This window comes from Panthera tigris, chromosome A2 (assembly GCF_018350195.1).
Source record: "Panthera tigris isolate Pti1 chromosome A2, P.tigris_Pti1_mat1.1, whole genome shotgun sequence".
In the NCBI taxonomy this organism is placed as follows: Eukaryota; Metazoa; Chordata; class Mammalia; order Carnivora; family Felidae; genus Panthera; species Panthera tigris.
In genome coordinates this window covers 148970437-150123869 of record NC_056661.1, presented here as the reverse complement: position 1 = coordinate 150123869, position 1153433 = coordinate 148970437, and the positions used below count along the sequence as shown (strand labels likewise).

Below are 1153433 nucleotides of genomic sequence, written 5' to 3'. Positions count from 1 at the left end.
AGAACAGAAAAGTCCTTCGACCTGTCCAAGAATTCATCCAGAGTCAGAGAAAGATTACTTTCACAGAATAGAATTTCTGAAGGATAGCAGGTGACAAAAACTAATTTGCATTTTGATTACTTCATGAGTCATGCTTATTCAAAATATCCCTTATACTACTTTTATTATTCCCAGACCACCCAATCTAAATTAGTCACTGTAATATGATAGTCCCTGCGTATCATACAATTTTTTGCTTCATAGCACTGATTCAAGATGAAATTATATAGTCACTCATTTGCTTCTTTAGTGCCTTTCACTCTACTCTAGAATGTAGGCTTCAGAGTGGCAAACTTTGTCCATCTACTTCTCCGCTGTAGCAAAAAGCACATAGAATGGGGCCAGATACATCATGCATACTCAATAGTTATGTCTTAAATTAATGAATCCGAACGTGTGGTTAACCTCAATGCCCCTTCAACGCACCCTGTTACTTCAGTTACATTTCCATACCTAATGACTGGTTGATTGCTCAAGATCTGAAGACCAAAGGACCCTTTCTCCAATGAACAAAAGGAACTGATAAGAGGCAGAACTCATTCTCTACAAACTAGAGAATGGAGGAAGCAGGGATTGGAAGAAAAAAAGAGGCCTACAGTAAAAATGAGGCAGAGCATCTGAATCAAGAATAAGACAAACAGAGAGTTATAGTCAGAGCATGTAGATGCCTGGGTCTCTACTCCCACCTTCTACGTCACCTCCCGGCTTCGATTCAGTTCTCCTCCCCATAAGCCTCCATCCAGCAAAGCCTGAAAGCCTACCTCACATGTATTATTTCTAAAGGGGAAAAAACATAATTAGCAAGGCCCTAAAGAATTCAAAGACGAGCAGGGCATCTGATTCAAGGAAAAAGAAGAAAATTAGAACCTGTAGACAAAAGACCATATAAAAAAACTTACAGTTCAAAAAGGAAATCGGGGCACCTGGGTGGCTCAGTTGGTTGAGCGTCTGACTCTTGATTTCGGCTCAGGTCATGATCCCAGGGTCGTGGGATCAAGCCCCGCATCAGGCTCTGCAATGAGCATGGACCCTGCTTAAGATTCTCTCTCTCCCTCTGCCCCTCTTGTCAGCTTGTGCTCTCTCTCTCTCTCTCTCTCAAATAAATAAAATGAAAATTCAATCATTCATTCATTCATTCATTAAAAAAAGGAACTCAGTCAACATATGTCATTCTTCTGATCCTCTGATGCACTTAAAAAAAAAAATAGGAGTTAAGTTGCCCTTGATGCTGAGGGGACATTTTCCCTGAAGAGATTCAGGCTTGGTGGTCAGGTTCAATTACAGTTCTTGCAGTGAATGTTTATGTCACTATAATACTGTAGATGTGTGTTGGTTTTCAATCTTTCAAGTTGCCAGACAAAGCAAAGAAGCCTTAATAATAGTTACGGAAACGAACGAAAATGTAAACGGTGTCCCGAGAGAAGTTGGAAGGTGATGAAGGACAAGGCAGAAGTGAGATAGGAGGGGCTAATTTCATCCCAAAGAGCCGGGAGGGAGCCAGTAATGTTGAAAGGGATGGATCAAGAGATAGTTTACCTTTATTATCCTAGATGACAAACTATGTATATGCAGTATATAAATATAAAATATACATATATAAAATAACTGTTATGTATACGGAACACATTGGATAAGGAGAGAAAAAAGGAAAAGACAGTGCAAGTATTATACGTAATCTAAATTCGTCTCCTGTAGTGGGAAGTCAGTAGATAATGTTTAAATGTAACGAATCAACAAAATGCCAGGATAAACATATCATTTAGTGTGACAAAGGTAACCTCATCCACAACAAATATGAGGTCTGAAAATGAGTGTTTGGGCACGTGGGAAAAGTCTTTGACTTTGACTTTCATCTCCCTATACTGCTTGAATTTATAATATCATGAGCATCTGTTGCCTCAACAATTATATATATTTTTTTTAATTTCAGATCCAATCACTGAATACAAAAGCTGCATTGTATGAAATTATAAAAAAGGATGTAAATCACAACATTGGAAGATTACCCAGATGAAAAAAGAATAGGAAAATGAAATAAATACCTATTTAAATACCTATAAAAAAACCTATTTAAATGCATATTAAATTAATACATTCAAACATAGATGAAAATAAAATTAAAGGAAATGATGCCACTGCATATCAGTCTTCTTTGAAATAATAAATTTTTCAAATGGTAATAAGTGTTTAATATAAGACAGACAGACAGGATTTTAATTTCATAAATGTTGAAAACGTTAAACAGCACTAGTATTCTGAATAATAATATGAACATTTGTACTAAAAATGACAAAAACAAACGGTTTTCTTCTCCTGTGTGAATCTTGTGGGAATTACACTACAAGAAAGTAAGACAGAATAATAAAAACTAATACTAAGTATTTAATTTGTTGCAAAATTTTAGTAAAGGCATACATGGTATAATAAACTATGTTTTTAATGGCCCTAAAAATACACTACATTCTGCGATAATACTTAGGACAAATATGTTTACATATGGAATTTTAGATTTAGCATAAAAAAATAAAAGCAAAGTATTATAGAAAAAAATTCTGTGCCCATAAACATGAAATAAAAGTAATTTTTTGCTACTTCCTAATATAAATAGAATCTGAAAAGTAATATAAATAGCAAGTAAATCACCAGAATTGTAACAAAATCAGTACAGTCAAAAGAAATCTTTTGGGCATCTGAAGTCCAGCACTACCACTGAGTAGTTATTTAACAATTGAATAGACTATGTGTATTAACTTTTCTAATTTTCTAATAAATTTTCTAATTTATAAAACATTGCTCAAAGCCCATTTTAAGTCAATGGCTCTGAAATACAGATACTAGCCTTGAAAAGCCCTTTGAAGCTATAATTAACCTAAAGTACTTAGAAATGTTAATTCTAGGAGCAGTCATTGATTGCCTTTGTTTTGGACACTAGCAAGGTGCAGAAGAAAAATCCAAATCAAAGCATCCTGAGATGGTTCTGATAATTGGGTTTGAGTAATCCCAGAGGTGAATTAGGTTAAAAAAACAAAAACAAAAACAAAAACAAAACTAGTACTGATGTAATTTTTTTAGATGTAATGAAAATGACCACAGTGTTCGAAGAGTCTATAAGAAATTAAAAATTACGGAAAACAATACAAATATAAATCCCCAGTGTAAGTATACCCGAATGTATAAAAATACGAATGAAAAGTCCCACCACAAGAAAGAAAGGTGTCTGATGAGAGAGAGAGCAATTTCTGTTATCAAATCTCACTTCTTCCTCTAGAATCAGTCTGGATTTAAGGATCCTTAGGACAACAACATGGTCAAGGTGGCCTGGAGAATGCTCTCGCTCTCTCCCTGGACAGTAAGTTCTTTCCCCATTGCTCATAACTGAGCTCCTGCCTTTAAAATCAATTGAATATTTATCTTAGTAGTGGGTTTTCTTTCATTCACTTATTCACTCATATACTTATTCATTCAACATTCTTTGATTGCCTGGCACTGTGCTGGTTAAGGGTAAAGACAACGGTTAAGGGTGGGGGGCAGTCTTTTCTCCCACAGAGATAATAGACAAAAGTTAACGATTTGATAGAGAAAAGGAAATACGGGGCTCCTTCATCATAGGTGTCCAGATATCAAATTTTGATGGCGCCATCTCCAGTTTTTTGATAGAGAGGTGATGGATGTCTCAGGAAAATAGGACCCAAATTATTCATAGGGCTGGTTCCAATGTCAACAACACAAATCAATTGTCCTTGGGTTGCTGAAGACAAGAGTAACAGCCATACTGCTCACACTTTTAATCGAACAAACTGTACCCACTAAAGTTTCAGAAGGATAAACAAAGGAAGCTTTAAGACAGATACTGACGTTTTCCAGTCAAAAAAGAAAAGTCACTTGAATATAACTGACATTTAGTCATAAGAATCATCTCCTTAGCTTTACAGGTTAATTAAATCTGGAATGAGATGTTTTGGGTTTGTTTGTTTTTTTTTCCCCAAGCAACATCAACAAAGCTGAGACATAAATTATAAAAGCATATTAAAGATAAAGAAATGGACTCAGGCTCAAAGAGCCAGACAGAACTGAAGATTACAACTCAAGGTAACAGAAAGGTTAGAACATGACCCTGGGTCCTCTACCCTCAGGCGTTCTGTTATTTTTGCTGTAGTTTTTCCCACCTTAACTCACTTCCTGGAGGAAGGGCTATTCTGATCTGAAGACAGGAGAATGTAAATATACCTTTTGTTCTTACTTTCTTGTTTGTCAAAGATAAATTTCTCATCCCCAAGAGTCATCTCTTTGTTTACTTTCATGCACAAAGGGGGACAAAGACAAAGGGGAAAAAAGACAAGACTCTTGCGTCTTATAAGGAGAAAGCCAATAATATATTTTCCAAAGTTACAATTAATCATTTGGATACCCTTATCCATGACCATCAGTTGCTATGAGGGGCCTTTAGAAACCGAGGTCTACATTCTGCACTCAATATACTAAAATTTTATGTCCAGATGTCTCAAAAGAGTTCTTTTTTTTTTAACAGAAAACCTTCAAGTCCATGTTCATAATTACCAAAGGCACAACAGAATTTCAGTCCTGTAAATCTTTTCAATATGCAACTTTACCCAAAATGTTTCTTACAATTGGCCCTTTGAATGTGAATTTCAGAGTTCTTTTCTTTACCGAAACTGCTCATTGTGAAGGACCACAGGCCTTCAGGCAAGATAATTTGTTAGCACCAAATACAAAAGTGTAAGACCAAAGAAATCTTAGATTTCACATGTAAAAAAAAAAAAAAAATACAGGCACTATTTACATTTTTATACAGGAAAGAGGAGATCTATAATTTTCTACCCCAAGAATCATTTGGGATTTATGGCTATGTAATTTTCAGGAATATTTGAAAAACATGCTCAGAACAGAAGAAAAGCAAGGAAGCACTTGCATAAACTTTAGCATTTATGACCTCAGAGCTACCACTGTTCATCCATGCATTCAGTACATGTTTGTTAAACACACACTGTGTGCCAGGTAGAGTTCTAGGAGGTTGGGAGACGTCAGTGCACAAAAATCCCGGCCCTTGTGGAATCTCATGGGGGTAAGTGGGAAGGCATACAATAAAAATAATAAGCCTGATAAGTGAGTTATACTCTATCATATGTGAGAAGACGATTCATGTTATTCAAAAAGGAAGAGCCAAGTGGAGTAAATGGTGTCAGGAGTGCAGGGGTCAGAGCAGTTTGTAGTGTTAAAGAGAGTGGTCGGAGGATGCCCGGGTGGCTCAGCAGGTTAAGTGTGAGACCTCAGCTCAAGTCATGATCTCACGGTTCGTGGGTTCGAGCCCCGCGTCGGGCTCTGTGCTGACGGCTCGCAGCCTGGAGCCTGCTTCGGCTTCTGTGTCTCCCTCTCTCTGCCCCTCCCCCACTCGTGCTCCGTCTCTCTCTCTCTCTCTCTCTCTCTCTCTCTCTCTCTCTCTCTCCCTCTCTCAAAAAAACTAACTAAACAAACAAACAAACAAACAAACATAAAAAAGAGAGAGAGAGAGTGGTTGGGACAGGCTTATTGAGAAAGGCAGATACTGGCAGGCTTGCGGGAGTCGTGCAGTTGAGCAGAAAGCATGTCTAGGCGAAGAGCATTGAGAGGGCAGAACAAATCTGAGCATCGGGAAGGTGACCCAGCAGAAAAGCAGAAAGAGAGGCAGCTGGGAGATAACATCAGATCTTGTGACTTTGGCTTTTGCTCTGAGCGAGACGGGGTTTTGAGGAGAGACGTGTCGTGGACTGACTTGCATGTTCAGAGGGTCGCTCTGCTGCTGGGCTGAAGAGAGTCTGGAGGAGAAAAAGGAAAGTCGAAGAGAGATAACTTTGGAGGCTCTTTCCATGACCCAGGTGAGAGATAGAGGCCCAGAATGAGAGTGGTTACCGTGCATTGGTAAGAAATGCTTGGGTTCTGGATATAATTTAAAGGATTTCTGATGAAACGAATGGTGGAATATGAGAAAAAGAGGAGTCTAAGAGGACGTTTCTTATAGGTTGACTGGAGGAATCAAACTGCCATCGGTTGAGTTTGGGAAGGCTGTGGGTGGAACATAACCATCAAGAGTGAGTTTCACACAAGCTGAGTATGAGAGGTCTCCTAGACCCCCAAATAAAAATACCAAGTAGATGAGGAGGTAGTGGGGCAGACAAGTCTAGAATTTAGGAAAGAATCCCGGGCTAGGGGTTCACGTTTAAAAGTCATTAGTATATAGACGTTATTTGGATGTATATGGATGTTATAGAGATCCAAATGCAATGGATCTAAATAAAATCGCCAAGGAAGCAAGCAAACAGAGAAGAGAAGAGGGAGGACCAAGGTCCGAACTCTAGGGTCCTCCGACATCAAAGAGGAGAAAGCCACAAAGGGAACTAAGAAGGAGCAGCCACTGCGAGTCCAACAAAGACTCGCCACATGAACAGGTGTATCAAGGTGGAAGGAGGGACCAAATGCTGCCAACGGGAAGCAGCGCTGGGCGTGACCATTAGAATTAACAACAGGTAGGTCATTTGGTGGCCCAACTGAGGGCAGTTGTGGTGGAATTTGTGGAAATGAAAGCCTGATGGCGTGGTTTAACAACGGATGGGAAGAGAGAAATGAAAAACAATGAGTTTTGTACAAAAGAGAGTAAAATCAGGCAGGCGCTGATGGAGGAAGCGACGCCAGAGAAGATTTGGTTTTGTGTACGATGCAAGAAATAACAGTACGTTTCAATGCTGGTGGGAACGGTCCAGTCAAGACAGGGGCAAATGATGCATAGGCGGAAAGAATAAAGAATTGCTAGAGCAATATCCTTGCGTAGGCAAAAGGGGATGAGAGCTTGCAAACAGGTGAAGCAACGAGCTTTGGATAGAAGCAACGATGCTTTGCATAGGAATAGGCAAGAAAGTGGAGTATCCAGATGCAGAAGTTGGTAGGGAGGTAACTGGGATGTGGTCTTCTTCTAGGAATTCTCTTCTGATTGCTTCAAGCTTCAAAGAGAAGTGAAGCTTAATCCCCCTCGAGAATGAGAACAGAGAAGCAAAGCAGAGGAGGCAGGAAAGAGTCTTTCCGGATGAGCAGGGCAGACGGGAACTGGGGGTGGATATTTCAATGGCCTACGCACATCAAGTATCCACTTGAGATGTACGGTCATAATTTCAAGTGAGTCAAGGCAGCACAGTTCTGTGTTTTTCTCCAGAGAGATTCAGTTGCATGGGTACTGGTGCAGAAAGGCAGAAACGCTGTATTTATCCAGGCTTGGGGCTTTTCCAAGCAAGTAAGAAGCCAGAGAAAGGCAAGGGGATTGATGGTGAATGCCCCCGAGTAATTACGATGATGGACCATGAAATTGAAGCCTAAGAACCAGAAGCAATCAAAAACCATGCACTCTGCCTGCCCTTATGCTTCTGTCTTCCCACAGGTTCTGAAGGACAAGACCATGTTTTCTACATTGTCTATAACTCTTTACGGCAACTAGATTTGTATCCGAGATGACTACTCAGTTAATATGTATTGATTGTCTAGTCACTTCTGAGTGTGAAAATGCAGCAGGTTCTCCAATCTTCAGTGATCCTTCCAGAGTCAAGCCCCGCTGGATTTGACAGATGGTCTATAAGTTCTATATTTGAAACACCGTATGTCACGTACCAAAGTTCTATACAAACTTAGCTTTAAGTTTTCAGGTTTGGGTGATAATGTGGTTGATAGCACCTGTGCCTTAAAATCTGTCATCCAGAAGCTTCTATTTTCTCTTCCCTGCATATTTATCACCTCAACCAGATGCTCCCGAACCCAGGCACAACTGCTGAAATTGATAGCATATCATTCCAGTTGCATTCCAAATCCTAAGTGCAGACACTATCAATCCTGTTAAAAAGATATGAAGACTAAAGCACTGTGACATTTTTATCCCAGGTCACTCAGTATTGCAGTCATGACTTGAAACCTAAAGTTCTCCAGATCTTAATTTGGGATTTTCATTAATTTCATTCATTAATTTGTGAAAATAATATTTTTGGTATGTATCTCTCTAGGATATGGATCAACTTGTTCTTTGGAGGACAAGTCACACGGCCAATGACTCAGGTAAGAAATTGCCCCATTACAGATGCCCCATCACTTTAATCAACTTCTTTTCCCCCAGTGTTCCAGCAAGCATGCTCACCTTTTTCCCCTTTGACTTCTATTTTGAAAGCTGAAATATTTTCCTCTGTGAAGAAAAAGTTGGGCACGGATGTAATGAAATCATGTTGTACGATCCAGCAAATAGTTTTCACTTAAAGGCAAATGTTCTATTTTGTACAAGACTCCTCATAATTAGTAATAGAGTAACATGAACAGGAGGGCATCACATACACTGTGCTAGGCTCTGAAGATAGGAAGGCAAAGAAAATCGACACAGCTGTTATCTTCAAAGATTTATAGTCAGCGGAAGGGACAAATATGTAATTATAATGGACTTACTAGGCCAAACCTATGCAAAGAACCCCTGGACTTTATTGGACACTGTCAACAAATGTGGGGTTTTTTTTTTCTAAATTAAAAAAAAAATGCTACCAAATAAAAGGTTGAAAGTAAGACTTCAGTTCAGAACTGGGAGTCCTGGTAATGAACCCATTGATCTGTTGTTCTGCCTGTGGAGATATAGATCCTTGTAATTAACATAAGGCTCATCTCAAACACCTTAATTCTTCTAGCATGACATCCAAGGTTACTCCTTCACAATATTGGCCTAATTTCCACATTTGCTAATTACTTCTTTCCAAGGATCTCCACTTGTCAGGATCTGTTACTGCATCCTGGGCCAGAGTCGCATCCATATCTAAATGAAACAACCAGTTTTTACGCATACAAATGATCAGACCCTCAGAATACTCATTCCCATACAGAAAGGTGGAAATAAACTCAGCTGTATACAAAATTTAAGTAGGGTTTATTGTATATGGTGCGTGAGTGGCTACCTATTTATACATTTATAAGTTTCATTGAGCCTCCTCCTTTTCTGTCATCAATCAATTTTGACATGTTTTAAATTGGAAAGACGCCTTTTTGTTCCATTGTCAGAGATAAAGCTTCAAGGGCAAATACAGGAGTCCTTCCTCTCCCAGTCTCGATTCAGTTTTGTTTAGAGATGTCCCTGAATAAATGAATTCAATTTTTTTAAACATCTATTGAATGCCTACTGTGCATGAGACATAAGGGTTACGGGCGCCTGGGTAGCTCATTCAGTTGAGCATCCAACTCTTGATTTCAGCTCAGGTTATGATCCCAGGATCGTGAGATGGAACCCCATGTAGGGCTCCGTGATGAGCATGGAACCTGCTTAAGATTCTCTCTCTCTTTCCCTCTTCCCCTCTCCCTCTCTCTTTATCTCTGAAATAAATTTAAAAGGGGCATCTGGGTGACTCAGTCAGTTAAGCATTCAACTTTGAGTCAGGTCATGATCTCACAGTTCATAAGTTCAAGCCACATGTTGGGCTCTGTGCTGACAGCTCAGAGCCTGGAGCCTGCTTTGAGTGTTGTGTCTCCCTCTCTCTCTACCCCTCGCCCCCCCCCCCACTTTCTTTCTCTCTCTCTCTCAAAAATAAATAAGCGTTAAAAAAAATAAAATAAATTTTTTTAAAAAAGACATAGTGTTTAACTATGAGCCATCAAAGAAACCAATTTGGTGAATCAAATGAATATTCAACACCTCATAATATACTCACCAATCCCACAGAGAACTTAAAAGCAACAAAAGTCGCTTCCCTAATGCTATCTGTGATTGGCAAGAACAATCTCACTTCTTCGGAACCCAATTCCTGCCATGGTGCCATGGAAATGGATGAGGAAAAAAGCGCCCGAAAATTAGCATTTGGTACCTTTTCGTGATCATACATCCTTTTTCAGGTTGATGTTTTATGCTCAGAAAAGTTTAAAGTTTTCATTTAACAAAGCTAGATGAACTGCCTAGAAATTTTCATGAAGGTTTTCCACTCCTTGGTTGGGAAGAAACTCAGATGCCATGAGCGGACACGGGAAAAGAGAAACGGAAACGTTCTAAAACATACCAAGTCGTGATATTTGCTACTTGTTAGTTCCCCCCGTTTTAAACAGGAACACTGGCATTTTGTTTCCAGTAGCTCAATTCCTCGTCTATGGCTGATGAAACCCCAGAGGAAAGTCAGAAAATCAAAGCCTGGGCAACTGTTCTCGTACCTAACGCATCCCCGGAGAGGGCATTTAGTCACCCCAGAATGTGAAGGCAGAAGAAATCCGTTCTTTACCACTGTTGACAAATGGATCTTCTAAGTTGCCCTGTCTTCGTTTGAAGCCAGCATCTAGTAATTAACCCTTCCATCTGGCAGTGTCTTTTCCCCACTTCTCTAGTCAAGAGACATTTCACATTCCTAATAGCTGTGACTTCAGCAGCCTCCTGCTAATGATACTTTGTGTTTCCGTTCCCATTTGCTAAAATGCTTTCCTCTAATTTAGTGACCTGAGCAGGGATATTAGGAAAAGTGGAAAACAATCATTCAGAAACTCATTAAAATATCTCAGTGCAAAATGAGAGTGGCACGCGTGGGGAGAATGAAAACACCGGGAAGGGACAATAAAGACCTCAGAGTCATTACTGGGGCTGTTGGTCCGGTTTTAGTCAATCACAGACTTTGGAAAAAGAAAAAAAGTCCACGCAGAGTTTAAAACCAGGAGGGGCTACTAAAACGAAGTGTGAAAATAACCTTGCACCATCCTGGCGATATGCTCTGTCTACCAGGAAATAGTCTTCATAAAGTAATCCAGCCCCATCTTTAGGAATTCAAATGTTGCTAATGTGAAAATTAAAATCGACTTCTGCTTTTTTTTTTTCTGGAAAGCATTCTGATGGAGATATACAACAACAGCGTCCCCAGAAATGGGTCTACCTGGAGTTTTAATGTAAGCAAGCTGTTGATATTTATTGAGGCAGTTTACTTTCCCTAGTGAGAATAACGAGACTATGAATTAAGAGAGGGGATTTTTATATCACAAAAACCACTTATTGTTTGATTTTAACTCAATCAGTTTTCCTATGGGTACTTTGATGTTCCCATCCATAAAAAGGGCACTTAACCACTTAGATTGCCATATTAGAAGGTAACAAATTCTTTTTTAACCAAAAAAAAAAAAAAGAAAAACCAAGATGGGTTTTTTTTTTAGCTTTATTGAGGTGCAGTTGACAAAACTGTAAGATATTTAAGCGTGCATTGTGCTGATTTGATGTCTGTATACATTTTGGAGGATTCCCACCTTCTAGTTAATTAATAAATCCATCACCGCATACATTTATCTTTTTTTTTTTTTTTTTTTGGTGAGAACATTTAAATTCTATTCTCGGAGCAAATTTCAATTATACAATATAGGGTAATTCACTATAGTCACCGTGTTTTACATTACGTCCTCAGAATTTATTCATCTTATACCTACAAGTTTATACCCTCTTACCAATCTCTCCCCATTTCCCTTACCATCCAACTACTTTCTACACTTCCTGGGAGTCTGATCTTCTTCTTTTCTTTCAAGAATCCACAGAGAAATGACATCACGCAGTCCTTGTCTGCCTCCGTCTGATTAATCTCACTTCGCATAATGCCCTCATGCCCCATCCATGCTATCACAAATGACAGGGTTTCACCTTCTTTCTCGTGGCTGAACGAGATCTCATCGTACATACTTATCACTCTTCCTTATCCATTCATCTGTTAGTAGACACTTAATTTGTCTCCAAGTCTTGGCTATTGTAAATAATGCGGCAGTGAACATGGGGTGCAGACATCTCTTCAATCTCCTATTGTCATTTCCTTTGGATATATACCCAGAAGGAAGACGGCTTGATCATATAGCAAATTCTTTAAAGTAAAGGCCATTGCCCTTAAGATCTCAGGTCTTTTCAAAAAAGACTTCCCTGACTATCACACCCCATCCCCTAAGAACCCCAACGTCCACCCACAATCCATTCCTAGAACGTCACACACTTCCTTCATGGTTTGTCATTCTGTATGTATGTACTGATTGCATCCTTCTAGTTTATACCTTCACGAGGGCAGAAACTATGCACTTTGTTCACTGTTGTGTCCCCATGCACATTCCCGACACCATGTCTGGCACGTGGTAGGGCGTCCATAAATAGTGAATTAAATAAAAGTTTTAAATCTTAGAGCTGGAGAGAAGGATGTTTAGAGCTCTGATCAATGATCAAAGGACCAATTCTTTCTTTTCTTATTCTCTATTAAAACACTGTCCGGAATCCTACAGATCAACCCAACCCTGTCACATGACCTTCCCAAGCAGTTACATCTGGGGCTCCTGAGCTGGCATTGCCTGCCTACATCCTACGGGACTCACTAGTTACTACTGTCTTTACAAAAACCAACATTCATGAATTTTAATTCTTACAAGGCCTTCTTTTACTTATCCTAAAATGAAAATAAGCAGCTCTAATAAACCCATACAAATCTGTCTTCCAACTTTTTAGATGTACATTGTACTTATCCGTTCCAGTTCCTGCCTTTTGTTCCTGTGATAAATAGACACATGCATACATAATTTTTAACCATGTGGATTTAATAGATAATATGTCTAAAAGAACATAGTTCTATTTATTCAGTCAAATATACTGAAGGAGACGACTCATTTTTTCAGCAAATTCAAAAATGAGATGATAAGGTTTTAAAATCCTATTTACTTGGTATAAAAAATATTCAGATTACCAATTGATCATTTTTCTAGATAACATAGCCCACTTGATATATTTTCATAATACTGAAATAGGGTGATTATTTTGGCATTATCTGGAAAAAAATGTTTTTTTCTTTGTACCCAGACAACTTGTCTAATGGCATAGTTGTCTACTACATATTTAATTTTCTCAGTGATGTTGGCTCTGATAAATCTCTTTCAGTCTTCATCTTTAAACAGAGGACCTCACATGGTTGGTCACTAGTCATTCATTTGTCTAATCCTTCATCCAGCCAACTTTTTTTTCTAAGTTTTTTTTTTTTTTGAGTTTTTTAAATGCTTATTTTATTTTTGAGAGAGAAAGACACAGAGCGTGAGCAAGGAGGGGCAGAGAGAGAGGGAGACACAGAGTCTGAAGCAAGCTCTAGGCTCTGAGCTGTCAGCACAGAGCCCGACACGGGGCTAGAACTCATGAACCACGAGATCATGACCTGAGCCAAAACCAAGAGTCCGATGCTTAACTGACTGAGCCACCCAGGTGCCCCTCTCCAGCCAGCTTTTATTGATCATCTAGAAACTACCAGGAACAGTGCTAATATTCTGTGGGCTCAGAGAACCCCTTCATGGAAGCCGAGTCCCCCTCTGACCAGACCATCTCCACTTTTTATCTGTTTCATATAGAATCTGAGTGCTTCCAAATTATCCAGACTTTTAAGCACTCCCTTTTCTTAACATAAAAATAAATTGGGCCACACTTCAATCTTGTGAACAGGAAAATAGTCATTTTTTAAATATTTCTGGGACTTCTCTGGGAGTGCTTACGTGTCATAGTTGATGCCTTGTCTCCTCGGAATGCAATTGGCTATTCCTTTGTCTCCCTAATCACTCCTGGATGGAGCCCTCCTGCTTCTCCATGAGCTGTCCTCTCCATGAGCAGCCATCCACCTGGGAGCAGGGGTGGGGAGAACACAGTAGGCTTCCTGAGTTTTTCCAGGCAGCTTGCAAAGAAGATAGGCATTAGATTATAAAGTTGATCAGCTTTCCTGAAATCTGAGTGCATCTTAAGGGAATGAAATCATAGAAAAGGCAAACAAACCTCCAAAGCACTACCATTGCTTCTAAAGTTGGGGAGGTTTCAGCCTCACAAACCCTCTCATTTCCAGGTCCTTGGCCTTTTCCAACCAGAAGCTGAAAAACCAGTTAACTACATTTTGAGGTGCCTCAAACCAAGAAAACTACCTTTTTGTTTCATTATGATTCTGTCCGTCTTCACTTCTTCCCTCCAGGCCGTGCTTAGACTTTGCCTTCACATAATCTATTAACTATTTCCTCAAACAAAAGAATATTCCATCTCCTAGGATAGATTCTGACACAATCCTTAAAATGTAGAAACACTTGTAGTCAACATCTTGCTACAGTATCTGTTGTTTCCCTCTACTGTCTATATCTACCCTATTCTACCATGATTTTGTTTAAACAAAAGATTTGTCATAGAAAAACACAAAAACAAACCAGCAAAAACCAAAATGGTTCAACAGGAGTCGTCGAAGTTTTCGGAACAAAGGAAGTAGACCAGAACTGCAGAAGATTAACTTGCCGGAGGGGCCTTGCCCTGAAAAACAGTTTCTTTTTGAGACAACATAACATTTTCATTTCTGGATGCTTTTAAGGTCCCTCCTGCTAATACTTTTCATTGTTTCTAAAACACTAGCAGTGCAAACTCTTTCTTAGGTTTATTCCAATACAGTGTTCCCTTGAGGACTGGTATACAATGAACACCTAACATGAAGCAAGGTCAGCTCTATTTAGTTGCACTGCTCTGTCCTAAATTAAGGATTTATTTCTTCAACAGAATTCTATGAGACCGAGAATATTTGTTCCTGTCCCTTCCCTAGAGATCTTCCTCCAGATGGCCACTTAGTCCTAATTAATAGGAAGAAAAGAAATGCGGGTTTTATTCGTATGCAAAGTTATTTCCCTTAAACTCCCCTCTTTATCACTCTACCTATAAAATGTCAAAGCACCTGAACAGAAAGCCAAAGCTACAATCACTTGGATATGTGGCCTATATACATTATATGTAAGTGGTGGACGACCGACTGCTCTTCACCTTTTGCCTGGATATTTTGAGATCTTGCTAGTATCAAACGAAATCTCAATTCATCCAATGAAATCGAAACGTAGCCATTCTTGTTAGGCCTGCCAAGCTGCCTTAATTTTCTCAGTGTGAGTGAAAACAGACCAAGGAACTGATATAAAAGCATTTAGTAATTTTGGATGCGAAGCCTTGTATTCCTGATATTTATTCTCTTTGAAAATGAAGTTAATATTTCTGTGAATATGAAAAGTATGTATGCTAATTGTAGATAGAGTAGCAAATATAACAACATAAAAGGAAAATAAGAATCAGCCATGATCCCACAACCCCAGAGAGAGTCGGCATTATAGTTTAGTACATTTCCTTCCCATCTGCAAATGTGTGCATGTATATGAACACGTATACTAGAGGGTAACATTGGTTGCACGTTGACGTTGTCTTTAAACTTCCTTAACTATCAGTCTTTTGTGATATTTGATTTTTTTTGAAGTTTATTTATTTATTTTGAGAGAGAGAGAGCATGAGTGGAGTAAGGGCAGAGAGAGAGGGGGAGAGAGAATCCCAAGCCGGTTCTGCACTGATGCGGGGCGGGGGGGAGACTCAGCCCCATGAACCATGAGATCATGACCTGAGCGGAGATCAAGAGTCAGATGCTTAACCGACTGACCACCTAGGTGACCCCATGATATTTTAAAGCCTTGAATATTCCCCAACTGGCAACCATCAGATGAGCAAGAAACTACTGAAGAGCTACTGAGTTTCATCAAGGTCCTCAAAGCTTAAGTCCAGCCTGAGCCCAGGTAGTCGTTTCCCCTGGACATGGCTGGATGCTGCGGGAGGGCCCGTCAGAAGCTGGAGAAAAACTCATCCCAAGATGTGAGTCAGAGACCTGGTCTCTGTGGGGCCTCAGGCTTTGGAGGGGAGATGCCTTTCTGACATCAGCAGGGAGTCTCTGGCTCAGGTCATCTTCTAGTTCATGTCTCCTCCATCTGTACTCAGCATCCCAGGAAGCGGGTAGGACTGGAGGCCAAAGCAAATGCAATACTGTTCACGAGGAGTGCCATCAGACATCGGGTCCTCTGCCTGGGGACTGGGGGAAGATCTTACAGTATAGGTGGGCAGATCTACTTCTGCACCGAACCCAGCACGGCTTTGGCTCACCGAGACTCCAGAAAAGGCTTCTGTGCTTTGGCCCGCGAGGGCCTCTCATGAACCTCCGGTAGATCCGCCTCAAGACCATGACAGCTCAAATAGAGGCATTGCAGGCAGTAGCTATGCGCTCAAGGCCGTTTTAAAGACAATGAAAACTTTGTCAGTGGTTTCCACTCACAGGCTGAATTAGGAGAGGAAGGAAATCACAGTCAGCGCAGAGTAGCTTATTAATTAGCAAATGTGAGATAAGCAGGGGATGGGTGTTAGGGAGTAATGGATAGAGACGGCCCTTCAGAAAGAAGTCCATTAACAAATAGAAATAAGAAACATGAACTCTATCCATAAGAAGGCAACTCCCTTAGCCCAAAGAAGCCCTTTTCTGGAATTCACTCAGCTCATACCAGCTACGCAAAATTTTACTCCTGACAACCCAGCAAATGTTCTTTTCTGTCTTCAATAGGTAAAGAAATAAATGGTTACGGCATCCTCCACGTATTTGTCGTGTTACTTAAAGACTATGAAAGGTCTTTAATCTGTATGAAATAAATCCAACTATTTTTGCTTTTTCTAAAGCCAATCCCTAAGCCATTTCTTCTGGAATGAATTTAAACGTCCTTGGCTCTGAAGTCTAGCCACGGGAGAGGCACTAGACGAGAGTCAGAGTGAGGTTTCCTTCTGTCCCTCCCACGAGGGAGTTAATTGTTTTACCCTGTAGAGCCAGAAAGAGAACATAGCAGAATGTATCCAAAATAAACCCATTTGCCAATTCCTCTTTTTTAAAGACAAGTACCGCTTGCTCCAACCCTGAGCAAATAAGGAGGCAGAAGGACGAATGTTCCTTCAGTCATTTGAGTCATCTGTGAATTAAATGGTTGTGAAATAGTAAGTAAGGAGCACGCATTAAATGACGAACAGCATGAATTGAACATTTGTACGACGACTGTACCCACAGGCTATAGTTGTCTCATCACAGACAATGTTGGTTGAACTTCTGTGCAAGATAAACAATGCAAATTCACTCTTCATGGGCGAGAAAACGTCTGAGGCTGAGTCAGTCAACCTGCCAGGATATGACGATGATGTTGATGATGTTGATGATAACGATGATGATGATGATGGTAACATACTCACCAAGGATACTCTGTGTCAGGCATTCTTCTAAATGCTTTGTTTAAGGAACTCATTCAATCTTCCTAACAACGCTGTGAAGTAAGTGATACTATTACCTCCATCTTACAGATAAGTGAAGTAAGGCGTGGAGAGGTTAAAGAAACTTGTCAAGGCAATACAAGTGATGGAACTGGACTTCAAACCCAGAAATCTGATGTTAAGGTTAGCCACGTGCCAACATCTAGATCAAAAGTGAGTTCAATCTGTTACCTTGGCATGGTTGATTTTTCACAACTCTCAAGTTGCTTCAGCGAACTGAATTGTTTGCTTTTCAGCTAAGCCACGGAATGAAAATGAATAAAGTCGTTACATCAAAGACAAACTACGAAAGTTAAATAGATTTTGCAAATTGGATCATTTTTCATTTCTCGATAACCGAAGTTTGGTTCAATAACCATGTAAGAGTAGGAGATTCAGCCATCTGCGTTATGTATCACACGGCTCGGTGTTTACGGGAATGAGATTTATGTTGTGAACAGTTCCATTTTCCATAACAAGGGAAAAAAGGGACAGGCTCGAATTAGCCACATGTCAGGTCTTTGGAACAAAAATCCATTTTTGATTTCCTTGTTGAGAATTAAGTCTGCGTCAGGCAAGGCCTACTTTTTCCCTTCCTTCTTGTTTCCCATTAGTTCTTGGGGGCCCTTGGGGGAAGTGTCTGTGTTTTTAAGCAGCCAAGTGCTTATGCGTACAAGCACCTTACTGTCCTGCTCCTTCCTTTCCACCTCTCCCATCCTCAAATCCTTCCAGACTTACTTTCCATGGCCAGGTCTCTATAACACAGTTGCCTTTCCTATGAGAAAGTAGCAATTGAAATATTCAGCCTTTTTCTCTTCCTAAACAAATTGTACTAACAACAGTCATCAATTACATTATTAAAAGTGAACTCAATTTATCCCACAATCCAAAGTCTACAAAGAAGTCACTCTACTTAGAAGACTTGGCCACAGGAATGGGCATGTTGTTTGTGCTTTGGGGGACAGAGGCCATGTTATTTCCTGTATGTACCCATCTGGAATTCTCAAAGATGTTGATTAGATGTAACTGACCTGAAACATGAAGACCAAAGCTGATAAACAGATAAGGTTTTCTGTGCTGCCAAACTTGAACCTAGTCACCAGATATGTCCTGTTATGATGGCCAGTTCTGGAGAAGCTTGATATTTACAACTAGAGAAAGAGAGGGAGAGAGAAAGAAAATTGGGGTAGATGGGGATGGGATGGGATGGTTGTGGAATCGCAGACAGGTGATAAACACGAAAAAGAGCTGAACCAGAGCAGAGGAAACTAAGAACATACGGAGGTTCAGGGACACTGGAGGAAGTGACACCAGAAATAAGCTCGTGCCAGATGTGACTCTTTTTCATTCTGTCTTAGTCCATTTGGGCTGTTATGACAAATATACCATAGGCTGGCTGGCTTAAACGACAAACATTTATTTCCGTGGAGGCTGGGAGATCCAACATAAAGATGCTGACAGATTTGGAGTCTGATGTGGCCCCCTTCCTGGTTTGTAGATGGCCGTCTTCTCGCTATGTCCTCCCATATGAATGGGTGAGGGAGCTCTCCGGGGCCTCTTTTTTGAGAGCACTAATCCCATTCACAAGAACTCCACTCTCATGACCTCATCACCTCCCAAAGTCCCTGCCGCCCAACGCTAGCATTTGGGGGATTCGGATTTCAGAGGTTGAACTTGGGGGATCAGAGACATTAGTCTACACAACACATTCCCATTTGGGTTTAAAGCCTGGGCAAAAGCAGAAGACAGTCTGACCGGCTCTTTCCTCACTACTTCAGCCCTCTCCTTCATACGAGGCTTCCAGTTTGACATCTCGGTCAGATTATTATCAAGCGGGCCTTAAAAGTAGGAGCTTAAAACCTCCAGTTCGATCCATTTTCGTTAAGAAAGACCTACGGGGCAGGTTTCTCAAGAAAGCATCTGTTCATGACTTACGTAAGCAACACGGTAAGAGCACATCTTTGAGGAGAATGACAAAGCAGTTGGCAGCAAGGAGCCATGTTTGTTTGTGAGTGTGGATTTGACCCACAAGCATAAAGCCCAATCGTCAGCAAAATGGTATATCTTAGTAGTGGAACCACTTTACCCTTTGATGTACTCCAAACCGCACCTCACCAGTGTTGGGTGGAAGCTCATTAGCTTCATCAACTGCAAAAAACAGCTGTATATAAACAGAATCTTAGAGCACGCTCCTACAGAATGATTCCCAGAATTCCACTTTCTCTATCGCTTCCTATCCTTTCCTCCTTATCGGACACTTAGCATAAAAACATGCAATGGACCTAAAGGAAGATGTGTAGAGTTATTGTAAAACATGGATTTTCTTTTCCTGTCAGTTCTTAAAGTGTTTCTGCGCTTAGATATCTCTCCTTCTTTCTCTCTATTTTGGTGTTTTTCTTATTGTGGAATATATCACGCATGAAGAAATATATGTAATATTCATATACATGTACGGTTTAAAGAATAAGACACCCATCTGCCTAAGTTAGCTTTCTTCCTCTCTTAATGGAATTTTAAAAAACATTTATTGGATTATTTGGGAAATAAGAATGAAAGCATGAAGTCCAAAGTGGGGGGGGGGGGGTGGAATACATATATTTTAAGACTGGGGAAAGTTTCCTTTTTACGTTGAAAAAAGTTATAGTGGTCTCCGGCTACCTGCTTTCACATTGCACGCTTTGCTTTTTTATTTTCTCTCTTCTTTTCCTCCCTTCCTTTTTTTCCCTCTTATAGCTCCCCTTGCCCCAAAGCTTATGTGACAACAGACAGACAATGCACCGGGCAGATGGCTCGCTAAAGAACTGTTCCGACAGCTGCTAATGTAAGACTGAACTAAGTTTCCAGAAGGAGCTGCAAAGACGTGAATGGTTCCAACCATCTTAAAGCAGTTCAGCAAAAGCTGCAACCTGAGATAAGACCACAGTCACATACCCGACTCTCCCCTACCCCCATTCTATGAAAACTCCAATGTGGTTCCTGCTCAGGGAGTTGTTCTGTGAGGTCCTCTCCAATGCACATTAGCTAAATAACAGCCTTCACCCTCTGAGTTGTCTGACAATTCTTTCCTTATAAAGTTAACATCCGAACATCCCCATGTCACCACATCATCTTTCCTTCCACCCAGAAGGACCCTCGGCTTTCCCTCAAGGGTGGGATTGCCCTCGCAGACGGGCAGGACACCCAACGTGGAGATGTTTCTCACCGGTCACCAGGCGTTGCCAGCAGAGGGCAGTGGAATGTTGGCGACTGGTAACATCTCCTGAGCCCCCCAGACCGAGGTCCATTGTGTCTGGCATCACTGGAATCTTCCCAACGTCGTGTTTAGAAACTTCCTACCACAAATCCCTGCATTCGCTCCTCCAACAGGCTTTTTCCCCCTCCTATGTCTGCTGATCATCCAGAAAGAAAAGCAGCCATCTGCTGGGAACCTTGTGGGCCAGGACGGATTGCTAGCCCCCTCTCCCGTGGAGCCCATCTGGTCTTGTGTGAGCACTGGACGGCCACCGATGGTGCCGTACCCCACCCCCCCACTCCCCCACAGAAGAGCAGAGTCCAAGCATGTGGTTTCCCACATTGACAGAGGGCTACACTTAAAGGAACTCTGGAGATTATCCAAATCCCTCCATTCTCCTGATAAACGCTCCCGAAGCCCAAAAGAGCTGAACTGGCCCGCCCAAGGTCACAGAATTCGTTCGTGTCAAGGCTGAAATCAGAATCTGTCCTCTGTCCCAGACACACTGAGTGCGGATTAGTAATGATAATTACGATGACAATAAGAACAGTAATAATAATGTTTCTTGAGTGCTCACTATGTGTGTGCCCGGCACTATTCTAAAAACTCTCCACGCGTTCGTTCCTTTAATCCTTACCAAAACCTTCTGAGACAGAGATCATTATAATTTCTATTTTATAGATGAGGAGACCGAAACTCAGGGTACTTAAGAGCTAGTGAGTGGTAAAGCCAGGATTGGATTCCAGGAAGTGTTATTTCAGACCTAGAACTTGTAAAACCACTGACGTGCTCACCGCTCTGCGGTAAAACGAAAGAAACAAGGACAGGGCTGTGCATTTTTCTTAAAAGCTAGATTTATTCCATTTAAAACACCAACCTTTGTTATACTCTGTATTTATTTTAAATATTAAACGTTTTCTTTCTTTTAGGAGAAAATAGAGTATATGGCAGTTGTTGGTGTTCTAGGAACTTTGTTTTTGTTTTTTTCTTAACGTTTATTTATTTTTGACAGAGAGAGAGACAGAGCATGAGCAGGGGAGGGGCAGAGAGAGAGGGAGACACAGAATCCGAAGCAGGCTCCAGGCTCTGAGCTGCCAGCACGGAGCCCGACGTGGGGCTCGAACTCACAGACCGTGAGATCGTGAGCCAGTCGGATGCTCAACCGACTGAGCCACCCAGGTGCTCTGAATTTTGTTTTTTAATAAAAATATACTCTGGAAGCTGTTTATGTATATGAAATTGCAGAGCCTGGAAGGCACTGTCTTGCATTCTCTGCCACCTGTAAGAATTCTGGGAGAATCCTTAGTTGCGTTCATGTCTCCTTTGCCAGCTTCTGCTTCCTGGAATGGGAGGGCTTGCCAGGGTGGAGAATGACTAAAATTTATCATGTACTTTTTATCAGTCGGGACTCATTTGACTTCAGGTAAATAACAAGTAAAAGTGAGTGTGTATTGATAGATTTAGCTGAAACATTTGGGGATTAGTGACTTGAATTATGTGTTAAATTTTATGGCTTTGCTCTTTAACCATATATTGGCTTAATTCCAAGGCTCCGTGGGCACAACCGGCTGCCAATAGCTTCAGTCCTTTCCTGTGCTCCAGTTCAGAGGGGAAAAGAGTATCTCTCCCTGGTAGCTCCCGTGTAGGATTGTACTTTGGGCTATTACAGCGATCCCTGAAGGAGTCTCTACAGCTGGGGGCAGATTTATGCTACTGGGCTAGTTCCGAGCTACACATTATACTCCTGAAGCTGGTGGTGGGATCAGCTCCACCGGCAGCCTTGGCTCTGATGGTAGGAGGGAGATGGTTCTCAAAGGGGGAAATGAGACACTGTCGCCAAAGGATCAGAGGCTTCGTCGTCAAACCAGCAAATGTTGATTATCACCTAATGTGTGCCTCTCACTAGGCTGGGTGCTACTCACTCACCACTTCATTTCATTCTCGTAACAATCCTACCAGGCAAATAATAACTCACCAATGAAGAAACGGAGGCGCAGAGACACTAAGAAACACACAAAAGGTCAAACAGCTAGTAAGAGAAGATCCAGGGATCAAATTCTATTCCAACCAACTTCAAGGGCCAAGTTCTGGATTTTGTACATCTTATAAGTGACTTATCCTATGCAGTTGGACGCTCAACCGACTGAGCCACCCATGTGCCCCGAATTTTGTTTTTTAATAAAAAATAAATAAATAAATAAATTTAATAATACATAAATAAATAAATTTAATAAATAAATTTTGTTTTACTATTACAACTGAAGATAAAAATAAGCCACCCTGTGTATTACAATGATGGCTTGATCGAGGGACTCAATGACCACCTTTCTTGGGCACATTCTTTATTTATTCATTTATTTTTCTTTTATATTTGAAAGAGAGAGAGACAGAGTGCAAGCAGGGGAGGGGCAGAGAGATGGAGACAGAATCTGAATCAGGCTCCCGGCTCTGAGCTGTCAGCACAGGGCCCAATGCGGGACTTGAACTCATGAGCAGTGAGATCATGACCTGAGCTGAAGTCGGATGCTTAACCTACTGAGCCACCCAGGCGCCCCTCCTGGGCACACTCTTATAGAGGTTTGTAGCACCAGAGACCATTGACTGCTCCCGTCTCCCATTTCAAGAAATAAGAATTCTTTGAACACTTGTTCCTGCTTGCCTCGCCACAGTTGAAAGAGCTAAGGTCAGAGACTACTGATTATGTCTCACCTCTGAGTTGAAGAGAAAATACAATCCGGAACAATTCTACAAGGTTGTTGAGCAAAGAAGGGAACAGTGTTTCTTCTAAACTTGATTTAGAATTTTCCAGAGTGTTAAGCACCTGGTGCCACACCTCCTAGACTGTGCTCTTTAGCTTAAAAAAAAAAAAAGAAATTTGTCCAACTAAGTGGCCAAGAAGTACATTGAAAGAGAAGAATTTCATCACTAAGATACTCAAGGCCACTTTCTGGATTCAGTCTGCAGCAAATACAGGAATCACGATTGCCCCACGGCAGCTCCAGGAAACTATTCCCTGAAACAGTAAGTCTGTCCAATCAAAATTAAGTGTTCAGAGTTGTAAACATTCAAAGTCTAAACCAAGACCACCATTTGGCAGCCCCAGATGCCACTAAGCGTCCAGCTTTGGGTCATAAGTAACATCGACAAATAAGATGTAATAAAATACAAAGCCATGGCTGAATTTAATACAAAAGGGATCTGAGATCATTAATCTCCAGGTGTACTCAATGTGAAAAATGAATCTTCAGGATTTTCCCAAAAACACTCACAGAGTTGGGGAAAATAGCAGTCATGAAATAAAAATATGGAGAGTCCCTCAGAGACGTTCCCTAGAACGCCTCAGTCAGCCATCAGGCCCCACACCATCTCCTTATGGTTCCGGAAAGCAGACTAGGGTCTATTTCTTCCTCCTCACTCTGTCTCTCCCCTTGCCCCTCTAAACGTAGAAGGCAGCTCTGCTCACCGGACATTTTAGTCACACGCACCACGTGGCTCGAGGAGGAGTAACCTTCATGACTCCTCCTTCACGCTGTGAAGAAGGGCATCCCGGCTTGAGCCTAAACTGTGTTCACGACTAAGCTCAGATATGTGTGGGTGTGTGGCAAACTACGTGGGGGACTTACCAAAACACAACTGGGAAAAGAAAACCTAAGCCCTTCTGGACAGAGGGCAGATGGCAAGAGAATACAAGGCGGCCAGCCGCAGCCTTGCTCTCATTGGAGAAAAAGAGTCTTGGGTCCTCAAAGTGTCCTGGGCATGTGCAGTAGTGGCCAGGCCTGCTCAGAGACAGCAGGAGGGATGGCAGCTCCCAGTAGCAGGGACAAGGTGCCCAGTGGCAGAGTGGGATGTGGTGTTCAGCGGGCTCTTGAGGCACCTTAAAATATCGTCTAAGCAATGGAGCTGGGGCAGGGCAACAGGAGCGGAATAGCATAGAACCATGTGGCAACTGCCCAGAACCTTGATCACAAGCTTGCTTTTCAGTGTGTAGAGCCTCGGAAATGCCTGGATAGGGAAGGGAAAGAGCAGGGGGCCGTGATCCTATGTTGGGTACTAGCAAAACCAGGATGATATAAAAAGAGGGTATCAGATGTCTTTGCTTGACATCTTCCAGCTCTGACTTTGAACAATTACATGATTCTCACTAGCTAATGGTGGGGAAAAGAACGTATGACCCACCCTCCAAATCTCTGCCCTCAGTCCTCACCAACAGCAAGTTAAGACACCGGAAGACAGGAATCAAAGTGGACTAAAAGCAACCACCGCTGAATAGGACACCCTTCCCTCGCCCTTGGAGGTTCAGCGCACTACTCCCGCTCATCCTGCCCTCCTGCTCAAGTTCCTCTCCCCTTATAAAGTGGCCTCTTTTCCAGCCTGGCTCTCATCTTGTCCATCAGCTGCCACCCCTGCCTTGGGCGTCCCACGACATTACGGTTCCAAGAAAAGGCGACGTTCTCCTTTGTGCCTCCAGATCTCACTCCGGCTACTTTTATTGAAAAATAGACATAGGGAGCTTCTGATCTTCCTTTGTCCTGGTCCCTGCAAATCCCAGACTCAGGTCCAATGTTACTAAGAGCATTCCAGCATTTCATATGTAGATAGTTTACAGAGGAGTTTCAACTAAATGGGGTTATTAACTTGAAACTGTTATTTTTTCATTCGCAGCCAACTGGAGCCAACAATACGTTAAAAAATTATTCACCACGATCAAGTAGAATTTATACCTGAGATGCAAGGCTGGTTCAATATCCACAAAACAATTAACGTGATTCATCACATCAATAAAAGAAAGGACAAGAACCATATGATCCTCTCACTAGATGCAGAGAAAGCATTTGACAAAATATACCATCTTCTCTTGATAAAAATCCTCGAGAAAGTAGGGATAGAAGGATCATACCTTAAGATCATAAAAGCCATATATGAAAGACCCAACGCTAATATCATCCAAATGGGACAAAACTGAGAGCTTTCCCCCTAAGGTCAGGAACAAGACAGGGATGGCCACTCTCGCCACTGTTATTCAACATAGTGTTGGCCGTCTTAGCCTCAGCAATCAGACGGCACACGGAAGCGGGAATGAGCAAGACACGCTGGGGATCCGCTGGGGTGTCTCTAGCGAGCACCGACAAGCCCAGTATTAACTGTCAATGAGCAAGTACGGCAAACGTGTCTCAGTGTGGGTACCCCCAGAAACAAACCCTGACGAGGACCTGAATGCAAGCAGTTTATTTGGGAGTAAGCCCAGGACACGTCAGTAAAGCAGGAAGAAGGAAAGCCAGCGTTACCATCTGGTTTGCCACGATGGGTAAAAGGAGCATGCCGTGCTTCTGGGCAACTCAGAGAAGCCAAAACATAAGGAGCTGGAGGGCTACTCCTCATCTCCAGGTCAGGGCTGGAGGGCTGATTCCAGGGGATTCTCTTTCCGCCCCTTCTGGTTTTCTCACGGTGGGTGGGCTCCTCGGAGAGTCTGTGGGTGTTCCCAGCAAGCAGCCTTCAGTCTGTAGAGGCAAACTCTGAGGATCCATAAGCAGGACATGCAACCGTCTGCACAAACACCAATCCAGCAAGGACGGCACGGTGAAAAGTTTAGGTGAAGACCTGGGCCACCACACCAGGCAAGCGACACAAACCAGCTTGACTGCTGACCAGGCAGGAGGGGAATCCAGGACAGATGTTGGGAAAGGGACACTGGGGGTATAACGTTCATGTAACAAGACCCGCTCTGGTGGCGGGACGCTCAGGCGTGAATCGCTGAACCCTTGCCTTGTATCTTTCGAGACATCACAACCGGCTGCCACTTTGAAGAGGAGTTGGTCTTCTCCGAGAGGAAACCAGAAGAGCATGTTCTCATAAAAATAGAAAATGGAGACTCCATATTATACTAATGGAGCCTAAAATAAGTGAAGAACATGGTTAGAACTGGGTGGCCACAAGGAGGAGACTGTGCTGGACCCGAATCGGGCACCTCTTCTCAGATTCCCTTGCCTGCCTCCCGGATCATGCTGCCACATCTGGGGGTTGACATGAACTTGTCCTGTGTGTGCCTGGACCTCCCCTACACAGTGCCACGTGGCCCAGACTGTGAGCCACACATATGTAGTTTCCGCCTCCTCCTACCACTTCCAGATGCAAAAGAAACACCTCAATGTGGACCAGGGATCTGGCGTCCCAAATGCCTACCAGGGTTCAGACAACTCAACCTGGAAGTTGAGCAGGAGATGGGAGGAGCCCGGGGGCAAATGTCCCTCCTTGTCGTCCCAATGACTGTGGTGAGGCAGCCTGATCGCCGAGCACCCTCTGAGGCTCTGTGGCCTTCTGTAGAAGCAAAGGCCAGCGCAGTAAGCCCTCCCTGCATCGATCCACATCTCCACCTACCTCTGTTCCCTCTCCCTCCTTCTAGCTGCCCTGGGCCTGCACTTCCCAAATAAAGCCTCGGCACTTTCAATCCCGGAGTCAGAAGCTGTATTTTAGAAAACCTGACTAACTGCATAGCACTTCCCAGGACCACTCTAAACTCGACGGTTGCCCGGAAAGTTCTCAGGTCACATCGATGCTGTGGTTTGTAGCCCCAGACCCATGCAGTGTAAGCTGATGCCTAAGAATTCTCAGAAGATTGTTGTTGTTGTTTTTTAATATAGGCTCCATGCTGGGCCTAGAGCCCAATGCAGGGCTTGAACTCACAACCCTGAGATCGAGACCTGAGCAGAGATCAAGAGTCGAACGCTTCACTGATTGAGTCACCCAGGCGCCCCAAGAATTCTCAAAATTTTTTTAAGGTTTTTGTTTTGAGAGAGAGAGAGAGAGAGAGAAAGCATGAGCATGCGAGGAGCAAAGAGGGAAGGCGATACAGAATCCAAAGCAGACTCCAGGCTCTGAGCTGTCAGCACAGAGCCCGACACGGGGCTCCAACCCACAAACCACGAGACTGGGACCTGAGCTGAAGTCAGATACTTAACTGACTGAGCCACCCAGGTGCTCCAAGAATTCTCAGATTTTTAAAATTACTGCTCCATTCAACGTTTCTCCAAGACTGAAAGATGGGTAAGTCTCATTCAGTGGGGAAGTTCTCTTTCACACTGAGCAGCTTTGAGTTGCTCAGTGGACCTCTCTCTTTTCCGGTGCTGGGCGATCTCTCTTTCCTTTCCTGGAAGTGACCTAAAAAAGCTGGGGCTCTAAGGCGCAAGGTGAGCTCTGGGAAAACCAGAGCGCCACAGCTCGCCTCACTCCCGGGGAATCACGCCTTCCTGACATCTCTGGTCTCTAAATGTTTCTCCTTTTTTACTGCATGTTTTTGAGAAGTGGTTTCCTTTTGTTTGATACTCAACATTTTTAAGTATGTGAACCTGGAAAGTTTTCTTGGGACATCTAGTCCACAGTGTGGCCTAAAAAAAAGTTTTGGAGGAAATTTTTAGAAATTTTTAAACAAGCATACTCCTAAAAAAAAGTTGAGTGCTGTATGATTTTTCCAGAATTACTTAAGATAAGCTACCCGCATGAGATATCATCTCACACCTGAGAGAACAGCTAATATGAACAACTCGGGAAGCCACAGATACTCGGGATGTGGAGGAAGGGGACCCCTCTTACACCGTTGGTGGGAATGCAAACTGGTGCAGCCGCTCTGGAGAATAGTAAGGTGGTTCCTCAGAAAATTAAAAATAGAACTACCCTAAAACCCAGCAATTATGCTACTAGGTATTTACTGAAAGGATACAAAAATACTGATTCGAAAGGGCACATACACCCTGATGTTTATAGCAACGCTATCAGCAATAGCCAAATTATGGAAAGAGCCCAAATGTCTATCGACTGATGAATGCATAAAGAAGACAGACAGACAGACAGGCACGCACACGCGCGCGCGCGCGCGCGCACACACACACACACACACACACACACACACACACACTGGAATATTACTCAGCTAGCAAAAAGAACGAAATATTGCCATTTGCAACAACGTGGATGGAACTAAATGAAATAAGTCAGTCAGAGAAACACAAATAACATATGATTTCACTCTCATGCAGAATTGAAGAAATAAAACAGATGAATATAGGGAAAAGAAAAAAAAAGGGAGAGGGAAGCAAACCACAAAAGAGACTTTTAACTCCAGAAAACTGACAGAGGGTTGCTGGAGGGGAGGTAGGTGGGGATGGGCTAAACGGGTGATGGGCATTAAGGAGGGCACTTTTTGTGATGAGCACTGGGTTTTATACGTAAGTGATAAATCCCTAAATTCTACTCCCGAAACCAATATCACACTATATGTTAACTAACTAAAATGTAAATAAAAACTTGAAACATTAAAAAAAAAGTTGCCAGGATGATGCATCTGCCCAAATGTTTTAGTCTGTGTTTCCTCGGTGGAGAAAAGGGGATGATTCTCTTAGAAAACCTCATAGAACCATCAAAACCAAGAAATTAACGATGATACCCTAATCCCCGGACTCTGCTCAATTTTTTTCCATTTGTCCTGATAATGTCCTTCCTGGTAAAAGGATCCACTTCAGGGTCATTCGCTTTTTATGCTCTTTTATTAAATCTGGAACAGTTCCTCTTTCTCGCCTTGACAACTTCGATGATTAAAGGCTCGTTATTTTGTGAATTCTTCCTCAGTTTGGGTTTGTCCGACGATTATGCATCCTTGGCAGGAATATCCTAGAAGCAGGGCCGCGTTATTATTATTGCATTTTTCCAGATGGTGTACGATTTTAGTGTCTCAGTACTGATGATGTCCATTTTTGTTCACTTGACGAGACTGTGTCTTCCAGGCCACTCCACTGTGAAGTACCTCTTTTTTTGTTTTATAATTAATAAGTATTTTGTGGGAATTTTAAATTCATGTAAATTTCCCATTGCTCATCAAAATTTCAATGTATTCATTTGGTAACGTCTGTTCACATACATGCATTGCGTAGCAGACTATTACTGTCACTATCTGAGGTGACAGTCACGCTCAATGGGATGCTCAGATTGTCCCCTATTTGGCTCCCGGGTCGGCTGAGTGTAGTGGGCTAAGAAATATATGTATGCATGAAACACACACATCTATTTAAACCTATTTAAACTTATTCTGCTTACCTCTGCTGACAACCTCAGATATTTATTTATTTTTAGGAAAATGCAAGCAGGGAAGGGGCAGAGAAAGGGGGACAGAGGATCCGAAGCGGGCTCTGTGCTTAAAGCGGCGAGCCCAACATGGGGCTCGAACTCACGAACTGTGAGATTGTGACCTGAGCTAAAGTTGGATGCGCAACCGACTAAGCCACCCAGGCGCCCCTCTAGTGAGAACTTCACTTCACACACGTAACTCCAATTCCAATCCAACTACCACAGCATTCTTCAGAGTTTTGTCCCTTTCTACTTTGTCATTCTCCGCTTCTTTCTGAAATGGGGGTGTCTGGTCTCAGATTTCCTTAATAGATTTATTTAAACGACACCCCTTTGTGTAATTTATTTCCAACCTCTACTCCCATGTGGATACCCTCCTCGCACCGGCACCATGCCAGGCTGCCATCCCCCACCCCACGTAGACTCCCTCCTCCCCTGACCCGGCCCTGGCACTCCTTGTCAGGCAGCCCCTTATAAATGCCCTCCTCACACCCTCCTCCTGCCGCCTGGACACCCGCCTCACCCACCTCGCGCTTCCGCACCCTGCACCCAGCCACCCATGGTGAGGATGCTTGCCTTCTCCTGCTTGGGAGCTGTCACTCCACTCTGGGTCATCGTGACCAGCACCTGTCCACCCAAGCATGATGTCTATCTTTCCCTGATAGCTTTACGCTGAATTATTCAGGAAGAAACGGGGAAGGAAAGGGGGCACCAGGGATTTTCAACGTGCACCCTTAATGTGTGTAAAGTTAGCCCAAGTTCCCACCTTCACCCTAATCAATTCAAGGACTTTAGAGAGTTGCCCTCTTGTCACCTCTATGCCTCCCACCCCTCCATCCTCCATGTTGTTATTGCCATGGCTTTTTTGCCTCCTTTTTGGTGTCTCCAAAATTCATAGCTGTCCTAACTATGACTTTGTAGAGTCAATGCTTGTTTATGTCAAACAATACTTTCCCTCACTTATTTGTCCCCCATTGTTTCTGATATCCCACTCTCTCTACCCGGATCCAGTCCTCTTTTTTGCTCTGCTCCGTCCCTCACGGTCTGTCCTTCAGTGACTCTAACACATTGTGTCAACAGTGGTCTGCAAGACGCGAGCTTTTTCAGTCTCTGTCATATGTCATTTTTTTACCCTCACGCGATGATGACAGTTTAATTGCATAGAGTGGTGTAGGACAACCAGCTGTCCCAGCTTGCTCTAGCCTGGGGGACTCCCACCACAGGGGGCTTTTAGCACTAAAACCTGGACAGTCCTGGACAAACTGGGATGGTTGCTTCTCTACTTCCATATTTTATTATTTTCCCATGCCAGTATTAAAAATATTATTCTGATGGGGCGCCTGGGTGGCTCAGTCGGTTGAGCGTCCGACTTCGGCTCGGGTCATGATCTCACAGTCCGTGAGTTCGAGCCCCACGTCGGGCTCTGTGCTGACAGCTCAGAGCCTGGAGCCTGCCTCAGATTCTGTGTCTCCCTCTTACTTCTCTCTGGCTTCTATGATTTTTCTCATTCCCTTGATATTCTATCAGAGTATTTGTGTCTTATTCATCTTGTCCAGGATCATTAAATATGAATGTTAGTATCTTATTATAAAATATGAATCTTAGAATCCTTCATCAATTCTAAAATATATTCAGCCATTATCTCTTCAAACATTTCCTCTCTGTTTCTTCTTTTCTTTTGGAAACCCTGCTAGGTATATCCTGTATCTTCTCATTATATACTATGTGCTTCTTAGCCATTCTTTCAGACATTTCCATCTCTGCATTTTTAGTGTTGTATCTGGATAATTTCTCCAGCTCTGCCTTCCAGGTAAGTAGTCACCACTCCAGCAGTATTTAGATCAGGTGTTTTATCCATTCGCTGAGTTTATCTTTCCTTGGATAGAATTTCATTTTCGGGAGTTCTGTTCGGTTCCTTTTCAAACATTGTTCTTATTTTTTCAGTGTAATGCGATTTCTTTAAATAGTTTTTAAAGTCTCTTTAATCCTGGGGTGCCCGGCTCAGTCGGTTAAACATCCAACACTTGATTTGGGTTCAGGTCCTGATATCACAGGTTGTGGGTTCAAGCCCCAAGTCTAGTTCTGCACTGACAGAGTGCAGAGCCTGCTTGGGATTCTCTCTCTCTCCCTCTCTCTCTGCCCCTCCCCCGCTGGCACATGCTCATGTGTGCTTGCTCTCTCTCTCTCTCTCTCTTTCAAAATAAATAAGTTTTTTAAAAAGCATTACAAAAATCTCTTTAATCCTTACAAATACTTACTGTATATTCTCATTATTTCATGGAGTTCAGGGACTCTGCCCTCTCTGTATACTGTGTTTGCCTTCTCCCTCTCTTGACTATTTTCTCTCATAATTTATGACTTTGAACGTGAGATAAAAGGGTGCTTTGGTCTTTCACTGAGAAACATGTGGGCCTATTTATGGAGGTATATTTTCAAAGTTGTTTTGCCTTTGCTGTTTCCAGTTGCCATGGGGGCTCTCAATACACAGTGATGAACTTTATTTTTTTCAATTTAGGGATTTGGGGAATACCTACATCATTTTAAGGAATCCAAACTTGTGAGATACAAGCCTGAGTCAGAGGTTCTTCTGAGGAGAATTTGTTTCTTCTTTTAATCTAGAGCTCAAGCCAAGACAATTTCCTCTTCATCTCCCTACGATGGCGGACTGTTTCCCACCATTGGAGGCTAGTTCTTTGGGGGCTTTTGCTTTATGCAAGGGTCTCGTTGACAACACATCACTTCACTCAGGCTTAAGGTCACCAAGACAGAAATTCTCACCCCAATCTACACCCGTATCAAGGATACATCAGTATTCTTAACATTCTGATTTTAGTTCTTCTTCATTTCTGGTACCTCATATTTCTTCCTTGTGACCAGAACTTTGTATTAAGATGATTTCATCTAATATTTCTGCATATCTGTAGTGGGAGGTTTAGACATCGCCTTGGTCCACCTCTTGCCAAGGGTGTAATTTCTCACTGTAGCGGGCACCTCTTATGCACCACTTAACATCGTCTCAACCGCACCTGCCTCTTCCGGTCTCTGCAGTATTTACAAGCTTTGCATGGATTCTGACCAACTTCGTCACACACGACTTGGCAGATTTTCTAAAATTCCTCCCATTTTCCTCTAAACAAGGAAAAGAGATCAGGCAGTGGCTCTCCGATAATGACAACAGCATTAATAACAATCTCTAGAGTTTTTTCGTACATTTCCACGTTCTTTCGCACGCACATATAATTCAGCATCTCTCACAACACGGGCTCTGTTCTCTGGCTCTTGACGATGCCCTCCAGCCCAGATCGGAGCTCGCGACACCAACGGTCGTTCACGTGTCCTTTGCACACAGCCTGATACCACCCCACTTTCCTGTTGGGACGCTTGTCTTTCTCATCGCTTCCAGTGTTAGTTTGTACCCCAGATTCTAACCTGACTTTCTTCTAAGTAATTATACTATACTGCCTTCCACCTGCACATCTTGCAAACAAAGGTGTTTCCTATCTTTCAAGAAAACTAGGCAAAAGCCAGGGCCATTTGTACTAGTTGTAGAATCGATGGGAATTTTTTAGAAATGTATTCTTGATCAAAGCAAATTTAGCATTTTTTTAATGTTTCTTTCTTTCTGAAGGAGGTAGAGACAGAGCGTGAGCAGGGGAGGGGCAGAGAGAGAGGGAGACACAGAATCCGAGGCAGGCTCCAGGTTCCGAGCTGTCAGCACCGAGCCCGACCCGGGACTCAGACGCATGAGCTGTGAGATCACGACCTGAGCCGAAGTCAGACGCTTAACCAAATGAGCCACCCAGGCTCCCCCAAAACAAATTTAGAATTTTAAATCAGAACCCCCAAAACAACATCAAATAAAGGAGGGGGAAATTTTATTCGACCTTACAATGTGTCCCAATGCCAGCAGGCAGCAGCTACAGTGACCAGAAACTCCAGCAGTAGCTGACTACTCATACAGGTGCACTCCCCCCCACCCCCCGCCCCGCACACACACACACAAGGTCCAAGAACTATTATCTGAACAGGTCCCATGACCTCCATGCTTCCTCCACCTCTAGTCACCTCCACCACCCACCTTTCTTTCACTTGTAGTGAGAGACCGCAAATCATGGTTCCCAGCACAGCAGCAGGGAGAGGGTCCGGCTGTAGCATATTTTGTCCTGGATATGCAGACATCTTCAGAAATGCTCCGTAGAAAAAAGCAGAGTTAGGATTTCCGGGAGCAGTGCATACAAAGGGTATAAGCTCTCATGTATAAACAGTTGCATGCATGCAAAAGAATTAAATACTATCTCTTATGTAAAAAAAAAAAGAAAAAAAAAAAAAGCTGGAAGAACGGGAAGATTCCAGTCAATTCCTACCAGACAATTAGAATTGGCACTGTAGATTCTGACCATGCAAACCACTCCAGGTCTAAATCAGAGAGAAAGAGTCATTTTTACTCAAAAAGATGCTGGGAACACTGCATGGAAATACTATTTAAAATTTCCTGAAATCAGAATGCCCAAAATGAAAATTATAAAACTAAGAGTATTTCTAAGGAGATTAATTTTTTAAAAAAATTTTAATGTTTATTTATTTTGGAGAGAGAGAGACAGCGTACAGACTATGAGAGAGGGAGGGGCAGAGAAAGGGAATCCAAAGCAGGCTCCAGGCTCTGAGCTGTCAGCACGGAGCCTGATGCGGGGCTCAAATTCATGAACTGCAAGATCATGGCCTGAGCCAAGGTCAGACGTTCAACCGATCAAGCCAACCAGGTGCCCCTTCAGAAGATTAATTACAAAAGACTTACACTTAGGCCTAACCTAGTGAAAGTTTTAAGTGTCAACGGAACAAAAAAATACTAGAAGCTTTTAGACAGAAAGATACAATTAAATACCAAGCTGACCTTAGACTACTTGGGAAATACTAAATACTAGTAAACAGTTAAATAATCCTTAATAGAATTCTGAGGGAATTCTTGTTTCGACTCAAGAATACAAAATATATAGGGGCGCCTGGGTGGCTCAGTCGGTTAAGCGTCCGACTTCGGCTCAGGTCATGATCTCGCGGTTTGTGAGTTCAAGGCCCGCGTCAGGCTCTGTGCTGACGGCTCAGAGCCTGGAGCCTGTTTCAGATTCTGTGTCTCCCTCTCTCTCTGACCCTCCCCCGTTCATGCTCTGTCTCTCTCTGTCTCAAAAATAAATAAACGTTAAAAAAAAAAAAAAACTTTAAAAAAAAAGAATGCAAAATATATAAAAACCTAACTGAGGTGTGAAAACAACAAAAAGACCTCCCTTGCTATACAAAGATTGTGGAAATAGAAGTAGCCTTCCAAAAAATTCATATATGTGAACAAGTGATCAAAACATGAATGCAAGAAAGCTCTAACATAAATATACTAGTATAAGCACAAGCATTGATAAGCTGTATTTAAAATGTCGAAAACTTCAATTCAAAGTCCAAGATGCCCATAAGTTTTAAAAGATAATTTCCACGATTAAAACGATAACTGATATTTAGTAAAAATATGGCTCCTTTATATCAATTGAAATTAACAAACCTTCGAAGTGGAGAAAGGAAAAGGGTGGGGACATAAAGGTATAGCCATACTGGTTCGACTGGTATTCCTTAGGAATTGCATAGAAAGGAGTCAAAAGTTCTCATTGTGTTCTTGATTTCAGTGAAGGGAGAAATATGAATTAATTAGGTGTTCGGTCATCTGAAAGGCAATCACTAGTATGAATAAAGGCAAAATATTTAGTTTCGAAAGCACTGCGGAAGACAAAACAAAGGCTCAGCATGTGTAGTCAAAGACAAAAAACAATGGAAAGCACGAAGTAAGAAAGACAGGAAAATAGAAAGCATAAGAGAAGCAGCAAGGAAACCAAATACAGGTGGATGCTGAAAGTGTAAGTATCTGCTCTTTTAGTAAAAGGGATTATTTTTTCAAGTTAGAATTTTTTTAATGTTTATTTATTTTTGAGAGAGAGAGAGAGAGAGAGAGAGAGCAAGCAGGGGAGGGGCGGAGAGAGAGGGAGACACAGAATCCGAAGCAGGCTCCAGGCTCTGAGCTGTCACCACAGAACCCGATGCGGGGCTCGAACTCACAAGCGGTGAGATCATGACCTGAGCCGAAGTCAGACACTTAACCCACTGAGCCACCCACGCACCCCTCAAGTTAGAATTTTTTGACAGAGAAAGAGACAGAGAATGCGCCTGCGTGCACGTGAGCAAGGGAGGGGCAGAAGGAGAGGGAGAGAGCGTCTCAAGCAGGCTCCATGTTCAATGCACAGCCCCACATGGGAATTGATCCCACTACCTGAAGATCATAACCTAAGCCAGAATCAAGAGTGGGAGGCTCAGCTGACTGAGCCATCCAGGCACCCCCAAATTAGAATATTTTAAAATACAAATCTAGGGGCGCCTGGGTGGCTCAGTCGGTTAAGTGTCCTACTTCGCTCAGGTCACGATCTCGCGGTATGTGAGTTCGAGCCCCACGTCGGGCTCTGTGCTGACGGCTCAGAGCCTGGACCCTGTTTCAGATTCTGTGTCTCCCTCTCTCTCTCTGACCCTCCCCCGTTCATGCTCTGTCTCTCTCTGTCTCAAAAATAAATAAATGTTAAAAAAAAAAAATTAAAATACAAATCTATGTTTACAAGCTAGAGTAAGCCACACACAACAAAGAAAAATTAAAAATGAAAGAAGCAACAGTGATAAATGCTTGATGCTGAATCAGACTTTTCCTATCATCTCAGAATTTTTAGAGCCCCTGAGCTGAGTATGTTGGAGGCCACGTATTGCCAAATTCTAAAGAGAGAACTAAGTAGTTCTCGTGCACCCTCCAGGGCTTCTAAGAGGCCCCCAACACCATGCTTACATGAGGGAAAATGGACAATTCAAAGGAAGTTTGATTGAATTGGGAGGGATGTTAGAATAGGTCTCACTAAGCAAGTGTGCTGAGATAGTCTCTCCTCTTGCACAGGAAGGGACAGAGCATGACCCTCCCCGCCCCCCAACTCCATGAAAGCAATTTAGAGAGCTCAGGGTGCCTTTAAGAAAAGGACGTCTGCATCCCAGGCTCCTGCACTGACCTCCAGAAACTGGCAAACTAATCCTGGTGTTGCCCTCAGAGCAGAGGGGCATGTGCTAAGAAAGTTCATTGAAGCTTACTATGTATCCCTGGGAGTTTGGGGTCTTCTATGAACATAGACCCAAGTGTCCAGGGCTCCCCTGGAGAAGTCTGGAAGCTGGAGTCTGGCCAGAGTAGCATGGAATGAGAAAGAGAAAGTGAGGCAACAGTGTGGTGGGACGCGGTGGGAGAGTTTCATGTGGCTGAACAGGGTGCAGGGAAGGCGGGCAGGCTTGAGCATTCTTGAAGATGCCCCTCCACATCTTCAGGCTTGCTGGGGTGAGGAAACTCAGCAGAGAGAAGTGTACTGCTGGGGTAAGAGTTGGGGGCAGGGGTCAGAAGATGACAGTAGAACTGTGCAGAAGGTCCATGATGGTTAATCTTAACGTGTCGGGTTGGAGACCTGGATGGGGCATGGTACTTGGTCAGACACGATTCTACATGTTTCTGTAAAGATATTTTTAGACGTGATTAACATTTACATCAGCAGGCTTTAGTAAAGCAGATCATCCTCCAGAATGTGGGTGACCTTGTCCGATCAGTTGAAGGCTTTAAGAGGAAAAAGGAAGAAGGAATTCTGCCAGCAGACTGTCCGGGGACTCAAGCTGGGACATCAGCTCTTTCCTGGGTCTCCAGCCTGTTGGTCTACCCTGCAGACTTTGGGCGGCCAGCCTGCACAAATCATGCGAGCCGATTCTTTAAAATCAATCTCTCGTTCGCTCTCCATATATACATACACACACAGAAACATCCTATCGGCTCTCTTTCTGGAAAATCCTGACCGACACAGTATCCTACCACACAGAAAGTATCTAAGGCCAGATGGTATTCACCAAGAGATGAGTACAACACAAGGTAAGTTATATTTGAAACAACAAAAAATGAAGATTTTTTTCATTTTCTCTTATTCCTTCTCCTCTATGTATCTCTGATGCGCTCCAGAAAAGCCACTAAAGGAAGAGGGAAGAGGGAGGAACAGTAGGGGGAAAAATTAGTCCCTGCCTATCCATCTGTCCTGAGCCTCAGGGAGTAAGGGCCCGGGGAAGCTGCAAATGGATGAGAAATTCGAGTTTTGCCTTAGACTGGAACAGACATTGTGGTCCAAGATTCCGAGGAGTGAGGAGGAGAAAGAAGTGAGGCACATTTGAAGACAGAAACCTAAGAGAACTACAGCTGTTCTTAACTGTGTCCCAAGCATTTCACCAATTTAAATAAGCCAGTTATGGGGCGCCTGGGTGGCTCAGTCGGTTAAACGTCCGACTTCGGCTCAGGTCACGATCTCGCGGTCCGTGAGTTCGAGCCCCGCGTCGGGCTCTGGGCTGATGGCTCGGAGCCTGGAGCCTGCTTCCGATTCTGTGTCTCCCTCTCTCTCTGCCCCTCCCCCGTTCATGCTCTGTCTCTCTCTGTGTCAAAAATAAATAAAATGTTAAATAAGCCAGTTACTGCTATATCAGAAAAATCCGAAAAGGTAAGAGACAGAATAAGGAAGAAAACAAAGAAAAAAAGGAGAGAGAGAGAGGGAAGGAGAAAAGACACAAGTACGCAGGGGAAGTGATGCAATCACCAAACTAGAAAGAAATCAAGGCGAAAGGTCATTAAATTGGACTAGGAATCATTTTACATCAATTAGACTGTAACTCACACTAACCCTTAACAGACATGAACCTAACCGATTAGAGAGAGTATCACAGAATTGAGGAAAAAATGGAGGTGGAGGAAATATAATCTTCCAAAACTGATTCTAAAAATATTAGCCTGAAAAGGTCACTAACCACAGGAAAAAAAAAAAAAGTGGAAAAAGTGATCAAATAATCGTTTTCCATAACAGATCTAAGTTAAAATATTTTATGGGACATATCCACATCCTTGAAGGAACAGATAACTCCCAAGCTACATTTTTTTCCGGGCATAGAAAAAGATTAAAAGTGACCCAATTCATTTTGTGAATCTAGCATAACCAGCTCTCACCTCACAACTGACAAAAATAATTTTAAACAAGAAAATTACATACCAGTCTCATTTTTAGGATACTAACTCTAAATAAACGCTAGTCAATTTAATTCAGTCAAACTTTAAAAGAATAATCTGTCATGATCAAATAATGCAAATGCAAACATAGTTCAATATTAGAACAATAGAAAGTATCAAACCAATAAGCCAGTAGGAAATAAAACATGAGATCATGATAATATATGCAGAATAGGCATTTAATAAAATTCCAGGTTCGTCCCTAATGATCTACCCTTGGCCTGGAGCTAGTACACTTAACAATGAAATATCAGAACTATCCCCATTAAAATAAGAAGCAAAGTACATCATATTCAATATCATCACCATTAGTTGACATCCTGGAGGCTTTAACCAGTGTAACACATAGAACAGAATAGGAGGCATAAATCTTAGAAAAGAGGAGCCTCTCTCTGTAAACAGGAAATGGTAATATGCCTAAAAATTCCAAGAGGATCAAGGGAAAATCCACTGGAACGTAAACACATAAAAATCTATCACCTTTATGTATGGCAGTAATAACCAGTGACAAATACAGTAATATAACAATTCCCTTTGCGTTGCAGCAACAAAAACAAAAACAAAGTAATACCAGGATAAACTTTAGAAATGTGGGCTTCCATGAAAAGACTTGGTTGTATCCAAAGCAAGTAAAAAATCAGAACTAAAGAGCCCCCCTCGACATATTAGCGAACCAAACACATGATCACTCCTTAAAGAAAGGAGGCAAACTCCTAAAACCGTATTTTTTAAAACAAACTTTATTAGCAATCAAAGAAATGCAGATTAGAGTAAAAGTGATACCACTTTTCCCTTAGTAAATTAAAGGAGATTTTCTGTTTGATTAATTTTCTGTTTTGAATGGCACGGCTACTTGGTACTCGCAAAAGTGAGATAAAAATAGATACTTTGTTCAAACAGCATTTATACCTTGCCAGGACTGGGGTAACCAAAACCCTCTTTCTGAAAAACCATGTGGATGGGTATAACATTAGTTTTAGTTATGATACTCATTTGCACCTGGTAATCCTTTTTTTAATTTTTTTAAATTTTTTTTAACGTTTATTTATTTTTGAGACAGAGAGAGACAGAGCATGAACGGGGGAGGGACAGAGAGAGGGAGACACAGAATCTGAAACAGGCTTCAGGCTCTGAGCCATCAGCCCAGAGCCCGACGCGGGGCTTGAACTCACGGACCGCGAGATCGTGACCTGAGCTGAAGTTGGACGCTTAACTGACTGAGCCACCCAGGCACCCCGGTAATCCTTTTTTTTTAAAGTGGGTTTCATGCCCAGCATGGAGCCCCAAAGCAGGTCTCAAACTCAAACCCTGAGATCAAGACCTGAGAGAACATCAAGGGTCAGGAGTTTAGGCTGCTTAACCGACTGAGCCACCCAGACGCCCCTGCCTCTAGCAATTTCTCTTTTAGAATGCCCTAGTAAATGTTTGGATCTATCAACAAAGGTTTTGTTCCAAGAGGTTCATAGCAACTTTATACCAAATAAAAGGGGAGAGGGAGAGTAGCTAAGTCCCCAACATTAGAAAAATGCTTAAGTACATTGTATTTGGGGACCTCATTCTTAGTGGTTGTGAATATTATTTCAGTGCATATATTTACACATGTATGTACTTACTTACCATTAAAAATGATGTATATGGAGGTGCCTGGGTGGCTCAGTCGGTTAAGCGTCTGATTCTTGATCTTGGCGCAGGTCATGATCTCACAGTTTGGTGAGGTCAAGCCCTGCATTGGGTTCTGTGTTGATGGTGCAGAGCTTGCTTAGGATTCTCTCTCTCCTCTCTGCCCTTCACCTGCTTGTGCCCCCTCTCTCTCAAAATAAATAAAGAAACTTAAGAAAAACGATGCGTATAAAGAGTTTTAAACTTCATTTGCAACTACTTACTATATACTGTTGAGCAAAAAAAAAATCATGATATAAAATCGTATCGATAATGTAAACTCAATACACTTTTTAAAATGAAAATATAAAAATCAAAAATAAATATGTCCAAGTGTTATGAAAATAGCTGTCCCTTGGTGCTGGAGTTGAAGGTAATTTTTCTGCCTCTTTCTGCTTTTGTCGATTAAAAATTTAAGAACCTGTAGTATTACTTAAAAAGAAAAAATACTCAACAAGCATTCATAATCTGGGGTTGGTTGATGGATGGGCTTCAGCTTGTCCATGACTCCTCTAAGGTTACACATTATTTTTTGTGTCACTGAGTTTGTCTGCAGAGAGAATAAGTTTTCAAAGGGTTTCATCATCCCAGAATTACTAAAACCCGTGGATTAAACATTTTTAGAAAGTGGCTTAAAAGAGTCATAACAACATATTAATCACATCCCAGATCTGCCCCCCCACACATTTATATTTAAAACTTTGATCATGCTCTCTCTCTGTCTCAAAAATAAATAAACGTTAAAAAAATTTTTTTTAAAAATAAAACTTTGATAGTTTTAATATCATTATTTTAAAAACTAGCCAGCAAAATTTTCCTTTTTTGACATTCACATGGAGAAACTCCTAAGATACTCATGAATATCTTTCTCATTTAAATTATAACCGCCACTAAAATTGTTATTGTATAAATATTTATAGAGCAACTGTAGAAACAAGGTGCCAGGAAGCATGAAAACCGTTTTCAGATAAGAACTCCAGGTCCAAGGTACAGAGATCCTTGCTCAAAAAAAAAAAAAACAAACAAATTGAGGAAGCTTAGCAAAATAAATATAACAACATAAAATAAAATTTAAAATAAGTAAGTGAGTCCATTGGAACAAAGGCTAAAACGAGGTAGAAAAGGTAAGGCAAAGCCAAGAGCAAGGTCAGTACTCTTGGCTCACGCCGAAGTTTTGAGTTTCCTCATAGCCTAAATAAAGACGTAAACATGATCTGTTACATGAGTCTTACTGCCTAGAAGATAAAAAGGAACTGGTTACTCAGGAGAAGCCCAGCTATTGCTAGTTCTACCACCAAAGACAAAGTCCCCCCGTGGGCCCTCGCAAAGGAGACGCCGTGTAATATAAGGAACGTCATCTTCACGGGTGGCTGGGTCGGTTAAGCCTACAACTCTTGATCTCAGCTCAGGTCTTGATGTCAGGGCTGTGAGTTTGAGCCCTGCTTCAGGCTCCACACTGGGCATGCAGCCTACTTTAAAAAAATTTTAAAGTTAGTCATCATCATCATAACAATAAACAACATCCTGATATAAAATATCCGGCAGAATACGTGGGTCATCTTAGGCATCACTGGAGACAGAAGTCCTCAAAGGCCACATACTTAAAGTCACCACTCCCAACCCCCTTGCCAAGCTCTGTTTGTTCCCAGAGCACCTGCCCACAACTTATATTCTGTTTTATTTTTAATTTTTTTTAACATGTATTTATTTTTGAGAGACAGAGAGAGAGCACAAGTGGGACACGGGCAGAGAGAGAGGGAGATACAGAATCCAAAGCTGGCTCCAGGCTCAGGGCTGTCAGCAACAGAGCCTGACACGGGGCTGGAACTCACGGGACCACGAGATCATGACCTGAGCCGAAGTCAGACGTTTAACCAACTGAGCCACCCAGGTGGCCCTCTAGCTTTTTTTTTTTTATTATTATTTATTTATTTTGAGAGAGAGAGTATGTACATGAGTGGGGGAGGGGGCAGAGAGCAAATCCCAACAGGCCCCATGCTCTCAGCACAGAGCCCCAAGGAAGGCCCCATCCCACGAAACGTAAGATCATGACCTAAGTCGAAATCAAGAGTCAGACGCTCAACCGAGTCACCCAGTCGCCCCTATTTTATCTGTCTTCCCCTCCCCCACTAAAATACAAATTCAATGAAGGCAGAGATTTTATCTATCTCATTCGTCTGCATCCCCAGAATTTAAAAGAATATAGGGGCGCCTTGGTGGCTCAGTCGGTTGGGTGTCCAACTTCAGCTCAGGTCATGATCTCACGGTCTGTGAGTTCGAGCCCTACAACGGGCTCTGTGCTGTCTGTTTCAAAAATAAATAAACATTAAAAAAAAACATTTAAAAGAATATCAAGCATGTAAAAGTTGCTCAATGTCTATTTATTGAAAGAATGAATGGATTTCAGGAATTACCATCATGTAATAAATAATTATCATTATTATTATTGTCAACATAGGATTAGCAGGACTCACAGAACTCTTTTACATAATGTTCTTCACGATAAAGGTAAAATTAAAAGAAGTTAAATTTTAAAAAGGCAATTCTGTGAAAGTCACAACAATGTGGTATAAGAATGTAGCTTTCAGTAGTCAAGATAGGGATATTATGATACCTAAAGGAATCAACTGTAGTTTTGGATAATCCTTTATAAATACAGATCTGATCATTACAATGAAGCTGCAAATTGGGGTTGTATTTCCTGAAAGAACTTAGACGAGAGGTATTCCATGCCAGCTGGGAAGCACACAGCTATTGGCTTGGTTCAGCTAAGCTGGGTTAGAAATCAGAACAAGGAATTTGAAACGTGACATATGCCTGAACTGAAAATAAGTTTGGTACCCACAGAGACAGGCCCACGGATAACCCCCCGCCAGAGCCAAGATTCTTCTCAGAAAAAAGATTAGGTGTCCGTGCAAACATAAAGACAATTCGATGATGATGGTCTCAAATGCTTATGCTCTAGTTTAAAAGCTGTTGAGTTTTCAGCCTAGGAAAAATTTAACCAGGATGCCCAATTGTTCATCTGAACCACACATCATCTTAGTAAGTTTCCCATAAAGGAACATGCACTTTCAGTACCTTGTAATTGTGGGATATACACTTAAGCAAATAAGTGTATTCCCTGGATGGAGATATTTTCCGTAAGGGACTTAAATATCCAGAGACATTTACCAATATGAGAACCTTAGTTTGATTACAATTGCTCTGTAGCTACTCTTTCCAACACTATTATCTAACAGAATCAGCTGTCAATTCAAATCAGTCCCAGTTGCTGACAATTAAACCATGTATTTGGCATCCAGGATATTTTTCTCTTTCCCTTGGAGTATTGGGGAAGGGGAGGTCATTCGCCCAGGTTATCTTGAAGTGGTGCCATTTTTCTTTTTTTAAGTAAGAGAGCAGAACCACAAAACCTCCCTGTTTTATTCCCACCAACTACTATTATTTGATTCACAAAAGCCCGGACACACCTACCTGACTCTCACCTTGACAGCTCATGGGGATGCAAAATGGGAAGTGATGTGTGCCTAGAACCGATGCTCGGCACAGATCCCCCAGGAGAACTAGAAGACTCCTGTCCCCAACTGCCGGGGCAGCTGCCCACATTCAGTCTTCACCTGTCAGCCACTTTGGGAATGGCTTCTGCCGAGAAAACTCGCACCTGGCCCGAATGCACAAAGACCCTCGTGCATGCATCCTCGAAGAACTCTCCAGAGCCGTCCACCTGTGCAAATCTAAATCTAGCCTGCCCATCAAGGACTCTGCTCAAATGCCATCTTCTTCCAGAGGTCCTTCCAGATTCTGCAGCAACTGTTCCTTCTCGGACAGGACTGCTAGATATAATACAGGATATCCAGTTAAATTTGCATTTCAGATTAACAACAAATATTTTTAGTATAGGTATGTCCCAAATGTTGCATGAGACACACGTGTACTAAAAAAAAACAACTATTCATTGTCAATCTGAAATTCCAATTTGACTGGGCGTGTTGTCGGTTTTGTTTTTTGTGTTTTTTTGTTGTTCTAGAGAGAAACAGATAGTGAGCAGGGGGGAGGGACCGAGGGAGGGAGAGAGAAACTTAAGTAGGCTCCACATTCAGCATGGAGTTGGACATGGGGCTCAATCCCACGACCCCGGGATCATGACCTGAGCCGAAATCCAGAGTCACACACTCCACCAACGGTGCTACCCAGGCTCCCATGGGCATGTTGTATTTTTATTTGCTAATCTAACAACCATATTCCCAGGCAGCCAGAACCCAGTCATTGCTCTACACAGAGAGAGAAAGACCCAGCTTCCTCACCCCAACACGGGACCACTCTGAAGCGCTATCCTAGTTTCAGAGCTGGGTTTGCCACTGAGAATGCATCCCAGCCCAGCTTTACTCTCTGTCCAATCCTGCTCCCTTCCCTGTATTGGTCATTAATCCCAGAGAACACTCCTGAATTAACCTCCTGCGCACCAATCTCCCATCTCAAGTCTGCTTTCCTGGAAACCCAGCAGGGGACAGTGCCCTGAGAATGGATAAAGAATGGTTTGCTAGAACACGAGGGGAACAATAAAGAGTGGGGGCGGGGGGAAGTCTGGAGAGAAAGATTCAGGCAAGCCTGAAAAGAGTGTTTATTACACACACACTGTGGTTAAACATGCAAGATGGACTGGTTCATAAAATATACTTCGGGTTATAATCTGGAAGTAAATATCCAGAAAATCCCAGTCATTTGTCACTCCCCATGGAGGGATGTCAAAGAGGAGGTATAATGGCCGGGGGTTATTATCGCCTTACACCAGTAAGGTGTACGTCTCCTACGTCTTACCATCTCTCTAGGAGCAGAGAGTGAACCTCTGTGGTCTGCGGCCACGTGAAATTCCTTTGAGGTCTTCACTTTGAACGCTGGTACAAACTGTACCCCCTATCTCATAATTTATTACTTCACATTGAAAACAAAATGCTTTTCCAAAAATCATTCCATTCATTGACTTCCAGGAAGAAAGCTGCAACATTCCCGTAGCTTTCCATACTTCGTGGAATCGGCCACACACCCCTGAAGGTCTTCTTACCCCCGGTTGAGTGGCACGGCCCCGGAGGGATCTATTTCTTTCTTTCCTCACAGGGTTTATTCTGGGGAGAGTCATGTCAGCCTTTCTTGAATCCAGGATCTGTCTCTCCCTCTAGCTATCTCCAAGCCAAAAAGTGTTCTGTTCCCGTGAAGAAGAAAACTGTCCACTGCTACTCTCACCGATTCCAGGTGTGAGAGGCATACAATGACTGAGGTTCATGTAAAAGTCTCTTGTCCGGGTTGCCCTAGCAACACTTGGTGGCTACAGTCAAAATCTGTATTAAAGATACCAGGTCAGAAGCTGAAAATCGTTCATAAATCAGATAATTGAAGGCTATTATCACTACCTACCTTGGGTCACTTGCCCTTCAAGTTATTGTCTGCCCCTTACCCATCCAGAAGCTCATCTCCCACTTTTGCAAAGGTTGACGTTTTACTAGTTAGAAAAGAGGATAATTATAAGGAAATCTGGAGTTTCACTCTGTGATCCTAATTCTGAATCATCTGTGAAATTTATTTATTTATTTATTTATTTATTTATTTGAGAGCAAGTAGGGGAGGGGCAGAGAGAGAGGAAGAAGGAGAATCCCAAGCAGGCTTTGAGCTGTCAGGACGGAACCCGACACGGGGATGAATCTCACCAACCATGGGATAACGACCTGGGCCAAAATCAAGAGTCAGAGGCTTAACCAACTAGGTCACCCAGATGCCCCGAAAGGCTTATTTTTTAAAGTTCCCGCTACTAATCCCCTATGGTCCCATGTTACCACTTCTCCATCTGACCGCAGCAATGACCGCTGCCCCCCATTTTCTCTTATTAAATCAAATCTCCCTTGTATTGGTTTTCCTTGCAGCTGTAACAAATTGCCACAAATTTCAATGGCTGAAAACAACACACATGTATTATTTCCAGTTGTGGAGGGCAGAAGTCAGACACGGGTCTCACCAGATGAAAATTAAGATGTCAGCAGGACTACTTTACCTTCTGTAGACTCTAATTCGTGATCCATTTTCTTGCCTTTTCCAGATGCAGAGGCCGCCCACCTTTCTTGGTTCATGGCTCACTTCCTCCATCTTCAAAGCCAGCAACACAGCAGCTCCATCACCAGATGTCTTTCTCATCAGAGCTGGGAAAGGATCTCCTCTTTTTAAGGCTTATACCATTGGACCTATGCAGGGTACCCCTGCCTCCAGAATATCCAGGATAATCTCCGCATCTCAAGTCCTTAACCATGTCTGTGAATTCCCATTTGCCAAGTAAGGTAACATATTCACAAGTTCTGGGCGATGTATACCATGTTCGCCCATGGCAATGATTCCTCCTTATCCTGGGGTCAGTCATGAAGGCGGCTCAAAAATATTGGAAGAGTTTAAAAAATAAATTAAATATAAGTGTATCGGATAGGAAAAAAATAAAATTACAGTGAGCCACACCAAACCTCTCCTTCTCTGCATGATTTTGTTCTCTGCAAGAGATGTTGGTTAGATGACCAGGATAAAAGCTCTCCTTGCAGAAACCGATCCCCAAAATTCTGAGTCGGTTAATGCAATTTCTAACAACAAACTAACTAATCCTGGATCCAAACAGGCCTTCTATGAAGGCTAAGTCTATGTAGAATTAACAAATCACATTATTGCTTGTAGAATTCTCCTGGAGATGAAAAATTAAAGAGTGTTCATTGACTGTGAAATGAGTCCTGTGTTGATCTGAATGGTAGGTAATTATTTCATTTATAGGAAAACTCTTCAAAACGTTGAGATAATTCTCATTTCAAACTCTCAGCTATGGAAGTGACTTACTTCTATATCAACTAAATATCTGTCATAACCCTATCAATGCACATTCTGCAGCAGGTAGAAATGATGAATGCTTATGTCTGGTTACTTGTAAGGTGTTAAAATAATCTTCCACATGGGATTTCATGAGGCTCCTAGAAAAATAAATAGCCTAATATTTATCATATGAAGGAAAATCATCTATCTACTTTTTGCAATATAAAAGTTAACTCTATACCAAGCTCATTCCCAAACTCTTTTCCTTTTTCAAATGTCTTAAGAAATCTATATGCAAATTCTTATTCAGGAGACAGTTTTTGCAACCAAGATTCATTGGTCCTCCTTCCTCAGTGAAAATCTATTATGCCCATTTGATTTTCTCAAAGACTCAAGAAAACAAACCTTTGTGGGTATTTTGGATATTTTTAATACAAAGTTATAAGCAATCACTTCTGATAGACCTCAGACACCCCCACCCCTAAAACTGTCCTTGGCACCTACCACACCTATGACCGAAGAACTAAATGCAGTGAAAATGAGTCTCAGATGGTAGCTGATAAAAGAAAACTGTCCCAAGACACCTGGGTGGCTCGGCCAGTTGAGCATCTACCTTTGACTCAGATTATGATCTCGTGGTTCATTGAATTCGAGCCTCGTGTCAGGCTTTGTGCTGATAGCGAAGAGAGCCTGCTTCCGATTGTCTGTCTCCCTCTGTCTCTGCCCCTCCCCTGCTAGCTCTCTCTCTCTCTCTCCCTCAAAAATAAACATTAAATAAATTTTTAAAGCATCCCGAGAAAAAAAAAGTTACAGAGAAAGATGAAAAATATGAATATGTCATTCTAAAACCATCAGTGCCTCGAGCATGCAGCCAGCACTCAATAGATGTTTACTGAATGTTGAGGATTTTTGTTTTATGATGAACAATTTTTCACTGAGCAACCTGCCATACGGAGACAGAGTGTCCAGGGATGATAACATCAGTGGAAAAGGAGTTGGTGAGGTGGGTGACTGGAGATTGTGTTTTGGTCACAGCTCTGCTGTAACTAGATGTCTGATTTGGGGAAAGTGCCTTACCCATGTAGAGCTCTAATTCTTCCACTGAAAAACGAGGGGCTTAGACTAGGATCTCAAATGCAAAATCTTCGCTTTCTTGGACACAAGGAGGGATGCAGTTGTTATAATGCTGTGGCTAGGCCTTAGCCAGGAGTCAGGTTTCACCCTTCTTCCCTCACGCTCGCATTGGCCATGACCCCTGACCTGTCCTAGTGCTAGTTCCAGCCCTACCTTAGTTCTTCTGACCCCAAGGTCAACCAGGGGTAGAACGACCACCATCAGTAAGAATAGTGACCGGCCTGGGCAGAGACCCCTAGGAAACTACTCTCCCTTCAATTCATATTCCCAAAGGTTTTTTAATGTATATGTTGGATCCATGATTTTGGGGGAGGATGGGGGGATGGAAATGACCTGGTCAGTGGATATATTAGCTGACTGTTTGGCATGGTAATAATGAAGTTAAGAATACCAGGCAGGGGGGCCTGGGTGGCTCAGTCCGTTAAGTGCCCAACTGCAGCTCAGGTCATGACCTCATGGTGTATGAGTTCAAGACCCGCATCCGGCTGGCTACTGTCAGCACAGAGCCCACTTTGGATCCTCTGTCCCCCTCTCTCTCTGCTCCTCCCCCTCTCTTTCTGCTCCTCCCTGCTCACACTCTCTCAGAAATGAATAAACATTAAAAAAAAAAAAAGAATACTGGGCAGTCGTAGCTCCTCTGTTCTGTGAGCAGATCCAAAACTCTAATCATAGCTACCTATCTCATTAACGGTGAACTATCAATCATTGAAATTCCAAGAGACAGAATTCAGGCATAGCCCAAAGTCTATCCTGGAAAAATGTTTCCAAGAGAATTCCAATTCTCCATTGCTAACAGGGAGGTCTATCTGCTACACAGAAAAGAGAGTACATTTCTCTCTTGTCTTTAACTTAACCCTGGCATCAAAACAGCAGATTCGTCACAAACAGAGTAGGAAAAAAAAAAAAAAAAATATATATATATATATATATATACATAAGTATATATAAGTATATATATATATATATGTATACACACACACACACATACATACATACATACATATGCCAAATTTATATATAGGCCAAATTCAAGAAAAGAAAATATTTATGTAAGCCAGTTCCTGAATATTCAGCTTTTGATAACAGATAAAAAAAAAAAAAAAAAAAAAACCTCCCAAAAGCTGTATCCCAAGGCTCCCTAAGGCTCCCAAAACACAAATACACACAAATCATGTTCAGGAATCCTTAGCAAAGTTGATTAACCCAGTCCTTCAATTCCACCCTGTCCCTGATATATGATCAAGTGAACTCATTAGTAAAATGCTTTTGTAAACGATGCTTTTAACACAACCCAGATGGGCAGATGTGTGGCAGCAGTTGGGTCCACCATTCTGCCTCATTTTAACTGACCAGCCAGTAACCGTTACAAACATTCAATGAATTGTATGGTTTCCTTAGGGAGAAAATTCAGGGGAAAAAGTCTACGGATATGAGTTTTTTTAAAATAAATTCTAGAAGAAAAGACTTTGGTCCATTAGTTTTGAAATCTGGTGAGATGTTCAATTAGTGGCAAAGCACAACTTTTAAGGCTAATCTATGAACAAAGAATCTAACTAGGTGAATTTAAGTAGACCTAAGTCAGTAAGGTTGACTCTCCACTAAATTAATAATCAGTGAGTTTTTCCAGAACTAAAAATAACTGAAGCCAACGTGTTTTCAAGAAAATATCATGATAGAGCTTAAGTAATAGTTATTTTGCCAACCTAAAGTCTCTCAGGTTCTACAATCTGCCCGAGCAGGAAACTCATCTACCTCTCTTCTACGTACAATTTTGCTAGGGTTATAAAGCTGAAGCCTTTCCATAAATTAAGGTACTAATCAATGCATCCCATTTAATGCATTGATTTTCCAAGAGGATTGAGGGATTTAAATCAGTGGCCCACATACGCCGGGACTTTGTTTCCTGGAGGAAAACAAAAGAATTTAAAACCAACTGGGTTGGTTGCCAATCTTCTCGGCATCCTAAAAAAATATGTCAGGGGCATCTAATGAGGTCCAGACCAGCACATCTCCACCCTGGCAGTTTATTGAAGTTTTTTGTTGAATGTTATTAACATGTACATTCCCAGATCTGGCCCTATAGAATCAGAATCTCCAGATACATAGCCTGGATATATGCACTTTTTAAAAAACTCTAAAGGAGCTATCGCTGCAACTCTAGGATTGTAAACCCCTTTTCTCGAGTACAGTTAACCCTACTTGTCAATTACACTCATAAAAAACCATCAACTAAAGGAAACTCAAGGTTTATTGGATATGGTTGTATTAGGCTCAGTTTTATGTCTTATGTTTTAATTTTTCAGTTTGCATAGCCCATGTTCATACTATGATTTTTCTTCTCTCTGAAGGAGGCTACCCTCCTTCACTTCCTGTTCTGCTTATCATGGAGGCAGGCTCATCAAATACCAATGAAACAATTTCCCTGGCTTACCCTCCATCTAAAACAGTAATCATAGGAATGTCTGCAACTGTTTGGAGGCAGAGTTGCCCTGAAGGCCAACCTGAAACACTGAACTCGGTTTAGACAGCTCAGGGCAAGGGACAGTAGACCAGAGAGTCTCAGTCCGGAGGGAGCTCTGAGGAATGTGCCTCTACCAACAGATGCTTTGAGCCATCTGCATATCCAACAAGCCAAAGCCAGAACAACAACAAAAAAAAACCCCTGTAACCAGCAGTGACCCTCCATAATCCCTACAGGTAATTAGTTATAAACTGACAGTTAGCTGTTAGATCCTTTAATCAGACTTTTCATCTACTCATGCTTTCATCTAACAACAGACACCACATCATGTAGCTAATCATGCTATCCTCTGTATTGGGTGCCGAAAAGTTTTTTTTTTATTATTAAAAAAAATTTTTTTAATGTTTATTTTTGAGAGGGAGAGAGACAGAGTGTGAGCAGGGAAGGGCAGAGAGACAGAGGGGGTCACAAAATCCAAAGCAGGCTCCAGGCTCTGAGCTGTCAGCACAGAGCCCGATGCGGAGCTCAAACTCACGAACCACAAGATTATGACCTGAGCCAAAGTCGGACGCTCAACCAACTGAACCACCCAGGCGCCCCTGGCTGCTAAAAAGTTTAAGCATAAATTTAGAGTATACTCTTTTTTTTTTTTTTTAATTTACATTTCAGAAGATTCCTTAATGCCCCTTACCCATTTAGCCCATCCCCCCCTCCCACAACCCCTCTAGCAACCTTCTGCTTGTTCTCTATATTTAAGTGTCTTATGTTTTGTCCCCCTCTCTGTTTTTATATTATTTTTGCTTCCTTTCCCTATGCTCATCTGTTTTGTGCCTTAAATTTCTCATATGAGTGAAGTCATATGATTTTTGTCTTCGACTAACTTCGCTTAGCATAATACCCTCCAGTTCCATCCACATAGTTGCAAATGGCAAGATTTCATTCTTTTTGATTGCCGAGTAATACTCCATTGTATATATATACCACATCTTCTTTATCCATTCATCCATCGATGGACATTTGGGCTCTTTCCATACTTTGGCTATTGTGGATAGTGCTGCTATAAACATGGGGGTGCATGTGTCCCTTCAAAACAGCACACCTGTATCCCGTGGATAAATGCCTAGTAGTGCAATTGCTGGCTGATAGGGTAGTTCTGTTTTTAACTTTTTGAGGAACCTCCATACTGTTTTCCAGAGTGGCTACACCAGCTTGCATTCCCACCAACAATGCAAAAGAGATCTTCTTTCTCTGCATCCTCGCCATCATCTGTTGTTGACTGGGTTGTTAATGTTGGCCATCCTGACAGGTGTAAGGTGGTATCTCATTGTGGTTCTGATTTGTATGTCCCCGATGATGAATGATGTTGAGCATTTTTTCATGCGTCACTTGTCCATCTGGATGTCTTCTTTGGAGAAGTGTCTATTCATGTCTTTTGCCCATTTCTTCACTGGATTATTTGTTTTTTGGGTGTTGAGTTTGATAAGTTCTTTCTAGATTTTGGATACTAATCCTTTATCTGATATGTCATTTGCAAACATCTTCTCCCAGTCTGTCGGTTGCCTTTTAGTTTTGCTGATTGTTTCTTTCGCTATGCAGAAGCTTTTTATTTTAATGAGGTCCCAATAGTTCATTTTTGCTTTTGTTTCCCTTGCCTCCACAGACATGTTGAGTAAGAAGTTGCTGTAGCCAAGGTCAGAGAGGTTTTTGCCTGCTTTCTCCTCTAGGATTTTGATGTCTTCCTGCCTTACGTTTAGGTCTTTCATCCATTTTGAGTTTATTTTTGCATATGATGTAAGAAAGTGGTCCGGGTTCATTTTCCAGTTTTCCCAGCACCATTTGCTGAAGAGACTGTCTTTATTCCATTGGATATTCTTTCCTGCTTTGTCAAAGCTTAGTTGACCATACGTTTGTGGGTCCGTTTCTGGGTTCTCTATTCTGTTCCATTCATCTGAGTGTCTGTTTTTGTGAAAAATTTAGAGTGTACTCTTAGCAAAATTTATAAACTCCTTAAAACATTTGTCAGTTTATTCTATTTACCAACCTCACTTCTGACGTCATCTTATTATCCCAATTTTTCTTTTAAAATTTTTTAAATCTTTATTTATTTTTGAGAGAGAGAGAATATGAGCAGGGGAGGGGTAGAGAGAGAGGGAGACACAGAATCCGAAGCAGACTTCAGGCTCTGAGCTGGTAGCACAGAGCCCGATGCAGGGCTTGAACCCACGAACCGTGAGATCACGACCTGAGCCGAAGTCGGACGCTTAACTGACTGAGCCACCCAGGCACCCCCCCCCCAATTTTTCTTTTAATGCAACTTCCCCACTCACTGTAACTTGTACATTGTACTCAATGTGACTTACACTCAGTTACACTTTATCTTGTTCCAGGCTATGTACATTTTTATAAGTTGACCCACATCCTTTATGAGAACAAGGAAAAAGCAAGAAGAAAAAGAGGAGAAGGGGAGGAAGGGAGAAAGTAGGAGAAAGTACTCTAGAGCAGCGGGAGCTCAACTTCTCCATCTTCTCTAAAGACGTAGAATCTACTGACTCTAAATGGTATTCTCACAACCAGGGGATATCCTGTTACTCCAAGTTATTCAGAACCCAGCCCTGAGGTTTCCCAAACATGTGTTTGTTCTCGTAAGACTAAATTGTCTTACATTTTTCCAGTCAGAACTGTGAAGTAAGTGAAGCAAGGGGTTAAGATTCATTGATCTCTTTGGCGAGTTCTTTAGTGAGGGAATACTCCATTGCATTTGAGTCTTGGCCTACCTTTCCTCAAAGCCATTCCACTCCTGCCCGTCACAGGATCCTGGCACGTGGCAGTCATTCAACAAATGGTTGTTGAATGAATGACTCTGATCTAAGCCAAGTTTTATAGATCTGAGGATGTAATCATGCCTAAAACAGGCCCTTGGATCTGTGGAGTCTAGTGTATAGACTGTGATAAACATCTACCGATAAAAAACATATATCCAAGTATATACAAATGACTGTCACAGGGAGTAAGTGTGGTGAATACTATTTAAATGGTTTAGAACATAAGGTTGTAGGAATCTCAAGACGGGAGAGCTTTCTTTCAGGGGAGCAGTCAGGGAACAATTCATGGAAAAGTGATTGCCACCACCTGGAGGCAGCATGGGACATATCTCCCAAGTGGAGGAAAACACCACAGGAGCAAAGGAAAAGTGGGGCAATGTGAACGGGTTCGGGAGACTAAAGAGGTAAGTTGAGCTGTGGGATGATGGGAAATAGTGACTGGTGTGAAAGAAACTGTCAGCTATTTCCTAACTGCCATCAACCCCTTCTTCCTTCATGACAGAACTGTGGGTTTAGCTGGTCTTCTTGTTGTCTTGCTAAGAGATTACATTCCATCCTTTCTAGAAGGTAGGTGTAGCCAACAGAGTTCTGTTTGGGCTAATAGAATGTTATCTGAAGTGTCACATGGGACTGCCTCAAGGCTCTGTAAACAGAAGGGGCTGCACCCTCCTCTTCTTCCATCAGTAGTGGCTCCTGGAGATCAAGCCTTAGCGGCCATCTTTGTCTCTGAGGCTGAAACCCATAACCTGAGGCTGGTCACTCCTACAAGAAGCCTTGGTCCCTGAAGACTTCTCGGGGCCACATTCCAGGCCTTTACTACTTAGTACTTGTCTCGTTTCACAGGAGAAAGAAAGAATTTCTGTGTTGCTTGAGACTCTTTCATGTGAGGCTTAATGTTACATAAAGCAAAGCCTAAAACTGAAACTGATGCTTTAGAAAACTGTGTAAGCACGACACACACAACACACACACGTAACAACACAAAACAAAAAACGTTACTCTAGCCCCTTAAGCTGTTCAGCCAACTTTTCCACTCATCACTTTCTTGACTTTCCTAAACCCCGATGATACACTCCGCTGCATTTAAGTATTGTTTACCACAAACAGAGCCCCTGAGAAATCATCTTCAACGGCAACGTCGAAAGCAATTTTCCGGCATCTGATTTTGGTGTAAATCATTAAGATTTTTGCTTTGGCAGGCCGCAATTACAGGGAGGTAGGGCTGCAGCGCGGAATTAATCAAGGCGTAGTAACCAGGTCAGCTTCCAAGGACTTAGTTCCAGCAGGAGATAAAAGCAAGGACAGGGGAGGGGTCAACACTAAAACTTAACCGACCCAGTCAAAGAGCTGCTTACGATCCCTAGGCAGGTACAATAAACACCTAACTAATGAGAACCCTGGGCGGAAAGGGGCTCTTTGTGCAGCAAGATGAAATCTTTATATTGTCTTGCAAAGCAAAATCTGTAGTGTTCTGAGTAAGTGCGGGAAAGAAGAATTCTGTGGCAGGGGCTCCGTGAAGTGTGTAAAAAAAAGAACAAAAGGCACAAAGTTGTAGACAAAATGGGGTTTGGGAAAGCGTGGTAATAAAGAACAAGCGCCTGTGGCGAGAGCAATTAACTAGTAAGTGGAGAGATCAGCATTTCCCATCTGATTAATTATCAGCTCCCCACTTCCGGGGAGACCTGACTGGCCCCAGAAGTTATGTCAAGATTTCCCAGTGGCTTCGAAAATCCCTTTTTGAACAGAAGGGATGACAGAAAAGAGGAAGGTAGCACTGCCTCCTACTGACTGCACTCCCAATGAAACATTTGGCCAACGTAGGCCATGCTGAAAACAAAGGTCCAACCTTGGCTTCTCATTGCCTTCTTACCCACCACCCCCACCATCAAAAACATCCAAACAAAATCCATGCTTTTATTACAGTGGCAAAGCATTTCCACGTATATCCGATTTGGTTCAGGTCATGATCTCATGGTTCACGAGATCGAGCCCCCGCGTCAGGCTCCACACTGAGGTGGAGCCTGCTTAGGGGTCTCTCTTTCTCTCTTTCTCTCTTACTCTCTCCCTTTCTCCCTCTCTCCCCCGCCTAAAATAAAATTTTAAAAAATGAATCTGATCAGATGTGTAGATGGTACACAAGTGGAAAAGCCTGAGACTGGGCAGAAACTTGGGGGAAAACTGGTGGGGTAACATGGCAATTTTCTCTCTCTCATGCTTATATGCCCACGATTTTTCTTTACGATGAAAGCTATTCCTAAACTAAGGTTTCCTCTACTCTGGGATGATAATCATGCCAGGCTCTGCTCCTGCGTGCAAAGCCTGAGTGAAAAGCCCGTGTGCACATCACTTAAGGGACCCTACTCTTTCTCCAGCAGCTGTCCAGAGTCACCACAAAACAAATACGTGGGACTGTTGACAGAAAGCAATAACCCTTCCTACAGCTGTTGAATAAATTGCCTATTAGCAGTCCCACACCATAATTCATGTCAGATCATGTAGATTCAGCCCTTATGAATAACTGGAAAAATCTTATCATTAAATGAAGTTCTATACCAAATCCCTAAGCATTTTCCTGTTATTTCCTAAAGCTGTTCTTCCTTCCGGCTCATCCCTGAACTTTCTGAGAGCTGGCAGAATCAAAGATAAGCAAAAAGTTCATATGCTCTGTACACTTTTCCTCTGGGACAGGCCTCTTGGGTCCTTGGGATTTACATTTTAGAACCCCAATTTAAATGCAGATTTTTAACTCCCATGTTGAGCAGCCAAAGAAGTTTCTGGCTTGATTAAAATACCGATGCATAAATTTTATACTTAACATTTTTCTTCTAGAGCACGAACCGGGCTGAGTGGGGTGGTACCGAAAAGATACTTTTAATGAACTTCCAGGGCGCGTGAGGTCTCCAAGAAAGTGTATTTTCACAGATCAGTTTTCTAAGTCTTAAAGGAACAGAGTTCTGCTACTTTTGAAACAGTATTTTAACAATACTTGGGGTTCCTTGGTCAGTCCGTTGAGCATTTGACGTCAGCTCAGGTCATGATCTAGCAGTTCATGAGTTCAAGCCCCTCATCAGGCTCCATGCTGACAGCTCACAGCCTAGAACCTGCTTTGGATTCTGTGTCTCCCTCTCTCTCTTCCCTTCCCTCGTTCACACTCTGTCTCTCTCTCTCTCTCTCCAAAATAAATAAACATTAAAAAAAAAAAAAACTCTTGCCAGTGGAAACTCATAAAAAATGGGACATATTGCTACTTGGTCCTGTTGCGGACAGGACAGTTAGGAGGCAGGAGAGCAAATGCAGAATTCGCAGTCCAGCAGACTGGTGGTTTGCAGTTTGGGTTTGGGAAGATGTCTCAGGCATTTTGAGCCTCAGTTTCACCATGTACAAAAGTGGGGGTGCTTCCCATGCTGAAATGAGGGCACAGTCGGCCAATAGCTAAAGCAGAAGCCACACAGTAGATGGGTCCTCACTCCTTCATGCAGGACATCTCGGTTTGCCATCGGCTTCATGAACTTGTACCAATCACTTCACCAACCTGACCCCCAATCTCCTCTCTTGTAAACCTGGGGAAGGTGATGCCCTAGGTCTCTTCAGGTCCTAAATACAACAGTCCTCTGATCCCGCTCCAAGCATCACGACCACTAACCACTATGGAGACAAACACTGCACGTGGTGGAGAAGCCGTGACAGGTGGCCCAGTAGGCAGGAAGGCAGGTAGATAGCAGGTCATATGAAATATAACACAGCCTGACAGAAGGGCAAAAGCAAGCAGGATTGAGCCATTCTGTCTATCCTTCTCCTAGCTGCACAGAGGCCATCCCTTCAAAGAAAGAAAGAACACAAGATGGCGGTGAGGGTAGGAGAATGTCATGGGGGGAGGGGTGGTAAATGGAAAAAGTCAGGAAGGAAATGAAAACAGAAGGCATACTATATATAACTTAAATACTATATAAAATGCAACTTATAAAACTGAAGATATACCAAAATTCTCTACCAAAGGCAGCAGACCTTAGTAGCCACCCTGAAAGGCCAGTATCTTTTCTTCTCTTTCACACGTACATGAATGCAACCTCGGATCCGAGCACAAGTAATGTTCTCCCAAACAAATGCAGCTCTCACTCTACCTGATCTTATTCGTGATGACCAGGCAATCTAGCAGACAAGGAGAATGAATGTCATCTGCGGGTGCCAGCTGCCAGATGGAGACTGTTCGTGAAGGATTTCCAAATTCACAAGGACCATCCAACCCCACTTCTTTAAGAAGCAGGAGACCCTCCTTCACTATGCACAACGATGTACTTGGGAATTCGGCAAGAGACAAGCCTCAACCACAGACAGCACTCAAGCAAATGACATGTGACATTCTCCAAGAAAATTCACCAAGGACATTCTTGACATTCTACTACTCTGATACAGATAATTAAAAAAGGAACCTGTCCGTTAGGCTGAACTCAGGTACGACAACCACACCAATGCCAATTAACCAAAGGAAGCAAGAGTGACCCTCACCTTTGACTCAACTAGGAAAAAGTTAAAAGCATCTGGATAATGTGCTTTGAGATCTTAAGCCAAAAAGTTATGTGAATTGGCTACTGTAAAAAAAAAATGCCAAAAATTACATTTCTAGCAATATTATAGAGATACTTCATAATAATCTTTCTCTGCCTCCTGCCAATATTGGCACCCCTCTCTTTTCTAAGTGGATTTGCCAAGAGCTGTGCTTTGTAATGGGGCAACCGGGGGGCACCTGGGTGGCTCAGTCGGTTAAGTGTCCGACTTTGACTCAGGTCATGATCTCGCAGTCTGTGAGTTCGAGCCCCGCGTCAGGCTCTGTGCTGACAGCTCAGAGCCTGGAGCCTGCTTCGGATTCTGTGTCTCCCCCTCTCTCTGTCCCTCCCATACTCATGCTCTCTATCAATAGTAAATAAATGTTTTTAAAAAATTTAATGTAATGGGGCTCCTGGGTGGCTCAGTTGGTTGAGCGTCGGACTTTTGATTTTGGCTCCGGTCGTGATCCCAGGTTCGCGGGATCGAACCCGCAGTTGGGTTCTGCACTGAACATGGAACCTGCCTAGGATTCTCTCTCTGTCTCTCTCTCTGCCCCTTCCCCCACTTAGGTGCTCTCCCTCTCTCTCTCTGAAATGAAAAAAAGGAGATGTGGTTTGTTAGGTTAATTTTTTTTTTTTTCAACGTTTTTTATTTATTTTTGGGACAGAGAGAGACAGAGCATGAACGGGGGAGGGGCAGAGAGAGAGGGAGTGTTAGGTTTTAGTTTTATTTCCGATTTGCATACAGTCTAATACTTCCGGTCTTGCCTTTCACTGTTCGTGAGTTTGAATTCCTTGCAACAAAACTCGAGTCTGCAGTCCGCGAGGTCAAAACTAGATCCCTAACACCACTGAGGACTTTGCACTGTTGAAGTGGTCCCTGAGGGTGCCAGTCCCAAAGCTGCTGCTGCCTCAGCACAAAATAAGTTTGTGGTGCCAAACCCTACCAGGAGTCACTGTATTCTTCACTTCCACCTACGTACTAACAGGACAAAAAAAAATTTTTTTTGTTTTGGGATGCCTGGGTGGTTCAGTAGGTTGGGTGTCCAACTGTGGCTCAGGTCATGATCTCATGGTCTGTGGGTTCGAGCCCCGCGTTGGGCTCTGTGCTTTGGATTCTGTGTCTCCCTCTCTCTCTGCCCCTCCCCCACTCACGCTCTGTCTCTGTCTCTCTCAAAAATAAATAAACGTTAAAAACAATTCTTTTCAATTTTTTTTTGTTTTATTTTAAAATGTCCCTGATGAGTATAAATGATTGACTTGGTTACATCTCAATCCTGAGTGTATGTCTTTTCAACATCGTGTGTGATAAATGGGAAGCCTACAGGAAGCACTTGTCACAGGCGGGAGCACTATGTTGTCTCCTGGAAAAGCACTCGCTTAAAGGTTTGAGCTGGGGACTCAACTAGCCACTCCATGGAATGTCATTTTGACTTGGGACAGCGATGCGGAGATTCTCAGACTTGGCAGACATTTGCTGGAAAACGAACAAAGGGAGCCTGTCGCTTCAATGAAAACCATTGACGGTGTGTGTTGCCCATAATAATGTGTGCTTTCCAAGCAAAAAGTAGGTTTCAGAAGACATAAACCCGCTTCCCAATTTTGAAAGATTTTTCTGTTTGGATCAGTGGTGATATTGAGGAGTATAATTTTTTTTATATATTATATAATGAAACATGTAGATATTTGAAAGATGTGTATAACTCAGTGAACCAGTATTTTCCCGATCATCAAAACATCATGTTACGTTTAAAAAATCCAACATGCAAGATGGACCGATAGATTTTCAGGCGATTCAGTAGGAGAAGTTCATTCATATGGCTCCAGATCCCACACTGCAAATAACCTTTAAGAAAGTATAACTTGCCAAGGTTTGGTTTAGGGTCAAAGAATGATATCCACAATGAATCTGAAAGCCGCTTACGTTTTTCAACTACCTATCAGCGTGAAGCCAGATTTTCTTCATGTAGACTAATCAAAACATAGGATCTCAACAAATTGAAGGCAGGATCTGTGTCCTATCAAGTCCAGCCTCAACAGCCAGTCAGACTCCCCAGCTCATAGCTTACTCAGTCTCCCCCCACGGACCCCCACACTCATGTTTGCTATAAAGACCCTCTACATCCTTTATACAGCGTTTTCCAGCAACCATTTAATCATCCAGCAATACTTGGCATTAATTACTATTATTATTGCCATTAACCTAAGCCAGACGTGATTCTCACTAACCTGGCTGGTAATGGGCTGCACAGAGACTCAAACCAAGGTAGGGCAGCTCCAGAATCCAGCCTCCTTCCCACCATACTTCTCTGCTTTTGTGCTGGGACACTCTCTGGTGGCAGAATATGCTAGAACTTCAACCCGGAGCTGGTTCTTTGGTTTTGGGTTCAAACATCTTCTCCAAACCAGCTGAAAAGAATTCCTGCCTCTCTATTCATTCCTTGGAACTAATCCCTTCTAATCTTACCACGAAACTAAAAAAACAAGCTGCTGTGGGCTGAATTGTATATTTGGACAGGAGGCCTTTGGGAGATCATTGGGTTCCGCTAAGGTCATGAAGGTGGACCCTCATGATGGGATTAATGCCCTTTATAAGGGATACCGGGGCTTCCTCTGATGTTCTCTCTGTTCCTCCCTCTCCCTCCTCCCCTCTTCCTCTCCCTCCCTATCCTCCCTCCCCTCTCTCTCAGACACCAGCTCTGCTGGCACCTTGATCTTGGATTTCTAGTCTCCAGTGACAAATAAGCTCCTGTTGTGTAAGTCACAGAGTCTGTGGTATTTTTTTATTTTGTCAGCCTGGCCTAACACATGAACACAACTTGATTTCTTCTATTAATTCTTCACCTCGCTTCACCGGCACTTAATGTGCCTTCTGGTTCAACTTTTCTCATAACACAGGACTAACAACAGTGTCCTGAGAATGAACATGAGTGGACAGAGGACTGTCCCCTGACAGAGCAGTCCCCACGCCCCCTGCCCCCGCCCCATAGTTTGTCAGCCTCCGAGAGACACATGGCAGAAGAGATTTGCCCTTGGCCTTCTTCCCCACATGTTACATTCCCACCACTTCTAATCTTTCTGTTTCCTAACCTCCATATTCTCCTAAACTTCTCGGGAAACATGTAATGATATTTAATTTTAATTCCTTAGCTGCAGTGGATTTTGCTGACTAGAAATGGAGGCTTCTGGATGCAGTACCTTAATCCTCTTTAAAAACAGCGCCTGGGGCTCACTGCAGCTGCAAATTATAAAAACAAAAGCGGGATTTAAAAAATACACATGCGTCGTGGTAATTATTTAAAGTGCAACACATCAGGTTTAAACAGCAATATGAATGCGTCCTTGGGATAAATGAGGCATTAGCGGTATAAATCTTGATTACTGGTTACTATTCCCCGGGTTTATAAAGGAGTAGCAATTTAAATCACTCCAACGGGGAAAGAATTAACCCGTACCTGCCTCTGTCTTGGGACAGGAGACAGACACAGCTAACAGGAGTCTTCTGCTTCTGTTAAAACAGGCAACATGGTCTCTCTCTCTCTCTCCATTGCTCTTTTAAGACACACTGTATTCACAGAACCTTGTCTTTTCTCCCAGACGCTCATCTAAATTTATAAACACACACGCGATTCTCCACTAGACGATAAGCTCTGTGGGGGTAGGCCTCCTGTTTATTTTTATGACAGTCCTACTCCTAACGCGGGGTGCCGGCTGATCCAGTCCGCCTGGGACTGTCCTAGGTGAAGCTCTCAAAGTCCTGCGTCCTGGGAAACCCTCCTTTGCAGGCAAACCAGAACATTCAGTCCCCATACCCTAGCATCTAGTTCATAAGCAGTGTTTGAATGAAGAAACAGCCGTAAGGACTGGCCCGTCCTTCCTAAAAGTAATCACGTGTACAAAGGATACAACGGCGCAGTTGTTCAGAGCCTGACCGTGGAGCTGGATGGCTGGGTTCAGATCCAAGCGCTGCCGCTTACCAGCTAGGTGACCTTGGGTAGCTTAGCCTCTCTGTGTCTCCGTCTCCTCTTATGGAAAATGGGAAATGAGTGGTACCAACCACAAAGGGCTGTTAGAAAATCAAATCAGTTACTATATGCAAAGTATTTAGGACAGGGCCCGGTGCCTACTATCAAAATTTATGAAAACAAATGACCTAGTACATGGTCAACAGTAGATAACACAGCTTATTTAAAATAGTAGAGGCAAGGAGCAATCCTGGGCCGAATTGTGAACTAAATGAAATGATTCTTTAGTTTCTCTCGCGTGTTCCAAGGCTTGTCAGAAACCAGAGCAGGTGTGCCCCTCCTGGGTATTCACTGTAAGCCCTCACTAACCCTGCCTCGCGGTAGAGCCCTTCACCCTTCCTCTCCAATGGGACACCACATTCACTCCCACTACCTTTGCCCCGTCACAGAACCAAATTGTGGCTGCTGATGAATTCATTTGTGCTGAAATGCCTCCTCCTTACCATACCTTGCCTCCCACCTACAGGGCTCTAACTTGCAAAGGGAAGTTTCATCTAGGGAAACGCGTCTCTAACGACTGGGATTTGAGGCTATGTAGGGAAGGGAGGGGGAAATTGGGAACAGGGTCATTTCAATGGCGTCTCACAAATCCCCGTGAAGACCACTGCCTTCTACACCAAGGACTGGTTTTGCTGGCAGCTCTTTCTGCAAATTCTTGCCTCGAGACACCCATTCATCTCTGGTGGGTCACTCAATGTGTCCTAATGCTGATTATACTGGAAAGCTGCCAGCAGATGAAGCCCTTATCCCTCACGCTTGAGTAGAGGTGCAAGGAAGGGAAGTCCGAAGGTATAATTCGGAGAGAATGGAAGCTATCACCACATTACCCCTTCATCAGGGTGAATTTCTGGAGGCGGACAGAGGCCTTCAGAGAAATGACTGAAAGTGAGCTCACCAAGATGAGTGAAGAACGCCCCCACTTGGGCCTTCACTTTTACCTGGGAAAGGAGTCTTCGAAATGCCCAGCCAAACACAAAACTGAAGTGACCAGAGATTCATTTATAATTTCCCTCTCCTTACTAACTTCTTCTCTTTTCGTAGCCTGGGCTCAGGCATTAGATACCAGCCAAACCCAGCCTGATGATCCTCTCCCATCTGTCTTCCTCTACAGCCGCCCAAGCTTCCAACCCCTTCTCTCATCAAAACTCGCCTGCTCTTGGGGCGCCCGAATGGCTCAGTCAGTTCAGTGTCTGACTCTTGGTTTCAGCTCAGGTCATGATCTCACTGTTTCATGGGTTCGAGCCCCGCGTAGGACTCTGCACTGACAGTGTGGAGCCTGCTTGAGATTCTCTCTTTCTCCCTTTCTCTCTCACCCTCCTGTGCACGTGCTCGCTCTCTCTCTCTCTCTCTCTCTCTCTCTCTCAAAATAAGTCAACTTACCTGCTCATGTCTCACTCCTTCAGAACCTTATTCTAAAGCAAATCTAATAAATTGTGCAAAGAGCTGACACATATTGTTGAACACGCCACCCCCCCCCCCCCGTTTGTGTCCCTTTAGTGCCTTAATTTGAAGGCTAATCTCAAGCACAATAATGGATTTCAAGTGTAATGACAGGCATATATGGGAAATACTTAATGAAGGGTGTGCATGTTGTACCCTAAAAGCATACCCCAGGCCTTTTCCATTGATAATTAGATAAGGTAGAATTTAATGTCAATAGTGAATCGCTCTTCGTATGGCATGATTTTTACAAAACACTGTTTTATTTTGCACTTGGTGACTACTTAAACCATCTCTAGTTTGGTATTTTATTTTTTTAATGTTTTTATTTTTTATTTTTTTATTTTTGAGACAGAGAGAGACAGAACATGAGCAGGGGAGGGGCAGAGAGAGGGGGAGACACAGAATCCGAAGCAGGCTCCAGGCTCTGAGCTGTCAGCACAGAGCCCGACACGGGGCTCGAACTCACAGACCGCGAGATCGTGACCTGAGCCAAAGTCGGACGCTTAACCGACTGAGCCATTTAGATGCCCCTCTAGTTTGGTATTTTAATTTCAAAAACAAGAAGTGTCTTGGGGCGCCTGGATGGCTCAGTCAACTAAGTGACCGACTTCAGCTCAGGTCATGATCTCACAGCTCGTGAGTTCCAACCCCTCAATGGGCTCTCTGCTGTCAGCATGGAGCCCATTTCAGTTCCTGTCTCCCTCTCTCTCTGCCCCTCCCCAGCTCATGCTTTCTCTCTGTCCCCAAAAATAAATAAAAACGTCAGACAAAAAACAAAACCAAAAAACAAAACAAAACAAGAAGTGTCTTTAACAAATCAAGTAGAAACTTGATGATGCACCCTGGCCACCTTTCCCATGCTTCTTAAGAAAACTTATATAAACAGTAACGGCCCTGAATACTCCAGGGACAAGACTCCTACCTCTTTCCTTACCTGGACAGGTCCACTGACAGCTGCCAACAAAGCTTAATAAGACATTGCATAGCGGTGCCTGGCTGGCTCAGTCAGGGTTTCATGCATCTCCTGATATTGGGGTTGTGAGTTCGAGCCCCATGTTGGGTGTAAAGATTACTTAAAAAGAAAATCTTTAAAAAAAAAAATAAGGAATTGTGTAGAAGTTCTGAAGTTCAAGGTTAACAACAGGAACATCAACAATATTCTCGGTTAACACTGAGGACTCAGTGACCCGCAAACTTGAGTCAGAAAATGCCTTGCAGGGGTGCCTGGGTGGCTCAGTTGGTTAAGCTTCTGACTCTTGATTTCAGCTCAGGTCATGATCTCATGGTTCATAGGTTCGAGCCCTGTGTTGGGCTCTGCACTGACAGTGAAGAGCCTGCTTGGGATTCTCTCCTTCTCTCTCTCTGCCCCTCCCCACTTGTGCTCGCTCTCTTTCTCTCTCTCTCTCTCTCAAAATAAATAAACAAACTTGAAAAACAATTTAAAAAAGAAAAGAAAATGCCTTGTGGTATACAGTCCAGTTACTTGGGTTATAATATAAGCCTCTTCTCCTTTATTCAGTTTTCCAGAGGTATGGAGAAGCAAAGGGTGTCGTCTAGTCCAGAAGGGTAGAGTGAATTCTCTCATAGATGGTGTCATCTGGGGAGCTTTCGGTTATTCTCCTCGCAAAATATCTTCCTTTCCCAGCTGTCCCAGAAGCTGCATTTTTTACTCATGCCTTACTACCGAGGCTGAATCTCTCTACAATTCCCAGAAAGTACTGCAGAAGTGGTAACACATTAACCCAATATCTATCATTAAAATGTTTCCTTCCACCTTCCATAGCCATGAAAGGAAGAGCACAGTATTCTAACATAGAAGATCTATTTGCATAAGTCAATGAACGATTGAGTACTTAACGTGTGGTATTAGAGATTTTCCAATAAAAGTAGATTTATCTACAAGTGTTAGGGGCCGAAATGTGTCCTCCCAATAAGTCTTATGACTTATGTTGAAATCGCAGTCTCCAGTACCTCACAAGGTAACTGTATTTGAAAATAGGCCCTTTAAAGAGGTAATGACATGAGATCATACAGGTGGCCCCAGTCCCTGAGACCGTATTCGGAGATAGGGCCTTTCGAAGAGGCACTGAGGTACAACGAGACTGATACGGTTGGGGCCTCACAAGAAGAGGGAGAGACAGCAGACGTGTGTGCTAACAAGGGGCGAGGCTGCGTGAGGACACAGTGAGAAGGCTGCTTGTCTGTAAGACAAGGGCCTCAAGAAAAACCCACTCATACCATGAATTTCTACCGTCCGGAACGCTGAGAAGGTAAATTTCTGTTGTTTAAAGCACCCAGTCTGGTATTTTCTTTTCTTTTTTTTTTTAAACATTTATTTATTTTTGAGACAGAGAGACACAGAGCATGAACGGGGGGAGGGCCAGAGAGAGAAGGAGACACAGAATCCGAAACAGGCTCCAGGCTCTGAGCTGTCAGCACAGAGCCTGATGCGGGGCTTGAACTCACGGAGTGCGAGATCATGACCTGAGCGGAAGTCAGACGCTCCACCGACTGAGCCACCCAGGCGCCCCCCAGTCTGGTATTTTGTTATGGCGGCCCTCACAAGCTAACCCACGGCAAGGGTCCAACTTCCACATGAAATGCCACTGCATTTGATTCATCCCTAAACACAGATGCCATGTATGTGGGGTTCGGGAACATTTCAGTGCCCATTAGTGTCAGAGTTCAGTAAGTATGTAGCCGCCATGATGATATGACAGAGGACTAGAGAAGTAAACAAACCCATTTTCCCAAGTACAGTTAAGGTTGTTGCCTGACTGAAAGATAAACAGCCCAAGAGAGCAGAAGGCACGTGTTTCTTCTGCTGGTTGTTCCTAATTCCTCACTAGTGACGTTACATGGTTGACTGGCTTTTGGCCAACTTGCTCAGACCACAAAGACTCCAACTTTCGCCACCACTAGATATCTAGTGCCTTGACTATGTCTCTAACTGCCTCTGCCTCTGTGTGTCTCTGTCTCTCTGTACGGGGCTGTTTCTGTGCCTGTCTCTCTGTCTTTGTCTCTGTTTCCTTCCTGACTCATTTCTCCACTCTTCCTTCACACCCCAAATAAACCACATGTACTTGGGTCCTCAGCTCAAGGTCTGCTTCTGGGCAAAGCCAAATTAGGACAAAATAGACCTGGTTTAGAATCCTGGTTATACCACTTACAAGGTCAGGCAAGTTAACGATCTCCCTCAGTCTTCATTTACCTATTTGTGAATGGAAATGGTTAATACCTACCCTGTGGGTTTAAACAAAATAATATTCATGAAGCATTGAGCACTATGTCTAGCACGTAGCCTATCCCTAACGAGTTAATTTCTCTGTCTTTTGTTTGGCTCTCCCTGCAGGAGATTTCAAACCTGCAAAGAGTTACACCATTTCGACTTGCGATGTAACGACACCCCTCCTCAATTTAGATGCCTAAAGTGCTGTTCTTCAGCTCACCATCCGGAGGGCCAGCAATGCGGTCTGGGCTCAGCTGGATGGTTCTTCTGCTGGCTTGTGCTGGGCTCACTCATGCATAGGCGGGCCCCAGACAGTCAGTTGGATGGTTACACTCCTGGGAGTCAACTACCTAACTGCCAGGGTAAGCAGGGTGACTGAGCCACATGCTTCCTATCACCTGGAAAGCTGGCCCAGTCTTTAAGTGGCAGTCAAGTCCCCAAGAGCAGCCAGATGACAGGGCCTAATGGGCTAGTGTTTTTGCAAGTCTGTGTCGTTTTTGCTGGTAGAAAGACTCTGCTTTTCAGATGGGAAGGGCTACCGAGTGATGCCACAAGGGTGTGGATATCGGTAGTGTGGGAATCTGTGGCCATCTTTGCAATTTACCCCAGAGAATGTGCCTTCTATACATCTGAGGAACTTCGATAAGATGTCTGGGGACCCCCGCTCTGTGGTGGGATCTCCCCATGCTAGGTAGCTCGCCAGTAATTAAAAAAAAACAGGCTGGCTCTCTCAAGTCAAAAAACTATCCCTCACCGGCACTTACCGGTAAAATTTAGGAAGCAGAACGTGTAACTTTTATCTTTGACCAAAGTTAGGAATTTTTCTTGGGAGATGATAAAGACTAAAGGTTTTTTTAAAAATACCCAGAACTCTACTTGTTACACTAAATTGTTCAGATGTGTTATCATTTTTTTAACCACCTCTGATGTAGCCCTATTAATCACGGCAATGGTCGTCTGAATACAGATACTCGCTCAAACACATTCTTCGAGATTCTGTCTGGAGACGTAACCATAATCAATCCAGGGAACCCTTTTAAGCTAACTTGTCGCTTCCTCCCACCCAAAACCAATTTATTGCAAGCCTAAAGGCTACATGGAAAGATAGCAATAATTGCTGCTTTCTTGTAAAAGCAAACCAGTTTTCTAAGTTGATTACGGGTCGTAATTACTGATCTTAATTTCAATAATAACTACCTTTATAAAATTCCTTATAAAAAACTCTTTATGAAGCCCTGCTTTGTAAAACCTTTTCTAATAAAGGAAGAAAAATTATAAATAACCTCAGGGGGACAAGGGTGCCTTGGCTTCAGTAAATCGCAAGCAGCATTTCTGGCTGCTGAACAAAATGTGGTCTGCTCAATAAAGTCCAGGGAGGCTTGGGGCAGAGCCATGAGATTGAAGTAATTCTTGTGCTGTTGTAATCGCATTTATTTCTTATTAACGGCTACGTACACACTGCTGATATTTTGTTAAACTCTGTGTATAATTAGGATAAAAGAATTAAGGCTTGACTGCCTTCCAGAAGGTTACTAAGAGGACCTAGGCTGGTGGTGCCTAACCGTACCTCCCCCCATACATACGCGCACCCACAACCATCTTGAACAAGCCTCATAAACTAACTCTAAGAAAGGCACTCAGGCCCTCCGGACTCAGGGCAATGGCCAAGACACGCTGTCCTAAGTATAACTCTCTGGTGCGCAGAAACAGAACAATTCAGCTGCTTGCCAGCCACAGTGAAATTCCCTCTGGGCTCCACTGGAGGGACACCTCTCCAAGGCAGGGCTAAGACTTCAGTCTCCCTCTCCAACATGGAATCCATGAGGACAGATCTCTCATAGGCAGAGCAAAGGGGAAATTCAAGGCCTGAGGGAACTGTGAGTTCAGCTAGCCCATACCCAAGTAGATCCAGTGCACTGTGAGACAGGACAACGCTAAGGGGAGTATGGCCGTATCACCTGTCGGTGGTCTGTATAGGGAGAGCTGATAATTTATCTGATGACAGGAGGGCGTTTTTTCCTGACCTTGGGAGAGGTGCCGATCAGACTAAGCAACAATGGAGTGGAAGCTGGGGTCAGCCTCTTGGCAGGCCTCTTCCAACACCTGGCCTTCCAGCAGGACTGTCACGAACGCCACACAACAGTCTTGACCCTCTGCTTCGAGTGAGCGAGTACGGCTCCCAGGACCACGGGCAAATTGGCGGTTCAGCAAAAGAGCTCAGCTACCGAAATGTCCTCTGGGAATTCTCAAGAATTCTCACCACCCCCATACAGACCTGGACCTGGGGTGGGCGGCTGTATCTTCCTATTCACAGCTCCCTCCGTGCCCCTTCGGAGCGATGGCACAGCTTATGTCCGCACCCTCTTGGGGTCCGTGCTTGGTGTCACTGGCACCGAAGCCCCATGATGTCCTCCCCCAGCCAGCCCTCAGCCCTTGTGCATTGACCTCAGCGGGGGTGCAGGCAACGGAAGGTTATGCTGCAGTTTTCTGCCCCTCTCCCTTTGGAGACGGGAAGGGTTAGAAGTTTAGTCTTCCTTTGATAATTATAGACTTTCTTTTCATCTAGGTCCTTCCCGGGAGGAAAACAACACCCTCTCCGGCCCTAAGTGAATGCTTACACCACCGACGACAGTTGCAAGATCTTACGGTGGCTCAGTAAGTATTAAAGTATTAGGGTTTTATCTCATTTGAAAGAGAGCGGACTCACGCCGTCTGCATGCCAAGTGTCTTTTTCAAAGCTATCAAATATTACTGCATAAAAACAGGTTTGCTCCATGATTCAGGTCACCGTGAAATCTTCACCGCTAACACTGTCACTACCAAACACCAAGTGTTCTGATCCTGCCCACCACGGGAACATCTGTCTCTTGAGATCACGTCTTCTTGAACCCTCTCCTCTCCCGCTATCCCACATCCAGGCACCACTGGTCTTCAAGTAGCAGCCGCTTCCTTTCACTTCCGCCTGCCACCCCAGCTGCTACCCTCCTGAACTCGCACTGGCTCTAGAGCAACAGCCTTCTACCTGGACCCCCAGCCTTGGGTCTCCCCCACCCCCAACCAGCCCTGCCCACCCCCCCACCCCGCCCCCCGCCAGCCAGATCAACCTTCTCAAAACACCTTCCCCTGGAACACACCATCAACCGGCTTGCAATCTTTAGAGGTTCTCTCTTGCCTTGGAGAGACTGTCCGAATGCTTCAGATCTGCCCAAATCTGACATCAGCCCCGTTCACCATTGGTCTCACCCCTGCACACAAGCCGCGAAGATCGCCGCACTCAGCTTATGGGTGCAGGCTGCTTCGCACCAGGAGGGCGCCCCAGTTTTCCCAGTTCTTGTCCCATTGTCTAGGTTAGAGATCAAAGAGGCACCAGTGCCCAGGGCCCAGCAGCACAGCAGTTCTGACCTCCAGAACTTGAAAATAGTGAGCTGGCGGTGTTTTAAGACACCCCCCGACCGCTTCCTGTCGGTGGTGATTTGTTAAAGCAGCACATCCCCATTGCTTACAAAGACACAGATGCTACGGTGCTTGGCGTTCATGGGGTTTCCTCACCGCCCCGCAGTAACATGGGGTGGTTACTACTGTTACCCCTAGATACAGATAAGGGAATGGGCCTTAGCAAAGTCACCCGAGGTCACACACAGAGCTAGTGACAGGTACAGCTGGATAGCAAACTCAGGATTCTGGGGCCCAATCCTATGCAACTGATCCTTTCAAACTTTTCTCGGGTGTGGGGGAAGAAAGGCTCCCAGGATAATCTTGACAGAGGAAAAGGCATGGCATTGCTACCCCTTGGCTGGCAGATCCGTGGGAAAGAAAGAAGTTGTTGTTTTTTTCGATGGACTCTACGAAGGGTGAGAGGAGCGGGCCACACCCCACCTCGGCAGCCGGGGCCTGCTGCGATCGGGCAGCTTCTGGGAACACACTCATACATTTGTTCCCTTTTGTTCTCGGACATTCTTAAATCTTTTTTTGTCTCTCGTAGGCCATAGGAATAAGGGAAGGGGAGCGTGGGAGTGAGGCAGCTCTAGGCACAAGCTTGACTCTTTCCTTTGCTAAACAGCCTCCCCCCAGATAAGACCGAGGATCCCAGGCTTGAAGAAATGGGATGTTTCCCCCACGCATCGCTTCGGAGCTTGGTGTTAGTCCCAAACCGCCTTCCCCCACCTCCCTCCCCCGATTGCATCTTGCCTGTCAACCCTCACAACACTGAAAATCCCTCCAAAGTTTTGTCACTGGTGACACTTTTCCATTGTCTTCACAGACTCATCTAATTCAGGTGACTCCCCAACCACCACGACGCTAGGGATTATGTCTGTCCTGGTTCATGTTTCTATCCTTGAGGAATCCTCCTTGAGTCCTGTCTTTCCTAAACCTTCACATAGAATCTAATCAGCAAATCCAATCATTTCTACCTCCTAAATTACAACCCAAATCCTTCTACCACCCTCTATCTTCATTGCTATCATCCACGGCCAACTCTTTATCACCTCCCATTTGGGTTATTGTCACGGCATCCTGCTTCTACTCCTGCTATCCCTAAGACTTCTCTACACAACAGTCACAGATCAAATTCCAGTAAAACCCAAACCCTTTAACCTGACTTGCAAAGTCCTGCCAAATCTGACCCCTGCCTTCCTTTCCAACCTTATGCTATGCCAATCTCATTTTCAGGCCACCTGATTGGTCCAGTTCATTCCAGCTTCATGGCCTTTCTCCTCATGTTGCCAGGAACATGCTGCCTCCGACCTTCCTTCACATGGCTGACCCTTCAGCATTCACATATTGGCAATTGACGCCTCCTTTGATGCCCCAAAGTAGACACCTAGTCATATATTCCCTTTATAAGTTTCGACACAGAACTTACTACTATACAATATCTTTCTTATTTGGTTGGTTGACTTCTCCTTTCATTTATATTAAGCCTCATGAGAACAGTGACCTTGTCTTTCTTGTCTCTGCTGTATCCCAATGACAAAAACAAGGTGCTTGCTCAACGTCCGTTAGTGACTTCCTAGCACTCTGCCTGGTGCAGCCTACCTTTTCCGCAAACATTTGTCAAATGAATCCACAATAATTCGGTTTTAAGCTTTTAAAACTTGATGCATTTTCTAATTAGTCTGACAAAATTAACAGTATTTTAATACTCGGATTTCCAAGCATTAATTTGCCTGGTCCTACAAAAACCTAGCAAAACTTAAAGATACAAGTCTGAGATCCAAGGCGTATCCAATGTAACTCCACTTTGAGCCCTAAAATAACAGCTTGTCGCTTTTGTGCCTGACTCTACGCACATGCTGAGGTCTACCTAGCAGATAGAAGGACACGTGAACTTATAAAACGCCTTACGTTTGCATAGCTACCTAACAAATGTCAAGTTTCCTGTGCCATTCCTGCTGGAATAAAAATGGGATTACAGTAGAAGCCATAAAATGGTACACATCTTGGAAGGCTCTTCTCCTAGTTTCTATGAGAGTACCATCTGAACAAACTTCCCACCCCACCTTCAAACTTGTCACGAAGTCTCACGAAGTCCCACCCTGGGGCTGTCACCCACATGCTACATGAACTAACCATCCTTTTAGTCACCTGAAAATATCAGTTTCCTCCCTTCCCACTTCTTTCATGCTGGTAGAATCTCTAGTAGCTGCTGTTAACAAGAGCCCACAAAAGCCACCGCTGCTGAAGCCCAGTAGGGCGGCCACCTCTCCAGGAGCCCACTCTGTCCTGCGCTCACAAGTTGAAGGTGCCATTAAAGGGCTCTGAATAAACCCGAGTTTATTTCCCACGGCTGCTGAAACTGCTGCCCCCAATCTGCTAAAACCTTCCTTGTGGTCTCAGTATCTCTCAGGTATTTGAGAAGAACTATGGGTTTTAATTTTGCCTTGCTAATTTATTGGAAACTAACCTCACCCCATCCCTTCCCACGATAGACGGAAGTGTTATGCTCTGAATCACTCTACCTTCCCTTATGGCCAATACTCTTAAACCAAACTTGTGTATTTCAGCTTTCTCTTTCTTTCTTTTCTTTATTTTTTTTAATTGAAAAAAAATTATTTGGAGGGAGAGAGAGCACACATGCACAAGCAGGGGAAAGGGGCAGAGGAAGAGGGGGTTGGAGAGAGAGACAGAGAGAGAGAGAGAGAGAGAGAATCTCAAGCAGGCTGCATGCTCAGCATGGAGCCTGATGTGGGGCTCAATCCCATGACCCTGGGATCATGACCTAAGCTGAAATCAAGAGTCAGATGCTTTACCAACTGAGCCACCCAGCTATCACTCTCTTTATTTAAAATAAACTATTTCCCAAATAAATCATGGGTATATATCCCCTAACAGTTCCTCGGGATAGTCCTGAGATGAACACAGTTTAGGCTTACGTTCACAACACGGTTTCACGATCACGTATGTTTTGTTTGCTTCTCTTAGCAATCCCGTAGTAGGAGCAAAGTGACAACAATCCTACACCCAGGGAAGTAGAGCAAAGATTATGTGAGTTGCCTGAGATCCCACAATCAAGTAACTGGGGGAGTGGGATTTTGATTCAGGCCTCTGGACAACAGCTTGAGGGTTCTTTCTGGTACCTCAAGGTCCCACTGCCACCTCTGAATTTCCACCTGCTCCCCCAACTCTTCCCCAACCTCAACCAAACTTGAAGCATCTGGAATTTCTTGTAGTTCTGCTGAGTTTCGAGTGCAAGTTTTAGGTTGCACTTTGTTTTTAGCATTACCTGTTGTCAGTTCTGCCCCTCAGAATATTCACTAATACCATAAGGCCAAATTCTTACTGCTTTTAAAATGGGATCCACTAGCCCAAATCCCACAATACCCACCGAGATCATTAGCTCTGCCTATTCGGAATAAAAGCACGGATCTAAGTGAGGTGAGCTTCTGCTAAATTGAATCCCTTTGCCTTTATTCCAAAAGTAAATAATTTCCCTAAAAAGGATTTACCTTCCTTTTATGAATACATAGATTACTCCCATATTACTCAAAAGGATAACGCTTACTGTTTTGTTTTGTTGTTTTTTGGCTTCACATGAGTAATAATCTTCACTGATCCTCTGTTTTCTCTTTTAGGAAAAAGAGAAAGTAACATAAACCCATAGAGTTATTAGTAACATTTAAAATTTTCTATACATTCTCTATTCTCCTCAAGTTCACCTAATACACTATAAAGAATCTATGCAGGGGCACCTGGGTGGCTCAGTCAGTTGAGCATCCAACTTTGGCTCTGGTCATGATCTCATAGTTCAAGAGTCTGAGCCCCACGTCGGGCTCTGTGCTGACGGCTCAGAGCCTGGAGCCTGCTTCAGATTTCTTTCTCTCTCTCTCTCTCTCTCTCTCTCTGCCCCTCCCCTGCTCATGCTCTGTCTCCTTCAGTCTCAAAAATAAATAAACAGTAAATAAATAAATAAACAAACAAACAAACAAAATAAGATTGAGAATGGCAGTAAATCTGGAGATCAAAGTGGATAGCAGCCTCCATTATATCAGCTGAAAGGTGTTCCATTTAGCTTGATTTTTGTTTTGTTCAATACTAGAAATCACGAATGGGATTGTACTGTTCCGAGTATGGCATTTGAACAACATGTGGGTCACTAAATCACGGGACACATATTTGTCTCAGCTTCTAGAAATCTTTGGACACCATCCCCAGGATTTTACAGATGACTACACGGTAGCTCAGAGAGGAAAACAAATTATCCAAGGGAAGAAATATAATTTACCATGCCAAGAGGTTGAGGGGAAAAGCAACAAGCCCAATAAACAACCCACAGGAAGTCATCAGCAGAAGGCACAGGTGCTCGCTAGTCCTGTCTCTCCGCATCCCGCTAAGAGGTGAGCCCAGACCCAGCACAGTAGGACGCACCTGCGGGGCTGCAGAACAGGGTCTCCATCCCCTAGGTTCTCCCTATGCAGTGGGTAAGCATGAGGGTGGCCTTATAAACAGATGCAAACGAGTGCTGGGAAGCCAAGCAACCAGAGGTTTTTAATTGCCAGCCACACAGAGAAAGCGCTGGAAAAGCATCAGAAGACCTGGGCTCATGAGAAACTGCAGCCCCTGCTGCTGGGATAAGGAAGCCATCACCTCATAAAAAGCTGAGTTCATGTACTTTCTGCATTTACTTCTGTGCATCGCAGCATGCTGCCTCCGCTCCCACTTCTAGACACACACGGGGTTACTGGTCTTTGGGCTGATTATTGGGGAAAACGGAGGGGCAAGGCTCATCTCCCCTCCAGCTACAGGGTTCAAGGAGAGGTAAATCTTCCAACTAGTTATATTTGTCTTCAGGTTCTAAATAACCTGGAAATAGTGAAAACTGTTGAAGGTGGCTGCCTCTGGGAAGAACCTAGAACAGTGCCCAGGATATTATGCATTAATCAGAATAATTTCCATTGCAAGTGACAGAAATTCAGATTAAACTAGCTTTAGCAGAAAGAAGGATGTATTAACTCACATAACTTGAAAAAAAATCCATGGATCAAGACAGCTGGATTCAGGTTTTCAAATAATGTTTATATAATGTCTGCAAGAAATTATCTCTTGGTTTTCATCTCTCAGTCCCACTTTCTTTCCCATAGGTTGGCTTAATTTTCCAGCAAGCATTCCCCACGTGGGGGCAGAGATGGTTCCCTGCATTTCCAGGCTTAGCGACCAGACTCTTAAGAATGAAACAAAGGCCTCAGTCCCGGTAGTTGTAGGAGAAATCCCAGAAAGGGATCTCATGGACCTAGGTTTGGTCCTGTGGCTATCCTTGAAGCAGTCTCTTTGGCCAGGCTAATCTAATACTGTGATTGGCTGGGCCTGTGTCACATACTCACCCTTGGAGCTGGAAAAGGAAGTCAGTCCCACCTGAAGCATGTGGAATAAGGAAGGGTCAGGAGAGCAGTTCTTCAAAAGGAAGTTGGGGTATGTGATGGCTAATTGCATGTGTCGACTTGGCTAAGCCATGGTACCCAAATATTTGATCAGACACTAATCTGGACGTTGCTCTGAAGGTGTTTTTTAGGTTAAGATTTAAATCGGTAGGGACACCTTGAGTAAAGCAGATTACCGTCCATAATATGAACGGGCCTCCTCCCATCAATTGAAGGCCTTAAGAGGGAAAAAAACAACAACAAACAGATGTCCCTCCCACTCTAAACCCCTGCCTCAAAAAAGAAGGAATTCTGCCTACAGACTATCTTCAGACTTGAACTGAAACATCAACTCTTCCCTGCCTCTCCAGCCTTCTGGCTCATCTTGTAGATTTTGGACTTGCCAGCCTCCAACAACTGCATGAGCCAATTCCCTAAAATCTCTCTAAAGATAAGTAGATAGAGATAGAGGTGATAGAGATGGATAGGATAGAGTTAGAGATAGAGATACCTATTGGTTCTGTTTCTTTAAAAAACAAAACAAAACACAACAAAACTCTAATACAGGGCACTTGAACCTAAAGCAGTAAGTGAAGATGGTGGGTAGACCAAAAAAAATAAATTAAAAAAAAAATCTACTCATTGGTATTGTTACGGGGGTGGGGCGGGCAGATTGGCTAATTTTTAAAGTAAAACTACTTTAAGTAGAAGGACAGGATACCTAAGGGCCCATAAATTCTCAGTTCCAAATGCATATACAAAGGTAAAGGCATAATTCATCTAAAGTGATTAAAAAAGTATTTGTCCAGAAAAGCCAGCTCCCCGTTTTATTTCAAATATGGAAGATAATGTCAGCTTAGAGACTTTAGCAGGCCAGGAAATGGGCACAAGCGTTACACAAGAGACCCGTAAACAACAAAGAACAAGGAGTGGACGTCACTTATAGGTTTCCCAACTAGGCTGAGAGCTAAGTGGTAACCCTTAAATGTACTAAACTTGCAGGGATCCTTACACAGACCCTCCCACTCTTCTGGTTTTCCCACCATCTAAAGTCTAATTCTTGTTTAGGTTTCTTTTGCTTGAGAACAGGATCCTTTTACTAAATTGCAGGCAGCGTCCTTGCAAGTGAGGGCATCGGTGTCAACATTTTGGGTTCCGTGGGAACAGCATTCCCCGCCCCCCCCAGGTCTTTGGACGGGAGCCCAACCTGTTCTAAGTGAAACTATCTTAAAAAAATCAATCCAGGGCCCTTTCTGTCTAAGCCACAAAGATTGCACAATGAAGCTTACTTGAACAGCTTCTTTCAAAGGGCAGCTAAGAAGATAATCAACATTTCTCACCTGTCATAAATAATAGTAATAATAATTGTTAATGTCACATACAGTCTGACGCCTTTTACTAAGGCGCACACATTTTTTTTTTTTAATAAAAATTACTATTTCAGGAATTTTAAGTTACTGGCCTTCTGGTCACACCCCCTTGCCGCACAGTCCATACTGAAGATAGCTGATGGGTCCGAGCCATGCCAACACCCGCCTAACGAGAGCTGGCTTCTCAGAAAACTTCCCTGAGGGCAGCATATAGTGAACAGTGAAGATTTCAAACAACTCTTGAGTGAAACATGCTCCTGATAAAGAAAGTATAAATAGGGATCGGAGACGATGACAGACCAAGTCACAAAAACCGGTACAACAAATCTTTCTGACTGGAGAGCCATTTTGCTATAGTAAATAAAAATGCAAAAGATTCACCGCAAATTCAATTTCACTGTTTACAAAGAGCCGTAGCTCTGAAACGATCAAACTAAATAGATAAAATTAAAACTTAAAAAGTGAGCAAGAAAGACAGAATGATATAATATGAAGTAAGACTAAATAGACATATTAAAAAGGCAAAGAAAAAATGGTAAAACTAAGAGTATTCCGAACAATGAAAGTGAATATTAGGTGAAAGAGTATTCTAGAAGAATTAAGCAGTATGAGAAAAGTTAAAAATCAATTAGGAGAATGCCAGAAAAAAAAAAGGAAATAAAATTATAGATGGTTCTAGAAATTCAGAAGTGCTGTGACTAATACCCCATTGAGAAGTAAATAGGGTCCCTTCAAGCAATGTGACTGATGGCGGTTTTCTCCAAACTGGAAATCACTGCTGTGGTTTAATGGGACTTGATGTCCATGGGCAAATATTCCTAAACAGATGCAGGTAGTCCATAGAATGTCTCAAAGTCAAGTCTGTAGACCACATTTGCAACTATTAATCAAACCCAAAAAATCGCATCATGGACACCAACACAACCATGGAAGCCAACCAACTTCTTGTCAGACTGCTTGGGGAGAACAAACCCGGCTCCAACAGCAGACTCTCTAAAACTCCAAGCTCTTCGAGAGCGGGATACCCATGAGCAGAGCCTGAGAGTAGCTTCTCCTGACCTGGGCAGAGCTGAACCACACCACAAGCTTCCAGGCTTCCAGAAATGGTGCGCTGACGACATAATTGGGCTCAAATAATTTGAGTCCCATCGATCTCAAAACGCCTCGCCAACTCAACACTCCTCCTCATCGTACATCGTGGGACACGTCTCGTCTCGAGCCATAGGAGCTCAGTCTCCTGGTTTTCAGCACCCAGGTGAAGTAGTGAGGACAGAAATCAGAGAGGGCCAAGGCCACATACTGGAACGAGCACAAGCAGGGCACAGGGTGCCATACCCGGCAGTGCTTTTCAAAGTTAGGTCTGTGGACCGCGTTCCTCAGCATCTCTGAAGGATGCCACTTCAGAGTGAGATTTCTAGCCCATATTACAGATCTACCGCATCAGAATCTCTAAGGGGCAGCACCCCAGGAGTCTGCTCTTTGAACAAGCACCACCACCCCCCCCAACAAAATCCACATCAGAGGAGAAGCAGTGGGCCCTGGAGAGCCGGAGGGGAGGCTGCCCCCTTGATAGAGCATAGTTAAATGTCCCCGCAGCCAAACGCACCAAACAGACCCTCAAGGTCTCAGCAGCAGCCTGAGAACCCTCCTTCCAGATGCAGAGCCCACTCCGAAGGTCGTGCTGCCACGCGTGTCCAGCCTCGTGCTCAGTTCTACTCTTCTGCTCAAATCCTGGATCTCTCGCCCCGTTTGAACCACAGTGTTAGTGTTAGTGTTTCCCAATCGAACTAACTCTGACAGTGTGTGATAATCTGGAGTCACCGATCCAGGGGGTCCCTGCGAAGTCAACTCATCGCGCCTCGACTTGAAGGGGAGCTATGACTGCAAACACGGTACACGATTTCGTGCCAGGGACTCAAGCACGAAAGGCCACACGACCGACCACCTCTTGCACGCACCTCACCCAAGTGTCAATTTCTTCCCACGAGGAAGAGGGAAGACAGATATCTGACGTGGAGCGGGTGGTACAATCTTCTTCCACCTGGCTTTGGGTTTCCATGGAAGGTAAGGGTCACACTCGTGACCCTTCCTTACACACTCACTTATTTTGTCTCACGGTGGGTGGAATTATTTACATGGCCAGTTGAGTACCTCAGCCTCATTTTCCATTCCTCTGCCTGCCCGCCTGCCTGCCTGCCTGCAAAGAACTCTGGTCTGAGAACCCATCTTGTCAGGGTTTCAGGGAAGTCCATGGTTTTCTAGTCCTGCCTATAACCGGGCGGGTGAGCCTCCCTGATTCTGGCGTAAGGAGCCAGAAAGTTCAGTATTGCCATCTGCCTAAGCCACGTTCTCCAAAGTAGCCTTTATTACCTAAAAAAAAAAAAAAAAAAAGGATATTGGGAATTCTATTTGCCATATTCTTTCTCTGTCAATTGGTTCAAAACTCCGTAAGGAAAGGAAAGTGAAATAGTATATTGGCTGCCCTCCAACATTTGGCTTCCACTTTCAGTTCAGGAAAGAGTTTGCATAAATCTCTGCGGTCAGAGAAATACAGAGCTCCCCTCAGCCCCACCCCATCGATCCAGAGTGAGGGGGGAGAACAGCTTCCCGGCATGGCTATGTGACATGTTTTCCGGAGTGTGTTGGGAAAACAAAACTAATCCAAAAAAATGCACCAGTGGCACGAGACTTAGGTAGGAGGGTGGGTGAGGACTGCTACTAGACTGTGGACACCATTGCTCTCTGTGATGATCCATTTCTGGCTCTGAGTGGACTAAATACAGGTGCCCTGTTTGCTACGTCTACCATATTTGATATTTTCTCCACACCTTCACACACACCGTGTACACATCCCTTTGTAATGGACTTTCTCCTGCACCACCCCGCCCCCTGAAAGTTCACTTGGAAAACTCTTGCTTATGCATAAAGACTTAGTTCAAATTTCGTTTCATCCTGATCTTTTTCAGACAGTTACGTACGTCTTCGTGTTACTCTAACGTGTTGCTTGTGCCTCTATTAATTGTTATGGTTACTATTTCTATGCCCCTTCCCTCCGCTCACCCCCCACCCTGTTAGATGGACAACTCTGGAAAGCATAATCTGTCTTGTTTATAATCTTTATCATCCACACCCCCTAACCCAGTGAGTGCCTGGCATGTGGGAACATGTAATAAATATGTGGAGAGAGAGGAAGATGAATTAAAAAAAAAAAAAAAGAGAGGAGATAGAAGGACACAGACACAGAGAGTCAGGTAGAAGAGAAAAGGAGAAACATAGGAACAAAGACCCACAAAGAGAGATGAGAAAGGGGAGTGAAACCATGACGTGGAGAAAAGGAAGAAAAGAAAGATTAAGCCATGGGGCATCTAGGTAGCTCAGCTGGTTAAGACTTTGGCTCTTGATTTTGGCTCAGATCATGATCTCACAGTTCATGAGTTCAAGCCCCATGCCGGGCTCTGTGCTAAAAGCACAAAGCCTGCTTGGGATTCTCTCTCTTCCTCTTTCTCTGCCCCTCTCTCTCTTTCAAAAATAAATAAATAAATAAACATTTTTTGTTTTTAAAGAAAGATTAAGTCATACACATAATGGCATAGCCTTCCCCCTATAAAAATATTTGCTAACTTGGGGCATCTGGGTGGCTCAGTCGGTTAAGTGTACGACTTCGGCTCAGGTCATGATCTCACGGTTCGTGGGTTTGAGCCCCACGTTGGGCTCTGTGCTGTCGGCTCAGAGCCTGGAGCCTGCTTCGGATTCTGTGTCTCTCCATCTCTCGGCCCCTCCCCTGCTAATGCTCCGTGTCTCTCTGTCTCTCAATAATAAATAAATGTTAAAAAAATTAAAAAAAATATTTGCTAAGTTCTTTCTGATAGCTGGAGATAGCGCTCAATAGGGGAAACCACCCAGCACAACCAGAAACCATAGAAGTGGTGCTAAGCAGCCAAGCGGTCACTCTGAAGAACTATCTAGAACCCAGGCAGCCCTGCAGAACTGGGTGCCCATTGCTAGTCAAAGTGTAGGGAACAGAGTTTACTTGCTGAAAGTATTCATGAAGCCCCCCACACGTGGAAGCTTTCTATTTCAACCGTGTCACGAATAAATGACTTTTCTGCTTGCTAATCGCAATTTCCAATCCTTCTTAACTTCTCTCAATGTTTAAATAAAGAAGAAAAGAGTCCAGATGGATTTGTTTTTAATTTTGACCTCCAAACCACGTGGCCCAATTGTGGGACTTTTAGAAGATCATTTAAACCTTCACATTTGCATTATAAGGCTTTTTTTTTTTCATCAGGCATGCTATAAATCTGCAAGAGGAACTGTGTTTCATTCCTGTAGGTGTTAGGGATTATGCAAGCATTGCCAATAATGAAAATAAATTACTAGAAATTATGGCAAAGAACAAATAAAAGCAGCTCTTTCTATAAAAGTGCCACATCTCCGTACTATAATAAAAGACGGTCTGTGTATAGAGAAGTAGCTTGTAACAGCTAGTAAGCAAATCAACGTTTTTTAGATGACTATCAGCCAAAGCATCCTGTATCAAATAGGAAAACTTACAAAACAAAACATAGCCATATAAATAGAAATAACTGATTAGAGATTCTCTTTTTTACTGTTTCCTCTTCTGAGCTGGATGATTCCTTCGGCCCACGATACATACGAACCATTTCGTGTGTCTGCCTCCATGTGCCCACGTTAGGCAGTCAAGTCCCAGTGGTCGGGGACCAAAGTAATTCCTCGATTAGCAACACACATAAATAGGCTCGTATGTCTCTCTTGTGGTGGCCATGGTGGTTTTGAGGGACGCTGGTTCCGGTTTGCGTGCTTTCTTTCTAACTCCATGCAACCATCCTTGACTGAGCACCTCCTCTTTGGCAAATGATGTGTTACGCCCTGAAGAAATGCTTTAAGAGGCAAATAAGGTTCAGGCATTATATTCAAGACTCTTACAGGGCAGTGGATTTGGGCAGTGCTACAAGTCTGTAGATACGGATGTTCTGTCTTCTACTAGCCTAGGTCCCCATAGAGCCCCCCAGGGGACTTAACAGGGAGGGAGCACAGAGGCCTAGTCTCCCACCTTCCATCTCCCACTTCCCCAAGAAGCCTGTCTCACCGGGTCCACATGACTCCTCCAAGATGTGTTTGTCTTTGTATCAATGCCGTAGGTCTACTTGCAATGTCCTTTAAAGCAGATCGTAGGTGCATTGAGTGCAAAAAATATGTCTGACTTGTTTTGATGTCATCCAGAGCAAGGAGTCTGGGGCCTAGATCAGCAGACTGCTTTGTCTTGTCCTTCCAAAAAGGAACCATGAGTTCTTTGAAGACACGAACTACGTCTGATATGTCTTGGTGATAACCTAATATCCCAGCATCGTGCAAATTCAATCATTGTACACTTTTAGGAGATGTTTGTTGAATGAACTAAGAGGAACGTGAACTGCCCAGATCAGAAGCATTTCTGTCTGCCAGCCTAATTCCTTTCTCTGCTGGCTATGGCAGGTAGTTCTGCTACTTTTTTTTAATTCTTCTATCAATAAGAATGGTTTTAACTATTTCAAAGTGCATTATAGAAAATGAAATACTTTGAAATACTCAGCACAGTTCTTGGCACCCAAGAGCGTGCTCGAGCAATGGTAGGTGTTCTCTACTATAACTCTCAAGCCTGGAGGATTGATCTAAGGGTGAAAGAAGTCCCTTAACTCTTACTTTCAGGGGTGAGAGGAATTGAACCCATGTGCTCTGATCGGAAAAGTGTCTTCTCCATCAAAAATGCTTGATGTGTCAAATTTATGGGTTGAAACTAAAGGGATTTCCCGGGGTCTATCTGAAGGCACTGTAAAGCACTGGTTTTTAGCTTGGGGTTCATGAATGGGCTTTACTCAGTCCATTAACTCATAAACGCATTCCAAAAAATGTACGCGTGTAGATGCATTTTTCCACCCAATGATTACATAGCTTTGATCAGATGTCCAAGGGAATTGGTAGCTCAGAATAAAACTCAGAACTCCTGCTATTGAACAATCTTAGGATAAGTTCTGTTTTTCCCTAAAAAAATCACCAGAGAGAACTTTCTTCCATGAATTGAAGTATCCAGGAAGATTTTTTTTTTAACCTATGGTGTATCTCATATTTTATAAAACCAAAGAATTAATGATTTTTAAAACCTAGAGAACTGAAAACAAAGACGAATCTCTTATACCCAGAGGCACAAAATATCAAATGCCCTATGAAACAAACAAATGCCAATGATTAAAACCTGACACATGCTCACTTGAACACCTGGGCTTGAAATATATTAGAAAGAAATGTCAGGGCAATTAATAAGCTTCTGTCTCCTGTCCATATTTATTGAGAGAAAAATAAACAGAGGCTTGGCAACTGCAAAAATCAGTGAGCAGAGTTTTGTTAGTTCTGCAAGAAATTTCCAGGAGAACACATCTCTTTTTAAATGAAATATGCCACCAGCAGCCAAAAGATAATATGGTAAAAATTCTGTGGCAGTTCAAGAATATTGTTTCATGAGGCCAGTTCCGTAACTCTGATTTCCACCATCTCAGGTTTCAGAGCCTCCAAAACACCATCTTCTACCTGTTAGCTTTACAATTTATAAACTACCCAACTATTTCCTTAACTAAAATTTTACCACTGCTTTCCATGCCATTCCGATGGTCAGAGAATGTGTTATCTACAGAAAGGAAAAGATTGCTATCTATTGCCTTTATACAAACTAATTTCTCCAAATGTCTTACTCACGCATAAAGCACATTGAGCCAGACACTGTGATAGGTTCTAGAGGTAGAAAAGTAAGTAAGGTAGACATTGACCTTGACATCAGGGAGCTTGCAAGAGAGAAAAAGATAAGAGGGAAAAGTCAAATAAATAAAATAGTTTAACAGTTGTATGTTATGTTTAATGCTATCATGGAAACAATCAAGACTTGTTTATTTTTTTTTATAAATTTTTTTGTTTATGTATTTATTTTTGAAGGAAGGGGGTGCAGAGACAGAGAGAAAGGGAGACAGAGAATCCCAAGCAGGATCCACATTGTTAACCCAGAGCCAGAGCCTGACACAGGGTTTGATCTCATGAACCACGAGATCAAGACCCGAGCTGAGATCAAGAGTTAGATTCTTAACCAACTGAGCCACACAGGCCCCCCAAAATTTTTAAGTAGGCTTCACGCACAATATGGGGCTTGAACTCATGACTCTGAGATCAAAACCTGAGCTGAGATCATGAGTCTGACGCTCAACTGACTGAGACACCCAGGTGCCCCCCGAGGCCTAAGTTTAGAATAACAAAGAGGACCTTATTTTAGTCAGGGAAGATCTTTCTATAGAAATGTCACCTAAGCTGAGACCAGAAGATAAAAGAGCTGTGTCCATACACAGAGTGAGCAAAAGAGAATCTAAGGCTAAAGAAACAGCGTGTGCAAAGACTAAGTACCAGGAAAGACCATGGTGTTTTTAACAAAGGAAAAAGGATGGTGAATTCCATCCATTGAGGGAGAGAAAGCCAAGACATATGGTTAGAGAGGAAGGAACAGGAGCATGCAAATCTTGGAGGCCATGGTTAGTTCAGACTTTGTTCTAGCCACAACGGCAAGTCACTGAAGGGTTGTAAGCAAGGGGGTAATCTGATACAATTTCTATTTTAAGAATATCATCTTTAATGATATATGAAGAGTGAATCGGCATGGGAACACTAGAAGGTGTTAACGTGGAATAGATGGTGAAGTTAGAAAGAAGTAAGTAGACTGAGACATATTTAAAAAATAGAATTAACAGGGGCACTGGCGTGGCTCAGTCAGTTAAACATCCAACTTCAGCTCAGGTCTTGATCTCGCGGTCTGTGAGTTCGAGCCCCACATGGGGCTCTGTGCTGACGGCTCAGAGCCTGGAGCCTGCTTTGGATTCTGTGTCTCCCTCTCTCTCTGCCCTCCCCCAACTCACGTTCTCCCTCCCTCTCTCTCTTTCTCTCTCTCTCTCTCTCTCAAAAATAAACACTTAGAAATTACAAAAAAATAAATAAATAAAATTGACAGAGTTTTCTGGTAGACCACACGTGGGGGAGAAGAAAAAGGAAGGAATCAGTATTACTTTTAGGATTCTTGTTGAAGTAACTGAGGGGACAGCAAGGCCATTTACTGAGATGAAGATTTGCTGGAGGTACCAAGCATCCATTTTCAACCTGTAAATTTTGCCATATATCTGTGTTACATTCAGGTGGAAATGTCAAGGAAGCTGCTAGATCTATAGTTCAGTCTGCAGTTCAGATGAGCAACCAGGGCCAGAGACATCAATTTGGTTTCCAACACTGAATTAGTGTTTGAATCCCTAAAAATGGGTGAGATCCATCTAGAAAGACAATTTGGAAAGGAAAGGCGGTCCTTAAGACACTCCCCACCCCAAAAAAACAAAAACCCAACCATTTAGAGGACTAGTTGAGGAGGGAAGCCAGCAAGGAAGTCCACGAAAAGGTAACGAGTAGAGTAGGAGGAGTAGAGTAGGGTTCAAGAAAGGGTAATGAGTAGAATAGGATGAGAGCTGGGAAGTGAGAAGCACTAAGAGAAGGAAATGCCCTTCCTTCCAGCTCTAAATATCATGCTCTTAGAAGCCTTGGTGTCCATTGGCCTGTGAAGTCCGTTGGCCTCAGGCACATCTATTTGTCATTGCCCCAGTGTTGATTTGACTTAAAGCATATCTTAAGTCAATGCTTTCCAACCTTTAGCATGAAGACCTGTGGGAAATGATAACATGTCTCATTCCATAGTGGGCAAAATGGAGGGTCTCTGGAGCCCTGCGGAGGCTGCTCATGGCCTGGGGTGACCAGCTACGGAATCCCAAACCACAGCAACGTGATGCTGTTGGCTTAGTCTGTGATTAGACACATGAATCGGTTAGAACTCTCGGTTAAAGATGTAGAAAACAACCTGAGCTAACTTAAGCAAAAATGTGGAGAATTTAATGACTCAGGGGTAACTCAAGGGACCCAGGACGGGAATTTGCCAGGCCTGGGGAAGGGCTGGAATGGAGAAACGGAAAGCATCTGTCATTGCTGTTTCTCTCAGTAGCCTGCTTTGTTAACTTTTTTGGCAGAGTAGCCCTCTCTGCTACTCTGTGTTCGTGGCATGCAGTCATCCCTCCCAAGTTCAGAGATTCCTTCTCTACGTCTTAATTTCAGATTCCTGGGGAAGGGACTCTGGCCCAGCATGAACCGGGGGTGCATGCCAGTTCTGATCAGCTGAAGCTGGAGGAGGGTGTTACGGTGTGTAAAATGGCTGCAGGGGAGCACTGTGAGCTGAGCACACAATTCCAAAAAGCTATCGCTTTGTCCAACATGCAACTTTCACTTGTCTTGATGGTCATATTATAGTCCCTTGATTCTAAGACATCATCCATTGTAAAAAGCATCAATTTACTGACAACTTCTCCAGAAAAAGCAAAGACCATATTAAACACACATACATTGAAAAGCCTACGGAAGCTTGTGTTTGTTCATTCCAACACATCCCACTTTCTCCTATCGTTACGACCATCAAAACTTGACTCTAAGTTTCTTTTACAAAGTATAAAAAGAAGTCTGAGTCACTTTTAGATCATAAAGTTATTCTAATTTTCATTACCCACGTCCTTTGTCTTGACAGATAGCAATTTTTGGATTAGTAATATAACTGAAAAGCATATCAAAGAATCTGGAATTTTGTCTCCATTTCTGCTTTGATTACACTTACAGGATTTTTAATTGAATTACATATCTCTGGAATTTAACATGCTTTTCTTGAAAGTCAGCTAGAGGCTTTTATCTGATGTTCTGAGCTTGAGTGATGGACCTTCACAAAATTAGTTATACGCACCTTTCTCCTAGCTTTGAAAATTCGATAACGTATTCTGAAAAACTTGGCCTTCTCTGATGTCTTTAATTGCATCACATAGCATGTGATAGGCGGTCTTTGCTGCATACACAGTAACTGTACATGATGTAGGCTTGTTTTAAGATATTTTTGTCGATTTTTACAATTCCACTCTTTAATTTAATTTTTTTTTAACATTTATTTATTTTTGAGACAGAGAGAGACAGAGCATGAATGGGGGAGGGGCAGAGAGAGGGAGACACAGAATCTGAAGCAGGCTCCAGGCTCTGAGCCATCAGCCCAGAGCCCGACGCAGGGCTCGAACTCACAGACCACGAGATCGTGACCTGAGCTGAAGTCGGACGCTTAACCGACTGAGCCCCCCAGGCGCCCCTCCTAAATTTAATTTAAACGCTATACACATGTAGTGCCACCCACAGAACTAACTCAGCTGAGGTGAACGCCTACCTTCTTGGCCCACCAAAGCGGGCACATGAACACGGGGAAGCAAGGGTAACTTGGGGTCTCTGGCTACCGGCCTAGAGAGTCTCTTTGGAAAGATTTTAAGACACATCCTGATTTGAGAAATGTCAAAATATGGAAAATGTGTATCTTGCAATCAAGCAAATATATAGTTTTCTTTCACTGAGACTGGATACGTGACAGGCCTTTTTAAACTAAGTGATTCAGGCACCTGGGTGGCTTAGTCGTTTAAGCGTCAGACTCTTGATTTCAGCTCAGGTCATGATCTCGCCATTCGTGAGCTCGAGCCCCTCATCGGGCTCTGCACTGATAGTGTGGAGCTTCCTTGGGATCCTCTGTCTTCCTCTCTGCCCCTCCCCTCCCCCTCAAAAGTAAGTAAACATTTAAAAATAAATAAAGTAATTCACATGGTTTAACTCACTTAATCCACATGACAATCTAGCAAGCTATAGCTCTTAGGCCCATTTTATAAATGAGGAAACTGAGGTTGTCAGAATAGGTAATTTCCCCAAGACCACCCAGCCAGTAAATAACTGAGCCAGGATTGGAGGCCAGCCTGACTCCAAATCCCATGTTTAATGTATCAAAAGGCTTCCTCATTAATTGTGTGGTAGTCAGCAAGAGTTATTAAGATAAGATTAATTGACAAGATTAATTATAAGATTAATTAATAGTATGAATTTATCCATCTTGCTATTATTCAATTAACTGAGCTGTTTTTCCAAGAAATGTGGACAAGACTACTAAGTAGCTGTTATATGTTTCAATATCATTTCTGGTATAAGTTGGATGAATCACTATTCACATATCCTTGATTTGCTCATCATTAAAGTCATGGAACTATTTTAAGTAATAATAATCATAGTGAGTGGGAAACAACCTGCAGCTAGGGTTCTCTGAGATGCTCAGCTCCTTCCGCCACCTGCCCTAGGCCAGGTGTCCACAGCAGAGAACTGTTGAGCAGCCAGCTGCCTGAGCCTTGCCATAACTTGCAGAGGCAAGGAGACGGGGCAAATGAACATAGAAAGTGCCCTGTTCTGGTAGGTTCCTGATCCTCTCACATTAGAATCCTGCCTCTGGGAATGGTACCAAGGGGTGGTGTGCGGGACAGCAAGGTGTCACCTCAAAAGTCTTAAAGGACATCCAGTTGGCCAACAGACACATGAAAGGCTGCTCACTATCACTCATCATCAAGAAAATGCAAATCAAAACCACAGTGAGATATCACCTCACACCTCTGAGGATGGCTAAAATCAAGGACAAAAAAATAACAGGTGTTGGTGAGGATGTGGAGAAAAAGGAACCCTCGTGCGCTGTTGGGGGGAATGTAAGTTGGTGCAGCCATCGTGGAAAACAGTATGGAGTTTCCTCAAAAAATGAAAAATAGAAATATCATATTAACCCATAATTCCTCTACTGGGGGCTTATCCAGGAGAAATAAAAACACTAACTTGAAAAGATATATGCACCCCTATGTTCACTGCAGCAGTATTTACAACAGTCAAGACATAGAAACAACCCGAGTGTCCATCAAGAGACAAATGGATGAGGAAAAAAAATATATATATATATGACATGTATTTAATGGAATATTACATGCCATAAAAAGGGATGAGATCATGCCATTTGAGACAACATGGATGGACTTAGAGGATATTATGCTAAGTGAAATATGTCACACTAAGAAAGACAAATACCATATAATTCCATTTATAAATGGAATCTTAAAAAAATGAGCAAACAAACAGAAGAATCATAACTATAAATACAGAGAACAAACCGATGGTGGCCAGAGGGAAGGAGGTGAGGGTTGGGCAAAATGGGAGAAGGGGAGAGGGAGATACAAGCTTCCAGATATGGAATGAATGAAAGCCATGGGAATAAAAGGCACAGCGTAAGGAATACAGTCAATGATACTGTGCTAGGGATGTAATGGGACAGATGATAGCTACACTCAAGGTGAACACAGCATAGTGTTTACACTTGTCAAATCACTAAGTTGTATACTTGAAACCGAAGTAACATTGTGTGGCAACTATACCCACACTATGTATATAAAATAAAATGGACATGGGGGGGAAAACATATTAAAGAATAACCCCAGGCAGTGTAGATTTTCTTAGGAACCCTGGTACCATCTGAGAGCATATTTCTTTTACTTGTTAGGAAACAGTGATGCTGTTTCAACCTAACCTGCCAGGATTTGGTGAAGAGGGTTTTCTTCTAGCCACAGCCAGTAGCAAACTTCTTGCCTATCGAGTACAAGTAAATAAATAAAGCTCACAGCGAATATTATAATAAATCACACATTATAATTACAATGCATATTAGAGATTATAATATTATACTATAATTACAGCATAAGGAACATTGAATCTGAGCATAGTAACTCATTCATGGCACTAGTGCCTCATGGGACTTCCTTCCCTAATGCTGGGAAACCCACCCTGAAAAGCTTCATCAACTTTCCAAGGACTGTGGTTGGGGTTTACTTGATAGATTGTTCAATGAACTGTAGACAACACCCATTTCTATTGTTAGAGAACTAAACAGAGGACACAAAAATCTTTATGTGCGGGTTTCAAACGTGTTTTTGCCTTGTTTCTCGTTTCCTTCTATTATTTTCAGGCTCACAGGTTGCTCCAATTCGCCATCTTTATGATTTCCTCCCCATGCACCCTATTACCAGTTGTCTATTAGTCATGCTCATCTAAGTGGCTTTTCAGTTGAAACCAAACCTTCCAGTTGATTTATCCTTTCTTTCATTCATTCACTTTCATTCATTTGTGCTGCAAATACTGAGTCCCTACTATGTTTGAAGTCCTATATGTATATCCATGTGACTAACTCACTGGGAACATTGAAATCAGTTCAAACAGACACGAGCTATATTTAATAACCAATAGAAAATTCAGTTTTACTCTTCCCTAGAATCTTGTTGGTTTCTGAGTTCCCTGTGGGGCATCTTTAGATTAAAAGCTAGATCTGCCCCTTCCTATATCATCATCTCTGCTGTTGAAGGGGAAGCTCAGCAGGCAGAGGCTTGTGAATTTGGGCATTTGGCAAATCTGGTCCAAATTCTGTATCACTTACCAGGTATGAAACCAGAAACAAGTTTGATAAGTTCCCTCAAGTCTTGATTTCCTCATTTACTAAATGGGACAGTCACATCTAACTTCAGGGTAGTTCAAAATCTCAAACACATTATTGTAAGTAAAGTAATGCAGGGCGCCTGGGTGTCTCAGTCGGTTGAGCACCCAACTTCAGCTCAGGTCATGATCTCATAGTTCATGAGTTCGGGCTCCATGTTGAGCTCTATGCTGACAGCTCAGAGCTTGGAGCCTGCTTCGGATTCTGTGCCTCCTTCTCTCTCTGCCTCTCTCTCTCTCTCTCTCTCTCTCTCTCTCTCAAAAAGAAATATTAAAAAACAAAAAATCTTTAAAAAATAAGTAAAGTGATGCAAAGAAGTAGTCAATAAATGTTACTTCTCCAATGCCACACCCCTTTCTTACTTATGTCTTCTTTACATTCTGTTACAGATTCAGTCTTTATCCAGTTAGCAACTGTTATGTGCCCTTCACGATGCTTTTTTTCTTCTAAACTGGGCTCGAGAAGTTCTAAACAGGAAGAGAGAGCTTACAGTCGATCTGGATGGAATGGAGACTTGCCGCAGGCTATATTTGCAGAGCAAGCTAGCTCTGTACTAAGAATTTATGTGCAGGGGCAGGGAGCGGGGTTAGTGGGAGTGCTGATGGAAGTTATGCCTCTGCCTACCTGCACCGGCCAACTGTCCCAGAGAGAAGACCGCTTCCCTTGAGGCCTCAGTGATCTGGGCTACCGCAAACCTTCTCCATGCACTGCTGTGTCCTAGGTGCCCTCACTTACAAAGCAGGTGCAAAGAAAGCACCACTGCTTCCTGTGTCCTTGATCAGGGCCCCCAACTCTCTTTCCAAGCTGGCTCTCAGGCAGGCAACTAATTTCTCTGCTGAGTAAGCTTTTCTGCCCTGACTCTGGATGAGAGACCTCTTCAGCCAGCTTCCTTCTAGCTTAGTCACTGGATTATTTTCCTTCTGCTCATGCTTCCATTGCTTATTTATTATTTATTTCCAGTTCTTCATTCAGTATTGGTGACAAAACCTCTTTCTTCCTTATTTCTTTTGTGTTGAATTTTCTAATTTGGAAGGAAAATATTTTTAGGGGCATATAATGCCTGTTTAGTATCTTTTTAGGCTACATCGCACACACGTCATCTCATTTACCTCTTACAACAACCCTGAGATGTAGGCATTACGACTCCTCCTATTTTGAAGATTAAGAAATCCAGTCTTAGAAAGACTGATATGTGGAAAGGGTCTTCAACTCTATATGCTCTTCCCATTACCCCAGTTCGAAGAATTATTACAAATACTTCGCAAATTCACAAATATAATAGACTATAAAAACAGCGTCTGCAATTGTCGACCGACGTGCATATGAAATTGCCTTTGTTTTTCATTAGCTAGGTCTTCAGTCCTAAACACCTGGGCGTCTTCTGGTCTAAGTTTTGAAAGACAATATTTCAACTAATTCATCCATTTCAATGGACTATTTAATAGTATATTTTCTAAGGCATCAGTAAGCAAGAGGACTACTGATAATACAGTACAATTATTACCATATACATCAATTCTTTGTGTCTGCATTGTATTTATTTACTGACAAAGCCTTTTTCCCCCAGTGTCAGCACTATGTCATTAATATAGCTTTAAAAGAGAATTGTATTCTCTTCTGACCCATATATCACTAACAAAATTATTAGCAAAGATCCATTTCTCAATGACAAGCACAAAATAGTCCTAGATTTTAGCATATATCAAGCTGGCGTAGTTCAACAACTATTCTCTGACATTGATGTATTTCATCAGGACAGTCCGTGTCATTAGAAGACTTTGCAAGTTTCCCCAGTATCATATTATCAGGTTGTATTTTTCTTTTGGCTCTTCCAATTTTGCGTTCACATCATAAAATCAGTAATGACCAGTTTTAAAATGTTTTTTTATTAATTAATTTATTTATTTTTTTTTGTAGAGAGAGAGAGAGTATACAAGCAGGGGAGGAGACACAGGATCTGAAGCAGGCTCCAGGCACTGAGCTGTCAGCACAGAGCCCGACACGGGGCTCGAACTCAAGAACCATGAGATCGTGACCTGAGCCGAAGTCAGACACTTAAACAGCTGAGCCACCGAAGCACCCCAGTAGTGACCAGTGTTAAAGCAGACTTACAAAGGCATGTGTAACTTTGAAATTGACACCGCACTATCAAGGTGGGAAAATCTTAGCAAACTTGGCCAAGAAAAATCCTCTAATTTCTTCAGTCATGTTTTCTGGGGCAACCAGCCTACTTCTTTACTCTCTTCCACACTAATGTATATCCAACAATATAGCTTATCCTAAACATCACAACATAAAGGTTTGTCTCAGTCGGCTTGGGCTGCTGTAACAAAACACCATAGACTGGACGGCTGAAACAACACACATGGGGAAGTCCATGATCAAGTGCCAGCATGGTCAGGTTCTGCTGAGGGCTCTCTTGCTGGTTTACAGATGGCCACCTTCTTGTTGTATCCTGATGTGGCAGAGAGAGAGGGCACAAGACCTCTGGTCTCAGGGTGCCTGGATGGCTCATTTCTTGAGCATCTGACTTCGGCTCAGGTCATGATCTCACAGGTCGTGAGTTCAAGCCCCACATCGGGCTCGCTGCTGTCAGCACAGAGGCCGCTTCTGATCCTCTGTCCCCCTCTCTCTCTGCCCTTCCCTGCTTGCACTCTCTCTAAAAAAAAAAAAAAAAAAAAAAAAAAAAAAAAAAAAAAATCATCTCTGGTCTCTTTATATGGGCATTAATTTTGTCATGAGGACCCCACCTTCATGAACTCATCTAAGTCTAATTATTTCCCAAAGGCCCGCCTCCAAATACCATGCATGAAGTTGGGGATTAGGGCTTCAGTATACGAATTTTGGGAGGGGTACATAAACATACAGTTTATAACAGTGCCCTCATCATTTACGATACAATCTGTCTAAAAAGTTTTAAGTTGCTGGTATTATCACTGGCTTGTGTACAACCCTAACCAGGCCTGAGTAGAGGAAGGGAATAAGGATAATAAAAGAGAATACACAAGTATGAGTCCAGGAACCTGGGATCCCATACAAACTCTGGCACTAATTCTTTGATCTTAAACCACGTCTTGTCCTGAGGCTGTACCTTGTTTAGCAGAAAAATGAGTGAGGCACAATGATCTCCCAAGTATCACCAGCTTTAATAAATAAGTAAAGATTCTGTGACTGTATGAATAACATAGGCCCTGGGATCCGTGAAAAAAACCAACATAAGCGTCATTGAGAAAAACTTCACAAAGAATGAATGTGAACAAAGCAGATGACTGAAATCGTCACTTTACTACCTCACATCTTCATTTCTAGAGGGAATGAACCTACACGAGATCAACAAAGCTTTCCTATTTAGAACAGATAAAGGCTTTATAAAATCTGAATGGTAATCTGCAATATAAACTGCTTGCCATTTGCTAGGCGATTCTACATGCCAACCATTTTCGATACTTAACTCATATAATCCTTAAACCGCCCTGCAAAGCAGACAGCATCCTTTCCATCTTCCATGCACTCCAATACACCAGACCTCTAACAGCCCTTCAGAATCCCCATGCTCACTCCTACATCACCTGGCTCAACACTCATCTGACTTCTCATCATTTGGGTCTCATCTCAAATGTTGCATATTTTCGAAGAGTTTTTCCCTCGTTGCTCTGGATAACATACCAACTCTGTTCTTACCCCAGTCACTTTCCATCCCATTGTCCTGTATTCTCCATGCTACTTATCACTGTGTGATATACTTTATGTGTATTTTCTCCCTCTCCATTCTCCACCTTAACTACAAGGTGAGCTTTACGAAGGCAGGTAATTAGCTTACTCAAAGCTAGATCCCGAGCAATTGGAACAGTGCCAGCTTAGTTAATATCTGGTGAAGAAGAGACTGTCACCCCCACCTCACAAATATATACGGTTGAGGCCCAGACAAGGTTGATGGCTTTCCCAAGGCCACATGCTGAACTGATAGAGCTAAGATTCAAACCCAAGGTTGTCTAGCCCCAATATCCATGTTCTTTCCAGTATCTCAAAAATTCACAGGCATCAAATACTCTCCATAAGAGTTGTTTTCATTTTGTGTTTTTGTTTGTACAACAATCTAAGACAGAAAAGTGAACATAGTCAACGTGATATGGAATGTCACCTTATCACCTTAGAAATCAACACTGCTCCACAATTTTAAGTCCTGCCTTTGCATTTGGATTCGCCACTAAGTTAACACTGTCTAAGCAAGTACTAACCAAAGCCTAAGTGATATCATGATATAATATAGGAAATAAAAGATTAATAGCACTTCAAATAGAACAGGAAATAAAAGCTTTACGATACTTCAACAGAACAAAATAGTGGGAGAATATACTCATCATCTTCCTTACAGCGATTGAAACATATCAAATTCAAATGAACATGTATCAGCGTCTAGAACAATGACACAAGTAGCATTGTCTGAAGATGGTCCTAAGATCTCACTCTGGATCGCCTGTATTATAAAGCAGTTGGCCCTACACCAGACCCAGTTTGGTGGCTACCCTCCCCCAACAAGAAAGTCTGCACCAAAACACGACTCCACATGGGTCCCCAATATCCCCAAGTAACTGCGTTTCCCAGATGACTCTTCATTTTTTATTAATTTAAAAAAAAATCTAATGTTTATTTATTTTTGAGACAGAGAAAGAGCACAAGCAGCGAGGGGCAGAGAGAAAGAGACACACAGAATTGGAAGCAGGTTCCAGGTTCTGAGCTGTCAGCACAGAGTCTGACATGGGGCTCGAACTCACAAATGGTGAGATCATGACCCGAGCCCAAGTTGGACGTTTACCCAACTGAGCCACCCAAGGGCCCCTCCCAGACAATCCTTTTAAACAATGGATTCCAAATCCAGATATCCCAAGAGTTTGAGCAGTCTATTTGTCTCACTTTTAACATGGCAACTTTGTTGGGTTTATACTACAAAAAGGTAAATAAATAGGGGGCAAAGAATCTTCACTCAAACACCTATAGCATGTCTGGCAAAGTTTGCTAACTCCAACCCATTTCCTTCCAGAGGCAACCAAATGTCTTTCTTCTTAGTGACCCTTACCTTGTAAAAGTAAAGCCTATTTTCAATTCATTCTGGCTGGCATTGTGAAATTATTTTTGAACTCTACTACAAGACAGATAGTGATCATGAAAGGAGCCATCTTGAATACCGCAAAGAGATTCACCCTGCACAAGTACCATATTCACACAATGAAAGGTAACATTGTTTTTAACAAACCAGTATTAAATAAATGTTGTAGGTTGGATTCTACTGGTTTTATGGGTTGCATGTAATTAGTTTGTAAATTTGATTTGGATGGTAGCTATATGAGAGCTATAAGCACAAAGCGTTTGTATCTGGTTCCGTATTTATTCATACTTAACCAATATTTTAACAAAGTAATTTAAATCAATACTTCTGCTTGGAAGACATTGTTATGTTTGTGAATTCTGGGCTCTGCTCAAGCCCAGGTGAGTAACTCCAAGACTTTAGTAAGCACATTTTTGTTTTCCCACAGGAAGAACTACCTAAGAGGGGACATCTGGTTAAAAATAACTTTCCACTGTACCACTGTGGCTATTACCTACGTAGCATTCTGAACATTTGGGTACAAGGAAGCCTGAGTGAGAAGGATGTTACTCACCCCTAAGTATTAGAAAATATACTTTGGGCTGACTTCCCCTCCAGTCACAAGTTACACTGAGTCAAACATGCTCATTTTGTTCTCCTAGAGACTGATGGGAGAATCCCTTGATAGAGAACTTTTTTTAGCCTTATACTACTCAGGCAATTTCTGACCTTGCAAAAATTAAACACTCACCTGGAGTTTGGGAAGGGAACAGATATATTAAGATACTCTAGCCTTACTGGAAGACTGAAAATATTCCCTTGAGTTTCCATGTGTAATCAAGCAGTACCAGTCTTTTTTTTTTTTTTAGTTCAAAATTCTTTATTTTTTAAATTTAGATTCAAGTTCGTTAACATATAGTATAGTATTGGTTTCAGGAGTAGAATTTAGTGATTCATCACTTACACATAACACCCAGTGCTCATCCCAACAAGTGCCCCCCTTAATGTCCATCACCCACGTAGCCCATCCCCTACCCATCTCCCCTCCAGAAACCCTCAGTTTGTTATCTATATTTAAGTGTCTCTCATGGTTTGGCTCCTTCTCTGTTTTCATCTTATTCTATTTTTCCTTCCCTTTCCCTATGTTTATCTGCATTTCTTAAATTCCACATATGAGTAAAATCATATGGTATTTGTCTTTCTCTGACTGACTTATTTTGCTTAGCATAATACACTCTAGTTCCATCCATATCATTGCGAATGGCAGGATTCCATTCTATTTGATATTCCATTGTATATATATGCACCACACCTGTTTTATACATTCATCAGTCAGTGGACATTTGGGCTCTTTCCATAATTTGGCTATTGTTGATAGTGCTGCTATAAATTTTGGAGTGCGTTTGCCCCTTCAAACCAGTATTTTTGTACCTTTGGGGGAATACCTTGTAATGCAATTGTTGGGTCTTAGGGTAGTTTTATTTTTAATTTCTTGAGGAACCTCCGTACTGTGTTCCAGAGTGGTCGCACCAGTTTGCGTTCCCACCAGCAGTGCAAAAGGGTTCCCCTTTTCCACATCCTTGCCAACATCTATGGTTTCCTGAGTTGTTAGTTTTAATCATTCTGACAGGTGTGAGGTGGTATCTCATTGGGGTTTTGATTTGTATTTCCCCAATGATGAGTGATCTTTTCATGTGTCCATGAGCCATCTGTATGTCTTCTTTGGAAAAGTGTCTACTCATGTCCTCCAAGCAGTGCCGATCTTACTCTGTGATACTAACATTGAGGTTGCCTTAAGAAACTTACAATAGTGAGAGTTATATCAGACACCAGAACAAAACCAAGTAGTATAAAGGTGAAGGATAAAGTCTCTGGACACCCTGGAGTTTGTTTAGCAAATCTACAACCCTGGGGCCCCTGGGTGGCTCAGTCGGTTGAGTGCCAAACTTCACTCAGGTCGTGATCTCACGGTTCGTGAGTTCGAGCCCCGCGTTGGGCTCTGGGCTGATGGCTCAGAGCCCGGAGCCTGCTTCCGATCCTGTGTCTCCCTCTCTCTCTCTGCCCCTCCCCCATTCATGCTCTGTCTCTCTCTGTCTCAAAAATAAATAAACATTAAAAAAAAAAAAAAAAAGAAACTTACAATAGTGAGAGTTATATCAGACACCAGAACAAAACCAAGTAGTATAAAGGTGAAGGATAAAGTCTCTGGACACCCTGGAGTTTGTTTAGCAAATCTACAACCCTGGGGCACCTGGGTGGCTCAGTCGGTTGAGTGCCAAACTTCACTCAGGTCGTGATCTCATGGTTCATGGATTCAAGCCCCGCGTTGGGCTCTGTGCTGACAGCTCAGAGCCTGAAGCCTGCTTTGAATTCTGTGTCTCCCTGTCTCTGCCCCTCCCCAGCTCGTCCTCTCTCTCTCTCTCTCAAAAATAAATAAATAAACTTAAAAAAATTAAAAAGTAAAAAAAAAAAAAATCTACAACCCGAAGCCCCATTTTCACCTCTCCCCCTGCCTTTAAAGAGCTCTTGACAAAGATATGGAAATTGAATCATATTGGAAATTAAGCTATAATGACTGCATCTCTAGTCAAGTTAAAGTGGATTCCTCTCTCGTTTGTTTTTCCATAAACCGTTTGAGCTTTTGAGTTTTCCAACAAGCATAATTTACAAATTCATTTGCTATTGGGGTTCTCATTATAACTTTGATTGTAATCTTTAATGAACAGGCTTATAGCAATATTCTGAACATATCAAATCTCACTATTGATTCTATCCCAGCATACTGTGGTCACTCTGTCACCTACCTCTATATTCATTCTCCAGAGAATTAACTTATGTACTGAAAGTTTTAGGAGAGGTCATTTAACCCCACTACTGGTTGTAACTTGAAACAAATGTATTAACTGGTTTTATATAGAGATGTAGCATCCAGCTGTAATATTAACGTGTAACATTATCAAAATGCGTAAGATGTCAAATGCTATTTTAATGTCCTGATTATAACTACTTAATTAAATGATCCAGATAGTATCAAATACATTAATATTTACACATATTTTAAATCAAGCATGTGCTTTGCACTCTTTTAGGAAAGGGTTTGTGTAAGTGATTTCCTGTTTTGTATTGAATCGGATAACTGGATGGGCAGAAAGCTCATAGGAACTGTTGAGACACCTGAGGTAAGAGCTAAAAAATAGAACTATACTTTTTAGTGGTGATTTAAAAAAATACTCCCACAAGGTATTTGAAGGGGGTCATTTGAAGAAGCAGAGCGGTTTAGTTGTTCCAGAAATGATGCTGCATTAAAGAGAGGAAAAAACAAGACGGTACCAAAGAAATGGAACTTAAAAGGAAACTTGGAATTAAATTTGAAAACGTGGTATGTCACAGTTCATGGGAAGTCTTAAGACTTCTGCTCAAGTCCTAGTCACGACTGAAACTGAGGTACCAGCCTTCTGATGACCACACTCTTCTCCCCCACAGCAACCCATCACAAGCGTCCCTCCCTGCCCACACTCTTCATTTGCGGGGCCCATGGGAGAAAACTCTGCCTTCACCCCTTCTCTAAGAGAGCGGCAGGTCCAGGAACACCCAGGTGTGTTTCTGAAGAGTTTATTTCTAAGTGCCCAATGAGCTGCATGAAAGAAATTACGATGTAACATGTTACAGTTAGGGAAGAGAAAAAGACAAAGGCTTTTTGTGCCAGACAGAAAAAAAACAACTTACCCAGATATGCATTTTAAATATTGCCTAGAAGGATAAACACACACACACACACACACACACACACACACACACACGGATATGAATGTATATGGATATATATAATTGATGTATCGATATAGATGAATATACCATACATCCATGTGTGTGTACATGAAGAAAGAGAATGCATGCTTTCTTCCAAAAGATTCTGTTCGATTCTAGTTCGATCTTTCCGTGCATAGCCATTTATATATTTGTTGCATGTTTTATTTATTTATTCATTTATTTGAGAGAGAGAGAGAGAGAGAGAGAGAGAGTGATAGAGCACCCAAGTGGGGGGAGTGGGGCAGGGGGAGAGAGAGAGAATCCCAAGCAGACTCCATGCTCAGCACAAAGCCCCACATGGGGCTCGATCCCATGACCCTGGGATCATGACCTGAGCCAAAATCAAGAGGCAGCTGCTCAGCTGACTGAGCCACCCAGGGGCCCCTGTTACATATTTTAAAAGAACATCTATATAGATAGGGATACAGCTATAAATGTGTTATAGCAACTGAAATATTCAGCAACTGAAATATTCATTAGCAACTGAAATATTTTTTAAACACCAAGGAATAAATTTAACTAGAAATGAGCAGAACCTTCCTGAAGAATATGTTATGTCTCTACTAAGGTCCATAAAAGAGAACTAATAAATCACATACCCTCTTCTTGGATCAAAACCATAAACTTGTAAAGATGCCAATTCCATTTAGTTTAACCTATAAATTTAGTAAGATCCAAATACAAATACTGGAAAGGTTTTTAACCTTGTGAAATTAGAGTTTTTTTCCTTTTGTACAATTTTATTGGCTAATTATTTCAAATTATTTCATTGTCTCATTTTTTATTTTTTTCATTTTATTTCATTGTCTCGTTTTTTATTTTTACTTGAAATACTTGTCACCTTTAGGAGTTAGGCCAGCACTGGATGATATAACACACACACACCAGAATGTTTTAGTTACCTGACATAAACTCAACACTTCTCTATTTTCATTGTACTGAACTTCTTAAAAGGAGTCAATAGAGCTTATCTCTCTTTCCACTCTTTTCTTGTGGCTTCTAACGCTGCCATCCGCTCCTGCCTTTCCTTCACTACTGTCCTTTTCTGTCTATGCCACTTTAATCTGGCATCGAAATATTGCAGATGCCTCAGAGCTTCTCTATCTAAACACCTGCCCATGTGATCTCATTGGGTCCATCTATAGAATCCTAAACTAAAAGAGCCAACCTCAGCGTTCTCCCAAGCTCCTTCTTCATTTCCAACTACCTCATTGACACCTCCGTTTGCATGTGAAACAGGCATCATACAATTTACCATGCCCAAATAGAACTCATACTCTCTCTGCCCCCAAAACTATTACTCAGCTCACATTCCATGTCTTGGTAAATACCACAACCAAACAGTTGCCTAAGTCAAAAGCTGAATTATTCTTGGTCCTTTCTTCTTAATTTTTTTTAATGTTTATTTATTTTTTGAGAGAGAAAGAGACAGAGCATGAGTGGGTGAGGGCAGGGAAAAAAGGAGAAGCAGGCCCCAGGCTCTGAGCTGTCAGCAGAGAGCCCGACCCAGGGCTCAAACTCACAAACCGCGAGATCATGACCTGAGCCGAAGTCGGGCGCTTAACCGACTTAGCCACCCAGGTGCCCCAATTCTTAGTCCTTTCTTTTCCCTCATCCCCCATATCCATTTTATTGTCCAGCCCAAAATATCTGAAATCCATTCCTTTCTCTCTCTACTATCACCATCCCGATGATACAAGCCACCATCATTTCCAACCTGGACCATCATGCTGGCCTCCTAGCAGGTCTCCCTGTTTCCACCCTGGGGGTAACCCCCACAGCCCATTCTTCATGCACCAGCCACAATGATTATTTAAAAATTTTTTTTAACGTTTATTTATTTTTGGGACAGAGAGAGACAGAGCATGAACAGGGGAGGGGCAGAGAGAGAGGGAGACACAGAATTGGAAGCAGGCTCCAGGCTCTGAGCCAACAGCCCAGAGCCTGATGCGGGGCTCGAACTCAAGGACCGCGAGATCGTGACCTGAGCTGAAGTCGGACGCTTAACCGACTGAGCCACCCAGGCGCCCGAACAATGATTATTTTATAGCACAGGTCACATCTGGTCACTCCTCCGCTTAAAGTCCTTTAAAGGCTTCCCTTTGAAAATAGCAGAAAGTCTAAATTCTGCTCACCACAGCCAACAAATCTCTCCTGGTAGGACTCCTACTTACTTCTCCAATCTCAACACACCACATTCTCCTTTCCACTATAGGCTCCAACACTCTGCCCTGAGATCTTTACACTTGTTACTCTCTTTGTCTTGGTTACCCTCCTTTTCCCGCTCTGTTTCCCATTCTCACACAGAAAATAATTGCCATAAAGAGCCAAATGACAAAAATTTAAAAACAGAGGTCTCATTACCATAGTTGAAGACTATAAAAAGGTCTTTTAAAATATTTTCATGCAATGCTTTTTTAATATATAAGATCCTTATCTTTCTGTGGGAGACTGAAAATAATAAATAATTATGCACTTTTAATTTCTACAGAAATCCCAAAGAACTAAGTGTGCGTTGTTTGGGGGGTGGGGGTGGGGATAATGAGTTAGAGTAACCAAGATAATTTTAAAACTAGAGCAGGTGAAAGACATCAGCTTTATCAGATGCTAAGACGTATTTTGGAGCTCCAATAATTTAAAACATTAAATAAGGGGTATAACTTTAGAAAAGTAAGGGACAAACATTTGCAAATGATAGGACTGTATACCGAGAGAGCCCCCAAAGAATAAGCCAGATACGTTTTTTAAAATGAGAATTTGGTTGGAACACTGACACTACTCAACCCCAAGCCTTACTACAAAGCTACAATAATCAGGACAGTGTGGTATGGATGAAAGAACAGGTAAATAGATCAATACAATAGAACAGAAAGCCCAGAAATAGACCCATATGAATACAGTGAACTGATCTTTGACACAGGAGCAAAGGTAATACAATGGAGAAAAGATTGTCTTCTCTACAAATGGTGCTGTAAAACTGGACATCCACACGCAAAAACAGGATCTAAACACAGACTTACACTCTTCACCAACATTCACGTAAAGCAGATCATAGACCTTAAGGAAAAGACACGGAAGAACCTTAAATGCATCCTTAGGTGAAAGACGCCAATCTGAAAGGAATATATACTGGATGATACCAATTATGTGACATCCTGGGAAAGGCAGAACTATGGAGAGAACAAAAATTCCCTGGTTGAAGGTGTTGGGGAGACGGGGAAATGAACAGGTGAAGCACAGAGGAATTTCAAGGCGGTGAAACTACGATGGTCCCTTGACTTAAAATTTCTCAACTTTATGATGGCGCTAAAGCAATACGCATTCAGTAGAAACCAAAATCGAAATTTGGAATTTGGATCTCATCCCAGGCGAGCAGCATCTCAGGATGCTGGTCAGCAGCAGGGATTGGCCGCCATGTGATCATGAAGGTCAACGACGATGCACTCACAACCATTCTGTTTTTCACTTTCAGTTCAGCACTCAACAAATAGGGAAGACCACGCATGTATAGGAGCAGAGTGGGTATATGGGTTTATGGGAAATCTGTACTTTCTTCCATTTTCTTATGAACCTAACACTGCTCTAAAAAAATAAAGTGTATTGGGGCACCTGGGTTGCTCAATTGGTTGGGCTTTCAACACCTGATTTCAGCTCAGGCCATGATTCTAGGGTCGTGGGATTGAGCCCTATGTCAGGCTCTGGGCTGGGTGTGCAGCCTATTTAAGATTCTCTCTCTGGGACGCCTGGGTGGCTCAGTCGGTTGAGCGCCGACTTCAGCTCAGGTCACGATCTCGCGGTCCGTGAGTTCGAGCCCCGCATCGGGCTCCTGTGCTGACAGCTCAGAGCCCGGAGCCTGTTTCGGATTCTGTGTCTCCCTCTCTCTGACCCTCCCCCATTCATGCTCTGTCTCTCTCTGTCTCAAAAATAAATAAACGTTAAAAAAAAAAAATTAAAAAAAAAGATTCTCTCTCTCTCTTGCTCTGCCCCTCTCCCCTGCTTGGGTTCTTTCTCATTCTAAAAGTAAAAAAAAAAAAAAAAAAAAAAAAAAATTAAAAAAAAATTTAAAGAGTCTATTTTTTTAAAAATTAGAGTTTAGTAAAATTACAAAAAATACAGAAACTAATGAAACATAGAGGAAACTATATTTTTAAAACTAATTCTAAGTAGTAACATATAAGAATTACATGTGTAACATATAGAAATATAACATTAAATGAATAAAGAGACATGCTTTGGTGGTAGGAAGACAACACTACAGAAATATATATTCTTCCTAATTATCCTCTAAATTCTAAGTAATCTCATTCAAAATTATTTTAAGGCTAATCTGGAAGAATAAACGTGTGAAGAAAAGCCAGGAAAATTCTTAAAAAGGAATGTAGGGAAGAAGGCCCTAAATTACCACATGGTAAAATGCATCACAAAACGACAGGTCAATTGAGGGAAAACAAAGTTTAAAACATAAAAGGCCTTCATTGTGTGATAAAGGCATTTCAAATCCCTTGGTAAAAGAAGAATCAGAGTGTTGAGTCAACTGACTAGTCATTCAAAAATAAATAGAAACACACAGTCAAATATAAATAAAGCTGGGGAAATGTGATTAAGATTGATGGGTTGTATTAATGTCAATATCCTAGCTGTGATATTATACTGTTGGCTTTTGCAATGTTACCTTTGGGGGAAACTGGGTAAAGTATGCCAGGAATCTTATTACAACTGTATGTGAATCTACAATTATTTCAATAAAAATTTCAGTGAAAGAGATCAAAGATTCTGTAACTACAGCAAAATATTTTCAGGTGGCTGTTGTATTTAAATATACATATTTTTTATTAAATTTAATTTCCATATCAATAATTTTTTCTCAATTCTACTGTTTATATTCAGTTCTTTTCAATGTAAAGAAATAATGTTTTATAGTTTTTTTTTTTAATTTGAGAGAGAGATAGCAGGGAGAGGGGCAGAGGAAGTGTTCCTTATGAGTGAAGGAACCAGGAGCCCTCCTGGTTGGTGGCCCTACTTCCAGATACTTTTCAACCCTGTGACTATTTCCTCCGTTCCCTGCTGAAGAACACCCCCCACCCACTCTCCAAATGCTTCCGTCTCCTCACTCAGATGGCAGTCTCCAAGCTGCCGGGGCCCAGTACCCCATCTCACCGTGTTCTCACCTCCTGATGGAAGCTGCTGCCTGAGTCCCTTCCATCCCGTCTCCCTCCCAGAGTGTGGTGGCAGTGTTTTGCCTTCTGAGAAAGTCATTCCCACTTGCGAGGCCCAGGGAACCCAGAGCCGAGCAGCAGAAGAAACACTCAGATGTCGATTACAGACCCCTGGATGGAAGCGAGCACGTGGAATGAAACACAGGCAGAAGACCGTGTACAAGCAACTCTAAGAACTGAGAGGTTACTTCCAGACTGAGCGTGGGTGCAAGCACGTGTGTGCGTTAAACGGTGTAAAAAGTGTTAGTGTAACAAGTGTCAGTGGCTTTCATTTTGAATAACTAATGAAAAGAAAACCTGTAACATTTTTGTCTTGATTTTGTAAAAAGGAATACCTAGTAATTGTCACGAATTGTTTATCATTTATGTAATTATCAGGCAGCATGCAGATTGGATGTGTATATATAATTTTGTGCTACATGAATATACGTATGTATATATTAGACAAACGTATGAATTTCACTTTACAATGATGCTTACTGCTGCTTGTACTACTCATATCACAGGTTATAGGTTTGTAAGATCATCTCAGAAATTTTGGCACATGAAGTTGTTTTGAAGTCCATTGTTTGATCTGTAACGTATCCAATCACTGCAAACGGAGTCCTATTCTACCCAGTGCTTCTTCACAGAGGTTTTTACAATATTCTGCCCAACAAGGTGCCATCGTTTTTCTATGACCTGTTCTAAAAACAGTCATGATGAATTTTCAGTACACGCTGCATAGCTACAGAGCGTATACAATATTCATTCTTCCAGCAGGGGGCTCTCTCACCATTAGAAGCATAGATGGGAAAACAAAAAATGATCCACTCCGTTGTTCATTCAATTCATTTACTCACTCAGCAGAATATCACTGAGTTCCTGCGATCTGCCAAATTCTGTTACTTTCCAAGGACACAGTAGGGAGTACTTCATTCTCATGGAACTTAGAATCTAGTGTCTAATTTTTAGCTACCTCTACTGGACACAATCATCGCTTCCCAAGTAAAAGCTGTTATTACTGGGACATTTATTTGGGGAGGAGGTGATCCTGCTGCTGAGAAAGTAAGTACTTTGGAAAAGAGTGTGAGTACACATTATTACTCAAACGGAGTCTCTTCCACCCCGTCCTCCTCCCAGAGTGTGTTGGCAGTGTTTTGCTTTCTGAGAAAGTCACTCCCACGTCCGAGGCCCTTTGACTGGCTCTCCTCCGTGCTCTGAGATGTATTCCCTCCTTCAACTAGGAGAGAAATGACCTCTTCCTACCATACCCTCTCCTGAGATCCAGCCCCTGCTGTATTCTGAGAAAAAAAAAAAAAAAGACTAATCTAGTGGGAGAAACTTTCTATGCCAACAATGTCAAATTTCTGATCTTAGTATCCATTATTCTAAGAGCAATGAGGGAATTAGAAACGATATTCAGCATGCAGACATCATAAACACCATCTAGAGCAATGGTAGTCAAATCGTTTTGTACAAAGACCAATTCAGAAAAACTTAAGATTTTTCAGATTACATTTTTGTCTTCCTTCCAAATGAAAATTATATCATTGCATCTTACAGGGGAAGAATCATTCTTACAACTTGAATTACCCACTTGAATGAATTTTTTCAATGTGAAAGAGAAGATTGGAACGGCTTTATGGGCCACTAAGATTGTAACCTCTGAACATCTCCAAGAAGTAGAACATGGTGGCAGCTTCTAATCTTTCTTTTTAACAATTTAGGCTGGATGCATCTCAAGGACCAAGGAGTGTACATTTTTGATCTAGTGTCCAACCATCTTCTTTTGCTGATTAGGGATCTAGAGCCCAGAGAGGAGGCAGGACTTATACATGCCACACAGTGAGTTCTCAGGGCATCTTTTTTCCGAATTCATTTTTAAAGATTGTGAAATCATAGCATCTTAAAGTTAAACATTAAAAAAAAAGATTCGTTTTATTTATTTTTGAGAGAAAGTGAGCACAAGCAGGGGAGGGGGGGCGGGGGGAGACAGAGGATCCAAGCAGGCTCCACACTGTCAGCAGAGCCCCAGATGGGGCTCGAACTCAGAAACTGTGAGATCATGACCTGCGCCGAAGTCAGACGCCTCACCGATTCAGCCATCCAGGCGCCCCAAAGTTAAAATGAATCTTAGGAAGTCAATCAATCCAACCTTCTGCCCCAAGGGAAAGCCACTTTGATAGCACCCCTAAAACAACATCATCCAAGCAGTGACAGATTGCTAATAGTGTTCTACCTCTCAAAGGGGCTCATTCCGTTCTGAATTTTCTCATCATATAAAAATCATACATGGGGCCCAAAGATAACTTCTTGTCATCATTTCTAGCTTTGTTGTCTGCTTCTGTGCAAAGAATTGTACCGCAGTTGCTCAAGGACAATGATCATAACTCCAGTTCCCTTCTCTGAGCAAAACATACTCTATGCTTCAGCCATTTTCCATATGCTATAGTTCCTCCTGACCCTCGCTCAAATCCCAACTAGCCTCTAAAATGTGATGCCAGACGTGAAGCTTTTTCAGATGAATCTGACAAGCCATGAGAACAGTGGGATGAACAAAGATACAAAGTGTGTCCATTTCCCAGAAAACATATTTTATCTATGCAGAGAATAAAGAGTACCACTCACGACTATTCCTTTTCTTTTTTTTTTTTTAATTTTTTTAACGTTTATTTATTTTTGAGACATAGAGAGACAGAGCATGAATGGGGGAGGGTCAGAGAGAGAGGGAGACACAGAATCTGAAACAGGCTCCAGGCTCTGAGCTGTCAGCACAGAGCCCGACGCGAACTCACGGACCGCGAGATCATGACCTGAGCCGAAGTCGGCCGCTTAACTGACTGAGCCACCCAGGTGCCCCTATTCCTTTTCTAGAAGAAAAACTGCCTTGTGTGCCATTTCAACCCACGGAAGGCTTTTCCAGTTTAGCCAGTTCTCCAGGGTAAGAAAAAATGAGTTTATTTAGAGGGAAAAAAAAAATCAAAACGCTTCATGCAGATGATACAAATAAAAGTTCAATGCGGAAATTCCAAATACCACTCCCTCCATCCCAAAGTCCCAGGGCCTGAGCTCCAAGTTAACTGGGTATAAATGGATAGTGAACGCTTAAAGGTTCAGTCCTCTCTTGAAGATACCACATTTTCATGAAGCACATACTCTCCAGGATCTAGAGGTATAACTGTAAGAGGTTTTGGGGTTCAAACAATAAGCATACCAAAAACCCACTAGGTCATCAACAATGCAAATCTCTTCTATTAGTAAATAATATATGGATGTGTTGATGCAAATCAGTGAGTACAAAATACTCCTTGCAACCATTTCCAGACTCATTTTCCAACATTTCCTAAAACTAGTTTCAGCTACTTAACCATGGTGGAAACCAATCTACTGCCCTCAATCTTTCTGAAACTCTTTATGGTATTTTCAGCAACTCAGCAGTCACTCAAAAACAGTCCCAGACGATGCCAAAGAGTCAATATTGGCAATGCCCAGAATTTCATACTAGCCTCCAACAACTTACATGAATTGTCTTCTGTATCTTTTCATCCCCAAACCAACCACCTGCCCACCTTGTGGTCAGTGTTGCAGGGGAGAATTTCAGAGGCTTACAGTGACCATATTCATTGGGTTAAAAATATGATGACTTAGGTGAACAATGGAACAAAATATTTTAATTAGTATCTTCAGAAAATTTAGAAGTCACAGTACTAATACCTCTCCCCATGTGGACTTGGGCCATGTTCAGTTTTACCGAGATCATGTCCTAATGCGTAAGCCATGAGAATATTTTGCATGCATACGCTCCATTCACTCTCGTTGGAGAAATTTTAGTCCCCAAATGCACGACATGAAGATAATAGCTAATGATGTACTTACTGCAATTTGTTGGGTATCTAACAGAAATGATTTTACCTTCATAAAAAAACTTTTCATGCATGTATCTGCTTCTTCCACGTTCTGCAGATAAGGAAGCTGGGCTTTAGAAGAGTGAACTCACTCGTCTAAGGTGGCTTAGGTGGGGAGGTGAGAAAACTGAGCCTGGATCCCGGGTCTGCCTCCAGAGTTTACGCAAAGTAGCACCATTCAAGAGAAGGCTTCTCACTGAGGAAGGAAGGATCTGGATCAGGGCTGTGGATCTTCGACCTGGAAAGAGTAAGAAGTACCTGGGCTGGGAAGGACTCATTTCACTTCTGACAATTATCTTAAACATCAAACGAAATAGCTATACCTACTTCCTAAACACTTATATTTGAAAACCCTAAAACCACCTTCAACCCCATTTTGAGCCCCAAGTCTATCAGCTCTTTCTTTCCCCCCATTAGGAGGACAGCTTCGTGTAATGAAAAATCGCCGAGTTGGAAGTCAGGAAACTGGGTTCTAATTCCAACCTCACCATCCTCTATCGTGGGTAAGCCATTCCCTGGAATCTATTCTCTCAACCCTAAAATGAAAATAGCAATGTTACCAACTTGCTAGAGCTGCTTCTGAGTATTAAATAAGAATATTGTACGTAAAAAAAAATGTTTCTCAAAATCCTGTACAAGCATTATAATTACTATTATGCTTTGCACTTGTTGATAACGATTTCTACTCTCTTCGTAGATGTAGCCATCTGGGATATTTTCCTATTTCCCCTTTGATTATAGTTAAATGAGAGCGAGCTGTCAACAGAGTGAAGGAATTCTCAAATGTTAATTTTCATAGGCCGTCAAACATACAATGATAACGCTTAAACTCGAATTTCCTTAACACTTCATCTTACTTGTTCTAACAAGTACACAGAACAATGAATGTAGCTAACAGCGGTTCCCCATTACCTCCCTACCATAAAGCACTCAACTTTTATAATTTATGTGGAGCCAGTAATAAGCACAGAGATGAGCAATTGCTTTTTAAGAAGTATTTGTTTTCAGCTTACATTTCAGAGTAATGTGGAGGACTAAATTATTTTCTTTTGAATGGCCTTTTGTCAGGTAGAACTCTCAGTATCACTAATAGATTATGAACCGGCAGCATAGTCATGGGAAAAGGAAAATGAATTTTTAAAAGCGTTAGACCCTAAACGCTTATCAGTATTCATAAACCATAGTGAAGACCACAACAGTCTATTATGGAAGTAATATTATCAATCATGTTTTATAATATTTCTGTAGACAGTTAGACACTGTTATTGTAACAATTTTCAGTGTAGATTTTTTTCATCCAAGACACTCTTTCTTATAATCAAGGCATAAAATGCATGCGTGTCCATCTTGATGATAACTTATAATTGAATTTCTTTCATCCTGTATCTGCTTATCTTTACGTCGGAAAAAAAAAATGTTTAGGAAATGCTGTTCAATTTGTACCTTCAGGGGCCTCCCCAGACCTATTGTCCGACCCACGGGTTAGTATGTGACACAAGCATTTCCTCTGCCTTTACCCTCGTCCTGAACTATATTCTGAGAATTTCCTGGCTCGAAGCCTGCTGTTATTTGTGGTATGATCCTCCTGCCAGATTTTATCTTCTTCTGGCTGCATCCAGCTGTTTGCTTTGGACATCCAGTCATCTGCAGGCCAAACTGCTCCCTTCGTGGGAGCGATGAAAGGTCAGCAGACAGGATATCGGCAATCCTCATCCTCAAAAGAAAAATCTGGCTTTGGAAACAATCCTGGAATACTCCCTGACCCAAAGCAGAGATGCCAGGTGGTCCTCCAAACAATTATCTGTGCTCAAGTGCATTCGTTTAGAGATCATATAACAAAGTGGAAAAAGGATCGTTGCTAGAACAACATTGCTTCCCCAGCTCTACCACTTATTAGCTGTGTGACCTTGGATGAGTTCCTTAACCCTTCCATGTCTCAGTGTCTCCATCTAGAAAATGGGGAAAATAATTGTACCTAGCCCAGAGTTACTGCAAGAAGTGATTGAGTTAATAAGTGTATGATACTTAAACGTGCCTGGTGCAGGGCACATGCCTGATGTGTTTCCTATTAGCGTTACCACCGCCTTCTGATTTTATTCATTCATTAAATACTGATTGGTCTCTGCAGGTGCTGCGACATCAGGCATCGTAACACAAGCCTGAGCAAAGCAAACAACAAACAGCCCGCGTGGCATCTATAGCCACAGACATAAATCAAATAACCTCATACGTATGTAATAGAAAACATGATATAAATACATGAGACATGACTGCACCCCTGGAAATCGTGGGCCTCTCTACCAGGTTTCTTAACGTCTGCAGGTCCTCTACTTTTTCCAGGTGACAGGTAGGCGCCTGCTCGCTCCCGCGGTCTGTGAGCCAGTACTGACCTGCTTGTCTGGTTCCTTCGAGCCCTGCTTCTGGGAGGAGGCCCGGTTCCCACCCTTGCGCTTCTTGTTTTGTTTTGTTTTTTTTTTTTTGCACGGCTCTGTTCGACGGTACCGTCCACATCTCAGTAGCTCAGGGCTGCCCCTTTGAAACTCAGCCCAGGCCCGGATTCTATTTAAATCAGCAGCCTCCCGGAGTCTGCCCCTTGGATGGCAGGTGAGTCGTATTGTTTGGCGTATTTGCTCCAGCTTCCCCTGATTGTTCACATTCCTGCTACCTTCTACACACGCTTTACAGCACCTGGATCCGGGGCGCCTGCGTGGCTCAGCGCGTTAAGCCTCTGACTTTGGCTCAGGTCATGATCTCAACGGTTGGTGAGCTCGAGCCCAGCATGGGGTGAGCACTGAGCCCTGCTTCAGATGAACATAAGCCCTACTTCAAGTGAGCCCCTTTTGTCTCTCTCTCTCTCTCTGCCCCTCGAGGGAATCTCTGGCTTGCGCCCTTTCTCTCTCTCTCTCAAAAAAAAAGAAAAAAAATACAATACTTGAATCTGGTATCAAATGCCGCCTTTATACTTGTTACTCTGTGAATTCTACTAAATTTGTCAACCTTTCTTGGCCTTTGTAGTCTCATTGGGAAAATAAGAGTAGAAGTATCCACACCGTAGACTTGAGTGGCTTAAATAAGATAAGACGTCTTACACAACCTTTAGGGTTTAACACTCAGCAAATAAATTCATCCATACAACAGACACTTATCCCCAGACGCTGAGGATATTTATTCAACAAGTACTCATCCCCAAGCACTGAGGATACACGAGGGAAAAAAAGACCTAAATGAGTTTCTTCATTTGTGAAGATTATATTCTACCGGGAAAGGCAGCTAAAAAGTAAAATAATGTAAATTTTAAGTACTGTCCAACCTGCCCTTGAGGAGACAGGATAATTCAAGTGGGTGAATACCAGGAGGCAGAGATCATGGGGGGCCATTTTGGCCAAATGTTACTATTACTACTACCAAATTTTGTGTTGAAAACGGATTTTCTGCTGTTATTGCTATTAATGTGGTTCTTACAAGTTAATAGGGTTCTTACAAGTGAGTGATTGGATGGCTGAGGGTTCTTAGTTGCAGGCAGCGAAAACCAACTCCAGCTGACTTAAGCAGGAAGCGGGATTATGAAACATTCAGGAGTGGCTCCCAGAATCATTGGAAGAACTAAAGAATTGGCATGGGACTGAGCAGCCGGCAACACTGCCCAGAATCGTGAGGCAAAACCTATCTGGTAAGACCCCTGCCCCCTCTGTCTCCACTACTCTGAACCTCAGATGTGATGGCCTGCATCACCAACACTCCGGGTCCCAGATGCTGCATAGGCCCAGCTGTCCTAAGAAACCGAGTCTCCCTCAGCTCCTACCCCCATAGCACTCGGGTCTCAGAGCCCCCACATCACCTGTTCTGGGCTCTCAGCGGGCACCACGTGACTGATGGAGGCTAAGTCTGAGACATAGGTCAAATGAGTAAGGATTTGGCATTTGCTTCCTCTATGGTTGCAAATAGGCCTGCTAATTTCCAAGATTCATTAGAAGGAGAGTTCCCCAAACAGAAGATGAGCATTCCATTGCTGGACAGCCAAAATAACTTCTAAAAGCAAGGTCCACTAAAGTGGTTATTAATGATTTCTCTACGGTGAGCATGATTTTTTAATCCACGCATTAAAAATTCAGTGAGTTCCTGCAGGGAAGTTCTCTCAAGAATTTCTATCCCTCATTATATTCCTTTCTAAGTTGAAATGATATTCTTGGAGCTAAAATATTGGTCAAAACACTACATCTTTGACTGATTTACTTGTATTATTATTTTTTCACCAATGGATTTTTCCAGAAAATCATTAATTGTACATTATAGTCTCCACCAAGACTTGTGCCCTTTCAGCACTCGGAAGCCGTGATATCACAAGCCTCTTGCCCTAGAAAAAGTAAGATGTCTCTATTCATGACCACCTTGGAAGAAGTTCAACTTCTCATTGCTTGTTGTATTTTAACTGCATTTTTCTAGGAGACAATCATGAGAGTTTCTCTCATCAGAAATGTCAGATTAGGTGATTCTGAGCCCTTGCGATTCAGCACCAGTGAACTTGATATGTGGTAGAGGCTCCCCCACATGCCAGAGAGAGAGCCTCTGACACCAAGGCCAAGGCCAGATGGTCCTCCAAAAAAGATTGTACCATGTCACATGCCTAGAAACAGCTTAAAGCTGCTGCAAAAGAAAGAGACTCAGGAAATTTCTGCTTTGGGTAATGTTCTACTTCCATTATCTCAAGAATCGAGAATTTTTCTCTAGCCTTTTACCTTAAGGCCGTAATTTCCCCCTTTTTTATTTTTCCCTGATAGTACACATCTGTAGAAGTTTGCCCAGGAAGCATGCATCTGGCAAGTTGATAATATTGCTTTAAAAATACTTCACAATAGTGTGAGGGGGAAAAAAAAAATAGAGATGCAATCCATGTGCAGGTCGGTTAATTTGAAGTTTAAATCTTGGTTCCCTAATTCAGCTTGATTCATTTTAAATAATGTTTCTCAACCAGGGGTGACTTGGCCCCCTAGGGAAAGTTTGGAAATGTCTAGAGACATTTTGGTAGCCACAGCTGGGGATGGGGAGGGGTGATACGACTGACGTCCATTGGGTAGCAACCAAGGACGTTGCTAAATACCCTACAATGCACAAGGCGGCTTCCTACAACAAAAAATTCTCCCACCCAAGATGTCAATCATGCTGAGGTTGAGAAATCCTTAGGCGAACACCGTGACTTTCGTAGGTGTTTCCAGTTTTCCTTCCTTACACCATAGTTCTGACCCTTCCTGGCATAGAGATACCTCTTCCAGTCCTCAGGTCTTTAAAGAGGCAAGATTCTTCCTGAGTGGTCGCTCCAGATCTCATCCTCAAGCCTGAACTGTGGAAGCTCTACCTTGATCTCCCATTCTGAAAATTCTTTGAGCAAATTTACCTTGGTGAAAACTCCTTGGTTTTCTGAAACACTTCTACTCAATTACGTGTATTTGAACCCGGGACTTGAACAAACTCAACTCCTGCTCTTATCACATTGTGCACGTCCAACCTTAGTTTTTCTAAACATTATCGGTCTAAAGCCCTGACGGGCATCCACCCTCTCCTCCTACAGTCTATGTGGCCTTGGAAAGTCACGTAAGCTCTCGCCACTGTATTTTCACATCTGCAAAATAATATAATACAACTAACTTCACAGGATATTTTGGTCAGATGACATAATATAAAAGCCTTTAATAATCAATAAGACAGGAGAAAATTTGCTTTTACCATTATTATTCTTTTTCTTTCCACCTCCTTTCCATACCATGCTCCCCTACGGTTAATAATGTATAGAGCTCTCTGAGAAGGATGTCACATAGTGTACCAGTCAGGCATTTACTTTTAGCAACAAAACCAGTATACCTATAACATACACTTTTATTACATTTGCTCCTACCCATAAAGACAGTAAACTACATAGTCACATGTTCTGGAGAATAGAGAATGCATTGTACTGCCATTAGACCCTTCCCCAATTTAGCAGAAAAAACTATTACAGATGGGTCAGGATTTTTACTGCATGGTGCCTGGGAATAGAAAATAAAATGAAATATCATAAAATATCATATTTTTTCATAAGAACAATCATGATTTGTGGTTGGAAAAAATAGCATCAAAAAATCAAAGAAAGAACAAACAATAAGTAAACTTCCATAATCTCTGAAAAAGAAATATTCCACGCCATAGAAAACAAACATAAATGTGTTGCACACATTGACACATAATATTTTTGTTAGTTTTAACATTTAGAGGACTTTTTATTGGTGACTTGGGTAGTTTGTTTTATAAAAACACAACTCATGGAAGTCTCTATCTCTTAGTAAATTTCTCTGAACTTAGCAGAAAAAATTCAGCCCTTTTCCATCTACCTTGGAGAGTTTTGACCCATTGAGATCATTATTCAGAGTCACTGCAAGATCTGAGCATTTGAATCTTCCCCAAAGAACTTTAGTTCCCGATTACCTCTATCCTCCAGCATCGGAAGGGAACACAAACCACATAAGGAAACCTGTAACGAACTAAGTGACGAAAAGGATGAATATAGTCCGTTGGCTGTGAGCACTGGAAGATATTAATGAGGTGCCTATTGATGAAACACAGAGCTTTTTGAGGGTTGGACTATGAAGACATAGTCACCTCTCCTCCTCTTGCCGCTCCCCTGGTTTTCTGCCCAGAGCCAGTAGCATGAATTACAACTTCAGAGATTGTGCAATGAGTGAGTCTATTCACAACAAAGTGAATTACAGGTGTTAATTACCCAGTTATACACACTAGTATCTATTTGTCTATATCCCCTAGTAACCTTTCAGTTTTATAAAACATGATTCCTTCAACCCACATGTATTCTTTAGTAAGTATATACAAAGGAAAACATTTCAGAATTATGATACTCGGGAATGTTATAAATGCAGACATTTTGATGTGTGTGTCTTGAATCAAAAATCAATTTCCCTCCAGCTACAAGCATGTTTCTGGGAGTTATTTCTGATGCATATGATCAGACTTTATACAGTCTCCACAACGTTATCTTAATCAGCACTGGCAATTTACCGATGCCTGCTCTTGTAGGCAGATTGTTGTTTAAGAATCCAGTGAGATTTCAATTCTTCCTTCAAGAAGTCTTCAGTTGCATCACAGACTCAAGTCAATGTGGCAGACTTTGCAAGCTCTATCTCTGCCTCCTAATCCATCCAGTCTAGTGAAGTTCCCTAAGGGTCCATTTCAGCAATTGCTGTCACTCGTGGCAGTGTGACATTTGCCTTTCCTATTAGGCTCAGGATCGCAAAGTTAAGACTTCAGAGACTATTCCTGTCAACCCAGGGATGCACCAAGAATCCATGTATTGCCAAAGGTGAGTAGTGGTGCCCGGCCCAGGAATCCGCATAGGTATGGAGTAATAAAATGAAAAACAGCATACTTTTCAATCGATTGTGTTTTGTCCCAACAATGCATGTGTTTCCATAACCAAGAAAATAACAAAAGTTGTCCTGTAATCATTGAATATAAAAAATTACACATAATTCAGAACCAGGAAATGCAAAAGTCTTAGAAGAATAAGTGTTTACAAATAACAGTCTACACAGTAAGTCTAAGCTCCCTTATCTCAACTAAATGTCTCTTTTTGGTCAAGTTGACTCATCGTCTTCCTAAAATGGCTTCTCCTCTCAGCTAAGCCAGTCAGAGTCTGAGTCTGCTGTTGCCACCATGATCCTGTCCTTGGAAGGGACTTTCTGAAGGATCAGAGCTATAATTTCCGGGCCCCTGATGTTCATCACCATCCACGTCGAGGCCACTTAAGCCTCAGCTCTAAAAATGGGTCTAGATCCTTTGAAGCAGAAGGACCTAGGCAGCTCTATCATCACACTCAATCACTCTGGTTGTGTGTCCATCCCAAATATAGCGGCCTCCCAGATTCATGGCCACACACACAACATGGCCGGGATGCTGGCCCTCTGACCCAGCTCTGATCTTGGACTATTGCTCACTGACTCATCTGCACTTGCTGCCTGGAACTCAGTGCTGATACCATCCATTTATTTTAGAGGGCTTAATCAGGACACGTTGAAGCACAGGGTTCCTTGAATCTTCATCTTGAAAGTGTTTAAACTGTAAGGGTCCTAGCTGTTCATGACACTGAATCTGCATGAGGCACGTGACCTAAAGGAGAGCTTGAGAGAAGCAAGAGAAGCGGGAAACTGAATTTTATGCTCAGGTAGACACTCTGTGTGAGGCTAAAGTCATTTTAGTGCTGTGTTGTTCTTCAGCACTGCATTTTCACATTTGAAAAGTATCGGGAAGAAAGCAAGAAATCAACCATACTCCCACAACTCGGAGAATGACACGATTAATATTTGATTCCTTCTAGTATATTTTTCAAAGTGTGGGTATATACATAGACATATACATATACGTGTACGCACATACACACATAATTAAGGGTTCTGCACCCAATTCCACCATTTGTGTCTCACATGGAGATTGGGGTGGAGGGGTGCTCTCTGTACCAACGAGAAATGTTTGGACACCAGCTAGATGTCCTACAATTCAACTCAATTCTGACACTGTCTACCCAGAAATGGCATCAGATTCCACACGTTAAGGGCTGAGTCCTACAAAACTGTCCCCTCAACACACACGTACAACTTCAGACTCCAGTGCAAGCCCAGGGGGTCACTTGTGCTTCTGACTGGCTATAAATCGGAGGGTCCCACGACCCCCTCCTTTGGTTCAATTAATTTGCTAGGATGGCTCAGAGAACTCAGAGAAACGTTCTACTCTAGATTACTAGTTTGTTATAAAATAATAAAACTCCAGAACAGCCAGGTGGTAGAGCTGCAGGAAACAGAATGGGAAAAGGACGTAGAGCTTCCATGCCCTCTCCAGGTGTACAACCCTCCCAGCACCTCTGGGAGGTTCTCGTCCTCATACTCACCAGCCCAGAAGTTCACCAATCAAGTTCTTTTGGGCTTTTCTGGAGGCTCATTACACAAGCATGGTTGACTAAATCATTAGCCATTGGCCATTGATTCAACCTTCAGCCCCTATTCTCTCCCCAGAGGTCAGAGTGTGGTTGGTTCTCTCAGCCACAAGTCCCATCCCTCAGAGGGGTCCCCAAATCACCTCATTAATGTAACAAAGGACACCTTTATAGCTCTCATCCCTTAGGAAATTCCAAGGGTTTTAGGAACTCTGTGCCAGAAACAGACAAAAACCAAATACATACTTCTTATAAGTCACAATATCCCAATAATACTCTCACAGATCCATTTTTACTGTCTCAAATTAAAGGTGCATACTATAGGGGCAACTGGGTGGCTCAAAGTCAGTTAAGTGTCCCACTTCGGCTCAGGTCATGATTTACAGTACGTGGGTTTGAACCTCGCATCGGGTTCTGTGCTGACAGCTCAGAGCCTGGAGCCTGCTTCAGATTCTGTGTCTCCCTCTCTTTCTGCCCCTCCCCCCTCCACTTGTTCCCTCTCTGTCTCTCTGTCTCTCTCTCTCTCTCCCTCTCTCTTTCAAAAATAAATGAACATTTAAAACAATTGCATACTATAGTTCACTATTTCTGCAGAACACTATTGGTGGTAATCTACAGGAAGTTAAGAGATGTGGTTTAAGAGAGAGATCACGGACTGCAAGAAAGGGTATTTTCACATTTTACTCCACATACCATGACGCTTTCTTAAAAATTGAAAAATAAACATGCATTCGTGTATTGCTTTTGTAATATGAAAATAAAAGGACATGATCCCAGTTAAAATTGTCATGGCCCTCTTCAAGATTATGATTTTGTGTGTGTATGTTGAAGCAGGTCTCAAATTCTTTTAAAAAACTATTCAGACCCTGTTTGCATGCGTTGTCTTGGCTCACCACCATGAAAAAGTGAGATGAGTATCTATTAAGGCATGAATCTTGGTTATTAGTTAAGGTTCTGAATCATACTAAGACAATTAACCCATTCGATAATTCAAGAAATATTTTGAGCACCTGCTAGGAGCCAGTGTAGTGATAAATATTCAGTATATAACTTAGAGCAAGATAGACAAGGTTCTTGTCCTCATCAAGCCTATCTTCTAATGCAACAGGCAAACAATAAATTGATGTTTTATTCAGAATATGCTAGATTATTCTGCAATGATATACAATCCCCCAAATCTTAGTGGCTCAAAACAAAAGGTTTATTTCTCACATGCCACATGTCTATCACAGCTTGGCAGGGGAATTCGCTTCTAACAGATACTCAAAACCCAGGTGGAGGGTTGCCTGTTGGAAAAAAAATACATGGAGGAGGTTAAAATGGCATTTAAATGCTTAAAAGTTCTGACCTAGAAGCGATTTCATACCATTCATGTTCATAACTCATTTGCCAGAACTACTCACATGGACCCATCTAACTGCTAGGGGGACAGAAAGTGCTCCAGTGTGGGAAGCATGCGTAGATGAGACTAGTGACAGCGGCCTGCCCTTCTGATCATTCTTTCCTTGTGCAAAATATATGCATACCCTCTGCAGGGAAATAACCCCAAAAGGTTTATCACAGTGTCAAGCTCAAAGTCCAAGATCTCACAGTACTTGGGCCTAGACGTATCTTCTCTTGATCTGGAGACATATCCACTAAATAAAATGTCTGCACCATTATTCCCACCTCCCCACCCCTCCCACCCCACCCCATCCTATTAGGAATAGGATAACCATCATAAATACTCCATCTGAAAGCAAGAAGATGATTAGAGCCATCGTTAGTCCATGGCAGTTGTGGAATTCTGCCAGGCAGACATTGAGGTCCTAGACACTAGGGTGAGGAATGTTCCTTGGTGAAGCGCCAATTCTGATCCATGGTAGTCTTTCGTCTCCCATTGCCTTGTCTCCTGTGGTCGTTAGTTCCACCTTCCACCTTCTAGAAGCCTTCTTTTCCATTACCCTCCATGTCCTTAGATTAAGTAAGCATTGGATGGGGCGCCTGGGTGGCTCAGTCAATTAAGCGTCTGTCTTTGGCTCAGGTCATGATCTCACAGTTCGTGAGTTTGAGCCCCGCATTGGGCTCTCTGCTGACGGGTCAGAGCCTGGAGCCTGCTTCCGATTCTGTGTCTCCCTCTTTCTCTACCCTGACCCCTTTTGTGCGCGCGCTCTCTCTCTCTCTCAAAAATAAATTTTAAAAAATTTTTTAAAAGATTAAGTGAGCAGTGGAGAATATGTCCTTCTTGGTTTTTGAACAGCTTTCTCAGACTACTTCCAGCCCACAGAAAGTTGAGGCCCAAGGGTCATTTAAAGTCTCATTTACAGTTTCCTTTAGCACTTGCTGCTCGATATTTCGGCACCACCCTAAAAATTGTGGTCAATTCCTCCTACATTTGATTCAAGTCCCTTCCATGTGCTATCATCACAGCCACTGTGCTTTCTGAGACACAAATTCTTCTCTTGTTTAATTTTTCTATTTATTTGGGTAGCTTGAGCCCATCAGGCTTTGTCAGTGAGAAGCCCTGTGCCGTTTTATTCAAATGAAAGGATTTACTGGGTACCACTTTAATCTACTCAGAGGCGTTTGTCATGAGTGTGACTGTCATATCCTTGATTTGATCCTTGCCACAAGGCTGAGGTCTAATCGGCCTTTTTGCTCATCTTAGTTTTAGATGAGAACCATTTGTATCTTCCAAATGCAAGCTTCCAGATATCTGGACGCTATGATCTCTTTCAGTTGTAATTGAAAGCTGGACAATCACTTCTGTTTCATGTCTTCCTGTAGTATCTTATGTATTCAGGAGTACCAACACCCAAATGGACCTATCAGACACATGCAGAATATCCCATCTGGCAGCTGTAGGATATGCATTCTCATCAAGTGCACATGAAACATTTTTTAGGATAGATCCTACATTAGGCAACGAAACAAGTTTCAACAAATTCAAGAAGATATGAATTATATGAGATATCTTTTCCAACCATAGTGGCATGAAACTATAAACAAAAAGAAAGCTGGAATAGTCACAAATATATGGAAATTAAACACACACTCTTTTAATTTTTTAATGCTTTTTTTATTCATTTCTGAGAGACAGAGAGAGACCGAGCGTGAGTGGGGGAGGGGCAGAGAGAGGGAGGGAGACACAGAATCGGAAGCAGGCTCCAGGCTCTGAGCTGTCAGCACAGCGCCCGATGCGGGGCTCGAACCCACGGACCGTGAGATCATGGCCTGCACCGAAGCTGGACGCTTAACTGAATGAGCCACCCAGGCGCCCCTAAATAACACATTCTTGAACAACCGATGGATGAAAGGAGGAATCAAAAGGGAAATTCAAAATAATCTGACACAGGGGCGCCGGGGTGTCTCAGTCGGTTAAAAGTCCTACTTCAGCTCGGTCATGATCTCAGGGTCCGTGAGTTTGAGCCCTGCATCGGGCTCTGTGCTGACAGCTCAGAGCCTGGAGCCTGCTTCAAATTGTGTCTTCTTCTATCTCTGCCCCTCCCCTGCTCACTCTCTCTCTCTCAAAAGTAATGAATAAACATTAAAAAAATTCTGAGACAGATGAAAAGGGGAACACAACATACCAAAACTTATGAGATGCCACAAAATCAGTTCTAACAGGAAAGTTTAGAGCTATAAATACATAAATTAAGAAAAAAGGAAGATATGGGGCGCCTGGGTGGCTCAGTCAGTTAAGCGTCCCTCTTCAGCTCAGGTCATGAGCTCGTGGTTCTTGAGTTCGAGCTCCACATCGGGCTCTGTGCTGACAGCTCAGAGCCTGGAGCCTGCTTCTGATTCTGTGTCTCCCTCTCTCTCTGCCCCTCCCCACTCGTGCTCTGTCTCTCTTTCTCTCTCAAAAATAAATAAACATTAAAAAATTAAAAAAGAAAAAGAAAGATCTCAAATAAGCCGGACATTATACCTCAAGGAACTAGAAAAGAAGAACAAACGAAGCCCAACATTAGAAGGAAGGAAATAATAAAGACTAGAGCATAAATAAATTGAAAACAATAGAAAAGATTAACAAAATAAGAGCTAACTCTTTGAAAAGATAAACAATTTGTGGGTCATAAATACATACAAAGGGTCATAAGAGACTATTATGAACAATTACATGCATGGGTTGTTCTAGGACAACTTACAAGAGTGGATAAATTCCTAGAAATATACAACCTACCAATACTGAATCATGAAGAAATAGAATATCTAAACAGACCAATAATAGGTAGGAAAGTAAGAGATTAAAGTAAGAGATTTGATAACTTATCAAAAACCTCCCAACAAAGTTTAGGACCAGACGATTTCAGTGGTAAATTCTACCAAACACTCAAAAGATTAATTACAATCCTTCCCAAGCTCTTAAAAAACAAAGAAATGAAGAGGAGGGAATATTCGCAAACTCATTTTACAAGGCCAGAATTACCTGGATACGAAAGCCAAATGAGCACACTAGTAGAAAAGGCAGCTACAGGCCAATATCCCTGATAAATATAGATGCAAAATTTCTCAACACAGGACTAGCAAACTGATTCAACAGAACGTTAAAAGGCTCATACACCATGATCAAGTGGTATTTATTTCTGGGTTACAAGGATGGTTCAACATACACAAATCAGTAAATGGGAAACATCAAATTAGGAGAATGAAAGATAAAGATCCTGATCATCTCAATCGATGCAGGTGAAGCACAAAATTCAACATCTTTTCATAATAAAACTCTCAACAATTGGGTATTACAAGAATGTTCCTCAACATAATAAAAGTATATATGACAAGCCCACAGCTAACATCACAGTCAGGGTGAAAGATTGAAAACTTTTCCTTTAAGATCAGGAACCAAAACAAGGATGCCCACTTTCACCAGCCGGAAAACTCAGGCAAGAAAAAGAAATAAATAAAAGACATCCAAATTGGAAAGGAAGAATTGGAAGTGTCTCTGTGTGCATATGGCATGATCTTACATATAGAAAACCCTAAAGACTCTACCAAAAATTGTTAAAACTAATGAATTCAGTAAAGTTGCAGGGTGCAAAATCAACATATAAAAATCAGTTGCATTTCCACACATTTAACAATGAACTGTCTGAATAAGAAATAAAACAATCCTATCCCCAATAACATCAAAAATTATATAATACTTAGGAATAAATTTAACCAAGAAGGTGAAAGATCTGTATACTGAAAACTAGATGACATTGGTAAAAGAAATTGAAGAAGATACAAACAAATGCAATGATGCCCATGTTCATGGATTGGAAGAATTAATACTGTCAAAATGTCTATACTACTCAAAGCAACCTTTACATTTAATGCAACTCCTATAAAAATTCCAATGGCATTTTTTACAGAAATAGAAAAAAATCCTAAGATTAGTATGGAACCACAAAAGACCTCAAATAGCCAAAGCAATCCTGAAAAAGAAGAACAAAGCTGAAGGCATCACACTTCATGATTTCAACAATATTACAAAGCTGTAGTAATCAAGACTGTATCATACTGGCATAAAAACAGACACGTAGAACAGAATAGAGAGCCCAGAAATCAACCCACACTTGTACAGTCACCTAACATTTTAAAAGGGATCCAAGAAGACTAAATGGGGAGAAGATAGTCTCTTCAATTAGTGGTGTTGGGAAAATTGGACAACCACATGCAAAAGAGTGAAATTAGACCACTATCTTACACCACTTAAAAATTAACTTGGAATGGGGCACCTGGGTGGCTCAGTCGCTCGAGCGTCTGACTTCGGCTCAGGTCAGGATCTCGCAGTTTGTGAGTTCGAGCCCCGCGTCAGGCTCTGTGCTGACAGCTCAGAGCCTGGAGCCTGTTTCAGATTCTGTGTCTCCCTCTCTCCGCCCCTTCCCCGCTCATGCTCTGTCTCTCTTTGTCTCTCAAAAATGAATGAGCGTTACAAAAAAAAAAATTAACTTGGGGGGCGCCTGGGTGGCGCAGTCGGTTAAGCGTCCGACTTCAGCCAGGTCACGATCTCGCGGTCCGTGAGTTCGAGCCCCGCGTCAGGCTCTGGGCTGATGGCTCGGAGCCTGGAGCCTGTTTCCGATTCTGTGTCTCCCTCTCTCTCTGCCCCTCCCCCGTTCATGCTCTGTCTCTCTCTGTCCCAAAAATAAATAAAAAACGTTGAAAAAAAAATTAAAAAAAAAAATTAACTTGGAATGGATAAAAGACTTAAATGTAAGACTTGAAACCATAAACTCCTAAAAGAAAACATAGAAAAAATGCTTCTTGACATTTGTCTTGGCAATGATTTTTTGGATATGATACCCAAAACATGGGGAGCAAAAGTGAAAATAAACAAGTGGGATTACATCAAACTAAAAAGCTTCTGCACAGAGAAAGAAACAATCAACAAAACTAAAAGACAATCTACAGAATTAGAGAAAATATTTGCACATAATAGGGGTTGATATCCAAAACATGTATGGAACTCATACAACTTTATAGCAAAGTAACAAATATCCAACTTAAAAATGGGCAAAAGACTTGAATAGGCATTTTTCTAAAAAATATATACAAATGGTCAACAGTTACGTGAAAAGGTGCTCAACATCATTAACCATCAGAGAAACGCAAGTCAAAACCACAGTGAGCTCACACCTCACACCTGTTAGAATGGCCATTTTGAAAAAGACAAGAGAGATAATAAATGATGGCAAGGATGCGGAGAAAAGGGAGTCCTTGTATACTGTTGCGGGAATGTAAATTGGTGCAGCCACTTGGAAAACAGCATGGGGGTTCTTCCAAAAATTACAGGTAGAACTACCATATGATTCAGCAATTCCACTTCTGGGTGTATAGCCAAAGGAGACAAAATCACTATCCTAAACTGACATCCTCAGCCCCATCTTACTGCAGCATTAACTAGAATAGTCAAGAGATGAAAACAACCTAAGGTCCATTGACAGATGAACGGATAAAGAAAATGTGGTATATGCACCCAACAGAATATTATTCAGCCATGAAAAAGGAAATCCTGCCATTTGAGACAACATGGATGAATTTGAAACATATTATGCTAACTGAAATAAGTCAGACAGAGGAAGACAAAAACTGTGAGGTCTTCATCTTGCTTATATGTGGCTCTAAAACATCCAACAGGAAACAAACAAGCAAACGAACACACAGAAGACTGGTGGTTGCCAGAGGCTAGGGGTGGGGCAAATGGGTGAAAGTGGCCAAAGGGTACAAAAATTCTAGGTATAAGGTCAATAAGTTGTGAGGATCTGATGTACAGAATGCTGACTACAGCTAACAATCCTGCACTGCATCCCTGAAAGATACTAGGAGTAAAGCTTAAAAGTTCTCACCACACACACACACACACACACACACACACACACACACACAGTAACTGTGAGGTGATGAACGTATTTACCATCCTTACTGAGGTAATCATTTTGCAATATGTGCATATATCAAGTCATCACACTGTATACCTTAAACTTACACAAAGTTATATGTCAGTTATATCTCAGTGAAGCGGAGAAAAAAATTAAAACATGCCCCCCCCGCCCGCCATACGCACACAAAAAATAGTTACCAACACATGCCACCAGCTTTCCATTTTCCAGTCTCTTCCACTAGAGCTCCAAATGTACAGGGTACATTAGCTGCCTTTCAGGCTTTACTTTGCTACCGCGGGAGATTGTTTTGCCAAAGGTTTCGCTCCTGTAGGTATGATTCATCATCCTTATGGCTTCTAATATCACTTCCTTTGTTGTGTACTACCTAGCCCTTAAGTCAATGCCATCTATTGAGGTGTTTTGTTCTAGTAACAGCTCTCTTCTGACGATAATTTCTGTATCAGTCAAGATAGGCCCAGTGTTGGCTGCGGTCGTAAACACCCAAATTTCAGCAGCTGAAACGTTTAATTATTATTTTACTACGTATCCATCTTGGGATGGTAGGGGAGCTCTCCTCAATATAGTCACTCAGGGACGCAGGCTGACTATAGCCACTGCCTTCAATGTTCCTGGTTGCCGCAGCAGAGGGAATAAAGAGCTCTGAAGGGTCTCGTATTGGCAAGCGTGGAAATGACTATTACTTCTGCTCATAAATAATAGGCCAAAATTAGTTACATGGCATTAGTCAACCACAAGGAAGCCAGGGAGATAAATTCTCTCTTATGCTCAGGATGGTGTACAGAAGGAAATATTTGTTGAGTGCCATGAATACCTACCAAAATAGGTAAATAACAACAACGAAATAATGCAAAATCCGTGAAAAGCGGGGCAAAGGGGGGGAAAAAACTGGACTATCTGGCTGTATTTGCATTGAGACTTCAAAGTTCAGAAGGAGTAAGCAAGAAGGAAAAGAATATTTCAGACAGGAAACAAGGACAACGGCCCTCGGGTGGAATGAGCTTGGTTTTTCCTACAACTGATTAGAAGACAAGATTTTTGAGGAACTGAAGAAGCAATAGGGGTGGGAGGGGAGTGTCATAAGATGCGAGAGACATCAGAGTCAGATCACAGAGGACCCACCATAGCAAATCAGTAGAATTTTATCCAAAATGCAATAGGAAGCCATTGAAGGGCCTTAGGGCAAAAAGTGCCTGTTGGATTTCTGTTTGAAAAAAGTAGCTCTGGCTAGGTGAGGGATTCCTGGGAGAAGGGTAGGAGTAAAAATGGGGAGACCAGCTAGGAGGCTACTGTGGCAGTGCAGACAGAGATGACGGGGCTGGGAAGGGTTGTGGCGGGTCATCAGTAGTGAAGATGGGAAGTGGTGAACAATTTAAGATACATTGGGAAGAACTTACTGATGGATTGAATAAGAGAGAAAGATTGGGAATGATAGGGGTTATTTATGACTTCCAGTGTCGAAGACGATCAAACCCCTGCACAGTTAACATGATAAGTGGTAAGGACAGATTTTTTTTTTATCAGTAATAACTTGTTAAAATCAAAGACAGACCAGCCTTGAAAATTCCCTGAGCAGACAGTACCAGTTTAGTGATATGAGCAAAGATTAATTTAACGTATTTTGTAAGCCTAACTTGACCTCTGAAAATCACAAGCAAAGCTTAAACTGTCTCCTAAGGTTGATATGAGGTAACCCACTAACTGGTATCTTATCATTTAAGCAAATTCTAATACTATAACCAGTCACTGTGAGGAATAAACATTCTGCTTTGCCACCATATAAGCTGCTTTATACAATATACCCCTGAGCCTCCTTTCATGTTTTGGTTTGAGGGCTCCTGGCTTGCAAACTATCTTTTTAGCATGTGCATAATAAACTTTTACTAATTACTACTCCTAGTGATTCATTGGTTTTACTCCTTTTATATCTGAACTTTTGGCAAACTAGTGCCATAGGGAAAAGAATCCAACTTGAAATGAACTCAACTTTGACCTGTACAGAGATGATTGGATGTTTTAAAGGAAGAATGGGGGAGTAAAGGGGAGCCAAGTAGGGGCTCAATAGAGTTAATGCAAGTAGGCCAGCTGTGTATGCCAGCTGGCAATCACTGAGGTTAGGATTCTACCTTCCAACAGAGATGGGGAGACAGAGGCCCTAACCCCAGGTGTTGGCTGGAATGAACGGTAAAAAAAAAAAAAAAAAAAAAAAAAAAAGTGGCAGCCTTGAGTTTTCTGAGGCAGGCATTTTAAGGAGGACTGGGGTCATCTTAGGATGTGGCCTTGAGCTGTTAGGAATTACGTTAGTGTTTGTTCAACTTTTTAGAGATCAAGGTTGAGGCATGGTTGAGAATAGGGCTCAGAGTAGCCTGGCTACAGTTGGGCCAAGGAGAGAATCTTTGCCACCATGTGTTCTAGTGACGCATGGTTGGTGGTGTCTTTCACAGAGAAGGGGGAGCCTATGGGGACAACTAGGTTTAGATTCCAGAGGAGATCAAATCCTATGTTGCACATGTTAAGTTTGACACATTTGAATGGCTAAGAAGTTAAATATAAGAATGGATCATAGTAGAAATCTGAGCTAGAGATATAAATCAAGAGCTGTCAGCAAGATGTAACTCAAAGATCACACAGGTGGGAGTGGGAGATCAAGAAGCTCCAGGATTTGCCTTACAAATCACTCCTTGAGAGTTATTTGATACAGAAATGTATCACCATTAGGTAGATGGATCTGTGTTTCTAATTGTCAGAAAGTGAAATTAACAGAACATCAATCAGGGTAGCTGTGAAATATTTGGAGATTTTTATTTTGATTTGAAACCTCTCTCTATTTGCTATTTCTTTTTTTTTTTTAATGCTTGTTTATTTTTGAGAGAGAGAGAGAGAGAGAGCACAAGCAAGGGAGGGTAGAGAGAGAGAGGGAACCAGAGAATCCCAAGCAGGCTCCACACTGTCAGCAGAAAGCCCGATGCAGGGCTCGATCCCACAAACTGTGAGATCACAACTGGAGCTGAAATCAAGAGTCGGGCACTCAACTGACTGAGCCACCCAGGTGCCTATTTGCTATTTCTAAATCATAGCCAAAAAATTACATTTATTGAACACTATTGTTCACATTTAACAAATGTGGAAAACCGAACAGAGAAGGGTCAAATAATTTTTGTCTTACAAAATTAGTAAGGGTTGGATCCTGTATTCAAAACTAAGCAATCTATTTCCAGAGGCTATAATCTGAGTATTACTATATGGTAAGCATAGTAAAGTAGTTTGGCTTCTTTATATAGTGGGTTGTAAATAATAGACTTGATACATACATATATACATTTATAACTATTTATATATATACATTTATATATAACTATATATATAGTTACACATATATATAGTTACACATATATATGTATAGTTATATATATAAATGTATATATATAAATATGTGTATACATATATATGTATATATATGCACACATATATGTATGTATATATGTATACACATATATATAGTTATATATAAATGTATATATATAAATATGTGTATACATATATATGTATATACATATATATTATGTACATTATATATTCATATATGTGTATACATATATGTGTATATATATTTTTATATATAAATATATAAGGTATATAATATATATATACGTATACACACATATACATAAATAGTTCCAGTAAGTTTTTATTGAATCTTTGTTCATGTGTGCATGTCTGGGTCATCAGTGTTGGGGCACAATTCACTTGGATTCTCTGCCCCAAGGTATTACACCCAAACTCTAGGAAGAGTAGAACCGGCTTCACTAGAATAGCCCTGAAGCTTCAATCCACTGAAAACAAACAGAAAATTTTAAAAACACAAATTATACGGGACAGTTGGGTTTGCTCTGGCCTATGGCACCAAACTGAATTCTTAGTCCTGGAAATAAACTTATTGCATCTTTTTTTAATTATATCCTCCGTGCCTAGCAGAATCTGGCATGGAGGAGGAGCCCAAGGGATGCCTGATAGTGGAGGAAGAAAGGGAAGGAACAAGAAAGGGAGGAAAGGAAAAAGAGAGGAAAGGTGGTAGCAAAGCAGGGGGAAGGGAGGGGGAAGGACGAAATTCAAATCAAACATTCCTACTGCACACTTTTAGAAGGTGAGCAAGATGCCCTCCAAGGTTGTGTTTTAAAGAAAAAGTTCTTCTCACGTGTAGTGTGCAAAAACGTCCTGGTTGCACCTGAAATACCCCAACCGCCCCTCCACTCCCCGCCCTCCCCTCCTGCGGCCTCGCTACGCTGGCCTTCCAGTCCCGCCCACTCCCGACCCCGTCAACCAGCCTGCCTAGCCACTGCGCCTGCGCCCACGGAGCGCTCCGCTGCGCGCCGTCGGGGCGGGGTCGAGAGCGGGGCGTTCCGCCGAAGGGAAGAGGAAGAGGAAGTTGGGGGAGGATCCTAGCTGGGAGTGAACCGGAAGTGTAAGCGCTCTTGCTTCTCTTCGGCCAGGCGGAACCTGCTCTGCTGGGCCCGGTGGCCGCAAAAGAACTTTCTATCTCCCGCCCCAACGGTCGCCGCGGCCAACTGCCTCGCCCGCCTGGCAGCCTTTCCCGCCTTCTCTTCCCTTCGGCTCCGCGCGGCCCTGTCTCCCTTTCGCCCCGCGGTATCCGCTTGCTGCTACCACCGCCTCCTCGTCTTCTGCCCGGCCGAGCGGCCCGCCCCGCTGCAGTGATGTGCGACAAGGAGTTCATGTGGGCCCTGAAAAACGGAGACTTGGATGAGGTGAAAGACTATGTGGCCAAGGTAAGCGGCGACGAGTGGAGTACGCGAGAGCACGGAGGTGGGATGCCGATGGATGGGGCTGAGGAAGCTGACGGGAGCTGGGTTGGCGGGGGTGGGGGCGGCGGGGGGTGGGGGGAGGAAAACCAGCCGGGATGGAGGTGGCACCGAGGAGAGAAGGGAGTCCGGGAGCGTCTATATTGAGGGAAGGGGTCCTGATGACGCGGTCGCGTTCCGTGCCAGGTAAACTGCTCGGTGGTTCAGTCAGGCTCTTGTCCGCCTGCCTCCCTGGGGGGAGGGGAGGAGTGGTCACCCTCTGTTAGGGTCCCTTCTGAGCCCTGGTCACTTGAGTCTGGCCCTCTTCTATGCCTGAGTTGCTTAAACCTTGCTTTGAATGGGGTAATTCTCCATCTTGGACCTGCCGGTTGCTGAATGAATCAGAGGAACGTCTTCTTGAACTTTGAGCCGGTTAAGAATTTAAAGTAGTCATTGACCGTGAAAAAAGAGTGCCGAAAATAGCAATGGTTAAAATTCTGAAACTTGGTATCACTTCACTGTGAAGCCTTCGCTTTGGGTGTGGCCTTTTTGGTCTCCCACGCTACAACACATACATCCTTGCTTCAAGTGGTAACGTTGTCCATTAGCGCCGGGGTATTTAAGATACAGAATAGTTTTCCAGCAGGCACGTTAACTTCAGTTACTCCGTGTTGATCCTTGATCCCATCTGAAGTGAAATGCCTAAACGTGTAAAATAGTGTGCCGTTCATTCACAGTATATTTGGGGGTAGGATCATGATGAGAAAAAACTCATCTCAAATCTACACTCAAAATGCAAAATTGAATCTGCATGGTGGTGGAGTGGTAACATTCCAGGCCGACCTGCCTCTGGACCCCAGAACTGTGCCTTTTGTAATTAGGAGAGTACTTACGTGTTTTTTGTTTTGTTTAATTCAGTGGTAATGTTAAAAAAAAAAAAAAAAAAATCCCCAAAGTGTAACCTTAAGACATAATCTTGGAGGACATCTTCTAAAAAGTGTAACTTTAGGACATAGCCGTGGGGGGCATCTGACTCACCTTCTAAGAGTGTGAGAACTGGTTCTGGATTTTAGTTCTTCAAAGGATATGCCCACTGATGTGCTGCTTTGTCTCCAGAGATCTGTTAGGAAGCAACTAAGCAGAAGCAGAGTTTCTTAAAACTTGCAGGATTGTGCAAGGCAAGCTGCTGCTGCTGTTTACTCTGTTTAATAAATACCATTACAATTTAGACTTTCTGCTTGCAGATCATGTGTTTAGCTGTTTGCAGTGGATTTGTAGGACGCCTTCTCACTGCCCTTTCAGCTAGTGGTAGTCTGAAACCTAACTTACGGGATGTTTCAATACAAAGTTTAAAGGAAGAAATTACTGGGGCGCCTGGGTGGCTCAGTTGGTTAAGCATCGACTCTTGGTATCTGCTCAGGTCCTGATCTCACAGGTTGTGGGATCGAGCCCTGCAGCAGGCTCTGCACTGACAGCATGGAGCCTACTTGGGATCCTCTCTCTCTCTCTCTCTCTCTCTCTCTCTGCGCCTTTGCCTTGCTTGTGCGCTCTCTAAATAAATAAATAAACAGACATTAAAAAAAAAAAAAAGATGTGCATGAGAGGAAAACTAGACATTCAAAGAAAAGGAAGTATTAACTGGTTTATCCGAAAAGGTCTGACTGTCATGTAATCCTATGAACAGTGAGCTTTTTCCTTAGTTTTATTGAGTAATTTGAGTCTCTTAGAATACCGTTTGTTTTGTTAATGAAAAATAACAACAACCGAAACCGCCAAAAACCGGCACTCCAGTTTTTACTGACTGAGTTCCCTTCAGGTGTCTCTTCACACTCTCAGGTGCTTATAAGATAGTTTCTTCTGTTCTGCAGCCGTCTTCCCTGCTTACTCATTGACTCATCGTTTTCATCTGCCAGTTTATGATACTCTACTCATTATGACACTCTGAACTTACGTACTGTGCATTTATCTAAGTAACTGCAAAGAAAGTACATAAAGCACCGTTTGGAGTCCTCTAGTTTTCCTTGTAAGCAGTAAGAGCCTTTAAAATATTCTTCTCTACTCCTGTGAAGATGTCTCGCATAGTTAGTATACACGAATGGACCTGTAGGTGAAGCATTTTAGTATTCTCCCTCGTTAAAACTAGTATTTAAAAAAATCAGTAATTTTACTTTTCTACCTGCTTCTGACTTAGATACAGAAATCTAAATATGGAGAGCCATAAATTACTGGTTTGGGGTGAGTTCATGAACTCTGAAAAGTAAGTTCAGAGTCCCCAGACCATTGAAAATTGTCTATCTTTAAATGGAAAAAGCAGCATATAGAGAAGATTTTAGGTTAATCCGTATTAAATGTTCATCTGTAACATTAAAACAATGTCTGAGACAGTTTGGCTTCTTGACTGACCAAGATACCATACTTGGTTCATTCGTTTTTCGTGGGCACCTTTCAGGTCCCAAGCACTTTGCTAGGCCAGGCCTGATAGTGAAGAAATCGGACACAGTGCTCAGGAAACGTAAGCATCTGTATTCAGCAGACTTGTGTGGGAAAACTGTCATACTTTTAAAGAAGTTTGAAAACTGTAAGTAACATCTCACATAAAATTTGGTTTGTCCGTTTGGAAAACGAGAAAGCCGGGAAGAAAGATAATCACGAGCAGCAGTAGTAGATACTCGTAGCCCCATTTTCAATCTATATACTTCTGGGTGACATTACCCTTGCCTTGTCTGCCATTTTTGCCTGTGTGTTAATTTCTTCCATTGGACTTCATTCTGCTCTCACCTGAGCTCCAGACTTTCTAATGGATAGTTCTGTTCAGATACATTCGATTGACCCCACATTGCCCTCTCCAAAACTGTTTTCATTTTTGTTGTCTCCATTTCGACTAATGACATCATGACCCAGCCGTTTCCCCAAATGAGAAATTGGGGGATCTTCCCAAATTTCTGCGTGTTATGAAGACTACCTTCTTAGTCTCTCGTCCATTCTTTACTCCATTCTTATCACGACCTTAGATTAATTGCTGTGTCTTTCCCACCTGGACTGTATTTTCCTTGACTATAGTATTCCTCTCTTTCCTCGTCAACTTGCACATCTTAGGGGAGGGGATCTCTCTGTCACGTGAATTCTGGGCATGTTGTCTTTTTCGGCCAACCTCCTTCACTGCCCTTAAAATACTTTTATGATTCCCCATTATTAGTTTTTTACTTTTTAAGTAAAAAACTTATGGCTTTTTAAGCCATCTATTCCGTAAGTACACTCTGATCTGGCCAGGGCCTGCCTTTCTGCAAGCACTGTCTACAGGTCCTCTGCCCCAGACCCTGCCAGCTGTTTCTTACTTGTACATCTTTCTGTGCACTCTTTTCTTCCTCCCTGAGCAGGTCTGCTCACCTCAATCCCTAACCCCCAACCTCGTGAGCTCCTCTTAGTGCAAATATCACTTCTTCCAGAAAAACATTTGATTTCAAATGGTACACTGCTTCTTTTACTGTTTCACTTACCAGATTGCTGTGACTTTGTTTACATGTCTGTCTTTAATTAGGCTCTGAGTCTCTGGAGCTTAGATATTATATTCTTTTTCATCTTTGTATCTCCAGTACAGTGCCAGGGAATTTCACACATTAAAAGCATATGTTCTGAGAAATTCTTTGTCTTAACTTAGCTACAGTTTCAGCATACTTCATTAGCAATATAATTGCTATTGATTACCATTGACAGAGTGATTTATATTGCCAGGTACTAGACGATACTCTGCAAGATCTTTACCAAAATTTTCATTTGCTTTTTACCAAAGCATTTCAATATAGCTAATAGTATCCCCATTTTAAGGATAAGGAAATTGAAACCTCAGAGAAGTTAAGCAACTTAACAAGGCCACAAAGTAGCACAACTGGGATTTAAACCTAGAGCTGTCTGACTCTACAGCCCATATTTTTTTCTCACTGTATCAGTCTTCCCCGAAATGGTTATCTGGTGTCTTAGCTCAGAGTAGCTTAGCATCAGCACCTTAAGAAAGAGAAAGGGGCTTATAAGAAGTAGGCACAAGTTACCTCTGATTATGAATAACGACATAGAAAAATGGCTACAATTAACAGTTTGGAAATAGCATAGAAACAGTATCTCTTATAAACTTTAAATCTCACTGGGGGGCTGTCTTTGCTCAGTGTACATCTGTAAAGAGATGGATAGTTTGATAGCTTATGGAAACTTGTATTTATAGTCACACAGTTTTGGGGGCTTTTTTTAAGATTTTTTTTTTAAGTTTCTTCTACACCCAGTGTGTTACTTGAACCCACCACTTTGATCACTTTGATACCAAGAGGTGGATGCTCCACCGACTGAGCCAACCGGGTGCCCCAGATAGTCACACAGTCTTAACAATTTATATGTGCAATTATGATCCTGCGCGGTACAAAAAACTTAAATTGTGTCTGTTTGCTTTAAGAAACAAAAGTTAAGTATTGAGATTTCTTTTCAGTGGTTTAAATTAAACAGACTGCAGGGGCGTCTGGGTGGTTCAGTTGATTAAATGTCCGACTCTTGATTCCTGCTCAGGTCATGATCTCATAGTTCATGAGTTCAAGACCCGCATCGAGGTCTGTGCTGACAGTGAAATGCTTGCTTGGGATTCTGTCTCTCCCTCTGTCTGTGCCCCTCCCCTGCTCGCTTTCTCTCTCTCTCTCTCTTTCTCTCTCTCTCTCTTTCTCTCTCTCTCTCTCTCTCTCTCTCTCTCTCTCTCTCTCTCTCTCTCCCCCCCTCCCTCCTCCTCTCTTTCAAAATAAACTTTAAAATATATATAAATTAAACACATTGTAATTTTTTCAAAAAGTATGTTCTTAAAATTTTGTATTTTGTATGTTTGAGCGCTGTGATGCCAAGTGTAAGTATAATTTCACTTACACATCATATAATTTCATTTACTTATCACATCAACCCATGAGCATAGTTAATGTTGCTAACCCCCATTTTAGAGACTAAGAGACTGAAGCAAAGATTAAATAGCTTGCCCAAGGTCATAAAGCTCTTGACTAGTGAAGCTGAGATTTGAACTCTGACTTCACAGTTCCTTGCTATGATACTTCAGCATGCCATTGACCTCCATTTCTCAGTAATGCTAGGTAACTCAGGAGATGCTGTATTATTGAGTATACAAGTGTTAAAAATAATCACAGCAGGATGGTAATTATCCATTGAGACTACTTAGGGGTGACGTTTTTGGTAGATTTTGAGGATCCAGCTGTCCTAGATAGAGGTGAATGCTTATGAGATGTATTGATAAGTTGTCCCTTATCTCCAGCAGGTCCCATACATGTAGTCTCTTGTTTACATGTGCTTCTTTTTCACTTGCTGTGAAATACTATACATCAGGTCTGTAACTTCCCTTTCTCTGTGGTTTCCCTTCTTTCTCAGGCCCCCATTCTAATTACATCTACCTTTGACACCCTGGTAGGTTTTAAAAGCAATAATTGTGCACTCTTTGAAAGGATAGGATCTCTTGAACCTGAGAAAAGTATCAACTCTAATCTTGAGAAATTGCCAAGACTTACTGGGATCACTTTTCACTTTCCTAATAAAATTGGCAATTTAAAAACAGTCCTAATTCAGTCTGTCTTGCATTTATTCATTTTAGGTGGTTTCCCTTTTCTCCATTCCTTTTTTAAATTGACAGTTTCTTATATCGAAAAGATTTGTTGCTGTGTTATGTATGCCCTTTCTGCATCAGGGCTGGTGACTCCGTCAGAAAGCAAATATATCAGCTTGTATAAATACAGGTGCCCCCAGAAGGTATAGAACGTTTAGTGTAGATACTTTTTTTTCTATTAGTCTGGTGTTTGGTTTGTTTTGTTCTGTTTTAATGCAAAGGAAGACCTTTCTTATATTGGAAGGCTCGTGTTCACTCAGATGTCCATAGGCTATATATAGTGTTTTGCTCTAAAATTTTAGATAGGATCCTTACACTAGTGCAGACAATTAAAAGCGCAGTAAGTTAAAGCCAATTTAATTATAAAAACAACATAAGCTTATTATTTAAAAGACAACTCTGTGTTGAATAAAATAAATAGAGACGAAGTCTCTCATTGCTCACTCCTCCTCCCCAGTTGGTTTCTTAAAAGTATGGCTTGTTAGGTGCCTGGATGGCTCAGTCCATTAACTGTCTGACTCTTGATTTCAGCTCAGGTCATGATCTCATGGCTCTAGAGTTGGAGCCCCATATGGAGCTCAGCGTTGACAGGTTGGAGCCTGCTTGGGATTCTCTCTCTCTGCCCCTCCCCTACTCGCTCGCGCTCTCTCTCTCAAAAAATAAACTTGAAAAAGAAAATAAAATATAGGTTGTAGTAGGTATTTTCAAGACAGAAAAGCATAAAAAAGACAAAAATTGACCTATAATTCTACTATCTAGATAATTGCTGTTAACTTTGAAAACTGAAATTCAGGAACAGATTAAAAAATGCAACAGCTATGGCTCCCTTCCCAGGTCTCTTTGAACAAAGTGAACCATTCTTAACAGTTTCACCTAATTGCAGAAAAGCACTGGAAATTTACTTACCTATTTCCCCACTTAAAAAACGATTCTGTGTATACATACCTTCTGCACTTTGCTTTTTTTAATTCCTTAATAATTCATCTTAGGTTCCACATTGAAATTTATTTATTTTATTTTATTTTATTTTATTTTATTTTATTTTATTTTATTTTATTTTATTTATTTTTTTTTTTTTACCGGTGGGACACAGTGTCCTGTTTTCTGTTTCATCGATGTACCATAGTTTATTTGACTAGTGTTCAATGCAAACATTTTTTCCGGCCTATTTTTGTAATTAAACAGTGCTGTCATGATTACCTATGTATAAACCTTGACAGCTTTTGAGGCTATATCTGTATTACCCTCCTGAGAAAGTTTTATCAACCTAGCCACAAATCAGTAAGCACGTAAGACTAATTATTCTCTCACAACATCAGCAGCACTGGCCATCATGACACTTTGTAGTTTTTGCTGTTTGAATAGGTGAGAAATGATATGTTGCTTCAAATTGCATTTCTTTAATAAGAAAATCCAACATCAGATCTTTAGCATTTGTGTTCTTTTCCCCCAATTTCTTGTTTATTTCTTCTGTTCAGTTTTCTGTTAGGTAGTTGGTCTTTTTTTTATTGATTTGTATGAGCCCTTTATAAATTAAGGAATTTAGTTTTTTATCATGTGTTTTGCAGGTATTTTTTCCAGTTTGTCTTTTGACTTCATCCATTTTGTTTTTCTATAACAGTCTTTACTTTTTATGTGGTAAATCTCACTTTTTCCCCTTGTGTGACTTGGATATTTTCTATTACAGAGATCTCTTTCTTTATAAGATTATAAATTTGGTCTTTTAGAATTTTTTTCTTTTTTCTTTTTCTTTTTTCTTTTTTTTGGCATTTTAGGCAGTTGATACTTCTGTTATCTATTTTGAAGTAAGCCACAAAACAGGAATGTAGTTTGTGTGTTTTTCTGACAGTTTGTTTCCGTACCATTTATTGTGTAATTTTTTAATTTGTTCCTGAATTAATAATCTGAACTACTGTCTTCATCATAAACAGAATTCCAGTATGTGTTTGGATTTCTTGCTCTATTTCGCTCCATACTAAATTGTTTTAGTTACTGTAGCTCCATTATTTAGTATGGAGTAGAGCCATTTTCCTCTTATATCCTTTTTAGAATTTTTGTAGAAAGGTTCCTTTAAGATTTTTTTCCCTTTTCTTTTGTCTCAGGGAAAATGGGAGCATTTTTTGAATGACTTCAAACTTAACCCTTATGTCTCCGTAAGCATTAGACATTTTTTTTTTCCTAGAATGCTGGTATCATGTAATCTAAAGACCATAACGCTTTAGATTTTAATTCATTATGAACTATCTTAAGATCAGAGGATATAGTGCAGCATGGGAATATTCTGTATCAAAGTATTTGTAAGAGTGAAATTGTGTTTAGGCAATCAAATCACAGCTGAATTGATAATTAAGAGTTAATAGGTACTATAACAAAGGCTACCTTACGGTAAGAAATACGACTAAAAATAATTTTTTTGCAACTGTGTCTTTATTAATAGTTCTGATAAGCTTGGGAGGTTGGTTTTTCTTATTCTTTTTTCTTCTCTTTTCTTTCTTTTCTCTTTTCTTTTTTCTTTTTTTAGTCCACAAAACATTACAAAGATGGAGAGGGGCTGTGATTACTGAAAGCAATGAGAGAAGAAACAAAAACATGAGCTGACCCAAAAAATGAAGGGCCAAGAGTCATATTACCTTAAAGTTCTAGAGGCCCATACAATAATGAATATGTATGAATGTAACTGTGAGCTTCATGAATAGTTTAAATTTGGTCCACTTTTCTCTTATTTAAAAAATCAGTCAAGTGTATATTTTGGAAAGATTTCTATTTGACTATATAAAATAAAGAACATTTTGATACTTAGGTCTAAATTCTTGACCTTCTGAAAAATTTAGGCATCCAAATAAGGGGGTTTTAGAAGCTAAAACACTCTCCTTAGGGAATTTGGAATTTCATTGTTGATTTAGCTATCATGTTAATGGCTTTGGAATTAAACCCTCTAGCTGTGGTTCTCTTAACTAACTGGATCACTTTGAGTGAATGAGTAAACTGCTCAGAACCAGAGTTTCCTCAATTGGGAAAAAATGAGGATGTTTATAAGACCCTCTTGATATATTTAAACTGTGTACCTTTTTCTCTGGCATGTGGTGAAGTGTTAGCCAATAAACGTTAAGCCATTGTTACTCATGATAGTGACCATAAATATGTTTAGAAGCAAAGCTACTTAAATATCCATCTAGTCGACCTCCCTTATTTTGTAGAGGAGGAAAAATTAGATGTTAAAAGGCTTGACCCAGATCATACTGCTAACAGGTATTAGGATTTTAATGCAGTTTTCTGGAACCAGAACAGATTTTTTCCACTATATTATGGTATTTTATAATAAAGTACTTTATACTTTATTACGTCTGATGGAATATTTTTTGCCTACCCTATCTGCTTAGTAAATTTCTGCTTATTTTTAAGTTCTTGTTCCGCATAGCATTCACTGTTTGTGCAGTTAATTCCTCATTTATGCCAATGTGGTATCAAATATAGATATAGAATCTAATATAGAATATAGATATCTAATATAGAACTTTTTCACTGTGTTTATGCTGTAGTGCAGTGTTTCTTACACCGGAGAGCTATGGGCTCCTGATTTGACTGACAAGTCCCTAGACTTGAATTTGAAAAACAGTGGTTGAGAAACTCAGATCTTGTACTGTAGAACTCTTGCTCGTGTCTTTAAGTTTTGAATGTTCAAAAAGAGTTTTTGTCTTACTGACTGGTTTAAAAAAAAAAAAAAGGTGCATGTGTAGGAGTGAATCGCGTTACCATTTAGATATTGAATAGTGCCTCTCAAACTTGAGAACTCAGAGATTACCTCCCCGCAAAATATTGTGTAGATATTTTTTTGTAATTTTTTTTAACGTTTATTCGTTTTTTGAGAGACAGAGAGAGAGACAGCATGAGCGGGGAAGGGGCAGACAGAGAGGGAGACACAGAATCCGAAGCAGGCTTCAGGCTCTGAGCTGTCAGCACAGAGCCCGACGTGGGGCTCCAACTCACGAACTGTGAGATCATGACCTGAGCCGAAGTCGGACGCTCAACCGACTGAGCCACCCAGGCGCCCCAATATTGTGTAGATCTTGATTTAAGGTGCAGTGTTTGTAGTGGGGCTTTTGTCTTTTTAGGGGTGGAGGTTCCCAGAATTTGAAGGCCCTTCCTTCTTATATAGTAGGAGTCTTGGTGAAATGCAAGGCTTGGCTCCTACCACAGTAAAAGCCAAAAAGGACAAATAACTTGCTTCTTCCTGCCTGCACTTAAGAAATGGGCCCATAATCCATAACCCTAATTGGATGCTTTTACCTGGAGCTGATACAAAGACTCGGGCACTGTAACGGATGCAGTGGCAGCAGTAAAACCTGCAGTTTCAGAAAGAGAAGTAGTGTTGTGTCCATTGTGGCCTCTCTTCTGTGCCCAGATGATTCTCTGAACATTTTGGTTTTATTTCTTGTTTTTAAGCCTCTTTCATTGCCGTACATTTACTCAGCTTGGTTCTTCAACCTTCACAATAATTCTGAGAGATACTTGTATTATTTGTTTAATGCATTCCATTTCTGTTCATCATTATGAATTGGTTTCCACTGCTGATAATTAAGAGCCCCGTATGAATTTTTACCTGCCTATTCTCCATTATTATGCCTTGAACTTTTTGAAGATAAAAAATCATCTTGTGTTTCCAGTGTTTCTCACATTGTCTCTTTTCTGCCGTATAGTTAAGTTTGGGTTGAATTGGTATTCTAGGAACTAACCCTTGCTTTGTTGTTTCCAAAGTTGTTTTACCATATTCCTCTTTGTGACAGTTGTTTTTCGTATAAATGATGTTCCTTCATTTCCTCTCTTGAAAATGGCTATTTTCAAAGTCTTTGTTTTAAACTCAGTAAGTTCCGCCCAACTTTTTCACACTATTACAATAGTTGTGGAATACAATGACAGTGACGATAGTTGCCTAGATATAACACCACCTTCCACTTGTAACCTCTCATGGCCATCACTTTAGAATTTCAGTGATGAATTTTTAAAACCATACAGTCTGAGTAAAAGTGAAGGTAGTTTTATGCTTGTTTTCTTGTGAAGAATAAGCAGCATCATTGCTTTTTCGTTGGTAATAATGAACAAATATTAAAATCTATACTTAATGCCACATTGCTTACAACAGTATGAAAGCACGTGGACCATCCAACCAATAAAATTGAAAGCTTTCCAGCTGCAGACCAATTCCTTGGAAAACACCTTTATTATTTAAAGCTCTCTTTAGAAGAGTAATTATACTTTCACTTTGCATTCCAGCACACCTGGGTTTGAGTGCCAACCCTACCACGTACTAACTTTGACCAAGTTGATTAATTCCATGAGCCTCAGCTTTCTCATCTGCCAGTAGGGATTGTAGTAATAACCAATTCAGATGTTTTACCTCATTTTTAAAAGAGATACTGAATGTAAGATTCAGCATAGCATTACCTAACAGATTATAACTGCATAGCGCATGTCTGCAATTTGAGTTGCTTTTATGTAGATCCATTCCTAAGAGGAGTCTTAGGCCAAGGCTGTCTTAGGTTTTGTGAGCTCTACAGTCTCTATCATCAGTATTCATCTCTGCAGTTATGCAAAAGCAGCCATGGATGATATATAAGCAGATAAGCATGTCCCTGTTCTAGTTACACTTTATTTACGAAAACAGGCAGCAGGACGGATTTGACCCATGGGTCAGAGTTTGCTCATCCCTGTATAACACCGAAGTTACAAAAACTGGCTTGTCTAATAAACTAAATTTTATTTCTTTCTCTTCAAGATTTTGAGATCTAAAGTAATTAACATGTATGATCAAACATAACACTTATTTTGGGGCTCAACATTTCCGAAAATATGATTCAGAAATCTTTCTGCTGTAAAGATATTGAAGGAAGAACAAGACTTGGAAAAGCCACATGTAGATAAGGGGATGAGAAAGAAAGTTCAATGAAATTCTCTAAAAGAAAAAGCAGAGTCTTAATAGTAAATTTGAAGCTTAGGCAAGAGGCCTAGAATTCTGAAAAATAAGAATCATTGCTTGTGTACATGCAGATAAGAACTGATTTAAATCATTAAACTGAAAGGGAATTCTACAAAATCTTTTCGGTTATCAAAGGTCATTCTTCACCAGAATGTTCCAGAATTATTCTCTCTACAGTCCTAATGCCAGTCCCACAACCTCACTTGATTTTCAAACTCTGGAAGAGGAAGAGAAGGCTAGTTAGTACAGTTTTCACTGGTTCATACATAATTCATTCAGCAGATACCATTAAGCACCTATAGTGCTTAGTAAGCATAGAACTTAACAACAGTGAATATTTCTGAGGATCCATTTTCTTCAGTAGGTTCATTTAAAAGGCTGTACAGGATAAACAACAAATAAGGTAGTTGTATAGGTTCTGAATAAATTATTTTCCTATTTAAAACATGGCATACAAATAAAACTTAGAAAGCAACTATACAAATGTGTTTAAATTCTGCAACTATATAAAAATAGTAGACTGCTTTAAGAGCCAAGAAGTAGCCATATTTGATTGCAGTAGAGAGGAGAATCAGTGCTATAGAACTTCAAATTCAAAACGGAAGATAATGGGGCACCCAGGTGGTTCAGTCGGTTAAGCATCCAACTTCAGCTCAGGTCATGATCTTGTTGTTTGTGAATTTAAGTCCCACGTCAGGTTCTGTGCTGACAGTTCAGAGCCTGGAGCCTGCTTCGGATTCTGTGTCTCCCTCTCTCTGCCTCTTCCCCGCTCACACTCTGTCTCTCTCTCTCTCTCTCTCTCTCTCTCTGTCTCTCTCTCTCAAAAATAAACATTAAAAAATTTTTTTTTGAAATGGAAGAATGGGAACAGAATGCCTTCTTCTTTGAGTACTTACCCTGTGCAAGGTATGGTCCTATGTAATAAATTAATATAGATACACATATAATTTAATCTCACATCTACCCAGGTAGGCTTAATCTCCATTTTATAGTTAGAGAAATGAAAATTAAGCAACTTGCTGAAATCCTATAGCTCGTAAGTAGAAGGACAGGATTTGATCTGACCCATCCAGGAGAGTACTTTTTTCCCATCATTTGCATTGAAATTTTTCAGAGCTACAAATGAAATAGATAGGGGGAAAATTGAAGACTATTACAGTAGGTAAAGCATTGAGATGGAACCAGCAAAAGATAGGGAAGAACATACAAGTTTGAACCAATAAATAGAAATACAAGTTTTCACAACTGAAAACACCCAAAATTGGACATACAGGGTCCCCATCTTTTATTCAAAATCAGTAAACACAAATGAGGAACAAGACACATCTTAGATAAAATGATTATGAAGTTTTTTTTGTTTTTGTTTTTTTAAGCCTGTATGCTCATGGGAAAAATTATAACATCAATTTTAAGGGGTTAAGTCATCTTCCCTTTTTTTTTTTTTTTAAGTTTTTTTTTTTAACGTTCATTCATCTTTTGAGAGACAGAGACACAGAGCGTGAGCAGGGGAGCGACAGAGAGGGAGACAGAATCCAAAGAAGGCTCCGGGCCCTGAACTGTCAGCACAGAGCCCAACGCAGGGCTCGAACTCACAAACCATGAGATCATGACCTGAGCCGAAGTCAAATGCTTAACCCACTGACCCACCCAGGTGCCCCCCTTTATATTATTTTTGATGGTACTGGAAAACAGTGAAACAAGCATTTGTGTCAGGAATAAAACCTATAACATGAATTCAAGTTGTCACTCCTGTACGATGGTGACAGAAAAACAAATCTTAAGAAAATATGTACACCCTCCCCTTCCCACTCAATAGATTTCTGTAGAGATTGCGTTTAAAATTGTAGGAATTGGGGCGCCTGGGTGGCGCAGTCGGTTAAGCGTCCGACTTCAGCCAGGTCACGATCTCGCGGTCCGTGAGTTCGAGCCCCGCGTCAGGCTCTGGGCTGACGGCTTGGAGCCTGGAGCCTGTTTCCGATTCTGTGTCTCCCTCTCTCTGCCCCTCCCCCGTTCATGCTCTGTCTCTCTCTGTACCAAAAATAAATTAAAAAATAAATAAATAAATAAATAAATAAATAAATAAATAAAATTGTAGGAATTGAATTACTCTTCCCCTTCTTTCTCTCTTGCTCCCTCCTTTCCTTCCCTTCTCCCACTCCTTTCCTATCATGGGTTTATTTACAGATACAGACTTTAGGAATGTAAATCATTGGATCCTGACAGAAGATATTTCCCTGGCTACCTAAGATTTTAGGAATAAATTCCAGCTGTGGAGCCATGAATTAGTTTTCTTGAAAATGAGGCTAATTTTTGATCATATTAATTTTTCCAAATTGAGATACTAGTAATAATGTTTTGAGTGGATTTTTAAAATTTTGGTAGTCTTTCTAAATATAAATACATGCATTTTGTAAAGATTTCAATTTTATACCACCAGTAAAAATTTTAATACTTCACTGTTTACATAGGAAAATTTCTAAGTATGACTGATGGCTTTAAAACCTGCCAAAGAAGAGGGGTAATTGGGTGGCTCAGTCGGTTAAGTGTCCGACTTCGGCTCAGGTCACGATCTCATGGTTTGTGAGTTCGAGCTCCACTTCGGGCTCTGTGCTGACACCTCAGCCTGGAGCCTACTTCAGAGTCTCTGTCTCCCACTTTCTCTGCCCCTCTCCCGCTCACTCACTCTCAAAAATAAATAAATGTTAAAAACAAAAAATTAAAGAAAAAAACCTCCAAAGAAGAAAAATAAAGTGAGCTTTTATTAAGTAAGTCAACTATATAAAACTAAGTGACTGAAATAGTCATCTTGAAAAAAAAAAAACCAAACTTACATTAAAAGTTCTATGTTGGGGCACCTGGGTGGCTCAGTTGGTTGAGCATCCAACTCAGACTCAGGTCATGATCCCAGGGTTGTGGGATCAAGGCCTACATCAGGCTCCACAATGAGCATAGATTGTGCTTAAGCCTGTTGAAGATTCTCTCTGCCTCCCCCCACCCCCCAACCCCTGTCCCCTGTTCACGCTCTTTCTCACTCTTTAAAAAAAATAACAAAGTTCTGTGTAATATATAGATAAGGGAACATACCATAAAATTTGGGGCCTCACCTTTCATGGACCTTCATTTAAAAACATTTTTTGTTGGTAAAGAAGGTAAATGCTTAACACTTTTATTGGTTAAAAATACTTACAAAAATAAAAAGTTACGCATTACATTCGCATTTAAATTTTTCTCTGGTTCATATTTTATTTGATTTTCATTAGGTCTGTGTGATACTGGTGAGTAACTTAATGAACATGAATGTATAATTTGAACATATAATTCCAGAACCTTGAATAGTCCTAAATTAAGAATCCCAGAGACAGAAAAACATAGCTGTTTACATGAACTATGTTAAAAACACAGGACTTTGGGTCACCTGGGTGGCTCAGTTGGTTAAGCGTCCGACTCTTGATTTTGGCTCAGGTCATGATCTCATGGTTCGTGAGTTCAAGCCCTGCATCGGGCTCTGTGCTGACAGTGTGTAGCCTGTTTGAGATTCTCTCTCCCACTCTCTTCCCCTCCCCCATGCGCGTATCCACGTGCTCTCTTCTCTCTCTCAATAAATATTTTTAAAAAACAACAAATAAACATAATGATACTCTAATGGCCACCATGTAATATTAGGTTATTTGCTGAGTACTTTGTCTACATTTTCTTTTAATTCTCATAAACATTTGATTTTAAAAAGATACCATGAAACATGGTTTTTATGGGTAAGGTAAATGAAGATTGAAGAAATTTAAGTCATGTGCCCAGGGTAACCAGGCTAGTAAATGTCAGACCAAGATTTGTCTCTAGATCTGTTGGATTCCATAAACCACTCATTCCATTATATGATGAGTATTTTTGAAAGACTGAGGGAATAGAGAAATGGAGTTTCGTTTTTTGTGTGACTTAGTACAAACCTGTTGTCAAGAGAAAGTTTTAGAACCACGGTGACCGCACAGCTCATGCTATGTGAATGACAGCCATTATTACTTGACCTCATGAACTTGTCTTTTTTGTTCACTTCTGTACGTTTCTACCATGTAGAATGATGTCTAGCTCTTAGTGGGAACTCATAAATATTTGTTGAATAAATGACCAAATAAATGGCTAGTGAATGAAAAATATCTTTAATGCTTGAAGGTTTTAGAAAAGATCTAGAGCTGTGCATATGATGCTAAGAGTTTATATAGAAAGAGCTTGTAGCTATTCTCTATCCAGAGGATGAAATCAAGGATCAGATTAAGGAGTGTCAGCTTGAGCTGAAAGTCACTGGCAAGATTTGGAATCTAAATGGCAGGAAAAGAAGTGTCCACATTCAGAACAGGAAGGAAAGTGTTAACAGAGACAGTGAACCAGTTGACCTTCATCTTGGCATTAGCAAACTGGCAGAAAAGGGGTCTGGATCTGGGTGGAGGTGGGGGAAGCTGGGACACTGTCTTGGGATTTAACTCTTGTCACCCAGTACATTAGGGATGTTCTGTGTTCATAAATGCTTTTAACTGCTTCTCAGGTATAATACAAAAAATAAGGAGATCAAATAAAAGAGATGCCAGGCCACTTTGATTTAATCATGTAAATAATCATTTCAAGCTTCATAATTGAAAAATAGTTTGTCATTATAAGACTTCTTTACCTTTGACATTGAACATTGCTCACTGTTTCTTTTATAATTTTTTATTCAGGAGGAACCCATCAAATTATTAGAGTACCTCCAAAACCAGGTATTAGTTGGCCAGTTTGCTTAAAATGAAAGATGAATTCAGCACCTGCTTGGACTCCTAGACTTTGACTCAAAATATTAAGACCTATTTTTTAAAATAAGCTTGGAGATTTCTGCAGTTAGTCCTGAAAGTGTTGTACGTTGTTCTTAATTCTTGTTCGTTCCACATGCTTTTTATAAGGATATATTTTGAATAGGTTTGTGAATAATTATTCTAAAGGAAATAATGGAGTGTGTGTGTGTGTGTGTACATAGAAATACTGGATTTTTTCCTTAAAATTGTTAAATGAACTCTTATTGATTTTTACAAAACTAGAAAAATAGACCTTTGAATTTGAATTCAGATGTTGTGAGGTTAATTTTCTTTGGAAACAAGGTGGATTGGATGAGGTTTCTGTACATTTTTTTCAATGGATTTTTAAATTTGTAAAAATTGTCATTACCTTGTAGCCAATATGGAAAGTTATCAGAATTAGTACTTAGAATTTTTGTTGTTGCAAGATCGTGGTAAAATTATAAATGTTTTCAAAGTCCAGTGTGAAGCAAAATACTGACTTTTTAAAAATTTATTTGAGAGAGAGAGAGAAAACCAGTGGGGGAGGGACAGAGAGCGAGGGAGACAGAGAATCCCAAGCAGGCTCTGTGCTGTCAGCATGCAACCGGACGCGCAGGGCGTCATCTCAGGAACCCATGAGATCATGACCTGAGCCGAAATCAAGAGTTGGGTTTTTTTTTTTTAATTTTTTTTTAATGTTTATTTATTTTTGAGACAGAGACAGAGCATGAACGGGGGAGGGTCAAAGAGAGAGGGAGACACAGAATCCGAAGCAGGCGCCAGGCTCTGAGCTGTCAGCACAGAGCCCAATGCGGGGCTCGAACTCACGGACCGTGAGATCGTGACCTGAGCCGAAGTCAGACGCCTAACCGACTGAGCCACCCAGGCGCTAGAGTTAGGTATTTAACTGACAGAGCCACCCAGGCACCTCAATAACTGACAGATTTTTAAAAGCCATGTAATTTTACATTAATTTAACTAGCATTTCACAAAAGCTGTGGTTTTCCACGGTTTTGGGTCTATCCATAAGTAATAATTTTACCTTTAATATAATAATTTAATATTTTTACCTTCATTTTCAAAATAGTAATTCCAGTATTAAGCTCTTCTTTGCTTCATCGGTAATTTAGAACATTTACTGTTGGTTTGGTTGTATGTTATTTTTGTTTGTTCCTTTGGTTTTTTTGGTCCTGGTTTGTGTTTGCACTAAAGCTTTTAGTATTAATTTTTAGTTTTTATTGCATTGGGATTAGAGAACCATAGGTTCTCTACGGTTTAAACTTTGGAATGTATTGAGGTTCTCTTTGGTCTGTTATAATCAAGTTTTGTTAATCAGTGGAAGTCAAAGGTGTAGTTTCCATAAAGCACAAAGTTCAATATATATTAATTCCATCATAGTGATTATTAACCATGCCTGCCATATCCTCACCCACCAAAGACTGAGCTTATTGTGATAGTCCCTCACTACCATGCTATGTTTGTCACTTGTTTTCTTGGTATTCTTCAGGTAGATTCACGACGAACAAACATTTTTAAAATGTTGGATGGACATCTTTTTTGCATATACTTTCCTTTGTCTTGAATTCAACTTTGTTGTATATTAATTTTTTTTTTACATTTTAAAATTTATTTTTGAGAGAGAGAGAGACAGAGCACAAGTGGGGGAGAGGCAGAGAGAGAGAGGGAGACACAGAATCTGAAGCAGGTTCTAGGCTCCGAGCTGCCAGCACAGAGCCAGACGTGGGGCTCGAACCCACAAACCGTGAGATCGTGACCCAAGCTGAAGTCGGACGCTTAACCGACTGAGCCACCACAGGCGCCCGTATTGATATTAATTTTTTAGAATATGTGCCTGATATATTTTTGCCCATTCGTTTATGTTTTTCACACTTTCTCGTATTTTGTTTGTAGGTGTGCTCAAGTAGCAGCTTCTATTTGGATTTTTGTTTGCCTTTCTTTTTGTTAATGTTACTTAACAAAATCCAAGATTCATTCTTTATCTTTAAAGATAACCTGACCTGGTTGCCTTTTTTGTGGAGCAAAACCCTGCAAGTTATTAATTTGGTTATTCAGACCTTGGGTATTTGGCAGATATTTTCTTTTTTTTTTATTTTATTTTTTGATGTTTTATTTATTTTTGAGACAGAAGGAGACAGAGCGTGAGCAGGGGAGGGGCAGAGAGAGAGGGAGACACAGAATCCGAAGCAGGCTCCGGGCTCTGAGCTGTCAGCACAGAGCCTGACACGAGACTCAAACTCACGAACTGCGAGACCATGACCTGAGCCGAAGTCAGATGCTTAACCGACTGAGCCACCCAGGTGTCCCGGCAAATATTTTCTTGAAAATGAAGTTAGTGAGCCTGTCAATTCAAGGAAAACAGCTAGTAGTTTTTATAGCCAGTGGTAAAATTCAAGCTTTAAAAGAAAATTCAAATTTTGGAACATTTATATCTGCCAGCTAGAGCCTGACAGCTTTCCAACACTTAGTTTACTGATGAGATTGGAAGTGTCATCAATGAATATGATTGTTTTGATATTGGAGAAAGAAATGTGTCAACATTTGGAATATCTACATCACTCAGTAAACCAATATTTTCTAAATGACCGATGCATGACATTACAAAATCATGCATATATAAGAGATCCATTTAATTATAAATTGATGGTTTTAATGTAAGAGTATGAAATTCATTGATACAGTGTCCGATTTCCACAATGTAAATAATTAACAAACTACCACTTGTTGAGTTTTGGTGTAGTGTTAGAGAAAAGCCATAATTAACTGAAAAGGTCGTTAAAAGCATGTTAAATTTTTTACTTGTTCAACTACATATCTGTGAGAGGCCAAATTTTCATCATATATTTTGGCCAAAACAATATGTCAAAACAAATTGAATGTGGAAGCAGATATGAGAAGGCAGCTGCCCTCTACTAAAACAAACATTACAAAGATTCCCTGCCCCCCCCCCAAAAAAGTAATACAGTGTCACCCTTCACTTTTTGGGGGGAGAAGGAGAGGAGGAATATAGTTATTTTTTATTTTTAAAAATCTCATTTACGTTAACATGCAATGTGCTGCTTTTTGTTATTTCTAAATGAATGAGTAAGTATTTTAAGTTTTTTACTTTAATTTCTAACTTGATAAATAACCATAGATACAACCATTATAAACAAAAACCCTTTGGGATGCTGAGAGTGAAGTGCCCGAGACTTCACTGCACTAGACGTCTTAAGGTGCTGCTTACCTCCTCCTTCTCCCCTCCTGGGAACCGCAGTGGTGTATTTTCTGATTTGCTGGTACCCAAGGCTGCCTTTGCCTTCACATGAGTGTTGATTTGCTTGGTGTGGAATGCATGAGTCATAATTTATTCTCTCTCAACTGCAGATCAGAGATTCTCAACCTTCTGCCTACCTTCAGCATGTCTAAAGGACACCTCATACATCCCCCATTAGTGTTGCTGTCAGTAACTCTCCTCAGAGGGTTATACCTGATCCCCAAGTCCTCTCTGGATATCATTACTATACATAGCTTCTTTCTCTTGTCCTCTGGAATCCAGTGTTGTAGAGAGAGACCAGGCTAATTTAATTTTCTTTAGAGTTAATGTATTTTTTTATTTTATTTTTTTTTTTGTTTCTGTCCTTGTAAAACAGAAATTGCAAAACTGTATTACTGGGCAGGGGGGGTGGTGTGGCGGGGGTGTTCTATTGAATTTTGTCCATAATACAGTGAGCTTTTACGATCTGCAGATCTGTGGGCTCAGGTTTTTTGTTTGTTTGAGCCCAAAAAAGTTTACTTTTATAACTATTTCCCTTTGTTCTGACTTTGTATCATTTATAGATTTTTACTTTACTGTCTTTATATCATTTTAAGCATTTTCATTTATCACCTCAGTATTCTGGGAGAATTTCTTAAGCTTATTGTCAATTCTTTAATTACGTTTTCTTAATTTAGAGTTGGTAGGGCTGCCCAGCTCTCCTGATGTAAGTGCAGATTTTAATCTTTCAATTGCAGTTTTAATTCTCCTGCCAGATTTCACTTTCTCAGCCAGCTTCCTGTTTCCATCATCCTGGATCTCATTTTGTTCACTTTGCATGTTGGCTTGTTTTCTTCTTAAGATACTTTTTTCATAGAAACAATGTCTTTTGGATTCCATCTTGATCACTCTGAGTGCTTTCTAAAATTAAGTTTCTTGAGTCTTCAGTATGATTTTTCTTTTGCTGTAGTTTTCTTGTAGTTTTCATACACACACGCCCCATATTGTTTTTCTTCTGTTACTTATCCTTGAAAGGGGAAGAAAGCTGTCCAGACTGAGGGTGTGCAGACGATTGCTCCTGACCACACATATCACCTGTCTTACACTGGAAGAATTCTAGTTTCTGGTGGCTCTGTTGGCCTGATGTGATATCTTTTATATTCTCTGTTGCCTCGTTCTAAAACACTACTTAAAAAATTCTAACTTGAGGCAGGAATGTGCCTTCAGTCTCTCTGTGACTCTGTCTTCACATAAAGTGGTTGATCCTTCGTGGGTAGAGAAATAGTGGATCACTTTTATTTTCCTCCAACGGAAGTGGATTCTGCCACCAAGAGGAGACAGTGGGGGAGAAGAAACTTTTAATAAACCTTTTCCCAGAGGGAATAAATGATTGAACAAGAGAGTGACTTTTTTTTCTCTCTTGCAAAAGAAATCGAGAAGCAGGCGGTCCACGCCTGGTGCAGTGGCTTCATGGTCATGAGGTACTCAAGCTCCTTTTCGCGTGAGGTACTTGAGCTCCTCCGTTCTTAGTCACTTCTGTCTTCAGGATCACCTCATGGTCAGAATCGCTGCTGGAATTTCAGCCACCATTCTCTCATTCAAACAGGAACAAGAGAAGTAGATCTTCCAGTAAGTCTTTGAGGCACCATTCAACTTGTGTTCTCACCTATCGGCTCCTCCTAGGTACTGAGTTGCTGGGAAATGTGTGGTAGCTGAGCACATTGCCAACTTAAAGTCAGGATTTGTTGATAAAGAGGAAGGATAGAATGGTGATGGAATAGGTAATCTCTTTGCCGCAGTGGCACTATAGTAGGGCAACATGTAAGTCAGTCACAAGGGCATGCTTCAGTAACACTGTGTAGTTCACGTAGTTGGCCAGTACAGTTGGTTTTCTGAGCTTTTTTGAGTTGTCTGTCTCTGTTTTCACAAAAGTTGAGGCAGGCACATCAGGAGTGTGTCCCTGAGAATCTATTACTTGTACTGGAGGTCAGTCTGCTTTCCTTTCCAAGTTTGTGGACACAACTTGGATGAAGTGAGAACTTCCAGACATTTAGGATTAGCATTGGGGTTTAATGTGTTCCTGTTGGTTTTAATTTTTTACTATTTTCATTACATTGTGGTAACCATGAGTTACCAGAGTGGGGTAACCATGCCAAGGAAAGAAAATATGGAATATTCTGGTTTAATTTAATGTGAGCAGGTCTGGTTTTCTTGGAATTTCACCATTTTATGTTCTCCAACTTCAGCATAGTATAATTCTGTACTACACATTCTGGTATTTTGACCCAGTCATATTTTAGTTTCTGTCGTAAAGCCAGGCATAGGCAGTGACTGTTCTTGTTTTTCTAAAGCACGTAATCAACCTGTAAGTTACCCTTCCCCCTTTTCACCAAGGCACAGTGGTAAGGCTTTCCTCCACCACCACCCCTGCCCCGCATTTTGTGACCCAATTTCAGAGATGTTAAAATACAGGAAAATGTGTGCTTTTGAATGGATGGAATATGATATTGTTACGTTCTATAAAATAAGAACTTCAGTGGTATAGGGTATTTGGTATTAATCTACATGTCCAGAATTAGGAAAATATTTAGGTAAACTGGGGCACATCTGCTTGACAGAATATTATGTAGCTTTCAAGAAAGATAGCAAGGTATCTCATATGATGTATAATAAGTAGTGTGATTATAACTTTTTTAACTACTTTCACAGGAAAAAATGTAAACCAAAGTACAGCAAGGTAGTAATAATGGTTGTATTTTAGATGGCAAGACTCACTACTAGGAGAAAGATCTTTTATTTTTCCAAATTTTATTTAATGACCGTATTACTTTTTAAGTGTATTTGTGGTGGTCATGAGGTTGTTTGTAACACTTATGAAGGGATCAATTAGAAATAAATCCTGCTACGCTAACTTCACTTTTTTTTTTTTGTAGTTCCTAGACCATTAGATAAAGGAAATCTCAAACATTTCATTGAAATTTTTATGTTTTAATGTTATGCTTGGATGAATGATGGTAAAGGATGGTTGGATAAGAGTGTAATGAATGAGATTCAAGACTGAATGGCGGTGGTATCTAAATGAGCTCTTTCTTTATGTAGCGAACTGAAGGAAGTTTCCTGAATACTGGTGGGGCTCATTCCTCAGTCTTTTCTCTTTTTCTAATAAATGTCTTAGGTCACATGATGAAGATACGTGAGGTACAGCTAGATGGAGGGTGGGGATCAGAACTAACAAATTCCTTTTAATAAGAATCTAGAAAGAACTTGGCAGCCTAGAAAAATAAGATGACCATTATAAGATGAAATTTAAGAGCAATTAATATAATGCCCCTACTTGTATACTCAGAAATACCAGTAACTGAAGGTCAGGATAACAACAAATCATATAAAAAGATTTCACTTTAGTTATAATGTGATATGGCTGCTAAACATAATTGGTATATTATACCTGTTCCATGTGTCCCCAAGGAATAGAATTAGAACTGGGAAACAGTGGATTTTCCAGCATTTTAAAGGAATGAGCTGATCAGTAAGATCTTGAATTGCCTTTCATTAGAGAGGTTCAGTTTTAGGTTGGGCATACACAGGCAAGGATTCAAACCCAGAGTGAGTGGTTGGGTTGGATGACCTTCAGAGTCCTTTCCAACACTGAGACTCTGACTTTCAGACACACTAATAATGTTTTTAAAATACCTCTATGGGGAGTGATAGTTGTCATGGTAAGCAACAGGTTCCATAGTGTGACAAAGATAAATGTATAAACAGTATAAATGACCGCCCCAATTCATTAAAATGGGCTGTAAGGCACCAGTTGCCCATAGACATTACATAGGCAGTAAATATGAATAAGGCATGGCCCTTTTTTTAATGGAGTTTTCATTGAAGTATGTAAGTAATAAATACACGATTGAAGAAAGGTAAATGTAGTGTAGTAAGAGACATCAACAAGAACTTTGAGGATTAAAAGGAGGGAATTCTATATCAAGAGTATCAAGGAGAGAAAAAAAGTATCAGGTAAAAGTGTGACAAGAGAAAAATAGGTCTCGGAGAGTAAGTGGCATTTTAGCAGATCAAGACACGAACGGAAGTGGGGTAACCATGCCAAAGAAAGACAACAACATGAAGGTTCCCGGAAGTGGGAAAGCACTGATGTGTTGGGAGCATTGTATATATGAGATGAAACAACCAGAATGGCAAGTTGGTGTTGAATGGAAGACGACTTGAGTGTCATGCTGAGGATTTTCTGTTCAACAAAAGGGAGTAGTTGAAATTTTTTGAGTAAAGGAGGAGCACGATCGGCCTTACTTTTTAGGAACATTGATTAACTTGATTCACGTTTGTTGAATTGTTGAATGTGGAGAAATTGCGTAGAAAGCTATTCAAATGAGAACTGTTGAGGCCTCTATTAATATTAATAAAAGCATTTGGCATTATTGAGTGCTCACTATGTGCCAGGAACTTTACATTATTTCAGCAAAGACTCACAAATGTCATGGGATCCGTACTTTTCCAAAGTATCACCTCCTAGATTTCTGGGAGGAAATTCCTATGGGAAATCCATACACCATAATAATTAATCTCTCCAGGCATATTCTCTTGTGTACACATGTGCTGCATTTACCCACACTCTCCAAGTTACATCTTAATATGGCATTTTATAACCTGCTATCATAGTAATTTAGCAATCACAACAAATAATTATTGAGGTTGAGAAGTACCACATTTGGCATTGTGGTAAAAATACGTGTAAGATGTAGTCTCTGACTCCTAAGGTAGGCATAGACCCACAGTTCCACTTTTTTGTACCATTAGCATGCCCAGCTAGGAACATGGCTTCTTAGTAAATACTAGCTGATTTATTGATATTAAAGATAGAACTAGACCGTTACACCAATCATTTTCTAGACAGATAAAAACATATCAGAATAACAGAGGCTCTTAGTTATTGAGAACAGTGATACTTGAGAAATGAAGCATGGTTATCTTTCACAAATGCCAGTAATGTCATTTAATTTTTAAGAAGTTGGAAAACCTGTCCAGTGTCCAGCCCTAAAATGTCATGCTCTAGTGTTGAAATAAGTGATATTATAGTAATTAAGTTCTTCCCTTAATATAGACTCACCAGTGTATTGACATAAATTAGTCATGCATTATCACTTTTTTTTTTTTTAATTCTAAGAATAATTTTGATTAAGGAGCAAGGTAGAGTCAGAGAAGGTAGTCTGCAGTTTGTTAGAATATAGGGTAATCTTAAAACTCTTCTTGGGTTCCATTTGATTTAGAATTTCACAGAGACTTTTTCCTCCACCATAATCTAAACCCCCCCATATTTGAGAGGCACCAGGAATCAACCTATCCTAAAGCATTTCATAGTCACTAACGTGGTTCTGGATGGAATGTATTAATTTAAACTCTCACCAGAAACTATTGTGAAGTAGAGGGCGTCTGAGTGGCCCAGTTGGTTAAGGGTCCAACTTCGGCTCAGGTCATGATCTCACGGTTCATGAGTTCAAGTTCCACATCAGGCTCTGTGCTGACAGCTCAGAGACTGGAGCCTGCTTTGGATTCTGTGTCTCCTACTCCCTGGCCCTCCCCCATTCATGGTCTGTCTTTCTGTCTGTCTCTGTCTCTGTCTCTCAAAAATTAACATTTAAAACATTTTTTAAAAAAATATTGTGAAATAGTATTATATCTGTAGTATATATTACTTACATATATATTACATATGTGGAATATGCCATATATAGAGAAAATAAGAATAGCTTCATAACAACTTACAAGAAAAATACTGGCAAAATATAATTTTAATAAAAATCTTTATGTATTGAACGGTTAACAGGCTTCGCTGTTGCAGTAAAGACAAGAGAGTAAAACAAAACTGGATAAATCACTCTTGCTAAAAGGGAAAGGTGAAGCTAGGCAAGCCTTGATGTGATGATAAATTAGGTTTGTCAGTCTGCATTACCTCAACTGTGTATGGTCAACAAAAGCTTTGTGCAGAGTTATTTGTGACCTGCATGGTTCTTTACACACATACCACGATGAGAATTTTATTTCTGCCAGACTCTGTGACACGATATTATTGCATGGTAATGTCTTTAAAAACATAGGTACACTTTGTTGCCAAGGAAGTGTTTTGTTATTCCAAAAAACTTTATAGTCAGGGTATTCTGATGTAGATACTGTTACAAGACTGTATAAGGATGACTGAACTTCTCAGCTATTTAAATTATATATGATGAAAATCTGAACTCATAATCAAGGTTCCCCAAATTTGTTTTAAACACCTGGTAGACGTGGGTGAGTCAGGAAACAGAAGCAGTAGTCAGGTAGGAAGAAAACTACCAACAGTGTGGTGTCACTGAAGCCAAAAGAGAGTCTGTTTAAAAAAGGAAGAAGTGATCGACTTAGTCACTTTTGGGAGGTCAATTAAGGTGAGTACTGAGGTAACCTCTGCATTTTGCAACAAGGAAGTCATTGACCTCAGCAAAAGTGGTTATGGTGTAGTGTTGAGGGTGGAAGTCAGATTAGAACGGAAAGTGAGAAATCGGAGATAACAAATACAGACGATGCTTTTGGAAAATTTAGCCACAAAAGGGGGAGGAACAACAATAACTAAAAGGTCTAGGAATGGGTCTAAGGAGAGGTTGATGTGTTGCACTTTGCTTTTTTAGTCAAAGAGTGTGTGTGGCAGGTACTGATGAAAAAGAGCCAGTACAGGAGTAGAGGCTGAAAACACAAAAGGTAGCAAACAAAGGAGTAAGTTTTCTCAAAAACCAAGAAAGGATGATATCCAAAACATAGGTGAGAGATTGGCTTTAGATAGGAGAGGATTTGTCAGCTGTAGGAAGGTGAGGTGGAGAAAGTTCCTGAGAGAGTGCCTGTCTGAAGGCAGTCTTCTGTGTAAAAAGTATATGATGAGGTTATCTGCTGAGAATGAAAGGGAAGGAGGAGATAGAGAAGTCTAAGGTCTTTAAAAAGTGAAAGAAACTTAAAATAGTCTCTGTGGAAAGTGTAAAAGCAAGGGAAAAAGGAAAACATGGTAAGATTGCCTTGTAATGCTAAGGGACCCCTTGAGATTGTACATCTTTCTCTAAGCCCAGAATCTGGGAGACAAAATTAGTGTTAGATTTTTCTCCTTAGCTGGTAATGTTTCATTAAGTTGGAATCAAGATTACAGAATAGGTGTCTAACTTCTCTCTGGTGATGTCACTGATGTCTACTGTGTGGGCAGAGGGTAGGGAGAAAGGAGCTAGATACAGCACTATCATCCTTCCCTATTTTACAGCGACTGCTGCGGTTACCACGTATCAAGACTGCTGAAAACCTAGTGAAATTGTCATTCAGATCCCCTACATCAGTAAACACGCCATTGATCTCAAGTTACTGCTGCTGCTACCAGATAACTAATGTATTGTCCGTGTCTGCTTGAAACGGAAGATGTTGTTAATGGCTTACTTCCAAATCTAGTACTTGAGCGACCTCACCATTTCTCCAAACGAAAGCTTTATTATATCAGTGTTTACTATATGTTAGAAACTATACTAGGCATTGGAGATGCAAAAGTAAATAAGAGAGACGTGGTATCTGACCTGTGTTCATAGAGGATACAGATACAGACAGTTTGAGTAGAATGTGGTTAAGTGTTACAACACGGGGAGATGCAAGGTGTCTTGGGCACACCTGTGAGCTCACATTACTCCAAGTTGAGAAGGTTAGAGATACTTTCCACGAGGTTTATTAAAAACCGGCTTCTGAAGGACTAGTAAGAGTTAACAAAGGACAGGGGTGGGGCGGTGAAGTCAATTCTTCACTGTGAGAATTGAAGTTGAAAAGGTAGTCACCAGATAGATCACTCTAGATCTTCTGAACTGTGTTGTTCAGAGCAATGAATAGTCATCAGAGGACTTTTTAAAAGGTAATGCTGTGATCACATTTTGTGTTTAGCAGGTTCCCTGTCGTTGCCTGTAGTAGCAGTTTCCCTGTAGTTGTAGTAAAGAATCGAGTAGGCAAAATAATGCTAGAAGTACTGATAAGAAGATTTTTCCCAGAAGTTCAGACAATTGTTTTGTTCTCTGAAGCTGGTAGGGACCACATTGATCTTCTCTCATACCACTTTAAAACTTCTTGTTCCATATAGTTAGTTGAGGTATAGGACATAGAAGTCAAGAGCTTTCCTTTCATCACTACCAGGGAAGGAACTTGACCTCAAATAGCTTTTGCTCTTTAAGTCTCCCATGAAGATTGTTGGTCTCCCTGCCCCCATTCTACCTCAACTGTTGCTTTGTTAGCATCCCATTTTGTAACAATGAGCCACAGAAATTTGATTTCAGGAAAATCTGTTATTGAGGTATAATTAAACAACAGACAGATGTTAAAGTGTACAATTTGATCAGTTTTGACCTGTGTATATTTCTCTGAAATCATCACCTCAATCAAGATAATGAACACATCCATCACTCTTACTGCCTGCCCCTTCGTAGTCCCTCCCTCCTGTTGTCCTTCCCTCCCCCCTATTGTCCTTCCCTCCCCACTGTTGTCCTTCCCTCCCCACTGTTGTCCTTCCCTCCCCTTCCCCCAGGCAACCACTGATTCACTTTCTTTCACTATACATTAGTGATAAAAGTTTGCATGTTTTGTAATTTTATGCCAGTACTGTATTTTCTTGATTAGTTTTTAATAATTCTTGGAATCAGGCAATACTACTAGCCCTCCAACTTGTTCTTTTTCAAAGTGATTTTGGCTAGTCTAGATTCTTTGCATTTCCAGAGGAAATTTAGGGTCATTTTGGCAGTTTCTTTAAAAAGCCTGCTACGGTTTTGACTGGTTTTGCATTGAATCTACACATCAATTTGGGGAGAATCAACATCTTTACAGTATTAGGTCTTCTAACCCGCAGACATGGTATCTCTCTCCATTTCTTTAGGTCCTCTCTAATTTCAACAAATTTGGTAGTTTTCCGTGTATATGTGTTCCACATTTGTGTTAATTTATCACTAAGTGTTTCATCTTTGGATGTTATTGTAAATAATATTGATTTTAGTTTTGATTTGCAATTATTCATCAATAGTATATAAAAATGCAGTTGATTTTGTATGTTGGTTGTTCTGTCCTGCAGCATTCCTAAAGTTACTTATTTAGTAGCCTTTTGGTAGATTCCATAGAATTTTCTACATAGATGATTGTGTCACCTGCAAATAAAGATAGTTTTACTTCTTTTTCCTAAAACGGATGCTTCTCATTTTTTGGAGGAATTGATATTACTCTCTTTTCTTAAATGTTTGGTAGAATTTACCAGTGTAGCCCTCTAGGGCCTGGGAGTTTCTTTGTGGGAAGATAATCAGTAAAGTCTGATAGTAGCACTTTGTGTCTTCACTGTTTATTTTTCCGATCACTCTGGCTAGAGATTTATCAATTGTACTGATCTCAGAGAATTAGCTTCTGATTTTCATTCTTTTTCTGTTTTCCATCTCATTGGTTCCTGCTCTTTTTTCTTCCCTCTGGCTTACTTTGAATTTAATCTGCTTTTCTAAAAATAAACTTTACTTTTTGGAGCATTTTTAGGTTCACGGCAAAATTGAGTAAAAGGTACAGAGATTTCCATATACCTTTTGTTTTCACCTTAGGTTTTTTTTTTTCATTTTTCAAGTTTTTATTTAAATTCCAGTTAACATCAGTGTAATTAGTTTCAGGTGTAGAATTTAGTGATTCATCGCTTCCATACGACACCTGGTGCTCATCCCAGTGCCCCCCCCTTAATCCCCGCCAGCTGTTTCCCCATCCCCCACCCCGTCCTCTCTGGTAACCATCAGTTTGTTCTCTGTGGTTATTAAGTAGAGGGTCTGTTTCTTGGTTTGCGCCTCTCTCTCTCTCTCTCTCTCTCTCTCTCTCTCTCTCTCTCTCTCTACCTATGTTCATTTGTTTTGTTTTTGAAGTTCCACATATGAGTGAAATCCTCTGGTATTTGTCTTTCTCTGACTTATTTCACTTAGCATAATACTCTCTAGATTCTTAAAGTGAAAGTCCAAAACTCATTATTTTGAGGCCTTTCTCCTTTTCCAATACAGGTCTTCCAGTACCATAAATTCCTCTATAAGTCCAGCTTTTGCTAAGGCCCCACAGAAGCGGACCCTTTCTTTCCTGTCAGTCATGCAGAGCCTTTCTGGTGTCGTCATTTTTTGTCTGCCAAAATAAGAACTGTAAAGGCAGTGTCTGCAGCGATAAAGAAGAAAGTTTAAGCTCACAAGTCCATTTCATATGCATTTTCCAGGCTCATACCAAGTGGGGAAGGAAGAGGTCACTTATTTGGATTTGGGAAGATATCTTTGACAAAGCCCTCTTATCGATGGCGTACTACAAGTAATACTTTGCTTTTCTCACTGAAAAGACCTATCCCGTTAATGCTCTGTAGTTAATAACGGAGGGGACCTATTACCAACGTAAGGGGAACTAGTTTCACCGAGAATTGTTTAAGCAGTGTCTCTTTTTGCCTCAAAGGCTCCCATTTGTGCAGTTGTGAATAAAGGCTAAGGTGGTACGCCAGATTGCCCAGACTATTTAAATTTGTTTCTGGAGAAAAAGTATATTACATTCAATCATACCTTTAAATTTCAGCTGTTCTGCAGAAACCTGCCTTAACTCAATTTTGGAATAGTCTTTTAGGGCCAGTATAAACCAACATCAGGGATCCACAGAAATAATAGTTAACCCTCATTAGACATTTTGCCGTGTGTCAGGACCTACGTTAAATATTTTGCGTGGGTTGTCTTAATGACATAAGTGTAAAACCTTATGAGGTCTAAGCATTTTTATTCCCATTTTACAGATAAGGAAACAGATTTGGAAAGTAACCCGTCTAAGTCCCACAGCTAAGTAGTAGAGTCGGAGCTGCAGCCCAGCCTCTACTGGCATTAGGCAAGTTGTACACCTGTCTCCTATATCGGTGTTTGAAAAGGCAGCTGGTAGTGGCCATGAAATGATAGGGTTCTGAACTGCTTGAGTCGGAATATGACTTGATGAGTTAACCAAACCAAGGTAAGTGAATAATATAGCAGTTGAGGATATAAATTCCTTCAGGCATTTTGCTACTCTAAAATCTGAACTTTCCTTAAGAAAGAAGGGGAAAATATGGGGCACCTGGGTGGCTCAGTCGGTTAAGCGTCCAACTTGGGCTCAGGTCATGATCTCACGGTTTGTGGATTCAAGTCCCACGTCGGGCTCTGTACTGACAGCTCGGAGCCTGGAGCCTGCTTCGGATCCTGTGTCTCCCTCTCTGCCCCTCCCCCACTCTCACGTTGTCTCACTCTCTCAAAAATAAATGAATGTAAAAATTTTTTTAAAAAGGAAAGAAGGGGAAAATGCTGCATTGGGGGCAACATGGTGGTATAGAAAGGGAATGAGTTTAGATCTCACTTGTTACTAAGCCCCATTAAAAAGTTAGTTAACCTCTTTTCGCTTCAGACTTTTCATTTATCAAGTGGAGATTTTCTCCTTTTAGGATAAAGATTGGAGATTATGTGTATAGCACAGTGCCAAGCCTGTATCAGCTGATCAGTAAAGAGCCTGGTTGCCTTTGTTATTGTTAGAATCTGTTAATTCTCAGTGAATGAAAACTTTTGTTTTTTTGAGGCCTTAGTAAGTTCATTTTCTGACACAAGCCACTCCCCATCCATCACCAAGATTCAGTCCTGTTCTTCTGATAAGTGTTTGTATAACACTGAGTTCCTTTCCTTTATAGCAATTCTGTTTTGACATTCTGTTTAGTCCTGTGATGAGCCAGTTAATGTCTGCCTCGCCACACTAGATAGTGAGCTCTGTGCAATCAGAAGCTCTGATCTTGTTCACCTTTGTCTTCTGTGCACAGTGCTTGCCGTATAGCAGGCCTTTAGTCAATGTTAAACGAAGGAAATGATTCTTAGTAGCAGTACTGACTACGTTGTGATGATGTTGTCTGCTTCCATCAAAGGAGTGATGCTTTCCTTAAAGTAAAAGACAGGTCCTGTGATCTGGGTAAAATCTCAGTATTTGAACTTACCAGTCTTTTCTGGCCACATCTTAACATTATGCTGACTGAACCCCTTTGGAAATAGAGCGCGGTAACATATTTCATTACATTTAGCATCATTGTCTGTTTCCAGTTTGACTGATCACGATTGAATTACTGCCGTACTGCATATGTGCTGTTGCACAGAATTTAATTTCAACTTCTTGGTTACTTATTTCACTTTGCAGGAAATGTGACTGTTTCGTGGAACTCTTAGGCTTTTAAGAAAGTGAAAATACTGGGTATCTCATGTCCCATCTTCCATCTACCATCCATCTAAATACCATTTTCATTTGGCTTCTCTTATAAGGGAGAAGATGTCAACCGGACACTAGAAGGTGGAAGGAAGCCTCTTCATTATGCAGCAGATTGTGGGCAGCTTGAAATCCTGGAATTTCTGCTGCTGAAAGGAGCAGATATTAATGTATGTAAAGAACGTGGTCATTCTAGAAAAAAAATCCTGTTGTATGCCTTGGGTAATTGTTTTCTAGTCTTGTAAAATAGAAATACAGTCTGAAATTATACCAAATTTCCTGTAACCTAGAACTATATAGTTGGCATTTTTTTTTTAAATAAGCAGAACAAACAGACTTTCTTAAATGGATAAAACCGTGAGTTAGGATGCTTCATTTTTAAGTTCTACAGCAACTTGAGAGTTAACACTGTCACTGTCTATAGGTGGCAAATGGCTGTCATGCAATGGAGGATAGGACTATGTAGTCCTAGAATAAATCCAGGCTGGAGTTTTGGACAAAGGTCAGTAGGCCAGTGGTCAGACAGGAGCGGTCACCTCCTGGCTCTTGCCTTTTATAGCTTTTCAGGGTTTTGGAAAAATGTTTAGCCATGGCAGCAAGTGAGATGAACTTTACACATTTCAGGGGACACTGTGTCCCCCGGCCCCATTGTGGCAGCCTTGTCCCTCTCATTGGCTATTTTCTACGCCCTCTCTTCCCTTCCTGGGCCTCATTCTCATTCCTACAACATCGTGAGGACTTGGGGCTCAGAGAGGACAGACAATTGCCACAGTGTAAGTGGCAGAGCCAAGGTTTGAGCTGAAGTCAAAGCCCTGTGCCCTCTACTTCACTATGCTGATACTCAAGGAGACGCTGCTTATGGGCTTGGGCCCCGGCAGCTCTCTAAGAGGCTGAAAACTTGTAGCCTTGAAGGGATTTTGTGTAACAAGGCAAAGGGGTAAACGTTGATAGTTCTCTGATCAAATCTAGAAGGAAGGAAGAAATGAAAACTAAAGTCGTTTTTTAATCTCTTATTTCATAGGCTCCGGATAAACATCATATTACCCCTCTTCTGTCTGCTGTCTATGAAGGTCATGTTTCCTGTGTGAAATTGCTTCTGTCAAAGGTGAGATCAATTGCTAATTGTCTTAAAGTTTTTATTTAAAATTCCAGTGAACATCCAGTGAACATCAGTTTCAACACTACTTCATATATCACCTAGTGCTCATCACAACAAGCTCACTCCTTAATCCCCATCACTTACTTCACCCTTCACCCTTCCCACCTCCCTTCTGGTAGCCATCAGTTTATTCTCTACAGTTAAGAGTCTGTTTCTTAGTTTGTATTTTTCTTTCCTCTCTTGGTCATTTCTTCTTTAAATTCTACACATGAGTGAAATCATATGGTATTTGTCTTTCTCTGACTCATTTTGCTCAGCATAATACTCTAACTCCATCCATGTTGTTGCAAATGGCAAGATTTCATTCTTTTTTATCGCTGAGTAATATTCCATTGTATGCACCCCGTCTTTATCAATCAGTAGCCACTTAAGCTGTTTCCATAATTTGGCTGTTGTAGATAATGCTACTGTAAACATCGGGGTGCATGTATCCCTTTGAATTAGCGTATTTGTATTCTTTGGGTAAAAACCTAGTAGTGCAGTTGCTGGATCATAGGGTAGTTTCATTTTTAACTTTTTGAGGAACTTCCATACTGTTTTCCAGAGTGGCTGCCCCAGTTTGCATTCCCACCAACGGTGCAAAAGGGCTCCCCTTTCTCCACATCTTCACCAACACCTGTTTGTTGCTTGTGTTGTTGATTTTAGCCATTCTGACAGGTGTGAGGTGATATATCATTGTAGTTTTGATTTGCATTTCCCTGATGATCAGTGATGTTGGCCATCTGGATATCATCTTTGGAAGAATGTTCTTGTCTTCTGCCCATTTTTAATCAGATGATTCGTTTTTTGGTTTTTAAGCTTTGGAAGTTCTTTATATATTTTGGATACTAACCCTTTATCAGATAAGTCATTTGCAGATATCTTCTCCCATTCTGTAGGTTGCTTTTTGGTTTTGTTGATGGTTTCCTTCACTGTGAAGAAGGTTTTTATTTTGACGAAGTCCCAGTAGTTTATTTTTACTTTTGCCTAAGAAGACATCTGGGAAAAGAAGATGCTATAGCCGATATCAAAGAAATTACTTACCATGTTCTCTCTTAGGATTTTTATAGTTTCAGGTCTCAAATTTAGGTCTTTCATCCATTTTGAATTTATTTTTGTGTTATGGTATAAGAAAGTGGTCAGTTCCATGCTTTTGCACTTTGCTGTCCAGTTTTCCCACCGTCATTTGTTGAAGACATAGTCTTTTTCCCGTTGGATATTCTTTCCAGCTTTGTCAAAGCTTAATTGACCATATAGTTGTAGGTTCATTTTTGGGTTTTCTGTTCTATTCCATTGATCTATGTGTCTGTTTTTGTGCCAGTACCATACTATTTTAGTTACTACAGCTTTGTACTATAATTTGAAACCCAGAATTGTGATGCCTGCAGTTTTGTTTTTCTTTTTCAAGGGTGCTTTGGCTATTCGGGGTCTTTTGTGGCTCACGAACTGTTACCAGTTCATGATGGATAAGAAGGTTGGGCTAGAATAAATCAATCCAGCCTCCTTCATCAAGAGTATCTTGCGATGAAAAAACAAGTTAGCTAAACTAAGCACTGTACTTAGTGATGTAGAAAATATTCTGGACTCCTAACCATTTGCAGACTGGTACCAGGTTTAGAGACCACACTTTAAGTAGCCCTTGTATGAAATTTGTAAGCTCCATTTTCTGTCGTACATACTGAGTGAGATTGTTATTAGAGGCAGTTTGCTGTAAATAGGAGCCCTCCAAGTCGTCTGGTGTCTTGATGTGCTTGAGGTCCTGGTAAATTTGGAATCTTCTGGTGTTCACTCTTAGAGGGCGTTCAAAATCCAGCTTCAACAAACCAGTCAGTTGCAGCATTTCTAGCCATGTTACATGGAACCCGCAGGTGTTGGAAGACAAGAAATCTTTGTAAAATAAGGCACCAGGATTAATCCTAAGCTTATCATTTCATTGGCATAGACTGGAAAATGCTCTTTATAGCATTTCACTTGGGATTTTAAAATAAGTCCTGTTGAAGGAAGAAAGATAGAAAAATGAGTAAATGTATATAAAGCATTTTGCCACAGTGCCTAACACATAAGTGTTCAATAAATAGTAGCTTTTATTTTAACTAAGACTGAGGAGGATTTTTAGCTTCATAGAGATAGCTTCAGTAAGATTTAGAAAAAATTGGGAAAGAAGGTTAGCATGTTTGTCTCTTAACACTTTATTGATAATTTTTTTAATTTACCCATAGCTGCATGTTAAACACAATTACTAAATTTCTTTAGGTGTGTGGTTGTTACTGGTTTGGTGTTGGGTTTTTATTTTGGGAGAAGAGATATATATTAATAGTAATTTTTAGATACTACACATTCTATCGATAGGAATAATGTGGTTCTCCAAAAGCCAAAACAAATGGAAATATTCTTGGTTACTGTAGAGGATCTAGAATCTGTCGTAGGATGTGCTCCCCAAAATTTCCAGTCACTATGTCTCCTCACTGTCCATCCCTCCCCCACACCCATGACAAGATTTTTTTAAGTACCTTTGAAAACTACTGGATAATTTCATCCCTCGGAGAATATTTTTGCTTACCGTATTCAAAACTGGTTGTCACAGGCTGCAACTATTGATTCACAGTTTGTTAAAGATTTGTGTAATTCCAATATTTTATTAGTTAGAACTCTTTATACTGCAAGTAACTAAACCCAGCTCAGATAGGCTGAAACAGTAAAGAGATCGTGTTGACTCACATAACTCTACCGTTGAGGCACGTAGCCTCGCCCTGGGCTTGAGCCACGTTACCAGGATCTGATTTCTCTTTGCCTCTCAGCTGTTCCTCAGCATAGACTTAATTTAATGCCCTTGGCCTCGATATATCTGCTAAGCGTATAGTAAAAGAAACCGTAATATTACTATCTTGTGTATTTGAAAATTGCTAAGAGTAAATCTTACAAGTTCTCATCACAAGAAAAAGACTAACTCATGTGAGGTATGATAGATATTAACGAAACTTATTGTGATAATCAGTTTGTAATCTATGCATGTATCAAATCATTGTTATAACATTTGTATTAGTTTAAGGGATACATATGTCACTTATGCCCAAAAACTTATTTTGTAAGTCACAGTAAAAGATAAAACACACTTTCTTCCTCCCCCTTTCACTCTCCCTGATGTTTTTCTACCCAGCTAAGGTTTTGTTCTCTGAAAATAAAAACCTCCATGGGATCCTTTTTAGCTTAGGCTGTATCTAATGTTTATTAAATGAGAGGCTCCTAATAAGCATGCTCTTTCTTCTTAGCCGTATTTCTTTCTGGTAAGTTTCTCTTTCCTCACAGGACAAACAAAAAAACCCAGTTATGGTCATGCCAGAGAAGTCCTGAAACCCTTGTTCTGTATTCCTTATTCCCAAAGCATGGTGCTCCAGGTCCCTGAGACATGACTGGAAGATTCCATTGTTAAAGAATCTTCTGGCTTGATGTGTATATACATTAGGCCCTAACATGGTTTCTTAGAAGGGTCTCTGTAATTATGTACTCTTCTGCTAAATTATTGGTTGTAAGTTGAGTTGTTTGACTTTTAACTAGCTTATTTATTTTTACTTGTAACTGTAATACTGTTATTTTATTTGTGTATGAGTCTTGATTTTTGGAGCTAAGTGACATTCAGAGGTGGCTCTGTTGATGGCAGATCAATTGTACCCATGCAGAGCTATTATTTTAGATGAAAGGGTTTTTTTTACCTTTGTGAAAGCAGCATAGGAAAATTTAGTTCTGCTTTTTCAAAATTACTTTTTTTATTATTGCATAACCTTCTTTAATGGATACCCTATAGTTTTGTTAGCCCGATTTTTTTTGGAAATTGATTGTGCTTTCAGAAATCCTTAGTTGCTAAAATAAGGCTATTCCAGTGCATTTTTTTTTGTTGTTACGATCAATGCTTGTATTATGAAATCTGGTTCTGCCTTTTATCAAAAGTTAGAATCCTTATGGATTATTACGAATTTGTGTTAAAAGTACTTAGTTTGAGAAGTTTACCAAATTGGCGTTTTTAATTTATTATCCAGCTGGTATATCATTAGTATAGAAAAAAAAACAAAATAAAGTTAAAAACTCAGTGTGATCACAACTAATAGGGAAAAAAGAGAAAACCACTAAAACAAAAGAAAGGAGGGTTACTAGAATGATATCAAATCAGTAAGTGATAGTATATCACATAGTTGGGACAAGTTTTCGTGTTTGGTTCTCCTTTAGTGCGGTGGAAGATGAAGTCTGTGACACAAGTGGGAATTTAAAACATTTAATCCTTGATTGTCCATATAGTAAAAGAAAAAACTTTTACAGGGATAGTTATGAGAAATGTAACACGTATATTTCTGTACGTAAAAGTTATTTGGCCTGATTTTTGAGCTAGAAATTTTAAAAAAAAGAAGAAGATCAATACATGTGGGACTTCCACTTCGAGATGGAGGCCTGAGCACATGCCATGGTATGAGGTTCATTAGAGAAGACATTGTAATGAATCCTTCAGACACAGGAAGCAGAGGGGATGGCACTGAGGAAAATAACATGCCCCGACATGAGCAAGAGAGTGTCATTGCAAAAGGTAGGAACTGATCCAGGGTGGCTCCAAGCCTTGAAGTGGTTAGTACCCTGAGCAAGAAACAAGTGAAGACTGGATACACCATAAACCCAAAGAGAAAAACCGAGAGGCAAGAAGGATCGTAAGAAATTAGTATATGAAAAAATCTAAGTGAATATTAAAATAAAAAACAAACACTAAAGTTAAAAAAAATAAGCTAGGAAAACAAAATGAGGTAGGGGCGCCTGGGTGGCTCAGTCAGTCAAGCGTCCCTCTTCGGCTCAGGTCATGATCTCATGGTTCATAGGTTTGAGCTCCGCGTCGACCTCTGTGCTGACAGCTCAGCCTGGAGCCTGCTTTGGATTCTGTGTCTCCATCTCTCTTTGCCCTTCCCCTACTCTCTTTCTCTCTCTCCCTCAAAAATAAATAGATATTTCTAAAAATTTTTTTAAAAAGTTAAAACTACATAATTGCTGAATGGTAAGATGGTGATCAAAGTTCCTGGTACTTCCACAACATCCAGAGCACATGAAAAATACTATGCAAAACTGGTGAGAAGAGACAAGGGAAAAGAGACAGAACAGGTCAAAATGCAGGCTCGAGAAGCCTCCTGAGTAGCAGTAGCAGAGGAGGAAGAAGCCCAAGCAAGAGTGTGAAACACACATCCAGGATAGAGAAGTGGCAACCAACGAGCACAACAGCAGTGAAAAGGCCAGACCTGATAAGACTTCTACCTGTTTTTATCAAAGCAAAACAGACTGTTTAATATATCATTTTGAATTGTAATGATCTCAGTTGAATAAAGGTTTTTGGGTTTTGCCTTTAAAATCTTAAAAAGTGATAAAAAGTCATGTATGACTTTGAAGACCATGTGTTTTCTGGCATAACTCTGCCACTCTAAAACTGCCATAGACAAACTAGAACAAATACTGAAATTTGTGTGGAATCACAGGAGACCCTGAATAGCCAAAGCTGGAGGCATCACAGTCTCTAATTTCAAGATACCTGCTACAAAGCTTTAATAAAACAGTATGGTGTTGGCACAAAAATACACACATTCTGTCCAGTGGACTAGAATAGAGCCCAGAAACAAACCCATGCTTAATATGGTTAACCTTTGACATTGGCCTTAGCAACATTTTCTAAGGCAAGGAAAAGAAAAGAAAAATAGACTACTGGGACTATACCAAAATAAGAAGCCTTTGCACAGTGAAAGACACTATTAACAAAATGAAAAGGCAACCTACTAAATGAGAGATTTACAACTGATACATTCAATAAGGGGTTAATATCCCAAATATATAAACCTACAGCTCAACACCAAAAAAAAAAAAAAAAAACAAAAAAACACTACACAAATAGACACTTTTCCAAAGAGCACATGTAAATGGCCAATAGACACATGAAAAGATGCTCAACATCATGAATCATTAGAGAAATATAAATCAAACCCACAGTGAAATAGTACCTTAACACCAGCCAGAATGGCTAGTGTCGAAAAGACAAGGAATAACAAAGGTCAAGGATGGGGGGAAAAGGTAGCCATTGTGCATTGTTGGTGGGAATGTAGATTGGTATAGCCATTGTAGAAAACAGTGTAGAAGTTTCTTTAAAATTTTTTAAGTAGAACTACCATACAATACAGTAATTCCACTACTGGGTATTTATCCAAAGAAAACCAAAATACTAATACAAAAAGGTTTATGCACTCCTGTGTTTATTGCAGCAATCTAGAGTCCATAGATTAATGGATAGAGGAGATACACACACACACACACACACACACACACACACACACACACACAGTGGAATATTACTCAGCCATGAAAAAGTATGCAGTCTTGCCATTTGTTACAGCATGGATGGCTCTAGAAGGTATTATGCTAAGTGAAGTCAGTCAGAGAAAGACAAATACCATACGATTTCACTTATAAGTGAACTTTTTTGCTAAAAAGCAAAACAAAAAAGCAGAAACAGAGTCATACTCACAGAGAACAAACTGGTAGTTGCCAGCGAGGAGGGAAAGAGGAGGATGGGCAAGGTGGGCAGAAGGGAGTGGGAGGTACAGGCTTCCAATTATGGACTGTGTAAGTCACAGGGATGAAAGGTGCCGCACAGGAATATGGTCAGTAGCGTCGTCTTAGGGTTTTATGGTGACAGATGGTAGCTGCACTTGTGCTGAGATTCCATAATGTATAGAGTTGTCCGATCCCTGTTGTATACGTGAAACTAATATAACATTGTATGTCTACTGTAATTCTAAAAAGCTGTCCTACACAGTACAGAAATGAGCAAGCATGAGCAAGCATGGCTGCATTCCAGTAAAACTTTACTTACAAAAACCAGCATCTGGGTCACAGTTTGCTGACCGCTGTTCTAGCTCATGAATAGTTTGGAATTTATAGTGCACGTCATGTTAAAGTTCTAGCCCTCAGTGGGAACATGACCCTTCCTAAGTGATGCAAGTTAAGAATGTAGCTGTCATCCTGGATGCTTTTTTCCGACTCTGCTAGTGCTCATTTGTTGAAAAGTTTTATCATCAACTAGTGTAGCCAAACAAGAGCTTACAGGACAAGGATCTGGAATTTTCACTGTTTATTCCTGATTAAAATTTCATATGCCTGAGAAATAGCATCTTTTCATGAACACATTAGTTAAAAGGTTAAGCATGAAATGATACTCGTGAATTAAAATATTAGCCAGTAGACTTTCATAAGTCCAAAATTAATTTCTTTTTCACAGCTGTATTTATTTTGATAGACATAAAATTGGTATCTTCTAGTTTGGTTAAAGATACAATTTTCTGAGAGAAATGTTTGCCTCTAGCAAACTCTCCGTTAGACATTTCCTATAATATTGTTATGGTATATAGTATCTGACATCTATCAACATTTCTACATTAATACTTACTAAAATTCCTTATAATTTATGTAATGCCTTATAATTTATATGTTCATAATTGGATTTTAAGAAGTATCCTTGTTTCCTAATCCTAAGGAAAACCATTTCGAAATAAATCAATGTGGGGGAAAGGGAAATATTTAAATGTTTGCTTCTATACCTCAGTTAAAGGTGTTAAGTTTGGGGCGCCGGGATGGCTCAGTTGGTTAAGCATCCAACTTTGGCTGGGGTCATGATCTCACGGTTCATGAGTTCAAGCCCCGCATCAGGCTCTGTGCAGACAGCTCAGAGCCTGGAGCCTGCTTCAGATTCTGTGTGTGTGTGTGTGTGTGTGTGTGTGTGTGTGTGTGTGTCTCTCTCTCTCTCTCTGCTCTCGCTCTCTCTCTTTCTCCCTCTCTCAAAAATAAACATTCAAGAAAGAAAAACATGTTAAGTTTGCTACAATGTAGAATGTAGACAGATAAGCTATGTCATTTACTCTGGTGTGTTCATATTGTCCTCATGTAAGTATATGCTACTATTAAAAATATAAGTATATGCTATTACTAAAAATGACCAACTTCCTGTGAGAACAAGAATTCTTTTAAAGAGAAAAAGTTGTACCCTAGCATGTGAGAATGAAAATCTTGTGAATTGAAAATTTAGCGAAAGTTTTATTTATTTATTTTAAAAAATTTTTTTTTAAGGTTTATTTATTTTTGAGACAGAGAGAGACAGAGCATGAACGGGGGAGGGTCAGAGAGAGGGAGACACAGAATCTGAAACAGGATCCAGGTTCTGAGCTGTCAGCACAGAGCCCGACGCGGGGCTTGAACTCACGGACCGCGAGATCATGACCTGAGCTGAAGTCGGCCACTTAACCAACTGAGCCACCCAGGCGCCCCTAGCGAAAGTTTTAAAACACTAATTACTGTTTTATTCCTAGATTACAAACCTACAACATACTTAAATTATTATTATAAACTGTCATTTGTTATTAGTGATATTTAGCGCATTAAGCTAAAACTGAGAGGAGGAAATCCAAAGAAAATTTGGCTTTGTTTTCCATTATTTCTCTGCTTCACATTGTGTCAAAGAAGTTACCTCCTTAGCAAGTCTACTGTAACCATACGACAAAATAGGTAACCGCTAATTGTGCGACACCAATTTTAGTGACTCATAGCTGTGTAAAGACCACTCTCGAAGTTACTTGCTTCTGTTTGAGTAGGATAAATGAGTGAGGTACAGACACAAAGGTTTGCTCAGCTACCTTTCCTTTTATTAAAAGGAAGTCAAACTACTAATGTTTTACAAAAAGTATGTCTTAGAGTAAAAAATACTAAAACTCAGTCTACGAAAATTTAGAACATTGATGTTTTTACTGAACATATTTGTGTTCTATTTAAATATCAAGCAGCCAGTTAATGATAAAAACTGAATACCCCCCTCAAATGCCAGCATCGTCAAATCCTCCAAGGGTCTGTCTGTGGTACCGATTTTTGCCGCTTGAACTGAGAATTAAATGTGTAAGATACAGAGATTGGGAAGTCACCCTTCTCAGCATAAACAAATATGTACTTGCAGTTAGAACCCTTTTTCCCTCTGATTACTCACTGCCGCATCCCCAGAAAAACCTAGACAGCTTTACATGTGCTCAAGCGCGGATTTTATGATTGCTCGGAACCCCCAAGTTCTGTTCCATCTAACTTAGGCAGGTTTGGTTTTAAAAGCATTTCAGGACCAGTGACCCTCACTGAACTCAGCGATGCCTTTCTGAATTACTTTAAAAAGAAACTGCATTGTCAGAATTGATCCAGCTCTGAATTTCACCACTTAAATAACGAAGAGACCAGTTGTTACACTGTTGCCCAAATCTCCTACACAAATGTACCCGTTGTAAGCTTGTTGTTTTAAACCATTTAGATCTTTCAGCCTGGCGTCCTTATGAAGTACTTCTGGTCAGTGACCTACTTACCGGGTGCCATGGTGCCACACACACCACCCCCAAGTTGAGTTCTCAGTTCTGCCTCATAATCACTTTGTGGTTTTGAGCAAGTTCCTTCACATGTAATCCTGAGCTTGCTCTTCTGCAGCACAGAGCCAGTAGAGTAGTCCCCCGCCCACCTCATCCAGAGTTTTGCTTTTCATGGTTTTAGTCACCCGCGTCCAGCCACAGTCCGGATTCAGGTGATCCTCCTTCTGACTGTCCTCAGAAGGTCGTTCGTAGCCGAACGCCGTGCGACCGTGCCCGCGTCGTTCACCCCGTTCGTTACATCTCCCGAGGCATCTGATCATCTCCCGTCACCACACTTAAAGGGACCACCTGCACCTCTTCCTTTCCCTTGAACACTTAGAGGCCAGTATAGGCTGACTGATTGGCCCACTTCAATACTGTTGTGTTTCAGGGGGCAGGGAGGCCGGAGGATCGGGAGAGAGGGTAACAGCCAGTCGGTGAACAGTCAGAATACACGTAAGGTCATCTGTCGATAAGTTTGCCATCTCACAGGGTCACAGCGCATGGTGTGCCAAAACAGTTACAGTGGGAACGAAGATCACTGATGCCAGATCCCCAAAACAGAAGAAATGAAAAAGTTTCACATACTGTAAGAATTACCAAAATGTGACACAGAGACAGGAAATGAGCAAACGCTGTTAGAAGAGTGGCACTCATAGACTTGCTTGACCCACGGTTCCCACAAGCCTTTACTTTGTTAAAAAACAAGAGCACTGTATCTGCAAAGCACACTGAAGCAGAACACATTAAATCGAGGTGTGCCTGTATTTACCATGCTGACTTATGTTTGCATACGCAATCCTTTCCTTTGTCCTCTCCAGATTATGAACAGATGCAGAGAACCAGCCTCTTGTTCTCTTTAACGCCCCAGGATAGGAGTTGACAAACAGTTTCTGCAAAGGACCAAAAATAAATACTTGAGGCTTTGCAGACCATAAGGTGTCTGTTACAGCTACCCAGCTCTGCGGTTGTAGCACAAAAGCAGCCATAAGCAACATGTTAAAAATAATAATAATAAGCATGACTGTGTTCTAGTAAAACTGTATCAAAACGATGTCCGGTAATTCACAGAAACTTTATAAATGTTTGTTGAATAGACTTAGGAATTGGTCATCTCTGCAAATGTTCTTTAGCTGGAAAGGGTTCAACAGATGACACACTGTATCTATAGTTGTACAGGGTTCTTCATTTCCCTGTAGCAGGAGCCACAGAAATGCTGAGAATACCTAAAGTTAATAAATTGTAGAATCTGGGTCTCATCCTAACCTTTTTAGGAGAAAAGCCATAGGTCATTTTTTTTTTTTTTTCAGTTTATTTATTTTGAGAGAGAGAGTGGGGGAATGGCAGAGAGGGAGAGAGAGTCCCAAACAGGGCTCAAACCCACAAACCGTGAGATCATGACCTGAGCCCAAATCAAGAGCCAAACACTCAACCAGGTGAGCCACGCAGGCACCCCAGCCCTTGGTCATTTTTAACTAAAGCTGGCACGGAACACGAGATGTGGAGTCAGAAAGCTCTAGTTACCATAACTTGCTGACTGACTTTGGGCAAGTTTCTTAACCTCTCTGAGCTTAAATTAAATCTCTATTAAAAAGATAACACTGCCTACTTTACAGGGCTGCTGTGAGGATAAAATGAGATGGTATATATGTAGTATTAGGTTAAAAACTCAAAACTGCTACAAAATTTAAGAAACCTAACATTCACTGTGTTGAGTATTGTATTAGGTTTTTGGGGTGCCCAGCAATATTCTTTACTGTGATACCTGTATCAATATGTAAATTAAATGCACGGTTAAATCCCGTACCAGTAAATAACATTATACGACATGTGTAAATGTAGGTATTTGAATAATTTTTTAAATGTTACTGTTTTAGTAGATTCCAGAATTGAATTGTGTAAGTTCTACAGTAATGGTAATGTTTAAATGTGTTTTCAAACAGTTGAAAGTTCCCAGGTTCTGAGCATCTTCTCATACTACAGTGTAACTATGAACAGGTGCCCCAAATCATGAGATAATTCTTGAGAAGCAGTATCTCGAGACAGTTCTAAAATGTGTATGAATTGACTGATTCGAAATAAGGAATTCACAGTATTCTAACACAGTGACTAGCTTTGGTGCATATATACACAAGATGGTAGAAAAGGTAGTTTTTCCTTTTAATGTGGTGAATATATGTGATCGCTGAGGGCAGTTGATGTTACTGATACTCGTTTGCACTGTGACCCACATGTAAATTTTTGTTGAGCATCTGCTGTATCCCAGGCATCATCCTACGTGGTGAGGGTACAGAGATGAGTATGACAAGACCCCTGCCCTCATGGAGCCCCACCTAATTTGGGGGGGACAGGTCTGTTAACCTAATTAACAGACTGTAGTAAGAGCCTTAAAAGAAATGGAGTCCAGCTATAACCAAAACTACCACGGTGATTTCAACAGGAAAATGACTCATAACAAGACGTCTGAAGGGATGCAGTCCGAGGCTGGGCATCAACGTCCCACACTCCCTTCTCCTCCATCTTCCCTGTCTTAGGGTCACAAGAGGACTGCTGAACCTCTAGGCATTGCGTCTGTGTTTTGGATGGGAGCAGGAGAAGAGAGCTAAGGACTCTTTGCTTTTCAGGAAAGCCCTCCATAGGGGAGACCGAATTGGTGTCAGATGGCCCTGTGTAGCTCTGAGGGAGTCTGGGGATTCAGTTTCTCTTCCACCTCTGTAGCAGAGGAAAGCCAGGAAGAAGGGGGTGCACTGGACACCAGCAGAGCCCAGCCCCAGTATCTACTTTGAAGTAGAATCAGCAAGTGCCAGAGATATACAGGGGAAGGGAGAGCCAACTGCCTGGGAAATTCGGGTCTTCACAGAGAATGGACCAGTTGAGTAAGTTCAACTCGGGTGGTGAAAGGGGGAGGACAAAGCACTTTTTTGTTCCTTTTTGAATTTTGAGAGTCCTTATGAGACCTGTAATATCAGATAAAAGGAAACATGCCATATTCATTCAGGCATTCATTTTGTGTTTGATTCTAATGAACTTTCTGTCCAGAAGTGAGTTGACTGTCCAACCACGGTTGCTGAATTTTTATGTTTTTAGCTAGCTACCTTGTAGACTATTCTATTCAAGGACAGAGATAGCAGGACTTAACTTTTTTTTTTTTTTTTTTTTTTTTTTTTTTTTTTTTTACAATCCCTGTATTCTACAATTTACTATCAAGTAATACTTGATTATCTAAGCCTGTGACTTTTCAAGATCAAGAAGTTACTTGTAATGTCTTAAAGCTTTTACTCCCTAGAATGGTAAACGGCCTGCCTGTGTATTTGGGCCACTTGGCCATAATGACCATTTCCTTCTTCAGGAAACGTTAGTCACCTGAATCCTGCTCTAAATATAGGCAGATGAGCCTAGTCCTGATTCTCTAATCAGATGTCAGAACTGAAGGGCCTCCAGTGTTGAAATTACCTGAAGATAATTAAACATTTTATATATTATGCCTAATGAGCAACCTGTTCACAGTGGCAGTACTTTGTTGATCTGCTTACAGTAATTTGTAACGAATAATTTTGTTTCTTCCAGTCCCTTAGTGTGTATGTATATTCCCTATCTTTATCAATTAATTTAATAAACGTTTATTGACCGCCTGTTACTGATCCTCTGTAAGGCCTTGGGAATCCCAAGACTTACCAGCTTGGTTCCTGCTTCAACGTATTTAGTCTAGTAGGGGGAGAGAAAGACCTAAAACAAGCGCATTAAAGGGTTGTGATTGCTGTGGCAGGAATTTATATGTGACATAGTAGGGATCTGAAGGCAGAAGAGGTCAAGTGTGGTCCTAGGGGTCAAGGGGATAGTGTGTTTTGAGTAAGAATGCCATTACAACTTCAGGCACCATGATTCATAAAGCACCTGTCATGTAATTTATAAAAAGCATTTGACACTTGAGCTGAATCTTAGACACTTTTGTTCGGGAATCTAATAGAGAAGTGGGGTACCATTCTAAAGAGAAGCAACAATGTGAGAAAAGTCACAGGGACACAGAGAGACCCTGCGACGTTAGGGTAAGGTTTAAAAAAAAAAAAAAAAAAAGGCAAGCTCACAGCTACAGCATTCACTATAAAGGATTTAACAAGAAATAGGACTAGAGAGGTCAGTAGTGAGCAGATTATGCCTTGTGTCATACTATTTATTTTCATTCTCTTCTTTGAGGATTCCATTAAGACTTTTTTGGTAGGTGAGTAGTCGTGTGATCAGACTTGGATTTTAACGAACATCACCCAAACAGATGTATGGAGTCTGAATTAAAATGGTGTAAGAAGTGAAAAAAAGATAGGAAATTATTGAATGTCGTGGCTGCAAGGACATATGAGAAATGTTAAGAATAGTCTCCTCTAAAGACTTGGTCAATTTATGGAAAGAGCCTAAATGTCCATCAACTGATGAATGGATAAAGAAATTGTGGTTTATATACACAATGGAGTACTACGTGGCAATGAGAAAGAATGAAATATGGCCCTTTGTAGCAACGTGGATGGAACTGGAGAGTGTGATGCTAAGTGAAATAAGCCATACAGAGCAAGACAGATACCATGTTTTCACTCTTATGTGGATCCTGAGAAACTTAACAGAAACCCATGGGGGAGGGGAAGGAAAAAAAAAAAAAAGAGGTTAGAGTGGGAGAGAGCCAAAGCGTAAAGACTGTTAAAAACTGAGAACAGGGGCCCCTGGGTGGTTCGGTCGGTTGGGCGGCCGACTTCGGCTCAGGTCATGATCTCGTGGTCCGTGAGTTCGAGCCCTGCGTAGGGGTCTCTGCTGACAGCTCAGAGCCTGGAGCCTGTTTCAGATTCTGTGTCTCCCTCTCTCTGACCCTCCCCCGTTCATGCTCTGTCTCTCTCTGTCTCAAAAATAAATAAACGTTAAAAAAAAAAATTTTTAAACTGAGAACAAACTGAGGGCTGATGGAGGGTGGGAGGGAGGGGAGGGTGGGTGATGGGTATTGAGGAGGGCACCTTTTGGGATGAGCACTGGGTGTTGTATGGAAACCAATTTGACGACAAATTTCATATATTGAAGAAAAAAAAAAAAAGACTTGGTGATTGATGACATGCGAAGTAGCAAGAACTACATGGAGTCCGCACATTTTCCAGAAGATGATGCTGGTCTTTATCATCATAAAAAATACTGAAAAAGGGACAAGTCTGTAGGAAAAGATTAATTATGGTGGAGACAAATGTAGAGGTGAGCTTCAACCAGATGATGAGGACACTAACATGGGAAAAGGGACCTACATCCTTAAATGATCTTACAGGATAGAATGATCCTACCAACTTTGATACTCTTAGCACTAGACTGTCTGAGAGAATAAAATTACATTGTTAAAACTGACATAATACCCAAAGTGATCTACTCAGCGCAACCCCAAAATCCAGTGGTACTTTCACAGATACAGAACAAACAATCCCAGACTTTATATGTGGAACGACAAAAGACTCCCAATAGCCAAAGCACTCTTGAGAAAGAAGAATAAAGCTGGAGGCCTCACACTTCGTGATCAAAACATTATAAAGCTTATAGAATTTAAAACAGTAATGTGTTAGCATAAAAATAGATTCACAGATCAGTGCAACAGAATAGAGCGCCCAAAATTAAACCCATACCTATATGGTCAATAATTTACAACACAGGAGCCGAGAATATACAGTGTGGAAATGGCAGTCTCTTCAATAAATGGTGCTGGGAAAACCAAACAGCCACATGAAGAAGAATGAAACTGGACAACCATCTTACACCTTGCACAAAAACCAACTAAAAATGGATTGAGACCTGAAATCATAAAACATCTGGAAGAGAACACAGGGGTTAATAATCTCCTTGACATTTGCTTTGGCAGTGATTTTTTTGGATTTGACACCAAAAGCAGGGACGACAAAGCAAAAATAAATGCATGGGACTGCAGCAAACAAAAAGGCATCCATAGAGCAAAGGAAATTAAGAAAATGAAAAGGCAGCCTATGGAAAGAGAGAAAATATTTGCTGATCATATATATAAAGGGTTAATATCCAAAACATTATACAGAATTGCCATAACTCAATGGAAGAAAAAAAATCTGAATAAAATACAGATAGAGGACCTGAACATTTTTCCAAAGATGCCACACATGCCAGCAGGTACATGTAAAGTTGCTTCACTAGTCATCAGGGAAATGCAAATCAAAGCCGCAATGAGCTACCACCTCTCACCTGTTAGAATGGCTGTCATCGAAAAGATAAGACAGCAAGCGTTAGCAAGGATATGAAGAAAAGGGAGCCCTTGCATACTGTTGTAAGAATGTAAATGGGTGTCACCACTATGGAAAAGAGTATGGGAGTTCCTCAAAAAAATAAAAAATAGAACTACCGCATGATCCAGCAATTCTGCTGCTGGGTATGTATCTGAAGGCAGTGAAATCACCATCTTGAAAAGATACCCACAACCCCTGTGTTCAGTGCAGCATTGTTGACAGTAGCCAAGACATGGAAACAACCTGAGTGTCCATCGAGAAATAAATGGATAAAGAAAATGTGATCTGTCATGCACGCACACAGGAATATTATTATTCAGCCATTAAAGGAAATTCTGCCATTTGCAGCAACATAAATGGACCTTCAGGGCATTATGCTAAGTGAAATAAGTCAGACCATAGTATAGAGAGAGAACCAATACTATATAATGTCACGTGTATGTGGAATCTTTAAAGAAACAAAATACTGTGCTCATAGGTGCATTGAACAGACCGGTGGTTGCCAGAAGTGGGAGGTTTGGGGCAGTGGGCGAAATGGGTGAAGGTCGTCATAAGATACAAACTTAACGGTTGAAAGATAAAGAAGTCCTGGAGATGTAATATACATCATGGTGACTATAAAGGATAAAAAAGAAACTTTTTACAGAACAGAATATAAAAGCTCATCTTGACAAAATAAAAAAGCTGGCAAGTTAAGAGATAGAAGGAGTGATGGGAAGGCAGAGAATCTTACAGAGGGATGAGATACTGTCAGAACTGGTGGAACAAGAAATAAAGGCTTAAATAAGTGTCATTGGTCACACCTGGGTGACTCAACTAGTTAGTCAGACTCTTGACTTTGGCTCAGGTCATGATCTCATAGTTTTGAGATCAAGCCCCCTGTGGGGCTCCATGCTGAGCGTGAAGCCTGCTTGAAAGTCTCTCCCTCTGCCCCTCCTCCCCCAACCCCCACGCACACACATGTGCACACTCTCAAAAAAATAAGACTTATAAAAAGTTAAAAATGTCATTTAAATTTATGAAGAAAGAGAAATTGATGTTTTAAATACAGGAAATTGGGAGGGTCTGGAGAAGAAGGTGGTGGTGAGCTAAAGCCTCACCCATGTAGCAGGAAGTAAGAAGGTAGTATCTAAAGTTAATAATGCAAATAGTACCCTGAGTATATTATTGAGAGCTATGAAAATCATCACTAGAATTAAAACCAAATGATTAAAAACAGTTTCTTCAAATCAAATACACCAATTTATGTAAGTTTTTTAGTAACTGCATTAAGTACTAAAAATTTTTTTTAATTTTCATATCCACATTGACAAAACTGGTTCGTCTTTTTCAGAACTGGTTTGACTTCGTTAAATTTATTCCTAAGTATTTTTTTTCTTTTTGATGCTATTATAAATGGAACTGTTTTCTCAATTTCATTTTTGAAATTTGAATAGTCAACCTTTTATCTTATGAAATGCCCATCTTTGTAATAATACTGGTTAATTTTAAAGTTTCTGTTGTCTGATATGTAGTCACTAGTTCTTCTAGGGTTCCTCATTTATGTTTAAAAGACATATGTTTTCAGCATATGCTTATTTTTAGAACAAAAGTGTAGACAAACAGTAAAATGTTAACAAAAGTGTCTTACAGACTTACGAGTTTTTTGGGTTTTTGTATATTCTGAGTTCTGTGATGAGTCTATTAAAATTAGGGGGGAAAGTGACTTCGGTGAATCAGCTAGATTTGTTTTGTTGTTGCAAATGGCAGAAATTAACAGATAGATATCAGGCATTTTTTAAGACTAGTCCAGAACCAACAGGAAAGCTGGAGGACCAGGCTCACCGGGGCGGGAAGATGGCAGCTGCAGGACTCCAGATGGCAGGAAGTCCTCAGTGGTCTCTTTCAGGTTATGCCACCCAAGAAGTGAGCTCTTTTTATTCTCTCTTTTGATCTCCAGTCAAGATTCAGAATTCAGAAGTGAGAGTCCTGCGTGTGTCAGGTAAATCTTTGACACTCCACGGTGAGGAAAGTCCATGGCACCTTGACTTACATAGTCCCAGGACTCTACACAGTGGGGACAAAGGATTCCCCAAAATGAAATCCGGATGCTGTTTTCAGAAGAAGGGAAATGAACTCTGGCCACTAAAACGCAACAGATGTTCGCTATAATATTTAACTTTTTGTTAGTACCCGATTATAGTTTATAATGCTAATCGTGAAAGCAGCTGGGAAAGGAGACGGTTTGAACAGAGCGGTCCCAATTACTGCCGCACAACCTGTGGAGGACTTACCCCATCGAAGTTCTCACTCACACATTTCTCTCCCAGTTGACTGGGAGTTCGGCTGCGTTCCACCAAGCAGTTAAGTTCAATTACAAAATGAGGAAACGGAAACTGTTACAATCGTATTGGGGAGGACTTTACAACAATTTAACTAACACTTCCTAGAATGCCATCTCCTTCTTGGCTTACCTAATCAACTTGTGCTTATTCATCGAGACTCAGCTCAAGCATTACCTCCTCCAGGAAACCTTTTTCCCTTACATCCTCCTAGCACATCCCACTGTGGTTAACAGATCACTCTTATTCTTGTCCCCTCTGTCACAGTGGTTCATGTGTCTGTCTCCCACTAGTCAGACTGCCAGACTATCTTGGTTTTCTTTGATTCTCCTGCTCCTTACAAAGTGTCTACACATTCCCTAAATATTTGTTGAATGAGTGAGTGGCTGTCCGAGCAAAGGGGGAAGGCATCTTGTATAGAACCCAAGATGTATAACGACATGATGAGGGGGCCCTACGACTAGAGCAGTGAGACATAAATGGGAGAAGAGACCCCTGGGCTTGACTCGAGTTGGTCTCTAAGTGACCATTTCTACCAAGTTTAGAGAATTCTGTAGGTCTTACAGAGGAACAGTGCAGATTTGGCAGGAGGAGAAAGGTGAGACGCTAGAGGCTGGTTGATGACTAAACACTGGTTGGGGCTGTAACTAGCGAGGAGAACCCCTGGATGGTGGAATATTGGGGTCTCTGGGAGTTTAAAAAGTTCCGACCTGGCTTGGGAGCAAATTCACCCCCCAGGTGATTGGCACTTTTGTAGGTATTGGGAACCCAGCGGTAATTAATACAGATGGATTCACCCTCCCACGGAGCTTCATTCTAGTAAAGCAGCTAAAACAACAGACACAAAGGTGTGTGTGTGTGTGTGTGTGTGTGTGTGTGTGTGTGTATGCAGTCTCAAAACTGAAATGCTGTGTTGCAAGTGAAATATTCCAGAGCCATACTCTCCAGGTAAAGCTTTGGAGCAGGCTGGAGAGGATTTCCCTAGGGTACAGAAGGGACCTCCTTCCATAGCCCACATAGCAGTCATTTACTGCTCAGTTTTTGTAAACATAATGACCAATATTACACAGTGTTCTTTAGGATTGTGTCTAAAATAAATGGTTTGTAAGCTCTGAATTTTAGAAATGTGCCATATTCATGCACTCTCCACAAAGTGTTAAAAAAGAAAAACAATTTTGTCACAGTAATACTTTCTTCTTTAGCGAAAGTGATTCCCCCATTTTTGTTTTTGTTAGAGAGAATAAGCAAGGGGGGACGGGGAGGGGGCAGGGCAGAGGATCCAAAGCAAGGTCTGCACTGCCTTCAGAGAGCCCAACTTGGGGCTTGAACTCAGAAACCATGAGATCATGACTTAAGCCGAAGTCAGCTGCTTCACCGACTGGGCCACCCAGCTCCCCTCCCCACTGTTGTATATTATAGACAGAGATGATCTTTTAAAGCTTAACAGGTGCATGGTAGTATAAAATGAAAGGCAGTCATTGCCTGTTCTTGGCAAGTTGTGTTTGTAACTTACAGTTCGTAGTGCCCAAAAAATAATTTGGTATTTTTACCACTTAATCTTACAACCTAGCCAAGTACTTTGGGGGGGGGGGGGGGGGTGGGGTTCTTCAGTAGAAGGCACTCCATTAGTTTGGGGATTATTAATTCTGGACATAAACATTAGCCTGTGCAGATAATGGAGTTCTCTTCTGTCACGGTGGACTCATTTAGTATTAACGCTCTTCCCTCTCTTTTCAGGGTGCTGATAAGTCTGTGAAAGGTCCAGATGGACTAACTGCCTTTGAAGCCACTGACAACCAGGCAATCAAAGCTCTTCTTCAGTGATGGACGGATGGGCTGACAGCTCTGGAAGAAGGGCTCTCCTGTGGCCTCACACTGCTGCCTGTCTGTCTGTCACTCTCTATCTGCCAGCTTCTTCAGCTAAATACTTTACGAGGGGTGAGGGGAGAGAGAAATTCATAACAAATCAGACTACCAGAAAAAAACATGTTTTGGAAGAGAGGAGAAAACCGTGATCAGGCTTTTACTCGGATTCCTGATCAAGTCCGTCTCTTTTCCATTTCCAACAAAATATACCGCTCATTCCCAAGGGAGAACCAAGACAAAATACGCCAGTAACATTTGACCTTTTCAGCTCCCTAGCTAGTTTATTCATTAGGTTGTGTCGAGGGTCTGACTATCCCAAGGCCAGCTCTCCGTGTGTGCAGCCCTAACTGTGCGAGCAGCGGCGGCTGCTGTGACGTAACTCTGGGTGCTGAGATCAGCAATCGGCTCTAGCCTTCTGCCTTAAGACGCACTCTCCTGGGGGCCTCCTGGCGGAGTTCAGAGCGCTGCCCGTGGTCGGCGACCAAATCTTCCCTCGGCGACTTTCAGCTTTACGTGGGAGCTCAGTTAAGGTGAGGGGGCACACTCCTAAATTGCTGGATGACTCAACTTTGGATTTCCTCTCCCCTTTCACATGGGTGTCATGTGTCTTTAGATAAAACTGACTAGTTTTATTTATAAAATCTTAAATTTTGGAAGCCTAAAGGAGAAATCATTCCAGTGTGCATATTTTTTTTTTCTCCTCTAGATTCAGACGTTTTTAGAGCATTCAAACACTTTCAAACTCCTGCTGGTAGTAAAAGGGGATTTAAACATAGAGTCATAGCCATAGCCTGTGAGTGTCATACAGAGAACAGTTGTCTTAGTACCTACGGATTTTCTTCATTTGCTCTTTGAATGGATTGGCCTCGATTATGTTTGGAGAATCAAGGAACATTCTTTGGAAATCCTCTGTCAGACCCACCTTGGATGCTGATTGCTCACTGCACCAAAGCTGTCACTGGGGTGAGATTTACAATCTGGACAAGTTGAGCCCCGTCCCTTCAAAAATACGCTTGTTACCAGGTTTCCCCAAGTTGTCGATAGGCTTCTGCTGAACATCTGCCAACCCACCTACATGATCTATTTTTGTTTTCTAAACCATTCATCACATTAAGTGTGACATCTGCAAAATGTATTCCATGTTCTTAAAATGCAGTGCCCTAAAATGGGTGTTAAGACCTGCAGGAAGTATTCAGACACATGTTCCAAAGTTTATTCCATGAGCAGTGCAAGTAATTAAAACATATACCCTTAAATTTGCTATCCTGCATTTAAAGTATTGATTCCTTTGACTTGCCATCCATAAAAGCTTGCTAAAAATGTTAGGGTTTTTTCCTTAGCCAAATCATGCAATAATTGAATGTACCTCAAATTTTTAAAGGGGGGGTTGGGTTAGGGACTTCTATTCAGATTGTGGATAACAAAGAATTCATGATGATTTTTTAAGGTAATGTAGCATTCTAAAACAGGGTTAAACTACTATCAAGAATAGCCAGCTAATAACTAATCTTACTGATCGATTGCTGATTGGTTTGTTAGGGTGTGGATTTATGGGGGGGGGGGGGGTGGGTGTGTGTGCGTGCGCTCTCGTGCATGCGTGCGTGTGTATTTTTCCCCCGTGGACTTTTTTTTTTTAATCCTGTGGCTTTTACGCTTACAACTAACCTAACCCTGTAATTCTCCTGCATCCGAGAAAACAATCACAAATAAAATGGTGGTTTAAATACTTTGATAATTTGGCTAATTCTCCAGTCTTAACGCAGCCTATTCGCGTTGGAGTCAAAGTCAGTCAACAGTACTTTATAACATCACTGAGCAGAAACAGACCTATCCTCATTGAAGATGGAGGGCACTTTATCAGTTGGTAGCAACAAGGTGTTTTGGTATCTTTGTTTTCACCTCTTGGCAGAATGCTATGGAAAGGCTTGGATTTTACCCTCTAGAATTTTCACCTTTCCTTTCAAACCTGTGGTAGTTGGCTGTTGCAGAGAGTGCACTGTCCTATCATTCCTAAACCTGGCCTGCTCTCTCCCGTCATCAGGTGTGGAGACCATGTGCTTCTTTGTACAGTTGAGCCTGCGTTTCTTGTAGTGCAGTAGAGGCTAACCCGCCTTCCCTCTTCTTTCTCAGCCATTTCAGAAGCCCCATGGTTTTGGAGCAATTGCTTGAGAAATAACATAAACATAGAATAGACTGGCCAAGATGGTTGACCATTTTTTTTAACTAGTTTATTTATAATGTATTTCTGAACCACTTGGCAGAGAAATTCACAACACTTAATGTTCATTTTTTGAGTAAAGGAAGCTAAAATCATGTCTGCTTTTTGGTACTACATGCATTAGTAGAAGGTTAAGTAAGTTTTGTTCTCCACTGAATATTTAACATCTCAAGAAAAATCTTGCATGTTCTGTAGTTTTGTATGGAGTCATTTTGTATGCACTAGATCAAGTAAAAACAGGTGGTGTGCCTGTTCACGGTAGTGTACTAACAAATTCGCCCTCGCAGCTTCGAACCTGCATCCGCAGACCCAGAGTTGGTGCACAGCACCCGAGAATCCCCAAGTAGCTCTTCTATGCGTCGCTCACCTTCCACAGCCAGTGGGGCACAGAGGAGAGGTAGTTGGGTACAGTGGGTGCGAGCTGCAGGCAAGTAAGGCCCTTTCCTCGTTGATTTCTTTCCCCTCAATAATGGATCCTCAAATCTCTATGTACTGACTTTTTTTTTTTTCCTAAAACTTCAACTGAGCTGCTCTTTACTTCATGCAATATTGTGTACTCGATTGTGTATAGAAGAAGCTGGGGAGAGTGCCCTCCTACGTAAGCAATTGCAGTGTTTTGCATGCAAAATTTTAAGAATTTAAATCGTCCTGATTCTATTTTGTAAATGGAGAAACAATCATATCTTTCTAAGCAGTAATGGAGGAAGACTAGTGCTTTGTGCATTTTGATATATTTGAGTTCGTTTTTTCCCCACAATGTAATACTTTTGACACAGTTGGGTTTCTCATATTATCCTAGTCCATGTACATCCGAATGCTAAATAATACTGTGTTTAAGTTTGTGTTGCAAGAACAAATGGAATAAACTTGAATTGTGCTACAAGGAATGCATCAGCAGCATTTTTACCGCCACCCCCCCCCCCCCCGCCCGCCCCGGTTACCAGGGCCTTTCTTTGCCAGGCTCCTGTACCACTGTACAGGTCCTGTGACTGACTCTGACTCTTGAGTCATCTCAATTTCCCCCTGCCTCCCACCTCTAGAAAAAAACTAAGTGGAAAGAAACTAAGACATAGGAAAGATTTAATTGAAGTAGAGTTACTACTCATGTGGAAGTTTTGTTTTTCTGTCTCCTGATACAGACCGTCTCACTTACAAATGTTCGGTAATCCTCCCGGCTTTCTAAAAGCAAGGTACAGCCAGTATCCTCTAGAGCACCAGGATCTGACCAGGTGCGAAGGAAAACCGGGTCATGGGAAATCACGCCCATCTTTCGTATGCTCCTTAAGTCACTGCATATCCCGGTGGTTCTCATTTGCCAAACTTCCTTGACCGTGAGCACTTCCTTAGAGTACTTCTCAGAACGATGTTCTGATTTAGCGTTAAATCCCTTTGAACCTCAAAAAACCCATCAAGATTATCTCTAGTTGGGTTCTGTAGTAATCTTGTCAACAACCTAAGACTACTGCGTATTTTACTTTTGAAATGGTCTGAGTGGTAATACACGAGGTTGCTAAGTGAAGCAAAAGCTATCTTTCAGAAGCTGTAGGTTGCCGACTGAGGTTTCAGTGGGGGGTAGCAGGTGGCTGTAGGTGGGAGCGTTCACAGATATTTTTAATCCATGAAACTTCCGTTTTAAGAATTGGGGTTCATCTAAGTGTTTGAATCTAGTATAGATTTTTAGTCAATGGGAGACACTTAGAGTTACTATGAAAATCTTTTGTGATTAGAGATCGGCTATCACAGGACTCCAGCGGGGAGTCAGGTGGGTTACAAGGGTTTTTGTTGTTGTTGTTTTCACTTCTACAAGACCAGTGATTCTCAAAATGTCCCTGGCCTGGCGACATCACCTCACCCTGATTCAAATGCCCAGCCCAGGCCTACCAAACGCCAGTCTGGGCCGAGCCCATCCGTCCATGTTGTAACAAATCCTCCAGGTGAAAGACCACAGACAAACTGTCTAAAAGCCTATAAATGCGAGGTCATCAGAGTGGCTTCCCAGGGACGAAGCAAATGGAAACCTTCAACACGTGAGACATAGGAAATTCGTGGGTGGCCACAGTTCTGCTAAGACGAGCTTCCAAGCTACACTCTGGGCAGAAGTAGTGGGGGTAGGAATGTAACCAGGGCTGCTACGATGACAACACTGAGGACAATGACCATTATTAGGGATTTTTTTTCCCCACCGGATGTCCTGTCAGTTGCTGTGGATAGGGTTTCCCCAGGGTCGGAGTCCCCGTGACGGACTTGCTTGAATTCTGCCCACGTTCCTCCCTCAATTCCACAGAGGGTTGAGGAGGCATGCAAGGCATTTGGGAACATGGGTCTGGAGTCTCCATATCTTGGGCTCGCCACACTGCCGATCACTGGGGATGCCCCACTTAGGGGTGTCCCTGCTGGTTTCCGTCCGTCAGCCCTACAGCAAGAGAGCGCCACACCGGGAGGCCAAGTCCCGCTTTCTCAACCCCTGTGCCCTGTGCCGGCATCGGCGCTGTGAACACGGACGCTCCTCTGCCGTGGGTGCTCGCTGGCTCCGGAACAGCCCCCCCACCCCGACCATCGTCTGTTCACCGTTAACAATCTTTCCCAGACGCTAGCCAGATCATCACGCATCGGCCAGAGGGTATTTTCCTTCAAGGCTCTTATTTCATTGAAACAGAATTAACGATTGAGAATAAAAGTGATCAGCAGCTTTCACAGCACCTGCCACCTGGTAGACATTGAGTGTTATTTGTTCTGGAACTACTAACGTCAAGCCATTACACAAATATGAAATAAGCTCTGTTTCAGTCACTCCTGACTGAAGGATGGCTGTTAGGACCCTGGGGCTAGACTTAAGCGTCCTTGTACCTAACTACTGGCCAAGTAGCCTTATAAGTGCTACTGGTAACCTCAAACCCAAATCAATGAAATTAAGACAAATCTTACAGTGACCATGATTCATCGAGGAAATGCTGACTGTGGGATCAAATGCAGGTCACTGAGCCATTGTGGCCTATACTAAAGCACAGCTATAAATAGAGTAGCGAAACAAAGGATGGTCTGGCCACCCTAGCAACTTCTGTGCTTTCAGTAGCTGCAGCAGAAGATAGTCTTATCTACACGGTTTGGATAGAATGATGGGTCACACGTCTGGCAACATTCACGGCCACAGCATCTTATTACACAAAGGAAAATCATGCATAGACAACTCCTGATCGCTGGGTGGTTTTTGACGATACTACTAGATAAACATTAAAACACCAACAACAAGAAGATTTTAGTTATTTTTGAGAGAGAGCGAGCACGCAAGCAGGGGCAGGCAGAGAGAGCGAGGGAGACAATCCGAAGCAGGTCCCAGGCTCAGCTATCAGCACAGAGCCCGATGTGGGACTCGAACCCACCAACCATGAGATCATGCCCTGAGCCGAAGTCAGATGCTCCACTAAAGGAGCCACCCAGGGGCCCCGAAAACCTTTGTAAGAACCATCACTTTTCTGAGGTTTTACTAGTAAGTCGGAAAATGTATTAGGATCTGTGTGTCGTTGCCTGAACTCTAACTTGTTCCAAGCATTCACTCACATCTGCTGCAGCTGCCCCGTCTGGCCATGTTGCCAATGCTTAGGATTTACTCGTCTGGTCTGCTTTTCAATAGGCTGGAATGGGGGGGGGGGGGGGCTCCTGGGTGGCCAACTTGGGCTCAGATCATGACCTCACGGTTCGTGGGTACAAGACCTGCATTGGGCTCTGTGCTAACAACTCAGAGCCTGGAGCCTGTTTTGGATTCTAGGTCTCCCTCTCTCTTTGTCCCTCCACTGTTCTCTCTCTCTCTCTCTCTCTCTCTCTCTCTCTCTCTCTCTCCCCGAGTAAATAAACATGAAAAAAATTTTTTTAATATAACATTCCAAATAAATAGGCTTGAAAGTACTCAGATCTATGCTGATTTCACAACTAAATTCTTTAACATTTATTGTATGCAAGTTAGGAGCTAGGCATTGTGCCAAGGACTTTTTTTTTTTTCTTTTACACCCCATTACCTTACTCAGTACTCATAGTAACTTTAAAATGGAAGACTAAGAAACCAACACTCCATTGTCCCTTACCCCAGCCACTGGCAACTGCCATTCTGGTCTCTGCTTCTAAGACTTTTTTTTTTTTTTTTTTTTTAAGTTTGTTTATTGGAGAGAGAGACAGAACTGGAGAGGGAGGGGCGACGGGGAGGGACAGAGAATGAGGGAGGGAGGAAGAGAGAGAGAGAGAGAGAGAGAGAGAGAATCCCTAGTAAGCTCCATGCTGTCAGCGTAGAGTCTCATGAGGGGCTCAAACTCAAACCACGAGATCATGACACAACAAAGAAGATACGGTGAGGCATAAGAAGTTAACAAAGCAAACTCAAGGTCAGTCTATGAGTGTTCCCTGAGGTAAGGACCCTGTCTGCTTCCCAGTCAGCTCTCAGCACTCACTGCTTATTCTGTTCAAGCAGTGGAGAATCTTTACTATGTTCACAGACCAGTTGGGCAGAGCCTTAAGCAGCGGCTGCCTCTTTAGGGCCATCAGATGTGGAAGAGTACACATCAAGAGTCTGACAGTCCGACAATAGGTGATGCATGCTGCTGAAACCATCCCTTCTTAAAGGGGTTTAATCAACCTTGGGCCTTTGCAAACTTCTTCTGGTTCTCATGATTAGCAGCCCTCAGTTCTTCCAGGCTCTCCTGGCTTTGATGGTTACCAGTTCTGGGTGCCGTCAGCCTGTGCAGGTTTTGGTGATAACAGGTCTTAGCTGCTATGCCCTTGGCTGCTTAGGTCCCTGCTTAACATGAGTGACTCCATCTTGCTCTCCACAGCTGAATTAAATGTTAATTCTAGTTTTAGTATTTTGAGAAACCTCCACATTGTTTTCCATAGTGGCTGTACTAATTTACTTTCCCACCACTAAGAGCATCCTTTTTCCCACTTTCCCCAAGACTTGTCCATTGTTATTTTTTTTCTATAGATATAGTAACCAACCATAAAGGAGGCAATAACTTACTGTTGTTCTGATTTGCCTTCTCCTGAGGATTAGTGACATGAAGCACCTTTTCACATACCTGTTGGCCATTTGTAGGTCTTCTTTAGAAGGAATTGTCTTTTGGCCAGAAAAGGTCTTATTTTTTAAATTCAATTGCTTGGTTTTATTGCTGTTGAGATATAGGAGTTCTTTATATACGTTGGCTACTAACTCCTTATCAGACAAATGGTCTGCAAATATTTTCACCCACTCCATAGGTTGCCTTTTTGCTTTGACGACGACTCCCTTTGCTGTGCAGCAGCTTTTTAGTTTGATGTAATCCCATTTTATTTTTGCTTTATGTTGCCTGTGCTTTTGGTGCCAAAAGAAATAATTGTCTGGCCCAGTGTCAGAACCTTTATCCTGCTTCCTTCTAAGAGTCTTTTGTTTCAGGCTTTACATTTAAGTCTTCAATCCACTGTGAGCTGGTTTTTGTTCACAAGGGTCCAATTTCATTATCTTTTGTGTGGATATCCAATTTTCCCCAGCATCCTTTAACAAAGAGACTTTTCCCCCATTGACTGTTTTTGGCTCCCCTGGTCAAGTATTAGTTGACGCTATACGCAAGGGTTTATTGCTGGCTCTGTATTCTGTTCCATTGATCTCTATGTTGTTATGCCAATACCACATTGCTGATTGCTATAGCTTTGCAATATTTCTTAAAATCAGGGAGTGGAATAGCGCTTGCTTTGTTCTTCTTACTCAAAATTGTTTTGGCTGTCCAGGGTCTTTGGTAGCTCCAAATCAATTTTAGGAGTCTTTTTACATGTCTGTAAAAAGATCATTGGGATTTTCTTAAGGATTGCTTTGAATCCATGTGTTGCTTTGGGAAGATTGGTCCCCGTTTTAACACTATTAATTCCTCCAGTCAATCAACAGGAGGTGTCCTGCTTTTGTTATTTCTTCTACCAATTTTTTATAGTTTTTAGCACACAAGTCTGTCACCTCCATGGTTAAGTATTTTATCCCCTTTGATACTATCGTAAATGGATTTAATTTTCTTTTTGGATAGTTGTTCTATACAGAAATAGAACTGATTTTTATATCCAGGGACTTACTGAGTTTTGGTTCTGACAGCTTAAAGGTAAAATTACAAGTCCTTGTTATACCACAACACTATGAGCCTGGAAACTTTCATATACCTATGCTTATCAAAAAACTACCACTTAAAGGAGTTAGTTTCAGGATATTTCATTGTTTGTTTCCCCATTTTAACTGAAAATTTACTATGATCTGAGCACCATTCTAAGTATTTATGTGAACAGACATGTTTAATATTCATAATAACCCTATGAAGTAGGACTATCATCATCCCTATTTTCAGAGGAAAAAACCAAAGCTCAGAGAAGTTAAGTAACTTGCCTGTGGTCACACAGCCAGTGAATGGTAGAGCCCAGGCTTGAACTCAGGCAGTCTGCCTAAACTTTGTACTCCCTATACCTTATTATTTTGCCTCTCCAACTTTCACGGAACCAACTCATGACATTTCAATTCTGTGAACAGTTTTTACCAAGTTCTCAAAAAGATAGTTAAAAACACAACGGCTTTTGGATTTTAAACAGTCATGTGGGAAATACTAGGTAACATGCATTGATCAATCATTTCTCATGATGAAATCAAGTTCTATAAGGATGACAATTTTCAAGTTTGAGAGGCAGCAATACTTGAGTGTAATGTACATTTTCTTGGCAATCTACAAGATTAGGATACAAATAATCAGCAATCTACAGTCCACAGGCCAAACCTAGCACACCTCCTGTTTTTATAAATAAAGTTTTATTGGAACACAGCCGTACCCTATTCAAGTACACATATATACAGCTGCTTCCACACTTCAACAGCAGAGGGACTAGTTGCACAGAGCCTATGGCTTACAAAGCCTCAAGTATTTTCTGTCAGGTCCTGCGCTGAAAAGGTTTGCCAACTCCAGATGATAGAAGTTTAGGTGAAATAGGCTGAGAAATACCCTCTGGGTTTGGACAGAACCTAGTTATAGAGTGATTAGCAAAGTCATGAGAGAATGTAATAGGTCAGTAGGAGCCACTGAAAAGTCAAGCCCATGAAGAACGCATCTCTTTATAGCTGTGATAAATGGTTCCAGTAACCACCCCCAGTGAGTCATGCCTCCCAGAACGTATGCCCTCTTGTAACCCCTCACGCTGATGCTTGAGCTTGGCCATGCTACTTGCTCGGGCCAAATGGGGCAAATGTGAAACCTGAAGATGCTTCAACAGGTACTTCCTAGTTGGGGTTTGCCCCCTTGGATCTCAGCATGAGGAAGAAGTCCAGAGTTACCCTTTAGGAGAGGCCACACAGAGAACTGAGCTGTCCCAGCCTACAGCCCCGGCTAATCACCATTCATGTGACTGAGGCCATCTTGGGCCGTTCACTTCCAGGCATGTGAGTGACCTCAGGTGAGACCAGCCCAAAGACCTCCAGCTAAACGCAGTCCGAGCTGCACAAGTGCCAACAAATTGTGGTGGTTTTAAGCCACCAGGTTCTGGGGTGTTTTGTTTATGCAGAATAGGTACCTGACGCAACACCCTAGCTGAAGGGCGTAGGGTCTGTGGCATCACCTAGGGACGAGACAAGATGTCTGAATAGCAAGTGGAAAATTATGCACATGCACACACACACAGCAAACACTAAATACCATGAGGGACCCAGGATCTCCTTTTCTTTCCAACTCTTGAAAGGAAGAACAGATTAAGAGAAAAAGATCTTTGCCTTTCTGTTTAGCAAAGTTGAGGCGCTCTTAACAATAAACTCCTGCGCCTACAGAATCCTTATCCCTCTCTTCCCAGACAGAACAGGGGTCTCTGACGTCCATGCCAGTTTTTCTTTTCACCTCCTGGACAAAGAGGCTAGTGGGGATGAGTCAGATACCTGTGCCAAGTTAGTAGCTTTAAGGCAAAAAAAGAAAGCAGCGGTTTAAGTAGTGTGGGCGGGAGGGCACAGGGTGGGGAGGTTGGAAAGGCGGGGGACAGCAGAGAAAAAAGGGGAGCCACCAGGGCTCAGCGCCTTCCCCCGAGATTCCCACCCAAGCTGCAGGGTGAGCCAGTGCTGTCTTCCCTCACAAGGAAGGCGAGGATGCCTCCGTGCTGGCCAGCAGGGGTGGGCGTCCTGACAGCTGGAGAGCAGGATCCTTCACTGTATCCAAGCATACTGACTCAACCCAGACCTGGGAAATCATTTTGTTTCTTTTCTAGTTTATTTATTTCAAGAGAAAGAGAGAGAGCGAGCATGAGCAGGGGAGGGGCAGAGAGAGAGGGGGACAGAGGATCTGAAGCAGGCTCTGCACAGACAGCATAGAGCCTGATGTGGGGCTCGAACTCACACACCCTGAGATCATGACCTGAGCTGCAGTCCACGCTTCACCGACTGAGCCACCCAGGCGTCCCTGTGGCATCATTTCAAAGCAGCTTTCTTGGGACCCATGCCAACCACAAGCCAAAAGATATAGATATATAGATATATAGATATATAGATATATAGATATATAGATATATAGATATATAGATATATAGATATATAGATATATAGATATATAGATATATAGATATATAGATATATAGATATATGCCTCTGATAGCTCTAAATGCCTCTGGTGCAGAGGCAAGAAGGGAGCAAACAGCCACTGGTCAGAAGGAGGAGAGACATCATCATGGGGGATGTAACCAACAAAGAGACCAAACCTCCAACTACGCAACAAACTGGGCCCATTTCAGCTCAGCATGAATTTTATCAAGGGAGGCAGAGAGGATCAACTGTTCTCTAAATTGCGAGCTCATTCAGCCGGTCAACACACATGAGTAGCCTAAAGGTGTGTGGCACCACTGTGGGCACCACAGATAGGGCATCAATACTCCAGACAGGACTCCTGCCCGGGCAGGGCTTACCTCTTATGAGGAGAGGAAAACACAACAACCATAACCAAACCACGGAATCTACTCATGAAATCACTACATCACTACACATCCTGAGAGGTGCTGGAAGGAAATAAGCTCCTGGGGCGGGGGGGGGGGGGGGGGGGGGGGGGGGGGGGCGGCGCCTGGGGCTTGCTCAGGTCCACGCCTCTCATGGTGTTCGTGCCCCGAATGAAGTGTTTTGGCCTCAGGTGAGCCAAGCTCCAGGGGTCAGACTCTCCCCATTTCCGTTTGTGGTCTCGTGGAACACTGATGCAGGCCTAGACACAGGGGATGGAGGCGGATCACAGCAGCACTGGGAACCAGAGTAGATGCCGAGCCGGCCCTCCAGGGACACTGCCTGGCACCCCTCTAAGGGTCCCGCCCACAGGACGGGGCGGGGAGCCGCGCTTGATGCTCGAAGAAGGCCATCTCTGCACAAGGAGCATTCAAGGACCAAGAGCCAGCAGCAGCCCCCTGGGCTGCTGCTCCAGAGCTCTCTAGATCATCCTTGTGGGACCACACAGGAGACTCAAGCCCAACCTCCACCAGAGGGAAATAATAACACTCCCACTGCAGGGGAGGACAAGGAGGAGGGTGGCCCTTGATCGCCCTGTGGAGGATGGGTTTCTAGCATCTACTCCTCACGCTAAGCAGAGAAGCACTTAAGACTCATTTTTCATCTTTTCCTGGCGCCCCACCTCCCACAACCAATTTTTTTTTTCCACATGCCATGACCTAATCCTGTATTTCAGCTCATTCCCAGAGCTAGGAGTTTGCATCTTGTTTTGTGTCATTATAGTAGCAACTCTTTTCACAATAAGGACTAAAAACCCCAAATGAAACCTGAACATCAGGTGCCCAGTTGCTACACGAAACACAACTGTTCACTCAGAAGATATCACTGTGTTTTGATGGTGCAGAGGAGGGGGGTGGGGAACAATTCTTCTCTGAGGACAATCAGACCAACCGCCTCTGTTTTGGTTGTGTGACCCAGCGGATTATCTTTTAAAAGGGTTCAACACACTCATTTCAGAATATGCAGGAAGTAGGACTTCGAAGGAGATCTTCTAGAGTCAACTTAATACCTCTGGCCCAGGAACTTTCATTTGATTAAATTTCACTTTTTGAGAGATTACCTACTGAGTGTCAAATTCACGATTTAATACGCCTGCTAAATGACAGAGTGTTGCACACAGGGGGATAAAATCTTTCTTCTCTTGCCACAGTTATTTGGGTTCAAGATTGCCTTGTGCTTCCTGACATACGTTAAGAAAGAATTCTGTTAGTTTTGTCATGTCGTGAATCAACTTGACCACCTTGGCCTCTATGGACCTGGCATCACACTCTTTGAAGCTCTTGCCTCTTTGTCAAGAGATATATGCTTTCATGAGCCCTTGGGCTAATTATGTCAAAGGGGAAGGCAGGGAAGCAGATTCCAAATATAGATTGATGGGCTGTGTTGAGGTTGAAGTCAAGCTGACCACAGTGGTGTAGCACTTCCTTTCTTCGCCTTGTGTTACGTTCTTGCCTGCACTCACTGAGAGAGGGCAGTTCTGAGCATTCAGATGAACTTGTGCTCTAGATGAACTTGCCCACATTGCCTGTGCTCACATTTGGCCGAGCTGAAACTCTTTACCAAGATGCAGAAACGCTTCTGACACCGACAACCAAGTCTCTTCTCTCCCTAAATCCATCCAATGAAAACTGAATTAAAAAGGTCATCATTGCTCAGTCGGCTTTATCCCCTGATGCTTGATGTGTCCAAGAAGATTCACTGAAGGCCACCCTGCCGTCCACGGACTAAATGGACTAAAGGAACAGTACAGGCGAGCTAGATTTAAACCACGGTGACTAATGGAGTCAAAAATACTATGGATCATCAGGCAAGAAGAGCATGGAGAGCCTGGGTACAACACCAATTTTCTGGTACCAAATGGTTATTAAAGGATTCAAGAGGTTTAAAGACAGTGTTCTGAGAAAGCAGTTAGTGGTGCTAGGTTTTGGGAGATCTGAAAACATCCGGTTTCTACTCCCAAGAGGTGAGGCTTCCAGAAGTGTGGAGGGATGAAGAATACCCTAGAAATAACAGTTTTAGACCAACTTGATATTGTCCTTCTGCATCCAGACTCCTCAAGTACATTCGTCTCCTCTTTGAGAATTATCCAAATAAGCCCACCACACCGTCAACGAAATGCACCTGGTGTTCATTTGTTATGACAGGAGTCTGGACGCTATTGGAGAGAGAAGTTGCAAACAACCAGAAGAGTTTCTAACACAGATGCTCAACATCAAAACAAGAAAAAAAAAAAAGCCAGGTCAAGGGGTACAGGCCAGGAGTCAAGGGCTCCAGGAGCCCTCTGGAAGAATGACTCCCAAATCCACATCTTTCCTGAAACCTCCTCCAAGCTCTGGGTCCTTCTCTTCAGCTACTTCTTCTGCATCCAAGAATTCACTATCTTAATGAGAAAGAATGAAGTCTTGCCATTTCCAACAACATGGATGGGACTAGCGGGTATTATGCCAGGGGACTTAAGTCAGTTAGAGAAAGATATAGAGATCACATGTTTTCACTCTTAGGTGGAATTTGAGAAACTTAACAGAAGACCATGCAGGAAAGGAAGGGGGAAAAAATAGTTTCAAACAGAGAGGGAGGCAAACCATAAGAGACTCTTAAATACAGAGAACAAACTGAGGGTTGATGGGGTGGGGGGACAAGGGAGAGGGGAAAATGGGTGATGGGCATTTAGGAGGGCATTTGTTGGGATGAGCACGGGGTGTTGTATGTAAGTGATGAATCATGGGAAGCCAAGAGCACACTGAATACACTGTATGTTAGCTAACTTGACAATAAATTATATTTTAAAAAAACTCACCATCTTCCCTGCCCGCCACCTCCACAAAGAAGGCATTTCTTTCCTTCCAAATATAATGCATGCTTAAATCAATTAATTCAATCGATACCACAACATATTTTTAATCATGTAGATTTGAAACGGACTCAAACTCGCTGGATTACACACTCTGTTTCATCCTCTCCCGCAGTCATTTCTTCTATTAAAACCCTCCACCGCCCAGCTGAGCCCTCCATTCACACTACCGCCCCCTGTTGCGGGTTGAATCATGTCCCCAAAAAGCACTCTTGAAGCCTTAACCCACAGAACCTCAGGATGTGACTTTCTTTGGAAATAGGATTGCAGATGCGGTTAGTTAAGATGAGGTCATACTGGAGTAAAAATGGGCCCTCGATGTAATGCAGCTGGTGTCCTTAGAGAGAATGTGAGGACAGAGGCAGAGATCAGAGGGACGCGAAAAGTCACTGAGCGCCAAGGACCAAGAGCCAGCCACCTGAAGCTCTGAAAAGTCCAGGACAGGTCCAGCCAGAGTCCCAGAGAAAGCAGGGCCCCACGGACACCTGGATTGCTGGCCTCTATCTCCAGAACCTGAGACAATACATTTCTGTTAAGAGATCCAGGCTGTGGAACTCTATCAGCCCTGGAAAACGAATACAACCCCCTTCCTTTCTAAAAACCTTCAGTGGCTTCCTGTTCCCATTTCAAGTTCCACCCTTGGGCCAGGCTCCTGAGGCCTGTACTTGCCCAGCTCATCGTCCCTTTACAAATACACCTCCCACCATTTCTTCATGACTTCTCTGGGCTACAACCTACACGGATCTCTGCCGTCTTCCGAGTCTTGCTACCCATGTTTCCAGTAAAATATCCTTTTACTCCACCAAGTGTGTTTATTTCTGCCTTCCCTATCAGTCCACAGCCCCTCGAGGGGTGGGCTGGGACTTACTTTCTTTTGAATCTCCCCTGAGCACACAAATATTTTTTTTTAATTTTTTCTAACATTTATTTTTGAGAGACAGAGTACGACAGGAAGGGGCAGAGAGAGAGGGAAACACAGAATCGGAAGTAGGCTCCAGGCTCTGAGCTGTCAGCACAGAGGGCAACACGGGGTTCCAACTCCCAAACCACAAGATGGTGACCTGAGCCGAAGTTGGACGCTCAACCGACTGAGCCACCCAGGTGCCCCCACAAATACTCCTGAGGTACTGGTAGATGAACTGATACAGTCACCTTGGCACATGTGTTGCCCTTGACCTCGAATACTGGGTAGGCTGTGAGCTACAAGCCGGGTACCACTATTTCAATTTTTGTGTCTCCAGTGACTAGCACAGTGTCTGGCATTTCATAGACTTTCAATAATTATTTTTAGTTCATTCATTTTAAAGCTCGAACCTCAGGTAGGTCTATTCTGGGTTGATCCCAGGTAGAACAGTATCCACCTTCTTTAAAAGGACTTGCTAATGAAATACCTTGAAGTTCTTCAGACAAAAGTGGCTGAAGAGGGAGAAAATGCCATTCTCTTTCTTCCGCAACCTCACTAATAGGTCATTAAAAGGGCTCCAGCCTGAAGCCCCAGGAAGCCTTATTAGTCCTCAGGACCCATCTGAGAGGGGAGACTTCCTCCCAATTATCAGGCTTCCTGTTTATTAATACATGACAGGGCTTGTTCTAACACCTCATTGTTACCTGTGTTTCCAGAGCCCTTTGAAAGCATAAATAAATGATAGCTGGCTGGTCTCCTTTCCCCAGGATTTTGTCAATGCTGAGCATGCTGACAGTTTTCCAAGACATGATTTGCCACTACAAATGCCAAGCGCTCCTGTCCTCTCCTATTTATAGAGATGCTTGATAATTCAAGGTGCCAACTCCTTCCAACAGAGACAGACTAATGCTGTCACAAGTCTGCAGGTCAGAGCTATGCTGTGGGCTTTTCAAAGAGCCCAAGCCTTGGCAGTGTAGAAGCCTCCTGCTCAGCAGGTAAGCCATTCAGATCCCCAAGATGCCAGGTACCCAGAGAGCTTGCAGAGGCCACAAGGTGACTCTGGTGGGGGCAGAGCCCAGAGAAAGATTATTCCATTCCAACCCTGCCTGCCATTGCCCCTTTATACCCCCACCTCACTTTTTCTACACATATTTTCCAAAACATTTGAATTAACTGCTCTGATAGTCATTCCCTATCCCTGAACAGACTAAAAAACCAACAACTCTTCTTCGGTGGGTTAGAGAAGTGAGGACATGGGGCAAACCACTGCCCCCGAGTTTCAAAAGAAAGATAAGCAAACACAGAGAGGTAGGACTTACCAGAGGAGAGACGCCCTGGGAACCAGTGCTGTGCAGGAAAACTGGAACCATAATTGACAAATTGCTGGAGGCTCCACGTGGACAAGTCCAGGAGCTAAAAACTCCAGGGTGATCCAATCATGGGAAACCCCCAGAACAATGAGATTTACCTCCGGGAGTTTGACCAGATTCCCCCTAGTAAATACCTGAGAACTACTCCCTCAAGCTTCCAGCAGGGGTAGAGGGAAAGGAACCATTTTTAAATACACCAGAGCATGCTTTCTCAACAAGGCCTGCCCTCAGGTGAAACTAGTTAACCAGAGGTTAACCTGCTGGGCTATTTCAGAGCCTAATTGATCTGAGTTAGGGAAATACCCAACTCCAGCTGACTCTAACCATCTCATCCCACCTAAAAGAGAAAAAAGATAAGAAATACCTGTAAAGCTCACAATGGTGAGGCACACGTTCCTTAAAAGACTGAGAATTATAGGGCTGTAGAACACCCCCCACCCTTCCCCACATCTCACCAACACATTACTAAAGACCTATTTACAGCGGTCCCTTTTACCTGATACATCATGTCCAGCTATCAAGAAAAAATTACAAGTACACCAAAAGTAAAAAACAAAACACAAAGCAAAACAGAAACAAAAGACACCACAATTTAAATAGAGCAAGCATCAGAACCAGATGTAGGAGGGATGTCTGAATTATCAGATCAGGAATTTAGAACAACTACGATTAATGTGCTAAGGGCTCTAATGGATAAAGTAGACAGCATGCAGGAATAAATGGGCAATGTAGATAGAGAGATGAATATCCTAAGAAAGAACAAAAAATGCTAGAGATTAAAAAGCACTGTAACAGAAATGAAAAATGGCTTTGATGGGCTCATTAGCAGATTGGACGTGGCCGAGGAAAAAAAGAATCTCTGAGCTAAAGGATCTATCAATATAATCCTCAGAAACCAAAAACAACAGAGAACAAAGACTGGGAGGGTGGGTGGGGCCGGAAAGCAAAATATCCAAGGTCTATGGAACAACTACAAAAGGCATAATATATGCAAAATATGGATATCAGAAGAAGAAAAGAGAAGGGAACAGAAGAAATATTTGAAAGGACAATGATTTCCTAAATTAATATTAGACATCAAGCCACAGATCCAGGAACCTCTAATCCAGGAACCTCAGAGATCACCATAAATGCCCCCAAAAGTACACCTGGGCATATAATTTTTAAATTACAGAAAATCAGGGGCACCTGAGTGGCTCAGTTGAGCGTCTGACCCTTGATTTCAACCGAGGCCATGATTTTACAGTCTTGAGATCAAGCCCCATGTCAGACTCTGTACTGAGTGTGGAGCCTGCTGGGGATTTTCTCTCTCCCTCTCCCTCTTCCCCCACCCCCAACTAGCTCTCTCTCAAAAAAAATTTTTTAATAAAAATAAATAAATTACTAATAAATAAATAAAGGGCAGAAAATCAAACATAAAGAAAAATTTTGGGAAGAATCCAGAGGAAGAAATAATTACATCTGATGTCTTCTCAGAAACCATGCAAGCGAGTGAAGTGAAATATTTAAAGTGTTGAGAGAGAGAAAAAAAAAAACCCACCATCCTAGAATTCTGTACTCTGAGAAATTATCCTTCAAAATTGAAGGAGGAATCATGACTCTCCAAACAAACAAAAATTGAGGGAATTTTTTGCCAGTAGATCTGCCTTGAAAGAAATGTTGAAAGAAATTCTTTAGAAAGAAGGAAAATGATATAGGTCAGAAATGTGGATCTACGTAAAGAGGAGCCCTGAAGAAGGAATAAGTGAAGGCAAAATAACAACTTCCATTTTTTTTTAATTCTTAATTGATGCAGCAGTTAATATCAACAATACATTCAATTAGGTATACTTATGTATATAACTTATGTATATTTTATATGCTTGTGTATATCTATATATGCTTATGTATATACCTTGTGTATATTTATGTATGCTTATATGTAAGTAGAATGAATGACATCAGTGATACAAGGGGCAGAAGGAAGCAATTAAGGTTATTTTGTTACTATAAGGTGCTCACAGTACCCATGAAACGGCATGGTGTTATTTGAAAATGGACTTGGATTAGTTGTAAATGTATATTATAAACGCTAAGGCAACCACTGAAAAGGAAAGAAAGAAAGAAGGAAAGAAAGACAGAAAGAAAAAAGAAAGAAAGAAAAAAGAGAGAGAAAGAAAAAAGAAAGAAAAGAGAAGAAAGAAAGAAAGAAAGAAAGAAAGAAAGAAAGAAGAAAGAAAGAAAGAAAGAAAGAAAGAAAAAAGAAAGAGTGGCGCCTGGGTGGCTCAGTCGGTTGAGCGTCTGACTTCAGCGTAGGTCATGATCTCAGGGTTTGTGAGTTCGAGCCCCGTGTCTGGGCTCTGTGCTGACAGCTCGGAGCCTGGAGCCTGCTTCGGATTCTGTGTCTCCCTCTCTCTCTGCCCCTTCCCCGCTCATGCTCTGTCTCTCTGTCTCTCAAAAATGAATAAATGTTAAAAAAAATTAAAGAAAAAGAAGGAAGAAAGAAGAAAAAGTATAACTGATATGCTAAGAAAGGAAAGTGGGGTCATATGAAATGCTCATTTAATATTACATAAGGCAGAAAAGAAGACAAAAATAATAATGAAGAGCAAGGGCAACAAACAGAAAATAATAATGAATATGTTAGATATTAATCCAGATATATCAGTAATCACTTTGATTGTTAATAGTCAAAATGCATTGATTAAAGGGCAGAGATTGTCAGAGTGGATCAAAAAACAAGATCCGAGGTACACGATGGGTGGCTCAGTTAGTTACACATCCAACTCTTGATTTTGGCTCAGGTCATGATCTCACGGTTTGTGGGATGGAGCCCTGCATTGGGCTCTGTGCTGAAAGCAAAGAGCCTGCTTGTAATTCTCTCTCTCTCTCTCTCTCTCTCTCTGCCCCTCCCCCACTCACAAACACACACACACACACACACACACTCTCTCTCTCTCTCTCTCTCTCTCTCTCAAAAATAAATAAACTTTAAAAAAAATCCTACTACATATTGTCTACAAGACACATATAGATTAAAAGTAAATGGATGGTGGGGGTGTCTGTGTGGCTCAGTCAGTTAAGCGTCAGACTTCAGCTCAGGTCATGATCACGGTTCGTGGGTTTGAGCCCTATGTCGGGCTCTGTGCTGACACCACAGAGCCTGGAGCCTGCTCCCAATTCTGTGTTTCCCTTTCTCTCTGCCCCTCCCCACCTTGTGCCCTCTGTCAAAAATAAATAAGCATTAAAAAAAATTTTTTTAATAATTAAAAAAAAGTAAATGAAGAAAAATATGCCATGCTAACACTAAGAAGAAAGGAAGTGTAGATTATCAGAAGAGTTTATAGCTGATAAAATGCATTTGAGAGAGAAGAAAGGAGCTGAGGTCAATTAAAGAATCAGAAATATATGGTAGGGCAAATAAGGGACAGAACTTTGCAAGGGAACACATTTAGAAAGTGGATATCTAGGCCTATGATGGCTTGAAATAAGTTACTGAGGTTATTCCCTAGATATTTTTGCCAGTTCTCAGCAACTTTCTGACCCAAAATACTCAAAATACTGTGCACATTCCCAGAGTGAATGAGTCCTACTCTCTGTTTAGGGAATGTAAAAATGTGAGATGCCGAATAGATCTGGCCTTGGGGATGTGTGTGAGTGAACTTTAGCAATCATAGGTGAACACCCACTTTCTCTTCAGTGTCCCCCCCTGTCACCACTTGTCATGGCTGTCCTCAGCCAGGAGGCTGCTCTCGGGCCTCCTTCACAAGGAACCTGCTTTTATCTAGTGTTATATCCTCACATCATCTTACAATCCCGAAATGTCCACATTTTAACTGGGCACTGAACAACCTTCCAGACCCAACTGTCTCTAAGGTAGCTGAAGCATAGCAGGATGACTTATTTTCAATCGTGCGGTTTTCTGGAAGTCTCAAAATTCCAGGCACTATGGCAAATGAGAGTAAAGAAAACTATGTTTGGAAGGGAAAATGTCCCTTTATTGTTGGCACTCCAGTAGCCACAAGCACACCTACCACCCAGATCTTGGTTTCTAAATACCATTCTCCAACAAAGGGAACAAGAGCTCTTTGAAGAAGTAGTTGATTCTAGGTCTGGGCAAAAATAACACAAGATGATCCTGGACCATCTTGTGATGCCAGAAAGTAAGGAAGTACTCAAAAAGGATGAGGACATCTTGAAGGAGCCTAGCAACCAATCTAAAGGTGTTCCCAATGGCCAAGGCTGAGCAATAAAATAAATAACAATACTTAATTGCAATCCATAGAATAAAGTAAACAAGCATGAGTCTATTATGACATTGAAAAATAATTGAACAAATAAGTACATTGCCAATAAGGCATAGCTCTTCCTCACAAAAAATTTGTAATTATTAAGTGTAGAAGGAAAGAAGGAAATATAAAATCACCATTAGAATTCCACATTCCAGGTAATGGGGTACCTGGGTGACTTCAGTGGTTAAGCGTCTGCCCCTTGATTTTGGCTCAGGTCATGATCTCATGGTTCATGGGATTGAGCCCCACGTTGGGTTCTGAGCCAATAGCATGGAGCCTGCTTGGGATTCTATCTCTCCCTCTCTCCCCCTGCCACTCCCCTGCTCATGCTCTCTCTCTCCCTCTCTCTCTGGCCCTCCCCGCCTCGTGCATGCTCTCTCCGTCTCCCTCTTTCTCTCTCTCAAATTAAAGAAACTTGAAAAAAGAAAAATTCCACAGCAATAATTACCGTGGGCATAATAATCCACCAAAAGCTATTAAGATTAGTGGTCAAGAGTTTGAGGAAATGCAGAATATTTGTATAATCTAAAAGTATCTCCCCCAAGATATGTATTAATTGTAAGAAGAGACACAGTAACTTTATAGTTAATCCTTTCACACCTACCTTAACTCAGTGACAGAGGAAAAAGCACCAGTAATAAGAACTACTGACATCATGTACCCCCTGGTATCAGATTAGGACCCCACACTTATGACCTCATTTAACCCTAACTCCCTCTTTAAAGGCCCTCTCTCCAAATTCAGACACACTGGAGGTTAAGGGTTCAACATATGAATTTGCAAGGGGGAACAATTCATCTATAGCACTTGAGAACCACAATGTAATCATGAAAAAATATTAGGCAAACCCAAAGCATCCAAAACAACTTATAAGTACCCTTCAAAAGTGTCAAGGTCTTGAAAAACAAAGAAAGACAAAGGAACCACCATAGGCTGAAGGATCCTAGAGACATGACAGTTAAATGCAACATGGGTCTGGGATTGAATCCTCTAATAGAAAAAGGACATGAATGGGGAAATGGACTAAATCCGAATAGAGTCTGGAGTTGAGTTACTATTATTGTATCCATGTGAATTTCTCGGCTTTAATTATTGTACTACGGGTTATATAAGATGTTAACATTAGGGCAGCTGGGTGAAGGGTGTACTGAAATGCTCTGTGCTGTTTTACAACTTTCCTCTAAAACTATTTCAAACTAAAACGTTTTTGAAAAATATCCCGGGGCGCCTGGGTGGCTCAGTCGGAAGACTTCGGCTCAGGTCATGATCTCGCGGTCCGTGATTTCGAGCCCCGCGTCGGGCTCTGTGCTGACAGCTCAGAGCCTGGAGCCTGTTTCAGATTCTGTGTCTCCCTCTCTCTCTCTGACCCTCCCCCGTTCATGCTCTGTCTCTCTCTGTCTCAAAAATAAATAAACGTTAAAAAAAATTTTTTTAAATATCCCTTCTCATCACCCTCCTTGTAATGTGGTGGGAGTAGAGAAATAGATCCTTGAACGTGTTCTCTTTTTTGCGGGCACAGGGTGGGGAGACTTTGCAGAAGGGAATACCTGCACAATCTCCCCCGCCCACCCTCCAGGAAGTGAGAGAGAGCAGGAGGTGGGAAGATTGAAAGTGAAAGATTTTTACAAGCTGGTTTCGTGGAGACAGATGCGGAGCACAGATGCAAGGGGAGAGACAGGAGTTGGCCTCCTTCCAGGTGTCCAGCTCAGAGACCGATCACGCACCTTTATTTTAAGACCGTCAGCTGTTTGTGTCCACAAAAGAGAAAGGGAGGACCCTGCGTCCACACCAACAGCCCAATGGACATCCACCGCTGGCTGCTCTCCCCCCCAGCTAGTTGATTCTGTGGCTCTGAGAGCTTCGAGGCTAATTATTGTAGGGATTAGCACTTGGCAGTCTGCACAGCCCAGATAATTCCTTTTATTTTGGACGGTCCACAATAAAGTGGATGGCCAGCCCCTCACCCACCTCCCACTCTCTCAGCCATCTTTTAGCTTCGTGATTCTAAGCATTTTTGTTCTTGTTCATTTTACAATGGCTTTTTTTTTTTCCTGAGTGCCTACCTTGTTTAAGGCATAAACAAGCGCCAGAAGATAGAAAATAACTTCTTAGATAAGAATAGAGTGCTAACACATACTAGGCTTTCAATAAAGAATAGACTGGAACGCCCTCTGTGGATTCCACCCAGAGTTTTTCTATACTTAGATTGTGGTATTTCTGGCCATAATCTCTCCTATGCACAGTGCCCAGAATATAATATAAATTCCTGGGCAGAGGTATAGCTGCAAAAGTTTCTAAAGATTTTTTTTTTTTTTTAGAGAGAGAGAAAATGGGGGAGGGGCAGAGGGAGGGAGAGAGAGAATCCCACGCAGGCTCCATACTCAGCGCACAGCCCGATTCGGCCTCGATCCCACAACTCTGGGATCATGACCTGAACGGAAATCAAGAGTCCGACGCTGAACTGACTGAGCCACCCAAATGTCCCCATGGTGCATCCTGCATAGAAGAGTCACTCCGTTAAAGAGCACATCTTTAGGAGCTTTAACCCAGTATGCTCCCCTTCCCTTCCTATTCCTCAATTCTGTTCCAGCCTTACTGTGGGACTTTGGGCAAGTCTTTTCAATTCTCTGGACTCCTGATTACCTGCCTATGATATGGGGATAATAATCCCATCTTGCCCACTTCGAAGGGTCAATTACACAAGGGTCAACACAATCAAAGATGAATATATAATACATCACAATCAGCAAAGGGGATCCAGAGAACTCTTACCATGATGAGCACTGAGTAATATATAGAATTATTGAATCATTATATTGTACACCTGAAATTAACATAATACTGTATGTTAATTATACTCCAATTAAAAAAAAAGTTCTCTAAAATTTCTAGGACTCTATAGAGAGACCCCACCTTTGACCATAATGCATAATGCAATTATGAAATCAGCTACAGAAATGATAGTTGAAATTTGTTTTAAACTAACATGCTCATAAATAAGTCATGGGTTAGAGAAAGTTTCATTAAAATAATGAATTTTAAAAAAAGATATAAATCCACAAAATCTAATTCCTAAGCTGTAGTGAGGAAAACTGAGAAGCAGCCTTTTTTTTTTTTTTTTACCCCCTTCAGGACTCCCAAAGATTTGGACATTATAGGAACCAGGAAACTCTGGAAGCAAAGATGGAGGAAAGTCTGGAAATAGGAAGACTGCTGGAAATCAGTGTAGGAGGCACTTAGACCTCAAGGTGCCTTCCCCTCAGCACAGCCCGACAACAGCCCCATTCCCATTCCTCTCCCTAGGCAGCTTGGATGCACCTTTTCTGGAAAGAGCAGGGCGGGGGTCTCTGGTCAAGGTCACACCAGGCCATGGCTCAAGTTTCTAAACATACTTAAGAGAGCAGGTGCAGCAGGAACTTATCGTGAGTATTCACACCCTCTCCTCCCAGTCTTCTTCCCAAACTTTCTCTTGGAACCAGCAGCCAGGTGTGTATGCTTCGGGCAAGACCTTCGAAGAAGCTTCGCGACAGAATCTCAGGATTCTGAAATCCAGGGTTCCCCACGACCTGGCTTAGCCAGAACTCCTTACAGTCAGTCAACCTTACCAACGGGCTCAGGGTTTCCAGCCACCGTTTTTTCCCCTTTGTGGTAAAACTATATATTACGTGACATATACCATTTTAGTCATGTTTAATTTTACAGCTCAGCAGCGTTAAGTACCTTCCCGATGTTGTGCAGCCGTCACCACCCCATCTATTTCCACAACTTTTCATCACCCCAAACAAACTCTTTACCCTTTAAGCACTAACTCCCATTCCACCTCCCTCTAGCCTCCGGTAAACTCTGTTCTACATCCTCTCTCTAAGAATTTGTCTATTCTAGATATTTCATATAAGGGGAATCATGTAACCGCTGTTCTTTTGTGTTTGGCTCATTTCACTCAGTATAACATTCTCAAGATTCATCCACGTTGTGACATGTATCAGAATTGCGTTCCTTTTATAGCTGACTAATATCCCCTTGTATGGATATATCACATTTTACCCATTTCTCTGTGGACAGGCTCTGAGGTTGTTTCCACCTTTTGGTATTCTAATCATTTTTAATCTCTTGTCATCATAAAGTGACAAGCCAAGGATCCCCGGACATTTGAGAAAAGCATGTATGATGAAAGACAGAAAACACGAACAGGAAAAAACAACAACTGTTTTTTCAACTTAGAGGAGACGAAGACTATGCAGAGAGAAGACAACAACGCATAACAAAAAATAACGTATATCCTAAGAAAGATGAAAAGAAGATATAGCATCTATAAAATAATAAAATAAGAATAGTGTGCTCTAAACGTAAAACCTTCGGAGAACAAAGAACTTCTCAGTAAATAAATGTCTGAGAGCAGAAATAAAAGCTCAATAAATACATGTGTAAAAAGCTAAGGAAATCACTCAGAAAATGAAAATGAGGACAAAGATAATAAAGGAACGTGGAGAGCTAGCGCCTGAACAAACAGAGGCTCTCTGGATGAGAGAGAAAACAGAAAGTAATAAAATATAAAGCAATAATAAAATACTAAATAATAGGGGCGCCTGGGTGGCTCAGTCGGTTAAGCGGCCGACTTCGGCTCAGGTCATGATCTCGCGGTCCGTGAGTTCGAGCCCCGCGTCGGGCTCTGTGCTGACAGCTCAGAGCCTGGAGCCTGTTTCAGATTCTGTGTCTCCCTCTCTCTGACCCTCCCCTGTTCATGCTCTGTCTCTCTCTGTCTCAAAAATAAATAAATGTTAAAAAAAAAATTAAAAAAAAAAAAACTAAATAATAACATGATAGAAAATGAACTATTATTATCACACTCAAAATTTCCCAGAACCCCTGCACACTGTTGTTGGTGACGTGGTTTGGAGGGTTGGGACTCAGAGCCAATGGCCAAGAAAGAATTCTTGAGATGTCTTTGGTGCAAAAAAGTGGTTTTATTAAAGCACAGGGACAGGACCTGTGGGCAGGAAGAGCTGCCCCGGGTTTGTGAGGAGTGACTAATTATACGCTTGGGAGTTGGGGGAGGTAAAGTCCAGCAGAAGTTTCCAAAGGGCCATTCATATACTAAGAAGACTCATAGGACCCTGGAGGCCTATTGCCAAGCTAAGGTTGTTTTTCCCTGTAGCAAAGCACAAACATTAAGACTGTTGGGAGTTCTTGAGAGACTCTGCCCATCGAAAGTATCTGTCCATGGGCTGGGTGTTAGAAGGGAATTTAATTTTATCTACATTTTCTTCTGCCTTTGTTTCCCACATCAGTGGCATTGAAAACTGGTTCAGCCGCTACGGAGAAAGGTATGGAATCTCCTCAAGAAGTAAAAAATAGAACTACCCTGCTGTCCAGCAATCCTGCTTCTGGGTACATCTCCAAAGGAGATGAAGACAGGTCACACGAGAGACATAGGGGCTCCCATGTCCATTGCCCCACTGTTCATAATAGCCAAGATCTATAAACAACCGAAGCGTCCGTCAATGGCAGAATGGGTAAAGAAGATGTGGTGTATATATACAGTGAATACTTTTCAGCCTTGAGACAAAGGGAAATGGTGCCATTTGCAACAACATAGATGAAACCTGAGGATGCTATGCCGAGTGAGGTAAGTTAGAGAAAGATATATACTGCATGGTATCACTTATATGTGGAATCTTTAAAAAAAAAAAAATTGTAGGGGCACTTGGGTAGCTCAGGCAGTTAAGCGTCCGACTTCAACTCGGTCGTGATCTCACAGTCTGTGAGTTCGAGCTCCACATCGGGCTCTGTGCTGATGGCTTGGAGCCTGGAGCCCGCTTCGGATTCTGTGTCTCCTTCTCTCTCTGCCCCTCCACCGCTCACGCTCTGTCTCTGTCTCTCTCTCTCTCAAAAATAAATAAACAGTAAGAAAAAAATTGTTTTCAACTGTAAAACCAGAGAGTAAAATGGTGGCTACCCGGGGCTGAGGGGTGGTGGGCAGTTGGGAACGATGTTTAAGGGTACAAGTCTGCAACTAATAGATGAATTAAGTCCTGTAGACCTAATGCACGGTACAGCAATTATAGACAACAAAACTGTATTATAATCGTTAAATTTGCTAAGAGATCAGATCTTAATTGTTCCCCCCAGAAATGATAATTATGTGATGTCACGAGATGTTCGCTACCACTTACAATGGCAATCATATTGCAATATAGATGCGTCAAATCATGCTGTATGCCTTAAACTTACACCCAGTGTTATAGGTCAAATAGATCTCCATTTAAAAACAAGAAAAGAAACTTTCCCAGAGCTAATACACACAAGAAAAGGCCCACCGTGTTTCCAGCACACGGGATGAAAATTGGCCCACACCAACACACGTCATCATGGAACTTCAGAGCTCTGAGGACTAACTGTAGACCCTACCAGCCGATGTGGGGAACAAAGGCAGAAGGAAATGTAGATAAAGTCACTGTTTCCTTGTAACCTTCAGCCCATTGACAAATACTTGAGGCAGGCCCAGTATAACAATCTTCCAGAAACTCCCAAATGTTTTAATGTGAGTGTTCTGCTAGAGGGAAAAACAACATTAGCTTGGCAATAGGTAGGCCTCGAGGATCCTAGGAGCCTTTTTGCGCCTATGAAAATCCTTTTGGAAACTTCCCCTTGTCTTTACCTCCCCCAACTCCCAAGCGTATAATCAACTGCTCTTCACAATCCCAGTGCAGCTCTTCCTGCCCTGGGTCCTGTCCCCGTGCTTTAGTAAAACCACTTCTTTGCACCGAAACGTCTCAAGAATTCTTTCTTGGCCATTGGCTCCGAACCCCAACATTTCCATATCACAAGCTTCCAGAGAGCAAAACAAAATCATTTATGAAGGGTCTAAAATCAGGGTGACTTCTGACTTGTCCCAAGCACTCGGGAAGCTAGAAGACAATGGAGTAATATCTTCAGAATGCTTAGGGACAAAGATTTCTGACCTAGAAGTCTTTGTTATTAAAAGCAGTTGCAGCCCATGCAACCAGATATGAGATTTCATCGTGGCAGCGTTTCCCCAAAACTTCATAAATTCATGCACTGCCTTCATGACTTTGACCTTAACCACAAATGACCTATATTATTTTTTATTAATTTTTTTCTTACATTGAGTCTTTTTTTTAACTTAAAAATTTATGGAAAACCAGTTTTCACTTGTGATAAATACAAAGTAACTATGGAAATAAATACAATCAAAGCAATGATTTAAAATTCCGACTGGCTCCCCAGTTGGCTTCCCTGTGGCTCAGCCTGGTGCCCTCTCTGCCCAAGAAGGGAAAATTAGCAACAGTGTGAGAGGTGCTCAAGACCTACATGCCTGATAAGTCTTCGGATGTAACCAAAAGGATCGAAAGAGATTTGAAAGGACTGATTGTCTGAGTGACTGTGTTCTATAATGCCACCTCAGGGCTCCTCCTACACCCCCACACCCCCAACCATTCCACCAGCATCTCGTCTTGGAAATGTTGCACTGTAAGTACCCCCAGGCCACCTCCCACTCGCTGGCGAGTTTCAGAGCTGACAAGGTGGCCTGTGTCTCTGTATAGAAAAGCGTTAAGGGCCTGGAGCCTCCATCAGGCTCAACAGCTAAGGCCAGACAAGAACACTAACCCCTGTTTTGGTCTTTAACACCTGTCTGCCTCTGCTCTTCAAAGCTCAGAAACCGAAGGGGGCCTTCCTGCAAAAGGGCAGATTTCATTTGTGAGCCCAAAGCAGGGCTTTCACTAACCCCCCACTCGTATTTCCAAGTTTATTTAAATCATCTCAATTTGCCATTTCACAGGGTGGCCTCTACGGGCCATCTTCCCAACAAGGTTGGGCTATGTGTGAATGGCTGCTTCCTGGCCTTCTACAAGCCTTGGCAACACTGTGCTCCTCTGCATTAACACAACCGCAGAGGCTAGTCTCTGGCGACATCTAGACTTGCCGGTCCCGGAGATGGGCTGCTTCGTAACCACAGGTGGCACGTGTGCTCAGCACACTCTCTGGCAAGGCTAAGCCGGGTCTCAGACTCCAAGACCCCGTGGTCTGCACCGTCTGCTGTCCATGACCCGCTCCGGCCGGGAGACAAGCAGAAGCCAGGTCCAGTAGTCAAGAGGCCAAGCAGAAGTCCCAGCAGTTGTGGTTACGTTAAGTCAACAAGAAACCGAAAAACTTCTTCCGGGTCTGACTTAACAATAACCACCCCAGCTAAAGACTATAACTTGGAAACCCATGTGGAGTGACCCCTACAGCTCCCTTGCAATCTGGATTTTTTTTTTTTCCTGAAAATGTTAGAGCACCGTGGAGTTCCTCCTTAGCCATCTCTCACTTTTTCCATTTACCCTCTTGCCCTTGTCATATCGTCCAGCTTCACGGTTCAAATAAATCTACATGTGGATGCCTCCCAAACGTGTATCTGCAAACCGGAACCACTCACCTGACATCCAGATGTGCATATTCACATGCCTTCTCAGCACTCCATTTAGAACATTTATGGGCATCTCAAACGCAACATATCCCAAACTGAGCTCCTGGTGTTCTCCCAAAGAACTGTACCTCCTCTGGGCTTCCCATCTCAATAAATGGCCACTGCATGGTGTCATTCGCTCTGGCCAAATACCTTTCAGTTAGCTTTGACTTTGTTTCCCTCTCACACTCCCTCCACCACCTGACCCAACAGCAAACCTTACTAGATCTACGTCCAAAATATATCCAGAGTGTGACCACTTCTTACCACCTGCACTGCTCCCACCCTGGTCCCCGTGGTTATGGCAGCAGCCTCTGCTGCTGCCCTAACCCCAGTCTATTTCAATGCAGGGTCTGTAAGTCAGACCACACCACTCCTGTGACTTCCATCTCCCCCCAGAAGGAGAAGACAAAGTCTTCACTATGACCTGCAAGGCCGTACAATCTGCCCTGTTACCTCTATCACTTCTCCTTTCCCTGTCCTCCTGTCCACTTGGTTCCAGCCACACCGGCTTCCTTACTGTTTGTGAAATAAACCAGGTATATTTTCACCTCAGGGCCTTTGCACCTGCTGTTCCTTTGGCCTAGAACACGTTTTCCCCAGATAGTCACATGTTGCCTCCCTCACCTCCTTCAAGTGTTTATTCAAAAGTGACACATCAGTAAGGCTTTCCCTTGCCACCTGCTATGAGCTGGATTGTGCATCCTCCCCTCCCCCCCGAAAATTCATACGCTGAAGTCCTAACCCCCCAGTAGTGCAGAATGTGACTGCACTCAGAGACAGGGTCTTTAAAGAGGTAATTAAGTTTAAATGAGGTCATTTAATCCAATAGGACTAGCAAGCCTGGAAGAGGAAGAGTTTAGCACAGAGAAGACACAGGGAGAAGGGCCCCAGCTGTAAGTGGGGAGAGAGGCCTCAAAAGAAACCACCCTGACACCTTGACCTCAGACTGCTAACCTCCAGCATTGTGAGGAAATAAATTTCTGCTATTTAAGCCACCCAGTTAATGATACTTTATTATAGTAACCAAAGCAAATACATCAGCCCATCTACAAGGGTCCAACACTTCATATTCCTCTTCCCTGTTTTTCTCCCTAGCATTTGCCACTATTAAACATGCTATAGGGGCACTTGGGCGGCTCAGTCGGTTAAGTGTCTGACTCTTGGTTTTGGCTCAGGTCGTGATCTCCTGGTTCATGAGACAGAGCCCCACGTCGAGTTCTGTGCTGATGGCGTGGAGCCTGATTGAGATTCTCTCTCTGTCTCTCTCTCTCTCTCTGCTCTTCCCTGGCTAGTGCATGCTCTCTCTCCCTCTCTCTCAAAATCAGTAAATAAACATTTTTTTAAAAACATGCTATAGAGTTTTCTTATTCCATTTATTATCTGTTTGTGCAGTACAATGGGGTATCTCCAGGAAGGTGGAGATTTTTATCTGTTTCCACCACTGTATCCCCAGAACTAGAATGGAGTCTGGCACATAGTGGGCACTCTGTAATCGTTAGCTGAATGAGTGAATTTTTACTGCTCCCTGAACCCTGTGAATGTGAGCTTGTGTTTGCATGCAGATGCATATGTGGGTGGGGAAGGCTGGGCCATCTTGAGGGTGGTGCCATGGCTACGCATACTGCGAGGTTTGATGAGCACCCACTTTCTAGAAGACGGGCACTTTAAATTAAACATGTTTTAATATTTTCTTAATGTTTATTTATTATTTTCAGAAAGAGAGACAGAGACAGAGCATGAGTGGGGCAGGGACAGAAAGAGAGAGGGAGACACAGAATATGAAGTAGGCTCTAGGCTCCAGGCTCTGAGCCCAGCACGGGTCTCAAACTCATGAACCCTGATATCGTGACCTGAGCCAAAGTCGGATGCTTAACCAACTGAGCTACCCAGCACCCCTTCAATTAAACACTGAAGTAGAAGGTGGCTCCAGTTTGGTGAGGAAGGTGAGACAGTATATCAAATAATTATTGACATAGACACAAATAGTCTGGTCTCTGGTTCTGATGGGAACAGAAAACCTTGCTTCAGAGGTTGCTATAGTGTGCCATACAATGGGCTGTGTGCTGGACTTTTTCTCATCCCCCCCAGTTACTTAGTGAAGTAAATATTATTCTTATTATTCCCTTTCCCTTTACACAGGAGGATCCAGGCTCAGAGAGGAAGGTTAAGTAGCTTGATCAAGGTCACATATCTACAAAATGGCCAAGTACTTAACTGGAGTCCATTTGGTGTCAAAGTCTGTGCTCTTAACCACTATTCCAGAAGGATGTAGCTGACTCTTTGGGGTCTTACATCAATCTGGGGTAGTCAACCCATTGGGCTCCCCTTGGGTATTCTGCTCTGATGGACACTTTTGCCCTTCCCCACCCAACAAGGAGAAGATCCAGCTGAACTTCAACTCCAGGAACACAGCCTCTCCTACTCACCAGCCTTCACACTATGGGCTCCTGAGCTGGTTGAGCAGCATTGTTGCTGCCAGTCCTCATCCACCAGCAGGCAAAGGCCAGTGAGCTCTGGCACCAAAGTCTAAAATAACCATCTCATCCCAAGAGTATGCTAGTGCTCAAAGCCAACACCCGGCCCCAGTGGAGACTGACCAAGGTCAGGAGCAGATGCATTCATAGGATTTCACAGTGGTTTTGGACCAGGAGGAGGCCCCAAGTTATCTTGAAACAATCTTCGGTGGTACCTGTGGCTAAATCCAAGTGTCACAGTGGAGAGTGCCAGTCATTAAAATGTGTCTGGCTTTTCAGAGCAAGTGAGGTCTGTTGTTTGACACCTTCTGTGTGTTGGTCAGCAGTGAAATGAGTCATGATTGGGTACAGGAAGTGGTGCAGGAGCCCCAGATATATATGTAATCTCTGTTGACTCCTAAAATTTTAAGTGAAACTAATGTCTAATGGGGGCCTATTATATGCCAGGCACTTTATCAGTATACTTCATCTCCATAATCTGGGAGACAGGTATTGATATCCTCACTTTGTAAATGAGAAAACAAGGCTCAGAGAACTTGCAAGTGGTGAGGACCACCTTCAAATAGAGCCTGTCCATATCCTAAGCTCAGTGTGAACTTCCTGCTACATAAATGTGCCTTACAGGAAGAGAAGACCCCCTTAACTTCGGGAAAGTAATATCTTTCTAACCACATATGTCCACAGTGGTACCCAAGTTCCAAAACAACAACAAAAAAATCACTTACCTAACTGGAAAAAAAAAGGAGTTTCCATTGGAGAGCTCTGAATTTGGAGCAGCAGAATGGCCCAGGGAGGGGTGAAGAGCCCACGGTGGCAAGAAAACCCTTTTCCACTCTAGAATGCTGCTCCTGTTATCTCTCTCCACGCCCGTAACATATTCCTGTAGGTTGTTTAAGATGTTTATGACTGCAAGAGGCTTGCAACATTCTCCTGCTGGACTGACCCCTGGGCAGAAATTAATTAATCTGGTTCCTAACTGCTGTGACTGCTGAGAGGACCTAGGTCCACAATAGGAAGGGGGAGGGGAATGCATCTCGAGAAGACTGGAAGCACTCATCAAAATTGGTCTTGTCCTCCCAAGTTGGCCTGCCCACAGCTCTGCCAACAGTTCGCTGAGTCACATTTGCATCTCTGTGTGTGCTGTGTCTCAGGACCACCACCTATAGATGAGAGAAGCCTCCCTCCAAAGGGGCCACCACTGCTCTCCACATAGTAGAAGAGGGAGCCATTTTTGAAGGTGGTTTCTCAGCTCTGCTATAAGAACCTTCCAGGGGCTAATCTTCCCATAAAGAAATTATTCGTTCTACCTGATTTCAATTTCTCTAGGGAATTTCCAGCTCCTTTTGTTCTCTGTGAAGATGGAAAACCCTTTTCACAAAAGATTTAAATATATTCAAACAACACTTCAAAATCAGGAAAATTTGTAAAATATTTATTCATAATCCTACCAGCCTACCTTCCTTTTCATTTCTCTGTAACCCCTTCCAAAGTTTATCCTTATGTACAAATATTGACAATAATTATAATCCTAACATAGGCACCATTTTGTAGGCTCCCCTTCTCACTAAAACACTCTTTCACACAGTATCTAGTCTTCATCTCCATCCTTCAGGCAAATCCTCATTCATGTGCTGTCTTTCCTGCACAGATTATTCCAGAGTCCTCATCCATACTCCAGAAAAGAACAGATGATTGTTTCTGTTTGAGGGATGTGTATGTTTGCCCATTAACAGATGGGATTCATTAAGCCAGTTTACCTAGTCTTGCCATATCTCCCTTGAGCCCAATAACATATATGACATGGATGGTTGAGGTTATGCCAAGGTTTTCTTACATTTGGGTAAGTGTTCCTGTTTCTTGACTCCTTGATTTGGACCTATAATTCACCTGCTCAGTTTCCAGTGACCATGAACCTTAATGGCTATTCCATGCTATTCTGCAAAGGAGTCAGAGAACTACAGGCAATATATTATACCAGACTTCCTGCCTAGTTTTCCCCAAAATAGTGCTTAGCATCTAAAGCAGCTCTACCTTGACTTTACAGGTCTGCTAAATTCTGAGTCTATGGATGCTTCAACTTCACTGAGGACTGGGCCCCATCTAACACTGATGTACTGCTGAGGGGACAAAATATGCACAAAACACCCTTTCCATTCCAAGTTCTTACAGTTTTTTTTAAATGTTTATTTATTTTTGAGAGAGAAGAGAGAGAGCAGTAGGGGAAGGGCAGAGAGAGAGGGGGACAAAGGATCTGAAGTGGGCTTTGTGCTGACAGCAGAAAGCCCTATGCGGGGCTCAAACTCATGACTCCGTGAGATCATGACCTGAGCCAAAGTCGGACACTTAACCAACTGAGTCACCCAGGAGCTCCATCAAGTTCTTACAGTTAGACAGCACATAGTCTATGGCCAGGGGACAAGATTGTTCTCAGTATAACTCACTGGCTGCTGCAGAATTGAATGTGTCGCCTTCCATTGTGCCTTCAGTTACAGTTAACTATGAGTAAAATAGTAGTCCCTCTCTGAGCATATCTCAGGAACAAATTTTTTTAACAAAGGTAGAAAAATTAGAGTACTAGCCCGCCCTCAGAAATAGCAACAAGAGATGAATACATATCTGTAGGAAATAGATGGCAGCCCAGAATTAAAAGTTGATTTCAGTTAAAGAGCATAAGACCAAACAAGAGAGACTCCACTGATCAGCATATGGAACCCCACCTCACTCCCAAACTTCCTTCCACCTGGCACATAGGAAAAGACTCCATTTCTCAACTTGGAACAATTCTTATTGGCAATCCAATTTCTGAGTGTCATTGTGTGCCCTCTGCAAGCATAAAAGAATGATGACTTTCTGGCAGAAGGCCCTGGGAGAGTTGTCAGACATCCTGATAAACAGGAAGCATCCCTAGTCTCAAGTGTTTGACCACACATTTCAGTGCCAATCTTCTACAACCGTCTGATGTCCACATTGACTTTTCCCAGTAGCCAGGCATGGAGCCAGGAAAATGCGTGAGCATCTCTAGCCCTGACAGCATAAATCCTGCTTCTCTCAGAATAATGGACAAGGAGGCATGTTCACAATGGTGTGCTAGAGCCAGCTCATAGTGGCTCATGAGAGCTGGATGTTAAATTTTCAGGAATTTGGTGAGCAGGGTGATACCAACTTGAAGGCTAGAAATCAGCCACGGTGAGATTATTTACACCACAGAAATTGGCAAACACTACAAATCAGTGTCCATTGTTTAACATTTACCGGCACACAATTGCTTATTATTGAATCCCTGGAATTTTATAGACATTCAGAAAGGGTCAGAACTTGAGCTACCTCATTTTTTTATTCTCCCCAGAAAAGACCAGCAAAGATAGAAACAGAGAGCCCTAAAATGTTGGGATTAGAAGGGATGCTAGAGGTCACCGGGTGAAAATACTGTGACCAAGAGAAGTGACAAGAATGTCACACTGCTGCCTTCCAGAAAAAGGATAAGACCCAGCTCCCTGTGTCCTCCTCACCTTTGGAATGTCCCACACAGATGCTACAATAACAGCAAAAGACAACAATTGCTTTCCCTCCATTGTACTGGAAGCCAATTTCCCCACCTTGAAAACGAAACATTTGGTTTTCACTGAGAAGCACGTGGGTCAAGCATTTTCCAAGTGTTTTATGGAAAAACCCCACTTCCTGCTTCAAATAGTGAGTAAGAGCTATTCTGAGTAGGAAGCCCAGAGCAGATGAAGTGTCTGCCTCTGGGCAATGGTCTTAGTCAGTAGCTGCTATGACCAAGCAGCACGGACTAAGTGACTCATAAACAACGGACATGAACCTCCTGCAGTTCTGGAGGTTGGAAATCTGAGATCAAGGGGCCAGCCTGGCTGGGTTCTGGCAAAGACCCTCTTCTTGGTTGCAGACTGTTGATTTCCCATCTTATCCTCACATGGTTAGAAAGGGAGCAAGAGAACTCTCTGAGGTCATTTTTATAAACGCACCAATCTCGTTCCTAAGGGCCCTACCCTCACGACCTAATCGCCTCTCAAAGGCCCCACCTCCAAATACCACCACAGTGGGACTTAAGATTCCAACATCTGAATTTGGGTCTTTTGGAGGGTTAGTTAAGGTCGCAGAATAGTCACGTCCTCTGCTATCACTGACCTTATAGTAGGATTGTGTTCAGCCTTACAAGCTCAAGAGTTAATACCAAGAGCCTTAAGAATTAATACCAAAGAGATACCTCTGAACTCAAACACCACTGATTTCCCTAAGCTCCTAGAGGTGCTGAGGAGACAAGGTCCCTACCCCTTCCTCTATTGTAAGTGGACCTGGCACAGCCACCTTCAAGCTCTGGCAATGACCACCCATGCCTGAGGGACACAGAGTAACCAGAGTGTTGGGACCTGGGAAGCACATCAGAATTGCTGCCTGTGAGAGCCCCAAATATTCCTCAGCCTGAGGGTCTGAGAAGCTAGGACACTGAATAGGCTCCTCTTCCCATTTTGTGGATTGTGGGAGAAAAGGAGCAAGCAACCCAACTTGAGTTTATAATAAGACAAGGCCAAAGTGGGAACCTGTGACCTTATGGAGTTTGTTAGGCTGAAAAATAATTGAGAGCATCTCAAAGGACAACAGTGATGTGTCGATGAGCTAATTAGCACTTGTGCATGGTTTGCTAGCAGTTCCCATGTGGACAGAGTACCTGCCTTTGGCACCTAGAAGTTGCTTCTTGACGCTTCATCAAATAGTGTTACCCATTCAAAGGAAAAAGTTAGGTGTTAGATTATCCGGGCCATGTTTATGAAAAAATTACAGAGTATTCCATAAGAAAAGGACATTTGAGTCAATTCAGTGCGAAATTGCTGAAACTCTAGCTCCTAGGCTTGAAGTAAATAGAACTACTGGTTCTGTGTTACTCTCGACAGGTGTCACCAGCCATGCAGTGACAGACACGTTCAGTGCACCCGTAGCATCTAGTTTAATCCACCTGGGTGAAGCTAACTTTGTGAGTTGGATCTATTTTGACAAAAGGAAATCACTATTGTGCTCTGAGGAGTCTGGACTGGGTTGCTGGTTCTGTTCAGTTCAACATTCAATGAGGGCCTCCTGCATCCAAGACAGAAGCTAGCTTCTCAAACTGTAAGGTGCATAGGAGTCCCCTGGGAACCTTGCTGCTAAAATGCAAATGCAACCAAGTTCCCAGGTGATGCCTGTGCTGCTGGTCCAAGGCCCAAACTTTGGTAGCATGGAGCTAGACGACGGAAATACAATGATCAACAGGACATCTTTGCATCTTAGGAGCTTATAGACACACATGCAGGCAATTTCAATACAATGAAGCACTGTGATAGAGACACCCAATGCCACCTGCTAGGGCAGAAAGAAGAGGCATGGAACAGCTAGGGAAGTCTTCTGGAGAGAATAGGAGGAACAAACCTGAGATGGCCTTGAATCTGTGGCTATAGTGTTTAGAATTATTTGATAACCATTGAGTAACCATGGAGGGTTCTTGAGTAATGGAAGCAAGATAGCGTGGACTATGTTTAGAAAAATCACCCTGGAGCCACTGATGGAGGTTGGAGAAGACATACTGACTCTTGTCAAAGCCTACTGGTTCTGCATCCAAATGATATTCCAATTCCTCCACGTCTTTCCATCTCCACTGCTGCCCTCTTAGGCCAGGCATCATCTTTTCTTTTCTAGAGTCATGCAGTTACCTCTTAACTACTTCTAACTATGCTCCTGAAACCTATTTTCCATATAGCAACTAGAGCAATCTGCCTTGGAGGTATACCAGACCATGTCATCTCCCCAGCAAAAATCCTCTAGTGACTTTCTTGTCAAACTCTAAGTTCCCAAACCATCTCATGGCCTCTTAGGCTCAACAAAATCCTACCTCATCCCAGACTGTTTTTCTCTTCACCTGATATCTGCCAGCCACACCAAACATGGAACTGCTCAGAGCCCTTCTACTTGCTGTTCTCCTGACTCACAATGCTCTTCCTCTGCCAGATCTGCCACAGACTGGTTCTTGTTCTTCAGTCAGGTCTCTGCTCAAATGTCTCCTGCTCAAAGAGGCCTACTCTGAATATCCAAATTTAATCCACCCCATCAGTCAGCTTTTAAACTATTATCTTGTCTTTGGAGCACATAGTGGTATCTGGAATTATCTTATTTAATACAGATTCACACACACACACACACACACACACACACACACACACTCACACGTACCATAGTATAGGGTCAGTGACAACAGAGGACTGATTCTGCTTACCACTATATCCTCAGCCCCCAGTACCTATGGTAAGTGCTCTATAAATATGTGTTGAATGAATGGATTTGTGGGAGGTAAGATGGGCACCAGGGAAACCTATTAGAAAGCTTTTGGAATCAACCAGGCAGGAATCGAGGAAGCCTAAACTAAGGTATTGGTAACAGAGTTGGAGCGATAATAGCTTGAGGAATATTTAGGAAGTAGAATCAATAGGACTTGGTGATTAAGGAGAGATGGAACACGTGAATGAAGGAAGAAATAAAGATGGCTTGATGGCTTCTATCTTCCACACGTAGTGAGTGGCAGTGCTCACTGAGGTACAGACCCTCAGAAGCAGAAAATGATGAACTCAGTTTTGGATGTGATGAATTTGAGCTTCTTCTGGAACATCCAGGTGGAGAGAAATACATGGGTCTGGAGCTTGGGAGAGACATTCATGCTGAAGAGAGAAACTGAGGAGTTATCGGTATCCAGTTAGTGGTTAGGCTGCTCAGGGACAATTTGCGGAACAAGAAGATGAATACACAATAGGCAAAATCTCGAGGTACGCCAACAGCCAGAAAGCGGAGCCCACAGGGAACAGCCAAATAGAGACGAGGAGAACCAGGGCATTTTTCTGTGTCGTGGAAGCCAAGGGGACATAAAAGTTCCCAGGAAGCAGGAGTGATCAATGGTGTTAGGTTTCGCAGACAGGTCAGGGAAGATAATGGATATAAAGTGCCCATTGGATTTGCAATTAGGTGTTCGTAGGCACCTCACATTCAACAGAACTGCGTAGGTGGAAGTCAAATCGCAGTATAATGAAGGCTGAACCGGAGGTGAGGAGATGATTAAAACACAAGCCTTTCAAGAAGTTTCAAGGAGAATGGAAGGAGAAAGAGCTGCAGCTACAGAGGCCACCGGAAGGTTCCGTTCAACATTTTTTAACGACGGGAGAGACTTAAAATACAACGTGTTTGTGCAGTAAGGGAGAGAAGCCCGCAATGAGGGGGAGGTTGAATATGGGAGGAGAGAGAGATGGGATCCAGGACACGGGTTGTGGCGGCAGCCTTCAGCAGAAAGAGGGATAGGTTATTATTATCTGAGGCGAAAGAGAAGGGAAAAGTGGCACACGATGAGCACATGAGATTAAGGGAATATAATGGCCTCAACTTTGTCAATAGGCAATAGATGGGCAGGTTAGATGTTTTCTTAAGTTTCATGTATTTATTTTTAGAGAGAGACAGCACAGGAGTGAGCAGGGGAGGGGCAGAGAAAGAGAGGGAGAGAATCCCAAGCAGGTTCCATGCCGTCAGCACAGAGCCCCATGCAGGGCTCAAACTCATGAACCATGAGATCATGACCTGAGCCCAAACCAAGAGTCAGATGCTTAACCGACTGAGCCACCCAGGTGCTCCAGTTTAGATTTTTTTTTTTTTTTTAACACAAGCAGCGACATAAAAAGATGGGAGCCGAGGTCAGGAACTGGAAGCCTGTGTATAATGTACTGCTGCAAATGGGCCGGAGGCAGGGGGGCCTGAGGGGAGGCTGTTTTGCTCCAGCATGAATAGACGGAAGTAAGAACCAAGATGACTCGCGATGTCGCGTGCAAGGAAGAGTGCAGCCCACATCACAGCATCCCACGGGAACACAGATACTGAGGAATCGTGAAGATTCGAAATTCATACCAGACACAAAATCACCCTTGCCTTTCTGTCCTGCCCTATCATGCCTTTTTCCCTGATTCAGATGTCTCAGCGTAGGGGTACGCGTAGAAAAGAGTTAACATACCGGGCCTGAGACTGCTACCCTTCGAAAGGTCTGCTTGCAAGGTTGGCATCTGGAAACTAGACCCACGTAAGGCTTCCCTGAATGATAAGGGAGGTTTACGGGGCTCGGACTATTTTGTGCAAACAGCGTGGCTTATGGAAGCCTTGAATTTGGGTACGAGCTATGCAAGTCCCTAATAAAAACCTGAAGCCGTGAGTCCCCAGTAGAATTGCCTAGGCAGAAACATCACACACGTTGCTGTCTTTCGCTGATGGGAAAGAGTGAGCATTTTGTGACTCCTCGTGGGAGGGATAGAGCAGAAGAAAGTCTGCAGGTGGATTCCTCCAGACTCTGCCTGTGTCTTTTCCCCCTTATGATTAGCCGTACACCCTTAATGCATTACTGTTATAAGTCTTAGCAATGACTACAATATCTGCTGAGCCTGTGAAGGCTTCTCTGTCACTGACCATGCAGGACCCTGGGGACTCCAGACACGTGGCCCATACCTTTCACCCGCTTTGTTGTCCCCTTCCATTGACCCTGCCACCAAATGCAATCCCGCTTCTATCTACAGCACCTCACTGAAACAGTGCTCACTGCACCTATCACCATTAAACAACGCTACAGGACAGCCTGGGTGCCACGGATACATCAGGAATGTCAGTGTGGCCAGTGCCACCGAGGCTTTCCAACCTTCTGAACCGTGTACTTTCGTGTATGATTCAAAACGTGTCTCTAGCAGTTGCTTCAAAAACCCAGATGGCTTCGATCATCGGTCCCATGACCTAAGGGCTAAAGTGTAGCTTGCATGACTTTCAATGAATGCTGACTGTTAGCGTCAATCCTAGAGTGGGAGTCAGCAAGCTGTGGCCCGGAAGCCAAATTCAGCCCAATGATTGCCAATAAAGTTTTATTAGAACACAGCCACGCTCGCCGGTTTACCTAGTGTCAGCAGCTGCTTTGGCACCACAAGAGCCAGTGGCGTAGTTCCAAGGGGAACCCAATTGCGCAGAAAGCCTAAAATATTTAACTACCTGGACCTGTATGAAAAATACTTGCTAACTCGTGCCTTAAATGAATGCAGTTCTGCAGAAAGAACAGAGAAAAAGAGAAGGCAGAGACAAATTTCTCCCATTTATACGTCTGCCTCCGCCTGGATTTTGAAATTTATTCCATTTTTCTGTTATATTTGACTCACAAAATGTGACCTGAAGCAAGACAGGAGGTCACAGAGATTGAGCGAAGGCTCTTCATTTGCTTGGAGGAAAGGTCTTGCTCCAATAAGCATGAACTGCTACATTAAAATTTTTTTTCTTTTACTGCACGCATTGATTGGTTTTTTTTAATTTATTTTTTATTTTTAGAATTTTTGAAATATTTATTTCTTTTGAGAGAGAGCGAGAGAGCACAAGCGAGCAGGGGAAGGGCAGGGAGAGAGAGAGAGAGAGAGAGAGAGAGAGAGAATCCCAAGCAGGTTCCACGCTGTCAGTGCAGAGCCTGACGTGGGTCTCAATCTCATGAACTGTGAGGTCATGATGTAAACCGAAATCAGGCGTCAGATGCTTAACTGCCTAAGCCACCCAGGCGACCCTACAAGTATTTTTTGTTCAGTTTTTCAACAATTTTGATTTTATTCAAGTTTTAGAAATACACTTGAACATTTTATAACTTAATAAAAAATAAATTCTCTGAACCACTCTTTATTATTTTTTAAAGTTTTTATTTTAATTCCGGTTAGTTAACATCCAGTGAAATATTATATTCAGATGTCCCATATACTGATTCAACACTTCCATACATCATCAGGTGCTCATCACAACAGGTACTCTCCTTAATTCCCATCACCTATTTACCCATCCGCCCCCACCTCCTCTCTGGTAGCCGTCAGTTTGTTCTCTAGAGTTAAGAGTCTCTTTTTTGATGTGTCTTTTTTTCCCCTTTGCTCATTTGTTTTGTTTGTTAAATTCCCATATGAGTGAAATCATATGGTATTTGTCTTTCTTTGACTGACTTATTTCACTTAGCGTTGTACTTTCTAACTCCATCCATGTCATTGCAAATGGCAAAATTTCATTCCTTTTTATGGCCGAATATTCCATTGTGTGTATACATATCACTTCTTTATCCATTCATCAGTTGATGGGTACTTGGGCTGCTTCCATAATTTGGCTACTGCAAATAATGCTGCTGTAAACATCGGTGTGCATGTATCCCTTTGAATTAGGGTTTTGTATTCCTTGGGTAAATATCCAGTAGCACAATTCCTGGAGCCATATTTTTGATTTCTCCATTCAGTAAATGACTACAGAGCAGCAAGATCTTTGTACGTGTTTTGCAAATGTCTCCCTGTATATGGCCAGCCTTTTCATTGTCATAGCGATGCCTTTAAAAAATATTTCTTGAGTATATCCAATTCATTTTTTAACTTGTGTCCTATTTAAGAATCTTTGTCAAATATAAAGTTGCTAAGATCTCATGTGTTTTCTGCTGGAAATTTCATAGTTTCATTTCCTCTATTTGGGTGTCTGATGCGTGTCGAGTTACTGTTTAGAGACTGTGTGAGACACGAGTTAAGGTGCTTTTTGATTGGTTTTGGTGTTTTACCTTCAGGTATCCAGTTTCTCCAGTACTATTTGTTGAAAAGATTGTTCTTTCCCAATTGAATTGCCTTGACACTTTTGTTGAAGAGCAATTGACATATAGATGAAGGTCTATTTCTGGACTGTGGGTTGTGTTGCATCGATCTGTAGGTCTATCCTTATGCCAATACCATGCTGTCTTCATTACTATACCTTATAATCTTAAAGTCAGATAGTGTTAAGTCCTCCAACTTTGTCCTTCTTTGTAAAAGTTGTTTTGATTATTCTATGTTCTTTGAATTTCTTTATAAGTTTTAGAATTGGCTTGTCAATTTCTACCCCCCAAAAAAGGTTCTGCTGGATTTTAATTAGGCTTGCTTTGATTTTTTTAAATGTTTATTTATTTTTGAGAGAGAGAGAGAGAGAGAAAGCAGGGGAGGGGCAGAGAGAGAGGGAGACACAGAATCCGAAGCAAGCTCCAGGCTCTGAGCTATCAGCACAGCACCCAATGCGGGGCTCAAACTCAAGAGCCATAAGATTATGACCCAAGCCAAATTTGGAGTCCTAACCAACTGAGCCACTCAGGGGCCCTTAATTAGGCTTGCTTTGATCTAAGGATCAATTTCAGGAGAATTGACTTCTTAACAATATTGGTTCTTCTAATTCATGAACATGACATATCTCTCCATTTATTTAGGGGTTCTTTGATTTTTTTCCAGCTATGTTTTATAGTTTTCAGTGTATAAAAAGGCTTTCATGCCTTTGTCAAATTTGCTCCTATATATTTCATATTTCTGAGGCTGTTAATAGTACTTTTCATTTCAATGTCTAACTGCTAGTGTATAGAAATACAGCTACGTGTTATCTTGATCTTGTATCCTGCAAATACAAGATATTAGTTCTAGCAGTTTTGTAGATGCTTGGGGTTTCCTATATAAAATATCATGCTGTCTGTGAGTAGAGGTAGTTTTACTTCATCTAATCTGCATGTCTTTTATTTCTTTTACTTGCCTTATTGCACCAAAAGAACCTCCATGACATCGCTGAATAGGAATGGTGACAGCAGACATTCTTGCCTGGTTCCCTGTCTTAAGGAGAAAATATTCAGTCTTTCACCAGTAAGTATGATGCTAGCTATAGGTTTTTGTAAATTATAGGTTTTTAGTTAGGTTTAAGAAGTTTCTTTCTACTCCTGGTTTGCTTAGAATTTTTATTTAAAAAAATTTTTTTAACGCTTATTTTATTTTTTGAGAGAGAGACAGAGCACGAGTGGCGAAGGATCAGAGAGAGAGGGAGACAGAATCAAAGGCAGGCTCCAGGCTCTGAGCTGTCAGCACAGAGCCTGATGCAGGGCTCGAACCCCTGAACCGTGAGATCATGACCTGAGCCAAAGTCAGATGCTCAAAAAACTGAGCCACCCAGGCGCCCCTTAGGGTTTTTATTTTAATGGATATTGGTTTCATGCATCTATTGTTTTATACTTATGTATTTGCAATTTTCATTGGTAAACCACCGTAAAATTTTTTCATTAGAAAGGAATTTCTGTTACGCATAAAAGATACTTAATTTTCAATATTGTCGGTATTATTTACAGGGTCTAAGGATAGCAGAAGAGTCAAATGGGAATTTTAAATTGTAACTTAATGTGATTTTATGTGATTGACTGCTGTATTATCAAGTTTGAGTCATAAACATTTTTTAAAGCTTTGTATAGCATTCCAGTAAATAACGATTTATTAAATACCAATTTAGGTCCTTGAAAGAAAGGACTCTGATAGGAGAGAAATAGGAAAAGAACACAATTGGATATACAGAGCTTATGAGTTATTGCCCACAAAACTGTGCTGGTGTTTAAGTTTCTGGACTGTGCAAGAGTCCAAGTGCATATCAAGCACTACTTTCTCTCATTTCTTGCTAGTTCATAGAGAATTTAATTCTCAGAACTCTGCCATACCTAAAAACTCACCTGGGTAAGACTGAGTCAGGCTTGCATATGATCCAAAGAACCTTGAATACTTTATATAAATCTTTAGATTAGTTTTCTTTGGAAGAGAGAGATTGTCTGGGGTTAAAAGTAAAACTAATTTGATCCTCAAAAAGTTTCAATTTACTTTATCATCTAAACAGCATATCTAGATCTCGCAAGATGCCTCCTTATCTCACTGGGGACTCAGTCTACAGAGATAAAATAAAAATGATTCATACACATAAGTGTTCAGGAGGCTGCAAAGAGTTGCCACTAAAGCAAATAAACTAAAAGTCCATTTCCCACAGCCGGGTTGCTATGTGAATGCAAGAATGTCATGGTCCTACCATCACTTCTTTCTTCTCATCTCGATAACACCAGCCCTCTTCAAGGCTCAGCCTTCACTTGCCTAGGGAAGACAGTATAAGTCCCTGGGAAGGAATCTGTCCCTTCTCCGAAAATTTACTCCACCCACCAGCTGCCCTCTGGGATTTCACTCAGGGATAACCTTGATTATTTGGACTAGAATCCCCTTGAGAACTGGCCTTCTGACAGCCCATTGCATCTCTGGGAAGTTCTGATTCAAAGAACAGCCAATTTGGGGTGCCTGGCACTGGCTCAGTTGGTACAGTATGGGACTCTTGGTCTCGGGGTTGTGAGTTCAAGTCCCACGTTGCGTGTAGAGAGAGCTTACTTAAGAAAAAACAAAAACAAAATAAACCCCATGTACATTTCACCCAACAATATGATATTGAACAAGTCTATCCCTTTCCTAGAAGACGTTCCTCGTGAAAGTGGACGGTAGCTCTCCCGGCCTTGCTGAACCTGCTCTTTACTGCTCATTAATCCAAATGTATCCCATTGTGTCCAGGTGTTTTTTAAAGCTGGGAGTCCAAAACTATACGTGAAAATTCTAAGAGAAGTCTACTGCCCATGGAGTCAGATTGGAATTTATATTTCTTCATGCTTCATATTGTGTTCACATTAACACAGCCTACTTGAGGCAGTCACATCATACCATTATTTTATTTCTTACAATTAGTATAGGATAGACCAATTAAATATGTCATTCCATTAAGAAGCAATTCTTTTACTTTTATTATTTTTTAATTTTTTTAATGTTTATTTATTTTTGAGAGAGAGAGAGACAGACAGGGCATGAGCAGGGGTGGGGTAGAGAGAGAGAGAGGGAGAATCTGAAGCAGGCTCCAGGCTCTGAGCTGTCAGCACAGAGCCCGATGCGGGGCTCGACCCCATGAACCGTGAGATCAAGACCTGAGCCAAAGTCGGAGGCTTAACCAACTGAGCCACCCAGGCACCCCGAAGCAATTCTTATAAAATGCAGCCCCCTTGGAAGAGTTGACAAAGAACACTGTACAGAGAAACCGGTGTGATAATCAGGCACCAAAAGGATACTCAATTTGAGGGAAGAAGAGGTAAATTTGTAAGAACTGAGGAGGCCAGGCCTGGTGGGGTGCCACACAGAGTGGCTGAATGAAGGTGGAGGGGGGACACAAAAAAAGGAGATGGGATTGTATCAAAGGCCATATCCAACTCTTTTATATTTTTGCAGGGTTTAGAATTGCCAAAAGCAGCAAGCCTGCTCTCTCTCCTTTCCTTTCAGTGAATTATTCAAGAACAGAAATTTTGTCAGTCAGCCTTCTCCCACTGGGAAGGGATGGTTCCCATTGCTGTGCTCAGCAATTTCAAGTCTTATACCTTCTTCTGGCAGGTTCTAGTCTACCCCACTTACCCTTTCAGGCTTTTTAAAAATGATCTGTAATTCTCTCCTGATCACTATATTCGTTAATGACCGCATGGAGGTAATTATGGCAGCGGTGGGGGGTCATGAGACAAACCAGATGAACCTCCGAAGTGATGGCTGTTATATCACAGTCACAATGTTATGGAAATAAAAGAACACCAGAGTGGTCAAACCACTGGATTTACGTCTTACAGTAACACCTAGAAACACAGGGTGCGGTGGGGTGGGAAGACACAGACTGGGTACTTCACGTGTATTTAACACTCACACCAACCCTATGGAGTACGCATTATAATGTCCACCTTAGAGGTGAACTCACAGAGGTTAAGCTCACAGATGGATGCCCAAGATGTATTAACACAAAATCCATCATACTTCTATGTCACTACACAGCACCCTGGAATTCAAGAGAATTGCATCTGAAACCATTTGTTCCATTTGATTCTTGATGGTCAAAGTTGAAAGCTACATGCTGGAAACTATAGACACTGTAGCACTGAGAAATCCTGTAGCACTGAGAAAAAGAAAAAGAGGTTCAAATTAACAAAAGGCCCCAGTTCTTTAAGTCTGTGAGGCAGAAGCACAAATGGCTACAGAGCCTATAACAGTTTGGCTTGGCAAGCTAAGAAGCCACCAGTGGGCGAGTGGAGGGAGGGGACCCACAGTTACATATCACGCCCAGGCGCATCTGCCCTATGTGGGCACAATCAGGAGTATCATCTCTCAGTTCAAAAGCAATGATGTAAAGTAAACAAACACACACACACACAGACATTCACAGTCACAAACAATACATCACTGTAGCTTAGTTTCCCAACCTGAATCTCATTTAGGTCCATAAAAAGGATGCAGCTTTGCCATTGTTGCTTGGGAAGGTAAAGCTGGGAGTTGGTGGTAATGTGGACAGGCACAGGGAGCTGGAGCTGGAGAGCCCTGGTCTGCAGCCAGGGGATGAAGAAAGGCAAAGGAGTGGCTGACGGCCTCCCCCAGAATGATCTGCAAACTACTGGTCCATAGTGGATCTTGGAATCATTAGTAACTATGAAGTAGGAACCCGCTGATTCCAATGCTGTGTTCACAAGAAAAAAAAGGGGGGGCCATTTAGTAAGGCCATTGAATCTTCCTAATTTCTAGGGCAAAATTAAATGGCACATCTATCTCCTTACGAGTCTTTCTTCCTAGAAATCACATAAGATCTTAAACAGCAAGCTCACATTTGAGGTACTGCCTAGCTCTCCCCACAGAAGATAAAATAGGTTAAGAAAAAGCTAAAAGTCAGAATTGGACTCAAAAATAAACATCCCTGTGGAGCATGTGCAAAGTGACCAGGACTGGAGACAGAGTACAGGCTACTGAACCCCAGAGCAGGGAAGGTAAGCACTCCAAAGGACAGTGTGTTAGTCTCCCTGGGATGCCTTAACACAATGGAAACATTTTCGTATAGTTCTTGAGGCTGGAGGTCCCCCATCAAGGTCCCACGTGTTCATTTTCTGGAGAGACGTCTCTTTCTGACTTGTGGATGGTCACCTTCTCTCTATGTCCTCACAAGGCCTTTCCTCTATGTGCACGCACACACACACACACACACAGAAAGAGAAAGAGAGAGAGGGAGGGAGGGAGGGAGGGAAGGAGGGAGGGAAAGAGGGGAGGAGGGTGTTTTCCTGATGTCTCTTCTTAGAAGGACCCCACTCACCACCTCATTTAACCTACTTCCTTAGAGGCACTATCTCCAAATACAGCCATGCTGGGCATTAAGCTTCAAAATAGGAGTTTGGAAGGAAGTACAAACATTCAGTCCTTAACAAGGGAAGTGGGCTCAGACTCACTGTTGGTGGCCTCCATTGAGAGAGTACAGGGGGACTGGGAAGATGAGTTTCTTGCCTCATGAAAAGCAGCTGAGAAGCAGACTGTAAACCTGGGAGGAGCCTCATGATCAGGAATTAAGCTACTAGTCTGTATCTTCCTAGTATTTCCACAGAGCAGGAGCCCTCAAACACCATCATGAGACTTGATCCTGGAATAAGTGCCTGAGAGGCCAAATGGAAGCATCTTCAAAAATTTTAAAACTCTAGATATGAAGACAGAAGATAGACACAAACCTCAACTGAAGGTGACCCTACAGGCATCTTTAGTGAATATGTGTATTTGTTGCCATCACTGCTGCTTCTGACTTTCTGAAATGGGTACATAGATTATTCATTTTCAGCCTTCTTTTTAAATATGTGCATTTTTGTGCTGTCAGTTTCCTTTTAAGCAAGACTAAAACTGCATCCACAAGTGTTTTTTTAACTTGTTTTATTTTTTATTTTTTTACATTTACATCCAAATTAGTTAGCATATAGTGCAACAATGATTTCAGGAGACATTACTTAGTGCCCCTTACCGATTTAGCCCATTCCCCCTTCCACAACCCCTCCTGTAACCCTCAGTTTGTTCTCCATATTTATGAGTCTCTTCTGTTTTGTCCCCTGTTTTTCTATTATTTTTGTTCCCCTTGCCTTACGTTCATCTGTTTTCACTCATATGAGTGAAGTCATATGATTTTTGTCTTTCTCTTGCTAATTTCGCTTAGCATAATACCCTCCAGTTCCATCCACATAGTTGCAAATGGCAAGATTTCAGTCTTTTTGATTGCCGAGTAATACTCCATTGTATATATAAACCACATCTTCTTTATCCATTCATCCAGCGATAGACATTTGGGATCTTTCCATACTTTGGCTATTGTTGATAGTGCTGCTATAAACATGGGGGTGCATGTGTCCCTTTGAAACAACACACCTGTATACTGTGGATAAATGCCTAGTAGTGCAATTGCTGGGTCCTAGGGTAGTTCTATTTTTAGTTTTTTGAGGAACCTCCATACTGTTTTCCAGAGTGGCTGCACCAGCTTGCATTCCCACCAGCAGCGCAAAAGAGATCCTGTTTCTCCACATCCTTGCCAACATCTGTTGTTGCCTGAGTTGTTAATGTTAGCCATTCTGACAGGTGTAAGGTGGTATCTCATCGTGGTTTTGATTTGCACCTTCCTGATGATGAGTGATGTGGAGCATTTTTTCATGTGTCAGTTGGCCATCTGGATGTCTTCTTTGGAGAAGTGCCTATTCATGTCTTTTGCCCATTTCTTCACTGGATTATTTGTTTTTGGGTGTTGAGTTTGATAAGTTATTTCTAGATTTTGGATACTAACCCTTTATCTGATATGTCTTTGCAAATATCTTCTCCCATTCTTTTGGTTGCCTTTTAGTTTTGCTGATTGTTTCCTTCGTTGTGCAGAAGTTTTTATTTTGATGAGGTCCCAGTAGTTCATTTTTGCTTTTGTTTCCCTTGCCTCCAGAGATGTGTTGAGTAAGAAGTTGCTGTAGACAAGATCAAGGAGGTTTTTGCCTGCTTTGTCCTCAAGGATTTTGATGGCTTCCTGTCTTACATTGAGGTCTTTCATCCATTTTGAGTTTGTTTTTGTGTCTGGTGTAAGGAAGTAGTCCAAGTTCATTCTTCTGCATGTCGCTGTCCAGTTTTCCCAGCACCACTTGTTGAAGAGACTGTCTTTATTCCATTGGATATTCTTTCCTGCTTTGTCAAAGATTAGTTGGCCATACGTTTGTGGGTCCATTTCTGGGTTCTCTATTCTGTTCCATTGATCTAAGTGTCTGTTCTTGTGCCAGTACCATACTGTCTTGATGATTGCAGTTTTGTAGTATAGCTTGAAGTCTGGGATCGTGATGCCTCCTGCTTTGGTTTTCTTTTTCAAGATCGCTTTGGCTATTCAGGGTCTTTTCTGGTTCCATACAAATTTTAGGATGATTTGTTCTAGCTCTGTGAAGAATGCTGGTGTTATTTTGATAGGGATTGCATTGAATATGGAGATTGCTTTGGGTAGTATCGACATTTTAACAATATTTGTTCTTCCTATCCAGGAGCATGGAATCTTTTTCCATTTTTTTGTGTCTTCTTCCATTTCTTTCATAAGCTTTCTATAGTTTTCAGTGTATAGATTTTTCATCTCTTTGGTTAGATTTATTCCTGGGTATTTTATGGTTTTTTGTGCAACTGTAAATGGGATCGATTCCTTGATTTCTCTGTCTCTTCATTGTTGATGTATAGGAATGCAACTGATTTCTGTGCATTGATTTTATATCCTGCAACTTTGCTGAATTCATGAATCAATTCTAGCAGTTTTTTGGTGGAATCTTTTGGGTTTTCCATATAGAGTATCATGTCATCTGTGAAGAGTGAATTTTTGATCTCCTCCTGGCTGATTTGGTGTATCCACAAGTTTTGATCTGTCATATTTTCATTATAATCCAGCCCAAAATATTTTTAAAATTTTTTGTGATGTTTTTCCTTGATGCATAAGTTATTTATGACAGTATATTTAAATATCCAAATATAAAGGATTTGAGTCTTTTGTTGGTGGTGTTGATTTTTAGCTTAACTACACAGGATTCGAACGCACATTCCATATGATCTCAATATTCTTTTTCAAATTTTTTAATGTTTGTTTATTTTTTGAGAGAGAGACAAACAGATCGTGAGTGGGGGAGGGGCAGAGAGAAATGGAAACACAATCTGAACAGGCTCTAGGCTCTGAGCTGTCAGCATCGAGCCTGATGCAGGGTTTGAACTCACAAACTGTGAGATCATGACCTGAGCTCAAGTCGGATGGATGCTCAAGCATCTGAGCCACCCAGGTGTCCCGTGATCTCGATATTCTTTTTTTTTTTTAATGTTTACTTTTGGGATAGTGCAAGTGTGGGAGAGGCAGAGAAAGAGGGACAGAGGATCCAAAGTGGGCTCTACTGACAGTCTGATAGCAGCAAGCCCGATGTGGGTCTCGAACTAATGAACTGCAAGATCATGACCTGAGCCAAAGTCAACTGAGCTCCATCTCAATATTCTTAAATGTGTCCATCTCAATATTCTTAAATGTGCTGAGATTTCTTTTAAGGCCCATGATAAAGTTTTAACAAACAGCAGCTCCTTTATTGGAAAACTTAAAATGCACTCTTCTGCACAGATTAAAGAGATAATCATCAATGAAATTGTAAAATATTTTGACCTGAACTACAGTGAAAATAATGCATATTAAAATTTCTAGGTGCAGTTTAGATTGTACTTAGCAATTTAGAGCTTTAAATAAAGTCCTCAAAATTAGAAATAAACAAGAAAAATATTGAAAAAGAAAAAATTCAATTTGAGGAGCTAGAAAAGGAATGTCTGGTTAAGACTAAAAAAAGTAGAAGAAAACACAACACAAACACATACACCTTGTAATTTTTGCTGCAGGATTATCTATAAAAGCCAAAAAAAAAAAAACCAAAAAAAAAAAAAAAACCACCAAGTTTCAATTACCAGACAATGGATTCAGCATTGACAGATGAAAACAGTTTCCCTTTACTTATAGATGTTGTGGTACATCTATTCACTGGAATATTATGCAACCATTATGCATGTGTCTGTGACTAATTATTAACCTGGGAAAATGCCCAAGATACGTCATTAAGTAGAAAAGATTAGAAAGCAGTCAGTTCTGCATTCACTCAGGTTCTTCAGGTTGTAAAGAGGAATTGATTCTGGCTAGAATAAGAAAGACAGAAGGAGAAAAAGAAAGAAAGGAAGGGAAGGGAAGAGCATGCCTTCACTGGAAAAAGGCTAGAAATTTTCATGGATTAAAGAATAAACCAACTAAGAATGAGGAAAGGGCAGAAACCAGTATAGTTTCCGGGATCTCAGTAGAAAAAAAATTCCAAAGAACATTGTCTGAGTTGGTCTAGATTAGTCTAGATTGGATCAGATGTCTACACCAAAGTCAAGCAGGTTTGGTGTATCAAATAATGTAAACCCTGATTATTGGGATGTTCCCAGAGTAAGAAAAATGATTGCACATGTGCCCAAGAGGTGTCTATCATGAGTAGGATCCCCTTTTTGTAATACAATATGTGTGGGTGAGTGTATGTGTACATCACGCAGTGATGGAATAATGAATGATGGTCACTCCCTTCTATACTTTTCTATGTGCTTCAGTGAATGTGTACTAATTTTATATTTTATTTTTGTCTTATTTTATTTTATTTTATGAGAGAGAGAGAGAGAACTAGCAGAGGGGAGGGGCAGAGGGGGAGAGAGAGAGAGAGAGAAAGAGAGAGAGAGAGAGGTGGGAGGGAGAGAATTCCAGGCAGGCTCCATTCTCAGTGCAGAGCCCAATGCAGGCTTGATCCTACAACCCTGGAATCATGACCTGAGCCAAAATCAAGAGTCAGATGCTCAAATGACTGAGCCACCCAAATGCCCCTATTTTATATGTTTTAAAAAATGTGATTTTCTGTGTGGGGGAAAAAGCACTCATTTCACAATGTGCTAGCACATTTTATGAGACTCTGGACAGACCGGATGGCCAGAGGGTGCGAAGCTTTCATCAAATATTCTTAAGAAAGGAAAGAAACCACCAGCTCCACCTTCCTCTCAGCTGTCTCCCCCCCTCCGCGCTTCCCTGTCACTCACCCAAATCTGTTCCCTGATTCGAGAACAAAAAAGAAAAGGTTATTATCCTGTAGGATATAGGGCAAAAGCAAGGACAATAGACCCAAATCATCCCAATAGACGGAAACAGTTTTCAGCTGTCAATTCTGAAATCATCATCTGGTAATTTAACACTCTACAAAATCTGCAGTCTTTGACAGAGTCTATGCTTTTTTCTGCTACTGATTCACAGAAGATGGGCTTTGGTTGCTGTTTCCTCTCTTTTTCCCTGATACACACACACTGCAGGAAGCAAAAAAATGCAGATATTCTTTTATAATCTTTTAAGCATCTCTTCTCTGTCCTGTGCTACCTGTTCTGGCATTTTCCTGTGCATCCCACAAATGAATATTCATTTGACAAACACTGACCAACCTCTCCCTAAGATGGAACGGCTCAGGCTTTGCCATCAGCATGCCCTGGGTTTGAATTTTGGCTTTTTTTTTTTCTCTGTACTATTTGCATGTCTGAAAGAAATCATATGACTGCATAAGCCTGCGTTTCCTAGCCTGTGAAAGGACTTTGTGAGGAATAACTGATAAGCATGCTAGGTTCTACCTCATACACATCCAGACTAGTTAGCATGTCTATCTCTCCCTCCAGATTATCCAGTTACACGAAGGAATTACAGCTTCCTCTTCGTTTGCCCAGGCCTAGCACAGTGTGTGTTAGGGAGGACAAGAAGGAGAAGGAGGAAGAGGAGGAAGATAGAAACAAGGACTACCATTTGTTGAACTGTACCAGGCACTACACTAAACATATCAAATCCTTTTACTTGTCTGTGCCCCAACTCTACCCCAACCATGTTTTAGTGATCTCCTATACCTTTTGTGCCTAAAACAGCGCCAGTTACACAGTGGGACTCCTATAATTTTTTGTAGAATTAATGCATGCAGTCCACCAACCACACACCCTTAGATTTAATCAACATTTCCTCATTTCAAAAGTACTCTTCCCAATAGAGACAAAGGCAGCAAGAATTCACATGGTAATGTTGAGCTGTTGAAGAAACTGAGGCACAAAGTTATTAGGTGGCGCATCCACCCTCAAGTCGATGGGAAAATATCATGCTGTGCTCCCATATCCATTCCCTACCCAGTCTCCAAGCAAAAAAAAAGAACAGAAAGTCCCTGGGTGTGAGAAGACGAGTAAATAGCACTCATGCCTGGGATGAGCATAAGAACAAAGGAGGCCATTCACCAACTTCATGGAACAGAGAGGTTCAAGGTGAGACAAGAGGACTCTCAAAATGGAGGTGACATTCCTACTTGGGAACCCCATATTCAGCCTTAAAAGCCAAGGAGTGAATTGCCCTGAGGGGGAGAAATCCCAAAAAGTTAATGGTGAGCACCTGTCTGGGGGCTCCCAAATGGGTCAGTCTTCAAGGGCACCTTCTGATCCCCAAGGATGGCCACCATGGGCATCAGTGAGCACTTGCACTTTCCTTGCAGGTACGATAAATAGAACTTTTTTGTTTCTCAGATGAGTTTGTTTCTGTAATTCCAGAATGTGCTCAGGCTGCCCAAGGGTGTTGTGTCAGAATGCAGATCAGGTTTTATTCCAGGGCAGAAGCTGCTCTTCTTTTTATAAAAATGAAACAAAACAAAAAAGATTGAAGAAAGCGATCAAAATCTTGTTGGCTCCTTTTATGGAAGAAGAACTCCCTGGAAAAGTAAAAACAAAAACAAAAACAAAAAAAAACAAGGGGACTACTTAGAAGTAAGCGCTGCAAATGAAATTTAGGATCAAGAGTTCCCACAGGTGCTCAGAGCCACCAGCTTCCCATCAGAATCATCTCTCTGTCAGATAGGACAACCCTGATGGCTCCTACACAGATCTATGCCAGTAGCACAAGCCAGTGGCTAGGCCTGTGTGACCGGAACACACGACTGGAAAAACAACCCAAAGTATCATCTGCCCAAATAAGGGCAAAATATAAATAATGGGTCAGCCAAGGGAGCCTTCCATGGTTCTGCAAAAGAGCTTTGTGGCTCCACTTGGTGCCATGTATGAAGCACCAAGCATCAGGGATTGTGTTCTAGGGCCAGAACTAGGTTGAAACGAGTCCTGAAAATTCAGTATTAAAGTAAATCATATTCACATGCAATATTTTTAAAAAATTAAAATGTAAAATCTGCTGCATAAAACAGTAGAAAGTTTACTCAAAAAAAAAAAAAAACCAACAACAACATAGAGGGGTGCCTGAGTGGCTCAGTCAGATGAGCATCCGACTCTTGATTTCAGCACAAGTCATGATCTCAGAGTCATGGGATCAATCCCCGTAATGTGCTCTCTGCTGAGTGTAGAGCCTGCTTGGGATTCTCTCTCCCTCTGCCTTTCTCCCCCATTTGCATGCTTTCTCTCTCTCTCTCTCTCTCTCTCTCTCTCTAAAAAAAAAAAATTAAACAGAATTACCACATGATCCATCAATACCACTTCTAGGTATATACCGAAAAAGAATTGAAACAGAGACTTGATAAGTTCCTTGTAACCCCGCATCCATGACATTAGCCCAGAAATAGAAACAACTCAAATATCCATTGATGACTGAATGAATAAACAAAATGCGTTGTAGACCTACAATGGAATATTATTCAGCCTTAAAAAAAAGAAGGAAATGCTGACATGTGCTAAAATACAGATGGACCTTGAGGACATTCTGCCAAGCGAAATGGGCCAGTCACAAAGGGACTGTGTGATTCTACTTCCGGGAGAAGCCTAGAATAGTCAAAGTCACAGAAGCACAAAGTAAAAGTTTGGTTGCCACGGAGGGCTGGGGGAGCAGTGGATGGGGAGTTGGTATTGAACAGGGACAGAGTTTCAGCTGAGGAAAATGAAAGAACTTCTGGAAATGGATGGTGGTGATGGTCTCACAACAGTGTGAATGCACTTAGACCACTCACCCGCGCACTTGAAAATGGTTAAATTGATCACTTTTGTGTTACACATACTTTACCACAATAAAAAATGGAAAAAATGGAAAAAGATTAATGACAAACAAAATGCCAACATTTTAAATAAAGACAGGATCAACATTTCTGGTCTTTCCTTTTGCCTGAGACTCCAATATGGATCCATAGAGCACTGTTACGGATCCAGTCTTTCTTTAAAACGTCAGTATTCTGTTCACTACCGATTATTTTTGAATTGTGATTTTTGCAAAGATTGCCTTGAAATATTACTTATCTTGCTTTCTGAGACTCAGGGCTCCCCATTAAATCTTGTGACCCAGGAAAGTGTCTCACTCTCCTCACCTACCTCTCCCTGGGCCCCTGTATCTTTCCATTGCTTTGCCTTGACATCCCTAGCACTTCTGCATTTCCATTTAGGCTCTAACCTCTTTCTGTTGTGTCTGGACAAAGAGAAGGGACCCAGAAGCTGGTGCGTCTGGGTCATCAAAGTCATGTTTTTGTCTGTGAACCTTCCTGATGCTCCCTGGGCTCATCACTGACCATAATTTGGGCTTCTTTCACAAGCCAGTTCCCTCTCGCCCTAATCCCGTCATCACCTGGAAACTTTCAGCCTGTGACCCCACATTACCTTTAGCAAAAGGCCCTGCAGAGCTCCTGTGCCAGCTGTTTTTTTCCTCTTCTGGAGGAATTGATTCCTCGTGATCCTCTGAGCTGTAATCTCATCGGGCTGGAATAACTTGACACTCCCATTCGTCTGAAACAGAAGTCGTTTGTCTTCCAAACCTCAGGGCTGGGGTTGTTGTGAATTCCACCCATTGGCCTCCTCTTAGGGGACTGTGGCCACTTCATCAGCTGCTTTTGCCTTGCCTCTGAGAGATCCAGGACGAGCAGGGACAAGAAAATTCCCGAGCAGGGGTGAGTGAGAGCGGCAGGCAGAGACCATTCTTAGTGAGAGTACCTCACCTCCTTAGAGGGCACCTGGCTCACACAGCCTGGCCTGGGGCCCAGACAGAGCTCAGACAAGGGTCTGCAAACTTCACAGGGAGCATGACTGCCAGCAATGATGCCGGATCTTGGGTGAGTGCGTCATAATAGCAGCACATGTCATTGTCATTAGAAGCCGCACAACAGTCCATGGAGCACCAAGTGAGGGGTAAGGTAAACTAGAACCAAGGCCAACCCTACCCCTTAGCAGCTGTGTGACCTCGAGCCCTTTGGGCCTCAGTGGCTCAACTCCATGATGGGGATAAAAATGGCCCTGGCTATTTCAAAGGGAGGCTAAGACAATGAGCTCCTTATTGTGGAAATGTTTGAAAACTATAGTGCCAAAAAAACGTAGTATGTTATTTGATAGTTATCTAACCAAAAGCAATGACTAGGCACTTCTCAAAATGAAACCCCAGACAAGGGATTGACCCCTTTGTGATACACAAGGCAACATGGGCCAGAGTTTTGAAAGGATTTGTGCTGTGGCAGCAGAGACCCCAGGAAGAAGGAGTAAGGGCCCAGGCGCCTTGTTCCTTACACCCTTTTGCTTCATGGGACTACAGACCAGCTATGGGCTGAAAAGGGGGAGATTTTGGCCAGGAGAAGCATCATGACCCAGAACACCCTGGAGGAGCCTGGGCTGCTGTCCTGAGGACAGCCAACAGAGCATGCAACGGCAGCAAGACTGAACCAGCATCTCTTCCAGATTCATCCCGGGGCCTACAGTAAAGAAGGGGTCCAAGGGTATCTTGCTTAAAGAAGAGGAGGTACAATGCGTCATGGTTCCATGGATCAAGGACGACCAGAAAGTTCCCGTGTACCTGGGTACATCGCGGGTGACATGCTAAGAGCATATATGTCGGCAGAGCGTGTGGCCAAGCATCATAGACATTTTTCTTTTTTGGTTACCCAGCAAGAAGTATGATTAGGGAGTATGATTGGAGTGTGATTAGGGTTGTGGTCCCAGCGGATGCCTCATCTCTTGTTTATGCCTGCTTTCCAAACCTAGTACTAGAACCTTCCCTAAGGGGTCTTTGGCCAATCTAACCACTGGTCAATAAATCTCTTTACTCTTTAGGTAAGTATAAGTATCATCTCTCATTTACCTTGATGAATTCTGGGTGATTCACCAACTAAAAGACACATCTCACAGGCCGACACCTGCTAATCCCTGATACGTGCTCAGCAACACCCCTGGCAGCAACCCCGCTCACCCTGGCCCTTGGGTGACCAACGCAGTTTCTCGGGGGCCCCGAAACAATGAACTGGGGCACTGATGCAAGGAATGTGCCCCGCTGCTCCAGTCACATAGGCAAGAAGAAAATCTCCCTCAGATGAGGAACAAAAAAATAAGTATCTAGTCCGTGTCAGAAGTTTAAAGACATTTCATATGTTGGATCTTATGTTTCAGTGGGTTTTATCTTAATAAGAGAATTCTTCTACATAGTGGCTTTGGCCAGAACCTGGATTAACAGAACTTCTAAAGGTTAGAATGTATTCCTGGCACATGCTACCTTAGAGTAAATAAATGAGGGCTTGGCTTGCTGAGTCAGAAGCGTTGCCAATTCCTGAGTCAGGGAAATGCCAGAGTCTTCTGGCCATTGAACAGAAAGACGGTTCAGCAGAAAAGAAGGTTCATCTCCTCAGCGCTAGGCCTACTCCTTGACTTAGTCATCAATGACACACTGAGCTCCAGGTAGGTACACGCTCTCCAGCCCCGAGCTTGGGGCCTCAGGAAAGGAGGCAAACGGTGTCTTCACCATGTCTTTTCCTCCCATACAGAATGTGGACCGAGGAAAGCGGTTTGGTTTCTGTTGAGAGAATAGCACAAAATCAAGTGTAATCACAGAATCCTAAAGCTGGAGGTGGTGTAGGCAGGTAAATACTTAACAACGAGCTCTCAAAAAAAACAAAAAAAAGGTAAATGCAAGTATATACATCCATAGGGATGTTGTAGATTTTGCTGATGTAATGCACATTTACAATACACGATTTATAGATAGTAATAAAATACACAACGGTCTTGCCTGCAGGTTCCACAGCTATTTTTTGCTGAACCTTGTATCTGTAGTCCCGCTGTGGTCGCAATTCCACCATGATTCGACCCGTAGACTTGCATCTCAATCTGCTAACTCTCCTCCCCCAAAATGTATTGTTATTAAGTAGGAGGAGATCCACTGATAAACTCACTTTTGTGCCAACTATGTTCGCTGAACAAATTCCTCTCTCCCCTTCAGCTCTGGTCATGACGGACTTTGAAAAAAACCTTTTTTTAGTGTTTATTTATTTTTGAGAGAGAGACAGAGAGACAACGTGAACAAGGGAGGGGCAGAGAGAGAGGGAGACACAGAATCCGAAGCAGGCTCCAGGCTCTGAGCTGTCAGCACAGAGCCCGACATGGGGTTCGAACTCACAAACTGTGAGATCATGACCTGAGCCGAAGTTGGATGCTTAACCGACTAAGACACCCAGGTGCCCCCGGTCATGACAGACTTTTAAGCTTAACCTGCATTATTAATATTCCCTCCTTTAAGTCTAGAAAATAATAAGTCAAGCCCAGATTCAGAGCATTTTCCAGGTTCCTTGGTGTTAATACTCCCATCGTGGCCAATTTCCAGCAACCAAAGTGCTATGACCAACCACTGAGTCAAGAAGAGATGGTCCATAACTCGACATGACATAGTATTTCCAAGATACAGATACAATTAATGTAAAAAGAACTCAAGGGCATAAATAAAATGTAGTACAATAATTAGGCAGTGATGTGTTTTGAGTATTTATTGCCTTTAATAAAGCTATTATTTTTTAAATTTATAAAATTCTTCATAATGGCTCTATTTAACAATCAACTCCCAAAATTCCCAAGGGCCTAATTAGCTTTCAAACGCTGGTACAAGCTGACCCCAGCACACCCCTAGCTGGAGAAGACCTGGAGAGATCTATTTCTACATCTGTTTCTCCACATACACAAACTATTTGGAGACGGGAGGTAGGGAAGGGGGGATATTAGGATCAGGAAATCGAATCGCTCACATAGACGTCCTGTGTATTCGTAACAAAATTCTGGATGTTACAAGGGTGGAGTCTGAATTTTGGGGTGACTGCCCTGGCCTGAAGCCTCCAGCTCCCCAGTGCCTTTGTGGATCTGACCTATTTTCAGACGTGCCCCCCCCCCACACACACACACATACACACACACGAAAAGCTGATTTATTCTCCACTTGCCAACTTTGGGTACTGCTTGCACAGACCTCGCTCTCTCCCTGCAGGCACACCCTTGGTTTTGACAGCATTTCCCGTAACTCTGCAGGTCCAGAATGACACAGCTGGAGATGATTTTGAAGTCACTTCAAGCTAACCAGCCGACCCAGCAAAAGCAGCAAAGACTTAGGCAGGCAAGGGCTGGGGCTAGAATATAGTTATGCCTCGACAGCCAGGGAGAGACCAGTTAGGAAGTAAAACGGGAGAGGATTTGCTCTACGGACAAAAATTAGCATTTGCTTAACGGAGCCTTGGCCGGAGCTCAGTTGGAGGGTGTGCTTTTGGCGGTGCTGGGAGGACCCAGGCACTTTTCTGTCCTGTTTGTAGCAGTAGAAGTCCATATGGCCTCTACGGAAGCCAGTTTGACAGTGACTCTCAGGGTTTTAAGTGCACGTTCCCTTTGCCCCAGATGCTCAGGGGGATGCATTATAACATTGTGTGCGTTAATAATGACACTGAATTGAAAACAAACTCAAAGGCTATGAAGCGGCTTGCTACATGTAGATTTGACAACAAATCCAGGTACAGGAATACTATACAGCTACCAAAAGGAATATGGCAACTTTTTATTACCTGTTGCACAATCTGGAACATGCTGTTAACTGAAAAAAAGGGAAGAACCCTCTATGCTACCATTTGGATGTTTTATTATACACGTCGATGTGCATAAAATATCTTTGGAAGGATGCACCAAGAAATGGGGCACAGTTTGCCTCTGGAGAACTAATAGAGGCCAAAAGTGGAGAAAGACATCCCATAACACATTACAGTTTTGTATCACGTATTATCTCATTTCTAAATTTTTTTTTAAATTTTTTAAGTGTGTTTACTTATTTTGAGAGAGAGTGTGCAAGTGGGGGAAGAGCAGAGAGAGAGAGAGAGAGAGAGAGAGAATCACCAGCAGGCTCCACACCGTCAGCGCAGAGCCCCGTGCAGGTCTCGAACTCACGAACCCCAAGACCACGCTCTGAGCTGAAGTCGGATGCTTAACCAACTGCGTCACCCAGGCGCCCCTAATTTCTTATTTTAATTCCAACATAATTAACATAGCATTAGTTTCAGGTGTTCTAGCTTCAAATCTTTCACGAAATTCGGTCCACACCTTTCGGAGTCTCAATTTTCTTGTCCATAAAATGAGGGGTAAGGTGGGACCACACCATGGCCTTCTCTGCACACCTCTCTGACCCCTTGGCTTCATGTGCCCGTGCTCACCGCCCAGCAGTCAGTGATGTGAGCACTCGCCCACGTTCCCTGCTTTCCCACAGAATAACTGAAACCTCTAGACTGTTTGGACTGCCTTCACAAATATAAACCAGAAGTTTCTACCCAGAAAGCTACCCATTCTCCTTCATGAGCCAATGGAAAGTTGCCTTCCCTCAAAGCAGCATTTCTTAGTTCAAAATGTCAGTCCACGGGCCCCACCCCCAGACATTCAGATTCAGCAGGTGTAGGGTACAAATTCGAGATAGGTTTCTCCTTGTACCACACTTGGAAAACCGTGGTCTTAAAGAACAATGCTGCATCACACAATAAGAATTGTAAAGTCCATTCCCTTTTTAATGCAAACAAGCTATTATTCTGTAATGGTTATTTAAAAAAAACCAAACAATAATAAGAGCTTTGAGGCAACCAATCTCCACTTAAAGCATTGCAGCACAGAACTGCACGCTAAATAGTAAAATTGCATTTCAAAACATGATCAAACGTCAGCCTAATCAGCCAGGTGTTAGAGGCTCAATCACAAGCCTCAAAACACGTAATCAAGTATCAGTAAGCAGGTGTTTTAAGTGAAGATTGAGATAAACAGTGGCCTTTGTGGATATTTAGAAGGTTTTGCAACATTAAAATGGAGTACCTCACACTCAAGCCAGCCGACTTCAGAAGCTTCTGGGCTGAATAAACCAGGCAATAATTAGCACTGGAGATTTCAACTGGATTGCAATCAAAAGCTTTGAGTCTCATTGGGGAAATCTGTGCCCTTCCCTTTATTTCTACGACCTGTAAGGTGTTGCCCTTGTGGGTGATGACGTTTTTAAAAATCACCAGGACGTGTTTCACTTTGTTCCGACTGAAGATTTTGATCCCTTTAGAGAGAATCGTGTGCAAAACACAGACATGCATTCGGCGCCACAAAGCCAGGGACCCATCCCACCTGTTTCTCCAATGTGACAAGTTTAGGACAGGGAGGTCTGAAGATACAGCAAAGTTCCTCTTTAGAAATTAATTTTGGGCGCACCTGGGTGGCTCAGTCGGTTGAGCGTCTGACTCTTGATCTCAATTTAGGTCACGATCTCACAGATTGTGGGTTTGAGCCCCATATCGGGCTCTGCGCCGACCGCACAGAGCCTGCTGGGAATTTTCTCACTCCCTCTCTCTCTGCCCCTCCCCACTTGTGCTGTCTCTGTCTCTCTCAAAATAAATAAATAAAAACTTTTAAAAAATTAATTTTTGTTTCCACACACATTCAAAATGGCTTCCCACGGGTCCAATAACTAGTCCAAGATAGCCTCGTGAAAATCAGTGGGGACAATTTTTGTTTGTTTGCTTAATGTTTGTGTATTTTGAGAGAGAGAGCACGCGCAAGAATCCCAAGCAGGCTCCGCGCTGCCAGTGCAGAGCCCAACAGGTGGCTCAATCCCACAAACCATGAGATGATAACCTGAGCCGAGATCAAGAGTGAGACACTCAACCAACTGAGCCACCCAGGCACCCCTCACTGGGGACAGCTTAAAGTGACCATCCTCGGTTGAAGCTCCCTCTTTAAGACCCAGTGCTAATCAAACCAGCATGTCACGTAAGCAGAGTGGTTTGTGTGTGTGATTTATCTTGGCAAGTGCCAAGCAGGGGTCCCTGCTTATAAGTGGAGCTCATCAATTTCTGTTAATTCCCCCTGATCATGAGTAGCCATTTAGCTTTGAGAGAATTTCTTAAGCTTCGATTCCGATTGGTTTTCCCTCTTCCCCTGGCCTTGAATCGCCACCAACATATTGGTCTCAGTTCTTCTAATTTCATCTCCTACAGTTAAAGGAGCTGCAGCCACATTTGGTCATACGTGATACCCACTCAGTAAAGCCCCAATCATCCTTACCATTCATCAGAGATAAAAGGTGTCTGAGACATCAGAAAGTTTCATTGTCGATCCCGGACACCAACACACTCCTCTGGAACAAAATCAAGTTTTATCAGGGGTTTTGAGCCTGTGGATTCGGTGTCTGAACAAGCCCAAAGAACTCCATTCTGCCCTCCCACCAGTTTCCGAAAGCCGGCTGGTAATTACGGACCACATTAGGACTTGTCGTTCACATCATCTTCCTCTTTCGAGCTGTAGGATTCAGCAGGGTGCTGGTTAGTGTAGAGCTGGGGCTTCTATGACTCAGGACATTCAAACCTGAACTTGGAGTCTATTTGCAAAGATAAAAAGTTTCCCTTCTAAACCAGGAAGCTGGCTATCTTTGGGCTTTTCTGGGGCTCCTTTGTCCTGTGATATGTACTCTCTTTGGTGTATGTACTCTGTCATCTTTCCTCTCCCAACAGCGACAGCTGGGGGAGTGTTAACCTCCACTTATCCATATGCAGGGGGGGCTCATCTGCCCTGTCGGCAGCCTGTGCCATTGCAGTAGGTGTTACAACTTCTAGCTGGACTGGAAATTCCCTCACAAGTCCTGAGGGAATCATACGAATGATTCAGACCCATTCAGTCATGGTTTTTCCTCTTCACTGTCCTTCAATAAACCTCTGGCCTCCTATTTCATGGAGAAAATAGAAATTGTTGAATGGAAGCCTTGTTAATTCCTTGCCCACTTCCTCTAATCTAAGAACTGCTCTCTCCTGTCCCTCCTGTCTCATGGGAAAGAAGTTTTCCTTTCCTTCTAGACCAATTCCCCACCAAGGCTTTGGCCCCCAAAGCCAACAGCCTCTCTCTCTCTCTCTCTCTCTCTCTCTCTCTCTCTCTCTCTCTCCCCCGTGTCCTCAGATTCTCCTTCTGTGTTAGGGCTGGCTCGTCGCCATTTGCAAGTAACAAGGTGTTAAATTAGAAGTTGGGACTGAAGCACTGAGATAGAATAAAGACTGTATTTCTCAAAGACTGTGCTAGACCAATGCCAAATCTCAAAGTAGGATAACCAAGAATCAGTATTTTGACTTTTAAATTCCCTCACTCACATGGAGGATAAAAAGAGAGGAGTGGGGATTCCAAGGATTTCAGGGTAGAGTCAGTATAAAGCTGTGGGTCTCATCCCCCAAAGACAGAAGGATGAAGGGGGTGTCTGCCTTCTCCTGAAGCCTAGTGAGAAAGCTTTCGTAGAACCACTTGGAGAAATTAATGTGTGTCCCCTGGAGTTGGGGGTGCTGGAGGGACTGAGACCTAACACATGCCCGAGGAAGTCAGACCACCCCCTGGCAGCTGTCAGAAGGCTGGATCTAAAGACTGAGTTCAATCCTGGAGACCAAACTTAAGAATCCTGCTCAGGAAAAGTCTACCTGGAAAAGAGGACCCCATAAGTAAGAGATTGAGTAGGCTCGGGGTGGGTAGGTGAAGTTTGAGGGTGAAGCAGCTTCACAAGGCCAATGAAGAGTTGCCACTGGAAGGTGAGCTTTCAGGGAACCCACGGAAATGCCCGGTGAGGGTCTAGTATGCACACCTGCTGACCCAGACAGGGCAAAGCCATCTTACCAGACAGCCAGCCTCACCTCTTGTCCCTCTGGCCCTTACTCCTTCATTAGCAGTCAGGGAATGAGAAGAAAGGTTAGGTGGGGAGAGAAGAGAAAGGCACCATGCCAGCGCCCACCACCACCACCACCACCACCACCACCACCACCACCACCACCACCACCATGGCAAAGGAGCAGCTGGGAGAGGAGAGAAGGTTGAACTGTAAACCAGGCCCAGAGTGTTGGTTACGATCTTGGGGCAGACATTCTAAATTTAGACTGAGAACGGGTCCTAACATGATTCAGAATCTTCTTTTACATAAGAGGAACCAGAGAAATGACCGGTGCCTGAAACACATTTAGAGGGATCGTGGAATACAAAAAGAAGACTGCTGTCAGTAAAACTCAGTTTGAGTGCTAATGTTCCACACATACGGACAGACACGTTAGAGAAAGGAAGCACAAACCTCCCCTTGACTCTACATCGACTTCTAGCTTTGCCCCATCTTTTCCCTCACCCTTACTCAGGGTTATTCTAGGAGTGTTTCCCTCCCCCTGCGTCTACTTCGTCATGCCCCACAGCCATAGCTTCTGGCCTTTTATCACCGCTCAGAGACATCTCTTGGGTAAGATTACCACTGAAAACTTTTAATTTTTTTCTCATTTTCTCAAAATAAAATGTTCTTATTATAAAAGTAAATATGCTTGGTACAGAAAAATCAGCAACTTGAAGCAACTAAAATGAGCACTAAAAAATAAAACCCATAAACCCATCCACACCAGGTCAACCACTGTGAGTGGGTTGATGCAGATCCCAGACTACTCCATGCATATAGACACGTGTAGATACGGACACACACACTCACATGCACACACACACACACACAAACCATTTGAGTTATTTCAAGTGTTTCATTATTACAGCAACGCAGATTTAAATAGACTTGACTGCATAGGCAGACATGTGTACTACTTAAAATACATATATATATATATATATATGTATGTATAAACTTGATACTTGTTTTTGTCAGTATGTAGCAGGTTTAAATAGAAGTTGCACAAACAAGCAAAAACAGGATTATGGGAGGTGCAAACAGCTGATTTACACGGGTACAATCCTTACCCAAGCAGGTCTTTTTACATAGTGAGCCTGTCAAATCAGAGTCCACAGTTTCATCTTCTTCACTTAGTCTTTCGCTGTTTTATCTCTGCCTCTCTTACATAAATCAAAACTGTTTTATTCTTCCGGCTGCTTCTGTGTTTTCCAGAGATTTATGAAAACACTGGCTTTTGTTATTAAAGAAAGGGCTCTGTTGCAAGTTGGCACATCCGTTTACATATCAGAAAACAGTGGGCGGTAAAGAGATGTGTATCTAACGCTTTACCAAATAGTAAGACATTCATTTATCGTCTAATTACGGAACATATGAAAAGACACTGGTGGAAATTCTGGGCAGATGATTTTTTTTTAAGCTGTACTTTTATTTATTTTTTTAAGTGCCCTCCACACCCAACGTGAGGCTCAAAATCATGACCCTGAGATCAAGAGTTGTACACTCTACTGACTGAGGCAGCCAGGTACCCCATGGGTAGATGATTCTGACATAGAAAATATCTTTTACGCTCGTAATCATGTTAAGTCCACCTCTGCCAATATGCCAATATATAATTTATACTGTCAAGTATTTATTTTTTTATTTATTTACACATACCATTATGTTAAAAATAAATAATAAAGTTGGGGTGCCTGGGTGGCTCAGTCGGTTGAGCATCTGACTCTTGATTTCGGCTCAGGTCATGATCCTAGGGTCATGGGATCAAGCCCTACATGGGGCTCCATGCTGAGTGTGGAGCATGCTTAAGATTCTCTCTCTCTCTGTCTCTCTCTCTCTCTCTCTCCCTCTCCTCCACTTGTGCACGCTCTCTCTCTGAAATAAAAAAAGAAAATAAACAATAAAGAGAAAAAATCACATCTAAAAATCCCACTCCCTGGAGAACACTGAAGAATGTTGTGTATGACTTTCAGACCTTTTCGTGAACAGACATAACCATAACCCATTTTATACAGTTATTTTTACAAAATGAGCGATCATGCAGACTATTCTACAACTTGCTTCTTTAACGATGCCGTGAGCAATTTTTCAAATCTAGTCCTACAGACTGACCTCCTGCCTCCTAACAGTTGTATGTTGTTTTACTGCATGTTGTGTCCCACGATTTATTTAAGCATGTCCTTGTTGAGAAACATTTATTTTAAAGGATTTATTATCCCTGATACTACAGGCTTGTACCTTTACCTCTGAAGAGCGGTCTAATTATTCATGCAGGCTATGTAGTCAAAGTAGACTCACTTGGTCAAAAAATAAGCACATTCAAATTTTTATGGTGCCAAATTATACTCTAAAAAGGTTATGTGCCAATTTACTCGCCCTCACCCTCTTCAAAAATGAGTATTACTGATCTTTCATTTTTGCCAGTCTTATATATAAACGAACTTGTTTCCATTAGCCTTTTTCTCATAGTCAAGGAGATTATGCTTCTCATCTGTTGATTGGCTTATTTCTTCTTGGAATTACCAATTTGTGTCTTTGTCCATCTTTCTATTGAGTTGTCTTTTCTAACAATTTATAAAACTTCTTCAGCTAACAGCAATATTAACTCTACTGTGCTGACTGCAAACAATTTTTCCCACTTCTTCTTCTTTTTGCCTTTGCCTACGGGTTTCCACCCTATAAGAAGTTTAACTTCTCATACAGTCAAGTATATCCATCTTTTCTTCTTGGTTTCCGGTTTTAACGTCATGTTACACAAGGTCCCACTACTCTGTTGTAAGAACAGTCACCCATATTTTTCTTCTAGTATTTCTAGAATTTCACTTCTATACTACTTTCACTAGTAGTATACTAAATTTCACTTCACTAGAATTTTCACTTCTATACTAAATTGTTACTTCATGGAGTAGATGTTTTGGTATAAACAGTGAAATAAGAATCCTACAGTTTCATACTCTGCATATTTTGCTATCATTTTTTTCACTTATTGCATTGTGATTGTATTTCCATGTTCATAGATTTTTTCTGTAATATTGCTTTATACTGGTTCCAGAACGTGTTTAATCTCCTAGAATTGGATAATTAGGATGTTTACTGCTACTTAAAACAGTTGTGTTATAACCATGATGAATGCTAAGCCCTAAGCCATCACCTAACATTCTCCTTAGTATGCATTTCAAACTCTTCAGAACTTCTGTATATAAATCTTGCCCTGCCTTTGTATCACAGTGAGCTGTATCTCTACCATCCTATTGTTCAAACCAAAATCTTGGAAGTGATTTTGCAGCCTTACTTGCTCTCAACCCTCAACCCCAGTCCGTCAGAAAAATCTCACCAGCTCTACCTCATTGTCCACCTGTCCCCCATTTCTCCTCCCCACCTGGAGGACTGTGACAGCCCCTCTGTTCTCGCTCTTGCCCACTGCATTCCAGTCTCTGTATAGCAGTCAGAGTGTCATTTTAGAATGTAAATCAGATTAAGTCACATCCCTGCTTACAGTCTTCTAATGGTTTCCCATTGCATCGGAAAGTAAAATACAAACTTCTTACCAAGCTCTGGAAGGTCTCTGTCATCTGCCCTTGCCTACCTCTGTAACTCATGTGCCACCGCCCACCCCCAGACACTGACCTCTTTTCTGCTCTTTAAATGGACCAGACTTGTTCCTGCTTTGAGACACGGTTTCTTGCTCTCAACACTAGTGAGATTGGGGACCAGACAATTCTTTGTTGTGGGGACTGCCTATGCATTTCAGGGTGTTTACCAGCACCCCTGGCCTCTATCCCCTTAAGTCCGTAGTACTCCCCATCCCTTCTGATTTGTGACAACCAAAAATGTCTCCAGACATTGCCAAGTGTCCCTTGGAGCACACAATTATCCCTGATTGAGAACCAGTGATTTAGGACCTTTGCACAAGCTGTTCCCTTGACCTGAAACAGTCTGCCTTCTAGATCTTTATGCAAATGTTTCTTTCTTATCATTCAGGACTCCAAACAAATGTCACCTCCTCAGAAAGGCCTTTTCAGGGGTTCTAGGGTGGCTCAGTTGGTTAAGCACCTCACTCTAGATTTCTGCTTAGGCCATGATTCCAGGGTGGTGGGATTTAGCCCTGTGGGCTCTGCTCTAAGCATGGAGCCTGCTTGGGATTCTCTCTCTCTTAGACTCACTCTCTCTCTCTCCCCCCACCCCCTTTGCTGCTCTCCCCCACTTATGTGTGTGTTGTTGCCTGCTCTCAAAAAAAAAGTCCTTTCCTGTCCCCATCACCAGTTGCCCAATATCACATCACTCTTTTTATAGCTCTCACTACTGAAAAAAACTTGTCCATTTATTGGTTTATTTGTCTGTTGTTTGCCTCTCCTATTAGACTCTAAGCTTCAGGCCAAGAACAGTGCCTTATGTGAATAAGCAGATATTTAGGGAATGTTTGTGGACTGCAACAAAACAAATTCCCAAAAGTAGAAACCGGAGGTCTGTTGCTCACTAACTCTGAGAGTTACGTTTAAGTTCAAGTTCATCTATGAATTCTCTAACATTTGACCCTCCTGAGGACCTGCTCCTTTAAGTCATCACTTCCCTTGGCTTCCGTGACCCTGTGTTGCCCTAGTTGACCCTCATCTCTTGGACTCTCCTTTCCAGTTTCCCTCAAGAGTTGGTCTTGTTTGGCCGATGCCTGAGACACCTCTCTGCAGGGAGTTCCAGCCTAACACACCCTCTCTCCCACTTCCTTATCATCTAGCAAGGGGACCTCAACCACTCCTGTGCTTCATCAGTAACCATCTATTTTCTCATGCTTCCCAAATTCCTCCCTCTACCCCACATGCGCAAGGCCACTGGGAGGTCCCACAGGCCCCTCAATATTTCCAGTCTAAAGTCATCACTTCTACCAACCCAAAGCCACATCCTCAACAGTCTCTGCCATCTGACATAGCTTAGCCTGCTGCTGCTGAAGCTCTCGTTCCTGCAGGGGAACTATTCTGGAATGCTGAAATACCCTTGCACAGTCTCTGTGCCACCAGCCCTGCTCCCAGGTAAGGCACGCTCCTTGCTTTCCTGCTCGAAATCCTCAGTGGCTTCCTATTGGCCTAAGCCTAAGACGTAATTTCTTCCCATACCTTTCAAGAACCTTTGTGACCTGACTCTTTATCATCCCAACCACCTAAACCCTATTCTCCCTTCACATGTGGGGGGCCACAGATAGGCTTCCTCCTGTGTTGGAAACACTCTTGCCTCCACCTCTCTGTGCCAGGATTCAGACAATATTTGTAAAATCAGCAGGCAGTTTTCATTTGCCCTGTTCTTGAGTCGTTATTTCTTTGGTCTCGGTCTCACCAGGCTTTGAACCTCCTTTAAAAATAAGCCTGGGGCGCCTGTGTGGCTCAGTCAGTTAAGCATCCGACTTCAGCTCAGGTCATGACCTCACGGTTCATGGGTTCGAGCCCCGCGTCTGGCTCCGTGCTGACAGCTCAGAGCCTGGAGCCTGCTTCGGATTCTGTGTCTCTCTCCATCCCTCCTCTGCTCATGCTGTCTCTCAAAATAAATAAATAAACATTAAAAAAAAATAGGTCCAAATACACTTCCCTCCATTATTAGTCCCCAAATAGTGTCTGCTTCAAAGGCAACTCAAGACACCTCTTTGAAATCATCTGTGGGGTTTTTATATCCTGTCTTACTTCCCAGGCCCTAATCCTAGTTTTTACATCCCTCCCTCTACTCTGCACCACAAGAGACATCCTAACAACTTCTTCGAGGGTCTGGGTTGATCAGGATTTGCATCTTCCAGCTAAGAATCCAGCTCAAGAGTTACATTTTGCTGCCACCATACGTTCGGTAACAGGGACCAAGCATTTTGGCAGCTCTTAAATTATATAAAAGAAATTCAGAGGTAACATAATCGATTATCAAGAACTGGTGAAAAAGCAACTTGTTATAAATAAAATGTGGATTAAGAAGTTACGTATTAATACAAGGGGCACTTGGGTGGCTCAGTCAGTTACGCATCTGACTTCAGCTCAGGTCATGATCTCACAGTTTCTGAGTTCGAACCCCACGTCAGGCTCTGTACTGACATCTCAGAGCCTGGAGCCTGCTTCGGATTCTGTGTCTCTTTCTCTCTCTCTCTGTCCCTCCCCTGCTTGTGCTCTCTCTCTCTCTCTCAAAAGTAAACGGATAAACATTAAAAAAAAATTTTTTTTAAGAAGTTACATATTAAAACAAGCCTACAGGAGGAGCAGTGAGCTGCCGTCTGCTCAGAGATGTTGCCGTTCAGCCTCTGCGATCTGTCTCTAGCTCCACTGTCATTGTCCTGTCACTGCTGTGGTGTCAGCGTGACAGGCTATGAGAATGCACCCTTGGCTGGGCCTCCCTGAAGGAAAACTGACCCCTAGCTGTCAGGCTACTCAGCTTCCCCATCAAGCCAGGCCCAGAGGCCCCTTCCAATGACAAGTCCCCCCGGAAAAGTGGACAGAGGGACTCTGGGATCCGACAAGTACCACTGGATTTTGCCTGCAAGGGCTTGACAACTAGGGCTCACAGGGAACACATTGTGGGGTGGTTTGCCCCCCTCCCAGGGGGCTGCAGGGGCCTACATGAAGGCTGTGCCACAGAAAGGCATTGAGAGGACTGAGTCTGCTGGTGGCCGTGGAAGCCAGAGAGAAACAGGTTCCCAAGGCTTGGGAAGGAGCCTGGTAACAAATGGCAATAATGCAAATGTTGCAATGTGTTAAAATAAGCAAACTAGCCCTAGTGCTCACCCCCCGAGCTCCATGAAATGAGGAAATTCAAAAAGAGAAATCCCTACGCTAGAGGCAGTTGTGACCTAGTTAAGGAAGATAGATCTTTACATGTAAAGTAATACCTTACGTTGGAGCTTTTGGCCTTCCCGTCCCCTGTCCCCAGTCATGCTCAGAAGGTTAGGGGCCCGTGGACATGTTTTAATTTAAGCGCAGAAGAGGTGAATAGAATCCAATCTGGATCGTGTTCACCTTTAGACCAATGCAATCCCAAGATATGAATTTTTGTATGTTTTAGTGCAGAAGGAGGCCCACGACAGGCCAAACACTTCCAGAGGGCCCATGGAGGTCATCCCGTCACCGCGAGCGGAAGGGAAACCAAACAAGCAGCTGCGGGAAATGCCCGATTCCTATTCTGCTCTCGTACTTGCCAGCCGAGCAAGAAACCTGCACATCTTCTCTCCCAGTCTCTGCTTCTCTCCCCAGAGCTGGTCCTGAGCAACCTTCATAGGCACCAGTGCCCCTCCCTAAACCTAGAAATGAGACATGGACGGGGAGGATGATGGAGGTAACAGTGGTACCCATCCACTGACGGGTACGCATCAGATTCCAGGGCTACTGGCTTTACACGCCTGATCTCATTTCATCACTTCGGCAGCCCTGGAAGGGAAAGAACGTTACCCACATTTCATAGATCAGGAAGCCGCAAGGCCAAGAATCTCAGGTAACAAGTCCTGGCCACGGGCTCTGCCTTGACAACTCCGGGCGGGGGTGGGGAGCCACGTTAGAGTCCCTGCTAACGATGGCCCCAGGAATCACGCATCATGGCAGCCCTGGCCAAGGTCACCCAGGTGCTTTCAATCTTCACTGCACTGCCTCTAGAATTAGAGACTTTGCCCAAGCCAAGAGGACACCCCAGACCAAACAAGAGAGAACGCAAGACCACAGAAGTGGTCCTACGGCCCAAATCTCCCCCAGACCTCAGGTTTCAGGAGCAAAGGGCCCCTCATGGCCCGGGCCCCACAGTGTTTAGTCCCGGGGGCAGGGGTGCTGTGTCCACAGCTGCCCCGGAGGGAGCACCCTATAAGTGTGTCTTGTGAGGATGAGGGAGAGCAAACTAACTGCTAATTTTCGCCTACCTATTTCCCATAAGCCATCTCACACCTTTTATGGGCCACGCCGAGTATAAATACTGTGAAAGAAGGTATACAGAGCTCTGCTAGGCCGAGTGTGGTGCCTGGACCAGCAGCATCTGCCCCACGTAGGAGCTTGCCAGAAATGCAGAACGGGGGCCTCGAAGATGCCTCACTGACTTGCACTTCAAGTTGGACAAGTGCTTAGCGTGCTACGGAAGATGAGGTGACTCACGGACAAATCTGGCTCACCACTGAGTCATGGGGAGCGCGAAACAATTCTGAGGCATGGATCCCGTGCCAAGACACCCTGGTAGAGCTCACCTAGAGAACGGCCTGTGCACTGGGGAGATTTTTAAGATCTCCCAAAGTGGTTCTAATACACAGCAAAGTTCAAGAGGGCCCTGAGCGGGTGGCATGATGGCAGGTGCTTCCCAAGAATTTGGCAAGGAGGCGTCGCCGGTGAGGACAACAGCGGCGGGAGGCCACTGGTGAATGTGAGCGCGTGTGTCCATGGGGTAGTGAGAAAACCTGTCCGAAGGGAGTGGGGGTCTTGTCAGGGGGCCGTGGGGGAAAGGGCACTTTGGGGGAGCAGGCTAGGGCCTCGGAATTCCCACTTGAGACAGTAAGAAATTGGGGGCAGGCCACAATGGAAACCAGTCAGCGACACCTGCCCTGGCGCACGTTTGCCGAACGGGCTGGAGAGGAGGGAGCCTGGAGGCGGGGAGACCAGTTGTTCGCAGGGACCCGAGGAAGAGCTGAGGAGCCTGGAGAGGTGTGAGGGCATTTAGAAGAAGTGAGGATGACAGACACGTTGTGTTCGTTTGCCAGGGCTGCTGCGAAAGCTCCAGAAACTGGAGGATGCAAAGAGTGGAAGTTCATGGTCCCTCCGTTCTGGAGGCCAGAAGTCTGCGAGCGAGCGTCAGCAGGGCTGGCGTGTTCTGAGCTGTGAGGGAGAACTTGTCCCCTACCTGCTGGTGGTTTGCTGGCGATCCTTGGGGTCCCTTGGCTTATGGCCGCATGGTCCTGATCCCTGCCTTCATGCTCGCATGGTCGTCTCCCTGCTTACCCGTCCCTGTCCAAACCTCTCCCTTTTATAATGGTTAATTGTCATTGCCTTAGGGTCCCTCCCAGTGACCTCATTTTAATGTCATCACTTCTGTAAAAACCCTATCTGCAGATACAGCCACATGGTCCTGGGGTTTAGGACTTTATGTGTGAATTTAGGTGGGTGGGAGGGACAAATACAATCTACAAGATACACGAAAGGGGGCAAAATCTGGAAGAGATCAGTTTTTCTTCCTCACACTGCAAACACCTGCAGGCTGCTGGGTGGGATCTCCACTTACGTCTTCTGAAGTCTTGATGATGGTCCTAGTTTACTAGAGGCAGACGCGTTGGGTGCGAGATGGAAGGAGTTTTCTTGGCAGGGAAGGCCGGCCAAAACATGGTTTTTCAATTCAGGTTTTCTTACATCACAGCAATGACAGTTGGTTTCAATGTGTCCATTCACAGAGTTGGGATTTATAGTCCATGGTGTAACATTAAAAAGCAAAGGTCATCCTTTGCATATAGAAATAACTGTCCGAGACCTTAGCAGGCCCCAGCTGATCCAGCAGGCGAGGAAACAGAGACAAGCTTTTCTAACGCCAGCCAATGAACTACAGCCAACACCAGCAAACAGACTGCAGGCCGTGAGCTCAAACGCAGGCTCAAGAAGGCGGGGGATTTCCAGGGTCAAGAGCAAACCTCTGAGGCTAAGGCAGCCAAAGGGTGAAGTCCTGAAGGTAAGATCATTACGAAGACACACCCTAACCTGCGGTGTCCCTCTGGTGACTCTGGTCCTAAGGCAGAGGTAGGAGAGACTGTGGTAGGAGAGACTGTGGCCCAGGTTTGAAGATCTTATGGGACAAAGAGTCAAGAAAATGGTGTGCCCTGACACATTCTGCTGCTCCTTACCTAATGTTAGCTCAATCTTTCTTTGTTTTCTTCTTGTAAGCGAGATGAGCTTTGAAGGCTCAGTAAGCATTGGAACCACTGAAGGACTTGTTAAAACATAGGTTTCCTAAACCCACCCCCACAGTTCCTGATCCAGTAGATCTAAGGTGGGACCTGAGATTTTCTGTGTCCAATATGTAGCCATGAAATGCTGGGCTACAAACCGTACTCTGAGAACCACCCTGCAGAGCTGTGCACTCTCTTGTGCTCTCCTCCTCATGACCAATGATAAATGTGTGAGGAACAATTATAGTCAAGGTCCAGGGTACAATCTGTGACCAGGGAATGTAACTGTCCTTGCCCCTATCTGTTGAGGATCTAGTTTGAGATCTCTTGGCCTCATTAGTTTCATGTTGTAACCAATTGACCTCCATTTTTAAATTCCTCCAGAAACTAAATCAGTGATATCATAAGACACTTAGCCAAGGATTCTAACAAGGTGAGAATTACTTGATTTTTGTGGGTGGCCAGTTAAAACTAGTTCTTAGGGGCACCTGGGTGACCCAGTCAATTGGGCATCCGACTTCTGCTCAGGTCATGATCTCACAGTTCGTGGATTTGAGCCCTGCTTCCGGCTCCATGATGACAGTGTGGGGCCTGCTTAGGATTCCCTCTCTATCCTTTGTCTCTGCCCTTTCCCCATGCTCTCTCTCTCTCTCCCTCAAAATAAATAAACTTTAAAAAAATTTAAAAACTGTCTCTTAAACTCTGGTACAGAGGCTCATTCAGAAGCTCCATAAACTCAATTTAATGAATCAAATGAGCAAATGAACAAGAGATTGAGGCAACACCAGCACAGAGCAAAGAGCCTGTGGTATTGGATCAAAAGACATGGGTTGAAGTCCCTACTCTGTTACAAAACAGCTGTGTGACATTTCTCTCTCTGAACTTTAGCTTCCTGATCTGAAGAACATAGAAGATTGTTGGAATTAAATGAGGTGGTATTATAACTCAACTAGCATATTATATAATAGATGGATTTCCCCCTTCCATCCAAAGACTCTGTCTACACTACCATTCACCTTTCAGGGTTCTTGATCATAAAATGAGATACCATGTGGGGAAATGCTTCCTTTGATCCAAAAGTACAACTTCAAGGTAAATATTATAGAAAATGCCTCACACAAACACAAAGAATCATGTTCACTGACTGTAAAGAGTCAAAGTTGGGAAAACCTAAAGGACCATCAAGAGGAGAATAAATTATAGTACATCGCTACTAAATAATGCCACAGAGGGATTTCAAAGAATGTACAAACGTAGAAAAATCTACAAGGTATATTAAGAGAAAAGAAGGAAATTGCAAAACAACACATACTAAATTATCTGGTTCATGCTTTTAAAATCCATATGGATATGTGTACGTCTGCCTAGAAAGGGTCTGGAATAAGGCACACCAAGCTCTTATGAGTAGTTATATCTGGGGAGGGAAAGCAAATGTGACGACGATTATCTCAGTTTCCCATACAAGCAAGAGTCAGCCTTTGGCTCCTGCCAAGGTGGAAAGTATGGGACTTCGCTGAGCCCACAGAGGCTCTGGTGTCCCCAGCAGCTGCCCAAGGAATTGGATGATACAACCTGGGTATAAACTTTAACCACTGAAGGATGGGAGAGAACACACCTTAGATGGAACTATTACCTTGATGATGTCCCATGTGACCAAAATCATCTGAGTTTTCTTATTTTCTTGGCCAAGTTGGTAACTCCTGCCTTGTGCTTACCTTCCTCCTTCCTGGCCTCCTGCCCTTGTTTCTCTCAATCTTGCACCCCTGGGATTCCTGCCCCCTCCTCAAGTATGAGCACGGGAAGCTTTGCCCAGGTCTCATTTTTCTGGGGAGTCTGGACTAAAACAATAGAATTTTGTGTTCTCTGAACTTTACCCAGTGATAATATATTCAGATAATACTTGAAGAATAAAAGATTAAGAGGGGAAAGGTGCTCATCTTATTGTAAAGAACAACATGAATGTCGTGATAATTCGAGGTGTCCGGCTGGAAAGAAGGCCAGGTAGAGGAATGGTTGGCATCATTATTTCCTGAGTGTTCCCAGAGGAGCCTCGGAACCAAATGCTCCTCTTTGATGGGTAATGATTTCATTGCCCTTCACTGAGTCCCACTGCCCCTCCAGGTGGGTCAGCTGGGTCAGATCCCCCCAGGTATCATCCCCTCCTCCAAAACCTCAGAACCAGCCCCCTCACCTCTTCAGGCCCCCTTCTCTGCCTGTAAAAATGACGTGTGAGTGTGTGTGTGTGTGTGTGTGAGAGAGAGAGAGAGAGAGAGACTTAGGTTGTTTCAGATGGATTGAACTGACAGCTCAAAGAAACAGTCCCAAGGAGTGCTACCTACAGCACCCCCTTTTTTCTCAGCATTCAAGAGAAACTGGGGTTCTCCCGGAGTTGAGAAACAGGACAGGGGCAGGAGATGTGGAAAGCTGGACTTGTAGTTGAGTGGGACCTGCTGGCCTCCCCCACATCTCCCCCATCAAATGACTCAGAAGCAGAAGACACTTAAGATCAAGATCTCCAGGTTATAAAAGAGTGGGAGGCAGGGGAAGTTTTTTTTTTTTTAAATCCAGTAACAATCAAGTTCAGAGACTTAGCACCCTAAGAAATTATGTTTCTCAGACTCAGACTTGAAGCATAAAAAGGAGCCAATATAAAGTCCTGCTGGTTCCCTGTGCTCCCGCTTCAGAGGACGCGGGCTGGATGATGACTTATAAGGGGTGGGGTGGCTGGATCCTAAGTTCGCCTTTTCTAAGATGTGCTGGGTACAATTGAAGGTGAAGTTTTACCCTCAGGGAAGTGCCTGCAGATGCTTTGTAAGCAATACAAGAGTGGGGTTTTTCACTGGATTATTTGTTTTTCGGGTGTTGAGTTTGGCAAAAGACATGAATAGATGCTTTTCCAAAGACATCCAGATGGCTAACTGACACATTAAAAGATGCTCAACATCGCTCATCATCAGGGAAATACAAATCAAAACCACATTGAGATACTATCTCATGTCTGTCAGAGTGGCTAAAATTAACAACTCAGGAAACAACAGATGTTTGGCGAGGATGTAGAGAAAGGGGAACCCTCTTTCACTGTTGGTGGGAATGCAAACTGGTGCAGCCACTCTGGAAAACAGTGTGGAGGTTCCTCAAAAAATTAAAAATAGAATGATACTACAACCCAGCAATAGCACTACTAGGGATTTATCCAAAGGATACAAAAATGCTGATTCGAAGAGGCACGTGTACCCCAATGTTTATAACAGCATTATCAGTAATAGCCAAATTCTGGAAAGAGCCCAAGTGTCCATCAACTGATGAATGGATAAAGAAGATGTGGTATTTTTATACAATGGAATACTACATAGCATTGAAAAAGAATGAAATCTTGCCATTTGCAACAACATGATGGAACTGGAAGGTATTATGCTAAGTGGAATAAGTCAGTCAGAAAAAGACAGATATCATATGTTTTCACTCATATGTGGAATGTGAGAAACTTAACAGAAGACCATGCAGGAGGGAAGGAAAAATAAGTTACCAACAGAAAGGGAGACAAACCATAACAGACTCTTAAATAAAGAGAACAAACTGAGGGTTGATGGGGGGTGGGGGAGGGGAAAATGGGTGATGGGCATTGAGGAGGGCACTTGTTGGGATGAGCACTGGGTGTTGTATGTAACCAATGAACCACGGGAATCTACCGCCAAAACCAAAAACACACTGTATACACTGTAGGTTAACTAACTTGACAGTAAATTATTAAAAAAAAAAAAAAAAAAAGAATGAAGTTTTTCTCAAACATTGTTTTGTCCCATAAAACTCACCCTTTATTCTGAGTCAGGAATTATTTGAAAAGACAAAACAAACAAGAGGCTGTGGGTAACAGAGTCCTGGCTTTTCGGGGAGAAAGGATTTGGTCTCTTTTACCAGAATCCTGAATGTCAAATACTCTCTACAACCAGACAGGCTAGCTGTAGGAATTTCACTGGGGGATTAGCCAAAAAGGCACAGCTTAGCCAAAAGAAGTTTACACAAGAAACAGCCTTGGGTTTTGATCTAAAATGAGATGAGCCACTCTGAAATGGAGCATCTTTCCTTAAAGCCAACCCCTGGCTGGCTCAGTAGGAAGAGCATGTGACCCTTCATCTCGGGGTCTTGAGTTTGAGCTCCACATTGAGTTGTAGAGATTACTAAAAATAAATAAATAAACTTTCAAGCCAGCCCAGACTGCAGGTGAGGAATGAACTAAGAACTGAGAGATGCCTTCCCTGCCAGGATCAGAAGAGGCAGCCCACTGGGCCTCCCCTATGTCTGATGTGACCCCGTTCCTGTTGACAAGTCTCGCCAAGTCAAGGTTTTCCTGGATCCCTTCAGGTCTGCTCAGAGATTCTATGCTTACGGACTCCTTTTTCCACTCAAGCAAGCCCAAGAAAGAGTATCATGTTCTGTATTATATTATTTTTGGTCACAATATTGACAAGTCTTCCTGCTTTTTTTCTGTGGGTTTGTCCGGGAACTTGAGAAGTGCTCCACTGCAAAGCTTTTCCTCCAAAACCTCTAGTCTTCGGTTCCTAGGTCTCCCCCGTCTTGCTGATATCTGGCTCCCCCAACCCTCATGGCCTACCGCCAGTGGCCTTCACTAGCAGGCTCGGCCTCACCCAGTTAGGAGCCAGTCCAGACTAAAGCAGGAAGGAGATGCTGAGCCACAGGCCCACAGGAGATGAATCTAGAACTTCCTGCTTACCCCAGGAAGGCCTGAACCTCCTCACACCTACCGGGTCATAACCTGCTACCAATCCTTGCCACACACCTGGGTTCCCCTAACAGCACTGAGGTTCTGATATCTGGTCTGCTCATTAGGGGGAATGGAGTAGACCCTGTATCCCCAGTCAGGGCTTGGGGGCTTTTTAATTGGACACATCCTCTAGAGTCCACAAGCGCCACCCGCTGCTACAGCTGCCTGATAATCATGCTCATCCTCCATGCAGCCCGTGGACATACAGCTGCACCTGCTGTACCACACCAAGCACCCTACACTTCAGAAGCTCTCAAACTCCAGGGGCACAAGAATACCTGGGAGATGGTTAAAAATTAAAAGTTCTATGCCCACCAATGGAGATTCTGATCCAGGTGCTTGACCATCCACTCATCACCTGTCCTAGGTGATACTAACGGAAAAGCTCTGTGAGCGCCATCTTGTATATGACTGCTATGGGCGAACCCCTAGCCCAAGACCCACATACCTCTGGATGCCTCCCTGCTGTGTGCCCCGCTGAACCCACTTCTTCATATCCCAGCCTGCTTTGTGGCCATGTCCACTCATCATCTATAACCTTTTAACGTTTGTTATATTGCATGTAAAGCACTCTGCCATTATGGGACATGTGGTCCCCTCCATCCAACGAGACTGTAAAAGGCACCCTGACTTCCCAGCCCAACGTACAGGCTCCTACCTCCCTTGGACATTTAATAAATTCTGTATCTGGCAGTGACAAGAAGCTAATCTCAGGGATATACATTATTACAGAGAACTGTGTGTTGGTATTTCAAGAATAATGAATTTTTAATGAACTGCAGTCACACAGAGATGGAGAGATTAACCTAAAAAAGGTTAAATAATTTTATACTTGCTCCATTTGGTCTATCTTCGTCCCTCTTACGCTGCAGCAGAATACATTTTGATCTGACACCAGAAGGAACTTTCCATCATGGCTTTGTTTCAGAAGGCTGCCTGCAGACCTGGCACCCCATCTTGTGGGCAGAGAGCTATTTGCATAACCACCCTCTTCATCCTGTAACCACCCAGACGGCGGGTGTCTCCTGGGAGTCAGCCGACCCTGTGACAGTCCAATCCCATTGCCCATCGTGGAGGGAGGGGCCCAGGCCTTGGGTTCACCAACTCCTCCCTCCATCCCCTCCTGTGCTCCGCTTCCTGCTTTGTCATCTGGAGCCTAGATTAGCATAGGGAATGCCAGCAAGAAATACAGTATGTGGGAAGAGCCTTCCCCATCTTTCTCTGCAATTATCACTCAACTGCTTCGGTTGAACCACAGAATCGTTCCTCATATACATCATTACCATTGACAAGATTACAAGAGGCGGGAGGTTACAAAGGTAAACATGGGTCACCTGGAAATTTTCAGATGCATTGCTTTCCCTGCCAACTCCCCCCCAACCTCATCTTTCCGGAGGAAAAGTGAGGCTAAGAGGACTTCCTCCTCCCTACTGGCACAGGAGAAGATTTTAGAAAGAGACAAAATGAACAGACAACAATGCCCAAGGCAGGCCTCTGGCTCAGTGGCTCCAGGCTTACAAGTGAAGGTCTCCTGGCCCTCCAGGCACCTTCCTGTGCCTCTGCCATTTTGTCACCTCCTCCTCAAGCAGAAAGGAGGTTTCTGTGTTCTACCTGTAGGACCCAGTGCTCCAGTTTGCAATCCCTGGACCAGGAAAGAAGAAAAAAAAAGTAAAAGTAGGAGATCACAATAAACATGGTTAAAGTATTTTGCTCCCCTCCTTTCTAGCAGCCCACATTCTCTCTCTGCTGTGGAGTGCCAACCAGACTATGGAAAATGATCCCCAAAGAACATACTTTCCAGGATGTTTTTCTAGGAATTCATGATGGATTCCACCAACCAGGCCATCCTTCTCTCTATTCTCATCTCTTTTGAGACCAGGGGACATTTGTAATGTTATAGTAAATCTGTGTCCACAGGATGGAGGGTTTTCTTTTTTTTTTTTAATTAAAAAAATTTTTTTTTAATGTTTATTTATTTTGGAGAGAGAGGGAGAGACAGAACGCGAGTGGTGGAGGGGCAGAGAGGGAGAGAGACACAGAATCCAAAGCAGGCTCCAGGCTCCAAGCTGTCAGCACAGAGTCCAACACGGGGCTTAAACTCACAAACCACGAGATCATGACCTGAGCCAAAGGGGACACTTAACAGACTGAGCCATCCAAGTGTCCCTGGAGGGTTTTCTTCTAATTGAAACTAATTACAACTGGCCATAATAAAAACTGCATGACCTTGACATTGTTGCGTTGGTGTTCTAACAATAGCACTGTCCAGCTTGGTCCTCTGGTGTTGGGGAAAATAGGAACAAGGACATACATGATGAATGTGGCCCATCTGGCCATCTATATCTGTGCCAGTCAAAGGCACCAGTGAAAACATCAGCCTCTTGCCTGACACCATCATCGCTGCTCCCCATCAGACAAGATGAATGGGGGTTCAATCACATCAAACTGCACTGGAAATGGATGGAGCTCTAAGCTCAGGGAGCACCCAGCTGGAATGAATCCTACAGGTGATCCCAACAAAGACATCACTGGTCCCTGACAAATTCATTGAAGGGTAGATGGAGAAGAGGCTTTAGTGCCCAGCATTGGAGGCTTGGAAAGGAAAGAGCGGGTTGTTGGGCTTTGGGGACTTGGATCATATAGGAGTCCTATGTGGCCTGGTCCAGTAATTTGGGGCATGATTATGAGAATGTGGGGTCTAATCGATTACAATAATTGGTTTAGTAACATTTTCTTCACCAATTGTGTCAATTGAAGGCACCTGTTCAGTTCCTTGTCCTTGTATTTTTCATAAATAGAAACTCTCCAAGGATATGGGAACAGGAAGGGAGATGCCCCCCCTCTGGTGCATGCATTTTGAAGTCCAGTTAAAGAATCTATTCAGAAACAGCTTGGAAATGGAAGGCCAAAAATGAGGGAAGGATAAAGGACATCCTTTTGCAAATAATTGTTCTGAGTCTCCCTAGTGCTTCCCATACCACCACCACTGTGGCTCTGGCTACCTGGAACACTAGTTGTCCACTGGGGTCGGGGGACCAGGTTGGGGGGAGGGGGGGTCACCTGGCACCTGCCAGCTCACCAGCCTACCAGAAGCCAAACCACCCCACCGTGGCTCCTGCACTGCTGCCCTGTCCCCACAGTTCCCCCTGCCACAGCAGGCCCAGGCTCTAGCGGAGACTGGATGCCTATCTGATCCCCTGAGGGGATGGCTGCCTGGCTGACAGCCTGCATTTTCGCACAGGCGCCCTACCGTGGTCATGACAGGAACTACAGCCTCTGCAGTAAAATAAAGTTAGGACTGTATGAGCTAAGCAAGACTTGGCGGTCACCCATCTAGGGATAAAAAGCCCAGGCATCTGTGCATGTGGGGAAATGGTTGAGATGATGACAACCAACACAAGAAATGTCAGAAGACTTGTACATTTCCATACAAGCTCCAACCATTATCAACTGTCTGCCCTTCTCAAGCAGCCATTGAATTCAGGGTCAGATAGCTATGCTTCCAGGGACCCTATTTTCTTGACCTGTTTTCTGGCTTTTCACTCGGTGCTGAGAACATGATACAAACTCCATAAATAGATTAATATAGGCTGGCTAATTTCCTTCCCCAGAAAACTTGGGCCTAAACTGAAATAAACCTTACTGAACCAAAGAGAACACCCAGACAGAAATTCAGGTTTGCCTAAAAGGTAAAAAGACACAGGGTACTTGTCAGGTATCCGCTCTTCAGAGACCAAACAGGCCTAAGAAAAATCACATCTGGGCAGCCTAAGGAGAGGCCAGATCACAGTGGTCTCTTAGCTGGTCTTCTTCCCTTTGATCTTGCTTCCATGCTCTCCAATCTGTTTGCCATGTGCTAGCTGAAGGAGACCAATCAGGTAATGCCACTCCCCTACCTGTAAACCTACAATGGTTTCATTGCTCTCAAGATAAAGTTCCCATTCCATTACATGGCTTGCCAGCAGCTTCGAGATCTGGCCCCTGTTAATTTCTTAATACCCCCTGCCTACTTCTACTTTCCCAGAAAAACCAGACTCTCCCCTCCCACCATGCCTTTCCTCTTCCAGAGCATCATCCCAGCTCCTAAGTCCAAGCTAATCTTTACCAGACCACACTCATCCAACGGGATGAGTGGGATGGTATTCCCTTATCTCAAAATATTACATATAATTATAAACTGTGACCAGAGCTATCAGAACTATGGTCAAAAAAAAAAAAAATCTTCACAGGATCTTAAGGATAAATAGAAGTCGATTAGGGTGACTAGGTTCAGAGAATATTCCAGACACAGGAACCACATCATAGAAGGCTCTGAGCTGGAAAGGAGCAAGGCATATTCAGTCAACTAGAGGTATCTGGAACTAAACCCCTCCTAGGTGCTCCCATAGCCCCCTGAACAGCTTCCACCATAACCTTAGCTTACAAATATTTGTAGATTCAGCACTTTTTGAGGGCAGGGTATGTGCATATCAGTTTCAAAGATATAGCTCTAGCTTCTAACACTGTGCCTAGAACATAGCAGTGGCTCAAGAAAATATTTAATGAATGAATCAGTGAGGAGTCAGAGACTTAGAGAACTTACAACGTTGACCCAAGGTTGCCCAGCTAGTAAGTGGTGTTGAGGCAGTGCTTTGGAGCCAGATCTGCTAAGTCTAAACCAAAGCTTTATCTGTCTTTGTCCTGTGCTCGATGTCCTTAAATAGATTACATATTCTTCATGGTCAGGAATACTATTTTCATCTCTCCAAAGAACTTATGAGTTGGTGTTGGATAAATGCACCAAATGACTAAAAACAAAGTACTCAATGACTAGGGGAGCTCATTTTTATACCCTGTACTAGATTTTTTTTCAGTATGTATCCGAAGTATGTCCATTATCTGGGTTGTAGGATAAAGCCTCCTAAGATTGGAGAAAGTGTTTGTCACAAAATCCTGGTTTTTTTTTCCAAGGCAAGAGTCGTTGATTTTCCTAGCGGGGTGCCCCAAGTCTTCTTCAAGGAAGGAAGTAGGACCGTCTTAGACAATTGTCAAAGCAGAGCCCAATAAAACACAGAGGAGCCTGGCCTTCTTGTACTTCTGTAAGAAGTCTATGTTCTGAGCCCCCTGAAACTTATCTCCACAATCTGGAATTCCCAATGCAATTTGCAGAAGTTTTCCAACTTTGAGTCTATTAGTCAGGATTCTCCAAAGAAATAGAACCAATAGGAGCTACACACACACATGCCCACAATTATGGTGCCTAAGAAGTCCTACAACCTGCCATCCGTAAGCTGGAAACCCATGAAAGGTGATGGTATAAATTACCAAGTCAAAGGCCTGAGAACCAGGGGAGCCAAAAGTGTAAATCCCAGTCAAACGCAAGAGAAAATAGGAGAGATGTCCCAACACAAGAGGTAAGGCAAATTTAAAAAAGTGTGAATTCCTCCTTCCTCCACTTTTTCTTTGTCTTCAATGGATTGGGTGATGACCACCATATTTGAGGAGGGCAATCTATTAATCTATTTACCGAGTTCATGTATTCAAACACTAATCTCATCTGGAAAAACCCTCACAGGCACACCAGAAATAATGTTTAACCTGGGCATCCCAAGGCCAGTCAAATTAATACATAAAATTAGCCATCATACTCAGATGGCTTCCCAGAATTCTTCTGGCTTGGAAACAATGAAGAGAAATAACTTCATTTCATTCAGAACTTGAAAAGAATGGTCTCTGATGACATGAAGTTCACTAATCAAAGACATTAGGTTAAGTCAGATTTCTTCACTTACTGACAAAGTTCTACAATCTGTAAGAGGAAGAAGAAATTCTGAACTAAGTCTTGACCACTTTAAAAATCAATGATCAATGGGCTGGTCTTTGTGTTTGAGGATGCCATGTCAGTTTTTTGTCTGACAGCACATGGGATGACAAAATGTTTCCAGGGGATATGAAATTGTCTTGTTAAATCATAAGGTCTTTGCAAGAAGGACCACAATAGAGACAAAGTCTCCTGAAAGAGACAGAATGACCCCCAACTCTGTAAGACTGGATTGAAGGCATAACATAGATGAAGCAAGAACATGCCATCAGAAATGGAGTTAGCATCCCCACCTGAGGTGTGCTCAAGAATGATGTGCTGCTCGGGGCACCTGGGTGGCTCAGTAGGTTAAGTGTCTGACTCTTGATCTCGGGTCAGGTCGTGATCTCACAATTCATGGGATTGGGCACCACACTGGACTCTGCACTGACAGCATAGAGCCTGCTTGGGATTCTCACTCTCCCTGTCTCTCTCTCTCTCTCTCTGTCCCTCCCCTGCTCATGCTCGCTCTCTCATACTCTCTCAAACTTTAAAAAAATTTTTTAAAAGAATGAGGTGCTGCCCATTTCACATTCATCAGAGCAAGTGACTATATTCCACACACAGCTGTGATTGATCACACTCCCACAACTTAAGGCTATCCAACAGCAAATCGTCTAGCTAGTTCCCTTTGTCTGATTTCAGACTCACTAAGGAATCTATTATTGACAATTGGCCTGAAGATTGTTCTATAGGAAGAGACAGGTAGAGACCATCATAATGTATTTTATATGCGTGGTATCTGTGTTTTTCGGTATAAATCAAGGAGGTGGCATTCTGGGGACACCTAGATGGCTGTCGGTTGACATCTGAATCTTGATTTCAGCTTAAGTTATGATCCCAGGATCATGTGATGGAGCCCTGCATCAGCTTGGGATTCTCTTTCTCTCAAAAATAAATCAGCATTAAGAAGAAGGAGGAGGAGGAGGAGGAGGAGGAGGAGGAGGAGGAGGAGGAGGAAGAGAAGGAGAAGAAGAAGGAGAAGGAGAAGGAGAAGGAGGAGGAGGAGGAGGAGGAGGAGGAGGAGGAGGAGAAGGTGGCATTCTGTTCTCATCGAAAAGCCTGTACATTTTGTTGGAGCAAATTTTTCTCAAGCATTGGATCTGCTTTCATGGGCTGGCTGAATCAAGGCTTGAACATGTAAAGCTAGGGGCAGACCCTAGACTTTGGGGAGGTCAACACCATTATCATTTTGTGAGACCTCTTTGGGCCTGTCAGCTCCCCTAGCTATGCCTCACTCTAGACCTTCAAATCATATCTCTAACTACCACTTGAGTTGTTCTTTTTCCCTCCAGGAGTGTGTCGGGATACTCTGAGCCTCATCTCCCAGAACCAAGCACATAATTTGCAAGGAGTCTGCCTACGAATGGTTTTCCCTCCTTGATAGGTTACCTGTTATCTCTGGGAATTAAACCCATAACCCAGGTTTCTGGGCCCCTAGCTCTGGTCAAATAAGTAGAAAAACTCTGGTGGAGGCATGTTGAACACTCTTAATTCCAAGCATCTTCCTTGGGGTGGGGTCCCCAGAGAGACAGTAATGGCTTTCAAAGTTAACAGAGGTGTTGTCAGCCTTTGCCCCTCCAACAAGATTCTTCCAGGCTCGCTTTAAACGGCAAGCTTTCTGGGGCGCTTGGGTGGCTCAGTCAGTTAAGCATCTGACTTTGGCTCAGGTCATGATCTCACAGGTTTGTGAGCTCAAGCAACGCATCAGGCTCTGTGCTAACAACTCAGAGCCTGGAGACTGCTTCTGATTCTGTGTCTCCCTCTCCCTCTGCTCCTCCCCTACTCTCTCTCTCTTTCTCAGAAATGAAAAAAGATAAGTAAATAAACAGCAAGCTTTCCAAGGACGTCAGCAAGCCCTGTCTTTCAGCCTACTATCCATGGCAACATCCCAGCGTCTAAGAGGGTGCTAGATCCATAGCGGGGGCTCAACAACTGTTTTGGAGGTGAGCAAAAGAAGGCAGGCTATTCATTCTTTCCCTTTCCCTGGTCCCCACATCAGTGACAAGCACACGTCACTATGAGTAACGGCTCTCATTACACAAAGGGATTCTGGTAGCATGGGAGGGGGAGGAGTCAGCTGCGTATCAAAATATCTAAGGCCGTATGTGTGATAGTGCCCCAGACACACTCCCCAGGAGATTCTAGAATGTCCCCACTGACCCTTCGGAAAGAAGGTTGAAAAAAGCCACTTGATTTCTTCCAGCTGGGCATCTGGCCAAGCTTGGACAAAGCCAGACAGAGCCCCAAGGAGCAGTGGGGAGCAGCGTGCTGACCCTCCAAGGCTGCAACCTCTGATGCTCCTTCACATCCACCCGCAAGCCAGGAGACTCACCCCGAGGGCTGGTGTTTGCCATTCCCTCCAGGGAAAATGGTAAGGTGATTTGGTTTTCAGAAAAACAAGAGTCCCACTCAAACGTGCAGTCCCCAAGGAGGAGCCAGGGAGAGCAAGAGTGTGCCGCCAAGACTTCTGCGTGAACCCGCATTTCCTTCTTGCCACAGACCATTTCTGTCTCTTCCTCTGCTTTGTGGTGGGGAGCTAGCCACCTGCCTTGCCTTAACCCTCCATGGTGTGCAAACACAGGCCAAGCCCCAGGGCCACTGCCACCAGGGTCTCAAGGACACGTGGGTACACACTGAGAGCCAGAGACCCACTTCGTGCCTGGGTAGGCTTGACACTTAGGCGTTGTCTTCGTTAATCACACAGGCTTGACCAGCAGACCATTCGTGAAAAGGAGGTGCTCAGTAATTACTGTTGAACGAATGAATGGGCGGTCTACAGGACAGGACCCGAAGGACGGAGACAAGAGAGGCCCATTTTGGAGTGAAATCCACCAGGATGGATGGAGAAGAGGCTTCAGAGTGCAGGGCCGGGGGCGGGGGGGGGGGGGAGAGGCTGGGAAGGGGCCTCCTGAGGACAGTGGATCCCTAGAGCAGAGAGTGGTCAAATGGCGAATCAGAAATGCAAGATCCAACAGCCTATATCCACAGCCTCTGGGACTTCCACGGCCCCTCAGTTCTTCGGTGGGTGCTGGGGATGGTGTCGAAGTGGCTGGGGACGTCAGCTGGGGATAGCCCATCCTGGCCTCAACTGTCCTTCCTTCCACCGGCCCCAAAGCAACAGCAATGCAGCGGCGGAAGCTTACCCTGAAGGCATCATGCGAAGCCGGAGAGGAGACAGGAAGAAAGAGGGCCTGGTGCCCAAATTCCTGCTGCTTCCGAGTTCTGTGGAGGCAAGCGCCCGGTTTTTCCCTAGCAACCGACACCTTGTGCAGGGACTTCAGATGAAAAGCCTCACTTAGTCTTTGCAGCCCGGTGTGGCTGCTCAGATTCCAGCTAATAATCAAAACCTGCCGCCTGCCTGCCCCTGCCCCTGCCCCGGCCCCGTTCAGAGAGGAGAGCCACAAGACTTTGTTCCCAGGCACATCAACGATACTCGGATGCCCCAAACAGTAAACGCCTGTTTGGACCCCTCAATCCACAAAAGCAGCAGCCACCAGTTCTGGAGTCCTGGCCACATGCTGGGCCTGGTGCTGGACGTTCAAAGGGTCCTCTTCGTTCCGGGGAGAGACTGTCTTTATGCCCTCGTTAAAAAAGGGACGTGGAAGGGTTGAGCCTGTGCCCTTCACAAAAACCTTCGTCCCTCTGTCCAGTAGGGTCCATTTCTAAAACTAGGACTTGGAAAGAAGTTTGTGGCGACAGAAGACAGTTTCCTCCCAGCTGGGAAAATAAACCCCCCCCTCCCACACACACACCCCCCCCTGCCCAGTGCGGTTCTCCACTGCCTCCCTTATCCTACGTATCAAACATTTGCCAAGATCCTCTACCTTGGCTTCCACTATTTTTATTAGCATCTCCCTGGGGGTCGCTGTAATATCTGGCATCGGAACAGTAATGCTCAGAAGGCCTAGTGCTGCTGGACACCGGGGTCTTGGCCTGACCTAGGGGAACAGTGACAGTTTGTGACACATAAGAGATGGGGCTCCCTAAGATGTTCATTTTACAGTTGGTTAAAAGCACCCCCCACTGCAAAGCAAAGCTAAAAGGGCACCTGTCTTCAAGGATGACAGGATCCGCCTCCCTTTTATTTCAATAGGAGGGAAATAAAACAGCTTTGTGAAGCACTGAGACGATATAATTATAAGGCGTCGGAAAAAGAAGATTATCCACTCTTGTCCCTACACTCAGCAGCCTGTTCAGCCAGGTGGGACAGAGGAGCAGTGGCCTGAAGGATTCCACATTCCAACTCTGGCAAAGGGTAGCCCCTCCCCAGAAAAACGTGGCCCTCTGTGAGTGCAGGTGTCCCCCACTATCAGAAAGTAGGGCATTCCTATGAATCCTTTCCTAAGCCAAAATGGCATAAGGCAAAGTAACTAGAGTACCATTAATTTATATGGAAAAAATGTTAAGCATTCCCAGACCCCCAAAATCACCTCTCTTAGGCTTTTCTGATACCTTAGGGCACATCTTGGTAACAGATGCCCAGACTAAGTCAAGAGAAACCACAGATTCTCGTGGACACAGTTCAAAGCTGGCAGCCCGATGGGGAGATGCTCGGTGTGGGTCGCAGAGTGGGGGGCTCGACGGCACCACTCTCGCGGCTTGGGGCGCTACGGCCTCTATCGGGCTCGCTGCAAAACCAACGCTGAAGGCTGTTTTCACTTTTCACCTTTTTCCCCGAAAAGCGAAAATCCTCATCAGACTTCTTTAGGTTAATGAAAACAGGGGCTCGATGTAGGTCTTTTGTCAAGGCAAACGGGTGTGACACAAACTTTCAGAAAGTGGGGATACCTGTACAGAGCTGGACCTCCTCTCAGAGGCTCTAGAACAGCGGTCCTCAGAGTGAGGTCCCTGGGCCAGCATCTGTGTCACCTGGCAGCTGATTAGAAATGCAAAGTCTCAGCCCCGGCCCACCCCCAGCCCCATGGGATCAGAAGATCAGGGTAATGAGCTCAGCCTGGGGTCCTCGCTGCCCAGCTCAAGAACCAGTGTTCCAGGGCACAGAGCAATATACCTGGGGACCTTTACTCTGGCTGGTGCTGCAGCCCAGTAGCAAAGTCTGGGACCCCAAGCCGGGGAGCGCGACCAGGGTCGATCGTGACTGAGTAGCCACACTGAGCTCTGTCTTCTGGAGCCATCTCAGAGATGAACATGTTGTTTCCCCAGTCACTGGGGGAACCAGACCTCTTGAAACTCCATTTTCTGGCCAGACGCTGCCAGGCAGGGCTCCCAAAAGGAATAGGGAAGGCCGCAGCCTCAGTGAGGCCAGTCTCCATAAAGTGCCTTACATTATGTCCGGCCCTTCATAGGGCTCCTCTGTCTTCTTGCTTCTCCCACCTCCCCAGAACACAGCACAGCCTGACTCCGTTCTTCCGACATTAATGACCAACCACAGACCCTCCAGAAGTGCCTAATCCAGCCCTGATCGGGGCACAAGCGCCCTGTGAGAAAACATCCCAGATCATTTTGTCTAATCGCCCATCCCCCCACTGATGGCTCGGCCACTTCTTTAATTTCTTGTTACTAAAAGGTACGGTTTGACACTGTTTTAGCACAGAGACAAAGCCACGTTGTAGACTAAAACGCAGATTCAACAAATCACTCATCAGCACAGGCATCAAAACCCCCAGGAACCTCTGCAAACAGCAGGAGGAGAGCCGTTCTCCAGGGGTGATTTGCCCGTTTTCTCTTGAGCAGATGAGAGGGAAGTTTCCGTGTATAGGACCCAGATTTAAGCTTTCACCGCCGTTAGATCAGCCTTCGGCGCCCACTCCCGACAGTGTGATAACACACTCTTTGGCACGGCTTACGTAAAAACGGCGACCCTGGGGTGCTAGGGAGCCAGTGAGGAGGCTTCAGTGGCCAGGGACAGTGAGGAATCTGCCGCTGCTCGTGACCGAATGCCATTCGGGGCTGGGATTCTTCCGTCTCGTGTCTGGCCCAAGAGGGCTAACGGGCAGGTGAACTGGGGTGGGAGCCACACCTTCCCCACAACTCAGAGACACCTGTGGACCTCTGTGAAGAGCCCAGCAGGCTGCTTGCTCATCCGCTTAACTCGGAGTCCCTGGAACTTTCCAGATGTTACTCAGTATGTCGGCTCTTCTTCAGAGGGGATGGCCACGGGGCCTGGAAGGACGGTGTCTGACATCAACCTGCTCTCCAGATGCCAAAGCCCTGCCACGCAGAGTTCGCTTCCTTTCTCTGTCCTCAGAAGACCCCTCCTTTTGTGTCTCAGTAAACGGCCTGAAAGGCAAACAGCTTCCAGACTCTTCTACCTCATATTCTCAGCTTGTTAACAACAAAAAAAAAGAAATCACTGAATGCAATTCATACTTTCAAAAAGCACAATAGGCATTCTCTTCGTCTTGCGTGTTCTATTCTACTCACACCTGGGCACAGGCATTTAGCAAGCTGAGCGGGCCCCCTGATGGAAAGGCAGCCTTGAGTATTTACTCAGTCAATATTTATACCACGCAGACGTTAGGCCCGGTGCTGTGCCAGGCCCCGGAGTCACCAGGCCAAGCAGAACTGCCACAGGTCCTTTCTCACCCATCTCAGTACCGACAGCACTGAGTCAGCAACCAAAGGTAAAGGTAGTTAGAGACCCTGTTAAGTGCCACCGCGGACTGGAGGAGACACAGCTCAGAGCAGGCCCCCCTGGGGAGAGGATGTTCAAGCCAAGACCCAGAGACGGAGAAATGGGCCAGCGGTGCACAGATTCAGGTGGAAAAGCAACCCAGGCAGAGGGAACCACAGGCCATAAGAGCAGATACGGGAAGTGTCCCATGGGTTTAAGGAATACAAAGAGGCCCCTGGAGAGGCTCAGAAAGGGGGGCAGGGGGAGGGGAGCAGGAAAGATAAAGCTGGGAGGCGGGCGGGGCCTTGAAATCAAACAAATCTGGGTTTGAATCCCAGATCCCTTAACAAGCGAACCTGAGGCAAGTCGCTTAAAGTCAGCGTCCTCCTCCGTAAAATGATGACAACAGTAACTTTCTCACATGGTTACTGTGTCCCAAAAATGCACGGATGGCAGTGAAGCTAGTGAACCATCAGAAGCAATCATGAAATAGAAGGTATTTTCATCAGCTGCTCACCTCATGGTAAACCTCTGCCATTTCTAGCAAGACTAGCAATTACTGGGTTAGAAAACACGAGGCACAAGAAGGAATATCGATGGATTTGGGAGGGCGGGGGGATGAACCCAGAAAATTGGGAATTTGATTAGTAAGCACGTTAATTTTCCTTGGTGCCGATGCTTTCAACATGATGACTGTATATTCTTTGCTTCCGCTGGAATTCTATTTGTGTGACTTACATACCACAGGGAGGTGTTGCAACAAATCACCACAACGTCTGTGGCTCAAAATAACACAAATGTATTATCCCACAGTTGCTGTGAGTTACAGGTTCCACACAGGTCTCACTGGGCCAAAAACCAAGGTATTGGCAGGACTGTGTTCCTTCTGGAGGTTCTAGGGGAGAATCGGATTCCAAACCCATTCAGTTTGTGAGCTAAATAAATTCATTTCCTTGCAGTTAGAAGACTGAGGTCCCTGTTCCCTTGTTGGCTGGAACCACACATACCTTGTAAAGGCCTTTCTCGGGTCCTTGCTCACGGGCACCTACATCTCAGAACAGTGATGGGGAACCAAATCTTCCTCAGGCTTGCAATCGTTCTGTGCCTTCCTCCTCTTCTGCACCTCCCCCTCTTCAGCCAGAGAAAGTTCTGCTTTTGAGAGCTTGTGTGATTAGACTGGACTCACCTGGGCCCAATTATTCAATATAATCTCCCTATTTTAAAGTCTGTCCTCTTAATTACATCTGCAAAGTCCCCTTTTCCGTGAAATCCAACCATTTCACTCAGAGGTTGCAGGGATGAGGGCACGGACATCTTTGGGAGCCATTTCTCAGTCCACCACAGATGCTAAATGGCTTTCCTGATCCGTGACAGAACAACCTAGATTGTCAACAGGGAATAATCACCAAGAGTTCTAGTCAGAGGGTTTGGATTCACAGGCTCTGAGAAGAACTGACAAAACCACCTCAGAGTCCCTGAGTCAGAACCAGCAGGTAAGGGAGCCAAGCAGAAATTCTAGACTGTGGCCACAAGACAGGAAACCAGCTCCGACAATGGGAACCTGGGGATGGTGAATGCATAGTTCCTGGCACAAGGCAGAAACCCAGTTACTCTAGGGGTACGGGATGGGCAAAATGGGGACAGAGGAGTGAGGGGTACAGCCTTCCAGTTACGGAATGGATAAGTCACAGGGATAAAAGGAACAGCCTAGGGAATACAGTCAATGCTATCGTAATGGCGTTGTCTGGTGACAGAGGGTAGCTACACTTATGAGCATAGCACAATGTATAGATTTGCTGAATCATTATGTTGTACACCTGAAACTAATATAACATCATCAACTATAAATAAAAGAAGTAAAAAGAGAAGAAGGAGAAGGAGAAGAAGGAAAAGCAGCAGCAGCCCAGCTACTCTACTTACAAGATCAAAGCAGCCTCGGGCAAGGTTGGCTTAGATCTTGGGTCTTTTGGGCTCCTGAATTAGGAGCCCTTGGCATTTCCTGACTAAGAACAGGGTGGCCTGAACCTACAAGTTGTCTTGTAGTGTCTCTAGCGGGAAAAACTTTGGTTTGAAGAGAGAGAAAGGTCAGCCTCGATAGCCCTCTTCCTTTAAGTTCACAGCAGGGAATATGGCGAGGGACATAATTCACAAACGGCCTTGTCTTAGCAATAGTGCCCCTCTGTGTTCAAATTCCAAGAGGTGGCAGAATTCTCTAATTAGTTCATGGAGATGCCCATCTTCTTTCTTTGTCTTTGATTTGTGTGTGTGTGTGTGTGTGTGTGTGTGTGTGTGTGTGTGTTTCCTTAACTTTTAAAGTTAGACCAGTCCCTCGGGCACCTGGGTGGCTCAGTCAGTTAAGCATCCAACTCTTGGTTCCGGCTCAGGTCATGATCTCATGGCTTTGTGGGTCTGAGCCCCACATCGGGTGCTGCGTTGATGGTGCAGAGCCTGCTTGGGATTCTCTGTCTCCCTCTTTCTGCCCCTCCCTCGCTTGTGCTGTCTCCCCAAAATAAAAATCAATAAACTTAAAAAAAAAAAGCCACTAGGGGCGCCTGGGTGGCTCAGTCGGTTAAGCGTCCGACTTCAGCTCAGGTCACGATCTCACACTCCGTGAGTTTGAGCCCCGCGTCGGGCTCTGGGCCGATGGCTCAGAGCCTGGAGCCTGCTTCCGATTCTGTATCTCCCTCTCTCTCTGCGCCTCCCCCATTCATGCTCTGTCTCTCTCTGTCTCAAAAATAAATAAGTGTTAAAAAAAAAATTTTTTTTAAATAAATAAAAAATAAAAGCCTGAAGCAATTAAAAAAAAAAAAAAGCCACTAGTGGAGCAGAGCACGCAGTAGGTACTCAATTTGTTGAAAGCACACCAAAATCCAACCGCCTAAAGGCCCTATCAGAAAAAGAAAGAAAAATGGAAACTCCCTGTGCACCAAAAGTAGGAAAGCAGGCCCATGGGAGGACAGCTTTATCTGGCTCTCTTCCTATCTTGCTGTTATCAGGTTAGTTTTTTCTGGACTGGCCGTATTTGCCCTTCGGGATAATAATGATTATTTATGGGATGACAAGCACACTAAATTAAGAACATGATAATACTAACTTCCTCCGCCTGCTTTAAGGTACAGGGAAGGAGAGTCTGCTCTTCAGCGTGGGAGACCAGCCTAAGGATAACAAGGTAAAGCTACTTGAGCCCTTTGCCAGTCAAACTTTCGTCCGTACACTTTCTAGATTCGTGTCAGGTCCAGAATGCAGCGATGTGACAGGGCAGGGGGAGACCGGAAAGAAGGCAGAGGCAGGGAGAATTGTGGAAAGGTCGGAGAGAATTCAGATTCTAACCTCCCTCTTTGCTACTGGAGGTGATCCTGGAGAATTGAGTCATCCTTGGCACCCTGCCCTTGACTGCTAATATTGATAATAGTTCCCTTGATCTAGAGGAGTCTCACAACGCATAACACAGGCAAGAGATAGGAGGTCGTGGCCGCTGTTGCTCTTTTTTCTTTCCATGACAGGCACGGAGTTGAGGCAAAGGAGAGAGACAGAGAGACGCCGGTGCCTGCTGCAGGGGAGGGAGGCGGCCAGGAGGAAGGGGAAGGCTGCCGTCATGATGAAGACGTTTAAAATTGGGAGACTGAGATATGAAGGTCAGAGCCGCTCATATCTCCATGACCTAAAAGTCTGCAGCATTCCAGGTACTGGTCTGGTGGTGGAGGGGGGTTAGGGGGCGACGGCTCAACTCCCTGCCATTCCGATCTTGGGGGCGAGGGGGAGCCCTTCACCAGAGGAGGAGATCACGTTGGAACTTGAGCTGCAAAGGCCAACAGCATTGACACCCTGAACAAGCTCACAGTTCTCCAACTTTGGTGGGCATCCGAATCTCCTGGGGCATCTTGTTAAAGTTCAGATTCCTGGGCCCTACCCCTAGGGGGTTCTGCCCCACACCAGTCTTTATCCAAAGCCCCAGAGTTCCAGTGGGTGGCGAGAAACCAGCATCTCCCCTTTGCCCTGTTTCTGCATCCCAGAAAGTGGACAGAGGCCACTCTTGACCTCTGACAGGCGCGTCAGCTAAGGCTTGCTCGGCTCCCTACTGACAGTGACTTAGCAGACCTCTGGTAGCTGGGAACTGCTCTTGCTCCCTACACCTTCAGTTGCAGGTCAGCCCACACCGACGGGAGCTGTATTCTGGTTCTGAAATGGTCGGCTAGCCCAGGCTAGCCCATGGGGAAATTCAGCCCTGGGTATGTATCAGGAAGGCAGCCGATACTCGAGAAGTCACTGAAAATGTGACCGGGATTAGATTACCGCCCCCCCCCCGCCCACCGAGCTGGTCAGGTCAGATTTCCAGATGCAGGGAAGGCCTTCTGGGGACAAGGCTTCAACTGGCCTACCCCATCGTCGTGTTCTGTTTTGGAGGATCCTCCTGGCTTGCGAAGAAAGAGAGTGTGCATGTAGCTCTGTGGGTGCATGCGTACGTGTGTGTACTTAGAGGTAGAGATACACGGCATGTATGAAGATACACAGCAGCAGTGCATTCCCTGGATGTACGTATACAGGGCTCTGAAGATTGTGGTTTATTTGTTTCCTCCTTTTGTGGAGGGTAAGGCCTGTTTACTTTGCAGGCACTGACCGAGCACCTCAATGACTGTGGAGATGCAGAGACCCTCGTACTATCCGAACTTACAGACTAGCTAAAGCATTTTGCAAGACAGGGGTGCATTTCACTTTATTTCTTGTGAAGCCATTCTCAGTGCCGCCGTGCTCCTAGAGCCCAGACCACTCCCCTTTTGTCAAAATTTACTGACCAGCTATTATGCGCCCTGTTTGTGCCAGCTGCTGTGGGGCACACCAAAAAGGCATAGTAACTGGGGAGCTAAGTTTATCAGGCACAAAATTAATCATAGAAGAATATAAGACAAATTAACAGTGCCAATAACATGTACATAATGCAAGTTTGTTTCTCCCAGACCACAGTTATTCTCAAACTAGAGTAGTGAATAGTCCCCTAAAAGGAAAAATATTTCCAGAGACCTTCCAGTTTGACCTGAAATGTTTGTGTGTTACTTGATTAAGCATAAACATAAAACTTGGTATGAATTTCTTTCTAATTTGTAAACACCAAATTTTTAAATGACATACCAAAAAATTATTGAAAAGCCAATAATATTCAAATTAGCAACACCAATGTAATCATACTGTTTTGTCAAAAACAAATTCGTGGTCTTTAATAATAGAAAGAGATAGCCCCAGGTCTGGTTCTTTATTTAATCAGCTGACTTTGTAGTCTGACTTTCATAATACTAATTCAGATAAGGTTTATCTATGTAAGAGTGCTGTTCACAATTACATTCATGGTTTTGAGGTCTGGCCTCCTAGTTCAAAATAATCAGACCTCATACTTAACCAAAAATTGCCACATGCAATTCTCAAATGCCTGTTTTAATGATGTATCATCTGATAACACTGTAAAGCTGTCTAATTCAGCTGAAGATAAGATTAACATTGTGACATTCTTGAATCTGCATTAAATTTAATCCTATTGTTGTCTGTATTAAGAGAAGAAAACTTCCTTTTGGTAAATTTACTGTTATACTTACTATTAATGAACTACAAGTTGCAAAGTATGGAATCGAACAGAGCCGTAATATATCTGCATATATGTTGTGATGGTTCATTTTATATGTCAACTGAACTAGGCTAAGGGATACCCAGACAGCTGGTAGGAACCAACCAACCAACAAAAAAACAAACAAACAAACACGAAAAAAAAGCTCTCCCAATGGAGGTGGGCATCATCCCATCCATTAGGGCCTGAAGACATTAGAAGCTGGGACATCCAGCTTCTCCTGCCCTTGGGCATCAGGGCTCCTGGTTCTCAGGCATCAGATCTCAGCCTGGGACTTCTACCATCGGTCCCCTGGTTCTCAGGCCTTTGGCTTTGGACCAGAACTACGTTCACCAGGCTCCCTGGGCCTCCTGCCTGCAGATGGCAAGTCATGTGGCTTCTCAGCCTCTATAATCATGTGAGCCCATCCCTCATAGTAAACCTCTTTCTATATATCTGTGTACATCCTATTGGTTCTGTTTCTTGGGAGAACCCTGCTTAAGGCCTGTGTGCGGGTGCAGCCATGTGGGTGTAGGTCTTCAGCGCCCGGACCCCACGCCAGAAGAGGACGCAGCCCTTCTCCCTCACTCCCTTGGTTGAAGCTGTAAAGCTTCATTCACACAACCGCTGTGACTTCATGTGGCTTTCACCTGGCGCACATGGGATTGGGTACAAAAGCGTAAATGCCGGTACGAAAGTATGACAGCTTTGAATCGTCAGCCAGAAGATCTTGCTTGGGTCAACGTTCTTACATTTTCACCAGATTGAAATCAGAAAGTTAAAAAAACTGCCGTAAAGAAATCAGAAACCCCTGAGGGCTGAGATGCACTGACACTCTGACCTTCCATCCCCCTGTTTCTCCATGCCAGGTGCGCTGGGGTATGCTCACAAAAATTAGGTGCATTAAAAACACGAACTCCGTGTTGAAGGGGAAGAGATAAAGCTGAGCACTATATAAATCGGACTCTCTCAGACTGCAAAGGGAAAGAGAGCATCTAAGATGTTAATCCCTCCACATAAGGTGCCCCTCACAGCACACCTTTAGGTCCTAACCTGGCCCAGACTTGAAATTCTCAAATCTCTCCTTAGAGCATCTCCTTTTATGCCAAGTTAGAATCTCCAATTACCTTCTGAGAAAAACCAAAGCCCTGTGCACCAAAAGTGACCACAGTGCCCGCTAAAACCTTTTTTCTCCCTGCTAATACTTTCCTCAGGTAAGTACTTGTCCATCACTTAGTCTGGAGGGGGGTCCTGAGAGTTTTCCTAGGTCACCACCAACAGCCACTAACCCCTCAAATCCCAAAAGCAAGCCAGTGGGTTTGGAATTCCCACATTCCTAATGAGTCCAGAAGGATCTTCTAGATCATATTGCCTTTGCGATCTCTCATCTGAAAGGTTATATACCATCCCTTTAACTGTTGGACCTGTTGAAACAGATCCATTTTTATACACACACACACACACACACACACACACACACACACACCATACGGCACAAACATTAATTCTCAAAGGCAGTGGCTTCTCCTGGGAAGGAAATGTTTCCTACCTATTTCATAGTCTCCAACGTGCCACCTCCATCCATGAGGTTAGAAAATCCTATTACCATACAGAATAGTGTTTACTTTCTTTAGTCCTCTTTGACTTACAGAATGAGAAAAAGATCACACGTTCCTTAGCAGCTCTTCCCTCAGCACAAGAAAAGCTGTGAGCTGACCATTCTAAAGGAGAACTCATCTAAATTCTTTGCCAATGGCTTTTGCCTTCTGATGACCGGCCACTGAGGAAAGGGGAGGCCGTGAGACTTGCTTCCAGTTACAAGTATTGTAGGTTCTCAAAATAGCGGGCAAACATCAACAAGGAGGCTTCGTGAACAAGGGAAGGGCTGAGTCTAAACTAGAAAGGCAAGTAGGCTCAGCACAGGTGTAGTGGCAGTGTGGGTGGTAGCAGGTGGAGAGAGAAATGAGAGTGAGGAAGAGGCATCAGGAAAGGCAAAGAGCCTTGTGTGAACCAGAGGGTGTGAGGACACTGGAGTGGGAGGAAATAGTGGGACATGGGAGTGAATGACTAGGACAGGGCTGATTACAGGGCTACGAACATAGCAGACTGAGTTCAGGCTTGATCCAAAAGGCCATGGGGAACCACTGTATTTTTTTGAGTAGAGAAGAGAGAACTTAGAAGGGAAGTGGTATTTGGGACAGATAGGTCTGGCAATAGTGAACAGCATGCATTGGTCTGTAATTAGGGGTGCCTGGGTGGCTCAGTCAGTTAAGCGTCCTACTTGACCCAGGTCACGATTTCACGGTTCGTGAGTTCAAGCCCCGCGTCAGGCTCTGTGTGGACAGCTCAGAGCCTGGAGCCTGCTTCGGATTCTGTGTGTGTGTGTGTGCGTGTCTCTCTCTCTCTGCCCCTCCCCTGCTCAATCTCACTCGGTTTCTCAAAAATGAATAAACGTTAAAAATTAAAATAATAATAATAACAATCCAGGTAATTAAGCCCTGGTTGTTTGACTTTAGTTCCCAATGGGCAGATGCTGGGTCACACTGTGATAACCCCGAAGTCCACAAGGGTGCCTCTCATTCAGGAGCAGCTCACTTCTTCAACTCAAATAGGCTAAAGTCTAGTGACCAGGAGGCAGCAGTAATGGAGCCCAGGCAAGGATTGCAAAAGTCCCTCACTATGTTCAGATAGATACCACACCAACAGGTCTGGCTCAAACAGCCACGATCATCTGTGTTCTTTTTTTATTAAAATATGTCACCAGAGCCTCCCAGCACTTTCCCAGTCTAATCCCACCAGCCTAGAGTGACAGATAAGAGGCAAGCCTAATCATTCCCAGAATCTCAGGGTTCAGTCTGCTCCTGTCCCATCAGCCACAGCGAGTCACACACCCCAGAATCGGAGGGGGTGGAGACTGCAAAGCCACATAGCAAAGGGCAGAGATACAGACAGGTCATTAATGGGGGCCGTTGGCAACATCAACCTGTCATGGCACCAGAAAGAAAAAAAAAGACTGGAAGAGATTTGGATTCCAACCACAGATCAAGACCTGAATTAAGGAAGGATATCTCCATGGTCATGTTAGGAAAGGAATGGTAGAATTGGTCAGCAGGAGAAGTGAGCCTTTAGTGTTAGAAAGATTGATGAGCCTCAGACGCGCCCCATGGCCCATTCTTGGCTCTCCATACCTGTGAGCAATGCAAGCATCGGAAAAGAGTGGCCATCTTGGTCTTCATTGCAGGTGATCACAAATACTTTTGCTTTCCCTACCAACTGGATTTTTCCCTGCTGCATTCAAATACGATCTGTTCACCTTAAATAAACTCTCACTTGACTTCATTTGCCTCTCCGGGCAGGGATTCTTGAAATACAAGGAAGAAAAGGAGTAGCTGGGAAGCAGGGAATACTGGTTCCCTTCAAACTAGTGTAGTGAGATGTAAGTGAGGAGCAGAAGGGCCTGGTCATGACTGGCTGCGGAGAGAAGGATGGGATCTTGACTGACCTGTGTCATTGGAAAGACCACAAAGGTTGGAATATGAAGCCCTTATGTAACTTCTAATCTTGACTATGAGATGTGAAATAGTCCGGCGTGCATAAGATGTCGGCAGCCTCCTCAAACCTTCACAAAGAGACGAGACATTCATTTCACGAAACTCCCAAGACCCCACTTCCCAAGGTTGATTCCTCCTGAAAGAAGGATCCTGAGAGCAGAGCTGTAAAGTTTAAGAAGGTTCCTGGCTTCCTGATGAGACAAAGGAACACCTGAGGTGAGCGGATTCGAAGCAAAGGACTTGGGGAACGGCACGCAAAATACCCAGGAGCGAGGGCAACTGGCATATGAGGAAAGTGGGAGCCAACAGCATGGGACTGAGCTTCGGGGAGGGCTTCAAGGGAAGGGCTCAGCTCAGAGACATCGAGGAACAGACTAGATCCATAATCAGTAGGAAGCTCAGCAAACAATACTGGAGGTGACAGCTGGGGAAAACACGAGCCAGCCCAGTAGCATGTGGACTGTGTTCCATCCCAGGTCAGAGAGCAAGAGCTCGCATCTGGGACCAAAATGGGCCAAGGCAAAAAGCATGGCCTCGGGCTGGGGTGCTCAGGGGAGGTGGACTGCCCAGGAGAACAGGAATCCCGGGGCCAGCCAGTTGGCCGATGCAGGGAGACAGCCAGACATAGGAGGCGGTGAGGGGAGCACCTCAAGGGCATGGTCGGTGCCTATACATCTGTGTGGGGCTGGGACAGTGACAGGGACTGTGGGGGCCATTTCCCACACCTGAGCGGCATTTGTCCCCTCAGGTGCCTGCAACCTGCAGTGGTAGCGAATCCTAGATGTGAAATGCTGATGTGCAGGGGCAAGAACAGACCAGCAGAGATGGAGGGTGCAGGAGATCTCTTCTGTCTCCTCCGTCTTCTGTTTAGAGACAGATGCGCCTTTAGGTCACTTATTAGAAGTAGGGGATCAATTATAATTTCCTCTTCTTCATCTGTGAAAGACTCCTCTGCAGTAAGGCTTGCAGTTGGGTGGGTTTTTCCTACTCCCCTTCCACCGGGAGTAAAAACGATTAACGCTGAGTCCTGTGATCACAGATATAGGCAGCAAACCAGTGACTTTGCCCTCAATATTGCGCAGCTCAAACCAATTGCCCTGATGCAATAGATGGCGATGCGCAGAGGAGTCCAAGCCTCCGGCTGCTGGTTCAGCTGTTAGCAGGTGCCCAACTGCCTCCTTCTCCTAGGAAGAGAGCGCCATCTAGCGTAGAAACAGCGAAGTCCAGGACCTGCCGACCCATTCTTTTATTTTGTTCTGGGGGGGGCGGGGGGGGGGGGGTTGTACAAGGGCTGTGCCCTCCTGTCTCATTCCCAGACTATCCTGAGACATCGCATTAAAAGAAACAAGGTGTCCCTGAACACGTTAAGCTGTTGCCAGGTACAGGAGGTGACGCTACAGGTGTACCTGGTCCCCAGAAGCCACCCTTCGGCATAGATTTTGAAGACCTGCTTGCTTGTTTTCTTCAACTGGGGGCTTGAGAGAAGTAGAAACTCTGCCTAGCTGAAATTCTCCAGCTAAAGCACGTCTGTGAAGTCGAGGCTTCCTACAGCCTCCGCCATTCAAGTCTGAAACATCCTGTTAGGCTTTCTGCACGAGGGTGTGGGCCAGCCGCCACGGTGCTGAGCGAAAGCCAGCGGGGTGGTGGTAAACCAGCTCCCAAGGAGGGGTGGTCCTGCTTTGTAGCATTTGCTGGTTTCCTTGCTGCAGACACTTCTTCCATCGTGGCTGATTTCAAGAACCTAGGTGACGTCACTGCTGCTGAGCTGGGGGGGGGGGGGACGCATACCGCTGGCTCTTAGCAGGGACAAGCTGGCTCCAGCACGCCACTGGCTCAGAGACCCGCGTCTTGGGTTCATCTGTGGATAATGTCTCCCACTCATCGCTTAGAAGCAAGTAAGTGGCTGAAAGGGACACAAGGGCTGCTGGAAACATACCGCATTGGGAAATCCAAACATTTACAAAAGCACCAGGCAATGCCAGGAAGGGGGGCTGGAAAGTTACCATTCACCCTTTGAAAAGACACAGAATTCTAGGGATGGGGTCTTGGGTGCTGCGTTCAGAAGTGGTTGATTTTCACCAGGGCAAATAATACCTACAGGTGTCGAAACAGCGCCTAATATATAGTGTGTGCTCAAGCGGTTGTTGTGGTTGTTGTTAAAGACTCTTTGAGATGCCTCAGCAGGCCACACACCTTGACAAATTCTTCATTTTCTTCAATCAAGTTCCAAGGGGAGTGACTGTATCTTTTCCAGCTTCCAGCAGATATACTCAGCATCTCTGACGGGCCCCGAATATTTTCACGCAAAAAGGCCCAGGAGCAATGCTGGCAACCACTCCTTCAACCAGCACGACGCTTCTGGAAAAATGGCATTTATTGAGCATCTAATTCAGAGTATGAAATTAAAATAAGACCTCATTTCTTTCTCTCAGAAACTCTATAAATGAGGTGTTATAACTTTCTTTTCATAAGTAAAGATTAGTCCGCAGCCGTTCGGTGAGATAGTGATTGAACTGAGTGGTTCAAATTGGGATCTTTGGAGCTCAAAGCATAACACCCTCTCCCTGCATCCACACCACCCTTGAACGAGAGAAGTGAGTTCCAAGAAGGCATTTTCACTAGGTTGCAAACCCCATTCTGCATACCACGTCAGTGTCCGTGTGAATGGAGCCCTACATTTGTGCAGTGCACAGCCTGTGCACCTTTCTGTGGCCACGTGTGTATTTCCCTCCCCTCTTCCCTGTTATTTGTCCTACAGGGTCATTGTCTCTTCCCTAGCTTACACCAAAGCAGAAAGAAAGTAAAAAACGAACAAACAAAAAACAAAAGCAAGCAAACAAAACAAAGAACAAAATGACTTCCACTTCAGTGAAAGACAAAGATTTTCCTTTCAGAGGCCTGAGGAAAGGGAGGAGAAAAAAGAGGGTGGCCACTGAAAACAGGAGTGGAGGACGGTCTGGACTCTGGAGAGATGAGGAGCACTTTAAACAGGAGAAAGGAGACCCTTTAGTCAGAGAGGCCCAGTAAGGAGAATGAGCTGTCCCAGGTGGAAATTCCCTGCCAAGTTCTCCCATGAAGAACACCCTGGATATATGTAAAGCCCCCCTGACCTGCATGTAGGGACCCCCTCCGTGGGGGGCACAAAGGGACAACCAAGTTCCTGTCAGAGGGGCGCCTGAACAGAAATCAGTGTTGGCAGTTTCCTGTGAGCAGGGACAGCACAGAACACCCAACGACCTCACAAGTACCGCAAAGCACACCATTGTGGGTAGGATCCATACCATACCAACAGTACAATTGGTGTTGGGGACTAAACTGTCATCTTAAATAACTGCCACCAGAATTTCTCTTCAAGAGGCAACTGTCTGGATAAGTAACTTGGTGAATACTAGGGCTTAATGGCGAACCTTGAGGAGCATGGATGCCCTGGGCATGAGAGCTTCCCACGAGAGGGGAGCCAGGGCCACTCTGCTGGGGAGGTGGTACAGTTGGGTGTGGGGGCACGGAGGGAGGACGAGGAGGTCAACAGAAAGATGGGAGAAGAGGGGCGAAGTCGGCAGGGTGGCGGAAAGCTGTGTGAAGGGCTGGGACGCCCTGTCCCTCAAGCACCCCACTGGAGGAAACATGTTCAACTGGTGTGAGTGGAACTTTCTGGCCCCTGAAGAAGCAGCTGTGGTCGCATCAGAGCGGCTGAGGTGTGGGCCTGAGACACACAGACTTGGAGACCAGCAGGCTGCAGTGGCCCTGACTCCATCAGCCTCTCTCCACCCCCTGGAATTCAAAGAAACTGCAGGTTCAAGTTTAGCTAGATAGAGTGACACTGGGAGGCCCCAGCTGATTTCAGGTGATGGAGGGAGAAAACATAAATTCCAGTGTGGGACGGTTCAGAGAATGCTTCAGAGAGCAAGACTTGGCGTTTGAGCCTCATTAGCCCAGAAGGTGCTGCAGTGCGCATGCTCAGAGGCCCATGGGTTCACTGATTAGAGAAGTCACCCCACCCTCTTTCCTGCAGACAGAGCAGGTGCGAGAGGGAAGGAAAAGCGGGTTTCTCCCAGCTTCCTCTGAAAGTGTGGAAGAGCTCAGGGAGAAATGTGGGGTGGAGGAGAGGGGAAAACACCCTTAAAAAAAACACTCAGAAACAACAACCAGCTCAGTACGTTTGCCTTCAATCAAACAACCTCTACATATTGTGAAAGAGCAGAGGGCTATGTACGGTACCACTTACAACTGGTAGGGGGGAAAAAACCCTTATTTAAATTTTGAAGACTTGGGAACCAAGACTTTGTTCTTATGCTATGGGAAGAAGTTGACTCTTTCTCCAATGTCTAAATACAAATATTTTAAGACACACCTTGGGGGCCTGGGTGGGGCAGTTAAGCGTGGGACTTAGGCTCAGGTCATGATCTCACCGTTGGTGAGCTCAAGCCCTGCATCCGATAAGCTCAAGCCCCGCTTCTCTCTCTCTCTCTCCCTCTCTCTTTCCCTTTCTGCCCCTCGTGGGATTCTCTTTCTCTCCATCTCTGCGCCTCAGAAGAAGAAGAAGAAGAAGAAGAAGAAAGAGGAGGAGGAGGAGGAGGGGGAGGAGGGGAGGGGAGGGGGAGGAGGAGGGAGGAGGAAAGAGGAGAAGAAGACACACCTCTGCCCAAGGCTAATAAATGCATTGGATCCATTGACCTGAAAATGCAATTCCACCTGCTTGCAGGGATAGCACATGGTTGGCACACACCAAATGTCTGTGGAGGAAAGGAGGTGGTCCCCATCAGCTGACATAGACAACCATCATAAGCTCTGGAAGCGTGAAAGGAAAGGAAAGGGTTTTGAAGGCAGAGGGCACTGTCCTGCCGGACACTGAGGACGGACCTTGACCCGGAGCTCCTCTAGCTTTGTGGAAACTGCAGCGAAGGGCTTGGGTCCAAGCATTCCAGAGACAGTCAACATTTTCCCAGCCTGCGCGCGATGGGTTTCTTTGCTGTGCTTGTTTGCGTTCCTTTGATTCCGTTCTTCAAAGGAAATAGGGTGTGTTGATGTTTTCAATGAAGAATGTGCTTTCTGGATGATCTAATTCATCTTGCAGTAGGATGAAAAGGAAGCAAAGAAGCAAAAGGAAGCAAGACTCCTGGAAGACCTCAATAGAATGAAAACATGTAAGCTTTTTATATGATGTTATATGAACATGGATATGCCATTCTGCTGGGCCGTGTCCTCCATCAATTACCCCCTAAACCACAGAAAACAAAAACATAAGCAGTATGACAAATAAGTGTTACAAGGAGTAGAGATGAAGGGTGGGCACATGGGGAACTAACACGCCTGACACAGGAAAGAACTCACCACACATTACCCCATTCAATCTTCACATTGGCCCGAAGGGTATCTAGTGGACAAGCAAATAAAAACTAAACCGAAACAGGCTCACAGAGAAGAGTCACCTAGCTGGGAAACACTAGACCCAAGACTTGAGTCCACGTTGGTCTAATGTCAAACTCCCTTCTCTTTCCACCGCTTCCCAAAGGCAGTGAGGATTCTGAAAATTACAAAGCAGCATAGCTTATGTGAAAGTTGTCTATCGACCTTAGGCCAAATGTACTCACTTCTGGAAATTATCAGCTTAATAGAGATCTCTGTTTTTTTGAATAGATGTGATATGAATGAGATCTTTTTAGCTAGCCTACTTATATCAATCTATCAGGCTATACTCTTTCCAGTATAATAGTGGACAGGGTGAGTAATGGGATTTTGATCTTAAGAAGGTTAAATCACCACATCTAAGCAGCTGTGGTATGTCGGGATAAGGGAGTTGTTTTGGCTTCTAAAACAGGCGAGAGCTGAGAAAGCTGGTTACAGAGGCTGTACAAGTCCGCACATGCCCCTGAGTCCAGAAGCTGGAAAAAGTAGGCAGAGAGGTGAGTATTAGATTCTGTTGCCCCTCACTTTTATGTCATTTGACTTGGATCGGTCTTTAATTGTACAGTTGATGTGAAAAATGCCAGGGCTCTGTCTACACCAGCCTGAAACAACTTGAAGGCTAGTCAGTTATTCACCCCATCTCCACAAATGTCAATGGTCCCTGTATTTGCAGAGTTTTTCATTCTTCTCCAAGTGTTAGGGTGCTTGTATGTTCAATGCATACAGATGCTAGGGTTCCCTTAGAGTCAGACATTTGGATGGCAAAACCTTGAGAATATACACATAGTTGGCTTTTCATTCAGACTGATGGCATTGGATAAAGACAGTTGAGTTTTTTGGTTGGTTTTTTTTTTAACATTTATTTTATTTGAGACACAGAGAGAGTGCATGAGTGAGCAGGGAGAGGCAGAGAGAAGATCACAAGCAGGCTCCATGCTGTCAGCACAAAGCCCAACTCAGGGCACAAACTCATGAACTATGAGATCATGACCTGAGCCAAAATCGAGAGTTGGATGCTTAACCAAGTGATCCACCCAGGTGCCCCTAAAGACAGTTAACTTTTAATAATAAAGTCTAAGAAGGGATAGGGCTGGCTAGTAATAAGAGGGAATCCTACTTCATCTATGTCACTGTATATTTTAAAAGCTAGTGAACATTTTTATTGGGATAAAGTTCTACTTGGTCTGAGGCCCCCATCACAGAGGGCCAAATGGGGACACCATGCAGCTAGGATGAGATCACAGCTGCTAGGGCTAAACTGAACTCAAATTTTACATGATGCAGCCAAGAACATGAAGAACAAATAAAATTGTGATCTAAGGAGTTTTCTGGACCAGGTTAGGGAAGCCAAATTTTATTGTCAGATACAAAACCAAAGGGGTCAGGAATCCAGTGATAATCATTTAAAGATCAGAAAAAAAGAGGAAGGAGGTCTAGGATCATCTCAATGAATGGGACTGACATAACTGAGCCTTGTCTTGGTCAGATTCATGCTGAGTGCTGGTCCAGGTTTGTCAAGGACTGCCTTGTAGGGCATGGATGGGGGGGGGGGTCTGTTCAAGAACTGCTTTCTTGGGGGACTTTCCCAGTCACTGAGAATTACAGTCCATAGCCCTTCTGGCTTCAGCCTGACAAGGACAGGCTAATACACCAAATCCCTTGACCAGGTGGATAGAGAGGGTGTGAAAAATAAAAATCAGTGCCCGAGAACATAGCCTCCAATAAATTTCAGGTGTTGGAGAAGGTAAGGAAGGAAGGGTGGTCTAGGCTGGAAATCATACAGCTAATAGTGAAAATCATGGACTTCAAATTCATACAGATCAGCATTCAAATCCCAGCTCTGCAACTTAGTAGGTGTTTGGGAACAGGGGACAAACTTCCGTAAAACCTCAGCTACCCCATCTGTAAAATAAGGATAATAATGGCACCCACTCTACTGGAATTCTACAAGGCTTGAAGGACATGGAGGTGGTTGATGTGTCTTGAGTCCTTACAGTGTGCTGAGCATCTTACAGGTATTATCACATGTTTCGCAAATGGTAAGAATACAAATGTTTGCTATAATGCCATGTATATTCTAAAATATTCACAAAGTATAAAGAGTTTTAACCAAATAACACAAAAGGCAATTTTTTAAACTCAAGCCACTACTCATGAGCTATTAACAAAACATTTGTATACAGAGTATGTTTGAGCAACAGTCCTGGGTGCTGTAGGAATGCAAAGATGAACGAGTAATGGCCTCTGCTCCTGGGGAGTTTCTAGTCTAGAAGGGAAGATCAGAGGAACACAAAATAACTGCTAGCTGCCAGATTAAAGAGTATATATGTGCTGAAATCAAGACTCAAAGAGGAGTAGAAGCAAGAAGGGAAGAGGGCTCCTTGCATCTAGGTGAGAGAATGGAGCCTCATGGAGAAGGGAAAGGTATGGCGGACACTGATGGTGGACTCATCCAATGGCCATTCCCACCTCCCTGTCTTCTTGCTCACTTCCCAATTAAATACTCACTTTCCCAGCCTCCCTTGCAGCTAGAGTAGGGGTAGCCATGTGACACAAGGCTGGACATGAAACATTAAAGGAAAATTATGGAGGCTTCTAAAAATGGTCTTACTATTTGATACAAGGCAAACCCATCGGTAGTGACACCCTTGCTCTTCTTCTCACCTGAACATGGACATGATGCCTGAAGCTAGAACAGATACTTTGCAACCGTAGACCTGACAGGGCCCCACCTCATGATGCCTTCATTTGCCACATGAGAAGAATCCATGTTTCAAATATATTTGCTGGGGGAAATAACACATAGAAAGCCCTAAGAATGTAAGGGAACAAAAGCACAAATTGTTGTTTTTTTGTGCATATCTTGTGTCAAACACAGTTCTAGAAACAGCACAATTTACCTCACATTTACTGATTTTTAGGACTAGTATTATTCTCTTCTTTTACAGCTGAGAAACCACGGGGTAGAAAGGTTGTCCCCTACCCACATTATGCACCTGTTTCCAGGCAAGGCTGAAATCAGGTGTTGAAGTCTGAGTCCCCAGAACCTCAGAATGTGACTATTGGGAAATAGAACCATTAGAGAGGAAGTCAAAGCAAAATGAGGTCATGTGGGCAGGCACTTGTTCAATCCGACTAGTGCCCATATAAGAGGAGATCAGGACATAGACAAGCATGGAGGGAAGACAGAGAAGACACAGAGAGAAGACCTCGGGAAAAAACCTCAGAAGAAAACAGCCCTATCAATGGAACAGAATAGAGAACCCAGAAATGGACCCACAAACATATGGCTAACTAATCTTTGACAAAGCAGGAAAGAATATCCAATGGAATAAAGACAGTCTCTTCAGCAAGCAGTGCTGGGAAAACTGGACAGCGACATGCAGAAGAATGAACCTGGACCACTTCCTTACACCATATACAAAAATAAACTCAAAATGGATGAAAGACTTAAATTTAAGACAGGAAGCCATCAAAATCCTTGAGCAGATGGCAGGCAAAAACCTCTTTGACCTTGGCCGCAGCAACTTCTTACTCAACACGTCTCCAGAGGCAAGGGAAACAAAAGCAAAAATGAACTACTGGGACCTCATCAAAATAAAAACCTTCTGCACAGTGAAGGAAACAATCAGCAAGACTAAAAGGCAACTGATGGAATGGGAGAAGATATTTGCAAGTGACATACCAGATAAAGGGTTAGTATCCAAAATCTATAAGGAATTTATCAAACTCAACACCCAAAAAAACAAATAATCCAGTGAAGAAATGGGCAAAAGACATGAATAGACATTTCTCCAAAGAAGACATCCAGATGGCCAACCGACACATGAAAAAATGTTCAACATCACTCATCATCAGGGAAATTCAAATCAAAACCACAATGAGATACCACCTCACACCTGTCAGTATGGCTAACATTAACAACTCAGGCAACAACCGATGTTGGCGAGGATGCGGAGAAAGAGGATCTCTTTTGCACTGCTGGTGGGAATGCAAGCTGGTGCAGCCACTCTGGAAAAAAGTATGGAGGTTCCTCAAAAAGTTAAAAATAGAACTACCCTATCAGTCACAATTGTACCACTAGGTATTTATCCAAGGGATACAGGTAGCTGTTTTGAAGGGGCACATGCACCCGAATGTTTACAGAAGCACTTTTGATAATAGCCAAAGTATGGAAAGAGCCCAAATGTCCATCAATGGATGAATGGATAAAGAAGATGTGGTGTATATATATGTACAATAGAGTATTACTCGGCAATCAAAAAGGATGAACTCTTGCCATTTGCAACTACGTGGATGGAACTGGAGGGTATTATGCTAAGTGAAATTAGTCAGAGAAAGACAAATATCATACGACTTCACTCATATGAGGACTTTAAGAGACAAAACAGATGAACATAAGGGAAGGGAAGCAAAAATAATATAAAACATATATTGGGGGGGACAAAACATAAGAGACTCTTTTTTTAAATTTTTTTTTAATGTTTATTCATTTTTTTTTTTGAGACAGAGAAAGACAAAGCATGAACAGGGGAGGGTCAGAGAGAGAGGGAGACACAGAATCTGAAGCAGGCTCCAGGCTCCGAGCTGTCAGCACAGAGCCTGACGCGGGGCTCGCACTCACGGACCGCGAGATCATGACCTGAGCCGACGTCGGATGCCTAACCGACTGAGCCACCCAGGTGCCCCCATAAGAGACTCTTAAATATGGAGAAGAAACAGAGGGTTACTGGAGGGGTTGTGGGATGGGGGATGGGCTAAACAGGGAAGGGACATTAAAGAATCTACTCCTGAAATCATTGTTGCACTATATGCTAACTACCTTGGGTGTAAATTATAAATAAATAAATAAATAAATAAATAAATAAATAAATAAACTTGAAAAAAAAGAAAAAATAAAAAGAAAACAATCCTGATGACACCTTGATCTCAGACTTCCAACCTCCAGAACTGAGAGAAAATTAATTTCTGTCGGGTAAGTTCCCCAGTCTGTGGGGCTTTGTTCTGGCAGTCAAGCAGACTCACTCAGCTTTCTTCCTCAAACCTGATTGCCTTTCCTGTCACCCCTAAAGGCAGGGACGCTAGAGGACTGTCTCCAGGTGAGGAAGGAGGCTCAGCATTTTCTTTACCACCAGCATGTTCCAGGCTCAGAGTAAGGAGAGATTTACTCCACCTAAAAGCACTGGAAGGTTCTGCAGAGAGTGAAACATTCAGTTACCATTTGACCCAGCTATTCCATTCCTCGGCGAACATACCCAAGAAAACAGAAAACAGGTATTCAAACAAATACAAGTACGCAAATGCTCAGAGCAGGATTATACACGATGGCCAAAAGGTGGAAACAGCCCACGTGCAACCAACAGATGAGTGGACAAACAAAATGTGGCCTAGCCACACAATGGAAGAGTATTCGGTCATCAAAAGGAATGACATAGTCATACAACAGGGATTAATCTCAAAAACATGCTAAGTGACAGAAGCCAGACACACAAGGCCATGTACCGCGTGATTCTATTTATATGAAATGTCCAGAATAAAAATCCATAGAGACCAAAAACAGATTAGTGGTTGCCAGGGACTGGGAAGCAGAGGGAATGTGGAGTGATTGCTCAATGGGCTCAGGGTTTCCTTTTGGAGAAAGAAAAATGTTCTGGAACTAGATAGAGGTGATGGTTGCACAACACTGGGAATGTGCTGAATGTCCCTGAACAGTACACTTTAAAATGGTTAACTTTATGTTGCCTGGATTTTCCCTCCATTTTTTTTTTTTTTTAAGTGCAGGAGCACGGAGCAGAGAATGGAGAAGAAAGGGGACCTACAGACACCCGAGGAAGCAGCGTGGCGGTGAGGGACACAGACCAAAATGGAGAAGACACCGACCTCGCTGAAACCAGCCGTGTGACTGTGTGTGAGTCACCCACCCTCTCAGGGCCTCCATGTTCTCCTCGGTTAGGACAGTCGGCTCCTAGTGGGCACCACACAGATGTCAGTTATTGCTGGGAATTTATTATGATTAATTTTATGGACATCTACGATCTTCTCTGATGGCCTTCTCGCAGAGGTACCCTGGTTCTTAAATCAGTTCGCTAGTTCAATCATAGCCCACTTCCAAGGCAAAACTCAGTGTCAGAGAGACCAGAGGAGAACTGCTGTTCTAATAAACATTCTGTGTCGCATGAGCGGAGGTGAAAGGCAGAGCAGAGCCGGCAAAACGGCTGAGTTGGAGAAGCAAACACGCTTCTGGCCAACGTTGTTAAAGAAAATACGTGTTTCTTCACCATCCTGCCCAGTTCGTATGTAACCCGCTGTACAGGATTCAATGTGACCCTGTATGTAAATGTTATTCGTAAATTCTAAGGCTGTCTACTCCGGGGAAGAGCTGCTTTGTAACCATGGGAACACTGGCTGAGCACATTGGCCATGATGAAGCCAACGCCCTGCCCCTGCGGGTCAGGACCATGATGGTGAGGAGGCTTCAGGACTGCTTTCTCCAGACCAGAAGGGCTGCAGGCTGCGGGGTGGGGTGGGGGGTGTGCCCACAGGACACAGCCACAGACACACCCTGGAGGCTGTGACCTCCAGGGCCCGGTGGAGCTGTGGTGTTACACCCTGCTCTACCTTCCAGAGCACAAAGCCCACATTTTCCCTCCTGGTTCTCCAGGCCACGCCGCGGGGAAGGACTCCAGCTCTCCGGGGGCGATGCCAAGCAACTCTGGTGCTGGCAAACCCCGCAGGGCAAGTCAGGCCATGGCTGGATGGGCGGCTCCCCTGGGATGATGGATTCTGCTCCAGGGTGCCACCCCGCTTGCCTGACAACAGCTGGCTGACCCTGGGAGCTCCTGTGCACAAGGAAGCGAAATGCACAGATTCATCTAAACGCTTTCCCCCAGGTCCTGTGCGGTCTGATGCTGCCTACGTAGGCTCTGCCTTGGCCAAAAAAATACTCGTACAAGGGAAGAACCAAAACACTGTCACCTGGGGTCAACACGGCACTCAGCCTGCTCAAGGTACCGGCTTCTATACCAGCAAAAATGACACATGTCCGGTACGTGTCTCGTCCACGCTCGAACACCTGTTAGTATGGACTATGTTGCCAGCACTTTCGCTTGGCCCAGTGAGAGGTTTGTAATAAACAAGGCTGATCTCTGATTTAAGGACCTACCTTGCACATTCATTGATTCATTCAGTTTTTGAGCCACCCATCATGTGCCAGGCCCGGAAGCTAGCAGTCTGAAGTCAATGCAGGGAGGAAAAGCACTCACGCCTCCATCAGCCACAGAGAACAATCTCAAACAGGCATAGCGTGCAGGCAAATCGTGATGACTGCCGACATACGACATAAGTCGAGCCATCTGAGTTCATGGTTATGTGAATTCAGGTGCTTTCAAGCTAGAAGGGGCCCAAGTGACCCCTGAGTCCAATGCTCCCTGCCCAGTGACTAGCTGCATCAGAATCTTCTGGAAATCCTTGTCAACACACAGGTTCCTCACGTCCGCCAGGAAGGGAGAGGACGTGGAGAAATTGGAACCCCTGTGTATTATTGGTGGGAACGTAAAATGGTACAGTGGCTGTGAAAAGCAGTATGGCAGCTCCTGAAAAAAAATGAAAGTACCACATGACCCAGAAATTGCACCGCTGGGTATACACCTTAAAGGACTGAAAAGAGGGGGAGCACCTGGGTGGTTCAGTTGTTTGAGTGTCCGATTTTGGACGTGCAACTCACAGTTCCTGAGTGAGTTCTCATCGGGCTCTCTGCTGTCAGCACAGAGCCTGCTTTGGATCCTCTGTCCCCCTCTCTCTGCCCCTCTCCCCCCTCTATGCCCCTCCCTCGCTCTCTCTCTCTCTCTCTCAAAAAATAAAAATAAAACATTTAAGAATTGAAAGGGGGATCTGAGAGAGATATTTGTACCCCTATGGTCACAGCAGTATCACTAAATTATGGAAGCAACCCAAGCGACCATGGACAGATTAACAGGCAAGGAAAATATATAAAAATATAATATTATTCAGCCTTAAAAAGGAAGAAAGGTCTGCAGTGTAGTACAACATGGATGAACCCCGAGGATGTTACGCTAAGTGAAATAAGCCAGTCACAAAAAGACAAATACTTTGTGATTCCAGTTGTCGTCAGGTACTGAGTTGTCAAAAATCATAGGGACAGAAAGTAAAATGGTGGTTGCCAGGGACTGGGGGGGAGGGAGAGAATGGGGAGCTGTTTCATGGGTACAGAGTGTCAGTTTAGCAGGATGAAAAAGTTTTGGGGCTTGGCTGCAAATGTGAATGTATGTAACACTGCTGAAGTGTATAGTTAACAACAGTCAAGCTGCTCAAATTTACGTCATGGGTATTTTACCACCATGTTTTTAGATACAGCTTCCTGGGCTCTGGTCCCAAAGACTCAGACTCGGTAAGTCTGGAGTGGGATTGGGGAATCTGTATTTCTAAAGCTCCCTGGGAGTTGCTTATCTGCGGCTAGTTTGGGTACCTCCGATCCAACAATGTTCTTATTTCAGAGATGAGAAACTGCGATTCAAGGAAGTCAAGTGATTTGCCAAACGTCACTCAGCTCCCTAGTGACTGAGCTCAGACGAGCCTAGGTGGGTGGTTTCTAAGCCTGGCCGGACATCTGAGTCACTCACCGGGCCCCAACCCAGACCCACTGAATCAGGATTTCTGTGGGGAGAGGCCTGGGCAATGAGATTTGTAAATGCTCCAGGAGCTCTTAAAACTTGGACCTGTGGCCAGAACTGAAGGTCCTGACGAAGTCTTCTGGTTCTTTTCACACTCGCACACCGGACACCAGATTCTGACTGAGGACCAGTGGCCATGTGTCCGCGGTTCGAGACAGCTGTACTGGCAGAGCTTCGAGCCGGTTCGGTCGGTTTAGCAATCGTGGGGTAGCATCCTCTTGAGAAACAAAGTTTTGAAAAAATCAGAAGACCTCACTGCTGCATATTTTGGGGTCAACTACATTGCCTCTGTTTCCTTATTGTAACTGAGAACACAACCTGGAGATACACGTGGAAGGAAGGGCAGGATCCAACTGCTGTGTTCTATTCACTAGCCGGGGAGGCAAAAGAAAGCCACAGTTCTTATCAAGTCTCTAAGCCCCCAGCCACCCGGGGTTGGTAAGAAGCCAAGACCTACTTCCAGAACTTTCTTCCAAAAAACATTCCACACAACCCCTGTCCTGCTAACGCAGACCAAAAGGCATGCGCCCTGCTCACCACGCGGCAGCTCGGCACGTAAGTTTTCCCGCTTAAAGCCGATCCGATTCCAAAGAGTCATCGGTCTAAAGTTACCAAACCATTTCCAGATTCACCGGCACCAACAGGATTGTGATTCAACATGTGAAGCTTTAACACCACTTATGGATGATATGTGTGTTTGGGGCGGTCTTCTCTAGAATAGGCCAATGTGGCTGTCAGAAAGACAAGAGGCAACAAGTGTTGACAAAGATGTAGAGAAAAGGCAGCCCTTGGGTACTGTGGGTGAGATGTAAACTGGTACAGCCGCTATGAAGACCAGTATAGAGGTTCCTCAAAACATTCAAAACAGAACAACCATCTGAGCCACCTATCGCACTTCCGGGTGTATATCCAAAGGAAATGAAAACAGGATCTCGAAGGGACATCTGCACCCCCGTGTTCATTACAGCATTACTCACAATAACCAACAATACTCGCAATATGAAAACAGCCTAAGTGTCCATCAGTGGAAGAATGATGGATAGGGGTGCCTGGGTGGCTCAGTCAGTTGGGCGTGTGACTTCGGCTCAGATCTTGATCTCGCCGTTCCAAAGTTTGGGCCCCACGTCGGGCTCTGTGCTGACAGCTCAGACCCTGGAGCCTGTTTTGGATTCTGTGTCTCCCTCTTACTCTCTGGCCCTCCCCTGCTCGTGATCTGGCTCGCTCTCTCTCAAAAATAATAAAGTAAACATTAAAAATATATATATTTAAGAAAAAGAATGATGGATAAAGGTGTGATATGTACATAAATATAGTGAAATATTATTCATCTATAAGAAAGAAGGAAACTCTTAAAAAAATTTTAAAAAAGAAAGAAGGAAATCCTGCCATTTGCTACAACTTGAAGGAATCTCGAGAACATTATGCTAAGTGAAATAAGGTGGACAGAGAAAGACAAATATTTTATTGTATCACTTATAGGTGGAATCTAAAAAAGCCAAACTCAGAGAAACAGGAAATAGAGTGGTGGTTACCAGGGGCTGGAGTGGGGGTGGGGGAGTAGGGAAGAAGTCGGTCAAAGGTACAAACTTTCAGTTTTAAGATTAGAAGTTTGGGGCCATAACAGCACGATGATTATAGCTAATAATGCTATATTATATATTTGAAAGTTACTAGGAGAGTACATCTTTTTTCTCAAGTTTATTTATTTATTTTGAGGTAGACAGCATGAGCAGGGGAAGGGCAGAGAGAGAGAGGGAGAATCCCAAGTAGGCACCGTGCTGCCCCAACACGGGGCTCAATCCCATGAACCGTGAGATCATGACCTGAGCCGAAATCAAGAGTCGGATGCTTAACAGACTGAGCCACCCAGACGCCCCACTAGGAGAGTAAATCTTAAATGTCATTGTGTATGACAGAGATGTTACCTAACACTCTAGAAACCTAGGAAAATAATTAATTAGCAATAGACTAGGCCAATATCACCTACACTGAACAACTGTTGAGGCAGGTACCCCCCTTCCTGAATGATCTCTGCAAGTACCTTAAGGAGTTCTTCAGCAGTGGTGATCTCCAGGCCAATGTATCTGCAGTCACCCCCTCAAATTCACTCTTTGGTGCTGAGCGGACTGTATACGGAACACAGCAGCTCTACCCTGCCCTCTCTTCCATGTGTAGTTCTGTTGTGTTCCAGGTTGCATCAAGGACACGGAGGCAATGTAGTAGACCCCAAAATATGCAGTAGTACGGTCTTCTGATTTTTTCAAAAACTTCATTTCTCCAGAAGGGGCTTTGAACTCATGGGCCACCTACAGCTTGCGATGGTTCAGCAGCAACATTTTTGCCACCTATAGGCACTAAGGTCCTGACCAAACTCCCCCCCTCACCTGAACCATCATTAAGCCCACGCTTCTAACAATGGTCTTCCTCTCAGCACAGCTGCAAATTCTGATTCCATCGGCCACTTTTCCTTACCTTTTGGGGGCTTGACAAACATCCTATGTGTCGCTTGATCTACCCTTTGTCCTTCTAGCCATCCCTAATGTCTAGTAATAACTCACCATACAAATGCAAACACAGTGTCCCCTAACAAACAGAATGACTGCTAGGAAAGGGACCCGCGTGAGCTCCACTCCCACTACCTGCTGGCGGCTGGCAGAATTAGTGCACTTTGGCTCTGAAGCAGGGCTCTGAGGGTTGTTGGTTCGGAGATGGAGAAGCTTCTGTGCTCTGATAGGTTGCCCAACAGCCCTGTTCTCCATTCTGGTTCCTTTGCTCCCGAAACATGTTGTCGCTTCCATTACCAGGGGACCAGCAGCCCAGGCCATGCCCATTTACCCCAGGAGTGTAATGTAATGTAGGCAACGTGGTGGAGACTCCCATCCACAGAAATAAAGGCAGCAAAAGGTACAATGCTCAGTGCAACTGCAGGACATCTGGGGGCTCCTCATCCCTAAGCATTGCACCTGGCCACGTGCATCCGGTGAAAGAAAGTGGGAACTTGAAATTCAAATGGCGCAGATCCAATAACCTAGTCTCTCCATTCATACGTGCAGGACGATATTCTCTCTCTCTCTCTCTCTCACACACACACACACACACACACACACACAGAGCCATTTTTCCCCGAAGCTACATTCATGACTCCAAGATGATTGGATTTAGAGTAGTTCCTGATCACCCAAACACCACAACCAAAATTAGCCTTCTCTGAGTCCCGGGCCAGACTCTCCTACCTATGGCGATCTTTCCTTCAGAGCCTCCTCTTATCATTTCCTGCCATCTGACCTCTGTTGGGCTACTCAGGATACGACATATGTTGCGACGACATTGAATTTTCTTTTTTTCTCATTGTTATTGAGATAAAATTGACACATAACATTGTAAAAGTTTAAGGTGTACAACATAATGATTTGATATACATATATATTGCAACGTGATCACCATAATAAGTTTAGTTAACATCCATCACTTCATGAGGTTACTATTTTTTTTCCTTACTACTACTTTTTTTCTTTTTCCTGGTAAGAACTTTTAAGATCTCCTATCTTAGCAACTTCCAAATATACAAGACAATATTGTTATGATGTTTTACCTCTTCCTTTCCAATCTTCAGGTCTCTACTTTCTCTTGTTTTGTTCTAGGAAAATAATGAATGAAATGGGTTTTTAGTGACAGACATGCAAGGCAAGTTCACTTGACTATAGTCATGATGTTGTAGATTATATCCCCAGGACTTATTTATCTTATAAACAGAAATGTATCCCCTTTGACCACCTTCACCCATTTCCCCATCCCTCACCCTCTGCCTCTGGCAGCCACAAATCTTATTTCTGTTTCTATGACTTTGTTTTTTTAAGATTCCACTTATAAGTGAGATTATACAGTATTTGTCTTTCCTTATCTGACTTATTTCATTTAGCATGATGCCCTCAAGGTCCATCCCTGTTGTCTCAAATGGCAGGGTTTCCTTCATTTTTATGACTGAGTAATATTCCAGTGTGTGTGTGTGTGTGTGTGGGTGGGTGGGTGGGTGTACACATTTTCTTTATCCATTCATCCTTCAGTGGACTCTTGGGTGTTTCCATATCGTGGCTATTGTGAATAATGTTGCAAAGGGGCGTAGATATCTCTTTGGGACAGTAATTTCATCTCATTAGAATAAATAACCATAAGCAGAATTACCGGATCATATGGTAGTTCTATTTTTAATTTTGTTAGGAACTTCTGTACTGTTTTCCACAGTGGCTGCACCAACTTACATTCCTACCTGAATTCTCTGAGGGGATTAGTGTCTGAATCTATTCCCTTCCTGGAGATTCCTGTGCTCCATATGTAAATGTGTCCAAACTCTCTCCATTAAAGTGAACTTGCCTTGCATGTCTATCACTAAAAAGCCATTTCATTCATTATTTTCCTAGAACAAGAGAAAGTAGTTAGAGACGTGAAGATTGGAAAGGAAGAAGTAAAACGTCATTATTTGTGGATTCTATGATGATACGCCAGACAACCCAAGAAAATTGACGGAAAAACTACCTCAGACAATAAGACTACTCAGTAAGGTGGCAGGCTACAGAATTAACAAAGAAAGAATAACCAGTCAGAAGATATAATGTGAAAAAAAAAAAAGCCCCATTTACAACAGGAACCAGAGAGAAAAAAGATAAAACAAAGTTAACCAACAACATTTAAGGCCTGCGGGAAGAAAACAAAAGAAGTTTGAACAGATAGACCTATCATGTTGTGATATGTCAGCATTCTCTAAATGAATTCATAAACTTAACTTTATATCAATAGTAAGTGCCAACAGACTTCTTTTTCCTCTAGAGCTAGACAGGAGGATTCTAAAATTCTCAGAGAAAAACAAAACAGGAGAACTCTGAAAAGTGAGACCAATGAGTGATATTCACCTACATCGCTAGGTCTCAAAATTTTGAACTGGGTAGTACTGGCATTTAAATAAGCAGACAGACTAATGTAACAGTAGAAAGTCCAGAAACAGTCTCGAATCCATAAAGGAATTAGGTATATAATAAATTTGGAATTAGGCGTACAATAAATTTGGGAGATCAGTGGGAAAAACGTGAACTTTTCGATAAAAGGGGTTATTACAACTGGGTAGACCATCTGGAAAAAGTTAGTAAGCCATACCTTCTGCCATACACCAGGATAATGTTCAAATGGATCAAGAATTTAAATGTAATGACCCAAGAAACCTATCAGAAAACATGGGAGGATTCTTTTACAACCTCAAAATGGATAATACCTTTCTAAAATGATTCAAAATCCAGATGTCATGAAATACAAGACTAACATTTTTTACTTCATAAAAATTAAAACTTCTGCATGAAGAAAGGCAGCCAAATGAATTATTATACACAAAGACAAATGACAAATAGAAAAATACGTGCAACTCACATCCCATATATACAAAATGTTCTTACACGTCGGCAAGAAAAAGATCAGTGGCCTAAAGAAAAATGGTCAAACGAGAGCTCAAGTGAAAAGGAAATATAAGTGCTTTCCCTCATTCACAATAAAAGATGCAAATTAAAGCCACTGAGATTCCACTTTCCTACTTAACAAGTTGGCAAGAATCCAAATGTTTAATAAGGCGGAAACCTGTAGAGGAAATAGGTCCTCTCCCTGACGTCTGGTGGGAGTGCAAAGTGATACAATCCGTTTGGAAGCAATTCAGCAATGTCTGTGAAATCACAAAGGCATGTTCCCATTGGCCAAAAGATTTCACGTCCAGGGATTTATCCCAGAGCCATTTTTTTACATGTGCAAAATGACCAATGCCCAGCGTTACTAATTGAAATGTTGTATGCGGTAGCAAAAAACTGGAATCAAATTGGACATATATCAATAAGAAATTGCGGTACAGCCACACAATGGAATACTACGCAGCTCTAAAAAGGGACATGAACACTCATAAAGAACTGAGCTAGAAAGGTCTCCAATATCAGGTGTTAAGAGGAAAAAATAAGGTACAGAATATACAGAACACTGCTCATTGTTTCTCCCTTTCTTTTTTCTTAATTTTTTTTTTAATTTCTTTTTCTTGGGACACCTGGGTGGCTCAGTTGTTTAAGCATCTGACTTCAGCTCAGGTCATGATCTCACAGTTTGTGGGTTGGAGACCGAGTCTGGCTCTGTGCTGATAGCTCAGAGCCTGGAGACTGCTTTAGATTCTGTGTCTCCCTCTCTCCTTTCCCCTCCCTAGCTTGTGCTCGCCTTTCTCTCTCTCTCTCTCTCCTTCAAAAATAAATAAACATTTAAAAAAATTTTTTTCTTTCTTTTAGACAGAGAGCACAAGCTGGGGAGAGAGACAGAGGTGTGTGTGTGTGGGAGAGAGAGAGAGAGAGAGAGAGAGAGAGAGAGAGAGAGAGAGAGAGAGAGAGAGAGAATCCCAAGCAGTCTCTACACTCAGTGCATAGCCCAACACAGGGGTTGATCCCATGACCCTGGTATCATGAATGAGCCACGCAGACATCCCTGTTACTTGTCTTTCAAAAGTTGGGAGAGGAAAGACTATATTCACATTTGTTTATACCTTTCACAGTGCCTCTAAAAGGACACTCTATGGAACTAATTCTTATTGGATACCTACTAGAGGAAAAGAAACTGGGAGGACTGGGGACAGATTTGGGACAGAGCCAATGGCTCTATTTGTAGTTGTTATTTTTAAACCATGGAAATGTATTACCTATTTTTTAAAAGAAAATGGAAATTTTTTTTAAAGAACATGCTGAACAAGGGGGTTAAACGATACTTCCTTTGCACAGGTGGTTCAAGGCCCTCGTACAAAACACCCTGTCATAAACATAAGCTGGCTACTGTCTGCTTATTGCACAGGGGCCACCATGCTGGGATTCCACCCCACAATCCGTGAGTCTCAGTCCCCAGGATGGGGACAGTGAGCTGTCAGCTCATAGTCCCCGCTTTGGAGCCCCACCCCAACCATTCCCGGGATGGTAAAAAGATGCAAACCAGACAGCCTGGTCCAAGACGATCTTTCTTTGGGAAACTAAAGCTTATTTCCCAAACCATGTAGTAAAAATTTAATGAGTTTATGCAAACTCAATACTCATTATGAAAATACAACTAAATGATCTGCAATTACATCTTAAGATAAACATTCCTTTTGGAGCAAGAGCACAAAAGAACAAAAACCCTACATGCCTCTGACATCTCCCACTGGTTCTCCATAATGTGTACTTTTAAAGATGGCGGTGGTCCACAGTTCTCTCAGAAGCAATATTTTATCCTGACGAGTGCTCTGTCACTTGCTGGCTTACTATTGGATACATTATGCTAGTTCTTGTCTTAGATAACACAGGCACAGGCAAATTTATGAATTACTTGATTTGCTTGAGAAATGTGGCTCTGGGAGCCATTGGAGCATCTTGAACTGCGCTGTCACCCTCTTGAGTTAAAGTGGAGAAATGGAGAAGTTGCCCGCTATTGACCTACCTCCTCCCTAGAGCATGTCCGGAAAGGAGAGTTTTGCTCCTCTTCTGGGTGGCTAAGCTCCTACTGAAATTTTTTCCTATGGCCTCAGCCAGATGTCCCGAGGCAGCAGGGACAAAGGACAGAAGGAAAGGGCCACGAAGAAAGCAGTGATTCTCTGTGTGCCTGGAGTCACTGTCCACCCCATTTCGATGCACTTTTTTGGCTTCCTTGCCTGCTTAAGCCCTATTCATTGTTCAAGACACAAGGCACTACCTCCTTCAAGAAGCCTTCTCTGACTCTCCTACTGCACTGTATGGCCGCCATTATTTCTTTATTGGTGTCCTGTGTCAATCTCTATCAAAGCACTAATCATACACCATAATCAAGCACCATAATTGCCTTGCTATATGTCTACTTTCTCCTAAACTGTAAGCTCTCTGAAGCCAGGAGTTGTGCCTTATCGGTCTGAATCATCAAGGACTCAAAAGTATCACCTGGCATGCACTAAGTGCTCCACAAAGATTTGATACATGAATAATGATGTCAGAGAGAGGAAAGCTGACCTACCAATGGTTAGGAGACAGCAGAGCTCAAGCTTTCCTTCTACTATCAGTTAGCAAACCCCGGAAGATTATTTAGGAAGCCCAGGGAATGCCCAGGGACATAAGAGGTCCATGAAATTTCATCTCTGGTAGCAAATCTCTAAGTGGGTCATTTTAGCTTCCGCGGACAGCCGGGCAGGCCCACGCAGAGAACAAGTGCACCAGCATGCTTCCCCATGAAATACCTGCGTCAAAGAAACAGGACAGGGGGCTGAAGTGCTCAGAAGGGGAGGGAGTAAGGTACAATGATGGGAAGGCCCCAGTGAAAAGCTGAAAGGAAGGAAGAAGAAAGGAAGGAAGGAAGGAAGGAAGGAAGGAAGGAAGGAAGGAAGGGAGGAAGGAAGTTCAAGGCCTGGACTGCTGGAGAAAAGGACGCAGGCAAACAGCAGGGTGTTGAACAGGTAAAGCAGAGCCGTCCAAACCAACAAATGGACGAAAACAGGTGGAGGTGGTAATAGGGAGCTGTTGTGAGTTCTCGAATAAGGATAGGACACAGGCACTACCCGTCCGACAAAGACATGCAGGGTGGTCAGCGCAGGACCTAAGCGGGGCCGCCCCACTCGTGGAGGGGTCTCCCTGCAGCGCTGTTACAGTGATGAGAGCCACGTGGACAGAAAAAGCAAGGAGTCCGTTTGTAAGGGAGAAAAAAAACACCGTCTTGAGGACAGACTGAGTATCAGGTGTCATGTGCGGGGAGGAGTTCTCACAGCAGATGCTAAGGTTTCTACAGCCTCAACGGGAAGGACTAGCCGTCCCCCTGGTAGGAAAGAAGCCGGGATTCAGGACGGGAGGACGGTCACTGAGGTCGGCGGTGAGATTTGTGGGCTCGTGGGAGGAGCACATCAAGGTGATGGCAGAATCATCTGTACTGGATTCCCCCCCCCCATGTGGTTCTGTACTCGGAAGAAGGAACCTTGCCTGACTTCAGGGTCTAAGCAGGACGCTCTGCAACACAGGCAGAGCCTGTGTTCTCTTATTTTAACTGTTCTCTTATTTTAAATCAATGACAGCTTTTTTCTTTAATGTTATTTAATGAATATTTAATATTTAATATTTAATATTTAATAAATAAACGTCCGGCCCCGTGTCCGGCTCGAACCCGCCAACCGTGAGATCGTGACCTGAGCCGAAGCCGGATGCTTAACCAACTGAGCCACCCAGGCGCCCCTTCAATGACAGCTTCTAGGCTGTGTGACATTTAAGTCTGTTGCCCATAAGCTCAGAAGAGATTTAAAGGTTTACTGTGATTTAGGGCTCCTTCTTTTGGAACTCGAAGCCTCACTGGGTGTTTTGGGCTTCGAATTTACGAGCTCTGAACGAGCTGCACTCAAAACAGTGCCGGGCGTCAATTTGCAGGTGGGCCCACGTCTACCTTTTGACTCTCACGTAATTATGTGTTTGTAGGTCTCATTGCACAGCACTGAGAGGAACTTGGCCTCTGACTGAGTTCGGCTCTGAATCGAATGTTCAAACTTCATAGAAATCACCTATTTTCTTGCTGAACGTTTCATTGAAGGTAAATGTTTTCAAGCTGCCCTACTTGAAAGGAAAAAGCAGCTCAGGATAGAAATATTTTTCCTCCAGAAATATCCTCCCTGTCCCAAACCAAGTCAACATGGGGAGGGGGGAGTCCCTGGAAAGCACAGGGCCTGGGAGGTGAAGGGGTAAGACGGGGGTTATTTTTAGGCCATGATATCACCTCCCAGTGGCCACTGGCATCAGTTGGGCAAAGGAGGGCTGGCCCACTGGCTTGTGTTTCTCAGCCCACATTACAGGAGCTGCTGGCTGATGAATGGTTATTTTCTGCAAAGAAAAATGCGCTGTCCAGATGAATGGAGGGTCTGTCTGGGGACTTGCTGGAAAAGGTCTTGGTGTATTTCAAAAGGAATCCTGGCTGAGAGACGGCAGAGCTCCATTTCCAGGCCTGCCCCAGACGCCTCCCCACCCTTGCCTCCCTACCTGCCCTCCTCCCCTTTAATATCCCAGACAGTTGTCTTGGCAGGGAGGGCAGGGGGCAGACGCGTGAGCCCCTCAACAGGAGGCAGGAGCAGCCACAGCCCACAGGCCATAGGATCCCTGCCCGGATGAACACGACCTTGTCAGAAACTGGGTCTTGAGGTGCCTACACACAGGCAGGACCCGGTTTCCTGATTGTGACTCCAAGTGCATCCAAATATCACGTGGTTCGCCTCCTAGCTCATGTCCTACGAATAACTTCGACATAAAAAACAGCATCCCTCAGTAGAGCGTGCACGCAAGATCCAAGAACCCTAGAACTAGGGTGACTGGCTTGAATAAGACGAAATTCATGTCAACACATCTTACGGGGGATTTAGGAGTCCATCTATCTCGCTGCCCAAAATAGGGCGTGGCTTCTCCCCAGAGCCCGGCCGGGGAGCTGAGGATGAAAATGGAGGCTGTTGATCGGGCCCCTCTGCTGGCGTGGGAGGGTTCAGACAGCCAGGCTGGTCTCCAACGCGTTATTCCAGAGAACTGCTCAGGTGGGTGGAGCAGGGCAGGTGGGCAGGCCTGGGGATGGCTACAGTCCCTCATATCTCAGAGAAGCAGGTAAGGGTCCTCCAATCAAAGTGCCAGGCAGCCAGTAGCCTAGCCTACAAAAAGTGCCTGGTTCAAGGCTGTCCTTAAACACATCTCTGCAGAGGGCCACCTGGCTGGCTCAGTCTGTAGAACACACGACTCTTAGTCTCAGGGTTGTGAGTTCAAGCCCCACATTGGGCACATTCTACTCAAGGGGCGCCTGGATGGTTCAGTCGGTGAAGCGTCCGACTTTGGTTCAGGTCACGACCTCACAGCTCGTGAGTTCCAGCCCCGCGTCGGGCTCTGTGCTGACAGCTCGGAGCCTGGAGCCTGCTTCGCAATCTGTGTCTCCCTCTGTCTCTCTGTGCCTCCCCCACTCGTGTTTTGTCTCTAAGTAAAAATAAATAAATAAATAATAATAATAATAATAATACATATATAGGGGTGTGTGGGTGGCTCAGTGGGTTAAGCATTCAACTCTTATTTTCAGCTCAGGTCATGATCTCATGGTTCCTGAGATCAAGCCCTTCACCAGGCTCTATGCTGATAGTGCAAAGCCTGCTTGGGATTCTCTCTCTCCCTCTCTGCCTTTTCCCCACTCACTCACACACTCTCTCTCTCTCAAAATAATACATACATACATATATATGTGTCAGCATATATATGTACCCTGAATGGAACCTTGTTTGGTTTTTCCATGTTTTCAGACTTGAGATAAATGGAGTCACTGGGTCCGTGTTCATTTGTGAAAGGCTTCTTCGAACACCGCTGCTGAGATTTCTTTTCCCCCCAGGTGAACGCGTGACCCATCATTCATTCATTTTTCACTTACATAGTACAATTTATATATCCATTTTCTTCTAGGTGGATATTTGTCTTGTTTTCAGTTTTTTGTTATTAGCAACAGTTCTGCTATGAAATTTGTTGTACATCCCTCTTGATGCTCATTATGGAAGAATTTCCCCAGGGGGTACATCACGGAATTTGTGGGCCACTGAGGTACTGTGCGTCTTCAGCTTTTCTAGATAAGGCCAATTTTCTCCCAGAGTACTAATTTACACTCCCACTGGGAGTGATTGGCTCCACATCCGTGATATTGTCTGAATTATTAATTGTTGCCAGTCCAGTGGCATAAAAGAGTATCTCCTCCTTGTTTTAATTTTGCAGCCCATGATGAATAATGAGGCTGAACCTTTTTCATATGCTCTTATTTGTGTATGCTTTTTTCTTTTTTAATTTTTTTTAATGTTTTCATTGTTTTATTATTTATGAAATTTGTTGTCAAATTGGTTTCCATACAACACCCAGTGCTCATCGCCTCAGGTGCCCTCCTCAATGCCCATCACCCACTTTCCCCTCCCCCCTCCCACCCATCAATCCTCAGTTTGTTCTCAGGATTTAAGAGTCTCTTATGGTGTACCTCCTTCCCTCTCTGTAACGCTTTTCTATATGTTTACTGTTCTCATGTCTTCTCTGTTTGCATATTGTGTGGTCTACATGTTTCTTGATGATTTGTAGATGTTCCTTAATACATTCTGGTAACAATCTATTTTTGTTTACAGGTGTTGAAGATGTCTTCCTACTTGGAGCTTTTATTCTCCCTCTTTTTTATAGTCTTATAATAGTTCTTAATTAAGGTAGTGGGATTATCAGTCTTTTCTTTGATGGCTTGCACTTTTGTGTAATGTTTCAGAAATCCTTCCCCACCCTGAGGTCCTAAGGATGTTGCGTGTGTGTGTGTGTGTGTGTGTGTGTGTGTGTGTGTGTTTCTTTTCTCTAACAGGCTTAAAGTTTTACCCTTTACTTTTGAGGTCTTGATCCACGATTGGTTTTTGTACATGGAATGACATGGGGCTCCAATTTCATTCATTTTCGTATGGATGATTATCGAATGGCCTAGCACTTGCCCCACTTTGCTGCAATGCCACTTCTGCCATTTATCAAGTTTCCAAATATGCGTAGGTCCATCTCTGGACTCTCTGTTTTGCTTGTCACCATTTTGTCATTCTCTGCACAAATATCTCACCGTCGTAGTTACTACTGCTTTATAATGAGGCTTGATAGCCAGTCGGGCAAATTCCTCCATTCTGTCCTTTTTTCTTCTAGACTATGTCGGCTATTCTTGGACTTTGGCTCTTCCATATAAATAGTAGAAGCAGCTTGCCAACTTAAATGAAAACCATGTTGGTATTTTTATTGGAAATACTTTAAATCTCAAGCTCAAATTTGGAAAAAATGGACATAATTTCCTTATATTTTTATTGCTATTGTAAATGACAGCTTTATCTAATTAAATTTTCCAAATGTTACTAGAATATAAAAATACAATTGACTTGTTTATATTGAGTTTATCATTGGCAACCTTGCTAAGCTCTCTTATAAATTCTAACAAATTGCCTATAACTCTGCAAACAATTATGTCATCTATGAATGACAGTTTCATTTCTTCCTTGCTAATCCTTGAAACTTACAATTTTTTTTTTTTTTTTTTGCCTTATTGTACTGGCTAAAGACTGGTGAAAGCAGGAATCCTTGTCTTATTCCTAATTTCTTTTTTTTATTTTAATGTTTTTAAGTTTACATCCAAATTAGTTAGCATACAGTGCAACAATGATTTCAGGAGTAGATTGTTCCTAATTTCTAAAGGACCTGTTTTTTCCATTTCTTCCTGAAGTGTAGCATTGCTGTAAGTTAATTTTTATAAATTTTATAGGTAGATGTCCTTTAACAGGTTCAGAAAGTTCTCTTCTATTCCTGGTTTGCTAAGACTCTGCCATCAGTTGATGTTGGATTTTATCAAACAATTTTTCTGCTTTTATTGAGAGCATGTCACATGAATTTTCTCATTTGTTTCATGAATGGGATAACTATATTAGTCGATTTCAAATGTTGAACAGCCTTGCATTTCTGGAATATGCTCCATTCCAATTTAGTCATGATCTGTTGTCTTTTTATATCTTGTTCATTCAGTTTGGTACAATCCTGTTTAGGATATTCGTCTCTATGTTCATGAGTAAAATCAGCGTATAATCTTCCTTTCTCATATTGCCTTCATCTGATTTTGGTATGAGAATTTTTTATGAGCTTCATAAACCAAGCTGGGGAGTATTCCCTCTTTTTCTATTCTCTGTAAGAGTTTGTGCAATATCTTCGTAATCCATTTCTTGAAGTCTGTGAAACATACTTATGAGACTCCCTAGGCCTAGCATTTTTCCAATGGGAAGATTCTCTTTTATTATTTTTTTTTTTTTTGAGAGAGAGAGAGGGAGAGAGAGAGCATGAGGGGGAGAGGGGCAGAGGGAGAGAGGGAGGAAGAGCATCTAAAGCAGGCTCCACGCCTAGCCTGGAGCCTGATGTGGGGCTCAATCTTAGGACCGTGACATCATGACCTGAGACGAAATCAGGAGTTGGATGCTTAACCAGCTGAGCTACCCAGACGCCCTGCAATGGGCAGATTCTTTTGTACTAATTCAATTTATTTGATTCAATGATTATGGAACTATTCCATTTTTCTTTTACTTTTCAGTCTGTTTTGATAAGTTACATTTTCCCATTCATTTGCCCATTACACCTAAGTTCCTATTTTCAGTACACTATCCCACCCTCCCCAAAGCTAACCATGATCCTGACTTTTGTAGTTATCCTATCCTTTTTCAGTAGTTTTTACCCTTAGTTTTCACCCCTAAACACAACACTTTTCCTTTGCAACTTTTTGGTTTCTTTTTCTGTTTGCTTATAAGTGAGCTCATACAGAATATATTGAGTCTGGTTTCTTTCACTCAACATTATGCTCATGAAATGGATCCACATCATTGTTTATAGCTAGAGTGTGTTTGTCTTCACTGCTCTGGTTCTCCATTGTAGGAAGGCATCACAAATTAGTTATCATTCTACTCTTAAGGAACACTTGAGCTGCTGCCAGTTTGGAGCCATTATGAATCTTGTTGCTGTGAACAAGCTACATCTCTTAGTGCATATGTGCCTGTATTCATGTTAGTTACATACCTATCGGTGGAAGTACTAGCTCAAAGGGTACGAGAATCTTCAACATTGGTAATAATGACATTTGTTCTCTAAAAGAATCATACCAGGGGCACCTGGGTGGCTCAGTCAGTTCGGCATCCGACTTCAGCTCGGGTCATGATCTCATGGTTCACGAAGTTGAGCCCCACGTCAGGCTCTGTGCTAATGGCTCAGAGCCTGGAGCCTGCTTTGGATACTGTGTCTCCCTCTCTCTCTCGGTCCCTCCCCTGCTCATGGTCTGTCTCTCTCTCTCTCTCTCTCTCTCTCTCTCTCTCAAAAATAAACATTAAAAAAATTTTTTTCAAGAGTCATACAAAATCACACTCCCACCAGCAGTGAGGTTACTATATTCCACAATCTTATCAACACTTGAAACCACCTTTGTTTTCTTAGCCATCCTGATAATACACTAATAATTTCGACTTGCATTTTCCTGATGATAATGCTTAATATGTTTTTTGGGCAGAAGATAATATTAGTCACTGTTTAAAAAAGAATTGTAAACAGGAAGACAGATTTAGAGAAATTATCCAGAATACAGCACAGAGGGAAAGAAAGATGATTAAATAGAAGTTATATGAAATGGAAGATAGAGTAAGGATATTTAATGATTATTTCTTGGAATTTGGGAATAAGATAATACAAATAATGGAAGAAAGTAATATTTGAGGAGATACTAACTGAATGTTTCCAAGAGCTGATGAAAAACACAGATCCTCAGAGTCAGGAAGCCCAGTGAATTCCAAGAAGTACAAATAAGAAAGAATCTGCATTAAGATTCTTACCAAGATAAAATACTAAAGAGAAAAAGAAGGCCTTAAAAAACAGAGAGAAGAGAAAAATTACCCATGACAGAATAAATATTAGATTGACTTCTGAATTCTCAACGGCGACAAATGAAGCCAGAAGACAGGTGAATACTATTTTCAAAGGCCTAAGAGAGAGTCACCTTAGAGTGTCACCTTCAAATAGATAGCCAATAATAGTTTCTTTCAGGAGCAAGGATGAAATAAATATATTTCAGACCAACAAAGACTGAAAAAAATTTACTGACATTGGACTTTCACTAAAGCAAAAGACCAGATCATTGGTAAAATATTGTGGCAGCCATTAGGGAATGGGAGAGTCACAGGAACCAGAAAGGAAAATATAATAGATACCATTGTTGTGTTGATCCAATCCTCCCCCTTTTTCTGGGAATTATGAAAATACAATTTTCAAAAAGTTAACATGATTCTCATACAAATACAAAATAATCATATGCCAAGATTGGGCAACCTATTTATGAGGAGATCAGCAAGATGGTGTGGGGGGGGGGGTGCTGGTTCAAAGGAGGGGCATAGGGTGAAGGATTTTATCATCGTTAAAGAAAGGAAATGTTGGAATAAGATTGTTAGGTTAGGTACGAAACTAGTTAATGTGTTTGAGCAATAAAACCATAAGCTCTGGTTATATTTTCTACCAGATAGAAATAATTTGAATATCTACTGGACAAAAATCTATAAATTATCATGTAAACTTCACAGAGTCTGGACCTTTAATCACTAGCAGAAAGTGAATCAAAGGTACATCCCCTAGATAATCAAAGAACTCTTAGGGGTTAAACAATGCTCCACTATGACATTAAAAGGACATGCTGTCCTCCTTTTGCCTTATTTCCAAATTTGTGATAATTCTTAACAGAACAAATTTCTACCTAATGAAATGAAACACAGCAGTAATGTTGGTATTACATGACTCTGTCCCTGGCCACAGACTAGGTCACAACTGACTCAACCTAGATTACTCAGCTTCTCTACCAACTACTGGGACTCGGGACAACCTCAAGGATCTCCCTGGAACTAGGGAGCAGTCCACCATTTTGTGGCAGCCATGTTTATCCGTGCTCACGCCAAACAGGTAAAAGATGGTCTACAGAGAAAAAAAACAAACAAACATCAAAAAGAACATGGATCAAACATGGAGAAAAGAAGAAAAAGAGCCCAGGTGACCTCAAGTGAGAGAGAAGAGTGGGGATGAAATAACCAACTAGGTTCTTGATGACTTTCCCTCCACTTCCTGCTTCCTGGCCTTCATGAAGCTTAGGCTGTAACTATTGGCCTATGAGATACTCCAGTATTCCCCCAATAAATTACTCTTGTGCTTAAAGGGAGCTAAGTGAATTTAAAAAAAAAATTTTTTTAATTTTAAAAAGTTACCCACAAAGTGAAAATCCAGAGAGTCAAGACAGAGCAATGTGAGACCATCCAATCAATGCAGCTCCATAGGTCCAGGCGCAAGACCCCTTTGACGCGTCATGAGACATCCGTTTTTATGTTTCCTGTTAACCCGGGTAAGGGTACTCTGCTGTGCAGTTAAGTGCCACGTGGAAGAGAGTCAGTTAGGACTCACCACAAACCAAGAGCTGCATCACAACACAGGAGGCAGATCCAGGAAGATGGTCACACCTCTTCGCATTCGGCGTCTTATCATTCATTCAGATAGCTCACAGCTGGTGTCCCTCAGCCTGTGGTATATCTCCTATTGCCTATATTGGTATTAAAACAAAAAGAAAAAAGAAAACATAAGAAAATCTCCGCAGTTCTTTAGTTTGATTTATCAGGTCGATTTGAGGGTGCCATTATAAAATTAAAATACCTATATGTCAAATGGGTAGTTTCACTTACATTGAATTTTTTTTGTCTTTTTTTTTAATGTTTCAGATTCCGGGGGCACCTGGATGGCTCAGTAGGTTAAGCATCCAAGTTCGTCTCAGGTCATGACCTCAAGGTCTGTGAGTTCGAGCTCCACATCCTGCTTGGATCTTCTGCCTCCCTCACTCTCTGCCCCTCCCCCACTCACGCTCACTCTCTCTCAAAAATAACTAAACATTAAAAAAAATTAAAATGTTTAAGATTCCAAGCCAATACGAGACACCAGGACATCTCTAGGAAGACGCTAGGAGGAAGGAGAGACACCCCTAGGGGGCAGGGGGCAGGAAGGGCAGGGGGCCTGAACGGGAAGGAGGCTGGTTAGGGAGAGGGCCCCTAGAGAGGGACAAGGTGGGGCCGAGATTACATAAATTGAATCTGACAGCCTACGGCAAACAAGGGAAAGCCAGATATTAGCACCTGTTTGCCCCCTATAAACCTTTTTAAAACTACCCTGGTGCGTGTGACGGCAAATAAGAACCGGGAAAGGGGGCTTTTATGAGAAAGCTTCACAGAATGTGTGAAATAACAAAAGATCTCGTTTTCCATCTCAGCTCTTTTGTGCAGTCCCATCAAACGGAAACTCAGCAGGCCTGAGGGCCACCGCTGCTTCTAATTAAGGCCCCAAGGTAAGGCCGCGCTTTAGGGGGGATCCTCCCAGCAAAACAGAAATTCCACCTCTGCCTCCAGCAGCAGCAGGCTGATCTGGGCTCCGGGTGCTGTGTTTGTTCTCAGCTTGCACTGAAAGTTGCAGGCCGCACCTGCCTTCCAGACGCCCTCCGAGCAAGTTGATTCTAACGCTGACTCTCTTGTTCAAACAACCCCAAGCACAGAAAACAGATGTTAAATAAAAGATTGAGAAGCAAAGCCTTTCCCCCTCTATGTGTGTGCGTGTGGGTGGAGGAGGGGTTTTGTACGTAAAAGAGTTAGTACAGCTTCGCTCCCCCGCCCCCCCCACCCCGACCCTTGCAAAAAGGCTACGCGATGCATCTCACAGGTGTCACCTCTGAAAATTTGGGTGCTGGTAAGGGGCCTTATTCCAGCCATGTGTCTCCACAGGAGAGGCGAGTCTCAAACTTTAGTGATCGTTAGAAGCATCTGTAGGGCTTGTTAAAACGCAGATTACCAGCCTTCCCGAGTTTCTGATTCCGATCCAGTATGTCTGGGGTGGAGCCCGAGAATTAGCATTTCTAACAATTTATCAGCAGGCTTTGAGCATCGCTGTTCTAGGACAGTAAAGACAAAGAGAAAAGGTGAAGAATTATCAGCTGGGTAACCTCTGACCCCAGCCTGAGGGTATTTTGACACAGGGGAGAGAGCTGCATAGGATCTGAGCACGTATGTGGGAGGACATGCTGAAAGCAGAAGAGTGTTTGTCTGTTTGCTTTATGTTTATTGATTTATCTTGAGAGAGAGAGAGAGAGAGAGCAAGCAAGGGAGGGGCAAAGAGAGAGGGAGAGAATCCCAAGCAGGCTTCGCGCAGAGCCCGATGCAGGGCTTGAATTCACAAACCATGAGATCATGACCTGAGCCAAAACCAAGAGTCAAAATGCTTAACTGAGCCACCCAGGCGCCCCAGAAGAGTTTCTAAAATGATTACCAAGGGTGGGATGGTTTGTTAGGAGGAGGGTGCACTTGGCCAGAGAGCAGGATTCATATTTGGGGCAGGAGTGGGTCCGGGTCTCCTTAACCCCTGCCCCAGCGTCCTGTATCTCTACTGAAGCCCCAGGGGAGGGGGGCCTTGCTCTTCATTTCTTCCTTCTCTTAGAAGCCCTGGGTGCCCGGCCCCCCCAGTGGTTGCTCCACTCTGGTTCCCCGCTGCCCCAAATCTCCCCCTGTTGGAAAACCCAGCTACCGGACAAAGGAGCTTCCTCAGCTTGGTTTCTAGCAAGGAGGGCTGAGAGCGCAGTCTGGGTTTTATTGCTTCAGGGCGGAGCTGTAGGGCACTGTCTGCCTCTAACCGCATCCTGGGCAGAGCATCCCTCCCAACTCGTCCATCCAGCCATCCAGCCACCCAGCGTCCTGCCAGAGTGGGTCATTCTGTCAATTGGAGTGAGGGGGCTGGGAATCCGTCATATAGAGCATATTAGATGAATTAAATGAGAAAGCCACGAGACTGAAGTTGCTCTGATGCCAAAGCGGCCTACGCAAGCAAACCAAAATCTTGTAATGGCACAAGATTAAGAAATCAAAACAGGGGCGCCTGGGTGGCTCAGTCGGTTAAGCGTCCGACTTCGGCTCAGGTCATGATCTCGCGGTCCGTGAGTTCGAGCCCCGCGTCGGGCTCTGTGCCGACAGCTCAGAGCCTGGAGCCTGTTTCAGATTCTGTGTCTCCCTCTCTCTCTGACCCTCCCCTGTTCATGCTCTGTCTCTCTTTGTCTCAAAAATAAATAAACATTAAAAAAAAAAAAAGAAATCAAAACAGTAAGGACAACCAATCACAAAGAGCCAACTAGGCTCTAAGCTACAGCTCTTTAAATAATTTCCTTTTTTTTTTTTTCCTTCCTTCCTCACTGTCTCCTTCTCCTGGCTTCTGTGGGCAGAACACTCCTAACCACTTACGACTTGGCATTGCCCGATTCAGATCGATTTCAGCTCAAATAAACTCTTAAAGTTTTTGAGATGCCTCAGTTTATCTTCTAACAAGGGAAACAAGAATATGGCATTCATGTTTCTGTGTGGCGTTTCCTTCCTCACTGATCCCACCATCCCACTGGTTTTCGGTGAGACAGGGCAGGTAACACGAATGAAATAGCCACAGCTCCTGGTCTTGACCGAACGCGGCATGAATCATGGCACAACTGATCGTGTAATTTTCAGGGCCCAGCATAACGTGAAACTGACAGGCCCCTCGTTCAAAAACTAAGAAATGAAGAATTTCAAGATGGCAATAGCAGAGCGTGAAACCAAGCACAGAGCTCCTCTATGTGTGGGGCTCTGGGCAACCATACCAGTTGCACACCCAAGGGCCAGACCTGGCCAATTGCTAAGGCAATAGGAGCCTTAGCATTGCGGTAGAAAGCTCCAGCTCTCTCTAAACTGGGCCGTTGCCCCCCTGTTTCCTGTCAAACAAACAGGAAATGTAGTCTCTGACCTCAGAGACTATCCAGGGCCCTGGGGAGGCAGACAGACACCGACCACTGAAGAACAGATTCTTGCAACAATGTCACATGGGTGAAATGATAGGGCTGACCATTTATATATCTAACTCTGCCTGCCTACACTTTTCCAGCAAGGTTATCTGGGAAAGGTAAATACAGGAGACCCTTCACGTGCAAGGGCAGGGAAGGTAAAGCTAAAGTAAGGAGGCTCAAACACCTTCTGTATGATCATCACATTTTGTGATCAATTTTTTTTTTTTTTTTTTGAGAGAGAGAAAGAGCATGCAAGTGGGCAAGGGGCAAGGAGAGAGAGAGGGAGACAGAGAATCCAAAGCAGGCTCCAGGCTGTCAGCACAGAGCCCGATGTGGGGCTCAAACTCACAAACTGTGAAACCATGACCTGAGCTGAAGTCGGAAGCTTAACCAACTGAGCCACCCAGGCACCCCGCGTTTTGTGATCAACTTCTGGAGGACTCTGGCAGTATTCAGAATTCCAACGTGCCTGCCTGATCTCTAGGTCTCTCCAAGTCCTATGAACATGCATCCAGGCCTCTTTACAATAAAATTCCAGGTGTCTATGTAATAAACTATCCTAACACTCGGTGGCTTGAAACAACCACCATTTTGTAATACCTCACTATCTTGTGGACTAGGAATTCAGACAAGGTGCAGCCATGCAATTGTTCTGCTTCAGGTCATGTCAATGAGAGAGAACCCAAGCCACCTTCACTCACATGCTTGTGCCTTCACGGAGATGCCCGGAACTCTGAGCCCAGCTGGGACTATCCTCTGGAACACGCAGGTATGGCCTTTCAAGCCTGGAGAACTTCAAGTAGTAAGTTCTTACCCGGCAGCTCCCATCTGCCTCATGGAGCTCAGGCCTCTCAGAAGAACATTCTAAGGAGCCCAGCAGGGAGTTCCAAGTCTGGCCATAGAAATCCCAGCATGTCACTAAGACAAGCTCAGATTCAAGCAGAGGAATATTGAACTCCACCTCTCAGTGGAAGGAGTAGCAAATGATCAGTGGTCGCTACTGATCCTTACGAAAGTGGCTCATGTAAGAAAGAAAATGGGGAGCTTATGGTCAGAGAAAAAGCCTAGACTCGACATTAAAACGTTAGGGAATGAATGTACATTTTACATTTTAAGTTAAAATAAAATGCTTAAGATGTATAGCTCCTATGTTTATATTGATTCCACAACTTTTTTTTCCCCTTTATTTTGACCAATTGCATGAGATAAGAATCTCTCTATTGTCAGTTAAAAAATAAAATTCCAAGAACATAGATCCATGACAATTCCTTATTTGTCCTTAAGGACCCGAAGCACCAAGCACAGAATGTGTTTGCTAATTCTGTGGGGGGAGAAAAAGAGGCGGGGGGTATCCACTCTTTTTTGCCCTAGAGCTTTCTGCTACAGTGTCTATGGTTTGTAATGTGAGGCTTCAGTCCCTAATGCTAAATCACCTTTGTTGTAGGCCACTTTCACCTCTCGCCTCCACCGTCACCTTGGCCAAACCTGCCATTTCCCAGAGTGCCCCTCAGCCCCATTCCTCTTAAACACAGAGACCCTTTCCCTGCCTGCTTCTACCTTAAGCTAGGTAATGCTCCTCACTCCAGAATTCCAGGCAAAGCCAATGTTTTCCTCATGCAGATTTTGAAATGCCCGTCATCTACCAACCCCTCTCATGAAGCCATGATTGTTGGGGCTCCTGACAGTTTCACTAACGATCCAACCCCGGGTGCCATCATACCCCTGGCTCCTGCGGACCCTGCCCCTGAGTCCACTCATCCTTTGTTGCCATGGTAACCATCTCTGGGCTTCCCCACCCCCTCCTCATGCCCATGGTGCCTTCTCCAATAGTTTCTGGCAAAAGCGTACCTACACTTTCAGACCGTCCTTCCCCAGTAAGCCTTTTCTAATTAGCCTCACCCTTGGCTGTTTTCACCTCATTTTAAATTCTAGCGCTCCTCTGCCGGCTCTCCATGCCTGCTCTCTCCCTGTAGCCTATGCATCACATGAATGAAGACTGTCTCTAGACTGTCACACATATGTGTCTTATCATTCCTCAAAATGGCCAACCATCTGAAAGCACAGACCACTGTTTGTGTGCTCGTGCTTGTGTGTGTGTGTGTGTGTGTGTATGTGCGCTCAGTAGAGAGAACAGGACTGGCCCTCCCAATATATGCTCTAAAGACACGTATTAAAATTAAATGTCTAGGAGGTGCCTGGGTGGCTCAGTCGGTTAGGCATCTGACTCTTGATTTTCAGCTCAGGTCATGATCTCATGGTCGTGAGATCAAGCCCCACGTCAGGCTCTGCGTTGAGTGTGGAGCCTGCTTAAGATTCTCTCTCTCTCTCTCTCCCTCTCCCTCTGCCCCTCCCCACTCGCTCGCGCATATGCACACGAGCACTCTTTCTCACCCTCTATCTTAAAAAAAAATTAAATGTATATAGGTTATGTCAAGCACTAGACTAGGCACTTTATGTTATTTAATTTAATCCATCTATTTGATTCTTACCCTGTAGCACTATTACCTTCTCTCAGCTCCAATTTTAACAAAATTCCACCAAGAGGAAAGAATTTGGATGTCCCACATAGTTCATTAGAATGGGATTTGGCGGCTGGTACAAGCACAGCTCAGAATGCCAAAAAGGGGCATGCGCATCGTCAGGTGGGGTCAGTGGCAATGACTTCCCGGCAGGTGAGCTTGAGTTGCATTGGGTGGGACGTGGCTCAGACTCCAGGCAGAGAATGGAACAGACAAGAAGCAGGCTTCCTGTCCTAGAGGAAAGGAGCCACGCACAAGTTGTGAGGAACGAAGTTGGAGACGTGATGAGTGGATCCCACTTCCTCCACAAAGTCAGACTTTAATTGTTTTATTACATATTCTTCAAAAATTGGAACCAGGGAGAAGAAGAACAAGCCACAGAAATTCATTCTTGGCTCCTGTCAGACAACTGAGTCCCAAACCACAGTCTTAGAGTCTGTTTGCTATTGAGGAGGCGATTCGAAGACCAAAAGGCACCGGCACGTCCAGTGGGCTCACTGGCCCCGTTGCCTAGTTGGAGGGTTGGGAACATTTGCCAACAGCCTGCTCTGGTACACTCTGTCCCTGCCCCAATCTACTGCAGTAATTAGCTTTGCTCGTTACTTTCAAGTAAATAATCTCCTTGTCACAGCTGGGATCCTTTATCAGAACAGTGGACGATAAGGTTTGCAGAAGCAAATAATTTTTTTTTCCCTTAGAATTCCCTGGAACACTAAATTATGACCCAGAGATCTGAGAGAGGCCAATAAACTTCTAAAGACGTCTAAAACTTCTTTTAGGGGTGAAAAGAGTATTCAAAAACGAACACATACACATGTACAGCAACAACGACAAAACCTTTGCAATGGATATTGATCTTTCCTTCAGTTCAGTTTTGTGGTCCAGATCAACCAACATGGGTAAGTATCTGTTAGGTGCCAGGAAATGCAGCCCTGCCCTCACGGAGTTTCCAGGCTAGGTGGAGACCAACACGCAAACTGGTAAGAGAGGCACTAAACAGCACTGTTGCAATAATAATGCACTGTGAGAGCGGAATGCATGGAGGGAGGGTACCCTTATTCAGCCCGGATCTTCAAGGAAGACTTGGGGATGTGACTTTAGCACTGATTTAAGAAAGATGGGAAGTAGCAGCCAGAAGTTCTGCTGCAAGGCTTGCGGAACGAGGGGGCATGAGACCGATTCCAAGCATTTTTTTCTTTTAAACAATTGGCAAAATGCACATTCTCATCCCTTTGCCCCCATCATCCCATCAGGATGCCCATTTCAAAGAAGGAGAAAGCGAGAAGAGAGACTTCAGCTCTGCTCTGGGCGGCCTCTGGGTTTGGGGCTGGGGGTCAGTGCTGGCAAGGTGCGGAAGAAGCCCTCCCAGCTTCAGAGAATGCCCCATGGTGGCAGAACATCCTGTCCCTGATCCTTTCAGCTCTGCACCCCCGCCCACCACAAGGACTGCCAGCACCCTTAGTGTTGGGGGGTGGGGTGTGGCGGGGGGCGGTAATCATTGCCAGAGAGGGAGCCAGCCGGAGCTCAGCACCAAACCCTGGTCTCCTCCAGTGTGGCAGAGCCTGACTACGGAATTTAACCCAGGGCTGCCCAATAGAAGAAAGAAGACAGGAGGGCACAAGGGATACATTTTCACTTGGATCGATTGCAAGTTACAAATTGAGGAGAAGAACGAGGCAAAGAGTCAAATAATTGCACGATGGTTAAGAGCATGAGCTTTGGAATCAGACAGTTCTGGGTCTAAGGCCCAGCCCTGCTACTTCCCGGCTGTACGGGCACATTCCTTGATCTCCCTGAACCTGTTTCCCCATCTGTAAAGTGGGTGTAGTAAGAGTACTCAACCCAGCGCGTTGTTGTAAGAATTAAACACAATAATATGTGTAAATGTTTCAGGCAGTGTCTGGAACATAGTGGTGACTCAGTAAATATCAGCCATTGTTCTTTCTGTCCATTTGTGTCCCCCACGTCAACGCACAGGATACCAGAATCCACAGGTTTTACCAGGAAAACTGCCTTTATTTGATCATTTTGGAGATAACCAATGATTTTTTATACTAGTATTTTTTTTTTTTTTTGTCAGAAAATGAAGAGAGACTTTCTAGTAGCCGAGAAGGGTTTCCAGGGAAGCGGGTTCTCATGTCCTTTCATGCGGAGGGGCTTATGTAGTGGGACTCTGCCTTACCGGTGCCCAGCCTCTCCTCGTGGGCACATTCAGCGATGTGTGATGTCCCGTAACGGACAATCCCTTTGAACAGCCCAGCTGGACCCCAGCATCCCAAGTCCTGGGGTGAGCTAAAGTAGAGATGAGGAGCATTTGCCATTGGTTTATTGAGGTTAATTCATGTCACCTTGACTTTAATTAGCAGCTGCGGTGTTCGAGGCACTGTTTTAGGGATCACTCACTGTCTAAGGCCGGGACAGTAGGGGCGGAATCAACCGAATGGGCTGCCCCTTGAGTATGAAATCAACACTCTCCATCCACAACTGTGATCACAGTCAGGGAATTGTACTTCCAAAGCTCAGCTTTGGAAACATGCTTTCACACCCATGGCCTCCCTATGACAGAGGCAATCCAGGATTTTTATTCCTTCCTCACAGAGGAGAAAACAATCTCTGAGAGCCTAAGTCCTGAAGTACAGCACCATTCAACTCTGGCCACCTGATCCCAAAGCTCTTACCGTCACTCAATCAGACGGCTTTTGTCACACGGAGGGGAAACACTACACGTTCTTTAGGACGCATTCTAGAGAACACATTTCTAGGAGAGCTGGCTCGAGTCCAGGTGCAGGCGCTGGCCCTAGAAGCCCTAATCTTCATTTATGTGATGGTCTATCCATCCGAGGAGGGAGTTTTGCAACTGGCTTTATCACACTCCAAATTCTGCTGTTATCTGAGTTAGAACTATTCCGTCAGCTGGCCAGGCCTGAGCAGAGGGAACTCTCTGGGACTGATAGGGCTTCTGGGGGGAGGAGGAGAGCACAAGCCATTCTCGATGGAAAATTACGTGTGTTCCTCCAGCGGGTCGGAGCTTTCTGACCTTCAAGGCACACGCCGTACCTCTTCTGGGGCGTTAGTCTTCTGAAATAAAATGAAAGCGCGCTAGCGGTGGATAAGAATTCTTTGTGTAGCACAAGCAAGAGTTCTGACCACTGCTGTCTTGTAAAGGTGTTGGCTGAAGGGTTTGGGAAAAATCATCCTGTGCCCAGAGAATCCACTGATATCCACACACGGAACTGGCCCCCTCAGTGTGGCTGGGACCCTCCTAAATAGAGGGGAAGCTATGGGTGAAGACTAAACAGCGTCAAGTATCTGGTGGGAAAGAAAACATTCAACCACTGGGACACCTGAGTGGTTCAGTCGGTCGGGCATCCGGCTCTTGATTTCGGCTCAGGTCATGATGTCACTGTCGTGGGATCAAGCCCCACTTTGGGCTCCATGCTGAGTGTGGAGCCTGCTTAGGATTCTCTCTCTCTCTCTCTCTCTCTCTGCACCACCACCCCAAATAAATAAGCATTTAAAAAAAATTCAACGACTCATCAGGGTGAACAGAGCTGGAAACCAAAACATCAGCATGGTAGACTTTTCTTCAAATGGACAAAAGGCCCCAAATGCCAGGGCTAGCCTATGTTCTAGTGATTTCCTTCCGGGGCATCACAGCTTACTTAGCACTGATTTCAAGTCCTTACCCCTTGCCCTCTTCTGCTGCAGGACCGTGGATAGTGTCCATATCCCGGACGGCATGCTCAAGCACGAAGCCAGCCCATCCTGGCTACTCCGAACTTGCTGCTGCACGAGACCAAAAGACCCTGTGAGGTTCAAGCTGGTGGATGTGGGTTCTCTCCCTGCTGCGGCCAAGCAGAGCCTTCCTCTCCAGGCTCTCATGTGTCCTCCTGGCATCTGGCAGGAGGCGTGAGAACTGAGCAGAACTGACTTGTTCTGACTGACGCAGCAGAGCAGGACAGGAATTCAGTTGCCCAGACCTTGGCAATGCTTAACCCAAATCTGTCTGGAAAGCCAGGGACACTTCTACTCATGGGAGCACCAGCCGAGACGGTGGTAAGGCAGGTAGCTTCACCCCACCTAACCCCACTCCGGCCCTCTTCTCCCTGCCTTCCCCTGTTCTCCTGAAACTGCCTGGACCCTTTAATTTCTGGGCTTTCTTCATATTCTCTCTCGGTGGGTCAACCGCTCTGCCACTTAGCCCTCACAAGAATTACCTGCCCTAGGATCCAATAACCCCAAGACTCTGCTCTCAGCCAAACGTGGGGTTAGAAACACTCTAAAGAGCTAATTCACTCTAAAAGGATACTGGCTTAATATGTTGTGTTTCCCAGGCTTATGTGCATTTTTAAAAGAGAAGGTCATTAGTCTTAAGACTTAACGGTAGAACTTTGGGCATTATGACAGGCAATGGGGAAATACTCTGTGGCAAGGGGCTGCATCACCCTATAGGGGGTTGTCTGGTGTGGTAAATTGCCCACCACCCACCTCACCCCCTGTCCACGATGGTCAGCCCTACGTCACTGCTTTCCCCTGAAATTGAATCTCTTCACCCAGCTGTTGAGAAGACAGGACAAAGCTGCCAGCTGGTTATTATTCAAGAACAAAGCCGGCCATTTCTTTTAGCAGGTTCAGAGCCATTATCTCCCCAGGACACAGGCTACAGTGGGTGCTAGCTTTATCTAGCCACATTTCCTTCTGTCCTCAAATCCTTGAAGGGTGTGTTGTTCCTCCCGCTGGCGCAAGACAAAAGGGAACTAGAGAAAGAAATGTGCTGTAGCAATGACCTGAGAGAGCTCCTCTCTCCTTCCTTTGCTGCCTGGACGTCTCCAAGGCAATGGGATTTCCTGTCTGTTCTCAAAACCCAGGCAGATGAGAGAAGGAAGGAGAAAGGAGGACCCGGGCGGCCATCTTTTCATCTGAAATAGGGGCAGAGCCACACCCCCAACCTCACCACCATCAACAAGGATTCAGGCTCCCTCAAGAAAGGATTGCCAGATAAAACACAGGACACCTAGTTAAATCTGAGTTTCAGATGAACACTGAATACATTTTTAGTATATATCTTGTGCAATATTGGGGAACATATTTTTTTTTAATTTTTTTTTAGCGTTTTATTTATTTTTGAGACAGGGAGAGACAGAGCATGAACAGGGGAGGGTCAGAAAGAGGGAGACACAGAATCCGAAACAAGCTCCAGGCTCTGAGCTGTCAGCACAGAGCCTGACGCGGGGCTCGAACTCACGGACCGTGAGATCATGACCTGAGCCGAAGTCGGCCGCCTAACCGACTGAGCCACCCAGGCGCCCCATTGGGGAACATATTTAAACTAAAAAATCATTCATTTTTTCGGATGTGCTAAATCTGGCGACCAACCACATCATCTCTCCCTTCTCACCCCTGTCTCCTGTACCCTCTCCCCCAGATGGCTCTGGCCACCACCCGGTCCTAGGCTGGTCACCTGAAGTGCAACAGAATTCCTTTGCCGCAGATGAGGATTTATGGGGGTCCCCGCCAGAAGCACGTAGAATGATGTAGCTCTGTGTTCGGCACGGAACAGTTTCAGAGATAAACCTCACTGGGAATGCTTCATGTCTGGCTGCTTCAGACTCGCTTGCCTGAGGTCATGCTGAATACCTAAAGAAACTAATGAATACGTTCTATGGTCTCAGAATAAAACAGGGACCACTTCCCTAGAAGAGATAGTGAAGCCGGGGCACCTGGGTGACTCAGTCAGTTAAGCGTCTGATTTTGGCTCAGGTCATGATCTTGGGTCCATGAGTTTGAGCTCTACGTCAGGCCGTGTGCTGACAGCTAAGAGGCTGGAGCCTGCTTTGGATTCTGTGTCTCCCTTTCTCTCTACCCCTCTCTCCCTTCCTCCTCTCTCTCTCTCTCTCTCAAAAAATAAATAAATATTAGAAGAGATAGTGAAGTTTCGGAGGGAGACCTCTGGCTTGCATATGTCAATCTCCATCTGCCCCATCTAAAAACTGCGAGGTTCATTTAGATGCCTAAAGCCTTTCCTGCTCAAAATTCTGTAAGTCTATCCACCCCTGAGAAAGTCCAGGCTTCCTCCCTCTGGTGCTGCCCAGACCTGCTCCAGTCCCAGACCATCCAGGGGTCCACCTCCTGTCCCAGTGATTTCTTTACCAGAAGCCCCAGTGGCAAACTGTCTCCCAACTTTTCCTGACACATGTGACACTTCTCCACCCTCCCATCCTAAACGTGGGTCCTGTTCAGAGGTCCTCATCTGAGTTGGGCCCCAAGCCTTCTGGTTCTGTGGGACCTCTTCTGGTCCTGGTAGATCTCCCACTGCTCCAAGAGAAACCAGTTAATAATAAACAAGGGTCATCATCCCTGAGAAATAGGCATCTACCCAAGTTTAGGCTGAAGGCAATCTCGTGAATTCTTTTTTTTTTTAATGTTTATTTTTGAGAGAGAGAGAGTCAGAGTGTGAGTGGGGGGAGGGGCAGAGAGCGAGGGAGACAGCGAATCCGAAGCCAGCTCCAGGCTCCGAGCTGTTGGCACAGAGTCCAACGCAGGGCTCGAATCCATGAGCTGTGAGAACATGACCCAAGCCAAAATCGGACACTTAACCAACTGAGACACCCAGATGCCCCAAAAGCAATCATGTGAATTCTAACACAGTGAGGGCCAGACACGAGGGCGTTATGATGTAGTCCCTGATGCAGAGCAGCCTGGTAAGATTCCCCTTAAAAGTAATATTAACCCAATACGGGGCCCGTGGGTGGCTCAGTTGGTTGGGTGACCAACTTCCACTCAGGTCATGATCTCAGGGTCCGTGGGTTCAAGCCTCACGTTGGGCTCTGTGCTGACAGCTCAGAGCCTGGAGCATGCTTTGGATTCTGTGTGTGCCTCTCTCTCTGGCCCTCCCCACTCATGCTCTCTCTCTCTCTCTCTCTCTCAAAAATAAATAAACATTAATGTATTTATATATAAAGTAATATAACCCAATACCACCCATTCCTCCCTCATTGCCATGTCTTTATTCCCTTTATGGTCCTTTTGCTCTATTTTAACTGTGTTCTCTTTCACTAATCACACTGAAATCCGTTTGTCCATTTGAACTGACTGACCAGTAAAGTCCTTGGAAAGGTCCGTCCATCTTCTTGTTAAATTAATTCCCCCGCGGAACCTATCTAACCAAATACTTGTATTTTCTCTCCGTCTCTGCTGGGTTTTTTTTCTGCCCAAAGCAAACCATAAAAGAGAAAGTTGCAGTGAATTTCAAGATTCACTGGAACTTACATTTTGTAACTTTCATATAAGGCTTCCGAAAGCCCTTTTTTTCCCCCTACAAAAAAGAACTCTACCCTCTCAAGCATTGGATTGTTTGGAAAAACAGACACAGAGGAGTATCCCACTTGCCCAAAGCCAACACTGATGAAAATTTCTGAGACTAAGAAAAACAAGAAGATCGGATTTTGTGGTAGGGGTTTTTTCCTTATAGTTTACTTGTGATTTTCCCAGTGCCAAAACTATATGACTCTATAACAAATATTCCCCCGAGGCTCTCATGGCTGCTAAATGGCAGCAATTGGGGGCTTTTTTGTTAACATGAGAATCTCAAGGCTTAACATGCCAGAATGCTGGCTTTATCCCCAGTGAGAAAAACCTCTCTGGTAGAGTATCTATTCCATTGTGTCGTAAGAATGAAGAAGCCGCATAATTATGCCTGGAGCATGAGAAAAGGAACTCAAGGCAAAAAAAACCCCGCCAGGACAGTAGATGACAAAGCAGATGAACAGGAGGCCCCCACTTCCCTCTGATAGAAGGTCAGGAAGGTCATATCCTCTGGCTGCCCTCCAGGCTGGCGTTTCATCTAATACTAGACATCCAGCAAGTGAAAGTTTATGTTTCAGGGTCTCCCCGTGAGCTGCCTCATTCCATCGTTCAAACCCTTTACGGCCTATCTCTCCCATGCCAAGTCCTATGCCACACGCAGAGAACATAAAGGTGAATGGGACCCTGTCTGTGACCTCAGAGAACTCTCAGACTCATGCATGAGACAGATCTGCAAATAAGCGCATCACAGCGCGTCCTTGTGTGCAGAGCTGAAAGATGGGGCTCTCTGTGGCGGAAGTGCTCGACCATGGGCGATTCTGTAGCCCCGGGGACATTTGGCAATGTCTGAGGTTGGGAGGGGGGTACATCCTGGGTTGTAGCAGCTGGGGTGAGAGGCGCTGCCGGCATCTGGTGGGCAGAGACCAGCGACACCCCTAACCACCCTCCAATGCACAGGCCAGTGCCCCACGACGAGGAACCCTGCAGCCCAAAACGGGGATCCTGCCGAGCTTAAGAAACCCGGATGTATCTGAGCGAATCTGGTGGGATCATTCCCATCACGTTGACTCGGGAATTTGAGTTCACACGGCCACTCGTGCTCTTTCCCTGGCTCTGTCGTTGACTGGCTTTTGTCCCTCAGCAAGTTACTCGCCATCTTGGCTTCAGTTTCCTGGTCTATGGAATAGAGTTGGAGTCTCTGGTCTCCAGTCCCTTCCTGTCTAAGGATCTATGGTGTTACTGGGCCAATATCTGTGCTTCTACTGAGCCCTGCCCCGGTTAGGAGAATGCCTTGGCCACGGCCTGTTTACTCCACCCAGGTCAAAGAGATAAGCTTGTCTCCTGGGTTGATCCTGACGCTCAATCAGGGAAGGCAGGTGTAACCTCTTGCCAAGGACCTCCGGTTAGGACACCTCCATCTTCCGAGCCTGTTTTGCCATCGGCAAACAAGAGCCACATAACTCATCTGCCTCCCTGTATCAGGAGGCAATGAGTGAGTAAAGGAAGCAAGATGGAAAATTACCCGGATGCTGCTTGGGTGCCTCGGCCCAAAGCCTACGGTCCCCTTCTCTCCCTCTTGGAGGCTCCATGGCAATGAAAGGATAAAAGGACCCTGCTCAGGACCAGCTCTGTGGCCTGGGGTAGTGGGCTGGGCTGGGGAGGGGTTGGTATCTCTATATACTCTTTGGAACAGCCCCAAGGAGGATCTCTATCATTTGTCTCCCTGAGGGGAAGTAACACTTGGATTCTTGGCCACATATTTTAGGGACTGGGGCTGGGTGTGAGTCCAGTGCCCTCAGATACTCACTCTCTCTCTCTCTCTCTCTCTTTCTCTCTGTCTGTCTCCTCTTTCTCTCCTCTCTCTTTCTCTCTGTCTCTCTGTCTCCTCTCTTTTCTCTCTCTTCTCTCTCTCTCTTTCTCTCTCTGTCTCCTATTTTTCTCTCTTCTCTTCTCTTCTCTCTCTCTCTCTCTCTCTCTCTCTCTCTCTCTCTCTCTCTGGCTTCAAACTCCTTCACCAAACAGAAAGACCACTTCAGGGCCAGTGGGCAGGAGCACAGGGACAGCAGGCCCCGGACGAGGAGAAGAAGCTCCTGTCTGGGCCTGAACATAAGGCCTTTTCAGTATGCTGCTGGCTGCAGCAGAAAGGCAGGAAAAGGGAGACAGGGCAGGGCAGGCATTGGCAGCTCTGTTTCTTTCTGTGTTTCTGGGCTCACTGTGCTGGCAGAGTAACAGCAAGGTCTGTATTTGGAGCCTGTGTGTCCTCTCCACTGCTAGACTGGTGCCATCTGACGTGGCCGATTCTGCGTGGAATGAATAAGTGAACCCCTTTTTCTTTTGATAGGAAAAAAAGTACACTTCAGAGACGTTAAGTGATGTGCCCAAGTTACTTAAAATGCTAGGCACGGGACTTCTATTAGGGTTGCTTACTATTAGATCTGCTTCATGAACATACCACCAATACACGTCTCTAAGTCGGTTAACCGCATAGTTCCTGTTCCGTATGTGTTCATTGCTTGGGTTTTGGTTTTGAGGCTTGTTTTTTGGTCTGGTTTGGTTTTTTTCTGGTACAATTTACATTTGGTAAAATGTGCAGACCCTAAGTATACAGCTCAATCATTCCTCTCTCTCTCTCTCTCTCTCTCTCTCACACACACACACACACACACACACACACACACACACACAGATTTCCCCTGGATAAAAATATAAAACATTTCCATCATTCCAGAAAGTTATCTCTTGCCCTGTTCCAGGCAATAGCCTCCCTCACTCCAGGAAGTAACCTCTTTTTTATACTTCTAGTGCCATAGTATATATAGCTTTGCCTATTCTTCAACATCATATATCATATCAACCTCATATTCTTTTGTTCAATATAATGCTTTTTAGGCTCACCCATGATGTGTCAGTAATTTGTTCCTTCCTACTGGTGGATAATAGTCTACTGTGTGAACATAACACATTGTGTTTATCTACTCCTATTTTTTTAATGGTTTTTATTTGTTTTTGAGACAGAGAGAGAGAGAGAGAGAGAGAGAATGAGTAGGGGAGGGGCAGAGAGAGAAGGGGAGAGAGGATCTTAAGTGGCTCTGTGCTGACAGCCTCAAGCCCGACGCGGGGCTCGAACTCACGAACCGTGAGATCACGACCTGAGCCAAAGTCGGACACTCAGCCGACTGAGCCGCCCAGGCACACCTATCCACTCTCTTATTAATGGATACTTGCATTGGTTTTAGTTTGGGGTTATTATGTTCATTTGATTTTTTTTTTTTTTTTAGTAAATGGCTTCAGGTGCCTATTTCAATTCTCTATTCAAATGAACTTTAAGGACAGTCACCCTCCACAGGTCACAGCATGATGAGAGAGAGAGAAGTACTCGATGACCTAAAGTCCTTTCAACCACAAAACCCTCTAACTCAACCTCTTCTCTAAAAGCTGCTGCCAAGCACCTACTTCACAGGGTTATGACAATGACCTCTGAATCGCAGGGCAAAAGTGGTCGTTTCCTCATACGCAAGGATGCGACTCTGTACCTACGGGTTCACCAGCAAAGACTGGAGATCTTATTGTGGTACAAGAAACACACCCATTTCGCTTCAGCAGATGACTCCTAGTCTCAAAGGAAAGATGCTCTCCTGTTCTCCCACTGGGAGCAACTTGAAGGCGGCCAGCGGGCACCGTGAGATGTAAATAAATGTATCCGCTTCAGCCAACTTCCCTGCGCTGTGTGGGAAAACGACTGATCTCCCTTGAGAAACGAAGGAATACGGCCCGTGGGGGACCACTAACCAGGTCTCCAAAGCACTTCCAACAGACGGACCCTTGAATGAATTCCTAACACTCCTTCTTATTCTTTCTGATTCTTATTTTGTCTAACACACCCATATTACACCTTGAAGGTCTAACTGCAGAGCACAAAGCCCATCATGAAGTCGGGCATCCATTCAGCCACAGGCAGGGACTTTTATACTCCTCCTGGACATGCATACAAAAGACTGAGAAGAGTCATTTGGATACACATTTTAAAAAACACAAAAAAATCACTTTGCCTTAAGATTTAGTCAACACGCAGTTATTGAACCACGAAGACTGGAAGCCCTAATTGTCTAAATTATTACTGCCGTGCCCCCTGTGGGCACGGGTTTCCACCAATGATGGCCTCCCTTCACCCATGTAGCCTCCTCACATGGGATATACAATGGGCAGAGCAGTTGGGGGGATGCAAATTCACCCCATTCCTTCCTGGTCTCCTCTCATCCCTCCTAGCTTGGCCCTTGATCTCTCCTTTCTTACAGACTTCTCCTCTCCTCTCCCTTTTCCTAATTAGTCCCATCTCTCTACTGATCTCTACTGCACAGGGTCACAAGTAAAGGGAAGGGGACAACCAAGTGTAGATGTTGCAACAAAATGGCCTCTACCCAAGCCACTCAGATTCCTAGGCATCCCCTTCAGACACTGTTTGTTCCTCAGGTCACCCCACCTATACTCCAGGAATACCTTATGTGCACTGGCTGACCTCATGTCCTGCTGTTTTCCCAGCGCCTTCGAATCAAGACGCACACCCTCCCACACACATGCTCCCCACTCTGCTTTTCCAAGATAGGGAGTGAAACTGTTGCCTGGGTCCTTGAGCAGGAGGAGGTCCGTGTGCACATCGCTCTCATTTATCCACACAGCAGGCCCAGGTGGGGCTGGTCGGTTACTTGACTCCTTCTCAGTCCTTTCCCAAAGCTGCTCTCAGCCTTCTCTTAAAATGACAACCCCATGTATAAGGAGCACCTGACTGCCCCGGCCCAGCCCCTGGTGCCCCCTAGCCCTGACAATGCCATCCGAAAACCAAGATATTTTTCTAACTTCTCCCCTAGCCTCCACCCTTCTCTTCTTTCCGGAACAAATGCTTTCCCCAGCATTTCTGCATTAAGAGGGAAAAGAAAAAGGAAAGTTTCTCCCCCTTGATAGCTGATGAAAATCAACTAGCTGGCAGTTATTTACCAAAATTTGATTCAGAAAGTAACCCACCATGGACTGGATTTGGATTTTAAGGACAAACCTGAAAGAGCTTCTGAGGCACTGTTTTGAAGCTTTACCAAAAGCGGCCAGGAGGTAAATTTGCTAAGCTGTGGTTATTGGCATTAGGGGTTGCAGAGGCAGGAAATTCCCTGCATAACTAGCCTCTCTTCCCCAAGCCTGCTGGGATCACGGACGTCCAACGCCTCCCTGGCTGTTCCTCCCCATTCCCAGCCCAGCCACCCACTGGCTCCGAGCAGAGCCGACCCGCCATTTACTGTAAGTGACAGCTTCGGAGCATATTTTCACATCCATTCATCAAATCCCTTCAAGGCGAGAATTCAGGGCAAGAGGTGGGATTTAACTTGCAGGGACGCCAATCACTTCCTCCTTTATAAAGTCTCGGCAATGTCTTCGCCTTCTATGGAATCCTAGCCGGAGAACAGCCAAGACGCCCACCCCAGTGAACTTTCCATTCTGAGAAATTCCTTCTGGAATCACCCAACCACCTCCACCTCTCTGACACTCCCACCTTCCCCAACACACACACACACACACACACACACACACACACACACACAGAATATTAGTCAGGGTAGGCCTAACTCCTGTAACAAACATTCCCAACATCCCAGTGGATTAACATACTGCAGGGCTGTGTCACACATTTAATACCCACTGCTCTTCGTAGATATTGCCTTGACTGTAAGTTTTTTTCTAATTAAATGTCTTGCCTTCTAGGTCATAATTCTTTTCTTCTTTTTCATTTTTTTTAATGTTTATTTATTTTGGAGAGGAGAGAGAGAGAGAGAGAGAGAGAGGGCACGGGCACGCGCACAAGCCGGGGAGGGGCAGAGAGAGAGGGAGACACAGAATCTGAAGCAGGCTCCGGGCTCTGAGCTGTCACCACAGAGCCTGATATGGGGCTTGAACTCACGAACCACGAGATCATGACCTGAGCGCAAGTCAGACGCTTAACCAGCTGCGCCACCCAGGCACCCCTAGGTCATAATTCTTTGAGCAAGTGTGACTTATACTTCTTTGTGTAACTGAGACACCCTTCTTTACAGTTTGCAGTGCAAATAGCATGCCTCAACCAACATCCCCTAGTTGGTAGTAACTAGAAATCCAGCTGATATTTTCTAAGGCCCTTGCTCCTTTGCCTTTAAATATCCAAAAATATCCAGGTTCTTATTAGTATGTAGGTAGGGCATTGGAGGACAAAATGCAAAGGAAATGAGAAGTCTTGAGGAGGGATCAAACAGTATTTAGCCCTCACCGGCCGTGCCAACAGCAGTGAGGGGCTGAGGGCTGGAGAGGAGTTTTACTTCCCCGGGGTATGTAGTCACCATAAGCAAATGCCTTCTGGAAGCCACAGCAGGGATCCCTCTGGACTGTGCTCAGTCAAGAAAACTATACCAGGGGGAGCGGAATTGGAGGAAGGCGGTCAAAAGATACAAAATTCCAGTTATCAGATAAGTAAGTCCTAAGGACACGTCGTACAGTGTGGGGACTACAACTAACACTGCTGAGGACAGCGGTGTCCTGACCAGTCGGTCCTGAGAGTTCTCCTCACGTGGAGAATTTCTTTTCTTTTTATTCTACCTTTACAAGAAGATGGACGTTAGCCGAAGCTACTGTGGTCATCATTTCCCAACGTGTGCAAATCAAACCATCATGCTGTATGCCTTAAATTTTTACAGGGATGTCTGTCAATAATTTCTCAATGAAATTGAAAAAAAAGAAGAAGAAGAAGAAAACCATACTGAAGATCTGAGCCCCTCCCGCAAAGACTCCTTCAGCTGCTTCCTCAGGCGAGGCAACCCCAGGAGCACTGGATTGGATGGGCCCATCGATCCATCTGTCTGTCTACCCATCTGCCTATCTCAGACTCCCTGGTAACTTGCTTTGGGGGATCCTGTTTGGCAGTTGCTTTCGCTAAAGAACAAAAAAAAGTTGGAACCTCTCAGAGGACAGTGCCACCACTGATGTTTTCTCCACAGTGGCTTGCAGGGGTGGACACCTGTTTGTCATATAAAGACAACTGGGTCAATTCTGAGAGGGACTAGTAGCATCACGAATAGAGTTAGGAAGCCTAAGGGATGGGTAGGAATGTCTAGAATCTGTTCCAGTGAAATCTGAATGCATGCTATGTCCCTGTTTTAGCTCCCTCCCTCACACACACACATACACACACACACACACACACACACACACACACACGCTAGAAGCAAAGGGTATAATTGGCTATTATTTTTTTTTTTTAACGTTTTATTTATTTTTGAGACAGGGAGAGACAGAGCATGAACAGGGGAGGGTCAGAGAGAGGGAGACACAGAATCTGAAACAGGCTCCAGGCTCCGAGCTGTCAGCACAGAGCCCGACGCGGGGCTCGAACTCACGGACCGCGAGATCGTGACCTGAGCCGAAGTCGGCCGCTTAACCGACCGAGCCACCCAGGCGCCCCCTAATTGGCTATTTTTAATCTGAGAAACACAAAGATCCCAGGCTGGACAAGTCAAACAAAAACACAGTCTCTCCACTCTCTGGCCTCCCCAGACACGGCACCTGCACTTACAATGGAGACCACGCGGTCACGTCGTCTATGCGGGAGCCAGGCGGCTGAACTGATCGCATGTCAGATGCTGTGGTGACATGTAAACCCGGCTTCCGGGGCTTTGTTGCCCAGCCTGAGCCTGATGGCATGTCCACCTGAGGAGAAATCCAGCCCATTTTGTTCAACTGGCCCATCAATTGGTGGGCCTCACTTTTACTCCCCCAAATGACTGCCCGGGCCCGTAGAACTGCCGACGCCTGGATGTGGAGGCCTTACGTCGCCACAGGAGCTGAATCACCCGAATGTTCCTTTTACTCTGTGTGCAGGGGACCTCTGTGCTGCCGGGGGGTGTCCTGGCCCAGCCTGGCACAAACGTGCACGTACTACTGAGTCATTTGTGTTGGCAACTCTTCAGGCCCGGTGACTTTTCTGCTTTAGAGGCTGGCCCTTCATAATTACAGCTGTGTTTCTGTTGTCACACCAAATTACCTCACTTACAGCCTTAAAATAGAATCCAGCCTAAAGGTGCCGGCTGGCCACGCAGAGAGGGAGGCTTCATAAGACTCAGAACCTGGGTGTTGAGCCAGGGGGCAGGGCTTGAAGCCAGACACAAAAGTCCCAACTCTTAAAACCTAGGTCTCCTCTCTTTTCTCTGCATGATAGAAACGGAGCAGTGCCATAAAACTGTCTGTTCCCAAACTAGAAACGAGAATGATCTTGGAGTTCTGCCTCTGTCCTGCTCCCATTCATCTTACTTACTTACGGGATGGGATCTATTCTTCCGGCCTTCACATTACTCTCCCCCTTGGCCACTCTGCCATGTGCCCAGGAGGCTGACACCTACAGACCCCATCGCCCCACTCCCTTGCCCTCTGGCTGTCAGATGGGTTAGACTAATGGAAGCAGGAGAGGGAAATTAGAAAGGGGGAGAGGAGAGAGGTCAAGGCGTGTATTCCCCTGTTCCCTGCTGGACCGTAGTTGGCAGTGGTTGTATTCTTTCACCTGGGCCCCAGCTCTTGGCAGGTGGCCTCTCTTTATTTCCTTCCTTTGTCCCCCAGGTGGAGGGAGGGTGTAGGAGAGTCGCGTGGCTGCTGTGACAAAGCGACACATATTGGATGGTTGAAAACAACAGAAGTGTATCATCTCCCAGTTCTGGAGGCTAGAAAGTCTGACATCAAGGTGTTGGCAAGGCCACGCTCCCCCTGGAACACGTAGGGGAGGATCCTTCCTTGCCCCTTCTAGCTCCGGATCATGGCCCACAATCTTGGCATTCCTTGGCTTACAGGTGCATCCCTCCCATTCCGTCTCCATCATCACATGGCCATCTTCTCCTCATGTGTCTCTGTCTGTGTCCCCTCTTCGAAGGATACCAGTCACATGGGATGAGGGCCCACCCAAACTGACCTTATCTTAACTTAGTTATATCTGCAAAGACTCTATTTCAAAATAATATCATATTCACAGAAACTGGGGGTTAGGACTTCAAAATATCTTCTTGGGGGACCTATTTCGATCCCGCCCACATAGTAACAGCCTCCACTGTGATGAGTCCCTGGACTGGTCCCTTAAAGCTTTCCCTCCTTGTAAAGAGTCTCTACGTTAGATGCTTCAGCTCCTTTTTAAACAGTGCCACCTGTTTTCTGCCAGGACCTTGACAGAGACCCCTACTGCCCAGCTGCCTTGCTGGCAGAGCACCTACTAAGTGTCAGAAGGCACTGGGGATACAATGGTGAGCAAACATTGGCATAGCCCCTGCCTTCATAGGGCTTACAATCTACAGTTTAATAGGCTTCATCAAAATCTCACAAAGTAAAGGGGTGCCTGGGTGGCTCAGTCGGTTGAGCGTCCAACTCTTGATTTTGGCTCAGGTCATGGTCTCACAGTTCATGAGTTCGAGCCCTTGAATCAGGCTCTACATTCTCAGGGCAGAGCCTGCTTTTGATCCTCTGTCTCCCTCTGTCTCTGCCCCTCCCTCGCTCACACTCTCACACTCTCTCTCTCAAAAATAAATAAAACATTTTTTTTTAATGTCACAAAGTAAAATTACAAATGGATTGAGATACAGAGGATAGGTTGACGCACTATAAATATGCTCCCTTGGGAAAATCGCTCTAGGCAGGGAGTCCAGGAGGGGCTTCCCAGGGAGAGGGACACCTGAGCCAGAATGCAAAGGATGAATGGAGTCAACCAGATAAAGAGGGGAGCTTAAGGCCCCCCTCTTGGTTAAGGGGGGAGACCCCAAAAGAGTTATGCCATGGTGTCCATATTTCCTTCCAATGGGGGATCTATTTTCACTCATATCCCAATCCATCTACAAAGAACCCTTCTCTCCGAGAAAAGTTTACGCTGTCTCCCATCCTTACCGCTGAGACCACAGCAGAGAACCCCCGTATGCAGAGGTTAGTGCTCAGAGAGTGAGAAGCCATCCCCAAGACCCACAGGTAAATAGTAGCTGCACGGCACCGAGGGCACAGTAGGGAGCGAGCGCCTAGAAACCAAGCAACGCGGGCCCCGCACACAAACTCCACACCTCCACACTGAAGTCACAACATCCCTGAAACCAGCACCTCCTCCTTCCGTGCCCACAGTCTCAGCTGGGGACACCCCAGAACTTCTGGTCTGCCCCCTCTCTCCTCTCTCAGCTCTTTGTGAGATCACCGTGTGCCCCTGATTTTACCACTTCCAGCTTGCTCAAGTCATGCACTCCTCACATTCACCACTAGCCCCGGCCCTGCTTCAGGTCCTTATCATGTTTCCCTAGGGCTTCGTATCTGCTCTCTCCTTGACTGGCCTCTACTCTGTCAAATCCACCCTCAGCAGCACAGCCACCATAAAGCTGGCCACCTCACTCCCCCGACAGTGGCCTCGATGACTCCCTATTCCCGATAGCGCACAGTCCGGGAATGGCACAAAAGGCTCTCCTTGACTGGGCCCTGCCTCCCTCCCAGCCTGCCTCCCACTGCCACCTGGTTCATCCTTGATCTTCCAACAAGGCCACCACTTTTAGTTCCACATACACATCAACTTGTCTCTCCCCTCTGTGCCATTTTTCGGGTTATCCAACCCCCACCGCACTGTTCCTTCTTCCACAACCTAATTAAATCCAACTCATCCCTAAAAACTTAATTCCGGTCTCAACTCCTCCAAGAAGCCTTCCCTGATAACTCTCCCCTCTCGTTTCCTACCATAGGATCCTCCATCATTAAATCTAACATGGCATGTTCTAAATATCTATGGAGGTGCCTATTTCCCTGATTAGAATACAGATTCTTGATGCTGGGGATGACCCCTCATTCGGTTTGATAGGCCTATTGCCTGATCAACTCAAAGAGTTGATGCCCAAAGACTAGATGCATGAATTAGTGAATGACAAACCAATGGGTATTGACTGTCCCACTTTGGTGCTGAAGCCCTCAAAATGACCAGAAGCTCCCCCCACCTATTACTCTATATTGCATGGGCCCAGCCCCACAGTCCCTCTGCTGCATGATGCTTCCGGCGTGTAGAAGCTGTTTCACTGGCGTTTCGTTTTCATCTCAACCCCTGCTAGGTAGCTTATAAGAGTATTTACCGTTGAAGAGTTGTGTGACCCTAGCTATTTATCCTTTCTAAGCTTCGATTTGCCATACATAAAATGAGCTCTGTTATACTATCCACCAAACAGACTTGCCATGAAAACTGAATGAAATAAAATCAGGTATGTGGTCAGAACTCAGTAAATGGTTAGGTATGACTAAGCTGTAAAGCAACCGCTGCTGATCAGAGGTACACGGGTAAGGGCAGTGGGAGTTCAGAGGTAAAAATGGAGTCAAAGGCTGTTGCCTTAAGTAGAACATCCTTCCCACCCCCCAAAGTGTTCTTTACACAATCAGTAACTCTGGGAAGCTCCAGTGTTGTGGGTTTACTGTGTCATCACAGAAGCCCAGGGTTTGTTGGTCTCAGCCCATGTGCGCAGAATTGCTGTGTGAGTAAGAAAAACAAGGAGAGCATGAAAAAGTCAGTGTATTAGGCCAGGGGTTTCCTAGCCTCCAGTGAGGCTCCTGGAGAAACTAGACATTTGCCTCCTGCTGCCATGTTGTAGTGGTGGGGTCCTCTCTCTTCATCCCTTTGTCCCTCTCTTCTGTGTGCACACACACACTCTCTCTCTCTCTCTGAACTAATAAATTAACTAATTAAACAAAAAGAAGTACACTGAATGGCAAAGGAAACCATCCACAAAATGAAAAGGCAACATACAAAATGGGAAGGAATATTTGCAAATCATATATCTGAAAAGGGACTAATATCCAACATACATAAAGAACTCATACAAATTCAGTAGCCAAAAAAAACAATCCGATTAAAAAACAGATGGAGGAACTGACCATTTGTCCAAAGAAGACAAACAAATGACCAACAGGTATGTGAAAGGTGTGCAACATCACTCATCACCCGAGAAATGCAAATCAAAAGCACAATGAGATATCACCTCACACCTGTTAGCTTGGCCATCATCAAAAAGATAAGCGATTACGAATGTTGGTGAGGATGTGGAGGAAAGGGAACACTTGAGCACTGTTGGTGGGAATGCAAAATGGTGCAGCCAATGTGGAAAACAGCATGGGGGGAGGGCCTCAAAAAATTAATAATAGAATTATCATTTGATCCAGCCATGTCACCCCCATCCTCACTGCAGCATTATTCACAATAGCCAAGACATGAAATAACCTAGTGTCCACTGACAGATGAATGGATAAAGAAGAGGTGGTGTGTGTGCATACACACACACACACACACGCACACACACACACACACGCACACACACACACTGGAATATCACTCAGCCATAGGAGAGAAGGAAATCATGCCACTTGCAACAACATGAATGGAACTCCAGGGCATTGTGCTAAGTGAAATAAGCCAGACAGAGAAAGACAAAAACCATATGATCTCACTTCTACGTAAAACCTAAAAAAAAAGAAAAGAAAGAAAAGAAACAGAGAACAGATCGGTGGTTGCCAAAGATAGAAGAAATGTGTGAAGGTGGTCAAAGGTACAAACTTCCAGTTATAATATAAGTATGTTCTGGGGATGCGATGTATATCATGGACACTAGAACTGATCACACTGTTTTGTACAGGTAACAGTTGCTAAGAAAGTAGAATTTCTGTGAGGCAATAACTAAACTTACTGTGGTGATCTGGTGACAGAACCTCTCCTAGCCCTGCTCTGCTCAGTGCAGTAGCCACTGGCCACATGTATTTAAGCATTCCCTTCAAATGTGGCTGTCCTGAGGGCACCTGGGTGGCTCAGTCGGTTAAGCTTCTAACTTCAGCTCAGGTCATGATCTCGTGGTCTGTGAGTTCAAGCCCCGCGTCAGGCTCTGTGCTGACGGCTCAGAGCCTGGAGCCTGTTTCAGATTCTGTGTCTCCCTCTCTCTCTGCCCCTCCCCTGCTCATGCTCTCTCTCTGTCCCTCAAAGAGGAATAAACATTAAAAATAAGTAAATAAATTAAAATGTGGCTGTTCTGAACTGAGATGTGCTGTGCGAAATACACATGAGAATAGAAAAGATTCTGTTGAGACGTATATTGATTACATGTAGAAATTATATTTTAGATATATTTGGTTAAATAAAATATAACATTATGATTGGTATAATACTGTTTCTTTTCACTTTTTTTAATGGGGCTACCAGAAATTTTTAAATTACATTTGTGACTCACAGTATATGCCTACAAGACAGGAGAGCAGTCCTGTACAGACCTCAGAGCTCGATGCAAGCATTAAATCAGTCAAGACAAGGAGAGGGCCTAGCACAGCGCCTGAAACAAATTAAGTACCCAATAGCTACTGTCAATATTAGTAAGATCGGTGGGTTTTTTTTTAATTTTTTTAATGTTTATTTTTGAGACAGAGACAGAGCATGAGTAGGGGAGGGGTAGAAAGAAAGGGAGAGACACTGAGAGAGGGAAACAGAGAGAGAGAGGGAGACACAGAATCCGAAGCAGGCTCCAGGCTCTGAGCTGTTACCATAGAGCCCAACGCAGGGCTCAAACTCACAAGTTGTGACATCATGACCTGAGCTGAAGTTGGACGCTGAACTGACTGAGCCACCCAGGCATCCCAGATCAGTGATTTTCAAATTTTATAGTCAAATTTGTTTTTCAAGCAACTTCTTGTAACGGATAAAAAAAAAAATTCAGTTCTGATCAAAGCAGAGAGACCTTGAGGTCTCTCCAGGGGCCGTTGCACCCTGGGCACCACCTCTTTAGGTGGGAAACCATGCACATAAGTCATCCTAAAATGTCCTTCGAGCTCCGGCATTACACATCTACCATTTCGGAGAAGGTCAAGAAGGTATGAGACAAAAACCAAGGTGTCCATGGCAGTACTTTAAAAATGATCACAGGGGCGCCTGGGTGGCTCAGTCGGTTAAGCGGCCGACTTCGGCTCAGGTCATGATCTCGCAGTCCGTGAGTTCAAGCCCCGCGTCGGGCTCTGTGCTGACAGCTCAGAGCCTGGAGCCTGTTTCAGATTCTGTGTCTCCCTCTCTCTGACCCTCCCCCGTTCATGCTCTGTCTCTGTCTCAAAAATAAATAAACGTTAAAAAAAATATTAAAAAAAAATGATCACAGACCTTAAATGTTCTCACCACGAGAAAGAAATGATAATTACGTGACACGATAGAGGTGTTAGCTAACGCCACAGTGGTGATCTTATTGCAATACAGAAGGGCATCGAATCGAATCGTCACGTTGTACACACCTTAAACCTACACGATGTTATATGTCAATTAGACCTCAATAAAAAATAGTCACCCCCAAAAAGATCATGGAAAAACACTACCATTTTGCTCAGGAGAATCAAAGCGGTTTGGTCCCAGGTCTAGCTAGACATAGCCCAGAAATTGGGGCGTCATGAATGTGACCGGGAGGAGAGGGTCACCTGTGGGTCCCTGGATGGTTACCCGCATGTACAATACCCCCGTGCCACAGCACTGCTCTGCTTCTGCCCCTCACAACCCGCTGACCCTGCCACCTGGGGAAGGCTCTCAGAGCCGGCCCCAGGCACCAACGTGGCTAGGTCCAGCTCAGGGGAAGGGCAGCAAGTGACACTCAGCCCGGACACCACAATGACTCTGCTGTCCTGAAGGCAAGGCTGGGCTGCCAGCCCCAGTGTCTGGTCTGCCAGCCAAGCCTCCTGGCTCTTCCTGCAGTCTACACCCCTGGCTCTGCTGTGTGTGTGTGTGTGTGTGTGTGTGTGTGTGTGTTGATGCGGACAGCAGCCAGCTCTCTGCCGGGCTCTCTAACAAGTTCCACGAGTCTGTTTGCTAAAGAAAAATTCCAGTGGGTCCATCCAACACATGGAACTCAAGTACAGAAATTATATTTATCCACCCCACTGCCAAGGAGATCACATGCCCCGTGAGTCACTCCAGATGTGCTCAAAAACAGAGTCTCTCTGTGGAAGCCCGGTCCCCCAATCCCAGAGAGAGTCGAATTAGCAGAGGTCCCAATTCCTGTGTCCCCACCCCCCTAAGAGGCAGTCTCTGCCTCCACCCTTCTGGGGCAGGAAAGGACGCCTTTTGCACTTCTGTAAAGGGAAGGGGGGTAAGAACTCTACCTTCACACTGGGAGGACCAGCACGGGCATACCTGTAGCTCCTGAGGTCCCATTGGGTTCGAGGACAAGTGTCACCTTTTTGGAGCAAAAGATGTGTTGGAACACGCTGCTGCTTCTGCTGTTGTGTTATGATGCTCAGGCGGCGGTGTCCCACAGGTGGAGCAGGGGTAAGTTGCTCTGTATTTATTTGATGCTCATTATTCTTTCTCAAATGCAATTAGAAATCTGGGGGCGGGGGGGGGGAGAGTAAGACGGTAGAAGGAAATTAGACGCCAGGCACCCACACACACACCCCTCTTTTATCTCGTCTCTGCCAATTACTTTATGCTTCTTGACAAGTGAGAAGGTGCTAGAAGGTGATGGGGGATGGGACGCTGAAACACATCAAAGCCGCTGAGGGATCTGGGTGGAGGTGGAGAACGCAGAAAACAGCCCTTTCTGACACGCCAGAGCCAAGTTATCTTTGCTCCGTGGATGTGGGTAGTCTCCCTCCAGCCCCTCTGCCCGCCCGCCCCCTGCTGCAGCCAGACAGGGCACATGAACAGCAGGTACCAGGAAGAACACCAGTATCCCGGGGCTCTGGGTGCTGGCTTGCAAAAGGCCTGCCACCTGGGGGACCCGACTAGGGGCCCTGGCCACGGGCTGGCCACATGGAGGTCTCCACGCGGCTCCTGAGCTAGACTGGGCACATCTTTCCAGCTGGGGAGAGCCGGCCCAGTGGCAGGAGAGCAAGGGTGACCCTTAGCATTCACGTGTGTGCCAGACGGCTACTCCCACTGGCCCCGCAGTCCACCCCGGAGAGGAGGGAACCCGGCAAGGCTTTTCGCTCACAGCCGACTTCCTTCCCCTGGGGACCGTGCGGCACCTCTTCTCTGTGCCCAGGACCGGCTCCGGGTGGCAGACACTGGTCGCCCGTCCAGCCAATTACAGTTGATTACTGCTGGGGACCGAGGGAGCAGCAGTGAGGACCACTCCGTGCAGAGCTCAACCCGACGGTCTCCACTGCTTGAAATGGACTGAGGTCTCTCTCCCCAAGAGAGCTGGAAAGAGAAGTCAGGCTCATAGGTGTTTCTAGAGATCCAAAATAGAATGAGGACGGGCATGGCAGCGGGGGCACGGCGGGGGTGACGATGAGCCTCCGGGTTCTCAGGGAGAGTGTCGGGAAAGGAGCAGCCAGTGTGGAACAGAGAAGCACAGGGCAAACGGATGTGACACGGGCGGGGAGCAAAGCCACCGCGGTTATCTGAGGTTCTTATTCCCTCATTTTTAAGCTTGTGATCAGGGACTTGCCAGCTCTCTGAGCCGAGCTGTGAAGCGATTGTTGCCCAGAGACGAATAATTCATGTAGCGTTTTCCTTTTATTTTTTTTTTTTTTCCGTCTGGTAACATCACCCACACCCACACACACCTCTGCTCATGATACGCACAAACGTTGGAGGCGACACTTAGAAGGAGAGCAAAGAGATCTTGGCATTACATTCGGCCCCTTGCCCCTGCGCGACACTGGGGGCCTTCCTTAATTTGTCTCTTAGAGAAAGATGACAACATCCACCCTCCTAATGCACAGGCTGTTAGAAAGGCAAATGAGATAATCTGACTTGTAACAAGGCTTGGAAACTTCAGAGGCACATCATGAGCTTTCCCCACAAGCAACCCAGAGATTTCAGTTCTGCCTCTAATTGGTCGTGTGACGTCTGGCAAGCTTCTTAACCTCTCCGAGCTTTGGTTCGCTAACAAGTCGCGTATTAACAGTAACAAAATTTATCTTCCCCGCTTCGTGGTGAAGGTCACATTCAAAGTGTAAACAAGACGCTTTGTACGCGATGAAGAACCTTCTAAATGTGAGCTATCACCTCCCACTTAAACCTCTGAAAAAAACTTCATTGAGGAAGTTTGGGGTGCTCAACAGAGGGTTCTGCAGCAGCAGCCTGGGACCAAGTGACTGCCCCGGGGCCTCCCTGGGGAAGGTCTGCCCCCTGCATAATAATAACAAACCCATCTGGAGACGGGAAGTCAGCACTGGTGAAACAGAGGACACGATGAGGCATCCGTGTTAAGCGCCAGATTAGTGGTTCCCGTCAGGATTCGGAGTCCACAAATGACAGAGTCCCGCAACCATCATCAAAAGTCTTCCACGTAGTTGATTTTTTTTTTTCATTTTTAACATTTTTTCCTAATTATAAAAGGAAGACCCAACTGTCCTTTTCTTTTAAAGACGGAATGAGAGTCACGCCCAAGTACACAACAATTTTTCCAAACGTACTTAACTGTTCCTTTGGCCTTCATCCTTACCCCCAACCCCACCCCCACGCCAGCACCCCGGCCTCCACCCTTCCCCACCCCCTGCCCCCAAGCGGAAATGTAGAAATAAACCCACAAGGAACACACCCTCTGTCCCAACGCTCTCCCAGCCTCTCCCGACGAGTGCTCTCTAGGATTCCGCCCTGGGAGGCAGCTTTCCGGGCCAGCCAGGCTCTTCCGGCCCCACCAACTTGACCGACCTGATGACTCACCTGTGGTTCGGGAGGCCAGCGTAGAAGCCGGACATGCCTGGCCCAACTCCCTGCGCCCCCAGGGCCTGGCAGAGCTCCACTTGGGGGGCTGAGGGGAGCTAACCAGTCTTTAAAAACAAAAAAAAAAAAGAGGAAAGTATATATTAGAATGTACACATTAAATATCTGTTTTTATTAAACACACGTAAATTATTCTTTTTAAAGCAGGCTAATAGAGAAGGATGGCCCTTTAGTTACCTGGTGGGATTTATGTCATCTTTACGTGTCCCTTTTAGCGTGTGTGTTTTCAATCACGAATGTTCCATGAAGGGAAGGGCTGGTGATCAGTGTTCAGTAAGTCCTGACTGACTGACGGGACCGGGATAACTGCGGGGGCCGCAGTAACCCCCACCGGCAGGTGCTATTCTGACCATCCACGGGTGAGGGAACCAGAGGATGAGGCAGTTGATGAGCCCCAGGTCCCTCCGCCGGAAGGACACAGCTGGATTTTGTCCCCCAGCCCAGCATCAGCATCTATGGCATCAGAGTCTGCCCGGCGCTCCCACGTCCCCTCCGGGTGCTCCCGGCAGCCCTAAGCTCCCCCAAGGGGGTGGGGCAGTCTGGCCCTTTCAGAAACACTCCCACAGAGGAACCCAACACGCGGGGCCAAGGTCCTGGCTCCCTCAGCACGCCACTGGGTTTCCAAAGGGTTGGCCCGGGAGCAGAAAAGTAAGTGACATCGATAAGATCTCCCAAAAGATCTTTTGTAAATGAGAGGTTTTTTTTCCCCTCCACACCCACTATCATTTGCACTGAGTTGCTTTCACGGATTCATTAAAAATGTGGTTGTACTTCGGCTTGATACGGTGTGCAGTTGGAATCCTTCCCAACAAGCTCTCTGCTACAAGTGCTGTGTGGTTATGTGGAAACCATGGTTGGCCTTAATACCATTCTGTTCTACTGAGCACATTTGGAAGACGGGGAGTGGGGTGGGGTGGGTGGAGATTTTGCCCCAGATCACAAGAAGTCAGAGAGAAGGTCAGGTCACAAAGCAAAGACAGGCTCTTCCGTGTAAGGGGACTTCTGTCCCTGGGTCTGGGTGAGAAAGCTTGGACAGCTCAAGGTAGGTGGGGGGGAGGGGGAGGGACAGGTGCCAGCCTTGACCGAGATCATTCAAAGTAGCTTTTCCCAGGGGTGCCTGGATGGCTCAGTCGGTTAAGTGTCTGGCTCTTGGTTTTGGCTCAGGTCATGATCTCACGGTTCCTGGGTTCGAGCCCAGCAACAGGCTCAGTGCTGACAGTGCAGAGCTTGCGTGGGATTCTCTCTCTCCCTCTCTCTCTGCCCCTCCCCCCTCTTGCACGCACACTACCTCCACCTCTCTCTCTCTCCCCCTCAAAAGAAATAAACTTAAAAAAAAAAAAAAAAAAAGGAGCTTCTCCCAAGCAGGGATAAGGACTCCTCGGAGATACAGGGAGGGTGTGGTAGAGACAGGAGACCACACCAGCCTTTTGATATTCAGCAGGCACCTGGAATTGCAAATAAATTCTAGAACCATCCTGTTAGAAAAGAAGGAATTAGTAAAGCGCTCTGTTTGAAAAGAATGGAGGGGCGTGACAAGGGTAGTTAATGTGTTTCTATGGATCATCGGTTCATTCAACAGTTGTGGGCAGGATGCTGCCCACTGGGAACACAGCAGCAAACAAAACAGACATGATCCCATGCTCTCAGGGAGCTGACATTCTAGTGAGGGAAACAGACAATAAACACCTATACAAATAAGACATCTGGTTTGTTTGAGGACAATAAGTTAGGGACAGAGTAGAGAGGATTATATTCTTAAATAGAGAAGTGAGGGAGGGTCTCCCTAAAGAGGTGACTAAAGACCTGAAGGAAGCAAGGGCATGAGCCACTCAGTTGCCAGAGAAAGAGTATTCGAGGCAGAGGAAATGGAAGTGCAAAGGCCCCGTGGTAGAAGGTGCGGCATGCTCAAGGAACGGTGAGGCCCACAGCTGGGGTGGCGTGAGCCCAGGGAGAATGACGAGCGAGTTCAGAGACGTAGGAAGAGGTCAAGTCTTGTAGCACCTGCTCGTCCTCTGGAGATCTTGGGTTTTTACTCTGAGCGAGATTGAAGCCACTGAGGGTTCTGGCCAGAGGAGTGACAGCATCCGAACTACGTTTTCCCTTTAGTGGTTGTATTAAGAATAGAATGACGGGGGGGGGGGGGCGGGGAGCCGAGGATGGAAGCAGAGACACCACTAGGAGAGGGGAGAGGTGCTCACGGCCGGAGCCAGGGGTCGAGCAGAGATGTTGCAAGAAGCAGCCAGACTCCGGGTATATTTTGAAGGTAGAGCCCACAAGATTGGCTGATTGGTTGGCTGTAGGATGCGAAATAGAAAAGTCCAGGTGTCTGGCCTGAGCAACTGAGAGAGATGGGGACGACTAGACAAAGAAGGAAGGGTGTGGGGGGGGGAGATGGGTTTGTGTGTGTGTGTGTGTGTGTTGGGGTTGGGCCTGGGTGTGGGCTCAGGAGAGACGAATGGGCAAGGCGATGCCTGCAGGTGGTCGGGGGCATGGATGTCTGGTCTGGAATATGAAGTTGAAAGTCGGCACAGAAGTGAGTGTGGCCGGAAGACAGCAGAGAGCCGAAGACGAGGCCAGGACTCCGCAATGTGAAGAGGTGGGTGAGAACGAAGGGCAGCCAGTGAAGAGGGGTTTCTTTTTCTAAGATAGAAAGAGACCAGTTGTCGTGCTGATGCGAATGATCCAGTAAGGAGGGGAACGTCAATTAACGATGCAGGCGAGAAAAGGAGGAAAGGCCGAAGGCCACCTTCAGTGGAGACTTCCGCACACCCACGTGGAGACGGGAGCATGGACACAATAGCAGAGAAGTCAGAGCGTGCGGACAAGAGACAGGCAACTGGTTTAAGGAAAGGGCGGAAGGTGTGAAACCAAGTGAGAGGAACCGGGAAGTATGGGTAATGGTCGGGCAGCATTTAAAGGCCCAGATGAGGGGGCCCCTGGGGGGCTCAGTCGGTGAAGCGTCCGACTTCAGCTCCGGTCATGATCTCACGGTCCGTGGGTTGGAGCCCCGCATCAGGCTCTGGGCTGACAGCTCGGAGCCTGGAGCCTGCTTCGGATCCTGTGTCTCCCTCTCTCTCTGCCCCTCCCCCGCTCACACTCTCCGTCTCAAAACTAAATAAACGTTAAAAAAAATTTTCACATAAAGGCCCATGTGAGGATAACGATCATGAACTCAAAAGGAGACCATCTAACATGAGTGTGTTTTCCTCTGGCCGCATTTCAGGTGAACAGGTGCAGCAGTTGAATAGGCGAAGAGATGGGGTGTCATTTTGCCAAGTGGTCACAAAGGAACCAAGAGAGAGCAAAGGAGTCGGCGGTCTATGTAAGAGAGCAATCATAGGCCTGTAGTAATTTGACCTTGCGTCTCACATTATTGTAAGTCGGAGATTTTTAAAAATTGTGCGTGATTCATTTCAGAATCTGTTTTATACCAAATGCATTCATCATTAACTACATTATCCTTCCCCGAGCCCAGTCTTTGGGCCGATACGCTTACAAAAAAGGCAGCACTGTTCTCCCTACTGGCGAGATGGGGTTTTGGAGCCCGCAAAGCCTGGCTTTCATCTCAGTCCCACGGCAAACAAATTGGGTGGCCCGGGGCAAGTTTCTTAACCTCCCCGTTTCTTCATCTATGACATGGCAAGTTAGTACTTACCTCACGAGGTACGTGTAGAAAGCCCAAAGCATGCCGATGAGCACACAGTGGGCTCGTGCACAGTTATGGTATCTGAGCTCCACATTTTAACAACTTTGGTCCGCAGCCCAGATGTGTCTCTCAGCAGAAGATGTGGACAGAACAGGCCCCGACACATGACGCTCGAATCTCTGGACTCTGTTCCCGGGCTGTCTTGGTGCACGAGCATAACGTTTAGCAAGTGAGTCATTTGCTCTGTGCTGGTCTGTCCTATCACAGAGCCTCAATTTCCCCCCGAAGGCTCGTTTGTCCAGGGAGTCAGGGAACCGGGGAGAAGCCCATGGTCTTCCTGCCCTGCGACCAGCCATACAGGAGACCTTTGCGCGAGGAGACGTGGAAGTCTCCGACGGCCCCTGGTGGCGCGGGGTGGTCCTCGTGGGCACATTCGCATCCTGGAAAAGTGGGCTGGGTGTGTCGGGTGGAGAAGAAGAAAACATAGTGGCCCAGTTTTACATCAAGCAAAAGGCACATAAAGTCAGTGATTTTGACACGCCTGTCCCTGTAGCCTTCCCGCCTGAGGCTCAACATTCAGGTGGTGCCTAGGAGGGAGTGGGACCCTTCTGCCAGTCTCTAGCTTCCCCTGCTGTCCCCTCTTTCAGAGAAGGTGCTGTTGCTCACGGCCATCCAGTGGGGACATTCTGGTCTCCCTCCCCTCCGCCTTGGGAAGACTGTTCTGCCCCAAACCGTTGACTAATCACTCTCCGTGAGGACACAGCCTTACAACGACCCCCATAAATGTAGGGGTGAGGTGGAGGAAGAGAGGAAAAACCCCAGCAAAGCCTGAGGAGTCTCCATGGCGGTTCTGTTTTTGTTGGGATTTTGGTTTTTCTTTTTTAATGTTTATTTATTCTTGAGAGAGAGAGAGAGAGAAGGAGAGCGTGAATGGGGGAGGGGCAGAGTGAGAGAGAGACAGAATCCGAAGTAGGCTCCAGGCTCCGAGCTGTCAGCACAGAGCCCGACGCGGGGCTAGAACTCACGAACCACAAGATAACGCCCTGAGTGGAAGCCGGACGCTTAACCGACGGAGCCACCCAGACGCCCCTTGTTGGGCTTTAAAAAAAAACAAAAATACGTGGTTTGTTTTTAAAATCATCCCCAAATATACACTGAGGCTTCCCTTAAAGCCCAGTGTTATGCAGACATCAAGGTCAAACAGGGGAAGCAGAAACTTCTTCCCTCCCTCGCTCCCAGGAGCTGGCAACCAGAACGAACACTTTCAGGGTGACGGACGGCAAGATGTGAAATGTGTAGAAAGGATGCCGAGGGCCTAAGGAGATGAAGAAGGACGGTGGACAGCGGGGTCGCGGGGAAGGGCTTCCTGGGGGAATGAAGCTGTTGGTCTACCCATGAGGGAGCAAGTCTGGTTCACAGCCTCACCCATAGACACCTCTGAGAGCCGGTCTGCTCTTGCTTTGGCCATTTTCACTTCCGGCAGAGTCTGGCCTTCACTGTCGGAGACCAGAACATCTGGAGTGACCGCATACTTCACTTTACGCCCAAATGTTTTGACACGGACCAGACATAGGTTATTTCTCATGCGCTGCCTCCAGCATCTCCGTGAAGGCACATTCTTCCTCTCCAGGCCTCGCCTGGCTTACGGGAAGTCAGACCTGGGCAACTGCCGAGCCTCTGAGATGTCTGGCCGGGGGCAGCTACACTTCCACACCCATGGCGGTAGAAAACACCTGCCCAACATACCACCAGTGGGAGGAGAACCAGCAGAATGTAGTGGAAGTGGGTAGAACAGGACAGCAAGGAGGGAGGGGGCCATCTTTCAGAATCCCATGTTCCTCCCACACTGTCTGGGGCAATCATCAGTCCCTGAGTCTAGAGGCTGAAGCTATTTCTAACAATCTTCGCTATTTTAAGAAGACTAAGACTAAGAGCTATTGGAAACAACAGTGTTTTCATTATTAAGCTGAGCTTTGAATCTAGAAGTGTTTTCTTCCCCATTCTTTGAGAGCTCAGGGTCCACTTGGGGCGTGTGAGTCAAAGAAGTGTCAGTATTCACGGGGAGACGATTTCGCTGCGAAGAACTTCCCAGAAGGCAGCCGTCCCAAGTCTGAGATGACAGGACACAGAAAGGACACCATGCCCAGGACATTTATTTCCTCTCATCCCCTTTACCTGCTGGGGTGTGAATTTGGGGTGGGGGGGGGAGGGGAACAGTGTGAATTATTTTAAGGGAACAATACTTGTAATTTTACTATAAGAGAGGAATCCCGCTAGGGAGAAGAATGAAAGTAAAGTTGTTCTCAGATCCCGAGAACGGAATTTCATCCACCCCTTCAGGGTAAGAAGAAAAGAAGGGCACACAGAAGGAAGAACCCCTGGGCTAAACTGAGAGTGGTCATATAGCCTGGGCAGCTCCTTCTACACATCAGGTCAAACAGCCTCTGATTCTCAACCTTGGCTACCATTAGACGCTGCCATTCGAAGCCTAGGAAGCTTTGAAAAAAAAATCTTCCTGTCCCCTTTGTACCCTAGTTCAATTGAACCAGGACCCAGGCACCAATATTTTTTAAAGCCCCTTGGGTGATTCTCCCGTCCAAGTACTAACCGGGCCCGACCCTGCTTAGCTTCCGAGATCAGACGAGATCGGGCGCGTTCAGGGTGGTATGGCCGTAGACCGCCCCCCACCTCCCCGGGGTGATTCTAATGTGCAGTCAAGGTTGCAAACCGGTAGAGCTGGAGATGCCTCACTCTCCTGAGCCCCACCTGAAACAACAGTTAACAGGGACAAAGGCCTTCTCAAGCCCCCAAATCCACGATTCTGTGGGAAGCTGGCACTTCACTGGCAAAGAAAACAAATTTTGCTAAAATGCCGGGCCAGGAAATATTGCTCTGCAACTCCCAGGCTCCTCTCCCCCAAATCCTCTGGGGAGGCAGAGCTGGCCAGTCAGCCCCTCAAGGCCTCGTTCCACGCAGGGACTTGGTCAGCCAACAGCTGCACCTTGCACACACCCTGGAAGCCTGCCAGGCCCTGCTGGAGGTGCAGAAACACAAAACCATATGGGTCGTAGCCTGTGAGAAACACGTGGTCAAGATAAGAAATGAGTTACGGAGGAAATGATGTCATAGCAATACTACAACCAGCCAGCTTTTTCCAGGAAGTAGGAGATTCCTACCAATGTGCTTTTCAGGAAATGTCCCCTATGTTGAAGATGTTTCATTTTTATCCCTTCCAAAAGAAAGTCTTCTAAAATGCTTACGCAGTGCCCTACTTCTTTAGCCACCGTACCCTGGGCGTCCCTGGACCCTTTCTTGATGGCCCCGGGGGCACCGTTATCAAGAAGGAGAGCGGTCACGTATGGTTATGCAATTCGCGCACTGCGCAACTTCAGGGGGCGCCACTTACCTGGACACGGCTTGGATGTTTACGGTTGGTTCCCCAGTTTTCTGGCAGGGCACAAGAAAGTGTCTTGAAGAAGAGGGTCCCTTCTTTTATTTGCAGGCAGCAGGGTTACCAGTCATTTCTGCGCGGCGCCCTGGCACAAGGTGGGGCTGTGGGGTGAACGGGGCTGTCTGCTCCCACCCAAGACCATCCTGGAGAACTGGGATTCGTAACGATTACACCCATACCCTATCTTAGTCTGTCTTCTTCACCTGCCCTCTGTCAGTTCCCTCCACCCCCTCCACCCCTCAGCTCATCCGTCTTCCTCCAGGTACCACCTCCAAATGCAGTATCTCCAAAAACATTGGCAAACCAGTGACGGCACGCCACGTGCCCCTCTCGGCCCGCCCCCAGGGGAGGCCCTGAGCTCTGCTTCACACACCCCTAGGGCCAAGTGTCAGGGGCTTGTGGCGGCTCTCTGCCTTCCCTTTGTCACCTGTGTCCAGGGTCTTGGCAGCTCGATTTCAGATGGCTGGGGAACAGCCAGAAGTCTGATCCTCTGATTAAAAGGGTTGTCAATAAATATAAACCAGCATTTCGTATTAACAAAGGGAACGGTGTTATTGGAGAACTCATTTGTTGAACTGGGGGCGGGGCGGGGGGGCAGCAGGGAGGGCTGTCTGCTCGTTTCTGTTTTATTTTGCTTTACATAAATTCCCTAAGGTATCCATATCCCTACACATCTAGTTTTTCAAAACTTTCCGGGATGATTCTGATGAGCAGCGGGTTTGAAATCACTGGTCTGAAATAGTAACATGGGACATGCCTGGGAGCCCTCTGGGGCACACCAGAGTTGTCTGTCACCTCTTCCTGCTTCACGTCCACCACCACGTGGAGTCAGTCACTTTCAAGACGGGCCGGCCCACCTCCAGGTCAGCGGTGGGGAGAAGGCCATGTGCACAAGCAGCCTCTCGAACTAACTCTTGTCTCTTGCAGCCATGCTCTTTCCTGCTGCGCATCGGCCAAAGAGATCCTCATCCATGCCCCTGAATCCCGTCCTGCAGAGCTCCCTGGAGGAAGTAGAACTGCTCTACGAGGTAGGAGGACAAGAAAGTGGTCAATTCAAGTCACGCAAAAGGCGTCGCACCTTCGCTGTGATTTTTGGCAAAGGGACCTAAGTCCCTGAAAATGAGTGGCCTCTGCTGTCATAGGGCCTGGTCTAGACTAGTTTGTGGATTCATCGAATCCTTCCCATCCCACAGTAAGGTATTCCTCATATCTCCTCCCTTTCCCACACGCCGTGACAGGGAATGATGGCATTGCAAGGGTTCAGTCCAAGCAAAATTCGAGATTTCCGAGTACCAGCACCCAAGCTGCAGAGCAGAGCCACGTTCCCCAGCAAAGGCTCAGGGGTGCTCAGGCAATGCCACCTTGATTGTCTCAGTAGAGCCGTGTCTCCAGTAACTGTATGCTTCTGACAGTCTGGGGCCACCCCGAAGGCTCTCTTCCTCTGCCTCGCTCACCTTTGCCACCAATACCCCACTCCTTCTCCAAACCACAGGCAAATCCCCCAAGGCTGCCTGGATTGGCTCAGTGGGGAAATTCCAGGATCACCATCGGCTGTGCGACCTTGCATATGCCCCCATTGCTCTCTTGGGCTGAATCTCCTCAACTGTTAAATGAGGAACCACAATGATCTCCCAAATCCCCCTCCTGCCTTGACATCCTCCCACATCCTCCACATACCAGAACTTTCGGGTTAAGAAAGAGATGGCCTAAAAAAAAAAAAAAAAAAAAAGAAAGAGATGGCCTGCTGCAGCCAAGCAGTTGAGCTGGGGGGAGGAGGGAGAGATTTCAGATCCTGCCACGGGGAACAAACTCGGGCACGTCTGGAAATTGGGAGTCACGTGAACAGATCTGTTCTAGAAAGATAGCAGAGAACAGCATGGAAGATGGATTAGAGCCAGGGGGAGTCAGAGACAAAGAAGAGAGTTAGAACTCTGAGTCCAAGAGGTATTTGCTACGTTCCTCATATGAGCCTGGTCCTGAGCAGGGGTTGCGTGTGGCTTACCCCACCCTACACTTAAAGAACAGGTGAGAAATGAGAACAAATCCCTGTGTCCCACTTAATTCCTCGTACAATTCTCTGCATCCTTCAGATTCAGCTTCTGATTTTAAATTACCCCAAGCCGTCAGCGCATGCTTTAGACGATCTTTGGTGGGTGGGGGGGAGAAAGGGAATCGGGGGTTGGTCCAGGGCACTCATAACAGTAAGTCAGTCGCTTAAATAGGGGCATTGTACCAGCCACAGTGTTAGACGTTGTCCGTATTTGCCTTACTTATTTCTCCCAACCTCCCAGTGAAGTACTGTTACTAACCATTTCACACAGGAGGAAAATGAGGCTCAGAGAAGTTAAGTAGCTCGTCCAGGGTTACACGGCTAGTGGGAAGGTCGGAACTGGAACCCAGGTCTCTTGGATTCCAAAGCTCTTTCCTCGTCTGTCTCCCTCAATGAACACACGTGGTAACGAATACACTGGTGTCCTCAGTGAAGCCTGAATGCTTCATGTCTTTCCACGTCCTGTGTCTCTCTCCAGTTCCTGCTAGCTGAACTTGACATCAGCCCTGACCTGAAGATCTCCATCAAGGACGAGGAGCTCTCCTCGTTGAGGAAAGCCTCCGACTTCCGCACCATCTGCAATGACGTGATCCCCAAGCGCATCCCGGACATCCGCCGGCTGAGCGCCAGCCTCTCCAGCCACCCTGGCATCCTCAAGAAAGAGGACTTTGAAAGGACAGCGCTGACCCTGGCCTACACGGCCTACCGCACCGCCCTGTCCCAAGGGCATCAGAAGGACATCTGGGCCCAATCCCTCCTTAGCCTCTTCCAGGCCCTGAGGCATGACTTGATGCGGTCCTCGGGCCCCAGAGTGTCTCCCTGAGAGCCCGGCCCACGGCCACGGAGCAGGGACCAGCACACGCGGTAATCCAAACACTCTTCATTCTCTACTCCATTTACAGAGCCCTGCAACAAAGCACATGCCACCAACTCAGAGTAGCAGAGATAAAATAAGTAACCCCATGTCCTTTGCCCCTGGTAGTTCCCTGACAAGCACATCTAATTCATGTCACAGTGTGACCGGGGCTGCAAGAAAGGGCTAGCGTGGTCATTCAAGATGCCCCCAAAGGCCACCTGATTTGCCTGGTGATGCGCTTCATCACCGAGTGACTGCCATAAACACCCGAGGCCGAAGACAGAGCTAGAGGAGACGGCACAGAGGTTTGGGCATTGCGGGAAGATGGGGGGACAGAGATCAGGGCGTGAGGCTGAATGAACATCATTCCAAAGGTTCCACATAGTTAAGATACTTAAAACGAAAAGCTGGAGCTATAGCAAATAAACGCTTTGTTAGCCAAAGATCCACCTGTCAACTTTTCCAAAAGTCACCAAGAAGCATCAGCCAGAAAATCAGTAATTTTATGGCCTCTCTGTCTTGTCTCTTCTTCTCCGAAAGCGGATCTAATACAGAGGAGAAACACGACGGGGGCCCACAGAGAGGCTGCACACCGTCAGACCACGTCTTCTGAACAGAGAAAGCACGCTGATGCAGAGAGGATCACCCTAGGAAGAGCTCCAAAACTGAGCGCCCCAAATACAAATGATTTTTTAGACAACAGAACTTACCCTTTCAAATGCCAGAACCTTCATTTTAGCAATCCTGACTTGCTGTCTTTGTTAACTGTATGTACGAAACATCTTGAGCTTCTATTTAGGATCTTTGAAACGTTCTGATGAAGGAACTGGATAAAATAACCTCTAAGATTGCTCGGCTTCCGAAAGTTCCACGATCACTGAACCAGCCGTGAGATAATCACCGGGAGGACACCGGGACCTAAGGGGTCTGCTGGACTGTTTGCGCCAAGCCCAGGAGGCCCCGGGGCTTTGCTGATTCTGTCGGGTGTGTGTCCTGCCTTCTGCACTGTGAGGCTGTAAGAGGGCGCTCCTCTTTCTTTCCAACACAACTTGCCCGTTGCAATTTGTTCTATTTTGGCTGCTACCACCTAAGGGACAAAGCAGGGAGGCTTGTCATAATTCCGTGTTAAATCGGAGCTCGTAGGCGAAGGTCTCTGCTAGAGGGAGGCACTAGGCTCTAGTACGGATTCCTCACTGGCTCTCCTGGCTTGACAGCTGGGTTTTGGAGGCTAACGTTGCAAGAGGTCTAATCTTTGAATGAGTGACATCTTATCTGGCTAAATTTGATTCTGAAATGGGTATTTAACAATTGTCATTGGATGATGGCCTAAAGTTGATCTGGACTTCTTAAAAACTTTGAATAAGTCATTGCTTCGCAGCTGCATGATCCTTTTGGAGAAATAGTAGGATGTAGGACGAAGGTATTCATCATCAGAGAAAAATACAACATGGAAAAATCCTGATGTTCTCGGGCTCCGAAGATTAATGACCGCTGGTTTCTCTGGTCCTCATTCCCTGATTACACCACCCTTTTACGGCCCTCAAATGCAGTCTCTGATATATGCTTTTGGTTCCATTTTTCCCTTTCTAATATTCCATGTTCTCTTCGGCCTGGTTTGTGTCTCTTCTGCTTTATCTTTGGGCCCAATTCTGATTATCTTTGTATCTACTTCTCCCAGTCTCTTTTGGTGGATGTATGCTCACTCTAGCTCTGTCTGCTTGCCCTCTGACGCTCACTGTCTTTCAGCCCCCTGTGGGTATCACTGTCTGACCAAAACAAAGGTCAACATACAGGGCCAGGAGTTCCCAAAAGGCCGATTAGCCTCATGGCTGCCTTCACTGTTTGTACTTTCTCTGGATGTGGGGTAGAGGAGGTTAGCAGAGGGCTCAATCCTTTCACATTGTGCAATACCCTGACATCAGTCTTGCATGCCACCCCGGGCCTCCGCCCCCGTCAGGATGGATCTGAGAGCCTTTGTTCAGTCACTGGTTAGACAGACCACCCTTGTGGTCCCTCCCTGTCATGTTCTGATATTCACGGTCACTCCCAGTGGTAGGAGATTCGTGAATGGGAGGATGGTTCCCAGGACCAGTGATAACCTGGAAGTTCATTCACCCTGCAGCAAAAATTAAAGGCACTTTTGTACTCATGAATCGGGGCACATGTTTATGTGGCAATCAAGGACCGAGGGAAAAAGAAAAGAAAAAAAAAAAAGAAACAAGAAGGGCATGACTTTTTTAGAGACAAATGAAAATTTCATTTTCAGTAATTCCATGACACTATTAAATACTATTTGGGGCTGAATACAAATTAATTGTTTCCCACAAGAAGCTTTATCACAATAACTTCATTTATGTGGAAGATCAAATATAACACTCACCAATGCCACCAAAGACCTGACTCTTTGCTCAACGAACAGTGAAATAGGAGACTGGACAGAAAAAGACTGTCCCATTTTGCCTCACTGATCCCACACGGTAGCACCACATCACAACTGGATCACCTTTTGTCATAATTACGCATAGACAGAATAATTTGGGGCATGGTTTCTGTAGAGGAAATGTGCCTGTAACTTCTGGGACTAATTCTGCCATTTCTATACTGCTGGGAACTTGTAGGATCTAAAAATTCCGGAAGCTTCTTCTATCGTTGCTATCCTGGTGGCTACCTCTGGCGTCACTCAAGAGACACTGAAAAACATCTGTATGGCTGAAGCTTCCATTGCCCTCTCATCTCGCCTTGAATCTAAAAGAGAATCGCTTCAGTGGTAAATCAGTCAGAAGGTATTTCCACCGGTGGACCGGTCTAAAATTAAACACTTGTTAAATGTCTTTACATGGCACACCTTAGTTTCCTAACCCATTTTAACGTCTCCTAATTTTTTGTGCGGTAAAAAAAAAAAAGTAACGTGAAATTTACCATCTGAGTTGCCTGTGTGTGCCGCACTGTAGTGTTAGCTATAGGCACAGGGTGGTGTGACAGATCTCTAGGACTTTTCAATTTGCAAAGACGACCCCTCTGGAACAGTAACTCCCCTCTCTCCTCTCGCCCTCAGTGCCTGGCAACTGCCTTTCTACTTTCTAAGAGATTGACTACTTTAGATACCTCAGAGAAGTGAAACCTGCCTTATATTTCTTAAGCATAGTATCCTGGAAAATGTTTTCTTCATCTGAAAAATGGATAGAGCCCTGAAGGAGAACTACTGGTCTTACCGTGTTGCTCACCTTCCCTAATTTTATTTAACAATTATTCCTTTATGGTATAATAAAAATGTCATGATCGAGTTTACTAGGCTCAATGGAATCTTTGTTATGTCAGATTATCTCGCCAAGGAATGTGATGTGGTCGGTCCATGGGTTGAACAGTGGATATTGATCTCCACAGCCGTTAATTATTACCCAGCCTCTTTAATATTTGCCACCCAAACATCACGCACGTGATATTGTCATTCTGAGTTACAAAATCATCACAAGAGTGAGGCCCAAATGCAGTATATACGGTAGCCAGTCTCTAACGTGCATTGAAAGAGATGGGTCATCATAGCCCATCCTACGATGGCAAGATAACCTCAGAGGGAGCCTGGACTGTCCACAATTACACCTGCCTTGGAAGTCAAGAAGAACTGGTTTTCTGGGGCCACTTCTCCAATCACTTTACATTTAGCCTGGGGATCATTTCCAACAGGTACAGGTGCTGACCATAGAATGCCATTCCTGAATTCTGTGAATTCAGGAAAACATGGGTGACCTGAGCCACGTGTCCATTCTGAGAAAAGAGGCTGACAGCTTCTCCTGATCTCTAAGCAGCAGAAATTCCAGAGGGCAACAGCTGCTAGGGCCCTGACCCTGAACTTGTCAACTTCTTCCCTGCCCTCCCACCTCCTTCCTCCTTGCATACCAGCCAAAGGTAGCTTTCTGCTTCAGTTTTTTTGGTAAAGAGCCTCAAAGAGGAGCATTTGAGCACCTACTCCGGCCAGAAAGACCACTGACATCTGGGCACCGAGGGCCTTGGAAATGAGACCGTCATCTAGACTTATCCAGAGAGGTTGCTACCCTTCCCATTCTCCCTAAAAAGATCTGCGGTCTTTCTTAGAGGCTAACACCCTCTGCTGGTCCAGATGATTCGTACTCACTCAGATGCTGAAGCAAATGATCTTTGTCACCAGGGATATCTGAAAGGCGTAATATTGTACACTCTGGGGGCCAACTTCCCCCCGAATGATTATTTCATTTTCTCCCTGCCACCGAACACATCTTCCTAAGGACCAGGTTAGTAAGTGGCTCTCCCAGGGACAGCTCTGCATAAGTGGGATGGTGTTTACGACGATGATCGTCACTCCAGCCCCTAGGACGTTTGAGAAACAAAAATAAGCTTTGCAAGTTGCCTATAGCTTCTGCGGACTCAGCAGGCCCCTGCTGGGACCAATCAAGAGCTGCCTTTGGAAGAGATCCGGCCTCATTCTTTCCAAAGTACCGATTGGCTTTGAGGAATGGGCGGGGCTGCTGCCTCCTGTCCGGCTTCCCATAGGTGAAGGAAAGTTAAGGTGGGCCCCCAGCGAGATTTTTGTCCCGGGTCGACGAGGACAGTCCTGGGGATTTTTTTTTTCCCCCTGCTTTGGAGGCCCCGGGCTCAAGGCAAATTATAAGTGGGAAACCAATTGAAAGGAAAGAAATTTGAACCGAGTTAAGGTGCCAGAAAGAGAAGCAGCGCTATCTGAAGTCTGCATCTGCCGCTGACAAACTTGGGGGGGGGGGGGGGGGGGGGCTGTGTTAAGGGAAGGGGGTTCAGCAAGCACAGGTAGAGGAGAGGCCGGTACTGCCCCAACAGGCCATCAGAGAGCGGCAAAATGATGGAGGGCACTAGAAAGAAGTCACTCTAGAGGTAACCGCACGAAGGGGGACCCGCTATGCCTCGGCTCACGATCCTTTCCCGCTCCCTTTCTGCTGGGCGCAAAACCATGCTCACCAATCCCACCTAAACAAGGAGGCAAGGAGCCCAGCCTTTTGTGCAAACGGGAGCTGTAACTGCCCTCCTTTTCTGCCCCCAAGACAAGAGAGGACTCTTGGAAGCCGAGAAGGCTTTGAGAAGTCCTTTCCGGACTGAGCCGTCGCCGGAGGCCCCTGGCGGCCCGCCCGCGCACAGAGGTCCACGATGGGCCTGCTCCAGGGCCTTCTCCGGGCGAGAAAGCTGCTGCTCGTTATCTTCGTGCCGCTGCTGCTGCTGCCTCTGCCCATGCTCCACCCCAGCAGCGTGAGTACCGCCTGTCCCCGCCTGTCCCCTCCGGTCCCTGCCGGGCCGGGCCTCGGGTGCCAGGGCGGGGACGGCGAGGGATGGGGTGCGATGCGTCTCTCGACAGGGTTTTCTCCGGGGCTCAAGGCCTGCACGTGCCTTTCTGGGGTAGGCTCAGATGCTTTCTTCCCCCAAACTGCCACTTCTGTCCCTCTACCCCGTTCCCAGGGCCCCAGCCGCGTGGCCCCCTGCCAGGGGGGAGTCTGGAAGGGCGGCTGGACCGACTGATGGGTGCTACACCATCCCTGGGTCGCCCGAACTGGCCAGGGGACGCGCGCAGTGTCCATACGGAGAAGGACACGCTGCTGGGCCAGCGTTTGTCCGGGGTCACATGGGACCATCTTCCTGTGAGGGAGCTGGAGAGAGGGAGACCTCCCAGGAAGGACCCTGAGGGGGTGGGGGGTGAGGGCAATGGGCAGGCAGGGGACTGCCCTTCGGGACTGGGACTGGGGTGTCTCTGTGGAGACCCTCTGCCCCACCCACCATCTGTGGACCGGCCATGCCAGCTTCTGATAACCATGCTTTGAAATGCAATCGCTCAAGTTCCCTCTGAACTTCACATTCAAAGCAGAGCTTGGCATATTGCCCCAGTCCCCAGCGCATGGCCCTTTGATTATTTGTATCCGCTGTGTTTTCTCTGTGCTCTTGAAGGGGGGGCATTCAATGACGCCATAAAAAAGAAATAAGGAAGCCCCCAACTCTAGCCCATGACCTGATTTTTGACAGGGTCTGCACGAACAGAGATACCGAAAGCTCGGGCTCTGCCTTTGGCTTGCTTTTCAGACCACTGTTGGCCTCCCTTTCCCTTTCTGTCTCCCTCCTCCTCCTCCCCCTCCTCTCAGGGTCTCTACCCCTCCTCCGGCTGCACTACCCTTAAAACTTCAGGAAAAATAAGCTAAGAGAGGTTAATCATGTTTGTGGGAGGGGGAGAGATTTTCCAGGCAGCTCCCTGAGTAACTTGGTAACCGACATTGAGTTATAAAGTTAAATAGAGGGGATTAGAATGGCTCGTCTTAAAAACAAACTGGCTTAAATCTTTACTAGAATAAATACCCCAGAGTGCCAAGGAGACGCTGATTAACAGCAGGCTGGGATTAGCAGACAGTGATTGCTGCTGACAGTTTTCCTGGGCCTACACCAGTCAATTCTCTGATCTGTCCAAATGGGTTGGTTCTTTCTTTTTCTTTCTTTCTTTCTTTCTTTCTTTCTTTCTTTCTTTCTTCCCTTCTTTGTTTTTCTTCTTGGTTTGTTGTTGTTGTTTTTTTACTCAATGTCAGATTGCATTTAAGGGAATGTTAACCAAAGACATGTCGCCCTCTTCTCCATGGAAGTATCAGGCACCTCTGTGGCCCCGAGTCAGCCCTGTGTTTGGAGACCACGAGTCTAGGGTGTGGTGTTGCCTCCATTTCATTCTGGGGCCCTGGCTTTGAGCTTCTGAGTCACCAATGGCAGTAAGAAGCATCCACAAGAAGAAAAAAGTAACCCGTTATTGAAGCAAGCAAAATAATAAATTCGAAGGAAGACAGGTGTTATCTTAAAGAGGAAAGAAAAGGAAGGGCAGCTGGGCCTCTGCTCTGTTTGGATCTGTAAAGATTCTTCGAAGAGATTTTTAAAGCTGGACTTACTGAGACCAAGAGACGTTGCCCTTTCTTGACCTTGCCCTTCTGTCACCTTAGAACAGGGTTTCTCAACAGCCACACTAGTGACAGTTGGGGGCCAGATAATTCTCTGTTGTGGGGAGGGCTGTCCTGCGACTGTAGGGAGTTCAGCAGCACCCCTGGTCTTTACCCATTAGAGGCTAGCAGCACACACTGCCAACCCCATGATGGCCAAAAATGCTTCCAGATATTACCAATGCCCCTGGGGCGGGGTACAGAATCACCCCCTGCTGAGAACAAGTGCCTTTTAAGAAAGGTAACATAACACTACCTCAGGCACCTGGGTTAGTGGAGGGTGGATATTTTGACTACCTCGGGACAGCCAGATGGAGCCTGGGGTGATCCATGCCTTTCAGGCGTAGCTTTCTTGCCATCTACCCAGTTTGCCCTGCAGAGACGATTTCTCCGTGTGTCACAGTGTCAACAAGGGCTCTGCTCCTCTTCTACGATGACGTAAAAGCACCTTGAGGTCACCGGGACAAGCCAACACGTAGAACGTCTCTGACCCATTCTTACTCCTGTGCATTAAACTTTTAGATTCTGATATTTAATCCTCAGGATTCCTAAATGGACCTGTTTGCCCTGGGCGGGAGCTGAGAGGAGTGACCCGGCCAGGAGCTCCTGGCCTGCTGTTCTGATGATTCTTCAAAGTGCCAAGCCACAGCTACGTTTTAGGAAGGATTAGAAGGACCTTCCCCTTTTTCCTGACCAGCTCTCTAAAACCAGGGGCCCAGACTCAGTTTACCATGTTACAGAAGAGGAGGGGACGGGGGGGGGGGGGTCGTCCATAAATTAGCCCCGCTTCAGTGTCCCTGGTGGGATAAAAGTTACACCCAAGCCCCAGCTTAATTGCAGAAAGGCGTCACAGCCATCTATGACAGCAAAGAAGACCTCAAGCCCCTTCCAGTGAAGTCTGAATGGCACATCACTGAGGTGATCGGGCAGCATGGAAAAGGAACAGATGCACACATCAGTTGGTAGCAGAGTCAGGAAACTTCCAATGTGGGTAAAGCCACTTTTGAGCTTTTGAGCTTCCTCCTTTATTTATAAATGGCAGCAAAACAGAGCTGGCAACACTCTCCTTTAAAGGCACCGCCTGCATACTCATCCACCCCTACATACCTGCTGACTAGCGACAGTGATAAGGGACCTAGCGTTTCCAGAATATTCTCTCCCATAGATAAGAGAAACCTGATAGCCAACAGAGGAACCCAGTTCAGTTCAACCAATATTAATTGAGCCACCTGCCAGACCTTGGCCAGATGTGGGGTCCCAGGAGTCCTATAATCAAACCTCACAAGATTTGGGGGGTTATCTAAATATAAGCTTGCCCACTGAACTTTGAGAAGGTTCAGAAGGAGCAAAAGGAAGTTTATGTAAATTCCATGGGTGAAATGGGCAAGAAATATGGAAAAGCCAATCGGAGGCCCTCTCTTGGCCATTCTTCTGCTCTAAGGAAAGTTCAGGGAAAAAAGGATGATGGTAGGTTATCCTGTTCTTTATAATGCTGGATGAAGGGGCGCCTGGGTGGCTCAGTCGGTTAAGCATCTGAGTCTTGATTTCAGCTCAGGTCTTGATCTCAGGGCCGTGGGTTTGGGCTCTGTGCTGGGCCTGGAGCCTACTTTAAAAAAAAATGCTGGATGAAAGTGGCTTGCTGACTTCCTCCAAGCCAACCCATCCTAATTCCTAAATTTACCTTGGCTTACCCAAATCTTCCTAATTCAAACTAAAATGGTGCCTGGTAGAGAATTTTTTTCTCTATCATTCTTTCTCTCGGTCTGTCACCCCTTCCCACTGCAGCCCCTTCCCTCCCTAACTTAATTTGTGGCTCTGTTATGACAAGAAAAACCGAAAGTTCTCAGTGAGGGACAAATATTCTGTCCCATCGTTAGGGCCCCCTTTATCTTCAGCTGAGTTACGGTAGAACTGCCATTCTGTTTCTCAGAAAAGAGATGGAAATAAGTGGGCCCGAGTAGGGTAAAGGGCTTCTTTGGGTAGTTTTGTTTCTGCAACAAAGTTGGTATTTCTCTAAATTGCATTATTTTCCAATGGCGCCTCCCCCCCCCCACCCCCCTTACTGATTCTGTTGTCTTATCAGTGACTTCCAAAAGTTTTAACTTCTCTCTGATCTTTTGGCCCCAGAGGAAATCTCAGTGGGAGCTACAGTCAACAATTATTGGGCCCAGTTCCCATTTTCAAACCCCAAGGCAGTAATCCATGCATATCAGGAGGGAGCAAGGTCCCATTCTTCCAAGCTGGGTTAATCACTCCTGACGCCCCTCACTGATCATGGCGACCTTTTGTAACTTTTGTGCAAGAGTTTGAGGAGGCTTGTTCTGAACCCAAGGGAGAGATAAACAGAACAAGATTTGTCAGGTTTCTTGATCACCAGCCAGCCTCAGGGTAGGTCAGACCTGAGCCCAGATGGTTTAGAACTACGTATAAATTGAGGAACCCACAGCCAGCTTGCACCTTCTATACAGTGGCCCTCCAGGTCTGTTGTTAGGGCCCTTGGATAGTGACGTCTCCCAAGAGTAAGCCAGTGACCTTTCTCGGCACCATTAATCAGAATCATCCCGAGCAGCTAGAATTACCAGAGGCTGAGATTAAGGAGGGCTGATTGTTGATAACAGTGTTGTGCCTTTTTATTCCGTGCACACCAGTGTGGTATAGCCAGCAAAGGGAGGAGGTTGGGGAAAACTCTCGTAAATTTCCAGCCCTTCCCTTCCAGGTAGACAGCACTTTTTATCCCCTGTGTCCCATGGATGTCTCCCTGGGCATCAGGCAGGTGGAATGAAGTCCCAGGGCAATGAGAACCAGATAATGGTAAGGGCGATGGTTCTCACCCCGGGACAAATTTCCCCACTCCCACCCCGAGGGATATTTAGCAATATCTAAAGACATTGGTTGTCACGATGGGGAGGTGCTACTGACATCTAGTGGGTATAGGCCAGGGATGCTAAACATCTTAATGCACAGGACAGCCCCCCACAGCAAGGAATTATCCAGCCCCAAAGAGGGCCAGTCTCAGAGCTCACATCTGAATTGGTTACACAAATTGATCCCTACTTTCAACTATCCCGAGAACATCTGCGCCCCGTCAACTCGACACCAAAATATCATGCTCCGTGTTAAAGCTATGAACTCCAACTTGAGAGCGGATGATCTCGGGTCTGAGCACCGCAGTTAATTGGGGTCCCCACCCTGCACAGTTTCAAGAACGAGCAGAGCTGGGACATGGTCAGTCTGGTGGCCACCCTGCTGCAAACCACGTGCCAGGCACCGGTCCCCCCAAGGAGCAGCCATTACTTCACACGTCAAAGCGTGGGCCCCGCCACGTGTCCACCAGAGGCCAGCTTTGCACACACACACACCCCCCCACCCAGGGCTGTGTCCTCTTGCCCATCTTTGACTCTGGGTACCAGCTGCCTCTGCCCCCGGGTCTCGTTTGGATTCTCAGGGGCCGTGGCTGTCCCTGTGGCTAACCGCCCACTCCCCTTCCCTTCTAGGAGGCCGCGTGTGCTTATGTGCTGATCGTGACTGCTGTGTACTGGGTGTCTGAGGCGGTGCCCCTCGGAGCTGCAGCCCTGGTGCCTGCCTTCCTTTACCCGTTCTTCGGAGTCCTCCGATCCAGTGAGGTGAGACCGCTTGTGGCTCAGCCCCCTGCTCGGGTCCCCGCCGGGCCAGTGAAAGTGGGCTCAGGGTGAAAGGAGAGCCACAAAGGACTTGAGGAGGGGGCTTTTTTTCACCCTCTGGCACACTCTCTTAGCACTAAGCCTTTGCACCTGCTACTCCAGGTTCCTCGCCCATGACCTTCGTCTCCTTCAAACTGTCTCTTCCAGGAAGCTTTACTTGATCAGTCACATCCAATTGCTCCTGCAGTCTGAAACCCTCTAGGAACTGTGGGATTGGTACATGCAAGTAACTTGGGGTTGACCTTTGTCAGTCTTTGGTATGCCCACTTAAAGCATAAGCACTCAAAGGCAGGAATCAGTGTCCCAGGTCTTTGGAACCTTATTATAAACCTGAGCCCATATACAGTAGGTGCTCAATAAATGTTTGTTGACAGAGAAACCTACCATGTTTTCCTGAGTCCTGACAATGTTTTCATCTACTTCCCTTCGAAAGAAAGAAAGAAAGAAAGAAAGAAAGAAAGAAAGAAAGAAAGAAAGAAAGAAAATTCAATTCCTTCTTCCCCAACTCAAGATTACTGTGTATTCTTTCCTTGACTGCTGTCTACCTAGAACCTGCCTTCTCTGTCCACTCTCTCTCTCTCTCTCTATGGCCTTCTTAAAAGCTCAAACAGAAATTGTCAATATCAAGCCCAGGTTGTGGTCAGCTTTCAGGGCAAACACTCACACCCACCACAAGTGGGAAAGAAGAAACACACAACCAGAAGCCAGAAGCAACAGGAAAGATGGTCCTCATTCAGTAACACCTGGTCTATCTAGACTCTCGTCATAGCACCTGGTCTCTGATTCGAGTTCCCAGTAAAGACTGAAAGGCAGAGACTAAGGACAGAGGCACAGAAGAAAGATGAAAAGGAATTCATGTCTGCTGGTCTACTAGGAACCAGGAACTATACTGGAAGTAATATGTCGGTTATGCAGTACCCCTGAGATCTCTCTACAAGTGGGTGTTAATATTCCCACTCTACAGACGAGGAAAGAGGCTCGGTGAGTTAAGACACTCACTCAAGATCACAAAGTAGGAAGTAGCAGAACTGGATTTCAACTCTTATCTATTAGGTTAAAAGTCTATATTCTAGCTTGCTATGCCAGAAGGAAGACGTTCCATAAAGTAGCTTCGTGGTGAGTTATTACTAAGAACTCTGCATCTCTTTTCCTGTGTGATGTGAGGAAGAAATAATGAAGCTGGGCCTATGGGATGCCTTAACCATGAAAAACAGAACTTTTTTGAAAGTCCAAAGCTAGAATTAGGCGACCCTCTAACTGTTGTACTTGACTTCATCTGAATAGGTTGTCTTTCTACCAGATGGACTCAACTGGCCAGTTGTTTGCTTGTTTGTTTGTTTGTTTGTTTGTGTTTGGGGTGTTTTGGGTTTTGGTTTTGGTTGTTTCTTTGTTTTATTCTGTATCGTTTCAGTTTTGAGGTGAGAGGGTTAGTGGCAATGAGTAGCCATAGTAGCTTTACGTGTTCCAAAGAGGATAGGATCCCCTAACCATCAGCAGTGCTTTTATGCCTGGAGATGGGTAGAACACCAACATCCTGGGACCCATATAAAAGCTAGCCTGTGACCCAAATCATCAGGGGGTTGCTCCAATGTGTCCCCTTCCTTTGTGGAAAAAAGAAGAGGTAGTTTGGTCTGTGTGCACGCCTGAAAGAACAACCAACCTTAATGTTTATGTATTTTTGAGAGAGAGACACAGAGTGCGAGCAGGGGAGGGGCAGAGACACACACACACACACACACACAGATTCTGAATCAGGCTCCAGATTCTGAGCTGTCAGCACAGGGCCCAACCCGGGGCTCAAACTCACAAACTGCAAGATGGCGACCTGAGCTAAAGTCGGACGCTCAACCGACTGAGCCACCCGAGTTCCCCAAGAACAACCAACCTTAAATACGACTTTTCTGAAGAAAAGTGCCTAAGCTTATTCTGCACATTTCTCTTTAAAAGGGAGAAGCCAAAAGCCAATGAGTCAGGGAATGAAAACAGAAGGCAGAGAAAAGAGTGACGTTGTCAAAAAAATTGAACTTTAACATTCAGAGTGAGCTAACTATTAATTAAAAGATTTCTATCTTTGTATTTCAGGGCGAGCAGCCTCAAAGCCAACAGCTTGCTTTAGCCTTGAAGTAGATGGTGTCCCTATTTCTCCAAGGGCTGCCCGAAGCAGGAAGCCTCAAACATGTTGCTAGGCAACCGGTCATCCAAGGGCCCGCCCCTTGGCACAGCCAGGCAGGCCAAACCTATGAGGCTGTTGAGTCAGTGGTTTGAAGGATAACGCGACTTTGTGAGGAGAAAAGCAAGACTGTCTTGTGAAGGATTAGGCATTGTCATTGCTGGGGCTGGAGATGGAAAACACTGGGGGAGCCACAGGGCAAGTCTTAGCATTTGAGGTGAAAGATCCTACCCCATCTGTCTGATAAAGTGGCAATGGCTGGCGATGACATTTAACAGTTGGGTTACAGGAAGCAGCTTAAGCCAGACAGAGTCTGTTGGGCTGGCTTTTTCAACTCAGATCAGAGGAAAATGCCGCTAAGCGGGGGACATGGCTTATGACCCTTTGTGAGTCACCTAACTTTGCAGATAGAGACCTATTCCAAACACCTAATCCACAACCAGCAGCCACACCCCTCCGCCAGCACGCGCCCTGGCTCCCCGGGAAGAGGCAGGCTGGGGATCTTCAGGAGTCCCCTCTGCAGACAAATCACCTACTTGTCCCTCCCCAAGCCCACTTGCGCTTGCCTAGCCCCTTGCCTTGACTCAGTCCTCTCCAATTCCCTCCACCTTTAAAATCCTGCCCAATCACCCTCTATAGTGAAGCCTTTCCAAAGACCTCAGCTGCAAGTGTTGCTTTTTTCCCTTGGAGCCTGTGTGATGTCTTTACCCTTTAAATGGTACATCAGATACACCTGATATGAACTTACCATAGACATGTCCTCTCTCCACGAAGATTCGCAGCCCCTAGGATTGGTGGTGTCTGTGGCCTGGATGCAGTGTGGTCTATACTTGCTCTGACCCTCAGTTAATGGTTCTTAGTTGCAAGGTCTCTTGCTGGTGTGGCAACAGTGTCCCCTTCACCTGAAGGAAGGCATGTGGATAGGATCAGTATGACTCTGGGACCATGGCTTTTGTCCCTCATGTCATTCACTCAACATTCAGAAAAATAATTTCTGAGTTCTCTGTCTACCATGTGCGATGTGGGATGTTACGGGTACCCTGAAGGTGACAAAAATGAAACACATAATTTCTGCCCTCTTGAATGTCGCACCTGATGCTTCTGAGTTTCCTACTGTCCTCTTGGATGTAGGCATACAAATGGTTAATTTGCATGATGATTTATTGGTCAGCAGGTGTTAAGAGTTTGTGGGGTGCAAAACTCAGACTTCCGTCTCTCAGTCTTGCTGAAAAGAGATAGAAAATGATAGAAATGGCTCCTGACCTTGAGAAGTTTCTATTCGAACAGAGAGAAGGCACAAACCAAATTGGAAAACACTGAAGACCCGTGCGATAATGCCTCGTTTGCTGGCCTTGCAGAGGATTCACACAATCCCCCGAGAGGGAATGTTCTAGATAAATGAAATTTATTCCACCAAGTGCCCAACCTTTCTATTGGCCACTTTTTGACCGAGGCCTTTTCTAGAAGGCTTTATCATTTCCGTAGCCTTTTAAACAGAAGCTGTTGAATACAAATTAACTTTTTCTTTGGAACCTTCAAATTTTCTAGGGGAAAAAAAAATTTCTCAATCAAAGGAGCCAGTGTGGGCTGGATGATAACACAGTTGAGTAACTTGAGTGCTGGCTGAACAGCTGAACCTAAAGAATCTTGAGTAACATAATGGCAGCGGACCGGAGAGAGAGCTCAAATGGAAATATAAAAGGCACGTTATCAGATCTGCCAATGACTCCAAGCTGTATGGGCCAACTCATGTACGATGACAAAATCAATGTTGACAGGATGAGACAATGGCCTGGAACTGACAGAATGAAGTTTAATAGGGATAAACGTTAACAGTTTGTGTGAAAAGGACCCTTGGCTTTTAGTTGAGTACAGATTCAGTACGAATCATCTGTCCACGGGGGTTGCCAAAATTTTGAGCATTTACCATACGCTGGGCGCTATGGGAGGTCCTCTACATGCACTGCATCACTTAATCCTCTGTAAAGTGGCTATTATTTTTATCTTTACAGAGGAGTTCAGAAATTGAAGTTCAGAGAGGTTGAGTAACTTGCTAAGGAGCAGAGCCAGGACTCGAACCCAGGAGTGTTTATGATCCCAGAACTTGCACTCTTAACCACTGGCCAACACATACTGAAACCTGCTGAGTGAATACACATATGGGTCCAGAGCATCAGATTCTAGATAAGGAGCTCATGCGGTGGTGGGTAGCCCAGATGTCAAAAATCTAGAATGTGAGTCACATGAGGAAAGAGAAGGCTCCAGAGAGATGTGATTTCTGGCTTCTGCAGCTCAACGCACTAGGCTCAAAGGGTCAAACCAGTCCAAAGAGTCCAAGCACCATAAGAGAGACCCACCCTGTCTGAGGGAAGGTGCTGAAATGGGCTGCCACGTGGTGTCTGGGTGTTCCCGTCCCCGGGAATGCAAGCCAGGTGACCACGTCGGCAACATTAGAGGTAGATTGGGAGAGGGGTTGGGCTCACAGCGCCCTTTGACTCTGAGACTCTATGATCTTCTTGTTAGCATCCTGCCACTACTTTAGAGCTCAGTCCTGGATTTTAGGTTTGTTCTTTATTTTACCTCCATCGTGACTCTCGCTTCTATCATTATATCTGCCATGGAAATCCTCTAAGCCCTTCTAATGTGTTGCCATAGCCCAGGAAAGTACCGGGGTCGATCAACCTAGCTAGGATTTACTGTTTCTAGGAGGATGGGAGCGAGAGGGCCCTCTGGGGCACTAAAAGGCAGGGTCTGAATGATCAGGCTTGGTACAGCCTCCGGAGTGCCCAGGGCCAGGAACTACTTCCAGTAGAGATGACACCTGCTTTCTATCTCTCCCCTTCCCAACACACACACTCACAGTCACCCTCTGCTGTCTCCACGGCCCTGCACCGCGGGGCCACATTTCACATTCTAGCTCCTGCCAGGGCGGGAGAGACAGCAAGGCAGCTCCAGCTGGGAAAACAAAAGGGCCTCTGCAGCCACCTGACACTTGAGTTCAATGTCATGAATCTGCTTCCCTGTTTGTTCCTGATCTTTCTGACCTGCCAGATTCCTGACCGTCACCTAGACCCCGGCTCTCTTTGTTTGTTTAAACGGGGGGTGGGGGTGCATTTCATATACCATTCTCCTCTCTGCCTTTCTGGCCTCTGCTCCAGAGGGAAGCTGGCCCCGCCTCCACGCAGGCCTGTGGGGATGTAAGCTGAGCATCGGGGCCGGCCACCTGCCTGAACCCAAGCTACCCATCACCCACAGCCATCCAGACACAGGCCAGTGCTGAGTTTCCACTCCCACACCTTAGGTGGAGCCTGGAACCATGAACCTACAGATGCTGCAGCCTTTCGAGGCCAAGTTAATGTTTCTGTGGGAAGAGCTACTCCCTACATGTGAGCCAGCCCCTTTGCCTCTGGAGTCAGAGCCCAGTCCCCTGCCTTGGTTTCCTCCACTGGGGACAGCTCAGAAGGTCCCAGAGAAGAAACTGGGGGTGCTTTATGAGTCGGCATCGCCGGGAGCTAAGCCAACCTCTGGGCCAGGTCAACACTCCTCGGAATCTCTCCGCTTTAGACTTCTCTAGGGTAGGGTTTGCAAAGAATGTTTTTCTAGCAACAAGACCTTTTCTTTAAACCACATCTTAGGAGACTCAGTACATAAAACAGATGGAAGAGGAAATCCTACTCAAATTGGGCACGGAGGCCCAGAGCCCTGGTTGCTTGGGTCCTTCTTCCCACAAGCCTCCTGAAATTTCAGAGGCAGTGAGCGTGGTTTGAAAACCTCCGTCCTTGGGGAGTGCAATTAGGTGATTAGGAGGGTGTTGGAACCCACACAGACTTACCCAGCAGAAACAGCATTCCTTTCCCCAGGGAAAGGCCGGGAGTCGGCCACGCTGGATTTGGCTGCATCGCTGGGGCAGTGGCTGGAATAAAGAAGCGAGGGCTCCAGCTCTGGCCGGGGGCTCAGCTCAGTACGGAGGGGGCGCAGACCCAGGCGTGCCCTCCGGGGAGTCTAAAAGATTTCACTGCAAAATCGTTCAGATGTCCAAAAGAGCCTCAAACGAAGTCCATTGCCAGAGAGGCCACCACTAGTTTCCCGAAAGGTGGCCACCTTCCTGGACCACTTGTAGAGCTACCCCCAGCTGACCCCCAGAGCGCTGATTGTCCGCATTTCCGGGGCACCCTGCCTGTGCCACGGGGGGGGGGGGCCTCATCAGACGCAGTCACACCCACCACACCTCCTGCCGTCTCTGCTGCCGCCTGAGTAAGGAGAGGAAAGGGTCAGGATCCAAGGTGGGAGTAGGGGAGAACGGAGTTTGTGAATCCAGTTTTGTCACTAACCAGTCTCGAGCAACTCTCCTAACTTCCGCAAACTGCCATTTACTCATCTGAAAACGAGGGGAATAGAAATAGCGACCTCACAGGGAGCTCTGAGGATTTTCGACGCTCTTGAGCGGGCAAGTGCCCCCACAGCGCCCCCCGGCGGGAAGGCAGGAAGGATGGGCCGCTCTGGGGCCTCCCCTCCAGGGGATGGCCCCAGGGAGGCAGGCTCACCTTCCTCGGGAGAAGGGCACCCAGCTGACGCTGCTGTACCGAGTTCCCTCCTCCAAAGTCTAGGAATAGAGCCACACACACCCTTCCCCTTTATAAAAACTGTTTGAAACATTTTTTAAAGCTTATTTATTTATTTTGGGAGAGAGAGAGAGAGAGAGAGAGAGCACATGAGTGGGGGGAGGGGCAGAGAGCGAGGATCCCCAAGCACACACTCAGCGTGGAGCCCACAGCAGGGCTCGATCTCACGAACCGTGAGGTCATGACCTGAGCCGAAATCCAGAGCCGGACGCTTAACCGACTGAGCCACCCAGGCGTCCTTACGAAAACTATTTCAACCATTTAAAACCTAACATATCTAGAGATCAGTAAAGAATTCCGTGCTCCAAGAAAGCGATTTTTCAAGAGCTCATCCCTAAGGGATCTCACCTGCAACTCGATAACAATTAACTAGTTAGTTAAAGACCAACACTCGGCAGATCCCCGAGCCTCTCCATCCAGCCCGGGTCAGGACACTCTTTCCATGTGCTTCCACTTCACTTAGAAAATTTGGAGGAACCTTTGGTTTCGTATTCAGGCACGCCCTTGCTCCTTCTTATTACATTTCTTTCTCTTCCCTCATTTGGACGTGCTGATACACCTGGCATAACCCTCAATCTTATTTGAAGCTTTTTATCTTTGTTTTACCTCTTTAATAATAATAATAATAATAATAATAATAATGGACATTTATTGAGCACTTCCTATATGCCAGGCACCCAGGCACTGATCTAAGACCCCGCCTGCATGAGCTTCCTTAAGGCCACGTCATGACGGCTTCAGTGAGCTGGGTGTCGTTACTGTCGCCACTGAAAATGCTGGGGTGCCAGGGTCACAGGGGTTCAGTAGCTTGCCCAGGAGTCTACAGCTCATCTGCAGGGAAAGCAACCATTTAAACCCACCTAGTCTGATCTCCGTTTCCAAGCAGCCTCCTTGAGCTCCCCTCTTCTAAAACACAGGCCAGGAGCACCTCTGCTCTCTGAGCTCAGGGATCCGGCTGCGGAAAAACCGCAGAGCAGAAAAGGCAATAAAACCCCCACCGCAAACATCGCAGAAAGCGAGCACTCGACCCAGGGGAGCTGTGCTCGTTTTAGGATCCTGTTTCTCTTTGCAAATAATTCCGACAAGCTTCACAAGCTTCGTTATCTAGTTTCCCAACTCCGAGAATATTAGTCCCAGAGATTAGGTGGTGGGGAGAGGAATGCCCACAGCAAGCATAAGTAAGCAACGCAGCAGCTTAGCAAACAATGAAAATAACCCTCAGGAATCTTGGAACCCTGGTGTTCCTTGAGGGTTCTGAATAGCTAAGATTTTATTATTGAAAAAAAAAAAATCTGTGGGCTAGACAGCTAACAAACACCGCCATCGGATGGAATTTTAATTTGTAAAAGTGGGAAGGCAGCCTTGTGCCTGGGCCCGTTCCTGTGCTCATGGCCTCAGAGAAGGTCAGTCTTTGTGTGAATTACTTAATGACAGGAAGAGCTGCTAAAAATCCTGGTTGTCAATGTGGGGGGCCCTCCTGGCTGATTTGCATCTGTCATTTACTCTACAACAGCTTTACAAAAGCTAGGGAATCCCGTAATCTTTTTGTTTGGTTTTGGGTTTTTTTAGATGAGTAAATGAAGCCCAGAGAGGTTGAATAACTTACCTGGGGTCACACAGCTGAGTCCTGGCTGACCCTGGAGCCCTCAGATCCCGCTAACGCTGGGCCCGGGGCTTACACTGGCCCAGGCCCGGCTATTCGGGGCCAGCGTCAGGACCGTGACTATGAATGGAGACGGAAACGTGTGCCTGCCCACGCCATCAGGGAGACCAAGAAAACTCCCCTAGAGTTGAATTAGATGCCCGGTGTCCAACGGGCCCACCCTGAGTGTAGTTGCTTTGGATTCAGACGGATATGGACTGATATCCAGACGCTGCCCCTCATGCTGTGACCTGGGAAGACTTCCCGAACCTCTCTGCGTCCGCCCCTCACCTGCAAAGGGAGGTAGGAAGGGTACCTGCCTACTAGGACCCCTGTAGAGCTAACATGGGAAAGTGAGTGCAGTGCCAAACTCCCTGCTTGTAGAGGGCACTCTGCGTGTTGGCTCCTTTCTTCTTCCCTTCGAGAGGAACCCAGAGAAAGGGGCCCCGCCTGTCCTGCAGGCTCTGCGCTCCTAAAAGGCCATCGCACACTGAGATTCCATTATGACACGTGGTAAAGAGGCAGAAAATGAAAATGTTGCCAGCCAGTCCCCTGCGAGAGTAAACCTGGTGGCCCTGACTTTGTATTTAGTTTTTAATGTTTATTTATTTACTTTGAGCGAGAGTGCGAGTGGGGGAGGGGCAGAGAGAGACTCCCAAGCAGGCTCCGTACTGTCCGCGCAGAGCCCAACTCAGGGCTTGATCTCAGGAACCATGAGATCGTGACCTGGGCCGAAACCCAGGGTACGACACTTAACTGACAGAGCCACCCAGGCGCCCCAGCGCTGAATTTTTAAAGGCTTTGCAGGGGGGCCTCGAGTGGGGGGACCATGGAGGGGGCCAGTGGAGGGACCGTGACCCAGGACTACTGTCTCCTGTCTTCTGTGGGTTTCCCTCCTCGGCAGACAGAGTTAAAGAAAAGATGGGTTCTGCCCCAGAACTGCCTCCTAGACTCCTGGGAAGGTTAGGGTGCCATGAGAAAGGTCCTAGGTAACCCCCCCTCCCCAACTCGCCCCCGCTTCCAGGCATGCCCTCAGGCATCCTCACAGTTCCTCCACCTCCCGCTAGGGGGCAGCATCTTCGACTATGCTCACACAGCCCAGAGGCCGACCTGCCAGCCCCAGAGGGGACTGTGCCCTAGAGTCACCAGCCAAGCAGAGCAGGGAGCCTTCTCTGCCCTCAGGAAGCTTTAGTAACAGTGCCAGCTGAGGACTGGGTTTGGGAACAAGAACTAGATTAAGCAGGGGCGCCTGGGTGGCTCAGTCGGTTAAGCATCCAACTTCGGCTCAGGTCATGATCTCACGGTTTGTGGGTTCGAGACCCACATCGGGGTCTGTGCTGACAGCTCAGAGCCTGGAGCCTGCCTCAGACTGTGTCTCCCTCTCTCTCTGCTCCTCCCCCATTCAAGCTCTGCCTCTCTCTCTCTCTCTCTCAAAAATAAATAAAAATTAAAAAAAAAAAAAAAAAAAGAACTAGATTAAGCAGAAGTGGAGGGCTCCTCCAGGAAACGGTCAGGTAGAGGGCCAATGACCCTTCTCCTCCCACACAAACCTCATCAGTGACACACGGGGACATCTCCGTGGGGGAAAAGGTGGGGGGTGGGGAGAGAAATGGAACCTACTGCTTTATTTTGGCTTTTATGTTGTCAAAGTGTTAACAGAGTTTAAAATCAAATAATAATGGGGTGCCTGGGTGGCTAAGTCAGTTGAGCATGGGACTTTGGCTCAGGTCACGATCTCCCGGTTTGTGAGTTCGAGCCCTGCTTCTGTGCCGACAGCTCAGAGCCTGGAGACTGCTTTGGATTCTGTGTCTCCCTCTCTCTCTGCCACTCCCCCACACACACTCTGTCTCTCTCTCTCTCAAAATTAAATAAATGTTAAAAAAGAAAAGAAAAAGAAAAATCAAATAATACTGAAAAACTCATAATGCAAAACCAGCAGCTGCCTTCCCCACCCCTCCCTCACTATACCCTCCCCCCAAGTCCCACCTCCCCCTCATCCAGGGTTTCATCTTTGATAACTGCTTCTTCTGGGGCACTGTATAGTATTCTTTTTTTTTTTTTAATGTTTATTTATTTTTTGAGACAGAGAGCATGAGCAGGGGAGGGGCAGAGAGAGAGGGAGACACAGAACCTGAAGCAGGCTCCAGGCTCTGAGCTGTCAGAGCCCAACGCGGGGCTCGAACTCGTCAACCGCGAGATCATGACCTGAGCCGAAGTCGGACGATCAACCGACTGCACCACCCAGACACCCCGAACTGAATACTATTCTTACTCGATAATCTTATATTAACTCTTGAGTTATCGCTTGTAGACGTTATTAGATGCCTTCTGATTACAGCAGATGAGGATTGTGTCCTCTTACAACCCCCTTCTCCTCCCTCCAGCCTCCCAGTATAAATACATCACGGGTTTTGTTAACTCAATAAGCAAAGTTTAACCATATGATTATGTAAATATTCCTTATTTCCAACACCACGTATTTTAACTATATTTGCGTTTCCTGCAGTCTTTATCTTTCCTGCAATTAGAAATGTTCTCGTTTTCCCGCTTTAAAGAGGGTTCCTAAATTAGAAGTTAAACTTTTCTGTATGTTTTCCTCTGTTTCTGCCATGGCTCCCTGTTGGGAACGATTCTCCTGCACGTGATAAATATTTCCCGAGCATTTGCTTTTCTACCTTGGTCTGCTAGGTGTTAAGAGATACAGAAAAGAACATGGTCCTTGACCATTCTGCAGCCTAAAATTTAGTTGAGAGACAAGAGAGGTACACAGGGGGAAAAGAAAAAAAAAAAACAGTGCAAGCATGTTGCCCTGCATGCTGTGTGGTGGGTGAAATTAACGGTGCCCGCAGGGAATGTTCTGGAGTCAGAGGCTAGAGTCACAAGGAAAGTTTTCTTTCACAAAGAAGCCCTGAACCAGGATTTGAAGTCAGGTTGTAAAGCAGAGTCGAGAAGTACCAAGTAAGGAAATCAATGAAGGGTTGGTCTGTGGACCCTAAACACAGGAAGCATCTTAACAGGGCCGGGTCTCCACTTCCTCATCATGAAGGGGCAGGAAGAAGTTCATTACTGGTACTCGGCTGTGGAAGAGAAAATCCCTATTCTTAGGAAATATACACTGAGGTATTTAGGGGAAAAGGCTAAAATACATGCAACTTACCCTCAAATGGCTCAGGAAGAAAAACACACGTAGACGGTGTGTTGGTATTCCTTATGTTTTTGTTTTTTTTACTGTTTATTTATTTTTGAGAAAGAGAGACAGAGTGCGAGCAGAGGAAGGGCAGAGAGAGAGGGAGACACAGAATCTGAAGCAGGCTCCAGGCTCTGAGCCCATCATGGGACTCAAACTCACGAACTATGAGACTATGACCTGAGCCGAAGTAGGACGCTTAACCCACTGAGCCACACGGGTGCCCCAGGTATTCCTTGTACTATATCATTTCGGAGCTTTGCAACTTTGGAATTATTTAGAGTTATTTAAAGTTTTAAAAATTTTTAAAGAATTTTTAAAGATTTAAGGCAAGCTATAAAGATACCCTCAAGAACTCTAACCTAAGGAAATTATCATATTTATGTAAGGTTAATGATGTAAGCAGAAAATTTTTCTTTGCTCCATTTGTAGTTGAAAGAAAAGGAATTAACCGAAATATTCAATAAAGGGAAATTGGCCAAATTGTGTGGTGCATTATGCTTCTATTAAGATTAATTTTTCCAACAAATTGAGGTTAAATAAGATAATGATCCGGGTATGATGTAAATGGGGAGAAAAGCAGAATATAAAGCTATACATACTGTGTAAATCCAATCATGTATCTTTATAGACCCAAATTGAAGGAAATATACCAAAGTAATAACAGTAGTAGGATCAAGGGTAATTTCACCTTTAAATTTTTCTATATTTTGAAGTTTTCCATAATGAGCATGTATTAATTTTCTAATTAAAACAATGAACATAGGGGGGCCTGGGTGGCTCAGCTGGTTAAGTGTCTGACTCTTGATTTTGACTCGGGTCATGATCTCACAGGTGAGACTGAGCCCCACGTGGGAGCCTGCTTGGGCTTCTCTGTCTCCTCTCTCTCTACCCCTCCTCTGCTGGCATGCATGTGCTCTCTCTCTCTCTCTCTAAATGAATAAATGAACTTTTAAAAAAAGAAAAATGAACACAATTTTCTAAAAAGCTACAGAAAAAAAAAAAAGAGAGAGATCGGGGACAAGCCCGGAGTTATTTTAACAATTTTTTAAGGCTTAAGATAAAATTATACGTGTGTGTTTATTCTTTGAAATGATATCATAATTAAAGACAGGGTGTTTTAATATTTTTTAAGCATGCAGAAGAATATCTACCTTATTGGGTGACTGGCCAGATTAACTGAAACAATCTTTGTAAACTACTTAGAACAGTGCCTGCCCGAGGTAGTATGTTATGCATGTATATAGAATATATGTATGTGGGTATATATGAGATATATATGTATCTATTTTTTATATATATAGTCTCAAACAGTCAGCTGTTTTAACAATCGTCACCTCCCTCCTTGTGTGCCAGCCTCTGGTTGAGAATGGGTTGCGATGGGTACGGCCCGGTCCTCTGGGCCCTGGTCGGGGAGGGGCTGACCTGTGCCGCCTTCCCGCAGGTGGCCGCCGAATACTTCAAGAACACCACGCTGCTGCTGGTGGGTGTCATCTGCGTGGCAGCTGCCGTGGAGAAGTGGAACCTGCACAAACGCATTGCTCTGCGCATGGTCATGATGGCCGGAGCCAAGCCGGGCATGTAAGCGGTCCTTGGGGTGCCGGGCCATAGCGCTTCCCCCAGCAGCCAGGGGCCACCTGGACAGTGGTCCTGGGCCACAGGGGGACGTCCGGCTCGGGTTGGTTTTCTACTAATGGGGAGGGGATGACGTCAGGGCTGCTGGGCTCCTACCTCACTCTCCAGTGAGAGGGCCCTTGATCATAGACTAGAGATTTGAGTGTGTGACTTCACAATCTAAAGAATTTATCTGAGTAATCTAGACCGTAAGGGCAGCAGGTTACAAAACACAAGGGGCCCATTAGGTAAAACAAGATGGACCAACGTACATTGTTTCTCAACCTTTCTCTGGTATAACAAGGAACAGGCTGGACGATGAAATGGGTGTCTTCTCCTTTGTCACTGAAGGAGACACGGAGGTTTCCTCCCATCCACCCTGAGACTTTGTTATCACTGGTTCAGCCCACAGCTTAGATATGTTGCATCTGACCTGGCGTCTGTGATCACAACACGTGCCCTTGACTGTGCCCTCTTCTCTGCGGTCAGGAACGCCCACAGAGAGATTCCCAACCTTGGGGGATATGTAAGAAAGTCAGGATTGACAGTTTTGTGTTAACCTCACCTCTGCTCCGTTGAATAGCCTGACCCTTCTGCCTTTGGAATGTGGGTCTCACCTGCTTCTATTTACAGCTTTCTTGTGACGTGTTTTTGTAAGCTGCCCTGACTCTTTTGGGAGTCCAATGGGTTATAAATAAATAACATGGTATCAGTTTTCAACATTGGTCATTTAGACGAATGCAGGTTATGCCTAAAAGGATGTTCCTGTATCCCACTTAACTACAGCTTAATTTAAGTTAATTTGCCACTTGGCTCAGCGATAACCTCGTACCCCACACTCAACCTCCTAGGCACACAATGGCACCTACACGTCACGTGGGGACTCTGGAGCTCTTTAAAACCTCCGTGTACTCAAACTCAAGGTCAAACTCAAGAATGCCTATCCCATCGCATTTCCACTCTTCTTTATTTAACTCATCCCCCCACATGTTTCCACCCCCGGTAGTGCTCTTTGCTTGCTGGTGGGGGTCCCGGGCAGGCAAACTCACGCCATCAGCCTAAACAAAAGAACACCACCAGGACTTTGGCCCACCTGACATAATCCACTCGATAAATGTGCTGTCCCCAAATCGTGCAGAGTCCGTGATCCCACCTAAAGCAATAAACGTGGATAGTCTTTGTGTTGCCTTGTCTTACGGAAGTGAGAACCCTGTCTGTTCCAACACACATTGTTAGGTCTTCAACGGCCAAGAGAAATCACTTGAGAGTTCTTTTTGTTAGTGTTTTCCTCCAAGGGTTGACTCTTCATGATACCAGCTGAAAAAGTGAACACAGTGATACGGGACACTTGGGTGACCCGGGGGGCTGTGCTTTCAGCAGGTTGACAGTGGGGCAAGCGGCGAGCGGAACTGTGAGCTCCACACGCCAATCTCTACGTGGTCACTAATAAGTATGGTGACTTGGCTGCAGGGCATAGAATGTGATGGTACCCGTAGAAGTGCTGGCTGCAAGGGCAAAAAAAGAATTCCTTTAGGCACCAAAAAAGCCCATACGTCATCACCAAGCTAATGGCTGCAGAGTTGGCCAATCCGTAAGTCCATGCCCTGTGACCCTACTACCAAAGCTAGTCTCTGCTTACGGAGGGGCTTTTTTCTAGCTGAGGCCATTGGCCCGTGGCGTGTGGCTTATTCCTTCAACAAATGCTCATTTAATGCTTGCTCTGTGCCAAGCCCTGGGAGTACAAAGTTGAAGGCATGCCATAAAAACCGGACCTTCTGGACACACGCTACCCCCACCCCACCCCGTTCTCTAGCCAGCACCATCGGGTTCGTAGGAGGCCCCAAAGGAGCCCCGCGAGTGAGCGGGGGGGCCCCGGGAGATGGCCGTGCTGTAGACGCTGTGCCCCGGCCGCCCTGCCTTCCAGGTTGCTGCTCTGCTTCATGTGCTGCACCACACTGCTCTCCATGTGGCTCTCTAACACGTCCACCACCGCCATGGTGATGCCCATCGTGGAGGCCGTGCTGCAGGAGCTGGTCAGTGCCGAGGAGGAGCAGCTCGTGGCGGGCAACTCCGGCGCCGAAGAGGCCGAGCCCATCAGTACAGTTTGCTGGAGTTCACCTCCCCTTCGCCCTCGTACCCTCCTCTTGTGACACGGCCCGGCTCAGCGCGGCTCCCCAGGCTCCCTCATCTACGCCCCTCCCCTGCCCTCTCTCCCAGACCAGCCCTTGTAACCCGTGACCCCGCTTCCCTGGCTCTTCCTCCCCCTCCTACATCAGCCACCACCTGCCCCTTTCCCCCGAACACTCCACGGCTATGACCACCCTTCTCCCCCCACCCCCCGGGCCTGTGTGTCTGCACACCCCACCATGCTTTCAGGCGGAGGGAGGGCAGTCCTCATGCAGGATACGCCCTGGTTTCCCCATTCAGCCCCAGTCCGGAAGCCCTGCCCTACACGCTCAGCTCTAGCGTCCACATCTCACGTCTGCTTTCCTTTGATACCGTAGGTCTCGATGTAAACAACAGTCAACCCTCCCTGGAACTCATCTTTGTCAATGAAGAGTGAGTATGGCTGCCCTCCTCCCAGACAGAGCCTTGCCGGGTCTATTCCAGGGGTCAGGAAAGCTGGGCCCTGAGCCCATGAACAGCTCTTTTAGAGGCCAGGCTCACATCTCGACACTTCCCTCTGTCCTGATTTCCTCTCCATCCTCGGAACCACTTGCCAAGATCCTGAGGGCAACTCCCTCAACCACAAGGAGTTGCAGTGATGAGGGAAGAGACAGAAAGACTGACTAGTCTGATTGTCCACACAGCTACCAAGTAGAACTTCTTTTTTTTTTTCTTTTAATGTTTATTTATTTTTGAGAGAGACAGAGCACAAATTGGGGAGGGGGAGAGGGAGAGGGAGACCGAGAAGCCGAAGCAGGCTCCAGGCTCCGAGCTGTCAGCACAGAGCCCGACACGGGGCTCGAACCCACGAACCGCGAGATCATGACCTGAGCCAAAGTCGGACGCTTAACCAACGGAGCCACCCAGGCGCCCCTATCAAGTAGAATTTCATCTGAATTGGTGTCCTTAGGAGAGTAATACATTTAATTAATGGAAAACACCTGCATAATGAATGTCACTGAAGATTCTCAGAGGATCACCAAGTATCTTATAGATACTAGAGGTGGTCTTACTAGACTTGGCCTTGTCAGGTATGACACGGAAAGATGAGGTGACAGGTAGTGGGCTTGACAGTGGGGAGAGAGCCATGCGAGGGTGGAGAGAAGCTAAAAAAGGAGAACTACACCCCCCAAACATTCACGTGAGGCAGATCCATCAACGGCCCATTTCATTTGGAGATTTTATATCAGACCGTTGTCCTCGAGGGTCGCTGAGGAGTATCGCCTCTAAAAGTTGGACGTGTAGCAAAACTGAGTTTTGTAGTTTGGTGACTTCATGGGCCGTGAGAACTGGCACTGACTGAAACCAGCACATGTGAGGGGAGGGCGCAGAAGGGTGGGGACTAGCTCTGCTCCCACCCCCCACCAGGCCTGCAGGGTCAGAGGTCAGAGTGCGTGGGGAGAGACTCCTCTTTGGCCCTTCCTCCTCCCACCGTCTGGGCCCCCGCCCCTCCCTCTGCTGCTTCTGACTTCTCCAGGGGTCCATACCATCTCTGAGACTTGGACCCTGGCTCCCTCACTTGGCCTGGCCGGGCGCCCACCTTCAGCATCCCTACAGTGTCCCCTTGAGGTGACCTCTGCCGAGCCCCAGGCCTGATGGCGGTGGTGAGGTGCTCCCGGATGACCCCCCACCCCCCACCCCCTGGTTCTGTGCTCTGCCGCTTTACTCCCCCCCAGAGCCCCTTTGTTCCGGGGTTGTCTCTGCCTCTTGGGTGGGGCCTCTTCAAGAAGGCTCCCGCCCTGCCACCTTCCGAGTGCGTGACCCATGACAAGAGAGACTCGGCATCATGCCCTGCCTTTGTTCTTCTCCAGACCTGAATACGTGTCCCCAGACTCTGAAGCAAAGAGCTCAAGTTGTCCCTAGATCTCCCTCAGCAGACTGCTGGTGGGGGCCAGCCAGGCCGTTTGTGGGGTGAGGATGGCCATCTTCCACGGTGGCTGGCACCTTCCAGGCTGTCTGAGGGGCTCCAGGCCTGCCCCCCTCACCCGATTTGAGAAGGAGGGAGGGGAAACATCATAACACGCTACTCCTCCCAGGCCAACAACCCTCTCCAAAGAATGCTTCCCTCAAACCCTGCTCAACTCCTCACTCTCCCTTGAGGTAGCCTGGTCAGGGGTGATGGCCACGGGGCTCCAGTCCTGCATGCGTGTCCAACACCTGCCTTCGCAGAGCGCTCACGGCACCCGTTGCCTTCAGAACTAAAACAAACCCGGGTGCCTGGCCGGCTCAGTTGGTTCAGCGTCCAGCTTCGGCTCAGGTCACGATCTCTCGGCCCGTGAGTTCGAGCCCCGCATCGGGCTCTATGCTGACGGTGCGGAGCCCGGAGCCTGCTTCGGATTCTGTGTCTCCCTCTCTCTCTGCTCCTCCCCCACTCATGCTCTATCTCTCTCTGTCTCTCAAAAATAAATAAATGTTAAAAAAAAAAAATTAAAAAAAAAAAGAACTAAAACCGAAGCATGCATTTAGCGCTGAGCGTAAGCCACGAGTGCTGTTGTTAAGTTCCCACCTCCCTCTGTACTCAAGGCCAAGGCTGGGTGGGGGACCCCCAGGCATGGAAGAGACTCAGCACACACAGGAGCAGCTGTGTCAGAAATTCCCCGCCCTCCCCCCCCCAACCTCTTGCTCACCTCGGCTTCTCACCTCGCACAGGCCCTCCCTGCTCCTGCAGCCTCAGGGAAGCACGTGGCAAATGTCTCCTTCTAGCCGGTGACCTTCACCGAGTCAGCCAGTGAGAATGTGGTTGGGGGGCGGGGGACCCAGGCGCTCCAGGCAGACAGAGACCGGCCCACCTGTCTGCCCTATAAATGCAGGTACCAGCGATCCGTGGTGACAACGTCAGGAGGACTGACGTCCGTATTTAAGGGCCAGCCCCCCAAATGCACTCCGCGCTAGTGAGTAGTGTTAGTACCGCTGTGTCCCCATGAATCCCGGCAGCGTCTCCGGGAGGCTAGGAAGACCCGCGTGAGGTTAGTCTCTCTGCAGCCTAGGAAACCGGACCCCAGAGCAGTCACGACGCCGAACACCAAGGTGGGGCGGGGAAGGGCATGAGGTCTGGTCCACTGTTGTGTTCCCGTCTCCTTTGCTTTGTTCCAGCACGTCGACTGCAGACTTCACTTCTCTGATGCAGGACAAGGTAAGGCTTTGGGTGTTTTCCGTGCTCTAAGATCACTTGGAGGTCCCTCGAGCGGACTCGGGGACAGAGATGGCCTGGAGCCCAGCAGCACCGCTGGTGTGAGAACAGAGAGGTGCTCGCGCCAGCCCAGACGTGAGAGGGGGCCGGGCGGGCTCCTGGCAAGGGCCTGCGTACCTCTGAACCCCGGTCGCGAGAGGGCTTAGCCTTTCATCAAGTGCACGGTGGCCTTTTTCGCGGGAACCCGACCCTCAGCCCTCCAGGAAGCACAGATTCACCCTCGGGATTCCTTGCACTGGGGAGTCCGCGCAAAAACTAGGAAAAGGGTCACATTCACGGAGGAAAGCCGAGGTTACGGCCTCGCTCCTCCCCCAGAGCTGGTTTTACGTCTTCGTACGGCAGCCCAAATTTTGATGCCCACACTGTGGACTTTGTTGTGGTGGGATTTTTGTTTTTCATCTCCTTCGCGTTAAAGAAAAATGAAGGATTCATCGTTAGCTAATGAAGTTCCAGAAAGCCGGGCTCTCCTGCAAGGACGCAGCCGTGCTCTGCCCAGTTTCAAAAGCCTGTGCAAAAGGGCGGCTCGATACCAGGCTGGATGGGGAGGTGCGGGCTGGAGGCACAGTGGGGCGGCCCCCCGCTGCGCATTCTCCCCGGTTTCCCATTTCCACTGCGCGGAGGCGTGGGGTGCCCATGGGGGCGACTACGTGGTCCCTCTGAGGGCCACCACGTCGTCTTCCTGACAGTGTGATGGTCTTTGTCCCTGCAGAACCTGAATGGGGTGCCCCCAATCACCAACCCTGTCAAAATGGCAAGCCCCCAGGGCAAGAAGCAGCACCGATCCCAGGTAATAGAACTCACCCCCCCCACCCCCACCCCGGACCCTGTTTCCGGGCCGGAAAGGCCTTGAGCTACCTACAGGGCGCTGGCCTTCAAGGTATGAGGGCGTCAGGGCCGTGAGCTGCCACCAAGCCCTCCAGCCACATGCATGTCTGGCCTGCACGTGCCACGGGGATAAAACATCTAACTCACTGTTGATTTCGGCAAGCCATTCTACCATCTGAGCCCCTGTTTTTTCTTCAGCCATAAAAGCTGGGAGTTGGGGCGCCTGGGTGGTTCAGGTCATGATCCTCACGGTTCCGTGAGTTCGAGCCCCGCGTCGGGCTCGGTGCTGACAGCTCAGAGCCTGGAGCCTGCTTCGGATTCTGTGTCTCCCTCTCTCTCTGCCCCTCCCCCGCTTGTGCTCGCACGCTCTCTCTCGCTCTCTCTCTCTCTCTCTCAAAAAATAAACATTAAAAAAAATTTTTTTAACTGGGGGTTTGACTAGATCAGAGGTGTTCAAGCTGTTTCTCATAAGTGCTTCAGGAAAAACGCAAATATTTTACTGATTCTGAGATTGTAAGAAAACCTTTTCTGTGCAAGTGAGGATCCTCCTGCTACTTACTATTCCACTGAAAGAAAATGCAGAAACAAGATAGATACTGAAGCTGGTATAAAATTGCAGCTACCACTTAAAACCCTTGATTTCAAAAAATAAAAACAGGAATATGCCATATATGTCCTTCTGTTAAAAAAAAAAAAAACAAAAAAAAACCTTGATTTCAAATCTTTGTGTCCATCCAAATAATCTCAATTCCTTAACATCCATCATGCTCATAAATAACCATCACCATTTATGAAACGCTTTTTATGTACCAAGCACGTGCGAAGCATTTTCTCCCCAGTCTTGGCTCGGTGAGGTACCAGTCTGGAACTCCATTTCTGCAGATGAGGCAAGGACATCACATCATGTGCCCCAGGCCTTAGAACTAGTAGTGAGAGGAGCATCGCAATTCAAATCCAAGCCCCACCCCCACCCCGCCCCGACCACACGTGTGTACTTTTAGTTACAAAACAGAGGTACGCTGATGAAATGCTACATCATATTTTATGCATTGGAGGTCCGTGAAAATGTTCGTTAGTAGAAAGGATCGTAGAAAACCACTGGACCAGAGAATCTATGAGGTCTCTTCCAGCTTTGATAATGAATCTCTCAGGAAGGTTAGGGAGGGTCCAGACTGGCCTGGGCCCTCCTACGAGGTAGGGCTTTGAGAAAGGAGGCAAGATGGCCTCTTTGCCGTGGTTTTCCCGGGATCTGGCCTGCTGGCCTTGGTCTCATGAAGACTCAGTGAGGGGAGACCAGGCCTGGGGGAGAAGAGGGCACTTGCTTCTTTATCTATACTTGAGACCAGAGGTCAGCAACCTCTGACCCTGAAAGGCCACCATCTGGGCCAAACAGGACCTGAGAGAAGACAGAAGGCCGGCCTTATATACAAGGAGAGGAGGGGCGTGGGGAGGCAAAACCAAGAGGCGAAAAGGAGAAAAGCGTGAGGAAGGGAGGAGAGAATCACACACTGGATTCCCCCTGCAACGTAAGCGTTACTTCTCAGTCCTCTTGGGGTCAGGACTGTCACTCCAGCTCTGGATAGAACAACCACCTTCCATGTGTTATTCACACAGAGAGCGGAGAGCAACCAGTTTTGCTGGAGTTCAAGTGAGAAACAGAACACGCTGTTACTAACAACAAAAGTAATAATAGCTTAGCATTCGTTAAATGCCAGGAAATGTTCTAAGTGCTTTACGTACGTCACTTCACTTACTCTTTATAACAGTCTTGTGGAGAAAATAAGATCTTCATTCTACAGAAGAATATGCAGCCCAGCGGGGCTGCCCAAGTTGGTAAACGGTAGAACTAGGATTGGGATTTGTCTTTCCACTGTGCCATGATGCCCCTATTTTCATGCCTTGTGTAGGGGACAGCCCGAGCTGGGTTGGAGGCACTGACTAATTTTCCTCCGATAGGAAAAGCCACTAGTCCTGATTCCTGGGCCCAGGAACCAGGAGCTCAACAGAAAGTACAAGTCCCAGCGTGACCAGATGATCTGCAAGTGCCTGTCTCTGAGCATATCTTACGCCGCTACCATTGGGGGCCTGACCACCATTATTGGTACCTCCACCAGCCTCATTTTCTTGGAACACTTCAACAAGTAAGTAACTCACCTGGTCAACAAATACCTACTCAACAGCCACTACGTGTCAGGAATGGAACTGGGTGCTAAGGATAGGGCAGAAAATGGACCTAGAGTAGCTTCCATACCAAGAGGGAAAAGAGACATCGAGCATGACAGTTCAGTGGGACTGGAGAGGGGCAGGGTTCTGCTGGGAGAGCCCACGGGGGCCACCCAGTCTACAGGGAGAACAGGCCTCCCCAAAGACACAGCCTTGGAAGCGAGACCCGAGGCCCAGTGGGAGTACAATGGATGAAGAGAGGTTTTCCAAAGGAAGCAGTGAGTGGCAGGACTGAGGCGAGAGAAAAGAGCCCATAAAAGAAAATGGCGGAGGGCAAAAGGTGGAAATGCAGAGTGCAAAGGGCCTCTTGAGGCCCACGAAGGAGTCTGGACTTCATCTGAAAGGCCATGAGACGTCTTTGAAGCATTTTAGGCAGGGAGTGAGGTGATCGGATTTACAGTTTGGGAAACTGATGGTGGACTGAAAAAGTGGAAAAAGTAGGGAGGAAGCAGGAAGGAAGTAGGAAGGAAAAGTAGGCGGCAGGAAGATAATTTTGGACAGCACTGCAGATGCCCAGGAGAGAGCTGGTGATGGCCTGCAAACACAGACAGCAGTGGAGAAATGGTCAGATTTGAGAGATGGGCCCGAGAGAGGGAAAGGCCAAGTCTGATTGTCAGACTCATGGCTTCTGCAGCTGGGGGAAGAGCGTCGCCCTTTACCTAAATGAGCAGAAAAATGAGGAAATGTTGATGTGGAGGCTGAGACGTCCAGATGGATACACAGCTCTGAATCTTATTTTTAGGCTAAAGGCACAGATTTAGTGGCCTGAAGAGCTGTCTTCATGAACATGTAACCCATGTTGTCACATCAACTACCATGCTCAGAAGGGCCCCATACTTAGCTCAATGCTCTGCTGTCACCGTCTGAAAATTCTGAATAATTTTTGAACGAGTGGCCCCACATTTGCATGTTGTTCTGGGCCCACAGATTAGATGGCATTGGGTCCTGGTGGGATGCATGTGGAAACTGAAGTCAGGAGAGTGAAGGAGATCAATCACTCAGGGAAAACAGAGAGAGTTAATTAGAGCAGGGACCGTAAATATTAAGCTTGAATATTTTAAAGTAGACTATAAATGAGACAACAAAAGGGATCACCCAGGGAAGAGGAAAATCTAGTGTCGTTCCATCAAAGGGAAGAAAGTGTTCAAGGAGGAAGGGGTGGGCTATACTGTTTAAAGTGGCTGAATGGATAAGGAAAAGAAGGACAAAAATGTGTCCGTTTGATTTGGTGACACAGAGGTAACCTAGGCAAGAGCAATTTGGTCAGACTGAAAAGTGAAGCCAAGTGTCAGTGAGGTGAGGAGTATGCTGGAGGTGAGTAGACGGAGAGTTGTCTGTGATGGGAAGGAGAGGTATGGGATGATGACAAAGGAAGAGTCCAGTGGGGTCAAGAGGGGGTTTTAAGACGGAAGATGTTTAAATGCTGATAGGCATGGCCAGGTGAGAGGAAAATTAAAGTTTTGGGAGAGAGGTGATGATTGATAGAGTGATATCACTGAGAAAACAAGAAAGGATGGGCTCCAGAGCAGAGGGCAGAGAAATTGATCATAGCCAAGAGGATAAACACACCCTTCCATTTAGCAGGAAAGGGAAGGAAGGAAGGAAGGAAGGAAGGAAGGAAGGAAGGAAGGAAGGAAGGAAGGATTGAAGGGGGGGAATGGGGGAAGGAAAGAAGGAAGGAGGGAAGGAGGAAAGGAGGGAGGGAGGTGGGGAGGGAGAGATGGAGGGACGGGAGGAAGGGAGGGAGGGAGGAAGGAAGGGGGGAAGGATTGAAGGGGGAATGGGGGAAGGAAAGAAGGAAGGAGGGAAGGAGGAAGGGAGAGAAAGGAGGGAGGGAGGTGGGGAGGGAGAGATGGAGGGAGGGAGGAAGGGAAGGAAGAAAGAAAGGAAGGAGAGAGGGAAGGAAAGAGGGAAGGAAGGAAGGAGGGAAGGAAGGTAGGAAGGGAGGGAGGGAGGAAGGAAAGGGGGAAGGATTGAAGGGGGAATGGGGGAAGGAAAGAAGGAAGGAGGGAAGGAGGAAGGGAGGGAAAGGAGCGAGGGAGGTGGGGAGGGAGAGATGGAAGGAAGGAAGGAAGGAAGGAAGGAAGGAAGGAAGGAAGGAAGCAGAGAGAGAAGGAAGGAAGGAAGGAAGGAAGGAAGGAAGGAAGGAAGGAAGGGGGGAAGGATTGAAGGGGGAATGGGGGAAGGAAAGAAGGGAGGAAAGGAGGAAGGGAGGGAAAGGAGTGAGGGAGGTGGGGAGGGAGAGATGAAGGGAAGGAAGGAAGGAAGGAAGGAAGGAAGGAAGGAAGGAAACAGAGGGAAGGAAAGGAAGGAAGGAAGAGAGGGAGGAAGGAAGGATTGAAGGGGAATGGGGGAAGTAAAGAAGGAAGGAGGAAAGGAGGGAAAGGAGGGGGGAGGTGGGGAGGGAGAGATGGAGGGAGGGAGGGAGGGAAGGAAGGAAACAAGGAAGGAAGGGAGGGAGGAAGGAAGGAAAGGAGGGAGGGAGGGAGGTGGGGAGGGAGAGATGGAGGGAGGGAGGGAGGGAGGGAAGGAAGGAAGGAAGGAAGGAAGGAAGGAAGGAAGGAAGCAGAGAGAGAAGGAAGGAAGGAAGGAAGGAAGGGGGGAAGGATTGAAGGGGGAATGGGGGAAGGAAAGAAGGGAGGAAAGGAGGAAGGGAGGGAAAGGAGTGAGGGAGGTGGGGAGGGAGAGATGGAGGGAAGGAAGGAAGGAAGGAAGGAAGGAAGGAAGGAAGGAAACAGAGGGAAGGAAAGGAAGGAAGGAAGAGAGGGAGGAAGGAAGGATTGAAGGGGAATGGGGGAAGTAAAGAAGGAAGGAGGAAAGGAGGGAAAAGAGGGGGGAGGTGGGGAGGGAGAGATGGAGGGAGGGAGGGAGGGAGGGAAGGAAGGAAACAAGGAAGGAAGGGAGGGAGGAAGGAAGGAAAGGAGGGAGGGAGGGAGGTGGGGAGGGAGAGATGGAGGGAGGGAGGGAGGGAAGGAAGGAAGGAAGGAAGGAAGGAAGGTAGGAAGGGAGGGAGGGAGGGAGGAAGGGAGGGAGGGAGGGAGGGAGGAGTGGGGGGGCGGGGGAGATGGCCAATGAAAGTTAAGACCAAAGTCTCTGGGACGTGAACTTCACGGAGTCGTCACACCATATTATTCTGTCCAAGCTCTGAGTTTCTGCTCTTCAATTTCTGGTTCACTCTGTGGTTGGGCCGATTCATATTCCCTCAGTCTACTTCCTGGCTTGTGTCATGGTACATTCAGTCATAACATTGGCTTACTTGGACAGCAGGAATTCTGTGAAAGGAAGGTGGACTCCCTGGATCCCCGCTGGTCTGCAAATGCCACCGTGCTATTTTTCTTGCCACTGGTGAACAGACCACCCCCAGAGTGCATCCTGGCTGTGTTTAAAAAATCTACAAATTGGTTGTTACATTCAGTACATACAGTCACACTTTCTAAAGGCTATAGATGGTATTAGGCCCTAACATTTATCCACAAAAGTCTATTTAATCTATTCGAAAAATCCATTCCTTTTCCTGGGTCCAGGAGCAGGGCCTAGGCTTCTATGTACAGAGAACAGATGATGCAAGACTTCATGCCTGTTGGCCCAGCGCAGCCCAGAGTGATCACTCAGTGATTTACATGCCCTCTGGTGTCCTTCTAGCTCCCAAAGCCCTTCTCTCCACTGATGGTGACTGATAGTCACTGACAGTGACTGACAGTGACTCTGGCCCTTAGGGAGGGCACGAGCTGTCACAACTTCCCAAGAGGCACACCGATGGTAAAGGTAAGTCCACGACCAGGCCACAGTGCAAAACAACAGCGTTGTTTCTCTGTGATGGCAGAGAAGATTAAACACTCTTGCGTCCTGTGCTTCCACTGTATTTTCTCTCTGGGGGATTCTTCTCTCGGTCGTTCTCTTTTTCCATGCAGTGTCTAGTGTGAAGAGAGGGGCACAGTCTCCTCCCAGCTTAGAGGAGTTCTGTGCCCAGTCCCGACTAGAAGAGCCCAAGGGCAAAGGAATGCAGGTGTTGTCTAGGCTATAGTCGTGGCTCACATGTGGCTCCCCAGGAAACGACACCTGGGCTGGGGCCACCGCCCTGCCTGGCGATGAATGGAGAGTCCTCCGGGTAACCTCCCTGAGACGCTAAGACACCAGTGCATGTTGATCAAAGATTTAGAGATTCTAAGTCATGGTTCTCCTATGGGCACAGTCAACACCGGGAACCCTCCTGATGCTCTAGAGTCCAAACTTCTCCAGAATTGCATCCCCCAGTCAAAGCTCATATTGCTTCAGTGACTTTATTACCCAAAGTATACCAGACTGTCCTTTGCATTCTCTGTTGTCCTGAAAAACAGATGAGTAAACATATAAGAAGAATCTTTATATAAATTAAGAGCAAAGAGCTCCCGAGTGGCTCTCCTGAGCGCAAAGTATATACGTTTCAGTGAAATCAATTTTGGGTATTTAGGTGCCTTTTTTAAGTTTCCTTCATAATTCTTGGGACCAGTAGAGTTGCAACTGTCAAAGACGTGAGTTCTAGGTAACGTGTTACCTTATTGTTACCATCATCTCTGCCGTTAGCTCTGATGCATGTCTTCTTAAGGAGCATTTCGCTTATTACCCCAGACACCACACGGGAACCCACCCTTTTCTAATCACTGACCTGGTTTCTTCCCTTCCAGCCAGTACCCAGCTGCAGAGGTGGTCAACTTCGGCACCTGGTTCCTCTTCAGCTTCCCCATCTCCCTCATCATGCTGGTGGTCAGCTGGTTTTGGATGCACTGGCTGTTCCTGGGCTGCAAGTGAGTCCCAGGGCCCTGCCCAGCAAGGCACCGAGGCTCTCCCGTCCATCCAAAGTCATGGTGCGCGCCGTGGAGAGCACTGCTCGGGGAGCCACCAATAACCCTGGAGGACGCGTGAGGAGAACGCACCATACTAGATGGGGAGTCAGGCGTCACCTGGTCTAGACCCTCTAAACATACACGGACTCTGCACTTCACTATGAGCTCCACGGTGGAATGTTCTTAATTCCAACTAGCTGGTTAAAGGAACTGCCTGATTTAGAACAAGTGTGAATGGCGGGTGGTTAATGTAGTTTCATTTCATTCAAAGCATACGGAGTGATTTGAACTAATTTCTAAAGAAACGTGACTCCAAGTAGAAGTCTCTTTAGGCTTTGTTTTATACACGTGACTGATTTATACTTAGTCGTTGCATGAAATACGCTCATATTTCTCAGAACCACAAGTTAGCTATTCCTCCTGCAATATAATTTCTAACATTAATCGGCTTACGAAGCCTTTTCTTCATAACCATAAGTTGACCAGCCTCGAACACATAAAGGGAAGATACACATGATGTTTTGATATTGGTCCATGGGACCCAAGACTCCCATTGCTCAGGGAATGTTCTCTGAGCAGACTTTAAAAAAAAAATTTTTTTTTAATGTTTATTTTTGAGAGAGAGAGAGAGAGAGAGAGAGAGCAAGCAGGGGAGGGGCTGAGGGAGACACAGAATCTGAAGCAGGCTCCAGGCTCTGAGCTGTCAGCACAGAGCCCTACGTGGGGCTTGAACTCACAAATCGCGAGATCATGACCTGAGCTGAAGTCGGATGCTCAACCGACTGAGCCACCCAGCCACCCCCAGACTTTTTTTTTTTTAATAACACAGAGGCTACTATGACATCAATGACAGCCGCATACTTCTATACCTCCAGCACGTAGAAAACAGCCCCATGTAAATACACTTTACCAAGTCTGTAAGACATGACTTCACACCCATACACCAGAGATATACCCAGATAAATATGCCCAAAAGCCTATGGGAGAGGCTGATGAGAGGCTGTGAAACCTGGCAGAAAAGAAAGTTGTAGGGTATCGGGTGCCTGGCTCAATCGGTTAAGCATCTGACTTGGTACCAGGTCACGATCTCATGGTTCATGAGTTTGAGCCCCACATCGGGCTCTGCGCTGACAGCGCTGAGCCTGCTTTGGATTCTCTGTCTCATTCTTTTGCTCATTCTTCCTCCTCAGTTTTAGAGAGACCTGCTCTCTGAGCAAGAAGAAGAAGACCAAAAGGGAAGCGTTGTCAGAGAAGAGGATCCAAGAGGAATATGAAAAGCTGGGAGCCATTAGGTAAACATCAGCCATTCACCTTCTCTCCCCCCAGGAAAGCATGGCAGGTAAAGTGAGCACATAAGCAGCCTTGTTCTCGACAGTCCCTTGAGCTGGGGGAGTTTTCCGCAACTATGAATCCAGGCATTTAGAACTGCTACTTAATGCCCAAGTCCGGCTGGCCCAGACTCCAGGTGGCCGCCCTTCCCGTTTACCATATTCGAAGTCCAAGGTATAGCCGTGGTGTGGGTGTGGATGTCATACGTGGGGTGGTCGGGGAAAGATGTGCGAGTCAGTACAGCCACACTCTTGGGGACAGGCCCAATTCCCCATAAAGTCAGCCCCCTCACACTGCTCTGAATGGGCCACTGCTGGTCCACAGACACTCCTAGGGGGCTGGGGCGGGGGTGGGGGGGGTGGGGATCGGGCATCACCAGATACAGACTTGAAGACACCCCCATCCTCAGCAATTTCCATCAGCTTTCCCCAGTGACCTTGTGTCCCATCTGGGGCCGTTTCTCCTTTGATGGCAATTGGCAGGTACAGTTTGGGCAAAAGGATCCCGGCATAAGCAGTATTTTTAAATGTTTTAATTTATAAAAGGAATACATGTTCATTGTAGAACATTTAGGACATAAGGAAAACATAAAGAAAAAACTAAAGTCGACTTTTAGTTATTCAGTATTAACTGTCAACAACTGTTAACATAATGCACTCTTCCTTATATGCTTGTTTTGTGCAAAATTATATGTATTTTTGCTAAAATTCAATCCAAACTAAACACAGTATTATATCTTGCCTCCCGCCCCCCCCACTTAGGATTAGGCTGTCGTTATATTCCCAGGCCATTAACTCTGCTATGCAAACACGATCATTAAATGTATCTCATTTGAGCCTACAGTTATACCAAAATGTACCTGATGTCATGGACTATCGCTGAATATGTAGGTTGTTTCCATTTTCAGTGTTGAATTCTTAAATAGGTAACATAGCACTGGCATTTCTGGTTATTTCCTTGCATGAAAGGAAGGACCGAGTTGAAGGCTCCTGATATACATCAGCACATTCCCTCAAAAAGGTTGTCGCAGCTCCTGCCCTCACCAGCAGCGTTCGGGGGCCTCACCGCATTCTCTTCGGTGGCCGTACTGTGTTTTGTCTTATTTTCCTTTTAATGTGTGTTTATTTATTTTGAGAGAGAGGAAGAGCGAGAGCAGGGTTGGGGCAGAGAGAGAGAGAGGAAGAGAGAGAATCCCAAGCAGGCTCCGCGCTGTCTCGCGAACCGTGAGATCATGACCTGAGCCGAAACCGAGAGTCAGACGCTTAACCGCGTGAGCCACCGGGCGCCCCGTGGACCTCGTGTTGTTGTACAACCACATCCCGCTGTGCCACCCTATATCTCCTCCCCCCTCACCTCGAGGACCCGCGGTTAACGCCATGTGTTCTGGCACCTTCTCAGCCCGCTTCCCACTTCCCGGCAGCCGCTCAGCGCCGTGGGCTGGTGGCTCTGAGCCCCGAACGCAGGAGCGCCTGCAGCGAAGTGAAAAACATGCAGACTTCCTGGTTCCTGGAGCAGCTCTTTCTGTTGTATTTCGTAGCTACCCTGAAATGGTAACCGGATTTTTCTTCATCCTGATGACCGTGCTGTGGTTTACCCGGGAGCCTGGCTTTGTTCCTGGCTGGGATTCTTTCTTTGAAAAGTAAGTGATGTTGTCTCCTCCTTAAGGAGACACCACCACCACCCCCACCCCCACCCGACCCCCGCCCACATACACACACAGAGTCTTCAGGCACGTCCCACCTGTGTCCCTCCTCCATTCTTAAGGGCAGCGCTCTTCTGTTCCCTGGAAACTCCCCTCTTTTAAGGGAAGCCAGAGTGTGGGGTCAGGAAGAAAATGGCCACGTGGCCTCTGTGTGTCGCGTTGGGATGTGGTGCTGCCCCTTACCAGTCGTGTGACCTTGGTCTTGTTACTGGAGCTGCCTCACAGGCGGCTCTGAGGGTTCAAGATCAGCTGTGAGAGTGGTGGCTGAGGCCTTGGCAGGGAGAGGCAGGCAGAGGCCCCCGTGCCACCCGGCAGGACCTCGGAGGGCCGGGGCCACCGCTCTCTCTCAGCACGGCTTCTCCTTTGAGCAAAGACACACGTGGAGGTGTGGCCCTTGCAGGAAAGAGAACTCATCCTTTTCCCTTCCCCTTCACCGAAATCACTCCTGATGTCTCCTTCTCTAGGGCCCGTAGATCCACACTAGACATCCACCTTAGCCACCAGCCTCCAGACATCAGCTGGCTAGTGGGGCAACAGGTGCAGGAGGGAAGGCTGACCGCCCTCCAGCCTGGGTCCCAAAGAGAGGCCCCGCGTTCAGAGGGACTGTTCTGAGACATCGTGCTACCCTCCTCCTCCAGCCCTGCCTGTCTCTTTGCTAGGAAGGGCTACCGCACGGATGCCACAGTCTCCGTTTTCCTCGGCTTCCTCCTTTTCCTGATCCCGGCAAAGAAGCCTTGCTTTGGGAAGAAGAGTGACGGTGAGAGAAGAAGTTGGGGCTGGCCCTAGTCAATAATACCCAAGTCAGAATTGGGGGAAGGAGATTTACCGGGGCTGTTCTGAGTGCCTCCCCTGTACCCCACGATAGAGGCAGAGCCCTCTCCCAAATCATCGGTCCATCAGTTAGGCCCTTACTCCATGAATCCCACCTATTAGGGTTCATCTGGCTCTACCTCTGTCTACCTGTGATCCAGGGCAGAACCAGGAGCCCTCCCGGGGGACGGAGCCCATCATCACCTGGAAGGACTTCCAGAAGACCATGCCCTGGGAGATTGTCATTCTGGTGGGAGGAGGCTATGCTCTGGCTTCAGGCAGCAAGGTAACTCTTGAATTCTGTTGTCACTGGGCCGAAGAATTTTCAAGCTGCTTTACCTATGGCCATTTTGCTTCTGGGAGGAAGATTCAAAGGCACGGAGGGAGAGGTGAATGGTCACCCAAGGGAACAGTCCAGATGGGAGTGGCCATCCCGTGTCCTGTTCCTGCCCTGAGCTCCTAAGCTAATGCTGCTGGGAACAGAGCTACAGACCAGCTGAGCTATGGGCTCTTGGCACACGGGCACTCACACCTCACTCACCGGCCCACACTGCCACAAGCAAAAGATTTGTTGGATTTCATAGCCATCTCCCTGTGGGCGTGTGACAGTGGTGTTAGGAGATGTGTCTGTAAGGGCCCGGAGACACCCTGCACTGACACACGGAGAACTAGCCCTCAGTCAGTCCTTATGCATATATTGAGCCCCTTGGGAGAATGCACGCTAACGCTCAGGCATATGCTGTAAACGCGCCCTGATTTCCTGACTGGGCAGAACTGGGATGAGATCTTATAAAGGGGGCCAGTGGGAAAGCGTTAGCCCTTCCTGAAATAGAGAATGATCCTCACAATGAATCAGGTTCACACCGTTTGTCCTTTGACCTTTGCTCTATTCATTAACTTGGCTCACTTCTGACTGCCCATTCGTTGAGGGCCAGTGCTATCTGCATCACTAATAATAAGGTCAAAGAATCCTACACTTGGAAGGACCCTTGGAGGACACTGGGTCCCGTCTACCCAATGAGGGAATTCCCTGCACGACACCCCTGGGCTTGAACACCACCAGTGACCGGGTATTCTTGAGCAGGGAACAGAGAATCGTTCTTTACATTCAGCTCAGGTCCTCTGTCTGTCTTCCACTATTGGCTCTGACTCTCTCCTCTGGAGCCCCATCCTAGGTAATAATTATTAAAATAATAAAAAGTTATTAGATCCCCTTAGATCTTTTTTTTTTTTTTCCTCTCTCAACTAAAAGTCCCTAGTTCCTTCAACCATTCATCAAGAAATAGTGACCCCTTACCACGCTGGTCTCTCTCACCACTCACTACACTTTGACCCTGACCTTATTCAAACGTGGTCCAGAGGCGGTCAGTCTACCGCAGAGTCAAGTAGTCCTATTACTCCAGCCCCAACTCTCACCTCTGATCCAAGCACCATTCTGTATTTTTATGGACGCTTTTACAAGGCCTCAATGGCACTCATGTCAACACTTTTGTTGAAATTGCAGCCAATTAAAACCCCCATTCTGGAGGCGCCTGGGTGGCTCAGTGGGTTAAGCATCCGACTCTGGCTCAGGTCATGATCTCACGGTTTGTGAGTTGGAGCCCTGCATCGGGCTGTCAGCGCAGAGCCCGCTTCAGATCCTCTGTCTTTCTCTCTCTCTGCCCCTCTCCCACTCGTGCTTTTTCTCTCCCTCTCTCTCTCTCGAAAATAAACAACACAATTTTAAACCCTCATTCTTTTAACTGTTAGCCACTATTAAACTTCAGGTCTTTCAACCAGTTCTGTATACATGCTGTTGGTATTTCTGATTCCAAGTTCAGAATATCATATTTATCTTTTTTGAATTTCAGTTGTTAGTTTTGGCCCCTGAGTCTAGCCTGGAAAGATTTTTTTTTTTTAAACCTAAATTGTATATGTACTACAGATAGCATAGTTCGTATTTCTGTACAATCTAATGACTCTACTAATTTTAGTAATATAATTCAAGTATGACATAGTGATTCCTACCGAGTTTGAAATCATTTCAGTCTTGACATGAGGAAAATCCAATGTAAAATGCATACCAAGGTTTAAAAAGAAGTAAGACTTCCTTTTTGTGCTTTTTTCTTTTTTTTATTTATTTTTTTTAAATTTTTTTTTCAACGTTTTTTATTTATTTTTGGGACAGAGAGAGACAGAGCATGAACGGGGGAGGGGCAGAGAGAGAGGGAGACACAGAATCGGAAACAGGCTCCAGGCTCCGAGCCATCAGCCCAGAGCCTGACGCGGGGCTCAAACCCACGGACCGCGAGATCGTGACCTGGCTGAAGTCAGACGCTTAACCGACTGCGCCACCCAGGCGCCCCTTTGTGCTTTTTTCTAACTTCGCAATCCAATTTATCAATTTATTTTTAAATTTATCAATTTATCCTGTCTTTGTCCAGTGGGCCAGGTTTAATATGCTAGACGAGATAATAATTACAGAGTTCCTATAGGCCTCAAAGCTCTGTACCAACCATGAATTGCTGTAGTCCCCGCATGTTGGATTTGCAGCTCTCGGTCAAGGCTCCCAGGTAAAAGGGCCACAGCAGAGAGAATTCTGAAGGCCTTCGGTCACCAGCTGCCTATGAGCTCGCCTTGGGGTGCTATAGAGATCAAGTAGCCTTTGATGAATTCAGCAAAAGGGAGAAAAAGCCTGCTGACGATGTGGTGATGCTGTCTTTAACAGCAAAATATGAGTAGGACTTGACCTTGAGGAGTTATAAGATGTCTCACCTTGCTTCCAGCCCTACTCTCCAGTCCTTTAGTGCATCTGCAGTCTCCAGGGTACTCAGGGGACAGCAGAGCACATCAACCACAGGACAGAGAGGAGAAGGGAGGGAGGGAGGAGAATGCATATGGCGACCTGGGGTTTTTAGTACAAGGATTCAATGGTGTCCTTCATTTTTTAGGGGAGGGAGGGGATCTTCACCATTGGCAAATGAACAGTTCCCAACCAAATAAGTTATTCTAAGAAGGAATATTCATTTATTGGAGCGGATCGATGTAAATTTTGCTAATGGAAAAGGTTCAAGAGTGGCAGCATGCCTTTATATCTTGTGTCATGAAAAAGCACTGACGATTGTAGATCCTGATGTCAGCCATGATGAGATTGAACCTGAAACAGGTTGGGACTGTATGACTCGGCTTCTGGGTCACCTTCCCAGGAGGAGGCACCTTCCCACTAAGTGGAGATAGACCCGTAATCCTCTCCTTCATCACTCATGTAAAGCTTCTAGTGTTCAGCCCTGCCCACTGACTCCCCCAAAACCACAGGAAAGGTCATTATCCAAAGATGTTGATAATTTTCACCCTTTCACAGGTGATAAGCGAGCTAGATTTCAAAAGCAAAAGTGAGGATTACACTGGGGAGTCTGTGTAAAAAGCACTGTTGACTGAATACCCAGAGTGAGAATGTCAGAAGCTGGAGAGAGTAATGAGATTGACATTGAGGGGCTAGTCGCCCCCAAAATCTCTAGCCATTATACAATCATAAAGAATTTTCTGGGCTATAAAAACTGTCTAATTAATCATCAAATCAGTAATGCCTCTGGGTCCAGTCCACCTGAAAATAGGGAGGCAAATTAGATGACTCCTGGTGGTTCCTTCCAGCACCCCCCCCCCACATCCCTGACCTTCTGGAGTCTAAGAATTCCATTGGGAATGGGTGTTTCCTCCTTTCTTCTTATTGTATCACCTGTGTTCCTGCAGAGCTCTGGCCTCTCCACATGGATTGGGCACCAGATGTTGTCTCTGAGTAGCCTCCCACCGTGGGCCATCACCCTGTTGGCATGCATCCTGGTGTCCATTGTCACAGAGTTTGTGAGCAACCCAGCCACCATCACCATCTTCCTGCCTATCCTATGCAGCCTGGTGAGTGGGGCAGGGCTCCCAGGTGTCCAGATGGGCTCCCCCGGGCCCAGGGAGCAGTCCCATGGCTGCCCCTCTCCTCTGGTCATTCCCATGGCCTTCACTGATTGGTGTTCAAGCCATAGTTTGGAGATGATGTCTTTCAAAGAGCCACGGAGAAGTAAATCAATAAATTAATAGATTGTAGCAAGGCTTCTAGAAAATCCTTTCCGAAAGACAGGATTAGTTTTGAGGCAGTTCTGAATGGACAAAATGACTTTAAAACCCTAGGATTCCAATTCCTCACCATCATCAAATTTCTTTCTGTCCTAAGACGTAACAGTAGGGCAGGAGGAATAACGACAGAAAATGGAGGCAAAATGCCCCCAGGAGCACATTCAGCTGTAAAGACCGAGACTGCAGCTCTGTCATCACCACCTCCCCCCAATCTCTCTGTCCAGGAGAGTCTGAGAATTGAGGGCAATGCCAGCCTTACCCCACGGTCTCAGAACAGTCTGTTACTGACAGACCAGGGGAGGAGAGCAATTGCCAGATCTTAGCCCGGCTGAGCAGCGCCCAAAGTAACGCCCCAGACACGATGCTGCTGCGTCTGTCCCATCCACGGGCTGCAACCTAGAAAACAAAGGCTCCTCCCCACCCCCCACAAAAGGATATCTTTCAGCTCTTTTTAACCCCAAACTACCCCCGGTCACTCTCTCTGCTCATTGCTCAGATGTCTCCCTCTGTCACCTGTGTGAGCACGGGAGGGCACTTAGTTAAAACCCCTCAACGACGAGGGCAAGACCATGGGTTCAAATCCCATGCAAAGCAAACACCTTACTTAGAAAAAAAACACAAAAAACAACCTTGGTTCTGCGCCCCAAGGATGAAGGACCTCCCCACTCCAATCAAAGCAGCTTATTCATGAGATTGGAGCTCGAAGGATGAATCTCTCAGCTAAGGAGTAAAATTAGACCAGCCCCAAAAATGAAACATCCCTTCCAGGAGGGAACTTAAGGCCCGTGTTTCCATGGGGAGAGAGGGAGCGGCATGAGCCCATTTGGGTTGCCCGGCACTGTATGCCCTTGAGGGTGGTGATTTAACTACCCCCAGCGCGTGGTCTCCAGCCATGTTAGCCAACAGCAAACCATCATTGAAAGCGTGCCTGCGATGCTGAGCCCAAGAAACGCCAGCATAATCTCGACGCTAACGTGTCTGTGAATTCTCTCCTCTCCTAGTCCGAAACGCTGCACATTAATCCACTCTACACCCTGATCCCAGTCACCATGTGCATCTCCTTTGCAGTGATGCTGCCCGTGGGCAATCCCCCCAACGCCATCGTCTTCAGCTATGGGCACTGCCAGATCAAAGATATGGTGAGTCGTGGCCGCCCTCTTCCCGCCAGCCCCGGCAGCTGTGAGGACTTCTCCTGAACTTTATCATTTTGTGGCAGCGCCTGTGGTCTGCCAACACCCAGTGCAGTGTGGTAGAAAGAATGGTGCTGGTAAGAAGGCTTTCGGTTGGTCCACAGGCACCATGAATAGCAACCACCTCCTCTGCCACCCTACTCTGGGAGACAGTAGGTACACGGACAGACAAAGCTGGGACAGACACGAGACGCAGCCCAGTGGGATGGGGCACGAGTCTTTGCCTCCGTTTCTTAACTGGACCAGCAGGCATGTTCATTCAAAAAGCTGCTGGCTTACTGATGGGAGCCGAGTGGGAGACACCACAGGGGCCCAGGGGAAAGGGAAAGGGATGACGGAGCAGGGCCTCACCAATTCTTTTTCACTCGAGTCCAAACTCGTTCTCCGCGGCCCTGTAAATATCAAATGGAGGAAAGGAAGCAAGAGCTCCAGGCCAGGAGCAGATATTCAGATCCTTTTCAGCTTTCAACCCGCTCACCTAAGCGCTCTGTAATACTTCGGGGAAGGGAGGTCACCGCCATCCCCCCGCCACCGCCCCATCTCTTACTGTGCGACCCTGTCTGCTCAAGAGAGTTGAGCTCGGCCCCAACTCTCTTGTCCCCCCAGCTAACTCTCCCGGGTGCCCCCACCACTCACCCCATCCCCCCGCACCTTCTACCCTGGAATCGAGGGATCAGAGACAGCGCCTTTCAAAGGCACCAGGTGACAAGAAGTGAGCTAGTCCTGGGTGCTGACTCGAGACTTCAATTTCCTCATCTTCTAAAGGTGGGGGTGCCAACCAAATGTTCTATGTGGTTCCTTCTAAAGGATCAGCCCCTTTAGAACCTGCCCCCTCTGCTAGGAGACAGGGGCGGCCCTCCACGCCCAAAGCCCAGGGGGCAAGGCCGATTAATATGTCCAGGGCCCTGTCCACAAAGCAGGGAGCCAACGCATCTAGTCACTTGCCTGGAACCATCTCCTCACGGCTTTCCCAACTTAACGCCAGCCCTCCTTACTATACATTTTTCCATCTGGCCCTGGCTCGGCCATCCATCTTGCCCCACACACCCCCCCCTCGGCCTGTGAGGCTCAGTTCCGTGGCGGAAACGGGAGGGCTGAGTCGTGGAGGCGACATCCCCTCAGCGGAAAGAAGCAAAGCTAGCTCGCCCGCGTCACTCTCCCGCCGAAGGGCTGAGCAGAGGCAGCCGACCTGGTTCTCCACGTGAACCCCACGTACACAACCTTCCGTAGGCCGTTCCTTTGGGAAGGAAAACACGGTTAACAGTGGCAAAGGCTTTGTAGAACCTGGCCTCTCCTACAGGTCCCCCTACGTATCAGCACGTTAAAGGTTCCGAGAAGTTCCTGCCTTAATGCACTTCCCTATCACGCGGGTCCCCTGCTTGGCGTGAGTCTTAAACAGAGACCTGGTGTTCCAAGCACACACGTGCCAGGCCTCCATTTGGGAGTGACGGCACTGCAGGTGGAGACAGTTCTAGTGGCCTCTCCCATCCTGCCACACTCCCAAGACACCCTTCGAGGCAACACTACGGATCCCAGGCAGTGACTGCGACAGACTAGCGCCAACCCTTGGGCGGGGGGCACAGAGGAGCACCCGGGGTCTGTGCTGCTGCCCGCTCAGTGACTTGGGTGGGCTTGGTTTGTGTCCTACAGGTGAAAGCTGGCCTGGGGGTCAATGTCATTGGCCTGGTGATCGTGATGGTGGCCATCAACACATGGGGAGTTAGCCTCTTCCACTTGGACACTTTTCCAGCCTGGGCTAAGGTCAGTAACCTCACTGATCAGGCCTGACACGAGCGGGCACACAGCCCAGCCAGAGGAGCTACGAGCGCCGAACAGAATCTGACCAAGAAAGCCGCCAGGAGCACACAACCCCCACCAGAAGATTCCACAGCCTGCCACCCCAGGTGACGAGCAGGAAGCCTCCGATGCTGGGACGTTAGTGCCTTCTTCCCCGCCCTCCTTCCTCAGCACTGTAGTTCAGGAAAACCTAGCACCGTTCTCACGTCCTGTATCTTGGGCTCTCCAGGTCTTTCTGAGGACAGGAAGAGCAGAAAGGCTGACTCAGTCGCCCCTCAGAGGCTAACTAAGCCTCACAAACTAGCCTCACTGGCTTCCATGTTATTCTTAATACCTTAACCCCTTTTTAGGAGTTGGAGGAGAAATCAAATCATCCCACCTGTGTAGTCACATCTCCTCTTTCGGAGGAAAATCTTCCCCCGGAACTTTCTCCTCGGCGTTTCTATCCTAAGTTTTCACCACAAAAAGGCGATCTTGGCAAGTCCTCTTTGTGGCGATCAGTACTGTTTTCCCACTACTCTGATTCCCTTCTAAGCATCTCCCTTCAATGGCTTCTCTTTACCCTTGGCACCAAATTCCCATAAAGAAATAGTGTCCCCCTTTAGAAAGAGGCTTGTACTGTTCTCTTTGTCCAAGGAAAAAGAAGTAGAGACAGAAGACACACGGAAATCAGTACAGGTATCCCCGGCTTTTCAGAAGTTCTGATTACGCCACTTTGCTTTTACAAAAGACCTACATGAGTACCTGTTTTGGCTAACCGGAGGAAATCTGAAGAGGATTTTTGGATTTCCGAGAAGAGTCCAAGTAGTGTTCAGTGGTTTTGCGGCGAGCCCTTCGAGGGGCAGTGCGCAACCTGAGCAACTGGAGTGGTGCCACTGGGCCGCCTCCCGGGGAACTGCACCCAGCGTCTCTGCACGGAGCCGCCGGAGCTGCGAGCTGCACCTGCGAGCGTCTGTGCTGTATGCCCATTTACTTTGCACACCCGTCAGCAAGAAGTTCCTAAGGTATCAGGGAAGCCTAAGAGAGGTTATTGCGGAGGTCTGGAAACGCTCAAACGTCTTTCCATATAAATGAATGGCAAGTGCCTCTTCGCTTTATGTCATTTTGGCTTACGGAAGGTTTCATAGGAATTCTCTACTTTTGGAGAGTGGGGGGGGGGGCACCTGTCTCTCTCTTCGCTTTCCACTAATCATCAATACCACTGCATTGGGTGAGTTGGGAGGGAGAAAAAACTTCCATACCTGTCTTATTAAAAAGGCCAAAACTATCATTAAGACCACAGTGCTATTAGCGATATCTGACTGGCTTTCTTTTGGATGTAATGAGTAAGTTTGTTCCTGAGAAAGCAAGTACAGAAGGCCTCACACACCAGCCACTTCCTACAGGGAGCCCCTCGAGGGGAGAGACGTCTTCTGTCTCTTCAAGTCCCCCGCAACTCATACGATATAGTAAACTAACTACCTAATAAATGTTTCCTGTGAGAAAAAATCACTTTGGAAATCAAGGCCTCCTTCTTCCTCTTGAAAACCAGGCCGTTTTCTCCACGACAGATGTTCCTGCTCGATGACTGGATATAGCTCCCAATCCCCCTGGCTTGGAGACATTACATAGTTCTGATTTCTACCACCAGTTACTTGCTAAGTAGGTCTTACTGGAAAAGGTACACCCTGGAGCTGCTACATTGTTTTACTTGATTTTAAGTTATTACTGACAGCATGGCCGGTTTCCCCACAACAATAACTTATCAGTGAAGTCGCTCTCTTAGTTTATCAAGGGTCTGTGAATTATTAAGATTGCTTTTGTGCCGGTCAGCACTTGCGTGCTCTGACCACAACGAAACTGACAGGATTTAACCGCGGATATTACTGCTTCTTCTGCATCAATGAGCTTAGGCCACATTATGTGACTAGTGATGAAAATAAAGACCTCCTGAGCCCAAATAAAATCCCAGTGTAATATACGCTACGGCTGCTTTGATGGAATCTGCATAGTTCTCTTGCTATGAAATGTTCAGAAGAGGCAGGGTGTTAGCGTATCGTCATGGCTGCCAAAGTGTCAAATGTCAATTACAGAACTTGGACCCCAAGCCTCTAGGTCAGACAGTGAGAAAAAGGTGCAAATAGTAAGATTCCAGGAGTATAAACAAGTAAAAAGAGAAAGAAGCGTTGACTTAGAATTAAGCTGACCTGAATCACTGGCCACCATTGAGCGTTTGAGAACCGCACTCACTCCTAAAGGGAAAGCAGTGCAGCTCCCCACGGCAGATGCTGCCGGAAGCTTCCAGGAGCCAGTGCACTCGACTGGCCAATTGAGAAACAGCATTTATTTCAGTCCGGTCTACTGACCGTTCTGAAAAGCAGCACTGTTCTCTCCCAACATCAGAGATCAGGCCAACCAAGACTGCTCATTCCAGGGACAGGAAAGGTCAGAAACGACTAACGACCCCTTGTCATCACTGATGGACACTAACTAAAGGCTCTCCTGAGTAGTCTCTTGCAAACAGGTTACAATTTGACTTTTATCTTCTAACATCACAATGTTAAAAAGAAAGCAGTAAGTGACCACCTTATACCTGCTCCTTTGATAGATGACTGAGAAACAAAGACACTTCACTGCACCTTATTTTCAAGTCAATTATGTATCAAACTTGCCTAATTGCCTTTGGAAATTGCCTTTGAAATTCCTTTTAGTCACCCATGAAGGACATGGTACACAATCTTTTATGTTAGCATTTACATGGCAAAGACTCGTGAACCACCTTTTAGTAAAGAAAACACAGCTAGTTTTCCCTCCAACATGAGAAAAGATCTGTTTCTTCAGCTGAATACTAAATCACGTAGTTGGCTTCACACTTAGGGGCCACGTTTGCAAAAGTACATCTAAACACTAGAATCACTCTCAGTATATAGCAAGATGTTCAAACCGTTAGAACACAAAGGTGAGAGAGACCAAGTACACGTGTAACCCATCCCGTGGCTGCCCTCACTAAATGAATTCTTAGCACAACTGCCCAGCAATTTACATGGTGACTCTTTCTTGTCCTGATCTTTTACAATTGCACATGCAAAAATGATGCAACCACACGGCACCTTGCATAAGGCCTTACCACAGGGGCAACGATCCACATGGGCCCGCGACTCAGGTTTTGCAATGCCCCACCCTGTGCACTTTCCATAAAACCTCACCGTTCCGGTGTTTCCCAGCACCTTGTAAAAAAAATGTATTTGATGAAATATGGCACATGGAGATTCAGAAAAGGCATAAACACGAAAATCTGAGTGTCACGAGCTCCCCTATTACACCAGGCAAGATCTCCAAATATTTTCCCTTTGCCACCCTGTGGCCTTCCACAAGGCCCTAACGGTCAGTAGGGAAAAAAACACTCATTCACGAGTAAGGAATGGAAATGCTACGTGCAAAGACCAAGATGGGCAGTTTAAGAAAAAGCCTCATTTGCTCCAGGACAGTCTGTAGAGTTCCTTCAGGGGGACTAACAGAAAAAGCATTAAAAAGGCAGGAGACCTCAGCAGAAAAACAAACACCAGCCTTGTATCTGGGGACTGTACTGCTCAGTGGAAATGAAAACATGCACGTGCACATATGCTCTGTGAACCCGTATGCAGACAGCTAGAGAAACCACACGCTGTAACTTCCTCTACCGTCCTACAAATGGAAACTGAAAAAATGGGCCTACAAATGGGCTAGAAAAAATGAAATCGTTCCTCTAAATCAGCAACAGGTCTCTGCTCAATTGCCTAAAACACCAAATCACTAGAAAAGTCCACTGAAGACATCAATGGCAACTTCAACTCCTGAAATATTTAACACCCCTTTTGATGATGTTAAATGAGGTTGTTTGGGTTTTTCTCTCCCTTTGTTTGGGAGGATTGTGGTTTAAGGATAAACTTGTCAGGTCCAATGTCTTTATGAAGTTCCCAACATCAACCCTGAAGTCATATTTTGCACACGTGAGTAATCTTCCTTTTATGATCAGGTATGGCAAGAAGTTTTCTTAAGCCACGTTGACAGAGGAGTTTTCCAACATTTTTAAAAGCAGAAGACGAGTATGTCTTGCAGGGACTCTTCCCCTCCCTCTGAGGGTGTGTGAGGCAAGAGTCCCTGCGTAACAACACTCTTAGTGCCACAATCACAATGGCTGCACCCCTCACTCGCGTTGCAAAGTTTCAACTACACCCCAACATCCGTGATGGTTCTGGGCTCCTCCTCTAGCTCAGTGAGGATAACCTTGCCTGAGAACTCCGAGCCCCTTTTCACTGCTTCAAGAACCTAACTAGAAGAGGGTATCTGAATGGGGAGCACGGAGGCAGCCGGTACTCACTGCGGAGCAGTTTATATGGTGAAGGCAAATGCAGGAATGGATTTGCTGGATGGCTCCCCACCGGGGAGCGAGGGTAAGAGTCACTCCTGAGGGAAGCCCTAAATCCCAATGTGCTTGGTTTACAAGGCGTAATAGAGAGACCTAATCTCCTAACATTTAAGTTACCTTTCTAAGCTTGTGGCATTTTGAATACCCTCAAAAGCGGTAAAACTTTATCCTTCAAGGCTGTATTTCATTCTGCTAACAATTCAGTCATTCAAGATCAAAAATTATGAGCCAGGAAGTGTGATCAAGGTAGATATTCTAGATTTTCATCAGCAACCAGGAGAGTGACCACAGAGTAACGACAAAGTCTGCATGGTTCATAAACTGGTTCCAAAAGCAACTGCAGGAAAATAAAGTATTCTGACCAAAAGCAGCGTGTTTGGGCCAGTATCTGTTATTTATTGGGCAATTTGCAAAGCACTGTGTAACACATCACATACATTATCTCACCTGTTTCTCATGTGAGCGTATGAGGTAGATATTGCGTCCACATCTTACAGAGAATACAACAGTGTCAGAAAAATAAGACGCTTGCCCATGATCTCACTCCTAGGGTGAAGTCACACCATAATATGCTGTTTTCACGTCACCTGTATCACACGCCAGGACAAGCTGCCAGGGATAAAACCCATACCCATGTATGAGAGATCCCCGTTTTCAAAGAGAAAACAGAACCTTTTGTCTTATAATCACGCAGTACCAATGTCATCACTGCCTGAATAAAGGTGTCTCTAAGTTAGTCTTCCAGTTTACAGATTCTGCTAAAATTTCTTCAGAAATGGCATTATCAGTGAGCTGCCCAACAAGTCCCCTAAAACAAAAGCACACAATCAAATGAGACTTTATAGTTAGGGTAAATTACACCTTTAGGATTTAGCTTACAGCCATACTCCGCACAGATACGTATAATAACTTTAGGTTCAAGGTCATCACTATAACAGCAAAAGACAGGAACCCTAATGTTCATCAGTAACAGATTAAGTAAGTTATGGTATATCCATTCACTAGAATCTCATGGAGCCAAAGGAGGGAAACAGGTTCCTTGTTTCTTACATACTGATATGGAATGATCTCCATTTAAAAAATAAAATAAAATAAAATAAAATAAAATAAAATAAAATAAAATAAAATAAAAGGCCAGGGGTGAACCAATACAGTTTATCATTTGTGTAAACCTCCCCTCCCTCCCCCACCACACACATGTATTTGTTTAGGCAAAGAATCTTCCTCAAAGTATACAGGAAACTTGACAGAGCCTGCCTCCAGGAAGAGGAACTAGTTGCTGATGGACAGGAGTGGGAGAAACTCTTTATTCTGAATCACATTTGTATCTTGACCCATGGGAAAAGTGAAGTATTCAAACATTTTCTTAACCAAAAAAAAAATGGACTAATTATATATTTGACAAATTACAATGGTGATTTCTTTCTTTTCTTTAATTTTATTATTTTTTTTTTAACGTTTATTTATTTTTGAGACAGAGACAGAGCATGAACGGGGGAGGGTCAGAGAGAGAGGGAGACACAGAATCTGAAACAGGCTCCAGGCTCTGAGCAGTCAGCACAGAGCCCGACGCGGGGCTCGAACTCATGGACCGTGAGATCATGACCTGAGCCGAAGTCGGCCGCTTAACCGACTGAGCCACCCAGGCGCCCTCTTTTCTTTTTTTTAAAGAGCAAGGGAGCAGCAGGCAGGACAGCAAAAGAGAGACTGTCCACCACAAGGCGATGGTGAGGGGCTACAGTCACAGTAGGGCGGAGTAAGGGAGTATGAGGACTGATGGAATTCTCCCTTTTTTGGTGATCCTTAGAACTGCGCCTAGCTGTACGTAGCCCATCGGTCAGTTAGGGCCTATGGCTTAATGAGCCCGTTTGCGTGCTCACTGTGGGCCCTTCTGCCTTGTTCAGGTTTCCACTGCCTGTAGCCGAAAAGCGGCCTCTATGCTCACCCCCCACCCCCATCAATAATGGAAATATTTAGCATTTGGGTGGAGGTCTCATCTTCAGTAGCTTCTCCCTGCTGAATGAGGAGCAGAGAGATGTCTCTATCAATGGGTCAACATACAATGGTGATTTTTTATTGCAGGGAGAAAAACAAAAACAAAAACCCTCAAAGTTTTCTTATGAGAATTACTATAAAGTTATAATGTAAATACATTTTTTTAATGTGAAAAGGCATAATATTTCTTTTACAGACAACTTATCATTTATCCATCATGTAACATCAAATGCACCTATAATCCCTTAAAATAGGAGGATTCTTTTGAGAGAAAAGTGTCGAATCAAAGACATCATTAGGGAAAAACATGCATACTTGACTGAATTTCACAGAGGATAAAGGCCATTATTTTACATATTTTTAAACTCCCGAGTTCCTGACAGGGTTCTCAGGATATAGTTTCTCAGTCAATGTAGCAAATCGATTAATGATTAAATTAGCAGCTATGGAGCTGGCTGATAACAGTATACAGTAAGTGGATAATTCAGGAGTAAGTGGCTTCTGGACTTTAATTTTAATTACCGTGAAACAACATAATTTAGTAACAAATGTTTAAACACCCATTATAATTGTTAGACTGTGAAATCTGATCAGCCATACAAAACTCATCAATTTTTCTTTAGAAAACACTAGAAACCCCAAAGAATAAAGGAGAGGTCACGTTTACTAATCAAGCACCATAATTCCAGTCTCAGGCCGTCCCAAGTGGCTGGAAGGAGGAAGGGAAGGGGGGAGGATGCTGGAAAAGGGTAGTTCTGAATGCGAAGCCTCAACTGTTGCTCTCAGGCAGCATAGGATCTAGCAGAGAGGAAGACTGCTGAGGCTGAAATTTAAAACAAAAGCTTTTTGGTTCAGATGATAAGGAGGCCTCAAGAAGAGCAGAATCGGTCTATCCAGAAAGCAGTGCTGGGTCCGCCTCATGAACTAGGGGGTTTCTTCTTGGCATCCAAGTCCTTTTTAATTTCTTCAAGTTTTTTAGCCAGATTTGGTATCTTTAAAGAGAAAAAAGATGATTATAATTTTGCAGCTACCTAATTGATACTCTTTTACTTCTCTTCCTCCTACAACAAAGGGCTGTTGTTAAGTCTTTATTTTCCTCTGAAAGCGACTTGGCCTCACGGCTGCATAAGAAGGATCTCGAAGCTATAAACTGAAGTATGTTCCCTCCTCAGAAGCTAAATTCTGACTTCTACTTTTATATACTCACTGACCACCTCAATCCACTGCCAAATAGAAGTTGTGCATACGAACAATAAAGGCGATATAAATTAATAAAGTTCCTGCCTAGAAAACCATGTAACTCAAGTGAAGGTTGACAAAGAATTTCTTTTGTCACACTAATAGCTTCACCACAGACAAATCAAAAGTTAACATATTTCCCTTCCTTCCCTCTTCCCACCTCTTCCTTCCTTTCCCTCTCTTTAAAACAACCTTTCCAGAGGCCCCATGTATGGGCAGTTTTGTCACCTGCTTTTCCACTTCCCCTTCTACAAAATGTGTCTGATGTAACTGAAAAGATGATCCAATTACTCTTACATTTCCACTTATCACATAATTGTCCACAGAACTATATAAGAAGACTCTAAGTCAGTAGTTAATTATTCTGGGCCAACCAGCACAGCTCAGGATCATAAGACCATCTAAATTGATGAGATTTTGCCCTCTTGTGGTGATACGGAGGACAGATGCTTTTGTGAGGTGTATTTTTCAAACAGCAGAAAATCCTTCTACAAAACTCAGGACATTTTCCCCGAGACCTACGGACTTCATTTACGCTGGAAGGCATGCCTGACTTCAACAAAGACAAGTCACTACAAATTACGGGAGGACACAGATATGGTCACTTACGTCATAGTTCTGGGCCAGATACATTCCAACCACGTTGCCAAAAGTAAATCCAAGCTGAAAGAGTAGAACAGGAAGAGTTACACTGGATACGAAGTTCTGTGCCACCTGAGACCAAACCAAACTATAAAGACAACAGTCTAAGGAGCTCAGGACAGTTAACGACCCCTGTGTCCTGCCTAGGGCTAGGTAGTGTGAGACTGTTTCCTTCTGTAAAATAACATAGAAATACTCTCCCAAAACGTTAAGGAGCATACAGAAGTGAGAATAAATGGTAGCACTGAGCAAATCTACCCTAGATTCTCCCTGTCCCCTCACAACCTCCATAAACACTTGACTGTCAGTTCTAGAAACCCAAGCCAAAGTGATGACTTTGTTGTTGAAAGTAATTTGTTTTTTGTCTTTCTTTCTTCTTTGGTTTGTTACTTCTTGTTACATTAAACGAAAAATATCTGATTTAAAAAAGTACTCAGCTAAATGGTAGAATCTTAGAAAATGAAGAGATTTTCACAGTTCAATCTCTTCTTATTTCAAGTGGAACGTGAGGCCCAGGATAGTTAGTGAAGGGACTTTTTCAGGGTCGTTCACAACAAAGAAACACAGAACAACCTAAATTAGATTCACACTCACAAACAAAGATATATCATGAGAGAACAGCATAGGAAACTCCAACATCCAACTGAGAGCACTCTGCCTGGATGGGACCTAATGGGCAGAGCACTTCCCACCTACGGGGGAGCACACGTCCCCTCCCCAGCTCTTTCTCAGTGAGAAGAGACAGGCATGATTTTTAGAGAACTATAAATGTGTAACCCATCGGGTGACTGGTTTCTTCAACAACAACAACAAAACCATTTCATGAAAACTTAAAGCACTCCATTGACAACAAAAGAACCAAATCTCCTTAAACTCTGAGTTCTAATGATGATCTGTAATTCCCTGGGTTTTTTTCCTCCAACAATTAAGCCCCTCCAACGGGACACCTAATTTCTAATTTCATAAATTCAAACTGGCATCTGGTATTTCTTTTTTTCCCACCATTTTCTATAATCAGTGTTGCTCCTATTCAATACACAGCAGAGGTTAACAGAAAAAGTGTGGCACTTATCACCACCAGTTCTAAATGGTGTGATCTAACCTTGTCTTCAAGTTAGAGATATATATGGGGAAACAGAATACAGCCTTACTGAGCTTTAAACACCAAAAGCACACTTTAAATTGGTTTGTTGTTAGTTAAATTAAGCATAAATGAGGCTATCCAATCTCTAATCATAGACCAATTTTCTAATCATTTGATTAATTAGACACGTCTTGTGAAAACATAGTTTTACCAAGGTGGTACCAAGAAGCAAAATGATTTTTTTTTCACTTCTGTGCGTTGAAACCAGATAGAGGTTTTCCAAATCCAGAAAGAGTATTAAATTTACTTAGAAGATGAGAAAAAAAATCAAATGAAAATTTTAGCTCTAACACCAAGCAACCAAGCAGAGGAAACATAAAGTTGCAAATTTTCAAGAAAAATAAGTTCTGATTCTATCACTATCTAGCTGTGTATCTTTAGCTGATTTGTTTCCTGATCTATAAAACATACTAGCAATGTTCCTTCCAGCTCCAACATTTGAGGCTTCCTGGTTCTTACCCTGTGTGTCTCAAAATAAATATGGCATATCTAATGTGGCTTCCTTTTGGCAAGGTCACCAGCCATTAGGCACGTGAAAAAATAGCAGTCATTTTAAAACACAACACAAAACAAAAACTATGGGCTTCTAGACAAGTCATGTCCAATTCCAGTTTCAGAATACTGCCCAGTCTATCACTGGGATGTTGTAAAATTACATACATAAGAGAAATGTCACATAATAAGAGAAATGTTTGAGGGGCGCCTGTGTGTGGCTCAGTCGGTTAAGCGTCCAACTTCGGCTCAGGTCATGATCTCGTGGTCCATGAGTTCAAGCCCCGCGTTGGGCTCTGTGCTGACAGCTCAGAGCTGGAAGCCTGCTTCAGATTCTGTGTCTTCCTCTCTCTCTGCCCCTCCCCTGCTCATGTTCTCTGTCTCTGTCTCTCTCTTTCTCTCTCAAAAATAAATAAGGATTAAAAAAAAAATTTTTTTTTAAAGAAAAATGTTGAGGGAAATGCATGAAGCCAGAAAAGCAGTTATATGTTCTTTATGGGATGCTCAATAGGCAAGTTTACACAGAAAAAAATTAATAAGAAATATAAAAACATAAAATCTCAATCTGAGCAATGGTGACTCATTAATCTGACAAAGTTAGATTGGAGTCAGATTACAGAAGGTCTTGAATGAATCGGAAACCTCTCTGCAGGCCAAGATTGCTTAACTTCATCCAGGCCAAGACCTGGCTGCCTTGCCAGGAGTCCATCCAGATGGCTGTATGCCACCCCCATGGTGCCCCCTCCACATCACTGGTCCCCCATTGTGTTCACTGCAGAGAAGAGAAGGTAGTGCAGGGAAAAGAAAAGTGACGGCTTCCCAAGCTTGACACTAAATGAACTACTATTACATCCTTTCTGCAATCATCTTGAGACTTTAGGAATATGTAGCTTCTTCCCACAAGCACACTGGGGACAAAAAAATGGCAAAACACCAGGGATCTGGGGACGGAGGAGTGGCATGAGCGAATTGGTCAAAGGACAAATGGGTGGGAGGAAAAGGCTGCAGCGAAGAATCAAGGAGGGAAGTCCAGACCGGCCTGGGTCCCCACACATTAGAGGAGACAGTGTGTCCCTGCTCTATAATTACACCTTACACTTAGAACCCACGTCCCTCCACAATCCCTTACCCACAATTCTGAAACTCAAACTCTACTCAAACTGTTTCACTGTAACTCATTTGGCAGCAAAATCACACCTGACCTGAACTGATATGAGACTATTTATAGTCTATCACATTCAGTGTGGAAACTCACTTTTTGCTACAGAAAAAGCAATCTTTAAACATAGGATCCTGCCCTACACCCCACTGGAGAATAGGCGTAACAGGAAATATTTTAATGTATGTCATAACAGAGGCTATCCCAGAGTGCTACTGGGCTGTTAAGTAACAAGGTATATGCAGCTTAAACCTTTCTAAAATCTTAAAAACATCTCCCAATACATCTGGTCCCCAAAGTTTTGATTAAAAGATCAAAGACCCTTACATACTGAATGTACATTCATATTCAGCCCTGTGAAAGGATTATAAAATGTCTCTACACTCTCAAAGAGTTTGTACAATGTATAGGAAGAAAAGCTACATATAAACAAAACAGTTACAAAACAACTGAAGGCAACACCCAGTACAGGACCTTGACTGTAACAGAGGCAGGACAAACCAGAACTGGGTCATGCATTAAGTGGCCAAATGAATGACAGAGAAGTGATTCTTCTAAGAAACTGTATCTGAAAGAGATCAAGGTACCTCAACTTGTTATTACAGTCTCTAATTATGCTGAGAAAGTGTTATCTTTTAAACTGGGAAGGGAACTGAATGTGGAGAATCAAGGCATAAAATATGAAGATGTGATACCTAAGAGAAACAGGATTGATTAGAAGATGATTTGAATTTAGAAACAGAAGTTAAGTATGGAGACTTGGGTAGGGCTGGCTGAGGGAACCTCAAGAAACAGGCAAAGGAGTTTAGTTCGCATGCGATCTTGGTGGAACACCAACGGCTACCCTCTACCAGCAGCAACGTGATGAAACCACTGCTTTCAGAAGTATTCAACCAGCAGCTCTACACAAAAAAGGCTGAATAATGAGTAAGTGCAGGTCATGGAAGGCCCAGATTCGTGTGGCAGCAGAGAGGACAGAAGCAAATGTGACTGAATTGTTTTTCTTAAAAATCAATGATGATCCCCCAAACAGGTTCTTAACTATAGAGAACAAAAAGATGGTTACCAGGGAGGAGGTGGGTGGGGGAAATGGGGGAAATAGGTGAAGCCTCAGAGTGCACTTATCTTGATGAGCACTGAGTATTGTACAGAATTGCTGAATCACTATATTGTACACTTGAAAGCAATATAACACTCTATGTTAACTATTCTGGAATTAAGAAATGAATGAAAACTTAAAATAACAATAATAAAATAAAAATCAACGGTAAGCAACAAAACAGAATGGACAGTCCAGGAAAACCTTTCACCTTTATGGTCAAGTGATTTTTTAAAACATATTTTTAATTTTTTTTTTTTTTGTTAAGTTTACTTTGAGAGAGACAGAGATAGCGCGAGTTGGGGACGGGCAGAGAAAGGGAAACAGACTCCCAAGCAGGTTTCATGCTGCCAGCGCAGAGCCTGACATGGGGCTTGACCTCACAAAGCCACAAGATCTTGACCTGAGCCAAAACCAACAATGGATCACTGAGCCACCCAGGCACCAAGTGATTTTTAACACAGGTGCTCATACATTCAATAAACAATGCTAGGACAACGGGATATCTACATGCCAAAGAGTGAATATGGACCCTTACCTTACATCATAAACAAAAACTATCTGAGAAGGGTCAAGATCTAAATGTGAACGCTAGAACCATAAAACTCTTGTAAGAACACTCAGGAACACATCTTCAAGATCTGCATCAGGTGATGGTTTCTTAGATATGACACCAAAAGCAAAAGTGACCAAAAAAAAAAAAAAAAAAAAGATAAATTGGACTTTATCAAAATTAAAAATGTTTGTGTTTCAAAGAATACCATCACGAAAATGAAAAGACAACCCAATAGAATGGAATAAAATATTTGCAAATCACTTATCAATAAGGGACTTACATCTAGAATATAAGAATCCTGGTGACTAAATAATAAAAAGACAACCCAACTTAAAAATCAGCAGAGGATCTGACAGTCACTTCTCCAAATCAGATAGATACACATGAGCAATGAGCACATGAAAAGATGCTCAGTGTCACTAGTCATCAAGGAAATGCAAATCAAAACCACAGTGAGGTGCCACATTGTGCCCACTAGAGGACTTTAACACAAAAGATGAACAGGTTTTGAAAAGGATGTGGAGAATGCAGAACGTTTATCAACTGCTGAGGGTACAGCCACTTTGGAAAACAGTTTAGCAATTCCTCAAGTTGAGCACAGAGTTACTGTCGGATGCAGCAATTCTATTTTAGGGTACATATGCAAGAGAAATGAAACATACATCTACACAAAAACCAGCAGACAAACGTTCACAGCAGGATTACTCGTAATAGCCAAGTTACAAACAACCGAAGTGCTATAAACGGGTGAAAGGATTAACAAAATGTGGTATATCCATACAACATAATATTATTCAGCCACAAAAAGGAATGAAGGACTGACTTCACACTGCAACATGGATGAACCTTGATATCATTATACTGAGTGAAAGGCAGTCGGAAAAGACCACCTATTATATGACTCCACTTAAAGGAACTGTCCAGAATAGGCAAATCCATAAAAACACAAAATAAACTAGTGGTTGTCCAGGGCTGTGGAAGAGAAGAATGAGAAATGAATGCTAATGAGTATGCAGTTTCTTTTTGGGACAACGAAATACTAGATACAAAATTAGATAGCCGCGATGGCCACACAACTCTATGAACATACGAAAAAACAAACAAGCAAAAAAACCAAAAACCAAACCAAAACAAAACAAACCACTGAATTCGGGGTGCCTAGGTGACTCAGTCGAATGAGTGTCTGACCTGGGCTCAGGTCATGATCTCCCGGTTCGTGAGTTCGAGCCCCACATCAGGCTCGTCAGCCTGTCAGCCTGTCAGGGCAGAGCCCACTTTGGATCCTCTGTCCCCCTCTCTCTGCCCCTCCCCGGCTTGCGCTCTCCCAAAAATAAATAAATATTTTAAAAAATATATTAAACGTCAATAAGATGTGGTAAAATATCAGCCACAAGGGATAAAACAGGAAATCAAAGACAACTTCAAGGTTTCCGGACTGGACAAATGCTTAAAAAGAATGGAAACGTTACAGTGAAAAAAATGAGGACCACTGCCATCAACTGGTGGCTCTGTATATGAACACCACAGCAAATCAACTTTTTTTATGTAAGGACACATAAGCAGGTTAGTCACAAGGGTGCATCAACACCAACAAGCACTAAGTCTTAAAAACAAGTAAGCAAACTCCAAAGCAATCTGACTCATCATTTGCTGCTCAACCCCTTCCCCAATCAGAAAGTTCTGTCTGTCAGAGCATAAAGCTACAGTTTTGACCTGAGGATGGCACCTGGCAGTAACCCAGACTGAACACTACCCAACAAGTCTGAAAGAGGACTCATCAAATCACATTTTCAAACCCAAGTTATGACACAGAATCTGAACCATCTCGTATTTACTGACAAGGGTTTCAGAAACCTAAAAGTAATCTCATTAAAAATAAATAATAATAGAAATAATCTCATTTTATTTAGCAAATATAGCTACAACTAGCATTCAAAAGGATACCCAAAAATATTTTATGGTCTCAGATGAGAAAAGCTACACATTGACAATAAAACCAGAAGTATACATTATCTAGCATTAATAAAAGATATGCTGATAATTTTCTCAGTTTAAATTATTTTTTACATATTTTTTAATGTTTTTTTACTTATTTTTGAGAGAGAGAGTACACATGAGCAGTGAAGGAGCAGAGAAAGAGGGGGGGGGGACAGAGGATCCAAAGCGGGCTCCAGGCTCTGAGCTGTCAGTACAGAGCGCTATGCGGGTATCGAATTCACGAACCAGGAGATCATGACCTGAGCCGAAGCCAGACGTCCAACCGACTGAGCCACCCAGGTGCCCCAATTTCTCAGTTTAATCTACACACCTAGAGAACCTGTCTGAAGACTGGTCCATTTCAAGGAGGCAAAAAAAAAAATCCACCTTTTTTGTACCTTAGTCTTTAAACATTTAAGACCTGTTGTGGAGAAATTATCAACTGTGTTTCACAGCTGCTTCAAGTAATAATAAAACCCACATTCTATCCATTAAAACAAAACTCTGCTGAGGATATAACCTATGGCTTCTCTACTGCAACCACAGAGAAGTGCATTTTTAAGATGTAAGCTAGATTTTATACTCAATAATTTTCCTTAGAGAAAGAAGGGGCGGGGCGGGGGGTCACGGGAGGCGGGGGGGGGGGGGGGGGGGGCGGCTGTTAATTCTTCAATTGAGCCAGTGAATTAAATTGGGACATTCATGAAAAAGTTAGCTGTAACATTCCGGAAAGAGGTCTATCAGGTAGAACCAGTCGGCCTGTTCTCAAAGAAGCTGATTCAAATATTCAAGTATCTTATGAATATCTGAGAGAAGTCATCAGGCAAAAGAGGAATATCTAATTAAATAAATGAAATAAAATAGTATTGCCTAAGTGCCATGTGCTTGGGAAATCTAAATATAAGGTATGCTGCTGCTTCCCCTGGAATTTATGGTCTACTCTAGAAAGACAAGACTAAAACGCATGAAGGTGCAGTGAACAAAACAGAGCGCATCACCAAATGATGGTCTGAATGGGCCACACAGTTTAAGTGCTTCGTATTAGAAATCTAATGTCATTTGTATGAACACATCAAAGGAGAAAAATCACTTGATCACCATATGGGTACACAGCATGACAAAATTCAATAGACAATCATAATAAAAACTCTTAAACCAGAAATAGAAGAGAATTTCGTTAATCTGTAAGGAAATATCAGAAACACATCATACTAAAACCTCAGAAGCATTTTCACTAAAAGCAGAAAAAAAAAAACTAGGATATCCACTCTTACTACTACTGGAAGTCCTAACTTGATTTACGGAAAAAAATTGGAAAAGAGCACAAAATTGTCCTTGTTGCCTTCAATGGAGATAAGACTGCCTTCACAGTATGGCATTCACTGATTCACTTCCAACTGAATGTACAAACTATGGGAGTTAAAAGATAAGGAAGACTGCTAGATACAAAAATCAATACACCAGGGGCACCTGGGTGGCTTAGTTAGTAAGGCGTCAGACTCCTGATCTCGGCTCAGGTCATGATCTCACAGTTCACAGGATCGAGCCCTACGTCAAGCTCTGCGCTGACAGCGTGGAGCCTGTTTGGGATTCTCTCTCTCTCTCTCTCTCTCTCTCTCTCTCTCTCTCTCAGTAAATAAATAAACATTTAAAAAAATCAATACACCCAAATTAGCATTTCTATACATCAGCAATGAATTTGGAAATGTAATTTTAAAAAGGATGCCACTCAGAACAACTAAAAAGTACCTGGAAATATACATATAAAAAACAAGGTACAAGACTATTATTGAGAAGATAATAAAACATTGATGAAAGGCATACAAAGATGTAAATTAATGGGGAGATGGATCCTAACAGTGTCAACATTTCAGGAGCTTAAGGTAATAAAGAAAGCTCATGGAAAAAGATGGGAATTGAGCCATTAAGAGTAGTTGGGGAAGGGGGAGGCAAAAAAGAGGACAAAGGGAAAACCGTATGGGAAGGTCTGATAGCAGGAAGGTCCATAGGTTGGTCCAGATCAGTAAGATAGTCTATTCAATCAAAAGCAAAGGAGATACGTTGAAGGGCAATAGGAAGGGAAAATGGGGTCAGATTAGCAAATCTTGAAAATCAAGTGCAAGTGGTTACTCTTTGATCTGGAGGGACATAAAGACCATTGACAGTTTCTGAGCACGTGGAGAAGACAAGACTGGAGGATTACTCAGGCAGCTGCAAGGGTGGACAGAACACCAAGGGCATCAAAGGAAACGTAGAAGTAGAGAAGGCAGCCTTACTTTTCTAAGGCTGATCAGACTGGATGGAGGGGCCGTGTTTCAAAACCAACCAACCAACCAACCAACCCCAAACTAGATTCGGGGAAGGCTAACCAGCATGAACCTGAAATACAGAATGGATGGAAGAATCAGAGATGTTTAGTCTAAAGACAAGACTGATGGGGGTCAGGGGATAGAGAAAGGTACCAAGGTAATGCTGTTCTGATATGTGAAGTGTTGTCATGTGAGTTGGAACTGCTCTTTAACGCCAAGAATAGTGTAAGATGGTGACCAAAAATGACAGATCCTCTGAGGAAGTAGTGAGCCTATTCTATTCATTAATTTTTTAAGTTTATTTATTTTGAGATAGAGCACAAGCAGGTAAGGGGCAGAGAGAAGGGGAGACAGAACGCTTAACCAACTGAGCCACCCAGGCGCTCCATAGTGAGCCTATTTTAACGGGAGGTGACAAAACATACACCAGACACCCCGTTAGCAGTGGAGACCAAGTGTCAGCATGTTAAACCACATAACCTACAATCACTCCTCCAACTCAAAACCCACATTCCTACCCCAACTAGGCTGGTGTACCTGGTGCAAAGGCAGAGTAAAAAAGACCTACTCTACGAACTTGTCACTGGGGAACATAAAGATGGAACTTTCGTAAGGTGAGTAATGAAGACCCAATGGCCTAAAACAACAGCTAATGTTTACTGAGTGCTTATTGTGTGCAAGGTAGCATTCTCCTTTCATGAAGTAGCTCATGCTCCTCACAGACTTACAAAGCAGGTACTATTACTGCCCAGTTTATGCTGGGGAAACTGAGGCACAGAGCAGTTAAGGAACTCACCCAAGGCTACACAGGGACATTTATGTGCTAGGCATAGCTGATAAGGATATGGAGAATGAAGGAGAGAAACAAATCAAAGATTATGTCAGCATTTCAAATTTGAGAAAGGGCTGGAGAAGAGAAAGAAGTCAGGTGTGGGGCATGGGTTGCAGGGTGGGGGATGGAAGAGGCAACGGGTCCAGATGTGTTGGGCCTGAGATAGGGGGTAGGGCAAGAGATGCTGAGCAGACAGTTGATGACAGCGAACTGGAACTCAGAGAAAGGGACGCAAGGTAGTCCGGGAAGCAGCAAAGAGGAAAGGTGATGTATGACAAGGAACACACTCCCTGAGGGTGGGTGTGAAGAGAAGAGCAGAGTCAGGGACTGAGCCTTGAGAAACACCTAGAAACCAAAAGACGGGAAAAGCAGCCAGTGCCAGCAGGCGAGATTAGATAGGACCATTTCCCGGCTGCTGCCCCAAGATACTGTTCCCCTCAGCCCTGGGAGGGGCCAGCACCAGAGTCAGTCGCCTTCACTCTGTGCAGGCTCTTCCCCAAAAATAAAGCCACATGTGTTCTAGTGTTAAAGAATGTCGCACAAGGAAGGATCCAAAAGCCAAGAGATGGGGGATTGAGGAGGAGGTGATTAAGAGCACCAAGCGCTGCACTTCGAAGGTAACAAGGGCAATCCATGACCCCGGGGAAGAGCACCGCAGGCAGGGCACGCAGGGCTCCCGGCGGTGCCCGTCACATCAGGCCTCCCCCAAAAGCCTCAGAAGTTTCCTTACAACAACCGTGGCTGAACCTACTGCGATCAAGGAAGCTACTGCGTCAAAGGGAAAAGAGGCAGCAGGACCACGGGAACAAGTTTTTGAGACCGGGATGATCGGCGACTGTTTTAATCCACGGAGGAATGGACAACTAAAGGAATATAAAAGCAACACAATCGGGTGCAGTGGTTTTCAACTGGTGTTCCAGGAAGTGACAACTGTGGGAAACGTCTTGGAGGGTTCCAGAATGTGCAATGACCATGCACAGGTTTAACTTTGTATCCATTTCATTACTTCCAAAACTCTTCCCATCACCTACCTTTCTGAGGGTAAAGGGGTCCCCATTTTTAGGACCGGTTCCAGCGAGAAACTGAATAAATCTGAGTCCTTATTAAGTGTCGGTTAACACACCTTCATGTGTTAACTCATTTTTAATCCTCACAACAAAGCCATGAGGTAGGTTCCCATTTTCATATGGGGAAACTGAAGCACAGACAATTTAAATAACATACACAAGTTCCCACAGCTTAAAAACGATGGAGCTAGGTAGGGTTCGAGCCCAGGTGTCTGACTGCTTAAGCACCAGGACAAGATGGCTGGTCACAGGTTAAAAGCTCGAGGACAACTTAGGGATCACCTGCTTCAACCTGCTGTTGTTGTTGTTGTTGTCGTTTTAAGTAGGCTTCACATCCAGGGTGGAGCTCAACGCGGGGCTTGAACACATAACCCTGAGATCAAGACCTGAGCTGAGATTAAGAGACCGACACTCGACTGACTGAGCCACCCAGGCACCCCTCAACCCATTTTATAAATAAAATGGCTAAAAGCAAGAGAAAGACTTGCCCAAGTTCAGAGACTTAGTGAATCATTTGACAGAGGTAAAATCAAGGTGAAAAGTAATACTATCCACATCTTTAAAAAGATGCGATGAGGAGATGGGAGAACAAGGGGGCAAGAGAGCATCCACGTTCCAGTTACTTCCGAGCTAGGAATGTAACGGACGGATGCAGCATCTCTCCTTGAATGCTGAGAATTCTGAATCCTCAAATCAGATACATGCATATTTATACACAGCAAAAGTTTATTCCAAAACCAAATAAATTCACTCTGCAAAAGCACTTATGAAGTATAATGGAATCAATAAGCTACAGCTGTAGAAGTCTCAATGCTATCATCTTACACTTTGAGGCTGATACTGTTTTGTTTTTTTTTTAATTTTTTTAAATGTTTATTTATTTTTGAAAGAGAGAGACAGAGCACGATCAGGGGAGGGGCAGAGAGAGAGGGAGACCCAGAATCTGAAGCAGGCTCCAGGCTCTGAGCTGTCAGCACCCAGAGCCCGATTCGGGGCTCGAACTTGTGAACCGTGAGATCATGACATGAACGGAAATTGGATGCTTACCCGACTGGGCCACCCAGGCGCCACTGATACTGTTTTTAACCTTTGTGTTTCCTACAACTAAATGACAGTAATTATTTCTATTGCCCCCTAAACTAACACCTAGTTAGGACACTGGAGAAACTTCCAGAGGCAAAGGGTACAGCCCTGTCCTAGTTGGGCAGTTTATATCAAGGATACCTCTTTCCACCTAGAGATTTTAAAAATCAATTACCATCTAAGAAAGAAAGAAAGAAAGGAAAGAAAGAAAGAAAGAAAGAAAGAAAGAAAGAAAGCAAGCCCAAACAAGGCACTTTTTTATTCCCTGTAATAAAGAATATAGCATGTGGGAAAGCATCTTCTCCCCAGGGCACCGAACGTGTCCACCAGGAAGACAATGGAACACCTGCTTCTTGTCAGAACCAGAGGTTGAAAGCATCAAGTGTGGAAGACTCAAAAACTTGGAAGAGAGACTTTCACTTGGAAATGTTTGGCGAGACGTCCTAAAACCTTCACCGGGCAATCTTTGAAATACACTCAGCGTCGCCAGAAAACCAGTTTTCAACCGAAATAAAGAGCCAGGAGGTAGAATTTATTTGCTCATAGTAACACTCATTTTCCCCCCAAAAATGAGCACTTTGGAAGAGTTGCTTGCACACCGGGGTCTGACTCACGCCGGCAACCAGCCATCCTCCAAGTCTGGAAGCTCTAAAAGGCCTGACGAGGTCCCCTCCCCCCCAGCCCCCAAGCCTCTAACTCCGACCTTGTGTTTCTGCGCCTCGTGGGGTGGCTAACTAATTTAGAGTTTATTCCTGGCCCTCCCCGCCCTCTTCCGTTCTCAAAAACCCAACCAGCAGGGCTCTCCGGCAGGGATTGGGGTGCGGGGGTACCGGGGGCAGAAGAGGGGAGGCCGCGAAGTCCTTAAGGACCCCAGAAGCTTTAACACCACGATTACACAATCCGCCGGGACGGCCCAGAAGTGGCTCTGAAAATGCCTGCTGACGCCTCCAAGTTCTGGCGTGACTTGAATGACTGCAGAACAAGTACAGCAAAGGGATGGGCGCCCGGCAGAAACAAAACCCTGCAGCCCACCCCGACAGGCGACGAGCGGGCGCTGCGGGGACGCGGACCCACGCGCACACCCCTACAGCCCCGCAGCCCGGCCCCGGAGCCCTCGAGGGCCCCGAAGCCACCCCGAGCCCCTGCGGGGCAGCTCCACTCACCAGAAACTGGAGCATGGTGTCCGCGAGGAAGGAGCGAAGGGCGGCTGCCGCTCGGTGGGCCCGTCCGAGCCTGCCTCTGGGGCGGAGGGCGGAACCCGCCGTGGGCTTCCGGGTCACGCCCGGCCCCGCCCGCGCCTCCCGCCTCGCCTCTCCCCGCCCCGCCGCGCCCCGCCCCACCCGCGCGCCGCTCGCGGCGCCCCGGCGCCCCCTGGCGGAGCGCCCCGGCATTACCGCCTGAACCGGCCGGCTGGTGAGAAGGCTGAGGAGGAGCAAGTCCCAAGTCCCAGGCCTGGCTGGATAGTTTTGGTCGTTCCTATGCCGGGACGCCAGTCCCCCAAATCCCGCTTCTGGAAACGTGGGTCGGGCCCCGGGATCTATATTACTACCAGCACCCGGACGATTCTGATGCACTTAGGCTTAGGACTCCCTGAACTGCAAGGAGGGCAGGAGGCCATCCCTAGGTGCAAAGCAGAATCCGAGCTTTTGCAACACGATATACCCGGTCCTCATGCAGAAACCATGGAGGGGAGGAGCGCTGTACTTTGCAAAAGTGCCGCATGTATGCTATGGAATCTGCAACGAGCACCTATGAGAGAGGTTAGGTGCTTAAGTTGGAGGCCTTTGGAGCCTGACACAACTGTGTCCAATTCATGACTGCCTTCGCTTCCCGCTTACTTAACCTCTTTGAAGTTCGCCTTCCTTCTCTGTAAATGGGTCTAATGCCAGCTCCCTTGCTGAATTGTGGGAATCAAGTGAGACATGAGGGATCAATAAATGCTTGTCATGTAAACTGGTGAGGCCAGTGAGCTCTAGGAGACCTCTCCCCATCCTGTCTCCACACAGAGCTTGCCCTATCGTATTATGAGCTCCTGGTCTTTGAAACCCTCAACAACCTCCCTTAACACGTGCTTACAAAGGATGACCACCTCTTCTCTTTGCTCGCAACCTTCAGAACTCACCCTTGTCTATTAAGCAGAACTCTTGTTCCAAACTATAACAAAACATACTAGTTTTAACCCTATGGAGTGTATGATAGAGATACAGTGGACAATGATGAGGAAGAGGAAAACGATCGGGAATTAAGAAGCATTTTCTCTCCATTTCTGCTTTTCTCCATAAAGTTACAGATCAAAAACAAAACAAAGCAAAACAAAACAAAAATAGAAACAGTAAAATTGCTAGAGGAAAAAAAGGAGAAATTGTTTTATAATTTCCAAATTGGAAGGTTCATGAAACAAAATTCAGAAGCCATAACACAAGATTGATAAAATCAACCATCTAAAAATTAAAAATTCCTGTATGAAAAAAAAAAAAAAGATAAAACAAGTGAGAAAGGACTAATTTCCTTTGTATGAAGAGTCCCTACAAATCAATGAGACCAACAACCCAATAAAATGTGTTCAAAGGATATGAACAGCTCACAGAAAAGGAAATACAAATAGCTCAAACATATGGAAAGATACTCAGTGGCATTCACACTAAGAAAAATGTAAATTACTACCATAATGAGGTATCATTTTTCTCCAGATTGGCAAAAATCAAAAAGCTTGGTAACACATTTCATTGGAAAGAGTAGGGAAACAGGCATAGTGATTCAGTACTGATGGGGATACAAACTGTTAAAACTTCATTGGAGGGTAATTTGGTCAAAACTATCTTAAGTTTAAGTGAGCAAACCCTTTGTCTCAGCAACTGGGTTAAATTGTGTATGCTCAAAAATATTCACTGTAGCAAGAGATTGGAAACAGAGATCATGCCATTCTCAACAATCAGTGCCAGAGGGATTAATGACCTAATGAGGAGGCAACAGTTTTTTTAAGGTTTTATTTTTATGTTTGAGAGAGAAACCACAAGTGGGGGAGGGGCAGAGAGAGAGAGGTGGACAGAGCATCTGAAGTGGGAGCCAGATGCAGGTCTCGAACTCAGGAACCGTGAGATCATGACCTGAGCCAAAGTTGGATGCTCAACCGACTGAACCACCCTGGTGCCCCAGAGGAGGCAACATTTTTAAACTGTCAAAAGACAATACTGAAAAGTAGATTTATGACCCTCAAGTTTTATAATAGTTTTGGCCAAATTTAAAATAAAACATAAAGAGTACATGCACGCACATCCTCAAGGAAAAGATAGATTACATTAAAATGTAAGCTTCTACACCATAAAAAAAATTCAAAGGATAACCAAATAGATTGGGAGAAAATATCTGCAAACCCAAAACTGAATACACTAAAGCCCTCTAAATTTATATTTACCACCTACACATAAAAAGAAATCCACAACCCCCCAAAAAATAAAGCTTATAAACAGAGAAAAAAAAAGGTAAACAATACACAAAGTTTGCAAGTGGGGATGCCATTTTACACCCACAGGATTGGCAAAAATTTTTCAATACATGATCACCTAGGTCAAAAACCTAAAAGAATCAACAAGAAAACTCATGGAACCAAGTGATTTTAGCAAGGTTGCAGGATACAAAGTTAATACACAAAAAGCAATTGCTTTCCTATATACCAACAATGAATAGGTGGAATTTGAAATTAAAAACACAATACTTACACTAATACCACCCGAAATGAAACACTTAGACACTGATCAAAATATGTACAATATAGATCCCTATGAGGAAACCCACAACATTTTGATAAAAAAGTCAAATAAATAAATGGATACACGCCATGTTCACAAAAGATTCAATAACATTGTGAAGAAATTAGTGTTTCCGAACTTCAACTATAGATTAAAGGTAATTCTAATCAAAATCCCAGCAAGATATTTCATGGATATCAACAAACTGACTAAAGTTTATCTGGAGAGGCAAAAAACCCAGAGTAACTAACACAGTATTGAAGGAGAACAAAGTTGGAGGACAAACACTACTCAGCTTACTGGAAGACTGCAGTAATTAAGACAATGTGGTTGGCAAAAGAACAGACAGACCAATGGAATAAAATAGCCTAGAAACAGACCCCCATAAATATAGTCAAGTGGTCTTTGATAAAAGAGCAAAGGCAATACCACAGTGTAAAGTTAGACTCCTCAACATGCAAACAATAATAATAATAATCCACATGCAATAATAATATAGTAATATTATATATAAACATATATTATATATTATATTAATGTTATTATAGTAATAAATCTAGACACAGACCTTATATCTTTCACAAAAATTAACTCGGAATGGACCACAGACCTAAACATAAAACGCAGAACTATAAAACTTCTAGACGAAACACGGGAAAAAAATCTAGATGACCTTGAGTATAATGGTATCTTTTTAGATACTCTAAAGGCATGGTGCATGAAATAAATGATTGATAAGCTTGATGTCATTAAAATTAAAACTTCTGCTCTCCCAAAGAATACTAAAAGAGTTAGAAGAAGAGCCACAGACTGGGAGAAAATACTTGCAGAAGACAAGTCTGAAGAAGAACATGTATCCAAAATATCCAAAGAACCCTTAAAATTCAACAATGGGAAAACAATCTGACTTTAAAAATGGGCCAAAGGCCTTAACAGACACCTCACCAAAGAAGATATACAGATGGCAAATAAACATGAAAAGAGGCTCCACATTGTATGTCATCAAGGAAATGTAAATTAAACAAGAGGTACCAATTAGAATAGCCAAAATCCAGAACACTGACAAGCCCCGGTGAGGATTCAGAACAAGAAGTGTCAAATACTGCCGGGGGGAATGCAAAATGGTACCACCATTTTGGAAGACAGCTCAGCAGTATCTTATAAAACTAAACTATCTTTACCATATGACCCAGCAATCGTGCTCCTTGGTATTTGCTCAAAGGAGTGGAAAACCTCTGTCCACACCATAACCCATACAAGGATGTTTATAAAAGCGAGATTTATTCATAATTGCCAAAACTTGGAAAACAACCAAGATGCCCTTCAGGAAGTGAGTGGATTAAAAAACTGTGGTACATCCAGACAATGTAATACAATTCAGTGCTTAAAAAATAAAAAGTTATTAAACCATGAAAAGATTTGGAGGAAGCTTAAATGCATGGTACTAAGTGAAAGAAGCTATTCTGAAAAGCCTACATACTCTGTGATTCCAAGTATATTAAATTCTGAAAAAAGACAAACCTATGGGAACAATAAAAAGATAACTGGTCGGGGCGCCTGGGTGGCTCAATCGGTTAAGTGTCTGACTTTGGCTCAGGTCATGATCTTGCGGTTTGTAAGTTCAAGCCCCGGAGTCTGGAGACCGTTTCAGATTCTGTGTCTCCCTCTCTCTCTCTCTGCCCCTCCCCACCTCAAAAATAAACATTAAATAAATTTAAAAAAATAATTGGTTACAAAGGTTATGAGGGTGGTGGGTAGGAGGGAATGGAGAAATGAACAGGCAGTGCAGATCAAGATTTTCCTCTGTACGTTACAGTGATGGATACACACCCAGAGTGAACTGGAAGGTAAAAACCATGGGCTCTGAGTGATTACGATGCATCAATGTAGGGTCATCCCTGGTCAAAACGCATATTCTGGTGAGTGAGGCTGATAGGGTGGGGGAGGCTGTGCATGTGTGGGGGCAGCGGGTATATGGGAAGTCTCTGATTCTTTCTGTTTTATTGGAAACTTTAAACTGCTGTAAAAAAAATAAGTCATTAGAAAAAAACAAAAGTATGACAATTGGAACTGTGCTTAATGGTATGAAAAAACAGAAACTCTCACCCCATGGGTAGGAGTAAATTGGAGCAACCACTAAGAAAAATACAGCAACGTCTAGTGAAATTTAGAACTCTTAACCTCTGTCTCAAGATTTCCACTTGTAATTATGTGATCCAGAGAGGCCTTCTCACATAGCACATGTCTCATCCAAGGAGACATGTATGATAATCGCTGCAGCACAGCTCGTAATAGCAAATACAAACACAAACAATAGCGGGAATTTAAATGTACACCAGTCCACCAACAACAGACGGCATAAATTTGGGTATCTGTAAAATCGGTAACTACCATTCAAGATTTATAATAAATGAGTATGAGCAATTATTAAAAACACAATGCTGAACCAAAAAAAAGCAAACTACAAATTGATCCATTAGTAGGACAACCCACATATCAAGATTAACAACCTATAAAACAAGGGATGGGTTAAATAAGTGATGGGGATTAAGGACTGCACTTGTGATGAGCATCAGGTGATGTATGAATTCCTGAATCACTATGTTGTACACCTGAAACTAATACAACATTCTGTTAACAGGAATTAAAATAAGAATTAAAAAAAAAGTAACCCTGTAAAACAATACTTGTTAATGTCTATGGATACACACATATGTAGTAGAAGCATAAAACATGAATGGCAAATTCAACAATAACTTCATGACAATGGTTACCTCTGGAAGGGATGTAGGGGAATTGGGAACAGGAAGTTCACAGGAGCCCCAACTGTATCTACCATAGTATATTTCTTTAAAAGAAAAAAAAAAAAACCATTCTTGGCGTGCCTGGGTGGCTCAGTCATTTAAGCATCTGACTTCAGCTCAGGTCATGATCTCGTGGTCTGTGAATTCAAGCCCCACATTGGGCTCTGTGCTGACCACTCAGAGCCTGGAGCCTGCTTCAGATTCTGTGTCTCCCTCTCTATCTGCCCCTTCCCTGCTCATACTTTCTCGAAAATCAACATTAAAAAATCTTTAATAAAAAAAAATAAAAATAAATTCTTGAGCAAATAGGGTTAATTTTAAGATTTGATGAAGTATGTAACATGAGGATAGAGTGGGTGTCTGCATGTTTATAATATTGATATTATTTGTATGATCAAAACCATACACAATTTTTTTAAACCTGAGTTAATGATAAAAGCAGTGGCAGAGGGGCACCTGGGCGGCTCAGTTGGCTTAAGTGTCCAACTTCGGCTTAGGTCATGATCTCACAGTTTGTGAGTTCAAGCCCCTCATGGGGCTCTCTGCTGTTAGCACAGAACCTGCTTTGGATCCTCTGTCCCTGTCTCTCTCTGCCCCTCCCCTCCTCTCTCTCTCTCAAAAATAAGCATTTTTAAGGGCACCTGGGTGGCTCAGTCTGTTAAGCGTCTGACTTTGGCTCCGATCATGATCTGCAGTTTGTGAGTTCGAGCCCCACATGGGGCTCTGTGCTGACAGCTCAGAGCCTGGAGACTGCTTTGGATTCTGTGTCTCCCTCTCTCTCTGCCCCTCCCCAACTCGTGCCCTGTCTCTCAAAAATAAATAAACGTTAAAAATAAGCATTTTTTAAAAAGCAACGGCTGATAGTTTTTGGAAACATAAATTCAGTTTCAAAGTATCAACCCACAGATTATTCATTACAAGGGAAGAAAGATAACCTTTACAATGCCGGTGTGTCAAACACTACCTTAATTAAGTGCGCAAACTTAAAATAATGGGACAAACTGATAGGAACCTCCTGATATATGGAGGCATAGTGTCACCCACAGAATTGTAGTATTCTTGCCAAAAATGTTTAACCTAAACTTAAAAACAAAAACAAAAGTAACTTTGGGACCCTTTTCAAAACAGCTAACAAGTGTCACATTAATCACCATCTCCCCCCAAAAAGGAGGGGAAACATTTCAGAATCAAGGAAACTAAAGAGATAACTAAATGTAATGTGTGATTCTTGATTTAATTCTGGATAAAAAAAATTAAAGTTCTAGAAGTACATTTTGGGGGCAATTGAAATTTGAATATTGCCTTAATATTTGAAAATTTTATTGTATTTTGTTAGCAAATGTCTTAAGTGCAATAATGGTATTATGATTTGGAAGGAAATATCCTTGTTATTCGTTGCTGAAATATTACGGATAAAGTGTCACTATGTCTACAATATACTTTCAAATAGTTAAGGAGAAAAACATAAGTAAACATTTAAAAAATTTTAATATGCTAAAAAGCCACAGAAATTATAAAAAAAAATTTGTATTTTTAAAAAAGAAACACTATAGAACTAAGTATTAATTTTCTGCTACTCATGAGTCAAGACACTTTTCCCTTTCTCTCCTTTATTTTAGGCTGAACTAATTTATGGCTAGAAAGGGAAAAATGGACTTTGAGATGATGTAGTCACTTGAACATAAGCACAATTGGGCAAGAAGTAGAGTGATGATGGTCTAAATTCTTTTGCCCTAATCGTAGGCATCACATTAATTATATGAGAAATTATCAGTAGGTGATTAATTTGAGAAATTTCACAATCAAATAATTTGGACAAATCCAAATTATTATACTGCCACTAACATGCAGGAAAAAAAATAATTTCAGCAAAGAGATAACTTCCTTTCTTGGGACATTTCTATTAGATCTTCACAGTAGTGAGTACACTATTCTATCAAACAGCATAACTATAGTTTGTGGTCCACTCTACCCCATGGAGTGACCTTGATTATCACAGAAATGCAATGCAAATAACAAAGAGATAAAAAACTGCAATTTCCAGACTATGCCTTTAAGAGAACATTCAGAATTATACCCCTAGGGGAAAACTACCACTGTGGAAAGGGGATTCCCAATAACGTTGATCATTTTCTAGGTAAAATTTCAAAAACGACTAGCCATATGTTTTGTGTCTTTTTTTAAAAAGTATTTATTTTTTACTAGTGAGGTTGGAACCAGGCAAAGAAATTTACAGAAAAGATGTCCATATATAAAGAAAGAAATAGCAAAATATTTTTTGGTCATAATTTAGAAACAAACTAGTCCATAAAAAGGGGACAGTTTTCCCCAATTCTTCTCTTCCCTAGAAGAGTATAAGCACGGGCTCTTAGTTCCTTGATATCCTCAGCAGGCCTCGGATACGTCTGACAAGAGCTTGTATGAAACTATAGCGAGATCGAACTTTCGAGTATAATCCTTCAATGTCCAGAAGTTTCTTTTGTAGTGATTCTCCAAAAGCGTTGATGGCGTCAGCCTGAAGCTAGAGTTAACACAGATGACATTTTGTTATTAAAACTATAGTCTCAAATATTTTTTGTTTCATGTCTTCCAATTTAAACTATCTTTGAAATTTTGTAATGTGGTCCTTTCTCATGTAGCAAATTAAACATTCCTTCTATGCTACAATTTATTGGTATGATATTGTTTTTCCCTCTTTCCTGTCTTGTATAAATGTTTAAAATTTTAAATAACAACAACAAATGATGCTGTTGTTGACATATGGACATACTGCAGTAAAATATTTCCTGACCAGTGACATAAGTTGTTAGGAGTGGATGGCCTCTGGGGAAAGAAACAGGATAAACTGGAAAGAAGCTTTTACTTTTTACTTGGTTTTGCAATTAAAAAAAAAAGAAATAAAAAACCATTTCCATGCTTTCACTTTCAAACAATATAAACAGAAGAACCTGGTATACACTTTAGAATTCATGTATTTTAGAATGCACATTTGAGGGGCGTCTGGGTGGCTCAGTCGGTTAAGCATCCGACTTCGGCTCAGGTCACGATCTTGCGGTATGCGAGTTCGAGCCCCGCGTCGGGCTCTGTGCTGACCGCTCAGAGCCTGGAGCCTATTTCAGATTCTGTGTCTCCCTCTCTCTCTGACCCTCCCCCGTTCATGCTCTGTCTCTCTCTGTCTCAAAAATAAATAAACGTTAAAAAAAAAAAAAAAAATTTAGAATGCACATTTGATTTCGAATGGATCTTTTTGGCATAATAGTGAAATGTTAATATTAAGTGCAAAATTAGATAAAATCTACCTGCCTTCAGTTTTGCGGTAAAATCAAAACAGAGTGAGAAGGTTATTTATTAATCCTGCATTTCTTCTCACTTTATAACAGCACAGTCTAATGAAACAGAAATAGTGATTAATTCAACACATATTTATCAAACATCTTCTGGTAGATCTATACTTTGCCTAATTGTGCCCATGACCTAACTGAACATTAAAGCTTACCTAAACAAGTCTAGCCAAAACATGGATTGCTATTATGAAGTCACTCTGGGGCAGATGTAGTCAGGGCTGGGATGAGAGCATGCTCTTTATGATGTCTGGTCAAGCATGGTCTGGAGGATGCTCTTTCCTGGATAAAGCCTAACCTTCAGCTTTAAGAAAGGTAGTGGCCAAGAGGGATTAGGGAAGAGTAGAGAGGCTTTATCCAATCACGGCTAGGGGGGCGCCTGGGTGGCTCAGTCGGTTAAGTGTCCAACTTCAGCAGGTCATGATCTCACAGTCTGTGAGTTCGAGCCCCGCGTCGGGCTCTGTGCTGACAGCTCAGAGCCTGGAGCCTGCTTCAGATTCTGTGTCTCCCTCTGTCTCTGTCCCTCCCCAGCTCACGCTCTGTCTCTCTTTCTCTCGAAAATAAATAAACATTAAAAAAAAAAGTTAAAAAAAAATCATGGCTAAGGACATTCAGATGCCTAGGAACAGATCCAGCTATAATTCATGTACCCTGCTAACTACTCTGTTCCCAAGACTTTCCTATTAGTTTCATACTAAGTTTTCATTTTAATTATTTTTGGAATGCTCTTCATTCATTCCAACATTACTGGCCAAGAGGTTACTAAGTACATACTACTGTATGATACTATGGTCTCCTAAGTGGAATTTGTAATGGCTACTCCCCATCTCTCCATTTAAATTATTTTCTGGAAAATTAAGTGCTGAGTGACACTTTGTGCCTAAAGTCGACAAAGTTAATCTAAAGAAACTGGCGGTTTCCAGATCACATGCTCAGTAATTTACTGAACTCGATGTTACACCTTCCAGGCACTACTCCCCTAGGATCCCCACATATGAAACCTCATTTAATCCTGACAAAACTGTTTGAGGCTGAATTATCATTTCCGTTTCTTCACGGAGGAAATGGAGGCTCAAAATCAGGTTGTTCAAAGTCCCAGAGCTGTTGGGTGGCCAGGCACGAATTAAAATCAGGTCTTTGTACATAGCCCTGAAAATCATAAACTTATTAACATACTAGGCTCTTCCTTTGTCCTTCCAGAAAAGAACAAGGGTATGAGACTAGAACCTTACCTGGTCTATGTCATGTTGGCTCACTGCAGTCAGACCACTTCTGAAATCCAGGTTGGTTTCTGAAGCGAAGGAATCTAGAGATAAAAGACACAGTCAAAACAGCTTTACCAGGATGCGTCTACTACACCCTGGAAGAATCTGAAGACAATGAACCACAGCGCCACAGAAAACATGGGTCAAGGCTGAGAAATCTATTTCAACTTTCAGTAACTAGAAGCCCCTGGAAAGCATTTCACTTGTCTAGGTCAGGGTCTGCAAGCTTTCCTTCCATTTCTTTCCCACTAAGGGATCCAATACAAGCTCACTGGTCAAACAGGCTCACTTAATAAAGATCATGGCCCAGGCTGACCCACATCCATTCTTCTAGAAAATTATTTGTGAGCAGGGGACTCTGGAGCTGGCCAGCCCTTAACTGCAAGAAGCTGAAGAGCAGTGTCTTAAGATGTTCATATTGTCCACACAATTTCCCATGAATAGAAGTAAAACACAAGAAATAGCCATGTCTAATAACTAAGTAGCTCTCCATTGCCCAATCCACTCTTAGTAACCTGGAAACAAAAAATAAATAAAAATGTAACTAGGTTTTCAAAGCACTGAGATCTATAGGTTTTCAGAATGAAGTTTACCTTGTAGTCTTCTGCTTTTAAATAAGGTTCTGGAGGCAAACAGGGAATCCTGAGAATCGGTGGGCGTGCAATGTAACAAGTAGTACTCCAGATGGCGCCAAAGAATAAATAGGCAGGTCTCTATGATAACTACAGAAGAGAGCTCGGACTAAAGGAAAACAATCTCATCAAACCAGCTGCTGAGGAGGGGAAAAAAGGAGAGACCGGACCACTTAGTGACATACGCACTGCCTCAGTCTAACCGACAGGGGCAAGGGTCTGTTTCCCTAGAAAGCAGCAAGACGTGTTGAGAGGAATGAGGTGGGGCCTGGGGGGGGGGGGGGGGGGGGGGCGCGTGTGCTGTGCCAGCACAGTCTCCAGTGTCCTTGCTTCCTATCCAGACACAGAGTGACTGTACACATTATCAGGATTACTAGCTACTCTAAAAGGTAAGGAAAAATTTTAATTTGGAAATATATCGGGCATTTACTGGGAAAAAAATCAACAATAATTATGTCCTTTTCCATATGGCTTTGATGCCCAAAAAATGTGAGAATCAGTAAACAGTCTCTACATTTAAAGAATCTTTTAAAGGTCACCATTCCAGTTCCCACTGTGACTTCATTAAGGATACAAGAACAAAGGGAAAGTAGTTTGGCTCGATTGTTGATCAACTTCACCAAACGCCGTCTTGCTAGGACATATTTCTGGGCAGTGGAGATCTTCTCAACACCAACAGGCATCACAGACTGACACAACTGAGAACCAGAAACAAACACAGTATTAGTGATGATGTGAACTGTAACCAAAACTTCATGGAATTCTATACAGAGGGTCACTTGCGATAAGCACTGTGAAAAACGTTTGAAGAAGTTTAAATGTCCTTGCAGACAAGAGCTATTATCTAAGCTAGTTAGGAAGCTAGTAACTTTATAGAAAAACAGAGAGCCAAACCAATTACATTCACAAATGAAGATTCACGTGCTGCTTTCTGGAAAAGGTCTCATCCCTGAAATAGACATTTCCAATCTGCTGATGGGCCGACCAACCCTCAACTTCCCATCAAGGTAAAACGAGATGAAACAGTAGGTTTTTCAAGCAGTAGGTTTAACACTGCCATGGAGAAGTTCTCTGACAGCTGTCATGTATCTTCCGAAGAAAACGTGCAGTGGATTTCTACAGCCGATACAAAAATATGCTCATCGGCCAGAAACTCCCTTCATCACACCTCTATTTGGCATAAGCACAGAGATGCGATTTACAACCCAGACGCTGGGTTTGGCGACGGGCTGGGAGGGCGCCACACGCTTCACTGGGAGGCTGCGGGCCCCCTGCGAGGACCGGCACGGCCCATGAGCTGCAATGGGAGGAGGAGGGGCTGTCGGCTGTAAGCCTCCCGATTCCAGGGCTCGCCTGAACCCCACCAATAACTCCCGCCTCGGTACGTGCTAGCTGGGTGGCTTCGGGTAAGTTATTCAAACTTCCAGTGCCTCCATTTCCTCATCTGAGAAAAAAGGCTCATGTGTTGAGCCAGAACTTGTAGCTCAGGGCCTGGCACATGGAAAACACTCAGTGTTCCCTCTGATCATCAGAAGAGTGGCAAGAAGGGGCAGGCTTGACTACTCTGAAGAGTGACATCGAGTTTTCAGGGGAGTTGGTGCAAACCAGGAATGGCAAATCGGTTCAACATCGAGGCTGCCAAAGGACACCAAGAAGCTCCAGCACTGGGCAAGAGATACCGTGTAGTCCGGCTACTGAGGGAGCAAGCCCGGCAACTCAGCATCTTTAGCTGCAATAAACGTCAGCGAGTGATTCTGGCTCGTTGAGAGCAGGCAGTCAAGTCTGATCTGCCATCCCGTTTGTCTGAAAAATTCACTCAACAGATACTGAAGATGCTGAAGGCACAGAGGCATCTTAAGGGGTCACTTCTACTGAATAAGCATCTGCAATGGACACCCAAGTTTCCCAGCACAGATTTTAGAGTATAAATTACCAAAACCCTCCTTCAAAGGCCAGCGGCCGTTCTACCGGAGGGCGGGTGGTGTTCTTAAACAAGTGCAGCTTCACTGTGTATCAGTGACGTGCTACTCTGCTTCTGAGGCGTGGTGCTAAGGTGAGGGGCTCTTCTTAAAGCCACACAGAGGAACCACTTCAAGCCCTTTCGTCTCCCTGCATACATCATCTTTGCTCACAAGTCTGACACCAGTATTCTGGTCCTTGTGAGGAAAAGCAAAGGCTTCTCGGAAATCTCCACAGCTCATGATGAGGTTCATACCTCTTTTATCTCATCAGGTGGAAGTTGCTCTACATTCTGAAGTTTGTTGACACTCCGTCGATGGCTGTCGTAATAGCTGAAGAAATCATTAGCGCTCTGTTTCAGCAGGTAGACAATAATGCCCAAACCGGGCAGGCGCCAATATGGAATCACTGGAGCTTGAGTATCTAATAGAGTTGATAATAAAAAACGATGTTCCACTTATAAGAATTTGATATGAATCTCGAATGACCTGTTGTGATTTTTTTTTAATTATTATTTATTATTGGGGGGGGGGGGAAGGGGCAGAAAGGGACGGAGAGAGAGAATCCCAAGCAGACTCTGTGCTCTCGGTGCAGAACCTGATGCGGGGCTTGATTCCACAAATCATGGGATTATGACCCCAGCCAAAATCAAGATTTGGACACTTAACTGAATGAGTCACCCAGATGCCCCTCAAATCACCTGTTTTAAACAGGATATGCCAAGAATTGAAGGGCATGTAACCTATTATTAAAACCAACCCAAGACTACTTTTTAAAAAAAATTTTTTCAATGGTTATTAATTTATTTTGAGAGAGAGAGAGAGAGAGTTAGCAAGTAGGTAGGGGCAGAGAGAGAGAGAGGGAGAGAGAGAATCCTAAGCAGGCTCCGCACTGTCAGTGCAGAGCCCGATGAGGGGCTTGAACCCATGAACTGTGAGATCATGACCTAAACCAAAGTCAAGAGTTGGATGCTTAACTGACTGACTGAGCCACCCAGGAGCCCCAACCCAAAACCACTTTTAAATACTTCTGACAGTTCAGAGGAGGGGTTAGGAGCTACTATGATCAGATATGTGCATAAAGCTGAAGACCTGAAGAGAATAAGGAAATCTGGCCGATGGGACACTGACAGAACTTTCCCTTTATCGGGCTGAAGACCTCTTTCAGAACCATTAATTATAAACCTTTGCATCCAGCTTCTCCCCCCGCCCCCGCCATGAACACACAGACGCAAGCCTCACACACAAGTCTGGAGTTTCCTGGCCCCAGGCGAGTAATTCCTGCTTTACCCTACAGCTCTGGTTATGTGGATTCACTTCTGGTCTGCATCTTTCTGGTTGCTGAATTCCCAGCTCAAAGTCATTCTTCCCAAGAGAAGGAGAGCACTAACTGAGATATTCAAATAATATAATGAAATTTAAACTTCAACAACTCTCTTAGCACCATAAGTCCTTTTGGGTAAGAAAACAAAATGATCTGCCTTTTACCTGACTAGCTTCTGATGAAGGTACAAAGGAACAATGGGATGTCGGGAAAGTTTTCTGCAAAGGTAAGAGCTGGCAGGACTGGCGCAGTGGAGCAACTTCCCCTTTGATCGAGGGATTTCTTGAGAAACACCTTAGTAATTTCAAGTTCAATTCGGAGATAATCTTTGTTCAGTGGCTCTAACTACCACAAATACTGCAGGGAGATGTGCATTGGCTTCCTTCTCCACTGTCTCCCTTAACTTTGCTTCTAAGTCACATTTCACAGGTCTTCGTGAAGAGTGGAAGCGAGAAAACAGTTCCTTGTCAGCGGATGTTGCCACCAACCAGGACATCCTGGACTCACATCAGTTGCCAGGTTTCCCTTTCTAGTCCTCAGTGAAGATGTGACAGTCTCTATGATACAGAGCCTTCTGCTGGTGAAATTAGGTACTCTGGTGCCCAGGAACGACTGTATCATTATCTAGTCTGGCAGGAACACATCCAGAAAGAGAATGGTCCAATGCTGACAGTACTCTGGCACATATCAGGAGTTCTCACACGCAAACCTGCTCAAGTCTAGAAAGTATTAAGGTGTGCAGAAGCTACCAGACTTAGCTTCATGGGGACTGCTCACAAAAGAGCTGACTACAGAAAGCAGATTCTGCAGGAAAGATCACAAGGTCCAGGGAGTAGAAGTGCTATAGGAAAGGGCCCTGGACCACAAGTAATAGTACATATACTAAATGATAGACAATAATGACAACAGCAATAATGAAAATAATAAGAGCTAACATTTAGGCAGTGCTAAGGACCAGACACTGTTCTAAAGCATTTCACAGACATTAACACATTTAATCCTTACACTAAAAATTAGGAGCTTGTTATTACTCCCATTTTACAGATGAGGAAACTGAGGCACAGAGAGGGTTAAATAATTTTTCTGAAGTCATATGAATAGTCACTTAGAGAATTGGGATTCAAGTCTAGGCAGTTCATCATCGGTCTATATTCTTAACTGCTAAGGTTAAGCTACTTCTCTACAACTAAATGTTCTTGAACTTACTACATACCTACCCACGCCGTGTCTACAATTGGCAAAGGTATGTATGCTTATTAAATCTTTAAAAAGTCTGAGGAGGGGTGCCTGGGTGGCTTGGTCGGTTAAGCGTCCGACTTCGGCTCAGGTCATGATCTCACGGTCCGTGAGTTCGAGCCCCACGTCGGGCTCTGTGCTGACAGCTCAGAGCCTGGAGCCTGTTTCAGATTCTGTGTCTCCCTCTCTCTCTGCCCCTCCCCTGTTCATGCTCTGTGTCTCTCTGTCTCAAAAATAAATAAACGTTAAAAAAAAAAAATTTTAATTAAAAAAATAAAAAGTCTGAGGAAAAATAAAAACCAACATATAAGTCTTCATAAAGTTCATCATTAAGTATTAAAGATCAAAGAATGATCCAGTATGGGAAAGATGTGCTCAAAGTGAGAAGAAGCTAAATGAAATTTTAATAATTACTAATGATACATTATTAGCATATGATTGTTTTCGGAGAGTAAATGACAAAACTACAATTTCATTTAAAAATATTAAAAAAAATTTTTTTTAATGTTTATTGTTTTTGAGAGAGAGAGAGAGAGAGAGAGAGAGAGAGAGCGAGCACAAGCTAGGGGGAAAGAGGGCAGGAGGGAGGGGAAGGGGGAGGGAGAGGGAGAGAGATTGAGGCAGAATCCCAAGCAGTCTCCATGCTATCAGCAGAGAGCCTGATGCAGGGGTCAAACCCATGAACTGTGAGATCATGACCTGAGCCGAAGTTAGACGCTTAACCAACTGAGCCACCCAGGTGTCCATCACTTGAAAATGTTATGATCAGGTCAAGTTTGTATGAAAATGTTTGATTCAAGGGAGAAGAAAAGGGCCCCCCTGGTCACTTTATAATAGAGTTACACAAATAGAGTCAGTTCTTGGCACCAGTTACATGAGACAGTGGTTATATATTGTTAAACTAATATATTTCTCATAACATCATTCTATTAAGTATTTTAAGTGATTAAGTAATTTCCAGGGAAAATAAGATCTTGAAGGAGATAAAAATGTGACAAAAAGATTTTCAGAAACCTCACACAAAGAGCTTCCGGAAATCAGCAGCAGTCCATTCCATTACCACCAATGAGATCAGAATGGGTTTTGGCTTCTGAGTGGCCCATGGGAAAACCACTTCAATCAACCCTTAGCCCTCCCATTCCAGATCTTGCCGACTGTGTCATTAGGAAATCATGGGCTATGTCAGCTCACTTAGCATCTACATTTTAATTTGCTATGGTACAGAAACCTGGAGCTATAATACAGGACCCAATTTAGACATGCATTCAGCTTAACATGATTTCACATCTAAACTGTTACATTTTCACATTTTTCACCCGACTAGCTTAATCAGCAATCCTAGATCCTTTCTTTGGCATCTCAGATACTATTCAAAACCACACTCTCCCCACAAGGCTCTTCTATTTAGAAATTTATCCTCAGAAAATCTTGAATTTCTCTGTCCTCTCCAGCTCTCTAGACTATCCACAAGACTAATGACGCCAACTCCTTACCGCTCCTTAAAGTCATTTACAAATTTTCCCACTAATGACACATAAAGAAAACACTGCATCTCACTGGAGCCAACTAGAGCCTGTCTTAATCACAGCAACTTAATACTCAAATACAGAAGGAAACGACTCGGCTCACCTTGCCGGGGTCCATCTCTATTAATGGTTTCTGACAGGCTCGGGGTGAAGAGGCACATAGCATGTTGAAAGGTGGGGGAGCTCTGTAACAGGAGTGACTGGCAATATTCCATGACATTGGCACAGACCTACAATGGAAGAGTAACAGTGACAAAAATATTAGTTCCCCAAATGCCCAATATCATGGAACTCCAGAGTTGAAGGAAAACAAAGCTAGTGATCAATCTGTAAAATTACAACAAAGCTCTAAATCAATCTGTAAAACCACTCACATCTGTTGTTTTCATCACGCTTCCAAAAAACACACAGATGTTCAAGAACAGATACACAACGCTCACTCCTCTTACCTGCTGCATGGCCAGTTCAAGCTCATCTTTCTTGCTCACTCTATCTCCCTCCACATTATCATCTTGAAATTTAAACTGACGCAGTCTGTCAGAGCCCCCAAAGCGGCTCAGGAGTCCTAAGCACTGGCGCTAAGAAAGAGAAAGATACTTTGTTCAGAGCCAATCCGGTAGGTGTAAAATCAGCTACCCCTCTTTGAGGGATATAAAAAAGAAGAACTCACTGGGGAGTGGAATCACTCTCTAAAGCATCTGGTTTCTTACCTCCAACTGAGGCACTGAAGTTAGCAAAATAAAATTCACCTTTTTGCAAATGTATCTGCTTGGCAGTCAACTCACTAAAAGAACATCATTTTTTTTTTTTTTTTTAGCAGTTAATCCCCATTACATTGTAAACATTAGAGAATATTCTGTATCACACCAAATAATTCCTTGGTAGATACCAATTAAATAAACACAAGTTGATAAATAATGAGAAGCAAAATGAGATGGCAAACAGAAGACAGCTTGTAACAAGCATGTCCGTGATAATGTTGTCTATGAATGCTCAAGTTTAAAGGCTATTTCTCCTATAGCTGCCTCTGGGGACTTTGTAAAGGAGCTGAGAACACACAGGTACCCTTGGCAGATAAAATGAAGATGTCCTCTCCTTGAAATGTTGCTACTTTTCACCCGACAATACCATTTTTCCTAAGGTTCTTAAAGAGAAGGACAAGATTTTCAAAATTGGTAATACGCCTATCTAGTGATTGCAATCAGAGATGTGGGTTTCCATAGCAGGTACCTGACTTCTTGCTATGTGATCTACAACAAGTTACTTAACTTCCAGAAGCCTCAATGCTCACATTCTTAGGAAAATAGCGATTCCTACCTTACTTGTTGTCAGGATTACCTGAGACAAAGAATTCTATCTATAGTGCTTAGTCTATAGTGCTCTGCACATAATAAATGGACATTAAAAACATGCACTTTGAAAACTGGTATCACACACACCTACATTCATATACAGACATACATAGATATATAATAGCTTATGTAAACTGATGTTAGTTTACATAATAAGACTGGATAAGGCAAAACATATCGAAAAGATTACAATATAAGTTTATTTTACCAAAACAGTTATATCTATTTTTAAGAGATTACCTGCCGTTTGCTACCCTTACAGACAAAACAAATGCACTAAAACATTTCTTTCACCTTATGAAAGACCCATCAAAAATATCTTTTTCTCCCTACCAATGAAAAACATTAGACGACAAAAAAAAAAAAAAAAAAAGAAAGAAAGAGAAGAGAAGAGAAGAGTCTTTGGGTATTGCTGGTGAGAGTACCATCCTTTCTGGAGTGCTGTTTGATAATGACTCAACATGTACTGTGTGTGCACCCTTGGACCCAGTGATACCAGTTATTGCTATCTAATCTCTAGTTCAAAAATTTGTACCCAAAAATGCTGATAGCGGCAGTTTTCTTTTGGAAACTTGAAAAAACAGTTCATGAAAAGAGGACTGGTTGGTTAAGAAAATTACTATATCAAAAACAATGAAACATAAATTCTAGTATATAAATATAATTACTCTGCAGCCAATCAAAAACGAAGATGTCTGGATCAAAGCAGGCCAGGAGGCTCCCAGAAAGACTGTGGTAAATATCTAGTTGATAAGCTATCTAATATGCTTGAATATATTAAAGGAGATCACACAACTGGAAGAGAGCTTAGAAATAAACACATAAAAACCAAGCAAATAAAAAAAAGAAATAATTATTCACTCTACGGAAAACATAATGTTGTGCCCAAAAGTAACCTATCACCCATTCTTATTCAAATACTATATTTACATAATAATAACAGCAGAACACTAAGTACTGATCTAATCAAATTCATAATTATATTGAGTTTCAGCAGTGGGTGGAGGGGTGTTGTGAGAAGTGTCCATACGGCATAGTGGAAGAAAAGGAAAAAAGGGATCTTAAGTTCTCACCCTTCTCAATGGAAAATCAATAGATGATTCCTAAAATTCAAAAATAAGCATATTTATTTAGAGATAATAGATTAAAAACCGTTGAGAGGGTTTGCCCAAATCCAGGAAACAGAATAGGGAGGATGGATAAGAGGGCTGTTCTATTTTGTTGTCTTAACAGTACTACTCTTTAAAGAAGTAAGAGTCAGTTACCTGGAATCTTCCAATATGTCCCTGTAGCTCCATTAGAGATCCTTCATTTGCATCAATATCAAGTTCACTTAATATACCTGATAAAATTTGGAATGCTTTTAAATACAGTTTTATGGTCAACAAAATAAAAACATTTAAAAACTAGGAAGAACAATTCTAGCATTTTATATTCTTTATGTACAAGAAAAGACACAGACTTGACACAAAGGAGTTCTGGGAAATACAACTTCACAAAGACTATAAGCACACCACTACATGTTCGCTCAAATGCAATCTAAATCTAGACTGAATTTGTGATTTCATAAGGCACTTTTTAAAGTTTTTGAGATAAATCTACTTTTTATTTATAACCATAAAAGTTAAAAATGTTCTAAACTCAGAAGTAAATTACTCTCTCCTGCTGAAAGTTTAGGATATAAAACACTAAAAATGAAATGTATTTCTTTTTTCTTTTAACTCTTCTAGGTACTGTATCATCTGATTTTTTTTTTCTTTTCCCCTTAGGCAAAGTAGAGTTTGCACGTACACACAAAAGTTCCCATTAAACTTCTGTTTAGACTTATTACAGAATTCTTAAATCAAGTTGATCAATCTTACAGTACCGGGATGAACACCCTTTACTTCCAGGTTCTCCAGGTAAACACGCAGCTCACTCACTCTGCTGGTTTCTTCCTTTCCTCCATGGCTGTACTCATGCTCATGACCCACCTGAACCCATCCTAGCCACCCTTTGTTTTCACCATCTCCTTAATTCAGTCCTTACCTCCAAGCATACGCTCTAGAGCGTGTAACCCAGAACCTTATCTTTTGCTCCTTATAGTAACAAGACCTCCTCTTTCTGGATTTCTCAGCCCACGACCTCACATGCTGGCTTGGCCCACCTGTGCCTCATTACTCCACTAGATCCCATCCCTTCCCTTCTCCACCTCCTCTGGGAGTTTGCTCTGAGGATCACTTTTCCAGCTTATCCAAATCTACCCTGCCACAGAAGATTTTTCCTATTTGAAAACACGTTCAGGTCTCCCTTGTACTCCAAAAAATGAAACCCCCAAATAAGCGAACATATGGTGAATATCAAATTCTTGAAATATTTTGTCCACATTTGCTGCTTGTATTTTTAAACCCTCTTTCCCATCCTACCCCTTAAAGCTGGACCTTGTACCTAACACCGCCATGAAATGTGGGCCTTTTCCTCTCTGTTCTCAAGTTTCCTGATTTCTGCAACATGTATTGCTATTCCCCAGTTCCTTTTTTCCACCTGCTGCCTCTCTTTAAAAGACTACTTGGGAGGCACCTGACTGGCTCAGTCAGTGGAAGATGCAACTCTTGATCTCAGGGTTGTAAGTTCAAGCCCCATGTTGGGTGTAGAGATTACTTAAAAACAGAATCTTTGGGGCGCCTGGGTGGCTCAGTCGGTTAAGCGTCCGACTTCAGCTCAGGTCACGATCTCGCAGTCTGTGAGTTCGAGCCCCACGTCGGGCTCTGGGCTGACGGCTCAGAGCCTGGAGCCTGCTTCCGATTCTGTGTCTCCCTCTCTCTCTGCCCCTGCCCCGTTCATGCTCTGTCTCTCTCCGTCTCAAAAATAAATAAAACGTTTAAAAAAAAAACCAAAAAACAGAATCTTAAAAAAAAAAAAGACTACCAATTCTGTTTCTGTAAGACGCTCTCAGTTTCTATAAGATGCTTCTGCTAAGTGCCAAATGAGTACTAGGTGTACCATTTACATTGGTCTCAACTCCAAAACACTTTCCAGAATATTTGTGGGTCATAGAAAAAAAATTAACCTTTTGGTCAGTATTTGAGGAGGTATGACATAACCGGTATGAGGCTAGGCAATATGGGGGACACAGTTATAAATGGGCTTAAAATTTAATGTGAGAATTTAAGATAAAAAAAATATATAGTAAAATTACAGGAGAACACAAAACAATATGTCCTCAAAGGCTAAACTGTGCAGAGTGGGGCTGATAGGAGTGAAAACTGTTACAAGTTTGTCTGAAACTTTTGGGAGGGTGTTTGTCATTATCTTCAGAAGAAAAATTTAAGTGTTTTTATTTTCTGGCCAACGACTGCCAGGCATTTATCAAGCCTACCAGCTCAAATCTACAAAACTGCCTATATATACACATAGACACACATACACAGACATACATACACAGTTATTAAATGCAACACTGTTGGAAATTTTTTAAAAAGCTTGGAAACAGTAAACATGTTACAGGTGTCTGGTTAAAGAACAAAGACCTGGTTAACTCTCGCAACTGGAAAATGATACCCAATTTAAAAGAATGAGGTAGGAGCTCTATGTGGTGAGGGAAAAGATCTCCAAGACAAACTGGAAAAAAGAAGTTACTTACGTAGCAGTGCCTATCATCTGATTTCACTTGTGTAGGGAGGGGACAATTTGACGCCATATGCATAGAAACTTCTCAAAAAAATAAGCTAAGTTGATACCTAATTCCCTTTAGAGAACGAGAACTGCTGGTCGCTGTTCCCTAAACCACTTTAGACAGCCACTGCACCACTTTTACTTTTCTTTTGTTGGAATTTATCACGAGCCTGTGAAACTGCTGGGGCACCTGGGTGGCTCAGGTGGTCGGTCATCCAACTCCTGATTTCAACTCGGGTCATGATCTCGTGGTCATGCGATCAGGTCCTGCTTTGGGCTCTGTGCTAACTGGAAGAAGCCGATTCGGGATTCTCTCTCTCCCTCCCTCTCTGCCCCTCTCTGCTTGTACTTGCTCCCTCCCTCTCTCACTCTCAATAAACAAACAAAAAAACATTAATAAGATAAAATAAAGTGCTTTTCTTAATACAATCTTAATACGATGACAGGGTCAAATGATGCTATTAGCAAAATACAGAAAATTTAGGCATTTAAAAAAGTTACTGACAGAAGACTTCATGAATAAAACCACCTTGTCAGAGAGGATTTGATAAAAGGTAAATTCTCTCGATACCTAACTCAGCACTTCTAGGCTAAGATGGCAGAATGAAGGAGGATCATAGAATGTCCCTCCTGTCATCAACCTACAAAATGAACAAAATTCAGCACAAGGGGGTGGGGGAAGAATTATGCCATAAATAGCGAAAAATGGTGATGGCAAAGAAAAAACACTAGAGAAAATTCTGAAGTAAGCAGCACGATTCAGCCCATGACCCTTATTCCACTCCTCAGAAGCAATGTCAAAAAAAAAAAAAAAAAAAAAAAAAAGATTAAACCAAAAACATTTGCAAATTCTCATGGACACTCCTCAATTTGCAGAGAAGCCTTTTACAGTACTTAGGTAAGGCCCTGGGGAAACCAAGGGGAAAACGGTTAGGAGAACCACTACAAAGCACTGTGGGACCTCAGCAGAGGCAGGAAGGACGGCCTGACTTGGTATCATTGAAAGACACTGGCATGAGTGGGGAATGAGCACGACAAGCGCACGGCACTGGGAGACACCGTGACTGGGCAGAGTGGAAGCTGGGCTCTCCTCAGAATAAGCACAGGCCTAAGCACTCTGCCCAGCCAAACCCGCTCCCTCTCCCAATACCACGGGCTCAAACACTGACACCCCTCAGAGAGGAAAACATATCGGTGGTGGGGTAGAATCCTGGGCTGGCCTCAGCCTTCTCCATAGCAACATAAAGTGGAGATAGTGTAGCCTACTAGTTAACTGCACAGGCTCAGAAGCCATATTGGCTGGGAAACTACACCAGCAGTATTATCTATGTGACTTTGGACAAGGTAACCTCTCTGTGCCTCATTTTTCTCATCTGTAAAATATGGAAAACAGATCTACCTCTTAAGACCCTTGTGAGAATTAAATAAATATGCTAAGTGTTTAAAGAAATAGTACTTGGCACATTATGCTTAATAAATGCAAGCTGTTATCATTAATATTATAAGTTCTGAGGGAAAGAATCATAATCAGCCATGCCATCTTTCACGAAAAGAGGCAACCTGTATTTTTTTTAAATTTTTTTTAATGTTTATTTATTCTTGAGAGAGAGAGAGAGACAGACAGAGACAGAGCATGAGTGAGGGAGGGGCAGAGAGAGAGGGAGACACAGAATCTGAAGCAGGCTCCAGGCTCTGAGCTGTCAGCACAGAGCCTGATGTGGGGCTCGAACCCACGAGCTGTGAAATCATGACCTGAGCCGAAGTCAGACGCTTAACCAACTGAGCCACCCACGTGCCTCCCCTTTATTTAAAAAAATTTTTTTAATGTTTATTTATTTTTGAGAGAGAGACAGAGCATGAATGGGGGGGGGGCCGAGAGAGGGAGAAAAAGAGGCAACTTTTATCTTTAAAAAAAATTTTTTTTAATATTTATTTTTGAGAGAGAGAGCGGCGAGAGAACGAGCGAGCATGAGCGAGGGAGGGGCAGAGAGAGAGGGAGACACAGAATCTGAAGCAGGCTCCAGGCTCTGAGCTGTCAGCACAGAGCCTGATGTGGGGCTCGAACCCATGAGCTGTGAAATCATGACCTGAGCTAAAGTCGGACACTTAACAAACTGAGCCACCCAGGTGTTTCCCCTTTTTTTAAAAAATTTTAATGTTTATTTATTTTTGAGAGAGAGAGAGAGAGACAGAGTATGAGCAGGGGAGGAGCAGAGAGAGAGGCAGAAAAAGAGGCAACCTTTAGATGCTGATAAACATTAGAAAATTCAGGGACTATAATATACTTTTTCTTGGGGGAAAGGACCTCAATACAAATTAAAAATACGAAGAGATAAATCGAAAGAAAGAACTAAGAACAGTGAAGCTGTGGGGGGAAAAAAACAATGGTGTGTTTCAGTGAATGCATGTAAATATACAAGTAAAACTGAACAGCTGAAGGTTTCACGGGTACAGGTATGAATGTAAATAAAACCTGAAAAAATAATAACAAATATTTTATTTGTTATTTATTATTATTTTTAAATATTTTATTTTTTATTAAAATTTTTTTAATAAATATTTTTTATTTATTTTATTTTGATTCAGTCTTCCATACTATAGGAGTTAATTGATTCTGTCTAAAATATACAGGTGGTAAGGAAATTCAAAGGAAAAAAAATAACCAAATATCTTAATAATGTTTCATAATCTTTTTTTCCTTCTTAATCACAGTGATCATTTAAGAACTAACAGCTCTTGTAATCTTGTAGTAAAAAAAAAAAACATTTGTCTAGAACTCAACAAGGTCTTCAGTTTTTCTTTCAATTAATTTCTTTTTCTTTTGAGAGAGAGAGAAGGGGAGAGAAAGAGAGAGAAAGAGAGAGAGATAGGGGGAGGGACAGAGAAAGAAGGAGAGAGAGAATCCCAAGCAGACTGCACTGTCGGCACAGGGCCTGAAATGGGGCTCAATCTCATGAACCACGAGATCACGACCTGAGTCAAGATCACGAGTCAGACGCTTAGCCAACTGAGCCACCCAGGTGTTCCTCTCTTCAATTAATTTCTTAATCTGTTAAACTCACGTAAAATTAAATAGTTTTCTAACAATGCACGTGAAAAATAATGTCATTCTCGTAAGTTATCTCTGTGTGCCTCCGTCCCTGTCTCGTATACATACATATAAAACAACATTTGAAAGGCTCGCTTCAGCAGCACATATACTAAAAAAACACTTGGTAAATTCTAGGCGGTGAGGTTTTGAGTAGTCATTATTTTCTTGAACTCTGAATTTTTGTATGACATATATCACTCTTATAAATAAAAACTTACTAATTAAAAAAAAAAGCAGTTAACGGTTAGGACCAATTTCAAGCAAGTCCTGCGTATAAGAACCTCATTGTATTAAGCGTACGTCAGTCCGTAAAGAATTTCAAAGTCCATCCAACATAATCGACTCACCAGGAAGTGCTGCTTTACTTATAATTCCTGTCAGTAGAGCCAGTTCCTGCAGGGACCCAGCGCTCACGTCCTGGCAGCGCAGGATTGCTTGGATGGTATCGGAATGTGAAATGAGAAACTGCAACACCTGAGCCGAGGAGAAGGGCGCGGAATGGAAAAAACAGAGGTCAACAGGAGAAAATTGTATTATGAGTTTATACTTCATCTTTTTTTAGTAACGCTGAAGCCAGAAATTCAATGTCATGAATCACAATGAACGCAATATAAGGATCGTCTTTTGCATTTATGTGGCTTATTTCTTCAAGAAGCAAATAGTTACCTAAAATTCACAAGAAAGATCATTTCAAAGTTTAGAAATTACTGTATTTAGAGGCTACGGTTGAAAAGTATAACTTAGAACTACTGTATGAATACTGTTACTTAACTCTCAGTTTCTTTTATTTTTGTCCAAGTGGAACTAGAACAGGAGTTTAAAATAAATGGATATAAAAATGACTTACTGAATTTAAGTTGCTCTATAAAAATCTGATTGGCCTGACATGGGGACGATCACATAAAAGCTTCTGTTAAATTCTCCTTTTGATATGGTAAATACAAACGAGAGAAAAACCCTGCCCTCTAAACGGCGCCCTTCCACACTGGCATTTTCCAGCGTACCATCATGGACTCAGTTTCACACGGGATGGGATGTCTCCTCAACTCGATTGAACGCCCTGAAGGCTGAGCCTCTATGCCCAAACAAGCCAAACATCTGAATCACTCAGCAACTGTGTCCCTTTTGAGGTTTTAATTCAGATTCCTGGCCTTAGCCCGTAACTGCTGGATATGGTGCTCCGTAATCTGTGTTTTGAAAACAAGCTCCTTGGGGGATTCTGCGATAGCCAGTACAAGAGTGGCATTAGAGAATCTTATATCATCACAATGTCCCACTTGGAATAAAAAGAAATCTTAATCTCAATAAAAGAGAAGACAGGGGAAGCCTCTGAGTTTTAAAGAACTGACCCAAAGGCCACATATGAAAGGGGTAAGATGTACTAATGCAGTATAAAACAAGATGTCGAGGCGCCTGGGTGGCTCAGTCGGTTGAGTGTCCGACCCTTGATATTAGCTCAGGTCATGATCCCGGGGTTGTGGGATCAAGTCTCACATCGGGCTGCACACTGAGCATGGAGACTGCTTAGGATTCTCTCTCTCTCACCCCCTCTGCCCCTCCCCGACTCACGTGCTCTCTCTCTTAAAAAAAGGGAAGAAAGAAAAAACTGGTGCCTAGGTGGCTCAGTCTGTTAAGTGCCCACCTTCGGTGCAGGTAATGATCTCATGGTTCTTGGGTTTGAGACCCGCACCAGGCTCTGCACTGACAACGTGGAGCATGCTTGGGATTCTCTCTCTCTCCTTTTCTTTCTGCCCCTCCCCCACTCAGGGGCGCACTCACGTGTGTGCACACAAGCACACTCTCTCGAAATAAATAAACTTAAAAAATTTTAAAAAATACATAAACAAAACAAAACACGGTGCTATGTTAGAAACAGCAGCATTCTACCCTGGTGACATAAGCCTGGAGACTGAAGACAGGGAAAGCACATAACATTACCATGAAGTATTGGGACACAGTTCTGGAGGGTGTTGCAATAATAAGGCAAAACAATAAAGACTCCAGAGTCATAATGATAAGTCTAATCGGTGAATGGCTAGATTATATATTGTATTATTAGTTTAAAGAGACAAAGATTTCTTTTTTTGAAGGTTTCAACTGAAAAGAGGAAAATAAAACGAATTTCTGGTGCTCAATGAAAAAAAATTTAGTTAGAAAATTCACTTACTTCAATTACTTCGTTCTCTAGATATCACAATTAAATTTAAAAATTTAAATAAAATTAAATCATCTATCCTTTATACTTTCTGCAAGCCCTAACACAGTGTATGGCCTCTTGCTAAATCCCTGGTTAAACCACATTTTAGAAGCAGCTTATTCCTATCACCATAACCACTTCCCTTTACAGAAGAACACGTTTCGAGCTCTTGCTTTCCATCTCACTATTCCATTCTTCACTGTGGGGTTTCATTCAAATAAGAGTATATGTAAGAATGGGCCAGTGAAGTTCACGCAAGGTACCAGGGGGCTGGCTATCAGTGCCCGAGTCTGCCACAGCGGACGGTAAACCCATGGACGCTGTCTATGCCTAGGGTTTCTGCAACTCTAAAACGCAGCCCCTGCACCAGACGACCTCCAGGCCAATGACTCTTCTTACCTGGCCTGCTGCCTGCAAGTGCTGGGCTGTGCTGGACGTGAGGATGACCTGGCACAAGCGGAGAGCCGGGAGCAGAATCTGCCGGTAGCGGTCCACGGGGGCAGGGATGAAAACTGGCGGGTCTCTCATGCCAAACATGCTTCATTCATTTCCACCCAACAAGGAGAGAGCGACAGTCCGAGAGTTAAGGGACGCTAACAGTTCCTGCCCATCTCCATGGCAAACAATCACAGGTGCCTGACTAAGATGTGAAGCTACTAATGAGAATTCTCCATCTCATATAGACAGTAAAAACGGAGTTATTTCAATTATGAAAAAACTCAGTAAAGAAAATCTGCATAATTTGAAGACAATGCTTGGAATTTCCTAAACATATTTATTCTACTCTGAAAGCTCCCTTGGGCCATAGAAACTATAAGCAAGAAACAAATAAAAACAAGTTATTTTCCCCCAAGTTTCCCCCTCCTATACCCACAGCCAAAAATGAATCTACTTTGCCCATTAGATTTAAAAAATCAAGACTTTAAAAAGTTAAAACGAAGTTGTAAAATCACTTAACTTAAAAAAAATTTTTTTTTAATGTTTATTCATTTTGAAGGAGAGACAGAGCATGAGCAGGGGGAGGGAGAGGGAGAGCGAGAGCGAGCGAGTGAGCGAGAGACAGACACACACACACACACACACACGCAGAATCTGAAGTAGGCTCCAGACTCTGATGGGGGCTCAAACTCATGAACCATGAGATCATGACCTGAGCTGAAGTCAGATGCTTAACCGACTGAGCCACCCAGGTGCCCCTAATATCACTGAACTTTTAAGATTAGGTATTAATAAAATATTATTTATTATAAATATTTAAATTTTTAGACAAAAGAAAATGGTTGCCGAATGAAGAGAATGGACACAAAACACAGAAATAAATAAGAGAAAAGCTTTGCACACACAAGTGATTATATGCCAAGACCCAAGGAATGTAATTAACTCAATCCTCTTTACCTAAGGCGAAAATAATAGCTGTCATGTTTAAAACTTCAGAAAACAAAACAACAAAAAAAACCCTACATTTCTTTTCTGGAGGTAAAACAGTTCTAAAGTTAATCCTAGAAAAACTCAAATATTCAATTTGGCAATGGGCTTATGAAGAAAATTAGTAAAACAGTGTTATTTACTTCCAAGAGGATAGGCTAACAATGCTGCAGCCAGTAGACAAAAATGAAGAACAAAAACAAAAACAAAAACAAAAACAAAAACAAAAACAAAAAAACCCAAAACCCATATTCAAACTGAACCAAGAAATCTGTTAAGAAGCTTGAAACTTAAAATAATTTGACTAAAAGCTTTCAAATGTACAAGCAGGTGGCAAAACGCTACAAAAAGAAAAATATAAAATACTATTCAAGTCATCAGGAATAAGAAATCCACAACAAATTATAATTTCACGATAATACTTTAAAGGACCAGTATAACTAAAAATATATATTCTATTGAACAGAACACTAAAGTTGGGAAGAAAACCATTTACTAACAAAATGCTCTCCTATTTCCCTATTACTGCTCTCAAATGGAAAGCATTAGGTCCCTCCTACTCTTACCCTTATTAGCAACTGCCATTTACTAGTAAAAGGCAGGGATGTAGGACCAAAATTTAAGTTATCAAGGTGAAAGAGTACTGCTCAAACAGAATGATAAACCAATGGTGAAGATTTCGTTTGGAACTTCTTTTTCCTCACTAATCCTTTACAATGAAGGAACAGTACGGAAACAATACCAGCGTATACGGACACTTACCCCTGCGGGTCCATCTCTGGGCGCATGTCATAGACCTGGCACTGCGCCAGTCGCACTATCACCCCAGACCTCAGCAGCTCTAAAGCGCCCTGCTGTATCTTGGCCACTCTTGTAAGAAATGCCTAAGAAGTTACAAAAGGAAATGCATCAATACAGAAATCATATCCAAGGGCCTCAGATCAAAATGAGACTCTCTCACAGCATAGTTCTGATCTCTCATCATACTGAAGAGAAATTCCGAGCTAGCTCTGCGGGGCACATGATACACGGGATTCTCCGAGGATTAAACACAGCATATCTGAGGTGGCACAGCACAGTGCCTTGCAAGAAACAGTATTCAACTCAACTGTAGTTTTACTTATCGTCATGTGGGCATATGGGGTGGGGGGGGGAGAGATGGTTTTGCTCATAGCTGTATCTCTAGCACCTACTGCCACACCTGGCATATAACAGGTATTTAATAAACACTTGTTGAATAAAGAAAGGAGGGGGGAGTTAATAACGGTCTAAGACTTTAGTGCTTCCATTATTGTGACTCTGTAGTATTCTCAACAAATCTGAAGGAAAGGAAATGATGCATTATATATGGTATTGAAAATCTCGTGTTTAAACCAGAACCAGCACAGCTACGTTGGAATGTTCCACAGGCAGCTAATACAGTCTGAATTCTGTGGCGAAGAGACAATTTTGCTTACTGCTCTCCTCAGAGCACTCAGCGTCCCATTATTCCCCATCATCAGCAACCTGAATGAGGAGCAAGCAGTTCCATTACCCGGCTAACCCTCTCGGGATCACTTCAACTCATCTTTGGCATGCTTCGAAGCTACATTTCTAACACATGTTCCAAATTTAAAACTCTTTGAAATGATTATAGCTTACATGACAGAAATACTAAAAATGTCGGCCACATTCACGTTCTTTAATACATCTATTGATCTAAGAGGAAGTGAGCGGTTGATCTAACTTCAAATGAATACAAAGTCTTACCATTTTGGATTCGTAAGTATAAAGGGCTTTTAAGAGGGGAGGTTGTGGCGTTAATAAGCTCTGCAAAGTATGGTCATCTTCTACCAAGCTGTCCACGAGCACCTTCAAGTAGCCACTGTTAGAAAGATACAAGAGCCACTGCTGCTGTTTATCTACAGAGACGATCCGATCAAGTAGAGCCAGTGCCAGCATCTGAAGAACAAATCAAAGCCCAAAACATGGAGATGGCCACCAAAACCAAGGACAGAAACTCCCTTGATATGAAAATATTTACAGCTTTTCTTACAAGGGAAATGGTAGCTTGCAATTACATTTTATTTTGTTGTTTTTTTTTTTATTTTTGAGAAACTTGAAAGCTGTGTATACAGAATTTTGATTTATTAATAAAAGGAGAAAAGAGACTTGTTAAAAATAGCTTTTTCCCCTAATGGTGAAGTATTACATGCACATTACAGGAAACCTAGAAAACATAGAAAAGCATATAGAATATATGTGGCCTGATAAACACTGCTACTCCATTTTGGTCTCTCTCCTCTTCAGTCCTTTTTCTATGCATAACAACACTTAAACTGTTTTGTTTTGAACATAATTAAGAACTTACTACACAGTTTATATTCATCCTATTTCTTAAAGGCCTGTTTCCCACCATCTTCAAATACATCTGACCCCTGAACAACACGGGGGTTAGGAGCACAGTTGAAAATCCATGTATAACTTTTTGACTCCCCACAACCTTATAATTACTAAGAGCCTACTGCTGACCAGAAGCCTGGTGGATACATGAATAGTTGATTAACACATATTTTTTATCTTATATGTATTACATACTGTATTCTTCCAATTAAGTAAGCTAGAGAAAAAAAAATGTTCAAAAAAGAGAAAATACATTTACAGTTCTGTACTGTATCTGTCAAAACAAATCTGCACAGTAAGTGGACCCACACAGTTTAAACCCGTGTTGTTTAAGGATCAGCTGTATATGATTCAAATACTATGAAACTCTTCATTAGCAGGAAGTTATCTTCTCATTGTATTATCACCAGCGTGGTACAGTATTTTAAAGAATTATAAATGCAAATTCCCCTCCACAAAGCGAAGAAAGACATATTCAGTATAAAACCTGTGTACCCAGTATTCTCTTAACCAAAGATCTTTATTAAGCAGCATTTCTACCAGTGTAAGGCTAACCTCACAATCAGCAGAAAGATTATGCTGAGGGAAAATTCTGAACTGAGATTCTGAACAGAAATAAAGAAAACAGATGAATAAATAAAATAGAAATTCCAAATTATAACAAATAAGAAAATTCAGTAGGGGCGCCTGGGTGGCTCAGTTGGTTAAAGCATCTGATCTCAGCTCAGGTCATGATCTGGTGGTTTGTGAGTTCGAGCCCCGTGTCGGCTCTGTGCTGACAGCTCAGAGCCTTGAGCCTGCGTTGGATTCTGTGACTCCCTCTCTGTCTGCCCCTCCCCTCTCTTTCTTTCTCTCTCTCTCTCTCAAAAAATAAACATTAAAAACAATTCACTAAAATATATTGCAGACAGTAATTCTCAATATATAACATGCATTTGCAAAGTTAATTCAGTTTATACCTTAATAAGTCAAAATATTTATTCAATTGTTATACTAAACAGGAGTTACTGTACCCTTCCAATCTCATGGCCATCACAAGCATCTCGACAGACCACTTCCATGAGGGCAGCACCGTAGCTCTCAATGATGGCTATGTTTTCTCGTTGTAATTTACTAAATACATCTTCAGGGGCTGTCAGCCTTTCCCACATGGTTTTCTTGGCTAAAAGGGTTACAACAGAAAATATTTAAAACACCCCAATAAAGAACAGTGTGATGACTGAGCTTCATATAGACTAGACAAGAAAAAAAAATCCCTCCATTATTTCATGTAGTACCCAAGGACCCACCAACCAATGGGTCTAGGCAGCTAAACTTCAAAAACACAATGCACACATTGTACACTAAGGTGACAACTGTGTTATGAAAAGGATAAACTCCCTATTCTTAAATAAATCAAATGAACTACTTTTTTTAATGTTATTTTTGTGAGAGTAAATGCACACATGTGCGTGCACATGAGCAGCGGAGGGGCAGAAGGAGGGAGAGAGAGAATCCCAAGCAAGCCCCATGCTCAGTGCAGAGCCTGAGGTGGGGCTCGTTCCCATGAACTGTGAGATCATGATCTGAGCCAAAATCAAGAGTCAGACTGACTGAGGCACCCACACGCCCAAAATCAAAATGAATTATAAGACAATAAGAGAACCAATATCCTGTATTTATTCTGCTAATCAAGCTATTTTCATCCTTTATTGGGATCTATGAGAATTTTGACTAAAAAAAGTTAGGTACAAAGTCGACAAAAATCTGCTTCCAAAAAAATCAGATTTTATTTATATTTTGTAATTGAAATACTTATTAAAAATACTTATTAAAAAAGCATACCCCTTATGAAAATAATCTAAATATACAAAGATAATTAAAGATATGATCATATATTTTACTAAGATTCATGTAAACCTTCCAGAAGAGTTTCAAAAATGTATAACATAAAGCCATAACCTGTATTTCAAACCAATCTTATGACTTTTTACAACTACTACACGGCAACTATTTTTAAATCAGGAAAAAGTTCTCAAGATGAACTGATCAGAACGGAGAGTATAAACGAAGAAGGTTTAATCATGAAAAATAAAAGTAACCCACATTGTGCCTTACGTCCCATTATAATGTTCGCAGAAGGCAAACTTGCAGAGTTTTAATAATATTTTTCCCCCTCAAATATTTTTACCACTACTTTTAATTTTGTTTCAGTCGTACTTATTTTTAATTTCAATAACTGTCAAAGGAGGGTATGGGATTTTTATGTTTCTCAATCACATCACTCCCTCACATCATCTGTCCCCATCTCCTGCTCAATCTCATCTTCCACTCTTTCCCTCTTCCGCTGGCTGCCACCACATGACCCTTTCTGTCCCTCACATTCACCACTTTGGTCTCAGGATCTCTGCACTTTGATCTTTCGGGTTTTTCCTCAGATCTCAGCATGGCTGCCTCGTCTTCATCATTCCAGCCTCTAACATCACTTCTCAGCTACATCCAACACGCCCTACACATACACAGCACAGCACTATCTCATTTTCTGCATAGTACTTATTTACCAGTACATCAGGTTGTGTTACATCTGGATTCTGTCTTGCCCACCATTATTATCCTGGTATTTAGCACAGTGGCTAGCACAGTAGCGCAATATTAATTACTGACGGACAGGTTAGAGAAAGCTCAGAAATGTGCTCCAGGGATGCCACCAGATGCCCTCAGGATGGGTTTTCAAAAAGCCAGCCTGAGGAGCTATAGCACCTTTTCTGGTTTACACACAGGACCGCTACAAAATTGTCTGAATAAAGGTTGTGAATAAAAGTCTGAAAGCCACTACTTTGTAATTTGTAGTTTTAGCCACAGATTCCAGATTTCAAACTGGCTGAAATGAGGGCAGAGGGCTGCTGGAACATCACTCTCCGGACTCCTCCACACAAACCCTGAGACACTCCGCCAGGAGCCCCTACGGCTTTACAGAGAAAACTGAAACCAAGGGTTGCAGAAGACCAGGCTTAGTCGTAAAGAAACAACTTGATCTGCGTTTTCCAACTGTGAACAGATCTCCAAGTTCCACATTTTATTAACAGTACCACCTAGAAATAAGAAAATTCTAAGGCTGCAACTTAATTAGAACTTTCTTTTAAATTTTCGTTTTTGGAGGGTAAATTAGTTCATTAGAAACCACCAAATTAGTTTCTTTTACACCAAACTGTTCCTTCTTCCAACATAGCTTATAAATCACTGCCATACAAATTTTTCTAAATACCAACTTCATAGCACTTTTCTCAGTAACTTAACGTGGCTATCAACTGCTTAATCCAACTAGCTTTACCACTGCAATTTCATTTGCAAGGTCATTAATATGGTCCTACCCTTTCACTCCATTTTATTTCCCATCAACCGTTATTTTCCACAACCCTTGCTTATAGCAAAGACATCCTCCTTAGTCTTTACTCCCTCCTAAGTTTGGGCCTTGCTTGAAGAGCCCTCCATTTAGTCCTATGTAAATACAACTTCACCTGCAAAGCCCAGTGAAAGTCTTGATTTTTCTTCTTCTCATACCTCTTATAATTTATACTTGGGGTTCAAAAACTAAGGGCTGAGAGCAAAATCTGACCTGTTTTTATAAAGCTGTGATGTGACAGAGCCATGGTCACTCAACTGCAGTCTCTGGCTGCCTTCACACTATAAAGGTAGGGGTGAGTAGCTGCAACAGAGAGCATATGACTTGCAAAATCTAAAATATTCACTAACTGGCCTTTACAGAAAAAGTTCGCTGGCATCTAGCCTGTATCACCCAACTTAATGCTTCCTGTTTTATAAATACATATACTGTCATTTATACTAGAATATAATCCTTATGAAAACAAGAACCTAATTAATATTTCCTGCTTTTGGAATAAGTGAAAATAATCAGCCACCAAATGAGATCAGATTTTTATTCATATTGTGAAAAACCGGAAATAATCTAAATGTCCAAAAATGGACAAGGTAAGTGATGGTATACCCATAAGTGACAAAATGCATAGAGCTATTAAAAATATTATTTAACAAAGAAAAAAGCTCATAAAATACTGAGTGAAAAGACAAGGGAGATTTTAAGTCAATATGGCTGGCTATAACAAAAGTTGCAATAGTTATCTTAGCAGGGTAGAATGTGGGACTTCTTCTTAGCTTTGTTTATTAGTATGTTCTAAATTTCCTCATTCAGTATTTATTTTGAAATAAAAAACAAAAGCTAAAAATATTTTTTAAATGACCAATTATTAATTTTTAATCAGGTTCTCAGGTTCTAGGACTTGACTCAGGTTGTAAAGAATAAAAGCGATGAGAAATGTACATCTAAATTCACATCAAGCAAAAGAGCCTGCATTTTACTACACACACCCATAGCTATAGCTGGTATTTTTAAGTCACTTGTTGGAATCAGACTCAAAGAACAGAGTCAAGAGCAGGCAATATGCTCTATATAATCCTTTTAGTCCCACTACTTTATGACTTACAGGTGTATTTATACTATAATGCCAGATCATACTAATGCCTAGACCATAACAATTTTTAATGTCACAATAAGATTATCAAAAAAAAAATTTTTTTAAGTTTATTTATGGGGTGCCTGGATGGCTCAGTTGGTTAAGTGACCAATTCCTGATTTAAACTTAGGTCATGATCTCATGGTTCATGGATTTAAACCCCATGTTTGGCTTCGCACTAATATCACAGTCTGCTTGAGATTCTCTCTCTCTCCCCTTTCTCTCTCTCTCTCTCAAAATAAATAAACTTTTGAGAGAGAGAGAGAGAGAGAGGCAGAGAGAGGGAGAGGCAGAATCCCAAGCAGGCTCCATGCTGTCAGTGCAAAGCCCAACTCGAGGCTCGAACTCATGATCTGTGAGATCATGACCTGAACTGAGACCAAGAGTTGGATGCTTAACTGACTGAGCCACCCAGATGCTCTGGTTCTCAAAAATTTAATAATGGCAATAGATTGTCTTTTCTAATCTTCTTTTTAAAAAAAGATGAATAGATATTATGGTTTCACAAAGAACAGGAATATTCTTGCTCAAAGGTCACAAGAGCCCAAAAGAACTATGAGCAGAGAAGAAAATTCCTTATGTTTATGACAATTTCTAATTCTTATAAAGAAAATACAAAACTGAGTATCATTAACTTACCAAATTTAAGGGGAAAAAAGAGCCAATTTAAAGGAAAGAGAACCTATGAAAAAAAGCTCATAATGAAAGTACTTAAAATTGCAACAATTTAATCCATTTTACTGAGATTATACAGAACATTCAAACAGGGCTAAACTTATACGAAAATAAAACTAAGGAAGATGCACTATATCATGGCTCTGATGTGTTAGCATAACTTTCTAAGTTGACTTTATAAATAAACTTTTATTGAAAATAATAATCTCATAAAAATGTGCTGAAAATGCGTATCTTTGTAATTATCTGTATTTAAATGTGAAGTATTTTTATAATACTAAAGCTGAAGAAACAAACGAATAAAGAAATTAAGAATACAGCAACAGGGCTTCATATTAAACATTTACGCTTTGGTCAAATTGTATTTTCTCCCATGGTCACTGGTAGAAATGAGAAAAAATAAAAGATGAAAAGAATAAAAAGAGGGGTGCCTAGGTGGCTCAGTCAGTTAAGCGTCCAACTTCTGCTCAGGTCATGATCTCACGGTTTGTGGATTTTGGCCCGGTGTCGGGCTCTATGCTGACAGCTCAGAGCCTGGAGCCTGCTTCAGATTCTGTGTCTCCCTCTCTCTCTGCCCCTCTCCCATGCGCACTGTGTCTTTCTCAAAAACTGATAAAAATCAACACTTAAAAAGTTTAAAAAAAAAAACAAAAGGAATACAAAGAGAGATAGTCATGATGTCAACTCTTGTCAACTAACCCCCAGGGATTACATATGCAAAAAAAAATGTCAGATTTTAACTACACTGTTCTTGACATATATGAATCTTCCAAAGAATTTTACTCAAGAATATATGCTTTTGTTTCTCCCCACATCTGCATTGCCAACTCAAGGTGATGGAGTCCACCTACAGTGATTTTCACAAAGCTAATATATGCTTAAGAGCTAACTGAATTTTCTTTCCCCTAAACTGTGTGCTCAAATCCTTTGACCATTTTTTCTACTGGGTTTGATTCGTAGGTGTTCTTTACGTATTAGAAATTAGCCCTTTGTACTATGAGCTACAAATACACTGCTGGTAGGTATTACCTATCAAATTAAAAAGAAATAATTACAAACTACAAAAAGACAACAATAACAAAAAGGATGAAGACGTGAGATGCTATGGCTAGGAAAAGGAACATTCTATTAAAAATAGGGAAAACTGAGCCACCTGGGTGGCTCAGCTGGCTCAGAATCCCACTTCAGCTCAGGTCATGATCTCACGAACTGTGAGTCTGAGCCCCACATCAGCCTCCACCCTGACAGTGAGGAGCCTGCTTGGGATTCTCTCTCTCTCCCTCTCTGACTCTCCCCCATGTGCATGCTATGCTCTCTCTCTCTCTCAAAATAATAAACTTGAGAAAAAAAAATCAAGGAAACTGATTTCTAATATCAGATCTGCCACAGACAAGCAAGTCATTTCGTCTCTGTGAGTAGGATTCTTTTTACACAAAACAGGAAAAATAGCTGCCCAGTATCCAGTATACATAGTTATGTTAAAAATAAAGTAAAAGAGGTTATGGAAAAATAAGTATGTAGACATTAAAAGTTCAGGTCCTGTTTTAAAATAAAATAGAAAGTAGGTACCATGTCAAAACATGCACATACACACACAAAAGTAGGTATCAATAAATATTTATTAAATTTAGTATTTCTAACTTGAAACTTAAAAACACTAGTGTCTAGGAAATACAGTGCTTTGCTATTTAAAATAAGTCCAAATAGGGCACCTGGGTGGCTCAGTCGTTCAGCATCTGACTTTGGCTCAGGTCATGATCTCACGGTTCGTGAGTTCAAATGGCACATCAGGTGAGTTCAAGGCCCTGATTCGGGCAAAACATGAGCCCTGTGTGAGCCCCGCTTCTATCTCTCTCTCCTCCCTTTCTCTCTGTCTCTCTCTGCCCTTGCTCACTTGAGCCTTGCCCCCCCCCGCAAAAATAAGTAAGCAAAATAAGTCAAAATAAGCAGCAATTAAGTGGTAAAAAAAAAAAAAAAAAAACTAATTAAAGGATGAAATTAAAAATACATCATTTGAAAATTAAAAGCAAAGGAGAATTTTCTTTTGTGGTCACACCACTTTATTACATCTTGATAGTGACGCCTTATAAAAAGTATGTTGTAGAGCTCTACCTAGTGGTTAAGTAGTGACTTTGCCAATTCCACTAAATCTAACGTTAAAAAATTTTCAGACAAGAGGAAAATGGAGAGGTGTGTTGGAGGGGGAGGAGTAGAGAGTGGAATCCCCATTATCATCTCTTAAGAAAAGCTTCTCTCTGTTTAAAAAGCTTCTCTGAACTATTCTTTTGAATGATCCTAAAAATTTTTGTGCTTTGTTTAAGTGGGTAGGCCATTTCTACAAATACATCATTTGGCTATTATTATATCCTTAGAAAGACATGTAAAAATATTAGCCAGTAAAGAATAATATGAGATAATCTGGGTCTTACACACAGAGTGGTTTTTAAGACTCTGTGTACAGGGGCGCCTGGGTGGCTCGGTCGGTTAAGTGTCCGACTTCGGCTCAGGTCATGATCTCGCGGTCCGTGAGTTCAAGCCCCACGTCGGGCTCTGTGCTGACAGCTCGGAGCCTGGAGCCTGTTTCAGATTCTGTGTCTCCCTCTCTCTCTGCCCCTCCCCTGTTCATGCTCTGTCTCTGTCTCAAAAATAAATAAATGTTAAAAAAAAAAAAATTTTTTAAAAAGAATCTGCGTACAAAATAGCAAATACTCATAAAGGTTCTCAGACGGGTATCGGCAGTCCATTATCAAAAGGTGCTTATGACAAGTTCTTAAATAGCAGGACATTTCTGGTGTAGAGTATTATACATTCATTTGCTGAATGGCTAAAAACATTTTTCATATCTGGAGACCAAAAAGGCCAGATTATTACTCTTAATTAACAATGCTAATTAAGGGTGCCTGGGTGGCTCAGTCAGTTGAGTGTCCAACTTCGGTTCAGGTCATTGATCTCATGGTTTGTGAGTTTGAGCCTCGAGACGGGCTCTGTGCTGACAGCTCGGAGCCTGCAGCCTGCTTTGGATTCTGTGGCTCTGTCTCTCTCTGCCCCTCCCCCACCTGTACTCTGTCTCTCAAAAATAAATAAATGTTAAAAAAAATTTTTTAAATGCTAATTTTATTTTAGAAAGTGGGATTTATCAATATTTTAAATAGGCATTACCTTTGACCAAGAAATTCTACCTCTTGGAATTTATTCAAGAAAAACTTCACATTAGTACAAAAAGATATAGGTACACTATTGATAAGGGTTTAAACTGGCAGAAAGCCATTTGGTAGGAGCTTTTTTCTTTTTTTTTTCATAGAGCACTCACACAAGTGGGGGAGGGATATAGGGAGAGGGAGCAAAAGAATCTTAAGCGGGCTCCACGCTGAGTGTGAGGCTAGATCTCACAACTGTGAGATCATGACATGAGCTGAAATCGAGAGTCAGATGCTCAACTGACTGAGCCGCTCAGGCGCCTTTGGTAGAATCTATTAAAATAAAAATGCGCATAGTCTTTCACATGGAAATCTTACCATGAAGCATTCTTCTTGAAAAATACAAAGGCATATAACAGAACATTTGATGCAGCATATTTGTGACAGTAAAAATTAGAAACAATGGAAGTGTCTATGAATAATGCAAATGGTTAAATAAACATTACTTCCGTATTACAGAACAACGGAGACATCTGAAAAGATTCAACTAGATATGCACCGTGATGCTCTGCAAAGGGGAGAAAGACCTGTACACGCTATGTACAGCAGACCGTTCAGTGGGACCAGAGAAAGAGAGGGAATTAAAAATGCATACAAGCTAAAGTGGTATTTGAGGGTTTTTTTTTTACAGTACTCATGTACTATCGTCTTAATTTTAAAAACTACACATTCTTCCTCGACTTCACATAAGTGCTTTCATGATTCCATAAAGACTCATTTTATTACAGCTTTACTTAGCCAAAAGACGGAAAACGGATTTTTTTTTTTTAACTTAATCTCTACAACAGAATCTCTAAAAATCTCTGAAACAGAAAAGGTTAGAAATCTATCTGGTTCTACCTGCTTCTAATGTGTCTGGTTCGTCTGGTCTCTGGGCGATCTGTAAGTAATACAACAAAGAGCCGTACAGGTGTGTCCTCACTCGCTGGAATCCGCCACCTAAGGAGATACAGAGTGCAAACCCTGTTTCAAATGAAAGTTAAAACAAACACAAAAGGTGTGATTTGTAAGAAATTTAGATGAAAAAACCTGTCTTCAAAATGAAGTCTAACAGTTTCTTCAATATGATGTGAAGCGAAGAGTCTCCAATAGAAGCAAAACCCACCACCGGGTTCTCTGCTGGAGAAGGTGACGCGAACGAGCTATCGAGCATAAAAGCGTAATGGGTCTCGCCGGGTCCCAAGACTAATGGTTGCTTCTGTTCAGTGCGAACGGCTTGGCTTAGGTGAGCCGTCAAGGTGAACACGGCACCTGCTACCACTGGCATTAACTCCTGCGCTGCTTCATCATCTAGTATCTTAAAGCAGAAAGACAAATCAGCTACAGTCATTAACAGGTTTTATATACCCTGAGCTTTCACCTACCATTAAGAATATAAGAATGGAATGTCATTGATCAAAGAAAATAAAAGCTAATATATAGAAAAATGTAAATATGATACTGGTAACGTGTGTTTTTAACCAGAAGGGATTCCTATCAGGATTCCTTAGAGAGGTCTTTAATGTAAATTCACACAAGTGGTCACCCACCAGAGTGTCCCATTCAGTATGTCTGGGGTGGGATCCAACCGTGTATTTTTAAAAAGCTCCCTACATAATTGTGATACCTACTTTGGTTGAGAGCCATTACTGTACAGAAGACTTTCTCAAGGATCGCCTTAACACTGGCAATACACAACTCTATTTATTCCTAACATAAAAGGGGAAAAAAAGGATGGTGGGAAACTGTGTTTTTAAGTAGTATATAAAGATCTGTTCAGCAATACGGGAAGTAATTAGGAAGTAAGGAAGTTCAGGAAGCAATTTAGGAAGTACGTTACCTTATCATGCACATCTTGTAAGATATCACGGATAATCAGTTGCCGATCCTCTGCCTGAATGAGGTCCTGGGGACAAGCTGTCAGTATAATCTCCACCAGCTGCCTCCATGACTCCAGCACGTGCCGTTTTGCATGAAGACACTGCAGCAGCTTGTTTCTTCCTACCACATACTGAAGTATAGTGCTGATTTCCTAAAGCCACAGAAATTGAATCACAAGGTTAACAAATGGGCAGATAATATCTTTTACCAAAAGGGTCCGATTTTAACTTTATCTTTTTTAGTAATCTCTACACCCAATGTGGGGCTCCAACTCACGTCCCTGAAATCCAGAGTCGCACACTCCATCAACTGAGCCAGCCAGGCACCCCAACAGAGTCCTATTTTTCAAGAGTTATTTATTCTGTCAGTTAACCTGAACACATCTGTAGTATATTTAGGAAACCTTCCACATGCATGCCAGTCAGCAGAGGTGGTAGGGGTTTTTTAACCCCATTTTCTTTGTAGTATCTACTTACACTTACTCTAGAGCACTGGAATTGCCTAAAACTCAAGTTCAAGGGCATGTCTCCCTGACATATCTTTTATTTCTTTGCTTCTTGCTTTGGCCTAGCCACCTGTGTTTCCATGTGTGTGGTTCTTCTCACCTGACCTCTAACCCACTGCTCCCCACCTGTGATGAAAAACCACTCTCTCTTCCCTCACCGACAGAGAACAAGGGAAGTCTAATACACAATATGGACAGGTTGCAAATCCTAAACTAGCTTAGCAGAAAAAAAAAACGTTACTTACTCTGGCATCCAGATATTAACTTCAGTTTAGTTTACAAGTTTTAAAGTCAAAAATGGAAGATTCCATTAAGGTTTAATTTCAAGTAGTTTACTAACTGATGAACTACAAGTCAATTTACAGTTTTGTCTTCTAACTGGCAGTTAAATAGGTAGAAGATTCAAACTAACAAGTTCTTAATAGGGCTTACCTCCATCAGGAGAGGTCTCTGTCCTATGGCTGCCATACCCTGGAGGGCATTTACTTCAGCTACAAGGACTCTATGAAGAAGCTACAGAATTGAGAAAAGAGTGAAAAATCAGACCATTTCAGAATAATAACCTCTAGCAATTACTATAAACTGCCTTAGTGGAAACAGTTTTGGATACCTCTATATATAATCTATAAGTGACTCTGTTCAGTCTCCAGTCAAAAACATTAGGTGTCCCTCACATTACTGAGTGGGACCAAGGAGCCTCTGTGGCAGGTAAGTTAGCGCAAATGCCCTTGGATATCTTCTTCCTATTAGTGAGACCATTAGCAGTTACCTGGTAGAGAGTAAAACCATTCCATAGCTAGGTGGCATGACTACTATCAGGAAGGTGATGGGGAACCTTTTAAAGAGGTAAAGCTAGTGTCGCCTATTCTGTTTCATTTCCCTGCTGTTAGAAAAGTGAAAACCACAGTCTAATAAACCAATACCCTTATCAGAAAACAACTGCATGGTTCTCTTTTTGTCTGAGGACTCAAAGTCTAAACCACTTGATACTGCACACACTTTAAAACAATCCTTACCTTGACGTTGCAGACTGTCTGTCCCCGTAAATTCTTGTGTTCACAGTTAGCAATAACTTGCTCGATCTGGGCCCGATCAAAGAAATCCAACTGCAAAGGCTCAGGGATCTCCTGACTGAAGTCAATCGAGTCAAGAATGCTTAGAATCTTTCGACGTACTAGAAAAAATAGAAAGTGGTTCGATTTTATTGGGGACGGTGAGGAGAAGAGCAAACCGTTGTACTCAGCTCACTCTCAAAGATAGTGCTAGGTTCAATAAAGGGAGTTGAGGGGGTACCTGGGGGGCTCAGTCGGTTAAGCGTCCAACTCTTCATTTTGGCTCAGGTCATGATCTCACGGTAGTGAGATCGAGCCCCGAGTCAGGCTCTGTGCTGAGCATGGAGCCTGCTTGGGATTCGCTCTCTCTCCCTCCCTATCTGTCCTCCCAGCTTATGCTCGCACTTTCTCTCTCAAAACAAATAAATCAACGTTGGGGGGGGGGAGAAAGAAAGGATGTTAAGCCCAGAAATGGAAAACTGTGTTGAAATCTAAATGTGATTTTATTTCTAATACATCCATTTGCAAAAACATTTTTTCCCATTCATTCATCCTAGTTATAAAAAAGTTATTTTTGAATGACAACTAATCCTTTCTATAGCTCTTCTATACCAGTTCAGAATTTGCAGATACAGGTGTCATAATTATCTCTTCAAATTTAAGCAATTTAATATATACCTATAAATTTATTATAGATTCAAAGGGTTTTACCTTTTGTAGCAGTGTCAAAGTGAAGGAACCCAGAGACAGACCTATTTTCATCTTCTATTCCTCCTTCACCATCTGTTAGAGCATCAATAATAACAGATCAGGAAAAACAACAACATACTCATAAAATTTATTTGGAAATAACAAGGTATTTTTTTTTTTCTAGATCACTATTGCTAGGTCAGAGAGCCCTCTGCAAATGGATAATTGAAATGCAAAGATGATGAGAACTTACCAACATTCATCTAATTCTTTCTGTCCCCAGGAGATCCACTTCACAATTGTAAAGAGGATAATCAGAACTCCCAAAGAGGCAGGACCCATTCCCACCAATGCGATGATTAGAAAAGCTTATGTTTAATTTGCATGTATAACACACATTAAAATACCTTAGGTCATCCTGGCTCAGTGTGGCAAACTCCACTGAATATTTGAATATAGCAGAACGCGGATGCTTCAAACAATAATCAAATAGCAATTATGGGATGAATTTAAAAATTTTGCGTTTTAAGGAAAAAAATTCTAAAGACGGAAAGAACTTGTTTAGCCTACAATCACACGCTAAGCGCAAGACTGCGGCGCATGCCTTCACAAGGACCGGTCAGAAGCACAAGAAAACAAATGGCAACATGTACACACTCACCTGAGTATGGTCTCACAGGCATGTCGTCCAGTAAGAGATGTAGGAGCCTCTGGGTATGTGACCGCTGACGATTCAGAGAAGTTACCCGTAGTTCTATTGAGGCAGTCTTCATTAGCCATGACATCTGGTTCAGCATAGACATTTCATACTCTGCAAGTTAAATACATGAGTTTAGTTTCCTAGAGTATAATAACAGGATCGTAACTGATCTAAATTCCTTAACTCGTCAGATATTTGCTCACGTAAGTAACATACTCCATAATTTATGAAACTTGGCATCATAATTTATCACCCTGGAAGAAAATTAAAAAGCAAAAACAGATGCTAAGAGAAAAAAAATAAGCACGTCCATGTCTATAAAGATGAGCCAAAGCAAATGAAGAACAAAAGAGAATCAATTTTCCATTACCAGGATAATTTCACACTTATCTATAAAATTCTAAGTCTGTCCTACTTTGACATTAACACAGACTTCATACTTAAAAACAAACACTAATTCTCAAATATATAACTTGTAAAAAAAAAAAAACGCCCTAATATGCAGTTTGACTTTTATTTCATAAAACAAATACCCAATGCATAATTTTATGATCTCTCTTAAGATAATCCAGGACATGTGATTTCACATATAATTAGGGTTGGTCTTCACAGCATAGCAGCCGCAGCCCTGCGCTACCCTACGGCTGTGGGCCTCAGAAAGGGCTACAAGGTGACCAAGAGCATGAGAAAGCTGAGGCACAGCCACCAAGGGCACCTCACCAAGCACTCCAAGCTCACACGGGCCATGAACTGAGAGGTGTGTGGCTTCACCCCACAAAAGCAGTGTAGTGTGAGGCTGCTCAAAGTCTCCAAGGTCAGGGGGGCTCTCAAGTTCATCAAGAAAAGGGCAAGGACACGCATCAGCACCAAGAAGAGGAGAAGAACTTAGCACATCCTGGCAGCCGTGAGCGAAGTGGCTGTCTCGAAGGACTGAGCCCCTCCCTCCCCACTCTGCGCACACTGAAACGTTTCCAGAAACAAAACCAAAAATGAAACCTAAAATCAGGACTGGGAATCACTTATACAAGTTTCTGACTCCACTATTTTTAATATGCCTGATTTAAAGTCCTAAATTCTAACAGTATAAACATAAAACACACCAAATAGTACTACAACCACCACCCCTACCACCACAGTAACAGGCAAAACTCATTTTTTTTTAAAACTAGGTTGATTTTTAAAAGACAGATACAGTAAGAGACAAAGCATTAACTTTTCTTTCTAATTAGGTATAAAGGAGGGTTGCTTAAAAAACTTATAATATAAACAGATCTTAGAATTAAAAATAAGACATGCTTATTATGAAAATGAAGCGAAAAATGTTTGTCATTAGATAATTCCCAAAGTTCTCTCATTTCATCACTCTAAAACGTGGATTAGAAGCAGATAATTACTAGTAATAAAAATTTATTATGAAATCCGTGAGCTTACACTTCCCAGAACATAAATACAAAAAAAAAAAAAAAAAAACCTTAAAAAAAACTCCATGGACTGTAACTGTCTAGATATAAATCGAATTCAGAAAATTGTTACAAATTGATCAGAAAGAAAATTATATAAAGTAGAATCCTATAAAAGAGAGGCAGCCTGGGATTGCGTTGGTTAGGTCAATAAACTCAGTTATTTCCACTATATTTAGCTTTCTATTTCTCATTTCAAGATCTCAAGTGGTTTCAATACATACACAAGAAACAAAAGTAAAACAAGACATTTTAATTAAACACCGTCACTCAAAAAATCTAAATTTCCAGAATCTTCTCAGATAAATATTTTCTTATCTCTTCAACACAATTTAAATATTTTATTTGGTAGTATAAGGATCAAATCCCATCCCTGACAAGCTATTTTTAAATAACTTTATGCCAGCAGCTAGAACATGAGGCTTCTTAGTGACAAATTACAAAAGCAACCCAAAACAACGAAGAAAGCAAAGTAACAAAATGAAACGGAATTCCACAAATACTGTAACTGCTACCCTGAATGTTATATAAATAAAATCACATAGACTTCACAAATTAGTTATAACAATATGGGAAAATAATGTCCTACCTTTGTTAGAAAAAGGTAAATGTTGCAACTGTGAAAATAAGAAATCCTGGCTGGTTCTCAAGTACCTCATAGTAGGACCAGATGTATCAGAGCACGCACACAACTGATATATCACCTAAAGAGTTAAAATGAAGTAAAAAAAATCCACAAATCATTTCTTTTGTGTTATAAATTTTAAGTTAAAAGGTGAACTTAGATTTACTAAACAGAAGCTAAGACCCATCAATAACTTAAGAAAAATGGATAAACACAGATGCTCACTTATAAGCAATCATTAGCACCCCAACTCAAGAATATAGATTGGAATAGTGCTGATGACATTATTATACAACTCATGTTTAAGTCAACCTCAGTACGTTTATTAATACATATAGTTAATTAAAAAAGTATAGTAAAATAGTTAAGTATTTTAACTATTACTAATAACAAATCACTTGGAAGTAACTTCTAAAAAATTTTTTTAGCGTTTTAATTCACTTTTTGAGAGGCAGAGAGAGACAGAGCACGAGCAGAGGGGCAGAGAGAGAGGAAGACACAGAATCTGAAGCAGGCTCCAGGCTCCATTCTTTTTGATCCGACGCGTAGCAAAGAGTCCAAAGCAGGGCTCGAACCACGAGCCGTGAGATAATGACATGAGCCAACATCGGCCACTTAACTTAATGAGCCAACCAGGCACCCAGGAAGTAACTTCTAAAAACCATACTTAATTTAGTTGAATCTTAGGAAGGTAATAAACTTACCAGGATTGAAGTAATCAAAAAAATTACAAAGAAATCCAGATTCAACTAAATAACAAATATAAACTCTAAATTAAATAAAAATTTAACAGAAAATAATAGAATTGGGGATAAAGGCTTGCTTTTGTATAAATATAAGAAATACCTATAACATACATAAAACTCTCCATTAGGTATATGAGTATCATATACCTAAATAGATAAAACGGCAAAAAACATTTGAGAGAAAGGAAAAAATATACAGCCCACCATCAAAAATTGTCCATCCTTTTTAGTGATAAAAAAATTAAGGGGCACCAGCATGGCTCAGTCCATTAAGTGTTTGACTTTGGCTCAGGTGATTATCTCAGTTTATAGGTTCAAGCCCCTCTTCGGGCTCTCTGCTGTCAGCACAGAACCTGCTTTCGATCCTCTGTCCCTCTCTTTCTCTGCCCCTCCCCTGCTTGCACTCCCTCCCTCTCTTTCTCTCTCAAAAATAAATAAACATTAAAAATAAAAATTAAGGGGGCGCCTGGGTGGCTCAGTCGGTTGAGCGTCCGACTTCGGCTCAGGTCACGATCTCGCGGTCCGTGAGTTCGAGACCCGCGTCAGGCTCTGGGCTGATGGCTCAGAGCCTGGAGCCTGCTTCCGATTCTGTGTCTCCCTCTCTCTCTGCCCCTCCCCCGTTCATGCTCTGTCTCTCTGTCTCAAAAATAAATAAATGTTAAAAAAAAATTAAAAAAAAATAAAATAAAATAAAAATAAAAATAAAAATTAAGGCCTCACTGGCTCAGTCAGTAGGGACTGCAACTCTTAATTTCGGAGTCACATGAGTTTAAGCACCACATTGGGTATGGATCGTACTTTAAATAGATAAATAAATACATACATACATACATACATACATACATACTCAGTCAATAAGGCAGGCCTCTTAATGTAAACAGCAAAATTTTTAGCTATAAAAAGCAAATCCTGGAGTGCCTGGGAGGCTTAGTTGGTTAAGCATCAACTTCAGCACTTCAGCTCAGGTCACGATCTCACGGTTCATGAGTTCGAGCCCCACATCAGGCTCTCTGCCGTCAGTGAAGAGCCTGCTTCAGATCCTCTGTCCCTGCCCCCCTCTTTCTCTGCCCCCTCCCACTCATGCCGTCTCTCTCAAAAATAAATAAAACATTAAAAAAGCAAATCCTAGTATTTGGCAAAGTGGTAGTGAAAACTTTCATTTGTGAAAGATTTATTTTATAAATACTTATTAGATGCTTTCCATGTAAAAGGAATTTTAAATTCATCTGTTATTGGCACTACTTAATGCATACTATAATTGTCAAGATTACTTGCAAATTAAAATCTGAAGTCATGGGGCACCTGGCTATTTAATTATCAGTCGATGAAAATGTCGGGACAGAGGCTTACAGGGTTCTAACCTATGTTTTCTCTGGGAGCAATGGTTCAATATTCGCCAATTCAGTGTTCACTGTCAATTTATAAAACCAGTAATGACAATCAACTGCAAAACCATGTCTGAAATTATATTCTTTTTTTAAATGTTTATTTATGTATTTTGAAAGAAAGAGAGAGAGAAAGAACGAGTGGGAAAGGGGCAGAGAGAGAGCGGGAGAGAGAGAATCCCAAGCAGGCTCTGCACTGTCAGCACATAGCCCGGCATGGGGCTCGAACTCACGAACTGAGATCACGACCTGAGCCAAAACCAAGAGTTGGACACTTAACTGACTGAGCCACCAAGGCACCTCTGGAATTATATTCTTAAAATAAACAAAAAACAACAAAAGTAACTAAAGGTGCTTGTTAGAGCAAAGTAAAAACTTGGATATGATGTACAGAAAGTTCATACAGAGAGGGGGAAAGGACACAAAACTGTCAGTTGAATGTAACTATACAAACAGGTATACACAAGGAAAAAAGATAAGAACACAAAGTAACAACTTAAATAGTTCTACTGCAGATGCATGTTGTCTTTCAAATAGCTTTGACATTATTTTTGATACTCTATTAACAAATAAAAATTTGATAAGCTGATAATGAACGTCTTCAAACAAAACAAAATCAGTCAATCGTATCAGATGATCAGTTAAGAAGATACAAGAATAGAGGCTCAAAGATGTGGGACAAGTAATATATTAGGGGAAGGACACAGAAAAGGAGTTCCCAAAGCACTACTAGCCATTTTACAAGCATGTGCCTAAAAACCTCCCTAGTTCCCAAGACCAGGCAGGAAAAATGTCCATCCTGAGAGGAGAGAGCACAGGTCTAGGCTCGATCTCAACTTCTGCACCCAGAAAGTCGCATACTGCCGGGAGAGGAAGGTATCAGTAAGGTCCAAACTAGTTCCCTTTGCTACAATCAGAGTTATCTAAACTCACAGGCTCTTCAAAGTTTGAATTTTTTTTCTGAAGCAGAGTGAAGTATAAACCTATAGGTGAAGGAAGCATCTTTCATGAAAAATGGAGCAGTGCCTCATTAAAATGCAGATTCTGACTCAGCGGCCTGGAGTGGGGCCTGAGATTCTGCTCTAACAAGCTCCCAGGAGTGCTGCTGCTGAGGCTGGACCACGCTTGGAGTAGCAAAGTCACAGAGCATATGTAATAAGCTGGCAGACTGCTGGTACAGACATGCTTCCTTTGGCCAGTACAGTGTATTAAAAACCAGAGAATCTGGCAAACCGGGACCCACATGCTGACATGGTGAAAACTAGCAGTGCACGTGCTTCCCGGTCCGCCAGATCCTCCTCCTCCTCCTCCTCCCTCTCCCAACCTTTTTGTCTTACATCTGGCTTCATTCACTTACTTCACCTGCCTAACTCCTTTAGCCCAGATGACTAAGCTTATCAACTACTTCTATCTAAATATGTCGAATTCTGTGATGTTGTTAAAATGTACATCAAGTTGATTCCCCCATTAGGGAAGAATTCATTTTGATTCTAGTACTTACAGTGAAGGGCTGTCTGGACAGCCAGGAGATAGAAGAAAATAGAAGGGAATTACAAAAAGAGAAACAGGAGAATAAAGAAAAACGTCCAGCTCGCTAGAAGTCAACGATGCCTCTCTTATGGCAATGTAAACCAAGGCGCTACTGAAATTGAGAAATGAGTCGCATCCTATAAAGCCTAGTTCTTAAAACACCAAATGAATGAAACAAGAAATAATCGTAAGTGAACACAAGCAAAGCAGAGTTTCTCATCCTAGTTTAAACCACTGGACTTTCCACCACCCTACATCTAGCTCCAGAGCTGCAGGATTCACATGGTTCTTAAAAAGCGCTTTCGGGGGCGCCTGGGTGGCAGTTAATAGTCAGTTAAGCTAACAGATAATACTTAAGTGCCTAACTCTTGGTTTCGGCTCAGGTCATGATCTCACGGTTCGTAAGTCTGCGCCCCATTTTGGGCTCTGTGCTGGTAGTGAGGAGTGTGCTTGGGATTTTCTCTCTCTCTCTAGGTCTCTGCCCCTCCCACTCTCTCTCTCTCTCTCTCTCAAAATAAACTTAAAAAAAAAAAAAAGGTACTTTCACCCACATCTTACATTCTCAGTTAAGCCTCATAACAACCCACTGCACAAACTAAAAAACTCAACAGAAGTTTTGTGACATGCCCAAGGTGATTTAGCTAACTAACTAGCTAAATCACAGAGATGAGAATCAGAGGTCTTCTGACCCAAATCTACTGCTGTCTTCAAAAAGAAACAACATGCAACAGAACCACTGGAAACTTTCTACGCTAGCAGGTCAAAATCCACCTCGAGTTTTCTCTCATTTTTCAAATGAGCAACACATAGGATCTGTAGATCTATAGGATCTGGGGGTCTCTGTTTTATGGATTTAATCTATATATGAAAGACAAGGCAAACTACCAGATAAACTCATTTCAACTCAAGTCTTATTGTTATACTTCTGCATCTGTGATATATTCAAGCATCTAGTTAAATTTCTTCTACTAAGTGCTATGAAGTGCAGCCTTCTGTATACCTGGTAACATAGCTCAGCGAGTTGAGGAGATTCTCTCACTGCCACTGGACCTGTTCTCCCTTCAGTTCCTTTCTCCAAGATGTTTAAAATGGCATGAAGGCATGTTCGAGGGCAACCTAAGACTCCTACGTGAAACCAAAAAGAAATTCAACTTTTAAATTTCTGCATTAAAACATTAAAATACCTTTAGAAAAGTTAAATTCCATAAACATATGTTCTGCTGTAAACACCCTTTCAAATACTGACACCGAAAATTAATAAATGCTAATTTTCCAAGGCTTAATTTGTCCAGACTTTGTCTAAGTCCTAAAGACTGACCTACCACATGACCTCTCACTTTCAGTGAATTATCCCATGAGTCCAGAACTCAATGAATGATCACTTAGCTAAACAAATACGACAAGAAAGAAATGTCTGTGTGTCTTATGGCTGTACCTGGGTCCTGTAGGTTTGTGGTACTGACAGGCTTCTTCAATTCAAAGCCCAACAGGTAGAGAGCAAGATTGGGTGGATTGCGCTCCAGAGAGGTTATGAGAAGATTCAAGATGTGGATTCTTGTTTCCTGACGGATTCCAGCTAGTTTCTTCTCAAGTTCTGATCCTTCATGTGGAAACCCACAAAACAAAATTGCAAAACAAAACAAAAATCAACATAAGCCACATTTAAATATATATAGCTTGCATTCCAAACCTCCATGTTTTTCTTCAAGTTTACCTCATTAGCCATCACAGTGAGTTCACATTTGTTGAAGAGGTTTCCACAAAACCTTACAGGTTTGTACCAGCAGATTTCCAAACTTCTCTATCATCGCCAATAGACAGTTAACAGTTTTCTTTATATTAAGTATTTATATAAAGTAAAAAATGAATACATTAATATAAGACATACTCTCTCCTAGGGGCGCCTGCATGGCTCAGTCGGTTAAGCGTCCGACTTCAGCTCAGGTCATAATCTCACAGTTCGTGAGCCTGAGCCCTGCGTCGGGCTCTGTGCCGACAGCTCAGAGCCTGGAGCCTGCTTTGGATTCTGTTTCTCCCTCTCTCTCTCTGCCCCTCACCCACTCACACTCTGTCTCTGTCTCTCTCTCTCTCAAAAATATACGAACATTTAAAAAATTAAAAGAAAGAAAGAAAGAAAGACATACCCTCTTCTAGACGTACAAATTCTTCTGTGTCTTCACTATCCAGACATTCCACAAATCCAGCCATCAGCTTCTGACTTACACTCTGGAGTCATATAAAGATTTGTTAAAAGACAAATTTATAAAGTTCTTTAATAATGTGAGAGAAACTATGATAAATGTGATATACATTCACAAACATTTGTCTCTAAAGAAAAAAGGCAAATCTCTAAAGTATTTAGGTTTCAGTTACACTTTTAATAGGAAACTCAGTTCCTGAAATAGTAAGTTAGCTCTCTATAGAAATAATTGAAGAACCAAAATTTTCTTTAAATGTTTATTTATTGTGAGGGAGAGAGAGAGTGCAAGCAAAAATGGGGGAGGGGGAGAGGGGGAGAGAGAGAGAGAGAGAGAGAGAGAGAGAGAGAGAGAGAGACAGAGGGAGGGAGAGAGAGAGAATCCCAACACAGGGCTCGATGTCACAGGCGTGAGATCATGACCTGAGCTGAAATCAAGAGTCAGATGTTTAACCAACTGAGCCACTCAGGTGCCCCAAGAAACAAAATTTTTAACACTTTCTCGGTTTCAAAACTTGCTTCCCCAATTTTCTTTCCCAAAGAATCAAATCAGTTTAAAAAAAAAAAAATACATTAAATTGCCATCTCATGACCCCTTCATTTATATACCCAATGGTATGGGATCTTAACTAAAATAAAATATAAAATTCTCATCTTCTCTCTTTACAAATGTTTTGCCTGTCACCAGTTTGATGTTTCTGGGCTGAGAGATTAGATACTACTTAATCTCCTCGAGGAATATAGCAGGATGTTAAAACTGGTCATAATAATTCATACTCAAATGTATATGAGTGAGGAGCACCTTGGCTGACTCACTTAAGCATGCAACTTCAGCTCAGGTCATGATCTCACGGTTTGTGAGTTCGAGCCCCGCGTCGGGCTCTGTGCTGATAGCTCACAGCCTAGAGCCTGCTTCGGATTCTGTGTCTCCCTTTCTCTCTGCCCCTCCCCTGCTCATGCTCTGTCTCTGTCAAAAATAAATAAACATTAAAAACATTTTTTTTAATATGAGTGAGCTGAGAACCTCACCTACTACATCCCCTATCATGTGGTTTTCAAGAACCTCATCCAAAGGCCAGATTAGACATCAATATTTTACTATAAACAGTGGTTCTCAACCTGGGTGGTACTGACACTCCAGATGGCACTTTGGGAAATATGTGACACCAGGGGCACCTGGGTAGCTCAGTGGGTTAAGTGCCCAACTCTTGATTTCAGCTCGGGTCACAATCTCATGGTTTGAGTTCAAGCCCCATATTGGGCTCTGTGCTGACAGAGCAGAGCCTGCTTGGGATTCTCTCTCTCTGCCCCTCCCCTGCTAATACTCTTTCTCAAAATAAATAAATAAACTCAAAAAAAGACAAAAAGAAATATGTGAGAGCCTTCTGAGTTGTCACAACCAGAGTTTACTACTGACAGACAGTGTTAGGGGACTAGGGATGCTAAGAGTCTTGCAATATGAGCAAGAGTGACACACAAAATGAAGAGCTGTCCCATCCAAAATGCCAGAGTAGTCTCTGTTTTAAAACACTGCGAAGGAGGACACAACAAAATATAACTAGCTACAAGCAGTGGTTTCTAACATGAAGATACAATGGGTCAAACGCCTACAAAGAGGGAAAAAAAGCAGCAGATTCCCCAATAGTAGCTATTCAGCGAGCTATTCGGAATAGAAAGGGACTATAAATTGGATTAAATGAACATCTGAAAACTGTCTATAGTGCAATAGCCAATGAAGTGACACAAATGTAAGTCACCAGAAAGCCACAGAAGTAGACAACTCAACAGTGAGAAACACTGAGAATTGCAGAGGCTCCCTCAGATTGTACCCAACTGGCAGAGGGAGAAACAACAGATGCAAAATACAAGCAGAAGCTGCACTTACAAACCTCATCACTTCAACTGCTCTATTAGAGGAGCAACAGTCCCGCTACGCCCTCCTGTCCACGCGCGACAGCACAGACAGCACAATCACACACTACAGCCTGTGCACTGTCACTGCGGATGGCGACATCCGCAAACACGAATCACAGCCCAGTTGATGAACAGGTTTCACCGTCATATATAAATCTACTTACTCTCACAGAATTTTTTCATAAACAAGAATATGATTCCTCTAATAGACAACTGTGACTTCCATACGTACTCAGAATGACCCAAAAGAAGTAACAACATGGGGTGTCCGGGTGGCTCGGTCGGTGAAGCAACCGACTTCGGCTCAGGTCGTATCTCACAGTTTGTGAGTTCGGGCCCCGCATCAGGCTCTCTGCCGACAGCATGGAGCCTGCTTCAGATCCTCTGTCCCCATCTCTCTCTGTTCCCTCCCTCTCCCTCTCTCTCTCTCAAAAAATAAACATTAAGAAATAACAAGAACATCAGTTACCTGGTCATGTGTGAAATCTCCAACCAATTTTATCTGAATATTGGAGTTACAAGAGATACAGCAGAGGATCTTGGCACTTTCAAAAGCCAATTCGGGATTAGTATTGCCATGATATAGGTATCTTTAAAACAAGAAAACATTTGAGGAACAATGTGACACAACTTTTGGCTTAAACACTCTTCTCAACAAAGAACATATAGAATCAGGGTCGTAGAGCACTCTTGGGTAAATTAGACAATGACTTCCATTCTAACTAGATACAGTCTATTACGGGTTGAACTGCATTCCTCCAAAATTCAATCGCCGATATCTGAACCCAAAGTGAACTTTTGGAAACAGGGTCTTTGTAGACACAGTCAGTCAAGTTAACGTGAAGTCATTAGGGAAAACCCTGGTCCAACGACTGCTGTCCTTATTAAAAGGGGGAATTTGGAATAGACACACACACAAGGAGAACGCCATGTGAAACTGAAGACAGTAATCAGGGTGATGTCTCTGTAAGTCACAAAACAAACAGTGCCAAGCAAGCCACTGGAAGCTAGGACATATACAGTGAGAAGTTTGCTCCCTAGCCTTGTCCCCCGAACACCCAGTCTCCCTACAGGAGACAAACAGTACCAAAGTAATGTCATTTTATACTTAGAAATGTTTAGGAACAGAATCCATTAAGGAAGAAGAAAAAGAAATTGTAAAGGTCAGAGAAATTAAAATCAGAGGGGCTAAGGAAGGTAAGAACAAAATGAGCCCCACTTACCCCACTCGCCAAGTAATGAATGAGAGATCTGATCAGATTTGGAAATCAAAGGTAGAATGCCCACGTGATTTTATTTAGACATTTTTCTACCTACAAATGTAACTTACCTGGCAATATTCACCACATTATCGGCCTTCTTAGTTCTGGGATTGATTCCCTGTAATAGCTGTTCTAAAGGAGAGACTATTAGAGCTAGCTGACTCTCTCTTAGAAGATCCATAAAGAGATTTTCCTTTTGCAGAGTAAGATTGAGAAGGGCAAGGCAGTGCTGCACTGCTTTCTCCAGATGTTTCTTCCCTAGAAAAAATTACAAAGAAAATTAGAAAGTTCTACATGAATCTTAAAAACATATAGTTCTTACGAAAACAAGCTAAAGGACAAATTCTGGACTCAAAAAGCCCTCAGAAGGTCACTTACAGCAGCAACTTCATAAAACTGTTCACTCGAGCGATTCACAGTAATTTGGTAACTCAAGATTCTTTGTATGCAATGGCCTCTCGTCATTTTCCCTGATCTCTTCCTTGATTATTTAAAGCACTGGTTCTCGGATGGGGGTGATTTAGGCCCCAGAAGACACCTGGCAAGGTCTGGAGATACTTTTGGTTGTCACAACTGGGAAAGCACTACAGGGATCTAGTGGGTAGAGCCTACAAAGCACAGGACGGCCCCCACAACAAAGATTTTTATCTTTGAATGTCAGTGTGAATGGTGCCAAGACCTAGTAAGCGATTTAGAGTGATACATGCTCATTGCAGAAAACGTGCAAATAAAGAAATTGAGAATTTGAACAAGGATCACCCATAAACCCACCATTCAAATTTAAAATACATGGGCTCTAGAGCCAAACTGCCTAAATTCAAGTCACAGCCCTAAAACTTGCTGCAGATAAAGATGCAAAACCTCTCTCTTGCACAATTTCCTTATTTACAAACTGGAAGTAATAACATCTACCACAAAGGGCTTTTGTACAGATTAAATGTGTTAAATGTGCTCTTAACAGCACCAAGTACATACGAAGCACTCAATAAACCATGATAATTAGCAGTAATAATGATATTAAGTGAAATTTATCAAACACTATGTATCAGGCACGATAGTAAGTGCCTGGACAAATACCATATGGACAAGAAACAAAAAGTACATTAGATTTAAATGTAAGCACATTAGAGACATCAAAGTGAAAGAAAGATCATTATAATTACCTATAAAAGACCATGCAATGAAACACAGTTCTACTGACAGTCTCTGTACCTTACTCTTTCACTTTTAATATACTTCGCTTGTATGACTCACTGAAACCACCACTGTGGATACAGAGAATCTTACAGTGAAAAAGGACTTCAAAAATCATCTCTTTCAAACCTCCATTTATAAAAAAAGAAAATATCAAAACTGTTTTCAAGACGTTAAGACATTCAGGCACACACCAGGGAAAGGGGCATAGGTATCCAGCTGCTTAACGCCTTCCTCCAGCAAACTAAGAGCAAGCTCCAACGTTGGTGACTCATTCAGAAGATGATACATCAGACTAAATCCTGGTGGTTTGTAGGCTATGATTTCTTCTCCTAAATAGAACATAACACAGTCCAGGAGATGGACAGTTAGTATTTTTGTCACACCCTTGATTTATATGAAATATATGAGACTTGTAAATTAAACGGCATCTAAACGGGCTACTTTCAATTTAGAGACAATGGCACAAACTGTACACAGTGGTAATTCCCAAAGGGCTGATTTGCTCATAGTAGTTAGTTACCTATGTTAACTCCTTAAAGGATCTATAAGGAGGTGTTCTTTCTTTCATTCAGCAAAATTTTACTTTATTTTCTCTTGCTCAGAACAATTAAAATAACTGAAACAATGTAACAAAAAAAGATTATATCCCAACTTAATTCATTAACTTAGAAATAATCTGTATCTTATATATATAAGTTATAAATAGCTTTATCAATAGTTGACAGCATACTTGGAAGTGATAAATTACCTTGTAATTCCACAAACTGGTCTACAAAATCTTCAAGTTGAGGCTCATAATCTCTGAGCAATTTATAAAACACTTCCAAAACAACCTCAGCAACTTCCCACTATAGAAAGAGACAAATATTACAGTAATAATAAAACAGTCCAAGGTGATGGCCTTATTAAGCTTTTCATTCCTCCCACTTTTCTCCAGAACGTGACTGCAGTCCCTTCTCCAAAGTGTCAAATATTTCATATTTTCTCTAAAATTCTCAGGTTGTAAAGGGGCTGAGAAATCATCTAACCGCCCTTATATCACAAAGAAAGCTAATGAAGCTCAGAGCATGAATAACTTCCCCAAACCATAAAGCTTGGTAGCAAACATGCTAGAAATTAAGCCCTGGACTTCTATTCCCAGACCAGTATTCTATCTTATATGACTCTAGCCAAACAAGTTAAGAAGACTCAAGGGGCGCTTGCCCCTAATGGACCATTAATATCTTTTTGTTAAAAATAGTTTTTTAAGGGGCACCTGGGTGGCTCAGTTGGTTAAGTATCCAGCTTTGGCTCGGGTCATGATCTCATGGTCTGTGAGTTCGAGCTCCGCATCTGGCTCTGTGCTGACAGCTCAGAGCCTGGAGCCTGTTTCTGATTCTGTGTCTCCCTCTCTCTCTGCCCCTCCCCTGCTTGTGCTCTTTCTCTCTCTCTCTCTCAAAAATAAATGTTAAAAAAAATGATTTTTAAAAGCTATATAACGAGGAAAAATATTTATGCCAAAGGAAAAACATGTATAATAGTATAGATGACAAAATTAAAACTTTGTCCTAAAAACAATTCCACTGCAAAGAATTTATTAAGGCTGAGGCTGGTAACTGCAGTTAGGGTGTTTTTTTAAATTATTATTTTAAAATAATTTCCACTACACATAATTTTATCAAGGCTGAGTCTAGGAATTAGGATTATACAGTGATTTTTTTATTATTATTTTTAAATTATCCACCTATCTATATTTTCCAAAAACTTCAAGATCATTTATTTAAGTAAAAAAGGCTTATTATCACCACATAATGAATGATTTTAGGATTTATAAACATATATACTAGCTCTATGTCTATGTTATTTATCTCAATGTAAAGCACTGTTTTTGTGAGAAGCTAATGTTCTAAAATACAGTGACAGAAGTTAAACCTGAAGAAGACTTTCAAGTGAAAAGAATCCATGAAGTTGAGGAAAAATGCCTGAGGGTGAATATGTTGGGGTGGAACTGAAATCAGTGGTAACTAGGGGAAACAGCAGCACTGGAAGGGTCCAGATGCATGAATGAAAAACAGTAACCCCTGGCAAGAACATGGCTGACTCAAGATCTAAACCCTTGGGTCATAATGACCTTTTTAAGAAAAGGCAAATAAGGTACTTGAGACAAGTGTGAAAACGTATCGGAGCATTTTGCTGAAGAGGTCACAATTACCAGCATCCATTATTCAGCATCTGAAATGACTTTTATTAACAAGGCATGGCTGCTGTCATTGTTTTCATCCAATAAGGAAATAGATGTTAAAGAGGTAATTTTAGGACTTAAATGTACACCACTCCCAGTATTTATTTTAACTATGTGAGAAGCAAAAATCATTAAAACGGACAAAAAATGAGTTTCAGTTATTTGGGACTAAGTATTAGAAACAAACTGTGTCCAATGAAAGGGTAATAATGAATACGTACACCATGCTACATACAAGTAATGATTATGCAATCAATGAAGAGATGGCTTTCAAAGAATCTTTGATGGCATGAAAAAGTGCTCATGACACTGTATTTAGTGGCCAAAAAGAGATACAAACGAATGTTAACTATCTCAATTTAAGCGTGTGTGTGTGTGTGTCTGTGTGTACACACATATGGATATATGTATATATGAAGAAGGATACGTTATCCTTCCTTTGGCAACAGGATTATGGATAATATAATTTCTTCTTACATTTTTCTATAGTTTCCTAATTGTCCCAAATTAACACAAACAAAATTATTTTTATAATCACTAATATAACAACAAATAAACCCAACAGGTTCAAAAACAGCAAATTATAAAGTAGAAATGTCCCTACAAGATACATCCAAGCGTATTCTGCGAGGCAATAAACAATATTATAGACTAAGCGAATTACGTCAGAACCTGAAAGGGTCTCTTCCATAGCTTAGTGGTTATGAGCTTGAATCTGGAATCAGAGTCCTAGGTTCAAATCCTGGTTCTGGACCTTAGGCAAGTTCCTTAACCTTGCTAAGCCTCCATCTGTAAAATGGGAATGTTCACAGTACCTGCCTCACAGTAATAACAGAATTACGTAAGATGATATATACAGTAAGTTCAGTTGCGAGTGTGTCGCAACCAGAGGAAATACGTATGTAAATGTCAGTGCTCCCTCAGCCTCCATCCCTGGCAAACATAACTGACAGATCACACACAATACGTCTTCCTATCAAGACAAGGCTCCATAATCCAGAAGTGCTACTAATCAAGAGAAATTGGTGTGCAAGTTTCAACTTATTTCAATCTCTAAACTAAATCACCTCAATAAAGGATGATATGTTTCCAACTGACAAAGGTGTGACATTTTTGGTTCAATTTTGGTCAAAATTTGTTCAGTTAAGGATCTGAGTAACTATGAATTTGTATCAATTGAATTACCGGTCACTAAAAAGTCAGTGCTTTGGTTTTAGTGCCCAAATTCATTTTTTTTCATGCACATAAACTAATCAGATCACGGACATCTCTGTGTTAAAACTATGAATTTTACTGACTGCCAAAAGCTAAAATGAATTTACAGCATCTCATACCTTTAATAAGAGAAAAAGCAGCAATAAATGAGTAAAGAGAAAATAGGTTTTCTCTGTATATTACCTTTTCAGCTGCTCTCCTGTAAGCTCTTGTGCGGAATCGGAGAAACACAGAATCTCTAAGGAACTGTAAATAAGGGTCAAAGCCAGGGGGCCTCAGGCCAGCACCTAAATTAGAAGGAAATGAGCTCTCCACCAGGGTACTAATAAGCTGGCAAAAGGCCCGAGTCAACGGGTATTCTTCACACCGGGATTCTATTTCATTTAGTTCAACCTTCCAAAAGAAAAAATAAAGAAATTTAGTAATATGAAACCATCAGCTATAAAGTACACAACATTTTGCAGACATTGACTCACTAGTATTGAGCTAGTCATCATAATTATCATCACACCAAAAGATACGTTATCTCACCATTCTTCATTTAGAGGAAAAGACACCACAGTATCATATAAATTGAATTAATCAGATGGAAGAATTTCAAATTCCCATGTATTGTTCCCAGGTGTGAATTAAAAATAGAAATCTTCTATGTTTCTTTATGAAAAAGAGAGGGGGAGTGTAGAGAGAGAAGCAAAGAAACTAAAACAAGTAAATTCTCACTTCAGGTTGACCCAAGTAATCCAATTAAACTGGGTTCAACGCAAACTTTCAGTTTGGGTGGCTGCCGTAGAACATCCTTCCCCAACTCTGAAACCTGAAGTATTTTGGTTCCTCTCAGGAAAAATGTCATGTCCATTTCAACACTGACCAGACAACACTTCAAATGAAAACATATTAAACTTGAAAATTATAGGGGCGCCTGGGTGGCGCAGTCGGTTGGGCGTCCGACTTCGGCCAGGTCACGATCTCGCGGTCCGTGAGTTCGAGCCCCGCGTCAGGCTCTGGGCTGATGGCTCGGAGCCTGGAGCCTGTTTCCGATTCTGTGTCTCCCTCTCTCTCTGCCCCTCCCCCGTTCATGCTCTGTCTCTCTCTGTCCCAAAAATAAATAAATAAACGTTGAAAAAAAAAATTTAAAAAAAAAAAAAGAAAATTATAAGGAGGGGCACCTGGGTGGCTTGGTCAGTTAAGCATCCGACTTCGGCTCAGGTCATGATCTCACGGTCTGTGAGTTCAAGCCCCGAGTCGGGCTCTGTGCTGACAGCTCAGAGCCTGGAGCCTGTTTCAGATTCTGTGTCTCCCTCTCTCTCTGCCCCTCCCCTGTTCATGCTCTGTCTCTCTCTGTCTCAAAAATAAATAAACATTTAAAAAAAATTAAAAAAAAAAATTATAAGGAACCTCACAGGGTATAAGAATACTTTTTGTTAACTTTCATCATGTGAATGTACGAGTAGAGCATTTAAACTCAAAGGAAAACTTTACCTCGATACCAATCGCTTGCCTCTGGCTTGGAACCCTTACGGTCTGCAGTATCTTAAAATAATAAGAATGAGATGTTAGAAGCATTCCCTACTCCTCAATGAAAAGCAGTGACTCTGTAATAGAAACAGTCATATTCACACCCACAGGTGTGTGTATCTTATGACGCTAATCAGAGAGGACAATTGAGAAGTCTCTGATGGACTTTCATCAGCAACTGTGCAGGGTTCAGGTAGAAGCTCCAATTATCTGGGCTTCAGAAAACTGATGGTTTCTAAGTGCACATGAGATGTATTTTCAGCAAATTTCCTGAGATATTCCAGGAATGAATCTTAAGAGGATTTATGGGACAAAAATCTCACCAGTGTTCAAGACCAGCCCTACTATTAGCACCAGAAAACCAATAATTAAATTTGTCAAGAACAGGTTTGAACAGGTTTCTTATGTGGGCAAAAGTTTTGAGTTTAAGCTGTTCCGACCTGACCTTGCTAGGAACATAGAGCAGTATATGGTATAGTTAATTACGCTTAATGTCATGTTACTTGACATTCTTACAAGTTGAAAATATACTATCAGGCAGCAGCCTTTAAAAAGAAGTCTTGGTCTAAGGATAGAAATGTCTAAACCCACTCATACTGCATTTTCGTTATAAAGGAGCAGTATAAGCACTCAGGACATGAAGTACTGACACACTTTGAAATGCAAAAATGAAGCATTAATACTAAACCAGAAGTGACTCAGCCTCTCGGGACATACCAGCTCCCTTCATTTTGCTCTTGCTAAGTATCATTACATCTTCAGGACACAGGTTAGAAAATAACTAGAATATTTTACTGCTTCAAAACAAAGTTACAATCACCGGCACCTGTATGTTGCAGTGTTTTTTAGACAAACACATATTCCATCTCACCATTTTCCTAGAGTTATTTCTGTAAAGCACATCATTAGTCTCCTTTTTAAATTTAGCATATACATTGAATAACTACACCTTCACAGAAAAATGCCAATACGCTTTACGTCTAAAGAAAGTTGAAAGAGAGATTCTTCATTCTTCTCGTGTGGGACAGGAGGACACAGACGAAGCAAAAAAGAAAAGCGGATGTTCCCCACAATTAATGAGTACAAATAATGCCTGAGGGCTCTTATCCTCCTGGTCTCAAAGACGAGTTGAGGAATTCTGTCCATTTATTAATTTCTCACAGACACTGCAAAACAAAGTCTTAAGAGAAGAACCCATCTCCAGTAACCTAGTGAAGCTGTCGACTGATCCAAGAGAAAAACCCAAGGTGGTTCGTTTCTGCTGCCATGCTCGGTACTACAGTCGTAACTGTCTAACTGGGAAGGTCACGGTATACTGGGAGTTGCGAACTGGATGCTCTTGCTTCTGCCACAGTATCAAGCCTCACTTTCCAAACTGTAATAAATAAGAGAGCTTGTAATACTACCTGAGTGTATTCCAACGACTGCCAGAGGGAAGCAGCAATTTCAGGAGATTTTCCAAAAGCTGCAAGGGTCTTGAGCAGCTCTGCTTTTAGAACAGGGGGAATGCTGCATTGCAGGAGTCCCAGGATCACCACAACCGGGGTCCACTGAGGATGCTCACAGAGTGCCAGACGAGCGTTTTCACTCTGGGAATTGAACACAAAAAGAACAAGAAGGACTTTCCATTTTTAAAAGCTAAGAAAAATGACCAGCAATAATCTAAATTGCTAGCACTTATACCGAGTATTCAAAGGCCTAATACATACTAAAACAAAGAGAAGCTTATGGCTTATGTGTGAAGTCTATCAGTGGATCATATCAGATTACTGCTCAGTCAATGTAAAGAAGAGGGGAGAAACAGCCTTTTACAATTCCTTTTATAGCTCTAAGCAAGGACAATAATACATACGAGATAAATGGTTGGCCAGGGTCACATAAATCTTAACCTAAGCACTGTCAATCCTGCCTGAAACAATGTAATATATTTTTTACTATATGAATAAATGCCATTTCAATTTTTGAGAAAAAAATGAAGATATATATGGTATCAAATACCATTCCGTTTTAATTCAATAAGAAGTAATTACTATCTTCATGTTTTAATGTTTAATAATGTTAATCCTGGAAAAACTACAAAAACACTATTCCTATCTTCAAGACAGAATGTCTACACAACTTTGCTCTAGGGTATAAGAGAAACAAGTAGAAGAGATTTCTGAGCAGAGAAATTATATAATGAAACTAATGTTTCTTATGAAGACTAATTTGGGGGGCTCCTGGGTGGTCCAGTTGGTTAAGCATCTGACTCTTGATTCTGGCTCAGGTCATGCATGGTCCCCCCGGTTGTTGAGACTGAGTCCTGAGTCAGGCTCTACACTGGCAGCACAGAGCCTACTTGGGATTTTCTCTCTCTCTCTCTCTTTCTCTCTCCCTCTCCCTCTCTTCCCCCCGCCACCCCACCCATCCACTGTTTGCACATGCTCTCTCTCTCTCAACATAAATAAACATTTTAAAAAAATTTAAAGACTAATTTGGCAGTAGCAGGTGAGATGGTTTGGTGTAAGGAGAGAATAAAAGAGTAATTCAGTAAATAACTTTTCTTTTTAATTAAAAATATTCTTGGGGTGCCTGGGTGGGTCAGTCAGTTAAGTGTCACACTTCGGCTCAGGTCATGATCTCATGGTAAGTGAGTTCAAACCCTGTGTCCGCCTCTGTGCTGACGGCTCAGAGCCTGGAGCCTGCTTCAGATTCTGTGTCTCCCTCTCTCTGCCCCTCCCCCCGCTCTCACTCTGTCTCTCTCTCAAAAATGAATAAACATTAAAAATAATGATAATAAAAAATTTCTTGGGGCAGGGCACCTAGGTAGCTCAGTTGGTTGAGCGTCTGACTCTTGATTTTGGCGCAAGTCATGACCTCATGGTCATGGGATCCAGTACTGCAATGGGCTCGGTGCTGAGCATGGAGCCTGCTTAAGATTTTCTTTCTTTCTTTCTTTCTTTCTTTCTTTCTTTCTTTCTTTCTTTCTTTCTCTCTCTCTCTCTCTCTCTCTCTCTCTCCCCCCCCCCCACCCCCGTCCCTTCCCATGCTCTCTCTCTCTCAAACTAAAAATTTTTTAAAGTAAAAATTGAAAAAAAATTCTTGGGGCACCTGCGTGGCTCAGTTGGTTGAATGTCCGACTGTTGATATAGCTCAGGTCAAGAACCTAAGGTCATGGGATTGAGCCCCACATCAGGCTTTGTGCTCAGTGTGGAGCCTGCTTAATATTCTCTCAATGTCTCTGTCTCTATCTCCCCTTCTGCCCCCTCCCCTGCTTGCGCTTTCTGAAATTAAAAAAAAAAAAACAAATTTTTTAAAAATATTCTTTACGCATAGATACACACCAACAAATACCTACGCTAGGGAACCTTCTAGAAGGATGTGAATCCAAACACTGATTCTTATTTGCCCTTCTATTTTCTTTCAGGCACATGCCATTTATTATTTTCACCTTAGCTGACGGCAATAAGTAGAGCTACTGTTACATCCTCTGAAGGTAAAGAAGCACAGAGCCTAAAAACAGAATTCTGTGTGCAATACTCATCACTTATAAACTTCAAGCATTTCACAAGCATCTGGGATCTTCTTAAAATGCCCCCGTGCTAGAAAACAAATAAAATTACACTCTTACATACTGTGGATGATAATTACCCAAGTAATGATGGTGGATGTGAGCTGTAAAAAGGCAATCAGTCCATCCTGCTCCTTCTGGGTGATGCCACGTGAAGGAAGGTGACGGTACTGGACACTATCTGCACTTGGAAGATCCTTCCGGAGATGCTCATGGTAGAGCATTAAGGAGTGGAAGAAATGTTCCCAGGAAACAGGACTGCCACCTGTTCCCTGAATATTTTCAACTGTAAAGAAAGACAGCATGAAATTTTCTTTCAAAAATGTCTATGCATTAGCTTGGAAATGGAGGGAGAAAAAAAACTGAAAACAATAAACTGTGCCTTTATCCTAGATAAGCAGAGTATGTTGTCTTGTCTAGAATAAGCAGTGTGTTGAAAATGGGGTAGAATCCATCTGTGAGCTCAATCTCTGGATTAATTTTTCTTCAGGGCTAAGAACAGGTGGTACCCAGGCACATGCAAAGGTAAATTACTTGGATGTCAGTCACCTATTTTATATCCATAAGAGTTCTCTGTGTTGTCCTGTGACTACACGGGGCTCCTTTCCCCAACAGCTAATTCCCAAACGTGAGCTTAAATTCCCACAGAGAGAGACAAGGACAGTCTAGATTTGTAATTTACACTACTCCACTACATACCAAGCACAGGGCAAGATAAGCAGGCCTTGACAGAGTAGTCAAAACACTGGCCTTGGAGCTAGGCAGAGCTCAATTCCAATCATGGGACCTACCAAGCAGATGTTTAATAACTATTTCTTTCTCTTCTCTTTTCCAGTGTTTCAATTTAACCAGACTCAAGTCTGAAAGTTAAATGAGGAAATTGGGAGAGGGTTGACAGAGAAACTGTAAGAAGAGAAATTTAGAAAACAAGTACTTATGAATTAAAAAAAATCAAAATCATATGGCAAGGGTATATAGTATATCACTGAATACCAGATGTGTTCTTGGAAGTTTTTATATATCAATTCTGATTTCTTAAACTGAATTGTATTTAACAAAGTCAATGGTAAAACTCCCCAACCTATGAGACCATAATTAAGGCATCACTATGCATAAAGCTCCCAAGGTACTTCTTTCCCATTATTATAAAAATAATTTATACACCTAGTAAAACTTAGTACAAGTAACCAATATTCTTTAACAGGCAGGGGAATAGCGAGTTCAAGAATGTCATGGGGCACCTGGGTGGTTCAGCTGGTTAAGCGTCCGACTCTTAATTTTGGCTCAGGTCATGATCTCACAGTTCGTGAGACTGAGCTCCATGTCAGGCTCCATGCTCACAGCACACAGCCTGCTTGGGAGTCTCTCTCTGACCCTCCCCCGCTCATTCTCTCTCAAAAAACCCAAACAAAACAATGTCACAACAAACTCAGATAACATCCAAGTTTCTCTTACCGTGACTACTACCATTGACTTTAAGCAAGCTGAAACAGTAGTGGGCGCACTGGGGCCCATTGGCTAATCCTTGGAGCATTTTCAAATAAGGAATGTAAATCGTTGGAGGCAACAGGTCACCCATTTGCCTAACAAACTTTGACAAGACGACCTGAAATAGGGAAAAATCAATAGTTTACATAGCATGGACTAACTAGTGAAGACTACATATGAACTAAAACTAAGTGCACTGATTTAATGCCTCAAAGATAAAATAATTTGGTATTCTACTCATGAAAAATTATTTTTTCAAGATTGTCACTAGCAACTTAATCAATTATAGAATTTTCTGTGAACAAAAAGCACATTTGTTTCAAAACATCGCAATGCCACAGGACATAAGGCTACTCACATTTTAAATATGTAAAACAATCGAAGAAATTTACTCCTCTAAAATAAACCAGCAAAGTCAAATATACTTGGAACCCACGGTTCCTGAATCCCAGTCAAATTTAGTATGAAGACCTAGGAACCTGAAAGAATTTTGGAGGGTAGCCTAAAAATACTGTTTTGTGTTCTGGCTAATACCACATTCCCACATTCCTGTTCTGTAAATCCACTTCTTGGTTTTCCCTTTTATCTTTGCTTATTCCTTAAATCTATTAACAAATAAAAATGCTATTCAGACACTCAGTCTCATTGGTTGGATTTGAGAACTGAAAATGTTACTGGTCTCTAGAAGTTATTGTTAAATCTATTAGAACAGTGATTTTTCTAATGATGGAGAAAATTATCCTTATTTTTAAGAGATAGTCACTTATCCAGTAAAAGGTGAAACGTCATGCTGTCTATAAGTTACTTTCATGTACTCCAGAAAAATAAAAGTAGTAAAAATAACAGCAGTGGATGAAGCAAACGAGGCAAAATGTTAACAGCTGTTAAATTAAGATGTTGGGTGTTCACTATAATTATTCTCTCTTCCATGTTTCAAATATTTCATAATATAAGGATTTTTTTAATCTTCAAAAATTTTAATCACTCCTTCTCCAAGACATTTTTGTAAATGGGGAGAAAAGTGAAACAATAAATGTAACAAATGCAGTAAAAAGAAAAGGTGTGTGATCTCAGCCTCTAGCATAACTAAAAATTATTCAACATGAAAGAATCCAGAATAGGAAATCCCAAAAGATGAAGATCGATACTGCAATCCATCTTATTTGCTACTGTGTATCATACTTTAGTTAATATAGGACAGAAAATGGACTTTTTCCTACATTTTTTACTGATTCATTGTCATCAATTCTAACTTCTCAGCCTTTCCTTTTAGTACCTACACCTATCCTAACCTCCCCAACTTGTTAAGAATGGTGTATAATGGGTTATTGTCATGCCTACTGGGGACAAACTAATAAATAAATACCAGTAACATTCAAGCAAGTGACACATAGAAAGACTAGACACCTTTCTACGATTGGACATGTAGCTAATATGTTACATAAGACTGACTACATAAACTCCAAAATGATCAGAACTTAAATTTAACACTTTCAAATTTCAAAAAGGAAAAAAGTGCAAATTTCTAAAGGTTACACAAGTAGTCATTTGTGTTAACAGCAATTAGGAATTAACATTTCTTCACGGTTCAAGACTCCCACTTACACCAAGGCAGAAAAACAGAAAAACTAAGAGCTTACCTGGCGTTGAGGGGGTCGCTGATGAGCCACCCCAAGGTAAGAACCTATGATAGTGGAAGTCTGAAGAGGCTCTGAGGGACACCAATATTCCAGAGCAAGCTCCAGATTAAAAGGGTTCTTTTTATATAGCTCACCAATCTGCAAAGAATAAGCAGACACTGGGTGAAAATGCCTCTCACTCAAAAATTACCTTGAATTGAAAATTTACATTTTTATGGAACTCAATTATTTAAGATCTTACAGCTGAACCTTTCCAAAGTTAGGGAGTAAATAATGGAAGGAGGGAGAGATGACCATGCATCCAGCGTAATGGCTTACCAAGAGCATTAAGTGTTCCAGATCCCTTCTAAGTGAAATGGGAGGTTCATTACCCATCTGCATACTCATGTGAATCATTCGAGCATCTTCATCTGCCCGATTCCTCAACTGTTTTACCTATTAAATGCATTGCATACAGTTTAATAGGGAAATTTATTATATGGGTTAATAATACTGAAAACAGGAAACCAGCCAACTGTCTAAAAGTGATTATACAAAAGAAAACCTGTTATAACGTCTATTCCACTTTAATGACATAACAAAATATACTAGGAATTTTAGTATGATATCACCATCCATAATTTATATCTTAAAACTTCAATGTATTTTCCACTACAGAGAAAGTGAGTTTAACAACAGTGTTTCTGAACGGGAACGTTACTACATTTTCGACAGGACATTTCTTCACTGGGCTGGATCATCCTGACCACTGCAGCACAGTTTAGCACCCCTGAGCTACCTCCTGGCTACCAACAACTCCACCACAGATATTATAACAAGCAACACTGGTGCCATTCATTTCCCCAGCATGCTCTGAACGCTATTATTGCCCTGGCTGAGAACCATTACCTTATAAACATTCATGTGAACTGGGGCGCCTGGGTGGCTCAGTCAGTTGAGCGTCCGACTTCGGCTCAGGTCATGAGCTCACAGCTCTTGAGGTCGAGCCCAGCATCGGGCTCTGTGCTGACAGCTCAGAGCCTGGGGCCTGCTTTGGATTTTGTGTCTCCCTCTCTCTCTGCCCCTCCCCTGCTCATGTTCGCTCTCTCTGTCCCAAAATTAAGTAAACGTTAAATAAAAAAATTTTTTAATAAAATAAAAGGCGGGGGGGGGCGCCTGGGTGGCTCAGTCAGTTAAGCGTCCTACTTTGGCTCAGGTCATGATCTCACAGTTCATGGGTTTGAGGCCATTGGGCTCTGGACTGGCAGCTGGGAGCCTGGAGCCTGTTTCAGATTCTGTGTCTCCCTCTCTCTCTGCCCTTTCCCAACTTGTTCTTTCTCTCTATCAAAAATAAATAAACATTAAAAAAAAAAAAAAAGCTAGACAAACCCACAATTACAGGTGAGGATTTCAACACTCCTCTCTCATTATTTTTTAATATTTAGTTATTTTTGAGAGAGAGAGACAGAGCACAAGCAGGGGAGGGGCAGAGAGAGAGGGAGACACAGAATCCAAAGCAGGCTCCAGGCTCCAAGCTGTCAGCAAGAGCCCAACGCAGCGCTTGAACTCACGAGCTAGGAGATCATGAGCTGAGCTGAAGTCAGAAGCCCAACCAACTGAGCCACCCAGGCGCCTCCCTCTCTCATTATTCAATAGAACGAGTATGTGAAGTTAGTAAGGACGTCGAAGACTTAAACACTATTAGCAACTTTCCCTAACTGGCATTTACGGAATACTCCACATAACAGCAACAGAATATACATTCCTTTCATGTGCACACAGGACATTTTCCAAGTTGACCATATTCTCAAACGTAAAACAAACCTCAGCAAATTTAAGATAACTGAAATCCTATAAAGTATGTTCTCTGACCACAACTAAAATAACCTAGAAACCAGTTGCAGAGAGACACCTAGAAGCTCCCAAATATCTGGAAATTAAACAATGCCACTTCTAAATAACTCATCGATCAAAGAAGCCTCAAGGAAAATTACAATACATATTAAATTGAACAAAAAAGAAAGCAACATATCAAAATTTATGTGACACAGCCTAAAGCAGTAATTAAGAGATAAGTGTTCTAGAGAAACTGAAATGAGAAGCGAAAATTAAACCCAAAGCAAAAGGGAGAAAAAAATAAAGAGCAGAAATCAATGATAGCAAAACAAAGTAAAAGAAAATCAAGGAGGGGCGTCTGGGTGGCTCAAGTGGGTTAAGCGTCCGACCCTTGATTTCAGCTCAGGTCATGATCTCATAGTTTGTGAGTTCGAGCCCCACATTGGGCTCTGTGCTGACAGCACAGGATCCTCTCTCCTTCTCTCTCTGTCCCTCCCTCCCCGTCTCAGCAATAAATAATAAAACATTAAAAAAAAAAAAAAGAAAAGAAAATCAATGAGGCCAAAAGGTGGTTCTTTGGAAAGATCAATAAAATTGATAAGCCTCTAACCAGGCTAATTAAGAAACAAAAAGATACAAACTATCAAAATTAAGAATAAGAAAGGAAACATCATTACAGAACCTATGTACATGAACAGTATAATAAAGGAGTATTAGGAATAACTTTAATGTCAATCAATCTGAACGAAAAGGACAAATTCACTGACAGATACAAACCAGTTTGTTCAAGAAGAGACAGATAACCTAAATACTCCTGTATCAAAAAAAACCTTCCAGTATCCCCAATTGTGTGAATTGTTTACCCTATTCGAACCACTGATTATCTTTCCATAATCAAAGTCGTATCTGGACTACTGATTAGGAAAAACTCTAAGTCTTAAGCTTTCTAAGGCTTCATTTCTACAAATGTAAAATGAAAGGATTAGCAGGCTTCTTCCTATTCCAAAATTCTGTGGTGTTAATCTATCAAGTCCTCCAAGGTTACTGAGGGTTCAGGTTATCTGTTAAAGTATTCCTTGAATGGGGCACCCGGGTGGCACAGTCGGTCAAACATCCAGAGTCTTGATTTCAGCTCAGGTCATGATCTCACAGTTCATGAGACTGAGCCCCATGTCAGGCTTGGGATCCTCTATCTCCCTCTCTCTCTGTCCATCCCCTGCTCATGCATACACGTGCTCCCTCCCTCTCTCTCTCTCAAAATAAATAAACTTAAAAAACGTTCTTCCAAGTATTCCTTGACTATTCTAGTCCTAAGGGAACTATCCTTAGCCTATATAAATTCATAGTAGTTCACTATCTATACCTCTCATTTACCTACTTTTACTACCTAATCTCTCCAACTAGATTCTAAATTCTTTGCTGATAACGAATGAGTCTCCTACTTACTGGTCTTCTTCACAACACCTAGAATACATAGCACCTGGCACACAGAAGAAACTCAACAAACACTTAATTCGTTAAATAATGAATAAGCAATGCATTCCTTGTTTGTTGCCATTTGAGGTACCTTTTCCATTTGCCTTATGTGTTTCAGGAGGTATGGTACCAAAACCACACAATATTACAAATGTAGGTACTCTGGGGTGCTTTTTTATGTTTTATTTATTTATTTTAACATTTGTTTATTTATTTTGAGAAACAGAGAGAGCTCAAGCAGGGGAGGGGCAGAGAGAGAGGGAGACAGAGAATCCCAAGCAGGTTCTGCGCTGCCAGCATGGAGCCCAACATGGGGTTTGAGCCCACGAACTGTGAGATCATGACCTTACCTGAAGGCAAGAGTCAGACGCTTAACCAAATGAGCCAGCCAGGAGGCCCTGGAGTGCTTTTTAAAATACACACATAAAAAGTGAATTCATAGGGCTTTACTCCCTCATTTACTTCCTGCCCCCACTTGGATGGCTTTCTTGGCACAACACTGCACAAAACACACACACTCTCAAGAAACCATCTGACATGGCTCATAGTTATAGATCATACTGATAGCTTGAATTCTTTATTCAAAAGTAGCCTTTGCATTACTTGTAAGCAAGCAGAAGCCCATTTATACACTAATTAAGAGTCTAAACAATTATCTATAAAACTGGAAATTTTCCACTATGGCTCTTCCAAATCATATGTAAAAATATATCAATAAGGCAAACCTAAGCACTGATCCCTGGGATAGCATGGTATTAATACTTTTCTACCCATAGTGATTTAACTATTACTTTCTCCTTATTAACTATTCTCAGTGTCAAATATATTGTTCTTTTAAGCTTATTCTCAGTTAACAGGTCTTATTTCATTTTCATGAGTTACTAATTCAAAAGCTGTAACACAACTATTGTCAAATTACGGTCTGTAGTAAAATATTTTACTAGTTTCTAAAACATAAAGTTAGCTAATTGATCGGTTCTATTATTTCATAAAAATCTTCTACTACTTTTTACTCATCCTATATTATTACACATACCTTCATTGGCATGAGTGCAAGGAAATCTGTGATGAGATTATGGATTCTACGAATATAAAATTCCTCCTGATAGAAGTTTTCTGACACCACCACGGATTCAGTGAGAAACAGGAAAACATTGTCAGCAATTGCAAGCTCTGCCATTGCTTCATCTGCTTCTGTGAATTCAGCCAGAGCTAGAAATATATTTTAAAAAACAGCACATGGAGAAAAAGTTATTAAACTAGACTATAGTATTTCATAATATTCTGCTGATATTTCAAAATTCAGGTTATCTTCTCAACCTTCAAGCATGTCTATGTTAAAACTAAGACTGTACCCACTGTAACTGACTCACAAACTCAAAAGAGCTACTGAAAAATTACATTAGAAAACCATGGGGCACCTGGGTGGCTCAGTCAGTTGAGCGTCTGACTTCGGCTCAGGTCATGATCTCGCAGTTTGTAAGTTCAGGCCCCACATCGGGCTCTGTGCTGCCAGCTCAGAGCCTGGAGCCTGGCCTGCTTTGGATTCTGTGTCTCCCTCTCTCTCTGCCCCTCCCCTGCTCACGCTCTGTCTCTGTCTTTCAAAAATGAATAAACACACACACAAAAAATTTTTTAATAATAAAAAAAAGAAAGAAAGAAAGAAAACCATGTACTCCTATTGACAATAGCCAAAGTATGGAAAGAGCCCAAATGTCCACTGACTCATGAATGGATAAAGAAGATGTAGTGTGTATATATGTATGTGTGCGTATATACACACACACACACATACGCATGTTGTATATGCATGTGTGTGTGTGTGTGTGTATATATTTTTAAAACACACACACACACACACACACACACAAACAGAATTATTACTTGGTGATCAAAAAGAATGAAATCTTGCCATTTGCAACAATGTGAATGGAACTAGAGTGTATTATGCTAAGCGAAGTAAGTCACTGAAAGACAAAATACTATGATTTCACTCATATGTGTAGTTTAAAAAACAAAACAGATAATCATAGGGGAAGAGAAGTGAAAATAAGATAAAAAATGAGAGGGAGACAAGCCATAAGAGACTCTTAAAATACAGAGAACAAATGGAGGGTCGCTGGAGGGGGCATTGGGTCAGGAGATGGGCTAAATGGGTGATAGGGATTAAGGAGGGCACTTGTTGGGATGAGCAATGGGCATTCAAAGTACTAAACTCTATCCCAGAAATCATTATTACACTATATGTTAACTTGGATTTAAATGATAAACCAACCTTGTATTCCTGTAAGAAACAACACTTGTGAGAAAGAAGAAAAGAAGAAAAATAAAAAGGAAACCATGTGCTCTTCTCAGTAACATGAGTGATAAATAATTTCTTCAGAGATACATGATGTAATTCTGATATAATCAGGGAATTATTATCAAAATATTAACAAACTGATGCTTTAATCTCAATGAAATGAACTAGATCATTCAGAAAAAGTCTTCACAACTAATAAGACCAAAACCTGAACATGACCACCTAAGTAACTCTTCTAATTTGGTACCCAAGTAGCAAAACTTAAAAACTAAACCTTAACCTAAAGACAAACTGGTCTACTTGTAACCTTTTTTAGCTTTTTATTTGAAAAACTTCAAACAGGTATCTATCAATATATAGACCAATATAATGAAAACCACACACCCCATCATCTAGCTTCGATATTATCTATCCATTTACAGTTAATCTTATCTCCTCTAGATCTCCATGCAATTCCAAATTAGATGAAAGCAAATGCCAGACTATTCAATATTTCACTCATAAGTATTTCAGTATACAACTCAAAAAGATTCTTTAAAAACAAAAGAAAAATAAGTGATACATACAAATACCATTATATCTCAATATCATTAAATCTTCAAAAAATTCCTCAGTATCAAATATCCACAAAGTAATCAAATTTACAACCGTCCCATGAATGTTATAAAAGATTTTAGTTTGGATTTTTGCTTTTTGTCTTTTGTGCAATCTGTTTGCTTGAATCAGAATCCAATTAAGATCTACAGATTGCGTTTGAGTGATACCTCTGTAGTGGGCTCCTCCTGTATCTTTTCAATTTTTCCCTTGCCCTTATCTGCAGTAGAAACTAGACTTTTATCCTGTAGTTTCCACAATGGTTTGATATCCATCCCAGTGGTACAGTTAACATATTCCTCTGTCCTCTGTTTATATTAAAAGTTGGCAGTTTGATCTACAGAGACTTTACTTATGTTCAATTTTTTGGTAAAATATGTCATAGGTACCGTTATGTCCTCAAGAAATAGATTACTATTTACTTCTTTTAAATGTACATATAAATTGCTAGGTAACCTTGTGGTAATCCGGCTTTGGATAAGAACTGCTACATAGTTTATTCTCCTTGAGCATCATACAAATCAAATACATAGTGCGCTACTCAAAGTACATTTTCTTTTTCCTTTTAAGAAAGAGAGAGTGCGAGCAGGGGAGGGACAGAGAGAGAGAAGAGAATCTTAAGCAGGTTCTGTGCTGTCGGCACACAGCCTGACGTTGGGGCTCGAACTCACAAAACTGTGAGATCATGACCTGAGCCAAAATCGAGTCAGACACTCAACTGACTGAGCAACCCAGGTATCCCTCAAAGTACCACCAATTTTCATTGCCTTGGAAGGGGTCAGGAACAGATAGAAGCCAAGAGCCTCAACCAGAGGAAAATAATGAGCTTTTATGTTTTATTTTGCATTTTGAAATAAAGCCTACCCATACCATACAAACTCCTTGAGAACAAAATAGTTGTTTTTATTTTGACTAATAATACTTATTAAGATTATAAATTAAATATTAATAATAATTATTAATTACAAACCTTCACTTGAATTCAGAAATACTGGAATTAAAACTGCATCATGATCAATTCAAGAACTATTTCTTAAAGACTATTTAGGTAATAAAGCAGCATTAATATCTGAATTCTAGCACTTTTTAAAAAAAATTTTTTTTTTAATGTTTATTTATTTTTTAGAGAGACAGAGACAGGATGCGAGTGGGTTAGGGGCAGAGAGAGAGAAAGACACAGAATCTGAAGCAGGCTCCAGGCTCCGAGCTGTCAGTACAGAGCCCGACGCGGGGCTCAAACCCACGAGCCGTGAGATCATGACCCGAACCGAAGTCGGATGCTTAACCGACTGACCCACCCAGGCACCCCTGAATTCTAGCACTTTTTAAAATTCAAATTTCAGAAACTTTTTTAGTTTAAAAATGTTTAATTATAGTACCCCTAATTATCAAACTTATAAAAAAATATGAACATGTAAAACTAAAGAGAAGAAGTAGCCAAAGATTTGGGACTCGAAACTAGGTATGGAATCCTAAGCCTATTCTCATCAATAGCAAACTGTAACACATTCTTCTGTACCCTTCCAGATGAGGGCAAGAGTACAATAAATCACAATATATGAAGTTAAGTACCACATACCCACTTAAAAGTTTAAAGGATAATTTTATGCCAGACAAGTATTAAAATAAGACTTGCAAATGACTAAGAGGTATAGTTCAGAAATAGAAGTTATGCACGAATATGAATGTCTAATTAGCCATGAATTAGCTTTAATATAAAAAATACTTGCCCAGCGCGCCTGGGTGGCTCAGTCGGTTAAGCGCCTGACTTCAGCTCGGGTCATGATCTCGCAGTCGGTGAGTTCGGGCCCCACGTCAGGCTCTGTGCTGACAGCTCACAGCCTGGAGCCTCCTTCGGATTCTGTGTCTCCTTCTCTTTCTGACCCCACCCCTCCATGCTCTGTCTCTGTCTCTATCTCTCTCTCTCAAAAATGAATAAACATTAAAAAAAATTTTGAAAAAAAATACTTGGCCAAAGAAAGACCCCCTAATACAAAAAAAAAAAAAAAAATGCCTTCTGCAGTCTCCTTGTGAACAGTAGGACACTAGTGAACAAAACGTTCTAGATTCACATAATTGATAAGATACTAGAATCTGTTGACACTCCACAACTAGAAAACACTGATATGGATAATCAACCTTAATAAAATCTTTCCAGATCTACCATAAAAACAAGTGACAGTTCTTTGGGCTTCAAATTACAACAAAAACATAGTTCTCGTCCTGTGAAACCACTATAGTATGAGAATTACATGAATGTCAACAGCAGAACAGGATATGCTATAGTCGGTCATAGACTATTAAAGTCAGACTTCCACATCCATTCTTAACTGATCCAAATATCTCCTTTCTAATGTATTTTCTTTTAAAATAATACTAGTTTTTAATTTGTGAAAAATTATTTTGTGAAACCAAGGAAGAAAACGTAAAAAAAAGAAATTATAAATTTTAATTTAAAAAATTATTGTGATACTGCCATTTCAAAATTTTACTTTTTTTTTTTTAATGTTTTATTTTTTATTTTTGAGAAAGAGACAAAGTATGAGTGGGGAGGGACAGAGAGGGAGACAGAATCCGAAGCAGGCTCCAGGCTCTGAACTGTCAGCACAGAGCCCGACGCGGGGCTTGAACTCACAAACTGTGAGATCGTGACCTGAGCCAAAGTCGGACGCTCAACTGACGGAGCCACCCAGGTGCCCCTCAAAATTTTACACTCTTAAGGGAAAAAAGAAACTAAGAGCATTGTCACTGGTTCCAAGAAAGGGAAACCATATTTCATAAAATTTCTTTTTGGGAGACCAGGACAAAAAAAGTCTGTATTTTACCACATTCCAAAGCTTCATTTAATACAACTCCAGATATCTTCCTATGCTCATGCTTATATGTCAAAGATAACATACCACTCAAGTTGACACATTCTTTCTCATAAGAGAGTTACCTACAATCAATTTACCTGTCACATCAGGTAGCTGAGATATTCCTCTCAGTGCCAATGCCCAGGCAAGTCGAACCGTGGCTTGCAGCCCAGGCAGTTTCCAAAGCTGTGAGTCTTGAAGGCGGGAGTGAATTGTTGCAATGTATTGTCTTTCTGTCAACAGTGGAAGCTGATGAATCATATCTGAAAACACAAAAATAGACCACTATACCAACAAGTACAGAAATCCTCACTTTTGATACATAGGAATGATGGCTAAAGATCAGGAAATCGGAGTTCAATGAATTATCAAAGAATTATGACTAACCAAAAAATAGTGTTTGTGTTCGACAAACCAAAAAATACACTGTAAAAATTCTATACAAACTAATACTGAAAGAGGCAATTGACAATAATTCTAAATTTTAACTCTTTTTTCAATGGTTTTTTATAAGTATACTATAAAAATTTCTTAAAACAGTTAAAAAGCCACTCAGTTTTTCTGCATATAAATTCTAAAATCAATGCAATTTAAAGATCAAAAAAGATAGAATTTGGGGTGCCTGGCTGGCTCGATCAGTAATGCAGGCAACTCTTGATCTCGGGGTTATGAATTCGAGGCCCCTGTTGGATGTAGAGATAACTTAAAAGTAAAATCTTTAAAAAAAAAAAAAAAGATAGAATTTTACTACATAAATAAATGCCTACATTAAAATATCAAGCAAAAACAGACCAAAACAAGAATTCAAATTGCAAACAAGCATCGACTGTGATTATAACAAATGAAATTGCTAAATAATAATTAAGTGATTTTCTATTTACAGTTCATACTCTGGTATTTCAAACAAGCATAGGATTCTGAATAAATGTAAAATGGGAGGTTGTGAAATCGAGCCTTGAGTCAGGCTGCACGGGGGTGTGGAACCTGCTTAAGATTCTCTCTCTCCCTCTTTCTCTGCCCCTCCTCTGCTCTCTCTCTCTCCGAGAAGTCTGGGTGGTTCAGTTGGTTGAGCGTCCGACTTTGGCCCAGGTCATGATCTCCCGTTCGTGAGTTCGAGCCCCACATCGGACTGGCTGCTGTCAGCACGGAGCCCGCTTTGGATCCTCTGTTCCCCTCTCTCTCTGCTCTTCCCCCACTTGTAAACTCTCTCGCAAAAACAATAAAAATTTTTTAAAAATCTAAAATGGGAAACACCACTGACACCTAAGACTTTATTTTACTTATTTTCTTGTCCTTCCTTTTGATGTCAGTGGTTCCCAATCTTTAATATTTATTTTTTTTTAACGTTTATTTATTTTTCAGAGAGAGAGACAGAGTGCAAGCAGGGGAGGTGCAGAGAGAGAGGGAGACACAGAATCAGAACCAAGGCTCCAGGCTCTGAGCTGTCAGCACAGAGCCCAACGTGGGGATCGAACTCACGGACCCCAAGATCATGACCTGAGCTGCAGGCGGATGCTCAACCGACTGAGCCACCCAGGCATACCATATTTCTTTTATTTCTTAATGTTTATTTTTGAGAAAGAGAGTGCACACACAGTGGGAGAGAGGCGGACAGAGGGTCTGAAGCGGGTTCTGTGCTGATAGCGGCTTCAGCGCAGCGAGCTTGATGTGGGGCTCAGACTCTTGGACTGCAAGATCATGACCTGAGCTGAAGTCAGATGCTCAACCTACTGAGCCACCCAGGTGCCCTAGTGGTTCCCAATCTTTAACCAAGAACACATTCTTTAATTTCCTGTAGTTTGAAAGTTTCTGTCTATTATTATACATGCGCTAATAATTCACTTCTCCCATTTATTAATCAAACATATACAGAACGACCAACAAGAAATCACAATTAAAATGAGTTAATCATCAGCATCCTAAATTCATAAAATTACAACCTAATACAAAAACCTTACATCCTAGCCTATGAAACTTTCCAGGCATTTCATTTTGCTGCTGCAAGTACCACTTACAAGGTTCCATGAACACAGCTTGCCCCCACTTAATTCTGTGCTTCATTTCATTCAATACAGGAAATCTGACCAATGCCTTAAGTGGCAGCATTTCTATATGAGCACAAGCACCACTCTTTTTGTGGCGCACAAAGCACTGTGTGACAATCCGATTGGAGGAAAGGAGTACTTATGCCTTCCATAAGCCTTCCCTAATGTCTAAGGATGGCCACCAAAGATGAGTGGAAAAGGTCTATTCTCCCTACATACCTACCTATTGAAAGATGCCAACAATACGGTCAAAAGTGGACAGGGGATAACTGTTAGAATAACTATAAATACCTGTGACACTAAGGGCAATAATCTTCCTCTGCAGGAATCATTTTTGAGATCCTCTTTTCTAAGCAGTAATTATGAATAAGGTCACCAAGTAAAAATTTTATATACTTCAGAGACAACATAAATCAAAGATGATATATTACTAAAAATGATAGTTACCCTCCCCTAGAATGTTTTCATGAAAGGTCTAAAATGTGAATAAAATGTAAAGAAACAAGCAATTACGTAAATTACGCATGGAGAACTCATGAACATGTATTGCGTAATCTTTATCACTTTCCTATTCCAAAACTGAAAAGGACAATAAAGACATCTAACAGAGCGCAGAATTTTTTAAATGTCATCTTTTATGTAAATACTCAAATATGGATGAACTGCTCACACGGGAATAAATACAGGAATAAAATGTACAATTTCTTACGTTAGTTAAAATACTGCCCTTCTTAAATGTTATCTCCATAATTTAATCTCATTTTTAAAAAAGTAAATGTATTAATAGGTATAAAATCCAATACCATCTCGTTCCTCTGTGCTTTGTTCTATAAAACTGATATCAAAGCAGTACAGAAGCGCCATAAGAAGAGCCAGATTCACTGCATCCAATGAACCATTAGCCTCAACTGTCACTTTTTCCAAATGTCCAATAAGAAGCAGAGTGTCATCTTTGCCTAAAGGTGACTGACAAGCCCAGGCAAAAAGGCTTTCTGCCAGAGACTGCCTGCACTCCTTGATAAGATCAGAAACCTAGAAAGAAAAATGTATGATTGTTAGTACACATAAATCACAGTGAAACCCGGTCGTCTTCCAAAAGTGCAAACTACCTTTTCCAAAGCTAAGCAACTAAATAAATCTATCTGAATCCACAAGTGACCCTAACCTGTCACCTCTGGAATTCTAAACAAACCCTACTGTTAATTCCTCATTTTACGTTCCAAGCTCTGTTATGGGATGACCAATTTCTTGAAGAGTTCATTCCAGGAAAAGAGCTACAACAGCATATAAGTGACTAGAAAGAAGTGAAAACAGCTACAAGCCAATTTTGGACACAGATGCCTACACATTTTAACGTACGTTAGCAATTTTCTATGCCCACGTTCTAATTGTTCTAATCGTCATGACTTTTCTGCCCGAGACCTGACATAGACAACCCATGAACAGATCTCAGTGAACCCTTGCCTCTTTTCGATGTTTTTCACTGCCCAAACCTCTCTCCCGCTGTAGCTTCTCAAACTCATTGTTCACATCAATCTGTGACACCAGAGTAAGCACTTTATAAGTCAATCCTTGCTCCATCAGTTCATCTGTAAAGCGTGTTGTCATGGAAACCAGCTCTGGACTGCAACGAAAAGAAATCAATAGAGAAAGTTACAATGAACGGTAATGCATACACTTCTTCACCTTACAGATATAGCAAATGCTGTTGACAACAATGTTACATTACTGGACAAAACAGGATGAATTATAACCCAGCTCTTTTAGTTCTTTCTAGATAACTAGGCATCAATAAACTTCTAAGCATGCTTCTTTTTTGTTAACAAAATAAAGCAGCTTTAATCTGTTATTCTTTACAGAATAAGGAAGTATTTATTGCTCGGCTGTGTTACATATCTTACTTAAATTATACATACCGGAAGGAGAAATTTATGTTATTTCTAATAATAAATTAATAAATCTTCAGATAATTTTTAATAAAGCCTTGAAATCCTAAGAAGCAAACAGACCTGAGTTCAAGGGTCCACGTCTTTCCTCGTCTAGACTGTATCAAGGCTTTCAGGGAATTTGCAATGCACCGCTTTCCATCCCAGTATAAAAGAACAGCTACTAGTCCTCTGGTGAGACCAGGAAAATGGGGCTGTTGGTGCTCTCCTAGAAAAGGGAGTTGAGAAACAATTTAGTAAATACACACATGTGTGTTTAGGATGAGACCAAAATGACTATACCAATGTTCAGTTCAAAGAAATCACAGGACCTCGGGGTTCAAGGGGCCCTAAGGGTCCTCTACTTCAAACACCCGTCTACTGTTTTCCTTCTTCCCTAACATCTACAAGAGGCCATCCAACTTGTGCCAGGACACGGGCAGTAACGGAATTCACCATTTCCCAAACGCTCAATCTCACCTTTATCTCTGATTTCTATGTGCTGGGGAACAATCTTTTGGTCTCACTACTGTCCACTGAATCCAATGTTGTTTAATGCCCATTTTACCCTCTTTCACATGAAATCGTTCCAATATTTGGACGTTTCTTCCCCTCAAGTTTTCTCTGAAAATTAACTTTTCCTGTTTCCAGTTCCCTCACCGTTTTAACTGCTCTCTTTTGAGTAATTTCCACTTTGTCTTTTTTGGTTTCAGTTTCATTTCCTAAGATTGTCTTTTCCCCGTAGCACAATCAGTCCACTGTCTCTCGTCCCCAAATTCATTTCACTGCTTCACACTTCTGTGCAGGCCATTTCTTGTGCCTGGATGCCCTTCGTCCTCCTGAATGCACACCTATTCTACTCAACATGTGCCTACTCATATTTCAACACCTACCTTAGGCCGCATGATCTTTATGAAGACTTCTCTGTACACCCTGAGGTCAATTCAATTTAATCTCTTTGCCTCTGGACCATCACTAAATCTTGCATAAACCGGCATTAATGCACCTAATTGTGTCATAATTATTTGTCCCCATGTCTTTCCCAGTTACTAGACTATGAGCTCATTCACACTAGTTGTTTTATTCATGCTTCTCTTCCTGAAGCCTTAACACAGTGCCTGGCCCATGGTAAAAATAAAATAAATGTTAAATCAAAGTTCTGAGTTAAACTAAAAGTCAAGCATATCCAGTTAACATTTCCATCACAGAATGGAAAAACTACCTTCCTCATTCTCAATACCGTACTACTTTTAATGCAGCCTTAGGTCAAAAAGGATTTTGGAAGCCACATGACATCTTTAAACATATGAAACTTTTTCAATTAAAATGCCCATGAGAATGCAAGCTGGTGCAGCCACTCTGGAAAACAGTATGGAGGTTCCTCAAAAAACTAAAAATAGAACTACCCTACGACCCAGCAATTGCACTACTAGGCATTTATCCACGGGATACAGGTGTGCTGTTTCGAAGGGACACATGCACCCCCATGTTTATAGCAGCACTGTCAACAATAGCCAAAGTATGGAAAGAGCCCAAATGTCCATCGATGGATGAATGGATAAAGAAGATGTGGTATATAGATATATGTATATATACAATGGAGTATTACTCGGCAATCAAAAAGAATGAAATCTTGCCATTTGCAACTACGTGCATGGAACTGGGGGGTATTATGCTAAGTGAAATTAGTCAGAGAAAGACAAACATCATATGACTTCACTCATATAAGGACTTTAAGAGACAAAACAGATGAACACAAGGGAAGGGAAACAAAAATAATATAAAAACAGGGAGGGGGACAAAACAGAAGAGACTCATAAATATGGAGAACAAACTGAGGATTACAGGAGGGGTTGTGGGAGAAGGGATGGGCTAAATGGGTAAGGGGCACTAAGGAATCTACTCCTGAAATCACTGTTGCACTATATGCTAACTGATTTGGATGTAAATTTTGAAAAATAAAAAAATTTTAAAAATGCCCACGAGGCTTCTTCACAAGGCTCCTCTGCTATAATGAAAATGAATTGCTTACTTTATGGAAATTTCAACTTTTTCTCTATATAGCAGCCAGAGAAATAATTTCAAATTTTTTCTGGATTATGTAACTCTTCTGCTTAAAGCCCCTGTCAGCAACTTTCCATCGCAATCAATTAGAATAAAATCCAAATAATTTTCCTTGCCTGCAAGACTGAATGTGATCTAATTCCTGCTCTCTCCTTACCCTCCCTCACCCTCCCCGTCTTTGTGAGGCTCCTGCATCCTTCTATCCATGGTCTTTTTATTCTACAGTGTGCCTTTGGCCTCACCTCAAGCACTTGCTGCTTGGTCTGTCTGGGTCACCAACAACTCTAGTACCCTATCATCATGGAGGTCTCAGGTCATATGTCCCAGAGAAGCCTTCTCTAAATACCCTATTTAGAGTTGCCCTCTAGCAGTCCCCCATCTCTCTATAGCCCATTGCCTTGTTTTATTTTCTTCCTAGTAGTATTATTAAAATTCTTATTTTTAACCCATTCACTTATCTGAACCCCCCCCCACCTCAAAAAGAAACTCCAAAAAAGCAGTGACCTTTCTTTCTTACTCATTCTATGACAATAAATTCTTTGTGCTATAAAATTTGTGAGATGAGCCAATGATTCTTTGCTAGTAAATTACCATGTAAAAGCCTATCTTACAACAGTTAAATTACCTTTCACAACTTCAGTCACTAAAGCCTTCCCATTAGTCAAAGATAAACAAAAGGAGATGTTTTGAATATGGCTTTTCGAATAAACTGCATCCTTAGAAACTACTCTGGAACCTAAATGATACAACACTATAAATCCTGAACAAATGACTTTATAGTTCTGTCCTCCCTTACCATAGGGTCAATTAAATGTCAACCTACCGGCGAGGAGAAGCTCAACAGCTGCCAATTCTCCAATATCAAAAAGGTCACTAAGGATAAAGGCTTCTTTAATGAGCTGTTCAGGAAGAAGTCGGGTCCCCTGTTGACCCTGGATGGCGACTCCCTCTGTACTGGCTTTCTGAACCTTTTCGTGTTGCTGGACATTTTTTGGCTACAATGGCAAAAATAAATAAAATCAGGTGATGAAATAGTATCCTGGAGACAAGGTCTTAATTATTACCTAGAGAAGTTAATTCATGATAAGGTAGATTGGTCATGTGACAAAAGAAGTACTGTTTATCAGACGATCTACAATTAGACCTTTATGAGGTAACACTTCCTATTTGTTCCAGCACTTTACGCTATTACTACCTTCTCAATAATTGCCCCTGCTAACCTCTGAAATACAAAATTTTGAGAAAGCACAAACAGTATACTATTTTTCAAGTCTGTAAGAAACTTTTCCAGTTATACATTTAATAAATAAAAACATAAGGTCTTCAAGAGGGAAATAACAAATATATACAGGAATTGTTGAATCAATCAGTAGGGCTAGTGATAGTTTATTAGTATATTATGTAAAATGTAGTCTTATTCCCAAAAAAATTCTTACTTGGTTCAGATAGTTAACAAATAACATATAGTATAGAATTATTTGATGGATCACAGTCTTAGAAATTTATATCTGGAAGAAGGCCACATAGGACATTTAAATCCAACTCCTCTATTAACAGATGGAAAAGCTGATGCCCAGGTAAGTCAGGTGACCTCCCTGTCCTACAACTCTAGTGGTAGAGCCAAGACTGGAACTCAGCTCAACTGGCTCTCAGGGTAGGGCTCTTTCTACTAAAGAGAGAAAGAAAAAAAAAAAGCTAAAAAGCAAAAGGTCATTTCTGGTAAGACAAACGGTTCTTGTTAGTCTACAAAAGAAAATTATCAAACAGCAAGGAAAGGAATTTCCAAATAAGAATTCCCTACACTGAAGTATTCTCTCCCTGGTTGAAAGGGATTTCAAGATGCAGTGAGTAAACACACAGGAATTCATTAGTTCAGCTAACACAACTTACATAACATTATGAAGAGTTAAAATGTTGAAAGTGTACCTGGAAATAAACAAAATAATCAATCTTACTGAGCTTAGATATATTAACTATACGTCAGAAATTCCAAGGACACTCACAATTCTGGAATATACTACACTTTATAAATTGCATTCAAATATTACTAAGATATCTCCTGGCTAGAGATAAATACATATTAACTTCTATGGAGAACAAAAAGAAGATAATAACTGCTCCTAGGAAAAATTACAGTTTTAGAGAAAACTTGAATCAGTGGACTAGGACAAGTACAAAAGCATATCCAAGAAGCAAAAAAGAAAATTTCCTACTGGGTTTCTGAACAGTGAGATGAAGTCAGGTTTGTGTTTCTTCAAGATCATGTCAAGAAGGTGGACAGCTTCAGGTTGTCTTCTCCAAAGAGCATTTCCCACTGTTTGCCAAATGTCTTTGTACGGACCCCACAGACTAGCAGCTTCAAGAAAAAATCGATAAAACCAGCATCAAATACGACACACATGTGGAAAATAACATAAGGTTGCTGTCTACATATTTCAGTCACACTCATCACGGCTACTTTTAAATATGCAGAGTTAGACATATAAACCAAACATTAATATACAAGCACACGTATCAGATTTCTCAAAAACAATATAAGCATCATTTTGTCTAGCTTAATGTAACATAAAGTAAATCCCAACTTGAAAGTGGAATATCTGCTATGGTTTTCCCACTTTATTAGCTGTATGACACGGAGCAAGGAAATAACCTCACTAGATGATATCTACATCATAGGGGCAAAGGGATTAAATGAGATAAACTAGGTAAAACACACATTACAGTGACTGGCATATCATAGGCATTCAATAAATACAAATCCCTATCATCCAAATAAAAGCAGGAGTAGGGACTAAAGATCAGATTTTGTAAAACTTAGCAGCTCAAAAAAAAAAAACAAAAAAAAAAAAAGGCAGTTTATTTTGGCTAGCACACTAGCTATTAAAAAACAACACAGAGGGGCGCCTGAGTGGCTCAGTCAGTTAAGTGTCCGACTTCAACTCAGGTCATGATCTCACAGTTTGTGAGTTCGAGCCCCACGTCAGGCTCTGTGCTGACAGCTCAGAGCCTGGGGCCTGCTTTAGATTATGTGTCTCACTCTCTCTCTGACCCTCCTCTGCTCACACTCTGTCTGTCTCTCTTTCTCTCTGAAAAATAAAATAAACATGAAAAAAATTTTTTTTAATTTTTTTTAAAAAATTTAAAATGTTTTTTTAAAAACATAAATATGGAACACTTTTGTAAATTTATATAAGTAATACTGAGTTTTTGCCATGTGCTACTGAGCGTGGTTCTGAGCTCTTTCTGCGGATTATTTTATTTCAGAACACTATGAGGTCAGCACTCTGTCTTCTTCCATTTTATAGATGTGGAAATTGAGGCAGAGGGGGCAAGAAACTCACCCAGGGACACACTGGATACATGGATTATGAACCCTGGCAGTTTGTCATCAGAATGTGCCTTAACTACTAAACTATATTACTTCCATACCTAACACGTGGAAAATGAAAATGTCTGAAATAAATATAGGTATTTCTGACACATCTGGTAAGTGAAATTAAGATCATATCTAGACATACCTAGGCAAATTCATCTAAACTCAGCCAAATTCACTTATCTAAAAATGTCTTATCTAAAAATGTTTCAGCCCATAAATAAACAATAAAATATTATAGGGGACAGGAGAAACAATCTGATCTTTAAAAACTCAAAATCAGGGGCGCCTGGGTGGCTCAGTTGGTTGAGCATCCGACTTCGGCTCAGGTCATGATCTCGCAGTTCGTGAGTTTGAGCCTCGCGTCGGGCTCTGTGCTGACAGCTCAGAGCCTGGAGCCTGTTTCAGATTCTGTGTCTCCCTCTCTCTCTGCCCCTTCCCCACTCATGCTCTGTCTCTCTCTGTCTCTCAAAAATGAATAAAGTTAACAAAACATTTTTTTAAAAAAACCTCAAAATCAAATTCTGGAGACAGAGCATACATAAGTGAAAAATCTCAATAACAATAGTACAAAAAAGGGAATATCATTGCTGACACAAAAAAATAAGAATTTCAAAAGATCAAAATGATGGTCAAGAATTTCTAAGGGATGGCTGCACTTGTGCGGCAATTTGGGGAAAATCTGGGTAACAAAGCACAGCCAAGAGAAAGCAGGAGCTAAGGCTCAAAGGCAGGTGCAAAAGTGTAAAAGAGAATTCAAAGAGCCATAGTGGAATTAAAGAGTAACGGCTTTCAAACTTTTGTGACTAGAACCCACGGTAAGAAATATTCCATATCTCAACCCAGTAACTACATAAAACTGAAAAGTTGTATATAAAATACTAATATTCATTCAATCCGTGCACTCTGATATTTTGTATCATGTTATTTTATTCATGAAATAAATTTATGAAATTCATGAAATATATTTTAGACCCACTGTTTGAATAACACTCCCTAAAGACCCAAGTTTCTGTTTGTAAACAATCAGATATGGTGCCCATATGTGTTTATAAAGACTCTGAAAAGGAAACTAGTCAAAACCAATCAGTCACTCCAGAAACGTGGAACTAATCTATAGCCTGAACTGTAAACATGTTTAACTTCTCTCTGAGAAAGCACAAATCCAAACAAACCTACCAGGGAAGTAAGATGGCATGATAATGCAACCTAATTAAATGTGTTAAATGTTCACTGTAGGATAAGCAATATTGTCATAAAAAGACAATGCATTGGGAAAATTCTTTTAAGGGGGAAAATGTGCATGGTGAAGAATAGACTAAAATGGTCAAACCACATCATTCATTCACTCAACAAGTATTTACTGAGGACTTCCTATGTGCCAGGGACTACAGACCAAGCAAGATAGACAGTATGCCAGTCCTCATGGAACTCAGAGATTGACACAGAGGAAGACATTAAGCACAGAATTCAAAATACAATGATCAATATAATAAAAGATGATGGAGAACTGCTAGGAGAACATATAAAAGGGAGAACCTAGGCTAACCTAATCTGAAGGGGAGGGCAGGAAGCCATAGGTCTTTGGTGTGGGGATGTGGGAGATGGGAATCAGCAGGTCTAGACCTCACATTAAGAGTAATCAGTCCACTCCCTGCTTTGCTTCTATTCTTGACAATCTTCTGATTAAAAAATATCATTTATTATGTAAATTTCTAGAGTAAAAGCTGTGCTGACCAACCAACATGAGTACCCATGCAGATACACTTCTCATTAAAGATCAATAGATTGAGGAGCGCCTGGGTGGCTCAGTTGGTTAAGCATCCGACTTCGGCTCAGGTCACGATCTCGCGGTCCGTGGGTTCGAGCCCCGCGTCGGGCTCTGGGCTGATGGCTCGGAGCCTGCTTCTGATTCTGTGTCTCCCTCTCTCTCTGCCCCTCCCCCGTTCATGCTCTGTCTCTCTCTGTCTCAAAAATAAATAAATGTTAAAAAAAAAATTTTAAAAAAAAAGATCAATAGATTGAAATACTAGTTTACATATCTGTCTTTTTTGAGTCTGATTAGAGAAAATCAATGACTAGGATCCAATCAACTCTGGATACACTAACAAATAAGAGCTCAGGCCTGCCAAAACGAGAACCCAACCCCTAAATCCTGTAGACCACAGTGAGGTACTAGTTGGCTGATGGCTAGCTGACTCCCCTAGAGATCATTTTCTTAGCTCTCGATACCTGCAAAGGATAGAGTAGGTTTGAGCCTCAGATTCCAGGCCAAGATGGAATTTTTCCTATTAGTAAGTAGAAAAAGTTTCAAGTAGTACGTGACAACACAAAACTCATAGTACAGGGCACTGGTGTGGTTGCTGGATTAAGTAGAACACCGAGTGTCAGGAACCAAGGATGAGTGGTGGGTAAGCCGCTAATAAGGTGACGCAACCTAAAGTAGGATGAGGGCAGTCAAACCAAAAGAAAAGGCCTCTTAGAAGAGCCAGAACTGGTAACTGATGGGCACAGGGTACAAAAGAAAGGTATCAAGGGGTGCCTGGTTGGCTCAGTCAGTTGAGTATGTGACTCTTGATTTCAGGGTAGTGAGTCTGAGTCACCTGTTAGGTATAGAAATATTTAAAAGTAAAATCTGTAAAAAAAAAAAAAAAAAAAAAAGGCATCAAAAATGACTCTAGGCCAACTTGAAATCTGCTTAACCACAGGTATTTAAAAATTCTGACAGGGGTGCCTGGGTGGCTCAGTGGGTTGAACATCCAACTCTTGATTTCAGTTCATTTCATGATCTCATGGTTTGTGAGTTTGGGCCCCATGTTGGGCTCCACACTGACAGCACAGAGCCTACTTGGGACTCTCTCTCTCAGGCTCTCTGCCACTCCCTCCCTCTCTCTCAAAATAAATTAATTCATTGAAAAAAAATCGGGGCCCCTGGGTGGCTCAGTCAGTTAAGCATCAGGCTTCAGCTCAGGTCATGTTCTCATGGTTGTGGGTTCCGGCCCTGCGTCAGGCTGGCTGCTGACAGCTCAGAACCTGGAGCCTGCTTTGGATTCTGTGTCTCCCTTGCTCTCTGCCCCTCCCCCCCCAAAATAAACATTAACAAAATAATAAATAAATAAATAAAAATTCTAACAAAGAGCTGACAAAAGTACATTCTCTTTTCTAAAAGTCAACACTTAATATACAACAGAACCTCTGAAGAACCAATAAATTTCTTTGTATTAAGCATACTTAGCCATTATAAGCTGACTGAGTTCTAGAGAAAAACTGCCCCCCTTTTAGGAGACAAGGAGGAATCCATTAACTGGTCAAAAATGTACCAAAAACCTCATGTCTACTGGCATCCTTAGTCTGTCATTAACATCAATCCACCACAGAAGGTAAGTGCAACAAAGAGTTTTCACTGGTTTGTCTTTCGTTGGCTAATTTTCATAAATATCTTTCTGTGATTACAAATGAAAAGAGGCTATAAATTCTTCCAAATTACTACTTATGTAGTAAGGAAATCATTTACATCAGCAAATCACATTTATTCACTCATTTATCATGTACCAGGTACTGGTGAGCTTACAGTGTAGGCACCAAACACAGTAATCATGTAGCCAGACATAAGGGTAATGTCGAACGCGGCCAAGTGCGATGAAGGAGAGGTACCCAGGGCAAGAGATCACAGAAATTGAGGAACCTGACCTGGTCAAGGAGGTCAGGGAAGGGAAGGATTCCTTGAGTAAGTGATGATTAGGACAAAATCTGAAGATGAAGAATGGAGTTAACTGAAGGGTAGGAGGTAAAGACATGCATTCCAGAAGAGAGGACAGCGTGGGTTCCCATGGTAAAGGTACACTGCACTCCCAAAGAAGCGAACAAGCCAAGCGCTAGAGTTCAGAAAACAAGGGTAGGTAAGGGAGGCAACCAGCACAGCAAGCAGAGGTCCCTAGCCCATGTTAAGGATGTTGGTCTACACCCTAAAAGATCAAACAAGATAAAGACTTTAAAGGTCTGCTTAGTGCTTAGTGAAACAGAAAAGCAAGTTAACCTTACTGAGAGCTGTTTAGGAGGACGGGAAGAGACTAGAGTGAGTAGAGGAAGAAGGGGTATGGAAATGGTACCAGTGAATAGTGACAAATATCTTGTAAGGTCTAACTGTGAAAAAGAGTAAGAGGACGGTAAATGGAAGGAGGCATGAGATCAAGATCAAAAGGGGCTAGCCAGTGACTGCCAGTGGCCAGAGGGGGTAAAGAAAAAAGATCAAAAGGGAAGGTAAATGGAAAGAGAAGGGTAATAGGGAGAAGGGCATAAAAGCTGGGATTTAACTTAGATACAGGGAAATGGCTAAAAAGGGTACAGATATATCTAGGTTTCTAGGCTTGGGGGTGAACAGAGAGCTCATGCCTATTGGCTTCTATTTTGTTTGTGACTAGGAGGCTGAGGGGTCAGATGGAAGTTACAGATTTCAAGAGGATGGAAAAGGTCCGAACTAGTCACTGCTCTGAACAGGACGGGGGTGACCAGACTGCCACAGAAGGCCTGGTTGTTTACGATAAGCCTGTACGACCACTCAGCTGGGAGGATGCAGGTCACAATACCAGCAAATCATGCAGCTGCAACTCAAGCACAGGTCTTAGACTCTACAACCTCTATTTTTCCCTGTCTACGTCTGTGTGTGTGTGTGTGTGTGTGTGTGTGTGTGAGCACACGTGCACGCATGTGGGGTTAAAAACACCTAACGCACAATCTGCAATCTGAAACATCTTTAAGTGTACAGCTCAGTACTGTTAAGGGCATTCACACTGTTATACAACAGATGTACAGATCTTTTTTATCTTGCACAACTGAAACTCTACCGGTTTAACAACTCTCCATTTCCCCTTTCCCTCAGGTAACTAATATTCTTTGTTTCTGTGAGATTTGACTACTTTAGATACCAAATACAGATGGAATCATACAGTATTTATTTTTGTGACTGGCTTACTTCACTTAACAGAACGTCCTCAAGGGTTTATCCATGTTGTAGCATGTGACAGGATTTCCTTTTTAAGGGCAAATCATATCCCATTCCAGGTATATACTACATTTTGTTTATCCCACTCATACATCTATGGCTGCTTATATACACATATATGCATATACATACATACATACATATATATATATATATATATATATATATATATATATAATTTATTCTGACTGGTGGCTGTGAAAAATGTTTCTTTTCTATGGTGTCAATTACCCACTTCTGTCACAAGTCCTTATTATACAATGTATACTCTTTGCATTAGTGGGTAACTCCTTTTCTTCCTTTCTTCAATGATTTATGTTTACTGATAGTAACTTGGGACATGTACTAAAGAAGGGATATAACCACACATACAACATGCAAGCCCTGCTTTTATGATTACATCTGGGTAGGAGACTGGGACAGCAATATTAAGAACAGAACTTCATTACCAGCATCCATATACATATAAACTTGATGTAATAAAATGAATTAGGTTGCACTTGTAGTTTAAGTACCTAAGACTGGCTTACCATCATTTGTTGTACAACCTTGGGGAAATTAAACACCCTAAGCCTTTATTTCCCAATCTGTATTTAATAGCAGCTACCCCACAGGTGTACAAAACGGATTAAATGAGACAATGCAAATAGGATACATAGTACAGTGACTGGGACAATCCTTCATCATTATAAAATAATTTATGACCGTGTTTCTGAAATGGTTTGATTTGAAAAACTCAAATTTAGACAACTTTACAAGGATATCAGTCCTGTGGAAAGTAGAACGAGCACCCCCACACATACACCAAAAAAAAAAAAAAAGACTGCAAGACAGGAAAAGAAAAAGGGCCCAGTAAATCTCACTCGAGTGAGATTCTCTACTAGCACTTACCACACAGAAACGCTCTTAATTAAATCGAAGAAGCTAACTGCACCTCATTCTGGGCAGGAAATTCTCCGTTTTCAGAACCTCTCTACCCTGGGCAGGATTTTGGGCATCCTTGCCCCGCCCATTAGGCGCCAGGAATTGTGACAATCAAAATGCACCCAACTCTTTCAAAAGACTCTGGAGGCGGTACCGCCCAAAGTTGAGAATCACCAAAAGAGAACCCACCCCAAATCTTCCGGAGCTCCTTTTACTACCTTCTGGATTCTATCCCGCCCAGAAGATCTGCTCTAAAGGCAGAGGGGTATACGGGGGCGCGCGCCACATGCGCAGAGCTGGGAGTCATCTGCTGAGTCCGTGGCACCCCCGCCCCAGCCACCTTCCAGATTGCAGACTTCATAATCCAAGATCCTCCCTTCCAACAGGACCGCTCAACATCCCTGAGGGGCTGCGCTGCCTGCTGAGGTGCTAGCTTTCAGCCTGCGCTCCTGACTGATCATTATCTCGGGTCCTCCGGCCTCACTGCCGGAGACTTGCGTATCTTGGCGAAATCCGGGCCACCGACACAAAATGGAGTGGGGAGTTGAAGGAACAAGGCTCAGCCCCGGGCCGCAAGAGACTGAACGCCGGGTTCCAGTGGACCAAGCCTCCTTGCCTCCACCCTAAAACCCCAACTCGAGGACTGGAGCCGCAGCGCCGACGCGCGCCATTCAAACTGGAGAGGGGTAGGACTCTAGGCCCAGAGCGAGGGAAGAGCAGACACCATCCCAAAGTGGAGGCCTGGACTGCGAGGAACCTCACAGTCCGGATCTCTCCCTGAAGAACCGGACGTTGCCCTGCCCCACCGTTTCCCTTCTGCCCCGGTTGCCCTTACCCGAATTTACCGCCAACAGCGTCGCCATCTTGGAGGCCACTAACGGAGCCCTCCTGCCGCACGGAAGCCCCAGAAAAGGGTGAGGCTGCCCAAAGCTATGCCTGAACAGAGAGGTACCACGCTGTCTCGGAATGTCACGCTCGACACACTCCGGCGGACGAAGACTTAAAAATCTGCCCTAGGTCACATATGTCAATTTTCGCCGCGATATTCTCATTCAAGTTAGGCGAGGGCAACCCGTTCCGAGACGCGAAGTCCTCGATATGACGTTGGTCGTGCAGTGCATTCTGGGACTTGTAGTTTCTTTTTAATGATAAATGAAGTTTAAGCGCATGATAAGGCTAATTATTGAAATTACGGCTCTTTATGATATTAAAAAAGCCGTAAACTCAAGTCGTTATCTCTATGTCAAATGAAATATTCCTTGCATCTCTCTCTTACTTTGAGGAGTGTAGTGGGGTGCAAGGTATCTAAATCTAAAAAAGCCATTTATTTGATCAGTTACAAACTAGGTTTTCATTACATTTCAATATGTCAAGCAGACTGCGTCAACGTAGTTGCATAGACTGAAACAAATCAAAGTGAAACAAATAACTTTTCATTATGACATTTTCAAACGTATACAAAAGTAGAATAACGAACGCCCAGCTTCAATCACGTGGCCAATTCCTGTACTCCACCCCTAACACAAGATATATTTTTGAAGAAATTTCCAGACAGATCATCTCACAAATACCAAATATTTTTCTACCTCAGCACCCCCAAATATATGGATCTTTTTTCAATTATTAAATTTTAGTTTGCTTATTTTCAAATTAAAATATAGTCATTACCATTTACTATCATATGCCAGATGTTTATTACAAATTTGACATTATTGGACAAGGTAATAATTATTATGTCATCTCATTTAATCCCCTAAACAATCCCGCTAGGTAAATGGTGTAATTATAGCTGCTTCTCTCAGAGATGTTCCACATGCCTTACAATTTCAGTTTGTCAACTCCTCTAGCATTCCACTGAGGCTGGGAGGAAATAAGAGTTTATATTTCTATTTCACTGTTGGAAATCAGAATTACATAACGTAGACACAATCAAAGCAGACATATTCATTCTTTTGAACAAATAGTATTCAGTGACACAATGTACATTAGGTGGAACACAAAAGTCACTGATGAGTTGTTTGAAAGTCATTGTTTATATATAGACACAGATGCCAGACTACCATCAAAGTGGTTTTAAGGAGTGAAGGGGAAGGGAGAATGAAAAGGCAAAGCGATATTTCCCGAAGTTTAGCGTGAAAGTGAGAAAAATATTGAGCAGAAACTTGGCAAAGTGGCATTTAAAGATTTTTCTCTCTCAGCACAACTATTACAAACCCCCCTCCTCCCTGCATGCCCACACACTTCCCTCTAAGTAGATCACTTTGCTTTCGATGAAGAAACACTTCAACTTCCCGCAACTCCTCCCACCCACCATCACACTTACAAGGATTCTTTCACAGGTTCCTCAATCCATAGCAATTGGGATATTGGGATATTGCCATCATAGCTCTCCTACAACTGCTCTCAGTGTGGTCACTGATGGTCAACTAATTCCATGGGCACTTTTAAGAATTTCTTAGAAATTCTTTTGTTTCTTTAATGTTTATTTTTGAGGGGGAAACAACAGTGTGAGTCAGGGAGGGGCAGAGAGAGAAGGAGACACAGAATCCGCAGCAGGCTCCAGGCTCTGAGCTGTCAGCACAGAGCCCGATGCAGGGCTGGAACCCAAGAACCATGAGATCATGACCTAAGCAGAAGTCAGACGCTTAACCAACTGAGCCACCCAGGCACCCCAAGAGTTTCTTAGAAATTCTATTTCTCCTTGACTTATGGGGTACCTGCTGGTTTTCGTCCTATCTTTCTAGTTCTTTTCATGTTTCCTATGTGGACTTCTCTTCCTCCTCTCACCCATTAGATGTAGCTCTTTCTGTCATTCCCCAAGCTTGTTTCCTCATTCCACATGCTTTCTCTGGGAAACCTTATGGCTTCTTACTACCAGCTGTTCACTGCTGAATTCTGTATTTGAATCTGTAGTTCAGTCCCCTCTCCTGGGCTTCAGATTTGTATATCAAGCATGTCAACTTCACATGTCTACTGATTGTCACACGGCCATCTCAGAATCAATTAATCTGAAACTCAAATTAGCACTTTCCTCTGAAAATTCTGCCACCTGTATCCAGTCGATTGCCAAGGTCAGAAATCTGGGAGTCATTCTGTATGTTTCCTTCAATGGCCAAATCCTATTCATTCTATCTCATAGATATTTCTGGAACCCTTTTCCTTTGCTCTGCACCCTGTTGCCATTGTTCTATTCGGGTCAAGCTCCTTACACTTGTATTTTGCAATAGCCTTCTCACGGGTCTTCCTGATTTCCATCTCATCCTCCTCTCATGGACGTCAAATTGATTTTCAAATACACAAATCAGATTATGTACTTGCTCTAATCAAAATTAATCAATGACCTATCACCTAAGAGTAATATTTGAAAACTTCTGGATTTTTTTAAGGTAGGCTCCATGCCCAACATGGGGCTTGAACTCAGGACCCTGTCTACCCACTGGGCCAGCCACACGTCCCTTGAAAACTTCTCAGCAAGGTACTCATGCCACTTCCTGATCTGATTCAGCTTCCTTCTTCAACCTCCTCATCCTCACTCTTCCTCAAGCTCTTTTTGCTGATCATTCTGAACTATTTTCTATTTCCCCATAGACCATACTTCCTTGTACCACATAGGAATATCTTTGCACCTGCTGTTCTATATGTTTGGAATGCCCTTCCTTCCCTATCCTTTGACCACCCACTAGATTAACTCCCCAAATATAACCCGTCTTCCAAGGCTAAGGGCCTGTGTTAATTCTGCTTCCCTGTGCTACCTTTGATTCCACCAACGAATCTAGGCGTTTCTTTCCCTACATCCGTATTGCACTCTTAACCACCCCTATCATAGTCTATGTGCTATGATGATTGTCTCTCCACTAAAACTGTTAGCTCCTTGCAGAAGATGGTTACTAAAAGGCCCCCAATGAATCACACATCCCTGAATTCAAGCTAGTGTGTAATCATCTGCCAAACCGAATCTGGGTGGGCCTTAAGAGTTGCTTGGGCCAAAAAAATGCAGTGGAAGTGATGTCGGGCAAGTTCCAAGGATTTAAGAGGTGTTGCTGCTTCAACTTTTCCTCTTTTGGTGCCCTGAACATCACATACGGAGAGCTGAACTCTCCTCCTTGAGGATGAAAGACCACGAGTGGAGAGAGTAGAGAAGCCGAGCCAGCCTCCACCTGTTCCCGTTATCCCCACTGAGACGCCAGATGCAAATAAGGCCATCTTGGTTCCTCCAGTCCTAGCTGAGCCACCAACTGACTGCAACAGGGTCAGTGAGCCCAGCCCAGATTCCAGAATTGTAAGTGAACGGCTATTGTTTTAAGCTCCACTTTTATGGTTTGTTATGTTCAATACACAACTGATTTACTCCTAGAGAGCAACAACTGTGTCTTCTTATATTTAGGTTCCCTGCTCCTGCCACATCTCTGGCTTGCAGTTACAATTCAGAAAAAGACAATTTGCAGAGCCTCATGCTTCTGTGATCTACCGGAATAAAAAGAAGGCACATATAATTGTGGTTAATAGTACAGACCCTAGAGCCAGGTTTCTTGGCCTCAAGTTCGGTTTCCTTCACTGACCTGTGAAGCCCTCCTTATTGAATCAGTTTTCCCAACTCTAAATGGGGATGATAATATTAGTAACCTCACTGAAGAGTTTTCTTTTTTTTTAATATTTTATTTATTTTTGATAAAGAGAGACAGAGCACAAGTGGGGGAGGGGCAGAGAGAGAAAGAGACAATGAATCTGAAGCAGGCTCCAGGCCCCGAGCTGTCAGCACAGAGCCCGACGCGGGGCTCAAACCCACAAACTGCAAGATCGTGACCTGAGCCGAAGTCGGATGCTTAACCGACTGAGCCACCCAGGCACCCCAAGTTTTCAACAAGCTTATTTGTAAAGTGTTTAGAATGTGCCTGGCACAGGGGTGGGTGCCTGGGTGGCTCAACTGGTTGCGTGTCTCGCTCTTGATTTCAGAGCTGGCCCTGAAATGCCAAGTAGGGTGAGAGAAGGGCGAACAGACAGAAGCTAGAAGAGGAGACACAGATGGGAAAGACAGAGAGGGGGGAAGACCTGGGGGAGTAGGGGAGCAGTGACAGAGAGAAAATGAATTATACACTCATCCATTCAAAGTATGAGCTTTTGGGGACACCTGGGTGGCTCAATCGGTTGAGCATCTGACTCTTGATTTCAGCTCAGCTCATGATCCCAGGGTCGTGGGATTGAGGCCCATGTCGGGCTCCATGCTGAGGATGGAGTCTGCTTGGGATTGTCTCTCTCTCTCTTCTCTCTCTTTGCCCCTGTCGCCCGCTTATGCTCTCTCTCTCTCTCTCTCTCTCAAATTAAAAAAAATGATGGGGCACCTGGGTGGCTCAGTTGGTGAAGCAACTTGGTTTTGGCTCAGGTCGTAATTTCAGTTTCATGAGTTGGAGCCCCTTGTCAAACTGTGCCGACAGTGAGGAGCTCGTTTGGGATTCTCTCGCCCTCTCTCTCTGCCCCTTCCCCAATCGTGCTGTCTCTGTCTCTCTCAAAAGAAATTAACTTTAAAAATAATAAAATTAAATTAAAATTGTAAAATAAAAATAAACTATTTCTAAGGCAAAATAAATGCTAAAGGGAGGCACAGTAAATGACTAAAAACTAGTTTAACCAAAAGTGCACTGCAGGGGTGCCCGGCTGGTGAGTCAGTAGAACATTCAACTCTTGATCTCACTTGGGTTGTGAGTTTAAGCCCCACATCGGGTGTACAGATTACTCAAAAAATAAAATAAAATCTTTTAAAAAACCCACTGCAAAAGTGGAGGCATGCAGCAAGTATAAACAATGTGGTTTCTTTGGGGTTGGGGTAAGGACTGTGTCCCAGTTAAAAAAAAATTTTTAATGGTTATTTTTGAAAGGTGGGGAGGAGCAGAGAGAGGGAGACAGATGATCGGAAGCAGGCTCCACAAGGACAGTAAAGAACCCGATTTGGAGCTTGAACTCACGAACCATGAGATGATGACCTGAGCCGAAGTCGGATGGCTTAACTGACAGCCACCCAGGCGTCCCTGTGCCCTAGTTAAACTGATCTACTTGTCACGTCCCTCAGTGTCCCAACTAGTTGAGTTTTAAATGTATACACTAAGTGCTTTGAGATCTTAAAATAAGGACAGTTATCTCTTATTTGGACTCTGGAAAATGAAAACTAGGTAAAATTACATGAAGGAGGTAGCACTTGATAGGATTTTGTATGATCTTGAAAGTGTATGGGGGTGGGAAATGGGGGGAACAGATCAGTGAAAAAGTGGCAAGGGTTTAGTATTTACTGGGCTGCAACAACTTCTCTGGACAAGGCTTAGAAATATAGATGAGGGGCGCCTGGGTGGCTCAGTCGGTTAAGCGTCTGACTTCGGCTCAGGTCACGATCTCGCGGTATGTGAGTTCGAGCCCTGCGTCGGGCTCTGTGCTGACTGCTCAGAGCCTGGAGCCTGTTTCGGATTCTGTGTCTCCCTCTCTCTCTGCCCCTCCCCCGTTCATGCTCTGTCTCTCTCTGTCTCAAAAATAAATAAACATTAAAAAAAATTTAAAAAAATATATAGATGAGTTTCAAGCTCTGTGATTTTCCATACCCCGCCCAGTGGAGGACCCAGTGATGACAGATTCATCACTATGTGTTGACTCCAGTCCGTGGCCAGATACTGGTTTGCAGATGAGGAACCATTGGTTTTGGAGCACTGATGGTCTCTGGTGGAATAGGAAACAAATTTGCACTAGATTTTCCCCTAGAGATACACCAACTACAATGCAGCAAGTAGATTTGTGAAAAGCTTCCCCTTCCTAGGCTGCATTATCCCAGTAGCCTCCTGACTGGTCGTCCTGCCTCTAGTCCCACTTACCTCCAACTTACCTTCCACACTGTAACCAGAGGGATCACTTCATCCTCTCCCCAACACACCTTCACATCCTCGTCCCTGACCCGAGGGGAAGTCTACTTCTCAGAACGGCCTACCAGGCTCTTCATGATCTGGCTCCTACCGCCCTCTTCAATTTAATCTCACCTCTACTCAGGCTCTCTTCTTCAGTGACTGCTGCAGCGACTTAAGGAGACATACATTCTCAGCTCCAGCTCCCCAAGACCCTTTACCCAGCCCCTTTCTTCATGGGTCATTCCCTCTGGCTGCTGTATCACATCTTCCCTCCCTCTGAATCTTCGTTGGCCCTCTCTTCTTTGGCCCCCTCAGCTGGTTAGTCCTCTCAGGAAATCACCTTCACCCCACCCCACTCTTACCTGAGGCTAGATTAAATGCCCTTCTGTGTTCTTCCAGAACGTATTAGAAGTTGCCCCAACTTTGTCTGGCTGTCCTTCTGGAACACAGAAGAGTAGAGGTACTCAGTAGGTACCCAACATACATGTGCTGAAAGACTGAGGGTGAGGAAAGGTCAAGTCACTGTCTCATACCCATTACCAGACTATACTGTGGGCTCCTTGAAGACAGCTTCATGAGCCACCATCTCTCTTGCAAGCCCCTGAAAACTCTAGGATAAGAAAGCAAGAACCCTCTTTACCTGATAGATGGACTACAACACAGACCTGAAGGGGATACGGTACTCCATATTTCCTTTTATGAGGAGCACCAGGGCTCCAGCTAAGGGATTGGCTGGTTGAGTCCCCTTGAGACGTTTTCCTATCGGCACGTGTGACAGAAGGTGCATGACACAGAACAGGAAAATGAGTAGTAAAAGTACTGAGGGGGAAGTGTGGCATTTGTTGTTTGTTTGTTTTCTTAAAGATGTTGTGTAATTGAAATTTGCTAAGAGGGTAGATCTTTTTTTTTTTTCAAGTTTATTCTTTTTTTTTTTCTTTTTTTGAGAGAAAGAGAGAGCACAAGCAGGAGAGGGGCAGAGAGAAAGAGGGAGACACAGACTCCAAAGCAGTTTCCAGGTTCTGAGCTGTCAGAACCATGCTCAATGCGGGGCTCGAACTCATGAGCCATGAGATCATGACCTGAGCTGAATTCGGTCACTTAACCTACTGAGTCACCCAGGCGCCCCTTAACCTGATGAAAAGGAGTCTGGATTGTACTCTGGGAATTAGGAGGGCGCAAGTGTGTGAGGAGAGTGGGGAATTACTGAGGAAAGCAGAATTCTGTCTGAGTGAGATGACAGAACACAGCATTCATCCCATCAGAAGAACACTCCAAGAGAAACTATGTACAAGAAACAAGAAACCATTAATTGAAATAAACTACTGCACTGTTCAGGATGCGATGTGGCCTCAGAAACAAAGGACAATAGGAAATGTTCCCTAGTGCAGACAAATGAAAACGAAATAAATTTGAAAAAGGGGACTTCAGAGAAAATTCCAGATTAACATGAGGCTGTTGTGTGGGTCGTTTCTCCGCTTCCATTTGGTTTAAGGATGTTCTTCAGTGATGGGTATTTTGTATCTTCTCTTCCCACTTCCTGGCAGAGTTGAGATTCAAGGAAGAGACTGATAAACAATGTAAGGTACAGCATGCTGGTGGAGTGGAGGAGAGACTTTTTTTTAATGTTTTTTTTTAAATTTTACTTTTATTTTTTATTTTTGCATAAGCAAAAGAGACAGAGTGCCCAAGTAGGGGAGAGAGGCAAAGAGATTCCCACGCTGAACGTGGAGCCCAGTGTGGGGCTTGATCCCACGACCCTGGGATCATGACCGAGCTGAAATCAAGAGTCGGACATTCATCCAACCAAGTCACCTAGGCACCCTGAGGAGAGACTTTTAAGACAGGTTGCTTGGAATCTAGATTTCTGCTTTATCGTGGGATAGCAAGCAAGTTATTTCAACCTCTCTCAGCCTCAGTTTTCTCACCTATTAAAACATATAATACTTTCCTTGGAATGCTGTGAAGATTCAGTGAAATAATGTATGGATTTAGCAAAAGACACTTAAAAGACATTCAGCTGTAATAATAGGACAATCAGATTAAAGAAGAATGAGGGTAAAATGTGGGAATTAAAGAAAAGAAAAAGGAACCATGGAGTAAGAGTGTCAGATAAAGATATATGAATGCAGTGATAACAATAGGGTAGCATCAGTGTATTCTTTTAAAAAAATTTTTTTTAACATTTATTCATCTTTGAGAGATAGAGACAGAGCGCAAAGGCAGGTTGGGCAGAGAGTGGGGGAGACACAGAATCCGAAGCAGGCTCCAGGCTCTAAGCTGTCAGCACAGAGCCTGATGTGGGGCTCAAACTCACCACTGTGAGATCATGACCTAAGCCAAAGTCCGATGCTTAACCGACTAAGCCACCCAGGCTCCCCTAGCATCAGTGAATTCTATTAATGAGGCTCCCACAGTATTAACTCAACCATGGCACAAAACCCTATACATATCAAATTGCACATTTAATAAGCACATAAGTGGTAATAAGACTAAACACTCTTAAAATTAGATATAAAATTGATGTGGCTGCAGGAAGTCAGAATTTAATTTACGGTGATTTTAAGATTTCAATCTCCAGCCACAAGTAAGACAATCCCAAAGCAAGCTAATCATTTTTAAAATGTAATTTAAGGAAAAAAAAAAGTACTGGGGCACCTGGATGGCTCAGTTAAGCATCCAGCTCTCAGTTTCAGCTCAGGCCATGATCTCACGGTTCATGGGTTCGAGCCCCGCATCCGGTTCTGTGCTGACAGTGCGGAGCCTGCTTGGGAGTCTCTCTCTGCCCCTCTCCCTCTTTGCCCTTCCCCTGCTCTTTCTCTCTGTCTCTTTCTCAAAAATATAAAATAAAAACTTAAAAAAAATTTTTTAAAGGTACTATCTAGAATTTAAATATTGTTGCTTTTTAGTTTCTGAAATTACAACTTCGTAGTACCTAGAGCAAGGCTGGATACTCATTATTTTTTATTGTGAATAAATATACATAACCTAAAGTTAACCATTTTTAAGTATACAATTCTATGTCTTTATGTACCTAGAACAGTACATAATATCCCATAGTAACTGATCAATAAATATTTGTTTAATGACTGAGTATACAGGAGAAAAAAGTTGGTACACAAGGCAGAGTTAGATTGAGAAAGAATATCGAGAAGGTTCCAAGAAAAAAAAATCACAAGAAAATTAGAAAAAATGTCAAAATGAATGAAAATTATACCTCTTGGAAAAGCAAAGCTAATTAGATGTATGTGGAAGAAGAAAACAATAAATAAATGGAAATCAATCAAATAGAAAATGGGAAAAGAAAGAGAAAGTCAATGAAATCAATCATTTGTTCTTGGGGAAAAAATTGATAAATCTTTACCTTGATTAATCAAGGAAAAAAGGAAGAAAAACACAAATTGCCAATATCAAGAAGGAGGAAACATCACTTCAGATGCTACGTGCATTTAAAAGATAGCAAGGGCGAGCCCCTGGGTGGTTCAGTCAGTTGAGGGTCTGACTTCAGCCCAGGCCATGATCTCGTGGTCCATGAGTTTGAGCTTCACATGGGGTTCGCTACTGTCAGCTTGTCAGCACAGAGCCCATTTCGGATCCTCTGTCCTACCACCCCCTCTCTCTCTGTGTCCCTCCCCCATTTATAGCCTCTCTCTCTCAAAATAAATAAATTAAAAAAAAACATTAAAAGATAGCAAGGGAATACTATCAACTGCATGCCAATATGTTTGACAGCTTAAATGAAATGGTCAATTTCCCTAACAGACAAAAGTTGCCAAACTAGAAAACCGACATAGCTTCCTATCCGCTGATAAAATTGAACTGGTAATGATGAACCATTTTACAAAGAAAATTCATTCTAGGCTTCTATAGCTTATTTGGTGAATATGTTAGCAAATGCTTAAGAAATAACAACCCTATACAAAATCTTAGAGAAAACAAAGGAGTAAAAACTTCCCAGTTTATTTTAGGAGGCTGTTTTTAACCTGATAAAGTCAAAGACGTTATAAGAAAACTACAGGCCAATATTACTCATGAACATAGATACCAAAATCCTTAATAGGATAAACCACTAAAAACAGCGAAACACATTCAGCAATATATAGATAGGATAATACATCATGACCAAATGGGCTTTAAAAATTCAATTTTAGTAGTTTCTTTTCGATCACAGAGGGACTCTTACTAATTTTATTTTATAAGGCGAGTAAGTGGCAAAGAGAATTCTAATGTGTTTACCCACAGATGCTACTAAGCCAGCAGAAATCTTTGGATAGGCTAGCCCAGGTCCTCTTTCTACAGAACACTAGTCACAAATCTCGGTCTTTTACTCTTCTTTCCCCAAGAAGCCAAATGGCTCTGTTAACACATTTTTGCCTTCTTTTGGTTTTCATTTTTTCCAGAATGAGTCCAATCGGCAACCTCGCGATGAGCTTGGGACACACTCTTATCTCTGGATCGGGCTTGGTCTTCCACTTTCTTTTACTTTTTTAAAATTTATTTATTAAGTTTGATAGAGACAGAGCACACCTGTGGGAGAAGGGCAGCGAGAGATGGAGAGAGAGAGAGAGAGAGAGAGAGAGAATCCCAGGCAGGTTCCACACTGCCAGCACAGAGCCTCACGTGGGGCTCAAACCTACAAACTGTGAGATCATGACCTGAGCCAAAGTCAAGAGCCGGATGCTTAACTGACTGAGCCACCCAGGCGCCCCAGTCGTCCAATGTCTATAACACATTTGCACTCTCTTAGGATGTGCTATGATCTTCATGTTTGTTTCCCCCCAAATTCAGAGACTGAAGTCCTAATCTCCAATATGATGGTATTAGGAGGTGAATGAGATTAATGTCCTTATGAAAGCAGCTCCAGAGAGCTAGCACACCCATTCCACGAGAGGAGGATGCAATGAAAAGTATGCGTCCTGGGAGAGGGCCCTCACCTGACCATGCTGACACCCTGATCTTGGCATTCCGTCCTCCAGAACTGTGAGAAATCTATTTTGGCTGTTTGTGAGTCAGTCTCTCCTATTTTGCTACGACAGCCTGAACGGACCAAGACAGGGTTGCTTGCAAATGACCATTTCATGCCAACAGCGTAGTCACTATTTTAGCTTATGATCGTTATTAATTTCACTCTCAGATTAATTATTTGGCAAATTAATTGTTTAAAGGCTAACTCACTAAGGAGTTTAAGGGTGGAGACCAACTTCCTCTCCAGCTAACTTGAAGCAACTCGCTGAAGTGCCTGGCTCAATGGAACAGATGAATGAATGAATTGTAAATCTACAAGGAAAACCTTTTTTTTTTTTAATGTTTATTTATTTTTGAGAGAGAGAAAGAGAAGGAGCACGTGCAAGCACACGCGAGTAGGGGAGGGGCAGAGAGAGAGGGAGACAGAGGATCTGAAGCGGGCTTTGAGATGACAGCACAGAGCCTGACGTGGGGCTCGAACTCACGAACTGTGAGATCATGACCTAAGCTGAAATCAAGAGTATGATGCTGAACCCACTGAGCCACATTGTTGGCATCCCAACAATGACCGTTTTTTAACCTGATTCCCCAAATCTAGGACATTTTATTATCTTGTTACTATTTTATTACGCACAATTTCACAAAATGTTTGCTTCCCTTTTTGTAGTGTGTGTGTGTGTTTTTAAGTTCATTCATTTATTTTGAGAGTGGGAGATGCGGGGCTCGAACTCACAAACCATGAACCATGAGATCATAACCTGAACCGAAACCAAGAGTTGGATGCTTAACTGAATGAACCACCCAGGCGCTTTCAGTTATGCAGGACATTTCCACTTAGGCCTAACCAAAAGAGGTTAAAATGACACCTGAATCTGGGCCTCCCTAGAGGGTCACTTCCCCAATAGGCCATCTTAGTTTTCTTGACCTCCGATTCATTTCAGCAGCACCCCCACCCCCAACCTGCTCATGGATAGGTGGCCTGATGGAGTTCTGAGGAGCATCTATTTGCTGTTCAGGTAGGAAGCCTGTATCAGCAGCAAGTGGAGACTGTCCAGGGTGAAACCTTGCTTGCAGGGGCCACAGCAGGCCTACTGTCTCCTGGGTACTTTGAGTCATGACTCTAATTGCCGAGTCCTCAGCTGCTCCAATCAGTCCTTCCGGCTGGAGGTGGAACTGTGTTCTTCTATCTAACCTCAACTTGCTGACTCTGAAATATGGAGCTGAGTAGCCCAGTTAAACTGGACACTGGCCGGTTAGCTGGGCAGGTGGCTTACCCTCTGCCTCTGTCCCAGCCAGAGTGGGAAGGGCCATGATGCTCAGAAGGGTAAAGACAAGGCTGAGAACAGAGGCAGTTCAAGCGGATGCCGCTCATTACCTGGGAGATGCGTAGAGACCCGGAAACCAATTCCGAGCTGACAGATCTGTTGCAATGGAAGCCCCCCTCTGTTAACAGGGAACAGAGCCTGGGGAGATGGCCCCAGGCTATGAAATATGAAAGTCAGGAAGTTGTTGCAGAGGGCAGCCTGCAGCCTCACGCTGAGTCTAGGGGTACTACTTTTAGGGAACCATCCCAACCCGGATGATCACAGTGTGATGCCAATTAGCATTAACACGAACGGACTGGGATTTTCAAACTGCAACTTGTGACCCATGAGTAGACCCTGAAATCAATTTATTGGGCCTATTCCTCAACTTCTTTAGCTAAAAAAGAAAGAAAAAAGAAAAGAAATGAAAAATAGAATATACCGAAATATCAGCGTCTGACAAACAATAAGGGATGTTCTGATTTGTAAAAATTTTGGTTCAGCTCAATTTTGTGTAGTGTACCTAGGTCTTCGTACAAAATGTATTTCCAACTAGAGGTCATGTACACAAAGTTTGTTAGCAGTGGCTCTCTCTAATTCCCCATGCTCTGATTTCCTGCAATCCTAGCAAACAATCTGTTTATTCCTATTTAGCTGCCCTCATAAGAGATGGCTTTAATCAGTGAATACAAACATTCAATGGCTTGATAGTTTTATTTCTCACTGTAGATTAATAAACTAGCATTTTGATTTTACTATTATCAATCTCTTATGAATTCTTGTTAAGCATGAGTCAATTCCCTACCACCCTCACTCCAATGGGTAATTAATAAAACAGATTTCCAAGCCAGCCAGTCTGGAGACTGAGTACCAGAACAGGATTGTTTCAAAGCAATGACATCCTTACTGGCCTTTTCCCTGCCGTCCTCACCTGCCTGCCTTTTACCCTTCACCCAGCAGCCACGTAAATCCTGTCTTGGTATTTTCCTGCCTAAAACCTTTAACGGCATGTCATTGTATTAAGTTGAACCAAGTGAAATCGTTGGTTAAAATGAAAATCAGTGATTTTACGCTGATCAATCCAATACTTAAAACGGAAACTCCTTGCCTATAATAAGGTTTTGTATAAACTGGACCTCATCTCTTCTCACTCTTTTACCCATATTATCTTCATCCAATGGCTTCCCCCTCCCTTTTTTTATGGCAACTCACAATAAGAAATACATTTCACATCATGATCCAGGATCCACATATACATAAGCAAACATAACATGCTTCAGGTCTTGACTGGAACATAATTTCCTGAGAAGCTTTCTTCAACCAACTTGTTCAAATGGATCCCATCTCACCCTTGATTCTCTACCACTGGATCCTATTTAATTTTTATACCACTAGGTGTAATCTGAGGTTCTACATTTACTTATTTGTGAGAAAGAGAACAGCAGTCCCCTGATATCCAGGAACTGACCTGATATAATCACTTAGGCCTTGGTGTTGCTATGAGCTGGCCTGGCACTCACAGCTAGGACTTGATGTCTCCCTGTAGAACACAAACAATATCACAATATCACACAACATCAACATGAGACAAGGGCACTTTGTGACCATGATAAATCATGACCAAAACAAGATCAGTCATAATCGTATCTGAGCAGAGAAAACATTAACATTCTCCAAGCTACAAAATACCAAATATCTTCCCTCCAGCTAATATGAGTGACTGCAACTTCTTTCCTAATTACACCTATAGCCTCCATATAAATAAGATTTACTGATATGTCCAATCACAGAATCACCGCCTCTTGTACAGACTAAAGCTGTTTCCTGGAACCTTTCCCCAAATTACCTACCCAACCCCAAATCCCATGAATCCTTTCGAACACCCTCGTACCGAAATGCCCCACGTTTCCACATGGTGTGGTCTTCTTTGCAGCAATGAGTTAATAAACCCAACTTGTTCAGCCACAAGTATGGTTTCGTGTATATTAGTCACCAATGTATTCCCTGGGACTTACACAGTGCCCACCACTTAAGAGGTGCTTAATATCTTGGATAAACAAATAAAATGAATAAGAATGAGAATAATTAATTACTTAATTTCCACCTTCTTGGGCAGAGGTGGAGGGCCTGTCTGGTGGCTGGCCGATCTTTCTAGGAGACCTTGCTGTGTGACTATAGAGCTATTAGCTCTCATTAACACCCTCCTTAAATGCTTGGTGATCTCTTCTGTGACCATCTCTTCTGCTAGTCAGAGAAGTTCTCAGTCCTTTTAAGCATCCTCAAACCTAATTCTTCCATGACCTTGGCTTACTGAGTTCTCAGCACTTAAATATTTTCTGGACTGCAACCAGCAAAGGTGAAATCTCATCCTTCGACCTTCTGTGATGCTGTTTCCAAGCAAGAATTTCTTTGACAAACTTCTGACGCCTTCATTTGCCACATCTAGCTATGTGTAATATTTTGAGGTTCACTGAGCCTCCATAATTTTTAATGATCTTTTTCTGATTATAACACTAACCCATGCTCATTACAAAGCATTTAGAAAACACAGAATGGTGCAAAGAATAAAAACTGAAATTAGCCATAATCCCACAGGTGAGACCTTGATTTCAGTTGGACATGTAGATATTAACATAAATTAAAACCATACATTCATTTCTTATGTTTTTCACAAGAATATTATGAGCGTTACCTTCATCATTAAATATTCTTCAAAATCACAATTTGCAACTTTGTTATTTCATTCAGAGAACTTTATGTGCTAAGAAATCAAAAGCCAACATACTCAGTGTATGGTCCTAAATGTAGGTGGCTGAACTCTTAATAGTGAATATTTAGATTTCTTCTAATTTTTCACTGTTACTGTTATAAATACTTCAGGGAACATCTTTATGTATGAATCATTGTCCACATTCTTTAGAAAGGTTTATTAGAAGTAACATTATTAATTTAATGCACATGAATTTTTAATACTCTCAATAGATATTGCAAAATTGTTTTAAAGACTTTACATTTCTGGGGCACCTGGGTGGCTCAGTCGGTTAAGCATCCAACTCTTGATTTTGGCTCTCATGATCTTGCGGTCCATGGGTTTGAGCCCCGCATCGGGCTCTGTGCTGACAGCTCAGAGCCTGGAGCCTGCTTCGGATTCTGTGTCTCCCTCTCTCTCTACCCTTCCCCCCCTCTCATGCTCTCTCTTTCTGTCTCTCTCTCAAAATAAACAAACATCAAAAAAAAAAAAAAAGACTTTATATTTCTGCCAGAGAAGGTACCTGATTCTCCAACCTTCACCAACACTAAATATTATTATTTTAAAATATATATTATTAGGAAGATTTATTTTTAAATGGTAACTAATTTTTACTTACTTTTTTTTTTTTTTTTTTTTTTTTACTCCTGGTGAAGTTCAGGAGTTTGTTCAAATAAATTTCTTTAAGGATCCAAAGACTCCTTCCTACCCTATTTTTAAAAACAAAATTAAATAAAGCATAATGCCTTTACAATAATGTTGTATAGTAGTTTTCTCACATAGATAAGCTATGTATTGTAGGACCTCCATGACCATGAACCAAAAACGAGTCAAGTCTGACACTGGCAGACAATCTTTTACATCAGAACTGTGGTGGAAAAGCCAGGACGTGTAGTTTACACATTGGTATTTTCCATGTTAACTTCAGAATTATTGGTGCGGGAAGAAATTGCTAGGTCATAATTTCAAGGGAACAGGACTTAGAAAAAACTTTCTATAAATGTTGCTTATTTATTATGTGCTCCTGGGTTAAGCCGTGACTAAGATTAGAGACGTGAGGGAAGGGAAGGAAGTGTATTCCAGACAGAAATTCATCTCTGCCAAAGGTTCAAAAATACCCAGACATTTCCCTGGTGGTGTTTTGCAATTCTTCGTATTTGCATTTTTCTCATAACAAAGACCCTAGCCTGCAGCCAGAGCTATTTTACCCCCTCCAACATTTTCTGAACAAAACTGCCTGGATCCAGATTTCTATTTTTAACCCCCTTGAAACTCTTTTTGAATTAATCACTTGATCTGTGTGTGTGAAATGCGCTCTGAGCTCTGAATAGCTTCAATTATATTACATTCTATTCAGGTAAATTCAATCCAACAAACATTTACTGAGAACCCACCATGAAAAACAAATAATTCTCTTAAAAAGAGGTGTGTAGGAGTACCAGATATATCAACACCTAACCACAATACTCCGTGACTGTCTCCACATCCTACAGATGGATATAAAGGACCATAGAAATACAGATAAGGGACAGGAAGAACAACTCCTTTTACCTCCACTCCTTTTGCTGAACGGGTGCATCAAGGGTTTTCAGGAAGTAGAAGAGAAAGAGAAGAAAACAATTTTAGTTTCTTTATAGCTACAGTCCTAGCCCTTTCGCAATTTAAGGCTCCTAGTTAGGCTCCTAGATTGATCTGGAACTGAGGTAAGTAGCCAAAGCTTTGGGGCAGATGGCTGCAGATTTAGTGGGCAGCAGGAATGTGCCATGAGAGCGGCCAAATGTGCTGAAAACTAGATCGAATATTTTTTTTTAATTTTTTTTTAACGTTTATTTATTTTTGAGACAGGGAGAGACAGAGCATGAACAGGGGAGGGTCAGAGAGAGGGAGACACAGAATATGAAGCAGGCTCCAGGCTCCGAGCTGTCAGCACAGAGCCCGATGCGGGGCTAGAACTCACGGACCGCAAGATCATGACCTGAGCCGAAGTCGGCCGCCTAACCGACTGAGCCACCCAGGTGCCCCTAGATCGAATATTTTAAGAGGCAAATGCATGTGGCTGTATTTCCAACTTTTTTTTTTTTACTTTATTGAGGTATGATTGACATGTACATTACATGTACATTACATACATTACACATGTACGTACCTGTGAAACCATTACCACCATCAAGGTCATAAACATATTCATCTCCTCCCAAAATTTCTATCCTCTTCCTTTATCATGATTATTATTGTTATTTGTGTGTGTGTGTTAAGAACCCTTAAGAACTACCCTCTTTGCAAATCGTTAGCTATAGGCACTAAGTTATACAGCAGATTTCCAGAACTTATTTAATTCACATGATGGAAACTCTGTACCCTTTGACTATCACTCCACCCCCTTTCCACCCCTAGCTACCGCTTCTACTCATTGCTTCTACGAGTTTGACTATTTTATCCTATTTCGTTATTGATTTTTTTAGAAGTGGGGACGGGCAGAGGGAGAGAGAGAATCTTAAGCAGGTTTCATGCCCAGCATGGAGCCCGACAGAGGACTCGATCTCACAACTGTAAGATCATGACCTGGGCTGAAATCTAGAGTTGGACACTTAACCAGCTGAGCCACCCATAAGTCCCAAGTTTGACTATTTTAGATTCCACATATAAGTGAGATCAATGGTGTATCTAATTGGATGGATCTTTGCAGGTTATGAAGTCCTCCTTCCTTCATACGTTATCTCATCTGTACTTGTACCAAGTGGGTAAATGAGTAATTATTCTCCAATTTTAACAGCTGAGGAAACTGAAGCTCAGACAAGTTAAGTGACTTGCCCAAGACCATCCAGAGAGTGGCCCAGCTCAGCATAAAACATAGGTCTGCTGACTACAAGTTCAGTGCTCTTTCCACAAGAGGAAAGCCCAAACACGTTATAAGGCATGCTGGTATTATCTGTGCACACAGATAATATGTGGCTCCAGCTCCAGCCACTAGAAAAATTGCTCTAACCACTAGAATAATGGCTCCAGCTTCTAGAATTTTATTTTATTTTAAGTAAACTCTATACCCAACGTGGGGCTTGAATTCACAACCGCAAGATCAAGAGTCACATGCTCTACAAACTGAGCCAGCCCGGCACCCCTCCAGCTTCCAGAATTTTTAAAGTCCCCTTTCAACCTATACTAAAAGAAAGCTAGACTTAAAAGGGAAGGAAGTGGAGAGGAAGCTTTTAGTTATACAATTGACTCAGGCAGAAGATGTAGGCAAAACATAATGCTCTAAAAATTTCACCTGTCTGATGAAAAGGGAGGTAAAGCTAAAGAAGAAAGCTATAAAAGATCAACCACAATAACAGTATCATATTATTATCCTATTTTCATGATGTGATAATAACTATTAGGTAATAGTACATAATACTCAAGTAATACTTATTATTAAGACACTTATATAGCGCTTACCATATTCTAGGTACTGTTTAATATTTTAGATATGTAAACTCAATTCAATCCTGCCTCTAAGAGGCAGGTATGATTATGATTTCCATTTTATAAATGAGAAATCTGAGGTACAGAGAAGGTAAGTTGCTCAAGGTCACCCAAGCAGTAAGTGATGGAGCCATGATACACACCCAGACAGCTGGACTTCCCAGGGCCACCTAACCACTTTCCTGCACTGCCTCTTCTGAAGCCTGCAAAACTCCTTCCAGGAACAGCTAGACTTTGCTTTGACCTAAGTTAGGGATGTCCCTCCACAATGTGCTCTCATAACACCCTATACAACCCCTGTCCAACTCCTCACCTTTTCTGTAATCACTTGTTTAATTGTCTTTCTCCATAGTCTCAAAGGTATGGAGGCAGATGCTGTGACTCGCTCATTTACCACCATAACCCAAGCACCTGGCTCAACGCCTGCACCATCATAGTTGCTCAATGCATACTTGTAAAAATACTTATTAATCTAACAAGCTCTTCTGTGTTTACCAGGTACCGTTCAAAGAACAAATATTAAAAAAAATCCTAGGAGGCATATACTACATTATTGATAAGGAAACCGAGGCACAGAGAAGTTGAGTAATTTGAGCAAAGTCACAGACTAGCAATGAGTCAAGATGGTAACCGAGGCTGTCTGACTTCAGAGTCCATGCTCTTAATGACTAGGCTGAATGAATACATGAATGAATGAATGAAACATCTACTTGCATGTACTATATAATCTGGGATTGCTATTCCTTAGGCTTTTGTGGTCAAGCAGTTTTCTTAGTGGCTTCTTCATGGCTTCCTTTATGGCTTGGGTTTGTTATTTTTCACTGGCCTCTTCCAGTGGAAAGATGATGAACATTACAATTGCAACTTGGCTGACTGAAGTACCAGATATTTGTCTCAGTTACGCTGCTTTTTATTTAGTCTCTACAAACGTCTCAAGGTGGAAATAGTTGTCCAAATCTTTGGAAAAGAATTAAATAACTGAATTCTCTCACAGCATTGCGAGATGTCAGCAGAGTGCCAAATAGGAAAAAAAAAAAAAAAGGCTAAAAGATTTATTTTATTTCTAAACATGCAGTGTTATTGTGCTGATATCCTCAGATTCCAAGTAAATTGTGAAAAAATATTGAAATACAATTAAACATACATATTTAAATATTTAAACAGAAATGACTACTATGACATTTTTACAGCTTATTATTTACTTGGTTTGTTCTATAAAAGCTTATGCCATGAAAATAGGATCCTTGTTTCTTAAAAACTATTTGATACCTATTGGAATACTGGGAGAAAAAAATGGACAGTTGGGAAATAAATGTGCCTAAACATATACAGATTTTTCTGTTTATTCGTCAGTCTCTTTCCTGGTATTTCAAGGACTTGGAATGAGAAAAATCACACAGAACAGTGCCCTGAGCAATGGACTTATCATGATCAGGTGTATATTTCCTCCCACTTCATTCTCATCAGAGTGTGAAACATATGGGCCCCTTCAATGTGTAGGACTGGGCCTTGTGGCCCTGCAGGTGCTCATAAATACTTGTTGAAGAGAGAGTAACATAGACGGGAAGATACAGTTCGATATCCCTATGTTCTAGAATGGCTCTTCAAAAATGCAGATCAGCCTCTCCAAACAAAGTAAGTGAAACCAAAAATCCTGTTTTCCCAAATTTTTTGTGCAATTGAACCCAGAGGAGAAATCAGAAAATATTTCAACCACAAACCAAAAGTCTTTAAATGGGGTAGTTTTTCAAGGTTTCCAGATGCATTATAAATTATTATAGTCTTTGTCTCTGTCTCTGAATTTTCCCCCAGTAGAAAGAATTTATTTTATTTTGGTGCCACATTGAGTGTACAATGAAAAGAATCTCTCCACCCCATCCTACCTCCCAAGCCAACAGATTCCTTCCCAAGAGGGAATTACTATTACTAGATTCTTGTATATCCATCTGGAGATATTCTTTGCATATACATTTTTTTCACAGACGATAATATACCATACATAACCTTCTCTTCCCTGTTTTTTCGCATACCAAGACATGATGGATGGGGCTCCACACGAATAAATAGCCCATTTATTTGTATCATTCACTTATGTGACTGTATAGACTTCTGTTAGATGAAGATGCCATAATACCTTTAGCCTGCCTACTATCACTGGACAGTTAGGACTTACATTTTACTATTAGAAACAATACTGAAAAGAATATACTAAAACATATATAAATCACAGATATTTTAGAGGGAAAATAACACTAGGCAAACACTGAAACAGAAGGTTCTTTGAAACCCTTTTTTAGGGTACTTATTTCCAAATTTAAAAAAAGAAAAAAATTCAATCTCCAGTAGTTGAGGAGAATAATGAACTAACAGAAATCAGAGATTTCTTTTTTTTAAATTTTTTTTATTAAAAAAAAATTTTTTTTAAACGTTTATTTATTTTTGAGACAGAGAGAGACAGAGCATGTACAGGGGAGGGGCAGAGAGAGAGGGAGACACAGAATCTGAAACAGGCTCCAGGCTCTGAGCGGTCAGCACAGAGCCCGACACGGGGTTCGAACTCACGGACCGTGAGATCATGACCTGAGCCGAAGTCGGACGCTTAACCAACCAAGCCACCCAGGCGCCCCAGAAATCAGAGATTTCTAACACGAAAAAGAAAACTAGATTTTTGGGGAATGACTTACTCTCTTTATGAGTAGGATGGTTTACGAATTAAGTGAAGTGTTGGGGCATCTGGGTGGCTCAGTCGGTTAAGCATCCACTTTCGGCTCAGGTCATGATCTTGCCATTCGTGAGTTCGAGTCTCGCGTCAGGCTCTGTACTGACAGCTCAGAGCCTGGAGCCTGCTTCGGATTCTGTGTCCCCCTCTCTCTCTGCCCCTCCCCCACTCATGCTCTGTCTCTCTGTCTCTCAAAAATAAATACATGTTTAAAAAAATTAAAAAAAAAAAAGAATTTGGACTTCAGAGTCAGAACAGATCTCATTCGAAATCCCAGTGTCACTCTATGCTACCAACAGTGGGGTGCCCCGTTAAGCCAACGAATGGTGGATGTCCAGTCCTTAACAATTCTTTTATTCATTCAAGAGATATCTATTGAGGACCTGCGATGTACCAGGCAAAGCAAAGCAAATCACTAATGGATGAAGTGCCAAGGCTCAAGTCCCTCTATCCTGGTGTCACAGAGAATCATTCAGCCTGCCCACGGTGTTTTACTGTTTCAGACATTTTGCCACCTGCCACCAACCTCCCTTTAAACAACTGAGTTTGGAATCTGCAGCTCTGACCTGGATAGCTTCATCAGTTTCCTTTTGACCCTCTGCCTTTCCTTTCTCCTGCTCCCCTTCACTGAGAGAAGAGCATTCAGACACTTATCCTCCTACAGCCCTGATAACTTCATCAGAAGGGAGGGGGGGAAGGGGCACCCAGGTGGCTCAGTTGGTTACGCATCTGACTTTGGCTCAGGTCATGATCTCACAGTTTGTGGGTTCGAGCCCTATGTTGGCTCTGTGCTGGCAGCTCGAAGCCTGGAGCCCGCTCTGGATTCTCTGTCTTGCGCTCTCTCTCTCTAAAATAAATAAACATTAAAAATTTTTCAAAGAAAGAAGGGAGAGGGGAGACAGAGAGAGAGAACCCCCATAGACCAGTGTAACCAGTGTACCTTTGCCCTGTTTTTGCCTTTTCTGATCTTACTTGAAGAGACCACACCTATAGTTCAATGTTAGAGGTTATCGCGTGTAGGGTCCCAGTTCCGGGGTCTCTGCTGATGTCCTTGTTTTCGCTGGACACTGGCTCCAGCTGAGGTTGTTTTCTTCATGCTCACTGTATCGGGGTTCTTGAATGCAAAGAACAGCCATGGACCCTGGCTAACTTAAGTGGAAAATGAATTTATTAGAAGGATATTGGATGACTCACAGAATTGGCTGGGAAATGGAGAACAGGCTTAGAAAACAGGAAGGAACCAAGGGGCAGGCCACTGGAGCAGTCTGGTTAAGGGGACGAATGTTGCAGGCATCACATCCATCACCGTTGTTTCGCATGGCTCAGATGGCCCTGTTGCACCTGTTGGCATACCGCCACAGGTAACATCCAGCTAACTCTTCCTCCTTGCATCATTCGTCAAGTCCTGGAAAGAGCATCTCATTGCAGAGCCTAGGTCACATGCCTGGGCTTTAGCTGTCCAGAAACTCAGGCAAAACCAGTGGCCTATTAATTGGCTACCCTCTTTGTTGACCCCAGCTTCCCATCTAATCCTCCCCCAAGTTGGAATGAGAAGGTTTGGTCACAGGCCAAGATCCAGAATCATATTCGCAAAGAGGCTTCCATGGATTTTGTGTTGGCCCTATTTGGGCCCATCATTGTGTAGCCATCCTTTGGATATTGATATTATTTCTTTTTAAGTCAATACTTGCCCTTAGTTCCATTGTGACTGCCTTGCCCTGCCTTGCCCACCTCTCACTTTGCCATGTTTCTCGGCAACCTATTTGAACCTGTTTTTTCTGTTGTGTTTTCATGACAAAGACCTTCCCCTCAGCTTAATAATTTCAAACTTGTAGTCTGTATTCTATACTTTTTCCAGCTTTAAGGCTTTTGTACGCTGGAAAAATCTGTGCACTTGGGGCTAAGGTTATTTCTTCTCAACCATCTTGTTCTGCTATCTAAGCATTTCACATAATTTGTTAAAGAGATTTAAATTTTTAAAAAATATATATATTTTTAATGTTTATTTATTTTTGAGACAGAGAGAGACAGAGCATGAATGGGGGAGGGTCAGAGAGAGGGAGACACAGAATCCGAAGCAGGCTCCAGGCTCTGAGCTGTCAGCACAGAGCCCGACGCAGGGCTTGAAGTCACGGACCATGAGATCATGACCTGAGCCGAAGTCTGACGCTTAACCGACTGAGCCACCCAGGGGCCCGAGACTTAAATTTTTTTTTAATGTTTATTTATTTTTGAGAGAGAGACAGACAGACAGACTGTGAGTGGGGGAGGGGCAGAGAGAGAGGGGGACACAGCATCCGAAGCAGGCTCCAGGCTCTGAGCTGTCCGCAAAGAGCTCATCACGGGGCTCGAACCCACAAACCGTGAGGTCATGACCTGAGCCGAAGTCGGGTGCTTAACGACCTGAGCCATCCAGGTGCCCCTGAAGTCCAAATTCTTAATCGTCGGGCTGTCTTGTCCACTTCCTGGACCCCTCCAGCAGTAACTGCGGAGGATTCTGCTGCCTGCCAAACCGTGTGGAGGCGCCCTTCACGCTGCTGGTGCTCACCATGCTGTCCCTTGCCCTGGTTGCCATCCCCTCCCTCTGTAAGCATGGTCGTGGCAGAGACGCTGGATTTTTCAAAGTGCCAAAGGTCCTCGGAACTCTGGGCAAGTGTGCTTTGCCTACCACACTTTATGAATGAGTGTGAGACATGACGCTTGTATGCCAATGGCACACAGAGATTTTAGGGAAACTGCTCTTTCACATTTGACTCATAGCTCACATTTCCTCCTCTTCCTAGCACACACAACGGCACTTGGATGCCCACATTACTCAGATATGAGTTTATGGAGAGGGCTGAACCAGGACACAGATCTGAGTAACAAGCATGACTCAGTATACCCCCTGGCCCTCCAATGACTCAGGTTTTGTTACAATTTTATACCCCAGGTTCTTCCCTGGAGATTCATCTCTCAGGAAATCTCTTGAGATCTTCTATAGGTTAGACTTCTGGTGGCCGTCCCTGTCTCCTAGAGGTGTCAGACTTGTATGAGTCCCAGCAGTAGACACAAATAGGATTCTCCCTAGGGTACCTCTTGGATGAAGTTAGCAGTCTCAAGCAGATCTAATAAATTCCCTTTAACTTCCATGCAATAAAATCAACAAAACAAGGGGCACCTGGGTGGCTCAGTCAGCGTCCGACTTGGGCTCAGGTCATGATCTCACGGTTCGTGTGTCCGAGCCCTGTGTCAGGCTCTGTGTTGACAGCTCGGAGCCTGGAGCCTGGATTCTGTGTCTCCCTCTCTCTCTGTCCCTCCCCTGCTTGCACTCTGTCTCTCTCTCTCAAAAATAAATAACTCTTTTAAAAAAATCAACAAAACCATTTAAATCAATTTTCCATTTTATATGAAAAATGCAAAATGATAGTGATAGAAGCAGATCAGTGGCTGCTTGAGGTTGAGGGTAAGGAGACAGAATTCACTGCAAAGGGGTGCAAGGAAGCTCATTAGGGTGAGGACACTGTTTTATATCTTGACTGTGCTGGGGATTATGTGATTGTGTACTTGTTGTAAGTCTGAAGTCCTTCAGAAGCTGACTTGAGCAGGCTCCACACTGTCAGCGCGGAGCCTGATGCCTGAAACCACGCATGAACCATGAGATCATGACCTGAGCAAAAACCAAGAGCCAATGCTCAACCGACTGAGCCACCCAGGTGACACGTTTCTTAGACATTTTCTATTGACTGAGAGAAAGAGAAAGAGAGAGGAGAGACAGAGAGAGAGAGAGAGAGAGAGAGAGAGAGAGAGAGAGAGAGAGAGAATCCCAAACAGGCTCCACGCTCAGCACAGAGTCCATGCAGGGCTCATTCCCATGAATCACAAGATCATCACCTGAGCCTAAACCAACAGTCAGACACTCAAACGCCTGAGCCACCCAGGTGCCCCTATTTTTTTTCTTTTTTTTCCCCTTAATTTAAGTAGACTCCACACCCAATGTAGGGCTCGAACTCACAACCCTGAGATCAAAAGTCACATGCTCCACCAACTGAGGCAGCCAGGTGCCCCTCTTAGACATTTAATTTTAAACATTACTTTTAGGAATAATTTAAAAATTAGGGTAATGTAGGCTTTCTCCAGAGAATTTGTTTCCTTCTACCAAATACCTTATGGTGCTAGCAGCCAAGGTCAGGACTAGGTTATCTACATGACCCACTGGAGAGTACCTACCTCTACCCTCTGCAAGTAGGGCATTCCAGGGTTCCAGTCAAGTGCAGAAGGCCTCCACCTTCAGATGTGTTGAATTCAAACCCCTATTCCTTCAGCCCCAGGTTCCATGAAGCCATCCCACTTTCCAGTTGTTCCCTTCAGATTAATTAGCAAATGGCCCCAGGGTAAAGGCAGTTTTTCAACATATTTAACGAGGAGGGGGTTATCTTCAGCACCCAAAAGACTTACCTTTGACCATTGGCCAAAGGCAGACTTGTCCCTTACAAACCTTTTTTTTTTTTTTTTTTTTTGCATGAGCCACTGTCCCTTGGACAGAAATGGTCTCAATTCATCTGTTTAAGTTCCAATTCTTTCCCAGGTCAGGGCCAACTATATTATTAGGACTTTGATGCCTTTTAGTAAATGCTTCGGGTATTTATCCAGCTCCTTTTTAATTGCCGTTAGTGAAAGAATAAAAGGATTTATATTTAAAGAGCGCCCAAGAACCAGGAAGTGGACAAATCTGAAGAGACACAAATCTGGATGGTCCCTCTTTCAGTACCGTGGTAGATTGGATTATTGTTCAGCAAATATTCACTCCACCCAACCTCCACAAGACGAGTCTACTTCCCAGCTCTTTGGAGTTGAACTTGGTCATGTGATTTGCTTTGACTACTGAGACGTTGCCAAAGAGGTGCAAGGAGAAGCTTCAAATGTGTTGCATATTTGGGCTTGCTCTCCTGGATCCCTGCACCCCCATAAGAACTCTGCTCAGGAAGCTGCTGCCCCTTCAGCCTGGGCCCCAGAATGAATGAGCACACATGAAAGCAATCCTGAGCTGAACCCACAGAGGAGACAACCCCAGCTGGATTTGCAGCTTGAAGGAGAGCCATTCAGATGAGCCCACTTTAGATATGCTGACCACTCAGCCGACCTGCAGCTGCCTGAGAGAAAACAAATGATAATTCTTTGAAGACCCTGCATTTTGGGTGCAGTTAGTTACACAGCACTTTTGTGGCCATAGCAAATCATACAAGACCTAGCAAGAAGCGGGCTCAACAGATCAGCGTTACTGCAACGCACAAAAAAAAAAAAAAAAAAAAAAAAAAAAAAAGAGGCTGTTATCAGAATCTGAGCTCCAGAAGCTTTTCTTTGCTGACACAGGTCATTCTCCACCCAGGAGGTTCTCTTTATACATAATTGCCTAGATGCTCCCCTATCCCATTCTCTATGGGTAGTTAAAACATCATGGGAGTGTGGTCCTGGGACCACCCCCATCCCCCCCACCCCACTTCTTTGTAAAGGTGTACCAGTGTATTTATGCCAGGCTTAAATTAAGCACGTGTCCATGTGGGACAATGAGGAACAATGCCGTGTTGCATGTGCAGTACGTTCTGCCCACTAAATCTTATTTTGCCTTTACACTACGCAGCACTAAGTGGTGTGTGTGCCTCTGCCCATTTTGCACAATGAAGGTAAAGGTTGGTAAGAATCATCTCGCACGCTATCACCGAAAGCCAGAAATCCCCATCGCGCTGCTAAAAACCCATTACCCAAACTTAACAAATTTTACTATTTTTTGTCATGTGCATTTTTTAAAATTGTTTCCTGTTGTTATTGCTGATACATACGAATGCTATTGATTTTTATGTTGATGATGCATCCAAAAACTTTGCTGAACTCTCTTTCGTTTTCATTGTTCATATATTCTCTGGCATTTCTACACTGACAATCACAACATCAGGATGTAACGAGCGCTTTTTGTTTCTCCCTAGCTGTTGAATCTCTTGTTTCCTTTTTACATCTTTTTGCATTGGCTCGACCCTCCAGCATGACACTAAATAGTAACTATGGTAATGGTGAACATTCTTGTCATGTTTTAAAGAAAATGCTTTTGAAAGTCCCCCATTAAGTGTAATTTTTGCTGTAGGATTTTAGTGGATTAAGGAAGTTCCCTTTTATTCCTAGTTTGCTAAAATGTAAATTTTAATCATTGAGCATTGACTTTTACTGAAAGCTTTTCTGCATCTATTAGAATGATCGTATGTATTTTCTCTTTTAATCTGTCAATATGGTAAATTATACTGTATTTATCTCCATAAGTGAAAAAGTTGAAAAAGAAAAGTTGAATAAGAGAGATATTATCTACTTCTTGAATGGTTGCAAGATATTAGTGTCTGTAAAATATTAGTGTCTTTCAGGAGAGGCAACTTGACTACTAATTCAATTCTTTGATGAGTATGTCCTTGAATAATATAATCGTTTTCATTGTGAAGCACATCTCACAAGAGGGTACAAAATGTATTTGCATCTCCTAAAAATAACAGTAACACGAATACCTATGTGTTTACAGGATCCATTAAGAAACAGACCAGCACCAAGTTCTCTGCATAACCCTCCCAGATCATGGCCCTTTTTCTCCCCATAGAGATAACTGAGTGCTGAATCTTGTATAAAACATTTCCTTGAGGGGCGCCTGGGTGACTCAGCTGGTTAAGCATCTGACTTTGGCTCAGGTCATGATCTTACGGTTCATGAGTTTGAGCCCCACATCGGGCTCTGTGTTGACAGCTCAGAGCCTGGAGCCTGCTTCAGATTCTGTCTCCCTCTCTCTGCTCCTCCCCTGACCACACTCTGTGTCTCTCTCTCAAAAATAAAAATAAACATTAAAAAGATTTAAAAAACCATTTCCTTGATTTTCTTCGTAATTTTAACTCTATGTATCTCTGGGCAATACTATTTAGTTCTGTTTCTGAACTTCGTATAAAATGTATCATATTGTTAATGGTTGTATATATTCATCTGCGACTTTCTTCCTTTGCCCTATATTTTGTTTTTGAAAATCATTCTTTGAGGGGCACCTGGCTGGCATAAAGCTTGTGACCCTTCATTATCAGGGTTGTGGGTTCAAGCCCCACATTGGGCATGGAGCCTACTTAAAAAAAGACATCATTCTTTGAAATTGAAATGTGTAGCTGTAGTCTTTCTTTCTTTCTTTCTTTCTTTCTTTCTTTCTTTCTTTATTTTTTATTGCTGTATAGTATTAGCCTGTATTAAATTACTCTTATCCATTCTAGTATTGATTGACATTTGGGTTGTTTCTAGTGCTTTTGTTATTGCAACTAATGCTGCCGTTAAGGCTCCTGGCTTACATGTGTCAGATTTATACACACTCATTTGTACACACACCCCTCCAGGAGTGGAACTGTTGGGTTATAGGATAAATATGAATGGGCCATTTGTATTTCCTCTTCCATGAAAGATTAAAAAAATTGAGGCAGCCAACTACAGCCTGTGAGCCAGCTACCTATTTTGGTAACTAAAATTTTATTGGAACCAGGGCCAGGATTGGGGGGGAGGGAAGTGAGGCAGGGTTTTGCCCATTTAGGGTTGGATCTTCTCTTTATTTTATATTTTAATATTTTGTCCATCGTGGAGGTTTTTTTGCATTCATTTTGATTTAAACATATTATATCAAAATATTATTTACCTTGATTACTACATCTTTTGGTGCTTGCTTAAATTTTCTGCCCAAGGTGAATGCGTCCCTCACTTAACCCTAGTCCCAGCCCTGACCTAGTCTAAACTACTTATTATCTCCAGGCCGCACTTCTGCAATAGCTTCCTAACTGGTCTCTCCACTTGTACTTTTGCCACGCATCTTTGATCCATTCTCTACATTGGGCAGCCACCCTGATCTTTCAAAAAGATAAAATGATTTATGTTACTCCTCTGCTTTAAACCATTGTCTCCTACTCAGAGTAAAATCCAAATTCTATGCAGAACCCCATTTAATCTGTATTTCGCCTTCTTTCCTAACTTCATCTTCTACTACTCTGCCTTCCTCTGTTCTATCTAAGATCACTGGCTAACTTTCCATTTCTGGAATATGCTAAACTCATTCCTGCCTCCTGGTCTCTGGCATGGGCCATTCTGTAAATGAGTCATCTCTTCTAAACCTTTAACTTTCAGGTTAAGTTATCTCTTTAGAGAGGCTTGGCAATCTAAAGTAAATCCCCTCCTGATAGTTCTATTACTCTGTTCCTTTTACTTCCTAATGCTTTGACAACATAGAAGTAGGGTTTTATTTGCTTATTACTTTGTTTACTTGTTGTTGTTTTTTTTTTTTGTCTTCCCTTTTAAAGCCTAAGATCTTTGAGGAGCTTAGTGCTTTCCTCACTACCAACACTCAATATTTAGCACTCAACCTGTCACTCAATAATTAAAACTAAGAAAAAAAGATAAACCTAAAGTAAACAGGTTTTTAGAAAAAAGGCCCCCCCAAACAGAGTGGTATTGATATTCATTAATATTAAAACAATCTGGCTATAACAAGGGTCATAAAACTGATCATTTCCCTTGGCCCAGTAGGTCTACATTTGAGACTATATTCCAAGAATAATTTGAAAATTTTATTTATTTAAAATATTCACATATTAATAATTTATGAAGGTTGAAAAAATTGGAAACAACCCATAGCATTGATTGCCAATGAACCCTTTCCAGTTTTCATTCTCCTTCAGCCTAGATAAGCCCGACTTAAATATATATATATATTATAAATATAACGTATAATATATATATATATATACATATATATATACATATATATATATATATATATATGTATATATATATATACACACACACACTTACATATACTGCTGCTGTGGTGGAACTCAAGTAGATAAGCACTATTAGAGAAAAACCACTAAGATGGACAAAATACAACTGCCACAATTTTTAAGTTTGCCAATTTCAAACGCATAATCGTTATTTCCCTAAAATCCCATAGTTTCTCCAACGAAGCTGGAGACATCTCCATCTAGATGGACATCTCTCTCCAGATGCTGTTTCAATATTCATCCTTCTTCTCTTTACCAAAAGAGTCACCATTTATAAGGCCATTTAGGTCAGAAAATCCGAGAGCCATTTATGAGAACACTTCCCTTGTCCAGTACATCACCAAGTCCAAGTAGATCTTGAATTCATCACCTGTTTGCTGCCTTCACTGCCACCACAATCAGAACCGCCACCGGGATACCTGAACCGTTCTTTAAATTAGTTGCTCCATTTCCGTTCTTGTTCTTCTCCTATCCATTCTCCACATAGCAGTGTTCTATTTTATAAAAATGTTTACAGCTAATTCATATACGTAACAATAAGCCAATCCAGCAATTTATAAAGAAAAAGTTATATTCTTCCTCCACTACTTTCCAGTTGCAATCCCCCAAGGTAACCAATCACACTCTAAATATCTGATGTGTATGGAGCCTCCCATTCTTTCTCTGTGCTCAATGAAACTGTATTCAAATATTTTTGGATTGATTCTTTTTTATTCCTAAGAAAAGAGGTCACATTATACTGTATTATGTTGTATTTGTTGTATATATTATGTTGTAATTTATTCTTTTGTAGTTGGAAAAAAATTTTACTTTAAGTAGGCGTCACATCCAACGTGGGCCTCGAACTCCCAACCCTGAGATCAAGAGTCACATGTCCCACCAAGTGAGCCAGCCAGACCCCTTACTTATTCTTTACCTAACAATACAACATGGACATTCTTACAGGTCAGTATAGAATTCTTTTCCTTTCTCTTTTTTATATAGCTATGTAATATTCTAGAGAATGGAAGTACAAAATTTAAATTAATAACTTTCCCAGTGATGGATATTCAATAGCATGATCTTTTAAAACAGTAAATCAGATCACGCCTCTTTCCAGGGTGCCTGGGTGGCTCAGTCAGTTGAGCATCCAACTTGGCTCGGGTCACGACCTCGCGGTTTGTGGGTTCGAGCCCAGCATCGGGCTCTCTGCTGTCAGCGCGGAGCCTGCTTCAGATCCTCTGTCTCCCTCTCTCTCTGCCCCTTCCCTACTTGCGCTGTCTCTCTCAAAAATAAATACACATTAAAAAAAAAAAAAAAAGATCATGCCTCTTTCCCTCAAAGGCTTTCCTTTTCACATGGAATACGATCTACATTTCCTACCATGGTGTAAAAGGCCCTGGATGATCTAGTCCTTGTCTCTTGTTAAATTCACCTTACACTGCTCCTCTTCTTGCTCACCAGACCTGACACTAACTAGCCTTCTAAGAAGGTTTTTTTCCACCTTGTGGTCCCTGCATATTTCTTCTCTTAACCTGTAAAGGTCTTCCCTGTCTATCCTCTTCCCTATGCATCAAAATTAAGTTCCTCTCTTATACTTTCTCATAACATCTTATAAACACCTTCACGGTATTCATCACCAGTTATAACCTTATCTAAGAAATTGTATTTACATGTCTTATTATCGAATCTCTGCTTCCTCTACGATGCACTGTGCTCTATGAGGACAGATACAGTGTTTTGCTGACCTCTGATTTGCTGTACTACCAGCACCTAGCACAGTGCTTGAAGGTAGAAAACATTTATTGTGTGAATAGATGATATATCCTACACTGAGTAATCATTAACCCAGTTAGATAATGGAATTTAATGCTAATTAACTTTTAAAACGATATGAGATTACATACTATATGGCTAAGTCTTATGATATATATATATATATATATATATATACACATATATATACAGTATGTATATACACACACACACACACACACATATGTGAAAACTTGGTAACCTAGAGCAGTGAAAAGAATACTGGCACGAGAGGGCACTAATTAGTTAGTGACCCAGGAAATGTCACTTCTTTGCTGTGAGCCTCGATCAAGGAATGACCCTCAGCAGGTGTGGTATTGCCCCCTAGTGCTGGATACTCTGGGAGGTATTCCTGGTCTTTAGAGAGCAGAGAGGCCAGGTAACTTAGACTTCTTGCAAAATGTTGGAAAAATTATTTTGTGTCCCTCATGGCTTTTGAATGACCCAGTGTAGGTAAACTAAACCTGTGTATAACTATCTGTACCTAAAACCTGACCTATTTTACATATGGACGCAAAGCTGTTTTCTACTTTTACATAATTGTAACAGTAAACGTTTTAGGATTGCAGGTACAGTAGACATTGAAGACAGATTAATATCATTCACCAGAGGTGGCGGAAACACCACACCTGTGTCAGTTGTAGCTTTCACATTCATGGGGATTTTACTTATAAATGCCAGCACTTGATTTACGGCTTGATTATATTTTTTAGAATAGTTATGTCTGAGCATTTATGCATTGAAACAGAAATCGTATTATAAAGTACTTTCTTTGTATTTTTTATATTATACTTTATATTCAATTTAAATCCAAATCATGCATGTGTATGCAGGTTATATTATCTATGCATTTCATCTTAGGCTAATAAAGGAGATATTATGAAAATATTTGTCATTTTAAAAAGGTGTTGGGTTAAAACAATGTTGTGAAACACTGGATTCTATAGATGAGGATTAAGATCCCTTTCAGGTCTTAATGCAATGGCTCTAATCTTTAATAATGGAAAGGATTCTTTTTATTTTGTTCTTTTCATTACTTTACCTTCCAGCATAAAATTAGTAAGAAAAAAAACATACACATTTAAAAAAACACATCTCCTACTCACAATGTTTTTAGATGGTTACCTAAAGGCGAGTCTAAATGATTTCTCAAATTTCCTTGCTACACAGTAGTTTCATGATTTTATAATTTCAAATTTATGGTTAATCGTCAGTTTATCAAGTTCTTTAAGGTTTCACCAAATAAATTGTTGTCTCTAGCCTTGATAGTGAAGAAACTGAAACACAAAAAATCAATGTATTAAAAACCAAAAAGAATGAAATGAAGGATTCTCACTAGGAGATTAGGTTCACAGATTTAAAATCGCAACCTTTTCCCCTATTCCTTCTGTTTTCTATTTTTCATCAGTTGTGATATACTATGCATTTTAATCATACACTTAAAAAATGGATTGTCTCCTCCCCCCTTTCCTTCGCCCCAACACACCTAGAATAGATACAGGCATTCTTAGAATAGAAACAGGGAATTTCGTGTTTACTCACCGTCGTCTTCCCATATATAGAACAGTGCCAGGCACACAGGACGAGCCCACTGAGCATTCATTGTATGAATGGGCGAAGAATACACGCAATAAGCAAAACTGAGTGCTTCGAGCGCCACTTTCACCAGAGCTCTAGGAGACCAGCGGGTGGGATCAGGAACTTGATTTTTGTGATTGAGGATTCGTCGGCGCTCGTAGGGATTGCGAGTACATTCTGAACATTCGTTGGGACGTACTGATAGTGGTGGTTGGTGAACTTCATGCACAGAGCCGTACAGGTAGTACACCGAACTAACAATGATCTGCAGCGAAGTCCACATAATGTTCTCAAATTTATATCATTAGAAACACGTTTCTCTAAGTGCATGGCCCCATCGTTCTCTGGTATATCTGTACAGGACAATTTAGGATACTTCCTCACTGGAGATTAACGGTGAGGATGGGATCAAGGGTGGGGGCTCCAAAATGCGCAAACACGGGAAAAGGGGTTAACGCTCACTTTTCGCAAACAGACGCCAATTCAGAGTCAAGGTCTCACCCCAGATCAAATCCCGCGCTCCTCCTACCGACAACCTGCCTCTACCCCGCCTCCTTTAATACCTATGGTGGGCGGGGCAGAGAAGAGACGTTCCCGGTTCCCCCTAAATTGGTTAAGCTCGCCCGAGTTCTGGTATCCCAGTACTGAGCACACACCGAGGAAACGGAGCCGCTAACGAAGACCGCCGACTGAGTGACAGCGGAGCTTTACACGAGGACAGAGAACGAAGCAAAATACGAAGAAAGGCTGCAGTGTAGCGGCCACGTGAGGCGGGCCATCCCGTCCACCCTCCGAGCGAGAACTTCAACTCCCGGCTTGCAGCTGGGCGGTTACCCTCCGCGGACTATAACTCCCAGGGTGCTGCGGGAGCGGCCGCCCGGCTCTCCTCCCGCCCCTCCCCCGCCCCTCCCGGCCGGATCGGCGTGCGCCTGCGCACCGGAGGCCGGAGGAGTCTTACCCTAATGTAAGATGGTGGCCCGTCTGGCTGTGGAACCCACCGAAAGCTGAGAGTCAGTCTCTCAGCCGTAAAGGTCGGACTCGCTGAAGCAATCAGGCCCGGTTCTGAAGAGTTTTTTCCCCGACACTCGTTCAGTGGTCTCTTGTGAGGACGCGGCAGCGCGTGGAGTCGGCTAAGGGAAAAGCGAGGCAAGGCAGGCGGGTGAGTCTATGCGGGGCTGGGCTTAGGGGAAACCCGGGGCTGACCGGCTACGAGAGAGCGGAGGCTTCGCTGGGACTGTGCAGGCCGCACCCCCCTTTCTCCCCACCCCCCGCCTCATCTTCACCCTCCTCCTCCTCGGTCTTCCTCCTCCTCCTCCTCTTCCTCCCTCTCCCCTCTACGCCACAGCAGTTACCACCAGGAAAAGGGAGCGGGGCAGAAGGCGGCGCGGCGGCGAGCACCGACTCCTTCGAAAATTTCCTCAATTGGGGGAGCCGAGGCGGCTTCTCGTCTTCAGCTCTCTCCCCTGCGTTTCTGTAGGGGCAGAAATCTTGGGTCCCGGTGCTCCCTTGTTTGCCCAGCCCTCTTTCCCCTCCCTGACGTCCTTGTCCCGGTAGCCCCCGTCTCCCAAGACCCAAGCCATTACTTCCACTCTGACCCGAGTTGTTGCTGCTCAGCAGTCCCACTACTCATCATTGCCCACTCGTCCTGCTGTTTGGTTTTTGCTCCACTGCTACCACTCTGGAGACACCCTTTGCCCCCCTCTCGTGCTTGCAATCAGCCCCTACTCTCTCTGCCACACCAGCGCTTCTTCCGATTTGCAGCCTTTCCTTTGACCACATCTGTCATTTGAAAGCTGCCCTTAAGTATCCAGATGCTGCTGCTGCTCGATCTAACCCACCTGTTTCACAGCTTTCTTGGGAATTGTTCGTTCCTTCCCTCTTTTCTATACAGATTCTTTCAACCTACACTTGCAGAAAAAAGGGATGCCCCGTGTTGGCCCCTGAAAAGTCAAGTTGGGAAGTGAATGAAGTGAGGTAGGATACTGTTAAAACGTTACGAGTGGAGATCATTTATTCAGGCTACTCGGGTCGGGAGAGGAACGTTTCCCTTTTGCTTTCGGTGATCTATTTGTGGATTATTCGCTCTGGTGGGACCTTTTTTTCTCCTTCTATTTTTAACCGGTTTCTCCATGCTGCTAAGCATTCTACTGAATTACCTCTCCCCAGGACACTTAATGTGAACTCTGATTATACCAACAAATTAGCCTAGGCATTTCAAAATAAGATAAATCTGGCGTAGAACCAAATCACTCTGTGAACTCCCCACGAAAATATAAGAGAGATTTTGATTATCTGCCGGTTCTGTGTGGGTTACAGATCCTTTCCCTATTGAAAAGTGATTATTGACTAAGCAAGTTATATTGAGGTTCAGCTTAATTGATGACATATTTATGGTTCCAGTGGAAATTTCCTTTCCAGCTAATATCAGACTTAGTATTTTTGGATTTGAGAAGTTCTCTCTTTCTAACATTTCTAGAATGGCAGTAATCCGAATAAATTGTCTTCTCTTGAAAACTTGTTGGGTATGTATGCAAAAGGAAAGTGAATTTTTTTTTTTTTTCAGAATTAAATCCATCATTTTTTTTCCAGAAAAGAAGGGGGCTGGGAAAAGAAATGACAAAGCTATGCCCTTACATGCATTTGTTGGCACTCACTGTCATTATTATCTACATTAAAAAGCAGAAAACTAGGAGCATGAAGTGGTTCATGATGTCCATTTTTTGACGAAAGCAAAATTGAAATGCCCTGACTAATGGCACAAGGGGAAGAAGGAGACTACAATCACACCACTATGAAAAAAAGAATTAACAGGAGAGAAAACAGGATTTCCCAGATCAGATACATACATTTCAACATTTCAAGTTTAACATAAATAAGACAACATTTCAAGTTTAACATAAATAAGACACTGTGTTCTTAAGACGTAGGTAAAAATGTTAAAAGTCATAGTAGCAATTTCATGCAGCAGTATCCCTCTTATTTGCAAAGTGATATACCTCAAGTGTAAATACAAATACATACAGTTACCCTTTTCATCACTTCTGCACATTATTACTGTGATTTTTATAAATTTTACCCGTGATACTTGAGGAATCTTCATTTAGCGTTATGTTTACTCAATTGTGGTAAGTGCTCTGCTTTATCAAATATAAATCAAGGTTAGAAAAGCTGTTTACAAAACTTCCTTTTTCCTTTTAGCCACTTTAAGCCCCAATTTGGGGAAACTAAATCCCTACTCTGAGGATTTCAAGCAATTTACGTAGCAAGATTGTCCTGAGTTGTAACTTGAGGTTTTTCCTTTAAAAATTACTTACATTTAGTTTGTTAGTAGGAACGTGTTCAATACAATTGATCTTCAACTCTAAAATATGTCGTTTTTCTTTGTCATACGCTGGTGGAGAAGCCTTCCACTTTGTACCTGCAAATAATTCTAACACACAGGTTTAGAAAACCCTTGGTAGTCATACTTGGCTGATTGGTAAGCAGTGTGTTCTAGGAGAGGACTGTTTGGCAGAAAAGTATAAATGATGGTAATACATCTTTGGTAGAGATGTTTTACCTCATTAAGTATATTCTCAAGTAATTTTCTTCACTCCACACTTTTCTCCTGCAGTCATTAAATTCTTAGTTTCAGCCCTTGGAAGTCAAAATGAATTTACTTTGGGATCTTTAGTACATTTGAAGAAGGCATTTAAATTTTGTTGACATTTTGATAAGGAAATCAGGAGCTATAATTTCAGAATATTTTTGTATGGTTTAAATTTTTAGATGTAACTTAAACATGGCAGCTTCATACTTTCGTGCATTTTGTTTGTTTGTTTGTTTGTTTGATAGTTTGGAATACTTTCTGCCAGGTTCAGTAGTTGAATCCTTCAGACGAATAGATTTCTCTAGGAAGGTTTTTGAACATGAATTACTTTAAGTTGACTTATTACATAATATTTGTTGTCATAAGATTGCATAGGCAAATCTTTAATTTTATTAGGGTGAGACTGTTAAAATCAAATGACAAAATGCAGGAAAATTTTTGTACTGCCCTTCAATTTCACTAGCAATAACTTTCATTGTTTTGTAAGAGAAAGAGAGTATAAAAAGAGTCCTTGCATTAGGGGAATTTTACTTTAAAAATGATTTTAAATGCTTAAGAGAATGAAGAAAGTATTTTCTCAGTTTCAACAGTATGATTTCAGAATGCTTCCCTTTCCTTCCCTACTCCTGGTTTTAAGGTTAAGAAGCTACACTCTTCATTTGTGTGCGTGCATGTGTGTGTGCTTTGTACCTGCCAGTAATACTCAATTGAATCTATTTCAACTCATGTTATTATTTTTATAGACCATTCAAGTGAAACAGAAAGTTTTAATTTGGGAAAATTTCAGCCTCTGTCAGTTAGCTTTCTGACATTAAGTGTAGTATTGTCTTGACTTTTAGTGAAGGAAGATACATTTAGCTCAATTGGTTCCAAAGAAAAACAGTAGGGAAATAGGTTATAGAGATTTTTAGTGTTCTAGAAATAGTATAACTAGAATGTACTACATACTTTTCTCAAAGGATTTCTTAATCTAAATGGAACTTGTAAATGGTTTTGATCCCACTGGAATAGCATGTATTGGATAAAACTTAACACACTCTGAGATTTAAAAAATATTATCTTAAAAAAATTTTGTTACTTCAGAAATACTAGCAAAATCTACAAATGCCCATTCTTATATAAAATGTGTTGGGGCGCCTGGGTGGCTCAGTCGGTTGAGCATCCGACTTCGGCTCAGGTCATGACCTCACGGTCTGTGGGTTCGAGCCCCGCGTCGGGCTCTGTGCTGACAGCTCAGAGCCTGGAGCCTGCTTCAGATTCTGTGTCTCCCTCTCTCTCTGCCCCTCCCCTGTTCATGCTCTGTCTCTCTCTGTCTCAAAAATAAATAAACATTAAAAAAAAAAATTTAAAAAAAAAATAAAAATAAAATGTGTCAATATCCCTGATAACTTAATGATAGTAATAAACATTTTCTCCAATTCTGAGATTATGCAAATTTTAAAGATGGAATAATTTACTCAATTATGTAGTGATGCAAGGAAAGAAGATAAGTGGGACTTTTTAATGACACAGTGGTTTTCTGAAAGAACTTTTTTTCAAAATTGTTTTTAATCTTGTTACTATGTGGTCTTCTTTATTAGAAAAGATTGTGTGGGGGCGCCTGGGTGGCTTGGTCGGTTAAGCGTCCGACTTCGGCTCAGGTCATGATCTCACGGTCCTTGAGTTCGAGCCCCACGTCAGGCTCTGTGCTGACAGCTCAGAGCCTGGAGCCTGTTTCCGATTCTGTGTCTCCCTCTCTCTCTCTCTGACCCTCCCCCGTTCATGCTCTGTCTCTCTCTGTCTCAAAAATAAATAAACGTTAAAAAAAAATTTTTAAAAAGAGAAAAGAAAAGATTGTGTGGTGAATGTTAACTTTTCCAAGTGTAGTAATATAATCCAGTGGGTTTTGTCACATTTCTTTTTCATGGTATAATTCTTTTAGTTTTTAATCGGAAATTAGTTTATGGAAGAGAAAATGTCAACACTATTTTGGCCCCTTAGATTAGCCTACTGTAACAGAGTTTTCTTTTACTAGAAGGGAGAATTTACATGCTACCAAAAAGATGATGATTACTTTTACTTGCTAGAAAAAGTTAATTTTCAAGATAGTACAAGTACAAGGCAGCTTGAGGATGGGTTTATTTTTCTCCTAAGAACTTTATGTGTGAGGAAGGTTTCATTCTTACAAAACTCTGTTTATACAAGAGTGTTGTCCTGTTTTAAACTTTAATTGCATTGGGTGATGAGGAGATGATATATCACTATTAGGATAAACCTCACCATTTGTCTATGTGCTTCTCTGATATCTTTTTTTTTTTTTTTTCATAAGAGTCTCTCTCTTTTTTTTCATGTTTATTTATTTTGGGGGCACCTGGGTGGCTCAGTCAATTAAGCGACCGACTTCAGCTCAGGTCATGACCTCACAGTTCGTGAATTCGAGCCCCGTATAGGGCTCTGTGCTGACAGCTCAGAGCCTGGAGCCTGCTTCAGACTCTGTGTCTCCTTCTCTCTCTGCCCCACCCCTGCTCATACTCTCAGTCTGTCTCTCAAAAAAATGAATAAACATTAAAAAAAAAATTTTTTTTTAATGTTTATTTATTTTTGAAAGAGAGGGGGAGGGACAGAGAGAGGGAGACACAGAATCCGAAGCAGGCTCCAGGCTCTGAGCTGTCAGCACAGAGCCCGACGTGGGGCTGTAACTCACAAACTGAGATCATGACCTGAGCTGAAGTCGGATGCTTAACTGACTGAGCCACCCAGGTGCCCCCTCCGATATCTTTTCAAAAACAAGTAGTATGTTTTTTTAGTTATGGTAACCCAAGTCTTACCTCTTGAGTGTTGAGACAAAGTATGGAGAGGGAAAATCAAAAATAATCATTTTGGTTTATTTCTAAAACCATCCTGGAAAAAAAGTCAAGGCAAAAAAAAAAAAAAAAAAGCAGTGTAATTAGAAGAATAAAATGACGACATTTAAACCTAGCTGGTGTTGCATTCCTGCTTTTGGAAGAAGTTAATGAATGATGTTGTAGGAAAATGCTGATTGATTTTTGAAAAGTAGCTATAGACTGAAATATCAAAGGGGTAGAGCATTCCTTAGCAACAAACAGATACATTGTCATTAAGCCAAATATCTGAAGTTTCTTAAGTATGTTTTTTCAGTCCTTGGAATAAAGAGGAAGTGCTAATTTTTCTGATTATTTAAGAACCTATTAATTCATTCCTTGTTGAGGGCAATAGGTGTCTTCAGATTGTGGATTTCTTGAAATAGTATTGCCTGATTTGTATTATTGAACATTGTAGCAACTTTTTTCTTTTTTTCTACTTTTTGTATCCTTGATTTTTTTCCTGATGTTTTTTATTTCCTGAAGTTTGGATGGACCTTTTTGTGAATGCTGTAATTGACTGAAAATTTGAAGTATAAACAATTCCTTTTGGTAATAAGATGAATTATTCTTTTGATAGAGAGCCTCCTCCCCCCCCATTTTGATCACTTTTTTTTTTTCTTTAAAACTTAATTTTATTAATCCTTAGAATTAGGGTGCTACAAGTTCCCTGTTAAATTAGATCTTCCCGGAGATTTGTTTTCTTACTCTGGGGACCTAGGTATTTGTTGGGTAAAGAACATGTTATAATGTATCTTGGTTTTGTCATTTAAAATGAAATAAAGACCATATTAATACTTGAGCCCTGGGGTGCTGGGTGGCTCAGTCATTTGAGCATCTGACTTCTGTTCAGGTCATGGTCTCTCATTTTGTGGGTTCTAGCCACACATCCAGCTCTGTGCTGACAGCTTGGAGCCTGGAACCTGCTTCAGAATCTGTGTGGTCCCCCCCCCCTCCCTCACTTGTACACACATGTACACATTTTCTCTCTCTCTCAAAAGTAAGTAAACATTTAAAAAATACTTAAACTTATTAATGTCAAAAAGTTTTAAACAAGTTTAAAAGTAGACACCAATTGGGGCTCCTGAATGGCTCAGTAGGTTGAGCATCCGAGTCTTGATCTCAGCGTGGGTCTTAATTTCAGAGTTGTGAGTTCAGGCCCTGCTTTGGGCTCCATACTGGGCATGAAGCCTACTTAAAAAAAAAAAAAAAAAAAAAAAAAAAAGGTGACACCAACTTCTATGTAGCTGTCACTCAGCTTCATAGGTTATCACCTCATAACCAATCTAGTTTCATCTATACCCCTATTTAGTTCTCATCCCCCTACTCTTTGACCTGGATGCTTTTGAAGCAAATCCTAGTCATCACATTATTTCATTTGTACTGGAGCTCTTTTGACATAATAAAATATCTTGATTTTTTTATCAAGATTATTTAATTGGCTTGTCAAATAGTCTTTGAGTACTTACATATCCACCTTTTGATCTATGGTCCAACCTCTTCTTAAGAGTTTATTATCTTGTTGGGTAAATTTTCACAGTAAATTAATTAACACCATCCAAAGCAGTGTCTGAATTATGTGTGGTGTATGTAGTCTGAGTCCAGTATGTCAGTGTAGGGATACCTTCAGACTCAAGTTCTCGGAGTGAGACTTCCTAGAGAAAGTGGGACTTGAATAAAGAATATATACTATCTGCATAGATGGAACATCTCCAGAAGGAGAACATTCCAGGAAGGTTAGGAAACATGAGCAAATGCTGGTGGTGACCAGCATGATGTGGAGAGTTGTAAGGAGTCTGACCTCAGTGGAACAGGGTTTTAATTTCTGGAAATGGTGTCAGATAAGTTAGTATACTAGGGTAGAGCTAGGTTATGAAAAGTTTATTCAGCGTCAGGTTGAATTTCCTCTGCTAAACAGTAAGGGACCATTAGAGATGGTCAGGAGGCAGGAGATAACATATTAAACATGCCTTTTTTTTTTTTTTTTAAAGAAACATACTTTTTGAGTAGGTTGCCACATATTTTGGGGTTGGCAGTTGAGTTTGAAAAATTAATGACTAGGCCACTGAGGTAAGGGGCTACTGAGAAGGTAGTGTTGAAATTCTGCAGAATTTGGCAGCATTGATTCCATCTTCTCTTCAGTCCCTTACATTCAGATATGACACCAAGGTTTTAGAGCATAGAGAACTGAAGAAATGTGGTCTATTTATCTTTGATAGTAAACTGCAGTTTATTACCCAGGCCTGAAGGGAAGTGATGTATGATTACTCAAATAACAATCTCAAAAAATTTCTATAAAAAATATCTACCAGTGTTTTAAAAAATTTTTAGATATTCTTTCATTGAGGAATACGAGTTTAGAAAATAAAAGTCTTAATTACATGATTATAAGAGATGGAACACTTGTAAAAGAGAAATTTATGCCTCATCCTCTTATATGTGTGAATGAGTTCAGAAGGACTATTAGGAAACTTACATCTGAACAGTTCATATGGTACAGCTAAGTATATATTATTGAATATATTTAGAGTTTGATAATGACCTGATTAGAACAGAAGAAATGGCAGAAAATTCTAATAAAGTAGAGCTCTAAATATTGTCAGCTTCACGCTTACTTAAGGATAGGAAAGTTTAGGTCAGCAGGCTAAAGAAGAATGTAGGGACATTATTAAATGAAAATGTGTTCTTTGATTTTCTTTCATTATCCTTTTTTTTTTTTTACAAACGTATTAAAAATAGATCTAGCCATATTTGTTTTATTTGGAATTTTTCTTAAGTTCTGAGACCCTTGAAGTTCTTCTCTTCTTTGTTTTGTTGACTCTTCATTAAACCAAGTTTCTTCATCTATTTTGTATTTCTGGAAAATTTTACATTTGTGAAGGAAAATTTTACATTTTATCTAAAAGCAGGGGCGGGGAATAGATTTCTTGATTCTGGCTTTGTAAATAGTAGGTGACTAATACTGTATTGCCATTTATTCTCTTATTGCTTCCTTCAGTATCACATGTATTCCTTCTCTACAGTATATAGCATGTAGATCTCAAGAATTCTCATGGAGTAGGAAACCATCTCAAGCTTACAGTGCTTGCAACGACTTCAAAATTAAATTTTCTTTATTTACCAGTTATTTTCAGTCCTGATATTATAACATTCATGACCTACCATAATGCCATGGACCTTTTAGGTACTTAGGAAATGTTGATAAGGATACAGATGATGATGCAGTATATAGTACATTATTGGGAAATGTCTGTTTTTCCTCAACATTCCCTATATCCTAAGACCTCCTTAATCCTGGTAATGTGGCAGAGCTATTTTTGACATTTTTTACTTCTTTATTTAGCTGATCATGTGTGCTATCTAAAATGGTCACTAGAATAGAAAGCTGTTGCCTTCTTGGGTGGGTTAACGGGCCTTAATATGTTAACTTTGGATTTCAGACTGAGTTGAGATTCCTTTATGCAGGAGAATCTTGAGAAGGATTATATATCTTTCTCATTGCCACCAGTATATGTGGGAGGGAAGTAAAACTCAAATATACGGTACAGGAGAATCTTAGTATTTGAGAATATCTTCAGTGGTAGCTAGCTGCCAATCCAGTCTTTTCCCAGGAAATTTTAATTTAGTCCCTTGGAGCGTGGAGCCATTTATAAAGGTCACAGGCAGTGGTTGGGGGGAGAAAATGGTTCCCTGCTCTAAAAAATCTCTCTCAGATTTTAATAACTTAAATCCCAAATTATTAATAATAGTTTGCTTTTCTTTATTCATGTAATTCTTGGGGTGGAACTGATTTTGTGCTAGTGGCTTTGGGGTTGCCTTGGGTGGCCAGGAGGTAGGTGCATTTTAAACCCAGGAAGAGGGAGGGGAGGCAGAAAATAAGTGAGAAAACTTCAAATTTGAATAATGGCTATTGTGCATTCTTGACTAAAGCATTGATGGCCCTGGCTCCTTTGCTGCCTTTGGCTATATACGTCAGGGTTTTTTTTCTAAGTTAGATTGTCAGTTTGAATTGGGAAGACTATAAACTTTTGTCTTTTCCAAATCAAACTAGTGTCCTTGTCCAGTGTTGTGCATTTTAACCTCTGCAGCTCAAAACCTGACAAATTTGTCTTTTCTTTGCCGGAAGGAAAGGGGAAACAGGAAAGAGAAGAAAAGGATAGGTATGATACTCCTCATTTGCTTCTATGTTAGTGATATATTGTTCTAAGATTGTTTTATGGAAAGTCCTCTTTCATTTTTAATTTTATGTAATCGGTTATAAAATAGCTTCATGAATTTACCAAGTGAGTCCTTAGGAACCTTTTAAAAGATCATTTGGTAGCCACGGAGTTAGCGATAGGTTGAAGAGTACTTTTAGAAGTTGATGCTTGGTGGTACTTCTTTGAGATTCCTTACTTCTAAAATCTTTCTCTCATACTGGACACAGTCCTAGATGTGAGTTTTGCTTCCAAAAAGTGAAGCTAGTAATTTCTTTTTAAGGTAGCTACCTTCCCTGCATTGTATTCAAATGTATTTTGATCCTGATGAAAGCAAGTATGACAGTAAAAGACTTTAATACAAGCATGCTAACAAAAGAACATTTGTTAGTCATGTGTCACCATATATTCTTTTGTCTTGCTTAACAATATTTTCAGCAGCTTTGGTGAACCCTGAATAATATATGATGTGTTTGTGTTTACAGATTGTATTTTTTGTTATGTACTACTAAATTCTATAATTTTTATTGTTTTAAATTTTTATTAAAAAAAAATTTAATGTTTATTTATTTTTGACAGAGAGAGACAGAGAGAGAGAGAGAGAGAGAGAGAGAGAGACAGAGCATGAGCCGGGGAGGGGCAGAGAGAGAGGGAGACACAGAATCTGAAGCAGGCTCCAGGCTCTGAGCTGTCAACACAGAGCCTGACGTGGGGCTTGAACTCACAGACCGTGAGATCATGATCTGAGCTGAAGTCAGACGCTCAACCGACTGAGCTAACCAGGCACCCCAAAGTTCTATAATTTTTAAAACTTGGCATCATATTAAAGAAAATATTTTCTTCAGTATTTGGAGCAAAGGACTAACTTAAATGATTTTTCACTGTTGAACATAGTTTTTGTTTGTTTTTTAAAGTTTATTTATTTTGAGAAAGAGAGAGAGAGAGCATGAGCAGGGGATGGGCAGATACAGAGGGAGAGAGAGAATCCCAAGCAGGCTTCGTGCTGTCAGCACAGAGCCCAGTGTAGGGCTTGAGCCCACGAATTGTGAGATTACGACCTGAGCCGAAACCAAGAGTTGGACGCTTAACCAACTGACCCACCCAGATGCCCCAAGTTGAACATAGTTTTTAATAGCCTATGTTTTTCTGTGCAAACTCTTTGAATTCTCCTTATTTTTGTTTTTTGCTCGTACCAGGAGTATGTGGTATAGTATGGAGCCAGAATGCCTAAGTGTAAATCTTGGCTGTACCATTCACTATTTGTCAGACCTATGGTGGGTTACTTTACCCTGACTGGGCCTCAACTTCTGCATTTGTAAGATAGAGATGCTAAGACTGTTGTGTGGAGTAAATGAGGGCACATATGTAAAGCTCTTGGAATAATGTTTGGCACATAGTGAACCTTGTATAAGTGTTTGCTGTTACAATATGTTATTATACATTTGAAAGAATCAGAAAACCTTCATTTTTGAAGACTTATTTTTTTATTCAATACAGTTAATGTTTAGGCACTAGATGTATGTTTTCAGTAGTCATTTGACCAGCTGGAAACACAAGTAATGTGTTTGAGTGGATAATCAAAGGACTGGCCTGCCTGGAATTCTTTTGAATCAGGGAGTAATAGAAAATGAAACTGGATAGGTATGATAGAAAATAATTATGGAGTGTTTTGAACTGAGGCAGAGAAATTTAGATACGGTTGTTAAGAGGGCAATCATTGCAATCATGGCAAGATTCTTTTTTTTTTTTTTTTTTTTGAGTAAGGAGAGTGATGTGTTTAAAATAGTATTTAAGGGAAGATGGTTTTGAGTGTCCTTGGTAGCATAGAATTATGTGATTTTGTGTGGACAGAGGGTTTTTTTTTTGTTTTTTGTTTTTGTCCTGTTCACTGATCTACCGTAAGTGGCTTCGATAGCACCTTACAGATAGTAAGCGCTCCATAAATACTTACCTACTTACTGGGTGGATAAATCTTATGGGAGACTGTGAGATAACAGAGAGGGAAGCACAAAGGACCCAAATTAAACTTTTGAGACCTCTGCCTTTAAGAGGTCAAAATGAAAAAAGTGTTATTAGAGGAATAATTGGAGAGGTAAAAGGAAGACGGAAAAGCTTAAGTTTTGGAAAACAAAGAAATTTTCCAGGAGAGGGAAGTCACAAAGATGAAAAATAGGAAGATCTTATATGGTACCACTTCTATTCTCAGACGGAAAGGAAGTGACATAGTCCAGTACAACATGCAAGGAGAATGAGTATAGAGAAAGCCCTTTGGCTTGTGGTGTGATGGTCATGAACCATGTTAAAGCAATTTCACAAGCCTAGGAATGTAAATCAGATGGGGGGGGGGGAGGTTAAGGAAGATGTAAGTGCAGAAGTCAAGACCATTCAGTGTAGAAAATGACTGAAAAAATGGCAGGAAGACATTGCAATAACACTTTCATAGTTATTGAATGTGTAGTCTGAGAGATTCTATTTATTAGAGAGAAAAAACTTGAGGCAGCTTGTGCTGAATGTTCTTAAGTTTCACAGGAGAAAAGATACATGTGCTTCTTCAAGACTGCCACTTGCTAACTCTGTAACTCTCCCAGTAACATGGAGGCAATGGTAACATGTATTTCATAGATCTGTGATAAGGATTAAGTTATTTAATCTTTTTAAAACACCTAGAACAATGCTTGATACCTGATAAATATTAGCTATTATTATCATCCACTGCTAAAGTGAGGAAGAGGGTAGGATTAGAGGCTCAAAGAGAAAAAGAAATAAATGAATTACCACCAAGTAGTAGCAAGAACTAAATGTAAAGGCCTTAGAACCTTTGCTCTGGCCGTTTGCTCTGCCTGGAGACTACTTTTCCAAATATCCACATAGCTACCTCAACTCCTTAAGACCTTTGCTCAAATGATCTCCTTTTCAGTCAGGCCTGCCCTGACTGTTTATTTACAGTTAGAACACAGGCCCCTCTCTCTTAATTTTTGCATTGTTTTATTTTTTTTCAATACTTCTTTTCATACATATTATATAATCCATTTATTCTTTATATATACTGTTGTTTATTGCTGATCTCCATCTACTGGAGTAGGGGTATTTGTTCCCTGACATATCCCAGGTTCTGGGAATAGTAGTTGGTGCATAACAGGTGCTCAATATATGCTTGTTGAATTAATAAATTATTCTACCATTGAGGTGGGTTTTCTGAGATAGGTGAACACTACAAAGAAGTTGACCTCAAAGATTTCCTCTCCTTTCTGAAATGAGTTTTCTGGGTCCATTTTGGTACTGTTTACCTGGCAGTCACTTGGGAAATCCATTTAGCTGAGGAAAGGAAAATGTAAGATGAATCTCTTTTCTGCTACAATAATTATATTTTACATTTGATGAGCTAATAAAAACTTATCTTTGAGTGCTTATTAGATACTAGGTGTGGTTCTGACCTTTTATTAGTTTTCAGAAATTCTACAACCTTGCAAGTACCTTATAGTTTTCTTGCAAGCTATCATTAGGGTTGAAGGGGAAGCCCTTTGCACTGAGACTAAGCGTGCTTCCCAAGACTGCTTGTTGTCTTCTTTTGACAGGGAGCTTCTTACAGTCATTCCTGCCTCCAGCATTCACAGCCTTGACACTGTTACTTGCCTGAAGTATATCAGGACTGATCTTATATTCTTTATCCCTTTTTATGTCAGTCACCACCAGTCTCACACTTTAATCCCCACAAGGTTCTTAACATTTCCTCTCTTTTCATTCCTCTCCATCATCAGCAAAATTTCTTGTATCTTTGTTTTTTTCCTGAACATTTCCTCTACTTTTCTGGAAACACTGCTTCCCCTGCAGCCCTCTTACTTGTTGGCTATTAAGTTTTTTTTTTTCTTGTATGCCATCTTCAGAGGTCAGTGAGGAATCCCATGTGCTAAGATTTAAAACTATTTCCCATTCTGACTTCCTCCATTGAATAGGAGTTGAAGAGAAAGCCTAGTTCCACCGAGACTGAAAATAGGGCAGATGTCTTATATTCTCCTTCTCTTCCTGAAGCTTGTCTGTTGACAGGTTATATTGTCCATAAACCCTTGTTTGCTGTCACCTACTGCACCTTGGGTTATGTCTTCTCTTTTCTTGACTCTTAAAGCTCCTAGCTCACTGTTATTCTTGCTGGCGCTATGCCTCTTTTAATTCTTCATAATTTCAGCATATACCATTTCCAGTCCTTGTACTGTGGCCTCTTAAGTCCTAAAATTCTTCTTTCAAGATTTTGCTCAACACCTCATCTCAGTCACTCACTCCATGATTATATCTTACACCTTCTTAATCACCAATAACTTGAACTCTTCCCTGATTTTCAATTCATGTAACCCCCTCTGCCATCTGTCTTTTCTGCTCATTCTACCTACTATTCTAACTCAATCTTTTACTGTTACTAGGACCTCCAGTCTGTGGACTGCCCTTTGTCCCCTTGATTTTCTTTCTTCTTACCTATTACACATTCATTACCTAGTGATCAATCATTATATTCATTCCCTCTCATATGCCCTCTACTCTCTTGCTCCTTTTTTACTTCTTCATACTCGCTTGGCAAAACATCAACTCTAGTTAAATCAGATTCTCTTGAGTACTTCATGTCTGCACTTGTATGGCTCAAAGCAACTGAAGAATACAATTATGATGGGCACTTTTCACTTTGGATTCATAATAAGAAACCTCTGGCATCCATTAATATTGTCTGGCAATCATAGTCTATTTCCTTAGTCCACTCATTTTTCCTCTCACAGATGACTAGTTATACTCTTGCCTTTCTTCTCAAACTTCCAACCTTCCTCTTCTTACTCACTCTCAGTTGATGGACCTGTTTCCAATCCATTGAGAAAATAGAAACCGCCAGAAGAACTCTTCTTCAGACTCCTCCACCTCCACACCTATGTACCTGCTAGTCTGACTCACAGACATTTGCCTTCTGTTACTATAGATGAACTGTCTTTGTTCCTATCTAATTCAGTTCTTCTGATTAATGCATTAGATCCCATCCCCTTTCATTTACTCTGGACATTGGTCTAGCAATTTTCCTCCTTCTCTTCAGATCATTAATTTTTTCTTCTTTCATGGATCATTCCCATCATTGGGCAGATATGCTGTAATTTTTACCCTCATAAAAATATCTTCTGTTGCTCTTATCTGTTTCCATTGCTGCAGAACCCCTTAAAGCATTGTCTAAATGTACTTGTCCTAGTTATTTTCTCACGTTCTCTTTCAAGCCCATTTCAGTAAGGCTTTGGCCCCTATCACTCACTCTACTGATTGTTTTTGTTCAGGTCTCCTAACAATGACAGTGGTAAATCTAGGAGCCAGTTCTTTTCTTATGTGATCAGTCTACATTTGACAAAGTTATTTGCTCTTTCCTCTTTGATATACTTGTTTCACTTGCCTTTTAGGATACAACATTCCCTTGGTTTTTTTTACAACTTATTGGCTGTTCCTTCTTAGTCTTTCTTGGTAGTCTTTCTTTCTTCTCTTTGCCTACCTCTAAACATTGAAATATCCCAGAACTCCGTGCACGATTATCTTGTCTGTTGACCCTCACTCTCTTGGTGATCTCTGCTAGTTTCATGGCTTTGAATACCTTCTAAATGTTGATGAGTCTCAAATGTATTTCTCCAGTCGAGACTACTTTCCTCAACTCTAGATTTGTATAGCTCGTTGCCTCCTTAATATCTCCACTGGCATCACTGTTAAATATCTCAAATTTAACATGTCCAAAATAGAATTTATGCTCTTCCCTCCCAAATCTGTCCTCCCATACCTGCTTCACCAATATATTCTTCCTCGTCTCAGATGTTGGCAGCTTTCAGCTGCTCAGGCCAGAAACCTTGGCATCATTCTTGACTCTCTTATTCTTACATTTATTCCATCAGGAAATTCTTGGCTCTACCTTTCAAACATACACAGAATTCAACCAGTTTTCACCATCTCCACAGCCACCATCATCTCTTGCTGGGTAATTGCAGCAGCCTTCTAAGGGATGTCCCTACTTCTCCCCTTTTCTTTATGGTTTGTTGATATATAGCTGTCAGAATGATCCTTTGAAGGCATAAGTTAGATGCAAGAGATCTTGCACCACATCTGAGAAATTTCATATGAGTTGATAAGATTAGAGATTGTTCTAGTCTGTTTTATTTTACTAACTCTCATTGGTTCAGAAGGCAAATTTAATGTAGGCCTTGATTATATTATCAATTCCTATAAATTACCAATTTATATTATCAGTTTTTATGGGTGGACAAAGAGTTGTCAGGCATGATTCATGGTCTTCTTCTTTTCTCCTCATTAACCAACCCTACATACAGAAAGGCTTGACACCTATATCCCCGAGGAAATTGGAAAGAGAAGGTCTGAGCTGGTTACTATTTCAGAAAGTTGCTTTGAATGCAAGAGTAGACCACCCTTTCTTCGTAGAGATCTGTTGTTGTTACTACCTCTAATCTCCTTTAGCAATATTAGGTTTCCCTCATCCCCTGCCAGATTTAGTGTCCTCTCTCTACCCCTGCCCTTTTTGTTTTTTCCTACTCCCAGATGGAAGTGCTGTATTTCTTTTTTTTTTTTTTAACTTTTTTTTAATGTTTATTTTTAGAGATTTTTTTTTAACGTTTGTTTATTTTGAGAGAGAGAGAGACAGAGTGTGAGCGGGGGAGGGACAGAAGGGGAGGGAGACACAGAATCCAAAGCAGGCTCCAGGCTCTGAGCTGTCCACACAGAGCCTGATGCGGGGCTCGAACTCATGAACCGTGAGATCATGACCTGAGCTGAAGTTGGACACTTAACTGACTGAGCCACCCAGGCACCCTGGAAGTGTTGTAATTCTTGACTTCACTCTATTTGAATTAGTATTTTATACTCTAAGCTCCCTTTTCACATATCGTCAAACCCATTCTTAAGGCTGGGATGTGAGTTGGTTTTACTTTTGTTAATAGAATTTCCAATAGAATGATACGGAACATGATAGTAAAAGGGGAATTGATACAGATAAGTGAGGAAGAAATGATGTGTAAAATTGTGGGGAAGTGAATGAATGTACTTGTCATAATGCTAATAATTTCTGGAAGACTTACACTGTACTGCACATAAAGAAGTTTGGAGATTGGCAAAAAAGAACGTAATTTATTTTATTTCTTTGCATTCTTTTCTCTGAAGGCAAATGTTCTCTAATTTTCTTTTTTTTTTAATTAAACATTTTTTTAAGTTTATTTATTTTGAGAGCGACTGAGACAGCATGAGTGGGGGAGGGGCAGAGAGAGAGGGAGGCAGAGAATCCCAAGCAGCTTCCGTACCCTCAGCATGGAGGAGCCAGACTCAGGGCTGAACTCTTGAAACCAGGAGATCATGACCTGAGCCAAAACTAAGAGTCGGATGCTTAACTGACTGAGCCACCAGGTGCCCCTTTTTAAAAAATTTTTTAAGTGTTTATTTATTTATTTTGAGAGAGAGAGAGTGAGTGAGTGCAGGCAAGTCAGGGAGGGGCAGAGAGAGGGAGAGAGAGAATCCCTTACAGGCTCACTCCAGGCTTGATCCCACGAACCGTGAGATCATGACCTGAGCCAGTATCAGGAGTTGGCCACTTAACCAATTTAGCTATCAAAATCAATTTTCTTTTGATTCCCATTCAGAAAGTTCTCTTGTACTGGGATCAACAATCCTATCAAAATTAGGAGATTGTGTACACATTGCTATTGATACCATATCCTTTCAGACTATTGGACTTAATCTCTTGGTCTGAAGGTAGATATATATCTGTTATCTTAAGCCATTTCTTAGACCTTTGTTATCCAATATGGTACCCATGAGTTACATACAAGTAGGTATTGAGCACTTGAAATGTGGCTAGTCTGAATTGAGATGTGTGCTAAGTGTACAATACTCACTGGAGTTTGAATGCTTAGTACAAAAACATATAAAATATCTCCTTAGTAGTTAAAAAAAAATGACTACATGTTGAGTTGATAATATTTTGAATGTATTAAGTTATATAAAATGATTACCTTTTGTTACTTTTACTTAATGTGACTAGCAGAAAATTTAAAATTATAATAGTGGTGGAGCACTTGGGTGGCTCAGTTGGTTCATTGTCTGACTCTCGATTTCAGCTCGCGGGTCATGATCTCAGGGTTGTGAGATTGAGCCCTACATTGAGCTTCTCTCTCTCTCTCTCTCTCTCTCTCTCTCCCTCCCTCCCCCCCCCCCCCCTCCCCCTCCCCCCCCTCCCCCACTCCTTCTACTGCTCATGCTCGCGCTCTCTCTCTCTCAAAAAACATTAAATTAAAAAATAAATAAAATTATAATAGTGGTTTGTATTATATTTCTTTTGGGCACTGTCTTAAACTTACCTTTTCTTTGCCCTAATACTTTGAGTTATTTTTAATTCAGTTAATGATGTGTTTGTTATATATTCACTAAAAATGAATTTGATATTACATATAGTAAAAGCATTTTCTTTTGAAGTTAAATACTTTTATATTGTTTTTTTGTTTGTTTGTTTGTATTCTTTGTTTTTTATTTAAAGCAAGGGTTTAATAATAGTGGTCAAAGTGAAAGTACACTCTCAAGGTGGAAGAGAGCAGGCTCATAGGTGGCAATTGCCTATATTGTTATCCTTCTTAGTATTAACTTTCTCAGGCCTTAGTTTTCTTTTAAGTATTTGACTTTTGCCATGCCCTATCATTCTGCTAGGTATGTAGTGGGGAGGAGCAGAGAGAGAGGGAGACACAGAATCCATGAAGCAGGCTCCAGGCCTCTGAGCTGTTAGCACAGAGCCTGAGGTGGGGGCTTGAACTCACGAACCATAAGATCATGATCTGAGTTGAAGTCGGGTGCTTTACTGACTGAGCCGCCCAGGTGCCCCTGATATGTCATAGTTTTAATTTGCATTCCCTAATGGCTAATGATGTAGAATGGCTTTTCATGTGCTTTTTGGCCATTCGTATATCCTCTTCAGTGAAATGTCTATTTAGGTCTTTTGCTCATTCTCTGGTTGAATTTTTTTCTTTTTCTGTTGAGTTTTGAGGGTTCTTTATATATTCTAGATACAAATTCTTTGTCCAGTATGTGGTTTGCAAATATTTTCTCCCACTCTAGCTTGTCTTTTCATCCTCTTCACAGGGTACTTCATAGAGCAAAAGTTTTTCATTTTGATGAGTTCCGATATGTCAGTTCTTTCTTTTATGTGTTGTGCTTTTTGTGTCAAGTCTAAGAACTCTTTACCCTAGTCCTAAGGTTTTGACTTTAAGGTTTTCTCTAAGTTTTTTTCTAAAAGTTTTAATAATTTTACATTTAAGCGTATGATGCATTTTGAACTAATTTTTGTATAACATACGAAGTCTAGGTTGAGGTTCTTTTTTCCTTTTGCTTTTAAGTACAGTTGCTCCAGCACCATCTGTTGGAAAGGCTATCTTTCCTCCAGTGAATTCCTTGTATGCTTGTCAAAAATCAGTTGGGCATATTTGTGAGGACCTATTTCTGGATTTTCTATTCTCTTCCATCCATCTGTATGTCTTTCTCTGTGAGTACCACACTGTTTTGATTACTGCGACTATATAGTAAGCTTTAACATCAGGAAGAGTGATTCCTCCCACTTGACTCTTTTTTCGAAATTGCTTTAGGTCTTGTAGGACTTTCCCTTTCCATATAATTTTTAGGATAAGCTTATCTGTATCTCAAAGTCTTTCTGGGATTTTGCTAGTAATTGCATCACATCTATAGATCAATACAGGGAGTGTTGATATCTTTATTGTGTTGTGTCTTCCAATCAGTAGTAAGTCTCTCCAGTATTTAGGTCTTCTTTTATTTTGATCATTGGTATTTTGTAATTTTCAATATACAGATCCTACACGTTTTATTAGATTTATACCTAAGTTTTTCAATTTGAGGGGGCATGACTGTAAATGGCATTGTATTTGTAATTTAGGTTTTCACATGGTTATTGTTAGTGTACAGAAATGTGATCTTTGTGTGTTAATCTTGTATATTGTGACCTTGTAGAACTCACTTCTTAGTTCTAGGATTTTTTGGTAGGTTCCTTGGAGTTTTGTAAGTAGAATTTCATGTCATCTGCAAACAGGCACAGAATTTGTTTTTCTTTGTTCCAATCTGTTTGTTCTTTATTTCTTTTTCTTACCTTATTGGCTGGTTAAAGCTTCCATAATTGTGTTGAATAAGATGGGTGAGAGCAGCCATCCTTGCCTTCTACTTGAGCTTAGAGAAGCAGCATATGGTTTGCACGATTAAGTGTGACGTTAGTCATGGGTTTTTTATAGATATTCTTTACCAAGTTGAAGTTCCCCTCTGTTCCTAATTTACTGAGAATTTTTATTAAGAATTTTGTCAAGTGCTTTTTCTGTAAGTCGATATACTCATTTATTTTTTTCTTTAGCCTTTTGATATGGTGGATTAAATGGATTTTCTTTCCTTTTTTTTTTTAATGTTTATTTTTGAGAGAGAGAGACAGAGCACGAGCGGGGGTGGGGCAGAGAGAGAGAGAGAGAGAGAGAGGGAGAGGGAGACACAGAATCAGAAGTAGGTTCCGGGCTCTGAGCTGTCAGCCCAGAGCCTGACACAGGGCCCGAACTCACGAACCGTGATATCGTGACCTGAGCCGAAGTTGGATGCTTAACCAACTGAGCCACCCAGGCGCCCCAGATTACATTGATTTTCAAATGCTAAACTAGCTTCCCATGTCTAGAGTAAATCCCAATAATCTTTTTATACATTGTAAAACTTCATTTGCTAATATCCTGTGAAGGGTTTTTACATCTAAGTTCATGAGAAATATTTGTCTGATATCTTCGGTCTTTGGTACTGTGTCTGATTTTGGTCGCAGTAGTACTGACTTCATAAAAAGAGTTGGGAAGTATTCCTTCCTCTTTAAACGAAAAGATAGTGTAAACTTAGAATTAATTATTTAATTTTTTGGTAAAATTCTCCACTGAAGCCAGCTGGGTCAGAGGATTTCTTTTTCCTGAGCTTTTAGACTATGAGTTCAATTTCTTAAATGCTTGGAGGATTATTGAGTTTATCTGTTTCATTTTGATTGAGTTTTAATAATGTGTGGTTTCTGAAGAATTGGTTTACTTTTTGTAAGTTGTTGGTTTATGAGTATAAAGGTCTTATTATTACCTTATTATGGCTGTTGGAACTTAGTAATAATCCTCATTTCATTCTGATATTTATGATTCTTGTCATTCCTCTTTTTTCAAAAAAAATTTTTTTTTCTTAATGTTTATTTTTGAGAGAGAGAGAGAGAGAGAGAGAGAGAGAGACAGAGCATGAGACAGGGAGGGGCAGAGACAGAGAGGGAGACACAGAATCTGAAACAGGCTCCAGGCTCTGAACTGTCAGCAGAGTCCAACGTGGGTCTCGAACTCCAGAACGGTAAGATCATGACCTGAGCCGAAGTTGGATGCTCAACTCAGCCACCCAGGTGCCCCTTGTCTTTCCTCTTTTTATATTTGTCAGTCTTGCGAGAGGTTTGTCAGTTTCCTTACCACTGCCCCCCCAAGAACCAGCTATTGGGTTCATTAGTTTTTCTTTTCTTGTTTTTGTTTTCAATTTTTTAAAAAATTTTTTTATTATTTTTTTATTATTATTATTTTTTACGTTTATTTATTTTTGAGACAGAGCATGAATGGGGGAGGGTCAGAGACAGAGGGAGACACAGAATCCGAAACAGGCTCCAGGCTCTGAGCTGTCAGCACAGAGCCCGACGCGGGGCTCAAACCCACAAACCGCGATATCATGACCTGAGCTGAAGTCGGACGCTTAACCGACTGAGCCACCCAGGCACCCCTCAAAAATTTTTTTTAAATCTCTGCCCTTGCTTATTTCCTTCCTGCTGTTTACTTTGGGTTTACTTTCCTCTTCATTTTGTAGTTTCTTCTTTTTTTCTAGTGTAAGCATTTATATGAATTTTCCTCTGGGTACTGCGTTAGCTGCATACTACACATTTTGGTATGCAATATTTTCATTTTTATGTATCTCTGTATTTTTTTCCTAAGATATTTATCTGTTTATTTATGTTTATTTATTTAATTGAAGTAGACTTGACACAGAATAGCTTTATTTTATTGTTTCCTTTGAGACTTCCTCTTTGGCTCTTGGATTATTTAGTAGTGTGTTGGTATATTTCCAAGTGTGTGGACATTTATTAATTTCTAGTTGGATTTCTTTGTGGTCAGAGAACATACTCTAGGATTTCAGTTCTTTGTAATTTGTTATGTTTTATGGCCCAAGATGTTGTTTATCTGGGTGAATATTCCGTGGGTACTTGAAAAGAATGTATATTCTCCTACCTGTTTTTGACTCTACCCAGTTTTACTGGAATATCACCTACTTCTCCCCATGCATCTCTCATCTCTTACTCTCTTCTTACCCTGCCTGATCCATTCTATTTGGTTCACATCCCTTGTTTATTGGTTTGTATAGCTTCACTGACAATCACTTTCTTTTTATTCTTATTTCCTTCCCCTAGAATTCTTTATTTCCTATAAATTCTTTATTTCCATGTCCCGTGTCTCATTTGACATTTTCGGTAGTTTTAAACAGTATGGAATATTCTTTTTTTCTAAATTGTCACTAGTTTTTATGTTGGCACTGTATTTTATACTAGTGGCAAGGTGACCTTAAAATATTCTGCTCCAAGGTGAAATATTGCATTTTGTTTTTGTTATTTTTTCAAAAGCCACCCACAAAGTATGGTTCTCTGGACAAATTTAGACTGAATTAGGAATTATATGCTAAACATATTGCTAGGCATTAAATGAGAGGAAAATATGTGTCCTTATGACACTACATGGGACGCAAGATGAATGCCTCTGCAATGGTTGTGATAGTGTAAGACATCAGACACCAGATACTTAATGGAGAAATACCATAGGATTTCAGAAAAGGGGGGATTAAAGAATATGGACAGGATTAATTTGTGTGGTCTTGTGAAAAGATAATACTTGAGTGAATTGTAGGTGGAGTGGGAAAAAGTTGAAATGGAACATTATCCATCTAAGGGGACTGCTCAGCCAAAATGAGCATGGTCTGTGGGAAGGAAAGTGAGGAAGACAGTCTATGAGGCAGTAGGGTTATGCAGTAGTATGAGGGTAGAGGGTTCCTGAGCACAAGGAAATAATTTAAATCTGAACAGGAGTCAGTAAACCAAATTAAAGGTTATTAATCTGAAGAGTGACTTGAAGAATTCTGTACATATAAAGCATTGGCATAACCTGGGAACTTGTTAGAAGTGCAAAATTTAATACCCTACCTCAGACCTATAGAATCAGAATCTGCATTTTTAACAAGATACCCAACTGATTTATATGTATTGTCAAGTTTGATAAGTACCAGTCTGAAGGGAAATTAATCAGACAGAACTGGTACATATTGGATTCTGGAGAAGAGAGATTTCATTTGGATCCTGTTATTAGTTATCCTGTGTTGAAATTGAGACCAAAGGGCATGTAAGAGAGACCTGCCAAAGGAGTACAGTCAACAAGATTTAATGTCCAGGATTTAGAGAATGGAGGAAGGTGCTAAATTGAAAATTATGATCCAGTTTTGGTACTAGGCAGTTGAAAACTGGGTGGGCCATTGACAGGAAATAAAAGAGCTTGGGTGGCATAAAAAGCTGTGATTATTCTGTACTTCCAAGCCACTAGAACTTTTTGTTAACAGAATATCAGCATAATAATTATACTGGAGAGAAGTTTGGAAAAGAAATGAAAAAAATCGTTTAATTCCAGGATTCTGAAATAAATAGCATTTTTATTTTTTTGTATGTTCTCTTGATTTCTTATTAGTATGTGAGCTTGTTTCTACATTGTTGTGTTTAGTGTAAGGCCATTTTGTATGCTTTAAAAATTTATTATGTAAATATTTTTCATGCTTTTTCATAATTTAATTAGTTTGAAAGGACTTTTTTTCCATTATAAAATATATACACTCTCAAAATTTTAAAAAGCAAACTAAAAATAACAGTGATTTCAGTATTTACATTTTAGATTGGTAGGGATTAAAATGTTTGGTTCTAATAGGTTTTAGCGAGAATGCAAATTGGTGCAGCTTTTTAAAGGGCAATTTGGCAATATTTGTCAAAGCTAAAAATTGCACATACCGTGCTTGATCCAGCAGTTTCATTTCTAGGAATTTGTTCTACAGATATACTGGCTCCAGGTCACTTAATGTATAGGCCAGTTTGTCATGTTTACCAATTCTTTGTATCAGTGTTTTCAGGAAAATATTTTCCTAGTGAATATGGACAAAATTGGATTATTTCATGGGAGAGTTTTTCAGTTTACTCTGATTTCTTTCCAGCCCTTTGAAAAATTACTTTGTTTTTCCCCAGTATTTTCTGATTTCTATGCAGCCTTTTAAAAAGTTATTTATTTTTGCATTTTGGTATTTTTGGGTTTCTTTTGTCAATTTCAAAGTACATATATCAGCCTTGCTTTTTTATGCTTTTGATTAAACTTTACAGCTGTTTATATTGGCTGGAGTGATTTAAACAGCTTTTGAAGATTTTTGGTGAGATTTGGTTGACAATTTTCCTCTTATCCTGATTATTTTAAGGAATGTTCAGCTTGTAGGCTAAGGGTCATAGCTTGGTTGATTTTTATAAATATATTTCATTTTTCAAGAGACATTTCACAACCAGTAATCATTATTTCGGTATAAATCTAACATGTATTTATTGTAAATATGTGCTGAAAAATATCTAGGTACCACACCAGTAAGAAATGCTAATATTTTGGTTATTAATGGCTATAGAAATTAAGAATATACTCTCATTAAGGCAATGTATATGTAAGCATATACATTGAATATATCTGGAAGAATACACAAGAATTATTTACAGTGGTTGCCGTTGGGGCTCTAAAAAATGGAAACAAAAGTCAATAGGTACCTTTCTTGTAATTTGATTTTTATCATTTTCACTGAATAGTGAAAGTAAAATTAAATATTTGTAGTGTATATTGTAGCATACATTCATTGAAGAACATTTGAAAATGACATGTGGAAGAAAAACTATTGTTTGCAAGTTTGTTTTACTGGGTTTCCTTTCAATTTCTTTATGTTTTACTTTTTTGTGTTCATTTATTTTACTTACCATAATATTAGTGTTTTCTCGGTGTCATATACTCTTTACCATACTTTCTCAAATAAGATGGGAACATAAAATAAACTTAAAGTTATTTTTAGCAGTCACTTAATACACCATTATGTTTCTGATGGAAAAGTAGTAGGTTGTATATTATTCCATTGATTGCCTGGGTTGATGGCTGATCTTGTGGGTTAGGTAGATGGCCTCTTCCTTCCTCATGGCTGCATTATCTATGAATTTTAATCAGATTGTCTTCTGTGGAAAATTGCATTGAATCATTTAAATTTATTGGTCAGTTTTCTACATAGGGACATTGCACTTTTTCAGACTTTTTTTTTTTTGCTGAAATTATTTTTACTGGGGTCAGTTCTTTTTACATAGTATAACAACATTTAATTTATTGGTTAGAGTTTTGTCTATACATAATTTTGCAAATTATACTTGGTATTTGCTAGTTTCCATTTGATCTTGCTTCTACCAAATTCAGTTTCCTACATATTGTATGCTGAAATTTTGTCAAGAGTTGACTCATCAGGTTTTACACAGCAGCGTATTTAACATGTACAGTTTTAGTCTGTTCTGCTAAATTTTGCTGATTAATTCTACCTTTAATATTTTTTACCAGTTGGATAAAAGGCTGATGCTTTATTTCTTAGCAAATCCTTGAGAAAATTGTGAACAATTTCTCTTTAATATTATAGGACTGCTATTTTCATATGTGATGAGTCTCAGAATTCTTTTAATTCTTTTGTATTTCACTTGCTCTTCACCCTAAAGGTTCTAGTCATGATGTTGGTCTCTTATTTTGGAGGCCTCCTGTTCCAATGGTGAGATTTTAAAATGTAGAATTCTGTTTTCATGTGACTTATCTGTATCCTTGATAAAGTTTTTTTTCTGTAGTTGCCATTGGTGGTTCTGTTACATAGGTGACATGGGTGGAATACAGCAAAGGCATTTTGGGTGCTGGAAATGCAGATCTTCATGCTAACTTAAATGAGACTGCAGCTCCTTTAAATTGACTTCAAGATGTAGTCTAAACTAGGAGTGAAATAGTCTTGTGGGGTTGCTTTTATTTACATTTTCATTTGCTGTGTGGAGAAATTTAATACGAACAACAAATCAGAAGCAGGTTGAAAAAAATGTTAACTGTTAACCAGAGCTTTTGGTTATGTAGCCTTCTATGCACTACATTAATGTTTTGAATCAAAATGGGTTTAAAAATTAAGACTGGTTATTAACATAATGAAATAGAGTATCCCTAGAAGGAAAGTTATAAAGAGTACTATTGTACTCTTGAAACAGAGGAGTTCTTCTTTTGTCTGACGTCCCTCTAGTTTCTGAATAGAATAATACGCTACTTTTATCCTGCAGTTTGACAGTTAATACTGTGCCTAATCTGTCTCCGTGTGTCTACTCAGTTCAGTCCATTAAAAAACTTACTTTTTAATTCTTTGCCAAGTTAGTAATGCCGTAATGTTTTTTCAGGAGTGTGAACAAGAAACTACTTTTGTCGTTTTAATAGTTTTTCTTGTTCTTTTTTTTACTTAGCCAAAAAATATTAGTGTAGCCCTACTTTTTCCTTATTGTTTTTAAATATAGTAACTTCTAGTTTTTAAACTATAATGTAACTAAGAAAGGTTTAGAAATAATCTTTTAAAGTAATCTTTAAAATTAAGCATGTCATAGTTCATTTGTCAGAAAGGGAGCACTTAAATAGGAGGTTGAGTGAATATTTTTATTTACTTTTCTATTTATAACACTTTTTAGAACTCTTATCCAAACCTCCAAGCTAACAAAATTACTAAAACCATTCTTTTTTTATGTCAATAAGAAATTGAATTTGCATCTTTTAAAAGATTTATTTCTAACTCTTACTTTGTTTAGAATTTTTTATAATATGTGAGGTGTTATTTAAGTTTGGTGTTTTTTTTTCTTTAATTTTTTTTTAAGCCAATCATTATCTTTTAGGGCTAGTTTGAGAATGTTGCTTAAGTGCTGCGAGATGGTTTCTGCCATGACCTACTTGTACAGTGAGGAACATTTAATATAATACATAGCAGTATTTCCTTTGGCTAGTAAATGTGCTTTGTAACTCTGCTGGGTTAGGAACACTGCCTTCAGGGCGCTAGCATATTGGGTAGCTGAGTGACAAGATTATCATACATAACGTAGACAGCTATGAGTAATGCAAGTCTTTGTGTACTCAGGAGCTAAGTAAATGAAATTCACAGAAGGAAAAGAACAATCAATGATTTACTTTCCAGGCTGTTTTCTATCTTTAACTTTGTTTATCTCCTGAGTTTGTTTCCGAAAACAATTTTCAGATCCCTTTAAAATTAGTCCTTAATTAGTCCTTTCGAAGGTACTTAACTTATTTTATTTACAGTTTTAGTACCAGTTGGTAGGTGCTGCTTGTACCCTTATGTCACAATTTTCATAATAATGACAGAATGTTCTATAGTTTAACTTAGGGTGCTGTGGCTTTTTTTGAGGCATGTCATGTTTTCTATCCAATTTTTTCAGTAATTTGAATGTTATCTGACTGGATTTGCATGCATAGGGACATTTTTCTTTTTTTTTTTTCCTTTCTTTTTTTCCTTTTTTTTTTTTTTTTTTTTTGCATAGTGACTTTTTGTCAACCAGCATCCCCTCTCTCTATTCCCAGTTGACTCACTAAAGGTTTACTGGTAATTTAGGATAATAGTCTTAAATATTTCAGATTTTATGTTTCTAGGGCATGTACTATGAAACTTCCCCCCCTCTCCTTTCTTCTCCTCATCCCTCTACTGTTTGCTTTGTTTCCCTCCAAGTCTTTTCCACCAGCTAAATAGTGGAACCAGAATCTAATAGAGTAGGCCTAACTGTAAGAACTCTCCAGCCAATGAGAGCAGATAAGTAGAGATTTGGTTTGCGTTTTTTTTAAAATATATTTAAACAATTTGAAGTATCATATACACATAATGAAATAAATATATGAGTGATATATAAATAACAAGTGATAAGTAATAAATAAAATATGTGAGTAACAAATATGTTGAGTGTTCAATTAAGTTTTGACAAATGCTTGCAGCTGTGTAACTCACACCTCTGTTAAGATATATAACATTCCAGTCACTCCAGAAAATTCACTCATACTCCTTTCTACTCAATGCCTGTTCCCCACAGTCAGTGTTTGTTCTGATTCTCTTATCAGAGCTTAGTTTTGGCTCTTAATGGAATTTTCTGTATATAAGATAATTTTCTGACTGGCTTTTCATACTTAGCATAATACTTCTGAGATTTGGCTATGTTGTATATGTCACTTCTTTTTTATTGTGAATACTATTGTAGTATTCCATTGTATGACGATACCACAGTTTGTCCATTCACTTATCGGTGGACATTTGATTTGTTTTCATTTTGGCTATTATGAATAAAGCTGCTTATGGCCATTCATTTACAAGCCCTTTTGTGGACATATGTTTTCATTTCTCTTGGGTAAGTATCTAAAGGGGAATTGCTAGGGTGTATGGTAAGTGTATACTTCAAAACTATTTTCCCAGAAGGGGGTTGGACGTGGGGGCATCAAAAAAAACAAAACACAGTTTTCCCAGGGTTAGTGTTTGGAGCACAGTGATAGAGGACAATGGAAGTCAGAGATGACTCTAAGGCTATACCATGAATGACTTTATAGGTCATCTACTTCTATCTCAAGTACAGTATAAAGCCATGGAAGGGTTTAAGATAAGAGAGTAACAACATCAAATATACAATTTTACCCTGACTGCTTCTTGAAGAGTTGATTAAAGGTGAGACTAAAGAAGAAAAACCCAGTGAAGAGAACTCTCTTGTCCCAGGGGACCTAAAACTTGACCCAAACTGGCTTAAACCAAAGGAGAATTTTTTGGGTCACCTAAATCGGAAAGTCCAGGCAGTGTCATTCAGTTTTAGAGCTTTATTAAATATCTGAGTTAAAAACTTATACTTCACGAGCCCTTGCGTGTTTGAACTGTAGATATGTTTATTCAAGTGATCCTCATGCCTAGAAAAGTGCCTTGTACATACTAGATACTCAGTGAATATTTTGATGAATGAATGAATATTCTTGGCCATCCCTGGGAGTGAGTTGTGCTTTTCCTTACACTGACATCTACTCTATCCCCTGTTAGAATATTTCTCAAACTTGACCACTTTTCTCTACTTACTGTCATTATGGTTTTTTTCCTCCTACTTCTCTGAATGGTCTTTTGTGGCCTTCATGTGCATTCTTTTTCTCCACTGCAGTCTTTCCAAGTTGGAATTATTCAGGCCTTGGTCCTGTGTCTGTCTCTTTCTCTGTGCCCTTCTCTGGATCGAAGGGAGATTTTTTTAAAAAAAGGAAGATCAGGGGCGCCTGGGTGGCTCAGTCGGTTAGCGTCCGACTTCAGCTCAGGTCACGATCTCGCAGTCCTTGAGTTCGAGCCCTGCGTCGGGCTCTGGGCTGATGGCTCAGAGCCTGGAGCCTGCTTCTGATTCTGTGTCTCCCTCTCTCTCTGCCCCTCCCCCGTTCATGCTCTGTCTCTCTCTGTCTCAAAGATAAATAAACGTTAAAAAAAAAAAAAAAAGGAGGATCAAAGATGTGATACTAGTAGTAAGGCATGGAGTTTTATGTGATTTTGAAATACATACTACTTGCTATAAGGAGAAAATAGAGAATATACCAATGGTTACTATAAACTGAAGTGTAGGGAAGAAATACATAATGTAAGATTTAAGGGAAAATTTCTGATAGAGTTCTTTCTGGTTTGCTTGAGAATAGAGAAAATATGTTATTCCTTTGCTTTCCAAGTCTACAAATTAAGTATCCAAAATCTTAATGTACACCTCAAGGAATCTGTAACAATTTTCTTTTCTTTTCTTTTTTTTTAATGTTTATTTATTTTTGACAGAGAGAGAGAGACAGAGCATGAGCAGGGGAGGGGCAGAGAGAGAGGGAGACACAGAATCTGAAGCAGGCTCCAGGCTCCGAGCTGTCAGCACAGAGCCTGATGCGGGGTTCGAACTCACAGACTGCAAGATCATGACCAGAGCCGAAGTTGGACACTCAACCGACTGAGCCACCCAGGCACCCCAAAAATTTTATTTTCTAAGCTAGCAAATGACTTTAAAATTTGTAGAGGAAATTTTAAAGGAAAGGATCATGTGTAATTGAGTTAAAGCACCAATATTTATATTTTCTTCCCATTCTTGACTTTATCTTTACCATTTCACCTTGTATTTTCCTCAGATATTCAGATTTTCTGGAAATTTTACATCTTTACATCACACACTGTTGACTAAAAATGGTTGACTCACAGTGATGATGGGGGAATGTTGGGGCAGCATGGAGTAGTCAGAGTTGCCCAGTATTTGCACAGTTATGTTTAGAACATAGCTGATTTATTTTTAAATCTGGAAAAACCTGAAATTTGCCTGTATAAATATAGTAAAGGTCATTGAGTATAGTAAATTTGTTAATCATTAATTTTTCTCCCCCAAACAACAGCAACATCACCATCATCATTGTCTAGTACAGTGTCTGACACAATTGGGACCTAACAGGATTTGCTGTTTTAATGGTGATGAACTTTAGCTCTCTGGAAAATTTATGGTGTGAGATAAACATTAACTAAAAATTACTAATCCAGTCCTAGATATGGAAACGTGTTTAAGGGACAAGTAAGAGTTTGACCTAAATATCTAGAGTATTAGGTCCTTTTTTTAAAATTTGAATTTATTTCTTGTCATGTCTCTCTTTTTCCGAGACATAACCTGCCCCAGTGTTCTTTGTAATACAGTATTAATATGACTTATTTTTCAGTATACTTTTCTTTTGTATTTTGTTTAAAATTTTTTTAATTTAACTTTAGTCACACAAGTGATATATTTAGAAAAAAATTTGAGCTGTACAGATAAAGCAAAAGTCCCTCTTAATAAAATCCCACTGTCCACTGCCCATTTATTTATTTTAAAGTTTTATTTTAGTTTGTTGGTTAACATACACTGTTATAACATATACTCTTATATAACATATATATATAACGTGTATATTTTATATATATATATTGTACGTGTGTATGTGTATATATATGTGTGTGTGTATGTGTGTGTATATATATATATATATACATATATATACATATATATATATATGTCAGGTGTACAATGTAATGATTCAGCACTTTCATACATCACCCTGTGCTTGTCATGAGAAGTGCATATACTCCTTAACCCTCAGACCTATTTAACCCATCCTCTCACCCCCCTTCCCTCCTCTCCCCTAGGGTAACTTCAGTTTGTTCTCTATAATTAAGAGTCTATTTCTTGTTGTTTCTCTCTCTCATTTTTTTCCCTTTGCTCATTTTTTTTTTCATAAATTCCACATATGAGTGAAATCATAGGGCATTTGTCTTTCTCTCACTGACTTAATTTGCTTAGCATTGTGCTCTAGCTCCATTCATGTCATTGCAAAAGGAAAATTTTCATTCTTTTTTTTTATGGCCGAATAATATTCCAATAATATTCCATTATAAATGTGTCATATTCATATATATGTACATATATATATATTTATATTTCACATCCTCTTTATCCGTTCAGCAATTGACATATACTTGGGATGCTTCCATAAATAATGCTGCTATAAACACAGGGGTGTATGTATCCCTTTGAATTCTTGTTTTTGTATTCTTTGGATAAATACTGAGTAGTGGGATTTCTGGATCATAGGGTAGTTCTATTTTTAACTTTTTGAAGAACTTCCATACTGTTTTCCACAGTGGCTGTACCAGTTTGCATTCCCACCAGCAGTGCAAGAGGGTTCCCCTTTCTCATGTCCTCTCCAACACCTGTTGTTTCTTGTGTTGTTGAGTTTAGCCATTCTGACAGGTGTGAGGTGATATTTCATTATAGTTTTGATTTGCATTTCCCTGATGATAAGTGATGATAAGCATATTTTGATGTGTCTGTTGGCCATCTGTCTTTGGAGAAATGTCTATTCATGTCTTCTGCCCATTTTTAATTAGATTATTCACTTCTTGGGTGTTTAGTTTTATAAGCTCTGTATATATTCTGGACACTAACCCTTTATCAGATATGCCATTTGCAAATATCTCTTCCCGTTCTGTAGGGTTGCCTTTTAGTTTGGTTGATTATTTCCTTTGCTGGGCAGAAGCTTTTTATTTTGATGTAGTCTATTTTTGCTTTTATTTCCCTTGCCTCAGGAGACCTATCTAGAAAGAAGTTGCTACCTCCAATATCAAAGATGTTACTGCCTGTGTTCTCTTCTGGGATTTGTATGGTTTCCAGTCTTACACTTAGGTCTTTAGTCTTGAATTTTGAATTTATTTTTGTGTTTGGTATAAGAAAGTGGTCCAGTTTCATTCCTTTGCATGTTCCTGTCCAGTTTTCCCAACACCATTTGTTGACGAGAGAGTCCTCTTCCCATTGGATATTCTTTTCCTGCTTTCTTGAGGATTAATTGGCCATGTGATTCTGGGTTTATTTTGGATTTTCTATTCTGTTCCATTCATCTGCATGTCTTTTTTTGTGCCGTACCATATACTGTTTTGATCACTACAGCTTTGTAATATAACTTGAAGTTGGAATTGTGTTGCCTCTGGTTTTTCTTTTTAAGATTTCTTTGGCCTCATGGTCTTTTGTGGCTCTGTACAAATTTTAGATTTGTTCTAGCTCTGTGAAAAACGCTGGTGGTATTTTGATAGAGATTGCACTGAATGTGTAGATTGCTTTGGGTAGTATAGACATTTTAACAATACTTGTTCTTCTAATCCATGAGCATGGAATGTCTTTTTATTTCTTTGTGTCCTCTTCAATTTCTTTCATCAGTATTTTATAGTTTTCAAAACACAGGTCTTCCACCTGTTTGGTTAGATTTATTTCTGGGTATCTTACTGGTTTGGGTGCAGTTGTAAATGGGATTATTTTCTTAATTTTTTTTTTCTGCTGCTTTATTACTGGTGTATAGAAATGCAACAGATTTTTGTACATTGATTTTGTATCCTGCAACTAGTGAATTTGGGTATCAGTTCTAGCAGTTTTTTGATGGAGTCTTTTAGGGTTTTCTCTATAGAGTGTTGTGTCATCTGCAGATAGTGAACATTTTACTTCTTCCTTACCAATTTGTATTTATTTCTTTTTCTTGTCTAATTGCTGTGGCTAGGACTATGTTGAATAGAAGCAGTAAAAGTGGACATCCCTGTCTTGTTCCTGACCTTAGGGAAAAGCTCTCAGTTTTTCCCCATTAAGGATGGTGTTAGCTCTGGGTTTTTATATATGGCCTTAATCATGTTACTTTGTTGAGAGTTTTTACCATGAATGGATGTTGTACTTTGTCAAATGCTTTTTCTGTATCTGTTGAAAGGATCATATTTCTCCTTTTTCTTATTGATGTGATACATTGTGTTGATTGATCGTGGTGAATGCTTTTTTATAATGTAGTTTTGAGTTTGGCTTGCTAGTATTTTGTTGAGAATTAGCCTGAGTTCTGTATTTTAGTGGTGTCTTTATTTGGTTTTGTTATCAGGGTAATGGTGGCCTCATGGAATGAATTTGTAAGTTTTCCTTCCTTTTCTGTTTTTTTTTTGGCCATTGCCCACGTAGATCACTTAGATAACTAACTCCCCTGCTCAGTTTGGCATATATACTTCTGAGATATTATACATACACTCAAATACATACTCTTTAAAAATAATGTTTAAAATTACAATTTTAGTCAGGTAAGTTTTAGGAAGCATTCTGCATTTTCTTATCTATTTTTATTACTTACAGTATTCAGTACTCTTGGTTTACCGAATGAAGTCCTGTTCTGTTATTTAATATTACATTAATTTATTAAAACCAGAGAGTATCACCTTAGAAAATAAGCCAGCTTTATGAAAAATCTTAAAAAAAAATTTTTTTTTGGTAATGTTTGTCTATTTTTGTGAGAGAGAGAGAGACAGAGACAGAGCGTGAGCAGAGGAGGGACAGAGAGAGAGAGAAAGACACAAAATCTGAAGCTGACTCCAGGCTCTGAGCTGTCAGCATAGAGCCCGACGCAGGGCTGGAACCCATGAACCATGAGATCATGAACTGAGTCGGAGTCAGACACATATCCTACTGAGCCACCCAGGCGCCCCTGAAAAGTCTGCTTTAATAGTCAAGCTGTCTTCCAGATCATCTTCAGTGTTGTATTTTTTTTTCTCTCTTTTTTTTTTAATGTTTATTCATTTTTGAGAGAGAGTGCACATAAATCGGGGAGGGGAGGAGAGAGGAGGACACTGGACCCTAAGTGGGCTCTGCGCTGACAGCAGAGAGCCTGATACCGGGCTTGAATCCACAACCTGCAGGATTATGACCTGAGCCCAAGTCCGAAGCCTAAACGACTGAGCCACCCAGGTGCCCCCATCTTCAGTGATTTAGTGTAGTGCATCAATAGCAATCTGATGTATAAGGCAACACTATGGGGGTGCCTGGGTCGCTCAGTCTGTTAAGTGTTTGACTTCGGCTCAGGTCAGGATCTCACTGCTCGTGAGTGCGAGCCCTGCATCGGGCTTTGTGCTGACAGCTCATTTGCTTTAGATTCTGTGTCTCCCTCTCTCTCTGCCGCTCCCTTACTCACGTTCTGTTTCTGAGTGTCTCAAAAATAAATAAACACTAAAAAAATTTTTTTAAAAATATACACTATGTATACAAAGAAGTAATGTACTAAATCAGACTCTTTCAATCCAAATTAGTAAAACTAGAGTTTGTGTTTGTTATGCCTTGGGGAAAAACTTATTTATGTATTATCTTTTATTTAGACTTTTTGAGTAATCTCTACATCCAACATGGGGCTTGAATTCACGACCCTGAGGTTGAGAGTCACACACTCCACCGACTGAGCCAGTCAGGCACCCCTACTGTTTGATCCTTTTAAAATATTTTGTGTTTAACTGTAGGAGGTTTAATGTAGTCATTTTGCATTTTTAGAATTTATTTATTTTATTTATTTTTAAATGCTTATTTATTTATTTTGAGAGAGAGACACACACAGAATCCAAAGCAGGCTCCAGGCTCTGAAGCTGTCCACACAGTGCCCATCCTGGGGCTTGAACCATGAACTGCAAGATCATGACCTGAGCCAAAGTTGGAAGCTCAACCAATTGAACCACCCAGGAGTCCTGCATTTTTAGAATTTTATTTTATTATTTCATTTTATTTTTTAATTTTTAAAATGTTTGTGTGTGTGTGTGTGTGTGTGTGAGAGAGAGAGAGAGAGAGAGAGAGAGCGAGCATGAGCAGGGGAGAAGCAGAGAGAGAGAGAAAGAAACACAGAATCCGAAGCAGGCTCCAGGCTCAGAGCTATCAGCACAGAGTCTGACGTGGGGCTCGAACTCACAAACTGCAAGATCATGAGCTGATCCAAAGTTGGATGTTTAACCGACTGAGCCACCCAAGCGCCCCTAGAACTTTAGAAACAGGAGAGACCCTAGAGATTTATCTAATACGGCCCCATTATTTTACAGATAAAGAAGCCTCAGGTCCATAGAAAGTCAATAACTTGATCAACTTCTCAAAAACTAGTTATTGTAAGAATTGGAACTAGATCTCTCAGATAACCTAGATCTCCTCTGTATACCTAATTTTCTGGCCTTTTCTAATTTTGAGTCTAATTGAAATAGAGCATGTGTTCAATATTTGCATGTTTTTTTTTTTTTAATTTAAAAATGTTTTTAAAATATTTATTTTTGAGAGAGAAAGAGAAAGAGTGCACGTGCATGAGTAGGGGAGGTGCAGAGAGAGGAGGACAGAGGATCCAAAGCAGGCTCTGTACTGATACCAGAGAGCCCTGCCCAGGGCTCGAACCCCCAAACCATGAGATCTTGACCTGAACCGAAGTCAGATGCTTAATGAACTGAGCCACTCAGGTGCCCCTCAATATTTGTATGTTTAAAGGTCTTTGTTAGTAAGAAATCTTCCAGAACCTAAAAGGACAAAAGAATTTAGGTGAAGAGTCCGAGTGTTTTCTTGTGAGAGAGCCTTTTTTTTTGTTTTAGAAAAACTTTTAATGTTTTATTTTTGACAGAGAGAGAGACAGAGTACTAGTGAGGGAGGGGCAGAGAGAGAGGGAGACACAGAATCCGAAGCAGGCCCCAGGCCTGAGCTGTCAGCACGGATCCCCATGCGGGGCTTGAACTTATGAACCACAAGATCAGGACCTTAGCCAAAGTTGAACACTTAACTGACTGAGCCACCAAGGCACCCCCCCTCTTGTGAGAGAGTCTTAAGTCTTTGTCCTAGTGACATGTGGTTGGTAATTATCTAATCTTGTATTAATCTCTTTTTTCCTTCTGGCCCTCCTCCTTTCTCTGTGTGCAGTTAGGAAGACTGACTATAAAGTAGACATATAATATTAGACAAAAATAGGAAGATTGGATCTAAGGACCTAGGGTCAAACTGGAGTAGGTTAATAATTTTTTGTAACTTTCCATGCTGATTCTGATGTTCCAGCCTAGTCACTAGAAACCAAAGGAACCAAAAACAGATTTTTTAGAAACATCTGAGATTCCACCATACCTGGCAGTATTATGAAGTTATTGAATTCTTTCTGTTAGTTTTCCATACTACAGCTACAGAGTCTTTTGTCTTTTCTGTGTTTTCAACTTCATTATCCTTCAAGCATTGTTTACTTAGTAATTTTTTTTTTTTTACAAAGGAACATAAAATATAAAAATAAAAAGTGAATATACTCAAAAGGCAGATGTTCTTTCTTTTAAAAATTCTTTGAAACCTCACTGGTCTTGTCCTTATTGTTCAAATCATAGGATTTAATGAAGCTGCTAAAAATATTTTACTGAAATCACATATTGGTAAGAAAAGATATAGTGACTTTTTAATGTTATCTTTATTGTATATCTTCTGCCTATTATTTCTAAAGATTTTCTGGATAAAGCAAGGACCAGCTGTGGAATAAGATGGGAACAGTTAAGTGATATTTATTCCTGTAGCTGTAAGTCATTATGTAGCCACAGTTGGGAGTACGGTGTTTGTTGGCAGTAGCCTGCCCTTTCTTCTTTTCTTTTCTTTTTTTTTTTTTTTTTGATGTTTATTAATTTTGGAGAATGACAGAGTGTGAATGGGGGAGGGGCAGAGAGAGGGAGACACAGAATCTGGAACAGGCTGTAGGCTCAGAGCTAACAGCACAGAGCCTGACGTAGGGCTCAAACTCACGAGCAGTGAGATCATGACCTGAGCCGAAGTCATATGCTCACCCGACTGACCCACCTAGACGCCCCTGTTGGCAGTAGCCTTTCAAAGTATATCTTCTGAATATTTGATAAAAGTAGTTAAAGAATTACAAACATTAGTAAAACCACTTACTCTGATAAACACCTTGAAACTGTTCATGTCCTTTTTTGCATACTAGCCTTTATAATTTTAAAATTTAAATTTAAATTTTGTATCTATTCAGAATACAGGTTGGTTGGTCTTAATGGAAGTTAAAAGAAGAGTTCATATGAAAATAAATTTCTCCTTTAAAAATAACTAGGAATCACACTGACTTCACTAGACACCCAATAAAATATGGTGACTGGCACACACCACCCAGAATTCTAGGGTAACTTCCTGTCTTCATGGGCCTTTGTAGAACATAATATAAGTCAGGGGTCAGCAACTGTAGCCCGCAGACCAGATCCAATCCATGGACTGCTTTTGTAAGGTCTATGAGCTAAGAATAAGAATGGTTTTTACATTTTTTAAAGGTTGTAAAAACAAAACAAAGAATATGCAGCAAAGATAGTATGTGGCCCTGAAAGCCTAAAATATTTACTGTCTGGCCTTTGAAGAAGAAAATTGTCCATTTATGATCAAATGCTGAAAATTCTGAATGGTCACAGGGAACTATTTCCGAACATCCAGCTATCAAAAGTAATATAAATGAAGAAAACACAGATGGAATGTTTGTTACAATATTGTTTATAGTAGGAAGAAAATTTTAAAATGCTTTAGTAATAGGGGACTTATTAAATAAATTACAGGGCATCTGTGTAGTAGAGTATTACGCACTGAGAATCATCGCCCATGATTTATGCGAAGGAAAGCTGTTAATTGCATTAAGCAGGGTGCCAGATTCCAGAACAGTGTGCAGCATGACCCTTTTTGTTTTAAACGTAAGTAATTGATGTCTGTGTAGGTGCAGAAAACTTTATACACTGGAATATGGGATTGTTTGTTACTTAAATATTTTTTTCTAATCGTTGCTTTTTTGTCATTGCTAATTATTTTATGGTGAAGTTAAATAATTGACCTTTTGGTATGGCAAAATTAAACTTGAACCGAGTTTTAAGTCACAAAAAGAACAAGTGATACATTAATATGTAAAATAGTATTAGAAGTTATGGATCCTCTTGAAATTTAGAAGTCTATCCAAATTAGAGAAAATAGAAGTGTTAAAATCTTCTAATGTATTATTAGCCTTAGACATTCAGTAGGCTGATCATGTAATAGTGGCATCTCATTGGGCTATTCAAAGAAAATAATACAATTTTAAGGTAAATCCTTCACAATTTGAGGTACCATGTATCACAGAGAACATTTCCTTCCACAAAGCATTTGTTGATGTTACTTTCAAGGATGAGTTATCACTTAGACCATGAAGTTTACATTAAAATGTTATTTCTTCCTTCCCTTTTTCCCTTCATCTCCCTTCCCTCCTTTTCTTTTCCTTTTTTCTTTAACTTTCCACAGTATGTTATTGAAGTACAATTGTTATAAAGTATTGACCTTTAACATGTATATACATACTTGTCTCCAACAGCCAGATCAAGATATGGAACATTTTTATCACTTCAGATAGTTTACTTGTGCCCCTTTCCAGTTAGTACCACAGCCTACACTTGGAAGAAACCATTCTGGTCTTTTGCTTAGTTTGGCTTATTCTAAAACTTTATTTAATGCACTTACATACACTCTTTTGTGTTTGGCTTCTTCCTCCCAACATAATAATATTTTTGAGATTTATCAAGATAGTTGTTTGTATCAGTAGTTTCTTTTGTGAAGTGGTAGTCCATTGTATGAACATAACATAGTTTATCCACTCTGCTGTTGATGGGCATTTGAATAATCTGGGGGGGGGAGGAGGAAGAGGCTATTATGAATATGCTGCTGTTCACCTTTTTTGTACAAATCTTTTCTTAGGCATATGCACTCATTTCACTTGGGTATATATTTAGGAGAAGAATTTCTGGGTTATAGGGTAGGTGTGTGAATAACTTTATTAGAAACTGCTAGTTTCCAAAAGTAGTTGTCCCATTTTACACTCTGATCAAAATGTGGCAGTTCTAGTTGCTTCCTGCCCTCACTAACACTTGGAATTGTTATGTTTATTAATTGTAGCCATTCTGTCTGTGTGTAGTTTTAATAGCTTTTTCCCTCATGAACAGTGCTGTTGAACACATTAAGTGCTTATTGGCTATTTGTGTAAGTTGTATTTTTTATTATTGATTTGTAAGAGTTCTTTTTGTATTTTGGATATGATTTTTTTTGTCAGATCTATGTTTTTTGTGAATGTTTTCTTACAGTATGCAGCTTGCCTTCATTAACGGTGTCATTTGATGTTACAGAAGGCTTTGATTTTGTTGAAGTCCATTTTAACAATTTTTAATTTTATACTTCTTTATTTTTATGCTGAAAAATCTTTTCCCTCTCCCAAAGCCAGGAAGGTATTCTTCTAAGTATTCTTCTAAAAAGCTTTATGTATTTTTTTCATTTATTCTTTATTATTTTTCAAATTTTTTAAAATGTTTTTTTTTGAGAGAGAGAGAGAGAGAGAGAGAGAGAGAATGAGAGAGAGAATGAATCCGAAGCAGGCTCCAGGCTCTGAGCTGTCAACACAGAGCCCAGTGTGGGGCTTGAACCCATGCTCTGTGAGATCATGACCTGAGCCTAAGTCGGATGCTTAACTGACTGAGCCACCCAGGTCCCTCATTTAGTCTTTAAATTGAATTATTTGTCCCTTTATTTTTTCCATCATTATGTAATCTGTCACTCACATTTAACCCTGCGATTGATCTGAAATTAATTATGTATGTGAGGTAGAGATTCACTTTTTTTCCACATAGACAGTCCGTTTCCTCACTGTCTTTCTCCATTGAATTTTATTGGTGTCTGTCCAAAAATATAGTACCACAAATGCCAGCACTGTTTTAATTGCTGTAATTTTATAGTGAGCTTTGAAATTTGGTTGTGTAAGTTCTCCAACTTTGTTCTTCAAGATTGCTTGAGTATTCGAAGTCCTTTACATTTCCATATAAATTTTAGAATCATCTTGCCTATTTCTAGTTAAATAGCATTGGATTTGGATTTTGGATTTGGAGTTCATTGAATGTATAAATTAATTTGAGGGCAATTGGTATCTTAAAAATACCAAGTTTTTCAATTCATAGACCTTGTGCATCTCCATTTATCTTTTTCACTTCTCTCTATAATATTTTGTGGTTTAATATAGATGTATTTCACATATCTTGTTAAATCTATTCCTAGGTGTTCGTTGTTTTGGTTCTATTATAAATAGGATTGTGGCTTTACTTTCTGTCTCCATTGTATATTACTAATATTAGAAATACAATGGATTTTTTGTATTTTGCTTTTGTATGTAGTGATCTTGCTAAATTTTAGTTCTAGTAGTCTTTTACTCTCTTTGGATTCTCTATGTATGAAGTCATCATATGCAAATATGGACTCATTTTGGTTCTTTACCGATTTTTATATCTTTATTTTTCTTGCATTACTGCACTGACTAGGACGTCTAGTAAATGTTGAATGGATAAGTCCAGAGCACTTAGTCTTGACTTGTTCTTGATTTCAGGGAAAGTGTTTAGAATTTCACCATTAGGTATGATATTAGCTATAAGCTTTTTAGAGATACTCTTCATCCAACTGAAGAAGTTTCCTTTTATTTCTAATTTGCTGAGAGTTTTTTAAAATCATAAATAGATGTCAAATTTTGTCAAATGCTTTTTCTGCATTTTTTGAGATGATGATTTTTTATTCTTTTAATGTAGTGAATTCCACGGACTGATTTTTTTAATGTTGTCAAATCAACTTTACATTCCTCATATAGTCATGGTATAATTTCTTTTAACATATTTATTATATTTTGTTTTTAAAGAATTTTTGTTGCTGTGAGGGTTCTGAGTTCAGTAATTTTCTTACGATGTTTTTGTCAGGTTATGCTAATAGAGTATTCTGCCTTAAAAAATGCCTTGGCAAGTGTTTCCTTTTCCACTCTGAAAGAGTTTGTCTAAGTTTGGTATTATTTATTTTTTTAAATATTTGGAAAATTCACCCATGAAGCCCTTTGGAAAGGTTTTTAAAAATAAATTCATGAGGGGCGCCTGGGTGGCTTGGTCAGTTGAGCGTCCAACTCTTGATTTCGACCTGGGTTATTTATGATCCCATGCGTCATGTGATTGAGCCCCACATTGGGCTCCACACTGAGGGTGGAAACCTGCTTGGGTTGGGATTCTTTTTCTGTCTTTGTCTCTCCCTCTGCTCCTCTCCCCCTCACGTTCTCTCTAAAAAATAAAAAAAATAAAAATTAAAAATAAATTACGTTAACATATAGAAGACAATCAAGATTTTCTGTTCTTGGGTTGGTTTTAGAAACTTGGGTTTTTACAGAATCGAGGCATTTCCTTTTAGTTGTTAAATGTATTGACATCAGGTGGCTTCTGATGTTCTCATTTATGTTTTTACTCTTTATGGTATCTGTAATAATGTATTATGACACTGGTAATTTGTTTTATACATTGTTTTGTCATAATATTGTCATTTTTGACATATTTTGTCATATATAATATTGCCTGACTTAAAAATTTTATCTAACATTGACTACAACTTCTGGAATGATGTTAATAGTAATGATAGCGTTCTATATTGTTCCTGATTTTAGTGGAAATCCCTTTAATTTCTCATCATTAGGATGTATTTGGGTAGATATCCATTATTATGTTATATGATAATCTTCTGTTCCGAGTTCATTAAGAGACTTTATAAGGACAAGATAATTGGATTTTATTATATAATTTTTTAGCATTTCTTGAGATGGACAGTTTTTCTTTTGATCTTTTGAGGTGATAAAAATTCTTATTATGATGTTCTTGCACTTCTGGGAAAACTCCACTTATTTTAGTATTGATGTGGTTTTGCTATTTAGGATTTTTGTATGTATGTTTTCATGGGAATGATGTATAGATTTCCTTTCTCAGATTTTGGTACGAAGTTTATGATCTAGTTCCCTTCTGTATGTTTTTCCCCTCCTTGCCACCCTGTTTTTGTCCCTCATTCTTTATAGTTATTAGGCACATACTAAGTACAAAGCACATTATAGTTATCCTTGTTCCTTACTGTAGGGCTAATTTATTTATTAAATAGTCTTTGGGAGACATAGTCTTATAAATCTAATTTTGCGATTTGAGCAGACCTTTTCATCTAATAGGTTGTAGTCTGAGTTGTTACTCAGAAACATTAGGCTGGTTCTTCTATGGTTCTTTGATGTAGATTTCTGCTTGGTTAATGTAGCCTTATACATGCCTGTTGCTTTAACACAGGATTATCTCATTTAAAAATTTTCAGTTTTGTGCATTAAAGCTTCTAGAAGTATGGCAGGTGTTACAAAACCATTTACCATGATTTGCCTAGTCCCAAAAAATTGGTGAAATGGTAACTGCTGAAATTATAACCACTATCAAATTAGACACGTTTACATGTTGTAAGTATAGTAACATAGTTTACAGTTATCTACTGCATATTATTATGCATTTATATTGTTAGTATCAGCAGTTTGATTCTTAAACTTTCCTCCCATTAATAGATACACTATAGTTTTTACAGTAGCTGCAGTGGAAGGTAATGATTGCATACTTCATATAGTAAGACTATGTAGCTGTATTGCAAAAACCCCTTATCCTGGGGGAGGGGGAATGTGGGGAAGGGGATTATTACTGGATAATTAAATGGTGACTTAATTTTAATGTTTTATTTTGGCTATTTGCTCCCTTATTCCCCCTTTCTCCTTCCATCCCTTACCACCATTGTTGATAAAAACTGTTTTCTCTTTAATTAAATCCAGCTGCTTCCCTTGTGATATCACAGTCATTAGTTTACCTTCGGTGGTTTTCCTTTCTTGTTAAAACTTAACTTAGACTAATAATTTTATCTCACTTTCATGTCTTCACTTTCTTTGCTTTTGCATTTTTTAAATAAAATTTATTTATTTATTCTGAGAGAGAGAGCAGGGGAAAACAGAGAGGGAGAGAGAGAATCCCAGCAGGCTGTGTACAAGCAGAGCCCAACACGGGTTTGAACCCATCAACTGCGAGATCATGACCCTGAGCTGAAATCAAGAGTCTTACCCTGAGCCAAAAGCAATAGTCAGATGCCTGACCAACTGAGCCATTCGACACCCCATGCTTTTGCGTTTCTTATTACTCATATTTTACTTTCACTATTCCTTTTTGCACCTCCATCTGAATTTCTTCTTCTATAGAATATGAAACCATACCCAATTCTAAACTTGTAGGTAATTTTCTCTTGTATTTTTGTATATAAATTAGTATGATTATTTGGAACTTCACTGTGGCTCCCAACATCAGGAACATTTTGTAAACGTTTAATAAGTGTTGATTAACATCACTGGGGACAGTTTTACTTAAATGCTTTAACATGTATTATTCAGAATGGTCTTGGTTTTATTGTAGTTTTATGTGGTAGGTAAGTATTTCATGTCAGTATTTCTCAGGTACTGTATTTATTTCCTGAACTTTATCTAATTGGAAAACAAGCCTGTGTCCACAGATTACTTTAGGTTTTGTGAAATTTTATAGTAAGAGCATGGACTAATTTTGTATATCTTAAAATAGTGATAGTAGTTTCCTGTTGCATGCGGGGGCAACTCATTGGGGTCTGTTAAATGCTTGGAATGGACAGAAGCCATTTGTTTAATATAATACTAAAAAAGATTTCCTCAGGAATAAGGTTAAGAGAAATAGATTTGAAAGAAGTCCAAGACTTAGACTCATGCTAAGGTTGTGAGGATTAGAGCAGGGGTCCCTGCTGCTTGTTTTTTAAGGCCCAAGGGAGTGGTTTTCACATTTTCAAGGGAGTGGTTTTTACATTTTCAAGTGATTGGAAAAATAAAAGTGATATTTTGTGACATGGAAAAATTAAATGAAATTCAAATTTCAGTTGTCCATAAATAAGTTTTATGGGAACACAGCCACACTCGTTTATGTATTGTGTCTGTCTTTGTGTTTTAGCGGCAAAGGTGAGTAATTGCAGGTCTGTATGGCCCACAAAGCATAAAATAGTATTCAACCCTTTACAAAAAGTGTTTGCTGACCCCTAGTTTGGAACCTCTTCTCTTTTAGTGAGTGTTAAATTTTTTGTCTTAATGTTTATTTTTATTTTTGGGAGAGAGAGAAACAGAGTACAAGTGGGAGAGGGCAGAGAGTAAGATAGACAGAGCTGGCTGAGCTGTCTGCACAGAGCTGGACATGGGGCTCGAACCCACTAACCGTGAGATCATGACCTGAGCTGAAGTCGGACACTTAGCCACTGAGCCACCCAGGCGCCCCCAGTGTTAGATATTTTTAATGGGGCTTTTAGGTTTTGTTGTTGTTGTTTTTTAATTTTCTTTTTTTTCTTTTTCTTTTTTTCGTTTTATTTTTTAATTTACATCCAAGTTAGTTAGCATATAGTGCTATAATTTCAGAAGTAGATTCCAGTGATTCATCCCCTGTGTATAACACCCAGTGCTCATCCCAACAAATGTCCTCCTTAAGGCTTCTTACCCATTTAGCCCATTCCCCCACCTACAACTCCCTCCAGCAACCCTTAGTTTGTTCTCTTTATTTGAGAGTCTCTTATGTTTTGTCCCCCTCCTTGTTTTCATATCATTTTTGGTTCCCTTCCCTTATGTTGATGTTTTGTATCTTAAATTCCTCATCTGAGTGAAGTCATATGATACTTATCTTTCTCTAACTGACTAATTTGGCTTAGCACAGTACCCTCTAGTTCATTCCACGTTGTTGCAAATGGCAAGATTTCTTTCTTTTTGATAGCCAAGTAATACTTCATTGTGTATATAGCACATCTTCTTTATCCATTCATCCACTGATGGCCATTTGGGCTCTTTGCATACTTTGGCTGTTGTTGATAGTGCTGCTATAAACCTTGGGGTGCATGTGTGGGGCTTTTAGTTTCAAAGATGGCAATGGTATAGATGAGTTACTATAGTTTCTATTCCACAATTAAGTAAACAGTATCTTCTATCTCCTCAGAGTTTACATACACATATATACACATGTATATGTTTTAGTCATTTTTTTAACCTATAGGCTTAAATTCCATGCTACTATTTGAAATGTATAATTATTTAAATAGACCATTATGTCTGCAAAAATCAATATAATATTTAAAAATAGGTAATGTTCTTTTTTTTCTTTCTTTAAATGTTTACTTATTTTTAGAGAGAGAGAGAGAATATGAATCCCAAGCAGGCTCCATGCTGTGAACGAACACAGAGCCTGATGTGGTGCTCAATCTCATGAATCGTGAGATTATTACCTGAGCCAAAGAGCCAGACGTTTAACCGACTGAGCCACCCAGGCACCCCTATAACATTCTTTATAAATTGCTTCACTCTTAGTTGACCATGGACTTTTAGTCTTTAACTTTTTATTTTGAAGTATTTGTACACTTATGTGCAATTTAAAGATTAATAAAACAAGCACATTGGAGAGACAGCCTTTGAGTTGGTTGAATAGGTTTGCATTGATAAAGTTTTTTGTGATTTTTTTTTTTTAATAAATTTCCTTTTTGGGTAGTGATGACTCATATATTTTACTGTTATAATCAAGCTACTGTGTAATCATGGTCCTTTATTGTTTATAAAATGTTTTATTATTTAAAACATTCTGAACTATATATTCTCTCTGGACTGTCTACAGAAATACAGTTTGTTTGACATTTTATGCTTCAAATAGGAACTAGTTGTACATGTTTAAGGGAGGATTCTGAACCAGTGTACTGTTTTTACATAGTTTCATAGTGTAAAACCGTTACATTCTAGATTTTACTGAGTCACAATAGAAGCATGACACAGAGATTAGGGAGGAACAGAACAAATTGGAATATTAATTTTTATCTTATAGAAGAATTAATAGCTATTATTTCTGTATCTTAGGCCCCTTAAAAATCTTTTTATTATTCTTTTAATTTTATCATGGATGGTTTGCATGGTAACATATCTAGAAATCCTATAACAATATATCTAGAAATCATATATATAATCATACATATATAATTATGACAGTTCTGGTAAGTATTTTTTACCCTATTTTTTAAAGTAGTCTCTACACCCATTATGGTGCTAGGACCTGCAATCCTGGGATTAAAAGTCCCATGCTCTCCCGACTGAATTAGCCAGGCACCCCAATTCTAGGGAGTGTTAACAAGCTTGATTTCTGTATTTAGCATTAATGTTAAAATTCACTCTTTTCCATTTAAAAAATCACTTTTTAACCAGATAACTTTTATCTTTCCTCCTTTGTAAATCCTTTCTTTCTTTACCCTTCCATGTCTCACCCAGCCAAAAAATTGAAAGGATGGACTTCTTATTAGTCTGTCAGTGCCTGCCATGAAGTGGAAAGACTGAAGTGGGGGCAGGATAAAACAGTCTGCAGATGGATGAATTAGAACTCATCTCTTGGTGGAAGAGGAGCATTTGATTGGCAGCATGCCACCTGGGATCAGAACTTAGGAGGTGTTAGGGGTGCCTGGGTGGCTCAGTTGGTTAAGTGTCTGACTCGATTTCAGCACAGGTCATGATCTCGCAGATCATGGGTTTGAGCCTCGCATCAAGCTCCACACAGACATTGAGGAACCTGCTTGGGATTCTCTCTCTCTCCTCTCTCTCTGCCCCTCCCCGTCGTGTGCCGTACCCCCCCCCCCCAATACATAAAAAAGTTAAAAAAAAAGAATTTAGGAGGTGTTAGACTCTAAGTGACTGGGTGACGTTTAGATATGGTTAAAGAAGAGGTCCTACTTAACCATGCTAATAAACATTTTTGGTTTTTTGTACTGAGAGGATGAGACTGGCTCTTGCACTTCAGCTTAGTCTTTGTCCTTGGACTGATTTTTTCTCTTATCTGTTACTGCTTGTGTAATGTAAACTGATGTACAGACACATCTGTAAAAGGACTAATTGGAACCCCTGGGTGGCTTAGTTGATCAAGCGTCTGACTTCGGCTCAGGTCATGATCTCAAGGTTCGTAGGGTCAAGCCCCATATCGGATCCTCTGTCCTCTTCTCTCTCTGCCCCTCCCCCACTTGTACGTACTCACTCTCTCTTTCTCTCAACATTAAAAACAAATAATAAAATAAATAAAAACTAATTTGTGTTCAGAGTGACTAGGAGGTTTTTAAAGTTTTGATGTCTTGATTCATTTGTTTCAGGTATTTCTCTGGGTCAGTCCTTAAAAACTTCAAAATAGGCACACCCTTCTACCGGGTGCTGCCCTCCCCCCACCCCCCCCCCCCACGCCCCGTATATCTGGGGGGGTTTTGTTTGTTTTTTCTGAATTGAAAATACACTGATACTAGGCATCTCCTTCTGTTGACAACCTGTATAAATGTGGTAGAGAACTAATTAGCACACTAATTAGTCTCTGCTTAGATTTTATGCAGATTTGATTTTATCTTATTAATAACACTTTCATCAGGCTTAGCCTTTAATTTCTTTAACTCCTAGCTTTCTTTTGAGGAGAATTAAGCTAATGGGAACATGTTGATGCTGATTCCCTAATTATACATTGAAAAGTTTTTTCATCTCATCACTGCATCCTTTTATTTGTCAGTGGCACTTAATTTTTCCCTTTATAAATACAAGTGTTTATTTCCTAAAAATTGGAGAATAGGAGGAAGAAAAGAAACTGTGCATATTCACCCTGCCAAGCATCAGACTGTTATTTTGGCATTTTCCCTTTGAATCATTCTTCTCCCCCCCATCACATCGTGGGAACTTATAATTTGCTATACGTTTGCCTATGGCACAGTGTTGAACACAATAGACATGATCTTTGCACTCAAAGGATTCAAAACTTAGGGGCGTCTGGGTGGCTCAGTCAGTTAAGCATATGACTCTTGATTTCAGCTTGGGTCATGACCCCAGGGTTGTGGGATCTAGCTCCACATAGGCTTGACACAGAGCATGGAACCTGCTTAAGATTCTCTGTTTCCCCTTGCCCTTTCCCCCACTTGTGTGCACTCTCTCTCTCTCTCTTAAAAAAAAAAAAAAAAAAAAAGATTCAAAGTTTAGTAACTTTAAAGTTATTTTAAAAAATTAATTTTCTGGGGCGCCTGGGTGGCTCAGTCGGTTAAGCGTCCGACTTGGGCTCAGGTCATGATCTCACGGCTTGTGAGTTCGAGCCCCGCGTCGGGCTCTGTGCTGACAGCTCAGAGCCTGGAGCCTGTTTCAGATTCTGTGTCTCCCTCTCTCTCTGACCCTCCCCCGTTCATGATCTGTTTCTCTCTGTCTCAAAAATAAATAAACATTAAAAAATAAAAAAAATTTAAAAAATTAGTTTTCTATTATAGAAGAAATGCATTAATATATTCTGTTTACAGAACTCATACATAAGACTCAAGTTTTCAATCCATCCCACTTCTTATCGTTTCTCTAGATGTAGTCACTATTAGCAGACTGTATATAATTTTTTCTATGATTTTTTTAATGTAGAAAACATTCTGTACTACGTGAAGTTAGCTTTTTTCATTCAATATGTTTGTAGGTACCAATCTACCTTAGTCTTTTAAACTGATGTATAGTATTCATTTTATTGATTTACTGTAATTTTGTCATTTCCTACTGATGGACATTTAGGTTTCCATTTTTTTGCCATTACAAACAGTGCTGAACTGTTTATACATGCCTTAGTAGATGGAAGATATGGGGAAGTGGAATTAGTAGATCTTAGTATATGGTTACCCTTGAAATTTTACTATTCATATTCCTCTTAAAGTTGGCCTTATAGGAGCTTATCTTATATCACTCTTCTCCTGGCATGTTATTGTTTAATATTTTATGCTTGTTAAAACCAACAAATTATATTGTTCTATAGAGAAGTGCATGATCTAATTTGCATACATTTTTACCATGTTTTTTCCTCACCATCCTTTCTTTAATCTCTGTCCTTGTGAGATCATCTTCAGGACAAGTTCCTTTAGTGGAGGTCTCTTACTGGTAAACTGTCTGTATTTCTGTTTATTTGTTTTAATTTTTAATTTATCAATTATTTTTAGCTCTTTATCATGGAAATTTTTAAGTATACATGAAAGTAGACCAGTAATGTCTGAAACGCAATTATTTCTAGCCCACAGTTTCTGTAGTTGCCGACATTTTACTTCTAGTTTCATCTCTTCCCATTCTGTGTCTCCTTTCCTGCTGAAATATCATATCATGAAGTCTGTAAATACTTAAGAATGTATCTCCTGTAGAAGAGCTTTTAAAAAAGAATAAACAGGGGCGCCTGGGTGGCTCAGTCAGTTAAGCGTCCGACCTCAACTCAGGTCACGATCTCGCGGTCCGTGAGTTTGGGCCCCGCGTCGGGCTCTGGGCTGATGGCTCAGAGTCTGGAACCTGCTTCCGATTCTGTGTCTCCCTCTCTCTCTGCCCCTCCCCCATTCATGCTCTGTCTCTCTCTGTCTCAAAAATAAATAAACATTAAAAAAATTTTTTTTAATAATAAACAATAAATAAAAAAGAATAAACATAAAACTACTACTGTACATAACTAACAGTAATTCCCTAATATTATCGAGTATCCAGTCCCTGTGAAAATCTTGATTATCTCAAAAAATGTTTTGTGATTTTACTCTTGTTCTTGAGGGTTATTCTTTTCTAGGAGCACAATTGTAGGTTGACAGTAATTTTCGCTCAGTATCTTGGATGTATGTCTTTCCCTTCTGACTTCAGCTGTTGCTGTTGAGAAGTCAGCTGCAATTCTAATTATTCTATTGGGTGAGAGGTCCTTTTTTAAAGTCGGCTTTCTTGTTACCTTTAGCGTTCTGCAGTTTTACTATCTTGTAGCTGGATGTGGGTTTGTTGATCCCACTGGATATATTGTGCTCTCTGGGTCTGCAGATTATTTTTAACCATTGTGGGAAACCAGAAGGTATTATCTTTTTCTTTTAAGACTGAAAAAAGTGAGGAATATACAGAAACATGTAAAACATGTACATGTAAAACCCGTACAGTTTAACTTTTTTTTTTTTTTTATGTTTTTATTTTTGAGAGAGAGAGCATGAGCGAGGGAGGGACAGGGAGAGAGAGGGAGACACAGAATCGGAAGCAGGCTCCAGGCTCTGAGCTCTCAGCATAGAGCCCGATGTGGGGCTCCAACTCAGGAACTGTGAGATCATGACCTGAGCCAAAGTCAGATGCTCAATGACTGAGCTGCCCAGGCTCCCCTTCAGCTTAATTTAAAGCAAACATCTTTATTAAGGTCAAAAATAAAGTATTTCAAGTACCCTCAGCATCACCCACCCCTTTCCCCTACCCAAATACACCTCTTCCTGTTCATAACCCTCTCCCTTTCATCCAGAGGCATTCAGTCTTCTGGCTTTTGTTATCTTATGTGCAGCCCTAAAATATATATTTTTGTTTATTTATTGAAATTTATATGACCACAATTATATTCTTCTTGCTTCCTTTGCTCAACATTCTTTTTGTGAGATTCATCTATGTTGTTGTGTAGCTGTAGTTAATTTTCATACAGCCATTATTTCTTCGAATATTTTTTCTTCGCTTCTCCTTGTTTTGTTTCCATTATGTGTATTTTTGTTTTCATTTTGTGTATGTTGATGCATGTAATGGTGTTATACTTTTCTCTGAGGCTCTGTTCAGTTTTCTTCTTTACTTTTTCTCTCTCTTCCTCAGATTGCATCATCTTTATTAATCTGTCTTCGATTTTACCAGTTCATTCTTCTGCCAGTTCAAATGCACTATTGAGCCCCTTTAATGACTTTATTATAGTTATACTTTCCAACTCCAAAATCTCATTGTTTATTTTTTAATAATATCTATCTTTGTTGACACTCTCTTTGGTGTGATATTGTCATCAGACATTCCTTCTTTAATTACGGTTTTCTTTAGTTCTTTGAATATATGTAAATGGCTCTTTGAAGTCTTTGTTAAATCTTACATCTGGTGGGTCTCACAGGCAGTTTCTGTTGCCTGCTTTTTTCCTTCTATGTGGGTCATACTTTCCTGTTAACGTGTATGGCTTATAATTTCTGGTTGGAAACTGGACATCTTATATAATATTGTACCAACTCTAGATACTGGTCTTTCCTACCCCTCCCAGGGCTTATTACTGTTATTTGCTTATTTGTTTAGTTACTGGATTATTTTAGTGAAGTCTGTTTCCCTCTTGCAAGTGTTAGGCTTCTGGTGGTGTTCCTAGGGTGTGCAGATTTGGGTATGCCCACATTCACCCTGGGATTTTTGGCAGGGATCCCTTCCACTGACTCTTTCCTTGACCACACCCAAATGTTAAGCTCCACAAATTGGCACCTGGCTCCTCTGTTGTTTTCAACAGTGCCCTAGGACGTACATTGTTTCTCAGCTGGATCCAAAAACTTTGAACTCACTTGAAGGGACAGTTCTTGAATCAGAGCTTGAAATTTGTTCTGACCTGGGGAGGGCTCATCTCAGCTGTCTTATTTACTGATTCTCCTTATTCTTTCCTGTGAACTAGCTGGTTTACAGGTTAGCCTGTATCTGAATCTCCTCCCAGTTGTCCTTCACCAAGGCCTCCTAGGTTTTGAGATTGCCCTTAGACTTGAACTTCACACTCTTTTGCAGAGTCAGCATTGGAACAGTATTGGATTGGAACAATCTGAGAGAGATTCAGAGCTATCTGTTTCAAGGCCTGTTTTACCTTCCTGGCAAAATCGTTGGCTTGGTTCTGGCTCTGGCATTGGGTGGTAGAGACAGTGTGTGCTTTTCTCTCTGTGCTTCACCCCCGGTTTAGGAACTGAGCCGGTGGGTGTACAGTAGTCTCGGGTCTTCTTTCTTGTCTTGCCTTTCTTGGCGTGGGATTTCTGCTTTACAAAGTAGCTGGGTAGAGGACAGTGTGGGTCCCAGTATTTTTCAACATGTAGCAGCAACATAGGACCTCTTCCCTGGGAGTGGCAGTTGAGTGGAAGAGAGGTGCCCTTACCTGTATTTAGCTTTAGCATTAGGTGGTTTCAGGCAGCATGAGAGATGCTGATGGCCTGCCCTTCCTGGGAAGATAGCGGTTGTGGTGAGAGAGCACCCGTTGTTCCTGGCTGCACCAGTCTGAAGTTTCAGTCCCACTGAGCTGGTGAGGGGGAAGGAAAGAGAGGGAGTAGGTTTTGATTCAACTACTATGTAGTCTTTCTGTTTTTCCTGAATTTCAGTAGATTTTCTTGAGAAAATATTTCTTTATTTGCTCATACCTTAGGATTATTTTTCCCTTTTGTGGTCACTAATATATCCCAAAGACGGAGACTAGAATTCGAAACAGAGTAAGAACTTAATAACTATTTATTGAATCAGTCAATAAATGAAGATATAAAAGAACTGTTAGAATGGCAGAAACTTCCTTGGTCAGCCATCTGACTTTTCTAATAAAGTTAAAACCTTCAGTTTTGATGTACTGGATACAATTAGAACAACCAATTAGCTTTTTTTTTTTTTTTTAATCTTTATTTATTTTAGAGAGAGAGAAAGAGACAGCACATGTACAGGGGAGGGGTAGAGAAAGAGGGAGACACAAAATTGGAAGCAGGCTCTGAGATGTCAGCACAGAGCCCGTGGCAGGGCTCTAACCCACGGACCATGAGATCATGACCTGAGCCACCCAGGTGCCCCACAACCAGTTAGCTTTCTTGATAAGAGAGCCTAAATATGCTTTTACCTTTTCTTTTTTAAACTTCCCTCCTTTATTTTTTTTTCAATATATGAAATTTCTTGTCAAATTGGTTTCCATACAACACCCAGTGCTCATCCCAAAAGGTGCCCTCCTCAATACCCATCACCCACCCTCCTCTCCCTCCCACCCCCCATCAACCCTCAGTTTGTTCTCAGTTTTTAAGAGTCTCTTATGCTTTTGGCTCTCTCCCTCTCTAACCTCTTTTTTTTTTTTTTTTCCTTCCCCTCCCTCATGGGTTTCTGTTAAGTTTCTCAGGATCCACAAAAGAGTGAACACATATGGTATCTGTCTTTCTCTGTATGGCTTATTTCACTTAGCATCACACTCTCCAGTTCCATCCACGTTGCTACAAAGGGCCATATTTTGTTCTTTCTCATTGCCACGTAGTACTCCATTGTGTATATAAACCACAATTTCTTTATCCATTCATCCGTTGATGGACATTTAGGCTCTTTCCATAATTTGGCTATTGTTGAGAGTGCTGCTGTAAACATTGGGGTACAAGTGCCCCTATGCATCAGTACCCCTGTATCCCTTGGGTAAATTCCTAGCAGTGCTACTGCTGGGTCATAGGGTAGGTCTATTTTTAATTTTCTGAGGAACCTCCACCCTGTTTTCCAGAGTGGCTGCACCAATTTGCATTCCCAGCAACAGTGCAAGAGGGTTCCCGTTTCTCCACATCCTCTCCAGCATCTATAGTCTCCTGATTTGTTCATTTTGGCCACTCTGACTGGCGTGAGGTGATATCTGAGTGTGGTTTTGATTTGTATTTCCCTGATAAGGAGCGATGTTGAGCATCTTTTCATGTGCCTGTTGGCCATCCGGATGTCTTCTTGAGAGAAGTGTCTATTGATGTTTTCTGCCCATTTCTTCACTGGGTTATTTGTTTTTCGGGTGTGGAGTTTGGTGAGCTCTTTATAGATTTTGGATACTAGCCCTTTGTCCGATATGTCATTTGCAAATATCTTTTCCCATTCCGTTGGTTGCCTTTTAGTTTTGTTGGTTGTTTCCTTTGCTTTGCAGAAGCTTTTTATCTTCATAAGGTCCCAGTAATTTTTGCTTTTAATTCCCTTGCCTTTGGGGATGTGTCGAGTAAGAGATTGCTACGGCTGAGGTCAGAGAGGTCTTTTCCTGCTTTCTCCTCTAGGGTTTTGATGGTTTCCTGTCTCACATTCAGATCCTTTATCCATTTTGAGTTTATTTTTGTGAATGGTGTGAGAAAATGGTCTAGTTTCAACCTTCTATATGTTGCTGTCCAGTTCTCCCAGCACCATTTGTTAAAGAGACTGTCTTTTTTTCATTGGATGTTCTTTCCTGCTTTGTCAAAGATTAGTTGGCCATACGTTTGTGGGTCTAGTTCTGGGGTTTCTATTCTATCCCATTTTCTATGTGTCTGTTTTTGTGCCATAAACTTCCCTCCTTTAAAAGACTAGTCATTGTTAAGTTCTGCCTACTATTCTTTAAGTAGTACAAGTCTTTACGGAAGTGGTTTAAAATACTTTTTATGTGGGGTGCCTGGGTAGTTCAGTCGGTTGAGCGTCCGACTTTGGCTCAGGTCATGATCTCACAGCTCGTGAGTCCGAGCCCCGCGTCAGGCTCTGTGCTGATAGCTCAGGGCCTAGAGCCTGCTTCAGGTTCTGTGTCTCCCTCTCTCTCTCTCTGCCCCTTCCCTGCTTATACTCTGTCTCTCAAAAATGAATAAACGTTAAAAATTAAAAATACTTTTTATTTGAGTCATCTTTACGTTTTTTAATGTTTATTTTTGAGAGTGTGAGAGAGAGAGACAGAGCACAAGTAGAGGAGGGACAGAGAGAGAGGGAGACACAGAATATGAAGCAGGCTCTAGGCTCTGAGCTGTCCACACAGAGCCAAATGTGGGGCTCAAACTCATGAACCGTGAGATCATGACCTGAGCCAAAGTCAATCAACCGACTGAGCCATCCAGGCACCCCTTACTTGAATCATTTTAAATGTATATGGAAACTTTTTTTCCCCCCACAGGAAGGAAACTTGTAGCAAATCTTTTTTCTTTAAATTGATACACCTAGATAATCAATTTTTAATACATTTTAATTGTGATATTGTTGGGGTGCCTGGGTGGCTCAGTCAGTTAAGCATCTGACTTTGGCTCAGGTCATGATCTCATGGTTCATGATCTCGAGCCCCACATCAGGCTCTGTACTCATAGCTCAGAGCCTGGACCCTACTTCAGATTCTGTGTCTCCCTCTCTGCTCCTCCCCTGCTAGTGCTCTGTCTCAAAAATAAATAAACATTAATTTTCATATTGTTAAATTTTGAAATATGTATTTGTATGCAAAGTGTTAGATTTCTTTATTGCTTTATTTGAATGGTTTGTCATCTTGGATGTCTTTGATTTGTTCAGCTGATAAATTGGTGGATTTTAACAAACAACTCTCCCAAAATCAATGATCATATTCCTCTAACTGCAAACAAATGCATGCAAATTAGCAAATTGCTTTTTTTTTCCTTTTTAGTATCGAGCCCTGAATCATAAGAAAATAGAAAAACTTTTGCTTTATCAGTGAGATGTTCAGAGAAGTCTGTTATAGTATCTAATGTGTACTTGCTATGCATAGATTTGTAAAGGTTGCCAGTTTTATTCAGCAAGTCTTAAAATAGGTACTTACCCATTTATGGATGAGTAGACTACTTCCCCTTCCTTCCTTTTCTTCCTTCTTTCTTGCTCTCCTTCCACTTGACAAATATTTATGTGCCAGAAACTATTTTAAGATTTTTGGATGTGCTAATAAGTAAGACCGTCTTTGCCCTCATGGTGGTTACTTTCTACTGGAGAAAGGTTCTGTTCATCTCCTTCCACCCTTAGCTGCCTCTTCTTCTGTGAAAAATACTTAGGGGACGTGTTATAGTATGTGAGATGACTCGGATGCTGATTTTGACTTACATCTTCCAAAAGTAAAATAATTTACTAAATGAGGAGTACACTGGTGGAGAGGTAGAAGGCAGTCCCATATAATTGATTTTTTTGTGTAATGACATCTTAACCTTTATGAAGGAGACTTTAAATTCTTAGGTAGGTATTTCCTAAAACACAGATAAGCCTTCTTGCTGCTCCTAAAGGTCATACAAACAGTCTTGAGTTCCATAGTGTATGTATATTCATGGTATATGTATGCTGGTAGTTTGGTACTTAATTTAAAAGGGGAAGAAGGATTGTTGATATTTAAGTAACATGTTTTATAAGATAAAAACCTAGTACAGAAACAATGGACAACTTAGAGTGTCGTTTCTGATTTTTGAAAACGGTTGTCAGTCATAAGTGACATACAACAAATAATTTATTCCTTCTTTTGTTCAGTTTTCTTTCATCAAATAAGTGAATACTTACTATTTACCACCAGCCATTTTGTAACTGCTTGGTATATCATTGTAAATATGATATACCAGGTAATTGCCTTCCTGAAGTTTCCATTCCAGTGACAGTGGACTGAGAACAGACTGATTGTTAAAGAAATAAGAATTTCACAGTTATAAAACAGTAATTGAGTAAACTCTTAAGTGGGGTGGTGTACTTTATTACAGATTTTAAAACATGTTCATTTATAGTTTTGTGCATATATTGAATGTATGGTTTTTATGGACTCTTAAGATGCTATTCTAGATACTTATCAAAGTGTGTGTATGTATTTCATATCTATAAATAGATTTCCATTATGTGTTGTTACAGTGTATGCATACTTTTGGTTGTATAGTTTATTCAGGAGTGTAACTTTTATGTAACTATTCAATGGAATTGCATCATATACACATTTAACTTATGACAAATTAAGCTAGTAGGTAGGAAAAAAATTAAAATATTAATGACTTTAAATATAGAACCACAGACTCAGTTTTTTCAAAAGTGCTGTTTATTCTGTACCACATTTAAGTGTATAGTTTATATTTTTATTGATTTTTACAATAAAATAAATGTAAGCTAAAATATGTCATTTTAAGTATTTTTAAGTGTACAGTGGGTGGCATTAAGTGCATTCACAATGCTGTGTAAGTATCACCACTTTGTATTTCTGAAACCTTTTTTACCATCCCAAACAGAAACTCTGTGTCCATTAAACAATAACTTCCCATTCTCCCTCCCCTCAAGCCTGGCAACCTCTATTCTACTTTCTGCGTGAAAGAATTTTAGATACCTCCTATCAGTGGAATCATAAAATATTTATCTTTTTGTGACTGGCTTATTTCACTTAGTATAATGTTTTCAAGGTTCATCTACATTGTAGCATGCATCAGAATTTTATTCTCTTATGGCTGAATAATATCTGTGTATACACTACATTTTCCATTCATCTCTTGATGGACACTTGGGTTGTTTCCATCTTTGGCTATTGTGAATAATGCCGCTGTGAACTTTGCTGTACAAGTATCTGTTCAAGGTCCCTGCTTTCAGTTTGTTGGGTATATATCCAGAAATGGATCACATACTAATTCTGTTTAACTTTTTGAGAAACTACCAAACTATTTTCCATAGTGGCTGCAGCACTTTATGTTTTACAATTAAGGTTTTTTCAATTTAATTTAATTAATTTTTAAAAATATTTTTATTTAATTCACATCCAAGTTAGTTAGCTTATAGTGCAACTTACAGTTATGTTTTTGTATACATTTTTTGAACAGGGTCCTATGCACAGATCCATGGATGCAGCACTTTGTGAGTGATTTTTGAGCATGGCATGATTTTTATTATGTGTACTTACTATATGGAATGTGAGCTCTTTGGTGTTTCAGGAGCACCGTTATTTGTGTCAGAATTTATACTGCATTGTGGTATTAGTTGCAGTTGATACAGAGAACAAGAACTCAGGTAACGAGGTAGAGATTTTCCAGTTGAAGTTTTTGAAAAAGTAACATTTTTACTTTTTGGAAACTTGCACTTCATACACCAAGATATGCGGCTGTGGCTTCATTGATCATAATTTCTGCCTTAACCATGTTGGAAAGGGCATGGGTTCTGAAGATGGGGATCTTACTTTTGATTTGTGTGTTTAGCACTTATATCCAGGGTCACCATAATAGAGGGGGGTAATGTATTCTTACCAAGTCACTGTGAATTTTACATGGTGTATGTGAAAATGTACTTTTTTTTTTTTTTTTTGCACAGTTACTGAATCAAAACCAAATCACTTTTGTCCTAAGAACCCCCACACCTCATTTAGGAAGTCATTGACTTTCCTTTTTCATTTAAAAATATCTTTTCTTTCTACCTCTTATCCCTTTATAAATCTAATTGTGCTTTATTGTATTTTATTTTATTTTGGAAAGGGCATTCTTTTCTTTTTAATTTTTTAAATTTGTTTTGAGATAGAGAGTGTGCACACATGTGCAGGACAGACAGACAAAGGGGGAAGAGAGAGAATCCCAAGTAGGCTCCACACTTGTCAGCACAGAGCCTGATGTGGGTCTTAAACTCACAGACCTTGAGATAATGACCTGAGCTGAAATGAGCCACCCAGGCGCCCCTTGTTTTATTTTTATTTTAATATTAATTGACTGGCTTATGAAATAAAATTATTCTTCCCTAAATGAAAATTTGGGCTAAAGTGTTTGGAGGGGAGAGAGTTTATTGCAAAGCTTATTTTAAAAGCTTGGTTCAGGGTGCCTTGGTGGCTCTGTCGGTTAAACTTCCAACTTTGGTTCAGCTCATGATCTCGCAGTTCGTGAGTTCAAGCCCCAGGTTGGGCTCTGTGCTGACAGCACATCCTGGAGCCCACTTAGAGTTCTGTGTCTCTCCCTCTCTCTGCGCCTCCCCTACCCCTGCTCACTCACTCTGTCTCTGTTTCTGTCTCTCTCTCTTGAAAATAAACATTCAAAAAAATTTTAAAGCTTAGTTCAGTGGGTTTAACGGAAATTTCTCTATACTTGAAATTTCATTTAATTTTGCATCTCAGCATTTTTCAGATGAAAAAATTGAATCCTACGGCTTTTGAGTGTCTTATCCAAGATTATATAGCTATTTAGTGGAAGGGATGAGGAAGAAATCTCTTCTTTTACCTTATATTCCAGTGTTGTACCACATTAGCCTTCCCTCTGAGATTTCACCATTTATATGATTACTTGGGCACATCTCCATGGTACTAGAAGTGTATAAAATGCACTTGCACTTGTGTTAATCATCTTAAGGGACTTCTTGCTGTTTTGTCCCTTTTCCTCTAAACTGGAAGATCCATACTCTCGCAGACTTTTAAAAATTTTTTATGAAACAGAAGCAATCAAAAAGCAAACTTCAGTATGTCATGTTTTATTTATGGTAATTTACTCTAGAAAGCTTTTCAATTCATAAATCCCAGTGTATTGTTTTCCTTCCCAGCATCCCATAAATTACTCCACTAAAACTTGAGTAAGCTATTGTTATGAAAGTAATGTCCTGTCGTCAGAAGTACATTAGAAGTGTAGATAGCACCCCTTGATTAGTTTCCTGTTGGTGAAACCAGTGTTTGAGTGTGTGTTTTCTACAGGTACAGTTTGGAACATTCAAGTTGGAGGAGCTGTTAGAAGTTAGTTCTAAACCTCATTTTCTATATGAAGAAACTGATAGTGACACAATTGGCTCTTGCAAACCAGGATTCCTGAATTGTTTATAAATACGTATTCTGTCTTTTTAAAAAAAAAAACTTTTATTTTAAAATATAGAATGATAGGAAAGTATTTCATTTTTTTCCTTCTAATTATTAAAAGACAGATTTAACTTAATTTTTCAAAAGGTGATGAAAGTAATTTCCTTTTTTTTTAAGGTTTGTGTTTGAAATGCAAAAATATTTTGTAACAAATCAGATAATATAGGTTTTTCTAAAATAAAATTTTGAAAATAAAATTAATTTCAGAAAAAAACTCTCCTGCTTACCTCCATTTTGTCTTTTTTGACATGGTAACACTTTTGTGTAAAATCTTTTACGTGCTTTATTTTCTTAGAGAAACATCAAATATATACACATACAGGATTTACATATTTATATCGAAGTAATTGTATATTTATGTTGGTTAGTCTCCAGCTTGCTTTTACAAATTAAAAACTCAAAACTGTATGTAATAGCTTCTGATTTGATATATTCAGTTTATGGCTATATCATTATTTAGTTAATGATTTCCCAGCTGATGGACTGTTACTTTGCAGTTCTCTAGGAACAGCTGCAAATCACAGAGCAAAGTACTTAGGTGCACAGGCGCAAGTATTTCTGTAGGATAGATTCTAAGGTGGTGTGAAGGCATGGTTAACGGCACGGATTCTGGGGCTAAGACTTCCTGGAATAAATCTAGGTTGCACCACTTAATAGCTGTGCAACTTAAGGCAAGGTACTCTTTGTGCTCTCATTTCCTCTGCAAAGAGGAATTTAGATCAGTGATAATCTTTACTTTCTGAGGAGACTATCTTCTTTGATAGGTTGATGGGGGGAAAATGTTGTCTCCCTATTTACTAACTAAAGAGATTGATCATCTTTTCATATGTTGTAATTAATTTGTAATTCTGTGAATTACTCATCATCTTCTGTTCTCATTATTTTGTTTGACTTAATTGCCTTTTTAAAATTGCTTTTTGAAGTATTTTGGACTCTAACGCTTCATTATATGTAGTGAATATATCCTTTACTCTGTTGCTTACCTTTAATTTTTTTTGTTTTCTTTCTACATTGCTAAATCTATCTTTTAAGGCTTCTGAATTATTGTTTTCGCTTAGGAAGACCTTCTGTATCCCAAGACTTTTAAAAATTCTATTTTTTTTTCATATACTTTAGTCTGTTTATTTCAATGTATGGATCTTTATACAGATGATTCGGGTTTGATAATAGACATACACCATTTTTTCCCTTAAAATAGATAAAACAGAATTTTATTATTGCTTTTTAAACTGGTCTCTCCTTGCTATATTGATTTGTACTGTCACTTTTACCAAATATTAAAATCTCATAAATTCATGGTTCTGTTTCTAGAGTCTTTATTTAGGTTCATTGATCTTTTGTCTGTATTTGTTCCCATATCAAAATTTTATTTTTTTTCCATATCATATTTTAAAATTACTTTTCCTTTGTAGTCAGTTCAGTATCTGACAGCACAAATTCCCTCATTTTCCCCCAGAAGTTTCAAAGCAATTTGTATGCATTTACTCTTTCATGTGTAAACTTTAGAATCAGTTTGTTGAATTATGTTTAAAAAAAAAAAAAAAAAAAAACAAACCTGAGTTATTTTGATAAAGATGGCATTGACTTATATTTTGCATACTGTTAAAAATAGCGATTTCAACCTAATGTTTTAATTTACCATTGACTTTAACCTAGATTATTACCCAGGTATTTTCAATTGTCCATAATCTAAAGAGATAAATTAATTTTAGTAGTTCTTTTTTTCTTTAAGTTTATTTATTTACTTTGAGAGAGAGAGATGGGAGGGGCAGAGAGAGGGGAAGAGAGAGAGAATCCCAAGCAGTCTGGAGCCCATTGTAGGGCTCACACCCACAAACTGTGAGATCATGACCCGAGTGTAAACCAAGAGTCATCTGACTGAGCCACCCAGGCACCCCAATAAGTTATTTAATTTTTATTCATTTATTTATTTTTCCTTTCTAAAAATGACTTTATTTACAGGGTTAGCCTTGGAGAAAAGAGTTTCATGTCAAAAGGAACACTTGAAATATTCTTTTCTAGATGCAGAGATATTTTGAAGTCACAGGCATTGTCAGGAATACATCTTAGAAAAATTACCAAATCGTTTTCTAAAATGCCCTTCAGATGTTATGGTTTTTAATATTCTGAAATATTATGGTACGTAGAAAACCCACATTGAAACCCACTATTTATAGAGTATCTCAGTTTATTTTTTTATTTTTTAAATATAAAATCATTTAATTTTTTTTAGTTTTTTTTTTTAATGTTTTTATTTATTTTTGAGACAGAGAGAGAGACAGAGGATGAGCAGGGGAGAGGCAGAGAGACAGGGAGACACAGAATCCAAAGCAGGCTCCAGGCTCCGAGTGGTCAGCACAAGAGCCCGAATTGAGCTCGACCTCATGAACCACGAGATCATGTGCCGAGCTGAAGTTGGACACTTAACTGACTGAGCCACCCAGGCACCCCTAAAAATTATTTAATTTTTTAAAAGACTTTGGAATACAGAATCTATTTGGTTCTTTTCCCTTTCCTGTTTTTTGTACAATTTTGTAGCATTACCATAGAAATGCTTTTCATGTGCTTATTTTACCAGAAATTTTCATTGACATAATATACATATTTGGTTGTATACATTGGGTTCTTTGGCATATTTTTCAGGTCTTTGTTTTCTGTGGTAAAGGTTTGATATTAACATGTAATTATAGATGACTGAAACCTTTTCTGTTTCTTTATGTTTATTTTGTAAACATAATAATTTTCTGACACATTTTAGAATACCATAATACTCCTTTGGTTATGTTGGCAATGTTACTAGCTTTTAGGTCAAAGACTGCTTAAAGTGTATTTTAAGGATGTGTATTATTTATTCCCCTAAAATGTGCTGTGATTTAGTACTAGATATAGAAAAAAGAAAGTTCTTTTGTTTTTATATTGAATCCAAAAGGTGAATAATGCTAGACTTTTTATTTTGACCTTCAAAAAAAAAAAAATTTCAGAATTCCATTCTGAGATCTCTTCTGAGATGATAGCAGAATTTGTTTCATATTTTCCAAATTTTTAGATAATATGATTCCTGATGCTTGAAATGCCATTTTCAGTAGTAAACAGTATGTTTTGTTTCTTGTCATGCAGGTCTTTGAAGTTCTACAGTTTAGTTCTCAGTGCTGAACTTCCTTCTCCCTTAAGTTATTATAAACTTTTGCTGCTGTTCAATAATCGTGAAGATGTCTCGCAGTCCTGATGCGAAGGAAGACCCTGTGGAATGTCCTCTTTGCATGGAGCCCTTGGAGATAGATGATATCAACTTTTTCCCTTGCACCTGTGGCTATCAGATTTGCCGATTTTGTTGGCATCGAATTCGCACTGATGAAAATGGGCTTTGTCCTGCATGTAGAAAGGTAAATACTTCAGAATAACTTTGTGTAGTTTTTTCCTCCCATGCTTATGAGTAAGTAGATTTATTTATTTATTTATTTAACCTAATGAGTAAGTAGATTTAAAAGAATCTACAAACATTAGGCGATTTTATGTGTAGCCTTATATTTTTAAGATACAATGAAATAGTATGACCTTGGTAAAGTCATATAATCTGTCTGGTTAACCTTTAGTTTTCCTATCTGGAGAGATTAAAAAGATCCGCGGTACTGGATGTTCAAGAGAATTAGGAGTAGGGAGGCAGTGGATTTAGGTAGGATGGTGTGAAATTGGAAAAAACACTTTCAGCTGGGTGGAAATTCACTTTAATTTTCTAGTACAAAATAGGGAAGATGGTTTGATGCTTACTAAAAGAGGTTATGGGTTAAAATGACAGAGAAATCCTGGTTCAGAAGGTAATGGTTACTCATTTGTTGAGTCCTTATGATAACTCGAGGCTGTAATGCTGTTTCTGTTGTACGTTGAAAGTAGGCCTTTTAAGTACCTTGTCCCCAGGTATCATCAGCTAGTGGGCAGTAGGTTTGAAATTCAAATATAAGGCTAAAAAATTCTGTGAGTTTTAATCTTTCTGGGTCTTGTTTAAATAAGTAGGCATAATAGTTACAGTGTAGTGAGTGACTTAATAGAGTGAGTAGGATTGCTGCATTTTATTTTGAAGGTGACCTAGGGCTTAATGCAAATATCTATTTCTTTTGCCTTTGTTTTCCAGTGTCTGTTAGTATGATTTAAACTTCCTTCACTGTTTACCTATTTCAAAGAGCTCTTGTGTTCATTACTACCAAATTTCAAGAAAGCAGGAATGTGTTTTAGATTTATCTATTTAGATAAATAGGATATTTATTTTATCTCTGAATTTCCTTACCACAGGAATTATGTCTCAGAAGGCAGTGCATTATTGAGTTGTTGTTTTTTAATCTAGTGGGCATGCAGTATATATTACGTGAATGAAAAAAGGTTAGGTCTGTTTAAGTGTAAATAATATGCATAATTACATATATATTATGTATATACTTTATTTGTATATAGTATATATAACATTTGTAATAGATATTTATAATGTATATATTATATATTTTTGTATAGTTAATATACTTTAAGAATGTGAATGAAAAGTAATTGAAACCTTAATATTAGCTTTGGTCAAAGTTTATAATAAATTTGTGTTAGTAGATTTTAAACATTTAGTCGTATTTTAAAAATTGGTTCCTGGTCATTCCGTTAGAAGATAATTGTACTGAACTATTTTGTTGAAAGTGGTGACTTTTAGTATAGCCCAAAACTATAAGGCTTGTGAATTTTTTTGACTTCATTAAGTTTATCTCTTTCTCTTTCTTTTTTTTTTTCTTTTGGTGTGCTGTGAAGTAGAGTCTTTTTTTTTTTTTAATTTTTTTTTTTTAATGTTTATTTATTTTTGAGAGAGAGAGAGACAGAGTGCAAGCTAGGGAGGGGCAGAGAGAGAGAGGGAGACACAAAATCCGAAGCAGGCTCCAGGCTCCTCCAAGCCGTCAGCACAGAGCCCGACGTGGGGCTCGAACTCATGAATCGTGAGATCATGACCTGAGCCGAAGTCAGACGCTCAGCCGACTCAGCCACCCGGGTGCCCCTGAAGTAGAGTCTTAATAGAAAGTCCAATTGTTAAGTTGTCATTAGAGAAAAATCAGTTATGTGGGGAGATTTCAAAGAAATTCACTTCAGTTTTAAGGGATTACCCAGAATCACCTTAAATTCTTAGAAAGTAGAGAAAAAAGTAGAAACATGTTAAAGATAAAATAATTTTAGCAAAGCTGGTTATCAATAGTAGGGTGCCTTTCTGGGAAGACAAGCAAGTGTGGAGAATCTGAAAGACAGTCGGCCATTGGGATCAATTTTAAGAAAGAAACATTAGCTCAACAAGTACTCAAGATAAGGCTGCTGAGAAAAGGTAAGAGTAGTGATGCCTTTACGATCCTAAGGAAAATATCAGTGTGGTTGCTTGAGTGTTGCACTGAAGCAGCATATGGATCCAGCCCATCTTTTATGCCGTGTAGCACAGACAGATGCTCTCTCTCTGGAACACTGGTTATAAATTTGGGTCAGAGCCTTAAGGTGGATGAAGATACCCTGGAGGAACTAAGACCTCCTATGCTCAGAAGATGAATTATTGATATACCACCACCTTGTCCTCTCTGCAGTCACAAAAGAGCGTCCTGCAGTAAACAGAAATAACATTTATAGACTGGTTGACAGAGTTCTTACATGTAAAGATTGCTACAACCAAGAATTAACAGACATTTCAGGAATACCAACATTATGAAAGAGAAGCACAAAAAAGCAGTAAATAAAAGAACCTACCATAAGTAAGCCAACAGAAAGAAACATTTAAAAGTGTCACTGATGCTTCTCAAACAGATAAAAAAGAATGGCATATCTAATGTAGAAGGAACATTTTTTAAAGAGCAAATTAGAGATCCTGAAAATGAACAATATTATGGGTGGGCTAAGAACAGAGTGAACACAGGAACAAATTAATGTATGTTAACTAACTAGAATTTCAATGAAAATTTGAAAAGAAAAAAAAAAGAACAAATTAAGTTGGAAGATCTTGCTGAGTATTTTTTTTTTTTGCAGAATATAGTACAAAAAAAAAAAAGATAGAAAATAGCATGAAAGAAAAGTTCAGCAGCATAAAAAAGATACACTGTTTTCTAATCTGTTAAGAGAAGCTACAGAAACAGTGAAATAAGAATGAATGGGAAGAAATACAGAAACACTAGAAGAAAATTTCGCATGAAAAGCAGTTGTCCTTAGAAGGGCTGTGTGAGTCTGAGACAAGATGACTGAAAAATGTTAACATCTATTTATATAATTGTGAAATTTTAGAATATCTAGAAGACAAAGTTCTAAAAGCTTATGGGAGAAAAATACATAGACTACAGAATAAAACTGATACCATTGTTTCTGTTTTACAGAGAATTTTTTTTCCCGAAGTTTTGAGGGTGAATAACTTTGAAGAATTGTCAATTTCATTCATATGTAAAAGCATAATAAATCGTTTTTCCAGGGGCACCTTGGTGGCGCTTGATTTCTGCTCAGGTCATGATCTCACAATTTGTAAGATCAAACCCCACACCAGGCTCTCTCTCTCACTTGGGATTCTCTCTCTCTCTCTCTCTCTCTCTCTCTCTCTCTCTCTCACTGCCCCTCCCCACTCGCTCTCTAAAAATAAATAAACTTAAACAAAACAAAACATTTTCCAGACATACAAAGATTCATAAAGTTTGATATTCACTATACAGGACAAGTAGAAGAAATGGTGACTAAGGTTTGGACTAAAGCAAACCTGTTAAGTAAAGGATGGCCATTGAGATGAAGAAGACTGTAGGAATAGGTTTTTTGAGAAGATCAGAAATTCAATTTTAGACATGTTAAGTTTGAGGTTTCTATTAGAAATCTAAGTGGAGATATTGGATAGATTGGTGAATATTCAAGTGTGGTTCTGTTATAGAAATATAAATTTGAGAGTTAGCATATGAATGTTATTTACAAAATAATACTGGCTGAGATCACGAGAAAGGATCAATAGAAAAGATGAGAGATTGTCTAAGGGTGCGAATTCTCATAAAGAATTTTGAGACAGGGAATGCAAGCTGGTGCAGCCACTCTGGAAAACAGTATGGAGGTTCCTCAAAAAACTAAAAATAGAACTACCCTATGACTCAGCAATTACACTACTGGGCATTTATCTACGGGATACAGGTGTGCTGTTTCAAAGGGACACATGCACCCCAGTGTTTATAGCAGCGCTATCGACAAGAGCCAAAGTATGGAAAGAGCCCAGATGTCCATCGACGGATGAATGGATAAAGAAGATGTGGTGTATATATACAATGGAGTATTACTCGGCAATCAAAAAGAATGAAATCTTGCCATTTGCAACTACGTGGATGGAACTGGAGGGTATTATGCTAAGTGAAATTAGAGAAAGACAAAAATCATATGACTTCACTCATATGAGGATTTTAAGAGACAAAACAGATGAGCATTAAGGGAAGGGAAACAAAAATAATACAAAAACAGGGAGAGGGACAAAACAGAAGAGACTCATAAATATGGAGAACAAACTGAGGATTACTGGAGGGGTTGCGGGAGGGAGGATGGGCTAAATGGGGAAGGGGCACTAAAGAATCCACTCCCGAAATCATTGTTGCACTATATGCTAACTAACTTGGATGTAAATTTAAAAAACCAAAAGTAAAAAAAAAAGAATTGTGAGACAACCTCCTTTTGGGTTTCCAAGTTACAATCTTTAGCTGGGGTGGTTATTGTTAAGTCAGACCCGGAAGAAGTTTTTCGGTTTCTTGTTGACTTAACGTAACCACAACTGCTGGGACTTCTGCTTGGTCTCTTGACTACTGGACCTGGCTTCTGCTTGTCTCCCGGCCGGAGCGGGTCATGGACAGCAGACGGTGCAGACCACGGGGTCTTGGAGTCTGAGACCCGGCTTAGCCTTGCCAGAGAGTGTGCTGAGCACACGTGCCACCTGTGGTTACGAAGCAGCCCATCTCAGGGACCAGCAAGTCTAGATGTCGCCAGAGACTAGCCTCAGCGGTTGTGTTAACGCAGAGGAGCACAGTGTTGCCAAGGCTTGTAGAAGGCCAGGAAGCCGCCATTTACACATAGCCCAACTCTGCTGGGAAAGTGGCCCGTAGAGGCCACCCTGTGAAATGGCAAATTGAGATGATTTAAATAAACTTGGAAGTGCAGGTGAGGAGTTCGTTGAAGGAAGCCCTGGTTTGGACTCACAAATGAATCCTGCTTGTTTGCATAAAGGTCCACTTTCCTTTAATACTTTTGAGAAGCAGAGAGGTGGGTAGGTTTTAAAAACTAGGAGAGTTTAATGTTTCTGTTCGGTCCTAGTTGTTGAGCCTAATGGGTTCAGAAGGACCTTAGTATTTCCCTAAACAAAGTCACAGGCTACCTGGTCATTCCTTAGACTGCCTTTGTATGTTCTTTTAGTGCAGCATTTCAGAGAAAAATACCTGGGAACACAGGTACTGATGCAGCATCATACAACACTGACTCACAGTGGAAACCATAAAGGCCAAGGAGATGAGAACTTTGTCAAAGTTATTATTTTCATTTCAGAAATAATAGGAGATACTGCATCCGTGAAATAAGAACAAGATAGATAGTCTGAAAAAATTCAGTGAAGGATAAACATTGTTACTGATAATTAAAATATAGCAGAAATAAGGAGAGAGTTGGAAGGTGAAATTGAGCAGATCTCTTAAAAAACAGTGCAAAAAGACAAAGGAGATAGAGTATTTGAGAGAAGAGAGAGCTTTATTTGAGGATCTATCCAGGAGGTTAAATATCAAATAAGTTAGTGTTCTAGAAATAGACCACAGTTACACAGAAGAAAAGTTATCTTCAAAAATATGATTGAAGAATATTCCCAGGACCAAAGGACATATTTTCAGATTAAAAAGGCCTATCAAGTGTCAGGCACAAACTTTTTTTTATTTTTAAATAACAGAAAACTGAAAACAAAGAAGTCTGCAAGCTCCCAAAGAGGAAAAAAGTAGGTTACACATGACCATCCAGAATCAGAATCATTTCAGAATTCTCAAAAGCAAGTCTTGAAGCTAGAAGATACTTCTGAAGGAAATTTATTTTCACCCTAGAACTCCATATCTGTCTGTTAATTGTGAAGGTACATGAAAAGACATTCTCAGACCTGAAAGATCTCAAATTTTTTTTTTACCCTCCGTGCATTCTCTCTCAGGAATCTACTGCACAATATGCCTCACCAACATGAAGAATTGAAGAGAGTATGTGTGATAAAGCAGAGGTAATCAAACACAAGAGGGACTACAATGGGATTCCTGAGATGATAGGAGAGACGGCAGCTGTGCCTCATATAAGGACAGCCAACTCAAAATGTGGCAGATCAGAAATTTGCAAGGGGCGGAGGTTTACAAAAAGATAAAAATGAGAGGACACTTGGTGTTTTAAAAGAGAAATGTGTTGTGAGGCCATTGCAACGTTTGGAGGACATTTGGTGGTTGAATTACTAATGAACATATACAGATCTAATCAGAGCAAACAAAAGTTGTGCAGGAAAAGAAAAGTAATGGTATTCTACATGGCTCAGATATGTTGTAGAGATTCAGATATTCCCCCCACTACTGATACATTGTTACAGCAGCATTTGTAGAAAGGACTATTCCTTCACTGTTGAATATCTTTGAACTCTTTCTTAAAAATGAGTTGCTCATAAATGTGTAAGTTTATTTCTAGAATACATTCCACATCCACCCACAGACTTATTTTTTTAATGTTTTTAAAAAATGTTTTTATTTATTTTTGAGACAGAGAGAAATAGAATATGAGCAGGGGAGGGTCAGAGAGAGAGAGAGAGAGAGAGCGAGACACAGAATCTGAAGCAGGCACCAGGCTCTGAGCTGTCAGCACAGAGCCCGATGCGGGGCTTGAACTCATGGACTGTGAGATCATGACCTGAGCTGAATTTAGACGCTTAACTGACTGAGCCACCCAGGCACCCCCACAGACTTATTTTTTATAGAATTTATTTTGGGCATCTAAGACCTTAGCATTTTCACATAAGCTTTTTATTTAGTATGCAATTTTATCCAAAAAACCTACTGGGATTTTGATTGAGCTTGAATTGAATAAATCAGTCAATTTGAGGAAGAATGACATCTTAAAAATGTTGACTCATCTAGTTCATCAGTAAGGTTTATCTTTGTATTTCTGTAGGTTTTAAACATTTATAAAACGATGTTCTGTAGTTTTCAGCATATGGAGTAGTATATAGCATGTTTTGTTATATTTACCTGTAACTATTTTATGTTTGTTGAGATTTGGCATGTGGTATTTTAAAAATTTGATTTTCCAGTTCATATGTAGAACAATTGATTTTGTTAAATAGATGCCTTAAGACTTCCAGTATAACATTGGAATAAAGTGGTAAGAATAGAAGGTATCTTTGTTCCCAGTCTTAGTGGGAAGGAGTTGAGTATTTCACAATTAAGTATGTTATTGCCTGTGAGTTTTTTGTAGATGGCTTTTATCAAGTTGAGGATGTTTTCCTTGCTTTCTGAGTTTTTATTATGAGTGGGTGTTGCATTTTGTCAAATGCCTTTTATGCTTCTTTTGAGATTATCATGTGTTTTCTCCTTCATTCTGTTGAAATGGTACTTTAGGTTGATTGATTTTTGCATCAGCCTTCCCTTCCAAGGATACACTTCATTTGATAATGATATACTACTGTTTTTGTTTTTAATTTGCTTATGTTTTCAGAAAGGTTTTCATGTCTATGTCATGAGAGGTATTTATATGTGATTTTATTTATATTGTTTTTAGATTTGGTATCACAGTAATACAGGTTTCATAAAACGAGTTAGGAAATGTTTCCTCATCCTCTATATTCTGAAAAAATTTACACGTGGTTGGTATTACTTCTGTTTTATTTCCTCTCCAAATTCATTATTGACCTGGACTCTATCAGAGTATCTTTATTGGAGAGCCGCCAATGGAAACTAGCTGTCACAGGATTCCTCTATGCAGATTTCTGTAATTCTTTTTGGACCATTTCCCTCTTTGTGATATTTTGCCCCATAAATTTCAGTTGCCTCAGCCTCTTCAGGTTTTGATCACTGTCACCTCTGCTCAGTGTGATTGTTGGCCCAGCCAGGGGTCTACTAAGTGCCAGAAGAGCAGAAAGCTGGGACAGACACTCAACGTGTTCATCTGTGTTACTTCTTTTCTCTCAGAGGACACAGATTTGCTGTTCAGTACCTGTTTTTTGATGTCTGAAAACAGTTATTTCATGTATTTTGTCTCATTTTCTAGTTGATTATGCTGGTAGGCCTGGTCTGTTACTATCTCCTGTGTCATGGCTGAAGGTAGAAGTATATAAATAACATTTGAACTTTATAATAATGTAATTGTGAGTATTGACCTAACCCAAATGAGGGTGGAAGGCTAGAAAGCAGAATTGATGGTGCCTGGGTGGCTCAGCCGGTTGGGCATCTGACTTCGGCTCAGGTCATGATCTTGCCATTCCCGAGTTCAAGCCCCACATTGGGCTCTGTGCTGACAGCTCAGAGCCTGGAGCCTGTTTCGGATTCTGTGTCTCCCTCTCTCTCTGCCCCTCACTCACACTCTGTCTCTCAAAAATAAATAAACATTTAACAAAGTTAAAAAAAATACTTTGTTAAAGAAGAAAGTAGAGTTGGAATGTATGGTTAGGCTGGGTGAAAGAAAGCTTTCAATTTGTGTAATATGATAATATCTAGAACTGAAAAGATCAAGTAGCACTCATACAAGCATCTTATTTAATGCCGTGATAGTAAATGACAAAATAATCATCTAAGAGTCTAACAGGATTATTTCTAAGGAGAAGCAAGAAAATGAGAGGAAGGAAGGAAGAAAAGGTTCGGGAAGGAAGAAAATGAGAGATTACTTTTTTCCCCAGTAAACCTTGTAGAACTGTTTAGGAACATACACAGAAAAATATCAGTGAAACTAGGGAAATCATAGGAAAGAAAGTGCAATAGTACTGGTCTTAGTCATAATCAAAATCAAGATCAAACACATTTTAAAAAGAAAAAGAAGAAATTATTTTTACTGCTATAAGGTCCCTAAAGTCATGGAATTTTATTTACTTAACAGTAGATCATGGAAGTATATTGAGCTGATATAAATATCAGGAGAAACTATATCCACATTCATAAAGGAGAGACTTCTAACTTCTATATTTTAGAATTTGATAGATGAAGTAGACCAAATAAAGGGAAATGGAAAATATTGAATGACACAATTAGCAAGCATATGTGTGTTTGTACATGCATCCAACTTTGTGCAAATTAGCACAAAACTTTATTTATTTAAAGTTTATTTTGAGAGAGAGAGCGGGCAAGTGGGAGAGGAGCAGGGAGTGGGGGTAGGAGGACAGAGGATGTGAAGCAGGCTCTGTGTTCAGAGCAGACAGCCTGATGCTGAGCTCAAACTCACAGACCGTGAGATCGTGACCTGAGCCAAAGGCAGACACTTAACCAACTGAGCTACCCAGGCACCACCCCTATTTTATTTTAATTTATTTATTTGTAAGTACTAATTTACTTTCTCTACACCCAACATGGGGCTCAAACTCATGACTCCGGGATCAAGAGGCACATACTTCCAACTGAGCCAACCAGGCACTCCAAATTAGTATAAAACTTTAAAATACAAGTGTAGTGAACACAAAAATTGACTCTTAGGCCACACTGGAAATATTAACCAGTTCCAAAAAGAAGAACTCCGTTGTGTATTTCTTTTTATTTATCCTGCTTGGGGTTTATAGGGCTTCTTAAATCTGTACCTTTGTGAGTTTCATTAGTTCTGGGGGAAAAAAAAAATCAGTTATCATCTCTTCAGATATTGTCTTTATTCTCTTTCTTCTTCTGGGACTCTGATTAAATATTTTTCAGATTTTTTTTACTACCTTCCATGTCTCTTAATTTCCTTTCTGGTTTTTTGTTCGTTTGGTTTTTTTTTTTCTTTCCTTAATGCATTAATGGATGATTTCTTCTGATCTTTCATATTGTGTTTGAATTGTTTTTGGTCATCTTTGGCTAAATATGTCTATTGAATTCTAAAATTTTGCCTTTCTAGAAGTAATGTTTGTTCTTTTTTCATGCTTGATATATGTTAAATAGATTTTTATACCCTGCACATACTTTCAAGTTTATCATATATTTATTTAAACAGATAAGCATTATTTTTAAATCTGTATCCAGTAATTCCACTAGAGTCTGTGAGGAATGTTTCTACTGGTTGTTTTTCACGTTGTTTTCTTTATGTGCTTGATTATCTATGCCTGCCTGCTTCCTGGTTGTTGTCATTGAATTATTTGTAGGGTTCTCCAGGGTCCAAGGTAGATTTGCCCTCCTCTAGAGAGATTTTGATTTGGCTTCTGCTGGATACTGTGAACATTGCCATTAGGGATGCCTCAAGCATAATGGTCTTTGGTGGGGCCAAGTATAAAGACCTTAAGTCTCCAGGATGCAAATCTTCCCTAAGATTGGTTTCAACAACTTCTCCTTCAACAACTGATTTTCTTCTATCTCCCTTTTGTTTTGTTTTGTTTTGTTTTGTTTTGTTTTGTTTTGTTTTGTTTTTTTATCTTGTTCTGACTTCTCTGTAGTTTATTCTTATCCTGAAACTAACAGGCCTGGGTCTCAGCTTAACATGGAGATGATCTCCCCAAAGAGTTTTCATCTTGGTCTGGCCCTGGGCTTTGAATGCTGTCCCTCTTTCCCCATTTGTTGTTACAAAGACTTTACACTTCCCTCTCTGGATTTTGACCTTTATACAGAAATTGGCTTGGGACTTCTCACTGCAGATCATCTATCATTTTTAAGATATTGGTTAAAAAATAAAGCTTTATATGGTAGTTTACATCATTTCTAGCAGGAGGAAAAGTTAAAGCTGTAAATACATTTATTGGAAAACAGAACAAAAATGAGTGAGCTTATTGCAGGTTAAGAAACCAAAAGAGAGTATTAAACATTGTGATAGTGGAAGCGCAGGGATTCAGCAGAATTTGGTAAAATAGAAAAAAGTAATATTTCAATAAAAGTTAGAGCTGGTTCTCTGAAAGACCAATAAAATAATCAAATTCTTGGCAGGTCAGATCAGAAAATAAAGAGAAGAGACATAAAGATACATTAGAAATAGAAGTGGGACCATAACTACACAGATGAAAGAAAATAAGTGATATATTAGTGATTATATTATATTATATTAGAAAATAAGTGATTTATATTATAAACCACCTTAATAGTTTGGCAGTTTATCATCAAATTAACACTATTAAAAATGTTTTACACATTAAAACTGCTTTTCCATAGGTGACATACTTCACACTCCTTTGGTACATAACATATAATAATATATTTAAAGAAAGCTCCCCTGCTTATAATTTTTCATCTGGTGCTATATTTCTAGAAAATTAAGTTTAGTGTATGTGTTTCAGTCAAAAAGTAGACCAGATGTGTTTTTCTTTATGATCATTTTCAGTACTATCGTTGCTCGCTTTGTAGGTCACACTCTCTGCAGTTATTCAGATTATGCGTCTCTGTCTCATTGTTAGTCCGCCTCTCTTCCTCCACTCTTCGTACCAGCTTGTTAAGTTTCCTGTCCCTGGGTTTGCTGAGGAGGTATTTACGGTGGTGTGTGTGTGTGGTGGAGCAGCGCTCACGGGATGCATGCTTCTCCTCCTTTTTGTGAAACCTGTAGAAAAGTTAAGACTTTTTAAAAAGGAAAATTAGCATTGCCAACTTTTCAGTTTTAGGGAGTAGCTTGGTGTTCATTTGGCAAATATTTATTGAGCTCCTAAAATGTGCACTACTGGCTTTGTATTTCATCCTAGAGACAGACTTCGGGTCATGGATTACCAAGTCAGCTGTTTTATTTGCCTCCCACTCGCAAGGAAGTTAGAGCATGTCACATAGGACCAATTAGCTGGAAGATGCAGATTTTTAAATGTGGGAATCAATGGTATGGGTGCTTAGATCCTGCAGGACCACTAAGAATGTCTGAAGATTGAAGAACAGGGTTTTTGGAGACCTTATGATATTACCAGTAGAAGCCGAGGAACGTAAAGAAAAGTCTCACTTTCTCAATTGCCTTTAGCATTAATCTGAGTGTGTTCACAAATTTGAGGGGTTTTATTTGTTTTTGTGTTTTACTTACATAGGGAAAGATGAAAAGTACCTTTATGTTAAAAGCATAGCAGGGTCTCAAGCTTTCGGATACTCTCTCCACTGTACCTTGTTCCTACTTTTTTCCTGGAGGTCATCATTTCTGTTAGCCCCCACTCCTGTATTCTGATAGGCACAATTTTCTATTTCTGGGATCTCTGGGTATCCACATTTAGATATGATTGTATTTAATGTGTCCTGTCTTCCATTTATTAACTATTTTTTATTAGTAGTAATAATAACCGATTTATTGAATGCTTATGTATAGGACACAGTCTTAATCACTTTAATGTATTTCCTTTTGTAACTCTTACAGAAACCCTCTTAATAAAGTCCTGTGATTCCTATTTTACAGAAAGGATGACTGAGGCAGGCAGGTCACATAAATTAGCCAAGGTCTCTCAGATGGTAAAGAGGAGCCCAGATTCAAAGCCAGGCAGTGTGAGTCCACAGCTCTTATTCAGACGACCGTTAGCTTTGGCATTAACAGTAGCAATGAAAACAATATTATAATGACAAAAAAGGAAAAAATTACAACGTTGGAATTGCTAGTATTTATTGAGGGATTACTATGTGCCAGTCACGATAATAATTGCTTTATTTTTTTGTGAATTTTTTTTCATGTTTATTTATTTTTAGGCAGAGAGACGGAGCACAAACAGGGAGTGACAGCAAGAGGGAGACACAGAATCTGAAGCAGGCTCCAGACTGAGCTGTCAGTGCAGAGCCTGACGCGGGGTTCAAACTCACGAGCTCAGAGATTGTGACCTGAGCTAAGTCAGACGCTTAACTGACTGAGTCACCCAGGCACCCCAATAATTGTTTTATTTTATCTTTACCCCCACCTTCAAGATTATTTTCAGCTTGTGAGGATACTGAGACATAGAATTTAATTGACTTGCTTAAGTCCACATGGCTAGTAAGTGTTGAAACTAAAGTCAAACTCCTGAACCAGAGAACCTATAGATTGTTGTTTATTTGCCCGTTTATCTTCCTCTAAGAATGAATTGAAGAATAAGCACTTCGTTAATCTTCTAACACATAGTAGGTTTTCATTAAGTGCTTATTGAAAATAGTATATAAAGCCATGTTTACATGAGGTAATAACTTCTACTCTTTGCCTCTTCCACAGCACCTTAGATGTTTGATTTTTCCTGTCAACTCTGCTGGACACTATACGGAATACCACCGTTGTATTTTTTTAAATTATAGAACCTTTGTAATTCTGGAGTATTTTAAGTTTAGTGCTAAAAATAGTCTGTGCTAAGCTCTAAAAAGATAAATATTTTTAAAAAACTTGTATAATTTTAAATTTATTAAATAAATAATACTTGAAGCAATTGAAAGATTGAGGGGGGGCCCCTGCATGGCTCAGTCCATTAAGCATCCTATTCTTGATCTCGGCTGAGGTCATGATCTCACATCTTATGAGTCCAACCCCCACATCTGACAGCGAAGAGCCTGCTTGGGATTCTGTCTCTCCCTCTCTCTGTCCCTTCCCTGTTTGCACTTTCTTTCTCTCTCTCGCTCTCTCAAAATAAATAAATAAACTTAAAAAAAAAAAAAGATTGAGAAAAAGGGAGATGTAACAAATAACCACATACCCATCATCCAGAATTTGATCACTGTTTATGTATATACCTTATGTCTTTCCATATTTAATACTAACTTCTTTGTTTTGTGCTTAAAGCCATATCCAGAAGACCCAGCAGTTTATAAACCACTCTCCCAGGAAGAATTGCAGAGGATAAAGAATGAGAAAAAACAGAAACAGAATGAGAGAAAACAGAAAATATCAGAAAATCGCAAACATTTGGCTAGTGTACGTGTTGTACAAAAAAACCTCGTCTTTGTTGTAGGTCTGTCTCAGCGCCTAGCAGACCCTGAGGTAAGCCCTCTTGTGTTTTCTTTCTCAACTTGACATTTTTTTTCTTTTTTGCTTATCTTATTTGGAAATAACAGCTGACCTTGCCTATTTCCAGGATTTCCCTGAAATTATTAAAACTTAGGAGAGAATGGGAAATGATTTTTTAATTCTCTCTAAGCAACCGATGGCCAGTTGTGATCTTAGGCAAGTGTCTTTATCTTTCTTGGCCTCCTTTTCTTTAGTTGTAAAATGAGGTGGTTGACCTAAATCTCTAAAATCTCCTTTAGTGCTAATAATCTATGAAAGTTGGATAATTGTTTTATATTGCCATATGGCTAGCATGTGACATGACTACTCTGTTTCTTTCCTCTTTTCTGTAGCTGTGTAAGGATCGTCCTGGGCATGCAGCTACGTGAACCCACTAGAGAGCTGTATTTTTTTAATCCTGCCCAAGTAGTGATTCTTGCTTATAGAAGAGTTAGAGAACTACTGCTACGCTGTACCATCATTCTTTATTCATTCATTTCAAGCCAAGTTTGGGGAAAGAGGGAGAATTTGATGAAGGAAAATAATGGACCGGGTTCTGTGGTGTTTGTTTGGAGGCAGAGCAGACCTTATTATCCCCTCTGTTTATTACCTCTTTTTTCTCCTTTCACCACCAGTGCTGTAAGAGTAACATTGAGCTCATAACTTTCCCTGAGACCCTTGGATGTATATCTGCTAAGTTTTCATTTCTGATGTGTTAGGAGGTGCTGACTAGATTGATGGGAGGGCAGATAGAAGCTGATTGACAGCCAGAGTGTTCACTTGAGTAGGAGAGAGTTGGATTTGGGGGCTCTGCCAAAGGTACCCCTCAAGAAGAATTTGGAGTAATATTCCTCATGGTACCCATTAAGAGGGAAGGTTATAGTGAATATGCTTAGGGAGGTGGGAATCTTCACACTTGGCTAAGTGGGCTAATGGCCCAAGAAGAATGAAATTTAACGAGTGTAAACATTAAGTTTACTGTGTAATTGAGGTTGTGAAGGGCTTCGAGATCAGTAGAAGAGAAAGTCAGAGAGACCTTACCAAGAAGGCTTTTCTCATTGGCAATAAACATAGAGGCAACTCCAGAATTACTTGGACCTAAGTCCAGGGATGCTGGCATTAGTGGGTTGCATGAGTCCTTCAGGAGACCAGGTTCTTTGCAAAGCCAATGGGGTTGGTCTAGAATTCCACACGAAAGGACTTTTCAGCAATGGCTCTTAAGGATGAGAGCTCATTTCAGGTCTGTGACTCAACCTCAACAGCCAGTTCTTTCTTTTTTCTTTTTAATTCCTCAGGCAGGCAGAACCCCACTTCACTTGTGACCATTTTCTTGAACACCACTACAACTTTGCACCAGTCCTTCTGTCTTCATCTTTCAACTCTTGTCTTTTTTCTAACTAGAAAAAAGGGCCCTTCTTGCCTCTGAAAGTTTTTTACTTTATCTGTCTCTGTTTACTCCTACTGATCTTACTGATTAGAGTCTACTTGTGCTTTCTGAAACTGGTATTCCAGTAAATGAATGGAACTTTTATTTTGATTTGACAGATCTTGGATATGCATGTACTTGACTGTGTTAATACATCCTGGGTCCTGTCACCTATAGTACTGGAGGCACATAGGGAGCAATGCCTGAAAGCTGGCTAAAATTAAGCCATAGTCTCAGTCTGCTGTTTGGATTATAGGTTTTCTGCCTCCTCTTTGTATTCTGTGATTTGTTTCTATTTACTTCCAGAGATTTCTTATTTCCACTTCAAAACATAACTCCAGTAATGTTAATCTGAAGAACTGTTACACAGAAAGAAATTAATCTAGGTGGTGACTAGTGAGAGAGGACACCTTATCATGAATCTAAATGTGCCTTAAAAAAAAAAAAAAACACTGTACTGGTTTTATACTTTTGAAATCAGTGTTCTTGGTGAGAAGACCCTGAATTTTTTTAAACATTGGTTTCTCTCATTTATTTCACTTGAAACCCTAGGAAGATCAGAGACCACTGTTTTATTTACTCAATCCTACCATTTCTAAACAATAATATCTTAACACATCCTCTTAATTTGTGTGTATAATCTTTTCCGTTTGGAAAACTTAAAGTCAGCTTTATTAGAAAACTTGAAGTTTCAAATTGCTAGTGGTAACTTTCAGGTTAAAGGAGCTCCCTATTATTTTTGGATGATGAACAATTTGGTGTGTGACTGAATTTTTTTTTTTTAATTTAATTTTTTTTAAATGTTTATTTATTTCTGAGAGAGAGAGACAGCACAAGTAAGGAAGGGGCAGAGAGAGAGAGGGACACACAGACTCCGAAGCAGGCTCCAGGCTCTGAGCTGTCAGCACAGAGCCTGACACGGGGCTTAAACTCACAAACCGCAAGATCATGACCTGAGCCAAAGTTGCATGCTTAACCAACTGAGCCACCCAGGCACCCTGTATTTGACTGGATTCTGATTAACAGGAGAGTTTAGGAAAAATTCAAGATTATTTTGAAAATAATTTTTTGCCTCAAAAAACTTAATACCATGATTGATTATCAAATGTATTCACTTATTGATAAATAGGAAAAAAAACTATTTTAGAAGTTATGGTATATAGTTAGAGGTAGTGATTAGAGGTAATTATCTTCTAAATCCTAAAATTTTGGATTTGCTGGAACCTAATTCATTCATTTTCTAAATTAACTTCTGAATTTTTACCCTGTTTTAGATACTTTGATGTTGTAGATAAAGTAGTTCAGCAAGCCAGACACAGTCTCTACTCTTTTTTTTTTTTTCTTAACATTTATTTATTTTTTGAGAGACAGAGAGACAGAGCATGAGCAGGGGAGGGGCAGAGAGAGGGAGGGAGTCACAGAATCCGAAGCAGGCTCCAGGCTCTGAGCTGTCAGCACAGAGCCCGATATGGGGCTTGAACTCACAAGCCGTGAGATCATGACCTGAGCTGAAGTCAGATGCTCAACCAACTGAGCCATCCAAGCACCCCAGTCTCTACTCGTAATTAATAACTGTTGGGAAGACAGAATTTAAGTACTTTTAACTGTGCTAAGCATTTATAAACAGAGAAGTACAGAGTTTTGGGGGAACATATAACAATAGGGGACTTGGCTACTATAGATATCCACAAAAAGCCTTCCTGAGGGAAGGATAATTAAGAATTACTAGGGATTCCCTAGGCCGCAGATAAGGACAAGTGTGTCCCAGGTATGTGGTGGTCTGAGAGAGTAGCTTGTTTGAGGAACTAAAAGACTTTAAAGACAGAACCATGTTATTTTACAAATGAGAAGTTGAGGCATAGGGAAGTTAAGTGACTTGCCTAAGATCACACAGCTGTTTCATAGCAGAGCCAGGACTAGGACCCACCCCCCAACCCCCACCTCCACCCGCCCCCACTTCTAATCCCCTGGTCTTAAAGGTCCTATTCTAGTGTTTTACACTGATCATTGGTTTGTTGTCCATCCATTTCTCTAGTCATTCATCCTTCTGTCTGTTTACCAAGGTTTTGATTTTCTCTGTAGTGTTCATGAAAACTTGACTGTGTTCCCAAAGAATATACAGGGAGACAGTTTATTTATTATTTAAAAAAATTTTTAATGTTTATTTCTGAGAAAGAGACAGAGTGAGAGCAGGGGAGGGGCAGAGAGAGAGGGAGACAGAGTCTGAAGCAGGCTTCAGGCCCTTAGCTGTCAGCACAGGGCCCGATGCGGGGCTCGAGCTCACAAGTCATGAGATCCTGACCTGAGCCGAAGTCGGACACTTAACCACCTGAGCCACCAGGCGCCCCTAGAGGAAGACATTTTAAACATTTGGCATGCCATTGGGCATTTATAATTCTGTCATGTAGTCTTTTTTTTTTTTTAATGTTTATTTATTTTTGAGAGAGACAGCAAGTGGGGGAAGAGGAACACACACACACACACACACACACACACACACACACACACACACACAATCTGATGCAGGCTCTGGGCTCCGAGCTGTCAACACAGAGCCCCATGCGGGGCTCGAACCCACAAACCACGAGATCATGACCTGAGCCGAAGTCGAACACTTGACTGAGCCACCCAGGCGCCCCTGTCATGTAGCTTTTTATATTCTATATTAGTATTAAAGCTGGCTCACTGTGAAGTAAATATATGACATTGAATATACGGATAATGTGATATGTAGGGTATTCTGCCTATTCCCCATACCTTTTATTCACTAGAATACTGTTTTGCTAGTTGTATGTTTAGACAGAATCTAGAATATTTAACTTAATATAGAAAGTTTAAATTATTTAAATTTCCCTTGCCTGGGCAAGCCATTTCTTATCAGCCATAGGGCCATTTGCTAATACTCTGAGGCCCATCGGTGTTCTTTATCCATGTAATTCTTTTTGTTCAGTGTTAAAATTGTTCCCTTTTCAATAAGCATTTATGGGGTACCATGTGCTGGGCAGTGTATAAGACACTGAGTATACACCAGTACAGACGTGGTCCCTGCTTATTTTCAAGCTAACAGTTACTGTAATATGAGTAGTACTGAGGGCTATGGAGGCACAAGAGAGAGCACCCGATCTTGCTGGCGAGGTATGTACTCTTCTGCTGTCTTTGGGGTAAAGTGCTTCAGGCACAGGAACTATACAAATGCTCCTGGATGAGAAAGATCTCAGTCTGCAAGTGATTTGTTTGGCTGGAAGATTAGAGTGCAGTGGTGAGAGATGAGGCTGGCGAGGTAAGTAGTAACAGATTCTGAAGGGTTTTTAACCACGCCAAGGAGTTTGCACTTTATCCTAAAGGCTGTGGAAACCTGTTGAATGTTCTTAAGAACAGAGTGACATGGCTAGATGTGTGCTTTGGAAATAATCATTCTGGCTCCAATGTGACATGTCAGTGTAGTTATACAGAAATCTTATGTTGTATTGAAGGTCTTGTAGCCAAATATTGGCCAGAAACTATTTCCATAAGCCAGTGGTTTTCTTATCAGAACCAGTAACCATTTTTTAAAAATATTTTATAACACTCCTTGACTTTCATGAAGTAAAGAAATAAAAGTACTAAGAGGAAAATAATTATACAATACTATTTCTACATGTAAAGCTTGGGTACCCCTACTCTAGGACCTTGCTGTTCAAGGTGCAGCTTCTGGGCTGGTAGCATTAGTATCACCTGGGTGCTTATTATGTAAACTCGGGCCCTGCCCCAGAGCTACTGAATCCAAATACACAATTTTACCAGATCCTTGGATGATTTATATGCATATTCAGGTTTGGGACATACTATTGTTAAGTATACAATAAAATAGTGGAATACTTACATTTTTTGTAGAATCACTGTGAATGTGACACCCACAATGCAGATTGTTACAGGTATCTGTATTGGCAACTCAGGTACCATGAAATGCCAATGGTGTGATTTTTCCGAAACAACTCTTAGTATAATTCTGAATAAAGCACTTGTAGTCTTCCCTGAATTACATATTATTTGCTTTCCTGTAAATTCAACATATGTCAAAATTGTAGGGAACTACTTTGAGTTTATGTATAATGTGGAGTTTGTTTCTGGGTTCACTTAATTATACATAGGCTTCTCAGCTACATTAATGTCTTATAGGACATTCAGCAATTGTGCAGGACAGTTCTTCATTTTGCAGGGCTAGCCCAAGCCTGGTAAGCCATTCCTGGTTCTCATGCACTGAACATAAGTATTGCCTCCCATTCATTTTGACAACCTCCCCCAAGAAAAGCTCCCACGGATTTTTAAATGCTCTCTTGAATGCTGCCTTCATTGAGAGCTACTGCCATAAACTCAGATGTGATTTGAGATGCTGATGTAGCATAAACTGACCAGCCTGAACCTTTGAAGCAGGTATGTTGGCTGTGGAGCCTTTCGCTGAGTTGGTATGCATCCAGCTGGAATAGTGAATACAGTTCTACGCTCCACCAGCCAGGAAGCTTTTCAAAATAAACTCTTCCCCCTGCTCCTCAGCCCTGGGACTTTGCTGTGTAAAGCCTCAGGGCCATTGCCTTCACCACTTAATAGTTTCATATGTTAGGGGATTTGGTGGAAAAAAGATCGAAAACCAAAAGTATCATCTCATAATCCATTAAAATTGGCTATAGAAAACATGACAACCCTATACTTGTAAGAACCTAAAGCAAAATGTGGTAAAAAATAATTGTTAATTAAGTTGAAAACTGTTAGGAATTTATGATACCTCAGCCATACACTATTTCACAAAGTCTTGATTCTGTCATACAGAACACATTAGCTGAGTTGTAAGTATGTGAGAATGTTACCAAATTAAGAGTGTTTGGAAAGAATACTTGGCACACACTTGGACAGGTACACACAGAAAACTTCCTCGAGAGAGAGCTTGCTATTTGTAGAGGTTGTAAGAACAGTAGGTCTATAGATAAATTTTCTATTTCTTTTCTAGGAAAAGAACCAAATTTAATTTTAAAGTAGTTGGAAATTATGGGAGAAGTTTTATATCAGGTTACATATTGGTCAGATTAACACAGGTCAAGTAAGTCTGTAAGTAAAGTAAAATGAATGCATATAGTGATCACAAAGTAAAGGAGGTGGCACAGGTATAAGGGGGAATAACTACAAAGAAGTAACCGGGTAATAGAGAAATGAATAAATTTGTTTCCATCACCCCATATATGTTGTTTACTAGGCAAAGAGTAGGGAAAAAAACGCACACACACAGAGGAGATAATCAAGAAACCGCAAAATCAACACAAAGAGAATAAGTACACACATACAGTGATACATCATTAAGCTTAGAAGGTTGAGGAACATTGTTACCGTATTTGCAATTTGTAACTTTAACATATCAAATATTATATACAATAGATTTATGAGTAAAGACTGTCTCTACTTATGTCTGTTCTTGAGTTTCTGTCTGTGTTTAATACATAATTATTTGGTCATTGTTTTGAGAATTACTTTTTCATAAGGATCATCTATTAATGAAAATGTGGTTAAGATGTTTGATTGTTTTGGTGTTTAAGAATACTGTGAAGGTAAGATTTCACTGATTATTGGTGCAGATACTAGAACATGGTGGGTAATACCAAATTTAGTGAGTCTCAGTTTCCATATACTGGGTCAATAAAAAATAGCTTTTACACTCTGTTGATAATATCCTATAGGTTAACCACACAAATTGTAAATTAGGAAGTAGTCACATTTATTAGAAAACTTTAAAAACTATTTTCCTTTCACTGAAGAGGGATGGTTATGTCCCCATTATAAGGATAACACTGATGAAAATGGGGACACATTATACCTTATTTCTTCTTCTTTTATAGGTTTTAAAACGACCAGAATATTTTGGGAAGTTTGGTAAAATACATAAAGTTGTCATCAATAATAGCACATCATATGCAGGCTCACAGGTAACTCATTATAGGGATTTTTGCCTTTCCTCCCTATGGTCTGGGCTTGACCTGGGCTGTTCAGAAGGAAAATTCAGCTTTAATTACAAAGCCTGAGGGTCAAGGATTTAAGCAGTGTAGTGACCTCTGTTGGTGGGGTGGGGGAATTTCTCATGCTCATTTGACTCATCAGGACTTAACAGTGAATTGATAATAAGAGGGAAACAGTAAAACAAAGTTTAGTGTTCGTTTGGTGGGGAGGGGGAGTTGAGTCTATTATCAGGTAATGCGATAATAAGGTGATGGTTTCTAATTAATATTTTCAACTATTGAAAACTTAGTAGAGCATCTTTGTTATGCTGGTATTAGCAGATAGAATACTCTCGCAAATTGCTTTTATTTTGGGGAGAACATAATTTGACAAATCTTCAGATCTTATTTTTTTAAATCTAACTTTCAAAGCTTATTGTAACCTTGACGAGCCTGTCAAATGACTTTAAAAATATAAATACCAAGCCAGGGATGATATTTTATCCATATATATTTTAGTATACTTAAAATCAGATAAAATTCATTAAGTATGGTTGTTTTAAGATAAACTAGTATATGGTTTAATCAGAGTTACTACTACTTCTAATTATTGTCATTATTATTAATGATAGTAGTAGTAAAGGCCTTCAGAATTCCCTAGGCAGGGTGCAAAGGAATTGCTAAAGTTTTTGTTGAATTTGAAACTTTGGTAACAGTGTGTTGTCACTTTAGGGTCCAAGCGCCAGTGCTTATGTAACCTATATCCGGTCAGAAGATGCTCTCAGAGCCATACAGTGTGTCAACAATGTGGTAGTAGATGGCAGAACACTTAAGGTAATATGTTCCTCTTGATGTTTTTTTAAGGGGGAAGAGGTACAATGTAGTAAATAGAGGAGAGGCTAGGATTTACCTATTACATTTGAGGGGGGTCTATTTGAAGATTGCTTCTTAAGTATCCATACTAATTTATGACAGCTGATTTGTTTACTGCCAGATTATGTGTAGGGTCTTGTTTGACCAGGTAGGAATAAACACATTCATTTTTAGGTGATAATCTTTAAAAATCTTCTGTAATTACACATAATCTTATTTTGTGAAAATAGGATCTATGATACTTATGACAGAAAATGGTTCTGATTTGTTGTCCTTAAATATTTGAATATTGATCAGTTCAGGTTTGAATAAGGGGTCCCACTGAGCCATGCTTTATTTAAGTGGAAAAAGGCTGGCATAACTAGAAAAAAGAATTTGCCTTCTTAATGAGCAAGTACAGTTACTTGCAAGAAGTTACTATAACGTGGAACAGATTTTGTGTATCTTGTCTTCTGATCCCTAGGGAAGATTTGGGTACTCAGATTCTGGAAACCATAGACTTGGGCAGGGGAGGGGGTTCTTGAGTTCTTCCAAATGAGCATCATTTTTAATAAGTTCTGCTTAGTAATAGTTTAGTTCTCCAGTATTCAGAGCCTTACTTACTGTTTTGGTTACATTGATGCCTCATTTTAGGTGAAGTGAAAACGCCAAAGATGGAAATCTTCATTGTGTCAATTCACATTTTGGGTCATTTTTCCCCCTCCCCAACTCTCCTACAGGCATCTCTAGGTACAACAAAATACTGCAGTTACTTCTTAAAGAATATGCAGTGTCCGAAGCCTGACTGCATGTATCTACATGAATTGGGGGATGAGGCGGCCAGCTTCACAAAAGAGGAAATGCAGGTAGTAAATTAATGTGAATTATAAACTTTGCGGAAAAGGGAGTATTTTTCTTTATAAGTTAAAATTACAAAAGCAAAAACTAGGGATTCTATTTTTTTAATTATTATTAAAGTAGCATTTTCCAGTGTTCCGTGGAATATCAGTTCTACAGAATTATTGTTGTAATAAAGATGGGTCGGTAGTCCATTAAGTGTGAATGAAGATGAATAGGTTTCTTTCTTACAGGACTTCTCAGAGTCTTTAATATGCTAATACATATCCAGGAAGGGAATGTACATTCAGAACTTAATTGGCCAACGAAGGCATTTTGGTAAATGCTACTTTAGTGGGAATATCAGCAAAATGAAAGCTAAGTGGGTTACTGTAATTATGAGGTTTTTCCTTGCTAATTTCCACTCTTTATAGAACATGCTAGAGAATAATAAACCTATCGAATGTTGCTGATAAGGTAACATTTTTATAAAATGATTCTCCCCATGAAAGCGTACACTGAATCAGTGTCATGAGTTGAAGGTTTATTATCCCATGTTCTTTTTTATATTTTCTGTCCTCTAGTCTCCTTTCAATTTGTAGTATAAACAGGCCTTTACAAGTAAAAATGTTGACCACATGCATATTAAATGAGGATTATACCAAAGCACAATGCTGCACTTCCCTATTGTAGCTGAGGTCTTCAGATTGTTGCTGTGGACTTTTGCAGGAATACCCTTCTCATTTAGAAGGTGGGGGCAGCATTGATTGCCAACTTTGATTCTCTAGGTCAAGCTAGAGAAAGTCTGGTAGGGTCGCCTTTAAGAGCAGATTGTTAAATGAAATACTGCCTTTTTTTTTTTTTTTTTTTTTTTTTGACTTGGAGTTACTACAGATTAAGTCTCATTGTAATCAATTCATTGGTATGTCTTGATAGTATTTCTTGATGATCCCAAAACAGTGTTAAAATAAGGTCTCTGTGATACTTAATGGGCACAGATGACTTCTTATCTAATAAATGCTTCTTAATTTGTTTTCTTTCTTTGGATAAAACCTTCTTGGATAAAATCTAAGGTTGAACCACTTCAAACTAATTTTGACAAGTAGAGAATATGCACTACTCATGCTACTATTACAATGAAAATCTCTGTCTAAAGAGTTTCTAAGCCCTACTTGATCTCTTTTTTGAGTATTATTGAGTTATAAATGAAAATGGATAGGTGGCCCTTGGAACTTACTTGTAATGGGATTTAACCTGTCTCTCTGGACTGCCCCTGTAGAATCATTTGAGTATTAGTTTCAGCTTTTAGTTGCTAATAAAAGCCAGAATATCTCCCGAAGTATTGATTGTAGAAAAAAATTTCAAGGCTTTTCATGTTTTAAAGATGTAAAATCCACATCTGACTGTATTTTTTCTTAACAATTTAAAATTCACTGTTGTGATGAACTCATCTGTTTTTCTTTATGTGAGTTTAAAATTAATTTGAAAGGAGGTTTCTTTATTAAAACACTTCTCTATATACAAAGGAAATTTGAACAGATTATATCACAGTAAACATCAGCTCTTTCCTTGTTACTGCATATCTCAAACTTTAGTGCTGTATGAAACATTTGTAGATCCATTTGAAACAGGCAGGAGCGCCTCTCAGAACAGGGGACGATGTGGGGCGCCTGGGTGGCTCAGTTGTTTGAGCGTCTGACTCTTGATTTTGGCTCAGGTCATGAGCTCATGGTTTGTGAGATCAAGCCCCGCATTAGGCTCCGTCCTGAAAGCGTGGTGCCTGCTTCAGATTTTCTCTCTCCCTTTCTCTGTCCCCTCCCCCACGCATGCGCTTTCTCTCTCACTCTCTCTTTCTCAAAATAAATAGCTAAACATTAAAAAAAAAAAAAAAAAGAATAGGGAATGATAAGTTGTGCAGTATATATGATACAGTCATACTCGATTAGATGATATTGCCCTTGCTTGTTTTTATTGTTTTGTTTCTGTTTTGATCTGTCCTGTTCTGGATTTGGTTTTCCCATAACATCTAGTTAGCCCACACTTTTAAGATAAGTAAACAATCCTTGAAGGTAAGTAAACATGTTGTTTCGGTTGTAATATACATACAAATAGTAGAAAGTTATTCAGAATAATTTCATTGGGATTTATTTTTGTGTTGGACTAGTTTTCCAGAAATAGTCTTTGCCTAATTTCTCCCATAATGTTTGTGACATTGCCTTCTGATATACTGCTACGACTACAGTAAATACAAATTTCTCTTTTTTGTGTATAGAGCAGTGATCTGCAGACTTTTTCTGTAAAGGGCCAGTCAGTAAATATTTTAGGCTTTCTGGGCCAAATGGTCTCTGTAGCAAATAGTCAATTCTTCTGTTATAGCAGAAAGCAACCATAGACAGCAAGTAAATAAATGAACATGACTGTTCCAGTAAAATTTTATTTATAAAACTCCAAACTAGTCTGGAATTTAAAATATATTAATTTTTATGTAAAAACAAATTAATGGAATTTTTACTTAGTGTCAAGATAATGAAAAATGTAATAAGACTTTTCATCTGTGTATTATTTACAGTGTTAGTCTGATTATTTTGGGTTTTTTTGTTTTTGGATTTTTTGTTGTTTTTAAATGTTAAATTTTTTTTTTTTTTTTTTTTTTTGAGAGGGAGAGAGTGAGAGCTTAAGTGGGGGAGGGGCAGAGAGAGGGAGAGGGAGAGATATAATACCGAGCAGGGCTCCGTGCTCTCAGCTCAGAGCCTGACGCAAGGCTTGAATTCGAACTGTGAGATCATGACCTGAGCTGCAATCAAGTGTCAGGTGCTGAACCAGCTGAGCCACCCAGACCTCTTTGTAGTTTTTAGTCTCTTTTATTTTATTTTATTTTTTTAATGTTTATTTATTTTTGAGACAGAGAGAGACAGAGCATGAACGGGGGAGGGTCAGAGAGAGAGGGAGACACAGAATCTGAAACAGGCTCCGGGCTCCGAGCTGTCAGCACAGAGCCTGACGCAGGGCTCGAACTCACGGACCGCGAGATCATGACCTGGGCTGAAGTTGGACGCTCAATCGACTGAGCCACCCAGGTGCCCCTTTAGTCTCTTTTAAAAAGTTAGATTAATTACTTTTGGTGATCTTCGGAAAGTTGTGTAACGGCCTGTTAGAAGAGTTCATTCATATATGAAAGATGAGGTTTAAAAGACACTCTAGTTTTTTGAAGTAGCAAAAAAGTTGTCTATTAATAAGCTTTTTTGCACAATAAAGTGGTTGATGAAATGCCTTAATTAATGGTATACGTATCACATAGTTTTGTTGGAAGAACTTTCATTGGTCTAGTGGTTCTGTGGCATCATCCTCACAAGGTTCTCTAAAGCCATGAAAAACTTTTACATGTTTTATTTAGGATTTCTTTAATAATTTGGAAAGTAAGTTATTAATTTTTAGCAGCCATTTTATGAGCCCCACTGCAGTTTTTATTTCTTCTTTCATTAGGCGGGTAAACACCAAGAATATGAACAGAAACTACTTCAAGAATTATATAAATTAAACCCCAATTTTCTTCAACTGTCTACGGGTTCAGTTGATAAGAATAAGAACAAAGTGACGCCACTGCAGAGGTATGATACGTAAGTACCGATATTAGTATGATCAGACACCTTCCCTTCATGTCTGTCGATCTTCTCTTTTCATTCTACATCTTCTTCAGGCAGAATCCTTCTTGACAGTGTGTATCATTTGTGCACAGTTGTTGCACCAAATAGAAAATGTTGAGTCACAGTTTCTGGGTTTGAATATTTGCTGCCTGCTGCTCCCTGGTAACACATCAATGAGCCTCTTGATGGCTACCCTTTGCGTTGATTTGCAGACTGCCCTGGACCCTGAGAACACCCTCCTTGCAAAAAAGGAAATTAAGGGATGTTGGTTACTGAAAGGCTCTTATTTACCTAATTAAGGTTTCCCTCCTGATATAATGTGGGGGAAATACTGGAAAAGGAAGAGTGGGAGTTAATCTGAAGCATTGTATGTTGGAGACACACATATTTGTGGTTTTCTAGTTGCAGAAATCACTAAAGTTCTCTAAATGGGGAGGATTCAGAATCTTTTTCATCGTAGAAAACGGCTTATTTTTGTGTAGACCTGTGCTATGTCAATGTTTAAATAAACTTACAGTCTTAGGTACTGAGTCTCATTCTGATAATGGTGATCTTCACATTTTGGGTTATATTTGGTTGTGGCCTGTCAGAAAATGGTATGATTAATAAAAACAATAATTTGGGGGTTGTACTCTATCCTGAATGTTCCTTAAGTTTGGTGTGTTAGGCTCTTGTTAATTTTCTTTTGATTTGGTAAGTTTAATTTTTATAAAATGGATTCATTTTAAGTAAATAGCTATAATTAATTTAGATATGTTGATTTGCTTCTTAAAAAAAATGATTCCAAAGTTAAATTTGTTTAAGTAATATGCTAAACGTCTGCTTGTTGCTTGCTGTAGTCCAGCATCTATTTAGCACTAAACTAATGGAAGGGCCATTTTCCAAATATAGCTAATAATAACTACATGCATTGTTGTCAGGTCAGTTTCTTCAAATGTGTACTCTTGTATTCAAATTCCTGAAGTCCTGGTTAAATTTATTCATCTTGATAGTAAAGATCACTTAAAAGGCTATTCAAATTGTTTGTATAAACACATACATGCACATGTATATACATGTGTATATAAATATATAAAAAGAGCCTACCGAACAAAACATAAAATTACTGTATAGTAAACTGTGTGAAATTTGTGCCTGTCAAAGCTAAGAATAAAAGCTAAGTCCAAGAGAAATCTTTTGGGGATGATAAGCTTTGACCCTTTCCATTGATCTTTTTGTACCTACTCCTTTCTACCCCTGTATGTTTACTTTATTATGAACCATATTCTATTCCTTACCTCATTGGTTGCTAATTCTGTAGTGCTTCATATAAGAATGGGGTTATTATAGTAAACATTTATTTCAGATGCTTTTAACACTTATGTACATTATTGTTCTCATTAAAAATGTCACTCTAATTAAAACCATATTCTGGGTTTATAGCCCCTAGAGAATTCAGACTAGAAATTTAAAATTTAGACTCTTTGAGATAATGTTTTTTATTTCCTGAATATAAAAGCAATATATTTCTACTTAAGGAAATTTGAAAAATAATATAAAAGCATACAGAAGAAAGTAAATCCTCTATGTGATCTCAATACTCAAGACATTTTCACTGAAAACGATTTGATGTATTTCCTCTCAGTGTGTATTTCTTTGTAGTCCTTTTCCTTCTTGTGAATGTATATATACACAAAATACATTGGTTTGTTATGTTTTAAAACTTAATACCCATTATCATGAATATTTTCCTGTGTCGTGAAAATATAATTTTTTTATGGCTGCATGGTATTTCATTATACATGAGCATTTGAAATTTATTAAACCAACCTGCTGCTGGTGTATATTATTTTCATTTTGGTGCCCTTATTTATGACACTGTGATGAACATTTTTTTCATACAAATATTTTGATTATAGCTTTGATGCTCTTAGAAGTAGAACTGCTGAGTCAAAGATTATGAGTACCTATTTCCTTGAATTGAGTATTTATTTCTGCACATTTACCAATTTGATAAAAAAAAAAAAACTGTCTTATTTTAATTTGTATTTGATTAATAGAGTGAATGAACGTTTTATGGATTGTGAATTCATATCTGTTTGTTATGTTTTATTGATGTATTTAAGTGTTTTATGTGCATTATACAGAACTAACTTTCCCCAATTAGTTGACCAATCTATTTGTGTTTCAAAATACTTGTTCTGGAAAAATTTATATTCTGCAATATAACATTGAGTGTTCTCAACCATTAGCATGGTATATCTCTAAGTCTCTTGTGTCTCTTAGGAAAGAATTTTTTTGGTGTCTTTTCACTGTTTTATTGTATTGGATCTCCCACCACCACCTCTTCCTATTTGAGAATAACTGGGCTAAGAATTAAAGAACAGTGTTAGAAAGTAGTGCCATCAGGAATCCTTGTCTCATTCTTTATGGGTCTGTCTCCCTATTTGACAGGGCTGCCTCCAGAGTTTTATTCACTCCTAAGTGTGATTTTAACCATTTATTTGAGATAAGTAGTTTTCACCACAGTATGAACATACCTTGTTATTTTTAATTTATTGAGTTTTTTTTAATTTATTGGGTTTTTTTTCTTTAGATTGAAAGTGAAAATTGAAATTTACCAAATGTCCTTTTGGGATTTATAACAAGTACTTAGTTTTTCTTTAACTTTTTGTGTGTGTGTGTGTGTGTGTGACCAGTTATTAATAGATTTACTAGTTATTTTATTAACTTTGCCTTCATATAAAGTATAGTCAGCACATTTATAGCTATTTCAGTAGCAGGAGAAGAATGACCTTGATGCCATGGAGAAAAAAGAAGAGAAAAGGGGACTTAAAACAGTATATTCATTTAATAACTGCCCAAAGCCAGTGCTGCTGAACCTCAGCTAGGACCAGAGTAAATTTTGATATGGTTGCCTATGCTTTGCATAAGTACATGATATAGGAAGGTTTCTTTGAGGAGGGAGAAGGGTTATTTTTTGTTTGTTTAATGCAGGTTCCTGAAATTTAAGGACAGTTGATGGCCCAAGGTACACAGAGTTGTTTTTTTGGCAAGCTTCCGTAGCTTATTTTCTTTCCGTGCCAACCCCTGCAAAAGGTTAAGTTCAACTGACTGTCAGTAATACTGAAGGTCCACTTTGGTCTCCATTCCACATTGTCACTCTATTGGGTGTAGTGATAGGTAGGAATTTATAGATAAGTTTTCTTCTTCCCACAGGGAAGACTTGTCAAATTAGAAAGACGAATAGTATGACTCTTTCTGTGGTCCTACCCAAGAGATATCTTTTTCATATTCAAGATAAGTTGAGAATTAAGCCTTCTAGGGAAGAAAGTAAAAGAATGGTTTCTTTTTCTCTTATCATTCATATGTAGTGAATAGCAGTTTTACAAGAATTTGTAACAAAATCTGGAACCTTATGGCTTGACACTAAACCCAAAATGTAGTTTCCTCTTATTTCTAAATAAGCCAGAGTACAAATATTAAGTACAGAGTATCTTAGCTACTTAATCCTTACTGAACCCTGACATGGTCCTGATACAGATATATATGAAGTTGTTTTGTGTGTGTGTTTTTTTTTATAATATGTCTTACTCCTATTTCACTTAAGTGAACAGTAAATTATAAAAGGGTGTGTGTTGTTTGTTCTTACCACCCCCCCCCCATCATTATGCATTTCAGAGTATATCCAGTCAGATTGAGTGTAGATGTGCTATCTTTCTATATTAATAAGTTACTTTGAAACGATGAGTACAAATGATGAGAGTGGGGAATAAGGAAGCCATACAGTAGTGATGCTTAAGGGCTGGGTATTTTAAGTTTGGCACTTTGAAATACCTTCATTTAGGTTGAGACACTTTTTGTGCCCCAACTAAAAACTGTGAAAGGAATAGTACCTAGATGGGCTGCTATGCCCAGGGACAGTAAGTAGGCAGGCCTACATAAGCATTTGGGGAGCAAATTATTGGGTATGTAGATCACTCAAGGTAAATGGATATGAATTGTTATTGTGGCTCAGATAAGCCACCGTTGAAGGAATGAGGATGGTTCAGTTTAGACTTAGGTGAAAAGAGGGTTGATGTCCTTTGTGTTCATTTAATCTCAGTTGTCCTGTGTGGTAGATATCACTACTATCTTGCTGGCAAGAAAAGCTGGGACCGGCAAGACTCAGAGAGTTGAAATAATTCACCAGTACCCTTACACAAATAAGTGATAAACCAGATTCTGACCAAAGTTGCTGCCACTTTTAAGCCCAAGTTCATGCTCCCACTCTGCCACTGCTCAGTCTAGAAGAAGTAAAATTCTTAAGAGACTTTAAACATGAATCAAAACTCTAACATGAGTCAAACTAGCTCACTTAAAGAAAACTATGTCACAACTAATATATAGTTTGACTTTGAAGATCTCTGGTCTGTAAGGCTTATTATCTCAGGATAAATTGGATGTACCATAAATCTAAGGAATTAATGGTATTTTAAGCAAAAGCTTTCCTAAACCACAGTTTGGTGGCAGTAGAGGATAAGCTAAAGAAATGGTGAAAGGAAAATTTCTATAGGAAATTTGTCAGTTTTTGTTATACCGAAAGAAAATGCACGTCTTTTTAAAATCGTGGATGTCTCTTCATTGAAAATCAAGCATAAGCTCTGATAGACTGAGGGCATAGTCAGAGTGCCTTCTTTATTGAGCAGAATGGGAGTGGTCACTGCCTGAACGTTGTTCTCCTACCCGGACATCATTTAGTCAGATATGATCTAGAAAAGGTATGGCCTGGAGACTTGTATAAAATAGTCTTGGATAGAGCTTATTAAATAATGAACAGGCTTCAGCACATCTGTGAACTCTGAAATTTTATCAGATTTTGTGTGCATGTGTACATTTTTCTGGAGAAAGGACCCATGACCTAATAATAATTGTAAATTGCCCTTGTATGCTGATACTTACAGGCATACTTACAGGTGTGATTTCAGGAGTGGTATAAAGCAGTGATTCTCAAACTGTGGACAAGTGCCATGAGAGGTGGGCCTAAAAAAATTTTTTTTTTTAAATGGATCCCCAGAAAGGCATTCCCTCTTTGATAATAGATGAATGATTTACAGTTCCCAACTTTTTTTTTTTTTTTTTTTTTTGGCATGAAACTTGGGGCTACTTACTAGTATACTAAGTAGATGAATTAGTAAGGTTTACTAAAACTGTATGTATATTAAAATTAGTGGGTTACAAGATTTTTCTGACCTTAGTTCTGAGAGTCTTTTTCTTATTTCTCTTAAGAAATTTTATTTCCATTCTTTATTTGGAAATACAAAGTTAATTCACATGTGCACATACATACTGGAAAACTAGTAAGTGAGTTCTGGAATCTTGTACCACCTAAGTAAAGTATTTTCAAAAAAGTTAGAGAGCCACTGGTATTTTTTTCCAGACGGTGGGGAATAATGAATGTGGGGAGAGGGTTAGTTAAAAATAGGGTTGTTGGTGCCCTTATTTCTTAGAAGAAAAGACACATCAAATGAGCAATTGTGTACTTAAATTCAACTTAAATATATAGTATCTTTTAAAAGATCAATCTTTATTGCTGAAATACAAAATTAAAATGAATAGATGGAGACTTTACTTGGTGCTTTTGAAAGCTGGCTACAGCCTGTGATATGTTTACGATGGTGGATGTTTATCTTTCAGGTTTAATATTAATAATTAATTTTTTGTGATTACTTATAATCAAAGCGTTTATTTTCATTCATGGTCAGTATGTTCTGGAGTTATTGAGAAAATTCCAATTAAAATCTTATTTGCCAAACTGTCATCAGTCCAGATTATTGATGCACTTTTTTCTTATGTTAATAGCTAATTGTGCCACATTATGTAAGATGTGGCCATATTTTAGTAGTAAAGTAATACTTGAAATGTTGATGTATATTTGAAGCCTGTATCAAATAAATTCTATAAAGGCAAGCTACCTGTCTATAACTTAAATTTGTTCTTTGAAGTTTATCAGATGTTTATCTCAGTTATTTAAGACTGGCAAGCATGAAAAATTAAAATGAATTCTTCTAAATGAATATGGGAATATTTAATTTAGGAGCAATGTAAATATGTATTTGTGTATACAGTAACATGACAGTGAAATTTGGAAATGTCCCTTATGTTGACATTAAATTGTACCTTATTTCCACAATGCAACCATAATTAGCACAATCATGGAGACTTTATCTTTTCAGTGTGACAAAAAGGAGAACTAGACCTTCTCAGTACTTTTTCTGTCCTACTCCCAGTCCTGGGAAAGGGTCTTTTCTTTGATCCTTTACTATGTAACTACTTGTTTTATGTCGTAAATTTTAGAAAGCAGCCAAGAGACTATTTTCAGGAATTTGGTTGGTATCACTACCAAGAAGTAGAAAGGAAGTCAAATTGGGGCACTGTCTTTGGGGCATGTCAGAAGCTAGCAAAGTTGGCTAAGCATCAGAAGATTCAAACAGAGGTGTAGCTATGTCATCTGCTTGCAGATAATTGTGAATTGTGGTGTATCTGTCAAACAGTCTTTAAGTTTGGTACTGATGATTCTTTCTAGCCCTAAAATCTAGTAGTAATGCTCCTTTTCACTCTACTAGTGTAGTAATCATCAAATTACCAAGTGTCACAGTTTAGACTAACTGAATCAGAATCTCCAGAAACAGATTCTGGATATATACTCTATATTTCAGTGTATATATATATGTGTGTGTGTGTGTGTGTGTGTGTGTGTGTGTTTATATAATATTTACATATATATAAATATATATATATAAATATATATATATATATATATATATATATATGTTTTAAACATATATATATATATATGTTTTAAAGCTCCATAGTCCTGCATTCCAACTTTTGGGTTAATGGAAAAACATTTTACTCCTGGGAAATCTATAATTTTACCATAGATCCCAGAACTATTTAGAACTAGAACTTTAAAAAAAGTCAGTGAGACTATTTGTATGAAGACATTACATGTTTACAAATTTTCATTTGCAGGCATTTTATACACATAGCATTGCCTTCTGGAAATATCTTGATTGTGTTATGAGACCTACCAACCTTTTAGAACTGCTTAGTCCCACTTGAATCCAGTGCTTTTCAGTCAGTTGTGTGGTATTTATAGACTTCAGGTGTTTGGATTTCTCTTTCTCTCGGCATTATTACTGGGCAACAATGATTCCAAGGCCAAAGGCTATTCTTTGAGTTCTTGGATCAAATGGACTCTGAGTATACCTGCTGCAGCCAGGACCCTGAGTGCTTGTTGCTACAGCAGAACTTGTGAAAATTCTATTGGAACAGTCAGGCCTTTCCTCAAAGCCCTACCCAGTTGGCTGAGATGATGTTTAATCTCTCTAATTCTGATTCAGGCTCAGAGGGCTCAGTCAGAGCAATGAGAGGCAGACCTCAAAGCACCTGTGGAAAGCCAACAGCAGGAAATTGAATTCTGGAACCTGGAATTAGGGGCTATGATGGAGAAGCTTGTGAAATCCATCAGCCAACTGAAAGACCACAAGGATGTCTTTTATTTCCAATAGAAGACCCAGCCCCAGTGAGGACACCCCCTTTAGACCCTCATCAAACCAGACGTTAGCAGCTTCTAGAGGAAACCGGATGAACTAGACAAAAGGAGAAAGGAGGTGCTGGGTACCTTTAAAACACTGCTAGGCCAATTGTCTCCCTTAATTGAGCTGCTGCCAAAGTTGGAGGCATGGAAAGTCCAGCAGCGAAACATGTGCATTGGAGCCCCCCAACCGTAGGTGGAACAGCTGGAGAAATGTTCACAGCTGGAGCAAAGCTGTTGTTTGACCTGTATTAGCTGCTGAAGGAATCAAAGGGACTGAGTCACATGGTTAGCTATCAGGATGACGCTCTGACCAAAGAGGTGGACCTGTGGAAGGTCCAGTTCACAGAGTTGCTATAGTGTCTGCTTCACAAAGCATTTGTGGTAGAAACCTAGTCTCGCATACCCCTAACTCCCCACCGGCCCCTCATCTTCAGGAATGGGAGGAAGTCTACTGTCCTACAAGGCTGCTGGTGAGACTCCAGGAAGGCGTTGGTTACTGGCTACAGGTCTCCATTGTAGTCCACAGAAGACTCCACAGAAGTTCTTCTCAGTTACAAGGCCTTCAGAACTTCAACATTCTAACTTCAAACCAGAGAACTTTGGCCCCTGAGAAGGGACAGAGTCAGGGTTTAAAGTATAATTCTGGCTACCTGACTCTGGTGGAGTAACATTTAGTTGGTTCCAGAAAGGGCAGCAGTAGAGGATGCTGATTGCAACAGAGGAACTGTACATTATCACCTTCACGGTTAGATACACCTACCAGGATCTGAAGCAGGAGCTAAAACAGACACCTTTGTGTGATTATTTCTAACATGACCCTACTCAATTGCTTAGGCCTTGGTTCTGTGGTTCAGTCTGCTTAGCTCAAACCCTCAGAACCAGTTCTTTTCCAGCCCCCCAAGCCTTCCTGGAGCCTGCTGGGCCCTGCTCTCAGTTGGCATTTCTCCTCCTCTGTTGACTAAGACCTTAACCTGGAGCAGCTGAGCATGCTGAGGGACAAGCTGTTTGGTCAAAACTCTAGGATTGAGGCTACCTTGTTGTCCTGGACTGACTTCGCTAAGCAAGAGAGCCCCCCCAGGCAATCTACCATTCTGGACATGGTTGAACAAAAATCTGGACCTGGTACCTGACCACCTAAAGAATCTGTGGAATGATGGCCACATCGTGGACTTTATGAGCTGGAGCCAGCAGCACTAGCTGCTGAAGAAGACCCGTCTTTGGTGCCTTTCTGCTACACTTCAGCAAATCATTGGAAGGGGGCATTACCCGCTCCTGTGTGGAACATCAGGATGGTGATAAGGTGATCTGCTCTCTGCCACCCAAGTCCAGTCACTCCTGCTGTCCCAACTCATCCACCACCACCACCAACTGCTTACTGAGGGAGACCTACTTAAGAATGTGCTCTATTTCCTCTCCCCTGAGTCCCCCTAGGATGAGGCTTTTGGGTACTACCGCCAGGAGAAATTTAATCTCCAGAACAGAGGAAATACCTGAAACACAGGCTCATTTCGGTGTCTAACAGACAGATGGATGAGCTGCAACAGCCACTGGAGCTTAAGCAGGAGCCATAATCCGATCCATTACAGCTGGAGCCCAGGATGGCATTAGGGCCAGAGCTGGGTCTGAGGTTAGAGTCACTGCTTAAGGCAGGACTGGTTCTGGGGCCACAGCCCTGGAGCCCACACTAGGCACCGTATCACAGAGTGCTAGGGCCAAACCTGGGACCAGAACTGAAGCTGGAGCCTCCTCTAGAGCCATTCCCAGGGAACCCCAGGAGAGAGCTAACCTTTCTCTATGATATGCTTCTAGTGTAACTTGAGATGCAAATGAAAGTGCGCCCCATGCATTTTGGTGTTTCCCCCCTGGTTATTTTAGAGGAACAGACTTGTTCAGAAAGAGAACTTTCTGAACAGAAGTGGCTAATAAACTTTGTGGGGGGAGGGGGAGCAAAAAAAGAAAACCCGTAGATTTTTTAGTTTGCAGGTTTTTAAATAAAAAAGTCCTGTGTAGTTTATCTTAGTGTATCCAATCTTCTTTCATCCGGTATCATTAGGACTTGGCAATTCTTGACCAGAAAATAGTCCATTTCATGGAGTAGGTCTCTCTCTTCCTTATTAAATGTGGTATTTATTAAACTTTATTTTCCTTTTTTTTTTTTTTTTAACTTGGTATGATAATAGATGGGCAGATGTTGAATGTAAAACAACAGGTATTTAATGTGACTATAGCTTAAGCAGACACACAGCTTGATGAGAAAGGAAGTTCAACACCTGATGCCAGGGAAGTTGTGAAAACTCTTACTTGTTCATCGTAGCCTTGGGATAACTGTGAGCTGTCCAGCCATTAGAGACCCTAGGAGTTCACATTTATTGGAATTGGGATTTATAAAAATACTTTTCTTTCTGTTGGGATATACATGCATTAGCAGGGATTCTCCCGTCTGTATTTTCTACTTTTGCACCGATAGATGCACTTTAACTACAGGTTTAACTACAGTTGTTTTTTTACAGCCCATGTAGGAAAAAAAAAAAAAATTTCTAGTTGTATCTTTATTCTGAAAGCTTTTCACTTATTATTCCTTGAATAGTTAATTTTAAAATAAATTGAAGAATATATTAAAATTGACTGATACCTTGCCCCAGTTCTGTTTTTTAGCAGCTATCTTTGGTTTGAGGACACTGATGTAGAAATTTTTAAGCATCTTTGTAAACCTTCCCCAGGTAGGGCATCAAATGCTATGAATTAGTACTTACAAAACTGCAGGTTGGCATGGTGGACTGGATGATATAAGATGTTCTGATTAGTTGTAATCCAGACACATCAAGATTTATTCTGAATGTAGGATTTTCATATGCTGCCCTTGACATTAGCAAGACTAACCTCACCTGTATTGCAAATTAATATTTAGTGCTCTTTAATGGTGGTGGCTGAGAACCTGAACCGAGACCAAGAAAGCAATGTCTTGCTTTCAGTCTTTTGTTTCTATTATTTCTGCTGTTCTCACCTTTAAGCCTTCCTTTATTCTCCTATCATAAGAATAGTGCAGATTTGAGGAAGATGGTGGGGTAGGTAGCACCATGAATCTGTCTCCCAAACTGGACAACAATTGCACTGGCAGAATCTGTCTGATGTAACTATTTTGGAACTCTGAAATTTGTTGAAGGCTTGCAAATTCCACTGAAAGACTTGAGGTTAATTTTGGTCAATTTCAGCTCTAAGGCCGCAGCAGTTATCTGTCTCCTACTGCCAGTACATGGCCAGCAGCTGTGCACATATTCCTGGAACAGCTTGTGCATAGGTTGCAGGAGCCAGGGTAGGCAAAAAGAACCTTGTCTTTCCAGTATTGAGGATCTTTGCTCTAATTGCTGATTACCTCTTCTGATCACAGAGGTGCTGACAAAGAAGCAGGCAGCCATTGTTGCAAACCCCTCCTTTGGCTGAAATAATATCCAGGGGATTTAAAGGACTGGCACCCTTCCCCTCTTTCCCCCTTTCAGTTTTTTCTTTTTCTCCTTTTGGGTGCTAGACATTAAAGACTAGGACATTCAAAAACAACTGCATATATGAAGAAACTTAGTGACTTAGACTGTGCATGACCAGAGAAAGGCTCAGAAGAGACCTGAGAAGACTTTAAGTTTATACCTAGGACTGACCTTTGGCACAGAGACTTTTTGCGAAACAAACAAACCAAACAACCAAAAAAAGCAAAACAAAAAACAACAAAAAAAGCAAACAGTGGGGAAGGGGGAGAATCTGTTTTCCAGAGGTACTATGTTACTAGACTCAAATGGGCAGTGTTCAGTAAAAAAATCATAGCGCATATAAAAGAAGCAATAACTAACAGAAGAATGACCAACAAAAACTGTCCCTGAAAAAGATCCAGTGGCAGATATAGTAGACAAAGACTTTTAAAACAATTCTTTTAAAGATTCTTAAATAAGTAAAGGAAGATGTGGAGAAAGGTTAAAAAAAAAAAAAGTATGAACAAAAGGGAAATATCAATTAAAAAGTAAGAAACCAAAAAGAAATTCTGGATCTGAAAAGTATGGTAACTCAAATGAAAAATTCACCAGAGGATTCAAAGGCAGATTTGAATAGATAAAGAATCTGCAGATTTGAAAAGGACAATGGAAATTAAGGAGTTTGAGGAACACAAGGAGAAATGGCTGAAAACAAGTGAAGAGAGCCTAAGGAACCTGTATGTAAGACACCATCAAGCAGACCAGCATATGCATTGTCAGAGTTCCAGAAGGGGAAGTGAGAAAGGTGCAGAGAGAACGTATGAAGGAATAATGGCTGAAAACTTACCCAATTTGATGAAAGAAATGAATATAAACATCTGAGAACCTCAAGGAACTCTAATTAAGATGAACTCAAAGAGATAAACATTGAGACACACTGTAATCAAACCAAAATCAAGTCAAAGTAAAATCATAAATAAATCAAATTTTTATTAAAAAGCCAAAGACAAGGAGAGAATCTTGAAAACAGCAGGAGATGTGAATCATCATGTAGAGGGAATCCTCAATAAGATCATTGGCCTATTTCTCATGAGAAGCTTTGGAGGCCACAAGGCAGTGAGCCAATATATTCAGAGTGCTAGGAGAAAAAAACTGTCAACCAAGAATTCTATATCTAGCAAAACTGTTCTTCAAGAGAAAGGGAGAAATTAAGACATTCTCAGATTAACAAAAGCTGAGGGAGTTCATGAGCTCTAGACCTGTCCTGCAAGAAATGCTCAAGGGAGTCCTGCTAGGTAAAATGAAAGGACACTAGTAAAGGTAAATAAATGGGCAATTATAAAAGCTAGTGTGATTGTACCAATGATTTGTAACTATACTTTTTGTTTCCTGCATGATTTAAGAGACCAATACGTTTAAGGTTCACTGTATTACTGTAAACGCTGAAAGGGGTTGGGATTGAGCTGTAAAGGAGCAGAGTTTTTATATGTTACTGAAATTAAGTTGATACAGAGTATTATAACATTAGGATGTTCAGTATAATTGATATCACATGATAACAATGAAGAAAATAGCTCTAGGGTATACACAAAAGGAGATGAGAAAGAAATTTAAACATTTCACTAGAAAAATGTCAGCTAAACACAAAAGAAGACAGTATTGCAGGAAATTAGGGGGAAAAAGCTATAAGGCATGTAGAAAACAAATGGCATAAAGGGCATAATAACTACTTCCTTGTCAGTAATTACTTTAAATGGATACAACTTTAATCAGAAGACAGATTGGCAGAATGGATAAAAATACATGACCCAAGTATATGCTGTCTAGAGGAGATTTGCAATAGACCCAGAGACACAAACAGGTTGAAAGTGAAAGGATGGGAATAGATAATCCATTAAAATTGTACACAAAAGAGATCAGAAATGCCTATTCTAGTTAGTACCAGACAAAACAGACTTTAAATCGAGAGACAAAGAAAGACATTGTATGTTAATACAGCAAGAAGATAGAATAGTTATAAATGTTATGCATCTAATGACAAACATCAAAATATATGAAGCAAAACTGACAGAACTGAAGGGAGAAATAGTTCTACAATAATAGTTGAAGATTTCAGTACTCTGCTCCCAGTAATGGATATAATAACCAGATAGTAGATCAGTAAGGAGAGAATTTAAACAACACAATAAACCACCTGGATCTGACAGACAAATACAGAACACTGTCCCCAAAAAGAACGAAATATACATTCTTCTCAAATGTACATGGACATTTTCCAGGATAAGATTATATGTTAGGCCACAACTTCTCAGTAGATTTAAAAAGATAGATATCATACCATGTATCTTTTCTGACCATGGTGGGATAAAGTTAGAAATCATTAACAAAAGGAAATCTGGAAAGTTCAAAACATTGTGGAAATTAACACTTTTAGACAACTAATGGATTAAAAAAAATCAAGGGAAATTGGAAAATACTTAGAGATGAATGAAAATGGAAACAAAACGTATCAAAACTTATGGAAAGTAGCTAAAGGAGTGCTAAGGGGAAAATATATAGCTATGAGTGCTTACATTAAAAAGCAAGAAAGACCCAAAGTCAACAACCTTACATCACAACTTAAGGAAATAGAAAAACAACTTGAACAAACTAGACCCAAAGCTTGCAGAAAGAAGCAAGTAAACATAAGAGCAGTGAAAGATGAAATCAAGAGTAGAAAAACAGTAGAGAAAAAAGGATGAAACTAAAGTTGACTCTCTGAGAAGATCAAGAAAATTGACAAACCTTCAGTTAGTTGTAGACTATGAAAAAACACAGAAAAAGCTCAAAATATTAAAATCAAAGTGGGGATATTACTACAGATTCTATATAAATAAGAATTTTAAGAGTACTGTGAAAAATTGTATGACAACACTTTGGTTAACCTAGATGAAATGGACAAATCCCTAGAAACACAAAAACCTACCAAAACTACATTGTGAAGAAATAGAAAATATGAATAGATATATAATTAGTAAGGCAATCAAACCACTAATCAAAAATTTCCCAACAAGGGAAAGCCCTGGATCTAATGGCTTCACTGGTGAATTCTACCAAACATTTAAAGAGGAACTAATACTAATCTTTTCCGAACTTTTCCAAGAAATTGAGAAGAGACCACTTCCGTACTCAACCTGTGAGGCCAGCACTACCCTGACACCAATGCCAAAGACACTATCAGAACACTACAGACCAATACACCTTGTTTACTTTGATGCAGAAATCCTCAACCAAATACTATCAAACAGAATTCAGCACATGAAAAGGGTTATACACCATGATAAAGTGAGGTATTCCTGGAATGCAAGGATGGTCTGACACAAAATTAAGCTATTTGATGTGTCCTATGAACAGAATGTAGGATATAAAACACATGATACCTCAATTGATGCAGAAAAATCATTTGACAAAAGTCAATACCCTTTCATGACTTAAAACAACCTAGGAAGAAAACTACTTCGACACAATAAAAGCCATATATGAAGAATTTACAGTGAACATCATTCTAATGGTGAAAGACTGAAAACTTTTCCTCTACAATAAGGAACAAGGCAAATGCCCACGTTTACCACTTCTATTCAGCACGCTATTGGATGTTCCAGCCATAGCAGTTAGCCAAGACAAAGAAGAGGCATCTAAATAGAAACAGAATAAGTAAAAATTATCTTTTTGTAAATAGTGTGGTCTTATATGTAGAAAGTCCTAGGGATTACACACACAAAATAAACAAATGATTAGAAGTAATAAATGAATTCAGTACAGAATACAAAGTCAATACACAGAAATCCATTGTATTTTTGTATGTGAACAATGACCAGTTTGAAAAGGAAATTATGAAAACAATTGTATTCACCATAGTGTCAAGAAAAATAACTTAGGAGTTCCTAAGCAAGGAAATTAAAGACTTACACAATGAAACTACAAACCATTGCTGAAAGAAATTAAAGACACATAAATGAAACGCATCCCATGTTCATTGATTGGAAGACAATATTATTTAAATGCCTCTTTAACCCAAAGCTATTATACATCCAATGCAATCCATATCAAAATTCTAGTGATTTTTTTTTTTGCATAGAAAAACCCATCCTAAAAGTCATAGGGAATCTCAAAGCACCCCACATAGCCAAAATTATCTTGAAAAAACAAAACTGGAGGAAGCACAGTTCCTGATTTCAAAACATAACTGCAGATCTGCAGTAATGTAAACGGTGGGATTAGCCTGAAGACAGATATATATAACTCAACAGAAAGAAAAGAAAGCCCGGAAGTAAACCATCACATACAGGTCAAATGATTTTTAACAAGTGTACCAGAACCATTCCATGGGGAAAGAATAGTCTTTTCAACAAATGGTGCTGAGGAAACTAGATGTCTACATGCAAAAGAATGAAGTTGGATCCTTACCTAACACCATATTAAAAAATGAATTCAAAATGGATCAGTGACTTAAATTTAAGACATAAAACAATTGATGGCTATAAATAAAACAAACTTAGACAAGCTCAAGGAGATAAGTTTATTCAGGAATAGCAGAGGAACTGCAGTTCGGAACAAGCAACCTGTGGCGAGTCCATTGAGGGGTTTTGGTAGGTTGTATTTATGCGCAGTGAGTGGAAAGAGGGTAAAGTTGGGGTCGAGTCAGTTAAAATTAAAAAAAAAAATAAGGAAACCAGCCTTGAAAATTTTCCTGAGCAAACAAAATCATTCCGTTTATTCATACAAAGCTCAATTCATCCCATTTTGTGAGATCAATCCAGTTGAAGTCCTGTTCCATTCAGGCCTCTGGCAAAACTTCCCAAGGTCGATACAGGACAACCTCTGATCATTCCCCACCCCCAAACCCCCCCCCCACCCCCGCCACAAGAAAATTTCAACACTATCCATTTCCTGTGAATCAGACATTTCTGAGAAAGCAGTCTTTTAGTCCTTAGGTTTATCTTCCTGGGGGCACATGTATGAGAATATCCTTCTTATATTCTCTAGTTCTTTTAGATTGAAATTCTTTCACACAGCAAAACCATTAAAAGAAAACACATGATTAAGCTTCACAACATTGGATCTGGCAATGATTTCAATGATTTCTGGACAGGACACCAAAATCATAGGTAAAAAAAAAAGTAGACAAATTGCGCTTAATTAACATTTTAAAATTTTGTGACTCAAAAGACACTGTCCATAGTAAAAAAAAAAAAAAAAAAAAAAAAAAAAGCAACCCACAGAATGGGAGAAAATATTTGCAGATCATATATCTGAGAAAGGGTTAATAACCAAAATATACAGACACCCCCTAAAACTCAACAACAACAACAATCAAATATCCCAGTTCAAAAATAGGGAAAGGACTCAAACCGACAGTTCTTCAGAAATATAGAGGTATGGTCATTGAGCACATGAAAAGATGCTGAACATCACTAATCATTAGGGAAATACAAATTAAAACTACAATGAGATACCTCCTCACACCCATCAGTATGGCTACTGCCAAAAAAGCAGAAAACAGAATCACTAAATTCTACTCCTGAAACTAATATTATACTAGATGTTAACTAGAATTTAAATAAAAACTTGAAACATTAAAAGAGAAAAATAAAAAATAGTAAAAAGAAGGGGGGGGCTAGAAAATGAGAGTTGAAAGAGACGTGGAAAAATTAGAACCCTTGTGCATATAAAATGGTACAGTCACTGGGGAAAACAGTATGGCAGTTCCTCAAAAATTAACAAATAGAATTACCATACAATCCAGCAATTCCACTTCTGGGTAGATAGCAAAAAGAATTGAAAGCAGTGTCTTGAAGAGATATTTGTACATTTATGTCTTAGCAGCATTGCTCACAATAGCTTAAGTGTGGAAGCAGTCCAAGCAAGTGTCGGTGGCCAGATGCATGAGCAAGCAAAATGTGGTATACATACAAAGTAATATTATTCCGCCTTAAAAAGGAAGGGAATTCTGCGATACATTACAACATGGATGAACCTTTAAGACATTGTGAAATAAGCTAGTCACAAAAAGACAAATACTCTTTGATTCCACTTATATGAGGTATTTAGAGTAGTCAAAATTATAACAAAGTATAATGGCAGATACCTGGTGGGAGGAGAAATTGGGAAATTATTGTTTAACGGTATAGAATTTCAGTTTTATAAGATTAAAAGAGGTGAGGATGATGATGGCGATGGTTGTACAACGTCAGTGTATTTAATACCACTGAACTTAAAAATGGTTAAAACAGTAAATTTTATATTAAGTGTACTTTACCACAGGAAAATTTTTTAGAAAATATTGCAAGTTCATCTCATTATCATCTGTATTATGTTCCAGTCTGTTCTTTATGCCACCACCAAATTAATCTTTCTAATACTGCTTTGTGTCATTTCTGTGTGCAAAAATTTCTCTTGGTCTCTGGTTCTACCCTGTGTCTCTCTGTCCTTACCTCCTACTGCTGTCAAAAGCATCCTCTGTCTTACCTAAACTAATTACTTAACTTTTTCCCAAACCTGTCTGTGCCCTTGTGATGCTTGATATGCTTGCCTTTCCTACCTTTAATGTTCTTTCCTCCTTTTTCCCTTCCCTCTCCTAATGTGTAAACCGTTTTGAGGACCTACTTAAATTTGAACTCCCCTAGGAAATGTTTCCTAATTGCCCCACTTGCGGTGGCTTCTCTTTCTTTTAAAGACCTATGACATTTATTGTTTGAAACAGTTCGTTTAGTAATTGTCACTGGTTGATATATGTTGGTGTGTACCTGTCTCATTTCCCCAAGTATCTCCAAACTCAGTGGGCTCAAAGCGATATCTTAAAATTATTTGTATTACCCATTTAACTTAAAATGAATTGATTAATTGATATTTTGTGAATAATAACAACTAAAGATGATATTTAGTGAATTCCAGACCTACTTGTCAGAGTCAAGAGCATCTGGTGATGTTTGTGCAGAAGATAAACTTGGTATTGTGATTGGGTACTAGACCTTGTTAAATTTTTCTAGAGCAATTAAATGTGGTACCAGTGGGTTGTCTGCCTATCAGGATAACTTTGTACATATTTCAGGCCAATAAAATAATTTTGAGAAATTTGGAATCTTAATTTGTCTCCCTGTAATACTGTATCAGAATAAGTATTAGTATTTTTATAATTATGTAATTTTATAATTATATGATATTTATATATAATTATATAATCATAGTTATCTTTTATTGATGTGCTGGATTAAATAAAGTTAGTTATGGAAATGGTTTGCTAGGTCAGTGTTATAATGCTTATAAAGATTTTGTTTTGGTTTTAAGTCAGCAGTTATGTGTTACTTTACTGTCGCGCTGCATTTGCTCCATATGGAAGTCAAGTTTTAGGTTTTTGTTTAAACTATGGAGCACCGGGGTGGCTCAGTTGGGTGAGCGTCTGACTTCGGCTCAGGTCATGATCTGATGTTCATGAGTTTGAGCCCCGTGTTGGGCTCTATGCTGACAGCTTAGAGCCTGGAGCCTGCTTCAGATTTTTGTCTCCCTTTCTCACTGCCCCTCCCCTGCTCATGCTGTGTCTCTCTTGTCTCTCAAAAATAAATAAACATTAAAAAAAAACTTTTTTAAGTAAATAGTTTGCACAAAAGTTTCTGTTTTGTCGGCTCAAACTCACAAAACAGTGAGATCATGACCTGAGCCGAAGTCAGACACTCAACCGACTGAGCCACCCAGGCGCCGTGTGTGTGTGCATTTATACACACACATGCCTTCTCTAGGGTTGTAACTAGGATTTTGAAGTAGTAAAGGAAATTTGTTGCTCTTAAGAACCTGTAGGGAATATTTGGGTGACTTTTATGCCCTCTGTTAAACACCGGGAAAAATAGGTGAGTATTATTCCAAGAATTTTAATGGAGAATGTGTTTATCATGCGCACAAAGCTAAATAATGGATTAAATTTTTGACCTACTACAACAGTACTCACTTTAATCAGTACTTTTTTTCATAAGTTATGGTTTCACCCATTGTTTTTGGAGAATCTAGTTAGAATGTAAGTTAAGTTGCTCAAGTGTAGGGATTTGATCTTATACTTCTTTGTATCCTCAACATCTAAACCAATATCTTTACATCAGAGTGCATCAACAAATGTTAAGATGATAAAATATCTATTTTTCTGGCTTTTGGGGTGTTTGTTTTTCTTGTGGGAGAATGACTTTACTCTGATTTTACTCTATGTGTTTTCTTTTTGCAGCCCCATTGACAAACCTTCAGATTCTCTCAGTATAGGGAATGGTGATAATTCACAGCAGGTAAGGCTCTTGATTCTGTACTTCGTTTATATTCCATTCTCTTGAAACAAAGCATTCTGTGCAAGTGAATTTTCTGGATAGTGGAAAATACTTTACTGAGACAATTTAACAATACTTTTAGTGGATATCCTTTTTTAAATGTAGTATAATGAATCTTCTTTTCCTTCACAGAATTACTGTGTAAGAGCATAACTTAACCTTTTCTTGATGACTCAGATTTATCCTTATGACCATATGTCATATTGTATGGTATCTCAGTATTTTAGTGTCATATGAGTCTGTTGATACTACTGGTCTTTTTGACCATCTACAAAATGGTCTCAGACTAGCATGCCCCCTTTATTCTTAAGAGTTATTTCTCTGCTGTATACCCCCCTTGTTGCTTATTGTCAACTTTAATCTTCTGTTTCTCACAGTGTCCTTGCCTCCAACAGTTTGCCCCTATCCCCGAATGACTGTGGGCTTTGAAATAACAAACTAAATAGTTAAGTTCAAAGTTGTATCCACAGTGAAACTGAGTGAGATTCTGATCTTTGTGTCCTGCTTTGTATCATCTTGTCTATTTGCTAGTTTTTCACTGCATAAATCTCTGTGCGTCTTCTTACATGGGCATAGAAAAATGTAGTTCTAATCTGTTCCATAAAGACTGGCTAGTTCCCCACAATGTTTTTGAGAAACTTAGAGATCTAAAATACACTGCTTTTGGGGTGCCTCAGTTAAGCATCTGTCTGACTCTTGATCTCAGCTCGGGTCATGATCTCGTGGTCATGGGATTGACCCCTGCATCAGGCTCCATGCTGAGTGTGGAACCTGCTTGGGATTCTCTCTCTCTCCCCCTCTCACTCTGCCCCTCCCCTGCTCTTTCTTTCCTCTTCTCTCTCCAGAGAAATAAAGATTTTTTTCATAATAAGTTAAAAATAGTTGTAAAGGATGTAATTTTCAGGATATTATAAATATTGGTGTTTTTAAATAAATGCACTACATTGCTTTTTAATAAGTTTCTAAGAGATTCAGATATCAAAATGTGTTGTTGCTCTGTCCTTCATTTAAAAAAATATATACATGCTATTTTTTTTTAACAATCAGAAATTTTACAACATTCCTTGTTCCCCTGAACTCATTTGTCTGTTTCCACTGCCATTATAGAATATTACCTTAATACAACATAGTTTGTTCTTGACAGGCATATACTTCTCTTAAATAAAAATAGACATGAATTTTGAATTGGAAAAAAATGTTTTTCTGACACAAGGCTAAAAAATGCCAATTTTCTTTCTTCTGAAATTTTTTTAAGTTTATTTATTTAGAGAGAAAGAAGCACATGCAAGCAGGGAAGGGGCAGAGAGAGGGGGAGAATGCCAAACAGGTTCCATGCTGTCAACACAGAACCTGAGGCAGAGCTCAATCTCATTGACCGTGAGATCATGATCTGAGCTGAAATCAAGAGTCAGACACTTACCCAACTGAGCCACCCAGGCACCCCTTTCTTCTGAATTTTTATTTGTAGTTTTGATCAAAACAACTTATATAAATACAGAATTTGATAAAAATTTTAAACATCAACACTAATATTGGACATTTATCTCTTAACGAGATAGAGCTATTTTAAAATTGGTTTTCATGCATCCATAGATGAATATTACCTGTTGGTAAAGGAGACAAGTTTTAACTATATTGTTAGTCATTTTTTCATTTTATAACATCAGTGCTCAGGTGTCTTGTTTATATAGGTGGGGGGAAGTAAGAGTGTTATATCAGTATTGACTTTTTGAACTCCTTCTATGAATTCAATACCTAAGAGTCATATAAAGATTGAGGCACCTGGGCAGCTCGGTCGGTTGAACGTCTGACTCTTGTTTTTGGCTCATGTCTTGATGTCACAGTTCCGTGAGTTCAAGCCCCACATCTAGCTCTGCACTGGCAGCACAGAGCCTGCTTGGGATTCTCTCTCTGCCCCTTCCTTGCTTGCATTGTCTCTGTCTCTCTGAAACTAAATAAACTTAAAATTTTTTTAAATTAAAAAATCATATAAAGGTTTATCATAAAAATTATTTTGTTAAGTGTTTATTTTTGAGAAAGAGAATGTGAGCAGGGGATCAAGAGAATCTGAAGCGGGCTCTGTGCTGACAGCAGACAGCCCAATGCAAGGCTTGAACTCATGAACTACAAGATCTTGACCTGAGCTGAAGTCGGACGCTCAACCAACCAAGCCACCCAGGCGTCCCAAAAATTATTTTTCTTAAAGATTTTTTAAAAGTTTATTTTCTTATTTTGGGAGGGAGGGAGAGAGAGCAAGTGGGGAGGGGCAGAGAGAACATCCCAAACAGACTCCGTGCTATTCGCATGGAGACCCATGCAGGCCTTGAGCTCATGCACCGTGAGATCATGACCTGAGCCGAAATCAAGAGTCGGTCACTTAACTGACTGAGCCACCCTCCTAAAAATTATTTTTAATGATGTTTTAGAAATAACTTGATTAGATCTTCTTTCCATTTTGTTCTTAAGTATTGAGAATCACGTAGTTTGCAAAAGAATCAGGTCATTAGTCACTTATCACCAGTCTGAATATTTCTAATACATTTTTGTTGCTCTCAGAAAGTTTTCACTTTTGGTCAAAGAGTGAGAAATACTCTTTTCTTTATAAAGTGAGAGAAGGTAGGTTCTGAAAGGAGAGGAGACTGACTTAGTCTTTTCAAGGAGGGTCAATCCAAAAAAAAAAAAAAAAAAAAAGGATTTTTATTTGAAAATTCATGTTCTCATAAAGTCTTAAGCACCCAGTTTGAAGACCGTTGTTCTAATATCTTTTGTTGCAAGCCTTTTTAACGATGGCTTATTAAAGTATATAAACTTAATATTGATTATTCTTTTCCCTTCCTATTTTATTTAGATATCTAACAGTGATACGCCTTCACCACCACCTGGTTTATCAAAATCCAATCCTGTCATCCCCATCAGTTCATCCAATCACAGTGCACGGTCTCCTTTTGAAGGGGCAGTAACTGAGTCACAGTCGTTATTCTCAGATAACTTTCGCCATCCCAACCCGATCCCAAGTGGGCTTCCTCCTTTCCCCAGCTCCCCACAGACGTCCAGTGACTGGCCTACAGCACCAGAGCCACAGAGTCTCTTCACATCAGGTATACGACAGAACTGCTGCATGTGAATCATTTTACTTAGACTGGAATGAGACCTCATGGATGTGTTTTTACCCCTGTCCCCGCTCTTGCTTTTTCGTGCAGTTGTAAACATTTAAACTGCGTGGAATAAGATAGCCAGATAAGTAGTTGTATGACCTAGAACTTACTGTGTTAACAGATATCTTCAGAAATGAAGGGTTAGATCATTTTTCTGATAATAAAATGCTTATTCCTCTAGGAATTATTAAGGGCTGATATATTTAATCATATTTGTGTTTACACAGTTAAAGATTTTTTTTTTATCCAGATGACAGAGAGGTATGATAGTTAATATTGAAGGTTATATTTTGGCATTTTTGAGCTATTTTCATTTCTATTCATTGTAAGTTTTATTAATGTGAAGGATGCCATAAAGTTAACATTGACAATATAGCACCTATTATGAGTGGAGCAGACAGTTTTAAAAAATAATAAAATTTAAGTAGATACTTTTTCATTAAGTTACATTATTTTTTCCTAACAGTATATAAAGCATATATTCAAAATTACTTGGACTTTGTCTTTGATAAATATATTTTTAATTTTTTTTTTTAACATTTATTTTATTTTTGAGACAGAGGGAGACAGAGCATGAACTGGGGAGGGTCAGAGAAAGAGGGAGACACAGAATCTGAAACAGGCTCCAGGCTCTGAGCTGTCAGCACAGAGCCCGACGCGGGGCTCGAACTCACGGACCGTGAGATCATGACCTGAGCCGAAGTCGGTCGCTTAACCGACTGAGCCACCCAAGCGCTCCGATAAATATATTTTTAAAAGTAAACTTTACTAATTGAATTCTGTTACATCACGTTTGTTACCTTATTTCATTTAAATGACTTTCTCCAGGTTTGGATTATGAACAGCTGAAAGTATAATTTGGGTTTCAAGTACTTTGTTTTCTTTGATTAGTAAAATCAGTTTCTGTCATTCAGTTTTTTTGAAGTTAATAAGAATGGAATCATTGCTAAAAGTATATGAGGATTTTTATAATGTTATAATTTTAACGTGCTAAGAAATCATACAAATTTTGGTTATATTTGCCTTTATCTTGTAATATAACGTGTTTAACTTTCACTAGTGTGGACGCTCGTTAAGTATGCAAGTAAACTATGTATTTAAAATTCATCACTAATTGTCTTCCCAACAGAAACAATCCCGGTATCGTCCTCCACAGACTGGCAAGCAGCATTTGGCTTTGGTTCTTCTAAACAACCAGAGGATGACTTGGGTTTTGATCCCTTTGACGTCACTCGAAAAGCCTTAGCAGACCTGATTGAAAAGGAACTGTCAGTCCAAGACCAGCCTTCCCTTTCGCCCACGTCTCTTCAGAACTCCTCTTCACACACTACAACCGCCAAAGGTCCGGGCTCTGGATTCCTGCATCCTGCTGCACCGACAAACGCCAACTCTCTCAATAGTACCTTTTCAGTCTTGCCACAGAGGTTCCCTCAATTTCAGCAGCACCGAGCAGTTTATAATTCATTCAGTTTTCCAGGCCAGGCAGCCCGCTATCCTTGGATGGCCTTTCCACGCAATAGCATCATGCACTTGAACCACACAGCAAACCCCACCTCAAATAGTAATTTCTTGGACTTGAATCTCCCGCCACAGCACAACACAGGTCTGGGAGGGATCCCTATAGCAGGTAGGTTCATTTATAGCCTTTGAGAATTTGTGAATATCTCATGCCTTCAGGTTGTTGGGTGGGTAGGGAGAGAATTTTTGAATAACAGAGTACTTACTATTCTTGGAAATTTCTATGGGGAAAAAAAAAAGTCCTTATAATCCAAAAAAATTTTAACTGGATGGATGCCTTGTAATATTGAGCTTTATAAGGATGGTGGAGTATTATAACTAGTTATAACTTGGAAGCATTTTATTTAACAGAGTAGTTACCAAACTTCCATATGGAATATAAATGCACAAAGAAAAAGAAAAAAAACGGACTCTGAAATTATGGTGCTATAATTTCAACACCATGGTAAAAGTTCAACACCATGGTAAAAATTCTGATTATACATTCTAAAAGGAAAATAATGAAAAAAAATATTTTTTAAGATGGTAATTAGTGAGAGCATGAGGGATAAAGCCATTCTGTAACTACTTTTGGTAATTATTTTGACTGCTAGGCACGCGCACACACACAAACTGTGCTTTATGTTAGTAAAGTACTTAATCTTTGAGAACTCTGATTATTCATGTTTCACAGACATATGTGTATAAGTATACTTTCTGTGAAAAAGCAATTGCTGAGAGATATTTTCCCTTTTTGTCTGTCATGTTTTTATTTCTGGGAAAAATATTTGGTTCCTTTAAGTGGTACCAGAATACTTCTGGTTTTATACTGCTACCCTTGAAGGTTTCAGAACTTTTGGGTTTTAAGGTCCCACATAACATTTATTAGATCAACTGACTTCTTTGTCTAAAGGAATCCTTCTTATTTATAGGTTTTGGTTTTTTTCAGTTTATTTAATTTGGACTTTAGAGATGACTGGTAAGAGAGAGAGTTTGTTTCTCTCCCGATTCTCTCAAGTAGAATAGAATAGTCCCTCACTCTGTTACATAATTAATAAAATTCATTTTTATCCCTTGTCATGGCCTTTAAGATACGGCATGGCATAGTGTTACCGTAATAACGTGCTGTTACCAGCAAGTCGTTCGTTCTCTTGTGTCTAGCAAGGTTGATAGGTAAATTTGAAGAGATCCATCAGAGTTCTTTGACTCTGTTCCCTTTGTGACCAACCACATTTCATTTCATTTTCAAGACAAGTAACTGAGTTCAGAGAATATGGTTTGTGGCTTTTGATACAGTGAATCTAACAGTTGATACAGCGAAGTTCACTTACATGAGCATGATAGCACCAATGTAGTGGTTCGTATATCGGTGGAACTCATGATGTTTGTTCATTTGATTATGGCAGTTAGTAGGTAATTCCGAGTGGCATTTTTGAGTCCTCTCCTTCTACATGATATTCACTTGGGAAACACTTAGGTATTCAGTTCCTGATACTGCTTTTTTCCCTTCCATTCGAGACAGCATATCAGAGCGTAATTTTGTTTCGTTTTGCTTTAATCATTTTAGGAACGTGGCATGTAATGACTAGTAGTGTATCTCATAACTGATTATAACATTAAGAGTTAAAGTTAAGTTCCCCGAAATATCCTTAACATTTAAAAATAAAATATTACATCAATGATAATGAGTATTTGGGATACTGTTTGCCCAACAGAGAAGTAGGCCATATGGGTAATACAAAAGAACTATAAAATATGGGTACTATTTCCAGGTATTTTGCAGTATAGTTGAAGAAATAAAATTAATATTATGTATGAAAGCGGTGACTATATGATACTGGAATATGAGAGAACTCAGTTGAGCCTTTAATTATTGGGGAGGCTTCATTGAAGAAGTAGGAATTGATCTGTACTATGGTATCTTGGATTTGGGTTAGTGGGGAAAAGAGAAAGATCTTTTATACTGATGGGACTCCTTAGTAAAGGCGTAGAGGCAGGAATTCGTATGTAATTTCATTAAGAAGCAATAGAACTGCCTTCAGTAACGGGAGGTGCTTCATGTATTGTATAAATAGAATGGATGAGAACATGGGGAACTCTGACAGCAAGGGTACAGTGTGCACTTGATACAATAGGAAGAAGGGGGCCTTTGTGGGACTCTAGTTCTTAGCTGTCTTCATTGTGTACTTTTCTTTGACTTATTTATTACATGACCATCTTCAGTAAGTTATCTGTTCTTCTGATTTCACAGTTATCATATTGTCCATCAGCACAAAAACAATTTTAACCCAAATATTTCAAACCCGTATATATTATGAAAATGCCACAGTGGGAAGGAATAATTACAGAGTTGTGAGTGTAGTTGTCCTCGTGTTAATCATTTGAAATCTTCATCTAAACTAGATATTTATGAAAAAAAAAGACAAAAACGTGGCATTACATTATGGTCCTCTTTTTGTGGGTTTTCCTTTTAACATATACTCAACCATAGAGCATAAAATACTTTTTTTCCCAGAAATTCTAAGAATGAAGTCACCACCTTGTAGGTTCTGAATCATTGTCGTGTTTTGTGGGAGGTTGGGAGAGCTTGTTATTTCAGGTTTTCCGTTTTTGACTCTGCATACTGGTTTGGTATTTAAATGGTGACTGATGATTAAGCTTCTTTATTAGATTATTTTCAAGTCTCTGATGACAAGAGAAATTTTAGTTTTAATGCACCAAAATATTTAAAATTGTTATCAAGAGTTACACAGAATACTCTGACGTCCTATAAATATTTGGCAAATACCTCAGGAAGCTGAATGTGCTAAGCCTCAAAACTGAATAGATAATTGTAGCCAGATGATCTGGGATTTTCAATACCAATTAGAAATGACAGAAATAAAATTCTGGAAAACTATATACATTTTAACTGTGTAATATGAAGCAAGTTAATACCTAGGCAGTATCTGCCTTCCCCACCCCTAGTTGTAACTCATTTGTACTTGAGTTGAACTATTGAAATTAGGTTCAACTTTGTATCCTGCAATGAATATCATGGTGTCTTATCAGGGTATATATTGGTTAAGTGCTTCATAATGGAGAGTACATACTCTTTCTATGATACCTGCCACTTTAAGATATGCTTAGCCAGTACTCAACACTGGAAAAGGCACGTCTATTTATTTATTCTTTAGATACCTAGAGCAAAACAGTGTCCCTGACCTTTACAAGCACACAGTCAGGTGTCAGTCACCTATATATCCTACAGATACCATGTCTCTATGTGTTATATATTTGTATTTAAGTGTTGAGTTTTTGTTTCAATTAAATTATTAAAAATTTATGTATCTGAAACCTATCACGGGAAAGACAGTTGCCAGAGGTTTGACAGAAATGCAGCTTCCATTTCTTTTGCCTAAATGAAAACACTTTTTTTTTCATTGAAAATTAGTTACTTTCTTAATTAGGCGAAAAATTTTTAGCAGCATTTTCTTGGCTGCACATCCAGTTTGCTAAGCTTAGAAGGACTTTTGAAATAAATATTCTTGGTGGAAAACTTTGATTAGTGGGCAGTTATAGTAAGTCCATTTAGATCTTTATTATTGACACTGTGTGCTTTTAAGAAAGGACTTTTCTTGTCCTAAAAAGTGACTTACCTTATTCAACTCCTTCATTTTAGAAATAGTAGAGCTATGTTCCAGAAAGGTTAAATAATTTGTTAAAGGTCAAACATTCAATTAGTAGTAGAATTGGGATAAGTACCCAGATCCCACGTTCAAACTGAAATGTTTCACCACTGCAACATAGATGTTCTTCTTCACAAATGAAGATCACTGGCATGTACTTTGAACTTGGCTTTCTTCCCATAGTAATTGATTTATGCTCTCACACACTTGCAGATCCCTTTTCATCAGCAGTATCCATTCATGAGACAATTGGCCCAGCTCAGGGATATGGCCTGTAGTTACAAAGTAGAATGAAGTTTATCGACTTCATAAAAATTAATCTCTTGCTCAGTCCTTATCAGCAACATGTTCTCACCAACAGCTCTAGTAGTCTAAAATTTCCTTTACACAGCCTCCTTTGCTGTATACTTGGAATTGATAGAATCTTTGCCAATTTACTGAAAAATAATGAAAGAACCTGCTCTAAAGGCCAGAGGTCTTTTTCTTCATGTCGTCCGTTAAATCTGCCAGTTAAGTATTTCTAAATGTAATTTTGCAGATTTGTTTTTCCAAGAACTCTCTGCCAAGATGTTTTTATCCATAATGCTAAAAATTATTTGGAAAACAATCATAGTAAGTCTCAGTCTGTAAGCATTGTTATTTTAAGATATACTTAGAAAAATATTTGAAACTGTTTAGGATTGGATTTTTTTCATGTTTTTGTGCATTCAGTTTTACTTGTGAGGGGACATTTTTCTTTAAATATGATTACTGAATTAGCTATGTTAGCAGTGACTTGATTGAATTTTGAGTCATGTGTGAAACAAAGTCACTTGTACAGTAATTATCAATTATAATTAGGAGAACTGATCTCATTTCATGTATAGTTCTCTGACCTAGAAGTAGTCATCTTTGCTTTCAGTCAATTGGATCATTGTATTACTAGCATTTGACTATTTTCTCATTACTTCAGAAGTGCACATTGAATATTCAGATGCTATATGGTAATTTGCTGAGTTAATATTTGTATCTTTTTATTTCTTTTTTATAAACATAATTTCTGCCTTTAAAACATGGGTTTGTCATTTTTCCTTTTAAAAATCATGTTTTCACATCTGTGAATTTATTTTTAATTTTTTTCACAAAATTCTATTACTGTTAGAGGAGTATCTGAATTTAAAGGGGGTCCAATTGGCTTGGAAAAGAATGGCTTTCCTGGTCTCTTTTTTTTCCTTTTTGTCTATTTATAGTCCTAAATCTATTCTATTTGTTCTTATACCTGACATAGTATTAAATTGAAGGGTGTGTTTACAGTGTAACTACTTTCTAGGTACTTGATAAGTTTATATTTTGAAATTCATGTCTTGTTTCACACCCAGATTCCAGCCATTAAGCATGTATTTTATATATGTATCAGTATTCCAAATATTGAAATCATTTTTAAAGGGACTGTTAACAAATCTAGTCACCCATAACTAGACCATGACTGACTTTTCCACAGGGGAAGAAGAGGTGAAGGTTTCGACCATGCCACTGTCAGCCTCTTCCCATTCATTACAACAAGGACAGCAGCCTACAAGTCTCCACACTACTGTGGCCTGACAACAGAACTGAGAGGAGAGGATTAGACTCTGGGGTGCTTGCATGGGCAACCGGATTTTTGCATGATTCCTTTCTGATTTCGCATTTAATGTATACACCCAAAAGAGCCAATATAAACGTTCCTCATGCCTACAACTAGTGTGTTACCTCATAGTTGCTAAAGTATTTCTTCTTTAGGCCTTTAACACTATTTATTAGCATAATAATTTTGGCATTGTTTCTCATGAGTGATACTATCTTTAACTCACACAAATAAACTTGTAGTACTAATTAAGATCCCAGATGAGATTAGCTAGAATTGTTCTTATTTTGGCTCTATTATTGAAATTATGCAAAGATAATGGTAGTTCCTTGTTTTCTGATTTGTGAAAAAAATGGTAATATCCTAATATACTCATGAAAAATTTGAAAATTTAAGAAGATAATGTCTATTGCATTTCTTTGAATACTTGAGAAGAAAGAATACATACAACACAAAACTGGTGGTGTCGCTTAATGCTCAGAAGGATGTTGTCAGCATTTATTTTTAGTTGTATGGATTTATATCCTATATGAATGCATTACGTGTTTAGAAACTGTTTTTGTTGTCTCTCATTTGCACATTTGCACTTTCTTTCTGAATGGTTGTTAATTATATACAGAAGGTTAAAAGATAATTACTATAGACTAAATGCAATATCTCTTTTCTAATGCACTGCCTAGTATACCAGGAAATGCCTCAGAAACAGAATTTCAACTTACAGTTGATTTATCAGAAACTTGAATTTGGGGTAAACATTGTATGTAAGAAGCAACCATAGTAGCGTGACGTTTTTATGGAACAACTGGTAGTTCTGTGAGATACCTGTTTGAAACTTCGTTGTTTAATAATTGAAATGTGATAATAAAGCTCTATTACAAGTACCTGGCCAGAATGAGACTAAGGTGGAGGAGAAGAGATTGAGGAGCCTCTAAAATTAGGCCATGTAAGTTGTCCTAGGAAATTTTAGTCTCAGAGTATAGTGGCATACTCTGTTAGGACATAATGTGAAGTGATGTTTTCGGATAATACACACTTTTTTGACATAGTTTTAAAGCTGATAATGAAGGAAAATAAACAATTAAATTCTGAGCGGTGAACAGAAACTGATTCAGAAAACGTGACCGTATTCTGCCTACATGAAGCATCTGGAAAGAAAGGGGAAAGTCCGCTCTCCTCTTGACATTTTCAGAAAACAATTGTGATAAAAGCTATGCCTTTATTTTTTGAAAAATATTAAAAGAGTAACATGAATACCAAAAAAGGAAGCCTAAGTATTTAAAATAATAATAATCTTAAAACATGTTATTAGGAAGTGATACTTAATATCATGTTGGAGTTTTCAAGGGTACCTCTTCATATAAAGTCTGATTATTTTCTGTTAGGCATAATAAGCAAATTAGATGGTTTTGTCCTCAGGTATAGCAGGTAAACTAAAATCTGTTTTTAGTTAACCTTCGCTTTGGTTAACTGAGCGTGTAGGAACAGCTAATTATCTAGCCATTTAATTTTTTTTTTTTTTGTAAAATTCTGCATAAATGACAATCTGTAATTTCTATTCAGAAGTGATTCTAGGGCAGCATTACAAGAAATATAGAAAATATAAATAAAATATTGTAGCCTTCTTAGAAGCCTTTTATCATGAGTTAATCATGGTTTCATTTTGCTCTAAGAGGTCAAGACATCCACTTACTGTCTCCTGTGATGTTAAGGTTTCTAGGCTTTGTTAACAAACTTGGGCTTCCTGTAATGAAACTTACTAGTACCTAGCTTTCTCCAGCCCTCAGTGCAAGCCTTTCAGTGCCTGGATCTTCTTACAAAGACTAATGGTTCGCTCCCATTTACTTTACTTCTCTGTGTTGAGAGAGAGATAACACGTGTTAAACAATGCTTCTTTCCTGTGGTCACTTTCTCTCTCCTTTCTCCTTCCTAGCCAGGTCCAAAAAAGTGTCAGGTGGTTTGTCTAGACTTGCTAGGACCCAGAACTCTCTCCGGTTTGCTTCTGTATCCTCTACACTTTGACACACACCATACGTCAGGAAAATGCTTCTTGGTCATTTAGGCTTCAGGTTACATATTTTCACATTGAATAGCTGAAGATTATCCTTTAACTTTGTGATTTCAAGACCTTGTAAACCTAGAATAATAAGCCTCACCGTTTTGCTTATTTAATATTCCATATAGTATGTTTCTTTTTTTAAATGAAGTCTTGAAATCAAGTTGTAATGAATTATGTTAAAGCACGAAGAAATGACAACACAGGAGAAAGTACTGCTTGACATAGCAAGTAAATTGATGAAACCAAATAAATGATGGTAAAGAATGAAAAATTCTAAAAAGCTTCAGATTAATTTTTATTAAATTCCTGCATGATTGATGTGTCATGCACGAGGGAAGCCTTTTACGCTTTTACATCCTAACTTTTAAAAAATTACTAGTCTGTTTCTTAATTCAGGAGTTTTTAAAGCCAGAGATCAGAACCCTTTGGATGTACTAGCAAAGTTAGGAATTTGTATGTATGTACAGCTGCCCACTTTTTTCTGGAGGGAAAATCCATAGTTACAGATTTATAAAGGGTTTGGTGACACTTCCTTCCCCCCCCGCCCCGCCCCCGAAGAAAAGTTAAGAACTGCTAACTTGAAATGGTTTTAGTGCCACTGCAAGAAATAGAGACCTGGATGAATGATTTAAGTCATGATGAATGTCAAGTGCCTCTTTTTATTTTCTTAAAGATTCCATTAGAAAATACTTTCTGATTAATACTTTTCCTTTTCATTCTGCTGTTGCATTTTGTTTTTCCAGGTGGTGCTTTTATCTATTCTTCTCTTATTTCAGCAGAGTATTAATCAAATAACTGAGTGCCTATTCTGTGTAGTGACCTGAGTTAGGTCTTGAGGGATACAAGGTTGAATGAAGCACAGATCCTATCGTCAAGGATAACAGTCTAGTGACAGTTTTATTTCAAACGGTTTCTATAGGGTCAGCTCTTAATATAACAATGAGAACAGCCATAGCAACCAAGACTCATTTTATTATTCATTGCTCTGACAGTGGCAACAAAGGGTATTAAATATTGATAGCTGAAATTTTTAAATAGATGATAATTTGGAAGGAGTGAAAAAATTCTTACTAGGGAAGACATACATTCGTGATTCTAATTTAAGTGTCTTAGTCGTATATGTATGCTCATGTCTCTAACTCTTAGTGTCCTGGGTGTTAAGTAGAGCTTTCTATATATATGTTCTTTTAAAGAAAACACTTGAATGCATTGTGGCTGTGCCCATTTTTACTGACATGGCTCCTATTTGTACTGTGTTCCAAGCACCTTCAGGATTGCCAGAGCTCTCTTTTGCTGTGATACAGGTCCATAGGGAGCTACTCCCACAGAGGCGTTGCCTCAGAAAGCCAAGAAAAAGGAATGAATTGCAGGTGCATAGAAATCTTAAAATGAAGACCACTCTGTTATATGTGCATATGTTAAAAACTGGGGGATGTTTTATCTCGTTGAGTTACAAGGTTTTAGATTTTTTTATTTGATCTTGAAGTTTCCCCAAATTTGCTTAATTGGCTTTAAGAAATGGATACCATACAGTTGAAAGCACAATAACTTTTTTGAAAGATTATCTTATCAAGAGGTGATAGCCTAAAGCAATGATACCTGTGTCTTTTTCTATAAAATATGGACCGAAACCAGTTGTCCAGTGTCAAGTCCTCTGCCCTTAGTGCTGTGTCTTGCTTCACTCAGCCTTTGTATCTGAATGAGTACCTACTACATTGTCTCCTTGTGCTGAGTAAATGGCAGTAATATATGCAGGTATTTACACATGAAATGTTTAGTGAACTAACCAAACACCATGCTGATACAAAAGGAGAAATGGGAATTAAAGAAGTTAATGTAAGCTGGCTCAGGGAAAGCCTTCACTAAAAAAGTATGGGGCTTTTTGATTTTGAAGGATGGCTGAAATGTAGATAATGGAAGGGGGAAATGCAATAATGGGAACAGATGAACAAAGAACCAGGGACAGAGATTGGAGTGGTCCCTAGGGGTTAGGAGAGAAGGACAGTAGGGAGATGGACTCGTCTGAAGTGTCCAGGTCATACGGAGAGGTGGAGTAAGGGCTCAGAGCCTGGAAAACGAGGAAGAATAGTTAATTCAGATGTGGATATGGTCAATGGTAGAGAACTATAGGTTCTTTGGTAAAGATGTAACTTCATTGTAGCATTTTAAGAATATTAATTTGGTAATGTGTTTGCTTGAAATGAAGAAAATGTTCCAGTATGTTATTGCTGGCCAGTGCAAATGAGATGGCCTGGATTAGGACAGTAATGGTATAAGAATGGAGAAGAAATTATGAATTAGAAGCCAGAAAACATGAAATCTAAGAAAAGTCCTTCAGGTTTGTCTAGGTCTCTGGTGATCTTTAAAATGTAACTTTCATAAAGGTACAGATGGAAGCCAGATTCCTAGGATTCATGAGGAAGTGTCAAGGATATGGATACAGAATTTATTGATAACTTACTTAAGACATTTGGTAACTAAGGGAAGGAGAAGAATAAGATGTTTATTAGATGGGTGGTAGGTATTAGAATGCATTGCTTTCAGATAAGGTGGATAAATATTCCAAAGCAAAACATAAAGGGCCAGTTGAGAGGAAGACTTGGACAGTGCTAAGGAGAAGGTAGGCCAATCCATTAGGATTACGGATTTTGGTAGTGCTGGGAAGAGAGAAGTTCCTGAGATGAGGTTAGGTTATAGGTTTAGCTTTAGAGAGGAGGGCCTTGTTCTCTGTAAGAACAAGCAAAAAATCTAGCAGAGAGTATGCAAGAGTAGAGAAAATGAGAATAGAGGAAAGGACTCAGATCAGTAATTATTGAATGCGTGGTGTGCGAGAATGGGAGTGAAGAGCAGAGATGGGATTCTGTAAAGAAAGGCGGTCAAATAAATCTGTAAGAATAAGCCTAGAAGTGCATCAAAGAGAAATTCGAGAATTGCTGAGTAAAGATAAGGATCAAATTTAAAACTTGTAGAGTTCAAATAGGTATGGTCTTGTATGTTTCTCTGGTTGTGCACAAAGCATCAAGGATAGACAAAGCAAATATTGAAAGTTTGGTTAAAAGAAGAAGAAAGGGATACAAAGATATTCAAGAAGACAGCATTGAGGGGTGCCTGGCTGGCTCCGTCGGTAGAATGCAACTCTTGACCTCGGTGTCATGAGTTGAAGCCTCACATTGGGCCTACAGCCTACTTAAAGATTGTAGATACATAGATACATAGATAGATAGATAGATAGATAGATAGATAGATAGATAGATAGATAATAAAAGTTTAAAAAGAAAAGAAGACATCATTGAAACACCTAATCTTGTGGTCAAGAAGAGAAAGAACCATTGGTGTGAGGGTGTTGAAGCGAGTTCAGTGACTTTAGATTTTGGTGAGGATAAAGAACAGGCATAGTGTTGTTAAGGGACTGACAGATTAGGAGACTGTGGTCAGTATGTTGACCATTCAGTATTGAGCAGTGAGTGCAAACCAAGGAAAGGGTGGTAGATAAATGTCTAACATTCCCCCTTTGGAAAGGTGGCTGGCTTTCACAACCCCTGTGATCTCTTATCTACTCACTTTTCTTCCAGTCATTTCTTGAGAGTAAGAATGCAGACTGCATGAGAGAGAACTGAGAAAGCGTGATACCACTTCGTGAATCCTGGGTCAGGTTTTTGTAAGTCAGTGACCCAAAGGAAAACGTCCACAATGGAATAAACGTTTCTTCCTCAGCACAGCAGGGTGTGGAAGCAGAATGTAGGGGAAGGCTTGGGAAGAGCCAGGGATGAGACCGGACAGGTATAGGTGAGCCCAGTGAGTGTGAGGGATAGTAGACCTGTTTCATGCTGTGGAAGATTTAGAGGCAGTGGGTGTGGCATGTGATGAGGCAGAGTTGAAGAGCCCATGTTACAAGTGTAAGCTAGTTTCTCCCAAGTGCAAAACTGAAAAGAACCAGCTTTCCACTTACATAGGGAAAGTTTCTCTTCTTACTTGGTGGTACTGGGTCATTCTGCTTTATATAGCAGATTGGAATTAAGTACTATATTTTTGAAGAGTAGCAAAGAAATTCAGAACTTTATCATAGAAGATTATAAAAGCATTTTGACAGTTTGCCCCTCCAGAGAATATGCTATGTGAATAGATATAAACCTGCAAGTTACTGAACTAATCTACTCTTAAGGTTTGTACACTTAGATGTGACCTTTAGGAAAAATTGCTGAAGATAATAGTGAAATAGGGATGGAGATAGAGATAAATGACATTTTCCCCTCATTTAATTAATAGCAAATACGCCTAGTTTGGAAGCACTCTTAATTTATTGACATTAAAATATAAGTCATCACTGGACTTGTTTCATATATGTCGGCTGAAATATCAACTATGACATGTAAAAGTGGTAATACCTGAAAGGGCAAATCATTGCTCAGAAATACTGTTTGTGAAACTGTGCTGATGGATCGAGAAGCCACTGCTGCTTAGATCTTCTTTCTGCCCTGTGATTTGCTGCCACGAGTATTATTCTTAGCAACCATATATTGCTGGATATACCAGGCTTTAATGCCAGTGGAACTCTCTCCAAAGAATTATCCTGAGAGTTCAGAATTCATAAGGGGAATCTGTTCTGTTCCATAGTGTTTTAGAGCATCTACCCTGGGTTCGAGTTCCACAGAAATCTAGTCTGTAACTGCTAGTTACCTAGAACTGAAGACAGGCCCAAGCAATCTAAGCTACTTGAGAATTGAACTGAAGTACCTGGAAGTTCCACGAAACAGCTGGAAATAGCTGTACTGAAAGAACCAGTCCATTCTTTCCAGGTTGCTTCAGACCATACTTCCTAAGGCAGCCATTGACTTTACTTTGTTCTTAGTCCACTTGACATTTTATGATTATTCGAAGGGTTCCTGGAAGCTCTAACTGACCCAGGAAAGCACCGTGCTTAGAACAGTGGTTTTGCTCCAGCTCGTGTATGGTACCCAGGCCCACTGTTGTGCTCTTTTAAAAAGCAACACCACAAAAGCTTTCCCCCCCCTCCATAAAATTTATAAAGCCTTTAGAGCACTCAGTACCTTTTTTTGTTATATTGAGGTGAAACTCACATAACATACAATGAACTGCTTTAAAGTGTACAATTCAGTGGTCTAGTACTGTTCTTTATCTCCGTGTTAAAATAGCAAAATAACGCACTCCAGCCGTGAGAATTTTGACCATTCCTTGTGGGGCTGTGTGCATCTCATCTAGTATACTCGGTGTTTTTACCTTATAGGCCGAAAGGCAAATATTAAACCTTCAAATACTGCATAACTCTTCACAACAGTATTACCTAAGCTGTGGGTAGAGCAACTTTCATAGACTGCCCTTTCAAAAGGGAGAAGAAGGCAAGGAGCTGTTAGGTAAAAGAGCTTTAGTGTACATGTTTTCCTGAGTAGGTAAAAAGGTTTGAAGCACCTGTCTGAATAGTTTTCAAATGGCAATAATAATCTCTGTGTCTTTGTGACATTTGATTAGTGTTATGTAAGAAAAGGTTTGCTTAGCAAAGGTATACTATAAGCGTAGCTCTCTCTATGGATGTGAGCTTGAAAGTGTGTGTGTGTGTGTAGGTTTATACTTAGTAATTTTCATTTAAATCCACTTGGTGAATGTAGCAGAGGAAAAAGTCTCAGGCCATTTTTCTGCTACATTTCGTATTTATTCCTGCTATGTTCTGATTAATTCATGTGTTTAGGATAAATGATGCATGTATAGTCTGTTTCTAAATTTATTTTTAAAGAAATACCCTATTTAAATGCAGTGAGGTTACAGTGTGGGTGCCCATCTCATCTCACCTCTGGCCATATGTTATATGAACAAATATTTTCATAGCTTTTTCTAATCAGATTTCACTCTCACTACTAAGCATACCCATCCCATGTCACACTCTTTGGGAGAACCTAAGGAAAGGATAGTAAGAAAACTTTGTATTAGAATAAATTTCAGAGCTTTGAAATCTGTGACATAGTCTTTAACAATCTGCCTTTTAAAGACTAAGTAATAATGATAATAATAAACAAGGCTCAGAAGGATTGTGATTTGCCCATAATCACTTTCTAAAAACAATTTAAAGTTCTCTTAGCCCTCACCATCTGAATTTGCTTTCATACATGTAACTCAAGGAGAAAAAAAACCTCAAGATTCAGAATATATCTCTTCTCTAAACTTTGTTGTGTCTTACAGTTTGATTATTATAGTAGTACTCGCAAGTCAAGGGCTTTCAACTGTGAATGTCAGTGCAAATAATGAAGTCTTTCAAAGTGTCCATCTACTGACGACTGTTATCACAAATCCTGTAAGTTGTGGAAACCTGTGTTAAATGTGACCCAGTGATCTTGGAGTAACTTCAGTGGGGGTGGTGGGGGGGGCATAACCTTGCAGGTACTCTCAATGTAGACTTAAATTAATTACCAATGTGAGAACTAAAATAAAGGGTAAAACAGAGGTGGAATTAAATTTACCCAGGATTTTCCTGCAGTGCCAAAGAGCATTTAAGGACCAGCATGCATGATCACTAGACTGGTGACATCTCTAATATGACAGAATAAAAAAAAAAAAAAAAATCTTACAGTAATGGCACCAAGATGTACTACACTCACACTAAAGCTGTCATCTCAGACTCATCTTGAAGAACTATATGCTACACCATGTAAAATGATAGCATATCTGCTGATGTTTTCAATCAAGGAGGTTGTTGTTTTCAGCATAATGAAACAGAGGGAAAGCTCCACAAGGATTTAAAGATGATAATACCATCACCATCTCCAAGAAGAAATGCAGGAAAGCTGACTGCAATCAACTTTTGTAGCCTAGTGCGGTTTCCTTGTATGGTGAGATCTTATCCCGAGGACTATGCTAACATTTATACTCTGTTACTGGTCTTGCATACTGAAATCATGTATCTATGGAGCAGAATATAGTGATCTGGAACATTACTGGGATGTTTTTAAACATTGTTATTTTATATGTTGGCCCTTGTAAGAAGACTGACACCCTGGAGCTGTTTATTTTTTTCTTTATTACATCTATACATTGAGTATCCAGCTAAAGGTAAAAGAGGCCCAGGGTTATAACTTCATCAAACCAAATAGGAAGTTTTCTTACTGGCCTTAAGCAGAATGTTGGGCTACGTACCATTGTTCCACTTATGTTAAAACATAGGTTTTAATTAAAACTTAAAAATATGGATTACTGGTAGATATGCCCTAGCAGGCATCCTTCCAACCCCCAGCTTAGGGTAAGCTTTACTACCAGGTATGTTTCCTTTTACTTCCAAGCCATTAATATTCATCACCTAATGTAACTGTGGTCTTTCCCAGACCTGGATAGGTATAACATATCTTGAATTTTAGTGTAGTCAATACTGTTATGTGTAAACTCCAAAGACCTCACCTATATATTAAATGAGAGTTGATTGGAATGAAGCCTATTACTAAAATAAGCAAAGTCTCATAATTTCCAAATAAATACATCCATTCCTGCAACCTTTATTTCATAACACACTTCCAGGTTTTAATTCTTGACCACCATGAGTCTTCATCCAATACCTTGTGTTCATTTCACTGTCCAGTTTTTTTCTTTCTTTGGCCAAACAAGAAAATCCTCTTTCTCCGTGTAACGTTTCGCAGTTAGAGAGGGAGTTCTCAGCTCGATCTTCATGTGTACTCCCTGTATGATTTCCCCACAGGATCCCTGACAGGCCTCAACTTTCCCTTTTCAAAGGAGAAAGCTGTCTCCCTCTCAGGCTGCTGAGTGTTTATTCAGAGTCTCTGTGATCAGTTACCTCCTAGTTACCTCCCCGGTAACCAGTCTATCACCTTTCAGCTCATTTCCAAACTGGCATTTAGTTTTAAGTGATCATATATCATTTTTCTTTTCTTTCTCTCTTAAAAACAGCACATTTGAACAGAAAGCATAGTCTGAGTTTTGGAATAGACTAACAACCATTGTACTGTTAAATGTTGAATTGATAGAAGATTTTTGATGTTGTAAGACCATATTATCCACTTTCCCCAACTTCTGAGTGATCCTAGCTCTTTTAAAAATCATTTAATACTTCTAGACTTTATGACTACGATTCCGTGTTTTACAAATATGTGTAATTTTTAATTAAATTTTTTTCCACTAAGATGTTAGTTCTAGTTCAGTATAAGGTTTCAGGATATGGTGAAATAAGAATTGTTTCTGATTTGAATTTGAGACTGTATTCATCTGATCTTCTTTGCTTCCTGCCTTCTTCACAGTAGGGCTCAACATTGAGAATTGGTTTGTCAAGACCATCTTTCGCAATCTTTTTCAAATCCAACTAGAATAAATCATAGCTAAGGATGAGCTCTTAAATAAGTGTATATTTTAAATGATTTTTAAACTAAGGCCCCTTAGTGGACTGGTGGTGAGCATTTGAGTCATTTAATTCATCATGGTGTTTTGAATTGTTAATCTCTACAGGAGTATTATCTTTTGTAGATCCGGAAAGGATGTGTTCTTATTAAGACTAATTCTTTTTAAATTGAGACATCATTTGAGAATTGGAAACACAGAAGTTTTTAGTTTTCCCTAGTATGTGAATAAGTGGTAAAGAGGAGGAAACAGCAAAATAGTCTTCTTTTTTTTAATTAGACATTTCGTATAGCTAAAATCGCTAAATTTTAAAATATACATGCTTGGTTTGGAAATCAAACATTTATTTGTAAAAGAGTCCCAAACTTTAACAAACATCTCTTTGCTTGTAAATAGTACAATGAGGAAGAACTCTTAAGGATGTGTGCTTGCTTGATCTGTTGGGTTGGAAATGTTTATCACCATAATCATCACCATGACTATACCCATATCTGTTTCATTTAGTTTTAGTATAAACTAATGAGAAAGCTATTTCATTTCCTGAATTTTTTTTCCTGGAAATTAAAAAATAAAGTAAATTATTGTTTTAATGCCTGAAATGATACTTTCTAATCGAAGCATGAAGTCATAGCTGGGTTATGAAAAATTTGTCAATTAAAATCATGTTTCAGAAAATGGATAATTTTAGTCTTTTTTGGGAATTTTTGTGACTTTGATTTAAATCCATAAGATAGGAGCCGTCTTTCAGAAAGAGATGAGACTGATCTTCATTGTCAAAATAAAAGTAAGCTGTGTAATTAAATGGACAAAAAACTGGGTTTGGTGTTTTTAATAACTTTTAGAAAATTTAGAAATCTTTTAATTTAGAAAATTATGAATATAAGAGATCTTAGAAATTTCAGTAGACACATAACCATATGGGGATTGCCTGCATAATAGGTAGCAAAATACTTTGGTTATGAATGCAAACTGAAGAGGAACTCCTACCCCCATAAAAATGTGTTATTGGCGCTGAACAATCAAAAGCTATCACTGACTTTGTTCAGAATGGCCAACCTCTAGTGGACCACAAAAGAAAACAAACAAGCAAACAAACAAGCAGAACAGCATCACTTTTAGGAAAGAAAATGATACAGAGTAGACATTCAGAAAATGTTGAATGAAAGCTAATGGTTGAGAGAGTGATATTGGTGTCTGATGACTTCTAGAGGCCTGCAAAACCTGGGTGTGCTTTGTGTTACATGGGGACTTTTAGAAGATTAACTCAGATTCAACTGCACATGAGTTACAACTTACCTCTTGGTTGTGCTGTGCTCTTCTTCAGTGTTGATTTCCCTCACCACTCCACGATCAGACCTCTCCTTCTGTCTTCTTTATCTCGGAACTGTCGTCTTTGTCTTTCAACTCTGGAAACCTCAGCTCCTGACATTTACTTGTTTCCTCTCTACCACTCCCCCAAAACACACTCTCACAGTTTTTTAAATGCCACCTAATAACCTAATAACTTTCCTTACTTCCAATTTTTCATTTGTGAAATGTGTCTGTGTGTGTGTGTGTGTGTGTGTGTATGTGTATAAGTTGTACATCTTCCCCCTTACAACAGGCACATGTACACAATTCAGAATGTCTCTACAAAATATTTTTTTCCCCCCAGAACTCTTCATGAGTAAATGATGAGCCGTTTGGGGAGCTCAATACTTTCTTAAATAGAGAGCTCTTTTAAGGGCAACCTCTGACACGTATTTTGACTGGACAACGAATGCCTTTCTTAAAAAACATAAAGCTCACACTTCAATAATCCAGATGTGATCAGATAACAGATCTATTTTTATCATTAAAACTACTTTTGTTACCCATATTTACATAATCCTTAACAGTTTACAAAGTCCTTTTATAAAAATACTCTGTGGAGTGGGTATTACCTCCCTTTTGTAAATGAAGAAACTGAGGTTCAGAGTGGTTATCACTTGCAATTTGCCTGTCATATAATTGCTAATTTAGACATTGTACATCTATTTACATGGTCTTAATGTTACCATTTTAGAAAATCCATTACCCATTTGTCATATCAAATATGAGCCTATTGAGTAAAACCACTAGATCCTTTTTTCATACGTATGACTCGTTAGAGCTCTTTCATCCTGTACTTTCCTAATGCATTTGTAAAAATCTGGACGTACAGACCTATTAAATTTTGTGTTTAGATTTGGTGTAGTTAGAGTATACTCTTTGTGTATCACCATCTTACAGGTTTGTCTAATGAAGGAACTATGATTGTAAAGAGATAAATGTTATTGATAACATTATTAATAACATTTGTGTGAAGAATTTGATGATTTTTAATTGAATAGTTGTTTTATTACTGATTCTGCTATCTCTAGAATTTGCTTTCATTTGCATATTTAAATTAACTTTGTAGGTTTTGGTGAGCATGAAAAAAAGCATGGAATCAAAGATAAGGGAAGCAGTATCACAGAAACATTATTTTTAAAAAATTCTATTCAAATTCCAGTTAACATACAATGTAATAATAGTTTCAGGTATACAGTATAGTGATTCAACAATCCATACATACATTTCCATATGTCACCCAGTGCTTATTCCAAGTTCAGTCCCTAATCCCCATCACCTATTTAACAGCCCCCCCCCCCCGCCCCCACGTCTTTTCTGGTAACCGTCATTTTGTTCTCTATAGTTAAGAGTCTGTTTTCTTGGTTTGTCTCTCTTTTCTCTTTTTTTCCCTTTGTTCTTTTGTTTCTTAAATTCCACACATGAGTGAAATCATATGGTATTTGTCTTTCTCTGACTAAGTCGCTTAGATTAATATTCTCAAGCTGCATCCATGTCTTTGCAAATGCCAAGGTTTCATCCAGCCATGTCTTTGCAAATGGCAAGATATCATTCTTTTTTTATGGCTGGGTATTATTCCATTGTGTGTGTGTGTGTGTACACGTGTACACAAACACACCACAACTTCTTCATCAATCTGTGGACACTGGGTTGGTTCCACATCTCTCCTATTGTATATAATGCTGCTATAAACATTGAGGTGCATGTGTCCCTTTGAATTAGTATTTTTGTATTCTTGGAGTAAATACCTAGCAGTGCAATCGCTGGATCATAAGGTACTTCTCTTTTTAAATTTCTCAGGAACCTCAATAATGTTTTACTCCATAACAGTGGCTACACCAGTTTGCATTCCCACCAACAGTGCAAAAGGGTTCCCCTTTCTCCACATCCTCGCCAACACCTGTTTTTTCTTGTGTTTTTTATTTTAGCCATTCTGACAAGCGTGAGATGATATCTCATTGTAGTTTTGATTTTTGCATTTCCCTGATGATGAGTCATGTTGAGCATCTTTTCATGTGTCTGTTGGCCATTTGTATGTCTTCTTTGGAAAAATGTCTGTTGATGTTTTCTGCCCATTTTTTAATTGGATTATTTGTTTTGTATGTATTGAGTTTTATAAGTTCCTTATATATTTTAGATACTAACCCTTTATCAGATAGATATGTCATTTGCAAATATCTTCTCTCATTCCTTTTAGATTTTTAGTTTTGTTGATTATTTCCTTCACTAGGCAGAAGCTTTTTATTTTGATGTAGTTCCAATAGTTTATTTTTGCTTTTTTAATCCTTGCTCAGGAGACATCCCCAGAAAGAAGTTGCTATAGCTGATGTCAAAAAAGCTATTACTGCCTGTGTTCTCTCCTAGGATTTGTATGGTTTTAGGTCTCACAGTCTTTAATCCATTTTGAACTTGTTTTTGTTTTGGTGTAAGAAAGTGGTCCAGTTTCATTCTTTTGCATGTTGCTGTCCAGTTTTCCCAACACCATTTGTTGAAGAGACCATCTTTTTCCCATTGGATATTCTTTCAGTTTTGCCAAAGATTAATTGGCCATATAATTGTGGGTCCATTTCTGGGTTTTCTGTTCTGTTCCACTGGTCCATGTGCCTATTTTTGTGCTAGTACCATACTGTTTTGATTACTACAGCTTTGTATTATAACTTGAAAGTCCAGTATTGTGATGCCTCCAGCTTTGTTTTTTTCAAGATTGCTTTGGCTATTTTAGGTCTTTTGTGGTTTCATAAAAATGTTAGTTTGTTTGTTCTGGCTCTGTGAAAAATGCTGATGGTATTTTGATAGGGATTGCACTGAATGCTTTGGGTGGTATACTTTAACAATGTTTGTTCTTCCAGTCCATGAGCATGGAATGTCTTTCCATTTCTTTGTGTCATCTTTATTTTCTTTGGTCAGCATTTTATAGTTTTCAGAGTACAGATCTTTCACCTTTTTGGTTAGGTTTATTCCTAGGTATCTTAACTGGTTTTGATGCAACTGTCAATGGAATAGCATCACAGAAACTTTTAGGCTGACACACAGTAGATTCTGTGAAAAGTCATCTAAACACTGCTGTTTCCCAGTGCTACACTTCACATCTTGTCGCAAAAGATTACCATCAGAAGACTTACCAGCAACTGCTAAATTCAAGATACATAATACTTAGGATATCCTAGAAAGCCCATCCAGAGAATAAATTATTTTGATATGATTGGATCTTTCTGGAAATGCATTTTGGCTCTCATCACTTTATTCCATTTGTTTTATGGAATTGATGTGTCAGTGGGACGGAGATACGGCTGGCTTTAAAGTCTTGAGTTTGGGCAGGCAGTAGAAGAAAGAGAACATGGGACAAAGAAGGAGGACATTTCCAGTGGAAAACAATTGTCAGGATAAGCTGCCTCCACGACTACCTGTTCTGCTTCAAAATTAAAGTTTAACTTCCTGTGTATTTCAGTTGGAAGGGACCTAAGGTTCTAGCCAAAATGCTACATATTATTTTCCGTGGAAAATGCCCCAAATGCAAGCTATAGAGGAGCAGTGCTTGTTAAACTGTTGATTTCTAAAGAAATCATCCAGCTCCTAATCTGTTTCAGAATTTTCCCAAGAACTAATTATAAGCATGTAGCTTCTAGAATCTGCCGTCTTCTCCTTTTCAGGCACTTAACAGTGGTCTTGTGATCACATCTGTGAGGATTAATTCCCTGGAATAGAATTCATTTTGCACCTAAAGATTTTAAACTCATTTAAATTGAGTGAATGTGTTTTTCTTTTTTTTTTGTTTTTCTACTGTCTTTGCATCTTTACTAACTTACAGTTCTCTTCACGTCGCTTAATCTGTCCTTTCTGGTTTGAGGATTGTGCTCTTTTTGTAAAGAAGATGGAAAAGAAGCAAAATAAGCTGGGACTGCATAGCTCTGCCTTCTCTTGGGCCTTAGTGTTGTGACATCAGGCTGAGCAGTGGCTTTTCCTACTTTTCTCCTGTTCCAAACTTAGCTTTTTCTTGCCTTCAGCATTTTCAACAAGCTTCAGATCATTACATATTCTGATTTTAGTCCTCAAGGATTGTGACACTCTTATATACAGGTAGGTTTTTTACCTCCATCCATCTTTTCCAAGCTTTATTTTCAATTCTAATACCATGTGATTCTCCCAGTGCAACAGCTGGTTCCTTTAGATTTCTCCTCAATTTCTTTCCCTTATTAGAATCATTTATTCTTGCATAATCAGAAAGTCATATTTTGGCATCTTCTGTGGCCTGTGAATCACTGCCTCCTATAACCATGGGACCACCCTGAGCCATCCTTGTTTTTTGTTTTTTTTTGTTTTTTTTTTTTTTAAATACCTTTTTTGGAAAGCTGCCTTCTCCAAAAACCTGGAAGCAAATGTTCAGGGCTGTTCTGTTAGGAAACATTAAATACCTGTTGAGGTCCAAGTTTGGGAACTGTTCACTATATGCAAAGAGGGTTAAATCAAGTCCCCTTTCCTGGAGGAGCTCGTAGTGAATTAGAAGAAAGCCAGTACATAAACAAGTAATTGCAATGTACTGTGGTGATCGCAGAAATAGCCAGGATGCCTGCCATCCAGGAACTCAAGTCTAGTTATTCTCTTTTCTTGTTTCTGTAAATCCTAAAATTACGTCACAGACTCTTAGGCTTGTGTTACGTGCACAATAGCCAACTGGTTCTTTGATGGTCAGGAAGTCAGTTTTACTAGGATTATTTTCTTCTAGCAGATTTAGATCTCGGACGTGTTAGGGTAGTTTACACACCCCCATGTCTGTATAGTTTTGTCATTTGTCTTGGCGAAACCATATTCTGATGATCACTATACCCTCTCCTGGATGATAAGCCCTCTCGATCATCCTTGGGTCTCTTCACTGTGCTTCGTTCTTGGTGCTCAGTTTTGTGTTCACTTGACTGCTTTTCTTTATGCTTCCAATTTTCAGATTTTATAGATTTCTTATACTTGATTTCTGTCCCTCCCCATCCCTTAGCTCTCTTGCTTGTATGTCCTGGTTCACGTTCCATCTAATCCAGGCTGTAATGCTTCCAAGAATGTATTTATCTTTTGCATTAACTTTTAAGTGTATTTTTTTCTCATTCTCTATATAGCTTTCTATATAGACATCTTTCCGTAAGTATTTTTCCGTTTTTTACAAACAGATTCTTCTCCCTTCGATCCTTCCTAAGACAAACATCTGGATTTTTTTTGGTTCTCTTTAAATGATCCGATTCTCCCCTAAAACAGAGTTTCAGAACATTCTAGTAGAGAAAAAGTTACATACGCATTGTGTAAAACACATCTACTCGTAGTTCGAAATGCTTCTACTGTATTTTAGATCAGCTGCTCCTGCTACTGTCTGTTCTGTATGAATGCCCAGTCCTCTTCACTAGCAGCTTCTGTTGCCCTGAGCTTTTCGGCTCACCACCGTTTATCCTGCACACAGAATGGCACAATAGTCCATTTTCTTCTTTATGCCCACAGGACTTTGTTCATACCAGAAGAGCATTTATTGTCATCCGAGCAACGCTTATTTAATCTTGGTGCATTGGATTTTAAAAAATGCACATGCCAGTGCACACACATCTCAAGCACTATTGAAAACATGTCATCATAGTGGCTCCTTTCCCTCAGTTTACATGCACAGAAGCCTTTTGGCCCCCCAAACCTAGCTGATTCCTGCTTTCAGAAAGATTTGCATCTATTTGGAGAGTGATTTGATTCATAGCATTCTACAGATAGGAATTAAACAAGCTTTCTAGGGGAAAGTGATTTTTCAGCTCTTCTCAAGTTCGGTCTTTGATTCAGCAGATATCTTGAAGCACATCAGGTTTCTAAGACACTGAGCAACGTGATGAAGCGTGTATAAAATGTGCCCTTACGGGCCCTGCCGTAGACTTGAGAGGTGTGAGTACACGTAAGGGTGAACAGCAGCCACATTGGTGTCACAGCACAGTTTGCTGCCCAGTGAGTGTGATCCAGCCCGCGAGTGCTGTTCTCGAATGGTCTGAGCGGAAGAGAAAAGACTTAAACTTTTGGAAGATTGAGTAAAAATTAATTGAAGAGATCGGGAAAGCATTCTAGACCAGGAGAAAGGCACAAAGTAAAAGCAGAGCCCGGGAAGCCCAGGCCATCTTTAGCTGGCCCTCTCCTGTGTGTGTTATTTCTGCTTCCTTCTATTAGTAGTAATAAATTTTGGTTTTTGTATTATTACTTTTTTCAGTTTCTTCTGCCCTCAAGTTTTTTTCATTTGAGTTCTTAGAATTTTTTCACTTAGTTTAATCTCTACCTTCAAATCTATTAAATCCTTTAGTTTTTTGTGCCCCAGAAAATCCACTCTGCAGTACTGGTCTGCCTTGCTTTATAATAAGCATAATCCTAGAAATTTGAGTGGCAGTTCTTTTTGTTTAAGTAGAATAGTATTTTTTCATAAACCTGAAAGAATTTATTCACAAAATAGTCATTTTCCCTGCAAATCTTAGTTAATAAATTGAAATGATTTCTGTGGCTCACCTAAAAAGTACAGCATGCCGATATGATAAAGCTCTCTTTCATGTTCTGGGAGGAGAAATTTTGTAAGCTCTTTAAAGTTTGGTTTAACACATAGGGCAAGCATAAGTCATTTATATTTGAGTTGCTTAGAGATATGTCAAAGCTGGAGAAAGTTTAGGCTTTCTTAAAATCATGTACTGATGGAGACGCATTCCAAAACTGACAGGAAATAATATACGTAACAGGGTGAGGTGGGAGGGCTATAGAGAGGGGTAGAGTGCCTGAGACGGAGTGACTGTGTGTGTCCTTCTAAAAATGCATGAACATTTGAGAATCCAACTGGCAAGGAGTAACCACAGTGGGAACTGGATTTCAAATGTACAATCGCTTGTACCAAGAAAACTTTGTTTCACTAAGTAACCTAGCCACTGGAGGGAGCCTTTGACTTTAAACTATAGCGGACAGCAGTAAAAGAAAGGAAGATAAAAGCTTTTAGGAAAACAAGATCAGGTTGCCAATTGAGGCTTTGAGGAGTAACCAAAAGCTTTAAATAAAGCTGAAAAACTGAAGAGCAAAATAAACTGATGGGCATATCTGGGACTCTCAATGACTATTGCCCAGTTGGGGTGGGTTTGACCACTGATAGAAATTTAACTTGAAATTCAAGAGGTCTCTCGCCCTAGGGGTTGCAGGTAAGAATGGAGTAGCCTAAGGCCAAATATGCGGAGAGGCAGGCCTCCAAGAGGAGACAGAAAATCCTGACCTGGTGGTCCAGATTGTAGTAGAGGAAACAAATACTTGGGATGGCCTTTTGTTTTCAGGTTCCCTTGTGTGTTTTATCTCCTCATGTTGTCATTAGACACAGATCTTCTGTCTTCATGCTTAGCAGCAGGTACTGGTTTTCAAATGCAATCTTACATGGCACCCTAATATGTGAGATAGATAAAAGCAAGATGGGGAGATGGGGGGAGGACAGGTCGTCCTGGTCCCCTGTCCCCTCGACTTTCTCCACAGGGGCTCCTGAGATGGTTTTGCAGGCCGAAACCAATTTGGAAACCAGTCTTCGGGGTGAAGATTTTATGCAAACTTGAAAAACTCATTAGCTTGCCACCAGTGACAACTTAAAAGAGCAGATTTGCCCACAGTTTTGCTATCTGTAGCAAAGTTTTCAATTCATAATGATGAACACATTGCAGTGAAACTGAGGAACAGAAAGGAAAGAAACCCACTCAGCCACTATAATGCTGGGTGTTCTTGCCTAAGCTGTTAATCTTTTCCTGCTTTATGATTTTCTGTGAAAGATCTGATGTCAGAATACAGCTTAGTTTTATTTCATAATATGCTCGACCCTCAAATAACACAGGGGTTAGAGGCACTGACCCCCCGTGCAGTTGAAACTCTGTGTATAACTTCAGAATCCCCCTCCCCAGACTCAGCTATTAATAGCCTCCTGTTGACCAGAAGCTTTACCAATAACACAGTCGATTAACACATATCTTGTTTGTTATATGTATTATCTATTGCTTTCTTACAGTAAAGCAAGCTAGAGAAAATAAAATGTTATTAAGGAAATCCTAAGGAAGAGAAAATATATTTAATAGTGCTCTACTGAAAAAAAGTCCACATGTAAGTGAACCCGTGTGGGGTCAGGGTCAACCATGTAGCCATTGCTTACAAAACATGTCTCTTCTGTACATCCTAGTTAATGGTTGGACTAGTCTGGAGTTATGTAAAAATACCAAAGATGCTTTCGACCTGTTGTGGATGTTTCAGGCTCGGGGTGTCTATGTAGTAACAAAAACAGCTCCACGCGTGCATGACTGCCCTTGTTCTTTCCCCCTAGACATTTCCATAAGTGTGCCTCACTGGCCTCTCTTTTTACTGAACTTGAGAGCATTTAATGGTCACGTACAACCCTGTGACATTTCTTCTGTTGCTCTTCCGGTGATGTTGAACTTTTCCCGTATTTGCATTGTCTCACTGTCTAGACTTTAAACTCCTTGAGAACAAGAGACAAGAGTTTTAAGTTGTTTGTTCTCCTTGCATACCGTACGCCGTCAGTAAATAGTTGCTTTGACTTCCGTCTTGGCAGTCTTAACACATACATGTTATAATCTTTGTTGTTGCCCCAAACTGGATTTGTCAACTTGCTTCGTGTGCTGTGATCAACTTGTTAGGGACTGGGTGTTAGGTAATCAGCAAGCTGGCTGAATTTTAAACATAATTTCTTCTTTCTGGTGTTCTGATCCACGGAAACAGTATACTGATACTCCTCACATCATGGCATATGAGAATGTAGTATGTGGCATCTTGAAGGTACTTTAAATTGTGTGTCTTTGAGTTCTATACTGAAAAATAAAACTACTGCAAACAATTTGAACTGCTTTCCTGCCCTCAAATTATTTAGTCCTGTAAATAGTGTTTTGTTGTACGTATTTGAAAATTATAATTAGTTTTTTTAATATTATAAAACATTTAAATGTTGTCAGCCATCCTTTAAAAATGTACGATTCTTCCCGGAGTAAATACTACAACTAATTAAATACAAGTCAGATAGTATCATTTCTAATATAAAATATGTTCACTAACTTGATTTTCATTGTACTTTCCTTGTGGAAAGTTTAAGGTACTTTCCCGTATCTCGACCTTGCAGTGTTTTGGTGAGAAGGCTTATCAGCTCAGTCGACTGACTACACAGTCCCTCTGTGGAGATGCTGGGTGTTATCCCTACGTTCTCGGAGGAGACTGTTTGCACAGAGCCAGTTTCTGGCAAGTGAGGAGTCCTCTGCCTTGTCTTTTTGGAAAGTTTACTGTCTATTCAGTATTGAGTACTAATAAAAAATAGTTGTTAGGCAAGTAATAGATGGGCTTCAGATTGCTTTCCCTTCTCTCATTTTGTCCCTACAAGAAACTAGGGCAGATATTATTCCTACTTATGAAATAGAGTCCTGGGATATTAAGATACTTATATGCCCAAGGTTGTATTAATTACCAGGTAGAGCTGATAAATACAATCAGTCCATCTGCAGTCTTCAGCCCAGTATTGTTTTCCATTAGATCTACTGAGTTGTACATACTAAATTGCACCCCAGTGTGAAGTCCTGTATCAATAAACAGAAATGAAGTTGCATCAAGTTGAGTCCACTGGTCAAAGTTCTGGTACTATTTTAAAGGGAAATATGTATTGAGTGGGATTTTTTCAGAGCCCTAGAAACTAAGGAACCAACTTCCTTTGTGTCATTGGTTCTCAACCAGGGACCATTTTGTTCCCCTGGGAGTCATTTGGCAATATTTGGAGATACTTTTGGTTGGCAGAACTGGGATGTATGGGCTCCTAGCATCTGGTGGGTAGAGGCCAGAGATGCTGCTATACATCCTGTAATGCATAGAACGACCCCGCTTAACAATTATGTAGTCCAAAATGTCTGTGGTGCTGAGGTGAATAACCCCTGCTATTGTATATTGCAAAGAATGGATTACCAGAGGCCCTTGTTGCCAGAACCAATTGGAGTCCAAGGCAGGGAGGGAGCGGGTTGGGGAAGGAGGTGATTTCAAGTATGGCTGGACTGAGAGAGCTATTTTGATGAAGTTAGGCTTTAGTTAGTTTCCCGTCCCTTGCCTGTTCTTTATGCCAACACTTGGCATAGCAACAGGGGAGAAAGCTGAAGAATATTTCTCTTCTAAGCTACTTGGGAGTCAGTGGTCCCATTCCAAGAGCTAAAGATGTCAGTCCGCTTCCCTGTGACACTTTGCAGCTTCACTGTGAACCAGTCGTGCATGCTGTCCAGGTCCTGAGATGCCTAGATACATGACTTTGTTTTTTGGCAAGATTGTAAGAATTATAAACTAGCTTATTTATTTCTCATGGTGTCTTATAATCATAGTTCACCTGGGATGATATGAGTTTCTCACTGTTTCTATATCATGTGGCAAATGTGAGTTTCTTTGGCCAACAGAGAGTTGACCCTTAAACATGTTACTTGGGGTTAGGGGCACCAACCCCCTGCATGGTTAAAAATCCACGTGTAACTTTTGACTCCCCAAAACTTTACTAATAGCCTGCTGTTTACCAGGATGCTTTACCAATAACATAAACAGACAACACATATTTTGTATGTTATATGTATTATATACCGTATTCTTATAATAAACTAAGCTAAAGAAAATGTTATTAAGAAAATCCTAAGGAAAAGAAAAATACATTTATAGGACTGTACTGTATTTATCCGAAAAAAGAATTGCGTGTAAGTGGACCCATGCAGCTCAAATCTGTGTTGTTCAAGGGTCTGCTGTACTCTTGCCTGATTTCATTAGTCTAAAATCAGGGAAACATGTTTTTTAAAGTAGACTTTATTTTTTGGAGCATTTTAAGTTTACAGCAAAACTGAATGGAAAATGCAAAGTTCCTGTGGGTCCCCTGCCCGTGAACAAATGTCTTTTGACTGGATTGCAATACTAATTTTCAAATAAACTTTATATAAATGCAAATATTATTCTGTTAATGCCAAGTTAGGGGTTCCTTGGTTCCACTTCTCACTAAATCTAAAGCAAAAGTAAGGAGAAAATTGGTATTAACTGAGTCATGGGTATTTTCTTTTTCTCTATTCAGTGGGAAAGAGGGTCTCAAATCATCTCTGCAGTCTTCTTAATTGACTTTAGCTACCTAGGTCAAGAGCATTAGTCTTCCTCGGAATTTTTCCACGTGGTTATACATCATCTTTTTATATCAGGGGGATTTTATTTCCCTCCTAGGAAGCTTTCCTTGTTTAGAGTTCCGTTTCTGGTTAATTGAAAACCATTTTCAGTTATTCCGTCTGACGATTTGATCACTTTAAAGGTTAGAATGTGCCATAGTCAGCAAACCTTCCTGTACTGGAGAGTATTTTAGAACTTTGTTGCTTTGTTACTGTGAATTGCCTCATGCAGTTGGGAGTCAGGGTGAAAATGACTATTGCATTGTTGATTAGAAATCCCTCCCACCCCCAGCCTAGCTGCAAAGTCTACTCTGTTTATTCAGCCAAAATATTTCTCTATCCTGCTACTCATGGCCAGTGGATATACTATATCCACTTATTGCTGTGTTTCGATTGTGCCTTTTTTAAGTCATGGGTCTTATAGATCCATTAAAAAAGGCAATTAATAGTCTATACGGTGTAGATCAAGAGAGAGAGAGAGAGAGAGCTTGGTGTTATTAAGAAAAAACAACTCGGGGTCTGGGTTCAAGTCTTTATTAGTTATGTGACGTTGAGCAAATTATTCTGGAGTGTGTTCATCTGTTAAATGGAGATTATTGTCCCCGTTCCGCCTACCTCACAACACGAGGGCCAAATGAAACAATAAATAAGTGTGAGAGAGCCTTGTAAATTGTACAGCTCGGTGCACGTGTAAAGATGGAAACAGGAGGCGCCTTAGGAAACTGCCTTGATTGTGAAATGAAAGTAGGTTTGAAGAATTTCTTTTTCCTTGTCTTGACTTGTCTGAATGGCATAAATTGCCTTTTCTTCATCTTAGTAATTCAGGGATGACTTTTGTTGGGTTTGGTTGTAGTTTGTTTGTTTTTTTTCTTTGTATGAATAAGGCCAGTAGGGTTAAATGCTTCACTTGCTGAAACATGATACATAGAACAGTAAATTGGTGCAAAGCAAAAGTATAAAAAGACAATTCTACATTCACCAAATAGCACAGACCACCTGCTAGAATCTCATCATCATCAGTGGTGATTGCTTACCAATTCTCTGCTCTTCTCAAAAACCTCAGTTGGTAGTTTGACCTACATTCCTGTTTTCAATAAAACCATTACCCTACCACCTACACTTCACCCATTCCCCTCCAACCGATGAGTTACCGTATGTGGATTCTGGATGGTCGTAGATCAAGTTTAGTTACGACTTATCAAAAGCCTTTTTACATTGATGTGTCTTGTCAAGGATGACACTGTTCATAAGTAGAACCAGAGAACTGACTGTAGGACTCCAGGACTTGAGTTTTAAATGATCGGTAGAGCTGTTGGAATAGGGCAGGCAGGCTGTGCTGGAAATTATCCCATCTGAAAGGTAGCTTAGCCCCTGCCTACTCGGCCTTTATGACTAATGGAAAAATGCTCTTTTCAAATTCAAAAGCCTATTCATTACTGCCTTTCTCCTCTGAAATGCATTACCAGTTTTATCATCAGGAAGAACTTAATTATTTTTCCTTTTCTATTGGCTTATGTTTATTCTTCATAAAAATGACTTTTCTTCCACTTAACGGGCTCAGAAATAAGCTCCTATATTGAACTTTGCAGGCTTGATAGCATAAATCAGCTCAGCTGGCCAAATGCCTCACTACCTGAAACTTCATAAAGTGGCTGAAACTAAATTGTGCTCTGGAGCATTGAGTCTTTAAACCGGCTTAGTGATTTACAAACGCAAAATGGTGAAGAGCCTCTAAGAAGGACAAGACGCTCCCTCTCCTGATCCTTGAGCAAGTTCTTCCTCACTTATTTCAGGGGCTCTGAGCTCACGAGAGAAATCCTAACCCAAGTTTATCTTGCTAGGAAAATCCATCTTAAATGCTCAGTAAAGAAAGAATAATTCTTCTCCCGCTTAACCACGAAAGAACAACATCTGTTTCTAACGTCAGCTTTTTATTTTTTTTTTTTTATCTTTCATTTTTTTGTTGGTAAATCTCCCAGACAACAGCAGTTCTGTAGAGAGTTTAAATATGAAGGAATGGCAGGACGGGCTAAGGGCACTTCTACCCAACATTAACATCAACTTTGGTGGACTGCCCAATTCTTCCTCCCCCTCCAACGCCAACCACACTGCACCAACGTCCAACCCCGCCACCACCGACAGCCTGAGTTGGGACAGCCCTGGCAGCTGGACAGACCCAGCCATCATCACAGGTAACTTTCTCGCTCCTTCGGCTCCACTGACTGCCATCCATTTGGTTTTCAGCACAGATTAAACGCAGACAGAGGTCTCTTCAACATCGGCTTCTTTCCACAAAGCCACACGCGTGGGGTGGCCTGTGTCGTTCTCTGGGGTCCTGCAGTCTCGGTTAGCTGTGTTGGCCTCGTTGTATCAGAAGGCATTTGGTGCCTCGGTTGCTTCTCTGGGTGTAAGTGGTGCTAACGTCTGGCAGCACGTGCGCATGTTTCAAGTCTCAAAGAACAGAAGTGTCTGACTTACCCTTTGAAAGGAACATACTCCACTTTTGAAAATAAAGCTCTCTATTATAAGGCTATCTTGTTTACGTACCCCTGTTAGAGAAGGCGAAGCGCGATTGGGAGATGATGGCATACAATTCTGGGGGCTACTTTCCGCAGCTCTGCCTCTGTGACAGTGGGGGACGATGTCTATGCCGCTGAAGGAGAGGCATGGGTTTCTCTAGCAATGAATCATGGTCCTTGTGGGCGGAGGATTCAAAAGACCATAAGATTAAAAAGGTCTCCTCCGGAAGGAGTTTAAGATGTGTAAGTTTTGTTTCTTTTTGGATAAACTAATCACCTGAGACATTTCTTGTTTGTTTGTTTGTTTGTTTGTTTGTTCGATGGGTTTCTTACTCCTGTTTCACAAACTCACCATTTCCCCCCTTGTTTTTCTGTTCTCTCCTTAGGTATTCCAGCAACTTCAGGAAACAGTTTAGACTCTCTTCAAGATGACAATCCTCCACACTGGCTAAAATCCCTTCAGGCCCTCACAGAGATGGACGGCCCCAGTGCTGCTCCGTCGCAGACCCACCACAGCGCCCCCTTCAGCACACAGATCCCTCTGCACAGAGCCAGTTGGAACCCCTACCCTCCTCCTTCAAACCCTTCCAGCTTCCACTCCCCACCCCCAGGCTTTCAGACAGCCTTCAGACCCCCCAGCAAAACCCCCACAGATTTACTACAGAGTTCAACACTGGACCGCCATTAGGGAAAGAGGAGAAACCATTAGAAAACGCAGGATTTGTCCCGCCCTGTTTTCTCCCTCTCGGCCCACACCCACAGCTCCCTTCTCATTCTTACGTTCTGAAGAATCCAGTTCCCGATCAACTTTTTTTTTCTCCTCACCCCCAGATGCAATGCGATCACAGGGTCATCACCATCTCTTTTTTTTTAATTGTAAAAGTTTCTGTTGATCCAGCATTTGAGTGACACTGTTGAATGTTTCCTAAAAATGCCTTTTTAAGGAGGGACAAAAAAAAAAAAAGAAATCAAAGGGCAGTCTCAATACTTAGAAAATTACTGTTTGTCTGTTGCGCATAATAATGACATAATCTGCTTAGCAGAAAATGACGATTAATCTTTAGGAAAGGTCAAGTAAATGCATTATCAACTGCAAAAGTTTTGAAAACCAGGTTAATTGAAATGAGATTGCTAAGTGCATGGGGGAAAGCAGTGGTCCTGACATCCATCTTGTATTCAGCTTATCACTATTGCAGGGAAAATGCTTTTAATTTAATTTAATTTTTAATTCTTCCGGCAAGTTGATGGAGAGGACTTGATTGTGTCGTTAAGCAAAAGAATTTATTGGAAGTTGATGGAAAGACAAATTGATCTGTAGCAGTAACTGGCCTATTGCTAAAGAGTTGATAAGGAGGGGAGAAGTGATTTTTTTTTTTTAAAGGAGAAAAAAATTTTTGGCTTTAGATTTAAAGTAAATTCAAATGTTTTAAAGAAAAAAAGTATTCACAGATTTAATACCTATGCATAACATAAGAGCTGAAATATAAGTGATTTCTTCGGTCTTTCTCCTCTGTCAGAATCTTTTTTTCTTTTCCCTTAAAATTCGCCTGACTGGGGCACTCTGAGATAGCACTGCTCTGGGGCCATCTGATCACCATCAGGAGCAAATCTCTGACCTCCTTGCCTGCAGCTTTTACTTAACCCTGTAGTTTCTGGACGTTTGTGCAGTATTGAAAAGACAGGAGAAAAGAAAACAGAAACCTGGTTATAACCTGACGCTAAAACTAAAAACAAGGAAATGTACCTCTTTCTTCAGAATTAAAACTAAAATCTTAAATAAAACAGAAAACTTGATGATGACCCTTGGGTTGTTCTTGTTTTTGTTTTTCCATTTTCTTATACGTGAGCTTGAGACATTTTGCAATAGCAGTCGTCAGATGTTTTCGTTGCTCTCCCGTCGTCAATAATAGGACAAATGGTACAGAAGAAGAGATTAGAAAAAGAATTCATCTTACCGTCGGTCTTTGCCATCTTTGAACATCAGCCCGTCTTGTCCTCAAGACTTCCTCTCCCGGTGGCTTTCGGTAGAAGATAACTTCCCTGTGCTATTGTACTATGCAGGCCAGACCTGAACCGAGAAGACTCGTGAGCCAGGCAGGAGCAGATGGGCTGATGATGTGCCGAGACGGTGGTTGGCTTGAGAGGCCTGGAGGGAGGAAGAGCCATTGTGCTGTGCGAGTAGCAGTTCCTTGTGTGAGCGCCATGATAGGAAAGAGATTGGGAGAACGCTGATGTAGACATCCCACAGACACCTCTTCTGTGACCAACCCATTCCAGGGAATACCCAACAATGGGGAGAGGGTCACATCGCTGACTAGCAGAGGGTGGGGGACAGAATGAAACGTTCCCTCCCAGGTTCTTAAGAATCTGCGTGGTTTGCATTTCCTGGCTTGGACTACATTGACAAGTCCAAAGATGGAGTTTGGGGATTTTCAGCACATGATTCATTAACGGAATCTTTGTCAAATGAATTAAGTAGGTCTTGTAAGTCATGCATTTCACATTGATTTCTTTTTCTTGCCTATACTTTGTACTTCAATTTGCTACCAAAAACCTAAATAAATAAATAAATAAATAAATACGTAAATAAGCAAAAAACACAAACACACACACACACAAAAACAATTTCCACACAGTTTTTGAAAAATGAACAGGATAATTTCAAGCGTCACCACAAAAACAGATGTGGACCAGATGAGTAGTAAATTTATTTATTTATTTTTTTTCTTGAATCAAGATGTTACTCTGTTAGAGGACTAGAAACTGCAGACTCTCTATGTCCTGTGAACTTTGCTTCGGTCTCCTGAGTGATAGACCAACACACGGATACTATTCAGGTAGCAGTGAATTGTGATCAAGGCTTTTGGGGGAGGAGGGCTTGGATATTCCTATTCCTGAGAGAGGGGTATATCAATACAAACGTTGCTTTTTCTGTAAAAGAAGAGACATTCTACCTTGCAATCTGTGCTGTGATTGATTGTATGTATGTTCAATGTATAGTCTTATACGTGAGACTATAAAACTTATTTAAAGAGTAATAAATAAAAGCCTGTGTGCCTCCCACCCAAGTCAAACGTAAAACCAGCAGTATCTTGAGGACTCCTCTGGCCCTCTCCAGTTATGCTTCCTTATCTTTTTTCACCATCCACAAGTAACTATTCTGTTGATTTTTGTGTTAATCTTTATTTTCTTTGGAGTCTTGCCACTGACGTGTGTATCCCTGAAGAATACATTGTTTGGGTTTTAAGAGCTGAGTAGTAAACCAAAATCTAGCTAGCTGTGTAAGAATAGGGCAGTACGGTCACTATTACATCAAGGCTTTAAGGAGAATAGATAAACTAAACATTCTCTGGGTCATAGTCTGGCTTTAGCTTCACTGATAACTTATAAAAGCCAGTTCTGGGGAAGACTGTGCCAGTTCACAAATGAATCCTGGAAAACAGGGTCCACTGCGGGCAAGGTGTCCGGCAGGGCTGTTTGGGGACTCCAGTCCTGGATGCCTGGCAGAGACGTGGTCTGGAGAAGTAGTCTGCTGTCTCTTTTCTGTGTCTAAGCTCACCATGGCTTCCCTCCAGTCCTCTGAAGGAGCCAAAGTGTAACCCGTGGGATGGGGTGTTTAACATAGGCTGATCAATTCACCCTCCAGGGCATGGTGGAGAGAGCAGAAATTTTATTAGGTTTGGTCAAAATCAGATAAGTACGAAAAAGAACCTGAACCAAACTGACTTAGGCAGTCTTTTGGTATAAGAGCAGTGGGAGTCTTGGTGTCACCAACCCTCAGGATGTCTCTCCTGGGTCAGATCTGGTGCACAGCTGCCGTTCCTGGCATTTCCTTTCACCGCTCTGCTCTCCTTTCGTGCGTGTTTCCCCACCCCATATTCCTCCTATATGTTATATCCTAGTTTTGTGGGTTTTTTTTTTAATTCTCCAATTTTGTTGGAGTGACATTCTCCACTAACTTCTTGAGAAAGGTGTGTGGGAGATAAACGGTAGTAATTTGCGTACCTGGAAGGGAAATACTCTCAGTTGATAGTTTGATGGATATAGGATTCTAAATTATGATATTTTTTCTTTTAGAAATTTTTTTTTAATGTCAGAGAGAGAGAGCTCAAGCAGGCGAGGGGCAGAGAGAGAGGGAGACACAGAATCTGAAGCAGGCTCCGGGCTCTGAGCTGTCAGCACAGAGCCAAATGTGGGGCTTGAACCTATAAGCTGTGAGATCATGACCTGCATTGAAATCGGATGCTTAACCAACTGAACTACACAGGCACCCGTGGAATTTTAAAGGCATTAGTCTACTGTCTTGTTTCCAGTATTGCATATTGATCCTTTATGTGTAATCTTTTTTTGTCCCTCTGTGGGAACTTAAAAAACTAGTGTTCTGGAATTTCTCAATGATGTTCCTTTGTATGACTCAATTTTAATTCATTGTGTTGCACACAATTGGGTACACGGTAGATTTTTAAGACCTGGTGACTCCTATCCTTCAGTTCGGGGAAATTTTCTTGACTTATTTCACTAGCAAGTTTCTTGCTATTATTTTCTCTGTTCTCCCCTTTTAGAAATCCTGTCTTTCAAATATCAGGCCTTCTGGATTTTCCTTTTGCTTTTCTTTTTTCCAATTTTCCATCTGTGTCTTTGCTCTTCTTTCTAGGAAGTTTTATTTTAGTGTTATTGTTTCTATTTGTAGTTTTATTCTCCTTGGGTTGTTTCTGTTTCTCTAAGTTGGTTTTATCTGTTTGCTTTGATCTCTTTCATATTAAAGACTTCTCAGATCCTTGATCACCTGCTTGTGAATAAGACCATAAAAAGCTGATAGAAAGGTTTGGAAGGATGAAGCTTTGCTAGCTTTGAACTTCACTATTGGAAGATGTAGATGGGCTCTGTGTTGGGGAACCCCTTGTGTCAATGTCTTTAGGCCTTTTCTTTGGGGCTGGTCTGTTCTGTAGAGAAGAATTGTAAGATGGCTGGCTTACAGGGTAAGGGTCTGACTGCCAGAACTATACTGGTAGTCTCTGTATTCGTTATGCATCTATTTACTTAATCCCTGTCTTGAGGTCTTTCCTGTCTGGGGATTAAGTCTGCAGACATCTGCCCACTTAGGAGACATGTGGTTGCACCATGGTGTTGAGTGGGGAATGAAAGTAGGGAACTAACTTCTTACCATAGTCTTCTCAGTAGTCTTTATTTAAAAAAAAAAAAATTAATGTTTATTTTTGAGAGAGAGCGTGAGCGAGGGAGAGGCAGCGAGAGAGGGAGACACAAAATCCAAAGAAGGCTCCAGACTCCGGGCTGTCAGCACAGAGCCCGCACGGGGCTGGAACCCACGAACTGTTGAGATCATAACCTGAGCCGAAGTTGGATGCTTAACTGACTGAGCCACCCAGGCGCCCCTCAGTAGCCTTTATTTTGTCTGCACCCAGCACATTTTATCCTTGGTTCCAGGGGTACCTGGCACTGTTGGCTTCTGTGTTCTTGAAGATTCTGTGGCGGAAAGTGGTTGGGATCTCAGCTTTCCCCACTGCTGGCTTGAGCTTTGTCAAAGCAGCTGAGTTCACTCAACCGTCTACTTTGTAGGTTGTCCGTTTTGTTCTGTTGTCTCCTCTCCTGTTCTCATATTTTTTTCTGTATTCTAATTTCAGTAGACCTTTAGGAAGAAATGAAGTTAAATATGTAGGTTTAATCTACATATTCACCTGCCCACACACTTGTTTTGTTTACCTTCAAGTGGTTTCTCTCTTTTAAACATCCTTTTTCCAGTGAAGCTCTTTTGGTTTATAGTCAATAGTTTACTTTCCAAAAGTTCATCATACAGGGGATTACTGAGATGGTTAAAATTTTAGTCTGAATGTCAAAAGGCAAGTTTTACCGCAGCTTGAGGGGGACAGTGTTGCAAGTCATGGATGTAGGTCATTTTCTGGGCGACAGTGAATGAGGATGATTCTACAAATTGCAGCGGAGAAACGGATACCCTATCCTTAACTGTACACGAATTGTACTTTGTGAGTAGGTAATACATGTCAACAATGTCTTTCCACAAGGATTTTATCCTTTAGAGGGTGAAAATCATTATTCAATTGGGGGTAACCCAAATAAGTTGGGAAAGAACATTAATATTGGCTCAGATGTGAAGGGCACAACTGATAAGGAAGAATTGGCCAATTCCCATTTGATCCGTCCCTGCTGGAAACTGAGCATAGTAGGCCGATGTGTGTAAGTAGGGTGGCACCTCCTTCCACAGCATCCCTTCATAATCGCAGGAAGTAGGTGTACAAGAGCAATAGAAACTAGGCTAAATAGAATTTGTGTGGGGGGAGCTGGGTGATTTAAAAACTCTAAGGCTTATAAATGAGAGCATTTAAAGAGAAATAATGATCTGCAGCCTTCTTACTTTCGCCTTCACTATTTGTAAGACTAAAATACTGTGATTAAAATGCCATGCCTATTACATACAATCTAGAAGATTTTTTTAAATTTTGTTCCAGGAGCATGAATTCCTCAGCTTTTATCAGTCTCTATAATATGCAAAAAGCAGATAAATAAGCCCAAAGAAGTTGGGTTTTTGTCCTGGGTCACAGATTTAATAGCAGAGCTAGGACTAGTTATCACCCATTCTCAATCACATTTATCCATGACGTGGGTCATACTCCTTCTCTGTCTCAAAAGTTTCAAGTGCTTTGCCAAATTTCTTGCTTATATTTATAGAATTACTGCGATAAGGGTGAGATTATCTGTTTCTCCTTCATTTTAGCTACGTAGCGGTGGGAGAAAAAGGTTTGAAGAGATACCCTTTGTCCCAAATCAGAGGGTGAGCCAAAGGTTGGTTGGGAAATAGAACCCTCAGGGACTTCTTGACTGTTTTGTGCTTATACTGAGTTTTATTTACAATAAATTAGACTACCAAGTTAACCAGTATCTTCTGGATCTTTCTACAGATAAGGAACAAGGACAAAGTTATTGTCTTCAGGTGTTTGAAGGACAGTTACTTAGGAAGGAAATAGGATGCAGATGCAAGTGGAAGGAAAACGTGAAAAGGAGAGCTGGGTTTAATTTAGCCTAACAACTTTTTTCAAACATATACGGTGGGCCAGGCATAATGCCAGGTCCTTCAGGACGTACAAAGATAAAATGATCTCTACTCTCATAATCTGGAAAAGTGTGGATAGTCAACTCTAAAACAAGACTGAATGTGAGTGTCAGAGGTACAAAATGTCAAAGTGGCTCAAACTGTTGAGAGCTGTAGATTAGCTGAGACTTGGGGAGTGAGGGATACAGTCTGAGCGAAGAAAGGCTTTGTGATGAGATTGCATAGGATATGTTTGGGGATTGCATCTCAGTTTGGAAGAGACCTGGGGTTTGTGCAGGGGGCTTGTGAGAGAGAAATCCTGAGGGTGCATTGGGCACTGCTTTTGTTGCAAGTGAACCTTGACTATTTCTATTTCGGGGGAGAGATATGATAGGATTGTGCTTTATAAATATACAGCCCTATATGGAGATGGTTAAGATGGGAGAGATGCTGGAGCTTCTTTTGGTTAATGGAAGAACCCAAAGGACCTAGAGTTTGGCCCCAGAGGGGCCATTGATGACTCCCTGAAATTGTCTGCAAAATATAGTCTGTGCATATGTATTTTATCAAAACAAAAAAGGTCCATGATACAATAAAAAGTCTGGCCAATAAACTAGAGAAATAGTCCAGCTAAAGGTTATTGGTTGATAAGGGGGTTGTGAATGGAAAGAAGGAGAAAGAATTCAGGAAGGATTTCTGAAACTTGAATCTTGGCAAGTTACTGGATGCAGTTAAAGGATAAAAGAAAAATAATTTCAGAACCTTCTTAGGTTTCGCCTAGATCCTCCACCAGACTGTAAGCTCTTTGAGAGCAGGGAACGCATCTGCTTGTTAAATAACCCTTCTGGCCCCAGCTCTTAACCAAGCGCCCGGCACATAGTAGCTATCCTCTCGCAGTAACTATTTACCTGGATGAGAGTGAAATATAGTATGGCTATGGTTGTGAGCCAGATAACTGGAAATAAATGTATTGCACTTAAAAGAAAAGTGGATTCATGAAAAGGAACTAGTTTAAAAAGAAGATGGTTCTTATTTTTGGATTTGTTGAGTTTGAGGTTTTAGCAAGTCGTCCAGGTGGAGGTGTCCAGGAAATGGTTGGAAATTTGGGTGGGACTTAGGGGAAAGGCCAGAAGTAGAAATATAATTTGGAGTCCTCTTGATAGGGGAGAGACTGAGATAGATATACTGGGAAAAAGAGAGATGAGTGGTGTGGAACAAAGGAAAACAGTATATATTGTCAGTGTAGGACCTTTTCTAGGCAAGAATTATTCAAAATGGCATTCTCTATCAGGGTTTCATCAGGAAACCAGGGATTCCACACCCACTGGAAAGGCAGGGAAAGGAAAAGTCAGGAGGATCTCTGCTGGCTTTCAGGAGACCTGGAAGTTGCAGGAGTCAGAAAAGCCTTCACCAAAGAGCTCTAGGCTGCTTGCAACACCAACTTGGTGATTCTCAGGAGGTCTCTGGGAAGCAGCTACCAAAAACCCACATTTGTCGATGGCCACCTACCTGTCCATAGCTGTCGCCTCTAGAAGCGAAGCCACTTCTCTCACCTTTCACATTTTACCTACGTGCCTCTTATCAGCAGGATCTAACCTGGGATCCTGATGGAAGGGATCAGAACTGTGATGCAGAGGAGAGGGGTGCAGGGTGTGGGGCTAATGATTAACTGTCAACACTCAAACTGGCTCCTATGGTTTTGCAGCATCTAGAATGGGTCATGTCACCTCCTGGTCAATACTTTCTAAAAGCTCCCCCACCTCCACTATGTTCATAATGAAATTAAGTTTTGCTAGTGTGGCACCCAGGGCCCCCTCCCCTAACAGACAGAATGGTATTCTCTATTTCATGAGACTATGCACCTGTTCCTTGCATATCTGGAATGCACACACCATTCATATACATATACCTCATATATGCCTTATATATGCCTTCATCAATGAAGGGATGATTCTTTTTGTTTACACATACACAGGGCTAAGCATACTACCTGACCTTCAGTATGAGTAAATGAGGGAAGGAAGGAAGGAAAATTTGGAGGCTAGGGTGGTATTAAATTTTATTGGCAGGAGATCAGTAATAATCTTCAAGGGTCTGGCTTTAATCCAGTGGAGGTACTAAAAAAAATTTTATAAAAGCCAATTGCAATAGGTTGAAGAATGAAGTATGACTAGGAATTAAAGAATTGGAAATAATGTACTGCAAAGAAGTTTGATAAAGGGATACTGGCAACATAGCTTGAGAGGCACACACAGAGGAGGAGAGGCTCCTTCCCGCCCCAAAGGAAGTCAGGTTGGGGTCATGAGCCCGTTAGAAGTCAGAGAAGACAAACTATTTGAAAAAGCGAATTTGAATAAGATGACAATTGAACAGAATCAAGAGCACAAGTGGAGGTTTACTCTTAGGAAGAGGCATGCTTTTCCTTCCAAGCTAGTAGCAAATAAGAGATAGGATTTTGAGGTAAAGACCAGAAATGTTAAGGGAATCCATTCTTAGGGATTATGGGTTATGCTCCGTAGTATGAGGAAGCCAGGCCCAGAATGGGGATTTGGAGCTTGAGAACGTACTAAGGCACAGCTACCATTTTGGTAAAAGTATAGATAAAAAGAATGGTAAACAAGGAGCAAGGGTCTAGGTGAGGTTGGCATATATCTGAAATGGACCCAATCGGAATGATTTGATGTTGCCCAGAAGGCTTATCAGTGTGGGAGTAAAAGAAAGGAAAGGAGGTGGTGCAGATCACCAGAAATAGACATGGCAGAAAATCTGGGGGACTTTGGGAGGGGTAAAGTTATCAAAGTGCTTACCATAAGGTTTGGGCCCATAGAAGGCCAACAGAAGAGGATGTTCTTAAACCACACCTCAGTCTCCTGGGAGACAGAGCCATGTGAAGGAACAGCTCACCAACTAAGAAGTTGGACCCCTCTGTGATCCCTAAACTTTCTTCCAAAATTCAGGATTTTATGATTCTTTTGGGATTACTGACAAAAGCCAGAATTCAAAATTAAGGGTAAAACTTAACAGAATGTACACAGAAGAAGTCTTTTATAAAATTCGCAATACCCAAATTCCATAGATGGAGTTTCTTCCAGGGACATCTGTATTTTCTTGTCAATAATACCCGTATCACTTTTTTAGAATTCTAAACACTTATTGAACACAGAGGTACTAGGCTGTGACATGTTTTAGTGATACAGTTGAGAATAAAACAGACGTGGCTCTTTTCTTAGAGCTCGTATTTGAATGATAGAGATAACCATTAAGCAAACAGTCCAGCAGTGACTACACGGTCATATCAAAAATACAGAAGTACATGCTTATAACCTTAGGATAAGGAAAACATTTGTAAGAGAAACTCAAAATACAAGACCCAAGAGGCAAAATATTAATCAATTTACTAAACCTAAATTTTATAGACACTTTAAGACAAAACACCATAAACAAAACTAGATCAGCAACGGACTGGGAGAAAATACTTGCAAGCTATGCATTAAAAACCTTAAATAACCTCAAGAGTCCCAGGCTCTCGCTAAGAGGCCCCAGACAGGAAACAGCAGAAGTGTTACTGCCTACTTCCTCTGGGGAAGGACCACAGCACCCATGCCGGCCTATGTCTTCATCTCGGCATCAAGTCCATTGTATGCAGATGGCTGTGAGGCTCAAAGGAAATACAGAAAATGAGAGCGCTTTGAAACTGATGTGCACTACAAATGCACAGAATGACTGTTGTAATTGCTGCAAAATGCTCTCTTCTCATGAAACACCACTGTCAAGCTTTAGACTGGTGGCTGCCAGTATGGGCTTAAGCTTTTAGCTGTCTGGATTTCTTTAGTGTCAGGCAAGGAGCCCCTGGGCACCCCCCACAGGCCGCACTGTACTCTGGATGTCACTCCCCCTGGGAATGGCACCCACAGTGTCCCTTCAAGAAGACCTGTAGTTCAAGTGCCTTCCAGGTTTGAATTCTGCTACCAACGGCCCTGGGGGATGCGTTGGGTCTGATTACCTCAGACGATCAGGATGACAACTTTGAGTAATTACCCTTATTATGTTTGACGCGTAGAGAGCTAATCGTAACCAGATGTTGTGGTAACAACTGTTATCCCCGCTTTTCATTTCTGCGGAGGATGCTCCTATACGGTATGTGGCAGGGTTGGTAAAGTGTATTTTGGAATCCTGTATCTCAGAAGTCTTTTACAGACCACCTAATGTGTCCTTATGTATCATTTTAACACGGTACAGATGGATAAATATTTTGTTTATTCATTCCTTGAACAAACATTTATTGAATACCCACCGGTGAGATTACCAAGGATGAAAAGACATGTCCCCGACCACCAAGGAGATCACAGGCTCGAAAGGGGAGACTGACGTCAATATTTCTTAAAGCTTTTTGATTGAAAAGTAGAAGACATCACGAAAAGCACATAAATCCTAGATCTGCAAAGTGATGTAGTAACATGGTGGAGGGAAGGTTTAGTTCAGCTATGGAGGATCAGGGCCAACTTCACAGGGGAAGAAAAATGGAAGCTGGGCTTCAAAGGATGAGTGGAGTTTGCTAGGTGAAGGCCAGGGATTTGAGAGAGGGCACAGAGGATGGAGAGGACAGGGCAGGCCAAGCAGGGAGGTGGCAGGTGCAGGAGAGTGAGAAAGACATGGAGGGACTTACCAGGTAGTGGGGTGTGGTTGGGGTATTGTTGGAGGAGGAGCAGGAGGTAACCCGGGAAGGTAGGTTGTGGCCAGATTTCAAAAGGCCTTGACCCCCAAGTTGAGGACTGTAGGCTTTTCCTTGTAGTCAGCATGTCTTACAAATTTTTTTTAACTGATTACATTTTTTTAAATTCAAGTTAGTTACTGTAAAGGGTTGTCATGCCTTCAGGAGTAGAACCCAGTGTTTCAACTCTTACATATGACACCCAGTGCTCATGCCAACAAATGTCCTCCTTAATGCCTGTCACCCACTTAGCTCATCCCCCAACCCAACACCCCTCCAGCAGCCCTCAGTTTGTTCTCTCTATTTAAGAGTCTTTTATGGTTTTGATTGTACTCGACAAACGAGTTGTGGGAGAAGAAAAACTAGAAATAGGGAAACCAGTTAAGAAGCTATTGAGAATAATCCAGACACAGAAGGACCAATACTATAAGATTCCAATTCTATGAGGTACTAAAAATAGTCAAATCCATAGAGAGAGAAAGAATAGTGAGGAGAAGAGCAAATTAGGAGTTTCTATTTAATGAGTACAGAGTTTCAGGTTTAGGGATTAAGGATGATGGAAAGGCTCTGAGTTGGTTTGGACAATGAACGTACTTAATGCCACTGAACTGTTCACTCAAAAAGGGGTAAAACAGTAAATTTCATGTTATGTGCATTTTTACCACAACAACAAGCAAAGCTATTGCTGTCATCCCAGTGAGAAAGTGCACACAAGTCTGAATTGAGATAATGAAGATCAGAGAAAAAGAGTAACTCTTTTTTTCTTTTTTTCCTTTTCAGTCAGAGTAACTTTAATTCAAGCAACGTTTCTGAGAGATAACTGGCAGGACTTATGTCTGAAGGAAGAGGTCAAGTAAGAGAAGGGGGCAGAAATGACAGAGGTCTTTGACGGAGATAACTGCGTATATGTTTGTTCAGGAGGAAGAGAATGAGGACTTTGATTTTGGGGGGTGTACTGTGCGGTGAAAAAGTAGGTGTATGTACACGTACACACACACACACACACACAAGTGGAGCTCAAGTAAGAGGACAGGGGTAGAGATAACAACTTAGGGATTGTCAGCGTGCAGGTAGTATGGAAATGAAATCATTTAGGGAAGCGTCGGGGGTGGGGGAGCCATTAATGAAACCTTGGAGAACACCAGCCAGTAAGAGTGAGAGGAAATTGAGAAGAAAAGAATGTCATGGTCAATTATGTCAAATGCTATGGGGGCCAGTTAGGATGAAGACAATGCAAATGGTAGAGTTGGAAATTAGGAGGTCAGAGGGAGCTTCTCCAGAGGGAAGGAAGTGATATCATCGTCGTGGGTGAAGAAGTGAATGGGAAGTGAGGAAATGGAGGTAGTTAGTGGGGGCAATTTTTTTTTTGAATATGAGATTCTTCATCTCTTTTGCACCAGAAATTTTATTATTTATTATTATTGTATTTTATTTTAAAGAGAGAGAGAGGGCATGAGCCAGGGAGAGGGGCAGAGGGAGAGAGAGAGAGAGAGAGTGAGAGAGAGAGAGAGAGAGAGAGAGAGAGAATCTCAGCCTCCATGCTCAGCATGGAGCTGATGTGGGGCTCGATCCCACGACCCTGGGATCATGACCTGAGCTGAAATGGAGAATCAGACACTCAACCAACTGAGCCACCCAGGCACCCCCCAGAAGGTTTATTATTAATCTTCATTCTTTTTTTAAAAAATTTTTTTATGTTTATTCATTTTTGAAAGATAGAGACAGAGCACAAGCAGGGGAGGGGCGGAGAGGAAGGGGGACACAGAATCCGAAGCAGGCTCCAGGCTCTGAGCTGTCAGCACCAGAGCCCAACGCGGGGCTCAGACTCACAAACCGTGAGATCATGACCTGAGCCAAAGCTGGACGCTCAACCAACTGAGCCACCCAGGTGCCCCATTAATCCTCATTCTTCATCTGTTTATGTGCTTACTCTTCAATTCAAGTCCAATGTCACCTGTTTGCCACTGGTTGACACTGTCTTCAGTGAAACCTTCTAACTCTGTGACACCCTCAGCCTCTCTTCTCTGTCTTAAACTGAAGATAGAAAACACCAAAACCTCTTTTGTGATTACAAATGATACCGTGTAGATGGCTCCTATTTCGGTGGGAAACTGGCCTTGTAGAGTCTCTAGAGAATCTTTGTGTCTTCAGAGAATCTCTTCAACAACATAATGATTCACTCCTCTTTGTAGATGAGGATGATTTTCTTTTTTTTTTTTTCAACTTTTTTTTTTTTTTTTTTTTTTTTATTTTTGGGACAGAGAGAGACAGAGCATGAATGGGGGAGGGGCAGAGAGAGAGGGAGACACAGAATCGGAAACAGGCTCCAGGCTCCGAGCCATCAGCCCAGAGCCTGACGCGGGGCTCAAACTCACGGACGGCGAGATCGTGACCTGGCTGAAGTCGGATGCTTAACCGACTGCGCCACCCAGGCGCCCCGAGGATGATTTTCTTGATTCTGAAACGTAAGGACTTAAACTTATGTATCCAGCGCTCATGACGCACATTGTTGACATGTGATAAGCTGGGTGTTAGAAAACCCGGATCCTACTTCTGTTTGTCTCTAGCCATCTGCGTGGTGCTGAATAAATCCTACTTCTGTTTGCCTCTAACCACCTGCGTGGTGCTGAATAAATTAGGTCATTTTGCTCCTCTGGATCACAGGTTGCTCATCTATAAAATGAGCGGTTTAGATGAAGGGATTTTGAAAATTCTTCCCTGTTCTGATACATTCCCACTCAGTTACCTTTGTGACTATGGCACCTATTTGCCAGGTGATTGGCCAGGGCCAGGGGGGCTGTGTACAACTGGGGAAGATGGAAAAACTACTGGTCTTTATTGGGACTTGGTTTTTATGACTCACTGTCACCAGGTATCACTTAGTCCCCTTCCCTGTTGGGCTCCAAGACCTCATGACTTACATGGTTTCTGGCTTCCCTGGCCCAATCTACTAAGCCCTTCTCCCAAGCTGGCTTCTTAGGGCCATGGACCTGGTTGATGGTTTTCTTTTAGGCCAAGAGCTGATCTGCAAACTCTGGGGCAGAGGAGGTGGGAAGAGGACATGGGGCCAAAAAGCTCTAATGAAGTGAGTTGAGATTCTCCCGTTGCCCCAGTATGGACCGTGTTCCTTCCCGTGTGATCCGTGCGCCCACATTCAAGTCACACGTGAGGCCAGACTGGCTGAGGTGCTGGTGGATTCCTGGTACAAGCACCTAAAAATAGTGGATATGGGGCTGAACTTATCCATAAGTTAATGAAGAAACCTGCCAGTGATGACGAGGAAGCTGGCACATTTCCCGTTCAGATCAACAGTTCTGGATGAGCCAGCACATGTTTGTTGGTGGGGCTGAGCTCAGTCTCGGGCTGCCAGTAAAGCTCCCTGGAGCAGGCTTCTTGTCAGACATTCAGAAAAATTCACTTGGCGCTGGTGCATGTGCTCTCAGATGAGATGACTCTTCCATGGAGGACTGTGGGGGATTTCCACGTAGGTGCCCGGTATCATGCCCGGTTTATGCCAGGCCTTCTGGTTTTGATTTAGCCAAAGTTGCCTGAGGTTTCCTTTTGCATCTGGTCTTTGCTGGTGTATGCTGGTCGTTGTTAGGTTTTACATCAACAGAGGGAAGGGCGGTAGCCTTCTCGGTGCACTGATAGTAGGAAAAAGGCAAAATGTGGGGCAAGGGGCTAGCAAAAATGTGGGGGCAAGAAACTGGTTCTGAATGCCGGAAAGAACAACCCTCCAGTACTGCAGGGAACATATTTCTGGGGAGAAAACCCTGAGTGATTCCGTTCACGGAGCATCCCAAATGATTTCAGTAAAGTCACTCGATAGTCCCCGCTGTCCCCGAGTTGGAATACAGATCTGTTTCATCGTCTGTTGGTGAGGTCTGCAGTGGAGTGAAGCGACCTCCTTATGTCTACGCCAAGAAACTGTGGGGGAAGAAAGTGTGTTGTCAAGTGTAACATCAACTAACCTGCCATCCACTGGGACCATGACACGGTTTCACCCCGCAGAACCATCCTTTGAATTGTAACCGCTTCCATGGGGACACAGAGTGGGGGGTCCAATGGAGAGAGCAGGCCTTTAACCTGAGCTTCCATGGGGACACAGAGTGGGGGGTCCAATGGAGAGAGCAGGCCTTTAACCTGAGCCCTTGGCCCCTCCATGCCTCCAGTTCTTCCATTTCACAGCCTCCCTCCTTCAGGAAGCCCTCCCTGGCTGCAAGAGACCCAAGCATTTATAAATGCAACTCTCTCCTAGGACATCTGGCTTTGTCTCCTCTGGGACTCATTTTTGTCAGATTCCAGTCACCTCTTTTATTCTCTAATGTGTTAAATGGCCTAACTGGGATCCCGGAGCGGTCACTGGTCTGGGAACACGTTTTAAGCTAATTATTGGAGGCTTAGTGACAGTTCTCGGAGCCAGGCTCATCACCTTTCAGTGTTCAGAAGCAGGGGCTCTGTTGTATTAAAACCGCCGACTTTTGGGGGCACCTAGGTGGCTCAGTCGGTTAAGCAGCCCACTTCGGCTCAGGTCATGATCTCCCAGTTTGTGAGTTCGAGCCCCACGTCGGGCTCTGTGCTGACAGCTCAGAGCCTAGAGCCTGCTTCAGATTCTGTGTCTCCCCCTCTCTCTGCCCCTCCCCTGCTCACACTCTCTCTCTCTTTCTCTCAAAAACAAAAAATAAATAAATAATAAACACTTAAAAACCTGACTTTTTAAAAAAATTATTTATTCAAGTTCAAGTAACTTAACATACAGTGTAGTAGTGTTGATTTCAGGAATAGAACCCACTGATTCATCACTTACATATAACACCCAGTGTTCAGCCCAACAAGTGCCCTCTTTAATATCCATCGTCCATTTAGCCCTTTCCCACCTCCCCTTCAGCAACTCTCCATTTGTTCTCTGTGCTTAAGAGTCTCTTGTGGTTTGCCTCCCTCACTGTTTTTACCTTATTTTTCCTCCCCTCCCCCTATGTTCATCTGTTGAGTTTCTCAAATCCCACACAGGAGTGACATCATAGGATCTTTGTCTTTCTCTGACTTATTTCACTTAGTGTAATACACTCTAGTTCCATCCATGTTGTTGCAAATGGCAAGATTTGATTCTTTTTTTTTAATGTTTATTTTTATTTTTGAAGGAGAGAGAGACAGAGGGAGAGCAGGGGAAGGGCAGAGAGGCAGGGGGAGACACAGAATCCGAAGCAGGTTCCAGGCTCTGAACTGTCCACATAGAGCCCGATGTGGGGCTCAAACTCACAAACCGGGAGATCATGACCTGAGCTGAAGTCAGACGCTAACTGACTGAGCCATCAGGTGCCCCAAGATTTCATTCTTTTTGATCGCTGAGTGGTATTCTAGTGTGTGTGTGTGTGTGTGTGTGTGTGTGTGTGTGTGTGTGTGTGTATACCACATCTTCTTTATCCATTCATCAGTCGATGGACATTTGGGCTCTTTCCATAATTTGGCTATTGTTTATAGCACTGCTATAAACATTGGGGAGCATGTGCCCCTTCCAATCAGCATTTTTGTATCCTTTGGATAAATACCTACTAGTGCCATTGCTGGGTTGTAGGGTAGTTCTAATTTTAATTTTTTTGAGGAACCTCCATTCCAGCTTGCATTCCCACCAACAGTGCTAAAGGGGTCCCCTTTCTCTGCATCCTCGCCAACATCTGTTGTTACCTGAGTTGTTAATTGTAGCCATTCTGAAAGGTGTGCGGGGGTACACCGTTGTGGTTTTGGTTTGTATTTCGCTGGTGATGAGTGATAATGAGCATCTTCTCATGTGTCTGTTAGCCATCTAGATGTCCTCTTTGGAAAAGTGTTTATTCACGTCTTCTGCCTATTTCTTCGCTGGATTATTTGTTTTGGGGGTGTTGACTTTGATAAGTTCTTATAGATTTTGGATACTAGCCCTTTATCTGATATGCCATTTGCAAATGGCTTCTCCCGTCAGTTGCCTTTTAGTTTTGTTGATTGTTTCCTTCACCGTGCAAAAGCTTTTTATCTTGATGAGGTCCCAAAAGTTCAGGTTTGCTTTTATTTCCCTTGCCTCCGAAGACGTGTCTAGGAAGAAGTTGCTGTGGCCGAGGTCAAAAAGGTTGCTGCCTGTTTTCTCCTGTAAGGTTTTGATGGTTTCCTGTCTCATATTTAGGTCTTTCATCCATTTTGATTTTATTTTTGTGGATGGTGTTAAGTAAGTGGTCCAGTTTCTTTCTTCTGCATGTAAAACAACTGACTTTGGGCCAGGGGACAATGGGGTCAGGACTTCAGTGGGGGAGGGATAATTCGTGAAGGACAGTGGTTGTGCCCTTTGAGATAGGAGTGCATATGAGACCCAAGCTACAGCTCAGTCAGGAGGCTTTTATGACAGAGGGCTGTCCCGCCTGTGTCCTGCCCTAGCCCCATACTTCCGCCTGTGACTTGATCATTTCAGACTAAGACAATTACTTCTAATTCCCAAGCCTCCTAACCCTACGTTTCCACTTATACAGTGTATGATTTGAACATAAACTGTTGGGGGGGGGGCCTGGGTGGCTCAGTCGCTTAAGTGTCTGACTCTTGATTTGGGTTCAGGTCATGATCTCACTGGTACATGAGATGGAGACCTGTGTCAGACTCTGTGCTGACAGCTCGGAGCCTGCTTGGGATTCTCTCTCTCCCTCTCTCTCTCTCTGCCCCTCCTGCATGTGCCCTCTCTGTCTCGCTATCTCTCTTTCAAAAGTAAACAAACATTTATAAATAAATACATAAATAAATAAAACTAAAATTTAACATGACCACAAGCAAACACCTAAAGCTGAACCTACTATTATGCCTTTTGATGTCTACCTGATCTGCTCCAGGATTTCATGTTTGTTCTTCTGCCCCCACCACGATTCTCCAGACAGACACCCACAGCACCCACAGGAGACCCTCTGGTCAGCGAGGCTGTCCCAGCAGTAAGGCACTTTTACCAGACTGTCTTAGAAGACATGTGCTTGGCCTGATGGCCCGAGGCTCTCAGAACCCATCTTCGGAGTTGTGAGCATACCCCCAAATTCTTTAAAGTGTGGGTCCAGTGAGTGGAGTTGTAGGACATCAGACACAAGGCAAATAAAGATCCAGCCCCTTTCACTTTCATGCTTCTGCGAAGAAAACAAAACTAATACCGTATCAGGAGGAGGGCGTGGAAACTTATGCAGGTGTGTGTGCAAGTTTCCCACAGAGAAACTTCTGGGAGATACTGGATCTCCTGAACCTGTGAGTTCAGCGTGGGGAGATTCTGTTCAGGTAACTTCTAGTTACCCTGACCAGCACGCCTCCCTCCTACTCCCTTCTCCTGTTTGTAGTTTTCAGAGCTGTTTACACAATCTCTTGATATCTCTCCTGTCCATAAGCTCAAGTTACTAAGCTTGATCCATGCTGCTGCTTTGATATTGGCGACTGTGTTCCCCAGCCCTCTGTGTACCTTGATCCAATCCAGAGCAGATCTAAGGGAGGATGGGAGACATCAGTGAGGACTGACCCTTGTGACTGTCCCGTTGGATGCACAGACCAAAAGCCAAGTGATGACGAAACAGGTGACTGAAGTCACATTACCCAACTAAGCTCCAAGCTATTTTACACCCACTCTCCTCTGAGATCTCTGGCACTCTCTCTCCCTCCTTCCTCAGCTCTGATGTTGGTTGACTGTTTTAAATCATGCTGCAAAGCCTACTCAGAAAGAATGGCAAGGGAAGGTTTTATTTAACACTCTCACTTCTTCTCCCAGAAGTCTTCCTTTGCCCTTTTCCATGGACCCTTTTTATGGAAGAAGAGACTCCTCAGGTTATTACAACAAGGATGATGACAGAGGTAAGACCACAAGGGAGCTGCTTTGACGAGCAGTGTGCTCCTGAGAAATTCTCCATCTAGCATTGTATTAACTGTGTCTTTTGTATTCTTTGTGCTCTGGCATTTGGGGCTCACTAACCAAGGAAAGACTGCCCCTCCCAGGGCTAGCTAGTTCTTTGAGAATGCAAACAACTCCCTTGTGACTGTGCCTTTCATATGCAAACCAACCAATCCAGAGCCTAAACCCTCAACCACCACCTTCACCGCCTTCATCCGGCCAAACCACTATCCCCCCTTCCCTACTCTCCTAGGGTGGGATAACAGACAACTAGAGACAGCACCTCAGCCCCAGAGATCTCCAGTCAATGCTACACTTGTTCAGCTACTCATTCTCCCTCACAGTGTGCCATTCCCCCCTCTTGAGACCTGTGAGTAAAAGACTATCTTTTCAATGGCAATCATCTCCTGATCTATTGGCCCCACCATATCTGAATGAAAGCAAAATCCCAGGTACCTTCTAAAACCGGCACAGAGGCCAAAGACCTTGGTTAAGCTCTGCCCCTCTCTGAGGGGCTGTGTCAACTCTCTGAAATGGAGATGAGGTCTCTTAAGTTTTAGAAAAACCCAGCCGTGTGCCTCCCCTTGTGGCAATGACAGAGGCATCTCTTGCCTTGAGGGTCCGCCCAGCAAGTGGTCAGCTCCCTCTTGTCAATCCTGGGCCCAGGCAGAGGAGACCAGAACCTGGTCTTTCAGATAATCCTTGTTGTTTTGTAGCCTGGACCTCGGGCGGCAAGAGGGAAGGCATTGAAATGTACCTCTTTCTGGATGAAGACCTGGCCCAAGTTCAGAGTCACGAGTTAAAGACTGAGACATACTGAATAGGCATGGATAATTTGATTAAACCCAACTGCTGTTTATGGAGGACCTACTGTGTGTGCCAGACTCCGTGTGACGGGGAGTTCTGAGCAGCAGGGCTCCAAGGAGCCAAGTCATGAAGGACACCATAGGCCATGCTGAGGATTCGTTTTACTCTATCCTCAGGGCACAGGTGAGTCATAAAGCGGTTTAAAAAGGACAATGACACGACTAGATTTATGTTTTAACAGTTTATCCAGGTTGCTGTGCATAAAATCGTAGGGACGCTGACGGTAGAATTGAAAGAGAAACGAAGAAGTTGGCTTAGATGAAGTTAATATATTTGCTACCGTTAGAGAGCATTGGACACACGAGAGACATATTTAGGAGGTGAATATGGCAGAACTCGGGAAGAATTGCGTATGGTGGACCAAGCTCTGGTTTGGGTGTTTGGTGGACATTGGTGTCATTCACTGAGATGAGGAACGTGGACCAAGCAGTTCCCCTCCTTCTCTGGGCCTTTGTTTTTTCCTATGGTTCTTCCCAGCTTTCATAATCTAGAGTTCTTCCCAGGAAGAAAATTTCTCTGCAATGAGATGGAGGCAAAAAAAGGGAGAAGGGACGTTTACCCTAATGGGCCCTGAAGTCAGCCTTTGAACATTTTGCCAGGCTGGGATTCAGCAGAGGACAGAGGACATGGAGGTCTTGGCCAGAAACTACCCATGATGGCCACCTTGTGTGCTCCTCAGGAGAAGCATCTTAAGATGCTGCCCAAGCTCCACTGCTACTCGGCCTCCTTGGAAGTGATCGAAGGGAAGATGAATACTGTGTGCAAAAAGTATTTAGGTCAAACTCCTATTACAAGGAATTGAGCAAAGAGAAGGGCAGAGTCTGAAACCACTGTTCTCTTCTTATAAAGCCAATCACACGAGAATTCCACACATGCCAAATTGTCTTAATCTATTTGGGCTGTTATAGGCTGAGGGGCTTTAACAACAAATGTTCATTTTTCCAGGTTCTGGGAGCTGAAAAACCCAAGATCAAGGCGCTGGCAGATTCAGTGTCTGGTGAGAATCTACTTCCTGGTTTGTAGATGGCCATCTTCTCTCTGTGTCCTCACATGGCTGAAGGGTCAAGAGCGATTCCCGTGGTTTTATAAGGGCACCATATATAAGGGCTCCACACTTAGGGCCTAATCACCTCCCAAAGTCCCCTTCTCCAAATACCATGCCATCGGGCATTAGGATTTAACATGAATTTGGGGGAGACCAGTCTATAGCACAGATCTTAGAAGTCTGGTCCTGGGCTCCCACACCTCCCAGCTGCAACTGCTTCATGAAGAGGACCTGGTGCTCACAGTAGAGTGGGGAGGACGTGCAGGAGCTGGGAGGGTTCTCAGAGCTGGGCCCACACCTGCTCCACCTCAGTGAGGCCCTGGATAGCAGAGGAGCTTCGAAGGAGCCCAGGGCCGGACGCACCTGTGTGAGTGGGATGGTGCAGTGATGGGCCAACCGTGGGCACCCTCCTTGATGACTGAGCCCTGATTTGGACATCTAACGGAGGTGGTGTGTGGGAAGAACAGACACTGACTCTGCTTTGTCCGTGGCCCAACAACCATAGCTGCTACTACCCCTGGAGACATTTTCTGGTGATGCAGAGGCTCAGCCCTCCTTCCTCCTTAAGATGTTCATAGCAAGTATGAATTTCCATCCAAAAATGCAGGTGGGCAAAAAGCAAAAATGATCATTTTTATTGCGAACCCCCATTCTGCTGGACTGGTGGACATTCAGCCTTCCAGTTGGGGCTCTCCCCCTTTTCTGGAGTTTGTGGCTAAATTTGGGAGAACTTGGGTGGTGCAAAGGCTTAGGGAAGGCCCCAGCTGGCCCTGAGACACCTGTGCTCCCAGGTGTCCCCTGAGGTGTCTGCTGTACATCTATCCCATGTTCGCCAATTCATGTGTGTCCCACTGAGAAGGCCTTGTCTCTCCGACCCATGGGCTGGCTTGACCACGTCCGAATCTCTGCTTCAGTGTCCTGGTGGTGCCACCTGTGACCCTGCTACTTGGACCTGTCAGACCAATGGTCCTTCTCTGAGGTCTCACTGGGGCACAGCCACCTCTTGAAGACACCCCCCCCCCCCCCCCCCCGCCACCAATGCCCTTGCTTTTCCATTTCTCCTCACCGGTGACTTCCTCAGCTACCTGCACGGTGAAATCCCTCCCTCCGTAAATGGTGATTTTTTAAAAATTTTTTTTTGCCAGGGAAACTTAGCACTATTATTATTTCCAAAACATTATTCTTCCACAGTATCTTCCTAATAAGTTCCTGTGTCCCCACAAAGAAGGGAGACACTGGGCTCTACCCCCACACAAACTGTGCCTAGCTCTGTGGGTGAATCATTCCCCGGGGTCATCAGAGAGAGCTAGCCAAGATTGGACAGTGGGCAAAGATCTCTCCTCCCTCCTCCTGGTGCTGTACTCTTCCCTGATTGGAGCACCGAGTCCTCCCCAGCTAGGGGCCCAGCAGAACTTTTCTTGAATTTGGATTAGCTTCTGAGTGTCTCCCTCAAATGGGGACGCTTTCCCTGTAGACTCTGCCTTAAAAGCAGCAGTAAATGCACACTGCCTCCTGCCCTCGATCTCCAGCCACATCTGCTTCTTCCTCAGTTATCATCCCATCCCTGGGCCTCAGCTGCCTGATGTGGCAGGGGTGTGGGGTCAGCTGGGTCTAGAATCTTGTGGGACCCTCATGGCTCCTGCCTCTGCTCCCCTGGTCTCCCAAGACCTTTCCAAGCACACCTCACTTTTGCACTTTGAGCTGAAAGTTCTGGGTTTATGGGTCAAGACTCCCATGAAATGTCAACAAATCCTAGAAGACAGCCCAAGAGGACACTTACAGGTCCTAAACTCTAGAGAGTAGTCTTAGCACTATGCCTTGTTCACTCTAGCTTTGCTGTGGGTTCAGAATCTTCCCCTGAATTCCGTTTCTGCATTAAGTTTCCCTGACTGTGGACACTCGGGACCCTCAGTTTTACCTGCCTCAGGTAGAGAGGCTCCCGCCTGATGTCTCCTGACATCTGCTAAGTGCCAGCCAGGGCTGCTGGTTCTTATAAAAACCTTCTGCCCTAGAGGCAGACCCCTGGCAGGTGCTTTTGGAACTGCTCATTCCCTCTCTGAGAAGAGGATCAGTTCTTTTTTTTTTTTTTTTAAGTTTATTTATTTTGAGAGAGAGAGCAGGAGAGGGGGGAGAGAGAGGGGGGGGGGAGAGAGAATCCCAAGCAGGCTCCATGCTGTCAGCACAGAGCCCGGTGCAGGACTCCAGCTCACGAACTGTGAGATCATGACCCGAGCTGAAACCAAGAGTCGGATGCTTAACCGACTGAGCCACCCAGGCACCCCAAGAGGATCAGTTCTTTGAGAAATTTCAAGGCTGGCATAGGAGGCTTGAAATCCACCCTGCATGCCCCTCTTTTTCAAGTATCCTCTCGTGATTTAGAGATTAATCTGGACTCTAAAGTCCATACCACCTGGTTTCTTTGTCCTGCGGGTAGCCCTGGATCTGCCCAAGCCATTTACTATTCCGTGGGCTGTCCCCCATGCAGCCTGGAGAGACACCCTGAACCCACCCCTCCAGGAGGCTGCAGGTCTTCAGGATGCTGCCCAGCTCCCCACAGCCTCGGCATGACTCTCCCTCTTGGAACTGATCAGTCCCTTCTGCCTGAGGAGTCTTGGCAAACTGGGTGAGTCCCCATACTGGAGGGTAAGCCTCTCAGTCTGAAAAACCAGGGCTGCAGGAAATTAACAATATTCTAAAACTCGATCCGTTCAGGGTTCCTGCCTGCTTCCTTAGAAATGTATCTTCTAGGGGCACCTGGGTGGCTCAGTAGGCTGAGCGTCTGACCTTAGCTCAGGTCATGATGTCACAGTTTGTGAGTTCGAGCCCCACATCGGGCTCTCTGCTGTCAGTCAGCACAGATCCTGCCTCAGATCCTCTGTCCCGTTCTCTCTCTGCCCCTCCCCTGCTTGATCTGTCTCTCCCAAAAATAAATAAATACTAAAAAATAAAAAAGAAACGTGTCCTCTGGAATAGGTGGAGGGTGGGGAGAGGAAAACAATGGCACAGAAAACGCACATCAGTTATGCAAAAACAGTGTCTGCTAAACTGAACTCCTGTTTTTTGTTTTTTTTTAATTTTTTTCAACGTTTTTTATTTATTTTTGGGACAGAGATAGAGCATGAACGGGAGAGGGGCAGAGAGAGAGGGAGACACAGAGAACTCCTGTGTTTTTTTTTTAATTTTTTTATCAACGTTTTTTATTTATTTTTGGGACAGAGAGAGACAGAGCATGAACGGGGGAGGGGCAGAGAGACAGGGAGACACAGAATCGGAAGCAGGCTCCAGGCTCCGAGCCATCAGCCCAGAGCCTGACGCGGGGCTCGAACTCACGGACCGCGAGATCGTGACCTGGCTGAAGTCGGACGCTTAACCGACTGCGCCACCCAGGTGCCCCTGAACTCCTGTTTTTTTGGGGAAGGGGAGGTGGGCAGTAGATAATCACCTTCTAGGTTTGTGCTTAGTACAGGAGATAGAGACGGAAAGCTCTATCTAGAGTGGCTGGGGAAGCGTACGAAGCGGGCACACTCTCCTGTCATACTTACCACGTGGCTGGTTCACTCACTGCTATAGAATTTGCGTGGGAATTTGCGTGGGAACTCGCATGGGAAAACTCACTGGGCTCCTCCACACAGGATGCTCCCTATCATGGTAACTGTGGGGAGTAGCCACCTCCTTCCTGTGTCTTCCCCCTGCCTTTCTTCCCTCTCCTTCGGAAGGACTGTCCTTTCCCCGTTCTGTGTACCTGTTGTAGGACCCTATTCAACCCCGATCCCGGTGGGCTGCCTGCAGGGGTGGGGACAGGCTGGGCCGATCAGATCTTGTCCCCGTGGAATTTGACTTGTGAGTGATGGTTCCAGGAACAGAGGGTGGGTGGAGCTGGGTCACCTGATAGTACTACCCTGAAAGAGAAAGTCCCGGGATTCCTGTCCCTGAATTCACTATTGCCGTCTTTCCTAGTGCCTGCTTGTTCGACTCTTCATTCACTGAGCTACCTACTAGGGTTTTTCAAATAAATGCCCATTTCTGGCTTCAGTTGGTCAGAGTCAGTTTCTGTTGCTTGCGACTAAGCATGCTAACTCCTAGCTTCTGGTTTACACCAATCAGGCATCCTGTGATTTCCCCGATCTTCGAATGGCCAGACAGTAACAGGGTGACTCGTGGCTTGCCAAGAAGGACTCTGGAATACTGTCCTCTGATGACTGGCGGTCAGGTCCAGGTGAAAGGTCAGATGGGGCACTCCAACAGACAGCTTCAAGGTGATGGAGTCTGTAAGTCTAGGACCTCTCATGGCAGAGGTGTCTCTGCCTGAAAATCCACCTGACATCCTCTGGACCCTCTAGTCCAGCCTTCTCTCCCAGCCTCAGTGGCCCAGCATGGGGAAGAAGAGTGCACTAGAAGGAAGAGCTGAGATTTCAAAGACACCAAAGCTGGTTGCAGGACCCGCTCCCGCTGAGAAGGGATTGTTTAGAGCAGCAGTTAAACTTGGGCAATCCATTGTCAAATTCTGGAATCTACCCTATCATCTTACAGTAGTGGTTTTCTTTTCCTTTTCAAATATTTATTTATTTATTTGTTTGTTTGTTTATTTATTTATTTAGAGAGACAGAGAGTGCACAATTAGGAGAGGGGCAGAGAGAGAGGGAGAGATTGAATCCTAAGCAGGCTCCTTGCTGACAGCATGGAATCTGACATGGGGCTCGAACTCACAAACCATGAAATCATGACCTGAGCTGAAACCAAGAATTGGACGCTTAACCAACTAAGCCCCCCAGGTGCCCCTAGAGTAGTGGTTTTCAAACCTGCTCTCCATAAGCTGGTTTGGATCTCGGCTCCAGGGCAGTTCCATTCCACGAACGTGTCCAGTCCTGGTTTCCGGGACCCCCCTGCATAGTCTCCCCTCAGCCCTGCTTGTCCAACACAAGGGCTTACACAAGGAAAAACAAAGATAAGCTGAAGGGGTGAGCAGAAGCATTTAGTGACAGGAGCATATAGAGAGAAGGTTTTTATCATGACTTCCGGTAACTAGCCCCCCAAATCCTGCCTGTCCTCTACAAGAGTGAACTCAAAGAAGAATGTGTAGTATCTTTTCTGGAAGAGAAAAGCAGGATTCAGCTGAAGAGGAGGAAATAAGTTTTTTTTTTTTTAAGTACTTAGTTATATTTTGTTTAAATGTATTTATTTAAACCATTCTTGACGCTGTATGATTACAGATGAAAAATTATGTGCTGAAGACTTTCAAAGTTAAGTGTTTTTTTTTTTTTTTAAAAAACAAGTTTTTGGTCTGGTGTTCTAGAGCAGGGGTCAGCAAACTTTTTTTGCAAAGGGTCAGGTAGCAGATCGTTTTAGGCTCTGTGGGCTGTCGCAACCATTCAGATCTGCCGTTGTAACTCACCAGCAGCTTTAGAGAGTATCTAAGTGAATGGGATATATTCCAATAAAACTCTATTTACACAAACAGGCAGTGGGCCAGACTTGGCCTGAGTCACAGTTTGTCAACCCCTGTTAGATAAACTGAGATTCAATTAAACATAAGTATGGGAATTATTGAGGCCATGAAGTCATAAATCAAGTGCCACAATCCACTCGTGGTGGCTCTTCCACACTGCACATACCAAAACTCGAAGTAAACCATTTTGCACGTCCAAGCCTGAGAAACCCTGCCGGCCTCCTTCATTCTCGTTGTCAGGTGTGATTTGCCTCACGGCGGTCTCTTGGCATATTCCCTCCTATAGCGGGCAATTGCCAGTTTATCTGCAGTGGTGCCAAGGTCCAGGTCAAGCCTGCCTGCATAGCCTACTCCACACACAAAGGTGGTGCATCCAATGGGGCCGTCATGCATTACGTATGGAGAAGCCTGGTGCCTCTCCCCTCCCAAAGTGCCTGGGGCTTGAGGAACTGCCTCAAATTTGGGATTAGATGTTTAGGTGTGAAAATGTAACGGAAGGGTTTTCATTCCTTCCCGTGTCTGAGGAAAGATCATGGGTTCCCAGACAGGCCCCACATTCTTAAATTCCTCTGTTTGAGCTAATTATTAGAACTTGATTCCCATAACTTGAAACACGAGGGTTATAAATAATCATGTGTAAAGGTGCTGACTGTGTATTGAGAGCTTCAGGCTGGTGTGTGTACGGGATGGCAGGATGATTCCAGATGGGGAGGGAGGGCAAGGCCACCAGCTGGGGCAGCTGAGACTGTAGAGAGTTGTGGAATACCACAGTAGCTTTAAGGTAAGAGATGGTAGCAGAAGCCAGGCCAGGCCAATGATGAGCTGAGGGATCACAGTCTGTAGAAGTGACTCCTGAGGGGTGGAAGGTAGAGGAAAAGGAGGGGTGATGGCTTGGTTCCTCATCTGAACTGCTGAGGGAGGTGGGGACTCCACGGACATACATCAGCAGCGGCCACAAGCCAAAGGACTTATACGAGGAACCACGTGAGACAAAGAGTGTCGGGCCCAGAAGAGAGGACTTAAAGAGCGAGGAAGTTTCTGGAACATACTGTATAGGCAACCAAACAAAGTGGGTAACAGGAGACCATCTTTCTGTTTTACCTCAGTTGTGTGTAGCTAAGGATTTTACCTCATAGCGTAGGGGAGTTAACTGTATACCTAAGCAGTCGCCAGGGAGAGGAAAGAACGTAGCCACGAAAGGCAGGACCTTCAGTGTCGGGAGGATAGAGTCTTTGAGAAGTCTCCTTCTTCCATGTTATCCCAGAAGGTGACAGGGAAAAGACATGTCTGACACAAACCCAACTTTGCCCGTGCCCCCCAGGTCTGTGAGGGTAGGGGTTGTGGTAGGCAGTAGAGGCCGCCCCCCACTCTGCCTCACACCTGCCGGGTCTTCCTGGAGCAACGAGGCCTGTGCTGCTCAGGACAGAGATCCACGTGAACGGTGGCACCTGCTCTCTGTGTTCACTTCATAACTTGCCCCGCTCAGAACTGCACATTTAGTGTGTTCAGGGAAACCCAACAGAGGCCGGAATCCACACCTTCCCGAAGCTAAGTAGTCTCACTTTCACTTCTGAGGTGAACTCGTGGCCCCGGGGTGCCATTTGGAGAGGATCCACGTTTCCCTTCAGGGATAGTGGGGGGAAGCCTGCTCTGCGGCCATGTCCCCTGGAGCCTCATCCTTTACATCTTCAGACCCAGAGGGCCTGTCTCCACTAGGACCTCCTTGGCCTCCACAGCCTGTGGAGCAAGACTGTCTGGGTTTTGAATCTCACCTTCTACATTTGTTATGAACCTTAGGCAGGGAGCTTAACGGGCCCATCAACATCCTACTTTCTTAATCTGTAAAAAAGGAATGGGAACGCTAGTTTGTTGTGAATGTTAAGCAAGGTAATACCAAAAAGGCGTAGCACAGTGTACATAGCCAAGTATTCAGTAAGGCCAGCTACTTACCGCCGGCTTTTCTGTCACAGCCCAAAGCAGGTCTGTCCCCTCCCTTGTCAAACACCTCATTGTTGCATTTTTTCAGGGCCTCCTCTTGGACCAATGCCCACTGACATCTATGTGCATCCCACCATGTGTTTCCCGAACCTTAGGTCCCAGTGCCACCCATTCCAGAACATTCTACCATCATGAGTAGCCGGCTTACTTTGGACTTCATGGAGGGGGCTTTATTCGGAGTTTTTGAGGAGGGCCCTGTGCAGAATAAGAGCAAGAGTACACCCTCCCGGACTTCTCTCTCTACAAGGTGGGTTATTAGACATTTCCGGGTGTGGGGAAGACAAACACCTAAGGATTAGAAGCACATTTCTCAGGTTCTCACCCAAGGGCTTTGCTCCTCCAACGCACCTTAGCAGTTTCTCCTGGATCCACAGTAATGCCCTTTGTTTTGTGATGATATCATCAGAGGCCAGGCTGGTTGAACTTATCTTTTCAAATGCTCTCCATTCCGGTTCAACTAGTCACCAAGAATCAACATTCAAAAACTGCAAAGCCGTTGTGTTCAGCCCAGAGCCTCACCCTCACCAACCCCCCCCTCCCCCCCGCCTCCTAGAATCAGACTTCCAGAAAATGTGGTCATGCCGCTCCCCGAAAGGCCGTGCCCAGTTTGTCTCCTGTAGTGCCATAGAGGATCATTAACTTCTCTGCACTTACTCAAACTTAATTATGAAACATTCGCTGCACCTGAATGCACCTTGATCTCCTGTGGCGATTGGAGGGGGCAGGAAGGAAAGTCTGGAAGCCCCACCCTGCCCGGAGCCGGCCCAGGATCCCTGTCTTTCTCCCTCCCTTGCTGTTTTGGCGAGCAGCGAGACGTTAATCTCTTCCAACTGGAGCAGCTTCACTCTGTTTTCATCCCGAGAGGAGGCCAAAAGGAGCCCACCCCAGGTTGCCATGACCTCTGCCATCACCAGCTGTGAGCCTTCGCAAGCCTTGGTGAGTGCCCCGAAAAGAGAGGAAGCAAGCTAAGGGGGAGGGGCAGAGAGGAAGAAGGAGGCCTGGAGGGGATGTCCAGGGGGAGTCCCAGTGTCCTCAATCATTATTCCGCCTGCCCAGGACGGTGGCTCACGTCCTAGACCGGAGTTTAGATTACTAGACAGGTGTGCCGCTCCCAGCCTGGCCGTCGTGCGGCAAAGATTCCTGCCTGAGGGCTAAACTCTGTGAATAAATTCGAAAGCCGCGAGGAGGAGGTGGAGGAGGTTTTACCTTTATTCACGGGTTGGTCTCTGCTGGATCTAAATTTTTTTGTTTTTTCGAGGTTTCTCAGTGTTACAATTTCTTTGGACAGAAGGACTTTCTGCAACAAAGCAAGGGAAAGAGAGAGGTCAGCAGAGAGAGAGAACTAATATTTACCAAACAACCGACACGCGCCCCCCGGCACTTAACGTGCTTTATTTTCTTCCTTCCGAGCCAATGATGCAGGCGCTTCTGTTCCCAGGTGAGGAACCCGAGGCCCAGAGAAGCAGAGAGAAGCCTCCGGAGCCTTCTCTGGCAGGGCCTCGAGCCCTGACCCCACCACCCTTCTGACCGATTTTTGACCACCTAAAAATAACAGGGTGAACCCAGTGGAGACGCTCTGACCTCGCCAGTGGCCACCACAGGCAGAGAGAGCCCCTCTGTGCCCGGCTAGGGCTGCAGCCCAGGGTGCCTGTGGGACGGGTGTCCCCGTGAACCTCGGCTGGGCTCTGAGAGCTGCCAGACCCCTGCCCACCGCTGCTCAGCCTTCTGGGGAAGAGGCCCTGGCCGTCTCTTCTGGAAACTCATGGGAGGCACCTGAGAGAACTCTCTTCATTTCTCTTCAGAGTTCTTTCTGCCTCTACGTCAGGCAAACAAAACAAACACCTTGGGAAAGAAATCGAAGACTCCCACATTTTGGCTTCCTGGAGGCTCTCTGGGGAGTGGCCGGTCTGGGCATGTACCCACCCCTCTCTTCGGTGGCCTGTCTTCCCTTCTTTATAAGCACCCATTTTTCTAGGATGTTTTTGGTTTCACATTGCAGGTTGCTCTGCTAGAAATTTCTAGGCATGTTAACAGGGAGAAGACAGCTTCCTGACCCTGAAAGCTTGTGGCCCAGCTAGGGGAAGGCAGGGTGCACAGAAATGTTTCTAGAACTAGAGAGAAAATGGTACATTATGTAACAGAGGTGCAGCGCGCTGGGAGTTACCGGGAGAAAAAATCATATGGGTGGAGGAGGCATAGAGCTCTTGCCATCAGGGAGTGGGTAGGAGAAGCAGGGGCTCAAGTTGGGGGCACAGGGTAAGCTAAGGCACTGATGCAGGATAACGGAGGCCACATTCGGAGACACCTGGACAACCCCATTGGTCGGAGCCGCGTAAATCGGGAGTGTTAGGAAACACACCTGGAGGGCCAGGTGGGGGAACGGAAGCTGTGGGGGGTATGAGTGGAGCCAGAGGGGCAAGGGATCCATCTGCCCCCCCCACACCCCCCCCCGGGGACTCCACCTCCGGCTCTTGCTGTCCCTGCACCGGAGTCCCGGCAGCTGCAGGGAGGTGGCATTGCACTCTCTCACATTAGCACGTTCCGTCCATTCATTGGGTCTATACTGAACACGAGCGCTCTCAAAGCGGGGACGCCACAGAAGGGTAAGGCACAGTTAGTGCATTCTAGGAGCTCACAGCCCAGCAGAAGGGATGGATCAGGTAACTGACTATTATAGAAACAGGCTGAGATGAGAGCTTCGGCAGATGTAAACAGAGCACCTACGAGGGCAGCGACACCTTTCGGGGTCAGGATCCCCATTTCCCTGTCTGGGAGGGAAATCTGCCCATCTTCTGACCTTGGAGTTGAACCCCACCTCTCCTCCACAAAGCTGCTTCTCTGCCGGGGCTTCAGGCAATGCGCCCGCTCCCCTCGCGTGGTCCCAGACTTCACATGCAGGCCGTACTGAAGATGTATAATGTAGAAAATCACTGGTCTTTTGAGTCTGGACCTAGAAATCCCAAGCAGGCCCACCGTCATCGCTGTCCCAGTGCCTCCTGCAGGCCGTCCAGCTCTCCATTTGAAATCAGGAAGTCCACTGATTCCTCCTAAAATGCCCTGATGTGGGGCACCTGGGTGGCTTGGGCAGTTAGGCATCCGACTCTTGATTTGGGCTCAGGTCATGATCTCATGGTTGTGAGATCGAGCCCCATGTCGGGCTCTGTGCTGACATGAAGCCTGCTTAAGATTCTCCCTCCCTCCCTCCTTCCCTATCTCTCTCTCTCTCTAAAAAAAAATGCCTTTCTGTGCCCTTCTCATGTTCCCAGCAGAGAGAAGACGATGTGCTCAACGGTCACACTGAGGGCCCAAACAGGAAGAAGGGGGGGCAGTCCAGGAGCCCCAGCAGCAACAACCTGGTCTATAGCATCTTGGAGGTCCCACCATGGTATCTCTGCATCCTCATGGGAATCCAGGTAACGCCACCCAGCAGGCACTGCGTCCGAAGAGGCTCTGCCTCCAAAGCGACATCAGTACACGGCCCGGTCAAATCAGTCAAGATCCACAAGTTCAGGCGCTGGTGTCCTTGTCTCCCATGCAGGTGACCTCCAGGGGAACCCAGAGCTCCTCGGGTCTCTTTCTCTCAGATGCTGGGGATGGGGGTGAGGAATTAGGGGAAGATTCTCCCTCGTGCTAAGCTGAGAGGTCCCATCAAGGACGCTGTGTCATTTTTTTCTTCAAGATACCAATTTCAGTTTATTTCATTTGCAACAGCTAAAAAATTTGATAACCAATGCTTGGCGAATTTGGGGAAACCGGTACTCTCAAACCCTTCCGCTGGAATATTATTTGATGCAGCCTTTCTGGATGACAATCCGGTGTAGATCATATACCCTTTAACCCAGTCCTCAGTGCTGAAGAATTTCTCTGGATATATTGGCAGGACTTGCTAAGATAAATGCAAAGATGTTCTGGTAGCATTATTGGTAATAGTAACTTCACACCACACAACAAACAAATAAACAAAACCCTAGAAACAACGCCAAAATATCCTTCAAAAAAACTGGTTAACAAATTGTGACACATCTTAGCAAATGACTTTTTTACGCAGAGAAGAGAAAAGAGAAAGATATATATTTATCTTGCAGTTAGAGAATGTGCCCCAATATATAGTAAGTGAAAAAATCAAAGTAACTGTGTATAGAGTGTTAGTGTGTGTGTGTGTGTGTGTGTGTGTGTGTGTGTGTGTGTGTGTGTTAAAAACAAAGAGGTGGAAAGACAGAAATAAGTATATGCAGTGATTTGGGGGTTTGAAGGACTCAAACTCATAAAGGGATTTAGCTTTGGGAAGAAGAGCTAGGAAAGGGGAGGTGGCTTTCCCCTGTCACCTTTTATTTTGTAGCTTTTTGTGACATGGATGTGTCTCTTAATTTTACAAACTGTTCAATATGGAATATTAGAGATGGGTTACACTTCTTGTTTACATATTTATGCTTTTCTACAAAATAAGAAAAGTAAATACCATACTGTTTTAAAAACATTATTATGAGCCAATGAAATAGATAATATAGATAATGTAGATCTATATTCCCTGACTCAGAAAACTGTAAGGAATTTAAGAAAGCCAAGGCTGCCGTCCAGTTTCCCCAACACCATTCGTTGAAGAGACTGTCTTTTTCCCATTGGATGGTCTTTCCAGCTTTGTCAAAGATTAATTGATCATATAGTTGTGGGTCCATTTCTGGATTTTCAATTCTGTTCTATTGATCTGTGTGTCTGTTTTTGTGCCAGTACCGTACTGTTTTGATCACTACAACTTTGCAACATAACATGAAGTCTGGAACTGTGATGCCTCCAGCTTTGCTTTGCTTTTTCAAAATTGCTTTGGTTATTGGGGGAGGGGGGTGTCTTTTGTGGTTCCGTGCAAATTTTAGGATTGTTTGTTCTAGTTCTGTGAAAATGCTATTGCTATTTTGATGGGGATCTCGCTGAATGTTTAGATGGCTTTGGGTGGCACGGACATTTTAACAAATGCCTGTTCTTCCAGTCCATGAGCATGGAACGTCTTTCCATGTTTCCGTGTTTTATAGTTTCCGGGGTACAGGTCTTTCACCTCTTTGGTTAGATTTATTCCTAGGTATCTTACTACTTTGGCTGCAATTGTAAATGGGATTGTTTTCTTAACTTCTCTTTCTGCTCCTTCATTATTGGTGTATAGAAATGCAACAGATTTCTGTACATTGGTTTTGTATCCTGTGACTTCACTGAATTCGTATATCAATTCTAGCAGTTTTTTGATGGAGTCTTTCAGATTTTCTTTATATAGTATCATGTCATCTGCAGATCGTGAAAGTTTTATCTCTTCCTTGCCAATTTGGATGCCTTTTATTTCTTTTTGCTGTGGGATTGCTGAGGCTAGGACTTCCAGTAGTATGTTGAATAAAACTGATGACAGTGGACATCCTTGTCTTGTTCCTGACCTTAGGGGGAGATCTCTCCATTTTTTCTCCATTGAGGATGATATTAGCTGTGGGTTTTTCTTATGTGGCCTTTGTTATGTTGAGGTATATATATTGCCTCCAAACCTACTTTGTTGAGGGTTTTTATCATGAATGGATGTCGTACTTTGTCAAATGCTTTTTCTGCATTTACTGAAATGATCATATAGTTCTTATCCTTTATTTTACTGATGCGATATATTGCATTGATTGATTTGAGAGTATTGAACCACCATTGCAACCCAGGAATAAATCCCACTTTGAGCGTGCTGAATGATTTTTTAAATGTATTGTTGAATTTGGTTTCCTAGTATTTTATTGAAGATTTTTGCATCTATGTTCATATTGGCCTGCAGTTCTTTTTTAGTGGTGTGTTTATCAGGTTTTGGTGTCAGGATAATGCTGGCCTCATAGAATGAATTTGGAGGTTTTCCTTCCTTTTCTAATTTTGGAATAAAGAATAACAGGTATTAACTCCTCTTTAAATGTTTGATGGCATTTACCTGTGAAGCCATCTGGCCCTAGACTTGTTTGTTGGAATTTTTTTGGTCACTAATTCAATCTCTTTTCTGGTTATCAGCCTGTTCAAATTTTCTATTTCTTCCCAGTTTCAGTTTTGGTATTTTATATGTTTCTAGGAATCTATCCATTTCTTCCAGGTTGTCCAATTTGTTGGCACATAGTTTTTCATAATATCCTGTTACAATTATTTGTATTTCTGTAATGTTGGCTGTTATTTCTCCTCTCTCATCTGTGATTTTATTTATTTGAGACCTTTCTCTTTTCTTTTTGATCAACCTGGCCTGAGGTTTATCAATTTTATTGATTTTTTTTTTCAAAGAACCAGCTGCTGGTTTCATTGATCTTTTCTATTGTTTTTTGTTATTGTTTTTGTTTTTTAGTTTATCATTTATTTCTGCTCTAATCTTTATTATTACCTTTTTTCTGCTGGTTTTAGGTTTTGTTTGTTGTTCTTTTTCTAGCTCCTTTAGGGGTTAGTTTAGGTTATCCATTTGAGATTTTCTTGCTACTTAAGGTAGGCTTGTATTGCTATACACTTCCCTCTTAGAACCGTTTTTGCTGAATCCCAAAGGTTTTGGATTGTTGTTTTCATTTTCATTTGTTTCTTTTATTTCCTGGTTGTCCCATTCACTGTTTAGTAGCATGTTATTTAACTTCCATGTATTTGTGATCTTTCCAGATTTTTTCTTGTGGTTGACTTCTAGTTTCATAGCATTGTGATCAGAAAACATGAATAGTAAGACTTGGATCTTTTTGAATTTGAGGCTTGCTGTGTGGGCTGATATCTGATCTATTCTGGAAAATGTTCTGCGTGCACTTGAAAAAATGTATATTCTGCTGTTTTAGGATGGAATGTTCTGAATATATCTGTTAAATCCATCTGTTCCAGTGTGTCATTGAAAGCCATTGTTTCCTTGTGGATTTTCGGTTTAGATGATCTGTTTATTGATATAAGTGGGGTGTAAAAGTCCCTTACTATTATTGTATAATTATTGATTAGTTCCTTTATATTTGCTATTAACTGTTTTTATTTATTTGGGAGTTTCTATGTTGGGTGCATAAATATTTACAATTGTTGCAACTCCTTGTTGGATTGTCCCCTTTATTATTATATAGTGTCCTTCTTTGTGTCTTGCTACAGTCTTTGTTTTAAAGTCGATTTTGTCTGAAATAAGTATTGATACTCTGAGTTTCTTTTGACATCCATTTGCATGATAGCTATTTCTCCATCCCCTCACTTTCAATCTGCAAGTGTCTTTAGGTCTAAAATGAGTCTCTTACAGGCAACATATAGATGGGTCTTGTTTTTTAATTCATTCTGTTGCCCTAGGCCTTTTGATTGAACTATTTAGTCCATTTGCATTCAAAGTAATTTTTTTTTAATTTTATAATGTTTGTTTGTTTGTTTATATTTTTTGATTTTTTAATTTACATCCAAGTTAGTTAGCGTATAGTGCAATAAGGATTTCAGTAGTAGATTCCAGTGATTCATCCCCTGTGTATAACACCCAGTGTTCATCCCAACAAGTGTCCTCCTTAATGCCCCGTACCCATTTAGCCCATCCCCCACCGACAACCCCTCCAGCAACCCTGTTTGTTCTCTATATTTAAGAGTCTCTTATGTTTTATCCCCTTCCCTGTTTTTGTATTATTTTTGCTTCCCTTCCCTTATGTTCATCTGTTTTTTATCTTCAATTCCACATATGAGTGAAGTCACATGCTATTTGTCTTTCTCTGCCTGACTAATTTGGCTTAGCATAATACCCTCTAGTTCCATCCACATGGTTGCAAATAACAAGCTTGCATTCTTTTTGATTGCCAAGTAATACTCCATTGTCTATATATACCACATCTTCTTTATCCATTCATCCGTCGATGGACATTTGGGCTCTTTTCACATTTTCACTATTGTCGATAGTGCTGCTATAAACATTGGGGTGTATGTGCCCCTTCGAAACAGTGGCATGTATCCCTAGGATAAATACCTAGTAGTGCAATTGCTGGGTCATAGGGTAGTTCTATTTTTAATTTTTTGAAGAACCTCCATACTGTTTTCCAGAGTGGCTGCACCAGTTTGCATTCCCACCAGCAGTGCCAAAGAGATCCTCTTTCTCTGCATCCTCGCCAACATCGGTTGTTGCCTGAGTTGTTCATGTTAGCCATTCTGACTGGTGTGAGGTGGTATCTCATTGTGGTTTTGATTTGTGTTTCCCTGATGATGAGTGATGTGGAGCATTTTTTCAAGTGTCAGTTGGCCATCTGGATGTCTTCTTTGGAGAAGTGTCTATTCATGTCTTTTGCCCATTTCTTCACTGGATTATTTATTTTTTAGGTGTTGAATTTCGTAAGTTCTTTACAGATTTTGGATATTAATGCTTTATCTGATATGTCCTTTGCAAATATCTTCTCCCATTCTGTCAGTTGCCTTTTAGTTTTGCTGATTGTTTCCTTCGCTGTGCAGAAGCTTCAAAGTAATTATTGATACATATATGTTTATTGACATTTTATCACTTGTTTTGTGGTTGTTTCTGAAAGTTTTCTCTGATCCTTTCTTGTCTTTCTCTCTGTCATCTTTTGCTGATTTTCTTTAGTGGTATATTTGGACTTATTTCTATTTATTCTTTTCATGTTTATTAATGGCTTTTGATATATGGTTGCCATTAGGTTTGTATATAACTTCTGCATATAGCAGTCTCTATTAAATTGATAGTTAAGTTTGAACCCATTCTTTTCTCCTCTCCTCTCCCACATTTTAAGTGTATGTTATTATACTTTATATTTTTGTGGGTGGGAGTTCCTTAACTGATTTTTTACAGAAATATTCATTTTTACTGCTTTTGTGTTTCCTACCTTTATACTGTCACTTTTGATCTCTCCTTTCCACTCAGAGAGTCTCCTTTAATATTTCTTGCAGGGCTGGTGATTTACAAACTCCTTTAGTTTTTGTTTGCCTGGGAAACTTTTTATCTCTCCTTCTGTTCTGAATGATAGCCTTGCTGGACAGAGTATTCTGGGCTTCAGATTTTTCCCATTCAGCACTTTAAATATATCATGCCACTTCCTTCTGGTTTGCAAAATTTCGGTTGAAAAATCTCCTGCTAGCCTTATGGGTTTTCCCTTGTAAGTTAATGACTTCTTTTGCTGCTTCGTCTTGCTGCTTTTAAGATATTTCCTTTATCACTATATTTTGCAAGTTTAATTACAATATGTCTTGGTGTGGGTCTGCTTTTGTTGATTTTGTTGGGAGTTCTCTGTGCCTCCTGGATCTGGATATCTGTTTCCTTCCTCAGATTAGGAAAGTTTTCAGCTCTTATTTCTTCAAATAAATTTTCTGCCCCCTTTTCTCTCTCTTCTTCTTCTGGGACTCCTGTAGTACAAATGTTATTATGTTTGATGGAGTCACTGAGTTCCCTAAGTGTATTCTCATTTTGTGTAATTTTTTTTTCTCTCTTTTGTTCAGCTTGATTACTTTCCATTACTTTCTTTTTTTTAAAGAAAAAAAAATTTTTTTTAACGTTTATTTATTTTTGAGACAGAGAGAGACAGAGCATGAATGGGGGAGGGTCAGAGACAGGGAGACACAGAATCTGAAACAGGCTCCAGGCTCTGAGTTGTCAGAACAGAGCCTGATGCGGGACTTGAACTCATGGACCGCGAGATCATGACCTGAGCTGAAGTCGGCCGCTTAACCGACTGAGCCACCCAGGCGCCCCTCCATTACTTTCTTCTAGGTTACTAACTAGTTACTCTGCTTCTGCCATCCTGTTATTCATTCCATCAAGTGTGTTTTTCATTTGGTTTATCGAGCCCTTTATCTCTGCTGTGTTATTCCTTATCTCTGTGTTAAGGGTCTCACTCCTGTCTTCCACTCTTTTTTTTTTTTTTTTGTTAAGTCTGGTGAGTGTCTTTGTGATCATTGCTTTAAATTCTCTATCAGGCAGGTTATTTATATTTGCTTATATTTCCATTTCTTTAGATCTCTGGCCATGGCCCTGTCCCGTTCTTTCATTTGGGATAAATGTCTCTGTCTCCCCATTTTTCTGCCCTCTCCGTGTCTGTTTCTCTGTGTCAAGTCAGCTATGACTTGTGCTCTTCAAAGTAGTGACTTTACGAAGAGGAGGTCCTGGAGTGCCCTGCAGTGCAGTGTCCCTGTTCACCAGAACCTGGCACTTCAGGAAAGTAGCCTGTATGTGTTGCTTACACCCTGCTGTTGTATCTGGATCATCTTTCCTTTCAGTACAGTTGTCTGCACGGGCTCTCTGCCTGTTGTGGGCAGAAGTTCCTCTATGTGGTGTTAGTGGGACCCAGGCAGGCCGGCTCCGAGGGGGCATACCTGCCAGGGAATTGGGGAACGGGGCAGTGGTGTTAGGAAAATTTGCATTGGGCCACTAGTCCTTTGCCAAATCCCCCAAAGCACCGAGGTGGTTGTTAGCTGGGGGCTGCATGTCAGGGCAGCAAGGGGTGTGAGGCTGAGTTCCATGCATGTGGGAATGGGGCCGCGGCAGGGGGGGGGGGGTGGTTTGGGGTGGCCTGTGACTGGGCGGGGCAAACACCACTGGGCGGGGCTTTAACAAAATTTGTCCTGGGCCCCGAGCTGAGGCTACAAGTGTCTGTGCAGCCCACCTCCGGCAGGTGGCTCTGTGTTCATGCTGGGGGGAGGGGAGGGGGAGGAAAATGGCACCTGCCAGCTCTCTCCTTTTCAAAGTCCCCCGGCACACTCCAAAATCACTTTGAGCAGATCTGTCTCCTGTTTGCCCCAGAGGTTGTGTAAACTGCCATTTTTACCTTGCCTCTCCACGCAGGCTGCTGGCTCTTTAAGGGCAGTGACCCGACTATCACCTGCCTTTCCAGCTGGCCCGGTGCTGAGTCAGCTGACTTTTAAAGCTCCAGGCTCCAAGTCCCCCTGGTTTTACAAACTCACCGAATTCAGTCCCTCTGGCTTTTAAAGCCAAACGTTATAGGGATTAGGCTTCCCTGTGTGAGCTCCCTGGTGCGAGGGCCCATTTCTCTGCCCTGTATGTGTGCGCAGCTCTCTCCCTCCCTCCCGTGGGCAGCCTCCCTCCACCTTTCTGACCTTCCTAAACTTTCAGATGCAGCTTCTCCATATTTAGTCGTGGAGTTTGTTCTGCCAGTCTTTGGATCGCTGTCCGGTTTATTGACTTGGATGTGGATGATACCTACTTGTAAGCGTGGGAGGGGGTGAGCTCCTCCTACTAAGCCATCTTCCCAAGGTCCAAGTCTCCTGCCCGTCTTTAAATCAGATGGTTTGGTTTTTGCTATTGAGCTCTATGAGTTCCTTTTTTGGATGAGTTAACATTTTTTGGATGTTAACCCCCTTATCAGATAGATGGTTTGCAAACTGCAAGTATTTTCTCCTATTCTTCGGGTGCCTTTTTATTTTGCTGATGGTTCCTTTTGCTGCGCAGAAGCTTTTTAGTTTGATGTAGTCCCACTTGTTTATTTTTGCATCTGTTGTTTGAGCTTTTGGTGTCATAGCTAATAATCTTTGTCCAGACCAATGTTAAGGAGCTTTTCCATTGTGTTTTCTTCCAGGAGTTTTACAGTTTCAGGCCTTATATTTAAGTCCTTAATCCATTTTTGAGTTACTTTTTGTGAATGGTGCAAGACAGCAGTCCATTTTCATTCTTCTGTATGTGGTTATCCAGATTTCGCAATATCATTTATTGAAGAGACTGCCCTTTCCCCTTGAGCCTTTTTGGCTTGCTTGTCAAATATTAGTTGACCATATATGCATGGGGTTATTTCTGGGCTCTCAGTTCTGTTCTACTGGTTTATTTGTCTACTTTTATAACAGTACCATACTGGGGCACCTGGCTGGCTCAGTCAGTTAAGCATCCGACTTCGGCTCAGGTCATGATCTCACAGTCTGTGAGTTCAAGCCCCGTGTCGGGCTCTGTTCTGACAGCTCGGAGCCTGGAGCCTGCTTCAGCTTCTGTGCCTCCCTCTCTCTCTGCCCCTCTCCTGTTCATGCTCTGTCTCTGTCTCAAAAATAAATAAACATTAAGAAAAAAATTATGACAGTACCATACTGATTTTTTTGTGTGTTTTTTTTTATTTTTTATTAAAAAAAATTTTTTTTAATGTTTATTTATTTTTGAGACAGAGAGAGACAGAGCATGAACGGGGGAGGGTCAGAGAGAGAGAGGGAGACACAGAATCTGAAACAGGCTCCAGGCTCTGAGCGGTCAGCACAGAGCCCGACGCGGGGCTCGAACTCACGAACCGCGAAATCATGACCTGAACCGAAGTCAGACGCTTAACCGACTGAGCCACCCAGGCGCCCCTGTGAGTTTTTTTTTTTTTTTTTAAATAACGTTCCTCCAGTTTTCAAAAACTGCCATAAAATTTAGCAAAGAGGCTGCTTATTTATGTCGTTGAAAAATGAAAATCTGGTATGTTTTTGTTATTTCATTTTTGTCTCACTTTTTAAACTAAGGAAAATATCAAAATATCAACCAGTTCTCAAGTACCATACTGTTTGATTACTATAGCTTTGTAATAAAAATTTGAAACGAGGGGGTTGCCTGAGTGGCTCAGTCGGTTGAGCGTCTGACTCTTGATATCAGCTCAGGTCATGATCTCACAGTTTGTAAGTTCGAGCCCCGTGTCTAGCTCCACACTGAGCATAGAGCCTGCTTGGGATTCTCTCTCTTCCTCTCCCCTGCTTTCTCTCTCTCTCTCAAAATAAAGAAACTAAAAAGAAAAGAAAAAAAGTTTGAAATGAGGAATTAGGATGGCTCCAGCCTTGTTCTTCTTTTTAAGGATTACTTTGGCCATTTGAAGTCTTTTGTTGTTCCACACAAATTGTGACATTGTTTTTTCTATTTCTGTGAGGAATGTCATTAAAATTTTGATACAAATTTCATTGAATCGATACGCGGCTTTGGATAGTATGGAAATTTTAATAGCATTAATTCTTCCTCCCTCCTGCTAATTTTCTGCTTAGTTTATTCTTCTTGTGCTAGTTCCTTGAGGTGTAAAGTCATTCGAGATTTTTCTTCTAGGTGTTTATCGCTATAAGCTTCCCTCTTCAAACTGCTTTTGCCACGTTGCATAAGTTTTGATATGTTGCGTTTCCATTTTTGTTTGTCTCAAGACATTTTTTGATTTCTTTTGATTTCTTCTTATTCCCGTTGGTTGTTCAGAAGGGTATTGCTTAATTTCCACAAATATGTGAATTTTCCAGTTTTCCTCCTGTTTCATGCCATTCAGACCCATGGTATGATTTCATTCATGAAATTTGCTAAGACTTTTTGTGACTTAATATATGATCTATCTGGAGAATGTGTTCGGGGCTTCCTGCTCATTAGTTTTGCCCTCACCTTGTACCTTGTTTTAATTATGAGCCTCTTGCCTTCTTCTTATTCTTAAGGCCCCTTCCTTGGCTCCTGTTATGTCCTGCTATTTTGTGTCCCTGCCTTGGTTTCTCATGTAGGATATCGGTTCCCAGTGCCAGGGTTCTGCCCTTGAACCCCAGACCCTCTGGTTAGGTCCCTGTTAGTTGCTGTCTGGTCTTCCTACTTCCTACTGCTTATCTGGATCTCTGCCTGTCACTCATGGTCCGGCTTGAGTAGTGCTCTTTCCTCTGGCGGAAGAATGGGAATGACGGTGGGATCAGGTAACCTGGCATCTGCTTAACCGTCCACTCTTTCTGCTCTGCCCACAGCACTTCCTCACGGCCCTGGGGGGGCTCGTGTCAGTGCCACTCATCCTGGCCAAGGACCTGTGTCTGCAGCATGACCCCCTGACTCAGAGCTACCTCATCAGCACAATTTTCTTCGTCTCTGGCTTCTGCACTCTCCTGCAAGTGTTTTTTGGAGTCAGGTAGGTAAAACTCTTTTCCCGGGATTCTGACTTTTACCTGCTGGGGTATCAGCAAGATTTGCTTGGCTTACAGCTGCAGAGGTGTTTAGGTAGACATGATGGAGGGAACATGGGACTGGGAATCAGAGCCTGGGTTCAGGTCCTGGCTCCAACACTTACTTTCCATGTTAGCTAGGATTCTTGATGAAAGTCCCATAAGTCCAGATTGGCTTAGGCAAAAAATTGTTCTTTATCGGTGTATAAGGTCAAGGGAAGAGAAAGGCAAGGTTACGCCATGCATCAGGAGCACATTGAACCAGGGGCTCAAGTGCCACTGGGACTTTTTCTTCTCCTCTTGTCTCTACAAAGGCCTGCCCCTGGTATTTGCGAGATGCAGGGCAAGGATACAAATGGAGCCCCACACGCTGCATGTCTAAAACCAAACTTACAAACTCTTAAATAAGGTATGTTCTGGTCATTCTACCTGGAAGGCCAGGTTTGAATTTAAAATTTTTTCACTGCTCTAAGTTCTGCTTTGGGACCTAGCCACATGGGGAGGGCCAACCCCCAGCCTGTGGCCTTCCCCCTTGTCTTCTTATGTCAAGTTTTGCTCCAGATCGTAAATGTCCTTACACTCATGAATGTGGGCTGCATACCCACCCCCAACACACATATGCTCATGCACATACACACATACACCAGATTCTCCAAATAGCTGACGCTTGGCCATCCTTCATAGGCCTAGGGGTATGTACACCTGCATCATGGTCTGCTTTCAGCAGGGCAGACCTGGGGAAGAGGTCCAAGCAGGTTCTGGAAGAGGCTCAGGGCCATTTGGGCAGAGGAATTCTTGAGTCTCAAAGGGGAGAGGCACACAGACATGAGGTGGACAGAATCCCTTGGCCCCGCAGATGCCTCCCAGAGGAGGGAGAGTGGAGCCTCCTGGGACAGCAGGCTAAGTACAGGGGGCTCTCCTTTCCTCGTCTGGATGCAGGGCTGTCTCTTCCTCACACTGTCAGTGCCTGTGCTTCATTGTCGTGGTCACGCTTCCTGCACAGGACCGGAGGCAGGTCCTTACGCTTGTCTCCCAGAGCAGCTGAGGACTGCTCTGGCTGGCCTCGCATTTTAAAATTCCAGGGAAGAGCTCTGATGGGTGCGACTTAAGCCAGATGCCCAGCTCTCACCCATCCGGGCAACACATATGGCAGCTCTCGTTCGGGAAAACTTCCTAAAGAGTCAGGGAAGGAGAGTTCTGTTCTGAACAGACGAGACAGCAGGGTTTCGCTGAACTGTGTATGTGGTTTGGTACCCGGAAAACAAGGCCGATGAAAGTATGGCCCTTTCTCCCTGACAGTAAGACTGAGATGAGCAAAATCGTTATAACCAGTGGAATCACCTTTAAAAAAAAAAATAATAAATAAATAAATAAATAAATAAATAAAAACACCATCAAGTCCTTTATGTTCATATGTAGGTTGCAAAAATTAGCCTGAGTAAAATGGGGTTCTGTTGCTCTGGAGCTGGCCTGGACAAAATTGCGAGGCCTGGAAAATGTGTCTTCAGAACTTTTTCCTCCTCATTTCGACACATCCTCTCTTCATATTCTCCACCACCACCCCTGCCCCAGCTTGTCTCCCAGAAAGAACTCTGCACCGTGGCTCCCTTCTAGGTTATCAGGAGGGATCAGGACATCCCTCTCTGAGGGTCGTCCAGACCTCTCCTGCTCACCCCAGATCTGTTAGTCGTGGGCCTTCTTCCTTTATCATTTATTTAACATCTAGTCCAAGGACATATCCAAGTTTTGTTCAGCCTGAAGGATGTCCAGTTTTCGGTGTCCTCTTTAAGAAGGACACAAAAGTATGGTACAAAATCCTGCATGAGAGACAATATTATTACATTGAAAAAAAATCATGATAAATTACGACATTTTTTTTTAAATTTTTTTTAACGTTTATTTATTTTTGAGACAGAGACAGAGCATGAACGGGGGAGGGTCAGAGAGAGAGGGAGACACAGAATCTGAAACAGGCTCCAGGCTCTGAGCGGTCAGCACAGAGCCCAACGGGGGGGGCTCGAACTCACAGAACGTGAGATCATGACCTGAGCTGAAGTAGGACGCTTAGCCGACTGAGCCACCCAGGTGCACCAAATTACGACATTTAAAAAGCAGATTAACACCACAAATGTCACAAATTCCAAAATTTTCCAATCTTTTTTTTTTAATTTTAAAGTTATTTATTTATTTATTTTGCGAGAGAAAGAGAGCACGAACAGGGAAGGGGCGGAGAGAGAGGGAGAAAGAGAGAAACCCAAGCAGGCTCCGCCCTGTCAGCAGCAGAGCCTGATGTGGGGCTCGAACTCACAAACCTCGAGAACAAGACCTGAGCTGAATAACAAGAGTCAGATCCTTAACCGGCTGAGCCACCCAGGAGCCCCTACTCCTTTCTTGTTGAATTGAAAGTGGTGTACTCTTTGATCGACATTTTCTGAAGAGAAGGAAAGATAATTCAGTCATTCTGCTTCCGTGGGTCGGTCCAAATTTGTTACTACTGCTAGTTAAGATGCGTGGTCATCCTTTCACACAAAACTGTAATACCACTATAGATTTGTGCCCTACAAACACAGACATTCTCTTGTCCGTGATTTCCATCAGAAATGTCTAAAATGCATGCTGCATTTAAAAGTGTAAATGGTACATTATCAACTATATTCTTGATAGGAGAAAACTTCCATCTTGCCTGCATATCAATGAGACTCACGTCTTCTCTGGCGATTTTGCGTATCTGATGGTTTTTAGATTTTCCACAGACTTGCTTCTGGCACCCTACATTTCAACCTTTGTTTCTCCTCCAACGTCCACATACGTCAGGTGCCATAGGACACATTCATAACATAACGTGACCTCGGGTTCGTGCAACTTCACGAAGTAGAGTGAGCTGGCACAAGGGGAGGTAGGAGTATTGCGAGACCCAGTCATGACCCTGAGGTGGCTAGCAGGAAATTAAATATACATGGGTGGGGATGCCTGGGCGGCTCAGTCGGTTGAGCGTCCGACTTCGGCTCAGGTCACGATCTCGCGGTCCGTGGGTTTGAGCCCCGCGTCTGGCTCTGTGCTGACCGCTCGGAGCCTGGAGTCTGCTTCGGATTCTGTGTCCCCCTCTCTCTCTGCCCCTCCCCCACTCATGCTCTGTCTCTCTCTGTCTCTCAAAAATGAAGAGAAACATTAAAAAAAAATTAAAAATAAACAAACAAACAAACATGGGTGGTTTAGTGGTCTCAACCCACATAAATCTATCCTGCCACATTCAAACTAAATTGATCCTGACTCAGCTTCCCCTGGCCAAATCCTAAGAGTGCTTATGACCTTTCAAATGCCATCTGATGCAAGATTTAGAGTCCGTGAGGAGGCAGTGCAAAGAGGCAGTAGCTGGCCAAATGTGGCTGAAACCATTTACTTTTACAAAGTTGACAAAGGCCTATGGCTAGTGCACACGTTGCAGGACCCCCGGGACTTGAGAAGGAGCCGGGCAAGTGAGGGTCCCTTTACCCTAAATCTCCTTTTGACCTAATCTGTGCCAGGCCTGTGTCCTGCCCTGGAGTTGCGAAGGGAAATGGAAAACATTTCCTACAATGTGCTTCTGCTGACCTATATTGATAGAAGGTGACATGACAGGAAAAATTAATATCCATCTGTTCAGTGTCAATTATCTGAATCAAACCACACAGGTATAGACGGATATGGGGCTGGCCGGTTGTTTCCAGGATAGACTGACTGCAGACAACATTCAGAGGAGTATATTCACTGCTGGCATGTCCCTTTTGCCTGAATCAAATCAAAGGCACTTTCCAAAGTGCTTCCTTTGCAAGTCATTTCCAGGCGAGACGCCAAGGCTTAAGTTCTTGCAACCTCTATTGAGGAGTGGAGACCAGTGCCCACGGCTTTGGAGGGTTATTTCCCTGCTCTCTCTTCTTCTGTCACCATCTCGGTGAGCTAAGACTTCTTCCAAATCCCCGACCAAGGACTCAGAGAGGTGCAGGGTTTGCTCTGGTCTATCTATCAGACCCCCTATTTTCCAGGATCGGCTCTGGGAATGTGAGATGGTGCGGTGGGATTAGGGACAGCTTGCGGTAACCTGCCTGGGTCCCAGGACACCCCGCCCCATGGAGAGTTACAAACACAAAGCACTTCTGGATGGGGGAGTCCCCCACATAAATCTGAGATGGCATTAATTATAATTATGGAAGAGTACTGAGTTTGGAAACTGGAGGACAGAACTCCCGTCTTGGCTTCTGTACCATGGGAACTTAGACAAATCATCTGCCCTCTTTAAGGCTCAGTTTCTCGTCGGCAAAACGAAGGAATTCAACTATACGATGTCTGAAAGTCCCTTCTGTCTCTGTTGTGGACAGATATGATGTTGACAGAGAAGATGATGAAGCCCCGGGTTTCAATGGGATAATCAGTAGTAGAAGTGCCTCTGGACCTAGCCTTCTGGTAGGCTCCGTAAGAAACACAAACTAATCAGCAGTTAGGGCCCAAAGAACTTGAAATTACACCTTAATTAAACATGCAGAGAAAGAGGTAAATAAAATTAGGAAATGAAATAATGTTAATGCCATTAGGGTGGGGTCAGGAATAAACGTGAGTTTGGTTCTAGGAAATAAGCTTCTGTCTCAGGTGCTGATGAGCAACTCCCTAAGACATTATAGATTGTGAAACCTAACTGAGAGTTGATGACTCAAAGGCCAAGTAGATCTGGCTACTGGTTATTTGCTGGTAACCAAAAATTCTGATGTTGCAACAAGGTCATCATGATTAAAACCACATTAAATAATCAAAAGGGAATGATAAGAGACGATAACTGCTGCTCTTGATATAGGAGTTCCCAAGCACTGTGCCCAGTGTGGGGCAGGCGGCTGTAATCCTTGGCGACACGGACAGCTGTCTCCCTGGTACGGCTTTAAGGGTCTTGGGTGCATCCCCTAAGAGCCTTCCTCACTTAGGTGTTCACTTCTGCAATTCACGGAAGGGCATACTTCTATCATTCATTTCAAAATAAGACATTAATTTTGAAAGGAAATCACTAGAAGAAATCAGATATTGACTATGTGTGATTCTAGGCCTTAATGCCATCTCTGGAATTATTCATAGTTTGTAGTGGTAATTTCTTTTTCTGGAGTGGTTCCAGGTAACATGTCTCTCCATTTTCCTGGGAATAGCTCAAGTGTGGAACACGTACTTCTGGCAAAGTCCATCCGCTTGTCTTATGCTTACTCGCATACAGTTTTTCCTGAGTCAGCTCTGGCCTTGATCCTTTGCATCCAGTGACTTCCTGTGGCTGAGCCCAGCCCTGCCCTACTCTGTGCCTGTCATTGGTTATGCAGAAAGGCCATGGCCATTGCCAGAGGTATGCAGCCACTTTGCTCCTGCCCTCTTGACAGCCAAGTCACCAGATGTGCCATTGGGGCTCTGATGGGAGCAGGAACAGTGGTGGCTGTTGGGATAGAAGAGTGACCTGACAATTCATCACATCAGAGGAGTCCTAAGGAGGGGGCTGGTGTGCTTCCTCTGGGTTGAAGTTGAGTAGTTACCCATAGGGAGGGCACCAGTGGTATTTCCTACAGTGTACCTGCTTGATGGAGGGAACTCAGGAAAAACATGAACAGAGTGTTCTTCATCCACTAGTGAAGTAGTTGAGCCTCAGAGTGCTCGGGATTTCTTACAACACAGTGACCCTCTTAAATTCAAGGCGAATTCATCAGTTCCGTCTTACGTTCCTGAGACTCTGCTCCCCATTCTGGTCTGTTTCAAAGAAAAGTCCACGTGACATCCTCCTTTGCCCACTCAGGGACTGACTCAAGAAGGAACATTAACATGATGACATGGTGAGGCTGGATTCCAGCAGATCGCCCTCCAGATGCATCTGTCCCCAGCTGTTGACCGCCTCCCCGTTCACCCGTGTTCTTCCCCTCCTTACCCACAGGCTTCTCAAATTCCACATGTCCCAACCCCAGAACTCCTCAGGGGGATCATCCCTTCCAGGTTCCCAGGTGCTTAGGGCCCTACCTAGTGGAGACTTAATGCTCCTTCTCCTTTCTTCCCTGGACAATATTTGCATTATTTTCTCTTAGAGTCCTCTTGTTTCTGTGAAGAGGAACTGTTTTTTAATTTTTCCAAAGCCGTGAGAATTAAATTAGATAATGCATACAAAGAGGTTAGCTTAGTGCCAGGTACAAAAATTTTATTTTTCACACCAGGAAAAGGATTGTACTATACACAAATTTTGCACCCTCCCTCCCTTTTTTAATAATTAAAAACATTTGATTGTAAGAAACAGTCCTCCTCCCCCTTTTTAAACATATACAATGCACCATAATATTTTTCCATTTCCAACAAACACATTTCTGCAATAGTTCTTTTTAAAAAATGGTCACTTAGTATTTCATATTCTAGAAAATATAATTATATTCTAATTTATTTAACTATTTACTATTAAAGGAGACTTAAGTTGTTTCAGGTTTTTCACTATTGCAATAGCAACCAACGTGATTTGTTAAGTATGAGTAGAAATTATATGTATACTGACAATCATTTATCTAGTTAAAGACAGAAGAAAGGCTGATAGAAATGTTTAAGATTATATTTTTCATATATATATAAAAGGTATATATTATACGTATGCTGATAAAGCTTATCTGGTTAAAGATTAAAAATAGACTGGAGCAGAATGTTAATAACCATTTCTGGGTTATAGAATTAGGGTAATTTAAATTTATTCTTTATATTTGTCTTGATTTGCCATTTATTTTTCTTCAGTGTTCATGTATTACTTTATAACTGGGAAAAGTAAAAACCATTTAAAAGGTGTTTTTAGAAAAGTACCAGGGTATGTTTCATGAGCCATACCCTTTGAGTCTGTGCCTGAGAACAAAAGTCCAGTAGGCTGCCTATTACTGTATTGGAGGGGGGGACTGGGGCTGGGAGTTATGCCCCAACCTTGAGACAAATTCTGAGATCCTGCAACCTTTTCCACTTCACCTGCTTTCATCTTCGTTTCCCCAAGTCATTTCTCCATGATCAGCATTGAAGCCCTAAAAATAAAAAAGGACACGTGTGTTTGTCTTTGGGGCAGAACAGAAGGGAGGGCTGGAGCAATGGCTCCCAATCCAGCACGGATTTTGGGTGGTGGGGGAGGGAGGAGGTGTAGGGGGTGGTCAAAGGGTAGTGAGCAGTGATGGGTTTAAAGAAGATAGACAAATAGGCTTCCCCTCCTATTTCACATCTTCCTCCTATTTTTTCCCCCTAGGCAGAGTCAAACATTTCATCCCTTTAAGCTGATTATTTAGCTCCATATCTCTAATTAACACACTTCCATTTTAGGTATTACTAATTGATGTGCCAATATGAATGATTATGATCTCCTTTTCTTTCACAGCCCACTCCCTCTCACTGCAAACAAGCATACTTCCCATCCTCTTATTCTCCCATGCTCCCAACATAGATCAATATTCCATATTTACATTATAATTAATGACTAGAATGCTATTTGGAGCTGAATCACAACGTGCTTTTCCTGCCCAGATTTTTGTTTTCCCTGGAGTTAACACCTTTCTTGTTTCTATACTTCATTTTCTATGTACTTATTTCTAATTCGGTTATATACTCTTTGTTTATTGTCTAAATTTCTTCCTAATAATTTCATTCACATCAGCTTCATCTTCTTGAAGAACTATCTCCTAGAGCTCTCTGACTTGCTGCAATTTGGAGTGGCTGCTCTATATGCCTGGTATCCATTATATATGTCATCCTGAGATGACCCTTCATCCCTATCCTGAGAACCCCCTTCATGTCAGTTCTCAGTCTAGGTCTCTTATTCCCACAGTGGTATCCTTTTTGGAGAAACACAAGAGTCCAGTAGCTTCCTGAGAGAGAAAGAATACATCGGAGATAAATTTTGTAAGACTTCGTATATGTGAAAGTATCTTGATCCTACTCTCATGCTTCATTGATAGCTGGGTATAGAAATGTAGGTTGGGAATACTTTTCTCTCAGAATTTGAAAGTATTGTTCCATTGTCTTATAACATCCAATGCGATTTTAAGAAGGCCAAACCTTTATGTAATCTTTCCCCCTTACCCCACCCCAGAAGATGGAAAGAACTGCTTTACAATTCTGTGTTATAAATGTTTAGTTATGTGTCATGGCCTGAGTTTATTTTTATCCATTATACTGTGTACTCCATAGGTCCTTTTAATATGCAAATACTCGTCCTTCAGTTTCTTTGAATTTTTTCCTCAAACTCCTTTTATTCACATGCTGGATTTCCTGGACTGGTTCTCTAATTTTCTTACTTTTTCTATCCTTATTTACATCTCTTTGTATTTTTGCTCTTTTGGGGGGAGGAAATTACATCAATTTTATCTTCCAACTCTTCTGCTTAATTTATTTATACTATAAGTTTTAAAAGATTTTTTTCTGTTCTCTGAATATTCTTGTTTTTGCATCCTATTCTTATTCTATGAATGCAAGATCTCTTACTTGCTAAAGATACAAATGAGGGTGTGTTTTAAAAGTATCATCCCCTTGCAGGACAGGTTACTTTCTTTTATTTTTTTAATTAAAAAAATGTTTTTAACGTTTAATTTTGAGAGAGAGAGAGAGAGTGGGAGAGAGAGAGAGGGAGAGAGAGACAGTATGAATGGGGGAGGGGCAGAAAGAGGAGACAAAGAATCCAAAGCAGGCTCCAGGCTCTTAACTGTCAGCACAGAGCCCGATGTGGGGCTTGAACTCACAAATTGTGAGATTATGACCTGAGGTGAAGTTGGACGCTTAACCAACTGAAATTCAGGCTTCCCCAGCTATGCTAGGAAAAACACAAAGATGCTGAAATTCATGACACCATATTAAGACTACAATGTGAATTGTGACCCTTGCTGTTGGGACATGTGTCATTCCTGCATGTCATGCTATGATGAAGCCCAAAGTGAACGAGACACACTCTCAGGTTCAGAACATCTAGTCAAGCTTCTGAGGCCCTACCTTAAAATATGAGCACCCAAGTGCCCCTTTAATTTTTTTTAATATTTATTTATTTTGAGAGAGAGATAGCATGATCAGGGGAGGGACAGAAATAGAAGGAGAGAGAGAATCACAAGCAGGCTCTGCGCCATCAGCACAGAGCCTCATGTGGGGCTCGAACTCATGAAGATCATGAGTTTAAGATCATGATCTGAGCCAAAATCAAGAGTCAGACGCTTAACCATCTGAGCCACCCAGGCGCCCCAAGACAAGTAACTTTCATCTGTTTCTTTATTTGGGTCTCTGTCATTGATAGTCCTGTGGTTGTCTGGCGATCTTTGTATATCTGCTCATATTTTAAGGTAGGGCCTCAGAAGCTTGACTAGATGTTCTGAACCTGAGAGTGTGTCTCGTTCACTTTGGGCTTCATCATAGCATGACATGCAGGAATGACACATGTCCCAACAGCAAGGGTCACAATTCACATTGTAGTCTTAATATGGTGTCATGAATTTCAGCATCTTTGTGTTTTTCCTAGCATAGCTGAGGAAGCCTGAATTTCAGCATCTTTATGCTTTCCTCTCAGGTTGTCCTATCCTCCAGAAAAGGACCTTCCAGTCTCTTGCCCAGAGGGTAAAGACCTGGCTGGAAGTGTGCTAGAAGCTCAGTGGGAAAGTGAGCTGGAAGTTTTCGTGTTCAGTGTACATATATTAAATGAATCATCCCAGTGTTCAGTACGGTATCTCCACTTCAACTGTGCCCGTGTCCCTGCAGTCTGCAGTTTGCCTTTTTCACGGAATAAACTTAAAGTCTTCTGCCAAGATGGGGGAAGGATAGTTACCTGGCTGGTGTTCTGAGAAAGATTTTTAACCTGTTTTAGCTCCACGTTTAACCCTACTTCAAGAACGAACTCCTGACACGTGGTGAGTTTTCCAGTATATTGTCATTTCCCGATTGCCTCCATAGGATACTGATTCCCCAGGAGGTTAAATCAGTTACCACTGTTCATCTGCTCTTCAGCTTTCAGTTTGTTGCAACTGTCTCCTGCTCAGGTCTTTTTATCCTTGTAATTTATTCTTCTAAAATATATTTTAATCATTTTATTGAAGTTTCAAGAGAGGGCAAGTGTATAATCTGGCATTCTTAATCAGAAGTCATTTTTATTATTTTGTAAAAAAGTCAACACATATTAAGAATATTGGGGCGCCTGGGTGGCTCAGTCGGTTATTCCAACTTCAGCTCAGGTCAAGATCTCATGGCTTGTGAGTTTGAGCCCCACGTCAGGCTCTGTGCTGACAGCTCGGAGCCTGGAGCCTGCTTCAGATTCTGTGTCTCCCTCTCTCTCTGCCCCTCCCCTGCTCATGCGCTCTCTCTCTCTCTCTCTCTCTCTCTCTCTCAAAAATAGATAAACATTAAAAAAATTTTTTTAATTAATTTAAAAAAGACTATTAAATTTTTGTGTTTATTAGTTGCCATAAACATATTTATTGTGCTTTAATTTTGATTAAGATATTTTTGCCATAATAAAGTTTTTATGTTTCTATGGTAAAATGTGTTACTTTTTTCCTTTGCTATTTCTTGATCTACTTTTAACTTAGAAATCCTTTCTATATCCAATAGATAAGTAATAACCTTTTAAAAAAGTATCTTGTCTGTGTGTTGTTTAGATTTTTTAAATTTAACTCTTGAATTTATTTAGGATTCATTCAGGTGCATTGTATGAAGTAAGTCCTCAAATTGATTTTCTTCTCTGTAAAAGCCAATTTTCTCAGTATCATTTATTGAATAAACCATCTGCTCCTCATTGGGAATCAAGATTTTATTCATCACATATTAAGTTCTTATAAATCCTAGGATCAATCTGTTCAGGCTACTGTTTTCTGCCATTGATTTCTTTAAGTCTTCAACCATTACTGCCCTATTTTAAAATTAATAACTTTGTCGTGACTTTATCTAGTTAGGCAAGCTTTTCCTCATTATTCTTTACTTTAAAAGTCTTTCTAATTTATTCTGGGGCACCTGGGTGGCTCAGTCAGTTAAGCATCCGACTTCCGCTCAGGTCATGATCTTGTGGTTCATGGGTTTGAGCCTCGCATCGGGCTCTGTGCTGATAGCTCAGAGCCTGGAGCCTGCTTCAGATTCTTTGTCTCCCTCTCTCTCTGCCCCTCCCCTACTCGCACTCTGTCTCTCTCTCTCTCTCTCAAAAAATGAATAAATATTAGGGCGCTCGGGTGACTCAGTCGGTTAGGCGCCCGACTCCGGCTCAGGTCATGATCTCGCGGTCCATGAATTTCAGCCCCACATCAGGCTCTGTGCTGCCAGCTGGGAGCCTGGAGCCTGCTTCAGATTCTGTGTCTCCCTCTCTCTCTCTGCCGCTCCCCTGCTCATGCTCTGTCTCTCTCTCTCAAAAATAATAAATAAACATTAAAAAAAGAAGAAATATTAAAAAAAATTAAAAGTCTTTCTAAGTAATTCTAATTTTTAAATTCTTCCAGATGAATTTTTAAATCATTACATGAAATAAAATATTCTCATTGGGATTTTGGTTGCAATTGCATTACATTTATAGATTAACTTGGAATAAGTGGACCTTTGTAATATTGAGTTTTCCTTTCAGGGAACATAGTATATGTCTCATTTATTCAAGTCATCATATGTCTTCTATTAGCATTTTGTTTAAAAATATTATCTCAAGTTATTTTATCATGCAGCTGTATCCTCTTATATTTTTTGAACATACTCAACAATTTTCACTTATTTCTTCAAGGAAATTTTTTCCTTTAAGTTTTCAGAGCAGGAAAACACGCAGGATCTTTTTCAGGCCCAAGTCACGCTGGATTTTCTGCCTATTCATCACTTAACCTGGATAAGAGGTCTATGTAGTCGTAGTGTCTAATGGACAGGATCAACTATGGCCATTCTGTTGCTCAGCCCAGCAGACAACTATTCAACTAGGTTTGACTTTTGAGCTTTCATATTGGTCTCTGCATTTTCCAATTTTAGCAAGAATCTTACTAATTCAGTGTAGTCAGAATCCCTGCCCTCCATATCTGATTGGGTTCGTCAGTTCTCTACCATCACTCAGATGATGTCTGATCACCCTGGCCTGCCTTCAGCAGGATCCCCCCTGCCTTATCCCTTATGTTTCCTCTTAGAAACTTTCCAGCCCCTGACCCAACCCCGCTCCTGGGCTATAAATTCCCATCTTTCCTTGTTATATTCAGAGTTGAGCCCGATGCTCTCCCCTACTACAAAATCCCATTGTAGTCCCACCCTGGAATAAAGTCACCTTCACATCATTAACTGGTGTCATGAATAACTTTTCCTTAACAGAAGTACCTGAGAGCTCAGAGGGAACGGGGGGAGCCTTAACTTCTCAATGCTTCCAAAAGGGTAGATGTTTCTGTTTTGTGGGTTAGAGTGGGACTATGAAGACAGGAGAAAAATGTTTTCTCTAATCATTAACATAAACTCTAGTTTGTTCTTACTTCACGTCTTGTTAGCAGTTGTTTTTATGACAAACGTGCCGTTGCAATTCAACCTGGTGAGTCGGACTTTCTGATCAGGGCTTCCCCACATCCAAGCCAGGCCCTCCCACTGGCACTGCCCACCAGAGGCAGTCTCCTCCTGTGCAGGCAAAGCAGTGTGGACCGACTGCCCTGGAGGGCTGTTGAGATAACTGGATAAAAATGCCGAGTGCTTTTTAAAATTCCGTGTAAACTTAGATGTTAGGAGTCGCCCGGGGACACATTCCTACAAAATACTTATCCTGTGAGATTCTTAAGATGCATTCCTGTGACTACAGATTTTGACATTTAACCTCTTCTTAGAAAACATGCAAGTCATTGTTGTAAAGAAAACGGCCGGGCGTCTTCCCTTTTTCAGGCTTGAGCACACAGGTGACACGGTGAAGGGTGGAAGGAGTAGGAGGCACAGGAAGAATCAGACCACCTTTTCTATGGGGTGTCGTGAGGGCTGCAGTGGAGATTTGCACCCAGATCCCACTCCGTCTGAGCCCAGACTGGCTCTTTCTGTAAGGGTTCAAGAGGCTGGGTGTGGGCAAGTGGGCTTGGGAAGGGGTGAGAAACAGCTGGAAAGTGAAGTTGGGGGGTCTGAGGATAGCGTGGTAGGCCCTTTATCACTGTAGCGTAATATAATCATAAGCCCCTTAAATCCTGTTTGGAGCCAGGTGAAGTGTCAGTTCTAGAGTGAGGACATAGCATGTCGGAACTTATGGGGCATTGTCAGAGCACCTCCTTCAAATCAAATCTAACAGAAATAAAAAGAACCGGGGAGGGTAGCATCTGAAATAGATCCAACAGTACTACGAGAGCGGTAAGCTTCCAGACGATTAGGGGATCCGACAAAAGCAGCTCCATCCCAACTGATACGTGTCGTGCCATCACATGAAGAGAGCTGTGCCTCAGACATTGACCTTAGGGTAGACAGATACTGTCCACTTTAAGAACTAGAACAGGAGGAATAATGAGGGGGAGTGAAGCAAAAGCTGTGGAGCTCTGAGCAGGTGACATCATACTACCTGCAGGGCTGAGCACTTGGCCGGAGAGAGCAAGGGAGTAATTAATACGAAGACACAGCCTTGGACCAGCCCACACATGGATTCCAACAATACGAAAGAAAACAAGGGATGCAGAAAACAAGTCTTAGAGAACCAACCTGCAAGAGTTGGGAATGCCAAACAGTTAAAAAAAAAAAAAAAAAAAGCCCACACTAGAACATCTGTTATTTAGAGAAAACAGGAGAGAAAATGTCTTAATGTACACCACCTTCTCAGGAAGTACCCACACATTTCAGAGGGAATAACAAAGTAATGACAATTACGGCTCTTCGGTGAGCTGTTACATGCCCCAGGCGTGGGGCTACCCATTTATACATATTTAATCTTCGCAGCTACTCCCTGGGGAGAGTATATTATTCTATCAAAGAGGACACTGAGGCTTGCAGCCGTTGGGCAGCATACCTAGGTCACAGAACTGATGAGAAGCGGAGCCGGATTTAAACTTGGCATTCGTGGATGCCTTGCTCTCGATCGGTGTCAAGAAGCAGCGAGAAACCCAGATGATAAGGGAGGAGACCCGAGCACTCGTCCTGGTTACCTCTATGACATTGGGCCCAGATCTCCTATCTACAATAATGACAAGGCCAAGCTGGATATATTTCAAGGGACTCTCTTCTAGGTCTAAAATGTTGGGTTGGTTTCAAATCAATAGTCTATAGTTTATAAGAGAGACTGATGTCAGAGGCACATGTAGAATAATAGTGAATCATACTCATGGGCAGATTTAAAAATATAGGGGTCGCCATCGCGGTAGTAGATAATTATAAAATTTAAAAGAGCACTGAGGGACGCCTGGGTGGCTCAGTCGGTTAAGCGTTCAACTTCAGCTTGGGTGGTGATCTCGCGGTCCGTGAGTTCGAGCCCCGCGTCGGGCTCTGTGCTGACAGCTCAGAGCCTGGAGCCTGTTTCAGATTCTGTGTCTCCCTCTCTCTCTGACCCTCCCGCATTCATGCTCTGTCTCTCTCTGTCTCAAAAATAAATAAACGTTAAAAAAAATTTTTTTTTTTTTTTAAAAAGAGCCCTGAGATATGCATCAAGGTCACCGTAGAAGGTAAAGCATACATAGAACAATGAAAGCCCAGGATAGTACTGAGTGCACGTACCCTATGCATGTACCGGGATGTGCATAAAAGAACTAGCAGCAGTGAAAGGAGAGTATGTAGATCAATATATCTTTCTCTGTTTCCCTCTTTCTATTGCTCTCATCTATTTAACAAAAGGGTACTTTTGGTAAGAAGTTATACTTAACGGGGGCACCTAGATGCCTCAGTAGGTTAAGCAACTGCCTCTAGATTTCGTCTCAGGTCATGATCTCATGGTTCATGAGTTCGAGCCCTGCATCCAGCTCTGCTCTGACAGTGCTTGGGATTCTCTCTCTCCCTCTCTCTGCCCCTCTTCCCTTGTGCACGTGCATGCACTCTCTCAAAATAAATAAATGAACGTTAAAAAAAAAAAAAAAGAAGTTCTACCTAACAAAATGGGGTGGGGACAACGGCAGGAAGGAATAGAAAATGGAACTGCAAGGTCTAAGTATAAAACAATAAGGGAAAAATTTATTGATACACCGTGTGAACCTAAACATAAAGCATGATAATACACTGAAGCAAATAAATGGAAAAAATTCACCTTGTTCTTGAACATAAAAGATATTTAGCAAATGCAAAAAAGGCAGAAAGTCCATATATCGTATTACCCCAACTACATGTAATCATCTTGGAAGAAATGGACACAAACAGAATTAGAAAGGTGCTCAACTACTTGAAAATTTTGAAATGCTCTCTTAAATAACTTCTGAATGGGGGTGCATACAGTAACAGAAAGCATTTTTTTTAATGAAAAGAAAGCCCATGATCATAAGAATTGTTATTTATTTTAACAGTATCCAAATTCTATGTAATGAACAGACAGTTTATAGACAAGGAGAAAACAGACATTAAATCACATGAATGAGTGCACATCGTTCATAGCTTAATGAAATGCAAATTAACATTTGTTACGACTTCCTTACACGCCTATTAAACTTAAAAAAACAACGATAAACCCAGTGTTGGTAGGTTTTCTTTGTGGCGCCAGGCTCAGTGCTGGAGGAATGGCAGTGAAAAATAATGAATCCCTGCCCTCATGGAGCCCAGCACAATGGAAATGGCTGACGTGGTGGACTGTATTTTTGAGAGAGAGAGAAAGAGAGAGAGAGAGGGAGCGGGGGAGGAGCAGGAAGAGATGGAGACACAGAATCCGAAGGAGGCTCCGGGTTCTGAGCTGTCAGCACAGAGCCCGACGCGGGGCCCAAACCCACGAACCAAAAATCATGGGCCGAAGTCGGACACTTAACCGACTGCACCACCCAGGCAGCCCTATATGTTTGTTTTAAAACCTCAAGGAGATTTTGTAAAGATAAATAGAGCATGCTTCCCTTCTGTGTCAAGATATTTAGATTCATAGTTTTTAAATAAAAAAAAAAATTGTTCGCACATACCCATACACCGCTTGTGGATTCCTGCCTTATGTGGGCAATGTATTCCATTCTACTTTGGAGCCTTTTGTGGGCCTAGATTTATGGATCTAGATCAGTTGCCCTCAACCCCGGCTGCACATTAGAATCACCTTGAGTGCACTGCTAGACGAGCCTGCTAAGGTGATGCCCACCCACTGAGGGTGATGCCCAAGTGTCACTGACTCTACTATTCAGCCAGAATACAAAGGCCACTTGGGCGACAAAACTCTCATAAACTTTATATTTTCATTACACAGAATGTGCTCAGTCATTCTCGAGAATAAGCCTTTAAGAGATCTTTATGAAATCCTGAGTTCAAAAATACCCTTCTGGGATTGTTAAGACAAAGTGGGTGCATCATAGTGACAAATGCAATCAAGATACTGGGGTGCCTCTGATCCACCCTACCCCAAATTTTAGTGTCATGGGTGGGCAGACTAGGTTAGCCTTGGTGGCCTCTGATCTGATAAGAGAGGATTGTTGGAGGTTGACTTACCAGGCTGTGTTTACCTCAAAGAGAAGAAAGGCAGGTGGGCACCTCCAGAAGTTCTCACAGAGGATGGAGTGAGGGGCCAGGCAGGAGTGAGAAGGGCCTGGATGGAAAAACGCACCCTGATAATTGACCTGAAAACTGTTCTGTCCATATGATGAAAAGGAGGCTTGAAGGGAAAGGTCTGGGATTGCTGATCATTTTGGAAGACACCAAGGAGTCTGGCGACCCAGATTTTAGGCTGTGCATCTCTTGGAGGGAGAACTCCACATGGGAGCTGTGCTTTTATCCTGGGCTCTGGGGAAGATTCTCTGAGACCGGGGTGGACAATGGCACCCAGTGCACATGGCCGCTGAGCTCTGCTGGTCTGTGAATGATTTCCCAGTGCCCGACTCTTCTCCTTAGTTTGCATCTCCAAGACTGGGGTTAGGTCTGCTTGTCTTCCCCGTACTCACCTCTCCCACCTGTCCAAAGTTTGCCGGGGTTCATGGGTCTGACGTGGAGCTTACCCACTAGGTCATGTATCGCCTCTAAATCAAGCTAGGGCTTGGGATTTTAAAAAATCCCCCATTGGGCCCAGTTTCAGACCAGTGCTAATGGATCTTTTGAGTAACTGCATCCTTTTCCCCCTCCTCCAGGCTGCCCATTCTCCAGGGAGGGACATTTGCTTTTGTGGCACCCTCTCTGGCCATGCTCTCCCTCCCCACTTGGAAGTGCCCACCGTGGACACTCAATGCCAGCCTGGTGAACACCAGCTCTCCTGAATTCACTGAAGAATGGCAGAAGAGAATCCGAGAGGTAAGGGGCTAAGGGGGGTGGAAAGGGAAATGTATACTACTACCATATGTTTGATAATATTGCTCCGGTTCAATTTTTTCTCCCCTCCTTCCAAAGTCAGAACTTGTACCTTTGTTAATGCACTTTTTAAAAAAATGTTTTTTAATGTTTATTTTTTATTTTTGAGAGAGAGAAAGAGAGAGAGTATGAGCAGGGAGGGGCAGGGAGAGAGAGGGAGACACAGAATCCAAAGCAGGCTCCAGGCTCCGAGCTGTCAGCACAGAGCCCGACATGGGGCTCGAACCCATGAACTATGAGATCATGACCTGAGCCAAAGTTGGATGCTTAACTGACAAAGCCAACCAGATGCCCCTCTATTCTTTTTTCTTTTTTGTAATTTTTTTTTTAATGTTTATTCATTTTTGAGAGACAGGGAGAGACAGAGCATGAGCGGGAAGGGGCAGAGAGAAAGGGAGACACAGAATCCGAAGCAGGCTCCAGGCTCTGAGCTGTCAGCACAGAGCCCGACACGGGGCTCGAACCCATGAACTGTGAGATCATGACCTGAACCGAAGTCAGATGCTCAACTGACTGAGTCACCCAGGCGCCACTCCCCTTGTAAATGAACTTTTAACTTAAGTTTAATACAGATAGAAAAGAACACAATAAATTTCCAAAAGCTGAACTTGCTCGTGTAACCAGCACCTGGATCAGGCAACAGAACATTACCAACATCCCAGAGGCCCCATTGTTCCTCCTTCAGGGATAATCACTGACCTGATTTCCAATACCATAGATTAGTTCCCCCTGGTTTTGAACGTTATATACGGAACTACACAGTACATATTAGTTTGTGTCTGTCTTCTTCCTTCAACATTATTTTTTTTATTAAAAAAAATTTTTTTTATTATTTTTTTCAAGGAAACATATACATTTAATTGTTTCAAGTTGATTTGTAGTGCTCAAGCTATTTATATCCAAATTTACAGAAAGTCAAGATAAAGCTCTCTATCAGTGCTTACTTCTAAATAGATGATTTACCTAAAGTCCATGTCTCAATTCCATAATTAAAAAAAATTTTTTAATGTTTATTTGTTTTTGAGTGAAACAGAAACAGTGCAAGCAGGGGAGGGGCAGAGAGAGGGAGACACAGAATCCGAAGAAGGCTCCAGGGTCCGAGCTGTCGGCACAGAGCATGACACAGGGCTCCAACCCATGAACTATGAGATCATGAGCTGAGCCCAAGTCAGATGCTTAACTGACTGAGCCACCCATGTGCCCCCTCAACATTATTTTTACAAGAGTCTTCCGTATTGTTATATGTTGGGGTAGATTCTTCACTGTCTTTACTGAGTAGTGTTCCATTATATAACTCTACAGCAGTTTATTTATCTATTCTGCTGTTACGCAGACTGTGTTTATGGGTAGTTTCCAGTTATTGATAGTTATAGATGGCATTCCAGTTATAGATAGTATTGCTATAAATGTTTGTGTCCTTGTTTTTAGGTGAATGTATATTCGTATCTCCACTGAATATACAGCTAGGAGTGGGATTGCTGTCATAAGATATGTGTGCCAGTCAGGGATGACCAAAGAAACAGAACCAGCGGGATACATAGAGATACACGTAAGAGGAGATTTATTATAGGAATTGACTCCTATGGTTATGGAGGCCAGGAAGTCCTTGAGCTTTTTCACATATATGTTGACATTCATGTTGGTGGGCAACCTGGGTTGCCAGTCTTTTTATAGTAGTCTGGTCCGGGGCTTCAGTTGCAAAATAGGCAAAGGTCAAACCAGAGACACTGTCAATGCCAGTTTTTAAAAATATCAAAACCTCCCATACTCTGTGAAATGTCCAGCACAGGCAGACTGCCAGCTCTGAGACATGGGCCATATACCCTCATATTCTCCCACCAAAGGCACATGCGCCCATTGCTATTGGCAACGGGGACCATCCTGGGCAACCCAAGTGACTTCAGATGGAGATAGGGATTATGTTGTCCATGAGCCCACATGTGCATGGATTGTGGCGCAAGGTGTCATCTTGTGGACCCTAGTGACTACATTCAAAGTCATACCTCACTCCTCTTTTTAAGACTCAGGGGCATCACCATGAACCACCGATATTTGAGATTTAACTATAAACTCGTGTGCCATAAAAGGAGCCCTGTATGAGCCACTTGCCAGCCCAAACTGCTAGTCACTGACCACAGCCCAAGACCCTATGTAATTATACGGGGGCAATCCCGGGTCCGTATGTTCGCATAGTCAGCCTTGTCACTCGGTCCATTGGCTGCACTTAGACTTGCTTTACTTCTCCCACCAATGTCCTTCTGTTGAAATGTTATATGCTTCTAGCCTCCATTTCTCGGTTAGGTGAGCAGTACCTTTAGCGTGGCCCCAACTAGTGCTTTCCGAATTCAAAGACTCACACAGTGAAATCCAAGTCCTTGTTCCTGGAGTCAGGTTATCTTGTGAGGTAGTGTCTGTCCCGATGGGGGCCGTGGGAGAGGACTGTCACTTGCTCATGAATCCTACGAACGCTCCCTGTATACATGCCTTCTCTTTACCTGACTATAACTATTTCCTTTAATCAGGGGATTTTGTGGATCTGTCCTTCCTTACTTGATGCCTTTGGGGCATCACTCGGGATGTGACGGGAATCTCCGATCTTAAAATTATTTGGTGCCATCTGCTTGTGGTCTAATTCCAAACAATGCAGACTAGTTAGTGATGGTCTGTCAAAGGGAGAGGGGGTTGAGTAGCTGCTTCAGTTCACAAACTCACCTAAGGCCACCTGGCTTCTAACAGGGTCTGTTCTCATTCAGTGTGGGCTCTCCCACCAACACTTTTGATAGCTCAGCAAGCACTGTGCTTATAAGGGCACAGCAGATCAGTCTGAGCCATCACTTGTCGAGTTCCAGCCAGAACCTTCGGTTGTTCTTCTTCCCTTGCAAAAGCAGCTTTTTGTGCACACACCTACGCTCTGATACACAGGCCAAAAGTATGTGTACCTCCATAATCTCATCCAGTCTTCGTGCTTCCTTTTTATCTCAGAGTGAATCCAGAGTTAGCAAGGTTCTTTAATCTTTAAAGAATGGTTCCAGATAGCTCTAGACCAAGATAGTCCTAAGAATTTCCCTTGTCAAGCTAGTGGGGCCCTGGATTTTTGCCAGGTGGATTGGCGAATCTCAGAACGCTGTGTGTTGTACCACCTTCTCCAAATTAGGCTATGCTTCTTCAGCGAAGCCCAGTTTTATGATACCACCAACAGAATGAATCACAGAACACACGTGGTTTGTGGGTGTTTGTTTGTTTGCTTCTTCTGTCCCCCAGGGAGTCTGTATTTGGCTTCGTTAAGTCCAAATTGAAACTAAGCGAAAACAAGAAGTAGAGTTTCCTTACCCTGCTCTGCTAGATGCCAGGGGCAAGATTTCCCTTTCGCTCAGACCTATTGCGGGCTGGAATCCCCCCCCGCTCTTTTTTTGAGAGAGAGAGAGAGGGAGCAAGCAGGGGGTGAGAGAGAGAATCTTAAACAGGCTCCACACTCAGTACAGAGCCCAATGTGGGCCTCAATCCTTTGACCCTGGGATCACGACCTGAGCCCAAATCAAGAGTCGGACATTCAACTGACTGAGCGCCCCAGGTGCCCCAGGACTGGACTTGCTTATGCAAGAATCTGTTGCCTTTATACCTTCCAAGAAGAAAGATGTGATGAGTTCATTTGTCTCTTCTCCCACCTAAGCACTCCTGGCTCAGATCTTTCCTGTGTCCTCATGAAGTATCTGACTCTGGCTTTACAGTGGCACGACTCACAAAGCTTTACCGCATTCAGAAGCAGCGACCTTGTGTTTTGAGGATGCTGGGCAAGAGTTCTGGAAAATAATTTCCCTGGGGCTTGAACAGTATTAATAGGGAGATGTTGAGGGATATGGGCCACGCTGTGCCTGCATTGAACATGGGATCCCAAGTGGCAGAGACCCCATAGTTTCTTATTACCTTTATTGTGTTTATGATATATGGAGTCCTTAGAGCTGGAATCAGAAAACTATGGCTCTTGGACCAAATCCAGCCTGAGGTCTGGCTTTCTAACTGTTCACAAAGTAAGAATGGTTTTTACATTTTTAAAAGGTTGTTTTAAAAAAGAGGATGTGAGAGAAACCACACATGGCCCCCAAAATCTAAACTATTTATCATCTAGCTTTTTACAGAAGTTTGCCAACAGCTGCTCGAAAGCCCAGGGCCTGCGGTAGGGATTCCTTTTGACTGGTCTAAGACAATAGTCTCCACTATTTTCTCCCACATGGTTTCCAAGGCTCCCACACAGTAAACCAAAGCCAGAGCCTTTTCTGTGGTAGTTTAGCTCCATCTGCTGGTCCAATGTTTTTCACCAGTGCTGTAAACAGGAGAAAGTTCTAAATTTCAACCTAGTTTCATTAATAGGATGGATTGGTTGAATCTACCCAGCCAGCCTATTGGAATTTAAGGTAGATATTCCATGTTTAACTGAGTTAGGTTTACACGCACATCTCAAGGATTGAAAACCCTGATGGTCAGCACACCAGCTGTATATCCCAATACTAGCCACCAGGGGAAGTGGTGCAAATGTACCACCGATAGGAAGGGCATTACTTGCTGGGCTATAAATAATGGAGAAGTAAAAGTGAACAGTGATTCTATTTTAAGAACATGGCGGTAGCAGAAAAAGTAAAAAATAACTGGGAAGAGAAGACAAGTTCAGTTTTCAACACGTCATTAGACCCATCCAAACTTCCCCTTCCAGGATCATGGTAGTTTCTATTTATATACTGATGTGTCCCCATATGTAAATGAAAGAGGTGCCAGCAATGATACAACGATGATAAGGATGGATTAGGATTACTTTGTTATTAATGTGCTCACCCTGCTCGTGAACTGGCATCTTGTTACCTGAAAGCGGACTTGGATTAGTTGTAAGTGTATGTTGCAAACTCGAGGGCGACCGTTCCAAAAAGTTTTAAAAAAAGAAAGAAAGAAGTATAACCGATAGGCTAAGAAAGGAGAAAAAACGGAGTCAGACAAAATGCTCCATTAAAAGCACAAAAAGAGGGGTGCCTGGGTGGCTCAGCTGGTTAAGCGTCCAACTCTTGATCTCAGCTCAGGTCGTCATCTCATGGTTTGTGAGTTTGAGCCCCGCGTTGGGCTCTGGGCTGACAGCATGGAGCCTGCTTGGGATTCTGTCCCCCCACCCCCCTTGCTCCTCTCCCACTCACTGTCTCTCTGTCTCTGTCTCTCTCTCAAAATAAAATAAACTAAAAAAAAAAAACAAACACCTAAAACACACACACACACACACACACACACACACACACACACACACAGAGTGGAAGACAAAAATAGGAACAAAGAAGGGCAACAAATAGAAAACAGTAATGAATAGGGTAGATACCCACCCAACTACATCAGTTATCAGTTTGAATGTCATTGGATTAAATGTACCAATTAAATGACAGAGATTGTCAGAGTGCATTTAAAAAACGGGGTGCCTGGGTGGCTCCGTCAGTCGAGTGTCCGACTTCAGCTCAGGTCATGATCTCACAGCTCGGGCCCCACATCAGGCTCTGTGCTGACAGCTCAGAGCCTGGAGCCTGCTTTGGATTCTGTGTCTCCCTCTCTCTCTGCCCCTCCTCCGCTCACGCTCTTTCTCTCTCTCTTTCTCTCTCTCTCAAAAATAAATAAAAACATTTTTAAAAATGTGACCTAACTAAATATCGTCTGTAAGAAACCTACTGTAAATATAAAGGCACACAGAGATTGAAAGTAAGTGGATGGAGAAAAATATACCACCCTAACACTAGTCAAAAAAAGTAGGAGTCATTCTATTACTTTCAGAAAGAGCAGACTTCAAACCAGGGAGAGTTATCAGGGCCAAAATGGAATGTGGAACATCCAAACTGGAAGAGTAAAAAAGGAGAAGTAAAGTGAATTCAATCAGTCCTACAAAGTAGGGGTTGGCAAACTTCGGGCCATGAACCAAATCTGGACTGCTGCTTGTTTTTATATAGTTCACAAGCTGAGAATGGTTTTATATTTTAAATGGTTGAAAAAGAAGAATACTACTTCATGATGTGCCCAAATTATATGAAATTCTAATTTCAGTATCTACCCATGAAACCGTATTGGAACACAGCTAGGCTCATTTGTTCACATCTTGTCTGGAGAAGTTTCGACAGAGCCCATATGGCTGATCAAGCCTAAAATATTCACTATCTGGTCCTTTACCGAAAAAAAAAAATTGCCAAGGCTTGCAACAGATAGTGGGAAAACAGAAAAATAAAGCAACAAGATGTTCAACACACTACTGGGTGATGTTAGGATTCCCAGACAGCAGCATCATCACTATGACCGAGAAGGACTTTTGAAGGCTATTTCCTGAAAACTTTCAAATTAAGTAAAGATGCCCAACGTGTGGTGGGAAATCCCGAAGTGGAGAGCGGAGCGAGATCAGGGCTCTCCTTGCCTCAGTTCCTCCGGGGTTCAGCCTTGTCGCTGCACTGCCTCTGTGTGCGCCACCCAGGGGGACCGGGTTGGGGAGGGGGCTGCCACAGCTGGGTCTGCCATGGTGGCCCCTGGCCTCTGCAAGTTTCAAGGCACATGAACTGTACTTTCCCTCCTCAGTTGCAGGGCGCTATCATGGTCGCTTCCTGCGTCCAGATGCTGGTGGGATTCTCAGGCCTCATTGGGTTTCTCATGCGCTTCATTGGCCCCTTGACCATTGCTCCGACCATCTCCCTGGTGGCCTTGCCTCTCTTTGATTCTGCGGGCAACAATGCTGGGATCCACTGGGGCATTGCCGCCATGTAAGTACTCTCTGGGAACGGAGTGGCACCTAAGTTCTTTCTGGTGGAAGATTCCCCAGCAAGAAGAATGTGTTCTGGATATTGGCAAACTCTTGTGGTTTACGGATATTTTCATGAATACTCCGATACCTTAAAAAACAGCAAAATTGCCACAATTTATTATTAATACTATTTGTTGCATTTTTAGTACTCAAAACAATGAAGTAATCACAGGCAGCATAGAAGAATACTTAGTGTTCACAAAAAATCGATACTGCTGGTCCTCTGCCTGTTAGGTTTTATTGCAAATGTCCGTAAATCTCTGGCACCTGAGAAGGGTGCAAAGACGTGGCTCCAGCTCTCAGTAAGCTGAAGGCGTAGGAGAGAGATGAGCCTTGGACCCACGGAGCTGTGACACCGGGAGACAGTGACGAGAATCGCAGAATGCCAAGCACGTTCAGGGGAGGGGGTGGTGGAAGCCAACTGGGAGGGTCAGGAAGGCTTTATGGAAAAAGAGGCCTTAAGCGTTTCAACAGAGCTTCGAAGGGACTTGGGGACAGCACCGGACACACTGCCACTGCAGTCTGACCACAAGGACTTGCAGAACGACCCAGGAGAGAGGACAGTCTTGGGCTCTCACCTCACCGGCTCCAACCGCTGGACCCATCCAGCTGCCCACCCCCAGGGGATAACAGCCCCCCTCCCCGCTCTTCCTCTCCAGCCACCGGCGGCTCTGAAAGGGAACAGCCCACCTTTTCAGAGATGGCAGGATGCTGCCCGCGCTGCCAAGAGGGGCCTCGATGGGGACCCTCCCGGTGCGGCCACTGCCTCCCCGTCCCCGAGACAGTGGTGGCTCAGCCTCCTGGACGCTTGCTGAGGATAAGCCCCAGCTTGCCGGGCTGGGCATGGCATGTTTCTGTTTCAGGACCATCTTCCTCATCGTGCTGTTTTCTCAGTACCTGAAAAATGTCGCTGTGCCCATGCCCATTTACAGAGGACAGAAGAAGTGCCGCGTGTCTAAGTTCTACCTGTTTCAGGTCTTCCCGGTAAGAAGCACTCCCCGCCCTCTTCCGTTCTTAGTGGACTCACCCGGAGAGTGGGGGGCATCCCCTCACACTCCCAGAAGGTCCCCAAAGCAAATGCTCCTCCTCGTGTGGTGGCTCCTCCCCCCGACCTGCATTCATCCTCTGTAGAAGGAGGCCCGCCGACCGTCCGTGGGAGTGCTCCCTGGCTGCTGGTGCGATGTGGTCCCCTCATTCCGCAAAGCTGCTCCCCCAGGAGCAGAGAACCCTGCCCCAAGGTCACCGCTTTGGGCACCAGTGCGGGACAGCCTTCTCACGTTCCTGGGGCTGTGCTCCCAGCAAGGTTCACGCCCGACTCCACAAAACTAAGGACTCTGTCGCTCAGATCACGTTCCTCCTCAGCGGCCTGTGGGCAAACCAGATCCCTCACGGCGATGCTGGTGCCCCCTCTTCAGACACCCAGCTGTTGGATTTGCACCGGGGTTAGCTCTGTGTGGCTACCAACCACACGGTATGTTTTCTGGTTTGATTGCACCGTGAGCTACGTCTCAAATTGTACAAAGGTACTTCCACGTCTCGTCCATCTTTCACCACCCTGCAGGTCAGCGGTTCTACAGTTCACTGTGTGCAAGAATCAGTTGGGGACATCGCTCAAAATACACATTTCCGGGGTTCTGCCACCAGGGATGAAATATCAGTATATCTGAAGACCCTGCTCTAAGAAATCTGGCTTCAGGCCCTGCAGAGCAGTGATTGTGATGCCATCGCACAGACGAGGAAACTGAGGCTCAGGGAGTTTGATCCAAGGTCATGTGATCAGCAGGCAGTGGAAAGGAAGACAGATGGTAATCCTTCTGCCCAGGCTGTGCCTATTTTGCTAGACATTTCTGCCTCTGTTTGATACAAGGTCTTTCCAGAGTTTATTTTCTACATTCCGTTAATGCACTAATTATGATGCAGATTGCTGTTGTCACCACCAGGTCCAGTAACCCAGCACTTGCTTATTTCAAAGAGCTTCCCTGACCTGCCTCCCTGGCCCAGCACCTCTGGGAGGCGTTGGCAGGGGCCGGGGGTCTGGGATGGGTAGTGAAGCCCCTCCCTCTGGCAGGTGCTGCTGGCGCTCTGCATCTCGTGGCTTCTCTGCTTCGTGCTCACAGTCACCAATACCCTCCCCACGGCCCCCACGGCCTACGGGCACCTGGCCCGCACCGACACCAAAGGCGATGTCCTGAGCCGGGCTCCTTGGTTTCGCTTCCCTTACCCAGGTAATGACAAGATAGGGCCCCTTTTTGACTGGGACATGTGTTTTCCAGGACTGTCCGTGGGGCCCAGGGCACTGGATGGAGAGCTGAATAGGGGCAAAGGATGGATCTCTTCCAAAAGATCTGACCAGGAGGAGCAGGCTCTAGGGAGTCTGTGTCAGACCCCTAGGAGAAGAAGGAGACCCTCAGATTGTCCTAAAAATCCTCTGAGGGTGGAAGGAAAAAAAAAAAAAGAGAGAGAGAGAGAGAGGTTAGAGTGGGAGAGAGCCAAAGCATAAGAGACTGTTAAAAACTGAGAACAAACTGAGGGCTGATGGGGGGTGGGAGGGAGGGGAGGGTGGGTGATGGGTATTGAAGAGGGCATCTTTTGGGATGAGCACTGGGTGTTGTATGGAAACCAATTTCACAATAAATTTCATATATTAAAAAAAATTCCTCTGAGGGTGATAGACCAAAGGCTCCCATTCCAGGACCTTCCTCCAAGACTGTCTACATCCCTCCACCCCTCCTCCATGTTACCCAGAACCCACAGCCTGAGCGCGGGCAGATCAGAGACATTTCACCCTTCTGGCTAGACCTTTGGGACTCTTCCTGGATTAGCTGCATCTACCCAAGGGATCCCTGGGCTGAATGAGAACATTTCCAGGAAGATGAGGTCACGGCCATCCCATAGCCCACTTCTGGTTGTCTTTCCTAGCACTTCTTGGCTCGGGGTGTATTAATAACCAGGTACCAGGGAGGGAGGGCCTGGCCCCGCGGACTGTGGACCCAGAGCCTCCCTGAGTGAGAATCTCTGCTTCCAAATGCTTCAAGATGTGCCCTGGGAAGAAGCCCTGTCGCTTGCTCTTTTGCACAGTGACCTCCAGGTCTGCGTGTCTGACTTACCCTCAGGAAGGAGTGGGAGGGCAGGAGTCCAGGCCAAAGCCTCTGGACAGTTGTGGGGTTGGAAGACATACTTCCTGGTCTTGAAAGCCTTGCAGGGGCGCCTGGGTGGCGCAGTCGGTTAGGCGTCCAGCTTCGGCTCAGGTCATGATCTTGCGGTTCATGGGTTCAAGCCCCGCATCAGGCTCTGCACTGACAGCTCTGAGCCTGGAGCCTGCTTCGGATTGTGCGTCTCCCTCTCTCTCTGCTCCTCCCCTGCTCACGTTCTCTCTCTCTCTCTCTCTCTCTCTCTCTCTCTCTCTCTCTCTCTCAAAAAGTAAATAAAGGTTAAAAGAATTTTTATAAGCTTTCCAAAGACGCCCCGGCAAAGAAGTTATTTGGGGTTCAGCAACCTGCCGCCTTCTGGATTAACATTCCCTCTGCGCTGCTCTTTCAGGACAGTGGGGCCTCCCCACCATCAGCCTGGCTGGGGTCTTCGGGATCATTGCCGGGGTTATCTCCTCCATGGTGGAGTCGGTAGGCGATTACTACGCCTGCGCGCGGCTGGTGGGGGCCCCACCCCCTCCGAGGCACGCGGTCAACCGAGGCATCGGCATCGAGGGTCTTGGCTGTCTGCTGGCAGGGGCCTGGGGGACCGGGAACGGGACCACGTCCTACAGCGAGAATGTCGGGGCGCTGGGTATCACCAGGGTAAGTCTGCTGACGGTGACTGATGGGGTGGACTGGGTGCCCCCGAATCGGTCCTCAGTGCTTCAGTCTCTTGTTGTTGCTGGAACAAATTATCACAAACTTCGCAGTTTCAAACGACTCAGATTCCTTCTTTTACTGATCTGGAGTTCAGAAGTCCAACACGGGTCTCAGCGAGCCCAAATAAAAACCCTGGCCAGGGCTGTGTTCCCTTTAGCTTTGATTCCAGCCTTTGTTGTTCCTTTTTAGGACCATAAACAAAACGGAAAAAAAAAAAAAAGAAATGTATTTTGATGTGGTTAAATTCTTGCCACACGTCCTGTAATGAAGACCGTTCAATAAGTAAGCTCTTAGGCTGGAAAGAAAAAGAAACAAAGGCAGAATCTGCTACTTATCGTGGCATTAATGGACTTCAGTAGTCGACACTACAGTATCTTTTTAAAAATACTTTAAAAAGTACTTTTCATTGTGGTTAAGGGCACATCACACAAAACCTGAAATCTGTATCAATTAAACGAGGCCTTATCCTCCTCTCTCCCTAGCACCTGTCAACCACCATTCTACTTTCTGTCTCTGAATTTGACTAGTTACATCACAGGAGTGGAATCGTGCAGTATTTGTCTTTTCGCGACTGGCTTATCTCCAGGACTGTCCACAGACAGCCCAATAATATTCCATCCCATGTATAATACACACACACACACACACACACACACACACACACACACCACATTTTGTTTATGCCTTGTTTTTGGATTGTATTCTAACTCCTCCCCGTGGCCCTTGACCTTCATGGAGGAACCCTTGCTGTTCTTCATCTCGTCTCCCAGGTGCCTCTCTGTGTCTCACTGTGCTCCAGATTTTCCTTCCCACCTCCCCCCACCACAGCTTTACTGAGACATACTTGACATGTAACGTTGTGTAAGTTTAAGCTGTACCCTGTATTTATTTGAAAATACACTAACAGGGGCGCCTGGGTGGCTTGGTCGGTTAAGCGTCCGACTTCGGCTCAGGTCATGATCTCACAGTCCGTGAGTTCGAGCCCCGCGTCGGGCTCTGTGCTGACTGCTCAGAGCCCGGAGCCTGTTTCGGATTCTGTGTCTCCCTCTCTCTCTGCTCCTCCCCTGTTCATGCTCTGTCTCTCTCTGTCTGAAAAATAAATAAACGTTAAAAAAAAAAAATTTAAAAAAAAAAAGAAAATACACTAACATATTGCAACATGATGGCCACCATTAGCTAACCCTCCCATCAGGTTATATAATGACCATTTCTTTCTTTTTTTTTTTTTAACAGTGTGACCATTTAAGAGCTACTCTCTTAGCAACTTTCAAGTATACATATAATACAGTGCTGTTAACTATAGTCACAATGTTGTACTTAGATCCCCAGAACTTATGCATCTTCTAACTGGAAGTTTATACTGTTTGGCAAACATCTTCCCATTTTCTCCCTGTTTTTTCCACCCTGGTAACCACCACTCTCCTCTCTGTTTCCGCGAATTTAGCTTTTTTTAGATTCCGCATGTGAATACCATACGATACTTCTCTTTCTCTGACATAGTTCACTTAGCATAGCCTTCAGAGTCTATCCATGTTGTTGAGAATGGAAAGATTTCATTTGTTATGGCTGAGTAATATGCCATTGTGTATGTATACCACATTTTCTTTATCCATTCATCCATCAGTAGACGTTTACGTTGTTTCCAAATCTTGGCTGTGGTAAATAATGCTGCAGTGAACACGGTTGCAGATATCTTTTCCAGTTAGTGTTTTGGCTTCTGTGCATAAATCCTCACAAGAGGAATTGCTGGATCATATGGTAATCCTATTTTTAATGTTTTGAGGAAAAGCCATACTGTTTTCCATAGTGGCTGTGCCAGTTTATGTTGCAATAAACAGTACATAATGGTACACAAAGGATCCCTTTTCTGCATGTCTCCACCAAGACCTGTTATTTCTTACCTTTTTTTCTTTTAATTTTTTTTTTAAACATTTATTTATTTTTGTGACAGAGAGAGACAGAGCACGAGTGGGGGAGGGTCAGAGAGAGAGGGAGACACAGAATCTGAAACAGGCTCTGGGCTCTGAGCTGTCAGCACAGAGCCCGATGCGGGGCTCGAACTCACAGACCTCGAGATCATGACCTGAGCTGAAGTTGGCTGCTTAACCGACTGAGCCACCCAGGTGCCCCATCTTACCTTTTTAATGATAACTGAATCTAATACACCTGAGGTGATCTCTCACTGTGGTTTTGATTGAATTCCCTGGTGACTAGTGATGTTGAACATCTTTTCATGTACCTGTTGGCCATTTGTATGTCTTCTTGGGAGAAATGTCTATTCAGTTCCTCTGCCCATTTTTAAGTTGTTATTGTTGTTGTTACTGAGTGGTATAGGTTCTTATATATTTTGGGTATTAACCCCTTACCGGATATATGGATTGCAAATATTTTATTCCATTCTGTAGGTTGCCTTTTTGTTTTGTTTAGTCCCATTTGTTTATTTGTGCTTCTGTTGCTTACACTTTTGGTGTCATATCCAAAAAAATTGTAAAAATCAATCCCAAAGGGATTTTCCCTATGTTTTCTTCTAGGAGATTCATGGTTTCAGGTCTTATGTATAAGTGTTTAATCCATTTTGCATTTAGTTTTTTGAATGATGAAACGTAGGGGTCCAGTTTTATTCCTTGTATGTGGTTCTCTGGATTTCCCAGCCCTCTTTATTGACAAGACTGTCCTTTACCCCATTGAATATTCTTGGCTTCCTTGTCAAATATTAGTTGACCATGTTTGCATGGGTTTTTTTGTGGGCTCTCAGTTCTGTTCTCTTGGTCTATGTGCCTGATTTTATGCCAGTACCATACTGTTTAAATTACTATAGCTTTGTAGTGTTATTTGAAATCAGGAAGTGTGATTCCACCAGTTTATTCTTCTTTCTTGGGATTCCTTTGGCTATTTGGGGTCTTTTGTATTTACATATGCATTTTGGGATTTTTTTTCCTATTTCTGTGAAAAATGCCATTGGGATTTTGTTAGAGATTGCATTGACTATACAGATGGCTTTGGATACTATGGTCTTTTCTTAAAAAATTTTTTCTGGATGTTTATTTATTTGTGTGAGAGAGAGAGAGCATGAGCAGGGGAGGGGCAGAGAGAGAGGGAGACACAGAATCCCAAGCAGGCTCCAGGCTCCGAGCTGTCAGCACAGAGCCCAACGCAGGGCTCGAACTCACGAGCCATGAGATCATGACCTGAGCCGAAGTCAGACGCTCAACTGACTGAGCCACCCAGGTGCCCCGTGGATAGTATGGACATTTTAACATTAATTCTTCTTACCCATGAACACAGGGTATCTTCCCATTTGTTTGTGTCTTCTTCAATTTCTTTCATCAGTGTCTTTTAGTTTTTAGTGTACAGATCTTTCACCTCCTTGGTTAACCTCATTCTTAAGTAGTTTATTGTTTTTGATGCTATTATGAATGGCTTGTTTTATTTATTTTTCCTATATTTTGTTGTTTGTAGAGGAGTGCAACTGATTTCTATATGTTGATTTTTGTATTTTGTGACTTTACTGATTCATTGATTGGGTCTAACAGTTTCTTGGTTGACTCTTCAGCATTTTCTGTATATAAGATCATATCATCTCTACTGTCATATATTCATGCCTTCATTGTGTTGAGGTGTGTTCCTTCTATACCCAATATGTTGAGAGTTTTCATCATGAAAATATGTTGTATTTTTGTCTCATGCTTTTTCGGCATCTTTTGAGATGATTGTATGGTTTTTATCTTTCATTTTATTTATGTGGCATATCACATTTATCATTTGTATATGTTAAAACATTCTTGCATCCCAGGGATAAATCCCACTTGGTCACGGTGTATGATCTTTTTAAGGTGATGTTGAATTTGGTTTCCTAATATTTTATTGAGACTTTTAACCTCAGTATTCATCAGGGATGTGGGTCTGCAGTTTCTTTTATTGTCTGGCTTTGGTATCAAAGTAATGCTAGCCTTGTAAAATGAGTTTGTGAAGTAAGTATTCTCTTATTTTTATTTTTTAAATATGAAATTTATTGTCAAAATGGTTTCCATACAACACCTAGTGCTCATCCCAACAGGTGCCCTCCTCAATACCCATCACCCACCCTCCCCTCCCTCCCACCCCCCATCAATCCTCAGTTTGTTCTCAGTTTTTAAGAGTCTCTTGAGTTTTGGCTCCCTCCCTGTGAAGTATTATTAATTAACTCCCTTTGGCAGTTTTGGAAGCTGATATTTGGAGAGGTTAAGTCATGTGCCCGAAGTCATACAGGCAGTTAGGGGCAGAGCTGGCGTTGGCTCTCCAACGCCCATTCCTAAGCATTGGGTCAACTGCCTCCCAAGAGAGACCTTCGGCCTCACTGGAAAGCCTTCTTAGAGGAGCATTTGAGTCAGGACTTTAAGATGGGGATAGAGCAGTGCGCGAAGAGATGAGGGCAGAGGCCGAGACCCAAGGTCACACCCTCATCCTTTCCCAACCCCCATGTGGGAGCAGAGGGGGGCCATCTGGGCTCATGCGGCTGCTCTTTCAAGTCCGCCGGATTGTGATGTGCGGTGCCCCTGGAGCAAGGCCGAGGCCTGGCTGGAGCTGAGCGTCTTGTCCCACGTCTCCCTGAGCAGGTGGGGAGCCGGACGGTGATGGTCGCTGCCGGCTGCGTGCTTCTCCTGATGGGCGTATTTGGGAAGATCGGGGCTGCCTTTGCCACCATTCCAACCCCTGTGATCGGAGGCATGTTCCTGGTGATGTTTGGTGTCATCACTGCCGTGGGGATTTCCAATCTGCAGGTGAGGCGAGGCACCCTTTGAAGCGCGACCAGTGCATCTCTTGAAAGGAGCCCGTGAGAATTGGGATGAAGAGAACAGGGCTGGGCAGGGGAGGAGGAGAAGGAATCCTTGGTTCCCGGAGTCCACAGTGGGCTCTGAACAGAAGAAAGAAATAGCCAGATGCACCCAGACTTCTGGAAAACAGAAACTGCAGCAATTCGACTCGGGTGGTCCCGACCACTGAGCTCCCAGGGTCAAGTGGAACCCCGGCCTGGCTTGCCGGCCGCGTGTGATGCCCTGAGTCCAGCCTCCCTCCCCCATCTCCAGTGGCAGTGGGAGGGGAGGGGGCATTTGGAGGAGAGAGAGATCGCTGTGCAGTACGGGGGCTGATGGCTCTGGGCTGCCTTGGGGGCTTCTCTCCTACAGTACGTGGACATGAACTCGTCCAGGAACCTCTTTATCTTTGGCTTCTCCATCTACTGTGGTCTCGCCATTCCCAACTGGGTGAACCAGAACTCTGAGAAGCTCCAGACAGGTGATTCTCTGTCTCCTAGACTGTGACCTCTCCAGGGGCAGAGGCAGGGGGCCCTCGGCCCCTGGGAATCCTGGTTGCTTTTGTCTCCATTCTAGGGATTCTCCAACTGGACCAGGTCATCCAGGTCCTGCTGACCACGGGCATGTTTGTCGGTGGATTCCTGGGCTTTCTCCTGGACAACACCATCCCCGGTAGGGCTCACCTTCGCTCTGTAAGCTAGCGGTTCGGGTAGGCGGTCAGCATTTGGGCCACCCACATTGCTTCGCTGAGCCCAATGACCATGTCAGGCTGACCACAGCGTATGTCGAGCAGGCCCTGGGTCTGGCGGTGGGGGGCGGGGGGGGGGGAGTGGATGTACAGGATGGTATTAGCTTTCTAGGACGGCCGTAACAAAATGCCACAGACTGGCTTAAACAACAACTGTGTGTTCTCACAGTCTGGAGGCTAGAAGATTGAAATCCAGGAGGTGGCAGAGTTGGTTTTTCCGGAGGGCTCTCTCCTTGGCTTGCAGATGGCGGCCTTCTTGCTGCGACCTCACATGCCCTTTCCTCCATGTGGGTGCCTCCCTGCTGTCTCTCTGTGTGTCTTATTCTCTTCATGTTATGACACCAGTCAGATTAGATTAGGGCCCACCCTAAAGACCTCGTCTTTAACTGATCACCCTTTTAAACGTCCTATCTCCAAATACAGTCACATTCCGAGGTAGGGGGGTTAGGGCTTCAACATATGATTTTTGGGGGTGGGGGGTGGGGGAGGGAGACAATTTCGCTGTAACAGAGCTGTAAGGTGAGAAATACCCCAGACGCAAGAAGAAAAGGACACAGCCCCAGCTGTCTTACAGTCCAAAGTCCAGTTGGCGAGGGAGAGAACACATGTATTCATTCATTCATTCACTCACATTTTCAATGAAAACCCACCGAACACTTGCTGTGTTCCACATGCTCTGGACTGAGAATACAAAGAGCAGAGAGACAGGCCCCCCCACCTTCCAGAAACCCACAGGCTAACAGGGGAGAGAGACAAGGGAACAGACAATGAGAATAGAGGGGAACCAGTGTGGTGATGAGCAAACCGAGTCTCTGGGAGCTGAGGATGTCGCCGTGAGCAGTGCAGAGCGGCCATCAGGGGTGGCTTCCAGTGCTCCCTTCTCGAACCTCCCATGGCGCCTTGAGAGGACCTCTAGGCTCTCTATCACCTGCTTGACGGCACTCTGTTTTCCACATTTGTTCTCTCTACCAAGTGTAAAGTGCGCCTGCATTCTAGAAACAGCGGTGGAGAGGCCCACCCCCTGAAGGTGAGGAAAGGGTAGGGTTCAGTTAGGGTTATACCCTGGAGCTCTGCTGCACATCAGCCGCAGCGGGAGCTCCCGGAATGTTCCAGACAAGCAGCGGAGGAGGAGGAGACGATGCTGTCGCTGTCGGCAGCTGGCGGGCTGGCAGGGGAGACCTCCCGGGTGCCTGCAGGGGGCACCAGAGGCTCCCCCGGCCCAAGGGCCGCGTGGTCAGTGCCCAGTCCTGACTGCTTGCCGTCTTCCCATTAGGAAGCCTGGAGGAGAGAGGCCTCCTGGTGTGGAATCAAATCCAGGAGGAGTCTGAGGAGACTGCGAGGGCCTTGGAGGTGTACTGCCTCCCCTGTGGGATTGGCTCCACGTCCTGCACGTCCTCCTGCGCCCAGCGTCTCCCCTTCTGGCCCACGGGGGAAGCTGGGAAAGGTGAGCAGGGAGTGAGCCTGCTCACCTGCCTCTCCCAGAATTCCTCGGGAGAGTTCTCGGAAGGCACCATAGAAACCAAGATATGAGAAGAGCTGTCCTCACGCCTGCCCCAGGGTGCTCCTCGCCCCCCCACCTCGGGTGCTCGTCTCCCCACGCGAGGATGGGTGGGCACCCCGCACGCTGTGGCAGCCAGATAAGTATTAGATTAAGACTGTGAAGCGTGGGCTTTGACACAGTCACTTAGTCACCACAGTGAAAACCAGTCTCCAGTGTAATCCAGCGTCCACACAGAAACTCTCTTAGTGCATATGCACTTGGCAACATACTGACTTGGGGGGAGGAAAAGGCCTGGGGTGGGGCAGGGGGAAGAGTTGGGGCTGTTTGCTGAAAGGTGACAGGGACAGTTCTCTTCCTCCTCAAAGAGGCAGGATGCCCCAGCCCCTCCGGTCCTCCCCCTCCGTGCACCCGGCCCTCGGCCGGCTCCTCAGGAGAGAGGAGGACGACCCTCTGTTCCCCCAGCACCTTCTCTGAGCTCCTGGTGCTCCAGCCCGCGTCCGGCTCAGGCTGTTTGTGATGGATTGTTCCTGAATTTCACCTTCTTGGAATCGAGTGCACAGACTCCCGCGTAGGCCTCGGTGTGCTCCTGTAGGCTGCCGAGGGATCAGAACCCACTCCACCTGATGGCCTCCTTGTTTCATTATTTTAATAGATGTCAGGCCTGCAGCGTTAACTCCTGCCCGAGTTTCCAGCTGGCTGGTCCGCCCCGCAGATTTCAGATTTGCAGTCTCCACGATTGTGTGAAACAGTTCCTTAAAGCAAAATACCTAAACCTATACCCGCACCTATACCCATCCCCATCCATATCCTCTTGGTTCTGTATCTCTGACAGATACAGGACTGGCTAACAAGGGAAAAGATATCATCAGTCAAGATACAGGTAGATACCTGACTGATGTCGGAAGAGCCCTAGGTGGGGAGGAAGGGAGGATAAGTAGCATCTGAAGGGATTTTAAAGCAACATATCCATCCCGGGCTGTGCCATATCCAGTGAGCCCTGCGGGGTGGGGAGCCGATGGCCGCTGGGGCTGAGGTGTGAAGGCAGGGGTGCTCCTCGCACATGGCTGTGGGGAGAAAGGATGCTGTATTCCCCTGAGGTCCACGCTGACCGGGGGCCCCCATAGCACGCGATGCTCCAGGAATGAGGACTAAATAGGAGTGGGGTGGGGGCTGGTTAGAGCCGGTTAGGCCCGCATTCCTTGAGGACCTACTATGTGCCGGCACCTCTGTAGAGATTTCTTTCTTCCTTCCCACGTGCTGCCTTGTTCTTGGCTGCTGGAGTGGCTGGGGGTGGTTGTGAGCACAGGTGCTGAGCCCCCCTCTTTCTGCTCAGCACAGCCCCCAGCGGAGAGCCCCTACCTGCCCCCCCCCCCATTTTGGTTGTTTATAAATAGTGAAGCGACAGTCCTCGTGTATCCCCCATGGGGGGGCCTCGGGGGTGGGCTCGTGACAGGACATGAGGTGAGGGGCCAGCACTGGGGCTCAGGGCAGGCAGGACTGCGCTCGCGTCCTAACCCTTAACCTGCGCCTCAGTTTCTTATGTGGTCATGATGGGAAGTGGTAAAAAGCCAGGGAATCCTTTCTGTGCACGCTCGGTGTATTGGTGAGGGGTCTCCAGAGAAACAGAGCCAATAGGATGTAGGATGTGTGTGCACGCACGTGTGTACACGCACGTCCACACAGGCACGTCTACATATTACATACGTGTGCAGACACACGCATAGAGATTTTAAGGAATGGGCTCACGTGATTGTGGACGCTGGAATGTCCCAAATCTGCAGAGTGGGCAGACAGACTGGAAGAGTTGCTGTCTGTGTCCAAAGGCGGTCACTGGCGATTTCCCTCTTCCTCGAGCTCAGGCTTCAGGGCTATTCGATCCTTCAACTGATTAGGTGAGGCTGACCCACATTAAGGAGGGTAATTATTCTGTATTTACTCAAAGTCTACTATTGTAAATGTTTATCTCATCTGAAAATACCTTCATAGAAACATCTAGAATAATGTTCAACCAAATACCTGGGTTCCGTGGTCCAGTTAAGCTGACACATAGAATCAACTATCACATCCCTTATGCGCGGCCAGGAGCCTCACCAGAAAGCACTCGGAACACTCTGGGATCTGGCGTGAACTCCATTTAGGAGTCTTTATTACCAGAAGCAGCAGAGGAAGCTGGTTCTGCCCCGATGTCCTGTAGCTCCTACAGCACATGAGTGGTCAGCGCCGTTCCTGGGCTCCCAGAGCATGCAGGATGAGTGAGTGGCCTCCAGAACTCTCTAGAACCCACCAGAACTATGTCCTGACTCCAAAGTGTGCTGAAAGTACCCAGTGTCATGGCACCTCTCGGGACAGACCCTACCTGTCCTTTCTTGAAAGGCCCGTGGCCCGGGCTCCAGCCAGGCTGCCCCCAGGACCCCCGTGAAGAGGAACACAGCAGGAGCAGGTGTGTGCCTTGGCATCCGGCCAACCCCTCACACCAAACAACCCTGAGGGACTGACACGGGGCCACACTACTTTGCAAATACTTTATAACAATCAGAAACGGAAACCATCCAAATGCTCTGGGACAGCCACTCCAAAATGTCCCGGAAGGCCGAGGCAGGTACAGCTTTGGCTGTCGGCATAGTACTTGGAAGCCGCCCACCGCCGTTCACCCCCTCCCTTCCCAGCCCTTGTGCGTCACAGGTCTTCATCATCGAAGGTCTCCATGCACCTCAACATGATCATCTCATCGTCAACGGGGAGGTCTGGTTCCTGCAAAACACAGGGTGGAAGAGGATCAGTTGTTATTTAAGGAATCCAGTCCCCAGGCAGATGAGAAGGCCCCCACGTCTCCCCGAGAGTCCACCCCATCTCTTGCTGCATCTTCTCTAGCTTCCGGCCAGGAAGTAAGGGCTACGGGGGAGGGCGGGGGGCAGGTCCCTTTTCCGTTTCACTCAACTCCACACTCTATGATCTTCAGAAAGGGTTTTCTTGGCTGCTTTTCCATCCTGGGGGTTTCCAGGATCGCGTAAGAGGCGGGGGGTGGGGGGGGACAGCATCAAAGCTTGTTCCAAATGCCCATCAATGGAGGACAGTGAGTTATGCCATGGTGCACCCACCGAGGGAATACCATGCAGCTATTTGAAATTAAAGGAACGAGATGGTTCTCTCTCTGTGGGGTATACTATTTGAAAGGAAAAGAGTGAAGTACAAGGCAGTGTGCAGAGTAGACTATCATTTGTGTTTGAAAGAATATATAAATATCCGTAGAGTATCTCTGGATGGCTGCACAAGAAACTGGTGACGGTGATTGCCTTTGGGGAAAGGAATGGGGGCATAGCCAAGGGGCACTGGTAGGAGACTGAGTTTTCTTTGTATATCTTTTGGTAACTTTCAAGTTTTAAACTATGTACATGGGTTGACTATTAGATCATTTTTTTAAGCAGCAGCACGGTGTGTGTTTAGCAGGGGTTTTTTATTCCCTTTACAATGGCCCCCACTGACCTGACTTGCTATTACCTCTCCCTCTAAAAGTAGGTTCCTGGGTTTTGCTCTTCCTGTCTTTCCCCACCTTGGCAGAAAGTGACCCCTGTAGTTTGTTACCCTGCTGGTCAGGGGCCGGTCCCCTTGGGCCCCGGGAGGCATCCCTAAGCGCAGTCAACCACCTCGTGAATGTGGGACATAGTCCCCCAGTGATGGCCAGCTTGGGAGAAGACTCTGCTGACGTCCTCGCTCACGGTGCTCTACCGAGGAAGGCAGGGTGCGTGGGGAGCCAGCGTATCCGAGAGGGAACCAGGTGGTCTCTAGGAAAGTCATGTGGGCCCTTCATTCAGGGTGAAGACCACAGCAAAGCTTGAGAAAAAGAGGGAGTGGAGCACAGGGGGCGCCAGGAGGCCAAGCATCCCAGGAGGGGCCACACACTCAAGTCTGTGTCACACCAAGGGCTTGAATGTTGTTCAGAAGGGTCCAGTTCCCTAAGCCCCCGAAAATGGTGTCCAAGGCATTTTTGAGCTGCAGATTTGCAAAAGCAGCAGGTCGCGAGAGGTATCTGCTGGTCTTGGGTGCTGAATAGTAGCCTATCCACCCCAGTTCACGCCCACCTGGGACCCTACTTGGAAAGAGGGTCTTTGCAGGTGTAATAAGGATTGCAAGATGAGCTCATCCTGAATTTAGGGGGGGCCCTTAATCCAAATGACTGTTGTCTTTATAAGAAGATGCGAGGGACTGGGAGACACATGGAAGAGAGAAGGCCATGTGAAGACAGGGACCATGACTCGAGGGATTCAGCTGCAAGCCAAGGGCTGTGGGGGCCACCTGAAGCTAGGAAAAGGCAAGGCAGGACTCTTCCCTAGAGCCTTCTGGGGCGGCATGGCCCTGCACCTTCTCTAGCTTCTGGCTACATTTGGCCTTGATTTGGTCTTCTGGCCTCTAGAACTGTGAGAGAAGACATTTTTGTTGTTTTAAGCCAGTCCTAGGTGCTGTCCAGGTTCTGAGTGCTAACACAGCCTTCCTAGGACACCATACAGGTGCTAATTAGAGTTTCCTCCAACGACCTCGGTCAAGCTGACAGGGGAGGTGGATGGGGAAGAGAATGAGATTTCCCTCTTTATACAGCATATGATGAAGGCTGGCGGCCTCCTGCCCCAGAGCCACCTGGCCAGCTTGTTCAAAATACGCATTCTTGGGGCCCTGCCTCACAACAGTGAATGAGAATCTCGGGTGCCGGGGCACCAGGAATCTGCATTTCCGGTTAGCTCCCAAGAGGATTCAAGTTCGAGCATCTCTCTGCTTTATACGGATACCCAGTCCTGCTTGGTCTTTCTTTTCTACCATATGCGGGGAAAAGGAAGCAGGGAAAGCAAAGACTGGCCTCGGTAAAGTGGACTGACTTTCCTGTGTCCAAGAGAAGGCGGACACAGCAGTAAGGGCCGGACGGCCAAGAGCTGATGGGTGGTGCGGAGCAAGCGGAGGGGGGGCCCTGGGCCCCAAGTGGAGATTCAGAGTGGTCTCGGCAGAGGCAAGGAAGGGTCAGTAGGAAGAGGGCCACTAATAGGATGATACCTTAACCTATTGAAAAGCTGTCCTAGTTATTTTTAGACAAGCATTGTCATTATTACTGCTTACTTTTTTATTTCTTTTAGTTTTTTTTATGTTTATTTTTGAGAGAGAGAGACAGAGCATGAGCAGGGGAGGGGCAGAGAGAGAGGGAGACACAGAATCTGAAGTGGGCTCCAGGCTCTGAGCCGTCAGTACAGAGCTTGACTCAGGGCTCGAACCCACGCACCGTGAGATCATGACTTGAGCCGAAGTCGGACGCTTAACTGACTGAGCCACCCAGACGCCCCTATTGCCTACCTTTTTTTTTTTTTTTTTTAACGTTTATTTATTTTTGAGACAGAGAGAGACAGAGCATGAATGGGGGAGGGTCAGAGAGAGGGAGACACAGAATCTGAAACAGGCTCCGGGCTCTTAGCTGTCAGCACAGGCGCCCGATGTGGGGCTCGAACTCACGGACCGCGAGATCGTGACCTGAGCCGAAGTCGGCGCTCAACCGACTGAGCCACCCAGGCGCCCCTATTGCCTACCTTTTTAAATTAACAGTTGTGTCTTTGTTAAATTCGGAGAGAAATTCCTCGGTTATGAATCTGAAGCGGCCTGTGCCCTTGGTGCCTCACGCCTCACTCCCCTCCCCGCGTGAAAATTTCTGGAACGTACCTTCTAATGAAGACACAGTCAGCTTTTGGGAAGCGGAAATTAATGCCCTTCAAAAGCTGACAGCAAACATTAGCACAGGGGCTCAGAAGATGACAGAACAGCTCAGCCCCTCCAAAAGCTGTCACCCAGTCACACAACATTTACAAATGCCTGCCAAGAGCCAGGTCCCCATCTCAGGCCTGCCCGGGGAACATCCGTCAGTCTCGTCCCTCAGCTTCCCTGGACATCTTCTATTCCCCAGGGTGCATCAGGCTGACTCTCGTCTCGAGAGTCCTTTCTGGCATCCTGCGGGAGGTGAGCGGAGGCCTCCCATCGCTCTGCTCAGTCCTACCTGTTTTAACTGAGTGTTAACGCAGCAAAGGCCTTTAAAAAAATCGACGATCTGCATGTAGAGCTGAAACTTCTCCTCTGGATTTTCTGGGTTGCTGCCGGCAAATGCTGAACTGACAAAGGAGAAGAAACAGCAAATATTTAGAATCCTAATCTTCGGCCTCGGCTGGTACCCCCTAAAATATGTGGCTTACAGGGTGAACCACGCACTTGGAAGCACCCGGCTGAATTCTCAGACAGCCTGGAGGTCTGCCTTGCCTCGGCTTCAATGGAGCCCACGGGAAAAGAGAGACTACAGGGAGACTGGCTCCTGCGCCCTGATTTAGCATTCTGAGCTGTGGCCTCTGGAAGAAGGGAGCTAAACTGCCTCTGTCCCTCAGGCTCGCCCTCGCATAGCCACGCTCCACGGTCCTGGTCCCCCTGTGGCAGCTGATGGAGCTCAGGGGGCATCCGCCACACTTGGGCTCAGTCCCCTGAGATGCCTCCCCTCGGTAGGTCTAACACAGAGCATCAGCACGGAGAAGGCCTGCTTTGCAGACTCCTTCCTGCTGCCTTCCCAACAACTTCAAAGAAGCCTCAAGTCATGCAGGGAGAGCCTGCATGTTGACCTCACTTCCCCTGGGACCGAGGTCCCACAAGCCGCGTAGGAACCCTCCGGCAGCAATCCATGCCTTTTCCAGGGAGAGCAGGAAACATTTTTAATAGGTTGTTCTCGTGTTCCATCGGCACAGTAAGGAGTTCCAGGTTGGCGAAGTTGTCTCCACAGCCCAAGCCCAGCTCAGAAACAGGGACATCCATCCGCTTCCAGCCCGTTTCAGCAGAACCAAACCCCACACACAGCTGAGAGGAGCTCGAGTCACCTCATCAAACAGCTTTGGAGAGTTTGGACAAGTCTGTTGAGGCCGAGTGGAGCAGGCAGGTGGGAGGGACACAGGCTGATGTCAGGTGACCGGGGACAGCCTGGCCGCATGGCCTTGGCGGAGAGTGGGGATATTTGTTGGGGTATGAGGACAGGAATGTCTCCTCACTCCCAAAGAAGAAAAACTAAATAATCGGGATTTTTTTTTTTTTTTTTTTTAGCCATGACACGGGCGCAGGTACCTGTGCCTATAGGTTAGAAGACCACAGCTTTCCAAAGCAACAAAGGAATTTGCGTCCCAATCAAGCTCTCTTTGCGAAAAGCCCCCGCGCTACGGATTTAGTCAAGCTGCTTGTTTGGGAGTCTCCCCACATCCTATTTTGTGTCTTCTCGCTTCATGGGGTCAGCTGTCCCCTCCTCCCCTCTTCCCACCTCCATCCCCAGAAGCACCGTGAAAAGCCACTTCTCCCCTGTCCAGCTCAGGGCACGGCCCGTTTCCACATTGGCCCAGCCTCTCGGGGCGGGGTGGGGGGGCCGGAGCCCCTGCCCACCTCTCAGACCAGACAACCGCAGCAACCTGCCCGTGGCCCCCCTCACCCTGGGAAGATGGTGCAGTGTGCACAGCCTCGAGCTCATGACCCGCTGCGTCTCAGCCCTGGGCCAGGATGGAAGCATTTTCTACATAGAAGAAGCCTCAGCTCAGTGGCACGATCCTAGGACCAGCCCGCTTCGAACCACAGACAAAAGTGGATCTCTAAGAACTTCTGCGGAATTTTGCGCCCCTCTGTGGGGCTGCAGGGGAGCAGCCCCTAAGCATCCGCGCAGGGGTCCACACACACACTCACACTCTTTCATACCCCTTTCCTCACCTAGAGCTAGAAGTACTTGGAGCCTCACTTTTGTCCAGGAAACTTGCCACATCGAAGGCATCTTCAAAGAGTATCTGAAGGAAGGCACAGAACATGATGTGTCAGCACTAGTTTGGCACCTGCTCTGGGCCGCTGGCGGACACGAATAGAAAGGCTCTCTTTAACGCTCACTCCCCAAAGGATGGGTATGTGAAAGCCGGGTCCCAAACACAGGATCTCTGCTTGGTAATCTTCCCAGGCCGTGCACAGTAAGCGCTTGCCCGCCCAGAACAAAGTGCCAACCCCAGAGGTGGCCACAAGGGACGGGGGAGCACCAGGGACTGCGGTCTCCTCTTTCTAAAGAAGGTGGGAGCCCAGGCGTGAGACGCAGCAGCCAGAGTCAGGCTTCAGTTTGCCCTGGGAGAGGGCTCATCTACACCTCCCGAGATGCAGAGGCCACACGAGCCCAGGATCCCCAAGCTGGCAGTCATCTATCAGCCAGGACAGCCGGAGAGAGGTTAGGGGCGCTGGGGTGAGGCTGCAGGAGGGCCAGCTCCCAGTCCTGCCACTCACTAAGCCGTGTGACTTCAGACAAGTGACCTCATTTCTCGAGTCTTCCTCTTATGTAAAGGGAATCACAATAGCGCCTACCCACAGGGACACTGCAGGAATTAAATAAGATGAGGTCGGTGAAGCACCCGCCTCCGAAACGTTAGCTATTATTGATATTAATCTGCTTTATAAAAGAAACACATGCTCATCGTGAAGATTTTGGAAAATAGAAACAGAGAAAGAAATGAAAACCACGGAGAAGCCGTCCCACCCAGAGAGGTCTATTGTTGACACATTGACCTATTTCCCTCTGGTCATTTCCTGGGGCGTGTTACATTGGATATTTCTATTTTGCAGTCTTGTTATTTAGATGGCTTTCAGTCCTGCTTTTGTTTACTTTCTTGAAGAATATTAAATATTCCACAGGAATGTGATATATACACTTAGGAATGCAAGGATTAGCAAATAAAAATGCAGGATGCTTCGTTAAATTTGAATTTTAAATAAAGAATCGTTTTTTGTTTTTTGTTTTCAGTACAAGAATGTCCCAGATATTGGGCGGGACATTCTTATATAATTTTCACCAGGGACGCCTCCCTGTGTCTGACACCCCATTTACGAGGGCAGTCACCCTGAGAAGAGGAGAGGGAGCTCTCTGGCCCATAGCTGGCAGGTTCTGGGAGGTTCCATAGGGTCTCTCCCCTTACCTGAGACCCTGTTCTATCTCTGGAGGTCTTGTGTCTGTCTTTCTTATCTTCTTACAATTTGCTTCCCCTGAACTGAATCCCTTGGGACTCTGGCCATGTGGATGGCCCTTCTTCTTCTTCTTCTTCTTCTTTTTTTTTTTAATTTTTTAAACGTTTATTTATTTTTGAGAGAGAAACTGATGGCAAGTGTGAGAGGGGCAGAGAGAGAGAGACAGAGACACAGAATCCAAAGCAGGCTCCAGGCTCTGAGCTGTCAGCACAGAGCCCGAAGTGGGGCTTGAACTCCCGAGCCATGAGATCATGACCTGAGCTGAAGTCGGATGCTCAACTAACTGAGCCACCCAGGCACCCGATGGCCCTTTGCCTGATCTTTTAGACATTTTATGATGAACCTTCTTTCTAATATCCCTTTGCTTATCTCCAAGAGGGTCTGGGAAGAGGTCACTGAAAGGACCAGCCCAGAAGCCCATCCACTCTGTGTTCTTCCCCAGCAGGTGGGAGGCAGGGTCCTGGGCCCGAAATTCCTGCCTTTGACCAGTCAGCCCACTGAAGTTCCGGGCCACACACTGTCCTCAGCTGTGCATATGGCTCTCGAAGCTAGCCTGGCCGGGGGTAGGGGTGCCCTGCCAGGCTCTGTGGCCCTTCTGGAGCACCCAGCACACTCATGGGGCCTTGGTTCTCAGACCCTCCCAGGCACACCTGACCCTGCATCCAGGAGCTGGCCCCAAACACAGTTGTTCTGCAGCAGAACCTCTCCAGATGGACCAGGAGCTATAAAGACTTCACTGCAACTAAGTTGGAAGCCAGAGTAGTGACTGGCCCTGCTCTGGGTGTAACTGTTCTCTCTTCTGTTCACCTGGTCACCCAGCCCTGGGTTGGCCCAAGCCTAGGGATGGCAGTGAGGCAGAGCCCTCATCTGGGCACTGCTGAGGAACTCTGCTGCCAGAAGAATGTGAGCCCTTAGCCCTTTCTGGAAAAGATCGGCTGCTTCCATGATTTGGGGACATTAGATTCTGGGTTGGGTCTGCCCTTCCCTGAGGAAAGGTTCGTGCCGCAAATGCACATACACGCCTGTACACATCGGTTTACAGCTTGAAACGCTTGTCCGCACATTTGGCATATGTTTTCCTTTTGCCTTCTTTGTGTGAGACCTCAGGGCCAGGCGATTCGGGGCTACAAAGACATCGAGGCTGGCTGACATGCCTTGGGTATGAGGTCTTCAGCGACTGGTTTCCTGGCCCCGCTTTGACCATTATGGAGGAGAACTCAGGAACTCTCGTGGTGAAGCCAACATTAATGGACAAATAGGTGAGAAGCCCAAGTCCAACTGGGGGAGCGGAGGGGACATACACAAAAGCTGACTCGCTGTTGCATATCTGCACTGAGAGTTCCTTCCAAAATGCCCTCATACATCAGTCACCTGGGATGTTTGTTAGAAATGCAGGTTCTGGGGCGCCTGGGTGGCTCAGTCGGTTGAGCTTCCGACTTCGGCTCAGGTCATGATCTAGTAGTTCACAGGTTCGAGCCCCACATCGGGCCCTGTGCTGACAGCTCAGAGCCTGGAGCTTGCTTCGAGTTCTGTGACTCCCTCTCTCTCTCTGCCCCCCCCCCCCCACTCGTTCTCTCTCCCTCTCTCTCTCTCTCTCTCTCTTTCAAAAATAAACAAACATTTTAAAAAATGAAGGTTCTGAGCCACCTGAGGGGTCAGGTACTCCGCTTCAGTGGGTCTGAGGTATTAGCCAGGTACCTGCCTTTTTACTAGACTCCACTTGAGAAGGATCAGGGGAGATCACGGAAGGCTGACCATAGACAGGTGACCAAAGAAAGATTTGAAAAATTCTTTGATGAAGGAGATACAACCTCTGAAGCAGGAGCTGAGCATCCTGGACAAGCCACCTCACTCCTTAGGCCTCATCAGTAAACCGGAAGCCCTGGACTAGGTGACTGACATCCTGTTGCTGTCCGGGCCCCGGGCCCTGAGGGCTGGGCAACTTCCTGGACGATGGAGTATTTCAGGGCTGTATCCCCGGGGTCCCAGGCACTACAAAGCTGTCTGGCTCTAAGGCTCCCCACAGAGCCACAGAACATCTCCTCAAAGGGACCACCCACTAAGGGGTGCTTGGAAAGTCAGGGCAAGCAGAGGGGTGCGGCTGACCTGGTGGAGGCCATGGTTACTAAGTGTCCTGCAAAGCACAGGACAGGCGCAGAGAGCACAGAACTGCCTGCCCCAAGCTAGAGAAGCAGGTCAGAAGGGCCGTGAGGCGGCAGCAGCCTCCTGAGGCTGTTCTAATTCTGGAAGCGCAGCTGAGGGGCCCGCTTCCATCTCAGCATTGAGTGACCACTAATGCCACCAGACACACTGCTTTGAGAGGCCAATAGTCGATAGTGAATTCCTCTCTTTTCACTGAATGGCAGCAATGCTCTTGAGGGTGGGAACTGAGCTCCCCTTAGGGATTGGGCCTAGCCGGTCCAAACATAATACGTTCTCAATGATGTCAGTCATTGGCTCAGTAATCTGGCAATCTGGCCAATGGGAGGGCAGGAGAGGTATGGCAGAAATTTCTGGAAAAGGTCTTCCTTGACCATTAAGAAAGAGCCACATGAATCTTTCTCTCTCTTACCTGATGTGGAGGAGGGACTATACAGCTCAAAGGCTCCTAGCTGCCATTCTACAGTTACACGGGAAGGTGGGGAGGGGAGACAAGGTGAGGGGTCAGCCTTACGATGAGGCAGAGCAGGGAGAGGGGAAGGACCAAGTCCATGGTGACCTCACTGAGACTAATGGGAAGCCCTCCTGACCTTGGGACCTCCCTGCATGGGAGAAGCACCTTTCCCTTCATGGTTTATTGAGCGAGTAACTGGCAGTGAAAACAATCCCAACTGATAATGACCTTTTAAGCCTTCTCTTCTATGGTCCCCGTGGAAAGCTCAGGAAGCAGGAGAAAAAGGAATGCCATTTGTGGTGGTAGCGCTTAGGCCGGGAAAATCAGAAACACACGGCTTGAGTCAGAATTTAAACACTACCCACATTTGGTAAATGACCCCAAGCAGACCCCTGGTGTCTCCAGGCCAAAGGCAATGGAATCGTTCCCACACACTCCTCCCCCTGACCCAGAGACGGTCTGCTCACCTCCTCTGGGGTAGAGACGAGTGAGCAGCTGGCTCCTTGGCTGTCAACCCCACTGTCCTTCACGCTGCCCTCGGCACAGCCTGCCTCCTGATAGGTACCAGCAAGGCCCAGGAGGCCGCTGTTCCTCTGTGCCCAGGCCTGCAGGAGACTGGTCTTCCTCTCCTCAGAGAGGTTCTGCCACAGGTGGGAGATGGCTGCAGAGACGATGGGGAGTGTCACCTCCTGTGAGGAGACAATCCCATTCCCGATCAGAAGGTCCATCATCTGTTTGTAAAAGTTGAGATACCTGGAACAGAAATGGCGTCATCTCCCAGACCTGAAGCCAGTGGCCGAAGGTCCCTCCCCAAACCGTCTCCTCAGGTGTCCATTAGTGGGGTGGTCCACACCACACGGGCAGTGCCACAGCTCTGTGGTTTACCAGGGGCTTAGCCTTTCTAGTCTGCATGCCCCTGACACTTGGAGAGCAGAAGCCACCTGGGGGGCCATGGAATGATATAGATCTGGGCTCCAGGGTCCTTCCCCCACATCTTCCCAGAGTTCCCATGGAGCTCTCTGCCTAATAAAAGAGAGAGCAAGGAGCCCACGCTCCCTGCTCACCTCTCAGCCCATGGGAAAAGTGCTTATAATTCTAAGCCCCATGACTGTGCAGCCATGATATGACGCTTGCTTTATTTCAGGGCCGGAAAGGCTCAGCTGTGGAGCGAGCCTCCTTCTATTGGCCTCCGGAAGCCAACATGGCTGCCATGGGTCTTAAGTCTGTGGAGGGGCAGTGGGTGGCTGTTGGAGTCCAGGCCAGTCATCCACTGTATTTCTTACTATAAGACCAGTAATGCAGCTGGTGTGTGTGTGTGTGTGTGTGTGTGTGTGTGTGTATGTGTGTGTCTGTGTGTGTGTGTGTATGGGGGTATTTGGTCCTCCTAATCCCCATCATAGCCCCCACAAAGTCACCCCAAATAAATACCCAGTCTAAGTAAACTCAGTGTATGTGCTGTGCAATGCAACTTCAAGATTATTTCTCTAGCTCTTCTGCCAACCCCATCCCAAGCCCCTAACATATGGAAATTCTGGAGCTTCCTTGATTTGGGGCCTGGTCTGGAAGTGCACCGGGGATGCAGCCTGCTGCAGACAGAGCCTCTGACCCCTTCCCCACAAGAGTTCAGGCCATGCGTGAAGCCACCCTCCCAGCCGTTCACACCGTTCAAATTCCATGAGGTCTGGCAACAAGGTGACTGGGGAGTGTAAGGGCTCCACTTTCTTCTCTTCTTCCTCTTCCTCTTCTTCCTCTTCCTCCTCTTCCTCCTCTTCTTGGTCTTCCCCCTCTTCTTCCTCCTCTTCCTCCCCCTCAGCATCCTTCCCAACTGCCTCGATTGGGCACCAGTTGGCAGAGCCATTATGACAAACCTTATTTGAGACCAGGCTGGTGAGAAAACAGAAACAAGACAGCCACAAACTAATGCCCCTCATGAACACTGACACTGACATTCTGAACACAATTTTAATGTGAGCGTGTGCACGTGCGTGTGTGTGCACACATCACGACCAAGTGGGGTTTATCCCAGGAATGCAGGATGGCTGGCTCAAACTTTGATGAAATTCCATCAGTGGAATTCACTGTAACAACAGACTTAAAGAAGAAAAACCAAACGATCCCCCCAATAGATGCCGAAAAGCACTCCTCAAAATTTAGCATCCATTCATGACAAAGACTCTCGGCAAACTAGGAATAGAAGGGACCTTCCTCAACCTGATAAAGGGCATCTATGAAAAACCTATAGCTAACATCATACTTAACCGTAAAAGACAAAATATGTCTCTGCTAAGGTCAGGAACAAGACAGGGATGTTCACTCTTACCACTTCTATCCAATATAGTACTGGAGGTTCTAGCCCGTCCAACAAGGCGAGCAAAAGAACAAAACGATACACAGATTGGAAAGGAAGAAGTAAAACTGATTTTATTTATAATCTATGTAGAAAATCCCAAAGAATCTCCAAATATGTGACTAGAACAAAGAAGGGTGTTTAGGAAGGTTGCAGGATACAAGGTCAATATATGAAAACCAATAGTATTTCTATATTCCAGTGGTGAACAACTGGAAATTGAATTTTTAAGAAGTGCCGTTTGTAACAGCACCCCAAAGCACTGAATACTTAGGTTCACACCAAAACCTCAACCTCAAAAAGAAAAAAATGGGTTAGACTTTATCAAAAATTTCAAATTCTGCTCTTCAAAAGGCAGTTTTAAGAGAGCAGAACAGCATGACACAATTTGGAAAACCAGGATTTGTAACCCAGAATCTCTTCATCTGATAGGAGTAATCTCCAAGGCATCATGTTAAGAAGCAAGTGCACCAGAAGAAAACCTGGGAAGATTCTTTTATTTTTAACATTATTTTTTTAAATGTTTATTTTATTTTTTGTTAACGTTTTTATTTATTTTTGAGACAGAGAGAGACAGAGCATGAACAGGGGAGGGTCAGAGAGAGGGAGACACAGAATCTGAAACAGGCTCCAGGCTCTGAGCTGTCAGCACAGAGCCCGACGCGGGGCTCGAACTCACGGACCGCGAGATCGTGACCTGAGCCGAAGTCGGCCGCTTAACCGACTGAGCCACCCAGGCGCCCCTTTAAATGTTTATTTATTTTGAGAGAGAGAAGCAAAAAAAGAGGGGTAGAGAGGGATTCCACGCTGAGTGGGGAGCTGGACGTGGGGCTCAATCTCGCTACTGTGAGATCATGACCTGAGCTGAAATCAAGAATTGGACGCTTAACCAACTAAGCCACCCAGGCTCCCTTCTTCTTTTTTTTTTTTTCTTTTTTAAATTTCAGAGCACAGGAAGCCTTTCTGAGTAACCATAACAGATGGACAGATGAGACTTCATTTTTGCGTGGCCAAAACAAAAAGCAAAAACATCAAAAGCAAAATAATAAAACAAACGACCAAAGGATAATTATTTGCAAGTCATATCCTAAAAGATGGCTGGCTAATTGCTTGGTCTATACAGAGGACTTCTACAGCCATGTGGGAAAAAGACCACCAACCCAACAGGAAAATGGGCAAAAAATAGGCACTAAAGGTTGCCAGGAAAAGAAATACAAATGATCTTGAAGGAAGACACTGAATTTCACTCCTAACTTAATGAATTAAAATACAATAACTATAAAATATAATTAATCTATTCCTGAGCTGATGCCACACTTTTAATTGCTGTAGGTCTATAATCTATCTAGAGAAAAATCCTAATTATTATGATTTAAAAAGAAATGTAGCCATTCTCACATGGGCACATGATGTAAGTATCGATCAGATTTTAGTATGGGATACAGGGTGTATCTTAACTTGGTAAAGGAAGGATGGCTTACGGAAACGGATGGGGTTGGGATCAGTGGCTGATCATTCAGGAACCGCCAATGCAGTTGTCTGCCTCAATGAGATGATCCCTCCTTTGCTGTTTGCACGGTGGTGCCTGGGGGTCTTACCTGTGATTTCCAGAGTACATACTGGCATATTCTGCCTTGACCTCCTCTAAGCTGTTTGCATTCCCGTCCTCCAGCTTGAAGGATTCTATTGGGGAGGTGAAGGCAAGGGTCACAAATGGGGAGGCCCAGCCTCTGTCGACTCCCTCCTGCCCTTCTGATCCAGGTGGACCGTGAGTGGTCCCTGAGCCCACCCAGATTCGGGTTAGGGTGTCAAGGGTCCAGTTTCACCTCTTCTTCTAGAGGTAAGGGGGAGAAGTTTCTTAAACCGGCCCTTCTCAATCAAGACACCAAAAGTATCCCTTTTAGAATTCAGTTTCCACCAGCTTAGTAAACCCAAATTCCTTGCCAGCCACCGTTCCCACACTGAGTGCCAAGAAAGGGAGCCAGGCTCTGCTTTTAGGCGTGATAAGTACCGGTCCGCTTCCTCTCTGGTCTCTCAAGATGGGATCAGGTACCTGATGGCTTCCGTCTGTCCTGCCAGACTGTAAGCTCCCTGAGTGCAGGGGCACGAATCTCCTTGCACTCCTGGCTTCAGCACAGTGCCTGGCACACGGTCGGCACGCAGGAAATACCTGCTCACTTGGCTTAATCCAATCACTCTGCTTTCGGTGGAAAGACCAACCAGTCTTTCCCTGGGAAGGAGACGGGGGTGGCCGACAGGGGTCCATTACCTTTCATCTTCAGAAGATTGTCCAAGGTTTGCTCCAGCTCCTGAATATGATTCTTCGCCTTATTCAAAACCTGCCACTGGGAACCGAGACAGACAATGCTGAAAAGCCAGCCTTCCACCCCCGAGGCTGCGGTCTCGTGGACACAGGAGTCCGTTCCGCAGGCTGACGCCATGCTCCCTCAGATGCAAAGTCACATTCCTTGACATTGTCAATAAAAAGGTCGGGAAGTTTGTTCGGAAGCATTTAATTTGTATTCTGGAGACGGTTCTCACAGAAATGCTAAAATATTTGGCAACGGGGCTGTGTTCTGCAAACTACTAGGGCTTCCGAAGGGCAAACAGCTATATATGCTCCTTGAAGATGGAGTGAACTATGGCCGAACAGCAGCCCCAGGCTGGCACCAAGACCCAGAACTAACTTCTGCTCAGTTATCGCAATGAGCAACTGGCTGGTTAATATGAAATAAATAGTTCTTATTTGCTAGATGCATACACTTCAGCTGATCAAAAAACACCAAATGCCCTGTCAACTTGAACTCTGAATTTCCTGTTGCTGCAGGGCTAAGTCACAAGCATTCCCCTCCTCCTTCTCCCCTTCCTTCTCTCCTGTGTGTAATATTCCTTTAAAAAAAATTTTTTTTTAACGTTTATTTATTTTTGAGAGATAGAGACAGAGCATGAGCGGGGAAGGGGCAGAGAGAGAGGGAGACACAGAATCCGAAGCAGGCTCCAGGCTCCGAGCTGTCAGCACAGAGCCCGACGCGGGGCTCAAACTCATGAACCACGAGATCATGACCTGAGCCGAAGTCGGATGCTCAACCGACTGAGCCACCCAGGCGCCCCTATTCCTAAAGTCAAACAGTGATTGCAAGATTATGCAAACACAAGAAATGCTAAATACTGTTTATTGGCTGACCACCGATAGCTGTCCAGAGTTCCATACGTTCGTCAGGCAAGTGCAACAGGCAGAGCTGTGCGTTCGGCCCCTGGGGACACAGAGTAAATCAGATGGCACCTGCTTTCCAGCAGGAAGGACAAGGCAAGCGTGGAAACGACTTGTAACACAGGCTAGAATTCAGTAGGCACCAAAGGGAGTAGAAGCCGAGGGCCGTGGAAACGCGTGGGAAGGGACACTGATTCCAGCTGGAGGCGTCCAGACGACCTAGAGCACGGCAGCCGAGCAAGCAGGCCGAGCTGAGCTCTGGAGAGCACAGTGTCTCGAAGGCAGGCCTCCACGCAGGGACAGAGACGGGGTGGCTGGGGACGTGGGCCGCCCCAGGGGACTGGGGAAGCCAGGTGTGGCCAGGGCCGGGGCGGGCAGTGCGAGAGGAAGCCAAAGAAGCCACAGGCGCACAGCCCCGGTGCCGTCCCAGCGTCCCACCTGGTGCACAGAAAGGAGGCTTGAGGGGAGCGAGAAGCACGACACTCTGCTGCCCCCAAAACCGCGACAGGAGAATGCAGTTGATGGCGAGATCTCGAATACTCCTTTTATTTTATTTTGTAAATGTTTTTACAGGTTTATTCATTTTTTGAGAGAGAGAGAAAGAGAGCACAAGCGAGTAGGGGAGGAGCAGAGAGAGAGAGGGAGACACAGAATTTGAAGCAGGCCCCAGGCTCTGAGCTGTCAGCAAGGAGCCCGATGAGGGGCTTGAACTCACGAACCACGAGACCATGAGCTGAAGTCGGACGCTTAACCGACTGAGCCACCCAGGCGGCCCTCGAATACTCCTTTTAGCTGGTTCCCAGTATCTCAGGCTTGTTCTTAATCAGGATGAGGTGAGGCCTTTCTGGCCCTCTGGCCCAGACACCCCATGCTCACTTGCAGTCTTAGAGGGCCAACACAGAGCCATGGAAGCCGGGTGCTTCCAGAATGTTCTTGGCAGGCTAATTAGGACCTTAGTTCTGGGTTGAATTATATCCTTCTGAAAAAGATATGTTGAAGTTCTAACTCCCAGAACCTGTGAATGTCACCCTGTTTGGAAATAGGTCCTTCGTAGACTAAACTAAAACGAGGTCAATAGAATGGGCCCTAATCCATCCAACGTGGCTGGTGTCCTTATTAAATGGGGAAATTTGGATGCAGAGACAGACGTGCACAGAGGGAGGATGAGGTGAAGACACAGTGAGAAGACGGCCAAGAAACTGGAGTGGGGCATCTCTAAGCCAAGGAACGCCAAGTAATTGCTAGCAAACGCCAGAAGCTGGGAGGCAGGCAGGCTTTTCCCCTAGAGCCTTCAGAGGGAGGGAGCATGGCCCTGTGGACACCTTGATTCTGGACTCTGAGCCTCTAGGACTCCTAGACAATACATTTCTGTTGTTTCAAGCCACCCTATTCCTGGTATTTTGTTAGGGCGAACCTTTTCTTCATGCCTATGACGAAGGCAGAATTCAGGGCTGTCCCTCAAGCAGGATGAGGGAAAAAGGAGAAGAGAGAGAACACCTGGTCTGCCTGCTGTTTCCTGGCTGTGCCATTCCAGGCAAATTGTTTACCTTTCTGGAGCCTCCATTTCCTCCTCTGTAAAATGAGATCAGAATGGAATTGTGGCAGATAAATGAGGTAATACACTAGTAAGTGACCAAGACGGAAGCCATTGTGACAATGCCACATCTTTCCACGCAGCGATCTTATTAGGTGCCACGACAGGCCTCTGAGGAAGCCGTTACTGTTGCCCGTGTTTAAGGGAGGTGGTGACGGGAGCCTGGCAAGTACCTTGTCTCACATGGACCCAGGCCAATCCGCCAGGCTCTCCACCACCACGTCACGAGGTACAGACTTTAGGGGGTGCAAATATAGAGGAAAATGTAGTTTTCCTCTATATTTGACTTCGATTATTTACTTTGGGGCCCTGTTCTTTCTCTGGTCATGCTGCCAGTCTGTGCACACTACTTCACTGGCCAGTGACAGGGACTTTGGGTTTTCGGCGCATCCCTGGGCACAGGTAGCAGATTCCTCCTCGGCGAGGGGACACGGCGCAGAGCTATGCCCAGACGGGCTCTTTGCCCTGAGCCCCCGAGCCTGGCTCAGCAGAGAGAGGAGGAACAGTGGCCCCCGCACCTCTCACCCTCCACACCCTTCTACAAGAGCAGGCAGGATCTCTGTTCAGATTCTTTCACCCAAAAACCCTCTGGGCCCTACTCGGCGTCTTGCACAAAGGTGCTTGAGGTACCACTCAATCAAGCCACAGTCACAGAGGCCCTGGCCCCGTGCCAGCTGACGAGGAATTCTTGTGTTGGCCCTCAGTGAAAGAAGGCTGTGTTAGCTCCAGCAGCAGGAGGCTGGGGGCTCATGCCCCTCAAGCGGTCCCTGTCCTTAAATGCGGCTCCGCTGAAACCCACCAGCCCACGAGGGAAAATGTGCTGGCTAGAAACTGTCGCAGGCAACCGGCTGGTCTCTGGAAAGACCACCAGGTCTGGAGCCGGGAGCTGAGGCCCTCCTCCCGGCCCTGCCACCAACTAGCTGACAGGTCCCTTCGGACCCCTGTGCCTCTGCTGTTCCAAGAGGGCAGGGGGAGCGAGAAGATCTCGGGGCCCTCTCCCCTACTGGAGACCTCCTATTAAGGCTCCTCCAATAACACGAGCTCTGTTCCTTCTAGCACCACCACCCGAACCTTCCTCCATGCTCTGCCAGAGGCACTAACAGGCAATAAAGAAGCTATCGAGGGAGAAAGGCAAAATCAAGAGCAGGAACAGATAAATGCTTACCCAGAGGGCTCTGCTGCCTTGCGGAAAAGATCTGGTTGGTGCCCAGAACCAAGTCGCACGCACGTGCGTGTGTCTGTGTGTGTGTGTGCACACGTGTGTGCATGTGTGCGTGTGTGTTTGAGTGGAGAGGCAGGGTCCCGGAGCAGATGCCAGAGGTCACCCCTGTCCGCTCGAGGGACAGACACAGGAGCCACTAACCAGGCCTCTCGGGGTGTTATTTCCCTTCTGATGCCAGGCTTGTCTGCTGCGGGCAGGGAAGGTCCAGCTCACGCGTCACCCATGTGCAGCCACACACCGTGCACCACGAGGTGCCGGCCTCTGATCACTGACCCCATCCCGACTGCAGCCCTGAGGGTGGGGGTGGGGGGACTGGGGGCTCCAGGCCGGTCCCCACCTCACCCCACAGTCCCTCCACGTTGGAGACTTTTCCTCCCACACCCAGGTCCCCTTACCTTTGAGGCTGTGAGATCAGACTGGGAGTAGACCATTTTCCGGAGGTTGCCGAACAGCCCCACCAGGGTGGCTCGGTGGCGGGCCTGGGACAGGCGTCGGCGGGCCACCCTCGGCTCAAGCTCCCACAGCTGTGCCAGGGGCCAGGGTATTGCTCTGCCACTGGGGTTACTGCCTTCTCCAGAGGTCGCCATTACAAGCTGCTATGTAACAGTATGCCCTTCTTTGGTCCTAAATAATAAAAATACAGTACTAAAGAAAGAGGAAGGCAGACTGAAACAGAAAGGGGTTACCACTCCCAAGTAACAGGTCCCAAACCGACGAATATAATCAATAACATACACAATAAAGAACAGAGGACACAAAAATCCGGAATTTAAACTGGACTCCTAAGAACACAAGCTGCTCATATTTGACTTACAGTTGAAGGGCACTGCTGCTTTACCCCAGGGATTTTCCAGAACGTTGCAGGTACTCACCAGACACTTGTTAAATTGACTGGCCGTGGCCAAGGAGAGCAAGCCATACCCCTGAGATCTCATTCCTTACAGTCTGTGAAAAGCTGAACAGGCATGTGTCCACACCCTTTGAGGTCTTTCCTCCCATGAGAATGCACCCCTCTTTGATCTAGGTAGTGGTTACACGGGTATATGTACAAAAAGAAATCCATCAAGGTGTGTCCTTAGATTCGTGAATATATATATATATATATATATTCATGAATATATATATATATTCGCGAATATATATATCACGAATATATCTATATCTATATCTATATATCTCGAATATCTATATCACGAATATCACGAATATATATATAATCTCAAAAAAGGAGAGATGCACTTTTATACCTGTGAAAGCAAAAGTCACATAATGACAGAGATTTAGAAGCAGGTGTGCCTTGGCCTGCTGTGCATTCTGAGGATGATCATTAGGTTGTCACATCTGAGTTTACAAAGCAGGAGCCCTCCCCTAGGAGAGGCAATTCTGGGATGGATCCATAACAGTTTTAGTAAAAGACAGGGACCAAGGTCTCTTACCTGAGTCATAGACTCCTCCTTCAGGCACTCACCCCACCACCCAGAGGACAGCCAGCCCTTTGAACAGAGGGGCCACATCTTCATCACCTCTGTACTCCCAGAAGGTGCTCAGTGCTGGGGTTTTGAGTGAATTCTAATGGAAGCCCTCCACTGGGTCCCAGGCTTCCCTGAGCTCGGTCCTGCCTGCCACCCAGGGACATTCCATGACCTCAGCCTGGGGTTTGCTTGTTTTGATGTATGTCAATCACCGGGGGGACTGTAGAAAATACACACGCCCAGGCCCCACCTTGAAAATACTGGTTCGGAATCTACTGGGCCCAGGCATCTGGTGGGCAGCCCGCTCCCCAGGTGATGCTGATACCTTCACGGTTTGAGCCATCACTAGGGCCCATACAGCAACACCTCTCTCCAAGCACCACATCTGGCAGCTGGGAACGAAGTCTCCTCCATAGAGGGAATGTCGGGGAAGGGGGCTTGAGAAAGCATTCCCACTAAGTTGTACAGGGAGAACCAGCCACAGAGATAGTGAACCCAATCAGGCAGCGTGGGATTTGTAAAACACCATTTAGATCAGAAAACAAATCTACCAACAACGTAATTTTCACCAATGGGTCTATTTTCCCTCTCTTCGCTTCTCAAAACAATGGCAGGAAGATAGTAAGTGGGTGCCACTACGTCTGTGGGTGTCTGTGCCACTGATCTATGAAGCTCCTGTAACATTTATTACCCAGAATGCCACCATCAGTGCACAGAGGACAGCCGCAGAATCTGCACAGGCCCATCCAGCCTGATGGCTGGGTTAAAAACTATAGCCTCACTTCCCAGACACTGACAAATCTTTAATAGGGAGCAAAGTGAAACAAAGAAACTTTTGATTTGCCTGGGGAAGAAATAAAAATCTTTTGAACCGAAGAGCATAGGTTTTCTTTAATTGCTTAAATTAAGAAGAAATGAATGTGCCTGGACAGCAGGGAATTTAGGTCAGTGAGCAGAAGTAAAATAAACACTAGGATTCTCCCAGGATCTAGAATTCTCTAAGGGTCTCAGAATACTGACACCAAAGGCCCCTCGGCTTATGGGAAATCTGAAGCTCTCGCGGTGCCAATGCTGGTAATCGGGGTTTCCTCCCAGGCTTCTCCCCAAACACACTCCACCCAAATACCTGGAGGGCTGTGTGGTTTCAGTCACAGGATAAGGGTTGTGACCCCCTGCCTCTTGCAAAGGGGACGGACCCCCTGGGCCAGTCTTCACTGCCTGCCACTAGGGGTGAAGCCAGTCCCAGAGCATCCTGCCCACCTGCCGAGCCGGGGCCTCTGCCTCACCCTGCCTGCCCCAGGCGCCCCGCGGTCAGGAGTCTGAGATAGTTTCCCCCTTGAGGCAGGAGCAGGGCAGGACGCCGCAGGGATGATGGGAGAGGATCCTTCCCTCAAGCCAAGCAGATATGAAACTTGATAAGACCCTGGGCAATTTTAAACGTCCTGCTCCTAAATGCCATCCTGCTCTCTGCTAGGAATGAGCTGGTAGGACCTCCAGAAGGCATGCGTCTCGAGTTGTCTTTATTAACTTGCGCTGTGCACCTAACAGGAGCTGAGGTGTAAGTATTGTTCAGACAGAGCTTTTTGTTGGGATAATACAGGTGGATCTGGCCTGTCCGCACCTGTGGTCTGTGTCAGGGGGTGGCTCACGGGGTGAGTACCGCAGAAGCCACAGTCTCGGTGGGGGGAGGGGAGAGCAAGACCCTCCTTCTGCCTTTTCCCCAGGTTGGCTCTTCTGCTAGGAAAGGGGGAACCGACTGTAAAAATGAGGTTGAGAAGGGATCTTTTATTTATGACAGAACAGAACAAAAACAAACCTTTTCCCCTAAATGTCCTGTGCAGGGGCCACGTGTGTTAAGGAAACTGCCCCCAGAGGTATAAGGACAGCAGAGTCCCAGACTCTGTCCCCGGGACCTGGAAATCTGCATTTTGATAGCAGACTCTCCCATTTTCCCTTCCCTCACACCAATAACAGAAACATTTGCTCTCCTGCCCACCACGCTCTATTCTGTGGCCCCTGCCTGTCTGCCCTGGGATGCCGCCCCTCCTTCTGTCCCCTGCCCCCCAGTCTCTACCTATTGAGAAGTCAACCTGTCCTTTTATTCCTAGTTTAGGCCCCAATTCCTCTAAGAAGTTGGCCAGCCCCATCCACACTGGTTTCTAACTTAATCTTGTTTTGCCAACAAATTAGTAAAATCCTTGGCTGGGATTAACATATCGGCATCTAAACCGTCCTTCGCACGGCAGGTCAGAGTAAGACAGGATAGGATGACGAAAAGACCTTGGAGGTAGGGAAAAACAGCTAGTCCGACCAAAACCCAAAAGCCCTCTCTGGATCCTAAGCCTAACGATCTCTTGAATTCAGTTTTTGGCCAGATCCACAGTGAGAGGCACACATCTCGGAAGCTTAAAAAGCCTTTGAAGGGGATGCTGGAGAGGAGGGGAGGGATTACCCAGGGGCAAGAATCTGGATACCTCTCCTGACTCCAGAAACTGGCCACGTTTGGGGGATGAGTGTAAATGTTTGGGCAACCAAAATGTGTGAGAATCTTGGAAATTCAGGACAGAGCTGGGGGGGGGGGGGCAGGGCACTAGGCCTAAGAACCCACTGTGGGTGGAATGACGCTGCACTCAGAGTTGGTACCCGGCCAGTGGGATGAACTGGTGTAGGGCAAGGCCGGCTGGATTATCCACTGGCTCAAGACCTGGACTGGACCTCCAGCTCTGTGTTAATCTCCCGTGTGACTTTGTATGAGCCAAGAAGCCCGAGGTCTTAATTTGTCTGTACAAAGGAGGGGAGAAAGTCTTTAGAAAGTTTGCTGCCTCTGTAAGGTCACTGTCACGATTCTATGACCACCCGGAGCAAAGGCACGCAGCACGAGCTACTCCTTTTAGCAGAAGTGGAGTGCACGACAGAGTGGGAAGCTGAATCTGGAGGAATTCCGGGCTCTGCAGCCCTGTGGACAGAGGTTTGCTGGATACTTTTTCTGCGAAAACCCCATTCATTCTGCAGGAAACCCGGGCCAAAGATAATAGGCATTTCAGAATGCCTGACATATATTCCCTTTTAAAAGCTTTTCACTGTGTTCAAACCTGTGGGTCAGACCAGCAAGCACATCGCTCTGCAGTCCAACAAAGTCAGTAGACAGCCTCACTGACGAACTCTTCTAGAAAGGCACTGGGACGGTTCATACCGTCCTGCCTTTTTTTTTTGCTACTCCTCATCTGCAGAGCAAAGCACACTTTCAAGTTACCTTTCTCGACTTGCCTATTGAACACTAACCCGTTCCTATCAAAACACCACTTAGTACACACTTGGAGTCGACATTTTAAAAACTCCCTACACTAAATTTTTGAAAAATATGACCTCTGCCTCTTCTGCGATTCAGAGAAATTTTCATCAGTTTTTAGCATCACTCCACGAAACGTTTGAGTGTGACGCTTATGAGCACACCCTGCGCGAAAGTACACAATAGGCTGGATAATGTTTTGCAACTCCCAGGCAGCTTCCTTTGGTTCCCTACGCTTATTACATCACGTAAAAGAGAAAGCCAAAATCATTCTCAGAACTCTGTACTTTGTCACGATGCCATACACACACGCCCGCTGAAGGTCTGGCCCCAGACCTCAACGTTCACCTGCTCGGATCACGGGCACGCACAGCCCACACCTGTGCATGAACACCCACATGGCCAAGTGCACCTTTGCGAAGATGAGCCGGCGCAGTGATAGCAGCGGTTGGTCTATACTCACGCGCTGCGGGAGGTGCGTGCCCGTGCACACGACGTCCCCTCTCCCAGGACATGCGGGAGGTTGTCTGAAGCCCTGACTGCCGGGACAGTTGTCGCTGGCCTCGCGCGCGAGCCAGACTGGGGACTCTAGATCCTACCCCCACCAGGAGACAGACCTAGCGCCTGGGCACCAGGCTGGGGACCAATCACGGCGCGTCCCCGGCCAACACAGCCAATGGGGAAGTGCGGTGGCGGGCCAATGAGGGTGCGGGCCGTGGAAGAAAGAATGTAACGAATTGTCTCAAGGACACACAAAAGGGGGAGACTGACCTTCTCACCTTGCCAGGTGGCTCCTTTTCAAGTGGAGGTCACGCGGGGACAGGGAGGGGGTGGGGGGATGCCTCTGCCACCCCAGGTGCCCCACACAGCCCACAGAGGACTAAAGGGAAGTTCTCTAACTGGTTCCACTCACCGGTCACTGACCCCAGTTTTCCTCATCCGTCAAGTGGGACGATGACACCTACCTTACAGGGATATCTTGAGGCTTACAGAAGACACCTTAAATAAGGGGTCCAGAGAACTAGGGGCTCCCCATCTCAGGGAAAAGATGAAAACGTGTAGGTAGGAAGGAAACCGGCATTAAGGGGGTGGGCCAGGGAAATGATGTTTTAAATAAGGGGAGAGAACTTTGGGGAGGGGGGCGTAAGAAGGTTAGAAAAGAGACCTTCAAAAGCTTGGATTAAAATATCAAGAAATAATAAAAAAAGGACTCACTCTTTGGGACAACAGGAAGCAGGCATTCTTTCAGCTGAGGGGGAAAAATTCCTTTTCCCCAAATCTAGATACACTCTTGTCTTTTGGCCTCTTTTTGCTTGATCCCCTGCACCCGTAAATATTTCCTGATGGTCGTGACCCCGTCGCATCAGCTGTGCACCAGGAGCAGTAGCCAGGCCAGGTGCCCCCTTGCTGCCCTCTGAGGGGGCCGAACTTCACCCCGGGGCAGGGGTCACACAGAGGTCTCACGCCTAGCTGTGGGCTTGGTGGTGCACAGATCTGGATCTCTGTCCAGAAGTGCCCTCCCCGTGACTGTAAGGACCATCAGTGAGCCAGTCCTAGCTAAACCGTGCAAATAGGCCACCTGGCATTCCGTCCACACTCCAGAAATTCGACTGCAGTGAGTGCCAGACTCCTCTTTAGAAGGATTTTGGGGGATTATTGAATTATGTGTTATGTACAAAGAAACTGTCACATAGAAAGCACCTGGTAAGAATCACTTACCCTCCTTTTCAGGGTAAATGTCAAATGTTCATTTCAGTTCAATTCTGCTTAGGTCCAGGCTCTCCGGTGGCCTTTGATGCAGGGTCTCTGAGGGCCCCTGAGGAACTCCTTTCTCCCCCACCCCTTCCTGGTTTCTCTCCCCCCCACCACTTCTTGCCTCCCACCATCAGCCCCTCCCCCCACCCTCCGCAGCACTGCTGGGGCCCCGGGGAGCAGAGGGTGCTGGGGAGTCTGCAGCTCCATCCTGGAGAGCCTCCCCTTTGCTCCGAGAGGACACAGAGGGGCTCAGAGACCTACCTGCCTCAGGTTTTCATCTGATCAGTGCCCCCCCCTCACCTCACCCCTCAACCCACACCACACTGCCTCCCTGGATGCGCCGCCCTGGGAGAACCAGATCTGCATCCAGAAGAAATGCAGTCGGGGGGCAGGGGGATGTTACTAGGAGACCCCTTTACCTGCAGCAGCCTGATTTCTTGATTGGAAATAGAGATCTCTGTCCACAGAGATCTCTGTCCACGTCAGTCAACCTTCCCCACAGCTGTAAGGAGGAAGGCTCTGCTCCTGAACCCTGGTACCTCCCGGTGGCTCTCTTCAGCTTCAGATACAATCAGAGTTCTCCTCGGCAACATTCACACACACTGTCACTTTTGACCCTGCCCCCTCCCTCCCAGTAGCATAGATCCCTCCCTGAAATACCACCCCCCTTACACAGTAGCATAGATCCTGCTCTGAAAACCCCCCCTCCCCCCATCGGTTGGAGGGCACTCCCTTCTCCTGGATCTAGCTGACCACCAGGTCCACCAGGACGCCTCTAAGATCCCTGCATTAATGCCACCCCTGTGGGGCCACCCCTGTTCTGCGCCACTTGGTCCTGACTTTCTCGTTAGAAGAAAAGCCTTTTGCGCTTGTTCCCCATTGTTGGTCTATCGACTTCATGGGGTGAAGGGCAGGGGCCTCAGACCCTACCATTTTTACATCCTTCAAACTAAATGAGAGTGATGGGTTGTGTATTGGGTACCCACTATGTTCCTAATCCTTATGGACAAGTCTGTGAAGAGTCTTAACTCCGTTTTATAGATGGGGAAGCCAGACTCCGAGGAGGGCAGTGATCTGTCTAAGATCTCAACATCTAAGGTTCTTTCTGGTTCTTTGCTTTCCATGGCTTTTGGGGTGACATCTAGTGAGATGACTATCAACTACCTTAGGCCAGAGAGAAATTTACCTGATTTTATAAGCTTCCGAACGAAAGACCCGCAGCTTTGAACTGAGGGCTGTGGACAGTGGCTCTTGGGCAAGGATGTAGAGATACCGGAACCCTGTGCCCGGTTTGCGGAAACGTAAAACGGTACAACTGCTGTGGAAAACAGTACGGAGGATCCTCAAAAAGTTACAAGTAGAACTAACTGCCCTATTATCCAGAAGTTTCACTACGACATATTTATCCAAAAGAAATGAAAGCAGGATCCTGAGCTGTTGGCCTCCCGTGTTCATTTACCATCATTCACAACAGCCAAGAGGTGGAAGCAACCTAAATGTCCATCAACAGATGAATGGAAAAGAAAATGTGGTGCGCACACAGTGGAATAGTATTCAGTCATGAAAAAAAGATGGATGAATCTAGAGGACATTATGCTAAGTGAAACAAGCCAGTCGCAGAATGACAAATACTGCACGATTCTACTTGTAGGGGCTATCTAGAGTAGTCAAACTCATAGAAGCAGATTGCTAAAGAGTGGTTGTCCGCAGCTGGGGGCAGTAAGATGCTGGTTACAGGGGCTGGGGGCAGTCACCAGGGGGAAATAGGGAGCTGCTGTTCAATGGGTATAGAGTTTCAGTCACGTGAGATGAAAAAGTTCTAGAGATCTGGGCACGTAGTTAACAATGCTGTGCTACACACTTAAAATTTTTTTAAGGGTAGAGGCGCCTGGGTGGCTCAGTTGGTTAAGGGTCTGACTTCAGCTCATGTCACGATCTCATGGTTCGTGAGTTTGAGCCCCTCACGGGGCTCTGTGCTGACACCTCACAACCTGGACCCTGCTTCAGAGTCTGTGTCTCCCTCTCTCTCTGCCCCTCCCCGCCTCAAAAATAAATAAACATTAATTTTTTTTTTTAATTTTTAAGGGGGTAGATCTCATCTTACATGGTTTGTTGTTGTTGTTTTTACTACAATTAAAAAAAGCAAGTTGAGGCTAAGTGATTTACTCAAAATTCAAAAGCCAACCAGTGGTGTCTCAATGTGGAGTTTTTGCCATTTTTATAGTGTCCTTCATGAAACTATGGATATATTCTTTACTTACTCAATAAATATTTATTGTGTGTCCATTATGTGCCAAACAGTGTTTTAGGTGCTGGAAATATAATGATAAACAAAACAGACATAAAAGCTGATTCTTGTTGAGTTTTAACTCTAGTGCTGGGGGAGGGAATAAAAAATAAAAGTGTTTCTAGTATATTAGAAAGTTTGATAAGGAGGGAAATAGGGAGTATGGGGAGAGGGTCCATTTCAAATAGGGTGGTCAGGGAAGATCTCTCAGAAAAGAGATTTGAGCCAAAACTTGAAGGAGGCCAAGAGTAAGCCAAGTATATAACAATGGGGAGAGTGTTCTGGGCGGAGGGCACGGTACATGCAAAAGCCCTGGGGCAGAAGTGTGCCGAGTGCAAAGCAAGGCGTCCCTGTGGCTGGAGCAGAGTGAGGCAGTGAGTGAGGGGCAAAATAGTGAGACATGGGATCAGAGGGGCAAAGGAGAGGGGTGCAGGGTTTTCACGTGGCCACTCTGGCTGCTGGGTTGAGACGAGACAGGGAAGCCAGGGTGGAAGCGGGAAGATCAGGTGAGCCGTTAGAATTACACAGGAGAGAAAATACGAAATGTGGTGGTGAGGTTGAGAAATCATTGGATATTGAAGGGAAAGCTCACAGAATATCCCGATGTGTTGACGGTGGAGGTGGGGGCATGGCAGAAAGAGGGGAGTCAAGAGTGACCCCCCAGGTTTTGAACCTGGACAACTGGAAGAAGAAAATGAAACAATGGGGAAGACCATGGGCCAGGTGGCATCAGTCCATGTGAGTCAAATCATTGGTCAACCCCTTTATTAATTTTCTAGATAAGCTTAATTTTAATTGAGCAAACAATACACATTCCCCTTGTGAAAAACGAAAACATCTTGAGTCCACTCCTAGTGTTCCCTCCACTTTGTAGAATTAATTGCCGTCATTAGCTTGATATGAACGCTTCCAGATCCTTTGCTGGATGTTTACATGCCTACGGACAGTCCCTTGGAAAATGTAGTTTGGTTTTGCAAATTTTCAGAGGAAAGAATGTTTCCATAAGCATATCACTCCGAAGCTTGCTATTTTCACTCGACCACGTAGGTGGAGATCTACCTCGTTCATTTACTGCTGCACAGTATTCCATAGATTCCATAACTAGGGCGGAAAGGTGAATCCATTTGAAAGCGAAGAAACCTCTTGCAACGTGTGTTAGGGTCCTTTAGAAGATTAGTATACGTACGCACATTCATTTATATATATGTGTGTATACACATATGTACACGGGGTCGGCAGGGGGGCTGCCCCAGTTATTGCAGTAGATAAAAGCAGGACTGCAGAGCGCAGGGAGTTACTTTTTAGGAAGCATGGCAATCAAGGTGGGATTCCCCCATGCAGTCTCCCCTTGTTTGTGAAGGCAGTATTACTTATTAACCTGGGAGTCTTGGATTGTTCTAGCAGTGAAAGTGAATGATTTTATAGACTCATAAACCTATGGACTCCTACTGCTGGCAGCCTAAGGATGCCATTACTGGTGGTTTACTGTCCTGTGTAAATGGGACTTGGCTGCCTTCTGGGATAGAAGGCGGAGGTGTGGGAGAGGGGCGGGGTCTCTGATTTGAGCTACTCCTCAGGGGGGTATGGTCACAGTGGTCTGAGAAAGGTGGTTCACTTTCAGTCTCGGGGGCCCACGATCACTAAACAGACAGGCCAATGTTCCCAGCAGGTGCCTCATCCCAGCATGGGCTAGTAGCGCTGGAAGGACCTCAGGGTCCTTCTGATCCAAGATCTTTACGTTGCAGATGTGGAAAGGGAGCCAGGGAAATGTCACAACTTGATGATCAGAGTTCATGTGTGAGGTCCTATAGTTGGTTCCCTAAACTGAACTGTAGAGGCACAGAATTGGGAATTCCCGGTTTGGCAGCAGCTTATATTTATAAGTTTTGGGGAGGACAGTTGTAAAAGCTTTGTGTGTGTCAGCACTAAGATATGGCAATGAAAAAAGAACGTGCTGTGTTTAAAGATAGTCATTATATTTATAAAAGAAAATCGATATGGGTTTGTGGTAAGGAATTTGAAAAATATTAAACAGTATAAAGACAAAGTCAGGGGGCGCCTGGGTGGCTCAGTCGGTTAAGCGGCCGACTTCAGCTCAGGTCATGATCTCGCCGTCCGTGAGTTCGAGCCCCGCGTCGGACTCTGGGCTGACAGCTCGGAGCCTGGAGCCTGTCTCAGATTCTGTGTCTCCCTCTCTCTCTGACCCTCCCCGCTTCATGCTGTGTCTCTGTCTCAAAAATAAATAAATGTTAAAAAAAAAATTAAAAAAAAAAAAAGACAAATTCAGAAACCTCCCATAAAATCTACACTTCTAACACCTAAAGCCAATAACTGTAGATATTTTGTGTGTACGTATATATCAAAGATACAATCCACACACTTCTTTATTTTTTATTTTTTTAATGTTTATTTTTGAGACAGAGAGAGACAGACAGAGCGCCAGCAGGGGAGGGGCAGAGAGGGAGAGAGACACAGAATCCGAAGCAGGCTACAGGCTCTGGGCTGTCAGCACACAGCCCGATGCCGGGCTTGGACTCGTGAACTGTGAGATCATGACCTGAGCCAAACAAAGCTGGACGCTTAACCGACTGAGCCATCCAGGCACCCCCATAGCACACTTCTTAAAATTAAACTTTAAAAAAATAAAATATATAAATAAAACATTAAACTTTATATTTTGAAGTAATTGTAGATACATATGCAGTTTTAAGAACTAATATAGAGAGATCCATGTACCAAGTTTCCCCCGACGGTAACATTTTGCAAAACTATAGTACAGTATCACAGCCAGGATGTTGAAATTTATAATCTACCAGTATTATTCAGATAGCCCTATCTTACTTGTACACATCTGTGTGTGTGTGTGTGTGTGTGTGTGTGTGTGTGTGTTTAGTTCTCTACAATTTTATGGCACGTGTAGGTTCACGCATCCACGAACACAGTGAAGACGGAGAACATTTCCATCACAAGGAGCCTTCACTTTGTCCTCTTATAATCATACTTCCTTCCACACACACGTGCCAACTCACCCCTGGCCCTTGGCAGCCACTAACCTGGTCTCCAAATTCTCCAAATGTTGTCTTTTCCAAAGTGTTACGCAAACGGAATCCTATCTTTGGTATGTATGTTACCTTTGGAGATTGGCTTTTTTCCAGCAGCAGAATCTGCTTGAGATCCATCCAGGTTGTGCGTGTCTTACTAATTCATTTCTCTTTATTGCTGAATAGGATTCCATCGCATGAATGGGCCACAGTCTGTTTAACCAGAGGAGGTGAGGTGGGACGGCTCTGCTCTGGGTCCCAGCATTGCCTGTCAGCCCTGTTTATTCTAGATTCTTTCAAAAAGACATGAAGGACATTTGAATGGCTTCCAGTTTTTGACGTTTATGAATAAAGCTGCCATGAATTTTCACGTACAAATTTTCGTGTGAAGGGACATTTTCGTTTCTCTGGGATAAAAATCCCCGAGAGTACAATTACTGAGTCCTGTAGCAATTGCGTGTTTAATTTATAAGAAACTGTCAGGTTTTTTTCCCTGGAGGGTGACTCGTATGTTTTCTAACAGGTAGTGGGACTATTTCTCTAAGTAATTAAAGAGTCTTTGAAAAAATGTGATTTTTAACAACGACATAATATTGCGTGGGATAGACGTAGCATAACTTACTTAAGCTTTTCCCGAATGTTGAACGTTTTGCTTCACGTTTCTTTGTTTCTCTGCAGAAATCATTAATAGACTTCTGCACGTGGAGTTGGTGTGAAAACCAGGCCAGCTGGAACCGGTTCTTGCAGTGGCGGGGGTGGGGGGGGTGGGGGCGTGGGGGGGTGAGCAGGTTCTGAAAGGCGGATTCAGGCTGACTTGGCCGCACAAGGGCGGGAGGGACATTGCAGAGCTGGGTCTTTCATGGTTCAATGAGAGACGCAACTGTCACGCAGGCAAGGAGGGTTCACGGTGGCACTGACAACGACGTCCCCTTCCACCTACGTTGGAAGGCTATCATAGTCAGAAATTCCCTTTTAGCTGGCCAGGAGAAAAACACCGGAATGTCACAGATCTTCATGTAGTCAAGTGCCAGGAGAATCAGATGGTCGCTGGGTGAACTTGGAGCCAGGAAAAGGGAGGTGGGATGCCTTTAATGGTCCAGTTGGGGGTGGTCTACAGCCTCCTTCTCATCTTGAGAAAGACAGGACAGAGCACAGAACGTCATCTGCTGGCTGAGCCGGGCACGAGGGCTTTGATAGGCTCTGCCACGGTCGCTCTCCGGATTTCTGTGTGTCTGTGTTTAAAACCTCTTCTAGGGGCGCCTGGGTGGCTCAGTCGGTTAAGCGGCCGACTTTGGCTCAGGTCATGATCTTGCAGTCCGTGAGCTCGAGCCCCGCATCAGGCTCTGTGCTGACAGCTCGGAGCCTGGAGCCTGTTTCAGATTCTGTGTCTCCTTCTCTCTGACCCTTCCCCATTCATGCTCTGTCTTCTCTCTGTCTCAAAAATAAATAAACGTTAAAAAAATAAAAAAAAATAAAACCTCTTCTGACACCATATTTATTTTGTGAGTTGGTGCCCTTCAGTCACGTCCTATGAGCCTCGTAGCTTTTCTCTCTTTCCGCTGACTTTGCATCTTTGGTGTCTGATCCATCTAGGTGGTTTTTGCAGTTTGACACTCAGTGGGAAATGCACTTTTCCTCAATCTTGACTTCTTGGGGGGATATCTCACCATAGCCTCCAAATACTTACAACTTTCACTATTGTAAACCACGTTCGTTGTTACAAATAACTCACACTCTTACAATTGACCCTGTTTGACACGAACCTTGTCATTTTTTATCATTTCTTTAAGGGAAATTCTAGAAGGAGAACCATTGGGTTCAAGAACATTCTGGAGAAGCTTGATCATTTATTAATTCATTCCTGGAAAAGCAGCTTATTCTGAAGCTTTATGAGAATGTCCCTTTCATTTTAACAATACTGGACAATATATTTTTTAATGCGATTTTGATAGGTGAAAAGGGCATTTATTTTAATTGGTATGTCATTAATTTTCAGTAAGTTAAACACCAGCATGTAAGCAGGCAAGGTTGAAGGTTATCAACAGGGACCCCACGAATTGCTACATGGGTCATGGTGGGCCTCCTCCAGCTTTCAGAAGTGCTCATAGCTTTTATGGCACTGACCCCGGGGTAGAAAAGATTCCTCTGCCCTTGGCAATGGCAATGGGTGCTCTTTGTTGCAGATGTAACCTAAAGTTCCCGGCAGTACCGTCATGTGGACTTTATTTCCTCACTCATTAATTCCCCAAATAGCTACTGAGCACCTACTTTTAAAGGACTGTGCTAGTCACCGGAGACACTAGGACCAGCAAGACACCTTCTCTGCTCTCAGGAGTTTACAACCAAGGAGATGAGACAGATGGTTACAAAGCAATGGGATAAGCACACACAGGGTGCTATGCCATGAGAACAGAGAGAATAGCCAGTATTATCAGAGAGAGGTAGCGGCTAAGGACAACTAGACTGAGTTGAAAAGGACAACAGGAGTTCAAGCGAGAAAGCACGGCAGAGTCAGGCAAAGGACCGGGTGAAAAGAAATCTCAGAAATTGTGGGGTACGCCAAGGGCATCCCAGAGCATCAAGATTAGAATGGCAGAAGGCGGAATTCGGAGGAAACCCTAGAACCTTGGATGGCTTCAGGTGCTCTTGCTCCTCTGACCTGTTATCTTTGGCTACGGAGGGGTAAGTTGATCCGTGCCCCGGGAAGAATGCTCCAGCTACCAAAGAGACCCGGTGTGCTTAGTCTGAGTTCTAAAACTCTTCAGGAGGAGGGATAACTCCTTGTCTTTCACCTGTCTCACAAGTTGACCGATTCAATGATGCTGCCGCGAATCTCTCGGCAGAGCCCTGGAGGATTCGGAATCAGAAATGTAAATTTGAGGCACTGACTATTTAGTCTTCCTAAACTTCAGTTTTCTATTTCTTTTAAAAAAAATTTTTAAAAATGTTTATTTTTGAGAGAGAGAGTGCAAGTGGGGGAGGGGCAGGGAGAGAGGGAGACACAGAATGCGAAGCAGGCTCCGGGCTCTGAGCTGTCAGCACCAGAGCCCGACGTGGGGCTCGAACCCACGAACCGTGAGATCATGACCTGAGCCAAAGTTGGAAGCTTAACGGACGGAGCCACCCAGGTGCCTCTCAGCTTTTTATTTGTAAAATGAGGAAAAGAAAACTTTATAGGGCCGCATGAAATTTAAACGGAACAGGGTATGTAAAAGTGTCTTGCAGTTACCAACATGGATGTTGGTATTACTTTTAAGTTTAAAGTAGTCGCTTAGGCATGGAAGCTCTGTTGGCTGATAGCTGGCCCCTCTACCCTCTATTACCATGAACTAGGTGGTTCTCACACGTGGGTGTCCTTAAGAGTCACCTGGAGTTTGCTCCAAATGCAGATTCCCAGGCACCATCCCAGGCAACTCTGGGCAATTCTGGCGCCCAGACTCTGTAATTTAATAAGCTCCTGAGGTAATTCTGATGTGGTAGTAACAGAACCACACTTCGGAGAAACAGGAGCTGAACTCTACAGTCTCACGTGGCAGGTCTCAAGCCTCATTCACCATTTTCTTTCTTTCTTTTTTTTTTTTTAAATGTTTCTTAATGTTTATTTATTTCTGAGACAGAGAGACACAGAGCATGAGTGGGGGAGGGGCAGAGAGAGAGGGGGACACAGAATCCGAAGCAGACTCCAGGCTCCGAGCTGTCAGCACAGAGCCCGACGCGGGGCTCGAACTCACGGACCGCGAGATCGTGACCTGAGCCGAAGTCGGGCGCTCAACCGACTGAGCCACCCAGGCGCCCCCACCATTTTCAACTTAAAGCCTCCATAAATGCTTCTGACTGAACTAGTACGGTTAAGTTTGAGATGGCCATGCGTATCTGGGCAGGAGCTCAGGGGAAAGGGCTGGGCTGGAGGTCAGATTTAGGAACCATCGGTGTATAGATAATAGCTGAAGCCTCCAGGGGAGTGAGGTGGACCAGCCGTGCTCGGGGTCCTAATATTATTTACAGTTTCTGGGTCTCTGTTTCAGCTTTCACCAAAAACAATGTGTCTGGAAGTCCCGCGGTCTCCTCTTCCCGAGTTCTTTCTGCCCACGAATGGCCCTATCATCCACCCAGATGCCCAAGCCAGAAACTTGCCAATTACTGATCAGCCCTGCTCTTTATTTACCTTGGCTAATCAGTCACCAGGTCCAGCTGATTCCACTTCTCAGGAATTCTCAAATCATCCTCACTGTTACCAGTCTAGTCTCATCCCTTGCTCAGAATGCCACAGGCTCTGTCTGGCCTCCATCGCCCTTCCGGCCCTGCCCACATCCAGTCCAGCCTCCACTCTGCAGCCAAGTGTGTGCTTCAATCGTCTGGATAGCAAACCGCAACCCCCCTCCCCCCACTGCCCCCCGGGGAGCTAATCCCAAGGGCAGAGACCCTGGTCTTCCTTATTGTCCTGTTCCTGACACCTTGCACACTGCCTGGCATCTAGTAGGTACTCATTAAATGTTCACTGGTTCCCCCCGCCCCGTCCTTCCTTCTCTCCTGACTCAAAGGCAAAGGGAGATGATTAGATTGAAAGAAAATTTGTGGTTCACCTTGTGGATGCCCCTGTAATTTTTTTTTTTTTTTTTTTTTTTTTGGGCATAATGTAACTGCTGCAGGCCCCCGACCACACCTTCTTAAGGGACCCCCAGGCTACCTGCTACTTTCAGAGCAGGCTCCAGAGCATAAGCAGTAAAAGATTAATCAGATCAACTAACTGGAACTGATGAATAAGCTGGAGAATCTAGTGCCCTCTCCAGTTACATAAACACAACTCAGCTAAACGTCTCTAGAAATCTTTCAAGAGTGAGCAAAATAATAGGGAGGGAAGATGGAAAGAAGGAATGCTTTGGGCAGGGAACCGGTTGGTAATGCCACAGAGCCTACACACGGGAGGGATCCAAGAGTTTCCATTCCCTCGAGCCGGGCTATCTTGTTTGAAGGTGGCTGAGCCCTCACTGAAATTGCCCTCATTCATACAATTCAACAAATATTTATTCAGCATTTACTACAAGGCAGACGCTGGTTTCGGTTCTGAGGATATAGTAGCAAACGACTCAGACAAAATCTCTGCTTTCGTGCAGCTTATGTTTTAGCGTACAGGGAGACAGGCAATACATAAGTCAAACATCTAGCTTGTCAGATGGTGGTAAGTGCTGTGCAGAAAGAGAAGGCAGGGCAAGGGGGATGAGAATTCCAAGGTGAGAGTACTGCTCTTCTGTACGGGATGGTCAGAGAGAGCCTTTCTGAGATGACATTAGCACAAACACGCGGAGCCTCCTTCACGCGTTGCTCGGATGAGCTGTCCGCGTGGGTATGTGGCAGAAGACACTCCTGATAGAGGAAAGTGTTTGCCCGAAGGCCTGGGGGAGCTGCCTTTCACTGACCAGAAAGCCAACCTTAGCTGATTTTACAGGGTCTGGTCTGGGAAGTGCCAGCGCAGGTGGAGGTGAGGCACGTGGGACCTATGGCAGTGCGTGTCAGGTGCCTTAGGAAAATTGAATTGGCGACATTCTTGGGAGGCAGAGGTCTTGGCCATTACTCCCTTTGGGGGATTTTCCCAAGCAGTCTTTTGATGATCTGAGATCCCAGTCAAAGTAGGATCTTGGTCTGGTCCTCCCAGGAGTCACAGAGGTGACTCGCCTTGCCTGCCCTGTGGGGCAAGGTGTCTTACACCTGTGAAGACAGCGAAAGCAGGCAAAGGGTGAAGCTGGTCTCGCTGTGGCTTGCTCCCTGTTATCTTTTCTGGTTTCTCTAGTGTAGATCAGAGCTGCTGGAGTTCAGTTTCCATATAGTTGAGTTGGAGGGTCTGGACAAAGTGGCAGTAATGATTCTGAGTTCTACTTTGATAACTACAGAAAGCCATACCATTAGAGGGAAGATGGGAACAAATACTGCATTTTAATGATGGGCGATTGTGCTAAGTTTTTTACATACATTATCTTATTAAGTTTTCATTACTCTGCAAGGTAGATATCATTGTCACTAATTTACAGAGGAGAAATGGAAGGCTCAAAGATACTGGCTCTTTATCTGCTTACAAAAATATACTTTATAAATATTTCAAACAAGATAAAGTAAAAAATAGGAAGTGAAAGTACCTCACAGTCTCACCTCTTAGACAAAGAAACCCTAAGTGATGAGTGTATAATCTTCCTTAAGTTTTAAAATGTACACACAAACACATAACACATCCCTTTTTTTTTTTTTTTTTTTGGTAATGTTTATTTTATTTTTTGAGAGACAGAGAGGAAGAGCATGAGCCAGGGCAGAGCAGAGAGAGGGAGACACATTATCTGAAGCAAGTTCCTGGCTCCGAGCTGTCAGAATAGCTGATGCAGAACTCGATATCTCAGGAACCATAAGATCATGACCTGACTTTGACTTGAGCGGAAGTCGACGCCTAACTGACTTAGCCACCTAGGCGCCCCATCCCTTTTTTTTTTTTTTTTTTAAACAAGAAACTGGGACCATAGTATACACACTGTTCTGAAATTTGCTTTCTTTTTTCCTAACAGTGTATCTTGGTTATCTGGCCGTGTAGTTGATTACTCTTATTAATGAAAGTAAGGTTTTCTCTAGAACTCTCTGATGACTCAAACTGGTGGTGTGACTGCACGCAAGTCACTTTACCTCCGGACTCCAGACTCCAGTTCCCCTTATTTGTAAAACGAAGACAGGGCAGAGGATTCCGCGATGGAATGCCAATGAGCAGGGCACCTCACCCCCTGCCCGCCTCGTGACTATCTGGGATGTTCTCCAAGGTCCAACCCTACTTGACTTGGACGGCAGCCGCCACTTTCAATAACTCAGATCACAAAGCCGGCGCCAGCGACGCCAGAAAACCCAGGCGAGCAATGGGTTTTCCAGCCGCTCATCCCGGAGGGTGAGGCTGACGGAAGCGGCTGGGCAGGGCTGGGGGCGGGGATGGGGAGGGGCCACAGGAGCGCGGCGCGCGGTGCGTGCGGACTGATAGGCGGGCCGCGGCGTGACGTGCTTGGCGCCCGCGCCGGGCCCCGCCCCGCGCGGCCCAGGCCCCGCCCTCACTCCCTCGCCTACCGCGGCGGCTCTCGGCGCTGGCGCAGCGATGGCGGAGGCCGTGGAGCGCACTGACGAGCTAGTCCGGGAGTACCTGCTGTTCCGCGGCTTCACGCACACGCTGCGGCAGCTGGACGCCGAGATCAAGGCGGACAAGGAGAAAGGGTTCCGGGTGAGGGACTGGCGGGCGCGGCGCGGGCAGAGGCGGCCCCGAGGGAGACCGGAGCGGGCTCCCCCACCCCAGCACTGCCCTCCGGGGCGGGAGTGGCGCTGTCACCGCGCCGGGGGACTGTCGATATCAGCGCGTCTGGCCCTCTCCTGACACACGAGGAACTGAGGTCTTGAGAGAGAACGCGACTTGCCTGAAGTTGCTCGGCGAGTCAGGAGCATCGCTGAGGCTGGAGCCCAGGTGCCCTGACTCCTGGTCCAGGTCGCGGTCCTCCGCTCCAGCCTCCCAGCAGGTGCTGGCCTGTCGGCTAGGATGGAGATAAAGGTTTTAGGAGCTAAGGATGGGTAGATAGTTGAGTTTGGGCAACAGAAACATTCAAAAGTTGGCTTCCGATGTCATTGGGAGCAAAGGGGTCTGCAGTCGAAAATGTCAGCTGGGTTCAAATATCTTTTGGTGTTTGTTAAAAATGGCTTTGCCGGTGACTTATTGGCAATTTGCCCCTGCAGTTGAGGAGAACCTTGCTGTACGTTTTAAAACATTATATGTCCCCTTCTCAGATGTGATTTTTTGTTGAGAAGTTCTTGGAGTTTGTGTGTGATTTGTGTGTTTGCTGACTCTAATTGGTGTTGGCAGGTGAACTGTGAGAGAGGCAGTGAGCTAGTAGCAAAGAACGCTGGGGGAGGTAGGAGACCTGAGGTCTCCTCTTGCCAAAGTTAGTGGTACTTAGTGGCAAAAGCAAATCATTTCAGCTCTCCAAGCCTCGGTGTCCTGCTCTGTAAAATGGGGATGTTCCTGGGACACCTGGGTGGCTCAGTTGGTTTAGTGTGGGACTCAGGTTTTGATCTCAGGTCGTGGGGTCGAGCCCCGGGGCTGGGTGGGCATCCCTGCTGGCTTGTGTGCTCTCTCTAAAAAAAAAAAAAAGAAAGGAAAAAAGAAATGGGGATGTTTGATTGGCATTGGCATCTAAAACCTTTTACAGACTGTGTACTCTGGTGTGATTTCTCACAAGGAGGTGACTTCTTTGCCTTTCACTCTGAGCCACCGCAGGGGCTGTGGTAATACTTCCATGACTTGCAGGGGTCAGTCAGTGCTTCTCTCTGGGAGTCTTAGACTCCTGGAATGCCGGAGCTAGGAGGAGGATTATGGAGGTTCTCTCTTTTTTGTGTGTGTTTTTTGAAATCTTAGGCATCCGAGACCACAGAGTCGAAGTGACATTGTCAAGTTGGTTGAGGAAGACAGACACAGATCCAAGACCTAGACCTCCTGCTTCCAGGGCCAGAGGGCTTTTACCCTTGAGCTTTCCATGCTTGCTGGAGGGTCAAACCCCATATCTAACATCAGGAAATAGCTCAAAAGCTATTACGTTACTATGTTTTGAATGTTTTCTGGATTGCCGATTTAGAAAAAATTCTCATACTCGAAGCCCAAGCAAGAGGAAAAAGGTGTATTAACTGTGTGAGGTGATGGGAAAATCCCCTCTTGTCCTTCACCACCACCTGTGTCCCATGTTTCTCCGCCAGGTGGACAAGATTGTGGACCAGCTGCAACAGTTAATGCAGGTGTATGACTTGGCTGCCCTTCGGGATTACTGGAGCTACCTGGAACGTAGGCTCTTCAGCCGCTTGGAGGATATATATAGACCCACCATCAACAAGCTGAAAACCAGCCTGTTCCGCTTTTATCTCGTCTACACGATCCAGGTGCCTGTTAGTTCACGGATTCCTCGGAGAGAGTTCTTTGATCCCGAAATAGATTTTAACTTCTGGGGAGACCTGTCTGTGTTACTTTGGGAGAGGGTGGAACCGTCACAGTGCAAATTATTTCTTGACTGTTTTCCTAGTTTTTTTCCCTTCTCATGTGTAGATCATCTGACTTGTCTTCCTCATTCCTGTTTCCTCTCGTTTTCAGCACATAAGCCTGGGTGGTGTTTTAAAGAATATAAGTAGGTGGGTTAAAGCTTGGGGAATAAAGATTATAGCCTACCCGGGGGAATAAGTCACTTAGATTGTTTGAAAATCAACGAAGAATTAATTTTTTTTAGGGTGGCTTTTATCTCCAGGACTTCAGTTTGAACGAGCTTCTTTAAAATTATAAGGAACTTGAGAAAAGAGTGATGTCATTTATTTTATGGAGTTTGTAGACTATATTTGGCCACTTACCTGGCAGGCTGATACCCAGAGGCTGATGAAGAATCTTACTTCTGGACGTCTGTCTCTTCCCCCTTCTTGCTACCTCCTCCTTGTCTTGGCAGACAAACAGAAATGACAAAGCTCAAGAGTTCTTTGCAAAGCAGGCCACAGAGCTCCAGAACCAGGCTGAGTGGAAGGATTGGTTTGTCCTGCCCTTCCTGCCGTCCCCAGACACCAACCCCACCTTTGCTACGTACTTCTCTCGACAGTGGGCCGATACCTTCATTGTGTCCCTGCACAACTTCCTGAGCGTACTGTTTCAGTGCATGCATATCCTTTCAGCCGCCTGGGGCCGGGGGCCTCCTCTGAGGCTTCCAGACAACGTGATCAGTGGCTGCTGCTCTCGATGCAATTGCTTCTGCAAAATGCCCAAAGACGGCTGTCATGTGTTATGTGAGGGGGCTGGACAGATTGTGATTATTTTTGTCAGTAGGCCAGGAAATCGTCAATCTTCGTCCGGATGCTGCTAGACAGCTGATGGGCATGAGCAGGGACTGCAGTGGCAGTGGGGGACAAGTGGCTGGCCCTGGGAGGAGCCCTCAAATCGGGCTGAGCAGGGGTTGCTGCTGCTTAGCAGAACTGGCCAGCCGAGAACACCCTCTCCGTGTGTGCCCTGTGCCCCCGAGGATATTACTTGCCTCTGTTGAGATTAGGTAGCAGGTCAAAATACTTCTTGGGCTAGAACTTCCTTCCTGTGTTTGCATTTGGGTCACACTCTGACAGTGACCTCAGAGTTCCTCAACTTGCCAGAAAACAGAGCAGCGGTAGGAATATATGTATGGGTATTGAAGAGAGAGAGAAAGAATATTGATATTTATAGCCTACCCTGTTTACCATTTTGTCATGGAAAGCCATTTTTGAGGCCCAGGAGATCCCCATTGCTCATGCTCTCTAGGCTAGAATTCTAGAGGAGGAGAAGGGAGTCCGGTTTGAATGGAGCTGCTTGGTGAGTCACTGATAAATCGGGCGTTGTAGAGGCCGGCCCATGGGTGGCCGTTTTTGGCCTCTGGGAGGGGCACTGTTTGGTGGAGGTAGGAAGGGTGCCCTTTCCTTTTGTATTGTGAGTCTAGGTGTCAATTCCACTCTTGCCGGGTACAACCGGTCCTTCTGCCCCCTGTTCTTTATCCTGAGGACTTTCAGACTAAACTAGGAGGGGGCTCTGCCCAGTAGCATTTTGCATGACCATGTGGGCCTTCTAGGTCTTTTCAGTGTAGGACAGTGCCCTGCAAACTAGGTCACATGCATTTGAGCACAGTTCACGTCCCCAGTACTGAGGCCCTGCCTGCTTTGTGCTCCTCCTGACTGAAGCAGTTGAGGGTTGTTGGGAAGGACTGACCCCCGATCTAGAATGTGGATATTCATAGGATGGCATGTTACTGTCCAATCTGCAGAAAGCTCTCTCTTCAGTCTAAACCTTTGCTAGGGAGAGGTTCGGTCTGGGGAGGGGAAGGCCATGTGGCCGAGCCTTCGGCCCAGCTGGTAGACCAGTTGGCCCCTGGGGTGGCTTCTAACTGAGTGTCTGCACTGACCTTGCTACAGCTTAGACAGGCCGTGAAGTCCACTGAATGCTTGCTCTTTCCTGCTGGTATTTGGGAGAACACGCTCAGGGTTGGGTTTATGTCCTCTCTGTGGGCTGACCAGCCAGATTGTTATGAGTGTCTGTATGTCTGAAGAAAGGCCAGAGCCGGCATCAGGGGAGGGACTTTCATACAGCCGTGGAGGGCCAAGTCTGTACTCTTTTCCCTCTGACTTATGTTCAAGGGTTTTGCTGCTGGGTCAAGAGTTTGGGAAGGATTTTTAATCATTTTCAGTCAGTCTTTTTCTTTAACTTTGTGCACCTGTACCTGTGATTCTGAACTTTGATGCGGAATGCCAGAGGACCAACCAGGTTCAAGAAGAAAATGAAGTTCTTCGCCAGAAGGTCGGTTCTGAAACACACTTGCTTCTTGGGTAGAACTTCTGCTTTTCATGTGTGAAATTAGGTAGTGGTGGTGGAGGGCTGATTAAAAATAGGAAAGCAATGATCTCAGATGGAGGCGAGCCACCAGAAAGTCAGTATGGGAGATTTGGGGTCTGGAGCAGTCTCTGAAAACCAGAGGCCAGGTTCGTATTTTGAGTCTTGTGTATAGCATGAAAAGCATAGCAATGGTAATGAACTTTCAGAGGAGAAGGACCCATGTGCTTTCATGCCTTATAACTTTTGTATGTCTCTTTCATACTTCCAGTCCTTTTCCACATACATCCACATCTATGGTGTTTACAGCCCAGATATGAATTAATTGTTCTCCTCAGCTCCATGATCCTCTAGGTGTGTAAAACAATAGAGCCAGGGGACCCACATTTGCCTTTGCATTTTGTCTGAGGAGCATTTCTCTGTCCTTGAAGTTAAGGCATCTGTAGGTCTTTTTTTTTTTTTTTCCCCAGAAAAAGGAAGATTATAAGCTGTTTAGATTTTGGGTGCATGTGCCTATGTAATTTTTTTTTCCAGGCATAAAAGTCAAAAATGCTGAACTTTACTGAAAAAAATGTTCTGTGAGAGTTCCAGAACCTGATTTTGTAGATTTTGTAGGTTCCAAAGAGCAAAGGATGGCATGGAGCTCTTTTTCTCCATGAATTCAGGAAGAAGCAAGTCAAATGATACAAAGAAAAAAAGTGGGATTTGTGCGTCTAACAGTCGTTGTTTTCTCACCTCATGGTGGTCAAGTAACAGGTGCCACTTGCCCTTTTTCCACCCCCCCGCTCTGCGGTGAGCAGAGGGTGAGACGGGCGTCCTGGGGCTGACGCCCAGTGTCCTTTTGAGCCGGTGCGGTTGAGCGTTGGATGTGATGTCTCATGCGCCTTGGCAGAGGGAAGGCAAGGTGAGTTTACCACCCGACTCGCCCCCACCCCTGCGCAGCTTTTTGCCTTGCAAGCCGAAATCCACCGCCTGAAGAAAGAGGAGCTGCAGCCAGAGGAGGAAGAGGCCTTGGTCCAGCACAAATTGCCTCCTTATGTCTCCAACATGGACCGCCTGGGGGACTCAGAACTGTGAGTGTGTGCCCGCTTCGGGGGTGGGAGGGCCTCCCCCTCTCCCATCTGTCCCCTGTGCTCTCACCTCGCCCCGGCCCTCTCACTCCTGGTGACAGGAAATGGCCAGAGAGCCTCCTTGGCCCTCACTGTTCCTGTCTGAGCTTTCTGAGTAAGGTCCCCTGGCCTTTCGGGCCCCCAGCCTCTGAGCCCGCCCCGAGGGAGGGGGACTGTACGTCCAGATGTGCGCAGCAGGGATAAATAAACCCGACGCTGTCGTGCAGCCTGGGGAAGTCTGTGTGTGTTGAAAGGGGTGCCTCAAGGGTGAAAAGGTTGGCACCCAGGAGGCGGTGGAAGCATGCACCTGTCTGAGGGCTTGAAGAGGTAGGCAGATGGGGAGAGAGGTATTTGAGCAACCTTAAAATATAGCAAGTTAAAGCAGAAGTCCCAGCTGATGCTAATGGTTGTAGTCTTGAATAACCCAAGGCACACAGTGGCCACCCAGCCATGGACTGGTGAGTGAGGATGCAGACCCAGGCAGGCGTATTCCACACCTGCACGTGGCCAAGGGCTGTCCCAGGAGCAGCTGGTCCGGTTTCTGAGCTAGCAGGGTCCGGTGGAAAGCAAAGGCAAGCCAAAAATGTAACTTAAACATTTTTACTTCAAGTAAAAAGCAACAAGTGAAGGTAATTTTATGATATATTTTATTTAGCCCCATATATTCAAAACATTTCAACATGTGATAAATGTAAACAAAGTATTGATGATGACCTATTTTACACTCTTTTTTCATGCTAAGGCTTGCATTCTGCTGTGTGTTTTGTACCTCCAGCACGCCTCAGTCTGGACCAGACACATTTCAGGTGCTCAGTGGCGCATGTGGCCAGTGGCCATTGGCCCGCACAGCTCTGAGCTTCACCACGGCCCTGCACACTTCACCGCTGTGCCAGATAGGCTGCTGGCTCCCTTGGGTACAAGAAATAGTACCGAGGATAATGCCAACTTAGAGCACAGGCGTGTGCCCCTGGAGCCGTCCACAGCCCAGGAGGCCTGTGCTTCGGGTTTCCCCGGGTCCCCTCCAGCCCTGTGACCTTGTGTGTCTGCTTTCCAGAGCCATGGTGTGCAGCCAGAGGAGCACTTCCCTCTCCCAGTCGCCTCGAGTGGGTTTCCTGTCCTCGTTGCTGCCTCAGAGTAAGAAGAGCCCCTCGAGGTTGTCACCTGCCCAGGGTCCCTCGCAGGCTCCGAGCTCGGCCAAGAAAGAGCCCTTCAGCAGTCAGGTGAGCACACAAGACCTGCCTTTCTAACTCCTTCCTGGAGGCCCTTGACCTCTGACTGGGCTCTCAGACCCACGTCAAGTGCGGTCTTGATTGCCCTGTTGTTACGACTGATTTCTCTGCTATGCTGATGAGATTCCTACATTCACATCCCGTCTGCTTTCTTCCTCTCTCCCGCCTCTCCCTCATGCATAAGCGATGGCTCTGCAGGATGAGGGCATAGATAAGACTATAGTGGGGGATCCGAGACAGTAAGGAGGGAATCCACTTCACACATCCCGTGCCTACCCGCGTCCCCTCTTCTGTCAGAATTGCAGGTGTCGTGGGCAGAATGAGACAGTAGGCAGGTGCGTGCTGCTAACCAAGGGTTGAGACAGGTCACAGCCCCACGTCTAACCCAGAGGGACCTTCACCCAGCACGCTCCGCTCTCCGGCACCTGCAGTCCCATTCCAACCGTCAGAGGTCTGTGACACCCTGCAGGGGAGTGGGTACATGGCCGTGACGAGTATGCTTGAATCTCTTCTCTTTTCTCATAAATTCCTCTGAACTCCTGAAGGCTTGTGACTGGGATTTGGTGGCTCAAGGGTAAATTCGAGCCATTCTGGAATTTTGAATTTTTGGTGATATAAAGTGGTGTGTAGAGAAAGAGTAAATTAGAGTTACTTCTGAATCAGTGTATTTCTTCTACAAGTTGGTATTCACTAATTCAGCAAAGGACTTTTTGTTATTTTTCACTTTTATAGAAACTTGCAAGAGAATTCTTTTATGCCAGTTCACACCCAAACAGCCGTGGGTCCCACTGAGTAGTTTTCCTGGCAGAGATGGTCAGAATTCATTGCTTTCCGCAATGCCTTCCAGAGTGAAAGTTTGACAGACCCACAGTTACACTCCGTTGCTTGGGCAGGGACCCTTTCTCTTTTAATGTATTTTTTTTAAGTTACAGGTAAAGTCAGTTGTCATAAAGTCTGCCTTCCTCTCCTACCACCCTTGGCTTGGGAACAGTTGCAGGTTGGGGCCGCCCTCTGCGGCAGGGAAACGGGGGTCTACTCCAGGCCGCCATTGGGACGGCGGGGCTTTCAGCACAGCCCTTGGCTTTGGTATTTCTGTTGAAGCACAGATGCTGAGCAGGACACTGGAGAGGAAAGAGTGCGGGCTCGGGAGGCCAGCGGTGTACTTTCAGCCCTGGCTCCTTGTGTCTCATCCTTGCTTAGATCGCTTGAACTCACCCCGATTTGCCTGGGCTGATACTAATACATAATCCTCGAACTGCTACAGGAGCCCTCGGTGTATGCAGGGCCTGGCAGATCGCACCCAGTACATCTTAGTAGTGCTAGTTGTATTAGTGAAGGTACTGGCCTACTTGGGCACCCGACTCAGCCCTGAGACCTGAGGTGCCAGCAATGCAAAATGATTGTCACCTGGCATTCATGAGGCCTGTGGCAGTCAGAACAATCCTGGTGATTGCTATGGCTATTTTCCTGAATTCCAAACCTGAAAATTCAAATTCCAGTTCTATGGAATGTGGCTGAGTAAGTTTTACTGTTTGCTTTGCAGATCTCTGTCACAGTGCGATATTTTCTAAGTGTAATAGACGATGCATGGGATGCTAGGTCTCTTGAAAAATGCAGGAAATCATGAAATTCAGTTTCATTAAGATGAAATGAAAGAAAACACAAGGATGGGTTCCTTGGGGTTAAGCTGGTGGCCTTGTTCTTTATGAGATCAGGAAGTAGGTGTCACATGGTGAGATTGGAATGGGGTTGGGAACTTTTTGTGCAGTTCGTGTTCAAGAGATGAGGGTAAGAATTTGTAATTTGCGGCAGGCCACGTGGCTTAGTCAGTTAAGCATCTGACTCCTGATTTCGGCTCAGCTCGTGATCTCCCAGTTCGTGAGTTCAAGCCCCACATTGGGCTTGTGCTGACAGTGTGGAGCCTGCTTGGGATTCTCTCTCCTTCTCTCTCTACCCCTCCCCTGCCCACCCTCTCACTCTTTCTCTCTCTCAAAAAAAAAAAAAAAAAAAAAAAAGAATTTGTAATTTGCAGCAAGCAGTCCTTGCCTCTAAAATATATTCAAATAGAACTTGGGTCACTGTGTGGCATATTAACAGAGCAAAGGTAGCTCTCTTTCCGTTTCATGAATGGAGGTGATAGATATCTACATCTGAAAAATCCAGTGGTTGTGAGTCACTTGCGGTTTTATTAATTTACTAACTAGACTCAGCATTCAATTCTGAAAACAAGCTGAACTTTGAGGTTCAAGAAGATCACAGAATTTTAGAGTTAGAGGAAGCTTAAAGGTCATCTGTATAGAGGAGCACATCGGATTGATTGCCTCCTGTGATGTGGAGCTCACTACTTGTCCATGTAGGGATGTTTACCCGTTAGCAACCTGTTTGTAGAAACCTCTGTATAATTATTACTTGCTAATCTTAGCTTTGCCCTTTGAGCTACGTCAAATAAGGCTTCTTGTTAGGACACTTCCTGTCTTTCCATGCTAAGCACTCACTGTTCATTCTTCTCTCTCCCCTCCACTCTTTTTGCCATATGATGTGATTTCTAGACCCCTCACCATCCTGCACCCCTTCTCTGTGGGGCATTCTTGTTTTTTAATTCTTCCGTTACAATTGATATGCTAAATTTGAGTGTACAACTCAAGATTGTGCGCTCTTACCAATAGCAAATGCAGTTAGTTGTGTGATCACTTCCTGTGATTTTAATGATGCATAGCTTTTAATTTAGTAGAAAATGACATTGGCTTTTTTAATAAACCACGTTGCTTTGTTAGCACATTTGAAGCACCTAGTCTTTTTCTCACTATTGCCACACCAGAGCTCTCTTTCTTTTTCACTAGTGAATAAGCAAACAAAAAACATATGCTGTGTTATTAATTTAGCAATAAAAATGATCAGGCCTTCCTGTTTTAAATGTTATTTATATGTAACATTGTAAGTTTCAATCCCATCAGCATTTTGCCCACTTGTGATGGGTCATTGTAACTGAAATGTTCGTGGCATTATAGGCGGTAAAGTGTATGGTGATGCGCTCTCTGTGCTTTTGTGAATCTGGAGGCAAAATGTAAGAAGCAAGTGGACATAACTCTAAAACCACAGCTCCCAACTCTTCAGGGGTGTCCGTTACAATAGCACCTGAGGGCAGCTCCCCCCTGGCTCATGCTGCCTGCGCTTTTGCTCCCTCCTTCCCTCCAGCCGATACCACTTCTTCCTCACCCACTCAGACTGCGCTCGTCACAGAGATAACCTCTCATTGGCTGTAATGTAAAGAAAGCAAACTTCTGTATTTGTAATTCTTATTAGTATCAAATTACTTCCTAGCTACTGAGCCGTCAGTGACAGCTACCCCTGGGGCTGTGTGCCCGGATTGTATGGGGATGGAGGAAAAGGGGGTCCTCTTCCACGACCCTTGTTCTATAATTTTATGTGTTATGAGGGCCTGTCTTCTGGGTGGCTTTATTTTTACTTCAGGTGAGACCAGATTACTGGAATTTGTGTCCTGCCCCATTTGGATGACCACCTGGTAAACACTGTTCAGGCCAGTGAAAATTCTGTCTTTCTCCAGAGAGAAAGGCAAAGGCAAAATGATGGAACATAGGTTAAAATATCTCTTCTGAACTGTAGAAGACAGGTAGGTTGTGATAGAATATGACAGAATTTAATCTGGGCCATTTGGACTGTTCTATAACTCTGGTAGTTGAGACTTTGATGAGGTTTGCTCTTACAACTGTGGATTACCAGTATTATCACAGTAAACATTGTTGGAGTTATATACGTTTGTAGCGAGACACAAGTTTACTTTAACCTATTTATTAAAGTGTTTTGTGGAGAGCTGCATTCATCAGCTTTTAGCACCTTATTTTTTGTTGGTGTTGTTCACCCTTCTTTAGTGAATAACTGAGATCTGTTTGAGGGAGAAGCTCTCTTTAAGCAGGATCTGATAGGTCACGTGTAGGTCCATAGCTCTCTTGCTGTAAACTACCCTATCATGAAGAAGGTAGTTCTTCTTAATTTGTTGTCGTGCCTTTTGTTAACACCTGTTTGAATTTTCATTTTGGAGTATGGTCCAGCCCTTACCTGATGATCTACTGGACAGCTCCCCTGCCGTCTTGACTTGGCAAGCACTGCCTTTGCACTTCTTAATGTTGCATTTCCTGTCCTTGCTGGGGAAGCACTACACGTGGCTTTTGTGTCAGCTAAGGGAATTTGAAGTCCATCCCAAGCCTCTCTATTCTATCGGTATGGGCTAATTGAACGCTCTTAAGACTTAGCACTGAAAGGGGAAAAGACACCATTTCTCCTATATAGTGGGCGAGTAAGGGAAGAAAAAGAGTGCCACAGAGTACCTGCCTGCCCTCTGTAGCATTTCCCCCCCTTCGTCTCCAGGCTGGATCCCCTGTGGTCTGTGTACTTCAGGGCATGAATGCAATAATATATGGATTCTTTTCCCTTTTCTTCTGAGTTACCAGTGTAAAGAGCTCTTGGTCAGGTTGATTAATCTGTCAAAACTGCGTAATAGTTGTTCCAGGCTTTTTGAGACTTCCTCACTTGCCCGGATCCCATTATTTTGGAAAATAGCTGTCAACCTGGGAAACTGATCTTCCTTCTCCTTCCACTGCTTATGTAGCTAGCTCTAGGGTTGCCAAAGCCACCTTTTATTCAGAAAACATGGCCTCGACTGCCGACTTTTTTGGTCTTTTCTATCAAAATGTTAGAACTTTTAGAGATATATTTTGGAGCTCTCCTTTTCTATATTTGAGCCCTCTTTTTCTCTTGATAAATGTCTATTTTATCTTTTTAAAAAACTGGCTGTTTATTGATCATTTATATTGTCTTTTTAGTCTCTATTTCATTAATTTTAATTCTGATCTTTATTATTTCCTTTTTCTAACTTTGGACCTCATTTGTTTTTCTAGTTCCTAAGGAGACTGTTCATTTAAGATCTTTCTTTTTTCTTAATATAAGCATTTATTGCTATGCACTTCCCTCTTAGAACTACTTTGGCTGCATCTCATAAGATTTGGTATGTTGTGTTTCCATTTTCATTTGTCTCAAGATATTTTTTTAATTTCTCTTTCGATTTATTCTTTGATCCATTGATCAGGAACATGTTTAATCATCACATATTTGTGAATTTTTAAATTTGCTTCTTGTAATTGATTTGTGGTTTGATACTGTTGTGATGCTTGATATGATTTCAATCTTCTTAAATTTGTTAAGACTTGTTTTCTGGCCTAACATGATCTATCCTGGAAATGTTCCGTGTGCTTAAGAATGATGTGTATTCTGCTTCTGTTGGATGGAATATTCTATGTCTTTTAAGTCCATCTGATATAATGTATAGTTCAAGTGCAATGTTTCCTTATTGATTTTCTCTCTGGATGATATCTCTATTGTGGAAAGGCAGGTACTGAAGTCCCTAACATGCATTGCTGCCTATTTCTCCCTAATGTTTGCTTTATATGTTTGCTCCTTTATATATTTATGCTCCTCTGTTGGTGCATAAATACTTAAAAATATCATATCCTCTTACTGGTTGGACCCCTTTATCATTACGTAATGACCTTCTTTGTCTCTTATTACAGTCTTTTGCTTAAAGTCTATTTTGTCTGATCCAAGCATAGCCACGCCTGTGGAATTCTTCAGTCTGATCTTCCCTGTTGATTGGAGATAGAGAGAGGAATCAATGGATTGGTGTAATGAGGCCTGGCACCATTGTGTCACGTCTCAGGGAGTGAGTACTGCCCCCCCGGGACCATGTGAAGTACACCATGGTTTCAAGACCTCTTTGTTAACAGTTATCTTGACCATCTCGTACTTCTGGGCAGGTAAGAGAAGTCTTCTCCCACTTTCTAAAGCTGTGGAACCTCTTCCGTGTTCCATGAACCATGGGTTACTTCTCAGAAATGGATAGAAATGGAGAAGGGCCTTGTCTTTGTTAGCTCTGGAATTAGGATATTTCTTCTTATCTTTTTTACTCACTGTCACTTTTTTTTGTGCCCTTTTCATGATATTGCTTTCATTAGGTTTCTTAGAGCATGGGGTTTGCCGTCAGATTTGGACGTGAATTCCACCTCTGTCTAGTTTTCCCTACACGAGCAGTAACTTAAGCCTCCGTTCCTTGTGTTAAAATAATGCCCTCATCTCTATTTTAAGGGGACATTTGTAAAATTCTTAGTTCTTTTTCTTTTTTTTTTTTTTTTTTAATTTTTTTTTCAACGTTTTTTATTTATTTTTGGGACAGAGAGAGACAGAGCATGAACGGGGGAGGGGCAGAGAGAGAGGGAGACACAGAATCTGAAGCAGGCTCCAGGCTCCGAGCCGTCAGCCCCAGAGCCTGACGCGGGGCTCGAACTCACGGACCGCGAGATCGTGACCTGGCTGAAGTCGGACGCTTAACCGACTGCGCCACCCAGGCGCCCCTCTTTTTTTTTTTTTTTTATGTCTACCTATTTTTGAGAGAGAGACAGAGCACCAGTGGGAGAGGGGCAGAGAGAGAGGGAAACACAGAATCTAATGCGGGCTCTAGGCTCTGAGTTGTGAGCACAGACCCTGACGTGGGGCTCAAACCCACAAACTGTGAGATCATGACCTGAGCTGAAGTTGGATGCTTAACTGACTGAGCCACCCAGGTGCCCCAAGTTCTTAGTTCTTATTAGCATGGTGCCTTGCCTATGGTAAACATTCAATGAATAACATGTATTGGTTATTGTTACTGTTGGTTTTCTTCTTAGGTTATTTCTTTTATCTTGACTGAGAACCCTACTTCTCTCAGAATAAGGCAGAATGTGGAGAGTCAAATACTTTTCCCTAGAAGAAAGTTCTGTCTCAAGCAGAAGTTGATACCCCTGACGATCACCTCAGTCAGAAAAACAGAAATAACAAATACCCTGAAGGTCAGCCTCAGTTAGGCTCTACATGAACTAATAGTTCTTTAAAATTTCCTTTTTAACTCCTCTGATGACTCCAGGGTTCCAAGGAGTCTGTGTTAATCATTTTATTTATTTATTTATTTATTATTTTAAAGAAATGTTTAAGATTATTTATTTATTTTGAGAGAGAGAGAGACAGTGCAAGTAGAGGAGGGGCAGAGAGAGAGGGAGAGAGAGAATTCCAAGTAGGCTCCCTGCTGCCAGTGCAGAGCCTGACGCAGGGCTTGAACTCACGAAACCGCGAGATCATGACCTGAACCGAAACCAAGAGTTGGACACTTAACTGACTGAGCCACCCAGGCACTCCTGTGTTAATCATTTTAAGTTGTTTAGTGTTAACATAAAAAATAACAAACGGGGTGCCTGGGTGGCTGAGTCGGTTGAGCATCTGATCTCAGCTCGGGTCTTGATCTCAGGGTCATGAGTTCAAGGTCTATGTGGGGCTCCACGCTGGGCATGAAGCCTACTTAAAAAAATAATAAGTAGAAGTAGAAAACAACAAGTGGACTTTGGTTAAGCTTATACTCTTGACTTATGTCTTATGTGCAAATGACGTGCAGGTTTCAGGTCTAAAACCTGAGTGGCTGTTTGCATCCAAATCCCTTTGCTAAGAATATAAAATAAGGCAGAGGAAGGAGCAGTTTTGAGCATCACACTTTGTGGGAATAAGGTTGGGAAAAACCCAGCCAGATAATTTGGAAAGATGATGTGGTGACAACTCCTTTTAAAAAGGCTCTAGATTCTGTGTCTCCCTCTCTCTGACCCTCCCCTGTTTATGCTCTGTCTCTCCCTGTCTAAAAAATAAATAAAACATTAAAAAAAAAAAAATTAAAAAGGCTCTAGAGGGACGCCTGGGTGGCTCAGTCAGTTAAGTGTCTGACTTTGGCTCAGGTCATGATCTCATGGTCTGTGAGTTAAAGCCCCTGCATTGGGCTCTGTGCTGACAGCTCAGCCTGGAGTCTGCTTCAGATTCTGTGTCTCCCTCTCTCTCTTCCCCTCCCCTGCTCTCTTTCTTTCTCTCTCAAAAATAAATAAATATTTAAAATAAATAAATAAATAAATAAATAAATAAATAAATAAATAAATAAATAAAAATTAAGAGGCTGTAGATTACGAATCTTCTCTCCATGGAAGCAGGGTGAGGATTATTGAATTCATTTGCTATATAGCCTTGGTGGACTTCATCACTCTTGTCATGAAAAGGGGCCAGAAGATGCCAGTTTCTTTCCTGCCAGTTTCTTATCTTGCTCATAGGTCCTTGAGTTTCCAACAGTTTCTGTTAAGAATTTCTGGTTGTCTAGTAATCATTTCCACATACCTTGATATTTAACATTAGCTGGCTTAGTCATTAGGTTGGCCCAAAACAAGAGCGGGTATCGTGTTCATTTTTGCCTCCAGGGAGGTGATTGTATGTTGCATGCATTTTTTTGTATTGTCCAAACATACGGTTGCTTGAAGATGTTTACAACATAGGACCTGACTTGCCTCATAATCATCACTTAGGATGCACTGGTCTCCTCCCCCTTCACTAAAGTTAATTGTTCTGATTAGAGGAAGGAAATGTGTGCATCCGTCTCCAGGTGATGCTTATGGCAGGCTAAGGAGTGCTGGTGACTTACCTCCTAAAACAGGGAGAACAGAAAGGGGGGCGTCCACACTGCTCGTGCTCCACTCTGGACTTAGCCTGTAGGCTGAGATCGGAGCATTCTGGCCGGGAGGACCCTTTCCCGGGAGCTGTGGGCTGAAGGAGCTGCTCCCTGGCTTCTGCCTCCCCCTCCCCCCAGCGGAGGTGCCGTGGCCTGGGCGCAGGCAGCAAGTGACTTCTCACAGCCCGCATGTCGTCCTGTAGACCGCGAAGGGAAGGGACCCGGCGTGCGGGCCCAAGGACGGGAAGAGCCTCTTCGGCGGGCTGGCCTCTGGGGAGTCCAGCTGGTCCCAGCACCGGCAGCGGCGCCTGCAGGATCACGGCAAAGAAAGGAAGGAGCTTCTGTCTATGACTTTGCAGGTATGGCTCAGTCTTGGCATCACACGAGTGCCTGCAGGGACATCCCCGCGGCTACCGTTGGGGGCCACGGAAGGAGGTGGGGTGGCGCAGAGCCTGCCCGTACCTCTCTTGACTTCTACGTAATACGGCTAGCGTGTCAGAGGCTCTGGGAGGCTTGGCAGGAGAGGCCTGTTTCCCTTGGTTTAGGCCAGAATCACCCAGCCTTGCCCCTTCACAGCCTCCCTTTCTCCTGCATCGCCTGCTGGAGATGCTGCGCTGACACACGGTGGTGCGGCCCCGGGCCGTTGCCACGCTAAACCCCGGGACTCTCCTCACCCTGGAAGTGGGTCAGAGTCTACTCTTTGTGGCAGTAAAGCTGCTTCTCCTTCTGTCACCTACTCCAGCGTGAAAGGAGAAACCCAAGGGGTTTACTGGCTGAGTCATCCTGTTGACCATTTATCTCGTGATCGGGACTACTTTTAAAAGCACTGCTGCCGGTTACCAGCCCTGTGCCGGTTCCAATTTGATGGCATAGACCCTGAAGCCTCTGATCTCAGATTGTCCTCTTCCGACACCGTAGGATGAAAGGCACACCTGAGCTCGGCCGCTCCCGGAAGGCACCTGTCTGAGCTCAGAGGTCTCTCTTCCTCTGTTATTTTTATCCTGTAGACCCGTGGTTTCTGCTACCCTAAGGAGCACTTAGAGGAGCCTTGGGAGCCAAGGGGCTGGTGGAGATTGCCCTGGCTGATGACGCCTGGCCTGGGTTATGTGTGGGTGAAAGGCTAGTAGTCATGGCGGTCAGCATTTAGTGCACCAGGGGGGCAGAGACCAGGGCAGCTGCGGACGCACCAGGTGGCAGAGGGGCAGGTGCCTTCTGGTGCCCGGCCTTGTTCCGGCCTCTGCTGCTGTCCTTGAGTCTCTATCTTTATGCCCGGCCAGTCACCTCAGTCTCTTGGTACCTCCTTTTCAGGAGGAGGTGCGGGTTGGTATGGGGGAGATGCTGGTGAGGGGCTAGGCTTGCCTCTGATCTGGTTTCACATCTGAGTCCTGCCCATTGCCAGCTCTTGACCTTGGGTAAGCTATTTAACTTCTGCTTTCAGTCTTTAGTTTCCACAGTTATTAAATGGGGTTAATCATAGGATCTCAGATGGTTTCAGGAAGGATTAAATGAGAATCAAATGTGGTCACACAGTGCTTGGCACCTAGTAGGTTCTCACTGATTTTTATTGTCGGCCAGTCCTGGGTCCTGTCAGCTGTGACAGGCAGAGGGTACCCGTGGCCCACTACTCCCTCAGCAGGGTCTCTAGACAGGGGCCATCAGCAGAGCGGGAACCTGCCTCTCCTGGGGCAAGCTGGGTGGTGCTCTTGGTGTTCGGAGCTCTTTCTACAGGTCTACAGACCCTGTACCCATGAGAGCCCCCCCAGCGTGCCGTAGCCCGGCATCCTAGATGTCCTGCAGTGTGTCCCCGAATGGCTGGGCCCAGTGCAGACCCTTCGCAGGTAACTCGTCCCCACTTTGCCTGTCACAGAGTGCAGAGAAGAAGCCTGAAACTAGTGGCCCGGAGGCCGAGTCCTGCCCAGAGCTCCATGTGGAGGCACTGGAGACATTGACGCGGGCTTCCGCAGCAAGCGCCGAGGGAGGAGGGGTCCGTCCTGAGCAGCCGTTCATTGTGCTGGGGCAGGAGGAGTACGGGGAGCACCACTCCTCCATCATGCACTGCAGGTGGGTGGGGGTCTGGGGGCAAGGCCCCGGCAGGAAAGTGCTGACTGGGGCGGGGGCTGGTCTCCCTGGGAAGCCTGGGTTACGAGGCTGTGTGTGCGAAGGTGTGGCAGACAGGAGGTACGCGTGGTGGGCTGGTCCCCGAAGGACTGTGGCCGTCCCTCCAGAGTCACAGGAGGGCTGAACAGCTGCTCTTGGCCTGGGCAGCCTCTCTGTCCTCTCTAGCTGTGGGACTCTGGAGTCTCAGGAATAGGCTACCTTTTACTGGAACTCCCTAAGACTTCATTATAATTTGCCTCACGTTTGTACTTTTAGGTAAATATTTATGTATAAGGTTTTAGTCACACGTGGTAAAAGCTTGATCTTTATAAGAAGCCCTCACGGAAGGTAGTTTTCAGACAGTGAGTGTCCTCCCTGCCCCGGGAGCCGATGGCTCTGGAGTGTGATGCAGGAGGCACCCCAGTGCTCGGGGCCGGGGCCGTGCCTGCCTTCCCTGCTGTTCTGTCCCCGTCCTGGACCACAGGGCTCAGCACATACTAGGTCCTTTGTAAGCAGTTCCTGGGCGACCAAACACATGAATACTTCTAGAAGTAGTCCACACCCATCCTTGGCGTGTAGGCGGTTTGAGAAACAGTTGAGAAGTCAGCAAAGCAGTCTGGGCACTAGCTGAAGAGGACGGTGCGCTGAGGCAAGGATGGTAACAGCTTCCTTCTCTCTCCCGTCTTAGAGTGGACTGCTCGGGGAGGAGGGTCGCCAGCTTAGACGTGGACGGGGTCATCAAAGTATGGTCCTTCAATCCCATCATGCAGACCAAAGCGTCCTCCATTTCCAAGTCGCCGCTGCTTTCTCTGGAGTGGGCCACCAAGCGGGACAGGCTGGTGAGTGACGAGCGATGCGTGCCTCATTGCGGTCTAAGTGAGGAGTTTCCAGCTTCTGGCACCAGCGGCTGAGCCGAGGCAGCCAGGCCAGGCCCCTCCCTTCTCTCTTCCTGGGAGTCGGGGGGGCACACCTCCAGACTGTCCGATCAGGGCTCCTGCTTGGGGGCGGCAGGGAAGCTATTGGATTAGCAAGAATTGAAATCAGATGGTCATGGGACCTGCAGGACGCTCCTGCCAGTTGGTGAGTGTCTCTCCTGCCCCCTGCTCTCCCCCATCAGCTCCTGTTGTCTGTCCCCTCTGACAGCCCAGCACAGATGTTCCCAGCTGCCCCTCCTCCTGCAAGACCCCTCCCCGGGCCAGGCCCTCTGGGAAGTGGCTGAAGCTGGTGGGGATGGTGTCCTATTTGGGGTCCCCACACGTCTACTACAGTGCTGTTAGCACAGCGCTCCTTTTCTTTCTGGACGTTTTTAATACTTGAGAGAGGATTTGCAGTTGAAGAGGTCAAGTTGATTTAAGTGTTTTCTTTCCTTGTATTCTGTTTTGAGGAGATGATGCAAGGCAGCCCAAGGGGCAGACCTCATTGTTTTTTTAAATAATTTTTGACAACCTGCAGGGATTATCCTTATGCTACTAGGATCTCAGGACTTAGCCTATACAAGTGTTATCTGCCAGTGTGAATTTGAAGTTAGAATATAGGTAATATTCCTGGGGGACACCCTCAGACCTGCCTCTGGTTCTTCTTCTGGCATTACCCATTATTATCTTTTAAGCTTTTTACCCAATCAGTCACAAATGCCTGAAGGCAAGGATAGCCTCTTGTATTTTTCCTGGAGACCTTTACAGGCCCAGAGCCAGAGCTGTCCCCAGAACATGCAAACGGGGCCTCACCCAGGCCCGGCAGGCTGCCGGTGGTGGCGGGTAGGTGAGGGAGAAGGAAGGACGGGAACAACTGACATTTAAAACTGACAGGGAGCGAAGATCAGAGCATCTCATTTAATCAGCCGGCACCTTTCCAGGTGTATCTGAGGTGATCTCTCTCTCTCTCCCAGTTCATAGATGCCTTCTATAGTTTTGTTTCTGTTCAAGGTCACCTCTAAGGTCTCCACGTAATTTTTTTAAAATTTTTCAAATCTTTATTTTTGAGAGAGAGAGAGACAGAGAGAGACAGAGAGAGACAGAGCGTGAGCAGGGGAGGGGCAGAGAGAGGAAGACACAGAATCCAAAGCAGGCTCCAGGCTCTGAGCTGTCAACACAGGGCCGGACGCGGGGCTCAGACTCAATGGACTGCGAGATTGTGACCTGAGCTAAAGTCAGTTGCTTAACCAACTGAGCCACCCAGGCGCCCCGGTCTTCATGTAATTTTTAAATGAGGTCCGCTGTAGCCAGATATCACCTCCTTGCGTGGAGGTGTGTTTAAGTGGGCCTCGCCCCTACTGCCTGCCCAGACCTGCCCCTCGCAGGAGTAGGCCCAGCCCCGCAGTGCTCCTCCCTGACACACTCCCCCTCCTCCCCCCCCCCCCCCCCGCCCCGTGCTGTCCTCTGTCCTTCGTGCCTCCCGCCCCTTCTCAATTCTAGCTCCTGCTGGGCAGTGGTGTGGGGACAGTGCGTCTTTATGACACAGAAGCCAAGAAGAATCTCTGTGAGATCAGCATCAATGATGACATGCCCAGGTGAGTGGGAAGCCACTGCCCACCCCTGCCGTGCTCTGTGGGGGGGGCCTGCTTCTGCGCCGGGCCTTTTGGCCCGTCTTCTGTGGCAGGACCAGCCTCCGGGGGCCGGCGGAGTGCTGACCCAGCCCCGCGTCTGTTGCAGAATCCTGTCTCTCGCGTGCAGCCCCAACGGGGCCTCTTTCGTCTGTTCGGCCGCGGCTCCGAGCCTCGCTTCCCAGGTGGACTTCTCGGCTCCAGATACCGGCAGCAAGGGTACTGACCAGGTTCCCGGCAAGCTGCTGCTGTGGGACACGAAAACCATGAAGCAGCAGGTGCAGGCCCTGCCCCTGTGGGTCTCCCCGTGGGTCTATGTGGGGTCACACTCCGGGCTCGCTCTCCCGTCTTTCCGATGAGCCGCCTCCTCTCTTTGCTCTGGTCTCCTCTGATTTTGATTTGTGAGGCGGGTTCGGAGTGGAAGTGTTGAAAAGCAGTAACACTCGGGTTGGGCAGCTTGCTAGCGACTTAAGTCATTGAGAATTGTGCCCCCGGCTGAGAAGTCATACGCAGCCTATCAGAGGGCCCTTGCGGCTTATAAAATTTGTTTACTTTTGTTTATATTGAAAAGCTTTAAAAATTTTTTGAGCGGTTGTGGTTCACAACAAAATTGGGAGGAAGGTACAGAGGTCTCCTACATGCCCCCTGCCCCCACGTAGACACACCCCTACTGCGTCCCCCACCAGAGCATCTGCAGTGACCGCCTAATCCCCTAAGTTCAGAGTTGATCTCAGGCCTCAGTCTTGGTGTTGTACGTTCTCAGGGATTGGACAAATGTATGAGGACAGGTACCTACCACTGTAGTATCACATAGGCCGTTTTCACTGCCTAAAAACCCTCTGTGCACCTCCCGTTTGTCCTACCACGTCCCCCCAAACCCTGGCAGCCGCTGACCTTTGTAGTGTCCCCGTAGCTTTGCGTTTTCCATAATGCCATGTAGCTGGGATCTTACGGCATTTTCGCATTACCTTCTCTCGCTTATTATTAGGCATTCAAGTGGCTTAGTTTTTAGGAGACAGATGTGGACTCTCTTTCTGATTCCGTTAGCTTAGTATTTCATAAAAATGACAGCAGCAGCTGAAAGAGGTGGGGACGCATGCATGTTCTTGAGAAGTGACAGCCACGTGAAAGCTGACTTGTGGGCCACGTGGCCCACCTTCCTCAGGAGCCGAGGACGGTTCCCACCTAAAGTGGCGGGTTCCCGCAGCTGTGACCCTCAGCCCCTAGAGAGAGAAAGGATGTGTAAACTCACACATTTAAAAGGCGGTGACGTTGCTCATTAAAATTAGTTTTGGGACACAAACGTGGCATGGCCCTTGCCTCGAACAAATGGTTTTCTGATGTCACTGGACACTGGGAAGGGTCCCTGTTCTGTAGACGGGCCGTGTTCCGAGGGTCCAGTTCGCACCTCCCTGCGTCTGCCTGTAGAAATGGTGTATATTCCCAGCAAGGGGTCTCCCTGGAGCTCAGGTTTCAGGGCCACGCCTGAATTCCTGACCACCGTGTCCTGCCACGTCTGTTCTCCTCTCTAGTTTTCCTCATCTTGCCAGATGTGCTCCACTTAGAAACAGGTGCCTCTCTGGAGCCGTCCTTCTCCCTCACTCCACGCGGTCAGTCCGTGAGCAGACGGCCCCACCTGCAGAGTGTTTCTGCCCACTTCTCTGCACTTCCAGGGATGCAGCCTAGACTCGCGCCCCCGGCCCTCCCACCGGAGGGAATGGCAGACCCTGTGGCATGTCACACCGCTCCATTCTTCCAGATTTCCCACCCACACTGGCCCAGGGCCTTGCGCGGTCTGCCGTCCCCGCCCTTCGGCCTCGTGGAGTGTCCTGCGGCCGCAGGCCCTACCCACGTGCTCTCCCCTCTCTAGAGAGTTCTTATCCCACTCAGTCTGGCAGACATCTGTCCTCCAGTGTCTCTTAGATGCTTTCCCTTCTCCAGTTTAATTAGATCCTTCTTAATCTCGATCTTTTCCTCAAAAGCACGTCCCGTAATTTTATGTTCACTTGTTATCTTCAGAGTTTTAATGAAATACTGAGTACGTACAAAAGAATGTTGCAATCGAAGGTGTATAGGGTAATGAGAAGAGAAGCTGTAACGTGAACCCGTACATATTGTCACAGTTTGAAAGTGGAACCTTCAACGCTTTTTATGCTCTCGTGTGCCCTTTGCATTCTTGGCCCCCTTCCCCTTGCAGACAACCTATTTTGAATTTCGGGTTGTTACTGTTTTACAATTTCCAATTTAGTTAGTTGTTTTTTGTTTTGGTTTTTGTTTGTAACTAGCTCCAGTTCTCCCTGGACCCCGAGCCCATTGCCATCAACTGCACGGCCTTCAATCACAATGGGAACCTGCTGGTCACAGGGGCAGCTGATGGCGTCATCCGCCTGTTTGGTAAGTGGGTGTGCTCACGGCAGTCTGGTCCCCTCCTCCGGTGTCTCAGAGAAGAGAGTTGGGTTTTTGCCGGCTGGACTAGAGGCTACTGCAGAAGCCCAATTCAAGATGCTTGAAATAGAGCTTAACTTTGGTCCGAGTCTGCTCTTTTCAAAACCTCCGGAACCAGTCACCTTGCATGCGGTCAGTGTCGGGGGACCCCGGGAGTGCTGGGGCTCAGCAGTCCTTGAGTCCGGACTGTTTGATCCGAGTCCTATGGCCTGAATGAGATCCAGGAGGACACGTGAGAGTAATGCCGTGCCGTCCGCTTGGCGTGGCTCGTGCGTTCTCTGGTAAAGGTGTGTCGCCGTTTGAGGATCCCCGAGGCAGACCTGCCTCTGGAGACTCCGGGTCAGAGAGTCTGGGAGGGAACTAGGGACTGTGTCCAGCAGATCCCCCAGGCGCCCTGGTGGGAAGTTACCTAGGAAGCGGTGGGAGGCCTCCTAGGAAGGATTTGTGTGTCCCCCTCAACTTCTGGGCTCCCCAGAGGAGCTCAGGCTCTGCCAAGAGATTCCTGAACCTCATTTTTGACCCAGTGTTAAAAGCTTCTATTTTACATTTGTTAAACAGACGATTAATACATTGGCGGAGAGAACTAGCAAACTGAAAGGCCTTTTTGGCAGGGCTCAGCTCCGAGATACCTGTAGTTTCCAGGAGGCCCTCTGCCTCCAGAACAGCTTCTGCCCTTCTGTCAGGGGCGGATGCCTCCCCGGGGCCTGGGCGGGGGTCTTAGCGGCACCTCATTGCCTCAGATATGCAGCAGCACGAGTGCGCCATGAGCTGGAAGGCCCACTGCGGGGAGGTCTATTCTGTGGAGTTCAGTTACGACGAGAACACCGTGTACAGTATCGGCGAGGACGGGAAGGTAGGTGGGAGCGGATTTGGATCGGGAACTTCCCTTCCGCTGGGTTAGCCATCTGAGAGATTCCAGAGAGCACCAGAGAAGCGGGGAGGGGGGGGTGGTGAGATGAATCCAGACCGTGCCCTTTACTGGCACTGTGACCTTGGGCCCCTCTCTGCCTCACCGTGTCCTGTGTGTAATAGGGGTGTAGTAGTAACCAGTCTCCTAGGACCGTTGTGAGGTTTGCACAAGTTTAGTGGGAGCTGGCGGTTATGAAAGGGAAGAACCCAGCCTCCCTCCTTGTAGCAGAAGTGACTCTTCCCACTACAGGTGCATTAGCGGCGTCCAGATTAGGGCCGGGTTGTGCTGCGTTGACCTTGGTGGTTGGGTGGTCACAGCATCACGTGTGGAGTTTGCTTCCTAGAGTCAGTGCCGATAGGCCTGAGTGGAGTCAAGAAAGGTAAAATAAGCCGGGATAAAAGCAAAGAGAAGTGCCCCCTTGTCTATTCTTTCTGGAAAGACACATTAGGACCTGTGGAAAGGGAGCTGGGGGTGGGAGGCAGGAAGGCAGAAGTGGGAGAAAGTCTTGGTTTTCATGTGTACCTTCCGGTACATTTGGATTTTATACGATGTACCTGTAGTATTCATTGAAAACTGTAATTACAAAATAAATCCTTCATTTGAAAACTGTGGGAAGGGAGTTTTAAATTAAAGCTTGACTTCCTATTTATGTGAGTAGGACTCTCAGGTAAGAGGTGGTCAGACGGGCCTGTCCGTGATGTAGGCTAAAGGATTATATACACTATAGTGCGTGGAGCTAGTTGATGATGATACCGCGCATGTTCAGTTGATAACAATGCGGAGACATCGGGAAGATATTTGGGATGTGTCCTCTCTCTGCTTCTAAGTCAGAAAGATCTGGTTGGGTTCTAACCCTAGAAACAACAACAACAATCGCAGTAATAGTCATGATCGCTTGGAGCATTCCCCTGCTTCAGAGACAGGAACCCAAACAACGGCAGCTGCCTGCCCTTTTCCTCTCCTGGAGTCAGGCCAGAGAGAAAGCCCTGGCTCTCATGTGAAGTTACAGACTCTTTCTAGATGTTCTTCTCTGAAAGAATGTTTAAGTTGTGTTGGGCAGGGGTGCACTGAGGGGTCATCCCGCCACCTTTCCTGGTGGGCTGTAGACCCACGGCCTCTGCTCTGGGATCCACCTTTGCTCCTCCTCCCGGGCTGGGTGCCGGGGAGCCACGGCCAGCTCCTGCTGGAAGAGCATTCAGGTTGTGCTTTGTGGTTGCAGTTCATCCAGTGGAACATCCACAAGAGTGGCCTGAAGGTGTCTGAGTACACCCTCCCCGCCGACGCCACGGGCCCCTTTGTGCTGTCAGGTTACAGCGGCTACAAGCAGGTTCAAGTTCCCCGGGGCCGACTCTTCGCTTTTGACTCGGAGGGAAATTACATGCTGACGTGTTCTGCCACGGGCGGAGTCATCTACAAGGTACCGGGGGTGGGGGGGCTGTCACGGTGGGTAGGGAGGTCCCCCCTGGAGGTCTGGGCCAGGCTGAGCATGGGCCTCCATCCCTCTCCCTGCCCTGTGTGGCCCCAGAGAAGCCTCTGACCCCGGATGGATAGCTCCTGGGGTCTCCTTGCTGCAGGCCGGGCAAGGGGGCCGATTCTCAGCTCAGGAGTGGGGACAGAGTATGGCACGCCTGTCCTTTTCTCTGCTTGTCCATTTGCAGATTCTGGACCTTTTCTGCTTTTGTTCCTTGGGAATAATACCTATTATAGAAAACACGAAGAAATAGGGAGAAGGCTTGGAAAGAGTGTTGGGTTGGGGAACATGCCTCACACAAGCAAGAGCTTTCTGTGGTCTGCTTTAGTTACTCTAATGTGGTATAGATTTATTAGTTTATTGGGGATCCCATGGATCATGGATATTCCAGTCCCATGGCCAAAGCAGAAATCTGGGGGTGTGATTGATCACAGCATGATGTAAGTTGTCCGCTTTGGTTTTGTCCCTCAGTTTATACGCTTGTTTTAATTCTCGTGTCCGAGTTTCTCTGGTTCATGTACTTTGTAAAATATAATTGTATGAATTTATAAACGTCTTGTATTTTACTAATATTATCAAACAGACTAGTGACGAGGATTTGAGTTGTAGCCTAAGCATATGTTTATGGTAACCACACAAACCAATTCTTAGCCTCACTGTTAACTCTTTGCCTAACGGTGGTATTTAGGCTGTAGGGATAGAGTCACAGGTGGAATGTCCTCTGCTTGGGGGCTCTCCATGCCCTCATTGCCATGGCTCATCAGTCAGTGGACCGCACGTGGTGTGGACAGAAGCTGTGCGCAGTTGTTGGTCTAGGCGCTGTGGAGTGCACGTGGGGGAGAGAGCGCGATCCTGTTCTTCTGGGATTCACACTCGAGACACCACCACCAGGGACAGGGCAGTGTTGGGGTTCCGAGGGGAGGGAGCTGGGCAGGGGCCGAGTCCTCAGGGAAGATCCCCTGGCGGGTTGTGGGGGGTGGTCTATGGATTTGAGGCCAGAGGAGAGACAGGGAGGAAGGCAGGCCTTGGGGCCCCACAGAGATAAAGGCACGTGAGAGCACTCGAATGGGATGGGGTGTAAGGAGGACTCTGGAGATGTAGTGTCAGGAGCCTTCTAGACTGTTGGCTTGGAGCGTGGCCCTGGGGCGTCTGGGTTTGCCATCAGTGAGGCTCCTCTTTTCCACACATGATGTGTCTAGTGGCTCTTGGCCTTCTTAAAATTAGCTCTGCAGTTTCTTGTAATTGCTGTCGGGAGATGCTGTAAAAATAAGAGCTTTCTGTTTGCAAGCCCAATTGTAGTTTATTTTATTTAAAAATTGAGTTTCAGTTAGGTTATACTTCGCTCTCTGTATGATTTTATGTGTGTTGCATGTGTTTGTGTATTTGTAACGATGAGCCTTTGTCACTTGTTATTTGTCCTGATCAGCCTTTGTCATTTGTCCCAATCAGCCTTTGTCGTTTGTCCCAAATGCCTCCTCCTCTCCTGTCCTCCTGCAGCTGGGTGGGGAGGAGACGGTTCTGGGTTTCTGCCTGAGCCTGGGTGGCCACCAAGCCTCTGTGGTCACTATGGCCTGATGATTTGCAGTCAGACGTGCTCTGTAACCAATTAATGGGTCCGAAGATTTCCCTCTGTACAATTTTTGAAATGCCAGTTATGGGGTCTGATTTACTTAAGGAATATAATGAACTTTGGGTCCTGTTTTTATGATCTTTAAACAACTTATGATTTAAATTTATTTTTTTATTTTTTTATTTGATATTGATTTATTGATATATTTTTTAAACAACTTACGACTTTTAAAGATGTTTTCTCCACAAAGGCCAGAGACTCCTGCGTCCTACTCCTGGGTGTTATCCATAGCCGGATTAATCATTATTCATCGTGCTCCTGGCTTCCCCTTCCTCGTTACCTGCTGACTCTTCATAGCTGTGGGCTTGGTGGGAGAGGGGGAGCCTGTGCATGTGTCCTCAGGGGCCTGCCTGTGCCAGCACTGTGCTGGGTGCCACAGCTCGTATTCCTGTGGGAAGCAAATGGGCAGCCGAGCAGCAGATCCAGGATCTAATGCTGGGGAGCGGTAAACCATGTAGGAAAAGAACTGGGCGGGGAGTGCCGGTTAAAGGTGGCAGAGAAAATTCTCTGGTCCTTGAGAACGTATGATCTTGTTTTCCACCTGAGACGAAGGAGTAACTATAGTTGAGGTAGGGAAGGCGCTTCCTGGCCCAAGAAATTAAACTGAGATCTTCTGGAAAGGTGGGCATGTGTGCCCGGGCACGTCCTCAGATTGGGGTAGCAGCCACCAGGCTCGAGGCAGTTTGGTGAATAAAGTAGCCGTGTTTGTGAACAGTGCCTGCTGACGCCGCCTCTCTTGTCTTGCAGCTGGGTGGGGATGAGAAGGTTCTGGAGAGCTGCTTGAGCCTGGGTGGCCACCGAGCCCCCGTGGTCACTGTGGACTGGAGCACCGCCATGGACTGTGGGACGTGCCTCACTGCCTCCATGGATGGCAAGATCAAGCTGACCACCCTCCTGGCGCATAAACTCTGATGGGGCCCAACCCGAGGGACGCCCACGGAAGCAGTATTATTTTGGGGGGTGTGGGGAGATGGGACGGGAAGACAGGGCAGTCTGCTTCCACTCCTTGCCAGTGCGGGGAGTCTTCAGGGAGAGACTGGACGGGAGCCGCACGGAGTCGTGGCACGAGTGCCCTGGAGACCCACAGGCTGGGCTGTGCCGCAGGCCTGCTCCAGGGGCAGGAGGAGAGCTCGGGAAGCAGGAGACGCATCGTTGATGGCTGCTCTGTTGGCCCAGGAGAGATTGACAGTATTTTGTATATATTTGCAAGTTTTTCATCATTTTTTTAAAAAAAGAATGCTCTCGCTGTCACCTGGTATCTCTTTCTGGAACGTGTGTGTGCAGCAGAGCGTGTCCCTTCACCCCTTGTCCTTGAAGAGGCACATGTTCCCGCAGGGAGCCAGTCAGCCGCAAGCCACCCCTGCGCGCCCACTGCTGCAGGGCTGAGCCTTGGGGGAGGTTTGCTCCGCCTTCGGGGTAGGACGGCCTCTCCCGCACCCCGCTGGCCAGCTGTGGCATGTGCTATTCTGTTTCTTTGAGCTCCAGTCAGGTCACAGCGTTCCTTTTCTTCCCTGCGTCGGTGGAGCTTCTCGGGATGAAGTTAGGGTCCCAGGTTTCTGCTCCGGGCTGCCTTCTGCACTCGGTTTCCCTGTCCCTCTGCCACTGGGGCTCCTGTCGTTCTGTCAACTTCACATCCTTGAGGTTGACCGGAGCCGGGTGCCAGCGCCCTCTGCTGGTGAATGGCGAGAGCACCGGAGCGGGTCTCCCTAGCTTGCTTTTCCATCTGAGGTGGGCCAGGCGTTGGCCTGTTACCTACTTCTGGAAAATCGGGAAGAAGTTGGTGCTGACGCCTTGGCACCCTTCTGCTGGGATGTGGAGGAAAGTAGGTATTTATGTGGCTCCATTATGAGAGAACACCAGAGACTAAGAAGTAGTGACTTACACATTTTTACCTGTTTCTACCTTGGTGACCCTCTACTCAAACGAAGAAAACCAAGACTCTCCATTTACAGTTTCCCCATCTTCTGCACTGAAACAGCAAATTGTTCACGTCCCCCAGCGATGCTGTAGGACGTTTAAGAAGCGGTCATGTGTTTCGTTCGAGTGAGAACATGGCCCGTTGAACTTCAAAGTTTTGTCTCACTTTCTATCTTGTACCCATTCTCTCTCGTCAGTACTGTCTCCACTGCTACCGAAACGTCTTCAAGGATTGCAAAGAAACACTTGAAAAGCTGTGTCTTCTGTCTTTTCCTTTATGCTCTGGGCATTTGTTTTCAGTTCAGTTTAGGATTGTGTGGGTTTCCACAGCACTGCCTAAAAACACAAAACCCAAACCCTTTTGAAATGAGCAAATACGGAAACCTGCCCCCTCCTGGCCTGCTTCTCCCCAGTCTTCGCGCCATCCTGAGGGCTCGTCAGGATGCATTCATACCCCCTTCCTCCCGGTCGCATCCATACCCCCTCCAGGATGGGCTTTCATCCTCCAGTAAAATGTGTCAAAACTTGAAATTTCCCTTCTTCACAATAGCTGCTTGGCACCTACCCAGAAGCCCAGCAAGACCCCTCCCCTTATTTGGGGCAAGGGCAGGGTAGCAGGGAAACCATCAAGCCAGTCCAGCCTCGGGTCTTGGAGCCTGTGTCCCTGGTGCAGGTGTGGACCCCGGCTCTGGCCCAGGCTCCACGCCCCTCGCTGTCCTCAGGACTGGTCTGCTTGCCGCCTCCTCTCGGCCCCAGGAGCACGGCTTTCAGAGCACTTCAGCGGTTCGCTTCAACCCATCCAGATCCCACCGCTCGGGTGTTCTCTCCCCTGCCTGGGCTTCTCTCCCTTCAAGTAGCTTCTATGCAGACGCAAAGGTTTCCTGCTTCTCAGACCTCATTTTTCGGCTTGCTGGGAAGAAGTTTTAGGGAGGCACATATGGAGGGAGTGGTTCCACTGATAAGTATTTTCTTTCATTGACAAAAAAAAAAAAAAAAAGACACTTCACCAGTTAGACTTGGGTTTGTTCTGGCTCCCAGCTTGAGAGCAGAGGACCCTGGAGGTCAGTGGTTCTAATACTTCTGAGGAACCAGAGAGGTGGGTCCTGCCCCTGGTGTGGCCCCCTCTGGAAAGACTGCAGGCAGAGTCCGGGTGCAGCCTGCAGCCAGGTGACCTCGGTGCTGGACTGGTTGGTTTTGTGACTTGAAACCATTGGTTTATCTCTTCAAGGCTTGATTGAGTTAAACTCTCCTGGCCCAGCAGGTGAGCGTGCTTTAGAGAAACCAAAAGTGCCACACAACTTAGTAGAGATCTTCAGGGTAGGGAGTTTCCAAGCTTCGGATCAAGGTCCACAGTTGTGCACCTCTGGCCTGCGGAGGGTAATTATTCCATTGGCGGATCTGTTGCAAATCACATTTCAGATGGTGTCTTGATAATTTCACATTTTGGGGCCAGATGGTCAGTTCTAATCATCCTTTTACCTCAAAATGCGGTAGAAGAAGATTCCTCTGGTGGGAGAAGTTTCCTCTGTGTTTTTGTCATGTCTGTCACATCTGCGACCTGGGGTCTCTTTGCTGGCCTCTTTGAGGCTGCTGTACGCTGTGATTTAAAAAAAAAAAAATTTTTTTTTTAAGTTTATTTATTTTGAGAGGGACAGAGATAGTACTAGTGAAGGAGGGGCAGGGAGAGAGAGAGAGAATCCCAAGCATGCGCAGAAACCTACCTGGGGCTCTACCCCATGAAACAGTGAGATCATGACCTGAGTTGAAACCAACTGACTGAGCCACCCAGGTACCCCTGAGTGTGACTTTTTTTTTTGAGAGAGAGAAGGCACAAGTGAGCAAGGGGCAGAGGAGGGCAGTGAGGGGGAGGGAGGCCAGCCCCACCCGGGGCTTGAACTCATGGAACCCTGAGATCATGACCTGAGCCGAAGTCTGATGCTTAACTGAGCCACCCAGGGGCCCCAAACTGAGTGTGATTTTAATTAAAGCTAGATGCTAGCTCCACGTGTCCACCGCAGTGCTCGCATCAGGCTGAACGCAAACACCGCGGACTTCTGGGAAGCTTTGTGGAGCTGCCGGGTTGGAAAAGGGAACACCTGGCCACCAATCTGAATGTTAAGTGTTAGTGACACCTACTTACTTTAAGATAATTTCTTTTCCTGCACCTGAGGGTCTCACCCTGTACCCCCTCCTTCTGGGATGCCTACACCCCAGCAGCAAGAGTTGAACTTGGTGTCTGTGGGAATCCTGAGCCTTAAAAAAATGCAGGCCCTCCTCCCCTCACCCTAATTTCTGATTTGGGGGTTCAGGAATTGACACTATAATATTAAAATCCGACTAGCAGACCTCAATTGGAGCCATGTTTGGGGCCTGTTAAAGAAAAACTATTCTATTAAATAGAAAATTACTGACACTTGTTAAAAACTTAAAGGCAGACTTTATTCAAGGGTGTGTATTACAATTGGGTTTTATAGTAAGGGAGAGCCATCAGGCTTAATTCTGAATACAAGAGGGAAAGGGACTTTATAGCCAAAGAGTGGATGGAAAGCTGCTAAGAGGAATCACCAAAGGTAAAGGGGGCGTGGGAGGTGGGGGGAGGGGAAGGGTTGGAGCTCGCTAAACTCGGCGACCAGGATCCTTGCTGAAGGCAATCTAGGCGATCAGACACTACCTGGGGAATGGTGAAAAATGAGGAGCCCGCCCAAATTTGAGGGCGATCAGGATTGGAGGGTGGGGCTCCTGGCTAAAATGACTTGGTAGGATGCTTGCGAAAATTGGACAATGCAGAGAGGAGCAGGGAAGCTCCAGAGGCAGGGCCTAGATGAGGGTTCAGAGGAGCCCGACGAGAGCGAGAGCGGGGTCAAGGAGAGAGTGTCGCGGACCCGGCCCCCCCGGGACAGCTGGCGGCTCCCGCTCGGGGAGGGGGCGGGGACGCCGACTGCGCGGGCTGCCTGCAGGGGGCGCGCCGGGGGCCGGAAGTGGCGAGGCGGCGCGGGGCGGAGGAGGTGCGCGCGGGGCCGAGCCGGGTCCCTCCGGCCTGCCAGGTGTGGGTGGGGTGTGGGTCCGCCCCGCGCCGCCTCTCGGGCCCGCCCCGGAAGCCGAGAGCTGCGCGCGGGCCCGGGAGGCTGGAGGGCCGGGCCGGAGGGGCGCGTGGTCCGGGACTCGGCTCCGCCCCGCCGTAGCCGAGCGACGGGGCCGCGAGCCTGCGGGCCCGGAGGAGGCGGTCCCGGCCGTTCCCGCGGCCGGCGAGGCCTCACGTGGCTGTCCACGTGCTTCCGCTCCGCCCTCGTCCCCCGCAGGTTGGCACGCGTCTCGCAGCGGCCCCGGTGGCGCAGGGTCCCCGAGAGCGGGGCGGGCCTTGCTTGGGGAGCGCCGGGCACGTCACGAGCCGGCGGGGCCGGGTTTCACCCAGGTAGCGCGGGCTCTGCCCGGCTTCGCGGGCTCCCCGCGCCCGGCTTCTGCGCTTCTCGGAGCCCCGGCAGCGCGGCGGCCCTTAGGCACAGGGTTCGGCCTGCAGCACCCGGCTGCGAGGCCTGGCTGGCCGTTCCGTTTTTTTTGGAACCTTGGGCACATTGCTGTCAGTTCCTCGTTTGTAAAAATGGGCTTGATAATATCTGCCTGCGGGTGGAATAAATGTCGGTGTGCCTGACTGCGGGGCTGTGTCTGCGCCTGGCGGTTAGCAGGGCTCGGGTAGTTGTGGGAACAGTCGGCTATCATCACTGCCTGAATTTTGACAGCAACCAGGTACACTGGCCAAGCTCTGCCCTCTGGCCGGACAGGTTAGGATGACGTCATGCTCATTTTTTTTTTCTTAAGTTGTAAACAGTCTTCTAAGATGAGCAATAAATGACTGTGATTCAGAGAGGGATCGCTTATTCATGGTTGACCCTTTTCTAGGCAAACCTCTGCTCCAGTAAGAGCCTCCCTAGGCGGAGCTGGACTGCTTTCAGAGTGGACTGCCAAGTGGAAGGGTGAGACTTGCACCCCGAGTCCCTGGGTGGGGACTGAGCTGTAGGGGGAGGGGCTGTGGCGGTGGTAAGTGGGGGTGGGGAGAAGAGAGACCAGGTTAGATGAGACAGGCTGTCAGGGCACCTTCTGGATTACCTCCTTCCTGGAGCAGGTCCGGTTGTGGTTCCTAATCCCTACTGCTGGCTAAAATCTGGCCACCCAGAAGTATTTTTGGATTAAGGGAGGGAGTGTTGGCCATTTAAACCTTGCGGGGAATCAAAATGGTCTTGGAGTTGTCTGTAACCACACTAAGGTAGAGGAAATGAGAAGTCTGGAGTTGCGGAGATGAGGGGGAGATCATGAGAGAGATTTTCAGGGTAGGCTAGGCACCCTGGGGACAGCGACCATCTTGGATGGCAGGGAGAAGGGGAATGGGCCATCTTAGTCTCCTGGGGCCTGCTGTCCACCTCTGGCCTGTCCTGACCAGTAATTTCAGCTGGTGACTGGAAGTATTCCAGCTTATTAGAGCTCACTGGACTTTGTTCTTTGTAGGATTTCAAGCGTGACTCCCATGCAGGACAAACAGACCTAAAGTTCCTGGTCGGATGAGAGTGGGGTTCCCCGTCCTGAATTAGAAAAGCAAGTCATTAAGCCTGGGCCCTGACTCGTCTTCCTTCATGAGAGAAAAGAGAGATGGAAACCTTCAAATCTGGGGATAAAAAGAGGGTCCTTCCCACATGGATGACAGCCCAGGTGGCCGAGAAGAGAAAAGTGCCCGTGAAGACCCCGAAAGCGAGGACATCGGCAGCAATGCCAAGGGCTGCTGCCACAAGGTGGGACAACTTCCGGTCGGGGTCCTGGAGAATGAGGAGGGAGGGAGGGTTTGGAGGCGTCACAGTTGCTGGGGTTGAGTCTTGCGGTGCGGGCAGAACGGTGAGGTGGGGGTGGGGGTGGGGGGGGTGGGGTTTCAGCCCCACAGAGGTGCGCGTGGCAAATCGGGAGGCCCGGGAATGGGACTCTTGCCCTCATTTTCTGCCCCCTCGTGAGACCTGAGACCCGTCTGTCCCCATCTGTAGCATCATGCCTTCCTTTCAGACTTCCTGCCACGAGGACTGTGTACTGCATGAGTGAAGCCGAAATGGTGGATGTCGCCCTGGGGATACTGATTGAGGTAAAGTCCACTGTGTCTCTTCTTACTCACGACCAGAAACTGGACTGGGCCCTTGGTTAATGGCAATAAAGGAGACGCCCTGCATTCTCAGTCGGCCTTGGGGAGCCCTGTCATCTGTCATCCCCCTTCGTCCAGCTGTCCCTTGTCTAGCGCTTCTCGTGCTCCCCTTGGCCTCTCCCCACGTGCGGTGTCACTGAATGTTTGGGGCTGGACACCCGGGGAGGGAGTGGTCGTGGGTGGGAGAGCAGCTGTCTCTGGGTGACTGTGTGTGGTATGTGGAGGGGACGGAAGTTTTTCACTGCTACGTCCCCTGAAGGGTCTCAGGTGGGTGAGGTGACTTCTCAGCCGAATGCCACCCAAGTCTCCTGGCTTTTGAAGCGAACAGTAACTGCCACCTTAGTGTTGTGGAGTACTTTTTAGTTGACCAGGTGCTTTCCTAGGTTGTTGCCTCATTTAATCCTTGCAATAACCCGGTGATAGTGATTGCAGGTATTACTGTCCCCATTTTACAGATGGAGATATTAACACCCAGGGACTTTCCCATAGTTACACAGCCGATAAGTGACAGAACGTAGGCCCACACTCAAGTTTTGTACCCGTGGTCCTTCCGTTCTGTCACCCCCACCTTTCCAGATACGCTTTTCCTATTTGTCTTTTCCACTCTGCCATTCCTCAGGCCCCTGCCCGCCTCTCTCCCAAGGGGGTCTTGACTTCTTCGGGAGCTGTGAGGGGTCGCCGGGGGTGGAGAGGGGGAGGCTCTGATTTGGGGCGGTGCTCGAGCCCGTCACACGCTTCACAGTGGCTTCCGCACGTGTTCTGCGTCGCCGGCGGTTATTTCATTCGGGAAATAGCACGATGTCTGTTTTGCCCCTCATTTCTCCTACCCCGCAGGCCCGGAAACAGGAACAGCCCTTGGAGCCACCGACTCCGGCTGGCGCTGATAAGCCGGAGCTGTCCCAGGCCCACTCCGCTTTGTCACCGTCACTGAGCTCTCCTGGGAGAAGTGAGGACGAGGAGAATGAAAAAGACGCCCTTTCTCCAGGCCACAGCCCTCAGGGGCCCGTGGGGTCTGACTCTGCCCGCAGCAGAAGCCCCGAGGAGGACGAGGACATGTTAAAATACGTCAGGGAGATATTTTTCAGCTGAACGGACAGGCTTCCCAGGACTTTCTACCCAGAGCGCTGGAGGAAGCCGGCCTCTCCTCCCGCCAGGGGCCTGCCGGCCGCTCCCGCTCCTCCCCTCGTCCACTCCTCCCTGGCAGGCAGTCACCTCCTTGGGGAGCTGCCCTGTTGAGTGTGTGCACGTGAGGAGTCCAAATGCGCTTCCGTCAGAATTTCTCCCTGCGCTGTGCCTTCTCCACTCGGAGGCCGTGGTTTTATTGGCCTTCCAGGTCCAGGGAAGGTGGGGACATGGTGGCCAAACTTATTGGAACCGAAGAGCGAACTTAATAATTTTCAACAAAAAAGAGGCATTGCTGCTAAGTGCAGTGGAATCCCCACCGTCTGGTCCCCCTGATCTCTCTCGAAGGAGGACGGCTGTTCTGAACACAGTGCCTGTCATTCGTCATTCACGCAGCCCGCCCCCCCCCCCCCCCCCCCCCCCCCCGGCAGCTGCCCCGCCCACAGTGCTCTGCTCTGCGTGGGATATTGAAACCCCGTGTGCAGATCGGAAGCCCCCCTCCCCCAGGCGGCCACCGTCCTGCCACTTGGCGGCTCAGCCTCAGTCCCTGGGCAGTTGTAAAGCGCCAGTGGGACGGGAGCCCTGCGGAGACCCTAAAGACAAGATCACGCCGGAGTCCGTGTTTCTGACTCTATTCAGTGTGGTTTTTGACAGGCACAGAATGAGGCAGTCATTTGCTGTATACGTTTTCCAATATATAGGTGCTGAAAAATACAAACAGTTCCCCAGTGTGTGAGCTGTGTTTATGTCCTTTCCAATTCTGGGTGGAGAAGCGAAGGCCTCGACATCTGTATGGAACCCCTCAGTTCTTTTCACCTTCCTCCTGCCCAGGGATTCGGCGTTTTGTGTTCCCAACTCCCAGGTCACATGCTGGGAGCGATTTGCCAGCTGACGCCCCTGCCCTGTCTGGCTTCAGGTCTGGGAGACTTTTCGGGAGAACCTTCAAAGCCACCAAGGCTTGTCTTTGTGCCCACGTGTTGTCTTTAGTGACTCCCTCAGGGATCACTCGTGGGCCTTTGGGAGACGGGCTCATGGCTTCACACCCACCGTGGGGAGGGGGAGCCTGCTAACCAGGGCCCCAGGGACGCTGAGGTGCACTCTCTCATAACGTCCCCCCTTTGTTGCCATGAACCTTCACTCGGTTCCAGTGTGACATGTGGCTAATTATCCTAGCAATCAGGCCTCGTGATGGGAATCCTTATGTCAAAGGAGTCCTCGTGACAATGAGCTTTTTGTGGTGTGTCCTTGGGAACCTCGGAAGTCCCAAAGGATGGACAGCCCCACGCTAACAAGCCGCAGGTACCGCGGCTGCCACTGCTGCGCCCTTGGCCTTCTCGGCACTGGGTACCCCCACCTCCTCCGCGGTGGGTCCCGTCTGCCAGAGCTTGAGGCCGGCATTTGCTATGAAACAGGCTGAGAAGACATGCCAGCCCATGAGTTTTCCGGCACCTTCTCTGAGCATAGTTCAAACTGAACTCTCGCCATCGTGAGCCTCTCGACAGAACTAGCAGCTGTCAAGCTTGACCTTGTCCTCTGCTCTCTGAGGGAACACACACATGGCCATAAGCAAGAGGAGGAGTAAGGCCTGGGCGGTGCCCAGAGCCAGAAACCCAGGCTCCAGGAGGGAGAGCCGGATCCACTTCCACGTGTAGGTGAGGAAGAGGCCCAGGCCGCTGGCCAGCAGCATGGAGGACGTCGCCAGGAAGCCCCCCGCCAGCCGCCACTCTGCCTCGTTACTGTTGCACCAGGCCAGGAAGAGGGGCAGGGGGACGAAGAGAGTGAAGACCAGGGCCCCGTACACACCGAGCCTGGCCAGGGCCAGGCCGACCCGCGGCACCCCCAGGGCCTCCAGCTCAGGGAACTGGCGGCACTGGAGGGAGCCGGTGCCCTCGTTCCACAGGCAGAAGTTGTAGAAGCCGATTCTGAGGTTGGGCGAGTCCACGAGGTTGCCGGCCTTCCAGAGGAGAGCGTAGAACAGCAGGAAGATGACCGCCACCGTGACTGTCATGATGCCCAGGAACAGCAGCTGCTTGCCCCGCCTTGGCCTTGGGAGGGTCATCGTCTCCTGCCCTTTTGCAGGCCGCCTTCCGGGGCACCTGAGGGAAGTCACACCCGTGAATGTCCGGCCTCCCTCCCGGTTTCCTCACAAGCTCGCCTTCTCCCTTCTGGAATCCCATAAACGCCTGTGGCAGCCTTCCCTCCAACCCCAGCGGGAACAGGAAGTCAGGGGGAGCCTGCAGGCGGGATGCACTTGGTAAGTCACCGTGAGCCCCCTCTCTGGCCTCGTTCAGGAGGAGGGGCTCCCCCTGCCTCTGAGTGCCGGAAAGCGGTGACAATGATGGATGCCCTTTGAACAAAGGCTTTGCTGCCCTTTAAACACCACAAGCCCCTGGACATGTTTGTGAGGGAGTTTCTCAGATCCTTTCGTGGGTGGGTTTGTCTGGGGTGAGGGAGGAGGCTCGCTGTCCCTGGGGGCCTGAAGGAGGAGGAAGGCGCTAGAGGCACAGGGCGGCTGTCAGTCCGCAGCACCCCCCCCCCCCAGGGGGCAGACCCGGCACATCGGAACTTCCAGGTTGGGGTGGGGCACTGGTGTGTTCTAGAAGCCCTGTAGCCTGTTCTAACACAAGCTGGGGGGGACGAGGTCTGCTAGACTTCTCCGGGAGCTTACCTGCCCTGCTCTGGGAGTCATTACTTGGTGAAGGCAAGAGGCCACCTGCTCATGAAATCACATAGTAGCACTCACTACCTTTTTAGTGTCTCCGATTTTTTTTCCTGAGAACAGGAATCATAGAAATCTTGGAAAATAATACGTAAAAGAAAAAAATACATAAAAAATAACCTCTTATCCCACCACGTACGTAGAACCACTGTTAATTTCTTACCAATATTTTTTTCCTATGCGCTGATGTGTTTTTAAATAGTCACACTGTTGACCACAATGATTTTCTCGCTGAATATTATGCACATTTTTCAAAGCTGTTACATAGCCTGCAAAAACATGTTTAATGGCTGTGTGATAGTTCGTGTCGTAGATTTATCCGTCCCGCCATTAGACAGATTGTTTCCATTTTTTACTATTATAAGTGACAGTTAAGGAAGATGCTTGTATGATTCTTGGTTGGAATCTGATTTTTCCTTCAGCTAGATATCTAAAGTGGAGCCAAAGGTAGAAATACTTTTGAGTGATCTTACTGCATATTGCCAAATTGATCCGCAGAAAACTTAATTGTAGTCCCCATAAAATAGCATACACCGTCCTCATCGTATTTGAACAGTCTTTTCACTATGATTTTAATCAGAAGGACTTCTCCAAATTGCTCTTCTACCACAGTAGTCTGCCTGCGATACCTTTGTATTTGTAAAGTTTCCACTACCGAACAAAATAGCCATTTGCATGCCAAAGTGCCACTAGCCTTCCAAGACACAAGGTGCTGGGGACAAAGGACGGAGGGCCATCCTGTCAGTGCACCCAGCCTGGGGCGCCAGGTGGTTTCCTGCAGCCAGCCAGCAGTGGCCCCGGGGAGAGGCTCAGGGGACGTGTCCAGCCCTGGGGGGCGGCTTCTGAAGGGAGCAGCCGCTCCCTCGTTCCCTCCGCTGGCTGGAAGGAAGGTGCGTCCCACCACATCCCATCTCGGTTCTGCTAGAACAGGAAGTGCCCCGAGGGAGAAAGAGAACAAGCGTGAGGGAAGAGGAGATGGGCCCCGCTGAGGGAGAGGGCGCTGCACCAACTACCACAGACTGGGCAGCTTATAAACCAGACATTTATTTCCCCCAGCTCGGGGGGCGGGGGCGGAGAAGTCCAAGATCAAGGGACTGGCTGATTTGGTGTCTGGTGTGCCCCCTTCTTGGTTCGTGGAGGGACATCCTTCCCCAGTGTCCTCACATGGTGGAAGGGACAAGGGAGCTGTCTGAGGCATCTTTATTTTTTTCTGGGACCTCTTTCACAAGGGCACTGATTTCATTCATGAGGGCTCTGCTCTCAACCTCATCACCTCCCAAAGGCCTCACCTCCTACTGTCATCACCTTGGAGGGTTAGGTTTCAACGTACGAAATTTGAAGGACACAGCGATTCACTCTATAGCAGGTGGCTCCCTTCAGAGGACCTGAGTCAGTGCAGACAATGAGAATAAAGATTTGTCAGCAAGCAACTCCTTTGACCGAGAGCCGGGACAGCACCTTGGGGGGAGGCCGGTGCCCGTCAGAACAGAAACATACACCTGTGCCTGCAGTGAGGTTTTGAACTCCTGTCGCCACCGTCCACCAAGGGCCTCAGCCCCTGGCTTCTCCTTCAGGGGAGCTCGGCAGGGAAGCGCCGAGGTGGCAGAGAAGGGCCATCCCGCGGAGGCCCTGGGACCTCCCGCTACCCCCCTTGCAACAGCAAGGCTTAGCAGGTATGGAAAGGTGTCTTTGGTCCGTGCGTTGTGAGAGTAGCATAGCCGAAGTTCTAGCTGGCCCAGCCCGCGGTGCAGGAACATCCCCGGCAGTAGGTGTTCTGTACGGTTTTCGTATTTCACAAATACTTGTAAAAACCTGTATCTACGTTTGTAGTGGGTTTAGGTGTTTCAGGGTGCGGGATGGATTTCCAGGGCTGGAACCCCGATTTGTGCGCGTGTGCCGTAGCAGATGAGCTTTGACTTGCCTCCGTTGGTTGGGAGTGCGGGTGGCCTTACGTGGATGTTCTCTCTTCTTGCCCCTATTTCAGGCCTGTTACACTTGGGTTCAAAAAAATCGCTATTTTTAAGCATTTTTGACTTGAAGACAGAGCCAGGTTCAAAAGGCGTGGCGGCCTGAGGACATAGTATCAGCCAACTCTGGCTGTGGTTCCCAGGCGACCGGCCTTTGTTTTTGACTTCCTGCCTTTCTCTCAACTGCCCTTTGGGAGGGTTTCAGTAGAGAGTGAAACAAAATAAAACCGGACCTGGAAAGCCCAGGAGCACAGATATGGGGAAGGTGGTCGCCCCTCGTTCCCCTTCTTCTCCCCCGTCTTTATAGGCACAGAATTCAGCTCCAACGCCTGGAGCTTGGGGCTCAGCGCCACTGGGCAACTTTGACCTTGTACTGGCAGTTAATTCTCTGTAGGGGGCGCCTGCTCCCGGTGCTCTCCACTCTGGCTGTGCTCAGGCGGCCCCCAACCCCATCTGCCCTCTCTCTCAGTCTCCCTGAAACTCCTGAGGTCTTGCCCTGCCCCCTGCCTCCAAACCCTACTGATCCCTGCCCCCTTTATCCACTTGGCCGTCCATCTTATCCCCTGAACGGTGCCTGACACACAGAAGGAACTTCTTGTTAAGAAAGAAGAAAGGAAGAGGGGGGAGAGAGAGAGAAAGAATGAAAGATGGAAGGAAGGAAAGAAAGAAAATTAAAGCAAAAGTAAAGCCAAGCCCTGTGGTACCCCTCAGTTATTGCGCGTGTACATCTTGTGTGCGTGTCCTGACAAGCCAGCAGGCTTCCTGAGGCGAGGGGCCGTGTTTCGTGTGTCAGACACACTCAGCACGGCGCTGGGCTGGCTGCTCCCTGTGTCCCATCAGACATCCGGACAGACTTCAGGACCTCAGGGACCGAGAGGCTGGAGGCTGGGCGCAGCTTCTTCGTCTAAACATTTCGTAGCGGATGCCTCTGGACGTTCCGTCGGAAAACCCCGTGGCGCTCTTCTCTGTTGTCCTAAGAGCCCACCCTGGCTTTCGTGGCTTTTGACAATCCGCATAATCTCGTTCTCGCCACCACGAGCTTTTGAATTCCCTTTCATGACGAGCCTTGCCTCCTTCAGAGGGTGAACCAGCAGGCTGCTGCGTCACTGCTGCCATTTTTAGCTGAACTTTTTCCTGTTTATAAGAAAGCCACACGTGATGATGGTAGAAAAGTGGAAAAATATGTGAGTGACCAAAACTCATCTGTAACTTTGGGTTGTAGAAACCACCACTCTCAATGCATTTCCTTCCGTCATGTTGTTTTACACGGTCAGGCTCATGCGAATATATGTGTTTGCATCCCGCTTTGTCAACATCATTACGGCGTGAGCGTGTCCCTATGTCACGAGAAGTGTTTCCTGCACGATGGTTTTCGTGGCTGCCCGTACTTTAGGACATTACTTTGTAAGACTGGACACAACGCTGTGGCGATGTTTGTGAATCACCGTCCCTTACCGTTGGCACTCGCTTCTCAAGACGCTTCAAGTGCCATGGCTCTCCTGAGTCACAGAATCAAAAGGAACTTTACGAACTGTCCTAGTGCCTTCGTTCCCTTTCCCGGAGGCAGGTTTGTAGCTCCGGTCTCCATCTCCCGAGTATACTTGGCACCTGTCTGTGATCTGCGAGAATACCCGTCCACGTGATTGTGTATATATATATATATATATATATATATATACACACAGTATATATATATATTATATATTGTATATATATATACACAATGTGTGTGTGTATATATATATATGTGTGTGTATGTATGTGTATGTATGTATATATATATATATATATATATACATACATATATGTATATATATGTATACAGCCCCCCTGCGACTGTCTCTCATGCCAGGCAACCGCTCACTCACCACCCGTGGAAATTCTACTTCGCTCATTAAGTGTTTGGTGAACTCTCAGAGTGAGCCCCGCGGAGGGGAACGGAGTGCCCACGAAGAACGTCCCCTTCAGAGTCCCCCTCCAGGAGTATGGGGACTAGACTGGAACTTCTGAGTTCTTCCACCGGGAATATATCGTATGTTCTACCTGGAGGGGTGTATATGTTCCGGAATGTGCTACCAAGGATGACTTCTGCCCAGGGTGCCCTCTTTCCACGGCAACCTCAACGACGACCTGGTATTCTTCCTGCTCCTTTAGGAACAGGACACCTCGATACTGTCCCCTCTTGGACCTCTCCTGTTAGCCTCGCCCCTCACCCCCTCCCTCAGCTTCGGCTACAGTGACTTCTTCCTTATTTTCCAAGAACTTAAGGCAAGTCAGGACTTCCATGCTTGCCATTTTCTCTGCCCGGAATGCTCTTCTGTTATTACACGCCTCCCTTGGGCCTCTCTGCTCAACCGTCCCTTTCTTACGGAGGCCACCCCTGGTTAGCGTCTCCACCTGTGACAACCCCTCCACCGGCCCCACAGCTCACACTGCCTGTGCCCCTTTCCTGCTCCCTCCCCATAGCTCTGGTGCCATCTAACATTCTCAACATTTCTTGTCCCCCCCGACCCCGGTCCCCAGTAGACTGTAACCTCCATGAGGGCAAGGACTTGTATCTGTTGCTCATTTATATGTGTCTGTGGTTAGCTGGTCTGTTTATCTGTCAAAGACCTATCTTTCACTGTTCCGTCCCCCACACCCGGGACTACGGGCCACACGGGAGGCACTCAGTAAAAGCCTGTTAAAGGACACGCGAGTGACTGAATGAACGTCAGCAATGGCACATAGAGTTGCTCAGACCCTTCCCTGTGTCGATTTTTTCCATCTGCTTCCCTGTCCTGGTTCCTCCTCCTTCTGACCCCTCCCTCTTCTTCCCGGTTTCTAAACGTGAGCTCTCTACAGGATTCTCCTCTCTCTCAGATACGTCACGTAGGCCTACAGCTGTGAGAGCCGCACACCGAGAGCCCCGACGACGGACGTGAGATGTGGGGACAGCGGAGGTCAAGGGCACACCCACGAGCGGTCCCTACCGGGGCCCCCAGGACCACGTGGTAGAAACTGATGGTATCATTTTGTTGTCAGAACAGAACAGAAGCTTGAGAGAAAAAATAGCGAGCTGATGAGGTTGTTACTAGTTGTAAATTCATCTCCCGGCCTTCCTTTTCACTCGTGATTTAAGAGAGCTCTAGGGGACAACAGAGGGAAGAACTTGTTTTGAGAATGCTCTTTGACCAGTGAAGGCGTCCAGGGAGAAATCGGGTTTGACTGAGAGCTTATTAATACTTAAAAACAGATTTCAGAAGCTCTTTGGGCATTTACTCTGTGCCAGGCCCTGTGCCGAGCACTTAGTAGGTACCATTTTATTAAGTTCTTACGACAACCCTGTGGGAGCAGGTTTACGATTGCCATCCCCATTTTCCAGAGGAGTAAAACCGAGGCTCGGTGAAGGTCAGGAGCTTCCCCAAGGTCCCCCGGCCAGTGGACAGTGACAGTCCATCAGGCAGGCTTGTCGTAATCATCTAGAACCTGCCTCCACTGAACTGTGCACGTGCCCGCTGAGGCCTGGCGGACGCTGTTGTCGTTATTGGCTCTTCGTGCGGTGGAGACCATGTGGAATGAGCGTTCTGGGCATACACTCTGCAGCTGTGTGTCCAGGGTTCAAATCCCAGCTCTACCATTGACTTAACATCCCAGCGCCTAACATTCCCATCTGTAAAATGGCTACAATAGAATTTATCTTGTAGCTTATGTACAGCACGTGGAACGTGACCTAGTAAGTACTGTGTCAGTCATTATTGTCATGGAGAAGAAACTGGAACTCTGGGAAAGGAGCCCGGCCGCGGTGCGGCCCTAGAGGAGACAGACGGTGCCTGCGTCCACCTGCCGAGCTCCGCTGGGGGACCTGCGCCCCAGGGAGCTGTCTTTTGTGCCCTTGGACGCTGATGCGGCCGCCACAGGTGGTGGGGAAGGGCGTGGACCCGGGGGCCGAGCGCCCGGGCTCAGGGCCCGTGAGCTCGAGCAGCACCCGGCTCGGCCTCCGGCACCTGCTCCCCCTCCGGACCCCGTCACTGGCCTGTCCCCGGGGGCTGTGGCGAGACTGAGGTGTGGCAACTGTCTCCACGCCCGCCCGCCCGTAGGCCGGGTGCGCTGGGCCGGCCGGCTCTGCCAACTGGAGCCCTGACTGTGGAGAAAAGGGAGGCGAGGGAAGAGCGAGGGGAGGGGGGCTGGGGGTGCGGCACCAAGGGGGAGAGAGCAGCAAAGCGGGGGGGAATAAAGCGTCCGGATAAAGCCAGAACAGGGTCTGAGCCGAGCAGCCAGCGGCCCTGCCGAAAACCTCCCCGTCGAACACACGCAGGACAGGGTGGCTGGCGGTGTGGGTGCGGCTCTGACAGAAATAAAAAGGGAAGAAGAAAGGGAAATGTGTCATGTTTCCTTTGGCAGAAGCGTGAGCCCAGGTTCTTATTTTTCACAACCGGCCCGCGCTGGTGCGTCCCAAAGGTGCGGAGGCAGCCCCCGGGGGTCGCGCCGCACTCTGAGGACGGCCAGGCCGGAGGGCAGCTTTGTAGGCAGCGCGTGACATTTGGGTTTGCTTGCCTGTGCCAGGGAAACGAAAAGCAGCTTCACCAGCAGAAGCACGACCACGCCACGAGACCGCCACGCAGGGTCAAAACCGTCCGTCTCCAGACCTCCACGAACACCGAGCCACGGACGTGGGCCGTGTCAGCGGTTCCGTGAATGTTAACTAGCTCTCTGTTCGTTTGTAATGTTGCTTGTTAGCCTTGGCGGCGGGCAGATGATCCAGCTGGGAACGAGGGTCAAAACATAAAAAATCTAGCGGGAGAAAAAATCCTTCACCACAAGAACGCGCCTGCGTCTTGGACCCGTCCTTACTTGGTGTTTTTGTTTGTTTGTTTAATGTTTAAACATTTTTTTAAATGTTTATTTAATTCATTTCTGAGACAGAGACAGAGCATGAGCGGGGGAGGGGCAGAGAGAGAGGGAGACACAGAATCGGAAACAGGCCCCAGGCTCTGAGCCGTCAGCACGGAGCCCGACGCGGGGCTCGAACTTACGAACTGTGAAATCACGACCTGAGCCGAAGTCAGATGCCCAACTGACTGAGCCACCCAGGCGCCCCTCCTCACTTGCTTTTTAGTGGCGGGACTCCACAGCTAGCTTATGGGAAGCTAAGGACCCAGAGCAGAGTTTGAGGATAAGTAGTACCAGAAGGCAGGACAGCCTTTGGCTGTCACTCTTGGCTCTCCTGCCCAGCCCTCTCCTGCAATCCCGATAGACATTCACAGCCCCCCTTCTACTGAGGAGGCCAGGGTTTCATCTGGTGACTCCACGAAAGGCACATTTTGGAGAGTTCCCTGAGCCGTAGGCCCTGTGGAATCAGTAGCTCTCAGGGCAAACCAGGAACCTGGCCTCACTGAGCTTGCCTTCCGGTTGAGGACACAAACACCAGTGGTGTACTTTTAAAAAGACCGTTCCAAGTTTTGAAAAGATTTGGGAAGGAAACCAACAGGATGAAACAAAGGAGAGAAGGTGGTGGAAGCCGTGAGTCTAGATTAGTGGGTCAGGGAAGGCCTGTGTGCAGAGGAGACATTTGTTTGAGGCCCGAGGGATGTGACAGAGCCATCCCGAGTTGGGCCTGGGCAAGAGCCCTCCAGGGAGACAGTGCGGCTGTTATAAACACCTGCCTGGGAGAGGATCAGATTTCCGGGGCCGGGGTGGCTGCAGCCCCGTGACTGAGGGGAGGGGACCCAGGTCCCTGGGGGCCTTGTAGGCCAGGGTGAGAGGTGTGGATTTCATCGCTCGACCCGAGTGTTCTATTAACTCCTGTCCCTCTTCCCTCAGACACGAGGCTCTAGGCGCCCAGACGGCGGCGGGCTGAGCGCACAGACAGATCTGTGAGCCAGGACAGACGCGCAGAGGCCAGGGGTCACCTCACACCCGTCCTGCCGGCTGGGCCCTCGGCAAGCACCGAGACCTACTTGGACGTGGCTGGCACTCAACCGTTGGAAGAAGGGGAGGCAAAGAATAATAGACCCAAAGACTCGGACCTTCAGTTTTGCAAGAGGTCTTTCGAGAGAGAGGCTTCTTCCCCGGCAAGCTTGTAACACCTCGGAAAGGGCTTCAAAACACATGCAGATTAACTCAAAGAAAGCAGATCACAGCTAAGCTGAGTAGCAGACCTAGGGGCCCTCCCCCTCTACCCTTCGAGGCCAGTTTCGGGAACCTCGGAAAGCCAGTCTTTGGTCACTCTGACGAGTCTTTGCCTCATCACCCTGCTGGCGTCAGCTGTGGCCTCTGCCTCCCGGTTGCCCGGCTGCCTGAGGAGGGGGCCGAGGCTGCGGTTCCTGCCGCTCTCTGCTCTGCCCAGGGACTTGGCCGTCGGTACCCCCACCGCCCCACTGCTGCCCAGCGGACAGAGGGGACCTCTCCACAAAAGCGCGGGGGACCCAGGGCTCACCTCCCAAAGTCTGTTGAAGTCCAGGTTTGGGCTGACAAAGTGAATTCCTGTACCGGGACCACAAAATGGAGGCGGCCCTGGTGGCCCAGCCCATGTCACAGTTCTAAGCCTAAGTCATGTGAAACACCTGTCAGGGAAACCCAACCCCCCCCCCCCCCCCAGCACAACCTTACCCTAGAAAACAGGACCTGCCCGCCTTCTAAGGAAACCCCGACCTCCCGGCCAATCGTGCCCATTCTTTCCCATGTTGCTTCTTCTCTACACAACTGGCTCTTGCCCCAAATCCTGCCAGACTGTTCCATGCTTGGGAGGCTCTGTACTCCCCCAATCCACGGCTTGTCTTCCCTCAGATAAAGGAAGGGTCAGCTCATCGCTCAATTGTTTCCGTTTTGTCCTTTGACAGGGCTGAGAACGCTGAGGTGGCGTGACCCAGGCGCGCCGAGTACAGCTCTGAAGATCTCAGTCGCTAATGAGAACATACGGCCCACGTGCCGGAAGATGACATTTGCAGACGCTTGTTACGCTTGTGAAGTCACTTTCGGGTGTACCATTTTGAGGCCTGTGGCAGGCTAGAGTCACTGACGTAGTCGCGGTACCCGGCTCCCGGGTAGATTCCCAGAAATGACTGGGGCGAGATTGGGCCCCAGCCCCCAGAACGGTACCCCCCCAGGGCTACCGGGATGGACAGCTCAAGAGTGGAGTGTCTCAGAAAAGCCACACGTGCGGGGTCAATACGTGACCAAAGTATTAGAGTTCGCCGGAAGGTTTTTCACGAACGGGTGCGGAAGCCGTCGGTTAGCTTCCTGAAAGCAAAACTAGTTTAAGTCCTCATGTCCACCTCACATACCAAAGTGAACGCCACGTGGATCCAAGAGTGAAATGCCACGAACAGAGGGGAAAAAAAGATCTAAAAACAAGTCAAGATTTGGTTACGAATGAGAAGGAACACTTTGAGCTTAAAAGCAAACTGAAATTACAAAAAAAAAAAAAGTGCAGATTTAACTATTTACAAGAAAGACACATTTCCGTATAACAAAAACAAACTAATAAAAGTAAAAGCCAACGAGTGTGGAAAGCATCTGCAACAGATATGAAATGATTAATATTACCAATATGTCAAATATTCATACAAACGAGTAAGAAAAACATTAACCGTCCGTCAAAACGGACAAGGAACAAAGAGATTTCAGGAAAGGGCTGCCAAGTAGGTAAGTGTAGCTGTCATACTTTCTACCAAATGTGTGGGCGTTTTCCTCCACCAAGCAGTTCTCCGTGACACCAGTGGGTGTCCTACTATTTAAGCCAATTCTGACATTATCTACAGGAAGAGAGTGTCAGATCCTGGGGCTAAGGGTTCAGTCCCCAAAGCCGTCTCCCCTTCCTCCTTCCCGGCTCCTGACCAAGGCTTAGTCACCTGGGCCCGACGGGCGAAATGAATCCCTGGGTGTTGGTGACTGAATCTCCAGCCAGTCTGCCTCCCTGGAGGTTGTGGGGGGTGGGGCTAAAAGTTCCGACCCTCTAATCACAAGACCCTCTAATCACAGGGCTCTTTCTCCCACAAACAAACCCCGTCTATAGGGACTTTCCAAAAGTCAGCTCATTAGCATAAACCCAGACGTGGCTGGAAGGAGCTCGTTAATGAATAAAGAAGATACCTTTATCGCTATTCACACTTATTCCTAAGTGTTCCAAGGGTTTTGGGAGCTCTGTGCCAGCAAGGGCAACAAAGTCCAAATATATATTCTTATTATATAAATCACTATATCTCATTAACTAACATGAGAAAAAAGGTCTATGCCTTTGTAGCACAAGCAAAGAAAAGCCAAGTCAAATAACCTGTGAGTTTCCGTATCAAAACTGCGGCTAAGAACTTTGGATGGCACCTAGCTCATGGCAAGGCTAGCCTTGTCATACGGTGACGGTGACAGTGGCCCAAGTGACCCGTAAACATTTGCGCAAACTTTCCAGGAGGCGATTTGGCAATATGCATGGAAACCCTTAAAACCAAAAGACAGTCCTGTCTTTTTGGCCTGGTAATTCCACTTAGGGGTTTACCCCAAGGCAGCAATCAGAAATGCAATCAATGGTTTATACACAGGAATGTTCATCACTGCATTTTGCAAAAAACGGGAAGCAGCTTGAATGCCCACCATTGGAATTAAACTGTGACGCGCCAAAGTGGTGAGACTGCAGACTTTAGAAAAGCCAGTCTAAAATCACACTAATAGAGTATGACTGCAAGAAAGAGACTAAGGGAACATTCTAAAATGTTAATGCATCTGTCTCTGGGTGGTGGCATTGTGAACTGTTCTCTTTTTGCCTGAAAAACATTTCCAGAATTATGTGTTGCATTTATGTAAAAGTGAAATGCAGAAAACAAACACAAACGGACTTCATGATCAGGTAAGGTAAGGCAGGAGTCGGCTGGCGAGAACCTGAGAAAGGGGATTATGTGCAGAATCGAAAGGGATGTCTTATGAACAGATTCTTAGGCTTGGCGAGGGTTGGGGTGTAGGAAGAAGATACTGAGAAATGCACATTAGTTGTCAGGAGTTGAGAAGGAAAGAAGGAATCACATAATGTGTGTGTGTGTGTGTGTGTGTGTGTGTGTGTGTGTTTCTTTCCCAAAGGAACCTTTGATTTTACAGGTGAAGAAGTATAACGGAAGCTATTAAGGAAACAGTCCGTATTTAAGAAAATATTTTAAGATCAGCGCTGGCAGGCATGAGAAGCACTGTAGTCTAATGACATAGGCTCTGAATATGTTAGACCCTGTTCAATTCTGAGTCAAGAACACGGGTCTTTCTGACAATCTCAACTCGCGGTGTATGTTTTAAGCACTCAGGGTGTTTCTGTAACTCGGAATAGTAATAGTCGAGCCACTTCGAGTCAGTGACCTGCTTCTGTCTGGCTGCCCGTTTCTGATGAGCAACCCGCCCCGCGGGCCATAAACATCTATTTGCACAGACTTTGCAACACCCTGTCGCCAGGTTATCCCTGTGTGTGTGTTTTTAAAAAATTTTTTTTTAGTGTTTATTTATTTTTTAGAGAGAGAGCAAGCAGGGGAGGGGCAGAGAGGGAAGGAGGCACAGAATCCCAAGCAGGCTCCAGGCTCTGAGCTGTCAGCACAGAGCCGGACCCGGGGCTGGAACCCACGGGACTGTGAGATCATGACCTGAGCCGAAGTGGGACACTTAACCGACTGAGCCACCCAGGCGCCCCCATCGCCGCGTGTTTCTAACCGGGTGCGCTGGCAGTCCCCTCACCATCTTGGGGGCCGCAGCCCCCCAGGATGATGGTGGCGGGAGCCGAGGGAAGGAGGGCAGAGCGGCCGGGCGAGGTCACTGGGTGGGGGGCAGCGGGTGTGCGGACACGGCCCGGCGGCGTGGCCCCGCTAGAGCGCGAAAGGCCGGAGCCCACGCTGAGCCCAGACGCAGGCCAGCTGCGCTCCACGCAGGGTGGGTACTTACGAACGAGAAGAGGCAGAACGCACAGGCGCTCGTAAAGAGGACGGGCAGGGAGTCAGGTCTGGCGGAGTCTCCTTTCTCGCTGGCTTCCTAACGCCAGGCTCCGGAGACGGAGCCGAGGCCGGTGGAGAGGGGAAGGGCGGCCGGAGGCCGGCCCGGGCTTCCCACCCGCTCGCGCTTGCAGTTGTGCCCAAGTAAACAGCTCGCTGAAGGTCAGGGCACTGATGCCGCCGACTGGTGTCACATCAGCTGATTTCACTTTCATTTCCTCACTTGCCCGTGGCTCGTGACTTTTCAGAAAAAGGGAACGTAAACAACGTTGTTGTTGTTCACCAGATCGCGTACTTTACCCACGCCAGAGGCGCCCGACCAGTTGACCGAAGGAGCCAGGTAAGGGTCCTGACGCTCTCACACGACAGCTCCGGGAAGGGAACTGCCCAGGACACTCTCAAAGCTCCCAGTGATTTAGACTCCGAGTAAACACGACCTCCAGTTTTACTCAGAAGGGGCCTTTAAGATCATCTGGTCTAAGATCCGGGGTCCGGGTCCCCCCCCCACCCCCCCGTGGGAAGCACTCAGGCCCTCTGTCCCCTCCTTTTCAGGAATCCGCGCTTCTCTGGCCACAAAACCTTGTGGGCTTAGCGTCCCGCCAGGGGTGTTTGGGCCGGTGCTGGAGCAGCGGGAACATCTCTTCCTTCAAAATAAGAGCTGAACCAAGCTTTTATTTTGTAATCACAGGAGCTCCCGGCCAGAGTTTAAAAATTGCTTCCTTTGCCCACATGACCAGCTGGGAACTCCAATTTGGAGCCAGGCTTGGTTAAGTCAGTAGAAGCTGCCCTAGTAATACTGCAGAAGCCTGGCCTGGTGGGTTTCTTCGGGTCCCCCCCCCCCCCCAACCCCCAGGAGTTCTTTGAACTGCCACATGTTTTCCCCTTTGGAGTTCCTTTAAACTCTAACCCTAGAAAGATGAGGTCTGATGACGCTTTGGGGTCAGGGCTCCCAGCTACAGAGGAGCAAATTATTTAACCAAGCTGAGCGTGAGTTTCTCACCCGCGAAATGGAAGCGTGGCTGCTGTGGGAACCGAGAGAGAGTGTGGAAGTGCTGGGCACTCAGTGCTGGGCAGGTCATGATGGCAGCTGTTACTAGGGGAGGGGCAGAGGGAGAATCCCAAGCAGGCTGACAGCCCCACCGCGGGGCTCAGTCTCGCAAAGTGTGCCTTGATGACCTGAGCTGAAGTCAGGGTCGGCCGCTGGACCCACCGCCCAGGCGCCCCCGCAGCTGTTACTATTTAAAAGCAGAATTTCTAAATATTGAGAGTAACCTTCTTCATAATGCCTTCAAGGCAGAGACAGAAAGGAACTTTTGGGTACGAATATAAAGTAGTTACTCTGAAAATTAAACACCGGTGAGTAAGGAGATGTAGTGGAAGAGGGAGAGAAACATATATTTATACATTCAGTACAGGTTCCAATGCACATAGTTGTAAGAGAGCCAAACAGAGCTTCAAAGTTCGTTGTGAAAAGCAGCGGCCGCATTCTCCCTTCTTCTCCAGAGCCAAGCACTTTCACCTGGGTAAGCGGATTCTTCAGGTGTTTGCCCCAGTTCTCAAAATAACCTGCTTGTCTCCGTGCTCTCTGGTTTCTCAGTTTCAGGCATCACCTACTGACTCTCAGCTTTCTTCTCCCTGATTCCCTGTCCACAAGCATGAGTCTTATCTTCCTCCTCCTTCCAAACTGGTTCTATTAGGATTTTGCTTAAATCAATATCCAGCGTCTGCACTATTGTAACTATGTAAATACCACACACAGCAGTGGAGTCATGTAGAAAATTGTGATCCCCCCTGCCGCCTTTCCTGGTCTGTTATTCTTCTCTGGAGATAATTGTCTTAATTCTGTGTTTGCTTGGATTTCTCCGTACTTAATACCGATGCAACCCTCAAAACTTAAATCTTTTTTCAAGAAATGTGTATGAGTGGTGCTTGACCTCTTCCTGAGAAAAGCTCCCCCAGCGCCCTTGAACCCACTTCTGCGCCGGGCTGGGTCTTGACACCCGGCACCCAGCAGTCCTCCTCAAGGACCCTCCCCACCACCCCAGGGATTCCCTCTGCCCCTGTCCTGTGCTGGAGTTCTTATTGCGGGTATCAAAGGCTTTTATCCATTTAGTGTTTATCCTGCCCTTAAACTTGATCAATCAAAGGTCGATCGAGTACAGAATTTTAGGCGAAAATAATTTGCCTGGATAATTTTGAAAGCTTTATTCCATTCCATCTGGCCTTCCTGTTAGTTTTGAGAGTTTAAAACTGGTCTATTTTACAGCTTCCCAGATCGTCTCCTTTCCTGTTCTCAGCCTTGCAGCTTTGTCTTCAGAAACAAAAGTGGTGGAAAAAAAAAAAAAACCAAAAAACAACAAACCAACCAGAAATGATTTTTGTGGGTTTTTGAGAAGGAACGAAATTAAATGTGCCCAGGGGCCCCTTGGTGGCTCCGTGGGTAAAGCGTCGACTTCAGCTCGGGTCATGATCTCACTTGGTGGGTTCGAGCCCACCTTGGGCTCTGGGCTTTCAATGCAAAGCTCGCCTGGGATCCTCTGTCTCCCCCTCTCTCTCTCTGCCCTTACCCCCCCCCCCCCGCTCATGGTCTCTCTCTCAAAAATAAACTTAAAAAAATTAAACGGACCCAGTTTGCCATTCTTAACTGGAAACGTAATTTTTTTTACACCCTGGAGGCTCCTCCTAGCGGTCGTTTCGCGGGCTCCCCCTAGCGGCACAGCGCGTCTGGCCGAGCCTGTTGCTCCCGTCAAGCTCAGCCTCTTCTTCGCTTACCACCCCAACCCCCAGGCTGTGACTGCACCCTCCTCCGGGCGCGAACTTTCCCGCACTGCTCCCCACACCAGCTGGCTTGGGGACACCCTCAGAGCTCCCGGTTCTCAGGGCATGCCCCTCCTCCCGGGGCGAATTATCGGAGGCGGTGGCGGCTCCCTCTGGTGACACCTCTGCTGGTGGAGCGATGCCCTGGGGCAGTCCCTCTGGTCTTTTCAGCTCGCTTCCCTCCCCGCCCCGTGAACACGCTCGGGCAAAGGTGACCTGGGCTCCGGCTTTCTTGGCCTGTTGGCTCTGGGGACGAGCCTGTGCCCTCTGGCTGGACGGAGGGAGGGAGGCCCTGACTTCTCGGCGGGGCCGCCGGGAACCGAGTCCCTGCAACACGGAGGTAGGGACTTGAGCAACGCTAGCAGCCTGCCCCTCCCGGGGAGACACCGCAGCCCTTGGCTGGGAGCTGGGGGCCGGAGGGTGACTCCCGTGTGCTTGGCCACCTGCTCTGGGAGGGGGGAGCTTCCCTCTTGCTGAACTGCTGGGAAGGGAGCAGTAGCTATGGCTCAAGTCAGATTTTAGTAACTTTTCTTGAGTGAATGTTTCTCCATCTGTTGTGTGTCCTCACGACGACGGTTTCCGAGACTTTACAGGAGGTTTTTTGTTGTTGTTTTGAAGTTTTAGCAGTTATGGTATTCTCGGAGGGGGGAGGGGGGGAGTAGATGGAGGGGCTTCTGGGGCTGCTGTTCTAGAACTGGGTGTCTGCCCCTTGTTTTTTAAAGGGAAAATTTTGACTGAATAAAATCTAAGGACATTTAAGTATTGAAGAATACATGAACAAATCTGAAATGGCAACATTTCAGAAAATTACAAAGTAAGAAACAAATGGTTGTAACTCACAAGTCCTTTCATCTGTGAATTTAGAACTTTGATAAAAATACTGATAGGTTTAACTGTGATGCCTGTTGTTTGGGTTTTTCAATTTGTTAAAACTAATAATACCAATAAAAGTTTATTGAGGTTACTATTAAGAAGCTACTTTTACAGATTTCTAATAGTATATTGAAATAGTCTTTTCTTTTTTTCCAAATATCCTGCCTGGTTTTGTTAAAATGTTAGTGATGGTTTAAGTAATAGTAAAAAATGCAGTATTTATATCCTTTCATTGTAGGGGACACAATGAAATGGAACTAATGTATCATAATGAAGTTAAACCCATCTATATTAATTCTTTTTAAAGATTATTCATTTTGAGAGAGGGAGAGAGAGAGAGACTGCGAGCAGGGGAGGGGCAGAGAAAGAGGGAGAATCTGAAGCAGGCTCCACTCTGTCAGCACAGAGCCCATGCGGGGCTCGAACTCATGAATCTGCGAGATCATGACCTGAGCTGAAATCAAGAGTTGGATGCTTAACCACCTGAGCCGTGTAGGTGCCCCAAAACCCATCTATATTTAAAATGCTTTGAGGAGTTATAATTCTATCAAACATCAATAAGAACAAACAAAAATCAAATAGCAACAGTGAAAGTGTTCAACAGAGGTAAATCTAAATTGCTTTTTTTATGTTTTTTTCCCCAGTTTTACTACGATTGACAAATAAAAATTGCATATATTTAAAGTGTACAACATGATAATTTAGTATACATACACACTGTACAATGATTACCACAATCAGGTTAATTAAGATATCCATCACTTCACTTATTTTTTTTGTGGTGATAACACTTGAGATCTATTCTCTTAAGCAAATGGACAGATGAATGAAGAAAACATGATTATATGTATATATATGTGTGTATATATATATGATTATATGTGTATATATATATAAATCACATTTGTATATATATATATACAAACGTGATTATATGTATATATATGTGTATGTATACACACACACACACACACACACACAGGGATCTCCCTTGCCTGTAGGCTTGCTTGAGCCTGTGTTTGGTCAGTGCAGACAATATATATTATATACCCTTATATATATATTGGGCTATCACACAGCCATGAGAAAGAAATCCTGCTACTTGCAACAATGTGGATGAAACTGGAGAACATTATACTAAGTGAAATAAACCAGACACAGACAAGTACCGCATGATGTCACTCACATATGGACTCTAAAAAAAAATCAAACCTACAATAATGTAGAATATAGTTGAGTTTATCAGAGGCTGGTTGAGGGGAAAAGGGGAGATAGTTGATCAAAAGATACAGTCTTTTAATTTAGAAGATGAATCTGGAGACCTACTGTACAGCCTGATTAGAGTTAATAACTATGTATTGTGTACTTGAAATCTAAATTACTTTTGAGGAGACAAAAAACCCCAATGTCTTGCAGTGGGTGTGGATGTTCAGGGGCAGCTGCATTGACCTCTGAATTACACCTGCATGTGAATCTGGGTCCCTATGGAGTAACTGTCCTCTTTTCCTTGAAAGGGGAACTGTTATCATCTGGGTGATTATCTCTAAAGAGAGCAGGTAAACCTCATTCTCAGCACAGTTTCAGTGAGAGAGTTTATGGGCTCCTTTCTCATTTACAGCCTGTGTCGTTCATGGGTAATACTTTCAAGGTTTTTGTTTTTGTTTGTTTTGCCTTTGAGTCCCCACACTTTTCGTTCCTTATCTTCTTGGAAAGCAGGCTTAGGTTTTGTTATTGATGAGTGTTTTCATCCAAGCATCCATTATTTCCCTCTGAAGTTGTTCTACGTTTTCTTCTGAGATGCCTTTAGCATTAGTTAGTTGGGACTGGAAGGGTTTCAATCCCTCTTTGACTGATCATGTCTGTTCTTAAATTTTTTTTTTTTTTAATAAAAAAATTTTTTTTTAACATTTATTTATTTTTGAGACAGACAGAGAGAGCATGAACAGGGGAGGGTCATAGGAAGAGGGAGACATAGAATCTGAAACAGGCTCCAGGCTCTGAGCTGTCAGCACAGAGCCCGACGTGGGGCTCGAACTCACAGACTGTGAGATCATGACCTGAGCCGAAGTCGGACACCCAACCGACTGAGCCACCCAGGCGCCCCTGTCTGTTCTTAAATTAAGATGAGCCATTATCACCCAGTAACATGACAGTTTGGGGTTTCTTTTTGATTGTTTTTTCAAAGGTGTCCTCAAGTGAAGAGGTCAACCCATTCACATTTCTCTTAAGTGTTGCCAAACACAGAGTTTGTACCTTCAGAGGACTGGCCTTTATAAGAGGTGACCTGCGAGATCCATAGACTTGTATAAATTCATTTTAGTCTTTTCACTGACATAACGATATTCTTTAACCAAGACAGAAGAGCATTCGGCTACCTCTTTATTCCTCCTTAAAGTATGTTGGCTTCTTATCAAAAAGTAAAAAATCATAGCAGCATATACTGAAGGGAAACCCAAAGAGCTTTGTCTCAAGTAGTCTGATACTACCACCAGAGCCCTGCTCTAGGACCAGAGTGGAAAGATATTTCTGTGGCAGTCCAAAGGCCCTGCATGACTCCAAAGGCACTGAAGCTTGGTTGCTGGCAATTGGTATCCGGTGAACCACAACTATCTGCTTGGAACCCTGTGGACTGTTGTATTTCTTTTTATTTTTTATTTCTTTTTAATTTTTTTTGGAGAGTGTGAGCGGGGGAGAGGGGCAGATGGGAGAGAGAGAATCTTTAGCAGGCTCCACGCCCAGTGCGGAGTTCTACACGGGGCTTGGTCCCACGAGCCTGGGGTCATGACCTGAGCTGAAATCAAGAGTTGGACAGTCTACTGACGGAGTTTCCTAGGTGCCCCTGGAGTGTTCTATTTCTAAATTATTTTTTAACGTTTATTTTTGAGACAGAGAGAGACAGAGCATGAACAGGGGACGGGCAGAGAGAGAGGGAGACACAGAATCTGAAACAGGGTCCAGGCTCTGAGCTGTCAGCACAGAGCCTGACACGGAGCTTGAACTCACGGACCGTGAGATCATGACCTGAGCCAAAGTTGGACGCTTAACAGATCAAGCCATCCAGGCGCCCCTGGAGTGTTCTATTTCTAAAACAAACTAGAGCCTGGCAACCTAGGCCAGACTACCGGTAGGGAGGGCAAGTGAGGCCTGGTTGAATAAAACACTACGCCCTAATAAAACAAAGTACACTCTTTGTTCACTGCTGCACACACAGAAAGCGTATTTCTATTGTGCTGATTGCAGCCAGAAGAGACTAGCCCATGAATTTTTGCCTCTCCTGACACTACGTAAAACCTAGAGGATTAAAGTAGCTTCGTGCCATAACCTACATTCTCTGCATGCAGGTGTGTCACAGCACAATAGTGAGACATGCCCACATTCTGGGGTGAGCCTCCTTCTGAGTTAGTTTCCTTCTGCAGCCTTGAAGGCAGATCCTACTTATCAAGGTTACAAGGATCTCCCTTCCCTGTAGGCTTGCTTGAGCCTGGGTTTGGTCAGTGCAGACAAGCTGGGTCAGAGAAGTGAAGGGCCTCGCCAGAGGTGCTACTTCACCGATAAGAACTCGGGAGACATCAAGGAAAACTGTTGACGTCTTAACATTTCATGTATTTTCAGCGGAAACTTGCTGTAGTTCAATCCAAGTGCCCTTAGCGAGGTGACTCAATGACCCAGGCTCCTACCATCATGTGGCCCTGCCACCGTCAGCACAGTCATCTTCAGAACCGTGGTTGCCTCTGTGGAGGGAGCACATCATTCTATCAGCTGGATTTGCCATCTTTTGTTTCTTTAAACAAAATCGTACTCTCCTCGTATCTCTCTAGCAGATTCAGGCCCAGAGCCTCTTTTGTCCATACCCAGGACTCTGCCATGAGCAGTTCTCTCCACACAGCCTTTGTTCATAGGAGAAAGAACAATCAGCAGAGACTGATCTGGAAATCCTGCCGCATCAGGGTTTGGTTCACCTAAGAATGTGGAGAATAGAGGCTCTTACCAGGCTTGGAGGTGGGGGCGAAGATGGTCAATGTTTGGTAGAGTGATGACTGTTTCTTTGTTTATAATTTATTTGAAAGAGAAATCACAAATTAAGAGTTTATAACATATTTCTAAAAGTAAAGAATTCAGCCATGGTACAGAAGATCTTTATTATGGAAAAAATTACTTAAGCAAATCTGTTTTATATGCAGAAAGGGTATTCGCTCTTCTGGGATACAAGTGAAATATCACTTATTTGGTGGTGATAGGCAGATCATTCTTATTTTTTAAAATGCTTGTTTTGAGATAGAGCCTGCATGTACTAGTGGGAGAGGGGCAGAGAAAAAAAGGAGAGACAGAATCCCAAGCAGGCTCTGTATTGTCAGTGTAGAACCCAGTGTGGGACTCGATCTCATGAAATGCAAGATCATAACCTGAGCTGAAACCTAGAGTCAGACACTTAACTGACAGAGTCACCCAGGCGTCCTCAGATCATTCTTATCTTAAGCCTCATGAGTACAGAACAATTTAATGATGTCAGGATGAAGCCCCAGACTCAGTGTGTCTTTTGTTTCATCTGATCAAGCCCTTCTGCCTGAGTCAGTAGTATCAGTGCCGTCTCCAGAAGCCCAGCTCCATGGGCATGGGGAGTCAAAGACAATACAGTCTGGGTCACATTTGCCAGAGAGGATGGGGTCACAGTAGACACTCAAAAGCATTTAGCCCTCCTTTCATAGAAGCCTCAATTTTTAAAGGGTTTTTGTTTGTTTTTGATGGACCTAGAATTCCAGGTTGTCCGTTTTCCTTCTTTAAAATTGCAATTCCATTTTCTTCTGGCTTCAATAGTTTTGGTAAAGAAATTAAATCTAATTCTCATAGTTTTCACTGGAAGGAAATGTGGCTTTTCCCCACCCTCTGGCTGCTGTCACAATGTTTCCTTTATCTTTGGTTTTTACCAGTTTGACGATGATGCATTTGAGTTTGATTTTCCTCATATTTAGCCTCAGCTCTGCTGAGCTTCCTTTTGGCAGCTTTCTTCAAACATTGCATATCTAATTCTCTTCTTCTGGAACTCAGTTACACATGTTAAAACTTAAGAGACTGTATATCCCAAATCTCTCTTACCCTCTATTCTGGTGTTTTCTTTCCTTTTCTTTTTAAAAATTTGTTTATTTGTATAAGATGCATTCTGAATAGGTCTTGTTGACGAGTCTTAAAACTGATTTGGTCTTCTGCTGTATCTAGTCTGCAGTTAAATCCATGTAATAAATTATTAATTTCAGATATATTTTGCAGTTCTAGAATGTCAATTTCTTTTTTTTTAATTTTTTAAATGTTTATTTATTTTTGAGACAGAGAGAGACAGAGCATGAACAGGGGAGGGTTAGAGAGAGGGAGACACAGAATCCGAAGCAGGCTCCAGGCTCTGAGCTGTCAGCACAGAGCCCAATGCAGGGCTCGAACTCACAGACTGTGAGATCATGACCTGAGCTGAAGTAGGATGCTTAACAAACTGAGCCACCTAGGCGCCCCTAGAATGTCAATTTATTTCTTAAAATAAAGCCTAATTCTGTGTTGAAATGCTCCATGTTTTCATTGTTTTGTTTACCTTTTCCTGTATAATTTTTAAATGATCATTTTGAGGTCTTTTCTGTTAACTCCATTTACTGGATTATCTCTGGGTCTGCTTCTGTTGTCTGTTTTCTCACTTGACTATTGGTCACTTTTCCTTTCTTTTTTAATGTCACCTAATTTTTAATTACATGTTAGACATGGTGTTGATACATTATAGAAGGGCTGGACTATTGTTATCTTCTAAAGAATAGTTTTGTTTTGGAAGAATTTATATTACTAGCAGATTATCTTGTTGGGGTTCTATTTGAATCTTTGTTAGAATGTTCTATTCCAGTTTTGTCTTTAGTCCTAGGATGTAGCCCTTGCTCCTATGCATGGTCTTTATTCACAGGGCATAGTTTTTCTGGTTCCAATTTGATGTTGGGGATGCTCACTAAGGTTTCTGTACTCTGGTTGAGTTGAAACTCCTGGGAAGAGTCTTCCCAGGACTCTTTCCTACTTTGCTTACCATACTTTTGCTTTTACATAATCATTTTCGGATATGGTCAAAGACCTGAGGAGAACTTCTACATAGATTTTGGGGGCTATTTTTCTGTGGTTTTTTCTTCTTCAGTACCCTGCCTCCAAATTTCAGCTATTGCAGCAGGTTCAAACTCTGATCACTATTTAGTCTGGTCAGTAAGACTGTTGGGTTCCACTTCTCTGAACTACAGTTTAGAAAATGACTCTAAGGGAGAAAGTTGGAGTGAATGTAGGGTTTATCCCATATATTCCTTCTCACAAGCGTTTCAGTCCTGTGCTATTCACCATATATTGCCTGAAATCAATTATTTCATATAGATGGTCTGGCTTTAGTTTATAGAGAGTGGGTTAATGCATTACCAGCTATCCTGTAATGGATGAAAATAGACACCTTCATTTATTTTTATAAATAAAAAGCAGTATAAATGTTTAAGGTTCTTCCATGTCTTTTCATCGCTTGATAGCTCATTTCCTTTTAGTGCTAAGTAATTCATTGGCTGGATGTACCATAGTTTATTTACCATTCAACTACTAAAGGACATCTTGGTTTCTTTCAATTTTTGGCACTTATGAAACTGCTATTAACATCTGCAGTAGTTTTTGTGTGGACATAAGTTTCAATCCTTCAGGTGAATACCAGGGAGTGTGATTGTATGGTAAGAGTATGTTTAGTTGTGTAAGAAACTGCCAAACTGTCTTACAAAGTGGTGGTACCATTTTTCATTCCATACACTGTTAGGAAATATTCTCTCTGCTTCTATCTTTTGTTAGCGATTATAGAGATTTCCTTAAAATTTTTGTAGAATTCATCAGTCTAATCTGGTCTTAGTGATTTCTCTTTTGGCAACTTATTTATTGATTCCTTTTCTTTAATGGATATAGGCCTATTCGGCTAGTCTATTTCTTCTTGTGAATTTTGGCAGAATTGGTCATTGGTCTCTTTCAGAGAATTGGTCTATTTCATATAGGTTATCCAATTTGTGGGTACTGAGTTGTTCATAATATTTTTTTAATTTTTATTTATTTTTTAAATTTTCATCCAAGTTAGCATATAGTGCAAGAGTGATTTCAGGAGTAGATTCCTTAATGCCCCTTACCCGTTTAGCCCATCCCCCCCTCCCACAACCCCTCCAATAACCCTCTGTTTGTTCTCCACATTTAAGAGTCTCTTATGTTTGTCCCCCTCCCTGTTTTTTTTTTTTTTTTTTTGCTTCCCTTCCCTTATGTTCATCTGTTTTGTATCTTAAAGTCCTCATATGAGTGAAGTCATATGATATTTATCTTTCTCTGACTAATTTTGCTTAGCATAATACCCTCTAGTTCCATCCACATAGTTGCAAATGACAAGATTTCATTCTTTTTGATTGCTGAGTAATACTCCATTGTGTGTATGTGTGTGTTATATATATGTGTGTGTGTGTGTGTGTTATACAACACACACACCACATCTTCTTTATCCATTCATCCATCAATGGACATTTGGGCTCTTTCCATACTTTGGCTATTGTTGATAGTGCTGCTATAAACATTGGGGTGCATGTGCCCCTTCAAAACAGCATACTTGTATCCCTTGGATAAATCCCTAGTAGTGCAATCCTGGGTTGTAGGGTAGCTCTATTTTAATTTTTTGAGGAACCTCCATACTGTTTTCCAGAGTGGCTGCACCAGCTTGCATTACCACCAGCAGTGCAAAACAGATCCTCTTTTTCTACATCCTTGCCAACATCTGTTGTTGCCTGAGTTGTTAATGTTAGCCATTCTGACAGGTGTGAGGTGGTATCTCATTGTGGTTTTGATTTGTATGTCCCTGATGATGAGTGATGTGGAGCATTTTTTCATGTGTCGGTTGGCCATCTGGATGCCTTTCTTGGAGAAGTGTCTATTCATGTCTTTTGCCCATTTCTTCTCTGGATTATTTATTTTTTGGGTGTTGAGTTTGATAACTTCTTTATAGATTTTGGATACTAACCCTTTATCTGATATGTCCTTTGCAAATATCTTCTCCCATTCTGTCGGTTGCCTTTTAGTTTTGCTGATTGTTTCCTTCGCTGTGCAGAAGCTTTTTATTTTGATGAGGTCCCAGTAGTTCATTTTTGCTTTTATTTCCCTTGCTTCCAGAGACATGTTGAGTAAGAAGTGGCTGCAGCCAAGATCAAAGAGGTTTTTGCCTGCTTTCTCCTCGAGGATTTTGATGGCTTCCTGTCTTACATTTAGGTCTTTCATCCATTTTGAGTTTATTTTTGTGTGTGGTATAAGAAAGTGGTCCAGGTTCATTTTTCTGCATGTCGCTGTCCAGTTTTCCCAGCACCACTTGCTGAAGAGACTATCTTTATTCCATTGGATATTCTTTCCTGCTTTGTCAAAGATTAGTTAGCCATACGTTTGTGGGTCCATTTCTGGGTTTTCTATTCTGTTCCATTGATCTGAGTGTCTGTTCTTGTGCCACTGCCATACTGTCTTGATGATTACAGCTTTGTAATACAGCTTGAAGTCTGGGATTGTGGTGCCTCCTGCTTTGGTTTTCTTTTTCAAGACTGCTTTGGCTATTCGGGTGTTTTTCTGGTTGCATACAAATTTCAGGATTGTTTGTTCTAGCTCTATGAAGAATTCTGGTGTTATTTTGATAGTTATTGCATTGAATATGTAGATTGCTTTGGGTAGTATTGACATTTTAACAATATTTGTTCTTCGTATCCAGAAGCATGGAATATTTTTCCATTTTTTGTGTCTTCTTCAATTTATTTCATAAACTTTGTATAGTTTTCAGTGTATAGGCTCTTCACCTCTTTGGTTAGAGTTATTCCTAGATATTTTATGGTTTTTGGTGCAATTGTAAATGGGATTGATTCCTTGATTTCTCTTTCTGTTGCTTCATTGTTGGTGCATAGGAATGCACCGGTTTCTGTGCATTCATTTTATATCCTGCAACTTTGCTGAATTCATGGATCAGTTCTAGCAGTTTTTTGGTGGAATCTTTTGGGTTTTCCATGTAGAGTATCATGTCATCTGTGAAGAGTGAAACTTTGACCTCCTCTTGGCAAATTTGGATGCCTTTTTATTTCTTTGTGTTGTCTGATTGTTGAGGCTAAGACTTCCAATACTATGTTGAATAACAGTAGCAAGAGTGGACATCACTGTCTTGTCCCTGACCTTAGGGGGAAAGCTCTGTTTTTCCCCATTGAGGATGATATTAGCATTGCGTCTTTCATATATGGCTTTTATGATCTCGAGGTATGATCCTTCTATCCCTACTTTCTTAAGAGTTTGTATCAAGAAAGATGCTGTATTCTGTCAAATGCTTTCTCTGCATTTATTGAGAGGATCATGTGATTCTTGTCCTTTTATTTATGTGATGAATCACAATGATTGTTTTGCAGATATTGAACCAGCCCTGCACCCCAGTCATAAATCCCACTGGTTGTGGTGAATAATTTTTTAATGTATGGTTGGATCTGGTTGGCTAATATCGTGTTGAGGATTTTTGCATCCATGTTCATCAGGGAAATTGGTGTATAGTTCTCCTTTTTATTGGGGTCTTTGTCTGGTTTTGGAATCAAGGTTATCCTGGCTTCATAGAAAGAGTTTGGAAGTTTTCCTCCATTTCTATTTTTTGGAACAGCTTCGAGAGAATAGGTGTTAACGCTTCCTTAAATGTTTGGTAGAATTCCCCTGGAAAGACATCTGGCCCTGGACTCTTGTTTTTTGGGAGGTTTTTGATTACTAATATGATTTCTTTACTGGTTATGGGTCTGTTCAAATTTTCTATTTCTTTCTGTGTCAGTTTTGGTAGTGTATATGTTTCTAGGAATTTGTCCATATCTTCCAGATTGCCCATTTTATTGGTGTATAATTGCTCATAATACTGTCTTGTTTTTATTTCTGCTGTGTTGGTTGTGATCTCTCCTCTTTCATTCTTGATTTTATTTATCTGGGTTCTTATCTTTTTCTTTTTGATCAGATTGGCTAGTGGCTTATCAATTTTGTTAATTCTTTCAAGGAATCAGCTTCTGGTTTCATTGATCTGACCTTTTTTGTTGTTGTTGTTTCGATAGCATTGATTTCTGCTCTAATCTTTATTATTTCCTGTCTTCTGCTGTTTTTTGGGTTTTATTTGTTCTTTTTCCAGCTCTTTAAGGTATAAGGTTAGGTTGTGTATCTGAGACCTTTCTTCCTTCTTTAGGAAGGCCTGGATTACTATATGCTTACCTCTTATGACTGCTTTTGCTGCGTCCCAGAGGTTTTGGGCTGTGGTGTTATCATTTTTATTGGCTTCCATGTACTTTTTAATTTCCTCTTTAACTTCTTGGCTAGCCCATTCATTCTTTAGTAGGATGTTCTTTAGTCTCCAAGTATTTGCTATCTTTCCAAATTTTTTCTTGTGGTTGATTTCAGGTTTCATAGCATTGTGGTCTGAAAATATGCGTAGTATGATCTTGATCTTTTTGTACTTGTTGAGGGCTGATTTGTGTCCCAGTATGTGATCTGTTCTGGATAAAGTTCCATGTGCACTGAAGAAGAATGTATATTCTGCTTTAGGATGAAATGTTCTGAATATATCTGTTAAGTCCATCTGGTCCAGTGTGTCATTCAAAGCCACTGTTTCCTTGTTGATTTTCTGTTTAGATGATCTGTCCATTGCTGTAAGTGGGGTGTTGAAGTCCTCTACTATTATGGTATTATTATCAATGAGTTTCTTTATGTGTGTGATTAATTGATTTATATATTTGGGTGCTGTCACGTTTGGAACATAAATGTTTACAATTGTCAGGTCTTCTTGGTGGATAGACCCCTTAATTATGATATAATGCTGTTCTTCATCTCTTGTTACAGTCTTTATTTTGAAGTCTAGATTGTCTGATATAAGTATGGCTACTCTGGCTTTCTTTTGTCAACTCTTAGCATGAAAGATGGTTCTCTATCCCTACTTTCAATCTGAAGGTGTCTTTAGGTCTAAAGTGGGTCTCTTGTAAACAGCTTATAGATGGATCTTGTTTTCTTATTCATTCTGTTACCCTATGTCTTTTGATGGAGGATTTAGTCCATTGACGTTTAGAGAGAGTACTGAAAGTTATGAGTTTATTGTCATTATGTTTCTTGTAGAGTTAGGGTTTTTGGTGTGGTCTCTGGTCCTTTCTAGTCTTTTTTTTTTTTTTTTTTTTTGTCTTTTCTCCCCTCAGAGAATGCCCCTTAAATATTCTTACAGGGCTGGTTTAGTAGTCACAAACTCTTTAATATTTGTTTAGGAAACTCTTAATCTCTCCTTCTATTTTGAATGACAGCCTTGCTGGATAAAGAATTCTTGGCTGCATATTTTTCTGATTCAGCACATTGAATACATAATGTCATTCCTTTCTGACCTGCCAATTTCTGTGGATAGGTCTGCTGCAAACCGGATCTGTCTTCCCTTGTAGGTTAAGGACTTTTTTCCTTTGCTGCTTTCATGAGTCTCTCCTTGCCTGAGTATTTTGTGAATTTGACTATGATGCGCCTTGTTCATGGTCAGTTTTTTTGAATCTTATGGGAGTCCTCTATGCTTCCTGGATTTTGATGTCAGTGTCTTTCCCCAGGTTAGGAAAGTTTTCCGCTATGATTTGCTCACATAACTCTTCTACCCCTTTTTCTCTCTTCATCTTCTGGGACCCCTATGATTCTGATGTTGTTCCTTTTTAATGAGTCACTCATTTCTCTAATTCTTAAATTGTGCTCTTTTGCCTTAGTCTCCCTTTTTTTCTGCATTATTATTCTCCATAAGTTTGTCCTCTGTATCGCTGATTCGCTGTTTTGCCTTGTCCATCCTTACTGCCATGGCATCTATTCGAGATTGCAGCTCAGCAATAGCGTTTTTTATTTCATCCTGACTAGTTTTTACTTCATCTCTTCAGAGAGGGATTCTAATCTATTTTTGACCCCAGCCAGTATTCTTATTATTGTGATCCTAAATTCTGGTTCAGGCATCTTGCTTGTATGTGTGTTGATTAAGTCCCTGGTTGTTGTTTCTTCCTGCTCTTGCTGTTGGGGTTAATGCCTTTGTTTTGTCATTTTGAAGGGAGAAAAGGAATTGATAAGGTAAAAAAAAATTAAAATAAAAAAAATTAAAAAGTGCACACACACAAATAAAATAAATGATGCTAGATTCTAAGTGTGTTCTGGTCTGGCTATTGAAAGGAGCTTGATAGATTAGAGAAAAAAGGGAAAGAAAAAAAAGAAAAGTTTGAACATTTCAGAAAATGAATACAATGAAAGAGAATAAAATGAAATGATCAAAGTAAAACAGAATTTGAAAATTTTACAAAAAGGTAAAAAATATAATAGAAAAAATTAAAACAAAATATTTTTAATAAAAATTGAAAATAAAAACTTTCTTCTTGTATTCAAGAAAAAGAAAACAAAAAAAAAAATGGAATAGATGGACCAGTTAGCAGACTGAAATACAATTGAAATTACATCATTTTCCTGTAGAAGTCAAACTGTGAAGCCCTTGATAGTCCACAAACTAAGTAGGCGCAGAGACTTGTGGTGTTCCTGAAGAGCGAGGTTGGCCCAATTGGGCAGGGCTTAGTGTAATGGCTCTGTTCTCCACTAGATGGCGCTGCTTAGCTTACTGGGGTGGATTATTGTGGCACTTGTAGGTGTGTACGTGCATGCGCGGGTGTGGTGAAAATGGCATACCCAGCCACCCAGTCTCCAGTATAGGAAGTCTATTCTCCTCAATCAACAATTGCACACCCATCATTTGTTTCTGGCTTCCATCCACTCCCCGCTTTTACACTGTGACCAAGCTGTCAGGTTGCCAGGGCACTTCCCTCCTGAGTTTTATCTCAGAGGCAGCTGTGTTTCTCGACCCCTCACTTCTGAGGGACTGTGGCTTTGACCCGCTCAGATCCTCTGGGGGGAGTGTCTCACTGAGCAATGGCTGGGTGCTGGCCACACCCACAGAGGACTGTGCTGCTGCCCAAGCCCAGAGACTGTGGCTGGGTGCCAGCCCACCCCCAAAAATGTTCTCGTGATTGTGTAGTAGCAGCATTTCAGAGATTATGGAAAATCACAACATACATCTGGCACCAGGCTTCACCCTTAATGACCTTGTTCTAGCACCAGTGAATGTGGTTTGTTATCTGGGGTCTGCTGGGACCGGGTGGCCATAGAGCCTCTACCAAATGTCCTTCCAGCAGTGGAATCACTTCTCCCTGTGTGGCCCGAGAACCTCCTAGACCCCACTATGCTCCTGGGGATTCACTCTTCCCACCAGAGCACCACCAGGTATCAAGCTGAAGAGTTTCAGACTCTGTGCTCCCCCTGTTTATACAGTCTTAATGGAATTTAAACCCTCTCCTTTCTCTCTTTTTAGTTCAGTCCCTGTGGCTGTTTCCACTTTTCCACTTTCTCTCCAGCTGCTTTTGGGGGGGGCTGCTTTTCCCATATTCTCCCCCCATCTCTGTCCTCTCTCTGCAAGCAAAAACAGCTCCCTGCCCTCCGTGGCTTCTCTCTCCCCCATTTCACCTCTCTGCTGTGCATACCTGCTGAGTTCTGTAGTTCAGGTTGTGCAGATTGTTGTGTTAATCCTCAAATAAGTTTTCTAGGTGTGCAGGATGGTTTAGTGTTGATCTGGCTGTATTTCATGGATGTGAGATGCAAAAAAAAAAACTTCTATGCTCTTCTGCTATCTTGGCTCCCTCCATAATATTCTTGTATTAACCTTTTAATGTCTATGGGATCAGTCCCTCTTTCATTTCTGGTATTAGTAATTTGTGTCTTTTTTCTTAGTTTTTATTGCTAGTGGTTTATAAATTTTATTGACAATAGAATATTATTTAGCATTATAACAAATTGGCTGTTAAGCCATGATAGAATTTATATGCATATTACTAAGTGAAAAAAGCAATCTTAAAGGCCACATACATACTATATGATTCCAACTATGTGATATTCTTGAAAAGGTTAAACTATAATGACGGTAAAAAGATGAGTTGTTGCCAGGAGTTAGTGGGGAGAGAAGGATGAATATGAAGAGAGAATATTTAGGGCAGTGAAACTATGTATGATACTGTAATGGTGGATATACTTTATTAGACACTTGTTCAAATCCATAGAATATACAACACCCAGAGTAAAACTCTAAGGTAAACTAGGGACTTTGGATGGTAATGATTTATCAGTGTAGGTTGATCAACTGTAACAAATGGTGGACAATGGAGATAATGGGGAGGCTATATATGTGTGGGAGTCAAGAAGTTTATGGGATATCTCTGTACTTTCAGCTCAGTATTGCTGTGAACCTTCTCTAAAAATTCAAAACAAAAATAAAAATAAAACAAAAACATAGTAGCTACTCTTCTAATATCCCAGTGAGCTCTCCTTGAACCTTTGGCTATTGGAATTATTGTTGAGAGTAGACTACCCAGCTTTAGATTTTCCTGGTTTGGGCTTGCTACCATGAGCTAGGTTTGTAGCTTGTAACTTTTATGTATCTCACCTACCAGATCCTCATTCTGCTTACCTTACCCTGTAATGGACACCATTCGTGACCTGTGGCTCTTGTTTTCTCACTATCACATCCATCTTTATTATTTGCCCGACCTATCTGTTTCTCTGTAGTGTCCTCAAGGAATCCCACCAGTGCTCACTGTCTTATGAATGATAAACTTGTGAGATGCTCCACTTGCTTTCCCATGAATGAATGGCTGGAGATGTACATTTGTCCACTCTAAAGGAAACTGCACATCTAATCTTTTACATTTTTGCTATACTTTGAGAAGTAAAAGAACTATTATGAACCATAATCTATGCATTTCAGTGTTATTTTGTGACACACTTTTGCTCTGTGTACTTAACATCCTTTAATATATAGTATTTTAATTATTGGAGATGTACAACTTAGCACTTCACTATGTACTATCTTATTCTATAATTATTTTAGTCATGTGTGCTTTATATGTACAATTATACAATAACCTTCCAGTGGGGAGAAATGTCTTTTATATCATTGGTTTCTAGCACACTAAAGACGTAACAGAAAATCAAGAAATGATGTTTGCTGATTCATTAAGGTGCCTTGTAGGGATGTTAAAGTCATAGTATATGCCATTCCTTCCTTGAGTTTTATGCATAAGTTGTTTTAGGAGAATTCAAAAGTTCATAGATTTTTTTCCATCTTGACAAAAATTATATATAAATAAGTAATTCTAAATTTTCTGTATTTTCTTTGGATTTCTTTTTAAATCTCTAAAAGATGTTCCCACTAAAGAAGAGTTATCTAGAGTTTGTAGTTTAGTATATGTATGTGTAAGGGGAGGGATAGAGTTAGGGGGGTGGGGAGGGCTTTCTCATTTTTCTTTCTTTTCCTTTTCTTTTTACTATGTAAGCATATGTTATTTTTCATCCACAGTTTTCAGAGTAGCATAAAGCTAAATTATTTGTCCCTTTGGAACTTCAAATGGAAGTAGGCTGTCCATAATTCCTATTTGGTTGCTCATCCCTATTCCTAGTTAGATGTGGAGCTATTTGCTTAGAGTTTTGGTCACTGGATCCTTCAGCTTGAAGACTCTTTCCTTTGATATCTGCATCCTTCTCAAAACTTGAGGGAGCAGTCTCCCATTTGCTGCTGAGAGGTTTCACATCTTGAGTCTTTGTGGCCTTGATTTGAGAGTGTTTTTTCTTCTTCTCGGGCACCTTGAGAGGTGACAAACTTTCAAATGACCGCTGGGACACGGACTGGAGCCACTCTGAAGAGCTTACCGCAAGGTTACTTTGGCTTGTAAAACGGGGATTTCTGGGTTGTGTCCAGGATGTGCTGTATCTCTTTATATTTATGAAAGTAGCTGGCTTTAATCTGGGAATGAAATAAAATACGTGAGTTTTTGTCCACACGTACCCTAGGTGTGTGTAGTCCTTAGGTATTTGTGATAGCTTAAGTCATATTTTTAAATTCTTTGCTGAGTTCCTCTTCCCTTAAAACTTTCACCATTATTTCTATGAGAATGATCTATGTCTTCATTTCTGGTCACGATTTTTCAGAAGTACTCCGTTCCTGTACTTCTGAGTGCCCAGAGGATATGTCTATTGAGATGCCTGCCCTGACCCAGGCTTCCTGATATAATGGCCACTCTGGGCCTCCGGGCCTTACCTATACATCTAGTTACAATAAGTGTTCTCTAAAATTCCACTTTTCTCTAAAAATCGACTTGTTTACCCTATTAGAACGTGCTTGGTACACTGCTATAGGTCTTGGCTTTTTTCTATAGTCAGGAAAAAGATCGGTGTGAATCCCAAAGAGGGGAGCTGCATCTATTTCATCTTCCCAGAAGTGCAAACTCTCTCCAATCGCATTTTGATCTATATAACCCTTCACAAGAATTTGTATCTTTACTAGGTGGAATGTCAAACATGAGATTTATTCCTCAATGTCTGACTTCTGACCAGTGTTGGACTGGAGGTAAAGTTAAGAGACGTAAATCGTCTTGCTAATATACTAGACTCTATTCATTTTGGTTAAGAACAGAGCAGACCACTTAAGTTCAAGCCCTATGTTCAGATGTTACATTCTTGAATATGATAATTCTGCCATAAAACACATTAAGTAGTCTCTCTCTAGTCTAAACCTGGATTGAGGTGTAAAGTGGTTTAACAAAGGTGTGATTTTTCTCATTTTTTGTTTATTCTCCCTTTACTCAGTAATCACTTACTCTGGGTATGTGTGCTGAGCCAGTCAGGCCAAGTATATATAAAAGAGAAAGGCAGCCATAAAAAAGCTCAAAGAACAAAAAATATTTAATTATCATAAGAATAGTTTTTTAAGACTTTTTTTAATATTTATTTTTGAGAGAGAGAGAAACAGAGCGTGAGCAGGGGAGGGGCAGAGAGAGAGACGGAGACAGAATCCGAAGCAGGCTCCAGGCTCTGCGCTGTCAGCACAGAGCCCGACGCGGGGCTCAAACTCACAGACTGTGAGATCATGACCTGGGCTGAAGTTGGTCGCTTAACCGACCGAGCCACCCAGCCGCCCCAATTATAAAAATAATTTAAATATACAGTCAATCCATCTGTTAAGAATGGTCTTGCTTGCTACTTTCGTACTCTTTCTTATATCCATGTATACCTACATTAGAAACTTTTGGGAAGTGTCTGCCCCAGGCACAATTTGCCCTTCTCTGGGGACTGCCTCTTGATCCACAGAGCTAGGCCTTCCATCAGCCATATTTGTAACTGTCTGATCTGTAACCCACTGGTATGGCTGCCAACCACATTGTCTTTCCCTATAATTTAGAATTGGCAATGAAAGATAGCGTGTCTTGTAAGTTAAAGTGTTATAGGATGCAGATTTGTGAGGGTAAGAGGTATGAAAACACTTTTGTAGAGCAAGAAAAGCAGAGACTGACGATGGATAAAGAGCCCTGGTAGCTTTCCATTCCCCAGTGTCAGTCCTTTTTGAGACCTGGCTGAATCCTCTCTCCTCTTTATTTCCATAAATAGTCTTGGATTTTCTCAGAACTCTTCCCGCTTACCCTACCTTATGCTTTTTGATTAATCTAGCTTAAACTGGTTTCTGTTATTTGCAACCAAAGAGTTCTTAATTAATATAACCTACTATATATCTACTCTTCTAGATTCAGGGTAATCCACACTAAGTAAATTTATGGGTTTGAAGGATGTAAGAAATCTCTCATGAAAATAATGATTAAAAAATCAAGCTATGTCTTAGTTGTCACCTTTGCCTAGGTCCATTGTATTTTGTTATTAGTTTCCTGATTTTTGAGTCTGCTGATATTATATGTGACGGATCCCTTGTTTGCCTAGGCCTAGGCTATCTGTTTCTTGCATATTAACTGATCCATTAGATAGAATTTCTGTTAGGCACTGCCTTCAGTGATAGCTATCCCATCTGACTAAAAACTGTTACCAGTTGCCTATTTTTTATAATTTTTTGACTTTGCTGATTATATAATAAAGAATAGGCATTAATCAAAATTTAAGAAAAAAAAGCATAAAGAGTAGTATCATCCTCTGCCAATATTTTATCCAGAGATGATTATTGTTGGGACTATGTGCTACCAGAGATTTTTCTAGGTATCCTTGTGTTTGAGTGTGTATAATATGCACACATTAAGTGTATTTGCATAGTGTACAAATGCAACCATACCAAAGCTGTTCTGTAGCTCTTATTCACTTATGCATCATGAACATTATCCCCTGTTAATTAATATGTACTTATAATATTTAATAGTCACATAACATTTAATTTTATGGATATACTATAATTTATTTCAGCAATCTTCTGTTGAGCATTCAGAAAGCTCTTACCTAGGTTTTTTTTTCCTTTTAGAAATTAGGTTTAATTTCTAAAAGTGGAATTTTTTAGTCAAAATGAATGTATGACATTGAGGATTTTTCATTTATATTGTTAGACTGCCTTCCCAAGCCTCTGTATCAGTTCATATTCCAATCACCAGTGAGTGAATTCTTCCACTTGGAGGCAAAAATGAACAGTATTTCATGATCGTTTTAATTTGCACTCCTTTAAGTGAAATTAAACACTGTAAATGTTCGTTGGCCATTTTTTTTCTTTTGTGAATTTATGGTTCATAGGCTTTGCTCATTTTCCTATCGAAATACTCCCATTTTGTCACTGATGTGTAGGTGATCTGTGAATATTAAGTATATTGATCTTCTGTTTTTCGTTTGTATTTTAAAAACTTTTTAAAAAATGTTTTTTATTTATTTTTGAGAGACAGAGAGCACGAGTGGGGGAGGGGCAAAGAGAGGGAGACAGAATCTGAAGCAGGCTCCAGGCTCCGAGCTGTCAGCACAGAGCCCAACGCGGGGCTTGAACTCACGAACTGCGAGAGCAGTCAGACGCCCAATCGACTGAGCCACCCAGGTGCCCTATCATTTATATTTTAAAGAGAACTATCAAAGCACAGTGATGATAGACTCTGAAAGCAGAATGTCTAACTGGCGTAGCAGTTCTGCTACCTGTTGGCTGTGTGACCTTGGACAAATTACTTAACCTCGTTGTAGCCCAATTTCCTTACGTGTAGAATGTAAAATATGTGCATGTGTGTATATAAACATAGAATCGTGCGTGGCACATAGAAAGTACTTCAGCCAGGCGCCCTAATCTGGTCTTATCCTTTGTGCTTTCTTCTGAATATCCATAAACTGAAGTAACTCAAGTTAATTTTTTCTAATTCTGGTTGCTCCCTAGGATTATAGGGCTTAAACACATTGGAGAAATCTGAAGTCAGGCTACGGTCACACTTTATTCATGCATACTTTACTCATAGATTCAAACTAATGAGTAATGTCATGCAAATAGACAATCAAATAAGTCCGGATAACCTACTCCCTTCACATAGCCAATGTTTTTTGATGGCTTTGGGCTTTTGTTCCTTTGTCAAATGTGATATAGCTGCCATTTTTAAGAGGGTATGTTTGTTTCTTAACAATTCTTAATGAATTAATAAGCATTCCTTCTTTACCAAAAATGTATTAAATAGCTGAGAATGACAAAATTGTATTGACTTACTGATGTTGAATTTGGAAGTTGGTTCTTGGATTGAGTATCTGTTTTATCTGGGGGTTTTGCACAATTTTAGTGCTTTCCATGATAGGGAGCAAATACTGCAGTATTTCTTGAGTTTGAGCTATTCTTTTATCCCTGTAGATTCTTTTCTCATCATCTGTCCAATTTATGCCAGTCGTCTTGCTTTGGAAAGAAGTACATTCTTTCATTTTTCTTTTCAAGTTGTGATGCAGATCTGTGGAGCAACCACAAAAATATGTATAAATACGTGAACTGAATTGACTCAACAATTATTTATTGAACATTATGTGCCAAGATCTACCTAAAGATTCTTATCCATTTGGACCTCATACTTTAATTACAGGGTCAGAAAATAAGCAAATCAAAAGTAAAATATACGTCAGGGGATAAAACTTATGAGGTAAAATAAAGCTGGGGAGGGGAATAAAGAATTCTTAGGGGAGAGATTTTTATTTTTTTTTAAAGGCGTTCAGGGAAGGCCTCCCTGTGAAGCTGACATGTCAAAGGAGTTAGGGAGTGAGTCAGGCAGATACCAGAGGGAAGAGCATTCTAGGCAAGAGGAAGAGTAAGTGTGAAGGCCCTGAGCTAGGTGCATGGTTGTGCGTTGAAGGATCACCAAGATGGCACAAGTGGCTACAGCAGATTGAATCAAGAAGAAAGAGATAAGATAGCAGCTCAGATAGGTAATTTGGACTCTGTTCACATGAGGCCTCACAGGCCATGGTAAAGACTTTGATTTTACTAAGTATGAAATGGGGAAGCACTGAAAGATTTTGAGGAGTGTCACGATCTAAGATTTGTTTTAACAGGATCCTGCTGTTATATAGTCCTATACAGTAAAACCTTGGATTGCGAGTAACTTGTTCTGTGAGTGTCCGCAAGACGAGCGAACATTTCTAATAAAATTTTAACTTGATAAACGAGCGGTATCTTGCAATATGAGTGGTAGGTGATGCCGAATGTCGTATGATCACAACTGAGCCAATTGAAATTTGCTTGAATTTTCTTGAAATTTGCTTTGAGAAATGAGTGCTTTGGATTACAACCATGTTTCCAAAACGAATTATGCTCCAATACCAAGGTTTTACTGTATTTTGAGATTTTTCTAATGAATTAATGTAGGATGAGAGAAGAGAGGAACCAGTGGTGACTCCAAAGCTTCTCATCTTGGGAAACAGAAGGATGGAGATATGGGAAAAACCATGGGAAGAGTATGTTAGAAATCCCTTCTTTATTACATGATATGAAGGAATTGTTTATTTTAATTATGATAATTAGTATAATGTTTTAAAAAAGTGTTTATCTCCCCTCTCAATTACTAAGACTACCACCAAAGAAAACCCAGAAAGTAAGTGTTGGTAAGGATGTGAAGAAATTAGAACCCTGGAGCACTATTGGTGGGAATGTAAAATGGTGCAGTCACTATGAAAACCAGTATGGTGGCTCCTCAAAAATTGAAAATAGACTTACTATATGATCCAGCAATTCTACACCGGGGTATATGCCCCAAAGAGTTGAAAGCAGGTTTCAAAGAGTTATTTGTAGAACCATGTTCATAGAAGGAGTATTAGTCACAGTAGCCAAAAAGGTGGAAGCAATCCAAGTGCCCACTGATGGATGAATGGATAAATAACATGCTATGTACCTACAATGTAGTATCATTCAGCCTTAACAAGGAAGGAAATTCTGACACCTGCTATAACATGGATGTAACTTGAGGACATTATGCTAAGTGAAACAAATGCTAAGTATTTGTCTTTCAAATACTTGATTACACTTAATATAAGGTACCTAGAATAGTCAGAGTCAAAAAGACTCAAAGTAGATACTTGCCAGGAGCTGAGAGGAAGGAGAAACGGGGAGTTGCTTAATGGGTATAGAGTTTCAGTTTTGCAAGATGAAAACAATTTTGGAGATTGTGTGCACAACCATGTGAATATACTTAGCAAAACTGAACTTTACGCTTCATAATGGTTAAGATGGTACATTTTATTTCATGTACATTTCAACACAATTCTTGAAAATTCAGTGTACTCAGGAAGAGAGATAAGGGATAAAAGGAAACCACGAATAAAGCCTGAAGAAGACTAGTAGACATTTTAAAGGACGTGGCAGGATTACTTAGGATGCTTAAGGTGGTATGTAGACCACAGAAGAAGAAGGAGAATACACTTAGAATAAAAGCAAGAAATAGGTTATGCTTTGTTAAAAAATAAAAAGCTTATCTAGTTAGAGACCTACATTGAACTATTTATGGGCAAAATGACATGATTTGCTGAACTTGCTCTAAATGCTTTAGATACTTTAAATGCTCTAAATAGCACACACAAAAAAAGTAGTGGGAAATAGATGGAAGAATAGCAGGATGCCGATAACTACTAAGGGTGGGTCATGGGCACCGGTGGATTCATTATTATATTCTACTTTTGTTTATGTTTGAATTTTTCACAATTTGGCTTTTTAAAAATGGAAGCGTCCATTATTAAAAGTGAATGTTGCAGGGCACCTGGGTGGCTCAGTTGGTTAAGTGTCCGACTTCAGCTCAGATCATGATCTCACTGTTCAGAGCAGGACAGAGCCTGCTTCAGATCCTCTGTTTCCCTCTCTCTGCCCCTCCCCTGCTTGCGCTTTCTCTCTCTCAAAAATAAACATTTAAAAAAATTTTAAAGTGAATGCTTCTATATTTTGAGAAAGTGAGAAAGAGGGTAGTCATTAGAATTATGTCCCTGAGGAAATTGATGGGTACAATTTCTAGGGCACAACTGATACCTGGGAGAGAAACATTTGGACTTCATTTTTAAAAATTTCAATATCCCCCAAAAGAGAGAATAGTATAAGAAACCCTCTTAAATCCATCACTCAGCTTCAATAACTGGATTTCCTTTTGCTGTTAGGATTGACCAGTATTTAGAGTCCAGCGATAGCACTAGATGAAATGTTTATAGGCAGCTAATAATATGAATCTGTGCAGGGAAATCATGTTCTGAGGAAACAGAAATGATGCCTGAAATACCATGACTCACTTCTGGGTGTTGGTGGTCCAGCTAAATAGAAGACTGGATACTGTTTGTTTACCAAATTCAAAGAAATAATTTGGATATAAACCTGTCTGCCAGGATTTATTATGAATTTACTCCTCCCCTACTCTTCTCAGTCAGCTGAATCTCTGTATTTGTACCATAGCTCATCAGTAAATATGAACTCTTCCAGAACTGAAGAAGTCTGCCTAGATCTCTCACTATTCTCTGACAGAATTCATCTCATTTCCCACTTGGTAAGTTCAGTAAGGGGAAAGGACAGAATTCCTTCTGTAATAAACAGATAATGAAGCTAGGAATTTAGAGGAAAATGTACAGCTCTAAATGTATATATTGTAAAGAAAGGGGAAACAGAAAAGAATTAAAGACAAGTCCCTCTGAAATGACTTCAGTAAAAAAAAATTATAGAGTTTTTATTCGTATGTCATCAAGATTTATGAGGACATATGCCTGTAAGATAATGTAATCAGTAAGTGATGAGACTCTCAGCTCAGCTCAGGAAAGGCTGAATGAGGCTGAAAAACATAATTTTTAGTAGCTGTGGAGGGGGGGCACTGAAAAAAAACCTCCCTTTTTCAACAAAATTCCATGAAGACTACCTGTCTCCACTCTCTCTCCTATTTTAAAATATACTTTAATTAGATTTGTGCTTCTGTCATTCTACTGGAATTTCTCTGATCAAGATCCTGAATAATACTTCCATGTTGTAAAACCCAAAAGTAAATCCACTTCATTTATCAGAAGCATCAGACTGAGTTGATTATTGCCTCCTCTTTGATACACTTTCTTACTTAGCTTCCAGCACAACACATCCTCTTGGTTTTCCTCCTAGCCCACAAGGTGCTCCTTATGCTTCTTTTGTTGGTTCTTTTCTTTTTCTGATCAGTACTGGAATTCTTAAGGATATGCTCCTTAACCCTCTTCTATTATCTGTACTCATTTAGAAGTCTTGTCTAGGTTCACACCCTAAAGTACTATCTTTATCTGAAAATTCCCAAATGTACATCTAGCCCAGACCTCTTCCCTGAACTCGACTCCTATCCAACTGCTTAGTTAGTACCTGTATTTCAGTGTCTGAAAGGCATTTCAAAACCAAGTCTAAACTGAATTGCTGCTCTGCCCTCAGTCTTTGGCATCTCAGCAGAGGATAACTCTACCCAGCTTGTTGCCCTGGAAACTAAAACCCTGGTAGTTCAACAGTTGTAAACAACTGTGAAACCCATCACCACAATCAAGACCTAGAAAATAACCCTAAAAGATTCCTTGTGTTCCTTTCCAGTCCATTCTTGCCTTCATCTCCTTCTCTATCCCTTCTTCCTCCAGGAAACCCTTATCTGTTTTTGTTTTTTTTTTTGTTTTTTTTTTTTGTCTCTGTGAGTTACTTTGCATTTCATATACATGAGATTTCATATAGCATTTACTTTTCTGTATCTGTCTTCTTGTACTTAACACAACGATTCTGAGATTCGTTCATGTCATGTGTATCAGTTCATTACTTTTTTATTCTATAGTATGGAAAGGACACCAATAACAAGGGGGTATTGGGAATAAGGCAATTAGGTTTTTTTTCAAAGCTATATTAAACTGAAATAATTTTTTTCTGTAATAGACTCATATAGAAATTAAGCAAATATTTTTCAGAATCAGGAATAAAATGGCTATTAATCCTCTCTGTTTATAAAAGCAGTTCTCATAATCCAAACTTCATAGGATTTATTAATGATACAGTGAAAACAACCTTTGTATTTATTAAAATCTGAAACAATAAGAAAAAACCCAAAACACCTCCTCTTGGGATCCTTGTCTTCTCAGTCCAACTGGGAATTTGTGTGCTCATAGGACACTTGAAGGATGTCACTTTGAAACAGTTTCCATACAAATCAGTGCTCTTGGGCTGAATTATTTCCTGGATTGACTTCTCACCAGTTTCTACCAATTGTCTTTGTTGGTCTTTGCTGAGCCTGTGAATCTTATTTTGGGAGCTGAAAGAAATTGGGTACTCAGATTTCAATGTCAACCACGAGCTATCTAATCAAGAGTAATGTAATGTATATTACACCTCAGAGTATGTAAAGGATTCTTACAGCTATTATTACCTGACTTGGAGATCTTACCAGTCCTATGATATAGGCAGGATGGCCAATGTTATCCCTATCTTATATCAGAGAGGGAATATTAGGGAATCAGGATGGTTAAACTATTTTCTTAAGATCATGTAGCTAATAAGAGGGAGGGGCAGGTCTAGAATTCACATCCTGTAACTCGAACACTTTACTTTCTCCTATTTTGATATATCATTTGATTGCTTTCCATAGATATAACTAATATATTTTTAAAAATTGTTTTAGTTTGATCAATTCTAGATGCAAGTACAGGTATGCCTAAAGATGGTATCTTACCTAATTTTATAAGTTTTTGGGGCAGGAGAGCCTACATATTTCTACAGAACCCATTATGCTAAGTAGAAACCAAGTTCTTAGAAGAGTTGAGGAAGGAAGAAAGTACAGACCATGTTTCCTCTGTTGGATAAATTCAGTCGATCCTCAGATACTTACTCTTCCACTGCTTAGATGGTTGTTCATGTCACTGTTTCTAACTTGCCAAGGGGAATGGTGATGTAAGTATTCCTGGCTTAGACAAAACTGCACAGTTTATCTGTTATCCCTGAATTCACTATCTATTCTTTTTCCAGTTTTTTGGTGCTAGTATTATATGTGTTTTAGGTACGAGTATCAAAAAATAGGTGGCCAGTGCTCCAAATGCTATTACAGATAGTAACACATTTGATAGTCATCCATTGTAAACTGTTAAATAATTACCTTATGCCAGAAATGTTTCTTTTCAAAAAGAGAAACTCAGATAATGCAATGATAAATGCAGAGAAATAAATGTCTAATTGTAGATTTTAAGGCATCAAATGGGGACAGTTTGGGAATACTGAAATCTCACAACGCTTCAAAATGCATCATGTAAACACTGCTACGTACAACACTGGCCTAGTCACAGATACTATGGAGAATATAAGGAGACTTCAATTAGCAATTGTTATAAAAAAGTTACTTTTACCTGTTGCTTTAACTCAAAATCAAAATCACATAAGCCAGAGGGAAAGGAGGAATGTAGTCAGGTGGAAGAAATCAAGTATAGTTCTCCTACCTCACATATCTTTTTAGAAGCCAAGAAGGAGCTCGTGCGGGTATTTTCACTAAAAAAGAGAGTATACCATAAAATTTCTAAATGGAGATTTAAAAAAAATTTTTTTTAACATTTATTCATTTTTGAGAGACAGAGCGTGAGTGGGGGACGTGCAGAGAGAGAGGGAGACATAGAATCTGAAGCAGGCTCCAGGCTCTGAGCTGTCAGCGCAGAGCCGGACGCGGGACTTGAATTCACGGATTGCGAGATCGTGACCTGAGCCGAAGTCAGATGCTTCACCAACCGAGCCACCCAGGGGCCCCATAAATGGAGATTTTTTTAGAGATTAACAAAACTTGTTTTTACTTCTTGACAATTACCTCATTCATACATTTAATGGCTAGCTTAAATGAGCTTATTTTCAATTAATCTGCCATTGTTTCATCCAGACATGAAGTATACCTGTACATATTTCCCCTAGAAGCCTTTAAACTCTTTCAAGAGAACAGTAGACAGTAGAAATACCTATCCAATAATTGTCAAACAATTCAGAATTGAATATATATATTTATATTTATATAAACATCTATGAAGGATGTTTGTCTACATGTATAGTAGACAGCCAACCTAGGACACAGCCATCCCAGACCCTCCCCCCCCCCCAAAAAAAAGTATAGTATGTAATAGGTAGCTATACATCACATATATTATGATTTTAACAGTAAAATATAAAATAGGTATTTAAAATTAATATAACAGTCTATATTTCCTTTTCTGATATATAAACACTATGAAGCAAAAACAATTGGAGCAGTTAACAGTGGCAATTAGTAATTTATAGAAGAAATTAAACAAATAGTATGTGTGATAATAATATATTAATATCTTTGTTTCTGATACAGATTTTAGCTCCTTGTTGGATATTTAAATTTTATAAGCCATATTATTGTCTATTCTTAAGACACATAAATATTGACTTTTAAAAGTTGAAGGTAAATATAATGAGGCTAATAGATATTTCCTATATTTAATAAAAATTAACAATGATATGGTTATGTCCCATGATAAAATAGAGTATTTTTGCATTTTGTATTTCCTTTTCTGATAATACTCTCTGAACTCCCTGCAGCCTTTAGGACATCCCTCTTTTCTTCTGTGTAGTGGTAACACTGAACACATTCAAAGTCAAGTTCTCTCTCACTTGCAGGTCTCTTATCAAGCCCACTTTACACTGGTCCCTGGTGGCAGTCCAGTGCAATGACATCAAATTAGATAATCCCGTCAACAGAGGAGTTTGAACATGGAATACGATTTTACTTACTAGCAACAGCAGGTTTTTCAACCTGTAAAGAATTAGTTTCCAGCCCTTCAAAAATGTCCATCCACTTATTATCTAGTAGACTAGCTTTTTGGCATTCAGGCCGTTTGCATCTTTAAATTCATCATGTAGGTTCTGCATGTCTGGATTGTTCATTGTTGTTAGACACTGAAGCACACTGGATGTCACCATAAGTTAAACTTGGGGAAAATGTGTACTGTTTTTTTTTTTTTTTAATTTTACTTAAACATTTTTTAAAATTTTATTTAAATTCAAGTTAGTTAACATATAGTGTAATAATGATTTCAGGAGTAGAATTTAGTATTCATCACTTACATATAACACCCAGTGCTCATCCCAACAAGTGCCCTCAAATGCCCATCACCCATTTAGTCTATCCCTCCACTCCTCTCCCCATCAGCAACCCTCACTTTATTCTCTGTATTTGAGTCTCTTATGGTTTGCCTCCCTCTCTGTTTTTATCTTATTTTTCCTTCCCTTCCCCTATGTTCATCTGTTTTATTACATTTCCACGAGTAAAATCATATACTTATCTTTCTCTGACTTACTTTGCTTAGCATAATACCCTCTAGTTCCATCCACGTTGTTGCAAATGGCAAGATTTCATTCTTTTTGATCGCTGAGTAATATTCCATTGTAAGTATATTCCACATCTTCTTTATCCGTTCATCAGTTGATGGACATTTGGACTCTTTTCATAATTTAACTATTGTTGATAGTGCTGCTACAAACATTGGGGTGCATGTGCCCCTTTGAATCAGAACTTTTGTATCCTTGTATACCTGGTAGTGCAATTGCTGGGTCGTAGGGTAGTTCTATTTTTAATTTTTTGAGGAACCTCCATACTGTTTTCCAGAGTGGCTGCACCAGTTTGCATTCCAATCAGCAGGGCAAAAGTGTTCCCCTTTCTCTGCATCCTCACCAACATCTGTTGATTCCTGAGTTACTAATTTTAGCCATTCTGATAGGTGTGAGGTGGTATCTCATTGTGGTTTTGATTTGTATTTCCCTGATGATGAGTGATGTTGAGCATCTTTTCATGTGTCTGTTAGCCATCTGGATGTCTTCTTTGGAAAAGTGTTCATGTCTTTTGCCCATTTCTTCACTGGATTATTAGTTTTTTGGGTGTTGAATTTGATATTTATTTTGGGGGGGGGGCAGAAACTAGGGGAGGGGCAGAGAGAGGTGGAGAGAGAGAATCCCAAGCAGGCTCCGTGCTCTCAGTGCAGAGTCTGACTTGGGGCTTGATTCCATGAACCATGAGATCATGACCTGAGCCAAAATCCAGATTGAATGTCTAACTGAGTGAGCCACCCAGGCACCTGCAGGGAAAATGTTTTTATTTTTCTTTAAAAAAAATTTTTTTTAATGTTTATTTATTTTTGAGACAGAGAGAGACAGAGCATGAATGGGGGAGGGGCAGAGAGAGAGGGAGACACAGAATCGGAAGCAGGCTCCAGGCTCTGAGCCATCAGCCCAGAGCCTGACGCGGGGCTCGAACTCATGGACCGTGAGATCGTGACCCGGGCTGAAGTCGGACACTTAACCGACTGAGCCACCCAGGCACCCCGTAAATGTTTTTAAAGCACAGGGGTAATCTGAACTTAAACTAAGGTGGATTTCAAATAAATTAGTTTTCATGGCTGTTTCATTTGGCTGCCCCTTCTGGTGACACCTTTGAGTTTTGAGTCAGTCTTCTTTCCCCCCAAATGTCATTCCCCCCCCCACTGTTTGAGTTTTTGTCACAATCTACACACAATACCAAATAGCTCAGGCGTAGTGAATCCTCTTCTACAGTCCTTGGTACTTCTATAAAGATCATCAAACAGTTTGAGAGAAAACAGAATGTAAATTATTTTACTGTAGTGCTTTCCTATATTCTCACATTCAAACTACTTCCAAATTAGAGGACATTCTTCTCCCACATGTCAAAAATGTGGTTTATTGGCAGACCAGTGTTTTGATATTTGACAACCATGATAGACATCTTGTAGGCACAGGTACAAGGAGGCTATCTTCTTGCATTCTATAAAGTTAAAAAATCTCGTTGTTTCTGAAAGTTTTGAGGAAATTAAAAAGTGACCCAAAACTTTCATTATGAAAGACTCAATATCACAGGATAGAAAATCACACTATTTTCTAGTATAAGGTGTGCAAGATATTTTAGAAGGTAAGATCTTTTCATTTTCTTTAGTAAAAGTTTATAGATGGAATGAAAGTTGCCAAATTTTACCTTTTAACTGCTAAGCATGCAGATGCATGAGCAAAGTATAGTTTATATTTTGACAACACATTAACAATACAAATATTTATGTTTTCTGTGCTCCTGTTCTTTTTCCTCTCCTCCTGGTATTCCAATTATGTGTACTTTACATCTTTTAAAATTGTCCCACTGACCTTTGATATTCTTTGTTTTCCCCTTCCATGTTCCTCTTAGCATTTCAGTTTGGGGAGTTGGTCTTACCTATCTTCAAGCTCACTGATTCTTTCCTTGACCACTTCCAGTCCACTACTGATGAGGCCATCAAAGGCATTTTTCATTTTTGTTAGTGTTTTTGGTTTTTAGCATTTCATTTAGATTCTTCCTTAAATGCTTCCAGATCTTTGCTTATATTGCCCATCTATTCTTACATATTGGTTACTTTTCCCATTAGAGCTCTTAACATTAATCATAGTTGTCTTTTTAAAAATTGTATTTAAGTCCAGTATAATTAACCTACAGTGTTATATTAGTATCATGTGTACAATAGTAATTCAACAATTCTATACATTACTAAGTGCTCCTCATAAGTGTAATCTTAATCCCTTTTACTTATTATCGCCCATCCCCCCTCCATTCTATAACCATCGGTTCTTTATATTTAAGAATCTGTTTTTTTTTTTAAATCTTTTCTTTGTTCATTTGTTTCTTAGGTTGAACATATTAGTGAAATCATATAGTATTTGTCTTTCTCTGACTTATTTCACTTATACTCTCCATCTCCATCCATGTTGTTGCAAATGGCAAGATTTGACACACACACACACACACACACACACACACACACACACACACACACCTTCTTTATCCATTCATCTGTTGATGGATGTTTGGGTTGCTTCCATATCTTGCCAATTAAAAATAATGCTTCAATAAACATAGGGGTGCTGCATAGATCTTTTTGAATTACTGTTTTCATATTCTTTGGGTAAATACCCAGTAGTGGAATTACTGGAGCATATGGTAATTCTGGTTTTCATTTTTGAATCTCCATACTGTTTTCCACAGTGGCTGCACTGGTTTGCATTCCCACCAGCAGTGCACAAGGGTTCCCCTTTCTCCACATCCTTGCCAATACCTGTTGTTTCTCATATTGTTGATTTTAGCCATTCTGACATATGACGGGATAGCTCACTGTGGTTTTGACTTGCATTTTCCTGATGATGAGTGATATTGAGCATCTTTTCATGTGTCTGTTGGCCATCTATATGTCTTTGTTGGAGAAATGTCTGTTCATGTCTTCTACCCATTTTTTAACTGAATATTTGTTTTGTGGGTTGAGTTGTATCAGTTCTTTATACTTTATATATTTTGGATACTAACCTCTTATTGGATATGCCACTTGCAAATACCTTCTCCCATTCAGAAGGTTATCTTTTAGTTTTGTGGATTGTTTCCTTTGCTGTGCAAAAGCTTTTTATTTTGATGTCTTAATAGTTTATTTTTGCTTTTGTTTCCCTTGCCTCGGGAGACATATCTAGAAAAATGTTGCCATGGCCAATGTCTTTCTTGGTGTAGACTTTCATAATGTAGACTTTTTATGGTTTCAGTTCTCACATTTAAGTCTATGTTTTCTTAGTGTAGACTTTTTATGGTTTCGGTTCTCACATGTTTTCTTAGTGTAGACTTTTTATGCTCTCTTAGTTTAGAATTTTTATGGTTTCAGTTTTCACGTTTAAGTCCTTAATCCATTTAGAGTTTATTTTTCTGTATGGTGTAAGAAAGTGGTACGGTTTCATTCTTTTGCATGCAGCTATCCAGTTTTCCCAGAACCACTGGTTGAAGAGACTGCCTTTTCCTCATTGCATATTCTTACCTCCTTTGTTGAAGATAAATTGCCCAAATATTTGAGGGTTTATTTCAGCGTTCTCTATTCTGTTCTATTGATTTATGTGTTTATCCTTGTGCCAGTCATACTGTTTTATTACTATAGCCTTGTAGTATATCTTGAAATCTGGAATTGTGATACCTTTACTTTTGTTCTTCTTTTTCAAGATTGCTTTGGCTTTTCAGGGTCTTTTGTGGTTCCACACAAATTTTGGTGTTACTTGCTCTAGTTCTATAAAAAAATGCTGTTAGTATTTTGATAGGGATTGTATTAAGTCTGTGGATTGCTTTGGGTAGTATAGACATTTTAACCATATTTGTTCTCCCAGTCCATGATCATGGAGTATCTTTCCATTTGTGTCATCTTCAGTTTTTTTCATCAGTGTTTTATAGTTTTCAGAGTACAGGTCTTTCACCTCAATTATGTTTATTCCTAGATATTTTATTATTTTTGGTGAAATTGTAAATGGGATTGTTTTAATTTCTGTTGCTTCATTATTAGTGTGCAGAAAGGCAACAAATTTCTGTGTATTGATTTTTATCCTGTGGCCTTATTGAATTCATTAATCAGTTTTAGTAGTTCTTTTGTGGAGTCTTGAGGGTTTTCTATGTATAGTAATATGTCATCTGCAAATGATGAAAGCCTACTTCTTCCTTATAAATTTGGATGCTTTTATTTCTTTTTGTTGTCTGACTGTTGTGGCTAGGACTGCCAGTACTATGTTGAATAAAAGTGGTGAAGTGGATGTCCTTGTCTTGTTCCTGACCTTAGGGGAAAAGCTCTCAGTTTTTAAACATTGAGTATGATGTTAGCTGTGGGTTTTTAAATATATGACCTTTATTATGTTGAAGTATGTTCCCTCTAAACCTACTTTGTTGAGGTCTTTTATCATGAATGGATGTTGTGCTTTGTCAAATGATATTTCTGCATCTATTGAAATGATCATATAGTTTTTATCCTTTCCCTTATTTATGTATCACATTGATTAATCTGTGAAAACTGAACCACCCTTGCATTCCAGGAATAAATCTCACTTGTCTGTGGTGAATGATTTTTTAAATGTATTGTTGGATTTGGCTTGCCAGTATTTTATCGAGGATTTCTGCATGTGTGTTGATTAGACATATTGGCCTGTAATTCTCTTCTTTTGTAGTGCATTTACTTGGTTTTGGTATCAGTTTAACACTGGCTGCATAGAACGCATTTGGAAGCTTTCCTTCCTTTCTATTTTTTTTTTTTTTTTTTTTTGGAATAGTTTGAGATGAGTCAGTACTAACTCTTCTTTAAATGTTTGGTAGAATTTACCTGTGAAACCATCTGGTCCTGGAATTTGTTGGGAGTCTTTTGATTACTGATTCAATTTCACTGCTTATAATCAATCTGTTCAAATTTTCTATTTCTTCCTGATTCAGTTTTGGGAAGTTATAGGTTTCTAGGAATTGATGTATCTCTTCTAGGTTGTTCAATTGGTGGGCATATAATTTTTCATTATATTGTCTTATAATGCTTTGTATTTCTGAAGTATAAGTTGTTATTTCTCTTCTTTCATTTCTGATTTTGTTTGAGTCCTCTCTCTCTCTTTTGATGAAAATACTGGCTAAAGTATTCTCGATTTTGTTGATCTCAAAGAACCAGCTCCTGGTTACACTGATCTATTCTGTTATGTTAGATTCTATTTCTTCTCTAATGTTTATTATTAATCTTTCCTTCTACTGGTTTTGGGTTTGGTTTTGTTATTCTTTCTAGTTCCTTTAGATGTAAGGTTAGATTATTTATGTGAGATTTTTCTTGCTTCTTGAGGTAGGCCTATATTGCTATAAACTTCTCTCTTACAACAGCTTTTGCTAAATCCCAAAAATTTTGGAAAATTGTGTTTTCATATTCATTTATCTCCATATAATTAGAAAAAAATTTTTTTTTTTATTTTAGAGAGGGAGAGTGAGTGAGCAGGCTGGGAGAGGGGCAGAGGCAGAGAGAGAGAATCCCAAGCAGGCTTCCTGCTCAGCATGAAGTCTCATGCAGGGCTCGACCCCACAACCTGATCTGAAATCAAGGACTGGACGTTTAACCGACCAAGCCATTCAGATGCCCCTGTATCCATATATTTTTTTGATTTCCTTTTTGATTTCTTGGCTGACCCATTCATTGTTTAGTAGCATGTTATTTAAGTTCCATGTATTTGTGTTCTTTCCAGATTTTTTTCTTGAGGGTGCTTTCTAGTTTCATAGCATTGTGGTTGGAAAAAATGCATGGTATGACTTTAATCTTTTTAATTTGTTGAGATTTGTTTTGTGGCCCAATATGTGATCTATTTTGGAGAATGTTCCACGTACACTCAAAAGAACATGTATTCTGTTGTTTTAGAATGGGATGTTCTGAATATATCTGTTAGATCCATCTGGGCCAATGTGTCATTCAAAGCCACTGTGTTTTTGTTGATTTTCTGTTTGGGTGATCTACCACTGATATAAATTGGGTGTTCAGGTCCCCTACTATTATTGTATTACTATTTATTACTTTGTTACCAGCAGCTTTATGTATTTAGGTGCTAAATACCCATAGTTGTTATATCTTCTTGCTGGATTTTCCCTTTGATGATTACATAGTGTCCTTCTTTGACTCTTGTTACAATCTTTGTTTTAAAGTCTATTTTCTTCTGATATATGTATTGCTATCTTAGCTTTCTTCACTTAAATTTACATGATAAATGTTTTCTCATTCCTTCACTTTCAATGTGCATATGTCTTTAGGTCTGAAACAAGTCTCTTGTAGGCAGCATACAGATGGGTCTTGCTTTTTCATCCATTCTTGTACCCTTGGAGCATTTACATTCAAAGTAATAATTGATGCTATTTTGTTACTTGTTTTATGGTTGATTCTGTAGTTCTTCTTTGTTCCTTTCTTCTCTTGTTCTCTTCCCTGATGGTTTGCTAGCTTTCTTTAGTAATATACCTGGATTCTGTTTTCTTCCTTTTTTTTTTTTTTTTTTGCCTATCTCTTACTGATTTTTTATTTGTGGTTACCATTAGTTTTGTATGTAAATCTTATGTATATAACAGCCTATATTAAATTGATGGTTGCTTAATTTTGAACCCATTCTTTACTCCTCTCCCCCCATTTTAGACATATGGTATCATATTTTACATTTATTTAGTGAAGTCCTTGACTGACTTTTATATACTTAATTTTATTGCTTTTGTATTTCCTACTTTTCTCACACCTGCTTTATGGTCTTTCCTTCCCCTCAAAGACTCCCTTTTAATATCTCTTCAAGGCTGGTTTTGTGGTCATGTATTCGTTTAACTTTTATTTGTCTGGGAAACTCTTTATCTCTCCATTATGGATGATAGCCTTGCTGGGTAAAGTATAACTGACTGCTAGAATATTATTTTTATCTTTCAGCACTTGAATATATTATGCTGCTCTCTTCTGGCCTTCAAAGTGTCTGCTGAAAAATCAGTTGATAACCTTATGGGGTTTCCTTTGTATGTAACTGTTTTCTTTTCTCTTGTTGCTTTTAAAATTCTCTTGTTATCATTACTTTTTGCCATTTTAATTACTATATATCTTGGTGTGGACCTCCTTGGGTTGATTTTGTTGGGGTCTTTTGTGCCTCCTGTACCTGGATTTCTGTTTCCTTCCCCAGATTCAGGAACTTTTCAGCTATTTCTTCAAATACATTTTCTGTTCCCATTTCTCTCTCTTCTCCTTTTGGGATTCCCTATTAATGTAAATGTTATCATCCTTGATGGTGTCATTGAGTTCTTTTAGTCTAATTTCAATTTCGATTATGTTTCTCTCTCTTGTTCAGCTTGATTGCTTTCCATTATTCTGTTCTGCAGGTCTCTGATCCATTCTTCTGCTTCCTCTAGTCTATTTATTCCAACTAGTGTATTTTTAATTTCAGCTGAGTTCTTCATCTCTGGTTGGTTTTCCATCTCTTTGTTGAGGGTATCACTGAGGTCCCTCCATGTTTTTCACAAGCCCAGTGAGTATCTTTGTGACCATTACTTTAAGTTCTCTATCAGGCATTTACTTACCTCCATTTTGTTTAGCTCTCTTGCTGTGATTTTGCCCTGTGCTTTCATTTGGAACATATTTCTCTGAGCCTATTTCTACGTGTTAGGAGTCAGCTGCATCTCCTGCTCTTAAAAGTAGTGGCCTATGAAGAAGGGGCTCTGTAGTGCCCTACAGTGCAGTGTCCCTCGTTCACCAGAACCTGGTGCTTGAGGGGTATCTATTTGTGCACCCTACTGTTGTGGTTGAGCCACTTCTGCCTCCAGTCTAGTCATCTGCTTTGGCTCTCTTTGCCTGTTGTGGGTAGAGTTTCGTCCCCGTGTTTCTGGTGTGCCAGTCGAGGCTGCCTTGGGCTTGAGTTGGAGTCAGACAAGGCAACTGCCAGAGATACTGTAGTACCAAACTGCTGGGCATTTTCTCTGTGTTGTCCTCTGAGAAGCTTTGGCTGGTGGATGGGCCCTTGTTGTTAGACTACATGTCTGCCCCCAGCCCATGGCTAGGGCCGCAGTTGGACTGGTGTATGTGCTTATTTTCCAGTCTCCCCTGGGTAGGGGTCACTTTGGAGTGGTGCTGGTCTCTGTCATGACTGCATGTATCCTTTCAGGCCGGTAGCACTGCTTTAGGTGGGTTCCTGTCAATACTGTATTGGAGGAGAATGCAGGGGCAGTTCATGTGGTGTTAGCAAGGTTTGTGCAGGTCTGCTGTGGGAGACAATCTAGAGCTAATGTCCGGTTAGAGGGCTGTGTTTGGAGGAGGATGTGGGGGTGGTGCACACCATTAGCAAGTTCTGTAGTGAGTGTTGGCACTATACTGTTTCCCACAGGTGTTCATGTGTCTAGGCTGGGAGGTGGGGAAAGGAAATGGCACCCACCAACTCTTTTATTCTCGGAGAAGTCTCCCAAAGATCTCTGCCCCTCTAGCACATGCTCTGAGATGAATAAATAAATCTCCCTCCTGTATATCCCATGCGTTTTTCAAACTGCTACTTTTATGCTGTATCTCAGTGAGGCTCTTGTGCTGTCTCTTTCAGGGTGTGGACTGAGTTTCCTATTGCCCTCCTGGCTCTGCCAGAGTTGAGTCAACTGATTTTTAAAGTTCCAGGGATTAAGCTCTGCTGATTATAAGAACTTGCAAAATTATGCCCCTCTTGTTTTTTTGCAGCTTCTCCAGGCCTGGGGTGCTTGGTGTGAGGGTCTGGTACTCTCTCCTTTCCACATTCATGGCATTCCTCCCTACAGCACAGTCCCACCTGTCTATTTAGCTCCTGACCTTGTCTCTGCCTTTCCTATCCTCTTTGATATGTCCTCTTCTCTACACTTAGCTATGGAGCGTCTGTTCTGCGAATCTTTGGGTTGTTTTCTAGGTTATTTACACTGATGTGGGTGTTACCTAGTTATATCCATGAGATGAGGTGATCAGAGGGTCCTCCTACTCCACTATCTTCCCTGGAAGTCTACATTATTTTCATAAGTTAAAACAATCTTGCCTTTCTGGGATAAATTCTATTTGGTCATTGTGCATAATCCTTTTAATATGTTGTGGGATTCAATTTGCTAGTATTTTGTCTTAATTCTTAATAGATTCAGATCTTGGTAAAGAAAAATGATTATATATTTGGCCCCTGGAATCCTAACAATTGCCTTCTTGAGAAACTTTGTCTCATACACCCCTGTCCTCAAACAACTCCTATGTAATCCTGTAACACAGCAAGTAGCATTTATTCCATTATATTTCTGCTGTCTCTTTACCTGTTTGTCACTTTCTGCTTCTTGAGAACAGACTATATTTCCCATTGTATCCTAGTATCTAGTACAATCTTTGACTAGTATAACTTGACACTTCTGGGAAGCAGATAGCCATCAGATCCTTAAAAAAACATGAACAAAGATGGAAAGGAGATTTTTTACCAAAGACTGATTATAAGAGAGTGTCTGAGACATAGAGGAATACTGTTAGGAAGGTTAAAATATCAAGTGAGTTAAGATATGAATAAATATTTGGCACAAGAATAAACATTCAGATCAATGGAACAGAATAGAGAACCCAGAAATGGACCCACAAACGTATGGCCAACTCATCTTTGACAAAGCAGGAAAGAACATCCAATGGAATAAAGATAGTCTCTTCAGCAAGTGGTGCTGGGACAGCGACATGCAGAAGAATGAACCTGGACCACTTTCTTACACCATATACAAAAATAAATTCAAAATGGATGAAAGACCTAAATGTAAGACAGGAAGCCATCAAAATCCTTGAGGAGAAAGCAGGCAAAAACCTCTTTGATCTTGGCCGCAGCAACTTCTTACTCAACACATCTCCAGAGGCAAGGGAAACAAAAGCAAAAATGAACTACTGGGATCTCATCAAAATAAAAAGCTTCTTGTACAGCAAAGGAAACAATCAGCAAAACTAAAATGAGAGAAGATATTTACAAAGGACATATCAGATAAATGTAAAATCTATAAGGAACTTATCAAACTCAACACCCAAAAAAATAATCCAGTGAAGAAATGGGCAAAAGACATGAATAGACACTTCTCCAAGAAAGACATCCAGATGGCCAACCGACCCATGAAAAAATGCTCAACATCACTCATCATCAGGGAAATACAAATCAAAACCACAATGAGATACCACCTCACCCCTGTCAGAACGGCTAACTTTAACAACTCAGGCAACAATAGATGTTGGTGAGGATGCAGAGAAAGAGGATCTCTTTTGCATTGTTGGTGGGAATGCAAGCTGGTGCTGCCACTCTGGAAAACAGTATGGAGGTTCCTCAAAAAACTAACAATAGAACTACCCTATGACCCAGTAATTGCTCTACTAGGCATTTATCCACAGGATTAGGTGTGCTGTTTTGAAGGGACACATGCACCCCCATGTTTATAGCAGCACTATCAACAATAGCCAAGGTATGGAAAGAGCCCAAATGTCCATCGATGGATGAATGGATAAATAAGATGTGGTATATATATATACAATGGAGTATTACTTGGCAATCAAAAAGAATGAAATCTTGCCATTTGCAACTACATGGATGGAACTGGAGGGTATTATGCTAAATGAAATTAGAGAAAGACAAAAATCATATGCCTTCACTCATGAGGACTTGAAGAGACAAAACAGATGAACATAAGGGAAGAGAAACAAAAATAATATAAAAACAGGGAGGGGGACAAAACAGAAGAGACTAAAAAATATGGAGAATAAACTAAGGGTTGCTGGAGAGGTTGTGGGAGGGGGGATGGGCTAAATGGGTAAGGGGCACTAAGGAATCTACTCCTGAAATCTTTGTTTCACTATATGCTGACTAATTTGGATGCAAATTTTAAAAAATAAAAAATAACATAAAAAATATTTAAAAATAAGATATAAATAAATATTGACAACAAGATGTAAATTTTAATCTGGGTGCCTGGGTGGCTCAATCAATTTAGCCTCTGACTCCTGATTTCGGTTCAGGTCATGATCTCACGGTTCATGGGTTTGAGCCCTGCGTTGGGCTCTGCGCTGACAGCGTGGAGCCTGCTTTGGATTCTCTTTCTCTATCCCTCTCTCTCTGCCTCTCCCCTGCTCACTTTCTGTCTCTCTCAAAATAAGTAAACTTCAAAAAACTTATAAAAAAGATGTAAATTTTACTTAGCTATATTCAGAATGAAAATCTATCACAATTTTTAAATCTGATCTGCTGGGATTATTTTAATGATAATCATCCTGAGTGATGACAAAGAGCAGAATCCCTCAGCTCTTAAGTTGCTTCTGTCTTTTCTATCAAGTCGAGTTTTCTTTTCTCTAGAAAGAGGAGACTAAATATTGGTAAGAGATGACAGAAGTCAAAAGGCTTTGAATGGGTTATTTCCAGTCCCAGACATATTACATCTCAAGTAAGGAAAAATTTTACACATAAGATCACAAAACCACTGACAACAATTTTTTTTTTTTAAGAATTCAAGGAAGGTACTCTCTGTTCTTGCTAAATGTCTAACTTGTCACTTAAGACAGCATCATAATTTATCAATTTCTTCAAAAAAATATGCCCTGAGATTTCTAGGCTGCATCTGATCCTCTTCTCTGAACAATCTGAGCAATTTGTGCAAATCATTATGACTTTATCTAACTCTTATTGTAATAAACTGTATATGAGTCTTACTAAAATTTGATACTTACTCCTTAAGTGATGAGTAGCTAATGTAGTTGAAGAGAGGGAGAATTAAGTTTCAAGCACAGGAGATGGCATGAGGAAAGGCAAAAAGGTAAGACTGATTTTGAGGTTACAAGAAGATTATCTTTGCTGAAGTCTAAAGTAAAAGGCAGAGAATGGCAAGGGGTAAAACTGGAGGGGTAATCAGGAGCCAGTTCGTTGCAGTTCTTGTACATTATGTTATAGAATCTGGTTTCTGTGCGGTAGCTAGTGGTTGTCAGAAAATCTTTTTCTTGGGGCGCCTGGGTGGCTCAGTCGGTTGAGCGTCTGACTTCAGCTCAGGTCATGACCTCACAGTTTGTGAGTTCGAGCCCCACATTAGGTTCTGTGCTAACCACTTGCTCAGAGCCTGGAGCCTGCTTCAGATTCTCTGTCTCCTTCTCTCTCTGCCCCTCCCCTGCTCACGCTTTGTCTCACTCTGTTTCTCAAAAATAAATCAATGTAAAAAAATTAAAAAAAAATCTTTTTCTTTTGAACTAACAACATTATCAAAAGAAAGAAAGCTAGTCAGGATGAGTAAGGGTTGGATGGGCTAGGTCCTAACTACTTGGCCTTTTGCCATCTCTCATTTATAGTCTCCTAAGTGGTGAGTCGCAATGTATGGTCTGCTAATTGCCAACATCAGAATTATCTGAAGTGCCTTATAAAAAATGTAGATTCAGGGGCTGACAACAAAGACCAGCTCAGAATCAGAAGCTGGGGTTTCCATAAGCTCCCCAGGTAATTCTCATGTACATTAAAATTTTAAAGCCAAACATTCTATAAGACAACTGGCCCATGATCTTCAAAAATGCCAGGGCTATGAATGAGAAAGAAAAGCTGAGTGGCTGTTCCAAACTGAAAGAGAATAAAGGTATGTGACCTTTAAATGCAATTTGTGATCCTGAATCAGGGAGAATTTTTGCTCTAAAGGATGTTACTGCTACATTTGGCAAAATTTAACCGTAGTATATAAAATAGTATTGTATCAAAATTGAATTTCTTGATTTTAATGTAAGACACTGTTCTTGTTCTTGGAAAATATGTATTGAAATTGTTTAGGAATAAACATGTCTACAAAAAATGGGTTGGGGAAATATAGTTAGGTAGATATAGTTCTTCATACTATTCTTGAAATTATTTTGAAATTAAAAGTTAAAAAAAAAATGGGTGCCTCGATGGTGTAGGCAGTGAAGTGTCTGACTTTGGCTCAGGTCATGATCTCACAGTTTGTGAGTTCAAGCCCTACATCGGGCTCTGCACTGACAGTGCGGAGCCTGCTTGGGATTCTCTCTTGCTGCCCCTCCCCGACTTGTGCGCTCTCTCACTCTCTCTCTCTCTCTCTCTCTCTCAAAATAGATAGATACACTTTAAAAAAATTATAAAGAGAAAGCCTAGGGGCACCTGGGTGGCTCAGTCGGTTGGGCATCCAACTTTGGCTCAGATCATGATCTCACAGTCTGTGAGTTCGAGCCCTGCGTCGGGCTCTGTGCTGACAGCTCAGAGCCTGGAGCCTGCTTCGGATTCTGTGTCTCCCTCTCTCTGTGACCCTCCCCCATTCATGCTCTGTCTCTCTCTGTCTCAAAAAAAAAAAAAAAAAAAAAAAATTAAAAAATATTAAAAAAAAAAAAAAAGCCAAAAAAAAATTTAAGTCTTAGGACTGTGCCAACTTCAACCACTATTAGGAAACTGGTATTACTGAAAGGCTTTACATACTAGTTTTACATAATCTGATTGGTGTTTTTGATCACTTCTATGGTAGTAAGAAAGACGGAATTAGGATGACAATATTGGTGGCAAGAAAGCCAATTAGAAATCTCTTTGTAAACAGGTGATGAGTGAAAAGAATGATGACATAATAGGAGATACAGAGATCATGAGGTAAAATCAGTTGGATTCAGTGGCTGGATCCGAGGGATGGAAATGAAAGGAAAAAAAAGACCGTCATGTTTCTAGGTTAAAACGGGTGGTTCTGTATCTAATACTGTGACCAAGGTTACAGAGAATACAGGAGGAAAAGCATTTAGTGTGGAATTAGATGAATTTGAATTTGGATATGTGGGACATCTCTGTGGAGATGTTTAGGAGAGAGTTAAATCCAAGAGTTTCAAGCTCTGACAAGAGGTCAAATGTATATAGACATATGTCCATCTGTATACGCACACACTAATATATATATATAGCAAGTACAATGACATGACACACTTAAGATCGAGAGTTCATGAAAGGCTAAATCTAAGATGATTTAATTTAACAGGAATAAATTTAAGACCCAATAAATAAATAAATTTGGTTCAATAAACATTGAATCAAAATGCCAATTGAAGAAGTAGAAAATGGAGGAGACAACACTGAGCAGCAGCAAACTTTATACGTTTGAGTGTATATAAATGCAATTTATCAATGTTTTAGGCTAGTTTCCAAAAGAACAGATGCAACCTTAGACTGCATTAATGGGAATCTAAGGTGTAGAAAGAAGCAAATGAAAGTGATGATTTGTTGTACACTCATTAACTGGCGTCTACAGTGCTGTGTTCAGTTTCAATCAAGCTTGAACAGTGACAGACAGGAAAGAAAAACATGTGGTAAAGGACTTGAATCATGCTGTATTATGGATGTCTGAAAGAAATGGAAGGAAAGTTTCAAGGAAATAAATGATTGCTTAAAAAAAATACTTAACATCTACTATGTGGAAGAGACACTGCATTTTTCAAGGAGAATCAGGGAAAATCAGAAATATTTACCTTTAAGGTTACTTCACTCTTCGTCTTGTGTAATTAAAGAGGTGGATGAAATTTATAGGGACACATGTTTTTAGCTTAACAGAAAAAGGATGTTCTCAATGCTATAGCTCTCAGGCAACAGAATGAACTGTACAATTGGGTAAACTACTTGTCACCAAGTGTCCTCACTCAAAGGTTGGATGAGGCTGGATACTGTAATGAATAGGTACGACTAGAGGACTCTCAAGGTTTCTCTCTTTAGGATTCAATGTGATGGGAATGAAGAGATTAGATAATGAGATGAATATTCTTTTTGTTTTTTGAACAGATAAAATTACAAGGAATCAAATTGACATATAATGAATTTCTACTGGCTTCCCTTACAAATTTCTTGGGCTTGAGAGAAAAATAAAAATTTGAGGTCATAATTTCTGGGAAGGCGAATTGCTTCTTGGCTATCCATTTTGAAGATAAGCTAGTTATTTACATGTAGATTTTGATCAGGCACACATGGTTAAAAAGCTCACATGTAGATTCATTACTGCCTCTATTCCTATTTTACTCACCTAAACCTTGATTAGGGAATGGTCTTCTGAAATAATCAAATATACAGTCATCTGATACATCAGGGTTTGTAGCTAGAAAAGATGATAAAAGATCATTTGTAGCATGAAAATAATTTGAGTCTTTTACACTTCATATTTTTTATCTTTTTCTAAACAAAAAGGCTAGAAGATAATGTAAATAGCTTAGCTCAATTAGCACAGTTCTCAAATATTATGAATTTTTGTTACATTTTTGCTTTTTATTGTTAAAGTATAAAAAAATGTCCATACTCTTTAGGTCAGCAATTCCTTTCTAGGAATCTAGTATAAATAAATAAGAATATACACAAATATAGAGTTTTAAGGTCTTTGTTATTGTTTGTAACAGAAAAAAATGTAAGCAAAAGTGTTTAACAGATACAATGGAATACTTTGCCACCACTTAGTAACATGTAAAGAAGTTTATAATATACTTGAATTTTAAATGAAAATGTAGATTGCAAAACAACATGAACATTCTGTGATTAATAGTATGTGCACAGATGTAGAAAAAGATCTAAAGTAAGTATTCTAAAGTGTGCTTTTCAGTTCTAATTTTTGATATTAAATTTTCAACAGAGGAATACATTATATATAAAAAGTGATTTGCTTGGGGGGGCGTCTGGGTGGCGCATTTGGTTGGGCATCCGACTTCAGCTCAGGTCATGATCTCATTGTTCGTGAGTTCGAGCCCCGCGTTTGGCTCTGTGCTGACAGCTCAGAGCCTGGAGCCTCCTTCGGATTCTGTGTCTCCCCCTCTGTGTGCCCCTCTCCTCCATTCACACACACTCTCTCTCTCTCTCTCTCAAAAACAAAGATTAAAAAAAAATTAAAAAAAAAGTGATTTGCTTGGATGATCACTATGAGAAAGAGTAGTTAATTTAAAGTTCAAATCAATTAACCACATTAGTTATAATAGAATTTTCCCCTTTCCTTGGTGTGGTTCTTATTTCCATTTCTATTTCCAGTTAGCTTGCTAGATCATAAACTAAATGGATATATATACACATGTGTGTGTGTGTGTGTGTGTGTGTGTGTATATTTTTTTTTTTTAATTAGGTCATCTCAAATAGAGTCAAATTCGTATCCAACTTAGCAGATTCTAGTAAAAGTAAATGGTCCATAATTTTATTTCCCTCCTGGGATCATCCTCTATTAAATTATGAAATGAGAGGAACAAGATGGTTTTTAAAACAAAATCCCTATATTCTGTTTGGGGAAAAATCTCTCATATCAGAGAGATCCCTCAAGTACATGGCCCACTCACTCCAACCTTCTGTTCTTTGCGCTTTCTTGGAGCCCTGTCTAGACTACTGGCATTACACCTGTAACACTGCACTTCATTTATTTACTTGTTTTTCTCCCCCTATTAAAGATGAGCTCCTGGGGGTAAGAAATGGTAATAGTATACTACTTAATGTCCCTAGCACCAAGCACAGTGGTAACCTCAAAGCTGTGGCACAAAAGTGTTGAATAAATGCATTAATTGGCTAGAGAGAGTACAAGCAGAACATTACCTTTCACATCAGAATTTGATTGTTTGTGTCTTTGCACTAAATGTCCTTTATCACAAACCTAATGGAACACAGAACCAGAAGGAAAACAATATATTATAAACATGAAAAGGAAGTATATTTCCTGTATCATCTTTGGTATTGTAGTTTTCAGCATTTCTCATTTTATCCTCATAGGTTTAGAATGGACAAAAATACCTCTTAAAACAGAGCCTTCTAATACCTTTCATAACACTACTTTTCTCCTGCAACAATGAGTAGAAGAAAATATTGATATGGTTATTTTGGCACTAAAGGGAGTTAAAAATCTTTTTCACTTCATAAGAATTTATTTACAATGAGAGACAAAAAATGGATGGTTATAGTCTCACTTATTTAAATAAAAATAAAGATGTAGGAAGATAATATGAAATGAGTGAAAATATATAAAATTGTATGAAAATGTATAATTGATTACAAAACTGTGCTTATATAAAAAAGACGAAAAATATTTTGTAGAATTCCATAGTAAGGAAGAGCATACACATATTGTTTTCTACCTTGAAAAAGGAGTTGCCAATAATGACCAGGTACACTAAATGAGACACAAAACACTATAGAATTGTAACAGCTAATCTTGAATAGTCTACAAATCATGTAACCGTGAAAACACTTTAAACTTTTGTTTAAAAAGTTTCCAAACTTTTGTTTCTGCATCTGTGGTATGTGGATATTATAAAGAGCTTTCTGAACGGGCATTAGAAAGGGGAAAAAAAACCTGAGGACATCAATATTTTTTTGCCAACGTGTTATCCATTTCAACTCATGATGAAAAGTGGACTATGGAGTAGTTAAAAACTAAAATCCCCCTTTTTCGTAGATAAAATTGGCAGCAAAAAAAAATTGATAGAATCATAAAAATGAGAGGAAAGTACAAAAATAAAAACTTGATTGCTGAAGGCAGAGAGAAAGGAAATATTCTAGAAAAAATTACACAAAGTTAAAAGCAATACTATATAATCAGAATTTGGAGAGACAAGATGTGAAATTAGGCTAGAGAAATTCACTTGTGGCAAGACTTGATTCGATGAACTCCATGTTATTTTTAGCCCTCTTCCCTTCGTTGAAATGATGCTATACGCCATTATAAACTATTCCATTCATCCTATAGAAAATCACCAGGCCAGTGTCCTTCCTTATGAACATGATCTCCCAATTCTAACCACAGTAATCTATAATTGTTTGTTTTTGCTTAAGTCTTCTGAATCAATTATTGAGAATGTCCAGGTATGAAATATAGTTACCTAAAATACTTTAAAAATAACTTACAAATATTGTTTTCAGGATGTATGGATATCTTACAAACAATTAAGAAATACTTCAGAGCATGAATTTAGATTGTCCTTAGGCATTAAACTCAGATAAGATGACACTGTTCACTCTGTTTGCCAAAGACTGTTAAAATAAATTTCAAGATCAATGGCTAAGAACTCCTATTAGCTTATAAGAGCACTTATGTATGCAGCTTTTCAAATAACCAAATGATGATTGTTTTCCATCTGGAAAATCCAACATTAAATACAGATTATGATTTCATAACAATTTTGAAGCTCCAATCAACCAAAGGGAAAATACATAAATATTTTAATGTAAAGGAATTTACTATATTTTGCCTGAAATATAGCTTGGGTAGAGGAGAAAAGCCACTATGTGGAGATGTTTATGAAGAGTAAATATGTGTCTGACAAAATCTACATACAAAACAATAAAAAAAACAATCTCCCAAACAAAATCTACTTTGGTTATTGGGTTCTGCAAATGACTTAACACATTGAGATCAATTAGAGAGTTTGTTTACCAAAAACTTTTTTATAATCTTGGCCCTCTCCCAAGCATACTCACATTGCTTAGATTGCACAATTTACAAACAAGAAATCAGATACCAATATAAAAATATGCGATATTACATAACAATGTGCTTTAAAGACTAGAATTAAAAATTTATGAGGAATACACACAAATGAGTGCGTGCATCCTGATAAAATCTGGATAATCGCTGTGGATTAGATCAACATCAGTTTTATGGTGTCGATATAGTATCATGATACATGCAAGATGTTAACAATGGAGAAGTCAAGGATGCAGCAGAGTTCCTACACATATTTCAAAATAAAAAGTTCTTAAAAACTGTTTTTGTCTGATTCTCCCCAAAGGCAAAATTTCTGACCTGTCTCTGGAGCTGGGGGTGGGGACAATGGCACTCTTCTCTCAGTGACACCCACTTTAGGAGTTGAGCTGTACGTGGAAAGAGGGCAGCAGTCTCAGGTCTTCTCTATTTGCCTCTAGTGTGATATCACCATTTCACAAGCTAAGGTAAGGGTGATTAGGGCCAAAATATTCTGGGTAATGTGGCACCCCAGGCAGAATCTCTGTCTCCTGAATGGAGCGTGGGTAGAAGAAGGGAGCCCCCACCTCTTGGCTGCACTCACTCGGAACTTAGCCCCAGCAACAGGTAGCTGGAGGCGGGATAAGAACTACTGATGCCCCGCCCCTTTTGGGAAGACAGCCCTCTGGCTGGCGTGAGTGGAGAGAGGGGGGCTCTGTGTTCTTGGCTGTGCTGGTCTGGGGTGGAGATTCAGTCTCACTGACACTGAACTGGGAGGGGGAGGAAGGAATCTTGCTTCAAATGCCAAAAGCTCTTGCTGTTTTCTTTTTACCAAATTTTAGGAAATTTTCACAAGTAGATGTTTTTCATTTGCTATCTGCCCTTAGGGCAATGGTTGTGTTGTTTGTTTTTAGTATCACCAATTTTTTTTGGTGAATGAATTTGCAGAGCTTCTCATGCTGTTATGGTAGAAGTCAATCTCTCAGCACCATCTATTCTTACACTCTTGTATTGCCATTTAATTTTTCTTCATTTTAATTTATCTCTTCTAGTTATCCTAGATGTATCTTTGTAAGATACCTCAAATACTTTTCAGAGTAAAGTAAGTAAAAGTGAAATTTATAGCACCTATTAATAAAATCCACTTCTCATCTGTCAAGGTTCTCTTATATTTTTATAAACAGAAAATAACATAAGCAAAGTTTTAATCACTAACATTTCCCAGGGCAAAAATTTGGGGATAGAAAGTGTAACAGGAAACAACTTGCCATTCTCTTACAACCATTTTTCAAAAACTGTTAAAAACCAGGTCAATGAATACCTCTGGTTCTTCTCTGGTATTTGATTACTTGCTATGGTAGAATTTCTTTCCTTCTTTGTTTTCAAGTGTTTTTTCTTGTTTTTTAGCTAAGTAAAAGAATCATACTTGAAATCAATATTTAATCAACACACCAAAGACAGTATATATGTGGACATAAAGCTATCTTGAGACTTCCACTTCTAGGAAGATAAAGTACTTCTTCTATCCCTCCCACTAAGTACAACTGAAAATCTTGGGTATTCTACACAAAACAAGCATAAGAGGCCCTAAAAAGCAGAAAGAAGAAGGTAGACTGGTGAGGGACTTCAGGAGCAGAGGACAGAAGAATAGTGAGTAATTCCTGTGTTTTGTTTTTACTTACATATCCCAGCTTTAGAGCCAGAGAAGCCATCAACCCAGAAGTGCCAATGAGTGAAGAAATAATGGATGAAAATTTGATGAAACTTCCCAAATGTGATGAAAGATATGATGTAAACATCCAAGAAGCTCAATGAACTCCAAGTAAGATGAACTCAAAAACCCGCAATGAAACACATTATAATTAATCTTTCTAAGAGAAAGAGAGAATCTTGAAAGTAGCAAGAGAAAAGCAAATTGTTACATGGAAGAATCCTCAATAAGATTATTAGCAGATTTCTCATCAGAAACTGGAGGCCAAAAGACCATAAACCAATACATTCAAAGTGCTTTTAAAAAGTGGCATTATTGTCCTTCAAAAGTTAGGAAGAAATTAAGACATTCCCAGATAAACAAAAGCTGAAAGAGTTCATGACCACTAGACACATCCTGTAAGAAATGCTCAAGAGAGTCCTACAAGGTGAAAAGACACTGGAAACTAACTTGAATCTGTAGGGAGAAATAAAGATCTGAACACAGGCAATTATAAAAGCTAGCATATCACTGTAGAATGGTTTTAAAGAGCACTTTTTGTTTTCCAATATATTTAAAGAAAAACAAAGCAGTTAATAATACAGTTTCATCCTGTTGTGATCAGAGAAGATACTCTGCAACACAGCTAGCTTTTTAAATCTTACTTATAGGGGCGCCTGGGTGGCTCAGTCGGTTGAGCGTCCGACTTCAGCCAGGTCACGATCTCGCGGTCCGTGAGTTCGAGCCCCGCGTCAGGCTCTGGGCTGATGGCTTGGAGCCTGGAGCCTGTTTCTGATTCTGTGTCTCCCTCTCTCTCTGCCCCTCCCCCGTTCATGCTCTGTCTCTCTCTGTCCCAAAAATAAATAAAAAACGTTGAAAAAAAAATTTAAAAAAAAAAATAAAAAAATAAAATCTTACTTATTAAGACTTACTTACTTGTTAAGACTTACTATTAACAATTATATAGCAACAAATTAGATAATATAGATAAAATGGACAAATTCCTAGAAACACAAAACCTACCAAGACTATATCACAAAGAAATAGAAAATACGAACAGACCTATAACTGATAACGAATCAGCAATAAAAAAAATCTCCCAACCACAAACTGTAGACGTGACGGCTTCACAGGAGAATTCTACCAAACATTTAAAGAACTAACATCAGTACTTCTCAAACCTTTCTAAAAAACTCAAGAGTAGGGAACACTTCCTAACTCATTCTATGAGGCCAGCATTATTATCCTGATACCCAAAGCCAGACAGACACTACAAGAACAAAAAAATTTATAGAGCAGCATCTCTTATGAACATTAATGCAAAAAATCCTCAACAAAATACTAGCAAATAAAAATCAGCAGCATATTAAAAGGATTGTACACAATGACCAAATAGGATTTATTCCTGGAATGTAAGGATGGTTCAACATAACCAATTGATCAGAATGTAAGGATGGTTCAAACGTAAGAAACTAATGAACGTAAAACACCACATCAACATAATAAAGGAAAAGACCTCACATGAACATCTCAATTGATGCAGAAAAGACATCTGACAAAATTCAACACCTTTTCATGATTAAAAAACCCAACAGACAAGGCACAGAAGGAAACTACCTCAACACAATAAAAAAAAAACTATAGCTGACATGTTTGATGGTGAAATGCTGAAAGCATTTCCTTTAAGATCAGGAACAAGTAAGGATGTCTGTTTTCATCACTTCTATTCAACACAATACTGGAAATTATAGCCACAGCAACTAAGCACAAAAATGAAATAGAAGGTATCCAAATGGGAAAGAAGTAAAATGATCTCTGTAGATGATATGATCTTATATTTTAAAAACTCTGAAGAGTCCACAAAAAACCTGTTTGAACTAATAAAGTCAGCAAAACAGCAAGATACAAAGTCACCACATAAAAATCAACTGCATTTTTATACACAATTAGAGAACAACTTGAAAAGGAAATTACAAAAGCAATTCCATGTACAATAACATCAAAAAGAATAAAATACTTAGGAGTTAACCAAGAAGGTGAAAGAAAACTTCATCTTCTTGTACAAAAAAACTACAGTGACTACAAAACATTGTTGAAAGGAATTAAAGAAGACGTAAGTACATGAAAGCATATCTCTTATTCATGAAATGTAAGTCCTAATATTATTAAAATATCATTACCCAAAGCAATCTATGGATTCAATGCAATCCCTATCAAAATCCCAATGACTTTTTTTTTTTTTTTTTGCAGAAATAGAAAAATCCATCCTAATATTCAAAGGATCCCAAATAGGCAAAATAATCTGGGGGGAGGGGCGGTGGGGAAGGAACAAAATTGGAGGGTTCATACTTTGATTTCAAAATTTACTACAAAGCTACAGTAATCAAAACAGTGTGGCATTGGCATAAAGATAGCCATATAGACCAAAGAAAAAGAATAGAGAGCCAATAAAGAAATCCTTGCATACAGTCAAATGATTTTTGACAGGGGTGTCAAGACCATTCAATGGGTGAAGGACAGTCTTTTCAACACACGGTGCTCAGAAAATTGTATCTCCACTTGCAAAAGAATGGGGTCTTTACCTCATACCAAATACAAAAATTAACTCAAAATAGATCAAGGACCTAAATGTAAGACCCAAAAGGATAACACTCTTAGAAGAAAACAGGACAAAACTTCACAACACTGGATTTGGCAATGACTTATTGGATATGATACTAAAGGCTAGAAGCCAATAAGGGCAGTACTGAGGTCTTCAGCCCAACAGCTTTTGAAGAACACCTTTTGAATTTTGTCAACAATCATGTAAGTGAGCTTAAAAGTGGATCTTTTCTCAGTCAAGTCTTCAGATGAGACCACCTGACCAACACCTTCATTGCAGCCTTTTGAGAGACCTCAGACAGAAGCACATAGTGAAGCCACTCCTGAGTCCCTGTCTCATGGAAATGGCATGAAAATAAGTATCTGTTGTTTTGGGCAAGTGCTTGGGGAAATTTGTTGCTCAGCAATAGAAAACTAATACAACATCCGTCTTACTCCATTTCAGATGCTATAACAAAATACCACAGACTATGTGGCTAAAAAGAACAGGAATTTATTCCTCCTAGTTCTTCAGGCTGGAAGGTTGAGGTCAATGTGCCAGTATGGTCAGGTGAGCACTCTCTTTTAAGCTGCCAACTTCTCGTTTGTATCCTCATATGGTAGAAGGGGCTAGGGATCTCTCTGGAGCTCTTTAATAAGGCACTAATCCAGAGGGCTCTGCCCCATGACCTAATCACTTCCCAAAGGGCCCACCTTCTAGTACCATCATATTGGGCATTATAATTTCAACATATGAGTTTGGGGAAGATAGAATTATACAGACATAGCATTCTGTTCCTGAGCCCTCCAAATTCAGGTCCTTCTCACATGCAAAATACATTCATTCCATCCCATTCCATTCCAACAAGTTAAAGGTTTCCAAAATACAGTGATGGGACAGACATAGGACAGACATTCCCAAAGGGAGAAACAGAAAAGGATGGAGTGCTGGGTTGCCAGTAAGGACATAGAAAAATCTAGCAAGGCAAATTCAACAAGATCTTAAAGCTCAAGAATAATCCTCTCTGGTTCAATGGACTGCCTTCTGGACCTACTGGAGTGGCAACATCACCCGTACGGCTTGGCAGAGTGCTGCTAATGCCTGGCTCTCTGCTAGGGCACTGCCCACAATGTAGGTCATGGCTTGAGGCAGCTTGCCTTCATGGCCTCTGTTAGAGGCTGTTTATCCTGTTGAAATCCAGGTGGTAGTGGCCCTGATGATCTCTTAGTTACCTCTGAGGCCATTTTTCCCCCTTATCTTGAAGAAGAGTGCATGTTCACAAATAGATCTATGGTACCATACTGTAAAATTCAAGCAGTCTGACAGCCTTCCTTCATTCTGTCCTGTCTCCAACCCCTTCAGTTCAAGCTGGCAGTCTTCCTAATGGGGTGGTTGATTAGTTCTGTGGTTCATACCCACACTAATCTCCTTATCATACAGTTGATCCCCCACACTCTTACTCTTCTTTTCTGAACACACGTTCCTATTGTTTTGTAACATGGGTAGGCTGAGAATTTTTTAAATCTTCACCTTCTGGTTCCTTTTCGCTTAACAATTCCTTCTTCATTTCTCTCTACTTGTTTTTTACTATAAGCAGTCAGGAGGAATCAAGCTGCTCTTCAACACTTTACAAAGAGACTTTTTCAGCTAAATCTCCAATTTTATCACTCACAAGTTCTACCTTCCATGAAATGCTATAGAACACAAACGCAATACAGCCAAATCCTTTACCATTTTATAGTAAGGATTAAATTTTCTCTATTGGTCAGTAACACGTTCGTTTCTGTCTGAGATCTCATGAAAATCACCCTTAATATTCAGATTCCTACCAACGTCCTATACACAATTAGTTGTGTGTCTTTAAGATGGGAACTTGCTCTACAGCTCCCCTTTTTTCTTTCTGAGTCCTTACCAGAATCATCTTGAGAAGTCCCTTCATGGCAATATCAGCATTTTCTAACATGCACTTCACAACTGTGCCAGACTCTACCAGTTATCCAGTTCCAAAGCCACTTCCACATTTTTAGGTATTAGTTACAATAGCACCCCACACTCGGTACTAAGAGAGTAGTGTCTTAGTTTGTCTTAGTCACTTCCTAACACCATCACATTGATGGTTAGGGTTTCAACATGTGTAGTATTTGGTGGGGACATAAGCAGTCCATAACACCACCTGAACTTCCTTCTCCTCCTCCTCCCACTCTATATTCCTCCTTAGGCACTTATCACATATTAGGCACTTATCACATATTAGGCACATCGTATATTTTACTTATCATTATTTTTTATTTCCACCTACTAGAATATAAGCTATGAAAGAGAAGGATTTTTGTCTCATTTTTTGTTCACTGCTCTATCCCCAGCACACAGTTGAAGCTCAATATATAGTTGTTAAATAAATGAATACACGAACACTGGATTTGCAGGCATGTGATGTATGTTATGGTACCAACTCTCATTAACAAGTGGTTAATTTGTATTAACAAGTTATTAACAAGTGGCTTTTGAGAAGTAATCTCTCTGGATCTTTAAGAGTGTTAAAAATCCTAAGGTTAGAAAATTCTAGGATTTAAAGATATGTTACATAATCAGAAAATAACAATTACTGTTACACAATAATTACACAACTGCAAGCATTTTTTGCCTGATTATTAGTCATAATGAGAAGAGTACCTATTTAGTATATCCATACCATAGGCAGAAATTTTCAATCATACCTGAGAAGTTAATTTGAGAAGGTAAGTCTGAGACTCATTGGATTCTGAACTGTCAGAGCCTCGGCTACTACAAAAAAAAATAACTTTGATATAATAATTATTTTAATTATATTTATAATTATATTTTATATTTACAAGTAACTTATTAATTATATATTATAAATATTAAAAAAATAATATTTTGGTGGCATTTTAAAATTTCAACTGTTATTTTTATTAAACTGTTATCTTATTGGAACGGTAGAAATGGTTCTAATTATGTTTACAGGGGCACCTGGGTGGCTCAGTTGGTTAAGCGTCTGGCTTCCACTCAGGTCATGATCTCATGGTTCGTGAGTTCAAGCCCTGCGTCGGGCTCTGTGCTGACAGCTCAGAGCCTGAGCCTGCTTTGGATTCTGTGTCTCCCTCTCTTTCTGCCCCTCTCCCACTCACGCTCTGTCTCTCTCTCCCTCTCTCCTCTACCTATAGTTGGGATTTTCAGTTGAGACTGATAATTTTATATCCTACAGTTATTATTAAGGACATAGTAAAACACAAGTTATATTACATCCACTATCTTGACTTACCTAGACTCTAGATCCAATGCAATTTCTTTCAGAGAAGTATCTGAATCCTCAAGGACTTTTTCCAAATTTATATGTTTTTCCATCTCTTCCAATTCTTTCAGGCACTGATAGTACTAGGGGAAAATGATAAATTAATTATAAATTAACTTTATTTCCTAATTAAACTAATTGAATATTTATAGATACCTGGCACAGCAACTATGAGGACATCAAGTACCAAAAACCCCAAACACTGTTGGGATAGTAAAAGAAAAACACTGCTATAGGCCCTTAGATTATGTTATCTGATAAAGTGGAGTTTGAAGCATTACCAAATGGACTTTGCTTACCTTGGTTCGGTCTGGGTCACAATAGTCCAAAAGAGAATCACAAAAATGATACCCCATCGACTCCAAGTCTTTTGTGTTGAAATGAGTACCTCGTTTATTACCTAAAACATCAATAAGTTTAACCACCATTTGTCCTTAACAGGCAGGCTTACGTTCTGTGTTTTCACAGAGTATAAATAAAACCTCTGGTCAGATTCCATCTCCTGTCCTTTGGATTTGCTTCTCCAGGGCAAGTCATTTAACAGCTTATTGCTTTCCTTCATTCCCTCTCCACATCTGGATCAAAGCTGACTTAACACATAGTAGGCTATGTTGTAGGGCTGAAGAATATTTAATAAGAACATATGGAATACTTGGTTATCAGTTATAAACATGCTCATAATCACTTAGAGAAAAACTTGGGTAAATATTTTAATGTTTTCATCATCATAGATACCATTATATCAGTTTCAAGGTGCTTTAAAGACCAGAAATACATGTGTGGGTTTCTAGCACTTTCCTTTGAGTCAATAAATTTTCTAAAAACATAACCATTATCTTAATATGGAACATTCTAAGGGTAAACCAAAAGATTTCTTAAATGTAACTACAGAGCACAATTTTAAAAACATTTTAAAAAATATTTATTTTTGAGAGAGAGACAGCACAAGAGGGGGAGGGACACAGATTCTGAAGCAGGCTCCAGGCTCTGAGCTGTCAGCACAGAGCCTGATGCAGGCAAGGTTTGAACTCACTTGAACTCACACAGGATCATGACCTGAGCCAAAGTCAGATGCTTAACTGACTGAGCCACCCAGGTGCCCCCACACACTTTTATTTTTAAAGGAAACAAGTGCTTCCATTAAAATATAAATTGACCCCCCAAGGAACCCCCAACAAACCCAGTCTATTTTGACTTGCAGATAGCAAATCCACTAAAGACATGTCTATCCTGATGTTTTAAGTGTGAACATTGCTTTTTCTTGCAACCAGGAGTCATCTATAAGGACTCTCTCTTAAAAACATAACAAAAACAATAAAAAATTAGTTCATGAAATAACCAATTAGGTATTTTATCTATATGCTAAAACTCCCTTTTCTAAACAAAGGGAAAATGATGAGATGGAGATGCATATAGTGGTAGTTTGTTTATTCATCCCGTTTAGAGAATTGATTGGACACCAGCATGTTTCTAAGTAGGAAGAAAGTGCTCACTATCAAACTGTCTACACTATTAATCTTACGTTAAAAACGTCTCTTTGGTTTGAAGCTCTGACAGCCATGAATGAGAACACTTGGTCTTACCCAGGGTAGATCCACAAAAAGTAGCCTCCATGGTGAAGCTGTTCTTGATTCCCATTTTCCACATTACCACCCTTCCTGTTCCCTCTTTGCTCTTCTGAACATTAAACTTGCAAGCTGAGAATGAAAACTAAAAATAAGCAAATAAAAATGAGAAAAATGTGTTTTTCTGAGTACAATGTCTTTCTCAGAACTAGGATTGAAAAGGAGGAAGTAGTGCAAAAGCAGTAATTCTCTCTAAAGTTTCATGGGCTTTTATTTCCTAAGGATGACATATTTACATTTCTGAGAACTACAGATTTGAATGCTGGTAATAAATTTTACTTTTAATCTATATAAAACATATACCTTCAAAACCTATTGATTATTTCTTGATACTGTTGGGATAAGATCTTATACTTTAAAAAACTTATAGGAAAGGGCTTAAATATGTTTAGAAATAAAGATTAATGTAGATTAAAAAAATTTTTTTAATGTTTATTTTTGAGAGAGCCAAGAGTGTGAGCAAGGGGAGGGGCAGAGATGGGGGGGTGGGGAGGGGGAGAATCCAAAGCAAGCTCCAGGCTCTGAGCTGTGAGCACAGAGCCCGATGTGGGGCTCAAACCCACAAGTCACGAGACCATGACCTGATCCCAAGTCAGAGGCTCAACTGACGAACCACCGAAGTGTCCCTGATTAATGTAGATTTTTTGAATAGATAAGGATGCTTTATTTTCACAAGATCGATCACTGGAAAGCTGTCCTAAAAGACTGTTATATCTATAAAATGTTTTAGTACAAAAAAAAAAGTTTTCGTAATTTTATTTTTTATTTGTGATAAAAGTGACTTGTGTTCCATTCTGAGTTAAACACATGTAGAGATCTGTGCAAGCACTACTACAATCAGGATATAGGTCAATTCCATCACCTCTAAAATTCTCCCTTGTATCATTCCTTTACAGTCACAAGTATTTAATTTATTCTGAAGCTACAGTAAATGATACCATTTTCAGTTGTGGTCTCCAAGTGTCTGGTGTGAGTCTATAGAAATGTAACTGGTTTTTGTGGGTGGACCTTGTCATGTAGGACATTGCTGAACTCACTTATTCGAGGACTTTTTTTGTGGACTGCTTCGGATTTTCTATGAAGACAACTGTGTCCTCTTTATTACTTGTTCCTTTCCAAAGTGTCTGCCTTTTATTTCTCTCTTGCCTTTCAGCACTTAGAACCTCCAGTATAAGGCTGAATTGAAGGGGTTAAGGCTGGCTTTCCCGGCCTTGTTCCCGACCTTATGAGGAAACTAGACTTTTACCATTAAGGTGGAAGGATAAGGCACATTTTTCCCTTCACATTTCAAATTAAACATTCCCCACAGTTGCTTTTTTATGGTCAATTGTATAAACCAGGCAAAATAAGTAAAAAAGCAGTTTACTGAGATGATCTATTCTGCAGTCTCACATGAGCAACATGTAATAAAAGAAAAGTTAAAAATCTTAAATGGGGGGTACCTGGGTGGCTCAGTAGGTTAAGTGGCCGACTTTGGCTCAGGTCATGATCTCATGGTCCGTGAGTTTGAGCCCCGTGTCGGGCTCTGTGCTGACAACTCACAGCCTGGAGCCCGTTTCAGATTCTATGTCTCCCTCTCTCTGACCCTCCCCATTCATGCTGTCTCTCTCTATCTCAAAAATAAATAAAGGTTAAAAAAGAAAAATAATCTTAAAAAAAAATCTTAAATGGTACTTACTTTATCTGGACAATTTTTGCTCAGCATAAGTGGAAAGATTTGTTGTTGTAAGTATAATGCTTTACATCTATCACTACCGTCACAACCATACATGAAGATGTTCTCTTTCCTACTATGGCCATGAAGGTCACAATATAAAATAACCTCTCGTTTCTCCATTAATCTACCAAGGAAAAAAAAAGAACAAAGTTACTAAATTTCACCTCTGCATTTTTCTTCTCTGGGTGGAACTATGGATTTACAAGTCTAATATCCAAATAAACAGAATTTCTTATATCCTTGCTTTCGACTTCTTTCTCTTATCCATACTGCACATTATTGACAATTTTAAAACATCTCTAATAATTTCCTATTAACTATATACATATATAAAATGTGAATGTTTACCTTCCATTATAAGGATAAAATTTACCTTCCACCCAAGACTCTCCAACAGGATCCCTCTGCTTTATTATTCTGGTTTTCCCTTGCACACAGAAAACAGCTCACTCCTAGCTTTGCCCATTAGCTTTCACAGAGATTCTTTCTGACTAGAACATCTTTCTTCATCTCTGTATGTGCAAATACTGACCCTCAAGGCTGACTTCATGTCTCACTTCCTAATTAGGGTCATAGATTTTTCTTTTTTTTGAATTCCTGTAGCACATAATATTGGTACCATTTACTTGACACTTGCCTTGGAAATTTTTTATATTTTTGATATTTAATCTCCTTATGGGTAAGAAATGCTTCAAATCATCTAGAACAGTGCTATGTACACAAGTACCCAAATATTTGTTAAAAACCGAGTACCAGACAACTTGGTGCTGAAGCCAATTATTACACAACCCTTGATTAAAATGGTAAATATCTGGGGCGCCTGGGTGGTTCAGTCGGTTGAGCATCTGACTTCAGCTCAGGTCATGATCTCGCAGTCCGTGAGTTCGAGCCCTGCATCGGACTCTGTGCTGACAGCTCAGAGCCTGGAGCCTGCTTTGGATTCTGTGTCTCCCTCTCTCTCTGCCCCTCCCTTGCTCACGCTCTGTCTCTCTCTGTCTCAAAAATAAATACAAACATTAAAAAAATGGTAAATATCATTTTGAGAAAAATGGCACTAAAGTTTGAATTTTTTTTCTGGTAAATTTTTAACGAATTACTACACATTTCTTAGGAGCACAATCCTTGGCTTGTAAAACTTGCCATTCAATGAGTATTAAAGCTATAAAAAAATAAGCCCCCTCCAAACTGATGAAAATAACTAATGAAGAGGCATTAAAAAGGTTAAAAAAAAAGTGGTGTTAAGATGGTAGGATGATGGGCATTTTTTGCCTCCTCTCCCCCATATTTCTAAACTTTATATAGTGTTCTATCGCTTAAGTAACCAAAATCACATATACTATTATATCTGGAAGGGTAAGTACCAAAATGTTAGTAATGAATGGGACTTATAGTAATATGAAATATATTACTTTTATAACAAAAATATTAAAACCTAAAATCAAAACATAGCTTATATTAGCAACAATACTCCTTTAAACTATAGTGAAATCCCAAAGTAAAGTCTGTTACATGTATTAATTGGTTGCCCTTTTCTCATTTGGTGCCCAATAAATTCTAATGGAAAATGGAAGACTGACAGAAAGTCACTAAATGATCATTACAAGTTTTTAGATAACAAAGTAGATTATAAAACAAGAATATCAAGTTAGGGCCTTAAATATGAAATACACTAAACATTTTGAAATAAACATTTCCCCAGTTTCAATGACCTTTCAGTTTCTTATATGTAAGTTAAAACAAACTTCTAACTCATTCTCAAAGATATATCATTACTTCTGAAGGGTCTCTCTAAATTTTACATGAATTTAAATCACTTGAGAAACATCTTGGATCTTTTTTCTTACCCACAGGTTAAGACATTCTAAGTAACGTATACTAAAACTACTTTCTCTTATTCTCATATTCTTTAACTATACTAAATCTTAGATATATTTATAGCTGCTTGCCTTCCCACACATATGTGACTTCTTATTCTACTTACCTGCCTATGATCAATTGCGTTGAGGTAGTTTTCCTTCTTGGAAGTCTTTCTGAAACTTACTGAGTAGATTCCTGCCTTAACCTTCTTACAAGGCAACCTGAGAAGAACTAAGACATTTAAAGTATTTTCTACAGAGACAAGCCAAAGGGCCTTGGCCTATAATCCATCTTGTGTTGGACCGGGGACCCTTTATGTCAAAGAGCACTAAGCAGACACTATAGATATTCTAATCAGCATCCTTTCTTATGATTTTTTTAAAAAAATTCTAGAATAATTTTAGATTACCCCAAATTTGCAAAAATAGTAGTGTTTCCATGTACTCCTCACCCAGTTTCCCCCGTTAACAAATTATTTAACCATGGTACAGTGTTCAAAATGAAGAAACCAACATTGGTATACTACTAGTAACTACACTCCCAACCTTATTTGGATTTCACTGGTTTTGCCACGAATGTCTTTTCTGTCCCAGAATCCAATCAGGGTCATCACATTACTTAGCTCTCTTTTTATTGTTTGTTATCCCCAGGGGAAAAAGGACGTCATAGGTTATTATTTTTTTAATCACTTAATATTTCTCAGATAACTACAGGGAATCCTGGAGACCACATCTGTGAGGGATATGAAAACAGAGTTTTGAGTCCTTTTGGTGGGGATCTGCACCTTAGTCCCTTTGTGCCTAAGCAGATAAAAGGATTAACACGGAAGTGAAAGCTGATGCTGAACTGAGATAACTGGGGCCATCCTAAGCCTGTCAGCAGTTCTGATGGACTGGAGGTACCCTTGACATCCTCAGCCTTGAAACAGGGTTCTTGTACTTGCACTAGGGGCCCTAGCAAAGTGGGATAAGGATATAAACAGTCTCCGTAATGTACTTATTATTGTAAATATTTGAATAATCCTGAATAGTTTACCAAGAGTTTTTACATCTATATCTGATTCATTATCAATTTTTTCTTTTTATATTTGAGCTAACACTGAAAACACTTAGATCTTTCAATGTTCTGTATTTTATTCTGGGTACTTTTTATAATTTTTTTAAATGTTTAATTGAGCATGAACAGGGGAGGGGCAGAGAGGGAGACACAGAATCTGAAGCAGGCTCCAGGCTCCAAGCTGTCAGCACAGAGCCCCATGCGTGGCTTGAACTCACAGACCGTGAGATCATGACCCGAGCCGAAGTCAGATGCTTAACCGACTGAGCCACCCAGGCTCCCCATCTGGGCACTTTTTAAATAACACTCTCATTTAATCCTCCTGCCTATGAAGTAAGTATTATTATTACCACATCTATATACTTTATAGATGAGAAAACCAAGCTTTAGATTTGTTTTTAAATTGCTCAAGGCCACACAGCAAATGGCATTCCAGGATTCCAATCTGATATTGTAACTCCACTCCACACTCTTAACCAAAAAAGTCAAGAGGCTTTGGACTTGGAATGGGGTTCTCTGACTCCAGTAAATCTTTCTGCTCTAGCACATGCCTATTCCTGATTGTTATTAACTGAATCTATTAAAGAATTCACCCATTCAACAAAAATTTAAATATTATGTGCATTTGCTGCTCTGGATTCTTTGGAAAATTTAAAGCTGTTCATTTCTTTTCCGGGGGAAATAAACACTATTATTCATCAAAATTGCAATAACTATGCAACCTGATAGTCAAAAGAGTACACTTATCATGATGAGCACCGAGTAATGTTTAGAAATGTTGAACGACTATATTGTACACCTAAACTAATATAATATTATATGTTAACTATACTAGAATTAAAATACTTAATAAAAAAAGGCTCATCAAAGAGCAATGTATGAACAATATAGTGCCAGGAGGCCCTATGACATATAACTAATTTTCACATGTAAGAGATTCAGGCATCCTGAAGTAAACATCAGTGCTACCTTTAGCAAGAAACCAGATTTGGGATATGCAAATTTAACTATTAGTTTCACAAAGCCACTAAAATGTTCTAGAAATTTATTCATTATTTAAGAAAAGGATAGTGAATCCAGTGGCATAATGCCAGAAAGAAGAGTGGCAAGAGTGGAGAAAAAATTAAGTAGCTATAGTTAAACGATTAAACTATCTTAAGAAGCTAGGGTAAAATGAATGGGATTGTGGTAACCAAATTCTCACTTCCAAGTTTACTAAATAAGCAGAGAGGTAATTTGAGGCTTATCTTACCTACGGATCATGTTCCGGGTATACCAAACAGAAGGAAATGATTCCTTTAGGACAGATGTATAGTTACGGTTTAAATCTTGTCCAGCTAAGGAACAACGATAATTTCCCACTATCACACCATCTGGATTCAGCATAGGTACCACCTTGAAGATGAAAGTGTCCCGAAGCAACTGTGCATCACTTGAGTCTCCTAAAATATAATCTAGGAAGCCTTTCATGATCCAAGAGCTGTTGGTTTCCCCTGGATGTACCCTTGCAGTCAAAATCACAGCCTTTCGCTTTCTTGAGTCAGCATTCTTCAAAGGAGTAGTGATCGTTAAAACATACACCATGTTTCTAGCAATTGTGTGGCACAGGACACGTATTTTACAAAACTTTGACCGTACTGAGTCATTATTGATACTAGACAAGTATTCTTGCAGGTTGGTGTAAGTATATGGATAGCAGTGAGCAAAGTAGCAGGTATCTTTGTTGTGTGGAAATTGAAATGTCCATGTAAGAGAGAAATAATGGCGCCCCTCTTGTCCCTGGTTGTTCCTATAGTATTTGATTTGGTCTCCTATTCTCTGCCAGCCAATATTATGAGCCTTGGCCTCTTTTTCAGAATAAAACAGTGGGCGCATACCCCGATTGTAAAGACTAGCAGGCTTAGTGAAATTGATTATAGTGAATCGGTAGACGATTCCTGCTTGAGTATTAGTGACTTGGAAATAGTACCACTGGGTGTGTTTATTTGTGAAGAGGTCAGGGCGCACAGTCAACTGGTATTCATATTCTGCCCTAATACACAAAAAGGAAAAAAAAACATGTAAAAATGACATTCAAATTTAAATTACATAAGGAAAATTATTTTACTTTTACCTATTCACTGAGAGCCTTTTTTCCTGAAACTATTTAGGCAGCATCCAACAGCAAGTAATTGTAAAAGATAAAAGTTTTGAAATGTTCTTACTGGATATGAAATTGCTTCTGTGCTAATTCTCTAAAGCCTTTTTATTTCTTTGTAATTCAAGAGAGCACATTAAAATGGGCATTTGATAAAAAAATTCTGTATTTTACCCGATTACATTTCTTATAAAAGAAATGATTAAAGAGCTCTTAAAACTTAGAGTCCACTGTTTCTTTTTTTTTTTTTTTTTTTTTACTTCAGATATATATTCCTTTTTCTATTAGATTCAAACTCTAGAGATCTGAAATACTATCATTGGGAAAAGTTTAAAACATATAATTAATACAACCACATACATTAAAAAATTTGAAAACTCTTTAAGGACTGTTTTTGGTAACTATTTGCATCCCTCGTACTTAATCACTAAGGATACTTAAATAAAGGTAAAAATTTTACTGGCACATTTGTTTTACACACACACACATACACACACACACACACACACACACACACACACACACACACAAAATCTTGCTGGGTTATTTGTGACTTTTCTTTGCCAAGTAACCTTCTCTTCTATCAGGACTATGTACTTACTGTGTGTGTGTATGTGTTATAAATAGTGATTGAGAAATAGGTGAAATAAAGGATGCAAAACCAGAGCTGTTGAATCTAGGTCATGGGTGTATGATGATTAATAGAGAACTGTATTATTCTCTGTATTTAAATATTTTCATAGTAAAAATTCTCTTAAAGAATGCTCTTGGATAGCATGCATGTTCCCAAACATATTTTATAGAACACTCATCTCAAACACTATTCCAGTAAAAAATTTGAGAAGCAGTGTGAGTTTATGTGTGTGAGTGTCTGTCTGACAGTTCATACTGGCATATTAAAAATGTACAGTACAGAAATCTGCTAAAGTTCATAGTATTTGAATCCAGAATTTGAACCTTTCATACCCCCTTCACAATCTCTAATTGGCATCTATACTTCAAGGAATTACAGTTCATTAATGAATACTAAAACTTTAACGTACCTAATACAGAAAATAATAAATAGTTGAAGGTCCAGCTCCTCAAATAAAAATAATTAAAACCTACACTTTGACTACCTTCTGTAGATTTCCACTCTCAAACCTTGCTTCAAACATCAAAGTATTGTCATAGTTATCCACAGGTTGCTTCAGGGGTGTTCGGTTGCCCCCTACTCGGGAATACACAAAACAGGGCTCCTTGTAATCTGATGACAGAAGAAGACCATAAAGGTATCAAGCCATGTCTAAAGTACACAGATTATTCTGCACAGAGTTTGGAGCCACAGTATAACTGAAGTGTCACTAAGGATTTAAAATTTTAAAGTAATTTGACACTAACATACAGATTTGTTGAAGTAAGAAAGTCTAAGAATTTTCAGACTAGAAAAGCAATGCCTAAAATAAATTCATGTATTTGTCACATTAAAAGTATTTATCCTACTTCTAATTTTTATGAAGTAATTGGTCCTGAACTTTCCCATTCACTATAAATAACTATAAAGCTGGATAAAAAAATATGGGCTGTTTCCATATATTTGGATAAAACACAGACTAGAACTATAATAATAGTTGAAAGAAGATAAATACATGAAGTATGCCCATGTTTAACCCTGGCTTTCTTCCTGGGAATACTTTCTGACTACATCCTAAGAAGGTGGCACTTAAGAATACTCTAACAGTCTTGCTGAGCTGAGGAGGCAAGACAGTTGCTTGGGGCTACGGAAATTTATGAGACAGGACACCAGAGAGATGAAAGCTACCATAGATGGAGGGCCTCAAAAGTCTACATGGTGGTTCCCTGGTGGTTCCCTTCATGGCTGAGGGCTTGGCTGTATAAGCATAAGATAAGACTGAGTAAGATAGGAAAATGTTACTGTGGCGCTGAGATATGCAATTCTAGAATATACTGTAATTCTAACCTATCCGGAATGGAAAGACTTTATGGAGCATCTCAAGCATTCTTTCATGATTCAAGAAAGGGAGCATACTAGGCATACGTACCACATCCAAGGGTAAAGACCAAGACCTAGGACTAACTGAAGGACTAAGACAAAATAAAAATTTTGCCCTTACAAAAGTCTGCCCTTATAAAAAAATAAAACCAAGTCTGAAAGAAGCAAAATGATATGCCAACAATTTAGCTGCCTACCAGAACAAACTGTGGCATAATTTTTAAAAAGAACATAATACAGACTTCTAAAACATATTTTCACAACGTCCTGCATATGATTAGGAAAAAATATGAAACATGAAGAAAAGCAGGAAAAATGTGACCCATGGTCACACACACACACACACACAATTTTCAACAAACCCCAAGATAACTGAGATGTTGGGATTAACAGATGACTCTGAATATATATCTAAAGACTTACAGGAAAAGATAGAGATAACGAACAAACAGATCAAGTAATCTCAAAAAAACCCTGAAAAACTACAAAAAAAGAACCAAATGAAAAGGCTAGAAATAAAAATTACAATAACTGAAGTTAATGATTTATTAGATGGGTTTAAGAAAGATGTTTTGTTATTAGCATACTATCGTAAATCAGATATGAGATTTTGCATTACTAGAGTTCTCAAAGTACAAATATCGATCTTGACTGTTAAGAACACTTTTCCTGAGGCTTAAGAAAAATTGAATACTGCAAAAGACAGATGCAGTAAATTTAAAAACAGATAAATACAATTATCCAGACTCAAGGACAGAGAAGAAAAAAAAAGATCCAGTGACATGTGGAACATAGCTAGAAATCCAACATATGTGTAATTGGCATTCCAAAGGACAGAAGAGAAAGAATACAGAAAAAATATGTGAATAAATAATGGATGAAAAGTTGTCAAATTTGAAAAAAAAATCCAACTCTATTAACCTATGGATCAAAGGAGTCCAGCAAACTTCAAGCAGGTATCCAAATATAATGGTATCCAAATCTAAGCAGATCATAGTCAAATTGCTGAAAACAGCCAGAGAGAAAAAGACACATTATATATATGTAGGGAACAATGATAAAAATTATGGCTAACTTTTTATTTAAGACAAAAGATGTCACAAGACGATGGAACATTTTAAAGAAAAAATTTTTAGAAGAAAAAAAACCATGAACCCAGAATTCTATGCACCTTGTTGTTTGGAGATTTCTCTTTCCTATAGCTACAGATCTGAAAACCATTTTGTCCTCTTACTCTTTCAGGCCTAGGACACACAATGATTTTGCTCTCTTGACAGTTTTATGTTGCTTTACCATCCCTTGTGAGTCTCTCTTAAGTCTATCCACACTTTGGTAAGTTATACTTTCATTAAACTTTCTTAAATTACTCCCAGTATGCTATTCAGTTCCTGACAAGACCCTGATTGACTCACCTCAACTATTTTAATATTTTATCAGATCACATTTAAGTTATGTGTGGAAGTTCTAAGGCAGGTTAGCCATGTAAATATTTGAAATTAAAAAAAATCAGAGATGCTTGTCTTTACTCTGGTTCTTAAAAAATATGTGAGTATATGATTTATAGAATTGCTTACTGTATAGGAAACAATCCTTGTACATTTTTGTTTTGCCAGCCCTTTAAATAAAATACATATGCTTCCTGAAGTTATCTCTAATATATGCTCTAAGATATAGAACTTGGATGGTGAAACTGTGCAGGAATCCCATATTTCCTTACCTGGTGCTTTAGGAGCAACACAGTTTGGCATATAGGCTGAGACATCTATGTTTTGTTATTAGCATACTATTGTAAAGCAGATACGAGATTTTGCATTAATAGAGTTCTCAAAGTACAAATATTGATCTTGACTGTTCAGAACACTTTTCCTGAGGTATAATCTTAGATGTTATTTGCAGTGTGGGGTATTTTCCCCTTTTAAAGATGCAATCTCAAGAAATGCATCAAATTGGCATGAAATGAAAATAAAGTCATCTGAAAGATTTCACGAACATGAGCTATCAATAGAGAGGCAACAATAGTTGCAGAATACTCTACTGGATTTCTCTTTGAAAGGTGATGTGAACATAATTCCTTTTAAATATAACTCTCCATTCTAGTGGGCATTATGTTTTTTTTTTAAAGCAACTTTGCATAAACTGCAGTACACCTTCAAGAATAGAATTAACACTAAATCCACACTTGAATCAATCTGTAACAAAACATCTTGATGGTGACAGAGACTTCATGGTATTCTGCAGTTTCCATTATAAACAGCAAAACAAATATAATTAAGAGATGAATATAGATACCAAATTATATTTTATAGCAACATGTTTTATTATGTACCCACCATCTTCAGCTAGATAAACTACAGTATCTTCCTTGTAGTTTGGATAAAGGGGTTCTATCTCTAGACCTGTTGGGATGTACACTGGCTCAGGATAAGAAGGAGTCCAATCTGGGGGAAAAAAAGAGAAAACATTATTTGAATATTACTTCAAAATAAAACAGGAAATGTTTTTAAACTTTATTTATTTTGAAAGAGTGAGTGAGAAGGGGAGAGGCAGAGAGAGAGAGGAAAAGAGAGAGAATTCCAAGCTGATAGTGCAGAGCCTGATGTGGGGCTCGAACTCACGAACTGTGAGATCACGACCCGAGCCAAAAACAAGTGTCAGATGCTTAACCCACTGGGCCACCCAGATGCCCCAATAAAATAGGAAATTTTTACCATATATTTTCAAATTATTCATTAGTATTTTTACTCTAAAATTTAGTGTTTTATGCAGGGCTAGATTTTACCAACGGTTCATTGGAAGTGATAATGAACACTGCCACACTGTAACAAAACCCATTAACATTTCATTTGTACTTTGTTCTAAATTATTTAAGTGAGTAGCTCGTGATTATTTTGTGTCATTAAGGATTTCATACTGAAGATCCCATTTTCTTGAGCATTTGATGACTTTTTGACCCACCTCTGGGAATCCTGCTCTACCTTTTGTTCTCCCTTACCCTGCCTCTTTAGCCTCCTGCTTGACAATGGTTGTCCTCTAAGCTTATACATGTTCAAATTTCTTCTATCTTCTCAAAGGAAGGCTATCCTCGAACCCCCATCTTCTTCTTTAGCTATACCAGCTTTCCTTCTCTTCATTACTTTGAGAACCAAATTTCTTAAAAGTTGTCTAGACCATGCTGTAATGACTTATTTTTGATCAAACTTTTGAACACGACCTATTTGACTGAAAAAAGTACTTCACAGCCCAGCTGCCCTAGTAGTTCCCACTTTTTAGCAGAACAGAATTTGGATGATGCATTCTCCTCCTTTCCTTTTATCTTTAGCTGATATGTGTCAGACATGCATGGCTGTGGAAATATGTATGCTCCAACAGAGGGAGCCATACTCTATGATCCCAAATATATTCATTAGAACAATTTTTTAAAATGTGGTGATGACAAATAAATATTGCTTGACGTTTTAAGGATTGTGTACAACTGCTTTAGCAATAGAAGTGTATTTGACATGAATATGGATCAAGTCTAGCTACAGAAAAAGAATAGAACAGAATATTTATGCAAATATGCATGAATACACATAGTAGCATTAACACACAATGAAATAAATTGATAATAAGTCATAAAGAAAATTATAACTAAAGAGTGAGCCTCTCATTATTTGAAAGCCTTAATCAACACAAATCAAATTTAATCATGAACTACTAACATAGCATTAATTCTGACAATTTTGGGGATTTCAACTATTTACTTTTGTGCATGTTTATTGTCAAAAGCTGCATGATTTCTTTAATTCTTAAAGAAACAGAGATTTCATTAATCTGTTTATACTCTTCTTTAACTATTTACTAATAAATAGTCCTATTTGTAAAGAAGTATGAAACTTTATCACTGGAATTGGATAAAGAACTTATACAATAGGAACAAGTTTGCAGCTTATCAAAGTACCCTTATTGAGAACCATATTTTGAGAATCGGTCTAACCCACTTCAATCTAGCTTTTGTTCTACTCCATGAAAACTGTTTGCATTGTATTTGACAGACTGTTGGATGGATGAATGGATAGTTGAACAACTCCGATGGGATTCTTATGTACGCATCCCTTAAATTCAAATAATGTAATACTGACTTATTGCCATAAATGTTTTCTATCTGACAATACCTTCCCTGCAGAGAAGCTTGCTTGGAGCTAAAATTGTTTAAGCAGAGATATGGGCTGGGAATGGAAGTATTTCCAGATTTTTTGAGAAGTAATCCATTAAAGAATTTCACCTGTGAGGGACTTAAACATCAAATGGATTCCTGATATAGACACTTCTTTACTGCTATTTAGTGGTAACTTTTGCAGGTGTCATTAAGTCAAATAGCCAGGCAAGTTCTATACTCTTTTAGAATCTTCCTATTATCAGAATCTCCTGCCAGACTTTTTGATCTTTTCCATTCAAAACACTACTTAAAGGTGGTGGAATCACTGTCTCAAAGAGATTATATGTCTGTGCATAACAAGTGTTTTGCTTCCCAGTTCTCTTAAAGCTGCAAACTTTTGAGGTACCAAAATAGCACTGCTTCAACAATAGACCAGCATGAAATTGCTAGCATGGTTCCTCTGCCCTTGTGTTCTCTTACAGATCCAGCCCACCCAACACATCCTCAGCAGGAGTCCATCCAAAGCAGTACCACAAGCACGGCAGTGTGCAATCAGCCCTGGCAGGGGCCAGCACCACCCCAAAGTGCCTCCTTCCCTGAGTAAATGGGGAAGAAAATCACACATACCAGTTCAACTGCTGAGGGCAGGTATATGATCTGACTGCAGGTCCCACCCAACAACAAAAGCCTCCCAGGGGACCACACAGTGAGAGTACCCTGCAGGTTGGTGCTATACACCTCTGGAAAACACCTAGTCTGACTCAACTCAAGCCCAATGTAGCCCCAGACTGCTCACTAACAACACAGGGACCAAACCCCATCCACAATAGGGAAAAAAGAACCAATGCAGACTGATGGCAAACATGGCTCAGCCACAACAGTAGGGTGCATGTAACACACATAGGAGACAACTCTGAAGCGCCAGGTTCTGTTGAACAGGGGACAACACACTACAGGCCACTACTTTTAAGAGCAGGAGATGTAGCTGACTTTTCTAACCCATAGAAACAGACACAGAGAGACAAAATCAGGAGACAGAGGAATATCTCTCAAATGAAAGAACAGGGCAAAATCATAGCGAGAGAGCTGAATGAAACAGGTAAGTAATATGTCTGACAGAAAATTTAAAGTAATGGTCATAAAGATACTCACTGGAATTGAGAAAAGAGTGGAAGACCTCAGTGAGACCCTCAACAAAGAGACAGAAAACATGAAAAAGAACCAATGAGAAATGAAGAACTCAATAAGTGAAATTAAAACTATGCTAGATGGCATAAACAGTAGACTAGAGGAAGCAGAAAGATAGATCAGTGACCTGGAAGACAGAGTAATATAGAGTAATCAAGCTGAATGAGAGAAAGAAAAAAGAAAAAGAAAAATTGAAAATAAATTGAGAATTCAGTGACATCATCAAGCATAACATTCATACATAGGGATCCCAGAAGGAAAAGGGAGAGAGAAGAGGGAAGAAATTTTATCTGAAGAAATAATAGCTGAAAACTTCCTGAATCTGGGGAAGGAAACAGGAATTCAGATCCAGGAGGCACAGAGAGATCCCAACAAAATCAATCCAAGGAGTTCCACACCAAAACACATAGGAATTAAAATGGCAAAAAGCAGTGATAAAGAATAATTTTTAAAAGCAGCAAGAGAAAAGAAAACAGTTATAGACAAGGGAACAGTTATAGACAAGGGAAGTCCCATAAAGTTTATATAAAGTTAGCAGCTGATTTTTCAGCAGAAACTTTGCAGACCAGAATGGAGTGGCATGATATATTCAAAGTGCTGAAAGAAAAAACTGCAATCAAGAGTACTCTATCCAGCAAGTCTATCACTCAGGACAGAAGGAGAGATGAAAGAGTTTCTCAGACAAATAAAAGTTAGAGGAATCCGTCACTAAACCAGCCTTACAAGAAATGTTAAAGAGGATTCTTTATGTGAAAAGAAAAGACTGTAGAGGTGCCTGGGTGGCTTAGTTGGCTGAGTGTCCAACTTCGGCTCAGGTCATGACCTTATGGTTCGTGAGTTTGGGCCGTGCATCAGGCTCTGTGCTGACAGCTCAGAGCCCGAAGCCTGCTTCGGATTCTCTCTCTCTCTCTCTCTCTCAAAAATAAATAAACATTAAAAAATTAAAAAAAAAAGAAAAAAGAAAAAAGAAAAGACTGTAAGCAAGAGTTAGAAAATATTAGGAAGCACAAAAGCAGTAAAATTATATCTATAAAAATCAGTCAAGGGATTCACAAAATAAAAGGATGTAAAGTATGGTACTATACACCTAAAACTTGGGGCAAGAGGTGAGGTGAAGAGTAAAGAATGAGTTCAAACTTAAGCAACCATAACTTAATATATACTGCTATATGCAGAAGGTGTTGTGTACAAAACTAATGGTAACCATAAATAAAATACTAATAATAGATGCTACACAAAAAGTAAAGAAAAGGAATCCAGGAATATCACTACAGAAAGCCAGAAAATAGTGAGACGAGAGAGCAAGAGAAGGAATAGAGAAGAACTACACAAGCAACTATGAAATGAGTAACAAAATGGTGGTGAATACATACCTATCAATAATTACTTTGAATTTAAATGGAGTAAATGCCTCAATCAAAAGACATAGGATGACAGAATAGATAAAAACGCAAGACCTATCTATACGCTACCTACAAGAGGCTCATTTCAGACCTAAACACAGATTGAATGCAGATTCAGTGCAGATTGAAAGTGAAGGGATGGAGGAAGTTTTATCATGCAAATGGACGTGAAAAGAAAGCTGGGGTAGTAATACTTATATCTGACAAAATAGACTTTAAAACAAAGACTAACAAGACAAAGAAGAACACTACATAATCATAAAGTGAACAATCCAAGAAGATATAATAATTGTAAATATTTATGCACCCACATGGAGCACCCAAATACAGCAAATAAAAAACATAAAGGAAGTAATTGATAATAATACAAGAATAGTAGGGAACTTCAACACCCCACTTACATCAATGGATAGATCATCCAAACATAATCACAAGGACACTTTGGACAACAAGGACAAGTGGCTTTGAATAACACATTGGATCAAATGGATTTAACAGATATATTCAGAATATTCCATCCTAAAACAGCTGAATACAATTCTTTTCAAGTACACATGGAACATTCTCCAGAACAGATCATGTATTAGGCCACAAGTCTCAACAAATTAAAAAAGACTGAAGTCATACCATGCATCTTTTCTGACCACAATGCTATGAAACTGGAATTCTACAACCACAAGAAAAAAATATGGAAAAACACAAATACATGGAGGTTAAATAACATGGTACTAAACAATAAATGGGTCAACCAAGAAATCAAAGAGGAAATAAAAAAATACATGGAGACAAATGGAAATGAAAACACAACAGTCCAAAATCTTTGGGATTCAGCAAAAGCTGCTCCAAGAGGGAAGTTTATAGCAATATATGCCTAACTCAAGAAGCAAGACAAATCTCACATAAACAACCTAACCTTACACTTAAAGGCTAGAAAAAAAAAAAAAAAAAAAAAAAGACCCCAAACCAATAGAAGGAACATTAGAGAAGAAATAAAATAGAATATAAAAAGACAACAATATAACAGACCAATGAAAACAGGAGCTGGTTCTTGAAAAGATAAAAAAAAAAAAAAAAAAAATTGAAAAAACTTTGGCCAGACTCATTAAGAGAGACAGAAGCGGGGAGGGAATGAGGGAGAGTAAGAGAGACAGAGAGAGAACTCAAAATCAGAAATGAAAGAGGAGAAATAACTGACATCTCCGAAATACAAGGGATTATAAGAAAGTATTATAAAAAATTATATGCCAACAAATTGGATAACCAATAAGAGATGGATCAATTTCTAGAAACATATAACCTCCCAAAACTGAATCAGGAATAAATAGAAAATCTGAACAGACTAACTACCAGTAATGACATTCAATCAATAATCAAAAAACTCCAGGGGCGCCTGGGTGGCGCAGTCGGTTAAGCGTCCGACTTCAGCCAGGTCACGATCTCGCGGTTTGTGAGTTTGAGAGGCCTGAGAAAATTAAAACTTAAAAGCTTAAGTTACGGGAAACTGAAACCTAACCAAGCTTAACCAGCTTGTTCCGCTTCTGTACAATTGCTTGGCGCGCCCATGTATTCCTGATCAATCATTGTTGCCTGGCACATCCGTATATTCCTGATCAACCATTGTTACTTGGCACATCCGTGTACTCCTGATCAATCATTGTTGCCTGGCACATCCGTGTATTCCTGATCAATCATTGTGATACCCGTACCCCCGGTTGTGGTCTGACCTAAAGGCAGGAACCAATCGAATACTGTTAAGTGTCCAACTTTAAACACCAACCAATCGCAGCTCTGTAACTGTGGAAAATTCCTGATTTCCCCATGACTTGTTTGTACCTGTCTATAAAAGGGGTGTAAAAACCTCTCTCAGGACCTCTCGGCGTCACCGGCAACGAGGGCGCAGAGGTCCAGGTTCGAACCTGCAATAAATGACCCTTGCTGCTTAGCTTTGACTCTGGACTCTGGTGGTTCGTTTTTGGGGGTCTCTTAGACTCTGGGCATTTCAAGTTCGAGCCCCGCGTCGGGCTCTGGGCTGATGGCTCGGAGCCTGGAGCCTGTTTCCGATTCTGTGTCTTCCTCTCTCTCTGCCCCTCCCCCGTTCATGCTCTGTCTCTCTCTGTCCCAAAAATAAATAAAAAACGTTAAAAAAAAAAATAATCAAAAAACTCCAAACAAAAGTTCCGGACCAGATGGCTTTACAGGTGAATTCTACCAAACATTTAAAGAAGAGATAATACTTATTCATCTCAAACTATTCCAAAAAATAGAAGAGGAAGGGAGGTTTCATGAGGCCAGCATTACCCTCGTACCAAAGTTGATAAAGGCACTACAAAAAAAGAGAACTACAGGCCAATATCTCTGATGAACATAGAAGCAAAGATCCTCAACAAAATAAACAATCAAATCCAACAATACATTTACCATGATCAAGTGGGATTTATTCCTGGGATACAAGGGTAATTCAATATTCCCAAACAATCAATGTGATACACACCTCATCAACAAGAGAAAGGATAAAAACCATATGATCCTTTCAACAGATGCAGAAAAAGCATGTGACAAAGTACAAAATCCATTCATGATAAAACTCTCACAAAGGAGGTTTAGAGGGAACATGTCCTCAACATAATAAATGCCATATATGAAAAACCCACAGCTAACATAATACTCAATGGAAAACAAAAACAAGAAACAAAAGAAAACAAAACAGTACTGCTCTGAGTTCTCCTTGGGTCAAAGTCATGTCCCCAGGAGACTTAGTTAGCATTTACTATGTCACATGAGCACCAAATCAGTGCTGTTTGTGCCATTGTGTCTCTTGGATCATCTTGTGAAGTTTTTTATTCTGGCCTTCAGCTCCTTTCTCCTTTGTCTTCAGGTCTAGCTTGGAGGGTTAATACTGAGATAACATTATGCCCTCAGCCCTATAACATACATTTCATTTTAAGGAAAAAAAAACAAAAACAAAAATAAAACACCTCTCATGTTAAAGACGACTCTTGAGGCCCTAACTACCAGGATAGCAGACAAGCCTAGACATGTCTGAAAAGAGCTTATATTCATTCAAGCTATAAACTCTATGCAAAAATAAATTTAGAATGTGACACTTGACTAGCAAATATTTTGTTTTAAAGTATTTGCTTGGTGTTTTCCCTCCTTGACTTCGTTAGTTTGTGTTAAGTTCCAATCTGTAAATGATACTATTCTTGGTAATAAGAGACTACTAGTTTCTCAGAAAGTCAATAAATATAAATTTAGAAAGCGTTTTCATGATGGTAAATCCAAATCTGTGGAATACATTTATTTGTACTATACCTATCATCTTTTTATGGAGGAAAAGCAATGAAAATTAATAGCTCCAGTACTGATTCAACCATTTACAGCACTGATTTATTTATTAAAAACATTTTTTAATGTTTATTTATTTTTGAGAGTGAGTGAGCATGAATGGGGCAGAGAAAGAGGAGGCGGCACAGAATCTGAAGCAGGCTCCAGGCTCCTAGCTGTCAGCACAGAGCCAGATGTGGGGCTTGAACCCACGAACCGTGAGATCTTCACCTGAGCTGCGGTCTGACGCTTAACTGACTGAGGCACCCATATAGCACTGATTTAAAAGCCTAAGTAGATGACAGTGAATATTGTATTTTTTCTCTCTTTTTTCTGTAAGACTTACCTGCCCTTCACCTTTGGTTTATCCCACTTTTTGATGACAGACATGTAGTAGAAGGAAGTGATCTTACAAAACATGTCTAAGAGTCACAGAAAATCTCAAGAGTAATAAAACTTGAATTAAAGGTGCTTAATTTGGATGCTTTTGATAAGTATTTTTTATTAAACAAATTTGCTGTATAAAAATTTAAAAATATACTTTAAGCCAAAAGAAAAAGAATTATCCATAATTCATCGCACAGATCTAAATATGAACATTTGGGTTTTTAGTTTCAGGCTTTGTCTTTTTCAACTATCCCATAAAGATGCTTCCAGCTACAAGTAACAACAATTCTTAAGGCAAACTGGCTTACACAGTAATTTATTATCTTACATATCTAGAAATCTAGAAACAGAGAGGATTCAAGGTCTGGTACAATCAGTGGCTCAGTGGCCATTCAAGGCACAATTTATTTATGTCTTTCTACTTTGTCATTTCAGATCTGAGGTCCTCCTAAGGTTGGATCCCTTACTGTTGTAAAATGAGAACAATGTGGCTTTCAGTAAAACAGTGTCATGGACTAACTGACATATACTACTTAACTGAGGTGAAATGGATACTTGGGAGTCAACTACAATTCCTCTTCTTGTATATTATATCACTTTATGTATAAACTGATCATCAATTTTTCCTACCCCACCTAACCAAATATCTTAGTGATTTTTCTTTTAAAAATTTTTTAAATGTTTATTTATGTTTGAGACAGAGAGAGAAAGCATGAACGGGGGAGGGTCAGAGAGAGAGGGAGACACAGACTCTGAAGCAGGCTCCAGGCTCCAAGCTGTCAGCACAGAGCCCGATGCGGCACTCGAACTCACAAACTGTGAGATTATGACCTGAGCCAAAGTCGGTCGCTCAACTGACTGAGCCACCCAGCCTCTCCGATTTTTATTAATATATATAGATCTCCCTCATTTCTTAATAGCCGTGTAGAGTTCCCTAATATGGATTGCCATTACCTGACCACTGACAGACATTACAGTCATTTCTTTACTGATGGACATTTTGGTTCTAACAGTCTCTTTATACTACATTACTTATAATATGCCTCGATTCATGTGTTTGAATACCTGTGGGGTTAGATACCTGGCAGTGGAAACGCTAAATCAAAGAACATGTGAATTTTACATACTGAAATATAAGGCACTATATACTGCCCTTAAAAATATATAGTAATCTCATATATATATTTGTGTGTGCAATTTGTTTGAAGATAACTTTTCTTGGGGTGCCTGGGTGGCTCAGTTGGTTAAGCATCCTGACTTCGGCTCGGGTCATGATCTCATGGTTTGTGAGTCTGAACCTCACATCGGGCTCTGTGCTGACAGCTCAGAGCTCGTGCTCTCTCTCAAAAGAGAAATAAAAAAAATTTTTTTTTTTTTTTTTTTTTTTATTTTTTTTATTTTTTTTATTTTTTAATATATGAAATTTACTGTCAAATTGGTTTCCATACAACACCCAGTGCTCATCCCAAAAGGTGCCCTCCTCAATACCCATCACCCACCCTGCCCTCCCTCCCACCCCCCATCAACCCTCAGTTTGTTGTCAGTTTTTAACAGTCTCTAATGCTTTGGCTCTCTCCCACTCTAACCTCTTTTTTTTTTTTTTTTCTTCCCCTCCCCCATGGGTTTCTGTTATGTTTCTCAGGATCCACATAAGAGTGAAACCATATGGTATCTGTCTTTCTCTGTATGGCTTATTTCACTTAGCATCACACTCTCCAGTTCCATCCATGTTGCTACAAAAGGCCATATTTCATTTTTTCTCATTGCCACGTAGTATTCCATTGTGTATATAAACCACAATTTCTTTATCCATTCATCAGTTGATGGACATTTAGGCTCTTTCCATAATTTGGCTATTGTTGAGAGTGCCGCTATAAACATTGGGGTACAGGTGCCCCTATGCATCAGTACTCCTGTATCCCTTGGATAAATTCCTAGCAGTGCTATTGCTGGGTCATAGGGTAGGTCTATTTTTAATTTTCTGAGGAACCTCCACACTGCTTTCCAGAGCGGCTGCACCAATTTGCATTCCCACCAACAGTGCAAGAGGGTTCCTGTTTCTCCACATCCTCTCCAGCATCTATAAAAAATTTTTTAAAAAGAATATAGTAATCTCATTTATATATTTGTACATGCAGTTTGTTTGAAGATGAGTTTTCTTACTGACGTTACAAAGTTATTTCATTTTTTTCCTCTCTTAAATGCAAAAGGAGCCTGTTTAATTCTTGGAGGAATTAACCTAATGTCTGTGTATGGAATATCATTGGCTATCCCTGTAAACTTTGTCTGAGACTAGAAAATCTGTTGATATCTCCCAGAACTATATAGTATTTTATTAAAAGAAATTTTTTGGGTATTGATTATAAAAGATATTCCTTTTCCAAGATTAATTTATGTTCCACATTTCAATGATTAATAGAAGGTTCAACATAGATTTGGCCTGTGGACCATAGTTTATTATTACAGAGACTGAACTCCTAACCATGCTAGTATATGTGTTTTTACTATTTAAGAAACCACCCTCAAACTTAGTGACACAAAACAATAATCATTTATTTATCTCAGCTACATGATTCTTCTGGTGGGTTAGGTTCACTCATTTATCTTGATAAGCTGCAGGTTTGGTTGGTGGCTAAACGATGTAGGCTAATCTTGGCTCATCTCTGCTTCATGCTCATCATACCCAGCAAGCTAGCTATGGATTGTTCCACGGTGGCTGGACAGGGTTTAAGAGAAAGCAGTATACAAAGACTTTTGAGACCAATAACAAAATGGGCAAAGAATTTTGTCAGTTGACATAAAAAGCCAATGAATACACCTGTTGGTCAATTGCAAGTCTTCTTTGGAGAAATGCCTATTCAAGTCCTCAGCCTGTTTTTAAATCTTGTTACTTTTTTTTTTTTTTTTTTTTTTGCTATTGAGCTGTAGAAATTCCTTATGTATTTTATTTAAAAAAAATTTTTTTTTAATGTTTATTCATTTTTGAGAGAGACAGAGACAGAATGCAAGTGGGTTAGGGGCAGAGAGATAGAGAGACACAGAATCCGAAGCAGGCTCCAGGCTCTGAGCTGTCAGCACAGAGTCCGACGCGGGCTCAAACTCACGAGCTGTGAGATCATGACCTGAGCCGAAGTCGGTCGCTTAACCGATTGAGCCACCCAGGCGCCCCAATTCCTTATGTATTTTAGAGATTAACCCTTTATCATACATATGGTTTGCAAATATTTTCCTGTTCCATAGGTTGTTTTTTCAGTTTTGATTGTTCCCTTTGCCACACAGAGCTTTTTAGTTTGACGTAGTCCCACTTATCTATTTTTGCTTTTGCTGTCTGTACTTTTGGCATGATATCCATGGTATCATTGACAATAGCAAGGTCTTTTTCCATATATTTTCTTCTAGGAGTTTTACAGTTTCAGGTCTTATGTTTAAGTCTTTAATCCATAATAAATTGCGAGGTTTTTTTTGCATACTGTAAGATGTTAAGGGTCGACTTCATTCTTTTTCATGTGGATATCCAATTTTCTGAACATTTTTTGAAGGGCTATCCTTTTCCCATTGTATATTCTTGGTACTCTTTTCAAAGATCCATTGACTGTATATGCATGGAATTATTTCTGGGCTCTCTATTCTGTTTCAGTGGCCTCTAGGTCTCTCTTTATGCCAGTGCTGTCCTTTTTTGATTACTCTAGCTTTGTAATACATTTTGAAATCAAAAAGTGTGATGTCTCCAGCTTTGTTCTTCTTTCTGAAGACTGATTTGGCCATCTGGTCTTTTGTGATTCCATCTGACTTTTAGAGTTCTTCCCTTCCCCCTTCACTTCCCTTCCCTTTCCCATTCAGTTTTCTTCCTTCCTCCCTCCCTTCCTTCCTTCCTTCCTTTTATATTTTAGGTTTTTAAAGTAGGCTTCACACCTAGCACAGAGCCCAACATGGGGCTTGAACTCACAACCCTAAGATCAAGACCTGAGCTGAGATCAAGAGTCGGATGCTTAATCACCTGGGCCACCCAGGCACCCCTAGAGTTGTTTTCTATTTCTATGAAAATGCCATTGGGATTTTGATAGGGATTGCATTGTTAACTGATCTTCAGGGAAATGAAAAATCAAAGCCACAGTGAGGTATCATTTCACACCTATTATGATGGGTATTATAAAAAAAAAAGTTTTGGCAAGGAAGTGGAGAAACTGGAATCCCTGTACACTGTTGGTGGGAATAAAAAATGCTGCAAACACTGTGTAGAACAGTATAGAAATTCCAAAGTTAAAAACAGAACTACCACATGATCCAGCAGTCCAACCACTGGGTCTTTACCCAAAAGAATTGAAATTAGGATCTTGAAGAGACATTAGCACTCTCCTATTCATTGCAGTACTATTCACATTAGTGAAAATGTGTGAACAATCTGAATGTCCATTGATGGACAAATGATACAAAGTGAATGTGCTACACACACATGCACACACACACACACACACACACACACACACACACACACACACACACAGAAACAGTATTCAGTCTTAAAAAATGAAATCCTTCAATATGCAACAACATGGATAAACCTTGACACATTACGCTAAATGAAGTCACAGAAGGACAAATACTACATGATTCCACTTACATAAATTATCTAAAATAGTCAAACTCCGAAAGTGGAATGGTGGTTGCTGGGAGCCAGCAGGAGGGAAAAATGGGGAGCTACTAATCAACATATTTAAAGCTTCAATAATACTGGATGAGTAAGATTTATAACAACATTGTGCCTATAGTTAACAATACAGTATTGCACATTTAAAAATATGCTGAGGGTAGACCTCATGCTAAGTGCTCTTACCACAAAAAAAATAAATATAAAAACTAAAATAGCCAATAAATATATGTAAAGATATTCCATGTCACTAATAAAGAAAGAATATAAATTAAAACATAACATATAAAGCAAACAACACCAGATTGTTGAAAATCAGGGAACTAAACAGTGTTTATGGGTATATGGAAAAACAGGCCTTCTTACGGTGTAATGAAGGATTAACTCAGAAGGCCTGGGTTGCCCAAACTCTGCACATACCAAAGAAAAGTTAGACCCTTGTAAAACTCCTAGAAGATAACCTCTCAGACTTTGGACTATCCTGCTTGATAAGAGTCTATCGTCTACTTGGGGCTTTGGGTCACACCAGATAATTTACACTAATGTGACTCATGGTAGAGGGACTTGTACCATATGCTATCAGTTTTAACAGGAGAGGTTAGAGACTGAGTAACTAAGGCCAACCATATATATACTCCATGGAGACGTGACCAGCCCCTCATAGAAATCCTGGATACCAAAGCTTGGATGAGCTTTCCTGATTGGCAATACTTCATGTGTTATCTCACATGGCTGGGAGTATTAAACACTGTATAAAAGACACCATTAGAAGGGGACAACTGGAGCTTGTGCCTGATCTATCCTGGACTCTAGTCTATGTACCTTTTACCTTTGCTGATTTTTTTAACCTTTGCTGATTTTAATCTGTATCATTTCAATGTAATAAACCATAACCATGAGTATTGCAGTTTTTTGAGTTCTAGGAGTCCTTCTATAACCATTGAACCTGAGGGTAATCTTGAAGACCCCAACCATGCTCAAATAAATTGTTTGTATGACTATAAATTGTTACAGCTCCTCTTGGAGGGCAATTTGGCAGTATTATTTTAACCAGAAATCTAGGCATTTACTTCCAACACTACACACACACACACACACACACACACACACACACACACACAATAGGACACATATAAAATGTTCATGTAGTTCTGTTTGTCAGAGCCAAAGACTAGAAACATCTAAAATTCATTAATAAGGTAGCAGTTACAGAAAATATTGTTTATCCAATTAAATCTAATAAACCAATTTATATAAAAAAAGATTGATATATGTGAGCTGATGTGGAAAGACTTTTAAGATATATAGTTGTGTAGGACAGAGTTCATTTATAGCTAAAGCAGAAAAGCTCTATTTTTATATCCGGGGAAGTATGGATATCTAGCTTTGACAGTTGGCCAAGATAAGGACAGTTAAGATTTATAATGTGCTATTTAAAGTCTGAAACTCCCCTGGTACCCACCATGGGCAGTTTATCTACTGGTGGTTTTCATTTGGCAGAATCAGACAGCCTGGCTTGACCATATGACCACAGGGGCATAAACACTCAGCTGGAACTTTTGACTTAGAAGTCATCTGAAGCCTGTGTGTGTGTGTGTGTATACATATATACATACATATATATACATATATATATACATACACATATATATGTAAATATATATATATATATATATATATATATAGAGAGAGAGAGAGAGAGAGAGAGAGAGAGAGAGAGGGAGGGAGGGAGGGAGGGAGGGAGGGAGATGGAGAGAAAGAGGGAGGATGGGAGGGAGGGAGGGAGAGAGAGTCAATCAGAGAGGGGGAGACAGACTTCTCCTTTACCCTTTCTCCATCAAATAATATAAAGAGAAAAGTTAGTTTATAAGAATGTGTAAGTAGCATCTAATTTAAGTAAGTGTAGATAATTATAGTAAGTATAGATGGTTTTTAATTTTACTCACCAGTGAATGTCTAATAATATCTCTACATGGCAATAATATTATTATAGCATTATAATATGCTATAATTAACACAAAGTGGAAAACAGTGGCAATGAGGAAGTGCTAATAGGAATGTTTCTATCATTTGTGTGTGAGAATTGGGAAGATAAGGCTGTAAACCACTGAATGAAAACTAAATTTGAGAATGCACACATACAGAAACATAAAAATATTCACTGAAATATGCACACTTCATGTCCATAAAACATACATTGAAGGAAAGAAGCCGAAAGTGGGAGAGGAGAGAAAAACGACAAAGGGGCACAAAGATAGAAAATAAGAAAGGAAGGGCAATGGCGGAGGGGGAGAAAGGCAGAAGGTGAAGAGGATAAAGACACACAGGAGAAGGAAGATACTCAGTGTGGTGGTAGGGCAGGAGGGGAAGGAGAAAGAGGTAGGGAGAAAAAAAAGAGCAAGATTACACAGCCCTCTGGCATACCCTCTGTCTGCAACCTCACTCTACATAAGAGTTTGAATGTGACTGGAACCGTCATGCTATTTGGAATTGTTGAGAATTACAAAACTCTGGCACGTTTTAAGTTCCTCTTTAAGCACATGTGGCTTAAAACTGAAATGAAGTGCAAATGCACACCAGAGTTTGAAGATTTCATATGAAAAAAAAAAAAAGAATGCCAGATATTTTGGATATATTTGGCTTAAATAAAATATATATTAAAACAATTTTTTTAATGTTAATTTTGAAAGAGAGAAAGCACTCAAGAGGGGAGGGGCAAAGAGAGAGGGAGACACAGAATCTGAAGCAGCTCCAGGCTCTGAGCTGTCAACACAGAGCCGGATGTGGGGCTCGAACTCATGGACTCTGAGGTCATGACCTGAGCCGAAGTTGGACACTTAATCGACTGAGCCACCGAGGCACCCCTAAATTAAATATATTTTTGAAATCAATTTCACTTATTTATTTTCCTTAAAAAAATATTTTTTATGTTTATTTTTGAGAGACAGAGACAGAGTGCGAGTGGAGAAGGCACAGAGAGAGAAAGAGGGAACACAGAATCTGAAGCAGGCTCATGCTCCAAGCTGTCAGCACAGAGCCCGATGTAGGGCTCGAACCCATGAGACATGAGATCATGACCTGAGCTGAAGTCGGACACTCAACCAACTGAGCCACCCAGGGGCCCCTTTTTCCTTTTTTAAAATGTGGCCACTAGAAAATTTTAAATGATACATACAGCTTATGTTATATTCCTGTTGGAACGCACTGTTCTAACACCATGAGTCTCCTCATTAAGTTTGGCAAAGTACGTTTGCTAATATTTGAATTCCAAAAACATCTAGGAACATACCAATATGCTGGACTTTTTCATCAATGACCTCACAGTGGTACGGCCACCGTGTTGGACTCAGCGGACCAGAAGAAGAAACACCATACAAATCTCGTGGTTCACGAAGACGTGGCACCCATCTCCCTAGTTGATATTCCAACAGTATCTGGGTAGTCCGGGGGAAAAATGGGTCACCAACAGAGTTAGCTGAAAAATGATTCAACACAATTATGAGTGATAAGAAGCAAAACCCCAATTTCTGTAATTTTTTAATACATTCCTTCTTCCCTTCCAATACCATTAATTTATAAATATTTGTGGATATTATAATTCATGGCACTTAAAAAATAAAATTACTGGGGCACCTGGGTGGCTCAGTCGGTTAAGCTTCCAACGCATGATTTTGGCTCAGGTCATGATCGCATGGTTGTGAGATGGGAGACCTGAGTCGGCCTATGCTTAAGATTCTATCCCTCTCCCTCTGCCCATCCCTTGTTCCCTCTCTCTCTAAAAAATAAAAAATAAATAAACAAATAAAAATTACTATTGAAATTTTGTAACAATTGATCTTTACATAGCTAAAAAGTAGTTTTTGACCTCAGATATTATTATGCTAAATTCCGTGCTACTCCAAAAACATTTATTTCTCGCAGTTATTCTGGCAAACTGTTTACTGCCGAGTCTTCTTAAACTTAATCACACTGAGGCAACGATTTGTCCACGATCATAATTCCTCACCGCCTACTAGAAGAATATTCTCAAGGGTTGCTAGTGAACTCTGTCACAAATTTTTCTCAGTGCTCATTCTAGGGTCACTGTGTGACACAACCCCAAGCACATAATTCACAAAGAATACAACACAAGTAGGCAGCGCAGAGGCCCTGTCTCTTTCAATGGGATAACTGTGGGGCATCAATTTGATGTGGATAATCACCCCTCATGTACCTTGTCTTTTATGATGCTATACTTTCCTGTTTTCTCCCTTTCATATATTTCGTTTTCCATTTGTCTGACTCCTCTTGCTCTTCCACCTCTAAAATGTGGCTTTTTACCTAGATTTAGTTTTGGGCTATTTTTGTACGATAACAGATATATCAAGCTGGACTAGATGTCAGACCAACTGAGTTCTATTCCATCACTTTGTTTCTATATGATTTTTCTTGGCTAATGCAGCCTCTCTGAACATAAATTTTACTATATGTAAATAAGGAATAATAATATTCCCTGCTACTTCTCCGGATTGTTATTTAGATCCATTTTTTCAACAGTTATTAAGCATCTAGTTTTTCATTATGTGAAGAGACCACATTTTGTCTAATTTACAGTATGACTCAAAAATGGCAAGGTAGCTATAAACTAGGAAATAAAATTAGATCAATCTCATACTGCTCATGAGTGTAAATTATAGAGAAATTAAATACAAAATTCAAAGTATTTAGAGAAAACTTATATGATTATAATGATGACCTTGGGGTAGGGAAGGCCTCTGTAGCTTAAACAGATTTAAAAATAAACAGCCACAAATGAATAATGATAAACTTAACATCAAAATAATTCTCAATCATGGAAGCAACATTAACAAAGGATTACTATAACAGGGAATTCATTATAAGAGGAAACATAAATAGACAAGCATATGGAATAATTCTCAGTTTCTTCAGCAATAAAGATGACACTGGTTAAAACAGTGAGTTACCTCCTTTTTTCCAACAGACTGGCAAAATTTTAAAAAGCAAAAAAGGGTGGCAAGATGTCCATAAACTAGTACTACAAGTATTTTATGAGTATGGGCATAGAGATGTGTGTAAGTGCAAAGAAAAAGGTCTAGAGGGATACATATCAAACTGAGAATAGTAGATATCTCGAAAGACTTTTACGATGATAGAGAAAGAGAGAGAGAGAGAGAGAAAAGAAAAAAGAAAAGAATTAAGGCCTTATCTTCAATTTCAGATCATCTGTGATAGATATGTGGATATTTAGAAGAAATATTTTAGTATTTTAAAACTCTAAATGTATACATTTTTAAAAATCAAGTATACACAAAGATTCCACATATATGTACTTTTGCAAGTGAATGGCTTTATTAAAAAAAACTCTGTACAAGCATACTTCATTAAAAAAAAGATGTATTGGGGCGCCTGGGTGGCTCAGTCGCTTAAGCGGCCGACTTCAGCTCAGGTCATGATCTCACGGTCTGTGAGTTCGAGCCCCGCGTCGGGCTCTGTGCTGACAGCTCAGAGCCTGGTGCCTGTTTCAGATTCTGTGTCTCCCTCTCTCTGACCCTCCCCCGTTCATGCTCTGTCTCTCTCTGTCTCAAAAATAAATAAAAACGTTAAAAAAAAAAATAAAAAAAATAAATTAAAAAAGATGTATTGTAGGGGCACCTGGGTGGCTCAGTCATTTAAGCAACTGACTTCGGCTCAGGTCATGATCTCACGGTTCGTGGGTTTGAGCCCCACATCAGGCTCTGTGCTGACAGCTCAGAACCTGGAGCCTGTTTCAGATTCCGTGTCTCCCTCTCTCTGCCCCTCCCCCACTCACGCTCTGTCTCCCTCTGTCTCAAAAATAAACATTAAAAAAAATAAAAATGTACTTTAAAAACACTGTGTACTGTAACTCGAGTCATACTGTAAATTTAAGAGCTAATTATTTAAAGAAATGCCTATGTAAATCTTTATGTTAAGTGTAGTCCTTCATAAAGTAATGACCACTTTTATTTAGTTTCATTCAATATCAGGTTTACCTAAAACCTTTACAGTTTGAGCTCTAAAAAATTCTTATAAGAGTGGATACATTTTCTCTCCTTATCCAGTATCAGAACACATTCCTATATTATTCAATCTTTTTTTTCTAGTTTCTTAATTTTCTTATTTTTCATGGACCTTGAGTGAATTTTTCATTTGCTATTTATTCACTCAAGGTTTTATCATAAAGGGAAGGAAGAAAATATGGATAAGTTCAAACCTGTTAAAAGCGCACACTGGTGGATATCTTCGCTTACAAATTTCATGAAGTTATCCTCATCCTAAAAAAAAAGAGTTTTAAAATATTCTTTTAAAAACCAACAGCTTCCAAATCCAGAAATTTTTTACATCTATTTTAGTAGTGAGAATTGAGTGCCTCTTTTTAATCTTTAATAAATGAAAAAAATTAAAGGATTATTAGGGACTACCAGTGTCAAAGTGCCAAACACTTCAAATATCCTCAAACCTTCAAGCCTTTATCTTTCATCCTCCTTTCATTGGGTAAGGTCAGATTAATGATTGCAGGGAGGGAATAAAGTTTAAAGATTCTTGGTAAAGTTAGCAACCCAATTTAAGCTGTGAATAAAATTAAAAGAAAAGAAGCACAAAAAGCCATAGACTTAGAGGGCTAATAGGGAGCTTATTTTGGGACCTTAACTTAGATACATGGTAATTTATATTTTACTAAAATGTGAAGGAAATCTCTCAGAAATATGTACTAGAACCAGGCAAACTCTTTTGAAATACTGTGCTTTGTTTTTCCCTTTTTCTTCCTCCGTGTCCCTTTGTTACATCAGAGCCACATTAAACCTATTGTGGTGACAAACAGTAGATTTAGAACATAGGAGGCTGCAGTATTATGATACATATTATGATGTAACACAAAAAACACGTAAGTGAAGAAGAATTATAAAAATAAAACCTTAGTAATGATTTAATACACACTTTTAAGTAAAACTGAGAAGAATCTTAGCCAAAATAATTTCTCAAAAAACAATACCAATCCGGGTTCTCTTTCTAGACAGGGCATACTGCACACAGCAATATCTTGGCTTTCAAATTATTTTCCAACTTCAGTGACAAGTGATTTAAACATCGAATTGATTTTCACATCCAACTGATTTTGTAATATTTTTACCGGGAAATTTATATTTTATAACATACGGTTTATCTGAAATTAAGTGGAATGAAGTTGAGAAAAACATACTGATTGATCTTCATCACTGATCGTTCTGTCTGAATAGTCTTCCTTTTCTGAATCTTCTGACATTTCTGGCAATATCTGGCTTGAAATTTCTTTTATCATGTAGGTAGGCTGTAAAACAATTTCTAGGGAACTTATTTGACAGTTTTCTGTTTAAGTTGAAGGTGTTGATTACATTAAATGAGTACCCCAACCTTTTAGTCAATTTTATTAACAGTGACAACAGGCTTCTCTAAAAGCTATATTAGGACTCAGCTAATTAGACATTCAATTTCAAAAAACTGAAGACATTTTCCATTTCCATGAAAAAGAGGCAAAAATCACAAGGAAAGGCTAATCAAGTAAATAATGTATTGGAAAAAGAAATTTCCAGGCTACACAGCCAAATCATTCACATCCTGTATTCCCAATACCACACAGCATAGTAAGTTCAGAATGATCCTGAGGCATTTAAAAAGATCATGGATCAAAAATAAATAAATAAATAAAGTAAAAATAAAAAAAAAATAAAAAGATCATGGGTCAAAGGAAAATTATAGTTACTCAGGCAATGATATCTAACAGCACAGCTTAAAAAAAAAATCTTTTTTTCTGCTTTAGTTTTCAATTGACCAAAAGTTCAAAGGACTACAACAGACTTTTCTCCTTAGATTTTGGTTACTATTCTGTAAGATACTGTCTCTGTTCTAATAGTCAATTATTCTTAAATCTCAATAGCTATCCGAAGGTTGTATTGGCGGTGACCACTACTCCTTCCACGCAAACATCCTCCCAAGTGGTTAAGACAACGGAATACCAAATTCCTTGCCAAGACTCTATTATTTTTGAGAGACCAAAGGAATTTACCAATTTCGAATCTATTGGTTTATGCTCCTCTCTACAGAGAGCAAATAACTCATGCAATAGAGATGACACCTTCAGTATTAAGAGACCGAAGTTTCAGCCTGGGGGGGATCGTCACAATTCCACATTTGGAAAACGTGGCAAAAATCCTCGCTCTATTTCCTAACATGAACATAGGAGGCACGCCAACGTGCTGACCTGAGCAGTGAAACCTGAATTTCAGGAAAGCCACACACACACACACACACACACACAGATTATCTAATGGGCGCTTCCTGTGTGTCTCCCACGGCTGAAGCAGACGAGGCAAAAGCAGGCGTTTCCACGCCCAGCCACGCAGGGCGGGTCTGCGGACAGGCACGGTGACTTTCTCAGTGGGAAGGACTTTTAAGCCCCAAGTTGTGTCTGCAAGGTGTGCCTCCCACGCTCACTTCTGGACCAGGCAGTGTGGGGAGGAGCTCATTTTCTGGGACGCGCGGTCTTTCCACGCGCGCTCACTTCCCGCAGGGGGCGGCCCGTCTGCGAAGTCTCTTCCTTCGGGGCCGCCTCGGCCGGGCCCTCGCCCCCGCCCCGAGTCCTCCGCCCAGGCCAGTCGTCCCGTCCCTGCGGGGCGCAGCCGTTCCGCCCGAGACACCTAGGGTCCAGCGTCTGGAAGGAACGCGGGGGTAGTTCAACAGCTCCAGCCACGCCCTTCACCGAGAGGCGAGGCCCTCCGTTTCCTGAGCAACGGGACCACCCTCGCGAGACTTCCGAGCGCCCTCGGGAATCACCTAGCGACCAGCGCCGAGAAGAGCCCACGCGGGATTTCGGCCAGAGGAAGGGGAGAGCCCAGAGGATGACGGGAACGAGGGGCCGAGGAGAGGGGGGCGGAGAGAGTTCCCAAGGGAGTTAGCGTGGAGCGCCCTACCTGGGGCGGGGGGAATCTTAGGAGAGGCGAGGAGCAGGCGGCGATTTGTCCCTTCGCTTCTCCGCGTCGATTGTCCTTTATCCAAGGAGGCAGTAGAACGTACTGGTTAAGACTTGAGCCTTGTTAGTCTTTATTTGTACCCACACAGAACTGCATTCTGCGCGATTGTGTGACTGGTGATCTTCATTCAGGAAACGAGACTTCTCTCTAAATACTTGGTAGAGGAGTGATAGATATACCAGGGTGAACTCTAAATTCTTCCCAGCTCAGAGATTCTTTAAGTATCATAATTGTTAGCAAACACACCGAGCACTTCGGACCTTCTGAGGCGCTACGCACATCATGTTACGTGCATGGTCTTTTCTAATTAAATGGGGTCTTTCCATAACAGACGTAGACACCCTGGTCCATAAGAGACTTGAAGACGTTATTCCTGAAATCACCTTGATTTCCCCCTGGTCTAAACCGTTGTCCCAGTGTAGCTGAAAAAAAGTCTTAAGATGTTTGGAAACATTTTTACTCTTTTTAAGTTCTTTTGGCTGGTATATTAATAGGAGAAAAATAAGTTTAATTTCTTCCACATGGGCACCTTACATTGGCATGAGAGGCTCCAAGATGGACACCTGAGGCTCATATGCCATCCTGAACTAAGGAGAGAGTGGAGTCTGGGGCGTCAAAGGGCAGGAAGACAATTCATAGGAAGATGGGAAGAGCAAATGTTTGGTAAACAAATGTTTACCTGCCTTTGCCACGCAGAGACAATGGGACACAGAGAGGAATTGAACATGCCCTGCCAAGCTCCCTCCAACTTACTACCCCTAGTGCATACTTTCTGCAGTTATCTCTGGTGATGGCTGTTTTCCTGGACCGGGAACTCTATAAAAAGCTGCTCCTGAGCCTTTGGGCCTACACTGTCTTCAGCTCAAAATAATCTGCATGCCAAGTGGCATGCAGGTGGTGGATGCTTGCCCTGAACCCCATCAGGTGCCTTGTTGCACCTTGTTTTACGCCGTCGTATGTAACTAAAGGTGACGTGCGCAAAGAATATTTAAATAAGGACTCTATTTTTCTGTTGGACTTTAGAGTCATGGTTGCAAGCCATTGAATGTCAGATGAACAAGGTGAAGAAGCCCCAAGAAATGGTCTAACCAGGGGACACAGGAAATTAAAGGCAGAGCAGCTACTTAAGTCTCATGATTTTTAGTCCAAATATTTACATGAGCATATTTCAAGCAATCCTATAGATGAACATTATTTTAGCATGTAAATAAATGTTGAGGAATTTAAAAAAAACTTTGAAAATCATAATCCTTCATTCTTTCATTCATTCAACTAATTTTTATTGAAATCCCCCTACTAGTCAGGGATTGTTGCTGTGTAAGGCTGTTGCAGGAAACCAAACAGACATTCCTCATGGAGGTTATGGGAGAAGACAGGCAAACCAATTAAAAACACTCCCTCAGGTGATGATAACTGCTATGGAGAGAAATAAAAGCAAGGAAAAATAAAGAGCACTGGAAGTACTCTGGGTGGGTGGGCCTTGGTAGGGGTAGCCCTCTCTCTCTCTCTCTCATAAATTCCACACTCAACGTGGGGCTCAAACTCAGGACCATGAGATCAAGAGTCACATGCTCTGAGCCAGCCAGGTGTCCTAGGGTAGCTCTTTCGATAGGGTGTCCAGCAAGCTTCTGTAACCAGGAGTCATTTGAGCAGAGACCAAAAGCAGAGGGATGAGCCATACTGACGTCCAGAGAAGATCTTGCCAGGTAGGGAAAGTGGCAAGAACAAAGGCTCTGAGACAAGACAGGGTTAAGAATTACACTAGGCTGTCCTGATGAGGTGAAACATAGCGTGAGCCAGTATCATTATCAAGAAGGAGGTTTCATTAGGGTTTCTTAAGTAAATTTTAAATGGTTTTAACTACCTGCTTCCTTTTAACTTTTTTTTTTTTTAATTTTTTTTTACTTTATTTCAGATGGTAGTATACAGTGAAATTCCTTAAGTAGAATGAAAGTAAGGCCTGGAGTAAGCTTCTACTAAGGGCTTTCTGTCGGTCTGAGATTTTGTTCCCGTTTCCTATAATCTTATCTTGAGAAGCTCACAGGACGGACTCCTTATATAGACAACTTTGGCTGCTTGGCAAGGCAACTTTACTCCTGCACCAACTTCCCCTCCTCCTGTTTTCTGGTGAATTTATCTACTCTAAGCCTGCAGTACAAAAGGCACTATAACCAGAGCAAGAAAAGAGGAAAAGAAAAACTAAAACAATACTCTAGAGAGCACAATTACTAGTGTGGGAATCAGGAGGAAAATTCTCTTTAGCAACATGCCCAAATGTAAGTTGTGTTAGGACTGTAACTTATTTTGTGTAAGTTTATCACTTTGAATTTGTTGAGCAGAGACTTAAATGCCTTAAATAACTAGGGCAATCAGGAGTTATTTGTGACATCACAGAAGTTATCGGTTATATGGCTATAAAGGTCTTGTCACAGTTTGGCTGAGGAAGCCATACTAAGTCCTGAGAGCCCTGGGGTGCTCAAGTACCCAACTTGGCTTTCCTCAGATGATCTGGGTTTAGAATGTCCTGCTATAGGGCCAAACTTCTCAAACTGTTTCCAAGCTCAAACCTTGAGATCCGTCCCAGCCGATTAACTAACCAAGACTCAGCTCAAGTGTCATCCCCATAGTGAAGTCCTTCCTAATCTATCATTGGTTCAGTTAGTTTGTATTATTAGTTTGTATAATGTGTCTAAATCTGGAGACTATAGTGAAGCATTATTCTCCTAAACACTTGGAAATGAGGCTAGTAAGTAAGAATGCCCCCTGCCTGCTCAACAAATCATGGATAGGATGAATCACCTCAAAAGAGAAAGAATGGTTCCCATGCTGAGTGTGAAGTCTCAGGACAAAAACCATGAAATGGTTCCCCCCCCCCCCCCCCCCCCCCCCCGCCGATAACTGCCTCTGAACTGTGCAGTGGAGAAATCCCGTTTTCCACGGAGGATGTGTTGCCACAGTCCAAAACTTGCTAGCCACTTTCAGCTACTAAAACAGTTTCATTTTGGTATTTAAGATTTTTATTCTGACATTTAGTGTTAAGCACGTTTTAAGTGTCAGTTTCAAACTGGAATCAAATCTTCCTCCTCCTCTACCCCCTCCCCCCCCCCCCCCCCCCCCCCAGCCCTGGCAGCCTAGATCTATCCCTGCCTCTGATGTCTTGGGAAGTGGGAATGAGTTGGTGTTTTCCTATTTACATTCATCCTGGCTTCCTTCCACGTGCCAGGTCCTTGTGTTAGGATGAGCAGGGGCTGGGGAGGGAGAGGGCAAATGTCTCTAACTGGGCCCAATTGCAGTCTACACAGTTGGTCTCAAGTGCTGTTCTTGCTCTTTGTGGGCTCCATGAGGTTGGTGACTCTGACGTGCCCCCTAATGAGAGGCTTTCTTCAAGGCACACTCTCCAAGGCAGTAACAATCTCTTGTGAGAGACGGTGGGGAATAGAGATTAGGAGCGTGGGCTCAGGAGCCAACTGCCTGGGGTCAAATATTCTGCCACTTAATGGCTGTATGATCTTGAGCAAATTCTTTACCTTCTCTGTGCCTCAATTTATTTACATGTAGGGTGACGATAATAAAGTACAGAAGGTCCCCTACTTACGATGGTTCAACTTATGATTTTTCAATTTTACAATGGTATGAAAGCAATATGATTTCAGGAGAAACCATACCTGGAATTTTGAATTTGAATCTTTTCCTGGGTTAGCCATATGCAGGATGGTCCTCTCTCATGATGCTGGGCAGTGGCAGGGAACCACAGCTCTCAGTCAGCCACAAAGTCATGAGGATCAACAATCAATATACTTAACAACCCTTCTGTCCCCATTCAACCATCCTGTTTTTCACTTTCAGTACAATAGTCAGTAAATCACAAGAGATATCCAATATTTTGTTATCAAATAGGCTTTGTGTTACGTAATTTGCCTGGCTGTAGGCTGATATAAATGTAGACTTACACATGTTTAAGGTAGGCTAGTCTAAGCAATGATGTTTGACGGGTTAGGTGTGTTAAATGCATTTTCAACCTACGATATTTTCAACTTACGGTGGGTTTGTTGGGATGTAACCCTATCATAAGTCAAGAGAGATCTGTAGCGCCTATCCTGTAGGGTTGTTGTGAGGCTTAGATGAGTGAATAACATGTAAAGTGCTTAGAAAGTACCTGGAACATGGTAAGGACCCAATAAATGTTAGCTGTCATTATCATTTGACCAATGGACCTCCAGTTGGTGACAATGATACCATATCACTCTGATACTTGGGCATCTACTTGCCTTGTTGTGATGATCCCTACATGATGAAAGAGTGTCACCACTGACCCATTGTCATCTTAACAAGCAGCTCTAGGACTGGTGGGCACATATGGGACCTATCTGTCTTCTGTACACTGGCACTGTGCTGTCCTATCTAGCTGGTTCTTTTCAATTCCCTGTTCTGTGAGCTCAGGTAGCATAGAGACAAATTAGCCAACTCCTGGCTAGGCAGCCATCCAACAGGAAGCAAAATGCCAGCCTCCCCTTCAGTCAGACACGTCTAGTCTTTAGTGATTCTCTTGGAAGCCCCCTCCCTTGGAAATAGCACCTCAGTTCACAGAAAAATAATGCTGGTCACAGGAGCCTAGGGTTCCCATAAAGGCAATTTCTCATTGCAAACGAGTGCACTGCCATTCTGACTTTATATAGTATACTGGGTTTCTGAGCTTGGCTAATTTACTGGTACAGCCATAAAAGAAGAGAAATAGATTCCTTCTCTGGATGCTGACCAAATCCTTTTTTCAGGCTGTAAAGCTTAATAGCAGAGCTTAAACTGAAGCATGTTCATGTCACCCAGTTAGCCTTCTTAGGAGCAGCTGGCCACCTTTGTCCCAGAAGTACCCTTTTGAGTTTCTTTTAGACAACTCTGTCTGTCCTCTGGGCCTCTGTCTTAACCTACCCCCGTCATAACGTCAACACATTATTGCATTTTATCTATTCATTTCTGTTTCCTACTACTTAATATCAAAGCCCCTTAAGGGCAGGGGCTAGGCCTTTAGTTATCTTTGTATGTCTAGTGCCTAATGTTGACTAATATTTGTAGGTCTTCAATGAATATGTATAAACATTTTGCTGAGTGTTTAGCATGTGAAAGGTGTAGTGCTAAGAACTAAGGGTGCTGTAAGATCTGGTGATTGTCCATGAGGAAAATACGCTCTGGTTGAGCCAGCAGGATCCATCTTGAGTTGAGGATTCTTCTGCTGTACAACTATTAACACTTGGTATAAATCTCTGCTTAGGACTCACCAAACTGTAATGTCAACATGTAGCTTTCTCTAATAGTTTCTGAGCCTTTGGAAGGGAAGGTCTGAGCTTCCCCTTTGCATTCTGATTGTCTAGTCCAGTGCCTAATGTCCACAAGGCAGGCGCTCTACAGGGGGTATTAAATAGCTAACCAGAACAAAGGTTCAGATAACAGTGGGTGTGCTGAGGTCATACGGTAAGTTTTTCAGATGAAGTGGACTCAAGCTTGGTTTCAGTGAACTTACAAAGGGAAAAAAATAAGGCTGATATGTTAGATAAGGGACAATACGCGAACACAGATCAGAATGTACAGAGCATCTTCTGGAGAGATTTGGGTAAAAATATTCAGCAAGTAATTGGAAAACACAGGCCTGATGGGCATGAGGGATGTCAGTTTCCAAGATGTATTCTTGGGAAAATTGGAATCGGTCTGGCAAAGAGGGTTGGTTTTCAGTGCGATCCTTGGGACCTGAGCAGCGTTAGCATCATGTGAGAATTTGTCAGAAATGCCAATCCTCACACCTGAATCAGAAACTCTGAGGTGGTGCAATCTGTGCTCTAACAAGCCGTCCAGATGACCCTGATGCACCCTGAAGTTTGAGAAAAACTAGCATAGGGGGTTAAGAGTGTGGACTCTGGAACCAGAATACTTAGCCATATGGCCGTGGGTAAGTTATTAATCTCTCTGGGTCTCAGTTTCCTTATAGAATGGAGATAATAAATGGCACCCATGTTCTAAGGTTGATGTAAGGATTGACAGTTCATACATAAAGTGTTCTATCATAGCAAGTGATCTGATTCTGTTGTTTTTAGTGAGAATCTTTGGAGCACACATTCCCACACAGAGCCTAGGGTGAGAGACCTTGCTACTTGAAATGTGTTCCCCAATGCAGCAGCCACAGCCACTGCAGCATCACCTGGGAACCTATTAGAAATGCAGAATCTCAGGCCCTCCCCACTCCTATTGTATCAGAATCTGCATTTTACAAATAGGTATTTGAATAGCAAAGCAGTATTCTACAACTCAGCTCTAGACCTACTAAATAAGAATCTCCTGGGACTGGAAACTACATGATTTCCACGATTTCTACCGTTGATTCTGATGTTTACCAAGAATTTAGAAACCCCAGTGCACTTAGGACAGCTGATTTCCATCATTTGAAAAAACTCAAAGCACCTGTGATGCTACACTTGGCAGGCACCAGATGGACAAAAGACAGCATTTGTTCTAAGAAAAGTAGGTTTGTGTGGAAGAATGCTAGGTAAGGCTAAAAACTAGCTAAGAAATTAATCTTGTGTTCTGTATGACTATAGTTCTTTCACATAATTTTTATGTTAGTACATTCCACATGAGTTTATTGAATGAATCTTCTTTATCCAGCCAGAATTGACCAGTTGGGCCTTCTACAACATATTTTAATGAGACAGTTTTGGGTAATCATATTTCAACGTAGCAAAAGCCAACATCACTAAAAGCATGTCTTGGTAAAACTCTGCTATTAAATCCGCATTGAGTTAAGCAAGAGGCCAGCCATCTTCATGGAGCTGAAACGCAGGGCTGAGATGACAGAGTAATTATAAATCTGGGAACAAAAATGTTACTAAACAAATAAACCTCTCAGAAGTCTAAAAACTCTAAAACTTGTCAAGTCTAAAACTTGACAGCAGTACATCCAGAAGAGAGTTTATAAATTAGGTTGCTCATGAAATCACCATATCACTTATCAAACACCATTATGTGTGGTGCACTGGGTATATTTTTGGGGGTACCAAAGAATGTAAGGCAAATACTTTTCTTTCATTACCCCACGCTGAAATATTTTCTCCCCTCTCTAAACAGTGACAATCATGTACTACACAATTCTTTGACAGTTATGTCCTAGAACCTTGTGATATTTTCTCTTAAATTCTTGAATTGTTACTCAATATTTTGTAACTTTTAATATCTATCACCTATCATTTATCTCCCCACTAGAATAATACAGTTGTTCCCCAAAAGTAGGAAGGTGGCAATCTGTGTAAGGACCAGATTATTTCAAGCTCACCCTTACTTTCAGGAGGCAGCTCTCTGTAGACCCATAAGTGGGAAGTAGTTTCACAAGTCCTCATCTTTGACAGAATATTCTTTTTTTTCTTTTGGCCCCACTGGATTGCCAAAAGTCTACCTCAGCCTTTTAGCTGCCTCTTGTAGATCACTGTATGCTCTGAAGCAGAAGTAGCCCTGGCATAAAGGCAAGAGAAAAAAAGTGCATCGAACAGGTAGCACATAACTAAGATACTATTTGAATGAGAAAATATCACATTAAATATAAAAGGACTAAATATTTCAGGTAAAACTCAAAGATAATCGGACTAGACTAAAGCCTGAACCCAAACTATATGATTTTTAAAGACATGCACCTAAAACTAAAGGCTACACAAAGGCTGAAAGTAAAGGGGTGGGAAAAGTTACATCATGCAAGTGTTAACCAAAAGAAAGCCACTGTAGCAATATTAAGGATAGAAAACATAAACTTTAAGGCAAAAATCTTCACTACGCAAACAGAGTGTTACTTCATAATGTTAAAATATTCAATTAACCAGAAAGACACAACGATTCTAGATTTGCACATGCACCTAAAACATTATCTTAAAATATGGAAAGCAAAATTAACAAAATTACAAGGAAAAAATAGACAAGTCCACAATCAAATGGGGAGATTTTCACATGCCTTTCTCAATAGTAGATATGGAACAAAAAAAAAGATCAGTAAGGATATAGAATGTTGGACAACATGATTAATAAGCTTGACACAAACAGAGCACTTAAGTCAAGACCTTGTTAGGTCATTTCCTTGGTCCTATGGAAGAACACGTATTTAGGGTCATGAGATTTTTAAAAATCCACTCTTCTATTTGGAGCACACGTGGAAGCAAGGGTATGAAAAAACCCTATAATACAGATCTGTTTCTACAACAGACTCTTTAAATTTATAATCTGAATATGCACGTTGTAAAATTAAATTCCCTCCATTCCTAATCCTATTAGTTTGGCACCAATACCAGACTGTATTCTTCTCATTATTTAATTTTGTGAATGGGCTTTGATGACAATTACCTTGTTGTCTTTTGTTTTTTATAGTTAACATACAGTAGTATATTGGTTTCAGATGTACAATATAGCAATTCAACAATTCTATTCAACACCTTGTGCTCATTTCACAGTAAGTGTACTCTTAGTCCCCTTCAACTATTTCACCTACACTCCTAGCCACCTCCCCTCTGGTAACCATTAAAACTGATTGCCCTTCTTGTTAGGACGTAGAAGTAAAAAGTACTAATTATTTTTTAAGCTGCAGTAACTTGGCTAATTCTATCCAATCTTATGGGCAAGATTTAGAGGCCTGTTCAGGAATTCTGGGCTCACAATTTAAACCTTTATGAAAAGAACCTTATATGCCAACAGTGTTACATACATATGGAAAATTACTCTGAAAAAAATCTTTGGATTTAAATGTAATTGTCAGTGCATTGCAAATAGTAAGTATTCTACAAACGAAGGGTATATATTAAATGGCCATTTCTACTATAAAAGGTACTACCTTTGGGGAACCAGTACTCCCATCTTAGGAAGAAGAGGGTGGTGTATGACAAGATGGGGAATGAAGGAGGATGGGGGAAGATCTGATAATTTTTTTGGAAGGAGAATTTTTTTAATCCCTCTTTCAACCTTTTCTATACATATTTGGTCCGTGTCCATATCAGAGCAATTTTCACTATTTTATTATAACATTGCCTGTAATAAGAATTACTTTAAAAATATGAAGTGGCTTTTCTTTTTTAAAGAGTGAAACCAAGACTCAATCTGAAATATACATTTTGCTATACCACCATCTTTGTTAAAACAGATACAACTCTTATTTGTAATCAATATAGTACATAAAAATACACAAGGCAAAGACATTTGGAGGAATTCCATTTATTGTGGATGCATTTTCACAATATATATTTATTGCAGCGATCAATTATCAGTGAAAAATATCAAGTGTTTATAAAATTTTTAGGAATGGCAGATTCACAGAACATGCTAGTCACCTTGCAGTCTTACTTCTTAAAGATAACAAAGAGAACTGTAATCAAACAAGTAAACAAGGAATTTATTTTTCAAAAGATTAAATCCAAACTGAACAAAGTTCTACCCTAAAACTTATTCCATCCAGTATTGGAATAAAAGTCAGGATCGATATATTCTCTTCTCAACTTTAGACTTTCTAGAAAAAATATATAATAGTGATCAAGAGAAGCTCTTATTCAAAAGTACAACAAAGCAATGTTACCTCACCATCGGCCTTAATTCAAACTTTGATCCATTTCACTCCAATTATGGGAGCTGGTGCTAAATTAGGCACTGCATGTGAATTCTAGTTCGTTTTATCATAGACTCATGTCTACTCTGTCATAGGGGCATGACCTGTGCAATCCTTGTGGCTTTCCTTCCTTTGGCCCAGGTGTGCTACAGCTACAGGATTCAACAGCTCTTTACTGGTTTACGAGGAAAATAGACTTTGAGAGGCAGTGGTCACTTCTCATGCCAGCCTTGCCCTGGCAAGTTCTTCCAGGGCAATACCATAGATTAGAAAAGAGGCGTTTGCGAGGCTCCCTCATTGTGGCAGGAATTGAGACTAAGACAATTTTGGTTAAGTCAAATGAGGTACAAGTTTATAGAATTACACTGTATGTATATCTCTACGCTAGAACGTATTGCCAAGACACTGGAGTACTCTTTTGTCATCCATTGTGAAGAATAGATGAACACTTACAAGCTAAAATAAGATCTGATATCTAGATTGTGTGTGTAAAATGTAAAAATGACAAGTCAATAGACTTGGGGGTAAAAGGTAAGACTAATAAAAGGGACATAGAGTTTTTCAAAATTCAACACGTTATCTACTTATGACAAGTACCAATGACTAAAAAAAATAGAAAAGTTTACTTTAAAAGGCATTTCAGTCCGTTAAGAATGGAAGTGCTGTCATGACTCCTAAATATTGGCTCTTGCTCGCTTTTCTTCTCTGCTTCCAGACATTAGCCAGTGTTGGTCATAGTATATCCACATGTAGAATTCCAATCTGTACAATTTGCAACTAAAATTCTTGTCTTTCAATTTTAGAGAAGGGAGAGACCTCATTTGTCACCTAAGCCAACCTACTGCGGACTTGATATTAAGAATAGAATACAGTTCTGAGCAAGCTTGGAGTTTGACCCAGATGGTAGATTTAGTACAATTCAGCCTGGACTTCAAGATTGCTTTTAATTATAAACTAAATACTATGTTTTATAGAAAATGCCAACTCATTTTGACACTTCTAATCTCTCTTTTCTTCTTACAGGTTAGCGGGCACTGGAAACATATCAATACCTGTTCTGCCATGTCTCTATTGGCAAATATGAAATATTAATATAATATTGTGATCTTTAGTTTTTAAAAAGCTGTGATATTGGCTAGTTACAAGGACATACTGCTAAATATAATAGTCTAGCACGTAAAAAAGCTTTCTACCATTAGTGTGTTTGTATATGTGTATGCACATACATACATGATCAGGTCATCTAAAATGTGGTTCGCTATCACTACCAAAGAAATCCACAAAGCAACCAACCTAAAGAATCAGTACCAATGTCAGCTAACATCATAAACCAATTTAGATATTCATCAGCATGAAAAAAGGAATACCTTAACAGTACATCTTTTTTTTTTTTTAAAGACATTTTGTAAAGATTATTGTAGTATCTCAAATCTGAAAACGGATTACTTTCAGAAAGTGTTACAATTGCCCACTGAGATAATTTCTTCCATGCTTTATTCTAAAGTGCAGAAATAACATGACTTCTGTATTTAAAATAAAAAAAACCAAAACGAAACCACTATGGTTCGTTTTTCTGGACACTGCACACATTCCTCAGGCAATTTTCAACTTGAATCTCCTTTTGTTGACTTCTGACGTGGTTGGTATCACTGTTCAGACACAGAGTTATGATGATCAGTAGGAAAGTCTCTATTTCACAGCATGGGTTTCTTTAGAAACAGGCTCCTGTGCAAAGGCAGTACTTTTACCATGAACACCTCTAGACTGTGATTATTAAATATAGTGATAATATACATGGGTTTACTGGGATAATGAAAAATAAAACAAAAGGAAATGAACTCAATTTAGTAAATCAACATAAATATAAAACAGAGCAAACTAGCCCTCTTCAACTGAGCTGGTCCAGCATCTTGAAGCGGCTACTTTGGGTTCTTTCTTGAATTGTCTCAAACCTGCTAAGAGAAGAGAGCTTTAAATCCAGAAGCCGTGGTGTTTCAGCGAGACGTTTTGTGTCAGAAGAAGACAAAAATAACTGTAATATGGCAGGAACAAATATTTATGAAAGGGGGGATTATTGCTGGTATTCTATTCAAATATGCTCCTCATCTTCTAGTCTACCCTCTCTTCTGTTGGTTTTTTTACTTTCTTCTTTCTTTCTTCTTTATATTTCCCCTTCCCTATCTTGGTTTTTAGCCTTGTTTGTGACATTCATAGTCAAGGAGTTTTTTTTTTTTTTTTAAACTCCACTTGAAGGGCCAGGAATCTGTAGTGTGTTTTCCAGAACAGGCACACGTGACTGAATGGCTCAGTCTTGGCCACGTCAAGGACAATGGAGAAGTGGAATGTGTTATGTTTTATTTCTTCCCTTCTATTCTTTTTTTTAAATATATTTTTTTAGTGTTTATTTATTTTGGAGAGAGAGAGAAAGAGCGAGACAGAGCATGAGCAGGTGAGGGGCAGAGAGAGGGAGATACAGACTCTGAAGCAGGCTCCAGACTCTGAGCTGTCAGCACAGAGCCTGATGCGGGGCTCGAACTCATGAACCATGAGATCATGATCTGAGCTGAAGATGGACATTAAACTGACTGAGCCATCCAGGCACCCCTCTTCCTTTCTGTTCTTAACACCCCTACCCTCGAAACTTATCTGGCCCTTTACTAAAAGTCCTTACTGATGTAGCCACAACTATTAGTGCTGTGAATCTGCATTTTCAAATGAGTACTTCCATTTCAAAGGAATGATTGCATGACATGTAGTGAGCTTGACATTTTGGAGCAAAGAAGCCATCTACTCTGCTACTGCATAAACCCATCTCTGGGCCTCATGGTTTTATTCATATTATTATTATTACTATCATCATTACTACTGTACAGAGACTTTTGTGTTATAGACTGAGGAGAAGGGGGCACTCACCCTGTCACCTTCCCACCTGTACCACCATGTTGCATAATTCCAAGGAGTGCTGTTTATGTTATATTGAACATGAGTGGAGTTCTCTTGAGTTTTACCATTCCAGATTATATCTGTATTCCACTTTCCAGAACCCTGGCTCAGAGGAATGTTATCCTCTGGAGAGGCTCCATTAAACTGGTACTGATGGGTTACAGACAGCTGGTACCCTCTACTCAGAAATCCAACTACATACACATTTGGACCGCCACTTTTGAGATGCTAGAGGGGCCATGATGGCTTAAGTCAACAAAAGTTCATTCTTTGCCTGAAAAAAGAAACTAATAAACGATCCCCCTACCCTCCTCCACCAGGAGAAAACTGAGCAAAGAACTTTAAAACTTTGTATTTTCTGCTAAATAAGCAATCTTCAAAAGCAAGCAGCATGCATAATGGTTAAGAATGTAGGCTCAGACCAGATTGCCTCAGCTTCAACGCAGGCTTTGCTAGCTTATTTGCTGTGTGGCTTTGGGAAAGTTCATCTCTCTGTGCTTTGTTTTCCTCAGCTCTAAATGGAAGTAATAATAAAACCCACTTCACAGGGTAGTTGAGATAATGTAGCTTAAGAAAGTAGAACAGTCCCTTGCATAGAGCAGACACTCAGAAAGCGTTAGTGGTTTGTAGTGGTGATAATTATTACTAGGTACTTCTAATATGTTTAGCCATGACTTAGAAAACTTGTTTAAAACTCACCCTAAGTAGAGAGACTGGGCTAGTGGACTTTATTGGAACGTAAGAGCAATCAATAACTGACCAAGAGATGGAACAACACACTTAGGCAGCTGTGCCAGACTTAGGAGCCTGTAGAAGGTAGGGAAGGGGAAGGGATTCTCTCACTTGAGAAACTGCAGAAATCTTCTGGTTGCCTTTGAGGTGTTCCTCGTTCTGGGTTTGCTAGAAAAGTGCTTCTAAATTGACCCATAAGCACACTGTTCTAATTCTGCTTATTAGTGGCTCTCTGATTTCTCTCTTTTCAATTTTTCCTCTATTAAAAAGAGAAGACTGGGCTTGTTGCTTGAATTGGGGAAGGGCTACAATTAGAAGTTGAATTGGCTGGACAACAAGGGGTCTTATTTTCAGTCTGTGCATCATTTAGATATTGTCCGGAGCCTCCTGTGTGAAGAATGAGCATAGCCTTTGACCAGAAGACCCTCCCTATCCCCCAAAAAAGACAAATCCAAGCACTCTTAACTATAAGTTTTCATAGGGTAGCAAGTTTTGCCTAACTTTTAAATACTATTTTAACTTTTTGCCATAGCAACCTTAGGTCGTAGGCTGCTGGCAAGGTAATAGTTCCAGAAAGCAGCTTTGGAGCCATTCACGGAGAAAGACGTTTTTCCCCAGGTGATCTCCAAATGCCTGTGGCTCCAAGCCTGGACCGTGTAAGGAAGTTACAGACCATGCTTATATGACACGACCTCTGTAGTCAACACTCCTAACACTGTGGCATTTCTAGAATGTCTTGCTGGGAACTACCCTACGAGTTTGGACTATTTATGTTGGATGACTGACAAGCCTACAATTCTGAAGGCTCTGTGAACTTTGCCTTTCACTGTACCATATATAAATTTTTAGAAGGTGATTGTTACCCAGACAAGGCTCTGTGGATCTGTGATATGTCTCATTTGACCCTGGGACATCATACTGCAGCACACAGCAGGAAAAGAACCTATGAAAAACAAATCTTCCCAGAAAATTACCTTAGTGGGAGAAGTGACCTTATCCACAGATTGCTTTTCCCAGAGGTTCCGCTTGCCAGATACGTCTCCTGGCCTCAAATCCTAATGAAGGAAAAGCAGAGAAAATTGGTAGGGTGGCCATTTATATTTTCTGACCAGGTCTAAATAAGTCACCACGTCTGTTATTTGTTTGAATCAAGTTCTTGTTTAATACACTTTATCCTAGTGATACGAAATGGATGGAATCAAAAGGATCATTAGCCACAGTCTGGTTTTATATAGACCTTGATCTATGTTATGACACGAGAATGGGCTAGAATTATCCAGCATTTAGTTCCTATCCTCAACCAAGGGCTTACTGTTAATGGGTCAGTAGAATTGGAATAAAAGCATATTTAAAATAATGTAGCCTATTTTTAACTTTTCACACTCTTAGAAGTGAACAGAACATACATTGGCTTTAAATAATTCTTTTGAGGTTGTGTAAGTGTTTCACCTCTTGCAGATTACCTTTTCTTTCAGTGTTCTGCCTGTATCCCTGAACTCTTAGGACTTTAGTACATTCCAGCCTAACTTCTAGATGCCGATATTCCATTTCTTTGCCTGAGGACCTTCTCTGGCTACAGATGCCCACTTTGCCCACCCAGGAGGGAGGCTGGAAGTTCAGAGAGTTAACAACCCCAGGAGCAGTCCTCAATCACTCACCGATGAGACTTGGTGCAAGAATATTTTTCAGGCTCACTCATGCCTCACGTAGGAGTAACTCTGAAGCATGTGTTTTAGGTTGGGTTGCCCCAGTGGGATTAAGTTTTTATAGCCCATGTGCTTAATAACATTATTGGTTACCTGCTTTTCCCTGACTCACTTCCTGCAGTGTTTTCTTCACCTCCCAAGTAAACTACCTGCACTATCTTGGGGTCTGCTTCTGGGCAGCTCAAACTAAAATTCTTTTCTAATTGCACTTTCCTCAGACTCAAGTCACTTCGTGTTTCCTGAGGAGTAGGTGGGTAATTCAGAAGTGTATCAGTAGAACCTAGCCCCATGAAAGTAAACATTTGCCACAAATTGTACCCATAAGAGAAAATCGAGCTGATGACATATGTGAAAACATGTGGAAATCTTGGGAAGAAAACACTAAAATACGCTTGATAACAGTTACATAGCTTTGATTCGTTATTTACTACCTCATAATTAATTTGGTTTGGATAAGGGTCCAAATTTCTGTTTCCATTTACTTTTCTTCCAGCATTTGCTTATGCTAGTACTTGGCAAAGGTAGTTTGGAGAAAAGAAATGTGTTTTACCAAAATAGTAATGTTTATTTTGGCAAGCCCTTTTCTCATTAGGAAGGCAAAGCTAATAGCAATTGCATTTATCCACAGACACTGGTCTAAATGGACATATTTTTGACAGATACTATTGAAATCTCGACACTAAAAATGCACTGGTTAAATGGTACCATGTGAAGCATTTCAGATTTACCTTAATCTTACTGAGTTTCTGGATTTCCGTTGTGGCTGGGATTCCTGATATTCTAGGAGAGAGTTATACCTATTTAACTTGGAACCAGTAAGCAACAAATCAGATTGTTTTTGAAGAATTCCACTACCTTTGCCAATGTAGCTAGGAGCTGCCAAATTGTCTGGAAGACTGAAAATTTGGGAAACTATAATTAGGAACATACTAATGGAAGCTCTGGAAAGGGGCTGTTATTACTTTATTTATTTGATTCATATAAAACAATTGTTATTCTTTCACATGAATGTTCTTCTACAGAAGACGGTGAAGTGTATTTCCCTTAAATCCTGCCTATGAATCTTTTGAGAGCACTTAAAGAGTTTAGAGTCCATTTTAAGAAAACATTAACATCCAAGTGGTAAGTTGGCATTTTAAATCAAAAGGGAAATATAAATGAAATTACCTGACCAGACTACATTTTAGAGAAAGACCCACTCCGGAAGAAGAGGGAGAAATGAAGCAGGAGAAGCAGGTTTCCAATCAACCAGAGATCAGAGAATGAAGAAGAGAATTCAGCTGAGAAAGACATTGTTGTTGTTGTTTTTTTTAAACAAAAAGAAAGACAAATTAGCACTTAAATTGCTATACATAACATGTAGTTTAGACACAAAGAACAGTCAAACCAGATAAAACAGACATACTCAGAACTGGATTCCGTTTACAAAGTTACCCCGAAATCCTGGGAATTCTACCCACAAACAGCAGTAGATGTCCCAGTAAAGAATCAGGTATAAATCAATGTTTGATTTTGAATAAGTTAAATTTCAGGGACCCTAAGTAATATTGATTTGATGAGCTATTTTGAACACTTTTAATTTTTAGCATATATGAATATTATTACATAGCCAGTGGTGTTTCCCTTTGGGGAATTCTTGAGCAAGACACTAATCCTTGGATTACTCCCTTCCTTCTTGAGGTTTCCCTGGGTGAGGACTGCTTTGGTGAAAGAATTTCCCTCTGATTTTTCCTTACTGTCCACATGCCACACATCTGTCAAAACAAAGCCAGGCTGTCCCTTCCACCCATGAATACTGGGGAACATAAACAAGGGGCTGAAGAGAAACCACTTCTGATCGCAAATCAGAAGGCCCCTTTGAAGGTCTCCTATTTGCTGTTGTCTTAGGTAATCTTCTGACATCCTGGGTTCAGGGTCAGGCTGACCAGAGTCCCAAGGGTGTCAAACTCAGATGCCTGCCATGAAGGGCCAGGCTGGAAATACAAATGCCTGCAGAGGCCTGGTGCAGAACAACGACAACAACAACAACGATGACGACGATAACAACAACAACAACAACAACAACAACAACAACAACAACAGAGAATCGACAAATTCAAGATTGTCTGCCTCTACACCTGAAACGTGTTCAAATTACAATTTTAAAAAGGGGAATAAAACACGACGGCCCCAAACTACACAGATCTTAGCTGCAGGCCACCAGTATGAGACCACCTGGACAAGGCCTGGATCAGATCCTTGCTTGATCTGTCTTTCTAAGCTGCTTTCCTGGACTTAACCTTTTCCTGACAAGTTTTATGCATCTGCTGGATCCTTCCAGCACTTTCCGCATTTCAGAAATTTCATTTCTCCTGGATCCATAGTGTCTCTGACTTACTTTCCTGCCTCGCTGGGCTCCAAGTCATGTCGTTCCCCAGAGACTGCCTTGTTGCTTATTCAGATTTTGGCATAGTGCTGCGTCTACTACGCCAGGGATGTGCACAAAGCTTAAATTGCTTATCAAGCATACTCAAACTGGCTTTTATTTATAACATCACTTACATGTGTTTTCTTCTGATGTGACCTTCATTCAGGAAGCCACACTAGTCTACAAAATCCAATGGGACATAGGAAAAAAGTGGTCACCACGAGCTATACTAATTGCCACATTCTTCTTTCCTTTTCCTCTCCATCCTCTAGGAGATGGTCTAGCAAATTGCTTACTAAATCATAGGTAAGGCAGGCAATGATTTTGTAATTTCCCTGTGATACCTTTTGGTCCTGCCAGAAAATGGGCTTTTTTGGTGGAAACCTTGACACAGTTATTATATCTGTTGTAATAATAATAAATCTCTTAACCCTCCCATTAGGATGACACAGATGATGATAGAATTTATCAGTTAAGGTACTGCTAAAAGAGTATGGGTCAAGTCCTGGGCTGAATACAGGAGTATAATAGGATATAGAAATGAAATAGATTGCAAATACTGTAAATGTGAAAAAGTGACCATCTCCTCTAGCAACGTGCCATACTCATCAAAGAAGAAAACATACACCTTCTCTCTTTATCCTTGCTTGTGAAATCTTCAGTGGGTCCATGAACTTTCTGAATTTGTGTCAAATGCAGGTTTGTGGGGACAGGGTCCTTAGATTTCATTAGGTTTTCAAAGAGATCCCCAATTCAGAAAGGCTAATAATCACTAGTCTGGAACTTATATAACTTATATAAATTATATAAATTACCATTTAAAAAAGGAATTTCTACTCTTTTTTTTTTTTTAGTGTTTATTTATTTTTGAGAGACAGAGAGAGATAAGAACAGGAGTGGGGGGAGGGGAGCAGAGAGAGAGGAAGACACAGAATCCTAAGTAGGCTCCAGGCTCTGAGCTGTCACCACAGAGCCTGACATGGGGTTCCAACCCACGAACCATGAGATCATGACCTGACCCGAAGTTGGATGTTCAACCAACTGAGCCACCCAGACGCCCCCAAAAAGTAATTTCTACTCTTTATGTCACCTTGGGTGCTGGGGAAATTTGAGACACTTAAGAGAACATACCTCTTGGGTATGATCTCTCACTTAAACTGTCTCCAATTATAGGCCCCCTTTCCTGTACCTACTGGGAAGGCGGAAGAGAAGTTTTTTCCAATATATAAAGACTTTCCAATTGTAACTTGGGTTTACATTAAGTTTTATACCTCCTGTGAGTCCTAATGCAAAAAATCTTGGGCTGAATACTAATTAGATGACTATAGGGAGTTGCATCCATGAAAGATATGGAAATATTTCTATTTTTTCTTTTTTAAGTTGGAAAAGTGATAAACTTTACTGACTTTGGAGACTAAACGTGGAGCCAATGGATGAAATAAAATGGTCAACAACGCAGAGACCATGATTTAGAATGCTTTTCTCCTACCTCTGGCTTAGAGTGGTTGTGACAAGGCAGTCTCTGCTCCCTTGGGCACCAACAAAGGCATAAAAGCAATCTAACAGAGAAAACCCACTAATATTTGGTAGGGAGCTTAGTAAGGTTTTTGATTATAATGATAAATGGAAAGCAATTATCAGACATTCAATGAAAAATTTAAAGGAACATTTTTGTAGTAAGATAGCCACTCTTAATAAGAAAATGTCAGATTTCCAAAAATAACATTCATAACCCGTTTTTATAGTTTCCAGTTCTACTGTTTTTTTTTCTTTCTAATGGCTTTCCTTTGGAGGTGTTGACAATAAAATTACAGCAATTATTTCAACAACTACCCAATTACTATATTTTTGTGTTAAGTTACAGAAATTAGGCAAATTAGAAAATATGGGTTCAAAATAGCCAACATACACATTCTTTGGGGAATAAGTCTAGGAGTGCTCTCCACAGAGAAGTGGCCAAGATAATTTGACATTTGCACTTCCAAATTCCTAGCTGTGATTTATAGAATGGAAGCTAAACAAACAGACCAGTTAAGAGTGTAAATGTGAACTGCCTCCAGCTCGGGCTTAGCTGCTCTTCTCAGGGTGTAGAGGTGATTATGGTTCCATTTTACCCTCTAGGGTGGACCATCCTCTGTAAATCTGAGCCCCTCCTTTTTGCTATTGAACTGGAGCACTGTCTTTCCCAGGCAAATAGGCCCACAGCCTGTTTTCTTTTGCTGCTAAAAACTAAGAGATCAAAAAACTTCAGAAAAACCCAAAGCTACTCACCGAAGGTTTGGGAGCGGGTGACTTATTTCCATCTGGGGTTTTAGTTAGCCATTCATTGATGCGGCTGGAAACCCCCACCTTCAAGCCAGCAGTCTCCTACAAAGTTAATAATCCAACAGGACAGAGAGAGAGAGGGAGAGAGAGAAAAAGAACTTTACTTGGAGAAAAAACCCCTTAAAAGTAACCTCAAAAGACTATGAAGTGTTACTTCACATAACCATCACATGACACAGATCAATGACTGATCTTTAGATTTAGTATTTTGAGTAAAAGAAACCTTAAACTTGCTCTTTAAAGACTATGTTATCTGGTTTTCTTTCCTCCGCACCTCACCCCCCTCCCTATTTCCAGGGGCTGAGGATTATTTTCAAGCTCTTCATTTAGAATACTGTGGCCAGAGAGCATAGTACAGAGTCTAGCCTCATGAACACATTGCCTCTGAAAGAATTATATCGTCTTCATTGCTTTTATTATTAACTAGTGTGGTTCCTTAAAAAAAAAGAGAGAGAGAGAGACAGACAGACAGACAGAAACCAACAAAAACAAACAGGGGAAAAAGGAAAAAAATCCAACTTCCAAAATTAAAAGACCAAAATCCTATACTTACCTTGTTCGGTGTGCCTGATACAGTGGGGGATGAAAACACATTCCCTTTCTCCCACATGCTCTTGATATTGCGCACACCCTCAGCAGGAACAGGGAGATCTGAGGCTGCTGGCTTCATAGGTTTTGCGGTTTTTGTTCCCTGAAACGCGTGAACTATTTTTAGGGTTGGTGCTGGTAAGTCTGTTCTCAGGAAATTACAGTGAGCTTGTCTTCCTCAACGTTAACACTGAAAAAATTCACTGTGATATTTAAAAATATCACCTCCCCCCCAAATTCTGTTGTCAATTCTGTTACAATAATTCTGTCGTAAAACTACATTCTGATGACATATATACCTCAAATAAACCATAATACATACATCAGAGGATCTTTAAAAAATGAAATTATGCTTGGGGCACCCGGGTGGCTCAGTCGGTTAAGCATCCGACTCTTGATTTCGGCTCAGGTCACGATCTCATCGCTCGTGGGTTCGAGCCCCAAGTTGGGCTCTGCGCTGACAATGTGAAGCCTGCTTGGGATTCTCTCCCCCTCCCGCCTGCCCCTCCCCTGCTTGCGCTCTCTCTTCTTCTCTCTCAAAAAGAAAGAAAGAAACTTAAAAAAAAAAAAGAAACTATGCCTTTTACTGGGACACCACTAGTTGTGAAGGGGATATTTCACTTCATTTCTTCAACAGATTCTTTTTAAGTGCTTTATGTGAGCAGGGCACTGTGCTAGGCTCTGGGGATATTGTGCTACTCAAGACAGTCTGCGCTGTAAGCTACAGTGGACTTAACACTTTAATAGGGGAGAGAGACGGTAACTAGTTACACAAGTATTTATTTCACATTGTGAAAAGTGGTATGAGAAGGAATGAGGTGCCATAAAGCATGCCCAGAGAGCATGTGTTAGGGGAATAATACTTAGTTTAGGGAAGCAAAGAAGGCTGCTCTGAAGAAGTGACATTAAAATGGAGATCGACACAAGGCTTGGAAGTGGCTAGGTGAGAAGAAGGAGCAAATGCCATTCCACGTAAAGGGAATGACACACACAAAGGGCTGAAGACAGGGCATGTTAAAAAACTAAACAATTGAGAGACCTCTGTGTGGAGAACATACTGAAAGGAGGAGAAAACAGATGAAGAAAATGAAAGGTGTGCATTCAAGATACGTTTCCGGCCATAGTGATGGGCATGCCCAGAATCGTGCAGTTTCTCTGGTGGTCCTGCTTTGTGGCTTGTGGCTTGTGTGGGTGGTTGGCCACACACGGATGGTAGCAAGGTGGTACCATCAGCGGCCTGCACATAAAAGTATCTCCCGGGACTGTGTAAACTCTGAGGCCCCAGTCCTGGCTTCCTTAATCCTATTAGAGCTACGATCAATTCAGCCACAGAAAATAACAATCTGCAATTTGTCTTATATTTCACTGGACATTCAATCTTGTGAAAAATCACCTCTTGAGTGTTAGGACTTGATTATTCATTTGACAAATCATCCAGACCTCTCTCTTTCTTATTCCCTCTTATCATTTGTTTGTGAACAATTTTACAGGGATCTCCACTCTGCAGTACAAAGGACAGGAGAAAAATCAAACCAAACTGATCCAGTTACTTTATAGGTTGTGATACACATCTGAAGGGTAAAACCATTGACTAAAACTACAAAAAGAGAGAAAACACATCTTGATCAATGGCACTATACCAAGTGCTTTGGTACTTGGAAATATACTTTATTTCCAAATAGTGTAGAACCCCCTTTGGGGGCGGGGTGTGGAAAAAAGTTGAAACAGAAAGAAGCATAAAACTATGGTCTTAAGAGCACAAAACAATCATTTTTAAATCGATGATGATGAAACTTGGTCTGGCTATCACCTTTATATTAACTTATAGTACTACTTTTATTTGATAATAAAAGTTTTGATAGATTAAAAAAAAAAAAGATGAACACAAGTTGTAACTGTTGAAATTACATATGGGAACACATTTTGTAAGTAACTAAGGATCTTAAAGATATACTTATGAACATACAAGTAATATAGTTCAATACCAATAAGCCCATTCATTAAAAGAGTAACAGCTTCACTAAAGAATACTCTGGCTGAAAGTAGAAAACAACAATTTATTTACGATTTATCTCTATTACTGTTCTTCTGTATAGCTAGTTCAAAGTACAATAGAGCACCACTAATATTCTAACATAGTAATGTGGTTATTGGCTGTGATTACCGTCCTAAGCTTCTACGGTCATCTATCAGCAGAATCTATTTCTGTCTGCCCATGACCGTGGCACTGAGACAGTCTCTCACCTCAATTGCGCTGGTATACTGCTCCAGTCTGCTGTCAATCTTAGACACAACTGCTGCTTGGTGAGTCGATTTGACACCACTGCTAAGTGAATAAACACACACACACATGCATAAAAATACGAGAGAGAATCTTTCCTTACATATAGAACAGCTGATGATTCTCATTGAACAATTAATCACATTTACCTTTTCTGCACAGACTTATTCAAAAATTCTGCTCGCTCTTCTATCTAGGAATTGAAAAACAAACAAACAAACAAACCCTAGTTAATATCTGCAGCTTATAAACGATGTTTCTCGGCCCATGCCACTGGGCGAGTAAAAGCTTCAGAGAGTGTGCAGGGGTAATAGGATTCTGTGCCCAGCAACTCTGCTCCATGGTAAAGTACTTAGGAGGTATTTGAGGTGAGATTTGGAGGGGACAAACATAGGACTGGGCAGGTGATAGAGAAAGTGTGGAGAAATACAAAGTTCTGGAGGTAAATTAAAGACCAGACAGAAATGGAATAACAAAGCCTCTGAAACAATGTAAATTAGTGGCAAAGTAATTGCGTTTCAAGACAAAAACTTTTTTTTTCTTTCAAAAGCACTTGCTGTTACCCTTTAGGATGTACTTATAAGTACAGATATACCATGTTATTTGATGAGCAAAATTCTCCCACCATGTTTTAACACATATTACGTGTGTAATAGGATCAAATAAGAAAGGTAACTAGGAACTCCGAACTATTCACTTACTGCTTAGCCTGGTTTCTTAACTTGACAGCTGTCCAGCCTACTGCTGAGCCCAATTTGTCTTGAATATAGAAGATGGGGAAGGGGCTGGATTGAGACTGGGGCACGGCTCCTCAGGGCTGAGGCCTCTCATGAAACCCTGTTAGCCCAAGTGGGAATTATGGAAATAAGCCTGGAAAAACTGATGAAATGGTAAGTTTGGTGGTCTTTAACAAATTCCTTTTTTTCTTTAAAGCTAGGAAATTCCTTTTTGCTAAAACTAAAGCCACTAAGTCAAACATTTTGGTTTACTGAAACTATATCATCAAATCAGATGTTCTATGTAAGTCAGCAATTATCTGTTGACTCCTTATGATACCCAACTCCAGGGTAGCAATATCCTCTGTCATTTACCACCTATCAAAGTCAGCACATGGTAAAACCTTTGTATATGACTGCCTATGCCAAAGCACACATGTGCTGAAGGAATCCATTTTCTGTCCTGTGCAGGACAGCCAAGGAATCTGCTAGACTTCAGTTACCCTAGACTGGAGTGGTTGAGTGTGCCTTAGAGTCTTCTGAGATGTTAGTGGCTCTTTCTGGCCTGGACTGTCCTGGGACTTATGGACTATTAATAAACACCCTTAGGCTTTTTGGAAAACATGCTTCACTTCTAATATCAGTTGAGTAACATTTTTATAGAGGTTAGTGGGGGGGGGGAGTCTCATCATTTCTAATGATTTCTTATAATGATAAAAGCAAACTCATTAAAAATAAAACTTGTTGCAAAAAAAGTGCTATCAGTAGCCCTGAGTTTGTGGGATGCGAAGTGTCTTAAATCTTATTTTCCTGATTTTAATATAAACTTAGAAGTGCACCCCTGGAGAAAAAGTTCCCAGTTGAATAGGTGAAATACATTGAAACCGTGCAATGCACTGGCACTTTTAATATTATCCATCCATCCATCCATCCGTCCGTCCGTCCACCCATCCATCCATCCTCTATCCATCCATCATTCATCCATCCATTCATCCATCCACTCACCCATCCATCCATCTATCCATCCATCCATCTAACCATCTTTTAACCCTACCAGCCTGCCAGCTAAGTAACTAAGCAATAAATTATATACTGAGTACCCACTGGATAAAATTGAACACTCGACAATGTATGAGACAGTATCCCTTTCTTTAAGGAGAACACAGTCAGTACGGAAGACTAACAGAACATATGAATGAAATACTGAACATTCAAGTGATAGGTACCAAGTAAAGATAAGAAGAAAATGCTGGGGCCATAGGAGAAGTGAGTTTCTGGGGTTGGTGGAGAAGATATTCAGTAGGTTTGATTCGGAGCTGAGATTTTTAGTTTACAGTTGACACAGTTTTATCAGTGAGTTTATAGAAGTGAGGGTGCGTGAGGTACAGGGGATAGGACATTTGTTGCGGAGCAAACCCATGCACAAAGATTTGGGGAACACACACAGAGGAGGGGGGATGGAGGAATGAAACACATAGTGAAGGCCGGAGGCATGAGTAAGGGGAAGCAGAGGTGAGACTTGCTCTTTGTAGCACTTCTAGCATCCTTCCGACTCCGGGATGAGCTTTTGACCTCGGCTATCCCATTAATTCAAATTACAGAGATTCTCGGACGCCAACATCTCCTTTTGTGTCTACGGTATTTAATACAGCTTGACTTCATTATCACATTTTGTCAGGGCTCACCATGCACTTATGGGTGCATTCCTATTGGAAAATTCCTTAACTTGGTTAATCTCGACAATGTAACAATGTGTACTGGATTTACACTACACAAATTTCTGTAGTTTAACGACAGGAGTTGGTTCTTCTGAAGACCGAGAGGTGGCGGTGTTGTCCTGATGAAACTCGGGGGAAAAGCATGCTATTCATTTTCTAAAATTGGCTCTCTCCTTCCTCTACACCCCTTTCACCACCAAAATATGGAAACAACAACAATAAAAACCCAATTTTATATTTAATTTACTTAAAATTTGTTCTGTGCATGGATTATGTAAGAAAAATAATTCACTGCTAACAAAATTTAACTGTGCGAAACCAGGTTCAGTTTCCCAGACAAAGGAATAGAAGGAGTCATGAGAACTTAACAAAATACATGAGTTGATAATATTTTGAGGTCAGATAGCAAATGTTTTCCCTTGCATTGGCATGCTACAATGTTCACTTACAACCACTTGCAAAAGTCGCAGGGCCAAGAGTAGCAACAGTGGTAGGAATTCAATGGTAGCATATGAAATTGAGCTCTAAAACCAGAGCCACAGCAAATTCTTCAAGGCACATACTATGGAGAAAAGCAATAGATTGTCTGTTCCTGAAAGCGTGTCTCTGTTATACAGAAATTTAAAAATGTTTTGTTTCTTTTTAACATAAATACTTTGATTGCTCACACATGCTTCTCCAGCGGAGGGGGCAGATGAATGGCCTCCTGGGAGACTATGAAATGGGAAGCCAGGAGTCTGGTTGAGGAAAAGACCAGAGAAATTAAGTAAGTTGAAGAATTTAGTCGAGAGGAGATATTTGAAGAAGGAGGATGGACTGTAGTTTCTCCTGCAAATAGGAAGAATAGAAATTAGAAGTATAGATGTTCCTCTACTTTCTTCATGTCACCAAGACTGTTCAAGGAAAGTTTAGCTTGGGTGAGATTTCAAGGAAGATAGAAGGATCTTTGATTATCGATGAAGCAGGAACACAAGGACCCAGACTTGGAACACAACAAACTCTGGTCATTGCATGGAGATAGCCTGAACTGAGTGGATTGTGTGTGTGTGTGTGTGTGTGTGTGTGTGTGTGTGTGTGTGTTTTGTTTTGCCTTTCTGTTCTTTCCTCTATAGTGGGGATCTGCAAACTACGGCCCATGTGCCCATGGGTCTTATGCAGGCCATGGTTTTCACATGGCACTCAAGCTAAGAATGAGTTTTATATTGTTAAATGGTTTTAAAATCCAAAAGAAGAATATTTTATGACATAGAAAAATTTTATGACATTCAAATTTCTTTTTATTTATTTATTTTTGAGAGAGAGAGAGAGAGAGAGAGAGCAAGCAGAGGAGGGGCAGAGAGAGAGGGAGACAGAATCCCAAGCAGGCTCCAGGCTGTCAATGCAGAGCCCAAACTCACAAACGGTGAGATCATGACCTGAACCGAAATCAAGAGTCAGACACTTAACCCACTGAGCCACCCAGGCACCCCTGAAATCCAAATCTCAGTGTGCATGAATAAAGCTCCTCTACTCCACAAAGCTTCCCTCTACTGACTTTGCTCAGTTCTAAGATCTCACTGTGCTGGTAGTCTGCACTTAGTTACCCAGTAATCCTTGGATTCCCCAGAGCAGTCGACTGTGTTAATGCCACAGGGGCAGCGGCCTTGCTTTGTACTTCTCTCCCTCATAGTACCTAGTATGCATCGGGTACATTATAAATAGCAAATATTAAACAATAAAATCCCCCAGTGGCTTAGTTTGGATTCCCCGCTGAAGCAGATCCTGAGAACAGAGGGTTTGAGTACACGGAGTTCATTAGGGAAGTGGCAGGGCATGACTGGGGCCCAGATGATCAAAAAGACTCGGTGAAGTTCCTTAGGGATCAAACATGCTGATTTTCCTGTGAAACAGGTAGTAGGTATAAAATGTAAGTAACTGGCTTTTGGACATTTTAGTGGGCCACATGAGGTGACCTCACACACACAATTATAGACACACACATGCACATACTTAACCAGCTGGAGGCTGGCTATGAGTCTCTCCTGGTTTTGCCCATCGTCAATGCTTTGTAGCCTTGCTACGTTGATGGAAAATGAAGGTGAAGCGAAAGCGTTAAAAGTTCCAATCTCTGAAGATTCATTCATTCATTTTTTCATTCAACAAATGACTATCTTCACTGTGCCAGCTGCTCAGTACATGTTAACTCTCAAAACAAAAGACATATATTTGAAAATAATGGCAGATTGAGTGTAAGTAATAGATAGCACTTTCTTGCTTCTGTTCTCTTTGCTCTGCATGTCAACCCTCCCACCATGTCCTTGACTGGGCTCCCTTCTGGTTGTTCTCTGTTCTCCCAGTTCTGGCAAGTGGGAGCTGTGCTCCTTGAAGGCAGCGATGGGACCAGACTCATCCTGGCAAAGGACCCTATCCAAGGCACACTTCATTTCCTCCTGTGATAACGGCTTTCAAATTTGACCAGTACCCCTTCCAGCTGCCCTACTTTTAACAATGACAAATTAAAAATGAAAAGCAGCCTTTATAATACAGTTGCCCACTTGGTGAACTTTAAATGTTTCCATTTTCAATTGCTCACAGCAATGAGGCCTCCGGAGGGCACAGGTCAGTGAAATCTAGAGATAATCGCTGAATGTCACTTTAACACCCACCAAAGCATCTAAGAAACAACAGACACCAATTTCTCCACCTCACTTCTCTCCCTCCCTCACGCTGCCAACAATGGTAAGCTGTGAAAAGGCTGAAAGAAGGAGCAGAAAGGTCAGTGAAGCAGAGGCTCCACATGATGAAGAGCCAAGTAAGGGGCTGAGGTCAGGTTTCCATCACATTATGACAGAGGTGTGATGAGAAATCTTTCTGGGAGAAAAAGATACCTTGAGAGATGAACCTTTGGGGGCGAAACATTTGAATGGCTTCTTGTCATCCGATAAGCTGTCTTCTGGCATCTTCTGACGCTTCTCAGCAGCTTCTGCCCTCCGCTTTTCAATCTCTTCCCTTAGCCTCCTCTTCTCTTCCTGAGACAGGAGAACAAATAACACGGACATCGATATCAGCTTCCAGCCAGAAGGAAAGAGGGCTGTAGGGGAAGGAGCACTGGTGCCGCAGGGGAAAGAGTGGGCTTCTGGACTGCATGCCACCCCCTTCTCCAGAGTGGTCGCCAGAGATGAAGCCTGAGCCCGTGAGTCCACCTGCCTGACACTCTGGCGCGGCCACTTCCCAACTGTGTGACCTTGGCCACGTTCCTCATCTGTTCACTGCCTCAGTTTTTCATCTGTAAGATGGGGATAATGACAGCTTTAGCAAGGGCTAAATGAGAAAGCCCATGTAAAATTCCTAGGATCAGTGTGAAGCTGGTCCTTATCATTATCATCCTGTCGGGGCATTTACCACTGACCTTCTGTTTCTGTATATGTAAGATAAATATATGTCCCTTCCACCTCCTTCTGAGGAGAGTTGTGAAGACGGATGAGACAGCTGGTGGGCAAAGTTTATGTTAAATCTAGAGTATTATGTTCAAACTGTACAAGAGATAATTTTATGGTTGTCTCCACCTCCACGGAGTAGATTATTGTAGATGGTTTGACAAACCTGAAATACACAGACACTGCACCAAAGCAGTCACAGATGTTCACCCTATGTGTCCTACTAGCCCCTCTGTGCCTTAATTCCTGGTCTGCAATACTCTCCCCTGTCTCCTCTCTCAGGCAAAACATTCAGAGCTCCAATCCAGTTGCACATCCTCTGTGAACGGTTTACTGAGAGATGTGTGTAGTCTTTCGTAGTTTTTAAACTGTAGGTTCCCAAGCAGAGTTTGGATGTTCGTCTGTCAGAGGATGTGGCAGAAGGATCCTCTGTGTTATGGGCTGAATGTTTGAGGTTCCCCCCTCCTCCACTGCCATTCATACATTAACGTCCTAACCCCCAGAGTGACGGTTTAGGAGGTGGGGCCTTTGGGAGGTGTTTAGATCCTGAGAATGAAGTCTTCGTGAATGGCACTAAGAGAGGCCCTAGAGAGCTCTCTTCCCCTTTCTGCCAAATGAGGATACAGTGGAAAGACCATGGTCTATGAAATGGTAAGACACAGAATTGTTGACGCCTTGATCTTGAACTCCCCAACCTCCAGAACTGTGAGAAATAAATCTCTGTTGTTCGTAGGCCACACAATCTGTGATTGTGGTTCCACTGACTAAGACACTGTTTGGCAGGAGGTTAGACCAAATAATCTTCTAGGTCCAAACCAATTCTAAGAGTAAGTGTTTCCCTTCTGCCTTCATTGACACTCTGCTCCTCTAAATAACAAATAATAACAATGTTAACAATAATTATAACTAGCAGGCACCACGAACACAATTATCTGTTTGATCATGGCATCAATCCTGTAACTGGACATTATTTCCCAGATAAGGCAAAGAAGTTTTAGCACAGTCCAGGAACTCTGCCAAGGTCCCAGCTTGCAAGTGGCAGAAAATACAAGCCCAGGTATGCTTGATTCTAAAGAGCTATCATCCCAATTACTTCCCAACCAAAGGCAACTGACCCATTGAGAGCTGGAGTTGAAAGAGACCTTGGAATAATTTACCCAGACTTTCCACACAGGTTAGGGAATTTTTGCAAAGGATCCATGTCAGAAAGCCATCCGCTGTCTTTGTGCATAGGTGGATCGACAGAAGGTCACTATCTTCTAAGATTAGAGGGCAAAGCTCTAAGCTTATTTGGAAAATGGAGGTCTCAATCCTGATTCTACCATTTATTAGTCAAGTAACACACAAGTCACTCAAATAATTTGATTCCCTTTTGTTTATCCATAAAACGGGAATAATGATGTACCTCAGGATGAAAGGAAAGAATGCACCTTGTAAAGCTGTAGTTGGTTAAGCACTTTTTCAGTTTTCAAAATTTGCCTTCTGTAACTTTATCTGTTGTTTTCAGTTCTGTCTTAAGAGACGGAACATATTCATCTGTTCGTAATTACCGGGCTCCTGCTCTATGCCTGGCACTGTGTTGGGTCCTGGGTTTACAGTAATGAACAAAGCAGATACTGTCCCTGCTTCTGACCACTTCGTCTCCTTATTCTTCCATTAAAAAAAAAAAAAAGCAAAGCTACTTAAAAAAATCTTCTCTATAAAAACCCTGCCAATATCAGAAAACAACTATCATGTGACTCTCAGATCTTATAACGAATCTGCAGACCTTTTCATCCTCCTCTGCTTGCTGTTCTTTATTGAGAGACAGTAGAGGGGAATGGGTTAAGGTAAATGGGACCATGGGAAAATGACAAAACCACTCTGTGCCTCGTTTTCCTCGTCTGAAAAATGGGGTAATAAGACTACTCACGTCAGAAAGTTCTTACAATTGGATAAAGACTACTATGTGTAAAGGGTTTAGAACTGTGCCTAATGCACGGTGAGTTTATTATTCTTAAAATGTATTTGTAAGAGTCCATGCAGCAGCACTGCACCAGCGAAAACATTATTCCCCGGGCTACAAGGGTCTCCAGACGCGGACTGCGGGCTTGGGTAAGCTGCGCCCTCCTTACCTCCTCTCGGACTTTTCTCTCTGCTTCCTCCTGCTTCCGCCTCTGCTCTTCCTCCTCTAGGACCTTTCTTCGCTCTTCCCGCTTTTTCTTCAGCTCCTCCAGCTCCAGGGCTGCCTCCTGCTGTTTCTGTTTGAGCTTCTCGAACTCCTCGCTCTCAGTTTCCCCGCGGCGGCGGCGAAGCTCCTCCAGGCGCTTGCCGGCTTCCACCTGCGAAGTGCCTTCGGCCTCCTTGGCCTCGCTCACCTTCGCTCCTGCTCCCGGGCGGCTGTCCGGAAACGCAAAGGAGTTTGATAAATGTCAGTTGGGCAGCCTCCCGGCAGGGATGTCGTCTGCAGGCTTTGCACCCAGACCAAAAGAAATCTCCACTGCCGGTAGTTGGTAGTCGTTGGACAGTGGATGTTCACACCCGCCCCAAGGGTAGGTTGGGGTCCGCCTGAAGTCTCAAGGTCTGAATCTGATCCCTTTCTACCACTTACCCTTGGTGTCCTGTTGTACAAAGGGGCAAACAGACGCCGATGGTGGGAAAATGGCAAATGGAAAATGGGCAAAACAACGCAACCGCTACGGAAAACAGTAGGGAGGTTCCTTAAAAACTTAACAGTAAAACTACCATATATAGTCCAACAATCCCATTGAGTATATACCCAAAAGATCTTGAAAAGATCTCACATACCCTTGTTCATAGCAGTATTATTCACAACAGCCAAGAGGGGGAGCAACCCACATGTCCACCAACAAATGAAAAAACAAACAGAAAGTGGTGCATACATACAGTGTACTATTATTCAGCCTTAAAAAGTAAGGGAATCCTGTCCTATGCTACAACATGGATGAACCTTAAGGATATTATACTACACGAAATAAACCAGTCCCCAAAAGACAAATGTTACATAATTCCACTTATGAGTTATCTAAAGTTGTCAATTCAGGGAACCAGAAAGTAGATTGGTGCTTATCAGTGGCTGTGGGGAGGGGAGGTGGGGAGTTATTTGTGGGTATAGAGTTTCAGGTCTGCAAGATGAGAAAGTTCTGGAGATGTTTCACAACACCGTGAGTGTGCTTAACACTACTGACTGGTTAAGATGGTGGGGCGCCTGGGTGGCTCAGTCAGTTAATCGACTCTTGATTTCTGCTCAGGTCATGATGTCACAGTTTGTAAGTTCAAGCTGGGCATCAGGCTCTGTGCTGATGTGTGGGCCTGCTTGCTTGGGATTTTCTCTCTCTTCCTCTCTGCCCCGCCCCTACTTGCACACTCTCTCTCTCTCTCCCAATCTCTCAAAATAAACAAAAACATTTAAAAAATGGTTAAGATCGTAAATTTTATGTTACGTGTTTTACCACAGTTAAAAAATAATTTTTTTAATGATGCGTGATACAACATGGAAAAAATGGGCAAATATCATTTGTTCTCTTTACCTCAGTGGGCTATTCTTTGAATCCCATGACATTAACTATTAAATCAATGTTGATTTATGTATCATCATAAAAATTAGTTGTTACTAGGAAGGGAGGTATGTAACACAAAACATTCCTATTAGATTGAGTTCTAAAAGTCTAGGTGTGACCCTAGTAGTCCTCTGCCATAAGTAACTGGTTAATTTGGGTCTGTCTGGAATCCTGGATCTAGCCTGGAGACAAGAAAAGACGGCTGGAACTAGGGGAGGCACTGAAATAAAGCTGCTTTATCATCTCTGTCTTGAACTCAACTCTAGCAGCTGATCTCTGGCAGATGGAATTCCCCTTTGCCTCTCGACTGAGAGCTAACCACAGGCTTGTAGGTCTATTCCGACACAGGTGCCCCCAAGAAAGCTCTGAACAACTGCATTACCTACGGCGTCAGTTTGTGTGGTCTAACATGCCATGACTATTCCTAATCAGGACTTAACATTACTAAATTAGTTCTGATATCGTGTCGTTAGGGTTGTTACTTATGCTGTGTAGACCCTTTTCATATTTATTATCTCATTTAATAGCCACAGTAACCAGGCAGTTGGCAGGTTAGGTTAATACCCCCACTTTACAAGTAAGGAAATGATACGTGAGGGCAGAAAAACAGTCTGCCCAATATTCGGTAGCAAGTGGTAGGGCCATGACCAGATTCTAGTGTTTCTCTCCCAAGTATACTCTTTTTTTCCACTGTACTATAATTATATCAGGTGTTAAATAGGGTTTGTTAGAAAATAAAAAATCAACTGAATTCAATGTGCTGGCCTCTACCTTTCACCTCCTACCCTGAAGACCAGAGGGTCTGTGAGGGATTTAAGTCTCTAGAATTTCTGCAGTCTAGGCCTAACTACCTTCCATGCTCGAGTGGAAGCAATGCTTCATCAGATGGCACAGCATATAAAACAACAAGAAAATGGGTACGTTTTTTGTGAGTTAGAAATAAAATTGAACGTCAGTTGAAGTTTTCTTTTAGGATTAAGGAGAACCACAGAGATTTCATTGTAGAACTGGGAACATGTTAAGACTATTGACGGGACACCTGGGTGGCTCGGTCGGTTAAGCATCTGATTTAGGCTCAGGTCATGAACTTATGGTTTGTGGGTTCGAACCCCACATTGGATTCTCTGCTGTCAGCTCAGAGCCTGCTTCTGATCCTCTGTCCCCCTCTCTCTCTGTCCCTCCCCCACTTGCACTCTCTCCCTCCCTCTCTCTCTCTCTCTAAATAAATAAATAAATAAATAAACAAACATTAAAAAAAGACCAGAGACAGAACACTATCCCAAGTGTCCTTATGTTAAAATTGTACTACAGGGGGCGCCTGGGTGGCTCAGTTGGTTAAGCCTCTGACTTCAGCTCAGGTCATGATCTCACGGGTCTTGAGTTCGAGCTCTGCATTGGGCTCTCTGCTGTCAGGGAGGAACCTGCTTGGGATTCTCTCTCTCCCTCTCTCTCTCTCTGCCCCTCCCCCACTCCTACCTCTTTCTCAAAAATAAACATTAAAAACAATAAAATGCACGTCAGGACTGGTATTCCTAGTGTTTTCCCACAAATCATATAAAAAGGAGAGAGATCATTAGCCCCTACTGACTCTGAGATCCTTTGATAAATTTGCTATCTAATAGAGTTATGCCATTGATAATTGTCTACAAAACATGTTGGTTGTGACAGAAGAACTGCATCAGAGAACCATGTTTCATGCAAAACTCACGTAAGCTGGATCCTCCGAGCACTTTATTTAGGAGAATTTAGTGCTGTGCTCAAAAGTGTGCCTAGTTACAGAGAGTCCTTACATAAGAGACAAGGACGTAGCTTGCCAGCTACTTAAGTCATTAACAGGCAGTGAGGTCATGCTTAACTAGCTCCGAACACAGGGAGCCCATCCCTAACACTTTGTCTAAGGAACAGATGAATTACCACCGTCTGATATAATTTATTCCATGTAGAGAAGGGCTCGGTGTTTCTAGCTATGGAGCAAGAAAAAGAATAAAGCAGAAAATGAGTTCAAGACTACATAATCGCCAATACTGATCTTACGTGTATAACTCCTGTTTTTTGAACCCTGAGGTAGTTCTGAGTATACTCTGTCCTTTCCAACCTTTGCAAGCGGCAGGATGGAAAATCAATATTGTAGATTATAATCAGCATTAAAATTAATACACAACAAAACCAAAAACATCAAAGTGTATTGCATAGAGCAAGGGAAAGCACCATTTCCTGACATGCTCGTTTCGGTTTTAAGAATATACGTAGCTTTGTATTGGGTCATGATGTCAAATTTATTTCTGACTAAGAGTTTAGGTTAAAAAGTTTTAAAATACTGTTCTAGGTTCTTGAGAGTTAGAGATGTACTCTTTTATTTTGAACTCAAACAAAGGTTAGAGAGTCCCTTAAAACCTGATGTTGCTCTTTCAGGGTCTTATAAGTTCCTAGGTCTGCGACTTAGAGAGAAAATCTCCCCCCTGAGTTAATTCCAGGTCTTTCCATCTTCAGAAATGAGTTTGCTCTCTGCGTTCATCATGTTAGTTAGTGCACAGGAGTTGGGACCTGCAGAACACAAGCCTCTAAAAACTTCTCCAGATTCCACTAGGTGTCGCTCAGTCTTCATTTTGGACAATCAAAATGCCTATCATTAGGGACTGGTTCCATAAATCATGACACGTTGGTCTGGTGGAATACTCTAACATTATTAATTGTAAGCTCATATTCATTGGTACAGAAAAGGTAGCTACGATAAACTTATGTATATTGCAAGAATCAATGGAAAAACATAGAGTTATATATGCACACTATACATATTTGTCTATTTTGACTATATAGACATAGAAAATATTTGGAAAAAATGTTACTGGTGGTTGGTGCTTATTTTTGTACTTCTATTTTCTGAATGTTTCTAAGTTTTTTTTTAATGTTTTATTTATTTTTAAGACAGAGAGAGACAGAGCATGAGTGGGGGTGGGGCAGAGAGAGAGGGAGACATAGAATCTGAAGCAGGCTCCAGGCTCTAAGCTGTTAGCACAGAGGCTGACGCGGGGCTTGAACTCACGAACTGTGAGATCATGACCTGAGCCGAAGTCGGACACTCAACCGACTGAGCCACTTGGGTGCCCCTATTTTCTGAATGTTTCATAATGAGGATCTTTTTTCCTATAATTAGACAAAACTTTAGTTACCATGTTAAAAATAGAAAACAAAACAAATGCTCATTTCGAACTTTCTATAAAACCTTGGTGTAATCTGCTATTTCTATACATTGCTCATTGAGTTGAGATTTTTTTGTTAATGCCATGTTTCAGAGAAAACAATCTAGTCAAGAAAACAGGAACATCAAAGGGGGCAGTAATTAAATCAAACATGAGCTATGTTCGAACCAGGAGCAAGAGTTTTGTCCATATCACCTCTACTTGGATGTACCAGCATGCCCTCAGCACTAGGGTGCCACTAACATGGAAATTTCTGCCAGAAGTTCTCTCCTCTCTCCTTCGTTCCTTTATATATATATATATATATATAAATTTTTTTTTTAATGTTTATTTATTTTTGAGAGAGAGAGAGAGACAGAGCACGAGCAGGGAAGGGCAGAGAGAGGGAGACACAGAATCCAAAGTAGGCTCCAGGCTCTGAGCTGTCAGCACAGAGCCCGACATGGGCTTGAACTCACAAACAGAGAGATCATGATCTGAGCTCAAGTCCGACGCTTAACCGACTGAGTCACTGAGGCGCCCTCTCCATGGTTCCTTTAGGTGTAGGTCTAGATGTATATCAAACCTTTCCCCATGAACATAGCTTGTTTTCAGTTAGGCTAGTGGGCACTCGGCTAATCTAAATAGAGGCTCCTACTTCCTTCCTTAGAAAGCTCCTCACTTCATAAGTAGATACAGCAAAACCTGACATCTAAGCTTCCACTGGCATCAACTTTGAACTGAAACTAAAACGAACCCATGTTGGCAGCTGAACAAAAAAAGCATGATACGGTAGCACCTCGTTTCTGTCATTGTTTTCTGCCCAAAGATGGAACACTTAAGACCAGAGTCCCATTTAAGAATTCTCAACACTACACCTATTCTCTTTGAATTCCCAGCTCTCTGGATTTCCACACAATGGGCGTGTTAATTATTAATTTGAGCTCTGACTAAAGCTGGTTGGCAAGTTTGCTAATTGTTAACCAAGCTTCTCTTTGCTGACAGATTTTTAAAAAAACATTACTTTTCTTTAAAAAAATATACTCATGCCCACAAAGCAGATTTTAAACTATCAAATAATAAGACAGTAATATTGTTAGACAATATTCATGGGATACTTTGCACGAACCTGACACTCTTCTATAGGGCTTTGAAATATTCAACTACTGACGCTTCAGCAAGCTTTGGACTCAGCTTACTCGCCTGAATCAACTTGATTCTAGATTTTCTATGAATTTTAAATAAACTCCTAATTTTCTACTGAAATCTACTTTCCTGCCAATCTCAAGTAACATCTATAGGTTCTACACATCCTAGTCCTACACAGTTTACTTAGGCTGTTTATGCACACATATTCTTCTGTAGGCTCTCCCTTGGATAAAGTGACTACCTTTCTGCTCAAATTTGTATGTAGAAAAGTTATTTGGGGGCAGTTATATTCCCCCATTTTAGCCTGCTCAGAGGGGCAAAGCCCTACCAGCTCTGCTCGCTTCTGAATGCTACAAAGGCCTTGGTGTGAGGAATATGTCCAGCTTTTACACAATACTTGCTTGGGGACTTTCTTATTTGAATTGTTCAGAAAAACAGGGTCTACAGGTAAGACTGCTGCCAAAGAACAATCCCAGGGGAATCCATGTTTCAGGGACCCAAGACTCTTCTAGAACATTGGGAACAGAAGCCAGTGACATTAATAGAGGTAGGAATTCGGCACAAGCGGTTGGAGGGGGTGTAGGTGTAGGAATGGGGCACAGAGAATCATGTAGCCAAGGTGTCCATGGCAGATTTCTATAACATAAGTCCATCTACAAAACTGGCAGGGAGCTCTCAGTATTCGATGTATCTAGAAGTAAGGATTTACCTGCACATACCTGTCTGTCTGTCCTAAAACCAATTGTCCAGGTATTCAACATGATGGGGGGGAGGGGGAAAGAAGGGTAAAGTGAAGTTATGCAAGAGGGTTTTCCAAAGGGTATTAAATGGAACGTGAGTCCTGTGCCCTATGCCTCCCTCTTTGAGATTCCCAATACAAATGAACATCAAACGTGCTCAGAGTCCTGCGGTAAAGAGATCTGATTAATTTAGTTTAACCTAACATTTCCCAAGTATTTCGCCAAAGGACAACCTCAGTTTTAAGCAACATTTATTTAAAATCTTTTTAAAAAAAAAGCATTCTTGAAAATGGTACTGACAAGGGTCTCTTAAGAAACTGGCTGGGCCATAGAAAGAACCAATGACATTAACCCCAGTCATAATGTTTTCTAATAAGCTGAGCTTATACAGCATATTAAGTGAGGGAACAGAAACATGGATACTAAGCATGATCTGTCCTGCTAAATAATGGGAAAAGCAGATTAAACCTTGTCTGAGCAATGGCTACTGGTCTTCTGTTAGTGATTGATAGCCTGACCTGCTGACTGAGTATCTCTAAGACAATGGCCAATGACTTCACAACAGAAATATGTTGTCTGTTTAGCACGTTTCTGTCTGGAGGCACAGGATAGGGAGACTACTATTTTTTCTTCACATGTGAACACAGTCATTGTTAAGTAGTCTCTGTTTCTTACCTGAAAGTATTCTCGGTGTGTTTCAGTTTGTGGGTCATGAATTCTCCATTCTGTGACTTCACTTCTGTAAATCCCTTCTTTCCATCCAAGAAACTCTTCACTTCTTTGGGCTCTTTGTCCTTTTTAATCTTCTCATCTTTGATCTAACCAACAGTACATATCAGGAAGAAACACAGTGATAAAAACCGTATTAGTTTGGGTGGGTATCACCAAATAAGACCCAGAATTACTAGGAAGCCAGAAAACTCAGAAGTAAAACAAACCACTGGAGAATGATGTGGTACAGCTAGGGTCAGAGGAAATTCTTAGAGTGTGAGCTATGGTCCTCCAGCCTCTGCGCAAAGACCTTGACCACAATTTAAGGAAGTCTAGATCATCCCTGATTTCACTAGGGTTTTGTTTTCAGGAGCAGTGGAGGTGTTGCTGTTTGGAAACAATTATGTTCTGGGAATGCTGTGTAAGAGTAGTTGTTCGTAGTTCTCATTGAAAAGGGTGATCATTAGTGTGGCATTGATGGGAGAATGTCTAGGTTGGCTGAACTGGTTTTTTCTTGGATGAAGAGTGTGCCTTTGAAAAAGACACAAACATGTTGAAGAAGAAAAAAGAAGAAACCTACCAAGTCAGCCAGATCTGCCAAGCCAATGTTGGCAGATTGCCGAGGAAGCTCACCCTTGTAATAAAATGAGTAAGTAGGGTCCCGAGGATAGAAGACAAATTACCCTACCTTTAGTGGGATGGCTCAGAGACCCATGGGCCATGTCTGTAGTCATCTAAACTACCACAGTTCAAATGGAATAGGAAAAACTTCAGGGTTTACCTTGACTTCCATTGCAGGTAATAGTTTAGTCTCCAGAAGTGGTTTTGTGATTGTTGGAGAGACAGCGGAAGGTGTTACATGGGCAGCAGGTGTTCACTTTAATTTTTTGTAAGTTTTGTGTTATAAGTTCCTCACGGTAAATGAGACACATTACTTCAAAGTAAAATGAATTTACATAGCTTGCTGAGAGCTTAGATTACTTGTATCAGCTCATCCATTCTTAAAGGATGAGTGTGAAAACAGGGGAGGTTCATTATTGCTGTTTTCAAGACAACCAATGACAAAACACTAACGTTCTAGAGCAAGCAACAGAGGAAGGATAGGCATAAGAACTTAGGCCTTCAGGTGCTGTCCAGAATGGCCTCCTGATCACCCACCTCTTTCCAGCTATTTCTCAGATACTCTCTGAACACTTATTTCTAAAGTACGTTTTACTAAGCATAGCACTTTTTTTTTTTTTTTCTGTTTACTGATGAGACTTGCGTAGTCCTTTGCCTGACTGCCTTCTTTGGATGTTATGTGATTAAATTACCACAGATAGACTATTCACTGCCATGTTGCCCTAATTAGTTAAGACTTAAATCTTTCTCCAAGGGGGATATACCTAGGCTATCCCTTGGACATGCTGAAAAAGAAGGCTGTTGTTCTGCCACTCTCTCTGAGAGCTCTGTCCGGAAGTCAGGAAATGAGTTTTGTTCCAGTGCTATCAACAGACTAGCTAAAATTAAGTCACCTAATTTTCTCTGGGATGTTGGCTCCATATACATAAGAGAGGTTGGATCAGAGGATTCCTTCCTGATCCTTCACCCTCTCATTTCCCTCTTGGCTCCTGATTTGTTGTGAGAGGCTACAGAGAAGAGAGGGAAGCTCTGACCTGTCCTGCAGCTTGACTGCAGCTCTCTGGTGGCTGTTCTCACCCAATAAGAAATCAATGTCATTGACAGGCAGGAATAGGCAATGCCTATTCTCATCTTGAGCTACCATTGCTGGATATTGCCCTAGATACCAGGGACTGAAGTTTGTATCCTGGTTAAGAAGTATGTGGGGATACAAATTTGGGAGCTAAAGGGTGTCCCATTTCAGGGGACCCACGAAACACACTTTGAGTCAAATCTCATGGTTTGTGGAGCACTGTGCAGGGCAAAATGCCCTTTAACTCATTTCTCTTATTTTGGAGTCAAGAGATAATTCCATTCTCCCCAAATGCATTACCTGATTTGTTGACCAAAAATGTGTATAAAATAGGTTTGTAAAACAATACATGTCTAAGAGAAGAAAAATACCTCCCCCTGCCTCTTTTGCAAGCTCTGCCTTTATTGGCAAAGGTATAGAGGGTGGTGTGCTTATAGTCTCTTTGGAAGACTTTCTTAGGAAAATGCCCAGTGAAATAATGATTTGGGATTGCAAATTATTTTCTCTTTCTGGGAAATAAATAAATAAACAAACAAATAAATAAGTAAATTCATTCCATAGTGCCTTTAAATTTAAGGAGCATAGTGGATTGGATTCAACTGCAGATTCAACTTACACTCATGAGATTCTGAGGGAAAAGCATTTGATCTTCTAGGTCAGAAGGTAACCGTGAAGAAAATCTGGGGATGGGTTCATAGGTAGCTGAGCACTCTGAAGTTAATGTGCTTCACATTCAGATAATATTAGCATAAGAAAGGCTCTGGTCAAATGTGACATTTGGATGAAATTCTGGATATTGGGGGTATCCAAAGGGATAACACACAGGTGTAGGCGGGTGGAGGTGAGAATTCAACTGACATGCCCTCGTGCCAGAGAGACACTCAAAAGGTCAAGTGATCAAGGCAAGAAGACTGAGCTGTCAGCCTCTGTAGAATGGTGCTTTGCATTATTTGATTTCAGAAGACTGACAAGAATTCATCCAAGTTATAGTATTTCAAATCAGGTCCAGCACATTTTTGTTAGACTCAGAAGCCTCAATTCCTGTTTTGGGTCCAATGTCTGTCACATGGATGTCTTTGCTACTGAGGATTTGGTTTGTGAACGACATACACAGACCTTACCAGTAAGCTTGGACTCCATCCCAGACCTACCGAGTCAGATTCTGCATTTCATAAGATTCCAGGGATTTGTATGCACACCTATGTTTGGGGGAACTTTGGTGTATGACAGGAATATCGATTTCAGTATCATATGAACAACTCTGCTGTAAACTGGTTTTCTGTTAGAGGCCAGGAAAAGAACAAAAAAAAAAAAAAAAAAAAGAAAAAAAAAAGAAAAGAGCTCCGGGGTGAAGAACTAAAAAGAGGCATTTTATAGTTGGAGAGGAGAAAAAGAAAGCTAAGTTAACGTTTCAAGGCTGGTGATGTTCTGTGATCCGTCACCACAAACAGCTAAAACTGCAGGGCTGCAGGGGTAGAAAGACAGTTTTTTCTAAGGTACTGGAGTGACTTCTGGAAATGTTTTCTCTAAGAAGTCTCATGTGATATTTGTGTTTACCCACATAGCTCTCCTTGAAAGGACATTTTTTTATTTTGTTTTTTTTTTTTTTTAACAAAAAGAAAAAAAAAGGAGGAGGGTGTTTGAAATGGCTAAATCATGTAAAATAGAATTCAAAGTTGTTTACATAAAGTAACCATGCAACTAGTCATTCAACCAGTGATTTACGTGTGCATTGTTAAAGCAGGAATGCCAGATTTTTTTTTTTTTTTTTTTTTTTTGAGCCTGGGTTGAGTGGCTAATCTGGCCTTGTGTAAAAAAAGAGGCCAAAAGTTTTGGGACTCTAGAATGGGGTGTAGGACAAACTGAGAAAGGGGCAGGTCTGAGATGGTTACACCGCCGACATTATTGGACTGGGGTTTTCTCTGGACAGAGGCAGAGGGATGATTTGGGTGGCCACTCATGAATCCTTTCTTGCTCACAGGCACAACATACAGACATAGAATGTTCTGGTGATTAAAAACAAATCACATCTTAGTAAAGCGAATTACATTTTAAATACAGAATCCACACAGTGCTCTTTAGCTTCTCCTCCCCCACACAGACTTAATCGCTGAATTCTGACTTTATGCCCTCTTCCTTCTGTGAAGATATTCCCCACAAAACACCAGCTCGACAGAGGAGCCCACGTGGCCCATTTCTGTTTTAAGTTTCAAGTAACTTTCACTTTTTTTGTTTTTAGATGAATCTGTAGGTGTCGTTCTGCCAGAAAATGAGAACAGCGCTTCCCACCATATTCAACCATTTCCTTAGCTGCCTCATTGGAGCCAAATTCAGCTTCCTAGTTCTTAGCATTTCTGCTTCCACCTTCCTTTAGATGGGCGGGTTCATGCATTCAGTTTTTACTCCCAGGCCACCACAAGTTCTATGAGAAACAGGAAGGTACACACATCTTAACCCAAATAAATATAACATGATCTAGGGGTTCTTATATTTTCTGTGAGTCTTATGAAGAAAAGAATTTAAGCAAATAACCACCTCTCATGTAATTTTCTAAATATGGATTTTTCTGTTTCTTGATAGATGCCACAATGGGCAGAGAGGTACAGCAAGAGTCCATTGGAGCTGGCCCTCTAGAGTGACAGCTCAGTTCCATGGGCAAAGAAATTCAAATCTTCCTCCCCTCGATAATTTCCTTCTACCACGTTTAAGTACTTTGAACTTACTAGATGCTGTCACGATCTTTAGGATTACTTGGGGCTAACATAAACACAATGGTTAAGGCGAGGTCAGGCTTTCTGATGTGGCGTTTTGATTCTGTCGGGGGGAATGACATCCTCTGTGCGGCAGCCTCTGCTCCACTGACTCGTTTACTTACCTACAGTCAAACACCCTGGCACCAGCTCCTGTGTGTGCCTCAGAAATGCAATGCAGAACATTTTGCCAGACTTTTCTTTTGAAAACCAAATACCACCTTCAGTGCATCAAATGTGTTAACTGAGACTTGGGGGGGGGGTGTTTTTCCTTTGGAAAGTTAAATCATTAATCGAAGCCAGTTGGAAATATTCCATAATTGAAATGAAAGCAGGATGGTTCAAGGAGAAAACAATACACATAGAGGTGGAGAAAGTGGGAAAAACTGATCAGAGCAGTGTTTTTCAAGCTTTCTATGACTCGCAGGAAGAAGGACAATTTAAATCATGATGTAATACTGCTTAGAATGTCCTCTGATATCTTCTATTTGATTTCATTTTTTTAAAATGCCCATTGACACATTCAATTACTTTTGAGATGTTTGAAGTTGATGTTACCATTCAATGAATCATGAAGTCAAGCCATAGCTTGAAAAACACTGGATCACAGGTTATAGTTTTGAGATCAGCAGACATGAAATGTCATGCAACACTGCTCTCGGTTGCTTCATGATTAGGTCACTTGTCAATAATATTTACCTCTTTTTTGAAGGTAGGCTTGTCTTCTTGGGACTTTTCTCTTTTAGCTTGTGCTTTGGCCCCCTTTTCTTCTTCCTTTTTATGTTCAAGAGTGGCAAGGTCACTCGTTTAAAAGAAGCCCTTTCTGGCTTACAAGAGTGAGAGGGTGCTCAGGTCACTTTGCTCGTGCCTTGCGATTTTGCTGACTCAGTGCTCACATAACCCCTGGTGTCAGTGATTCTAAACAGCAACGTGGGGTGGTTTCTTTCCACCAAAGTTTTTTCTCGTGTGCCTGCCAGTGTGCGCCCTGGACTCTAGCGTGACCTGGTGGTCCTTAGGCGTGTTTACAAACCTCGTGTGTGGTTTGGTGCATCTCGTTTCTGATTGTCTCAAATGTAGCTGTGGTCGCGAGCCCCCGTGTGATGAGCAGGAGTGAAAGACAACTTCAGCACCATGCAGACTTAGTGATGGGGAGTTCTCTCTGCAGAGGTGAATGTGCAAGCATCTCTTTTTTCTTTCTTTCTTTTGTGTGCGTGTGTGGTAGGGGTAGGCGGGGATGCAGGTGGTGGTTAGGTACAGTGCTTTCAATGCAGGCTTGCAGACAGAAAAACATCTTTCATGGTTTGCAAACATTCCCCTCGCCCCCCTTTCCACCCTTCTCAGGCGACATGAATTTATTTGCGTCATCCAGATGGCAAAAGCAGTAAAATGTATGCCCTTAATTACCAGTCGGTTATAAACTGATACCACCCCAGATGAATGGCTTTCTGCAAGTCCACATGAAGTTCAGGTCTACATGATGGCAAATCATGGTTTTGACATATTTTTAATGAAAGTTCCAAATTGGCTCCTTTCCCTCCTTCACTGCCAGCTGATTTCAAGGGGGTCATTTTTGCCTTCTCAAGATGAAATTTCTGACCGTGATTCTTTATGTCACCTTTCCCACCCCAATTTTTAAAATATAATTTTTAATTAAATGCCAAACACGTGGGTGTGGGGAGGAGTTACGGTCCTCTTGCCTCATGTAGACCTACGGAGAGAGGTAAGTTGTTAATAGGAATGAATTTAGATGCAGGTGCAGAATTAGAAGTCAACGCAGCACTGCCACATTTATCATCTTTGGGTTAGTTCATTTTTCTGGTATTTGCAACTAGCAAGCACAGAGCAATTCATTTCTCTCTGGCTGGTAAATTTGGCTGATTGAATATTTAACCATCGATCAATTGCTTTGTGCTTACCTATTGCTATGGCCGAAAAAAATGAACGGCTTGCCAAACGGGCAAGCACGCGGGGCTGCAGGAACGTGCCTCGGTCCCAAGTCTGATGTGCATTACATTTCTCGTAAGTCACAGGCATCACACGTTTGGTGCAAAATGTTTACTGTACCTGTTTCTTTTGGACAGCTGTCTGAAGTTTATCCTCTTGTACTTTCTTTTCATTTACCCGTTTCCCTTCTATTTTCTCGTCTACCTTTTCCCCTTTCTGCTTTTTCTCTTGCATTTCTCTTCTGTTCTCTTCTAGCTGCTGGCGTTTTTGCTCTTCTAGCTTAGCTTTCTGTTCTTCCTCCGCCTTTGCCCGCTGCCTCTCCTCCTCTGCTCTTCTCTCTTCCTCCTTAGCCCTCTCCCTCTCGGCCGCCTCCCTCCTTTCTCTCTCTTGGGCAGCTGCTCTTTCTTCTGCTTCAAGTCTTGCTTTCTCCTCCGCTACCCTTTGTTCTTCCTCAGCTTTCATTCTTTCTCTTTCTTCTGCTTCCAGCCTGGCCCTCTCTGCCTCGGCTCTCTCCTTTTCTTCCCTCTCCCTCCTTTCACGATGGGCGGCCTCTTCTGACCCCTGCTCCCCCTCCCCCTCTGTTTGAGGCTCTTCTGCACTGGTCTGCCCAGTTGTCAACGGCATTGCCGCGGTTTCTGTTGTTCTGTCTTCTACCGGCCCCTCTACCTGATTTTCTTCAGGGCTCCCCTGCTTTGGCTTCTCTTCCTCCTCTTCCTCCTTTTCCTTTTCTTCCTTCTTTTTCTCCTCAGTGTCCCTCCAGTCATTCTTCTGATAGGACTTTGTGACTATTTCTGTCTCCTCTAGCTCGTATCTTTCTTGGCGACGGTCACTTTTTTCTTCCTTCTCCGCAGCTTCGTTTTCGGCGGTGTTGTTCTGCGTTCTTCTGCTCGGTAGCGACAAGCCTGCGTCTGTGATGGTTGGGTCGAACTCCTTCTGCCGTTCCAGTGCTTCCTGAAGGCGTTTTTGGCGTCTTTCCTCCCGCCGAGCCAGGCGCTCCAGGAACGCGGCCTCGTCATCACCCTCCACCTGGGTGTTTGAGGTGGTTGTCTTGACCTCCTCATCGGCCACACTGGACAAGAGAAACAAGACAGCTTGGGTCAGCTGGTGAGCTGGATTCTCGTAGCCTGACCCACACCGGAACAGATGCTCGCGGTACCAGGCGCGCGCGCACCCAGGGTATCCCTTCGGATAGTATCATAACAGTACGTGCCTGCCGGGCTTTCGGCAGACAGCACGTGAGTGCCTTTGCCCTTAGTCCTTCTCTGGCCACTGGAGTCTACTCTACTATGCCAGCCGTCAAGCGAAAATGGATGAGCATAAGTGTATAAATACCTCGGCTCCCTCGCCTCTCGAGTTGAATAACTGTGAGGTGCCTTGTTGCACGGGATCTCTGAGTCTCCCAGGGGAGTTGAGCTCCAGATCCCAGCAGCGCTAACTTGCTTGGCAATGAATGAAACCTTTATTTGGTTGCTTTTCCTTCCCTGTTTCACTTTCCCACACTGCTGCCAGTGTTTCCTGGGATCATTTCACAAATGAACTGCCTGTGTTTAAATCTTTTTGCTCCAGAATCTGCTTCCTGGACAACTCAAACTAAGACAAGGACCAAACTGAGAAATGAAGGAATTCTTGTAGTATCACATAGTATTTCCACATATTACCAAGTCATCTAGAATTCTTGAGCTGGATCTGTGGGGCATAAGGCATTTGGAAAGGAAGCAGGTGTACCTTACAGTGTGGGGATGCTATACTAATGCCAATGACCCCCGTGGTAGGGACATCTAACCATCCACCACAATTCATGCTCCTCCTTCCATTGTCACGGGGAGGTGACTACCAGTCAAGGATTATATTTCTTGCCCTCCACTCTTCCTTGCATCTAGGTGGAACCATGTGACCAATAATTTCCAACTGAGTGTGAGCATAAGTGATATGTCTAGACCAAGACTATTAAGCAGCAGAAGCACATCCTCTCCCATCTCTGTCTGATGACTTGATCAGAAAACCTCAAAGCCCCAGGAGTAGACAGAGTCACAAAAGGAAAACTAGTTGGTGATCAGTTCTATTTACTACTCAGAAAAACCCACATTGGACTCATTCATGTTGCTGCATTAAATTACTAAAATTTGGGGCTCATTGTTATGGTGGCTGATATTACCCTAATACATACACCATCTAAATTCTTTGTCAAGATTTCCATGAACAAAGGGTCTCTTGCCCTTCTTCTCTGTAGTTGATAAAAAATAGTTAAATTTGATGTTTGTTAAAAAAGAAAAGAAAATCTCAAAAAACCAGACTGTACCATATCCATCACCGCACTTATTGTTACAGTTCAAGCCAGGGCTGTTGGTCTCCACTGGCAGGAAACAGCCAGTTATGTGATATCAGAAATTGTGACCAGAGTTGGAAGAGTATGTCTTGCCATGTTTAGAAACTCCATTAAATTTCATGGTTCATACTGAACTGGGCCCTTCTGAAGTTCAAGTCCACTTAATTTTGAAAAAAAAAAAAAACAAAAAAACACATTTCACATTTAACAGTAAGAAATGGCAGAGTAAAGGCTGGATTTTAAACTTTCTTGGCTTTAACCGCTGCTGTAGGACACTGTCTACATGAATTAGACATATATGCATTAAATTTCCCTAAAAATACAAACAGTTTAGAATTTAAGGGGAAAATCTACATGTAAGGAACTTTGGATCAACTGAATTCAAACGATTTTTAAAAGGTACTGCAAATTCTGAAGTGTCAGCTAGATGAAAGTACTCTTGAGTTAAGAGACGAACAGATTCTACTGGATCTTTCTTTGCCTATTTGGAAATCACAACAGCGACCGTCAGTAGAAGTTAAGTACCACTCAGGGTTGCTCAGCCCCAAGGAGAACACTAATTCTTCTTGTGGATAATTAATATGTCAGAGATAAATGATAGGTTCTCAGACCTGGATGTACTTTAATGAAAAAGAAGGATTTGTGAATCGATCAACAGCATGAAATAACTACTACTAGTAAATGAAAAAAAGAAGAGAAGCCCAAGTAGAAGCAAGATTTTAAAAGCAAGAACACGACTAGTAACTAGTAACTTTTAAGCCACTGTTGATCACTCACTAATAACCAGATTCAGGAAGGGGCCTCAAAATGCCATTTACAAACTTTTTCTCTCCCTTCCCCTTCAGTTTGAGGATAGAAAAGGCAGCGATGACTATGTAGGCCTCCTCTGTAAAGCTCTGATACCATTTTCCTGATAATAGTTAAAATTAGGTGCTTATCGTATGCAAGGCACTGTGTGTTTTATGTGTATTATAATCTCACTTAAATTTAACAACATTCCTAAGAGAAAGGTATGATTTTCATTTCTGTTTAACAGGGAAAGGCCAAGGTGGAATTCAGAGCCAGGCAGCGAACATACCCACAACCCCTTTGCTGTATTTCCTCCCTAATTAGGAGCTACTTACCAAGAAACAAGGTCTCTGGCTCTCCACCTAACCGGTAGGTTTCCTTATTGAATCCATTCTGCTTGACAGAATTTAAGACTTTCAGAAATCCATGTACCTGCTCATATTTAGGGTAAAGAGGCCAGACCTGTTTTCCTTCAGATTTTCTATATAGATGGGCTTAAAGGAACTGTCTTATTAAAATAAAAGTTAATTTTTCTCTCTATCCCGACCCCAAAATATTCTCATCTTTTTTTTTTGCCTTGGGGCATATAAGTTACATATATTCACAAGTGGCGTAATGAACCAGGTGACCTTATATGTGCAAACCTGTAAAGATCCATTTGGAAGAAGTTGAACCCAGTAAGGGTTCTCCACTGTTCTGGTCACTACCAAGGCCTGTATAGGAAAAAACGTGCTAGTAAACTCATAAGCTTGTTCGAATAATTACATTACATTAAGCAGCATTCTGCACCTTGCTGAATATCGTAGTGATCAGAGAATACTGATTCAGGCTGTATATCAGGAAAAATAAGACATTTGCAATTCATGTCTACTTTAAAAATTCAAGTTCTATTTGCTACTGGTAGGCACAAAGGACTAGAAAGCTAATAAATCTTCAGTTCAAAACAGGTATCGATACCCTAAAGAATAAATGTAAATAGTCTTCCTTATTTAAAGATGTAGCCCATTGTATTTAGTAAATAAAAAGACTGCTAAATTACAAAATAAAATAAAACACTTCAATTGGGGTGTGTTTAGGGGATGGGATAGGGGAAGAGAAAGGAGCAGTGGTGTCTGAATGTCCACATCAGTTTGACTGTCCAATCTGATTAGGTGCCTACAATAACCAAAAAATGACTGAGCAAGTTAGACTGGAAAAGAGTGGAGCTGGGCTGAGAAGGGAATGCTTTGCCCAACACGTTCCATTCATCAGGCAGGCTAAGAAGTACCTTAGACATTCTCCATTCCGAAGAGGACAGTACCTGTTCTGGGCATTAACCTCCACCTGGTCGGTCACCTGTCCCAAGGATTCTTCCTCTTGCTTCTGCCGCAGCCTCTCCTGCCGGGCACGGCGGCGCCGCTCCCGGGCGGCCTCCTCCTCATCGTCGTCGTTCCTCTGGTAGGCGATCCTGCAACATCGTGAAGACAACCTCTTGAGTGCGCCAGCTGCTGACCATCTCAATGCTTCTTTGCAGGATCAGCCCTGAGTCCTTTCCTGGGCTTGACCACTGACTGAACCACAGAGCTCTAAATGGATCGTTCCGTTCCATAGACACTTGATCAGAATGGCTTTCAAACTTTTAAGTATCTGAAAAGCAGGAGTCCGCTAGCTAGAGGACAATTTACAATGATCAAATGATAGCTTAAACTAAAAAAAATCTACACAAAAGTGGGTTGTGCAGGGAACTGTGGGGTAGCATATTTAGATTTCTTCATTAAGCTCATTACCAGCCTTTTAGGATTTAGGAGCAGAAATCCAAAGCACTGAACCAAAAATAATCAAAACACTTATTGAAAAGATTCAGGATGTTGTATGAATTATTTGTGTAGATACTGTCACAAAGAACAGAAAAGAGTCAAGTTATCAAACCCATATTTTGGCATTAATAAGCCCAAACTGCAAATTAAAATCCAGAGTAGGGTACTCTCTTTGCTTGGATTTTATTTTTTCCTTTCAGTTCCTTTTCAATGGAGAAGGAAGGCGTTATTGACAACTGACAGGATGGCTTCAAAGTCAGTGTGGCTCCCTCAGAGTCCTCCTCCTTTGCTCTAAAACATGCATTAGAATTCTACCAGCCATATGGTGGGCATATCATGGTAGCTCACAGGTGTACACATAGATAGAAACCTAAGGGCTGAGGTGGGCAGAAAAGGCACGGAGAGCTTTGCACACATAGATGTTAGGGAAATTATACAATCACTATCACTACGTTACATCCATTTCTGTTAACACTTCTTTCTTCCCAAATAAAGAACCGGAGTGGGGAACTACAGATGTCCAAACTCAATAGGAAATGACCCGTATGGTTACCTTGGCTACTTGTGAGGGAGTAACACATACTGAGATACAGAGTGCCGGGAAGGCAGGGGTAGGCCGTCTGGCCCAGGGCCAAGGTGGCCTGACGGGTCCTTGGGTTGGGATGGAGCTGCATTGAGCAGTGGGCTACTTTTTATACTAGGGAGTTAAAGTGCTCTTATTACAATGTTACTTACATTTCTACACATAGAAATCCAGATATGTAAACATTTCACGCTTATAATTCTTATACAATGACAAGCCTAAAATAATTTACAAATGGAAGAAAATAAAACAGCAGAACCATATGATTTGTACCAACAATACAAACCTACTATAACTGATGATGGTTTGCTTACATTAAGATTACAAACGAGACATTTTAAGGCCTAGATCCAGCACTTTATTTCATCGTTTCTATCTTTTGACTTCAATAATATGAATGCTATGGGGTGCCTGGGTGGTTCAGTTGGTTAAATGTCCAACTCTCAGTTTCAGCTCAGGTCATGATCTCACAGTTTTGGGAGTTCGAGCCATGCGTTGGGCTCTGCACTGACAGAACAGAAACTGCTTGGGATTCTCTCTCTCTCTCTCTCTCTCTCTCTCTCTCTCTGCCCTTCCCCTGCTCATGCTGTCTCTGTCTCTCTCAAAATAAGTAAATAAACTTAAAAAAACACAAATGCTATGAATGTTTTTCACCTAAAAAAACAAGACTAACAATTCCAAAGTTTGGATGGTTTGTCCTTTGTTACTGCAGAAAATCTGACTTCATACTTACTAAAATCTGCTGGTGTGCAATATTCAAATGCCAATACAAATAAAATGTCACAGTAATTCTAAGAAACTGACTGGTTTATTTCTATAGATATGGAGTGAAGGGTGATGGGATGTAGTTGAAAGATGACTAGGGTAGGACTCAGTAAACCTGGTTTCTAGAACTGGTCTCCTACTAGCTTGTGGCCCTTTAACCTGAGTTAAACTCCCTCGCCTGTGAGTGTGTGACAATCAGATGAAATCTGGACATGTCACTGTAAGGCGTTCTACAGTGCAGTATTTTGTTGTTACTGGGGAAGTTCAGCTGAGGAGCTGCTTTGTGAGGAAAGATGAGTTCAATTTTAGACTTGTTGAATTTGAGGTGACAGCATGACATGAATCGAATGTTCCTTTCTAATTCAATCACATTGTAGTTTGCAGTCAGAAGCCCTTCCCAGTGGTTTGGCTTCGGTCTTCAGATTCTTGGCCTAATATTCCTTTGGCTTTCTAAGTAGACAGCTTTAACCACAGCAGGGAGAATGAGTCCTTAATAAGTGCTTCCCAAGCTAATCAAACAGAAAGGCTTGAATTGCTCTTCTGCGTTTCTCCATCAGCCATGAGGTCTTGGCTACGACTTGGGGCCTTTCTTTTCCAAAACAAGCAAGAGACATATAAGCCCCATCTGAGACATCCTGTGCTGGAAACAAGCCCCCTCACCCCTACTTCTCCTAAATGGAACCTCGCATGAAGCCCTCAACTTCCCACTCTACTTGAACAATTTGAGATGTTACTGCCTTCCTCCTCCGGCCTACCCAACGTGCTTCATGGCTGGAAGTTGCTGGCTTGCACCTCTGGTGTGAACTACATTTGCCATCTATCTGGGCCAGGCCACACTCAACCTTTCTTCTTCGGCTTGGATTTCTCCTCGGAGGAGTGGCCTGACAACTGGACCACCCTAGGTCTCTTCTAGCTCTTCTCGCTTGGTACTCTTGGTACCCCACCTTGGTAGCTCCTTGCCTAGCATCCGCAGTTGCCAGGGCTAGATTTTTAAGGATCTGTTATGAGCACTAATAAAGAAACATATTAAAGTCGTTTTCAAAGTTAAAAACAAACAAGGAGCCAAAATGCTTTCCTGGCATTTTAAATCACAACATGCCCTGTTGCTGGCTTAGTCACAGACCATATGACTATTTACTAAACTTTATCAGTAAAGTTTATTAATTATTTACTATTGTTAGTAAAGTTTATTAAACTTACTGAAGTTTGTTAATTTATTTCGAGAGAGACAGAGACAGCGTGAGCAGGGGAGGGGCAGCGAGAGAGGGAGAGAGAGAGAATGCCAAGCAGGCTCCATGCTGCCAGCATAGAGCCTGATGCGGGGTGTGAACCTGTGAAGCCGTGAGTTCACGACCTGAGCCAAAACCAAGAGTCAGACACTTAACTGACGGAGCCCTTCGGGCACACCTAACCACTTGACTTTATAAGTCAAGTGTGCCAATGACTGGATATGTGTGGAAATTCCTCAACTCTGAGACTCCCTCCATGAGCCTCAGTAGTTTCTTAGCTTTTAGGCCTCTCTCATAGCAGCTTACCCTTCACACTACTACCACAGGTTTATTGCTTTTCTTTCAAAATGGACAACTTAATTTGTTTCATTTTTTTCGGATTCTAAAAGTAACATACATTTCTTATTTGCTTCAACCAGACAAAAGCAGATGTATAAAAGAGAAAGTGAAAATCAGCTCCCTTATCACACCTTACCTGATATGTCCATATCAGACATGGGCACTAATGATATCCGATGTATTTTACCAGACATCTTGTTATGCACACACAGATACCTTTACTGTTAACGAAGTGGGATTGTGTGATACCTATCATTTCGTAAATGGTTTCTTTACTTTATTTGTGACTGTTTTCAACACATTAGCCAAATATAATTTTCAATAGCAACACAGTATGTATAGATGTACACAGTAGTTACACGGATGTAACTATAATATAACCTATTATCTACAGATGGACAGTTAAGATTTTTCCAACTTTATGGTCTTATTAATGAGGCTGCAAAGGACATCATTCTAGATATACTTTGTCACTTGTTCAACAATTTATCCAGGAAGAATTCTCAGAAGCTAGCATTTCAGAATTTAAGAGGATCCTGATTTATATACTGAGATAAAAACAAAATGTTAACATTTCTCATTTCCCACACACCAGATTTAAACATATTTGAAATGCTGCTGACTAGTAAAAATCATATCTAACTGCCCACTGGATTGTAATAAAAGGGTACCAATCCCTTTTTTCCTTCTGTGAAACCTCACCAGATGCCGGCACTGACCAGTCTAATGGTGTTCTGCACTCTGCAGAGACAACCACCGTTCCCAGATGTCTTGGGAATGTGGGACTCATGATTCCCCTGAATCATCTGAGAACGATTAAACTATGTTTACTGGAGATTTAACCATTTTGTTGAAATCCATTCTTCTTTAAAAAAAATTTTTTTTAATGTTTGTTTTTGAGAGAGAGAGAGAGAGAGAGAGAGAGAGACAGAATCCAAAGCAGGCTCCAGGCTCTGAGCTGTCAGCACACAGCCTGACACAAGGCTCGAACTCACAGACCGTGAGACCATGACCTGAACCAAAGTCGGATGCTTAACCAACTGAGCCACCCAGGCGACCCCGATCTATTCTTCTAAAATACTGGTAATTCGCAAATGATAGCTAAGGCACCTCTATTAAATAAAAATTTCTGATTGGCCAGCATACATGATTTCCACGCTGGGTGGAAGCAGGTTTACTCTGGAGTATTATGCTTTGTTTCTTGCTAACTACCTTCGCTCATCTCTTGGAAAGCACCTTGTGAAAATATGATCGGCTCTGCTGCAGGAAGGCCAGCGCTGCTGGTAGCAAAATGGCTCATCAAATATTTGGAAAGGAGTGTGTGTGTGTGTGTGTGTGTGTGTGTGTGTGTGTGTGTGTGAATAAGTGTTAAAAAATCTCAGAAGTCCATAAAAATTACATGATGTTATTTGATTGTGTCAGTGGTATGAAAAAAGTAGAGAGGGCTGGTTTTTCTTTCATTCCCAGAACCACCAGCTTAAAGGCTCTGGTGTTAAAAGAAAAAAACAGGACTCTGAAGTGGGAAAACTTTCTTGGAATGCTGTGGCTTTCGCACCAAAGACGTTTTAAGTTTTTACCACTAGAGCTCAAGAGCCTCAGTATATCCAAGTAACAAGATAATCATGTTACATGCTGTGCCTTTTGGACAGAAAGTGCAAACAAAGAGAAGTACTGAAGAATGGCACATAAGGAAATCACTGAGAATCGGGGTCTACATTTGGACAGGCCAGGGTCTCAGTGTATATACTAGATGAGAGAAAGAGGAAGTGGGGAAGCTTCCACAGTAAGACACTGGGACGAGGCACTAGTTTTCATCTTGCCCCTGGGCTCCCCTCACCCTCTCGTCCCCATAAAATATTTCTCAAGACTTGCACAACATTGACAAGATTCTTAGAATTTCACCTACAGTATAGGCTGTTTCATTTTGTTTTTACCCTGTGTTCCCCACAGTTTGAAGAGCATTACCCCTATCTCCTTTCATTTTGTCTTTTCTTCCATTTTGCTACTTTCTGAGTTAAGACCACAGCACATCCTTAAAGTTTTCAAGTAAAAATGCTGGCAATGTATTTTATTAACAAAACAAGATCTCTTATCAGGAAATCGTGTTCAAAAATAAAATAAGAAAAAGCAATAACCATTTTTTATGGAGGGGGAGGGAGTTGACTTTATTACATATTTAGGATTAAAGACCTGGAGAGAATGAAAAAGAAGCATGGGTGAGTCTATAATGAGTACAAATTTACTTATTTTATGTTGATAGTCACAATACTACTCTGGTTAGCCACACAGTTAATCAAGTTTGGATGTGCAATCTTGCTATTCTATTTTTTTTTTTTTTACATACATGGTATATATGACATAATTATTTTGCAGTTCAAAAAAATTTAATAATATATTTGATGATTTTCTAAATCAGTTCACCAAGATATAACTTATTCTCAGTCGTCTACTACACAGGATCCCAGTTTATTTAACCATTTCCTATTGACCTACATTTGGATTTTTCCTAGTTTTTCTCTATTGGATACAGCACTGTTGTACCCCTGTGTTTTTATAGGGCAGATACTGGGAAGTGGAATAGTATATGTTCATTTAAATTTAAGATTCTGGGGTGCCTGAGTGGCTCAGGTCATGACCTACCAGTCCGTGGGTTCGAGCCCCGCATCGGGCTCTGTGCTGACAGCTCAGAGCCTGGAGCTGCTTCAGATTCTGTGTCTCCCTCTCTCTCTGCTGCTCCCCTGCCTGCGCTCTGTTTCTCCCTCTCAAAAATAAATAAACGTTAAAAATTTTTTTTTAAATAAAAGATTCTGTGGGATCGGTCTTCACAGTAGTTCCAAGTTGCTCCTAGTGACAGTTCCCATGCTCTTTCCCCTCAAATGACCAAGTCAGATCAACATACATTAAGACAGTCCACTGCTAACTGACAGGGCCAGAGAAAATATTGAATCTTCTCTATCTTGTATAGCAGTGGTTTCTAACATTTTAAGAATGTGGATCCTTTTAAAATATCAAGAAACATTAAGATATTATGACAATTGCTCATATTTTTGTTATTTACTAATAAAATGCTGTATAAAGTGTCTATAAATTCAATACATAAAAGGTAATCTGTATCTTATAAACCACTGCATTTATATATATCTGAAGGATAGTCTTTCATACCTGAAGTAGCTATTTATCAAACAATAGACTACAGAAAATACTTGGTGTGGATATGAATCTTGGAATCTCTTTATTTCCCTTTCCTTCCTTCCTTCCTTCCTTCCTTCCTTCCTTCCTTCCTTCCTTCCTTCCTTCCTTCCTTCCTTCCATGTTTATTTATTCTTGGGAGAGCATAAGAGGAACAGAGGACCAGAGGATCCAAAGCGGGCTCTGCACTGACAGCAGCAAGCCCAATGTGGGTCTAGAACTCATGAACCACAAAATTGAGTTGAAGTCAGATGTTCAACTGACTGAGTCACCCAGGTGCCCCTGGGAATCTCTATCAATAACTTCACCACCAGAGAACCACTGGGGTACAGAAAGAGATTACACAAGAGCACCAATGAGCAGACTTTGAATTGTCACCTTCAAACTTTAAAAAAAAAATTTTTTTTTAATGTTTATTTATTTTTCAGAGGTGGGGGAGGGAGGGAGAGAGATGGAGACACAAAATCTGAAGCAGGCTCCAGGTTTCTAGCTGTTAGCACAGAGCCTAACATGGGGCTTGAACCTATGAACCGTGAGATCATGACCTGAGTTGAAGTCAGACGCTCAACCGACTGAGTCACCAGGCACCCCTAACCCTTTTTTGTTTTTCAACATTCCTCATGCTTGATAAACACACATGCAGATACATACACAGACCCACAGGTAAAGTGAGGAAAACTAAAGAGAAAATAAAAGGCTCAAGGCACGAAGATGGGGCCTATTTATTTCAGACTTTTTTTTTTTTTTTGCTTGTTTTTAATATGGATCGCTTCATGTTCCTTGTACGAGGCCATGCTAGTCTTCTCTATATAATTGTAGTTTTAGTATATGTGCTGCAAAAGGGAGCACTATTTATTAAAGATTTAGAGAGGTTCCCATTCAGATCAGTTTCCAAGCCTCTGTGTTTTCCTTAACTGTCTGTGCCACATTCCTATATTTTAAAAAGAGAATACTGGGGGCGCCTGGGTGGCTCAGTCGGTTGGGCCACCGACTTCGGCTCAGGTCATGATCTCACGGTCCGTGAGTTTGAGCCCCGCGTCGGGCTCTGTGCTGACAGCTCAGAGCCTGGAGCCTGTTTCGGATTCTGTGTCTCCCTCTCTCTCTGACCTTCCCCCATTCATGCTCTGTCTCTCTCTGTCTCTAAAATTAATAAATGTTAAAAAAAAAAATTTAAAAAGAGAATACTGCATCTCAAGTTCCAGCAGACTGAATAAATTCACCACCTTAAAGAAGGAATCCTACCAGTAGTTGGCTGTTTGCAAATTCACAATAACTTGTAGGCCAGTAGATAGTTGGCTGAACCCTCAGATCCGCTCTCCCCTCCCTGCATCCCACACGACTTTCACTTTCATATAAGGAGCTGTTCAACAGAAGGTGGCTTTGGTTGAGAGGGCGATTCTAGGTTGTAACTGAGACACTCAACCCCAACATGATCCTATCCCCAGGTTTCTGTAGCTCTGCACTCCCCACATAGGCCAGACCCAGGAGAAGACCCCAAGGAAAAACAACTTCTTAGTCAATTCCTTTTCTCTGATTTCCCTCGTTCTTGGTTCTGCTAAGGTCATTGTCTTAACCTGGGTCTTAATATGGGATCCAACTTAAAGAGTTAAAACCTCATGTGGGTTGAAAATGTACTCATCAACTATTAGGAGACAAAATGACTCATACATACTTTCATTATTCTTTTTCATGGGCCAAAAACCCTGGTGATTTTCTTTCAGAATATGAAATGCAAGCAGATTCTTTAAATGTATCCAGTCAGCTCTGTGAACTGCTCAAAAGCTCTTAGCAAAATCTCAGGCAATGCCGTGATCAGGAGGGAAAGACCATGCTACTGAAATGACTCATATTTGCCCTGCAGATTTACTGTATGTTTGAAAGTTAAGAGGTTTAGAGCAACATTCCAGGCTCTTAAATATGATTTTGTTTGTATGTGGTGTCTGAAAAAATGTTGTGGTTTCACTTAATGCACATAAAGCCCGATTCTGAATGTTTTTCCCTTGAATTCCTTAAAGAAAGGCATTAAAAATGACAATGGAGAAGAAAAATCAAGAAAATAAAAATATTTTTTCAAGGCAGAATATGTTTAGAAATGGATTAATAGCTAATAGTCAATTGGTCGGTTAGTAATTAATATATGATAGAATGAAAGAAAGTTCCTTTGATTTAGAGTATATATATTTACAAATATTTTAATCTATCATTTATATATTATATATTTTAATTTATTATTTATTTTATGTATGTATATACTTATATTACACATATATGTATATATATTTCTTTTTTGGTAGGGAAAGAAGGTAAAAATAAGCTGAATTTCATTGTATAATTCATTGCTATATCAGTGGTGTGCCTTTTGCTAGGGTGAGGGCATATATGGGAATAGTATATTACTCTGAAGGAATTTACCCAGGAAGAGAGGTATGCTCTATTCCATCTATTTCCCTTCTCCCACCCCATCTCTACCCCCCCCCCCCCCCCCAGCTTTTGAGAATTACTAAAGTTTGCATACCAACCAGAAGTTTTGGATCCCAATAGTAAAATTGTGTGCCCACATCACTTAGTGTTTTTTTTTTTTAAGTTTATTTATTCATTTTGATAGAGAGCATGCACGTGCGAGCAGGGGAGGGGTAGAAAGAGAGGGAGAGAGAGAATCCCAAGCAGGCTCAGCACTGACAGCACAGAGCCTGATGTGGGGCTCGATCTCAGGAACTGTGAGGTCATGACCTGAACCGAAACCAGGATCTGATGCTTAACCGACTGAGCCAACCAGGACCCCCCCGCCTTTAGTGTTCTTATGTATGTCCTCGATGCAAGCTATCACCACCTGCCTTCCATATGCTTTATACAACGGTGACATTCCATAATCACATGCATTTTATAACCACAGACCATGATGGGGAAACATGTGCTGCACAGGAGAAAAAAACCTCAGACAGTGAAAGAAAAACCTCTTCACTTGTCTGTGCACACTGCTGCAGCTAGCTGATTCTTAGCATCATTATGATTGCAATGTCCTATTGAATAAATACATCAGGTCTGACTGATCGTGTATGGTTAGAAGAGACCTGGGAGTGCTGTAAGTTCTGATTCTGACTTGGGTTGTATGGCTACCTTAGGGCTTATGGGAACACAGTTCCCAGGATGGTCCTGCCCTATGGTCTGCAGACCCCTAAGTTTAGAGACTCATTTCTAAATCGATGCAGGTAGTCACAGGAATTTTTTAAAATATGGATTCTAATTGTTTGGAATCAATATTTTAAATTAAGCAGATGTTTAACATAACATATCTCGTACCTGTAAATGAGTGTCTACTATGTATAATACATGATTACTTTATTTTTTAATTCTTTTTTTCATGTCTATTTATTTTTGAGAGAGAGTGAGAAAGACAGAGTGTGAGTGGGGGAGGAGCAGAGAGAGAGAGGGAGCCACAGAATCTGAAGCAGGCTCCAGGCTCTGAGCTGTCAGCACAGAGCCCAACACAGGGCTCAAACTCGTGAACCATGAGATCGAACTCAGACGTTTAACCAAGTGAGCCACCCAGGCACCTCTATTTTTTTATTAGAGAGAGAGAGAGAGAGAGAGTGAGTTTGAAGTAAACTCCACGCTCAGTGCGGAGCCCGAGGTGAGGCTCGATCCTACCACCCTGGGATCATGACCTGAGCTGAAATCAAAAGTCAGACACTCAGCTGACTGAGCCACCCAGGCACACTTCTATCTATTTTTAAATACCTACAAATAACCTCTGACCCAAATTTTGGATTATTTTAATTATTCTCTTACTTTGCTTTGTAGTTTTACTCCCAAGGTATGCATCCCTAAGAAATTTATTTTTTAGTTTTGCCTTCTTACAACTTTACATAATCATCCTATATGCATTCTATGATTGGTTTCTTTCATAAAACTATGTGTTTCTGAGATTGATCTGGGCTTCTATGAATGGCTGTAGTTTATAATGATAGATGAGGCACAGTGTTTCTAAAATATATCTTGAGACTGGGGTTAATATCTAATTCTTCATGCAGTTGGTACCATTTTCTTTTTGAAAGTCCATAAGTGGTTAGTGATATGCAGTAGAAATAAATGAATAGAATCTGGATTTACTTTCTTACAGAATTGCTATTTTTATTTTGAAAGGAAGAAAGCATCTGTCAAACCTATTTAGTACAGATTTTGGAGGAATAATTCCATGACAGCTTCCTGAGGTTAAACTAAAATCTCTTTATGTTGTCACAAACAGGACTGCATTTGCACCCTTCCCGCTGTCCCACTCTGTTAAAACAATAAGCTCGGTCAGATACAAACAGATAACTGTTTCCTTTATAAATGTTTAGAAAGCGTAGGTATGGAAAGTGGGTTGATGATGGAGAAGATCTGTTTTGCTCCTCACTTGGTTATTCAAGTCAGACCTTGGTCAAAATGAATGAAAAGGAGTAAAAGAAATGTTTAAGTGGTCAGTTAGAGAATTAAAATAACCAAACTTTCCTCTCTTTCAACTCTTATTCAAGTGGTATAAAACATGGCTAACAGAGATAAACCCACTTACTGTGTTTTCATAAATATGACCTTTTCTTCATCATCAGCGTAGCATTCTTTGTCTAATAAGAAATCTTACATAATAAGAACCTTAAATAAATATGGTCATTAATAAATGTAGGCTTTTTAAAATGCTGCCAATCAAAAGTAAAATCTGATTTGGGGCTGTTTCCTGACCGCTGTACCTATTAAAGAACAATCTTGCTTTCATGCGCACAGTAGATATGGACAATCAAGCTTGCGCTTAATTTTTTTTCAAGTACGACATGTTAAACCAATTCAGACGGAGGGTGTCTATGACTGGGAACACTACATTTTGCCGGTTCTTTCTTTGGCATATAGGTCTGGACCCGGATGTACAGCTGGCGTTCAGAACCACTGCCTCAGAGCAGGCTGCCGGGAGGCCCCCACACTCCCACTGGCCAACTTGGAGTGACTGCATCTGACCACAGACACATAGCCAAGCAGGTTCTCTTCATAGTCAAAGACTTAACACCCCAGGAGCAGAAACTCCCCTTTCCATCTGTGAATGTAAAAGTAGGAACCCATTTTAGAGGAGTCTTAAATTTAGCGTGATCTAGAAGTTCAAGTCTCACCCCCAAATTCGAAACAGTTGTGTGACGTGGTACAAAGGTCCATCATTTCACGTGCCGGAGCTTCAAAAGTACGGTGCTGCTATCACACTGGTAAACATTTGACAAAAGGAGTAAGGTCACCGGAAAAACAAAGACAAGATGTCCTTAAGTGGAGATTATGAACCTGTGACTAACGAAAGGGAATCCCTGTCAGGGGAAAGCGGTACTGCAGACCTGCCGACGGAAATGGGACATGGCGCGTGGATACTGCTAACTGGAGTCACATGTCCTGTGTCAGCTGAGAGGACTCTCAGCATCCTCGCTAGACAGGCAGTGCTTACTGCAGGAAAATTTATGGGTAATGGATTTTCATAACAGGCCTTTTATGATCCTCTCCTCCCCCAAAAGTACCCTCTGGAGCTTTTCTGCTTCCACACTCATTTTTCTTAATTGGAAAAAGATTTACTGTTCATTTCCTCTTTCCCGGCACTCTCTGTTGGATCCATTTCTCTCCGTTCCGGTGGCACAGCCTCCCATCTCCTCCACCACCACCCCCTGCCCCCCCAGCCCCCCGCCGCTTTTGTCCAGAGAAAGCTCCACTATACTGATAAATATGACACCGGAGCATTGTTTCTAGCACCTCTGCTGAAATATGTGACTGTCACTTTAACAAGAAAGCATATTTTGGGGGTGATTACTTCCTCCCTGGCTCCAGAGGTATTGCACAAAATCACCTAACATCCAGCTGGCTCATAGCTCCCCTCCAAGTGCTAAAACTGCAAAGTTTTGTTTACAAGTGGTAGCAAATAGAAAGACAAACCTTGAGTGGAGACAGGAAATGGAAAACGACGGGCCAAATCCTGGATGTTTGGCCCTTTGGAAAGAACATTTATACTTGCAGGGGGACTTGGGAGCCAACCATTGCTAATGGGTCCAACCTCCCTACTGTTGGGAAAAGAAGTCAAGGAGTTTGCCCTACACTTGGTGGATCATCTTCCTAAGTCAACAGAAACCTTACCTAACACTGGGCCTGCTCACTGCAGAGGGAAAAAAGCAAACACCTATTTGTTTTGACTTGGTTAAAAGCCAGCCTGAACAAACCAAACCAAATAAAAACCTTCCAAGCTTAAAGACTCCCTTTGAGTTCACAGAAGACCCCTATACAAATGAGAATATTTTAATAGAGGAATATTAAATAACGAAGCACCTATATTTGTGTGTGTTAACTGAGTCAGAATCACAAACAGCTTAAGAATTGGACAGCCAAGGGCTCCGAGAGGGAGACGTGGGCACTGGAGGCATTCTTGTACAACACTTAAATTACTCAAGGGGATCTGTCGCATAACAGCAGATTTCTATCCCAACAATAGATTATCAACCAACAAGGCTTATGCTGTCTTCCGACTAGTTCCTTAAAACTGTTCCCTGGTACAGGAAGCACTGCTTCAGTAGGGGAGATAACTGACTTTACTCTACACATATCCGATTTTCTCACAAGAAATTGCAAAGTTATAGCACCGGCATTGGCTTATAGGTTTCAAATCTTATGTACATCCCTCTCCCCAAAGTGGCGATCCATGTGAAACCTAAACTTTGAGGGGAGGCCAGTTAAATTCAGGGGGGTACATCAGGGTAGGGAAGTCTGGGAAGCAAAAGGGGCTGCATGAGGGGCCGAGATTCTGAGGGTGACATGGTGGGGCTGTGCCGGATACGAAGGTAGAGTCTTAACTGGGGGTGGTAGGAAACTGCAACCTGACACTGGGGTGGCCAGAATTGGCATGTCCATTCAACAGCGAATTTACTGAGCACCTACTCTGGTCAAGCCACTGAAAGCAGAAACCAAGGTGAATTAAACTCCTGCGAGGAGTTTCTAATCTGGTACGGAAATGTAACAGCAGAAAAATGGGGTAAATATCAGAGGACACTTACTGGTACAATGATCTCAAGTTTAGAGGAAGAAGAAGATACCTCCAGCTGAGGGATCAGGGAAGGCTTCACAGGGCAAGTGGTATCTTTTAGGACTGGGGGATGGGGGCAATGGAAGAGGCCCTTTCCACATGCACACAGAGCTCAAATGGCAAGGTTGCAGAGTCAGGAAATATGGACATGGAAAAGCAAACAATTCAGTCTGGCCGGGGCTGGGAGTGCATGAAGGGCATTAGTGAAGCTCCAGTTGTGCTTGGCATACACAGGCCAGCTCCTAATAACTGAAAGAGTAAACCAAACATTTTACAAAGCTTAAGGAGAGAGGCTCCCTCCATGGCAGTGACCCTAGGCAGCACACAGGGAGGATTTCCTAGCTTTAGTCTCCACTCCAGGTATTTCATTCACTCTGCAGCTTTCCCAAGAAATAAAGGGCCAGCAACCCAATATCAAGGGCTCCATAAATCTTAGCTGCAGGAGGAGACTACTTTGTTCAGCAAATCCTACAATCATTTACAACAGTAGCACTATAAAGGATCCTTCAAAAGGGATAAGCTATGAACTTTCAAGTTTTTAGAATGGCATTTTTGTCCTTTCTTATTTTGGCCACCTTCTCCACTGTCTTGTACTCACTTTGCCCACAGAGTTAAGTCAGATTTTCACTTATTCTGTTTGTAAATCAGATCCTAGGTAAAATCCACTACTGTGGCAAGGTGGTGAGATATTAGGACCATAGCATAAGTAAGTAAACGAGAAGGGATTTTGGAGGTTATTTTCAATCCAAGATCCACATTATATATGGGGAAACCTAGGGTCTAAGATGTGAACTGATTCACGGAAGTAATTACAAAATCAAGATGAGATGCAGGTCTTTTAGTTCCCATCACTGTTTTCTTTCTAACCAAAGACACTGTATGAGCTTTCTGTAGATTAACAAATAGCTTCAGTCATCTAAGCCAGGGCCTGACAAACTATGGCCCAAGGACCAATCAGCCCACATTCTGTTTTTGTAAATAAAGTTTTATTGGAATGTAGCCATGCCCATACTGTCTATGGCTGCTTTCACACGTCAATTCCGGAGTTGAGTAATTATGACAGAGGGCTTATTTGCCACAAATTTGAAAACATACTATCTAGCCCTTCACAAAAAAAGTTTACTGATTCCAGATCTAAGCCAACAGTCTCAAAAATTTTTATCGTGTACTCTTATCAGTTAAAAAATTAAGCACACACACACACACACACACACACACACACTCATTTATTTATAGTGCTGTCCTAAGTGTTTATAGATTTATATAACACAAACAGAAATTTTAAAAGGGTAGAACAAAACAAAAAAACCCCAATAAGTAATGTTTAATTTTTTAATGTTCATAAAATCCTTTTTGAAAACTCTTGGTTTAACAAATTGTGATCAGTAATTTGAAGGTCTGGCTTTCAGTTCAATTTATTTTGATACTTGGTTTTAAATGACAGTCAAAATTTCATTTTTTAAAGAGCCCTTAAAAGATATGTAGATCTGGGGGACCTGGGTGGCTCAGTCAGTTAAGCGTCCAACTTCGGCTCAGATCATGATCTCTTGGTTTGTGAGTTTGAGCCCTGCGTCGGGCTCTGTGCTGACAGTTCAGAGCCTGGAGCCTGGTTTAGATTCTGTGTCTCCCTCTCTCTCTCTCTGCCCCTCCCCCGCTCATGCTCTGTCTCTCTCTTTCTCTCTCTCAAAAACAAATAAACATTAAAAAAAAGATATGTAGATTCACATGGAAAGAACATATCATTGGCTTGGCATATTGAAGCATGATGTGAATATATTCAACCTCCCCCACCAACCGTGAAGTTTTGTTTTGTTTTGTTTTTATGAAATTTGCCTAGAAAATTTATGTCTGTCCTGATGTCAACCAGTTGTTCATTCAAGGTTATCCACAGGTGTTTTTAGTTTTACATTTTTAACAAACAGCTTCAAATCTAATTTTTCAAATTTTCTTCAAATTATTTAAAAAATTCTTCAAATTTTAAAATAGATTAGAAAGTGTTTCCAAGGTGAGGTACGAAGCTCTTCTACTCCTGATAGGTTACATGTTCACATCTTTTCAACAACAAAATCACAAAACAATGGGGTCATATTCCGAAAGACCTCTCTCCTACATGAGTTTCTTCTGAAAAGCAATTACATCCCCCTCTCTGCTGAAAATTCACCTTCACTGAAAGGAACAAGTGATGTGTGTGGCTGAGGAAGCCAGCACTCATACACGCTCGCAGCATTAGTGACAGCCCCAGCACGTTCTTGTAGTCTCCTTGGGCTCACAGGATTAGTATTACCTTCAATCTGCAGCTTCTGCAGAAATTCTTTTTTTTCTTTTTTTAAGGAACTTTTGTGCCCAGTGTGGGACTCTGACTCACAACCTGTAGGTCAAGAGTCACATGCTCTACTGACTGAGCCAGGTGCCTCTGCAGAAATTCTTTTCAGTTCAGAAATCCAAGTCCATTTTGTGAAGGTAGTTTAAACGAGGGAAGCTAGATCATCTGTAAATCCACTTCCCCAGTTATAAGTAAACTGGAAGGAGTCACAGTATGTGAAAAGGGAGGGGGTGTCCTCCCCTCTGGGGGTGGAACCCTTGCTCTTCCCTCAGGACCAGTCGTATGTGGTTGGAAGGATGGACCGAGTGAAGGTGCCAGTGCCCGAAAGCGTTATTACTATTAGTCAAGCTTCATTTCCTGTTCTTTTAACTTCATTTTATCCTCTCTTGCTTTCTTTCCTTTGATCAAGCTTCTATTTACAATGCTTTTGTGTCCTCTCCACTTTTACCCAGAGTAATCTTCTCTACCTTTCAAGGCCAGCTCAAATGCTACACTTTTCTGAGATATCTTACTAGACACGATGGACGTCAACTGGAAGGAACTCTTGCCCTCCTGTGAAATCTTTGTTGTCATTTCAGATATTGGTCATATATTGCCTTGTTGTCATTTGTGTATCATTTTATCCCTCGTGTCATGCTTGTTGAAAGCAAGGATTAGGTTCTATACACATTTTTAGCCCTCCTCCCCAATGTGCCTTGCATAAAGCATTTTTTTTTTTAGTAATTGAATTCAAGAAAGGCATATGGTATAAGACACTGAGCAATGGCAATTGTGAAGGCTAATTCACAATGATGAAAGCTAATTCAGTTCCTTGAATGTGAGGTGAACTGCCTGAGTTCACATGGATTTATCTGAGCCAGACATGGAAAGGACAACTAGGCCAACCCGGTGTCATTTATAAAAGTTCTAGAGTCAAAAACAGAACAACAATGGTGCCCAAAAGGACAGGTCAATGAAATGTGACTCAGTTTCATGAACAGGGAAAGACCAACAATTCTATACCAGGCTCATGAGTATTTACTGAAAAAATGATGTTTAAAGTTATTAAAGCTTTATTAGTGGGAGAAGCCTACCCCAAACTGTGTTTCAAAGGTGCACGTGTTTTTTCAACGAAAGCACAAACCATGGGGCCATTCTCCACAAGCATATTCATAAGCTTTGTGGGTTGCTAAGAAGGCAGATGCTCCATACTGGCTTGTGAAAACCTGGCTATGCCTGCTGCCATGCTGCATGGGCCGTGGGGCTTGTTCTCTGGCCATGAGTTCTAGAAGCTGAAGCCTGATTGTTCAACAAGGGAAGAAATAATCTTTCAGGTTTAAACTTCAATACTAGGAAGTGATGGAACAGAGCCATATGAAACCAACCTACGAGTGATAGTGGCAGCCTCAAGGCCATGCTTGGAGACAGAAAAGGGTTAGCAAAAAAAATAGGAAGTAGAACACCAACCTTTCACATTTCTCTCAATTCCTTTCTACCAGAAGTTGTAAGCAACCACTAGTCAAAGCCTTCTCACCAACGTCTGCCTGAGGAGGTATCTAGAGAATTTTGCTCATTGGTCCAAAATGCAAACGTTTTAATGCATTTATTATAAATCTGTTTCTCATTCGTATGCTACTTTCTCTGTAGGTGGCATTATGTTGCAACTACATATGGAAAATCCCCTTAAGATAGGGCTGAAAAATGTGTTTTCCTAGTTAAGAAGAACCAAATGGTTATGGACACGAAAGATACTTGACTTTTGAACCTAGTCAATAATCAGGGGCTAAAGTCAAATTGAGTCAACTGGTGTTTTCCAGTCTGACTGGGGACCCTGGCCCGCTTCAAGAGTTTGTGCGCGAGTGTGTGTGCATAGGCACACTACCATCAGCCTGTCTCTGTTCTTGTCAGATGACGGGCCTTGGCTTGGCTCATGTTCTGGATTTTCCTCCTGCTCTAGGGTATGCGTTTCCCCCCATAGCTCTTCTTGTATCATCTTCCCTTGTAAATTGCTCATATCTCTCTATATTCTGTCTCCTCTCACTACCAAGCCTAGTGTTGGTTTTGGTCTTTTGCAATGTCTGTGGAAAGCAAAAATAATTCAGTACAAGTAGGTGAACAAAGCAAGTCCGATTTAGCTATTCCTTTAGAAATATTTCCAAGTGCTCTAGTCAACACTGATTCTATAATTCATCGGCTAAATTGTTGAGACAGCCAAAAAAAAAAAAAAAATAGCTGATCCCGCTGTATCAGGGGCTGTCTTGTCACTTTTACAATTCAATATCAGAGTTAGGCTTTTTAAATTAGTTTGATAAAATATCCAAAAGGCCAGTTCAGTTCGGTTATTAAATGTCTCAGAATACTATATTGATTTTTTTAAATTAATTAATTTTTGAGAGAGGGAGAGAGACCGAGCCTGCACGTAAGCAGAGGAGGGGCAGTGGGAGAGGGAGTGAGAATTTTAAGTAGGTTCCATGCCCAGCATGAAGCCTGACTCAGGGCTCGTCTCGTGACTGTGAGATCATGACCTGAGACAAAACTGAGTCAGATGCTCAACTGACTGAGCCATCCAGGTGCCCCTTGATTATTTTTGATTCAGACATTAGTAGCCATGACCTTAAAATGACATTGTATCACAGGCTTGTGCTCTCTAGAGTTCTATTTTGAAACGAATTCTCTGCCTACCACTTATTTTGTAGTTTCTTTTGTGTCCTCCATTGGCTTTCCTCCTCAGCTTTATTCTTTTCTTACTCACCATACTTGTCCAGGGTAATCTCATCGATGCTCATAACTTGTTAGTCAATTTTAAGGTGATGATTTTCTAATGTATATTCCTTGCTCAGGCTGCTCTCCTGAATTTCTAAATCACTGTTCTTCCTTGGTAATGAAATTTCCAGTAAAAAAAAAAAAATTGAGAGCAAGGAGTTATTCTGGAAATTACATTATTCATGACTCTTCCAAAATTCAAAACTTCTCCCCATGCTGGTACTGCACTCCCAGATTCTATTTTTGAAGACATATGGTTTAAAAAAATTTTTTTTTAATTCCTCAGTCATATCATCCTATCCTGGCTACAGATAGCCATTACACAACTTCAGGGTGTACAACTGACTTAATATTAAAAGAAAAGTCAAATAAAGAAGCATTTATTAACTAAATTAAATACCAAGGGGTGGGTAACTTCCATAAACACAGAGAAAACATTACAAATAGGACCTCATTATTTATGACATTGAAAAGGATACACTGGTTTTCGACTACTCGGCAGAGAATTTCACTTCTTACATGCATGAGAAATAAAGTATAAACAACACCCATGTGTCTCGAAGTTGATTTTGGTTGAAGGCACAATCCCCTACTGTTAGGCTTCAAGCAACTGAACTGAACCTACCAATCGGAGAAGAAACCTGTCTAACTGGTTTCATTTATATATTGTATTTTCTTTAAAGGTTTCAAAACCTCAGCAAGAAGAGCCCGGCCCTGCCATCTGGGGGCTGTGTGACACAATAGAGGACGCATTCAGAGTAGTGCTTCTCAATCTTGGCTGCACATTAGAATCACCTGGGGAGGCTTTTAAAAATCCCTCTGCCCAGGCTGTGCCCTAGACCAATTAAATCAGACCCATTGTGGGTATGATCTAGGCATTAAAGCTCTCCAAGGATTCCAGTCCACAACCAGGTTGAGAAACACGGATTCATAATGAGTGACTTAGGAACAATTTGGGTCAGTTGCAGTTATAAGGCAGTGTAGAATCATTCAGCAAATAAGAGTGGAGAGAGAAGCCACGGACAAGCACTTCAAGATCAGAGAGGAAGCAGATGGGGACACTTGTCCTTATGATCCTAGACGCCAGGCTCTTTTTGTTTCTTTTATTTGTTTGAAATTGAGGTATGTCAATATTTATAAGCAGAGACTAGGTGTTACGTAACTTAATATCATGCAGACAAATTTTTTAACTTTATTAAACATGGGTTAAATACCCTGAGTGGTATATTCTTTCCTCTTTCCATTGACCAAATTTGACTGAGTCTGGGGGCGCCTGAGTCGGTTAAGTGTCTGACTTTGGCTCAGGTCATGAACTTGCGGTTGGTGAGTTCGAGCCCTGCATCAGGCTCTATGCTGACAGCTCAGAGCCTGAGCTCTGCTTCAGATTCTGTGTCTCCCTCTCTCTCTGTCCCTCCCCCACTTGTGCTCTCTCTCTCTCTCTCTGTCTCAAAAATAAATAAAAGATTTAAAAAATTAAAAAAAAAATCGATCAAGTTTTATGCCATCTTCGTTGGCTGGTGGGCAAGCCCTTAGAGGAGCAGGCCTGGCAGCTGGGAGCATTTCACCTCCTCCCCTGATGAAAACATGACAGAACCCCAAATTCCTATTCCTTCTCTATCACGGACGTCCTGTGTCAGGATGATGTTCTTAAAACTTGGCGAAGGATCCGTGAGGAAACAATTCTTACAGCCTGTTACGGAATTCGAACTGAACAACAAAAGAGAGAGAGAGAGAGAAAAAAAAAAAACTCGGTCGGGAACCAGCCAAACCAACGAGGTACCTGCCAAACCACACCTTATCCTCCTCAATCAGCAAAAATATCCTCCGCCGCCCGACTCCTCTTTACCTCAGCAACGGGAGCATGTTCATTCCCTTATTAGGACACTGGCAGTGGCGAGCGGGCCGCTCATGTCTGAGGCCCAGGAGCAGCTTCTACAACATGTGCAGTTCATCAAAAAACGAGAAAGAGGATAAGAGGCACCGAGGGAGGGGACTGGAAAAATTAAATCCTCGCTGTATGGGAGGAGAGTCTATCTTGGTAGGCCACAATTATGGTTTTGGATTAAAAAAAAAAAAATTTTTTTTTAAAGGCCAAACCAAAAATCACAATCCTAATATTTATTTTTTTTAACGCTTTTTTTTTGGAAGGGTGGTTTTGAAACTCAGAAGTGCAGTCAAGGAAATTTTAAGCTGAACGCTTCCAGGGAGTTGAATATGTATGATCAGTGAGTACCTGGTCTTAACCTTCGAGAAGGGCCGTCCCAGGTCTAGAGCATAAATCTGATCCTAGAAGTGTCATTTGCCTTTTTTTTTTTTTTTTTAACTGGGAGCAAAATAAAACCCTGTTCCTCCTGTCTTTCTGCTTGTCTCCTGTCTCATGGGGCGTCCTCATCCTGGCTTACCACCCTCTTCCTTTTCTTACAACGCACCACCATTCAAACCAGGCTCTTTCTATGATATTGGTGCAACTGGGAATGGCTTCCGGTCAAAATGAGACATTGCCCGGTTATAATCTGTGTCAGCAGGGCTGTCCTGTTAATCCATCCTGTTTAGTGGCTAAGCTGTTTTCAGAGCCAACTCACGAACTCAGATCCATCCAAGCAATAATGGATTACAACTCTAACTTTTTATAATTTACAAAACGCTTCCACCATGTACATATTCTAATGGGATCTTTAGAATACTGGTGAGATAGACACTGTTATCGTTCCCACCTCACAGTTGAGGAAACAGGCTTGGTGGAGCCAAGTGACTTGTATTTGGAGCTAGGACATCACTATAATTTGGGGCTTTTCATACTGCTCCTTTAAAAAAAAAATTTTTTTTTAACGTTTATTTATTTTTGGGAGAGAGACAGAGCACAAATGGGGGAGGGGCAGAGACAGGGAAGGAGACACAGAATCTGAAACAGACTCCGGCTCTGAGCTGTCAGCACAGAGCCCGACGTGGGAGTCGAACTTGGGAACAGTGAGATCATGATCTGAGCCAAAGTCGGACGCTCAACCGACTGAGCCACCCAGGCACCACAAGACTGCTGCGTTTTTCTGTCTCAAAGATGTCACAGTATTATCGTGTTCTGCTCAGATGAGTTGCTCTGAAGTTTGCCAGAGAGAATTTAAGTCCTCAAGTTCCCCCAGGGACTTCTACACAAAGGGTGTCCAGGCCTCTGGGAGATTGTAGGAGGCCCCAGGAATCATGTCACCCATCCCTGGGGCTGGGCTGCCACTAACAACTAACTCTGGTAAATATGATCCTTGTTAAAGTTATAGGTAATATCTCTAAGGCTAAAAAGCCAAACACAATGGCCTTTGTCTATTAAAAAAAAAACAAAACAAAACAGTAACACTGGTGATTAAAAAAAAAAAAAAGAGGGGGATATACTAGACCAGCCAACCTTGACTTTGAATGAGTGAAGCAAACAAATTGTTTAAGAAGACAAGGAAGCTTATTTAATGGTGATAACTCCCATCTGTGCCGGACTTACTAGCCGTGAGGCAAAGGACAAGATACGTCATATCCAATCCTTACAAGAATATTGAGTAGACATGATTACTCCCATCTTACAGTCTAGATGAGCAAAGCCGACACAGAGAAGTCAAATCACTTGTCCAAGATGAACACATGTAGGATTTTAGCTACCTTCTGCCTGAGCCCCAAATTTGGGCTCTTTGCACCACTATACCACACCACATCCACTTCTTTCCAGGTCTCAGTTCTTGACAAGATAGGATTTAGAAGTTAAGATATGGAGAAGTTCAAAGTCACTAGAAGAGTGTATTCACTTTTAATTGGCATAAGAAAGTCATGTGATATTAATCACCACGAGATGAGAGGAGTTGCTAGTTTTATGGAAGACTAGATCTCCCACTGGGGGAAGAGACACACTCACTGCCTCTTTGTGGGACTCAAAGTGGTATTTAGTCTCCTGTGCTGTTATATTTAAGATCAAGAGTCATGGACGATCTACGACCCTCTGCCGACCACTCCTCTCACCCTCTCCAGCCCTGCTCTGCCAGGAGGAGAAGGTTGCTCATCAAGCAGAATCTGATGTCATATTACAAATGCTGCCAGATTCTCCCACGCAGACCAGAGGTTGGAGCTGTGAGAGCACAGGCAGCGAGTAACATCCGTTAAGTGTTAAGCTGGAGAGAGCGAGGGAACCACCAGAAGCCACTCAGCCTGGAGCCAGGAGCCAGGAGCCAGGGGCCAGTCATTACACACACCCAGGCAGGAAGGAGGTGGCTGGGCCAGTGAATCAACCTCTCTGACCTCATTTTCATCTGTAAAATGGACGTAGTGGTACTTAATTTATAGTACCGTTGAAGGATTAAATGAACTACTATTTCTAACGTGCTTAGAGCAGTGTTTGGCACATAGTAAGTACTACGTGAGTGTTAACCATTTTTATTAACTTATTAGTATCACTGTCCTCCTCATCATATGGGAAAATAGGTTCTGCACCTATATGTTTTCCAAAGTAGGCTGCTGTTTCCAAGCACAAATGGGAGAATTGAGCAGAAAGGCTTTTCTATCTCAAGAGCCTCAAACTCTTTTTCATTGCAAATATTAACACTAGAGAAAGCTCAGAAATGCAGAACAACTGCAAGGGAAGATTCTTATCTTCCGTTGGTATTCCCTTATTCCTCTTCTGTTGACCACCTTTTCTCTGGCTTTCCATTTTCAGGAGAGGAGGCTGGAGGGGGAGGATTGTGGTGAAAAATGTCCAATAAATGGAATGCCTTTTATCTCTCATTTTCTCCGTCACTCTCATAATCCATGTCACTTCTCATTAAAATGTAGATGGAAATTTATCATCAGACAGCTTTATCTTCCCATGCCAGAAAACGCACGTGTCCTACTGGAAGAAAATAATCCCCTTCTCTATTCATCTTTGGGGCTGGCTTAACACCCAACCTTAGTGAAGAATGGATGGTTCAGAGCTCTATGTGTGGAGGCTGGTTCTGACTTTCACTGGAATGGCTTTAGATAGACAGCCTGTCAGCGGAGGACCCAGATGTCCCGATTGCCCCAATATCCTCTGGCCAGCTGGCATTTTAACTGTACTGGGAAATTATTCCACATATCACTAATGAATTAAACTAAGGAATATTGTGTTAAATTATTTAAAATCTTCCAGTCCTTGTGGATTGAACTGTGTTGCTTAAAATTGATACGTTGACAACTTAACTCCCCCCTACCTCACAAAGTGATCTCATGTAGAAATGGGGGCTTTAAGAGGTAATCGAGTTATGATGAGGTCATTAGGGTGGCCCTCACCCAATATGATGGGTGTCCTTATAAAAGGGGGAAATTTGGACACAGAAAAGGATATTCATGGAGGGTATAAACTATGTGCAGAAAGAGAGAATGTCATGTGAAGGCAGAGATTAGATTGATGAATCTACACCCTAAGAACTGCCAAAGATCACCAGCGAACCACCAGGAGAGAGGCCTGGCATACAAACTCCATTGCAGCCCTCAGAAGGAAACCCTGTCTGTTATGTTCAGCCACCCAGTAGGTAGTACTTTGTTACAGCAGCCGTAAGAAACTAATACAGTATTCAGTTTAAGGCCTGAATGTTATAATTTGTTAACAATTTTTCCCCCTACAATTTCTAGCATTTTCTACTGTTTATTTAGGTCAGTGGTTCATTACATGTGACCAGCAGTCCATCCAACTGATTTCTTAAAATGCCTTTTATTGTAACTTACAAATCTAACCTCTCATATGCTCAATTTTCACTTTTGGTGTGTTCCTTTTGCTCTTCTCATACCTGGGGATCTTGGTTAGGGATTTACCTGCAGCTCTGAGGTAGGATCATGAAACTCTGGCCTTCCTGCGCTCCCAGGGGCAGCTGGATGGCTGAGCCTCCACTCCCTGGATGGAGGGAATGTTTTACAGGATTCTCTCCCAGCCCCTACATCTTCAGATCCAGGAGAGGCAGACTCATAATACTTCCCTGGCCCAAAACTAATGTTGAAGTAAGGTCAGAAATTTAAAAATGTATACAGGGGAGGGAGAGAAAGTGGAAAATAAATCTTTCCCATGACACTAACTCCTTATGGGCCTGGAACACATGGTTCAATCTATGACTTCAAGGCTATTTCCCTTGGGGTGAAACCTAGAGGTTGTACATGCTTCCTGGCTGCCCTTCACCCAATGAGTTTAAAATGAGGGCTCCCCACTAGGCTTTCAGTCTGAGGCGCTTTGGCCCCTTTGTGAGCAGGAAGTGTTCACTACTCAGCTAACTAATACCAGGAAAGGTATTATCAGGCCTCTCTAGGATGCACATAATTTGCCCAACGTTTAGAGACCACAGCAAACTTTAAAATGCAGAAGTAATGGTCAGGTTTGTTACATTCCCTTTTGGGAATCTGTATACTCATACTATATGTTGAATTGTGTCCCCTCCGAAAATATGTTGAAGTCCTAACCCCCAGTACATCCTCAGGCTATGATCTTACTTGGAAACAATACTTTTACAGACATATCAAGTTAAGGTGAGATCATTAGGGTGAGCCCTAATCTAATATGTCTGGCATTCTTTTATTTTTCGTTATGTATTTATTAAAGAATTTTTTAAATGTTTATTTATTTTTGAAAGAGAGACAGAGCGTGAGCAGGGCAGGGGCAGAAAGAGAGGGAGACACAGAATCTGCAGCAGGTTCCAAACTCTGAGCTGTCAGCACAGAGCCTGACCCCATGAGCTGCGAGATCATGACCTGAGCCAAAGTCGGACGCTTAACCAACTGAGCCACCCAGGCGCCCCTGTCCGGCATTCTTATAAAAAGGGAGGAATTTGGACACAGAGGCAGACACAGAGGGAAGACGATGTGAAGAGAAATAGGGAGAATGTCACGTGCAGTAATGGAAGCATCGGTTCTATGCTGCTACCAAACAGGGAACATCTGGGGCTACCAGAATCTGGAAGAGGCAAGAAGGATTCTTCTCATACAGGATTCAGAGGCCCTGCGGACACCTGAACCTCAGACTTCTAGCCTCTAGAACTGTGAGACAATTAGTTTCTGTAGTGCTAAGCCACCCAGTTTGTGGCACTTTGTTATGGCAGCCTTAGGAAGCTAATACAACTCATCACATGCTTTTGTGATTACCCAGAAGCTACCTCAGATTCATCGCTGTGGTACCCAGTCATGCCAATAATTTTCACTGTCAACCACCCTCCCTGCCCACCTCCCCGCAACTTTTTGAGCACTTACTAAGTGCCAGGCACCATGCTAACCATTTCACATGTGGTTTCCTCTTCTCATACATGAGTAAGCTGAAAAACTCAGCAAGATTAAGTAATTTGCTCAAGGGCACACAGTTAATAAGACGATGCAACGAGAAGCTGAATCCAAGTTTTCTGGGTTGTGAAGTCAATGTTCCTCATTCATACTCTCCTCACTTGTGAAGATCACTCAAGGGCTGGTGTCTTCCAAATCCCTGGCAAACAAATCCCCTCTTCTTACTACGTCCTCCTTTATGACATGTCTGGTTTAGGCCAAGTAGGAGAAGCAGTAATTCTGTATTTTGCCCCCAAAGTCCACTTTCAGCAAGTTTCCTTTAACTTCAGAGTTATCTAAAGTATAGCAGTATGGGTTACCATTTTTAAGTAGTTAGTAAATGGAACAACTCAAAACTGAGAAGAAGCATTCCTCTGATTTTTCTGGGTTAGATGGATGTTTCATGGATGGATGTGACATGTCAATCACAAACCAAGTTCAGCTGCCTTTTGCCCTAGCAGTAGTTGCTTTCTGTTGGCATAAGATAGCAAGCTACCCCTCCTCTGGGGTTTTTAGGAAAGGGGGTGCTCACAGGGAAAGGAAAGATAGGAAATGTGATACAGATTAAGCACCCACTGTGGTTTACATGTTTGCATAGCTAGTTCCACTCTTCACTAAACCTGCAGGGCAGATTTTCTTTCTCTTCTCTTCTCTTCTCTTCTTCCTATTTTTTTTTTTTTACAGGTGAATAAATTTAGAACTAGTGAAACTAAGTGACCTTCTCAAGGTCACACATTTCATAACAAGTAAGGTCTAAACACAGATGTGGGGGGCGCCAGGGGGGCTCAGTCGGTTAAGCATCTGATTTCGGCTCAGGTCATGATCTCACGGTTCATGGGTTCGAGCCCCATGTTGGGCTCTGTGCTGAAAGCTCAGAGCCTGGAGCCTGCTTCAGACTGTGTGTCTCTCCCTCTCTCTCTGCCCCACGCCTGCCCCCCCCCTCCCCGCCCCCGCTTGTTCTCTCCCTCTCTCTCTCTCAGAAATAAATAAACATTAAAAAATTTTTAAACACAGATGTGGGAGTCAGGATATCTGGCTCTAATTTCTCATCTGTCAAGAATGTGCCCATTTTGTGCTTGTGAAAGCTGGGTCTGGCCAATAGAAGGAGAACTGAGACCCTTTCCTGAACTAGCGGTGCTGTTTCACTCCAGAAAAGTCATCAGTGAGAGGGCAGAGGTGAGAACAGGTTCCTCTTTACAGCCATCCTTTCTTCTCCCAAGGCTCAGTATGTCTCAGCACCCCCAGGCCTCACTTATTCATTAGAGTACTGTGTGAAAAGTCTTATTTCTTTTTTTTCTAAAGTTAATTTAATTTTAATTTCTTTTTTAGAGAGAGAGCATGAGTGGGTGAGAAGGGTGGGGGGCGAAGAGAGAGAGACAGGGAGAATTTTTTTTTTATGTTTAATTTTTAAGAGAGAGAGAGAGACAGACTGAACGTGAATGGGGAGGGGCAGAGAGATAGAGAGGGAGACACAGAATCTGAAGCTGTCTCTAGGCTCCCAGCTGTCAGCACAGAGCCCGACATGGGGCTCAAATTTGCGAAGCATGAGCCAAAGTTGGACACTTAAACGACTGAGCCACTCCGGCGCCCCGAGAGAGAATCTTAAGCAGACTCCTTGCTCAGTGCAAAGCCTGAGCTTGATCTCACAACCCTGGGATTATGACTTGAGCTGTAATCAAGAGTAGGCTACTAAACTGACTGGGCCACCCAGGTGCCCCTGAACAGTCTTTTTCAATTCAAGTCTTAAACATATCACTCAAACTTATTAAATAGCTGTGGAAATTATCTACCCGTAAGCTACAAATGTCATGATACCAGCTTAAAGCTAGCTTTAAAAAGTTGCTTAAATTTTGTGCACTTTATGTATTTTTTCTTTGGAAAATACAGGGTAGTTATAAGCTGTGGCTGTTAGTGTGTGGGTATTGCTGATCTGTATAAAGAATGTCTTCACTCTTTACAGAGTAAAGTGTCAAATTTATTTCCTTTTCTTTGGAGTAAATACAGTCCTTATTATATTACTATTTTATTTTCCCTCTGTTACAGAGTGAAAGGTAGGGTATTTTGGAGAACTGAATTCTAGAAAAGGTGAGTGTAGACATTCCTTGTAGGGATCAGAAAGTAGTCATGGAAAGGTAAAGAAAAGATACGGACAGCAAATGCAGCAGGCCAAGCTAGCCTGTAAGAGGCAAATGTGTAGGCACTCAATAGGAATTCACCAGCATAGAAAATATCAGACTAGAATACCAGCCTCTAAACAGGAAATCAGGACTTAACAGATGCATTCTAATCAATGTCTGTGTGAGATGAAGTTTACAAGAAAGTTACAAAGAAAAAGTGAAAGATCAATGAGAAAAATACCACATTTTCTCTAGAAGTTTATTGTTTTAAACCTTCTTAATAATTTTTAAACATGTTAATATTTGTTTAATGTCTATTGTTTTTATTTTTTTTAATTTTTAATGTTTATTTATTTTTGAGAGAGAGATAAGAGAGAGATAGAGAGACAGAGCATGAGTGGGGGAGGAGCAGACAGAGAGGGAAACACAGAATTTGAAGCAGGCTCCAGGCTCTGAGCTGTCAGCACGGAGCCTGATGTGGGGCTTGAACTCACGAACTGTGAGATCATGACCTGAGCTGAAGTCAGAAGTTTAACCGACTGAGCCACCCAGGTGCCCTGAATGTCTGTTGTTTTTATTTTTTATTTTATTTATTTATTTATTTATTTATTTATTTATTTTTTAACATTTTATTTATTTTTGAGACAGAGAGAGACAGAGCATGAATGGGGGAGGGGCAGAGAGAGAGGGAGACACAGAATCGGAAGCAGGCTCCAGGCTCTGAGCCATCAGTCCAGAGCCCGACGCGGGGCTCGAACTCACGGACCGCGAGATCGTGACCTGAGCTGAAGTCGGCCGCTTAACTGACTGAGCCACCCAGGAGCCCCAGTTTTTAATAAAAAGTCTTTAAAACAGCAGAAATTAGTGTTTATAAATCCAGCAGGCTAGAGCCGATACTATCAGGCAAAGCATACTCCTGCACAAACAAGCTCACGAGTTAAAAGCCTACTGACCACCTAGCTGCTTCCTTGCTATTGTAACCAGAAAAAGTATTTAACGGCAGAGGAGCGAGGATGACCCAGCTGAACTCCCAAATACAAACCTGGTTACAACATCACAAACAAATGCCACTCTGAGATTTTCACTTATGAAGTTGCATAATATTATAGCCCATGCAAGGATCTTTTTTCCGACTCTATAAAGAACAAATGGTCCCTCCAAGTTGTTCCTCTGATATTAAATTTTAATTGGGAAAAATAAGACTATTCAACAATAACTGGCATTTGTTTTGTACTCAATAGTTTCCGTACACTTTAACGCACATCATTATACCGGATGGCCTTGCAAGTTACACAGAGCAAGCCTGACCATCTCCATTTTATGGCCGTGTGGCAGCAAGCTGACGTGGCTTCTTTGAGATCATGGTGCTGATCACTGAAGGAGCTAGACCAGAACCCAGACCCTCTGATTCCCATCTGAAAAAGCCTTTCCTTGAGCCTCCAGGCTGACTCCTGCAGCGGCCGGCTGGTGTAGTCACTAGGCTAGCCGAGCTTCCCAAGCTGCTCTGAAGGCAGCCAGTTGAATCAAGATCATGTGATATGTTTGGTGGGTTTCGAGCTTCAGTTTGGGACTCAATTTGCAGCTTCTGAAATCTACTTAGTGGGTCATGACCAGCATTTTTAAATGAAATTAAAAAGTAGAGAAACTATTAGAGGGCAGAAATCTAAATCAACTATCTTGAAAAGGACTCTCGCACTGTTGGTGGGAATGCAAACTGGTGTAGCCACTCTGGAAAACAGTGTGGAGGTTCCTCAAAAAATTAAAAATAGATCTACTCAATGACCCAGCAATAGCACTGCTAGGAATTTACCCAAGGGATACAGGAGTGCTGATGCACAGGGACACTTGTACCCCAATGTTTATAGCAGCACTTTCAACAATAGCCAAATTATGGAAAGAGCCTCAATGTCCATTGACTGATGAATGGATAAAGAAATTGTGGTTTATATACACAATGGAATACTACTTGGCAATGAGAAAGAATGAAATATGGCCTTTTGTAGCAACGTGGATGGAACTGGAGAGTGTTATGCTAAGTGAAATAAGTCCTACAGAGAAAGACAGATACCATATGTTTTCACTCTTATATGGATCCTGAGAAACTTAACAGAAGACCATGGGGGAGGGGAAGGGGAAAAAAAAGTTAGAGAGGGAGGGAGTCAAACCATAAGAGACTCTTAAAAACTGAGAATAAACTGAGGGTTGATGGGGGGTGGGAGGGAGGGGAAAGTGGGTGATGGGCATTGAGGAGGGCACCTGTTGGGATGAGCACTGGGTGTTATATGGAAACCAATTTGACAATAAATTTCATATTTAAAAAAAAAAGAGAGAAAAGGTATTTGCACTCCCATTGTTCACTGAAGCATTATTCACAATAGCCAAGGGATGGAAACAACCTAGGTGTCTATTGATGGTTGAACAGATAAAGAAAAGTGTGAGATAGATAGATAGATAGATAGATGAATGAATATTATTTGGCCTTAAAAAGGAAGGAAATCCTGCCCTTTGCAACAACATGGATGAACATGGAAGGCATTATGCTAAGTGAAATAAACCAGACAGGGGAAAACAAATATGGTATGGAATCACTTATATGTAGAATTAAAAAGAAAAACAAAAGGTCAAAATAAAATGGTGGTTGCCAGGGGTTGGGGGCTGGAGAAAACAGGGAGAGGCTGGTAAAAGGGTACAAACTTTCAGTTAGAAGATGAATGAGGTCTGAGGATCTAATGCATAACATGGTGACTGTAGTGAATAATACTGTATTATATAACTGAAATTTGCTGAGGGAGTAGAACTTGAGTGTCCTCATGAAAGGAAGAAAGAAAGAAAGAAAGAAAGAAAGAAAGAAAGAAAGAAAGAGGTAAATATGGGAGGTGATGTACATATTAATTCACTTGATGGTGGGGGGGATCTTTCACAATGTATATGTATATGTATATGTATATGTATATGTATATGTATATGTATATCAAATCATCACACTGTACACTTTAAATACATTACAATTGTATTTGTCAATTATACCTCAAAAAGCTGAAAAAAAAGAGAAGTCTGTAGTACAACTTTAAAAAAAGAGAAATATTAGGGGCGCCTGGGTGGCTCAGTTGGTTAAGTGTCCGACTTAGGCTCAGGTCATGATCTCACAGTTCCCGAGTTTGAGCTCAGAGCCTGGATCCTGCTTCGGATTCTGTGTCTCCCTCTCTCTCTGCCCCTCCCCTGCTCACACTCTGTCTCTCTCTCTCTCAAAAATAAACATTAGAAAAATAAAATAAAAGAAAAGAGAAATATCCAAGGGTACTGTACATAGTAAGAGTGGGCACTGTTTTGTAAAATACTTGTTTCAAATACATTTATGTGTGGGTATAAATGTATGATACTGAGTCACAAACTTAAGTGTATTATACTTATTTTAAGGGTAACTTAAAAGAAACTTGTATTTCTTTCAGACCATCAGAGGAAAAAAGGAACGAGGGAAAACATGAATGCAGCTAAGCTGATCAGGCGGCTGGACTGCTCTGCTGGCAGCCAGAGCCCCGAATGGACCTGGGAATGTGGGTGTTGTGAGGGGCAGGGGGGCTGGAAAAAAGATCCCTGCTGTCCTGAAGTGGGCGGGAGGTTAAAAGACGAGATCATCTTGAAGCCAGAACCTGTGTTTGGTCCTTTCTTACGTTCTTAGTGCTTAGTCCGGCAGCACTAACTGGCATAGGAAACCCTGAATGAATATTTGTTGAATGAATGCATGGAAATGAGTAAGGTTTACAGATTTTTAAAGGCTCCTCTTAAAAATTCAATTAGGCTTGGAAATGAATCCAAGCAGTCTACATTTATGAAAAGCTTGTTTCCAAAACCTTAATTTGCAAATTGGTTTTTGGAACTTCAAACATCATTATACATGGCAGTTGGGATCCCAGGCCAGCCCACAACCACCTTTTTAAGCCTGAGATGTATCTGAAGCTAATACTGAGAAGCAAAGCTGCGTTTCCATGGGAAAAACGCATCCACATCATTCCAGTTAGGAATGCCAGGAAGCAAATTAGCCTCCAGATGGCAGAGAAGCACCTCCCTGACCCCATTCCTCTTGCTGCAGCTGGACTGGCCTCTGCGAAGCCATTTCTGATGGGCTGGGAGGGAGGCGAGAGGCAGCACAGTGTGAGAGCTCATTTCCTATATAACGCCCTATGTTTCTTTGATTCCACCGTTTTAAACTTTGGGTACCCTTCCACATTTGTTACAGAATGTGGCACAAGAACAAAACTTTCTCATCGTCAGGATACATAAAAGCATACTTCTTTATGAGAAACATGACTCTTAATGGACTAAAAGCATGAATATTTACAAGAAACATGAAATTTTGACTACAGGAAGAGACTTCATGAGTGAGGGCTTCGGGGAGATGAGAAAAGTAGTGGTGAAAATACCAGATTGCAAGTGACAGAATCTCTCAATAATCTTACTAGAAACAAATTACACAGCACCTTGAAATCTAAAGACCTGAAAGGCCATTCACGCCTGGCCTGGAGATCACATGGCTGTGTGTAGGGTCTGGCATTCAGGAATTTTAATGTGTCCCATAGAAAAAAATTCTGCCAACCGTGCTTTGTAGGCGATGAAACTCAGATAAATTATCTGATGCAAATGTGGAGGAATTTAGAAATCATTTTGTTGGGCATCTGTTTGGACATTTAACCTAATACTTCTTCCAAAGCAAAAAGTGCTGAAATTTTGTATGTTCAAATGACTCCAATGAAAAGTGTGAACGTGGATGAACTGAGTTTGGTTTATCTAATAATAAGAAATTCAAAGAACTTTTTTTTTTTTTTTTTTTTTTTTTTTTTTGGCATCAGCACCAAGCTGGAAACTGAAGATTCAAAGATTCAAAATAGTTCTGGCCTGCATGTGAATTGCCATCTCTTGGAGACAGCACAGGCATGCCCACTACTAACTTGAAAGTACGAGGCTAATAACATAGGGCTGGACACAATTTATTAGTGCAGAGAGAGACAGGAACTGAGGAAGGTTTGCGGAGGAAGGTGAAATTTGACTGGGGCCTTGAAGGACAGGAGGGAAGCCAGAAGCAGATGTGGTAGGCCGCCCCCTTCTCCACCCCACCCCAGCCTACCCACTCCAAAACGTCTCTGGAATCTCAGGTTTCCACGGAATAGTTCAGGAGCCACTGACCTGGTTTAATGCCTTTATTCCAGATGAGGTGACCGAGGTACATGCGGGTGTTCCTGTGTAGGGGACAGAGTGAGCCAAGGCATGGAGGTGGCCTGCACATGATGAATTTGGGGAATAGCCCGTGATCCAATTCAGCTGCAGCAGGGACAGGTCGGAATGGAAAGGAATACTGAAGGCAGATTATAGAGAATTTTGAATGCCACATTAAGGAGAGTGGGTCCCCTTCTCAAAGGTGGTGGGGGGAGGGACAGGATGAGAAAGGGGAGAGAGACTGAGGCCAGGACCAGATAGGAGGCAATTATAATTGTCCAGGTGAGAGGCAATAACTGTTGAAGTTCAGGAAATGATAGAGTGAGTGAAGGGTGAGAGAGACATGGAGAAGTAAATTGATAGAACCACAGGCATGATGGAGCAGGAAAACTCAGACAACTCAGAACTGAGAGTTGAGAGAGAGAGACACAGGACACTGGTGTGTGTGCACGCACACAGATTGGGCTTTTTTCCAGCATTCCAGGCCCTGTTGACCAGCTGTGTAACACTGGGCAGACCCTTCACTATTATGTGCCTCAGTGTCCTCCTCTGAAATAACGGCATTAAAAAAGACCAGTGGCTTCTGAACTGTTCCATGGAGATCCAGAATTCCAAGGAAGTTTTGGTGGAGTGGGCAGAGTGGCGTGGGGTGGAGAAGAGATAGGGAGTGGAGTGGAGGTAAGCAATGGGGTGTGATTTGGGAGTGCAGTAGGGGAGGGGTCTAGGTCCTAAACTACCTATTCAACCAGAACATCTCTTGTACTTAACAGAATTCCTTGTAGCGTTAAATTTGCTTAAAACAAAAACAAAAACAAAACAAAAACCTAAAACAACTCGTTTGATAACCACTGGCCTGTGGAGATAACCTCTAAAACCCCTTTGAGCTCTCACACTTGAGAGATCGCACTTATCGAAAGGGGTGATCCAAGATATCTGCTAATGTACTGGAGGTAGGTCTCATTTTCGGGACCCCATTGAGTTCCTCTGTTTATTTGATTAACTGTTGCACAAACGCTGGAACAACTGGAACAACAATTGTCATGCTGAATCGGTGCCAAAACTCTCAAAAATGGGAAAGATTTACTGAAAGGCCATTTGGTATTCTTACTCTTGTGTGGTACCTTTTCCCAAGACCCAATAAGTTTTCCAAACCTCATAAACACCAGCGTGAAAAGAGCTCTTGCCTGCAGTACAAAGGCACTGGCTTCGTTACTGACTGTTGTCTGGCTTTGGGTAAGTTGAGTTACCCCTCTGGGTTTCGTCTCCTTGTCTATAGAATGAGAACATCGCAGCAAACAATCCTAGAGGCCCCTTCTAGCTTTAACATTCCACAGTTTCATGATTCTAAACCTTGGAGCCTGTTATCTGAACAATTCCCTGATCAATTGCATGTGCTCTCAATCTTGTTCGGTCACAGTCAGATGGTCAGTATATTAAGGGCTTTGGGCTGTTGACTTTAAGGATTGGGCAATGTGTGCTTTAGCCAAGATCTCTGATTCCTGCAAATGGATCATTCTGAGCAAAGGGCTCAGGTCTAAATTAACAGCAGATCTTCAGAAACACAATACTTTGTGGATCAGTATTTGCAGTAGAGAAACCCTGTGCCTAGGTATAACCCTTAGAAATGGTCTACAAACCACCATAGAAATGGAAACGAGGAAAACCAATCGAACAACCACAAAGTTTAGACCAGAAAGTTTCATACAGGTCTGAAATTTACACACTGCCTGCCTCCCTTTGCCTCCTGATTTCTCCTCTCCCCTCCCTCTCCCACAATTAAATTTTTTTCTTTTCTCTTCTCTCTTTTATAACAACAATTCCTTTGTAAAAAGAAAGAAAAAAGAAAAATTTAAAGCGAAGAGGCAAAGTGAGCACTCACTGGGAGAGCGCGGCCAGGCTGCGTCTTCCCTGCAATCCGGATCCCCCGAGCATGTCTGTAGCTGGAAGGGGTGGCGGGTTGCTGGAGGTGCTGAGACTCTCCTGGCAGTCAGGGCGTGGGCCGGGCCCCCGGAGGTGCCATGTTTTCTGTGGCTGAAATGCAGTGTGCAGGATGCTCCGGTGTTCTCCCTTTGTGTTAACACTTTGGTCTGTCCCTGTGACGAAAGTCTGGGCTTGTCCTCAGCCAAATCTACTCCTCCCCACCCTTTCCCTCCGCATAGGATCATCAGAGAGCTGATTGTTATTTTTTACTGTAATCTCTCTAATAGAGGCCCATCCTGTTTAGACTGTAATGGGTGAAGATTGCTTCGAGATTTCCAGACTGTTATTAGTGGGTACTAGGGGCCAGGATTCTCAGTAGCTTTCATGAAGACTTTATATGATTAATTACAATTATTCCAAGGTAGAGAACTAGTCAAAGGAAAAGACAGTGATCCATGTGCTCAGCCTTTTGGAAAACAGTTGATCATGGGATCACTTGCGTGCCGAATCTCACTCTGAAGAGATCAACAGAAATCAGCCCACCAAAAAGTTCACATGGGTGCAGTTCTCAGGCCCTCATTCTGAGCTCTGTTCTCAATTAGCATTGGTGTAGGTGCTTTCCAAAGCAAACAGTTCCCACTGAGAAATCAAATCTGAGAAACTCCTCTTAGCCCTTTTATCCAGGGAAAGATGGATGCATGATATAAAAATGCAAACCAAAGGCAAAGGGAAGAGAGGCGGCTCTATCAGTGATCTGCTGGGTTATACGGGGTGTTTGGCGCTCACGCCCCTCGGGAAAATGAGGGCAACAGCCTGCCTAGGAACATGTTGCAACAGTCTGCCTGGTCTGCACCCATCACACTCTGGTGTGGTGATCTCATCAGCCAAACCAGGCAAGGGAGCCTGGTCAGCAACAGCTTGGGAAGCAACCAAATTCCAGTCCCTGAGGAGGGGGTGGTTGTTGATTCTATCTGGAGACGACATTCCCTCTGGGCCTGAGTTATGAATACGTTTCTTCATCGCTAACAGGCAAAGATCAGATTGGTGCTGCGGAACGCGGATGCATAGGACTTTCTGTCAAATGAGTAGAACAACTCAGTTCTCACAACAGAAGGTTGAGATGAGTCTTTTGGTAAATAGCAGGAGAAGCCATCAACTCCACACACTGAGAGCCCCCTTCACAGAACGAAAAACATCTTTTGAGAGCTACAGCTTTGTGTCACAAACAAGGGCGCAGAAGCACAGAGCGTTTGAACAGTTCGCCAATGTCAGGGAGCAGAGCCACATCATTGACCTTTGTACTCAACTTAGAGAAGTTTCATTCAGATAGGTTAAATGCTCTTGTCATTTCAAGCAACTAGAAAATTTTGGTTGTTTTCCTGCTTAAATACTATGCTGTCAACAAAGTCAGAGTTTATAGAGTAAATGCAGTTTAATGAATTTCAAAGTTAACTATCTCCATATATCATGACATATACACATTTAAACATCTCTCTGATTATGTATATTGTCACTCAACATATGCTGACTATATAAAATTCATGAGACACTCATAAAAATAGAGCTATGTCTGCCTCAACAGAATTCTCACTGACCTGGCTTGAGTTTATGGCTCCAGAGCTGAGATAGAAACATGTATCGGGGCATTTTGCTATGCTCCTTTCTACCAAATTTTGCACATTGATTTTGTTTCCCTTCACCAAGCTCAGTGTTCTGCTGTGGCGGGCAGAATGATACTCCTCCCAAAGATATCCATGTCCTAATCTCTATAATTTATGAATATGTGCAATATGCAAAAGGAACTTTGTGGCTGTAATTAAGTTACAGGCATTGATATAGGGAGATGATCCTGGATTCTCCAGATGTGTGTTCAATCTAATTGTATGGGTCTTTAAAGTTGGAGAGCCCTCTCTGGCTGTGGTCAGAGAGAGAGGTGACTACAGTGGAATGGCCAGAGAGATGTGACATTGCTGGCACTGAGGATGGGAGGAAGGGGGCCAAGAGGCCAAGATTGAGGGCAGCCTCTAGAAGCCAGCAAGGCAAGGAAATGGGTTCTCCCCTAGAGCCTTCAGAAGGATGATGCCCTGCCCGCACCTCGATTTTGGCCCCTTGAACGTGTGTTGGGACTTGGAAGCTTTAGCATGGTACATAATCAGCGTGTGCTATTTGAAGTCACTGAGCTTGTCGTTATTTGTTACAGCAGTGATAGATAATTAATAAATGCATTTGCTTATGGGCCTCATTTGACCTTGGGAATTCATTTCAGCTCCTGATTTCCCCTTCCTCCCAATACACTCCAATCTTAAGGTGGCAAGCATAGTTTGGCTGTATTTGGAACGAGCTCATAAAATGGAGTAGCTTGGAAAAAATTCTGTTATTTTTCCAGATCAGTCTTATCTCTCTCTCTTTATCTCTTTCATCACACACACACACACACACACACACACACACACACACGCAGGCGCGCGCACGCGCACCTTACCTTCCATGGGGGAGAGCAAGAATTTGGTAATCTTCCACTAACACGCTGACATTCATGTGCTAAAAGTATGCTAGTGGTGAGCTGTATAAAGGATATCCACCAAGCTCTTTTCCTAGCCCTAAAGATAATAGGTAAATCATTCACACTCTTTGTTGGCACCTTGTTACTAATGAAATGTATTTGGGGAGTAGCTGTCTGTCTTTAGCCTGTGATAGTACAACTAGCAGGTGTCCCAACTTGTGCTACTTAAGTAGTGCACCGACACGGCAATAGTGAAGAGAGAAGGGAGTTTTGGACCTGGGTCAAATACGGGTGGGAAATAGGAAGAGCACAAGGGCCAACGAAAGGGAGTCTGGATGCATTTGACAGGCAGGGAGAGAAGTGAATCGTGAGCTGAGGGCAAGGCTGGAGTAGACAACAATTTCCAGGTAGCCCTCTGGGGGTCTGGCTAGCTGGGGCTGCAGAGGCAAGATGAGAGGAATTAGGAAGAACACACCAAAGGCTAATGTGCTCTCACTGTGTAGCACAGACATGGGTACTGAGAGCCCTGCTTCCAGAACTGGTCTCTGAGAACTGGATTAATGATCATTCACCGGCACCACAAAGGATGGAGGCAGTCATGCATATGTCAGCAAGACAGTGGGTGTCACACATGTGACATTTCAGGACTATTTTACTAAGGAAAATGGAAGTCTGGGCTAGTCTCAAATTACTCATAGCATCCTCCTTTTCTGGATACTTTATTTAATTTTTTATCAAAGGTTTGAGGGAGGTCAGTGCAATAGAAAGGAATAGCTCCTACCACAGGGTGGTCCTTTATTAATAAAATATGATTTAAAAAAATAACTTAACTTCATGGAGGTAGGAGACTGGACCACATGATCTGTTCCAGACTTTACAGTCTGCAATGGTTGTTTGAGAACAGCTTCTACCTTGGAACAATTCCCTAGGGAAAAGTGAGGTATGTGGGAAGTGCCTGTGTCCTGCCCTAATGCACTTTAGACACACACACACAGACACACACACAGACACACACACAGACACACACACACACACACACAGCCACTTATTTCCTACAGAAACTCAAACCCCAAAGAAATCTACTCCCTTGAGAGACAACAGTTCAATAATTTAAAAGGGATTTTTAAAAAGCCTCTTGAAAAATACTCTCTTATAAAGAAATTCCTAGACTCCATACTCTTAGAATGAGGCAAAATATCTTGCCTAGATGGCTGCTTATCAAGGGGTTGATAGGAATGGGGTTCCTGGGTTGTGCAGTCGATTAAGCATCCAACTCTTGATTTCGGCTCAGGTCATGATCTCATGGGTTCATGAGTTCAAGGCCTGTGTTGGGCTCTGTGCTGACAGCTGACGGGCTGCTTGAGATTCTCTCTCTCTGCCCCTTTCCCTCTCTCTCACTGTCTCAAAAAAGAAAAATGGGGTGGGGTATGTTGGATAGGAATGGAAGTGAAGGGGTTAACTACATATCAGCAGGCAGATCCTATTTCCTTCTTTCCATGGGCCCCTTGTATTCTTCCCTCCACGGCTGATGGCATCTCACTACCCTCATGGCATTGAACATGTTCACTTGAACGATATTGCTTTGCATTGTCCTGTGATCTTGCATTTTAATGGGTCCTCCTAAGAAAACTTCCCATGAAATACTCCTCCTTTTATCCATGTCCCATCACAGAAATTACAGACTCCTCTTCTCTCTTTATTCTTCTTTCTACCTTCCAGTAATGCCTTTTCCTTGATTCTCCTGCCTCACTGCATCTTTGCTAATGTCTTCCTAGTTCCTGCTGTGTTTTCCTCTAGGGATCCATGGTGGGCTGGGTGGGGGTGGAGGAATGAATGGACTGTTCTGGAAAGTCATCCTTTACCCTCACCCTACCCTTCCCGTGCAACTCACTGTCCTTAACTAGTATCCTTGTGGCCTTTGCTGACACAATTCTCTGAACTATTCTTGGTGTGATCTGTCCGTAGGCTTGTACAGTATCGTGTGTGTTACATTCTCTTATCTCTCACAATGGCAGCCATGTAGTTTTGTCCCAACATGTTCCTGCCTCGCCCCTTCTCACTTAACACTATTTCAATTTTTACTACAAGCCAGTCACCCAGGGAAATGCTGTGGGGGATCCAAAGATGAGGAGGTCAGACTCAGAGGGAGGTAAGGTATGTATACAAACACTGTGATACAAGATAGAAAGTGAACGGCACTCTGAAGGCAGTGGGGCTAAAGTACTATGCTTCAAAGATGGCATCCTGTGATCAAGGCCCCAGTATTTAATCACACTTATGCTCAATTTATTCTGTTACTGAACTGTACTTCCTGTTGCCAAAATAGAAACCCACTTATCTCTATCAGGGCCACAGGTACTAAATCATGCTTTAGCCTCATCTTTTCTAGGCTACGTGCCAGTGCCTATTTTCCATTCTTTTAATATCAGCCTGAAACATAACAACTCTTCAAGCGGGAAACCAAAATTGGACATAATAAAGGCTTGACCAAGTCTGAATGTGCCTGGATGAAGGCCCAGTGCTGCCTGCCACGTTCCTGTTAACACGTCTTGAACATCGTTTTCACATTGATAATAGCATCTCTTACAGAGATCATTCATTCATTTCTGTGCTAAATCCAGGATTGTTTTTCTTCCTCTCCAGATCTGTTGCTTTGTCAGTCTATATCCAGCATTTATTGTAAAGCTAGTTTTGTTGTTATTATTTGACCTTAACAGGGGCGCCTGGGTGGCTCAGTCGGTTGAGCGTCCGACTTCAGCTCAGGTCACGATCTCGCGGTTCGTGAGTTCGAGCCCCGCGTCAGGCTCTGGGCTGATGGCTCAGAGCCTGGAGCCTGCTTCCGATTCTGTGTTTCCCTCTCCCTCTGCCCCTCCCCCGTTCATGCTCTGTCTCTCTCTGTCTCAAAAAGAATAAATAAATGTTAAAAAAAAAATTTATTTGACCTTAACATAGAAAGCTTCATACTGTTTTCAGAGGCCCATTTTTCAACTCTTTCAGGACATTCTGTATTGTATTTTTCTTGTTGAAGGTCTTAGTAAATGAGGAACACATAACCTGATTTCAAGAAGGGAGAAAAAGATCTTTCAAAGAGCACCTCCCTGAATTTCAGTACCTGGGAAGTCTATCTATTTGAGGCAACATGAAGTTCAAGGTTCTAGATTGCACTAACGGTGGGTTTCTAGATTTCCTTCTCCCCTTGCTAGGCTGTGAGCTCCTTGAGGAGAAGTACTGTGCCCAACCATCTTTTTGACTCTCCCCTTGTTCCAGTTATCACAGTGCTTGGCAGAGAGCAGGGCTTCTGTAATATGTGCCGCATAAATGAATTCGTGCACGTGGCTTCATAATGAGCAAAGAACTACTTTGACCAAGTGGATTTATTTTTTTCTGTAGTTGAGTCAAGATGGAAGGATAAGTGATGTGAATGGTGGCCTGGCCTTAAGTTTCACGGTGCCCACCGTTGGAATTGAGATGCATCTGGGTATGGCTGAGTGGTAAAGCGGGTCTGGGTGGGGGAGAATCGCAGGGAGGTCTGGGGAGTTGTTTGCTATCACATGCCTGAACCCAACCCTGTTGCCCCAGGTCTGTGCCCTGAGGAAAGGTGGACTGCAGGGAAGCTGAAACTGTTTCCACAAGGTGTTTGCTGAGTCTAGGCCAAGCTTTGGTGCCTGAGTGACAAAGGGTAACAGAGCAGAGGATAGGGTCAGCACCCCTACTTCTGTCCAGAGCACAGCATGGTTCTAGAATTCTGGAGGACTGAAAGGAATACAAGGCCACTTTGGTACCTTGAAGTTTGGAGCATAAGGACACCAGACGGTGCCTTTGACACAGAGGCCCAGGGTCTCAGGGCGGGCCCCAGGGCAGTGACAGTGGAGGGTTCTGCAAATGCCTTCATGCAGAGTGGGGGCCAGGGCCTCACTGAAATAGGGGCCTGCCAGCAAGGAGTCATGGGAGGTTGCACAGGGTGGATGAGTATACCATCCGTGAGCTTATGTGAGACAGATGTCCAGAAACAATCAGAGAGGACTTTTTTTTTTTTTTAATTGGTGGTGGAGTGGTCATCCTGCACAAGCAGGTAGCATTAAGAATTATATCATTAGTGGGGTGCCTGGGTGGCTCAGTCGATTAAGCATCTGACTCTTGATTTTGGCTCAGGTCATGATCTCACAATCCATGGGTTCGAGCCCCACATGGGGCTCTGCACTGATGGCACAGAGCTGGCTTGGGATTCTCTCTCTCCCTCTCTGCCCCTCCCCTGCTCATGCTCTCTCTCTCTCTCTCTCAAAATAAGTAAAAACTTCAAAAAACTTTTAAAAAATTTTATCATTAGTAATGTGATCCTATTGACACCCATAGGCAGATTATGATTGAAGATACATGGGTAACAGCTATAAGCGCTCTGTACCTTTTTAAAATTATGTTTTATTCTGAAATCTTTTCAACAAACTGAAAGGAATAAGGAAAATTCTATGTACTCACCATCCCCCTTAGAAATAAAATCTTCAAAGTAACTTAGCACCCCTGAGCGCTTTTTGAGAATAGCATTCTGTCCCTTTCCACCTAGAAGTAGCTACTTTCTGGAATCTGTGTCTAAACCACGACTCAGTTAAAAGGAGGGCATGATACTACAACTCAGTTAAAAGGAGGGCATTCTCTCCTTCCCAAGGCCAGTCCTTGAGTCCCAGCATTCCATTGTTGACTCTCTCCCTTAAGCATATCCTGACCCCTGGTTGTATCCCCACTGGCAACTTAACATACATCTCCAATCAGTGCAATGTACCCTAACATTTATCATGAAGGGAACTTTTGTTCCGTGAAAAGATGATTAGCATTTGCCACTATTTGCCTGATATTTCCTGAAGTTTTCTGCTTTTACCCAACAAGGCTCTTCCTTCTCTTTTGCCTAGAATGTCTTTTAAAATTCCCTCTGCTTCCCTGAATTCTAGTGATTCTTTAAGAACCAGTGTCTAGCCTCACCTCTATAAAGTCTTCCTGCACGTGACTTTCTTTCTTTGTACTTTGCCATCTCAGGAGGAAAGAGGAGACTATTTGAGCCTACTCTTGTTTGCGTGCCTTTGAGAGAATTATGTTGTCATGTATGAGTCAGCCGCTCTGGCTAACTTGTTGTGAGGCTCCCTATTTCTGTTTAAACTCTTTTGCAACAATTATTTAGGTCTGCTCTCTAAGCTCTTTTTTTTTTTTTTTTTAAAGTCTGGGTTTTTTAACCAGCTAGACTATTCTTTTTTCCTGGAGAGAAAAGTTTCTATCTTAAGGGGATCATGCCTCCAACTCCCCCTCTGCCCTCCAGCTTGAAACACATCTTTATTTTATTTTTTTTCCAATATATGAAATTTACTGTCAAATTGGTTTCCATACAACACCCAGTGCTCATCCCAAAAGGTGCCCTCCTCAATACCAATCACCCACCCTCCCCTCCCTCCCACCTCCCATCAACCCTCAGTTTGTTCTCAGTTTTTAAGAGTCTCTTATGTTTTGGCTCTCTCCCACTCTAACCTTTTTTTTTTTTTTCCTTCCCCTCCCCCATGGGTTTCTGTTAAGTTGAAACACATCTTTAAAAACAATGAAATAGTGCTTGGAAATACGGTTCTAACAACAATTGCTTGACTGAATGGTTGCTGGTACACGTCTATAAAACCCTGGTTCTGGTCTCAGTGAAAATAGTTACATATACCCCTATAATTCTAGGAAAGAAGTATGTACAGGAAGGATATGATTTCTACCCAAAGGAAATTGAATCTAGGCCATAGTGATATGCTTTAGAATGTAGAATTTGTTGTCCATAGATACAACTGAACTGGAAGGAAATTAAGAAACTATCATGAGGACTCTAAGGATTCTAGTTTAAGAGAAAAGGTCAAATCTTCAAAGGAAGCGTGTTAGTTCATAAGCCACATAATTCTGTGTGTATCACTCTTGTTCAAAGTATCCAAATATTTCCACAACCATAAATTTATTTGCTGGTGTCCACTTTCTGCATCTGGATATTAAATTTACACGTGGCTTTTACAGCTGGAATCAAATCCAGATTTTTTGCGGGGGCGGGGGGTGGTGGTTTAGGCCTGGAGTAAAGCATGTACTTGTTCTTACTGCTAGAGAAATAGTTCATCATGTGTTTTGGATACTTTGGGTATAGTGTTTACTATGTACATTATATGAAGGACACTTTGTTAGGTACTGTCCTATTTTGTAATTAACAGATCACACGAACCAGTACATGATTATGATACCGATCTATAGATAGAAATAGATGGATGTACACACAGAGGCTTATTTATTCACTGTTCACCAAATAATCTTTTGGGGGCAGGGATCTTTTCTCACCAAATAAATTATAATCTTTTTGTGGGCAGGGATATTTCATAATACCTTGCTGGCACCTGATACAGCCTCACACATACAGCAGATACTCAACAAGTGCTTGCTTTTCTCTCTCTGGGTTAGAGAGGGACAACAATGGAATAGAGATGCTACATCAATAAGTCCTGTGGGCTGGTCCTCCTAGAGGCTTCTCCAGAGTGGTCTTTTTTTTGAGATATTCAGTGCAGTACAGGATCTAGAAGCTTTGCTGCACCAGCAACTGGGTTTTGGGAGTTCTTCAAGTTGACAGGTCTCAGGAAGACTGAGGGCTTCCAGACTCACAAGACACTCACATGGACATCAGAATGCTAATTAATGCCAGTTAATTAAGAGAACGGATGACCTCCCTCTTCAGTGCCTGGAGAGCTCTCAAATTCCCACCATTCCCCAAGCCATGATGTCAGCAAGCCTCCCAGTCACCAGAGACTGCTTCACGGGTAACGAAGTCAGAGCAAAGGGAGGTGAAATCGTCATGAGGAGTACTTTACCCAAGCCAAGGGAGGACCTGAGAAACACCTCCCTCAGTGGAGGGAATGCTTTTCATGTCACAAGACTGAATGAACCCTGAGATTCAAAGTCCTCATTTGGATACATAGATGAGTTGGAGTGAATATTCGTGTCCCTGAAAAATTCGTTTGTTGAAATCCTAACCCCCAATGTGATGGTATTAGGAGGTGGGGCTCTGGGGAGGCAATTGAAGGTCATGGAGGTGAAGTCTTCATGAGTGGGATTAGTGCCTTTATAAGAAGAGACACAAGAGAGATTGCTTTTTCTATCTCTCTCTTCAATAAGTGAGGATACAACAAGAAAATGGCCAACTGCAAATTAGGAAGCGGGCCCTCACTAGATACTGGATCTGCCAGCACCTTGGTATTTGGACTTCCCAGCCTCCAGAACTGCAAGAAATGAATGTTTGTTGGTTTAAGCCATCCGGTCTATGGTGTTCTGTTAGAGCAGCCCCCAATGACCAAGACAATAGATTACAGTTGCTACACTTGCTTGCACCTGGGAGACCTAACGTAATTAAACACTTACGCGTGTTGAATTCATTGAATTTATTATAAATGTTCTTTTGTAGAATTTTTGGATGCCTTTATGGTGGCAGCTTGACACAGGAGATTAGAAATAGACTAAGTGCAAGCTTTTCAGCTTTAACATGTTACTTTGCTTTGAAGTTATTGAAAAAATGAAATCAAGCTATCATTAGGATCAAGGCAGGAAAAGCAAATAGAGCTCTTTTTTTTAAATTCATTAATTTATAGACTAGAAGCAGGCAAGTGTTTCAGTGAAAACCTTTAATTAAAAAAAAATCATATCCATTTTTCTCATTTAAAAGCCAAGATCTGTCTGGAAAGCTTTTTAATCTTAAGACCTCATGAAGACAACAAAGAAAATAGATAATACTGTTATACAAAAAACAGTGGATGTTTTAAATTTGAGATCCAATGATCTGGAATATGCATCCAGCTTTTTAAAAATGTTTCATTTATTTATTTTGAGAGGGAGTGTGTGTACACTCATCTTCATGAGTGGAGGAGGGACAGAGAGAGAGGGAGAGAGAGGATCCCAAGCAGGCTCCGTGCTGTCAGTGCAGAGCCCAATGCAGGACTCGATCTCACAAACCTGTGAAATCATGACCTGAGCTGAGATCAAGGGACACTTAACTGACTGAGACACTCAGGCGCCCCTGCATCCAGCTTTCTAAAACACATTGGAGGGTAGAGTGCTGATGTAATCTGAGATTCTCCGACGTATTTTAGAATTCAGTGTCTTTTTAGGATAACTTTAAACCAACTTGCCTTCTGACTCTTTCTCAGTGGATGTAAGAATTAGAAATTAAATTAAAAATTAAAAGATACACAGGGTCCGTGGGTGGCTCAGTCGGTTAAGCATCCAACTTTGGCTCAGGTCATGATCTCATGGTTCATGAGTTGGAGCCCCCTGTCAGGCTCTATGCTGACAGCTCAGAGCCTGGAGCCTGCTTTGGATTCTGTGTCTCCCTCTCTCTCTGCCCCTCCCCAGCTCACACTCTGTCTCTGTCTCTCTCTCAAATATAAATAAACATTAAAAAAATTAAAAGTTACAATTTTGAGGCTATTCTACAGTACTTCCAGTATTTCTGGTATTCCAGTTCATTGATTTTATTAATTACAAATTTTATGTGAACGAATTAACCAAAGGGCTTACTTTTATAATCAAGAAACTTGATGCCTACTGTAGAATGTGTTGTATCATAGTCAATGTTTACTGAATTAATCTGAATCTTAATCTAGAGTTTTTACTAATGGTTATTTATAAATCCTCCTCCTCCTCCTTCTAAAATCATACTTTTTAAGGTGTATGTATTTATAAAAACATAAAAAAGGCCCCACTTCACTGAAAATAAAACTAACCCCACATATCTTGGTTAAATGGATTCTAATATATGTCTTCTTCTTTTTTAGTTGGTTCATCACTACCTCCCAATACTAGAAAACAATCCACTATTTAGAGTCTAAACCTGAGACTCACTTTGTATGTTAAACACTCTTTATTTCAAAAGGAGTGTTGACAAATGCTAGCCTGAGGTTGGCTCTACCCCTCACCTACTTCTGCCTATTCTCCTGGATTAACTGAAGAAGTTCACTCCTCTGGACAACAGACTTGGCCTTTCATAAGAGAAACTTTTGATCATATAGTTTGTTCACTGCTGCACTCTTTAAGGTTTGGTATAAACCCGGTAATTTGACAATTACCAGGTCTTACAATGCAAATGTTAGTTGCAAGCATTATTAGGAGTTTGAGCATTAAACACGCCAACTAAAGGGACTTGATTCTTAGCATATTGTCATTTGGCTCCATGATACAACTTAAGCATAATGATCAAAATTATAGGAGGTAGAAGTATAAGCATCCTTAATAACTAGAGAAATACATGAGGTTTTTTTTTTTTTGTTTGTTTTTTTGTTTTTTTTTTTTTTTTTGTATCTCTAGGGAAAAAGATAGGGAGTCAAAAGTCCGGGGGCTCAGCAAGGTAGTGAGGGAGGCCCAAGGAAGATATGGTGGTGTCAGTATTTGGAGAACACCATGAAGGTCACTAACATTTCCGCCTCCCTATAAATATCTTAGCGAACTGAGCAAAATCTACCTTGGTACATACATATGAATTGAAGTAGCTGTTTATTCATTATTCGTTTATTCAACATTGTGTACTGGTCTTTGGGGAAATAAAAGTAGGTAAGGTGTAGTTTTTAATCTAGAGTTGCTCTTAATTTGGTGGGTTAAAGAAACACATGAACAAATAAAATAAAATAGTAACATAAAATGGTAATAATTAATACAAATAGTAATATAAAATAGCATATAATATGGTAATAATACAACTAATTAATATGAATAATAATATAATAATTCACATACATTGAAAGAGCCATGGGAAACTCAAGGTGGGAGGTCACTTTGACAGGGGGCCTCTTGGAAGATGTTTTCCAGAGGATGAGAGTTGAGCTGGGCCTTCTAGCTGCGAAAGAGTTCACCAGTTACGAGAGGTTGGGGAGAGGATACTGGTGTGGAAGATGACAGAATCCCGTTGACTCTGAAGATCTTTGCTAACTTACATGCAAAACCACACAAGTAAGTGACTGACAGCACGGTTTTATTTTGATTGGGATAAAGCCATCATTTTAAATCTTTGGAATTGTCTCCTTAATTCACATACTCAGGGAAAGGAAGATAAAATGGCTTTGCTTTTTTTTTTTTTTTTTCTAAACTGCAGTTGAGGCCATAAGCCGTTTCCAAGGGGGAACGGCTCTAGGGAAAGTGACAGGTAACCTTTTACAGCATTTTCTCTGCGCCTGATTTTTGGAAGCCTAGAACGCCTGAGGGCCTGTCAGATCACGTAAGATTGCTGTGTACAGAGTATGAAAATTCCTTTGGAACCCAGTGTGTGACCAGCATGAAACTTGCAACCCCACATAAAGTAAAACAGAAGTGAATTGACTTAATTAATCATGCAGGCACCTCTACATAATAAACATGTCATGTGAATCACCCTTTCTTTGCATGTGGTATCTGATAATATCTCATTTAATTTTCTCAGCCACCCTGAGGAGTGTTAGTTCTATTTGACAGATGAGGAGGTCCAGATCCGCTCAACTTTTATCCAGTGTGTCCTCTTTTATCCTGGATCTAAAAGGTATTTTTGTAGTCAGAGGCAGTTATATGGGCTGGGCACAGCAAAATGCAGAAGGAAAAGCACCAGAATTGTAATAAATGACATAGTTTCCAGATTTGACCTAGCCACGGACTGTGGGCTCCTGGAAATGTTAGCAAGTCTGGGTTCAATGATTTGGATTTTCAAACTCTTTTCAGAGAATGTAGGAGAGAGAGTCTTAATTTCTGACCATATAACCCAATGGGATACCAGAATATGTCTCTTAGCAGTACTTCTGCACTCAGGCAGAGTTCTCATGGAAAACCAGCTCCTTTCTGCAGGGGACACTACCCCCCCCCCCACCCCGCCACCGCCCCCCCGAGCCTTGGTTCAGCTCTATCACAGCTCTGACAAATGCCACAATGAGACAGAACTTATAATCATGTTCCTGTGATGTGATGCACTTAGAGATGAAAGCATTAGGAATTTCCATCCTGCCTCAGTCCCGAGTTTTACAAAATTTCATTCTGTTCAGTTTGTAACTCACGGAACTTCTGTAGCAATGATACTCCCTGGGTAGCCAGGATATACTCTGAGGATGCTGGCTCAGAAAACAGACAGATTTTTGGCTTTCATGGTTGGGTAGGAAGAGTTATAGGCTCTTAAAAGGGGAGTAGCAGGAAGGAAGGGCATCAGATATCAACTCTTGCTATATACCAAGGCTCCTCAATGGTAGTTTCTCATCTTGTTCATCAAGGGAGAAGAAATGGTGGGTGAAGATTAGGTCCCTCAAATGGGCCCCACTGAAAAATCAAGATTTACACAACAGTTGATTAGAGAAACAGAAGGACTGTTCAAGGAAGGAGTGGGCAGAGGTCTACATCTACTAGAGTTGCCAACAGTGCCTTGGGGAAGATGCAGTGTAATCGTACCTGCTGAGGCTTCATGTCTTTGAACCAGCACAATAACCCATCATCTCATCCTGCTCGCTCGTCTATTCACTTCCTGCCCATTTATTTTTCCCTGCTAGTCTCTTGAGTTCCCCAGAAAGACCTGCCAACAGTGCAAGGTTTTCCGTGGGAATAAAAAATGGGTGACTGCTGTTATTCTGAGTAGGTAGAGTCCAGGGACCAGCTCCAGAAAGAAAGGACCCTTTCATTATCTAGTTGCTGGTGCCGGTGCAGAGAGTTATCAAGCTTTCATTTGCAGAGCCCCTCGTTATGCAAAATTCCCACCGGACAATAAGACCCAGGTTAGCCTTAGGCAAATAAAAAGCACATATTGAGTAATCTTCTGGCAACTTATCAGCTGGATTCCTAAATGGTACAGGAAAATGGAAGCTAGTGAAGATGTGATATGGGATAGTCCATGTCACCCACAATGGAAAATATGAACATTGGAAGAATTTCCTATTCTAAACAATGTGCAGTTTAAAATATACTCTCTGGAGACTCTCCTGAATGTACAGGCTTATGGCTGCTATTTATAGTGGTTGATGTGTACTTTACCAAGATTTTTATTCCAGCAAAGGAACTGTATGTGATGTAGGGAGTTATTAAAATGGAAAATAAACTCTCACATTTTAACTTGGTCAATTGGTACTAGTCTCAAATGCAATGTCAGATCTCACCAATCTAGACTAACTGGAAGAGAGGCCAATACAAATTATGGGATATTTTTTAAAAATTTTTTTTAACGTTTATTTATTTTTGAGACAGAGAGAGAGAGACGGAGCATGAATGGGGGAGGGTCAGAGAGAGGGAGACACAGAATCCGAAACAGGCTCCAGGCTCCGAGCTGTCAGCACAGAGCCCGACGCGGGGCTCAAACCCACGGACCATGAGATCATGACCCGAGCCAAAGTCAGAAGCCCAACCGACTGAGCCACCCAGGCGCCCCAAATTATGGGATATTTTAAAAGAAATTTAGTTTTGAAAGTATGTTCAAAACTGGCCACTTCTGCCAGGCTAAGAAAACATCAGAAACTTGTTTAACAATTGTAAACATAAAGGTGATTTATAATTAGCAAATTAAGCTTTTAAAAGTAAGTGAATGTTTCCAAAGTTCTTAAAAAATTACATTCTTACAAAACTGCTGATGAACACTGCTTACTAGGTAGCACACTAGTGAAAAGAACTGATTCTATTTACAAAACATGCTCATTATTCCTCTTTAACGTCATTCATGATGAATGAGAATCCACTTATACAGCCACTACGACATCATTCCAACATGCTCATGTTTCCATTGCAGTGGTACTTTCTTATAATACTGCTAAGGACTTTGGGGATAATAAAGGTCAAGAACTTCCCTTGAAGACTTCAAAGCAATAGATTTCCCTTGACTAAGAATCAGGAATAGTCTGTAAGGATTCCTGTCTATCACTCCACCTGGCCAAATGAAGGCTACAAATGCAGATCTCTTATATCTGGCTGGTCAGTGAGAAAAACCAATGGGCAGAATCTACAGATTCAACATACATATTTGATGGCCTTTGTTACATTTTTATTTGATTTTGATGCAAATTCTTTGTAGAGAATTCTTGGTTTGTAATTCTCCTCCAAGGTTCCCAGCCTTAGACAGCAGAAGGACTCCTTCGGACCTGTGTGTTTAGAAAGGCACTCTCAGGCAATAATGGACTCTCATTAACATTTTCAACAGAGTTTGGAGAGAATCTTTAGAATTCCCTGGATCACAGGTCTGGAAAAACTATCACCTAATTCATGTTATCTTATTTAGAATTTTATTTAAAAATAAATGAATTATTCAGGATACTAGTTACTTCTGTTGGAGAGGCGAGGGGGTAGGATTGGAGAGGTCAGTTTAAAATTTCAATGGTATTGGAAATTTTCTAGATCTTAAAGCTCAATGATAACTTTATGATATATGCATTACAATGATTTACAACTTCTGTATGCCTTAATAGTATCATTTTGCATGTATCAGCTATTTCATAATAAAAATCATGAATTTAGAATAAAATGATTAAAAATTATTTTGTGAAAAATGAGTACCCAATTTCTTTATATTATTGGTACAGTATTTATATATACGGTTGAGAGGCTTTTGATTACTGTGTTAGTGGTGCAGAAACCATAATTATGTAATATGAAAAAAAGAAATGATAATTCCACAAGGCAAAAGAAAACCATGTAAAATATATGATTAATTGAATATTAGATATATAATTATTGAGATAAAAACCAGTAGGGAAAATGACTCTTAGAAATAAGAAGGCAGATTTTCTTTTCAGCATGGAGACATCATATCCATACTTCTCCCACCACTGTCAAGGCAGGCTGCTAAAACAGATTTGAAATAGTCGAGATTAGACCAAACTGTCTGAAGACATGGGAGCTGTGCATATATTCAGTGATTCTTGGGGACCTAACCCAGAAAGGGCTTTCCTGATAGCTTCTTCCTTACCATGTCTTCTAGCCAGCCCAAAATACAGTAACAACAAGTATCATTTACTGAGCACTAGTCAAATATTCATTTCATTTCTTTCTTCCATTCCCCTTTCCACCTTCCTTCCTTCCTTCCTTTCCTTTCCTTTCCTTCCTTTCCTTTCCTTCCTTTCCTTTCCTTTCCTTTCCTTTCCTTTCCTTTCCTTTCTCCTTTCCTTCCTTCTTTCCTTTCTACCTACCTACCTACCTACCTACCTACATATCATCTATCTATCTGTCATCTATCCATCTAGTGCTTTCTAATCTACATGAAACCTTATGAGCTTTTATGATGGCCATTTTCCTGATGAGAAAATGGGCTTAGAGAGGCTAAGGGTTATCCTTGGTAACCCTGCTGGAATTCAAACCCAAGTCTGAAGGATCCTGCACTCTGAAAGGCATTATATCTGTGTCCCCCTCCAGTGTGTCCTATCCTGTCAACAAATAGTAGTGATAAAGATGAAACACAAAATCTTTAAGGAATCAAATCAGTTCTTTCACATACTTAGTGAGAAAAATCCTTTGATGAGTTTGCACTGCTAAATGAAACCAGTAAGGATAAAGAAATCCTACATAATAACTCAGTATCATAATTAAGCTTTGTTTAAAGAAATGCTCCCAAGATAACATATGCCAAATAAAAGACTTTGAAAATTGATGGCAGATAGGGTTCTATTTGCAAAATCACCAGTTTTTTTTTTTTTCCTTCTTGACTTGGCAAAATTGGATTCCCAGTTCCTAACAATTAGTCATTTTCATTCTGCCTATCCACTTATCTTTCTTTGCTTTTCCTTTTACTTCCCATGAAGTAATCTGAAATAATCTCCTTTAGAAATATTATCAATAAATTGTTTTCAAATAAAAAAAAAACCACACTCTACGTGCAATACATTCTAGTATATATATTTCCCCAGAAGTAATCTCAATTGTCCTAATCAATAGCTGGGACATTTGTTACTGACAGCTCCATTTATTCAGGGAGATGAATAAATACACAGTGCAAGAAGGCTCTACCTCAGCTTAGCTGGGTGATCCTGAGGAGGTCAGCATCCCAAGACTTAAGTTTCTTCATATGTAAAATGAAGCTTTTAAAATTCATTAGATGAGGGATTCTTGGCCCAAGTTTCATGGGCTCCCCAGAGGTCTGTGGATGGAGGTCCATGACGCCACTGAAAATAGTGCCAAGTTTTGAGGGTGCATATGTGCATTTTTCTTGGAGGAGGGTCTATAGCTTTCATCAGAGACTCAAAGTAGTGTGTGGTCCAAAAGTGAAAAAGTAACATTCCACTGAAGAAGATTATCTATTAGGTCAGTGACAGCCGTAAGCTTTTATGAGTGATGATGTGACTAAGTCCCTGTCCTAATGGTGAATATAGTCTTATTGAGAAAAATCCAAAGAAAAGTCAAGAGCAGTTATGCCAACATCCTTTTTTGGCTTGCGGGGGAAAACTTGATCTTCTCTGTTTCTATTTTTCTGTGAAATGGGAATAACACAGGAGAGTTTTAGAAGGCAAACAAAACAATGACTGTGTCTACACATGTAAGCAATTTACCTGAATAAGCATAAAGAACAGTCCAATTAGGCCCAATAGCCTTATTCAGTCTGTTTCTTTGAATGATTTTTCCCCATCTTAGGGAGTTATTTTGGCATTGTGGAGATGATGGAATTTTAGCCAAGACAACCAGTTGAAACATGAAAAATTCCATTGATCAATCTGTTGCAATAGAAAGGTTTTGAGATTTGGGACAGGCAGAACTGGACTGCACTCCCTAGCTATGTGAAGTTGGATATGTTACTTAACCTTTCAGTCCTATAGATTCCTCAGCTATAAAACAGGGGTAACAATATCCAGGTCTGCTATAGACTGAATGTTTGCTGCCCTCCTCTGCACTCAGATGTTGCAACCTAACACCCATTGTGATGGAATTTGGAGTTGGGGATTTGCAGAGGTGATTAGGTCATGAGGATGGCACCCTGATGAACGGGATAAGTGCCCTTTATAAAAGAGACTCCAGAGAACACAGCTGCCCCTCCCACCATGTTAGGACACAGCAAGAAGGCAGTTGTCAATGAACCAGGAAGCAGAACCTCACAGGTATGGATTCTGATGGCACCTTGACCTTGGACTTCCCAGCCTCTAGAAATGCTCCTGTTGCTTAAAAGCCACCCAATCTATGGTATTCTGGTATAGCAGCCTGAACAGACTAAATAAGGACACAGCGTTGTTTTGATAATTAAATTACATAAGGTCTATGAAGTATACCACCTAATCTGGCCCTTGGTTGATGCTAAACAAATGATGGTTCCTTCTTTCTAACACTAGATGAGAGATTTGGCTGGTACTCTTTCCCACTTGAGAACTATTTTGCTGAACTGAACCCTTCAGGTAAAATTCTGAGTTAGTTTTACATATGTCATGTCTTAAATAAAAGACATCATTGATGATTTGGAAAATTAACCACGTGGCTACAGTAGGTGATTTTTAAAGTTTTTATTTTATTTATTTATTTTTGAGAGAGAGAGAGAGAGGGAGAGAACATGTGAGCAAGGGAGGGGCAGAGAGAGAGAGAGAAGGAGAGAGAGAGAGAGAGAGAGAGAGAGAGAGAGAGAGAGAGAATCCCAAGCAGACTTTGCACTGTCAGTGAAGAGCCTGACACGGGGCTTGAACTCATGAACTAAAATCAAGAGTTGGACACTTAACCAACTAAGCCACCCAGGTGCTCCTAGATTTTCAATTTCTATTGAATGACTGTCATGTTGGGTAGATCCTAGACTCTTGATGCTCCACGGGCCACCTTAAAGTGGGATACATTTAGCAGCAGAAGAACTGTTCGGTTAGTGGAAACTGGTCCCAGGATGCCTTTTATAATTCACCTTTTATAATTTAATCACTTACAACTTAATAGAGGAATAAATCATGTCTATTTAGAATGAGAGAACAAGAGAGGGACGATATGAATATGCATATATATTTTGATTCTTCATGTTGCTGGACACAAATTAAGTAAGGAAAGATCTCTTAGGTGAAAAATATCTATCTTATTTTGTCCAGGTTCTACATTCAAGATGGGCTGATCTCAAACAATATCAAGTTAAATACAAAAACCTTACACAAGTAGTTTAAAATCTCTTCCAAACAAATTACTTGAAAAAAGCCTTTTAACTTAAAGGAGAAATGTAGATACAGGTCCTAACACTTGTTTTGCTCCTTGGAGTGATAGATTTTCTGAGAGAACTGAGATTTTCTGAGTGATACTTTTGAGCAAATTTAGCTACTCTAATAATTTAGACATTTTGAAAGGAATATTTTACTTAACTTCCTAATGAGGAAAAATTTTCCGATTACAGAATAACAAAAAATTACATTTGAAAGATTTGATTTAAAATTTCAAGGCCACAATGCCACGCGTTGTAAATGAAAGTGTCTTTGTGTATGTATGTTGTACAACCATTGACTGGCCACACTATTAACTCCCATAGAAATGTCTTAGTGACAGAGTTCTGGGAGGGAGCTACTTAGACTCGGTGGATTTCTAAAAATTGTTTGTTTTTCTACTGTAGTGAAAATATTTACTTTCAAATGTCTAATCATCAGTATATTTCAGAGGCTCATAAAAATGTATGAACGATGACAACAGCAGGAGTGTTTTCATTCCTTTTATTTATGTCTCTGAGCCTCTGAATCTGATAACGCCACTCCACAATAAGGGCTTTTCTTCTGATCTGAAAGAGAAGCTCACGTCGGATGTGGAAAGCATGAGCCAGGAATGTAATGAGTTCATGTCTTGAAAAGTGGGGGAGCAGCTTGTTGTGAGAACGAGCCCAGCACTGGGAAGCGTGTCTGACTGAAGATCTCATGGAGAGAACATCACTGTAGGTTTCTTAGCAGATACACCCAAGCTCAAAATCCTTTTGGCCACATGTAAAAGAAGAGCTCAACCTGAATCAGTGTTGATTCTTCTGGCTGAGACAGCACAGTCTTCCCTCAGACTTTGTTACCAATCACATTCACTCAAAACTCTTCACTAAGTAACATTCCTGCTCTTTATCTTGCCTAAGGTTCTTGTAGCCTCAGAAGTATGGAAAGAAAATCTTCATATTTTTTATTTTGCTTTATGGTAAATGTAAAGTATGTCTTCATTTCTTTGTGTGTTATAAAGAATCGGATTAGAAAACTATATAGTGATGTTTACTGAATAACACTCAATAGACGAAAATAATAATCCAATAAATGATTACATAATAAACACCAGTACTATGTTAATGCTTTCATGTATTATCCCTTTGTTTCCCCATAAAAACCGTATGAGGTGAGTATTATTATTTCCCGCACTTAATAGAGGAGAAAATAAGGTTAGAAATATCGAATAATTTGTAAGGTCATGTAGCTAATAAGTGGCAGACCTGGGATCTGACAGCACAGCCCACACCCTTGACTGCTAAGCTCTACTGTCTCTCACTGTTGACACCTTCTTATGCTTCTTCATGCATGTACAATACACATGTTCTATTCAGACAGACACCCCTACTGCTGGTGCTGTGATCAGTCCATCTTTGCCAGATACACACAAAAGGCGTAGCATTCTTTTCCACTTCTGCTTTCTACTTGAATAGGAAGAGAGCTGGATTTGACCCCTTTGAAAATATTTCCTCTTCCCCTACATTTTCTCCCTTGAAATGTACGTATTCCCTGATGATACAAAAGCACCTGCATAAATAATCCAGCGTAAGATGGATTAGTACACAGATGGGAGGAGAAATGGAGGCAAAGGAATCAAGTGTTAATAAAGATACATATAGACCAGGGGAAAATGCATTACGAAGCACTGAGAAATAGATAAAGGCAGAGAGGTAGTGAAATAAAAGACAGATAAAGAAAGGGGACAGAATATACCCATTAATATTTTATTCTCATAATACAGGTGAAGAATAATAAAGAGCAAAACTAATTATTTGTTCAAATATGTAATTGATTTAAAAATACAGTTTAATTTGAGATGTGTACAAATAGTATCTTACACTTAGAAACCATGCATTTAGAGTTTTCAATGGTTACTTGCTTAATTTATTCTATTGAAATTATTTCCTCTCCTTTTTGGTCAAGATTGCTCTAAAGTTACTAATCCACCTAGGATATGAGCTTTGTGACTGTTGGGGCACTGCCTGGACTGGTGACCACTCATCCCTATGATTCAGTATAGTATCTTGCACTTTATAGATAGTCAATACATTTTTTTTGATGACCAAATGAAGTGCCTCCTTTCACCAAATCTAAAGACCTCATTTTAAGGCGTCTAGAGTGGCAGCGAAATGGAGGACATGGACAAGGTGAATAACAAAAAAATGCACAGGTTAAGGGCAGGAAAAGAAGGGAAGGAGGTTTTTGATTAATTAGGCTCACAGTCTAGGTTATGGGAAGCCAGATGATTTGAAATGGATGAGATTAGAACCCGCAGAATGAGGGAGGTGTATGACATTCTCAGGGCAGCTGTGATACAATGAGTACACGCCAGCCCCAAACCCTTGAGAGCCAGCATGGCACAAGGGTTAGCTTTTTAAATAATCTTTTAAATGTATTCTGACGAATGAAATGTAGAAGAATCTGGCTTGTTTTAATTTGTGGTTATAACATCTGGTGAGAGTACGAGTTTTAAATTATTTGTCATTGCAAAGTAGAACTGCACCTGCTAGTCAAGCTCAATAACAACTAATTGAAATAACAGGGTATTTTATCTGGAAAGCCTCTGTGTGTAAGAAGTGGAAATCAACAAAACTTTCTCTTGTCTCTGTTGTCCCTTCTCCCACATGGGCTGCAGGGGTATAGCATACAAAGGGCATAAGCCATCTTTAGTAAGTATCAATGAATATCAGGGTACAAATTATATTTGAGGATATAAATACGTAGTTTCTTGATCATCACTTGGTTTTGTACAGGTTGAAAAGCAGTAGACATACTCTTCCCAATTCTGTCATTCTGTTGGTCTATCCTCAGGGCCCAAAATAGGGCTTGGAACAGAGTAGATGCCCAATTAAAATTTGTTGAAGGTGTGAATGAATGAATCTGCAGCTCTGAGCCTTGGGGCCACTCAATTCTTGCTAACTGACTTCACTGGCACTCCTGATTTGGGTTGAGTTCTTTCTTTTAGTTCCCTGAATCCAAAGGAAAGTTAGGTCTTCTCCAGTCTGGCCCCGGGTATTATGGCTGGGGCCATAGAGTCACATTTTCCAAAATGGAAAGTGCCTTATTGTTTTATGTAAATATATGATTATTATTAAAAAGTTAGACAAACCAAAGGCAAAGGAAAGTAAAAATGACCACCAAGTCCCCAGAGAAAACACTGACTCCAGCTACAGATGAGGAAGCCAAGGTCTAAAGATAAAGGAAGAGGGATCGGCTCAGGCTCTTCTACATCCTTTATCTTCAGATCAAACCATGATTTTAGATGGCCCTTGATTTCTGGTTCTGGCCATCTGTTTCCTGTACACACCCTGAACTTTACCATCAAAGTTGGCTGGACCATAAAACCTGACCTTCCCTTTCCCATAAATGATCAGATTTTACAAAATCCGAAAGAGTGAACACGGACTTACTTAACACGCCCCAGAAAAACAGAACTATAAGGTTCATCTTGAAACGTGAAAAGGTAACAGCCCGAATGTAAGGAGGTCCTTAAATACTCCTTTCAAAAAAAAAAATTGAAAGGAAGAAAGAAAGGGAATTAGTTGAAACATAGTATTCTAAAAGAATTAACAGAGAGAAATGTAAATTTAACAGAGTAGGATAAATTTGTGTAAATTTATTGTAGAGTATTAAGGGTACCTAACTAAGCTTCACCGAGTACATTCCTTTTATGATTGACTTTAAAGGAAGACATGTTCTTCCACACAAAACAGAAAACTGGAAGGAATAAACCATGGAAGTGCATGGAAAGTTCTTAAGCAAAATTCTGGTTCTAAAGAAAGAGTTTCTTCACTGTAATTACAGTATGGCTCTAGCCACAGCAATACAGTAGTACTGCTCCCTTCACATTGATTCCCCATCTTCCTGTTCACCTGGAAAGCAAAGACACTGAAGGTACTGATTTAGCCTGATGCTCAATTTCCTGTTCTCCTTCCTGAGTCCTTCTAGCCCCATACTCTGAGCCTGGTCTGTGTTTTGACCTTGCTATACTTTGGTTTCCTAGCATGACGTGAGGGACATAAAGGCAGAAGCCATGGCTATTTGTATCTCACCATTGCTTGTCCTATCCCTAGCACAGACACTGAAATTTGGTTAGTGCTTAATAAATATTTGTCATGTAAAGATATCTCATCAGCTTGCAGTTGAATCTGAGGCCATATAACACATCACTAGAAAGAGTAAGAGGTACGTCCTACTGGGCCTGGACACTGCCTAGAAGGTTGTGATGTCCACTCCACATGGATGCTCTCCCTGGTTCTCCCCATTTCCTTGACATTTTTGTCTCCTCTGATGGTTTCTATTACATTTTTATGATCTTACACTTGCTTTCTTGACACTATCACAACCATCCACCTTCAGCTTTTGTACTACCATACTGGGTGAGCCCAAACTTATTCTCTAATAATTTCTTTCCCTTTCTGAAAAAAGATAGAACATTTCTATCTCCAAATGCCTACAGGGAATCTCCATTTGGATGTGGTTTCTACCTGAAATTAAACAGCGCCCCCCCCTACCATGTACACCCAAGAATGGAACAAGTTTCTCCATCTAGAACACTGTGGGAGATTCCCAGCTCCACAGACCTAATTAAATTCTCTGGAATTGCCTTTGAGTTTCTCCCTCTCCTGAAAGGTCTGCTAATTTTCCCTCCATAAAGACTCCCATATTTGGCCCTCATTTCCATATTTGCTGCCCCAATTCAGGGCCTCATTACTATATGTTCAGTACTAACTCTTCCCACACTCTAGTGCACTGTAGATCACTCTAGTGCACAACGTATCTCATCACACACAGCACCCCCTGTTAAGTCTCTATTGCCCTGCATGGGAAATAGAAACACCCAAGATGTGCGAGTCCAGCTCATTCCTCGTTAAGCAATCAATAGGTCTCTTATACCAGGATTCTTATTTCCACCTCTCTGCTTTTCCTGGTGTCATTTTCTCGCCAAGATGGCTCTCCTTTTACTCTTCATCACTATTACGGCATCCTCCACGGACTACCACTTCCAAGGAGCTTTTTCGGACTAGTTTCACCACAGGATGATGACTGCCCTTCCTTGGCATTGATGTTTAGTTCTGGCTATCTATATGGCTACATTGCTGTTCCTTACTTGCTTAGCCAATGATAATGGTTAAAAAATAAAAACAACAACGACTACTACCATTTATGGAAGTCTGCTATGTGTCAGGTACCAACTAGGCCATTTATGAAGTTCAATAATCTCCACAACAACCACACAAGCTCTGCAGACATTATGCCTACTTTACAAATATGGCAACTGTGGCTTAGAGAGAAGTCACTTACTCATGGCCACACAGCTCATTAGTGGCTAAGAGCAGGGACTTGAACCCACACAGCCCAGGTACCATTCATGGTGTCATATTTATGGACATAGACATTCCATGAATGGCAGCCTTCTCTGGCCAAGCTGATCCAAAGCAGTAATTTTACCTTCTTCTTTTGGGTTCTCCATACACATACACGAGCCTACAGCACCAAATACTTTTGTTATAGGAGTTAAGTTTCCCATTTTCTACTGCAGGATCACTAAGGGATCACCTTACTACCATCTCTTCATCTGTGCATTGGAATTTGTGTGAGGCAACATCGATTTAATTATAAGAACATTATTTAACACTTTTCTTCCGGTGAATGCCTGCTCTGTCTGATGTAAGCCACATTAAACGCCACTGTCCTTCCCTCTAAGGCCTAAAATTTTACGATATGCATTTATGCCCCATGCTTCCTATGTCATTGCTTTATTTCCCCAACCTGCCCTTGAAGTCACCACGACATACAACATGACAGCTTCCAACTAGACTCAGAATATCCACAGTAACAAACTCCATTAACTATTAACCTCTAATACATGGATTACTGGACTTGGCTACTTTTCTAATCAGAATAAAAACTGGTCACAAGATCCATCTAGGACTTATTGCCTTTGTATTTTTTAAATTTTTTTAAAGTTTATTTATTTTTGAGACAGAGAGAGACAGAGAATGAATGGGGGGAGGGTCAGAGAGAGGGAGACACAGAATCTGAAGCAGGCTCCAGGCTCTGAGCTGTCAGCACAGAGCCTGATGCGGGGCTCGAACTCATGGACCGTGAAATCATGACCTGGGCCGAAGTCAGATGCTTAACCGACTGAGCCACCCAGGCGCCCCTGCCTTTGTATTTTTAGACCTAAGGCTCCCATTTCCTTGTTGGTTTCAACTGTCAGCATTTGTCATTTTTCCTGTCCTTTCAATATTATACTGCTTTTTAAACTTTTATCCACACATTGCTTTTGTCACTTAAAAATTCCACTATGAAAGGCTCTGATTTAATGTGACTGTTTGATTCCTCTAGAATCTTTTTTCCTTGATGTTGGTGTTCTTTTTTTACGCATAATTTAGAGTCATAACAGGAAAATTTTCCATCACAACTTTTGCAAAAGGTTTAGTGTGCAATATATTTGGCCCTTCAGGGAGATGATCTTTGAAGCCTGAAACCAGCACTGTTAATAACAGAATACAAATAGTGTTCAACCTAGGACCTTACCTTTCTGCTTCAAGCCGCATCTCTTCCCGCTTTTGCCTCCTGAGTTCTCTGCGACGTTCAAAATCATCCATGGTGTGGCTTCAGGTCTAGGGAGACCGGAGAATCTGGACCTAACAGAGAGGAGGTAGATCGAGATCACAGATGAATCAAAGTATCATTTCCCATGAAGCACTTTAGCCTTTGGTCCCCCACGATTTTTTCATACTCTCCTTTCTTCTTTACTCTTAAGAAAAACACCTTAAGGCTGGCAAGGTAGCCAGTGACCAATTTCTAACTCCCAAGCTGAGCCTTTCATGCACTAAACAAATTCAGTCTCATTCATGAAACCATTAGAGACAAATCAATAAGGTCCCAGGATTACAGTTAAAAAATGAAAATAAAAACCTCAGGAGACAGAGGGATTTTGAAGATTTGAAATATTAGTGGGATCACTTCACAGCTACCAAATGATTTTGTTCTTTGTAACTTGCTGAGCCACAGATGAAAGTTACGAAAAAGTGAACAAAGAGAGAGGAAAAGAGAAAAAGAGTGAAAAAAAAGAAAAGTGGCTCAAAAAGGAATATGCAGGAATGAGAGAAAAGTAAGAGAGATAAAAGAAATAAAATAATATAAGCATCAAGGCATAATCTGCACAATCTGAAAGAATATTAATATCAGAATGATAAAAAAAACACAGCAATAATACCATGAATAAGCAGAAGTCGGCAGCATTTTTAAAAGCAGTTACATATGATCAAGCCGTTTTCAGAGCTCCAAAGTCCCGGCTCTTTGTAACCCAACCATTTTATCCTTTCCTACCTCCTCCGTGATGCTTTTGATCCCAGAAAGATCTTCCCTTTCCAGCTCTTCAACTGCGAAGCCTACTTCCCTTGCACTTCTGTGCCATGAAGCCAAGTATTCCAGAATTCCCCTGCAGCCCCCAAACCCAAAATGACTACCAGAAAAGGGGAAGCGGGCTCTTTTTGTCCTTGCTTTGTTTACAGAGCTGTCAGTGGTTAGTTAAACTCGGCCTGGAATCTGGCATTTAAGGCCTGCTTGAAGATTGTTTCCTGTGTGGAGCGGGAGGCCTCCACTTCCTCTGCAATCCTAGACTCTCCGCTGCACTCAGATCACAAAAAATATTTTCCAGCCCTTTCTGTGCTTATGAGACAAGAAGTTTGCCCTGTGCAGGAAAATCAGGAGCTGTGCAAAGCCTAAAGCCATCACCTAATGGCATCTCTGTTTGTGGGGGCAAAAAGCAAAACTTAGATTTTAAAGCCAAGTTCAGAAACCTTCTCAAATAAATTGTCAGATTCTTTTATTTTCAAGCATTTTCCCCTTAAAAAAACACACAAAAACAAAAATAAAGTCTCTGCCAACAAAAATAAAACTATACAATGTTTGCATTTTCCCCCTTTCTTATCCCTTAGGGTATTACTTATACTGCATATAAATCTTTTAGAAACTCTAATTTTGGTATTTATTGGGAGTTTTAAAATTTTAAGGTGTTTTTCTATCTTACTCTTACCAAAAGTACTTTCTAAGTACTTTGCTAGTTATGAAGAAAAGAATCAGTTTTCCTTTACTATTTCATCAACCACAAGTTTCTCTACATTTTCTGGCTTGATCTCTCCATAGTTATCAGAATGAAAAAAAAAGTGATTTGAACACCCCCTGAGAGGTCATCTGGGGGTCTTTCACCTGGGGGTGGGCTCCCGTTCTGAGGACAGTACAGGGTGAGAACAGCCCCGTGGCCAGTGGGACCAAACTTTGGTTACCCGGATGCTAGGTGCAGTGAGAGAGTAAACTCTTCTCGTCCCTTTCTTCAATACAGGCTTTTGTTGTGTATGACCCACTTTGCAAATAACTACAGCAACAGCAAACAGAAATGGGAGAGGGGGGTCTGTCTCTAAGTAAACAATTTCACTTTCCTTAATTTATCCAAGCAGCTTGAAAGGCATCCTCTAAAGCCTGAGCTCCTCCCTCATCCAAGCTAAGTTGTAATACTGGCTGCTTTTCAGTAACAACGGGCTGAGTTTCTTAGCCTATACCTCTGGTGGAGGTGCTAATAAGCAGTGATGTAAATATCCCCAAGCAGGCTGGAGACGCACATGGTGGGCAGAGCCTGAAAGGTCTTGGAACAAACACTCACAGGCAAGTGGAACGGCCTGAGAGCATGCGGTCGCTTTGGCTGACCATCCTCACTGGCTCTCTCCCCACGCAAATTCTTTTTCTGCTACCCATTCTGTCCACCTACTCCTCACCTTTTATTACTTACTTGGGCCCTTTTTTTCTTTCCCAACCACAGAAAAAGTCCATCTATCCCCTTATTTACTCATCTGGATCCTGGGGAGTATGCATCTGGGGCACTAGACGTGGGGGAGGGGGTCGCTCTATGATGCGTCTACACAGACAAGTGCCTTTCCGGGTTGTGTTTTGTGGACACGTGGAGAGTGTATCTGAGGGAGAGGAGAACGCACATCTGCGTATGGTGTGGTATGACTCTCTCTTGGGGGTGTATGAGGCTGTGCGGGGGAAGGAAGGTGTGTATGTTTCTGGAAATGGTCCTCAGGTGGTCTCCCACCAGGATGGGGCTGGAGGTCCTCCTCAGTCGTCACACTCTTGTACCACAGTGCTCCTCTGAACTTCTCCGCCCCTGTCCCATTAAGGGGAGCCATGTCTGGGTGGAACTGTAAGGGGTGTTTCCCCGTTTTTGGGAGCAGCAGCTTCCATCTTCTCAGCTCCTAATCTCTCATTTCCTCCCCTTCCCCCAGTCCATGCTGAATCCCTTCCAGCAACATCGGTTAGGAAACAAACTCTCAATCAACGTAGTGACGAAATGTCAAGGCAAAGAGATTCTAGAAACCACGGAGCTCTAGAGGGTCCCAAATGGAGGTTAGCCTGAAAAAGAAATGTAGGCTAAGGGAGGTATGTACCTGTGAATGTGACAGATGGATTCTTGAAAGCTTTATGAAAAATCTAAACTTTGGAACTGTGCAGGGGTGGGGGGAGGTCATGCTCATGCTATTGAAAGAACTTTGACATGACTTCTGCGTAAAGGGGGAAAGCACTTTACAAAGGCAGATGAATCATTACTGACTGACACATCTGTCTTTTCAACATGGACTCCCCAATACAAGATTTTCTTAAAACAGGGCGCATCTATGCTGGTGTAATTAAGTAGTAAGTCAGCGTTACAGATTCCTAATCGGTTAGCATGTAGCCCTTCCTTTTGGTAATGACACCACGAAATCCAGTTAGGGGCAGGAGATATGAGCATTATGAACGGATAGCTTCTAGTCCACCCTCAGTTATTAGAGGGAGAAGCCACAGAGAAAGCTAAGTCCTACCTACCTTAAAATCAGCACAGACTGCATAGTGAATGGGTGTGGGGAAAGTCCTTGGCATCTTCTGGTAATGCTGCTACTGGTCTTGGAATGCATCAAGAACAAAATCTATTGTGTCAGGGACACTGGATAAGTTAGTGCAGCTTCCAAAAGTAACTAACACTTATTGAACGTGTACTGTGTGTTGGGTTATTTTTCTCTTACTGTTTCTGTTTGAAATTCATGGGTGTTATTTCTCAGAGTAGTTTCAAGTTTAAAGACTAAAAGGAACAGAAAGGACAGAGCTCCTAGATACTCCCTTTCCTCCACCCCTGCCCAGTTTCTTCTACGTTGCACTGAATCGTGTGCTCACGCTGCAGAAACTGTATTGAAGACCTAACCCCTCAGAACGTGACCTTATTCAGAAATAGCGCCTTTGTATATGTAGTCAAGACGAGGCTATTAAAGAGGGCCCTATTCTAAGATGGCTGGTGTTCCTATACAAAGGGGAACTCTGGACACAGGAACAGACATACACAAGAAGATACCGTGGAGACACAAGGAGAATGCCATGAGAAGGTGGAGGGCAAGGAGTACCTGAGGCGACCAGAGCTGGGAGAGAGAGACCAAACAGATCCTTCTTTAAGTGTCCTCAGAGAAAGCCCTCCTGACACCTCCATTTTGGACTTCTAGCTTCCAGAACTGTGAGACAATGTTTCTGTTGTTCTAAGTCCCTCAGGTTGTGGTACTTTGTTATGGCAGCCCTAGAAAACTAATATAGCCTAATTAACATCATGGGGTCGTGGGGCACATTTGTTACAACTGATGAACCAATACATTATTAGCTACGGTCCATAGATTACATTAGGTTTCACACTTGGTGTTATGCACGCTGAGCTTTGCCAGGTGCATGATATCATGTATTAACCATTATAGTAGCAGAATAGTTTCCCTGCCCTGAACAACCCCTATTCTCCATCTTTTCACACTTCCCTCACTCCCACCTCTACCCCAACCTTTGGCAACCACTGATCCTTTTACTGTTTTTACAATAGCTTTGCCTTTTCCAGAATGTCATACAGTTGAAATCATACAGTATGTAGCCTTTTTACACTGGTGTCTTTCACTTAGCAACGTACATTTAAGTTTCCTCCTTGTCTTTTTGTGGCTTGATAGCTCTGCTGGGCTATTTAAAAATATGTTAAATTATTTTATCTACACAATAAACCTGTGAAGTAGCTATTAAAATCCCCATTTTACAGAATTTCAAAGTGCCTGCTCTTAAGCACTATAATATTCTTGGACTAATCCACTATTTGTCTCTAGGAATTGTTTTCCCTTTCAGGAAATAAGCAAGAGTGCCCCAGGAAAGTTCTGAGAAGACTATTGTCAAGATCTCTGGTTGAATTCATTGGATCGAATTAAACTGAGCTAAGAAGTGATCTTAAAAGTTACCCATGCTGGGTGCCTGGATAGATGGCTCAGTCATTTGAGCATCCGACTTCGGCTCAGGTCATGTTCTCACAGTTTGTGGGTTTGAGCCCCATGTTGGGCTCTATGCTGACAGCTCAGAGCCTGGAGCCTGCTTCAGATTCTGGGTCCCCCTCTCTCTCTGCCCCTCCCCCACTCACATTCTGTCTCTCTCTCTCTCTCAAAAATAAATAAGCATTAAAAAAAAAAAAGTTACCCATACCTCTTCAATTGTATGTTCATTTGGCTTAAATGATAGAATTGTCATGTCTCAAAGATACCAATTAAATTAAACCTTGCAAATAGTAATTAAGCCTCTATTAATTTATTGTTACTTCTTTGTAAGATTCATATACCAGGATGCTCAGATTCTGGACAGCATCACTGCATACTTCTGTGATGTTAGCATTTCTTTCTTGCATTGCACCTTCCTTATTACATAACCTTCCTCTTCTGACCACTATACCCTCATTCTCAACATAACACTTTCTCTTTTATTTCAAGGAACCCTAGTGTTTCAACACTCATAACAATTATTAGGCAGATTCTTTCTGATTAGTCATCATTATTTACCCACTATAAATATCATGGTGAAATGAATTCAGCGAAGCCCCACAAAAACAAAAACAAAAAACAAGAAACACATTTACACCATCAAGATGCAATATACATTTACTGAGCATTTACTATGGTGTTCTATTATACACACTAGGGATACAACAATGAACAAGACTGAAAAGGTCCCTGTCCTCCTGGAACTTGTATTTTAGACTTCCTTGCTTCTTTAAACTTCTACCAGGTGTATCATACCCATTTTCAACTTTGAATCACAACTATCATCTGTTTTCTGTCTTTTGTTCTCAAGATTCAGGGCTTTGTGGGAGAAAGTCAGGAGCCATGTTTTGTCTGTGAGGGTTTGTGTTAACCTCAGCTGGGTGACTACTGTGGCTCAGCGATACTTCTCTTCATCCTACATGTACTGGGGTGATTTCTGGGTGTGATATATTCCAGCAGATTCCTCACCTCTGCTCTTCAAATTATCTTCACTAACCTCAATGCTTCAATTGCCCTTCTCTACAAACCCTTGGCAAACAGTGATCTGGACTCAGGAACCTGGACTAATCCTTTCTGTGAAGTGAGGTGCTTGGACTAGATGATGTCCAAGGTTTAATCCTACTCTATATAATACTATGGTTCCATACCTGCTCTCCAATCCAGCAAAGATGGATATATCAAACATGATATGTCCATGATTCCTCCTTTCTAGGTCTAAATGATATCTAGTCTTCTAATTCTCTTCTAGTCTTCTAATTTAGAAAGCATTAACCTTCCTTTCAAGCACATCATCCCATGACATCCTCGATAAAAATATTGTATTGCTTCTCAAACATGTCACTGAATTTTCCACTTCTGCACTTTTAATTCATACATCACATCCATCTGGAATGAGTTCCTCTATCCTTTTCATTGTCCATATTCTATTCAGTCATGAATTCTGGAGTCTTCAGTTCAGACTGGGTCCTTCAGTCATGAAGTCTGACTCTATTGAGTCAGACCCAAATTTCACTTCTTCATGATGGTTTTCTTGAGGACTCTAGCTTGGAAGTGATATCTCCCTCCTTGAACACCTATCATTGATTTTGGGAATTAATGTACTGCCTTGCCACAGCTCAACTGTTCTAACTAGTATTTAAATTTTTTTAGTGTTTATTTATTTTTGAGAGAGAGAGAGTGGGGAAGGGACATGGAGTGGGGGGAGGGTGCAGAGGATCTGAAGTAGGCTCTGCACTGTCAGCAGGCAGCCCAACCTGAGGCTTGAACTCACGAACCACGAGATCATGATCTGAGCTGAAGTCGGATGCTAAACCGACTGAACCAACCAGGTGCCCCTGTTCTACTATTTAAATATCTTATTGATATTTTATTTTCTATATATTTTCATTCTTAAGGCCAATAATGAAAAGATAACCACTGTACAAAAAAGTCTCTTTCCTATTGGGCATGGTAGGCACTCAGGAATTGTAGCTGATTTGAACCATTGGATTTTTATTCTAGATTTTACCATTCTGAGCATGTAAAATGTAACTCAAGCTGATTCATCTCTGTATTTTATTGACTGATCAGTGTTTACAAAGTGAATTAAAGACTTTTGTAATAGACTATATATGAATCTCAAAAGTTATATAAACCCACATTTGCAGTAGTTACAGAGTAAATCTGGCAGTGTTTTCTTTCTGACTGTAGAAAATGAACTTTTGTCCTTTTTAAAAAAGTTCAATTTATCAACCTGCTTTGCTCTTTTCTGAACAGAATGGTTCATTTGGGACTCAAAAACCAAATAAACACATGGATTGTAACATACAGTTTGGACTTAACTTTAGCTCAACCTTCACCATCTTGTTCCAAAAATCTGTGCTACTTAAAAAAAAAAAAAAAAAAAAAAACGAAAAAAAAACAAAAACAAAAAACACATGCAATCACCAAGGCACATTTGTCAAGATCAGCAATACAGAAATAAGAATGAACGGGATCAACCTGAGGAGCTCTGCCCTCTCAAGCTGTTTCTTTTCTCTGATCAGTGGAATCCAGAACACGAAGCTGTACTATGAGCAGGCTAACAGGTTATGACCTGTTTTTTCTCTTCATTCCTGCTCCATCTTTTATCATTACGTTCCCTCTATTTGTATTTCTTCATTTGCAAAACCCTGACAGGCTTCACATAACTAAAATCAATGTCTTTTGTGAAAGAGAGTGGCCTCTTTTCACCTTAGCAGGAATGGGCAGCTTGGGCATTTCAGACTGACCAAGTGCTGGTGTTTATATACACTGACTCTAACGCTTGGGAAGACAACACATTTAGGGATTCTAGGTTGCATCTTAAAGTGTTATCACAAACACTGCCACTTTATTTGGAGCACTTCAGATTGTTCAAACCCTGTGGCAATCATTGTTTGATTCTTAGGTAAGAAAACTAGGTTCATCTCCATATAAAGAAAGAAGACTGAGATGTATAGAACTTCGGCACTAGCTCCTGAATAGCAGCCAATCGGTGGAGAACCAGCACTGGTGTTTAGAATAATCTCTACACCATTCTGAGAAGTCTGAGAAAAGTGAGGAGAAGAGAAAATTTGAAACCCAATTACTTCTGTGCCCTTTTTTCTTACTTAGGGTTTAAAATACTTTTCCTTGGCAAACTCAAGGAGAATTACACTGAAAGACACAGGCTAATACCAAATCAGAACAGGTATGTGGCCACTTCTGCTCTTGGTCCCTAGAGAGAAGTAAAAGGCATAGGTGTGAATGCTATGGCAAAGATGGAAATTCTCCACCAAACTGTGTCTGTGTGAGAACAAAAATTGCGTAGCTTTGCTGCAAGGAATGTATAAATGTGATAACCTAAGCTAATTCTGATGTATAAGGGTGGGGTCCTTGCCCCAACAGAACTCTCCAGCAAGAGGTAGGGCTGCTGAGAAAGCGTGAACCCCTATTACTGAAAACAGTCCGGTAGAGGTGAAATGGCCATCTATTTAGGGCTGTAGGAAAAGATAGTCTTTAAGATTCTAAAGCTATGCTGTCCAATACAGTAGCCACTAGTCACATGAGGCAATTTAAATGTAAATTAATTAAAATTAAATAAAATTCAGGGGCACCTGGGTGGCTCAGTTGGTTAAGAGTCTGGCTCTTGGGGCGCCTGGGTGGCTCAGTGGGTTAAGCGTCCGACTTCGGCTCAGGTCATGATCTCGCGGTTCGTGAGTTCGAGCCCCGCGTCGGGCTCTGTGCTGCCAGCTCAGAACCTGGAGCCTGTTTCGGATTCTGTGTCTCCCTCTCTCTCTCTGACCCTTTCCCGTTCATGCTCTGTTTCTCTCTGTCTCAAAAACAAATAAACGCTAAAAAAAAAAAAAATTAAGAAAAAAAAAAAAAGAGTCTGGCTCTTAACTTAGGCTCAGGTCACGATCTCACAGGCAGGTTCATGCCTGGAGCCTGCTTGGGATTCTCTCTCCCTCTCTCTCTGCCCCTCCCCCCCTGAATAAATAAATAAACTTAAAAAAATAAATAAAATAAACATAAGAATTTCTGTGATTGTTAAAAAAATTAAAGAAAATTAGGAATTCCATTTCTCAGTTCCACCAGCCCTGTTTCCAGTGTTCTGTGGCTGCATGTGTCCAGTGGCTACCATATAAGACAATGCAGAGAGCATCTTCACCACCACAGAAAGTTCTATTGGAGAGCCCCACTTACAGTGTGTCAGACACGATCTCAGACTTGAGAGATCTTATAATTTCATAGATAAGATGGAATGGTATGCGGGGTGTGGCACAGGTCAGCTTTTGGAAGCCTGGATGTATTCTTTTAATCCTCTTAGAATACCCTCTCTGTTCTCCTGCAGGAGGCCTTTGGATCAGACAATCTCACTGTGACTAAGCACTTGCTATTGAGTAAGTTAAATGCTCAGCACAGGCAAAAGAAGCTGAGACACCGTCTGAAGACAGATCACACCTCAAATTGCATAACAAGGACCGTGAGTGGTTTATTTGGAACAGAAGATCAGAGCTCATGGGTCTTCACCAATGGTAAACATGGTACGGAGATCATCATATTTTACACAACAGTAGTTTTACTTATGCATGACCCTTTGGACTTTCTGGTCTACTCAGCTATAAAAACATTGGCAACCCACGAGTCTGCTCTTTGTGATTGGTTTTCCAACTAACATTTCCAATTTAGTGATCAAAACCCAGATCCAGAGCCTTAGCCAGCTATCTTTGTTGATACAAGGTATCAGCAAGGTGAGAGAGTTTAGATGGCAGGATATAAATCCAGTTACACTGCTGGAGACAATTCAAAGGTATGTGCTTTGCCAGTGGTAATAGTCTTGTGCATGAAGGACACGCTAGTATTAATGGAGACTAATTATTCCCTAGTGAATTTTTCAACTTTTATTCATCATGATCCTCAAATGCATTTATTGTGTTCTAGAATTATGTAGCAAGTTAGAGGCTATCTTCTAAGAGTTTATAGTCTAAGATGAAAAGCTTTGAAACCAAACCAAGGGACATTATCCATTATACCCCTCGGACACTATAGATGCACAACTTAAACATAGAAATCTACACAGAAGTTAAATAATAAATCGAAAAGGGCTTAGACTGCTTCCTCTTTCCTCTCATCATTTAGATGGCACTTCACCCTAGTTGTTAGTTTGGAGATTTCTGGACTTTTCTTTTTTTTTTTTTTAAACGTTTTATTTATTTTTGAGACAGGGAGAGACAGAGCATGAACAGGGGAGGGTCAGAGAGAGGGAGACACAGAATCCGAAACAGGCTCCAGGCTCTAAGCTGTCAGCACAGAGCCCGACGCGGGGCCCGAACCCACGGACCGCGAGATCATGACCTGAGCCGAAGTCGGCCGCCCAACTGACTGAGCCACCCAGGCGCCCCTGGACTTTTCTTCAAGTAAGAAATGACTCACAGTATAGGCTTAAGACTAGCATAAGACAATAGGGTCTCTGAACCGCTAATGTGTTTGTATGGACACCCATATTATATTTCTATTGGAGCATTTAGTCTGTAGCTTGCATTTTAATTGCTAAGTACATATCTGTCCTTCCTGAAGACTGTAACCTCCTTGAGGTTATTACTCATTTTTGTGATCCTCCAAAGTAGTATTCGAGGGGTCCCTCAAACAGTCCCTTAACTATTTTTTTTTTATAGTCCGCAAGGCTGACTACTTGTTGAATTGGAATGGCTTCTAGGGCATTTCTTTCATTAGACTTAGTTGGCAAACAGAGGAACTTGGCTAAGACATTATCAAAAGGCCATGTCTCCAGCTGAGCTTTTAGTACTACCTTGAGGGTGGCAGTGGTTCACTATGGAGCTCTATTTTATATTGTGATTTGTAGCTACGGTTGTTTTCCTCTAGTGGAAAAGAACCTTGTCTTAGAAGATGGGTATTAGGCATTTGTAACTGAGGGAATAGTTCTGGGATGTTCAAAGAGAAGGAGGGACAAAGAAGACATATGATGAATAAGAAAAGAAGAGAACCAGGGTTGGGCTGAAACACTCCAAATTGCCAAGGCCTTTGGAGGTTCCGTGCCACTCCTCCATCATAATTAGAAAATACTGACATTCAGAGCTGATTTAAATGCTTCCATCAGTCTAAAAAAAAGTGTTGCCTGGTTTTGCTCTCTAACCATGCTCAGTAATTAGAAACATAAGGCACTGTACTGGATGCTTGCTTGAGAACCCACCCCTCCCAAGCCTGGTGTCATTACCCATTGGCTATCGGACTTTTATCTTTTCTCACCATCTCTCAGGAGCCTCAGCCCAGGTCACAGGAAGAGTGTGTGGTTGCCACCGGCATTCCTGAGAAAACCTGGAGACCTCCGGCGCCACCTCAAACTCTAAAGCACACGAAGAAACTCATTTTGCCGGCCTACTTCCTAGCTGGAGCTCTATAAATCTATACTGCATTGGGAAGGCAGTAGTTCAGGTATGGGAAGACAGGTTTTCAAACCAAAAGAGTCATAGGGAGGATCTTTGTGACAACCAGCTTGAAAGGACATCCTCGTTTGTTTCTGAGAACAAGAAAGCTGCTCTGACAGCTGATCCTACAGTTCCTCGCGCTCTTGCTCAAAAACCTGTATTTTGCAGAATGTAGGAGCAGAACACCATCTAAGAAGCAAAAGCAGCAGCAGCAGCAGCTTTTTACCTTGGACAAAATCCACAAGGAAAACAGAAAAATGCTTGTAATCAAGGACTTCAACTCAACAGGCACCTAGCTTGTCAAATGAAAACATGTGGCGGCCACCTGCTAAGCATCTTAAAGAAAAAAAGATACCTTCTTGTTTTTCTACCTGATCTAGTCTCTTTGGAGCATATTTGCATTTCCCGGTTTTTCACACTCAAACAGTGCTGTCCACACTCTGTATAAAGATGACTAAGCAATTTTGTATTAAGTAACCAAAGCAAGTCCTGCCAATTTTAGAATAATTAAGTTTCTGCCGTCTAATATAAACAGTTCCAAGAACTGCATGCAGCCTACCAAAAGTATATATTACAAGTAGTCAACACTGTGGCCAGCTGGCAGGCAGATCAACCTATTAAAGTAGAATTGTTCAGAATTCAGAGTATTATTTTTCTTTTCTCCCATTATTTTTTCTGCATCCAACTTTGTTTCTTTGGGATTGTTTTCAAGTATACAAAGCAAGAAACTGTTGCGGAATTGCACCTCCTGTAAACGAATGAGCTTTTCTCTTGAGATCCTTTGGAGCACACAAATCATTCCCATTTCAACCCCTGTCTACACAGGCAGCCAAAGCAAAATGGAGCAAGTGAATCTACTTTGTTCCCACTCAAGCTGAAGTGTTCATTTTGCTTGACCATAAGAAAGGTCTACAGTGACCACTAGACAAATGAATGCGCACATTAAATCCTATGCCCACTGGGCCCTGAAAATATCTTTCTGACCACTGATCCTTGTACTGCCTTTGCCAGGTAGCTTGGTGGGCCACAATTTATTGCTAATAAAACTGAAGTCATGGATTCAATACCACCAGGAATGAGTTAACCGTTTAAGATAAAAAAAACCCCTTAAACTATTGCCATGTGCTATGACATTAATCTTGGCCAGCTATAATGGCAGATGTGGCTTGACAAGTTTAAGTTGAGAAAATAGAGACGGTTAGACTAAACCCACTCCACCATGACCCTCAATAGAGTGTAGGGTCAAATGAGTGTGAGTGTAGCATCATACAAAAAGGTCTCTGAATATTCAATTGCATTATAAGCCCTGTTGTCTTCTTCGCTGTGAATAAATTCACACATCATCAAGAGGGGTTAAGGCTCCACAATCATCATTACAATGAAAACTTCAGTAAAAACGTTCAACAAATATTGCGAAGTAATATTCACATACTAACCACTTTGCTTGGTATGGCATGTAAGCTGTCAATGCAACTATTCTGCCCTCTCTGGGCTTATAATCTGAGAGTGGAGACAGGCAATAAATAAAGAAAATACAAATTGGGATAAAGGTTAGAAAGGTTCCAAGAGAGAACTACAGAAGTGACCTAATGCTTTTCTTCGGGCTAGAATAGGATATAGGCAGTAACAGCTTTTTCAAACAGGAATGATATTAATACACATAGAGACATGCATTCATAAAGAGAACATGAGTTTATAAGACCAGAGTTTATATTCATTAAATATATATATATATATATATATAGACATCTGTTTTGTTCCAGACACTCACTCTTGCAGTTGCTGATAAATCAAACTTTTCTCTACTTGTGTCTCTTAAAGAAGTGGGTGAGGAGTAAAGTAGGTAGTCAGGTTTGAGGGATGGTGAATTATTCTTACCCCTTCTTTCACACCTCAGGTCCTGTGTAAGTAATAGAAAACTAAGGACATATCGGCTGCTGTCTACCACAATTTATACAGACAAACAGAATCCACTTAAGATATTAACTTCACATGGCTAAAGTAGGAGGCATGAATGAGGGCATCTTTCTGGAAACCATCCAGCTCAGTGAACTTCTGACAAGAAAAGCATGTTTCCCACCCACTATTAAGCCAAAATTTGTTGACTGAAATGAAGCTGGTCCACTTTGTTTTTTCAAACTTTGGTTCATGATTCCAAGAAACGAACAGTCCATAATAAATTTACCCCAGTGGCAGAACATCTCACAACCAGCTTTTCCCCTTTGAATACCCCCAAACAGACCTTTTATTTGTTGACATACAGCCCCTGGACATTCATGAAAACAGGATGTTCTATTGCTGCTTTTTAAGTTAAATGGATTTAAGTCAGGGTCTCAGCCGAATTTCAAAAACAGATGTTACACAGCAGAAAGGCTGAACTGACCCCAGCAATGAGAGGCTATTTCACTTGAACTTGGAATATTCTTTGTTAGGAGAAGCAATCAAAGATGCCTTCAATTGGAAACAGGAGCAACCCAAGGTGTACTACTGTCTCCAATCAGTGATGGCCTGTGGGTCTAGGAAGCTGTTGGGCCTGTAGGACTACTGGTTTGGGGAATAAGCAGCTGAGGGCTAATGACGGGGAGGCATAAATGCCTTGGTTTTGGAGGGGGTTAGTGAGGAACAATGATCTTCCTCCCACACGACACCATCCTGAGTCTCTGTACCTTTCAGGGGCCCTGCATGAAGTGGCTTCACTGAATCCATCAAATGATTGCTGACATGTAAACACAACTCACAGCTGGGCCACAGGCCTCAGTTCTGCAAAAATGTAGCCCTTGTTTCTGCCTCTGGGCCTTTGTCTCTGCTTCCTCTCTCTCATTACCTGTAGTGCCTTCCACTTCTACAAATCCATGTATTTTTCTAGAGTCTAGCTCAGTCCTATCTTTATTCCAGAAACATCTTTGCGTTCAACTTTTGCAATATTGTTGGTACTGTTCTTTTTGGTGATCAATCTTATATGGCTTTGTTGTTCAGATTTCTTATAACTCTCTTTCTCTTGAGCAAGTCTAAAGCTGCTCAATGTTGTGTCTACATCTCCTTTGAAATCTGCTCACAGTTCTGGGTAGCTTGCTATGCCTTTGTAGATGCAAGGGAGTATTTGCTGAATTAAGTTTATTGAAAGACTTCTGGCCTGAAAATCCAAGCTCCAAATAATGCCACAGGCTACGGCCATAAGTGATGTTTGCCTAATGTTCCTGTTTTATAGAACTGTACTTTCTGGCTTCCTTGTGGTCAGATGAGGCTAAGTGACTAGTTTTGGCCATTGAATTGTAAGCACAAGTGTCATGTCACTTCTAAGGTAGACCATTTAATTTTTGATGTGAGACCCTTTAGGGACCTCTTTTTCTCTCTACCATAGTAACCAACAATGTTTCTAGAGAGTAGCTTGCCAGCTGGGGGCCCCAAGTAAGGATGACAAAATGGTGGACTGGAAACCTCTGCCTATCCAGGGTTAGACAGAAAGCATGAGTATCAAACCCTTGTTTAAGTCGTGGAGATTCTGAGTCCTGACCCCAGCATACCCTAGCTTGTCATGACTGCTGTAGCCTTGGTCAACACAGTCCATAATGAAAGTGATCTTCTGACATTAGGTAGTACATATCTATGTTTCACGCAGGGGCTTACTCAACTTATATATCTTATTTTCCTTCTGTGACTTCTAATATAGCAATAGGGATAGGTAGGTTAATCAGAACCCTGTTTGCAGGTAGGGCCCCAGGGAGTAGAAGTGGCTCATTGGCCCCATAAGCCATAAAACTGCCACTAACAGCAGGAGTCTTCACCTATGATGTGTTCACTCATTTATACCAGGGATGACAAACTCAAATGCTTTGAAGAACCAAAGAGGTGAATATTTGGGGGATGGTGGCCCATGGGAAAATGGAGAATGCATACATTAAGAGCATTCAAAATCAAGTTAAAAACAAAATCCATGCTGGGCAAGGGAAGCACATTTGCAGGTCTATATGGGTTTCAGTTTGGCACTTTGTGACCCCTGATTTATAGAGTCATTCATTAGGGTCAAGAGTGAACCCACACAAAATTACAGTCCACATGGAGAAGTTTATTTACTTAGCCCGTGGTTATATAGGATGTACTATGTACCAAGCACAGTTCTCAGAACTTTATAAATACCAATTTAAATCTTTCTAACAATCCATATTGTCTCCATTTTATAGATAAAAAGATAGCCCCAGAGAAGCTGAGTCATGTGTCCAAGGTCACAGAGCTAGTAAATGGTAGAGCTAGCCTGGCCCCAGAGTCTGTGCTTCTAATCACAGAACAATGCTCCATCTCAAAAGACCTGTAAATGGATAATACAAGGTAGACCGTGGCAACAACCTTGAAGATGAAATGATCACGTGATTGACTGCACAAATGCCCCTCAGAAGGAGAGGTTTCCTGTCCAGAGGATTTGGCCTGCTGCACGTTAGGCAGGCTCACATTTGATGTCTATTAATGAAGTAAAAATGACTCTCCTGTTTATGTTCATTTGTGTTTTGGCAAACTGATTTATTACTTCATTTAAGTGGGGTTTGCTTCAGGAAATAAGTTGAATTCGTTCTAAAGTCTTAAAAACTAAAACATAGTACTTCACACTTTGACTATTTCTTTGCTTTTTAAAATTTAATTAGACATGAAGGTCAGTCATCTAACTTTATCAGTTTGCATCGGTCTCAGGGCAGAGCCAAGTTTGTGGGATCTGAAGATTATTTGGGAGGCCTTCTTTAGTACTGGGGCGCCTGGGTGGCTCAGTTGGTTAAGCATCTGACCCTGGATTTCAGTTCAGGTCATGATCTCGTGGTTCATAGGTTCGAGCCCCATGTCGGGCTCTGCACTGACAGCATGGAGCCTGCTTGGGATTCTCTGTCTCCCTCTCTCTCTGCCTCTCCCTCTCTCTGTCTCTCTCTCTGTCTCTCTCTCTGTCTCTCTCTCTCAAAAAAAGAAATAAACATTTAAAAAGGGAAGAGAATATTAAATGTAAAAAGTTCAGCAGGGGTCGTGGCAGAGACATGATTCCCGGGAGGGGCCCTGCCACTTCAGCTCCACTGGCTTCATGGCAAATCCACTTTGGGTTTCTCACCTCGGGTTCTTCTGAGCATTCCATCAAAATGTCACAGCACCTTAATTTTATTCTTAATTTTCAATTGCTTTGAAACTACAATTATGTCCCCCTTAAAAAAAAATGCTTCCTGAAAACCAGAATTTAAGAAACAAAGAATACCAGGAGCAGTTATACAATTATTCTTCGAAGCAGTTTGCAATAAAGTAGAATTACAGATATAGCCAGCACGTTGCTATGTTTTGCCTATAAACTGCATAATTAAGTATGATGGGTGGATGAGAGGGCAGAGAAATTTAAAATGTTATGACTCTTTGCCAAGATGAGGCCAACGAAAAACAGATAAAAGTATTGGAAATCCTAATGTACGTCAATGAACATATTATTGGACTCACCAAATTGTCTATTGCATTGAATAAAAAAAAAATAGTCCAACTTATAGGAGAGAATGAAGGAATGCTAGAATTGCTAATGTAGCCCTATTCTAGCACCTGAGATGGAGAGTGTTCAATTCAATATACTATAGAAACAGTAAATTCATGAGTGACTGAAGATGTAATGTTCGAGGAACGAGAAAAAGGACAGATGGTGCTAATGGTCATCACAAGCTCCCTCCCCCCCCAACCTTAAACCTCAACTTGCAACTGCATCTTTTATTTCTAAACCATTAGCCAGCATTCTGAGGGAGGTAATTAGATTGTCTCATTATAACAAATGTCTTTATGTTTATAAATTGTCTAAGTCTAGAGGGAATCAGATTCACAATTATAGGCATATCTACTTATGGGAGGAATTCTTAAGAACTTGGAGAAAATGCTTTTAGAAGAACTCCTTCCTTCAGTCCCACCCTACATTTGTAATCACTCCCTCTGGGTATGATAAACACACTTTCCCCAGACACAGGATGCCTCATTCCATGATATATCCTATTCGGTCATTAAATAACAGGACTCAATATTAATGTTGGCCTTCTCCATCCCTTTAAAACAAAGTGTTTTCAGCCAAAGATATTAAACTAGTCAACCGCTCTTTTCTCCTGTCAGAGAAACAGCCAGCATCCTGAAATCACAGCTCATTTGTACCACATTGGCGTGAATATTCAGACTCCATTTGTCTCCAGCTCTTAAAAGCTGGTGTTAGAGTGAATGACAGACATTTTGTTTTGAATTAGCAGAAAGGAGGAGGAAAAAAGGCCCAAGTAATAATTTTGGCCTAAAATATCTGTTTCAGGGAATGCAGCTCTGCCCTTTCCTTAGTGAAAGTCGATTTTAAAACAATCTCGATTTAATTTGGCATTAAATTGGACCTGGGATACAGAGAATGGTAGGAAGGAAACTTGTTTCAGATATCCCCCCCTCAGACCGCATGCTTGTTCTACTTAAATCCTATTGGAGTATGGCTGCACAGAGTGCAAGACGTTCACTACTTCGTGTTGTTAAACATCCCAAAGTAGAGTTCAGAAGCAGCTGAATCTGTGTCCTTGGACTGTAGAAATCCAATCATTCTTGGAGCCTCAGGTAAGCCTCAGGACTTTTGATTATTTCCGTTGAAAACTATCAAATAGCACAATCATTCTTTATCTCTTTATTCATGACTATTAGACAATAGTCTGGAGAGGAGTTCTAGAAGAACCTTTCTTCTAGAAAGTACTCCTGGCACCACTGTCTATTTTTCTCCCTTGCCCTCTGTGGCCCTCATCTTGGCTTGTCCACCCTGGCCCAAGCTCCTCTGTCAATAGCTGTGCTAGGCAGGAATATGTGTTTCCACAGAGGCACCTCTTAAAGCCGGGTGCAATTCTTTGACCAGGAAAACTCCATCATTTGGCCAAAGTTACAAAATCCGCATATGGTGATGCTGGAGTGTCCTCTTACCCTTCCTAACATGAAGGTTTCCAGAACGTTGATGAGACTATGGGAATCTGTCTTCCTCCTGTTCCCTCAATCCCTAACCAAGCTTGGGCTCACTGCATATTTTCATCCTATACCATATGACAAGGACTTGAGTGTGGGCTCTTGAAGGCGAGACTCTTGAGGAAGGAGTGGATTCAAGACATTTTCACATATGAGGCTGGTTCTACAACCCCTACCAGAAATCTAGAGAGAGGATTCTTAGTGTAAGAAAGACTCCTTCAGATCCTGTGATAGCAAGTTTGGGCACACTTGAACTAAAAAAGAGACTGAGCACTTTATTAAAGGTGTCCAGGGAGACTTGTTCTGTAAAAGTCAAGAAAAGAGGAAGAAAAAAACTTCTCTTTCCACTCCATCTGGAGCTTCAACTGACTCCAAAAATATTGGCCCACTGTGGTTATAAAATCTCCCATTTACGCTTTTCTTAAACAAGGGCAAAGACTTACAACTCAAAGCACTTCTTTTACATGCTCATAGGAAAATCATCTTTCTCTCCAAACCTTGTAGCTGACTGAAATTAATGAAACACAGTTGAGAGGCACCTATGCTGGCCACTGGCCACCATTCATTTGGAACACCCCATCTAGGCCATTCATGGATTGTAGAGTCATTTTCTCTTGACTACAAAATTTCTCCTTTCTCATCTTAGGTAAATAGCAATTTGAGTAAAAATCACTGGGGCAAACCATAAGAGACTCTTGGATACTGAGAACAAACTGAGGGTTGATAGGGGTTGGGGAGAGGGGAAAGTGGGTGATGGGCATTGAGGAGGGCACTTGTTGGGGTAAGCACTGGGTGTTGTATGCAAACCAATTTGACAATAAATTATATTATTAAAAAAATCACTGTCAGGTGTCACTGATACTTTAGGCAGCTGCATAAAAATTGGCGTCTTTTCCGCTACTCAAAGAACACCAAGACAGAAGTGTGGAAGTGGGTAGATGAAGAAAGCTGGCATCTCACAGTTAACTAGAGAACATGGGTGGGGTTTGTAGAGAAGAAGGAGGAAGTTTCCAGAACTCAGATGGTCTCTTCCACTGTTACCAGACCATCCAAGGAAAGATCAAGGTTCTGCTAAAGAAAGAGAACTAAGAGAGAAGGAGAGAAAAAGAAAAAAAAATTGCAAAAAGAGAATCTAAAGGAAGAAAAGTAATACTTCAGAAAACAAAATAAATGGATAAATATTTTTCCTTCTTTTATTTGTCACAGAAAGCAGGAAAAACTAAGGAAACTAGTGCTGGGATAAACATGGCCTCATTAGAAATGACATTTCTGGTGGGACCCAGAGAGAAGATTGCTATGGCCGTCATGACCCATGGCCTCTCCATACTCTACCAGCTTCCATTCTGGCCTGGCTATGAAACCCTAAAATATTGCCAAAGCCTCCTGGAGGGCATAGGTAGAGTGGGGAAACCAGTAGGGATCAACATACTAAAGAAGGAGTTCAGTGCAAAGGATGTACATTCCCCTCTACTGAGCCCTTTACTGACTGTCTAGACAAGATAATGTTCAATGGCACCAGTCTCTGAGAAAGATCTACCTTCTGTCTCTTTGGACATTGAGCAGTCTATTCCCAGGCTCCCCTACTGTCCAGTCTGATCAGCTCTGATTGGCTGATGAAGAAAATGGCTCCAAAGGAAGGTGTTGATGTATGAGGCCCCCTTGGCAGAAACTTAGGGAGTCAAACCTATGCTCATGGGTGCAGTTTATTAGATGGGACAAGCCCCACGAGAATGGTTTGGAGGCATATCCCCAAAGGAAAAGACAGAAGAAGAAATAAAATAGGGCCAAATAAATGAGAGAGAAAAAGAAAGACATACACATGAGTTAATATACCTGTTCTTTGGTTTTAAAATTTTTTTTTAACATTTATTTATTTTTGAGACAGAGAGAGACAGAGAATGAACAGGGGAGGGGCGAGAGAGAGGGAGACACAGAATCTGAAACAGGCTCCAGGCTCTGAGCTGTCAGCACAGAGCCCGACTCGGGGCTCGAACTCACGGACCGTGAGATCGTGACCTGAGCCGAAGTCGGAAGCTTAACCAACCAAGCCAGCCAGGCACCCCAATATACCTGTTCTTACAAACCCTCATTAAGAGTAGCATGTAGATTTCTTTATCATGGGAGGATTCCTCTGTTATTTACCAGGAAAACCTTCTACACACCAATTTCTGGTGGCATTTTGGAAACATTGCTCCTCTCTCTCCACACAATCTCTCTGGATGACCTCATCCACTGCCATGGTTCTAATTCCTAAGTAAAGATTATGACTGAAAACATCTCTGTCTCCAGCTCTCACCTGAGCTTCAGGTGGACTATACCCTTGATGTCCCTTAAGTCCTCACACTCAGTATATCCCCATCGAAGCTCATCGGCCTTCCCTCTTGTCTCCTGGAACAACGTTCTCATGGAAGAGTGATGGGATCTGGGGCAGGCTCATGCTATTTATTGTCTCCTACCTTTTTGAGGAGAGAGGTAATTCTCCTGATGTCAGCTAATCATATTTTTCTTTCAGCCCCTCTCCTGTCTTGACTTATTTCTACCTGTTGTGGTAAAGGGCAGCAAATGTGGTAAAGGGCACCAATAATCATCACTGGGAGATAGTCTTAAAGCAAATAAATTATAGGTTCAGAAGTTACATCTAATCATCTATTCACTCACTCATTCATTCATTCAATATTATTAAATGTCTCTTATATACACAACTTCTCCTACTGCTGTGAGAGATGTAAAAGCCACACTCTTCAATTTCAAAAATTACACAATGCCATCGGACAATGAGAGCCGCACAATAAAGGGCTCTAACACATCACAGAATAACCAGTGTTCTGAAAGTGATGTCAATGCAGAGGAAGTTCAGGAGAGAGGAATCTGAGGGAAGCGCATCTGCAACAAACTAAAAATCAGCATGCTAGAAACACATGATGATGGGCTGGTATGGATTGAATTGTGTTTCCCCAAATTTATATGGTCAAGTCCTAACCCCCAATCCTTCAGAACGTAACCGTACTTGAAGATCAAGTTTTTAAAGAGGTGATTAACTTCAGGTGAGGTGATTAGGTGGGCCCTAATCTGACAGGACTGGTGTCCCTGTCAGAGAAGGAGATGTTGGACACATGGAGAGAGACACCAAACACATGTGCACACTGCAGGCTGGCATGTGAAGACCCGGGGAGAAGACTGCTATCGGCAAGCCAAGTAGAGAGGCTTCAGAAGAAACCAAACCTGCGGACATCTCACCAGAACTGTGAGGAAATTTCTGTTGTTTAGGCCACCTGGTCTGTGATGGCTTGTTATGGCAACCCGAGCAAACTAATACAGGCTGCAACAGATAGAATCGGAAAACAATTGCCTGAGAACCACACTGAATTCCCAAAAAAGTTTCCCTCCTACTGGTGCCACCCTGGGCAAAACTGTGAACAAGTGAAGTTTCCCTTACTTTCTCCAGCCTCTACCTTCTGCAATCCCCTCTTTCTGCCCCCCAGTAACCCTTCTGCCTGTGGAACTTCTCCTCCCAGCTGAGGAGGGTTCATGGGAAGTGACTGGCACTTACTGCCCCTGAAATCACCAGTGTCTGTGCAAAGGTGAGCTTATTCACTGGGGAAGACTGACTCATGACCTCTCTGTCCCCTCAAGTCAACAGCATTCTTTGCAGGAAGTGAGGACTTCATTACTGATCTTAATGCTTAATTGCTTAAGATTGCTTAATTGCTTAATCAATTAATCAATCTTAAGATTGCTTAAGATACATATGCAGGAAAAAAATAAAGCAAAAAATCAAATTATAATTTTTTTAACATTTATTTATTTTTGAGAGAGAGAGAGAGAGAGAGAGAGTGAGCAAGCACAAGCGGGGAGGGGCAGAGAGAGAGGAAGACACAGAATGGGAAGCAGACTCCAGGCTCTGAGCTGTCAGCATAGAGCCCGACGTGGGGCTCAATCTCACAAGCCTTCGAGCCGTGAGACCATGACCTGAGCTGAAGTCAGCCACCCAACCAAGTGAGCCACCCAGGTGTCCCGCAAAGAAATCAAATTATAAAGCAGAAAAACAATTCTTTCCAAATCTGACAGATGAATTGGTATATAAACCATGAGGACTGTAGCAGAAAGACTGGCTTCTCACAATGCATCTTTAGGTGCCAGAATTTAGAAAATGAGGCAGACAGGCTAGGAGCAGAGCCTCCCCATCCCCCTCAATCACATAAATGCTACTCACAGGTAAACGATCAGATGTCTACTTCTGAGCCTTCCGGTTGATCACCAATCCCTGCAGAATTTGGTTGAAGGATCTCCAAATGTTTTAACGACACCTGGTATAAAAGCAGGATGAAGTAGAATGAATTTTAGTTAATGTAGACCACATATTTAAAATATCATTTCTTCCTCAGGTACTATTATGAGTTAGGACCTTAAAGGGGAAATAAAGCATAGACAGAAATGGGTACTGTGCACTTGTATGTTAAAGAATATGAATACAATTATTCCAGAGTCAACCCCTAACTTATTCTAGATAATGGGGTAGATAAGGTGGTATAATAAATACAAAACAGGGAATACTACAAATGCCAATAATCAGAGACAAAGGCTTTAGAACACAGTCAAGGACACCCCTTCTCCAAACCCAACCCTCAATCCTTCTAAGCTTCAGACTCTCAAGAACCTTTCTCCACAGTCTTCGGCTGGTGATGGTCAGGAACTTGACTAATCAGTAGAAGAAGAAGGTCTGGAGGATTACAGATAATTATAGAAATGTACTGGTAGATAATCTAGAGTTAACCCGCACTTGAAACACATTAGTAAATAGTAAACATTAGAAAGACCACAGAAATGACAACTGTGACAGTAAATCACCGTCACACCCCTAAGCCTGCCCCCAACATGATGCAACAAGGGCTTCTAATGAGTATGAAATGCAACTTTGGGCTTTTAATGTTTGCCTTTAATGGAGCAGAGTAATGGGTCTCAAGTGGACCTTAAGAATATAGCTTTGCCTTCCTCCAACCCCACCCTCTGCCACTTGGCATTGGAAGAAAACAGAAGCTCACAGAGGTTAAGGGACGGGCTTGGAATCTCACTGCTAGAAACTAGGCTTGGATTACTAGATTCTCATTTCAGCTTTCACAAGTAAAAAACAAAACAAAAACCTGCTTAGTGTGTTACTTAAAGTTTGTGTCTGAGGAAGGCTGTTTTGCAAACTAGGAGTCAGGGAACCTTGAGGGCTCACAAATTCATCAGCAAACCCAGGAGCCATTCCTTCCCCCCACCCCTTCTTCTTTCCTTCTTCTTCCTCTCCCTCTTCCTCCTCTCCTTCTCCTTCTCCTTCTTTTTTTTTAATTCAAGTTAGTTAACATATAATGTAGCATTGGTTCCAGGAGTAGAAGTTAGTGATTTAATCCTTACATATAACACCCAGGGCTCACCCCAACAAGTGTCATCCTTCCTGCCCATCACCCATTTCCTTAACCTTGAGCAGCCACTCAGGCCATCTGTAGCTCCTCACCCTCAACCTCTACCACCTCTTCCTAGGGGTCCCAGGTCCTGAGTGCAAACATCTACTTTGTATTGCCATACATTTAAAGTACCTTGCTCAGCATTCTGGGATGTGGGCCCTCATCTTAAGGAGACTAAAATCTAGTTAGAGGATAAAATCCAGTTGGGACTAAAATATATAATTACATTTCTGGGTTACAAAGCCAGAAAATGACAAGAGCTCCCAATCCCATTTAAATTCCTTTTCTTCTATTGTGGGTCCAAGTTTGGAGGTCTTTTCTATATATCTGAAGAGAAGGGGATGATAAAATGGTGAGGCATTTCCTAGCTGGAAAGATTGCCTAAGCCTGCTTCATAATCTGGTTCCTCACAGCTCCTGGTCCCCTCCCAGCATGCAGTAGGATATCAAGAAATGACTGTTGAATGAATGAATGGAATCCATGGGTGAGTTTCCTGAAACTATAGGCCAAATTTTGTGCATATTAACTTTCATTACCTTTTAAGGCAGTCTCCATTTTTCTTCCCCCCAGAATGAGAACCAGTTGCTAAATAATTAGCAAGAGTCCTTGAGGATGGAATTTAGATGAGAATCAATTACAAAGAGTGCTCCTATAAGTAAATTTATACGCAAACGTGGCTGGAGAACCTCTATGTGCCAGGAACATATCGGGGATATGAAAAAGAACAAACAGCTGTGGTACTTGGCCTTACGGTACTTATCGTGTAGTGAATCCCTAGAAGAGGTTTCTCAGACTGATTGCACGTCAAAATTTTCAGGCATGGAGGCTTTTAAAATATATATGGGACACTCCAGAGAGGTGTCCAGGAATCCGCACCTTAAAAAAGCCTACACTTGGAATGTGACGTAGATTATAGTACCCTCCCCACAGAGGCCTCCCGTCCTTGACCCTCAGGCTTCAACAAAGACATCAGAGACTAGAAAAAGGCAAGAGTTACTTGCCAGGATTATAACTGAACACACTGAGAGGTATTTAAATTGGTAGAGAAAATAATTCACAGTATCTTCCCCAGACCCTCTTGCAGGGTCAGTATTTATTTGCCCAGTTTTCCTTTCTGCCCTTTCAATTCTGTCAGTATTTCTATTTGTTTAATTAATTAATTTTTAATTTAAATGTTAGTTAATATACAGCACAATATTCGTTTCAGAAGAAGAATGCAGTGATTCATCACTTACATGCTACACCCAGTGCTCATCACAAGTGCCCTCCTCAGTACCCATCACCCTTCTAGCCTATCCCCTACCCACATTCCTCCATCAACCCTCAGTTTGCTCTCTATCCTTAAGAGTCTCTTGGGGTTTGTTTTCCTTTCTTCTCTTTTTATTTTTGAATTTAGGAATGAATATAGGAAAAATAGAGGAAGAAAATGCTATCAGTGGGATTTTTTTTTTTTTTTTTTTTTTGGTTTATAGTATCTGGGTCTATGTTCATGAACTATCTTGTTAATGAGACAAAGAGAAAAGAAAGGCTTTCAAGAGGAACCATAAAGAGAATGGCAAAGTGAATGAAAGTAGAGTCTGTCTTCAGATATACTTTGCTTTCTATTTTCCAATTTAGAATCCAAGGGCCGCAAAACTGATGAAGCTCTTACTCTCTATTTTAAGATCTTTTTCTACCTTCAGTTACTTTGCAACTTCAAATAGATTCCTGGGTGAACGAGTACTCACTGGATCCCTTTAAGCTTTTAATTCAGTGCCTAACACATGTATGCTGGCTGGCCTGGCTCAGAGGCAGTTGCCAAAATTCTCTGCAGGCAAATCTGATTCTAGACTGGACGGTAAAGAAGGAAAAGACCTGAGATGAAGGAAGAGGGGAAGGAAGAGAGAACAGGGTTGTGTTAAGCAAGTGAGCCTGTCTTCCTTCCACAACCCCTTTTCTAGTCAGTGGTGAACGGTCAGGTCCTATTTACTGCTCTTTTGATTGAACCGTCTGCTGAGGCATGTGGGGACATTAGGGTTTTATATGAACGCATGTGCTATAGGAGAATCAAGGTGTAACAAAAAGAAAGGAGAAATTTATCTCTCAATCAGACTTGTAGTCCTCCAAGAGTAGTGATTTTCTTAAAAACTTCAAAAACTAGCTAAAGCCATTCAGTAGCATGAGAAACAGAAACTAGCACCTTCCTAGGTTACACAAATGAAAAAGCATCGCCAGTACATATTTGCAAAAAGTGATTACAATTCTACCTTAAAATTCCTACCACAAGTATTCACAGAAAGATGCCATTTTCCAAAAGGATACCAAAAGGGAGGGTCTAAAATGTTAATTTATCATAACAGTAGTTATTGCAAAGGTTAAATTAGGGATCTTTTATAAAAAATGAATAATTTTGTATAGCCATTAAGAACCAGGTTTTAATTAATTTAAAATTTTACCTTTAAAACGTGGTTGAATTAGTACCCCCTGATTTTAACATTAACATTAATATTAATATTTATATTTAAAAATCTCCCATGACTTTTATAATATGCTCTGCTTTCATTATGGACATATAAATACTATGTTTTTTTTTCCTCTTTTTGTTTTAAAGTTTATTTTGAGAGAGAGAGAACACATGTGTGCAAGCAGGGGAAGGGCAGAGAGAGAGAGAGAGAGAGAGAGAGAAAATCCCAAGCAGGGATTTTCTGCATTGTCAGGGCAGAGCCCGATGTGGGGACTGAACTCATGATCCGTGAGATCACGACCTGAACCGAAATCAAGAGTTGGACGCTTAACCGACTGAGTCACCCAGGCGCCTCATAAATACTACATATTAAGGACTCTTAGTGCCAGGCCTTGTGCCAAGCACATGGTACACATCTATCTCATCTGATTGCTATAGCACCCTAGTGAGGTATGTATTCTTATCTTAGGGTAAGCAGTGAGAAGTTCGTTTTATTTAGGTCATTTGCCTCTGTTCACTCAGCTAGTAAGAAGTGAAGCAAGTATTCAAACTCAAGGGCTGACCCAGCCTGATGGGTGTATTGGAAGGATACATGCCCACATTCACTTATTCACTGAGTGGGTACTCTGAGCCACACAGAGATGAACAAGGGCTGCTTTCACAGAGCTGGTGTTCTTGTGTAGTAGGAACAACACAGGTGTTTCTGATAATGAGTAAAGAAAACAGCATGTTGTGACAGAAGGCCACCAGAAGGTCACTGGAGGCCGGATAGTGAGAGATGGTCTCTCCAAAAAGAAGACATCTAGGCTGAAAATACATTTCTAGGAGGGAACAGCCCATGTGAAGATCTAGGGAAAGAGTGTTCCAGGAGGATCCCTTGAGAATCCCAGCATGAGATGGAGGCTTTTGTAAGTTCTGTGTGCTCTGTGATCATGAAACTCTTTCAAGTTATTTGCCCCCTATGGGACTCAGGCTTTATCTGTCTGTTGGCAGAGTATACAATGTTGAAAGATGTGCTGAATGAGGACTTACCAAAAATGATCCTCTAAGCGCTGCCTTTGTTGGAAATCATGACGGTGGCAGTGGTGCTGGTGATCTGTCCCTACCCAGAGAAGAGTGCCAGGGATGCACATGGTCCCCTTTGCATTCAGTGCCCAGAGTGACAGAGGTACCCTTGTACCCCCTTTCACTTGGTAAGCTTGAAGAGAGTTTCTTTCTGTGGGTTTATGTGAGCTCCTTTCAGTCTTGTGCATTGGAGGAGAAGGCCGAATATTTCTTAATAATAAAAGAATGAAAAGCTATGGGACATAATCCTTGGAATGGGAAAGGAATGGTAAGTAGCTATTTCAGTCTTAGTTGGCAGGAAGTCACATAATTTGTGGGGATGGAAATTAAAATAAAATATTTAAAAATAGATCTATGGGTTTTAGTCAGAATGAGCCAGTAACAATAAAACATCACTAATTGTCTCTTGTGAATTGTCTCTCTTTTTCATTTATAGTTGAATATGGGAGCTAGGAGTATTTTAGAAGGGAAGAGATATGTGATCTTAGGGAATTGAGTCACTTAAATAAATACTAATGAGTGAACTGACCTTGACCAAGTCATTTAACCACGTTAGGCCCCTCAATTCCTTCATCTGCAACATGAATTTTCGGGAATGGAGTTTTAAGTTCCCCCCAATTCAGATGGTTTGTATGTACTTCTATGATCTTCCAAGGGGAAAAAAATGTCTTGTGTATGTCTCAGTATCTGTGAATGACATTGTTATGATTGTGAATAAAACAAGCTCAACTGAGCTCACCCTTTTCAGCATCAAACAGGCTGCTCCAAGAAGCGTATTGCTTTGCAGAGACCACAGACCCTCCTACCACTTCCCCAACATTTCTAGGAGATGAGTGTATTTTATAGCTCCAAGAGAAATAATAATATGTTGTAAAATAATATCTATCATTTATTGAAGGTCTACTACGTGCAAGGTACTTGATATCTGTTATCTCATGTGATCTTCAAAAGTAAACTGTGAAACTGGCTGTTTTTATTATCCCCATTTGAAAGCAAGGAAACAGATCCAGAATCACTATCATGTAGTCAGTAAGTAGCAGAGTTGGAATTACAACCCAGATTTGGTGGACTCCAAAGCTCTTCCCATGACCAAAAACTTGGAGGAGTCATAGTTGCCAACAATGACATTTCTTCTACTCTTTTGAGAAAAGCATCTGGGGATATAATCTCAGTAGGACCCTTGGAGAATTCATCCATGAAGAGGGGGCAGACTGAAGGTCCATGGAGTGATACAAACTCATCTCAGCCCTAATTACACTAAAGTGAACTTCCCAATCTATCAAACTACCAGAACATGGGTAACCCTCTCTGGAGGAAAGCAGTATCATCCAGGACTTCAACTGGATATGCATATGGAAAAAACGAAAACTAAGTCTTGACTTCTGTTTAACACCATATCCTCCACCCCAAAAAGTTCCAGGTTGAGTGTGGATCTCAATGTAAAAGCTGACACGTATAAGCTTTCAGAAAAAAAGTAGAAGATACATCATGTTCTTGAGACAGGTAAAGATTTTGTAAATCACTAACCATAAAGAAATAAAATTGATAAATTTCACATTGAAATTAAGAACCATAAAGAGAGTGAAAAAATTAGCATTACATATATCTGACAAAGGACTTGTATCCAGAATATATAAAGAATTCCCATAAACCAAGAAGAAAAAGATAGATGACCCATTAGTAAAATGGGTAAAGACTTTGATAGGCACTTCACAAAAGAGGATACTAAAATGGCCAATAAGCATATGAAAAAGTGCTCTATCTTATTAATCGTTAGAAAGATTCCAATTAAAACCACACACCATTAGAATGGCTAAAACTTAAAAGACTGGCAATTCAAAGTGTTAATGAGCAACTGAACTCTCATGCACAGCTGTGGGAATGTAAACTGGCAGTCACTTAGGAAAATTATTTGACAGTTTCAGCTGCTGAAATGGAATATTTGTATATCCTGTGACCCAGATATCTTACTCCTAGGTATGTACACAACAAATATCCGTGCAAATATTCATCAGAAGACATGAATTAGAACAGAATGCTCATAGCAGCACTTTCATAATAGCTACAAACAGGAAATCACCTCAATGCCTACCAATAGTAAAGTGGATAAGTTGTGGCAGGCAAGCAGTGAAATACTGTGCAACAGTTAGAACGATCTAAGTATTGCTCAGGCAATGAATCTCAGAAACATAATGTTAAACAACAGAAGTGACACACACACACACACACACACACACACACAGAAAGATTCCATTCATATAAAATTAAAAAACCAACAAAACTAATACTTAGTGTTAGTAATCACAATAATGGTTACCCTGGGGCAGTGGGGGTAAGGGGAGGAGGCTGACTGTAAAAGGAAGCACAAGGGGGGGCTTCTGGGGTGCTAGTAATGTTCTGTTTCTTGATCTTGGAGGGGACTACACCATTATGTTCATTTTGTGAAAATTCATCATGCTGTACAATTATGATTTGTACACTTTTCTGTATGTTATACCTCAAATAAAGATTATTTTTACAACATGTGGAGAGAAAAAGATGAAGCCTCAGCCGGAAAAGACGACAACTAATGGGGATTTATGAGCTCAAAATATATAAAATCATGAAAGTTTGGTATTTCTGGCCATATATTATACCAGTAGGGAAATAAAATAATAAAAAGAAAGACAAACAATGAGAGAAAACAAGAAGGCAATACAAATCAATGTACTCTGCAGGGGGGAAACTGTATTTGGGAAGGCTGGGATCAATTTGGCCAGTTATTTCTAAATTAAAAGTCAACACTGGATTATTTACCAATGACTTAGTGAACTTTCCATAAGATATATTTTGGCTTACTATATCTTAGAAGGGAAAGTTTGAATGTTTTTGCAAGTGGCCCATACCAAAGCAATTCAAATACAGGGACTATTTATCATCTTAAGATGTGGTGAAACTTCATGTCCATTCAGCCCCTTGCTCACTAACCACACTGTTTCTTCTCTTCACTTTCAACTACCCACCTTCCCAAATCTATAGCCAATGGTGCACATGTGCATCAGGCTCTTGCACAAGGTTTCCTCTTTACTTGTTTAAATTGTATGTTTTCATTTAAGTTTTTGCCTGTGTATATTGCATATTTGTCCATAGTATGCTTGTATTTCAGTGTAAATTTTTATGTCTGTAGGAGAGTCTCTTGGTTTTAATGAGATACATTTTTCATGTTACTATGCAATTGTGCATATGGATGTATCTATATACTTGTATAAATTAGTGGATAAGAGAGACAAGATGCATTAGTAGGGTATCATGTTAGAAATTTATTTAGCCAAGCAGGTTAAATCAAGCAAGAAAACTAAGGAAATTACTCTTATAATTCAAGAAAAAGTCAATTATTCAATGAAAGTAAGAGTTCCCTTGGCATTCTGCAATGGGTTCACTGCATTGTTGACAAAACTTTAAACTATTCAGTTGGGTTGGACATTGGTTGTTCCCTTGAAAGCAGCATGGAATTGTGAGAGAAGACAGGCTGTGGGGTCATAATAGAGGTACGACCTTAAGGAAATTCTTTGTTGGATATCAGTTACTTACTTTAAAATAAAAATGATTAGAAATAATAAGTGTTGGCAAGGATGTAGAGAAAAAGGAATCCCTGCACACTGTTGGTGGGAATATAAATTGGTACCGCCACTATGGAAAACAGTATGGAGGTTCCTCAAAAAGTTAAAAATAGAAATACCATATAATCCAATAATTCCACTATTGGGTATTTACCCAAAGAAAACAAAAGCACTAATTTGAAAAGATATATGCACCCCTCTGCCCTATATTCATTACAGCACTGCTTAAGATAGCCAAGATATGAAAGCAATCTAAGTGTCCATCAATAGATGAGGAAATTTGGTGCGCGCGCACACACACACACACACACACACACACACACACACACACACACTGAAATATTATGCAGCCATAAAAAAGGATGAGATCATGCCATTTGAGACAAAATGGATGAATCTAGAGGGTATGATGCTAAGTGAAATAAGATAGACTGAGAAAGACAAATACCATATGCTTCTGCTCATAAGTGGAATCTAAAGAACAAACAAACAAACAAATGAATAGACAAACAAAAAGCTGAATCAGACTTATAAATTCAGAGACAAACTGATGGTTGCCAGAGGGAAAGAGATGGGAGGTTGAGCAAAATGGGTGAAGGGGAAAGGGATATACAGGCTTCTAGTTATGGAATGAGTAACTCATGGGAATAAAAGGCACAGCATAAGGAATACAGTCAATGATCTTGTAGTAGGGATGTAATGAGACAGATGATAGCTACACTTGTGGTGAACATAGATAATGTATAAACTTTTCAAATCACTAAGTTGTACACCTGAAACTAATTTAACAGTGTGTGTCACCTATATGCAAAGAAAGGAAAGCAAAGGAGGGTTTTGCTAATGCCACAATGATGGACTGTCATTGTATACAGATGGGCTTCTTGGTGGCAAGGACACAGTCTTATGGCTAATTCTATCCCAATCATTTTGCATATTCCATGGCACATATCATATGCTCTGTAAAAGTTTCCTGGGTGGGTGAGTGAATAAATGAATGAACTAGCATATAATGAGCCTATTATTGAACTTAGAATGCTACAGGCCCCAAGTGAACTTACCTCCTTTCTTCTCCTCCTTTGTTTATTTAGCCAGAACGAATCAAATAAACCCTCAGTTTATTTCTATATTATCAGGGGGCCAGGACTAACAAAGGTAGCAGGGAAATTTTGTTGAATTTCTCTTAAAATTTCAAGGAACACAAAGGATACAGCATAGATATATGTTCTCAGAGGAGCCAATTTTGTACAACTATGAAGAAGAAAAAATATTTCTTAATGGAACGGAACAAGATTACAAAATAGTATGAAGGGAGGGCCTTGATGTCTTTAAACAGTGTCTGTTTGCTGCAGTCTTTCCTATTTTTTTTTTTGAACAATTAATGAATGAAGAATAATCCATGATGCTATTTGTACTGGCCAAAATCTTTCAATTGCTAATAAAAGAATGAGAGTGGATTTTTACAGGCAAGAGAATTCCTGATTGGAGAAGCAATAAGAATGTATCCATGGCAGGGTGAAGGTCAGATGTTTATTTTTAAGCTTTATGAATAATTCTCTACTTGTCTGAAGCAAATCGGAAAGAGAAAGTCATTTATGGCAGTATGAAGAAAGTTCTGGACTTCTCATGGGAAAGTAGCTGACGTCAGTGTTTGATAAGCTTCCTGTGGCCACAAACATATGAGACATTGACTCTTGAGAAAAATGTATATCTTTCTCTTTACAGAATCATGGTGTGCCTGCAGCTGGAATTTGGTAGAACTATCATACATTAAGAGAGACCTGATGCAGATATTAAAAATTCCAAAGACTGTGGAGAGATAGTGGCTGGCAGGAGTGTTTCTGTTGTTGTCGCCATCACCATCAGCATCACCAACACCATCATCACTATTATCATTATCATTATCAACAAGCACTGATGTGTATTGTATTTGCAATGCACTATGTTAAATGTTTGGGCTCCAGTGAATGGTAAGAAACAGTGCACCTAACTTTTATGGATATTTAATTTTCCAACAAAGGCAGCCTTCCTGGCCCTATTCTGTCCATGTGTCCATGTATAGCTCCTTTGCTTTTTAAATTGAGAGTCTAATATTTATCAAGCACCATTTTATTTTACTTTAAAAATAGTAATGTTTTGGGGCGCCTGGGTGGCTCAGTCGGTTGGGCGGCCGACTTCGGCTCAGGTCATGATCTCGCGGTCCGTGAGTTCGAGCCCCGCGTCGGGCTCTGTGCTGACAGCTCAGAGCCTGGAGCCTGTTTCAGATTCTGTGTCTCCCTCTCTCTGATCCTCCCCCGTTCATGCTTTGTCTCTCTCTGTCTCAAAAATAAATAAACGTTAAAAAAATATTTAAAAATAGTAATGTTTTTAAGGTAGAGTATGCATACTGTACAATTCACCCATTTCGAGTGTACAATTTGTTTTTAGTGTATTCAGAGTTGAGCAACAACACCAAGATCAATATAGAACATTTTCATCACCCAAAAAGAAACCCTATACCCTGTAGCCATCACCCTCCTCTCAGTCTCCCCTATCTCCCCAGGCCTAAGCACCTACTAATCTATACTGTGTCTCTAATAGAGCTCTCCATTCTGAACATTTCATATGAATGGAATCATATAATATGTGGTCTTTAGTGACTAAATTCTTTTACTTAGCACAATGTTTTCAAAGTTCATCCATATGGCGGCAGGTATTAGTACTTCATTAACTTTATGACCAAATAATATTCCACTGTATGGATATATCACATTTTGCTTATCAATTCATCCCTCGATGGACATTTGGGTTGTTTCCATCTTTTGGCTTTTATGAATAATGCTGCTATTAACACTTGTGTACAAGTTTTTGTGTGGACATATTTTTTCATCTCTCTTGGATATATACACCTAGGAATGGCATTGCAGGGTCATATGGTAATTCTATTGTGTGAGGGACTGGAGGACATTTTTTCAAAGTAGCTGCACCATTTTTATCTTTTTACCAGCAGTGTATGAGGGCTCTGATTTTTCTACACCCTTGCCAGCAAGATGGACAGGCTGTGGAGAGCTGCTGTATGGCACAGTGCCTACAGCTAACAATACAGCATTGTGCATCTAAAAATGTGCTAAAGGGTACATCTCATGTTAAATGTTCTCACCACATTCACATATACACAAAAGGAAACTGTCTAGCTTCTTAAAAGAGAACTCACACATAAAGAGAAACAACTACAAAGATTAGAATGCTCATGAATGAATCCCTTAATTCCAGGAGACTCTCAAGTTATTGACGGTCTCATCCATGAAGTTGGTCCTCAGCAATTAGGGATATTCACAAAGAAGCAGTACCCTAATTCAGTACTTTCTGGTTGAGACCACAGGCATTCCAAGTGATTGGATTATTCATTCAGTTCAGTCAACCCATTATACTTTATTGATTCAGTGAATTGAGTTTTGTTTTCCTATTGTAATAATATGTACTTGTTTAAAGTATTCTTAAAACTTTTTCTAGTGTTCATTTGATTGCTGCTTGAAATTTAAGTACCTAAGGACAGGGCTACATACTATATTTCTGTTTTGGCCAGTTGCTTACAATGAGCAAAAACAAAGCAAAATAACACCCAAAGCGGAATGATCCTGTTCCTCTTCTGCACTTTTAACCAGTCAGCACTGCCTATCACTCTCCTCCACCCCCGAGGTATGCGCTGAGACCTAATCCAGAGCCTTGAGCTCAGTCAATGTGAAGCACAAAACACTGACATAAGGAATCTGTGCAGCAGTAGAGCTCAGGCCTTATGCCGGAACCTAGAATCATCCAACTCATGTAACAAAAGGCGAAACCATCAGTGTGTGTGGCTCTGAAAAAAACCACTGGTTGGGGCACCTGGGTGTCTCAGTTAAGCGTACGACTCTTGATTTCAGCTCAGGTCATGATCTCAGGTTCCTGGGGTTGAGCCTCCCCTCTGACACTGTGCTGATAGCAAGGAGCCTGCTTGGGAGTCTCTCTCTCTGCCCCTCCCTGACTCTTCCGCATATCCTTTCTCCTTCTCTCTCTCAAAATAAATAAATAAACTTTAAAAAAATCATTGGTTGGTGTCATTCCTCAGCTTTCAAGGAAAATCAGCCTCTGCATTATCCATCTGCGCATCCAGCTGAAAGAGTAGCCCGTGGAGGCTGCAATCCAGTGGACAAGATGCCAAGCCCTTTGCACTAGAAAACTGGTATAACATCACACTTACTGTTTATCATCACCCAGTTATCAGTCTGTTTTTGTCTTGGAAACTGTAGACATCGGCAAGCGCAGCAAAAAAACAGTGCATGGGGGACCATTTTGTGCACAGGGCCCTGGGAAGGGGCAGTGGAATTCCTCTGATCAGTCTCCTTTTGACTTTTTCCCATAGACCTTGTTCCTGCACTGAAATGTCTGGAATGTTTGGTAGGGACGAAGTGGGTTGATCATAGGGCAATTACGCTTCTATCATCACTGAGATCAGCTGTTTGTGGACTAATTTCCAAGCAACTAGTGACATCACAAATGGGTTAAGAATACACATACACAGCACTTTTATAGTAAACAGAGCTTTCATATCACTTTTCTCAATGATTTTCATGGCAAATCCAGAGGTCAGCAAGACAAGTGCCATTTGCAACACTTTAAAAATGGGACTTAGGCCTAGAGAGTGTAAAAGGTTTACTTTACCTAAACCCTTTTAGATAGCGGTGGGTAGATCAAGATCCTCTAATCTGTTCTTTTTGCAAAAACTCCATTCTTCTTCTATTTGGCCACTAACAACAAAGTTCATTTTGCAGGAACTGGTTATTTTTCATTTTAGGACAAATCAATCATTACATTTGTTTTTAGAAATCATATCAACCCACTGTTTAATTCCCAACCAGTACCATGGGCTAAAATTTTTAAAATAACAATCTCAGGAATTGATTCTCTGTGGGCCTTTCAATTTGACCTGACTTGGCAGTAATCACCTAGTGGGGAGAATGTAAAAAGTGACAAACCCTACAAGCAACTGTCCTTACCTCACATTAATAGAATGTTGAAACAAGTCTATCCAGGCACGGTGGTACACCGCAGCAGATTTCCATACGGAGTCTCAATCACAGCATGACTACTGGTGACATGTGTCACCAGAAATTTGAGTTTTCACATGATTTACCTTTTAAAACATTAGGAAGTACTCAAGGTTATCCCTATAAACTTGACTTCTCACTCCCACTTGAGTGGAAGAAAAAGGCTCACCTATGTGTGTTCCTATGAATCTCACTCCCTTGCATGTCATGTGGAGAAAATAATTTTTGTCATTTGCTCTTCTACTTTTCCCATTTCATGAGACAGTTAAGTCAGACCCGGTTTGGGATTCTCTTTCCAGTTACTAAATGGATGAAGAGAGGCAGGATCTCTGTCCTCACAGAGCTAACTCTTTAGGGGGTTAGTATTAACCCACTAATAAAACCCATAAATAAGTATTAAAGCATTTACATCGTATTCACTTCTTCCTTTGGACTGAGTTCTTTTTAAAAAAAAAATATTATTGTGGGGCACCTGGGTGGCTCAGTCGGTTAAGCTTCCGGCTTTGGCTCAGGTCATGATCTCGTGGTTTGTGAGTTTGAGCCCCACGTCAGGCTCTACGCTGACAGCTCAGAGCCTGGAGCCTATTTCAGATTCTGTGTCTCCCTCTCTCTCTGCACCTTCCCTGCCCGTGCTCTTTCTCTCTCTCTCAAAAATAAATGAACATTAGAAAAATTTTTAAAAATATTATTGTGGTAAGAACACTAAACATGAAATCTATCCTCCTCACGTCTCACTTTTGTATCCCTAGTGCTTAGCATAGTTCTGAGCACATATTAATTTCTCTATAAATATAAGTGAATAAGTGAATGAGGTTCCCAGATGTTCAAACCTTTTCATTTCTAAATCTTGATTCATTATTCAGTGTCCTTCTTCCCAGGACCAGACTGAAAGCCAATGCAAGGAGGATAATCTGAATGACACTAGTCTGATACTGACATTTTTACTGGCAATTAGATTAGCTGGTTGATGGACAATATCCCAGCTTCAATTTGGTATAACCACAAACTTAAACCCGAGCTGCTTTTAAAAAAGATGTGTGTTACTAGCCAAATGGAGAATAAAGATACAGATAGGTCAAATGAAACCCATTTTTACATTAATACAATATTTCAAATTAAATAGCCCATAATAAATTTATCTCCAAAGGATAGCACTGTTTAAATATAGTGATGGCTCTATTTATAAGCCAACAAAAATACCAACAGAAACCTCCCCAGTTTTAACATTAATAGTGGAGTTGATTGAATTAAATGAAAAAGATAAATTACTCAATAAAACCTTTTGGGCAATTGCCAGCAGATAACTATTGGGCAGCTGTGTCTCCTTTGAAATGGTAATCCTGTCAATATTTGGGCACAAGCATAGCATGAATAGAGCTAAAATATGTAACTGTAAAACATGTCTTGCAGCCTCAAAAGGAAAAGTTCTAAAATATGCTTTCCAGAGACAACAAATCTTACAAGTTTGGAACACAAAAATGTGATTGTGACAAGTTATTGTGCCAGAATGAAAAACCAATGACTGCGAATAACAGAATGAAGCCTACGGACAAATGCCATCCCATAACCTTGAACAGAACTACAAATACATTATACGGAATATACTAGAAGACTGAAAGAGGAAAATTTAGCCAGAATTTAAATGCTATCGAGACGGCAGAGATTGACTGTTTAGGGAGTGTTTTTTTCTTTTCTCTGTGCTCTTTCATTTCCTGATTTGGCTCAAAAGGAACAACTCAGAAATGAAAACCAAAACTGTCATCATATTTTTAGGATGTTTGAATCCAAAGGAGGGAAATCCAGGAGTGCTGGCACTTGGTCGTAAGCTCCCGGAGTGAGCAGGGATCTTGCATCTTTATACTGCTCTGTGCCCTCAGAGTAACGCACACAGTCCTCGACAATTACTTACTGACAGAATGAAATACTGATTGTTTTCAAGACTACTTTTGTTTCTATTTTGCTCTATTGTAAAATGCCCCAAATCATCAAATCTGTAAAATCAGACCCATCTCTGAATGCTTTCTAGATATACATCTTATTATGGAGAATATACAAGTGTACATTTCATCACAGAAAATTTAGAAACTACAGAGATATATGTAGAAAAACAATCATAAAGTCTCTTTCAATCGCTCCCACCTTGAAATTACTTTAAAGTTTCAATATATTTCCTTCTAGTTGTTTTTTTAGCAACACAAATGATTCTCTTTTAAAAGCAAATTTAATGTCATGGATTTAATTTTTTCACTTACACATGTTTTCCTACATCATTCCTATAACATGACTAATAACATCATAGTTTATACAAACATTCCCCTATCACTGGGCATGTAAAGTATTTCAAGTTTCAAATAATGCTGTGATGGACATTCTTGTACATAAATCTTTATCCTATGATATTGATTGCTATGTTGCAAATTGCTAAGTAATATAGAGGGCTTAGTGACTCTTGGGGGATGGGACTGATCATATTTTCTTTCTGGGAATTGTTTTTTCCAAATAACCAAATGGAAAAGCTGGAACAGTATTCACAATGCCACAAAAATATGTGGAGTTGAGAGACAGCAAATAACAACCAGAGAGTATCATCCATTCACTGTCAAGATTATAGAAGGATCCCCCCAAAAAGTTGTATTTAAAAACCTGATTTTTAAGATTGACCAAAGTGAGTCTTCAGAAATGAGGTACTTCAAAGGTGTAGCAAACTAAAACATTAAAATCAAGCACATTGTATGTAGACACACACAGTAGAAGGCAGTAGAGAAAAAAAGTCCTAGTAGTGGTAATCCATAGCATCACAGGACAGTCTCTGATGGACTGAAAAGGTCTGTTAAGGAAGTGCCAACAGTGGGTTTAACGGTTGGGGCACAAACACTCTAAAGATGGGGATTATATATCATACTTTTGTTTCCTCTCCACAACTTACAGAACATTCAAGCACTGCTACTTTTTCTTTCAGCAAAAAGAATGTAATTGAACATAATCCATCTTCCCTGAGCTTTTCCCATCTTAGTAAATGGCACCAGCCTTCACCTAGTTGCTTGAGCCCTGGCCCTGGGGGTCACTCCAGACACTTCTTCTTCTTTTTTTTTTTTTTAATTTTTTTTTAACGTTTTTATTTATTTTTGAGACAGAGAGAGACAGAGCATGAACGGGGGAGGGGCAGAGAGAGAGGGAGACACAGAATCGGAAGCAGGCTCCAGGCTCTGAGCCATCAGCCCAGGGCCAGACACGGGGCTCAAACTGGCGGACCACGAGATCGTGACCTGAGCTGAAGTCGGACGCTTAACCGACTGAGCCACCCAGGCACCCCCAGACACTTCTTCTTTACCATCCATCCACATGACTCCCTGTGCCATAAATTACTAAATCCAGGTGATTCTCCCTTCAGAATATTTTCTTGAAATGGTCCATTTATCTTCATCATTGTTGCTACCACCTGAATCCAAGCCACCATATCTCATCTGGACCATTCCAGGAACCTCCTTATTCATTTCCCTGTTCAAATCTTCTGGCCTTCTGCAAATGAAGACATTTCAGAAAATACTGATCTGATCATGTCACTGCCCTGCTTAAAACACTTCTATAGCTTGGGTCACCTGGGTGGCTCATTCAGGTAAGCGTCTTACTTTGAATTTCAGCTCAGGTCATGACCTCATGGTTCATGAGATCGAGCCCCACATCAGGCTCTGTGCTGACAGCATGGACCCTGCTTGGGATGCTCTTTCTCTACTCTCTCTGCTCCTCCCCTGCTTGTATGCATGTGCTCTCTCCCTCTCAAAATAAATAAATTAACTTTAAAAAAAACCCCACTTCTATAGCTTGATAGCACATTTAGAACATAGGTTCAATTATTTACCATGACATAGAAATGCCATCCCCAATTGAACAGAACTATAAATACATTACATGGAATATACTAGACGATTGAAGAAAATTTAGCCAGAGTTTAAGTGCTATCAAGATTGTAGAGACAGACTGTTTACAGATCACACTGTATGTGATTTGGCCCTGCCTGCCTCCCCAGCTTCTTCTTGAGCCACACTAACTTTTTAAAAATTTCTTGTGTGGCTCCAACTCTTGAAGGCCACCGAGTCTTGGGACATGCTGTTCTCTAACACTAAAATGACTTCCCCACCCCTAGCTCCCACACTAGCACATTTCTCATTCGGCCATTCTTAGTTTTCCCTAAACAGATAAACTCAAAGCTGGAAAAGTATTTGTAATACTCACGAAACACTGATTTTTGTGTTCTAGCTCAAGCATAGGATGAATGTTGAAGACTTCAAGTATCCTAAAGTATCATTTTTCGTCAAGGTATGCTAAATTAAAAATTGCTGTGTTGGATATACAGATTTTTAAGATTTTTACTTTCATGTCACTTTTCTTTACAGCTCTCTGTAAAAAGAGCTCCATGAGGGTGCATCTGGCTGTCGAGCTCCATTGAGAGCTCCATGAGGGTGTGTCTGGCTGTTGTTGTTGTGGTTGTGGTTGTGGTTGTGGTTGTTGTTGTTATTGAATCACTGGTTCCTTAGCACTCTACAGTCACCTGTGATATATTAGTCACTCAACAAATATGAGTGGAGTGAGTGGCCAGCAGTCAAAATATTTGAAAAGAGTGTCTAATGATGAGACAGGGAAGTGTTACAGGTTTATCATCTATTTGCTGGGAGGATATTCATTAACAGCTTGGCACTTAGTAAGTACTCAACATACTGAACAAATCAGTGAATACATGGATGAACATTTATGAGCTGCTGTGACAGAATATGGTTAGTTCTGAATGAAAAGCAAATGACTCTACCAAAGCAACCACCTAAATAACCTAAAAGTTCTTTCCTCTGCTGCTACAACAGTTGACCAAACGTTGTAGTTTAAAAGAGAAAGTATAGAAAACACATAAATATGCTTTCCATTCTAATAGTTGGATCATGCATTATCTCATTTGATTCTTATAGGAACCCTGTGAGATAGACAGTATATCATCTCCATTTGACAAATAATGAAATTAAGCCAGTGTCCATGATTACTTCAGAATGTAATGGATCCAGAACTCAGATGCTAGCCTTCTAACCCAAGAGAGTAAGTAATAAGAGCAAGAGGAGAAAATCATGGGATAGCTGATGTGACTTTGTTCTGATTTCTTCCCCTGCATCTGTGATAAGGTTGGTTGGGCTTTTAATAAATTGATTCAGCCTTTCAATAAGAAACAAACAAATACCCAAATCCTTCCAAGTTTTCCAGCTTCAGAAACTGACTTTGGTCTCAATTGCTATTACTAATACTTTTGGGATTGGTAAGATTTTATTCTTCTTTCCAGCCATGTTTCAAAATATATTCTGAGCCACATTTGTCTCTATTCCTTTTAAACCAGTGAGAAAACGCTCTCAAGACATTGCATCAGTGCCGAGGACCTACTCATACACCAGCTGTGATTTGGCTTATTGCCATATAACCTAATATGGCCAAGAAAATGTTTGACTGGAACAGAGTGAGGATTGCCAAACTTGACTTTTAGTAAGAAAAGTGCCACAGAGTCCTCTGTTTAGATACAGTGTAATTTCAGTTCAGACGCAATGCTTATACGTTCACATCAACGACACCATAATTATACTTCTATGCAGTAACGAAAACCAGATACCTGCCCCCTTTGCCCACTCACAGGCGAGGTGAATAAATAAAAGCTGCCCAAAAAGGCTCTTGGTGGCAGTCTATTGAACACGTTGCCCTTCTTGGGTCATAAAAGCTGAGTGGGGAGACCCAATTCAGATTCTGCAGGAGGTCCTTTGAGTTTGTGGAAAATCAAATAGCTTTCAACAGAAGAAAGGTTGGAAGGAAATTCACCTCCTCCGTCTCCCATCTCAACCCATCATGGATTTACCATCGTCTTCCTCAAATAGCATCTCTAACATTCTTATTTCTTCTTACTCCCAGTATGCTGATCGATTGGAAATATCAGTGTCATCTTAAATGTCGCTCTTTCTCCTACCAGAAATACAATTAATGGGCATTGAATCCAGAATTCTATTTGGGCTGTTCTGGTCACGAGGGCTTTCTTGCTTCCTCTCGCCGCCCCTGTTCCCATCACTCACACACTCTTGTGCTCAGACCATACGACTGTCCTCTGGCCAGACACTGCAGTTTCTTTAGTCGTTCTGAGGCATGAATAAATGCTTTCAAGCCAGACAAATCTGGGTTTGAAGTCCAGATATGCCACTTATGTGCTGGGTGACTTTTGCCAAGTGTTAACTTTCTCTGTGAAAGTGGAAATGACCTACCTTGCGCTGATGTGGGCACTGAGGGAGTGCAGTAGGTACGGTACCAGACATGAAGGACAAGTGCTGGGTAAGTGTCAGCAAGCTCCCATGTTCTGCTTCTGTCCTCAGTAACCTCAATACATTCTGCACAATACTGCTAGAGTCTTTTCCCCAACCAAGTATGTAGGAATGGAAAGGGGAAAATGTACCCATCGACCCCTGAAATTTGCCCTTTCAGTGAATAAGGGAGCGCTACCTAAATATTCAGTCTGGCCCAAGTTAAAGAAAAACTAATGTCAAAAAGTTTCCTAGAGTTACCAAGGGCATAAGCTCAGGGTGGATGACTATTATGTTTATGTAAACATCTTGACCTTCCTGTGTGTTCACAAATGGTGAAGACTCCCCGGGCCCCAGCAATCACTTGGGAGAGAATTAAGGCAAAGAGCTAAAAAACTGACTTTCTCCTCAGCAGCACCAGTCTCAGGTAACTTACTAGCCCTCTTTCTCCATAAGACCCACTGATCACCACGTCTAATACTAATTTTAAACTGTGATCTGGTCTCAGCTGTACCGTAATGCCTCTCTATCACTTCAAACCATTCATCAAAGTCTGTTAAACACAGCAGCTTTGTGGGAATGAGGGGGTGAAAAAGGAACTTTGCTGTGCTCAGGGTCAATCTGAGAGAGACTGGAAGGGATCTGGAACAGGAGGTGACAGTAAAACACAGGCATTCCCACCACTTTGTCTGTTTCGTGGGGATTCCCAGAAATACTGAGATGGAGGCCCCAATAATTTTATTCAGTTATGAAAGCAAAGAGCAGCCCAGGAAGAACTGGGTCATTCCGGGTTACATACTTAGGAACAACTAACCAACAATACAAAAATAATATTATAAGTAAAATGTTGGTCATCCTGACTGGTGTAAGTAACTCAGACAACGGTTTCTGTGTGGTGAAAAATACTGGCGAGGTGTTAAAAGACCTCGATTTTTAGTTCTGCTGATACTCCTAACTAGCCGTGTGACCTCGGGCAAGACACAAACTCTGTAGGCCTCAGTCTCTATAAAAGGATGAAGAATGGATTGGAAAAGCTCTGCTACTTGTTGATTAGATGGGCTGAGGTACTCGGGAAAAGCTTCAAAAAGAAGACTGGCTCTTAGAGAAGAATTGAGATTCAGATAAGTAGAAAGAAGAGTGAGGATATCTCATTCATGCTCAGGAAGAGAGCAAAGTCATTTGAGCAGAAACATCCAAGTTGTATTCATGGGTGAACATGTTCAAAAGCCCAGGTGGGAGGGTTTTGGGAAGTGAGTTATATTGATTATGTCCATGGATGTCAATTTTGCACTGTATTGTTTGGAATAGATTGTAAGTACTAGGATTCTTTATGTAAATGGTAGTTGGCAAAGATTGAAAATCAAATTCAAAATACAGAATGAGAAGGACAAAGCTGGAGACTAAACTAAAGAGGAGAGAGGTATGGGGATAAGTTTAGGGCTTCTTGAAACCTGACATAAGATAGTGACAATGAAGCTGTGAAGGAAAAGAAAGTCAGTGAAGGATCTAGAAATGTGCATTTATTTCTCCTCAACATATCCCAGTCTCTTCTGGTTGGTCTGTAGAGGGATCCCTGCCCAGATGCAACACTCAACTCTGACCCTTAGGTCTAAGAACTGTGCTGTTAATGACTAATATATCATTTGGGAGACTAAGCTACAGGAAGAGCCAAGATCATTTTTTGCTGTAAGTATAAAATGACTTTGGGTTATTTTGTGATTAGAGGTCTTTACATTAAGTGCATAATTGAACATAATTTTGTAAATTGTACAAGTCAACAATCAACCACAAATGACTTCATTAAAGCAGAAGTCTCCACATTATCCTGAAAGAATATACATATTATAAGACTTCCACAAATCTGACAGACTGTGGAATTATCCTTACACAGAGAGAAAATACACTCATTTCTCTCCTTCTTTATGTTTTATAGCAATTTAAAGACCATGAACTACCATAATTATTCATTAAAATCGATGCTTTGAATAAAGGAAATCCAACGTTAACTTACTAGTAGTGTTAACAAAGTTATTTAGCAAAGCAAATTTGCTTTGACTGGGTGTATAATGCCCTCTCAACAACTTTATGCATTAGAAAGAGACAGAGCTGGAGTCCAAGTCCAAGTCTACGTGAGCTTAAGAGCCCATTTCTTTTCTATTGAACTTCACTGCCATCTTACAAATGTCAGTTGCCTTGTCCCTTCCCCATCCCCTATTCCCTACTATATCTCAATCTTAATGTGTTTAAATGCTAGTTTCAGGCCACATTATAGACCCTCGTCACATTATGGTGAACATTTGGAATGCATTACTTTAAGTGCTAGTACCAAGCTAAAAATGCATATTAGTTCAAGAGGAGTTTAGAGACATTATTGGTTAATAGATTTAAAAGGGTCTCTGAGGGGCGCCTGGGTGGCTCAGCCGGTTGAGCATCTGACCGGCTCAGGTCATGATCTCACAGTTCGTGGGTTCGAGCCCCGCATCAGGCTCTGTGCTGACCACTTGCTCAGAGCCTGGAGGCTGCTTCAGATTCTGTGTCTCCTACTCTCTCTGCCCCCCCTCCCCCGTTCACGCTTTGTCTTACTCTGTTTCTCAAAAATAAATAAATGTAAAAAAAATTTTTTTTTAATAAAAAAATAAATAAAAGGGCCTCTGAAGGGTTACTAGAGGGGAGGTGGTTGGGGGGATGGGTTAAATGGGTGATGGGGATTAAGGAGGGCACTTGTGATGAGCAGTGAGTGTCGTATGTAAGTGATGAATCACTAAATTCTACGCCTGAAACTAATATTAGACTGTATGTTAACTGGAATTTAAATAAAAACTTGAAAAAATAAAAAATAAATAAAAAACAAAAGGGCCTCTGAAGGAAAGAAAAGGAAGGTTGCAAGATAATATTAAGTTCTGGAAGTTTTAAAAAACACCTGGAATAACGCAGATTCCAACAATGGTCACTTCTTCCATCATCAGAGACCTCAGGTTCTAGAATTTGGATTTGACCAAATGAGATATATTTTAGATTCTAACATTTATAGTAGTCTAATGAAGTGAATGTCAAATATTCTCTCTCTCTCTCTCTCTCTCTCTCTCTCTCTCTTTTTGAGATTTTATGGGGGGGGGGTGGTGGTACACCTGGGTGGCTCAGTCGTTTGAGCAACCAACTCTTGATTTTGGCTCAGGTCATGATCCCACCATCATGGGATCAAGTCCCTGCCGGGCTCCATGCTCAGCATGGAGCTGCTTAAGATTTTCTCTCTCTTCCTCTGCCCCTTTCCCCAACTCATGTTCCCTCTCTCTCTCTCTCTCAACAAAAACAAAACAAAATGAAAAAAATTTTATTTTTGAGTAATCTCTACACTCAGCATGGGGTTCAAACTCACAACCCTGAGATCAAGAGTCACATGTTCCACCAACTGAGCCAGTCAGGCAGTCCAGATATTCTCTTCTTTTTGTTGAGAAGCTGCCATCACAAGGAAAACAGAAAAAGCAGAAGTCTTCATGTGTACAATTGAGAAGGTACAGGGAAGAAATTTACATTTATTGTACACTAAATGTGTATACAATACATGTATATACAATGCCACACATCTTTTATTTAATGTTCCAAACAAATCCATGAGGTGTTTTTTCTCCATTTATAGATGAGAACACGGAGGCCTGAGAAGTTAAAAAATCAGTCAAGCATTAGATAGAGGTGGGAGAGTTGGTACTACTCTATTCTTAATCTATTCTCTTTCCACTGCTCCAAAGGGAAACTCTCAGAAAGAGGGAGAGAGAGAGAGGAAAGAAGGGAGGCAGAGAGAGAGGAAGCGAGGAGGAGGGAGGGAGAGAGAAATGAAGGAAGGAAGTGAGGAAGGAAGGAAGGAAGGAAGGAAGGAAGGAAGGAAGGAAGGAAGGAAGGGAAGGGAAGAGAAGGGAGAAAGGGAAGGAAGAGAGAAAAGGTTGTTCAGTTACTCAATTATTTCATTCACTGTTGTTTGAACAGAAACAACTGATACCTTAAATCAATCTGACCAACTGCACAAAAACTGGTTGTTTAGATTTTTAAAAGATTTGATTGGAAACCAGTTGTTTCAGTGGCCATACGTAGACCTAGAGTTAAGAAATGACCACCTTTAAGCCCCCCAGCTGGAAGAGTACAAAAGAACCTGGAGGCAAGTCAATGGCAAATTGCCACCCCAAACAAATTGCAGTATGTAAGCTCTAAAAGTTGAATTACCCTTTGAGGATTAAGGTTCAAGACTGTGAAAAATTAAAAATGTTGCCTAGCCTAGGAAATAACCTGTGAATCAAAAATATCATTACTAAGCTTAACTGCACTCCTAATCTTCCACTTGCATGACATCTAAACTGTTTTGTTATTCTTAATGGACCAAATCCCCCTTCTGGTAATGTTCTGGAAATTCTATTTTTGTGGTAATTTAACAAATCATACAGCATGTTCTTTATATTTGGTTTATGTAGGAGTTAAGACCACTTCAAACATACTTTTCTTTCTTAGTCTGATGGCTATTTAATATTGTGTCATTCACTGGTTGAAATAAAAGTAGGTTAATCTGCAAAAATACATGAACACCCAAAAAGGATTGAATTGTATCTTTGAGAAATGATTTTTTTTTCAAAGTCAGACATCAAAGGCTGCATATTGCAGAACGTTTATTTTGAGAAGCTTCAGTCAAAACAGTTTGGAAACTATGAAATGAGTCATTTTTTTCTTAAAGAAATGTAACTTTGTCTATTCCCACTGCATTTTTGGTTTGGTAGGAGACATCTTTATTCCACGGATTTTAAAAGCATGTTTAAGATTCCACAGGTTTAGTATTACATCACTAATGGTTTCTAATGAGATCCAGGCAAAAGCAAGAAGAGAGGAAAAGATCAGCACAAAAGCTGAATTCTACAACACCAAGTACCATGTAAAATGTGGGAAAGTCTCCATGCTTTATCTATACGGCTGAAGCCATCTGGATAAAAAGGGGTAAATCCACATTCTATCAACCAGATGTGGATGACACGATACTCAGTGTTTGACTATTTGGAATCAGTCATCTAAGGGGCTGAATTTTTTGCTTTTCATGCAGATGTTTGCTGCCCTTTGGTTATTATGGTCAAAAAGAATCAGTGAAACATGCAAATATCTAGATATTGTATTCACTCTACTGAGGGGTTAAGGCCTTAGCTACTTGTTTCCTTTTGTTCTCATAAACAACTTTTCAACAAAAAACTACACAGATTTGACTTCTGAGATGATGTCTATGTATATACAGGAGAGGAATAGTAAAAATAAATATTCCCCAAGGCTTCAGCAACTCTGGAATTTTAAGGAAGGTCTCTGGAATTTTAAGGAGGGGACAGGTGGGGTAAGCAGGATGACCCACAGTGGAGGTACTATTCCAGGGGAGATCAATTTATTTGGCGAATGATAATGGGCAAATAGGATGAATGGAGGCTCTCTAGAATTGTTGCTTAAGGGGGCTCCAAAGTCGGTACCTTTCCAACTTCCGGATGGGTGTGCTAATAACCACGAACAGTGGTTTAGAGTGTGACAGTGTCAAAATTTCTTTCACCTTCATGATCATTTTTGATCCTCACCAAAGGCCTATTAACATATGTAGTTTTTTATAGACCTACCCACCAATTTCACCTCAAGGCCACTCTACAATTATTGAGTTGGGTATAGAGTTATCATGTGTAAAGTACTGTACTAGTTAGTCACCGGTCAGGGAGGAAAACAAAGGTTAATTAAGGCATAGTCTTTGCTTTCAAAAGAACATACCGGTATAGTCAGGGAGACGGACACAACTAACTATATCGCAAAACACAAAGTTGAGTATAATGCCATACCTATTTCTCTTCAAATGAAGTAGAACGATTTGTTTTAGGATTTGGAGAGGAAGTTTGAAAAGGAGATGGTAAGAGGAGATGTTTTAGAAATTTGAAATACTTTTATATAATGATGTATCAATGTCAGAAAATATTTATAGTGGGTGTTAGCATTCATTCATATAAAAATTACTGAACACGTACAGCATCCCAATACAAATTTAAAAATTTGTAATGTTAAATTTTGTCAAGTTTCTTATGAAAACCATTATATTATGACATTCAACTGAAGAATAAAACCTTGGCCAATCTACTAAATGTCTTCTTATACCATGCTGCGCAGTAAGCTTGACAAGTGAACTGATCAAATTGATGTCTTGTTCAGACACATGATTCTAGAAATTCTAGAAAGTCTCTCTTCATTTCAATTGCTCATTATTCACCAAATAAATTAATTGTCAGTACAAAGCTAGAAGATATATTACCACATACCTAGAAAACATTACTTTGGGCCCAGACATTGACAAAGTAAAGATAGCTAATGGCACCTCATTAAACAGAAAATTCTAACAATGAATGATTCTGACTTCCCTTCAATACATAATTTCAACAAGCATTTCTGTGCAAAAATAAATGAAAGCTGCCCAAGAACTGGCACCATCTTGAGCAAGAACTTGGTAAAAAGTCACAAAGGTGGCAGTTATTTTGTGACTTTAGTCTCAACACTTTCAGTAATGGCTTAGAACTTTCCCTATAATATGTGTCTGGTCAATAGGAGAGCTCAGTGTGCCACAGTCTACCTATTTTTTTTTTTTTTTAGGAATTAATTGCTAAATCTTTGAAGGAAACATGGAAATGATGGTGGATGGATGGATGGGTGGATGGATGAATAGAAAAACAGACAGGGGTTGAAATTTTTGTTGTTTAAACTACAGATGTCATTGTTAGACATGACCTGACTCTCTACTATTATAAAACACAGAGAAATTTGCACACTTAGATTTTTTTCTTGCAGTTCTTCCCTTCTCTATTTTAAAATATCACTATTGTTTTTTCACATTGTTAACGTATACAACATTTACACTTTGTAATCATAATGCTAACAATTGCTTAGCCTTAGTTTTGTATTTAAATTGATTAAAGTATAGTCTAAGATTAATAGAAAACAACTACATTCTAGTGACTAAAGGCAAGAAAATAGTTTGCACTGCTTTCTTCTTTCCCTCCCTTCTACTGGTCATTGTGGTTTCATGTCGCCATTTAAATTTTCTAAGGAATGTATCCCCTTATTCACATGTTACACTATTAGTCTTTTTTATAGATTTTTAAAATAATAGAAATGCTAATACATATTTTAAATTCAAAACTTTTACAATTCTCCATTAACCCCAGCTTTCTCCTACCCTACCTCCCAGGAAAAAATATTTAGCCGATATTGCAGAATAACATACAGATATATTTTTTTAATTGGGCAACTGAGACATCTAGTGTCTACAGAGAATCTCATTTTAAATTCTACTAATTCCTAAGGGTTCAAGGTAGACCTGCGAATCATCTAAACCTTTCTAGTGGATAATGTGGTCAAGTGTTCCTGGAGTAGCAGTGATTTTTCTCCCTGCACTACAATCTTTCTTCTAATATTTTTATGTCCCATAATGGCATCTGGGTAAGATCACCCAACATTTAGATATCTTTCAGCAGTCTTTAAGCCCAGAAGCATTTTTATCTGGAAGATTAAATGTGCCCTACCCACTTCTACCTGTGCCAGATTTCTCCTAGATCTCATTGCTTCCATTTTCAACAACATAGAACCTAATATTTTCCCATAGAAACCAACAGACTTGGGAATAAAATAGCATAAGGGGCAGTTCTATTCATAACTTTCAGGTCATTGTCTATCTACACAGTGTCAAGACCATCAGATGAATTAGTTTAATCTTATTACAGTGTAGACAGACCACCCTCAACAGTAATTACATTTAGAGTATGTCTTAGAAGCCTCTGGTTACCATATGCATATACATGAACTAAAAATTCCCTCTTAGATCCAAATTCTCATGTATATCAAAATGAAGTGAGTGTTGGGGTTGCGGGGAAAGCACATGAACAAAAATTTAAGACCATGTCTGATTTTCATTAGATCCATTATTCAGTTTCTGTTCTCTTTTAGGGTGTGAGTTTATAGGCTAGTGTGTATTTTCATGGCTATCTGAATCCCTCCTTTAAAACCATGTGTTTTATGTGTAGTCATCACAGGGTACTACAGTGATCTTTACGATGGCTTCTTAGATGTTGACTAAATTTTCCAAAACTTGGTAGAGATTATTTCAATACTACTGGACCTGGTTAAGGTTGTGAAGGGATTTAAACACTTTTATGGAGCAATCTGGAGTATCCCAAACACTAAAGGATATGGATGTCATTTTGGCCTCATGACATCAACTCAATACAACACATTTATGGAAAGTATTTACTATGTGCTAGACATAGTGCTATGCAAAGAGGATAAAATTATAAACATAAGAGACACTGCCCCAGTCCTACTAAGTTTACGGTCTAGTAGAAACATAAAAATTAAATATCACAATGTGGTATGATAACTTTGCTCTAGAGAAAGTATCGGGGATTGTCAGAACATAGAGAAGGGTAATTAGCCCAACTTGAGTCTGTTCAGCTTTCCTGAGGAAGTGATATCTACACTGAGACTTCAGGTGGCTGAGTAGGAGAGGGTGGAATGGAGTGGAGAGTCCTTCTAAATTTCCCAGAGAGAATCGTTCAAGTTTCTTCTTTAGGCCTTTGGTTCTTTCTCTTGGGCCTCACCTGGGGTTACTACTCCATCTGGTCAGATTCCTTGTCCTTGGTTCCCTCTTGCTCTTGTGCAAAATCAGAAGAGCTCACAGAGGAGAGGAGGAGAATTGGTTTGGTTTGGGATTTTGGATCTGGATTTACTGTCTTTCCTTCTAAGGAAAGACACTCTGTAGGGTGGCCAGTTTGGATTTTCCTCAGTAACTGAAGATGATCAAAATCTCTACCACATAACCCTGGCACCCAATCTCTTGTTTTTTCCTCCTGAAGTTTTCTGTTACAAAAAACAAGCATATTGGCATGTGGACTACTGTCACCAGTTGACTGCTTGGTTTAAATCTTGGAGTCAGTCACAGACATCAACTTCATATTGTGTCCAGTGGCCTCTTGGAGTATGGCTGCCATTTGACCTGTTTCTGTGGTGACCCACAGAGGCTTTGGCACAGTGGTGGGTCATTGAGTTACATTTTCCAGAGTAGGGTGATAATTGTTAAGATTTACTGAGAAGAGAAATATGACCCATTAAATTCAGTCTAAAAATAATTTTTGCTCTTGAAAAAAGAAAATCTAATTACCTTGCTCTTCACTTTGAAAAATTGGGTTCATCTGGGTAAGGAGACATGGAACCTTCCTTTGAAGTAGACTATACATTCCAAAATATCTCTGGCAGAGTCTCGGGTCTGCTTCTGATTAGATAATTGACATGAACCTCCCTCAAATAAACACTGAACCCTTCAAAAACAGGGAAGCATATGAATAAAATGTATCTATGTTTTAAGTAGAAGTCTTCTGCAATAATTAGTTATCAGAAAGAAGTTTACTTTTTCATTTACCAACCAGTATTAAAATCTAAAAAACAAAAAGTATGCTGGATGAAATTCTATTGCAACTTCAAGTCTGTCTTCAGTCTATTCTAGATAGTATCAGTTTTACTAGTGACCTTAGGGGAAAGTATCTCCACATTTATGGTGTTCCATCCTTATCCCTGAAAACTAAATTCATTTCAAATAAAATACAAATCTTCAAAAGTAAAATCATGTGTTCTTCTCAGAATATTTTGGTCTTTATTCTCAGAAGAGTGTAAGTATACTGTGAGTAAAAGCAAAACAAAACAGCTTAACTCTGTGATGTTGCCTCCTGCTATAAGGAATGTGACCTATGTATATACAACTCAGAAACAGTTAACCAAGAAACAAGGGTAAACACCTATGGCTTCATTACAGATTAGGTTATAGCTAAATAGGCTGAAGTTTACCATGAGGAAAACTATTGTTTGAAAATTCCAATCTTGTTGCCAACATACCTGTGACTTTTCAGGCAATTCCTATATGAGGAAATAAAAGACAATGTCTTCTATCTTGAAAAGCCCCTTACATAATGGAATGAGTAAGAGAATTCCTGTTTCACTTTCTAAATACTTTGTGCCAACTGATTTCTGCCTTCCCATATGGTTTTACCATTCAGCTTTTGTATACCTCATAAAATGAAAACAATAACTTTATTCTGTCCTTAACAGGTAGAGCTTTATGAAGTTAATCTCTTAGGAGAAATGTAATTTTTAAAAGGAGATCAACTCTTTTTTAGAGTTTGCTTCTGTAAGTTTGAGTGAATTTAAGTGAGTTTGCCTCTACAAAGTATGAAGACCTCAGTAAATAACAAATAGTTAAGTACTTTTCTGTAAAAGGGACAGGTTCTAGAGGAAGGCTTTGGTTGTTCCGAATTACTTTTTGTCTTAAAAAGTCCTTCCTACCTGAATAAGTTCTGTGGATTGTACCAATCTCAATTTCTTGGGTTTTGATACTATACTGTAGTTACATAAGATGTTATCTTGGGGGGAAAGTGGGTGAAGGGCTCTTGGATCTCTCTGTGCTATTTTTACAACTTCCTGCTAATCTATAATTATTTCAAAATAGAAAGTTAAAAAATGAAAAAAAAAATAAAGAAATGTCAGTGGTCAAAAAGAGCAAATAAAGAAAAAAGTCCTTTCTAACCAGTTCAAGAAGGTACATGTCTATCTGTAAAGACTATTACCTATTTGTTAAACAGAACCTTTTTTTTTTTTAATTTGAGAGGAGGAGAGAGACACAGTGAATGTGCGAGTTGGGGAGAGGGGCAGAGGGGGAGAGAGACTCCTAAACAGGCTCCACACTCAGTGCAGAGCCCAACTCAGGGCTTGATCCCATGACCCTGGGATCATGACCTGAGCTGAAATCAGGAGTTGGATGCTCAATCAACTAAGCCACCCAGGCGCCCTAAACAGAATCTTTTTTGACATACTCTTCTTTGACATATAAAACCCTACCAGCAAGCTTGTCTACCTTGTACTCCTCCAGAGGCACACTCTTGACAATTTTACCCCACATAAGAAGACTAGAGACAAAAATAAATAAAACTAAAATTTAAGCAATCATAATTTTTTAGCAAATGTAAACAGCACTTTATTACTTGGGTTATAACACTAATATTCTCTACAACAGTTCATCCAATTCAATGAATTCTGTCTTTACCTCTCTAACATGGTCTTACAAAACAAAAGACAAATGACTATAAAGCGAGGATGAAAACAGACACCACCAGAGACACTCAAAAAAAGTTACGTTCATTGTTCTACCTTCTGACTCAGTGAAATCTCACATACTGAAGCCATGGGATTGTCAATGAAATGTAACTAGCTTTGGAACCACTGGTATTGTCTTCGTTAGTACTTGGTGGAAGACATTGATCATAAGGCTGTACAGTTCACTTCAAAATGCCCTTACTCTCTACATTTTACCCATTCATCTAGAGACCAAAAATCTTCTAGCCAGTTAAGTCAAAGCAGAAACATGAACACAAATCTTCCAAACTAATTGATACTACAAACAGCCAACTGCTCGCTTAAATTGGCTGAACGGGGGGCGCCTGGGTGGCGCAGTCGGTTAAGCATCCGACTTCAGCCAGGTCACGATCTCGCGGTCTGTGAGTTCGAGCCCCGCGTCAGGCTCTGGGCTGATGGCTCGGAGCCTGGAGCCTGTTTCCGATTCTGTGTCTCCCTCTCTCTCTGCCCCTCCCCCGTTCATGCTGTCTCTCTCTGTCCCAAAAATAAATAAAAAACGTTGAAAAAAAAAAATTAAAAAAAAAAATTGGCTGAACGGAAAGAGGCTGTTCAGGAATGGTTTTGGTTTTAAGAATGTACACATGATCTAAGAATGACATCATAAGCTCTTTCAAATATTTTGGAGTAGCTTTTAAATTGCAAACTAAATATAGTTAGTCAAGCTCCACCTTCTCCAACATGTGAAAGTTAATAAGTAGAAAATGTAAAACTCCAATAATTTCCATCAATAAATGGTTGTTAATTGATAAACTGTGAGATTCTTGGGCTGAAGGTCATGGCAGGCTGCTGCATTCTTCAACCTTACTTAGTACAGTGCTAAGAATATATCTGCTGGTTTGAAATATTACACATATGGCCAGACAGAGACAAACTCCAATTTAATGTGAAATTTAGTTTTATTTTAAAACTGTATAGTCCATATTTACGCATATAAACTCTTGCACTTTTCAAAAAAAAAAAAATCTAATATTAGGGCTGAAGGATGACTGCCCCTGGAAAAAAAATGATCTAACTGGATTAAATTAGCAAAACCCTTAGCTAGGCTGAGAAGAAATAACAGCACTGAGAAAAACTAATCTTCTAGATCTAGTCAAGAAGAGAACAGATGAATGACCCTGGTTAACACAATTGCCAATTAAAAGTAAGATTCTTAAGAAATCGATATTTCACAAAAGGAATATATGCCAAATAGAGGATATATTTTTAAAACATTATTGGGAGGAAAGATTTTCTTTGGAGAATATTATATATTTATAAGTTGTGGGAAGTATTCTGTCTCTAATTCTTTCTAAACATTTGTTTCAAACACCAGATCTTTCAGTTCAACCAGTTCACTAGATTTGCTCAATTTAGTCAAAACTCTAGACCCTCCTAGCTTCTAGAAGCTGAAGTACAACCCTGGACTAGGGTCACATAGGCTTAAACATTCCCTCATTCTTATAAACCATAAGAAATGGTAAGAGACACCCTTCTAAAACAATTAAAAGAATATTCATGATTCAGCAGGAGCTGATGAAATACAACAGCTTATTTGAGCAACGATGCTGGTGATCACGGACCTAAGATAATGGCAAATGCCCCACAGAGAGATCTCAGGTAGGTAAGTAATGTTATGGTACATTAGATCTATATACCTCTAACAATGTGTTTAGTAAATTTTATTCACAAAGCAAGAGTGATGTGTACCAAAATCCGAAACAGCGTTTTTCTTGTTTTCTTAAAAACAGTCTCAGAAACAATGATGGAGAAACTCCCTTGTAGGCCCCACTAGCACTGGGAGAAAAGAGGCAGCAGCTCTGTACTGTGAGGATGACTAACGATAGAGACAAATATGTTTCTATAGTAGATGTTCCTTTCCCACTCCTTCTCATTCTCTCTCACACAGAAAAAATTAATAGTTTTCAGATAACACGTACAGCTGAAATCCAACCGTTTCTGTGTATATCCCACTTAACTCACAGAGGCCGGCAAGCATGGAAACCAAGAGGGTCCAGAATTCATGGTATGACTTATCTAGACATGATGTTGACACAGTCACCTACTGGACAGCAACTTGATCAAAAGTACTACAGCTGGTCCATGCTCCTGACACTTGTCTTGACCCATTCCTACCAGTGGGAGAAGAAATGAAAAGCCAGACCAAGGCAAAACTGAGAATGAAAGCCAAGGTCTGGGCACCAAGTGTCTCAAAATCCCCAAAATGAGCACACGCAGTTACAGACACCTTAATTTAAGGCTTGAAGGGAACCTAGATGTCATATGATCAGCTCTCTATTTTATACTTGAAGATATCCAGATTCAAATTGGGTAAGGCCACACGGTTAGCAGTGCAGGCAAGACCACTACTCAGGTTTTTAGATTCTTTGGCTAGTGTTTCTTCCAGGAGCCAACAGTGCAACAGTTGGACTGAAACAAAAGTCACAGAGACACTGTAAAAAATCCCAAGATCCCAGATCTGCTCACTTGTTCCAAAGGGGTATGATTTTGCACTGTCCTCTGACCTTCTTCTGAGTACAGCAAACATTTATGAACTAGTCACACTCTCTCATCCCCTTGTCTGAATATCTGGATAAGAGATTCTGCTTGATTCATATCACCTTCAAGTCAAGGGTCTTTCAACTGAAGGTACAATATAAAGACAGTGGTGGTTTTTGTAAGATGCAAAGATTCCAATGAGTGCAGGGAGAGGAACTGAGAAAATCAGGAACTGAGGCTACTCTGTCCTCCCAGGCCACATGTTGCCTGTCATCGGTGAGTCTTTTTTTCCCCTCATGCTCAAGCTTTGGCTTATGCATCTTACATATGTCCTTGTATTGTTGTTTATCTCAACTCTACTTCACAACCTCCCAGCTCCAGTGCCCACCACTGACTACCAACTATTGCTCTCAGTTCAAAGTGTCAAGAGACAGAATCTGGTAGGCTCAACTTATCCATGTTTTGGTAGAGAGCTCTTCACACAAGCCATGTCTGTTGGCCTAATGAGTTGGTTGACTTTGGGCTGAGCATCCACCCCTAGCTCCATTGACTTTGGCCAAAGGATTGAGGTTGTATGATCCACTCCTCCCTTAGAGGCGAGGAGGAATCAGGCAATGAGAGATTAAATACATGGCTTGAACTGACTCTCATGACATTTAACCTCTTGCCTATCTGACTTCTGGCATACACTCTAGTCCAACTGCTTGGTGCCTCTTGATGAGGGGTCAGGGCCATGAACCAGGTCAGGATGTGGTCATCTCAGGATGGCTGATAAATGACTGTCATTTATCCAGTCGAGGGCCAGAGTATTAACTTCAACTAATAGCTAATCCTGGAAAAAGAGCTTTCTTTGTGGAGGTGGAGGAGTTGTCTTCCTTGCTCCTCTTTGCCATTTTTCATCCCTCATTTCTCTCTAAAAATATCACCCTCTACCCCTCCTTACTGCAGTCATTTACTGATCTCTGCATTACTCCCCTTCATTTCTAGAAGGTTTTAGCTCCTGGTTGTAACTCTTTTCAATACGATGTCTGCCTTAATTCTCAGTAATTTCAAATATTCATGTATGTGATCCTTCTAATACCCTAGCCTCTTAGTTCCTTACACTCCTCTCCTGATCTTGTCATCCAACATACCTCAGCCACCCACCTCCTTTCCCAGATGACATCCCATGATTCATCACTCTTAACAGCACTTTCCATGTGCAGGCAGGCAGCTGAACCCAGCTGGAGGAAAACTCACAGCTAAGCTGACTGGTTTTACTTAAAATTCATTATCACTAATGTCAAGTGGATCCTTAGTGCTACCTGGTAATTCTGTTTCCCAAGTTCAAACATCCTCTCTTCTCTTAAAACCTCCCAATCCTCCTCTTTCCCTCTTAAGCTCAGCTGATAAACTTGCTTCCTATTTCACGGAGAAAATGAGGGCAATTAGATGAAAATTTCACAGACTCCCATCACCATATTTTCCAATCTACCTACAGCTGACTCCAGATAACCTTTCTTCATGCAACGATGCCTTATTTGTCCATGCTCCTACCTAAAGTCAACATTTCCAGTTATGCTTTGGGTTCCATCTTCTCTCAACCACCCAAGGGCATTGTTCTAGCAATTGTCACTTCTCTTCTGCATCATCAATTTATCTGTCTGCATTGGATTATTCCCCTCATACACAAGTGTGCCTAAATATACCTCATCTTAAGAAAAAGGAACGTTCACTCACATGCATCCACAGGCCTCTCCAGCAACTATTTCAATCCTCTGCTTCTCTTTCAACAACATTCTGAAAAGAGTTGTCTCTACTTACTGTTCCTAACTTTTTCCCTCCCATCGTTTCCTTGAATGCATGCCAATCAGGCTGTTTCTCCACCATCCTCTTGACTCTTTTCAAGATCATCAATAGTTCTACATGGCCAAATCCAATGACCAATTCTCAGTCACTGTCTTATTTAACCTATTAGCATTTGACAGAGTTGATCACTTTCTCCTTTTAGAAGTCCTTTCTTTACTTGGCTTCTAGCCCATCACACCCTCCTGGTTCTCTCCTACTCCCATTGGCCATTGTTCTTGGTCTCCTCTGCTGGTTGTTGGTCTTCACTCTGATCTTTAAATGTTGAAGGCCCCACGTATTGTCCTGGGACTGTGTTCCTCCCTCTAACTCACTGCCTTGATCTCATCTTGCCTCTTGGCACTAACTATCATGCAAATACTGATGACTCTCAAATATTTATTTTCACCCATGACCTCTTCCCTGAACCTGAGACTGTATATCCAATTGCCCACTTAACACTTCCAATCAGGTACAAAATGTTCATGCCAAATTTAAAATGTTCAAAACCAAACTACTGACTTCCTCCCTACAACTCCTCTTTCTACATTTTTCCTGGTAATGGAAACTCCATTCTTCCAGTTTCTTAGACAAAAAATCTTGAGCTCAGTTTTTACTCCTCTTTCCAGTGGTGTGCTGATAAATGTGTAACAGCAGGTTCTCAGCTCTGAAGGGTAGGCGGTAGGGGAAGGCCTAACTTTTCTGTGTAAATACTACCATCATCATCCATTTGTAGCTACGAACGTCACAGCATTAGACACGGAGTTGGGAAGAGATGTACAGTGGCACGCCATTACATAGCAGTTCCACCATACAGATACAAAAAGTACAAATAACTTAAAGAGCATGAATAATCATAAAAAATGCAGCAAAATAATTAGGAAGTGATACATTTTTAGTACTTATTTGTTTTTGTTATTTCATTTGTTTTGTTTTGTTTTTAGATTCCACACAGAAGTGAAATCATATGGTATTTGTCTTTCTCTATCTGACTTATTTCAATTAGTGCAATACCCTTAGGTCCATCTGTGTTGTTGAAAATGGCAAGATCTCATTCTTTTTTAATACTGAGTGATACTCCAAGAAATATCTATCTATCTATCTATCTATCTATCTATCTATCTATCTATCAATCATTCATCTATCGATGGGATGCTTCCATATCTTGGTTACTATAAATAATACATAAGGGTGCATGTGTATCTTTGAATTAGTGTTTTCATTTTCTTTGGATAGACATCCAGTAGTGGAATTAGTATATAATATGGTATGTCTAGTTTCAATTTTTAGATGAACCTCCATACTGTTTTTCCTCAGTGATTACACTGAGTTACATTCCTACAGTGTACCAGGGTTCACTTTTCTCCATATATTTTTCACCAACACTTGTTATTTCTTGTCTTCTTGATATCATTCTGATTTGTGTGAAGTGATATCTCATTGTGGTTTTGATTTGCATTTCCATGATGATTATTGATGATAAACATCTTCTTATGTGTCTGCTGGTCATCTGTATGTCTTCTAATTTTTAGTATTTTTACCTTTGTTTTAATATAATTCATTTCACTAGAAGTTTATATAATTTCTAATATAGCTTATATTTAACAGCTGGCTCACAAAATTCCTAAAAATTTAAATGTAGGTTCTCAGGAGCCCTAATGACCGGCACACCACTGCCCCTTTCTCTTTAACTCTCCAATTTATTAGCAAATCCTGACACCCTACATTCAAAATACATTATGTAAAATTTGCCTGCCTTCAGTATCTCCACCACTGCTACCCTGGTTTGTGTCACCATTATCTTTCAGTTACATCAGCTCCCCCACTGTCCCTTCTGCCTTCCCCTGCTATTCTGTTCTCAACACAGGAGCCAGATGTAAACTCTAAATCAGTTTGTATCGCTCTTTTTTTTTTTTTAAAGTATAGTTGACACACAATGTTACATCAGTTTCAAGTGTACAACACAGGGATTCAATTCATATCATTATTTTGATCACAACTTTCTAACTGCTTCCTGATTCATACAGAATAAAATCCAAAGTTCAACAAATGACGTACAAAGTCAACACATCGAATTCCTAAAAGAATGGAAAAAAAAAAAGTTGGGAGTGGGGGAGAAGAAGATAAATGGAATAAAAGCAGAAGGAAAAGAAAGGAAGAAAGAAAAGTTACAGTGATACGAACAGGTGCAGGATACACAATCCACTGAATCCCAATTTTGCATTCTGCTTCTTCGTTAATTCTGTGTAGTTCTAGCTTTGGGAGAAGTATATAGAAGAACTGGGGACTTCATTTTTCTTCTCTCTTTTTAGAAAATAAAGCAACTTTCCACCATACCAAGCTAGATTGCTAGAGATAATCATAAAAAGCAGGAGAGTCATGGTGGTATGTTCCATACCAGAAACACTGTCCTATGACATTCCCAGTAACAATCTGGCTTCAGAAAAATGGCTAATTGCAAATATTTGATAAATGCTTAAAAGTTTTCCCCAAAGCTCCAAACCCTAGGGGAAGATAGAGCGTTCCCAGGCCAGACTAAAACCTTTTAACCTTAAGTCCCTTAAACATAAATATGTTGCCAAGATGCCGAGTGGATATTTAAATCATCCACTTCCTGTTCCAGTGCTATCTCTCTGTTTTGGAGAGGGACCAAAAATGTTTCATTCCTTTTGGCACTGCTTTCTTCATTTAAAAAGGATTTATACTTCAGGGGTTTTGACTCTAGAAAAAAAACCCAAGCACATATTTTGGATGTCAGAATCTGAATGTTTTGACCCTTTCAAACAAAAATGCACTACCCTGTAGCCAGTGTGGCGAGAGAACTAGATCAGGGATAGAACATGTCCAAATGGGCTTCTAAAGTAACAAGCAAAGAGGGAAAATTGGCCCATCTACAATAACTTCTTTAGGAAATATTAAAAATAGCCCATCTAAGAAGCTGGTTTTTACTAGACCACTTGTAAATAGTTGTGTTTAAATGTAATTTAAGATAATCTAGTATTTCCATCATGCTAGAGCTATCAGTCAATTAAACTTCAAATGTAATGAAAACACATCATGGCTAGTTTTATGAGGTTTTCATTAAAGTGAATAGGAGTAAATAGAAGGTTCCAAATGATGTCTCTTCAAGGATAAGGATTGGTGAGGAGTGAGTAGAGATAATTTCAGAGTGTCCTGAGTAGCAAAACAATCCATTCTATCAGCCTATGTAGTTTGAAAAAACTCTCCAGGTGATTCTGATTATACTTGGCAATCCCTCTCCCCAGTTAAGATTCCCCAGGGAGGCAGGATAATATTAGACGTATTAATACAGTGTTAGTGAACATTCCTGTCTTCAATTAATTGAATTTAATTCAAAATCTGTTAACCTTCTACTCTGTGCTTGAAACTGTGCTTGGCAGTAGAACTGAGGGCAGGATATACAAAGATCAATGAAAATTATTCCTTCCTGATGGTGAGGTAGAGAAAAGAGAGTAGTAAACCATACTGGTCAGTTACAATACACAGAGGTTTAAGCTATTGAAACCCAGAAGGAGAACTATTAATTCTGACTGGGGCAATAAGGAGGTAGTATGACTTGAACCTTGAATTATGGACTGACTTTCAATCAGTAGGGAGTGAATTAAAAAAACCACTCAAGACCAAGGAAGGAAACCATCTTCTTAGCTGACAGCTCATGTTGATAGATATGTTCTTGGGCAAATCTGTATGCAACCTGGGTGGTTAGTCATTCCTGCTAGGCCCAGAAGCTACGAGGAGGCTTGCCCACACACACCTAGCCACACTGCTATCACCTAAAAATGGATGGGGAAGCATTCTCAGACTAAGAATACAAAGGCAGAGAAGAAGAGAATGAAGGCCTGAACGGATCTCAAAGGTAAAACCTGGTGCTTTGTTTGCTAACCATTTCAAAAACTGGGTGCAGGAAAGGAGAAGGCCTCCTGCCATCACAAGGGGGAGCATTAATGAAGAAGTCAATGGTTTGAGTCTCTTAATGGCCAGTTCAATGGCCGCAGATTAGCTCTCTCCTCATGGAGCCATCTCAGAGGGTGCCATTTTGTCCTAGGGCACTGGGCAAGAGTATATTGACTACTGGAAAAACAACATGCATATATCTTACTGATAGTGAATCCATAGTATATATTCTTGTAAATAAATCATGGTATAATTATAACCAACTGGAGAAAGGGAGAATAGATCCCTCAACAGGCATAATCTGGCAGTTCAAAGGTGAGGCAGAAACTGAGAGAATTTAGAAAACACTGATTAAGACAGCTGAGAGTAACCCATAAGAAGATTTGTCATCTCCAACCATTTGATTTATCGCATATGGGTATGATTTAAGTCTGCTTATTGACAATGCAGGATTAGGCCAATTCAGTTGATTAGACAGCAATTGGCAACTAGTCATAATATGTTCACTTTTAGTTAGCATTTATGATCCTTAAGCTTATGCTACTTCTGAGGGTAATATTCATCAATTTAAATACTTTTATAAAAATTCAGTATCTACTAAGTGTTTTTGTGACCTTACTATATCTGTAAGCCATCCAAGATTCCTTCTCAAAGTTTATAGTCTTTGGTTTTCTAAATATTGTCAAAAGATGGGGGGGGGGGAAACCCTTAAACTCAAGGGTGTTCTTGTGGAATTTGGCTCCTACATCCCATTTCTGTCTGTATAGCTTAATTTTTTTCTAGCAATGAAAATATGTTCTCATCACCTCTACAATACAAAGCAAAATTTTGGCTCACAGCCTTTTGCAATTGTGAATAAGCTGTCAAGGCATTAATATTTTAGTTGCTGCAAAGTTGATTTGAGGGAATTTTAATCTTATTTTATTTGTTTTCCAAAGTGACTACTCTAAACCTCTCTTTTCATGTTGGAAAATAAAAAATGACAGACATGGCTAAAACTGACAGTCAAAATATAGACAACTGTGCCCTGTTGAATGCACATTTTGTTCTAGATGAAATGGTGTTCTCCTGGAAAAGACAAGAGCTGAAAGTAATGTCTATCAGCTTGGTAAAAATTTTTTGGTTATAACAGGAGGGAAATGATATTTATTGAATCTCTTCAGGCCCTGTGCTAAGTTATTTATATTATTTCATTTAGTTTTTATAACCCCCAGCCATGCCATTTTACAGATGAGGAAGTAGAAGCACAAAAGGGTTCAAATTTCTACCTCTGTCTTAGAGCTAGTATAGACCTCTTGCCTTTTGTACTACACCAGGTTCTCTCTAGTCTGTCAATCTAACCTATCAGCCTCAGCTGCCTGGAATACTGTGTTGAAAAAAAATTCCGAAGCCATGAGAAAGAATCATATGTTTAATGAGCAAGCCACTCCAAGGCCAAGAGCAACATTGGCAGCAGGTATACAGTTTGCAAATATATTATTTGTCCCCTATATAACACATGAAGCTTTATTGGTAATTTTAGCTGAAAGTAGGGAGCTGGAAGGAATATAAAATCCTCATGGATTCTAGCCTTAATATTATTCTCTTAGTAAATACAGATTTTCTATGAGCTAGCCTTTCCCCTGGTTAGACTATTTTCTTACCATTATTTTATTTTCATCCTAAAATCTTTAACTACTTTTTATCCTTTGGGAATGAGTCCCTCACCACCAATATTCAAAGAGTTAGTTCAGCATTATGATCAACATTATACTGTTGGAAACTTATTTGTAAATACTCTAGTGTAGACAGTGTAATCTATACGTGTGTAAAATAATCTGTACCCTAGGAATTGTGGTCAACATGAAGGATCCCAGGTGAAGAGTATACACTCCAGAAAGCAGAAGACTAGTATTTACATACCACTATCTAAATTCATACCTGAAGTTCTATAAATTAGCATAAAAGACACAGAAATCATTTTTTAGTTGGCACATGTGCAGGTATTCAATATATGTGATTGGGTTGATTAGAAGGGTTTGCATAGGCATCTCCATCATTGTGTGTATAGGGATTAAGAATCTGGCAAGCCCTGCATTCAGAGGAGTGCCATAAATCCAGAATTCTATTCAGGCCTGTGCCTACTTAATGAAAGAGTTGAGCCTGGCTAGAAGGGAAGCTGATTCTGCAGTCAGAATACTGTTACAATTGCCACAGAGTGAACCTTTTGCATAAGGTGCTTGCCAGGGCAACCAAAAGGATAAAGAGAGCGCTTCCCCAAGTGTACAGAATGGGGTTTGTAATTGTTTTTGTGCCTACTAATAAATGTTTGCACATGTGAAGAATTTAGTCTCCGAGACTGGCTTCCATTATAACATACCACATGGTATTGAGGTTATCTGAAAGGAAGCAGTGCCTACATCTAATGACTGGAGACTACTGACATTCACCACAAAGAGCCAGACAAATCAGCTTAGGTCATTTTATAATAACCAATTACTTCAGGAAGCCCAGGAGAGACCTTTTCTTCCTCCTCTCTCCCATTCCCCAACATTCCAGAGTTATTCACTGGGAAGGAGGGGAAGTTGTTCAAAAGACACAGCCCTATAACTCTTAAGTCACTGGACTCTAGCTTGGGGTCAGTGGGGTACAGGTGGGAGCAGAGGTTTGAATCAGATATGAGATGACATTTCAACTTTAAAATAAACATTTACCTTCCTCAAATTTAGGAGCTGGGCAAAGATGTAATTAAGAAATTCCTGTTCTCAGTGATAAAAGGAAGTTTGACACAGAACAGCTAGAGGTACTGATAGATAAAAACCAAATCACTTTGTCTCTAGATCCTCAATGAATTGAGACTCCTCAATAAACCAGCCATGCTACCATGAAAAGAATTTTGTATGCTTGGGCTAATGCTGTAAGGTATATACAGTCTGAGGTCTCCAGATCTCATATTCCTCCTAACCCTCCAAGAGCAGGATGTTCATTTCTCCTAGTGTAGCAGAATGATTTCTATTTTAAGATGTTGAGCATGGAAAAACAGAAATAAGAACCAGTGGCTAGCTCTTGTGGCCATGATGAGTGTTCTCTACTTGTACATATACACAGAATATCACCTTTCTGAGTGTCTGCCTCCCACCATAGCTATTATCTCAGAGAGAGGCAACAAGTTACCTTTCAAAAATATTCAAGCCTAGGGGGTACCTGGTTGGTTCAGTCGGTTGAGCGTCCGACTTTGGCTCAGGTCATGATCTCATGCCTCGTGAGGTTGAGCCCCTCATTGGGCTTGCGCTGTCAGCACGGAGCCTGCTTTGAATCTTCTGTCCCCCAGCTCTCTGCCCCTTCCCCACTTGTGCTCTCTCTCTCAAAACTAAATAAATATTTATTTAAATATATATATATATATATTTTTTTTTTTTTTCAAGGCTAAATCTCCACTTGGCCAATTTAATTTTCCTCTAATAGTGCAGACTGAATGAAGAAATAGGTGAAAATTTGAAAGTTGAAAAAAAAAAAGATATTGAGATATTCTAAATCATTTGGTTTCATCTATCAGGTCAGAAGCCAGATTGTGGTTTAAAAATCAACAAACAATGGGGCACCTGGGTGGCGCAGTCGGTTAAGCGTCCGACTTCAGCTCAGGTCACGATCTTGCGGTCCGTGAGTTCGAGCCCCGCGTCAGGCTCTGGGTTGATGGCTCAGAGCCTGGAGCCTGCTTCCGATTCTGTGTCTCCCTCTCTCTCTGCCCCTCCCCCGTTCATGCTCTGTCTCTCTCTGTCCCAAAAATAAATAAAAAACGTTGAAAAAAAAAAATTTAAAAATCAACAAACAAGACTAAAACTACCAGAAAAAAATTTCCCCTTTGGCTAACATCCCAAAATCACCAATTTGTCTAGTGAATAAACCAAATTGACATACAGAGAAAAATAAATAATATAAAAATTCTAATGGGAATGATTTTTATGGATAAAACTGATGGCTAAGAATTGATAACAAATACACAAGCAAACAGTCATTATAATGTTACAATGTACTCTGTGCTCTAAGAGATAAGAATTTTAAGTCAATTGCTTTAGATTTTTGTTTAACATGCTAAACCAAGCAGATGCAAGAAGTGCTCTTACTTTGCTTCAAAGATATATATGTTGCAGGAAAAAATAGGAAAACCATTTAGAAATACTTAGATGAGCTTGAAAACAAGACAGAAACATCTTCAGGTTACAAAATACCAAGGAAATTCAAAGACAGAGAAGTTAGTCTGAGTTAAACACGTGGAAGCATTCATTAGTAACATCGCACAAAACTAACTGGGCTCCTGCATAAAGCCAAGAGCTAGGCAGGTGGTGTTCCATTTATAAACAGGAATAGAAATATTCTACCCATGGTAAATTACTAATGGGGAAGCAATCTATCAGCAAGGGGTAAACTCTGAGCTGAAGGGGGGATAGTCCCTTTCTGTGTGAGGGAATGGGATCCAGTCAATTTTTTTATTGCCTCTGTCCCATATACAGACAGCCAGCCAGGAATCACAGAAAAGAAGGAAAGCCAGATACGGATCTGGGACAAGAAGGAAAGACTGAACAACAGAAAATAGGAACAGAGAGGAAACAAAGTATAAGTGATGTTTGCAAGGAAATAAGAGATAAGGGAAGGAGATAAGAGAAATAAGTAGGGCAGCTGGGTTTGCTCAGTTGGTTAAGCATCTGACTCTTGATTTCAGCTCAGGTCAATGACCTCATGGGTTGTAAGTTCAAGTCCCAAGTCAAGCTCTGCACTGACAGCATGGAGCCTGCTTGGATGTGCTTTCTCTCTCTCTCTCTCTCTCTCTCTCTCTCTCTCTCTCTCTCTCTCTCTGCCCCTCCTTGGCACTCTCTCTCAAAATACATAAATAAACATTTTTAAAAAGAGAAATAAGAGAGATATTGTATTTCTTTTTTTTTTTAATTTTTTAATGTTTATTTATTTTTGAGAGAGAGCATGAGCAGGGGAAGGGCAGAGAGAGGGAGACAGAATCCGAAGCAGGCTCCAGGCTCTGAGCTGTCAGCACAGAGCCCGACACAGGGCTTAAACTCACAAACCGTGAGCCAACGTAAGCCACTCAACTGACTGAGCCACCCACGTGCCCCATAGATAGCTATGGTATTTCTTTCTTTCATTTTTATTTTTTTTAACATTTATTTATCTTTGAGAGAGAGACAGACAGACAGAGTATGAACTAGGGAAGAGGTAGAGAGAGGGAGACACAGAATCCGAAGCAGGCTCCAGGCTCTGAGCTGTCAGCACAGAGCCCCACACAGGGCTCAAACTCATGGGCTGTGAGATCATGACCTGAGCCAAAGTCGGATGCTCAACTAACTGAGCCACCCAGGCGCCCCAAGAGCTACTGTATTTCTAAAAAAGGATCAGAATATCATAAAAGAAACATTTAAAATGACAACAAAAGAACTCTTGGGAATTCAAATTATTGTGGCTTAATGCAGTGAATATAAAGCCAAAATTAAGGAAATTTCCCAGTTATTAAATGAAGATATAGAAAAGTAGAAAATATTTGAGAAAATATGAAACCAGAGGATCAATTTAGGAGACCCAGAAGAGAAAGAGAAACATGGAAAATGGTGAGACGGAATTATCACCAAAATGACATAAGAAAACTTCCCATAATTAAAAGATGTATTTTTCTAGATTGAATGGGCCCACTAAGTGTTCATGAGAATGAATACAAATCTGAATGACACTAGGGCCCATGTCATGAAAATTCAGAATACTGAAAATAAAAAGAAGATCCTAAATACTTCCACAGAGAAAAAAAAATCTGCCAGCATATAAATATTTGGGAATCAAAATGGCATCAGACTTGCTAAGATGAACACTGACGATTCAGAAGACAATCCAGGCATACTTTCAGAAGTTTTAGGGAAAATGATTTCCAGCCTAGAATTCTATGCTCAACCTAAAAGTCAGTCAAGTATAAGATAAACTGAAGATGCTTACAAAACTGTGTCTCCTCTGCACCCACGTGCAGGAAGCTCCCAGATGCTTTTCTTCATCAAAACAAGGAAATAAAGAAAGAGGAAGAATGGGATCTAGGAAGCAGAGGATTCAAATTTCAGCCCACATGCAAAGGAAATTCCTTTCAATCCTAGGAAGGAAATTCTTAAGATGACTGTGAAATAAAGATTGAGAACAATTAGCTGTGCAACAAATCTAGAAAATTCCAAGATGTTTTCAGGAAGGGTATCTTTCTTTTTTTTTTTTTTTTTAACGTTTATTTATTTTTGAGACAGAGAGAGACACAGCATGAACGGGGGAGGGGCAGAGAGAGAGGGAGACACAGAATCGGAAGCAAGCTCCAGGCTCTGAGCCATCAGCCCAGAGCCCGACGCGGGGCTCGAACTCGCGGACCGCAAGATCGTGACCTGAGCCGAAGTCGGACGCTTAACCGACTGAGCCACCCAGGCGCCCCAGGAAGGGTATCTTTCAATAAAAAAAAAAAAAAAAAAAAAAAAAAAAAAAAAAAAAAAAATGACAAACATCTGATGTATCTGATTGTATAGAAAAGGCCTTGACATTCACATTAGTGATAGAAACCTAAGCAGGTAAAAGAAATAGAGTAATTATTATATCACGATAGGAGGAGGGGAAAGAGAGTAGTCTGAGAAATTAAATGTAATTATAGTATACTACTTGGTCAGGTAGAAGCAATATTTACACAGCCATAACAATGTTGGAAGGGTGAGGAATATGGTGTCTATTTCTGTAGTTTCCCTTCTGTCTCACAGATCTATTTGTCTATTCTTATACCAATGTCAAACTGTCTTGATTACAGTGGCTTTATTAATGGTAGACATTACTTGTTAACCTCCTACAACTGGAGATAAAGATTTATCACTTAAAAAAAAAAGATTTATCACTTTTATGCTGCAGGTTATTTACATTTTCAAATAATATGTTCAATATGTCTTGTATAATAAATACACTACATAGGAGCTAAAAATTCTGGAAAGCCAGGGACAATAGTATTTTCATTGTGTTTTTAAAAATTAATAATTGGAACAACTGCTTGAAACTTGCTGTCTGAAGCTTGAATAAAAATATACTGAGCAAATTATTTGAAAATGTAACTAACATTGTTTAAAGTTAGGTTTATGCTATGTTTTCAGACTTTTTGGACAGCCTATATATCATTAATCATAATAAATATAATGGATTTATCTCATATAGCAAATGATAAAAATCTCTGAGAATTATATTTATAATTGTATATATGCTATTTATGAAATATATCCTTTATAATAATTACACAGAAACATTGAAAATGAAAGTTTTAAAATTTATAAAGTTTAATAAGTAACATAGAAAGATGTAGTAGCAAGCAATGTATATTAATAGAAGACAAAATAGAATTTAAGGTGAATTGATGAAAAGAATACTTCACCAGGAAGATTAAAAAAATCATGAACTTATATGTATCAAACAACATAGCCTTGAAACATATGACTAATTTTAACAGCGATAATGACAAATTTTCTAAGGAGAAATGTTTACATTTCACAATGTTTACAGGAGATACTGACATAACGTCCTTGGAAATTAATAGATTCAGAAACTTTTAAAAATTATCAACATTTTACCAAATTAATCTTTTTATGGCCCTGACTTTCTGTACCATTTAAACAGGATATTCACCTCTTTAGTTTAACTAATTCCACTTTTTTTCATCTTTTCTCTTGCATTCTGTTTTTTCCCCAGTCTTCTATTCATTTTCATCTTTTGGCCCTTTCCTATCAGATGCTGAGAGCTTTTATAAATATTTATGAACTGTTCCTTGTCTTTCTTGATGAGGAAAAACATAAACACCATTTTCATTATTCACCAGCTATTTCCTCTGTGTGCAAACTGGAATGACTTTGTCTGATCACTGTGATGGTATTTGCTACCAAGTCCTTTATAAATACTAAATGGTGCATTTTTTCACGTTGTGTACCAAGTGAAGCAGGTTCTCTTTATATACCAGAAGGCCTATCCAAATGACACATATTTGCTTTATCAACCTCTATAAAAGTCTAGCGGTAATTTATATTGATTACATAGTAAGAAACTCCATCCCTGGTACAACATGTTCTTTCAGCTGCCAAGCCACACCTGTAGAAATGCTAACTCACATCTGGTTCCATAAATCTGTTCTTTCTGATCCTCTGGAGAGATATTTTTATGTAAACTATATAGCTACATGTGGAACAGGAAAGACCAAAGCAGATGGCTAAATCTAGTAACCATTTCCACCCCAAGTCTTGAGCTCTTACTCTCTTTCTTGACTTTGATGTCTTCCTATTTGAGAGTTAATCCAATCACTCATTTTATTAAAGTGTGTCTTAGAAGTTTTATTTATTCTTAGGTAATCAACTCAAAGTGCTGATATTGTTGTGCTTTTAGAAGCTGTTAAGAACTACCTTTGAGTCAACAATATTAGTTTCATTCATTGATAAATAAATTCCTCCAATTATTTTTATATGAAGATACCAAGAAAGGTACCAACATTTCCTCATCATTATATATTTTCATTTTTATTTATTTCATTGTATGTGTTATATCTCTACACAAAGGAACTTTAAAAACAAAATAACTATAATGAATCAAAAAACTGGTTTCTTTGAAGGCAACTCATTTGTAATTACTATTTGAACTAAATTTAGCTCCCCACTCCAACAAGTGGTTTGCTAGTAAAGGACGACATTAAGGAAGTAACCGTGATAGAAAAGACAATAATGACCCTAATAAGAGAAAGTTATAAAGCCACAAATCCAAACAACAATAGAGCTAGGAGAAACCATATTTAGTTCAACCGCTTTATTATAAGAACTGATGTCTCAGAAGGCTGAGTCACCTGCCTGACGTCATCAAGTTGCTCAAAGGCATAAACTGAATTTAACGGATTCTTTCTGCTATTATCTGCTGCTAACTCATATTTCAAAGAAAGTTTGGAAGCTTAGAATACGGGAGGCTGTTTATTATTGAGATGATTTCTATAAAGCAAGCCCCTCCATAATTTATATTTTAGTAATAGATATTTTTCATAAACTGTGTGATATTTTTAAATTGCCAAAATGTATAGACTTCAAGATTTGGGGGAACATGGATAAGGTCTCTTTTTTTCCTTCGTTAGTGTCTAAGCTCTTACAAGTAACTGTGGTATGGTGCAACTTAAGAGCAGAGTTTCAGCAATTCAACAGCCAGGCAAACCCTTTCACGTTAATGCTTCTAAAACAGAAGCATGGAGTGGCAGTTGTAGGTGCTGCTAGATATTACCATCTGTTTGGGATGGCCAGCTTCAGTGACAGAAGCAACAGGGTTCCAACATCTGGCATCAGTGTGGAGCAGGCTGAGGAATCTGCTAATGGTCTCAAGGGAAACAAACCAGAGACCAGAAGAGGCCCAGGGTATTTCAGGTGGAAAGTCCTCAGGAGATTGCTGGTCCGGATGGCATATGTTCAAGAAAAGAGCTTGTTTATGCAATTTCCACTGAAGTATTAGGAGTTCCACCAAGATCTTCATAAAGTACGTATTACATTTTTACCTATTAAACATTATTCTGCTTTAAGGGACTTAAAAAAGTAAAGCACATCAGGGAAAGCTTAAGGCAATCCAAATAAAGTATGGAGTTGTGTTAATAATGCCATCGATATTGTTTCATTAGTTGTGACAAATGTGCATAGTAACATTAACAATTTAGGAAACTGGGTGTGGGCATACCAGAACTCTAATATTCTTGCAACTCTTCCGTAAATCCAAAATCTATTCTAAAATAAAATTTTATTGTAAAAATAATAAAAATATACAATTTGACCCACCCGTATGATTGCTTGTGCAAGCTTGGTCCCAAGCACACTTGCTAGGATCAAATACGCTTTTCTTCTACTCTTCCTTTTAGTTTCCTAGAGCATTTTTAAACTTTAATGTATATGGCTATAGATATTATAATCATAGACGTTACAAAGCACAGCACTTTCATATAAGTGATCTCGTGTTAGAAATATAAATGCTGATGAAAGACAATTTTAATAAATCTGAGAGTGACAAGATCCTTAGGTTTTAGATAAAGCTTGTAAAAAAACTTTTCTGACTATACTGGAGAAAAAGCTCAAATTGAATGGTAACCTGTCTTAAAGATCTTTTTTACCACCTTGGGGTTTCAGACTGTCTCAAACAAGGTAATTGTCAATACAGCTTGTAAAGGTGAGGATGGGAAGGAATATGCTTGCCCCCAGAGCTAAAAACAAGGAAAGAAGGAAAGGCTGAAATTAGGGACGGGGCAGCCCCAGAAAGAGTAATTTTTGGAAATCTCAAATTCTAAACTTTGAATCTAGAGAGTTTCCTGTATGAATAGATGACTTACATCTTCCAAAAAATCCCAACTAGCAAAAGCCTTCATATTTCAAAGGAAAAATAAAAGAAAACCATGCATTAAAGATCTCTGGCTACCTAAAATGCCTTTACATTAAAGGTCTCATTGCTCCCTAGCTGGGTGTTAGAGAGAAGGGAAAAGGCCATTGTCGGTTTATAATTGGGAAGCTGGAGGCACAAGGAGTCTGTTCAAAGTCATGCAGGCTATCAGCTGTGGACATGAGCCAGAAACTGGGGCCACTTTTCTATCAGACCACCACCTGGAATCTGAGGCCCCACAAAATATAAGAGCCAAGATTCAAAAACTTAAACCTTATTGTGAATACTCTCAGGAAAAAGAACCAGCGAGCTAAAAACTACTCCCAGTAGAAAGAGTGATTGTTTTATTTTAACAGCATATCTAAGAACAGAAATATGGAAAAGCATGAAAGTTAAAACAAAGTCTTAACCTCCCACACTTCTCATTTCCTCAAACACAGGTGGGTCCGCAGTTCCAGGCTGGCTGATATAATCACTCTGTCCAGTTTTAGGGCGATAGGGAGCTCCTTGGGTATATATTTCCATTCCACCGCTGCTGTAACTATATACCTACCCTGCAGAATGTGGCTGAAGCATTCTGATTTTTCCTTGTCTTATCTTTTCAAGCCTTCTTAAAAGGATCTATCTAAGCAACAGAGGCATGAGGCCATCATGGCTAAAGCATATGGCTGCCAACAGCAGAACATTTCCAAATGTATAAATCCCAACAGGAGAAGAAACAAAAAATAGAAGAAGAAGGAGAAGGAGGAAGAGGGGAAGGAGAAGAAGAAAAGAGAAGGATGACAAAGGAGGGGAGGGACAGGGGAGGAGGGTCAGAAGGAAGGAAGGAGAAAGCTTTAATAAAACCCTCACTTCCTTCCATAAAGTATCTTCTTTCATTGTTTTTTCCCCTCATTCATTAATTTTTAAGAGAGAAAGAAAATTATGGTCAAATAGAAAGTAAGAAGAAAGAAAGTAAGAAGATTAAAAGAAAGTAAGTAGATTAAAAGGAGAATAGCTTTTTCCAGCTGACATAGTGCTACAACTGGCAAGTTTTTCAGGTTATCTATGGATTGGTTTCCAGTAATTTGCAAGAGGCGAATGTTCTGCCTTTCTCATTTTAGAATTGAGGAGGTTCGGGCCTTCCTCGCATGACCTAAATTGATAATTGAAGTGATCTTTCAGAATGAACCATAAGCTGCACGTGATTGAAACATAAAAAGAACTACACTTGAAAGGGACTTAAGTCAATGTTTATTCTATCTTTTTGCCTTGAAGTTTATTTCTACAGATGTTAAACCTACAGCAGCATTGCTAGGGCTTTGGTACGTAATATTTTAGAAGTGAAAATACCCCAAATTACTGAAGGCATAATGGAGGAAACAAACAGCTTTGATTCTCATTTTCTCTTCATTTTTCAGGCCATAAATTTTGTAACTCTAATTGTATACATGCACACATATCAAAAACATATCCTGTAAGATTCCAGACACGTACACATAACATATCTACATAACAATTCTAGACCCAGCTGCTTACATGGTGTAGAGATTGTGCTAGTCTCTGGGCAAAGGTGCTGAAGTGGTGGACAGTCCAATAAGGGCTCATCTGAGACCCAAAGCAGATTGTAACATTTGATGGTGGTGGTGGTTGCTTGTGTACGTGTTCAGACATGCAGGAAATCTGTCCTGCATGTATAATGGCAGACAGAGTGGCCTCCCTGAGAGGCAGTCAAGATTGCACCAAAACAAAAGAGATAGAGGGAGAAGAAGAACTCTGACCCAGAGGGAAGAGAAGAGGTGATAAGGAAAAATAGAACCACACATTGAGTTTTTTTGGGTGGAAATAAAAATGAGAATCGGAACACAATTTTTTTTTTTTTTTTGGGTACAGAAACAGAAGGAGTGGTTGCTAGGTGAAATGAGGTCTGTAGAGTCAGAAAACTACACCATAGATAGGATAACTGTCCATCTGAGTTTGCCTGGGAGTCTCCACTTCAGACTGTTATTGTAAGGAAATTATTAATAGCTCCTCCTTTCCCTATAGGAAATGTCCTGGTCTGGATTGGATAATAAATGGCACCGTCACCCTCTTATCCACCACCTCTGGCCTAAGACAGGGCGTAGCCATAAGTAAGACTGAAACTAGGAAATGGAACCACGAAGAGCTTTTAAAAAGGGGTGAAGAGAAACAATGGCTAAAGAAAAAAGGCATTAGGAGACAAGGTATAATGCATTGGCAATTTGTAATCAACCATGCCAAACACAGATAAAGTTAGGGAGAATGTTGAGAGGAAAAGTATATAAAAACTTCAGGATAAATGCAGAAGAGACAAAAGAAAACAAAGACAAAAGACAAATGATTCAGAGCATAAATATGTGCAGGCTACTAATATTTTCTCTCGTATATGGAGATTCGTGGTTACGAGCAGCATGTATAAAAATGACTGAAAATGGCCATCCTTGCTTTCCACCCTGCGCAGGCACACACAAAGTCTGTCTGTTGCTGCCTCCCAGTCGGCTGCTCCAAAGCTGCTGACATCCGGCTAGGGCTCTGCCTCTCAGACTCACAGGCTGCCTCGGCCAAGCTTTCCCACCACCAAGCCCCCTCCCCGACTTCTGATGGTTGCATACCAGACTGTCTGCCACCGTGGTTTCACAGGCTTCCACAGATAGGCCACAGTATGTGAAGCAGCATTTCAGTGCGTCATTTCAGAGACCTCTTTTGACTTTTTACTGCATCAGAATTTTGTACTGCAAAAGCCAGTAAGTAAATGTCAAGAGCAAGTTCAAAAGGCCAAGTGATTTCTAGCCAAGCAACTCCTAGACCCAGAGGGAAGATGGAATACCACCAGCAATAGGGCCTTTGACATTTAGAGGTTCAGAAAATACATTGTATGGATTTCTACCACCATTTTGAACTGGAGCATATTATGGGTTAAATTGTGCCACTCTCAAAATTGTCATGTTGAAGCCCTAACCCTCAGATTGTGACCTTATGTGGAGATAGGGTCTTCACAGAGGTAATCGAGTTAAAATGAGGTCATTAGAAGAGGCCCTAATCCAACATGGCTGGTGTCTTTTGAGAAGAGGAAATTTTGGCACAGATACATGTGCAGCAAGAATGCTGTATGAACGTGAAGATGGCAATCTATAAGCCAAGGAGAGAAGCCTGGAACAGATCCTCCCCTCAGAGCTCTGAGAAGGACTGATGCTGCTGACACCTTGAGATTGGAATTCAGCCCTCTGCAACTGCGAGACAAGAAAGTTTTGTTGTTGAAACCATCTGGTTTGTGGTGCTTTGTTACAGCAGCCCCAGGGAACTAATGCCTCAGAGGCAGTCTGGTCAAAGGTGGGAGCGAGGAAAAATTGACCAGACTTTTTATAGGGCCTTCCTTTCCCTGAGAAGACTAAGCAGTGCTTCTCTGAGTTATCTAAAAGAAAGGGCACTCCCTGTGGCAAGACTGGACTGGTTGGTCCTTAGGAAATAATTTCAATTGCTCATGCCTCAGTTTCTCCCTCCATGAAGTTGGTTATAGAGCTTGTGTTCTGAAATCCCCATTATGACTGATTGTTAAGGCAAAGAGTGGTCACACTGATATTCTGAGTTTGAGGCAGGAAGATAAAACTTACATGTGGAGACTTATTAATAAATACTACATCTGAAACGGCTGGCCAAGTGAGTGGACTCTAACTTCCTGAGTCAACCTGTGCAGAGAGGTACAGTCCCTGACTTCCCACCTGATCCTCACAGAACCAGCTCGGTCTTGGCCTTTTGAATCTCTAACTTTGACATAATAAAAGACTAAAATGACTCATGTATTTGAATAAAGAGTTTCATCTTTCAGTACATAATTCCAGAATATTTCCCCTGAATCGGGGAAAAGGGTGTAACTGCTTGTCAAACTATCTCTGCTACCAGGAAAGAAAAATACAAAAGTATTCCTGCAGGCTTTTTTTTTTTTTTTTTAAACTGTAATAGGCCTAGATTCTCATCCTGTCTCTCACTTGAATTATCTCTTGAGTCAGTAGTGAAAGAAATGGTGTTTAGCCCTGCTTCCTTATATGGCAGGGAATGACAATGTGCTTGTCTATTTGAACAGCAGTGTGGCTCTCTGACAAATTATAATGATTGGTTATGGAAACCTCCTGCTCTGGTTTCCATCGTATTCCTGAGGAAAGACACAAAACAGACAGCTGTAAGGAAATGGAAAGGGTTGGACTCAGGGAGTGGCACTGAATCTGGCTCTGCCATTTGCCAGCTGTGTGACTTTGGGCAAGTTCTTTATTTTACTGCCCTGAGGTGGTTATTTTCAACTAGAAGTGCCTGTCACGTACTAAGTGTGCCAGCAAGATATTTGAATGAACTAGCTTATCTTCTTAACCATCTCTAACCTATAAGGGCTAGTGATAACTATCCATCATCCATTTTTATTCACTGTCCCTCCCAAATTCAGTATTTTTCTCCAGATAAGTCTTAATTGTCTCTTCTCTCTGTCTCTCCCATTCTCTCCTCTTTCCTCCCTCTCTCATTCCAGGTCAAAAACTTAACTAGGGGCGCCTGGGTGGCTCAGTCAGTTAAGTGTCAGTCTCCGGCTTAAGTCATGATCTCATGGCTCGTGGGTTTGGGCCCTGTCTTGGGCTCTGTGCTTACAGATCAGAGCCTGGAGCCTGCTTTGGATTCTGTGTCTCCCTCTCTCTCTGCCCTCCCCCATTTGCACTCTGTCTCTCCTTCTCTGTCAAAAATAAATAAACATTAAAAAAATTAAACAAAACAAACTTAACTAGAACCCACTACCCCATCCAGCCTCGGGAATAATAAACCCCATTAGCCATACTAGATAAATATGATTTAGGATATTAAAAGCAACACACATCCAATGATAAGGGTAGGGAAGAAAACTTTGTGGCTGAAAGGAGTGGTGGACGTTGTCTGCTTCTGCAGAGTAGGGCTGTGCAAGCTCCAAAGACAGACAGAACTGGTTAGAAAGTGCTTATGCTGACCGGAAACAGGGTTTCCTACAACTGATATCTACTGGTCCTGGTCCTGGTCCTACCCAATGGAGAACCTGACATGAAAGAAGTTGGCTCCTTCTGCTCCACTGACACAATGGCCATGGAGTAGCCAACCTGGGAGTGTGTGGCTTGGGGTATGGGAACCAGTGGGAGTCCATCCCTATAGATAGACTCACAGGAAGTCAGAGCCGATAGCTGATGATTTTTAATTTAGTGCCCACATGTGCAAAGCAGTTTAGAGATATAATTTCAATCCTTATAATTGGAGGAATAATTATCCCCTTCCTATAGGTGAAGAAACAGGCTAGAAAACAGTAAATTCGAGCTATAAACTTAAGTCATCTGGATTCCAAAGTTTGTTCTCAAATAGGTCACACCTTTGGGGCCATACACAAACCAGGGGTCTCCATTGTTGGAGTAATTAGCAACAGGCAGCACAGCATTGTGGACTATGGAGCCAGATTATCCAGGTTTGAATCCTGGCTCTGTCACTTACTAGCCGTGTGCTTAGACATGTTACTTAACCTAATTGTAACTCAGGTTCCTTACCTGTAAATTTGGTTGTTGTATGGAGATTAATTGTTTGATTTTTATCTAACAAACATCTATATGCTACCTAGCATGTGCCAGGCACTGTTCTAGGCATTCAGTAATAACATAATTAGAAAGGAATCAATGAGTTCAAATGTGAATACTGGCTTCAGCTTGCTTTATCAAGAAGAAATTATAGACATTTATTCCTTTACTCATTAACTCTCTTCTGTGTGTGGAGTGAGGCACTTTTTTTAGTTTCAAGTCACAGCACTGAAAAACCCAAAGTCCTGATTCATGGTGCTTATGTTCTAGAGCATAAGAAATGATCAACAGACAAATAAATATGCAATCATAAGCATACATTATGAATCTGCATGCAACAAAGTAAAAGAGGTATTCTGACTGGCTCTCCTGTGCAGAGGCTAATTTTATCAACTTGATACCTTAGGTGAATTAGTAGTAAATGTTTCGCAACAAACTCTGGGAGGTTAAGGGAGAGCAGGGGAGTCTGATTTGTAGCATTTGCTAATTTCAGTGGTGTTTTTCCATCATACAGATACAATAAATGTAACTAACTTCCAGATCACAGATAATAATAAAACATAAGAAAATAATTAGGGAGGAATGAGTTTTGAGTATTTATTACCTTGGTTTTTAATATAATTTAATTATAAGTTTATCGAATTTAATTTTTAATAATGACTATGTTTAACAGCTGGGTCTCAAAATCTTGAAAATTTAACAATTGGCTTTTGGGAACTAGTATGAGCTGGTTTCCCATACTACTGTTTAGGGAGCATGGAGAGGGGGAACAGCGTCAGAGGGAAATGAGACTGAGTCAGTGTGGTGTCATTATGCGTGTGGATCCTAATCAAATTCCTTGCTCTTCTCCAGCAAGCCCTGCCTTCATGTACACAGTGGAAGCACTGCTCTATAAACCTAACTGCATCGGTACAAACACAGTAGCAATTCTGGCATTCTTATTGGACCAGGTTACTCACGCAGAGATACTTTTAGCTCTATAATCCTCAGTGAATATAATTTATGTCCTTGGTGCTCTGAATACGGTAGATTCTTCTGTACAAGTTACACCTTCAGGATGTAATTCCTGCCTATTGACCCTAGAGATGGATTTTCAGTTCTGCAAAAGCATTTGCCTGAGGCCTCTTGTCTCTTAGGGCTTAGATGCTTCTGAAAGGCCCATCCACAGAAGCGCCTAAACCAGAGACTATGATGGCCCTGGCCTCAGAGGAGATGCAGGGGGAGGGTGGAGGAAGCTTCTTCCCCCTTCCGCTCAGGATTTGTACATTCCTCACCACAAGGCTGAGGACAGAGAAAAACATCTTCTGTTTTTCCTGGTAAGTTAAATATCTAAAGTAATCTAAACAAACATCCTAAGGACAGAAATACGTAAAGAGAAAATTTTTTCTCAATTCACCCCTCCCCCAAATCCTAAATTTCACTTAGTAATGGTGGCTGGAACAGGAAGTGGAAATACCATGAGAAATTTTATTCTTGCCACATTTCCAATGCTTTACAAAAGCAAACACTGGAAATCTCATCAGAAAACTTGACCTTACAGGGTTGATAGCTTTGTGCCCAAACCAAGAATATGGGAAGCTGGAGGAATTTTCAGACAAATATTCTAGCTCTTCCGAAGAGACTCTTTGGGAAAACTGATTATTTGGAATATAACGCTGTAACTTTCAGAAAGAAATTACACAAAACTAAACAACTAGGCTTCTGAGGAATAAGTTACTCCATACATCTACTATAAATTATTTTAAGCATAGATGTACAGAACTGTTTCTGAACCAGGGATTTTAGCAGAATCACCAGAGAGTTTTTACAAACTACAGATGCTGGACCTTGCTCTAGACCTACTGAATCACAATCTCCAGGGGATGGTACTCAGGGATATATGTTTTCGAAAAGCCCTACAGTTGATCCTGATTAAGACACTGGTTAAGATCTACTGGACTATTGATTACAGGCAAAACGGGCTGTAATGTATAATCCAAATCCATGGACTGTTTATAACGGGACATTCTTTCTTGCTTCTTTCAGGGGAAGCAATCCATTAGACTGAAATTGATAACAGCCTGGGACTTAGAAGCTGTGTGTTTGCCACTAATTAACTGGGAGATCTTGGTCAAGTCATTTGGTTTGTTCTTTCATTCAACAGATACTGGGCCTCTGTGATGTGCCAGGAACTGGGTATATATTAATAATAATAATAATAAAAAGATGTTCCTGCCCCTATAAATCTTACTGACATTAATCAAAGAAACTTACAAATACATGTATAATTTTACTTGGTATGGTTAGGCTTTAGTTCCTCATCTGCAAAATGAAAAGTCACTGGCTCTTTTTTTTTTTCCAAGCAATTCTTCTTAAAACCATAAATTTCTTGTCCCAACTTCCACATAATGTATGTTTTAAGTTCACTAGCTGAGTGAGAAAATACAATACCTAAAGCTACTATGAATTCAGTAACTATTTTAAGTAAATTAACATTTTATCTTCATAATGCATCAATGTAATTAGAAAAATAGTAACACATACTGTGTAAGATGTATTATTTACTCAGTTTGTCAAAAACATTTGCTGCATATATGGATTTGTTAACCTCTTGCAATAATTTTGTGGCTTCCCAGGGATCTAAAGTGCAGAGGTTAGGAACCTACGGGCCACATCAACGATGTGAAATACACGGTACCTGAGTAGTAATGTCCCTTTTCTTCCACACCAGACATCACTGTCAATGACAGCATCTGTGGCCTCCAGTAAGCCTAGGACTCAGCCTCAGAACCCTTCTCAATACACTGACCCAGATGATCCCTACCAATTGCTTCGAGCTGGCAAACAGATGAAAAATTATCTGCACCCCCTGGCTAAATGCCTCCTAAGACCCTGCCCAGCTTTAAAAATACAAGGTACGTATATTCAGTTCTGCTGTCTTGATAATCACAAATGCCTTCTCCCCTCTCCATATGAAAGTACTCCAAATATTTGAAGACATCCATGTGGCCCCTAATTTTCCTTCCTTTGGGATTAACAGTTCCAGATCCCTTATCTGTTCCTCATATTCTGTTCTCCTGACCCTCCTGGACCGCCTCTGACACTCATTCCAGGATACATATTTGGGAATGCTTCTCTGAGGAACAAGCCAAGAGTAGAGCACATTGTTTTGTTTTGTTTTGTTTTGTTTTGTTTTGTTTTACTTCCTGTGACAGCCATCAAGACAGGTGTTCGGTGAATGAAAGATTACACTATAAACACTGCTTAGAACTGAAACTTCCACTGATTGAGTACGCTTTTATGCATTAAGCTTATGAAATACTGTCATTTACATTGAGAGGTAGTTTTTTATTTATGACAATTATTAAGTCATTATTTATTGAATTTTAAAGATTGCCTTAGTTGGGGGGGGAGCCATAGCACACCTATGACTCATACGAAGTTTCATGCCAACAAAAACACTCAAGTGTTTTTCTTTAGAATCTTTCTCAAATGGGTAATTCTTATTTTTTCAATTATTAGCGGTGCAAGCTTCCAAGCTAACCTCCCTTAAGATTGGTTCATTGGACAATGCCAAAGTGGTCATCAAATACTGCATGACGCTGACACTGAGTTTTGCCTCTCCAGGAATTCAGTCACATAAAAATTAGAATGACCTTCACTGGTAGCTGTTGGACATTCAAGCTAATTTGCCTTCCATGCCTAACTTTCTCTTCTAAGTAAAACTGCCCACTGATCTTTTTATTTTCCCCAGGGGTGGCAGTGACTACTGCTCCAGACCCACTGGGAATTCATCCATAAGCATGCCAGGAACCTCTGATACCTCCTCCTGCTAAGGGATTTGCCAAAGACAATAGTTATCAGCTGAACCACTCAGGACTCCTCTCTCAGAATCTGATCAGGAAGCACAGAAGGAATTTTCTAGTCTGTAGAACAACAGGAAGAAGCAGCCACGTGTGCTGCAGCTGAGTGACATTAATAGAAGCACAGAGACCTCTGCTGAGATACTTTGACCCACCTTGATTTAAACCCCATCTTTGAACCCCAGTCCTACGGTGGCTTCTGTTCTTGGATTTCCTTGCGATCCCATCCCTGTCTTGTCCCTTCCCTTGAGCTACCGAAGCCTATTAACATAGATTCTGTTTGTTCTGAGCACAGTGCCAGGTGTTCTCGCCCATGTTACTGTACTGGTCTGCACACTGCCTTGCTAATAAGCTGGCTCTTTGTTTCTAAGCCTCTGCCTGCCTTCTGATTTTTGCTGTTTTTCTTTTACTTAGTGGGCTGTGATTCACACGTTAGTCCCTTGTTATACGTTATTTCCATTCTGGCTTAGACCCTCCTCACCCCCATGGAACTAATGTCCTTGATGCTTCTGGTCCCTGGACCTCTTGGGCTTTGCCCTGGTCCTGCCCATCTTTAGCACACAGGTGATGTCTGCCTAGTTCCCCAGGTTGAGACAAGAGAGAGGGAATGTTACAGGTGGGTGTGAAAGGAACTAATTATATATTCGTACTTAATATGCCCCTCTCCAAATAAGAGGAGTCCCTTACAGCCAATGTTTTCATCCGTATATTCACAAAACAATGCCAGAAACTTCAATAAATGATTAAAAAGCAATTTATCTTCAAGTTATCCATCACTGATATATATATAAAGAAAAGCCATGTACTAAAATGAATGCTAAGAACACTCAATTCATTTAAAATACCTCCCCCTCCCAAATATTTATTTTCCTTCAACTACTCCTTGACCGCTGCTTAGCACTCCTTTTATTAAGTTCTTGGTGCTCTCTCAGCACCCACTTCACTGGAGGTACTCCCAGCCTCTCCAGCCCCTACAAGCTCCCCACGTAAAACTGCTTCTCTAGACATGATCTCCTTTCTTTGAAATGGAGGCCATATGAAGTCACCTACTTCTACGTATCTGTGTATTTACACCATCCTTTCTTCCTTGAAAAAAATCTCGGAAACAGGAAGGGACACCTCCACTCATGCTCCGTTCCCATCTACCCTTGTCTCCAATGGAAATCAAGACCTTACCTCACTCCCCAGCCCAACCACCCCAGGCTCATGGCTTCTCACCTGCCAATCACAAAAGGTGGGTTCACAAAGGACCTGAGGGTTTAGAGTTTTTATCAAGTTTCAAAGGTATCCATGGCAACAACACGGGGAAGAACAATGATAGGCCTACCCCCTCACCTCTCTTGCGTGCCCACAGCCATCCTTTCCTTCCTGCCCACCTCCCACACTCACTCACTGCCAGCCAAAGGTGAGTCTGGGGGTGAAAAGCAGAGTGACTCTTTTCCACAGAGACTGCTCCAACATCTACTCTGTCTGCTCTAACTCTTCCCTGCTCTGCCAAAAAAAAACCTGAAGAGGTCTTCCCCTATCATGACCCTTCTGCTGTTGTCTGGGCTTCATTCTAAAGCTGGGGCATTACAAATTGTCAGTGTTGGATCAGAAAAGCACTTGTGTGAACTGGAGTGGGAGGAGTTAGGGAAGTTGGGAGAAATAGAAGACTGGGGGTAGGGAAGTTAGGGAGGCCACCAGGGGTCAGTCACCAGAGAGCCAGCTGGGGATACTAAAGACTGAGGGAAACAGAGCAGTAGAGGCTAGATCCATGGAGCAGTCTGGTCTCAATACCAACAGGAACCACAGCCAGGTGCTCCTGATTACCTCACCCTCTCTACGAGAGGCCCAGGCTTGACATGCTGGGATTAGTTCCATGCTTTTGGCTGGAGGCAGAGAAACTGCCTCATTTACTAAGGCCTTTCTGTTGTCAGCACCTTGTCACTGGTCTTCTACTCAAGTAGATCTTCAGGTTTCTCGGTTCCTGGACAGGGCCTCGCATCACTGACGACCCATCTCATTCTGCCTCCTGATACTTGTGTTCTCCTGGTCACTGATCACCAAGGCCAAAATTTAGACTACACTGGAGTGCACCAGTATTTCCTGGACTCTGGGCTCAGTGTTCTAGAAATAATTAGAATTCAGAAGGTACTAGTCAAGGTACTGAGGAAGGAACAGATAATCAGGGATACTAGGTAAGAAGTGGAGGGTACCAGTCAACATGAACATAATGTCTAGAGGCCTCAGATTGCACACAGTTTGAAGCAGATGGCCTACAGAAAAGAGGGGTAAACAGCCTCATCTCATTTGGACATCTTCACTACTATAGGAGGTAGGAGAAGCATCAGAATGCCCATCCCACACACGAGGTCAAGTGTTGATGGCTTCCTCAAAGGTCTGGGCTATCTGAGAGGGGAACTAGTGCTAGGACTGAGCTCTCAAGGTAGTGCTTCCAAGTTAAGCCTGAGTTGCAAGTATCTTCTTAAATTACCGAAGGACTCAGAACTTATGGGCATCTCTCTAAAGACAAACTTGGATTAGCTTCATAGATGAAGGCCTTTCGGTAAGTATCTAATAGTTCTATTTTTAGGCTCTGAGAAAATTTACCCATATATCTCTTTTAAAGTCAGAAAATTCTTTGGCAACATCTAACCTCCGCCTCAGGCCTACCATGCTATTTGCATACCACTTGGTCAGCATTTTCCCCTGTCCCCCGACCATGGCCTCACCCCACCACATTTCCAACGTGTGATAGACCGCAGGCAGATGGGGATTGAGCTAATTCCTTTAAATGCCTGCCTCTACGTCACTTTTCTGTCTTGCTAAAGAATCACTGAGGAGCAGCCATGCTACTTATGGTATCAGGAAGATATCATGAGGTTGTCTCCATGACAATTGTATGTGTTTTTAAGAAAAGGCCTACTGAAGGACGCCTGGGTGGCTCAGTCAGTTAAGTGTCTGCCTCTTGCTTTTGGCTCAGGTCACGATCTTATGGCTCCGGCAATCGAGGCCCATGTCAGGCCCTGTGCTGACAGCACAGAGACTGCTTGGGATTCTCTCTCTCTGCCCCTTCCCTGCTCGTGCTCTCTCTCTCTCTCTCAAATAAATAAACTTAAAAAACAAAAGAAAAGGCCGATTGAGGTGCATTTTAGGCTTATCAGACTAGAGACTACCCATGCTGGACTCAGGACCAGCCTACACTATCTACCACAGAGCAAGAAATCCTCAGGCTAGTCACAAAAGCCAATCAGAATTGTTCATAGCCTCACCATCAGGACATGCTCTAATGTATCTCATTTCAATCCTTCATGCTCAGTTTAAACCTGGTTCTTCTCTTTAATGCAAGAATTGTGTATTTATTTAAAGAAATTTTTCAATCTGAATTATTTAACTTATTCTATTTATTCCATTGGCTTTGAACAATGGAAACAACCCAGCATGTTACCTATGGATCAGTCCTTGCACATTCCTTGTACTGAGATCAATTTTTTATTCGTGACTTTTTGTTCCAGACCTCTGCCATTGTATTTCTCTTTATTAAAATGATTTTTTTTGCACTGCACTTCCATCGTGCTCTGTTGACCTCCCCATCTGGGGAGATGTATTCTAGCTAATATTCAATTGGAGGAAAGTAGCATGAAGAGCCGCCTAAAGTTCAATACAAAGTAAAATATCAAATCCCCTTGCTCCATCACATCACTATAGAAAGTAGAACACTTATTTAAAAAAAAATGCCTTCTTGTGGTTGTTGGGGGATGGGGAGCACACAAGGCAGAGAGGAGAGAGTGGTGGCAGCAAAGTTTGAACTTTCAGGGATTTGGAAATGTTGGTTTCAAAATGGAATTTATCCTCAAATCCCAAGATTATAGATTTCCTTCCAAACTGCATTCCCTACATGGTTTAGAGAACAGTTGAAAAAGAAATTGCTCTCCATATTTTGATTGACATTAAAAACGCTGTGAAAATAGTTTGGAACTTGAGCTCTTTGAGGGAAGGACAATAATCAAACTATAGCTTTCACTTGCAGCCCTTTCTCCCACACTTACTCAGAACTGTTCCAGGAAAATTCACAGGGAACTCTGTTCTCATATATCACTTCTAGGAGGAGAGAGGCATTCTCAAGAAAATTATCCCCAAACTTCTAAATACAAAGAGAAAAGATTAATGAATCTCAACACAAAGCCACCTCACTTGACAGAATAAAAGCAAACTGAGTCAGTTGTTTGGAGTTAGAAACCTTTAATATCCAGCTTTATTTAAAAATTATCAGACTTGCCCTTCTTGCCACATACTGCCTAGTCCTCCCCCAAGCTCTAGCCACACATGCCTGGTTTTGCCAAACACATGAGAAAGATTTTACTATTCCAGTTTACAAGTCCATCTGCATAGCCCTGTTAACAGAAGGGATCTATGAATACCAAGTACTTTGTTCTCATCCACTTTTTTTGACCATGTATTACCATAGCACGAAAATTCCCCCACCCTTTACAATCAGCTCTTTCTAAAAGGAATTCCAGACTACTACCAACTGGCTGCCTTGTACTACTGTTTAAGATGCCCAAATATGTCTGACTATCTTGAAATGAAAGCCTGCTTCTCCCTTTCTGGAACGCACTTGTAAACTGCATCTTTTCAAATTCTCTAGTCAGGGGCACACTTTCAAACAGAAAAATAAGATTTGTTAAGAAATGGTTTGGTAGGATGTTAAATGTGATTTCTAAAAACACACCCACCAGCACACGCATTCTCTCATTATTAGGTTTTATAGGAAACAGACCTTGGTAGGCATCTTCCTGTCTTGGCAAATATCAGATCAGTTACATTAACCCAACTGGTGCTAAATGCTCTTGCCACGAACTCTGACCTTATTTCCTTGCAGCTCGAGAAGTCCAGTCTTAATTAAATACAGGTAGCAGAATAATATGTAAATGCCTTTGGTTAAGAACCTTTACTTTTTGGCTTCTCATTAGCCGAAAAAGTTGTTGTTTCTAAAGCAAAACCTCTTTAAATCTCTGGTAATAAAAGATGCAGGCGAGACCGCCGGTGTGGGCAGACTGGCACGGCACGCCTGCTGACCCTGGCCCTGTGGCTATCAGGTAGAATCCCCACTGCACTCCTAAACAAAAGGCTTTCCTTCTCAAGGTTGCCGGTGGTCCCCGAGCATAAGTCTCCGTCCTGTCCCAACTCCAAGAACAGAACTTGAAATCTCATCCTGTTTGTCTTCCGGGAACATCTGCAGGGCGGCAAAGCCCAGTCTGGCTCTGAGAATTTGCATGGTTTATTGGCTTTCACAATCTTGCATCTCCAGCTACCTTAGGCAGGAATGTTGACTGAAACCCGGAGAAAGCCCCCAGACTCTCTGGAAGAGATTAAAAGAAAGCCCTCCGTGGCTTACCTCGCAGGCTGCAACTTCTTCCTGGGGACTAAGTCGGAAAGGAAGGACTGATTTCTCTAGCAGGAGCACAGCAAGAGGGCAGGCAGGCAGGCAGCCTAATACACACTGCTCTATTCAATAAAACTCCAGACCGCCCTTCCTTAGCCCCTCCCAGAAGTCCATGCTAAGTGAACACATATCCCCTATGTTTACAGTCGGCAGTCGGTGGTATGCATTGTCCTGTAGTTTTTCTAATAGGCAGCCAATGACGACACCCCGGCCGAGGTGGATGCAGCCTGCCTGTGGAGATGCCTGTCATTCCCTAGGCATGCTCAGGAAATCACTCATCAGAAAAACCGAGACCTAAAAAGCTCTGAAACTGCGCGCAGGCTGCCAAAACCAGCCAGCTACATGCCCTTTTTTGGTTATCCTTAGCAGGGCCTCTGGAAGTGAATCCATTGTCAGGAACAATCATAAGAAATGTTAATCTTGGAGAAAGAGGCTGTCTTGTAGAACACAAACGCAACTTTAAAAAGAAAGCAGTCTATGAAACAAGAAGTTAACAGTCCATATGTTTAGTGGGGTGGGGGTGGGGAAGGCTTTTAAATTGAGGGAGCCTTAATAGCATATTTCTCTTAAAAGTAGCCATGTATACAAAATGAAATTAAATTGTTCTACAATTTTAAAGTCTGCAATGGCCAGGACCCAGGTCTGTATGTACAGACTACATTCTAACCTGAACGAGGCACAGCCCCCTAAAAATATGTCTACATGTGTTATAAAAACAACTGACAAAAAAAAACCTTAGGTCTTTTTTAGTAGGTAATGTTTTCCAGAATAAGTGTAGTGCCAGAAACTCAGCTAGGCAGGGTCCTACAGCCTTGGCGATCCTCACTAGTTTTCCATATCACCCCCCTCTCCACCTCCCCTTTGTCTCCTCAGATTTGGCAACAGGGAGACATTGCTGGCAACTCTGCACAACAGAGAGGGCGTGAAGAGACCCAGCACTTCCTCTGCGACTGCTAGAGACAATGCGTATGCCCACTGAGATGAGACTGCTGTTTTAGGGACTTCTTGAAAGTACTCCAACCAAGTCTTCCTTGGTAGGACGTGGGCTATGAGAGGGTCAGAATTAGGCAATGCTGAAGCAGGATGAAGTTAACTGGCCCACGTGTGCACACAACCTGTGGTTTTGTACTTTTCAATAAAGAATTCACTCAATTCATCAATCAGTACTTAATTCAGTAGTCACAGTAACAAAAAATTAGGAGCACTTACTACTTGTCAGGCCAGGAGCTCGGTGCTAGATTTCTGTCTCCTTATCACTGTGTGTTTAGAAACTGTCTCATCACTAAACAAGAAGACTTAACATATTTTCCCTGGCTAACTACAAGTCCACAAGCTTGGTCTCCAAAAACCTTAGGTTTTACCATATAAGCCTATTTATGAAGATCTGACCTGAAAATAATCTCTACTTAGGAACAAGTGCCTGCCCTTTGCGCCTTATACTGAAGACTTGGGAAGTAACCGATCCACCTGGATGGTTTCCTTCTTCAGTCCTCCAGCATTAGCCAGTCACCCACAGGCATCAATATCAAGCCTACGCTCATCTCTTTCCTGGGAAGGCTGCCTGTCCCATCTTCCCAACTGCTACTGCAGCACAGCCTGAAAAAGCTACAGAGCAGGCTGCCAGGCAGAGGGAGAGGTGAGCTTCAAGCATCCCAAGTTAGAACTCGGAATGCACTTTCCCAGGGAAACAGAATAAATAATGGCTGGTGGGAACAGTACAGTCAATGCAGCATTTCAAGGACACCATGGCTCAACCAGGCATTTGTGGAGCACCACCGTTTATAAACTTGTTCCTATGGTAAAATGTTTTCTGATCCCAAGTGAATAATTTGGAAATAAACTTTGGGAACATAACCAGTTTCACTACTGGGGATGTCCCGTATGTGGACAAACCTGTAAAGACAGAATAACAGTTCATAGTCAGGTAAACTGCTGAGCTTGGAGATGTCGTGGCACAGGCATCAATGACCTCTGAAAACAACTCAGTTGGTGATGCCTGTGTGAAGATATGACCTGTGTCCAGAGATGTTTGAGGCCCATGCTCTCCAGGCCATATGGTCTGTGACTCAGTGAGGCCTGTTTTAATGCACTGTTTTCCACGGCCACTGCTGATTCAATCCTAAGCCGCATTCTTCCCGCTTGTGTGAGTAATGCCTTTTGGTTAAACAGCATCAGGGCATAATTTGCAATCTATGAATAAAATAAGTACCAGCTTTCCAGAGGAAAGAAAAGTTGCACTACAAATGGGGAAAATATTATCAGCAGGAAACATGGAAAGGACATGCGTTTTGCATGGTTTTTAGAAGATAAATGGCTAAATATTTTTGGGTTCTGTCTTTAGAAAAGAGAAGTATGTTTCCCAAGATAAATTCTGAATACCTCATTTTCAGGGCATAGTGGATGACCAATCATTCAGCCTTTTTTGTGTATTTGAAAGTAGACACTGTGCAAGAACCACATGGTTGGAAGGATAATTTAACAAATTTCATTAGAAAAAAGAAAGAAAAAGATAGATGTTGCCAATCTCTACCATGGGAAACTTCACTTTCATAGTATTTACTTTTTCCAGAAGTCATTTGTAAACAACACTAAAAATACACAGGACTTATACAGAAAATTTTTGTGGAATATAATTCCCACTCAGACCATCCCAGATAAAGAGCAGCTTGTCTAGCATAGGCTATATCTACCTAATCAAACCATAACAAATCTAAAGAGACATTTGGAAACATCTGGATGGTTCATTGTAT

General features: G+C 42.2%; 13 protein-coding genes, 5 long non-coding RNA genes and 1 pseudogene across 52 annotated transcripts; 10 read left to right on the top strand and 9 right to left on the bottom strand.

Annotated features, from left to right (window-relative positions):
- Positions 1 to 129289: 129289 nt before the first annotated feature.
- MTPN (myotrophin) lies at positions 129290 to 185093 on the top strand. Its single transcript, XM_042973145.1, has 4 exons — positions 129290 to 129641; positions 161674 to 161787; positions 162639 to 162722; positions 182523 to 185093. Exons 1-4 carry the CDS (start codon positions 129570 to 129572, stop codon positions 182607 to 182609), a joined length of 357 nt encoding a protein of 118 aa, XP_042829079.1. The 5' UTR covers positions 129290 to 129569; the 3' UTR covers positions 182610 to 185093.
- A 128952-nt stretch (positions 185094 to 314045) lies between these two features.
- On the bottom strand, positions 314046 to 354940 carry LOC122234946. The gene is made up of 5 exons (XR_006212947.1): positions 352279 to 354940; positions 348882 to 349325; positions 345167 to 345273; positions 342686 to 342878; positions 314046 to 314365 (listed from the first exon to the last, which is right to left on the bottom strand). It is a non-coding gene; the product is annotated as an uncharacterized LOC122234946 (long non-coding RNA).
- Positions 342343 to 355947, top strand: FAM180A (family with sequence similarity 180 member A). Its single transcript, XM_007076257.3, has 3 exons — positions 342343 to 342820; positions 353251 to 353351; positions 354852 to 355947. Exons 1-3 carry the CDS (start codon positions 342745 to 342747, stop codon positions 355194 to 355196), a joined length of 522 nt encoding a protein of 173 aa, XP_007076319.1. The 5' UTR covers positions 342343 to 342744; the 3' UTR covers positions 355197 to 355947.
- Positions 355197 to 371955, bottom strand: LOC122234947. The gene is made up of 4 exons (XR_006212948.1): positions 371874 to 371955; positions 368790 to 368943; positions 355940 to 356316; positions 355197 to 355279 (listed from the first exon to the last, which is right to left on the bottom strand). It is a non-coding gene; the product is annotated as an uncharacterized LOC122234947 (long non-coding RNA).
- SLC13A4 (solute carrier family 13 member 4) lies at positions 359750 to 404756 on the top strand. 5 transcript variants are annotated; one of them, XM_042973112.1, is made up of 18 exons: positions 359750 to 359772; positions 360278 to 360479; positions 365686 to 365814; positions 378937 to 379073; positions 381031 to 381203; positions 381611 to 381665; positions 384366 to 384405; positions 385172 to 385249; positions 387244 to 387428; positions 392175 to 392294; positions 393524 to 393625; positions 395200 to 395301; positions 396024 to 396121; positions 396336 to 396460; positions 399904 to 400065; positions 401280 to 401417; positions 402075 to 402233; positions 403119 to 404756. In XM_042973112.1, the coding sequence occupies exons 2-18, from the start codon at positions 360381 to 360383 to the stop codon at positions 403254 to 403256; spliced, it is 2040 nt and encodes a 679-aa protein (XP_042829046.1). In that variant the 5' UTR covers positions 359750 to 359772; positions 360278 to 360380; the 3' UTR covers positions 403257 to 404756. The 5 variants fall into 5 exon arrangements, 4 of the variants coding, with proteins under 4 accessions (XP_042829046.1, XP_042829038.1, XP_042829033.1 ...); XM_042973104.1 differs by lacking the exon at positions 359750 to 359772 and adding an exon at positions 359998 to 360110; XM_042973099.1 differs by lacking the exon at positions 359750 to 359772 and having other exon boundaries at positions 359998 to 360479.
- A 4903-nt stretch (positions 404757 to 409659) lies between these two features.
- STMP1 (short transmembrane mitochondrial protein 1) lies at positions 409660 to 424637 on the bottom strand. The gene is made up of 3 exons (XM_042977219.1): positions 424410 to 424637; positions 411496 to 411549; positions 409660 to 410639 (listed from the first exon to the last, which is right to left on the bottom strand). Exons 1-3 carry the CDS (start codon positions 424635 to 424637, stop codon positions 410565 to 410567), a joined length of 357 nt encoding a protein of 118 aa, XP_042833153.1. The 3' UTR covers positions 409660 to 410564.
- A 7337-nt stretch (positions 424638 to 431974) lies between these two features.
- Positions 431975 to 551800, bottom strand: NUP205 (nucleoporin 205). 3 transcript variants are annotated; one of them, XM_042973062.1, is made up of 44 exons: positions 550919 to 551800; positions 523936 to 524012; positions 509607 to 509749; positions 508217 to 508388; positions 505414 to 505558; positions 504869 to 505028; positions 504208 to 504436; positions 501458 to 501622; positions 496645 to 496820; positions 492636 to 492752; positions 492318 to 492455; positions 490645 to 490795; positions 489270 to 489475; positions 487046 to 487228; positions 485604 to 485654; positions 484308 to 484517; positions 481437 to 481536; positions 480880 to 481017; positions 479560 to 479749; positions 478699 to 478819; positions 476263 to 476344; positions 475554 to 475718; positions 475119 to 475243; positions 470422 to 470536; positions 468334 to 468483; positions 467694 to 467765; positions 466947 to 467104; positions 466363 to 466443; positions 465385 to 465576; positions 464595 to 464862; positions 464406 to 464504; positions 456196 to 456344; positions 454550 to 454741; positions 453563 to 453684; positions 451775 to 451913; positions 449526 to 449652; positions 443699 to 443775; positions 441531 to 441659; positions 441185 to 441311; positions 437253 to 437419; positions 435612 to 435735; positions 434999 to 435127; positions 434373 to 434446; positions 431975 to 432320 (listed from the first exon to the last, which is right to left on the bottom strand). In XM_042973062.1, exons 3-44 carry the CDS (start codon positions 509655 to 509657, stop codon positions 432168 to 432170), a joined length of 5919 nt encoding a protein of 1972 aa, XP_042828996.1. In that variant the 5' UTR covers positions 509658 to 509749; positions 523936 to 524012; positions 550919 to 551800; the 3' UTR covers positions 431975 to 432167. The 3 variants fall into 3 exon arrangements, 2 of the variants coding, with proteins under 2 accessions (XP_042828996.1, XP_007076320.1); XR_006212906.1 differs by lacking the exons at positions 523936 to 524012; positions 550919 to 551800 and adding exons at positions 433103 to 433185; positions 517528 to 517611 and having other exon boundaries at positions 432239 to 432320; XM_007076258.3 differs by lacking the exons at positions 523936 to 524012; positions 550919 to 551800 and adding an exon at positions 517528 to 517611.
- Positions 551801 to 551859: 59 nt separating this feature from the next.
- CNOT4 (CCR4-NOT transcription complex subunit 4) lies at positions 551860 to 696865 on the top strand. 7 transcript variants are annotated; one of them, XM_007076261.3, is made up of 12 exons: positions 551861 to 552113; positions 614488 to 614753; positions 628231 to 628428; positions 635725 to 635811; positions 636553 to 636654; positions 637413 to 637538; positions 640993 to 641117; positions 660424 to 660481; positions 663369 to 663618; positions 664805 to 665302; positions 695358 to 695570; positions 696284 to 696865. In XM_007076261.3, the coding sequence occupies exons 2-12, from the start codon at positions 614580 to 614582 to the stop codon at positions 696583 to 696585; spliced, it is 2133 nt and encodes a 710-aa protein (XP_007076323.2). In that variant the 5' UTR covers positions 551861 to 552113; positions 614488 to 614579; the 3' UTR covers positions 696586 to 696865. The 7 variants fall into 7 exon arrangements, with proteins under 7 accessions (XP_042829011.1, XP_007076323.2, XP_007076322.2 ...); XM_007076260.3 differs by having other exon boundaries at positions 640993 to 641126; XM_042973077.1 differs by lacking the exon at positions 635725 to 635811 and having other exon boundaries at positions 551860 to 552113; positions 640993 to 641126.
- Positions 645043 to 652678, top strand: LOC122236486 (annotated as a pseudogene).
- Positions 696751 to 698275, bottom strand: LOC122234931. The gene is made up of 2 exons (XR_006212931.1): positions 697853 to 698275; positions 696751 to 696832 (listed from the first exon to the last, which is right to left on the bottom strand). It is a non-coding gene; the product is annotated as an uncharacterized LOC122234931 (long non-coding RNA).
- Positions 698276 to 725522: 27247 nt separating this feature from the next.
- LOC102959635 (solute carrier family 23 member 1-like) lies at positions 725523 to 782621 on the top strand. Of its 4 annotated transcripts, XM_042972990.1 has the most exons (13): positions 725523 to 725842; positions 728173 to 728319; positions 738551 to 738708; positions 755908 to 756067; positions 762707 to 762888; positions 763793 to 763913; positions 764998 to 765154; positions 766470 to 766723; positions 771376 to 771540; positions 771946 to 772054; positions 772150 to 772245; positions 773595 to 773765; positions 780927 to 782621. In XM_042972990.1, exons 1-13 carry the CDS (start codon positions 725801 to 725803, stop codon positions 780962 to 780964), a joined length of 1800 nt encoding a protein of 599 aa, XP_042828924.1. In that variant the 5' UTR covers positions 725523 to 725800; the 3' UTR covers positions 780965 to 782621. The 4 variants fall into 4 exon arrangements, with proteins under 4 accessions (XP_042828924.1, XP_042828930.1, XP_015390390.1 ...); XM_042972996.1 differs by lacking the exon at positions 773595 to 773765; XM_015534904.2 differs by lacking the exon at positions 780927 to 782621 and having other exon boundaries at positions 728176 to 728319; positions 773595 to 775835.
- STRA8 (stimulated by retinoic acid 8) lies at positions 776483 to 800891 on the bottom strand. Of its 6 annotated transcripts, none has more exons than XM_042973026.1 (9): positions 800785 to 800891; positions 794245 to 794473; positions 790092 to 790167; positions 789421 to 789505; positions 787138 to 787359; positions 785943 to 786228; positions 781575 to 781648; positions 779848 to 779959; positions 776483 to 776573 (listed from the first exon to the last, which is right to left on the bottom strand). In XM_042973026.1, the coding sequence occupies exons 2-9, from the start codon at positions 794434 to 794436 to the stop codon at positions 776499 to 776501; spliced, it is 1122 nt and encodes a 373-aa protein (XP_042828960.1). In that variant the 5' UTR covers positions 794437 to 794473; positions 800785 to 800891; the 3' UTR covers positions 776483 to 776498. The 6 variants fall into 6 exon arrangements, with proteins under 6 accessions (XP_042828960.1, XP_042828943.1, XP_042828953.1 ...); XM_042973009.1 differs by lacking the exon at positions 800785 to 800891 and adding an exon at positions 799074 to 799196; XM_042973019.1 differs by lacking the exon at positions 800785 to 800891 and adding an exon at positions 798959 to 799037.
- Positions 800892 to 812793: 11902 nt separating this feature from the next.
- Positions 812794 to 841412, top strand: WDR91 (WD repeat domain 91). Its single transcript, XM_042972970.1, has 15 exons — positions 812794 to 812933; positions 814451 to 814630; positions 815182 to 815389; positions 816958 to 817040; positions 818016 to 818146; positions 819237 to 819402; positions 828193 to 828348; positions 829857 to 830050; positions 830775 to 830925; positions 832501 to 832595; positions 832738 to 832906; positions 834914 to 835022; positions 835814 to 835926; positions 837203 to 837400; positions 839832 to 841412. The coding sequence occupies exons 1-15, from the start codon at positions 812811 to 812813 to the stop codon at positions 839994 to 839996; spliced, it is 2241 nt and encodes a 746-aa protein (XP_042828904.1). The 5' UTR covers positions 812794 to 812810; the 3' UTR covers positions 839997 to 841412.
- Positions 841413 to 844010: 2598 nt separating this feature from the next.
- CYREN (cell cycle regulator of NHEJ) lies at positions 844011 to 847702 on the top strand. Of its 4 annotated transcripts, none has more exons than XM_042972958.1 (5): positions 844011 to 844045; positions 844899 to 844972; positions 845502 to 845782; positions 846045 to 846120; positions 847012 to 847702. In XM_042972958.1, exons 3-5 carry the CDS (start codon positions 845643 to 845645, stop codon positions 847264 to 847266), a joined length of 471 nt encoding a protein of 156 aa, XP_042828892.1. In that variant the 5' UTR covers positions 844011 to 844045; positions 844899 to 844972; positions 845502 to 845642; the 3' UTR covers positions 847267 to 847702. The 4 variants fall into 4 exon arrangements, with proteins under 4 accessions (XP_042828892.1, XP_042828889.1, XP_042828897.1 ...); XM_042972955.1 differs by lacking the exon at positions 844011 to 844045 and adding an exon at positions 844070 to 844300; XM_042972963.1 differs by lacking the exon at positions 844011 to 844045 and adding an exon at positions 844435 to 844745.
- A 213-nt stretch (positions 847703 to 847915) lies between these two features.
- Positions 847916 to 862410, bottom strand: TMEM140 (transmembrane protein 140). Of its 4 annotated transcripts, XM_042972912.1 has the most exons (4): positions 861874 to 862410; positions 850182 to 850287; positions 849968 to 850071; positions 847916 to 849395 (listed from the first exon to the last, which is right to left on the bottom strand). In XM_042972912.1, the coding sequence occupies exon 4, from the start codon at positions 849356 to 849358 to the stop codon at positions 848804 to 848806; it is 555 nt and encodes a 184-aa protein (XP_042828846.1). In that variant the 5' UTR covers positions 849359 to 849395; positions 849968 to 850071; positions 850182 to 850287; positions 861874 to 862410; the 3' UTR covers positions 847916 to 848803. The 4 variants fall into 4 exon arrangements, with proteins under 4 accessions (XP_042828846.1, XP_042828849.1, XP_007076332.1 ...); XM_042972915.1 differs by lacking the exon at positions 850182 to 850287; XM_007076270.3 differs by lacking the exons at positions 849968 to 850071; positions 850182 to 850287 and having other exon boundaries at positions 861897 to 862410.
- An 18219-nt stretch (positions 862411 to 880629) lies between these two features.
- Positions 880630 to 953567, bottom strand: AGBL3 (AGBL carboxypeptidase 3). Its single transcript, XM_042972896.1, is given in 20 exon segments — positions 880630 to 881505; positions 885199 to 885430; positions 890040 to 890236; positions 891411 to 891459; positions 908306 to 908377; positions 909841 to 909898; positions 913023 to 913045; positions 913048 to 913108; positions 918690 to 918756; positions 919256 to 919368; positions 919585 to 919685; positions 920869 to 920995; positions 922589 to 922751; positions 926793 to 927572; positions 928785 to 928923; positions 932001 to 932108; positions 948048 to 948233; positions 950991 to 951051; positions 951978 to 952085; positions 953016 to 953567. Coding segments are annotated over 19 exon segments (3036 nt in total). The 5' UTR covers positions 952077 to 952085; positions 953016 to 953567; the 3' UTR covers positions 880630 to 881105.
- Positions 913449 to 934995, top strand: LOC122234909. Its single transcript, XR_006212867.1, has 3 exons — positions 913449 to 913523; positions 916438 to 916542; positions 934291 to 934995. It is a non-coding gene; the product is annotated as an uncharacterized LOC122234909 (long non-coding RNA).
- Positions 953568 to 962996: 9429 nt separating the features above from the next.
- On the bottom strand, positions 962997 to 1150960 carry CALD1 (caldesmon 1). Of its 7 annotated transcripts, XM_015534907.2 has the most exons (16): positions 1150636 to 1150959; positions 1149287 to 1149381; positions 1086273 to 1086366; positions 1063828 to 1063937; positions 1002374 to 1002520; positions 998079 to 999027; positions 996714 to 996788; positions 991536 to 991678; positions 984347 to 984611; positions 981684 to 981824; positions 976532 to 976575; positions 976346 to 976427; positions 974067 to 974204; positions 973460 to 973555; positions 968050 to 968130; positions 962997 to 965355 (listed from the first exon to the last, which is right to left on the bottom strand). In XM_015534907.2, exons 4-16 carry the CDS (start codon positions 1063896 to 1063898, stop codon positions 965347 to 965349), a joined length of 2241 nt encoding a protein of 746 aa, XP_015390393.2. In that variant the 5' UTR covers positions 1063899 to 1063937; positions 1086273 to 1086366; positions 1149287 to 1149381; positions 1150636 to 1150959; the 3' UTR covers positions 962997 to 965346. The 7 variants fall into 7 exon arrangements, with proteins under 7 accessions (XP_015390393.2, XP_015390395.2, XP_015390392.2 ...); XM_015534909.2 differs by lacking the exon at positions 1149287 to 1149381 and having other exon boundaries at positions 976346 to 976424; positions 1150636 to 1150960; XM_015534906.2 differs by lacking the exon at positions 1149287 to 1149381.
- Positions 1084898 to 1105334, top strand: LOC122234899. Of its 3 annotated transcripts, XR_006212862.1 has the most exons (6): positions 1084898 to 1085303; positions 1087920 to 1087990; positions 1096336 to 1096580; positions 1103934 to 1103993; positions 1104635 to 1104758; positions 1105051 to 1105334. It is a non-coding gene; the product is annotated as an uncharacterized LOC122234899 (long non-coding RNA). The 3 variants fall into 3 exon arrangements; XR_006212864.1 differs by lacking the exon at positions 1087920 to 1087990; XR_006212863.1 differs by lacking the exon at positions 1087920 to 1087990 and having other exon boundaries at positions 1084898 to 1085640.
- Positions 1150961 to 1153433: the final 2473 nt, after the last annotated feature.

Bases quoted from the DNA above. Each gene is read 5' to 3' on its own strand.
- CYREN (XM_042972958.1), top strand. From the start codon at position 845,643: ATGGAAACCTTCAAATCTGGGGATAAAAAGAGGGTCCTTCCCACATGG. The intron at 845,783-846,044 runs GTGGGACAACTT...CCTTCCTTTCAG, and splicing joins CCAAGGGCTGCTGCCACAAG to ACTTCCTGCCACGAGGACTG. The intron at 846,121-847,011 runs GTAAAGTCCACT...CCTACCCCGCAG, and splicing joins CCCTGGGGATACTGATTGAG to GCCCGGAAACAGGAACAGCC.
- CALD1 (XM_015534907.2), bottom strand. From the start codon at position 1,063,898: ATGGATGATTTTGAACGTCGCAGAGAACTCAGGAGGCAAAAGCGGGAA. The intron at 1,002,521-1,063,827 runs GTAAGGTCCTAG...ACGATGTTGCAG, and splicing joins ATGCGGCTTGAAGCAGAAAG to GATCGCCTACCAGAGGAACG. The intron at 976,428-976,531 runs GTAAATGTGATT...TTATTCACTTAG, and splicing joins AATAAGTCTGTGCAGAAAAG to CAGTGGTGTCAAATCGACTC.
- NUP205 (XM_007076258.3), bottom strand. From the start codon at position 517,555: ATGGCGACGCTGTTGGCGGTAAATTCGG. The intron at 467,105-467,693 runs GTAAAACCCTTT...TATTTTTTCTAG, and splicing joins CTTTGACACTGCTACAAAAG to TACGTCGAAAGATTCTAAGC. The intron at 441,660-443,698 runs GTAACTGACTCT...TCTCTTTCTTAG, and splicing joins GACATATTGGAAGATTCCAG to CGCCAGTGCTTAGGACTCCT.
- STRA8 (XM_042973026.1), bottom strand. From the start codon at position 794,436: ATGGCGACCTCTGGAGAAGGCAGTAACCCCAGTGGCAGAGCAATACCC. The intron at 779,960-781,574 runs GTGAGGAAAGGG...CTCCTTTGTCAG, and splicing joins CCAAGTACTTCTAGCTCTAG to TTCAGCATTTGCCGGCAGCA. The intron at 776,574-779,847 runs GTAGGACTGAGC...TGTGTTTTGCAG, and splicing joins TTAACACTCAGTTAAAACAG to GAACCAGACCTCCCCGTTGA.
- TMEM140 (XM_042972912.1), bottom strand. From the start codon at position 849,358: ATGACCCTCCCAAGGCCAAGGCGGGGCAAGCAGCTGCTGTTCCTGGGC.
- WDR91 (XM_042972970.1), top strand. From the start codon at position 812,811: ATGGCGGAGGCCGTGGAGCGCACTGACGAGCTAGTCCGGGAGTACCTG. The intron at 815,390-816,957 runs ATATCCTTTCAG...AACTTTGTGCAC, and splicing joins CGTACTGTTTCAGTGCATGC to CTGTACCTGTGATTCTGAAC. The intron at 835,023-835,813 runs GTAAGTGGGTGT...TCATTGCCTCAG, and splicing joins TGGCGTCATCCGCCTGTTTG to ATATGCAGCAGCACGAGTGC.
- LOC102959635 (XM_015534903.2), top strand. From the start codon at position 725,801: ATGACCTCTGCCATCACCAGCTGTGAGCCTTCGCAAGCCTTG. The intron at 738,709-755,907 runs GTAGGTAAAACT...CCCCTCCTCCAG, and splicing joins CAAGTGTTTTTTGGAGTCAG to GCTGCCCATTCTCCAGGGAG. The intron at 763,914-764,997 runs GTAAGAAGCACT...TCCCTCTGGCAG, and splicing joins ACCTGTTTCAGGTCTTCCCG to GTGCTGCTGGCGCTCTGCAT.
- MTPN (XM_042973145.1), top strand. From the start codon at position 129,570: ATGTGCGACAAGGAGTTCATGTGGGCCCTGAAAAACGGAGACTTGGAT. The intron at 129,642-161,673 runs GTAAGCGGCGAC...TTCTCTTATAAG, and splicing joins TGAAAGACTATGTGGCCAAG to GGAGAAGATGTCAACCGGAC. The intron at 161,788-162,638 runs GTATGTAAAGAA...CTTATTTCATAG, and splicing joins TGAAAGGAGCAGATATTAAT to GCTCCGGATAAACATCATAT.
- FAM180A (XM_007076257.3), top strand. From the start codon at position 342,745: ATGTGTTGGAACACGCTGCTGCTTCTGCTGTTGTGTTATGATGCTCAG. The intron at 342,821-353,250 runs GTAAGTTGCTCT...TGTCTCTTGCAG, and splicing joins GTCCCACAGGTGGAGCAGGG to CCATGCTCTTTCCTGCTGCG. The intron at 353,352-354,851 runs GTAGGAGGACAA...GTCTCTCTCCAG, and splicing joins AAGTAGAACTGCTCTACGAG to TTCCTGCTAGCTGAACTTGA.
- CNOT4 (XM_007076260.3), top strand. From the start codon at position 614,580: ATGTCTCGCAGTCCTGATGCGAAGGAAGACCCTGTGGAATGTCCTCTT. The intron at 614,754-628,230 runs GTAAATACTTCA...TTGTGCTTAAAG, and splicing joins TTTGTCCTGCATGTAGAAAG to CCATATCCAGAAGACCCAGC. The intron at 641,127-660,423 runs GTAAGTACCGAT...TTCTTTTTGCAG, and splicing joins CCACTGCAGAGGTATGATAC to CCCCATTGACAAACCTTCAG.
- STMP1 (XM_042977219.1), bottom strand. From the start codon at position 424,637: ATGCCGGGGCGCTCCGCCAGGGGGCGCCGGGGCGCCGCGAGCGGCGCG. The intron at 411,550-424,409 runs GTGAGTGGAGCT...CTACTCTTTCAG, and splicing joins ACACCATGCTCCAGTTTCTG to CTTGGATTTACTTTTGGCAA. The intron at 410,640-411,495 runs GTAAGTGACCAT...TTCTCTTTAAAG, and splicing joins ATCTGGCCCAGAACTATGAC to ATACCAAATCTGGCTAAAAA.
- SLC13A4 (XM_042973112.1), top strand. From the start codon at position 360,381: ATGGGCCTGCTCCAGGGCCTTCTCCGGGCGAGAAAGCTGCTGCTCGTT. The intron at 365,815-378,936 runs GTGAGACCGCTT...GCCTTCCCGCAG, and splicing joins GAGTCCTCCGATCCAGTGAG to GTGGCCGCCGAATACTTCAA. The intron at 379,074-381,030 runs GTAAGCGGTCCT...CCTGCCTTCCAG, and splicing joins GCCGGAGCCAAGCCGGGCAT to GTTGCTGCTCTGCTTCATGT.